The sequence below is a fragment of the Heterocephalus glaber genome, unplaced genomic scaffold (assembly GCF_053883595.1).
Source record: "Heterocephalus glaber isolate CG9 unplaced genomic scaffold, H.glaber_assembly_v1.0 deba00001504, whole genome shotgun sequence".
Lineage (NCBI taxonomy): Eukaryota > Metazoa > Chordata > Mammalia > Rodentia > Bathyergidae > Heterocephalus > Heterocephalus glaber.
The window spans coordinates 12229978-13383410 of record NW_028258324.1 but is presented as its reverse complement, the minus strand read 5'-3'; the positions used below and the strand labels follow the sequence as shown (position 1 = coordinate 13383410).

General features: G+C 37.6%; 8 protein-coding genes, 1 long non-coding RNA gene, 2 other non-coding genes and 2 pseudogenes across 59 annotated transcripts; 5 read left to right on the top strand and 8 right to left on the bottom strand.

Moving 5' to 3' along the window:
- The first annotated feature begins 140543 nt into the window (after positions 1–140543).
- On the top strand, positions 140544–148911 carry LOC110349187 (uncharacterized). Its single transcript, XR_002394994.2, has 4 exons — positions 140544–140749; positions 143811–144069; positions 147655–147737; positions 148125–148911. It is a non-coding gene; the product is annotated as an uncharacterized LOC110349187 (long non-coding RNA).
- A 13129-nt stretch (positions 148912–162040) lies between these two features.
- Il20rb (interleukin 20 receptor subunit beta) lies at positions 162041–191619 on the bottom strand. 6 transcript variants are annotated; one of them, XM_087186200.1, is made up of 8 exons: positions 191431–191619; positions 190217–190310; positions 182444–182570; positions 180234–180424; positions 175781–175905; positions 173551–173701; positions 171213–171355; positions 162041–163764 (listed from the first exon to the last, which is right to left on the bottom strand). In XM_087186200.1, the coding sequence occupies exons 2-8, from the start codon at positions 190239–190241 to the stop codon at positions 163657–163659; spliced, it is 870 nt and encodes a 289-aa protein (XP_087042326.1). In that variant the 5' UTR covers positions 190242–190310; positions 191431–191619; the 3' UTR covers positions 162041–163656. The 6 variants fall into 6 exon arrangements, 5 of the variants coding, with proteins under 5 accessions (XP_087042326.1, XP_087042328.1, XP_087042329.1 ...); XM_087186202.1 differs by lacking the exon at positions 190217–190310 and adding an exon at positions 165873–165940 and having other exon boundaries at positions 191431–191616; XM_087186203.1 differs by lacking the exon at positions 190217–190310 and adding an exon at positions 165873–165940 and having other exon boundaries at positions 162041–162544; positions 191431–191616.
- A 10487-nt stretch (positions 191620–202106) lies between these two features.
- Positions 202107–340144, bottom strand: Nck1 (NCK adaptor protein 1). Of its 16 annotated transcripts, XM_021247470.2 has the most exons (8): positions 294826–294981; positions 253818–254002; positions 238087–238219; positions 233967–234041; positions 226573–226636; positions 220356–220599; positions 207079–207791; positions 202107–204740 (listed from the first exon to the last, which is right to left on the bottom strand). In XM_021247470.2, exons 6-8 carry the CDS (start codon positions 220579–220581, stop codon positions 204546–204548), a joined length of 1134 nt encoding a protein of 377 aa, XP_021103129.1. In that variant the 5' UTR covers positions 220582–220599; positions 226573–226636; positions 233967–234041; positions 238087–238219; positions 253818–254002; positions 294826–294981; the 3' UTR covers positions 202107–204545. The 16 variants fall into 16 exon arrangements, with proteins under 16 accessions (XP_021103129.1, XP_021103055.1, XP_087042317.1 ...); XM_021247396.2 differs by lacking the exons at positions 233967–234041; positions 238087–238219 and adding an exon at positions 276933–277000 and having other exon boundaries at positions 294826–294987; XM_087186191.1 differs by lacking the exon at positions 233967–234041.
- On the bottom strand, positions 304687–340140 carry Slc35g2 (solute carrier family 35 member G2). Of its 7 annotated transcripts, XM_087186187.1 has the most exons (5): positions 340002–340108; positions 338840–339081; positions 331257–331405; positions 330403–330528; positions 304688–306651 (listed from the first exon to the last, which is right to left on the bottom strand). In XM_087186187.1, exon 5 carries the CDS (start codon positions 306631–306633, stop codon positions 305395–305397), a length of 1239 nt encoding a protein of 412 aa, XP_087042313.1. In that variant the 5' UTR covers positions 306634–306651; positions 330403–330528; positions 331257–331405; positions 338840–339081; positions 340002–340108; the 3' UTR covers positions 304688–305394. The 7 variants fall into 7 exon arrangements, with proteins under 7 accessions (XP_087042315.1, XP_087042313.1, XP_004834347.1 ...); XM_004834290.3 differs by lacking the exons at positions 330403–330528; positions 338840–339081 and adding an exon at positions 332249–332315 and having other exon boundaries at positions 304689–306651; positions 340002–340140; XM_087186185.1 differs by lacking the exon at positions 330403–330528 and having other exon boundaries at positions 304689–306651.
- Positions 340145–391119: 50975 nt separating the features above from the next.
- LOC147825248 (uncharacterized) lies at positions 391120–407587 on the bottom strand. Its single transcript, XM_087185974.1, has 3 exons — positions 407173–407587; positions 406280–407073; positions 391120–391420 (listed from the first exon to the last, which is right to left on the bottom strand). Exons 1-3 carry the CDS (start codon positions 407585–407587, stop codon positions 391385–391387), a joined length of 1245 nt encoding a protein of 414 aa, XP_087042100.1. The 3' UTR covers positions 391120–391384.
- Positions 399090–402858, bottom strand: LOC101700937 (protein ZAR1-like pseudogene; annotated as a pseudogene). Its single transcript, XR_015440759.1, has 2 exons — positions 401457–402858; positions 399090–400619 (listed from the first exon to the last, which is right to left on the bottom strand). The product of XR_015440759.1 is annotated as a protein ZAR1-like pseudogene (transcript).
- Positions 406586–784543, top strand: Stag1 (STAG1 cohesin complex component). Of its 4 annotated transcripts, XM_087186950.1 has the most exons (35): positions 406621–406758; positions 478454–478556; positions 491471–491579; positions 501266–501368; positions 534310–534474; positions 566672–566768; positions 604536–604612; positions 616795–616999; positions 625128–625279; positions 628219–628292; positions 648913–649036; positions 657229–657327; positions 657923–658002; positions 673856–673963; positions 677110–677224; positions 683571–683688; positions 697245–697348; positions 706499–706591; positions 706693–706782; positions 706936–707139; positions 708311–708381; positions 710298–710385; positions 732355–732435; positions 744695–744787; positions 748572–748746; positions 750500–750639; positions 753270–753371; positions 757072–757220; positions 757974–758102; positions 774211–774416; positions 777721–777895; positions 779273–779383; positions 779885–779999; positions 781394–781474; positions 781561–784543. In XM_087186950.1, exons 3-35 carry the CDS (start codon positions 491551–491553, stop codon positions 781582–781584), a joined length of 3777 nt encoding a protein of 1258 aa, XP_087043076.1. In that variant the 5' UTR covers positions 406621–406758; positions 478454–478556; positions 491471–491550; the 3' UTR covers positions 781585–784543. The 4 variants fall into 4 exon arrangements, with proteins under 4 accessions (XP_021102430.1, XP_087043076.1, XP_012926243.1 ...); XM_021246771.2 differs by lacking the exon at positions 478454–478556 and having other exon boundaries at positions 406586–406758; XM_013070789.3 differs by lacking the exons at positions 406621–406758; positions 478454–478556; positions 491471–491579; positions 501266–501368; positions 566672–566768 and having other exon boundaries at positions 534340–534474.
- Positions 696997–697101, top strand: LOC147825247 (U6 spliceosomal RNA). Its single transcript, XR_015441206.1, has one exon. It is a non-coding gene; the product is annotated as a U6 spliceosomal RNA (small nuclear RNA).
- Positions 722845–722951, top strand: LOC147825246 (U6 spliceosomal RNA). Its single transcript, XR_015441212.1, has one exon. It is a non-coding gene; the product is annotated as a U6 spliceosomal RNA (small nuclear RNA).
- On the bottom strand, positions 732301–881108 carry Pccb (propionyl-CoA carboxylase subunit beta). 9 transcript variants are annotated; one of them, XR_015441126.1, is made up of 19 exons: positions 880860–881095; positions 877681–877800; positions 876374–876442; positions 872738–872794; positions 870182–870295; positions 854983–855093; positions 826338–826446; positions 805900–806020; positions 801309–801390; positions 796273–796396; positions 790247–790354; positions 789791–789891; positions 789324–789422; positions 787609–787708; positions 786542–786621; positions 740991–741027; positions 736745–736855; positions 735473–735592; positions 732301–732449 (listed from the first exon to the last, which is right to left on the bottom strand). XR_015441126.1 is itself a non-coding variant. In XM_021247083.2 (18 exons), exons 1-17 carry the CDS (start codon positions 881040–881042, stop codon positions 738817–738819), a joined length of 1656 nt encoding a protein of 551 aa, XP_021102742.1. In that variant the 5' UTR covers positions 881043–881095; the 3' UTR covers positions 736633–736855; positions 738813–738816. The 9 variants fall into 9 exon arrangements, 8 of the variants coding, with proteins under 8 accessions (XP_021102742.1, XP_004834340.1, XP_004834339.1 ...); XM_021247083.2 differs by lacking the exons at positions 732301–732449; positions 735473–735592 and adding an exon at positions 738813–738857 and having other exon boundaries at positions 736633–736855; XM_004834283.4 differs by lacking the exons at positions 732301–732449; positions 735473–735592 and having other exon boundaries at positions 736633–736855.
- A 37938-nt stretch (positions 881109–919046) lies between these two features.
- Msl2 (MSL complex subunit 2) lies at positions 919047–966677 on the top strand. Of its 2 annotated transcripts, none has more exons than XM_004834278.4 (2): positions 919047–919402; positions 961435–966677. In XM_004834278.4, exons 1-2 carry the CDS (start codon positions 919261–919263, stop codon positions 963024–963026), a joined length of 1734 nt encoding a protein of 577 aa, XP_004834335.1. In that variant the 5' UTR covers positions 919047–919260; the 3' UTR covers positions 963027–966677. The 2 variants fall into 2 exon arrangements, with proteins under 2 accessions (XP_004834335.1, XP_021102374.1); XM_021246715.2 differs by lacking the exon at positions 919047–919402 and adding an exon at positions 934653–939070.
- Positions 966173–1150188, bottom strand: Ppp2r3a (protein phosphatase 2 regulatory subunit B''alpha). Of its 9 annotated transcripts, none has more exons than XM_087186179.1 (16): positions 1150002–1150174; positions 1101768–1104188; positions 1084040–1084306; positions 1083730–1083756; positions 1074631–1074734; positions 1063021–1063056; positions 1062314–1062416; positions 1034322–1034396; positions 1025750–1025836; positions 1022052–1022208; positions 1019667–1019715; positions 1018636–1018725; positions 1007127–1007302; positions 1006483–1006601; positions 1003404–1003510; positions 966173–968330 (listed from the first exon to the last, which is right to left on the bottom strand). In XM_087186179.1, exons 2-16 carry the CDS (start codon positions 1103763–1103765, stop codon positions 968204–968206), a joined length of 3522 nt encoding a protein of 1173 aa, XP_087042305.1. In that variant the 5' UTR covers positions 1103766–1104188; positions 1150002–1150174; the 3' UTR covers positions 966173–968203. The 9 variants fall into 9 exon arrangements, with proteins under 9 accessions (XP_087042305.1, XP_087042306.1, XP_021102121.1 ...); XM_087186180.1 differs by having other exon boundaries at positions 1150027–1150163; XM_087186183.1 differs by lacking the exon at positions 966173–968330 and adding an exon at positions 968346–980985.
- Positions 1007315–1018629, bottom strand: LOC101696895 (phospholipid-transporting ATPase IG pseudogene; annotated as a pseudogene). Its single transcript, XR_015440818.1, has one exon. The product of XR_015440818.1 is annotated as a phospholipid-transporting ATPase IG pseudogene (transcript).
- Positions 1150189–1153433: the final 3245 nt, after the last annotated feature.

Sequence of the window (1153433 nt, the reverse complement as noted above, 5' to 3'; positions counted from 1 at the left end):
ATCAAAAACATCAATGAGGTCACATTTCATGGAGGAGTGCTCCATCTCTGTCTCTTGAATTTTCATTCAAGCTTCAGATATCATTCTGCAAATTTTAATGCCAAATCTTTCTGAAAAGACCCAACTAAGGGAATTGCCAGATACCACTTACTATAGGTCACATCCTGATTTTGTACAAAGTTAAAACTCAGATAGACATAATAATTACAGCATTTCTGTAATGTGACCCTAGGTAAGAAGAGGGGGATGGAGGCAGGTATGAGGGACATACATCAATTTTGATGAAAATTGTTTGTTGTCTCCAGAGGTTTATCCATCCTGAGGTAAAGCACCATAGTCAGGAGGATGTGTACCTGTGTTTTCTATTACTATTACTTTTTTTTTTTGGTACCGGGGATCAAACTCAGGACCTTGAGCTTGCGCAGCAGGTGCAGGAACCACTGAGCTAAATCCCCAGCCCTGTACCTGTGTTTTCTAAAATGAGAGTACAAAGGAAAATGGGAAGAAGGAAACTAGGCTGTGAGGATGTTCCCAGGTGGATAAATATTAGGGAAAAAGACATGTGGAATCCAGGGCTCTAAACTGTCAGTGTGGCTTCAGGCCTCACAGGAAGCCTTTGGGTACCCTCAAGGGAATGCATTCACCAGTATGAAAACCACATCCTGAGGGACTTGATGTCTAAAGTACAAGAAGACATTTAAGAGGTGTGGTTGAGAACCAAGGGACAGCCTCACTCCCTCCACATGCTGACAACTCCACTGTGAAAGGTAAAGCCACCAGGAGCCACAGGCCAGAATGATACACTCTCTCCATCCATGTCATGGACCGACCAACCAGAGAGGGGGAGAGAGAGAGAGAGAGAGAGAGCTCTCTTTACTCTTTGGTATTTTAGCAAGACAAATACTGATTTTTTTTTCCCCCTCACACAGAGTCAGAATAGGAGTGCCCTTGCTTCCATCACAGTTTCTGTTGTGAGACCTGCCACATAAAAATCTAGCCAGGGAGTGTGCCTAGGTGCTTATGAAAATGCATGATGTTTTAAAAATGTTCTTCTGCGCTTTAATCCCCCTTTAAAATTAATGTTCCTAAATCCTGGGGCTGCTGCGATAGTATCTCAGCCATCTGCCCCTGCTGGTTCCTATGGCATCCTCTGATTAAACAAAGGAGCCAGCTGCAGGCAAGGCATTTTATTTCACAGGGAACCCATACATTCTCCACAGACCTCACCTAGAGATACAAACAGTTTCTCCAATGGATACATTTTTAGCTAAAGGAACAATTGTCTTCCCTCATCTCTTCTGGATTAGAGAATGGGAAAGAGACAACCAAGATTTCCAAATTCTTCAAATCTCACAATTTCATGACTTCTTCCCCAGCAGCTCCCTGCCCCTCTCAAAATAGCATTTCTATGTTTACATGATCCTCTGTCTAGTTCCATGTCATCTTCCTAATACTTTCTTTATATTCAGTGATGCACATGACCTCCCACATCTGAGTAGTGAAACAATAGCACTAAAAAATAAAATTAAATAAACAAAATTGTGTTGTAAAACTTAGGAAGTGAATACAGTAATTATTCCATGGACACATCTGATTTAACTACTTTAGCAGATTCAAGTTGAGACCTGTGGAAATCTACTTCTCCCATCCATGTGGCACAAGGAATATCAGACAAGCTTCCACTTCTAAAGTTCCAGAAGATCAGCAGTATGCTCATTACTACTCTCAGAAACCCAAATCTAAGTCTTCTGGGGGCACTTCTCCTGGGACCCATCTCCAGGCGAGATACCAGAAAGGAAACACATTCCCATTTCTGTCCCTCTTGCTTTTTTCCCAATTCAGTTCCCTTCTCTCTGACCCATTGCACTACTACTTACAGCACCATTTCTCAGTGGAAGTGGTACTGCCCCTATGGCACTGTTGACATTTTTTATGGCATTTCCCTTAAGAGATGTTATTTCAGATTCTTCAAATCTGTAGAAGAGTTGCATGAATAGGTCAATAATTACTGAGATAATCAAGAAATTTAGCATTGATACTATCATTTGCTATACAAATTATTATTAAAATGTCCCCAGTTCTACCAAGAATATTCTTTATAGATAAATTTTAGTTCTATCCAAGATTCAGTTAGAGAACATACATTGATGTTGTTCTCAGGTTTCTTCAATTTTCTTTTATCTAAAATACTTCTGGTATTTGGTAGGCAAGAGCCAAAAATAAAAGTTATCAAAATGAAAGGGATGCTCCTAACCAAAAAAAAATTGTTCCAACTCCCACATGATTATTGAATATGCCCCTAGACAGTCATATATAGGCTTGAAAGCCACCTATAATTATCTGCACCTAAAGCCTAATGCCATTTCACAGAAAACACAAAACACTTTGTGTTTTGCACACTTTAAATATTTCCAGAATTTTCTAGATCAGCAATAACATTGTAAATCAAGGAAGGATTGAAATCTATTTTGTTAGAAATTATTTCAATAATTATTCATCATTTCAAAAAAGCATGTCTCTAATGGCAATGCTGTTCATGTTCAAATCACCACACGACACCCTATATCTGTCTGTGGTCAAGGTTGTCGCATTCATTGTGCTTAAGTGAAAGCACAGAACTACATTTTTTTTTGTATTAAATTCTTTTATTGGTACATTGTAGGTATACACCACCATTACATTTCTCACTGGGAATTGTACCTTTATATAATGCATCTTGGTTCTTATTTTTTCCCCATTCCTAGCCCTCCCTTCACGCCCTCCACCCTTCCCTATTTACAAAGACTTTATTTCCATTTTTTCCATTTCTCATCATTTTTTCCTTTCCCTTCTTTCCTTTCCCCTCTGCCTCCCACTACCCCTATCCCTTTGGACCTTTTATTCCTATTTTACATTATCGATTATTCATTCTAATAATTGGTACATTTTAGGTATACAATATAATGACATTCATCATTGGAAAGTTGCACCTTTACACAGTCTCTCTTGGTTCTTGTTTTTCACCCTTGCCCAGCCCTCCCTTCAACCCCTCCAGTCCTCCCTATTTACAAAGATTTTGTTCCTATTTTTCCATTTTCTCATATTAATCCCATTCCCTTCTATCCTTTCCCCTAGCCCTCCCACTTCCTTCCCCTTTGCCCCTTTTCTTCCTATTTCACATGACCTATTATACATTTACTCCTTACTTACACTTTCAGTTTCTCACACCAGAGAAACTATTTGGTATTTACACATGTGTGTCCTATTTATTTCACTTAAGAGTATCACCTCAATGTGCATCCACTTAGCTATAAATGTCTCTAATTTCTCATTTTTGATGGCTGAGTAGTACTCCATTTTACAAAAAAAAAACCACATTGTCTTTATCCAGTCTCCAGTTGATGGGCATTTGGGCTGTTTCCAAGTTTTAGCTATTGCAAACTGTGCTGCTATGAACATGGGTGCACATATATCACTGTGGTATGATTCTTTTAATTCTTTGGGGAAGATCCCCAGCAGTGGAATAGTGGGGTCAAATGGGACTTCTAGTCCTAGTTCTTTGAGGTATCTCCATACAGATTTCCACAGTGCTTGCACCAGTCTACACTCCCACCAGCAGTGGAGCAGGGTTCCTCTTTCCCCACAGCCCCTCCAGCATTTGTTATTGGTTGATTTCATGATAGTAGCCATTCTTTCTGGAATGAAGTGGAATCTAAGCATTGTTTTCATTTGCATCTCTCGAATGACCAGTGACGTTGAACATTTTTTCATGTATTTATTTGCTATTTCTACTTCTTTGTCTGAGAAATGTCTGTTCATTTCAGATGCCCATTTTTGGATTGAGTCTTTAAATTTGGGAGGTCTGATCTTTTTAAGTTCTTTATAGATTGGAGATAGTAGACCTTTGTCTGAGGAAGAGCAGGTGAAGATTTTTTCCCACATTGTGGGTTGTCTCTTCACACTGCTGGTGGTTTCTCTTGCTGGGCAGAAGCCTTTTAATAAGAAGAGATCCCATTTGTTGATTGTTTGTGCTAGTTCACGGGCAACTGAGGTTTTGTTCATAAAATCTTTTCCTACACTGATGTCTTCAAGAGTTCTACCTAACCTCTGTTCCAATTGGTTCAGAGTTTCTATTTTAATATTTAGATCTTTAATCCATTTTGATTTTAGTTTAGTGCATGGTGAGAGATATAGGTCTAGTTTTAATCTTTGGCAAGTTGAAGCCCAATTTTTCCAGCACCATTTATTAAAGAGGCTATCTTTCCTCCAGTCAGGGTGTTTGGCTCCTTTGTCGAAGATGAGATGGCTGAGTGTCTCTGGCGTTGTTTCTGCATCTTCTAATCTGTTCCACTGGTCCTCAAGTCTGTTTCTTTGCCAGTACCATGCTGTTTTTATCACAGTAGCTTTGTAGTATAGTTGCAGGTTGGGGATTGTGATACTCCCTGCCATGCCTCGTTACCTAGAATTGCTCTTGCTATTCTGGGTCTCTTCTTGCTCCAAATGAATTTTTTGATTTCTTTCTCAAGGTCTATGAAGTATGCTACTGGGATCTCAATTGGAATTGCATTAAATCTATATCACAGTTTTGGAAGTATGGCCATTTTCACTATATTAATCCTTCCTACCCAGGAGCAGGGGATGTCTGTCCATTTTCTGATAACATCTTCAATCTCTCTTTTCAGAGTGCCATAGTTTACAGAGAAGAGGTCTTTGATTTCTTTCATTAGGATGATTCCTAGGTATTTCAGTTTTTTGGATGCTATTGTGAAAGGCATTATTTGCCCTATTTCTCTCTCAGTGAGTCTGTCATTCATGTAGAGGAAAGCTATTGATTTTTGTTTATTGACCTTGTAACCAGCTACTCGGCTGAATTTGGTTATTAAGTCTAGAAGACTTTTGGTGGAGTGCTTGGGGTTTTCTATATAGAGTATCATGTCATCTGCAAATAATGACAATTTGACTTCTTCATTTCCTATCTTTCTTCCTTTTATTTCTTTCTCTTGTCTAATTTCCGTGGCTAATGTTTCCAGAACTATATTGAAGAAGAGTGGTGATAGTGGACATCCTTGTCTTGTTCCTGATTTAAGTGTGAAGGATTTCAGTTTTTGACCATTTAGTATGATATTGGCTGTTGGTTTTTCATAGATGGCTTCTATCAGTTTGAGGTAGGGACCATCTATTCCAATTTTTTGTAGGGTTTTGATCATAAATGCATGTTGGAGTTTGTCAAATGCTTTTTCTGCATCTATGGAGATAATCATATGGTTTTTGTCCTTGGCTCTATTGATATAGTGTATTACATTAATTGATTTTCATATACTGAACCATCCCTGCATCCCTGGGATGAATCTCACTTGATCAGGGTGTATGATCTTCTTGATGATCTTCTGCATTCTGTTTGCCAGTATCTTATTAAGGATTTTTGCATCTATGTTCATTAGTGAGATTGGCCTATAGTTCTCTTTTTCAGTTGGGTCTTTCTCTGCTTTGGGGATCAAGGTGATGCTTGCTTCCAGGAATGAATTTGGGAGTATTGCTTCCCTTTCAATTTCATTGAAGAGTTTAAACAGTAGTGGCAGCAGTTCCTCTCTAAATGTCTTGTAGAATTCAGCAGTGAAGCCATCAGGGCCTGGGATTTTCTTAGTTGATAAGTTTTTAATTACATTTTCAATTTCATTGGTTGATATTGGGTTGTTCAGAATTTTTAGGTCTTCTTCATTCAACTTTGGTAATTCATATGTATCTAGGAATCTGTACATTTCTTCTGTTGTCCATCTTATTGGCGTATAGGTTCTGGAAGTAGGTATTGATGATCTTCTGGATTTCTGCTGGGTCTGTTGTAATTTCACCCTTTTCATTCCTAATTGCATGGATTTGGGCCTTTTCTTTCCTTTTTCTGACAAGCTTGACTAAAGGTTTACCAATTTTGTTGATTCTTTCAAAGAACCAACTCTTGGCTTCATTGATTTTTTTGTATCATTCTCTTAGTCTCCATTGCATTGATTTTTCCTCTGATCTTTATAATTTCTTCCCTTGTATGAGCTTTGGGGTTGTCCTGCTCTTCTTTTTCTAGAAGCTTGAGGTTCACCATCAGGTTGTTTAGTTGGACTCATTCTGTTTTCCTAATATGCATATTCACTGCTATGAATTTCCCTCTTAAGACTACTTTCATTGTGTCCCATAGATTCCGATATGTTGTATTGTCATTGTCATTTAATAGAAGGAACTGTCTGATTTCTTCTTTAATTTCCTCTGTGACCCATTGGTTATTCAGAAGTGTGTTGTTCAATTTCCACATGTTTATGAAATTTTTTGAGTTTCTTTTGCTATGGATCTCCAATTTCATCACACTATGGTCTGATAATATACAGAGGATAACTTCAATTCCTTTGCACTTACTTAAACATGTTCTATGTGTGAGTATGTGGTCTATTTTGGAGAATGACCCATGTGCAGCTGAGAAGAATGTGTATTCTGATTTTGTGAGGTGGAAGACTCTGTAAACATCTGTTAAGTTCATTTGTTCAAGAGTTGGATTGAGTTCTAGTATTTCATTACTTATTGTTAGTCTAGTTGATCTATCTATTTGTGACAGTGGGGTGTTGAGGTCCCCCACTACAATTGTATGAGTGCATATATGGCTTTTCATGTCCGTTAGTATTTTTTTATATAGTTGGGTGCACTAATGTTTGCTGCATAGATATTTATGATTGACATCTCTTCCTCTTGGATTCTTCCCTTTACAAGGATGTAGTGTCCTTCTTCATCTCTCTTAATTAGTGTTGTTTTGAAATCTACTTGATCTGCAAAGAGGATAGCTATTCTTGCTTTTTTCAGATTCCTGTCACATGCAGTATTGTTTTCCACCCTTTAACTTTCAGTCTATGAGTTTCCTTTTGAATGAAGTGTGTTTCTTGTATGCAGCATATTGTTCGATTTTGCTTCTTGACCCATTCTGCCAGTCTATTTCTTTTGATTGGTGAATTGAGACCATTAACGTTGATGGTTATAACTGAAATGTATTGACTTGTCATTGCCATGACTTTTTCTTTTTGTTGGGTTCTCCCCCTTTACATTTAATTTCTTGTCGTGCCAGATGGGTTCATTCTGCTTTGCTTCCTGGGGTTGTGATCCTCAATGTCTGTTCCTAGGATATTGTGTAAAATTCTTTGGAGTGCTGGTTTGGTATTCACAAAGTTCCTAAGGTGTTCTTTGTCATGAAAGTATCTTATTTCTCCATCCATTTTGAAAGATAGTTTTGCAGGGTACATCAATCTGGGTTGGAGGCTGTTTTCTTTTAGGGCTTGGAATATGTCACTCCAAGCTCTTCTTGCCTTGATGATTTGTGTTGAGAAGTCTGCTGTGATTCTGATGGGCTTTCCTTTGTATGTGATTTGTTTCTTTTCTCTAACTGCTTGGAGAACTTTGTTCTTCTCTTGTGTTTCTGGAATCTTAACAATTATATGCCTATGTGTAGATGTTTTTTGATCAAGGCTATTTGGGGTCCTATATGCCTCACTTATCTGTATGTCAAGCTCTTTTCCCCTGCTTGGGAAGTTTCCTGCCATTATTTCTGTGAAGAGATTTTTTATGTCATCTGCACTCTCTCCTCTTTCTTCATTGAGCCCAATCAGTCTTATGTTATTCTTTTTTGCATCATCTAGCAGCTGCTGGATTGATTTCTCATGTTCCCTTAGAATTTGCAAGCAATTTTTCTTTTCCTAGTCACTAATTGCAATCTTATCTTCTGTATCTGAAATTCTGTCCTCACATTGGCTCATTCTGCTGTGTAGACTTGGAGTTTTTCATGTCCTGGAAATCTATTTGCATCTGTTTTATGGATTCCATTTGTTTCTTATGTTGGGATTCCATCATGCTCCTCAGCTCCTCTCTAGATTTATTAATCATGTCTTGCCCTAAGGGCACAATTTCTCCTGTTATCTGAGAAATTATTTCTGATTTCATTTTTTCTAGATCCCCTTTTGTTGCCAGTTCAGTGGGTCCAGGTGGTTGAGTATCAGAGGGTTCCATCTCATTTCCCTTTGGGGTTGCTGTAGGTGATCTGGAAGTCTGGTTTTGAGACTTATTTATGTGTTTTCTCATTTCGACTCTGGCGGGGGGCTGTTAGCACCTACATGGATTACCTCCTCTGAGCTGGGTGAAGTGGGACAGGGGCCCGGAGCAGCGGTAGGGATGGTGACCCAAAAGCCCTTTCCTGTGGGCTGGGAGCAGCCGGAGGGATGGTGGCTGGGAAACCCCTTCCTCTGGACCAGGAGCAGTGGGATGGTGGCTCAGAAGCCTCTCCCTCTGGGCCGGGAGCAGCGGGACAGAAGGTGGCCCAAAAGCCCTTTCCTCTGGGCTGGGAGCAGCGGGAGGGATGGTGACCAGGAAGCCCCTTCCTCTGGACCAGGAGCAGTGGGACGGCAGCTCAGAAGCCCCTACCTCTGGGCCATGAACAGCAGGACTCAGTACCTTGGTCTGGTGGTCTGGTGTCCTCTGCGCCTTGGTAATGTGGAATCAAGTGGCTTCCTGTCTGCAGTGGGGTGATTCGGTGTCTTCCGCATGACTCAGGACCTCGGTAGGGCGTGCACAAACCTGCCTGTCTGCAGCGGGCTGATTGGGCGTGTTCCGCGGGACTGGGGACCTCGGCAGGGTGTGGGCAGACCTGCCTGTCTGCAGTGGGGTGATTCGGCATCTTCCGCGTGACTCAGGACCTCGGTAGGGCGTGCCCATTATTTTATTTTCTATATAGTATGTCCAAGCACTTAAATATTAAAATAGATGTCTTATTTTACATAGCTTTTATTTTATTTCTTTATATTCAGCTAGGGCATTATACTGACTTTTTTAAATAATATACTCATATATGGGTCAGATTTATCTACTGGCTTTTCTTTGGGATAATAAAAGGACTTTGCAAAGTACCAATTATAAAAAGGTGTTTCAACATTGTTGAAAATGTATGTTAGTCAGGGAAATGTGAACACAGCAATTAAGGAATTATCATTAATTATCTTTAGATGTAACAATTACACTGAGGTTCTGTTTTCTAAAAGATTTCTTTAAGAGATTACATCCAGAAGTATTTACAGATAAAATGCTGTGATTTGCTATGAAATCATTGGCGTGGTTAAGCAAGTCAGGAAGAGATGAAACAAGGTGCACATGTCAATAATTGTTGATGCCATATGATGGGTGTACATCAGGCTCAGTTTACTCTTCTCTCAACTGGAAGGAATTTTCGAAATTTTCTGTAATAGAAAAATTGAATTAAAGAAAAAGAGAGCCTGGTGTTTGTGATGGGGTTGAGAGCCACTGGTTTGTGGTGAATTGTATTTTCAGCTTCCTTAGGGGCTTACTCTTTTGAAGTAAAAAAAAAAAAAAAAAAAAAAAAAGTTCAAATCAAAAGCATTGGCTTTCAAGAATGTTGTCTCTGTTATGAGTCTTTAAATCTATTTAGAAACTCAGTGGCCAAAAATTGACTCTTTCCACATGCCTTTGTGTGTTCCCTTCAGTGGCGGGCAGACTGTGTGGGATGGAGGAGAAAGGTCACTTGGAGAAGGGTGGAAACAGCAGGCACAGAGGGCTTAGGAACAACATGATGGTGAAGAACAAACCCTGTTAGATATCCATTCTCCCACTCCACGGCCTCCCCACATCTAGTGACTCTCCTGTTTACTGTGGCTCCCTCCCTGGAGTGTGAAGCATTTTTACAAAATGGACAAGTCTCTGGAGGTCAGTGCCTGCCCTCCCCTCCCGTCCAGACCTTCTTGTAGTTCATCGATTTCTCTTCTCTCCTCTTGCTTCTAATTCACTTTCCCAAAGATGGACATTACTCTGGAAGAGACATTCATTTATGACCATGCCCTGGTGTCAGGCTGCACGCTGGGGAGACAGAGTACAAAACAGACAGCATTTGACCTCTGGAATGCAGGCTAGTCATGGTGGAGTGTACATGAAAGAGCAGCCCATGACCAGGACAGTGAAGCAGACACTGTCCTCTTAAGTTTCACAGGCTCTGCAGAACAGCCACTGCCTCAAGCAGCCCACTGTGGGGAAGGCAGAAAGCCTCCCCTCCTGCCTCCAGGAGCCCATGGCTGAATTCAGTTTAGCTACCCTGCACTAGGCACTGCCTTTTCTAAACTATTCTTCCCAAGACCCACCAATTTTGCTTCCTCCCCTGCTCTCATCTCAGATCTATCTCAGATTTGCTACCCTATCTGAGCATTTCCTACACCAGACAGATCAGCACTTAGAGCTGTTTCTAGCCTACTAACACAGCTGCCTTCAAGACAATTCCTGGTTCTTTTTAAGGTAACATTTAGAAAACACTTTCATTAAAACTGGGATGAGGTGGGCCCAGTTCAACTCACACAGCAAGTAGGAGGCAGAGGCTTATGAGGGCTTAGAGAAAAAGGCTCTAGGGCACTCATGGTTAGGGGCTTCTCCAGTTGTCCCCCTAAGGAGTATTTACATCTCAAAGGATCCCAAAAAGTGCTCTGGTCCCTCCAGCTCCTCTCTTCCCACCTTACCCAGGGCTTAGCACAAGTCTAGTCATCAAAAACACTTTTATCAACCTGTGCCTCCTGCCCTCCTGTTTCTCCTGTCCAGCAAAACTCAGCCCCTAAACAGTCCCACCAATGACCCAAAGCCTGCCCACACTTCCAAACCAATGTCCCCTTCCTGCTCTGCATTCCTTTGATAATTCTTCCCTTGGTTCCTTCTCCCACATAGCTCCTCCCAGAAGACAGCCTCACCTCCCTGCTGGGGAAAATGATGTCAAATCCAGCTCCCATGCCTAGGGATTCCCTCAGACAAGGAGATGCCCTTCACAGTGTGGAACTGCTCCCACAAAGCACACCCATGGCCCAGAAAGCCCAGTCACAGGCATGCCTTCCAGCCTGAGCAATAGTATACGGGCTTTATGTTGCCTGTTACGGCCTGCAGTGCCCCTAATGCTCCCTTACCTGATAAGCTCTTCCTCATCCCCACCACTCAGCTAATGTTGCCTCTGAGAGTTTTCCCTGAACAAACACCCACCAACCACCCCCATTTGGTCCACACACCTCCTCTGGCACACACATCACCAGCTCGCACATCAACCTTAACTTTTGTTTTGTGTTGGAAGCATTTCCTAGAGGACAGGGGCCAGGTCTCCTTCACCTGGACTAGGTCTGGCCCAGAACAGGCCACATGTTTGCCGACTGAGCTAAACATTGAAGGGTAGCATACTTTAAAATGTCCTGGGCTTGCTCTGGACCCTGGGGTGACATAGTCACAAGCTTCCATCAAAGCTGGGTGCTCCTGTTATGGAATTGGCATATGTGAGTGGATCCCCCTCAGCATAATCAGCTGAGCTAAGAGATTTGGGGGTATGGGTCCTCATCCACACCCTGGAGACCTTTCAAATAGCTTTGGAGTTCTTACCTCTACAAATACACACATGCGATGGGAGGTTGACGCAGGATCCCTCAGACCATGAATAAAAGAGCACTGGTGACCTATAAATTCCCTCTAATTATGTCTGAACATTGAAGTTGAGAGTGAAAGCCAAATGTTGTATTTCCCCTGCTATATATGCCTCTTGCACACCATCACACACCAAGAAGAGAGGATGAATTCTATCAAGGGCAGGGGCTTTTCTCCTTCCTCTCCAAATATTCTCAGCACTTTGCTTAGTTCCAGCTCAGAGTAGGCACTCAAAAAATAAAATGAATTTTTAAACCAAAATCATGAAAACTTATCCCTCACTGGTTTTCTTTCCTAATAGTCTGAATTTTGGGGAAATAAAATCATACATATCTTCTGATTAGAGATCAAATGAGAGACAATTCACAATTCTTCCTGCATTGATATTGTATTTTAAAATGTAGAATTAGTCAACTCCCTCATTTGGGGACCACAGGGGCTTCCTGGAATCCAACCAAGTCTGCTTCTCTCAGTGCATTCCCTGCTAGCAATGCTCTCAGGAATCAAATGTGGTTTATTTCATTTTAAGTCGCCTTTTTTTCAATTCAGGAAAATGAATGTTGGAGCCAGATAAGAAACTATAGTCTGCTTTCAAGAAGGTTACAAGAAAACTGCATCTTGCATTACTAATCCTTTATCTTCATGTTAACAAAAAGATTACTGACACATTTTTGAATGAAAGAAAATAAAATAGCAAATGCATCTTAGGAAATGTGTAACTTTCATGCAACACACAAATCAGTTGTTAAATATTTTTTAAATGAAGGAAAATGCATAATAAATTTTTCCCATGGAAGTAACAAAACCAACTTTTGAGGACAGGAAAAGAAAACTGGGAATGGGAAACTGTCTTTTCAGAGTATAGGTTGAATGAATTAAGTAATTATACCTATAACTTCTTAACAGATAATACGTTTTCTAAAAATGATCTCATTGGCCCATGGTAAATGTTGTTTTCAGAGACCAACTATGTGCATCCCTCCTGCACAGCTCCCCTGCGAAGGCCTGGGGGACTGAGCCAGCCAATAGGTGCTGCATCCCTCTCTGCATTTACCCGGGGCCTCCAGACAGACACCAAGGACAAGGGAGCAGCCAGGCACTCAGCAGTGCAGGCCAAACCCGGCTTCCCACTGCATGGGATCTGTTCAGGACCAGCATCCTTGACAGTAGGTAGGCCTGAGCTTGGTCTCCAGCATACCGCTTGCAAGCTGGGCACCTTGGGCAAGTTCCCTAACCTGTCTGTGCTTCAGTCTCCTCATTTATAAATTGGGCACGACAATATACCTACCTCATTAAATTAAACAAGTTAATATTTGTGCTTAACATAGTGCCCAGCACCCAGCAAGCACTATATAAGTATTTCACTGAATTAAATAAACTAACAAATACAGTACTGAGAAAACAAATCTACACATGATAAGAGTTCCCAATTTTGAGCAAGGAGAAGAGAAACTGAGCAGATTACAGGATGGAACTGGAACTGACTCCCCTAAAACATGTGCTACTTGGCAAAATTAGAAAATCTCTGAAGAGGTATATGGTTAATGGCTCAATGGGAGATTGAGTCTTTGCTTTTGAAATAAAGAAAGATGCTTTAATTCCACTTTAAATGTGTAAGTTTGGGGTTTTTTCAGAAATGACATGATAATAACTTGGCAATAAGAAAAAAACACTTCTATATGTCTTGTTCTAAGTGCTTTATATATCATCTCATTTGATCCTCATTACAACTTTATAAGAATATCAATATCGTCCCCATTATACAGATGAAGAAACTAGGCAGGGGAATGGGGAAAAAATAAGAACCAAGATGGATTATGTAAAGGTGCAAATTTCCAATGATGAATGTCATTATATTGTACATCTTAAATGTACCAACAAAATTAATTTTAAAAAAAGAAACTAGGACACAAAATATGTGTCTTTCCCAAAGCTGGTAAGCAAGTAAGTTGAGAAAGAATAACCTTATGCAATTATAGTATTTCATTATCAAATACTTGCATGATTATCCGTTCATTAGGTGTTCAAATGCAGGATTTAATTTTACAAATCTGAGACAAATGTTTTTACTCCTGTCTTATAGGTGAAACTCAAATATAACTATAAAATAGTTGTTAACATGTGCTTCATAAAGGTACAGCTGCTGTACAACTCACTTTTCTGTGATGCAAATTTGTACAGGAGTGGAAAACAAAGAAACAATATTTGTTTAACACAGAAGTCCCATTAGGTGCAATTTTGCCAATATTTTAATATTTTGCACCCAGTGTAGCAAGCTAAAGAAGAATCCAATATTGCACATGATGCTAGTCATACAACTTTTTCCTCCTACTTTGGTAAGACCACTGCTCCATCTCACAGGTTACACCCAGGCTTTGTTTGTCCTTGTCTCTAATTCATCAGTCTAAACACACCCTTACCCACACTTACCACTAAGCTTTTTTTTTTTTTAATTGAGATGAAGTCCAGATTTACCATAGTATTTTTCACCCATTAGGGATTTAACATGTCTTTTTTTACTCTGCCAGTATCTTTATTAGGATTGCAATTGATTTTCAGTGTCCTGATGGGAAAACTGCATAAGTTTTGAGTAATCTGTTTCTCAAAACATTTTCCCACAATCTTTTATTTTCAGTACATGATTTTGTAGAATGTGGGAGTTTTGAAGAATTTTATATTATGTCATGGCAGAACTGCCTGTATACACAAAATATTTTAATTGACTCACCATTATCTTATAAATGTACATCATATTTCAATCAAAGATAGCACTGGGTACATTTTGTGGGTAAGTTTTTACTGCTCTGAAATGGTGAACAAGCCAATGTTCTCAGACTTTTTAATTAGGACAAAATAAAATGCTGGAGAGTGATCATTTCAAATCCTTCTCCCTTGACAGACCTAACCTGGCTATGTGGGGGTCTCACTACCCATTCTCCGCAGAGGAAGGCAATGTGACCTGATTAGAGTAGGGTCCAGAACAGTCACTGAGGCACAGTCATTGTGGGTGGGGCTGCTGATCTTAAAGGCCCATACTCAGTTAACTGAGCCCTCTTCCACTTGTTGCAGAGGAATCAGAAGTCTTGGCGGGATAGAGGAGTTCAATAGTTTCCCTTGTCTCTTCCTTCTTCACGCATCAGGTGGAAGAGAAAGTTAACTCCCAGCCTGCTCAGCAGATCCAATCTTATCAATCTTTCAATACCTCTTTAATTTTACTCTTCCCTGTAGTCAACCAGACAGCAGTAAAAATTCCAGAATTTTCCTTCTTGAAGAGAAGGAAAAACCTACTTAAATCTCAAGACCATGCAACATATCTCAACTCAATCCTTTACACAAAACCCTATGCAGGTATATCCACCACTTTTGCTGTCCTGAGGAATAGGGGGGTGATTGGCAGGGCAAGATTTTGGCACACTAGTTTCCTGGTCATACTACCAACACATGCTACCGAAATCTGATCCATGACAATAAATATAAGGTTTGAATTAGGTTTATATCAGAGTGAAGTGTATGTATTATTGGTCCTCTTAGTAGGTTCCCAAAGTGCAAGATCATGTTTTTAAACTCATAGCCTCTACCACAGCTCACAGAAGCAGCAATGTTTGTTTTATTCACTACCTGTGTGAAGACTGAAGCTCTATCCAATGTGCTTTTTCATCATTGAAGAAAATCTTTAAAAAAGAAGCAACTAATCTCCATAGCAGTTCAAACAATGCTATCATCTTCATTCTTTCCTTACAGAGATATTCCCAAGGAATCCACTGGGTGTTCACCATTTGAACTTACATTCTGGAGAAAGGTTAAGAGGCCCTTTAATTCTAATTAAGTAATCAGTAAACTCCAAGTAAAAGACAAGAGTGGAAGAAAATATATTATATGTAAGGAAGACACTTAATGAAAGGAGTCCTCTAGAGAAAAACAATAATAAAACAGGTCATGGACTGTAGAAGCTGGAAGGTTCTATATAGCAAAACATCTATTTATTTCCATGCTCAGTCTCTTCCTCTGGAAAACACTTTCCCTTGCCTACATGGACCCAAGTAGCTGTCAGTCACAGCCTGATGGTAGTGAACTGTGTATGTTATGGACTGAATTGCGTCTTCATCCAATTCACATTTTGAATCCTTAACCCCAATAAGAGTATATTTGGAGATAGAGCCTATGGGGAAGCAATTAAGGTTAAATGAAGTCATAAGTGGCTCTAATCCAACAGGACTAGTGTCCTTGTAAGAAGCGGCAGAGACACTAGAGCTCTGTGAGCTTCTGCTATGCAGAAGAAAGGCCATGGGAAGATAAAGCAAGGAGGTGACCATCTGCCAGCCAACCAAAGCACACTCACCAGGAACCAACCCTGGCACCTTAATCTTGGACTGCTAGGCTCCAGAATTATGGGAAAATAGATTTCTGTTGCTTAAGTCATGAATCTGTAGCATTCTGTTATAAAAGCACAAGTGAACAAATACAGCATATAAGCCAATGATTGCAATGGGAGGATGGGGATTAAGTTTCAACACAAATTTTGGAGAGAACACAAACATTCAAACCATAGCAAAAGCATGTTTTATAAAAGGAACAAAGTAAAAAGGTAACAAATTGAATATTCATCATCAAAAAAGAAGAAATAAGGAAAATCAAAGAGTAGAAAAAACAGAAATGACAAATTTAAAATTTAATAGTAACAAATAAGAGAGGAAATTACATTGACAGCAAAAGAAATAGTAGAAATAACAATGAAATTGACCTATCTCTGGGAATATTGAGCAAGAGAAAAAAAGAGAAAGCTGTGACACTACTGCAAAGTAACAGAACCTGTAGAAGGTGGGGTCTAGCGGGAGGAAGTTAGGTCACTGGAGACAGGCAAATAGGAGATACTGAGACCCCAATCTCTTCCTCTCTCTTTTTACTTCAGAGCTACCAAGAGATGAGTAGTTTTTTCTTCCACACTCCCCACCATAATGTTCTGCTCACCACAGGCCCAAAGTGATGTAGGGAAGTGGCCAGGGAAGGAAGCTTCTGAAAGTATAAGGTAAAATAAATCTTTTGTTTTTCTCAGGCATCTTGTCAGAGTGATAGAGCTGAAAATTAAGATAAGGTGAAAATGATAAATTGCCAGAATTATCTAAAGAAGAAATAGTACTAGAACTACAATCGATAAAAATGTCAGGCCCTGACAGTTTTACAGTTCAGTTTTATCAAACCTTCATGAAGCAGAAAACCTCTGTGTTATTGAAAAGTAACAAAGAATAGAAAATGAGGAAAGGTTTTCCAATCCACTTTATGAAGTTTGTATAACCTGATACCAAAACTGATCAAAGAGAGTAGTACAAAGAAAAACTATAGATCAATTTCATTTATAAACAAAGATGAAAATACTAAATAAAATACTAGCAAAGTGAATCAAGAAAAGCATTAGAAACTGGGCACTAAGGAGTTTATTCCAATACACAAAAATATTCTAACAGTTAAAAAAACTATATCCAGTTCACAAAATAAGATATCCAAATAGCCAATAAGCACATAAAAATTGTTTATCAGAGATCAGCAAATTTAATGGAAACCAGCTGATAAATAACATTCTGGAGGGGTGGAGGGGGACAGAACAATGTTCTACCTCTAGGCTTCATTGCTATCACCCTAGCTGGACATCTTTTGGATTTCAAATCTTGATTGCTAGGTACCTGGTTTTGTTTTTTGGAATCTTAACTCCTGGTGTTTAATAATTGTCTCTCTCTACAGTCCAATATTATTTCAGAAATAATTGTGTTTCAAAAATACACAAAAACAGAAGAAAGATGGGCTTGGTATTTAGCTCAGTGGCACTGTGCCTGCCTTGCAAGCACAAGGTCATGGGTTCGATCACCAGTACCCCCCCCCAAAAAAAGAAAGAATATTTAATCACTGAACAGTAATGGTATGTTGATATTGTAGCATACAACTCTCCAGGAGTTTTTTTGGTTTTGACTTTGGTTTCTGTAGTCCTAGTGCAGCTGGCACTGCAAAATGAAACTTTAAATGTTGGATTATTTTTCTTTTAGAGAAAAGTACCTTCTCCAGATTTCCTCAGGCCTAGAGCATAAATGGCTATCCCTACCTCTCCTCAGCCTATATTGATGGACAGAATATATGGATCCCAACACAAGTGGTCAAGCCCAATTTCAATCATTTAGGCAAGAGAAGAAAAGGCCCAGGTCTAGAAAGGTATGGAACAAGACTGGAAATGTCTAATACCTCATTGTATCCCCTCCCCCATATTCCTTGCTGTAAAAGACCCAACGCATCTGTACATAGTGAGATGATGATTTGAGACAAATGGATCCCTCTATCTCCTCAGATCTAACTTTGAATAAATCCTTTTTCCTTTTTACCAAAAAAAGTGTTTAATACCATTAGTCATCAGTGAAACACAAATTTAAATTACAGAGATACCAATTGCTCCTCACCAAAAAGGCTAAAATTAAAGACTAACAATACCAAGTGTTGGTAAGGATGTGATTCAGCTGGAATTCTCAAACATTGATGATGAAAGTGAAAAATGGTAAAACTATTTTAGAAGGCTGTTCTGTAATTATTTATAAAATTAAATATCCATACTCCATTGGCCAGAATTATATCTCATATAACAGTTATAATATTAATATAATAATTATATAAAATAATTAATATCAATTGTCTAACCCACCATCTATGAGAGAATATGTTAACAGAACATATAACCACAAATGATTATTATTAGAATATACAAAGAATATATATTGCTTTGTAGGACAAATCAATAAGAAAAATATAAAAATAATCCAATAGAAATGCATGCAGTCAGACCTCCAAAGAAAGAAGACAAATGACCAATAAACATATAAGATAAATCCCAGCCTCACTATCAGGAAAGTGCAAATTAAAACACTAAACCTCACCAAATCATCAAACTGTCAATAGGGCAAGTAAGGATAAGATGTAGCTCATGCAAAAACATTTAATGCTGCCCATAACACACTTAACCTCCCTTTGTACTGCTGCCTGAGAGAGGAGAGCAGCAAAATTTTTAAATAAAAATGTTGGGTCACAGAAAATGCACTCCCTAAATAAGGTACCTTGGCATACTGAATATCTTAGGCTGAAGGAAACTCAGAAAACTGCAGATGCAGAAAAGTCTCTCTGAACTCCTTCTGCCACCTCTCTGTACAAGGCTCCTATGTGACGGGTGCTCTATTCCAGGAGGGAGGGAAGCTTATACAGAGGCTAAGAAGAATCTGAACGGGCCCTGCTCAGACCCCACCCCAAGTTATTATGCATAAATCACACCCACTTTTGTCCTATCATGTTTGTATGCTTCTGTCCACTCTTCATCAAACCTAAGCACAAAAATATGCATGTTAGGGCCGGGGATTTAGCTCAGTGGTTTCGCAGCCTGCTGCGCAAGTGCAAGGACCGGAGTTCGATCCCCAGTACCAAAAAATTTACAAAAATGCATGTTAGCCAGGAGTGATCGTGCACATCTGTAATGCAAGCACTCTGGGAGGCTGAGGCAGGAGGGTCATGAGTTCTAGTCTAGCCTGGGCAACTCAGCAATTTAGCAAGACTCTGTCTCAAAATAAAAACTATAACATGGGAACTGGAGATGTAGCGCAGTATGAAGACCTTGGGTCCAGTCCTCAGTACCACCAAAAAAAACCCCCAGCTTTTCCAACTTCTCTATCTTCATCTCTAGAGGCTCCTCCATGTCACATAAAACTTTCATTAAACACATTTGCTATGGTCTTTCTTACTACTCTTTGATTTTAATGTTGTCAGCCCTGAACCTCATTATGGATGAGGAATGATACAACTTTTTCTCCCCTATACAAGTAAACACCAAATCTGGACCCCAAAACTAAGTTTTCTCTCTGCATTCCTAATACAAATCTCCAAGAATGTGTAGGAGGTCAGCAAATAGAGGCTCCCCAGTGCCAGGCATTCCTAGAATTCTGGAAAACTGTCTTTCTCTGGAAGTGTCTCAATGAGGTCAATCAATGAGGTCTGAGCCATTTATCAACTTATCTTGTGACACTTAATGACTCCATTGGTCATTTCTGAATCAGATAGAACTAGCAGATACAATTATTTCCTGCCTTCTTCCTGCAAAGGCCCCTCTTCCTGACCTAATTCCTGTGGCATCTGACCTCAGGAAGACCCTTGTGGCACGTCCTGTGTGCTAACACAGGCAGAACGACCTATTACAGCAGAGGCTGCATTACATTGGAAAGCCAAAACACAGACAAAAATAACTTGTAAAGAAAGTAGACAGAGGAATGTAAAATCATTACACAATGTAATGTAAATGTAATAAACAATATAAAAGTAAGACGACTCTTCCACTGTCTGCTTTTCTATCATCATCTTAATGTCTATTGATAATTGAAAGTTTTCTAAATTTCCCTGAAATTTGGAGAAAAGAAATCAGAACTTCCTAGGTTTTTTATTTTTTAAGGAAGTCTAGGTAATCATGGAAATGGGAATGTTTTGCTCCAAGAAAGGATGATTTGGCATCATGTAGAATTTTTGGCCTGCCTTACATTTAGTGAGATCAGAACAAAAACATCAGGAGCCTAAATAAGATCTTGGGCTGGAAGCAGGAGAGCAGATCAATCTTGCCTGGCTGTGGAAGCAAAGGAACCTTGTGGCCTCCCCCAGCACCTTTGCTTGCAGAGCCCAGGCCCATGTGCAGTTGGTTGTGTAACTGGAAAGAAGAACGTATGGTATGAATAAAAACAATAACCCACTCTCTCAACTAAGTGTCTTGTTGGAAAATTAAAGTTTACAGGATCAGGGTCAAAACAAATTACCCATCACTCGGTGAAACAACCTCCCCGCCCCCCGCCCCGTCATTTTAGAAGTAAACAGCAACAGCAGGAAAAATACAAAATGGCTAAGTTTTGAAGGTCAAGTTGGAGAACAGAAAGAAAATGAGGTAAGGCAGCTATTGTAAGCAAGCTCATTAAGTCAATGTGCCTGTAGGAAAATATAAAAGCTGCTCGAGGATTTCCACACTATGCTCCCCCACCCCACCCCTGCTTGGAAGGCCAGGAGAGGGGGTTGAGCATCTGGAGACCTTGAACCCCAGGACAGTTTAATTACCATCTGGGCCTCAGTAATCCAGCACCTCCCCAGAAACTAGAATCAGCCCAAATGAACCACTGAGGCAGGGTTTTTCAGACCTTCTCCCTGTATCTTCCCCTAAGGAGCCTTTTTAAAGCATTTTCCCTACTTGCTCCCCCATTATATATTTAAAGCACAAATATGTTGTATATCCATTTAGGTAGTCTGTTTGTGCTTTATGTATAAAAAGAGTGAAATTTTGCCTCCCCAAAATCTATTTTCACCCTTTTGGGGATGAAATGATGCTCTGAGAAAGGATGGCTTCAGCCCACACAGCATCCTCTCCTTCATCTTGCCTCAGATAGCATGTTCTTATAAACACAATCAATAGATAAAATGGGCTGGGGATTTAGCTCAGTGACACTTCGCCTGCCTTGCAAGCACGAGGTCCTGAGTTCAATCCCCAGTACCAGAAAAATAAATAAATTATATTTTTATGAAAACAAGTAGAACTAACTAGCCAGTAGTACAGGTATTTTCCTGAGTCCTGTCCTTAATGGCACACATGTGCCTCTAGGTAGCAGAATTACAGGAGTACAGGTGAGATGCAGCCTCCATGAGCTCTAAAGGGGCTTTGTATTTGCCCCAAAATTTTCATACATACGTGTCTCTCCTCATTGTAAGGATTGCTTTCAGAATCTACAAGGAGTGATCGAAAACTATGGTGAATATTTAAGTCTTTAAAAAACTTAATACAGTAAAAGACCCATTGCCAAGAAAGATGAGATAAGTGCATTCAAAGCAAAGGGATAATATTATCAGTATTTTGAGGGGGATTAATGGGAATGGGTCTTTTACTGTAATTTTTTTTAATTTAAACATTCCCTGTAGTTCTTATGATACCTCAACTCATCAAATATTTATGATAATTTCTGTCAAATAAAAACAATACAGGGTGTCCTCATTTACCTTATTCACTAAATCTGGCACTGTGCAACTTCCAGCTCTTCCACCGAGTCAAAATAACTGCAAATTTGAATTGATTCAGTACATCAAGGCAGTGATGACAGTGCAATTAAAGACACCGACAGAAGAGAACTTCCAGAACTGCTTCAGAAAGCAGCAAGAATGATGGAAAAGGTGTGTTTTGAAGTGAGAGGGAATATTTTGAGAAGGATTAATGGCAATTTGTGTTGTATTGCAATAATTTTTCAATGCAAACATTCACCATATTTTGTGATCATATATTGTATTATACCTAGTCCTACCAGCCAAGATTTTGTCATACTTTGTGATTCACAGTACTATAGAATACAAATGTTTTATTTCCATAAATTTTTCTAAATTAAAACTATAATATAAAATTTAGTGTTTTTCAATCCATATTGCCACAAAATCCTGATACAGCATCCTAGATGTGGGAGCAAAGTGCCCACTTGAAAATCTCTTTTCTGGAAAGACAGAGTTAACAAGTTCCCGAGGCAAACATCTCATAGTTAACTTGGAAACACTTAGCTAAAATGGACTAGCCAGCCATTTGGTTCCAAAGCATCCAGTGGCTTCATTTAGCTAAATCATTTTAAATTGGCTTACATTATAACAGTAGTTATAATAATAGTTACCATCATTCCAGTTCCCTATAAAGTAACATCATCCCTGTTTTATAGAGGCGGAAATGAGGCTTGGGTGGTCATTCTTTGTCCAAACCCCCAGGAGTGAGAGTAGTGGAGTGACAATTCAGATCTAGCTCTGCCTGACCACAATGCCAACATTTTAAAACAGTGCTGTTCCTCCCTTTGTGTAAGCAAAGCTCTGATTGAAAACAGGAGTGCTAAATGTCAAGTAGAAATATTTCTGCTAAGATAGAAGCAGTGTCACTCAACTTTCTGGGCTTCTGAAAAATTTGAGCAATAGCTCCATCCTTCTAAAACCAAGCAAGTTGGAAAAGCCACTGTGAAGATTTGTTTTCAAATTTGAGACCCACTCCAAGAGGGTGTTCTTGGAGTTCAGCAGACAATGAAAAATCATCCCTAGCTCTACCCACTAACAATTGGTGCGTAGAACTCCAGCTCTCTATCAAGCTCCCAGCTCCAGCCAGCTAAAAGGGCTCTCTGCTTTGCATGCGGCTGCACAGAGCCAATTTATTTTCTCATTGGAAATGGTGATGCCGAGAGAGCAGAGCTGTGTCACACATGGGGAAGCCACCACTATAAGGAACAGAGGCTCCTTCCAGCTTGGCTTAGCTGCCATCTTTTAGGCTGCTATGATACCAATGAGAATGGTGCATACCCAATCCCTGTCTCAAATCCCTGCCTTCTCAGAGAGAATAATGGCAAGGTTCAGGGGGAGAAAGGGAGGGGAACCTCTCCCTTGAAACCTTCACTATTGGGCTCTGTAGAGATGGATTAGCATTTCAGAGATTTATTTGGTTTTTTGGGTAGAGAAGCTGACTCACAGATAGTATAACTTTGGGTGTGATAGCTTAGGGCTAAATCTGTGTCCTTAAGCAGCATCTCAAACCAGTAATTTTGAAAAGGCATAATAGAGTGCTGGGATAACCCCAGAACTCCATAAATAATAGAGTCACACCTCTCTTATCCACTAGTCAAGCATCAAACACCCCTAGCCATCCAGAGCATATGAAAACATACTACTATCTCGGCAGCCACCTCACTCCTGGAGAAATTTAAAGCCAAGTAGAGCCTAGGAGGGAAGGTTGTAGAAGGACAGCCGTGAGTGGTGGGTTTGCAGTGAGAGGAGTCTCTTCACAGGTAAGCCATGGCTCTAAAAATCAAGTGCCAATGGGCACAAAAGGATTAAATGGAAAGGAAAATGACAAGAATACATAAAACCTAAATCCTAAAGAACATACTAATAGCAGCACTTTGCGATGTGTGAGCCACAAATGCAAGTCACAATTGTAATTTTAAATTTTCTAATAGCTACACTAAAACTCAAAAGGAACCCATAACATTAATTTAATGATTTATTTTACTTAACCAATATACTCAAGATATCATGTCAATTTGTTAAAGTTATTGAGATATTTATGTCCTTTTTTAATAGTAAATCTTCAAAGTCCAACACATATTTTGCATTTACAACATAGCTCAATTCAGACTAGCCACACTTTATGTGATGTCTATGGTGGCTACTGTACCCATAGAAGATTCCATTTTAAGGAAATCACAAAGAAACATAATGTCATTTTGTCACAGCATTGCTGGGAAATAGTGGAAAACTGTAACTAGTCTAAATGCCCACCAAATGGTGAAGACATCCTTTAATTTTATTATATTAAAAATGAACTACAAGCAGCAGATTAAAATGAATAAATTGAATCTAACTTTATCACTGTAATATCACTCAAAATCATAATGCTGAATGACAAAAGAAATCTATAGAAACATACATGCACGGTACCATTGAAGTAAAGTTTTCAAAAAATAATCCCCTCCAAAAAAATGTTACTTTTTGAAACAAATATGCCATGTGGTAAAAATATATCAGACAGAAGGAATATGTACAAACTTTAGCAAGTGTTTCCTTCTAGAGGAGAAAGGAAGGAATGACAGAGGGAAAGAAAAGAGTCTTGAGAAATCCTCTAGTCCTCAACTGAATATTTATTGACTTTATGTATGTAAAAAAAAAAATCTGACAGGAATAGAAGAAAATGTTAATATTGTTATTAAATGTGTGTTAATATTGGTACAGAAATGATTGTTAAATCATTTTTAATTCTTTCCTATAAGTTTCAGGAAGAGGAAAGGGAAAGAAAAGACATGTGACACAATAAGGGGGGAAAGAGCAAGATGCAATATTCTGAGCAGACAGGATTCTGGACGTGGTCTACTGTGGGGCCCATCTGGCATCCCATAATGAGGATGCCTCGTGCCTCCTCCAAATGCAAACACTGCGGGCCCTAGGAGATGAGTAACACGTATGCACGCTCGTAACTGTGAACCCAGTGAAAAAGGAAGTATGGTCTTGTTTTCAAAAATGCTATCAAATCAAAGGAACATTTTGTTTTATTTATAAGAATCTATTTTAGAGCTCCTGGCAGATGCCTAGTGTCCAAGAGACCTTCGACCTTCCCCAGAGGCTCTGCACGACCAGAAGTAGCTAGTGGGTGAAACCGGAAGTATATTTCCTGGGGATGATGTGGGGTGAGGAGGAAGAAGCAGAAGATAGAAAACTGCACCAAAGCGGGAGCAAGGGGGGTTCCAGAAAGATGGAATCCCCCTGATTTTCTACTCCTATACCTAGATGTTCTCTCAGCTCCCTGCCTCCATCCCAGGCTCCTAGGGCAGAGAAGCTCAGCTGGTCGCAGCACCCAGAAGGAAGCTCCCCCATTGCCATCCCAAGCTCCTAGGGCAGAGAAGGTGAGCTGTGTGGGCGCCAGAAGCACCAGCCCCCATGGAAATGAGAAAACACATAAACAAGCCTCAAAAACAGAGTTCCAGATCACCTACAGCAACCCCAAAGGGAAACGAAATGGAACAATCTGATACTCAACCACCTGGACTCTCAGAACTGGCAACAAAAGAGGATCTGGGAAAAATGAAATCAGAAATAATTACTCAGATAACAGCAAAGATTTTGCTCATGGTGCAAGACATGATTAATAAATCTAGAGAGGAGACAGATAAAAAAAATAGAGGATCTGAGGAACATGATGGAATCTCAACATAGGAAACAAATGGAATCCATAAAAGATACAAACAGATTTCGAAGAGATTAAAAACTCCATTAAAAGTCTGCGCAGCAGAATGAACCAATGTGAGGGTAGAATTTCACATATAGAAGATAAGATTGCAGTTAGTGAGGAGGAAAAGAAAAATTGCTTTAAAATTGTAAGGGAACACGAGAAATCAATCCAGCAGCTGCTAGACAATGCAAAGAAGAATAACATAAGACTGAATGGAGTCAATGAAGAAAGAGGAGAGAGTGCAGGTGACAATAAAAAAAACTGTTCACAGAAGTGATGGCAGAAAATTTCCAAAGGAGGGGAAAAGAACTTGACATACGGATAAGTGAGGCATGTAGGACTCCAAATAGCCTTGATCAAAAAAAACCTACACATAGGCATATAATAGTTAGGATTCCAGAAATCCAACAGAAGAACAAAATTCTACAAGCAGTGAGAGAATAGAAACAAATCACATACAAAGGAAAGCCCATCAGAATCACAGCAGACTTCTCAATGCAAACCCTCAAGGCAAGAAGAGCTTGAACTGATGTATTTCAAGCCCTAAAGGAAAACAGCCTCCAACCCAGATTGATGTACTCTGCAAAACTATCTTTCAAAATTCATGGAGAAATAAGATACTTTCATGACAAAGAGCACCTCAGGAACTTCATGAATACCAAACCGGCACTCCAAAAAATTTTAGACAATGCCCTAGGAAAAGACAATGAGGATCACAAGCCCAGGAAACCCAGCAGAATGAATCCATTGGGCTTGACAAATTAAACGCAAAGGCGGACAATCCAACAAAAAGAGAAAGTCATGACAAGGCTTTTAAAACTTTTAACTTCGTCTCCCTAATAAGTGTAATTCAATCTTGTTATTGTACTGATTAGTATTTTTCTGATTCTAGAGTTGCACACCATTCCTTGTGCCATACTGGCTATTTATCATCTTCTTATGTCCACATTTTAATTGGGTTATGTATTAATGAGCTCTAAGAATTCTTTATATATTCTGGTCATAGGTAATATGCATTGTAAATATGGTCTGTTTAAGGAGTACTTTTCATTTTAATGATGTCATTTAAAGTTCTAAATTTTGAAGGAATCTGATTTATCAATTTTTTTCTTTTATACATCATGATTTTTGTATCCTAGGTAGTTCTTGCCTACCCTGAATTCATAAATATTTTCCCTTATAATTTCTTCTTAAAGTTTTATACTTTTAGGTTTTCTTATTTAGGTTCATAGATCCCTTCAAGTTATTTTCATGTATGGAAAAAAAGAGTTGAGGTTAATTTTTTATATACGGATTCCAGGTGTTCTAGTGCCGTTTGCTGAAAACACTGTCTCTTCCTCAGCTCTTGAATTGAGTTTATATTCTATAAAATGCTAATGTTAAATAGTCTTTCAAAACTCAGTGGGCCATATATGTGTGGTTCTATTTCTAGATTCTCTGTTTTATTCCAATGATCTATATGTCTTTCCTTACACCAACACTGCCTTGATTACTGTAGCTTTAGAAGAAGTCTTAAAATTCGGTACTAAATGTCTTCCAACACTGCTTTTGTTTTTGTTTTTAACTTTTCTAGGTCCTTTGTACTCCTACATAACTTTTAAATTTCAATATCCAATTCTTCACTTATAGCCAGTATACACAGACTTGAATTTTTATATATACCTTGTGTTTTCTAATCCTGCTAAATTCAAATACAAGTTCTAGGGGCTCCTAGAGATTTCTTAGTATTTTCTCTGTAGATGATCATTTCATCTACATATAAAGATTTTGCTTCTGCAGTGCCAATCCTGTCCTAGTTGTATCATTTTATTGCCAGACTATTTTGGTGGGGACTAGGTTTCAAAGTTTAATGGACAGATAAAGAGTAAGCATATCTGCCCTTGTTCCCCACCTTAGGGAGAAAGCATTGTATCTTCTCCATTTATATAAGGCATTCTCACTGGAGGTATGGAGTACATGTCTTTAATCTGTTGAGAAGTTTCTGTTCTACTTCTAGTCTCCTGATAGCTTTTACCATGAACAGCTGTAGAATTTAGTCCAATACTTTTTCTCCAACTAGTGACAGCATCATATGGCTTTTTCCTTTCCTCTATTAAAATGATGACTTTTAGGGGTGGATCTTCCAATGCTGAACCAACACTGCCATCCCTATAACAAAACCACTTTCTAAATCCTGCCAGATCTGACTTCCAATAGTTTGTTTTGTTAAACCAATTTCTATCTATGTTCATACTTTTTCTTCTATTTTCTTTATCCAGTTTTAGGATTAGCACAATGTTGAGTTCCTAAAATGAGGGGAGAAGTGTTCCTTCTTTTTTCTGATTTAATTGTTTGATATAATTTATCAGTTAAAATGTTTATGAGCCTGCTGTTGTCATATAGGTAGGTTTTCAAGCTAGGAATATACTTTCTTTAATAGGTGCTATTCAAATTTTATATTTCCTCCAGAGTTAGTTTCATTAATTTGTCTTCCAAGGTACTTCTTAGAAGTTGTCAAATTTATTTCAAAAAAGATTTTTGTAATATGCTTTCTATATCCTTTTAAATTCTGTAAAATCTGTGGTAATGTCTCCTAGATCTTAATATTGTAATTTAAAAAATGTATAACATATTGTGTAACAGGAAGAAAAGGTCTAAAAGAGCAGGGGAATTGGGAGGGGTAGGGGAATGGAAAAAAGGGAAAGGAAAAAATATGAGAAGAGGAAAGAAAATGGAAACAAGATCTTTGCAAATAGGGAAGGGTGGAGGGGTTGAAGGGAGGGCAAGGAAAGGGAAAAAAAAAATACGAACCAAGAGACTCATGTAATGGTACAAGATCTCAATGATGTATGTAAATGTATTTTATACCAAAAATGTACCAATAAACTTAATGGGGAAAAATAAAAAATAAAAATAAAAATAAATAAAATAAAGTTCTCTCAAAGCCAGGTCTTTAAAAAAAAAAGGATCTATTTTAAACAATTTGCACAGAACTTTGAACCTATAGAAGTTGTCAGTCCTCCGGAGCTCAGGCTCAGCAGCTCCCCTCTTGGCAGTAATCGGTAACTGACGCAGTCTGTTTGCTTTCAGCCCACAGGATCAAGCTCAAGCTCTAGGGTCACTCACACTGAGCCTCCTCCTTCACGACTTTGAACTTGGCTCCCTTACTCCTTGTCCAGTTTTCCACCCCCACACACCTCCACACCCTACACACACGCAGCCTTGACCCTTGCTTCTGCCTCCTCTCCTCCCTTCTGAGCACTTTGGACTCCCAGTCCAGCTAGGACTCTGCATTTGGTGTCCCCCACCAATCCAAAGAGTTCATTGTTCTCCTTTCAGCTCACTCATCACCGGTGCATGGAAACTCTGATGACTTGAGGTCGGGGTTCTTAGCCCTTCTCTATAATGAGATGCTCATCTGCCCCCACTTTGTGCTTGCCCCTTCCTGAGCAAACAGTTCATCAGTTCCATGGAAACAGCTTCTGATGTTAAACACTAACAGTGGGGCTTCAGCAATTACCTGTATCACACCTAAGCAACTTTTTATTACACACTCACAACAAAAAAAGGAAAAGGAAAGAAATTTTAAAAGTATATGTGGTTAGTGAGTCAGGAGCTCCCATTCCAGGCCCCAGGCCCCCAATTGGATAGATTATTTCACCGTCTCTGGTGAGTCTATTTTGTATTTTCTAGGTGTCCAAGTAGACCAGTCAGCCTCAGGTTTTCAGGGTCCTTTTCAACTTGCTTATGAATGATTATTTATAAGCTGACTTCCTCTGTTTTCTTGGGAAACTTTGCACACATAGAAGCAGTTCCATTTCCCTAAAAAAAAAAAAAAGCAACTTAAAATCATGAGACTTAGGGCCTGGGGTTAAGCTCAGTGGCACCACACCTGCCTCACAAGTGCAAGATCCTGAGTTCAATCCCCGGTACAAAAAAAAAAAAAATCATGAAACTATGAAAGCCCTTTCACCTCCAGGATATTGTGAGCATTGCAGAACAAAAGCAGAAATGCTGCAGACTGGTCTTGTTCATTAGGAAAACAAAACACAAGTGAGGCCTTACACAGGCCTTGTGCATTTTAGGTATATTGAAACAGAATTTCATCCTTCTCCTAGAAGTATTCCAGGGCCGGGCTGTGAAAGGAAAAGTCCTATCGCAGCCCTTCTGGACCTGCACCCTACAGGGCAGAAACTTCAGAAGTTATCTTTACTTATAGCTGGAGAAATACATCATCTTCAAAGAGAAAGGGTTGATTCACCCACAAATGCTTTCAGGATCTGGAGGCAAAATACAAACCTTACTTCTAAATAACTAAGTTCCTTTAAGTTCCTCTCTAAAATCTTTTACAGCAGACTCTAAATAGTGAGTGAATTTTGTTGGTTCTATAATTTTAATTCTTTGCTACCAAGTCTATAAATGAATCTGTAGCCCTCTGTCAGTGAGTTCATCCTTTCTTCTTTTTCTTTCTTGCCCTCTTCAGATCTCCCTCTTTCTTTTTTAAACCATTTTCAGTGTCCCTTGAGTAAACAGCCTCATATTTTTGTCTTTGGCTCCCTCTTGTGGTCACTTTGTTATTGTAGCTATCTCGTGGTGGAGAGTAAAGCCCCAGTAAGGAATTTAGCCATTCTCAGACTGAAAAGCAATGAAAAAATTCACTTTACTCTGTTTCTGCAGAATGCTAATAAAAAATTTATCCAACTAGTCGACTATGCTCAAGCAGTTCTTAAAACTTTAGGAGCAAAACCAAATAATAACTTTAAACTGTTGTGAAGAAAAGTATCTTTGAACAATTCCTAATCAAAACTCTTATCTAGCTACAAGTTGACTTAGAGTTCAGGATGGTGACCAAGCTATTTGCTAAGCGCTTTCATAGTAACTGATTAGCAGAGAGAATAGGAGAGAAAATTATACATATCTGTGATCCTTCTCTTTTCTGTAAGGATGTACTATACAGAAATTTGAACATAAGTATCCAAAAAAAGTTTTAAATTAGAAACTTTTTTTTAAGAAACAAACAAAAAACCCACTAATGCGACATTTTAGTCTTAGTGAAAGGCAGAGTTTAGAGGACTGGAGACTTTCAAATATTCCCAGAGATCCGTACTATGCCTGGATGTTGCTACCTGGTTCATTCATCATTCTCATCCTCATCATTGTGATGGGCATCGTCAATATTCCATTTCAATATGGCACACAAACAGGGGTAAATTATCTCAGTCACAGATTGCATTCTTTTTCACCTTTATAAACTAAAGCTTTACAAAGTTATATACTAAAAATGTAGTGGCCTGTTACATTGGCTGGTGGCAAACTCAAACACCCATGGAGACCAGGTGTGGGGTGCAAGGAAGCCACACAGGAAGGTGGACTCTGTCTACACAGGGCTGCTGCCATCCTCCTTTACCTGACTGGCCACTTTGGTTTTTTAAGGAGGAAATATTTATTTTGGTTCATGGCTTCAGTCCTTGGTCAGCTCCATTATTTTTAGGTGACCTGTGGCCACTTTGAAATACAACTCAGATGTTGCCAAACATTCTACACTTGATCTTAGCCAAAAGGCCGAGAAGCGATGTCGCCAAACATTCTGACTTTTCAAAACAAGCTGGAATTCTTGATTTTCATGTGAAATATAATCTTAATATTTGACAGTCAATTCAAACTTTTTTTTAAATGTGTGAGCTTCGCAAAAAAAATCTATGATCTTGACTCATTCCAAGGGCTGTTATTTTTTACTTTTGACTTAGACCAGAATAATAGATTGCCTTTCTATGTGTTAAGTCACAAACCATGTCATACAGAGTAATAGTAACCAATATTTATGAGTAAGATAAACACAACCATTATAACCCTAAACTCTAACCAGCCCTTACTTTGAATGTAACTTTTTTTTCTCCTACCTACCACGTGCTTTGGGTGATGACCCTGTACTGACTGGATCCTTCAGCTGATTATTTGCCTGTTGGCTCTCAACTCCATGCCCACCATCTAGGTTCTACTCTTCATCACCTGTGAACTGCAACTTCTACACTCCCATCCCACTGAATTCCCATTAGATTCAGCCAGTGAGGGGCAGTATACAGCAAGTAGTTCTCTCTCTCTCTCTCCCTCCCTTTTCCCTTTCCCCCCTCCAATGTTATCCAACGTTAGCAGCCCCCTGCTCCCATTAATGACTAATCCTAAGAGTACCTAAGTCTGGGATCCTCTCCAAAGAAGGAACCTCAGCAGTCTCCTAGTTCTGGATCACTCTGTTTCTCCTTTGTGGTCTCCTGCAGTTACAACCCTCTGGGTAACCTCACCTTTCTCTGGTTTGTTTTGCCAACTCTTCCAAGTCCTGGCATAAATTTTCTCTCTTGAAATACCTACAGGGTTTTAGTTTCATTCTGTTTTTCCTGTTTCTAACCTGGTTAGTGAAATACTCGGGTTTTCACTTACACTCAGTCATATAAATAACATTTGGTCATGAAAGTTGGTTGCTCCTGAAGCCACAAATTTATCCCTGCCATTCTCACTAAAATGCCAAGGTCCTTTTTCAAATTCAGATTAGCTGCCACGCCATCAAAAGTTTTTGTAGGGGCAGGGTATTTAGCTCAGTGGTTTCGCCGCCTGCTGCACAAGCTCAAGGACCCAAGTTCGATCACCGGTACCAAAAAAAAAAAAAGAAATTTTGGACCAGGGATTTAGCTCAGTGGTTCTGGCGCCTGCCTCCCAAGCGCAAGGACCCGAGTTCAATCCCCGGTAAAAAGTTTTTGTAAGGTAGTGTTTCCCAATTTTACCTTATGCTACAAATTTCATGGGGCATAAGTTTTCTAACCCCTTCCAGAACTTAATGAATCAAAGCTCCTGAACTATGGCTTGGAAATAAGTACTTTTTTTTTTTGGTACCGGGGATCAAACTCGGGTCTTTGTGCTTGCGCAGCAGGTGGCGAAAGCACTGAGCTAAATTCCCAGCCCTGGAAATAAGTACTTTTGAGCAACACCCTCAAGTAAGCTTGAGAAGTACAATGAGGACCACTCACTCTAACCCCAAGATGATTCCTGTGCCTATTAATAGTTGACACTCTGCCCCGAGTAGGCATCTCAGCTTAAGTGGAATCCAGCCAGTCATCTCCCTCCTGGATACACTTACAGGTAAAAAGAAAATGGTTAAGTTACAGTTAGACAGAAGTAAGAAGTTCTGGTGTTCTATTGCACAGCATGTGCCTACAAATTAAGGCAATATACTATATGTTTCAAAAAACTGGGAGAAAGATTTTTAATGTTTTCACCATAAATGTATTCACCATAATAAATGTTTGAGGAGATAGATATATTTAACCTGGCTTAAAAATCATGCAATGCATACATGCATCAAGACATCACACAGGACCCTACAAGTATGTATAATTTTTATGTTTTTATGTGTCAATTAAAAATACATTTAACTGAGAAGAGAAATTTTTTTTTGTAATATGAAATCTGTCAAACGGCATAAACAGGAATAAAATTGCCTAATAATGTTGTAACTGAGACTATGTAATTGAAAGAAAGATTTAGGAGATGGATAGGCTTGGATTAACACACTTAGTAACTGTATGACATGTGGCAAGCCGTTTGTTTAACCTCTTAACGCTTCAGTCTTCTTTAAAGTGAGAGTAATACCATCTACTTCAGAAAGCTGCTGTGAGAATTAAGTGAGAATATGTGTAAGTCACCTGACCATGGTCCTTGGCCTCAAAAATGCATCTAATAACTTTCTGTTCCTTTTCTACCTCATAAGAAGAGTTCTGGAGTCACAGTTTATTTGTATCATATTGACCTAGCTGCACTGAAACTGCAGATCCCACAGTGCTCCTCTCTGCATAATCCAAAGTTAGAATGGAACCTAAGCAACACTGTGCTGGAGATTTGGGGAGTGGAACGAAGCAGTACTATATTGCCTGTATATAATAAACAACTTCATGTAAATAAATAGGCTGTGGTGTGGAAGCACATGATCTAACAGGAAACAAAAAGGAAGAGGCTAAGATGGCCTAGAAAGTCTTCTCTGAGGGAGTAGGATGGCACTCTCATCCTGATGCCTCAAAGATAAGCTGAGAGGGAAACTAAGAGCTGGAAATAGAGCCAGGCAGGCAGGGAGAACAGCCAAAGTCAAGGCCAGGGCAGTTGGAGCTTGGTTGGCTTGAGAAGCAGAAAGGGCCCTGATGTGGCCTGGGTGCCCAAAATGAAACAGAATGGCACCAAGAGACAGTAGAAATTCGAGGAGAGAGCAGACATGGGTGGCCTTAGTAGGCCATGGAATTTTTTTATTCTGAAGTATGTATTCTAAGTAACTCTTAAGTGGGGTTGAGGGTAGGAGTGATGGAATGTGATTAAATCCTCTCTATTTGTTTAACATCTTCTAGATTGCCAAATATTTTTAAGTCAGACAATATCCAATGTTAGAAAATATTCAAGAAAAAAGCACTCATCCTGCTGGTGAAATTGTTCTGCCATTTTGGAGAGCAGCTTGCTAGTTTCAGATAAAGTTGAAAACGCATAAACAATATGAGTTACTATTTTCATTCATTCCAGGGTACTTGGTAAAGAAATTCTTGAATATTGCACAAGAAGACATGTTCAAATCTGCACATAGCAACACTGTTAGTAAAAATAAAAGATAAAGGCAGGCCAGCAGCAATGGTTTATGCCTGTAATACCAGCTACTTGGGAGGCTGAGGCAAGAGAATCACAAGTTCAATACCAGCCTGGGCAACTTAGCAAAACTTTGCCTCAAAGTAAAATTTTAAAGTACTGGTTATGTAGCTCAGTGGTAGAGAGCACTGGGTTCAGTAGCCAGTACTGGAGAAAGAGATACAGTCTTTTATGGATGAATAAGTAAAATGAGTATGTCCATCTGATGCAACTCTATTTGGTAATTAAAATTAATAAACTTGATCTCTTTAACACATAAATTCTTTAAAATATACAAAACAATTCTAGGCATACAGCAATGCTAGACATTAGATACAAACAGGAAAAATAAAAGTATAAAAACGGGGGCAGAAAGGCATACACCAAATTCATCAGAATGGTTGCATCAAGGAAAGAAAGCAAAGGAGAATGACATTCGGGAGAAGAATGTAAAAAGGAGTTTAATCTAATAATATTGTTTTAGTTCTTTAAGAAAAATAAAATCAGGGCCAGGGATTTAGCTCAGTGGTTCTGCTGCCTGACTGACAAGCGCAAGGTCCCAAGTTCGATCCCTGGTACCAAAAAAAAAAGAAAAGAAAAGAAAAGAAAATCTTAAGTAAAAAAAAAAAAAACAAATGCCTGCAATGTTAACACTTGTACATACAGGGTAGTGGGTACCAGGTTGCTGTTGGCTTACTTTTCTGTAGTTTCCGTCTTCTTCTGTGTTAAACCAAAGACTCGGTTTCACAGAGAAGCAAGAGTAGAAGTGGAGAACACAGACAAAGCTATTGACAGTGGCCCAGGAGTGGATGACAGTGCCTGAAGTTATGGTGAAAGCATTTTAGATGGACAGAAGCCAACACATTCCATATGTATTTTAGAAGATTCACTACTGTTTTTGGATGAGGATGAAGAAAAATAAAAATTGCGGTAAAGCCTAGATGTGGAGCTCATGTAGAGGAGAAGACAATATTTACAGAGATTCAGAAGGCAAACAAGAAAAGCTGTGGAAATAAGAGTGGTGAGGACGGATACCAAAACTTCAGAATATAAACCGTGCTTGATTTTATTACATCTGAGAGGACAGTTAAATATTCAAGCAGAAATGTCAAGAAGACAACTAGATATATAACCCTATGGCTCAGGGAAAAGGTCAGGGCTTAAGATATAAACTAGGAAATTATCAGTATATGAGACCATCTGAGCAATAAGACTGAATGACATCAAGAGGAGAAAACATAGTAAAGGGAAGAAGGAACTCTTAGTTATCCTAGTAGGGCTGAGGAAGCCAGTGAAGGGAAAGCAGGACAGATAGAAGTAAACCTAAATTGTCACTGAAATCAGCAGCAAAATAAATAAAATGAAGGTAAAGTTGAATTAGATTTGGCAACATGTTCACTGGTAATCTTAACAAATGCAGTATTTATACCACAGTACGAGCAAAAAAAGTGAATCAACTATTGGATTTATTTGAAATATTTTGTAACATACTTTAATTTTCATTTAATTTAGTTAATATTAGCTCTTAGATGGCAGATCAGAAAATGAAGACAGCAATAGTAGACAACTCAAGAAGTTTTGCTCAGGAAAGGAGCACATATGGGGTTGTAATTGCAGAGGGCCTTAGTATCAAGGAATGGGCGGTTCTCATTTTGCTTTGCTAAATATTTGAGATGGGAAATATTTGGAAGGGATTGAGGAATACTCCAACAGATGCATGGAGGAAAATAAGGCTAGTTGTATGAACAAAGTTATTGGGAAAGTGTGACTGTTAGTGATGACTGTCAATTTGACTGGACTAAGAAATGCCTGGAAGACTGGTAAAGCACACTTCTGCGTGTGTCTGTGGGATGTTTCCAGAGCTAATTGGCAGGTAGGTCAGCAGGCTGAGGGAGGAAGACCTGCTCAATGGCAGGTGGTACTACCCAATAGGCTTGCTGCCCAGATGGAATGAAAGAGGAAGAAGGAGGAAGACAGCCTGCATTTGAAAAGCTCCAGCCTTCTCCAACACCACTCTGACTCATACCCTAGAACACAGCGGCCAGGCTCATTTGCAATAACATCAAAAGCAATGAACTGCCCAGGGAAAAATCTGATTAAAATGTGAAAAAGCTATACACTCAAGCTAAATTTTAAGACAATCGAAGATTCCAAAATGAAAATATCAGAGATGTTAGGGCTATCTAACCAATATTTTTTCCATTTAGTTTATTGGTACATTTTATACAATACAGTTACATTTATCATTGGGATCTTGTACCTTTACATGATGTATGTTGGTTCTTATTTTTTTCCCCATTCCCTGCCCTCCCTTCACCCCCTCCACCCTTCCCTGTTTACAAAGACTTTGTTTCCATGTTTTTCCTTTTCTCATATTTTTTCTTTTCCCTTCTTTCCTTTCCCCTACCCCTCCCACTTCCCTTACACCTTTAGACATTTTCTTCCTATTTCACAATATTAATTATACATTTTCATTCTTATTTACACTTTTAGTTCTTCACAACAGAGAAGCTATTTGGTATTTACACCTGTATGTCCTATTTATTTCACTTGAGAATATAGCCTCAACGTCCATCCACTTAGCTACAAATGTCTCCAGTTTCTCATTCTTTATGGCTGAGTAGTACTGCATTTCATAAAAAAAAAAACAACCACATCTTCTTGGTGGGAGTGCAGACTGGTGCAATCACTGTGGAAATCAATATGGAGATACCTTAAACAACTAGGATTGGAAGTCCCATTTCACTCAGCTATCTAACAAAACTTTAAAACAGCTGTGACAAAAATACTTCAAAGAACAACTCCAAAAACAATTGAAGCAAGGCCAGGGATTTAGCCCAGTGGTTCCACAACCTGCCTTGCAAGCACAAGGTCCTAAGTCGAATCCCCAGTACAAAAAATAATAATAATAATAATTGTTGCACCCAGCGAGAAAGAACCAACCAGAGACCGATATTAAATCCACACAAGAGTTTATTACCAGCAGGGACCCGAGCCGAGCATTGGACTCAAGCATCAACTGGGGGGAGACAAACATATTTTATACACCTTTGAGGCCAACAATGTCTAGGCCCCCCCTATGGGATAAAACTAGTAAAGCAAGCAAAAGGTACAGAAGCAGACCTTCCTGCTGCTAGAACATTTGTAAAACAATAGTTGATTAATTGTTGTTTCTAAGAGACTCTCTAAGGGGAGGAGGTTTCTAAGCTTCCTCTTTCTGAGTTCATCTAAAGGGAAGGCAGGTGGGTCAAGCAGCAATATGGAGTCTGTCTTGCTAACTAGGGTCCTTCAATAATAATTGAAACAAATGTAAAAATAGAAATCCTTAGCAAAGAAACAAAAATTCAGGCTGGGGATTTAGCTCAGTGGTGCCACCGCCTGCCTTGCAACTGCAATTTCCCAAGTTCAATCCCTGGTACCAAAAAAAAAACAAACAAAATTTCTCAGAAAATAAATAAAAGATATAAAGCAAGTCGCACAGAACAACCCGAATCACCCTGCTGCAGACAGGCAGGTCTGTCCATGCCCTGTCTAGGTCCTGAGTCGCACAGAACACGCCGAATCAGCCCACTGCAGACAGGCAGCCACCTGATTCCACATTACAAAGATACAAAGGACACGAGACCACCAGACCAAGGTACTGAGTCCCACTGTTCCCAGCCCAAAGATAGGGGCTTCTGAGCCGTCGTCCCACTGCTCCTGGCCCAGAGGAAGGGGCTTCCAGCCCACCATCCCTCCCACCGCTCCCGGCCCAGAGGGAGGGGCTTCTGAGCCACCATCCCACTGCTCCTGGTCCAGAGGAAGGGGTTTCCTGGCCACCATCCCTCCGGCTGCTCTCAGCCCACAGGAAAGGGCTTTTGGGTCACCAGCCCTACCACTGCTCCCGGCCCATGTCCCACCTCACCCAGCTCAGAGGAGGTAATCCGTGAAGGCGCTAACAGCCCCCCAGCAAAGTAGAAATGAGAAAACATGTAAATAAGTCTCAAAACCAGACTTCCAGATCACCTACAGCAACCTCAAAGGGAAATGAGATGGAACCCTCTGATGCTCAACCACTTGGACCCACTGAACTGGCAACAAAAGGGGATCTAGAAAAACTGAAATCAGAAATAATTTCTCACATAACAGGAGAAATTGTGCCCTTAGGGCAAGACATGATTAATAAATCTAGAGAGGAGCTGAGGAACATGAGGGAATCCAAACATAAGAAACAAATGGAACCCATAAAACAGATGCAAATAGATTTCCAGGACATGAAAAACTCCACTGAAAGTCTACACAGCAGAATGAGCCAATGTGAGGACAGAATTTCAGATACAGAAGATAAGATTGCAATTAGTGACTAGGAAAAGAAAAATTGCTTCCAAATTCTAAGGGAACATGAGAAATCAATCCAGCAGCTGCTAGATGATGCAAAAAAGAATAACATAAGACTGATTGGGCTCAATGAAGAAAGAGGAGAGAGTGCAGATGACATAAAAAATCTCTTCACAGAAATAATGGCAGGAAACTTCCCAAGCAGAGGAAAAGAGCTTGACATACAGATAAGTGAGGCATATAGGACCCCAAATAGCCTTGATCAAAAAAAATCTACACATAGGCATATAATTGTTAAGATTCCAGAAACACAACAGAAGAACAAAGTTCTCCAAGCAGTCAGAGAAAAGAAACAAATCACATACAAAGGAAAGCCCATCAGAATCACAGCAGACTTCTCAACACAAACCATCAAGGCAAGAAGAGCTTGGAGTGACATATTCCAAGCCCTAAAAGAAAACAGCCTCCAACCCAGATTGATGTACCCTGCAAAACTATTTTCAAAATGGATGGAGAAATAAGATACTTTCATGACAAAGAGCACCTTAGGAACTTCATGAATACCAAACCAGCACTCCAAAGAATTTTACACAATATCCTAGGAACAGACATTGAGGATCACAACCCCAGGAAGCAAAGCAGAATGAACCCATCTGGCATGACAAGAAATTAAATGTAAAGAGGGAGAACCCAAAAAAAAGAAAAAGTCATGGCAATGACAAGTCAATACGTTTCAGTTACAGCCATCAATGTTAATGGTCTCAATTCACCAATAGAAAGAAATAGACTGGCAGAATGGGTCAAGAAGCAAAATCCAACAATATGCTGCACACAAGAAACACACTTACTTCAAAAGGAAACTCATAGACTGAAAGTTAAAAGGTGGAAAACAATACTGCATGCGACAGGAACCCGAAAAAAAGCAGGAGTAGCTATCCTCTTTGCAGATCAAGTAGATTTCAAACCAACACTGATTAAGAGAGATGAAGAAGGACACTACATCCTTGTAAAGGGAAGAATCCAAGAGGAAGAGATGACAATCATAAATATCTATGTACCAAACTCTAGTGCATCCTACTATATAAAACAAATACTAATAGACATGAAAAGTCATATATGCACTAATGCAATTGTAGTGGGGGACTTCAACACCCCACTGTCACAAATAGATAGATCAACTAGACTAACAATAAGTAATGAAATACTAGAACTCAATCCAACTCTTGAACAAATGAACTTAACAGATGTTTATAGAGTCTTCCACCCCACAAAATCAGAATACACATTCTTCTCAGATGCACATGGGTCATTCTCAAAAATAGATCACATACTCACATATAGAACATGTTTAAGTAAGTGCAAAGAAATTGAAGTTATCCTCTGTATATTATCAGACCATAGTGTGATGAAATTGGAGATCCATAGCAAAAGAAACTCAAAAAAATTCATAAACACATGCAAATTGAACAACACACTTCTGAATAACCAATGGGTCACAGAGGAAATTAAAGAAGAAATCAGACAGTTCCTTCAATTAAATTACAATGACAATACAACATCTCGGAATCTATGGGACACAATGAAAGCAGTCTTAAGAGGGAAATTCATAGCAGTGAATACGCATATTAGGAAAACAGAACAAGCCCAATTAAACAACCTGATGCTGAACCTCAAGCTTCTAGAAAAAGAAGAGCAGGACAACCCCAGAGCTCATACAAGGGAGGAAATTATAAAGATCAGAGAAGAAATCAATGCAATGGAGACTAAGAGAATGATACAAAAAATCAATGAAGCCAAGAGTTGGTTCTTCAAAAGAATCAACAAAATTGACAAAACTTTAGCCAACCTTGTCAGAAAAAGGAAAGAAAAGGCCCAAATCCATGCTATTAGGAATGAAAAGAGTGAAATTACAACAGACCCAGCAGAAATCCAGAGGATCATCAATACCTACTTCCAGAAGCTATACGCCCATAAGGTGGACAACACAGAAGAAATGGACAGATTCCTAGATACATATGAATTACCAAAGTTGAATGAAGAAGACCTAAAAATTCTGAACAACCCAATATCAACCAATGAAATTGAAAATGTAATTAAAAACTTATCACCTAAGAAAAGCCCGGGCCCTGATGGCTTCACTGCTGAATTCTACAAGACATTTAGAGAGGAACTGCTGCCACTACTGTTTAAACTCTTCAATGAAATTGAAAGGGAAGCAATACTCCCAAATTCATTCCTGGAAGCAAGCATCACCTTGATCCCCAAAGCAGAGAAAGACCCAACTGAAAAAGAGAACTATAGACCAATCTCACTAATGAACATAGATGCAAAAATCCTTAATAAGATACTGGCAAACAGAATGCAGAAGATCATCAAGAAGATCATACACCCTGATCAAGTGGGATTCATCCCAGGGATGCAGGGATGGTTCAATATACGAAAATCAATTAATGTAATACACTATATCAATAGAGCCAAGGACAAAAACCATATGATTAACTCCATAGACGCAGAAAAAGCATTTGACAAAATCCAACATGCATTTATGATAAAAGCCCTACAAAATATTGGAATGGATGGTCTCTACCTCAAACTGATAGAAGCCATCTATGAAAAACCAACAGCCAATATCATACTAAATGGTCAAAAACTGAAATCCTTCACACTCAAATCAGGAACAAGACAAGGATGTCCACTATCACCACTCTTGTTTAATATAGTTCTGGAAACATTAGCCACAGCAATTAGACAAGAGAAAGAAATAAAAGGAATAAAGATAGGTAATGAAGAAGTCAACTTGTCATTATTTGCAGATGACATGATACTCTATATAGAAGACCCCAAGAACTCCACCAAAAGTCTTCTAGACTTAATAACCAAATTCAGTCAAGTAGCTGGTTACAAGGTCAATACACAAAAATCAATAGCTTTCCTCTACACCAATGACAGACTCACTGAGAGAGAAATAGCGCAAATAATTCCTTTCACAATAGCATCCAAAAAACTGAAAGACCTAGGAATCATCCTAACAAAAGAAATCAAAGACCTCTTCTCTGAAAACTATGGCACTCTGAAAAGAGAGATTAAAGAAGATATCAGAAAATGGACAGACATCCCCTACTCCTGGGTAGGAAGGATTAATATAGTGAAAATGGCCATACTTCCAAAACTGTGATATAGGTTTAATGCAATTCCAATTGAGATCTCAGCAGCATACTTCATGGACCTTGAGAAAACAATCCAAAAATTCATTTAGAGCAAGAAGAGACCCAGAATAGCAAAAGCAATTCTAGGTAACAGAGACATGGCAGGGGGTATCACAATCCCCAACCTGCAACTATACTACAAAGCTACTGTGATAAAAACATCATGGTACTGGCAAAGAAACAGACTTGAGGACCAGTGGAACAGATGAGAAGATGCAGAAACAACTCCAGATGCACTCAGCCATCTCATCTTTGACAAAGGAGCCAAACACCCTCACTGGAGGAAAGATAGCTTCTTTAATAAATGGTGCTGGAAAAATTGGGCTTCAACTTGCCAAAGATTAAAACTAGACCTATATCTCTCGCCATGCACTAAACTAAAATCAAAATGGATTAAAGATCTAAATATTAAAATAGAAACTCTGAAGCAGTTGGAACAGAGGTTAGGAAGAACCCTTGAAGACATCAGTGTAGGAAAAGATTTTATGAATGAAACCTCAGTTGCCTGTGAACTAGCACAAACAATCAACAAATGGGATCTCTTCTTATTAAAAAGCTTCTGCACAGCAAGAGAAACCACCAGCAGTGTGAAGAGACAACCCACAATGTGGGAAAAAATCTTCACCAGCTCTTCCTCAGACAAAGGTCTACTATCTCCAATCTATAAAGAACTTAAAAAGATCAGACCTCCCAAATTTAAAGACCCAATCCAAAAATGGGCATCTGAAATGAACAGACATTTCTCAGACAAAGAAGTAGAAATAGTAAATAAATACATGAAAAAATGTTCAACATCACTGGTCATTCGAGAGATGCAAATGAAAACAATGCTGAGATTCCACCTCACTCCAGAAAGAATGGCTGCTATCATGAAATCAACCAATAACAAATGCTGGAGAGGCTGTGGGGAAAGAGGAACCCTGCTCCACTGCTGGTGGGAGTGTAGACTGGTGCAAGCACTGTGGAAATCAGTATGGAGATACCTCAAAGAACTAGGACTGGAAGTCCCATTTGGCCCCGCTATTCCACTGCTGGGGATCTTCCCCAAAGAATTAAAAGAATCATACCACAGTGATATATGTGCACCCATGTTCATAGCAGTGCAGTTTGTAATAGCTAAAACTTGGAAACAGCCCAAATGCCCATCAACTGGAGACTGGATAAAGAAAATGTGTTTTTTTTATAAAATGGAGTACTACTCAGCCATAAAAAATGAGAAATTGGAGACATTTATACCTAAGTGGATGCACATTGAGGCGATACTCTTAAGTGAAATAAATAGGACACACATGTAAATACCAAATAGTTTCTCTAGTGTGAGAAACTGAAAGTGTAAGTAAGGAGTAAATGTATAATAGGTCATGTGAAATAGGAAGAAAAGGGGCAAAGGGGAAGGAAGTGGGAGGGCTAGGGGAAAGGATAGAAGGGAATGGGATTAATATGAGAAAATGGAAAAATAGGAACAAAATCTTTGTAAATAGGGAGGACTGGAGGGGTTGAAGGGAGGGCTGGACAAGGGTGAAAAATAAGAACCAAGAGAGACTATGTAAAAGTGCAAATCTCCAATGATGAATGTCATTATATTGTATACCTAAAATGTACCAATGATTAGAATGAATAATCGATAATGTAAAATAGGAAGAAAAGGTCCAAAGGGGTAGAGGTAGTGGGAGGCACAGGGGAAAGGAAAGAAGGGAAAGGAAAAAATGATGAGAAATGGAAAAAATGGAAATAAAGTCTTTGTAAATAGGGAAAGGCGGAGGGCATGAAGGGAGGGCTAGGAATGGGGATAAAATAAGAACCAAGATGGATTATATAAAGGTACAATTCCCAATGAGAAACGTAATTGTGTTGTATACCTACAATGTACCAATAAAAGAATTTAATACCAAAAAAAAAAAATGATGTAAAGCAGGGTTGGAGGTGTAGCTCAGCAGCACAGTGCCTTCCTGGAAAGTGTGAGAGCCTGAGTTCAACTCCTGGTACAAAAAAAAAAGATGTAAAGCAAAACCAAATGGATATTTTACAACTGACAAAATACAATAACAAAATGAAAAGCTCAGAGGATGGGTGCAACAAAAGAACAGGAAGAGAGGAGAAAGAAGCTAAACTGGAAGATGGAACTGTCTTAGTCACTGTCCCATAGCTGGGACAAGATTCACCACAACTCCTATGACTTAAAGGAGAAGAGGTTTATTTTTGGCTGACAGTTTCATTCTATGGTCAGCTGGCTGCAAGGTAGAAACAGCATGATGGAAGGACCTGGCAGAGGAAAATTGCTCATATCATGGCAGTCAGAAAGAAGAGAGAGAAGGGAGGACCGAGCAAGGGTATACTCTCTCAAGTCACACTCCCAGTGACTGGTCTCTTTTGACTAGATCTCACCTCCTAAGGCACATTCAGCTCTGAACTCTTCCATGGATTAATCCACTAGTGAGTATAACACCCCAGTGATCAAATCACCTTCAGAATACATGTGCCTTTTGGGAAACATTGTAGACTGAAACCATAACAGGAACAATAGAAATTAATCTAAACAACACAAAGAAAACTAACTTTAAATAAAATAGCCTCTGGAACTAAAATAAAATATTTAATGTTGATTTCACCAAGGTCATGAAAGCAAAGGAGAAACAAGTCAAGACACTTTTGAAAAACTATTCAAAGAAACTATGGCTGAAAACTTACCAAATTTGGCAAAAGATATAAAACTACAGATTTAAGCAAGTCACCAAATTTTAAATAGAATAAATCCAAAGAAATCCATACCAAGTTACATCACAGTTAAAATTCTAAATACTAAAGAATAAAATCTTGAAAGTAGCCAGAGAAGAATGCATCTCACATACGATGAAACCATCCTAATGACAACAGATTTCTCATGAAACATTATGAAACTCAGAAGAAAATGATAAAATATTTTTCAACTGCTAAAAAACCAGAAGTCTCAACCTAGAACTATATGCTCGGCAAAAATATCTTTTAAGGATGATGATGAAATCAAGACATTCTCAGATAAAGAAAAGCTAAAATAATTTGTCATCAGCAGACCTAGCCTCATAAAATAGGTAAAAAAAAAAAAAGAGAGAGAAATTAAGTAATTAAAGAAAGAACCTTGAAACAATGAGGAAAAGTCATATGATCATTTCACCGCAGAAAAAGCATTACTCAAAAATCCAATACCCATTTGTGATTTTTTTGTTTTTGAGAAAGGGTCTCACTATGTAGTTCAGGCTGGCCTTGAACTCACTATGTATCACAGGCTGGCTTTGAACTTGCAGAAATTCTCCTGCCTCAGCCTCCACAGTGTCAGGATTATAGGAGTGTTCCACCACACCTAGCTCCCATCTATAATTTTTTAAATTCTTTAAAAATAGGAATAGAAGATAACTTCATGAAGAACATATACAAAAATACCTACAGCTAAAACATACTTAAGGGTGAGATACTAAATGTTTTTCCCTGCTGCCATACTGCTACCCTGAGTGCCAAGGAGCAGAGCCTCACCAGGGCTTAGGATGTGAGCCGTTCAAGCCACCACACCACTGCCCCCAGCGCCAAGAAGCAGGGCCCCCACAGCACCAAGGAGCTGAGCCACATGGATGCCACCAGCACACACACACACACAAGTTGAAATGAGAAGACACATAAACAAGTCTCAAAACCAGACTACCAAATCACCTAAAGCAACCCCAAGGGGAAACAAGATGGAACAATCTGGTATGCAAGCCCCTGGACTCCCTGAATTGGCAACAAAAGAGAATCTAGAAAAAAATGAAATCAGAAATAATTTCTCAGATAACAGCAGAGGTTGTGCCATAGTTCAACACATGATTAATAGAGAGGACATAGATTTAAAAAATACAGGACCTGAGGAACATGATGGAATCCCAACACAGGAAACAAATGGAACCATAAAACAGTTGCAAACAGGTTTCCAGAAGATTAAAATCTCCATTGGAAGTTTTTGGAGCAGAATGAGCCAATGTGAGGACAGAATTTCAGATATAGAAGATAAGATTGAAATTAGTGACCAGGAAAAGAAAAATTGCTTTAAAATAATAAAGGACCATGACAAATCAATCCAGAAGCTGCTAGACGATGGAAAGAAGAATAACATAAGACTGATCACAGTCAATGAAGAAATAGGAGAGAGTGCAGACGACATACAAAAAATGTTCACAGAAGTGATGGCAGAAACTTCCGAAGCAGGGAAAAAGAACTAGACATACAGAAAAAGGAGTAATATAGAATTCCAACAAGCCTGGATCAAAAAAATCTACACATAGGCATATAATTGTTCAGATTCCAGAAACCTAACAGAAGAACAAAATTCTACAAGCAGTTAGAGAATAGAAACAAATCACATACAAAGGAAAGTGCATCAGAATCACAGGAGACTTCTCAACAAAAACCCTGAAGGCAAGAAGAGCTTGGAGTGCCATATTCTAAGCCCTAAAGGAAAACAACCTTCAACCCAGACTGATGTCCCCTGCAAAACTGTCTTTCAAAATTGATGGAGAAATAAGAAATTTTCATGACAAAGAGCACCTTAGGAACTTCATGAATACCAAACTAGCACTCCAAAAAATTTTAGACAATATCCTAGGAACAGACAATGAGGATCACAACACCAGGAAGCCCAGCAGAATGAACCCATCAGGCACAACAAGAAATTAAATGCAGGGCTGGGGATTTAGCTCAGTGGTTCCGTCGCTTGCCTTGCAAGCGCAAGGACCCAAGTTTGATCCCTGGTACCAAAAAAAAGAAAGAAAGAAAGAAATTAAGTGCAAAGGGGGAGAATCGAACAAAAAGAAAAAGTCATGACAATGATAAGTCAATACATATCAGTTAAAACAATCAATGTCAATGGTCTCAACTCACCAATCAAAAGAAATAGACTGCCAGAATGGGTCAAGAAGCAAGATCCAACAATATGCTGCATATAAGAAAGACATTTAAGGGCCGGGGATTTAGCTCAGTGCTTTCACCACCTGCTGCACAAGGGCAAGGACCAGAGTTTGATCCCTGGTACAAAAAAAAAAAAAAAAGAAAAGAAAAGGAAGAAACACGTTTAATTCAAAAAGAAACTCACAGACTGAAACTTAAAGGGTGGGAAACAAAACTCCATGTGACAGGAACCTGAAAAAAAAGCAGCAGTAGTTATCCTCTTTGCAGATCAAGTGGATTTCAAACCAACACTGATTAAGAGAGACAAAGAAGGACACTAAATCCTTGTAAAGTGAACAATCCAAGAGGAAGAGATGACAATCATAAATATATATGCACCAAACACTAGTCCACACAACTATATAAAACAAATACTGCCAGACAAGAAAAATCAAATATGCAATGCTACAACAGTTCTGGGGGACCTAAATACACTTGTCACAAATAGCTAGATCAACTAGACAAAAAATAAGCAAGGAAATACTAGAACTCAATAAAAATCTTAAACAAATGAACTTAACAGATGTTTACAGAGTGTTCCACCCAAAGAAATCAGAATACACATTCTTTTCAGCTGTACATGGGTCATGCTCAAAATAGACCACATACTCGCTAATAGAACATATTTAAGTAAGTCCATAGGAATTGAAGTTATCCTGTGTATATTATCAGACAATAGTGCAATGAAATTGGAAATCAATAGCAAAAGAAACAGCAAGAATTTCATAAACTCATGGAAATTGAACAACACACTTCTGAATAACCAATGGGTCACAGCGGAAATTAAAGAAGAAATCAGACAGTTCCTACAATTCAATGACAATGACAATACAACATATCAAAATCTATGGGACACAATGAAAGCAGTCTTATGAGGGAAATTCATAGCTGTGAATACTCATATTAGGAAAACAGAGTAAGCTCAATTAAACAACCTGATGCTGAACCTCAAGCTTCTAGAAAAAGAAGAGCAGGACAACCCCAAAGCTCATACAAGGGAAGAAATTATAAAGATCACAGCAGAAATCAAAGCAATGAAGACTAAGGGAACAATACAAAAAAATCAATGAAGCCAAGAGTTGGTTCATCAAAAGAATAAACAAAATTGACAAACCCTTAGCCAACCTTATCAGAAAAAAGGAAAGAAAAGGCTCAAATCCATACAACTAGGAATGAAAAGGAAGAAATTAAAACGGACACAGCAAAAATCCAGAGAATCATCACTACCTACTTCGAGAACCTATGCACCAATAATATGGAAAACACCGAAGAAATGGACAGATACCTAGATAAGTATGAATTGCAAAGTTGAATGAAGAAGATCTAAAAAATCAAAATGACTAAATATCAATCAATGAAATTAAAAATGTAATTAAAAACTTGCCAACTAAGAAAACCCCGGGTCCTGATGGCTTCACTGTTGAATTCTACAAGACATTTAGAGAGGAACTGCTGCCACTACTGTTTAAACTCTTCAATGAAATTGAAAGGGAAGCATTACTCCTGAATTCATTCCTGGAAGCAAGCATCAACCTTGATGCCGAAAGCAGAGAAAGACCCAACTGGAAAAGAGAACTATAGGCCAATCTCATTAATGAACATAGAAGCAAAAATCCTTAATAAGATACTGGCAAATAGAATGCAGAAGATCATCAAGAAGATCATACACCCTGACCAAGTAGGATTCATCGCAGGGATGCAAGAATAGTAGAACATATGAAAATCAATCAATGTAATACACTACATCAATAGACCCAAGAACAAAAACCATATGACCATTTCTATAGATGCAGAAAAGGCATTCCACAAAATCCAACACACATTTATGATAAAAAAAAATACTAAAAATTGGAATAGATGGTCTCTACCTCAATCTGATAAAAGCCATCTATGAAAAACCAACAGCCAATATCATACTAAATAGTCAAAAACTGAAATCTTTCACACTAAAATTAGGAACAGGACAAGGATGTCCACTATCACCACTCTTGTTCAATATAGTTTTGGATACATTAACCATGGCAATTACACAAAAGAAAGAAATAAAAAGAATAAAGATAGGAAATGAAGATGTCAAATTGTAACTATTTGTAGATGACATGATACACTACGTAGAAAACCCCAAGAACTCCACCAAAAGTCTTCTAGACTTAATAACCAAATTCAGTAAAGCAGCTGGATTCAAGGTCAACAGACAAAAATCAATAGGTTCCTCTACACAAACAACAGACTTACTGAGAGAGAAATAGGGCAAACAATTCCTTTCACAATAGCATCCAAAAACCTGAAATACCTAGGAATCAACCTAACAAAAGAAATCAAAGAACTCTTCTCTGAAAACTATGGCACTCTGAAAAGAGAGATTGAAGAAGATATCAGAAAATGGAAAGATATCCATTGCTCCTGGATAGGAAGAATCAACATAGTGAGAATAGCCATACTTCCAAAACTGCTATATAGATTCATTGCAATACCAATTGAAATCCCAGCAGCATACATCACAGACCTGGAGAAAACAATCCAAATATTCATTTGAAACAAGAAGAGACCTAGAATAGCAAAAGCAATTCTAGGTAACCAAGGTATGGCAGGGAATATCACAACCCCAAACTTGAAACTATACTACAAAGCTAGTGTGATAAAAACAGCATGGTTCTGGCAAAGAAGCAGACCTGAGGACCAGTGGAACAGATTAGAAGATGCAGAAACAACTCCAGACACATTCAGCCACCTCATCTTCGACAAGGGAGCCAAATACCCTCACTGGAGGAAAGATAGCCTCTTTAATAAATGGTGCTGGAAAAATTGGGTTTCAGCTTGCCACAGATTAAAACTAGACCTATATCTCTCACCATGCACTAAGCTAAAATCAAAATAAATTAAAGATCTAAATATTACAACAGAAACACTGAGCCAGCTGGAACAGAGAGAGGTTAGGTAGAACCCTTGAAGACACTGGTGTAGGAAAAGATTTTATGCACAAAACCTCAGTTGCACATGAACTAGCACAAACAATCAACAAGTGGGATCTCTTCTTACTAAAAAGCTTCTGCACAGGAAGACAAACTACCAACAGTGTGAAGAGACAACTCACAATGTGGGAAAAAATTTTAACGTGCTCTTCCTCAGACAAAGGCCAACTATCAAGGGCTGGAGATTTAGCTCAGTGGTTCTGCTGACTGCCTTGCAAGTGTGAGGTTCTGATTTCTATCCTGTTACCAAAAAAAGAAGATCTACTATCTAGTATCTATAAAAAAGTTTTTAAAAATTACACATCGCAAATTCAAAGACCCAATCCAAAAATGGGCAACTGAAATGAACAGACATTTCTCAGACAAAAAAGCATAAATAGCAAATAAACATATGAAAAAATGTTCAACATCACTGGTCATTCAAGAGATAGATGCAAATGAAAACAGCTGAGATTCCACCTCACCCCAGAAAAAAATGGCTGCTATCATGAAATCAACCAATAACAAATGTTGGTGGGGATGTGGGGAAAGAGGAACCCTGCTCCACTGCTGGTGGGAGTGTAGACTGATGCAACCACTGTGGAAATCAGTATGGAGATACTTCAAAGAACTAAGATTGGAAGTCCCATTTGACCCAGCTATTCCTCTGCTGGTTATGTTCCCAAAAGAATTAAAAGAATCATACCCCAGTAATATATGTACACCCATGTTCATAGCAGCACAATTTGTAATAGCTAAAACTTGGAAGCAGACCAATTGCCCATCAACTGGAGACTGGATAAAGAAAATGTGTTTTTTTAATAAAAAGGAGTACTACTCAGCCATAAAAAATGAGAAATTAGAGACATTTATACCTAAAAGGATTCACATTGAGGTGATACTCTTAAGTGAAATAAGTAGGACATACATGTGTAAATACCAAATAGTTTCCCTAGTGTGAGAAACTGAAAGTGTAATTAAGGACTAAAAGTTATACTAGATAATTTAATATAGGAAGAAAAGGGGCAAGGGGAAGTGGGAGGGGTAGGGGAAAGGAAAGAAGGGAATGGAATTAATATGAGAAAATGAAAAAATGGAAACAAAATTTTTGTAAATAGGGAGGAATGGAAGGGTTGAAGGGAGGGCAAGGGAATGAGAAAACCTAAGAACCAAGAGAGATTAGGTAAAGGTGCAAATTTCCAATAGTGAATGTCATTATATTGTATACTTAAAAAGTACCAATAAAATTAATTTTAAAAAAATAAATAAATGATTTTCCCATAAAATCAGGAACACGTTCAAGAAGTCTACTCTCACCACTTCTAGGAAACATAATGCTATAACTTCTAGCCAGTGCTATAAATCAAGAAAGAAGAGTAAAATACATACAAAACAGAAAAGAGAAATAAAACTCCCCTTATTTTGAGAAGATATGATTAACTACATAGACAATCCCAAGAAACAAAAAACTCCAAAAGCAAATAAATGAGTTTTGCAAAATTGCAGAATAGAAAATAAACATTAAAATTTCAATCATATATGTATACATGGCATTTCATGATTTCTAAGTTTTTTTAATTCTTTTATTGGTACATTTTAGGTATACAATAGGCTTACATTTATCATTGGATGCTTGAACCTGTACATGATGCATCTTGGTGCTTATTTTATTCCCCATTACCTATGTGCAATTCACCCGCTCCACCTTTCCCTATTTACATAGATTTCGTTTCCATTTTTTTTCTCATAATTTTTCCTTTCCCTTCTTTCCTTTCCCCTTCCCCTCCCACCACCCCTACACCTTTGGACCTTTTCCTATTTCAACTTATCAATTATTTGTTTTAATCATTTTAATCCTTATTTACATTTTCAGTTTCTCACCCTAGAGAAACTATTTGGTATTTACACATGTGTGTCCTATTTATTTCACTTAAGAGTATGGCCTCAATATGCATCCATTTACCTATAAATGTCTCTAGTTTTTCATTCTTTATGGCTAAGTAGTACTCCATTTTATTAAATTAAAAAAAAACACATACACATCTTCTTTATCCAGTATCCAGTTGAAGGGCACTTGGGCTGTTTCCAAGCTTTAGCTATCACAAACTGTGCTGCTATAAACATGGGTGCACATATATCACTGTGGTATGATTCTTTCAATTCTTTGGGGAAGATACTGAGCAAGGGAATACCTCGGTCAAATGGGACCTCTAGCCCTACTTCTTTGAGGTGTCTGCATACTGATTTACACAATGGTTGCACCAGTCTGCGCTCCCACCAACAATAGAGGAGGGTTCCTTTCTCCCCACACCCCTGCCAGCATTTCTTATTGGTTGATTTCTTGATAGCAGCCATTCTTTCTGGGGTGAGGTGGAATCTCAAGGTTGTTTTCATCTGCATCTCTTGAATAACCAGTAATGTTGAACATTTTTTCCTATATGTATTTGCTGCTTTTACTTCTTTGTCTGAGAAATGTCTGTTCATATCAGATGCCCATTTTTGAATTGGGTCTTTGAATTGGGGGGATTTGATTTTTTTCAATTCTTTATATATTGTAGATAGTAGACTTTTGTCTGAGGTACAGCTGCTAAAAATTTCTTCCCACATTGTAAGTTATCTCTTAGCTCTGTTGGTTGTTTCTCTTGCAGTGCAGGAGATTTTTAATAAGATGAGATCCCAGTTGTTGATTCTTTGTGCTAGTTCCCGTGCTACTGAGATTTTGCTCATAAAGTCTTTTCCTATGCCAATGTCTTCAAGAGTTCTACCTAACTTATCTTCCAGCAAATGTAGTGTTTCTTTCTTAATATTTAGCTCTTTAATCCACTTCAATCTTAGTTTAGTGAATGGTGATAGGTATGAGTCTAGTTTTAATCTTTGGCAGGTTGAAATCCAGTTTTTCCAACATCATTTTTTAAAGAGGCTATCTTTCCTCCAATGAAGGTGGTTGGCTCCTTTGTCAAAGATGAGGTGGCTGAGTATGTCTGAAGTTGTTTCTGCATCTTCTAATCTATTCCACCGATCTTCGGGTCTGTTTCTTTGCCAGTTCCGTGCTGTTTTTATCACAGTAGCTTTATAGTAGAATTTCAAGTTGGGGATTGTGATACCCTCAGCCATATCTCTGTTGCCTAGAATTGCTTTTGCTAGTATAGGTCTCTTCTGGTTCCAAATGAATTTTTGGATTGTTTTCTCTAGTTCTGTGATGTATATTGTTGGAATTTCAATCAGCATTGCATTAAATCTATATAGTAGTTTTGGAAGTATGGCCATTTTCACTACATTGGTTCTTCCTACCCAGGAACAAGGGATGTCGTTCCATTTTCTTATGTCCTCCTTGATCTTCTTTTTCACAGTGCTGTAGTTTTCAGTGTAGAGGTCTTTTGCTTCCTTTGTGGGGTTAATTCCTAGGTATTTCTCCTTTTTTTTTGGATGCTATTATAAAAGGAATTGTTTCCCAAATTTCTCTCTCAGTGAGTCTGTTATTTGTGTACAAGAAGGCTATTGTCTTTTGAGTGTTGACCTTATATCCAGCTACTCTACTGAATCTGTCAATTAGGTCTAGAAGTCTTTTGGCCGAGGTATTTTGGGTCTTGTATGTAAAGTATCATATCATCGGCAAATAATGACAGTTTCACTTCTTCCTTTCCTATCTTTATTCCTTTTATTTCTTTCTCTTGTCTAATTGCTATGGCTAATACTTCCAAAACTATATTGAACAGGAGTGGTGATAGTGGGCATCCTTGTCTTGTTCCTGATTTTAGTGTGAAAGTTTTCAGTTTTTGACCATTTAGGATGATATTGGTTTTTCATAGAAAGCCTTAATCAGGTTGAGATAAAGACCTTCTATTCCAATTTTCTGTAGCATTTTTATCATGAATGGGTGTTGGATTTTGTCAAATGCCTTTTCTGCATCTATTGAGATGATCATATGGTTTATGTCCTTGACTCTGTTAATATAGTTTATTACATTTATTGATTTACAAATGTTGAATAATCCCTGCATCCCTGAGATAAAGCCGACTTGGTCAGGGTATATGATCTTCTTGAAGACCCTCTGTATTCTGTTTGCCAGTATCTTGTTGAGGATTTTTGCATCTATGTTCATTAGGGAGATTGGCCTGTTGTTCTCTTTTTGGGTTGGGTCTTTCCCTGGTTTTGGAATCAAAGTAACACTTGCTTCCAGGAATGAATTTGGAAGCCTTGCTTCCCTTTCAATTTCCTTGATGAGTTGAAAGAGTAATGGTGATAGTTCTTTAAATGTCTTGTAGAATTCAGCAGTGAAGTCATCAGGACCTGGGCTTTTCTTTGTTGGTAAATTTTTTATTAATTTTCTATTTCACTCATTGTAATTGGGGTGTTTAGAATTTCTATATCTTCTTCATTTAAATATGGCAATTCATATGTATCTAGGAATCTGTCCATTTCTTCTGTGTTTTCCATTTTATTAGAGTACAGGTTCTCAAAGTAGGTATTGATGATCCTCTGGATTTCTGCTGGTTCTGTTCTGACTTCACCTTTTTCATTCTTAATTGCATGGATTTGAGCTTTTTCTTTCCTTTTTTGATAAGGTTAGCTAAGGGTTTACTGATTTTATTTATTCTTTCGAAAAACCAACTCTTTGATTCATTCATTTTTTGTATCATTGTCTTAAGTCTCCATTGCATTGACTTCTGCTCTGATCTTTATAATTTCCTCTCTTGTATGAGTTTTGGGTTTGTTATGCTCTTCTTTTTCTAGGAGCTTGAGGTTCTGCATTAGGTTATTTATCTGAGTTCTCTCCATTTTCCTAATATGGGCATTCACTGCTATGAGTTTCCCATGTAGAATTGCTTTCATTGTGTCCCATAGATTCCTGTATGTTGTACTGGCATTGTCATTTACTTATAGAAGTTGTCTAATTTCTTCTTTAGTTTCCTCTGTGACCCATTGGTTGTTCAGGAGGGTCTTATTCAATTTCCATGTGTTTGTGGGAGTTTTGCAGCTTCTTATGTTATTGGTCTCCAATTTTATTGCACTATGGTCTGATAATATACAGGGGGTAACTTCAGTTCTTTTACATTTACTTAGACATGGCCTATGAGCTAGCATGGGGTCTATTTTGGAGAATGACCTGTGTGCATCCGAAAAGAATGTGTATTCTGATTTTCTGGGGTGAAACACTCTGTAAACATCTATTAAGTCCATTTGTTCAATAGTTTGGTTCAGTTCTAGAATTTTGTTAATTTTTTGTCTAGATGATCTATTTGTGATAGTGGGGTATTGAAGTCCCCCACATACAATTGTATTAGTGCTTATTTGATTTTTCATGTCCGTTAATATTTGTTTTGTATAGTTGGGGACACTAGTATTTGGTGCATAAATATTTAGGATTGTCATCTCTTCCTCTTAGATTGTTCCCTTCACAAGGATGTAGTGACCATCTTTGTCTGTCTTAATTAGTTTTGGTTTGAAATCCACTTTGTCTGCAAATAAGATTGCTACCCCTGCTTTTTTCCGGGTTCCTGTCTCATGGAGAACTGTTTTCGATCCTTTTACTTTCAGTCTATGAATTTCTTTTTGAGTTAGGTGTGTTTCTTGTATACAGCATATTGCTGGACTTTGCTTCTTAATCCATTCTGTCAGTCTATTTCTTTTGATTGGTGAATTGAGGCCATTAACATTGATGGTTATAATTGATAGATATTGACTCATCCTTGCCATGATGTTTTTGCTGTTGTTGGCTCTTTTATTTCTTATTTTTTCCCCCTTTCCCTTTAGTTTCTTACCTTGCCTGGTGGCTTCCCTCTGTTGGGCCTCATGGAGTTGTGATCTTCATTGTCTTTTTCTAGGATATTGCTTAGAATTGTTTGGAATGCTGGTTTGGTGTTCATGAAATTTCTCAGGTGTTCTTTGTCGTGGAAGTATCTAATTTCCCCATCGATTTTGAAAGATACTTTTGCAGGATGCAACAGTCTAGGTTGGAAGTTATTTTCTTTTAGAGCTTGAAATACTTGACTCCAGGCTCTCCTTGATTTGAGGGTTTGTTTTGAGAAGTCTGCCATGATTCTGATGGGCTTTTCTTTGTAGGTGATTTGTTTCTTTTCTCTAACTGCTTGTAGGATTTTGTTCTTCTGTTGGGTTTCTGGAATCTTAAGTATTATGTCTCTGTGTAGGTTGTTTTTGATCATGGCTAATTGAAGTTCTATATGGCTCACTTATCTGTATATCCAATTCTCCACCTCTGTCTGGGAAGTTTTCTACTATTACTTCTGTGAACAGTTTTTTTATGTCAGTTGTACTTTCTCCTGTTTTTTCGTGGACTCCTATCAGTCTTATGTTATTCTTTTTTGCATCATCTAGCAGCTGCTGGATTGATTTCTCATGATCCCTTACTATTTTTAAGAAATCTCTGTTTTCATGGTCCTTCACTGCAATCCTGTCTTCTATATCTGATATTCTATCTTCACATTCCCTTAATCTGCTCTGCAGGCTTTTTTTTTTTTTTTTTTTTTTTTGTACCAGGGATCAAACTCGAGACCTTGGGCTTACAAGGCAGGCACTGGAACCACTGAGCTAAATCCCCGGCCTGCTCTGCATGCTTTCAGTGGAGTTTTTAATCTCCTGAATATATGTTTGAATCTGTTTCATGGATTCCATTTCTTTCTTATGTTGGGTGATCATGGTTTCCATTTCTTTCTTATGCTGGGCATTTATAGCTTCCAGCATGTTTCTGAGCTCATCTATTTTTTTTATCTGTTTCTGTTCTAGAGCTTCTAATCATGTCTTTCACTCTGCTCAACATCTCTGTAGTTATCTGGGAAATTATTTCTGTCTTGAATTTTTCTAGAGCCTCATTCATCTGTTTTGTTACTTCCTGTGCTATCAGTTCAGGGTGTCCAGGTGGTTGATTATCAGACTTTTCCACCTCGTTTTCCCCAGAACTTGCCTTTTGTGGGGTGGAAGTCTGACTTTGTGCCTTACTTAAATATCTTCTCATTTTTGTTTTTGGTACTGTCCTTGGTTTAGTTCCTGGGTTGATACTTTGAAGTTGTTTATTGTAAGTATCTTTGTTGATATATTTAGAACACTTATGGAATGTTTGCTTCTCAAAGGTGTCTTCCAGATATATCTAGTCTTTAGGTTTCATGTCTCTAATGGCTCTGAGGCTGTCTCATTTTCATTATACCAGGAAGGACAACTGATTAGATCAATCACAGCACCTTAGCCCAAGTGATACAATCAGTAAGAGCATAGCATCAAGTACCTCTTAGAAAATGACAATTTGTGATAGCTATTAATCTATCACCTTTAACTGTGTGAATTAAATCAAAATTGAGGACCAACCCAACATATATTTATAATGAATAAACTCTTCAATATAGCACCTTTACCCTTCAGAATGGGGAGTTAGAAGGAGTTGGGGAGGGAGGGATAGATAGAAGGATAGGGGAAGGTTAGCAGTGAGGCCAGAGGATACAGGTGAGAGGTGGAAAAAGAGAAGAAAAGAAAAATAAAGAAGAAATATGAATTAGGGCCAGAGCAGGAACACAAAGGGAAATGAAGAACAATGTGGGGCAGCAAGGGAGTGAGGCAGACAGAAAGACAAAGAAAAGAGAAAAGAAAGAAAAAAGAGAAAAATAAAAATTTTAAAAGAGTAGCATAGAAGAAAAAAATATAAAATAAGAGCAAAAAAAATAGTGGTAATTTTGAAAATAACAAATAAAAGATAAAAATGAAGGGCCTCCTTCAGGGTATGTCTCTGCTGTCACAATAGGCAATGTGGGCAGCAGTGTTCAGTTATAAGTCATTGAGTCTCAGTAAACCAGTCACAGACTCATGAGATTCAGGCAGATTTCTGGCTGCAAGTCCCAAGTTGAGCTCCCTGATCTCCTGCAGGGTTGAACTCTGCCAGGTTCTACTGCAGGTTCCAGCTGCCTTTCCCCTGAAGATAGTCCAAGTTCCAATGGGAGGTGATGATCCCTCCAATTTACCAAGCACGGTGGTCTGGTGTGCCTTTATTGCAGTGATTCTCTTCACTTTTCCAGTGGACTTCAATTTTCAAAAGGGAGCCTGAGAGAGGCCCTGTCTCTGTTCTTCACTTCTGCAGCTCAGGACAATGGCCTTTATGCCCCCCTCTGCCTCTATAGTGTGGATCCAAGTAGCTGTACAGCCAAGAGGCCGGGGGGGGGGGCCTGTTGTTGCAGGCACCCCACGTGGCTAAGCTGGAGGCTGGTAGATGTGCCCAGGGGGTCCTCACCAGTTAGGTCTCCTGGTCGCAAGTGGACAGAGTGAGCCACACTGAGCAGGGCATACTCAGCCCACGCCTGCTCTGCCCCCACACATGGCTAAGCTTGAGGCTAGTGCTTTCTAATTTTTTCTAAGAGCAAAACCAGATGGTTGTCCTCTAGTTTTAAAAAGAAATAAGAATATATATATTTATTTATTTATTTATTTATTTATTTATTTATATACACATATATATATACACACACCCATTTGGATATCACATTTGAAAACACAATACTATTTCTAATCTCTCAAGTAAATGAGATAGGTATAAATCTAAAGGAACATGTGCATGATCTATGTACTGAAAACTACACAATGTTGAGGAAAGACTCAAAAAAAGATATAAATAAATGGGAGACATAGAGTTCATGGATTGGAAAATTCAATATGGTAAAGTTGTCAATTCTTCCAAAATTTAAATATGGATTAATGAAATTCCTACCAAAGTCTCTGCAAGAATTTATACTAAAATTTTTACAAAAGGCAAAGGAGTTAAATTAACTAAAAACATTTAGGAAAAAAAAAGAAAATGAGTGAAATTAGTCTATCCAATTTTAAAACTTATTATTCAGCTGGGTCAAACGGGACCTCTAAGCCTAGTTCTTTGAGGTATCTCCATATTGGTTTCCACAGTGGTTGCACCAGTCTGCACTCCCACCAACAATGGAGAAGGGTTCCTTTCTCCCCACACCCCCGCCGGCATTTGTTGTGTTGATTTCTTTATAACAGCCATTCTTTCTGGGGTGAGGTGGAATCTCAGTGTTGTTTTCATCTGCATCTCTTGAATAACCAGTGATGCTGAACATTTTTTCATATATTTGTTTGCTGCCTTTACCTCTTTGTCTGAGAAATGTCTGTTCATTTCAGATGCCCATTTTTGAATTGGGTCTTTGAATTTGGGAGTCTGATTTTTTTCAGTTCTTTATATATCCCTTTGTCTAAGGTACAATTGCTGAAAATTTTTTCCCACATTGTAGGTTCTCTCTTAGCTTTGTTGGTAGTTTCTCTTGCAGTGCAGAAGCTTTTTAATAAGATGAAATCCCAATTGTTGATTCTTTGTGCAAGTTCCTGTGCCACTGAGGTTTTGTTCATAAAGTCTTTTCCCATACCAATGACTTCAAGAGTTCTACCTAACTTATCTTCCAGCAAATGTAGTGTTTCTGTACTGATATTTAGATCTTTAATCTACTTCGATTTTAGTTTAGTGTATGGTGATAGGTATGGGTCTAGTTTTAATCTTTGGCAGGTTGAAATCCAGTTTTTCCAACAGCATTTGTTAAATAGGCTACCTTTCCTCCAATGAGGGTGGTTGGCTCCTTTATCAAAGATGAGGTAGCTGAGCATATCTGTAGTTGTTTCCGCATCTTCTAATCTATTCCACTGATCCTCGGGTCTGTTTCTCTGCCAGTACCATGCTGTTTTTATCACAGTAGCTTTGAGTATAGTTTCAAGTTGGGGATTGTAATACCCCCAGACATATCTCTGTTGCCTAAAATTTCTTTTACTATTCTAGGTCTCTTCTGGTTCCAAATGAATTTTTGGATTGTGTTCTCTAGTTATGTGAAATGTGTTGTTAGAATTTCAATCGGCATTGCATTAAATCAATATAATAGTTTTGGAAGTATGGCCATTTTCACTATATTGGTTCTTCCTATCCAGGAACAAGGGATGTCTTTCCATTTTCTTATATCCTGCTCAAATCTCCTTTTTCAGAGTGCTGTAGTTTTCAGTGTAGAGGTCTTTTCCTTCCTTTGTTAGATTGACTCCTAGATATTTTTTTTTTTTTTTTTGATGCTATTGTAAAAGGAATTGTTTTCCTAATCTCTCTCTCAGTGAGTCTATTATTAGTATATAAAAAGGCTATTTTTTTTGAATGTTGACCTTATATCCAGCTACTCTACTGAATCTGTCAATTAAGTCTAGAAGTCTTTTGGCAGAGTATTTTGGGTCTTCTATGTAAAGTATGATTATCATCAGCAAATAATGACAGTTTAACTTCTTCCTTTCTTATCCAGCTATCCCCCTGCTGGGTATCTTTCCAAAAAAATTAAAAGAATCATACCACAGTGATATATGTGCACCCATGTTTGTAGTGGCACAGTTTGTAATAGCTAAAGCTTAGAAACACCCCAAGTGCCCATCAACTGGAAACTGGATAAAGAAGATGTGGTTTTTTTATAAAACAGAGTACTACTCAGCCATAAGGAACCAGAAACTAGAGACATTTATAGCTAAATGGATGCATATTAAGGCTATCTTCTTAAGTGAAATAAATAGGACACACATGTGTAAATACCGAATAGTTTCTCTAGTGTGAGAAACTGGAAGTATAATTAAGTATACACACGGATGAAATTGCCTAATAACATATTTCTCGGATTGTGTTTCCATCGCGTGTCATAATGACTGTATCAAAATTTAAATTAGGGAGAAGTTTGGCTTATGTGGAGTATGCTAGCTAATTGGAGGGTTTTTTCCAGACCACTATTTGTTCAATGTTGGTTTTGAGGATCTTTCTGAAACAAATCACATCCTCTGGTGTCTTGCTGGTGCATGAGATTTTTTTTAAGTTATATGGAAAAATAAAGTGCTTTTCAGTTTTGTTTCGGTTGAGTTCTACTATATTTGAATATCATTGTGTTTTTTTCCCTTGCATTGTTCTCCTTTGAATGGTTTTAATTTCTGTATGTGTGTGTGTTTGATAATAAAGTAATGTTTTTAAAAAGAACTTATTATTATTCAGCTACACTAATCACTACTGTGTGGTATTGTACAGAAAGAACATAGTGGCATTGTCCTACATAGGGTGAATTAAAGAACAATTATCAAAGATAGCATGCAGGATATTCTGTTTGACATTGATGAACACTTTAAAATGCTGTAAATATAGACTTCCCAAAGGTGTCTCAACAGTGTAAGATGATTTTGGTTAGTCTGTGTAACGTGATAAACCTGGATAAAAATCAAAACATTGAATCTCTCATTTCTCTTTAAAACTAAAGGGCAATTACCTGGTTTTGCATTTGCTCTTAATAAAATTGGTCATTAAGTTCACTCTTAGGAAAAATTAGAAAGCATGAAGTCCCATAGAAAAGGAAAAGCTGGTTGTTCTCCAAATATCCAGATGGATTAGTGTACTAATTTAAAGAGAATAGAAAATTCAAATATGTTGTGGGGAAATCAAATTTTTTATTGTATTCACTAATTATAAATTAAACTTCTATCTCTAATATGATGACAAGCCACACAGTAAAGAAACAAAAAGAAATTATACTAGTTACATTTATAGGTTTTTCCTCTGACAATACTGACAAAGATTTGCAAATTAAGAAAATGTAGAAAAGCATTCATGTTACATTACTATAAGCCTGAAGGTGAAAAGAACACTAATAGAATGCCCACCCAAAATAGCCATTGTCTTCCTAAAAACAAGTGGGTGTTAAGTGGTGCTGGTGGGAGACAGTTCTGGCATCCCTATTCTAATGTAATAAAGACTACAGGCATTGGGAAAGCCAAGAAATGGGTCACTTACATTTGCAGATTGCTGAAGACTTGCTAAAGTAGCCTGGCTTTAGAGTAATAATAAATACTTAAGCACATTCAGGACAGTGGTCCTCAAATTTGAACATCCATCAGAAACACCTGATGGTGGGCTTGTTGAATCTCAGCTTTCTGGGCCCCACTTCCAGAGTATCTAATTCAGAGGTCTGTAATGGGGCTGAGAGTTTGCATTTTCAAGTTCTTTGCTGCTGCTGCTGCTGCTGCTGCTGCTGTTGCTGGTCCAGGCACCATACCTGGCAAATCACTGAGCTAGAATTTACATGCTTGTTTGATACTTACTTATGGAAATTATCACAAGAAACCATTTCTCTCCAGATGTGCTAGTATGCCTCCCAATGTGCCCAGATTACGAAGTCCCAAAGACCACCAGGAGGCCGTTTCCGATGTAAGCACACGAGGGTCGTTTATTCAAGCTTAAGCAGGGACTCTCAATTGTCACCGACACAGCGGATCGAGATTGAGAGCCCCGAGTTCCAAATTAGCAGGGTTTTTATTGAGATTACAGCAAGCTTCGGTCATTAGCAGCCATATGATTGGTTAACATTTAGCAAGTATGAAGTGTAGAATTTTGATTGGCTAGGCTCATTGAGGGTTGAAGGGGATTACGTATAGGTTTTTACAAGAAAAATGGGGACAAAGGTTAGTGGTCTACTGTCACGTACTGATGGTCAGCAGACATCCTGACTAATGGTCATGACCACCTTGTGTGGACAGTCAGCATGTTAACAGATTGTCCTATAGATAGTGGGCCCGGGACACTTGTTTCTAGGGCAAACAGATGGCTGAGTAATGAGCTTAGGAATCTTGAGTTACAGATCATGTCTTTTGTCCCAGATTAAGCACATTTAATCATTAATTTGAAAGAACAAAGGAGACTGCTCCATTTTGGACAAAACGGATTCATTCTGGTCTCACATTAGCAAAATGGAGTCACTTTTGGTCTCACACCTTTATCAGAAACAATGTGTTTCCTTTCTTCTAGGACACCCAGAACTATATTTTTTATAACCAATTATACACTAAAACATCAACTGAAGTTTGGGATACCTCTATATTTCTGTCCCTCTATTTTCTACTTTTGCTCAAAATGTCTCTATTTCTAAGAGGAAGACAGCATGGAAGAATATGTAAATAAATGAATGGGCATTTTGTTTTGTCTTATTTCTGATCTAGAAACATAGGACTTGGAAGCTATCAGCACTCATTAATCATAAGCCTTAACTTTGTTATTTTTATCTTCATAAAACTCCAGTTGCCAAGACTATGTCCCACATGCTTCTGCCATTCCCCTCTGGCAAGGTAGAGAAAGGGCCAGTGAAAGAATTTCCTAGTGGCCGTGTGGGCTTTAATTTGGAGCCAGTCCACCCTGCTGATCCCACATTTGGCTTGGAAGGAGGCAGGAGGTGCACTGCTGCACAGATGACTCAGTACTTAGCTTGAGAGCCAAGTTCCTATTGTCTGTCATTACACTGGCTGATATTAGTTTCTATTCAAAGACATCTTACAAATTCACCATTTAGATGTTATCTCTGGGGCTGTGCTATACTGTGATCACCCACAAGGGCAGTCTCAACTGGGACCCAGGCACCTCAGTCCTTCCCAGGTAACAGTCACAGGTTTGCTAAGGATCCTATCACCTACCAGGTGATCATCAGCCTTTGTTCCCAGATGCATGGCCCCTTTGGCAATGCCTCTGTTCCTTTCACTCACAAAAATCATGGGTGTGCACATGTGCATACACATACATGCACAGCCCACTTCCTGCAACTGCTTTCCAAACTCCTAGGTATAAGATTTTAGAATTTATAACAGGAGGATTTAACCACATGTACAAGCCAGTTTGGAAAATTAAGTTTCAAATCTATTTGGTATATTTTGTAAACAATAATTTGGATTCAGATAATTATTAACTTGCTGTCAGCTGAATTCAACCAGTAGTTTTCAAAGTGCTTGCTATCAACTGATTTCAATCAGCATTTTCCTTCCCCTAGGACAATGGTGGTGAACCTATGGCACTGTGTTATTTGTTTTTCTTTTAAGACAAAAGATGTTAATGTATGAGTTGTTTTTTTCTAAACTAAAACCTCAGTATTTAGATTTAATTGCAGTGTTGACATTTTGTGATAAATAAGTGAGGTTTTTTGGTTTTTTTGTTTTGGTTTTTTTTGGTACCGGGGATTGAACTCGGGACCTTGCACTTGTGAGGCAGGCAGCAGAACCACTGAGCTAAATCCCAGGCCCAATAAGTGAGTTTTGAGTTGCAGTCTGGGTACTTGTCTCTAAAAAGATTCATCATCACTGCCTAGGATCACTTGAGTATATACTAAGGCAGAGTATCCTGACAGGGAATCAGAAATGGTTGTGTGTGTGTTCCCTGAAATCATGAAGACCTTGGATTGCTGATCCATGTAGCCATGAAGGAGACTCCAAATAAAATAGCCACTACTGTCAGCATCTCTCATGTGTTGGACATCTTATCTTACATGTAATCCTTACCAACAGTTCCACAAGAGATCTATTCTCAATCAGGTTCTGAAGCCCAGAGGCCTTGAATGACTCATATCAATAGGTGGGTATTACAGTTTAGATCTAGAATGTCCCCCAAAAGTCTCATGTGTTTGGAATGTGGTTGAATCATTGGGATGCAATACTCATCAGTGGATTGATCCACTGATGAGTTTATGGTTGGATGTGCTTTTGGGAAGGGAGGTCTTATTGGAGGTGGATCACTGAAAGTATGACCTGGGAGAGTATATTTTTGCCCCTGCCTACTGCTCAAGCTGGCAACAAAGCACAGCATTATCCATGTAGTGCTGCTTTCTCAGGCATGAAGGCAAGAGGTATAGAATCATGGAGGCTTCCACCCAGATTTCAAAGAAAGGTCTAGGCGGCCAGGAAATTTACATTTGAGAAAGCAATACATGAAGCTATGAATGTGAAGCCAAAGGTACAGTGGACATCCTAGGAAGTTGGAGATGCCAGGAATGTGCATCATTTACTGAGAGAAGCTACAGGCAGTGAGCAGAACTACTCAGAGAGGCCCCATGGGCTGAAATCAGTAAGCCCACAAGGGATGAGGCTGCCCAAGCTCTGTGGAGTGAACATCTTGCCACGACCTGCCCAGGATGCTGAATATGGAGCTTCCAAATTTGATATTTGCCCTGATGGGTTTTGGTCCAATTCCTTTCTATCCCCCTCTTCCTCTCTTTTGGAATTGGAATATTTACCCTGTGCCATTGTATGTTAGAAATATTTAACTTTCTTTTTTATTTTTACAGGGATTCACAGCAAAAAGTTTGCCTTGAGTCTCAGAAAAGTCTCTGGACTTGGACCTTTAACAATACTAAAACTGTTAAGATTTTAGGGCCTCTTCATTTGACCCAGCTATTCCCCTGCTGGGTATCTTCCCAAAAGAATTAAAAGAATCATACCACAGCGATATATGTCCACCCATGTTTACAGCAGCAGATTGTAATAGCTAAAGCTTGGAAACAGCCCAAGTGCCCATCAACTGGAAACTGGATAAAGAAGATGTGGTTTATTTATAAAATGGAGTACTACTCAACAATAAAGAATGAGAAAGTAGAGACATTTATAGCTAAACGGATGCATATTGAGACCATACTCTTAAGTGAAATAACTAGGACACACATGTGTAAATACCAAATAGTTTCTCTAGTGTGAGAAACTGAAAGTGTAAATAAGGATTAAAATGAATAATTGATAATTTGAAATATTAAAAGGTCCAAAGGTGTAGGGGTAGTGGGAGGGGAAGGGGAAAGGAAAGAAGGGAAAGGAAAAATTATGAGAAAAGAAAAAAAATGGAAATGAAGTCTATGTAAATAGGGAAGGGTGGAGGGGGTGAAGGGCCCACAGGTAATGGGAAAAAAATAAGAACCAAGATACATCATGTACAGGTAAAAGCACCCAATGATAAATGTAAACATATTGTATACCTAAAATGTACCAATAAAAGAATTTAATGGAAAAAAAAACATTTTAGGGCCTCTTAAAGGATGAACTAAGTGCATCTTACATGAGATGGACATAAGCCTTTTTAGGATAGGGGAAGAATGCTATACTTTAGATCTATAATGTCTCTCAAAGTCTCATATGTTTGAAAAGTGACTGGATCATGGGAATCTATACTCATCAAAGGATTGATCCATTAATGGCTAGTGATGCTGTTGGATAGTGGGCCCTGGTTCAGAGAATCACTGAGTGCATTAGCTAGAATGGTGTATATTTTTTATTATTTATATTGAATATTCCAGCATTATTTACTTGATCAAAATAAAATACTCTTTCCATCACTACAAACAGCACAGCTACCATTGTTCTTTGGGTTTTTTTGGCTTTTTGTTTTGTTTTGTTTTGTTTTTTTGGTACCAGGGATAGAACACAGGTCCTTGCACTCACACAGCAGGTGGCGAAACCACTGAGCTAAATCCCTGCCCCCAGATACCATTGTTTACACATCTATTTTTATGACATGCCAACATTTTGCATCCTGTGTGAAACATTTGGTTTAAACAAATCTCAAAAATTCTCTATTTTATTTCCTATCTTCTCTCCTGTTGTCTCCCATCCTCTGAGGACATTTTTATTAATTGCTGTAAGATTTCCCAGACACCTAAACACTATGGAGGATAGCCAGCAAGAGCATGAGATTACCATGCATAGGGAATGAATGGCAAACCCAACTTTGGCTAATGTCATTGAGAACAACATAGAAGTGAGAGCAGAGATATTCCAGGAGCTGGCAATGAATCTATGTCCCCACTTATCAGAAGCAAACATGGAAGGTTACATACATAATAAACTATTGGAGGTTAAAGACATCAAACACAATCACTAATTAAAATAAACATGCATGATGAATATCACTTGGCTATGTATTGTACATGCAGCTGATGACTCAAATATCCATCTCTAGTTTCCTAATCTGTTCTTACTATAGGGGCTGTTTGCACAGCTGTCTAATGCAGATTAGTAAATACTGACATCACAAGATTGACATGCAGTTATGGGAGGAAAAGCCACAGTTGTTCTTCTACCTTCCCCAACGTTTTGAGCTGGGGTTGGATATTAAGGTAAGTTCTAAAAAGAAGTTCAAACTTAACTTGGAGACTTGTCAAGCCACATTTTCCACTCATCCACTGGCTATTCTGCTACCTTTCTGAAGAAAGAAGTGCTCCGAGGTTACCCTCAAACTAGCACCATTTTCCCAGGCTATTTTATTCCATTAAACACAGCGTTATTGGCTTAATCAAGGTGCTTCTACTTATCGGTGAGTGCTGAATCTTATCTTTCTTACTTCTAGCCAATAAGTGCCTCTTTCTCATTATTTTATGTGAGAGTTTCCAAAATTGTGTATCAGATCCAGGTCTTAGTTTATATGGGAAATGAGTTCAGCACCTTGAAAATGAGCTGGCTCTCGAAAGGCATAGATAGGAGGTAGAAGGTTTGCTTTTGTGGCTGTGGATGGTGGAGAAAGGAAAGGCAGAGATAAGGACAATGAGAGAGAAGATAAGAGTTTAAATCTGTAAGGATAGTTTAGCTCAGAGGTAAAAATAAAGCAGAATAGGGCCGAGGATTTAGCTCAGTGTTTTCGCCGCCTGCTGCGCAAGTGCAAGGACCTGAGTTCGATCCCCAGTATAAAAAAATAAATAAATAATTAAATAAAGCAGAATGATCCACTGGTGCTGCCTTTTTTCTTTATACAGATTTTTTTTTAATTACGGTTCTATATTTGCACATAGCCTGAGAAAATGGATCATAGTATAGTGTTAGGATTATGTAACCCATAGAAAAGTCCAGTAGTTTAAACTGATGAGGATGAACATTGAAAAACTCTCAACAAGTTACTCCAAAAAGATACGGAGACTATACAGACATTGACAAGTCAGAGCTTTTTTTGTCATACCCCCTCTGCTATATCACAGGGTTGAGTAGAGTTGGTGGTAGGTAATTATAACTCAAGCAACTATTGCTTTGTCTTCTATGGCTTTTGTTGAAATGTGTACACTACGATCTGATTTAGTACATACCCAGCTATATTGAGCTTTTGACTTTTGTCACACAGTAAAGAAGGCTGCACCAGACACATGCCCCTCTCACATACATTCCAAGAATGGTGTATTCTTGTCATCAGCTCCTCCGTTCCCTCTCTGCTTCCTAGCTGCCCTGAAACGAGCAACTTTACTCTATGCTGTACCTTCATAATGCCATTTCTGCCTTGGAGCCAGCAACCATACACTGAACCCACTGAAACTGTGAGCTAAAATAAGTCTCTTCTTCAAGTTTTGAGTCTCAGGTATTTTGTCTCAGTGACAGGAAAGCTAACTAACACAGTGGCATAACCAGATTCAATATTTTCAACTCTAGGACCTAACCTTCTGCTTTACTATGCTTTTGATTCATACTAAACTTCATTTTCTCATGGCCCTATGGCCCTCTTAATCATTGTATCCTACCAGCTATATGAAATTCCAAAGTTATTTTGAAAGATTAAAAAAAACAGAGCAAGTGTGTATATTGGCTTCCACACCTATTTTTGTTTAAAGGATGTAGTTATGTCCAGATGATAACTGTGTTTGTACGCTTTCTCATCACTGAGACACAATACCCAACACCCACAACTTAAAGAAGGAGAGGCTTAACTTGGTTCATGGTTTCAGGGGATTCAGTCCATGATCAGCTGATTCCAAGGCAAAAATATCATGACAAAAGGCCAAATCAGAGCAAAACTACTTAGTTCATGGTGCCCAAGAAGCAAAGCAGGGGAACACTGCCATAAAGCAAGGGGCCAGGGACCAATACATAGACCCTGAAGCTACTCTTTACACACCCAGACATACCCACAGGTGTGTTCCACCAATTCCCCAGGTAGATTGCAAAGCCAATCAAGCTGACATTCCACCTTAACCACCACAATATCCATGCATATTTTTCCTTCTGTAGATACTTTATTTCTGGTAGATGGAACTGCATTTTAAAACACACTTGTACAAATATTGATATCAGGGTGAACATCTACTAAATTTGCTTGACCAGCCTCTGCCCTCAGTCTTATCCATGATGCTGAACAAGGTTGATCCTGCCAATCCATCGGATTCTACCAGCCATGGGAATTTTTTCAGGAATGGGTTCCTAGTTCAAGTAAATTCAATCCTTATTCCTAGAATTTTTGCCAGCGTAACCAGGAAAATGATGCTATCTATTAGGTATAAATCTATAGGAAAGTGGCCTGAATGAAAACAACATTGAAAAACCAAAGCAGATACATGGGGAGAGACTCAGTTCTGATATCATTTGAGACCCTGAATCCAGGCATGCCTAAAATCAACTACCCCAGCCTTTTCAGCTATGTGAGACAATATATGGCAATTTGATCTTATGTCAAATTGAGTTGGCTTTCTGTCACTTAAAATGGAACAAGTTCTAGTGAGCATAGTGTCACATTCCTGTAATCCTAGCATTTGGGAAGCTGTGACAGGAAAAATGCCTTGATTTGAGGTCAGCCTGGACTCTATAGTGATTTCAAGGCCAGCTCAGATCACATAGCAAGACTCTGTCTCAAAAACTCAAAAAAAAAAGTGGAACAAGTTATTTGGGGGCATTTATAAACATTAAGTCTTATAAGATAGCACTCACCTACTCTGGTTCCTGCTTCCCTCTATTCTTGCTTAAGTTGGCTTCTTCAGAAGAACTCAAATATGGGGAGCAAGGGGAATATTTAAAATATAAACATGAAGTGTTGAGGAAGAGGAAAGGCTCTGAAGTCCAGGACCAGAGATTCGGGTCAAGAGAGATTCCATGTGAAAAGGAGGAACCTTAGAACTGAGCTGTTTCCACTGTGTTGCTCCATGAAAATGGAACCAAACCTAGAATAAATAGCAAAAGCAATTCTAGGCAACAGAGACACGACGGGGGTATCACAATCCCCAACTTGAAACTATACTACAAAGCCACTGTGATAAAAACAGCATGGTACTGGCAAAGAAACAGACCCAAGGATCAGTGGAATAGAATAGAAGATGCAGAAACAACTCCAGACATTCTCAGCTACCTAATCTTTGACAAATGAGCCAACCATCCCCACTGGAGGAAAGATAGCCTCTTTAATAAACAGTGTTGGAAAACCTGGCTTTCAACCTGCCAAAGATTAAAACTAGACCCCTATCTTTCACCATGCACTAAACTAAAATTGAAGTGGATTAAAAATCTAAATATTACAACAGAAACACTAAACTTCCTGGAAGACAGGTCAGGTAGAACTCTTGAAGACATTGGCATAGGAAAAGACTTTATCAACAAAACCTCAGTAGCACAGGAACTAGCACAAAGAATCAACAACTGGGATCCCATCTTATTAAAAATCTTCTGCACTGAAAGAAACCACCAACAGAGCCAAGAGACAACCTACAATGTGGGAAAAAAATTTTATCAGCTGATCCTCAAACAAAGGACTACTATCTAGAATATATAAAGAATTTAAAAAATCAGATCTCCCAAATTTAAAGACCCAATTCAAAAATGGGCATCTGAAGTGAACAGACATTTCTCAGACAAAGAAGTAAAAGCAGCAAATAAACATATGAAAAAATGTTCAATGTCACTGGTTATTCAAGAGATGCAGATGAAAACAACCCTGAGATTCCACTTCACCCCAGAAAGAATAGTTTTCTCAAGAAATCAACTAATAACAAATGCTGTGGGGTTGTGGAGAGAAAGGAATGCTTCTCCATTGTTGGTGGGAATGCAGACTGGTGCAACCACTGTGGAAATCAATATAGAGATACCTCAAAAAACTAGGATTAGAGGTCCCATTTGACCCAGCTATTCCTCTGCTGGGTATCTTCCCAAAAGAATTAAAAGAATCATACCAGTGACATATGTGCACACATGTTTATAGCAGCACAGTTTGTAATAGCTAAAACTTGGAAACAGCCCAATTGCCCATTAACTGGAGACTGGATAAAGAAGATGTGGGTTTTTTATAAAATGGAGTACTACTCAGCCATAAAAAAATGAGAAACTGGAGACATTTATGGCTAAATGGATGCACATTGAGGTTCTACTCTTAAATGAAATAAATAGGACACACGTGTAAATACTGAATAGCTTCTCTGGTGTGAGAAACTAAAAGTGTAAATAAGGATCAAAATGTATAATTGATAATGTGAAATAGGAAGAAAGGGGGCAAAGGGGGAGTGGGAGGGGTACAGGAAAGGAAAGAAAGGAAAGGAAAACATGAGAAAAGAAAAAAATGGAAACAAAGTCTGTAAATAGGGAGGGGTGGAGGGGTTAAAGGGAGGGCAGGGGAATGGGGAAAAAATAAGAACCAAGATACATCATGTAAAGGTACAAGTTCCCAATGATGATTGTAACTGTATTGCATACCTAAAATGTACCAATAAATTTAATGGAAAAAAAAGAAAACAGAACCGAGCTGCTATCAGGTACCTTCTCTTCTTATGGATTGTCTGTCACAACCATCCCATTTATTTTTTTCTTTTTTTTTTTTTTAAGAGTAGGAAATTTTATTGAGAGAGCAACAGCTCCTGAGAGAGACAGGAGGGGACCCAGAAAGTGAGGTTGCCTCCCACTTCTCATTCTTTAACCTGCCACCTCTTTGCCTGAGATCGCTGCTTCTTCTTAACCCTAAATCTCCATGACTCCCTCCAGATTCTACTCTGGTTCCTCACTGCCTTTTGGTCTTGGGATTTCCCAGTCCACATTCCCGAGATAGTCTTATTGGCCCAGATTATCTTTAGTGCAGAGCCACCTCCCAAGTTGCTGAGAAACCTACCACCTGGCTGCCTTGGGATCAGTAAGCACTTTCCATTCAATAAACTGTAAATGGGGGTGAGATCGCTTGGGGTTTTTTTAGAAGGGACTGTGAGCAAGACAAACTCTGTAACTATCTAGTCTCTCCCCAGCATGACCAATGCATGATTTTCTTTCTGCTCTCTTCTTCCCTCTCCCTTTCTCTGCTGGAAAGGTCATGCTAGAAGGTTGTCTCTTCCAGGAAGAGGTTTGTTGGGTTCCCCCTTTGCAGTGCTATCTCCACCATAGCACCAACCATCTGGTAATGTCACTGTGTAGATAGGGCCATTTTTAATATTTTAATCAATGCAATTTTCTGCAGTTTTCTCCTGATACCTCAAAGCTCTTCCCTCTTTGGGGAGCTACACTTTGAGAACATAAGAAACCCTACATGTCTTATTCTTGGCTTTTGCCTCTCTAAAATCCATTTGGAAAATATAACACTGGATTTTTAAACTTTATATAGTAGTGAGAAATAAAAGCAGCAGTCCCTGACATTTGGGAACTGGCTTGATGCTATCGACCTGGCCTTGGTTTTGCTAGATGTGGATCTGGCACTTACAAATAGGCATCCAGTTAAACATAAGTAATTTCACAGAACATCAACATCAGATAAGGCTGTTCTGAGATGATGATGGATCAAAGACAAAAACAAGGCTATTTTTCAAGCATATCTGAACACAAACATGAATATTGTCAAAGCCACAAAAATACCCATGGTCTCCTCCTCCTGGCTAAGATGAATGACTGCTGGTTCTTTACTATTTATAGCTTTAACTTCTGTAGATAAAATGTAGTAAGATACCCAATCATAGAATTATCTTACTTCCTGATAGTACCCAATTTACAGCAAAACCCCATTTCCCTAACCCATCCTAACATCTCTTAACACATGCTCACATCCCTTACATACTTTCTAACACTCTCTTACCAACAATACCCACATCCCTTGTGTTATGTGCTCTACCTCACTGCACTGAGTAATAAACCCAATTTGTTCAACTACAAATGTATTCCTGTTGGTCTTGGCTGGAGGGCATTGACATTCTGAACTCTGAAAGAGTAAAGACAGTTATGCTATGAATAAAGATTTAAAAGAATTCATGTAGTTATGCAAAGATGGCTTTATTCCTGTCTCCACCCATACTAAACTGTATAATATTCTACATATCCTATAGTCTAGGAAACTGAGGCAAAAGGAAGAAAATATCAAAAGGAAACACATTGGGTGGTATGGTACTGAAAAATAAGGCACCTTAGTTGCTAAGGAAGAAACTTGAAACTGTAGGGTCCCTGAAAGGAATACCCCTGCCATTTACTTCCCTACATCCCCCATCTCCTTCTACCCACCTACACACATACTAAGTCTTTTGGAAGCAGGACATGTGAAAGAATTCCATTATAGATTTAGGGATGAAAGTAAGAACCATCTGTGTTCAATTCCCAGGTGGTGCTCAGCACTTGGCAAAGCTCATGGAATTTCCCAAAGGCCAGCAACATGTAAGAAAAGCAAAGAAGAAAGTGGTCATGTGGGGTTCCCAGCACACAGCCCGGAAGCTGCCTCTCAGAGTCCTCAAGCTTCACAGTACACAGAACAGCCAACTGCCTGAGACAGTCAGTAATGAGGGTAGCTAAGAAAGCACCAGCCCCGAAGACACCTAGTGATTGGGATGAACAGACAGAGCCGAAATCTACATGGGTCAGCCCTTAGGAACAGATGGAAATGAAGTGTTTAGCAGATTCCTGGTGAAAAATGAGACTAGAATCTCCCTGTTCCCCAATGCTTGGCATTCTGATGCTCGCTTTTGCTACCCAGAACTCAATTACAACCGACATGGAAGGGGAGTAGACAGGAAATCTAAACTGACCAAGATCACACATATTGATTGAAATTATTCACTTCTCAATGAATAAGAGCTCAAAATAGAAATTAAGTTCTTGGGCTGGAGATTTAGCCAGTGGTTCTGCCACCTGCCTTGCAAGTGCAAGGTCCCATGTTCAATCCCCGGTACCAAAAAAAAAAAAAAAGAAATTAAGTTCTTTTCTGAACATTGACAGTTTCATTGCCCGACACCTGAGTTTATGTGATGAAATCAATGGCCTATTTCTGTTGTCACCCACCTGAATCCACTGGTATCTCTTCTGTTGACTGACAGTCATGGCCACACAGCCATGTGACTCCCTCACTATGACCTATGTTCCTGGATCTTGAGAAACTCATTTTGTTTGCACTGAACCATTGGTGCAGATTTTGTATTTGTCCTGGATTAGTTATTAACCAACAACATACAGGGGGTGACTGAAAAATATGTTAAATGTTTAAATTCTTGAAGAACTTATTACAGTAAAACAGACATTGCCAAGAATGATGGGATGAGTATGTTTAAACCAAGGGGGTGGACTATCAGTATTTTGAGAAAGATTAATGGCAATCTTTTACTGTAATAATTTTTAATATAAACATTCACTATAGTTTTATGACATCTCATTGATCAAACATTTATGCCAATTTCTGTCAAATAAAAACATTACAATATGTCTTTATTCACCTTAGACAATAGATCTAGCACCATGTGACTTCTGGCTCTTCTTGAAAGTCAAAATGATCATGAAAGGTAAATGCGTTTAATTGATTCAGGACATTGAGGAAGCCATGATTGTGCAACTAAAGATGCTCAAAAGAGGGCTTCCAGAAATGCTTCAGGCAGTGGCAAGAATGATATGATAACTGTATTTGAAGAAAGGGGCAGTATTTTGAGGGGGACTGATGACAATGTGTCTTCTACTGTAAAAGTTTTTTTAATTTAAACATTCAATATATTTTTCAACCACACCTCATATCCTTAGGCAATCTTTTTAATTGCTTTAAAATTCCATTTTCTCATGTTAAAATTAAGGACTCCTCTGGCAAACACAAAGAATTTTTTTACTAATTGTAGCAAAGACTAGTATTACCCTGATAATAAGTATGAATTGTAGAAATTTTAAGAGAAAATTTTTTATTTTATAGCTATATATTAATCAGAACTAGGTTAACTACATTCAACTACTTTAATCCAAGAGATTCAGAATAGTCCCTAAGGAAGCTAACTTAATGACTAAATAAGGCAAATTTATAATTGGTGTATCAAACACTTACATGGAATTAAGTCTTCCCAAACTGCTGGGAGGTTCTTGAAACAGTTTATCTTAAGTAGACCAAATGTCTCCAATTGTGGCTCACCATCAGAATCATATGTGGAACATTTTAACCAGAGATCCCTGGACCCACTCTGGAGATTCTGATTTCCTGGGTTCTGGTTGGCTCTGGAATCTACATGTTTAAACACCATCCTGGGAAATTCCAATGAAAAGCCAGGTATGAGACGCAATGCTTTCCAAAAAAATTAACTAAACAATAGAAGCTCCAACCCTATAGATTCAAAAATAGTTTTTCTTTTCTATGTCAGAACATGATTTTTCTTTTTAAATCAAATACAGTACTGGTAAAGGGCTATGATGTCAAGGAGTTGCTTAAAATAAGTTGGAGGGTTGAGAAATGTCTGGGGTGGAGGTGTTCTGTTAAAATGAAACAAAACTAGCCATGAATTTATAGCTATTGAACCTAAGACTGAGAATGAGCATTATTTTTTGTTTATATTATTCTATTTTTGTATATACTTAAAAGTTTCCATGACTAGTTTTTAAAAATAAAACTAGGTCATATAAATAATAACTAAATCCTCCTGTTTCTCCATCCCTACATCTCATTCTCCAGTAATAACTATGTTAGAATTTGGTTATAAATCCTTCCAGATATTTTTCTTTGTATTGCATTTAAATCTCCATTTATTTATTCCACTTAGGAGGCAATTCTATGCCAAATCCTATAATGAAATTGGTTTAGAAAATGTGAGTAGAAATTTTCATGGAGAAATCACTGCAAATGCCCCATCCACTCACATTCTTTCTCTTTCCTTCACTCCCACCCTCTCCTATTTCACTCCCACCAAAAGCAGAAGGCAGCTTAAATCCCAATCACCTACCTGGAAGCCACCTCCACATATCCTTCACAGCCCACAGTGCGATTTCTCTTCTGATCCTGCCTACTCCGGTAGTGAAAGCTTTCAAAGCAACCAGACACTGAGTTCAAATCCCTCCACTTTCTAGTCAGGTATGTCATTTAATCTCCCAGAGCTTGTTTTCACATCTGTGCCAAGAGATGCTTGAAGTAGTACCAACTCTTCAGGAAGCTGTGATGAGTGATACCCATGAAGTTTAATTTCTGCTCCAGAATCTTCTCATTAATATATGTTCTTGTCTTCTCTTGAGTTTTTGCCAGATTCGTGACTTACCCCCAACTCTAACCTTATACACACACACACACACACACACACACACACACACACACCACAAATATACTAAAGTTTTGGGGTTTTGTTGCACTAAAATAATAAGATAAACAAAAGAATCAAAATGTTCATTATTGTCCCCAGCCTCCTCCTAACACAAAGCTACCTTCCCACAGGGCTTGGGAATAGATTAGACTCTTGCTCCTATAGATTCTCATATATTTCAAGCTTTGTCTTGAAAAGCCAAAGTTCCCAGTTGATCACCTCTCAGGTCTTGATCTTGTTTTTGTTTTTGGATCTTATTCTATCCATTTATTTTCCAATTCATCCCTTTGGTATGATGATATAGCAATAGGTTTCCAAAACCATCTTAACCCATCAAAATTCTGCTTGCAACACATTTCACAAAATTTATCTGGCTTGGTATTCCTAGACGGTAGATTTCACTTTAACTAGGAATAAGTCTATACAGTATGCATACATCAAAAATTTACATATATAATATATATATATATACATAAACATATACAAAGACAGACAGACAGGAGAGAAAGAAAGAATGCTTCCAATACCTAGCTAATTACCTGAATTTCTCGTTTTTAATCCAAGTGCATTTGGCCCCAGGTCCACACAGACAGACAGAGAAACATACATACACACAAAAACACATATATAAATCTCTTCTTGACCCTATCGTGTACATAGTTTGAAAAGTTTGTTAGAAGAACCAGCCTGGTAATAATTCACTGCACCTCATGTATAATAAGCAGAAATGCACCAGCCTTTATGATGAATTGCCAGGGTAACACAGGGACATCTTGTTTGCATTTCAATGCACCAAGTGTCAGATTCTTATTTCATTACTTGCTGGCACATTAGTGGATGATTTTTAATTTCTTTCCCCTCCCCCTTTAGCAAAGCTCCATGGAGACCTCTCACTCTTGCCACTTGCATTGGGAGCAAAGTTGCATTATTTTTAAATGCTATAGTGTCTGGGTCTCACTTGAAATGTTGCTGAATTAACAAAACAAATGATAGCATATTACCAGCAGTTCTACCTGGCTTGTTCTCAAAACACAAAATTTCTCTTCCCTTTATTGAACTCACTCTACAAAAGGGAAATTATTAGATTTGTGGCATCTTCACATTTTAGATTAGAGACTATTCTGGTTTTTGTGGTTTATATTGTTTTTCTTTTACCCAGATTCATGTTATTTCTCATGCAAAACAATGTAAGAAGCTACAAGAAGATATTCTCAGAGAAAATTTGGTTCCAAATTACCAAATGGCATCTACAGAATTTTAATCCACCAGGGACTGCTGGGTGCCTAGACCTACCATGAAGTCCCCTGGCCTGGCCCAAATGGAAGAGAGCTAACTAAATGTTGGTGCCATGCAGACTGAAAGCAGATTGTTTTCCACATTTTCCAAAAATTGAAAGGGAATATTCTTTCTAATACTTTCTCATGGACACAGTCAGATACAATAGGAAATTCTTTACAGTGCTGATTCTCAAACTTTGGTAAGCATCAGAATCACTTGGAGGGCAGGCCAAAAACACAGATTGTCAGTTTCACCTCTAGAATTCCTTATTCAGTAGACCTGGAACAAAGTCTGAGAATCTGCATTTCCAACAAGATCCCAGTGATGCTGATGTGATACTGGTTGGAAAATCTGTACTAAGAACTATCCCCAGTGGATTCTAAGCCCTGCTCGGCCATTTACCTTCTAAGTTCCCTTGGGAAAGTTACTTCACCTTTCTGAGCTTTAAATTCCTCAATAAAATAAAGATAATAATAGCACACTTACCTAAGGTAATTTTGGGGGAAAATGAACCCATATATATAAAGCACAAGGCACAGTGCCAGATATATAGTGGTTATTCAACAAACATGAAAGGTCCAATAGTCCAATATTTCAAAAAGCACAGGGGTTCCTCCTCCTATCTGTCATCATCATTCAACACCTATTTGGTCACTTCCAGATATGAGGAGCTCACTACCTGAGAGAAATCAATCCCTTTGTGGTTAGCATTCATTGGTAGAAAGCTGCGCGGAGTTGGAACCTATTCTGAAACTCTGTGCTGCGGCCCTCCAGAGTCACAAAGAAGGAAACTTGCCTCTGATTTCAAAACTTTTGATTCAAGACATTCTACAGGTTTATCAACCCAGTAACTTGGCAGGGGCTGATCTTGAAATGGCTTGCTATACCTGTTGTGTTTACTAATGGCTTGGAAGAGGGCTTCATTCACTTCTTTATTCCCTTACACAGCACAGTTTGTGAGGAAAGCTCTGCTGAAGGAAAGACTGGCAAGAGGCACAGAAGATGAATTATGTTGCCTCAGGTAAGCCAGCCTAAGAGGTCTAGGATCTTTTTCTCTAGGTGGTGGGAAGGCTTTGACTAGTTTTGTGACATAGAGTGAAATGGTCAGATTTTTTTTTCAGTACCAGGGATAGAACTCAGGACCTTGTGCTTGCCAGGCAGGCACGGTGCCACTGCACTAAATCCCCAGCCCCCAGATTTATATTTTATAGAGGTCATACTTTATAAAATTTTGAATACTGGATCAATTGTGGTGAGACTGGAGCCAAGGAGACCTCTTAGCAGATTCTAAAAAAAAGAAATAAACAGAAGAGATGTCAAGGACACAGAAGGAACAAGATTTGGTCATCATCTGCATCCAAGGGATGAAGAAGAGGAAGATTTCTGGAATGATTTCCAATTTATTGAAAAAGGTAATATTTGGAGAAGACCCAGCTTTCTAGGAAAGAATGAGTCAAATGTTGGGCACCATAAGTGTGAAGTATTTCTAGAACTCTGTAGGCAACTGAATCCATAAGTCTGAATTCTCAGGAGCAAAATTTGGGCTGGAGACACAGATGTGGGTGTCAATGATTGAGGGACTGTAGTCAAACTTACAGGAATGGATAAAAGTACTCAGGCTGAGAGAAGGAAAAAGAGTAAAGGACAAAAATTTAAGGAACAGCAACATCTGAGAGACAGCAGAAACAAAAGGAATCCTCTAAGGACAGTCACAAATGGAGGAGGACACGGAAACCAAAGGAGAAAACCAACAAGAGAAGCAAGGCCACCAAGTGTCACAGAGTGAGCACTTCCAAAACGAAGCCTACCAGATGTAGTGATTCTAGAGGAGATCTTAGTGAAAAAGGGCTCTGTGGGACAATGGTGATCAAAACCAGGTGATCATACTCATGTGAGAAAAAGAGTAAGAAATAAAATGGGGATAAGAAAAGTACATTATTTTCAAAGAGCTTGGAAAGAATGGAAAGAAAGTAGATAGAATGGGTCAGAGAAAAATGAATATGATTTATTTTGAGGTGGCAACCAGCAACTATGGTCAACTCTTCTCTAAGAGAGCTCATATGCTTGTTTATAGCTGAAACTCATACTGACAGACATCAGTCACAGTAAAGTGTAGAATAATGAAGAGAAGATTTAGGGCAATGGAAGAAAGACTTGGCTTGAGGCCTAAACTTTTCTGACTGTTCATTTCAAGCTACTACCTCCAAACTCAGGCTTTCTGTACCCCCAGAGATGTAATCACGTAGTCATCAAGAACATGTAAGCCTGGGGAAGGAGGCAGGAAGATAATTTCCTCGTGTCTGCCCCATTGCTTTACTAAAAACCAGGCCATGAAGAAAAAAGCAGGGTCTGGGGAGCTGCTTCTGTCCCCAGTATTCAGCCACAAACCCCTTCACGTTTATCCCCTTAACCCATCCTCCTCACTCACTCACAGCAATCTTCTCCCTAGACCCAGTATCAGTCTCCTACCCTACTCTTTTTTTTAACCCATTCATGCTCCATTATTGTTTCACCTCCTCACCATTACTTTTGCTGTACCCTTCATTCTGAAAAACATCCTTTAGATCAGCAACCAAATTAACTCAAGATAAGGGACAGACTCCCTGGCCAGCCCCCTCCATAAAACACCCTACCATCCAGACCAGGCACAGCTCACAGGAAATCTTAAGTTTGTCTGTTACCTCGAGGGCACCCATCCTCATGTCCTCTACAGCTCAGGACAGTGCTTTGCATACAACAGGTCCTTGATAATTATTCACTGAACTGAAATGCACTTAAAGAAACCTCCTTCACTACACAGTATTTTTATCCAGTTCTTCAGACAGAAGAGAATCTGACCATCCTGGGATTCCCAGAACACCTATCTCATGAGAAAAAGTCATCAGGAGACCTCAGTGGAGCAGATTCCCCTCCTAAGAGAGTAGCAATTCCTTCCCATCACCCTTTTAAGTGCCTAAGGCCACTCAGATAGTCAATGGTAGAAAATTTGAGCCCATCCCCTTGGAGCCTTTAAGACTTACAGAGGATAAGGGGTACAAGGAATGTCCCACAAAGTCCTCTGGTTGGCAAACATTATGCCCTGTGTCTGAGCCAGCTTTTGGAACTATAGCCATCAAAAGACCCCACTGAAGGCCAGGGATTTAGCTCAGTGGTTCCAGCACCAGTCTCGCAAGTCCAAGGTCCTGAGTTTGATCCCCGGTTCCAAAAAAAAAAAAAGACCCGTCCGAATTTCTTAGGGCTGGGACTAGATGAGACAGAGGCTAACCCTGGATATGTACAACCCTGAGAATGAGTGCCTCCTTAAAGTCTGTGCCCTACGAGTCCCAGTCACCTCGCCCTAGTGTCATTCCTGGGTCATCTTAAGGATTTCCTTTGGTATCCTTAAACAAATATTATTCATGGGCCGGGGATTTAGCCCAGTGGTTTTGCCACCTGTTGCACAAGTACAAGGACCTGAGTTCGATCCCTGGTACCAAAAAAAAATACTATTCATGAATATTAAAAAATTGCCTTATTTTTACAAACTTATTTCAACCCTCTGCCCAGTACTGTGTATGTGCTTAGGGACATTCTGGAATGGTGTTTATATTGAAGATGATGATTTCTGGGTTGAGTGTTTGAGATGTATCCTAGATTAGGTTACTTGTGACAAGGGTGATGAAAAGAGTTTATAAAGAAGTTATTTATGAGACCAAGAAGAGTGAAAGAGGTAAGAAGGGAAAACCAGTATAATGATGCTACCAAAGTTAGTGTTATCACGGGCAACTGGTGGTTCACTGGGCTGGTTTCTTGAGGAAATAAATAGAAAGTCTCTGAGAATCACTCTGCTCTATGAAGGATCAATGTGGAGAGGTCTGCTGGCCTCCATCCCCACTGATTGAGGATTGCCAAGATAGTGCTTGTGTGAGTGCTTCAGAGTGACATTGAGATGGCGCACTGCCAATGGAAGGTCAAAGCCTGCATGCAAGCCATTTTCCATAGCTGAGGAAAGGGGTGAGACAAAACATGAAGTGTCCAGGATGGAGTAAATTATTTTCACTTTCTTTTGTCATATTGTTTTAATTTGTTGGAAGTTTTTATAATAAGCACATGTCACATTATAAAGAAATTATAGTCAGGATTTTATTTTAAATAGAAATCTATATGCAGTGGAAGAGTCCTTTGCCAAGCACTCACAGTTCTTGTTGAGCTATTGGCTACACTGTAACTGTAGGACCTACTATGTGGCAAACTGGAATACTCTGGTAGATGGAGAGATCTGTGGCCCTTCATGGCATACAACTTGGATTCCAGGTACCTTGTTTCTAAGTATCCTCTGACTACACACACACACACACACACACACACACACACACACACACACGGCCAATTCCCATGACTTTATTTAAATCTAAATCTGCCAACAATTCCTAAATTTGTATCTCCAACCCAGATGTCATCTTAGAGCACCAGATTCTGTACATAAAACTGTTTGCCTGACATTTTCACTTGAATATCTCAAAAGCTTCTCAAAATTAATACTGTCATTTGTTCCACTACTTTGGAAAAGATGCCCATGTTTGAATTTGTGCGGTCATGTTTGTCACTCAGTGTAGAGTTTGCAAACAAAAACAAAATTTTGCCAAATGCTTTTGTTTGCAAACCAAATTGTTCACAAACAAAAGCATTCACGAACCAAGGTACCATTGTATATTCAATACCAACCTCCTGAGTTTCTTCACAAAACTGTTTCCCTCTTGATTACCTCCATTGTTATGAGCTGATGAGCTCTCCTTAAAAATCATATGTAGGAGTCCTAACCCTCATTACCTCAAACTTTATTTGGAGATGCAATCTTTGAAGACATAATTAAATCAAAGCAAGGTCTTTAGGGTAGACCCTAACCTGATGTAATTAGAGTCCTTATAAGAAGAAGAAATTTGGACACAGAAGAAAGACAGTATGAAGACATGGGGAGACGCTAGCCATCTACAAGGCAGGGAAAGAGCATGGAATAGGTCCTTCCCTCACAGCCCTCAGAAGGAATCAATCCTGCCAACACCTTGATTTTAGTCTTCCAGTCTCCATAATCATGAGAAAATTTCTGTTGTGGTGTGACCCTCAATTGATTTCTATGGAGCTCTTTGTTACAGCAGTCCTAGCAAACCGATACACTATATAAATAATTGGTAGCACCCCATCAACACATAGCTAAAGGCCAGAAAACTGGGAGTCATTTCCCAAACATCTTCTTACTCATTTCCACATCCAACTCACAGCCAAGCAGGTGTGTTAGCCTACAATCTCACTCCCAATCTCACCGCCTCCCTCTACCACCTTTGCTACCACATGGCCCCCTCCAGTGTGGTCCCCTCTAACATAACAGGTAGGACTTGCAAGTGGAAACTCATTATTGCCTAACTGACTAAACAAGGTAGGGGTGGTTGAGTGCTGAAATGGCCAGGGTCACAACTCCTGACAGGTCCTTCCTGTGCCAGCCACTGAGTTGCCCTCTGATTTCTGATCTATTTTGCTCTATTGGGGCTTACTCTGACTCTCAACACCTGCCTCAATCTTTGAACTTGATCTTACAGTTTACATTTTGGATCCAGAGCCTTCAAAACCTGTGTACCCAGTTTGGATCATCCTTGCCTGACTGCCCACCTGGCTGTCCCTTATAGCCCTAGTCCTGCAAAGACCCTCAACACCTGTAGATGTTCAGCTCGCCTGCTGCCAACCCTTCAGTTCTACCTATACCACCAGGGATCCTGGGCCTCAGCCTCCCACATCAGCTACTCCTCCAGAACAGCTCCCCAGTCTGTCCAAGCCACATCCTTGCTTTTGGTGGTTCGCTGGCACCTACCCTGCAACATGGTAAACAACTGCTTACCTCTCTGACCTCTCCAGCATGGTCTTTCATATCCTCCTCCTCTACTGAATACTCTATCAACCTACTTATCTGCCAAATGTGCCATTCCATTTCACTCTTCCATGTTTTGTGCATGCTGTTCCCTCTGCACGAATGCATTTCCCCCACTTTTACTTCCAATTACTCCAACTTGTTCTTTTAGACTCAGATCAGAGCATCATCTCCAAAATCTTTTCCTCACTGTTGTATATCTGCCAGCCTTCCAGCTCCTGTACTGCCTTCTCTCCCTACACTTTTCCCATTTTATATGATTTGTTTATTTTGCATCTTCATCACTAAACTGTGAGTTGTTTGAGGACATGGACAACATTTTATTGACCCCTGTATCCTTACGCCTGGCATAACTGCTCGCACACAGCAGGTGTCAAATAACTGTTGAGCCAAACTGGTCTGTTTCTCGGAACCACTGCACTGAGCACTAGTCCCCAGTCCACAGCAGGGTAACATATTTCACCCTCTCCACAACAGGCCATCTGGTTGCTGCGTTTCCTGAGCTGAGTCACATGGTAGAAGCTCTACATGAGGTAGACACAGGTAGCAGAGCCTGGATGGCTTTTTAAAGTTTCTCAAGGAAAATGAAATTGTGAAATGCCCCAGTGGGGCCACAAAGCAATCTCTCCTAGTCCAGACTTGTGCCCAAAGCCAGCTGCTTGGGCTGGGAGATAACGGGGCCCCACGCTGAGCTGCCACCAGCAGACTCAGAAAAGTAACAAATTGACAACATTCAGGAAGAAGATTCCTCATTTCCAATAGTATCATCTATACCCTGTGGCATAAAGCACCTCCTGCCTTATTAACGTCTTTTACATTTTTTAGTGCTGAATCCAAGGTGAAAAGGAGGAGGGGGAGAGGGTACGTCTGTACCAGAGTCCTTTAGGAACCAGGAAAATGCTGTGGCAGAGATGAATTGTAGACCCAGAAATAGCATTTTTTGGATGAAATATATAATGTTCGGTCTTCTTCAAAAAAATGTTTAAGACAGCCCAAATGACATCATATCAGGTCAGACAGAGCAGAAAGAAAGTAAAATACTGAGCATGAAAAGAAATTAATACAGACAGGAGTTTCCTAAAATGGATTCCACACACCACACACTGAAGACCAGAAAGAAAAATCTTAATCAAAGAAGCACCTTTTGTCTCCACACTTAAATACCAGCTGGATTTATCAAGGCTTTGTTACTATTTTTGGCGCTTTAAATACTAACGTCAAAACTTGAAGGGAAATAGTACTGGGCAAGCCCAGTTAGGCTCTCTCTTGAGTACACCTGTGAAGTCGGAGAGTTCTGATCAGACTCATTAAGTCAAATGTAACTTGCCCTCATAGAGCCCCACCCAGTATGTATAAAGCTTCCTCTCGCCTAGGATCACTGGTTCCCATACTCTCCACCCCCCTGAAAACATAAACAGTCCTAGTGTCACTACTATATGTCTCTGGAATTCTAGAGATTAACATACCTATTAGTATTCTTGCAATTGCAAGAACTGACTCAATGTGGCTTAAGCAAAGAAGACGGAGGGATATAAAGTCACTATGTTTAAATCCAAGAAGAATGCAGCCTTTCTGAAAAGAAAAAAAAAAGAAAAGAAAAGAAAAAGAAAAACTACCTGGATGTGGTGGTCCACATCTATAATACCAGCATTCCACAAGACTGAGGCAGGAAGACCAAAAGTTCAAGCCTAGACTGGGCAAATTAGCAACTTAGCAAGACCCTGTCTCAAACTAAATAAGGGCTGAGGGTGTAACTCAGTGCAAAGGCCTTGGGTTCAATCCCCAGTACAACAAAAAAGAAAGAACTAGGGGCTGGGGATTTAGCTCAGTGGTTCCGCCATCTGCTGTGCAAGCTCAAGGACCCAAGTTCGATCCTCTGTACCAAAAAAAAAAAAAAAAAAGAAAGAAAGAACTAAAAGATGAAAGCAGAAAGTGATTTTTTTTTTTTTGTACCAGAGATCGAACTTAGTACCTTGTGCAGGCGGCAGAACCACTGAGCTATATCCCTGGCCCATTGAAAGTGATTATTTTGATTCTATTTTTCATTTCTCATCCCTGCATACCTGCTTCACTGTCCTGTCTCTGCCAACCAGCATTTCCTGATCTTCAGCCCTTAAGACAGGGTACACAACCTATAGTTTCAGAGGCAGCACGTAGCAGCTTACATAAAGAAACTAAATAACCGGCCTATCTTCAAGTTCAATTCCAAATTCCCAGAGGAGGGAGTCTAACCCTCCCAACCTGGGTAAGGTATCTCCTCTGTTCCAACCAGCTGTGGCTAAAGGGATACATCCTGCAGTGCATGCAGAGTTTTCTCTCAGAGAACCCAGGAGTAATTCCCAGGGTAGCTGGTGTTTGTGTGCTGTCCAAGTTCCTGAACAACACTGTAAAGTGAACCATTCTGCCTATCCTAACTCTAGCACAGTGTTGAATGCTTCCCAAACTCTCCCAGGAAATATGAACCAAGTGAGAAGGTATTGGAGAAGGAAGACAAGGAATAGAGAAGGAAAGTCAGATAACTAAGGAGATGAACAAGCACAGACATTAAGAGATTGCCGAGGAGTTGGTTGGGAGAGGAGGGGTTCTTACTTTGCCTTTGTTTAGGACTGAGTCTCACTATGTAGTCCAGGGTGGCCTTGAACTTGTGTTGCCCAGCCTGACCTCAGACTTGCAATTCTCCTGAGTTTTCCAAGTGCTAGGATTATAGGTGTGTGCCACATACCCAGGCAGAATTAGTTTTAAATAATCACTTATCAAGAAGGAAACTACAGGGCCAGGGATTTAGCTCAGTGCTTTTACCGCCTGCTCCACAAGCGCAAAGACCAGAGTTTGATCCCCAGTACAAAAAAAAAAAAGAAGGAAACTACAACTGTGATGGGAACTATAGACAGCTAAAGAAGAGAGAGGCAACACTGTCATGGAAAAACAATTAACATACTGAATGAAGTACAGAACACCAAGAGGCAGAGGTGATCTACTGACTTATGCCATTGTGATAGCCAACCCAACTCCATCTTGTGCATCAACGCCATTTTGTACCTGTCATTGAACAAAGTGCTTGTGCTTGAACAAAGCACCCAAAACCTCTACCTCCTGCTTGGCAGTAAACTTGCTGCAGCTGCAGGATGTTTTGTAGCTCACCTAGTGTGTGTGAAACTTCCTTGTGCCCCCCACTAACCTGGCATTGTTCTATTCTGTAAGATTCTGCTTGCTCTCCCCTGAGCCCTCCCCAGATGAAAGCATGATTTAAAAGGAGAAATCAAACCACTTCCCATTGCTGAGGAAACTTTCTGGGCACTAGCCCCCCTCAGCCACCAGCTATAATGAACAGTCTCGAATCTGGCACAGAGTGTGGCACATCTCTATTGTTTGAACTCACTCATCCATAACACCAGTGTGGCTATAATTTTCTTCATCTTCCTGTCTCTATCTTAATGAAAAATTCTTGATTTTTATAATTCCATGTAAGTAAACAATTCTGATAATTATAGCATTGCTCCTTTTTTTCTTTTCATTCTTTATTTTTCATTTAATTGACAAAATTATCTATTTATGGTGTGCAACATGATGTTTTGAAACATGTATACATTGTGGAATGGCTAAATTGAGCTAATTAATATATACATTACCTCATATACTTGTCATTTTTTGTTGTGATAATACTTAGAATAGAGGGTGAAGGGAGAACAGGGAATGGGGAAAAAATAAGAACCAAGATACATCATGTACAGATACAAGTACCCAATGATAAATGTAAATATATTGTATAACTAAAATGTACCAATAAAAGAATTTAAGGGAAAAAAAACACTTAGAATCTACACTTTTAGTAATCTTCAAGAATACATGATTGTGAGCCATAGTCAAAATGTTCTACAATAGATCTCTTAAACTTATTCTTCCTGACTGAAATTTTCTCTTTTTTTTTTACCATAACCCCCCCCCCACAGTATCTCCCCCCAACTGCTGGTAGCCACCCTCCTATTCTCTGTTTTTATGAGTTTAACGTTTTTAGCTTCTATATATAAGTGAGATCATATCATATTTGTGTTTCTATTCCATTATCATCAATAATTCTCTCACAAATCCATTTTTTTATTAAATTGAACCTTGTGAAATTGTAGTTTTCATAGGCTAAAACTGCCAAATGTCTGCAAATTTCAAAATAACGTTTTTCATAATAGTATGTATACATATTTAGTAGATCTATACACTTAAAATGAAAATATGAATCCTTGGGACCATCCTCTATATACCCCTGAATCACACTCCCCAGAGGCACATGTTTTTATTTTTAAAACTATTTCCTCTGATTGTTTATTTATAAATAATATTAATATATTCTTATTTCTTGAGTTTTCTGTTTTATACATCATATGCCAGTTTCCTCCTATGGAATGTCCTCTGGACATTCCTAATGTCATTGAGGGCCGGGGATTTAGCTCAGTGGTTCTGCCACCTGCCTCGCAAGCACAAGGTCCCAAGTTCAATCCCTGGTACCAAAACAAAACAAACTACCTAATGTCATCAAGGATATCACAAAATATACCACTTCCAGTTATTTTCATGAAGACTCCTCTTGGAGCCTTCTATCCTGCTCAAATCTCAGTGCTGCTCCTTACTAGACCCACCAAGTAGTTTCAGTCCTGGACCTGTTCCTCCCACCCTCCTGTGAATCCCCTTCACCTCTCTCCTGATCTGTGCCATTCTCTTTCTTGGTTGATAATCTCATTTGTTGGACATACACCCAGTAGTTTTTTAAACATCATTCAAAAGAGTTAGCTTTTTAAAGAACTCATATAATTGGAAATGTCATTCTACCTTCACATTTGACTAATAGTTTGTCAGCATGGAATTTTTGATTGAAATCATATTTTCCTAAAACTTTGAAGGTATTATCCAGGTTCCAGGGTTTCTATTGATATGGTCCATGCTATCCTGATTCCTGATAAACTGCATGTGACCTGCTTAATCCCCTTTAGGAACTTGTCAGCTTGCCTCCCTTAGTGTTCTGATGTGCTTTCTAGTAAAACCCTGTTAATTCATTGTGCTGAACCTTTAAATTTAGAAATTTCCAAATTTCTCTTGTATTATTTCTGTGATAATTTTTTCTCCTCAGTGTCCTCTCTTCAGGACTCCTGTTAGTCTAGTACTGACACCATGAACTGATTCTCTGATTTTCTTATCTTATCTTTTCTGTTTTCATCTCCTAGGTTTTCTGTTCTATTTCTTACAGATTATCTTCCACATTATCTTTCTCAATGTTATCTTCCAATTCATTTATTGAATATACTATTTTTATATTTTTAATTCCCAAGTGCACTTCTGTGTTATATTACCTGTTATCTCTCTAAAGATACTTTATATAATAGTATGCCTTATCTCTCTAAGAATATTTAATTGTAGCAGTTGAAATTTTCTCATACCCTTCTCATGTGTATTTCCTCACAGTTACAATTAATTTTTCCTATTTCCTTGCTCTAGTCACCATCTCTCCTATCAAATGGCTGATTTTTTTCAAGTGCCTGATGATCTTTGGTTTCCTATGTAAAGTGAAATCCAAAAGCTGTTTGCCTAGATAGGGCTTGTTGGCTGACAGCCTTTACAGCAAGGGATCATCTGACAACCCAGCCACTCTGTATGGGGTTTCCACATACCAGTGCCTGCAGGCCTGTTCTCCCTGGTATTTTTCATCCTTGAGGACTTACATTGTTTCATTCCTTCTGCCATTTCAGTGAAATCTGAGTAGGAAAAGGAAATAGGTATATGGACTTAATTCACCACACTGAGCTGGAAATCTTCTATTACATTTTTGATAATTTGGGTTTCTTTCTGGGAAATTAGGGTTTTGTGCATGGCCTCTTATACTGCATTTGTGCCTGCCAGTGAAGTAACCTTCAGAAGTTAAGAATGTTCCATTATCTTTTCCTTCTTTGTCTTTGTGACTTTCTTAGACAGGACCTACCTGGGGCCTCTTAGTTTCTCTGACTCCTTGCATACACAGCATAGTGGGCATCCTTGGGAGTTCATTCATCACCTTTTCCTTCCTGCTTTGCTGGAAGCAGCACAGACCTGTCTTCTAGAACTTTCCTGTTACTTCTATATTTGCTACGGCTCTCACAGCCCCTCCTAGCAAATCCAGTCTTCCAGCGATGACTGTTGCACCTCAAGACCAACCTCCTGTTCAGCTTTGGGGCTGTCATTCCTATTAGGTCCCTTCCTTGCATCTACCCAAAACATGGCACTCCCTTCTCTGGATAGTAGCCTGATTTGGTGGAGGAATGGAGGAAAGGGGGCGAGTGTCTGCTCTATAACAGTTCCCGGTTTTGCCCCAGCTTGAACACTATTTGGCCTCAACCTCTCTGAGGCTTAATTTCTTCACGTGTGAAATGGAGATAATATGAGTGTTATGGTTTAAAGCTAAGTTGGGCCAGGGATGTAGCTCAGTGGTTCTGGCTCCTGCCTTGCAAGCACAAGGTCCTGAGTTCGGTCCCCCTACCAAAAATAAATAAACAAACAAACAAACATATAAATAAATAAAGCTAAGTGCCTCCCCAAAGCCTCATCGGTAGGGCTTTTGAAAGGTGAGTGGACTGTGGGGCAGTATAGCTGGCTTGCTGTTAGGAGGCATGTTCTGGTGAGAAGAGGCAGGTCACTGGGGCCATAACCTGGTAGGGTGTAACTTCCTCCCTGGTTCCTTCCTTTGCACTGCTTCCCTCCCACCAGGACATGTACAGCTTTTCCTCCACTGAGCCTCTCTGCCATGCCACCCTTCCTTATAGCTAGCCAACTGTGGGCTGTAAGTGTAAGCCAAAATGAACCTCTCCTCCTTTAATGTGTCGGGTGCTGAATCCCAGGAATGAGGAAGGTGGCTAAGACAATGAGTATAGTGAAATAATACTTCATAGCATTAGCTGATGTGCTGCTAGGCCACCACTGTCCTTCCCAGGCTCTGAAACTAAAAGGGAAGGCATCCTCTGTTGGGGTAACAGTTACCTTTGGGGACAAAGGTGCTGCATTCTTCATATTTTAAGGTCAAAAAGTGTTAAACAAGAAACTTTGAGGTGGAGATGCCAACAGAGAAAACAGGTTTGTTCCTCTAGTCTGCAGCTAACAGAAGTTTCAAGCTAGAAAAGGAAGAAAAAGACACTATTAGAAGCCTGACTCCTGCCCCTGATCCCTGGGCCAAACCCAGGCTCCATAAGGAATATCTGAGAGTAGAGGAGACTGGTACCCTGCCCTTCCTAGAGCTCTGAGAGTCAGTCAGCAGCCTCACAGAGCTAACAGCGGGAGGTCTACCTGTAGGAACCCCATAAGTTTGTGTGAGCCTGAATGGGAGCATAAGGCCATTGAGAATGAGCCACATGAGCCAGCCTGGAGGTAACTATGGCACAAAGCAACTGGACCTGAGAGTCAAGGCTGGGGAGGACAGGCCAGCCAGATCAGAGGAAACTCTATCTCAGTGTGTCACCTGCAATGCCAGGGGAGAAGTGGGGCCACTTCAACAGAGGAAGATACTCAAGCTCCCAGAATGAGCCCCATGCCAGACTGAGATGGAAAGAGATGAAGAGGAACATCTGCAGCATACCCTGCATCACTGAGGCAGCCACCAGCCAGTTGCCCAACACCCCAAGTCATAGGTTCTGATGACTCCCTTAAACAAAATGCAGGAGTAATGAGGGAGGAAGGAATAGACCTCAAAATGGTCAAGTTTTGAACCTGATGTTCAAGAAATTTAGTATGTTGGGTTGAAGACTTTAAAATGCTATTAGATTACATTTTCTCTACCAGCAGAAATAGGTTTTGAAAAACTTTTAATTTCATTTCTTCTCACCTGAGTCTGATGGACTTTTGCACTAGGAAAGTCATGGTGACTGTATCTGCATCATATAGCACTTATTGTGACTAAATGAGGCTCTATCTACAAAGTCCCTCGGCTTGGAACATGGTAAGAACTCACAAATGTTAATGACCCCTCCACCTTTGCCTACTCAGAGTTAACACTTGGAGGCTAGAGAAAGGAAATGTGAAATCATGCAGGGAGCAGACACTCCCCGGCTGGGATAAGTACACAACTCACTGCTCACCTGTATCTCTCAGGTTGGTGAAGCCCCCAGACACTGGCACGCCCGCTCCCATGTCTCTTCTCTGCAGAGTCAGGCAGGCTGGGCTTCTCACTCTGGCCCCAGTGGATTGGTGCCTCCCTTTGCCGACCACGCCCTGAGTTCTCAATTGACCCAAAACACTACCAGTTTGGATCAATGAATCACCCTCCTCTTTCTTTAACCCATGTCAGTGTCAACTCACAGTCACTCTGCTGTAAATGCTAAATAGCGCCATTTACTCAGGCACTGCACAGTCAATTCAGCCTGCTTTAAAGAGCAATGATATGAAAAGATCCCAAAAAGGCAAACAAAGATCTTTATATCAAGCAGAGAGGGAAAAATTCAAAACTTCTGTGGCCAAAATGAGACAGTCCTGTGAAAAAGTCCCCCCACTTTCGGAGGCCCTAATTTCATACCTGTGTAATAGTCTGCTTCCCTCATTTTATAAGCCTTTACTGAGCCTGCAATTTGTTTCAATTTCTTCCTTCTAGAGAAAGATAAGCTACTAGTCAACAGAAGATGAGACTTTCGGGAAAAAGTTAAAGGAATTTTATAGCCTTCTTCTGTTGTCCATACCAGTCAATGATAGCAGAGCCTCCATAAATTCTTATTAAAATTAATATTGTTTGAATAAAAAGTGAAGAAAATATCTCTGCACATCTATGCATAATATAACTCTCCTCTGTACAGAGCCTGGGACCAGGAACATGATGACTTGTGGTGCTGTTGTGATGGAAAGAATTTTGTTCAGAGAATGAATAAACTCTGTCTAAATGGCATCTTGGAATAACTCTCCCAAGGTGGAGAGGCCTGTGTTTAGAAATCTGACTATGAATTCACTCTACCTCCATAATTTATCAGACACACACACACATAATATTACCACCTGGTATTATGACACTCATTTTAATAAAATCTCAAGTCCAACCAGGGCTGGACCCAGCCACAGCAATAGGTCTGCAGTCAGCATCTGCTGTTACACATTTATCCTGATTAAAAGTGTAGGACCTCTCTGCCAACTCTAGAATAACAAAGAATCCTTGTCAAAATTGAGTACTCTCAAGGAATGTGATCATTATGTCCTACAAACATGTACTAATAAAAAATAAAAATTGAGGAAAAAAGAATTGGATGTTGTCTATAATCGCTATTAAATGGGCCTTATGACTTAAGCCAATTTCAACAACCCATCAGAGAATCAGTATCTATAATAGTAATATATATGCATATAGTACTTTACTTACAAAGGAGTTTTTACCAACTTTACTACAAATAGTCCTCTGCTGTCAATGTGTTGCCCAGGGCTGAGTTCTCATCTGGGGTGATCCATTAGAAGAATGGGAATCATTATTCTAATTTTACAAAGGAGGAAACTGAGACTCCTAGAATACAAGTGACTTGCCCAAGATCACAAAGCAAGTAAGTGGTAGAGACTAGATCTGCATCCAGGTCTCTGATGCTGTATTCACATTCATTTCACCAAACCCCCATATATCATAGTGACACAGTGATGTTACTCCTTGATTGCTTTTGCCTGTTACCTTTCCCCACTTCTCAGCAATTAGGGTAAGCTGGACCTACTGCATTGGAAAGGAAGGGGAAAAATAAAGACCAAAAAACTGAGTTTCAAGCTTCTAAGTTTTGGATCTTCTAGCAGAGAAAATACCTTAAGGTCTCAAAATCCTAGACAGCACCCCATAAACAATAGAGTTAAGAAGATATACCTGAGGAAGAAAAATTCAATTCCCCCACCCAAGACTCCACAGGCCAGGAGAAGACAGGTTTAGAAGATTAATGTAAAAGTGGGGCCCGTACCCCTCAGGTGACCATTCTAGGTCCAGGAGCTAGACCTGCAGTGGACAAACCCTAAAGAAACCCTCTTAAGACCTCCACCTCCTGGTGTTCGTCCCCTTGCATAATCTCCTTGTCATGAATGTAGCTGGACCCTGAGACTTGCTTCCAACTAATAGAACATACCAAAGGTGACAGATGTACATGATTACATGTATGTGATTTTGCTCCATACAATTATAGTGCCCATTTGCAAGGAAAGGCACTATCTTTCTGGCTATAAAAAGCCAGTTGCCATGTTGTGAGTGGCATCTGAAGAGGATTATGTGGGGAACAACTGAGGGCAACTTCCAACTAACAACCAGAAGGAAACTGAGACCCTCAGTCTGGCAGCCTACTGAATACTGCTAACGACCATATGAACTTGGAAGTAGATCTTTCCCCAGCTGAGCCTGAGATGAGAATTCAGTCCTAACACTTTAAGTCCAGCTTTGCAAGAGACCCAGTTCAACCATGACAAGACTTCTGTCCCGCAGAAACCATGAAATAATAAAGCCTCTAAGTTTGTGTCAATACTGTCAGGCAGCAATCAAAAACTGATACAAGGGCCGGAGATTTAGCTCAGTGGCACCATACCTGCCTCGCAAGTGCAAGGTCCTGAGTTCAATCCCCGGTACCAAAAACAAAAGCAAAACAACAACAACAAAAAAGAACTGATACAAATTAGTTCAGGGGTCTGTGGAAGAGGGACTATCTGTCACTCCCAAGTAAGGCTCAGCAGGGTAAATGAGGTCCTCAATGTTTCACAGCCCTCAATATGGTCCCTATTCGGTGAAGGAAGAACAATGGTTGGAGATGTTTATACAAACAGGACCTGGCATCACTTCCTCAGTCCTGTCAAGGCTCAAGAGTGCAGCCAAGGCACTCAAGGATATGGCTGAAGGACAACAGAAAAGAGGGGTTCTGTGGGCCAAGACGAAGAAGACACAGACTGATGGCACAGACCTCTCAGCAGATGCCAGTAGGATGGATGCCACAAACCAACTAGAGGGAGAAGTTGCACATCTCATATACCAGAGTGGACTTGCTGTGACCAGAGACCAGAAGCTGGGGCATCTACAACTCCTTGGAGTTGATGCTACTTCAGGGAAAGGATGGGATCTGAGGGGAGGATACTGAAGAAACGTGTTCAGACTAGAAATGACTATAGAGGAAGACAAGTAAACAACCTGATACTATAGGCTGCTGAATGCTAGAGTAGCAGGAAATGCAGGCATCTTGGGATATGAGGAGGAGTCAGTGAAGACTTCCTGGAGGAAGTGACACTTGAATTGAGTTTAGAAGTATGAAGGGCCAAGTATGTCACTCAGCAGTAGAGCACTTGCCTAGCATATGTGAGGCCCTAGATTTGATCCCTAATAAAATAAATAAATAAATAAATAAATAAATGGTTAATTTAAATCAGATTCTATGAGTGTAAAATTCTAAACTTTCATGGTTCTGAGTTTACTTTTTAAAGTTCTAAGATCTTTATTCCTACAGTCGGAAGAAAAAGTTCCCTCACTGGCACTGTTGTCTACTGGGGTCCTACTTGGGGATGGCAAGACATGAGCTAACTGAATGATGTCTGAGTTGACCTTATATTCCTTCTAATTTCCTACATCTCTTCCTTTACAGCTTTCTTTCACATGTATAGTTTCAAGAGTAAAATCATTTTATAAGACTGGTATGTAAAACAGCAGAACTTGCTGCCCCATTTTTCACCATGCTTAGGAAACCAACTTCACCCTGTAAGAGATGTTTTAGATTTTTTTCATCCTCATCTATAAATAACATGTGTTACTGCTACTTCTTGATTTTGCAGTTGCACAATTCACTGGCTTCCCAGTATGGAAGATGGGGCTCTTTCAACACTCTCTCCACCCCCACCACACACACCTACTCCCTACTATCATTTTCCCAATAGTATTCACTCATAATGTTACTTAAATTCAATATATCTGGTGTTTATATTATTATAATTATGTAAATACTATTCACAACTTATTTATGAGTTTTAGAAACTCTGAGATGTGATTAAAAAATATGGCTAATGTTTAAAACAAATTTAAAAACTAGACCAGTGTGGTGGTGCATGCCTGTAATCCCAGCACTCAGAGGCTGAGGTACAAGGATTGCCAGGAGTTTGAGGCCTGGGCTACATAGTGAGTTCAAGGCCAGCTTGAACTACATAAGACCTTGTCTCACAAAACCAAACAACAAATTGTTTTAATTATTACAGTAAAAGATACATTGCCACTAATCTCCCCAAAGTACTCCTCCTTGCTTCAGACACACTTACTCCATATTCCTGACACTTTTTGAAGCAGTTCTGAAAGTCCTCTTTCATAAGTATCTTTTCATGGTTACATCAATGTCCTGAATCAATTCAAAACATTTACAGCAATTTGCACACATTACCGTGTGTACTCATCCACCAATTCACCAAATCTGGCACCATGTGACTTCTGGCTCTTCTCCAAAGGCAAAATGACCATTACAGGTAAATGTTTTAAAACAATTCAGGTTGTCAAGGCAGCCACAACAGCACAACTAAAGACATGAAAGAGGACTTCATAACTGCCTCGAGAAGTAGTAAGAATTATAGGATTGGTGTATTTTGAAGCAAGGAGGAGTGTTCAGGAGGAATTAATGGCAATGTGTCTTTTTTTTATTTAAACATTCACCTATGTTTTGATCGTACCTGGTGTGATTATTTTTACTTTCTAATACCTTTTCTTTTCCCTAGAGTTTATTATTAAGTTGGTGTTTCATCTGCTAAATTTTCTATATTCTTTTTAGCTCAACTGTAAACACTTCCCCCTATATGTAAATCTCCTCTCAATATATTCAAACTCATTAGGCATTTTATCATTTTTATTTTCTTAAATAATTTTCTCTTCGTTTTCTAATCTACTTCAACACTCTGAATTGCTGGCTGAATCCAGCATGATTATCATTTTGGAATTTCCTTGCCCCACCATCCTGAAGATTCCTTATTTCTCTCTGCTTTGGAAAACCAAAGAGTCTACACTGGAAGGCTGAAGAGTCTGATTGGAAACCTGAAGGAACCAGAGACAAATATCTGAAGACACAGGCAAAGACTAGAGCTCCTCTGAAGCAAAAAGAGAAGACTTCCTTCTTCTTTCCTTTTTTTTTCCATCCAGACTACAAGCCTTGTGTTTGGTGCCACCCACATCCAGGGTGAGTCCTCCCTCCTCAGTTTGTGGTCTACATGTCAATCATCCACAGACACATGCAGAGTTTTACTAAACTCTTAGGCAATTCTTACTCAAGACAACGTGACAAATAACAATCACATTGTTCTTTCTCTGTAAAGGCTTTTAAAATCTTTCCTCACCTTCAGTATTCTGAGATTTCACAGTGTATTTTATTATCAGTTGCTTTTCTCTAGTGTTTGACACTCAGTGGAACATCTCAAGTTTGATACTTGAGTTTTTAATTCTAAAAATTCTCAACTTGTTTCTTTAATGATATGTTTTCCTTTTTAGTCTCTGTTCTCTTTCTTTGATTTTAATATATGATGTTAAACCTCCTGTACTGATTCTATAACTTTTTATATTGTTTCTCTATTTTCTATCACTAGAATATTTTCTTCTACCTTTTGAGAGAATTTTATCAAATTTTTCTTCTAACTCTTGTATTGAGGTTTTTAATTTTGTCTCCTAATTTTAATATCCAATAGTTCTTTGATAGAAAATTTTTCTCTTTTCATATATGGAGTACTATATCTTCTTTTATCTGAGAATATTGATAGTTGTTTTTTCATACTCTCTCCTACTGTAGACTATTTATTCCAAAATATTTGTACCTGTTTTAATCTTTTACATATAAGATTTCCTTATAATGTGGATTCCCTAGAGTATCTAATCTTAACAGTGTAACTCTGAAAAGGTGCCTAGAAGCCCCAAGCGTGTTGTATGGCTGGAATTCAACATCTGTCCTCACAGACAAGTGAACTGTCTGGGCTGTGCATCAGGGGACCTCTGGTTTCACTGTCATTAAAAGTGTCCTTGGGCCAGGGATTTAGCTCAGTGGTTCCGCTGCCTGCCTCACAAGCACAAGGTCCCAAATTCAATCCCCAATACCAAAAAAAAAAAAAAAAAAGACTGTCCTTGTAGCCTGACCAGACTTCTCAGAAAACTTTCTTCCTATCTGCTTCCTAGACAGTGAGGTCGCTGTGGCTGAACTGAGTTACTTCTTGAATTTCCCCATTGCTAGGCTAGGGTTTAACTTTCTCAAGGTTGTTGCCACTTGCCCATCTGCTTTCCAACCTCTGACAGTTGGCTAATTTCGTTGATACCCTTCCTTTATCTTTGTTAAACTTATGAATTTCAAAAACTCCTTTTTTGTTAGTACAGGTTACAGAAAGAAGCAGGGGTAAATACATATGTTTTCATTCAATCCGCCATCTCTAACTCAGAGTCCTCCAAATCTTTTTAACCTTTTCAAACTACACAGTCTGTATCTGAGAAGCTATCTCTTCTCTTGAGACTTCAAGATCTATATGTTTCCTAAGTTACATATAACAAAGTACCAAAACTAGTTGGCTTAAAATAATAGAAATTTAGTATCTCAAATTGGAGAGACTGAAAGTCCGAAATCAACGTGTCAGCCAAGTTGCTTCCTTCTGAAAAGCTGTAAGAGAGAATCTATGTAATCCAAGCCTCTCTCTCTCTCTCTCTCTCTCTCTCTCTCTCTCTCTCTCTCTCTCTCTCTCTCTGTCTTTGTTTCTGGTGGTTTTCTGAGAATCTGGTTTATAAATATACCACCTCATTTTCTGTCTTGAACTTCAAGACATAATCCCTGTGGCATAATCCCTGTGTCTCTTTCTCTATGTTGCCATTTCTTGGTGAATCTGTTTCTATGTCCAAATTTCCCTTTTCTGAAAGGACACCAGTCATATTGGATTAAGGCCAAACTAAAGACCTTTTAATTTGGTCACCTCTATAAACACCCCATTTCCAAATAAAGTCACATTCTAAAGTACTAGGGAGCTAGCATTTTAATTTACCTTGTTTGAGCCACACAAATCAACCCATAACAAGAACCACCTTACCTTTCTTTTTCCACATTCAAGACAATACCAAGTACAGGTGAAGGGCTACCTACTTAGATGTATCTCCTCTGAAAATCTCAATCACTGAAGTAAATATTCATCCTTCTATGAAGCTGATACATCTGAAGTCTGCAGCAGTGTATGGGATAGATGCCAAAGTGTCCAAGGGAGGAACAGCCCTTAAAATCAATGCTTCATGGGTCCCCCATCTTTGAATCAGGTATGAGGATGCTGACTCTCGGAACAGGGAAGGGCTATTATTCACTAGATATTCACCAAATGGGTCAATCCATTTATAGTACTCAATTTTGGTATCAGGAACTCTGGTCTGGGGTTAGGAAACTTGATGTTCTGGGTAGCATCCTGTGTTACCTGAGGTTTCACTTTTTTATGTTTTAAATCCACTCAACTTTATATATTTTTTTTCCTTAAATTCTTTTATTGGTACATTTTAGGTATATAATATGTTTACATTTATCATTGGGTGCTTGTACCTGTACATGATGTATCTTGGTTCTTATTTTTTCCCCCATTACCTGTGTGCCCTTCACCCCCTCCACCCTTCCCTATTTACATAGACTTTGTTTCCATTTTTTTCTTTTCTCATAATTTTTTCTTTCCCTTCTTTCCTTTCCCATTCCCCTCCCACCACCCCTACCCCTTTGGACCTTTTCTTCCTATTTCAAGTTATCAATTATTTGTTTTAATCATTTTAATCCTTATTTACACTTTCAGTTCGCAACTTTATATTTTAAGTTTAAAACTCACCTAATTTTTTATTCTAATCCATAATATTTTCTTGTTTTAATCATCAAATAAAACTTCAAATAACTTACCACAGAGCATATTTAAGTTACTGGGAGAATATGTCATTCTTATATCTTGAGGTTTGTGTATTCCTGATGCACTGTTTTAAAGATACCCATTTGAGGCCAGGGATGTGGCTTAATGGTTCTGGCGCCTGCCTGGCAAGTGCAAGGTCCTGAGTTCCATCCTTAGTACTGCAAAAAAAAAAAAAAAAAAGATACCCATTTGAGGAAGTAATAACCTGAGATGCTCTCACCCTCCCATGAGTCTCTTAGAACATATTATCTAGTCAATAGCAAATCCCAAAGAGACAGTGAGACATGAAGAGTACATACCTTTGTAAAGTTACACTACATGGCAACAAAGGAAAGGTAGAGCCTTCAAGAAAGCTATGTTGAGGGATCAAGTCTGATTTTAATTCAGAGGCATCACAAAGTAGTGGTAAAAAAAAAAATGGGCTTTGGACCCATACACCTAGGATGACTCTGTCACTTCTCAGCCATATGAGCCAAGGCAGATATTAATTTTTCCCTTACAAATTTAGGTTGTGAAACAATCTCACTGTCCCTCAGGACTCTGGATTATTTCAGTCCAGATGTAATACACAGAGCAGCTATCTGAGAGCTCAAAAAATGGAATGCTGACTGGTAGATTAAGGAAGGAAACCAGGCAATAGTAACTTAGGGATGGCAGCAGCTGCAACAGGACCTGTAACCGCTCAACGGTTTTTCCAGAGCTTCTCAAATAGTCTGATCTACAAGGACCCCAGGTGGTGTTAGAGGATTTGACTAAGGCTTTGGAACAGAAACCAGATGATGCCCAGTATTATTGTCAAAGGAAGAAACCCCTCAAGGAAGGAAAAGAGAGGGGAAAGAGATGGGGAGAGGGGGAGGCTGACAGACAGACAGACACAGAGAGGCAGAGAGACAGAGAAGAGACACAGAGAAAGAAACAGAGACAGAGAAAAAACGTTTGCTAGTTTTATACTTCAGCAATATCTCTGAACCTAGATTCAAAGCCAACACAAAACCTGAGCTATATACCAGATAAGGACAGAAAAAAAACTGCAAAAGATCCATCTATTTCCAACTTTGGGCTTGAAAATGAAAACCCTACATATCAGAGAGAGTGGGAAAAGTCCCTTTGGGTCATTTGTGTGCTCTTTCCATTCTCTCTCTCTCTCTCATTTTTATTATTAGTACATGTTTATCATACATAATAAATACGTTCATCTTGGGAAGTTGGTACATGTACATATCAAATCTTAATCCCTTTTACTTCCCTTTCCCCTCCCCACCCAACCTCCTCCCTCCATCTCTAGATCCACTTCCCATTTGCAAACATCAATTTTTCCTTTCTTTCACTCACTATTGCCCAGGCACTTTCAAGACAATGCATCCGGGCAGGTGCCTAACTCCAAGGGAGGGGAGCACTTCTCTCTGACCAGAGAAACTGGGGTTGTCACAGCATGGAGTGAATCCCCAGTTGCTTTTTTTTCTTTCCTTCTATATATTCACTCACCTCATGGCTTTACATGCAGACACAATTACAGAAAGTAAAAGACAGAGCAGGGAAACTTGAGTACCACGTTTCTATCCAATGGACCAGAATTGAAAAACTTTGAGAACTAAACTGTGCAGAAAAGAAAACCCACTCCCCAGCTTTGGAGACAGATCCTGATAAGTCTAACTCTAGCCAATCCTTGTGCTCTCACTCCCCCACCAGTGATTGGTTTAGCCATGAACATGGATTGCAATTCTAGCCAGTGAGGGGAAGGTTGTTGGGGCTGGAAGCAAAAGACAGATTTTGGTAAAAGTTCCTTTGCTTTTGAAAAGAGAAAAAGACAATTCTGAAGTGATACATCATGGCTGTGGACTAGAACCATAACAGACATTCTGGGACTATAATCAGAGGTAGCAAAGGAGAAAGCTGACACTCTCAGACTGCTAGAATGGAAAAATGAAAAGAACCTGGAGCCATAGAATTGACCAGTATGGAGGTTATCCAGAGATTTCTTGTTATGAGAAATATTTTTTTCCTGGTTTCTGAGTCAATTAAAGCAGAATTATCTGGAACTTGCAGTCCAAAGTTAGCCTGAGAGTAATGCCTTTTAAGATATATACAAGGCAAAAAAAGTCGCTAGACCAGAAACACAGGGTCAGATACTCAGCAGCCCAGCCCAGTCCTGTCATCTATATTGTTTTAAGTCCCTACTCTGAACTCTGGGGTGAACCATTACTGCTTCAAGGTTCTAAGGATATATTAACTTCAGAGGAAAAGGAAAAGTATTAAAACAGAGAAGGAAGGGAAACCACAGATACTTGCTGCATCCTTAAAATGCCTTCCTGGGAAAGCAGGCTCTGTCCTTGGTGATGACTCAGCTACAAAAAGAGTGAGGTCAGCTCTCTAAAGGAAGCTAGAAATACTCTATGTACTAGAAAAGAATTTACTGCATGGATTATACTGAACAGGGAAATGATTTCTGACCAGAAGAAGGCTGTGCTGCAGCTAACTGGGTAGTAAGCAAAAGGCTCTGCCTAGCTCCAACCCCTCCCGCACCTGAAACATGTCTGAGCCTCACTCAGACTTACCCGGACATGTTATCCTCCTTTGTCCTTTGTTCTCAGTAGAGTTTCTGTGACCCCTGCTTCCTGCCACATGTAAATAAGGTGAATCCTAGTGTACCTTTCTGTCCAATTGTATAAGCTGAATGTAACTACCTCAACCAATGAACTAACGTTAAGTGTCTTGCCCCTATAGCCTCACCTCTCTTTTCCCAAATCTATATAAACCTGTTCGCCACCCAGACAGAACTGATTGCTTTGCGGAGAAGTCCCAGATCAGTCCCCTAGCAAAATAAACCTGCCTCCAGCTTCCAGGGTGTGTGCTCGATTCTTCTTGGCCTGTTATACCACTTAGAGTTACAACACTGAGTTACATTTGCTACAATAATACCAGTAATCCATTCCATCTTCATCAAATACATATTTAATAAATGTTTAAGCAAATAAAATTTATAGGGAAAATATCCCATGAATTTGAAAACCCCAGCTACATTTTCTCCCAGACTCATCAAAACACAGACACCATTTCTACAATCTAAGAGTGAATATTTTATCCTGCTTTGTTTACACTTAACATTGTGCTATATACATATTTTCATATGCAAACATTTCAATTTTAGTAGTCACAGAGAATCCTGATATACTAGGACTCACTTCATTAGGCATTTTATTTCTTATTATAATTTAGATCTAAATGTTTCCCTAAGTCTCATGTCTTGAGAGGTGGGACTTTGAGAAAGTGATTGGATCAGGTTATGACTTGTGTTTAGATGTCCCTCCACAGCCTCATGTGGTCATGGGTGGGGCTTATTCAGAGGTAGCTGAATCTAGAGTGTGAGATGCTGGAACTGATTGATGGTGCAATGCTAGGCTCAAGGGCACTAGGATTAAGGGTGTGAGTGCTGCCCACCCTAAGTAGTCTGGATAACATAGAACAGGCAGAAAGGGGAGGGGTAGGGGAAAAGAAAGAAGAGAATGGAATTAATATGAGAAAGTGGAAAAATGGAAACAAAGTCTTTGTAAATAGGGAGGAATGGAGGGGTTGAAGGGAGGGCAGGGGAAGGGTGAAAAATAAGAACCAAGAGAGATTATGTAAAGGTGCAAATTTCCAATGATGAATGTCATTATATTGTATACCTAAAATGTACCAATGATTAGAATGAATAATTGATAATGTGAAATAGGAAGAAAAGGTCCAAAGGGGTAGGGGTAGTGGGAGGGGCAGAGGAAAGGAAAGAGGGGAAAGGAAAAATGATGAGAAATGGAAAAGACGGAAACAAAGTCTTTATAAATAGGGAGGGGTGGAGAGGGTAAAGGGAGGGCAGGGAATGGGGAAAAAATAAGAACCAAGATGCACCATGTAAAGGTACTGTTGTGCCCAGATCGCGAAGTCCCCAAAGACCACCAAGGAGCCGATTCCGATGTAAACACACGAGGGTCGTTTATTCAAGCTCGAGCAGGGGCACTCAACCGTCACCGACACAGCGGATCAGGATTGAGAGCCCCGAATTTCAAATCAGCAGGGTTTTTATTGTGGCTACAGCAAGGTTTGGGGATTTTCCATTTAGCAGTTACATGATTGGTTGATATTTAGTAAGTATGGGGTGTACATGGGGGGGGGTTGAGGGGTGGCTGGCTACATGTAAATTTTATGGGAAAAAGGAACAATCAGCACATTGACAGAATGTTCTATAGATAATGGCCCCGGGAGCATCTGTTTTCTGGGCAGACAGAGGATTGAGTTAGGAGCTGTGTCTTTTTTTTATCTGTTGTCCCAGAGCAAGGACATTTTATCATTACTTTATGGGCACAAAGGAGACTAGGGGAATAGTTGACTCCAGCAAAGAGGAATTTATGTCTTATTCCAAGATGGAGTCAAATTTTAAAATGGAGTTAGTTAGGTCTCACAGTACAATTCCCAATTAGAAATGTAAATGTGTTGTATACCTAAAATGTACCAATAAAAGAATTTTTTTTGCCAATAACTAAAAATATAGGAGTTTAATAATAAATCACATTTTAACAAATACTATTGAAACATAGTTAATGAAAATTAAATAATTGGAACTTTAAGAAGTTATAGAAATAAACTTTAGGGCCAGGGATTTAGCTCAGTGGTTTCGCCACCTGCTACACAAGCGCAAAGACCTGAGTTTGATCCCCAGTACCAAAAAAAAAAAAGAAATAAGCTTTATTTTTAATTTTCAGAAGTATAAAAGTTGTAACACTTTGTATAAATTGTTAACAATTTAGTTGACACCTAGTTAATCTCACACAGCATTATTTTTTCCTTTTCTTGAAAACTTATACGTGCATCGTTTGAAAGACAGACTAACATATTAGTATTTAGTAAATTATTTGAAGAGCAAAATTCGAGAATATCCATGTTTGTCATGGTACTTGTGTTGCACCCAGTGAGAAAGAACCAACCAGAGACAGATATTAAATCCACAAAGGAGTTTATTACTGGCCGGACCCGAGCAGAGCATCAGACTTGAGCATCGACTCGGGGGAGACAAACATATTTTATACACCTTTGAGGCCAACAGTTTCTAGGTCCCCCCTATGGGGTAGAACTAGCAAAGCAAGCAAAAGGTACAGAAGCTGAACGCCCTGCTGTTAGAACATTTGTAAAACAATAGTTGATTAATTGTTGTTTCTAAGAGACTCTCTAAGGGGAGGAGGTTTCTAAGCTTCCTCCTTTTGGGTTCATCTAAAGAGCAGGCAGGTGTGTCCTTCAGCAGCAATATGGAGTCTGTCTTGCTAACTAGGGTCCTTCACTTGAAATATGTTTAAAATATTAATTTCAGTAATGTATCTCAGAAGTAACAATTATAATCATTAGTTCTCGAACCTTTAGGTCTGAATAAAACCTATCACTTTTCACAATGAGAAAGCAGAAAATAATATAATAATCAAATGGAGCTACCCTGAAATCATTTAATTCTCTCGGGCCTTTAAGAGACAGGGCCTGGTGGGATGTCATTATGGGAGCCTTCCATTTTCTGGCTTCCTATCTTGCCATGTGATCTTTCCTTCTCTTGTGCCCTCCCACCACTGTGATAACCATGCACCATGATGTGTAGCAGCAAGAGGAGGCCTCACCAGAGTCAGCACTGTGCTGTCTAGACATTCAGCCTCCAAAACCATGAGCTAAATAAACTTCTTTTCTTTATAAGTTATCCAGCCTCGGGAGGACGCCAAATCACCCCACTGCAGACAGGCAAGTCTGCCCACACCCTGCCGAGGTCCCCAGTCACCGGAACACACGCCGAATTAGCCCGCTTCAGACAAGCAGGTCTGTGCACGCCCTACCGAGGTCCTGAGTCACGAGGAAGACGCCGAATCAGCCCACTGCAGACAGGCAGCCACCTGATGCCACATTACCAACGCGCAGAGGACACCAGACCACCAGACAAAGGTACAGAGTCCCACTGTTCCCGGCCTAGAGGTAGGGGCTTCTGAGCCATCGTCCCACTGCTCCTGGTCCAGAGGAAGGGGCTTCCTGGTCACCATCCCTCCCGCTGCTCCCAGCCCAGAGGAAAGGGCTTTTGGGCCACCTTCTGTCCTGCTGCTCCTGGCCCAGAGGAAGGGGCTTCCGGGCCACCATCCTTCCCACCACTCCCGGCCCAGAGGGAGGGGCTTCTGAGACGCCATCCCACGGCTCCTGGTCCAGAGGAAGGGGTTTCCCGGCCACCATCCCTCCCGCTGCTCCCAGCCCACAGGAAAGGGCTTTTGGGTCACCATCCCTACCGCTGCTCCCGGCCCCTGTCCCAACTCACCCAGCTCAGAGGAGGTAATCTGTGCAGGCGCTAACAGCCCCCCACCCCAGTCAAAATGAGAAAACACATAAATAAGTCTCAAAACCAGACTTCCAGATCACCTACAGCAACCCCAAAGGGAAATGAGATGGAACACTCTGATACTCAACCACTTGGACCCACTGAACTGGCAACAAAAGGGGATCTGGAAAAAATGAAATCAGAAATAATTTCTCAGATAACAGGAGAAATTGTGCCCCTAGTGCAAGACATGATTAATAAATCTAGAGAGGAGCTGAGGAACATGATGGAATCCCAACATAAGAAATAAATGGAATCCATAAAACAGATGCAAATAGATTTCCAGGACATGAAAAACTCCACTGAAAGTCTACACAGCAGAATGAGCCAATGTGAGGACAGAATTTCAGATATAGAAGATAAGATTGCAATTAGTGACTAGGAAAAGAAAAATTGCTTCCAAATTCTAAGGGAACATGAGAAATCAATCCAGCAGCTGCTAGATGATGCAAAGAAGAATGACATAAGACTAATTGGGCTCAATGAAGAAAGAGGAGAGAGTGCAGATGACATAACAAATCTCTTCACAGAAATAATGGCAGAAAACTTCCCAAGCAGGGGAAAAGAGCTTGACATACAGATAAGTGAGGCATATAGGACTCCAAATAGCCTTGATCAAAAAAAATCTACACATAGGCATATAATTGTTAAGATTCCAGAAACACAAGAGAAGAACAAAGTTCTCCAGGCAGTCAGAGAAAAGAAACAAATCACATACAAAGGAAAGCCCATCAGAATCACAGCAGACTTCTCAACACAAATCATCAAGGCAAGAAGAGCTTGAAGTGACATATTCCAAGCCCTAAAAGAAAACAGCCTCTAAGCCAGATTGATGTGCCCTACAAAACTATCTTTCAAAATGGATGGAGAAATAAGATACGTTCATGACAAAGAGCACCTTAGGAACTTCATGAATACCAAACCAGCACTCCAAAGAATTTAACACAATATCCTAGGAACAGATATTGAAGATCACAACCCCAGGAAGCAAAGCAGAATGAACCCATCTGGCATGACAAGAAATTAAATGTGAAGGGGGAGAACCCAACAAAAAGAAAAAGTCATGGCAATGACAAGTCAATATGTTTCAGTTATAACCATCAATGTTAATGGTCTCAATTCACCAATCAAAACAAATAGACTGGCAGAATGGGTCAAGAAGCAAAATCCAACAATATGCTGCATACAAGAGACACACTTAATTCAAGAGGAAACTCATAGACTGAAAGTTAAAGAGTGGAAAACAATACCCCATGAGACAGGAACCAAAAAAAAAAGCAGGAATACCTATCCTCTTTGCAGATCAAGTAGATTTCAAACCAACACTAATTAAGAGAGATGAAGAAGGACACTACATCTTTGTAAAGGGAACAACACAAGAGGAAGAAATGACAATCATAAATATCTATGCACCAAACACTAGTGCACCTAACTATATAAAACAAATACTAACGGACATGAAAAATCATATATGCACTAACACAATTGCAGTGGGGGACCTCAACACCCCACTGTCACAAATAGATAGATCAACTAGACTAAAAATAAGTAATGAAATACTAGAACTCAATCGAACTCTTGAACAAATGAACTTAACAGATGTTTACAGAGTGTTCCACCCCACAAAATCAGAATACACATTCTTCTCAGCTGCACATGGGTCATTCTCAAAAATAGACCACATACTCACACATAGAACATGTTTAAGTAAGTGCAAAGGAATTCAAGTTATCCCCTGTATATTATCAGGCCATAGTGCAATGAAATTGGAGATCCATAGCAAAAGAAACTCAAAAAAATTCATAAACACATGCAAATTGAACAACACACTTCTGAATAACCAATGGGTCACAGAGGAAATTAAAGAAAAAATCAGGCAGTTCCTTCAATTAAATTACAATGACAATACAACATATCAGAATCTATGGGACACAATGAAAGTAGTCTTACAAGGGAAATTCATAGCAGCGAATACGCATATTAGGAAAACAGAACGAGCCCAATTAAACAACCTGATGCTGAACCTCAAGCTTCTAGAAAAAGAAGAGCAGGACAACCCCAAAGCTCATACAAGGGAAGAAATTATAAAGATCAGAGGAGAAATCAATGCAATGGAGACTAAGAGAATAATACAAAAAATCAATGAAGCCAAGAGTTGGTTCTTCAAAAGAATCAATGAAATTGACAAAACCTTAGGCAACCTTGTCAGAAAAAGGAAAGAAAAGGCCCAAATCCATGCAATTAGGAATGAAAAGGGTGAAATTACAACAGACCCAGCAGAAATCCAGAGGATCATCAATGCCTACTTCCAGAACCTATATGCCCATAAGATGGACAACACAGAAGAAATGGACAGATTCCTAGATACATATGAATTACCAAAGTTGAACGAAGAAGACCTAAAAATTCTGAACAACCCAATATCAACCAATGAAATTGAAAATGTAATTAAAAACTTATCAACTAAGAAAAGCCCGGGTCCTGATGGCTTCACTGCTGAATTCTACAAGACATTTAGAGAGGAACTGCTGCCACTACTGTTTAAACGCTTCAATGAAATTGAAAGGGAAGCAATACTCCCAAATTCATTCCTGGAAGCAAGCATCACCTTGATCCCCAAAGCAGAGAAAGACCCAACTGAAAAAGAGAACTATAAGCCAATCTCACTAATGAACATAGATGCAAAAATCCTTAATAAGATACTGGCAAACAGAATGCAGAAGATCATCAAGAAGATCATACACCCTGATCAAGTGGGATTCATCCCAGGGATGCAGGGATGGTTCAATATATGAAAATCAATCAATGTAATACACTATATCAATAGAGCCAAGGACAAAAACCATATGATTATCTCCATAGATGCAGAAAAAGCATTTGACAAAATCCAACATGCATTTATGATCAAAACCCTACAAAAAATTGGAATAGATGGTCTCTACCTCAAACTGATAGAAGCCATCTATGAAAAACCAACAGCCAATATCATACTAAATGGTCAAACACTGAAATCCTTCACACTCAAATCAGGAACAAGACAAGGATGTCCACTATCACCACTCTTCTTCAATATAGTTCTGGAAACATTAGCCACAGCAATTAGACAAGGGAAAGAAATAAAAGGAATAAAGATAGGAAATGAAGAAGTCAAATCGTCATTATTTGCAGATGACATGATACTCTATATAGAAGACCCCAAGAACTCCACCAAAAGTCTTCTAGACTTAATAACCAAATTCAGTCAAGTAGCTGGTTACAAGGTCAACACACAAAAATCAATAGCTTTCCTCTACACCAATGACAGACTCACTGAGAGAGAAATAGGGCAAGTAATTCCTTTCACAATAGCAGCCAAAAAAACTGAAATACCTAGGAATCATCCTAACAAAAGAAACCAAAGACCTCTTCTCCAAAAACTATGGCACTCTGAAAAGAGAGATTGAAGATGATATCAGAAAATGGACAGACATCCCCTGCTCCTGGGTAGGAAGGATTAATATAGTGAAAATGGCCATACTTCCAAAACTGCTATATAGATTTAACGCAATACCAATTGAGATCTCAGCAGCATACTTCATAGACCTCAAGAAAAAAATCCAAAAGTTCATTTGGAGCAAGAAGAGACCCAGAATAGCAAAAGCAATTCTAGGTAACAGAGACATGGCAAAGGGTATCACAATTCCCAACCTGCAACTATACTACAAAGCTACTGTGATAAAAACTGCATGGTACTGGCAAAGAAACAGACCTAAGGACCAGTGGAACAGATTAGAAGATGCAGAAACAACTCCAGACACACTCAGCCATCTCATCTTCGATAAAGGAGCCAAACACCCTCACTGGAGGAAAGATAACCTCTTTAATAAATGGTGCTGGAAAAATTGGGCTTCAACTTGCCAAAGATTAAAACTAGACCTATATCTCTCACCATGCACTAAACTAAAATCAAAATGGATTGAAGATCTAAATATTGAAATAGAAACCCTGAACCAATTGGAACAGAGGTTAGGTAGACCCCTTGAAGACATCGGTGTAGGAAAATCCATTCAGATTGAGCCAATTTTTTTTTCCCATTAAGTTTATTGATACACTTTAGGTATAAAATACAGTTACATTCATCATTGGGATCTTGTACCATTACATGAGTCTCTTGGTTCCTATTTTTTTCCCCTTACCTTCCCCTCCCTTCACCCCCTCCACCCTTCCCTATTTGCAAAAGACTTTGTTTCCATTTTTTTCCTTTTCTCATATTTCTTTCTTTTCCCTTTTGTCCTTTCCCCTACTCCTCCCACTTTCCCTGCTCCTTTAGACCTTTACTTCCTATTACACAATATCAATTATACATTTTTTAAATTACAATATCAAGATCTAGGAGACATTACCACAGATTTTACAGAATTTAAAAGGATATAGAAAGCATATTGCAAAAATCTTTTTTGAAATAAATTTGACAACTTCTAAGAAGTACCTTGGAAGACAAATTAATGAAACTAACTCTGGAGGAAATATAAAATTTGAATAGCACCTATTAAAGAAAGTATATTCCTAGCTTGAAAAACTACCTATATGACAACAGGCTCATACATATTTTAAATGATAAATTAAATGAAACAATTAAAGCAGAAAAAAGAAGGAACACTTCTCCCCTCATTTTAGGAACTCAACATTGTGCTAATCCTAAAACTGGATAAAGAAAATAGAAGAAAAAGTATGAACATAGATAGAAATTTGTTTAACAAAACAAACTATTGAAAGTCAGATCTGGCAGGATGTAGAAAGTGGTTTTGTTATAGGGATGGCAGTGTTGGTTCAGCATTGGAAGATCCACCCCCAAAAGTCATCATTTTAACAGAGGAAAGGAAGAAGCCATATGATCCTATCACTAGTTGGAGAAAAAGTATTGGACTAAATTCTACAGCTGTTCATGGTAAAAGCTATCAGGAGACTAGAAGTAGAACAGAACCTTCTCAACAGATTAAAGACATGTACTCCATACTTCCAGCGAGAATGCCTTATATGAATGGAGAAGATACAATGCTTTCTCCTTAAGGTGGGGAACAAGGGCAAATATGCTTACTCTTTATCTGTCCATTAAACTTTGAAACCTAGGCCCAACCAAAATAGTCTGGCAATAAAATGACACAATTAGGATAGGATTGGCAAGGTAGAAGCAAAATCTTTATATGTAAATGAAATGATCATCTACAGAGAAAATACTAAGAAATCTCTGGGAGCCCCTAGAACTTGTATTTGAATTTAGCAGGATTAGAAAACACAAGGTATATAAAAAAATTTCAGGTGTGTGTATACTTGCTATAAACAAAGAATTGGATATTGAAATTTAAAAGTTATGTAGGAGTACAAAGGACCTAGAAAAGTTAAAAAAAAAAAAAAAAAACAGTGTTGGAAGACATTTAGTACCTAATTTTAAAACTTCTTCTAAAGCTACAGTAATCAAGGCAGTGTTGGTGTAAGGAAACACATATAGATCATTGGAATAAAACAGAGAATCTAGAAATAGAACCACACATATATGGTCCACTGAGTTTTGAAAGATTATTTAACATTAGCATTTCATAGAATATAAGCTCAATTCAAGAGCCAAGGAAGAGATGGTGTTTTCAGCAAATGGCACTAGAACACCTGGTATCTGTATATAAAAAATTAACTTTAACCCTTTATTTCCATACATGAAAATAACTTGAAGGGATCTGTGAACCTAATTATGAAAGACTAAAACTGTAAAACTTTAAGAAGAAATTATAAGGGAAAATGTTTATGAATTCAGGGTAGGCAAGAACTACCTAGGATACAGAAAACATGATGTATAAAAGAAAAAAATTGATAAATGAGATTCCATCAAAATTTAGAACTTTAAATGACATCATTAAAATGAAAAGTAGTCCTTAAACTAACCATATTTACAATGCATATAACCTATGACCAGAAGATATAAAGAGTTCTTACAGTTCATTAATAGACAATCCAATTAAAAAGTAGACATAAGGGCCAGGGATTTAGCTCAGTGGTTTCGCCGCCTGCTGCGCAAGCACAAGGACCCGAGTTCAATCCCTGGTACCAAAAAAAAAAAACAAAAAAAAAAAGTACACATAAGAAGAAGATAAATAGCCAGTATAGCACAAGGAAAGGTGTGCAACTCTAGAATCAGAAAAATACTAATCAGTACAATAACAAGATTGAATTATGCACTCAGGGAGATGAAGTTAAAAGTTTTAAAAGCCTTGTCATGACTTTTTCTTTTTGTTGGATTCTCCCTCTTTGCGTTTAATTTGTCACACCCAGTGGATTCATTCTGCTGGGTTTCCTGGGGTTGCGACCCTCATTGTCTTTTCCTAGGGTATTGTTTAAAATGTTTTGGAGTGCTGGTTTGGTATTCATGAAGTTCCTGAGGTGCTCTTTGTCATGAAAGTATCTTATTTCTCCATCAATTTTGAAAGATAGTTTTGCAGGGTACATCAATCTGAGTTGGAGGCTGTTTTCCTTTAGGGCTTGAAATACATCACTCCAAGCTCTTCTTGCCTTAATGGTTTGTGTTGAGAAGTCTGCTGTGATTCTGATGGGCTTTCCTTTGTATGTGATTTATTTCTTTTCTCTGACTGCTTGGAGAACTTTGTTCTTCTGTTGGATTTCTGGAATCCTAACTATTATATGCCTATGTGTAGATTTTTTTTGATCAAGGCTATTTGGAGTCCTACATGCCTCACTTATCTGTATGTCAAGTTCTTTTCCCCTCCTTTGGAAGTTTTCTGCCATGACTTCTGTGAAGAGATTTGTTATGTCATCTGCACTCTCTCCTCTTTCTTCATTGACTCCAATCAGTCTTAAGTTATTCTTCTTTGCATCGTCTAGCAGCTGCTGGATTGAATTCTCATGTTCCCTTACAATTTTAAAGCAATTTTTCTTGTCCTCCTCACTAACTGCAATCTTATCTTCTATATGTGAAATTCTATCCTCACATTGGTTCATTCTGCTACACAGACTTTTGATGGAGTTTTTAATCTCTTGGAAATCTGTTTGCATCTCTTTTATGGATTCCATTTGTTTCCTATGTTGGGATTCTATCATGTTCCTCAGATCCTCTATTTTTTTATCTGTGTCCTCTCTAGATTTATTAATCATGCTTGCACCATGAGCACAATCTTTGCTGTAATCTGAGTAATTATTTCTGATTTCATTTTTCCCAGATCCTCTTTTGTTGCCAGTTCAGAGAGTCCAGGTGGTTGAGTATCAGATTGTTCCATCTCGTTTCCCTTTGGGGTTGCTGTAGGTGATCCAGAAGTCTATTTTTGAGGCTTGTTTATGTGTCTTCTCATTTCCATGGGGGGGGGGTGTGCTTCTGGTGCCCATGTGGCTCACCTTCTCTGCCCTAGGAGCATGGGATGGTGGCGGGGGAGCTTCCTTCCAGGTGCTGGGATTGGCTCACCTTCTCTCCAGACTGAGCCAATTATCACAAGCCCAAGATCCAGTACTACACACCTATGATCCAGTTACTCCAAAAAGCCCCACCTGGGAGTGCATAAGGCTTTGAGGAACATTTGAAATATTACCCATACAGCCAGCAGTGTATATGTGTTTTCTGTGGGCAAAATAATATATCTTATCTATTTTTACTAATTTAATGCTGACACTCCATAGCTGTTCAGATCTCTATTTCTTTAATTCTTATTGAGGCTGAACTTTTTTATGTTAGTTTATTATTTATAAAACACTAAAATTTATACATTTTCCTAGAGCAGGTCTATCCACTATGATGATATGTTGATGTTATAAATTGTAAAGGTGATACTAATTGTTAGGTACTTCAGAGCCCTCACAGAGCAAGCCCCCTCCTCTCCTTTTCCCGTGCCCCACCCTGGCCACAGGGAACAGGGAACTTCTGCATAACTAAGGCATGACCTCCCTTTGTTAGTGACTCTCTGTCTAGTTAAGGTCTTTTTGCCCCACCGATTTCATAGTCAGATGTTCCAGTAAGATAGGGGCTTCCCAAAAACGATTACTCCATCCCCTCAACTGAAACCTGTTGCTACATACCCCAGCCCCAATTACCTTCCCCCACCAATGGACTAGTGCTCTCCCACCTGCAAAATCCCATATAAGCCTCCAGTTCAGCCCATACTGTGGCTGATTTCCCTCCTGTGAGTCAGTCCTGGCAGGCTGCAGACTGCCGCCCCTAATAAAGGCTTGCTGCTTGAACGCCCGTGTGTGCCCCCTTCTTCGGCTACCCTTTCACTAATAAAAGATGTTACCTGCATTTCTTTATATGTAAATAATGTCTTCATATCTGATAAACTGTCAAGTAGAATTCAGATATTAACCATTAACCTGCATAATTCATCTATTTTGAGCTATAAGCCTTATTCATAATAATTAAAATAATTTTCCAATTTTTTAAATTTCATTTTTTTCTACAAAAGGTTAAAATTCTTATATTATTGATTTGATTCACCTTGTTTCTGATATCTCCTGTTAGGTATTCCAAAGCCCCCACAGAACAAGCTCCCTCCCCCTTCTCCCTGTCCTCCTCCCTAACTGAAAACAGGGACTTTCTACATAACTAAGGCTTGACCCCTCCTAGTTAATGACTTCCTGGAGCTTGTCACTCCATCCCACCAAATGTTCCCTTAAGATAGGGACCTCCTGGAGCTTGTTAATCTGTCCCACCAAATGTCTCCATAAAACAGGGACTTCCCGGAGCCTGTCACTCCATCTCACCAGATATTCCCATGAGATAGGGACTTCCTGGAGCCTGTTTCTCCATCCCTCAACCAGAATTTGTTGCTATGTGCCCTAACCGCAATTACCCACCCCCATCAAAGGACTACATGCTCTCCCACATGCAAAACCCCCATATAAACCTTCAGCTCAGTTCATGCTGTGGCTGGTCTCCATCTTGTAAGTCAGTTCCGGCAGGCTGCAGACTGCCGCCCCAATAAAGCTTGCTTGAACATATGTGTGCCCCTTCCTTTTGGTGACCTTTTCATCTCCTATCATTTTAAATATCATAAATATATTTTTCTTCCATTGTAGATATAAATATTCTATTTTATGCTCTTTGATTTTTTTTAAAGATTTGCTTTATGGGCATTTGTATGGGCAAACCCAAGATTTATTTTATTGCTGCTTGGACTTCTGAACTATATGGCTAAATTCTCTCCTTATAACATTAACTGAAAATAAGAACCTGCTGCCATTCATTTCTACATTTGAGAGGTTGGCAGAGATGAATAGCTCAGAGTTAAGGATGGTATTGTTTTCATATGTCTGCTTTCCTACTAACTAGGAAGATTAAGTAGGAAGGTATTGGGCTGGGGATTTAGCTCAGTGGTTCCAGCACCTGCCTTGTAAGCTCAAGGTCCCAAGTTCAATCCCCAGTACCACAAAAAAAAAAAAAAGAAAGTAGGAAGGTATTAATGAGCATCACGACATTAAGAAAACACAGGCATATACTCAAACATCCACAACAAATTTTGAATATATTATTATTATAAATTTTTTCTTACAAAACTGCATGTGAATCTACAATTACCTCAAAATAAAAAGTTTAATTGTGAAAAAAAATTAAATGCATGATATTGTTCCCTGTAATAGAGACTCCAAAAGTACCATAAAAAGCACCTTTCTTTTGGATGGAAAGAGCACTTTTTCTTAGAAAACTAGGAGTTAGATCCTGAGCCTCCTTATGATGAATGATTAAAACAGCATTTCATCCTTTTTTAAGCTCCTCAGTCTGCTCAGTCTCTAGCTAGGGCATGCCAGAGGAGAAACAATCGCCAGGGGCACTAGCGATGCCTGGAGTGGGTACAGTTGGGGGCCGCTCATTGGCTCCTGTGGAGCATAGTTGAAAGAGGCTCTCGGTAAAGGGCAGTGAAAAGGTAGGAGGCCCCAGAGAAGTAGCGCCTCCATCATGAAACTGTCTGTCACACGAGTGCTGTGCTTCTGCAGAGCCAGCGGGCACAGGGAAAAGAGGCTCATGCGGTGCTCTCAGGTGGTTTGGGTTAGATGAGGCAGGGCTCAACTCATCCTGTAAGTGTGATTGGTGCTGATCACCCAGATTCACACTTAGTGACAACATGTAGACGTCACACTCACCACCACAGCACATCCTGAAGCCATGACCCTACCTGAAGGGGACACTAAAAAGACAGTCCATCTACAATAAATAACAATTGCACATTATTAAAATAGGAAAGATTTTAGAAAGGCAATGAAATACTGCCACAAAATTTGAAAGATTTTTTTTTTCAACTTAAGGACTTCACTGTGCCTTTTTTTTTCTTTTGACACCACTGTGGGCATAAAAATGTGTATGTGGTATTTACACACTGGCTGTAGGTGAACTTGTGGCTGGGATACCCTACACACTGATGGCTTGGCATTTTTTAGATACTAGTGTGCATGTGTACATATGTGCGTGAGTGTGTATGTGTGTATCTGAGCTTTCTCCCAACTCAAGTGTTCCTGTCCTCCCAGAGTCTAGTCACAGCAGAATACTTTGAGTAGCTCAGGGCCTGTCAGAAGATGGCAACCATGTCCCCTCAGCAGTCCCTTGGTCCTATCTAAGCAACTGCCACATGGCAAGCCAGGGTCTTTGCACTGTCCATGTTGTCACTTGCTCCCAGTGTATTCCTAGAAGCAGTAGGGCTGGGCTTCTCATCCACCTAAAGCTTTGCCCTCAGTGCTAAGGTTGCTCCCCTCCATGTTCTGTAAGGTGCAGGAAGTGCAAGTCTAAAGGCCATGTAGCATGCCAGACTGGAGGCTGCAGTTTGTGCCAGGGACTGGCATGAGTCCGTGGAGTGGAGGACCTACTCAAAAGGTCATGATAGGGATAGAGAGGTCGACAACGCTCATCTATGTGCCTCAGGCCCAAAGTAGATTCTGACAGCACAGGATCCTCACAAGCTTCACTGTTCACATCGGAGAAGCCAACAAAGACCCCACAGCTGCTCCAGGAGGGCCCTCATGGAATACCCAAGTTGGCTGGCCTGTTGGCTCACACTTGATTCTCATGCTGTGGCAGCCATGGCCATGTAGACCTGCTCCCATCTAGGCTCCTCATATGCCACACGTTCACACATAGTTCACACATGGTTCAGAGCACATCCAGAGCCTGCTGAGTGCCTCTAGAAATCTTTGTCTCTGTGCATTTCAATGATCTCTCCACAAAAACACAGGATGCTCTCGTTTTGCGAGACAGTGACAACTTTAGTTATGTTATCATTGTTTCAGAAGACAGCAGGAAAGCCTGGGTCCCTCTTATCCAGATGTGGGTCCTCTCCACTTAGACCTCAGTTGAGCTGGACTTCAGAGCCACTGACGGTCTCAGTGAGAGGACTTGAGGTCTCAAAGTCTGCGAGTCTAGGTCTCAATCACAGGAACAAGAGTAGTTGGGGAAAGATGAACTCATCTCTTCTGTGTGGCCCAGACAACTTTGGGTCTGAAGCTAAGATGCCCACATGGCACTCACCAGGGGCCCATGTGGCCTAGTCTGAGAGAACTGGTGGGACTTGGTCTTGGTATGCACACCTCCTTGCACGGCCCAGGTTACCTGCTATGCACCACCCTCCTTGAGTACTCTTAAGAGAAAGAGCCCTTGGGCCGGGGATTTAGCTCAGTGGTTCTGCCACCTGCCTCGCAAGTGGAAGGATCCGAGTTTGATCCCCAATACAAAAAAAAAAAAAAAACTGAAAAAAGAGAAAGGGCCCTAGAGCCAGGGATTTAGCTCAGTGGTTTCACCAGCTGCCTTACAAGTGCAAGGTCCCAAGTTCAATTCCCTGGTACCAAAAAAAAGAAAAGAGAGAGGAAGGGCCCTGATCTCTGACTTTCTTTGAGAATGCATCCTTCAAAAAGTGTCAGAGTCTACAGTACATTTTTGTGTTCATTTTTAATTGCTTCATAATTAGCTTGGAAGTACTGTACCTTCACATGTTGACAGGTAAGCACTTCTTCATTTTTCATGTGTTTGTGTCAGTAGTTTTGCCCAGAAATTGTAATCAAAGTCAGAATATAGTATTGAATGAAATGTACTAATTTCTTGCTCTAAATCAATAAAAATGTTACATGGAAAAAAATTTAAATGCATGAAAATTTATTCAACTGGTTTTTTTAAATATGTAAATTTCCATGGTCACCCTCTGACTCTCAACAAAAATTTAGAAGGTTGGAGTACAGCTATTCTTTATCATAAATCCCTGATATTTTATCCCAAACTTCCCATTATTTAAGGGATCAGTCTTCAAACACTGCAATGTTAAAGCTATAGGCAGGTTTAGAAGTCCTCATTTTTAACCAAATTACCAGATATTTATTAAGGACCACAAGCAATCTTCCTTGAAAGTGAGGCACCAGCATTAAGTAAATGACTTGTAGCAGAGAAAATTAATATTTTTTAGTTGCTAACAGCTCTTTCCCATTGCTACAAGTGAAGTTTAATTTTTGAGGCTGGGAGGCTGTCATTTGGATAACCAAGCAGATTTTTGCATCCTAGGGTTGAGCTGGAATTTGTCCTTGGCCAGGGTTGCCTTTCTGCCACCAGGGCTCATCCTACTGACCTTTTCATCCATGCAGAGATAAAGCAATTTCTTCCTCCTTTTTCTGGAAACAGCCCAGACCAGTCAGCTTTTCAGATGAAGATGTTAAGTATTCTGTTCACTAATGAAAATTTGGTTTATATTTCAGCAAGATTGTGCCCTTACAAATAAATTATTTTAAAATATGAATTTAATTTGTCTAGTCACTGAAAATTATTGTTTGACTATGAAAAATATTTCATTTTTTTAATCTATCCCCATGTTTATTCCCAAAAGGTTGTCAGGCCAACCCAGACAAGTTAAAACATAAGCCCTGATTACCTCTTATAGTGCTATAGAATCAGAACCTGGGCTTGGGGCCAGGATTTAGCTCAGTGGTTCTGCCACCTGCCTCAAAAGCACAAGGTCCTGCATTCAATCCCTGGTACCGAAAAAAAAAAAAAAAAAGAACCTGGGCTGGGCTCAGCAGGTGCTCTCCAGCCTACCCAACAGGCATTTGAGGTTCTGCCCCAGATGCCTAGCTGCCTCCTTTCCAGAAGTCTCAGAACCCTGACTCAAGGCAGCCATCAAGAGAACTAGTGTGAAAGCACAGAGGAGGTGAACCTTCCAGGCCACCGGACCACTGCCCCAAGTGCAGAGGAGCAGAGCTGCCCCAGCACAGAGGAGGTGAACCTTCTGGGCCACCGTACAACCAACCCGAGTGCAGAAGAGCAGAGCTGCCGCAGGACAGAGGAGGCGAACCTTTTGAGCTACCATACCAATGCCGTAAGTCCAAAGGAGCAGAGCTACCCTCAGCACAGAGGAGGTGAACCTTCCAGGCCACCATACCACCACCCAAGCGCTGAGGAGATGAGCCGCGCAGAAGCCAGCAGCCCACATCCCCTGTCCCATTGAAATGATACGACACATAAACAAGTCTCAAAACCAGACTTTCAGATAAGCTAAAGCAACCCCAAAGGGCAAAAAGATGGAACAATCTGATACTCAACCACCTGGACTCCCTGAACTGGCAACAAAAGAGGATTTGGAAAAAATGAAATCAGAAATAATTTCTCACATAGGAGCAGAGATTGTGTCTATACTACAAGACATGATTAATAAATCTAGAGAGGACACAGATTAAAAAAAAAAAAAAATAGAGGAGCTCAGGAACATGATGGAATCCCAACATACGAAAAAAATGGAATCCATAAAACAGATGCAAACAGATATCCAGGAGATTAAATACTCCATTGAAAGTTTATGCATGAATGAGCCAATGTGAGGACAGAATTTCAGATATAGAAGATAAGATTGCAATTAGGAACCAGGAAAAGAAAAATTTCTTTAAAATAGTAAGGGACCATGAGAAATCAATCCAGCAGCTGCTGGACAAGGCAAAGAAGAATAACATAACACTGATTGGAATCAATGAAGACTCCAGAGAGAGTGTAGATTACATACAAAAACCATTCACAGAAGTGATGGCAGAAAACTTCCCAAGCAGGGAAAAGAGCTTGACATACAGATAAGTGAGGCATATAGGACTCCAAATAGCCTTGATCAAAAAAAAAAGTGTACACATAGGCATATAATTGTTAAAATTGCAGAAACCCAACAGAAGAACAAAATTCTATAAGCAGTTAGAAAAAAAACAAATCACACACAAAGGGAAGCCCATCAGAATTACAGCAGACTTCTCAACACAAACCCTCAAGGCAAGAAGAGCTGAGAGTGACTGATTTCAAGACCTAAAGGAAAACAGTCTCCAACCCAGACTGATGTACCCTGCAAATCTTTCAAAATTGATGGAGAAATAACATACTTTCATGACAAAGAGCAACTTAGGAACTTCATGAATACCAAACCAGCACTCCAATAAATTGTAGACAATATCCTAGGAAAAGACAACGAGGATCACAACCCCAGGAAGCCCAGCAGAATGAATCCATCAGGCACGACAAGAAATTAGAGCAAAGAGGGAGAATCCAACAAACAGAAAAAGTCATGACAATGATAAGTCAATACATATCAGTTATAACCATCAATGTTAATGGTCTCAATTCACCAATCAAAAGCAATAGGCTGGCAAAATAGGACAAGAAGCAAAATCCAACAATATGCAACATACAAGAAACACACTTAATTCGAAAAGAAACTCATAGACTGAAAGTTAAAGGGTGGAAAACAATATTCCATGTGACAAGAACCTGAAAAAAAGCAATAGTAGCTATCCTCTTTCAAGATCAAGTGGATTTCAAACCAATACTGATTAAGAGAGACAAAGAAGGACACTAAATCCTTGTAAAGGAAACCATCCAAGAGGAAGAGATGACAATCATAAACATATATGCACCAAACAGTTGTGCACCTAACTATATAAAACAATACTAATTGACATGAAAAATCAAATAAGTACTAATACAATAGTAGTGGGGGACCTCAATACCCCACTGTCACAAATAGATAGATCAACTAGACAAAAAATAAGCAAATACTAGAACTCAATCAAACCCTTGAACAAATGAACTTAAGAGATATTTACAGTGTTCCACCCAAAAAAATCAGAATAAACATTCTTTTCAGCTGCACAATGGTCATTCTCCAAAATAGACCACATACTCACTTGTAGAACATGTTTAAGTAAGGGCAAAGGAATTGAAGTTATCCCCTGTATATTATCAAACAATACTGCGATGAAATTGGAGATTAATAGCAAAAGGAACTGCAAGAATTTCATAAACATATGGAAATTGAACAACACACTTCTGAATAACCAATGAGTCACAGAGGAAATTAAAGAAGAAATCAGACAATCCCTTCAATTAAATGACAATGACAACACAACATGTCAGAATCTATGGGACACAATGAAAGTAGTCTTACAAGGAAAATTCATAGCAGTGAATATGCACATTAAGAAAACAGAGTGAACTCAATTAAACAACCTGATGCTGAACCTCAAGCTTCTAGAAAAAGAAGAGCAGGACAACCCCAAAGCTCATACAAGGGAGGAAATTATAAAGATGGAGGAGAAATCAATGCAATGGAGACTAAGAGAACAATACAAAAAATCAATGAAGCCAGGAGTTGATTCTTCAAAAGAATAAACAAAATTGATAATCCCTTAGCCAACCTTATCAGAAAAAAGAAAGAAAAGGCCCAAATCCATGCAATTAAGAGTGAAAAGGATGAAATTACAAGACTTAGCAGAAATCCAGAAGATCATAAATACCTACTTTGAGAACCTATATGCCAATAAGATGGAAAACACAGAAGAAATGGACAGATTCCTAGATATGTATGAATTACTAAAGTTGAAAGAAGAAGACCTAAAAATTCTAAATGACTCAATATCAATCAACAAAATTGAAAACGTAATTAAAAACTTACCAACTAAGAAAAGCCCGGGTCCTAATGGCTTCACCACTGAATTCTACAAAACATTTAGAGAACTACTAGCGCTACTGCTTAAACTCTTCAATGAAGTTGAAAGGGAAGCAATACTCCTGAATTCATTCCTGGAAGCAAGCATCACCTTGATCCCAAAAGCAGAGAAAGATCCAACTGAAAAAGAGAACTATAGGTTAATCTCACTAATGAACATAGATGCAAAAATCCTAAGTAAGATACTGGCAAATAGAATGCAGAAGATCATCAAGAAGATGACCAAATGAGATTCATCCAAGGGATGCAGGGATAGATCAACATATGCAAATCAATGAATGTAATACACTATATCAATAGAGCCAAGGACAAAAAACATATGATCATCTCAATAGATGCAGAAAAGGCATTCCAAAAAATCCAACACACATTTATGATAAAAACCCTACAAAAAATTGGAATAGATGGTCTCTACCTCAATCTGATAAAAGCCATCTATGAAAAACCAACAACCAATATCATACTAAATGGTCAAAGACTGAAATCCTTCACACTAAAATCAGGAACAAGACAAGGATGTCCACTATCACCACTCCCGTTCAATATAGTCTTAGAAACATTAGACCCAGGAATTAGACAAGAGAAAGAAATAAAAGGAATAAAGATAGGAAATGAAGAAGTCAAATTGTCATTATTTGCAGATGACATGATACTCTATATAGAAGACCCCAAGAACTCCACCAAAAGTCTTCTAGACTTAATAACTAAATTCAGTAAAGTAGCTGGATTCAAAGTCAACACACAAAAATCAATAGCTTTCCTCTACACAAACAACAGACTCACTGACAGAGAAATAAGGCAAACAATTCCTTTCACAATAGCATCCAAAACACTGAAATACTGAGGAATCAGCCTAACAAAATAAATCAAAGAACTCTTCTCTAAAAACTACAGCACTCTGAAAAGAGAGATTGAAGATGATATCAGAAAATGGAAAGACATCCCTTGCTTCTTGGTAGGAAGAATCAACATAGTGAAAATAGCCATACATCCAAAACTACTATATAGATTCAATGCAATCCCAATTGAAATTCCAGCAGCATACTTCATGGACCTTGAGAAAAAATCCAAAAATTCATTTGGAACAAGAAGAGACCCAGAATAGCAGAAGAAATTCTAGGCAACAGAGACATGGCAGGGGGTATCACAACCCCCAACTTGAAACTATGCTATAAAGCTACTGTGATAAAAACAGCATGGTACTGGCAAAGAAACAGACCTGAGGACCAGTGGAACAGTTTAGAAGATGCAGAAATAACTCCAGACACACTCAGCCACCTCATCTTTGACAAAGGAGTCAAACACCCTCACTGGAGGAAAGATAGCCTCTTTAAAAACGGTGCTGGAAAAATTGGGTTTCAACTTCTCAAAGATTAAGACCTATGTCTCTTACCATGCACCAAACTAACATCGAAATGGATGAAAGATCTAAATATTAAAATAGAAATGCTGAACTGGCTGGTACAGAGGTTAGGTAGAACTCTTGAAGACATTGGTGTAGGAAAAGATTTTATGAACAAACCTCAGTTGATCATGAACTAGTACAAATAATCAACAAATTGGATCTCTTCTTACTAAAAAGCTTCTGCACAGCAAGAGAAACTACCACAGTGTGAAGAGACAACCCACAATGTGGGAAAACATTTTCATCTGCTCTTTCTCAGACAAAGATCTACCATCTAGAATCTATAAAGAACTTTAAAAAAATCAGACCTCCCAAATTTAAAGGCCCAATCCAAAAATGGGCATCTGAAATGAACAGACATTTCTCAGACAAAGAAATAGAAATAGCAAATAAACATACAAAAAAATGTTTAACATCACTGGTCATTGGAGAGACACAAATGAAAACAACACTGAGATTCCACCTCATCCCAGAAAGAATGACTGCTATCAAGAAATCAACCAATAACAAATGCTGGTGGGGTTGTGGGGAGAAAGGAATCCTTCTCCATTGTTGGTGCAGACTGAGGCAACCACTGTGGAAATCAGTATGGAGATACCTCAAAGAACTAGGACTGGAAGCTCCATTTGACCCAGCTATTCCCCTGCTGGGTATCTTTTCCAAAGAATTAAAAGAATCATACCACAGTGATATATGTACACCCATGTTCAAAGCAGCACAATTTGTAATAGCTAAAACTTGGAAGCAGACCAATTACCCATCAACTGGAGACTGTGGGGTTTTTTATAAGAAAATGTGGGTTTTTTATAAAATGGAGTACTACTCAGCCATAAAAAATGAGAAATTAGAGACATTTATAGCTAAGTGGATGCACACTGAGGCAATACTCCTAAGTAAAATAAATAGGACACACATGTGTAAATACTGAATAGTTTCTCTAGTATGAGAAACTGAAAGAGTAAATAAGTACTAAAAGGTATAATAGATAATGTGAAATAGGAAGAAAAGGGGCAAAGGGGAAGGGGAAGTGCAAGGGGTAGGGGAAAGGAAAGAAGGGAATGGGAAAATGAGAAAATGAAAAAATGGAAACAAAGTCTTTGTAAATAAGGAGGCATGGAGGGGTTAAAGGTAGGGCAGGGGAAGGGGAAAAAATAAGAACCAAGGGAGATTATGTAAAGGTGCAAATTTCCAATGATGAATGTCATTATATTGTATACCTAAAATAAACTGATAAAATTAATTTTTTTTAAAAAAAGAGAGAGAACTCATGTGATTCTGAACCCAGTCTACCACAAAACCTCTAAACTACTTTGAGCAACTCACTTTACCTCTCATCTGTTTCCTCATCTCCAAAATAGTAGAAATATGCCTACTTGCAAATCGTTAGTTTCCTTCTCCTGCCCCTACTCTGGGTTGGATGACTTTGCCATCCTGTGCTTACAAATTGACCTCCCATCCACCAAAGGGCTGATGAGTAGTAAAGAAAAGCCCACCCACCCCTCTGATGGACACACCAGCAGAAACAGTCTCTGCAGCAGCCAGTTAGAAGCTTACAGATGTGGGGACATCAGGGACTCTGCCTTTGGTATGAGGATTGGGAGGTTGTGCCTGCAACCTCAGCTTGTCTGTCTCCCCACTCCCATATTACATGGAAGCTCTTCCTGTGATGTGTCCCTTTCTCCAGGCATTTAGAGTTAAAGTTGGCACCAAGACTGACCTTGGTTTTCCTCACATATTCACCAAGAAAGCATGAAAACACTGGATGCAGGGAGGTAGCCTCCACCCAGTGGGCCACCATCACTGAGCCATCTGTTCACACCTGTTCAAACCCCTGCTCAAACCCCTGCTCAGTCAGCCTTCTCGGGCCAAGACTAATACCTATGGGCTCTGTTAATGCCACATCCCTGAATCATCCCTCTGTTCCTTGAAAGAAATCTCTCCACACCAAAAACTCCCCACACTCCAACACACACACACACACACACACACACACACACACACACACACACACACACACACACTGTACCCTTCCCAGATCATCTTTCATAGGTCTGGGTGCCAGTTCCAATTCCTCTTCCAGAGTATGTGTTGTTTCCAGGGGGTCTCACATCATAGTCTTCCGAGGAGCACATCAGGGTTGTTGGAGCCTTTACCCAGCTACAGTGATATAGAGAAGTACCTCAGAGTCTGTGTCCCTCCTCAGAGCTTTCAAACGCCCAGGCCTAGCTGGGGCAAGTTCTGAAAGTCAGCTCCATTCCCTTGATGAGAGACAAGAGGACGGATGAGTTATACTTCTGAGTTTCCAAGAGCCAGGAAAAGCTGCTACCTCACCTTAAACCACATTCATCCTCCCCTGCCTTGTCATGCTTGCCCTACTGCCTCATGCTCCCCCGCTGGGAGCACCTCCTTCATAAATCCCTCTCCCAGCCCCTCTTCTCTTGGGACCTGTTCTGAGCAATCTGACCTAAGACACAATACTAACTTGTTACATTCTGATGAGACAGGTCACTTAACCATGTGTGTGTTCTCAGCTGAGTGTACGCACATGCACATTCACGTGGGAGGAGTATGAGAACAGGTATGGTTGGGTATAAATACATATAGTGGGTTGCTTGAGATTGAGTGTGAATGTCTAGGGGACAAGTGTGTTTGCCTGCATTATATGTGTGTCCAGATATATTTGTATTTCTGTCTGTAAATGTAGGTGTAGGTGATGGGATTGGAACTAATATGTTTGCATGGAGGAAGTGGTAGTTGTGTACACACACATGCATACACACACACACACACACACACACACACAATTTGTGTCTTGCTCCCTCCCCTACTGGGGGGTTTAGGGCAGAGATAACTTGAAGTATGTGAACATGTCCACAGCGAGCAGAGCCCATAACCTTCCCACAGTCCAACAAGAGGCTGGGTCCTGGGCCACAGTGTAATGGTATTTCACTATAAACATGGCCCCATTTCTCCATTAAGCTTACATCAGATCCACTTCCACGCAAAGTCCACTGACACATAAATGAAAGATTCGAAGAAGAAGGGAGTCCTGAGATAAATGAAACCTGGCCCAGGACTGAAGGCACCAGCTCTATTTGATGCTTCCTGAACATCCAGAACACCCCCACTCTCACCCTCAGGGATGGCCATACAGTCTTCTCAGTTTCTCCCTTCTGTGCCTCAGGTTCCTGGTCTGAAAATGGTGATAGTAATAGGATTATTCAGTAATAATAGTAAACTTATTACATCAATTTTCTAGGACTGCCATAACAATGTAACAAAATCTAAATGGTTTAAACAACAGATATTTATTGTCTGGAGGTAGAAGTCCAAGATCAAAGTATTGGCAGAGTTGGTTCCTTCAGAGAGCCATAAGGGAAGGATATGTTCCAGGCCTCTCTCCTTGGCTTGTAGACTGTGTCCTTTCACATCATCTTGCTAGATGCATATCTGTGTGTCCACGTTTTCCCTTTTTATAAGCATGCCATTCATATTGGAGTAAAGCTCATCCTAATAATCTCACTTTAACTTGATTACCTCTGTAGAGACCCTACTTCCAAATAAGGTCACATTCTGTGCTAATGGGGCTTAGGACTGGGCATATAGTTCAGTACCCATAAGGTTATTATCTGGCTTTAAATGAGTTAGTTTTTGTGAAGTGCTTAGTTCAGTACCCAGCAGATAGTAAACATTTTTCTAAGTTGATAATGATGACAATTAATTATATAAACTTCATAACTTTTGTGCCTTGTACTAATGTAAAAGTGGCTGCAAAGTAGCTGTGAGACAAACTATAAAAAGCTTTATAATATGCAAAATGTGAAGGAAAAGATAAAATTCACCAGAAGTGTTTGCTGTCTGGTTATTGTGAGACCAGTTTTCACCAGCACATGGAGTATTTGAGCCTACTTTGTGCAAAGCAAAGCTGAACATAGATAGTGAACAAAATGAACTGACACAAACAGTTCTTATAAAAAATGTTGGTCCTATCACATCTGCACGGCACACCTCCCCACAAATACAACACTGGAGCTCACAATAAACAAGTAAAACCAACCCCAGTCTGAAAATCATCAAGAAAGAGAGAATGGGGACTTGCCTCGAGGAATCTCTTTTTTTCATTAACTCATGGCTCTTAGATCATGGAACTGGAGAGACAGGAGAGGAGATCTTTGAATGCATTGTTGAATTTAAGGCTCAGGGGAGCTTCCAGGATAAATACTATAATTGTGTATATATATCGTGTGGGCCACTCAGAAAACCCTGCATTACAGCTGGCCGAAAGGAAATGGAAATGACTTCCTTAGGGACCCTTGGCAGGAATGCAGAGGCCAGGTTTTTTTTAGTTAACCTCTCAATTGTGGCACCTGGTGGGAGACTGAATCTGAATTCCAGTGTGCTTGGCCCCCAGCTCAGCTCCCATCACTGAGCAGCATTTCCGGTTTGCCCCTGCAGGCCTGGAGCAGTATATGCACCAACAGACTGTGCCAAGAGGTCACCGTGGCCTCGGCCACCAGGGTCTGATTGAATATAAATGCAGTTATCTAATGTCATATGGTTGGTAATGTAAGTAGGCTTTTGGGACTTAGATAAATATTGCCTCAGATGTATTCCACTATAAGTAAGATAAAATTTAACTAAGATTTAAAACAAATGCAAGCATTTATTATTTGATAACAGGACAGTGTGAAAATTATCTTAGAGTAGCCACAATGCTATGAAGGAACAGAGTGCTCTGTCTTTCCTGCTCCCATAGTGGGCTTGTTGGTATCTGGTCCTTGTCCCTGCAGTCTCATGTTGCAAGGTGGCTGTTCCTGGAAACACCACTTCCTCCCCTGTCTCTCCAACCTAAGAGTTCTAATTCTGGGCTGCTTCATCCACTGCCTGTATTCTTTGCACCTCTATCATCTCTATCGTCTGCTTGAACAATTCCCTGCATTAAGTTCCTTCTGTTACAATCACTGAAGTAGGTTATTTTTCTCAGTTAAAATCTGACTGGCCACATAGCTGAAGTCATACTGTTACAGCTTATGTTTAGATGTCTCCCCAAAGAGGCAACTTTGGGAAAACTTTGTGCAAGTTATAAAAGGGGAATTCTCAGGGAGGGCAGGGGGATACCCCCATGCAGGGTACAGGAAGCAGTGAGGGGGCACTGGCTGAGCTGAGCTCCCTCTTCTCCCCTTGGCCAGGTGCCCTGGTACAGAATAAGCTCACAAGGGAGCTGCCCTCTTCCACCTTCTGATTTGACAAGGACTAATCTTGCCAGAAGTCATGGCAGCCAGGAGGAAAATGAAGAGGAACACAAAGAAATAGCAACAGATCTTAAAATGAGATCAACCTAGACTCTGAAGAGCTTCTGCTGTTTGCAAGCCACCCAGCTTTTTGTATTTTGTTATAGCAGTCTGAATGGACTAAGACATCACAGCAACATCATTCTTTTCTCTATTGTTTGAGCAGGTGTCTTTGATGTCTGACAGGTTTAATAATCGCACTTACAAAAAGAAGGGCTCTAGACAGACAGACAGTACACACAGTTATGACCAAAGTCCTCAGAGGGAAGCCTACCATTTACTCATAACTGGCACATGCAGCCAAAAATCAGCTGCCACCAAACATCATCCCTCCCTTTTTGGCTACTCCACATCTCATTTGCCCAGACCTGATCCACAAAGCCACCTGCAGGAGCCTCACCTCTGCCAGTGCATCAGAGTAATGCATCTATCCATGCCACAGGCACTTTGACAGGTGCTCCCAAAGCCACCTCCTCAGATACTCCTACAGTGCTGGGGTCCCTGCAGAAATGGAGAAGTGGTCCCCTCTCAATCTGTGTCCCACCTTATCATGCAGATTCCAAGGCAGCTTTGCTTGTACCCAGAGTCTCACCAAGCAGCTCTGTCAACTCCTAGAACACCCCACTTGAACCCCTGGGCAACTTGGAGAAATGTGGGGACCAGCAGGGACCTTTGTCCCACAGATCCCCAACCCTGCCTACAGGGCCTCACACCTGCCCACTGAGCTGACCTAAGCGGTCCCTATTCAACATACATATTCCTTTCCTCTTCTTTTTTTAACCTTCACTTGCCACCAAAAAATTACCTATGCCCTTCCAGTTGCAAAGTGAACACCTCATTTACTGATATGTCTGAGAAAAACAAAGAGAACTCTTCTACAATAGCAGCTAAAAAAGACCCTCTGGTATACTTCGGAGAAAGGAGGGCAGTCTCTCCCCATAGAGGAGAGCAGTAATAAAGGGGCTAAGTAGACTTAGAAAATGTCCACAGGTGGGAACTCCTACCAGGTCTGAGAGGGGACAGCCTTTATCTGGAGGAGGGGTATATGCAAGTGGCCACCCAGCTCCCTCCCTTTTCCACACCCCTCTTTCTTCTCCACGTGTTTTTCTGTCCCCTTCTCTTCCTTTCTACTGTCACTCCTCCCACTCCTTAGCTTCCAATTCCTTGTTCTTCCTCCACTTCTCTCTTAGTTCCTCTCCCTTTCCAGCACCACTTGTGGGCAGAGCATTTCCCTATGTGCTGTTGGAAATGAAAAAAGAAATCAGAAACACTGCCCTCACTCTTACAGCAATAGTAAGATAACAAATAATGAGCCTATAAGGCAGTAGGATGGCCTTCACCCCTCTCAAATGCATCCACCTATTATGGCTTCCTTGGGGAGAGACTGTCTGAAGAGCTAACTCCATGTCACCCTTCTGGATCAATTCAGGAGGCAAAGGAAGGGTTTTAGAACCTCAGTGACACAATTAAATTTATCTAATGAAATATAAGGAAACAAAGGTGTTTCCATAAGAGATTTATCTATTTCATTTCAAAATGTTTAACCTTCTAAAATTATGCAGTGAATTAATGGACCAAAAATATTACACAGTATCTCATTAGTATGTGCAATTTTTACATTTTTATGTATCTTCCAAGATTAAATTACAAAAAATATTGTAATGGTCTGTTTAAATATGTTTTTAAGGGCCAGGGATTTAGCTCAGTGGTTCTGCCGCCTGCCTCGCAAGTGCAAGGTCCCGAGTTTGATCCCCGGTACCAAAAAATAAAAAATAAAAATAAATAAATATGTTTTTAAAAGAAAGGTCTTTTTTAAAACCTCACATGCCTTATTGTCAAAAGTTCCATCACACATAAAACCAGAAAACTGTATGGAGAACCACAACTACTTGCATTTGAAATTTAAAACTTCAACTCAACAAATGACATAAACGCTACTTTGTACTCAAAGAAGAAAGAGCTAGACAAGAGATTACTGCTTTCTAATTGGGGAAGTTCCATCTTAAGGACTTCTGGGGTCAGACATGCAGGAATAGTACCCTTTTGTGTCCAGGAAACATAAAGTCAGGTCTATGGAGTATAAAGTCATCTTCTCCTTCGTACAAAGAGGCAAGGACTTGGGCTCTCAGGGAAACTAACATGTGGGCTGACAGCATGAAATTTCCCAAGCTGTCCAAATGCCATTGAGACCGAGGTCCACCACATCCCAGAGAAGCCAAGAGAGAGCTAATGTCATCTGTTAAAATCTGCAAGTAGGAACCATGGATAGGCAAGGAGAGCATATATATATATTTTTTTAATCTTGCCCTAGACATTGCAGTCTATGTAACATATATATGCCATGTCAATAAGTTAACTGTGTCCTGTTTTAGTTTTAATAGAGCTGTAAAAGAGAAAGCTAAACTCTTTTTTCAGCTTCCTATGACCATAAGAACCCAAGCTGTGCACCCGTGGCAGGTGTCTGAACTGGGAGTACCCTCCTTAGGAGGCTGCCCAGCGTGGCCCAGCTCACCTAAGAGGTGACAGCAAATAGAACAACACCTAACTAACTGATGCATGGGGTGAGGATGAAGGAAACAATAATCTGGTAAGACCAACAGCTTAGATAAAGCAGAGGGAAATGGGTAACAGTACAATTTTCCTGTTGATATCCCATAGCTGTTGGATTAAGAATGACAGACAGAGGGCCAGGAATTCAGCTCAGTTGGTTCTGCTGCCTGCTTTGCAAGCACAAGGACCGGAGTTCGATCCCTAGTACCAAAAAAAAAAAAAAAAAAAAAAAAATGACAGACTGGGAGCTACCTTCTGCCAATTAATTCCAGACTATAATTTGTAGCCTGGGCCCATCCTGGAAGATTCTGGGCTGCTAACAAACCATGACACTGCTTTAATCTCTCCTTTGCCCCTACACTTTATTAAAACCTAGAGTGGGTTCCATCAAATATCCCTTGAAGGAAAACACAGAGAGAGGGAGAGAAATGGAGCAACATTTGTCTCAATGCAATATGAAAGATTAGAGTTTGCTGGATGAAGAGGGAGAGAGGAGGGGGCAAGAATTCTTGTGAAACACACGCACGCACAGGGACACACACACACACACACAATTTCTCTTTTGCAATGACCTCCTTATGCCCCATCCATCAGCCTGGGGTTGGCTTATTCTAACTAGCAGATTCCTTTATTCTCTATAACAGGCCCATCAGACACAATCTGCATGCCAATTACTGGCACAGACCCCTTGATACCAAAAAATGGAAATTAGCTGTCAAGAAAAGGCTTCAGCAGGCCAGGTCTCTTTCCCCGCTCTCTATTTCCAGCTCATATACACCCTCAGTCTGCTCCGTGCCTGCCTCTCGCTGGGGATTCCCCAGTGGAAAAAGTCATCTAAAAATACAAACATATTTTATTGTTATTAGTATTAGTTGCTGACTTTCTCAGTACAATGTGAAATTCACCAGTGGGCAAAAGCTGCTTAGGGCAGAAATGGGTGATAGAGGTTGATTTCTGATAATTGCCTTTCTCTGGGAGCAGATCAAGGCGTCCCATGAAAGGACATTCAAAGAAATGTGAGGATAAGGGCAAAAGAAAACAGACCAGGAATGGGATTCTGTATCCAAGACAACAATCAGAACTTTCACACTCAGGAATGGGCCTAGGCAGGGTTGAGGGGACAGAGGTGAGACAAGCTCCAGAAACAAGCCTGCCTTACCACTTTGCATCCTAATCAGCTTTCACAAAGCTGGGCTGCAGCCAACTTGCCCAACCTGGAGGGTTTCCTATGGACACAGAACTGCTGGGCTCTTCCCAACCCAACCAAAACGTGCCACCTGCAAGATTTTCTACCCTGCTTCTTCCTGACTCTCCTGAAGAGGAAATTTCTGTTCTCTCTTTTCCAAGAGTCACAGAAGAAGAGAGTTTATTTTCCACTTTCAAAGGTCTAGGTCCTGTTGAGTCTCATTTTGCAGGACAATTGAACCGTGTGGATCACTGTGACCTCACCGTGGGGCCCTGGAAGATTCCGGGCAGCCCTTTCATTCAGGGACACACACAACCCACTTCCAGTGTGGCCCTTTCCTTAAAATTTTGATTGAGGACTGCTAGGATGTAGCTCAGTGTCAGAGCAGTTGGCTGGTATGTGTGAGGGCCTGGGTTGGATATCCAGCATGTCAGAAAAGAAAATTAGCAAGGGATAACCTTGTATTTTATATTTTTAATTCCTCACAGATGAAAATTATGGTTGTATGGATTTATCCAGTAACAATTCTTTTATTTTATTTTATTTTATTTTATTTTTGAGTATTTTGAGACAGGGTCTCACTATGTAGTCCAGGCTGGCCTTGAACTCATTGTGTAGCCCAGGCTGGCTTCAAACTCACAATGATCCTCCTGCCTCAGCCTCCTCAGAGCTAGGATTACAGGCATGCAACCCCATGCCCAGCTCCAATAATGAATTTTTTTTTTTTTTTTTTTTGGTACCAGGGATCGATCTCTGGACCTTGTGCTTTCGAGGCAGGCGGCAGAACCACTGAACTAAATCCCTGGCCCACCAATAATGATTTTTATTAGGTATTTTTATGACTATTCAATTCAAAGACTTCATCAAAATCTAGATTCCCTCATGAGCAAGTAGAAAGTTTTTCTTTTAAAAAAAACTGTCTCTCCTTCCATTCTAAATCTGAAATTATCAGGCAGACAAACCTGGAATTTTTAGATACACAATTTTCAGAATAATGTATTATCTTTTTATCAATGTGCATTTTTCCACTTCTTGGGATTGAACCTAGGGCCTTCACACTGGGCTACATCCCCACCTCTTTATTTTTTATTTTGAGGCAGGAGCTCATTAAATTGCTAAATTGCCCAGGCTGGGCTCAAACTTGCAATCCTCCCCACTCAGCTTCCCAGAGTGCTAGGATTACAGGTGTGCACAACCATGCCCAGCTCCCAAACTACTCTTTGTTTTGGGTACCGGGATCGAACTCGGGTCCTTGCGCTTGCACAGCAGGTGCTGAAACCACTGAGCTAAATCCCCAGCCCTCCCAAACTACTCTTGACATCAAAACAAGAGCAACCTGGTTTAGGACCTGATGATGTTTAATGCTTCTGGCAGCTCCCTCCTTTTGTTTCAGTATAATTTTCCTCCTATTTCCTTGTTGCTTTTCATTCTCCTTGGAAGATTCTTCAGGGACTGTCCAGGGTTTTCCTCTTTCTCCCATAGTCAGGCTCCAGAACACCAGAAAAGGCCAGGGGAGTCAAAGCAGACTGCTCCCCTACCCTTGGGTTTCTGGCTTGAGCAATAGGGCAAATAAAAATCACTCTAGTTAGGCATAGAAATGAATACAAACTAGCTTAAGTAAAAGAGGTGTAGGCTCTGACTACCACCCACACACAACTCTACCAGAGCTCCGGTTCTAACCATGAATTGAAAATGTTCTTGGGCACCTACAATAGCTTCCTCAGATGGGGCGTTTGGTCCTCTACCAACTCATTTCTCTGAGCCAGGCCAGCTTCCCCGTGGACTCCCCTTAGATGAGGTGCCCAGCCTCGCACCAATCAGACATGATGAGGTGGCTTCAGGTGGGCTGCTATCTACTCAGTGTGACGCCAGCTAGAGGACAAGGGGTGAGTGAGGCAGGTGTCCCCAGATGTGCCAAACATAGAGGCACTTTGGGGCTTATTCTACAAATACTCACCATAAAATGCTAAATGCAAGGCAAGAGAAAAAGGTTGAAGCTTAAAACTCTATTAAGGGGCCAGGGATTTAGCTCAGTGGTTTCGCCGCCTGCTGTGCAAGCGCAAGGACCGGAGTTCAATCACTGGTACCAAAAAAAAAAAAAAAAAACTCTATTAAGGAGGGCCAGAGATTTAACTCAGTGGTTTCGCCACCTGCTGCACAAGCACAAGGACCCGAGTTTGATCCCCAGTACCAAAAAAAATTTAAATTTTGATTTTTAAAAACTCTATTAAGGAAAAAATGGGATAAAAAAGATCAGCAGAAATGTCTATCATTTTGCATGTGACAACCTAGGGAAAAGGAAATTTTGAAAAATACATTGTTTCCCTATTGTTGCTATAGTGAATTATCACACACTAAGTGATTTAACACAAACCAAATTTATTCTTGCTAAGTCCCACAAGTCAGAAGTCTGAAATTAGTCTTTGAAATTGTTATGGTTTATATATAGATGCCCCCTCTAAAGCATCATGTGCTCATAGGTGGGGCTTTATGGAGGTGGCTGAAGCATGGGTGTCTAATACTCACCAGTGGATTAGTCCCCTGATGCATTTATAGGTAAATGTGATGTTGGGAGGAGGTGGGTCACCGGAGGCGTGACCTGGGTGTATCTCCATTCCTCCTCCCTTAATCTCTCTCTCTGCTTCCTGTCACCATGTCATGAGCTGTTTCTCCTCTCCCATGCTGCTCTGCATTGGAGCCAACTGACTGTGGAATGAAACCTCTACAAGCTATGAGCCAAAATAAACCTCTCCTTCCTTCAGCTGTGGGTGTTGGGTATTTTGTCCCAGGAATGAGGAAAGTAACTAAAAAAGGGATTAAAGGGGACCAGGGATTTAGCTCAGTTCCACCGCCTGCCTTGCAAGCAGAAGAACCTTGCCTGCCTTGCAAGTTCAATCCCCGGTACCAATAAAAAAAGCGGGGAGGGATTACAATTAGGTATCCACAGACCAATGTCTTCTAGGGTGTCTGGGAAAAATGCATTCCTTGTCTTTCCCCTGCTTCTTGAGGCTGCCTACATGCCCTGGCCCATGGCCCCAGTCACTTCCACCTCTGCTTCCATCATCACCTCTCCCTCTCTGAGTCTGACTCTCCTGCCTCCCTCCTTCTCTTATAAGGATTTTCATGATCCATTGGGCCCATCCAGATAATCTAGGATAATCTCCTCATCTCTAAATCCTTAATTCAGTTGCATCTATGAAGTCCCTTTGCCTTATAAGGTCACATATACACAGGTTCCACAGATTAGGACATGGACATCTTTGGACAGTCATTATTCTGTCTACCCTAAAAGGGATATGATCCCTCAAACCCTACCACTGGTCTTAGGAACAGCCCCTGGGTGGGCTGAGTGGGTTAGGTTTAGGAACTATGGCCTCATCTGTATTCTACAAAAACATCATTTTCATAAAACGGAAGAAATTAAAATTAAATGTCAAGAGATTAGGAGTTTAGGGGTCACAAAGAAAAAGAGGGAGCAATGCTAACACTCTTTGGAAAATCCAGCAAAGGAAAATGAGGAACAGACAATAATGTAAGAGGTCATCAAACCAGAGAAGGGTGAGGAATAACAGGGTTTTTGAAGTATGAAAATTAGAGGTGAAGTACCCCTGAGCCATGAGTAAGTAGAAATGGATTGAATCTTGAGGTGTCCAGATTTCAAGGCACCTCTGTGGAAATTCCATGGGAGAGACATTCAACATGACTCTTCAGGTGTCTGGCTGAAGTTAGTTGTTGATTTGATTTATACAGATTTCCTGAGCAGGCCTAAAAGCCTGGAAAAGGAGAAGGGATGGAAAAGGATAGAAATGATGAGGCCGAAGGCTTGGCAAGAAGGTGTGATGGAGGCTCTGGGAAGTGAGCTACTAGAGAGGGAAACAGTACAAAGGCTGAGCTGACAGAGAAGCCAAGAAAAATGGGAAGCTGAGAGTCACAGGAGGGAGGGCAGATAACAGCCTAGATAAGGAGTTAGGTAAGGGACCTTGTCTTAGTTACTTTCCTCATTGCTGAGACAAAATAGCTCACATTCACAAATTAAAGGAAGAAGGGTTTATTTAGCTCACAGTTTGTAGAGATTTCAGCCCATAGTTGGCTGGCACCAAAGCAGCATGGCATGGCAGAGGGGCATTGCCTAGGAAAAACAGTCTATGGCAGAGTAAGCAGGAGGCAGCAAGCAGCAGCAGCAGCCTATATTCCATCTTTTCCTTTTATTCCATTCAGGCTACCAGCCTTTTGAGTGGTGCCACCCACACCCAGACTGAGGCGTCCATTTTCACCCTTAATCCAAGTTTCACACACATATGATCCAGCCACCTCTCAAAAGTGTATGAGGCTTTGGGGGGACATCTTGATACAAGCCATGACAGGCTCCATCAACATCTGTTGAACGATTGCATGCAAGGGACAATTAATAGCCAATCTACGTCCACAGTGCTGCTGGTCCTCAGGGTATGGGAGAACGGTCCAGGAATACAGAAGAGGAAGTTGTGATCAGACGGGAGGGGCGGGGACAGAGATGAATGGTGCCACATTACCAACCATGCCATGCCCCGGTGGCACACAGAGTTACACAGATGAATATTACAGACTTTCTTAGATGTTGTGTTTGCTTACCATAGCCTGGTGAGCTCCTGGGCACCAGGAAAGAATGGAGTCAAGGCCACATCATCTGCTTCCACCTAGTTTTACATCAACCCCATAGGTTTGGAGGAGAGAGGAGAAAGGGATGGTTTGATAAAAGATATCTTGAATGACTAAATTCACACAACCCTAAATACATGTCTCCACTTGCCACGCAAATATTCACCCAGCCTGGTCAAAAACCACACTTCTCCCCCAGAGAAAAGAAAGATGTCACTGAAATTATCTTGGGTTCCATAGATGACATTAGTACAGCCAGACCTCGGAGTATCTGGTGCCAATTTACATGTTAGCTTCTGTTGTACTAAATGGAAATTCTACCCTTGTTGCATCAATTATGTAGGTGAGCAATCCGCCTGCCACAGGGCCTGGTGCTGGACTGTGAGTGGGCCCAGAGGCCACTTATCTACCGGTGTAGGTGAATTCTCTGCTACTTGGCTCTAGAGGAAAATGCATCTTACATAAGGTGCTGCTCCAGAGATAAGTCTGTTGTTAATATGCCTCAGACTGCCTTTGCCATGGCTATTATCACGGATACATGCCACGTACATCTTTTTTATTGGTGTGCATTGTACTTGTGGTTAAAAAAATTTAAAAAGGAAAAGATACCACAAGATGTCGCTTGTTATTTTTTTTTTACAAAAAAAATTTCCCACAGATTCAACCTATACTACATATTATCCATAATGTATAAATCTGGAACATCAAATATGCATTAGTCAAATTTGTGGGAGTTTCATAATAGAATTCTCCATAGTTTAGTGTGATTCGGTAGTACTTTCAGGGTACCATACCTGACCTGAACAGGCTAGCTAAATACTGTCTGCTATGATTCCACCTATCGTGACTGTTCTAAAATATGTGGAGGTGTTCAAAGGGAGGAAAGAAAGAAGAAAGAAAGAAAGAAAGAAAGAAAGAAAGAAAGAAAGAAAGAAAGAAAGAAAGAAAGAAAGAAAGGAAGGAAGGAAGGAAAGAGAAAGGAAGGAAAGAACGAAGGAAGGAAGGAAAGAAAGAGAAAGAAAGAAAGAAAGAAAGGAAGGAAGGAAGGAAGGAAGGAAGGAAGGAAGGAAGGAAGGAAGGAAGGAAAGAGAAAGAAAGAAAGAAAGAAAGAAGAAAGAAAGAAAGAAAGAAAGAAAGAAAGAAAGAAAGAAAGAAAGAAAGAAAGGAAGGAAGGAAGGAAGGAAGGAAGGAAGGAAGGAAGGAAGGAAGAGGAGGAGTTGATTATAAACTCCTTTAGCTAAGAAGTGGGGCCAGACATTCACATCTTCTCTGGGCTATTTCTTCTTTAATATTCAGTGTAGGAAACAGAGCCAATTCAATTTGGTATTAGTTCCAGTAAAAGCTTCCTGTGCAGCAAGTGAGCTCTGACTACATTGTTGAGGAAATAGTTCTGTCCCACTTTTGAAGATCCCCATCTCACTGGATAGGGCACAGAGTCACAGTAAACTGCTTTGGAGGTGTTCAGGCAGTGGTGGGACAAGAGTGTTCCCCATTTTACTGGACCCAGGAAAGCAGAAACTTAAATGATGATAAACAGTGTTGAAATCACCCAGGGCAGCCGGGGCCAAGCCCAGAAGCTCAAAGGACTACAGATGCTGAGGTGAGTTGACAGCAGCTGTCTCTCTGCGCCTCCATGTTCCCACCTCTGAAGGCGGGGCGGACTGACTGATCAGAGACAACCCTCATGGACAGGTTTCATGACCACTCTGGCCTGTCCTTTCAGCACATTTCAGAGCTCCTGTCTCCAGGACTGGGAGGGAGGCTCTGAGGCACTGGCAGGAGTCCACACTCAAGCTCTGGCTGAGCCCCATTTCTGAGAAGAGCCCAGATGCCTAACCGGGGCTGCTACTGAGTAGAAGGGGCAAAGTGGTGTCAGGATGCCTGGGCAGACAAATGGAGAGTGGAGAGGCGGCCTCCAGGCAGCTTCAGCCACACCTGCTGTGTGAGAGGGTGAACACCAACAGCTCCAGCTTCACACAGCATGTGCAAGGGCTGAGAGATGATTAGCAAGGATGCACTCTCAGCACCCCACCCACATCCACTCGGCTCTCTCACCATTTCTGTGGCCCCTCTGCTGGCTTCACTAGGCTTTGCCCTAAAGGCCAGTGTGTGCTCCACTTCTGGGCTTTAAGCCCTACAGACAGAGCTCAGTTTACCAAACCTACAGGGAACTAAACACTAGGAAATAGTCTTAGTCACTTTTCAGAGTGCAATCCAAATCTCTAGGATTCTCTCAAGCCTACAACTCATGTATTCCCAGAGCTCCCCCTAATCTTGGTCACTTCTGCTGATCCCTTCTCCTACTGTCTTACCCCAATTGGTGAACCATATTTATGTTGCCTTATGTTTCTCTACATGGCATTGAGCATAAGCTGCTTTAATCAGGAGCCCCTCACCCCCCTTCCTCCTCACACACTCCAAACCCCTTCCTTATCTTGGCTGGGGTCCGTGTGTGTGTGTGTGTGTGTGTGTGTGTGTTACTGCAGATTGAACCCAAGGACTTTGCACTGAGCTACATTCCCACCCTTTTTTATATTTCATTTTGAGAAAAGGACTTGCTAAATTACCCAGGCTGCAGTTGAACTTTAGGTCCTCTTCCCCCAGCTTCCCAGAATTCTGGGGTTACCAGCTCTTGTTTGGAGGCGTAGTAATTGATGTCACACAGACAATGCCATGGTCATTGTGTTTTGCCCCCAACCCAACAGGAAGATTCCTCTACTCAACATAGTTTTTTTTTTAATTAATTTTATTAGTACACCTTTTTTTTTTTTTTTTGGTACCAGGATCAAACTTGGGATCTTGTGCTTTTGAGGCAGGCAGTGGAACCACTGAGCTAAATCCCCAGATTCAATATAGTTTTAAATGCCCCTCTCATTATAGATTATAGCAGGAAAAAAAAAAAGCTGAACAAGCAGGTCAAGGTACCCAACATCAAAACTACAGAAATAAGCCAGAAAATGAGAGGGTTAAGGCTTGTATCCAAAGTTTCTCATGCTCATAGCTGGGCTTTTTGGAGGGGGCTGAATCTAGGGTGTGTGCGTACAGATTAAGGGTTGTGATAACTAAATAAGTCCACTGATTGGTTTAGCATAGTTCTGGGTGTGAATGATGGGAAAGGCCACCTTGGATGTGAGTAGCACCAATCAATAGGTTTGTAGCCTAGATGGGATAAAAAGAAAAAGCAGTTGCAAGCACAAGGACCTGAGTTCGATCCCTGGTACCAAAAAAAAAAAATTAAATAAATAAAAAAATAAAAAAAAATAAAAAGGAAAAGCAGAAGGAAGGCTTGTTCACTGCTTACTTGCCTGCATTGCCATGAACTGTTTCTCCTTGCAATGTGCCACTCTGCCTTGGAGCCAGCCAACTATAGACTGAAACCTCTACAAACTGTGAGCCAAAATAAACCTTTCCTCTTTTCTCTTGTGGGTGTCAGGTATTGTGCCTCAGCAACAAGAAAGTAACCAAGACAGAGAGCAAGTAAGAGAGAGGAGAGTAAGCCAACCCACCAGCAGTCCACTCACCCATCCCAGCAAGCTACCAGTCACTCTACAAAGCACTAACACAAGCTAACTGCATTTCTTCATTCAAAACAGACACCAATTGCCTACTATGTGCCTGTCCACAAAAATCCATGAGTAAAAGTCAATATTTAAACATTTTACTTTGAGCATCTGCAGATATTGTAACTAGGTCCAAAGTGAAAAAGAATCATGCAATTTTTAAAAAGTGAGTTCACATTCAAACAAATGACATTGGCTGCCTCTTAGTCAATTGGGTAAGATTAGAAAGTTACCTTGGGGCCCTTGGGGGGGGATCCTTATTAGTTATGCAAATTAAGGATGGATCAATAGGTAAATCAGTCTCAGCATAGAATCCACAGGCCCCTTGGGGCTAAAAGTGCAATGCTTCACTGACACTGGTGCCCTAGAGAAGTGTGATTCGAGTCTGTGACACTCTGAAAGTGTGTCCTTGTCTAAGAACTCTGGATCATCAGAGCTCAGAAGAGAGGAAGACAGTAGGAACCTGAGCCTTGTAAAGAGTTTAAGGTCCAGACCTGAGGCTAAGAAAATTGACAGAGTGATCAGGCTAGGGGCCAGAGAAGCTTAAACTGGGTGAGGACCTAGGCTTTAACCAAAGATCTTGGGTCTGAGGGTTTGTAAGGGCAGAACCAGACCTAGCAGGGTAGTTGGCTGGGACAGGGGTTTAGCTCTGAGAGTGACAGCTGAACAGATGAGAATAAACTGAGTAAATAATTCTGATGCCAAGGTGAGAATTCACACTGAAGGGGACAATTGTTCATCCATCTAGAACCAGACTTTGGCAGGAGCCAGGACCAGACGTGTGGCAGTGACCATAGTTGGTGGTCAGAAGAGAGCCATCCATGGCTTCAGAAAAGTGTGGCAGTACCACCCACGCAGGTAAATTGACGTTCCAAAAGACAGAATTTTTTTTTTTGGTACCGGGGATCAAACTCAGGACCTTGAGCTTGTGAGGCTGGCGGCAGAACCACTGAGCTAAATCCCCAGCCCCAAAAGATGGAATTTTTATCCCAGCAGGTGCTGCAGTTCAAACATAGTAAGAGTCTTAAAACAAAACATTACAGTCTAAGAGAAGCAGGCAGTGAGGGAGGTTTGGCAGAACCTGGAAGAGAGGCAGGGTTATTTTGTTGGCAGCCCTGCCTGGGAGTCTACAGCTCCTAGGGAACCTCCTTCCAGTGGCGGGCCCCTCCCATACTGAGAGGCCAAGTGTGCAAGAGTCTCTAGGGATACCTCATTTCTGAGTGCCTCCCCTACAGCCACCTCCTATGTGGCCATGTTCCTGAAGCGCTGGCTTGAGGAGCTCCTCTCAGAGCTGACCCTGACTCGTGAAGGCTCTGGAGCTTGAGCAACAGCTGCTACCACCCCTCCAAGGCCCTCCACCCTGGCTGCCTTGCTCGGTCAGGAAGAGGCCTGATCTGTGGCTGCTGGGGACGAACTGAGGACTGGTAGGGCCCCCCCGTGGCGGTCCCCACCGCCTTGCCAGATGGCATATAGAGGGCCGGTGACAAGGGTGGTAAAAAGAATTTACTAGTAGACAGGAATATAGGAAAGGCAGGAGTTTATTTAGATCACTGGTTACCCTGGGACAGCGGGCAAGGATCCAAGATAGAAATCTCAGTCAGGGTGAGGACTGAGGTTTTTACAAGGAAATGAAGACGTGGGGAAGGGTCTGAGGTGGCAAATGTCGGTATCTTAGAAATGCATTTTCCTAGGTTTTGTTCCTTTTTTAGGAACATCTGTATTGAATTTAAGGTTGTATGTCAAATTTGCAAACTGTCAAGCCCTCAGGTTTAGAAGACATCTAAATGTTTTAACCTTTTTAGGGAAAGATAGAATATTAGCTCAGGGAGGGAAAAGGGTTTGTGTGTTACTTTTATCTTTTTAGTCCTCATTAGTGCAGTGCTTTATGACTGTCCAGCATGTGCTGGGCAGAAATGTATTGTCAAAATTTAGGCGCTGAGCATTTTAACTCCTTTGCTCACCACACCCAGCCCGTTCCTCTCCCCGCCCCTCCTCCGTGCAGGTGGCGACGTCTCGCTGAGCCGAGCTCTCACCCACGGCCTGCAGAGCGCGAGTCCCGTGCTTGGCCCGCGCTTCTCTCCATAATAATCTCATATATCAAAGCTGGAAAGACCCGGGCCTTGCCTGTGAGCCACTCCACTCCACTCCACGCTGAATATCATTATCAGAAGCCCCGAGCTCCCTCGGCTTCCTATGCAAACTTCCGAGCTCCCTGGGGCACTTCTTGAAAAAAAGTGCCCTGCAAGACTGACATTTGTTATTTTGAGGGCGCAAAAGCTCCTCCGGTACCAAACCTAATCAGCTACATCCGCGAGCTCGCCCCAACCAAGAGCGCCACTGACGCCTAGTGGCGGATCTGGAAATGACAGCGGCTCTCGCTCTCCCCGGGAAGCTAGTCCGGATCCAAGTGTTTAAAAATATCTCAAAGCAGGACGTAGGGGAAAACAAATTCTAGTCTTCGCCAGCTCTTTGGGGATAGACGAACCGGCACATCATGCTTAAATACCCTAATCTGGCAAAAAGAAGGAGAAACCGAAGGGGAAATGAAGTTAACTCCGGTCCATCTCAGGATAAACCCAGGTCATGGAGAAGAGGACATGGAGTCAGGGGTGTTAGGACCCAGCTTTCCAGCATCCCTGCCCTCGGACTCAGGAATGGGGCATATGTGTCCTCATTGCTACCATATTTGAAGTAGCAAGACAGTGGCAATATATGTAAACATATATCTATAATGTATTTTTCAAGCAATGTAACTCAGGTATCCAACTTATAATTCAACTTCTGTTACTGTTCCATAATTCAGTACTTTCATCACCTTACACTGTAGGTTTACTCTTCACTCATAGTACAAAGGGGGTGGGGGGGTGGTTAGCATTCCTCTGGGTTGGGAGGACATCACAGAGAGGATGGTCAGATGCCTCTCAGTCTCTCTCGGACATGGCTGATCTAGACAAGCGAGATGTATGGCCCAGTCCCAAGCCATCAGGGTCTTCCAGCACAGTGGACAAACTCATTTCCAAAGTGATGATATTTTTCCTCCACAATGGGAAGAAATTGTTCACAAGCAGCTTTGGCAGAAATCCCACCTTCCCGGATCTGTCCTGACTCACCATGACAGCTGCTGTGGGACAGATTGGCTCAATATCCTGAAAGCCACAGTGTCACGGCCTCTCCACGCAAGCCCTCACACAGCAACAAACCTGAGGGGGCACTCAGGACCTTCCTATAAATCTCAAAACCAACTGATGGTATCACACAGGTCAACACACACCCCCCCCACCCAGCAGGGTTGTGAACTCACATTCCTGTGTTTGAGTCCTGACTACCACTTAAATGCCAAGTTACTTTTGCTGAGCTATGGATGGGTAGAGGTTAAATGAGATAATATAGGTATCTCTGAGAAGGCTTGGGGCTCAGAGATGCTACTCATCACCTCCTGTTCTTGCCTACACCTGCATTATCTACCCAGCCTGTCTTAGTTCAGTAGCCCAAGCCTCAAAGCAGGTTAAGAAGAGAGGAAAGGCCTGGGTACTGCCTGCTGGAGTGGCAGGGAGTTTAGCCCCAGCAATGCCCTGGGAACTGCCTTGCATGGTACAGTAGCAGCCCATATAGCTGCACCCCATTGCCACACCCCACAGCCTCAGCACCCATAGATCATCCTGTGTGAAAGCTGAACCACTGGCCAATCAGCAAGTTTCAGCCAAATGGCAACACTTGAGTCCCCAGCCCCTCTATGAGTTATTTTGCATATATTACCTAATTTCACCTCTATCCATCCTGATGTGGGAGGTATTGCTATCAACTCCATCTTCCAGATGAAAAGTAAAGCTCAGAGAGGCTAAATAATGTACCCAAAGTCTGGGAGCCTGTAAGTGGTAGTCAGGACTCAAACACAGGGAGGGTCAACATACAAGTGGCACTCTTGGTCCCTCCGCCCCACTGCCTCTGGCATGTGACTCTCCAGAATGTGGGACTGGCCCATGAAACATCAGCTCCTGTGGTGAGGTGTCTGCTCTTCCGGGCCTCAGCTGGGCCACAGCCTCCCAGGGCAACAGGGAGTGGGGGCGCCTGCAGCATGAGGAGAGAGAGACCCCCATTCCCACCAAGAGTCAGCACAGAGCGCTTCTGGACATCCAGCCTGAGGTGCTCTGTTCAGTGGGGCAAGACTGAGTTTGAAAAAAGGAAGCATGAGGAGTGAGCGTCACACACCAAGGAGCAGGCTGTGCCGGGATCCAGTTGCACCTCTGAACAGCAGCAGCTGCCACTGGGTGTTTCTGAGTCCCAACCACCTTCTGCATAACCCAGAGCTTTTTCCTTTCCTTAGTCCCTATTTTCCCCTCCCAATGGCAGAGAGCAGCACCCACCCCAGGAGATCTTTCAAGAGTTCTGGAGGGAAGCACAGGCATCTGTCCTTTGTTACACTCCCCAGTGACTCTGCGTGGGCTCCAACCACCCTCGACTTTCTCTCTCTGATTCTTTCTCCAGTATTTATGTTCCAGAAGCAGCGGGCAGCCACCCTGCCACTCCTCAGCACCCCAGCCCTGCCAAGCTCCCGGCAGCACATCGTGCCCTGGCTGTCCACCTCTGACAGCCTCTCCTGCTGAGCCCTGGAGGCTTGAGGACCACACAAGGCATCAGGCCTGCCCTGGAATCCTTCTCCCCCATCAGCACATCAGCCACGAGCAGGATCACCTACATAATTTGAGGGACCCTTTGGCACTGATGTGGAAAAATGTCACAACAGGTGCCTAGAAAGCTTTTTTTCCTTTTTTCCATGGTCTCTTTTCACAAGTGTCATGTTTTTTATTTGATATCTAACAGTGTTCCAAGTGAAAAAAAAGAGGAAAAATTTTAATTATCTGTACAAATTTTACTTTTCACCTTTATATTGTACAGTGGCAGTTTTAAGTGCAAATACCAGAGCATTCAGCTTGCGTTGTAGAATCGCCAAAATTATTTCATGGCTTATTGCAAGGGGTTGCTCTGAGCTGGCCAGGAAAGGCAAAGACTGTACAAGCCAGAGTCAGGGAGTACAAAAGGAGGAAGAGATGATTCCCTCAGCACAGAGGAGCACATCCAGCCCCACCCTGTGACAGTGCACCTAAAGCCACAGGTGCCCTCCCACCAGCCAGCAGTCCAGCCACCTGCCTCACCTGGGGGTGAAGTTAAGGAAGTCAAGCCTAATGTCTCCCCTGTCCATGGCCCACAGTGCCAACCAGCACAAAGGCTCAGACACATGGTGATGTCAGCCTCAGTTGAGGTCACTACTGTGCCATGTCCCCCCACTACAAGGTGTAAGTACCCAGCCTTCCCTGGGCCCTGCAGAAGTGGAGAGCTGCAGTGATCCATGGATGGAGGACAGGGGAGGGCCAGGTGGACACATGGCCTGAACAGGGGACTAGGTGGCTGAAAACCTGTGCCAGGCAAGCAGGGAAAGGTGGAAGGAAGCACACAGGAGCTGTGGCTTTAAGACCCCAGCATAGGTCCCATTGGGAAATCACATGGATTTCACCAGAAAACACAAGGTCAAAGATAAAATTATTAAGAATTTCAGAGCAGCAACCACAGAGCATTAAACCCCACTGGGGAGGAGGAATCCTGAGTTCAGGGCTTGCGTAGCAGCACTGACCTTGACTAGGATAGTGAGGTAGGAGATGAGGGCTGGGGCAAAACCTTCAAAACAACTGGGTGGGATCTGTCAAAGCAATGAGACCCAGGGCACATGCACAGAACACAGGACCCAGGAGGACTCTGCAGCTCCTGAGCACTGTGCACAGAACCAGTTGGAGATGTGCTATTTTCAATTCTTCATTTACACCTGGTGTGAAGCCAAGCTAGTCCCTGATAGGACAGTTTAAATCTTACATCAGGCCAAGTGAGATTTTGATAGGACAATGGCCCCAGTGCCTTATTTGCATGAGGGAAAAGCCAACCCAGGAATTCTAGACACAAAAGACCCCTTTCCCTTTGCCTCTGCCATTGTCAATCTGTTCACAACCCCACTGTCATTCTGCAGTGTACTTACTTCTCTTCCACATTTGATAAATACACATCTCCACTGCCTTTTCTGTATGTTTTGTCCAATTTTTGTTCAGGACACCAAGAACCTGGAAAGAATTCGCCTGGGACCACCATCTGGTAACAGTAGGATAGAATAAATAGAGATAGGCAGAAAGGAGACAAGAAAGCCAGGCATGGTGGTGTACACCAGTAATCCCAGCACTCTAGGAGGCTGAGGCAGGAAAATCTCAAGTTGTAGCCCAGCCTGGGCAACTTAATGGTTTAGCAAGACCCTGTCTCAAAATAATAAATAAGAAATGCAAAGAATGTAGCTACAATGGTTCAATCCCCAATGCTGCGAAAAAGGAAGGAAGGATATAGGGAGGAATGGAGAAACAAGGAAAATCATAATTTCAGAAGTGTACTTTTTTCCCATAATGAATATAATCATTATGTACTACAAACATGTACTCATAAAAATTTTAAAGTGTACTTTTATTGTACTTTTAAGAAAGCTGCAACTTCAGATGCAAAATTACCCAAGATTATCCCTATCTGTACTCCATATCATTGCTCTCTAGGCCTGTTCATTCTCCTAGGTTGGTTGATTTGGTTTTTTCCTCCATATCCATCATCCCCAAACCCCTTAAAGATGCTATTAGCCTATAAATTAATCTAGTTGATAAGATAAAGGGCAGGAACGTGAAATTTAGATGAAGAAACAAATTCAACGGGTTCAAAGACTGTTCCTAAGCAAAACATCTTGGATCATCCATCCTGAAGGACATCTCCAAGACCACACATGATCCCCACGACCCACAATGCACCTCTCCCCACACTCAACTTTCTCTGAGCCTACTTCTTTTAAGTCTGCCTAAACAAATCTGTCCCTGCCTCTCACCAACATGTCCTAAAGTTGCTTAGTGGAGCTGAGAAGGTCCTGAAGCCCAGGGGTCAAGCTGGGAGAGGTCCATTAGGCTACGGCAGCTGCTGAGGAAGAGCAGAGCACCCGCCCACACGGCAGGATGAAGACCACGGAAACAAGAGGCCACAAGTCCAGAGAGAGGGACACAGCAGCTCCAGCTGTGGGAGGCAGCCCAGTGGGGCCATTCCAGGTCTTGTGAGGCCTGAAGCTTAAATTATTTAGCACCAACTTTAAGAAAAAGAAAACAAAATTAGATACAAAAGTGAATATTTAATTGGAAATCCTAAAAGTAAATGGTAATGGTACACAGTACTACTTGACTCACCTCCACCATCTGGGTTTTTCGCATCCCTGACTAGGTATTTTTTGATCACCTCTTCATGTGTGGACTTTGAGGTCACTACCTTGAGAGAAAATACAGTCTTCTTCCCATGCAGCTGATCTGAGAATGCCTTCTATTACTGAGAGTTTAGAAAATTTCCCCTCATTTTCACAAGCAGATACTGATACTGTCATGTACACTTTTAGGACTGCCGTCAAGTTTGGAAAAATCTTCAAAGTGTTTCCTTTACAAATGAACTGCAAATTTTCAGGGCATTTCCCATAGTGTGTGTGTGCACACATATGTGCATGTGTTCTGACTAGTGTTAAATTCTGAAATAGTCTTTGAAGAGATGGCAGTCATTGCTTAGGTTTTCATCTTTGTGCAGTTTACTATGAGGTTTGTGTTCATTTATTTCTTGGAAGAGAATTTCTTTTCTTATCAATGATGTGGAAATGAGACCCAGACACAAAAATTTATTCAATGGGATTTTTGCTGTGTACTTAAGATCTGTGTGCAAGAAGAAATAAAACAAATGGACCACCAGGCAGAAAGCAGGCTCCATTACACCTTAATCCCTAAGCACCAATTTTATGGGCCCTCCTAATACATGAGTCTGATCAAAGATATCCCAAATGAATTTTGATATTTCATGTACCTCTCCCCTTCCTCTCCCCCTTTTCCCTTCCTCTGCCTCTCTTCAAGTCTTAAGGATTGAACCTAGGGTTTCCTGCATTCAAATACTCAACCACTGAGCTACACCCCGCCTTTGTTTTCTGTCTCCAAGTCACAACACACAAAGTCAGTCGCTAGTTTCTGTTTTCCTCATCTATATAGTAGTTGAGTTGGTGACACCAACAAAATACTGATATAATAAACACCTTAGCAAATACGCTTTTTTTCCCAATTTCTCTTAGACTATTTGGTGTACTTTCACTATTTTGTGTAACATTTTGGACACATGACATTTCAGGTTTGCTGTGTGTCAGCTGACCTCAGCCACTGCTTTATTTTAATCCCCAGTTTAGACTGACTAATTTAAAGTTTCGGCTCAAAGTGTGGAATCTGCCATTTCTCCCAAGGTTCTTTTGTGGGAAAGAATATGAGACCAGAATGAGGAAGTCCCAATGCATTGTGGAGTGATGTGGCTCCCTGGAAACAAAAGGTATGTATTTTTAATTTACTATTTTTATTTTCTTAAAAGCATGAGTTTATCTTGAAGTTTTCCAATCAAGTTCTAACAATATAGTGTTCCTACTCAAATTTCTAATTCTACAACATTTTCTCTTATGCTAAAAATTCATATATTTACCGTCTATAAGTTCTAAAAAAACTTACAATATTATCCACTTATGTAATAAATTATCCCATTATCAATTATCAAATAAAGTTCAGTTTTTCTAATATTTATTTTTATTTTTCGACTTCATTCCACTAATGATTTGCAAAAAAATAAAAATCTCTTTGCTCCAGAATCATTCTTAGTCTCTCGCTCTTTGCTATAAGTCTTAATTATACAGATGTTTGGTCAACTGTTTTCTGTTGTTTTCAGTCTGAGGGCCCTGATGTCAGAAGAGCAGGTTGGCACAGCTCTTGCTTGGTGGAGGCTGTCAGTCGCCAGGAGAGAGCGCTTCCTCACTACTACAAGGTGGCAGAGAAAGCCACAAAAGGCTGGGGACAAAATTCTGCATCAGTTCCTCATCGACAGATAAGATCAAGATTGGCACCCATGAGTTCTGGCTGAAGGCACCAATTTTGTTCCTTGTTATTGAATTATCAAAGCTATCTTATCCATGTTACTTATTATTTTCACAGGTTCTCGGTTTCTTTCTTTTTTAAACCCTGTTCTTATCTTTCAAGCTTTTAAATTTATCTTGCTCCTCTTTTTGAGTTATAAGCTATAAACTCTCCCTCCTTTATAATATTAAACATTCGGGCCAGGGATTTAGCTCAGTGGCACCGTGCCTGCCTCGCAAGTGCAAGGTCCTGAGTTCAATCCCCAGTACCAAAAAAAGAAGAAAAAAAAATTGTGCTGCTATAATATTCAGCATTCCCTTAACTTAAGCCAGTACATCATGGTGTGTAATTTTACATCAAGATTCACAGGGAATAATCAAAATTGTTTTCCCCATTCGAGAAAACTTAAGGATTCATCAGTTTTCGATTTTCTCATGAGGAGATAAGATTCTTTATGATTAGGTGAAGAATGTATCTGTAGATGCAGTATATTAAGATCTTTGCCTGAACTGTCCTTTTGACTTATGGATCAAAATTCAGACTTTTCCTCCTGTGTATTATTATGATGCTTATTTCAATTACAGGTTTAATTTAATAACTGAATGTAGAACTCTATATTTTCAGAACTCTTTGGAAAATAAAATTTCCAATTACCTTAATTTTCTAAACAGTTCAAAGTTCCTAAAGCCAAATAAGAATATCATAAAATACAACCAGTTTAAGGTCGGTGATTTAGCTCAGTGGTTCAGGCACCTGCCTCGAAAGCACAAGGTCCTGAGTTGGATCCCCAGTACCAAAAAAAAAAAAATACAACCAGTTAAAGTTTAAATTAAAAATACATAGGGAGGGCCAGGGATTTACCTCAGTGGCCTGCCTTGAAAGCACAAGGACCTGAGTTTGATCCTTGGTATCAAAAAAATATATATATAGGGAGATATAGCAAAGTATATCACAAGGGCCAGGGATTTAGCTCAGTGGTTCTGCCGCCTGCCTCGCAAGTGCAAGGAACCAAGTTTGATCCCTGGTACCAAAAATAAAACAAAGCGAGCCCGCTGCACACAGGAAGGTCTGTGCACACCCTACCGAGGTCCTGAGTCATGCAGAAGACACCGAATCACCCCGCTGCAGACAGGCAGCCACTTGGTTCCACACTACAAAGACGCAGAGGGCACCAGACCACCAGACCAAGGTACTGAGTCCCACTGTTCCCAGCCTAGAGGTAGGGGCATCTGAGCTGTGGTCCCACTGCTCCTGGTCCAGAGGAAGGGACTTCCCGGTCACCATCCCTCCCGCTGCTCCCAGCCCACAGGAAAGGGCTTTTGGGCCACCTTCTGTCCTGCTGCTCCTGGCCCAGAGGAAGGGGCTTCCAGGCCACCATCCCTCCCACCGCTCCCAGCCCAGAGGGAGGAGCTTCTGAGCCACCATCCCACTGCTCCTGGTCCAGAGGAAGGGGTTTCCTGGCTACCATCCCTCCCGCTGCCCCCAGCCCACAGGAAAGGGCTTTTGGGTCACCATCCCTACCGCTGCTCCTGTCCCACCTCACCCAGCTCAGAGGAGGTAATCTGTGCAGGCGCTAACAGCCCCCCGCCACAGTTGAAATGAGAAAACACATAAATAAGTCTCAAAACCAGACTTCCAGATCACCTACAGCAACCCCAAAGGGAAATGAGATGGAACACTCTGATACTCAACCACTTGGACCCACTGAACTGGCAACAAAAGGGGATCTGGAAAAAATGAAATCAGAAATAATTTCTCAGATAACAGGAGAAATTGTGCCCCTAGTGCAAGACATGATTAATAAATCTAGAGAGGAGCTGAGGAACATGAGGGAATCCCAACATAAGAAACAAATGGAATCCATAAAACAGATACAAACAGATTTCCAGGACATGAAAAACTCCATTGAAAGTCTACACAGCAGAATGAGCCAATGTGAGGACAGAATTTCAGATATAGAAGATAAGATTGCAATTAGTGACTAGGAAAAGAAAAATTGCTTCCAAATTCTAAGGGAACATGAGAAATCAATCCAGCAGCTGCTAGATGATGCAAAGAAGAATGACATAAGACTGATTGGGCTCAATGAAGAAAGAGGAGAGAGTGCAGATGACATAACAAATCTCTTCACAGAAATAATGGCAGAAAACTTCCCAAGCAGGGGAAAAGAGCTTGACATACAGATAAGTGAGGCATATAGGACTCCAAATAGCCTTGATCAAAAAAAATCTACACATAGGCATATAATTGTTAAGATTCCAGAAACACAAGAGAAGAACAAAGATCTCCAAGCAGTCAGAGAAAAGAAACAAATCACATACAAAGGAAAGCCCATCAGAATCACAGCAGACTTCTCAACACAAATCATCAAGGCAAGAAGAGCTTGGAGTGACATATTCCAAGCCCTAAAAGAAAACGGCCTCCACCCCAGATTGATGTGCTCTGCAAAACTATCTTTCAAAATTGATGAAGAAATAAGATACTTTCATGACAAAGAGCACCTTAGGAACTTCATGACTACCAAACCAGCACTCCAAAGAATTTAACACAATATCCTGGGAACAGACATTGAAGATCACAACTCCAGGAAGCAAAGCAGAATGAACCCAACTGGCATGACAAGAAATTAAATTTAAAGGGGGAGAGCCCAACAAAAAGAAAAAGTAATGGCAATGACAGGTCAATATGTTTCAGTTATAACCATCAATGTTAATGGTCTCAATTCACCAATCAAAAGAAATAGACTGGCAGAATGGGTCAAGAAGCAAAATCCAACAATATGCTGCATACAAGAAACATACTTAATTCAAAAGGAAACTCATAGACTGAAAGTTAAAGAGTGGAAAACAATAGTCCATGTGACAGGAACCCAAAAAAAAGCAGGAATAGCTATCCTCTTTGCAGATCAAGTAGATTTCAAACCAACACTGATTAAGAGAGATGAAGAAGGACACTACATCCTTGTAAAGGGAACAACACAAGAGGAAGAGATGACAATCATAAATATCTATGCACCAAACACTAGTGCACCTAACTATATAAAACAAATACTAACAGACATGAAAAGTCATATATGCACTAATGCAATTGTAGCGGGAGACCTCAACACCCCACTGTCACAAATAGATAGATCAACTAGACTAAAAATAAGTAATGAAATACAAGAACTCAATCAAACTCTTGAACAAATGAACTTAACAGATGTTTACAGAGTCTTCCACCCCACAAAATCAGAATACACATTCTTCTCAGCTGCACATGGGTCATTCTCCAAAATAGGCCACATACCCACACATAGAACATGTTTAAGTGAGTGCAAAGGAATTGAAGTTATCCCCTGTATATTCTCAGACCATAGTGCAATGAAATTGGAGATCCATAGCAAAAGAAACTCAAAAAATTTCACAAACACGTGGAAATTGAACAACACACTTCTGAATAACCAATGGGTCACAGAGGAAATTAAAGAAGAAATCAGACAGTTCCTTCAATTAAATGACAATGACAATACAACATATCAGAATCTATGGGACACAATGAAACCAGTCTTATGAGGAAAATTCATAGCAGTGAATACGCATATTAGGAAAACAGAACAAGCCCAATTAAACAACCTGATGCTGGACCTCAAGCTTCTAGAAAAAGAAGAGAAGGACAACCCCAAAGCTCATACAAGGGAGGAAATTATAAAGATCAGAGGAGAAATCAATGCAATGGAGACTAAGAGAACAATACAAAAAATCAATGAAGCCAAGAGTTGGTTCTTCAAAAGAATCAATGAAATTGACAAAACCTTAGGCAACCTTGTCAGAAAAAGGAAAGAAAAGGCCCAAATCCATGCAATTAGGAATGAAAAGGGTGAAATTACAACAGACCCAGCAGAAATCCAGAAGATCATCAATACCTACTTCCAGAACCTATACGCCCATAAGATGGACAACATAGAAGAAATGGACAGATTCCTAGATACATATGAATTACCAAAGTTGAACGAAGAAGACCTAAAAATTCTGAACAACCCAATACCAACCAATGAAATTGAAAATGTAATTAAAAAGTTATCAACTAAGAAAAGCCCGGGTCCTGAAGGCTTCACTGCTGAATTCTACAAGACATTTAGAGAGGAACTGCTGCCACTACTGTTTAAACTCTTCAATGAAATTGAAAGGGAAGCAATACTCCCAAATTCATTCCTGGAAGCAAGCATCACCTGGATCCCCAAAGCAGAGAAAGACCCAACTGAAAAAGAGAGCTATAGGCCAATCTCACTAATGAACATAGATGCAAAAATCCTTGATAAGATAATGCCAAACAGAATGCAGAAGATCATCAAGAAGATCATACACCCTGATCAAGTGGGATTCATCCCAGGGATGCAGGGATGGTTCAATATGCGAAAATCAGTCAATGTAATACATTATATCAATAGAGCCAAGGACAAAAACCATATGATTATCTCCATAGAGGCAGAAAAAGCATTTGACAAAATCCAACATGCATTTACGATTAAAAAAAACCCTACAAAAAATTGGAATAGATGGTCTCTACCTCAAACTGATAGAAGCCATCTATGAAAAACCAACAGCCAATATCATACTAAATGGTCAAAAACTGAAATCCTTCACACTCAAATCAGGAACAAGACAAGGATGTCCACTATCACCACTCTTCTTCAATATAGTTCTGGAAACATTAGCCACGGCAATTAGACAAGAGAAAGAAATAGAAGGAATAAAGATAGGTAATGAAGAAGTCAAATTGTCATTCTTTGCAGATGACATGATACTCTATATAGAAGACCCCAAGAACTCCACCAAAAGTCTTCTAGACTTAATAACCAAATTCAGTCAAGTAGCTGGTTACAAGGTCAATACACAAAAATCAATAGCTTTCCTCTACACCAATGACAGACTCACTGAGAGAGAAATAGGGCAAATAATTCCTTTCACAATAACATCCAAAAAACTGAAATACCTAGGAATCATCCTAACGAAAAAAATCAAAGACCTCTTCTCTGAAAACTGTGGCACTCTGAAAAGAGAGATTGAAGATGATATCAGAAAATGGACAGACATCCCCTGCTCCTGGGTAGGAAGGATTAATATAGTGAAAATGGCCATACTTCCAAAACTGCTATATAGATTTAATGCAATTCCGATTGAGATCTCAGCAGCATAGACCGCAAGAAAACAATCCAAAAATTCATTTGGAACAAGAAGAGACCCAGAATAGCAAAAGCAATTCTAGGTAACAGAGACATGGCAGGGGGTATCACAATCCCCAACCTGCAACTATACTACAAAGCTACTGTGATAAAAACAGCATAGTACTGGCAAAGAAACAGACCTAAGGACCAGTGGAACAGATTAGAAGATGCAGAAACAACACCAGACACACTCAGCCATCTCATCTTCAACAAAGGAGCCAAACACCCTGACTGGAGGAAAGATAGCCTCTTTAATAAATAGTGCTGGAAAAATTGGGCTTCAACTTGCCAAAGAATAAAACTAGACCTATATCTCTCACCATGCACTAAACTAAAATCAAAATGGATTAAAGATCTAAATATTAAAATAGAAACTCTGAACCAATTGGAACAGAGGTTAGGTAGAACCCTTGAAGACATCCATGTAGGAAAAGATTTTATGAACAACACGTCAGTTGCCCGTGAACTAGCACAAACAATCAACAAATGGGATTTCTTCTTATTAAAAGGCTTCTGCACAGCAAGAGAAACCACCAGTAGTGTGAAGAGACAACCCACAATGTGGGAAAAAATCTTCACCTGCTCTTCTTCAGACAAAGGTCTACTATCTCGAATCTATAAAGAACTTAAAAAGATCAGACCTCTCAAATTTAAAGACCCAATCCAAAAATGGGCATCTGAAATGAACAGACATTTCTCAGACAACGAAGTAGAAATAGCAAATAAATACATGAAAAAATGTTCAACATCACTGGTCATTCGAGAGATGCAAATGAAAACAACGCTGAGATTCCACTTCACTCCAGAAAGAATGGCTGCTATCATGAAATCAACCAATAACAAATGCTGGCGGGGCTGTGGGGAAAGAGGAACCCTGCTCCACTGCTGGTGGGAGTGTAGACTGGTGCAAGCACTCTGGAAATCAGTATGGAGATACCTCAAAGAACTAGGACTGAAAGTCCCATTTGACCCCTCTATTCCACTGCTGGGGACCTTCCCCAACGAATTAAAAGGGTCATACCACAGTGATATATGTACACCCATGTTCATAGCAGCACACTTTGTAATAGCTAAAACTTGGAAACAGCCCAAATGCCCATCAACTGGAGACTGAATAGAGAAAATGTGGTTTTTTAATAAAATGGAGTACCACTCAGCCATAAAAAATGAGAAATTAGAGACATTTATAGCTAAGTGGGTGCACATTGAGGCAATACTCTTAAGTGAAATAAATAGGACACACATGAATAAATTCCGAATAGCTTCTCTGGTTTGAGAAACTGAAAGTGTAAATAAGGACTAAATGTATAATAGGTAATGTGAAACAGGAAGAAAAGGGGCAAAGGGGAAGAAAGTGGGAGGGCTAGGGGAAAGGATAGAAGGGAATGGGATTAATACGAGAAAATGGAAAAATAGGAACAAAATCTTTGTAAATAGGGAGGACTGGAGGGGTTGAAGGGAGGGCTGGGTAAGGGTGAAAAATAAGAACCAAGAGAGACTATGTAAAGGTGCAACTTTCCAATGATGAATGTCATTATATTGTATACCTAAAATGTACCAATTATTAGAATGAATAATCGATAATGTAAAATAGGAAGAAAAGGTCCAAAGGGGTAGAGGTAGTGGGAGGGGCAGGGGAAAGGAAAGAAGGGAAAGGAAAAATGATGAGAAATGGAAAAAATGGAGATAAAGTCTTTGTAAATAGGGAAGGGTGGAGGGCGTGAAGGGAGGGCTAGGAATGGGGAAAAAATAAGAACCAAGATGCATTATGTAAAGGTACAATTCCCAATGAGAAATGTAATTGTGTTGTATACCTACAATGTACCAATAAAAGAATTTAATACAAAAAAAAAACAAAGTATATCACAATTTTTCATTGACTGAAAAATGAGCCAAATTATTTTTCCTTTACATCATTCTCAGAAGGTTAAAGTGGAAACTTCTCACAGAATCCTATAATTTATATATTTTATCAATTCTGATAGAACCAGTTCATAAGAATAAAAACGTTTATGGGGTCTGGGGATTTAGCTCAGTGGCTCTGCAGCCTGCCTCACAAGCACAAAGACCCAAGTTCAATCCCCAGTACCAAAAAAAAGAATAAAAACATTTATAGTCCCATACACAAGCACACACATCACATTTAGGCTGCAACTATTTAGGGTTAGAGACAAAACCCAAGTTCTTCCCTCAAATCAATATGCCATGATGCCGGGGATTTAGCTTAGTTGTGCCGCCACCTGCCTTGCAAGTCCAAGGTCCTGAGTTCGATCCCAGGTACCAAAAAAAACAAATTATGCCATGACCCAAATTCCTGACTCAGTATTCTATAGGAGCTACATTTATGCCTTCATAGTAAACCATAACATCATCTTTAAATTTAAGGCAAATTGATATATTATCTGGCTTCAATTATCAAAATATAAGCCTTTTTTAAATCTTTAAATGGCATTTAATTAAAATATCCCAATTTTGGAGAAACATTTTAGGTGGAAAATAATTTTTTAAATGATTCATTAGCCAAAGAGTGGGCCCCACTTCCTTACACCCACCCCCGTCACCACCAAAAAAGCTCAGCTTTCCCTTTTCAGCAACATGCTTAGAACAACACCTCAGGCCAGTTCTTCTTTTTGAGGCTTTTCTTTGCCAACTCAAACTTAAACTGCATCACAGGTTAAGACTTTTAAGTAAACTATACTACAAAGCTACTGTGATAAAAACAGCATGGTACTGGCAAAGAAACAGACCTGAGGATCAGTGGAATAGATTAGAAGATGCAGAAACAACTCCAGACATACTCAGCCACCTCATCTTTGACAAAGGAGCCAACCACCATCATTGGAGGAAAGTAGCCTATTTAATAAATGGTGTTGGAAAAACTGGATTTCAACCTGCCAAAGATTAAAACTAGACCCATACCTATCACCATGCAATGAACTAAGATCAAAGTGAATTAAAGATCTAAATATTAAGACAGAAACACTAAACTTCCTGGAAGATAACTTAAGTAGAACTCTTGAAGACATTGGCATAGGAAAAGACTTTATGAACAAATCCTCGGTAGCAAGGGAGCTAGCACAAAGAATTAACAACTGGGATCTCATCATATTAAAAAGTTTCTGCACTGCAAAAGAAACCACCAACACAGCTAACAGACAACCTACAATGTGGGAAGAAATTTTTAGCAGCTGTACCTCAGACAAAGGTCTACTATGGAGAATATATAAAGAATTGAAAAAAATCAGACCCCCCAAATTCAAAGACCCAATTCAAAAATGAGCATCCGAAATGAACAGACATTTCTGAGACAAAGAAGTAAAAGCAGCAAATAAATATATGAAAAAATGCTCAATATCACTGGTCATTCGAGAAATGCAGATGAAAACAACAGTAAGATTCCACCTCACCCCAGAAAGAATGGCTGCTATCAAGAAATCAACCAATAACAAATGCTGATGGGGATATGGAGAGAAAGGAACCCTTTTCCATTGTTGGTGGGAGTGCAGACTGGTGCAACTACTGTGGAAATCAGTATGGAGATACCTCAAAGAACTAGGACTAGAGGTCCCATTTGACCCAGCTATTCCCCTCCTGGGTATCATCCCAAAAGAATTAAAAGAATCATACCACACCATGGTAAAATAAAAGAATCATATATGGGCACCCATGTTTATAGCGGCACAGTTTGTAATAGCTCAAGCTTGGAAACAGCCCAAGTGCCCATCAACTGGAAACTGGATAAAGAAGATGTGTTTTTTTAATATAAAATGGAGTACTACTCAGCCATAAAGAACGAGAAACTAGAGATATTTATAGCTAAATGGATGCATATTGAGGCCATACTCTTAAGTGAAATAAATAGGACACACGTGTAAATACAGAATAGTTTCTCTAGTGTGAGAAACTGAGAGTGTAAATAAGGACTAAAAGGATTAATAACTAATAATTGATACTTTGAGATAGGAAAAGGTCCAAAGGGGTAGGAGTGGTGGGAGGAGATGGGGAAAAGAAAGAATGGAAAGGAAAAATCATGAGAAAAGAAAAGAAAAATGGAAACAAAGTCTATGTAAATAAGGAAGGGTGGAGGGGGTGAAGGGCGCACAGGTAATGGGGAAAAAATAAGAACCAAGATATATCATGTACAGGTACAAGCACCCAATGATAAATGTAAACATACTGTATACCTAAAATGTACCAATAAAAGAATTAAAAAGAAAAAAAAAAGACTTTTAAGTAAAGAAAAAGGAGTAAAGAAGAAGGAAGTGAGGAAAGAAGACAGAGGTGGAGGAAAGGGGGACAGAGAGGAAGGAGAAAAGAATGAATTAGGAAAGAAAGGAGGAAGGAAGGGAAGAATAAAAGAAAGTAAACAGGAGGAGGGAGAAAAGCATAAAATTATTCATTTCAAAACAATGCAATTAATCTACTACTTAATTCCATCACACAGAGAGTCATCCTCTCTGGCCAAAATTCAATAAACTATATTCTCTAACAATAAACAGAAGCAAATCTAATACATTTCAGACTTTTTACCATTTATAACCTCACTGTTTGTTGAAGGGCACATTTCCAATCAGATGATACCCTGATGTCTCTGAATATTCCTCTTAATTTGATACATTTAAAATGTTTAGTTTAAACCTTCCAATTTTTCCTAAATGGAGAAAAATTCCTTTATCTGAAAGAGATCATCTCATAATTTAAAATTGAGTTGCTTAAAGTGACTTGTATTTAAATTTCAACATCTACTTACTGACACCTACCATAAATTAAAATTTTTATTTAAAATACAGTAATAAATGTCAGAGATTTAGCTCAGTGGCACCGGGTCTGCCTCTGAAGAGCAAGGTCATGACTTTGATTCCCCACTACCAAAAAAAAAAAAAAAAAAAAAAAAAAATACAGTAATAGCTGGACATGATAGTTCATGCCTATAATCCCAGCACTCCGGAGGCTGAGGCAGGAGGACCGCAGCAAGTTCAAGGCCAGCCTGGGCTACATAGTGAGTTCAAGACCAGTCTGAATTACATAGCAAAAAAACTAAAAATAACTAAATGACAGTAATTGTCTCATGCCATTGTCTCTCCATAATTAGGCTTAGTCTGAGGAGAGGGGCTTTTCTGTTTTGATCTATTTCCAATTGCAAGACTCTAAAGTTGAGTGGAGGAGTGAGTATGACTTCACCTGGGCTGTCAGTCCAGCTAACGAGTGGGAAGACACGGGAAGTCCTATTTTCTGGGGTGTAATCTCCTAAGACTAGAAACCCAACGGGTGTTTTGTGGGCTTAATCTTTTCTTGTTTTTCTTTGCTGAGCTGGGCCTCGAACCTAGGGCCTTGCACATGCTTCATCTTACACTAAGGCCATTTGGTGGAAGACAATTTGCTGGCATCTCCAGAGACTGTGGAGACGCCTAACCACTTGGTAGTTGAGTACAGGAGCAAAATGGAGGCAGAATCACAGATGTTTGCTCCATTGCTCGTTTTTCAAATGGCCAGGTTTTTTAGGTAGCTTTAAAATTTTCCCTCACTGAGGTCTAACAGTGGGACCAGGAAGAGCCCACGCCGCCGCCGCCGCCGCCGCCGCCATCATCACCACTCCCACCACCACCCCCCTCTCCACACCCCGTCTTGGGCTTTTCGCGGGCGCCTGAGGGGGCTCTGGCTCAGGTTTTCCTTCAGTCCTTGCTGGGGTTGGCAACCTCTCCCGGGCCTGCGCCCTGTGCTGAGGGAGACAAGGAAGGAAGAGCTGCACCGTCCCCCTGCGAGTCTTGTCCTCCACCTCCGGCAAGAACGGCTTTCCCAAGGTTGCTTTGTCAGGTGCTGCAGGACCTCAGCGTCCCAGGAGCCAGCAAAAGAAAACAGTTTGGGTCCACTCTGACGTTCCAGGTCCCAGCTTCACAGGCTGGTCACCCCCGTGGTTTAGCACGCGTAGGGCAGCAGAGGGGCTCCCCCTACTGAACCGCAGCCTGAGAGGAGGGGCGTCAAAATAAGGGAATAGCAACATACAGTTAGGACCTGGAGCGAGGCAGCGGCCACAACCCAGTGGACAGAGCACTGTGGGCACACAGGGAAAATAACACCTCCGCGGATACAGCAAGACACAGAGTGAGGAGATGTGGCTGCTGACGTCGAAGTCCACCAGTGACAATGGCAGCCTGTTAGAGGACAAGCCCGGGAAGTTTTCCAGCTGAGTCCTTGTTCTAGGAAACTAGCCTGAGCTTTCCATTCTCTGCAGGAAGCCAGGGAATTGCAAGCGGGAGCAGGAGGAATTTTCCAGAACTCACCACAAGGTGGCGCCAGACACCCGTGGACGTGATGAGGTGCTCCCGTCCTAGTGGGCTCAAGAAGCTGTGGATGGGAATCTAACCAATGAGAGATTCAAAGGAAACCGAGAATTCTGCACCCACAGAAAATCACCCTAGGCAAAGGATAAAATAGAGCACACAAAATATAACAAAAGATACTTTTTTTTTTTAAGAGACGGACGAGTACCACAGAGTCTATACAGATTCTGAAATCCTTCTTTATAGGAACTCAAAGGAACTTTGCCATGGAGACTCTTGGCAGGACAGACACAGGCAAAGGTGGCCACACTGGAAGTGGAGTGAATGACCGTGAGAGGCTGTTACAGGCCTCGAGGTGGCAGGGGATGTTGGCTGGGGTCAGGGGCCAGGGATTGGTGATAAAGGGGGAAATGCCTCTGTCTGATACATTGGTGCAATAAATAAATCAACAAGCCCAACACAACTGAATAGCAAGTAGAAATATTGTACATTCTATTCTATTCATTTTTGGGAATTCACTTTGTCATCTTTGGCTCTTGTCGAGTATCATTATGGGTGGATAACTTCAAATTTATTGTATCAACTGATGCCAGACAACATCCCCCTGATGCTCACATTGTCTCACTGCTGGCCAACAGGAGCCCTTTTCAGATTGGTTATGGATAATTTTGAATGAGCTATTTAAGCTTTTTGTTTTCTGATCCAACAAAGTGTAGATATTCTAGAATATCTTGTATCTTTCAGCTCAAGATAGGACTTGGAATTAGCCACGGCTCTAAGAACTTTTGGCTTCTTTAGAGAAAAAATAGTATTGGAAATGAAAATCTGGACATTAGGGTACACAGAATGGGTGGCATTTCTTCTGGGCCATTTTAGTGAGAAAAAGCCAAAATACATTTAAAGTGTATAGAGCCCTGACTTCATATTAACTCGTTTGACTCAGTTAACAGTACACAGTTCTTATTCAGACTTTGGGGTCTACAGTGAAAAGAAGGTCTATAGTGGTACTTCTTTTCACTCATCCTGGAATCTAGGTTCCTAATAAACAATTATTTGCTTTGTCTGATAACTTAGGAGACTAACTTTTTTTAAAATGTGCTATCAGTGGGCCGGGGATTTAGCTCAGTGGTTCCACCGCCTGCCTTGCAAGCACAAGGACCCGAGTTCAAGCCCCTGTAGTAAAAATAAAATAAAATAAAATGTCCTATCAATACAGACAGTACAAACACTGAGTAAAATATTTGTTCTAGACAGCATACCCCTAATTATTTGTTGTCTAATTACTGTGTTCTAGAGTCATAATCTCACATCACATGGCTAGGCAAGGACTTATCTGACAGTTTGGATGCAGATGTTTGCATTTACCTTGACTTTGAGAAGTCTGCACAATCTGCCCCTTTTCATTTCTCCATAAGGCTTATAAACTCCCAATATGCTAGATAGTTCACTTAATGATAATAATTCTTTTTATTATTATGTTATTAGTATTTTCCCCTTATCCCATTAGAACATCAGCCTCATGGAGCAGAGATTTGCTCATTGGACCCTGGTGTTTTTCCCTGAAGGCAGGATAAGAAAGCTGGACTTGGTTCTGGGGAAGCTCTGAGGTGGACAATAGCAAGGGCCACGGGGGACGTCTTCACTGAAACAGCAGAAGCCACCTAGGTCACTCCCTCCAATGCTTCTCCCAGTGTCCATGGTACACAATGACAATCTGTGAAGAGAAAGCCAGCGTTCATGCTGAACCTGCTCCTGGGCCTCATAACTGAGCACCTGGAAGGTTTAAGCTTCCAGAAGAAGGTTGAGTTCCTCTGTAGCTTATGACTAGGATGACCAGGTTCCTGGCTTACCTAGATAAGGCCCAGTTGCAGCTGTTGTCCTGTTACCACAAAATGCACTCTGTCTACTCATGAAAGTCTCCAAGCTTAGAGATAGGAGACAGGGATAATTAAGCTGGAGAGGAAGCTCCAAGAGAAAGAGTTAGCATCTGTGGAGGAAGCAGCCCCTCAATCATCAGTGCTTAATGTCTGGTGCATGGTTGGGGATATGAGAAGACAACAGAAAAATTGAGAGAAATTTCTAAGTACCTACATAGGCCAGCAAAAATGAATGGACTCTCGTCCGAGATTCCAGCAGAGGGCTTTCAGGGCTCATTTATTGGTTCTGGGCATGGGCAGGGTGACAGAGAAATACCTCCAGGGTGAAGGGGCAGAGAGGAAGAAAGTACAAAAGTGATGACCCATATAGTAGCAGTATAGTCTTTATTTTTGCAAACTGAACATATGTTTCCAGTTCAGGTGAAATTCACACACTCTTCATAAAAAAATTAACACAGAAACATACAAAATGGTACAACGGCAAGATCTTCAGCAATCTCCTAACCTGGGAGAGAGTCTTCCCTTTGTCTATCGAGACTCCACCTGGTGGAGCTAGGGTGGCTGGCCTCTGTCTCCAAGAAGGAAACGCCTAGCTGAAGCAGTTAGCTGTCTCCACCACAGGCTGGTTGAAAGAATGCAGGAAGTGGCAGTGGGGACAAACCAGTGCAGAAGCTCCTGAGCTGGGAGGGGTCGGGGCTAAAAAACAAGGTGCAGGCCTTGCTCATCAGTCTCTCATCCCTCAAGAAACTCCTCCTTCCATTCCTTCTCTGATGGTGGCTCTTCTTCAGCTGACGGGAAGAGAAATGGGCAGAGCTTCCAGAACTGGGCTTGGGATGAACAGCCTGGAAGGAGCTGAGGATCCCTGAGCGAGCTGTTTTAGGAAAAGAGGGTCCCCGTGGATTTCCTGTGGACAGAGGCCTCCAGAAAGCACCCAGGAGCACCCTGGCCAGGAGAAGCAGATAAGCAGCAAAGTTGGGGTTCTTGTGCACTGAGGCTGCCCCCCACCCCGACCCCAGGCAGCCGGTGGCTGTGGACTCCCAGGGTGTGGCTACTGCAGAGGACTCAGACTGCTCCTCCCTTGCTCCAGCTGCTACCCAGGGTCACCCCACTCTCCTTCTCAAAGGTGTCCTTTTGGTTTTTCTGGACTCAAGGCTGACAATGTAACTAAATCCCTGGGGATCACTCTTTTCCATGAACCAAAAGGATTACCTGGGGAGATCCCATTTCATTTCAACTCTGCCCTTTAGCAACTCCGCAGGACAAAGGGGCACAGCAAGGGTTGCACCTGTTGCTGATGTAATTCTGTGCTCCCATCGAGTTGTGCACATTTTACCTTCTGACCTCAGTGTGTACACACGACCCCAGCCCATGGTGTTCCACGGCTCAGTGTTTGTACACATCCTGTGTTCAGCGGGGCTGGGGTCTTCATCATGGTCACATGCTGTGGAGTTTGTTAAGTGCCACCACCTGGGCACAAGCACTGGGCTTGAAGTAGAACCAGCACTTGCTCCCATTCTCCCTTTCCTCTTCAGGGCGGGCCTTGATCACTCTCATTACACATTGCATCCTGCTCTCCAGAGGAGCTGAGTCTATGGCAGTGTCCAGGGCTCCTAGCTTCCCCTCAGCCCTGCAGGAGCCAGGTGTATGTGTAAGCACAGTCGAAGACAGAGAGCATCTGACAGGTGTGCTGTTAATCCCCATTACAGACAAGAAAATTGAGGCACAGAGGGATTAATCTCTCTCCCCAGTCACTCATCTGCAGAATGGCAGAGGTCACACCGCCTGACCCCTGGTCAGTGTTCTGCCCACCAAAGCTCTCTGCCCCAGACAGTTGCTTCTAGGCACAGACAGGCAGGTAAGCAGGTGCGCCTCAATTCTCCCATCCTTTGTCCATGAAGGAAAGAAACACAGCTCCCCTTCTTGAGTCCTGTGTCGTGAGATCAAGTTGTCAGCTCCTGACAGCCAGGCCCTTTCCCAAGGCTGCTAGATCCACGCCCGGAAGAGCTCCTCAGAAGACAGTACCTCCAGGGCACAGGCATCCACCTCTTCCCTTCTGCAGCTGATTAACTTCTGTGGTGAGTTGGTTATTTTCTGAAATTAATTTTTCACCAGCAATCATTAGATGTTACTAGCAGTAATAGCAGTGGTAGTAAAGAATATCACAAAAATCCCAACTAAGGAAAAAATCTGCAGTGTTTATGTTTATTTTTCAATTCTAGAGCAGTGCTGACCAAATGCAACACAATGGAAACTACATATATAGTTTTTTAAATCTAGTAGCCCATTTGAAAAAAATAAAGGGTTGGCCGGAGATTTAACTCAGTGGTTTCGCTGCCTGCTGCACAAGCGCAAGGACCTCAGTTCGATCCCCAGTACCACAAAAAAATAAATAAATAAAGGGCTGGGGATATAGCTCAGTACAAAAGCCATGTGTTCAATCCCCAGTACTAAAAAAAGTAAAAGGAATTAATTTTAATAAAACATTTATTTTGTTTGACATATATATCCAAAATATCACATTTACATCCAATCCAAAGAAATTACTGAAAGAGATCAAATTTTTGGTACTATCTTCAAAATCTCTTATCTTCAAAATCTGTTTATATTTACAACACATCTTGACTGGGGTAGCCACACTTCACCTCTTTAATAGCCATATATGACTAGGGGCTACCATATGGTGCAGCACAGTTCCAGAACATGAAAGATAAACAAGCAGCATCACTTCAGAAGACATACTGTTGTTGCACAGGTTAGAATTAACTTTCAAATGAAGCTCAGATGATTTTTTTAAAAATGTGAATTACTTTTCTCTTTTATTAGTAAAAATTAGTAGGTTTCATTTTGGCAATGAATTAGTTTTCAACATTCAAAAGGTGAGAGATTTCCCATAAAAATCTGGATTTCTGGGTTTATTGTTTAAAACTTGGAGATCTGGCATCAGTGGCTCACATTCCCTTTTAGTTACCAACTGCTGGAACTGGGAAGCTGCTGCCTCCTTTAGATGGAAATGTTCTCTCTGGGCACCATCACATCTCCCTGTTGAGTTGCATTCATTGTGCTGCACATTTCATTTCTTTTTTTTTTCTTTCCCAGTGCCTATCTAGCCCAGAAGCCAGAGCTCACAAACCCTACTTTCTGTGAATCCTACAAGGCCATACTTGGGATGGTCTACTGAAGAATTACTAGCCTGGGGCCACTGCTATTCTTGCTAGCTACATTAGAGTGGAATATAACAGAAGGAAGAAAAAGAATAAAGTTAGTCACAGAAAGAAAAAAAAGACCCTTTAGCACCAAAGCCCCCATCTCCATGGAGCAATTATGGATAAAAGAAGAAAAAAATATTTTTAAATAGAGATAAAATTAATATGATTTTCCTTGCATATATAGTCTTACTGCAGACTGTTACTTGGTGCTATAAACTTTAATGGAAAGAAAATCTTCATAGTATATTTCAGAGTGCAGCCATGACCGGCTATAAAATTATAGATGCAGACATGTAATGTTTCAGCCACACAGGTAAATTAAATACAAACTTGCTAAGATTTGCTGAAAAATTGTCAAGGATTTCTAATTGGTAATTTTCCATGGTCTAATTGGAAAGATGAGCAGATTTTGTAAGGATGCCTAGAAATCAGTTTTGAATCATTTGGAGGATTATGTACAAGTAATGCAATACTGGAATGCAGAGAGGCTGTGCTAGAGTCGAGGCAGAGAGGGAGATGGCAGTGGTAATTTACCACTCCTGAATATGTTTGGGATTTCATAAACACTAATGATTTATCTCTCATGTAACATTGTGGGAATATGCATAGACCAGAGAATTTGTCCACTTTAAAAATCTAGAAAACAGAATAAAAGTAAAAATCCTTATGAAAAGGAGTGCATAGGAAAAGACATCAGAATGATGTAGGAGGGATGGCAAAGGAGAACAGAGAAGCAAAACGTGGCCAAGGGTGGTGGTATCAATCAACTGGGGATAAAATTGTTCACACTGTTATAGAGTCTTCTTGTCTCTGGCCTCTTCGAAGCTTTTGATTTTCTCCAAAAACTGATTTTAGACAGTAGTTCATAATGTACTAGCATTCCTAAGAGTTCTTACCAGTTTTTACCTCCTCTTATAGACCTGAAATCCTATAAAAATTTGACCTTTTACACATATTTGTTTTTTTGTTTCCTGCCTCTACTCTGTTACTTACTAAGAAGGCTGCAGGTCTTGGGAAGTTCTTCATATTCCTGGCACTGAGAGGAAAAACTCTCCTGGGTCCTTGAATAAAGGACAAGAAGAGCGAAAGTGAGGGAGGTGTTAGGAATGTAACAGCCTATGAGTAGAAGGCTAGCATGGGCAATCTGAGTTAAGAGAGGAATCACAAAGGGTTACTAACTGGTGGAGCCTAGTTGTAGAAGGCTGACATTTTCACCACATACGGGGCAAAAAGAGCTAATGATCTGCCTCAGCCAGGAGTATTCTTCTACTGCTATAATAACTTTGGATTAGTTCAGAGATCCCTCTTTCACTGCAGGTTTCTGCTTCTACTATGGCAGAGGAGCACCAAACAGATCGACCTTCATCAAATAACAGCTTATTTATTTATTTATTTATTTATTTATTTATTTTGGTATGAGGGATCAAACTAGAGACCTTGTGCTTGTGAGGCAGGCGCTGGAACCACTAAGCTAAATCCCCAGCCCAAATAACAGCTTTTAAAACTGACCAAAATATAAACAGATTCCTTTAGTCATTAGAGGGCAAACAAAAATTGACATTAGGAAAAAGGGAATGTAACTGGGTGATTGCCCCTCTTTTTAACAGCTCCTTGCCTGGGGACAGGTCCCACTTGGTACCAAGAAGAGTGTCAGTCTTATTGTCTTGAAAAACAGAAAACAGAGATTTGTACAAACATAGAAGTTAGAAAGTTGAAAGGACAAATCCCCAAAGGGGGAGAGCCAGACTAGGAGCTACATATTTTACATACAAATTCTATCCTTCCTGAACTGTGTACAGGAAGGTGTGGGGCAAACCCCAAATAATCCAGCCAGGGCCAAACAGACCAACAGTTACCAACAGTCTTTTGCATAGGAGACCAAGGGTTGGAATTTACATTCATCCATGTGAGCTCCTTACTAAAACAGCAAACAAATAAAAACCAACAGTCTTCAGTGAAATATAATAGAATCTAAAATCTCTATAACATATTGTTCACAATATCCAGAATACAATCCAAAATCGTTAGACATTAAAAAAAAACAGGAAGGCCCAGGGATTTAGCTCAGTGGTTCCGCCACCTGCCTCTCAAGAAGAAGGACCTGAGTTCTATCCCCCGTACCAAAAACAAACAAACAAATAAAAAAAAAAACAGGAAAATGTGACTCATACCAAATAAAATGCAATAAACAGAGACCAATCTTGAGATGGCCACCTAGAAAAAGTACCAAAAATTTACCAAATTTTTAAAAAGTAGTCAAAGTATTATAATTAGAGGAAAATATTCTCATCACTAATGAGTAAATAAAAAAAAATCTGTAGAGAACATTCATTATAAAAAGAGCATAATGGAGATTCTAGAATTGAATTTAAAAATGTAAAATTTTTAAAAATACATTAGATGTGCCTAATATCAGATTAGTGACAACAACAGAGTCAATGAAGTAGATAGGTTAATAAAGTTACTCAACTGTAGAACAGAGAAAAAAGTTTCCTTTATAAAACTGAATAGAGCCTCATGAATGTGTGAACTGTTTCTAAAGGTCTAGCAATATCAAATTGGAGTCACAGTAGGAGAGAAGAGAACAGAAAAACTATCAGAAGATATATGGCTGAAAATGTCCCAAACTATGCTGAAAAATGTAAATGTATAAATTCAAGAAATTCAATAACTACAAGCAATGTAAATATAAAATAAATAATACTGAGCCATATTATAGTATAACTGATGAAAACCAATGGTAATTTGAAAGTAACAAGAGAAAAAAAACATACAGTAAGTCTCTACTTACAAACATTTGAGTTACAAATTTTCATGGATATGAACGGAACTCACATAAGGAACATTTGTAGATGCCAACAAATTGTGGAAGTAGCTCATATATCTGCCAGATATTGTCACCAGTTGTGCTGCTATGTGCTTACTGTACAATGAGATAGTGTACAGTAGTACAGAACAATCAGGGACTTACTGTACTTGTGTGTGTTTGGTTTTTATATGCTTTACATTGTATATTTGTGTCAATAAAAAAAAAAGGTGTATAAGACTCACTTTGTTGGCCTTACAAACAAATCTGATCTATGAATGTTCTCCTGGAATAGAATTTATTTGTAAGTTGGGGCCTCACTGTATTTTATAGAAGGGAACAATATGAAAAACTATAGCTATTATCAGAAATAATTAAACTGAAGATAATTAAACAACAGTTCTGAAGTATTAAGAAAAAAATTATTATCAACCAAGAATTCACTAAAAACATCCTTCAAGAATTAAGACAAAATAGCCTTTTTACATCAGAATTTGCCACCAGCGAATCTACATTAGCAAACCTGTGAAGTTTTCCAAAGTGAAGGAAGCCATACTAACTGGAAATATAGATCTCAGGAAAGAAGAAAGAATGTCAGGAATGGTAAATATATGGGTAAATGTGGATGACTATTTTAATTATCTTTTTAAAACATGAATATTTAAAAAAGTAATTGCATGCTCTTACTTTTCATGTAGAGCGATACAATTTTAATTCTAAGAAGACTGTAAAATCTCCTTAATAACATGTGTATTGTAATTCCCATAGTGATTATGAAAAAAAGTAAAGGATAACCAGAAAGTCAATAGGTGCAGAAAAATTCTAAAATTCTATATTTACTTAACCCAAAAAGAGAAAAATTAAAAAACAGAAAAAGCAGATGGAAAAAACAAAAAATGAAATTATGGACTTATATCCAACCATATCAATCATTATAGTAATGTTAATGAACTAAACATACCAATAAAAATGGCAGAGATTATCAGAATTGATTTATACCAAAAGAATTAAAAATAGAAAAGTGGACCATTTGCTATCTATAAGGACATAAGAGAGATTTAAAGTAAAAATATGTTTTAAAATGGTATACCATACAAACAGTAAACAAAAAAGGGCTATATTTATATAGCAATAAAGAATATTACCAGAGATAAAGAACATCATATTACAATGCTACAAGAGTTACTCAGGAAGACATATAAATAATAAATGCACTTAAAACAGAGCCTCAAAATACATGAAGGAAAAACTGACATAAAGGAAGAAACAGACACCTCCACACACATAGCTGAGATTTTGACATCCTTCTTGCAATAATTAGTAGAACTACTATACAAAAAATCAGGACAAAAAGTCAATGACAAACATGGATCAATGTAGAAGAAGTGATCAAAAAATGTGATTTTTAAAAATCTTATTACAGTAAAAGACACATTGCCAAGAACGATAGGATAAGTGTGTTCTAAGTGAGAAGAGGTTTTTTTTCTGGTACTGAGGATCAAACTCAGGACCTTGCACTTGCAAGGCAGGCGGAGGAACCACTGAGCTAAATCCCCAGCCCCAGGAAGAGGTATTTTGAGGGTGATTAATGGCTTTTACTATAATAATTTTTTACTATAATAATTTTTTTTTTATTTAAACTTTTACCATATATTTTGACCACCACTCAGCATGTAAATCCTTAGAGTGATCCTGGCACTTCGCTCTGTACCAGGGTCAGTTAATGTTCCAACTACCTGGAGAACTGAGGAGAAAAGAAGAGCAGGCATTAGGACAGCAGGGTGGACAGATATCCTGAGACCTGGACTGCAGGGAGAATTATTCTTCTGTGTAAAGAAAGCAGAACCACACAGGTGACACAAGAGTGACCTTCCAGTGACTGATAAGAGACTACAGGAGTGGGCAACTTCAGTTCTGGCTAAAGCTAACTGCTGGCTCCCTAAGGGTGAGAAACTCCTGGGGTGGCAGGGATGGAGGGGGTTGTTTTTGTTTCCATTTACTTTTGCTGTTGCTTTGTTTCATTGTGCTGCTCTCTGTGGTTGAGGGCAAGGGGACCATCTGAGAGGCAGCCAGATTGAAGGTGTAGAAGATGCTACAGCCCACGTTTGCTCTTCTTCTGCAACAGACTAGGCACACAAGGCCTATGCCCACCCAGATTTGTAGTCCAGTGTTCTCAGGAGAAAGATAAGAATCCTGCTGTTAACTAGGCAATGTGGTTTACGCCTGTAATCCCAGCACTTTGGAGGCTGAGACAGGATCGCTGCAAGTTCGAGGCCAGCCTAGACTACATAGTGAGTTCAAGGTGTGCCTGAACTACATAATGGGACTCTGTCTCAAAAAAACAGCAACAAAAATCCTGTGTTTAGCCAGGCATGGTGGTGCACGCTTATAATCCCGGCACCCTGGAGGCTGAAGCAGGAAGATTGCAAGTTTAAGCCCAGAGCCTGGGAAACTTAGCAAGAACCTGTCTCAAAATAAAAAATAAAAGAAGGGCTAGGGCTATAGCTCAGTATGCAGGCCTTGGGTTAAATCACCAGAACTGCAAAAACAAAACAAAGCAAAGCAAAAAAGAATCCTGGGCTTATGAGGAACTGGGAGTACAGGTGGGAACCCTCAGTCTTCAGTAGTCACTCTGAAAGTACATATTGCGGCTCCCTTACCACACCCCACCCTACCAAAGCCAAAACATAGTCCATGCTTCCCACATGCATATGCATGTTCTTTGCCATGAAAATCACGTTGTTCTTGGTATACGAATCAAATATGTGGTATCATGGGCCAGGGATTTAGCTCAGTGGTTCCTCCTCCTGCCTCGAAAGCACAAGGTCCCAACTTCGATCCCCAGTACCAAAAAAAAAAAAATGTGGTATCAGAATATGTTATTGGATATTGCTGCTGTTACACTTATGAGATGGAGCCAAGAATGCTCAGCAGAACGTTATCCATAATTCCTAATATCTTGATCATGCCAGGTCCTGGGGAAAACTACAGGTTGCCTGCTAGGAACCTCAGGGAGGTCCCCCTGCCCTGAAGAAGGGAGGTATCTCCTAACTTCTCTCATTAGAAGTGGCTTGAATGTATTTCCCTAGAAGCAGGTGTTGGAAACTGAATCACCAATGCAACTGTGTTGAGATGGGGCCTTTGAGAGGTAAATAGGCAATGAGAGCCCTGCCCTTCATTAATGGATTAATACAGAGTATAGAAGGCCTTGAGGCTGCAAGTTTGATCTCATGCTCTCTCACAAACAAGTTGCCATCTGCCATGTTATGACAGAGCAAGAAAGCCCTCACCAGGTGTGGTCCTTCAATCTCAGGCTTCCCAGCCTCTGGAACAGTAACCCAAATGAATTTCTATCATTTATGGTATTCTGTTACAGCAGCACAAATGGACTAAGACAAAAGTCCTACAAATACTCTTCTCCCATGTCTGCAAATCTCCACAAACCCACAAAAGTGTGTTCATGCCCATCTAAGGCCCCAGATATATCTGGTCAGTATTATGCTGAAAGGAAAGAGACATGGTATTACCAAGGTGTCTGGGAGGACCACCATGGGGCAACAGGAGTACTGGAGCAGCCGGCCCATCTTCCAGATGGACAGTGGCACAACCACGAGGATCAGCATGAAGCCAACAAAGGCAAACAGGGCCAGCATCAGGGGAAGAGCTTCTCCTGGAGACAAAACAGCAAGAACAGGCTTAGGAACAGCTGTGAAGGGGAAACCGCCACATTCCGGGCCTCCTCTGATTCCCTGGAGTTGGCTCTGCATGTTGGCCAAGGCAACAGATGCCAGCACCCTGGGATTTGATGTGTGCCCTGGTGACTAAAATTATCACCATTTTCTTAGGATCTAGATTAAGGCATGGTTTCTAGAAAGCCCCAGGGAAGATTAAAATCTCTTTCTTGGGAAAGGGAAGGGAGGAGCATAGTATGTGAAGGCACCAGCCTAACTTAGCATCCACCTGGCCCAGCTGCCAGAGGAAGGCAGGGACCAGGCCCCAGGCAGGATGGGGGTGAGGGTGCTGAAGCAGAACAGCTCAGAACCAGGATGGGCGGTAACTGAAAACAAAGCATTTTACAGCTTGCTGTTGGCACTGATTCATATTATGGAGGAAAATACTGAGTCCAGAAAACAGTTGCCTAACAACTATGCTAATCAATCCCCTATTCAGCCGCTAGGGCTACTGCCTCCTTCCAGCTCTGTGCTAGGGCTAGACATGAGGGACACTGTTTCCAAAACTAGTTTGAGTACCCCTGCTTTTACAGAAGAAACAGATGATGGCTGGATGATTAAACACCAAACTTGCCAAAAGAAACCTCCTGAGTGCTGTTAAGGAAGAAAGGAAAATATTTAACTTTTACTTTTTTATACTTCCATATTACTTAAATTTTTAAGCAAGTTTGGTGTGATTTTTAAAAGTAGTATGAAAAGGTGGTCAGAAAATCTGCATGGAAAATGTCATGAAAAATTTGTGAAAAACGTGAATAATGCTTATATGCTTTAGTACTACAGCACATGTCTACACATGGGCCATGACTAAAGGATTACATTCTTTTTTTTGGAGGTCAATTTGGAAACTGATCAAAATTAAATGCACAGGCCTGTGACCAAGCCACTCTACCTCCTGGAATTAATTTATCCTTCAAATATGTGTGTGTGTATATATATATATATATATATATATATATATATATATATCAGCAAAATAGTCTCTGTTCAAGGGAAATAATTACTGCATTGGCTGTAATGATAAAATATTTAGAAATAACCTAAATCCTATCAACAGGGGACTAATTACCTTGATCATAATGCATATACACAATGGAATAGTATGCAGCAAAAAGGATGAAGGAGTTTTCTTATTGATATGGAAAAATCTACAAGATACATAAAGTGAAAAACACAAGATTCAGAAAAATCCATTGGGTATGCTCCCATTTATGCTAGAAAGAAGGAAATTTATTAAATATATTATCATTTAGTTGTATATATTAAACCATTAATAACCCTTCAGAAGGATATAAAAGAAGCTTATACCCATAGGAGAGCATGTAGGAATTACATGGATGGGGAGAGGAGTAGAAAAGAAAATTTCCATGTGCACCTTATATTTTTAAACCATATAATGTACTATTAAGGCCACTAATGTACTAGTAATTAAATTTTTAAAAAACTAAAATATAACTAGTTATTTTTGAATAGTATAATCACACAGTATAGCACTTTGTTTGATTTAGTTTCTTTTCAAAACGTTTTTAGATTTTTTTTTTGCCCTGTGGTACCAGGGATTGAACCCAGGACCTTGCACTTGCCAGGCAGGCATGGCACCACTGAGCCACATCCCCAGCCCATGTAGATTTTTTTTTTTTGGTACCCGGGATTGAACTCAGGTCCTTGCGCTTGCGCAGCAGGTGGCAAAACCACTGAGCAAAATCCCCCAACCCCCCATGTAGATTTTTTAAGTATAAAAAATTCAAGGGAAAAATAATAAGCAAGAATATTCTTAGACTCTCTATAGGTCCCTTCCAGATCAAAGAAACATATCATAATGCAGCATCTCTTATAAGACCTGACTCTGAAGCCCCCCAGCTGCCTCTCCTTCAGCCCTCTCTGGACCCAGGAAGAAACATCTGACCCCAGTGGAGGAGGCTTGGGGGAACGTTTTCCAGACAGCTGCTCTGGGAACCCCACCCAGCCTCAGGGTGGACCTCTGCCTCCTGGGGGGCCAGAGTGCCCTTCACACTGTCACCACAGGAACCCATCCAGCCTGGGGGCAAATCAGGGAAATCAAAGCACCCAGCAGACACCCAACCACACACCGAGGAGTCCCTGTGCCTGGGCCAGGGGACAGGCAGGCGACCCTTACCTTGCACCTCCACACACTCTTCCTGGCTGAAGGCACTGTTCCTCCCAATGGCCTTCACCAGCGCCTGGGCCTTTACGCAGTATGGGGCCCCTGGCTCCATGGTTTCGAGGGGCACAGGAATGCCCCCCCTCCTCACCACTTTGTCATGTTCCTTCAGGAGACCAGAAAACATGGTTACTCCCTGAGGGCAGCAGGACTACAAAGGTGGATGAGGTCTGGGGAGGGACAACTACAGGTAGTTCCTTTCCCTCTCATGAATCCATTCATTCATTTACTCATTCATCTTTGTTAAGACAGCAGGCACTGTTCTAGGCACCAGGACATGCAGTGAACAAAATAGACAAAGTCCCTCTTGTGGAGCTTACATGCCACAGGAGACAAACAATACATAAATAACATACAAATACATGTGAGATGGGCTGTGAAGGACAGGGCAGAGAGGAGAGACGAGGAGGCACAGTGTTTAACAGAGAGGGCTCGCCAACAGGACATTTGGGCAGAGTCTTGCAGGTCGGAAATCTGACTGAGCCAGGGCTTGGCATGGCCAAGGCTGCTAAGGGGTCAATGCACAAGAGCAGAGGAGCCTGCAGGCCATCCCTCCTCCCTCATCCATCTGTCCACCTGTCTGTCCAACCATCTGTCCACCCTCCCACCTCCACTTATCTACCCAAGGCCTGTGCTCTGTGACTGAGCCTGCAGAGGCTTGTCTGGGCCAAGCCCAGATGACTCAGGGTGCACACTCCTCTCTCACCACCAACCCTGCCAGTTGCAAGAGTGGGGAGTGGGCTCCATCCCAAAGAATCTGAGGGAGCTACATCCTCTCTCCCACTAGGCCCTGGCCTGTCTCCCACACCACTCCATCTGCCTGGTTGGCAATGCCATGTCTTACCCGTGGGTAAATGTGGGACTCTTGTGTTATTGCCTGCCCCACCTTCCAGGGGATGCTACCCAACCTACAGCCCCTGTTAAGTGGGGGAGGGGGAGGCATGTGTACTGCCCTCAGACACTCCTATGATGAGGGATACATCCACCCTGAGAAGGATCCAATCAAGGCAGCTAGCTACATGCAACCCCTAAGGCTTAGGCTGGTAAGATGAGCATGGACAATGGATTTCTTGCCTAAGAATTTGGTCTTGTGAAACTGAATACCTCAAGCTGCAAGTGGGGATAAAGGAGAGAGGACATGGTGAGGGGCATCAGGCTGAGACACTTAGTTATAGGAATATGTAGGAAGGAGTGACAAGAGGAGAGACCCTAGGAGTAAGCTTAGGAGAGGACCCCAGGAGCAGACCCAGCAGGAGACAAGGCCTTCTGTGTAGGTGAGGCTGTGCTGCTGCCTAGCTGAGAGCCTAGCTGCTCACAGAGCCCCTTATTGCATCACACTGATTCTTGCAAGAAATCAGGGCTTTCCATGTGCTGACTGGAGTGGGCCTTGAGGCCTTGTCACCATAGCAGCTTGGACAGGGCTCCACAGGTCTGAGTGTCCCCCAGTGCGTGATCAAGCTGTACCCCTTCTCTGCTGCTTGTCTGACTAACTATTGATGAGGGCTGGCATCCCACTCACCCCAGATTATAGTCACCTTCCCACGGGGAGGGGCAGCTCCTTTCTTGGCATTTTGGATGGCCCACCTGCTTGTAACTAGATTATTCATAAGACAGCTCCTGGCTCACTGCCCCCACTTCTACACCCCGCCAAGATACACACCCACAAGAGGCTTATACCAGCCTCATGTGCTTTTGAAATCATCCGGTTGATCTGGAATGCCCTGGCCTGGTGCCCCTAGGTGGCTGAGGAGACCAGCTAATGAGGGAAGGGAAGAAATGCATTTTAAAAATGTTATGGGCCCAACTAGATTAGAGTTAGGGGCCGGGGATTTAGTTCAGTGGGTCCGGTGCCTGCCTTGAAAGCACAAGATTCCGAGTTCGATCCCCGGTACCAAAAAAAAAAAAAAAAAAAGAATAGAGTTTAGGACAAAAAGGCAGCCCCCAAACTTCAGCCTGAAATGTCCTCCAGCAAAGGCCTGAGATGAACCAAAGTAGTTCTTTGCACAAGAGCCCAGAGGATGGGTAGCATACTCTCATCTCTCCTTTCACAAACTTCACCCAAGATCTTCATCCTCAGGCCACCCAGACACTGAGCACTGCAGGACCCACCTTTCCTCACTCACACACAAAAAGCTATGCCTCCTTCCCCAGAGCCTGATTCATAGGCCAAGGTCAGAAGCCTCACCTTGGTGACCAGCTCCTTCCTCCAGTAGACCACAAGGAACTCAAACTGGGGTCCCAGGTCTTCCAGCTCAATAACCAGGTGGAAGCCGTCCTTGGAGACCTTCATCCCAGGCAGGGTAAGGATGGCTGTTGGCAAGACAAAGGGAGAATCAAAGCCAGCCCCACAGGACTGATTTCCCTGAGACATGCTGACCATGTCGTCGGTGGAAAGATGCCAGCACCTCCAGGGAAGGTAGGGCGTGAGCTGTAGCTTTTCAGAACATGATTACTCTCATACTCAGGAGGTGCTTGTAAAATATTTTTGAATGATGAATGAATGAATGAATGAATGAATGAAAAACAAATGCCAACTCCTTTTTTCAACTCTTACCTATAATAAAGTCTTTTTGTTCCTTCTCTAGGAACACATACTCAAGAAAAGGGACTAAATACTCAAATAGATATTATCTTTTTTCCTTTTTAAATTATGTGCTCCTTGCTCCTCTCCCCACCACTCTTTTCAGCAAAAATTGCTCTTTATTTACCAAACACCTGTCTGAGTTTGGGTCTATGCTGAGCACAGTTGAGCCCAGTCTTTGCCCCTCGGAATGAACATACCCAGCAGGGGCACATGCCTAACTATAGCTCACGTAGATCCATGGCACATACTGGAACCTGATGACTTTTAGATAACAGCAAATCATAAGAACAGAATGGGTTGCCCATTCTATTCATGGCACAAAGATTCCTCATCTCACATCGTGACTGAGAGGTGTTGGCAAGTCAGAAGCTTTTTATAAATTCCAACAGTTGATTCTAGAAATTACACCCTGAGCATCAACACTGTCTTTCACATTGTTAGGTCTCAAACAGAGCCCAGCAGCTCCTGTGGATAGATACATTTCCTGCCGGCTGACAAAGAACAGAAGGGCCCATGCAGGCAGCCTCTACTCCTTGGCTACTGATGGTGGGTCACCCTTGCCTTGCAGAGCCAGGCACCACAGGACCCAAAGGGCCACCCCAGTTGTTGGTCTTGATTCAGGAAGTAGTATGGGGCATGTTCTAGGCTAAATCCCCCTGCACTGGACCCAGGGGGCACTCAGAAGAAAGGCAGTTCCAGGAGGGAGCTTTGACCTTTGAGCGAGGAAAGTATTCCCCTCACCTACCTTATGAGGACCAGTGTGCACCTGGGCCCAGATAGGGCATAGGAGGACTTGAGAAATCATGCCACCTGTGCAAATATACCCAGTCCAGACACAGCACCACTACTGTGGCCTCTGAAGCACCTCCAAGATGAAAAGAGATGTTTGACTTTTCCAATTTTAAGTCATGCATGATTAAAATTGAGTCTTCTACTCTCTCTGTCTCTCTCTGTCTCTCTCTGTCTCTCTCTGTCTCTCTCTCTCTCTCTCTCTCTCTCCTTCCCTGAATACTTGTATCATTTAATACACTCAGGAAACTTAAGAAGAAGGTAAGTATTATTCCTGTTGTACTGAGAGGTTAAGGGACTTGCCCAGAGCCACACAAATAATGGCCAGAATTTAAGCCCAGGTTTTTCTGTTTCCAACCTGCCCCATGCAGGGTGTTTTATCTGCTGTTCTAGAGGATCTCAACTCTGGTCATACAGGACAATAACCTGGGGAGAATGTAAATCAGATCCTCCGGGGATGGGTCCTCGGCAAGTGGTCCTAAAGCTCCTCTATGACTCCTCCACGCAATCAAGACTAAAAATCTCTGCTCTGGATAAGGTTTAGAGCAAAAGATCCTTTCCAGGACAGCCCTCAAGCCAAGATTTTCACAGTCCTGAGGAGGAGAAGTTGGAGAGGCCTTTTTCAAATGGGAAAGGACAGACCAAATAACCTTAAGATAACACAATGCCATCCCAGCCAGGTTGCTAACTTCACTGCTTAGGGCTCACCTAGGAGTGCATCCTCTGCCTCCTGTTGGAGAGGCAGGCTCCTGCTCCTCTGCTCCTCCTGCAGCAAGGCTCTTTCCTGTTTATACTGCCTTCCTAAGCACAAGCTCTACTGCACACCTCACCCACATGGCTTTGTAGACACTCCCTTACCTCCATTTGTCCCAAGCCTTCTTCTCAACAGCAGCCACCAGACCCCAGAGATGGTCTTAGCTGCAGCCCCCAGCTCCTAGGTGCCAAAGAAAGGTGCTGCAGGGTGCTGCCTGGGCACTGTGAGCCGAGACAGAGTTGCAGTGCCATCCAGTACCCCTTAGCCTCCCCTACTGTGATCCTGCCCCTTCAACCAAATCCTCCCAGTGTCTGGGAAGGAGGCCTAGCAGAAGAATACACATTCTGCACCAAAATTCCTATTGGCATCTCATTCCAACAGTGCGAGATATATATATATATATATATATATATATATATATATATATATATATATATTTTTTTTTTTTTTGTACCGGGGATCGAACTCAGGACCGTGCGCTTGCGAGGCAGGTGCAGTGCCACTGAACTAAATCCCTGGCCCCGACAGTCCTATTCTTGCCCCAGCCCTTTCCTCTCTGCTCTCAAACCCTGGCATCCTAGGAAAATAGTAATAATACCCACCAACAGCTGAGTGCTGTGGTAGAACAGAAATGCACTGAGCTTTTACACATTTCATCTCACGTGGTCCCCGTGACTACCTAGTGAAGAAAACTGTAGCCCCTCTTAGAGATGAGGAGGCAGCAACCCACCTGTCCAGTGGCTGAGCTAGAGTATGAACCACATCCCTCTGATCTCGCTGGGCCAACTTCCCTTTCAAAGCTATCTTCATCCTCCTTAGCCTTTTCCAGCTTGAGGGAGGTACCTTCTAAACCCTCGTGATTTCCACCAATATCTTATGTTCCTCTATAACCTTGGCTTGTCTCATTACTCCAAACGCTGGCCTAAATCTTCCTCTGCCCTCTCTTGCAACAAAGGATATTCTGCCACTTTAAGCAAAGAGGGCCACCAAAAGTCTCATTCCCTGCCCTTCCCACAGCTCCAAGCTGGTAGCATTCCCTCCCACACCTGTCTCAGAGGAGGAGCTGCCTTTCTCCTTCCCACCTCTGCTGAGTCCTCCACCCTGATAACCAGACTGCCATCCCATCCATTCCATGGAATCACTTTCTCAAGAGCACACCCAGAGGCCTCCTTCAGCCTACCAGGAGCTGTTTATTTTCCTCTCCATGGCCTTCTACCTCCTCAGCCACCCAGTGCTGTCCTTCCCTCCAACTACATTTTAAACCCCACGTTTTCCCAGGACTTTGTCCTGGGGTCTGTTTGTCGCATATATCTTATATCTGGATAATCTCACCCATCCCCAAGCCTTCAACTACTAACTCTGGGTTGTGATCTGGCTTTGACCTCTCTGAATCCCAGGACCTGATTTCCTGCTGCCGATCAGATACCCATGGCATGGTATCTTGCAGGAACTTCAGTCTCAAATTGCACAAAGACAGAGGTGTCTCCCATTCTCAAGACCGGTTGCTCCTCCCTGGCCTCCCTGCTTGGATAGTGCTCTCATCAACCCCAGTCAGAAGCTGAACAACATCGCTGTCTCTGCCCACTCCATTCCTCAATGACCGATTGCCATGCACTGTCTTCTTGAACTCAGCCATGTCTCTTGAATTCATTCTGTCCTCCCCATCTCCTCCTCCACTCTTATGATTAGGACGCATCTTGGCTCAGATTGAGTGTTATAACCCTTTCCTCACTCTTCCCCTGCCCTGCAGGCTTGCTCCACTTCAGGTCACTTTGCATAGAGCAGCCAGATTGTTCTATAAGACAAAACTGGCCTAGACCTTCTCCTCTTCTGTGGCTGCCCTCTACTGATTTGACCAAGCTCCATAGCAAAGCCCTTTAACACGTGGCCTGCTGCTTCCCTTCCCTCTACCCATGCAACCTTTGCCTCTGCTGTTTCCCAAGCACACACATCCTTCTATACACTACCCATTGTTTACACTTAGCCATATCTGGCCAACTATTTGGATTCTTCTCTTCTTAATAATTTTCTAGTTACTATTGCAATAAAAAGTTATTTCCCAGTAACCATACAAAGGAGCTGTTCTGGCAGCTCTTAAATGCACAGATCTTTTTAAACAATGACGCTACTCACAGGCAGTAAATGTGGGGTAATGAGACACGAGATAGGAGGGAGCATAAGGTTTATGGAGCCATGATCAGGATAGGAAGAAGCAGTTCTGGTGCTACTTCCCCATTTCCAGAGAAACATTTCTTCCAAGTTTCAGCCCCTCTACCACCAGCAGACTCTGACAGAGATGGTCAGAAATGACTTCCAAACCAAGGGCATGAGAGAGACAGCATGTGGGAAGCCATGGGCAGTTTCTGAGATGTACCAATAAAGGTGGTTTGTGTTTACAATACTCTGGCTTTGCAAGACTTCATGCTAAAATGAGTCCCAAAAGTCTATGTGAACACAGTTCCTGAAGGGAAGGCTGAAGCAGGCAAGGGAGGAAGAAGAGAAGGGTCTTACTTGAGTTTCGATTAAAGGGCTCCTCCAGGATGCTCCAGGCTGAAGTCTGTGAGCCCAAGATGGCCCTGACACGGAGGTTGTATGGGACTGTGGCAGTGATGTCATCAGAGACATCACACTCAGGACCTTCAGTGAGTGAGCACCATTTGCTGGGGATCCAGATGTGGCTTGTGTATAAGCTCTCATACTCCCTGGCCAAGGAGAGGACACAGTGTCACTTCAGCCTCTGTGACCCAGGCTCAAAGGTGGCTGTAATTGCCTTCTGTCTCCTACTTCTTATGGATCAGCAAAATAAGCATTTGGTCCCCACCCCAGTTCCTCCACTCTTCCCTCACCAACCATCCATTTCCCTTACTCCTTTTATAACCAGCCACAGGCAGCCTAAGCATAAACCCTGATCTATCTATTCCTCTCCATGTCCATAGTCACTACCTTAACCTCCACTGCCATCATGCCTTGCCTTTTTGTAGCCACCTACCTTCCACACTTCTGTTCTCCAAGCCATCCACTCAGCAGATCATGTTTCTGTTCTTAATAGCTCCTGAAGCACTTAGAATGGAATCCAAACTCTTCCCTGTGACCTGCAAGATTCTAGCCTTCTCTCTCCCTCCTATAAAACTGAAATTCTTAAGCCAGGCATGGTGGCACATGCCTATAATTCCAGCACTGGGGAGGATGAGACAGGAAGATTGCCACAAGTTCCAGGCTGGCTGGGCTACACAGTGAGTTCAAGGTCAGTCTGAACTACATAGTGAGACATTGTCTCAAAAAACAACAAACAAAGATATTCTTTTCTTCCATTTTATCTTTCTTTTTTTTTAATTCATTAAGTTTATTGGTACACAATTATTAGAATGAATAATCGATAATGTAAAATAGGAAGAAAAGGTCCAAAGGTGTAGGGGTAGTGGGAGGCACTGGAAAGGAAAGAAGGGAAAGGAAAAAATGATGAGAAATGGAAAAAATGGAAATAAAGTCTTTGTAAATAGGGAAGGGTGGAGGGCGTGAAGGGAGGGCTAGGAATGGGGAAAAAACAAGAACCAAGATGCATTATATAAAGGTACAATTCCCAATGAGAAATGTAATTGTGTTGTATACGTACAATGTACCAATAAAAGAATTTAATACAAAAAAAAAAGTTTATTGGTACATCTTAGTTATACAATATGATGACATTCATCACTGGAAATTTGTACCTTTATATGATATATCTCGGTTCTTATTTTTTTCCCCCTTCCCCTGCCCTGTCTTCAACCCCTCCACCCCTCCCTATTTACAAAGACTGACTTCCTGGTCATTCCTCCAAAATGTCAATCTCTCTCTGCCTCAGGATCCTGACTATCTGTTCATGCTGTCTCAAATGCTCTACCCATGCTGCTCACCCAGTGGTTCCTCCTGACCTGCAGATATGGTGTAAGTATCACCTCCTCAGAGTGGCCTTTCCAGCCACCTAATGTGAAGGAGCCACAGAGTCAACTCTATCGCATCAGCCTCATGGCTGCCTCCTAGCATTGATAACTACCTGAAATTGCCTAGAACAGGGCTTCCCAGGAGCACTTTCTATGATGATGGAAATGTTCTGTGTTGGTGGTGTTCAATATGGTAGCCACTACTCATGTGTGGCTCTGGAGCACCTAAATATGACCAGTGTGACTGGAAAATAGATGTTTTCATTTCATTTCATTTCAATTTAAATAGCTACCTGTTGCTAGTGGGTACTGATTGGAGAATACAGACCTAGTATATTTACTGTCTCCTCCTCTAGATGTTAAATTCCCTATATCCAGGAACACAGCCAATCATATCCCTGAACCTAGGTAAATGTCTATGCATAGAGAGTTCAGTTTAGGGTCAAGATTTGTTTGGCTTCTAAGTGTAAGCTCATAGTCAGGAAGACTGACATCGCCTCTATACACCAAGGATCTGGGTCTCCAACCACTTATGCATCTCAAGTCAGGATCAAATTCTTGGACAGTTGATTTTGTGTTAAAAAGAAGCTGCATTACAATGTACTTATACACATTTGTGTTCCCAGAAAGTTCACTGTCACATCCACAGGATGATTTCCCTTGTTTCTTAAACTCTCCCAATGCCCACGCACTGAGGGATCATTGGAGATCATCTGTCCCTCGGCTCACAAAGCCTCCTTGAGCTGAAGAGGAAGGGCTGTGCCTGCGGGAATCAACTGCTATCTAAACACAAAAACTCACCCCTGGTACTCGACAGAATAGTACACTGTTTCTTCAGCCAGGACCACCGGGCTCCACATCAAGAGATGCTTCATGTTGGTTGAGTGTACAGAGAGGTTCTGAGGGGCAGGCAGAGCTGCTACTTCACCTGGGGTAAAGGCAGAGAGAAGCCGATGGGTGGGCTGACAGTTGAGGAATGCCATAGCTTCAAGTTAGTGGCTAGTGAAAGGCCTCACAGCTTTATGAATTGGAACAATTCTAATTTCATCATATTTGTGCTTATGCTAAATTTTTGCTATTGCTGTAGTTGTGCCTTTGTGACAAAATGATATATTAATAGTAATAATGGCTAATCTTTACCAAGTACTTACTTTATTATATTTAGGCCATGTGCTAGATTGTTACATGATTATCTCATTTAATCTCATGACCATACTGGGAGTAAGAGCAATAAGCTTGTCCATTATACAAATGAGAAAACTGAGGCATATTATTTATATATGTGTGCATTTATTTATTTATTATTATTATTATTATTTTTGGGTACTGGGGATTGATGTCTGGATCTTGCACTTGTGAGGCAGGTGGCGGCACAACTGAGCTAAATCTCCAGTCCTACATTTATTTTTAATAAACATAAACATTGCACATATTTATGGGATACCGTGTGATGTTTTAATGCATGTAGACTATGTGTAATGTTCAAATCAAGGTAAGCATACCTATCTCCTCAAACATTAATCATTTCTTTGTGTTGAAAACATTCAAAATTCTTTCTTATAGTCTTTTTGAAATATGTAGTGTATTTACATTATCTATAGTTATTCTATTCTATAGTAGAACACTACAACTTATTTCTCCTATTTTACTGTAATTTAGTAACTGTTGATCAATCTGTCCCCATTCCTGACCCTTTTTCACTCTTTCTTGCTTCTGCTAATCACTATTCTATTCTAAATATCTATGAGATCAACTTACATTCATGTATGAGTGAGATCACATAGCACTTGTGACTTATTTCACTTAACATAATAAACCAGTTCTATCCATGTCACAAATGAAAAGGATTTCATCCTTGTTATGGCTAAATAGTATTCCGTGGTGTATATGTACCACATTTTCTGTATTCACTCATCAGTAGATGGACATGTAGATGGTTTCCATTCCTTGGCTATTATGCATTGTGCTGCAATAACATACTGATTTTTTTCCTTCACTGGATCATATAACAGTTCTATTTCTAATTTTTTGAGGAAGCCTCATGCTGTTTTCCATAACAGCAGTACTAATTTAATTTCCTAACAATAGTATGTAAGTGCAAGTGTTCCCTTTTCTCCACATCACCATCTTTTCTTCTCCTTGCAGTACTGGGGATTGAACCCAGGGCCTTTGCTAGATCCCCAGACATTTTTTTCCCAAAACAAGGTCTTACTATATAGTTCAGACTGGCCTTGAACTCACTATGTAGCCTTGGCTGGCCTTGAACCTTCAATGATCCTCTTGCCTCAGCCTCCCAAGTGCTGGGATTACAGGTGTGCACCACCATGCCTAATTATTTTCCTTTTTTTTGGTACCGGAGATTGAACTCGGGTCCTTGCGCTTGCAAGGCAGGCGGCAGAACCACTGAGCTAAATCCCTGGCCCTTATTTTCCATTTTTAAAATCATATTATTTGTTCTTTTGTTTTGCTACTGAGTTGTTTGAATTTTGTATGTATTCTGCATATTAACCCTGTGGTACATTATTTATGACTCTTATGTTAGACTGACCTAGGTCCAGGCCTTGATTCAGCCATGTACTATGGCACCTTAAGAAATCTGCAAAAACCTGACCCTTCCGCCACTTCATGACAAACCCATGTAGGCTCTTTCCAGCTTCTCATGTCTCTCTCCTGCTATGGCCACCCATGGGTATCAAAGCACATCCATCCCTTCACAACCCCCAACAAGGCCAAATGGGGTATTAACTTCCAGGTGGAAAGTGCAGGGTCAGGGCTGCTGTGGAAGGAATGCAGTAAGGAGGGTTACAAAGCCAGAGACTCCACCCCAGGAAGACTGCAAATGCTTGAGCGAGACTGGGACATAAGGATCTGCTCACACAGGTGTATGCAATCTGCCCAGAATGTGCACACAGTTGATCAAAAGTTTGCACAAAATGAGATCAGTCTGTGAAGCTGAACTTGCATTCATAAGGACTTTGAGAAACTTAAAGTCCAAAGCTCAACCTCACATGCAGCCCCAGGATGAAATCTAGACCCTCCTCTTCTCCCTTTCACATACTCCTCTTGAAAAGACCCACCGCTTGCCTCCCCCACTGTTACAGTCATAGCGAGAACATCAGCACGCTGTTCGTTATCAAACAACACTCCCACATGAGAGTGGAGGGGTGGTTCTAGGGACACTCCCCATCTGGTTCCCTTGCCTCTTTTTTTTTTTGGTACCAGGGATCGAACTCAGGTCCTTGCGCTGCGAGGCAGGCGCCGGAACCACTGAGCTAAATCCCCGGCCCCCCCCCCTTTTTTTTGGTACCAGGGATCGAACTCGGGACCTTCCGCTTGTGAGACAGGTGGCGGAACCACTGAGCTAAATCCCCAGCTCCCCTTGCCTCTTTTCTAACGTAAAACCTTGGTGATGCACCTTCATCTCACTCAGCACCAGCACTGAAAGTCTGCTCTGTGAAAAAACATCTGGAGTGCCAGAAAGGAGACTTCCTGACCTCTCTCTCCATCCCTAGCTTTGAAATCACCAAAGAGATGGAAAGGAAAAGAGCCAGGGACGGTGAGAATGGTACAGAAGAGTGAGGCCTCTTTAAGAGACAAAAGAACTGGAATAATTAAAACAATTTTTGGGGTGCTGGGGATTGAACCTAGGCCCTTGTGCACACTAAGCATGTGCTCTACCACCACACTGCACTCAAAGCCCAATTAAGAACAATTTTGAAAACGAATAAAATGAAGGAATCAATCTACCCAATTCCAAGACTTACAGTAAGTCAGACTGTCTGGTACCGACAAAAGGACAGACTCATAGATTAACAGAACAGATCCCAGAAATAGATTCACACAAATATGCTCAACTGTCTTTTTGACAAAAGGTACAAAAATAATTCAATGGAAGAAAGATAGCCTTCTTAATAAATAATACTGGAACAATTGGACACTTCTCATAAAAAAAAGTGAGCCTCCACCTATGTAAAAATTAACCCAATATGGACCATAGACTTAATGTAAAAGATAAAATTCTAAAGCTTTTAGAAAAAAAAAAATTTAAAGTTAGAGTTCTTAGATTTAACAAGTAAAAATCCTAAAAGAAAAAAATGTATAATTGAATCATCAAAATTAAAAACTTTTGCTCTGTAAAAGGCCCCATTAAGAGGATAAGACAAATTACACAGTGGGAGAAAATTTTTGCAAGCTATTATCTCAAAGATATTTAGTATCTAGAAAACATGAAAAATTCTCAAAACTCAACAGCAGAAAATCAAACAATTCCATTAGGAAATGGGCCAAAGACTTGAAAAGGCATCGAACATGAAAAGGGGATATACAGATAGCAAACAAGCACATGAAAAGATATTTAACATTAGAGAAATGCAAATTAGCATCACAATGAGGTAGCACTGTACAACTATTAGAAAGACAAAAAATTTAGATTAACAAAACCAAGCACTGGTCAGGAGGGAGAGAAACTGGATCCCTCACACATTGTTGGTAAAAATGGTAACACTCATTCTGGAAAATACTTGCCAGGATTTTGTAAAACTAAACAGCAATTACTGTCAGACCTAGCAAATGCATTCTTAAGCATTTATTCTAGAGAAATGAAAAGTTTTTATCATGTAAGACCTGCATATGAATGCTCATAGTGAAACTGAAATTAGCCCACATAGCTTTCAGAGATGAGTAGTTAAACAAAGAATGGTGCGTACAAACCATGGAAGGAGGACATGAGCAAGGAACGCAGGTGGCCAGTAGAAGCTGGAAAAGCCAAAGGAAGCAGATTCTCCTCTAGAGCCTTTAGAAGAAACGCAGTTCTGCCAACTTATCCCTTCCCTCAGCCTTCTAAGTGTACATAACCATAGTATGAAAACTAATATTAATACTGATGCAACATCATTAAATAAACCTCAGCCTTTATTCAATTCTCACCAGTTTTCCCCTTAATATGTCCCCTCTCCAGGAACCAGTCCAGAATTTCCCATGTAGTTATCATATCTAGTTACAGTAATCCCTTCCTTGCTCTCAGTCTCTTTGTCTTTTATGATTTGACATTTCTGAAGAGTAAGGGTCAGCTGAGCTTGGGTTTGTTTGATGTTTTCACATGATTTGATTGAGGTTATATATTTTTGTCATGTACATGCAAGAAGTACATTATGTCACTGTGTCTTATTACTAATGATGTTAATCTTTTTTTTTTTTGGTACCAGGGATTGAACTCCAGTCCTTGCGCTTGTGCAGCAGGCGACGAAACCACTGAGCTAAATCCCAGGCCCAGTGATGTTAATCTTGATGACCTGATTAAGGGGAAGTGTCTCCACTGTAAAGGTGGTAATTTTTAGTTTGGAGTTAATAAATACCCTGAGAGAGATACTGTGAGATTATGTAAATAGTCTGTTTCTCTTCACACTCACCCATTAATTTCAACATCATATTTGTAGATATTCCCTACAACAATTATTGCTGTTACATTCTAATAGTGATTTCTTATTTAATTGAAATTCTCTTGTAAGGAAGTGCCATTTCTTCTCAATATTTATTTATTTATTTTGGTTTTTTTGAGACAGGGTCTTACTCAATAATTCAGGCTGGTCTTGGACTCACTGTGTAGCCCAGGCTGGCCTTGAATTCACAGCAATCCTCCTGCCTCAACCACCGCACCCAGCCTCACTCATTTATTTATATCTGTATGGACTCATATACATTTATTTTATTCTATGGTTAAAATCCAACACTATTGTTATTTGTTTTGTTATTCAAATTTTTCCAGCTTTGGTATTTGGAAACACTTTCAGATTAATTCCTGTGTCTAGTTGGCTTGTTCCCTCCCCTACCCTTTTCCATGTTTTTTAAACACAGAATTTTAGGGCCAGAGATTTAGCTCAGTGGTTCTGCCGCATGCCTTGCAAGTGCAAGGTCCTGAGTTTGATCCCTGGTACCAAAAAAATAAAATTAAATTAAATTAAAATAGAATTTTAAAGTTTGAATAACTTTAGATCTATAGAAAACTTGCTGTGAAAGTAAGTACACAGAGTTCCTATATACCCTTCACTCAGTTTCCCCCCAATGCAAATATGTTACCATGATACATTTATGAAAACTAAGGAACTAAGTGGATACATTACTGTAACTAAACTCCAAACTTTATTTGGATTTTGCTAATGTTTCCATTAAGGCTTTTTGTTTTGTTTTGTTTTGTCTTTTGTTCTGTTTTCTCTGCTTCAGGATCTATTGCAGGATACTATGTGGCATTTAGGCCCCCACCTTTGGGAGGGTTATGAAGAAAATTGAACCCAGGGCTTTTATATTGAGCTACATTCCAAGCCCTTTTTAAATCTTGAGACAGGATCTTGCTAAGGCTGGCCTCAAATTTGCAATCATCCTGCTTCATCCTCCCAGCATGTACCATCACTCCTGGTTAACGTCCCCCATTACTATACCACTTTTTAAAAAGCACTCCATTACTTACAAGGTGCACCTGTCTCATCTTGTATGTTTCCTGCCAGGCACTTTGTCAGGCACTTCTCTAAGGTGGCCTACCCCCGGAGTTTTGAAAAATCCCAATACCTAGGCAGCACCTTGATTAATTCAGAATCTCTGTGAAGTCTTTGGCATTTCTGTTTTCAAAAATTCCCGAGGTGATTCCGATGTTCATTCAAGGCTTGGAACCACTAGGGCGGGGAATTTAGCTCAGTGGTTTCGCCGCCTGCTGCGCAAGCACAAGGACCCGGGTTCGATCCCCGGTACCAAAAAAAGCTAAAAAATAGTTACAAATGTGAGTCGGGTGTGGTGGCACACACCTGTAAGCCTGTAAGTTTTAGGCAGAGGCAGGAGGATAGGGAGCTCAAACCCAACCTAGGAAACTTAGAAACATAGTGAGAACCTATCTTAAACTTTGAAAAAATTAAAAATTGGGCCAGGGATTTAGCTCAGTGGTGCCGCCACCTGCCTAGCAAGCGTAAGGTCCTGAGTTCAATCCCCGGGACAAAAAAAAATTAAATTAAAAATTTATAAATAAAGGGCCGGGGATTTAGCTCAGTGGTTTCACCGCCTGCTGCACAAGCGCAAGGACCCGAGTTCGATCCCCGGTACCAAACCCCCCCCCCAAAAACAAAACATTAATAAATAAAGGGCTGGGGATGTATGTAGCTCAGTGTGAACCCCTTGGGTTCAATCTTCAGTACAAAAAAGAAAGAGGAAAGAGAGGTGGGGGGAAAGGAGGAGGAGGAGGAGAAAGGGAGAAAGAGAAAATAGTATTGTTAAAAACATCTAAATCCCCAGATGCCAAATACTTTAGTGCGTTTTCCAGAGGTTTTATGTTCTCTGAAAACAAGGGGACTGTTCATCTCTATAATTGGCACAGCCCCGAACCTGACATATAAAAGTGCTCAAAAATGCTAAATGGATTAAAAATTGAACAAGTGAACGAAGACTTGGCTCTCAGGGAAATTAACCTAGGCCTGACTTCTCAATCTTTCATTCATCTTAAATTAGTCCTTTTTGCTGCTCTAAGGTTTATGCTACAAATCTGTCTTCTAAAATCTTTTTTTTTTTTTTTTGTACCGGGGATCAAACTAGGGTCCTTAGCTTGCGAGGCAGGCGGTGGAACCACTGAGCTAAATCCCCAGCCCCTGTCTTCTAAAATCTTGGGTCAGTGCAAGGGAGATATCATGAAAGCTACTTTTCTACCACAGAGCTGTTGGGCTCAGGTTTCAGGCGGAAATATTTGCCTCTCTTCCTGGCAGGGACCCCCACTGGGTAGAAAGTAAACTCTGCATGTTTGGGTCCTCCTCCGCCACCTTTTCCTCCAACAACCTTTAACGCAAATGCAAGGGAAAGGGAAGCATCATCTTTATTTCCTCTGTCCCTCCTCCCTTTTTTGGCCTGTTTTAATGTCTCAGCTTCTGCACAGAAATACAAAGGGCACAGACCCTGGAGCAGACCAAACTGGAGTCAAATCCCAAGTGTCCCACTTACTAGATGTATACATATTTGCACAAATAACTGAGCCTTTCTGTGTCTGTTTCCTAGTATGTAAAATGGAGATTAATTACATTAATGGATTGATGTAAGAAGTCAAGAGAACATTTTTGTTAACCTTAAGGACAGTGTGTACTCAGAAATAGCAATTGTGATCATCCTTGTTACTGTTATTATTACTGACAGCAAGGATCAGATTCCTAAACCACACTATTATTTGTAAGGGACAAAGCAAGACAAATTATTTCTATGAAAGAAAGCAATAAATCTACCCATCCATCTCTCTAGTTACAGATGGTAGTTCATTTAGAATTTGCAGAATTCATCGCAGGAACCCACACAGTCTAGAGAATCCATAAAGGCAATCTCAGTTAAAACAAATTATTTTTGCCAATACCAGCATATTTTCATCACCAACAGATAAAAATAATTAATATTTGGGGTAACAGACGTTAAAGTCTTCAAATGATTTTATTTGTTAAATCATCTTATCTAACACCTCACAACCTTAAGGTGGCTATTATGACCATTTCACAGATGAGAACATTGATGGTACATGATCTAGTTACTCATGTGGTAAGTGATAGAGCCAACACTCACAGAGAAATCTTTCTGACTCTGACATCCTGTGGTTTCCACCATTTTTTTTCTGTGTAAATTTGTAAGTGTCCAAAGAGCACACTCACCTCCAGGTCTGTTGAAACAGGAATTTTTAAAATAAGATTTTAAAGACTGAATTTATTGAAGTAACTGTCAGGTAAAAAAAATACTGACCTTTCTACTTTTCATTCTACTTCCCATCTTCTCCCTTTGGTTCAGTGGAGGAATGTTTCCCTGACTTTTTTTTGATCCCAACAAGAAACAACCAACTAACCTAACCAAACAAGCAACTTACTCAGCCTGTGTTAGGGGTTTAAGGACACCAGGAAAGACGCAGGCTTTTGTCTCAGACCAGTGCTGAAAAATGAAATAACCTCCGAAAGCTAAAGCACATGGGGTCAAGGGTTAAAGAAGCAAGTGAGGTCTGGGAAGGATCTATGGAAGAAAGGATCTCGAATGAAAATGGGAGTGGGTTTGGGACAGGAAAAGGAACTAGAGATGGTTCTTCTGGTGGAAAATTATAATAGAGGCAAGGAGGAGGAAGTGACAGTATAATATACTAACCCTGAAGATAGCGGGCAGCCTTCAGTGTATGTTTTCAAGGAATGGTAAGGAATAGGGTCAAATAAATACAAGGTGGGGCCTGAATGGACTGGGTCATGGGAGGGAAAAAAGAATTTGGACACTATGTACAGAGCAATTAATTAATTGAGAGTGGTGAAGGTTTAGAGGATGGGAAGGAACAAGGTACATTTGATGTTTGAGCCACTTCTAAACATTTGCAGATTGCCATTGCACAGATTTGTTGCCTATTTTAGAATAATTATACTTTTGTGAAAAGAGAGAGAGAGAAAGAGAGAAACCTGATGCTCCCACTGACACTGCAAATGACTAGAATCTTGGAGTGTTAAAATTGGGAATATTTCTTAAATGCCATTTGATATAAAGAAACATCAACATGCAATTTTGGAACAATAAATCAGGAAGTACAAATAGTTAAAAGTGGAGCAAAGTATGTAATCTAAATGGCAAAGAAAATGCCCCAAACCCAATTTATTTTTTAAATGTTACAGAGTACCTTTTCTGGAATGACCAAGAGAAAAACACAATGTTCTACACATGCATTTCAATCCCAAGTCCCAGGAAAGTATTTTTCACTTTCTTAACCTATATTCGAGGTCCAAACTATCAGATGGATTCTAATTCCTACTTACCTGTCAGCAAACATGGAATCAGGGAGTAGAAAAGCCACATGATAAGACTTGTCCAGACGCCTTTTAGAACCACTGTGAGGGTCTGTTTGACAGACTTAGTTTGACCTGGAACATTGTTTCCTTTTACAGTCCAGCCATCATGCTTCAGATCGCAGATGTTGGAGCTGAGGTCCGAGTTGCAGTTTTGTTCTGAAAAGAGGAGTCGGCCCAAATAGCACAGAAGGGCCGGGCTGTGCAGCACCCTCCTTTCCACCCAAACCCAGATATTGCAGCAAGGGAGTGGCTTAGAAGAAGGCAACTCTGGGGAGCTTGAGAATCTACCCAGGGGAAATCTCTGTAGCACAGGATCTGTTAGGTTGGAGAGGGTGTCCTTAGAGGTCAATGAGCAGGCACAAGAATCTTCCCCTCATCACATAGCTGTACTTTTCCAAGTTTCCTTCAGTGTTTATTCAGCCTGGGTACTGATTAGCTCTTTTTGCTAATCTATACCTACTTTAAAAAAAATAGAAAAGTTTTTTTTTTAATTAAGACCTATTTATTTATTTAAATTTTTTGAGACAAGATCTTGCTATATAGTCCAGGCTGGCCTTGAACTCATGGTGAGCCTCCTGCCTTAGCCTCCAGAGTGCTGGGATCACAGGGATGTCCTTCAAAACCTTTCTAAAAGGCTAAGACTACACAGTTTCATATTTACATGCATTTGCCAAAAGAAAACCTAGAAGGAGATACAAGAAACTAACCTTGATTATCTTGAGGCAGAGGGAGTGAAACTGGGAAAATGAACATGAAAAATGGGAATAAGACTTTACTGAATATCTTTTTTATACTGTTTGATTATTGAATTATGGAAATGTATTACTTAAAATAATTAAAATCCATTTTAAAAATTGGAAAGAAAACCTTATAATTGAGTTTGACCTCTTAAACTCCAGCTCTTCCCGTTTGAGTATTAGCCCTCCTGTGCTGCAGCACAGGCCCCATTAAAATAAAGTCTCTCTCTCTCTCTCTTCCTCTCTCTCCCTCCCTCTCTCCTTCTCCCCCTCTCCCTCCCTCTCCTCTCCCCCCCCCCCCACATACACACACAAACCCAAAGTGAAAGTGAGTTTTAGAGTAGAACATGTTTTGGTTCTAGCATTTGCAGTATAACCTTGGGAAAATTAGTCACATATTTATCCATTTAACAAATATTCTGAGGGCCTATTATGTGTTAGATCTTGTAGGGGAAGGGGGTTATTTTAGGCAAGGAAAGAAGAGAATAAAGATCTCATTAGGCTTTCTGGCTAATCCTGACTGGAAAGTTAAAACTTTGCTGGATGGAGCCGGGGATTTAGCTCAGTGGTTCTGCCGCCTGCTTCACAAGCTCAAGGACCTGAGTTCCATCCCCTGTACGCCCCCCCCCCAAAAAAACTTTGCTGGAGGGAGCAATTAAAAGGACAAAGATAGAAGAAAGCAGACAAAGAAAGATACCAAATGGCATTAGGACTTACATCAAAGGATCAGGAGGGCTGACACAGGGGAAGCCAAGTTCTGGAAACCAAGATAGCCACCCTCTCTACCTCAATAAGTTGGAAAGGAGACAAAAGGGGAAGGGGACTGCTAACTTAGAGGAAAACTATATAAAAATATACAGTAGTGCCTCAGTTTACGAACTGAATTTGTTTTATTATTATGGGGAAGATGGTTCTGTTTGTCTGGTTGTGTTTGTCACCCAATGCAGAGTTTGCAAATGGAGGCAAAATTCTGCCGAACACTTTTGTTTATGAACTGCATTGTGTGTAAACAGAAGTGTTTGTGAACTGAGGTATTACTGTATATATATTCCCACTCTAGGGCACTATATTGCTGCACTAGATAACGCACATTCCCTTACTAACTTTAAATTGCCATTTTATAAGACTCCTCCTAGGCAACCTATAAATCCCAGAGATAAGGCCCTGACAAGGACAAATGGGCAAGGAGAAATCAGAGCCCACCAAAGTGGGCTGGGGTTCAGTGGTTAGGGCACCTGCCTCGAAAGCACAAGGTCCCAAGTTCGATCCCTGGTACCAAAAAAAAAAAAAAAAGAACAAAGCCCACCAAAGGAATGTGCACATAAATCCTGTCACTTGTGTTAGAGTCCTATGGCCTGAAATTCATCCATGACAGTCCAGAGAGCCAATCAGGTTGTGACAAGTTCTAGGTACCAACCTGGGAGGGAAGCTCTTATCATCGATTAAACAGAAACTGGGGACAAAGGCCCACAGGAATGGATCTTTCTGGAATGCCCTTGCCGGGTCTTCAGGGCAGCTTTCAGTCTTCTGCTTTTTCCTTCTTACAAATACAGTGTCTTCCTCTTTAAAAACTCCATTCCTTTGAATCATTACCGAGATTCATTACTGAGTTTATGATACCGGTTGGCAGCTCATTTCAGTGGAGCAGTAGTGCTCACCCCCAGAAGCAACAATCCTGAGTATTGCTCCCCTCAAAAGAACTTCCTAATTATCAGAGAAGAAGCACATGGAAATAATCATGAATCAACGTAATAAATGCAGTGACAGGGCCGGGGATTTAGCTCAGTGGTGCCGCTGCCTGCCTCGAAAGCACAAGGTCCTGAGTTTGATCCCCGGTACCAAAAAAAAAAAAAAGCAACAAATAGTCACAAGAGAATACAGAAGCACTCAGAAACATCTGACTCAGCCTGTGGGATAACAGAAGGCCTCCTGGAGGAGATGTCTTTATGGCTGAGTTAAACTCTGAAAAAAAAAAAAAATCAGCCAGGCATTGTGTTTATGAAACCATAAGAAGTTTGTGGAAGGTAAGAGATGAGGATGTAAGACAGCAACAGGATTCCAAAGGGCTTTCAAGGTCTTGTGGAGAGGCTTTGAGTTTGACCTGAGAATAATGACGGTCAAAGGAAGAGTTTAAAAACTCAAATTGAAAGAAATAAATAAAATCTCAAATTGATTGTGGCATTCCCTACATTTGGGTCTTAAGAGTTTATGACTAAGGTGGAGAATAGAAAAGGGAGCCACAGTTGGCAGGGGTGGGGGAGGGATGGATGACTGTGGCAGTCATCTAGGCCACAGATATTGTTGGCCAACACTAGGTTTTCCATGACTGTGAGATGTGACCATATTTAAGATACAGGAGATAGATGTACAGCTTCTGAATACTGAGTGGATTGGGAGACGCCAGGAGAAGAGGAGCCAAACATGACTTTCAAGTTCCGGGTTTGGGTAAGTGGGTGGATGGCAGCAACTCAACTGAAATAAGAGAGGAGCAAGATGGGGTGGGGTCAGGGCAGGCAGGGTTGGGGTGGTGCAGATAAAGATTCCTTTATTCAGCTTGATACACTTGAATTTGAGATGCTCACACAGGCAAGGGAATTCTCCAGTATGTAAATAACCTTTGTCATGATGTGTGTCAGTGGCATGGTTCTGCCTCCCCTGCCTCCAGTATTTCACTGGTAGTGATAAGATCATCCAAGGAGAACATGAGAAGGACTATAAATATGCCCCTAAAGAAGACCCACATTTACAGACCAGGACAAAGGAAAGAAATAGGGAAGTAGGGGGGAGGGAAAGAAATAGGTCAGAGAAGTGGTCCTGGAAATAACAAAGAGTGAAGTGATTATCCCAGTAGAATGCAGAGGAGAGGACCAGTGAGTTGATCACTGAAAAACATCCTCTGGACTTAGCAACTGGAGTCATTTGTAAACTCAGCAAGCAGAGTTTCAGTGGAGGCCTTGGATCAAAAGCTAGATAACTGTGGATTGAGGAGGAGATGGAAAAAGTCATGCTCGTTTGCATTTTTTTTTTTTTTTGTACCAGGAATCAAACTCAGGATCTCACGCTTGCCAGGCAGGTGCTGTGCTTCTGTGCTACATCCCTGGCAAAAGTCATGCTCTTTTGATACAAAGCAGAAGAAAATAACTCTGTGAGCCTCATGATTTTTATCTATATGGTAAATACAATAATGCCTTGCATAATGTTATAGGAATTGAAGAATGCAGACAAAGCACATTAGCATAGTGGCAGACACACAGGTCTTTACAAATGGTCTGTTAACCATTTGTTATATTACTAGTAGTAACAAAAAGTTAGACTTGTTTGCTCTAAATGCCTGGCCCTTTGCTGGCTGCCTATCTTCTGGTTTGGCATCTAAAACAGCAAAGAAAGACCTCCAGTTAAAGGTATCTAGTAGAAGATAGTTAAAAGGATGAGCCAGACTGCCTAACCTCCACTTACTATTTATGTTTCTTTAAGCAAGTCATTTATTCTTTTTTTTGGTCCAGGGATTGGATTCAGGACCTTGCACTAGTGAGGCAGGCATCGGAACCACTGAGCTAAATCCCCGGCCCTAAGCAAGTCATTTAAATGGCCTGCCTTAATATCCTCATAGTTGGGGACAATTACAATACCACTGAACACAGGACTGCTGTGAGGACTGAGCGAGACAGTACACTTACAACAGTATCTGGCACAAAATAAATTTTGGCTATATTTTTCTTTTTGGGGGGTGGTGATACTGGGGATTGAATTTAGGACCTTGTGCTTGCAAGGCAAGCGGCAGAACCACTGAGCTAAATCCCCAGCCCCATTGGCTGTATTTTTCTAAACTGCACCATGGTCAAGAAACACTTGGTGCCCCAGGTATGGTGGCACATGTCTGTAGTTCCAGCATTTGGGAGGCTGAGGCAGGAGATCACTTGAGTTCGAGGCCAGCCTGGACTACATAACGAGATGTATCAACAAAACAAAACAAAACACTTGGTGCACATTCTTCTTGATCCCAGTACTGTGAGTAATGCCCACATCTGTGTTCTCTAGTTGCTTGTACAGCATCACAGGTCAGCCGGCATCTAACCCTGTTCGTCCTTGCCTTTGGGTCTGAGCACATCCCAATTTGGCAGTGCTTCATACGTGGCTTCAATATCTGTCTCCACTCTTACCTTTGTTCTCTCAGTCCTAGCTTCTTGATTTCTCTACTAAATCCACTTCTGAGCATGTCAAACACTAACAATACAAGCTAACGTGAACTAGATATCTGGCATTTGCAGGAACTGTCCTATAGGCCTGGCACACATCATACAGATTTCCTAATATTTAAATATTCATTACATTTTTTGGTAACATCATGCACCTCATACAAGACTTGCAAGGGAAGACCTGATTCTCTATCAAATTAATACACAGGGTTCAGAGAAACTGGCTCACTATAGATCACAAGCCAGTCAGAGATGAAGACAAGAAATCCAAATCGAGTTCTTTTCCCACACCTTCTCTGCCTCCAGTTAGCACCAATGGAGCGCTCAGTGTGGCTGAGAGGCACAGTGGAGTGAGTGGCCCGAGATTAGCAAAGGCTCAGAGAATAGGCAGACCTCAATGCAAGGTTCCAAAGATGTACCTCTTTAGATTTGAGAAGTGAAAATGAGTTCATTGCTTAGCATTCTGACTGTGAGAATGTCATGAGCAAAGCCCAAGGGTTGGAAAGGTTAAGGGAATACATACTGAATTAGGAGATGAAAAGGAAAAGGTAAACAGAAGAAACATAAGAATAAGAAGGGCCAGGGATTTAGCTCAGTGGCACTGTGCCTGCCCTGCAAGCACAAGGTCCTGAGTTTGATCCCTGGTACAGAAAGGAAGGAAGGAAGGAAGGAAAAGATTCATTTTTCTGTACTTGGAAACTTAAAGTCTTAAAAGAGATGGATAGCTCTACCTGGGCCAGCATCCCTACAGAGACAACCTTGAACAGCAAGCATTGCTATACTCTGACCAGGTAATCCTGTCAGTCTTTCACCAAGGAGTCTCTGTCCTAGGCTGGACATACCTAAAGGGGCACTAAAGGAAAATGTTGCCTGCCTTTTTGTGTCTCAATCTGAGTCAGGGTCTTGGCTGGCTTGGGACTTGCAATCCTCCTGCCTCAGCCTCCTGCTCTGTCATAGTTTTTTGGTGTTTTTTTGTTTTTTTTTTTGAGACAGGGTCTTGCTATGTAGTTTAGGCCGGTCTTGAATTCACTATATAGCCCAGGCTGGTCCTCAACTCATGGCAATCCTCCTGCTGCAGCCTCCCAAGTGCTTGGATTACAGGCTTGCGCCACCACACCCAGCTATCATAGCTTTTGAATGACAGTCTTTCTCAAGTCTGGGTCAGATCATCCACTTGTGCCTGGTCCATGTCACCAAGTGAGGATTTCTGGAGAGTTATGCCTCACCTGCTAGTCTCCACCCTTGCCTAGATACCCGTGAGTTTGTCCTCTCTTGTTACTTCTTTCTATGCCATCTGACCAATTGGTTGTGGCCTTTCTACGCAAATGCCAAAACCAAATTATCCTCTCCTGTTGCCTGCACTTCTCAGATTAATTTTCAGTCTTCCGTGGAGTTACAGGATCCTCCATGTCTGAGGATGACCTACTGGAAGAATGAGCCTATTTATCATAAGCAGGTATAGTCTAGAAATGGGATGTTTTATACTATTTGCCACTTAAATCTTTGATATTTAGTTATGAAAGGAAAAATAAGCAGATAAAAGGATTTTACTGGAAAGGTAAAAAGAAGCAGTAGGGAGGGAGAAGTCTGATGGCCAAAGAAGAGACACCTAAAACCTCTGTGCCCTACAGGGACTGGACTACAATGAAGAGAGGGAAGAATCTAGAGTACAGAATTGGAGTCCATCCAGTACAGTCTTTGGTGCCCAGGCCCAGACTAGATGGTCAATTACTCCGTTTCCATAACCTTTCCTCATCTTTCTTAGCATAGAATAGTTCTTTCCCTTTGCACCAAGATTCCTAAATATTTATGTTCTGTGTTTTAGCACATCTGACATTTAGTTGTAATCCAGTTTCACTTTGGAAGAGGGGGTAGTAACACAGGGAATTTCAACAGTGGAATTCCTTTTAAGACTCTTGTAATTTCACCAAGTCTGCTCCAAGTGTATTTCTACCGCACTGTCAAGCTCCAATTTTCTGAGCTCCCACCTCTCCTTTTCACCTCTTCTGAACATACTTTTGGTTTTTCAATTTCTTTCTTAATATTTATTGTCTGGTGATCAAGAATTTAACCTCTCTTGACCTCAGTTCTTTCTTTATAAGATTAGAATCCTTACTTAACACTGCCAAACTGTTATATTTTTGTAGTTATACATTTTTTCTCTCTGACATCTCTCAGCAATAGTTACTGAGATGGAGAACCAGGGTTTACTCGAACAGCCCTTTGTAGTTAAAAGTTCTATATTTAAAGGGGCTGAGGATTTAGCTCAGTGGTTCTGTCACCTGCCTTGCAAGTGCAAGGACCCGAGTTCAATCCCCGGTACCAAAAAAAAAAAAAAAAGTTCTATGTTTAAATAAAACAAATACCATTTTAATAAATTTGAAAACCAGAAACAATGATCTGTAATAATGATCTACATAATTTCCAAGTAATTTTGGTTGCTATCTTTCATTCAATCACTAGTTAGTTCTGTTAATTAGAGCACACAATGTGCTCAAAGGTCAATTTTATCCAAGATCTCCCTTGATCATGCTATATAAACACCTCCAACCTTACTCTTGAATGATGAATCCACTCTTTTCAATTCCGGGCCCCTCTCCAGTAGGCACTGCACCACTACAGCCAGTTTGATGAAATCCTTGTCCATTTTCCTTACACCTGCACCTGAATAGCCTGCACCTTAGCAATAAAATATTAAAAGTTGGTTGGATAAATACCTCCAATAGCTATTTAAACATGCAGATATACAATGACAGAACAGCTGTGTTAGTTAGCTTTCTGTTACTGGGACAAAAGTACCTACATACCTCAGAGAATCAACTTAAAAGGAGGAAAGGTTTTGGCTCACAGCTTTAGAGATTTCAGCCCAGTCACTTGGCCTTGGTATTTTGAGCCTGTGGTGGGACAGTCCACCATAGCAGGAACATACGGTGTCCAGGAAGCAGAGAGAGAGAGGACAGAGGAGGGAACCAGCTACAATAGCCGCTCCAAGGGCATGCCCCCAGTGAGTTTAACTTCCTTCTACTTCCTTCCACTTCTTAAAGGTTCCACCACACCCCAGTAGTGCTGTGGGCTGGGGACTAAGCCTTCAACACATGAGGCATTTGAAGATATTCAAGATCCAAACTACAACAGTTCAAAAAAAATTTTTTTTCATTTTGACACCAAGTAATTATCATATCCCCAGATGAAATCAGTGTCCGTTTTCTATAACATTCCTCAGGTCTATCTGTAGTCCAGAAAACATATCAAAACAAGTTTGTCTGACATGATTTGCTCTAGGGAAGTTATAGTTACTCAGGGGATGCTAACTTCCTCCCTAAGTGCTCAAAAATAGAAATTTAATAACTATTCTTGTCTTGAACATGTATTTAAATACCCATCTAACAGTCCCTTTCTGGTGTCATTTCTTCATAGTCTAAGATGTACATTATCTGAACCCAAAAGTTTACTTAAAGCAACTAAATACATTAAGTATCTTTTATATCTGCTTTGTATCTACTAATACATTTTTCCTTTCTGAAAGTCATTTATTCCATGAGGGATAAAACAAAAAAAATATTGAAAGAGGGAACTGAGTACTGTGCCTTTTATTATAATTACAAATAAAATTTGCAACATTATTCCAAAATAATGAGACCAGCCATCCATGTGCTTTAAATAATTTGAATAGAAACATTTAAAAATCAGTCGATCCTGCAGGTAACATAAATTTTTGTGCTAAGCCACTGTAGGTATCAGGCAGGCCAATTCTGAAATATTTGATATAAAGAAATTGCTCTAGACAGCAAACTATTCTTAAAGACACTTTGGTGTAAAACACATCTGTGAACATGGCTAATGATAACTGAAACTTTTCCTCTTGCTTTTTAAAACACCAACCCTAGTTTGTTCTACTCATTAGACAAGTCTTGGCATATGTGTACTTTCAAATCAAAAGAGCACCTCATAAGTAAACTAGATATACACATTTCAATTCTTGTCAGTTAATTTAGTTCATGTAACAGCAAGAAATTAGGGTGTGGAGCGTGCATATTTTGCTTGTCTGTCAAAGTTTAGAATATGGCAGTGTTGAGTCACATAAACTTGCTAAACACCAACAGAATCAGCTTATCAGGAGTGAGCCAATCCTTCCTACCTTGCAATAAACTAAACAATGCCCCCCATTAGTAGTCTGCCATTGTTTAAGTCCACAGGAAGCTGTTCAAAACACAAAAGGAGGATGTTATCTATCCTATCCTCAATGTCCCTTAGGAAAATGTGACCACAGTTGTGAATTTGAAACTGCTAAAAGTCTTATCTATGCAAGATTACAAAGGACTCCCTTACCTTCTAGCTAAGAATTGAGATGGAAAAGTTGAAACATGTTATAATGCTACATTCCCAATCTGTTGATTTGGATAATGCATCTTGTTTCTAAAGTGAGAATTTGCAGCTTCCAAGCCAAAAATCTCCATATAACAGGAAAAATGGGGAGTAACTCCATTTAGAGATATGAACTAGGGGATGCTATAAGGGTTGGGAGATAGATTGTATGATACTGTGAACTTTTGCAGCAGATACATTGGTAAAAATCGAGTATCACCTTTACTAGGTTCCATCTGATTGCTAACTTAAGGAATTCAATTTCAGTGTTGCCAGCTTCTCATTTTTAAAAGAAAACCATAATTGAATTTTATGTGAAATTCCAACTTTAAAATGTTAACTTTAAAAAAAAGGGGGTGGGGGTTAACCATGTTGCGTAGACTGGCCTGAACTTCTGGGTTCAAAGGATCCTTGTGCCTCAGCCTCTTGAGTATCTGGGACAACAGGCATTGCCACCAAACTAAGCTAAAGCACTGCGTAGGTTGAACAGTATTCTGTATAAGGCCACTGTTTGGCTGTAACCTGAACAAAACACCTGCCAAGAGGTGGGGGTACAAATTCCAGACTTCTTGGTAAGAAGATGCTAGGACTGCCAGAAGGAAAAGACGTTTTTTCCCTAATTCTCACAAAGGTATTGTAGTACACAATGACAACCTTGCTTCTTTGCTATTGCTGGATTACATGACAAAGCATAACAGCTGGAAATAATTTACATGTCATTTATCTGTAAGAATGACCTTATTCTAAAATAGGCCTTCCTATTCTAGCAATGGCAAAGGCTTTCCTATTTTGTTTAGTGACCTGTGAAAGTTTTTAGAGGTGCTAGGTGCTTGTGCTAAAGCTGTATATAGTGTGATGTGTGTTATATAAACCTGTGAATTTATGGGCCGAACCCTAAGGATTTATGGCCAAATAAGGGATATAATAGCAATTGTTTTTGTTATTAAATACATATATGTTTATGCATATGTTCTACAAAACTTCAAAGATTTTGGACATGTTATTTGTAGAAGTGGCTGGGAAGGATTACACGTGTTACGTATATTAAAATTTGGTAACTAATCACCTCATATGCAGAAATTTTCTGTGATACTGCTTTTTCCAGGACCTTCCTAGTTTAAAACTAGCACACAAAGAGCAATAATGTCATGATATACACACCAGGCTGGGAATGAAGAAACCCAGTTTCTAATACAAGTCCTGTTACTACCTAGCTATGTAGCTCTTTTATAAAGTTGTTCCAATTCTTAAGAAAACTGCTTCAAATAACATACATGCTTATAAAAATAGCCATTAGTGTAAGAAATGGTTTAACACTTAAAAAACAAACAAACCTGAAAACATGTTGAAGGACAAAGTAGTTCCTACCAAGGTTTTTATTCCACAAATGAGAAGATAATAAATATTAACACAAAAGTGTCATCTGGAACTCTACAGCTGTAAGAAATCCTTTGTTTTTGAAACAGCTCACTATATAGTTCAGGCTGGGCTTGAACTCACTATAGAGTCATGCAGCGCAGGCTGGCATTGAACTCAGTGATCTTCCTGGCTCTGCCTAAGTGCTTATAAAGTGGTTATAACCACCAAAAGTGGTTATAGGTGTGTGCCACCACACCGACTCTACAATAAATCTCATTATGGCACAGGAACATGCATTCTGCTTCCAGTGCTACTCTATTCTTAGCTACTTTCTCAAACTTCTGCTTTATTAATATCAGCTCAGCAAGGGTTTGCTATAAATAGCTCACTTCTGTGATATAAAATATTAACTGCTCCTTTTAAAATAAACATTATTTTTCATAAGGAAGACTGGGGAACCACAAAGAGAAAATAAAAAGAAACCATCATCATCATCATTAAATACGTTAAAAATAAAAAGATGCTTACCAGTCATTCTACAACCACTTTTTAACTATTTTCCTATATATTCATGTGACTTTTGCAGCAATAAGGTAAGATATATAACTTTTATATCCATGAAACTTATCTAATAATTATCTTAAACAAAGCAAAGGTAATTATCTAATAATTACCTAAATAAACAATAACACTCAGATATTGAAATATGAACTAAAAGGCTTTAAAGCAGATGCTATAAAGATGAAATTTTATACAGCAAATGTCTTATTTGCTGACCTCTGTTGTTTACTGGGAGAAGGGAGGACTGCCACCCAGTGGCAGTCTTTAAATGATTTTGATTTAAATAATAAAAATTAAAACAATGAAAAAACCTCCATAAATCACACATTAAATCTTATAATAGTCAGTAGTTCTAGTGAATTAAATCTTTTTTTTTTTTTTTTGGTACCAGGGATCGAACTTGGAACCTTGCGCTTGCGAGGGAGGCAGCAGAACCACTGAGGTAAATCCTCAGCCCTGAATTAAATGTCTTTCTAACAGCAAAGGGTAGAAATATTCACATGCTTGGGCAGCATTGGGGATATGTTTGAAAATACATGACTTTCTATTGTTTACTAAGTTATATGGTTTTAATAATTATTTAAGTAAAATATTGATGATTTCTTTGTGTAAATTTAAATTTCCAGATTAATGAAAAGTGTGACCATAAAATATAACCAGTTTTCTTCTGTGGCCTGTCGAACTAGCCTCAATTCTCTCATTTATACCCTAAAACTCCTACTTGGCAAACAAAAATATAAGATTTTTAAAATAATTCAATTTTATCCAATCATAAGCATATTTCATTTTTCCATTAGGCATATACATTAATGTTAGTGTCCCAGTCAACAAAACTCAAAACTAAAACAAGGAGAGGCTAGGAATGTAGCTGATGGCAGAGTGCTTGCTTGCCAGGGTTCAATCCCCAGCATCTTTATTAAAAAAAAAAAAAAGCTGAAAGAGGGAAATGAAAATAGGAAATACCACACTATCCCTTACAATGACTGATGTATGTTTAGGGAAGAAAAAAAATCCATATACCTCATTTTCTATTTCCCCAAAACTTGGCTATAACATTTTTCACACTGATTTAAACATAACATGTACTAATATAAGAAACTTTGGTAAAGTAACACTAGGGCATCCCTTACTGTTTTAAAAGTTCAGTGTCTCAGAAACTCTCTCAAACAACCAGATGCAAAAAAGCACCAAAGAAAATAAGAATTTAAATTTTTGTTTCAACTATAAATTAAATTGTGTAACATGTTTTCTAACTTATGTCCCACTTGTTTTGTAGTATACTGTAGACAATGAAGACATTTAAAAAAAATAATGGCATACACAACCTACTTGATTATTTACAATGGGTGGTGACAAATACAATAACCTGAAAATAATTTCTAATTTTCCATTTATTATTGCTAGTCACAGAAAAGATAACACTTTCCAAGAAATTTACTTTAGCATATGTCATTATATAGATATAATTTTATATGAAGAGAAACTATGGCAGAACTAGCAGGGGCCTTTAGAAGGAAATACAAGAAAGGCAATAAAGGAATTCTTCCACACAGACTTCTGATCTGCATTATTTGATTTTTTTTCTCAAAATACAAAACCTTAATATTAGAAGCAAAGAGAAAAACAGCAAAGAAAACTTTAAAATAAAAGACCAAGAATAAGAAATTGTTCTATGCAGATGCATTGCATATATAATATATATGTATGGGCTGAGTGATAACAAAAATACTTATGTATTATAATCAATTCTCATACAGAGTTAGAAACAGCAATTTCCAATCAAGCAGGATTGGACCAACATTTTCTCAGTCTTCAATTACATGAGGAATAAAGCTGTATTAACAGTCAATTCTGAGTTGCAGTATCATGATAAATGTTTGACAAGATATAACTTTTCTCCTTGTTCACTTGTAAAAATTGGTGCCTTTTTGTAATGTTCTACAAGTTCTTCCATGGTGCTGAATTTACGCTGCCCAATGCAGTAGAAGGTCTCTTTTAGTTGGACTTTAAAATGTTTGTTTTTCCCTTGAGCTTTTAATGATACTGAAAAATCATTTGGCTAAAAGAGAAAAAAAATGATAGTAAACATTTTGAAAACCATAAACATTTGAAAGCATTTTTATGTTAAACTGATAACTGTCAGAATCTGAGCACTAAGTACTAGGCACTATGCTAAATTATTTACAGATTATCTCCTTTGCTCCTCAAAACAAACCCTTTTTATAGATGCCAAAACTGAGGCTCAGAGAAGCTAACTGGCTCAGTATCACCCATCTAGTTAACAACAAAAGTAGGATTCAAACCCATGTATTAAAGAGTTTCTTAACACCCATAATGGCCACAGCACAACTACGGCAAATCCTTTAATATCTAAGGAACAAGAGCTATCTTCTCTCCAGGCAGACTACTGGGGAACACCTGAGAAAATACCAGACATCCACTCTACTCCCTTTCAATCTGTAGCTAAGAGTAGCTAAGTTAGAAATAACACTCTGAATTCTCAAATATAAAGGGTACACAAATAAGAATCTAAACTCTAACAGAGGGTCATAAACTCAAATACCAACAAGGTCCGAAAGAATAATGTAAATAGGTATCAAGGCAGATGGGCAGAGGGGATGACAGTATATGGCCAATCTAAAGAAACTGAACACCTCTCATTTGTGAATGCTGCCTTGCAGAAGGGATTTCATGCTGGCAGCAGTTCTTTCAATTTTAAGAGAGAAATCTGAAGTCTGGACTTGAGCCTCTTTTTATTTACTCAAAGTTTCAAACAACAAGACAGATCAGGCATGTAATAGAAAATGGAGGGCTGGGGATTTAGCTCAGTGGTTTCACTGCCTGCTGCATAAGCGCAAGGACCCAAGTTCGATTCCCCAGTAGCAAAAACAAACAAAGAAAAAGAAAATGGATCCCAATACTCTTCCCTATTACTAACCACCTGCCATTCTGAGAGGAATCCCTGAGATTCCTATCAGGAAGTTAATCTCAATCTCTCTTTCATATAATTCCTTCTGACTTTCTTTCACTCTTTTATGTAAACACATATTCATTTTTGTACAACTACATTCACACAAAGACCGTACTAATCATGACTTGCTAAGTGGGAAAGTACAATGCAGCAATACTATTTATCAAAGAAAGGCAATTTTTTTTTTTGGTACCAGGGATTGAACTCGGGACCTTGTGCTTGCAAAGCAGGCGCCGGAACCACTGAGCTAAATCCCCAGCCCAAAGAAAGGTAATTTTTAAGGAACATGAGCAGAATCAAATTTCAATATCTAGATAATACTCAAGAGACTAGCTATATTATTCTTCAATTTTCATGGTTTGAGTTTGCTTTATTAATACTGCAATGTAATTTACCTCTCATTGCAACTCCATTTCAAACAGTATTAAAACAGATTTTTGAGGTACATAATTAAAATGTAGTTTAACTTCTAAACAACCAATTTATGAAGAAGCTTGAAAATAAATTTTTTAATTTAGGGATTTCCTATAAGGACTACAGTGATTATCTTCTTATATATGGCATCCACTAACAATTTAAGAAATGTTTTCCCAATTTAATCTACTGCATTACTCTATTTTCAATAAAGAAGCCAACTTCCATTTTCTCCATTTTTCAGTTTACTGCAACAGAAAATACTTCAGGAAAGCAAAACCAAGATAATTATTGGCAAGGCCAAATATCCCAGTATGGTATCACTGCTTGTTATGGTTGTGACTTAAAATGTCCCCCAAGAGTCTCATGTGTTCAGGATTTTGAAAGGTGAGTGGCTCATGGGAACACTCTACTGATCAGTGAATTAATCCACTGATGAGTTCCTAGTTGAATGTGCTGCTAGAAGCTGGGGCCTGAACACTGGGGGCATGCCTCTTGAGAGTATATCTCTCCTCTGGTTCTTCCTCTCTCTGCTTCCTACCAGCCATGGGATGAGCAGCTTTCCTCTAACTACACCCTTCCACCATGCTGTTTCTGTCTTGGAGCCAGCCAACCATGAAGTGAACCCTCTGAAACCATGAGACAAAAAAATAAACCTCTCCTTAAGTTTTGTGTATGAGGTGTTTTATCCCAGAGTTGAGAATGTGACCAATACACTGCTACAGCTATCTATAGGCGTATCTATTATTCAAAATAGACAGACCTATAAAGAACACTGACTTTAACTTCAGAACACTTATACGTATGTTCAAGCTTACAACTTGGTTAACTTTAAGGAAGCCATTTAACCTCGCCAATCTTTTTTTTTTTTTGGGTACCAGGGATCGAATTTGGGTCCTTGCGCTTGCACAGCAGGCAGTGAAACCACTGAGCTAAATCCCCGGCCCACCTCTCCAATCTTCTTTTTAATACCCAGAACTCTGTTTCCATTTACCTTTGAAGATCAACTTACCGAAGATTCACTATCCCGGATGAGAAAATCTCCTTCATGTCCTCTTTCATTTAATGCCATTTCTGCTTGATGTCTGGTAACTTTGCCATAATACCAAGGATTTCCAGCAAACTTTCCAGTGAGTGAAGGCCTAATATAATCACACTGTGGAGGTGGCGGTTCGAAACCTGAAGTTAATGAATTATTCTGCATAATGGTAACGTAGTTTTTTGGCACCAGACCAACCATCCCATTGATCTTCCTGCATTTCCACCACTCTGGGTCATTTTCTGGCTTTTCAATAACATCCATTACATCGCCTTTCTCAAAATTAAGTTCTTCGTCATTGGATGAACTGAATGGGTAAAGAGCCTGTACCACATGCAACACTTGCCCAGTATTTAGGTTACTGACAACTGCTGCTAATTTCTCTGACAGTGAACCCACATGGTCACCCAAAGGACTGTCACCTTCTTCAGTTACATAGTTTGAAGGGAACCATCCAATTTGTCCATTGTAGCTACCCCGCCACCACCCATCACTGCATTTCTCCATGACAATCACTTTTGTTCCTTTTATCAATGATAATTCATCTTCTCTCTCGGCCATGTAGTTAAATTTCACATAGGCAGGCATGTTGAGGTCATAAAGACGTTCCCCTGGGTCAACAAAACTGTCATCAGAAGGAGTTGCAGAATCTGGAACACTAGGTTTTCTTTTCACTTTTCCAATGCCTGTTTAAGAATACAAAACAATGAGTACAAACATAAAAAAAACCTAATTTCTATTATACAAAGATCTTTCAGTCTATACAGTTTCATCCTTTAGATATAGATAACAAATTTATGTCTATAATCATCTTTTTGGAAACAGACGCAAATTCTCTTTCCATAACCAAATAAAGAATTTCAGTTATGTGAGAGTTACCTTCCATCTTTTCTCTTGCCAAAGACCTTGAAATAACTAATTACAAGTGGTCCTAAACTGATTTTCTCTTAAATGTTAATATATATTATTTCTCTCATAGCTACAATATTAAGTACACAAAGCTTCCAACAAAGCCATACCTGTCTTGGTCATAGTTTATTAACCTAGATTTTTATTAATCTATATAAAAATAAAACAATGACTTAAATTAGAAGTACATATGCAATATAAATTATAGTTACATCTGGGTAATCTTCTCATTTACCTTTTCACTTTCCAGACCCAAGAAGCTCTACTTCACCTCATATGTTTATTTTTTAAAAATTTAAAATAATTTAGTTATTTGTCTCCCTTGACGCAATTCACCTATACCCTACACAAGGGCAGAGAATTTTGTTTACTTTGTCCACAGATATAATCCCAAGGACCCTATGCAGTGCTCAGTATACAGAAAATGCTTAATATGTATTTGTTGAAAGAAATGAGTAAACTATCAAACAGTACTATCATCACAAATGTATGCTACCTCAAGTTCAGTCATGTATTTTCAAGCCTGCCAATGTCTTAGCATGTTGATTCTGTTTTGCTTTACCTGGAAAACTGAGACTTTTCCTGGTAAAACTTCTCAAATTCCTCTGTCTCAACATTTTTTCTCATTAATCTCATTCTCTTCCTTTAGTCAGCTCAGTCCTCAAACATTGATCCTTCTAGGATCTTAGTACCATCTTTCCTGACTCTTTTGGGACTCTTCACTATCCTTGTTTCTCTCCTAGTCTTATCAATGTCCAAAAACACATGTGAATCTCTTCTACTCCAAAATAAAGTGGCTTTAACTTTGCTATTCTTTTTAAAGATATATCAGTTTTTAAAAAGTTGTCTTCCCCTTTTTCTTCAATTTTTTTTACCACTCCCTCTATAATCTGATTTTCTATCTCCACCATGCTATCAAAACTACTTAATTAAAACCTATCTCATGAAAATCATGCTACCCTCTTACTGCCAAAGTAGTATGTTTCAGAGTCCTCAGCCTTCTCAATATCTTCACATGGCAATCAAGGTCACAGACCACTCCATTCTTTATTTTTTCTCCTTCTCTGACTTCTGTGTCTCCTGATTTCTATTTACATATTCCTATATGCTTATGTCTGGATTTCTCTGCACCCTTTTATTATAAAATGGCACTGCACTTGTTTGTTTTCCTTAATATGAAAGTAACTTCTTGAGGACAGACAACCAGATCTTTTCTATCTCCAGTGCTTATTTAGCATTAGTACCAAGTGCATTTGTAGTAGGAACAAAATTAGTTTCTGAATATATGTGAATGTTTTCTTAATTAAAAGTGTTTCCAAGCTGCCATACTTGGCCTTCACCTCTCTTTCAAGAAAGTCTTCTCCCCCCACCCCAGTACCAGGGATCTAATCTTTCAAGAAAATCTTAACTTTCATTTTAACCTCTATGTACAAATTTCTTGGATTTCTTTACAGCTCTAAGCTCTTTCTGGAACTCAAGCACCAGAATCCCAACTGTTACTAAATACTAATAGGTTGGTTTTATCATTAGCACCTTAGCTCCAACAATCATGTCCAAACAAAATAATGCTTCTTGTACTCATAAATCAACATTCTCTCTCCCAACTTTCTTACTTCTGGCTAACAGTATCATCATTCTGAAAAATCTCCACATCAGGAGTGACAACACCAAAAATGGCAGCATAGGGAACTCCAGGGTTCTCTCTAAAAAACAATCAATGTGCTCACAAATACTGCCAGAATCGATTACACTAGAGAAAAAAAATCATAAAAAGTAGACAAGGCTTGGTGAAGAAAAGATGCTGCTTTGCAGTGAAGAGAATGCTATAGCATGCATGCATGTATGTATTCATTCATGCATTCATTCATTTTGGTACTGGAGATCGAACTCAGGACCTTATGCTTGCAAGGCAGGCGGCAGCACCACTGAGCTAAATCCCCGGCCCTTATTTGGTTTTTTGAGACAAGATCTCATTATGTATTTCAGGCTGGCCTAGAACTCACTATATAGCCCAGGCTGGCCTTGAGCTCACAGCAATTCTCCTGCCTCAGCTTTCCCAGTGCTGAGATTACAGGCATGTACCACCATGCCCAGCACTATATCATTTTAAATTGCCAGTCTACCAACTACTATGCCCCAACTCAGTGGTGCCCCAAGCACAGAAGGCAGAAACCTGGACTCCTAATCCCTGAGGAAGCCATACAAACTTTATTCTTCAAGAATTGTAATTGTAGGCCAGGGATTTAGCCACCTAAGTGGTTTCGCCACCTGCTGTGCAAGCACAAGGACCCGAGGAGTTTGATCCCCCATACCAAAAAACCAAAAACCAAAAATCAAACCAAACCAAAACAAAACAAAAGAATTGTAATTGTAGGTTTCAACTTGTCTGTCAGTTCCCTGAGGAACTGGTGCAATGGCTTGCCTTGGGTTTACCTGGCTTGGAACATTACCAGGGCTAATGTGTCTTTGTAGGTGGCTTTTCCTAAATCATTTGATTGATACAGTGGCTTGGGGCAAAGAAAAACAATTGGGACATGAAACAGACCAAAAATTCTGAGAAGGAAGATAATGGGAAATGATGTACAGTACATGGAATAATAAGAGATTTTTTAAAGTTCCTGTGTAGGCAATGAAATCGAAGCGAGGATAAAAACCTATCAACTAAGAAAAGCCTAGGTCCTAATGGATTCACTCATAAATTCTTCAAACTTCAGAGATCTAACATCAACACTCCTCAAACTCTTTAATGAAATCGCAAGGGAAGGAGTAGGCTCAAAGTCATTCCTGGAAGCTAGCACTACATTAACTGCAAAACCAGACAAGGATCTAACCAAAAAAGAGGATTAAAGGCCAATCATTTTAATGAAACAGATGCAAAAATCTTCAACAAGATACTGGCAAACAAAATGCAATAAATCATCAAAAAGATCACATATCATGACCAAGTAAGGCTTCATACCAGGAATACAAGTATGGTTCAACATATGCACATCAATAATGTATCACATAAACATAAGCAAGGACAAAAATCACATGATCATCTCAAAAGATGCAGAAAAAGCCTTTCACAAAATCTAACATCCATTCATGATAACAACTCTGAAGACAATAAATATAAAAGGACGTTATATCAATCCGATAAAAGCCATTTATGACAAATGTACTGCCAACATCAAATTAAATGGGGGAAAACTGACAGGTTTCCCCCTAAAAGAAGGAACAAGACAAGGATGTCCACTACCACCATGCTTGTTCAACATAGTACAGTAAGTCTCCAACTTACAAACTTGTGAAGTTTCACAGTTGTGAACTTTCACAGATAGGAACAGACCCTGCATTTCAAACACTGTAGCTGTGAACAAATCACGAAGTAGCTCACATGTCTGCCAGACCTTGTCACAGTTGTGCTGCTGTATGCTTACTGTACAATGCGATAGTATATGGTAGTACAGTGCTCAATCACAGCCCAGAATGTCCAGAAGCAAAAGGAAAAGCAGTGATGATGTGGAAAGGACTGCTAGGAAGTGCAAAGCAATATACTTTGTACATTTGTGTCAAAGGTGTATAAGACTCACTTTGTTAGACTTACAAACAAATCCAACTTACGAACATTCTCCATGGTCTTCCAGAACAGAACTCATCCGTAAGTCAGGGAATTACTATAGTGGAAACATTACTCTGAGCAATCAGGCAAGAGAAAGAAATAAAAGGGATACGTACAGGAAAGGAAGAAGTCAAATTATCATTATGTGGAGATGACATGATTCTCTACATAGAAGACCCCAAAAAGTTCCATCAAAAACTCCGAGAATGCAGCAGCAATGAAGAAGGATACACAATCAGCAAACAAAAATCAATAGCATTCCTCTACACCAATGATGAACTCACTGAGAAAGAAATTAGGAAAACAATATCATTCAAAATAGCTTTAAGAAAAATTAAACACTGAGGAATTAACCTAAAAAGGAAGTGAAAGACCTCTATAATGAAAACTATTGCACTCTGAAAAAGGAGACTGAAGAAGACATTAGAAAACGGAAAGATATCCCCTGTTCCTGGTTAAACAGATGAAATATTGTCAAAATGGTCATACTTCTACAACTGATAAACAGATTTAACACAATCCTACTCAAAATACCAAGAGCAGGGCTGGAGATTTAGGTCAGTGGCACCATGCCTGCCTCACAAGTGCAAGGTCCTGAGTTCAATCCCTGGTACCTCAAAAAACAAAACAAAACAAAACCAACCAACAACATTTCTCACGGAACTAGAGAAAACAATCCTGAAATTTGTTTTTTTGTTTTTGTACCAGGGATTGAACTTGGGTCCTTGCGCTTGCGAGGCAGGCGGTGAAACCATTGAGCTAAATCCCCAGCCCAATCCTGAAATTCATATTGAACCAGAAGAGACCAAGAATAGCAAAGCAATCCTCAGCAACAAGAGTGAAGCAAGAAGCATGTTTGTGAAATCAGAATCCAGGATTTCAAGCTGTATTATAAAGCTACAGTAATAAAAACAACATGATACTGCAACAAAAAAAGACATGTGGATCAATGATCAATGGAACAGAATAGTGGATAGACAACCCCAGGCACATTTAGCTATGTGATCTTTTTTTTTTTTTTTGGTACCAGAGATCAAACTCCGGACCTTGTGCTTACAAGTCAGGTGACGGAACCACTGAGTTAAATCCCCAGCCCTAGCTATCCGATCTTTGACAAAGAGACCAAAAGTACACACTGCAGAAATGATAGCCTCTTCAATAAATGGTGCCTGGAAAACTGCCTATCTACATGTAGAAGATTGAGTCTAGATCCATATATGTCAACATGTACTAAACTAAAATAGAATGAATGTTAATGTAAACAACCTGCTAGAAGACAAAATAAGTAAAACTCTTGAAGACACAGGCACAGGCAAGGACTTTCGGAACAGAACCCCAATGGCACAAGAAATAGTACCAAAAATCAACAAATAAGATCATATCAAATTAAAAGGCTTCTGCACAGCCAAAGAAATAACAGATTGAAATGAAAACCTATAGAATGGGGAAAATATTTTGCCAGGTATTCCTTAGATAGAGGACCAATATGTAGAGTACATAAGGGACTTTAAAACATTAGACCTCCCCCCAAATAAAAGATCCAATAAAAAAAATGGGCAACTGAAATGAACAGACATTTCTCAGAAGCAGAAGTACAAATAGCCAATAAATACATGAAAAAATGTTCAACATTTCTGGCCACTACAGACATGGAAATTAAAACAACACTGAGATTCCATCTTACTCCAGAAAGAATGGCTCTCAACAAGAAATCAAATAATAATAAATGTTGGCAAGGACGTAGGGAAAAAGGAACCTTTCTACACTGTTGGAGGGAATATAAGCTAGTACAACCACTATGGAAATCATTATGGAGATTCCTCAAAACATAAAACTAGAAATTCCATTTGACCCAGCTAGTGCCCTCTTAGGTATCTTCCCCAAAACCTTAAAGGTGTCATACTACAGTGATTCAAGCATATTCATGTTTATAACAGCACAATTCATAATAGCTAAGTCTTGGAAGTAGCCTGTATGTGTATCTGCAGATGAATGGACAAAGAAAATGTGGTTTTTATACACAATGGGGTACTACTCTGCATAAAGAATAAACTTGAGTCTTTTATAGAAAAATGGATGTACTTTGAGACCATAATGTTACATGAAATAAATCAGACACAAACGCTTAAATATTCCATGGTTTCTCTTATATGATAAACCCAAAATATAAATCAAAATCAAAATAAAAAATAATAGGAAGTACTGAGATATATCTTTTTCAAACAGGGAGGGGATCAAGAGATGGAGGGAAGGAAAAAGGTTGAAAAAGAATTGAGATGTGTTATGTACATGTACCAATTCCTCACCAAGAAGTGTGATCATTATGTACTATACAAATGTACTAATAAAAATAAAAACTGGGGGGAAAAAGTCCCCTTTTTTACTAGAAGTCCACACACATGCCCAAGGCTGGACACATGCTTAGGAAAAGCTATAAAAGACTATGTCTTCACTTCTGGCTGATCTACAGGCTTTGAGAAAACAGCAGGTGAAGGCTAAGTCAGTATTATAAATGGTTTGGCTAAGTGAAAGAGTGCACCAATATAGAACAAATTTGTAAAAATGAGAATTTGTTTTGTTTTCCCTTTTTCTTTCTTTTCTTTTTTTTTGGAGGCAAGTTCTCACCATGTAGTTTAGGCTGTCCTTGAACTCACTACAATCATCCTGACTCAGCCTCCTGAGTGCTGAGTGACTGTAGGCATGTACCATCCAGCTCTGATTTTCCTCTGGCTCTAGGTGTTTAAGGAAATAATGTGAACATACTAGTGATAAGGCAAATAAAATGCTTCAGGAGCCCCATGATTATACAGACTTATAACAGTAGTTTAGAAAAGTCAAATAGTCCTTCAAAAATGAAGGAGAAATCAAGTCATTCCCAGATAAACAAGAACTGTAGAACATCATTACTAGATGACCTGTGCTGTAAGAAATGCCAAAGATAGTTCTCCAGGTAGAAATGCAAGGACAACAAACAGAAATCTGAAGTCATATGAAGAAATAAGTAGCAATGATAAAGATAGCTACACAGGTAAATATAAGTCAGAAGTATTTTATTTTTATCTTATTATTCTGGCTTTTCTCCCCTGCATGATTTAAAATATAAATGTATAAAAAAGTAATTTCCTGTCAGGCATGGTGGCGCATGCCTGTAATACCAGCACTTGGGAGGCTGAGGCAGGGAGGATCAACACATAAGTGATTAACACACCACAGCCTTGAATGCCAACCTCCTCAGGGTTACCTAAACTTTCTTCTCACAGTTCTGGAGGTCAGAAGTCCAAGCTTAAGGCACTGGCAGACTGGCCGGTTTCTCATAAATGGCACCTTGCTGAGTCCTCACGCTGTAGAAAGGGCAAACAAATCCCCTTGGGCCTCTTTTATAAGGACAATGATCCTACTTTGTTGTTGTTGGTACCAGGGATCGAACTCAGGTCCTTGCGGTGAAACCACTGAGCTAAATCCCCAACACAATGATCCTTTCATTGACGCCCTGTCTTCACAACCTAGCTATCTCCCTCAAACCCCACCTCTTAATAAATGATGATTAATTTCAACCTATAAAGGTAAGGGGGCACAGCTGGGTGCACTAGTGCACCCCTATAGTTCCTACTACTGGAGAGGCTAAGGCAGAAAGATTACTTAAGCCCAGGACTTCAAAGTGAGCCTGGGCAACACAGAAAGACCATGTTCTCTTAAAAGGTGGGGAGGGGTGGACACAAAAATTCAGATTCAAACACTTCCTGACCTCCCAGTCACTACAATCTTCCTAACATCAGTAAGTCCTTTTCATAGCAAATCTTTCTAATGAATTTCTTACTTATTTCTCTACTCTTTAGTCATAACAAGTCCAATAATGAAAATTTTCAACCAAAGAGATCTAAATTTAAACTTTACTCCTATGTGATCCTGGTCATCTTTATACTCCAATTTTAATCATCTTTAACCTCCAATTTCATTGTCTGTGAAACTGGTGTTAAGTATCTATATCATAACATTTTTGTAGAGTTTTAAGGTGTATGTAAAGTACACAGCACAAGACACTCGACATAGCAGGGACTCAAATCAATGGTAGTTAACACTTTCCTACTTCCTAATGCGTCTGGTATTTTTCTTTTGCTTTTTGCTTTTTTTGGTACTGGGAATCGAACTCGGGATCTTGTGCTTGTGAGGCAGATGGCAGAACCACTGAGCTAACTCCCTGGCCCTGATATTTAATTTTTCAAAATTACTTAAACCTTTATTGTTGAATTACATAGCTGGACCTAGCTAGGGGTGGGAAGAAAATGCTCAGATCCAAGCACGAAAGAGGTGCACAATATTAAGGCAATCATTTTTATTGGTACCTTTGCTTAAAAAACAAAAAGTGTGAGCAGAGCTTCCAATCTTTTCTTCACTACCATCTACTGATTTTATTTCTCTGTTCCTACAGCACGTTTCTTGACTGGAACAACGCATTATAAGCTCGTAAGTTTTTCAAGAACCTGGTTAAGCACTGTAAAACATCTCATCTTTATGTGATATCTATCTTTTTCATGAGGCAAATCTTAGTATCAATAACTCTTCCTTATATAATCTGCTTTTCAAATCCTTCTATACTGGATGGCAGTATTTGGGACTGTCAGTTTCTCAATACCCTGATGAAAGTACCCAAAGTGGATAACCCATCATGTTTCAATTAGCCAGCATGCATATAAAGGACTACTCCTTCACCTACATTACTACAGCAGCTCTTAGTAAATCTTTTACTCATGTAAATTGCTACCAGACTAGGTTTTTAGCACTCTTTTCAGGTTTTTGTTTTGTGTTACTGGGGATCAAACTCAGGAGTGTTCTACCACTGGGTTACATCCCTAGCCCTTTAATTTTTATTTTGAGATAGGGTCTCACTAAGTTGCCCACTCAACCTTGCGGTTCTCCTGTCTCAGCCTCCCTCAGCACTGGCATTACAGTGCTGTGGTGTGCCACTCCAACCAACTTTGTTTCTTTTATTAGGTACTGCGTCCAGCATGAGGTCTTCCTTACTTTAAGAATGTCGTTCTTGGGCCGAGATTTAGCTCAGTGATGCCTCAAGCGCAAGGTCCTGAGTTTGATCCCTGGGAAGAATGTTATTCTTTCACCTAAATCACTCAGTAAAATGTTCAACAAAAGGGATCCAAAGAAAAATTACTGCTTTTTCTAATTTCTTAGTGAACCATCATTCTGCCTTTATGTTCTTACTTCTTCAAAACTAATTTCTGATGGATTTCCCGATTTGTATGACGCACATAAGACCACTTAGTTGTTTATCAAGACTATAAGACTTTTAGAATTAGAAGGGACTTTCCAGGATCATTAGTCCTGCCTAATGATCTCACCACTCTCTTATATAAACAAACAAAAAAAAGGAATTCAGGAAAGTTTAGTTCTATATCCTAGGCCCCAAGGCTAGTAAATGGTTTATTTGGAAGCAGTATAGAACTCTAAAAACTAATTTATTATGTTCTATCTATTACAGGTTTTCATTTAAGCTTTTATATTTCCATCTGTTTGGTTCATCTAAATGAAATATATTATGTTTTATATAAAATACAATTTTGGGGGCCAGGGATTTAGCTGAGTGGTTCCGGCGCCTGCCTCACAAGTGCAAGGTCCCGAGTTGGATCCCCGGTACCAAAAAACAATTTTTGTTTGCAGGGGTATTCTGCCTACAACACAAGGAGCACATATCTTGTTTTCTCTACTTTTTAAATTCATTCTGAGAATAGGGGAATCAATAGCCTGTTCTACTCTAATAAGCTGCTTGGCAAAATAAATATATTGAGGTGATACAGGGAATAAGGGAAGGAATATCTTGGTTATAAATCTCAAATTCTGGCCCTCAGACCACACATGTATTTAAAGATTAACAGCTTCCTAAGACTCAGTAGAGAGAATAATTTTATCATTCCACTGATTAATGATATATTCTGAATCACTGAATCAATAATACCATATATTCTTTTTATATCATTTTGGGTTAATTTACAATTAATATTACTTATGACCATACCTGGATATGAAATCCACTATATTTCTAATAAATAACAACTATTATCTACTTTGGTGCCAGAATGTAAGTTTGGTCAAGAGTTAATATTACTTTTTCTATCTTAATGATTTTTTTACCTGGCTTACAGTAGGCTCTCAATAAAGTGTTGATGAATAAATTAATAAAATCTCTAAAAAAGAAACTAACCCCAAAACTGAAAATGCAGAAACTTTTGAATGTATTAACTCTCCAAAAAGTAAACCAAAGTTACCAGACATTCTGGAGAGATCACTTAGCTACCAAAACTAACTAAAGAAACAAATGAGTCTTTATATTTCAATTAGAACATTCTTTTTCAACAAAGTGCTTATTCCCCTTCTGTTCTTCCTTTTTCCCTAGAATTTCTCAACAGGTTACTTTTTTTCCTGAGGCTACTTGTGCATAAGAGACTTCTACAATAATTCTAATCAAGTTTACTATTATAGGATCATAAAAAGGACATCAGCAGACACAGATTAGGCTCTTGTAAGTATTAGTATTTTACTAGCACTTTTATTATGTTCTCCTATACTCTTTTTATAAAATCCTAGTAGGGCTGCAAATTTAGCTCAGCAGCACAGGGCCTGCCTGGGATGCATGAGGTCCTGAGTTCGATTCCTGGTACCAAAAAAAAAAAATCTAAGTAAAAAGTAGTAAAATGGTATCTTATTAACTCAAAGGTTGAAGATAAAAGAATTTGTTCACCTAATTCTTTTTCTCTAATGTTTTAAATATATATACTGATTTATAGTGTGCTAAATTGAAAGTTAATGAATCTGAATTAATTACATCAAATTCAAAAGATTAATATTCTTTCCCTATTTGTTAAACAATCACATTAAAACCGTTTTAAATGATTTTACTAAGTCAAAACAGCATCTGATATATCAGCAATCATTTAGCTTATATTACATAAACAACATAAAATATCAGCTTATAGTAAACCACCAAGTTCTCTCCACAGCTTCCCTTTAAATTCACAAACTAATTAAAAAACTACAACAAAACTATAGATTTAATAAAAAGAGTAACTTACTGAAAAAGTCTTTAAGGACATCTAACCAATCCATTTTGAATAAAATGTGTTCTCTTTCAAAGTTTGTTAACACTGCACAGGATAATTCCCAGTGAGCTTCCTGGTCTGTTCTGTAACACTGAAACTTCCCACACCCAATCCATGTGACCTGGCCCACACCCAAGCAACAGAGAAGTTTTTCTGAGGCTTTTCTCCAAAACTATTTTTTCCCTAAACTATAAAAGAACCTGTAAAATAAGTAAATCATGACACCCAAAAATGTGACCTTATCATTCACTTATTTTGGAAGAAACAAAGTATATATACTATTAATAGTTAAAAATACATTCACACATTCACCTTTTCTTTGTTTTCTTCCTTCTTAATTTCCAAATGATGTCTGGACTAACACAATCATTGCAAAACAAATCCATTAATTATATGAGCATTTAAATTACTGGGGAGGGGGTAAAGAAATTTTGAGGAAAAAGAAGGCTGACCAATGCAAAAGCTGGATTTTCGTCATTACACAGGATTACTGTAGAGCGCCCTGTAATATAGGTGGTAATAATTGTAACACTGTAACACTTATCAAGTTTCTTAAGACTGATATAGAGATAAAGTTATCTGGGCAGGTAAATGTCATGGTGATTTGATCTATTTAAATTACCTTTAGAACACTAGAAATATCTAGCTCAAAAACATTCTAATACCTTATGGAATTTTTTGAATTACATTATATTTTATGTTTTGCTGTCTTACGATGATTAAAAACATTAATCATGTGTTCTATTGCTGATAAAAAAAAAACTAGAATAACAACACTGAACAAGAAATGAAAACTAATAGAAAGCAGTAAGTCAAAATATTTCATACTATATTGTCAATCATGCTACATTGGTCTCTAACTTTCTGAGGAGAAATTTTCTTTAAGTGACAGTATGTCTGCCTGAATACCAAAATTAATTTCTGTCCCTCCCTATTCCTTCCTGTCAACTAAGGAGTGTTTAATTAAAGGGGAGGAAACAGTGTTTCCTTCCTATTAGCTTAGACAAGACCACTGTGAATGAAGTAGGTGCAACTGTCTCTGGCCCTATTGGAAGACCAGTAAAAATTAATCACAAGCAAACAAAATTTATAGTTAGAGGAACAAAGGAGGGGGCAAGAAAAGAGAAAGTAGGAAAGAAATCATGTGGATGCTAATGCACAATAATGATCCATACTTCAAGACTTGTATCAAATAGAAAAATAAAATGATGGTTTCTTTTTAAAGTGAAGTTCAAAATGTTAAGCCATTAGATATTAAAATTTAGCAAAGTACCATGTAAAATAAATTGCCTTGATGCCCAAGGAGGCAATTCTGTGTCTTAACTCACTTTTCCCTTACTAAATTAAAGAGAATTTTCTTCTAAATCTAAACTCCAATAGGCACTCATGATTCAAGGAGCTCCTGCTAGAAGGTGAGAGTTCTGCTCATTAGTACCACTTTATCTTTGAATTTGGGCCTACATGTATAACTCTTCAATATAATCTCTTGGCTTAAACACCTGCTATGAACCAAACTTACACTGCTTACCTGAAATTCCAGTTCTGGCCTTTTCAAGACAATTCTGCTTACACTGCCAGAACTAGGCTTCAGAATCCATTTAAAACAAAAAAATACAAAAGCAACTTACCTAAGGTATCCTTTAGATTTTTTACAATAGATGCTTTTCGAGCACTGTTTTTCCTTTCCACATAGTTAGAAGGCACAAAACCTGTTTTATTCATAGAATTTCTAACTCGCCACCAGGACTTAGAATCATCCAGAAGCCATAATCTCTCATTCTTCTTGATGTCCAGCTCTTGTTCTTGTTGGGCCACATAATCAAATTTGGCTACTACTACCACTTCTTCTGCCATCTTTCAATAGTTTCAGCACTGTAAACACATAGAAAATATTTTTATATAGTTGAGTGGTAGTTTACACGCTTTTCAAAAGACACATCTGGACCTGCGTTTGATCCCTGGTACTAAAAAAAAAGACATACCTAAAAATCTAAGGACACTGCAGGTCGGGGATTTAGCTCAGTGGTTCCAGTGCTTGCTGGGCAAGTGCAAGGTCCTGAGTTCGATCCCCAGTACCAAAAAAAAAAAAAAAATTCTAAGGACACTGTAAGTAAATATAGGGGGAAAATGCACCAAGAAAATACTAATTTTTAAAGATTGGTATTGCTGGGCCGGGGATTTAGCTCAGTGGTTCTGCTGCCTGCCTTGCACGCGCAAGGACCCGAGTTTGATCCCTGGCACCAAAAAAAATATTTGTATTGCTGTATTAATATTACATAAATTAACTTCAAGGCAAAAATCATCACTAGGGTTAAGTTCATTATATAAATGATAAAAAGTTCTCAATATAGTTAAGATCAGAACTTTCATATACCAAATAACAGATACTTTTCTGAGCAATGTTTATCCTTTCTACATAGTTAGAAGGCACAAAACCAAAATAAACAGATTGGTAAGAATCACAAGGATAAAGTGACAAATCCATTATGATACAAGATGATTCTTTTTTTTTTTCAGATAGGCTCTTCTTGTGTAATTCAGGCTGGCCTTAAACTGACTATGCAGCCCAGGTTGGCCTCGAACTCGCAGTAATCCTCCTGCCTCAGCCTCCTGAGTGCTGGGATTATAAGCATGCAACACCATGCCCAGTGCAGAGGATGATTTTTAATGCATTTGTCTCAATAAAAAAGTGGCAAAAATGCTAGTAAGAACTATCACTTATAAGTTTTATCTAACAGATACACAGAATATTAGGTCAAAACATAAGAATATATATGGAACATACACAAAAACTGATTAAATGCCAAGCCATAAAGTCTCAACAACTTTCATGTAACTGGTATACTATAATTATATTCTATAACAATCATAACAAAAAGATAGTTTTTATTTTGTTTTGTTTTTGGTTTTGTTTTTTTGGTACTGGGGATCGAACTTGGGCCCTTGCACTTGGCGAGGCAGGCAGCAAAACCACTGACTGAGAGCTAAATCCCTGGCCCCAAAGATAGTTTCTAAAAACGCATGTTTGCAAAATTCTAAAAATCTCATGAGTCTGAGAAGAAATACAGAATTGTGGAAATAGAAGGAAGAAATAAAAAGACTAACCTTGAAAATGCAGCAAAAGTATTATGTAGAGGCAGACTTTTAGTTTTAAATAGTTATATTAGAAAAGAAGAGCTAAAAACAAGGCTAGGGACTTAGCTGAGTGGCAGTGCACATCCTTAGTGTGTGCAAGGTCCTGGATTTTGTTTTTCGAGATAGGGTCCCCAGCATAAAAAAGAAAAGAAAGAAACAAAAGAACCCTAATTAAGTTAATGAATGAACAATTGTCATAAGCAGTTAGAAAAGCAGATGAATATAAAGAGTAAAAAAGGCAAATTACAAACAAGAGTGGAATATAATGAAACAGGAAACAAAAATATACCAGAAAAGTTCAATAAATGAAAAGGTAGTTCTCTATTAAAATTAATAAAGTTTATATAATTCTAGCAAGTTTGATCAATTAAAAAAAAAAAAAAAAAGGCAGGCACAGTGGAGAGCACCTGTAATCTCACCACTTGGAAGGCTGAGACAGGAGAATCACAATTTCAAGGCCAGCCTGAGCTACATAGGAAGTCTGAGACCAATCTGAGCAATATAGCAAGATTCTATTTCAAAAACAATAAAAACAAAACAATCCCAAAAACCCAAAAAGAAAAAAATTCATTTGAAAGCCATGAATAAAAAGTCACAAATATACTGCAAATTCAAAAGACATAGCAATATTATAAAGTTTTACTTATTTTTATTTGTTTTTTGAGACAAGGTTTCACTATGCAGTTCAAGCAGGGCCTTAAACTATGTAACCCAGGCTGGCCTTGAACTCATGGCAATCCTCAAGCTTCCCAAGTGCAGCGAATACAGGTTTGTGTCACCACACCCGGCTATATTATAATTTTATCAATAAATCTAAAACAAAATGAAATGCATACTAACAGAAAAACTATAAATAAAATGGAATCAATAATTATGAGATCTCATAAAGAAAATACCAGGACCACAAGGTTTTACAGAAAAGTTTTAGTAAATTTCAAGGAACAAAGAATTCTAATTTACATAAGCTATTTTAGAACAAAGAAAAAAATTACAAGCCAATCTCATCCCTGAACCTATATCCATCTTTGCTTTCTGGGGAGAAATTATCTTATATGAACAACTACTCATCACTTAGCATACAAATAAAATGAGCATTTTTTTTGGTACTGGGGCTCAAACTCAGGTCTTTGCACTTGTGAGGCAGGTGGCGGAACCACTGAGCTAAATCCCTGACCCAGCATTTTGTTTCTGATATTAACTAGCAAACTCTTTTATCAACAAAGAAGCATAATTTTTAAATGTCCTTAGGGAAATGCATTTTAATCCAGAATTCAACACCTATTGGCATCCAAAGGTGTAAACAAAGTAGATACATTTTGGGGGGCAGTCAGAGCCTCAAAATTTGTGACATACTGTTTATGTCTTCTGAAAGAATGACTCAAGTATGTACCACAAAATTAATACTACAAAAAAAGATGATGATGTTGTGTCCAAGAAACAATGATGAGCAGCAAAACCAGAAAAAATTATTGGTATACATGGACATTTCTGCTGGAAATTACTTCAAAATAATTTCAGCCAAGTTGAAATAATTACTGGTACATGATGTAAAAAAAAAGTTAACTTTGAGACACTAGAAAGCTAAAAGCAAATGTTTTCCAAAGATACTTGTGCACTCAGATTCCTTCCTGTGTCCCACCACCTCACAAGTGATCCATAAATTTTATGAAATTCAATTCTAGGTCTAAGTGGAGCTAACTCAGAAAATTGATAAACTGGTTTGAAAATTTATCTAGAAAAGTAAACATGTAAAACTGGCAACAAATACTTGGGAAAAAATAAGAATAGGTATACTGACACTGCAGGTTACATTCAGCCATGTTTTCTTTCAGAACAGTATCCCAACTACCCTTTCTTGGTTTTTTTTTTTTTTGGTACCAGGGATTGAACTCAGGTCCTTGCACTTGCGAGGCAGGTGGTGGAACCACTGAGCTAAATCCCTGGTCCCCAACAACACTTTCTACTAGCACCTCTCTATCATTATTTTAGCCACACAACTTAGGGAACTCACCCTGGCTTCAAGGGTAACTCTGGATTAATCTAAGCCCCACCTGCATACTGGAATTACTTACCAAACTTTTAAATGACTCTAACAGCCAGTAATAAGAACCTATATAAGCAGATACAATATTTCCCTTGTTAAATTTAATCCAATTAAGGCCAAAGGAAAGGAAAACATGATGGAGACTTCAGGGAAAAGTGGACTGGCTCTTGGGCAGGGGATAGCTCGGTGGTACTATCGCCTGCCTCGAAAGCGCAAGGTCCTGAGTTCGATCCCCAATACCAAAGGAAAAAAAAAAGTCAACTGGTTCTTATAAAGACAGCTTCAGGATTTTTGACATAGATAGAGATGAGGTAGGGAACTACTGTAGCCCTCTTATTATCAGCAGGAAGATGAAACTGACAAGCAAGGGTAAAGGGGATTGCTAGGAAATGGAACCAGAGTTGTTTAAAAAAAAAAAAAACAGCACCAAAGTCTGCCCTTCACTTTGAACCTCTACTTCCTTGGAGATGTTAAGTTTCTTTATGGTGTAAGTCAGTTTTATTTTGATTTCTGTTATTTTCTACTTAAAGTTTACACTACAGGAAAAGTTATCCCATTGGATATCAAAATGTGCTAAAAAATTCTGAAATAACTTAAAATAATATGATGGTTTGTACAAAAACAAACAGACCAAAAGAATACTGATTGAGATCCAGGAAACACCCACATAGATGTGGTTTTAGAAGTTCTTTTGTCTAATGTATAAACTATGAGCTCAAGTTTAGCCTTTTTACAAGTAGAGTACTATACTTCAAAAGGCACTGGTGACATCGATTTGAATACAAGAGACATTTTGAGGCATATCTCCCCAAATATTTTGATGTCTCACCTGGACCTAATTAAAAAATCAAGTAACTTTTTACAGTGATTTCACTGACAAGTCTTTCCAAACCACATCAATTTAATTTTCACAAAACCAACTCTTTAGCACTATTTTTGATTTTTATATTATTACATAAGTATTAACTAGAAGCAGCCCTCGGAAAAGTCTTACATCCAAAATCCTGTTAAGTAGATTCAATTTAATTGGTAGGAATGGAAAAGTGCCAAGAGTATCAAGTTATTATGCTTCATAACACAAATGGAAGGAGTCAACCAGGCAAGTCTGTTAAGTAACTTCTACTCCATATAAAAATGCAAATATATAAGAATTTCTTCTATGAGGAGTGGCATTTGAAATTACTGAAGAATAAATTATTTAATAACTGCTATTAGGACAACTCGCTATGTAATTGGGAAAAAAACAGTCCTACCTCATTCAACATGCAAAATTTAAAAAAAGAAAAATAAAAGAAACTAGACAGGACTTTCACTTCTGGGAGGACAAAATAGTGGTCCTTTCCCTATTCCTGTAATTACAACTAAAATTCCTAAATATTACATATAAAATAAAAGAAAACTCTGAAAGGTAAAGAGAAGACAGCTAGAGACCCCAGAACTCAAGGAATGATGTAGTAATAGGTCCCTAGATTTTATTTTTGCAAGACTTGAAGGTGAAGGTCAGCAAAATAGACACACAGATGGGCACAGATAAAATAAATAGCCTGTGTGCTCCATAGAATGGGCCCAAAATGAGACTGCGTGGCAAGAGAGAAATCTTTAGACAATAATTATTCTAACTCCATTCAAACACCACAGAAAAAGTTGTGCCCTCACCTACACCAGCAATGTCCAAGTGGGAAACCTAGACTTCTAACACTCCAGAGGAGACTAGAGACATTCTAATTTTTCTGGTGAGTGAAGTAAGCCCAAAGAGCCCGAGCCAGACAGAAAAGAGCTAGACAGAAAATCAGTAAAGATGTCAAAGACCTCAACAACATACTCAACAAACAGAATCTAATCAACATATATAGAACAATCTACCAAAAAAGAGCAGAATATACATGATTTCCAAGCATCCAGTGAACAAATACCAACATAAATCAGAGAACGGGCCATAAAATAAACCTCAACAAATTTAACTAAATTGAATCATACAGTGTGTCCTCCAACCACAATGGAATCAAACTAGAAATCTGTAATAGAAAGTACTATGGTCTGGATATAGTCTGTCCCTCTCAAAGGTTCATGTATTGAATACTTAGTCCCCACACAGAATGGTAGAAAGTCTTTGCCAAGTACAGAACTCAAAACACAGCACAGAAAGAACAAATAATCCAAGCCAGGAGTGGTGGTACACTCTGGTAATCCTAGCACTTGGAGGCTGAGGCAGGAGGATCGCCACAAATTAAGAGGCCAGGCTAAGCTACACTGAGTTTAAGGCCAGCCTGAACTCCACAGTGAGACTCTGTCTCAAAAAACAAAACAAAACAAAAAACCTCCAATTAATAAATAGGCAAATGAACTTAACAGACACTTCTCAAGAGAAATGCAAGTGGCCAAGTATATAAAAAAGTTTAACATCTTTAGCTATCAGGGAAATATACACCAAAATTACACTGAGATTCCATCTCACCCTAGTCAGAATGGCAATCATCAAAAATTAAAAAAAAAAATGGTGAGAATGCTGGGGGGAAGAACACTTATGCACTGTTTGTGGAATGTAAATTAGTTTGGCCACTATTAAAATCAGTATGGATGTTTGTCAAAAGATTAAAATAGAATTACCATATGATCCAGCTATACGACTCCTTGGCATATAAATGAAGAAATTAATAGCAGCATACCTGCAATCCCATGTTTATCACAGCACAGTTCATAACAGCCAAGTTATGGAATCAGTCTAGAAGCCTGTCAATGGATGAATGGATAAGAAAATGTAAATACTGTTATGTGTATAATGGAGAATTATTCAGCCACAAAGAATAAAATCACATCATTTATAGGAAAATGGATAGAATCAGAGATCATCATACCAAGCAAAATAAGCCACATTCAGAAATACAAGTATCTGAAATTTTGGAGAAAAAAAGATAAACATGAATATGAAAGGAAGACTACACAAGTCCCTGACTTAGGAATGAGTTCCATTTCAGGAGAATATTTGTAAGTCGGATCTGTTCATAAATCCGACTGAGTACTACACTTTTAACACAAATATACAGTCCAGCGGTCAGGATTTAGCTCAGTGGCACCATGCCTGCCTGGCAAGCTCAAGGTCCTGAGTTTAACTCCTGGTTAAACAAACAAATATACAGTACAATGTATATTGCTTTGTGCCTCCTACTAGCAGTCCCCTTCACGTCACCACTACCTTTCTTCTTGCTTCTGGACATCCTGGGCTCTGACTGAGCACTGTATGACTGTACACTATTGCACTATACAGCATCAGAACTGTGACAATGTCCAGCAGACACATGAGCTACTTCCTCGATTTCTTATTATCTACGAATGCTTGTAATGGGAGGTCCGTTCCTATCTGTGAAAGTTCGCAACCTGAATGTTTAAGTTGGGGATTTACTGTCCTGAATGAGAGAAAGGGAACTGGCAGAAAAAATAGGGAAAGGTAAGGGAGAATAACAAGAGGTCTGGATATCATCAAAGTTACATGAATGTATGAAAATGCCACAATAAAACCCAATATTTGGTATAATTAAAATGCACTAATAAAAACATATATTGTGAGGGGGGAAAAAAAATTAATGGAGCAACTAGTTCTTTTAAAAGATAAATAAGATTGACAAAGTTTTAGCAAGAAATAAAAAGCCAAAGTAACAAATTAAAAATGATGAAAGAATATGAGAAAAGGAAAAAATGGAAATAAAGTCTTTGTAAATAGGGAAGGGTAGAGGGGGTGAAGGGAGGGCTAGAAATGGGAAAAAAATAAGAACCAAGATACATCATGTAAAGGTACAAGATCCCAATGATGAACGTAAGTGTATTGTATACCTAAAATGTACCAATAAACTTAATGGAAAAAAAAATGATATAAGAGCTATCACTATAAACTCTAAAGGATAATAAGGAAACAACACAAACAACTCTACCAACTCACATTTGAAAATTCAGAGAAGCCTGACCAATTCTACAAAAACAGAAATTACCTTAACACATGCAGTTATGAATATTACTTGAATAACCTTCTAACTATTAATAACATTAAATTCATATTATAAAAATACCCTCCAAAAAGGTGTTCTGCCATTCCAGATACTTGTAACTGAAGAATTCTACCAAGTATTTAAAAAATTATATCAAATTCTACACAATTTCTAACAACCAGAAGTGGAGAAAAACCTTTTCCAATTAATCTTGGATGTTAGTATTAACCTAATGTCAAAATATAAAGATAGTACAAGAAAAGAAATTACTAATATCCGTTAGATATATAGACGCAAAATTTCTTTTTTTTTTTGTACCGGGGATCAAACTCGGAACCTTGCGCTTGTGAGGCAGGTGGCAGAACCACTGAGCTAAATCCCCGGTCCAGATGCAAAAATTGTTAATAAAATAGCAAATTAAATTCAGCAGTATGTAGATATTTAACACTCCATAACTAAGTGTGGATTTTTTTCAGGGATGCAAACCTAGTTCAGTATTTAAAGATTAACCTAATCCATAATATTAACAAGCTAATTTATAAAAATGAGCGCACTAACTGGTATCTGAAAAAAATTCAGCACCAATTCATGATAAAAACTCTCTGAAAAATAGGAACAAAAGGGAAATTTCTCATCTTGATCAACAGCACATACAAAAAACCTGTAACATCATATTTAATGGTGAGAGAGTATTTTTATTTTCTCCTAAAATGAGAAAGGATGTTCATTCCCACCACTCTCATTCCCACCACTATGATTAGTGCTAGAAGTTCTATTCCATTCAGTAAGAGAAGAAAAAAAAATAAGGCTGGGCATGGTGATACATGCCTATAATTCCAGTACTCTGGGAGGCTGAGGCAGGAAGATCAAGAGTCCAGACTGGGCAATTCAGTGCCATAATGAGATCTAGTCTGAAAATTTTAAAAGAAATTTTAAAGAGGCAGGGATGTAGATTAGTGCAAAAGCCTTGAGGGGAGGGTTTAATCAAAGAGGTGGGAGAGTAAAGGGTATAGACTAAAAAGGAAAAAATAAAAATCATCCTTATTTGTAGATAGTATGACTGACAACATAAAAGATTCCAAAAAATCTACCTAAACAAAAGCACAACTCTTAGTACTATTAAAATAATCATTAACCAGGAAGCCCTCAGACAGATGGCCTTAAAGCGCCAAGTACCTATGTAAGTAAAAGGAAATCTAATTCAGAATGTGTTTTGTTTGGTTGTTTTTTTTGGTTTTTTTTGTACCAGGGATTGAACTCAGGACCTTGAATTTGCAAGACAGGTGCAGTGCCACTGAGCTAAATAAATCCCTGGCCCTCTGACTCAGAATTTAAACGAAAATGAAACAAGCTCAACCAATCATAGCCAGCAAATGGGGTATTAGTTATCTGGCCTTGAGTTTCCCACTGGGATGATCCAAATTACATGTTAAAATTTCAACCAATTCTTTTTTTTTTTAAAGAGAGGGAGGGGGAGAGAAAGAGAGGGAGGGAGAAAGGGAGGGAGAGGGGAAGGGGAGGGGGAGCAGGGAGAAAGGGAGAGGGAGGGAAAGGGGGAGAGGGGAAGGGAAGGAGAGTGAGGAGGGAGGGGGGAAGGAGAGAGAGAGGGAGAGAGAAAGAAACGCCTACAAGGACCAAGCTTCAACACATGGACCTGTGGGAGACATTCAAGATCCAAATTATACGTGTACTTAACAAATAGATCCAAACTTTAAAGTTTACTCTGGGAATTTCCAATATAAACAAAAGTAGAGAATACTAGTACAATGAATCCTAACCAACTTTAACGATCAATATTACGCCTTTGTGGTTCACACATATTCCTTCAACTTCTGATGGGAGAAATGAAATCCTACTGTTTTAATTATAAAGACTGACAGACAATAGCCCTCAAAAATTATCAACAGGGGGCCACGGATTTAGCTCAGTGGTTCTGCCACCTGCCTCCCAAGCACAAGGACCTGAGTTCGATCCCTCATACCAGAAAAAAAAACAACAAAAAAACCCACACACACACAAAAATTATCAACAAATAAGGATTCTCAACCTGCTTTTTGCCATGGGCTCTTGGTTCTTTTTGGCAATCTGATGAAACCTGTAACTCCTTGTCATAGTGTTTTAAAATATATACAAACATATAAGTTTACAAATAAAATCTGTTATACTGAAATTCATTTATAGATAGATATAGACATCTTTGTGGTGCTGGGAATCAAACCCAGGGGCCTCATGTACTATTAGGTGAACACTATACAACTAAGCTACACTCCAAGTTTGTCTTCCTCTTTTTTTTTTTTGGTATCCGGGATAGAACTTGGGACCTTGCACTTGCAAGGCAGGTGGCGGAACCACTGAGCTAAATCCCCGGCCCCTCCAAGTTTGTGAAAGTATTTTTAAAAAATTTATTTCTTTATTAAAGTTAAGAACACTAGCAAAATTTCTTTCATTTCAAAAATCTTTTTTATACCTAGTATGAACAAGGTTGTTCAAACTAAGTTTGCAAATTACATTTTTTGGCTATGTTTTCAGTCTGTTCAAATCTATAACACTATTCTTTCCCCACTCTTCCATGTCATTTATTTGACACATAGTGTGTCTCACTTTATGGATTTGGCTGGTGTATATCCTCATGATAGTCCTTGATCTCCCCTTTCTCTAGTAAACTGATAATTATTTCTAGATGCTTAAATTCTCTCCCAAGTTCTTTTGTTGTTGCCTGTTAAAAGAAGACAAGTGTTGCCTGCTGTGCAAGCGCAGGGACCTGAGTTCGATCCCCAGTACCAAAAAAAAAAAAAAAGGGCTATAAAAGAAGACAAGTATTCTTGAGTACTTATTGACATATACTAGGAGACACGTTATGACTGAACCTTTTGCAGTTGAGACTAATGGAAGATTTAGTAATATTGAGCTAATCAATTATAAAATTCCCCATCAAATCTTCACTTTGAAAATAGAACAGGAGGGAAGGGAGGGGGAAAGAAAAAGGATCTAGATGCCATACACAAATAATAAATTTAAGAAAACAAGTCAAATGGGAGCACTTAAAAACAACAAACCTTCACCTAATGGTTTTATCGGCCATCAATGATCATTGTCTGAATCTATTACTGCCAAAATAATAATTTGTTAGCTCTACCTGCTTTCAGAAACTGATTTTTCTAGAAAGAACTTTGGCTAATGATTTAATTATGCTAGTATACAACTACAGAATATATGTTCCTATGTGGTTTTGACAGTTTGGCTACAGTTAGGTTTGTTTCCAGTTTGGGCATTTATAAAATGTAATTGTTTCATAATTAGGTAAAGTATTTAGATAGTTCTAAAACTATCAAACAAGGTATATTCAGAGAGTTCTGCTTCTACTGGGCATGGTGGCACATACCTGTAAACCTAGCACTCTGGAAGGCTGAGGCAAGAGGATTGCAAGTTCAAGCCCAGCCTGGGGAACTTAGGGAGACCCTGTCTCAAAAAAGAGCTGGGAGGGGCCGGGGATTTAGCTCAGTGGTTCTGGCACCTGCCTCGAAAGTACAAACAAGGTCCTGAGTTCGATCCCCCCTACCAAAAAAAAAAAGGGCTGGGGATGTAGCTCAGTGCAAAGGTCCTGAGTTCAATCCCCAGTATTGCAAATGAAACAAGAGTTTTGCTTTCCCTCCGCTCTCCAATACAATCATTTTGAATTGTATTGTTTTATATTTCTATTGTTTCTTTTTTGAATATTTAAGAAAAGTACACAAGGGCTGGGGATTTAGCTCAGTGGTTTTGCCGCCTGCTGTGTAAGTGCAAGGACCTGAGTTCAATCCCAGGTACCAAAAAAAAAAAAAGAAAAGTACACAAGAAAATACATAAATTAGAAATTCTAATTTTCATCTCCCCCACAATACATACATACATATACAGGAGCAAACTATATACATTGTCTGAACCTTCCTTCTACAGTTTAACAATTTATCTTGAAGATTATGCCACAGATTAATTTACTAATATAACTACAATTTCTAACAACTGCACCATACTTCATTATTATAGAAGTATTGGTTTCTTCAACTAGACCTTAATGAGTTGTTTCCAGTTTTCTGGCACTAAACAGTGCTGCAATTAATAGACTCATATATACACCCTTTTGTTTTTCTACTAGTGTACCTTTGGGTTAATCACAAAAAAATGCTGAGTTGAAGATTTAAGGTTTACATAATTTTATGAGAGACTGCCAAATTTCCTATTCATAGAATCTTTATTCTTTGTACTCCGAACAATGTATCAGTGATTATTTTTTCACAATCTTTTCACTCTTTTGCATTTTTGCCAACCTGATAGGTGAGAAATGGTATTTGAGTAGTTTTTATTTGTACATTCATTACAGTGAGACTAAACACAATTTCCCCTACTTAAAGGATATTTGCATTTGCCTTACTGTGTAAAACTTTTACTCATATCTTCTGCCCATTTTTCTGAAGGTTTATTTTTCAAGAGCCTATTATAGAATAAAGTATCTGCCCTTTCTCATATCTGCTGTAAAAATTTTTCCCAGTTTGCTGTTTGTCTTCAACTTATATTTTTTAGGTACAAATTTTTTGGGGGTACTGGGGATCGAACTCAGGACCTTGCGCTTGCGAGGCAGGCGCTGGAACCACTGAGCTAAATCCCCAGCCCTAGATACAAATTTTTGAAGAACAATTTGACAGTAGTTACATTAGCTTTCACTGTGACAAAAATATCTGAAATAAAACAGCTTTAATGAGGAAACATTTATTTTGGCTCATTTTCAGAGTTTTCAGTCATGGTTGGCCAGTTCCGCTGCTATGGGCCTATGGTGAGGCAGAGTATCATGGCTGAGCAGGCATAGTACAGTAGAGCTGCTCACCTCATGGAGATGGTCATGAAGCAGAGAAAGACAGCCAGAGAGCCCAAGAAGAAGAGTCCAGGGACAAGATACAGTTCTAAGAGCACACCCCCCATTACTCACTCCCTTCAACTAGGTATCCACCTCCTAAGTCTCCATTACATCCCAATGATGCTATCAAATTACAAATCCATCAATGGATTAATCCACAGATGACATGAGAGCCCTCATGATCTAATCACCTTCCAAAAGTATTACCTGTGAACACATGAGCCTTCTGAGAGAAATTTTAGATCCAAACCATAATAGCCATCAAAATCTCAAATGTGTACTTTTTTCTCTTTTTTCAAATAATGCCAGAATGGAAACATTTGTTAACAGTGTAAGGACGGGATAAATAAATTATAGCATAGATATATACAAATATTATACAGCAATTAAAATACATGAACAATACAGCTATATCCAAAAGCAGGTATAAATTTGGCATACATAGCACTGAATGAATGAAGACATAACAGGCATGGGGTAGGATTCCATTTATAAAAAATTCCAAAGTAGGTGAAACTAGTGTACTACACTTTGAATGAAGATAAGGTTATTCTTGGGGAAAGAGGAGATGATAGTGATTTGAAGAAGGTACTGACCACATGATTTTGCCATATTAGTAATGTTAAAGATGCCCAAATGATTTGTTGAGACTAATCATTCCTGAATAAAGCCCTTAGTTACCTAAGAACGAAACTGTATTTTCTTAATACAATAAAATTTATCTCAGTCAACAGTACTTCTGTGAAAGTGTTCCCAAAAGAAATTCAAAGGTTATCTGAGATTTTCTAACCAATGGAATCCAGATCAAATTCATTCTATTTTAATCTAGCACAGACTGGTTCAAATGGATGAAACCATTAGTTTTCTCTATGCAACCTCAGACTGAATTGGTCCAAATTTTATTTTCACAGAAACTGTCAATTTAACATCTGACCTTCTACGTTGAGACTATTATTTTCTTTTTACAGATAAAGAATAGCACAGATAGATAATGTGGGATTTAAAAAACAAACAAGAATAATGGCTTTGACATCAGACTGCTCAGCTCTGTCATCTACTCTGAATCTGGACACATTCTTCATCTCTTCTAAACATCTTCTCAAAAGGGATGTCTCAGTTACTTTCTCTTTGCTGAGATACTATACTCAACACCCATAACTGTAAGGAGAAAAGGTTTATTTTGGCTCACAGTTTGTAGAGGTTTGAGTCCACAGTCAGCTTGCTCCAAGGCAGAGAATAATGATAGAGGAGAATTGCTTATGACCTGGCAGCGGGAAGCAGAATGAGAGCTTAGAGAGGAGTGAGGAAGAGATGGACCCAGACCATACCCCTAGCAACCCATCTTCTCCTACCAGGCTTCGCCACCCAACATCACATTTAGCTATAAATCCATCAGTGAACTAATCTCCACCGACCAGTATCCTGCCTCCATGATCCAATCACCTCCCAAAAGCCCCACCCATGAGCACATGGGCTTTGGAAGGACAACAAGATATAAACCATAACATTCCGTCCCTGGCCCCTAAGACTCATTCACATCCCTTTTTGCAAAATGAATTTAGTCCATCACCAAGAGTTGCCCAAGTCTTAACAACTTCAGCACTGCTGAAAAGTCCAAATTCAGTTTCTGAATTTCAGTCTCTGAAATTTAAGGCAAACTCTTAGCTGCAAACCTCTGTAAAAATGAAAAGCTTAAACACTTTCAATATACAATGGCACAGGATAAACATCCCCAATACAAATGGTAGAAATAGGAGGATAGAAAGGAGTGGGACCAAATCAAGACCAAAATCCAGTAGGGCAAAAACTAAATCCCATAGTTCCACATCCAGCACCCAGGGCAACCTGTGGCAAGATGCAAACTCCCAAGTTGGGCAGCCTAACCCCTCTAGCATTGCTGGTGGCTTCTCTTGTGACAGCTTTGCACACTCCTTAAAGCTCTCCTTAGTCTTTCCATGTTCCTGGCTTTTCCAACATCCTAGAGTTTACACTGCACTGGCTTCACCCTCCCAGCTTCAAGAACTGCCTTCTCGGAGGCTGGAGATTTAGCTCAGTGGTTCCCGTGCCTGCCTCGCAAGTGCAAGCGCAAGCCCAAGGTCCTGAGTTTGATCCCCAGTACCAAAAACAAAAAACAAAACAAAAAAAACTGCCTTCTCAGGAGCACAATGCCTTCTGAAATCTGGTTGGAAGCCTCCCTGACCTTGCATTAAGGCTTGTGACTAGATGATCACACCCCAAAAAGCCTTATGCAGTCATAGGTGGGGCTTTTTCAGAGATAGCTAGATCTAGATTATGTGATGCTGGCATTAAGGGTGTGTGATTACTAAATTAGTCCACTGATTGGTCTGGCATAGTTCTCAATGTGGATAATGGGAAGGTCTACTCTGGGTGTGAGTGCTACCCGCCCTAAAAACACGTAGCCTGGATATACTATAAGGGACTATAAGGCACAGAAAGAGGGCTGCTGTGATTGCTTGCTACCTTCCTGCCTTCTGCCTGCCATAAGCTGTTTCTCCTCTGCAATGCCCCTCTGCCATGCCACCCTGCTTTGGAGGCAGCCAACTGTGAACTAAAACCCCTACTGTGAGCTACAGAAACCTTTCCTCTTTTAACTTTGGGTGATGGGTATTTTGTCTCAGCAATGAGGAAAGTAACTAAGACACCCCACAACTCTTGCATTCTGAATGCCTATGAAGTCAGTACCACGTGGATGATGCCAAGGTCTGCCAACAGTTGGAACAGTAGCTAGGCTTCCTTCTATCTTGGCTAGAGGTCAAGCACCTAGATGGCTGTGTGGTATGCACTGAATGCAGAGGAACAAATTCCCAAGGTGGCCACCATTCTGGAACATGGTGCCCTGAGGCTCTCTTCTCAAAGTAAAGACTTTCACCTTTGCAATTTTGAGCATGGAAAAGGTGGAGCCTTGCTCATCACATTCCTTCAAAACATTTTTCCTACTGTCCTGAACCTGTACCAAAGTACTTAACTTCTTTTTAATGTAAACCTTCCCAGCAAACCAAGTTCTCCTCTACTCCATCTTTGCAGGCCCTAACTTTAAACTTTTAAAATCATTCAGCTGTGCCTTTTGGTCTTGATTCTCAAAATAGAGACTGGCTAAAAGCCCCAAACAGTAGCCATACCACCATCTCAACAGCAGACTGCCTTAAAATGTCTTCCACCAGATTGATTATAGTCTACCACCCTGATCTCAGTATCCTAGTCTCAAAACAGGAGCAAAATGTAGACAAATTTTCTGCCAAACACACACAAATTTTCTCCACACACATGGCTTGGAGTCCACCAGCCAATGCAATTCTTGTTCCCAACTGAAACCTCCTGAGCCTGGTCTTTGTTGGCTGCATTTTTATCAGCATTCTGAGCTCTGACCACATCTCCCATCAAGCTCAGCTTACACTATTTTAGGGCTGCTTCTCCAACATCTTCAAACCTTCCCAAACTCCTTCCATAAGCCACTGTCAAAGGATTCTGAACCATATGGTCAGGTAGCATCACAACTATGACTCCATTTGTCTGGTATCAAATTTGTAATTATTTTCTCATCATATTTTGGCTCAAAGTCTATAGAGGTTTTAGTCCATAGCTGGTTGGCACCAACGCAAGGCAGCATGACAGATGGGCATGGCACAGAAGGCTTACTCATGGCATGGCAGTGAGGAAGTGTGTGGGGGGTGTCAAATGTGTATTTTCTTGAACCAACAATCTATATTCTACAGGAAAAAAAGTATGCAAGCACTCAAAATCCATATATAAATGTTTGCTGGAACACTGCTAGTAATTATTTAAAAATTAGAAACAAAATGTATACTAAGAGTGTCTAAATTTTAAACACTGGTTGAGGATACCTTTTCTTAAATGCTTCAAACCAGAAAAGTATCCAATTTTGGATTTTGGTGTGATAGCCAACCTGACTCCATTTGTGTAAAGTCAAGTGATTCTGGGTGGTCACCTCCCTCTTTCCCCTTTGGGAGTCCCCTCAGTTAATGCATGACAGACACAGCATCCTGCAATCGGCAACTGTATGTTATCGTTACACCTTCCCATTTGGTACAGCAATCTGCAACTATATGTTGTCTTTACAACTTTGTAAACAGGATACTCCAGCACCTGTGATACTTTGTTTCAACTAAACTGTGTGAAACTTCCCCTGATCCCCACTAATTTAACAAAGTTCTGCTCCTGTGAAACGCCACTTGAGCTCCCCCTCTCCCAGAGCCCTCACCAATTAGAAGAGCCACTTAAAAGAACCCCTGCAAGCTGCGTTTCCTCGTGGAGACCTTTCAGGTGTAAGCCACTTTTGAACACCGGCAATAAAGGACTCAAATTTGGCTCAGGATGGTGGTAATTCTCTATAATCTCTTGCTTAAAATTAAGTACAACATTGGAATATTCATATATATAAAATGAGATACCTTGGGGATGGGATCCAAACCTAAAAAATAAATTCATTTGTTTCACAGACACTATACACATAGCCCAAAGGTAATTTTATATTATATTTTTAGTGTGCCTGCATTTTGAATATAACCCATCACATGAGGTAAAGTATGGAATCTTCCATTTATAGCATCATGTCAGCACTCAAAAAGTTTCAAATTTTGGAACATTTCAGATTTGAAATTTTCAGATTAGGAATGCTCAATCTGTACTGGTATGATAAAAAAATCCTGTTTTCATATATGCATTTAAAGGACTGGAAGGATATACATCAAACTATAGACAGTGGTAGCCTTGGTAAGTGATAAATTGCTATGACTTTCACTTCCTTTTCCATAGATAATGTGTGGTTTTAATATTTCACAATAGGTACATATTACTTAATTCTTCTAAAACATTCAATTAAAAGAAAACCAACTAACTTGAAAGCTAACTAATACTCAGTAGCACCAAAAAAACAAGGTACAGGTAAGGAAACATGGAGGAGAAAGGTAAAACAAATGTGAGAGAATAAGCTGGTATGGCTACATTTACAGAAGCTACATTTACAGTAGAACCTAAATCTAGTATATAAAAAAGAAAAACTTTAATAATTTAACTTTCCCTTTAACGGTCATTTCTTCAGTAATGCACCAGGTAAAAGTGTTAATTGAGGGGTTAACTCTTTACAGCCTGCTTTGGGCATAATCAATACCATGGTCCCCTGAAATAACCTGACATCAAGTGCTGGGTTTCCCTTAGAGAATCTGAACAGCCTACTGTGATCCCTATACCTGCACTGTCATAATTACATCAGCATTGTGGACTTCAGACTTAACCCCAGTCCCAGGTTACAGTACTCACATCCTGCTCACCTTTTCTTCCTGGGCTTATTTCCTGACTTCTTTGTTTTTCAAGTGTACTTCAAATGTCATTTCAAACTGGATCTTTGCACAATTCTGACCATTTTCTTTGCCTTTCCTGATCTGGCTGCCACAAAAACAGGATCTAAGTTCAAATTAAAAAACTACATCACTTCAAGATGTCTCCAAGGACAACATGGAATTTTCTGTTCTAGAGATCTTCATAAATACATTCTCTATGAATGCGCAAGGGGCAGATTAAGTCAGAGAACACCTACTTGTTTAATTCAGAGGTCTGCATCCTCTCACAGACTGTCAAAATATATAATCCTAAACAAGGAATGTTTATTGAATGCCCATAATCTAGGTTACTGTCTTAGTATTTCCCTCACAGTAATTCTTTAAAGCACTATCCTCATTTTACAAAGTATGACTTAGAGGTTAAGAAGTTAAATGGCTTTTCAATCTTGGAAAACAACTGGTGGAAACTGGAAGTCAAATGTATGTACTTCACTTCCCCATGTACTCTGAATTACTATTTTGCCTCTAAAAAAACAGAAAAGTACATACAAATTTACTAAATTAGTGATCTCAGACATTCTGGTTTCACCCTTTAACAACACTTAGAAATTACTGAGGACCCCAGAGAGGAGGTGATTATGTAGGTTCTATCAATATTTACCATTACTCAGGAATTAAAACAGTAAACCTAAGAATATATAGGAATTAAATTACAAATATTTAATCCAATGCATTTTAATGTTTTTATGAAAATAATTATGTTTTCTAAAAGACAATGATGAGCGCAAAGAACTGAAAGCTGGAGATTAAGGCATGGCCAGACAGCTGGGCAAGTGGATGTGACTTGTCAGTCACAGAGATCCAGGAGACATGTGCCCAAGCCCTGCATCTGGAACCACTCAGAAAGTGCTATCTTTAATTCTTCTAGTAAGAACTCAAGCAGGTTTTTGATAGGTGGACCTAGACCTGACATGGGAGATACAAAAGACTGCTATTAAACTGGTAACTATTGTTACCTCTTTCAGTGGCCCACTCCACAGGACATAGCTCCTTTTCTGAGAGCGTATTTTTTTCCCTACCTTTAATACTTTTAATAAATATAAAACCTCACTACCCTTTTTTTTCTGGTACCAGGAATCAAACTCAAGACCTTGCTCTTGCCAGGCAGGCATGGGGCCACTGAGCTAAATCCCCAGCCCTCACTACCTTTTTCCCTTGTCTTGACCAATTCATTGTTCAGGAGAAAGAATCTGGAAAGCACCTCTAGGAGACTCCAGAACCACAGCCTGGTAATGAATGACATTCAATTTCTGCACATCTTTTACATGTCTGATTTAATTCAAACCAGGAAGATTCTTATACCTGTTCCTACATTTAATGTGCTGCAGTATGTTCTGGTTTAAGTATATGAAGAAAACTTGATCTTACACAGACAGGTAGTTGAAAAAAAAAAGTATTTTAAAAGTATTTTTGGATAATTATGGATTTTTTTTCCTTTTAGTTACTACACCAAAACGTTAAGTTGGGGCTTCCTGGTTCTGAGGGAGGATAGAAGAAATGGAGATAGGTAGAAAGAAGACAAGGAAAATCAGAATTTTGGAATTGTATTTTTGGGGAAACTGCAGCTTCAGGTCAAGAAAGTTACTTAAGCCTTTTTCCTTTCCAAGAACCACCCCCCCCCAAAAAAAAATCCCTAAAGATTTTAAAGACAAAATAAGCCTGTAAATTGGGCTTTTCACCTGTAAATTACATTTTTTGCCATAGACCTCTACCTCTATCCTCCTATCCTCAAGGAAGCAGCAATATAGGTGAGCAGTTTATCTCAACTTCATGTAAGTTTACATTCTGACATAGCCCAGCAGATGGGTAGCATGACAGTAAGGGTACACATCTTAGATCACCCATCTTGAAGATGTCTCCAAGCCCCATAGAGATACCCAGCTCCAAATCATAAGGCACACCTCTCTCGAGGGCCCAAACTATTTCTTTCAGTGGCTACTTTTAAAATTTGTCTATTCTCACATCCCTCACACACAAAACAGAAAAAGAAATACATAAATCTCGTATTTTCACAATTTTGATTTCTTTTTTTTTTTGGTACTGGGAATCAAACTCTTGGACCTTGAGCTTGCAAGGCAGGCAGTGGCACCTCTGAGCTAAATCCCCAGCCTGCAATTTTGATTTCTAAACATAGCTCAAAACAAACTTTCACACAATCCAAGGTAACATAAACATAGATATTTACTATGCTATTGTTTGATGTAACTGAAACTAATCTAAATATCCTTCAATTGGGGGATGAATAATAATTCTGATGCATGCAAGTTTATGGTAGACTTGATATCATTTTGAAAATGGCAGACTTGAATATGATTATGATATAATTATGTTTATAATCTTGACACATCTGTATAGCACTCATTGGTCTGAAAACAAATAGAACTTAAAGTGAGAGGAATGAAATAAGTTTTGGAATTACAGTTTTGTTTTGTTTTTTTTGGTACCAGAGATCGAACTTGGGTCCTTGCGCTTGCGCAGCAAGCAGTGAAACTTGGAGCTAAATCCCCGGCCCCTGGCATTACAGTTTTTTAATATATATATTCTTTTCCTTTTTTTGGTACCAGAGATTGAACTCGGGACCTTGCATTTGCAAGGCAGGTGGCAGAACCACTGAGCTAAATCCCCAGCCCTATATTATTTTCTTTTTTACACCAGATAGAAAATGAAAACCAAGAAATGATACTATAGTTTTCTTTCTATACACAGGTATAGTATATACATGTGTTTTAGAGGTTTAAATCCATGGACTGGAAGAATATATACCAAAGTTATGATTGTGCCTGCCTCTGTAAGTGCAAAGCTGGGCAAGAGAATACAGGCTGTAATCCTGTTATAATGTTAGCTTAAATTCTGAATTAAAAATGAAAATATTGTTTAATTCTCAAAAAAAATTAAGATTTATTATGTATACATATCCACTCCCCATGATGAATATAATCATTATACACTTCAAACATGTACAGTGCTAATAAAAATTGTAAAAAATTTGTCTAATCCCTTTGCCTCTTACTGACATGTCCCAAAAATTCTATTTCCATGATAGGAGTCCGTGAACCTGCAATTTAATTCTGAAGGTAGGGTAGGTTTAGGAACCTCCTAAAAACCTCTCCACAGTGACAGCTGTTTGATTTTGGGGATGGCATAGTTCAAACCCAAGGCCTCACATATACTAGGCACAGGTAGTTTCGTAAATATCAGTTTCCAGAGTGAAACCCAAAACTACCGATGAACCTCTTGTACTGTTTTGTTAGGACTCACTGGCAGCCGGGCATAGAGACACACACCTATAATTCCAGCACTTGGGAGACTGAAGCAGGAGGATCACCACAAGTTCAAGGCCAGCCTGGACTACATAGTGAGACCCTATATCCAAAAAAAAAAAAAAAAATCACTAACTGAAGTATTTTTATTTCCAGAGAAGATAAAAATAAATCCACTGCACTTAATTGTTTACAGTTAAAATCTCCAGAAAAAAATACGAAGAACAGCCACTGAAGATTCCGAAAAAAAAGTAAATTAACAGCAAGCAGGTTGGGGAGAGAAATCAATTTGAAAAAAGACCAATATAGCAGCAATACATTTCCTTATGATTCCCTCTACCACCACCATTACCATTACCATTACCACCATCACCACTACCACACTTTTATTTCCTGGCTTTGACCAGAAAACAGGTGGGCAGAATAGAGAACTGTATAGTAGGTCCAGTCAGAAGAAAAATAAATTTAACATGCTCCTTAAGAGGAGCATATTTGCCCAAAATATGGGGGGAAAAGGCTCTTAAAAGCCAGAGGGTACTTGTGTTAAATCCCTGGAGCTTTCCTTCCCTTTCCCTTCCCTTTCCTTTTCTTCCCTTTCCCTTCCTTTCCCCTTTTCCTTCCCCTCCCTTTCTCCTCCATTCCCCTTCCCCTTCCTTTCCTTTCCCAGCCTTGTCCCAGGAAAGGATTTACTCTGCTGTCACAATGACAGAAGATGGCACATATGTTATTAAGACCTCAAGAGAAAAACTTGTTCCTCTGGATAAATGAAGAACAAATTGAGACTGAGTGGTAGCAAAAGGAGAGGGAGATACTCTTTTTCTCTCTCTCTCCTATCACCACCTTACCTTGAAGGTAGGTTCAGCCAAGCCTTGAACTGGACAACATCGGGGAGACACAAATTCTGAGAACCTAATCTTTCTAGCCAGAGGAACCAGGAAAAGGATCAAAAGGAGCCAGCAAACACAGAAAAACCTCTCAGGCCTCAACACTAGTCTATATGATAAAAATTAAAGACTTGAGCTGGCGATTTAGCTCAGTGGTTCCAGCGCCTGCCTCGAAAGCACAAGGTCACAAGTTCGATTTCCGGTACCAAAAAAAAAAAAAAAAAATTAAAGACTTAAAAGGGCATGCCCGCACTCTGGGAGCCTAAGGGAAGAGAGGAAGATGACAAATTCAAGCCCAGCCTGTTCAGCAACTTAGTGAGACCCTGTCTTTAAATAAAAAATAAAAAAGGAGTTGGGTATGTAACTCTGTGTGAAGGCCCTGGGTTCAATCCTTAGTACTGCAAAAACAAAAACAAACAACAAAGACAGCAAAAACCGCTATTGTCTCACTTCCCCCACCTTACCCTAACCCCACAAAGAGATTTAAAGAAACACTAGCATAGTATCTAACAGTTCAAGATCAAATTTTAGGATGATGATTCTAGCCCCCTCAAAGTTCCTTGCCTGAGAAAAATCAATATTATGGTGTCACATGCCTGTAATCCCAGCACTTGGGGAGGCTGAGGCAGGAGGATTACAAATTCAAACTCACCCTGAGCATCTCAGTAATTTAGAGACCCTGTCTCAAAATAAATAAAAATTAAGAAATGAGTTGGGTATGCAGCTCAGTGCACAGGTTCTGGGTTCAAGGTACAGTCCCACAAAAATAATAGTAAGTTTGTTCCCTCCAGGTAAATGCCAATTCAAAAACTCTAGTCTGTGAATTTGTGACCTAGTCACACTGACCAACCTTCCATAATAGCATTCAATGCCTTTATCATAGCAACCATTTTTAAAAAATTGATCTTTTGTTTTGGCAAAGACAAGTTCAGTTTGCACTGAATTCTTTCAACAGTTATTAAATAAAAGTCATTTTTACCACTTTTAACTGTTTATCTTTGACAGCTTCTTATAAAGTTAAAATATACATTTATCATATGACTATATCTAATTCCTGGATATTTACCCTCGTAGGACAAATACCTATGATCACGCAAAAACCTGAACTCAAATGTTTACAGCAGCTCTACTGACCACCACAAACTGAAAACAACCCAAAAGCCCTTTAACCACTTAATAGTTTACCCTGAGTGTCATTCAGGCAGTGTGTTTATGTACTATCAGGGGTCATTTCAAACAATCCATCCTTTTTTCCTTTCTCTTTCTCTTTTCTTGTAGGCAGAGTCTTGCTCTGTAGTTCAGGGGCTGGCCTTGCACTCATTATGTAGCCCAGGCTGTCCTTGAACCCGCAGCAATTCATGTGTTTTCATTCCTCTTAAGTAAAAACTTATGAACAGAACTGTTGGTATTTAACAGTAATACAAGAAATTTCTATCTTGTTTTCCAAAATGGTTTTATCATTTTACATTCACATTAGCAGTATTAGAAAGTTCTAACTGGTTCATACCTAAGCTGACATTTGTTCATTTAAAACTTTTAACTTAATCTCCCTAATGAGTGTATAATTCGATCTTGTTATTGTACTGATTAGTATTTTTCTGATTCTAGTGTTGCACACCTTTCCTTGTGCTGTACTATCATCTTCTTGTGTCTACTTAATTGGGTTGTCTATTAATGAGCTGTAAGAGTTCTTTATATATTTTGGTCATAGGTTATATTTATTATAAATATGTTCTGGTTAAGGACTACTTGTCATTTTCTTCATGATGTCTTTTAAAGTTCTAAATTTTGATGGAATCTCATTTATCAACTGTTTTCTTTTATACATCATGTTTTTGTATCCTAGGAAATCCTTGCCTACCCTAAAACTCATGAACATTTTCCCTTATAATTTCTTCTTATAGTTTTAAGTCTTTCATATTTAGGTTCATAGATCCTTTCAAGTTATTTCTCTATATGAAAATAAAGGGTTGAGGTCCATTTTTTACATATAGATACCAATATTCTAGTACCATTTGTTGAAAAGATTGTCTTTTCCTCTGTTCTTGAGTTGAGTTTATGTTCTATAAAATGTTAATGTTAAATAATCTTTCAAAAATCAATGGACTGAGGGCCGGGGATTTAGCTCAGTGGTTTTGCCACCTGCTGCACAAGCGCAAGGACCTGAGTTCGATCCCCGGTACCAAAAAAAAAAAAAACAGTGGACCGAGTGCAAGGACCCAAGTTCGATCCCTAGTACCAAAAAAGAAAAAAAATCAGTGGACCGTATATGTGTGGTTCTATTTCCAGACTGTGTTTTACTCTGTTGATCTATATGTCTTTCCTTATGCCAACGTTGCCTTGATTACTGTAGCTTTAGAAGAAGTCTTAAAATTATGTAATAAATGTCTTCCAACACTTTTTTTCTTCTTACTTTGTACTCCTACATAACTTTTAAATTTCAATATCCAAGTCTTCATTTATAGCAAGTATATACAGACCTGAATTTTTATATATACCTTGTGTTTTCTAATCCTGCTAAATTCAAGTATAAGTTCTAGGGGCTCCTAGAGATTTCTTAGTATTTTCTCTGTAGATGATCATTTCATCTACATATAAAGATTTTGCTTCTGCCGTGCCAATCCTATCCTAGTTGTGTCATTTTATTGCCAGACTATTTTGGCGGGGACTAGGTTTCAAAGTTTAATGGACAGATAAACAAACAGTAAGCATATCTGTCCTTGTTCCCCACCTTAAGGAGAAAGCATTGTATCTTCCCCATTCATATAAGGTGTTTTTGCTGAAAGTATGGAGTACACATCTTTTATATGTTGAGAAAGTTCTGTTCTACTTCTAGTCTCCTCATAGTTTTTACTGTGAACAGCTGTAGAATTTAGTCCAATACTTTTCCTGTAACTACTGATAGGATCATATGGCTTTTTTCTTTCCTCTGTTAAAATGATGACTTTTGGGGGTGGATCTTCCAAAGCTGAACCAACACTGCCATCCCTATAACAAAACCATTTACTACATACTGCCAGATCTGACTTCTAACAGTTTTTTGTTAAACGAATTTTTATTTATGTTCATACTTTTCTCTTCTATTATCTTTATCCAGTTTTAGTATTAGCACAATGTTGATTTCCTAAAATGAGGGGAGAAGTGTTCCTTTTTTTGCTTTAAATGTTCGATATAATTTATCAGTTAAAATGTATATGAGCCTGCTGTTGTCATATAGGTAGGTTTTCAAGCTAGGAATATACTTTATTTAATAGCTGCTATTCAAATTTTGTATTTCTTCCAGACTCAGTTTCATTAATTTGTCTTCCAAGGTACTTCATAGAAGTTGTCAAATTTATTTCAAAAACGATTTTTGTAATATGCTTTCTATATCCTTTTAAATTCTGTAAAATCTGTGGTAATGTCCTCTAAATCTTGATATTATAATTTTTTAAAAATGTATGATTGATATTGTGTAATGGGAAGAAAAGGTCTAAAGGAGTAGGGGAAGTGGGAGGGGTAGGAGAAAGGAAAGAAGGGAAAAGAAAAAATATGAGAAAAGGAAAAAAATGGAAACAAAGTCTTTGTAAATAGGGAAGGGTAGAGGGGGTGAAGGGAGGGCAGGGGAATGGGGAAAAAATAAGTATCAAGATACATCGTGTAAAGGTACAAGATCCCAATGATGAATGTAACTGTATTTTATACCTAAAATGTACCAATAAACAATGAAAAAAAAATGAGTTTTGCAGATCTTCCGAATGTTAACATCTGATACAGTATTACATAAATTTCTTTCTACTTCCAGGATCTCCAGAGAGAAAAATTCAACTAATATCCTAGTATTATGAAAAAAGTTGGCTTTGTAGATCCCTAAGAGGTCCACTTCAGGAACACTTAAGAGAACTACCAATCTAAACATATGAAAAATACTAAACCAACCATCTAAAAAACATGTTTCTTCTCAAACTGCTTTACAAATTCATTAGATATAGCTAGCTGTACATTAATACACTAAATCTGTCAAATCATTTAATCTAAATATTATATATAAACTGAGGAACGGTATTGTTTGCTATATATTAAGTTAATAATAGGACCCTTTTGGCAAGACAGTTGTTATTTTCTGAGGAAAAAGGTGTCAACTAGTAGTATAAAATTTTTCTGAAGGGAAATCTGTTGTGCTACTAAAAATACAATTTTAAGAGTCTGCTGTACTTTAACACATATCTTAACAATTCCCTGTTTCTGATAAGAATCAGCTAAGTAACAATACCCAAGTGACTAAGTCCGGAAGTTTGGTGGGTTACAAAGCAATCAGTAAACAATGAAGGGAGAAAAATCCCCAAATAACTAACTCCTATATGCCAAAAGTAATGCAAAAAGAAAACAAGGCAATTTGTAAGATGATGTTTACTCTACTCAATCTTCTAAGTTCTATTATCTTGTTGAATAAGTTTTATTGATAAATACTCTTAGTAATGAAACAACCAAAGAAACAAATTCTATCACTGGGAAAACAGAAAAATCATGAGCTACTCAAAAATAAAGCCAAATTAAAATCAAGACTTTTTGTCTTTGGTTTTTTTAAGTATAGGTCAATTAAAATGCCATCTCAGGGCTAGGGATTTAGCTTAGTGGTTCCACCGCCTGCTTCGCAAGTGCAAGGTCCCAAGTTCAATCCCCAGTAACAAAAAAATAAAATAAAATAAGGATTGAAACATTTCAGACATACATTTTCAAAAAACTTAAATCCAATACTTACTCAGGAAACAAGTGAAGTAAATGCTTCAGCAAAACAAGGGAATAAAAAAAAGAAGACAAAGAATCTACGCAACAGGAGAACTAATGACAAAAATGCAAAGGAAATTTCCAGAATGCTAGCAAAAGAAAATCTAGCTCTGAATAATCTAAATTGGAGTAGGATTCCAAGAAAAACTGTGATAGAGTATCTGACAGATATGACAATGTGAAAAATTATACAAATGTGAATTTTATAAGAAAGCTATAAGTAAAAAGTATTTTTAAATAAAGACTTCATAAATTTTTTTTGTTTACTATTCTGATTATTATTTATTTTTTAATATTAAATTCTTTTATTGGTACATTGTAGGTATACAACACAATTACATTTCTCATTGGGAACTGTACCTTTACATAATGCATCTTGGTTCTTATTTTTTCCCCATTCCTAGCTCTCCCTTCACGCCTTCCACCCTCCCTATTTACAAAGACTTTATTTCCATTTTTTCCATTTCTCATCATTTTTTCCTTTCCCTTCTTTCCTTTCCCCTGCCCCTCCCACTAACCCTACCCCTTTGGACCTTTTCTTCCTATTTTACATTATCGATTATTCATTCTAATCATTGGTACATTTTAGGTATACAATATAATGACATTCATCATTGGAAAGTTGCACCTTTACATAGTCTCTCTTGGTTCTTATTTTTCACCCTTGCCCAGCCCTCCCTTCAACCCCTCCAGTCCTCCCTATTTACAAAGATTTTGTTCCTATTTTTCCATTTTCTCATATTAATCCCATTCCCTTCTATCCTTTCCCCTAGCCCTCCCACTTCCTTCCCCTTTGTCCCTTTTCTTCCTATTTCACATTACCTATTATACATTTAGTCCTTATTTACACTTTCAGTTTCTCACACCAGAGAAACTATTCGGAATTTATTCATGTGTGTCCTATTTATTTCACTTAAGAGTATCGCCTCAATGTGCATCCACTTAGCTATAAATGTCTCTAATTTCTCATTTTTTATGGCTGAGTAGTACTCCATTTTATTTTAAAAAACCACATTTTCTTTATCCAGTGTCCAGTTGATGGGCATTTGGGCTGTTTCCAAGTTTTAGCCATTACAAACTGTGCTGCTATGAACATGGGCGCACATATATCACTGTGGTATGATTCTTTTAATTCTTTGCAAAGCTACTGTGATAAAAACAGCATGGTACTGGCAAAGAAACAGACTTGAGGACCAGTGGAACAGATTAGAAGATGCAGAAACAACACCAGACACACTCAGCCATCTCATCTTCAACAAAGGAGCCAAACACCCTGACTGGAGGAAAGATAGCCTCTTTAATAAATGGTGCTGGAAAAATTGGGCTTCAACTTGCTAAAGAATAAAACTAGACCTATATCTCTCACCATGCACTAAACTAAAATCAAAATGGATTAAAGATCTAAATATTAAAATAGAAACTCTGAACCGGTTGGAACAGAGGTTAGGTAGAACCCTTGAAGACATCGGTGTAGGAAAAGATTTTATGAACAACACCTCAGTTGCCCGTGAACTAGCACAAACAATCAACAAGTAGGATCTCTTCTTATTAAAAGGCTTCTGCACAGCAAGAAAAACCACCAGTAGTGTGAAGAGACAACCCACAATGTGGGAAAAAATCTTCACCTGCTCTTCCTCAGACTAAGGTCTACTATCTCGAATCTATAAAGAACTTAAAAAGATCAGACCTCCCAAATTTAAAGACCCAATCCAAAAATGGGCATCTGAAATGAACAGACATTTCTCAGACAAAGAAGTAGAAATAGCAAATAAATACATGAAAAAATGTTCAACATCACTGGTCCTTCGAGAGATGCAAATGAAAACAACGCTGAGATTCCACTTCACTCCAGAAAGAATGGCTGCTATCATGAAATCAACCAATAACAAATGCTGGCGGGAGTGTAGACTGGTGCAACCACTGTGGAAATCAGTATGGAGATACCTCAAAGAACTAGGACTGGAAGTCCCATTTGACCCCGCTATTCCACTGCTGGGGATCTTCCCCAAAGAATTAAAAGAATTTATTTATTTATTTTTGCTTAAATTCTTTTATTGGTACATTTTAGGTATACAATACGTTTACATTTATGACTGGGTGTTTGTACCTGTACATGATGTATCTTGGTTCTTATTTTTTCCCCATTACCTGTGCACCCTTCCCTATTTACATAGACTTTGTTTCCATTTTTTTCTTTTCTCATAATTTTTCCTTTCCCTTCTTTCCTTTCCCTTCTTTCCATTCCCCTTCCCCTCCCACCTTCCCTACCCCTTTGGGCCTTTTCTTCCTATTTCAAATTATCAATGATTCATTTTAATCCTTATTTACACTTTCAGTTTCTCACACTAGAGAAACTATTCGGTATTTACACGTGTGTTCTATTTATTTCACTTAAGAATATGCCTCACGAATAACTGATAATTTGAAATTCAAAGAAAAGGCTCAAAAGGGTAGGGGTGGCAGGAGGGGAAGGGGAGAGATCAGAGTTACAGGCTGGAATCTGGAAAGAATCCATATATAGATTGCGCTTAACACTATAGGAAGAGGACTGGGGATTTAGCTCAGTGGTGCCGATGCCTGCCTCGAAAGCACAAGGTTCTGAGTTCGATGCCTGGTTCCAAAGAAAACCAAAAGTATAGGAAGAGATATAGATAGAGACTAGGATGGAGCTCATCAGTGGGTTGAGAAGAAGAGTCACTGAGATTAAAGGAGAGAAGGGTATGTTTCCAGAAGAAGCATATACAACTATGTACAGTACACAGTACTTGATAGTGTGATGAATGACTGTTACTGTTTTAGGTACTTATAACATGGTGTGCTTTTCATCCTTTAGAGCATAATCCTACTTATATAAAAGAGTTTACTGTAAAACAGTGTGCTGCTATCCCAGTGGTAGCCTCATGTATCTCATGTTTAACTGCGTATTTGGATAATATCAAGGGGCCATCACAGATGATTGACATACACCTTTTCAGTTTGCACTTAGAAGTTGGCACGCTGTGTGGTACTTTGTGATACACATGGATAAAATTGCCTAATAACATATTTCTCAGATTATATTTCCATCATGTGTCAAATGACTATATTGAAATTTAAATTTTAAAAAATTTGGCCTATGTGGAGTCTATTAGTTAATTAGAATTTTTTCTCCAGACCACTATTTGTTCAATATTAGTTTTGAAAATCTAAAACAAATCACATCTTCTGATGTCTTGTTAATGCTTGAGATGTTTTTTTAAATTATATGGAAAAATGTTTAAGTACTTTTCAGTTTTGCTTTGGTTGAGTTCTATTATATTTGAATATTATTATAGGGTTTTTTTCCCTTGCATTACTTTTCTTTGAATAATTTTAATTTTTGTATATGTGTGTTTAGTGAATGATAATAAAGTTATACATTTTAAATTTTAAAGAAAGAGTATGGCCTTAATATGTATCCATCTAGCTATAAATGTCTCTAGTTTCTTGTTTCTTATGGCTAAGTAGTACTCCATCTTATAAAAAAAACATATCTTCTTTATCCAGTTTCCAGTTGATGTGCACTTGGGCTGTGGCAGCGGGTATCACAATCCCCAACTTGAAACTATAATACAAAACTACTGTAATAAAAACAGCATGGTACTGGCAAAGAAACAGACCCAAGGATCAGTGGAATAGATGAGAAAATGCAGAAACAACTTCAGACATACTCAGCCACCTCATCTTTCTTTTGTTTTTTCTGGTACCAGGGATTGAACTCAGGTCCTTGCACTTGCGAGTCAGGCGGTGGAACCACTGAGCTAAATCCCCGGCTCTCAGCCACCTCATCTTTGACAAAGGAGCCAACCACCCTCATTGGAGGAAAGATAGCCTATTTAATAAATTGTGTTGGAAAAGCTGGATTTCAACCTGCCGAAGATTAAAACTAGACCCATATCTATCACCATGCACTAAACTAAGGTTGAAGTGGACTGAAGATCTAAATATTAAAACAGAAACACTAAACTTTCTGGAAGATAAATTAGGTAGAACTATTGAAGACATTGGCATTGGAAAGACTTTATGAAAAAAACCTCAGTTGCACAGGAACTAGCGGAAAGAATCAACAACTGGGGTCTTATCTTATTAAAAAGCTTCTGCACTGCAAGAGAATCCACCAACAGAGCTAAGAGTCAACATACAATGTGGGAAAAAAATTTTTTGCAGCTGCACCTCAGACAAAGGACTACTATCTAGAATATATAAAGAACTCAAAAAAATCAGAGCCCCCAAATTCAAAGACTGAATTCAAAAATGGGTATCTGAAATGAACAGACATTTGTCAGACAAAGAAGTAAAAGCAGCAAATAAACATATGAAAAATGTTCAAGAATTCATAAATTTTAAGAAAAATTAAGTTATACAAGATAGAAAATTTATGAGGGCTGGAGGTGTAGCTCAGTGGTAGAGCACTTGCCTAGTTAGTATACAAGGTCCTGGGTTTGATTCCTAGCACCATGGGAGAGACAGTGGCACAGACAGAGAAAGAGAGAGACAGAGAGAGAGGAAGAAAGGAAGAAACTTAAATCAAACATAAGACATGGTCAGCTGTATTATATTTAATATTTACATGGTTATAATAATGAAGACACTAAATAATTTTATCAATATGCAAGAAAAGCTAAAATTAATTTTCTCATTTATCTTAATAGAAAAATCAGTACATAATATTTAAATTTAATGAATGAAACAATAATATAGACATATTACCAAGTTACACTCAATTTTCCTTCTCACCTCATACTTAGTTTCTACCCCTGCTCTGCCAAAACTATGATGCAGGGCATATCACACCAACTTTCTTAAAACTCTTTCCTTAGCAGCAAAATAAGGGAATTGAACTATCAAAAAGTCTCTTTTTCTTAGTAGCAAAATCATAATCTAAATTTCCTCTATATTTTCTAATGTTTTGTTTTCTAAATTTCTCATTATACCAATCCTCTTTTCTTTTCTTTTTTTTTTTTTTTGGTACCGGGGATGGAACTTGGGTCCTTGCACTCGTGCAGCAGGTGGCGAAACCACTGAGCTAAATCCCCGGCCCTAACCCTCTTTTAATCTAATTGTTATCTCTTTAAATGTCATTCCAAGTTGAACATATTCCCAAACACAATTAGTAGAAGGGAAGAGAACATCATTTACCTAATGCTTTACACTATTAAGGTTTGAATTGTCCTATGTCATTAACAACCACATACTCCTAGTACACAAAATATGGTCACTTGAAATCTCATATATTTAACTTGCAATTAGCCTTTAATATTTAAGTGGTTTTCACACTAATTGCTGCACTTTATTACAATTCCCTCTCTTGTTTTCCATCTACTTGTGTAATTTTTATTCAAAAATAAGGCGAAAGATTTATACGATCTGAAGAGAAACTAGAGTATTTTTTATTCGAAAATAGTTTCAGAATTTTTCCACTCAAATCAATTAAAGTTTATTATAGGGTGGGAATGTAGCTCAGTGGTAAAGCAATGTGCTTACAATATGCAAGGCCCAAGGTTCATTCCTCACCACCACAAAACATACACAGAGAGAGTAAGAGAGAGAGAATAGATATATTTATTGTGCCTCCTTATGCTTTTGACCTACAGGTAAACATGCCTATTAGAGTTACAGGGAAAGAGTATACTATTACTCACAAATCTAGGCCATGGAAATTTAAGTTCTACAGTACTACTCCACAGGTGCTTCCATATAGTTTGCCTACACACTTTCTGCTTCTGTGTTCTATAATTCAGGAAACAGTATGACCATTAATCCAGTTTAATCAACTCTCACATCTCAAATCATGTTCTTTTTACCTTTTTCTTTGTTTGTGGTAATGGGGATTGAACCTAGGGCCTCATGCGTTCTAAGCAAGCATTTTACCATTTAAATCCTTTCTTTTATTTTTTCTGAGACAAGGTCTTGCTGCCCTGGCTCGCCTAGAATTTGCAATCCTCCCACCTTAGCCTCCCAGAGTACTAGGATTACAGATGTGTGCCATCACATTAAGGCCTTTTACTTTCTTAAAAGAACATGAATTGATGTATCTCATTCTCACTACCACTACCTCAGTAAGGAAGCTGACCAGGTGTAACCTTTTTTAAGTGGTTTTGTGATTTCCAGACTTAACTCTCTGAGAAGTATGGAATACTTGGAAGTATTTAATTGTGATACTGGGGAGAAAAATTTAAAAAGATCTGAAATACGAATTCCTCCTCAAATGCTTGCTAACTGAAACTGAATGTTAAATATGCGATTTTGTATGTATTTGATTTGAGTTACAATGAACTTACTATTCTTCAGTTCCACAAAATCAAGGGAGAAAACAATAAGAATTCTTCTAACTCTAACAAAATTTTGAAAACAAACTTAAAGAATTCTGGGAAGATATAACAAAATAGGAAGCAACCAGACTCTGTCTCCTGACCTACACAACAACTGTACTAACATAATCTGTCTGATTTAATTATTTTGGAATTCTGGAGTCTATTCCAAGGTAAGTTTCAGTAGAAGGTTTGGAAATAAACTGCTGTTAATTTCAATTTCAGCCATCAGCTGGGCAGGGACTATCCACTACCCAATACTTAGGCACCCATGCATATGCTGCACAGCTTATGGTAGCTAGAGTAGGCAACAGAGATCTTGTCCTCCAAATACTAGGGATCTGTGCTCTGATAGCTGATTTTCTTGGTTCTTACCACTGGAATACAGACAGAGGGACAGGAAGTCACTATCTCACCCCTACCTGATTGTTGTGCTACTCCCTCAGTGTTCTCTTTTTCCCTTGGAAGCCAGAGATGAAAGAACAGGAGCTTCGAAAGCAACTTCAATGCCCAGAAAAAGGTGCAGGCTCAGAAAAGACATAGGTTGCAGACACATAGGTGCAGGCCTTATGGTTATACTTCTGGTTGATTCCCAGCACAGAATCACCTATAACAATAAAAAATATTATTAAGAAAGAAAGGATAGAAGATAAGCAACCAAATAACAAAAACAATGAACTCTGAAGAGAACAAATCTGATGCTCAGTTACCACATTATTAGTTTCAAATGCCTAGTTTACAACAAGCTGGGAGGGGTGACAAATGCTTATATTCCCAGCATTCTGGGAGGCTGAGGCAGGAGTACTACAAATGTGAGTCCAGTCTGGGCTACTTGGCAACTCAGTGTGACCTTGTCTCAAAATAATTAATTAGTTAATATTTTAAAAGGACTGGGGATGTAGCAGAGTAGGAAAGTTATGGGTTCAATTCCTAGTACTGCAGTCAATCAATGTACCAGAGATAACAAGAAACAGGAAAATAGACCTATACAAAGGAAAAAAGCCAAGAAAAAGAATCAGATGATCAACCTACTTACCAAAGACTTTTAAACATTGGTCTTAAAGATGATCCAATAAGAGGAAAACATGGAGAAGGGCAAAATAAAGATTTATAAACAAAATAGGAATACTAGTGAAAAAATAAAAAAGGAAACTAAAATTCAGAAGCTGAAAATTTTAATAACTAAAGTGAAAAACTCACTAGGGAATTTAAAAGCAGATTTGAGCAGGTGGAAGGAAGAACTGTAAATGTCAGGTTAGGATAAATGTCCATATCAACACTAAAAATAAATAAAAAAAGACTGAGAAAAAGTGAACAGAGGCCAGCTTTGCTCACTCATTACAACTTTCATCAGATGATCCATGTTTCTGGCTTCTCCAACCTCCTGGGGTCTCCACTGCACCTTTGGCTTCACACTCACAGCTTCACACACTGCACTCTCAGGGGGCACACTGCTTGGCCTCTCAGAGCTTCTTCTGATACCTGGGTAGAAGCTTTCCTGATCCCATAACTCTTGTATTCTCCAGGTACCTAAAACCAGCACCACATGGATGCCAAGATCTGCCACCAGCTGCAGTAGTAGCCAGACTTCTCTCTTGGGTATAGGGGTTGAATGCCTGGATTGCTGAGCACTAAGCATCCAATCCCAAGGAACAAATTCTCCAGGCTGCTGCCATTTGGGAATATGGTGCTCTTCGACTCTCTTCTCAAAGCAAAGTCTTTCACCTTTGCAATTCAGAGGCTACAAAGAATGGAGTTCTGCTGGCTCTTGTGATGTCCTCAGGTCATCTTTTCTATTGTCCTCTTCCTGAAGCCAGGCAGTGTGCCCAGGAGGGCAGTGTGTGAAGCTGTGAGTGTGAAGGCAAAGGTACAATAGCAAGGAGTGAGCAAAGCTGGCCCAAGAGACAATCCCTGAAAGCTGCTGCTTCACTGCCTTCTGCCTGCCGTGAACTGTTTTTGTTTCTCCTCTGCGATGCCCCTCTGCCAAGTCACTCTGCTCTGTAGCCAGCCAATTATGAAATGAAACCTCTAAAACTGTGAGCTACAATATACCTTTCCTCCTTTAACTTTGGGTGCCAGACATTTTTGTCTCAGCAAAGATTTTGGTACTGAAAGTGGGGTTATTTGCTGCTGCATCTGTTGCAGCTGCTTATCTTCGGCTGCCTCCTGCTTCCTCTGCAGTGTTGCCCTGCCATGCCACCCTGCCTTGGAGCCAGTCAACTATGGACTGAAATCTTTACAAACTGTGAGCCAAAATAAACCTTTCCTCCTTTAACTTTGGGTGCCGGGGGCCGGGGATTTAGCTCAGAGGCACCACTGCCTGCCTTGCAAGCACAAGGTCCTGAATTCAATCCCCAGTACCAAAAAAAACCCTTTGGGTGTTGGTTATTTTGTCTCAGCAATGAGAAAACTAAGACACCAAGAAAACAATCCAGTTTCAAAATGGGCAAAGGCTTCAGGCCAGGCAGTGTGCAGTGCAGCCTGGTGGGCAAGACCAAGTGTTTTGAGAAGAGGTTCCACCTGATGGCCATGAAGTTCCTTCAGGCATCCAAGGACCACTAGAAGCAGCTGTATTGACCCAGAAGACCACTCTTTCTTTTCTGGGCTGGTGAAATAGTATAACTGTGGTGGCCATGGTCTGGGAGGGGCTGAATATGGTGAAGACAAGCCAAATGATGCCTGGGAAGACCAACCCTGCTGATTCTAAGCCAGGCACTATTATAAGGAACTTTTACATTCAAGCTGGCAGGAATATCATTCAAAGCCGTGACTCAGTAAAAAAGTGCTGAAAAGAGATTGGCCTGTGGTGTAAACCTGAAAAGTTGGTTGACTTCAAGTCCTATGCTGAAGACTGGATTTATGAATAGAGGTGGACAAAGCAAGGGTATTCTTCAGCATTACTTGATGAGTTCTTGGACATAGCTCTTCATTCTATTGACCTGAAAGTGCCTACTTACCAATAAAGCCTTTGGAATTGGGAGAAAATAAAAATGGGCAAAGGACTTGAGAAGACACTTCTCAAAAAGAAGACATACAAAAGGTATCATTACTAATCATTAGGGAAAATACAAATTAAAGTTACAATGAGATATCATCTCAAATCAGAATATCTTTTGTTAAAAAAGGAGATCAAAGGGCTGGGGATTTAGCTCAGTGGTTCTGATGCCTGCCTCACAAGCACAAGGTCCTGAGTTCAATCCTCAGTACCAAAAAAAAAAAAAAAAAAAAAAGAAGGAGATCAAAAATATTAGCAAGAATACAGAGAAAAGAATATTTTTGTTTATTGTCGATGGGAAGGTAAATTAGTACAGTCATGGAAAACAGTATGGATGTTTCTCAAACAAAACTAGAACTACTTCATGATCTGGCAATCTCACTTCTGGGTATTCAAAGCAACTGAAATTAGTGTAACACAGAAATATCTGCATTCCCAAGGTATTTGCAGCATTGTTCGGAGTAGCTAAGACATAGAATCAACCTAAGTGTCCATCAATGGACAATGAAGAAAATGCAGCAAATATACACAATAGAATACAGTTTGGTCATTTACAACAATGTGGATAAACCTGGAGGACATTATATTAAATAAGTAGAGAGACAAATACTACATAATCTCAAATATGTGTGGAAACTAAAAGAGGTGAACTCACAGACACAAAGAATAGAATGGCAGTAAGGGATGGGGGAGAATGAAGCAATGAGGAATTGTTGGTAAAAACATACCTAGAAAATATTATACTAATGAAAGGTTCAAGATAGCAGTAAGGAATAAATATTTGCACATCTAAATAAGACTATCACAATATATAAAATAAAAACAGAATTAAAAGGAGAAATAGTTGTACAATAATGAACAGTCAGAAGTAGGGAAATAAGAGTACTTATTATCCTAAATCAACTAGATCTAGCAGAAAACAGTTTACACAACACATTCTTAAGTGCATATGGGACATTTATTTTACTAAGCACTCAACACCATACCAATGAAACTGTTTAAATAGCTATGTGGGCATGGTGGCACAGGTGTAATCCCAGCACTCTGGAGGGTGAGGCAGGAGGACTGCAAGGAGTTCAAGGTCAGCTGGGGTTACATAGTGAGTTCCAGGCCATCCTGAACTACATAGCAAGACCCTGTATCAAAAAAACATAAATAAAAGCAAAGAGCCAGGGATTTATCTCAGTGGTTCCACCACGTGCCTCGAAAGCACACAAGGTCCTGGGTTCGATCTCCAGTACCAAAAACAAAAACAAAAAAAAGTAACATATAAAAGCTCTTAGCAAAAATTCAGACAAAGTCTCGCTTCATTTTGTATCACTGGCACCTCAACAATATATCACAAATGTGGTAATTAAGTATGACTTTTAGTTCCCTTCAAGTGGTGTTTCAATCTTCTGTGAAATATGCTTCTCCTCCCTCAGCAAGCTCCTGTAGTCATTTTTCTTGTAATGATGCCGGTAGTACTGATGACTGAACCCAGGGTCTCATGCTTTTTCAACTTATGGGTATATCAGGACATAACCCAGTGGAAGTCAATAAGCATATGTAAAAAATATATTTTCATCCTCTTTCAGAATTCACCACATAAGCAGCAGTCAGTTGCAATTAGTCTTATTTTATTAACAAGTGGGGCAACCTATCCCTGTCTGTTTTTTTCTACCTCTGGTCTACAGGTTTAGTGTGAGACTGTGACTGTTAATCATAATATGCCAAGGAACTGGTTAAGTACACTTCTTGGTGTATCCATTAGTAACTTTTCTATCGCTGGGACAAAATATGTGACACCAGAAACTTAAAGAAGAGGTTTATTTGGCTATTTCCAGTTTTTGTGGCTGGTTGTCTCCAAAGCAGAAATGGCACAGCAGTAAAGCATGATAGAGGAAAGCTGCTCATCCCACAACAGTCAGGAAGTAGAGAGTGGGAGGAACCAAGGACAAGAATACACCTTTCCATCCCCCAAAAACCAACCTCTCCAGCCAGGCCCCATCTCCTAACAGCACATGAACTACTGAATTTATCAATGAATGAATCCACTGATGAGTACAGCACACCTATGATCCAATTACCTTCCGAACACGAGACTTTTTTTTTTTTTTTTTTGGTACCGGAGATTGAACTCGGGACCTTGCGCTTCCGAGACACATGAGATTTTTGGAAGAGCATGTTTGGTTCCCACCAAAGCCCCTCTACCATGATGTTTTTGCCTTAGAGCCAAGTGAACACAATTGGCTGAAACTGTGAGCCAAATTAAACTTCTCCACTTTTAATTTGTGGGTAACGGGTCCTGTGTTCCAGCAATGGGAAAGTAACGCAGAAAATCAGTACCAGGAATGTGACTATTGCTGCAACTGTCCCAGAGCATGTGGTTTAGAATACTGGAAAGAGGCTGGATAAGAGATTAGAAAAATCTTGAGAATGCAGTAAACAGAGTCTGATGGGTGATTCTGGTTAGAGCTCAGAATACCAGAATGCCAATAAGAATGTGGATAGTAACAGCTAGGCTCAGAAAATTTCAAATGGGAAACAAGAATTTCATTAGCAACTGGACTAGAGGCCATGTGTATAATGCTCTGGGAAAAAAAAATTGTTTTGTCCAAGTCCTAACACTCTGCAGGAGACTGAGACTAAAAGTGGCAGACCAGGGCTGGGATGCAGCTCAATAGCACCACACCTGCTGGGCAAGTACAAGGTCCTGAGTTCAATTCCAGGTATCAGGAAAAAAAAAAAAGTGATAGACCAATTGATTTGGCCAAGAAAATTTAAAGACAGTCCAAAATTCAGGCTGTAAAATCAGTAATGCCAACTTGCTTTTAGCCACTTACAGTGAGAATAAAGGAGCAAAAAGCAGAGGAGAAAATTTTGAAAATTTTAAGTTTTGACCTAAAAGAAACCATATGTAAAGTTGGGGCTAGAGGAGGTAGGTTGCTAAAGAGATTACTCCCATTAAAAAGAAACCAACTACTTTTTACAGGGACAAGAAGAACGATGTTTTGTGGGCAATTCAGAAACCAGCAGGACCCCACCCACTACAGGCTGAAAGCTTCAAAAATGTTAACTTTTCATTTGAGAAGAGTCCCTGGGACCGCTTCTCAGGAAAGGCCTCCTAGAGAAATGGCTCTCCTGGATTCATACTCTACTCAGCCATCCAGGCACTTAAGAGACCACTGTTGCCACGGTCCAAAGGGACCTGGTACTGCTCCTACTGACAGCAGAGCTTGGCATCATCCACTTGGTGTTGGTTTTATCAGCATGCAAAGCTCTAGAGTTGTAGGCTCAAGAAGACTTCCAGCTAGATTTTAAAAGAAGGCCTGGAGGACTGGAGATTTAGCTCAGTGGTTCTGGTGCCGGCCTTGGAAGCACAAGGTTCCGAGTTCGATCCCCAGTACCAAAAGAAGGCCTAGAAGCCAGGCAAGAAGCTCCTAAGAGGGCAGCTTGTCAAAGTGTGGGAATGAAGCTAACAGTGCAATGGAGACCCCAGGAAATGGAAATGCTAAAAATACGGAACAGATGCATAAGAAAGTTGCAGGCTGTAAACAGCACCAGCTCAAGAGAAAAGCCATGTGGGCTACAACCATCAAGGGCACAAGGATGGGCCCACCTAAGCCCTTTAGAACTCACATTTTATCACCAGTGTATTCTGGATCCAGATATGGATTTAATGTTTCTGTCTTAATATTTAGATCTTTCATCCATTTTGTTTTGGGTTAGTACACGGTGAAAGATATAGTTCTAGTTTCAATTTTCAGCATGTGGAAAGCCAGTTTTCCCAGCACCATTTATTAAAGAGGCCATCTTTCTTCCAGTGAAGGTGTTTGGCTCCTTGTCAAAGAAAAGGTGCCTGAGTGTGTTTGGAGTTGTTCTCCATCTTCTAGTCTGTTCCACTGATCTTCAAGTCTTTTTTTTTTTTGCCTGTACCATGCTGTTTTTATTACAAAAAATGAAATACCTAGCCTTCAATCTAATGAAGTTTACACTGGAAACTATAGTACTCTGTAAGATCGAAGAGGATATCAGGAAATGAAAAGATATCTCTTGTTCTTGGTAGGAAGAAGCAATATAGTGAAAAAAAAAAAAGGCTATACTTCCAAAATTATTATGCAGATTCAATGCAATCCCATTCAAAACTTCAACAGTATCTCACAGAATTAGAAAAAACAATCCTAAAATTCATTTGGAACCAGAAAAGACCTAGAATAGCAAAGGCAATTCTAGGCAACAAAGGCAAGGCAGGGGGTATCACAATCCCTGCCCTGAAATTATACTACAAAGCTACTGTGATAAAAACAGCATGGTATTGGCAAAAGAACAGACCTGAGGATCAATGGAAAAAGATTAGAAGATGCAGAAACAACTCCAAACACACTCAGGCACCTTTTCTTTGACAAAGGAGCCTGGAAGAAAGATAGCCTCTTTAATAAATGGCACTAGAAAAACTGGCTTTCCACATGCTGGAGATTGAAACTACATCTATATCTTTCACCGTGTACTAACCTAAAATCAAAATGGATCAAAGATCTAAATATTAAAACAGAAACATTAAATCTGCTGGAAGAGAAAATAGGTAGAACACTAGGACATCAGAGTAGGCCAATACTTCATGAACAATACCCAGAGTATATGGGAAATACTACAAAGAATCAACAACTGGGACCTCATCTTATTAAAGAGCTTTCGCACAGCAAGAGGAACCACCAACAGAGTGAAGAGACAACCCACAGAGTGGGAAAAAATTTCTACCAGCTATTCAGATAAAGATCTATTATCTAGAATATCTAAAAAAACAAAAGAAATCAGACTTTCCAAATTTAAAGACCCATTGCAAAAATGGTCATCTGAGGAGCCAGGGATTTAGTTCAGTGGTTCCGCCACCTGCCTCGCAAGTGCAAGGTCCCAAGTTCGATCCACAGTACCAAAGAAAGAAAAAGGGCATCTGAAATAAAAAGATACTTCTCAGATAAGAAATTAGAAATGGCAAATAAATATATAAAAAAATGTTCAACATCACTGGTCATTTGAGAAATGCAAATTAAAATAACACAGATTCCACCTCACTCCAGAAAGAAGGGCTGCTATCGGGATATCAACTCCTTTTTTTCTTTGGTACTGGGAATTGAACTTGGGACCTTGTGCTTGCGAGGCAGGCGGCGGCACCACTGAGTTAAATCCCCGGCCTAGGATATCAACTCTTAAAAGGAAAACAATTTTGCCTCATGCTACAATATGGATGAATTTTGAAGACAGTATGCTAACTGAAACTAGTAGTCACAAAAGGACAAATGTTGTATGATTCTATGCCTCTACAGTCAAATTCATAGAGACAGAAAATAGAATGGTGGTTGCCAGGAGAAGGAGGGATTAAGTAGTGTTTACAGGCACAATTTGGGTTATCAAAAATAGAAAAGTTCTGTAAATAGATAGTGGAGATCACTGTGTAACAATGTGAATACACTTAAAAATAGTAAAATTTATGTTATGTATATTTTGCCACAAATAAACATGTATAGCATACAATTTTCATAGCATTAGTCACAACAGCTAAAAAGAAAAGTAATCCAAATGTCTACCAATTGATCATATCCACATAATGGAATATGTTAGAATGGAATATGAAACTGATAAATGGATAAGTAAAATATATCCGTAACATGAAATATTATTCAAACAATAAAAAAGAACGGAGTACTGATACATCCTACACCATGAATGAATCTTACCTCATGCTACATGAAAGAAGCCAAGCACAAAGGATCACATATTATGTAATTCCATTTACAGGAAATGTCCAAATGAGCAAAACTACAGAGACAGAAAAATTAGTGGTTGCCTACGACTGGTGGAAGTACATACAACTAACAAGTATAGGGTTTCTTTTTGGGGTGATAAAAATGTTCTAAAACTGTGGTGATGGTTGCACAACTCTATACAAGGCACTGAATAGTTGTGGTTTTTTTGAAGCAAAACATTTGCTGGCGTATTTCAGATATACATGATAATATTCATCACATGGAATTTGTACCTGCACATGATATATGTGCTTTTTTTCCCATTCCTTTCGTCGACACTTCTTCCTCTCATTTATAAAAGCTTTGCTTCCATTTTTCCCTTCTTTTTTTTTCTTGTCCTTTCTTTTTTTCCCCCCTCACTCCCTTGTTTCCCTTCTCATTTGAACATTTTCTTCCCACTTTCCAATATTTATTGTACACTTTGGTCCTTATTTCCACTTTCGGTTTCTCACACCAGAGAAACAATGCAGTAACACGTGTGTCTGATTTATTTCACTTAAGAGTATTGTCTCAAGGTACATTCATTTAGCTAGAAATGTCTCAAGCTTATCCTTATGGCAGAGTAGTACTCCACTGCAAAACAAAAAAACAAAACACTCCACATCTTCTTTATCCATTCATCAGTTGGTGGGCAGCCATTACAAATTGTTCTTCTGTAAACATGGTTGTGCATATATCATCATGGTATGATGCTTTTAACTCTTTCAGGAAGATACCAAGAAGGGGAATAGCTGGGTCAAATGGAACCTCTAGTTTTAATTTTTTGAGGAATCTCCACACTGATTTCCACAGTGGTTGCACCAGTCTACACTCCCACCAACACAGAGAAGGGTAAAGCCACTGAATTGTATACTTTAAATTGGTGCAATGTATCCTATATGAATTATATCTCAATAAAAATTTTCTTAAAGCCAACAAGACTAGTGATCAAACAGGATTTTAAAATGAAGGACAAGGATGAATAAAATACAGTATAAGAGAAGAGAAACACTACAGTTTAAATTCTTTTCTGTAACTCATTACCTGTGTAACACTGAACTTAACCTCTCTGTGCTTCTTCAGGAATACTGATAACATTCCAAGATCATCATGGGGACAGAGGACAAACAAACTCCACTTAAAAGCAGTTATTGCTTTAAGAAAAAAAAAAAAAAAGCAACTCATCGGGGTCTACAGATGCACAATAAATAACTAAAAGCAGAACAATGTTTGGCCTTCATTTTGTATGTTTTACTTATTACCTTAAAACTTTGGGTTAGAGAAACAAACAAAAATGGAATCAGATCCTTGCTCAGCTCTGAATATAGGCAGTGTTAATCATTTAGGGAGTGTGTCTAAAAATTGAGAAAACTAAGTTGATGAGCCTTACATTCATATAACTTTTCTCATCCCTCTTCAATACTGAGGAGACCAAGATAAGAGATTCATAGGAACTTTCAACTGGCCCATAAATCTTGTCACTGTCCTAATCTAGGTCACGTTAGATTCCAGCACAGCCTCCATAAAATTGGGACTGTCCCAAGCAGAAACAATCATCTCAGGGAGACTAAACTGCCCCCTCAAGCAAAAAGAACTTCCAGCACCACCATGCAAAACAGAACTAAGATAATGATCAAACAGACCCTAGCCCACCTCAGTAAATCTATACAATCTAGGCTGTTCTTTAATGAATGGACCAGTCTGATCCTCTTCACCAGACGTGTGCCCCCTTCACTCTCTCAAGATGAAGTCTGTTTTCTCTTACATTGTAACTGTGCCTAATAAATCTATGTCTCAAACTGATAGGTCCTGAAATGCTTTTCTGTGACGTAAGTCCACAAACCTACAGGGCAGAGCGGGGAGGTCTCAGTCTCCTCTTTAGGAGACATCCTCAGACCACGTCCAGTAACAATTCGTATTTACAGGGCTGCTGTGAGGACTAAACAAAGTAATATATAAAATACTTAGTGCAGAGCCTGCTACACAGTTATCCTTCTGTACCCTTTCTTCCTACCCAATATTAGCTATACCAATTGTATGGAAATATAAATTCAGTTTTATCTAGATATTATGTTAACTTACATGTGTTTCAGGCAGCAAATAACCTGAAAGTCACCAATTACATCGAACTGACAAAGCAAGTTCAACTACTAATTTACTCCATGTTGACACCTAAGGCAAAGGAAAAGATAAATCTGACAGCTCTTTCAGTAATTAGTTCTTAAGTTCTTTTTCTCTTCATTTTTAAACATTTTCTCACCTGCCTGCCTTTTTAGCCTACCCTTTATTCTCTAACATTATTAAATTTTTCTCTTTTCAACTATAATTCCTCTTTAGGTGGCTAGGAGAAAGGCAGTAATAACTTCTATTATATGTTAAGATAGAAAATGATCATATAGAGTTTAGGCACTTGGGCTGAGAGGTCCCTGGCCATCTGGAGTTCCACTCCATCCAGCTTGCAAGACAGTGAGGACTCCTTGACATGCCTGCTGGCAAGCAGCTTAGCCTCCTGGGCCCCTGCAACAACCCCGCCCCCGCCTCTGGCCTACTGGCTGTGCTGCTACAGGGGGGCATAAAGGCCATTGTCCTGAGTTGCAGAAGTGAACAACAGAGAGAGGGCCTCTCTCAGGCTCCTTGATGAAAACTGAAGCCCACTGGAAAAGTGAAGAGAATCTCTGCAATAAAGGCACACCAGACCAACATACTTGGTAAGTTGGAGGGATCATCACCTTTCATTGGAACCTGGACTATCTTCAGGGGAAGGTCAGCTGGAACCTGCAGTAGAGCCTTGAAGAGTTCAACCCTGCAGAAGAACGGGGAGCTCAACTTCGGACTTGCAGCCAGAAATCTGTCTCAATTTCAAGGGTCTGATGAGACTGGCTTGCTGAAACTCAATGACTTATATCTGCACACTGCTGCCCACGTTGTCTATTCTAACAGCAGAGACATACCCTGAAGGGGGCCCTTCACTTCTATCTTTTACTTGTTATTTTCAAAATTATTATTAGTATTTTTTTGCTTATTTTTAATTTTTATTTTTTTCTTTTTCAACTCTTTTCAAATTTTAACTTTATTCTTTTTTCTTTCTTTTCTCTTCTCTCTCTCTCTTCCTTGCTGTCCAACATTGCTCTTCATCTCCCTTTGTGTACCTGTTTTGCCCCTAATTCAGATTTCTTCATTTTTCTTTTCCCCTCTTTTTCCACCTCTTGCCTGTGTCCTCTGGCCTCACTGTTAACATTCCCCCATCCTTCTACCTATCTATCCCTCCCTCCCCAACTCCTTCTAACTCCCCATCCCAAAGGGAAAAGTTGCTATATTGAAGAGTTTATTCACTATAAATATATGTTGGGTTGGTCCTCGATTTTGATTTAATTCACACAGTTAAAGGTGACAGATTAATAACTAACACAGATTAATAACTACCACAAATTGTCATTTTCTAAGAGGTACTTGATGCTATGCTGTTGCTGATTGTATCACTTGGGCTAAGGTGTTGTGACTGATCTAATCAGTTGTCCTTCGTGCTATAATGAAAGACCCCAGAGCCATTAGACTCAAAACCTAAAGACCAGCTATACCTGGAAGACACCTCTGAGAAGCAATCATTCCATAAGGGTTCTAACTATAAGCAACAAAGATACTTGCAATAAGCAACTTCAAAGTATCAACCCAGGAACAAAATCAAGGACAGTACCAAAAACAAAAATGAGAAGACATTTAAGTAAGGCATAAACTCAGACTTTCACGCCACAAAAGGCAAGTTCTGGGGGAAACGAGGTGGGAAAGTCTGATAATCAACCACCTGGACACCCTGAACTGATAGCACAGGAAGTAACAAAACAGATGAATGAGGCTCTAGAAAAATTCAAAGCAGAAATAATTTCCCAGATAACTACAGAGATGTTGAGCAGAGTGAAAGACATGATTAGAGGCTCTAGAACAGAAACAGATAAAAAATTTGATGAGCTCAGAAACATGCTGGAAGCCATGAATGCCCAGCATAAGAAAGAAATGGAAAACATGATCGCCCAACATAAGAAAGAAATGGAATCCATGAAACAGATTCAAACAGATATCCAGGAGATTAAAAACTCCACTGAAAGCATACAGAGCAGATTAAGGGTATCTGAAGATAGAATATATGATATAGACGACAGGATTGCAGTTAAGGACCATGAAAACAGAGATCTCTTCAAAATAGTAAGGAACCACAAGAAATCAATCCAGCAGCTGCTAGATGATGCAAAGAAGAATAACATAAGACTGATAGGAGTCCACGAAAAAACAGGATTAAGTACAATTGACATAAAAAAACTGTTCACAGAAGTAATAGTAGGAAACATCCCAGACAGAGGTACAGAATTGGACGTTCAGATAAGTGAGGCATATAGAACTCCAACTAGCCACAATCAAAAAAAATCTACACCTAGACATATAATAGTCAAGATCCCAGAAACCTAACAGAAGTACAAAATACTACAAGCAGTTAGAGAAAAGAAACAAATTGCCTACAAAGGAAAGCCCATCAGAATCACAGCAGACTTCTCAACACAAATCCTCAAGTCAAGGAAAGCCTGGAGTGAGGTATTTCAAGCCATAACAGAAAATAACTTCTAACTTAGACTGCTGTATCGTGCAAAATTATCTTTCGAAATTAGATACTTCCAAGACAAAGAACACCTGAGAAATTTCATGAACACCAAACCAGCACTCCAAACGATTCTAAGAAATATCCTAGATAAAGACAATGATGGTCACAACTCCATGAGGCCCAACAGAGGGAAACCACCAGGCAAGGTAAGAAACTAAAGGGAAAGGGGGGAAAAATAAGAGATAAAAGACCCAACAACAGTAAAACATCATGACAAGGATGAGTCAATATCTATCAATTATAACCATCAATGTTAATGGCCTAAATTCACTAATCAAAAGAAATAGACACAGAAGTGAGGGGAAGTATTTTGGAAAAAAAAAAAAGAAAAGAAATAGACTGACAGAATGGATTAAGAAGCAAAATCCAACAATATGCTGTATACAAGAAACACACCTAACTCAAAAAGAAATTCATAGACTGAAAGTAAAAGGATGGAAAACAGTTCTCCATGAGACAGGAACCCGGAAAAAAGCAGGAGTAGCAATCTTATTTGCAGACAAAGTAGATTTCAAACCAAAACTAATTAAGACAGACAAAGATGGTCACTACATCCTTGTGAAGGGAACAATCTAAGAGGAAGAGATGACAATCATAAATATATATGCACCAAATATGAATGCCCCCAACTATACAAAACAATATTAATGGACATGAAAAAACCAAACAAGCACTAATACAATTGTAGTGGGGGACCTCAATACCCCACTATCACAAATAGACAGACCATCTAGACAAAAAATTAACATTGAAATTCTAGAACTGAACCAAGTTATTGAACAAATGGACTCAATAGATGTTTACAGAGTGTTCCACCCGACAAAATACACATTTTTGGCTGCACATGGGTCTTCAAAATAGACCACATGCTAGCTCATAGGACATGTCTAAATAAATGTAAAAGAACTGAAGTTACTCCCTGTATATTATCAGACCATAGTGCAATAAAATTGGAGGTCAGTAACATAAGAAACCGCAAAACCCCCACAAACACAAGGAAATTAAATAACACCTTCCTGAACAACCAATGTGTCACAGAGGAAATTAAAGAAGAAATTAGAGAGTTTCTATAAAGTAAATGATAATGCCAGTACAATATACAGGAATCTATGGGACACAATGAAAGCAGTTCTATGCGGGAAATTCATAGCAGTGAATGCCCATATTAGGGAAACAGAGAGAACTTAAATAACCTAATCCAGAACCTCAAGCTCCTAGAAAAAGAAGAGCATAACAAATCCAAAGCTCATACAAGAGAGAAAATTATAAAGATCAGAGCAGAAATCTATGCAATGGAGATTAAGAGAATGATACAAAAAAGCAATGAATCAAAGAGTTGGTTTTTCGAAAGAATAGATAAAATCAAAAAGCCTTTAGCTAACCTTATCAAAAAAAGGAAAGAAAAGGCTCAAATCCATGCCATTAAGAACAAAAAGGGTGAAGTCACAACGGACCCGGCAGAAATCCAGAGGATCATCAATATCTACTTCAAGAACCTGTACTCTAATAAAATGGAAAACACAGAAGAAATGGACAGATTCCTACATACATATGAACTGCCAAAGTTAAATGAAGAAGATATAGAAATTCTAAAATCCCCAATTACAATGAGTGAAATTGAAAATGTAATAAAAAGTTTACCAACAAAGAAAAAAGCCCAGGTCCTGATGGGTTCACTGCTGAATTCCACAAGACATTTAAAGAAGTATCGCCATTACTCTTTAAACTCATCAAGGAAATTGAAAGGGAAGCAAGGCTTCCAAGTTCTTTCCTGGAAGCAAGTGTTACTTTGATTCCAAAACCAGGGAAAGACCCACCCCAAAAAGAGAACTACAGGCCAATATCCCTAATGAACATAGATGCAAAAATCCTCAACAAGATACTGGCAAACAGAATACAGAGGGTCATCAAGAAGATCGTACACCCTGACCCAGGGATGCAAGGATGGTTCAACATTCTTAAATCAATAAATGTAATACACTGTATTAACAGAACCAAGGACAAAAACCATATGATCATCTCAATAGATGCAGAAAAAGCATTGGACAAAATCCAACACCCATTCATGATAAAAACCCAATAGAAAATTGGAATAGAAGGTCTTTATCTCAACCTGATTAAGGCTATCTATGAAAAACCAACAGCCAATATCATACTAAATGGTCAAAGACTGAAAACTTTCACACTAAAATCAGGAACAAGACAAGGATGCCCACTATCACCACTCCTGTTAAATATAGTTCTGGAAACATTAGCCGCAGCATTTAGAAAAAAGAAAGAAAGAAAAGGAATAAAGACAGGAAAGCAAGAACTGTCATTATTTGCTGACAATATGATACTTCACATAGAAGACCCAAAAAACTCCATCAAAAGACTTCTAGACTTAATTGACAGATTCAGTAGAGTAGCTGGATACAAAGGTCAACACTCAAAAAGCAATAACCTTTTTACACACAACAGACTCTAGTAAGTCTGTTAGAGAAACAATTCCTTTTACAACAGCATCCAAAAAATGAAATATCTAGGAATCAATCTAACAAAGGAACCAAAAGACCTCTACACTGAAAACTACAGCACTCTGAAAATGAGATCGAAGATGTTATTAGAAAACAGAAAGGCTGAGGATTTAGCTCAGTGGTTCTGCTGCCTGCCTCTGAAATGCAAGGACCTGAGTTCGATCCCCGGTACCTAAATAAATAAATAAATAAATAAAAAGCTTCTGCACTGCAAAAGAAACCACCAACAGAGCTAACAGACAACCTACAATGTGGGAAAAAAATTTTTAGCAGCTGTACCTCAGACAAAGGACTACTATCTAGAATATATAAAGAACTCAAAAAAAATTAGATCCCCCAAATTCAAAGACCCAATTCAAAAATGGGCATCTGAAATGAACAGACATTTCTCAGACAAAGAAGTAAAAGCAGCAAGTATACATATGAAAAAATGTTCAACATCACTAGTCATTCAAGAGATGCAGATGAAAACAACACTGAGATTCCACCTCACCCCAGAAAGAATGGCTGCTATCAAGAAATCAACCAATAACAAATGCTGGCAGGGGTGTGGGGAGAAAGGAACCCTTCTCCATTGTTGGTGGGAGCGCAGACTGGTGCAACCACTGTGGAAATCAGTATGGACTATCTCAAAGAACTAGGACTAGAGGTCCCATTTGACCCAGCTATTCCCCTGCTGGGTATCGTCCCAAAAGAATTAAAAGAATCATACCACAACTATGTACATGCACCCATGTTTACAGCGGCACAGTTTGTAATAGCGAAAGCTTGGAAACAGCCCAAGTGCCCATCAACTAGAAACTGGATAAAGAAGATGTGGGGTTTTTTATAAAAAGGAGTACTACTCAGCCATAAAGAACGAGAAACTAGAGACATTTATCGCTAAATGGATACATATTGAGGCCCTACTCTTAAGTGAAATAAACAGGACACACGTGTAAATACCGAATAGTTTCTCTAGAGTGAGAAACTGAAAGTGTAATAAGGACTAAAAGGTATAGTAGATAATGTGAAATAGGAAGAAGAAAAGGGGCAAAGGGGAAGGGGAAGTCGGAGGGGTAGGGGAAAGAAAAGAAGGGAATGGAATTAATATGAGAATGATGAAAAAATGGAAACAAAGTCTTTGTAAATAGGGAGGGATGGAGAGGTTGAAGGGAGGGCGAGGGAAGGGGGAAAAATAAGAACCAAGAGAGATTATGTTAATGTGCAAATTTCCAGCGATGAATGTTATTATATTGTATACCTAAAATGTACCAATAAAATAATATTAAAAAAAAAAAGATTAGGGCATAGCAAAGATTGGTTGGGAAGCAGGCGTGACCTGTTAATTACAAAATCATAGCACAGATGTGCAGAACAATTCCCAAAGACCTGCCTGTGGATTTCTCAGAACTGGTGCAGGCTTTTGATAGTAGGGCTTAGGCCTGACGTCAGCCTGAGGAGTATGAGATACAAAAAGGCCAGTCCACACTGAGTTTTTGGCTACTGTATTTTTTTTTTTTTTTACTATGGAGCCTATATCTCTTCCTACTTTTACCTGGCCCAAACATGCTCTGCAGAGCCTGTTTCTTTTCCTACCTTTAATAAATGTAAAACCTTATTACCATTTGCACTTGTCTTGACCAATTCTTTGCTCAGGACAGAAACAACCTAGACACCACCCATAGAAGGTGAGTCTAGCACCCCAAAACCTGGTAACATTACTATGATTTTGTACACTTGCAGATCAGAAAGTTTCCATTAAAAATTTCTAAATAAATTTAATAAATATTATCACTATGTTCTGCTTAGTTTAGTTTGTTTTGTACTGGGAATTGAACCCAGAGCTTTGCCACTGAGCTACAGTCTCAATCTTTTATTTTTCATTTTGAGACAGGGTCTCACTGAGTTGCCCAGCCTGAGAATGAACTTTTGATCCTCCTGTCTCAGCCTCCCAGAGCGCTGGGGTTACAGGCATATGCCGCCACACTCACTACCATACTCAACTGTCTATGGGAGCTTTCAAGTTAGCAATTCATACTGTAACATTATAAAACGAATACTATAGACACTCTCCCTTCAGGTCCACAGGTAATGCATTTCAAGATTCCTGAGTGCCAGAAATCATGGATACCAAACTCTATGTCTTTTCTTATACAAATACACTTGTGATAAAGTTCAATTTATAAGCTACGCACCCTAAGGGATTAGCACTCATAATAAAAAAGAACAATTATAACAATATACCATAAGAAAAGTAATCTCAAAATTGGGCTGTACTCACCCTTCTTGTGGTGTGAGATGATGTAACACCCATGATGAGATGAAATGAGGTGAATGATATGGGCATTGTGATATAGTGGTAGGCTACTACTCACCTAAGGATTTATCAGAAGTACCACTGAGCCACCACAATGCCTGTTGACCACAGGTTATTGATACTACGGAACACAAAGCAGTGGATAACAAAACAATGAATAAGAGAGGGACTACTGTATATCTCTTTTTAGAAGTTGCTACAAGCTCAAAAGCCTTTTCTTCCTCTGCAAACTCCTTGACATTGGTGCTTAACTGTATTGTCACTGTATTGCAGAAATGTTTACTGGAAAAAAAATGTTTGCTGAATAAGCATAAGTAATTTTAATACAATGTTATAATCTCCAAAGCAATTGCATGAAAGAAACACTATCATTACCATTTCAGAACCAAAGATGTCTTCAAAGTGCAAGAAACTTGCCCGAGGTCATAGCTAGAAAGCAGAACAGCCAGTTTCCTTTCATCATTTCTATTATGTAAAATCTCAAATATTCATTAAGGAGAACACCCTAAACCTATTACCCAGCTGCAATCATTAATTCATGGTCCCTTGTCCTATCTATAGTCCCATCCACTCTTGCTTCCCCACTGGATTATTTTGAAATAAAATCCTTTTTTTTTTGGTACCAGGGATCAAACTCGGGTCCTTGCACTTGCAAGGCAGATGGCGGATCCACTGAGCTAAATCCCCGGCCCAAAATAAAATCCTTTTGTCTGTAAATATTTCAGTGCATTCCTTAAAAAAATTTTCATCCATAAATAGTTCAGCATATAGCTCTCAAAAGATAAATCATACTCATTCTCATTAAGCTGTATTTCTCATAGAGAGTAGAAAGCCCAAGGTACTCTCTGACCTCAAACTAATTAATGGACGTTTTTAACATTTCAGAACCTTTACATGAATATCACAAGAGCAGTCAAGCTAAATGTCCTTCCCTGAAAGGCTTTGCAGTTCTTAATTCCATATTAAATGGGTTCTCCTCTTTCCTTTTCACCTACTTCTGGTTTCTATTTGTAGCTCTTTTTCCTCCTCTTGAGCCATCTGCTTGTTAGGCAGTTAGACAGATGCCTTGCTGCATCAGAACATCACTTATCAGTATAATACTCTTCTCAATATACACCTTCTCTTAATAGCTCATCCATTTTTTATGGCTTCATCATAAGACCTTTGGTTAGCTAACTCTCAAATCTGCAATTTCATTTGTGTTCTCTCCTCCAAGTCATAGCTCAACATTTCTACTTGAGTATCTTGCTACCACCTCAAACTCAACATGCATCAGTTCCAACTCTTTATTATCTCCAAATTCCAGTTCCATCCTCTTTACCAATCTATTCATTACAAATCACCATCTTCTTACCCACCCAGCCTCACCTTAAGTCACACATCAATTTCTGTTGGTTTTACCTTTGAAATGTCCCTCACCCATCCTTTTCTGTTTCACTGAAACTGCCATCCCTAAAATCCAGCCCTTGAGCAATTCGTGTAAATTACCACATGAGCCTTCAGTTATACTACATTCTCTCTCCACATCAGTGTGTTCTGTACAGTAGTCACTCATTCCTACAACATACATACTGAATGACTACTCTAGGCTAAGTACTGTACTAGTTGGGTGCTGCCAGGATACAACAATGAGCAAGACAGACAACTCTTTCTAGCAGAGGACACATTTAAGAAAACAATTTTTTTCAAATAATTATAGATTGTGATAAATGCCTTAACAGAAAGAAACAAAATGCAATCATAAAGGACAGAGAATAGAAATGCTACTTTAGTCAGGTATCTTAGCTAAAGATGGAATTTACGCTGACACTGGAAGGTTGAATAAGATAGTCATGTAAAAATGTGAAGTACAGTGCTCCAAGCAAAGGAAACTGCAAAGCACACTAGAAGGAAAAAGCCTCACACATTATCAAAAATGACCTAATCAAATGTAGTTGGAGAGCATTAGGGAGAAAGTGGTACAACGTTAGGATTGAGCAACAGACATAGACCGATTTTATTCTGTGAGTAATAAGAAATCACTAAAAGGTTTTAAACAAGTAAATTATAATTCAATATACACTGTGACAAAAATTGCTGGTGCTAATATCTGTGTTTTAGTCTTCATCAGAATACCCTACAGTAAATTTCCCAACCACCCCTGCAGCTAGGTTGGATCATATGACTCAGTTGTGGCCAAAAGAATGGGGTTGAAAGTGGTATGTGCCACCGCCAGCCTGGACCCTAAAATTTTCCTCCACACTGATTTTCCCTTTCAAACCAAGTTCAAAAGCCACACGCTCATTATGTCACTGACATAAGGAGAGAGAGGAGCCTGTTTCCTAAGTGACTACATGAAGCAAAGGTCCCCCCAAAACACACACTGACTGATATTTTAAAGTAATACAAACTTCCACTGTGTTCAGCCACTAACACTGAGATAGGATAAAAGAAATAAAGACTGGTAGAAAGGAGACAAGGAAAACTAATTTTAAAATTGTCCTTTTAAGAAAAACTGCAGCTTGGGCCAGGGATGTAACTCAGTGGTGCCCCGCCTGTTTGGCAAGCGCAAGGTTCCAAGTTCGATCCCAGGTACTGGAAAAAAAAAAAAGAAAAACTGGAGCTTCAGGACACTAAAGGTAAAGTTACCTTTTTCCCTTCCACAAAACTCATACCTAAATTCTTGTCTTAAAAAGAGCTTGTGCTTTTTTTCCTGTAAGAATTTTTCACCTACAAACAGACCATTCCCTTTCACCTTGTGAATAACCTTGCACCTACCCCTTTCAGGTGCAGAATGAACCTTTAACCTGTAAATAGGTCAACACCCTTCAAGCTTTCTATAGATTCACGAATTCCAGATTTCCAACCCTAAGGCCATATAAATACAGTATACTCAGCTCAAGATCATAATGAATCTCACTTTCCAAACACCCACACTGCCTTCTGAGTATGTTGGGGTTTTTTTCCTGCTAAATAAATCTTTTCTGTGCCTCCTACCGAGGCATCTTGAAAATTCTTCTTCCATAATGGGAGTCAGCTCAGTGAACTTAACTCTGTGAGTTGAGGTTCCTCATCTCCTTGTTGGGGAACTTCCTCAGAACCTGTCTGGTGATAAGATCTGTTGCTTATTAGAATTATTTGTACATCATAACTAATACAGATATCTTAAAAACATTTCTCTAGATGCTGTGTTAAAAGATAAAGGCAGAAATAAAAAGACAAGACTCAACAAAAACATAACCTGATTAAAACTTGGCAAAAAAATTCAATACATGTTTGTCTAAATGTATACAAATGACTGCCCAACTACAATCATCAACCCATGGCCACTCAGCCTATCCATATTCCCACCCATTCTTCCTCCTTCACTGGATTATTGGCCTCAATGGATTAATAGCTAACAAACATATTAAATGATGTTCATCAGAACTAATCATTAAGGATATGAAAATCAAAAGCACAAAGAAGTATCTCTTCATACCCACTTTATGGTTACTATTAAAAAACAAAAGAATATTAAGTGCTGATGAGAATATGGTAAAAATGGAACTCTTGTGAATATTAGTAACACTGAATTGTACAGTAGCTACAAAAAAACAGAAAAGTGGTTTCTTAGAAAATTAAAAATATAAGGCCGGGGATTTAGCTCAGTGGTTCCGCCGCCTGCCTTGCAAGCGCAAGGACCTGAGTTCGATCCCCGGTACCAAAAAAAAAAAAAGAAAATTAAAAATATAACTACCATATGTTCTAGCAATTCCACTTATGAGTATTTATCTACAAGTGAAATCAGAGACTTGAACAGATATTTGTACTTCCATGTCCACAGCAAAATTTTTTCATAAAAGCTGAAAGGTGGAACCACCCTAAGTGTCCAATGACTGAAGCATATATATACAATGGAATATTAAGCCTTAAAAAGGGAGGTTTTTATATAAGATACAGCCTGGATAAATATTAAGAACAGAAAGTTAAATAAAATAAGCCAGGCACAAAGACAAACACTATATGATTCCACTTATATACTTAGTGATTGCCAGGAGCTGAGAAAAAGAATAAGGAACTGCTAAGTGGGTATGGAGTTCCCATTTTGCAAGATGAAAAAGTTCTAGACACTGGTTGTCCAACATTATGAATGTACTTACTGACACATTTAAAAATGATTAAGATGGTAAATTTTGTGCTATATGTTGTTCACCATAATAAAAGAAAAAATAAGTTAAGCCATCAGTCCAAGTGAAGTGATAAAGTAGATTGGACTTGAGGGGTATGTTGTTGTAAACAAAGAGTAAAAGAATTCAAGATGCTTTTGGAGATAGAAAAGACAAGACTTGCTGATGGACTAGAAGTATGTGAGGACAAGAGTGAAAAAAAGTATGACCCTTGGCTTCTAACAACTGGGTGGATGAAAATACCACAAAATGAAATGAGACTGAGGAATGGACAATATGGGATGAGGGGAGAGAATCCAAGAACAGTTTAAGAATGAGGAAATCAAGAGTTAATTTTGACTGTCTTAAGTTCAAGACACTCATGAGATATCCAAGTGGCAATATCAAGGAAACAGCTCACCAAATATTACCACATGGAAAAAAGAAAAGCCATCTTCATTCACCTAAGCCCTAACGAAATTCCAGATCCATGAACAAAAAGACTACTGTTGTTTTAAACCCTCAGTTGGGGCTGGGATGTTGTTTCATGGTAAAGCACTTGCCAGGCAGGCAGGAGGACCTGCGTTCCATCCCCAACAATGCAAAACCTCTCAGTTATAGGGTAGTTTTTACACAGAAAAAGGTAACTGATGATCCTACCTGGAGAAAAAAAAATTGTGAATCAGCCACTTCACACTGTTTTTTAAAATCATAGGAATAGGTTCTGGGGATTTAGCTCAGTGGCACCATGCCTGCCTTGCAAGCACAAGGTCTGGAGTTCAATCCCAGGTACCAAAAAAAAAAAAAAAAAAAAAAAAAAAAATCATAGGAATAAGGCCGGGGATTTAGCTCAGTGGTGCCACCACCTGCCTCACAAGTGCAAGGTCCTGAGTTCGATCCTTAGTACCAAAAATAAATAAATAAATCATAGGAATGAACAGTATCACCTAAGGGAAAATACAAAAATGAACTTCAGAATGAAGCTCTAAAACCTGTATTTAATAACTAAGCAAATAAAATACATCACTAATTCAACTACAAATTCTGAAATTTCCTGTCAGATACTCTATTAATTTCACTGTCATGAAACTTTAGCAGAACCTTCTGATCTGCTCACATCTACACTCTCTTTGGCAATAACTTAACATTCAGGGAATTCTCTTTACTAACACAGTAGGGATTACCTTTGTCTCTCTCTGTTCTTTCATTCAAGTTTACTCCTTCCTTTTGGTAGCAATCACACAACAGCTTTCTAGAAAAGGGAATAAGAAAAATATTTGGAAACTGTCTTCATTCTAGAGTTATGTATATTTAATAGTTTGGTAAAGAATTTCAGCCTAAGAATCATTTTCATAATAAAGATTTTGAGGGCACTGTTCAAACTGTCCCCTATCTTGTAAGCATATTGAATCTCTGTAATATAACCTCCCCAGAAGTTTACATGATCCTCTTTGCCCCACATATTCCAAAATTTCAGCAATATATTTCTCTGTGTGTGCTGTCTTCAAAGCTTCTGTTCCCTCAGCTTCAAAACTACTCTTCTTTGTGATTTTCCTGGCACTGTCCAGAGCCAATCTCGTCACATCTCCTAGGACACCTTTCCTTCAGGACCAATCAGCAATTGCCCCTCAGATGTTTGAGTTTTAGCCCCTCTGGACCATTCTTCAAACTTCCAAGTTCTAAGAATAACAAACTCTTTTTTTGTGCTTTCAGCCCTAGGACTAGTAATTACTTCCTACTATTACCTGGACTTTCTCTGTGATACTTCAATGTTCCGTAATTGCCTTTTCCAGTTATCTAGTGTATTAGTTTTCCGGGCTACTCTATCATTGGAAGAAAAGAAAATTTATTTCTTAGTTCTGGAGGCCAGGCATCCAAAACTTAGGTACTTGCAAGGCCATACTTCCTCAGATGATGTTTGGGAAGGATCTGTTCCAGACTCCTTCCTAGCTTCTGGTAGAAGGAAGTCTTTTCCCTGATCTTCTGTGTTCAAATTTTCTCCTTTATTAAAAAGAATGCCAGCTAGGGGCCGGGGATTTAGCTCAGTGGTTCCTCTGCATGCCTTGCAAGCACAAGGTCCTGAGTTTGATCCCCGGTACCAAAAAAAAAAAAAAAAATTTCAAAAAGAATACCAGCTGGGCATGGCAGCATTATGACTATACTCCCAGGTGGCATATGGTTGCCTCACTCTGGGAGGCTGAAGTAAGATCACAGGTTTGAGACCAACCTGGGCAACTTAGCAAGAGTCTGTCTCAAAATTTAAAGAGCTGGGAATGTATGAGTGTGAAGGCCCCTGGTTCAATCCTCAGCACTATTAAAAAAATAACACCAGTCATACCAGATTAGGGCACGGATTACCTGTGTGAAGACTCTTATTTCCAAATAAGCTCACATTCTAAGTGCTGATGATTAGGACTTCACCATACCTTTTTAAAGGACACAATCCAAACTATAAGATCTGGCTAAATACCTCTTTGTATTAGATTGTAAGTGGTTTGATTTTCATGTCCCTGACTAGACTCTTTCTTTTCTTTTTTTTTCTCTATTTATTTATTTATTTATTTATTTATTTATTGGTACCGGGGTTCAAACTCAGGACCTTGTGCTTGCAAGGCAGGCAGCAGCATCACTGAGCTAAACCCCCTGCCCACTAGACTCTAATTTATAGTAAATACCAGAGCACTTGCATAGCATATGTCAGACCCTGGGTTTAATGTGAAGCTCTTCCCCCCTGCCCAAAATAAGTGCATATTTATTTTCATTCATTTTTCCAGAGCACTCAAGGGAGCCTTCAATCTACAATATCATGATCCTCAATTTAGGGAATTTTTCTTGAATATCGTACCAATAATTCTCTTTTCTGTTTTCTCACTAGCACTTCGTTTATTTGGAAGCTTAGACTGATAATTTATCTTTCCTCATCTATATATTTTCCATCTTATAATTTATGAAAGATCTCTATTTTAACTTTCATCCTTTCATTCAATGTTTTGCTTTTGCTCTTGTAATCTTTGAAAGGCTCTTGTTCTGATTGCTCAAAATTCTTTTTTTCTACTTGCTTTGAATTCTTAAATGAAATGCTTTCCTCGTGTCTAGTGATCCTTAACAGCCTTTTATTTAAAAGAGAGATCTAAAAGCTGTTGTGAATAACTTAGTTCTCCTTCTGAGCTAGTAAGAGAAGCATACTCTTAATTCCCATTAATTACCTGAATTCTGGGAGCCAAACAGGAGAAGTCTCAATAAGAATACCAATATTTGAGGCTGGGGATTTAGCTCAGTGGTTTCACTCCCTGCTGCACAAGCACAAGGACCCGAGTTCAATCCCCGGCACCAAAAACCAAAACAAAACAAAACAAAAAGAATACCAATATTGAGCATTATCACTTAATTCAAGTGTCTTCTGTTGGAGAGCTGGCCTTCAATTATGTCTGCTGCCCACCTTCTCTCTGACACAAACTTTATTCTTTGCAGGACACTTTCAGTTTTCTACTAAGGCATGAAAGGTAGCAGTCACAGATGGGCGTGGTGACACACACCTTTAATCTTAGCACTCTGGGAGGCTAAAACAGAGAGAATACAAATTCAACCCAGCCTGGGCAACTTAATGACTTAGCAAGACCCTATCTCAAAAAATTAAAAAAGGGCTGGAATGTAACTCAGTGCAAAGGCCCTGTATTTAATCCTCAGGACAATGACCACAACAACAAAGGAGGAGGGGGAGGTCAGAGGGGGAAGGAGAAAAGAGGCAGGGGCAAGAGGAAGAAAGCAGCAGTCAGCTACACAAACTAATAGAATGGAGTCAAGCTACTATTTTGGTTAATAGTTTATTAAAGTATAATTCACATACCATAAAACTCACCCAATTTTTAGTATATTCAGAAAGCTGTACAACCATCACAATTTTAAAACCCTACATACTCTTAAGGAGCCAAATGCCATTTCCCTTTAACCGCACCAACTCCCTGCCCTAGGTAGTTACTAATTTACTCTTTACAGATTTACATTTTCTAGACATTTCAGACAATGAGAATCATATACTATGTGATCTTTTTACATACCTATGTTTTCAAGGTTTACTCATAATATATCATATAACACTGTGGTCTTCTGTGACTGGATTCTTTCATGGCATAATATTTTCAAGGTTCAGCCAGGTTGTAATGTATATCAGTATTTCACTCTTTTTTTTGAGACAGGGTCTTACTTGAAGGGTGACCTTGAACTCACCATATAGCTCATTCTGGACTCAAATTTGTGGTTCTCCTGCCTCAGTCTCAGAAGTGCAGGGATTATGGACGAGTGCCACCATGCCCAACCTTTCACACCTTTTTTATTGAATAATATTTAACTGTGTGAATATTTATTTCATTGAGTCATTTACAAGCTGATGGATATTTGAGTTGTTTTTACAGTTTAGCTTTTGAGTTACTTTTTGCTTGTTTTTTAACAGTAAAAGCTCTTTCTATATACTTTAGGCTGGCCTTGGACTCATTATGCAGCCCTTAAACTCACAGCAACCCTCCACCTCGGCCCAAGGGCTGGAATTAGGTGTATGCCACCATGCCCAGCTATTTTTCTAATTGCAAAAGTAATTGCTTTCACAGTAAAAAGCTAAAGATGACAGGTAAAACTAACGCATCCCTTAGCCAGGGCTATAATGTAAAAATTCAGAGAATACGTTGTACAACGTATTGTGCAGTGTTTACCCAGAAACCTTTCCCAGTGAGACACTTCAACTTTTCAAGAAATCTTCCTATTTTTAGTACCATTCACTTCCTCCTTGCCCAAAATACCTGATATTACCCATTCCTGAGCCCGAGAATTCTTGTCTACCTTTGCTGGTGCCAGTTTTCAACTGAACTTTTTTTCTTTGAGACAGTTTTACCATGTTTCAGGCTGGTCTCAAACTCGCTAAGTAGCCCATTAAGGCTTTAAACTTGCCATCTTCCTGCCTCAGACTCCTTCAGGCTAGGATTACAGGCATGCATCACCATGCCCAGCCTAGGACCAAACATTTTAAAATCTACTAAATTTACCACTAGTTCACTTACTTCTCAGCTTCTAAATTTTACTGCAATTACCTCTTCCATTCTTTTTACCTATGCAATTCACATCTTTTAAAAATGTCTTGGCAGGGATGGTTAGCTCAGTGGTTTTGCCGCCTGCTGCGCAAGGGCGAGGAGCTGAGTTTGATCCCCAGTACCAAAAAAAAAATGTCTTTGGGCTGGGGATTTAGCTCAGTGGCACTGCGCCTACCTTGCAAGCACAAAGTCCTGAGTTCAATCCCATGTTCCGAAAAAAAAAAAAAAAAAAAAAAAAGAAAAAGTATCTTTTACTATCACCTTCACTGGCTATTAAACTAAGTAACAGTAAATGCATCTTTCACTCGGCTATCTTTATTCAGCAGTACTTTCAATTATTTTACATCTTTAGTCTAATACATGCATTTTAAGGCTACACACTCTAAGCAGTTTTACCGTGCCATATTTTCATCATTCAGTTCAAAATAGTTTAATTTTTCCCCTAATCCCTGAGTAACTAAGAAGTGTATTAATTTTCAAACAGCTGACAATTATCTAGATTTTTTTGTCATTGTTTATAATTGATTCTGGCTTAATTCCAGTATGTCCAGAGTACACACTTTAGAATTATTTCAACTTTTTTCTATCATCTAGTATGCATCAATTTGGGAAAGATTTCCATATACACTTGAAAACAATCTGTATTCTATAGATGCTGGGTATAATAGTCTATGCATATCAATTAGGTTCATTTGTTATATTGTTCAAATATTTCACTCCTTTTTTCTTATGGTTCTAGTTATTTAGAGGGATGCTAAAATATCGCATATCATGCTTGTGTTAATTCTATCAGTGTTTTTTCCTACTAGAATGATAGACAATACTGAGTTAATAAACATCTGTGATAAAGATATAAACTGACAAATCATATACATTTTAAACATCTTTTAATCCAGTTATTTTACATTTAGAAATTGATGGGGGGGGCAAACTCTAAATATACTTCAAACTGCTTAGCACATTCATTTATAAATTCTCATTTAAGCCTTATAATGATCCTTTGTATTATCCCCATAATAGAGATGAAAAAATAAATAAGGCTTATGTAGGCCTAAGCCCAAACAAACAGTAAGTGATGGACCATATACTGGAACCTAATTTGTCTGACTCCAGAGCCTTTAGATCTATATCTACTGGCATGGAAGGATTGATCATAAAAACAGTCAGTTAGCAAAGTGTAGTACATGATAGTTTAAAAATAACTGCAAGAGTTTCCATATTCATACCAACGAGTCTGGAATATTAAAATAGTGGCAAATAAAGATATAATCTTGAAGAAAGAAAAATAATTATACAAGAAAACTGTAGTAAGACTTCTCATGCAATTAAGACTAAATATAAGTGAGCATTCTAAAGTTAGGACTTAGAAAGTTAAACCTTTTATCTCCTATAAAAATGTACTTCCTGTTTCTCCTGCTGCAACACATGGCCCACATTAATTTTCCCTCATTTCTGACTGATATCAGAAGAAAACTTCACACATATACATATATATGTGTGCATATACTGTACAATACAACATTTGTATATAGGTACATTATTGCCTGGAACATCTTAACCAGAGCAAATTTTTGTTCCTCCAGTTATGATTTGTAAACTACAAAGAGGGCTGATGAAAATGGCTCATTTAAGCTGTGATGTGGTCCTGTTCTTTGGGACCTAAAACTGCCCTTTTCCCCATTCTTGAAAGTACATGAATTGTTGGGCTGGGGATTTAGCTCAGTGGTGCCGCAACTGCCTTGCAAGTGCAAGGTCCTGAGTTCAATTCCCAGTACAAAAAAAAAAAAAAAGTATATGAACTGTTCAGATTCTGCACTGAAAAAAAACCAAAGAACATAATATATATAGTATTGTGTTGTGATTTAATTCATCAACACTATGCTTTTTCTGCTCTTTAACATTTTGCATCAGAGTGATTTAAGCAAAATGGCTGACTAGATTGAGCTTGGGACTTTCCTCCACAAACAGAACCTAAACAAGAATAAACAACTAAGGGGCTGGGGATTTAGTTCAGTGGTGCCGTCGCCTGCCTCGCAAGCGCAAGGTCCTGCGTTTGATCCCAGGTACCAAAAAAAAATTTAAAAACACAAAAGAAGAAAAAAACAACTAAGGGCCAGGGATTTAGCTCAGTGGCACAGTGCCTGCCTTGCAAGCACGTAAGGTCCTGAGTTTGATCACTGGTGCCACAAAAAAAAGGGGAAAAAACAACCAAAATGTTTGAGGTGGAGTGTCAGAGTACAGTAGGAATGTGGCAAAGGCATTGCAAAGCATGAAAATATATGTTGGTCTTATAAAGATGGGAACTAAGCCAGGTGTGGCAATGCATGGCTGTAATCCCAGCACTCTGGAGGCTAAGGAGGATCGCAGAGTTCAAGGCCAGCCTGGGCTACATAGTGAGTTCAAACCCAGCCTGAATTACAGAGCAAGGCCCTGTCCTCAAAAACGAGAGAGAGAGAGAGAGAGAGAGAGAGAGAAACTAAGCCACAGCATCTACCCTTTCATCTCTAAAGAACAGCCCGACGCAAGAGACTTTGCTAGGTGGAGAAAGGGTAATAAGTAGGAGGCCTGAGATAGTCTCTACTCATGCCACAAACACCTGAAACATTTACTACCAGAGAACTCTGCATCCCTGGCAGGCTAGGGAGCTGCCAAGCTACCACACTGCTACATTGCCAAGAACATGACCAGGCCATGTTGAACATTCCTCCATCCATGGAACACCACTAAATGAGCAAACATTCACATTACAGTTTTTCAGAAGAGAAGGGGAAAAGCACAGAAAAGGCAAAACTGAAGGAATTCATTGCCACTAAAATGGACCTACATGAAAGGCTTAATACAGTATACTACAATGCTTCTACAGTAGAAGCAAAAAGATGAAAACTACCATGAGAAAAACACAGATGATGGGGGCCGGGGATTTAGCTCAGTGGTTTCGCCGCCTGCTGCGCAAGCACAAGGACCCGAGTTCGATCCCTGGTACCAAAAAAAAATGAAAAATAAAATAAAATAAAAACACGGATGAGTATGAAACTCAACAGTAGAGCAGACAGACAAAAGAGAAGAGAATCCAAACACTTTCAATACAGAAAACCAGCAAACCACAAAGGTTAAGAAGAAAGGAATAAAGGATATACATGTACAGGTACAAATTCCCTATGATGAATGTTATGTATATCTAAAAATGTACCAATAAATGTTTTGCTTTTAAACAAAAGGAATAAAGGATATATAAAACAACTAGGAAGGGGAAGGAGACAGTATCAGGAAATGTACCACTTATCATTAATAACTTAATAATGACCATTGTGAATGGATTCAATTCCCTAATTTAAAAGACACAGATGGAGCTAGGTGTGGTGGTACACACCTGTAATCTTAGCACACTAGGAGGCCAAGGTAGGAGGACACAAGTTCAAACCCAGGTAGGGGATTTAGTGATTCAGCAGACCTTGTCTAAAAAATAAAAACTAAACAAAGGTCTTGTGGCTTTTATGTATATGTCCCCTGAGGCCTCTTATTCTTATAGGTGGGGTTTTGGGGAGTGACTGGATCATGGGTGTATGATACTGGATAAGTCTGCTGATTGGTTTTGCATAGTTCTGAGTGTGGATGATGGGTTTACTGAAGAGGGAAGACTCAACTCTGGGTGTAGGAGGTATCAATGGATAGGCTTATAGTCTGGACAGAATAAAAAGGGAAAGGAGAAGAGTTTGCACATGCTAAAAAACTGAAATCACAGCATATATCATCTCTAACCACAAAAGAATAAAACTAGAAAAGTACAACAATAATTTCAGAAAGTATACAAATATATAAATGTCAAACAACATTCTCTTGAAAAACTGAGTTGATGGGGAAATTTAAAAATTTATTGATAAAAATGAAAATGAAGGGCAGGGGATTTAGCTCAGTGGTGCTGCGGCCTGCCTTGCAAGCATAAGGTCCTGAGTTCTATCCCTGGTACCAAAAAAAAAAAAATGTAAAAATGAAAATGAAAACACAACATACCAAATCCTATGGCAGTACTGAGAGAGAAGTTTACAGCAGTGTTTATATTTTAAAAGTTAGAATGATTTAAAATAACCTAATGATGCAACTTAAAAACAAGACCCAAACCTAAAACTAGAAGAAAAAACAAAGATCTGAGCAGAAATACAAAAAAAAAATACAGCAAGATCAATGAAATCAAGAGCAAATTTTTGAAAAGATAAAATTGATAACCTTTAGACTAACCAATAAAATACTAAAAAGATACAAGCAAATCATTAGTAAAAAATATTACAGCTGATCACAGAAATACAAAAGATCTTAAGAACTGTAACAGGGGCCGGGGATTTAGCTCAGTGGTTTTGCCGCCTGCTGCACAAGCACAAGGACCCGAGTTCAGTGCCTGGTACAAAAAAAAAAACTACTATACACTATATAAACTACTAAAGTTGAGCCATGAGGACACAGAAAAAATAAACAGATCAGTAACAAGTACTGTAATGAGGATGAATCAGTAATAAAGTCCTAACAAAGAAAAGCCCTCAGCTGGTTGCCCTCACTGCAGAATTTTACCAAACTTCTAAAGAACTAATTTAATGCAAACTTTCCAAATTCATTCTATGAGCCAACATTACCCTATGCCAAAACCAGACAAGATCACAACCAAAAAAGGTAACTAGGACCAATACCCTAGATAAATACAAACACAAAAATTCTCAACAAAATAGCAAATTCAATACAAAAGCACATCAAAAGGATGATACACTATGTTCAAGTGGGATTTATCCCAGAAATACAAGGATGGTTCAGCTTATGCAAAATGATAAACTTAATACACCACAAAAAAACAGAAGAATAAAAACCACATGATTAAGGACTAGGGGGTGTAGCTCAGTGCTCAGCAGTACCGCAGTTGCCTAGCATGCTCAAGGCCTAGATTCAAACTCTCAATAACACTGCAAGGGGAAAAACAAAAACGAAAAAACCTTATGATCCTATCAATAGACACAGGAGAAAAAAGCATTTTATAAAATTCAATATCCCTTCAAGATTTTGAAAGGAGGAAGGAAAAAGAGAAAACTAAAGAACAAAAATATACAGAAAAGTAAACAATAGCAACAAAGTTTCAGAAGCTGAAAATTAAGAGGACAACTGGCAGAACTAACTCATTTAGTCAATTTCAGAAAAAATGAAACCCTAGCCAAGAGTTGAAAACACCAATTTATACCAGAAAATCTCAAAAGATTCAGAAACTGGCACCAGATGGTGCTCAAGGAGTTAAATTTGGAAGACTAGATGAAAACAGTCTGAGAAGCAGTTAAATCCTTAAAAAATTTCTCAACTCTACCTGCTGGTTATCTATCCTATTCTCACCAGCAGCTATTGGTTTATTCTCTGAAAAGGGTTTTAGAGTCTGTGAACTAGCCAGACATAGTAGTATACACCTATAGCTCCAGGTGCTGAGGTCAGCTGGGCAACTTAGAGAGAAAATTCTAAGAGATAGGGTCTCACTATGTAGTTCAGGCTGGACCCAAACTCGCAGTGATCTTCCTGCCTCAGCCTCCTAAGTGCTAGGATTACAAGCATGCACCACCATACCTGGCTTTAAAATAAAAAATCTTGGGCCAGGGATTTAGCTAAGTGGTTCCAGCGCCTGCCTCTCAAGAGCAAGGTCCCGAGTTCGATCCCCAGTACCAAAAAAAATTAAAATAAAAAAAATAAATAAAACAAAATTTGAAAATCTCTGAACCAGATGCATTAAAGGCCTGTGTACTCTACCAAACACAGGGGGAAAATAAAAAATCTACTTCATTATAAATATTTAAACAAAAAAATAAATAAATAAATATTTAAACAAAAATAAACCACACACCTGGTAGCAAACTTAACCCCTCAAAACAAATTGAAATTTTCCCTCATAAACAGGACCCAAAAGGAAATACTTCCTTCACATCGGGGTTTTCTCCAAAACCCTTTGAACCTCCATACCATAAAGTTCAAATTCAATATATTTTCTTTAAAAGACAAGGAATTACAATTAATTTAGGCTCTTTATCCCACGGCTTATTCAAAACATAATATACCTCAGACATAAACGTTAGAGACCAAAGTAAATAAAGAAAAAACAATTTAGGAGAAACACTCTGGAAGCCCGGAGTGGTGGCCCACACCTGTAGTTCTAGCACTAGGGAGGCTGAGGCAGGATGACCACAAGTTCAAGGCTAGCCTGGGCTTATAATGAGTTCAAGGCCACCCTGAACTACACAGCAAGATCCTGTCCTCTAAAGAAAATTTCCCAGAGGGCCGGGGATTTAGCTCGGTGGTTTCGCCACCTGCTGCACAAGCGCAAGGACCTGAGTTCGATCCCCGGTACCAAAAAAAAGAAAAGAAAAGAAAATTTCCCAGAACCTCCCACCCCAAAAAAAGTCTGTAAGGAAAAAGTTTTTGTTTCTGTTTTTGTTTTCTGGTAAGTCATTTATGGCCTCCAAAGTTGGGAATTTTCCATCCATGGAAAAGTACAGAATGTTATATAAAAAGGAATTTAGAAAAAAAAAAAGACCTTGGAAATTTAAAAATTCAACAGAAAGATAAGGAAATAAAATCTTTCAAATAAAATAGAGCAAAAAGACTAGATGAAAAAATTAGTAACCTAATGGGAGAGCCAAATAAATGACAGAAGAGTTAAAAAAGAAAAAACAAAACATTGTCATAGACTGAATTGTCCTCTTTCCTTTCTCAAATTCCCAATGATACCCTAACCCATAATATGACATTTGGAGTGCTCACTTCAGCAGCACATATACTAAAATAATATGACATTTGGAGACAAGGCCTTTAAAGAGGTAACTAAGATAAAGTGAAGTCATATGGGTGAGGCTCTAAAAACAAAAATAGAGATAGATCTATCTCTCCACAGAAAAACCAGGAAAAGGCTTCAAATGAACCCTGATGGCACTTTGATTGTGGACTTCTAGACTCCAAACCTGTAAGAAAACGGATTTCTGTTGTTAATAAGCCAAGGTCTATGGTATTTTTACAACAGCCCTAACAGACTAATACAACCATCAATGAAATAAATAAGTAAAATTTCCCAGAACTAATGAACAGTAACTATTTTACAGATTAAGATACCATACACACCCAGGAAAACACATTAAAAATAGATCTATACTTGCCAGGCATAGTGGCTCACACCTGTAATCTCAGCTGCTAGACAGAGGCAGAAGGATCACAAGTACAGGCCAGCCTGGGCAATTTAGCAAGATCCTGTCTCAAAATGAAAAAGGCTAGGAACATGGCTCAGTGGTTCAATTTCCACTACTTAAACAAACAAACAAACAAACGTTTTCCAAGTGATGTCCCCATGAAATTTCAGAATACAACATACATGAAATCCCAGAAAGACAAAAAACATTTTAACAATCAGAATCAGGCTATCAGTAGGGGGTGGAGTAAAAAAAAAAAATCAGAATATGTCTTCAGAATTCTCAAATGGATGGCAAGCTAGCACAAGACAGAGCAATGCCTTCAGAATTATGAAAGAAAACTATGTCTACATAAAATTTATTACCAAATCAAATCAAGTTGGAAGACAAAAATCAAAACAAAAATGGTTTCGCTAATGTAAGACCACAACCTCTCACAGGCATCTATTGTGTGATATACTCCATCACATAGAGGGGTTAAGCCTAATAATAATAATAATAATAATGATAATAATTTTTAAAAAGAAAAATGGAGTCACTAGTTTTATGGTTTTGAAAAATTACCAGAAAACTACTACGTACCAGTTGCAATGCACTGGTTCAAGTAGGTTAAAAAACCGCTAGATGTGGACATGCACATCTCTACTTCCAGGTATAAAGACATGAACTTTCAAAGCAGCATTATTCATAATAACTAAACACTAAAATGTCTATCAGTGGTAAAAAAAAAAAATTTCTTATATTCATCCAATGGAATGCTCCCATCAAAGAAAAAGAACTACTGCTCCACGCAACATCATGGATGAACCATGGAGTAAAAATAACCACCCAGAAAAATACAGTGGTACCTCAGTTCTTTTCATGATTCTCGCTGCAAACGAAACTGATTCTGGTTGCAAAGCAAACTTATTTCCCCAATAAGGTCAACGCTGAACCTAAACAATGAATTTGATTCAGTTCTCATCCAATTCAGTTTGTGACCAGAATCATGGAAAGAATTAAATTTGTGAGTGAACCGAAGTAGTACCACTATACTGTACAATTCTATTTATATTAAGTTCAAGAAGAAGCAAAAATGACAAGATGACAGAGGTCAGGAAAAAGATTAACTTTAGGGAGAGGGCAGGGCATCTTTATTATAAGAAGGAGAGAACCTTCTCAAGCACTGGAAACATTGTATACCTTGACCTGGGTGATAAGTGAATGTCTACAAATATAAAAATTCACTGAGTTATATATTTAAAGGTATGCACTTTGCAACAAAAAAATCAGAGATACTTCTCTAAACAAGTTCTCAAGAAATTAAAATTTTCAATTGGATACAATAGAAATTTATCAAAAGGAAAAATGTTTAAAGCTTTATATAATCTTTATTTCATAATTATCTATAAATAGCAAAATGCATGCAGAAATAATATTGAAAAAATGAACACCATGCCAACCACTGATTTCTCTGGTCTGAGAAATTTACTGGCATCTTCCTGTTCCTAGTAGCCACACTTAATATTAATGGAGCCATCCTAGAGGGAGAATATGATCACAAATTCCAAGGCAAAACAGACCTGGACTGTTCAAGGCCCAAAGAAGGAGAAAATGGCAAGCGAAGCAGCTATAAGTACACAAGATCCAAATTATGGAGGACCTTATAGGCCTTTTTAAGCACATGGACAAGAAATGGAAAAAAAAATACAGAAAAACCAAATGACATCATAGGGCAGGCTGCAAGTGGAATTACTGGGATGGGGTGGAGTTATACACTAAATATTCAAAATGTTTCTTTCAAAAATTATTACTCAATAACATGTAGTTTCTATAAGTGCTCAAACATTCCCAAGGAAAAATTTCCAAAGCCCTGTTAAATCAGTAAAATTTAACTGGACATGGTGGTGCATTCCTATAGTCCCAGCACTTTGAGAGGCTGAGGTAGGAGGATCACAAGTATGGGTCCAGCCTAGGCAACTTGGCAACTTAACAAGACCTTGTCTCAAAAAAAATATTTTTTTTTTATTTTTTGGTACCGGGGATTGAACTCAGGTCCTTGCACTTGCGCAGCAGGCAGCGAAACCACTGATCTAAATCCCCGGCCCCCAAATTTTTTTTTAAATGCTGGGTATATAGCTCAGTGCCAAGGCCTTGAGTTCAATCCCCAGTAACACAAAAATCATATTACAGGTTTATATAATATGGTTGGGATACTTTTTTTTTCTTTATAGGTCTTTTTTTTGGTACCGGGGATGAAATTCGGGTCCTTGCATTTGCACAGCAGGCGGTGAAACCACTAAGCTAAATCCCCGGCCCTTGTTATTCTTGTATGTAGGTATCAAGAGTTAAATGGTGTAAGACTGTGTAGAAATGTAACAGGTAAAATCTTTGGAGGGAATGAATGTTTTTCTCTTTTGATCTGAAACAGGTTAGAAGCTGCTTTTCATTTGTTGATTTCTCGTTTTTGTTTAAATAGGTTACCAGCTATAATTGTTGAAATATGCCTTTTTCTTAAAATCATACTTAAGTATTGGTAAATTGGACATGAGTATGATATGAATGATTTCTGCTGCAATGTAAAGAATCAGCTTTTTCTTCAAAAATTGTAGCACAGCCAAGTATAGTGGCACATACTCATAATCCCAGCACATGGAAGGCTAAAGCAGGAGGATCACTGAGTTTGAGGCCCGCCTGGGCTACGTAATGAGTTCAAGGCCAGTGAGACCTTGTCTCAAACCCAAAATTTTTTTCAGCACATATGATCTTTCCCAACTCATGGTGCTGTGCAGGGCATTAAAATAATAGGTATAACAAGGAATTTGATAGGCAGCACTTTATATAAAAAGTATCCCTGGTACCAAAAAAAAAAGAATAACAAGGTCGCCTGCCTCGCAAACGCAAGGTCCAGAGTTGATACCCAGTACCTCCCCACAAAAAAAGAATAACAAGGTAATCATAGCTGCTTCTATTAACAGAAACTTTAAAGTTAGGAGGGAAGAAAATGTGAAGAATATGTAAAAGCTAACTCCCCAAAATGGAATATGATTTTTAGAATGTTTTGCTCTACACTCAGATGTACTGTTGGCTCTTGACAGATGATCAGGCAAAAAGTAGCAAAATGTGAAACTGTTGCTGTTCTAACATTCAGAAAGAGGAAAAAAAATTTTTAGATCACTATATTTACTTGAGTGATAAACCCTCTAGATTTCTTCCAAACCATTACACAGTTTTGCAACTATCTGCAAGACTCCCAAAGATTCACTCCATGAAGAAATTCTCACAGACATGCCAGGTATGGTGGTACATGCCTGTAATGAGCATGCCTGTAATGGAGAGGCTAAGGCAGGCTGGGCGGTCAACTTACCGAGACTCTTATCTAAGAAAATTTTTTAAAATGCCCAAGAATGTAGCTCAGTTCTACAAAAAAAAAAAAAAAAAAAAGGGGGGGGGGATTCACACAAACTAAATTTCAACAATAAAACTTGTAAATGATTTATTCATTGTAATGGGTCATAGGACTCTACTGAAGAGATGACAACGTATATTGTTTCTGTTAATGTTGTTAATACACGCAACAAGCATAGAAAAAGATGGTAGAGATATCTGAAAAGGTTTATAAAGACTTTGAAGCATTGTCTAAATAATTTATGCAAGTTTCCTTGCCCTCAAGAAATTTTCAGTCTTAAATACACAAAATGAAAAATAATGTGAAACAAAATACAAAGTTATACTACAAAAGATAAATAGTAGTATGGTTTCACAAAGAATACACAAAACTTGAAGAAGAAAAAGGTTTGAGTCTCAGCTGTGTCCCCCTAACAACATCTGTGAATTTTAGTTATTCTCTATGGATTTCCTTATTGATAAAACAAAAGGGTGGATTCCAATATTATAGCAATAATGTTCTATGGTACCATACTACAAGCTCACATAAACTTTAAAACCAAGAGAATGGCAAAAAAAAAAAAAAAAAAAAAGGAACAAGGATTCAAAGAAAAGCAACATTACAGGGAGAAGAAATGACATTTTGAATGTCATGTTAAAGGATCAAAAATGAAACAAAAATTTACTTTGTAATTTTTGGGGGGGTTGTGGAGGTTTTGAGATAGGGTCTATGTAGTCCAAGCTGGTCTCAAATTCAGAGTGATCCTCTTGCCTCAGCCTCCTGAGGACTGGGATCACAGGCATGCACCACCACGCCCAACTATTTTGTAATTTAGAGGGAAATTTTTGTTTTAAATACTGTAGTAGGCAGCTGCAGTGCATGGTGGCACACGTCTGTAATCCCAGCACTCTGGGAGGCTGAGGCAGAAGGATCACAAATTCAACCCCAGGCTGTGCAATTTTACAACTTGGTGAGACTCTATCTCAAAATTTAAAATAAAAAAGCCTGTGGATTTAGCTCAGTATGAAGGCCCTGGGTTCAATCTCCAGTACCACCAAAAAAAAGGCAGTCCATGCACAGACATTCAAAATTTCAACAAATATGATAAAGATAGAAAAGTACAAAGCATAAATGGTTAGGGTGACAGGTCCTGTAGAGAAATAGTGCTGGCATTAGACAAATAGGTTTTCACTAGGAGGCTATGACTGGTGAACTATGTATGCTCTGTAGATAACAGTGAGAGATGTGTTCAAAGAATTAAGATTTAGCAGCAGGGAGGATGTATTTAGTACAGAAAAGCCTGGCCAAAAAAAACCCCAGTTTAAACTAGTGAGTGGTTGAAAGATAAAAACTAAGATAAACTCATGGTGGCACATGTTTGTAATCCCAGCACTCTGGGAGGCTGAGGCAGGAGGAATACAAATTCAAGTCCGGCTTGGGCAAGTTGACAATTAAGCAAGATCCTGTTTAAAAATAAAAAATATAAAAAGGTCACTGAGGATGTTGCTCAGTGTAAAAGGCTTCATACATACTACAAACAAATAAATACATAAATAACATAAGGACACAAAAGAACATACACCTGGAAAAAAATTTTTTTAAATGGCCAAAATTTACCAGTGTTATGTGGACAAAGATGAAAACAAGGTTGGGTCTGGGTAACTGAAAGCATACTGCTCTATAACGTCACCCAAACAAAGTCAGCACGTGGACTCAGCTTTGAAGGGAAGACTATAAAATCTATAAATTCTCTCTCTGTTAAAGTGAAGATTACCCAGGACTAACTGCTGCCTTAATTTACCTTTAAATACTACATCTGGCCACCAGTTGTCTTCGTAAGACAGCATAGCAAAGTATTTAGGAAGAATATGCTAAACGACCTGCAATTTGAAGACTTATCAACTAAATCATTTAATTTTCTGGCATACATAGAGAACATTTGGCATGTTTTCCAAATTATTCAGGAGAATAAATTTATGAAGCTTTTCTGACAAAGGATTTATTTTTAATAATCATATCAGATCTACTTTGAGCTTTGGAAAATCCTCAAAAGAAAAGAAAATCACTTACTGTCTTACAAAATATTACATGCATGTTTCAATTTTTATTTACATGGACCTGAAAGCACTGGGAAAATCTAAACAGAAAGATAATACTTAGAAAAATTAGGCAAACATTTTAAAATTTAACGAGAACAACTAAGTAGACTCGCACACACTGCAAACTGTGCTTATAAAGCCAATTCCCACTGATCACAATTTTCTCAAATGAGAAAAACCACAGTGGTCATGACGAAATGAAAGTACTATTCACCAGTGTATACTTGAGTTACTATCAAGATGTGAGCGGGATGCCTATGTGAGAGTTGAACATTACTGACAACTACCAACAGTACTATACTTCTTGGGTTATTTCCCCATTTACTTTGAGATCTTCCTGAAAACTGAGGCTTTAGGAAGAATGGTTTTCAGGTGCTTAAGAAATTCTTGTGGCTGGCTTGTCATAAAACTATAAAAGTAATTAAAAAATAAGTATCTCTTTAACACTTACCCATTTTTTCTGGACACTGAACTTTTTTGCTCCGCACCCAAGATAGGCTAAGAAGGTTCTCTTAACCTCATACTTTCCTTAACTCCTAAGGCTTCTTACCTACTGTAACGGGTAGAATCCTTTTCAGATGACTTCAGTTTATCAACTCAAAATTAACTGAGCGCCTGTTATGGTTCTCAGTCCTGAAAAAAGCCCAGCTTCCCCAGCTTCTAACGGTGAATTTAGCACGTATGAAAACAAGGGTACGAAATCTATCGATACATTTTTTTTAGCCAAATATACTACAACTTGGGTCAAAAGCTCAAACCCCAGGCAACTCGCGTACAAACCTAAAGCAGATCCCCACGACGACAGTAATGCCCAGATCGCCCCACAACGAGGAAGGCGGCTGGGGTCCGAGGAAGGAGGAAGGCGCGTTCCGAATCTGTCCACAGTCCGCGGGCACGGTTCGCTCCGCCGCCCCCGGGTGGAGAAGAGGGAAAGCGCCTTATCTGCCCTACCTCTGCCCTACCTCGTCCCTACCTCCCCAGCTTCGGATTACGCCACAACTGGGAGCGGGGCTTTTTCGAGAGACACATGGAGCGGCAAAGCGCTGTACACCCGACCTCCAAGCCTCGCAGGCGCGGCGCTCCGAAGGAGGGAAAGGCCGCAGGGTCGCGCCACCCGGTGCTGAGGCCTGACGGTCGCGCGAAGCAGCAGTGCAGACGCCCAGGCTAGGCTCAATGGCCTCCCCGCCCCCTCTGGCTCCACTCGGCGCCGGCAGACGGCGCTCCCGGGGCTAACTTCGCTAAGAGGAAGCGACGCAGCGACTTAACAGGCTGTGCGGACGGATGGGTGACTAAAGTGCTGTCTCTGTCTCTGCCAACCAGCAAGGCAGTCTCACCTTCCCTATGCGAGCCCAGGCGGCTCCAGTCTACTGAGGAGGGCACCCGGACGCCGGGAGGGCCGTTACGGATCGAGGCCTGCGCTCTGCCGCCGTGTAGCTCTCGGGAGAGGGGTGGAGCGTGCGCGGCGAGAGGGCAGCCCCGCGCCGGCAGGAAACACGCTACCTGCCCAATCTGATAGGCTCAGTCTTCGACGTGACAGCTATCGGTGCCACGCCAGGATTGGGTGGACTGTCTGTCAATCAAGCACTGTGCTGGCTGTGCGGTGAGCAGAAGCTGCGAGGAAGTAAGAGAAGAGAGAGGGTGAGGAACGCTGAACCTGGTGATAGTTAATTTGGCTCCCCAGCTGCCCTGGCTGGCTGGTCACTTTGAGCCCCCCTTCTCAGCGCCATTGGAGAAGCTCCACAACAACAACAACAAAAAGGATTACCGCGTCCCTAATTGTCCTGGTTTCCTTCTGGTTTCTGCACCGCAGCAAGGTCCTCCCAACTGAAGATACTTAGGGGCGGGGAGCGACAAAGAAAAACAAAAGGACCTGGAAAAAGAGAACTGGGAGAAAAATGTAAGATGTATCCTTAATTTGATACACAACCAAAAATGCTGAGTCTGAGACCCGACAAAGTGCTCTGGTGCGTGGGCAGCTTGAACTTGGCTTCCAGCCGCCGTGTTGGTAGTTCCCACCCGAGCGTTCTGGGATCCTAGCACTCTCCGCGGCCCAGCCACCTCCAGGGGCGTCAGTGAATCTGTTCTCCCCGCGCTGGTGTTGCCCCCTTAACCTTCCTCGCTCCTTCCTAATGGTCTTTGTGGCTTAATTTAGGTGTTGCTCCTCGAGGAAACCTGCTTGGTTAGGTTCCTTTCTTAGAAGACAGGTATTTTCCTATCCGAGCTGTATCCGTACCATTAAATCAGGAACTGTGTCAATGTTCACTTTTCCCCCTTGCCTAACACATGATATATGGTCAATAATCTTGTTTAAGGCATTATTATATCTTCTTTTCCCTTTAATCCTGGCCCTTGACTTCAAAATTCACTTAAGTGCTAGTGGGTATAGGATAAGGTAAAGCGAAAATTACCTATGGCCCCTTCCTAGCCTCAAGTTAGCTGAGACAAGTGGACCATGAAAATGAGCAAGAGTAACTCTATGTCTACCTTCCATTATTAGCATCCAAAATAAATAACGCAAGTGAATTATAAATGTATTCTTTTTTATTTTTGATTTGGTTTTTTGAGACAGGATCTCCCTATGTAGTTCGGGCTGGCCTTGAACTCACTGTGTAGCCCAGGCTGGCCTCAACCTCTGCAATCCTCTTGCCTCAGCCTTTCAAGTGCTGAGATTACAGGCATGAGCCACCATTGCCTGGCTTTGAATTTATTCTAAGGGGTGAAATAACGGAATATTTTATCATGTCTACTGTGGACTGAATTGTGTCCCTGCAATATTCATATGCTGTAGCCGTAACCCCAAATATGTAGAAATAGACTGCTAAGAAATAACTGAAGTTAAATGAGGTCCTAAGTGTTAGGAACTAATCCACTGTGATTAGTTTTTTTGGGGGGGTGTACCCAGGATCGAACTTGGGACCTTGCACTTCCAAGGCAGGCGGCAGAGCTAAACCCCTGACAGTTTTTATTTTATTTATTTATTTATTTATTTTGTACCAGGGATCTAACTCAGAACCTTGCACTTTCGAGGCAAGCGTGGTGCCACTGAGCTAAATCCCTGGCAGATATTTTTATTTTTTAAGACAACAGAAAATGGTCTCTCCACCAAGAAGAGTGCCTTATGCAAACAAGCCCTTACCCCAAATCAGCTGTACAGTCACCTTGATCTTAGACTTCCCAACTTCCATAACCGTGGGAAAATAAATTTTTGTTGTTTAAGCCACCTAGTCTGGTATTTTTTATGGCAGCCCAAATAAAAAGTGGTTTTCTTATTTGTTGGTACATTTTATAAAGTATGAGTTGAGATACTATTACATTCATTTTTGAAGAAACTATTATCCAGAAGATAAAAGTAGTTCTCCCAAATCTTTACATAGCAAATGTACAAGAACCTGACTCGATTTCAATTCTAGTTACATATTTAACATGTGATGGGACAAAGAATGTAAATGTAAAAGGAAGTAAAATACAGTCCTTCCCTTCACATAGCTTATACCACTAATTAACCTAGGAAAAAAAATGTGCTGAAGTCATAAGCTTTTATTCTGTAAGAGAATCTATTTTGAAGGAACCAATAATCTGAGCAGACCTTCCACAAGATTTTAGTCCGGGTCTGTTGATTACTATATTCTACCTATTTAGCAATAAAAGAAGCAGCTGGGGGTGAGAGGTATAGCTCAGTAGTACAGTCCATGGCCAGCACACACAAAGCCCTGGGTTTGAACCCCAGCACCAAAAAAATAAAACAGTTGTGAGTGAAGTGGTATATCGGTCAGTGCTTACTAAAGAAACATGTAACACAATATACAAATATATAAGAATTTCCAAGACTGGCTTACAATGGCCGCCCAGAGTCAGATGTGGAAGAAAGGACTGTGTGCATGCTGGAGAGTTGAAGGATCCAGTCAAAGGCCTAGGGTTCTCTGTAGTCTCCTGTGTAAATCCCTATCAAGAAGCTGAAGGCTGGGGATTTAGCTCAGTGGTTTTGCTGCCTGCTGCACAAGCACAAGGACCCAAGTTCAATCCCCAGCACCAAAAAATAAAAATAAAAAAAGAGGAAGCTGAAGAGCCTTTCCTGGAGGCTGAAGTTTATACTGGAAGCCAGGAGACAATGTCCAAAGTAAAGGCAAAAACTGAAGCTCCTCTGAACAGAAGCAATCCTTCATCGTTTCCCTTTTATACCATTCTGGCGACAATCCTCCTTTCCATGGGTCTACCACACCCAGAACTATGCTGAACCAAGTTGGGCATTTCTTACTCAATTTGACACAATCAACTAACTATCATGGGGAGAATTTAAATCTAATTTTTCTAAAGAGTTTTAATTCTCTGCAAACATGTTTTTTCCTGTGTCTTCCTTAAGGTTCCTCATCATTCTTACCAAGAAGTCTTCAAACAAAGACCTTGTACCAAAAATTTATGAAAAAGAGGAGTTAGCCACTTGTAGTAGTGCATACACACTCTGGGAGGCTGAGGCAGGAGGAGTGCAGGTTTGAGTCTCACCCAGACAACTTAGTGACTTAGCCAGACCATCTCAAAATAAAAAATTTTAAAGGTTGAAGATGTAGCACAGTGTGAAGGCCCTGCCTTTAATTCCTAGTACTGGGGTGGGAGAGTAGTTGAATAAAAAGAAGGAAACAACGACAAAAGAGTGGAAGGGTAGACAAGCATGTACGAAATTGCACTTAGAAGAAAAGTCCTTGTTTTTATTGGATAGCAGTTGTCTCTAGAGTTTCATTCATTCTATCATCCCAACTTCCAAACATAAACATGCTACTGTTTTTTTCTTCCCCTCTTTTAGGGAAACTCAAGTCAAAAATCATCCTTGCTAATTAGTGCTGATTAGACAGGAACCAAGTAGAATCAGGCATCAACAAAACTTGGGTCAGAACTTAATGCTATGGAAGATGTTGGCAACTAATATCTAGAATAAAACATGCAGCTGACTCCCTTAATCCCAAAGGAGGATTTGTGAAAAGAAAGTAAAATAAGCCTCCATGTGTGAAGACTTTTTCCAAGAAACAATTAACAGCTATGGTTAGAAATGGTTAGAATGATCTAGTTTAGCATCACCGTCAGACAGGAGTATTTAGAATAAAAAATGTCCTACCTACCAATTACCAAGAAGAAACCACAATTATGAAGTAGAGAAATTATTGACCCTGGTAATAAATAATATTGTTATGCATTTATAGGAATTAATTCAACAAAAAAATTGTCATGGGTCCACTCTGTCCAGTACAATAAGTACTGGATATCTAAAGAACAATCCCCCCCCCAAAAAAATAAAAAACAATCCCTACCTTAAAGGAGCTCAAGCCAGTGTCAGAGAATGAAATTTAAACAGGTACTTACTATTAACATAGTAGATATGACAATAAACGTGTACAATAACAAGGGGAAACATTAAACCACAAGAAAAGAGCAGATGTGTGGTCAGGCATTTAGGCAAAGAGAAGGGTTTTCTAGATAATAAAAAGGCACTAAATAATAGTATATTGCTGGAGTAGATGACTAGAAATGTTATGAAGTTAAGGACCTTAGAATTTATTGTATAGGCTATGAGGAGTCTTTAAAGGTTTTCTTTCTATCTTTAAAGATGTCATTCTGGCATAGGTATATAGATCAGTGTTGGAGCACTTCCCTAGCATATGAGAAGCCCTGGATTCATCCCCAGTACTTACTATAAAAATAATAAAGATATTCTATTTTCTGGCCTCCATTATTTCTGCTGAGAAGCTAGTTGCAATTCTTACATTACTTCTTTGTCTTTTTCTCTGGCTACTTTTACGATTTTATTATATTTATCAGCAGTTAAACTGATAACAATAGTTACATTTTATGTTAGTTAATCTTGATTGTCCTCTTGACTAGGTTAAATTCCTAGAGTTGAATGGATTGTGAGGGCACAAATTTCATTAATGGGCTCACTGATGAGTTCAAAACTGAATAGGCTATTAGGATGTGGGGCTTAGCTAGAAGTAGGTCTTTTGTACTTGAACTTTGGAACTATACAGGCCATGGCCTTTTCCTCTTGGACTCCTCCCCTGCACTCTGCTTCCAAGCTGCCACAAAATGAGCAGCTCTTTCTCCCTTCCACCATATATCCACCTTGTCACCAGCTGATCATAGACTGAAACCTCTCCTCAAGCTGTAGGTATCAGGAATTTTGTCCTAGCAAGGGAAAAGTTGGCCAATACAGAAAATTGGTAGCAGGAAAGTGGGGTAATTCTTGGGACTATATGTTTCAGTGTCTTTGGAACTGGTTTGTAGGAAGAAATTGGAGAAGTTCAGCGAAGTGAGCTATAAAGGCCTAAAATATTGTAAGCAGAGTCTGATGGGCAGTTCTAGTCACAGCTCAGAAGATCACAATGCTGATGGAAATGCAGACAGTAAAGACCAAACTCTTGAGGTTTCATATGGGAATGTTAGGAATTGGACTAGAAGCCATGTATGTTACACTCTGGCAAATAATTTGTCTTCATTTTGACCATGTCCTAAAATTTTGTGTGAGGCTAATTGATCTGGTGGAAGAAATTTCAAGGCAGCCCTACATTCAGATGGTAGTTTGATACTGCTGGCTGCTTTTAGCCTGAGTTAGAACTGGGAGCAAAACAGAGCAGAAAGATTTTTTTAAACTTTCATTTTGGCCAGAAAGGAAGCACGTGTAAAACTGGGGCCAAAAGAGGTGTGGCTGCCTAAAAGATTAGTGCCATTAAAAAAAGAAACCAGGGCCCAGGATTTAGCTCAGTGGTTTCGCCACCTGCTGTGCAAGCCCAAGGACCTGAGTTCAATCCCAAGGAAGGAAGGAAAGGGAAGGGAAGGAAGGAAGGAAAGAGAGAGAGAGGGAGGGAGAGAGAAAGGAAAGAAAGAAAGAGAAAGAAAAAAGAAGGAAGGAAGGAAGGAAGAAAGAAACCAAATACTTTAAACCAGGATAAGAAGAAAGATGCCTTGAGGGCATCTCAGGAATCCTCAGGACCCCACTCATTGCAGTCTCAAGGATCCAAAAGTATAAATCTTTCATTTAAAAAGACACACACACACATGCACACACAAGCACACACACGCACACCCAGCCTCCTGCTGGTTCCCCGGGATTTATTTCACCATGATCAGCCTGCCAGGCACGTAGTGGCTACTGCAGCTGTGGCCCAACAGGGCCCAGCTACTGCTTTAACTGGTGGTAGACCCTGGCATTGTCCACATGATACTGGTGTGTAGGCATGAAGAATGCAAGTTTCGGGGTCATAGATGGTTCTACCACCCAGGTTTCAAAGGAAGGCCTAGGAAAAGGCAGCGTGTTACAGGGCTAGAGTTCCTGCTGGAAGCCCCTGAGGTTATGATACTTAAGCTGTGAGAGTGAAACTATTGCTGAATAGAGACACAAAAAAGTTGGAGATGCCAGGAACATGGAATGTGCCCAAAAAATCTGTAGGCAATGAGCAGAGTCAGCCTAAGAGAAAAGCTGCAACTGGCAAAGCTGCAATTGGCAAAGCTATAGGTCTAGGACTAAAGGACTTCCCAAGTCCTTTGAAGCTCACCATCATGTGCTCCAGACACCAGACATGGAGTTATAAGACAATCTTTGCCCTGCTGGGTATTGGTCTTGCTTTGGTCCAGCTCTTTTCTGTTCCCCTATTTTTCCCTGTTGGTGTTTTGTTTTGTTTTGTTGAGACAAGGTCATGCTATGTAGTTCAGGCTGGTCTTGAACTTGTGGCAGTCCTCCTGCCTCAGCCTCCCAAATGCTTGGATTATAGGCATTTTTTTTTTGTTTTTCTTTCCTTTTATCAAATTTGGAAAATTTGGTCAGGGATGGTGGCACACACCTATAATCTAGCACTCTGGGAGGCTAAGTCAGGAAGATTGCAAGTTTGAGCCCATCCTGGGCAACTAATCAACTTAGCAAGAACCTGTCTCAAAATAAAACCCCAAAATGCCTGGGAATATAGTTCACTGTGAAGGCTCTGAGTTCAATCTCCACCAATTTCCAAAAATATTGGAAAACTTTTGGCCAATAATTACTCAGATTTTTTTTTTTCTGTCTTCTCTCTTTCTTCTTCTTTTGGGACTGCAGTTACACTTATGCTAGACTTCTTAGTATACCTAATCAGGCACTGTTTGGTTTGAGTTTGTTTGAATTTTTCCCTTTTTCAAACCTTTTTTTTTTCTGTGCTTCAATTTGCATAATTTTTATTGAGAGCTATTGTGTAGTAATCCCTGAAAAGAAATCTAAATATTGATATTTTCCCAAAGCATAGTATGTTACTGATGGCTATGGATTCCTTTGGGGGTGATCTGGAGACATATTAGAAAAATGGAAATCACAAGGTATAACAGGGAAGATTTAGTATTGGGTGTTGATGGACTGAAAAGCAAAAAAGAAACATCAAGGTAACACAAGAGTGATTACTGTGAGGAGTGGCCACCACCCCTAGAGCTAGTGAAAAGAGATTTGTTTCAGTTACTTTCTCATTGCTCAGACACATACCTGACACCAGAATTAAATGAGGAAAGGTTTGTTATGGCTTATATGTATAGAGGTTTCAGTCCATAGTCTGCTGGCTCCAAGATAGGGTGGCCAGGTGGACAGGTATGGCAGAGGAGAACTAGCTCATAGCATGGCAGGCAAGAAGTAGAGGGATCAAATGAGAAAGAAGGATGGAGATTATATATATATATATATATATATATATATATATATATATATACACACACATATATCCCCACAGTGACCCACCTCCTCCAACCAGGCTTCATCCCTCAACATCACATTTAGCTATAAACTTATCAGTGGACTAATCCACTAATAAGTATCATTCCCTCATGATCTAGTCATCTCCCTGAAGCCCTACTTATGAGCACATGAGGCTCTGGAGGAACATGTAGATGGTAGGGAGCAGCTACCATCCCTAGAACTAGTGAAAAGGAATTCAACCTTAATTAGTTGGACTATTAGGTCTCAGACACTGAGATAAATGACCCATCTGAACTGTAGCTCAGACCTCTGAGTGGAAGCTCTCCAGCTAGTCCTGCTACTTCTTTAAGGGATATGATGAAGCTAATTGGTTGAAGGCAGAGGTGATGCCAGAAGAAGCTAATGGCTAGCCAGGCATGATGGTGCACACTGGTAATCCCACCACTCTGGGAGACTGAGGTGGGAGGATTGCAAAGTTCAAGCCCACCCTGGGAAACTTAGCAAAACCCTGTCTCAAATATTTTTCTTAAAAGGCTAAAGATGTAACTCTGTATAGGGCCTTGGTTCAACACCCAGTCCTACATTTTAAAAAATTAAACAAAACAAAACTCTTGGGCCGGGGATTTAGCTCAGTGGTTTCGCCGCCTGTTGTGCAAGTGCAAGGACCCGAGTTCAATCCCCGGTACCAAAGAAAAAAAAAAAAAGCAAAACTCTCAAGGCTAAAATGAATTACCACTCCAGGGTTAACAGTGATAGAAACTATAGACAAATAGAAAGAAGAAAGTCCGTTTTCCCCTATTCCCTTTCTTCCAGTTTCCTTCTAATGTCCTTTTATTATAGACAGCTAAGTTTGATAGAAATTAATATACAGTCAGAGAGGGACTGGGCTGTCAAGGAGGTCAGCACAGAAAAAAGAAAGCAAAATGGTGACTGGAAATGCATCTGAAGAAGGCCAGGCCTCAAGATAAAGATGCAATAGCAGGGGCTGGGGATTTAGCTCAGTGGTTCTGCTGCCTGCCCTGCAAGCACAAGGACCCAAGTTCGATACCCAGTACCAAAAACAAAAAACAAAAAAAGATGCAATACAGCCCGGGGATTTAGCTCAGTGGTTTCACCGCCTCCTGCACAAGCGCAAGGACCCAAGTTTGATCCCTGGTACCAAAAAAAAGATGCAATAGCTGTGCCTCCCTGCCTCCCTAAGGGATAAACAGAAACTTGAAATTATACTATAATTAGCACCACCTGGTCCAGTAATTCCAGCTAGGCATCATACAGGTGAGTGACAGAGGCTCTCGACCCATTCCTTCACAAAAATGCCTTTGTTCTTTCCATATACCCTTGTGACTTGACTTGTTTCCCTATTGAATCAGTATTAGCTAAGGGGCTACACTTGTAATCTTACAGGTTGGTTATAGTTTGACCCACGTTGTACCTGCTTTGTGATTTTACTATATAAATTACCCCTGGCAAAGAGCCTTGGTGGCCACCTGCTCCGGACTCCTCCTGGAAATGCAGGAGCTATTCTTATTTCCAATAAAATTCTCCTAACTTCTTCCTTTGGTTCACAACTTCATTCCTTGACATTGTGAGACTGTGAACTCAGCACATCTGACATCTAACAGGTTAGGAGTTATATTTCTTCTATATCACTTTATTGGTGGAAGTTAGAAAGACTCTACTTATTTTTTATATTATTAAGCTCTACTCCCCACCTGTACATAGGCAAATGTAGTTTGCAGGGTCTGAGCTATTGTGTCAAATAGGAAAGCTTAGAAGGGTGAATTTGGAGCACAATCACTTAACCAGTACTATATTAACATTTGTGCAGAATTAGTAAGAATTGCCCAAATGAGACTTAATGTCACCTTACATGCTTTTATAGACTTTCGGCCCCTTTTGAAAAGAACACCATGGGCTGGGGATTTAGCTCAGTGATGCCACTGCCTGCCTCATAAGCGCAGGGTCCTGAGTTCCAAAAAAGAAAAAAGAAAAGGATACCATGTCAATTTTGCACCATACTATGATTACTGCTAGTGTCTCTTTTAGAAGCAAGGAGTACCTTTGTTGCAACTACCTCATATATAGTACTTGCCACAAAATTATAAACAAGGGCACCTCTGAAAAAGACCTGCATAACTGAGGATAAGTAAACCCTGTCCCAGCATTAGGTCTCCTACCACCAGACGTGAAATGGCATAGATTATATAGGCTGGCAAGAACCCAGCTTTCCCACATTTCCTATGTGTTGCTTAATATGGCAATAGGAAGGAGAAGACCAATTTCATGTTCTAACATTAGACCATTATCACTGAAAATCCAGGTCCTTTCTTTTGTTCCTTCTTTCTTGCCTCCATTGAAGCTGCTTTTCCACCTCTATCACCTTTAGTTTTCTAGTGCAAGTAGATGGCAAAACAGAGCTCAGTGTTTAACATTTTACTCTATACTGTACTCTTCACAAATGAAGACTTTTGAATATTGAATGATTTTTCTTGAAAATTTGTAGAACATTGGCATGAACATTTATCAAATTTTGGCACTTTGGAACCACAGAAGTTCCATCTGAAAAAGGTCACTTCTTCAAATCTTTATGGATTTCCTTATAGTTGTTTGGGGGGTTTTTTTGGTCATGGTTTTGCTGTGGATGGTAATAGTTTTGTTTTTTTCAGTACTGAGGATTGAACCCAGGACCAATGAACTGAGCTACATCCCCAGCCCACCCCCTTTTTTAAATTTTGAGAGACTCTCTAAGTCACTAAGTTGCCCAAGCTAGGTTCAAACTTGTGATTGTTCTTCCTCAGCCTCCCAGAGTGCTGGGGTTACAGGTCTGCACCACTATGTCTGGTTAAGTTTTGTGCTCTTTAGTGATGGAAATTTACTACAATAACCTTTTGTTAATAAGTGTGAAGACATGGGCCGGGGATTTAGCTCAGTGGTTCCACCGCCTGCCTTGCAAGTGCAAGGTTCCAAATTCGATCCCGGTACCAAAAAAAAAAAAGTGTAAAGACACCAATTTCATGACATAGTTCATATATTTAATATTTGTATTTGAATATATTATACAAGAATAAATTTTCTGCATCTGCATAAATTAATTATATATTATATAGCACTCTGTCAATTATATAACACAAAGACATTTATGGGTAAATATTAAAATGGCAGTGTACGTATTCAATAACTGAACATTTACAAGACAATAATTACCAGGTATTCATTTAATGGGAGAGTCTAGTATTTCCTGGTAATCTTGCCTTCTTAAATTTCTGTAGTAAAGTTTATAGCCAGCAAGGACAAATACACTAATCATAATGATTACCCCTCCAAAGACATCATAGACACTAGGAAATATGTGTAATACTAGAAGCTGCAAGACCATAGCTACCACAATCTCTAGATGTTGTACTGTGCTGACCAAAGCTGGATGGAATTTGTCCAAGGCATAATAAACTCCTAAGAATGCTGCAGTAGAACAAATGCATATAGCAATGAGATAACTCCATGTTTCTCCATCTAATGGGATGATGGGTTCTTGAAGAACAAACATAGTAGATATTCCCCAGATTGTCCCAGTCCAACCAAAGGTAAACAGAGCAGTCCACATGCTAATCCTCTCCCTGATGGATCTGTACACTATCATAGAAAGAGCAGTAGTCAGTCCTGCCATCACAGTCATTGAATACCCAAAAGCTTCTTTCCAGGCATTTAACAAAGAATTGTCTTCATCAACAATGTTGGGGATCATGACAAGACAAACACCCAAGACGCTACAAACAACTGTGACCATGTCAACATAAGCCATTTTTTCATCTACAAGTAAAAATGCCAAAATGGCACTAAAAACTGTGGTTGTGGCTCTCCACATAGTGGTCCCATTGCTAGGAGGAACTATTGAAAATGATGTATAAGCACAAGTGATAGAAATGACATTGCATACACCATAAAAGAAGAGTCGTAATCTGTATCCACGGGGTCCAAAGGGAGCCTCCTGATAGTAACACACAACTAACACAGATAAGACCTGCAAGACAGAACGGATAAAAATCAGTTCTAAAGATGGAACTTTAGAACGATCAGAAACAAGCCTAGTGATAAGGGCTACACATCCATGAGCCAAAGCTGATCCAAACAGCACTATCCACATTTTTCGGGACTGAAAAATATTTTTTTCTGCAAAGCTCTGGAATTGTCCGATCTCACTGGTCATTGGGTCTTCTGCTGGTGGAGGATGAGTATCCACAGTTCCAAAGAAAGTTCTTCCTTTTCTTTTCATTTCACTCAGCAGACCTTTCTTTGGATTTTCTTCCATAAAATTCCCATAGTCTTCATTAATTTCTTCATATTCATCATCCCCAGGTTGGGGGTAATGAGAAGTATATTTTACCATCACTGTGTTGGGATGTATTTTCACTCGTTTTTTAACTGGATATTTTTTGGACGGAGAAGTATCCATTTCTTCAGATAATCAACTCTATTAAAAAAAGACAAATGTACATATTCATTCCATTGAAAAATTAATTTCTATAAAAATAATATGCACCAATTCAATGATAGGAAGTAGAGATTTGTAACAAGAATCTTGGAAAAAATGTAATAGGAAAAAATGATCTGGCGATATGTATGGAGCCTACTGGAATTGTCTACCTTTTTTTCACTCCTACCTTAAATCTCTTCCAACTTCTCATTCTACTTATTCTTTATCTTGTTCAGCTCTATTTCCTATCTTTACATGACATCCTGATATTTTTCCACCTTTGCAATCCTACCCATCTGTCTATCCAAAAAAAGAAACAATATAGAACTTAGATCAAACCTTTCCTTTTACTTGTGTCTATTTGTCAACATTATAAGTGGATAAGTCCAAAGTCTTTTGTATTATCAATTCTGCATAATATCAAAATACACATTCTGTTACAAATTATTGTTTTAAAACATTTCTCTGCTCTTCCATATATTTTCAGGTATATGAGGTATGATCAAAGTATACAGGGAATGTTTACATTTTTTAAATTTTTACATTAAAAAATGTATTGCCATTAACCCCCCTCAAAATACTCATTTTTTTAAAAAACTTATTTTTGCCAGGGATTTAGCTCAGTGGTTCTGCCGCCTGCCTCGCAAGCATAAGGATCCGAGTTTGATCCCCGGTACCAAAAAACAAAAAAAACCCTTATTTTTTCTTGCCACTTTCTGAAGCAGTTCTGGAAGCTCTTTTTTGTGAGTGGCTTTAGTTTCACTGTCATGGCTGCCTCGATGTCCTAAATCATTTCAAACATGCACCTTCAAATCACTTCAAACCATGTACCTCATGGTCATTTTGACTTTGGGAAAGACCCAGAGGTCTTGGAGGGCCAGATTTGGTGAATAAGGTGAAAGAAGACACACAGTGAATGATGTTTTTATTTGACAGAAATTGATTTAAATATTTTGAATTGATTCAGGACATTGAGGAAGCCATGAAAAGATGCTTACTAAAGATTTCTCTAAAACTGCTTTAAAAAGTGGCAAGAATGATGGGATAAACATCCTCAAAGCAAAGGGAAATATTTTGAGGGGGATTAATCGTAATGTGTCTTTTACTCTAATAAATTTTTTATTTAAACATTCACTGTAGTTTCTTATAATCTCTTATAGAAATAAAATGAAATTGGAAAATAAAATTAAAAACATACATTGTTGGTGAAAATATAAATATACATACTTTCTGATAAGCACTTGAGCAATACATATTAAGATTTTAACTAGAAATTACCCTTTATTCAGCAATATCACCTTTATTTTATCCTAAAAAATTATCATGAAATGCTTTTTACAGTTATATAAAAACAAAACGGAGAAAATAAAAATATTTATTTACATTTGCTTTTTTTTTGGTATTGGGGATTGAACTTAGGACCTTGAGCTTGCAAGGCAGGCACCGGAACCACTGAGCTAAATCCCTGGCCCTACATTTGCTTTTTTTTTTTTTTTTTTTGGTACCGGGGATCGAACTCGGGTCCTTGCGCTTGCGCAGCAGGCGGCAAAACCACTGAGCTAAATCCCCGGCCTACATTTGCTTTTATAACAAAGAAATTATGAATGGAAAGATAAAACAGAAACTAACAGGAAAAAGATGGAAAAAACCTTTTTGCAATATACTTTTTCATATTTTCATCATATTTTCATTACTGAATCATGATATTGCTTAAAAATTAAATTAAAAATGTATCTGTTGTACTCCGGAATAGGAAAATGTATGCCCAAAGGAGATCATTGTAGCTTACTAAAATTAGCCATCTTACAATGGAATAGTATGTTATGCATCAATTTAAAATGACAATGTAGATCTTTACTGAATTGGAAAGATGTGTACCACACTTTGTGGAGTGGAAAAAAATTAAGCCTTTTTTTGAGGATTAAAGAAATAATGCATGTAAAGAATTTTCCACAGTGATAGCATATAGTAAACTCTCAATAAATATTAGCAATAAATTTGGCTTCCTTTCACCTATAATTATCTTTTGACACACTGGATATCTTTTACAATGTTATTCTGCTTTTAGACCATTATTTGTTCAGTTATCTTCCCTTCCTTCCTTTCTTCTTTGAACAATTTTTTATTTCCTTCTCAATTCTCCCCTCTCCCCTAAAAGAAAAGGGAGGGGGAGAGGGAAAAGGGAGGACAGAGAAAAGAAGGGAGAGGCAGAAGAAGAGGGAGAGGGAAGGAGGGAAGGGAAAAGGGAGAGGGAGGTGAAGAGGGAGAGGGAGAGAGGAAGATGTGGGGAGAGAGAAAGAAAGTAAATAAAACTTTTTTTTTCCTCTCTGACTCCCTGGATCCTTGCCAAAACTCATCAGTTCCAGGATCTTAAACCATGGCCCAGAAATCAAATCCAATTCTGTTCTTTGACACCATCTGGATAGTCAACTGTTCAAGTCTATTTATTCCTTTCTCTTCTAAAAGGCACCCTTTTCAACTGGAAGAACCCAGGAAAAACACCACCAGTGCCTCTGAGCCCTTGGGTTTTTTACTATGCAGGCCTCCCAGCACACCCCTATCAGCTAATCTGACTAGTTTTTGAACTTCTTAGGACATTTCCACTTCCAATTATATCTTCAGCTTCAGTAACCCCAAATTTGATTTTCCAAATAGATTTTCCTTCCCTAACTTCCCCATTTATATTTGTGATAGCATCGTTTTTTTTAGTTCCACAAGGTAGAAATCAAGGAATACTCTGAATCATCCTTTCTGCCATCACACCCCCATTTGGTCATCAACCTTACTGTTTCTGTCTTTGAAAGATTTTTCAGATTTTGCCTGTCTTCTCCAATTCCATTTTACCTTTATGATTCTGTATCAAGTTATTGTGAATTCCTATCTATAATACTGCAACAGCCCCCTTGAATCACAGTCCTTTTAAAAACCATCTGTATTTTCCCACTATCATATTTATGTCTTTACAGTGCATTCAAAACAAAACAAAAACTTACCTCAGGCTTTCTCCATTGAAGAACCTAGAGTTCTCTACAGTTCTACTTTCTACCTTATCAAATTTCAACTGCCTTCCCTGAGGCTTGTTACCCTTTCTATCAATATAACATAGCTCTTATCAATACTTACTTCCTTAACACACATACTTTGATCCTGACAACCAGTTCGTATCCTCCCTGACCGCACCCCCTACATGTAATATCACTCCCCTAAGCCTTTATTCTTTTTTTTTTTTTTTGGTATCAGGAATTGAACTCAGGGCCTTGCACTTGCCAAGCAGGTGCTGTGCCACTGAGCTACATCCCTGGCTAGCCTTTATTCTTATTATCTTCCCCTCTGTTCTAACGTTTTAAACATTGCTTATCTTTTAAAGTCTAATCCATTTTTTTGAAACAGTGTCTCATTATGTAGTTCAGGCTGTTCTTGAACTCACTGTGTAGCCCAGGCTGATCTCAAACTTGTAGCAATCCTCCTGTCTCAGCCTCCCAAGTGCTAGGATTACAGGCATGCACCACCACACCTGGCCCAAATTCTGTCTTTAGAAATAAGACTTCACTAACCTCTCCAGCCACTTGTTTTTCTGTTTGTTTCTTGAGATGACATTTTGCTTTGTAGTTCAAGATGGCTTTGAATTATGTAGCCTAGGCTGGGCTTGAACTCATGGCAATACTTCTTCCCCCCCCCCCATTAACTTTATTGGTACATTTTAGGTATAAAATACAGTTACATTCATCATTGGGATCTTGTACCATTACATGAGTCTCTTGGTTCTTTTTTTTTTCCCCTTCCCTTGCCCTCCCTTCATCCCCTCCACCCTTCCCTATTTGCAAAGACCTTGTTTCCATTTTTTTCCTTTTCTCATATTTTTTCCTTTCCCTTTTTTCCCTTCCCCTACCCCTCCCAATTCCCCTGCTCTTTTAGACCTTTTCTTCCTGTTACACAATATCAGTTATACATTTTTTAAATTACAATATCAAGATCTAGGAGACATTACCACAGATTTTACAGAATTTAAAAGGATATAGAAAGCATATCTCAAAAATCTGTTTTGAAATAAACTTGACAACTTCTAAGAAGTACCTTGGAAGACAAATTAATGAAACTAACTCTGGAGGAAATATAAAATTTGAATAGCACCTATTAAAGAAAGTATATTCCTAGCTTGAAAACCTACCTATATGACAACAGCAGGCTCATAAACATTTAACTGATAAATTATATCAAACAAATCAGAAAAAAGAAGGAACACTTCTCCCCTCATTTTAGGAACTCAACATTGTGCTAATCCTAAAACTGGATAAAGATAATAGAAGAAAAAAGTATGAACATAGATAGAAATTTGTTTAACAAAACAAACTATTACAAGTCAGATCTGGTAGGATGTAGAGAGTGGTTTTGTTATAGGGATGGCAGTGTTGGTTCAGCACTGGAAGATCCACCCCCAAAAGTCATCATTTTAACAGAGGAAAGGAAAAAGCCATATGATCCTGTCACTAGTTGGAGAAAAAGTATTGGACTAAATTCTACAGCTATTCATAGTAAAAGCTATCAGAAGACTAGAGGTAGAACAGAAACATCTCAACAGATTAAAGACATGTACTCCATACTTCCAGTGAGAACGCCTTATATGAATGGAGAAGATACAATGCTTTCTCCTTAAGGTGGGGAACAAGGGCAGATATGCATACTCTTTATCTGTCCATTAAACTTTGAAACCTAGTCCCCACCAAAATAGTCTGGCAATAAAATGATACAAATAGGATAGGATTGGCACAGCAGAAGCAAAATCTTTATATGTAGATGAAATGATCATCTACAGAGAAAATACTAAGAAATCTTTAGGAGCCCCTAGAACTTGTACTTGAATTTAGCAGGATTAGAAAACACAAGGTATATATAAAAATTCAGGTCTGTGTATACTTGTTATAAATGAAGAATTGGATATTGAAATTTAAAAGTTATGTAGGCGTACAAAGGACCTAGAAAAGTTAAAAAAAAACCAAACAAACAAAAACAGTGTTGGAAGATGTTTAGTACCTAATTTTAAGACTTCTTCTAAAGCTACAGTAATCAAGGCAGTGTTGGTGTAAGGAAACACATATAGATCATTTGAATAAAACAGAGGATCTAGAAATAGAACCACACATATATGGTCCACAGAGTTTTGAAAGATTATTTAACATTAGCATTTTATAGAATATAAACTCAATTCAAGAGCTGAGGAGGAGATAGTGTTTTCAGCAAACGGCACTAGAACACCTGGTATCTGTATATAAAAAATTAACCTCAACCCTTTTTTCCATACATGAAAATAACTTGAAGGGATCTATGAACCTAAATAAGAAAGCCTAAAAGTATAAAACTTTAAGAAGAAATTATAAGGGAAAATATTTATGAATTCAGGGTAGGCAAGAACTACCTAGGATACAAAAACCATGATGTATAAAAGAAAAAAATTGAAAAATGAGATTCCATCAAAATTTAGAACTTTAAATGACATCATTAAAATGAAAAGTAGTCCTTGAACAGACCATATTTACAATGCATATAATATAACCTATGACCAGAATATATAAAGAATTCTTAGAGCTCATTAATAGAAAACTCAATTAAAATGTAGACATAAGATGATAAATAGCCAGTGTAGCACAAGGAATGGTGTGCAACTCTAGAATCAGAAAAATACTAATCAGTACAATAATAAGATTGAATTATACACTCATTAGGAAGATGAAGTTAAAAGTTTTAAAAGCCTTGTCATGACTTTTTCTTTTTGTTGGATTCTCCCCCTTTGCGTTTAATTTGTCACACCCAATGGATTCATTCTGCTGGGTTTCCTGGGGTTGTGATCCTCATTGTCTTTTCCTAGGGTATTGTCTAAAATTTTTTGGAGTGCCAGTTTGGTATTCATGAAGTTCCTGAGGTGCTCTTTGTCATGAAAATATCTTATTTCTCCATCAATTTTGAAAGATAGTTTTGCAGGGTACATCACTCTGGGTTGGAGGCTGTTTTCCTTTAGGACTTGAAATACATCACTCCAAGCTCTTCTTGCCTTGAGGGTTTGCATTGAGAAGTCTGCTGTGATTCTGATGGGCTTTCCTTTGTATGTGATTTGTTTCTTTTCTCTCACTGCTTGTAGAATTTTGTTCTTCTGTTGGATTTCTGGAATCCTAACTATTATATGCCTATGTGTAGATTTTTTTTTTATTAAGGCTAGCTGGAGTCCTATATGCCTCCCTTATCTGTATGTCAAGTTCTTTTCCCCTCCTTGGGAAGTTTTCTGCCATCACTTCTGTGAACAGTTTTTTTTATGTCATCTGCACTCTTTCCTCTTTCTTCATTGACTCCAATCAGTCTTATGTTATTCTTCTCTGCATTGTCTAGCAGCTGCTGGATTGATTTCTCGTGTTCCCTTACAATTTTAAAGCAATTTTTCTTTTCCTCCTCACTAACTGCAATCTTATCTTCTATATGTGAAATTCTATCCTCACATTGGTTCATTCTGCTGCACAGACTTTCAATGGAGTTTTTAATCTCTTGGAAATCTGTTTGTATCTGTTTTATGGATTCCATTTGTTTCCTATGTTGGGATTCCATCATGTTCCTCAGATCCTCTATTTTTTTATCTGTGTCCTCTCCAGAATTATTAATCATGTCTTACACCATGAGCAAAATCTTTTCTGTTATCAGAGTAATTATTTCTGATTTCATTTTTCCCAGATCCTCTTTTGTTGCCAGTTCAGAGAGTCCGGGTGGTTGAGTATCAGATTGTTCCATCTCGTTTCCCTTTGGGGTTGCTGTAGGTGATCTGGAAGTCTGTTTTTGAGGCTTGTTTATATGTCTTCTCATTTCCATGGGGGGGGGTGTGCTTCTGGCACCCACGTGGCTCACCTTCCCTGCCCTAGGAGCTTGGGATGGCAGCGGGGGAGCTTCCTTCCAGGTGCTGAGACTGGCTCAGCTTCTCTGCCCTAGGAGCTTGGGATGGCGGCAGGGGAAGCTTCCTTCTGGGTGCTGGGACTAGCTGAGCTTCTCTGCCCTCGGAGCCTGGGATGGAGGTGGGGAGCTTCCTTCCGGGTGCTGGGACTGGCTCAGCTTCTCTGCCTCATGGCAATACTTCTGCCTCTTGAGTGCTAGTTACCACACCCAGTTTCTAGCCAGCTGTTTAATTATTTTGTTGCCCCTCTTTGTTTAAACATCTTCAGTAGTTCTTCTAATCTAACGTTTTCATAATCTGATCATTTTGTTATTTGGTTGGGTCAACTCGGTCAAGTTTTGTCCCAAGTTACTGTACTCAAATTCACTATGTTAAGTCTTCTCTCCTTGCTCAACAATAATTATCTTAATGACATCTTTGTTAAATCCCATGATTTCCCACTTGCTGTCATTCATTAAAAATTTGCCTTATATTCATGCAAAGTTTACACCTTCCCACTGTAAGCTAGACGCATTACTCTAGGACACGAACAGAAAGAAAGGGGAAGTGGTCTCTGCTGTTTTACTACTTCTCTAATTCTATCACCTCTTTGGAAATGTAAAAAAGGGATCTGATCTTTCTGATGCTTCTGTCCCCTCTTCTAGGCTGTAGCTCCCCTATTATACCAGCATAGGGAAGGGGGAAAAGAAAAGGGACACATGTCTCATACACTGGGTGCAGTTGTGTAATGGTTTCTTGATGTATAAACTTGGCTAGGCTGAACTACAGTCTCTGGTTATTTAATCAAATACTAATCTAAGTGCTGCTGTGAAGGGATTTTACAAATCTGTTAAAAGTTCCTGGGCTGGGGATTTAGCTCAGTGGTTCCGCCACCTGCCTCAAAAGCACAAGGTCCCGAGTTCAATCCCTGGTACAAAAAAAAAAAAAAAGTTCCTAATCAGTTGACTTTAAATTAATTGAAACTGTAGGGGTGTGGGCCTGACTTAATGATGCAAACTCTTTGAAAGGGGGCTTAGGCCTTTCTTAAATTTAGACTTCAAATATTTGATTCCCTTGGAGTTCCAGCCTGCTCACAGTCTACCTTTTCTTACTGCTTGTGAACAATAAGCTTCAACCTGTGCTCAGGGGTTTCCAGCTTGCTCTTAATCTCCCTTTCTTGACTGCCTGCCTACAAGCCTCAGACTTGCTTATCCAGCTCCACAACAGCGTAGCCATTTTCTTATAATAAATCTCCTACTGGTTCTGAATTTCAGATTGAGCCCTGATTGTGATAGTTTTTGGAATTCTCTTTGTTTGTTGTCTTTGTCTCTCTATTCGACATATTCTAGGCTATTCTCTAGGCCAGTGATGGCAAACCTTTTAGAACTTTAAGTGACAACAAACAGCCCGTTGTGGAACGTGTGCCATAGGTTCACCACCACTCGTCTAGGCAGACTTCCAAATGGAGAACAAGAAGGCACATACAATTGTTGCAAGTAATGATTTGGTAATCTTTGGTCTCAGTTAGCTTTAAAGGAGGACATCTCTCCTCCCCAAAAAGGAAAAAGTACAATATTCTTCTAAAACCAAGACCATGGCTGATAATATTATCCCTGTAACAGACAGTATTTGCCCAAGAGAATCATTAATCTTGTATCTCCCATACTATACATTTAGGAGTTTTAAATGTTTGAGACTATTAGATAGAGAGGTAGGGTCTGTGTCCCTTCCCACTGAAAGTAGGCAGGTTTCTGTGACTATTTCAACTAAGAGAGCATGGCAGCAGTGACACACTACAACTTTTAAAGCTGGACACAATGGATTAAAAGTATATGTAGTTTGGTGTTTTCTTGAACAGTGGGCACAATTCAGTATGGTAACCCTAGAACCAGTATTTTTGTCCACTGCCTCAATATGAGTCCTTAGGACAATCCTCTCAGAGAACCTGAGGCACAAGGCATTTGGTAATAACTCTGGTAACTTCATCCAAAACTTAGTAACTGAATATTAGTCTGGTAGTCAACAGATTGATCCATAAAGTGGTAAAAATCCTCAGATATAAAGATTAATCAGGGTTCTGCAGAGGAACAGAATGAGAAGAGGTATCTTAAGGAACTGTCTCACATGATTATGGAAGCTAGCAAGTCCTAAATTTATATGATAGGCAGCAAGTCAGAGAGCCAAACAAAGAGCCAATGTTGCAGTTCAAGTCCGAAAGCTGACTGCGGCAATATTCCTCTACTTGCAATTCTTTGTTCTGTTCAGGTCTTCAAACAATTGGATGATGCCCTCCTACATGATACAGGGAAATCTGCTTTGCTCAAAGACCACTGATTTAAATATGTCTCACCTAAAACACCCTCACAGAAACATCCAGAATAATGTTTGATCAGCCAAGGTGACAAGTTATCCCCTATAGCGTAATCCCCTGCTTATCTTCCACATGCACAAAAGCTCTGACTATTCCAAGCTACTGGGAAGTTTTGGAATATGTCAAGCTCTTTTATATCTCTGGATTTTTACATATGGTATTCTTTCTTTATAGAATATTCTTTTCCTGTTTTTTTCATCTAGTTAATTCCTAGTCAGTCTTCACTTGATCTTAGCCAGAAGGCCGAGAAGCGATAATTCCTAGTCAGTCTTCAAGACCCACATTAAATATCACTTCAAAAAGATTGCATAACCCCATCCCCATTCCAATCTGGCAGATGCCCTGCCCAACTGCTAACATTACATCTTCAGTCATAGAATTTATCATAATGACTTACAACTGTGTTTTTGTCTTTCTGTCTATAAGGGTGTTAACTGCAGAAACCACATATTATTAATTTTTACATTTTGTAGCACATAGCACACTACTTGACATGGGATAGGTGTTCAGCAACATTTGTTGAATCAATGAATGGACCATTTAGTTCAATGGAACAAACTTAATAAGGACAAAATATAAGTAATGTAAATATATGGATTATAATGAAGAGTAACTCAAACAGGAAACCTTATTCATTAAGACACTTTAAAATTCTTAATATTTCCAGAATAAAGCTTCTGGTACTATGATTGCTGTTAGGTCTTCCAGATTTTCCTTTAAGTTCCTCAGGCATAACTGAACTATTCCTGAAGTACTCTGGACCTGTTTTCCATATTAAATCATTCTCAACCAATTATGAAGCACACTGGAGATACATGACTTGCAGCACCTGCAGGCTGAACTTCAGTTACCAGCTTCCTGCTTCTGAGTGTATACGTCAGTGTTAACACCACAACACCCACAGTGGTTCAGCATCTGGGCTCGCTCAGAACAAGCTATTATAGCCCCATCAGATTTTTAAACTTAAAAAACAGCTTTTGTTTATTCCTATTACAAAAGCAATATATCATTATTATAGAAAATTTAGCAATGTGTGCAAAGAAAATAAAAATTACTTATAATCATACACCTAGAGATCACAACTGACCGTTCTAGGAATTCTTCTTTTCACAAATGGTACAGAACATTATATGCTATTTTACAACTTTTTCATTTATAACATAAGCATTATATGCCATTTTACAACTTTCTCATTTATAACATAAGCATTTTTCCATGTCATTGAATATTCTGAAATATTCAGGAGGGGATACTCAAATCAAACCCAGGACCTGTGCACATTAAGCAAGTCCTTTACCACTGAGCTACATCTCCACCTCTATAATGTTGTTTTTAAGGCTTGATAATATGAGTCCAACAATGGGATTTGAACACAATAGGTCAATCATTAACTTCAGCCCTCTGAGAGCTGAAAGGTAGATGGGTTGGCCAACTCCACCAACCCATTATGCAGGGATAGCTCCTAACTATCATAGGAAAAGCTGCATAGGTGGAAGTGAATGGTTAACAATCTTGTAGTTCTTCCTTAGAATGTAAATGGAGACATTTTTGATGGCCAGAGGAATACTAATAAATAGAGATAATCGAGAGTATTCATGTTCTCCTCTTTGTTCTCCATTCAGATGTTATCAATGGAGAAAAATTGGCTGAAATTCAGTGAACTAAAGTGCACCTTCATTCATGTTTTGTGTATTTAAGATCAATACATTGTTTGGTTTGGGAAGGATTTGAGGCAATCATTCAATTACAGTTAAAGGAAAGGTGAGACCACAGAAAATATCAAGTATAGATGCTTTTAAGCACCTAGGACATGCTCTTCTTTTTTAAAAAAAATTTTAATTAAGGGCCGGGGATTTAGCTCATTGGTTCCTGTGCCTGCCTTGCAAGCGTAAGGTCCCCAGTTAGATCCCCGGTACCAAAAAAAATTTTTTTTAATTAGTACATGTTTCAGTGCATGATTACATTCATTGTGGGGAGTTGGTACAGGTACACAACACATCTTAATTCTTTTCACATCCTTGTCCCTTGAATATGGCTCTAGATGCTCTAATTATAATAATAACCATGTTTACATAGCATTTTCTGTATGCCAAAACATTTACTAAGAACTTTATTTTCTTATCTAGAGAGCAAAACAACTCTATGCTGTATGCTTTGTAATCCCCTCTCCCTTTTTTTCTTTTCATTCTCCTCCAGTGGTAGGGATTGAATCTTGGATCTTATGTATGGTTAGAAGAACAGTCTACTAATGAGCTACATCCCCACTCCTGTAATCCCCATTCTACAGGTGAGGAAATAGATTCTAGTAAGTTGAGTTGACTTGACAGTTAATGCATGACAAAATACTTGGTGGCAGAGCCAAGATTCACATCTACCTTACTCCGATGTCTGAGCTGTTCTTTACTATACTGAAAGTACCCATTCATAGTAGAATAGCACCCACACCCAACCATCTACAACCTAATTTCCAGAATTTGTGAATACACTGTATGACAGACCAAAGAAAATAAAGGATGTAGATGGAATTGGCTGTTAATTAGCTGACCTTAAAATAGAGAGACTATCCTGGATTATCTGGTTTGGTCCAATGGAATCACAAGGATCTATAGAAGTGGAAGCTGGAGACAGAAAAGTCAGAGCACAACAGAAGCAAGGGCAGAGTGATGCAATGTAACAATTCAACCTGCCATGGCTGGCAATGAGCATAGAAGGGAGCCAGGAAACAAGGTATGTAGGCAGCCTCTAGAAACTGGAAATGGAAAGAAGATTCTTTGATAAAGTTTCCAGAAAGGAATACATCCTGTGATAACTGTCCCAGACCCAGAAGACCTCTGACCTACAGAACCACAAGATAATAAATTTGTATTTTTTCTTAGTATGTGTTTTCAGGACATAATAATTACATTCCTTGTGGGAAGTTAGTGCATATACTTAACACAACTTAATTTTTTTCCATCCTCTTCCCCTCCACTCTCTCCATCTCTTGATTCCCTTCCCCTTTGAGTAAGATCCATTTTCCTACTTATTATCTACTATTTTTCTCTTTAATCTATATTTTGGATTTCTCGTGTAAGAGAAACCATGCAATATTTAAGCTTGAGTGTCTTATTTCATTTAACATTATAGTCTCAAGGTGTACCTATTTTCCTACAAATGACTCATTTAATACTTTATGGCATAGTAACTCCATTCTTTATAAATAACCATTTTCTTTTTAAAAAAATTTTTATTAGTACCTATTTACAGTACATAAGATTATATTCATTGTAGGGAACTGATACATATATATATAAGACATCTCAATTCATTTTTCCCCTTCCTCTCCACCTTTTTAAAATTTTTTTATTGCCAGCATCAGATTTATTTGTTTTGTGAATCTTTATCAAGTTAATTATAAACACAGATTAACTGCCAGACTAACAACAGGCCAAAAAACATATAAAACAATTATATTAAATCAAGGTACACTTTTAGATACATTGGCTGTGCTGAATTACAATAACTTTTCTTTTTTTGGTATTGTCTTTTATTTTGCCCTTTATTTATACTGAGTTTCTCATATAAGAGAAACCATGTGTCTGACTTCAGTTAACATTGTGAACTCAAGGTGAATCCATTTTCCTACAAATGACTCAAGCTTATCCCTCTTCATGGCAGAGTAGTACTCCATTGTGTATAAATGCATTTTCTTTATTCACTCATCTGTTGATGGACATATAGGCCACTTCCAAGATTTAGCTATTATGAATTGTGCTAGTATAAACATGGATATACATGTATCAATGTTAATAGGCTATCTTTAATTCTTTTGTTTTAATTCACCACATTGTGGTAATTGTATACCATCATTCTGTGAATGTCTAAAACTTAGATTTCTATTTTTACTCAGACAGAAGATCACATGCTTAGTATAGATGTAGACAAAACTGCTTGCATGTAAACCCATGATTTTCTTTAGAAAAGAATTTTTGGCCATCTTAAGTATCTAGAAAGTGTTGGATGAAACCACAAAGATGTGGGTCAAGTAACAAGGACAGATGATTTTATCCTGAAATAGAAACAATTTGCTGGCTTGCTAGGCCTGAGATCTTTTGAAATATCTAGTTTTTTGTTGTTGTTGTTTGTTTTTTGCAGCGCTGTAGACTGAAGCCAAGGCTTCATCCATGTTAGGCAAGTGCTCTACCACTGAACTACAGTGCTATCCGTGAAAGGACCACCTACCACAAGGTCTGGCAAACAGCAGATGCGCAATAAATACTATCTTGGTTCCTTTCTGTTAGTCAAATACTGAAGAGATTTTGTCACTGGCATTGAAGAAATGCTTATTTTTCTTCTCTGCTCTGCTTCTATAGCAAGAACATTTCCTACAATTTAGGAATTGCTATACTGAAGTTTTAGATTAGAAATATTTTAAAGGATATTATTTTAACGTAAATGTCAATAAATCATTAATATTTTTAAATTTCTGAAAGAGCATTCATGCATACTGCCTAATGATTCACAGAAGATAATACAAATGAAATCTAATAGCCTTAAATTGCTATTAACTGTTTTCTTAATGAGATAGTATTTAAAAACATTTTTCGGTTTTACTAATACATACTTGCAGTACTAATGATTGCATTCATTGTGGGGGGCTGGCACATAGCACATCTTAATTCTTTTTATGTTCCCTTCCTTTCTCCTCCCTTCCCCTTCCCTCCATCTCTTAGTCCCCTTCCCATTTTTAAAAGATCTTTCTCTTGTTTCTTATTGTTTTTTATTTGGCCCTTAAATTTATTTATACTTTGGATTTCTCAATAAGAAAATCATGCAATATTCAAACTTGTGTGTCTGATTTATTTCACTTAATGTTACTGTCTCAAGGTGCATCCATTTCCCTATAAATGATTCTAGTTTATTGTTTTTGGGGGGCTTTTTTGTACCAGAGTTCAAACTTGGGACCTTCCTTGCACTTGCGAGACAGGCAGTGGCGCCACTGAGCTAAATTCCCGGCAAGTTTATCTTTATGGCAGAGTAGTACTCTATTGTGCATAAATACCATATTTTCTTTATCCATTCACCTGTTGATGGACATATAGGCCACTTCCAAGATTTAGCTATTATGAATTATGTGGCTATAAACATGGGTATGCATGTGTCACTGTAATATGATGTCTTTAACTCTTTTGGGAAAAGCTAGAAAGGAAATAGCTGGGTTAAATGGAATTTCTATTTTTAGTTATTTGAGCAATCTCCATATTGATCTCCATAGTAATTGTACTAGCTTACATTCTCATCAACAATGTAAAAATGTTCCTTTTCCCCACAGACTCATCACCATTTGTTATTATTTTACTTCTTGATGATGGCCATTCTTTCTGGAGTAAGATGTAATTGCAGTGTTGTTTTATTTTGCACTTCTCTAATGTCCAGAGATGCTGAACATTTTTTCCTATATTTATTGGCCATTTGTGCTGCTGCTTCTGAGAAATGTCTATTCACTTTAATTGCCCATTTTTTAACTAGGGACCCAATTTTTCATTTTCATTTTGAGGGACCCAATTTTTTTGAACTTTTTACATATTCCTGATACTATGCCTCTGATGAAGAGGCAGCTGGCAAAACTTTTTCCCATTCTGTAGAAAAAATTGTTTCTGACAGTTGTTTCCTTTGCTGTGCAAAAAGCTTTTTAATTTGATATAATCCCATTTGTTGATTCTTGATATTATTCTTTGTGTAATTCGGGCTCTGTTCAGAAAGTTCTTGCCTATGTGTATGACTTTAAGAATTTTATCTGTTTTATCTTCCAACAGATTAAGTGTTTGTGTTTTTGTTTGTTTGCTTTCTTTTGTTTTGCTTTTTGGTACTGGGGATCAAACTCAGGACCTTGTGCTTGCAAGGCAGGCACGGTGACACTGAGCTAAATCCCTGGCCCAAGTGTTTGTGTTTTTAATGGGCATCTGAAATGAAAAGACAGTTCTCAGATGAATTAGAAACACCAAATAAATATATGAAAAAATGTTCAATATCACTGGTCATTCATGAAATGCAAATTGAGACAATGCTGAGATTCCATCTCACTTCAGAAAGAATGGCTGCTATCAAGAAATTAACAATAACAAATACTGGAGGGGCTGTGGGGAAAAATGAACCCTTCTCTACTGCTGGTGGTAGTGCAGACTGGTATAAGCACTGTGGAAATCAGTGTGGAGAGTCCTCAAAAAACTAAAACTAGGGCCAGGGATTTAGCTCGGTGGTTCTGCTTCCTGTCTCACAAGCACAAGGTCCTGAGTTCATCCCTGACTAAAACTAGAGGTTCCATTTGACCTAGCTATACCTCTTCTTGGTATCTTCCTGAAAGAATTAAAATCATACCACAGCAATATGTGCAAACCCATGTTTATAGGAGCACGGTTTGTAATAGCTAAATCTTGGAAACAACCCAAATGTCCACGAGTGGATAAAGAAGATGCAGTTTTTTTAATACAATGGAGTACTATTCTGCCATAAAGAAAGATGAACTTCAGACATTTATAGCTAAATGGATGGACCTTGAGAACATAGTCTTAAGTGAAATAAATTGGACACACATTTAAATACCTCATTGTTTCTCTGGTGTGAGAACCAAGAGTGGAAATAAGGACTGAAATGTATGGATGTTGGGAAATGGGAAGAGCGTTCAAGTGGAAAGAGGAACAAGGGAAGAGGGAGAAAGGAAGAGACAAGAAAAAAAGTAAAAATAGAAGAAAAAATGTAAACAAAGCTTATGAACATAGGGAGGGGAGGGGTCTTGAGAGGGAAATGGAATAAAATAAAATTTATTTTAAAGTGTTTCTTTTAATATTTAGATCTTTGATCCATTTTTTATTTTAGTTTAGTACATGGTGAGTCTAGCTTCAATTTTCTGCATATGCATAACCAGTTTATCCAGCACCATTTGTTAAAGAGGCTGTTTCCTCCAATATATGTTTTTGGCCCCTTTGTCAAAGATCAGATGGCTGAATCTGCCTGGAGTTGTTTCTGCATCCTCTGTTCTGTTCCATTGATCCACATATCTGTTTTTGTGCTATTACTGTGCTGTTTTTATCACAATATCTTTGGCATCTTTGTAATACATCTTGAAATCTGGGATTGTGATGTCTCCTGCTTTGTTCTTTTTTTGTTATTGTTGTTTTGTTTTGTTTTTGGGGACAGGGTCTCACTATGTAGTTCAGGCTTGTCTTGGACTCACTATGTAGTCCAGGCTGGCCTTGAACTGACACTGATTCTCCTGCCTCAGTCTTCTGAGTGCTGGGATTATAGGTGTTTGCCACCATGCCCAACTCCTCCTTTGTTCTTTTTTGCCCAGGATTATTTTTGCTATTCTGGGCCTCTTCTAGTTCCATATGAATTTTAGGATTGTTTTCTCTAGTTCTGTGAGGAATCCTGTTGGTATTTTGATTCGGATTGCATTAAATCTACACATCAGTTTTTGAAGTATGGCCACCATTTTGCCAATGTTGGTTCTGCCTATCCAGGAACATGAGATTTTTTTCCATTTTCTGAAGTCTTCTTCAATCTCCTTTTCCAATGTACTATAATATTCCTTAAAGAAGTCTTTCACTTCATTTGTTAATTCCTAAGTATCTCATTTTTCTTGAAGCTATTATAAATGGTATTGTTTTCCTAATTTCCTTCTCAATGGGTTCATTATTGATGTACAAGAACCTTTTTGATTTTTGCGTGTTGATTTTGCATCCTGCTAACTTGCTGAATTTGTTCATAAGTGGTACGAGTCTTTTGGTGGTATTGTAAAGGATCATGTTGTCTGAGAATAAGGATAGTTTCACTCCTTCCTTTCCTACACATATCCCTTTTATTTCTTTCTCTTACCTGCTTGCTCTGGCTAGAGATAGGACAGTATATAATAGTCATTTATAGTAAACAATTTGCCTACATTTTGTCCTGAAGTGATTACTGTTATAGAAAAATAGTCTACAGTTTATCAAACAAACTAGAATGGGGTAACAGCACAGGATTTCCTTAAATATGAGTGGATTTGAGTTCATACTGAAGGAATACATACCAACTGTAGTAAATAAAGATTTAGAGCCACCAATTAGTCAGTCTCAGTAATTCCTTCAAGCTATCATTTCTAAGGGACCTTTTAAGTCTTACGTAATTACTTAGATAGTTCTGTGGAAATGCAACTGTCAAGGCAATTTTGTTTTTTTATAACTCTCTTGCACATCCTGTCCACCTCCCAACCACTTCACTCAGACTTCTGATTTTTAGCACAAAGTCAAGAACTATTATAATATGACTCCACATCCTCCCACATCCATTGCAGGCAGGATTTATCAGCACATCTGGAGAATTTGGGGTTGTACATAGCCCAAGGTGGCTCCTTTAGTCTGCCATGTCAACTCCTTAGCACATCCAGGCACCACCTAAAGGTAGCAGGAGAAATCACAACCTCCTTTGTGACCTGTGAATTTCCATGAAGCCTAGAGAGTTCACATTCATCTCTGTATTCCTACCACACAGAGGATATTTAATATATGTTGATTCAACACAAATACTGTTTTTAACTGTGGTGTTCTATAGCTATCCCTTGAACTTCGTCCCATCCTGCTATCAGCTATGATAAACTCTCTATTCATTCTCCTATTTCTGTCCTGGCCTCATCTTTGAGACTGACTGCTGTCTTTGTCACTCAGCTGCATTTCTGGCTCTCACTGCTGAGGACACCAGTTCCAGATCCCTAAGGAACCACTCTCCCAGTCTGTAAAAACTGTCCATAGATTCTGTGCTGGCCCCATGCTGGCCTAGGATTGTCAGAAAGATTGGCCAGCATTCAAGAGGATCAGCACCTGTACAAAGTTTTTAGATTGAGAAAACTCTGATTTTTGAGCTATATCATTTAAGAAATTTCAGTGTAAAAACAAGGCTTTGAATCCCACTACTCATACCTCATTGGCATGTGAGACAAATCCCAAACAACCCAGCAAGAAAGGAACAAGAAAATGGCAATGAAATGGGATTGAACAAGTAGGGTAAGCAAATTCCCTGAAAGGTTGGAGGTATTTGAAATATTAAAAACAAAAAATTATTGGTTTGCACTATTTTTATTTTCAAAATGTATTGCACCTAGAATAAGATATACTCGGAATTCACTTAAGATTAACTCCAGAAAGAATGGCTGCTATGAAGAAATCAACCAATGACAAATGCTGGTGGGGTTGTGGGGAGAAAGGAACCCTTCTCCATTGTTGGTAGGAGTGCAGACTGGTGCAACCACTGTGGCGATCAATATGGAGATACCTCAAAGAACTAGGATTACAGGTCCCATTTGACCCAGCTATTCCCCTGCTGGGTATCTTCCCAAAAGAATTAAAAGAATCATACCACAGTGATATATGCACACCCATGTTTATAGCGACAGTTTGTAATAGCTAAAACTTGGAAGCAGCCCAAGTGCCTATCAACTGGAGACTGGATAAAGAAGATAAAATGGAGTACTAGTCACCCATAAAGAATGAGAAACTAGAGACATTTATAGCTAAATGGATGAACATTGAGGCCATTCACTTAAGTGAAATAAATAGCACACATAAATGTAAATACCGAACAGTTTCTCTGATGTGAGAAACTGAAAGTGTAAATAAGCATCAAAATGTATAATAAATAATGTGAAATAGAAAGAAAAGGTCTAAAGGGGAGGAGGAAGTAGGAGGAGTAGGGGAAAGGAAAAAATATGAGAAAAAGAAAAAAGTAGGTACAAAGTCTTTGTAAATAGGGAGAGGTGGAAGGGTTGAAGGGAGGGCAGGGGAATAGGGAAAAAAATACAAACCAAGATATACCATGTAAAGGTACAAATTCCCAATGATGAATGTCATCAAATTGTATACCTAAAATGTACCAATAAACTTAATGAAAAATAAATAAATGCTAACATATTAGAAGTAGCTTTATAAAATATGGAAAATGTCTTTATTTCAAAATACTTCAGTTGTCATCTGAATACTGTATTTACCAGAAATATTATGACATTTTTACATCCTGCATCCTGTATTAAAAGTAATTACATAATTACTTAGCATTTTTATTCACGTTATCCAAAAGTGATTCTTACTCTGAAAAATATAAGATGTAGAAGATAAAGTAGGTTTTTTTTGGCAGCAAAAGTGTACATTTATTTAAGGCAAAGAAGTGTTCTCAGCAAACAGAGCAGAGCAGGCTGGCCAAAAGAATCACATCAGCTCTGAGGATAAGCAAAAGTAGTCTTTCATATCCAAAATTCTCAAATTATCTCTCTCTCATGTAAATAAGGCTCTGAAACAGTGCTCCTATCAAACACTCAGCTGGTTTCACTCAATATAAACTGTCCTATCAAAACCCTTGTTTGGCTTCTTCTTACATATGATTTTTATTTTTTCAGGGCTGGAGGTGGTCAAACCCAGGGCCTCAGGCATGCACTAGAGTGCTCTACCACTGAGCTATACTCTCAGCCCAAAAAAGACACAAATGGTTTTTTTTGAACCAGGGATCGAATTCAGGACCTTTCGCTTTTGAGCCAGGGGGCAGAACCACTGAGCTAAATCCCAGGCCCCAAAAGACACAATTTTACACTGGACTTTAAACTGGGGTTTTCTCCACATAATTTGTGGACATGACTACCTAATAGTTTCTCTTAGGTAATTATGCTAAAAGTGTTGTTTGGGGGATTCTTAAGGATGAATCCTGACCTTTATATCCATATTGACTAGCAGTAAGCTGATAACTGGCTCAAAAGCTGGGCAGCATACTGAGCCAGGCATGGTACCCCGAGCTTGTAATCCTAAATATTCAGGTGGCAGAAACAGGAAGATCACCTGAGCCCAGGAGTTGGAGGCCAGCCTGAGCAATATAGTTAAGACCCTGCCTCTTTAAAAAAAAAAAAGTGGTGGTGGAGGTGTGATAGGAAGCAACAATGTGGTAGAGTGCTTACCTAACATAAAAATTTGATCCCTAGTACAAAAAAAAAGGATATAAAGTTCTTTTAAAATGAGCTTCTTGTTCTTGAGAGAAAAAATTTACGTTGAGTAAGTATGACAAGCTTGTTGCATTTTGGAATCTCGCTTTGATTCTCTCACCTTGTAGCTCAGCTTTTAGATAGGATGCCATTTTATATTGCTGAAGCAATTGCTAACTTTGTTACCATAGCCACTGAATGCACCTCCTCACTTTGCCAATCACCTTGTAAATACATCTTCTTGCATAAAAGAACTAGGAGAAGGGACAGGGATTTAGCTCAGTGGTGCCACAATTGCCTTGCAAGCGCAAGGTCCTGAGTTCAATCCCTGGTACCAGGAAAAAAAAAAAAACTGGGAGAAGAATATAGATTAATACAAATTCATCATCATCACTTTATGATGAAAGGTCATTGGCACCATCTTCTATGAAGATTACTTCTTACAGTGCTTTAACTGATGCACAACAGTGTCAGAACTGGATGACAGTTCAGGGCACACCAGGCTAAATGATAACCTCCCAGCACATTAAATAAAATCAGCTTAAACGGAGCTACCTGGGTGAAAAAGGATCCTCATGTTGGCCTGAAAAGCAGAAGGTTCCCAAGAGGGTGTGGGTCAAGGTTGCTTCAAGGGGCTGAGCTAGGTTGAAGTTGGGGATGTCATAGGCTGAGGTGGGGATGACAGCTTATTAGTTGAACTAGGAAAGGTGATAATGGATTCTAGAAGGCACCATACTGGGAATAACTAAATAGTATGTGGTCTAAGGGGCTAAGAAGAGTTGGGCAGAACTGAGCTGCGGAAGAAGGGAAGAGGCCTGAGGATTCTCCTGGGTTGGGTCAGTTGGGTTGTAGGAGAGGTTTAAAAAAAAACATAGCTAAGGACCTTGGAGCTGAGAAGTTAGGGAAGAGATCTGATGGAACTAGGTGAGAAGAGGGCGTTAGGTACCCCAAACAGAAAGGCTGTCCCAAATTCATGCTGGAGACTCAGCTGACAGCTCTAGGGCAGAAAGTTGGGCGAGGGATTTCCAGAAGCTTTCTGTCAGTGTGTGGGCACTGCGTGACATCTGCAGCAGTTAGCTCTGGAAGAGAAAAAGGCTCAGAAGAAGAAAAGAGATAACGAGCAAAAGGTATCAAAAAGGAAAGATAGGGATAGGAGCTATCAGTCTGGTTAGAACTGGGCCAAACATTTAGCTTGTTATCACCTTCAAAGCAACTGGACCTGTTAGTTGAGAAGGCTGACTCCTTGCTACTCAGTGGTGGTTAGTGACTTTTGTAGACTATAATGGACCACCCATACCAGGAAAGGAAAAGGTTAAAAAGGCCGTATGTGGCAGTTTTCAAACAAGTAGGTTGATTTGGCTTGTATCAAGGCGATGATGTTTGATTTGGAACACAGCAATTTATGTTGTGATGCTTTAAAATCCATTCTGGCACACTAATGACTGTGTTGGCTGGCAGTTAAGAACTTGCTGGAATGCAAGTCCTTCACCATTTGTAAGTTACACTTCCCTTTCCAGAAATGAGCCTTTCTAATCTCTCAAGTAGTGGATTTATCAATTTGCATAAAATATGTCACCATCAATGAACACATTTTTTATCCACCACAGACTTTCCTAGTGTCTCAAAAAATTTTTAAACAGATCAGTTTGCAGTGAATCAGCACTTCAAATTCAGCTGTGCTGGGTGAATCTGTTAAGGGAGAAGGAAAGGGCAGGAATAAAATGATCTTTTTCTATTTTCATGATTTTTTTTGATGTATCTAAATGGTTAAATTACCAACTAGGTTAGATGCTAATTAAGTGTAAAACAAATTACTAGGCTATGCCAATATGCTTGTTAAGAGTTGCACTTCTTGGTTGTTTATCCTTTAACTCTTATGAGAGAGGATCAAGGCCAGCTGAGTTCAAAGATGCCTTCCAACCTCCAGGATACACAAAAAAGAAACACCCCAGGATCAACAGTCTACTCTCAAATCCTTCAAATACTACATACACTTCAAGCCTGAAGTTCCCCAGGGGGTCAAGACTTAGGGAAATGGCAAATGAGTTAATTCAAATTTGGGGGGGGGGGGGTACCAGGGATCGAACTCAGGTCCTTGCATTTGCGCAGCAGGTGGCGAAACTTTATAAATTGCTTTTTGTTTTTTTGGTACCAGGGATCAAACTCGGGACCTTGCGCTTGTGATGCAGGCGCCGGAACCACTGAGCTAAATCCCTGGTCCTTCAAATTTTTATAAATTTAGTTTTATTTAATCATAAACGATCCTTCACCTTACAGATATCGCTTGCTAAAATTACAATTTAGTCACCTCTTCCCATATACTATTTTATCAAAACACTTAAGGCCTTTAAGAAACGATAATTAGATGCCCGCTTATTTCAGACTAAACCATAAGTCAAATTTTGAACCAGCTTGATAATACATGGTTAGTAATGTAGGATACTTAATTTCATTAAAAATCACTTTACTCCTTTAATGTCTGTAGGAGAACACACAGACACACACACACACACACACACACACACACACACACAAAATGCTACTGCAAAGTTCAAGAGAAACTTTACCAAGTTCTGTCGTTGACAAGGATATTGTATACAAAGAACAAGCATATTGTAATCCATCCCATCAAAAGTAGCATGTACCAAAATTTAAAACGTGTGAGCTCTCTGACTAGCCATTCCATTTCCAGGAATAGACCCTAAGAAGATAATCAGTAAATTACATAAAATGAACATGAGAAAATATTTTCAAACTCAGGACCTTGAGCTTGCCATTGAACTACATGGCTGCCCTTATACAATGAAAACTAGGAACTAATCTAATTGCCCATTAGTGGGGGAAGGGTCAAGTAAAAACATCCATTAATATTACAAAGACACCCAAAAGGATAATGTATGTGAATATATATAAGAAAAATTTCATGTCACATTGCTGAGGAAAAAGAAAGGTATAAAAGAATATTCATGGTGTGATTCTGTTAATATAAATAATTTGTATATATATATGCACTTGTGAATGGTAGAATTTTAATTATTCATTAATTATTATTTTCTTTTTACTTTATTTTATATAGAATTATGTATTTACTTTAAAATTTAAAACTGTGTTCAAAGTGAATCATTACTTTGTTTTTTAGTCAGCCTAGAAGAGTCCCCAGGAAGCCAACTGTACTTATATTTCCATGCCTTCTGTGGGAAGAAAACTGTGGATAAACAGACCATGTTACATAGAAACCCAGAGTAGATGGTGCTCAAACCAAAACAGAGGTGAAAGACTTCACAAACTGAGGATGCCTTTACTACAGTGTGTGAAAATTCAATATGTGCATAAATATATATACATATATATGTATATATTACTGTCTTTTCATAATTAACCAAAAATATAATGTAGATTCCAAGTGGCAGCAAAAAGTATAACATAATTACCATTGGTTTTTCTTACATAAGTTACCACTCCATAAATCTTCATGTTAATATAGAAAAATCTGACCTGAACAGATGGTTCTCGTGCTGTTCTCTTAAACACACAGATTTCTGGTCTTCTGGACCAGGAAATGAAGTCAACACTAAAACAGTAGACACCATCATCCATCTCCTAGAATTTCACTTTCAGAAGCTGGTAATAAAAGCAGTATTTCCTTCTTTAAAAATAGAGCACAAAGATGTTTTTGTCTTAAAGCAATGTCCCCTTGACAGAATAACAAAACATAGTGGGATATTTGGGGAACAGGTCAGAAGCCGTGAAGCAAGGGGGTTATGACTGGTTGGGTGGTCCCTGACCCTTACCAATTCTGGAGAATTCTCTCATTGTGGTTCCTGTAGGTAACAGCATTTGGCTCTCTCCAACTCTGATCCTCATGTTTTGTGGAAGGCATAACCCTTGGGGCTGCTGGTTAAATCTTTATCTCACTAGCCTAAGAGCCTCTTTTTCATATGCATCTTCTATCAAGTAATTAACAGCTTTGAGACTGAATTCCTGCTCTAAAACTTTCCAACTGGCTAAGGCTGTCAGGAAATTGGAGGGGCCAGCAGGGCTACATCTAAGGAGGAACTGGGCCAAGGACATGGCTTATGAGGTGAAGAGATTGGTTACATAAAGAAAGAATGAGCAGGCCAAGTGTGGTGGTGCACGCCTATAAGGTACACTTGGGAGGCTGAGGCAGGAGGATCGCCATGAGTTTGAGGCCAGCCTGAGCTACACAGTAAGTTCAAAGCCAGCCTGAACTCCATAGCGAGACCCTGTCTAAAAGAGAGAGAGAGAGAACGAATGAGAAAAGAAATATATGGAGGATAATGGGAGCCACATTCTCACCATTCGAAAAAGTTACAAGGTCATTCACTTACAGTTGGAGATCACTGATCCCGAAGAGCAATCTCTGCCAAACTCTCACTCCTCCCTGGTGACCCACGTGGAGATGCCTCTCACTTGATTCTTCCTTTGGATTCTAGAACACTTTCTTCTGGGCTCTGTTACCGTCCTTGACATGATCTTGCTATGAGTTGTGAATGGAATAGTAGCCATGATAAACTGTTACCACTCCAGGAATAGGGACTATGTCTATCTCTTAGTAATTTAATTCCAGGTCCTGGCTCAGCACAGGACTTAACAATGTGGGCAGAACAAAACCAGCCCTCTGGCTTGTATCTAGATATCTCCCCAAAGCTTCATGCACTCACAGGTAGGGCTTTTTGGAGCTGGTTAGCTCTAGGGTGTGTGATACTGGGATTAAGGGTGTGTGATAACTAAATGGGTTTAGCATAGTTCTAGGTGTGGATAATGGAAGTCCCACCTTGGGTGTGGGTGGCTTATAGCCTGAGTGGAATATAAAGGAAGAGAGAGAAGGCAGGCTTGCTGCTTGCTGCTTCCTGCCTGACTTGCCATGGAGTGTTTCTCCTTTGTGATGCTCCTCTGCCATGGTCCCCTGCATTGGAACCAGCTGACTATGGACTGAAACCTATACAAACTGTGAGCTGAAATAAACCTTTCCTCCTTTAACTTTGGATGTTAGGTTTTTTGTCTCAGCAACAAGAAAAGTAAGACAGCTGATCTGCTCTGAAGAAAGTCCCTCCCCTAAGTAGACACCTCTACTTCTGGATCTAATTAATTGTGATGCAGAGTTAAGGTGCCACAATTTTGCAACTCTAAATTATGGAAATCCAAGACAATATGAAAATTTAGCTGTTGTCCACCAGTATCAACAGCCTCATTCATCTTTGTCATCTTCACCCTGATTTAGAACAGTGACTGCCAGAGTTACACTGAAACCAGGGCTTTTTAAAAAAAGGAAAATTCAAAATAAATAAATAAATAAATAAAACAAGGAAAATTAGATCACCTAATATTTCTTTGTTCCTTTACCAAGTTCTTAAAGAGTCCAGTAAAGTCACTGACACTTTGGGGTCCTAAATTAAAATAAAGAGAGATACAAAGCAAGTGATATTACAGAGTCAAAAATTAATCAAACACACTTTAGTAAAGATGGCAGGCATGTGTATTGAGTTCATATCTAGTCATAACTAAGAAATAGTGTTAAGTGCACATGAAGTATTATATTGCATGTGTCCATTATCACATATAATTCTACTATATGTGATGAGTATAATGAACCTAGAGCCAATTTAACATATATAATGTTATATAAGTACCAAATGCTTAAATTATTCATGTATATTAACAGTTATCGTGCAAAATAAAGTTTTGGTGAAGAGAAAGAAGAAAGCTCTGTAATCTCATCCCACCTCTGACATTTCCCTACTAAGTAGAAGGTACTTTCTAGGTCCAAATCAGAAAGTAAATGGATAAAAACTGCAAAAAAGGGAGGCACTGGAGTGATTGTCATTCTCTTTCTCATATCCCAGACAACAGACAGTGGTGTTAATGTAACACTGTGGCTACTTGGAGAATCTGTTAAGAGATATACAGCAGAAAAAATTTATGTGTGGTGATGGGAAAGGAGACTTGGCCTGATTTTATAATCTATATATTCAGGAGGAATGTTAGGTAAAAAAGAAGGTAGAACAGTGGCCCCAGACATCCTGAAATGGTCATTATGTGTTTAAGAATACCACCCACAATGGAGGGGGTGAAGGGAGGGCAGGGGAACGGGGAAAAATTAAGAACTAAGATACATCATGTAAAGGTACAAGATCCCAATGATGAATGTAACTGTACTGTATACCTAAAATGTACCAATAAACTTAATGGAAAAAAAAAAAGAATACCACCCATGGCACAAGGTATTCTCAGGCAAGAAAATGAAACAAGATTCATCAATGACAACATTTTTCTTTTCTTTTGTTTTTCTGTTTTGTTTTGTTTGGCTTTTTGGTTTGGTTTGGTGGAGACAAGGTCTGGCTAAGTTGCCCAGGCTGGTCTCAAATTTGCAATTCTCCTGGCTTAGCCCCCTTAGTGCTGGGAATACAGGTGTCTGTCACCAAATCCAGCTCCAAAACTTTTTTAAAGTATTCAGGAAAAAAATAAAAGAGGACCTAGTTAGAATATGATTATTCCCATCACCTCTTCTCTAACCAACAAATTCCAGTACCAGATTGGAAAACTGTATTTCTATTCAGGTCACCAGGAATCAAAGGCTCCTCTAGAATTTAATAACTGGGGAAGTATTTCATCTTTATTGTGATAACTACAAATGATTAAATTGCTAGATATGCCAACAATTATAGAGATCAGTGAGAAGATCTAAACTGTGGATAGCAATGCTAGTCAAGATAAAAGATATTGAGGATTTCAGCCATCCATTTGAACTAAAATACTGTACTGTGAAAGTTTAACTTTATAAGCTCCAACTGAAATTATATTTGATTATTGAATATAATTACACCTACACATATTCTCATGACTTCCTCAAGTCTATTTCTTTGGAAAAACTCAGAATTATATAAAGAAATTTTTAAATTTATGATTTTTGGGCTGAGGATACAGCTCAGTGATTGAACAATTACCTAGCATGCTTGAGGTCCTCTGGATCCAGTTTCCAGAACCACAAAATAATAAAACAAACAAATAAATAATTTACAATTTGGTAATCTATTAATCTTCCTGTCTCTCCCAGGCAGTTTGTATCATTGCCCCCTCGTCAAATTCATATGTTGAAAACTAATCCCCAATGTGAGAGTATTTGGAGGTAGGCTTTTGGAAGTGATTTGGTTTTGAGGGCTGAGTCCTCACCTCTTCTGCCACATCAGGACACAGCAAAAATACCACCACCTATGAACCAGGAAAGGAGCTCACCTCATTTGTTGGCACCTTTTTGTCCCCCCAGTACTGGGGACTGAACTCTGGGCCTTATTACTAAGCTACACCTCCAGTCCATTTTTAATTTTTTATTTTGAGGATCTTAAAAAATTGCCCAGGTTGGGCACAAACTTGCGATCTTCCTGCTTCAGCCTCCTACAATGCTAGGATAACAAGCCTGTGACACCAGGCCCAGCTTTGGGGCTTTAATCTTGGACTTCTCAGCCTCTAGAAGCTGAGAAATAAATCTCTGTTTTTTATAAACCACCCATTTTGTTATAGCTGCCTGAATGAACTAAGACACTCCCAAGATATTATTTTCTCATGTGACTGAATTCATTCTCATTTCAAATAGCTAAAAAAGAAGTATCAGCTACATTAATTAGACAAAAATCAGTGTGACTGCTGGCCCCTCTTCAGCTTGGGCCCCAGGCATGATACTGTACTGCTCATTCCTGACAAGCTCATTGACAGGTTTCCCAACACAAATAGATAAAACCTATTAGATCTTGTTCAGAAACAGAATTAGTGACTAGATATAAACAATATGGTTACCATGAGTAATTCACAAAAGAAAAAATACAAGCTACCAGTAAACATCTAGAAAGAGACACAACTTCTGCAAAAGACACAGAAACAAGAATTAAAAGAAAATGAAGAAAAAAGAAAAAAAAGGAGAAAAACAAAACAAAACAAAATGAAAGCCAGATGTGGTGGTACACACAGCCTGGGCAACTTAACAATTTAGCAAGATCTTGTCCTTGTATTAAAATTTAAAAAATAAAAAGGCTGGGAATGTAGCTCAGTGTGAAGGTCCTGGGTTCAATCCCCAATATTGAGGTGGGGATGGGGGGAGAACAATGAAATATGTGTTTTGCCTCTTAAGTGAGAAAAATGAAAAAGGATGATTATCTCTACCATAAACTGCAAAGAATCTAGAACATCATGCACTACTGGTTGCAAAGCAAATTGTTACAGATTTTTTGAGGAAAGTTAACATGTACCAAAATGTAAAATGTTATTTTCCCCAAGCCATTACACAGAAATATATTAATAGAATGTTTGCAACGGCATTGTTTTTATTAACCAAAAGCTGTAAACGCTCTTACAATTGGTAACATCTTCGATTGAATGAAATATATGATTACTTATAAATCTAATTATCTAAAAGTATTTACTCCAAAATAGTATCTGTGGTGGTTACTTGAGACTAGCTTACTAGGAAACTTTTATTTTTTACTTTGGTGTTGTTTCTGTTTCTTATAATTAGCTGTATTTTTAAATACATGTTACAGAAACAAAATCATTCCCATTCAGCTATTCTAAAATGTTTTTAAACTCCAAGAAGAAAATAATATAGACCAAACAAGCATTCTTTTGTTTTGTTTTTGAGAAAGTTATTTTAATGTATAATAGGTACCAAAAAATAATGTTTAGGCTTGAGATTTTTTTTTTCTTCCTTAAGACATTTGACCCACCTTAAGTGTATACATTCTTATGGCTAGGTGGCTGGGCCATTTTCAGAATCTCACTGAGATAAATTCTCATTTTGGTTAAAGTGTGGGCTTTGCTACTTTTTCTTTGAGGAATAAAAAAAATATTCCAAAGAATAACTCTAAAAAAAAAAAAAGAAAAAGAAAAAAGGATGACATATCAACAGTTTAAAAATACTACAGGCTAGCCAAGGATTTAGCTCAGTGGTTCCGCCACCTGCCTCACTAGCGCAAGGTCCCAAGTTCAATCCCAGGTAACACACACAAAAAAGTAAATATATCAAACTGAAGGGTTCAAACTGAGAGACACGTTACTCCTTGTAGAAAATACTGTTGTGCATATAATGGTTGGAAATTAAAAATTATGCGATTTTTGTTTCGTTTTGTTTTTTGATGGTAATGGGGATTGAACCCAGCCAGTGGCACTCTACATTGAGCTACATCTTCAGACTTTTTTTTTTTTTTTTTTGAGACTTTTCTTTTTGAGAGCTGGTCTCAAACCTGCAATCTTCCTCAGCCTCAGCACCTGCCTCAGCCTCCTGAGCATTTGGGATTAAAGGTGTGTGCCATCATGCCTGGCTAAATAATTATTTCTTATGCAGCAATCTCCATTAGAATTTTGAATCTACTGATGAAGTGAATTTAACTAAAAAGTAAAATGGGAGAATAATCCTACAGACTAAAATATAATATTTTTATAAAACCATAACTATGGTTTATTATTATTATAAAGGGATGCAAGACTGATGTAAATGTCAAAAACTATAAAGGAAAAAAATGTTTTAATATATAAAATTTGAATTTTTATACACTTTAAAATACTATATACAAAGTTTAAAAAGAAAAAAAGAAAAAAATGCAAAAAATGTACAATGAGCTTTCATAAATTAAAAAATATTATAAGCACCCCAGCAAAAGATAAAGTTAGCAAGGTATAAAACAAGAAATAAATATAGCAAACAAATATATGAACAGACATTCTTTTTTGTCTGCCCAACTGGAAAATACTTTAGTAAAATCTAATTTTAAAAAGTATGGGGATACTTTAATGTTGATAGTGGTGTTTACTGGTATTTATTTCTTTACTTACTAGTGTGACACTAGGGATCAAATTCAGGGACTCTTGCATGCCAGGCAAGTGCTTTACCACTGAGCTACACAGTCCTTTTTATTCTTTTTATTTTTATTTATTTTTTTACTGTCTAAACTTGTTTTTTATTGATATAGCTGAACTTTACAACATTGTCATAAAATACTATTAGAAACAAAGCTTTTGGATAGAGAGGAAAAAACCAAATTTATATTAGCCAGGTTAAAGCATGCAAAAGAGCCAATGATGAAGACATTAAATTAATAATATAATGATCTCTAATCTACCCACTATAGCTTCTTTATATGTGGGCAAAACATTTAGTAAACATCACTTTGAAATTTGGTGAACAGACCTGATTTCTGATTTCTATCTATAATAGACCCTTTGCGTTTACACTTTAAGGGCCATGGCACAGCGTGTTTAGAGAAACTTGAAACAGGAGCGTCCTGACTCTCTCCACAATGGACTCATCTACTTGCTAAAGGGGCAGTAGTACTTGCAGAGTGATTTCACCTCCTTCCCTCAAATTCAGGGCTGATTTTCCTATAAATGGCCACTCTAGCCCTGAAGTCACTCTGAAATCTCTGGAGTAGTTCAGACCCACTCCAAACAAACAGAAAACATTAACATGAACCCCTCTCTTCTCCCCTTAATTCAAATATGAACATGTCAAAATTTGTGAATAAAGAGACAGTTTCACTCTTTTTGTCTGGGGTGTCCCTGCGCACATGGGACTCCTAATGCCACTTCAGCATCACTCCTACTTAAGTATATTTTTTAGGATTAGATTGGTTATTGACTTCTATTTAAATCTGCTTCTGTAAATTATGCTGAAAGTTTGCCTTGAGAACTTTATTTTTTTATTAGAGTTATATTTAAAGCTTTTCATGGGAAAAGTGAATGGGAGTATTAAGAAATTCTGGTACCTCAGTGATTAGTATTGTTAATTCATTAGTGAGTTTTAAGTTCACAGAGCAAACTAGGAGAACAAATTTCCCCTTACTGAATTCAGTGTGGGTAGTAAACTGATGCCAGTATTTTTAGTTTTTTGAGACAGTGTCTCACCAAATTGCCCAAGCTGGTCTTGAACTTGCAATCCTTCTGCCTCAGCTCCTGTGTAGCTGGGATTATCACGGCATACATTTTCTTTAGTATGATCTAGAAATAGTATTCCTCCAATAAATGTTTCTTGAATACCCATATATGTGGCAGTGTTGTAGATGCTGAGAATAATATAAAGTAGAAGAAAGGAAAGAAACTACTGAACAAATAAGTGAACAAATTAATGTATCAAAAATAAAATGTGTCGGGCTAGGAATTTAGCTCAGTGGTGCCACATCTGCCTCGAAAGTGCAAAGTCCCTGGTACCAAAACAAAACAAAACAGAACAACACAAAAAATAAAAAGTGTCTATCCTTTGAACCATCAATTTAAAGCCTGGATCTCAGAGCAAGACCCTGTGTCAACAGAACAAAACAAAACAACAACTTCACAAACCATATACCATCCATATATTTGAAACTGTCAGTTATTAACTAAACATTGTATTAAAATTTACATTTTGCTTAAGCTTCCTTTAGGGATCTTTTATATATATATCAATATCAGTTTTACATCTTTCTAGGGTAGGTTTGGTGGGGGGTTTTTGTTGCTATTGTTTGTTTTTGTTTTTGATGGTGCTGAGGACCAGCACAAGGCCTAACTAAGCAAGCTAAGTAGGTGCTCTACCTTTGGGGTAGAGCCCCAGCCCCTCTAGACTAGCTTTTTTCCTGGAATATAAATGTGTATACTCAGTTGCTCAGCCAAATATAAAACACTTCAATCCACAGGCTCCAGGCCTGGATTGTGAAAATTAATAGTACTACAGAATCCAGAAACATTAGAGGTGTCCAAAAAATAAAAATAGACTGCAAAAGTTTTGTAAAATGTGTGTCTATGGTGCGCGATGACTTTGAAGTGATGTGCACTGCTTATGTGCATATACACATACGTACGTGTCTCCTACATACGTATGTGAGGGTGCCTATTATGCTCAGTATATACTTTCATGTAGATAATCAAATCTGCTATGCACATGCTTTATCCGCACCTCCAAGGGGAGCCAAACTTGCCATCAATGTCATCTTCAGGAAACCAGTATCAAAACCATCTGCAATGAGTTTCAGTGTCTGGTTGGCTCCACTATGTCCACCTGCCTTGGAAATGGGCGATTTTTGGCAAAGGAGTCCAGCAGAAGGACAGGGCAGGTGGAGGTCCCGGAAGCCAGCTGAGGACGGCTAATGAGGCACTTCAGCACCACGGACACGGGCATCCCTGATCCAAGTCTTCACCCTGGAAACAGCGGCATAATCGCCCCTCCGGAGCCGCCCCGGCCCTGTACTTTGCTCGGGACACGTTGCTATCTCTGGGCCTCCCTCGTCGCTGGTCTGGAACTTTCCGTCTAGCTCCTCGTGGAGCCGGGTGAAAGCCCAGACGCAGATGGAGGTCTCCTGCCTGCCCTCCCGACCGACCTTTTTTTCTCTCTTCTTTCAAATGAGCCCAAATGCATGCCCATGGCGTAGAAGAAGTCTATATCCAGAGGACCATCAGGGGTGGAGATTCCTGCTGCCCTCTGGGGGCTGAGGAGGCAGAGCAGACTCTCCCTGAGCCTCCCCCTGCGCTCGGCCATAGCGAGGCCTTTCGGCCTCCGCCCCTCGCCCTAGCCCTCACCCTCGCCTCTCCTTAAGGAAAGAAGGTTACCTGCCGCGAAAATCTCCACCCTAACATACTGGCGTTCAAGAGTCATGGACATGCGACACGAGTAGCGGCACATAAACATTCTTGGCCATATTCCCCAAACCAAGCATTTTTTTAAAGTTATACTAGAAATGGATCCATAATGCTACAGGGACTCAGCCTGGCTGTGGGGGTGGGGGTTGGGGGTAGCCCCAGACCTTTATCCTGGAGGCTGGGGGAGGGCCCGGAAATGAGACGAGGCAGAAAATGGGGAACCAGGCTGGGGGTGATGCTGACCTTACCGACCCAGGGTTCGGGTTTTGCAGAAAAGCAGCGAAAATAACTCGGGGTTTGCAAAGGGGGCGGGACGCTTCACCCCGCAGCCCAATTCTTACCCCCAAAAGGTGGCTCTGCCTCTTAGTTGTTAAGGCTTTTTAAAAGCAAGTAGTGAGTCCGGGGTGCGCGCCCGTCCTTTCCCGGCGGGGCTGCCCGGCAGGAAGGGTACAGGTCCCAGCCGGCCGCAGGGGCTCGATTACCTGTGCGTTGCTGCGAGGAAGGCGCGCCCCGGGCTCTAGAGGGTCTGCTGCATGCGGGGCACTTAGTCCAGCCTCCTAGCCAGCTGCAGCCGCCGAGCGCTCTGCTGAGGCTGCCGGGAGCCGTAAGCAGCAAGAGGGGCGCCAGTGGCGAGGACACTGCGCCTGCGCTCTCCTCTGCCCCACCCCCACCCCCACCCCTTCCGGGCGGGGCGGGAGTCGAAGACCGCCAGAGACGTCCAGCCTTGGAGCCTGGGCTGAGGAACTTCCTCTACTCAGCATGTGGCCGAGTAGTGGAAGGCTCGGTGAACCACCTGCCCGGCTTCTTTAGCTAACGACCTTTGGAGATGGCGGGGTTTGAAGCAATCCTCTATCAACGTGGTACTCTGTAAGGGGTCAAGGAGGTAGTTCATTTCCAGCCAATCGTTTGCGTTTTGAAGTCGATTCTTGATTTTTTAAATTGTGTCCAGCATCAGCACATCATAGTCTGCAAAGGTCTTTGGACATCCCTGAGTCCGCTGGACATTTTATAAATGAAGTCTTTAAGAGAAGGATCTTGACACTGAAGAGCTAATACATTGACCCGGGTCTATATAGCCCAATATCAGACCAAATGAATATAGTCTCTTGAAAACAGATCTGGTCACCAAAGTAGTGGATTAAATGGATAAAGGGGACAGGCAGAAAGCCCATGACCCCAGGCTAGGGAAAAAAGGGCAAGATTTGTACTAGAGTGCTAGGTGAGGGAATAGTCAGGCATTTCCTGCTGGTTTTTCCTCTGTCTCTTCAGATCCTCTCTCCACCCTGTTCTGTGAATTGGGACTCATCTTTGCATCAACTGTCCTTTGACTTTCAGTTGGTTTTGCCAAGTGGGAGGCACTTGCAGGTCAGGGGTCAAGATATTAATCAGTATTTCACCTTCACTCCCAGCAGCCTACTCTTTTAGTGTCCACTCCTCAGTTCTCTGCTGCCTTAACTTTAGCTGCCCTTGCCCTTCAGGCCTGAGGCTAGTAATGGCTCCCAGAGATTTCCTTCAACACTCTCCACTCTTTAAAAAATAGTCCCTTTATTAAACTTTCCTCAATTATTCCATCTTCTCCCTACATTTCCGGTACACTAATAATAGATTTTAGTTCATTGTGGTTGGCAAGATCGTGAGGAAAAAAGATAGAAAAACATAGGACTTTTAAAAGGTGACGTGTCTCCTAGTATAACAGGAACCTAGAGGCTGAACCTGCAGATGCTCAATGAGTAGCTAAAAACAGAATAAAGCTTGGCATCTCTGCCTTCATCTTTTTTTGTTTTGTTTTTTTTTTGATACTGGGGATCGAACTGAACTTGGGACCTTGTGCTTGTGAGGTAGGCAGCGGAACCCCTGAGCTGAATCCCCGGCCCTGCCTTCATCTTTTGTCTCCTTTATTACCTTAACATTTTGAATCAAATTCCTGCTCAGCTCTATATACAAGCATTTTAATCGCTTATGGAGTATTGGTAATACTAATATAGAACTTCTAAATTATATAGGGGAAATAATTTAACTCCCAACCTGCTAGATATCAGATACGCTGAGTTCGTGGTCCCCAAAATTGAAGAATGAATTTTAAAGAAAAACAGAGATTAAGAGTAGGACATATGCTGAGTGTGGTGGTACACACCTGTAATCCTAGTACTCAGAAAGCTGAGGCAGGAGGATCATCAGGAGCTCAAGACTTGTCTGGGCTGCATAGTGAGACCCCCGTTGCAAAAAAAAAAAAAAAAAAAAGAGGAAATATTTATTGAGAGAGATATTTTTGCTCCCAAGAGACAGGAGGGGACCCAAATGGGTTGCCAGGGACCGCACTTTATAAGGGAAATTTTATAGAGTAATAACAAGGTAGGTACAATATGGGACAAAATTATGATTAACCAATACGATTTTTATAAGTATAGCTTTTGTAGGAAATTTGTACTGGATCTCAAAAGATATGGAAGAAAGCCAAGATTTTATTTGACCAGCTGGCCCAGTGGAGCTAGGTACTCTATAAAGACTTGGACCTAAAAAATAAAAATTAAAAAAAAAATAATAAAATAAATAAAAATAAAAAATATTTTAAAGCGGGGGAGTTTTATACAGTAGTTTAAGTTGAGGTGGGCTTGGGATGAGTGATAATGTAACTGTATTGAGGTTGGGGCTTTCTTTAGGAAGAGGATATTCACATAGCATAACACAACAGGACGCATGTTGTGAAGTGTTGAGGGTAATTGGATACATTTTTAAGGCTAACAGAGAGGACATAACAATACATATTGTGGGGCTGGGATTTAGCTCAGTGGTTCTGCCACTGATGCCTCGCAAGCGCAAGGTCCCAAGTTCGATCCCCAGTACCAAAAAACAAAAAAACAAAAACAATACATATTGTGACTACAAAAGCTAACAGGAGATAGATATTGTGATGGCTTACATAGTGAGTATATAAAATATCACTCATTGGGAGGGGTTGTTTCTGGGTATATAGGAATAAAATAAGGGCCTGTGAGAATTCTTAAGGCTTGAAGGCCTAAAAGTTTAAAACTTCTGCATTACAGCCACTTGGATAATATTGTTCCAGTGGGGAAGCAAATCATATAGCAAGTGTATATGGAAAGAACAATGAACTTCTTTAGAAAAGGATGGATCTAGAGGTCTCGGTCACCTACCAGGGTGACTGATGTCTATCTAGATTTTATTGAGCCAGGTATTATCACTTATCTTATCCCTTGGGGAAGTAGTAGGTGTAGGCGGATCATTTTGCCGTTATCTTTTTTTTTTTTTTGTATTAAATTCTTTTATTGGTACATTGTAGGTATACAACACAATTACATTTCTCATTGGGAATTGTACCTTTATATAATGCATCTTGGTTCTTATTTTTTCCCCATTCCTAGCCCTCCCTTCACGCCCTCTACCCTTCCCTATTTACAAAGACTTTATTTCCATTTTTTCCATTTCTCATCATTTTTTCCTTTCCCTTCTTTCCTTTCCCCTGTGCCTCCCACTACCCCTACCCCTTTGGACCTTTTATTCCTATTTTACATTATCGATTATTCATTCTAATAATTGGTACATTTTAGGTATACAATATAATGACATTCATCATTGGAAATTTGCACCTTTACATAGCCTCTCTTGGTTCTTGTTTTTCACCCTTGCCCAGCCCTCCCTTCAACCCCTCCAGCCCTCCCTATTTACAAAGAATCATACCACAGTGATATATGTGTGCCCATGTCCACAGCAGGGCAGTTTGTAATAGCTAAAACTTGGAAACAGCCCAAATGCCCATCAATTGGAGACTGGATAAAGAAAATGTGGTTTTTTTATAAAATGGAGTACTACTCAGCCATAAAAAATGAGAAATTAGAGACATTTATAGCTAAGTGGATGCACATTGAGGCAATACTCTTAAGTGAAATAAATAGGACACAGATGTGTAAATACCGAATAGTTTCTCTGGTGTGAGAAACTGAAAGTGTAAATAAGGACTAAATGTATAATAGATCATGTGAAATAGGAAGAAAAGGGGCAAAGGGGAAGGAAGTGGGAGGGCTAGGGGAAAGGATAGAAGGGAATGGGATTAATATGAGAAAATGAAAAATAGGAACAAAATTTTTGCCTTTTTTTTTTTTTTAATACACGGTCTGGCTCTGTAGTTCAGGCTGGCCTTGAACTCACTGTGTAGCCCAGCCTGGCCTTGAACTCACAGCAATCCTCCTGCCTCAGCCTCCCGAGTGCTGGGACTACAAACAGGTGCTACCACACCCAGCTATTATCTTGAGGCCTCGCCTCCAACAGATGCATCTCCAGCCACAGTTGTAATGTGTTTTCATCTTTTGTATTGACTCTCTTGAGGGACTATCCCTGTCTGCCTATAATATTTCTACCTAACTTAGCTGTTACAATAATACAGGGTTTATTAGCCCTAAATTTACCTAGGCTATCTCACCCCCACCCCCACTAAGGACATCAAGATAGTTAATTAAAGCAATTTTCAGGATTTTCAGGCTTATACAATTACTAGCTTTTGAAACATTCAGTTCCAACACCACTGGACCAATGCCTAGAAGTCTCAAGGGATATTGTCCTAAACCTGCAATCCAGGATTCAAGGAAAAGAGGAGCGTTCTGATCACCCCATGATGAAGTTACTCTTTCCAAGGAAGACCAATTATATCAAGGAAAATGAATTACCCCTCAAGCCATAAGGATTCCTCCAGAGCCAGGAAACCAGAATTGAGATAATGATCAATCAGAATCCAGGCCACCATAGCACCCCATAAAGCTAGTCCCTCTCTGTTGTTGGTGGGGTAGAATAATCCTTCTCTTCAGACCTGTACCCCCTTCAGTTCTTCTAACTGAAGCCCCTTTTCTATTTTCTCTCCCTTTCCTTTGTTAGGTGGCTGCCTTGATCTTTCTGAGAGCAGTGGCTCCCTCCCCTTTATTTTCTCTTACTTTTTAATCAAAGGCCTTTTCCTGTAGATTTATTAAAACTGATTGCTTCAGTTTTAATTTCTGTTATCACTGAAGCAAGGACCCATGCTAGCTAGCTAGCTAGCTGGCTACCTAGCTAGGCAGCCATCATGTTAGGTGATCTTTCCACTGAGCCCATAGCTCACAGATCCCCAAAACAATTTGAATAGACCTAAGAGTAGAATTTAGACCATAAATTCATAACCAATGTGTTCACAAAAGAGATGGGGATCATCCCACAATGTCCAGTATAAGAAAATTATGGATGCCTCTTGATGTGGGTGAAACCAAGAAATTGTAATGGAGCTTTAAAAATTAGGATTTTTAAAGCTAAACTGTTTGCCCAGATTCCTCATGCTGACAGCAACAACTGCCACCTCCAGCCTTGGTCCCAATGACATTTCAGAAAAAACAGATTTTCAATGTTTTTCTCAGTCCACTGGTGGGCCAAAGTCTGGCAGAATCTACAAATGAATATTTCCTGGCTTTTATGCTACCACTTCTATAAGTTCAATTGCTTCTGTATGTTTGAGGGGAATGGACTTGCTGCTCTCCCAATATAGTCTAATTATAAATAAACTAATTCTTCTACTTTCATGGGCTTTTCTCATACTCTTAATGGTGGGCAGGTAAACAAATCCAGATAGTCAGAGCCCAGATTCAGGGCTCTGGCTGGACTCCCAGTAACATGGGGCAACATCTAGATCTTTATGGGGCAAGTGCTGGTGTTTTCCTAACTGCTGGCTGCTTTTGAATGAGTCAGTATTCTTAGGACACTTAAGAGAGTCCTGGGCACAGAATCTGATAAATGTGCTTATGAAGAAGCTTCTGAGTCGTGCAATTCTCTGTTGATAGTCACCAATTGTTTCTGGAGAAAACCTAAAGAATGTTTCTCAACAGAAAAACAAAAGAGCAACAGAATGAGTAATGGTCATTAAGTTGCTTCTTGTATCAACTTGGTCTGAATCCAGGACATGACCACTTACTTCTCAGGCTTCTAAAAATAAACACACTGGTTTGACTAGATTGAGTTTTGTCACTCCAGTCAAGAAATAGAAACAAAAACAAAAAGCCACCATACAACCCAAGACAATACCTGGTAAAATTTATCCAAAGGGACCCCCAGGTATGGCTGTTTGCAAATAGAATTAATGTCCAAGCAGACACACTAGTAGCAGAGAAATGGTGTGTGACAAGTTTCAACCTGTTCTGTGCAGTCAGTCAGTTGTGAGCTACAATTGAGAGAAGGTGTGTTTTAAAGTGTGCCATAAGTCACAGGTTACAAGCAACACACTTCATTGGAGTTGCATGATCATGCACTTCAGATTCCGGCTTTTTAAGAGATGTCATCAGAGAAAATAAAACTTGGGCCTATGGTTTTGATCCTGAGATCAAGATTCAGAAAATCACTGTTTTCCTTGTGTAATCAAGAACCAATATCAAGATGATATTGACTGTGTTATTTTTACCTTTATGGAATTGTGCAAGCTGAGTTTGTAAGCAGAAAAGCTAGGGTGAACACTGAATAGTATAAGGGCTTAGAGTGTTTAAGAATCACTTTGCATAGAAAATAGCCTGAAAAATGAGGAAATGGTTTTACCCTCTATCATGACAACATTCCATGTCACACACCACTTCTAGTATGGCAATTTCTATCAAATAAAAACATTACAGTGTGTCCTTAATTTGCCTTATTCATTGAATCTGGCACCATGCAACTCCTACCTCTTCCCCAAAGTCAAAATGACCATGAAAAATAAATGTTTTGAATCACTTCTGGATATCAAGGCAGCCATGATAACACAACCAAAGACACTCAGGAAAGAGAACTTCAGAATTTCTTCAGAAAGTGGCAAAAATGATGTTTGTTTTAAATGAGGGGGAGTATTCTGAGGGGCATTAATGGCAGTGTCTTTTATTGTAATAAATAGTTTAAATTTAAACATTCACCATATTTTTGACCACACTGTGTATAGCCCAAAGAGAGTAGTTATTAATTCAGCTTCAGAAACTACAAGAAAATGTAAATCCAAAGCTGATAATTTTTTTTTCTTTTTTTTTGGTACTGGGGATCGAACTCGGGACCTTGCGCTTGTGAGGCAGACAGTGGAACCACTGAGCTAAGTCCCCAGCCTAATCTTTCATTTTTTAAAAAAATAGCAATGGGATCTATCATTATTAGAAATTTCTGATTATTAAAACTGCAGATGTAGGCTGGGGATTTAGCTCAGTGGTGCTGCCCCCTGCCTTACAAGTGCAAGGTCCTGAGTTCGATCCTGGTACCAAAAAAAAATGCAAATGCATCTGTGATTTTAAAAACACTCATCAGGGCCGAGGATTTGGCTCAGTGGTTCTACCGCCTGCCTCGCAAGCGCAAGGTCCCGAGTTCGATTCCTGGTACAAAAAAAAAAAAAAGAATAAAAACACTCATCAACTAGAACAGAAGAAAATTACCCCAAGGTGATAAAGGCTACATATGAAAAAGATTACAATAAATATCATACTGAATGATGAAACATTGAGTGCTTTTCCTCAGGAACAAGAGATGGATGGTTTCTTTTGCCATTTCTGTTCAACATGGTACTAAAGTCCTAGACAGAGTCACTAAGCAAGAAAACAATTTTTTAAATCTACCATGAAAAGATACAAGTAAAGTTGCCTCTGTTCACAGACAGCATGCTCTTATATGCATAAAACCCTAAATACCGCACGCGCGCACACACACACACACACACACACACACACTCACACTGTTAGATCTAATAAAGGAATTCAGCAAACGTGTAGAAACAAAGCCAAAAATAGAAAATCAGTTGCTTTTCTGTAGACTAACAACAAACAATCAGAAAAGGAAATGAAGGAAACAATGTTATTTACAATAAATTTTAAAAGAATAACATTTAGGCAATAAACTTAGTCAAGGAGACAAAAGCCTACAAATCGAAAACTATGAAACATTACCGAAAGAAATTAAAGATATCAGTACAACACAAAGAGATCTATAGATTTAACACAGTCTCTGAAAATTCCAGAAAGAATTTTTTTGCAGAAATAGATATATCCATTCTAAAATTCATGGAACTTTAGGCAACCCTGAATAAGAAAAACAGTTTTGTTTTGTTTTTTGCTTAAATTCTTTTATTGGTACATTTTAGGTATACAATATGTTTACATTTCTCATTGGGTGCTTGAACCTATACATGATATATCTTGGATCTTATTTTTCCCCATTCCCTGTGCTCCCTTCACCCCCTTCCCACTTCCTATTTACAAAGACTTTGTTTCTGTTTTTTCCTTTTCTCATAATCTTTCCTCTCCCCTCTTTCCCTTCCCCTTCCCCTCCCACTTCCCCTACCCTTTTGGACCTTTTCTTCCTTTTTCAAATTATCAATTATTTGTTTTAATCATTTTAATCCTTATTTACACTTTCAGTTTCTCACACCAGAGAAACTATTGGTATTTACACATTTGTGTCCTATTTATTTCACTTAAGAGTATGTCCTCAATATTCATCCATTTAGCTATAAATGTCTCTAGTTTCTCATTCTTTATGGCTGAGTAGTACTCCATTTTATAAAAAAACCCCACATCTTCTTTATCCAGTTTCCAGTTGATGGGCATTTGGTCTGTTTCCAAGGTTTAGCTATTACAAACTGTGCCTCTATAAACATGGATGCACATATATCACTATGGTATGATTCTTTTAATTCTTTTGGGAAGAGATCCAGCAGGGGAATAGCTGGGTCAAATGGGACCACTAATCCTAGTTCTTTGAAGTATCTCCATACTGAAAGGAAAAACAGTTTTAAAGACAGAGAAGAATGACTGGAGCTCTCATACTTCCTAATCTCAAAACGTATTGCAAAGTTACAGTAGTCAAAATAGTGTGGTACTGGCACAAAGACACAATGTAGACCAATGGAATAGAACAAAGAACCAGAATTAAACCCTCACATACAGGGCTACTATGATTTGGATCTGAAATGTCCCCCTAAAGCTCATGTGTTGAAGGCTTGGTCCCCAATGCAGCAATGTTCAGAGGTGGGGATTTGAAGATGTTATTGGCTCACGAAGGATCTGACCTGATCAATGGACTAATTCATCTATGGGTTTGTAATTTAATGGACTCTTGGGAGGTGGCAGAAAGCACAGGAGGTAAGACCCAGTGGGACACAAGTATGTCACTGGGGGCACGATCTGGAAGGGTATATCTTGCCTCCTTCCTTTCTTTCTCTCATTCTCTCTATCACTATCTCATATTCTCTCTCTGTCCCTCTTTATGTCTCTCCCCTTACTTTCCCTCCATCTCTGCCTCCCTCTCCTTCTCATCACTGTCTCTGATCCAGAAGCCCATCCTCACTCTGATGCAGAAGCCCACAACCAAGGGCCATCTGGAGTTGGTATATTAAATACCTCATATCCTTCATGACTTAGGATAACACTGAGAACATTCTGTAGACTAACTCCTAGAGTTCTCTTTCTCATCCTTGTCTCTTTTTCTCTTGGCTCTTGCTCTCTTTCCTCACCATGACGTGAGCAGCTTTTCTTTGCTACACCTCTTCATCATTCACCATGATGTTCTGCCTCCCCACAGACCCAGAAACAACAGCCCAAGTGACCATGAACTGAAAATTCTGAAACGATAAGCCAACAAATTATTTCTCTTCCTTTTAATGACTAAATGAAGCTGACAAGAGAAAGTATGGTTCAGGATAAGTATCACTTTTCTGACATGGGTAACTAGATAAATGGAACTCCTATTCACCAGTCACATACAAAGAAAAAGAATTTGGAGAGAAAAAAGAATTTGAAGAGAAGATGGCAAGTTCAAATTTTCCATGATTAATTTGAAGGACCTTGATAGACTGGAATAGTTACAAGGTAGCCCCTACATGTTAGTCTAGAGCCCAGGAAAGGGGAGTGGGTTAAAGATGCAGTATCAGTAATGAATAGGTGTCATCAAAGAGCTTTAAATTACCCAGAGAGAAGATGTAGAAAGAGGTAAGAAGAGTGACAAATGCAGAATCATCAGAAAAATAAAAATTTAAGCCTGAGCAAAGAACACAAACCAGCCAATGAGCTAATAGAAGAGAGATACAGGGGCCAGGGATTTAGCTCAGTGGCTCCTGCGTCTGCCTCACAAGCACAAGGTCCCAAGTTCGATCACCTGTACCAAAAAAAAAAGAGAGAGAGAGAGAGAAAGATACAAATGAAAAGAACCTGAAGAAGGAAGAGGACTTCCAGAAAGACATAAACTGTCCTAGAGCCAAATGTCTAAAAGTATTTCAGGCTTTCTCCTAGTAGATGCAAACAAACAAAATATTTGCTCAATCTGACAGTTATATTAGTGACTTCCCTGTTTCTTTCCTTCCTCTAAGTGCTAAACTTCTTGAAAGAGATGTTTTCTGTTAGACCCAGCGAGAGAAAACCAACCAGAGACCTATATTAAATCCACACAGGAGTTTATTACTGGCCGGGACCCGAGCCAAGCATCGGCGGGGAGACAAACATGTTTTATAAACCTTTGAGGCCAACAGTTTCCAGGCCCCTCTAAGGGATAGAACTAGCAAAGCAAGAGAAAGGTACAGAAGCGGAACGTCCTGTGGTAATTGTTTCTAAAGAGACTTTCTAAGGGGAAGAGGTTTTTAAGCTTCCCCCTTCTGAGTTTATTTAAAGGGCAGGCAGGTGGGTCAAGCAGCAATTTGGAGTCTGTCTTGCTAACTAGGGTCCTTCATTTTCCATTCTGTCTCCAATTCTTCATCTCAACCCTCATCCTAGAATCCAGCAGTGTGGTTTCTGCCTTTTTCATTCTACTGCTTTTGATTTCTCAAGAATCTTCAGGCTATCTCATCATTGGCTCTTTCTCAGCCCAGTCTTTTGGATATGATACAAGGAAGTACCAGTAGGAGTATAGGAGAGTAAGAAAGAAAAGAGAACTCTAGGAGTTAGTCTACAGAATGTTCTCAGTGTTATCCTAAGTGATGAAGGATATGAGGTATTTAATATACCAACGCTAAATAGCCCTTTGTTGTTGGCTTCTGTGTTAGAGTGAGGATGGGAAAGTATTAATTCCCTAGTACTTGTGGCTTAACACTGCTGAGGCAGATTAGAGCCAGCTGCCAAAGTTCCTCAGAAAGTAGGAGTCAAGAATCCTGCTTTATAACTACAAGACCTAAGAGTGTATGGGCAGGACACTAAATGCTACATTCCTTCTTCTTGGTGTCCCATACATTTTTTACTCTACTCACCACCTTTCTTGAAGTATTCTCTTTGATTCTTATCCTGGTATCTTAATCTGCTTCTCATTCCCTTCTTTGACCCCCCTATCCCCTTGAATAATTATTTTTCATCCTTATATCTCCTAACAGAAACAATGTGGAAAGTAGAACTCCAGCCCTCAGCTTTCTGTTCTTTGTTTCTGTACAAATTGACTCAGATTTTTTTATCCTCATTACCTCAAGTCTTGCTTTTATGTAGATTACTCCCAGTGTGGTGTATATAATTATGTTCAATGACTTAGCCATTGAGATTGAGATTTATTGAAGGTCTTCAGGAGAAAAATAAAAAGACTTTGGTTATCTTTTGTAGCTCAACAGACTGAAAAATCTATAAAAGTCTGCTGGGAATAATTCAGGAATTATACTTCCCGCTGACAGTGTGAGAAGCAGGCTCGGTATATGACTCAGCTTGCAATCAATGGAGCATTATGCTTCAAGGAAATAGGAAATTCTCATACCAATTTAGAATTTGTCACTAAATCTAGTCTGACTCTTTGTCCAGAAAGAGGTTCAGCTCCCTATTGGCAAGGATTGAGCTCTTGGGATTTTTGCCTATTTCTTGGGTAGGACCATAATTAACAACGTTTGCTCTCAAGAAAAGTAGCATGTTGCATGTCTTTAAATCAAGCTTGTGTGTGGGGAGAAAAAGGCAGAGAGAGAAAGAAAGACAGACAGAAAGACAGAAAGACAGAGATGATTGTAGTGGCGAATAGGGAGAAGTGGGGAGGTGGAGAACATGGGAAGACTAAGGGATGAATGTCTGAGCAGGCAGATTCTTGCTCTGGCTCCACCCATCCCACTGGCTCCTCAGTGAGTGGTGGGGAAGGGAGGAACTGTGTTCAATCTTTCAATCATTATTTTCAAATTTTCTTTAGCTCTATCTTTGGCTCATACTTAAGAATAGACCCCAAGCTGGGGATTTAGCTCAGTGGCACCAAGCCTGCCTCTCAAGCACAAGGTGCTGAGTTCAATCCCCAGTACGAAAAAAAAAAAAGGATAGAGCCCTGAAATTTTTATTGAAATCTCTGAGCACATGGGAGAAGTTTGACAAGAACCCCCCCAATTCTAATTCCTGATTTTTATGACCTTCTTTTTAATGTTTTGTCTTTATTTTCTTTCTAGAAGTTTGAAAATGTTCTATTTATCCGCAGGGTTCTAAAATTTCACTAAGATATGCCTTGTGAATACTGTGCTGGGTAAGTACTCTTTAAACACATCCAATATCCAACTCCTTTTTTTTTTTTGCACCAGAGATCGAACTTGGAACCTTGCGCTTGTGAAGCAGGCAGCGGCACCACTGAGCTAAATCCCTGGCCCCTAAACTCCTATTATTTCAAGGATTATTTCCTCCTCGTTGTTTTCTCTGTTTTGGTTTTTTTGTTGTTGTTTTTGTTTTTGGGGGGTTTTTTGGTATGGGGATAGAACTTGGGTCCTTGTGCTTGCGCAGCAGGCAGCAAAACCACTGAGCTAAATCCCTGGCTCTTGTTTTGTTTTTTGACTCTTTGTTTGGTTATTGGATTTCCTGATCAGGTCTTCTAATTTCTTTTACCTTTTCTGTCTTATATTCCATTTTAATTTCTGTTCCTTTTGTTCCATATTAAAGAAAACATTCTTTCACCCTTTTTACTGTTTGTTTTAATTTGTTACCATGTTTTGAATTCTCAGGGATCCCTTTGTGTTCCTTGAATATTCCTTTTGATGAACACAATATTTTTCTCAATGATATAATATCTACCTCTCTGAGGATTTTCATGATTTTTTAAAATATCTTTTTTTCATTTTCCTAGATAGTCTTGGTTTCCTCAAAATTCTTCATCTATTTATTTTATTTGGTGGTCTCTCTGAGGCTTTCATCAGATGCTTGATGATTTTGGTCTCTTTTTATATTTAAGGATCAGGAATAAAAAGCTAATTGGAAGTTGTGTAAGCATAGATTGGGACTTGTGAATTTCAGATTTCTCTGTACAGTGGTCTACCAGATCAGTTGGCAAATCATTGTGTTAGAAACACAATTATATACATTATACTGGGAGTTTCTCTTGGGCTTATCAATATACTCAGAGAAGAATTCTCTGACTAGCTACAGGGCTGGCTACTAGGATTCTGGGAGCCAAGAGGAAGAAGAGGACTGGTAGTTTCAACATTCAGTATTTAAACCTTCACATAGTGCTCCTGTTTTCCATGTGCATCTCCCAGTTCTCAATTGTGCTCGATGTCTCTCAGTGTGGATACTCAGATTTTTCTTCTCCAAAGAACAAATCTCTGAGAAGGAAGTCCTTCAGTCTTCTAATAGGGTGAGGGACAGGTGGTGACCTTGCTGCACATTTTGGGAAAGGCGTCTGGGAATCTGATAGTTTCTTAAAAGAACTTTTCATCCCTTTTATCTCAACTCTTTGTTAGCCCCACTTGGCCAGGTGCTTGGTGCTACCAGTTTCTGAGAGCTTTGACTTGCTGTGTAAATCATGTTGCTTCCTATCTTTTACAATCACAGAGTTAGGATTCACTTTACTAATCTGTTAAACCAGACTACTAAGCCAGTTTAGCACTTGTTCCCCCCCATTATTATTATTATTATTATTATTATTATTATTTGTACTATGGGTCGAACTCGGGATCTTGCATTTGCAAGGCAGGCGCCAGAACAACTGAGCTATATCCCCAGCCCCAGTTTAGCCTTTGTCCGGGCATTTTCTAACTTCTAAAATTTGCTTATTTCCTTTCCTTTCCTATTTGTTCTTATGAATTTATATATATATATATTTATATTATATATATATTTATATTATATATAATATATATTTTTAAAATCCCTTCTTGGACTTTTAATGAGGTTTTGAGACAGTGAAGTTAGCTTATGCTTTCTATTTGTCTCTTAATTTGGATGACCTGGGACAAAACCTTGAGTGTTTCACCCTTGTTAGGGCTCTTCTCTAGAAACAAGTGATCAGAAAGGAAGCCTGGGTCCCTGGAGAAGCATCTGAAGGGAATCCTGTGAACTTAAAATATTCAACTTTCCCGCAGTCTAAAGAGGACGAGGATCCCTGAAGTTCAGCCTATACTGCCCCTTAAGATTGTGTATCTACTATCTGAGGTTCACTGGAGGTTACAGGGGAGGGAGCAGACTGACAAAGATTCTTTGTTTGGCCAAACTTCCACCAGGTTCTTGAAGTTTTCTGAGACCCATTTGTGCCTTTGCTTGTAAAATTCAATTTTAGAATTCCCTCATATCTGATTACTCTCAATATCTGATTGGTCTTCACATTGCCTACCACCTCCGTAGTGATGTCTCATTACCCTGGCTTGTCTTCAGTAAAAATTCGATTAGATTGGCTTAGCCAGACCCATTACTCCCCTTTCTGTAATTTTTATTCCACTGACCAACGCCCTGCTTCTTAGCTATAAATTCCCACTTGTACATGCAATATTTAGAGTTGAGCCCAATCTCTCTCCACCACCTTTACACCTATCACAATAATCCTAAATAATGTATTCCTAATCATGCTTTAACAAGGATTTTTAAAGTATTTTTTATTGAAGAGAGCACACCTCAGCTATCATCCTCCAAGATCAAGACCACTCTGCAGCTTCTTACCTATATTTACATCTCTGCCTCATTGAGCCTGAATGAGTATCTCATGGCAATCTGTCTTGTGTTAGGAAGATACAAACTCTTCACTAAGAACTTGACATTCACAAACTATTAAAAATAAAATCAGTTTCTTAGAAAATCAGAATGCTGGAGGTAGAAAGAGCTTAGAGAATATCAATTTTAACTGTGCTATTCTAAAGTTGAGGAACTGGTAGTTCCAGAGGAGTTAATTGATTTGATCAAGGTCTCACAGGTGACCTAGCAGCAGAGCTAACAATAGAACTCAGTCCTTCCAGACCTAGTCAGGAATCTGTGCCCAACACCACCTGCTGTGTGGGCAGACTGCCAGTCTGCATTTCCCCATCTCCTTGAAGATAATTAAAATGGTTCATAAACTACCTTATGGCTGAAGCAGAGTTCACTCTAATTTTTATCACATTGATTATTATTATTTCATATAGTATTAAAATTCCCAGTGTGAGCGATTACATTTTGAATATTAAAATGAAAAAAGTCTTTGAGGATTAATGGAGAAGGAAGTTACTTCACATTTAGAAAATTTGGCAGCAGGCTGGTTGTTCTTTTAGAGAAGATGTTTAGAGAAGGTGCAGAGAGGGCTGGTTTGCAGCTCAGTGGAACAACACTTTACTTTGCATATGCAAGGTCCTGAGTTTGATCCCCAGCATCAGAGAGAGAGAGAGAGAGAGAGAGGGAGAGAGAGAGAGGGAGAGATGAGGGAATGGGGTTGAGAGGATGATTAAATTAAGGAGCAGAGAACAAAAATAAGAAGCTGGGGTGGGCTACCTGTGCCCTAATACTTCCATGGATTCTAGCTCTGGTGATCTTCTCATTTCAGATGCTATAGTTTGAGTCTTAAATGTCTCCCAAAAGGCCATGTGTTAAATGATTAGTACTTGGTATTGTTGGGACATGATGGAAACTTTAAGAAGTGGGCCCAATGTGAGGTCTTCCAATCACTGTGTCATGCCCTTGCAAGCTATATTGGGACCCCACCCCCTTCCTCTTCCTTTCTTTCATACCTGGTCATGAGGCAAACAAATGGTTTTACACTACCATGTGCTCCCACCATATTGTGCTGCCTCACCACAGGCCCAAAAGCAATGGGGTCAACTGACTATGCACTGAAACATCAAAAAGTGTGAGTCAAAATAAACTTTTCCTCTTTTGGGGGGGGTGCATACTCGGGATTGAACTCGGGATCTTGTGCTTGCGAGGTAGGCGCCAGAACCACTGAGCTAAACTCCCAGCCCAACTTTTCCTCTTTTTAAAATTGATAATCTTCCAGTAATAGGAACCCTCCTACTTCCCTTTTGTTTGTATTTGCACACGTATGAACAGGAGACTCCCAGGAGATAGGCAGGTCTGGGTTTATTAATTGCAACTACTAAGATATTTAAAACAAAATTTCCCAGAGCAAGGATTGGGAGTCACAAAGATCCTAATGGGGAAGTGTGGACTGTGGGGAAGAGTTGCTAAGATTAAGTTGTTTCTGTAAATATTTGTTGAGGAGCAAGTCAAATTTGGTCTGTTAGATATCAGAAGTGGTAGGTATTTGTTCTTTTTAGCCATCCAACACATATTCCTCCATTTCTTGCTAATGTTTTCCACATCTGTTCCCATGTTCCATGTGCTTTGGAGACACATAATGCTACCCCTCTTCTGACTTAGAAATGGAATATTGATATGAGATATAGTATTTCTGTTAGGCTAATAAATATTATTACAGTCACCACAGCAATAGGATCAAGAAAGAATAAGTCTGACCAAAGTAAACTCAGGACTTTGGTTCAACAATTGGGGGAGGAGAAGTGTTATTCTTTCTTCTATGTGAACAGGGAAGTATATGGTCCAGGAGTCCAGGAGTCTCTGGCTATCATCTTGGACTACAGGGAGAGAACCTGTTGAGAATGGAGCTGACAGTGGGGAAACATAATTGAGAAACCGAGAAAGTGGTCTTGATCCCATAACGTTAGCAGCTGAATAACACCCAGCTTAGAATTCTGGACTACTCAGTTATAGGAACAATTATATTCCCTTATTGCTCAAGTCCATCTATTTCACTGACTATGGAGGTCATATGCATAAAAGTGCACAAAAGAACAGCATGTTGATATAGTCTTTTAAATTAAGTGAAATAATCTGGGCATGGGGTTACATGCCTATAGTCCCAGCACTCTGGGAAGCTGAACCAGGAGGTTCCAAGTTCGATCCCTGGTACCAAAAAACAAAGAAGAAGAAGAAGAAGAAGAAGAAAGAAGAAGAAGAAGAAGAAGAAGAAGAAGAAGAAGAAGAAGAAGAAGAAGAAGAAGAAGAAGAAGAAGAAGAAGAAGAAGAAGAAGAAGAAGATGACAATGGGCAAACAGGCAGATTCTTATAGTATGACTTTAACTTTCTTTTTTTTTTTTTTTACTTTAACTTTCTAAGCTTCAAATTCCAGGGAGAAATTACTGGAAGGCTATTAAATAGACTATGAAGAAAGCTGAAAGTAGAGGGAGTTGGATTCTACTCTTTGGAAATATGGGAGGAGAAAGCCTCACAGGCCAGCTCTGCACTAACCTAGCATAAGTACAGCTAAATGAAAGAGCAGCCTGGCATAGACAAGCACAGTGAGGGCAGAGCTGACACTCCTGATCCTAGTCAGGCTTTGTATGGTATAGTAGGAATATGGACCTTACTGCATGTATTGAGGATATATGTAGAACGTAGCAGAAACTGCTAGTTTGTCTTTTCCAAGGTTTATGATGGTGCAAAAAAAGGACCTTGTAGCCAAAAGTTGCATGCAGATTACCTGGGCAGAAGTCCTCTAGGAGTACACCCAGACATTAGTGGACTCCACAGTGCTAGTGAGGACCAAGTGGTGCCACTGGTGTAGATAAGCTTCACTGCTGCATCTGCTTAGATTCCTCCTTGATGATTCCTCATGTGATTGAATTTTTTATTTTTCTCTGAAAGTACTTTCTACTGTGGATGCTTGAAAGTGTTTATGCGTTTGTATTTATAAATTGATATTTTTATTGTGGTCAAATATACACATTTATAAACTATACCACTTTAATCCTTTTCCCCGAGGACTCACACATGGTAAGCATAGAGTCTCCCACTGAGCTATATGCCGAGTTTCATTTTAACTATCTTTAAGTGGGTTGTTTTGTGGCATGAAATACATTCATATCATTATGCATTGTTGTGCTATGGGTCACAACCATTCATCTCCAGACCTTTTTTCTTCTCCAATTGAAACTGCATATCCACTAAACACTAAGTCCCCGTTCTCCACCCTTGGCCCCTGATGGCACAATTCTATTTTCCAGCTAAATGAATTTGATCACACTTAGGTATGCCATATAAACAGAATCATAGAAGAACTTTTCTTCCATGAGCGGCTTGTTCCACTTAGCATAACATCCTTGTATTTCAGCATGTCTCAAAATTTCTTCCTTTTTAAAGTTGATTAATATTTCATTCCATATATTCACATTTGTTTTTATATTCAGCCATCAATGAATACTTGATTTATTCCCACTTTTTTTTTTTTTTTTTTTTTTTTTTTGGTGCCTGGGATCAAACTCGGGACCTTGCACTTTTGAGGCAGGTGGCAGAATCACTGAGCTAAATCCCTGGCCCTATTCCCACATTTTGACCATTACAAATAATTCTGCTGTGAATATGGGTGTACAAATATCTGAGTGTCTGTCTTTAAGTATATACCCAGAGGTAGAATTTCTGGAGTATATGACAATTCTATTCTTAATGCTTTGAACACTCATCATATCATTTTCTACATTATTTGTACCATTTTACAACACCACTAGCAATGTTCAGGAGTTCCATTTCTCCATATCTTTGCCAATACTTGTTATTGTATTATATATTTTATTTACATATATTTATTATAATATAGTATATTATATATTTTTTCAGTACTAGGGGTTGAACTCAGGATCTTCACACTGAGCTACATCCCCAATACTTTTTTATTTATTTTAGGACAGAGTCTTGTTAAGTCCCTAAGTTGCCCAGGCTGGGCTTGAACTTAGGATCCTCCTGCCTCAGCCTCCCAGAGTACTGGAATTACCATCATATGCCACTATGCTTCGCTTGTTTTTTGTTTTAAATTACAACATTCCTGATAGGTATGAAGTGGTAAATCATTTTGGTTTTGATTTTCATTTCCTTAATGATTAGTGATGGTGAGTATCTTTTCATTTGTTTTTGGACACTTACGTATCTTCTTTAGAGAAATATCTACTGAAATCTTTTGCCTATTTTGAGGAGGACTTGTTTGTTTTTTTGTTGTTGGATTGTGGAAGTTCCTTACATATCTGAATATCAATCCATTATCAAACATATGATTTGCAAGTATTTTTCCTACTCTGTAGTTTGCCTTTCTACTTTGTTGGTTTTCTCTCCTGATGCATACAGACACTTAATTTTCATGAAGTCCAACTGGCCTATTTTTTCTCTAGTTGCCTGTACTCTTTGGTTTATAGGCAAGAAATCATTGTTAAATCCAATATCATGAAGCTGTCCCCATGTTTTCTACTAACAGTTTTATAGTTTTATCCCTTGCATTCAGGTCTTTGATCCACTGAGTTAATATGTATTTGTATATGGTATAAGGTCAGGGCCCAATTTCAGTTTTTTGGCATATGGAACTCTGGTTTTTTCACAATACCATTTGTTGAAAGGACTGTTCTTCCCCCCATTGAATGATCTTGGCATCCTTGTTGAAAATTTGATTAGTTAGCTTTCTCTTGCTGTGACAAAATACTTGAGAAATACAACTTAAGTTGTATAAATGCTTTCCTTGTATTTAACACCTTCCAAGTCCATCCATCCCTTCTATTCCTGCCTGAGTTCAGGCCATTATCATCTCTTTCACAGACTATAAAGGTTTCCAAAAGTGTTCACACTGCTTTTAGTTTTGAGTCTTTCAATACAGTCTTTACACTCCTGACAAATAGACTCCCTGCTGCTGAAAAATTTTTTTTTTTTTTTCTACCGGGGATCGAACTTGGGTCCTTGCACTTGCGAGGCAGGTGACAGAACCACTGAGCTAAGTTCCCAGCCCTTAAGTACATTTTTTATAATAAAATGTCTTCTATTCTTTTATTCCTATCTTCTTATTTATATGAAGATTTCTCATGGCTTACATATATGTATAAACAAACAAAAATAAATATAATTGATGCTGAGTGCTGTCTCTAGCAATAAAAATTTTTCATCTATGTATTCATGAACCAATTTTTTAAATGGCCTTCTATCTTATTAATACATTTATCTTCAGTAAATTTTACTTCTCAGTCTGTGATATATTTGTTATTTTAATCAACAATGAACATATATTATTGTCATGGTAATTTAATACAGATTTTTAAATAATGTACAGCAGTCATAGCAAATGTTAAGATTCCATTTCAATCCCCCCAATCTCCTACTCCCCTAGTGGAATTGGGGATTAAATCCAGGACCTCATGCATGCTAGGCAAGCATTCTACCACTAAACTATATCTCGAGTCATTTTTTTTTAATATTATTTTGAGACAGTGTTCAATTTGCTCATGCTGGCCTTAAACTTGCCTTAGCCTCCTGAGTAGCTGGTACTACAGGACTGAGTTGTGGTGCACAGAAGTATGAACATGTGATCAATGAAAGACTTTCAAATATAAAAAAGTTGCTGGAGAAAGTAGAATAGAAATATATGTTCAAAGATTAAGAATAATGTGAAATTTTTTGGTGAAAACAAAATTGCTCTTATTTATTTATTTATTTATTTATTTTATTTATTTATTTATTGGTACTGGGGATTGAACTCAGGATCCTGCACTTGTGAAGCAGGCAGCAGAACTACTGAGCTAAATCCCCCGCCTGTTCATGTTATTTTTAAATGGATATTGCTATGGAGAATATTGAATTGCTTTCATGTTTACATTCTATTTAATTCATTTAAAAGAGTAATATAACAGTTCATTTTAAAATATCAATATTTATAAAATGTAAGGAATCATATCCTTTACAATGATTAAACTTATGATAAAAATTTTAAATGTCAAGAGCTAGGGGTTATATAGTTTTCAAATTGTTTTAGGAACTGAGTAAAAATCCTTAAAGAATATTGAGTTTTCTCCTGACCAAACTGTTTGTTTTGTTTTCTTTTGTTTTTAAGTTAAGGAGACCCTAAAGGACCACAGTCACCAAAAAACTTCTTTTATTTTTTTGGTACCGGAGATCGAACTCGGGACCAAAAAACTTCTTAATCTGAGGATAAACTTTTTAGCATCGAACCCAGTTTATAAAGCTCTATCTACCTATTTCGAATTCCATCAGCCTAGGGCCAGGGATTTAGCTCAGTGGTTTCGCTGCCTGCTGCGTAAGCTCAAGGACCCAAGTTCGATCCCCGGTACAAAAAAACACACAAAAATAAATTCCATCAGCCTCTTATCTGGCCAGAGACCCTCCTACCCCATTTCCCACTTTGCTTTCCTCATTAACAACAATTGAAAACCAAGGTGGGACCTTATATCTCACCCACAACCCACTATAATATTTCACATCTCTGGGCCTTTGCTTGGAATGACTTTATCTCTCATCCTCAGTTTCCCTTCTCCATCCAACAGGGAATTTCTGCTAGAATTTGTCATTCATAACTGGTCCTTATTTTAGGGTAACCAATCATCACAATTTTTCCATGAATGAGGTATATCCTTGGCATGAGGGACATCCAGTGCTGAAAAAAACAAAAAAAAGAGATGACTCCCAGACCAGTGAGGATGGCTGGTCACTCTAGAATTTCACATTAAGGACTCACGGTATGGCCCAGGGAAAGTAGTTCTAGCTTTAGAATGTTAAATTCTTTTTCTTCTCCCTACTCACAAGTATATAGAAGACAATCATTCTTCTATAGTCCAAGGGCACCTTCTTAGGCTAATACATTCAAATGCTTTAAACATTTGAGTTATAGTATTTCCAAATACTGGCTCACACTTTAAATAGCAGTTATTTTGTAATCTTAAAAGAAACACTGTCTTTAATTAATTGAACTCATTATGCTTGCATATTCAATACTGCCAGTGCATGGCTTAGAGCATCACTTCAAAATAATCTGTGTATAAAGATTCAGGGCTCCTAGTCTCTTAAGAATAACTTTGAGAGAAGCATTATACATTTCCTATGAATGCACTGTATGTGTTTGGGCAAGTGAAAAACGGAAAGGTCAATTCAAATAAGCCTAAGGAGTGTTTCCAGGATTTTCTCAGGAAGAATGTGATCAGGAGCAGAGAAGCAATGGAGACATGTTGCCTGGCTGAGCCTCAATATCCAATCTGTCCAATTTAATAAAAGATAAAGGCAGGCAATATAGCAACTTGGGTAAGAGCACAAATTCTGGAGCCAGGAAGCCTGGGTTTGAATTTTGTCTCCATAGCTAACTATCTGTGTGGCCTTAGGCAAGACACTTAATTTTTCTCTCATGTAAAATTTGGATAACAATAGAAACTGTCTCCTAGGCTTATTAAGAGGTTCAAATGAATTAATTTGTGTAAAATGTTCAGTAAGGGTCTGAGAACATATTTCACATGAGTCTATGTGAAATATCTGGGGGCATGAATAGCCACCTGAGAAATGGAAACTAATTATTGTATTTGTAGGCATTCTTTCTTAGTGGAGTCTCTAAGCTTTTGGAGCATAACTGGATTCAACAGAAGTTGAATGAATTCCTGAATCATAAGAATACATTTCCTAATTCTCCTCTGAGAGAACTTTGTTCAAATTGTCTAATGCTCACTGAGAAAAGACTTTTGTGAGGTCAGATTTTAGACAGTAGAAATATTTTAAATAAACTGTTTTTGATTAGCAAAGGTGTCATCCTGGTGATTTTCCCTGCAAGGATTTGATTTCCATCATTGTTCTGCTTGGCCAGGAAGGGAGGTCAGCATATGCAGTATGGCACCACGTCCAGGTCAGCAGGCAGCCTTTCTCAGCAGGGCTCCCCAAGGTACACAGGCTTGTGAAATGAATTTTGGGTTACCATGGTAACCAAGAGAGCTTCTAGAAAATTTTCTAAGTGAAACATTTCATTCAGGACATCAGCAGGCATAGCCATGGGGTGATTGGAGAGGAGGGTCAAAAATGTACTGTCCCTGGCTCTACCAAGTTCACAGTCTGTTGGAGAGAAAGAGTGTAAAAAATCATTTGTTTCCTCAATTATGGATGCTCCATTTTTGTCTGTTTTACATTTTAAAGCATCCAAAATCAAATGCCTCAATACATGAGCCCACTTAATGTTATAGGTTCTCCTGATTCAGATATCTAGTATTAATTAGAGGATTAAAAGATGTCTTGCAATCTGTAACCTTTATGGAATTGAAGAAATCTGGTATACTAGCATGCCATGTGCTATGACAGAAGCAGGTACAAAGGCCAAAGTGAACAAGCAATGAGAGGAAAGGGAAGCAGCATGAGAGTCCCCAAACTCCCTGGGAAGCTTTTTGCAAGGATCTGTCTTAGTTCTAAATTATTTGGATACAGAAAAAGATTCAGGATTCTGCCAATGTAATGCAAATCAAATTGCCTTCTCTTTTTCTCTCTTTCAATCAAGTAACCATGCATACTAACTTCACCTTGTGACATACTAATGACAGAGACAGAGACAGGTAGAAGAGGACATGGTGGTGCCAGGCATGGGCCCATTGATGGGCCTGTGAGCACTGCCTGGTCATTCCAGCTAGACTCCCAGGCAGCAGGGGGCAGCCCTGGTTGAGGATGCTCTGTCTTGCTATTGTGAGGGGGAGAGATGCCTCCTGCTGAATTAATAAGGAACACTGTAGATGGAGCCCTGTGCATATTGTGGAGTTACAACACTCCGCCCCTCCCCTGCCCGCAGGTCTGGGGATTGAACCCAGGGCCTCATACTTGGGTACAGTCTCTCATGCTGAGAAGTAGGAAACATAAGGCAGCTTTTGAGGACTTGTGAGTAGTTTTATGTGAATGGAAACTACGGACACAAGACAAAGCTGGACAGGGAAGCAAGGCCTCATTTCAGTAGGATTTCAGTATCAAATGAAGAAAATTACTTTTTCTCCTTGATGCAGTGAGGAACCCCCTAGAGAATTTAACTTGGAGAGTAAAATTTGTGGGTTTTGTTTGCTTTTTTTGTTTGTTTGTTTGCTTTTTGAGACAGGGTCTTGCTATGTAGTTCAGGCTGGTCTCGAACTTGTGGCAATCCTTGATTTGTGTTTAGAACCATCACCTGACAACCATGAAAAGATAGTCAGCCAGTGGGATCTGTGGGCAGGCCAGGCTGCTTAAACCAAAGGAGAGGCTCCAAGGATAGAAGGCATACATCCTAGAATATTCAGTTGGTAGAAATGATGGTATTTAGTGACTGGTGAAGGAAAGGAAAGAGGAGATTCCAGAGTGGATAATGTTAGAACTGGCCCAGGAAAATGATCCAGAAAATGGTACTACTCATAATTTTTTCTTTCCTGTTCTGAATGTTTTAGGTTTTTTTTTCATATGGTGCTAGATCCCAGGGCCTCACACACACTAGGCAAGTGTTCTACCACTGGGATACACCTCCAGCTCTTGTTCAGTATCATTTTGATTGAGCTGTCTCAACATCCCATGAGCAAAATCCCATAGAACTGTTTCAAAAATTCATTCTATTCTAGTCAAGTTGCAAAGAAGATGTCTATTAGAGGAAACAGAGAATCCTTTATGAGGGCTGGATTTCACAGGAAGTTTCCAGAGACGGCGGCAGGTAAGCACATAGCCTGTGCTACTTCCATGATTCCTGATTCCCATGCTCTAGCCCCTCTCTGTTGGCAAGATGCTTTAGCTGGAGCTTCCCATCTTTAGCCCTTCAACCTCTAATTGGGTGATTCCATGGAGCCAGCCATTTGTGGATTATTTAGCCAATACTTCCAAAGCACACAATAACCTTTTTATTAATTTTTATTTTCATTAATACATTTTTGCAGTACATAATGATTGCATTTATTGTGGAGGAATTGGTGGATGTACACAACATATCTTAATTCTTTTTATGTCCACTTCCTCTTCTGCCACCTTCCTCCCTCCATTTCTTGTCCCTTTCCCATTTTCAAAAGATCTATCTCCCTGTTTCCTATTGTCTATCTTTTATTTTGCTCTTTAATTTATTTATATTTGGGTTTCTCGTGTAAGAGAAACTATGCAATAGTTAGGCTTGTGTGTCTGATTTATTTCACTTAACATTATGGTCTCAAGATGCATCTACTTTATTACAAATGACTCAAATTTACCTTTTTTGGGGGGGGTACCAGGGATCAAACTTGGGACCTTGCACTTGCGAGGCAGGTGGCGGCACTACTGAGCTAAATCCCCGGCCCTCAAATTTACCTTTTTTATAGCAGAGTAGCACTCCATTGTGTACAAATATCACATTTTCTTTATTCATTCACCTGTTGTTGGGTATATATAGACTGCTTGCATGATTTAGCTACTTTGAATTATGGGGCTATAAACATGAGTATACATTGTACTGCATGTCTTTAACTCTTGTGAGAAGATACCTAGAAGGGGAATACCTACGTCAAATGGAATTTCTATTTTTAGTTTTTTGAGGAATCCTTATAGTGATTTCAATAGTGGTTGTACTAGTTTACATTCTTACAAAAATGTAGAACAGGGCCAGGGATTTAGCTCAGTGGTTCTGGTGCCTGCCTCGCAAGTACAAGGTCCCGAGTTCGATCCCCAGTACCAAAAAAAAAAAAAGTAGAACAGTTCCTTTTTTTCCCCACAGCCTTGCTAGCATTTGCTAAAATTTGATTTCTTTGTGATAACTATTCTTTCTGGAGTAAGGTAGAATGTCAGTACTCTTAATTTGCATTTCTGTAATGGTCAGTGATATTGAACATTTTTTTCATGTATTTATTGACCATCTGTCCTTCTTCTGAAAAGTATTCATTTCAATCGCCCCTTTTTTGATTGGATCTTTTATTTGGGGGAGTCTAATTTTTTTGAGTTCTTTATATATTCTAGATATTACTCCTCCGTCTGAGGAATAGTTGGCAAAAAATTTTTTCCCGTTCTGTAGGTCATCTCTTCATTCTTCCTTGTCTTAATTGTTTATTTGTTTGCTTTTTAATTTGTTTATTTTTGATACTATTTCTTGTGCAATTGGGGCTCTGTTCAGAAAATCCTTGCCCACATCTATGACTTCAAGAGGTCTATTTTATCTATTTTATCTTCTAGCAGGTTGTTTCTCTTTCAATACTTAAATCTTTAATCCACTTTGGTCTACTACACAGTGAGAGATGTGGGTCTAGATGAAATCTTCTGCATGTGTACAGCCAGTTTTCCCACCACCATTTGCTAAAGAGGCTATCTTTCCTCTAGTGTGTATTTTCGGCTCCATTGTCAAAGATCAGATGGCTGAATGTGCCTGAGGTTGTTTCTTATCCTCTGTTCTCTTCCACGGATCCACATGTCTATTTTTGTCATTACCATGCTGTTTTGGTTTTTTTTGGTACCAGGGATTGAACTCAGGTCCTCGCACTTGCACAGCAGGCGGCGAAACCAACCATGCTGTTTTTATCATTGTAGCTTTGTAATATAACTTGAAATCTTGGATTTTGATGCCTCCTGCTTTGTTCTTTTTTTCAGGATTACTTTTGCCATTGGGAGTCTCTTCAAGTTCCATACAAATTTTAGGATTGTTTCCTATAGTTCTGTGAGGAATGATGTTGGTATTTTGATTGGTATTGCATTAAATCTACGTGTCAGTTTTCAAAGCATAACCATTTTGACACCATTTGTTCCACTTATCAAGGAACAAGAAATGTCTTTTCATTTTCTGATATCTTCTTTGATCTCCTTTTTAAGAATACTGTAGTCTCTAAAAAAAAAAAAAAGAATACTGTAGTCTTTGTGGTAGAGGCCTTTCAATTCTTTGCCTAGGTTAATTCCTAAGTATTTAATATTTCTTCATGCCATTGTTTTCCTAATGATTTCCTTGGTTGGTTCATTATTATTATTATTGTTATTATTATTATTTTGGTGCTGGGGATCGAACTTGGGACCTTGCACTTGCGAGGCAGGTGGTGGAACCACTGAACCAAATCCCCGGCCCTGATAGGTTCATTATTGATATACAAGAACACTATTGATTTTTTTTTATTTGGTTTTTTTAGACAGGGTCTCACTATGTAGTTCAAGGTGGTCTTGAACTCGCTATGTACCCCAGGCTGACCTTGAATTCCCAATGATACTCCTGCCTCAGCCTCCTGAGTGCTGGGATTACGGGTGTGAGCCACCATGCCCGGCTCACTATTGATTTTTGTGGTTTGATTTTGTATCCTTTTACCTTGATGAATTTGTTTATGAGTTAAAGTCTTTTGGTGGAATTTTGGGGGTCTTTATGTAAAGAATCATGTCACTTTGATAATTTGACTTATTCTTTTCTTCTGCATATCAATTTTATTTATTTCTTTTTTCTAATTGCTCTGGTTAATGTTTCAAGTACTATACTAAACAGGGGTGGTGACAGTGGTTATTCTTGTCTTGTTCCTAATTTTAGATGGAAAGCTTTCAGCTTTTCCTTATTTACTATTATGTGGGGAGTTAATTTGTCTTAAGTGGCTTTTTACCAGACTGAGATAAGGTCCTCGTGTGCTTATTTTCTTCAGGGCTTTTATCATAAATGGATGTCAGATTTTGTCAAAAGCTTTTCCCGCATCAGTTAAAATAATCATGTGATTTTTATTCTTGCATCTATTTATATGATGCATTGCATTTATTGATTTGCAATGTGTCAAACCATCTTGCATCTCTGGTCAAGCCTACTTGGTCATATGTATAATCATTTTGATGATTTGTTGCATTCTATTTGCTAGTATCTTGTTGAGGATTTTTGTGTCTGTGTTATTAAAGAGATTGGCCTGTAGTTTTCTTTTTTAGTTGAGTCCTTGTCTGATTTTAGAATAGGAAATGCTAGCTTCCAGGCATAAGTTTGGTAGTACTTCTTCCCTTTCAATTTCATTAAAGAGTTTGACAAGTATGGACATTATATCCTCCCTGAAGGTCTTACAGAATTCAGTGGTGAATTTATCAGGTCTTGGCTTTTCTTAGTTGGTAGGTTTTTTATTACTGCTTCAATTACATTGCCTATTATTGGATTCTTTGGAGTTTTTATGTCTTTTCTATTCAGTTTTGGTAATACATATGTGTCTAGGAATTGGTCCATTTCTTCAAGATTCTCCAATTATTTGGAGTACAATTTTTCATAGTAATCACTAATGATCCTCTGGATTTCAGTAGTGTCTGTTTTGCTTTCACATTTTTCATCTAATTGCATTGATGCAGGTCTTTTCTTTCCTTCTTTCGTTAAGTTTAGTTAAGTATTTGTCTATTTTGTTTATTCTTTCAAAGAATCAGCTCTTTCATTCATTGATTCTTTGTAGTTTTTTGGTCTCAGTTTTGTTAATTTCTGCTCTGATCCTTATGATTTCCCTCTTTAAGCTAGGTTTGGGATTGGATTGTTCTTGTTTTTCTAAAATTTGGGGGCATATCATTAGTTATTCATTTGAGTTCACTCTGTTTTTCTAGTGTGAGCATTGTAGTGGTAAACTTCCCTCTGAGGACTGCTTTCATGGGTCACATAAGTTCTGGTATGTTGTACTAACATTATCCTTTCTTGTTGTTGTTTTTTTCTTTTGGAACCAGGGATTGAACTCGGGTCCTTGTGCTTGCGAGGCAGGAGGTGGAACCACTGAGCTAAATCCCCAGCCCTAACATTATCCTTTGATGCTAGGAATTGTTTAATTTTTTCTGTGACACATTGAGTGTTCAGATGTATGTTATTTAATGTCCACATGTTTGTAAAATTTAGGAAGTTCCTTTTGCTATTGATTTCTAGTTTCAGCATGCTATCATCTGATAGTATACATAGACTGATTTTGATTCTTTTTTATTTATTTAAGCAAGCTTTATGGACTAGTATGTGGTCTATTTTGGAGAAAGTTCCGTGTGCTTCTGAGAAGAATGTGTATTCTATTGTAGTAGGATAGAACGCTCTATAGATATCTATTAAGTCCATTTGTTCAAAGGTGTGGTTCAGCTCTGATATTTCTTTGGGTTTTTAAAAAAATTTTTGTTTAATTTGATCTATTTTTGAGAGTGGGGTATTGAGGTCACCCACTATGATAACGTTGGTGTTTGTTTGATCTTTTAAGTCCAGTAGTGTTTGTTTTATGATGTTGGGTGCACTGATATTTGGTGCATATATATTGACACTTATTATCTCTTCCTATTGAATCATTCTCTTATAATATGTAGTGGCCTTTTTGCCTTGTCTAATCAGTTTTAGCTTGAAGTTTACTTTGAGAATAAAATTTCTACCCCTGGTTCCTTTCAGGGTCCTGGTGCATGGAATATTTCTATTTGTTGTTTTTAGTCTATGAATTTCTTTTTGGATAAGATGCGTCTCTCAGATGCGAGAGACCATTTTTGGTTTAGTGTTTTGATCAAGTCTGCAAAAATATCCTTTTTAATTGGGGAGTTGAGGTTATTTACATTGAGAGGTATTACTGAAAGATATTGACTTATTCCTGTCCTTGTTTTCTTCTTCTGTGTTGATTCCTTTATTTTTCCCTTTTTGTTTAACTACTCACCTTGTTTGGTATATTTATTTTACCCATCTTTTTAGCTTTATTGGCTGTGTTTTTTATGTCTAGAATATTCTGAAGTATTTTTTGGAACACTAGTTTGGTGTTTATGAATTTCTTGAAGTGTTCTTTGTCGTGGAATTTCTCATGTCAAAGGACAAATTTCTTTGTCTTTATTTCTCCATTAAGTTTGAGAGATAATTTTGTAGAATATTTTAGTCTGGGTTGGAAGTTTTCTTTTAGGGCTTGAAACAGTTTACTCCATGCTCTCCTGGCCTTTAAAGCTTGTGTTGAAAAGTCTTCTATAAATCTAATGGGTTTACCTTTATAAGTAATTTGTTGCTTTTCTCTGACAGTTTTGGTCAGCTTTTCTAATTTTTTTTCGTAACCACATTTGTCAGTTTGTGTTCTATCTTTTGGTTTATATCATCTTTGAGTTGGTTTAGTTTCTTCACTTCCTCTCTAATTATTTCTTACAGCTCAGCTGTCTGATGTTTGATTTCCTCTCCATTTGTTCCTATTGGATGTGCTCTAGGAGAATCAGGAGTTGTTGGAGCCATTTTATGCGATGTTCTGTGTGTATGTGTGTGTGTGTGTGTGTGTGTTTGTGTGCTCACGTCCACTGAGGGGGTTGAGATCAAATTGAGTGAAGAGAATTTTTTTGTTGGTATGATCTATTTAGTTAAATTCTTTTTCCTGTAATATGTTCTTGGGTTTATTTATCAAGAGGCATTATTTACCACTTTAACCTATTCAATTTAATTGAGCTTGACCTTATCACTATGTTGTAAAGAGAATTTATACTGGTTATAACAGCTTCAACAGATCTAGCCACACATCTATCATCAACATAAAATTTGTTTTGATAATTTTACCCTTTTGTCAATACTCTTTACAAACTATTAATATATGGCTATTTGTGGTTTGCCTGGGATGTGGATGGCAGGAAAAAAAAGTGGTATGTCAGTGGGAAGAGAGGGAGGTAAGAGAAATGTCAATAGGCAAAAGGTATTCAGGAGGTTGGACTCCACTGGAATTTTTAAAAATATATATACCTGAGGTAAAGGGCTAGCGTTGAAGGGGTTTGAGCGAGTATTTGTGTAGACAGGAGGAGGTATACAGATGGGTGGATGTATATTTCAAGATTGAGGGAGGCTGTGAGATTGTCAGAACCTGTTAATATAATTTTAGGAAGTTTTGTTTGTTAAGGATTTCTCTGACATGCACTGGAATGGTACTATTTAAGTTATAACACTGATTAATTCTTTCTTTCTTTTTTTTTGATACTAGGGATCAAACTCAGGACCTTGCCAGGCAGGCTCGGTGCCACTAAGCTAAATCCCCAGCCCAGCACTGATTAATGCTTATTTTCTAATGCACTTTCACAGGCCTCTGTTATATATTTGCCATTAGACGGGTAGAGAGGAGGAGGAAAAAGGCCAGGATGTGAGAAAATGAGGAAAATGGGAGAAAAAAGAATAGGGAGGAAAGAAAGTAAAAGAAAAAAAGAGAGAGAGAGAGAGAAGAAACACTGAAAGAGGGAGAATGTTAGGGAGGGTTTTTTTTTGGTTTTTTTGTGGGGGGTTTTTAGTACCGGGGAGCAAACTTGGGTCCTTGTGCTTGCGCAGCAGGCGGCGAAACCACTGCCCTAAATCCCTGGCCCAAGAGGGAGAATGTTAAAGAGAAAACTTTAAAGAATAAAATAAAGTAAAATAACAAAACAAAACCCAGAAAGAAGCAGGCACCAGAATAAAAAAATAAAAAAGAAAGAAAAATTGAAAAAAACAACCAAGATGATCCAAAGCAAACAAACATTACAAGGAAACAACTACAACAACCAAAATTTAAAAAACAGAAATAAAAATAAAAACTTCCACATAGTTGTTGGTGTATTAACCCAGAATATCCACACAGCTCCCTCTATACTAGAGTCACACTCTGTGAGCAGCCCAGCAGTTTCCCCCTGTGGACCAGTCAGTCAGTTGCCTGCCGGAAGCCATGAGGGCCACTGCTCCCTCCGATCCCATGTCCTGGTTGCAAGCTGTGTTCTGGTTGACCCACTGCAGGCCTCCATGGATCCCATTGCCTCAATCAATTTTTTTGGTGGGGAGAGGGATGTGGTGTAGTTTGCTCAACTCTTGGTTCTCCAGTTCTCTGTCAATTTTTACCAAGGACCTCATACTCTTTCGCCTCTTTCACTACCTTGCAAATATTGCAGTCGTCTTCATGTCTTTCCTCCACAGGCTTTCCTTGCTTAGTGTTTGGCCAGAAGACCTCTTGCACAAGCACTTATCTCTCTGCCTGTAGATGTTTATCTGTCTCAGCGCCATCTTCAGAACCTAGGCAGACAGGGCAGAGCACAGGGGAGTGGGCAGGACTGTTTTCAGGTTTTGCAGTGCTGGAGTCTCTTGGAGGTCGTCTCTAGGTTCTTTCTGTCCTAAGCAAAGAGTTGGTTGAGACAAGTGCAAACGGTAGCAATGTTTACATTTATTTAAGGGTCAGGAAAAGAAACATGCTTTGCAGAATGAGTTTGGGCCAAATATAAGTAAGGAAAGAAGTATACTCTACAGCATGAGAGCAGAATACTGTGAAGGAACACAGTAGCGGAGAGCTTAGTGGCAACTGTCTGTATCTCCTCAGGCTGACGTCATGTCTAGGCAGTTCTATCAAAAACTTGTTCAAGTACTCATGAGAAAAATTGAAGATATCACTCTCTGATTGGTTCCACTTCCAGGGCATTGGGAACTGTTCTGTGCATGTACAGATCACACCTACTTCCCCAGCCAGTCTGTCACATTCTAATCTCCTGCCTTAGTACTTCACACATCTCAGGCTTTCCCAGTGTTTGGGAAGACAAGAAAGCTGGCTTCCTGAATCACCCTCTGGCCTGAGTGCCTGTCTCCATCTCTCCTCTCACAGATCTCCCCATCTTCACTCTCTACTTTGCGTATTTTTCTGTTGCAGTCTCAGGTCTCCCTGTCTTCTGTAGTTCCCAGCTGGGAGGTGCTGGGGACCCCATGTAGCAGCCTGCCAGCAAGCAGCTTGTTGAATGTCCCAAGAGCATAGTACTCACATTGTATGTGGGGAGAATGAGCAACTTATTTTTTCTGTGTTGGGCAAGCCTCTCTCTTCCCATCTCTCTGCTGGCTGCTTGAAAGCCCAGTAGCACTATTGTTTTTCAGGATGCTGGTGATGGTGTTTTGTCCCACCCTGATCTCTTGGTTTGGGGTTCTCTGAATTCTTGGTTTCCATTTGTCTCACTTCCCATGCCCAGTAGATTACTAGAGTGTTTGTGAGTCTATTTCATTAGCCAGGCAGTTACTGAAGGGCCAACTCCCTCCCTTAATCTGATCCTCTCCCTAGATGGTATATATGCTGGATGGGGGGGGGGGGGTAGGGTGCTGTGACCCAGGAAGTGTGTCCCCTAACACTTCCATAAACTCTGTATTTACTTTGTTTTGTTTTGTTTTTTGGTGGTGGGGGGGGGATCGAACTCAGGACCTTGCACTTGCAAGGCAGGCACTGTGCCACTGAGCTAAATCCCTGGCTCCTAGACACTGTATTTAAATCCAGCTAAATTCTCTTTCATTTATCCTCCCATATCAGACTTTATCTTTCTCCACTGTCTCAGGGCACCTGCTTTTCTCTAAAATGATTTGGAGATACTCACCCTTCCTATCATCCCCTGGGGCATGATCTCTCCTCCAGAACAATATCTTGTCAGGAGAACTCCCTATCTCCAGATCCAAGACAATTATCAGGAGGAAGTAGGTAGATGGGTGACAAGGAAAAGTACTCACTGAATCTGTTCCTGGGGAGATGTCCCGTGGATAAATAAGTGCTCAGAGACTTTGCTCAGGCCAAGCAACAGGGAATGGTTTGGGAGGCCTGAAGCTCAGCTTCATGAAGCCTACCAGTGGATGCCATCTGGACCCTGGAGAGAGGAGATTTGGCAGGTAAAAAAAATCTTTGGCCTTCTGCTGGAATAGCAAGTCCAATTGTCTACAGGGACAAGGCAAGAGTAGAATGGACTGAGAGACTGTGTGGCACCCTGGAGCATTTGTGCCTCATCTAGAAAGAACAGCTCCCTAGTCAAGGTCTTGTAGAAACACAAAGCCAAGGAGGAAAGAGCTGCCAACTTTCTAAGAGAAGGAAAATAAATTCCAATTTTTATGACCCATTTTCTGATTTTTTGGATGTTGGCATTTAATTCAGTTTGAAATGTTGAAGAGACCAAAAAGTTTCCCTGTGGGCCAGATTTGGGTCCACTGCTATCAATTTACAACTTCTGCTCTGAAACTTAGGTATTAAGCTCTGAATTATAGCCATATAGAGCTACAGCAAGAAAAAGGGTGGTGCTACCAGGAAGCTGTAAATAGGCATTTGTTTAATTCCTAATTAATTGCATAGATGAAGAAACTGAGACTTGGAGAGAAGTGCCCAAAGGCCCCCAGTTCTAGGCTATAGGTAGTATTTGTAACAAGAACAAGTAGACTTTTTCTACTTAGAACAAGCTAGGCTTTTGGAAAGCAGTACTCACTGGATCTGACTGGTGTTTGGTCTTCTGGTTTTAGTTCCTCCACTTGTATATCTTCTGTTCATTATTTTATGGTATGACTAGAACGTGTGTCCTCTAATGAACTCTGGATTCTTTCTTTTGGATTCCTGGATTGCTGGGCCTTGAGTCTCTGCTCCAATCTCTTGCCTGAAGCTAGTTCTACTTTTGAATCTGCTAGCACCCAAGCTCCTTGTCAGGGTCTGACCCAGCCCCAGGTGGTTTTGGGGATGACACAGCCAGTAAAGGGCAAAAACAGGGCTTGTTCTCTGTTTGCTGGGTCTTTTTTCCCCCCAGTCAGACACACTTTCTCAGCATTAATATCCTCCTGCAGAAAGGAAAGGCACATTTGCATGTCATTTTGTGTGTGTGAAATCTAAAATGAATTTGAGTGCATTTCAATTTTGCTCTTTCTTGTACTTTTTTGCCAACTAATAGGGCCAATTTATTCATTCAGGCCCAACAGCAGAGCCTGGTAATTGCTAAAACAGCAGGTACAGTGTCTAGGGGCCACAATACTTTTCAGGGCTCATGTTTTACCTTTAATTTCTTTAAAAATCAGAAAAAAATGATAAAAACAAATATATAAAAATGAATGCAATGAAAATGCCATTTAACTGTATATTTTAACATAGCTTAAGTGGTAAACCTTATGTATATTTTGCCTCAATAAAAATGATCATGAATTATATTCATCTTTATATGAATGAAGCCATAAAATATAATTTTAAATATTTTTCTGTGGAAAAAGGAGCCCTCAAATTCAAAATTCCCCAGAACCCACAAAAAAATCATAATTTAGTAAATATGTGGCTAATTCATATCAATGAAAAGTTTTTGTATTTATGAACCAAATCATAGGGATTGCATTTGTCTCACTGGTTCCTAACCACGACGGTTACATATGTTGACCCAATTTCCTATCACCTGCTACCTGGTGACAGTGATGGAGATTGTTTGGTGAGATGTTGAGTATAGTACTCTGAGATACTTGTTTTGGTCTCTGCAGGGCAGGTCCTACCTTATTTAATAGTCAAGCCAGGGATTTAGCTCAGTGGTGCCGCTGCCTGCCTTGTAAGTGCAAGGTCCCAAGTTTGATCCCCAGTAACAACAACAACAACAAAAGCAGTCAAGTAAGATACTTGGAAGTTGCCAAAAACTTTTCTTACTCTTTTCTTTATTAACTGTAAGGTCAGACTGAGGCACAGTTGAGACCACCAAGGCAGTCAAAGTCTAAGCAACACGCAATGAGTTTCTTACCATCTGGGTGCAGATGGGCCAAGGGCGAGAAGGCCGATGGCACTAAGAGGAGGGTGCTCGTGGTTGATATAAGGCATTTTAAGTAGGGGAGGCCGGCACTGCTCAAGAAGGTGGAAAATTTTAGAGTCCCATGGGTGATGGGCTTGGGGCTGGCTGATAAATGGGTGTGGTGAGAGCAGCAAGGCCACTACTGGCTTCTTGTTATCTCTGTGCTCCTGGGGATGCGGGTAGCGGGTCTGTTTGGGTGGACGGGGGTCTGACTTGGGGTTCCTGTCATTTACCAATCTTTCTCTTTCTTTGTACTACTAAAACAGCCTTCTGATGGATCTCCCTGACTTGTTTTTTTTGCTTCCATCCAACCCAGAATGATCTTTTAAAACATATATCTCCCCAAAGTAAGATTATTCACTGACTTCTATAATTTTTATTATTTCAGAAAGCCTCATGGAAATACCACTTATCCTTTTGCTTTTACTCATGGCAATGCTTTATAAAGTGATTAAAATTTTCTTTAGTTTGGGCTGGAATTGTATCAGTAGACTTGGTACAATTAACAAATTTTGAGAAAAGAAATTGATTATTCTTCAGATGTAATGAGATCTTTCCCTCAGAAGATCTTGAGGGAAAGATTATGAATGAGTCCTTGACTGTAAAAAGGTGTGGGGAATCCCTGGAAGTGTCTCTGCAGAGTTTGTCTGACCATTCTAGGCAGACAATGTCTTTCCAAGCCAAAACAAATTACCAATGAGCTGAGTGTGGGAGAGGAGGTGGGGGAAGAAGAAACATCACATTAAAATTCAATGCAAAGTGAAAGCTTGTCTTGAGCAAGGGTGAATGACTCAGCAAGAAACCTGCTTTCAGGATTTTAGTTACTGCTTGTTGCATTTCTTATATTAAATAGAAAAGCAGATTCTCATTATCTACTTGAATTCCATTACTCGCCAGATGGCAAATAAACAACAAGCACATTTCCTAGAATATTTTTAAACCCTAAAGAGAAAGCACTGCTTAGGGTCACAAATGCTTAGCACATCTGGTCATTGACAGAAATCTGACATTTGGCAGAGTGAAAGAAGTTTCAGTTTTTTCTTTGTTTTTTTTTGGTACCGGGGATCGAACTTAGGTCCTTGTGCTTGTGCAGCAGGCGGTGAAACCACTGAGCTAAATCCCCGGCCCAGAAGTTTCTGTTTTAAAGTCCAATTCTGCTTGTTTGTTCATTGTAATACAGTTTATCGTTTCACATTCTTATACTCAAACCCTTTCTTCCAGGAACAGAGTAATTTTCTTGGGAAATACACACACACATACACACACACACACACACACACACACACACACACAAACACAGAGTCTATTTTTCCTTAATTTAAGATATATATATCCCACTCTGTACTTTGTTGGGGCATTGTGGCTATAGTAATGGGCAAATCAAAGCCCTTGATTTTCAGTTGTGGACACATGACCCAACTTGTCCCTAATAAAAACACTTAACCATTCATTAAATAACTGGTTCAGAAATGTGCTATGTCTTAGTTGGAGCTCCTTAAAAGCAGAGCCTAAGGAAAGGATTCAGATATAAGAAAAACAGAGAGTGCTCTTAAAAGAAACCTACCAGGGAACAAGATAGAGAAAGGGGAAGAGCCAAGAAAAGAAAAGTGTCAGTTAAAATCTAGACATGGCCTGGTTTTGTATGTAGAGGGGGGAAGCTTATCTCTGGTGCAATACAGAGTTCCAGTACAAAATTGTTTTCACCTTGAGACAAGGAAATGGCCTTTTGTAACTCCCTGTCTGTCAGTCACTAGTTCAGAGATGGAGGCCTCTGTGAGCTCCAAGGTTCTCATTAGCCAAAGGCAACTGTCGTAAGCCAAGATCACAGGTTTAAGCTGCTAGCCACAGACTCAAAATAGCTGTGAGTGGTGGGAAATATGGTAAGGAAGAAAAGGGATACTCCAGCTGTTAAACAAGATCTGAGTGTAATGCCAAAGCAGCTGCTAATATATGCATCCCAACCAGGCTAATCACAGATTCAGTCCTAGAACTTCTTTTAGAACCACTGGGGAAAATAATCTCTCATTTTTCTCATTGTTAAATTATTAGGATGTCTGTCTGCAGCTGCTTGTACCTGTGTTGGGTGGGAAGAACCAACTGAAAGGAAATAAGAATAATGTAGAGAGACAGAGTCCCAGTGATAATGTTTAAACCTCAGAATAAGCTGTATAAACAGGCAAGTGGCTTCAGCTGTTGATGATGTCTAGTTGGGCAAACCACAACATAAAAACTGATGAACTCCAAGGGCACCAAAATTTAAAATGAAAGCCAAAGAAGTATTCATGGAAAATTCTGGGAGGTCAGAGAAGTAGCAGTAAAAATTGAAGAGGTTTTATGTTGGTAATATTTTGTACAATTTTCTTTGGGAAATTTTCTTTATGGAATGTTTCTAGCTGGCACATTTTCCATTTTTCTAAATTTCTCAGGATTGTGAAATGGGCATGCTGATCTTCATTCACCTTCAAGCCAACACCCTCTTCTTCAAGATTCTGACACTTGTGTAGCTCCTGTTGCCCTTTATGTACCATATGACCCCACTTCTCATGATCACAGTTGATCAGAACCAAAAGAAACAAATGTAAAGACAACTAAATCCTCTGGATACTGGGAACTTTGGATATGTGTTACAGTTGTACAGTAAAGTGGATTAAATTATTGATATGTAGCAGTTTGTTAATAGCTTTTCATTGCTGGGACAAAATACTTGACATACATAGAAGAGGAAGGGTTTATTTCATTCAGCTCACAGGTTTCAGAAGTTTCATTCCATGTTTGGCTGTTTTAAAGAAGAAATATCATGGCAGCAGGACATGGTAGAGGATAATTTGCTATGCAGAATTATATGACTATAACTTGTTAATACATACATAGACAATTTTCAGAACATTACAGCCTAGCAATGTGATTGTACCCTGCATATTTTACTAAAACTTCACATAGGGCAACCCGTGTGGTGGGTACAGCTTTGTGAATCAGATATCATTGTGTCCCAGCTGTCAGGAGGTTGCACTGGACATATGAGCTTTGATTCTTCTTGAGGCTCACCCTAAGATCATTGTTCGAGCTCATGACTCAACCCCACCCTGCTAGTCAGCTATCTGATTTTCTATGAGGTAATCTCTTAGAAAGAGAAAGGTTTATTTTGGCTCACAAGTTTAGAGATTTTGGTCTGAGATGGGTTGACCCTGTTGCTTTTGAACATTGTTGACCATGAGAGAAGTTGCAGTGGAGTAAGGCAGAAACCAAACTAATATACTATGGGATAAGGAAAAGTGAGGAAAGGGATATGACAAGCATTTTATAGTCTTTTCAAAACTTGCTCCTAGACTGCCTTCACTGGCTGGGCTCTTTTTTTACATCATTCTACTTCTTACAAGTAAAATTAATAAGGTTGGTTTTTTTTTACAACTTACAAAGCACTTTTCAAGCAGAAAATATCATTTAATTTTCACTTCTAGAAGGTAAGAGGCAGGCATGGTTGTATTCACCATGTACCCAGGAGGCTGAGGCAGAAGGACCACAAGTTCAAGGCCAGCATGTGCCACCTAGGGAGACTCTGTCTCAAAAACTGAAAATATAAAAATAAAGTAGTTCTGGCCGGGGATTTAGCTCAGAGGTTTCGCCACCTGCTGTACAAGCGCAAGGACCCAAGTTCGATTCCCGGTACCAAAAAAAAAAATAAAGTAGTTCACTGCTCCCTAGGTTCAAACCTCAATACTGGAAAAAAATAGATAAATAATAATTGATAGGTAAGAAGACTCACCTAACACTGACCGGTAATTTATATAAATTATCACACTTATTTCACATGGTAATGAAGTATGTATTATATTTCCTCCATTTTCCATTGGAAGTTGTGTATTGCAAAATCTCCATTTTCAATTGAGATTGAGTGAGTTTGAGTTACCCAACTGATTAATGAAACCAGTTACCCCCCTGGCTAATGAAAGAACTGAACCAGGACTCAAGTCTCCTAAATCCAGTTAGTATTCTTCCTTCTCTGAATACAAATGTTTTGTCCCAGTCTGATGTGTCTAGTTCCCTTCAGCATTCACCAGCTTAACCTTGCTGGGAGAGGCCTCAGAAGTTAGAGTACAATTTCCTTACTTCAGAGGAGAGATTCAGTGATTAGGGTGGCAGAAGATCTAGGATTAGAATCTAAACCTCATGCCTCAAATTAAAGGCATATTTGAGGGCACCAGGTTGCCCTAGCTCTTGGCAGACTAAAATTCTCTTACCAAGCAAAAAGTATTTCTTTTATAAGGTCAGTAACACTGACAGAAACAGACACCGTAGAGAAATCCTGCCTGGTGACTGTCCAGGGTATCTGTATTTAAAAGCATTTTCACATCTGGAATATCCCTAGAGCGTCCCATCAGCTTTGGAGGGCAGCAAGTTCTGTGCCTTCTACCACTCCACCTCAGAATGTCAGAGTGATCATGTATTTTATTCAAAACAGAATCTGGACAGGATGAGGGACAGCTTCTGTGCTGACCTGTCAGCTCTGTCTCTGACTAGAGACTGAGAGGCCCTATCCTGAGGCTGCAGCTGCACTCTGAGAATGAAGGCTGGGCTGCCCCTGCTAATAGCCACTGTTGGCACTGTATTTCTTCCATTTCAAGGTGCCAGCAGGCTAGGGTCCAAAAGAAGATCCCATTAAGGAATATTAAACATGTCTCACTGCTCCTTTGTCACTATCAAGAGGATTGAATTAACAATCATAAATTTCTGGAAGTAGACAAGAATATTGCCAAAACCAAGAGAAACCATCAAATTTTTTTAAAATGACAAAATCTCAATTTGAAGAGTCAATGAAGTTTCAAGCTATTGGTCACCTGGTTACCTTCAAATGATGTCTCTCAGTAACCAAAAGCTTGAAAATATTTCTAGACATATTCTCCAAATATTAATGATATTTAAAAATTAATGGTATTTTTGTGGAACTAGTTAGTGATGCACTGGAAATTAGAACAAAACTTTTAAAAAATTTCAGGTTAAAATTTCCAATCACATTTTTTTTTCTTAAGTATGATGCCAAAAGCTACCTCCTTGCATCTAGACAGCTAGGTCAGCTCTATGAGTTTCTTCTCTGTGAATGATATGGACACGGTGATATACCACTCAAATCTCCTTTGATGCAGGATTATTGCCCCAGCTGCTAGCAGATACGTAGGTCTTTATAGAACTTAGCCTCTCTCAAGGTCATAGTTTCAGGGCTGGCCATATCCAGTGACTCAAGATTCAAGAAACAAAGGCCTGGCCCCTCAACTCAGGTTTGGAAAACTCTGGAAAGATCATTCATTCTCCAGAATTTCATTTGAGGGAGAAAAGGCTGCTTTTGGGCCTGTGTTACAGTTTGTTTGACTTCTCCCTCTGTCAACTGTTTCTTTTCCCCTCGTTTATCAAGAGTTGATTCCAGGCCGGGGATTTAGCTCAGCAGTTCCACCACCTACCTCGCAAGTGCAAGGTCCTGAGTTTGATCCCTGGTACCAAAAAAAAAAAAAAAGTTGATTCCAAAAGTACTTTCTAGTAAACATCCCATATACTACACCTTAACTTACAGGCTCTGATTCTTAGAGAACATATACTGAGATATAAACTATTTTCATTAAATTTTTTAAAACGACTTAAATTTTAGAGCTCTTTGAGCTTCACAGCCATATTGAGCAGAAGGTACAGAACTATCCCATATATACTCTGCCCCTACATTCCCACAGATTCCCCCACTAACACAATCCTTCACCAGAGTACTACATTTGTTTTAATTCATGAGTCTGCACTGACATGTCATTGTCACTCAAATTTCATAGTTTATATTAGGGTTTTCTTGGTGTTTCTTGTACATTCTATGGGTTTTGATAAATATGTAACATGTATCAAAAATTATGGTATTATACACAGCTTTACTGCCCTAAAAATTATCTGTGCTCTCCTTACCCCCAAACCCTGGCAATCACTAATCCTTTTAGTTTGGCCTTTTCCAGAATGTCATATGGTTGGAATCATACAAAATGCAGCCTTTTCATATTGGCTTTTTTCACTTGGTAATATGCATTTAAGATACTTTCATGTCTTTTCATGGCTTGATAGCTCATTTCTTTTTAGTGCCAATAGTATTACACTGTTGAAATATAACAGTTTATCTAACCACTTACCTACTGAAGGATATCTTTGTTGCTTCCAAGTTTTGGCAATTATGGATAAAGCTGCTATAAACATCTATGTGTACATATTTGTGTGGGTATAAGTTTTAACTTTGTTGGGTAAGTACCGAGGAGTGCAATTGTGAAATCATATGGTAAGAGTATGTTTAGTTTTAGTTTAGTTTTGTTTTGTTTTTGGTACCAGGGATCAAACTCAGGACCTTGAGCTTGCGAGGCAGGCAGTGGCACCACTGAGTTAAATCTCTAGCATGTATGGTTAGTTTTTTCAGGGGGGTGGGGGGGTGGAGTTTTTTGGGTTTTTTGGTTTTTTGAGGCAGGGTCTCCCTTTGTAGTTCAGGCTGGCCCTGAACTCACTATATAGCCCAGGCTGGCCTCGAACTCACAATGATCCACCTGCCTCAGCCTCCCGAGTGCTGGGATTATAGGCATACGCCACCACACCCAGCTATGTATGCTTAGTTTTATAAGAAACTGTATACTGTTTTCCATAATAAATAAGGATAATAAATAAGAATTTCTGAGGCCGGGGATTTAGCTCACTGACACGGCACCTGCCTTGCAAGCACAAGGTCCTGAGTTTGATCCCTGGTACCGCAAAATAAATAAACTAATTAATTAATTAATAATAAACAAATAAATAAGAATTTCTGTTTTTCTATATCCTTGCCAGAATTTTGTGGTAATAGTGCTTTGGATTTTGGCCATTCTCACAGGTGTGTGATAATATCCCCTTGTTTTAATAAGCAGTTGATACATAATGGTATATAATGTTGAACACCTTTTCATAAACTTATTTGCCACTTGTGTATTGTCTTTAGTGAGGTGTCTCTTCAGGCTTTTAGCTCATTTTCTAGATGGGTTGTTTAGTGTCTTATCGATGAGTTTTAAGAGTTCTTTGTATGTTTTGGAAAAGAGTCCTTTATTAGATATATCTTTTACAAATATTTTCTCCCAGTCTGTGGCTGAACTCACTATGTAACCCAGGCTGGTCTTGAACCCACAGTGATCCTCCTGCCTCAGACTCCTGAGTGCTGGGATTACAGGTGTGCGCCACCACATCTGGCTGTAAGTATTATTATTTTTAATTTTAAATTCCATTTGTTCATTGCTGGCAAGTAGGAAAATAATTGACTTTTATATATTAAAATATATATATTTAAATATATATTTTTTATATTTTTATATTTAAATATATATTTTTTTTATTTTTTATATTTTTATATATATATATATTTGTGTCCTGCATTCTTGCAATAGTCACTTATTAGTTCCAGGAGGTTTTTGTTTTATTTTGATGTATGTATGTATGTATGAATGTATACTGTCTTTTCTTTTGGGTTTCTCCACATAAAAACAGTCATCTAGGAAGAGTGACTTCTTCGTTCCTAATCTATACACCTTTTCTTTTTTTCATTTATTCTTTTTGTCTTATTACATTAACTAGGGCTTCCAGTACATTCTTTTTTTTTTGGTACTGGGGATCGAACTCAGGTCCTTGTGCTTGCACAGCAGGTGGTGAAACCACTGAGCTAAATCCCCGGCCCCTTCCAGTACATTCTTGAGAGGATATTCTTGCCTTGCTCCTGATCTTAGCAGGAAAGGTTTGAGTTGCTCACCGTTATGATGTTAACTGTAGGGGTTATTTTTGGTAGATATTCTTTATTAAACTAAGGAAAATATTCTTTATTCCTCATTTGCTAAGAGTTTTTGTGAAGAGTAGGTTTTGGATATTTTCAAATGCCTTTATTGCATTGATGACCCTCTACAAGTCAAGAAGAGAAGGCCCAAAAGAAACAATCTTGCCGACCCCTTTATACCATACTTCTAGCCTCCAGAACTGTGAGAAAATAAATTTGTCTTTCTTGAAGCATCAGACTGTGATGCTTTGTTATGATAGCCCTAGCAAACTAATATGTACGAGGATTAATCTTAAACTCTTTTTCAACTCATGACACTTGCTCATTAGTATGTTGTCAATGTCTTAGTTATAGTGATATGTTTTGAGTTATATGTCTTTGTTCATATCAATATCTAGCATAAAAATAACAAGAAATCTAAATACAAATATTCTAATAAATTGTAGTCATAGAAGTCTTATCAAAAAAGATTTTAAGTGTATTTAGGATTTGTAATTGGAAATATTACATTACTAAGAATTCTTAAAACATTCATGGATGAGAATAGAATTACCTACTTACAACTGTTCGTATGTAATGACTGATAAAAGATTCCACAGACAAAATTTTGTATATGTTCATTCCAATCCATCTTTCCACTATATGCATACTTCCATTGCCATGTTTGATAGATAAATTCCTATAGTGATTCTTCTTCTAACCTTATACCTTTATGTCATGACTCAAGGTGAGTTAGCATGGTGGGTGATAGGTATTTCCCTGGAAGCCATTTGTAACCCAGGACAGCAAGTGATAATTTGCTATTATTGGAACTTATTGAGGAGCACATACATATACCTCATTAAATACAAATTAAATGTGTCCCCAACTCCACTTTTCCTTAACCAGATCCCCAAAATGCCTGTGAGTACTCCAACACTACACAGTTTAAGAGGCATGACAGGAGAATTTGAAAAGGGAAAGAGACATTAGTCTTTTATTTTTTTCAAGATTTACCACAATACTTAACTATAAGAACATGATAATGGAGCTCTAGAAAAGGCTTGTGCATGTCTGGGTCTCTAAAGCTTATGTTTTCATAGTTTCACAATAAGTCAACATCTGCCACTGTGAAGGTATCATGCCTGATGCCAGCCATGAACTAACCAGATGGTCCCTTGTGTTAGTCGTCTTTCTGTCACTATAACAAAATACCTGGGGCAACTATCTTGTAAGAGAAAAGGTCTATTTTGTGTTCAGAGTTTTGGAAGCTTCCATCCATGAGTGGCCCCATACCTTTGTACCTCTCCGGAGGAGTCCATCATAGTGAGAGCAAGTTGCAGAGAACACTGCTTACCTCTTGAGCCAGGATGCAAAAGAGGGAGAGGAAGAGACCATTGTCCCACAGAACCCTTCAAAGGCATGTCCCCAGTGACCTAAGGATCTGTCCGAGACCCCACCTCCTAAAGAATCCATCACACCTCCCAAAAGCACCAACTTGGGGACCAAGCTTTCAACATATGGACCTTTGGAGGACTATTATACTCCGATCTACTTCCTCCTATTGTTTATCTCATTTGATAGCTTTTTCTTTCTTAGATCAATGGCATATTTCACCATAACAGTATATAAATCAATAGATACTTCGAGAATTTCTGCCTTTTATTCTTGGCTACAGTCTCCTTCTGATTAGGTTTATCATTTTTTTTCTCCTGAGTCTTTCTAGTTTGCATTCTGATCATCCCTTACTATTCTCACAATAGGAAGTAATACCTTTGTCCATCACCTCAGTGAATAGCACTTGAATAGTGAATAACACTTGAATATACTCTAAAAAAAGGAGAATCATGGAGGAGTCAGTCTGGATGATCAGGGGTAGGAACCATGACTAGAAACAAAATAGTCAACAGGAAGAGCTGGCTGGATTTAAAGTAAGATCTCTTTTTCATTTTTTTTTTAAACCTTTTTTTTTTGGTACCTGGGATCGAACTTGGGTCCTTGCACTTGCGCAGCAGGTGGTGAAACTACTGAGCTAAATCCCCGGCCCCTCTTTTTCATTTTTATATTAAATGTGCTACTTGTAAAAATAATTAAAGTAGTATAGACAAGATTAACATGGAAAGTAAGACTCACTCTCATTCCAAAGCCCTAATCCTTTACCCCAAAATTAATCAGTAACCATGGTTAGTGATTTCTTCTGTGTGTATATTTGAAGGATTAGTTTTAAGGGAGAGATGATCACTCTGGCTTGAGACACATTAAGTTGAGAATAATGATGATATGGCTTGGTGACAATGTTCCAAGAAACAGCTAGATACTTTAAATTGGCAGTTGGAAAAGTGAAACATAACGGGATAGACTAGACTTTTTTTCTGCATTTTTTTTTTTTTGGTACCAGGGATCGAACTCAGGACCTTGTGCTTGCGAGGCAGGCGGCGGAACCACTGAGCTAAATCCCCAGCCCTAAGAGTACAGTTCTTAACCCTAGACAACACTCACATTTAGGAGATGACCAAGGAAAATCAGGCCTTGAAGGTGGCAAAAGCAGTGGTAAAAGAAAATTAATAAATGCTTTTTTGTTTTAGTGATATGAAAATTCTTCCCTGTGAAAATATAATACACATATAGCTGGCAGTCAATACTACTGACAAGAAAATTTATGGAAAATATGCCTATATTTTGTGCTGTATATTACTGAAGAACTTTCTGCTCTTTGCCCTTGTTCACTAGTCTCTTACTGAGTGTCTATGTGCTGGACTTTGTCTCTTATTTGTCCAGACATGTGAGAACTCAATGTTCTTTCAGTTCTACTTTCCAGCCATCGTGAAAACCCCCCTCTTATTACACTGTGGTAAGCATACATCTAAGATGGGCCCATTTTCCCTAAACTCCTGATATTCAGCCTTGTGTTATGGTTTGGATCTAGATGTCCCCTCAAAGCCTCATGTGGTGATAGGCTCAATCTAGTGTGTGAAGCTGGAATTGATACATGATGCAATGCTAGGCTCAAGGGCCCTAAGATTAAGGGTGTGAGTGCTACCCATCCTAAGTAGTCTGAATAAGATAAAAAGAGCAGTTAAGTTTCTGTTAAGTTTCTCTTGTTACCTCTGCTGCTTGGTGTGCATCATGTTGTTTCTTCTTTGTGGTGCTTGTTTGCCATCCCAGCCTCAGAGCCAGCCAATTATGGACTGAAATCTCTATGAATTGTAAGCCAAATAAAAACCTTCCCCTCTAACTTTGGGTGCTGGATATTTTGTCTCAGCAATGAGAGGAAAGTAACTAACACACCTTGTATCATTACCTCCATTGAATGTGAGCTGAGCTTGGTGATTTGATTCTGTGGTATAGGTGATGGGATGCCACTTTTGTGATCAAATTAAAAATGATTATAACTTTGGTCTTCCTAGCAGACTCTATTGCCTTCTGAGCTTGAATTTTTTGATGAAAACATTCATCAAAAGGACAGCCTCATTAAGCAAGCTGAGGTCAGTTTTTAGCTAACAGTCAGCAAGGAACTGAAGCCCTCTGACTAGCAGCCTATGAGGAACTAAATGTTGCTAACAACCACTGAATGAGCTTGGAAGCTCATCCTTCCATTTGAGCCTTCAGATGAGGCTGCAGACCTTGGCTTAACCTCATGATAGCAGTCTTATGAGAAACTGTGGAGAAGAGGACTCAGATCAGCTGTGGCTAGCTTCTTAACCCCCAGAAACTACATGATGATAAATATGTACTGTTTGAAGTCACTACATTTTGAGGTAATTTGTTGTATTGCAATAGATAACTGATATGCCACAAAACTACTGGTCCTAGTTGTTTCAGAAGTGTCTCAAATCTCAACTCTTCGGAAGTGCAAAGAGGATAGTCCAGGGGAATGATGCTGAGACCTGAACCAGAACAATCCCAGAGGGAATAGAGAGTGGTGTATAGAAAGATGGACCAGCTGAACTTGCTGATGAACTGGATTGTGGATCATTAAAGTTAGGAGTTGACCTGGGCTTCCTGGTGGAGAGTGGGACTGGTCACTAGGATGTGGTACACAAGAAATAAAACAGGTTTGGAGAGATGGCTTGACATATCATAACCCTGTTATTAAGCTAGGAAAAAAAGTTCAGTTCTGATTTTCCTGATCCATTCAAAAATATATGTTAGGAAAATGTGTGTAAATGAAATGCAATCTACATATACAATTGTCTCAACATTTGTTAAGTGTTTGACATTTTTCACAGTAAGATTTTTTTAACAGAAAAAAAGTTAACAGGTAGATCATCTAAGTCTACCCAAAGCAAAAATGGAGGTAGGGAGAAGAAGGGAGAGGATGAGGAACAGAGAAAGAGAGAAGAGAGAGAAATAATGAATATTAAAGACAATAGGATTAGAATGAATAATCGATAATGTAAAATAGGAAGAAAAGTTCCAAAAGGGTAGGGGTAGTGGGAGGGGCAGGGGAAAGGAAAGAAGGGAAAGGAAAAATGATGAGAAATGGAAAAAATGGAAATAAAGTCTTAAAAAAAAAAGACAATAGGCTGAAGAAGTGAACTTGAATAAATCCATAAAAATTTAAAGTAAAGTAGAGAATGAGTAGCCTGGGAAATTCTCTGAGCTGGAGAAGGGAATAGCTAAAGATTTTAAAAGGACTCTGTGACTTTGCCACTGAAGGTCGTGGACTAAACTTGGAGCTATAAGGACAATTTCATCATCTGGTAAAATGAATAGGATATTTCATGGTAGCACTACTACCCATGGGAAGATCAGTGTGGAATGCTGTCTCCAAACTAGGCAAGAAAATGGGTCTGGTTACGGAAAAAAAAAATCCAAGTAGGTTCCAGTAAATTACTGGTGTGTGAGGCTATCCACTTGGTATCACTGGTGGGGAAAAGGGAAGTGGGAACCGAGTGGCCAAGGGTTCCAAGGAAACCTTCCAGAGAGAGGTCTGTGAGAAAGCAGCAGTCTTTCTGGATGGAAGTGAGGCGATATCATCCAATAGCAACTAAGAAGGAAGAGTAATCCATGTTGTATCTAATCTTACTGATTCCTAGAAAAAGAGTCACCCTACTGTTCTCACTTGTCAACCCTTTATAATTCCACGCAATGGGTGGACAATCTGTTGATAGTTGAGTGATTGATTTGAACATCTGGGAAAGGGCAAGGATAAGACATAGGCCAACAGTTACTATAGACTTGGACTCATGGTAGGAACTCTACCTGATCAACTTATAGAGACAACCACAGTATGACACAGAACAGATTATTTCCCTGAATACCACTTGTGGGAACCATTCCATCATGCATTCTCCTGGGAGAAGGACAGTAATTTCTCCCTTGAAAAGGTTATCAACCTTGTTAAGGTAAGTGAACATCACTTATTAAACTCAGAGATAGAGTTGCTTCTACCACAGCCCTCAACTTACTTCTTTCACATGTAAATAGCATGTGCTGCCCTGCAGCTGAGTTCTGGCCTTGGCAAAATATATTAGTAAGAGTGGGTAGCTGGAAAATACTTAACAACTAGCTCCCAAGAGAAACTGGGGAGATGTACTAATTTGTAGCATTTGCCATCATCCATGATATAATAATTCTGATTTCAGTTTGACAGTATAGAATGCAGAGTTGGGAAAGATGTGCACAGTTAGTTTTTATAAACTGGTGAGAGCCAGATCCAGCACACCAGTGTAAGGCAGTATAAAATGTCTTACTGAAACTGACCATCCCTTGGAATTTACTTCCTCTGATCCCCCATATACTACTAATGGATATAAAGGACATTTGTTGGTATTTACATAATATACCTCAACTTCTTTAAGAGAGCCTCCCTCCTTCTCCTCCCAGGGACTTCTTTCTCACCCTCTTGTTGATCTTCCTAGATGGGACTGATTATCACAGCCCCCTCCCCCATTACCATGGGGTTAGGTTCAAGACACAGGCTAAGGTGATCAGTTTCTCTGTTGGGAGTATGGTAGGAGGTTGACTTCAAATCATCAGTTAATACTAGCTCTCCAAGAGAGAATTTCTGAGACACTATCTTTTCTATAAATAAAATGTCACTGTGAAAGTAAATAAAATGGAAAGAAAATGGTTTTAAAATTCTAGCTAGCTATATCCCTTGACTTAGAGGAAGGTCAACTTAGTTAAAAAGGAAATTAGCACGTATCAACTGTAACAGCTTTCTGTCTATAATTAGTATTGCAAATGCATGCTTGTGTTTGTGCTCCTGAAATTATTCCACATTCCACATTGCAAAAACACCAGGCTAGATAATGCACATTCCCTCCAAAGGTGTTTGGACTGGAATGCCACTATTTGGCCCAGCCCCTTTCTTCTCCTGTTCTTACTGGTAAGTGAAAAGGGACAGGAGTCCTCCTGGCTGCTGGAAAAGGTGTATAATCATCTGGCTCAAATTAGCCTACTCTTATCTCTGACTGAGAACAACTTTTGGAGTTCAGGAGCAGTGTCATAGGTAATTTATTTCTTAAGGGAACAACTAAAAATTTTGATTAAAAAGTCAACATGTATTAGGATGAAGTAACATTGCAAAATTGAATTTACAATTGTTTCACTGATTATGTTGGCTGTTGGCCATTATATCCATGTCTTCTATCTGATGACAGGTCATGTGTTTCACACATCAATTTATTCCTGTTGCCTGTTAACAGTTCAGTAATAGCAAAAATTCTGTTCCCTCTGTCTTCCTTCTGCTTCTATCATTAATTGCTTATAGAAATGTGGATGGAATCTTTTTCTGGTTTCTGACTTTTATTGTGTAAACCTTGATTTGGTAACTTTTTCATTGCACATACTCAAAAGTTTAATGTAATACAATAATTACAGTATATAAAGACAGTGATGGGAAGAAAAATAGTATTGGCCGAGAATTATGACAAAATATTCCTTGTTTTTACTTCATGTTGGTTTTGGCATCTGGTTCAGCCTAGAGACCAAGTCAGTCAGTGCTGTCTCCTTTCTGATAATCCTGAAAGCCTGGACCAGGAGGCAATCATCCATTTACTTCTGAGCTGAGTATTCTTACCCTTCTGACTTTGCCATGTCATTCCCCACACTACAGTAGAGTTTCCACAACAATAAGTCCACAACTACAACTCTCTCATCTATGCAGTTTCCGTTAGGGGACAAAGCAGAGGAGCCCATCTATCCTATTCTCGTCTAAATATAAACTTTCCTGCCAGGGATTTAGTTCAGTGGTTCCACTGCCTGCCTTGAAAGCGCAAGGTCCTGAGTTTGATCCCCAGTACCAAAAGAAGAAGAAGAAGAAGAAGAAGAAGAAGAAGAAGAAGAAGAAGAAGAAGAAGAAGAAGAAGAAGAAGAAAAGTGAACTTTAAATATAGACTTTCCTGTTCTTTTAGAGATGGGATCTTGACTCCTGAGCTGCACTGCCATTGTTCATGACCATAGCTGTGTATAGTTGTGCTTGCTTGATACAAATTTAAGATTCATACAAATTGTGTTCATCACTTTCCTGTTGCTGTGACAAATACCAGACACTGGCAGATTAAAGTTTCACTGGGTTTAGTAGGTGATTGGTTGGCTCCAAAACATGGCGACATAGTGCAAGGGCATAGTGGAGGAAGGCTGCTTACCTCATGGCAGCCAGGAAGCCCAGAGAGAAGCAAATGGCTGGGAAAAAATACATACCCTTCTGTGGTGGATTAACTAATGGTCAACTTGTAACACCCAGCTGAACTGAATCAGTGTGGTCTGGATGTGGAAGATCCACCTGAGGATTGTTGTCAATAGCATAAAAACAGAACTGGAGGGGAAGATCATGGGCCGCCGATTTTCTAGAAGCTTATTGTGGTTGGTTTTCCTAATGCAAACTTGGCTGTTCTCGTAATCAGAGGAGCTTGGGGACTCGCTGTTGCTGAAAATGGCTGCTGTTCTCATCAGGGGAGCTCTGATCTTCACCGTGAGTGTCACTTCCTAGCTCCAATGCAGATCCCTCAGTCTGGTGGCACAAATCCTTCACCCCACTGGCTCAAGTTTTCTGACTCCCACCACTGGCTTTTGGGTCCTCTAGGTACAGATCCTCAATATGGCCAAGCAAAAGACATTGCTGTGGGCTCGAGGCCACTAGCTGGACTCGTGGAGGACATTGCCTTGGACTCTAGGGCTTCAGGTGGACTTGTGTGGGATGTTGGTGTGGGATCAAAGCCCTTGGCTGGATTCTTTGGATCTCTAGTGTGTGACTAATCTCTTGCACTCCTCAGCATTTGACTTTTTGGGTGATTATAAAATAATCCTATAAATTATGTGTCCTGTATTAAATCTATCCCCTTGCAAACCCTGACTACAACACTTTTCTAGGTCATGCCCTCAGTGATACACCTTCAACCAAGCTCTACCTCCTAAAAGTGCATTCAGCTACTGACCTCATCAATGGATTAATTCACTAATGAGTATAGTGCCCTGATGTTCCAATCATCTTCCATCTTCTTTGGATTGACCCAGGAGTCTCATGTCTTCTGCCAACACCCATGAGCATGGTAGGAAAATTTGTTAGTTTGCAAATGAGACAAAATCTCAGACTTTTAATAGTTCTTGACAAGTGTGTTATAATGTCTAAGAATCAACATAACTGGCTGGATGTGGTGGTCCATGCCTGTAATCCTAGTACTTTAGAGGATGAGGCAAGAGGATTTCAAGTTTGAAGCCAGCCTGGGCAACTTAGTTAGACCCTGTCTCAAAATAAAAAAATAAAAAGGGCTGGAGATGTAGCTCATTGGTAGAATGTCCCTCGGTTCAATCCCCAGTCCTGTAAGACAAAACACATAATTCTAGGTCAGAATAGTAAATGTATTCCATTATTCATTCCATGTAAATGAGAACTATTTCTGAGTAGAAGGGGACCAAACTCCTTTAATAGCAATCTCAAACCTGTGATAATGGCATTCATTCATTCATTCACTTGCCCATCATGGCCTCATTTCTCTCTTTAGGTCCCACCTCTCAATACTGTTACTTTGGGGATTAAGTTTCCAACACATACTTTTGGGGGACACATTTAAATCATAGCAGAGTGGCACTAATTTACACCATTTCCCCAACAGTACTGTTTTTCATTTTTATCTTGGCTAAGGGAGGGGTCAGTTTCAAGGACTTCCAGTTGGCCTTCCACATTTTGATAGGTGTTACTTCATAGGTCATGGATCCAATGAGGGTTTGTGCCAAAAATGACAGAGTATACACATTCTGATTATATATTTGGGGGCTGGGGGAATGTTCAACGTGTAGGTATATAGACCAGTGGATCCACTGTGACCTCAACCTCGTGTCTTAGTTCATTTGGCCTGTTATAACAAAACACCACATTAATGGGTGGCTTATGAATGATGAACAGTGATTTCTCACAGTCTGGAGGCTGCAAGGTGCAAGATCAAGGCACCCATTTGGTGTCTGGTGAAGGCCTGTTATAGACACCATCTTCTTCCTGTGTCCTTATATGGTGGAGAAGGTAAGGGCAGCTCCCTCAGGCTTCTTTTATGCAGTTACTTATTCTATTCACGAGGGCTCTGTCCTGATGACCTAATTACTTCCTGAAGGCCCCATCTCTTAATATTATCACACTGGGGATTAGGTTTAAAAATTTAAACTGGTGGGGGAGGGGAGAGAGGGCACATACAAACATTCAGCCTGTAATATCTCATGTAGGACATTTACTATCTGCTCCTCATATACACCTCCTCTAATAGAGAGGCCATGATGATTTCTTGGGTGTCTCTCAATGTCAATTCAGACTTTGTGACCAATAGTTCTTGAAATGTTTAATACACAGTTATCTAAGTAAATGGCTTTTTGTCCAAAGGTTCTAAAACAACCTTTGGGGAAGGACTGGGGAAATCAATACTATATATGTGCATTGTGGTATTGCAAGTTTTTTTTTCCTTTCTTTCTTGGAGACCCGATCTCTACTTGAATTAATGGTTTTCGGTCTAAAAACAGATTCATGTTTGGAAACTCATCAAGGAATCATTATTTTAATTGAGGCAACTGCTTTGATCTCCTGGTCACACATCCTTGAATTCATTTGATTCAAACTTAGTACCCTCATTAACTATCCATCTACTTTTTCCTTAGGGCCACCATATTATACTAATTATCCATTATTCTATGGGTTACTTTCTGCTGCTCCTCTGAACTTATAATTGTCCAACCTAACCTCTGAGAGTCAAAAACCACAGCCTGGCTTTTATCACTTTAAAGTCATTATCCCTGTTCCTCAGTATACCTTTTTATTTAATGGCCTCTTTTACCATCAGCTTTGGTTACTACTGAATTTAGTGATACTTGTGCCTCTATAACAGTGCATTTCTTTTCTTTCTTTTTTTTTTTTTGGTATTGGGGATTGAACTCAGATCCTTGCGCCTGCAAGGCAGGCAGGGGAACCACTGAGCTAAATCCCCTGCCTAACAGTGCATTTCTAAAGGGCTTGACATGTGGTGTATCCTCCTGGCCTTATGTAAATTAATCTTCTGGTGTGTTTTCTATCTTTACATAATAAATCATAACCAATTTTCTGATCCTTTAAATTTATTCTTCCATTGTCTTCCATGACAATCACGGCGTTTTTACTTCACTTAACATGGGGTATCAATTTTCTCATGCTTCTAGAAACCATTCTAGTAACAAATTCACTTTAAGGGTTCTTAACTATGATTTAAAACCTTAGTACTGGCAGAATGTTCCCAAATCTACTTCTCCCTTATCCACTCTTATTTTCCCTTCATCTTCATTGAACACTCTCAAAATTTGATCCTACATTCTCTCAGTTCATATAGGCTAGGTATTGAACATCTTTTGGGGGTGTTGTTCCATTCTTGCATTATCATATCTAGCACATTGGAACTTAATACCTGTTAAAGCCCTATGAAAAGGAGAGAACCTGAAAATAAATCTTGAGGGTAGAGGGAGAGACATTCATTATTTCGAGAGAAAGGGAACTCTGTATCGTCTCTGAGCAATGTGGGGGACCAGTTCTGGGAATGTTCTCCTCTGATGTGTGAATCCCCATTCTTTCCCAGTGAGGGCTCTGACCATGGTTTAATGTACCTGTCTTTTTTTTTTTTTACATATGTATTGCCATTTTTAGGTTTATTTCACAATATTTGATATATATAAACAGCTGGCACTGATTTTCAGCCAATCTACAATAATAATGATCAGTTAGTTTTGTTGATATCTGAATAATAGCATTGTTTCATAGCTCTGTATTTCCTAAGGAAGTATAAGGCTTCTAGCTCTTTCATTACAAATTCGCCTCATTGAATAAGTTCTTTGAATTTCTCTGGGTCCATCACATCTTTTTTTTTCTCACATCTTTGTTTTTAAGGAAAACATTCTTCAAATGCCTTTTAAAATGGTCTGCTCTACACAAATAACAGACTCACTGAGAGAGAAATTAGGGAAACAATTCCTTTTACAGTAGCATCCAAAAAAATGAAATATCTAGGAATCAATCTAACAAAGGAGGCAAAAGACCTCTACACTGAAAACTACAGCACTCTGAAAAAAGAGATAGAAGAGGATACAAGAAAATGGAAAGACATCCCTTGCTCCTGGGTAGGAAGAACCAATATAGTGAAAATGGCCATACTTCCAAAACTGCTATATAGATTCAATGCAATGCCAATTGAAATTCCAACAATATACTTCACAGAACTAGAGAAAACAATCCAAAAATTCATTTGGAACCAGAAGAGACCTAGAATAGCTAAAGCAATTCTAAGCAACAAAGACATGGCTGGGGGTATCACAATCCCCAACTTGAAACTCTACTACAAAGCTACTGTGATAAAATCAGCATGGTACTGGCAAAGGAACAGACCTGAGGATCAGTGGAACAGATTAGAAGATGCAGAAACAACTCCAGACATGCTCAGCCACCTCATCTTTGACAAAGGAGCCAACCACCATCATTGGAGGAAAGTAGCCTATTTAATAAATGGTGTTGGAAAAACTGGATTTCAACCTGCCAAAGATTAAAACTAGACCCATACCTATCACCATGCACTAAACTAAGATCAAAGTGGATTAAAGATCTAAATATTAAGACAGAAACACTAAACTTGCTGGAAGATAACTTAGGTAGAACTCTTGAAGACATTGGCATAGGGAAAGACTTCATGAACAAAACCTCAGCAGCACAGGAACTAGCAGAAAGAATCAACAACTGGGATCTCATCATATTAAAAAGCTTCTGCACTGCAAAAGAAACCACCAACAGAGCTAACAGACAACCTACAATATGGGAAAAATTTTTAGCAGCTGTACCTCAGACAAAGGACTACTATCTAGAATATATAAAGAACTAAAAAAAATCAGACCCCCCCCAAATTCAAAGACCCAATTCAAAAATGGGCATCTGAAATGAACAGACATTTCTCAGACAAAGAAGTAAAAGCAGCAAACAAATATATGAAAAAATGATCAACATCACTGGTCATTCAAGAGATGTAGATGAAAACAACACTGAGATTCTACCTCACCCCAGAAAGAATGGATGCTATCAAGAAATCAACCAATAAGAAATGCTGGCGGGGCTGTGGGGAAAGAGGAACCCTGCTCCACTGCTGGTGGGAGTGTAGACTGGTGCAACCACTGTGGAAGTCAGTATGGAGATATCTCAAAGAACTAGGACTAGGGGTCCCATTTGACCCAGCTATTCCCCTGCTGCGTATCTTCCCAAAAGAATTAAAAGAATCATACCACAGTGATATATGTGCACCCATATTTATAGCGGCACAGTTTGTAACAGCTAAAGCTTGGATGCAGCCCACGTGCCCATCAACTGGAAACTGGATAAAGAAAATGTGGTTTTTTTATAAAATGGAGTACTACTTGGCCATAAAGAACGAAAAACTAGAGTCATTTATAGCTAAATGGATGCATATCGAGGCCATACTCTTAAGTGAAATAAATAGGACACACATGTGTAAATACCGAATAGTTTCTCTGGTGTGAGAAACTGATAATGTAAACAAGGGTTAAAATGATTAAAATGAATAATTGATAATTTGAAATAGGAAAAAAGGTCCAAAGATGAAGGAGTGGAGGGAAGGGAAGGGGAAAGGAAAAGAGGGAAAGGAAAAACTATGAGAAAAGAGAAAAAAAAAGGAAATGAAATCTATGTAAATAGGGAAGGGTGGAGGGGGTGAAGGGCTCACAGGTAATGGGGAAAAAGATAAGAACCAAGATACATCATGTACAGGTACAAACACCCAATGATAAATGTAAACGAATTGTATACCTAAAATGTACCAATAAAAGAACTAAAAATAAATAAATAAATAAATAAATAAAAAAAAATAAAATAAAATAAAATAGTCTGCTCCTTTTGGATAGTCCTGTCCAAGATACAGTAGATTTTTGTAAAGGTTCAATACTTCTCCTCTTAAAGAATTGGCCATTTTCATTTAACATGGAAATTTATCCACTTTTGTAGATAACACATTTAATTTGCTCTAGCATTCCTGTTGGTCTTAGGTGCCAGTGTTTCTTCATGTGGGGAGGAGACTGAACTTTTGAAGGTTATGCAATTAGTCTGTGACCTTGGACAAATAGTTTAATGAGTTTGCCAGGCCGCAGCAGTCTTCATCTATAAGGAATGTTTTGACCAGGAATTGCTTCAAAACATTTCCAATTATTGTTGAGGGTTCACCGCCTCTAGACCCCAGGATCCGGAAAACAACACTCAAGCCCTTCCCCAAATGCTGCAGCCTGACAAGCCTCTGACCACCTCAACTTCTCCACTGGCCTAATGTACTTGTCTTAAATAGAAGTTTAGTATAGTTGGAGTTTTCCTACTTTGACTTTATTCTTCAGCTTTTTGGACTCCCACTTCAGGAGACTTTTTGGTGAGGTACTAAGAAGATCCTCTAAATCCTCAGTTTTAGCTTTCAGTTGGCTCACTCTCACTCCCAGTTTTCATTGTCTTTTTTTCAGTTCATCAGTCTGGGTAAGCTGTAGTTTGTTTTAGTCACCATGGGCTAATATAACAAAATGTTATAGACTAGTCACTAAAACAACAGAAATTTATTTTTCTCAGTTTTGAAGGGTGAAAAGTCCAAGATCAGGGTGCTAGCTGTTTTGGTTTCTGGTGAAGGTTCTTTTCCTGTCTTACAGATGATTCTCTTTTTGCTTTGTCCACACATTTGAGACAAGATAGGGCTTGTTCAGGATGGTATGGCAATAGACAGTGTGTACACACAGTCAGAGATCTCTCTTCCTCTTCCTATAAGGCTTCTAAGGCCATTGATCCTATCAAATTAACCTTATGACCTAATTTCTCTTAAAATCCCTATGTCTAAATATAATCACATTTTAGTCCATAGAACGAACCAATTCCATTGTCTTCATAGCTGGTATTTTTCCTCTATTTGTCAAATGTTTGATGCATAGTACTAGTGAATATATCCTTCTACCAGTATAACAAGCCCATTCACTACACACGAAAGTTTAACAACTGGAGTATAATCTTGTGATAGGTGTCTTCATAGTTACACAGACAGCTAAAAGCCATGTCCTCAAGCCCTGTGCTTGCTTTTTCAGAATTTACTCCTGTACCAACAGTCATAGATTGGATTCCTGGAAGGCTACAAGATATGAACAGGTAGGACATTTATTAAGAGAAGGAAGAGAGGAGAAGGAAACAGGATTAGGCAGAGAGTGTTGGTAGAGTATAGCGCAGGTCCCATAGGGAGTTCTGGAGATTAGAATTGACCACCAGTGTTGTCTCAAGTTGCATTAAGATATTCAGGCTCTTATACCTCACTTTGACCAGCAATTGTTAAGTGGGCCATCTGGGTCAGGTCCTACCTAACCTTAGGCAAGAAGATTATCTGCAGAAGTAGCAATCCTGAAATACTGAAGACTCAAGTCAACAACAGGCCCATCAGCTGGGACAACACCTCACTTTTCCACCATAAAGTATTTAAATCTCTTGCTGCTTTTGTTTTCACAGAGGAAAGAAAATTTCCCCTTCTGTGAGAACTCCTCAGTCTCTCTTCCCAGAGAAGTAGGAATAATGTCTCTGACAGATGAGATTAGAATAAGGAATCAAATTTGAAAGGCTAAGTCCTTTCTGGGCCTTTTCTGTTTCTGGCTTACTTTTTTCTGTCTTTTTCTCTTGCCTGAAGAATTTAATGAATTCTCTAATCCTCCATATCATAAGTTTATGGGACAGGCCCAAAACCTATGGGAAGCCCTTAGGTCAATGGTGGCGAACCTATGACACACATGTTATTGTGTTTTAAAACAAAAGATGCTAATGTAGAGTTGTTTTTTTCTAAACTAAAACTTCAGTATTCAGGTTTAATTGCAATGTTGGCATTGTGTGATACATAAGTGGGTTTTGGGTGGCAGTCTGACCCTCAGTCTGTAAAAGGTTCGCTATCACTGCCTTAGGTTGTCCAGTCCTTGACTGGGTGATACAAGCAGTTGTGGGTAGCAAGCTCATTTGCCAAATCAAACCTCTTTCTCTAACTTTTTCTAATGTAATTTTTATAAATGCTATTTATTATGAAAATTTCAAACATGACCAAAAGGACAGAATAAATGAATGCACATATATCCAATATACAACTAAGAATAATACAATAAATATACAAATTTCTATTCTAACCAGTATTTTTATTTTGTCCTAATTTCTAAATCTTATTTTTCATTTGTTTCCATAATTGGGAACAGAAGAAAATGGTATCATTTTAAAGACTGAAAGCAAAACAAAGGGCCAGGGATTTAGCTCAGTGGCCTGTGTCTGCCTTGCAAGCACAAGGTCCTCAGTTCAATCCCCAGTACCAAAACCAAAGCAAAACAAAAACAACTGAGGGCCGGGGATTTGGAGCAGTGGCATTGTGCCTACCTTGAAAGCATAAGGTCCTGAGTTCTATCCCCAGTACCAAAAAAACAAAACAAAAAACTGAGAAACTTCAATAAAAATCAGGATTTGTTAGAACTTCTAAGCAGGGGAAAAAAAAGAAAAAAAGAATCTGGCAACGCTCAGCTGGCTCTGAGCAGCAGCTACCTGATTTAGACTGGCTAGGAGCTCTTTGTAATTATCTCCATCCCTCCCAGGACAGATGCCAAGTGTCAGATTGCCATTCATCATTAAAGCTAAATTGCTGCTTTTATTATGTCCAGTCCCCCTTCCACTTTTGCATGTTATCTCTCTGAATCCTTTAGGGAGTTGAGCTTGTGGCCCTTGCTCTACAGACAGCCTTTTTGGTTATCTTAAGACCAAATCCAGCACTACATAATCACAGTGTCTAGGTGTGCCATATATAGTAATAATTATTCAATGCATTTCTACCTAAGTGACACTGACAGATGTGTTTTTTTTCTTCTTTATTGCCGTATTGTGGATTGAACTCAGAATCTGGCACATGAAAGGCAAATGGTGTACCATGGAGCTACATCCTAGCTCTTAAAAATTTTTTTTTTAAAAAATTTATTTCATTCTATTCATATTATACAAATGTTACACAACCTACAAACAGTACAAAAGCCTAGTCCATTATTCAATGCCAAGTCAGAGCTAAGTTGCCAAAAAGACAGTTCACAAGCCATATTGGCTTTCACATGATGTACTTAAAATTGGAAATATTGCCACAGGAGAATTTCTTGTTTTTGCAGTGACCACACAGTTCTTGTTGATGCGGTCTCCTTAGATCAGTATGTGTCTTTTCTTTTGAGGACAAGAACATTGAGACTTTGAACAGGTCTGACATTGGATTGGTTCTACTTGATAAGGGTTAAAACTCTTTTGGCATTTGCAACAGAGTTGTTTGAAATAAACTTAATTAGTTCCGGAAATGCACCACACATATCCACTTTCCCATCTGGTCTTACGATCTTTACAGTGAAAATAGCCATATTTTGGTTCCAAAAACTGGAAGTTGGGCTTTTGGACAGCCAGCTGCATCTCCTTGTACCTGGTTGCTCTTCCTTTCACTAAGACACCTGACATCTTCCCCTACCAACTCCTTAGACTGAGGCAGTTCCTCTTGCCTTTCATCTTCTGACCTTGGCATTGGTGGTGGCTGCTGGCTGGCCTCCCCAGGGCCTAAAACCACCTTCTCCATCCTTCCTTAACTGGATCAGGCTCCTATGGCCAATCACTGGCAGACTGACTCCCCAGGCTGTCATGGGTTCCCTGTGGCCAGTGTTGTCCCATGGGCAGCAGCTGTGCAGTTTGAGGACCCAGCGAGCACTGCACAGACCTGTCCACCTGCAGGCTCACCTGTACACCCACCTCCTCGGTGTTGACCTTGCACAGCTGTAGGCTCAGTTTGGGGTTCATCTGGGTGAGAATGTCTTTAAGGTGTGCCCTCCTGTAAGGGTCCATGCAGTATTCAGAGGCATTTGCTGGCACCAGCAGCCCTGGCCTGGCCAGGAAAGTGGGGGACCCATATTTTGCCTCCAATTGGCTTGATTGTGCCTTGAGAATCCAGGCTGGCCCAAGGGCAGTGTGTTTCCATAGCCTTGGTACCAGACATAAGGAACATGGACAAAGCATTCCATTTGCTTATCAGGTGCGCAGGTGCAAAATCCTCATGCAGTTTGTGCTCTTGTTTTGCGTTCCACTATCATTAGCCCCTTCTCTTTCCTGGTCTAAAAAAAATTATTTTGAGACAAGGGCTAAGTTGCCCAGGCTGGCCTCAAACTTGCAATCCTTCTGCTTCAGCCTCTCACATAGCTGGGATTACAGGTAAATACCACCAGCCTGCCTGACAAGGTATTTATATTGAATATTAATTCATTGATTTAGAAGGAAAAATCTGATATTCTGATCCTGTTGTTCACCCTTCTGCCATCTTCCAGGAAGTCCTGAGATTCTGATCCTGACAACTTGTTATTATGTTTTTATTCCAAGGAATGTTACAACACCGATTCAAGAGTAAAGCCTAAAAGTTCCTGGAAATGGATAATCGTGCTGCCTTGGGGAGAGATCTAAGATGCTAGAGGGAAAAGAGAGGCAAGTAAGTTTACCATTTTAATTTGTCCTATGTATTTACTATCCTATTAAAAAGTTCTTTTAAAAATAAATTGATTATAGAATACATTCAAAAAAGGTCATAGGAAATAATCTTAATGTTTCCATAAAACATTTTAATGTAGAGATGATTCACAGCTAATAAATTAAACATGGGTATTAAGAGTAAACATCTGGTGGTGATGAGGGAGATCAAGAAACTAGTAATTGTTAATAAATCTATGCTCCCATCCAATTTATCAGTATTGCTGAGTACTAGTATACATGAGACACTGCCTCTAGAATTTTGAGAGAAAGCAAAATTCAAACTGTTATACTGACCCAGTAGAATGAAGATATTTTTCAACATAAAAAACCTGAAATTTACCTCTTGTTCTTTTCTAAGTAGCTATTGACAACATTCTTCAACAAAACGAGAAGATAACCAAGAAAGAAAACATGAATTCTAGAAAAGAGTAGCTTTAACCTTAAAGCAGAGTAAAGGGAAGTCCTCAGTGGAACAGCAGAGCTAAAGAGCAATTAGATTAAATGGAGGCAGAAGGCCAGGAGTCCATTAAGGAAAGGTACAAGGGGGCAAAAAGGAAAATATCTTTGTAAAAGGATAGAGAAAATGGAAAAATGTGATATGATAAATTAAGGAAAATATGTACGGGGGAAAAAAGGCATTTGAAATTCCAGGAAAAAAAAGAGCCATAAAAGTTTGTGACCTAAATATGAAGCACAAGTATTTGGGCAATTGGTAATAAGAGAAGATAATCAACTTGATCCTGACGCCCTAGACATTTTCCTTTAAGTGGCTTACCAGTGGTTTTGCCTGTGGTCCTGTAGAGAAGAAACTATAATCCCAGCATATTCCTTGACCTGGAAGTTCGTTGTTAAATGTGAGTCAACCTGTAGAAAGCTTCTTGACTGTGTTTAAGGGAGCTGAATAGGATGTATGAAGAAAGATGATGTCAGTAGAGGAGAGTTATAATACTATATGTAAAGCTGAAATTTTATCTAGAGTACTACATTATATTAAAATTACAAAAAAAGAGAGCAAAAATTAATGTAACTGTTAAATATTGAACCAGTGGTATTAGCATTGTCCTTATCTTTTATAGCAGGGAGTCATTACATATCATTTAAAGTTGGTATGAGCATATTTAGAAATATTGAAATAATCTCAAAGAAAAATGTGTAGAAGAGGGTGTCATAGGGAGTGGTCCTGGGGTGGAAAGAGTTAGGATGGCAGTTCGTTGCTTTCCATTGTAAGTTCTTTTGGTTGTCTGCTTTGTTACAATTTAATATTTCCTTTAAAAAAAGACATCTATGTCATTAAGGATATCCCCAAAATGGGCCAGACCTTTTGAAATGAGTAGTAAGGTGGAAATTTCATGGACACTAAGAAACTTGGAGTAAGCAAATGTTCTACTGCTACTTTACTCTGTATTGTAAGTAATATGTAAGAACTGTTAGCTCCTACTCATTCTAGTTCTATCCCTATACTATACCCGTGAAACTTAATTTCTTCTTTCTCTGAAAATCTCTCTCTGTCTCTGTCTCTTTCTAAAGATATCTGAGTAGTTCTGGTCACGTAGTTGTTGTTGTTTTTTTGGGGGGTGGGTGGTGAATAGAATTTTGCCTGTAAGGGAGTTACTAATTTTAAAATGGAAAGTATTTTGGATTCCTTTATTGTCAATGTTGAGGCAGAATTGATTGTTCTTTTTTTTTTTTTTTTAAAGGAATTGTTTCTAGTGTTAAAAAAAATCATGACTTAATACAATCATGGCTTGGTAGGTGAAACATTAGGGCATATTACTGCCACCAATTGGCAGCACATCTTAATTGCAATAGCAGAAAAAAGAGAAACCATTTCTGGTATTTGCCATATAAGCAAGAGCAAACATCCTATAGCCATGTGAAAAAACACAAAGAAAGAATATTTTTGGGGGGAGAAAAGTGAGGCAGTGTCATGATCCCCAGAACACAGTGTTTGTGGAAGTGGAAAAGAGAAAGAGTGAGGAAGCATGATCAGAAGACAGGAGACCTCTTTGGTCTAAATAGCCAACTGGACCAGTAAAAGGGGAGTGGAAGGGAAGAATAATTAATTAAATGTTGCTTTAAATGCCTTTCTGTGGAGGGAATATCACCATGATCATCATTAAAACAAAAGTTGATTGAACATCTTTAAGCAGAACTGTAAGGTCAATGCAATAACTGAACTGTTCTGCAAGCTAAAATTATCTAGAGAGGAAAAAGATATAAGTTCAGCCAAAATTTTAAAGAAATTATGTGATATATATGGTCACAACGAGTTCATTATAAAACAAATTTTTTTCCACATTATTGGTCAATAAATTTTAATTAGGAGCTAGGGATGTAGCTCACTGGTACAGCACTTGCCTAGCCTTTCTAAGGCTCTAGTTCAATACTTAGCACTGGGAGAAAGAGTTATAGCTAATACATTGTCAGATGTATCATGACTTGGTATTTATGGAAGGAAAACATGGCAGGCAATTAAAAACTCCAGATAAAACAACACTATATAAAGTCTTTTAAAAATAAATGATAGGAACCCCCATTTAATGTCGATCTATTTCAAATACTATAGAATGTATTTTTTCTATTTATAATATTAAATATCTAATTTTGGGCTAGGTTGGCTAAGAGAGTGAAAGAAAGTTCTAATAGCATGTGTCTGAAAAGGTATATTCCTTTTGCTATTTAAATCATATCCATGACTTGAAGCTGTTAAAAAATGTGCTTGAAAATTTTTGCAAAGAGATTTGGAATCTTGATTAAGAATTTCTCAAAAGGGGCAGGAATTTAGCTCAGTGGCTCCACGCCTGCCTCACAAGTGCAAGGTCCTGAGTTTAATCCCCCATACCAAAAATAAATAAATAAAAATAAAAAAAGAATTTCACAAAAGCAGAAAGCTCTGGGAAATGTATAATTCTGCAACAAAGTCAACATGCTATGGGACCTCTTTTACTTTACTAAATGGTTAAAAGATGAATGAATCTGCCCTTTGGTTACATTTATGATTAGACCAGACCAGCTAACGGGAAGAAGTTCTGACAAAAGCAAGAAAAAGATCAAGGCACACTATGGATGTCCTTAAGTACTTTATATAATATTTTGTAAGCCATAGGAACCACAAAGGGCTTTTTGTAGGTACACAATGCTGCTTTTTTTTTTGGTACCAGGGATCCAACTCAGGTCCTTGCGCTTGGGCAGCAGGCGGTGAAACCACTGAGCTAAATCCCCAGCTCAATGCTGCATTTTTGATAAAAGGGAGGCGTGCGAAGAATCAGGACTTTTCAGAAAGCTATTAAAATTGTTTTGGTGTAAGACAGTGGGAGGAGATAGGGAGGGAAGGACTTAACTGAAGATAGTCACAACAAAAAAAAGCAACAAGGGACATGAATGTGGATATGGCTAGGCTCAAGTTTTTTTCAAAGAAGTGTCAAGTCTGGTCCTACAATTTAAAGCCTGGGGACTATGAAATTATTTATAAACACCGATTCCATTATTAAGTGTGAGTAAAAAATAAAGAAATTTTTAGATTTCTATACATTCAGAAAGTTAAATACCTATGTCCTTGGATAGTAAATAAAAAATAGACGGGCTGCGGGTGTAGCTCAGTGTTGAGTGCATGCCACTTGAGGACTTGGGGTCAGTCCCCAGCACTGGGGGCAGGAAGCTGGAGCTAAATGATTCTTAGCAAGAACAACATGATAATACAGCACATAGCACTTCTATAGTAAGTGTTAAACAGATCTATGGGATAGATACTACTGCTATTTCCATCTTACAGTTAAGAAAACTGAGACACAAGGAAGATTTGCCCAAGGTCATACGGTTTTCTAGAGCAGTCAGATTCTATAGACCAGTCTTACTATGCTGAAAGTAAAATACTAAGAAATTAGGAGACTCAAAGATGGGAAATAAATTACTTTAAATATTGAATTTTGAGCTGGAGTTTCTTAGAAATTAGCTGAACACAAGGAACCTTAGTTAAGAAAAAAAATCAGGATCAGGCAGTAATTCAGGTAAACTTTCTAGGTGAAAGTTGTAGTAGAGAAAAACAGAGCTACCAGTTTAACTAGGAGATGGAAGGAAGAGGCAGAGCTATCAGAAGACCAGTGAACTAGGTAGATGTAGATCTAGGAGACTTAAAAGGAAAAAGGGTTTCGAGAACGGGGTGGGGTTTGGTGAAATTTGTGCCTCCTTCTTTTGAGAAAGAAAGGCTGGTAGCACAGCAACTGAAAAAAAAAAATTTAAGACAATGAAACTTTTAAGACAATGCAAACAGGAAAAAGGCAGTGGTTAAGAAGATACTGAAGATGAAAGATCCTAGGAAATAGTGGCAGGAGGAGGAACTGGGAAGACATAATGTGCAATTCAAGCAAGACTGGCTTTGGTGAGAAGGGGAGACAGGTTAATTCGGTAAAAATTTTTGAGATCATGGTCAGGAGGTGGCTGTGGATATTTTAAGATAGAGAAACTGTCGACCATTTTTGGAGTCTCATAGCTTTAAGCCCAGGAAACTAGGTAAAGATTATCTATTAATATGGCTTGGGGTGGCACTTTCAGTAACACAAAAAGCTGAAAATAGGCTTTGCAGAGTAACATCGGAAGTCATCAGAGACTAGTAAAAAAAAAAAAGGAATTTATCTACAAATCTCTGTATGTATTAAGAGTCCAGTCATGAATTAATACCATTCTGCAGTTAAAAGCCACACACCTTGCAACCTTTAGGACGGAAATCAGAAACAAGGGCAACCTGCTGGAGACCAGCGCTCAAGGTTATACAGGAGTTCAGCGATTGTAAGGTAATACTAAAAAAAAAGGGGGCGGCTATAGAGATAGAGAATTGAGTCATACATGGAGATGATGACTTGGGAGAGTAAGGATTCACTTTTAGAGCAAAAAGTTGCAAACACGTGAAAGGTAGAAGCCGTGGTCAAGGAGAGGCAGATGGAGAAGCAGAGAAAGGGAGAGGTTGAACAGCTCGTGCAAGATCTGTTAGTTATTTCCTTTTCAGCAGCTAGGTTACTATTCTTAAATCCATTTCATAACCATTGAGCGTAATCTTAGGCTGTGGGAGAAATCTAACTGCAAAGTTGAGCCCGTAATTCCATCTAGCTACACTCCTTTCTCACTAACTAGCCAATGCTGCCGCCTTATGCAAACCCGGAACCACGGAGAGGATTTGCTTTACAGAGGCAGGACGATGCCAATCGGCCTGCAGCGGGCAGTGTTCCGTCTAGATCTGCGGCGCGGGAAGTCCCAGTCTCGAAACCTTTTCACCGTGGCTTGGGGAAAGCACCTCAACACTAAATCGCGAATACAACGCTAAACTCGGAGGCCTCATTAAACCTAGTGGGAGCAGGGCTATAAGCAGCTGCTCCCTCCCTCCCGTTTCCTCGGCGAGCCTCTCGGTGGGGGGCCACGGCTGCAATAGGATGGAGGGGAAACGAGAACCCCAGACCTGGGGAGGGGCCTCGGCGGAGGAACTGGGGGGCTGTTCCCTTCCCAGCTCCCCAAGCAGCTCTAAAAATGGCGGGCAGCAACTCAGCACCCCAGACGCGCAGGCGCCACTGTGGCCGTACTTCCGTCCGCCTCGGGCGGCCCACGAACCTTCTTCCATAGCGCCCTCATCCAGAGGCATCTGCCGCTCGCGATTGGCTGAGCTGGGTTGGTTCTCCGTGCGGAGGCGGAGCCGCCACGCAGCAGCCACGTTTCCCGCCCCGCTGGTGCGCACGCGCACAATCCCCTCAAGAAAGCGTTCGCGCGCGCCCCCGCCACGGCCCCCAGCTCGCGCCTCAGCTCGCGCCTCAGCTCCCTCCCTTTTCCTGGTAGGCCTGTCCCGTCAGCGAGGCAGTGAGCACCGCGGCCAGCAGAGGGCGGTCCGGACCCAAGTCTGCAGCGGCGCCATTGGCGTGTGGAAAATGCCACCAGATGGCGGGTTAGGATTGCAGCTCCGTTGAAGGCGCGGCCCCCGCTCCCGAACCCCCGGCGACCACCTCGTAAACCCCCCCCACATCGGGAATAACACACCGGAGACTTTTGGGGGGAAACTAGGTCGACGGCCGGCAGCGCCCGGATGGGCAGCTGAGGTGAGTGCGGGCGGCGGCGACGGCGGCGGGGGGCGGGAAAGGGGGAATGCGGCGGCAGCGGCGCGGGGGCTGGAAGCGGCGATCCAAGATGGAGGCCGGGCGAGACTGGAGAGCGCGAGCGGGGAGCGGGGAGCGGGGAGCGGGCGGGCCGGGCGCGGACCTCGCGCGGGGGAGGGAGGCTGCCCGGCCTGTGAGGTGCGCGGCGGTCACGGGCTTTCCGAGCTCCCGGGGAGCCGGCCGTGGGCGCGGCGGGCACCCCAGCGCCTTCGTCTCTCCCACCTCTCCCGCGGGCCCCGAAAATTGTGCCCCCGCCCGCTCAGGCTCTACGGCGACAGGCGCGGAAGCCTTTGTGGCGCGCTCGGGCCCGCCGCCAAGCCCGCCCCCCGCCCCCCCGCCTGTGCTCTCGGGACTCGCCCGCGCCCGGCAGGGTTGGGCCGAGGCGGGCTGGCGCGAATGCCTTCCACTGTCCGCCCGCCGACCTGCGTTTCTGCGGTGTTTTAGCGGCGTCGTCGTCACATGACAACGAGCTCGCTTCAGCGGAGGGGCCTGGGGGTAGCTCGGCGTGGCGGCCGGCCGAGGCCTCTTGCTCCTGGGGTGGGGCAGGGGGCTGGAGAGTGGGGCATTGAGTCCAGGCTTTCCTGCTGTCTGCCTTCCCCTCCCCAACGGGGCCCTCCTTGGGAAACAGGTATAGGCCGGAGCACTGCCCCGCTAGTTTGCCAATCCCCGGGGAGATGAGGCCAATAAAAGTTGTTTTCCCTCCTTTCTCGGGGTGGGGGCAGGGTGAAGAACTGTGAAAAGGGGAGTGCCTGGAGTTGGACCTGTGCCCCATTTAGAGAACCCGAAGTGAGTGCTGCTTGTGTGCTGTAGGGACTAAGAAATTTTCAGGTTTTAAGATTGTCACGTCACCCCTTCTGCCTACATTTGAAATGTTATCGATTCTCTTCACATATCAGGCAGTCGTGCCCCAGGCGTTTAAGTCGTGGGATGGTTTTGGAAGCTTATAAAATCAAAACAGTGCTGTTTGTGATAGCAAATTGTCTGCTGTTAAAGTTGCTGTTAAGAAGATATAGTTCTTTCTTGTGACTAGAAATGACTATTTTTTACATCTTCGCACAAAACAGTTTGGGAAAGTCTAAATTGGCATAAAGTTGTGTGATTTGTAACTTATGTGGAATTTGAATGTGAATCTCTAAATTTTTCGTGTATTTTAAGAGAATTGCAAGCTGACGACTCATTTATTATATATTGTACCATGTTCTCATATTTATAATGTATGAATTCAGACTTAAAAAATTTGTCTGAGAAAGGAAATACTGAAAGAACCGGTAATGTTATTTCTTTGGTTTTAAGTTTTGAGGCTGTGACACAAATTGTTACCTAAATAAAGTTTTAGAAAACCTACAGGTGTTTTTCTAAATTATTTTTCCACGCAAAAAAATGTACTTTCAGTAAACTAAATTTATTTAGACAAGTCTACCAGTGATAATTTTTACAAATAACTTTTGACTAGAAAATTTTATGTGTCTATTAATTTTGATATTCTGATAAAGCTAAAGGATATTTAAATAGAGGCAAAATATGGAAAATTGTTACTAGGATTTTCTCCTTTGAAGAAAGTAATACCGTTATTGATTTGAAAGGCCCTGTTCAAAGACTTAGGGGACCTGTGGTGTAGGGGAAGGGGGACTGTTGAACTGAAGTTGCTTGGAAGACCCCATAGGTTTGTTGTCTTTGGTATGGGATTTTACTCTCTAGAATCTTACTGACCTCATCTGTAAATGGGGTAATGTGGTTTGACATGGTATGTGTGAAAAAGCCTTTTTTTCTTTTATTTGGTACTGGGGCTCGAACTCGGGTCCTTGTGCTTACGAGGCAGGTGGCAGAACCACTGAGCTAAATCCCCGGCCCTGAAAAAGCCCTTTTTAACTGTTAGAACTTAAGACATACACAAACTTGTACAGTTGGAATCATTTTTCTTGTCTGTCTTCATAATCAATGCTAAATGTAATCTGGGGAAAGATACATGCTTTTCCCCTTTTCTTTGTTATTTATTTCAAGTTGTGAAAGTCAGAAGTTTGGTTATGGTATCAGCGTCTCACAGGCTGAAATCAGGGTATGAGATGTGGCTGCACTTCTTTTTTTTATGTTTTTGAAACAGAGTGTCGCTATGTAGTTCAGGCTGGCCCCAAACTCACTATGTAGCCCATGCTGGCCTCGAACTCTCTGTGATCCTCCTGCTTCAGCCTCCTGAGTGCTGGGATTACAGGCCTGCACTACCACATACAGCATGGCTGTCCTTATTTGAGGCACAGGTTCCTTTAGCTAGATCACTGCTTATTGGCAGAATTCATATTCTAATGGTGTTATGATGGAAGTTCCCAACTTCTTGGAGCTGTTGACCACAGTCTGTTCTCTGTTCCTTGCCCTAGTACAGTATAGTCCATTAGGCAGCAGTTCAGAACACAGCAGTTTGGTATTGTCCAGGCAAACAGAAACAAATCTCTGACTTCTGTGACCTCTAGATGCTTCAGTATGATGCACTTTTTGTTTATTTATTATTTTATTTTATTTTTTTGGTACGGGGGATCGAACTTGGGACCTTGCACTTTTGAGGTAGGCAGCCAAACCACTGAGCTAAATCCCAGGCCCATATGACCCACTTTTAAATAGGTAACCTGATTAGATCAGGCCCAGATAATCTTTGGCAAATGCAACTGATTAGGGATCTTAATTATATATGCAAAAATTTCTGCTGTTTAACCTGATCACAGAAAAGTTATTTCATTATATGTATAGATCTTCCCTACACTGACAGAAAGGAGGTTATACAAGTGTGTGGGTCATAGAGGGACTTAAGAATTTTGCCTGCTGTGGGGAAAGATTTATATTCACATTTGCTTCTTTAGAATCTGGTCATGCAAAAGAGTGGAGACAGCTATAGCTCCACTTGATCTTGTTTAATTTCTTTATTCATACTTATTTTTGTCTTTTCTTCACTTTATCCTTGTATTTCCTGGTACCTCAGTTTAAATACTTCTGTCTGTGAAAGGATTTTATTACATTGAGAGGAAAGTACAAAGAAAAAACTAAGAAGGAAGACAGTGGGAGAAAGATTATGTAATTCTTGCTGTTTGTTGATTCCTATTGTTTTATCCATTTTATTATTGAAATTGAATCAGAAAAGTTATGGAATTTATTATTTATTTTTTTGGTACCGGGGATCGAACTTGGGACCTTGCACTTTCGAGGCAGGCGGCGGAACCACTGAGCTAAATCCCCAGGAAGGTATGGAATTTAAATGCCTTTGGTTACACTCCTATTAAGAGACAGGTAGGCAAGGGCAAGGACCAGAGTTTGATCCCTGGTACAGAAAAAAAAAAAAAAAAAAGGGACAAGTATGTTCATAGAATCATTTATTGCATCAGTAAATGGCAGTTGCTGTGGTGTGATTGATTGATCCAGCACCTTGTGAGGAAAGAGTTCTTATGGATGGTTGGTTATTTGATAGTATCAGAGTGGTAATATTTTTGGTGGAACAAAGGAAGTAGCAGAAGTTTGGTCATGTTATGTGGTTTAACATTCCAGGAAGCAAAATATTTTCCAGAAGAAACAATTGGAATAGATTGATATTAAATAAGAATATCAAACTTTAAAGAATACGTGCAGGAGTAAAAGTTTTAGGGAGATGAGTTGTGTACTCCAGAGACCTGGATTCCATAGCACTACCACCAAAAAGTGTGTGTGTGTGTGTGTGGTTAGATAATTGCTTGATTTATTTTATTTTATTTTTTGGTACCGGGGATCGAACTTGGGTCCTTGTGCTTGCGCAGTAGGTGGCGAAACCACTGAGCTAAATCCCTGGCCCTGCTTGATTTTTAATATAGAGATGACATATTAGGGGCTTGGTAAATCTTTTTGTTGACTGAATGAAATAGAACTGTTTAGAATTCAGATGATTCTTCTGTGGTACTTTAGGGAAAAGAAGTAGGTAGCAGAGACCTTAAAAAGATGGTCTCGGGGCCAGGAATTTAGCTCAGTGGTTCTGCTGCCTGCCTTGAAAGCGCAAGGACCTGAGTTCGATCACCAGTACCAAAAAAAGAAAGAAAAAAAAAGATGGTCTCACATAATGCACAGGTTGAGATGATTCTTGAGGTAGGAATTAGGGTTGTGTCTGTAGAGAAGGGAGCGTCGGTTTTCTATCATTTTGGTAGTTCGGAGGACAGGATCCTAGCTTCCTCTTTTAGTGCTGAGGAAAACCTTCATTGAGAAATATATGATTCTTTTAAAATGAGCTTAAATATGTCATAGATCAATTGGTTTTATAGAATCCTATCTCCATATAACACCCCTTATTGCTTCCCTCAGGGTTTTCTCCTTTTGTTAATCTGTTCTTGCCAGTCAATATATGAAGGACCTCTCAGGTTCTGGCCTTTTTATAAAATAGGTTTTTTTTTTTTTTTGTGATGTAGCCTTGAGTGATGTACCAAAGAGTTACCCAAATGTTCCTGTGGAGTTTTACTATGACTACACATCCAAGCGAGATCTTTTGACTTGTTAGAAGCTAACAGTTACAAAAATTTTGCATGGTGACCCAGTGCAAACACATATAAATGAGAATAAAAATTTTATGGAATAATCTTTAACATTTATGCAGGGTACTTTGATAATTTTCTTATCTATATCATGATTCCTAACAACTTATTTGAAAAACTGTTTACTTACAGTTAGGAAAAGTGCAAAATAGAACCATAGAAGTAAGCATTTCACTTCCAACAGATAGGCATTAAAAAGTCAGTTAATGCCAGGGATTTAGCTTAGTGGTTCCGCTGCCTGCCTTGCAAGCACAAGGTCCTGAGTTTGATCCCTGGTACAAAAAAAAAAAGTCAGTTAATACCACATATTGCCAAGAATGTGGTAGGAGTGTAAATTGATAAATCATTTTGTGAAAGTTTTTTCTTATTTAGTACAGTTGAAGATACATGTACTTTAAATCTATCAGTTATTCTTGGTCTTTATATTCCTTGTTTTTTTTGGTACCCGGGATTGAACTTGAGTCCTTGTGCTTGTGATGCAGGCCAGGCGGAGGAACCACTGAGCTAAATCCCCAGCCCTGGTTCTTTATATTCCTGATGAAGGAAGCTCTTGTTTTGTATACCAGGATATGCAAACAAAATGTTCACGACAGTCTCATTTGCATAGCCAAAGTTTAGAAATAAAGTATCCTTCAGTGATGGAATGGATAAATGGTGCTTTAATTTTTAAAATTTTTATTTTTTTATTTTTTTGAGACAGGGTCTCACTTAACTAGTCTAGGCTGGTCTTGAACTCACTATGTAGCCCACACTGACTTTGAACTCATGGTGATCCTCCTCCCTCATCCTAGTGAGTGTAGGGATTATAGGGGCTATTAAAATTTTGTTTCATCTGTCAGTTTTGTGTCTGATTGTATTTTTAAAGAAATTTGATGGCATAAGTTGTTTTTCTTGTTATCTTTTTAATGTCTGTAGGATTTGTGGTGCTGTCTCTTTAATTTCTGATATTAAAATGTGCCCTTTTTATCTTCAATTTAGCTGTTCAGCTTTGTTATCTTGTCAAATCAGCATTGCTAATTTTGCCTGCTGTTTGTTTTTTTTTTCCTTAAACAGACCATATTTATAATACATATAACCTATGGCCAGAATATATTGAGAACTCTTACAGCTCATTAATAGACAAACCAATTAAAAAGTAGACACAAGAAGATGATAAATAGCCAGTACAGCACAAGGAAAGATGTGCAAACACTAGAATCAGAAAAATACTAATCAGTACAATAACAAGATCGTATTATACTAACTCATTAGGGAGATGAAGTTATAAGTTTTAAAAGAACAGATGTCAGCTTAGGTGTGAACCAGTTAGAACTTTTGAATACTGCTAATGTGAATGTAAAATGATAAAACCATTTTGGAAAACAACATAGAAATAACTTGTATTACTGTTAAGAACCAACAGTTCTGTTCTTAAGTTTTTACTTAAGAGGAATGAAAACACATGTTCACAATAGATTTGTACATACAAGTTGACTATCCCTTATCTGAAATTCTTGGGACCAGAAGTGTTTCAGATTTTGGTTTGAAATCCACTTGATCTGCAAAGATAATAGCTACTCCTGTTTTTTTCCGGGTTCCTGTCACATAGAGTATTGTTTTCCACCCTTTAACTTTCAGTCTATGACTTTCTTTTTTAAATTCATTGTGTTTCTTGTATGCAGCATATTGGTGGATCCTGCTTCTTGACCCATTCTGCCAGTCTATTTGTTTTGATTGGTGAATTGAGACCATTAACATTGATAGTTATAATTGATACATATTGATTTATCATTGTCATGACTTTTTCTTTTTGTTGGATTCTCCCCCTTTACATTTAATTTCTTGTCGTGCCTGATGGATTCATTCTGCTGTGCTTCCTGGGGCTGTGATCCTTGTTGTATTTTCCTAGGATATTGTCTAAAATTTTTTGGAGTGCTGGTTTGGTATTCATGAAGTTCCTAAGGTGCTCTTTGTCATGAAAGTATCTTATTTCTCCGTCAATTTTGAAGGATAGTTTTGCAGGGTAGGTCAATCTGGGTTGGAAGCTGTTTTCCTTTGGGGCTTGAAATATGTCACTCCAAGCTCCTCTTGCCTTGAGGGTTTGCATTCAGAAGTCTGCTGTGATTCTGATGGGCTTTCCTTTGTATATGATTTGTTTCTTTTCTTCTCTTTTCTTTTTTTTTGGTACTGGGCATCGAACTCGGGTCCTTGTGCTTGCACAGCAGGCGTCGAAACCACTGAGCTAAATCCCAGGCCCGATTTGTTTCTTTTCTCTAACTGCTTGTAGAATTTTGTTCTTCTGTTGGGTTTCTGGAATCTTAACTATTATATGCCTATGTGTAGATTTTTTTTGATCAAGGACTATTTGGAGTCCTATATGCCTCACTTATCTATGTCAAGTTCTTTTCCCCTCCTTGGGAAGTTTGCCATCACTTCTGTGAACAGTTTTTTTATGTCATCTGCACTCTCTCCTGTTTCTTTATTGACTACAGTCAGTCTTAATGTTATTCTTCTTTGCATCACCTAGCAGCTCCTGGATTGATTTCTCATGGTCCCTTACAATTTTGAAGCAATTTTTCTTTTCTTTGTCACTAATTGCAATCTTATCTTCTATATCTGAAATTCTGTCCTCACATTTGCGCGTTCTGCTGTGTAGACTTTCAATGGAGTTTTTAAATCCCCTGAGAATCTGTTTGTATCTGTTTTATGGATTTGTTTCCTATGTTGGGATTCCATGATGTTCCTCAGCTCCTCTATTTTTTTTATCTGTGTCCTCTCTAGATTTATTAATCATATCTTGTACTATGGGCACAGTCTGGCTGTTATCTGAGAAATTATTTCTGATTTCATTTTTTCCAGATCCTCTTTTGTTGCCAGTTCAGGGAGTCCAGGTAGTTGAGTATCAGATTGTCCCATCTCCTTTCCCTTTGGGGTTGCTGTAGGTGATCTGGAAGTCTGGTTTTGAGGCTTGTTTACCTCTCATTTTGACGAGGTAGGGGGTGGTGGTGCTGCTGGCCATCTGCGTGGCTCACCTCCTCTGTGCTGGGAGCAGTGCTAAAGTGGCCTGGGAGCCTCCTCCTGGGTGCTGGGATTGGCTCACCTCCTCTGTGCTGGGAGCAGTGCTATGGCGGCCCAGGAGCCTTCTCCTGGGCACTGGGAGCAGCTCACCTCCTCTGTGCTGGGAGCGGTGCTGGGTTGCTGTGTTTTCTATTTCATTGGTTTCTGCTCTTTATTAGTTTTCATTTTCTAGGCAAAACCTTAGATCATAGATTTTGGACATACCTTATTTTCTGATAAAATATTTAAATCTAGATTTTCCTTTAAGCACTGCTGCACCCCATAAGTTTTAATATTGTGCTTTTTTTTCTTGGTACCGGGGATTGAACTTGGGTCCTTGTGCTTGTGCAGCGGGTGGCGAAACCACTGAGCTGAATCCCTGGCCAAGTTTTAATATTTTAATGTAATTTTATTGTTCATTTTGAAATTGTTTCTAATTTGCTTTGTGATTTATGTGTGAGTTTCTTAAAAGTACGTTGCAGCTGGGGATGATGGCACATGGCTATACTCCCAGTGTTATGGGTAGCTTCTTCTAAAAGTGGCTTGCCAATGAAGAGTTACTGGATTTTGGGTTGCTTATATTTTCTGGATTTGGATTTGAGGTTCTTGTCTCAAAGGAATTGTTGGAAAGGAGCAAAAAGCAGTGACAAAGTTTATTTGAAAAAGTGAAAGTAAAGAGTGAGGGAGGAACTGGCTCTGTAGACTGAGCTTGGTCTGAGTAAAAGAAAAGTATACTCTAGAGGAAGCAGGGCAGACTATCATGAGGAAAGCCGCCATAACAAGTGCTTCTAGGTGGCTGTGTCCTTCTATGCTGTCCAGATCTCATGGTAACCCATGAGAACTTCTACATACAGGTCCTGAGAGGTGGTGCTGGGATCCCATGGCACAGGCTGATGTCAGGTCTAGGCCAAACCTGCTGTAGTTCTAGTGACCATATGCAGGGCTTTGGGAACTGTTCTGCATGTGTATTGTGTGATCTTTTAATTAATAGGTCAGCCTGTTTCTCCAGCCAGCTTTGTCACACGTTAATCTCCTATGTTACCAGTAATCAAGGAGGCTGAGGCAGGAAAATCACAAATTCCAGCCCAGCCTGAACAATTTAGCCACTTAGGGAGACCTTGTTTCAAAATAAAAAATTTACAAAAGAGTTGGGGATCTAGTTCAGGCCCTTGGGTTCAATTTCCAGTACCGGGGGTGGGGGGGCAGGCGGGAATACTGTACATTGTTTAATTATTTTGAATACTTTATTGTCTACATTCTAACTTGTTTCACTTTTGAGTTCAGAGAATAAACTCCATGATTTTAATATAGTCTGTCCCCTCTTTGTGATTTTAAATTTATTACCTTGTTTTATGTGCCAGCATTGTGGTCTATCTTGGCTAATGTATCTTTCAGACTTGAATGTGTATTCTGCAGTTGGATTCAGTATTTTATAAATTTATGAGTTAGATTATGGCACTTTGATAGCATTTTAAAAATCACCTGTATTTTTACTGATTCTTTTTTTGGGAGAGAAGGGTGTTGTTTTATCATTTGCTGAGAGGAATGTTATATCATCCAATTACTATGGAATTATTACTACCTTAGTTCTGTCAATTTTTGCCTTGTGTATTTTGAAGCTATTGCTAGACGCACATAATTTATGATTGTTATATAATTTTGATGAATTGACTTTTTTGTCTTTATGAAATGTCCCTCTAGCTCTGGTAATAATCTTTGCCTTGAAGTACTTATATTTAAAGTGTATGTTTTGATAGTAGTGTATGGTTGCATCATATTTTTTTAGCCCATTCTGACAATATGAAAGTGGAATACTTTTTTCAGTTATAATGGTGATTGTGTGCTAATGCTGGTCAAGAACTGTGAAATGTTTGAGATTTTATTCTGCTTGTATGCCAATAGGTTAACCTTCCATAGTTTTGTGGCTGCTGGTAGAAGCCATCAGATTCCACAATTGGACATAAAGAATAATGCAATGTAGGGCCGGGCATTTAGCTCAGTGGTTTCGCCGCCTGCTGCGCAAGTGCAAGGACCCGAGTTCGATCCCTGGTACCAAAAAAAAAAGAATAATACAATGTAGTAGTAGTAATCAGGGAGTCAGCATTTATTTGTATCAGGTCTCTGAGCCCTGTTTGCACATGACAGTGAGAAGAGGTCCAGGCGATACTGTACTTGCACAGACTATGGTTTACATTGTAAAAGAGGAATTTCAAATTTAGGAAAACTCAGATGTTTTCTGATAGGTTCTTAAGTATGTATGCCTTTTGCTCTGAGGGCGACCTCCTCTCCCTGGACTGTACACTTGGGAGCTAAGAAAGCTTGACCCTCCAGGAGAATTGATCTCCAGAATTGACAAATGAACTTCTTGAATTTATCTTATTGCTTCTTAATTTTTCCCCATTATTTTCTACATGACCCCAATTTAGCTTTCCATCTTTGCCTAGGCCTGTAGTAGTGAACCTATAGCATGTGTGCTGCAGTGGGTTGTTTGGCTTTGCCATCACTGCCCTAAGCACTTTCCTTCTTTTTTTGCATTGAGACTTTGCTAAATTACTTAGGCTGGCCTCTAATTTGAAATCCTCTCAATCCTGCCTCACTCAGCCTCCTGAGTAGGAGGGGATTATAGGCCTATGCCACCACATATTACTTCACATCATTTTTTGGGTAAGAACCCTTAAAATCTACTTTAGCAATTTTCAAGTGTACAGTACATTGTTATTAACTATAGTCACTATGTTGTACAATAGATGTCTTGACCTACCCTTTCGACTTTTTGTGTCTTTTGACCAGTGTCTCTCCAGTCTACAAACACCACCACCCAGCCTCAGGTAACCACCTACTGGAAACCATCTATTCTGCTTCCATGAGTTTAAAGTTTTAGATTCCATCAATATTTGTCTTTCTGTGCCTGGCTTATTTTACTTTACATAATGTTCTGTAGATTCATCTATGTTGTCTCAAATGACTGGCACAGATATATGTCAACACATTTTTTGGGGGACTTTTTTGGGGGGGTGTACCGGGTATCGAACTTGGGTCCTTGAGCTTTCAAGGCAGGCGGCGGAACCACTGAGCTAAATCCTGGCCCTACAAATATTTTTATGAGGGCCTGCCTCTGAGAATGTAGGGGGAAATCCAGTGTTTTAGAAATTCTTTTTTTTTTTTGGTACCAGGGATCGAACTCGGGTCCTTGTGCTTGCAAGGCAAGCGACGGAACGACTGAGCTAAATCCCCGGCCCTTAGAAATTCTTTTATCCTTCTACAATTCAATATAGATGACTTCTGTGACCTCTGGTCACCAAGAAGTGTGTATTTTTCTTTTTATTAGTATGTTTCCCTTGCATTAGGATTACCTTTATTGTGGGGAGTTGGTACATGTATGTAACACATCTTCATTCTTTTTATTTTCCCTTCCTCTGTTTTTCCCCAGTAACAACTAGTTAGTAATTTTGTAGTGGACACCAACTGGACATCCTCTGATGCATTTTTAATACTGTTTATTCAGAGAGAAGGAGTCAGATCCTTATTGTCTTCCACTTAACAGCACCAATTGCAAGCTTCAGGTTGTTTTCGCTTATATTTCTGATCATCAGCCATACACCCACACACGCGCGCGCACGTTCGTATCAGGGTTTCCACTCAGGGAAACATATTTACCATTTACTGTACCAATTACAAAGAACATAGATGAAGAGATGTATTGGGCAAAGCACATGGGAAGGAGTGTGGTTCTTCCATGCCCTCTGGATTTGCCACTCTCCAGAACCTCTACACGTTCAGCTGTGTAGAAGCTCACCCAAACTCAGTCCTTTTGGACTTTTATAGAGGCTTTATTATTTATGACTGATTAAATCATTGGCCACTGGTGATCAATTTAACCTTCAGCTCCTCTCCTTTCTTCCCAGAGGTTATGAAGTAGAGCTGAAAAATCCTAATCCTCTTATGCCTTGATTTTTCCAATAACCAGCCCCAATTCTAAAGCTGCTGAGGGGCTGGCAAGCCACCAGTCATCTCATTAATATTATAAAAAACACATCACTTTGGAGATTCCAAGGAGTTTAGGAAAGGCCAAATATATATTTCACAATATACTACATATCTGATAGTGGCTAAGTTGATAAAATATGTAGGTTCTGCTCTTTAAAAGTGTCTATTTTATTGAGAATGATTTAAGACCAAACGAAAATCACAGAGTAATAAAGCAGGATAATACATGAATGTGTGTGAAGGTAGGTAGGTGTAGAATACTTTCTAAACATCCAATACAAACTTAAGAGGAGATTCTCTTTTAAAAAAATTTTTATTTTATTGGTACATTTTAGGTATACAATATAATGGCATTCATCATTGGAGATTTGCACCTTTACATACTCTCTCGGTTCTTACTTTTTCCCCCTTCTCTTGCCCTCCCTTCAACCCCTCCATCCCTCCAGGAGAGATGCTCTTCTTTGTCAGCTCTCGGTCCATGTAACAAATAGATTATTTTTGTGTATCAGGAAGTGATAAACATGAATCAGAAGAGTTTTTCAGCACTCTGTTTTCTAATTAAGATAACGAGTATTGTATGGTTTTTTGGCTTTCTGCAAAATGCTTTTCCTAATTGTGGAATTAGCTTAAAGGTCCAGGTATAGTTTGAGACAATTCTAAGTGTTAGGCAGAAAAAAGTGTTTTATAATCAAGCATGAATACGACCTAGTCCTTCTTTAAGAAGATACCTTCCTCCTTCTGTAACCCTGAATCTTAGTTGTTTCTCACTATATTAGTTTACAGTTTTTCCCATTTCATTTAGGGCACTGAGAGATAGGCTTCCTCTTTCCTCTAGTAGATAATACAAAGTAGCAAGTATGCAGAAATTCTTACTATAGAATGCAAGATATAAAAGTTTAAAGAGTATTTTAGGCTGTGTTGTATTTTACTGTTGTAGCCTAAATTAGTGGAAGAAAATGCCTTACTCTCTCCTATGAATTGCTAGCTATAATTAAAATGCCCATATGTTCACAGATGAAGGAACTATAATCATGATGAAGACCTGATAAATGGCTGAGAAGCTCATTGTTGAAGAGAGTTCCTGGCACTGAAGTCATACTGTGTCAAATTCCAATTCTGTCCTTTTCTAGCTGTAAACTCAAGCAAATACACTAACCTTTCTAGACGTAGTTTTGTTGTCTGTGAAATGGAAATGCAATTATTTCTCTCATAGTATGTTATAGGGATTAAAAAGTTAGTGTTTAACCATCAGACTGTTTTGCATTATACATAGATCCAAAGAACATTTAATCTTAAAAGAATAAAACTATAACTTAATGAGGTTACTTTGCAGAAGGCAGAAAATTTAGCTGTGTAGAGCTCAGACTATAAAACTTAAAGAATGGTCAGAGGATGAAGTACCTGCTTAAATCAGAGATAAGGATAATAATCAGTATTTTCCGCTTATTGTTAAATGTGTTTAAAAAATTAGGATCTCTCTTTAGAAATGTAGTGCATCCTGGCAAGACAGTGCTTCTTCAATAATGAATAAATTTTGATGGCTTTATCAAGATTACTTATGAATATTAATATGAATAATATTTGCATGTATATTTCTGCAAACAATAAGAATGAATCTTTTTCAAGAGCAAAACATATTCTAAATTGCATATTTCTTACAGTAAACCTTTAGGGCTTTTAGTGATACAAACAACTTGCTATAGCATGTGTGCCATAGGTTTGCCACCACTATCTTAGAGCAAGTTCTAAAATAAAATGTGATAGATGATTGTTTTTTTCTCCCTTAAAAATGAATTACAGGGGATTTAGCTGAGTGGTTTCGCCACTTGCTGTGCAAGCCAAGGACCTGAGTTCGATCTCCGGTACCAAAAAAAAGAATTACAGAGAACAAAATTGTGGGTAACTGAGTTTCTTTTTCAGTTATGATTAGTTAAGATTTTGTTTTATAAACATAAAGGCAGCATAGAGTACAGGGCAAAACAACTGAAAACAACCCCCCCTCCCCCATGCTAGGCAAGTGCTCCATCACCGAGCTGTATCCTCAGCCTGAGATCTGAGTTTTAGTTACAGCTCAACCACTAATTAGCTGTGTGACTTTTGAGTCATTACTTCTCTGGGCCTCAGTTTTATTTATTTTTTTTTTGGTACCAGGGATTGAACTCAGGTCCTTGGCTTGAGAGGCAAGCGGCAGAACCACTGAGCTAAATCTCTAGGCCCTCAGTTTCTTTATATCTAAAATTTATGTCTTGGACTAGGTACCTGGTTTATAAGGGTCCTGTGAGTTATTTAGTCTCTCTTGAAATAATCATGAAATCAGCTCTGTAGTAGGTAATGCAGTTTTTTTATTTGAAAGTTTTTAGTTTTTAAACACTAGATACAATATTTTACCTTTACATCTCTCATTTGTTTATTAGAATAATTAATGCTTTTCCCTGGTAAGTATATAGATAAAATACAATGCTGATATTTAGAAAGCATTTATGATTTTTGGTGCTGAGTGGAGTGTGTTTTATTTACTTGATAAAAAAGAGATAAGCAGTCTTCATGTAATTTTATTCATTGTGTAATTCAGCCATTTACAGTGAAGCATACACTGTGATCATACAGATATTAAAGCAAACTTCATGAGTTCTTGAAGTAAAGAGAAGGTACACCAAGACTCAAAACTCTAAAATTCTTTCTCCTAAGTTCCTTTCCTGATAGCTTTATGGTCTCCCCTCTCCAATCCAGGGTTGGTTTCTAAGTGTTTTCTTCTTTTGTGCTTTAGTGGTACACTGTGCCAGGGTGGCCCCAAATGGTTTTGTAATTGGTGCTCTGTATAAAGGTACATGGCTGAATAGCTGATGTGGTGAATGGATGCTGAAATCCAGATTTCATTTTGTTTTGACAAACTGTCCATTTGCTTTTCTCCCATTTTTCTAATTTATTTGCCCAAAGGAGACTCCTTTTCTTAGTTTTACAAAAGAAACTGTATATGCTAGCAGGTATACCCTGTTGACTGGTATATTATTAAGAATACTCTGTAATGCTTTTTCTGTAATCAAGTTTGATAGTGGGCAATGAGTGCCTTGAGATGGTTTGTTGAAGTGAGCAAGTGCTTTCTGAAGGAGATGGAATTCTTACACAAGTTTTGAAAGAGAAATTGAGGGGCCAGGATTTAGCTCAGTGGTCCTGCCATCTGTCTTGCAAGTGCAGGGTCCCGAGTTTGATCCCCGGTACCAAAAAGAAAAAAGAAATTGAAAGGCGAGTGGAATGATGGAGATAGGATTGTTACTGAAGGTAACTATGTGGAAAGGGACAGAGCTGTGTTGTAGTGTAGTCCTGTGGTTCCCACGTGGCTCCTGTACCAGTAGTGTCAGCATTACCTGGAAACTTGTTAGATGTACAGTTTGGATCCCACCATAGGCCTACTAAGTCAGAAATTCTGGGGATGGAGTCTAGCAATCTGTGTTTTTTTTGTTTTTTGTTTTTTTGTTTTTCGTTTGGTACCGGGGATCGAACTTGCGTCCTTGCGCTTGTGCAGCAGGTGGCAAAACCACTGAGCTAAATCCCCGGCCCCAGTCTGTGTTTTAACAGGTCTTTTAGGTAATTCTGGTACAGACTGAAGCAAGAACCACTACTATAGCCCACCTAGTAGAGAATACTACTTGAGTGTGTTTGGAGCAGGAGATGCCAATGGAGGCGTGATTGAAATACAGACCTGTAAGCAGTGACCAGAGTGCCCAGTTTGTCAAACTAAAGAATTTGAACTTTGTCCTCAGGCCTGTGATTGCGCATTAGAATCATCTGAGGGAGGAAAAGGCACCAAAACACAGCAGTGAAAGTCTTCTGGAAGCTTTAAAAGTATACCAGTTTTGGGGATGCAAACTGCAACAAGACTGCAGTAGATGTTGGAGGGAGGATGGGGTGGCAGGGAGGAAACTAAATCCAAAGCCACTAGACTAGAGATAAAATAAGGACTTAAAAATTAGAACAAAATCAAGAGTTGATTTTTCCGAAGAAAACAAAATTAGCAAACCTTTAGCTAGACTAAAAAAAAGTGGAGAAGCTGCAAAAAACCAAATGCTTATGGTAGCACCATTCATGACAGCCGAAAGGTGCATCAACAGATAAACTAATAGGGCCGGAGATTTAGCTCAGTGGTTCTGGCCCCTGCCTCGAAAGCGCAAGGTCCCGAGTTCCATCCCCAGTACCAAAAAATCCCCCCCAAAACAGATAAACTAATAAACGAGGCATATGTATATAAAATGGAATATTACTTAGCCCTAGAAAGGAATGGAATACTGATAAATTTACAACTTGGATTAACCCTGAAAACATTCTAAGTAAAGGAAGCCAGACATACATTGTTTCAACTACAGAAATATGAACAAGCAAATCCATGGAGATAGATAAGATTAGTAGTTGCCAGCACACTGAGGGCTTAGTGGAAATGAGGTATGGTATGGGATGTTCTCTTGGTAATGAAAACATTTTGGAACAAAACTGTAAATTTAAAATGATCAATTGTATGTGAATTCACCTCAATAGAAGGCTAATGCTGGAAAACCAATATAAAGTATCAAACATAATATGAGATAAAGAATTGCACTACTTACTATGTGGCATTTACAATATTTTTAGGTGCTAAGTTCACCCCTCCTATCCCCCCAAAAGTAATGTGTAGTTAAAAGTCATGGAAGCTTTGAAATGTGTGGTAAAGCCTGACAATTATTTAAAGCATACACATATTTTACTGTACCTACTTTATTTCTAGCCCTAACGGAGACAAAATTATGATATAGGAAAGGTCATGGTGTTATTTACATAGATGAATTGTGGTTATTTCTATCAGTTTATATGAATTTTACCCTAATCAAGATTGGGTTTGAAACTAGACAAATATCAGAGTATATTCATGAAATTGTACAGAAATATTGTTTTGCCTATATACCCCTGGAAAATTGCTGGGTCTTTTGTTCTTTTTCCTTTCTTTCTGTTCTGTTTTTAAGACTTAAAGAAGTTTACCCGAACTCAATTGCAATGTAAACTTTTATAAAAACATTGTAATTGTGTCTTTACCCTTCATGTCTCTTGCAGTAAGACTATGATTGCAAAAGAGCACCATCAAAACCAGCCATTAACCTTCTCATTTTAGCCTGTGGCAATCATAAGTGAATAGAGAACAGGTATTATAATATCCTAATTTCATATGTGGACTTCTGCTCAAAAAAAATTAGCTTATATAGATTAGTCACAGAGTTAAAATAAAAGCTAAGGTTTACTATATAGTTATCATTGAGTTTGATGTTAGAAGCATTTTAGTACTGATAAGAAATCACTTGCACATTTCACTTTTTAAAAAATATTATTGGTACACTTTAGGTATACAATGTAATGACATTCATCATTGGAAATTTGCACCTTTACATAATACATCTTGGTTCTTATTTTTTCCCCCCTTCCCCTGCCCTACTTTCAACCCCTCCATCACTCCCTATTTATAAAGACTTTGTTTCCATTTTTTAATTTTCTCATATTAATTCCATTCCCTTCTTTCCTTTCCCCTACCCTCCCACTTCCCCTACCCCTTTGGACCTTTTCTTCCTATTTCATATTATCAGTTATTCATTTTAATCCTTATTTACAATTTCAGTTTCTCACATCAGAGAAATTATTTGGTATTTACACGTGTGTCCTATTTATTTCACTTAAGAGGATAGCGTCAATATGTATCCATTTAGCCATAAATGTCTCTAGTTTGTCATTCTTTATGGCTGAGTAGTACTCCATTTTATGAAAAAAAAGCACATTTTCTTTATCCAGTCTCCAGTTGATGGGCACTTGGGCTGTTTCCAAGCATTAGCTATTACAAATTGTGCTGTTAAGAACATGAGTACACATATATCACTGTGGTATGATTCTTTTAATTCTTTTGGGGGAAGATACCCAGCAGGGGAATAGCTGGGTCAAATGGGACTTCCAGTCCTAGTTCTTTGAGGTATCTCCATACTGATTTCCACAGTGCTTGCACCAGTCTACACTCCCACCAGCAGTGGAGCAGGGTTCCTCTTTCCCCACAGCCCCGCCAGCATTTGTTATTGGTTGATTTCATGATAGCAGCCATTCTTTCTGGAGTGAGGTGGAATCTCAGCATTGTTTTCATTTGCATCTCTCGAAGGACCAGTGATGTTGAACATTTTTTCATGTATTTATTTGCTATTTCTACTTCTTTGTCTGAGAAATGTCTGTTCATTTCAGATGCCCATTTTCGGATTGGGTCTTTAAATTTGGGAGGTCTGATTTTTTTAAGTTCTGTATAGATTCTAGATAGTAGACCTTTGTCTGAGGAAGAGCAGGTGAAGATTTTTTCCCACATTGTGGGTTGTCTCTTCACACTGCTGGTGGTTTCTCTTGCTATGCAGAAGCTTTTTAATAAGAGATCCTACTTGTTGATTGTTTGTGCTAGTTCACAGGCAACTGAGGTTTTGTTCATAAAATCTTTTCCTATACTAATGTCTTCAAGAGTTCTACCTAACTTCTGTTCCAGCCTATTCGGCATTTCTATTTTAATATTTAGATCTTTAATCCATTTCAATTTTAGTTTAGTGCATGGTGAGAGATACAGGTCTAGTTTTATTCTTTGGCAAGTTGAAGCCCAATTTTTCCAGCACCATTTATTAAAGAGGCTATCTTTCCTCCAGTCAGGGTGTTTGGCTCCTTTGTTGAAGATGAAATGGCTGAGTGTGTCTGGTGTTGTTTCTGCATCTTCTAATCTGTTCCACTGGTCCTTAGGTCTGTTTCTTTGCCAGTACTATGCTGTTTTTATCACAGTAGCTTTGTAGTATAGTTTCAAGTTGGGGATTGTGATACCCCCCTGCCATGTCTCTGTTTCCTAGAATTGCTTTTGCTATTCAGGGTCTCTTCTTGTTCCCAGTGAATTTTTGGTTTGTTTTCTCAAGGACCATGAAGTATGCTGCTGGGATTTCAATTGGGATTGCACTGAATCTATATTTATATAGCAGTTTTGGAAGTATGGCCATTTTCACTATGTTGATTCTTCTTACCTAGGAGCAGGGAATGTCTTTCCATTTTCTGATATCTTCAATCTCTTTTCAGAGTGCTATAGCTTTCAGAGAAGAGGTCTTTGATTTTTTTTTTGTTAGGTTGATTCCTAGGTATTTCAGTTTCTTGGATGCTATTGTAAAAGGAATTGTTTGCCCTATTTCTGTCTCAGTGAGTCTGTTGTTCACGTAGAGGAAAACTATTGATTTCTGTGTGTTGACCTTGTATCCAGCTACTTCACTGAATTTGGTTATTAAGTCTAGAAGACTTTTGGTGGAGTTCTTGGGGTCTTCTATATACAGTATCATGTCATCTGCAAGTAAGGACAATTTGACTTCATTTCCTATCTTTATTCCTTTTATTTCTTTCTCTTGTCTAATTTCCATGGATAATGTTTCCAAGACTATATTGAACAGGAGTGGTGATAGTCAACATCCTTGTGTTGTTCCTGATTTTAGTGTGAAGGATTTCAGTGTTTGACCATTTGGTATGATATTGGCTGTTGGTTTTTCCTAGATGGCTTTTATCAGTTTGAGGTAGAGACCATCTATTCCACTTTTTTGTAGGGTTTTTATCATAAATGCATGTTGGATTTTGTCAAATGCTCTTTCTGCGTCTGTGGAGATAATCGTATGGTTTCTGTCCCTGGCTCTATTGATATAGTGTATTACGTTGATTTGTGTATGTTGAACCATCCCTGCATCCCTGGGATGAATCCCACTTGGTCAGGGTGTGTGATCTTCTTGATGGTCTTCTGCATTCTAGTTTGCTTTTTGCATCTATGTTCATTAGTGAGATTGGCCTATAGTTCTCCTTTTTGGTTGGGTCTTTCTCTGTTTTGGGGAACAAGGTGATGCCTGCTTCCTGGAATGAATTCAGGAGTATTGCTTCCTTTTCAATTTCATTGAAGAGTTTAAACAGTTGTGCCAGTAGTTCCCCTCTGAATATCTTGTAGAATTCAGCAGTGAAGCCATTAGGACCTGGGCTCTTCTTGGTAAGTTTTTAATTATTTTTTCAATTTCATAGATTGATATTGGGTTGTTTAGAATTTTTAGATCTTCTTCGTTCAACTTTGGTAATTCATATGTATCTAGGAATCTGTCCATTTCTTCTGTGTTGTCCATCTTATTGGCGTATAGGTTCTGGAAGTAGGTATTGATGATCCTCTGGATTTCTGCTGGGTCCCTTGTAATTTCACCCTTTTCATTTCTAATTGCATGGATTTGGGCCTTTTCTTTCCTTTTTCTGATAAGGTTGGCTAAGGGTTTGTCAGTTTTGTTTATTCTTTTGAAGAACTAACTCTTGGCTTCATTAATTTTTTGTATCCTTCTCTTTATCTCCATTGAATTGTTTTCTCCTCTGATCTGCTGTTATATGAGAAATTATTTCTGCTTTCATTTTTTCCCGATCCTCTTTTGTTGCCATTTCAGGGAGTCTAGGTGGTTGAGTATCAGAGTGTTTCTTCTCATTTCCCTTTGGGGTTGCTGTAGGTGATCTGGAAGTCTGTTTTTTTTTTTTTTTTTTTTTTGTTACCAGGGATCGAACTCGGGTACTTGTGCTTGCGCAGCAGGTGGCCAAACCACTGAGCTAAATCCCTGGCCCCATGGAAGTCTGGTTTTGAGACTTGTTTATGTGTCTTCTCATTTTGACTCTGTGTGTGTGTGTGTGTGTGTGCGCGTGTGTGTGTGGGCATGTCCTCTTCGTGTCTGGGCGGCTCACCTCTTCTGTGCTGGGAGCGGTGGTTCAGTCGCCCAGAAGCCCATACCTCTGTGCTGGGAGCGGTGGTATGGCAGTCTGGAAGCCCCTTCCTCTGCTCTGGGTGTGATTGTGTGACGGCCTGGAAGCCCCTTCCTCTGCTCTGAGACCAGTGGTACCTCACTTGCACATTTCAAGGCTGGAGAAAACAAAAACTAGTATTTTCAAAATCAAAAACCAGACTATGAGTTTGGTTATCCAATGGGATTATCAGTGGGATCCATATCCTAGTCACAGGAATTGTGCATAGAAAGTAAAATTAAACTAGGTGTGGTGGTGTATACTTGTAATTCCACCACTTGGGAGGCTGTCAGCGAGGCAATAAGACCGCTGTGAGTTTGAGGCCAGCTTGCACTACATAGTGAGTTTAGGGCCAACCTCAATTACATTTGGAGACCTTGTCTCAAAAAACAAAGCAAAACAAAAAAATCAAAAAAATATTAAATTGTAAGGGAACAATAAAATGGACTCAAAAGTGACAAAACCTTCTAATCTCATGTCAAGAAGGATACTGACACTCATATAAATGGACCAAATGAAAACATGACCCATCTGCACACTCTTAAAAAAAAGGATTTTTTCTTTTCCTTCTGGAGAAAGGGAACAAAGGCATAGAACTTAAGATCCCTAAAATAGGAAACATTTACGTATCTTTTTTGGTACTGGGGATTGAACTCGGGTCCTTCCGCTTGTGAGGCAGACAGCAGAACCACTGAGCTAAATCACCGGCCCACATTTACATTTCTTAAAAAAAAAAACAAAACTAAAGTGACGTGTATTTATAATCAAAAGCCTAAGATAGATGAGTTAGTAGTGTACATTTCAACATTGCTACAAAAGTAAATCTCAAATGCTTTCATCACAAAAATGTCAAATATCTGAGATGATGGGTTATCTTTAATCATTTCATATTATATACAAATACAACATTACTTTGTACACCAACATTATCAACCATATTCTGTCAGTATCTAATTTAAAATAATTTTAAAAGCAATTCAACTGTTTAGATTGGGAACCTATTTTTTTCCCTGGTGCGTCCCCAGGCCAGGAACCTATTTCAAAATGTTTGAATTTTTAAACAGATGAATACTTAAATTTTTCTTTTGGATCTCACTCTTCAGAAGTAATAAATTCCTAATAAAGAATAATTAATAGTTTTAGATATGATGATAGTAATGTATTTCTCTTTAAGATGTCCAGAGCTTTCTTCCAAATAATATGGAGAGGGATGTGAGCATGGGTATAGATGAAACAAAAGTGGAATGACTGGAATGACTGGACTGGGGATGTAGCTAAGTGAGGGGAGTTGTTTAACATGACTAGGCCTTTTGTTCAATCCCCAGCCCTGCTACCTGACAAAGAAAACTAGAAAGACTTAATTTTGAAGCTGAGTGATGAGTATGTGAAGATTCACTAAGGTATTATGTCATCATTTGAACACTAGAAAAATTCCATAATTAAAAAAAATGTATGTGCTTATGAACTTTCTTTGGAACAATGAAACCTTTTAAGCAGTAACATCTGTTTTTAATCTAAGTTTTAAATAATGAAGCATATATTGTTGCACCTAACATAAGTGGCATTTTATTTATTTATTTATTTAGGTACCAGGGATCGAACTTGGGTCCTTGTGCTTGCAAGGCAAGTGATGGAACCACTGAGCTGAATCCCCAGCCCCATAAGTGGCATTTTAATATTTTTTCTGGGTAGAGTAATAAAATTCTATGATTCTGTGATTATTGTTCTGTTGTAGCAATCCCTGTCTTGTGATACTGAAATCAAATAAAGACATTCTAAATATTGAAATAAAAAGAGGCAAACTGAAACCCTCATTGATAGGAAAAATTTAAATGTTATAACCATTTCTTAAGTTTGTCAATTTCCTTCATTTTTACGAAATTTCTTAAATTTTATAAATTTACTATACATCCCAGAAATTCCACTCTTAGGTATAGCCTGAAGAAAAATAAAAACATGAATACACCAAGACTTGTGTACTACACAGATGTTCAGAGCAGCACTATTCACAATAGCCAAAAAGTAGAAATCCAGATATCTAGCATTTGGTGAGTGGATTCCAAAATGTAATACTCTTCACAAATAAAGAAAATATGAAACATGCTACAACAAGAATCTTCCGCAGAAACATTATATTAAGTAAAAGAAGTCCAATATAAATAAGACCATGTATTGTATGATTCCAATTCCAGAAAAGGCAAACTGTAGGGCCAAAATACAGAGTAGAAATTGACACTGACAAATAGGCACATATTTTCTTTCTTGGAGTAATGGAAATACAGTAGTCTGAAATGAAACTGGTTTGATGATTGTACAGTTTTCCAAATTAATTAAAAATCACTGAATTGTAAACTGAAAATGAGAGCTAAACTATGCCTCATTAAAAAGTGGAAGAGCAGGAAGGGGCAAGACTAAGGTGCCTCTGGGATGAGATGATAGATGGATGGATAGATGAATAAATGGATGGATGGTTGGATTTCAAAGAAATAATTTGCCCCAAAGTCTCAGCTAAAATACACAACAGAGCTGATACTGAAATCTAGGCTTAAGTGCAAAATCCATATTTTTCCTACACTCAGAAGCAAGAACGAACTAGAAAAAGTAGAAACAAAATATGTCTTTCTGTACATTGGAAGAATAAATAAAATCCATAGTGCAGCAGTGTATGGCACACAGAGAAAAGGTTCTTTTAAATTGAAGTTAACATTGAGAACAAGAAAGAATAAAACATAAAATACGTCATCTGTGGGATGAACAAAGTAATTCTGGAGGCTGAGGCAGGGAGACCACAAGTTCCAGGCCAACCTAGACTACACAGTGAGACCTTGTCTCAAAAACAAACAAACAAAATAAATACGTAAAAGTGAAATAGGGGGCATGGGAAACATCTTGTCCTTGACTCTGTGAAGCTGAAACCGAATTAATTGAAAAGTGAGGAGTGTTCAAACAAATTAAATTTGGCAGTTTGTCTCTAACACTGTCCCTGGAGAGTGTCTGACCCAGATGTGCTACAGTGCAGATAGATATCAGGCTATCAGAGCTCAATAATACTGTTAAATAAAATGATCCAACTTGTTTTGAGTTTATTTCAGGTTTACCAGTCAATCTTCAGATTTTAATCTGTGTCTGGTACAAATCTTCTAACAAAAGGAGAAAGAGGGAAATAAAAGATTTATAAACAGTACTCAAGGAGGAACCAATTTTGGTCAGCACAGGCAGTCCATTTCATCTGAGAATTAATTTTTCAATGTATATCAATTTGACAGTGTAGTTTATACCTCAGACCTGAAATCACCTGAAACCTAAATCACTCCTAGATATACATAATAAATTTAAATTCTAAGTGTATTAGTTCTGAGAATGAGAGTCTGATGCATAGTTTATCACTTCCTATTATATTTAAGAACTGACTGGCAGCCTTCCCTAGAGACTCTTCCTATTGGCATGCTTCTGTATACTTCAGCTATATTTTGTTTGTTTTACAAACTGGATAAATGTTGCTGAGAAATGTAGAAATACATAAAATGTGCCCCCGAAAGGAAAAGCACTTGTATTCATGTTTCATAGTTTACACAGCATTGTTATATTATGGGAGCCCATTTACTAACTAGCATCCTCTTGAGTTTATGAAGCATAGATACTTATTCCCTATATAAGGGAGACAGTGAGGTAAAAATTTACCAGAGGACATGCTGCTAATAAGTAGACTAATCTAGATTAAATCCAGGTCATCACTATCCAAATATGGTAGTTCCTCCTTTAGGACACATCAGTTGTCTAAAAGGTCAGTGTAATAAAACTAAGAAAGCCTAAGTTTCTGCCAGGAAAACTAATGGTTATTTTGTTCAGTCTTATGAACAATCAAAGAATGTCCTCTAGGGCCAGAGATTTAGCTCAGTGGTTTCGCCGCCTGCTGCACAAACGCAGGGACCCATGTTTGATCCTTGGTACCAAAAAAAAAAAAAAAAAAAAAAAGAATGTCCTCTAATAATAAACCATTTAGACAAGAGATCAGAACAGACCATATAAAGAGAAATGCTCACAATTTGGAGAAAGAGCAAAATAAAAGATTTATAAATAATACTCAAGGAGGTACTAAGAGAACCAAACAGTTTCATTAGAAATTAAGTAATTCTCATATATATATATATATATATATAAAAACAAAGAAGTACCTTACATTATAGTCTTATTAGAAAACCTAATGTTTTTGTTTTGTTTTTTGGTACTGGGGATCGAACTCGGCACCTTGTGCTTGCGAGGCAGGTAGTGGAACCACTGAGCTAAATCCCCGGCCCAAAAACCTAATATTTTTATATTCTCTATCAAAAACAATAAAATTGTTTATAGGTAGAGATGAAATTAATGATTAGATTCCATTATAAAGTATTACTAAGTAATACACTATGAACTGGGCATTCAGTCTTTAGTACCGTAAAAAAAATCAATGTGTGATAAAAATAAAATTAGGGAGCACTTTAATAGGTCCAGTCTGCAAGTTAATGTTAAGTTTTTCCAGTTGTACTCAACAGCTCAAGGCCAGGTATACACAAGTCAGAAAGGTAAATTATAGTTGGGTTTTGGTTGGATGCAATGAAAGACAAAAAATGGAAAACAGTGAACGTATTTCTAAGACAAATTCTAGGGTAGAAAATAAGGGCAAAAGCGAATTGATAGTTGGGACAAAAGAATAGAGAGTGTCTAACTCAGAGGTAAAACACTTGCCTTGCTGGCTGTGGTGGCAAGTGTCTATGATCCCAGCTACTCAGAAGGCTGAGCCAAAATTATGAAGTTTGAGGCCAGCTTGGTCATCTTAGCATGATCTTGTCTCAAAATAAAAATTTAAAAAAAGAGCTAGGGGCAAAGCTCTGAGCTTCCTGGGTTCAATGCTAGGGCTTGTCTGGCATTTTGGAGGCCCTGGGTTTGATCCCCTGGCAGTGTAGAAGAAAGACTATTGGATAAGTTTTAAAAGAGTCTGTCAGATGTCTGTTGAAAAAAAAATATTAAAAAGCATGACACATTCTTGCTGGCTTGAACCATTGGGCAGCATGGGATAGTCCCATCGGGTGGTACAAGCATGTACCACTGGAGGTAGAAAGCACCCATCAGCAAGACATAAAAATTATGGTCGCATTATGAACATATTAATACTATATGCAAAAATAACATGAATAAGTCTTCGATAGCAGTATCATTTATTATTATTTTAGAAAATAGAATGCTCCTGCCTGACAATTCCGATCTCCTTTTTAAAAGTAAACAGGCTCTGGGGCTGGGGATTTAGTTCAGTGGTTTTGCTACCCGCTGTGCAAGCGCAAGGACCCGAGTTCGATCCCCGGTACCAAAAAAACCCAACAGGCTCCAAATGGAAATGGTCAAACGCTCGAAGTATTATAATTGCAAATCTGGATGTTTCTATGTATATCCAATGATATTTTTCCAATATTTTGAATCAACTAAGGAAGCTTCCACATTTTTTAATGAACCTTTAGCATACTTTTTTTTTTTTTTTTTTTGAGACAGGGTCTCGTTGTGCAATTTAGGCTGGCCTTGAACTCCCTATATAGCCCAAGCTGGCCTCGAACTCCTGAGGATCCTCCTGCCTTAACCTCCTGAGTGCTGGTATTACAGATGTGTGGCACCATGCCCATCCAGCATACATCTTCTTGTAAGCAAATCAGTTACCTCACACATCAATCTGTTACCATTTAATAGGCAAGAATCAGAAAAATTATGTATTTATATTCATGTTTAAAGTTAAGTTGTAGTTGGGCATGGTGGCTCATTCCTGTAATCCAGCTCTTAGGAGGCTAAAGCAGGAGGATCACCATGAGTTCCAGCCAGATTGGTCTACATAATTTAAGGCCAGCCTGAACTACATAGTGAGACACTATCTCAAAACAGATGAGCAAATGAATGAATGAGTGAGTGAATGAATACAGTGAAGGTGTATGAAAAAAGAACTTGCATCTTTCTGAAATTTGTCTAGCTTGTCCAAGTATCAGCTGAATTATTTGCTCTGTTGATTGCATGCATGTAGAGTCTTTTAAAATAATTACAATTTAACATTCAAAAGTTACCGTATACAGAAAGATACAAATGGGATGATGGCACATGCCTATAATCCCAGCACTCAGGAGGCTGAGGCAGGAGAATCACCATGAGTTTGAGGCCTGCCTGGGGTACAGAGTGAGACTGTATCTCAAAAAAACAGTCAGTCAATCAGTCAATCAAGGAAACAAAAAACCCCAGAAAGATACAAAGATTGAGTATAAAACAAGTCAAACATTCATTATTTCTGGTAATAACTGTAATCCCAATTCCATGTTTTCTTGAAAAGCAACAATAAAGTGATGTATGGAAGAACAACAACAAGCAGTGAAGCTATATTATGTTTTGTTACTGAAACACAATATGAAAGGACATTCTGTCGTGAACTAAGCAATGCAAATGAAGGCAGAAGAGACTGCCAAATACATGAGACTAGATAAAAGATTTCAAAGCAATGAGTGGTTACTGTGAGCAATTACAGACTGCACACTGTCGTAGGATGTATGTGTGTATATATATATATATATATATATATTTTTTTTTTTTTTTTCTTACTGAACTAAAGTTCTATTAACTCAGGGTCAGTGAAGATTTTAAAAAGCAGAACCCTTCATTTCTGTCATTGCCTGAGTGTTTCCCATTTTAGGATGGTACCACTATTTACTCAGTATTAATTAGAAACCTGGAGAGCCATCCTTAACTTTTTCTTTTTCTCATTTGTCTATTTTCAAAACTCATACAGAATCAAAACACTTCACTACTACATCTATTGCAATGACGGTCTGGGGTAAAGGTATTATGTCTGTCACCAGGATTCTGTAACAATTACCTTCCCCTTTTCCATTCCACCCCCCTTGCCAATTGCAGTATTCATAACAGTTAAAGCAAGAGTTCTCAATATTGGCAATACTGACATTTTGAGCAGTTCTTTGCTATAGGGGGCTGTTCTGTGCTTTATAAAATGTTTAGCAGTATCCTAGGTCTCTAACCACTGATGTAGGTAGCACACACTGTTACCCCAAGTTGTGACAACAATATCGGCAGACATTGCCAAATGTCCTCTGGGAAGCAAAGTCTTACGTAGATGAGAACCAGTGAACTAGGAAGGATTTGGTTGGGGTTGTTTGATTGTTTGGAGGTGCTGGGGATCAAACTCACACCTAAGGCATACTAGGCAATTAGTCTTTACCTCAGCCCCCTAGAAGGATATTTTTAAAACATTCTTTTGCTTAAAACTCTCTCATAGCTTTTCATCACAATTGTAATAAGACCTATACTTCTTAAAGTCCTAACTGCCCAAAATATACTCTACATAATCCAAATTCTCATATACCAGTACAGTCTGCCTGTGTTATTTCCCCATCAGTAATGGCCTTCTCTCAGCTTCTAACATACCAGATCCTTGCTTAAGTTCTGTGTATATAAAGTCACATCCTCATGGATGCCTTTCCTGATTCTTTATCTGATACGTTTACCTTATTATTATCCATCACAATACCTTGTGTACTCATTTCATAGCACTTATCACAGTATATAGGTTTTTTATGTGATTATTACTCTTTCACATGAGGACACATTTCTTGTCTTATTTTCAGCATAAAACTTAAATGATGAAATTTGTAACTTGGAGAACCTTAATAACAGGCGAATTGGCATTGATGATAAAGTTAACACCACCCCCATGTCATTTCCCACCTGTATCAATGATCATCCTCCCCTTGAAGCAAAGGTATTGGGAGAAAAGGAAAACAGAAGCTCAACAAAACCCTAGTCAGTAAAATAGCTTTGCCATCATCATGTTTTCTGAAAGCATTGTATACAAATTAAATAACATGTAATCAATTTAAACTATTTGAAGGGCTTAATAGCCTATAATATTTAATTAAATGATGGCTCTATGTATTTAAACCACCATGTCCATTACAGATACTTGAGAAATAGTATTTCTCCTGCCTCTTTTAATCTCATTCTTCCACCATCTTGGCCTGTATATGATTACAAAAGGAACTCTGTCTAAGAGATATTTTTACCCCTTTGGGCTCCAGGTATATGTCATACTGGGTTAACACAAGTTAGTTATTCAAATATAGTTGTCTCTTTGTACTCAAGGTGGGGTCAGTTCTAGGACACATATTTACTTATAACCTAAACTTAGATACATCCTCCTACTTAGTTTAAATCAATGCTAGATTACTTAAAACACCTAATACAGTGTGAAGTTTATAGAAATTCTGTTAAACTGTATTGATTAAAAAGTAATGGCAAGAGCAAAGTACATTCGTGTTCAGTACAAAATTTTTTTCAAAGTTTTGTCCTTTTATTTGTTTCTTTTTTGTAGGAGAATCTTTTTATGACTTGTACTCTTGAGTAACATTTTGGGCATTCTTGTAAGATCATGATATAGAGTATATTAACCATTATTCTCATTATTTTGTTGTGAAATTTTGTTGTATATTCTCATAGAAGTAGATAATTCTTTTAAATATCTACTGGTATTGTATTAAAATAGAATAATAAAACCAAAAATTTTCTCCCCCCCTTCTTTCTCAGGGTCTCAGTGTGTAGCCCCCACTGGCCTCAAACTCACTATGTAGTCCAGGACAGCCTTGAACTCGCAGTGATCCCAGTGCTGGGATTACAGGTTTGCGCCACCACGCCCAGCCACATATTTTCAATTTGAAGTTGATGAGGAGGAACCAAGAATAAAGAGAGCCAACTGTATACTGATCAGGGAATGCCAAGTAGTCATTAACCAAGCCAGCTCACCATAAAATAACCACAGATTTACATTTGAGTTTGTTTCAGTAAGCAAAATAACTATATTATATTTCAATTTCCGAGCCTAACTTTAACCTTAGGAGAAAAAAATCTTAAATTATTATTTATAAAATCAGTGTTAATTATTATTTTTTTTTGTATATCCTTTTATTGTTAATTTTAGTTGTACAATATAATGACATTCATCATTGGAGATATGCACCTTTACATACTCTCTTGGTTCTTATTTTTTCCCCCTTCCCCTGCCCTCCCTTCAACCCCTCCATCCCTCCCTATTTACAAAGTCTTTGTAAATCAGTGTTAATTATTAAAAATACCTAGTACACTTAATTCGTTTACTTACATGAAATAAGACCATGATTACATGGACTACATGAGTCCATGATTAAAATCAAGTCACAAAGAATGCACTATATGTTACTGTACAGTTTTTATTTAATATTTAGAACAAAATTATTTTTCTGAAGTTCCTTCTGATGTCCCATTCCTAAAGAATTCTGTATGTCCATTTAGGGATATGAAATAAATCATAAAGGAATGTGTTATATAAAGGGGGCATAAAGAGAGCCAGATTTCCAGGATCTCAGAGCTCGATTTCTAGCTCTGGAACATCACTTCTCTGTGTCTGTTTGCTTATCTGAAAATTTGATTTAACAGTAGTATACCTCATAAAGTTATTGTAAAGATTACATGAGTGAACATGTATATGTAAAATGCTTAGTGTCTGACATCTAAGAAGTACTATTATATGTTACATTGCTATTAAGTATTATATTTGTTTCTTTGCATCATGGTGTTTAATAGCTATCATAATGGACAGCACGTATACAAAACATTTTCATCCCTGAAGAAGTTCTAAGAGAAGAACTGTTACCAGGCTGTAGTTAAGAGTGTCTGATGAGATGATGCATATTGTCCTCCCTGAATTTTTAGGAAGTGCTTAGAAGAAAGTGCTGGCGAGCCATAATATTTTTGTAACAAAGAACTTGACTTTCAGTTTTATTTAACACCCAAATGTAAAAGAGGAGAAGGCAGGTTACTTAACTATCTCTAATGTAAGGGATAGCCAAATGGATTAGTTTCCTGTCTACCCTGAATCAAGGTATCCATTAAACTCTCTCAGTGAATGGTACCATGCTTACAAGAGAAATTACATTTAAGTATAATCAGTAATATATTAAAATTGCAAACTTGTAATGGTGTAATATAATTTGCTTCTTTAAAGCAGCAATTAGATCTAGAAGTGGATCTAACACCCCCCCCCCCCCCCCCCCCCCCGCATTTTGGATACGGTCTCCTTGTATTGTATTGATAAGGCTGGTCACAAACTGCTGGCCTTAAGCAATCCTTGTGTTTCAGCTTCAAGGAGTGTACTATTGCACCCGGCTAGTTTTTAAGTACTGATTAGGAAAAAAAATTAAAAAAAAATTTTTTTGAGGCAGGGTCTCACTATATAGTTCAGGCTCATCTTGGACTGTGTAGCCCATGCTAACCTCAAACTCGCAGTGGTCTTCTTGCTTCTGCCTCCTGAGTGCTGTGGTGGTATTACAGGGTTGTACCACCACACCTAGCTAGGAAAAATTTTATTTGAAATACAACATCAGTAATATACTATGAAATATTTCTGATTTCTATTGGTGACAAAATAACAGGCATTGCTACTACAGCTGTGTCTTGCTGCCTACACTCATAAATGGAAGAAAATGCTAACTTTCAGTTAGAGGCTAAAGAAAATGAAGATGTGATTTTTTTTCTCAGCCAAGTCCACAAACTCCAGATTGGTTTTGTTTTTAAATGCTAAAGAGATTAAGATTTTAAAATCACAAAAACCTGGATTCTGATCCACCACTTCCTAGCTATACAACATTGAAAAAAAGGTACTTAACCTCTTTACCTCACTTGTGAACTGGGAATAACACGTACCTAAGATTGCTTTTGTTTAATATTATGCTACTTCACAGAATATTTGAGATATTCTCAGTAAATAATCTGTAGCCAAGTCTTTCAGTGTTACGTAGTCTGTTTTCAGTACTTTGGCTCTCATGTTACATCCCATGATATATCTTCTTCCATTCTTCCTTTTGAAGCTATTTGTGTTTGTGCCTGTAGTTAACCAGTCCTCCCTCCCTTCCCTACCAAAGCTAGTCTGCAGGGGCTGAGGATCTAACCTCCTAGTCTAACCTTTGTAGAGAATCTCTTATAAACACTATATTAGTGGATTGTTTTATAAAATGAATTCTGCTAATCAGTGTCTTTTATTTAATGAATTTAAGTCATTTACATTTAAAGTGATTACTGATGAGGAAAGACTTCTGTTATTTTGCTATTTGTATGAGGTCATTATTCTGTTATCTTTGAGATCTAGTCAGATCTTTTAATGTTTGGATCTAGTAAAGAAAGGGAGCCAGGGATTTAGCTCAGTGGTTCTGCTGCCTGCCTGGCAAGCTTGAGGACCTGAGTTCAGTCCCTGGTACCAAAAAAAAAAAAAAAAAGGGAGAAAAGGTTTGGTGTCTTACATTTTTTTTTTTTTTTTTTGGCAGATGCTGCTGGGAAGGGACTGTAGCCTAGTGGGGTTGGAACAGTGGGATCCTAAGTGATCCACCAGGCAGATCAAAACGCACAGCATAGATATTTGGACAAGGTACTTATTGCCCACATGGATTCTACTAAGCTGCATCAGGAAACCCAGTTTGTTGTTTACATGGGTGTTTGTTACATAACGGATGAGGCAGATGAGGGATGACAGCTGCTACATAAAATATACCAATTCACCAAAGTTAACTAAAGTCTTTTCTTCATCATATCCTTTTAAGAATATTGCCAATGTTTAAATATATTAATAGTCCCTACCTTATCTATGGAAGACATGTTCCAGTACCCAAAGTGAATACTTTAAACCAAGAATAGTACTGGACTCTATGTATATTTTTCCAGTTCATTCATACTTGTGATAGTTTATAAATAAGGGACAATAAGAGATTTTTGACAATAATATCAAGATAGAATAGTGGTTGTGAACCAATGGCATATGTGCCACAGTGGCCTGTTGTAACGTGAAAACTAAAAAGTTTGCCATCGTTGAGATAGAACAATAGCTTAGTGGTAGAGCACTTGCCTCACTTTCTGCGACGACCTGGGTTCTATTTTCACCACTGCAGGGCTAAAAGGCTTTCATAACAGTATAATTTATGTATTTATTTTTCTTTTTGTAATTTTTATTGTAAAATACACATAATACAATTACCATCTTAACCATTTTAAATGAACAGCTCAGTGGTATTAAGTGGAATAACAGTCAATAAAAGTTATGTGGGGCCAGGGATTTGGCTCAGTGGTTCCGCTGCCTGCCTCGAAAGCTCAGGGTCCTGAGTTCGATCCCTGGTACCCCCCCAAAAAAGTTATGTGACTGTGGTCTCTTTTACAATATTTTAGTGTGCTTTTTACCTTTTCATTTAAAGTAAGCACTGTACAGGTGGCTTCTCTTTGGCATATCTGAATTGCCATAATGACTATTCTTGCACTGTAGGACCGTATATATTAAGTAAAATAAGAATTACTTGAATACCAGTGATACAGTGCCACATAATTTAGTCTGATAATTGAGATGGCTACTGAGTGACTAATTTGCAGGTAGCATTTACAGCATGGATACACTGAACAAAGAGATAATTCACATCTTAAGTGAAATGGAGTGGGATGGCACCAGATCATCAAGCTACTCAAAATGTTTCACAGTTTAAAAAACCCATGAATTTTTAATTTTTGAAATCTTCCATTTAATGGCTATAGTTGACTCTCAGGGGGACAGAAATTGTGAACGACAAAAGCTTGGGTAAGGGGGAGGAGGCAGGTGTTGTCATTGGTACTATAATTCTTGCCAACTCAATATGTAATTGTTTCATGGAGGGACTTTTTCTTGAAGCTTTTGCCATCTTGCATGTGATATCATCTCAGCCTTTACTTTTATGTATTGATACTTTATCCAAACCTTTTCCTAGTCTAAAATCTGTGAATGAATCTGGAAATTAAAATGACTTTTAAGTTCATTTTAAGTGAATTTGTAGATTTAGTTTAATAATTTAAATAATATTGATTAACTAAGGGAAATAATTTCGGCAAGCAGTGATTTTTCATTTAAAAATATAAAGAATAAAAAAAAGAAAAATATAAAGAATAAACTTGTTTGACTCAGAAGATAAAATTTAACTCTCAAAATTTTATTATATTTTCAGTGACTATAAAGAAGGAATTTGTAAAATAATTCTGTAGTAACAGCTACTGTTTGTTTTCTTTTTTGGGGGGGGGGCGGTACCGGGGATTGAACTTGGGACCTTGCGCTTTCAAGGCAGGTAACGGAACCACTGAGCTAAATCCCCGGCCCGTAATAGCTACTTTTTATTGAGTGTTAATGTCCTAAGAGTCCTGACAGATACATTAGGTGATCTAGTTTAGTCCTCAGAGCATTCCTATAAATAAGATTGGTATTATGTTTTACCTTTTCAGTTGAGGAAATTGATTCTCTGAGAAGTTAAGTGTATTTACATGCAGAGGGTATACCAACTGTTAAGTGACAGAGAGGGAGGAAGCAAGGCTGTCTTTCTGGCTCTTTGCTTCAGTGAGATACTTTTCATTATAGGATGCAAAGACTTTTAGGAGCTATCTGAAAAAGAATAAACTCTGCTCTGGAGATACTACTTAGGATGACTGGGTACTCATGTTTCTCATTGAAGTACAGGTTCGTTCTTAAGTTTTTATATAGTACTTGTCTGTACACACATTGACATGTGAGGATAGAGTGATGGTGGTGGTATATCAGCTATAGATTAGGTTTTAATCAAGAATAAGAAAAGTTCATGAATAAAACTTGACTTTTTTTTTGGTACCGGAGATTGAACTCAGGACCTCAAGCTTGCCAGGCAGGCTCTGGGCCACTGAGCTAAATCCCAGGCAAAGCTGACTTTTGAAGAGACTTAATGTTTTTTGGATAAATTGGATATGTGAAAAATGACAATTTTTCTGAAAATATATTAACTCTAGGGATTACTATGTCTACTTAAAATATTTTTGATAGTATACTCATGTCCTTTTAAATTGTGTTGTTGGAAGAGATTTTTGAAATTATTTTGCCCTGTATGCTCATTAGAAGATAAGAAAATAGAGTTTGAAAAGTGAGGGACTTCACTTCTAGTTTAGACTGAAACGAGAAACTTGGATCCTTTTTTTCAAGTCTTTCCTTAATGATTTATTGCTTGAGATCAGAAATGGAGATAGCATGAGCATCCTGAAATCATTTTTTATAAATCCCTGCTCTAGATAAAGCTTTCTAGACAGAAAGGAAGACATAATTAAAGAGGAGTACCAAAATGATCTGGAAAGACTATCACATGATAGGTATGGAGGACATACAAGATATGATCAGTATATACAGAGAATGTTTAAATTGGAAAAATTGTTACAGTAAAAGACACATTGTGATATGCATATAGATAATGAAAAATAAAATATAACCAACGCTTATTGTGGTTAAATAGTGGCCCCTAAAAGGATATGTCTAAATCCTTATTGCTGGCTGTATGATTTTGGGTAGTCTTTGGAAATTTAATTAGGGATCTAAATATGAGATCGCCTTGTAGTAGGGTAGACTCTCAATCCAATAGCAAGTCATTTTAGAAGCCAATAGAAGACATGCAGCAAAGCAGACCATGAGAAGACACAGGAGAGATGGCGATGTGAAGTTGCAAGCAGAGATTAAGGAATGTGTGAAGCTACCAGAACCTGGAAAGGCAAGGCAAAATTCTCCTCTTGAGGTTTTGGATAGAGTAAGGTCCAAATGATAATTTTGTTTTGTACTTTTGGACCTCCGGAACTCTTGAGAGTATACATTTTTATTGTTTTAAGCCACCAGATTGTGACTTTGTTACAACAGCCCAAGACGACCAGTGCCAGCTCCTATTATTGTATTGTTTTACAACTTTTTAAACTTTTATCATGAGTCTTTTATCATCACTGAGTAGACTTTGCTCTTTGTTCTTTCATAACAGTTGCACTATATTTTTATAGAATGGATCTATTGTGCATTGCATATCCATATTATGTATGGATCAGCTTTCTGTTTCAGTGAAAAATTACCTGAGATAAACAACTTTTAAAAAGGGAAAAGTTTTATTTGGCTCATGGTTGCTTGATCTTGTTGCCTTTTGGCCTGTGGTGAGATAGAACATCATGATGGGGGGAGCCTGTGGAAGAGGAGATGCATTTCTTATGGGAGCTGAAGACGGAGGGACCAGAATCCCACTTCCTCCTTCAAGAGTATGACCCCAGTCATCTAAATTCCTCCTAGGGTTTAAGATTCCAGGGACCAAGGCTTCAACACATGAGCTTTTGGGGGACATTTAAGACCCACATCATAACAAGCATGAACATTTAGCATATTTCTAATTTTTAATGCTTCATAAAACATTTTTGCTTTTAGATCTTTTTTGCTGCAGTGTATTTCTGCCTGTTGGGTTTCTAGAATTGTTGCTAGATTCTGCCTAATTTGCTCTTTTAAAATGCTTTTAGTGTAGACTTGAGTGTTGCCAACACTGAATATTATGAATATTTAATTTCTCTTATCTCATGGTTTAGAAATAGTATACTGTATTAATGTTTTGTTTTGCTTTTCTCTAATTGGTAATAGAATTAAGTATTTTATAATGTTTGACCATTTGTAAAGCTTCCTAAAAATGAAATTCAGTAACTTTTTTTTTGTTGTTACATATTTTTGGTTTTGGCACTGGGTATTAAACTTAGGGTCTTCACATTGAGTTACAGCCCTGGCCCTTTTTAAATTTTTTTATTTTGAGACTGGGTTTTGCTAAGTTTCCTTAGACTCTCAGCTCAAACGTGTGATCTTCCTGCCTGAGTGTCCCTTACTGCTGGGAAATATAGGTGTGCACTAACACACCCAATTGAAACTTACTTCAATCAAAGTTTAGTGAACTATAAGTGTATTATTAGCAAGCAAATGTAAAAGTTCAGTACTTTGCAGTTGACAGTTATCTTTATTAGTTTAATAAAATTTAAGGATATACTTACTGGCTAGAAATTTAACTCAGTGTTAGAATGTATGCTTAGCATTCAAGAGGCCCTGGGTTCCATTTCCAGCACCAAGAGATAAACTTGATACAGTGTAAAATGTAAAACATTCAAAATGGCTTTGCTAACTTTGAGGATGAAAGTTGAACCTTGTAAGTGTATTTTGACTTGTTGAATTTAAAATATCAGGTATTCTTGCATAATATATAATTGGTTAGCTCACAGAAAGTTGATACTTTATGAGTAGGAAGGCACTTTTGTCTTAAAACTAACTCTCATTTAAAATTATGAATTCAAGATAAAACTTCTCACACAATACTTCTATGCCTATATTTCTGTTGTATTTATTTATGGTACTAAGGATTGAATTTAGGGCCTTTGCACTGAGCTACATCCCTCAGTCCTTTTTTTATTTTTTATTTGGAGACAGGTTCTTGCTAAATTGCCCAGGCTGGTCTAGAATTTTTGATCCTCCTCCCTCGTCCTCCCTGAGTGCTTGAAGTTGTGTGCTACCACACCCTGCTAACTTGTTTTTGGTTTTTGTTTGTATTGAAATCCATGAATGGTTGTGTGTGTGTGCATGTGTAAGTATACATTTAATGCTGGAAAGATACCTTTTATTTATTTATTTATGTTTTGGTACCGGGGATCGAACTCAGGTCCTTGCGCTTGTGCAGCAGGCGGCGAAACCACCAAGCTAAATCCCTGGCCCTATACCTTGTATTTTTTACTCACAAATTTAGAAAGTTGTCTTTTATATTTTTTTTCAGGAGAATTATGGCTTACTTTTCGATGAAAGTAGAAATGTAAACCATGGTTGTGAATTTTTCGTAATAAAAATTTTGTATTTTTTGAAAATAAATCATAATTATCTTAATTATTGAAATTAAAAATATTCAGGGGATCTTATTGTTTTAAATAAAGATGACTAATTTAATAAAAAAGACTTATAATACTGTTCCTTTAATTACAGAGTTAACAGAAAATAGGATTTATGAGTTGAATTGCCACTTGAATCTCATTCTCAAATTAAGTAAGGAATTAATCAAGAAAGTCTTCTATAAACTGTTCACAACACTGAGTATTTGATTCTCATTGTTTTCCTTTTAAATAATTCTTCCACTGTTATGATACACTGGTCACTGTTTCTGGATTTCATAGGTTTGTGAAAGCCCAGATTCATTATACTTTGTCTGAAGTTATTCTTATATATGGTTCATTTAATTTAGAATACTCTCTAACTTCTATGAATTTTGTTGAAGTTTTGAAAATCTTTTATATCTTTCTCTCTCTTTTAAATGGCTGGCCAGAGGAAATAGTATGAAAAATGACATTGTCAGAAAGCTAACAAAGGCAAAAAATACTTTGCAGATGGGCTATACTATGGCCAGTAAGTAGCATTTAGGAATGAAAGTGAGTGAATGAGTTAGCTTTAAAAATTACCTTGCTGGGGTTATGAAGGAGACTGAGAAACATTAAAAGTTTAAGAGCATCAGACCATTGTAGTCAAGAGATAATGAGAAAATGCAGTTGACTAATTTTCTAGATAGGAAATTTTTTTTTTGTTCGGATAGACAATCTAACCAAAGGGTAAGTATTTGAATAAAGCAGTAATTTCAGCATGTTATCTCCTTGTAAACTCAAGCAGGAAGACTTTTAAAATTATTTTTCAGAACTGGGTATTAAATCCAGGGGCTCTCTACCACAGAGCTATGTTCCCAGTCCTTTTTATTTGTTTATTTTGAGACAGGTCTCAATGAATTCCCAAGTGAGACTCAAACTTGTGATATTTCTACCTTACTTCTAATCCCAGGAAGACATTTTAAATACCAGTAAAAAAGATGGTTTGATCTAATAAGCCAACTAGTTAGCAAATCTGTAAAGACTGAAAACTATAAGCAGCAGTACACAAACACTGTTTCCCAATCAAGGTTTGTTCAGATATTTAATGAAGACAAAATAGGGAACAATTTCTTGTTTTTTTTATTGTAAAGTAAGTGTGAATGAATTGATACAGAACCTCAGCAATAAAGATTTTTACATGAATCTCCATGGGAACTGCATCTCTGCCAGCATTTGTTATTCTCAACCTTAAAAAATGATCCTGTACAAGAGAGTTCTACAATCCTTGAAGCAATGATTTTGGGTGCTTTGTATAGATGAAAATAACAAGAAAACAAGATGTGTTCTCTATAATTTCATTTATTATGTATTGTTAATGAAACAGAGTTCTAAGAAAAAATTGTGCCTTTGGAAAACAAAAATGACTTTGCAACTGTTGTTCCAGGACCCCATTAGGTCTTGAGATGGGATTTCAATCTCTAGTCTTTAGGAATCAGTCTAATAATATAACATCAGGAAACAAGAGTATTACAGGTTTTAAGTCCTAGCTTTGTCATTTGTTATTCAAATTGGTGGCAGGGCTGGGGGTGTAGCTCAGTGCTAGAGTGCTTGGATTCCATCCCTAGTACCAGAAATGAAAGTAGGTGAAGCAAATCATACAACCTTTTGAGGCACAATTTTCTTTTCTGTTAAATTGATAATGATGCCTGTTAATGGAGAATATATCTGCAAGGGATTTGTAAGCTGCCAAATGATACATAAGTAAATATTTAAAAATAAATATTTTGTTTCTAAAACATCAGGGGAAAAAGCAAAAGAAATATTTCAAAGTGGTACCTTCCAATATTAGCATGTCAAATTTTGAAATTTCAAATGAAAGACTTAAAGAATATCAGTGCCACGATGAGTTATTTATAGGAAACATTGACAACTGGCTCAACTTTCATTGCTTTTTCTTCAATAAATGTTTACAAAAAAGAAGATGAACAGGATCTGTATTATCAGTGCTAAATGTTTTGTAATTGTAGAGTTTTCTAAAATAGTTATAATGTGTATTATTTCATAAGAAAACATCAATAAAAATTGCACTGAGCATTTCTGTCTTGTGCTAAGTATCCTTAGGGTTATTTATTTAAACATTTATCTGCAGCACAATTTCCTTAAATTCTTTTATTGGTACATTTTAGGCATACAATACATTTACATTTATCATTGGGAACTTGTACCTTTACATGATGTAAAGATTGGTTCTTTTTTTTTCCCCATTTCCCTGCCCTCCCTTCACCCTGTCCACCTTTCCCTATTTACAAAGACTTTGTTTCCATTTTTTTCCTTTCCCTTGTTTCCTTTCTGCTACCCTCCCACTTCCCCTACCCCTTTCGACCTTTTCTTCCTATTTCACCTTATCAGTTACTCATTTTTTTTGGTACTGGGGTTCAACTCGGGTCCTTGCGCTTGCGAGGCAGGTGGCAGAACCATTGAGCTAAATCCCTGGCCCATCAGTTACTCATTTTAATCCTTATTTACACTTTCAGTTTCTCACACCAGAGAAACTATTCGGTCTTTATACATGTGTGTCCTATTTATTTCACTTAAGAGGATGGCCTCAATATGTATCTATTGAGTTATAAATGTCTCTAGTTTGTTATTCTTTAGGGTTGAGTAGTACTCCATTTTATAAAAAAACCCTCACATTTTCTTCATCCAGTCTCCAGTTGATGGACACTTGGGCTGTTTCCAAGCTTTAGCTATTACAAATTGTGCTGCTATGAACATAGGTGCACATATATCACTGTGGTATGATTCTTTTAATTCTTTGGGGAAGATACCCAGCAGGGGAATATGTGGGTCAAATGGGACTTCCAGTCCTAGTTCTTTGAAGTATCTCCATACTGATTTCCACAGTGGTTGCACCACTCTACATTCCCACCAGTAGTGGAGCAGGGTTCCTCTTTCCCCATAGCCCCACCAGCATTTGTTATTGGTTGATTTCATGATAGCAGCCATTCTTTCTGGGGTGAGGTGGAATCTTAGTGTTGTTTTCATTTGCATCTCTCGAATGACCAGTGATGTTGAACATTTTTTCACGTTTATTTGGTGCTTTTACTTCTTTGTCTGAGAAATGTCTGTTCATTTCAGATGCCCATTTTTGAATTGGGCCTTTAAATTTGGGGGGGGTCTGATTTTTTTCAGTTCTTTATATATTCTACATAGTAATCCTTTGTCTGAGGTACAGCTGCTAAAATTTTTTCCCCACATAATGTAGGTTGTTTGTTAGCTCTGTTGGTGGTTTCTCTTGCAGGGCAGAAGCTTTTTAATAAGATGAGATCCCAGTTGTTGATTCTTTGTGCTAGTTCCCGTGCTATTGAGGTTTTGTTCATAAAGTCTTTCCCTGTGCCAATGTGTTCAAGAGTTCTACCTGACTTATCTTCCAGCAAGTTTAGTGTTTCTGTTTTGTTTTTTTTGTTTTTTTTGGTACCGGGGATTGAACTCGGGTCCTTGCGCTTGCAAGGCAGGCGACAGAACCACTGAGCTAAATCTCTGGCCCCGAGTGTTTCTGTTTTAATAGTTATATCTTTAATCCAGTTTGATCTTAGTTTAGTGCATGGTGATAGATATGGATCTAGTTTTAATCTTTGGCAGGTTGAAATGCGGTTTTTCCAACACCATTTATTAAAGAGGCTATCTTTCCTCCAGTGAGGATGGTTGGCTCTTTTGTCAAAGATGAGGTGGCTGAATATGTCAGGATTTGTTTCTGCATCTTCTAATCTATTCCACTCATCCTGGGGTCTGTTTGTTTGCCAGTACCATGGTGTTTTTTTTTTTTTGGTACCGGGGATCGAACTCGGGTCTTTGTGTTTGTGCAGCAAGCGGTGAAACCACTGAGCTAAATTCCCAGCCCCTACCATGCTGTTTTTATCACAGTGGCTGTGTAGTGTAGTTTCAAGTTGGTGATTGTGGTACCTCCCTGCAGCATAATTTCTATAGGTGCTTCTATTAAAAGTTAGATACACTTCGAGGGAATGTAATTAGTTGCAGGAATTTAGATCTTTTAATTTTCTTTCCTTCTTATTGAACAACTTTAGATTTAAAAATGTCTGGCTTGTGTCTTAATTACAGGAAGTCTAAGTAGATGAAGTTTACCATTAAAAAAGGGCATGGTATTGTGGCAGAACGTAGGTGGTAGTATTTGTGAGAGAAAGCTTTCTTGTTTTTTAAACCAGAGATCCTTATGTTACTGACGTTAGAAAGAACTAGAGTGTTGATTAAAATCTGATGTCTGATGCCAACTCAAGACTTACTGAATCAGAATCAACCTTAGAATCATCTGGAGAATTTACAGTGTACTGATGGTTGTACCCTGCCACACAGAGAATCTGATTTAATTGGTGTAGGGTTGTGGTTCTTAAACTGTATGAAATCATCTGGAAGGTCACAAATTGAGAGTTTGTGATTCATTTGGTCAAGGATGGGGTTTAGATTTTGCATTTCTATTAAGTTGTCAGGTGGTTCAAATACTTCTGATTCAAGCTCCACATTTTGAGACCTATATTTGGCTGGGATTGGGAGCTACCTGCTTTTAATATGGAAGATCTGTACTGTTAAGTAAGGAAACTAAATTCATAAGCAACATATAAAGTATAAATTTCAATGAAAAGTATGAAAATTTTTAACTTATAAAGTGGAAGTATGTTACTATATTCACTGTTAAGTCCAAAATCAACTTTCATAGTTTATGATGAAAAATAACTTACCAACAGAATATCTTCAGATGTTAAACACAAGAGGTGTGTGTGTGTGCATATGCATGCACACATTTGCACACGTCCCATCATCAGGTTTATTAAGGTATAATTTACATACAGTAAAATTTACTTTATTTCCTCAGTCTTTTTTGGTACTTGGGATTAAACTTGGGCACTTGTGTGTGCTAAGCATGCACTTTACCACTGAACTATACCTTCAGTCTCTAGTTTCTTGAGTTGTGTATCAGTTGTGAAACCATCACCAGAATCAGATTATGGAAAGGTTTTAACAGTTCCCTCATGCTCCATATGGTCAACTTTTCTCCCAGGGCTAGGTCCTGGCAATCGTCAATCTTTTTCTTACTCTGTAGTTCTTGTTTTTCTAGAATGTTTCATGAAATTAGTATATAACTGGATTCTGGCTTCCCTACGTACGCACATTTCATTCAAGATTTGTCTTATATTGTTGTGTTTGCTAATTTCATTCTTTTTTTTTCTCTTTCTAAAGATAAATTTTAGGTTGGCAGTAAAATTGAGCAGGAAGTGCAGTTTCTGTAAGACTTCTCTCCCCACCTGCGCAGCCTCTCCAATATTCACAGAGTGGTGCATTGTTATAGTTGATGAGTGACACTTAGAGTTGATAAGTGATACTTATCACTGTCACTCAAAGTCCATAGTTTACTTTAGGATTCACTCTTGGAGGCATACATTCTATGAGTTTTAACAAATATATAGTACTGTCACCATTATAGGATCATGCACAGTAGTTTTACTTCCCTAAAAATCCTCTGATTTGCCTATTTGCATCCTTCTCATCCCCCATTAGCAATCACTGATTATTATTATTTTTTTTTTACTGCCTACAGTTTTGTGTTTTCTAGAATGTCATTTGGAATCATACATTGTCTTCTTAGTACATATGTATTTAAGGTTCCTCCATGTCTGTTATGGATTATGCTGTATTCATTTCTTTTTAGCACTGAATAAAATTCAATTTTCTGAATATATCACAGTTTATATTTTTTCACTCCCCTACTAAAGGACATCTTGATTGCTTGCAAGTTTTGACAGGTATGAGTAAAGCCGCACACATATATGTGTATAGGATTTGTGTAAACAAAATTTAGCTTATTTAGGTAAATTTTTGAGAGTTCAGCTCTCAGGTTTTACGATAAGAACACATTGAGTTTTGTAAAACTGCTATAAGCCTGGGTGTGGTGATGCACCCCTGTAATCCCAGCACTTGGATAGCTGAGGAATAAGGATGGCTGTGAGTTTGAGGCCAGCTTGGGCTATTTAGTGAGTTCAAGACCAGCCTGAATTTTGTAGTGAGATCCTGTCTCAAAAAAGAGGGCTGTTATAGTGAGACGTCTGTTCAGGTTTTTTGGCTGTTTTTTAATAGGATTGTTTGTTGCCTTGTTCTCTAGAATTCTTTTTATATTTTGAACAATAGTCCTTTATTGCAGATGTTATTTGCAAATATTTTCTCCTACTAGACTTTTTTTTTTGGTACTGGGGATCGAACTCAGGACCTTGCGCTTTTGAGGCAGGCGCGGTACTACTCAGCTAAGTCCCTGGCCTGACTAGACTGTGTTTTGACATCTCATTCTCTGGACACTTCTGCAGAGCAGAAGCTTTTAATTTAAAACCCTACTAAATATTTATCTTATAGATTGAGCCTTTGCTGTTGGATCTAAAAAATTATCTTAAAGGCACAAGGACCTGAGTTTGCTCTCCGGTACCAAAAAAAAAAAAAAAAAAATTAACTTCCAAACACAAAGTCATTCACGTATTTTTCTATATTGTCCTAGAGTATTATAATCTTTTTTCTAGTTAAAATCTGATGCCTTTTGAGTTAATTTTTGTGAAGAGTGTAAAGATTATGTCTATAGTCTTTTTTTTTTTTTTTTGTACTTGGGATTGAACCCAGGAACTTTCGCTTCTGAGGCAGACGGCGGAACCACTGAGCTAAATCCCTGGCCCTATGTCTATAGTCTTTTTGTGTGTCTGTGTGTATGTGGATCTCCAGCTTTGCCATCACTAATCTTGTTTTTGTCTTTTTTGGGTACTGGGGATCGAACTCGGGTCCTTGTGCTTGTGAGGCAGGTGGCAGAACCACTGAGCTAAACCCCTGGCCCCGCCATCACTAATCTTTGAAAAAAGGCTTTTTTCTTCATTGGATGGATAGCCTTTGCTCCTTTGTCAAATATCAGTTAACTGTGTTTGTGTGATCTATCTTTGAATTCTCAGTTCTGTTCCATTGATCTACTTTTTTGATCAATACTATACTGTTTTCAATATCATAGACCTGTATACATCTTGAAGTTAGTAGTATCAGTAAAACTTTGTTGTATTCCTTCAGTATTGTCTTTGGTCTCTCCATGTAATCCAGAATCAATTTGTTTATTGTGAGAAAATAATATGCTGGGCTTTTAATTAGGATTATGTTGAATCTATAGATCAGGTTGAGAAAAATGAGTATCTTTGATAATTCTGAGTTTTCCTACCCATGAACATGAAATATCTCTCCAGTTGTTTTGTTCTTAAAGAATTTCATAATTTTTCATCTATAAATCTTGTACATATTTTGTTAGATTCATACCTGTCGTGTCTTGGAGTTGTATTAGGGTTCTCCAGAGGAACAGAACCAGTAAAAGGATTTATTATTAGAGGGGATTATTGGACTGACTTACAGAGAGGTGAAATAGTCCCATAATTGTTGTCTACATCCTGAAGTGCTGAGAAAACCAGTAGCTGCTCAGTCCAAGGAGCTGAAATCTTCAGAACAAGAGGGACCAAATATGCAGCTTCAGTCCAAGGCTAAAGGCCTAGAACCCATTCCATGAACAGTTGCTTGTGGGACTCTATATTCAAAGGGTAAAGAATCTGGAGTCTTGATTTTTTTTTTTTTTTTTTTTTTTTTTTTGATACCGGGGATTGAACTCGGGTCCTTGTGCTTGCAAGACAGGCAGCGGAACCACTGAGCTAAATCCCCGGCCCTGGAATCTGATTTTAATAAATAAATACATAATAAAAATAAATGTTAAAAAATGTATTTTCTTAAGAAGAGGTGAGTGTATGTGACATGTGCTTCTTTCCCCTTCCAGTTTTTGTTCTGTCTTGATCTTCAGTCTACCCCATTGACCATGGCTATCTACAGTCACTGCAGATCTTTCCCACTCAGTTTACTGACTCACCTGTCCATCATCTTTGGAAACACTCTCACAGATACAACCAGGAGTGTACTTTACTGATTTTCTAGGCACTTCTCAGTTAGTCAAGTTGACAGCCAAGATTAATCATCACAGAGGTGCTAATGTAAATGATACTGAGTTTTTCATTTCAAATGCCAGTTGTTCTTTGCTGGTATATAAGAAAGTGATTGATTTTTTTCTGTATTAACTTTACTGCATCATTTTCTTAGTTCAAAGAGTTTGGTTTTGGCCAACGCTTGAATTTTCTATAGGCAATCATGTCATCTCAGAACATAGTTTGATTTCTTCCTTTCCACTCTGTATACCTTTTATTTACTTTTCTTGTCTTGAACGAACTAAGAATTCCAGGACATTGTTGAAAAGAAATTGTGAGAGGGAACATCTTTCTCTTGTTCTTGATATTTGTAAGAAACTTCTGGTTTCTCATCATTAAGTGTGTTGGCTGTAGTTTAATTTTTAAAAAATTGTTAAAAGTACATGTATATTACATAAAATTTATCATCTTGATCATGTTTAAATATACAGTCCATTAATGTTTAAGTACATTCACTTTGTTGTGCTACCTAGTGCCAGAATTCTTTAAATCTTGGCAAAACTCTACATCCATTAAACAACAATCTCCATTTCACCAGCTCCCATTGCCCTTGGCAAGTGTGTCTATGAATTTGAATTTTTCTGTCTATGAATTTGATCTAGGTGCTTCAGTGGAATCATATAGTATTTGCCTCTGTGATTGGCTTGTTTAACTTAGTAGAATGTCCTAAAGGTTCTTTCATGATGTAGCATGTGTTAGTTTCTTTTATTTTTAAGGCAGAATAATATTCCATTTTATGAATGTACCACACAGTTATTCATTCCTCCCTTAAGGGATATGTGGATTCCTTCTACCTTATGTCTGTTGTAAATAATGCTTCTATGCTGGGCACAATAGTATATGCCTGTAGTTCCAGGTATTTGAGAGCCTGAGATAGGAGGAGTGCTTGAGCCTAGGAGCTAGACGGTAGCCTAGGCAACCTAGTAAGACTATTCCAAATAGAACCAAAAACAAAAAAGCAAAAACAAGGTTATACTCTCTCTTGTGAATGTGAGAATATAGATATCTCTTGGAGAGCCTACTTTTAATTCTTGTGAATGTGTACCCTGAAGTGTAATTGCTAGATCATTGGTATCTTTAACTTCTTTCAGCCACATTCATAGTTTTCAGTAAGTGTTTTTGCTTCTCTGGGTGGATTTATTCCTAAATATTTTACTTGTTCTTAAAGTACTATAAATAGAATTTTCTTAATTTTATTTTTGAATTGTCCATGTTTAGTATTTAGAAATATAATTGCTTTTTGTGTGAAATTTTTAAATCATTGTTAATTCTAAAAGTTTTTTGTATAGCATTTTTAGTTTTCTATTTATAAGATCATGTCATTTGCAGAGAGAGGTTTTTTCTTTCCAATTTAGATGCCTTTTATATTAGTGGATTTATGTTACTATGAAATACCCGAGAAAACTAATTTATAAAGAGAAAAGTTTTGTGTGGTTCATAGCTTTGGAGATTCAAAGGCATGATGCCTAAATGACTCAGTTGGTAAGGATAGCAGATGGGGGCATATCATGGCAGGAATGTGTGTAGAAGCCAGCAATCATATCTTGAGCCAGCAGACAGAGATAGAGTTCCACAGTTCACTTTTGGAGAGTACTTCCAATGACCTACGGACCTCTCAATAAGGCTATACTTTACAAAGGTCTGTCAGCTCCCAATATCACCACTGTGTAGACCAGCCCTTTAGTTGTAGTGGGCTCTTGGTTCCATTAAATGATATCCAACTATTAAATGCTGCCCAATCCATAGTATCTTTTATTTCATTTTCCTACCTAATTGCTCTGGCTAGGATTTCAAGTATGCTGTATTGAATAGAAATAGTGAATGTAGTTATCTTTACCTTCTTCCAGATCTTAGAGGAAGAGCTTTTAGTCTTTCACTCTTTGGTATGATGTTAGCTTTCAGTTCTTTGTATATTGCCTTTATTTTGTTGAAAAAATCCTTTATATCCTAGTTTTCTGAGTATTTTTAAAAATATCATTTAATGGTATTGAATTTTGCCAAATGCTTTTTCTGCAGTGAGGTAATTATGGTTTTCTTCTTAATTCTGTAATGTGTGGTGCATTGCTTTGATTGATTTTTGTCTTGAACTATTTTTATATTCCAGGAATTAGTATTCACTTTGTCAGGGTGTTTTTTTTGGTACCTGGGATAGAACCTAGGGCCCGTACATACTAGGGAGGTGCTTCACTACTTAGTTATACCCCAGCTGTACATTATTTTATTATTATTATTTTTTTGGTACTAGGGATCGAACTCAGGACCTCGTGCTTGCGAGGCAGGCACAGTGGCACTGAGCTAAATCCCTGGCCCTGTACATGTACATTATTTTTAATACTCTGTTGAATTCAGTTTTCTGCTGTTTTGTTGAATCTTGAAACATTTGAAAAATTAAATTAGCTTTTTTTCCTTGTACTGGGGATCGAACTGAGGACCTTGCGGTTGCTGGGCAGGCGGCAGAATCACTGAGCTAAATCCGCGGCCCATAAATTAGCTTTTTAAAAAAATATAATGCCGGGCTGGGGATTTAGCTGAGTGGTTCCGGTACCTGCCTCACAAGCACAAGGTCCTGAGTTCGATCCTTGGTAAAAAACACACACACACACACACAAATATATATATATATTGCCAATCTTAGTAAATGGCTAGGGGCTGTGTTCATTTTGTAGATGGAGAGTTTATTATGTAGCCTGGTACTTTAGTCTTATTTATAACTTAATGTTTATATACTGCCTTTTTTGAATTATGCTTAACTTAAAGTATTTATATTATTCTCCTAAGGCTACAGGCAGATCTGAGATATAACTGATAGGCATAATTTTATACATGTATTTATTTACTAAGTTTTTTTAATGGTGTAATAATACTATTTTTTGGACTAGTTTTTTATTGTTATATGTAAGTGTACCTTTTTCATCTTTATCTTGGACAAAATTTATGTTAATGTCTCTGATTAAAATTAATACTGTTTTCATAATTCTACATGAAAACGTAAATGAGAATTTACCCTTCAGTGCCATTCTCTTTGACTTGTGTCTCTCCTTTCCATCCCACTGTAACAGAACTACCCTTTCCCTCCTGCCCCAGGTATGTATGAATAGTATTATCTATTACTCTATATTTTTCTTTACTCATACAATGTTTTAAACTTACTTGTATTTCTGTGTAAATATGTAATGGTTTTTTGATGATGTTAAGAAAAAGGTTGCTAAACATTTTACAGTTTACGTTTTCATGAATAATATGAAGGGAATTCTCCCATCTAAAGTATAACTGAAATTTATTCTCTGCAGGGATTTATAATAAATTCTTTATGTTGTGTTGTATAAAATTTAGCCATTTTCACAGGTATGGGAATAAACTCCCTTTCTTTTTCTCAGTCATTTTTGTATCCCTGAATATGTGTGGCTAATTCATGATGCTTTTATTTCTGTGGGATAAATTTTCAGGCGAACTACTGGGTTTAAAGGGTTTTATATTTATGTTTCAGTAAATGCTGCCAAATTGCTTTCTCCCAGAATTTTCCACGAACCTGTGAGAATTCTATCTTCTGTATCTATGACAAAAATAGGGCTAAAACTTATTTTTTCCAGTACCAGGGGTTGAACTCAGGACCTTGCGCTTGCAAGGCAGGCGTGGTGCCACTGAGCTAAATCCCCAGCCCCCTGGCTAAAACTTTTTTAAGTTTGGTGGCTCAGTAGGTATATAGCATTTTATCTCATTATTACATTTAATTTGAATTTCCACTAAATGTGGTATGTATTTAGTTTTGTTCTTTTGTGAATTGTTCTTCTATATCCTTTGTCCAAATATTATTTGAATTGTCTTTTTCAAATTGGAAAAGCTTATGTTAAAAACATTACTTCTCTATTATTTGTATTGAAAATATTTTTCTTTTACCACAGGTAGATTTTTAAACGTGAATATCTATGTAGTTTCTAAGTTTGAGTTTTTTCCAAACTCTTCCTGCAGGATTTTTATTTTTTACAATACATAATCAGGGCCGGGGATTTAGCTCAATGGTTCCGGCGCCTGCCTCGCAAGTGCAAGGTCCTGAGTTCGATCCCTGGTACCAAAAAAAACCAACACACATACAATACATAATCAATAATCTTTTTTTTTTTTTTTTTCGTACCGGGGATCGAACTCCAGTCCTTGCGCTTGTGCGGCAGGTGGCGAAACCACTGAGCTAAATCCCCGGCTCTCAATAATCTTAAAAAAAAAAAAAAAAAAAAAAAAAATCTTGAGGTTTTGTATGTTGGATAACGTTAGATCGCTCATTTTTTTTCTAGAGGATTACCGGTGCTTTAAGAAACATTATTGGGCCGGGGATTTAGCGCGGTGGTGCCGCTGCCTGCCTCGCAAGTGCAAGGTCCCAAATTCGATCCCAGGCACCCCCCCCACCCCCAAATTATTTATTGCTCCTTGACTTAACTGATCTTGTTTTACTTAAAATTTTCCTATTTATAGAGATTTTTAAATCAATTGAATACTATTTTTTATATATTCCTGCATCAATCCTATGTTTATTGTGCATGATAAACCTGTTTTTTAAAATTTTTAAAACCTATTTTCTTATTTGAAGCAGTTTCCAATTTTTTTCACCTTTGGTTATTTTGTAGCATTTATTTTCAGCTTGATTATTTCTTTATGAATTAAGAGGACAGTTGATATTTTTATGACAGTACTTTTCAAATGTTTATAATAAGAATGTATAATGACTTCACATTAGTGCCAATTTACTAAATTTTTCTAAAATCTTATAGGCATTGCTTCTATTGAGAATATTTTAATCTCATTTTTGTTTTTTAGATCTTTGTCTTAGTCTGTTTGGTCTGGTATAGCAAAATACCTTAAACTGTGTAATTTGTAAACGACAGAAATTTGAGGCTTGGAAATAATAAAATAAAGCACCAGCAGATTTGGTGTCTAGTGAGAGTTTGCTCTCTACTTCAAAGATAATGCCTCCTTGCCATGTTTTTACTTGACAGAAAGGGCCAGGCAGCTTCTTTCAATCTTTTTAAAGATAAAGATGGTAGTTTTCTTTTATGAGGGCAGAGTCCTCATGACTTAATAACTTCTCAGAAAGTTCTACCTTTTAATGCTTTCACATTGGGTATTAGATTCCAACAGATGGATTTTGGGGGAGAATGCACATTTACATCATAGTGATTATTGTTTCTCCAGTATCAAAGCTATTGTTTTTTTTTTTTTTTTAAATTCTCTTTTCTTCAACTGCCAATGATAAATAAACAAATGTAGTATTTTTAAAAAATGTTTTAAAGCAAAATCTTTATTGGTACTTTCTTTTTCCCCCCAGTACCAGGGATCAAACTCAGGACCTTGTGCTTGTGAGGCAGGCGTGGCACCACTGAGCTAAATCCCTGGCCCTGGTACATTTTAGATATACATAATGATAACATTCAAAATAGGGAATTTGTGCCTGTACAATGGTTTATCTTGAGTGGAACATTATCTAACCATGGAAAGGAATTAAGTACAGTACTGAGTCATGAATGAACCTTGAAAATGTTAAAATAAGTGAAAGAAGCCAAACAGAAAGGTTCATATATGTACCATAGGATTCCATTTATGTGAATAACCAGAACAGACAAATCAGACAGAAGGGAAGAGGGATGGGGAGGATGATGAAAATGTTCTGGAATTAGGTAGTGGTAATGGTTATATAGCCTTGTGAATATACTAAAAACAACTGAATTATATACTTTAAAGGTGAATTTTATGCTATATATATTATATCTCAGTTAAAAAGTGAGTGACTAATAGTATCAGGGTTAATTAGACAAGGACTAGACTGGCTTGTTAAGACAGGTCTTAATTTTTGGACTAGACTGGCTTGATAAGACAGGTCTTAATTTTTGTTATGTAATAAGCAGAGCTATAGTCTTGATAGTACAGTGATATCAGGATATATGTCTCTATAATCACTTCTTAGCCTTCCTTTCATGTTTGTATATAGCTATAGTAGCTCCAGAATTGGAAGAAAGGACAGGGAAGGAGCAGTGACTGTACCAAGAACCCCGAAGCAGTCATCACATCTCAATGGCTATACTCTTGTCTGGAAGTTCATTAGGGACAATATGGTGATGGGGATTGAGTTGTGGGTCAGAAGGTTCTTGGCACAATGAGCTGTTTTGTATGGATCTTTATTTTAACTAATGCTGTTTACTGCTTCACACTTTAGAAAGCCATTTCCTGTTGTTTTGATAGTCTCACTTATGCTTAAGTAGTTTTCAAAGGTTAGTAGTTTTTTATCCACCCTCTTCACCTTTGCCGGGGTTCAAAGTCAGGACCTTGCACTTGCCAGGCAGGTGCAGTGCCACTGAGCTACATCCCTGACCCTGGATTTTTGTCTTTTAAAATTCTCTGCAATCATGGATTATCTGCAGCATTTTATTTGCAGAAACAGGCAGAGGGAACCAATTGTGTAAGACTCCTTGTAGCTTTTTTGTTTTTAAACTGCATTGAGTTGAATTGATATATAACAAACTGTAGGTAAGGTGTACAGTATAATTTGTTAAGTTTTGACATAAGTATAACAATGAACATCCATCACCTAATCAAGATACACATATTTTTTTAAAATATCAGCTTTGAGGGCCGGGGATTTAGCTCAGTGACTCTGGGCTTGCTTTGCAAGCTCAAGGTCCTGAGTTTGAGCCCCAATACCAAAAAAAAAATCAGCTTTACTTAGGAGTAGTATATACACAGTGTGTTCATTTTAAGTGCACGTTTTCAGCTTTGAAAATATATAGACATGGGTACAGTCAAGATGAAAACATTTATGCAGGGTATATCTGTAACTCTGTACTTAGGAAGCTGAAGCAAGAGTATTACAAGTTTAAGGCCAGTCTGGGCTAGATAGCAACATCCTATCTCAAAAAATTAAAACAAACAAAAGACAAGCAACGGCAACCCAAAGCATCTAGCACTCCAGAAAGTTTTCTTTCCTTCTCAGTGAGTCATTCGTAAGACTCCAGTTTCAGTTGAAATAAAGTTGTGCTTCTGCCCGGGGTTTAGCTCAGTGGTTCCGCCCCTGCTTCGCCAAGCGCAAGATCCCAAGTTTGATCCCCGGTACCAAAAAACGAAATAAAGTTGTGCTTTATATCATCATAGTAGACAGAATTTTTGTATAGAATATTGTATAGATGAGACCATATACTACATTTTTGCTCTGGCTTCTTGCAGTGATCCAAATAAATGTCTTTTTAAAGAGCCATGCATATTGTTGAATGTATTAATAGGTCATTCTTTTCTTTTTAATTACTGAGTAACTTTCATCGTATTGCTATATACCCTTCTATTTATTCATTTAGTTCTTTTTGGATATTGGTTTGTAATCAGTTTTGGGTAATTTTGAATAAATCTCTTTGAATACTGGTGTACAGTTCCTTGTATGGATATAAGTTTTCATTTCTATATATACTCAGTCTACATTTCCTAAAAATGTCATTTCCCTATTTGACTGCAGTATCATGTTAACCTTTAAGAAAAACTACAATAATCACCTACTACAGTATAAAAAAATCTAAATTTGTGTTCAGATTTACCCAGTTTATTCCAAGAATCTTTTATAGTGCTTCCCCCTCCCCATTTTACTGTAGAATAACTTGTATCTTTTCCTTCTAAGATAATTGAGATGTTTAATAGACAAGGATGTTAATTTTTAAATAGCTCTGGTTCTCTGTTGTGTGTTTCCAATGAGCTGAAAATTAAGTCTAAGTACCTGAGTAATTTTTAGTTGAACATTTTTTGGCAATGGTTTGTAGGTGACGTTTTACTTTCTATTGCATCACTTGAGGGGGTATGTAATGTCAGTATTTTCCTATCATTAGTAATATTAAATTTGACCATTATCATTCACATAGTGGTATTAGAATACATTGATGATGGCTTACCTAAATCAGTTATTTCACTAGGGTTTAGGAAATACAGTAGTAGTCTTCTAGTTTTTATTTTTTATACATGCGTTCTCAGGCATTTTTCAGTTAAAGAGAACTTTTCCTCTGACACCAAGGATAAATTTTATCTTTGCCTAAAAATGGAAAAGAAATACTTAGTCCTTCTTGCTTAACTTTTTTTTTTTTTTTAGTACTGGGGATCAAACTGAACTTGGGACCGTGCACTTGCTAGGCAGGCAGTGGCACCACTGAGCTAAATCCCTGGCCCTTAACTATCATTTCTTAAAGCATAGTAAGTTAGTGCCATATACACTTTAGAAGTAACAAATTAGTTTGTTTCTATTTTTGTCTTTTTCAAGTCCCTTGTGGATTCATGGAGTTTTGTATTTTCAAGGCATCAGTTGTTGTTTTTCTTTTAGATTTCAGATTGTCTCAAATTTAGCCAGTACAATATCTTTTGTTATAAAAATACAGCAAATACAGCAAACTTGGTGACCAAGAAGCTTTGTCATCTAATGGGCAGTCTTTAAAATAAAACTTGTATTCTTCTTTTTCTATAGATATTGGTGGAGTGTTTTTTTTTTCTTCTTTCTTTTGACACAGGGTCTCCCTTTGTAGCCCAGGCTGGCCTTCAACTTGGACTGATCCTCCTGCCTCAGCCTTCCGAGTGCTGGGAGTATAGACATGCACGCTCAAACCCAGCTCCTATAGATACTGGTTATGACAACAGATTGGAATTCTGTAATTGAGTTAGTGGGATTGGATCATATACGTACAGCATATGATAGGGCTATTGGGACCAATTTGCTAGTTCCCCGAACTAAATCAGTTATTCTGATGACTAAATTAATCATTTTAGAATCCAACTCATTTTGGATCTTACTGCTACTATATTTAATTTGTTCCCCCCTTTCTCTCTAAAATAGGAAATGAAATATCTGTTTTTCCTGAGCTAAGAATACATCCAAGATCACAGGGTGAAGTGATTTTCAGGCACCTAATGATTAGTAGTAAGAATTGTCAGCAAACTCATTCAGTGTTTTGAGCTAACACTAATCATCTTTTAATTGTATAACTCGTGCTAACATACCTACTCTTGAAGTGTTCCCTCCTTTCTGACAGGCCATTTATGCAGATTGAAATAGTCTAAAATCATCATTGCTGGTTCTAGAAATTTATTTTGTGTCTTTATGGTCATTTTAATCTAATGAAGAGTGCTCTCTATCATGTATTATGATAATGATCATAGCATCAGGACATTGGGAAAGCTACTTTTACTGTAAGGGTAAAGAACATCTAGTCTTGACCGGGGATTTAGCTCAGTGGTGCCGTGCCTGCCTGGCAAGTGCAAGATCTTGAGTTTGATTCCTGGTACCCCCCCCCCCAAAAAGAACATCTAGTTTTTACTTGGGGGAGGTACGTGTTTTTAATTCTGCAATTTTCCCCACTCTCTCCCCACCTTGATTGGGTTGAGTTGGGTTAGAGTGGGGTTAAAAGTATTTGCTGAGGGCCAGGGATTTAGCTCAGTGGATTCTCCGCCTGCTGCGCATGCCCAAAGGACCTGCGTTCTATCCCCGTGTTGATTTTTACATCTTGATGATAATGCTTTGTTAATGTCTGGATATTGTGGTGCATTTTTAATGGAAATATGTGGATATTAAAGGTACAAATAGCAAGGGTAGAACACTTGCTTAGCATGCTGGAGATCCTCTCTTTTATCTCCAGCATTGCGGGGGAAGCATAAAATGGCAAAAATTTGTGATAGTCTTTTTCTCTAAATTGTGTTGTGTAAAAACTACATTTAATACACACATAGTTTTTATTTAGGGATATAATACATCTGGAAGTAGCCAAAATTGGTCACTCTGCCTCTGGTTGGGGGCTTTATTTTTTATTTTTTTGGTACCAGGGATTGAACTCAGGACCTTGCGCTTGGGAGGCAGGTGGTAGAACCACTGAGCTAAATCCCCAGCGGGGGGGCTTTAGAATTTACCCTTAGGGCTGGGGATTTAGCTCAGTGGTTCCGGCGCCTGCCTCACACGCACAAGGACCCAAGTTTGATGCCTGGTACCAAAAAAAAGAATTTACCCTTACTTTGCTTTTAGCACCTACTTCCCCAGCTTAACCAAATACAGTGATACATCAGTTGTTGAACTCAATTAGTTCCAAATTCATGTTTGAACCCCAAAAACTATGAGAACTGAACATATTTTTCCCATAAGAAATAATTGGAAGTCATATAATTGGTTCTGAGGCCCCCCAAAATTACACTTACACATTTATTTTTCCAGGACTTTAATAAATTTCATGATGATTTCTTTCTTTAACTCTGTTGTACTTCTCACATTTTTCTCTTAGCTTCATTGTTGGAATCACAGACTTGCTTTGGATACATAGTTATGATACTTCATACAAATGAAGCCAGTGGGGGGGCCAGTGATGAATGTTTTAACACACTAACGCACAAGCACTATACATATGTATGTTTTCTGGGTGAGAGCTGTGCTTAGCCTGAAGTATCACCCCTTTATGTCCTCACCGCTTGACTCTTCAAGTTAGATTTTTGGTTGAACTATGGAACAGTTGAGAACACCTAGCAGATTTTTTTTTGAACTGTTCAAGTAGTGGAAAGTTCAAGGTTGGAACCATTTGGCAACCAAGATACCACTGTACCTCTGTGCATGCATATATCCATTGAAAATGCTATTTCTTCTGGGAATGGTGGCACATGCCTGTAATCACAGCTACTTGGGAAGCTGAGGCAGGAGAATCCCTGTGGGAAGCTAGCCTGGACAGTTAAATGGAACCCTGTCTCAAAATAAGAAAAGGGTTGGAGATGTAGTTCACTGTTAGAGTGCTTGTCCTAGCATATGCTTGGTCCTGGGTTTGATCCCCAATAGGTCACAACAACAGGGAAAAAAAATGCTATTTCCATGTTAACAAATGAGTTTAGCAGTAATGACAGTTTTTGCTTTGGAGGCTTTTTGTGGGGCAGTCTGAATTCCCATGATGTTTATATTATTATTGTTAGGTACATGTTTGTGGGTTGGATTGCTAACTGTAGAGATCAAGGGAATCCTGTTTTTGGTAAACGGTTTTTTTAAAAAAGAAACTATTTCTGGATATTTATTTGAATGAAGCAGCAGAAATATGCTTTACCTCTCTTTAGGTTGAGTCAGCTCATGCCTTGTTTTCTGTCACCTCAAAAGTCACTGAAGAGGACAGTATTAGTTTATAACTTTTTTCTTTTTGGTTCCACAGTTATTGAGTGATGGTCTCTTCATTTTAGTACACTACTTACTCATTAACAGCTCTTCTCTTTTTAAAGTCTTTCCTTCACAGTTTATGTTAACATTTTTGTTAATATTATGAAAGGAATTATCTAATGACATATTGAATCCTGTGTTTCTTTCTGTGTTTGTGAAGGTAGTAGACTGAATTGAGAATCACAGGGTGAGATAGTTCCTGTCACAAGTGGAAAAGCTATGTAGAAGAAAAAAAAATGTGAGCAATAATTTATTTTTTTATAGTGCTGAGGTTCAAACCCAGGGCCTTACACATACTAGGCAAGTGGTCTATCACTGAACTAAGTCCCTAGTCCCTGTAATTGTTTTTTTAAGCAATGGGATGGGGATGCATCTCACTGTATTTGTTCCATGTGCACTAAATTAAAATAGACTTCTTTTCCTTCTATCTTTATTCTCCCCCATTCTGTTTTTTATTAGTTATACAGATTAATGGGTTTAATTTTGGCAGATTCATACATACACATAACATACTTTGATCATTTTCACCCTTTCCAATCACCTTGTCCTGTCTTCTCTCACAGTTTTATTGGGGTGTGTGTGTAAAATAAATGTTTTTAGGCGGAAAAAACTCATTAAAGTTAAGAGGTTCTTTAAACCAAATTATATATTGACAAAATGTAGCTGTACATATTTATGGTGTATAAAGTGATGATGTAACTTTCTAATACAGTGTGGAGTGACCAAATCAAACCAGCTATTTGTCATCTTATGTGAGGAGATACAGAAATCCTCAACATAGTACTAACAAATTGAATTCAGTAACACATTGATTATTCACCATGTTCATTTGGGATTATCTTTGGGATGTAAGTATGGTTAAACATTCATAAATCAATAAATGTGGCACCATAAGGTAAAATCATGTGATCATTTTCAAGATGTATTTATTTATTTATTTATTTATTTATTTATTTATTTGGTGCTGGGGAGCGAACTCAGGACCTTGTGCTTGCAAGGCAGGTGCGGTGCTGCTGAGCTAAATCCATGGCCCCTTTAAGATATATTTTAAGAACTAGAAAATCAACCTCTTTTCACTATTAAAAAACCCTTAAAAAACAGGTATAAAAGGTAAAAGCCATGTATAAAAAGAGTACAGAGGGCTGGGGATTTAGTAAAGTGGTGCCACCAGCCTGCCTTGTAAGCGCAAGGTCCTAAGTTCAATCCCCAGTACCAAAATAAAAAAGAAAAAAAGTTCAGAGAATGTTATGTTTAATTCAGAAAAATTGTAACACTTTTAAGATCCAAGCTAGACAAATATGCTCTGTTTTCACTTTTATTCAACATAGTACTGAAAATCTTTTTCAGAACAGTAAACAAGAGATTGAAATAGATGCATCCAAGTAGGAAGAGAAGTGGAACTGTCACTGTTTCTGTCAAACATGATTTTATACGCAGAAACCCTGAAGAATACACCAAAAATCCCTGAGAGCTGATAAACAAATTTAGTAGTCAGAATACAAAATCATTGTGAAAAAATCAGTCGTGTTTCTCTACAGTAGAGTGAACTTTTTGAGAATAAAGAGAACAATTCTATTTACAGTAGCTACCAAAAAAAAAGTTAACCAAGGAAATGAAAGACTTGTACATGGAAAATTTAGAATACATTAATGAAAGAAACTGAAGAAGACAAAAATAAAAGGAAAGGTATCATTTATTCATGGATTGGAAGACAGTATTGTTAAAATGTCCACATTACCCAAAGCAATCTATAGATCCCAAGCAACTCTTATCAGAATTCCAGTGTCTAGCCAGGTACAATGTTGCATACCTGTGCCCCCAGCCTCCTCAAAGCCATTTCCAGCAGTCTTTATAGAAGACAAAAGCAAGCAGAACTATTTAATACTTGGGGAATCCAGCCATTATTGAAACCCCCAGTGATATCAGTTAACATTTATCCCCAACATATTTTGGTATACATCATTGTACTTGTAAATACAAATTGATTAAAAAGAAAAACAAACAACCTTTCCAGCTCATTTTCCTTTAAAGTGATTGTACTTTTATGCTGATAAGTTAAGACACTGGAGGATGGAGTGGGTATATAATGGTAGAGCACTTACCTCACATGTAAAAGCCTTGTGATCTTCAATCACTCCCCACTTCCATATTGAACCCAGGGCCTTCTCACTGAGCTACATCCCCAGTCCTTTTTCTCTTTTGAGCCAGAGTTTTGCTGAGTGCCCAGGCTGGGGTTGAACTTGTGATCTTCTTGTCTCACCCTCTCAGTACAAAGACCAGCTCCTCAGCACCTTAAAAAAAAAAAAAAAAAAAAAGATCGTGTCAGAATGCATGATTTCTGCAGGAGACTTAACAGCTTTTTTTTTTTTTTTTTTTTTTTTGGTACCGGGGATCGAACTCTGGACCTTGCACTTGTGATGCAGGTGCCGGAACCACTGAGCTAAATCCCCGGCCTCTAACAGCTTATTTTAAAAATCACTTGGGCTGGGGATTTAGCTCAGTGGTTTTGCCACCTGCTGCGCAAGCGCAAGGACCTGAGTTCGATCCCCGGAACCAAAAAAAAAAAATCAGTTAATTATGAATCAGTGTTTTCCCCTGCCTTTGCCACCTGTTTGCTTCATGACCTTGGCCTCATACATCAAACTCCACCTTTATGAAATGTGATTACAAGAAGATTTCTTGGCTGTAGGGTTGAGAAAACCAAGAGAATTCTGTGCAGTTACATACTTTCTACCAGTTGTTACTAATACTGCTATTTGATAGCATTTATATATTGAGATCATTGAAAATTTCCTGAAAAATATGTGATAGATTTTAATTTGTGAACTGCTACTAAGTGCCATAATTTCTTTAGTTGAATGTCCTTAAGTAATAAAGATGTTATATCGAATAATTAGACACACATACTGTTCTTTAACAGGTGGAGTACTCTTTGATATGAATGTTATGAACTAATTTGTAAACAGGTTTTGCCACAAGTTAATTAGAGGCCAAATTATTTTCTATAGTAATACAGTTCTGAAGTTGTGGGAAGAATTAATTTTTTGATTCAGAACATTTCCCTCTCATTTTTAAATATAAAACTTTAAGATTACTTATTTTTAAATTATTACTAAAGTCATGTCATGTCAGTTGTAAAAAGTGTAGAAAATACAAAAGAAAAAAATATCCCATGACCCACTAGGTAACCATTGTTAACATGTTTATGTTTACTTTTCCAATTTGTGTGTATTCATGTTTGGGGATTTTTTGTTTGTTGATACAGGGTCTCCCCGTGTAGTCCAGGCTGGCCTCAAACTCCCAGCAATCCTCCTGCCTCACCCTCCCTTGTCGTAACTAGCAGGGTTATACCACACTCAGCTTGTGTTTGTTTCAGTCTCAGGCTAACATACCAGCAGGAAAGTTAAACACACTTTTTCACTTGAAAATTCTTTTTTTTTTTTTTTGGTACCAAGGATTGAACTTGGGTCCCTGAGCTTTTGAGGCAGGCAGCGGAACCACTGAGCTAAATCCCCGGCCCCACTTGAAAGTTCTTTTTGTGAAGAATACTCTTTCCAGCTTTTCAGCATTGCAACCCTTTTACAGATTTTAATGGAGAAATAAGGTAAATGAAACGAAACTGGAACTGCTCTATTTGAAGGTGGAGTGGAACTACAGAGCCACAGTGTCTTCACTCCTTAACAGTTAGAGCTTCATATAAGAAATACAAGCTGTGTGCACAGGCATATGCTTGTTATCCCAGCTACTTGGGAGACTGAGGCAGGAGGATTGTGAGTTTGAGGCCAATCTGGACAGTGTAGCAAGATTCTGTCTCAAAAAAAAAAATTTGAAAAAGCATAGTTGAATAAACTATTTGATTATTTGGTATTTGTGACAGCTTTGATCTCATGAAAAAACTTTGCCTGAGGAATGTTGCTAATTGACAGCATCTAGCTAGACAGCTTTGAGCTTTACTGCATCATTGAGCTTTGGCCATATTCTCCCTGAGCAGCTTTTCCCCTAGTAACTAAACACAGCAGGGTACTAGGGTTTGGCCATTTCCACTCTACCTAGGGCTTCTCTTTGTACATGAGCTCCTTTTGGGCTCACAGTCCAGTGCTGTGCTGGTTTTAGTCTGTTCCTACCTAAATTTTTTTTCTGCTTTCACAATTGACAGATCTGTATCACAGCCTGAAGGTTTTTTTTCTGCTTACTCTTCTTGTCCTTTCTCCCTTCATTCTCTGGTAGGCATTTTGTGATAGAATTTTTACATCTCTAACTTCGCCTTGGTTCTGCTTCCCTGGGAACCTGAGCTAACACATACCATGTTTTTGTTTTTTAATTAAAAAAAATTTTTTTTTTTGAGACAGGGTTTTGCTAACTCACCCAGGCTTGATCATTCAGACTGTTGGCAGAATTGATTTCTGGGTGGCTGTAGAACTGAGGTCCCATTTCTTTGCTGGCTGTTGGCATGGGTTAATGAGTCTTGTTCAATTCCTAGAGGTTACTTACTTCTTTAGCTTATGGTCCTCTTCATTTCAGAATTCGCAGTGAGGGGTGGAGTTTCTCTCAAGGTTTAGATGTTTCCTGCCTCTTCTGCATCTTTTTTTTTTTTTTTTTTTTTTTGGTACTGGGAATCAAACTCAGGACCTTGCGCTTGCAAGGCAGGTGGGGGAACCATTGAGCTAAATCCCTGGCCTCCTCTTCTGCATCTTTTTTTTTTTTTTAATTCTTTTGTAGATACATTTTAGGTATACAATACGTTTACATTTATCATTGGGTGCTTGTATCTGTACATGATGTATCTTGGTTCTTATTTTTTTCCCCATTGCCTGTGCGCCCTTCACCCCCTCCACCCTTCCCTATTTAAATAGCTTTCGTTTCCATTTTTTTCTTTTCTCATAATTTTTCCTTTCCCTTCTTTCCCTTCGCCTTCCCCTCCCACCACCCCTACACCTTTGGACCTTTTCCTATTTCAAATAATCAGTTATTCATTTTAATCATTTTAATCCTTATTTATACTTTCAGTTTCTCACACTAGAGAAACTATTCGGTATTTACACATGTGTGTCCTATTTATTTCACTTAAGAGTATGGCCTCAATATGCATCCCAGATCTATAAATGTCTCTAGTTTGTCATTATTTATGGCTGAGTAGTACTCCATTTTATAAAAAAAGCACATCTTCTTTATCTAGTTTCCATTTGATGGGCACTTGGGCTGTTTCCAAGCTTGAGCTATTACAAACTGTGCCGCTATAAACATGGGTGCACATATATCGCTGTGGCATGAGTCTTTTAATTCTTTGGGGAAGATATCCAGCAGGGGAGTAGCTGGGTCACATGGGACCTCTAGCCCTAGTTCCTTGAGGTCTTCTGCATCTTTTGATTCTTCTGCTTTCTTCTTTTAAGAGCTAGTGTGATTGTATCAAACCTACCCGGTTAGCCTATGATAATTTTCCTATTTTGAAGTTTATTACCCTTTTGCTGTGTAATGGAACATATACAAGAATAACAGCAGCAGGCAGAAATCACAGGGCGCCAAATACTGCCTAGCACAATCTTCCAGCTGCTGGAGATTCATATCCAACTATATAAAACAAATTTACCCTATTCTGTGTTCCCTAAAGATCTCACCCTAATGTGTTCTAAGTTTCATGTAAATTTTGTTAGCTCAGAAGTCCTAAATCACTTATCAAAATCATAAATATGGTGATGCTTTGTGAAGTTCTGAAACTAAGTGGGGTTGGGACAGTTATGCCATTCTGGTTCAAAAGGGAGAAGGTAGGATAAAGGAGTTGTAAGTTCCAAGGAATTTCAAGCCAGCTGGAGAAATTTCACTGATTTCAAAGCTTGGGAGTAATCCTTTTTGGTTTGTACCTTCACCCTTTGGGTTTGTCATCTGCCACTTCTCTGATTACTCTTGTTGATTTATTTTTTTAAGTTTTATTTTATTAATATAATTCGTTTTATTTTGTTAATGTATGTTTACGGTAGTTTACAATCATCTTGGGGAGTGATTACATGTACGCATAATACAGCTTGTTTCCTTTTTTTTTTAATTCCTTTTCCTTGCCCTCCCTCTCTCCCTTCTCCAGTTCCTCTATCTCAGTTTTCATTCTTATTGATATTATTAATCTTAGCTCATGTTATGACATAATATTTACATTCATTGAGGTTATTAGGTTCCTATATGTGGCATATTTTTATTGTTATTTTCTCTCTGCCTCCTCATCCCTCACCCTTTTTCCTTTGGTCCTATTGCAAGAGATCCATCATCCCCCTTGTCCCCTTCTATCAATCCTTTATTATACTCTGTACTTTGCCTCACTCAAATGAGGCATACCATGTGGTATTTAAGGTTGTGTGTCTGGTTTATTTTACTCAACATTATATTTTCTAGGTCCATCCATTTTCCTACAAATGTCTCAAATTTGTCATTCTTTGTAGCCAGGTAGTATTCCATTATATATAGATACTACATTTTCTTTATCCACTTGTCTGTTGATGGGCATATAGCACTGATGGCAAAACCTTTTAGAGCTTTCAGTGATACAGACAGCTCACTGTGTCACGTATGCTATAGGTTCACCAACATTGGTATGCATGTATCACTGTAGTATGATTAGTCTTAAGCCCTTTCGGGAAGATACCTAGAAGGGAGATAGCTGGATCACAAGGAATTTCTAATTTCAGTTCTCTGCGAAATCTCCGTACTGATTTCCATAATGGTTGTACTAGTTTACATTCCCACTAGCAGTGAAGGAGGGTTTCCTTTTCACCACAGCCATGCCAGTGTTTATTATTGTTTGATTTCTTAATGATTGCCATTCTTTCTAGAGTAAAATGGAATCTTAGGATTATTTTAATTTACATTTCTCTAATGGCCAGAGATGTTGGACAATTTTTTCATGTATTTGTTGACTATTTCTGTTTCTTCCTCTGTGAAGTGTCTGTTCATTTCTCTTGCCCTTTCTTGATTGGGTCTTTAATTTTAGATGATTTAATTTTTTTGAGTTCTTTATATATTCTAGATATTAGTTCTCTGTCTGAAGACTAGTTGGGAAAATTTTTTTCCCATTCTGTAGGTTGTCTCTTCACTACTGATTGATTCTTTTGCTGTACAGAAGCTTTTTAGTCTGATACAATCCATTTTGTTGATTATTGGAGGTATTTCTTTTGCAATTGGGATGGTTGGTTTGTTTTTATATCTTTGTTTTTCCTCAGGTTTTTTGATTCTTGGTTGTCCATATTTTTGAAAGAAAGATTAAACTACTCAGTTTAGTAACTGGACTGAAGTTCTCTCGCTGCAAGTTTGTTTTATCCACAGTTCTTTCCCTTGGCTCTCACTGGATAAACAGTTATTGCTCTTTTTATATTAACCACAGATATATACAACACACATAGATATATAGTATATTTTTGGTACTAAAATTTTGTGAAAGAGAGTGTTAGGAAAAAACATCTAAAAGAGCTTCTTTGGGGTTGGTAAAGGTTGAGAAATAGTGTTTTAAGGTATATGGGTGACTGTGAGGCTGGCTGGTAAGTACCCACAATTGCCAAAATAACCATGCTTCATCTTAAGGAATGAAATGCTTTAGTGTTTCTAGTGTTCTGCTTTACTTTCAGGCCTCAAGAAACCACCCTGGGAGCCTTCTGTACAGCACAGTTTATTGCTGTACAGAAGCTTTTTAGTCAAAGTCAGGTTTCTAACTTTGAAAAAATTGCACGTCATAGTATAATAAAATCCATTTTACACTGCTACTCAGTACACATATGAATTTTTAAGTATATCAGTGTGAGGAAAGTGCTGTGAAATGATACACACCTAACCTCAGTTTGTAGTTTTTATTCTATACATCCTAGGTAATAACTATTGCTAGATGTTAACATTCATTCATTCATTTTTTTCGAGACAGGGTTTCACTGTGCATGACCTTGAACTTACTATGTAGCTTAACCTCCCAAGTGTTGGGATTGCAGATATGCGCCACCATACCTGGCAAGTATTTCAAATACATACTTTCAGGAGTAGTATCTAACTTGATCTTTAGTCCAGTAACCATTGTTATCGCTTCAAGCAGGGAGAAGAGGAAAGGCCTAATTGACCAAATCATTCAGAATGCACTTTTCATTTACTGATTTATGTTGTAGATATTCTACTCCCACCTGCTACTCTCTGCATTTTAAGATTGGAGCTTTTCTTTGACTCTTTTCAGACTTAAACTAATACCTTGTCTGCAGTTTCCTTTGCTTACTTTTTCTAAATCTTATCTCACTTGTTTTAAATTTTCTAGGCATCCAAATTTTTTTTTTCTTTTTTTGCTACCAGGGATTGAACTCGGGTCCTTTTGCTCGCGCAGCAGGCGGCAAAACCACTGAGCTAAATCCCCAGCCCAGCATCCAAGTTTTTGATCTGATGATGACCACCCCATGTGTTTTTGATTTGATTTATTTTCTAAGTTTAATACAAAATAGCTTTCTGTCATTACCTGAAAACCAGAAGTAAAATAAAAGGCACAACAGGTGCCCTGTTGAATTGAAAACATGATAGTTTATCAATCTTGAATTGTTAAATTGTAGTGTTTTCCAAAAGTTTATTAAAGTTTTACGTATACCCATGATTTTTTAAAAAAGGAATAATTATAATATGGTCACCTGTATGACAAATCTACTTAACCTGTAAATATTTAATTCCCCTGTCCTTGGTGCTAATTGGTTTCATCTTTTTTTGGGGGGGTGGGGAGTACCAGGGATCGAACTCGGCTTCTTGTGCTTGTGAGGCAAGGAGCAGAACCACTGAGCTAAATCCCCAGCCCTGGTTTCATCTTGGTTAAGAGTGAAGCTGTCTCTTGTCAAGCTGTCCACAGTGTTTGAATCTCAGTTTTGTCAGTTGTTAGCTGTACACCCTTGGACAGATTACCTAATTTTTCTGTATCTTTTTTTTTTTTTGTACGAGGGATCGAACTCGGGACTTTGCGCTTTCGAGGCTGGCTGCGGAACCACTGACTAAATCCCCGGCCCTGTATCTGTCTTCTTATTCTAAAGTATGGATAGTAGCATCTACTTCTTAGGGTTTTTTTTTTTTTTTTCTTTTTTAAAATGAGAATTAAGTGCTAGGTCATATAAAGTAAGTTCTCAAGGTGTAGTGTCTGGTAAATAATCTTGAATAACTACTGTATGTCAGTGGCAGCATCATAACCATATTCATCCATGTGTATTTGTCTATTTGTTTAAAAGAGTGAAATCTCAGCTATTTTATCCTCTTGTGATGTTTTTATGTAGACTTCATGGAAAAACCAGTTGCTCTTTTTTTGAGTGTATGTTCAGTCTACTTTTATTTTTATTTTAAGTTTGTGTTTTGCTGTGTTGGAATTATTATACTGGGAACTTGGCACAGCTAAGACTGAGTCAGCCTACCTAAGTAAAGAATGGATGTAAGATAATTAGAGAAATGTTAATTTGTTAGGATGAAGGGTAGATTGCAAACCGTATTTGCTTGCTGACGTGAGCTTTGTGGATAGTAGTTAAAGATGAAGAATAGAGTCAGATTGGGTTAATAACATTGGTTTTACAATTTACTGTATGATTTTTAGTAAATTATCTAACTTTTCTGAGCCAAAGTTTCCCCATCTATAGAATGGGGATGACAGCAGTACCTGAATTAATGTGTGTAAATTGCTTGTAAGTGCTTAAAAGATAATTGTGGTTAGAGGTTTTAATAGTGGGCATTTATTTTGACCATGTTCTAAGTTTGTGTGAGAATATCAGGCATACACAATTGAAATAAAGGGATAAGATTTTGCCAGGGTATGGTGGCTTATGTCTGTAATCCCAGCTACTTGGGAGGCTGAGGCAGGAGAATGACAAGTTTGAAGCCTACCTGGGCAATTGAGAGACTCAAAATGGGTGGGGAGGGGGGGAAGAATCAGAGATGTAGCTCAGCAATAGAGCATTTGTCTAGCATGTGCGAGGTCCTGGGTTTAACCTTCAGTATCCTCCTCCCCTTTTTCCTCAGAGGAAGTTTTTATATTAAAAGGAAAATTAAAATACTTTCCACTATCTAGAGATGGAATACAATTTAGGACAGATGACTTATCTGGGAGACCAATGAATACTTTATTAATACAGTAATACTTAAATCATTGGGCCTTCTAAGGTTGTTATAAGATGTTGGGGGCTATACCTGGGCATTGATGTGGTGGATTGTTGCTAGTTTTCTTAATAGCCAAGAAAATAGTTTATTTTACTGTCCTTATTTCTTAAATTTCTGCTTACGTATTAATAGTAATCCCTAGTGTTAAATTCTCTTTATACTTTTTGAAAATTTAGAATGTATACAAAACAGACTTTTTTTTTTTTTGGTACCAGAGATAGAAATTGGGACCTTGTGCTTGGGAGGCAGGCAGTGGAACCACTGAGCTAAGTCCCCGGCCCCACACTTTTTTGTTTTTGGTCCTAGGGATAGAACTCTGGTCCTTGCGCTTGTGAGGCAGCCGGCGGAACCACTGAACTAGATCCCTGGCCCACAAAACAGACTCTTACTACATTAAAGTCTCTAGAATTTTACACAAAATATTTTTCTTTCCAGTGTTTGAGTGTTAAAGTATGATTATTAGTTATTTCAATGTTTTCTCTAATTATAGCTATTGCAATTTTTCTGATTAAAAACATTGAGTAATACAGAACTCAAAAACATTTTTGTTCATTCTGTTCACTTGAACTAGTTGATTGACTGTAGTTTTAGAAATTGGATTTTCAAGACTGCTAACCTTTACTGTTTTCTCTTATCTTTTTGAAAGTTTCTTACTGTTGCAGAACTGAACACTGCTCAGATGACTTTGCTAGTAAAGTCTGACAAGCTGTGCATAAAATAATCATTTTCTTGAAAATAGCCAAATGTTTTTGGTATATATTTTCACACCTTTTCATCTGTCTATGAAGTATACATACACACACTGTTATGCATGTTGGAAAACATTCTTGTATACCATATCAAGGCCTTTTCATTATTACGGTTATAAGACATTGTACAGTACTAGTATATTCCAGCATATGTTCATTTATTACACTATCAGTGATGGCGAACCTTTCAAAGCTTTCAGTGATACAAACAACCTGCTGTGGCACATGTGCCATAGGTTTGCCACCACTGCAGTGGTTCCTTGCCAAATGTAGTCCTATTATTCTTTTTTACTGTATCAAGTTTTGTGGATTAATAAACATGGTATGCAACTATTGTGTTATTATGGGTTTTATTTGAAATTAATAAATCACAATAGCATTTTGGGTCATGAATATCAGACACTTTTTATCAGGAAGTAGTTGCCCTGTTAAAGTAGTTGAGTTTTTCTGTTTCATTTGGGTAATGTGCTGTGTTGAGCTTTGGTTGTTAATTGATAGATGTGGCATCCTCTCTGTGAGAGCTTTTAAAATGCATAACACGTTTTTCAGAAAGCAGCTGTTGCTATGGCAACTCTCAGGTCACTTGCAGCTCAGCTTACATGATTGGCTGTTAATGGAGTCTAATATGCTTCAGAGGAGAATTGAGCAAATGAAAGACGGTTTTGAAGGAATCCTCTTAAACCTCTTGAAGTTTAACAGAATAGCACATGAAAATTTAACACTTATATTACATGATACAATTTTGCTGGTAGTAGTTTTATGAATAATGAAAGTGAGGCAGGACCAAATTTTACAAAAATAATTTTTCAGAACCTTCTTAAGAATATTGGAGTCTTATGTTATTTTCTCTCAATTTACAGTTGTTTAAAGCTTTCACAGCTATCAGTTACATTTTGTGGTGAAGTACATATGTACCTCAGAGGAGTTAATTGGATCAAGGCATGAGAAGGTTGTTAATTGTGCTGGATCAAAGGAATAGTAAAACCAGGAACAGTGTCTAAATTGACTTTAGTTACATGAATCAAATTACAGTCATCTCTCACTTGGATTCTTTAAGTAGCCCCATGAATAATTACCTCTCTTTGGGGTATCTGGATGGTGTAAAGGGAGGTAGTGTTGTGTACATTGGATTTTGAGGCTTGTAAAGTCAAGCATAATTAAGAACTGCCATTATAGGGCTGGGGATTTAGCTCAGTGGTTCTGCCGCCTGCCTCACAAGCACAAGGACCCAAGTTCTATCCCCAGTACAAAACAAACAAACAAAAAACCCTGCCATAATAAAAATCAATAGAAGTGGGCCGGGGATTTAGCTCAACGGTTCCACCGCCTGCCTCGCAAGCACAGGGACTGGAGTTCGATCCCCGGTACCAAAAAAAAAATCAGTAGAGTTATGCAAAATGGCACAGTAATATATTTTGTTTTCATCAATACTCACTACCTCTTTAAACTCTAGTGTTACAGTGAGGGCTGTTTTACTGATTTTGACAGTGAAATAACAGCAAATATAATTAAAGTATAATTATGGATTTTATAATTCAGATGAAACTAAATAAGTTAGTGATTTCAGTTTGTAAAACCAGTTTAAGCTGATTAGTTCAGCAAATAGCATTGAGATGTGTAGCTTACATAAATGTGGTTTCTGCTGTTTCTAGTTTTTCCTGTAGCTTAAAAAATTATGAAGATGGTAATGTTGAAACAGATACACTTAAGTTACAGGGTGCTGGTATGTATAATTATATTTGATGTTTTGATTTAGCTAGCAAAAATAATGAGTGATAAAAATTACCCTTATGCACTTATATAAAAAACTTACCTTTGAACCAGGTGTGCTAATTTATTTTTCTAATCTGAGCTCTAGCATGAGTGAGACAGGATTAAGAGTTCAATTTCTGATTAAAGGAACACTCAGGAATATTAAAAGCATTTCATAATAGATCTACATAGAAAGTGGGCATCCCATCACTTTTTTGAGAAATATCTCAAGAAATGTAAGCACTAAAATTTGTGTATCTAGTAAATCAATATGCTCTTTGAAGGAGGAAATACATATGTGTATGTATTTTTTGCTTTGTTTTTGTTTGCTTGTTTTTGAGGCAAGGTCTCTGTGTAGTTCAGGCTACCCTTGAACTCACTGTGTACCCCAGGCTGGCTGCAATTTTGCAATCTTCCTGCCTGAGCCTCCTAAGCTCTGGGCTTAAAGATATGTACTGCTGCCTGGGTTGAAATACATATTTTTTTCTTTTTCTTTGGTACCAGAGATCGAACTCGGGTTCTTGCGCTTGCGCAGCAGGCGGTGAAACCACTGAGTTAAATCCCCGGCCCCTGGAATATATTTTTAATCATTTTAGTTTTAAGTTATAAGTCTAGGTGACATGGTTACCACAGGTCCTAGTGACTATATGGCAGTTCTGATCGACTGTATGATGCTGATGTCTGATAAAATTATTGACAGTACTTCCTTTTTTATATTTAATACTGAGAAATACAAAGAAAAGTATAGGAAGTTAATATATAGATCCATAATCATAGAGAGCTGCTATTAACATTTAGTGCATTTCATTTTTCAATCTTTTTTTTTCGTAGACAGAGTCTCTCTATTCAGTTCAGGCTGGCCTTGAACTCACTGTGTAGCCCATGCTGGCCTTGAACTCACAGTGATCCTCCTGCCTCAGCCTCCCAGGTGCTGGGTTTCAGTCTTTCTTGTGTATATTGGTATGTAAAATGTGGAGGAAATGGGTAGAAAATGTGTAAAATGTGGAGGGTGTGGTGGTGTATGTGTGTAAATCTCACTTCCTTGGCTGGCTGATGCAGGAAGATTGCAAGTTTAAGGTTGGCCTGAGCAACTTAGTGAGACTGCTTGGAAAAATAAGAAAGGGGAGGGGACTTGCAGAAATACATAGCTCAGTGGTAGGGATCTTGCCTAGTAGGTACAAGGTGCTGGATTCAACCCCTAGAATCCCAGTAATAAGAAAAAATGTGTATTAGCTGGAAGCTCTCAATAAAAATGCCCATTGCTGACAGCACAGAAAGTGGGTGGGGGAAGCCTCAAGCACAGTCTAGCTGTCCTTCTAATGACTCTGTAACTTGTTGTCCCCTGTGTGTTCCTGTCCCCTGGAGACACTGCTCCGGCTGTGTGCACCTCCTTCTCCACTCACGCGGTGCAGGGGACGAGGGCAGCTCCTCGTCCACTCACGCTTCAGTATTTTCATGGCTATAAATGTAAAATATATAAATATATAAACCTGCGGCTTTAACAACTGTAATACAACCTTTTGAATTAGTTACATGTATAGATAATTAAATTCTTCATATAAAAGTTAAAAAAAAAAAGAAAGAATGTGTAGAAGAAGTCATCTTTTACATATTAAGTCCGTATATTAGCACTTTCTACTTATTAAAAACATTTCAGGTTTAGTTGTTCTTGAATATTCTTTTTAATGGTACATAAATGTATTTCACTGGTAATTTCTGTACAATTGTAGAGCATTAAGTTGTTGCCTTTTTTTTTTGTGCCCCCTATTATAGTTCAGAGTGGGTGAATTTTGTTTTTTTCTTTTTGGTACTGGGAATCGAACTTCTGGGGACCTTGTGCTTGCGAGGCAGGTGGCGGAACCACTGAGCTAAATCCCCAGCCCTGGGTGAATATTTTTAAGTGATGATCAGTAAATATGGTGAATGTTTAAATGTAAAGAATTGATTACAATAGCAGACACATTGCCATTAATCCTCCACATAACTCTCCCCCTTCTTTTGGGCACACGTATCCTGTCATTCCTGATATTTCTGAAGTAGTTCTGGAAGTCCTCATTCATATCTTTACAAGGCATGATCAAAAATACGGTGAAGGCTGAGAGTGGTGTTATACACCTATAATCTCAGTACTGAGGAGGCTAAGGCAGGAGGAGCTCCCAGAGTTTGAGGCCAGACCGAATTACATAGTGAGGCACTGTCTTAAAACAAAACAACACTACAGTGAAGGCTACTACCCATTGCCATTTATCAGAAAGGCAGGTTCATAAAAACATAAAGGTGTAAGTGAAATAAATCAGACACACGATTAAATACCACATTGTTTCTCTGGTGTGAGAGAGTGAAAATTTAAGGACCAAAATATATAATAGCAATTGGGAAGTGAGAAGAAAATGTTCAAATGAGAAGAGGAACAAGGGAGGGGGGGAGGAGGAAAGGGAAAGAAGGGACAAGAAAAAAAGAGAGAGTAGAAGGAAAACATGGAAACAAAGCTTTTGTAAATAAGGAGGAGAAGAGGAGTTGAAGGGGAGGGGAATGGGAAAAAAAAGAAGCAAGATATATCATGTACAGTCACAAATTCCCTGTGATGAATGTTATCATTATATATATCTAAAATGTACTGATAAATGTCTTTTCTAGAATAAACCCTAAAACATCAAGATGTGTCCTTATCCATCTTATTTGCTGGATCTGGTTCCATGCAACTTCTGCCTCTTCCCCAAAGCCAGAACAACCAGATAAGGTAAATGTTTTGAATTGATTGAGGACACTTGAGTCTGCCAAGACAGCACAACTAAAGACACTCATGAAAGGGAACTTCCAGAACTTCTGCAGAAAGTGGCAAGAATGATGGCATAAGTGTATTTGAAGGAAGGGGGAATATTTTGAGGGGGATTAATGGTGATGCATCTTTTATTATAGTAAATATATATTTTTATTACACCTTATATATTTACCTATCTATTTATTTCTAACTTATGCTTTAGGACTGATTCATAAATCAAAGACCAACAACAATTTTTTACTATCTTGAAATATTTCCTAGTAATTTTTTTTCAAAGAGTAGCTTTGCAACTGAATGCAATAGATTCTTCTCTTGATGAGTGCAAAGCCAATGAACAGCACCGGAAGATAAAAGAATGGAGAAAGATTTATTACCAGTGAGTAGAAGAGCTTTTATTTCCAAAGCAGTGTTATTTTCAAGGAAGGTCAGCATGAGGATGTACATATTTTGGTGACCAAAAGTGCTAAAACTCTTAGCACCCAAGTTTCTTTGCTGACAATGTGCTGCCCAGCATATACTGAGCAGTCATGAGCCACTGCATGAATGCTTATGAGAAACAGGAGGTAAAAATAAATGTAAGAACTGTTCTCTTCTTCTGATGGGTCAATGACCCATCTTTCCCCCAAAAGTTAAAGTAAACAGATACCCTTATTTAAGTCTGAAGAGCCTTTTGTGAGACCTAAACAAAAGCCCATGATAGTTTGCAGCTTTAGTGTACAACTTTAGATACAGTAAAGATATTCCTGAAAGATCAGCAGAAACCAGGCACCTTGGAGGAACATTTTGAGATACAAAGATCTGCTGTCCCACATGCTTTTGCTCACAGGCTACCCCTTATCAAAACCCCAATCTCTCACCCTGATTGCACAATTCCTCTCTTGGAAACTTGCTCGCTGTTCCTTTGTGATAGTGTACTCTTATCTAAATAAACTCTTGACATTTTATATTCCTTAACTGTTGGCAGATTCCTTTACTGTCATTGCCGACTCTCCAGGTGCTATCTGGCAAGTGCTATAGAAAGCTCTTTAGGATTTGGCACATTCCTGAGCATGCCCAGTTTAAGGAGCATCTTTTTCAGCATCCTAGGTTGAAGGTCATATTTTAAGAAGGAAGCATGGCACATATAGTGAACATGTCACAGACTATGTTCATGAGGTTAAGGTGGTGGACACGACCATTTTTGTGCATACTCGGTCCAGAATACTAATGATGGAAGACACAGAAATTTCTGGGCATCCCCAGCTCAATATTATAACAAGTTAAGAATACTCTGGGTGCCTAAAAGAATGAGAGAGACTTGGTGATTTTGTTGATCTTGGCTGGTTCTTCTTAAGAATTTAAAAAGTTTTAAAAAGTCTTAAAAAGTTTTAGCTTTTTACCATTTAAACATTCATGTATTTTGATCACCACTTGTACACAGGTAAAATGCTTTCACTGTTCATCAGTCTCAATTGCTTTTGTTCATACCACTTTCCTCCTCTATTCCACATTACTCTCCCCCTTCTTCCTTATTTCTAAGTCTCTTAACATTTTAAGTGTTATGTTCACTGAAGTGATTGATCATTTCTTCAAAAGTATCCTACAGTATTTACTATCTATGTTAGTCCAGCACTTATTTATAAAACTGTCTTAACCAGTATTTATACATGAACACTTGGAGCTTTTTCAGCTTCATAGGTAAGGTCAAGATATTAAAATAAACATCTTTGTATAGAAACAGCCCCGCTATGTAGAACATAGCTGAGAAATATTATCTCACACTCAAATTATCTTACTTATCCATATTTCTCCCAATTATCTCTCACTCCATATGTATATTACCCTCTAATCTTTCTCATCAGTATAATAGCTCTTGAACAACCAACCACTGCTCCTCATATTCACTGAAGATGTTTGTATCTTGGTCAGATTTCTACTGACCATGTATCCTACTATCCTGGGTAATATCCACCTTGTGCGGTCCATTCCCACTCTATCATTTTGTTTTGTTTTGTTTTTTTGAGACAGGGTCTTGCTGTGAAGTTCAGCCTGGGCTTGAACACGCTGTGTTGCCCAGGCTGGCTGAACCATGGCAATCCTCCTGTTGGGATTACAGGTGTGCACAACCGTATCTGGCTTCACACTTATCTTTAAATTATAGATTGTCAGCTGTTTGCAAGAGGAACAAGATTAGGACATGATTTCATGGTTGACTGCAACAATGCTATCTAATTAACAAGGAAGCCCTTAAGAACCAGCCTCCGCTCAACCCCAGTGCAACCCTCTCTGGGAACTAGCTTATAGTTCCCTTGCAGTGTGTATCTAATAAATATTCTCCTTATTCTAGCCTTGGTAAATACTTTTACCACCTGCATCAATGGCCCCCATTTGTCATTTCATATGAGACATTTGATCCCAAGTCTCAAGGTTCTTGGACCTTTAGAATTCAATAAAACCTACTCACACAGACTTTCAATGTTATCTACAGCCCCGCCCAAACACTTTAACCAATTTGACCCACTCATCAAACATTCATAGCTCTCTCATGCCTACATGAATTATATCTGTTCCTTGACTTTATCCATGCAACCTAGTACTTATTCCTATCATTGCATACCTACCATCCATGCAGCCTAGTACTTACTCCTACCATTGCATACCTACCTGTCCCTTCCCCAAGTCATTTCCTTAGTACACTTACACAAGTAATTACCTAAACCATTTCCTAACCAACACTTTTTATTCCTGGTCATTCTGTATGGCTTATCATATAGAAACCCAAGTTCTCCTTCTCCTTGTTCTTGTCTATTACTCCACATCAGTATTTCCTTCTCCACCGACTTTTTCCCTAAGCCTACAAACCATTCAAATGTCTCCTTCTATCACTTAAAACATAAAGACTGTAACTCCCTATCCTTACTCAGGCACCACACTCAGTTTTCTTTACTGTAAGAGCAATTTATATTAACTACTTCCACCTCCTTTCTCATTCCTTCTAGTTTAAAAAAAAAAAAATCTAGACCCAATTCTCCACTGAAACTGTTACCTGCTAAGTGAGGCAAGTACTAAACAAGTCCAAAAATGTTGAAATGCTTTATCCAGCATCAGTCTCCTGCCTTCTCTTTGAGAATTGAACCCAGGCCTTCACAATGAGCTACATCCCTAACTCTTTTTTATTTTTTAAGATGGGGTCTTGGCAGATCACTAAGTTGCATAGGCTGGGCTTGAATTTCAGATCTTCCTGCCTCAGACTCTGAATTACTGAGATTATAGGTGTGCACCACCACACCCAGCTAGTTTCCTTATTTTAAGGTCAACTAATTTAGCAGCCAGACAGCCAATTTCATCTGGAGCCCAATTCCCTTTGCTCTGTAAGGCATCGGATCCACAAGTTCTAGAAATTAGGATGCAAACATCTTAGTTGCTTGTGGGTGGTGTTCTGTCTGTTATGGATGGTCATTTTGCAGAATGGTAGGAAACAGCCCAGGCTTTGGAATCATGCAGCTCTAAATGTTGGCTCTATTATCAAAGTTCATTTTCATTTGGTGATAGGATTTATTAAGAACACATTTCTTTCACATCATGATCCAAAAGAATTTGATCTTTTACAGCTTCATCAAACTAAAGGGCTACAGTACATTTACTTCCCCTAAGAAACTCATAGTCTACTTATCACACTCTTTTTTTCCTCAGTGAATTATAAGTTCCTTAAGAGCAGTAACCATAATTTAAACATTTTTTGGATACTATCATTGTCTGTCATTATTCTACAGCTTAGTAGGTTTTAAATACTAGTGGGGATATATGAGATTGAGGCCAAGAAAGGATGACCTTGGCTTTTAATGAGTGCTGTTTTCTTTCCTTTGCCCTATGAGAGCAAGCATATAGAAAAGTATTTTAGAATGCCTCCTAGATTCATCCCTAGTCCAGAAACTGCATATGTGCATGTTGCATTGAGAGAGGCTTATTATGTTGTTCTTATTTGAAAAGAATAATAAGTATGGTATAGAATGGTTTTGCAAATTAAGTATGGTTTTGCAAATTAATATTGTACAGAGTTAATTTAAGGTGAAAGTAGTTTTATGTCGAAAGGGAGTTGATAGACTTTTGAGCTTGAGCTATAAACTAAAGAACAAAATCTAGTTAGTAATTTTTATTTATTGGAATTTAAATTTTCATCATGTGATTTTGTTAAATTTTATAATTTTTTCTTAGAGCCGTGGTAAGATGGTGGTGATTGTTTATGTTCTTTAGAAATAACTTCTATATGAAAAATCATGGGCTATACATATATATTTTGGTAAAGGTTTTTGTTTTTTAAGAATAACTTTTCTTGTAAGTTTAAATTTTTTTCAAGATCCCTTTAATGGTAGATTTTTTTTGTATTAGACAATAGACATATTTTTATGGTTCTCTTTGTACTTTCACTACACTAATTTAATGAATTTTATATTTATGATTTTTCATTTTCTTTTAGTACAAGAGACATTTTTCTTGAGACATATATATGTATGTATATTATACATACATATGTGTATGTATGTGTCTTCTACTGGGAAGAGATTGGAACTTTTCTTGGTTGAATGCTACTTCTACTTTCGTATTACAGAAAATTTTAAGTATGTAGTCATTTATGTTATAGTGAACAAGTTTTTCTTAATAACCTTAATTTGCTATCATAATTTTAATAAAAATAGTAAATGGAAGGAATGTATTGCTTCTATATAGGTAGAGTACCACTTAGGGTCTTGAAAAGCAGTTTCACAGTACAATTGTCATTATCATTGATATGCTAAGCAAATTTTGTGTACACTACCACCACTTGCCCGTGTGTATGTGTGTGTGTTTGTGTGTGCACACACACTGCTAAGTGGTTCTTTAAGACAGTTCAGGTAAGATTTTAGGAGTGGTAAAGAAGGCTTGAATTAATGACATTGTACTGTATTTGTCTTTATTACATTAATGTTTACCTGGAGAGTTATATCTTCTGACTCCTACCAAATTTCCCCCACTATCAGTACCTTTACAAAAATAATACCTTTGTTAAAATACAACTTACATTGTTGTGCCATTAACACCAAAACTCCATAGATTACATTAGGGTTCAATTTCGGTGACATATACTTTATAAGTTTTGACAAATATATATGTATCCATCATTACAGTATCATTCAGAATAGCACCATTATCCTTAAAATCCTCTGTATTCTGCCTATTAACTTCGCAAGCTCTGAGTCCCCGGCAAGCCTAGTCCTTTGTCTCCGTAGTTTTACAGAATGCCATATAAATGGAATCATAAAATGTGCATCCATTTCATACTGGCTTCTTTCATTTAGTAATGCATTTAAGGTTCTCTTTCCATGTCTTTTTATGATTGAATCTCTTATTTCTTTTTCGTGCTAAATAATTTCATTATGTGGAAATATTAAAGTTTATCCATTCACCAACTAAAGGTCATCTTGCTTGTTGAAGTTTTGACAGGAATAAAGCTACTACAAACATCTACATATATGCAGGTTTTTGTGTGGACATAAGTTTTCAACTCTTAAGCAAATACCTAGGAAAATAATCGCTGCATTATTTGGTAAAAGTATATTTATTTTGGAAGAAACTGCCAAATTGTCTACCAAAGTGGCTATATCGTTTTGCATTTTTATCAGCAATGAGTGAGAATTCCAGTTGCTCCCTATTATTTGGTGGTGTTAGTGGTGGTGGTAGTGTTTTCAATTTTGGGATTCTAATAAAGGGTATGGTAGTAATTTCTTTAGTTTACAATTTTCTAGTGACATACACTGTGGAGCATCTTTTCATATGTTTATTTGCCATCTGTATCATTGTTGAAGTATCTGTTAATGGTCTTTTGGCCATTTTAAAGTCAGATTGTGTTCTTACCCTTGAGACTTAAAAGAACTTTGTATATTTATTTTATTTTATTTTATTTTATTTTTGGTACCAGGAATTGAACTTGGGTCCTTGTGCTTGCACAGTAGGCGGTGAAACCACTGAGCTAAATCCCCAGCCCAGAACTTTGTGTATTTTAGATAACAATCCTTTATCACATATGTTGCTTGCAAATATTGTCCCTAGTCTTTTTATTCTTTTGATAGTATCTTTTAAAGGACAGAATTATTTGATTTTAATTAAGCACAGTTTATTATTTTTTATTGCTTCTGCTTTGTCTGAAAAGTCATGACCATTCCTAATACTAGAGGTCATTGAGGTTTTCTTCTGATGTTTACTCTACAGTTGTGTAATTTTACATTTTAACTTAGGTCTTTAATCCACTTTGAGTTAATTTTTGTGAAGGATGTAAGGCATATATATGTATATATATATAATTTTTTTCCCCATGTGGATGTCCAATTGCTCCAGCATCATTTGTTGAAGTCTTCCCCCCAATTCCATTATATTGACTTTGTTCCTTGGTCAAAGATCTATCAGATATGTGGATTTTCCACTCCAGGCAATCCTCTAGTTCTTTGCAAACACCAGGGACAGCTTAATTCATTTCACTACCTGAAGTTAGCACAGATCCCACAGGTTATGAACTTAGCCCAAGACTACCCCCTTCCTCAGATGTAAATTATAAGTAGTATGTCTCCAAGTTACGCCCTTTTATCTGATGTGGATATGAATTCGGGGAACTTACAAGTTCCTCTTAAGTTTTGATAATTTGCTGTAATGTCTCACAGAATTCAGAGAAGCATTGTACTGACACTGGTTTATTATAAAGGACATTATAATGGTGCTATGGTTTGTATGTTTTTGTGCATCCTCCAAGGGCTCATGTATTAGAGGCTTATTCCTGTGTTTCACTGTTGAGCTGAAACATAGTGGGAGGTTCATTAAGGTGGTGCCCACAAAAGGGGATTAGGTAGTTTTCATGGGACCCCTGTTATTCTTCTGAGAGTGAATTGTAAAAAAGAGTAAAGGCTTCTCCCCTTGTTGTGGCTTCCTGTTTCTCACCATGTGATCTTTCTTCTTCACATGTGCTCCCACTACTGTGATACCAACGCCTATGAGGGCTTTAACTAGAGCTGAACTGATGTCAGCACAATGCCCCTTAACCTCCAGAACTGGAAGGTTCTGGAATAAACCTATTTTCTTTATAAATTCCCCAGCCTCAGGTGGTTTTATTTTAGGAACACTTAATGGGAAGGGGCTAGGGATGTAGTTCAATAGTAAAGCGTGGCATGAAGGAAAAAAAAACAAGAAAAAGGATGTAATGAACATAAAGATGAGATCAAGAGGAATATAGGGAAAGATGTATAAAGATCCTGAGTGAGGAACTTCTGTCTCCATGGAGCTGTGATGTGTTACCCTGTTGCTACCCAGATTTGTTTACCAATCCAGAAACTGAATCCTACTATATAGAGTTTTTATGGAGACTTTATTTTATTTTTATTTTTGTTTTGGTACTGGGGATAGAACTCAGATCCTTCCGCTTCTGAAGCAAGTGCTGGCACCACTGAGCTAAATCCCTGGCCCTATGGAGACTTTATTAAATAGGCATTATTGATGAAGTCATTAACCATTGGTAATTAAGCTCTATATTCAGCCCTTCTCTTCCTAAATGTGGGGGTAGGGCTGTAAATTCCAACTCTATAATCAGTTGATTGATTTCTCTGACAGCTTGTCCCATCCTGAAACCAACTATGGGCATTCAGTCACTAGTCATCTCAGGAACATAAAAAAAGACACTCATCTCTCCAGAGATTTCAAGGGTCTTAAAAGTTCTTGTGTCAGGAACCTGGGATGAAGCCCTAATATGTGCAGTATTTCTTATTATGTGTCATAAGATAAATTTGTGATTTACAGTAATCAAAATGATTCTTATGTGGATTTGTTTCTGGGATTTCTATACTATTCCATTAATGTACTTGTTTATTTTGCTATATTCTCATGGTCACTGTGGGTTTTATAGTAAGTCTTAAAGTTGAGTAGCTTCAGTCCTCTGTTCAGCTCCTTCAATATTATTATGTCGGCTCTTCTCGGTCTTTTGCTCTTCTCTGTAAACTTTAGAATCATTTTGAGTTAGCCACAAAATAACCTGCTGAGAATTTGATTGGGATTGTGTTTAATCTGTACATCTAAATAGGAAGAACTTCTCACAAGGCCTTGTTTGTATCCCCTACCACAGGACGGGGGTGGGGAGAAGAAGAAAAAGGTAGAAAGCAGTGGGGATATAGCTCAGTGGTAAAGTGCTTACCTAGGATTGCGCAAGGTCCTGGGTTTGATCCCCACCACAATGAGGGGGAAAAGAAAGGAAAAAAGGGTCATAGCAAATATTCCTATCTACAAAACATGGAATAATTTTCCATTTATTTAATTCTCCTCAAATTTCTTTAATCACTTTGACTGTTTTCCTTGTAGAAATTTTGTAAATATTTTGATTTATACCCAAGTATTTTATTTTATTTTATTTTATTTTATTTTATTTTATTTTATTTTTTGGTACTGAGGATCAAACTTGGGTCCTTGTGCTTGTGAGCCAGGTGGTGGAACCACTTAGCTAAATCCCCGGCCCAGTATTTTATTCTTTTGAATGCTAATATAAATAGTATTGTTTTAAATTTCAAATTCTGTTGGTCCGTTGCTGGCATATAGGAAAGTGATTGATGTATATTAGTTGTATAGTTATCAAACTTGCTATAATCATGTATTAGATCTAGGAGTTGTTTTGATTTTTGGGTCAATTTCAGGTTTTTTGCATAGACAATCATGTCTAGAAATAGAGACACTTTTATTCTTTCCCATTTTTTGTACTTTTTACTGAATGAGTTAGGGAAATATTCTCTTTGTCTGTTTTTATTTTTAGTACTGGGGATCGAACTGGTGACCTTGCACTTTCCAGGCAGGTGGCGGAACCACTGAGCTAAATCCCCAGCCCTCTTTGTTTTTTGAAGGACTTTGAGAAGATTGATGTTAATTCTTTCTAACTTGCGTTTGGTGTAATTTATCAGTAACACCATCTGGCCCATGGCTTTTCCTTATGGGGAGATTTTTGATAACCAATTGGGAGTGTGTACTTGTAAGTCTTGTTTTCTGTATTTCTGTTCATTGTGTGCATATAAGTAATTTGTTAACATGGTTGTTAACCATATTCTCTTATTTTATTTCTGTAAATAGTAATAGTCTCATTTTTGTTGCCGATTTTAGTTATTTGCATGTTTTCTGTTTTTACTAGTCACTATTAAGATTTGTCAATTTCGTTGATCCTTTCAAAAACCAGCTTTTGGGTTTATTGATTGCATTTTAAAAGTCTCTTTTTTTGCACTCTTTCTGTTATTTCTGTTGTCTATTGGTTTAATTTTTTTTTTCATTGTTAGGTGTATAGTTAAGTCATTAATTTGAGATTTTCTTTTAAAAATATGGATATTTAAAGCTATATTTTCTATTATTATTTCTATTATTTATTTCTATTTATAAATTGTGGTGTATTTTTTGATTCATTGATATTTAAAATTGTGTTGTTTTGTTCCATATATTTGTGATTTTTCCAGTTTTTCTTCAATTTTTGACTTTTAGCATTATTTCATGACGATCAGATAAGACACCTTATGATTTCAGTCTTTTAAAGTTTGTTGATAATTTGTTTTTTGGCCTAAAACATCGCTTATCCTGAAGAATATTTCATGTGCACATGAGAAGAATGTGTATTCTGTGGTTGGGAGGTATTTATATGTCTTTTGGACTAGCTAGTTTGCATTGTTTTTCAAGTCATCTGTTCCTTTGTTGATCTTCTATGTACATGCTTTATGTTTTATTTGGAATCATGTATTAAAATTATCATTATACTATTTTATTTATGGTTTTACTTTATGTAGTTTCAGTTACTCATGGTCAACTGTGGCCTGAAAATACTGTATTAAATAGAAAATTCTGGTAATAACTGATAATTTTAAATTGCATGCCATTCTGAATAGCATGATAGAAATTTCTCACTCTCCTTCTTGGGACATGAATTGTCCCTTTGTCCCTTGTGTCTGCACTGTATGCTCTTCCTGCCTATTACTTACTTAAATGATTGTTTCCATTCTGAGATTGCTAGTCATGGTATCTCAGTGCTTATGGATAAATTGCCCTTATTTTACTTTATCATATCCGCAAAGTACAAGGGCAGTGATTTGGACCCTTTGGATATGTGAAAGAGAAGTCATAAATTGCTTCTTTTAAGTGCAACAGTAGGAGGTCTCAATAAGGAAAGAAAAATATATGCTGAGGTTGCTAAGATCTGTTGTATATTATTACGTTGGGTACTGTCTGTGTTTCAGGCATCCAGTGTCTTAGAGTATGTGCCCTGTGGATGAGGGGTGAAGTAATGTATTATTGTAGCACTGTCTAGTTCTTTCTTCAATTCAGTTTTGTTTTTAATTCTGTGACATTTCATATATTTTGGGACATTGCTGTTTAGTACATATCTTTTAATGATTCTTATGTTTTCCTAATGAATTGTTTGATACTAAGAAACCCACTCCAGCTCTCTTTACTATTTTCATAGAGTATCTTTATGCTTTTAACCTAGTAGAATCCAAAATGAGTCTCTTATGGACAGCATATAATTGAATCATGTTTTATATATATATGTATATATATATTTATTTATTGGTACATTTTAGTTATAAAATACATTTACATTTATCATTGGGTGTTTGTACCAGAACATGATGTATCTTAGTTTTTATTTTTTCTCCCGTTACCTGTGCACCCTTCACCCCCTCCACCCTTCCCTATTTACACAGAGTTTGATTCCATTTTTTTTTCTTTCTCATAATTTTTCCTTTCCATTCTTCCCTTTCCCTTTCCCCTCCCACCATCCCCTAACCCTTGGAGCTTTTCTTATTTCAAATTATCAATTATTCATTTTAATCGTTTTCATCCTTATTTACACTTTTTAGCTGGGTGTGGTGTTAATTCTAGTGCCAAGGGAGACTCAGGCAGAAGGATCCAAAGTTTGAGGCCTGCTTGGGGAACTTCGCAATTTAGAGAGGTCCTGTTTCAGAATAAAAAGGCCTCAGTGAGAAGGTCATGTGTTCCCTGGTCATCAAATTAGTGCTCCGACAGATTTCCTTAATTAAAGGGGGGGGGCTCTTGGTTCTTAGCCAAGAAATTCCTTCAGTAGCCACTTACTTAAAGCTCTACCTAAATATTTACTTTCTACTTTCATAGATTCCAGCAGTCACCTAGAGGTGTGAGCTTGTGCATCTTCCAGGTCTCTCTGAGCATTTATCCATCCCTATGCATGCAATTTGATTTCCCAGAATACATGGTAGTCCTTAAAAGCTCTAATTCCCTAACATATCTTCCTATTCATATTCTACTTACAGGGTTCTTTGATTATTTGGTGCTCATGTCATAGGCTGTCTCTTCCCCTATGCAGCTATACTATATTTAAGTTCTTTTAACAGATCCTATCTGGGAAGCTCATAAAAAAATGCACAACCACCATTTTTGAGAACAATGTTCATGTTGCCTTTTGTTGTACCAGCAAGCTACACTATGAATTTTATCTGCTGTCCCCATTGGCACTGATGAATTAGGGAATCAGGGATGGTGTGTAGGGAATCAAAATGCCATTTTGATTTCTTACCCAATTTAGTAGCTTTTTCTTTGGTAGGCACTCTTCTCTGTTGAAAGTTTTTGTTAGATTTGAAATTTTTTTATAAGTTGTTTTTTTGTCAACTTAATTACTTCGTTGGGGGAGCTGATTCTAGGAACTTCCAACTCTGTCATTTTCATGTTGTTAATCTTTCCTTCTGTTTTTCAAAGATTGTTATCACTTGTTATATAATTTAGGATTGACTTATTTTCTCTCAACGTATTTTCAAATTTTCCAACATTTAAAAGATGTCACTTTACTGTCTTCCAGCTTACATAGTTACTAACAAGATGTCTAATTCAAAAGTCTTTTGCATTATTTCTTAACACATTATTCTGCCTCATACCTTTTCTTTCTGGAATTCCAATTATATTTATACCTTTGATTTTTTAATATGGCCTATTGTGGATACTCAGTTTTGTCTTCCTTCCTTTTTTATTTTATTTTATTTATTTATTTTTGTGTACCAGGGATTGAACTCAGGACCTTGTGCTTGCAAGGCAGGTGCTGGCACCACTGAGCTAAATCCCCAGCTCTGTCTTTCTTTTTAAAAAAGCTTTATTTTTTAAAGGCAGTTTTTGTTCACAGTAAATTTGAGGAGAAAGGGCAATTTTGTTAAACTCATCATCCTTACACATGCCTAACTCTCCCCTTCCACTATCAGTATGTTGCACCAGAGTGGTATGTTTCTTACAGTTGAATCCACATTGGCTTATCATTACCATCTGAAGTCTATATAATGTTACAGTTCACTCTTGATGTTGTATATTCTATGGGTTTTGATAAACATACAATACAAATTCATTCTTACAGTATCATTTAGAATAGTTTTACTGTCCTAAAAATTCTTTGTGCTCTCCCTATTTTCCTTCCCATCCCCCAGACCCTGACAACCACTGATCCTTTTATGATCTCCATGGGTTTATCTTTTCCAGAATGTCATATAGTTGGAATGATAAAATATGTAATATTTTCAGATTAACTTTTTTCAGTTAGTAATGTGCTTTAAAAAGTTCCTCCATATCATTTCATGGCTTGATAGCTCATTTTCTTTGATCAGCTGTCTGGATATAACACGGTTTATCCATTCATTTAATGAAGGACATCTTGGTTGCTTTTAAGTTTTGGGATTTATGATTAAAATTAAGGCAAACATCCTTTTGAAGGCTTCTCTGTGGATATGTCCTCAACTTGGGTAAATATCAAGTACTGCGATCGCTGATACCTTATGTATTCTGACGTATTCATTTTATAATAATTCATTTTATAATAATTTTCTTTTTTTAATTAACAGGAACCCCTTTAAGATTGTTTCAAAAGTTTTGAGTTGTACAGAACTTCATTATTTTGCTGTATTGTGGAACAACATCAACAATGATTACTTCAGAGTTACCAGTGTTACAGTAAGTATTCACATTTTTTTAAAAAGGGACAAATGTATATATTTATCACAATGGTCTCTTTGATTTGATATCAGCTGTATTCTCTGATATTGGGATAATATATTTGAAATTGAAGTATTAGGGTTTGTAATTGTCATATCCAGCCATGGCCCTGCTATTGGAAAGTCAGTATGTTTTCTGATACTGAGCAAAGAGGTGTTAGTGTGCTAGTCAAGGTTCAGAAAATGATGGCCTAAAAGCCAAATCTGTCATGCTACCTGTTTTTGTAAATAATATGTTATTGCTTCAGAGCTATAATTGTTTTTTACATTGTGATCATAGCTTCTTTGTGCTACAAATTGTGCTAGTGATTGAGCTTGTCTAGAAAGCCTAAAATATTCAGTCTGGCTAGAAGAAAAAATTTGTTGACCTGTATTCTGTATCTCCTTGTTTTCTGCCTTGTTCCTGGTCTTTTAGCTTCTTCATTAAGATTTTTTTCCCTTGAGATTGAGATTGGTGAGCCATTCAGGTTACTAGAAGTAATTTTAGGAGACTGCCATTTGGTATTTTTGGTGGCATATCATTATATTTGTTGGATTTGTATTTAGATTTAGAAGTGGAACTTACTTTGGAATTCTCTGGAAAATGTGGTCATGGTAATAACAGATATGGTACCATTTATAGCTTTCGCCAAGATGCAAATCAGGGATCCACATACTTATAATCCTATAAGTTTAGCTGTAATGAAAGTGATCAGCTGTTTAAGCAGTTATTTATGTTGTTAGTGACCTCATTCATTTATATACTTCTTCTCTAAGACACAGGCTCTGATCTCTTGGCTTTTTTCCCTCAAATTCTAATATACAAAGCTTTCCAAATTTCTTTACCCACTTCAGAGACCACCAATATTGTCCCTTCTTCTTTCTCTCAAATATAGGAGGCAGAATTTAACTCTTTTCTACCTAATTTACTTCACTCCCCTGTACTAACTCAAATGAAATACTGAGTTTAGAGGTCTCTAAATAATAATTTCTTTCTTTTACTTTATCTTATGCACTTCTGCCTTATCCATCCAACTCACTATTTATGTCTTGAGGTATCATGGCTCTGGCAAAGCTCCTCTAAACCCTCAGAGTTGTGATAGATAGCCTTTTGTGTTCCTACATTTTGTATGTTCTTCTCTCACCTGCATAATGTTGCCCCTCAGTGGCTCTGACCCACTTCCTAGAGTATACAAGTTTGATTTATTTTCGTATGATCTATTTCTAGCATACTGATTATTAGCATTAGTGATAAAATATGAAACAGATTGGTATTCAAATTGTGTTTATTTAAAATGTTTCATTAGTACCTTGTTTGCAGTATATAAGGATTACATTCATTGTAGGGAGTTGACACATATTGGTGCATCTTAATTCTTTTTACATATGTGTATTTAGAGAATATGTATCTATAGTATTTAGTATTGTATTATGTTTTATAACTGAATTTTATGAGTACTCGATAGTGGTGATCTGGGATCTGGGTAAATGAGCTCTAGTTTATATTTGTCAGCTGGGAATGATATTCTTATTAGAACTTATATGGTTTTATGAAAGTATATGGTTTTGGGGGGAATTTTGTGGATGTTTGCATATATTACCTTTCTTAATCCATCTGTCTATTATGTCATTTGTTCCAGCATAGCTTTCCTTGACTATGACAAAACATGTGAGACAATCAACTTAAAAGGAGGACTGGTTTATTTTGGCTTAGTTTCAGAGGCCCCAGACCATTATCAGTTGGTTCTGCTGCTTTGAATCTTTGGCAAAGTAGCATATCATGGAGTGGGGATCTTTAGAACAATCTGCTCATCACATGGTATTTTTGATTCTGTATGATAATGATGGTTTGATCCTATGTGCTAACAATTAGGAAGCAAAGGGAGAGGCAAGAGGGGACTAGAGTTCCATTATCTCCTTTGAAGCTGAACCTTTAACAATTAACTTCCCTCTAGGCCCCACCTCTTAAAGGTTCTGCCACTTCTCCTTTGCTACTGGGCTGTTGACCAAGCCTGTAACACATGTTCTTTTAGGAGACATTTATCCAAACCATAGCATTCTGCTTCTGGCCCCCAAACGCTCATGTCTGTCTTATAATACAAAATGCGTTTAGTCTTTCTCCAACAGTCTTCAAATATACTGAGCATTGCTCAGTAGTCCAATCCAGAGTCTTTGAGTCTCAAGGCAGTCTCAGCTATGAACCCCTGTAAAAAACAACCAACCAAACAAACAAAGAAACACAAGTTTTCATATTTCCAAGATGCAGTAGCTCAAGATAGGTATTCCTGTTCCCAAATGCAGGAATAGGAAAAGAGTAAGGGGGGAATCGAATCAAAGCAAAACCAAACTCAGCAGGGAAAAATGAATATAACATGTTCACGTCAGGATGTAATTTGTATGTCTCGCTGCTGGGCGGCTCTGAACCACCAGTGGTACATGCATGACTGTCCCATTGAGTAGCATGGGACGGTTATGGATGAACCACTAGTTGTTCAAGCCATGAAGGGATGTGTTAAGTTCTATAGCTCTTTGTCTGAGATCCCACATATACATTGGCATGATGTAAGCTCCAAAGGGGTTTGGTTGGGTAACACTGTGTCTTATGGCCTTAGTACCTGTAACTGTCACAGCCACTCTTTCTCACTGATTCTGCTTGCTGCCTGCAGCTTTCCTAGGCAGGTATTACATGTTTCTGGTGCCTCTTATCTTCCTAGCATCTCCACTGCAGCTTCATCTTCACTCTCACAACTTCGTACATTGCCCTAGTACAACCCCACCATACACTGCATGGCTTCTCAGGCCTTCCTTTGAAATATTGGTGGAGTCTTTATCATGCCATAATGCTGTCTCTATACTTGCAAAATCAGCATAATGTGGATGACACCAATGTCTGGCATCAGTTCAAAGTGTGCCATGGTCTGCTCACCCTATGGCCACAGTGGCCTCTGAGTGCCTGGGTGAGAAAGGAATTGCACGGAAACAATCCATGGGTGGCCCTGTGTGAGCAGAATGAAAGTCTTTGAAAGTAGTTTACACATTTGGGGCTGCAGTGAGCAGATCTTGTTGGTTGAGATGCCTTCAAGGCATTTTTACTATTGTTCCAATGTAAAGCTCTTGGTTTCTTTTTAATGGCATTAGCAACTGCAACCACAACTTCCTTGGCAATGCCTTTTAGGTACTCCTTTTTTGGCCACATCCTGAAGTTTTCAAATCTTTGCCACTCTGCTTTTTTGTAACCAATTATTGCCATACATCTGACTGAAAGCAGTCAGCAGTGTTGCTGCCAGAGTGCCTGGCTACCTTGAAATTTCTCCTGCCAGTAAGTCCATTACCTTTAAGCTTAGCCTTCCATAAAGTGTCAGAGAATGGACTAAAGGAAGCCAAGTTGTTTTCCACTGTATAACAGTGATATCCTCTAGTCCAATTTCCCAATAGAATCTGCATTTTCACCTCACATTTTGTAAGCATAACTTTTCCTTTGGACATTTCTTTCAGCATTCTGTTTTTATGAATCCTTACAAGAAATGACTCTTAAGCTCCATTTACAGCACTCTAGGCTTTCTTCATCCTATTTCTTTCTTTTTTTTTTTTTTTTTGGTACCGGGGATCGAACTCGGGTTCTTGTGCTTATAGGGCAGGTGGTGGAACTTGGCCCTTCATCCTATTTCTTTAAACTTTCAAATTCCTCCTTCAGGGCCCGGGATTTAGCTCAGTGGTTTCGCCCCCTGCTGCGCAAGCTCAAGGACTGGAGTTTGATCCCTGGTACCAAAACAAACAAACAAACAAATTCCTCCTTCAATTCACTTCCAAAGGTTTCTGAATCACATTGTTAGGAATAGTTACAAGAATGAACTTACTTGATACCAATTTCCTCTGTATAGAGATTTCTGATGCTATTAAAATCATGTGAGATAAATTGGGTTTAAAAAGGAAAAGCTTGTTTTTGGCTCATAATTTTGAAAGTTTCAGTTCATGGTTGATTGGCTTTGTTCTTTTTGGGCCAGTGGTAGGACAATGTATTGTGGAGACAGTGAGTGGGGGAACAAAGCTCCTCAACTCTTGGCAACTGGGAAGCAGAGAGAAGCAGGAAGGGGCCAGGGTCCTAATGTCCCTTTCAAGAGCACTCCCCCGCAAGTTCCTCTTACTAAACTTCACCTGTTATAAGTTTTACCACCTCTAAATAACACCACAGCCTAGCTACTAGGCCTTTAACAAATGGGCCTCTGTGGGACACTTGTCCAAACCATAGTACCTGTCTTCATTGTAGAGAAAGGAAACTTCAATTTCTATTATCTGTAAAGTGAAGGTAATACATTAGAAGTTGATCTCTATGTTGCCTTAAAAACAAAAACAAAATATTATGAACGAGGTATTTTATTTTTTTATTTTATTTTATTTTATTTTATTTTATTTTTTGGTACCTGGGATCGAACTCGGGTCCTTGCGCTTGCAAGGCAGGCGACAGAACCACTGGGCTAAATCCCCGGCCCATGAACGAGGTATTTTAGAAGAACAATTCAGTTAGGAAAGGCCATAGTGATTGATCTTATTATTTTTTGGCTGATTTACTTAATTGCTGATGATTTTTTTTTTCCTTAGTGCTATTGCTATTAAGAAGTATCAAAGTGGTATCATGTACTGCATGTTCATAGTCCATTGGTGTGTTAAATTCAGGGTAGATAAAGTAGGTAGAACAGACACATTCTTTGTTGCCATTAAACTTACAAAGGTAGATGTTAGTTAAATAATCACAATTGCATAATTTTAAGTTTCCATTAATGCTATGAAGGAAAAGTTAGGCATATTGTTAGAATTTTAATGCTTTTAATCTACTTTCATAAGAATGGAGCATTTGAGTTGAGAGGCCTGAAGTGGGGGATGTGTGTGGGAAATGAAGAAGGGAGCAAGGTATTATTCCAGACGGAGGAAATGGGATGTACAAAGTCCCTGAGCTAGGAGGAAGCATATTATATTTGAAGCTCTGAAATAAAGTCTTTTTTTGCCCCAGTTCTTTTTTTTTGGAAGGGGGGATAAGGGGAGGAGAGTGACACAAGAAGGCTTTTGGATTGAGAGGAGCAGTATCGTACTGGGACTTGCTAAGTTATATTTGGAAATATGTTGTCTGTCTCCTCTGCGTTGGAAAGCAACTGTGGTTTTCAACAGGAGAGAGGAGATAAGAATATATAATGTAATGTAATATAATATAATTAAAATTATATGTAAAATTGGAAAATAACTCAGTGCAGTGTAGTGATTATGTTGGAAGGGCCAATACAAGAAAGAAGACTAAGAGGAGGTTTTTGTAGTCCATACACTGGCAATGATAAATTGAACTAAAGTGGTTTGAATAAAGATGAAGAGAAGTAAACACAATTTCTAGAGTTTTACAAAGGGAGAAAAATCATTTTTATAAGATCTGATGTGATTCATTTTGCGCGCGCGCATGTTTGTGTGTGTGTGTGTGTGTGTGTGTGTGAGAGAGAGAGAGAGAGAGAGAGGGAGAGTTTTGGTTTGTTTTTTTGAGCCAGAGTCTTGCTCTGTAATTCAGGCTGGCCTTGAATTCACTATGTAGCCTAGGATGGTTTCAAACTCACAGCAGTCCTCCTGTCTCAGCCTCTCAAGTGCTGGGATTTCAGGTGTATGGCCCCATGCTTGGCCTGATCTGATCTTACATGCTTTTAATTTATATTCAGTAGTCTTATAAAGGTAAATCTTAGCCATTAACAGGGTTGTTGAAGAACAGATTGGTCAGTTTCAACTTGTATACCATGGACCCATCATTTCCACTGTGTCTTGTCTTAGGTTTTTTTGTGATGTGTAATAAAATTTATCTACAAGGAAAGTCATCGCAGCACTTTGTAATATTGTAGAACTAGAGATATTGTAAGTAACCAACGATAGAGAAATAATTAAATGAATTCTGTACATACTATGGAATCCCATGCATTAAAATGGAAAATTTCCATTTATTTATGACATTAACAGTCAAACTGTTAATGGCATTCCACAGGTTGGGATTCAGAGAAATGCAGCTTTTCCTTGTGTTCTTATCTTTTTGTTGCTTAAAACAAAAAATATTTATTATATATTCTAATAAGTAAACAAACATATTCCAGTAGGAATATATTAGCTATTTATTGACAGTAATTCTTGCCTTTTAGGCTGGCTGCAGCTGGTAGAATTATTAAATCATAATTTGGTGGTTGTCAATAAACTATATTGCTTAAACACATTTTAGTTTTAGTCATAAGTCACTTATTATATGCTGGATCTGGCTTGCTCTTGAGGTTGCCCAGAGATTTCTATAAGTATCAAAAGCAATAGTGGATTTTGTCTACATAAGATACATAAAAGCATAACTTGAATTCTAGTATCCTGCCACGGAAATAGAAATTTACATTCACTTTGAGGTGTAACTGGACTTCCACTTACTAGATGTGTGCCTATGGACAAATTTGTTAGGTCATTTCCTCATCTGTAAAATCAGGACAATAATATATTTCTTATAAGTTTATATATGTTTGTATAAAGTGACATTGTATGTTAAACATTTATTTGGACTGCAGTGATGTGCAGAAGCAATATGATTTGCTTTTCTTCCCGAGAGACAAATAAGAGTGACTAGATCAAGGATCAAACTGCTGCCAGGGTCTCAGATGCTTGTTTTTATAAGTAATATGTTATTGAAACATAGTCACACCTATTCATTTACATATTGTATACGGTTGCATTTATGCAGTGACATAAGAGTTGAGAAGTAGTTATAAGACATTAAGACTTAAAAATCCTTTAAGAAAAAAATTACTGACCTCTGAATGTAAAATATTATTTACAATTTTAAATATCAAATTGCCTTGAAAGATTTAAAAACAAGAGAGCAGCATGGTGCAAGACTATTTCTAGCAGTAGTGTGTAGAATGGGTTGGAGAGGGGAGAAGATAGAACCAGGGAGATAAATAAAGATTGTTTTCGGGATTCATGATCTTGGAAAGAGTGACAGATTATTATACTGAAAAAGATAACTGAAGAGCACTTGTGTTAACAGAAGACATACAGGATGAGTTACACAATTCTTTGAATTTGAATAACAATAATTGTGATGATAATAAATTTATCTAATAATTTAAAATACATTGTTGAGTTAACTTTAGAAATCAGTTAATACAAAAAACAAAACAAAAGGGACAGGGATTTAGCTCAGTGGTGCCGCCACCTGCCTTGCAAGTGAAAGATCCTGAATTCAATCCCCGGTACTACAAAAAAACCCACCCCAAATCAGTTAATACTGTTTCTATAAACAGCAGAAGTAAGTCAGAATTGGACTTAATTTTATTTTTAAAATTATAATTATTCATATTGATTGTACAAATTAAAGGGAATCATAGTGATAATTTTATACATGCATACGTCATGCATTGATCATGAACTTCTACCCTTCCTCTGCCTGCAACCCTCAAAACCCCCAACCCTTTTAAACCTAATTTTAGTTGAGGTGTTTGATAAATTAGAGGTGACTCTCAAAGAAACAGGTCATACATGCAAGTTAATAATCTTGAATTAGAGATTTAAAATGCGATCAGGTCTACTGATAAAAGGTTTTGAAGTCATTTGTATAGAAGTTGGATATCACCAAGTGTAGTGGCACACACCTGTAATCCCACTTGGGAGGCTGAGACAGGATGATTGCCGAGAGTTTGAGTTTAAGAACAGGCTGAACTACATAGTAAGATCCTGTCTCAAAAAACAAAAACTGTAACAACAAAAGTTGGAATTTTAGTATAAGAAATATGCAAGGGAGAGAGACGAGCAGACACTAAAGATTGATTTTTTTTTTTTTTGGTACTGGGGATCGAATTCAGGACCTTGCGCTTTCGAGGCAGGCAACGAAACCACTGAGCTAAATCCCCAGCCCTGTTTATAGTTTTAGGTAGAGTCCTAATGGAATTGTCAGTGTATAATACAGTGTGAAATTCCTGTTTGTAGGAGCAGTCCTTTTGCATGCCACGTTGGAGCTAGTCTGTGTTGACTTGTAAAAGTCAAAAGTTTGCAGGCCAGTCAGTACAACATAGACATTATAAAAAGTTAAATTATATAAGCTTTGAATTAATGACATTAAAATAAGTCATAAGTACTTAAAATTCATTACTTTGTAGTTGATATCTATTGTCTCTATCCTCATCTCCATATCCTATCCCCTTTACTAGGGACTGAACACAGAGCCTTTGTAGTGAGCTACATCCTTAGCCCTTTTTATATTTTAAGACAAAGGTTTGATACATCTCTAAGTTGTGCAAGTTTGAACTTGAGATCTTCCTACTTCAGTCTTTCAGAGTGCTGGGATTACAGATGTATGCCACCATACCTGCCTTATATCACTTTATCTTGAGGTTGATTACACCTTTGTACATGTATGGTGAAATTGTGGTTTAATAGTATACTACTGTTTATCACTTCCCAACTCTGGGTTTTGTGGTACTACTTTGTTTGAAATTGACTGGGGTGGGAGTAAGTACACCATGAAAATCAGCAAAGGCTGCAAACCCGGACTTGATTTATTGTTTTGCTGATTGTGGATTTCTCTCTCCCTTTCTTCTTCTTCCTCTTCCTCCTCCCCCCTGTCCTCCTCTTCTTCCTTCTTCTCTTCTTCCTCCTCCTCCTCCTCCCCTCTCCTTACTCTTTCCTCCTTCCTCTCTGCTGCTTTTTGTGTGTGGTGGTTGTTTGTTTTTTTTTTTTTTGAGACTAGGTTTCTGTATGCACTCCAGCCTGACCTTGAACTTGGTAGCTCCACCTGACCTCAGCTCAAAGCAATCTTCTGCCTCATCCTCCCAAGTGGTGGGATTATAGGCATATGCTAGGTGCCTGACAATTGTCTGTGGATTTAAGAAACTGATAGTTTATAACAAAGATTAAACTTTGAAGTGTATTAGGTATATTATGAGTAGCTCAAAATTGAGGAAGTATTCTTCCAGTATTGAGAACTATTATCTGATTAAACAATGACGTTGCTCACAGCACTGGCTAACGAGTGAAGTTCTGATAGTTGTCTGTCTTTTACCTACATCTTTTCATTAAAATGAAAAACAACCATCTTTAATGTCAAAATTCCTACTTATTATCAGTTGCAACCATAGGTTACATATGGATGTAAAAGTTGTCAAGAATATCAAAATCATTCTCTGAGAATCAAGTCACTATGAAATTTACAATGAGAGTTTTATGCATTGTTTATAAATTATGTGCTGTGTATCCTTTAAATCTATAATATTTATTATAGTAATATATTTGCATGTATTTTTTTGAAGAGCCACTTACTGAACAGTTACTAAGACACCACTGACTTTAATGATTTTTTTACAAAATTTTTTCTGAGCCTTCATCTTTTTATACTAAATTAATCTTTTGGAGTTGTATTTTGCATTTACATATTGTACAGCAGCTGCCATTTCAACAGTAATTTCCTACTCTTTATTTCTTTATTTGGGGAATTCATATCACTCAGTGTTATATGATACTAGAAGGGGAAGGTAACATTTTTGATTCACTGAAGAGTTTTTCTGAAGAAATATTAACCACTTCTAGCAGTATACCAAGAGGTAAGGAAAATACTTGAACAAAACTGCATTGTGTTTATTCATTTGTTTACTAAAATAATGTGACATTTTCTAGGGATTCAACTAATGAAACTACTGCCCATTCTGATGCTGGCAGCGAACTTGAAGAAACAGAGGTCAAAGGAAAAAGAAAAAGGGGTCGTCCTGGCCGGCCTCCAGTATGTATTATACTTGTCTTCTTTGTTCCTTTAATGGTTACCATATACTTGATATAAGCTATTTTTTTAATTCTTTTTAAAAAATGTCAATGATACATTAGAAATTCTTGGAAACTTTGTAAATTGGCTTAGCAGTGATCAGAAAAAAGGAAAGTAGTATAGTGTCATTTTTTTCCTCCTTACTTGGTGATCCATGTATAGGCATAGAGGAAGTTTTGACATTAAATGAAGTCTAGTTAAGACATTCTGCTTTCCACATGTAACTGATTTCCTGTGAGTGCCTAAGTATGTATTTTGGTAGTGCTAGTTTTGAGATAGGGAACTGTCTCAGAATATATTCTGATTGATACATAAGTGAGAATTGTAGAAGAACAATAGGTAAATATATCAATTGATATCTTTACGTATTCTAAGAATCGTAGTTATTAAAATACATAAGCTTTGAGAAATAGCAATAACAGTGTGTCAAGAGATTTAGGCTTTTATTCTACACTCAATGAAGGGATTTGCTATAATGAGACATAATAGCATAACAAGTACACACACACACAAACAGACCCCACCCATCTACCTTCAACAGTTTTCAGGTATGGTCAGTGGCCAATCTTGTTTCATCTCTTCACCTCTCTTTCCCTTCTTTGTTATGTTATTATTATTATTATTTTTTTTGGTACTGGAGATCGAACTCAGGTCCTTGCGCTTGCACAGCAGGCGGCAAAACCACTGAGCTAAATCCTTGGCCCCTGTTATAAGGTCATCTTGACATTAATTCATCTCTGGCTATTTTAGTATATGTTGCTGTGTTCGAAAAAACCTTTTTCTTCTGTTGTCACACCATAACAATCAGTTCAGAAGACGTCTGTGACTTCAAAAATGGCATTTTTCTTCACCAGCAAGAAAACAATCAATTTTGTCATAGTGGAAATTAGGTGGGTGTCTTGTTGGGTTTGTTTTTTTTGTTTTTTTGGTAGCAGGCAGTGGAACCACTGAGGTAAATCCCCGGCCCTAGCTGGATGTCTTGTAATCCAGTTCAGTTTTGACAGATAGTGTTAGATGCCACAGGTTGAAGTTCCCAAGATTCTACCCCTTAGATATAAGTTGCAGTCCCCAAGTTGTTCTACCTATACTTCTGATCTATTTCCATGTGTTTATGTAATTTTTGCGGTTTCTTTTGCTGTTGATCTCCAATTTCATCACACTATGGTCTGATAATACACAAGGGATAACTTCCATTCCTTTGCACTTACTTACTCACGTTCTATGAGTATGTGGTCTATTTTGGAGAACGACCTGTGTGCAGCTGAAAAGAATGTGGATTCTGATTTTGTAGGGTGGAACAATTTGTAAACATCTGTTAAGTTCATTTGTTCAAGAGTTCGATTGAGTTCTAGTATTTCATTATTTTTTTGTCTAGTTGATCTATTCGTGACAGTGGGGTACTGAGGTCCCCCACTACTATTGTATTGGTGCATATATGACTTTTAATGTCTGTTAGTATTTGTTTTATATAGTTGGGCGCACTAGTGTTTGGTGCATGGATATTTATGATTGTCATCTCTAACTCTTGGATTATTCCCTTTACAAGATGGTAGTGTCCTTCTTTGTCTCTCTTAATCAGCGATGGTTTGAAATCCACTTGATCTGCAAAGATAATAGCTATTCCTTTTATTTTGCAGGTTCCTGTCACATGGAATATTGTTTTCTTCCCTTTAACTTTCAGTCTATGAGTTTCTTTTTGAATTAAGTGTGTTTCTTGTATGTAGCATATTGTTGGATCTTGCTTCTTGACTCATTCTGCCAGTCTATTTCTTTTGATTGGTGAATTGAGACCATTAACATTGATGGTTATAACTGATATGTATTGCCTTATCATTGTCATGACTTTTTCTTTTTGTTGGATTCTCCCCCATTACATTTAATTTCTTGTCGCACCCGATGGATTCATTCTGCTGTGCTTCCTGGGGTTGTGATCCTCATTGTCTGTTCCTAGGATATTATCTAAAATTTTGTGGAGTGCTGGTTTGGTGTTCATGAAGTTCCTAAGGTGCTGTTTGTCATGAAAGTATGTTATTTCTCCATCAATTTTGAAAGATAGTTTTTCAGGGTAGATCAATCTGGGTTTGAGGCTGTTTTCCTTTAGGGCTTGAAATATGTCACTCCAAGCTTTTCTTGGCTTAAGGGTTTGCATTGAGAAGTCTGCTGTGATTGTGATGGGCTTTCCTTTGTGATTTGTTTCTTTTGTCTAACTGCTTATAGAATTTTGTTCTTCTGTTGGGTTTCTGGAATCTTTTTTTTTAAAAATTTTTAAAATAACTTTATTATCAAACACACATATACAAAAATTAAAACCATTCAAAGAAGAACAATGCAAGGGGAAAAAAAGTACAGTAATATTCAAATACAGTAGAACTCACCCAAAACAAAACTGAAAAGCACTTCAACATTTTCCCATATAACTTAAAAAAGCATCTCAAGCACCAGCAAGATGCCAGAGGATGTGATTTGTTTGAGAAAGATCCCCCAAACCAACATTGAACAAATAGTGGTCTGGAAAAAAAATCCAGTTAGCAGACTCCACATAAGCCAAGCTTCTCCCTAATTTAAATTTCAATACAGTCATATGACACACGATGGAAACACAATCCAAGAAATATGTTATTAGGCCATTTCACCCGTCTATATCTTTAATTACACTTTCAGTTTCTCATGCTAAGAGAAACTATTCGGTATTTACACATGTGTGTCCTCTTTATTTCACCTAAGAGGATGGCCTCAATATGCATCCATTTAGCTATAAATGTCTCTAGTTTGTTATTCTTTATGGCTGAGTAGTACTCCATTTTATTAAAAAACCACATCTTTATCCAGTTTTCAGTTAATGGGCACTTGGGGTGTTTCCAAGCTTTCGCTGTTACAAACTGTGCCACTATAAACATGGGTGCACCTATATTGGTGTGGTATGATTCTTTTAATTCTTTTGGGAAGATACCTAGCAGTTGGATAGCTGGGTCGAATGGGATCTCTAAGCCTAATTCTTTGAGGTATCTCCATACTGATATCCACAGTGGTTGCACCAGTCTGCACTCCCACCAGTCTGACTCTTTACCAATGATGAAGAGTCCTTTCTCCCCAAGGGTTCCTGGAATCTTAACAATTATATGCCTAGTAGCTGCTGGATTGATTTCTCATGGTCCCTTACAATTTTGAAGCACTTTTAATTGTTTTTAAAATTTTTTTTAGTTTTTTTTTTGAAACACTTTTTCTTTTCCTGGTCACTAATTGCAATCTTATCTTCTATATCTGAAATTCAGTCCTCACATTGGCTCATTCTGCTGTGTAAGCTTTCAATGGAGTTTTTAATCTAGAAATCTGTTTGTATCTGTTTCATGGATTCGTCCTATGTTGGGATTCCATCATGTTCCTCAGCTCCTCTGTTTTTTTTAATCTGTGTCCTTTCTAGATTTATTAATCATGTCTTGCATTAAGGGCACAATCTCTGCTGTTATCTGAAAAATTATTTCTGATTTCATTTTTTCCAGATCCTCTTTTGTTGCCTGTTCAGGGAGTTCAGGTGGTTGAGTATCAGATTGTCCCATCTGCTTTCCCTTTGGGGTTGCTGTAGGTGATCTGGAAGTCTGGTTTTGAGACTTGTTTACGTGTCTTCTCATTTCGATGTGGGGGTGGTGCTGTTGGTGCCCACTTGGCTCACCTCCTCTGCGCTGGTAGCAGTGGAGTGGCGGCCCGGAAGCCCCTTCCTCTGGGCTGAGAGCAGTGGAACAGCATCCAGGAAGCCCCTTCCTCTGGGCTGGGAGCAATGGAACAGTGGCCTGAATGCCCCTTCCTCTGGGCTGGGAGTGGTGGAATGGCAGCCTGGAAGCCCCTCCCTCTGGGCTCTCAAACAGCAGTAATCTGTTTCTCTCTTGTCTTGAGCTGCAGAACTATACTTCTGATCTATTGTCTATAAATTGTTGTTCTTAGAATCTGCTCCTAAGGTGTTTGTTTGTGGTACTGGGGGTTGAAACTAGGATCTTTTCACTGAGCTGCATCTCCAGTCTTTGTAATTGAGACAGGGTCTCACTAGGTTGCCCATCAGGCTCAGGTTGAACTTGTGTTCCTGCTGTCTTAGTCCTGAAGAGTGCTGGAATTACAGGCATGTGCCACCACACCTGGCTTCCTCTCAGGTTTGGTTAATTTGTTGACTAGAACTCAGGGAACCAGTTAACCAGTTTATTGAAAGATATGAAAGAAGGGACATGGAGCCTCAGTATCCACTCAGTGGTACACTCCAGGGCCCTTTGCATGTTCAGTTATCTAGAATGTCTGAATTCTGTTGTTTAGGGGCTTTATGGAAACTTCATTGTGTATATAATGCTAATAGAGTGGATATGGAAATAATGCAAAACCTGTTTCAGTATTGTTCTTGGCCTCTTTGTGTAGCATTCTTCTCTCTAGAGCACAGAACAGGCCAATCTATAATGAAGGGAGAATATTATGACTTACTATTGGGCATTAGTAGATTAGATAATTATTTTGTGGCCAATTCCAAGAGAAGAAGGTAGGAGAAGTTGAGAGTTTCTAACACCCAAGCTGAAGAAGAAAAACTCTTACTTTTCAAGGCCTGCCTTGGGGACATAGTTATGAGTGAGGAACAAGTAAGTAAAAGTCACATAGCATATCATAATTGGTAAAACAAAAAAAAAAGGACTTTCTTTTTCTTTCTTTTTAAAGCATCATTGCAATATCAACATACCTGAAGATAATAGTATTTTATTAATGTCACCAAATAAACTTATTATTAATATTTCATAAATGTTCTGATTTTTGAAATATATTTTGGTGGTTAGAATCATCATGCAAATTCAACCTACCTGTTGAAGTTCACAGTTATATTGTTTAATCATTTATTGTGCGTGGGGGAAGAAAATTTCTTATAGTAAATTATTCAACAAGACTTTTTTTGATGTAGTTTAATCATTATTTATGTTTGTTTGCAAGAATTTTTAATTGCTTACTTTTCCAGCCAATGTGAAGAAAAAAAAGGAAGGAAAACTTTGTCTATTTGAATGTCCAGTTGCTGTTATCACCCACTTTTAAAAGAAAAAAGTTATGGGGAAAGATGGATTGTAATCACTTTTTATAATAATTCTTCATTTGTAGAGATATTTGGTGGTATAATATTCCTTACACAAACATTTTTGGGGAAAGTGAAAGAGTTCTGTACTTAAAAGCTGGAGATTATTCCTCTTTCTACTATGTGATTTTTCTGAGTCTATAGGGAAGTTATATTGCTTTGTCTGAGCATAATGGGTTATAGTCTCAAAATTGAAAATAAACTTGATTGAAGGTATGAGAATTAACTGCCCATGTGATTACTTGAATTTGTTCTCTTTCAATTAAAATTCTTCCTTTAGAAGATTCAGATTGAGTATTTGTGTCCTTAAAGAAAGCTTGTTTTTTTTTTCCCTTAAAGGGAGTTCATCACTCCTTCAGCAGGGTATTGTATTATTTCTTAGAACCTATCTTAATTTTTATGTGTGTACAGCTGAATCCCTGAAATGTGCTTTCCTTGAGATAAAGGAGTTTGTATATCCAAATGCTCAGCCCCTTTGTGGTGGGAGATATGATTTGATTTTCAGTGAAATTGCTGTTATATAATATAGTGATAGCATATATTTGGTTTTTGTGTTGTGTGTGGTAAGAAATATGATTTGGGGCCGGGGATTTAGCTCAGTGGTTCCACCGCCTGCCTTGCAAACTCAAGGTCCCAAGTTTGATCCCCTGTACCAAAAAAAAAAGATTTGAATTTTAGTAAAATTACTATTACATAATTTAGTAGGTTAATAGCACATACTTATCCTGTGTTTATAGAATTGGAAAAAATGTCAACCAGGATAGATTAATAGCATTGTACACTTGTGTTATAGTTTAGTCCATACATTCACACTCATTAGTTTATCAGGCTATCTACACTTCCACCTAATTCAGTCAAGTCTGTTTTGTGGTTGTGGACACAACACATGTTCCTGAGTTTCAGCTTGGGCTTTCCATTGGGCTGGTGATTTTTATGTTATTGAATCATGTTGATGCTATGAAGTAGCATCTTAAATGCTGCTTACAGAGTAGAAAACAAAGTTTCAAAGTGGAAATTTAGCCAGGTACTGTGGTACGTGCCACTAATCTAGCATTCTGTGAGGCTGAGGCAGGAGAATCCACCCAGCCTTGGCAACTTGGAGGATTGGTGAGACTCTTAAAATTAAAAAAAAAAAAATTTTTTTTTAAATAGGCTGGGTTGTAGCTCAATTTAGAGGCCATAGGTTCAGTCCCCAGCATAATTACACAAACAAACAAACAAATTATAATATAAAACAAAAGTGGAAATTTACCTAAGATCAAACAGGAAGTGAGAGGCAAAGCTAGGATTTGAGTTCATGTCCCAACTACCATATTCTTTCTTTTAAGAAGACTAGAATACCAAGCTGGTAATTAATATTGAGACAAGTGGTTATCATAATGATAATGTTTAAGTCACGACCCAGGTACTACTCAAAAATAATTGGACATCTTTTGTCAGTAAGCCCCAATTCCAAATTGTGATTGATGCACTTTGTTTAGATATCTTAAAACTATTCGTTATTTTTAAATTTATCACTTTTATCCTCATTTCTGTTCTTTAATTTTTTTTTTTAGCTGACATATAATTGCATATATTTTAGGGGTACAATGTGATATACCCAAACATGAATACAATGTGTAATGATCAAATTGGGGCATACCAGTTACTTTTGATTGTCAGATTGACTGGATTAAGAGACTCCTGGAGGGGATTGCATTTTAAAAGCACTAACACCACCAACTGGTCCTGTTGATATGTTCATAGATGAATGGGCATTTACGAAGTAGGGCCTCATTGGAGGAAGTGGGTCACATGAGTGTTAACTTGAGGACTGTATTTGATCCCAGGTGCTTCTTTTGCTATTTGCTTCCCATCTTCCATGAGATGAGAAGGTTTTCTCTACAATGCCTTTCTGCCATCATCGGCCTTGGAGCTAGCTGACTGTAGACTGAAAAACTCTGAAGCCATGAGCCAAAATAAACCTTTTCTCTTTAAGTGTCAGCTATTTTGTCCCATCAATGGGGAGGTGACTAACACTCAGAGTAATAGTATATCCATTCACACCGAACATTTGTCATTTTTTTCTGATGAGAACATTTAAAATTCTGTTTTCTGGCTATTACCAAATATAAAATAAAGTATTTTTAATGAGTCTTATGGTGCTATAGAACACTAAAACTTATTCTTCCTATATACTGTAACCATAATTATGTGCCTGTAAATGATTTTCTTCCGATTCTGCCCTCTACCCTTGTTTCTGGTAAGTGCTCTTTTTCTGTACTTCTATGACATCAGTATTTTTAGTTTCCACGTGTAAGTGAGAACATGTGCTATTTTTCTTTCTGTTCCTGGCTTATTTCAGTTGATATAAAATCCTCCAGGTTTGTCCATGTTGTTTCAAATGACAGGATTTCATTCTTTTTTAAAGTTGAATAATATTATGTATAAATAATTATATATTTTTTACCCATTTCTGTGTGAGTGGATGCTTAAGTTCATTCTATATTTTGGCTATTATGAGTAATTCTACTTTTTTTTTTAGAGGTAGAGTCATGTAGGTAGCCCAGGCTGGTCTTGAACTCAGGGTAATCCTCCTGGCTCAGCCTCCTGAGTGCTGGGATTACAGGCATGCACCATCACTCTGGCCAGTTTTACTTTTAAAAAGAGAGTACAGGGCTGGGGATTTAGTTCAGTGGTTCCAGCACCTGCCTCACAAGCACAGGGCCCCGAGTTTGATTCCCGGTACCAAAAAAAAAAAAAAGGGAGTACAGCTGTCTCTTCAAGATACTGATTTCCTTTTCTTTGAATATATACCCAGGAGTGGGGTTGTTGGATAAAATGGCAGTTCTATTTTTAATTTTTAAAGAAATCTTCATACTGTTTTTCATATGGCTGTATTAATTTACATTCCCAATAACAGTATGAGTTACCCTTCCTCTGTGTCCTCTCTGGTATTTTTTATATTTTTGATAATAGCCATTCTAACTGGGATGAGATGGTATCTTATTATTTGATTTGCATTTCCCTGATGATTAGTCATATTTGTTTGTTTGTTTGTTTTTTGGGACTGGGGTCAAGCTTGTGAGGCAGGTGGCAGAACCACTGAGCTAAATCCCCAGCCCGATTAGTCATGTTAAATATTTTTCATATACCTGTTGATCATTGTATATGTTCTTTTGAGAAATATTTGTTGAAATCATTTGGCCATTTAAAAATTAATTATTTTGAGTTTCTAATTGTATTCTGCATATTAATCTAGTGAATAGTTTGCAAATATTTTCTCTCATTCTGCAGGTTGTCTTGATTGTTTTCTTTGCTGTGCACCAACCAGCATTTTAGTTTGATTATAATCCCATTTGTCTGTTACTTCTATTGTTGCTTGTGCTTTTGAGCTCTTAGTCCAAAGAGTCTCTACCAGACCATTCTCCTGAAGCTTTGCTCCTGTGTTTTGTTCTAGTGTTTCCATAGTTTTTGGTCTTACATTAATTCTTTTTTTTGGGTACCGGGGATTGAACTTGGGACCTTGTGCTTGTGAGGCAGGTGATGGCACCACTGAGCTAAATCCCCGACCCACTTACATTAATTCTTTAATTCAATTTGAGTTGAATTTTGCAACTGGTAAGAAGTGAGGATCTAGTTTCATTCTTCTGCATGTGGATATCCAGTTTTGTGTCCCGTCCCCCCCCCCCCCCCCAATCCAACTCAAGACCTTGCACTTGCCAGGCAGGCGGGTACAATCCCCAGCCCTGTTGTTTTTGAGACAAGGTCTCCCTTTGTAGTTCAGACTGGCTTTGAATTCACTATGCAGTCCAGGATGGCCTTGAACTCTTGGTGATCCTCCTGGCTCAGCTTCCTGAATTCTGGATTACAGGTATGTGCCACCATGCCCAGTTACGGGTGTCCATTTTAGCCATCACTATTTATTAAAGAGGCTGTCCTTTCTCCAGTGTATATTCTATGAGTTTTTGTTGAACAATCAATTGACCTTAAAATCCTTAATCAATTTCTGGGTTCTGTTGTATTGGTCAGTATATCTATTTTTATGTTAGTACCATGATGTTTTAGTTACTATATAGCTTTATTTATAGTATATATTGTATACTTTATTCATGTATGTACTTTATATATGGATAATCTATACAGCTAAAGTATATATTGAAATAAAGTAGACTTTATACTTACACTAATGTACATACTTTATGTAAGTGTACTTTATTTATAGTATATTTTGAAGCTAGGTATTCTTATGCCTCAAACTTTATTCATTTTGTTCAGGATTGCTTTGGCTACTCAGGTTTTTTTTTCTCTTACCATACACATTTTAGGTTTAATTTTTCTATTTCTTTGAAAAAAATATCTTTGGTATTTTGATACAGTATTTGATGCTTTTGAGTCTTTGAACATGGGGCATTTTTCCACTCTTTTGTACTTTTTAGTTTCATTTCATTAGTGTTTTAGTTTTTGCTGTAGAGATCTTTTGTTTCCTGGGTTAAATTTAGTCCAAAAACTTTTTGGTAGTATTTTATATGTTACTCTCTTGATTGATTTATCAGGTACTTTGCTCTTGGTATATTGAAGTGCACTGATTTTTGCACATTAATTTTTTATCTTGCTACTTTATTGAATTTGTTAATCAGTTCTGGACAGGTCTTTTTTTTAAATGGAGTCTTTAGTTTTTTTTCTGTATATAAGATTATGTTGTATGCAAATAAGTACAAGTTGACCACCTTCTTTCTTATTTGGATGACATTTATTTCTTTCCCTTGACTAATTTTTCTTGTTAGGCTTTCTAGTATTATGCTGAATAGAACAGAAATGGTGAATTTTGGCACACTTTTCTTATTCCAGGTCTTTGAAGAAAACCTTTCAGCTTTCCTTATTCATTATGATGTTAGCTCTGGTTTTGTCATACATGGCTTTTATTGGTTAAAATACATGTTTTTGTATACCTAATACCATATTTTGAGAATTTTTATTTGAAAAAGAATGTTGAATTTTTATAGAATTCTTTGTAACTATTGAGACTATTGTGGTTTTTGTTTATGCAATATGTTAAGCTTACTGTTTTGAACTGTCCTTGGATAAATCTTGTTTGATCATAGAGAAAAATTGTTTTGATGTGCTTTGGATTTAATTTATTAGTCTGTTGAGAATTTTACATCTATGCTCATCAGTGATTTTTTAATTTTTTTATTCTTTGGAGATAGGGTTTCACTATGTAGTTCAGGCTGGCCTTGAATTTACTGTGTTGCCCAGGCTGGCCTCAATCTCATGGTGATCCTCCTACCTCACCCTCGCCAGTGCTGGGATTATAGGTATGCACCACCACACCCGCACACATCAGTGATTGGTGTATAGTTTTCTTTCTTCTTGTGTGTGTATATCTTTGCTTTTGGTAACAAAGTAATCCTGGCCTTGTAAAAATGAGTTAGGAGAGGATGCCTTCTTTTCAGCTGTTTGGAGTAGTTTGAGAATCGGTATTATTTCTTTATATGTTGATAGAATCCAGCTGTGAAGCCATCAATTCTGGGCTTTTCAGGTTTTGTTTCTGGAAAAACTTTTTATTATTGATTCATTTTCTTTACTTGGTATTGGTTTGTTCAGATGTTCTATTCTTTGTGGTTCATCCTTAGATTTTATGTGTCCAAGAAATTGTTCATTTATTACTTTTTTAAGGACTTACCTGTGTTTTTGATGCATTATTTTTTAAGGAGATTTATTGTATCTCTGGATTTATTCATTTAGTCAGATGAAACAGGTGATGTAAGGACTTCTGTTAGGAACAGTATTGTTTCTTTATTAAATTCTTAGAGGCTAGAGGCCTTCCTTGTTTTTAGGGGGGTATCTCAGTATTTTTTTTCTTTAGCATGCGGTTATTTCAGAAACTTTTGTTTCCATCAGATCACCCTAGTTTTGCAGTTATCTTACATAGTGTTTGTTGTTATTGTATCTCTTTACTTACAGATATACCTCAGAGATACTGTGGGTTTGGTTCTAGACCATTGCAATAAAGTGAATATAGCCATAGTGTGAGTTGCATAAATGTTTTGCTTTCCCAGTGTGTGTAAAAATTGTATTTTCACCAAATGTTAAGTGTGTGATATAACACTATGTCTTAAAAAATACATACTTTAGTTTTAAAATATTGGGAAAAAATGGTAACAATCACTTGCGCCTTCCATGAGTCATGATGTTTTTGTTGGTAGAGGATCTTCCTAGACCTTGATGGCTTTAGACCCAACAAGGTGATGGTTGCTGAAGGTTGGAGCAATGCCAGCAATTTCTTAAAATAAGACAACAATAAAGTTTGTTACATTGATTAGTCCTTCTTTCACAAACTATTTCTCTGTATGTGTTAGTATTTTACCCCCTTGGTCAAAACTGTAGTCAGTTGTCTCAAATCCTGCTGCTGCTTTATCAACTGAGACTAGATAATGCTCTAAATCCTTTGTTGTTGTTCATAGCATCTTCACCAGGAGTCGAATCTCTCTCTAGAAAGAACTTTCTTCTGTCACATATAAGAAGCAGCTCCCAATCCATGAAAGTTTAACCATAAGATTACAGCAATTCACTCATATTTGCAGGCTCTTCTTCTAATTCTAGTTCTCATATTATTTTGACCACATGTGCACTTAACTGTCTCCCCTGAAGTGTTCAAGCCTTCAGAGTAGACTCAACTTATTGTAAACTTTTGTTAATCTCAATATCTTGACCTTCTATTATGAATCACAAATGTTTTTATTGGCATGTAAAATGATTGTCCCTTACACTTATGGGTCCAACCTTTTGGCTTGCCTGGACTGCATTGAGTGAAGAGGAATTGTCTTAGGCTGGACATAAAATAAGTAACAAAGGTTTTAAAAAATATTTTTATTGTAACATTAAAATTAAATAACACAAGTTCAAGTTTAATAATTAAATAAGAAAACTTAAATGTGTGCTTAATAATAATAAAAGCCTCTGTCTTCAGAGGCACACATGTAGGAAGAATGAAGTACTGTTGTTAGAAATCGCTGTTTATTTGCCCACATAATGTCTTGTAAATACGCTTTTCCATTTGACTGAGTTGTATGGTAGACACAAGAGGTGGAATTAGCCCTGCAATGTGCCCTCTCCTACGCAATGTTCTGTTGTCACCTATGAAACCTGTGCTGAAGGCATTGTACATCAGATTATGAAAAATATCACTAAAAACCACGTAATAATGTTAAAACTTTGGGATCTTGTAGAGTTGCATTACTAGCTATTTGGGGCCACAGGTCGGCCATGCTTTGTTTATAGGAAAATGTAGGGTTATTAATTAGCTGAATTTCAATATTTTTGTGTCTCATGTAGTAAGGAGGCCTGAAAATAGGAAGACTTTACAGGGAAATGGTCAGTCATTGAAAGAATGGGAAAACATAGATTATTAAGTTCACCTTCTTGTGTGGATATAGTTTGTGGCATCACAAAACAATAACAGTACTAATAGCAAAAATCAATGATCACAGATTACTCTAATCAATGTAATAATAATGAAAAATATTTAAAATATTATAGTACCAAAGTATGATTCAGAGACTTGCTGTTCAGCACATGCTGTTGGAAAAATGGTGCCAGTATACATTCTCATTTTTTTTTTTGGTACCAGGGATTGAACTTGGGACCCTGCACTTGCGAGGCAGGCAGCAGAACTACTGAGCTAAATCCCCAGCCCAAAATTAACTTTTTTTTTTTTTTTTTTTTTTTTTGGTATTGGGGATTGAACTCAGGACCTTGTGTTTGCAAGGCAGGTGGCAGAACCACTGAGCCAAATCCGTGGCAGGCCAGTAAACATTCTTTGTGCATGGTTGCCACAAACCTTTGCAGAATCTATAAAATGCAATAACACAAAGTATGACTGATTTTTAAATAAATACTATATAGTGTTTATAGCCTTTTGACTGTATTGGTAAATCATCGTATCTGTTTACATACAATATTCTTTTTGTGGTGTCCAATCTCATGACTAAGTTGATGTTTCCCAGATTTGTTTCTGTGGTTTAGACTTTATCCCTGGACTGCAGACTCATATCCAGATGCCTTTTAGATATTAAATAGACAAAAGATGTTTGAAAACTAAACTCCTGCAGCCCGGCATGGTGGCGTGTGCCTGTAATCCCAGCACTTGGGAGGCCTAAGGAAGGAGGATCACTGCAAGTTGGAGGCCCACCTAGGTTACATAGTGAGTTCAAGGCCAGCCTGAATTACATAATGAGACCCTGTCTCAAAAAACCAAAAAATAAAAAAAAGTCAAACTCCTGAGCTTCCTGTCTCCTGCTCACTTCTTGTCCATAATGAGTTTTGTTCCTATAGTTGCTCAGCTCATAAACTTTGGAGTCATTCTTAATTCTTTCTCAGCCTACTTATATATTCAAGCTGTTAGCAGGTCCTCTGTAATCTATTTGAGAATTTTATCTATTTTTTTTTAAAGGTAAAGAACTATTTTAAGCCATCATCACACCCTTCTGCTCAAACCTGTCAGATTTTGTTCCTTCTCCCAGGGCCTTGCTTCAGAATTGTTAACTTATAATATGAGCCCCTCATATTAGCATAACACCTCCTTTCGTCTTAGTTCTTTTTTTTTTTTTTCCACTGAGGCCAACTCTAAAGATATTTACTGTTCTCTCCATAGGACCCACTGCCATTCAACTTAGTACAACTGTCCCTCAGTATCTGTGGGGAATGAGTCCAGCACTTGTGTATCAATCTCCTTGATGCTCAAGGCTTTTATATAAAATAGTGTAGTATTTGTATATAAACTATGTACATTTTCCAATTGACTTTAAATCATCTGTGGATTGATTCATAATACTTAGTATAGTATACATACTATGTAAGTAGTTGTTACACTGTATTGTTTAGCAATTAATGGCAAGAAGAAAGTTTGTACATGTTGAGTACATTACAGTCATTGAAAGTCTAACAAAAAGTGTATGACAGCAGCAATATATCAGTTTTGATTTATTTGGGTAAATCCACATTTAGGGAGCCCATAGATAAGGTGGGCCACCTTACACATTTTACTTATTTTTTTATTGTCTGTTTCTGCTATCTAAGATGCAAGTTGCACAAAAGCAGGCCTTTAAAAAATGTGGCTTATTTACTGCTGTTTACTACAGTTTTATTTTTTAGTAAGTGCCTAGTGTTTATTGAATAAATGAGTAACTTTAAATAATAAATTTATTGAATAAATGAATAACTTTAAATGAGAAAGTTTCCCCGTGGTTTAAAATGTATTTTTATTTTGAAATAACTTCACTTACAGAAGGATTCCAAAAATTCTACAAAGAATTCCCAGATATCCCTCGTAGATTTTCAGTTCGCATTTTACTAGTTTTTTTATATATTTTCTCACTTATGCATATACTTGCATTGTGCATGCATACTCTATTAACCTGTATACACAGACATAAATATATATTTTATATTTATATATACAACTATATAATATGCCTGTGATCATTTTTAACCGTTTCAGAGTAAGTTACAGAGATGATACCACTTCAGTCCAATATTTTAGTGCAAATTTCTTTGAAATCAAGATCATTCTTCCACATAATCACAGTATAGTTATAAAAATCAAGAAAATAATGTCGATATACTACTGACTTTGTATGTACAGCTCATTCACATTTGGGTACTTATCCTAGTAATGCCCTAAAGACAAAACATTTTTTTCTCCTCTTTTGGGATCCAATCCAGGATTTCATAAGGTTACCTGTCATGTAAATCAGCATATCTATAACAACCCATTTAAAAGTCTGTAGTCTTATAAAGGATTTGGTTCTATTTGTTTATATTCAACATTATTTTAACTTTCATACTGCATAGACTGAGTAGGAGAGGTAAATAATAGGATACTATTTGTATTTTTAAAATGATCATACATAGATGGAAACTACAAAAATGATTAACAGTGAGATAGGTTCTCAGGTGATTTCATGTATAAAAATTGGATCTTGCACATTAGTTTTATTTAGATTACTGCAGATTATATATAAATATTTTTCATTACCTTAATAGCTGGACAATTCTCTATCATAATTATTGTTGAGGAAATTGTTAAAAAATTTTTGATGTTCTAAACCATGGTGACCATAAACTATCTTGCAAATAAATTTTGCTGCAGAACCATTTTTACATTTTTTAAAACTCTAAATTACCTAAATGTGGAGTTGGTTAGTCAAAAAATATCCCTTAGCCAGGTGAAGGAGTGCATGCCTATAATCTCAGCAGTTTGGGAGGCTGAGGCAGGAGGATTGCAAGTTGAGGTCCTGCCTCAGCAGTTCAACAGTTGGTGTGTATGTTTGCCAGTTACAGAACCAAAAATTTGACCATGCCTATTTTACTTTTGCTTATAGTGACTTAAATATTTGTTAATTTTTAATGAAAATGTCAGTGATTTCTAAAATGTGTCATTTTTATTCCTTTTGTGATTCCTTGTTTATCATTTCCTATACTAGTTTTTTATTTTAAGATTTTAAAAAACAAAGATCTCTTTACAAAAAATAATTTTTATACCATCAGTCTATGTACTTTTGTGATCCCTTGTGAAATGCATTTATTGGTTGAATTTGTATCTTCTTTCTTAAACCAACTTTATTGACTTATTTTCTTAATTTTTCTGTTTGCAATTTCCTGGCTTGGTTTTAGACATACTTATTATTTTTCCTTGAGTTTTAAATTTTTTTGTTTTTTAATTAAATTTTTATATTAGTATGTTTGCACTATATATTTCATTTTGATTTTTTTCTTTTGCTTTGCCAACTGTTTTTAGTACATGTTTGTAATACGTAATGATCATAGTACTTGTGGGAAGTTGGTACATGTACATTCATCTCAAATCTTTTTTTAAAAGAAATTCCCTTCCCCTCTCCTTTCTCCCTCCTCCCTCCATTACGTGGTCCTTTTTCCATGTGCAAAACAATCTGTCTTGCTATTTTCTATTATCTATTTTTTTTTCCTCTTTATAGTTTGGGTTTTTCTTCCCAGAGAAACCATCCAATATTTAAGCTTGTGTGTCTATATCAGTGAATATTATAGTCTTAAGGTGCATCTATTTTCCTACATAAGACTCAAGTTTATCCTTTATGGCAGAGTACTATGGAGTACCTAATTTTTACTTTCATCATGGGAGTTGGTACATGTATATAGCTAACACATGTAATTCTTTTTTTTTTTTTTTTTTTTGGTACCCGGGATTGAACTTGCGTTCTTGCACTTGTGCAGCAGGCGGCAAAACCACTGAGCTAAATCCCCAGCCCACATGTAATTCTTTTTACTTTGTCTTTCCCTCTTCCTCTCTTAGTTCCCTTTCTATTTGCAAAAGATCTAGGTCCCTATTTTCTATTACCAATCTTTTGTTTTGCTTAATTTTGTTAAAGGTTAATGCAGTTCTCCTAGGAACACAGACTTAAAACTTGTGTCATTGCTCAATTTCTTGATTTCCAAGACTCTTCCTCTGAAATTCCTGACTGATGATATTTTTCTTGTAATCTCACAATTGGCTTCCATCTCTCTCCTTCATTTTACATTTCCTAAGTTCCTATATTTAGGCCTTTTTGTATTGGAGCCTGCATTATTATCTTTTACCTTTACTCTTTATGCTATTTTATTCCATCCTAATGCCTGCCAGGTTGATCTCTCTTTCAAAAAACGAGAAAACAACAACAAAACATGTTCCAAAAGCTAGCAGTGTGTTTTTATTTTTAGGTGCACTGTTTTAACCTATTACAACCAATATTTTATTGTTTGTTTTTTTGGACTGGGGATCGAACTCGGGACCTTGAGCTTGAGAGGTAGGCAGCAGAACCACTGAGCTATATCCCTGCCCAATATTTTATTGTTTTGAGATTCATAACCAAATGTATCTCCCTTGTCCTGTATATGGCTTTTGCTTTCCTACTTTTATGCTTTTGCTTATGTTTTAAAATAGGTGTTGATTCCTTTTTAAAATTTTACCAATGGTCATCTTTATGGTACAAATCTTACTAATTTTATGAATCTTATAAATCTCAACTGATTTATTTCAGTAATATTATGGTCCTAAAGTTCATTTGTTTGTGAAACTTTCCCTGATTGTCAGTTCTAGAAATAATCTTTCTCAGAAGCTCTTCTAGCACTTAACCCAAAATTCTGTGTATTTTTATATACTATTGTTTATTATGTTTTTACAACAGCTATTTAAGGTTATCTCTTTATCTTTTAATTATATGTATATGAAGATTTTACATTAAGTTATCCTAAACCCTGTAAATACTGTATGTATTATTTATACAAGGGTAGGAATTTTTTCCTTACATTCATAGGTTATGAATAAAGTCAGATAAGGCACAAATGTAAAGAGTATTTTTCTCTGTTTCCTAAAATTTCTAGGAAAATCATTCCATTTTCAGTCTGTGACTTAAGCTAATATAGGGCTTTTGGGATAGAGTAATTTTTGATAATTTTCCTGCCATTATTTAAAAGTTTATCAGAAATATAGACATACATTTAAATGAAGTAGTAAATAGTTGTAGTAAAGCAGTTATTCTCAAGATTGTTCTAAAACCTGAGGTCATATTGCATAATATTCACTAAGCTATAGTGAAGCCTATTTAGCTTTGTGACTAAGTATATGTGTTTTGAAATGTAATGAATAAAAGTAATGAAATGCATTACTTAATATGCTGTAAAAGGCTTTGTTTCAGGTATTTCAGTTTTGTTTGCCTGTAGATTGTCATTAGCAGTTTTTTCTGTCTTCTGATTTAGCTGCCGCAATGAATTCTGATTTGCATATCACTAGCCCTGTGGACCACACATATTTCATTTACTGTATTTATGAGATTTGAAGCACCTGTATTCTGTTTTTCACCACCAATTGAGAAAATTGTTTTAGGATGTTGAAAAATAAATCTTAAGTTCTTTAAGTTCTTTGCAAGCCATGTCTGGTATTAAGTGGAAAGATGAAGTTTTTCCATATGTCTCATATATGGTAATTGTATGATGAATAAATAAAGATGGGTTCAATAAGTGAGAAAATGTTTTTTAGTAACTTGTATAGATTGAATCACTTCAGTAACATTGGGGATTGGAGTAGCCATAGTAATGTTTCTAGGCACTAAATTTCTTAAAATTAGCTTTAAAAATGACAATGAAAGTGCTCTTTTTATTTTGTGGAATCGTGTTTTAAAAAAAATCCTTTCACAGAATCTTCCCTTTTTAAAATATCACCATTTGCTTTTTGTTGGAGTTCATTTGGCATTTTTGCACAAACGTACAGTATACTTTGATCCCATTGATCTCCTGTATTACCCTCCCTTGCTGTCCCATACACTCCCCTAGCCCCTTCCTCTTTTTTAGTCGTCTCCTTACAATATCATGTCATCTTTTTTTAGTTTCCACATGTTAGGGAAAACATTTGATTCTCGTCTTTCACTACCAAAACCTTTAAATGATTAAGGGTAATATTGAATACTTCAAATCTTCCCACTTTTCAGTTTTTATGTGTTTTGAGACAGTGTTTTCATTCAGAAAAGATTGTTATTTTGTTTTATCTTCCTTTCAAAACTATTAAAATTTGCTGGAAATGAGAATTAGGAAAGAACCAAACATATTTGATTCATTAAAACATTGAACCTCAAGAAACTCACTTCACTGGCAGATTACACAGACTGAAATTGAAAGGATATGCAGTATTGATTTATTAATTTTATTGGTACATTTTAGATACACAATGATTATATTGATTATAGAGAATTTGTACCTGTACATAACATATCTTGTTGTTTTCCCCCAATCCCCTCCTCTCCCTTCAACCCCTCTTCCTCTCCTTAGTTTCAAACGCATGTTTCCATGTTTTTCTCTTTTCCATTCTTTCCTTTTCCCTTCTCCCTTGTTTCCCTTTCTAGCTGACCATTTTCTTCCTATTTCCCAATATATATTATACATTTTGGTCCTCATTTACCCTTTCAGTTTCTCACACCACAGAAACAATGAGATACTTAAATTTGTGTGTCCGATTTACTTAAGAGCATGGTTGTAAGGTGCATCCATTTACCTAGAAATGTCTCAAGTTCAACCCTTTTATGGCAGAGTACTACCCCATTGTATAAAAAACCCTACATCTTTAGCCATTCATCCATTGATGGGCATTTGGACTGCTTTCAAGATTTTGCTGTTATAAATTGTGCAGTTATAAACATGAATGGGGATATATCACTTTGGTATGATGCTTTCAATTCTTTCAGGAAGATACCAAGAAGGGGAATAGCTGAGTCAAATGCAACCTGTAGTTTTACTTTTTGAGGAATCTTCACATTGATTTCCACAATGGTTGCACCAATCTACACCCCTACCAACAGTGGAGAAGGGTTCCTTTTCCCTCACAGCCCTGCCAGTATTTGTTATTGGTTGATTTCTTGATAATAGCCATTCTTTCTGGAGTGAGATGGAATCTCAGTGTTTTAATTTGCATCTCATGAATGACCGTGATGTTGAACATTTTTTCATGTATTTATTTGCCATTTCTACCTCTTCATCTCACAATAGACATGTGTCTATTTTTTTGTACTGGTGATCAAACTCGGGTCCTTGAGCTTATGCAGCAGGTGGCGAAACCACTGAGCTAAATCCCTGGCCCATGTGTCTATTTTAGATGCCCATTTTTGGATTGGGTCTTCAAATTTTGGGGGTCTCATATTTTTTAGTTCTTTATATATTCTACATATTAGTCTTTTGAGAAACAGCTGGCAAAAATATTTTCCCACATTGTGGGTTGTCTCTTTGGTCTGTTGGTGGTTTCTTTTGCTATGCAAGAGCTTTTTAATAGGATGAGATCCTAGTTGTTTATTCTTTGATTCTTGTAAATATTTCCTGTATGATTAGAGTTTTATTTATAAAGTCTTTGCCTACCCCTATATCTTCAAGAATTCTACCTATTCTATGTTCTAGCAGATTTAGTGTTTTTGTTTTAGTATTTAGATGTTTGCTCCATTTCAGTTTTAGTTTAGTGCATAGTGAGAGATACAGGTCTAGGTTTAATCTTCGGCATGTGGAAAGCCAGTTTTTCCAGCACATTTATTAAAGCGGCTATCTTTCTCCCAGTGAAGATATTTGGCCCCTTTGTCATAGAGAAGTTGGTTGAGTGTGTTTCGAGTTGTTTCTGTGTTTTCTCATCTGTTCCATTGATCTTCACGTCTGGGTTTTTTTTTGCCAGTACCATGATGTTTTTATCACAGTAGCTTTGTAGTATAATTTTAGGTCAGAGATTATACTGCCATCTTCCTTACTTTTATTCCTCAGAATTGCTTTTGCTATTTTAGGTCTCTTCTGGTTCCAAATGAATTTTAGGATTGTTTTCTTTAATTCTGTAAGGTATGTATGTTCTTGTTATTTTGATCAGAATTACATTAAATCTTTAGAACAATTTTCGAAGTATAGCCATTTTCACTATATTGGGTCTTCCTACTCAAGAACAAGGGATATCTGGGCTGGGGATTTAGCTCAGTGATGGCTGAGGCCTGCCTTGCAAGTGCTAGATTCTGAATTCGATCCCCATTACCAAAAAGAAAAAAAAGAAGAAATATCTGTCCATTTTCTGATATCCTCTTTGATCACTTTTTTAAGATTATTGTATTAAATATAATGGTCTATTTTGTAGAGCATCCTGTGTGCAGCTGAAAAGAATGTGTATTCTGATGTTGGAGTGTATACCTTCCCTTGAATCCATTCGTTCCAAGGTTTGGTTCAGTTCTATTACTTCTTTGTTGACTTTTGGTCTAGCTGATCTGTCTATTTGTGATAGTGGGGGATTGAAGTCCTCCATTACAATTGTATTAGTGATTCTGGGATTTTTGATGTCTGTTAATATTCATTTTATATACTTGGGTGTGCTGGTTTTTGATGGATATATATTTATGATTGTTAGCGATTTCTCTTGGATTGTTTCCTTAACAAGTATGTAATGACCTTTGTCTCTTCTGATCAGTCTTGGCTTGAAATCCACTTTGTTTGCAAATAGAATAGCCCTCCCTGTTTTTTTCTCCTTCATGTCTCATGGAGTTTCGTTTTCCATCCTTTAACTTTTAGTCCATGAATTTCTTTTTGCGTTAAATGTGTTTCTTGTATGCAGTATGTTATAGGCTCTAGTTTCTTGATCCAGTCTGCCAGTCTGTTTCTTTTGATTGGTGAATTGAAACCATTTGCATTGATGATTATGATGATTCTTGATGTTATGTACTGACTTATCCTTGCCTTGTTGTTTTCCTGGTTTTGGTTCCATTTCTTTCCTCTCTGTTCAATTACTTATCTTGCCTGGTAGATTCACTCTATTGGGCTTCATGGAGTTGTAGTCTTCACAATCTTGTTTCTGTAATATCCTTCAGAACATTTTGGAGTGCTAGTTTGGTAGTCATAAATTTCTTCAGGTGTTCTTTGTCATGGAAGTATCTTATTTGTGAGGTACATCAATTTGGATTGGAGATTGTTTTCTTTTAGGGCTTGAAATAATTCACTCGAAGCTCTCCTTGACTTAAGGGCTCGGGCTGAGAAGTCGGCTGTGATTCTAAGTAATTTGTTTCATTTCTCTTAATAGATTTTAATATTCTGTTCTTGAGTTGAATTGCTAGAACCTTGACTGTTATTTGCCTTGGGGTAGATTTTTGATCATTAAGAGTTCTATATATCTAACTAAAAGTTCTATATATCTTACTTATCTGTATGTCAAATTCTTTTTCCATGCTTAGGAAGTTTTCTACCGTTACTTCTGTGAACAGGTGTTTTGTTTGTTTGTTTTCACTGTCTCCTGCTTTTTCTTTGACATTGATCGATCTTACGTTATTCTTTGCATCATCAAGCAGTGCTGGGATTGATTTTTGTAGCTTCTTGCTATTTTTAAGAAATCTTTCTTTTTATGATGTTAATCTGCAAACCTGTCATCTAGATCTGATATTCTGTCCTTGTTTGATTTTGCTGCATATATTTTCCATAGAAATTTTAATTTCCTGCATATCTGTTTGAATCTGTTTCGTGGGTTCCATTTCTTTCCTATATTGGGAATTCATAGTTTTTGTCATTTTCCTAAGCGCCTCTTTTTTTAAAAAAAAAAATCTGTATGTATAGGAACCAACCCACGAGCTTGAACCTGACCAAGGGGTGATGAAAATGAAAAATAAACACAGAAACAGGTTAAAATCTGAGGAGCCAGAGGGCTCATGTCTCCCTTCAACATATAGCCCAAGTTATTGGAGTATCTTGGCTTTATTCATTCAAGACATGGGCACAAGCATTTAGAGTAACACAGGATTCATTTGTCTCCCACCCACTGTGGTGCTTCTCTGGGTAAACAACTTAACCTCAGGTGTTTTTACTTTTCCCTGCAGCATATTAGCACCCTTGCATGCCTTCTTCTCAGTGCTCACTGAGGAGGCCAATTAGGCCTCATTCTTCCCTTCTGGTCTTCCATATGTATCTACTCTAGATTCACTAACAATGTCCTTTATTATGGTCACCATCTTTTTAAATTCTGAGAATTTTTTTTTTTTTTTTGGTTCTGGGCTATCGAACTTGGGTCCTTGTGCTTGCGAGGAAGGCAGCAGAATCACTGAGCTAAATCCCTGGCCTTTTTTTTTTTTTTTTTGGAGAAATTATTTCTAATTTGAAATTTTCTAGAGCCTTATTCATCTGCCTTGTTACCTCCACTGTTAACAATTTGGAGAGATCGGGTGGATGGCTTTTGAATTGTTCCACCTCACTGCCCCCTAGGTTTGCCTTAGGTGAGTTGGAAGCCTGGAGTTGCATGTTGCCTCCATGTCTTCTCCTTTTCCTTTTTTAAAAAAATTTGGTTTAGTTTAGTTTTGTTTTGTTTCTTCATTGATGCTTGTAAATTGCTTGTGGTAGGTAGCTTATTGCTAGTATCGAGAACTCCTTAGGAAATGACTACTTTTCAGAGATTCTTTTAGGTATAGCTGGCTTTTGGATTTTGAGTCTGTTGCAAGATCTTACCTCTTCAATTTATTGATAATGAGAAGTTGCAGTCTATTTGACCTAGCCTCTGGTACTGAGAAGTTGCCATTTGACCTAGCCCCTGGTACTTTGGTACTGGCCTATAGTATTGTTTATGATCCTCAGGCCATCTCAGTCTTGGCATACAAGGAGGAACAACTGATTAGAACAACTATGTCACTTGGCTAATGTGGTTAAATCAGTAATAACAGTAGCATGAAGCACAGCCTAGAAAATGCCAAACTGTTGTAACTATTAATTGCTAACTTCAACCATATGAACAAGATTAATAGTTATGTGACTAAACTAAAACAAACCAGAAAATTGTATTCAGTTAATATCCCCTCAGTAGAGCAATTTTACCCTTAGTGGAGAAAATTTAAAAAGTGTAAGAGGAAAAAATAGAGAAATAGAAGGTGAGAAAGAGATTAGAAGCAAGACTGAAGGACAATGATTATGCAAGCTTTGGGAAACTTGTGAAGAAGGAGGTAAAGAAGGAAGAAACAGGAACAAGAACAGAACAAAACAAGCTCTAGAAACAATGTTCACTCTCATAAAAACAAGAAGAAGCAGTTCAAGTCAAAGAAAATAAAGGCAAAGAAAGGAAAGGAGAAAAAATTCTCTACTTGGGTGTATCTCTGCTTTCTCTGGTAGACAAAGAGGGCAGACAGAGCTCAGATTGGTGTTGGTTGATCTCAAGCCTGCAGTTGCCGGGGATTTAGCTCAGTGGTTTTGCCACCTGCTGCGCAAGTGCAAGGACCCAAGTTGGATCCCCAGTACAAAAAAAAAAAAGCCTGCAGTAGAATTACGGCAGTGGGGTGATGGATATTCTTAGCAACTGTGTGCTTCAACTCCACTGAAGTTTAGTCTGCTTCTGGTTTCCAGCTGTGAGGCTGGGACCCAGTTTGTTCACCACAACTCTCTAGATGACTCTTGATGGCTTGAACTCAGCTTTCTGACCTTTGGTGGCCTCCCGTGACTGCTTCTGACCCTGACACTTTTAGCTCAAAGATGGAACCAGCCCACTGCTGCTCTGAATCCTGGGTTCAGTTGGCTGTTTTCCAGAATGGCACCTGGCCAATTGCCCTGTCCTGTGGATGTTTGAATTGGAATCACTCACCAGCCACTACAGTTTCCAGAGTCCACTGCTCTGTTCCACTGGTGTGTTTCTCCACAGAGGCCTCTGGAGTTACCTGTAGTCACTGTGCTTCTGTAGGTTTCCACTGCCTCTCTTTATGCTGACAGCCAGGTTTCAGGGAGATAGTGCCATTTGCCACCTCCTTCTTCTGCATTGAGGTCCCTCTCTTCATTCTCCTTGTGGGCTCCAATTCTCACTTTGGATCTTTGCCACATCCTGGGGACTCAGTTCCCTTTTTTCTCTTCCTTGAGTTGCTGTATTTCAATGTCTGGACTCCCAAATCTTGGAGAGGCTGATTTACTGCTGTTCATCACTCTGCCATCTTTGCAGAAGTCCTACAGTATCTGATTTTAAAATATACTCCAGAGCCATAGTAATAAGAAAAGTGTGATGGTGACATATGTAGATCATTGGAATACCATGGTGGGCCTAGAAATAAATGCATACACCTATGGCCAACTGATTCTCAACAAATGCACTAAAAACACACATTGGAAGAAAGCCTTTGGATCAAATGGTGCTGGAAAAATTGATTATCCAGATGTGAAAGGTTCAGTGTGGATCAATGTCTCTTATCCAGATTAAACTCATCTCAAAAAAATGAAAGACCTAAATGTAAAGCCTCATATTTTGAGGCCACCAGAAGAGAAATCATAGGGGAAGCACTACAAGATATTGACACAGGCAGAGATTTCCTAAGTAATACTTAGGTATATCCAAAGCAAGAATTGACAAATAGAGTTCCTTCACATTAAAAAGCAAAAGAAATGGGCCAGGGATTTAGCTTAGTGGTGCTGCCGCATGCCTCGCAAGTGCGAGGTCCTGAGTTTGATCCCCAGTACCAAAAAAGAAAAGAAAAAAAAAAGAAACAACATAGCTGAAGAGACAGTCTACAGAATGGAAAAATCTTTCCCAGTCATTCATCTGGTGGAGGACTCATGTCTATAATATATAAAGCACTCAAAGAATTTATACCAAGAAAAGAATAAGTAATCCTGTCAGGCATGTAAGTGATCTGAGCAGACACTTCTCAAAAGAAGAAATGGCCAATAAATACATGAAAAAATGCTCAACATTTTTAGCTATGAGGAAATGAAAATCCAAAATGCATTTAGGATCCATCTTACCCTAGTCTGGAGGTGGTTGTTAAAACAAAGCAAAACAAATGCTGGCAAGAATCTAGGGGAAAAGGAGCCCATTTACACAATTGGTGAAAATGTACATTAGCACAGCCATTATGGAAAACAGTTTGAAGATTCCTCAGAAACATAAATATAGAACTACCATGTGATCTGGCTGTATCACTCCTAGTATGTAACCAAAGGAAATGAAGTTAGCAGACATAAGAGATAGCTGCATACTCACGTTTATTGAGGCATTTTTCACAATAGTCATACTATCCTATCAGCCCAGGTGCTGCCAACCAATGAATGGATTAAAAAATATGGTATATACACACAGTGAAGTCTTATTTAGTTATCGAGAGGAATAAAATCTTGTCATTTACTGGGAAATAGATGCTACTGAAAGTCATTGTTTTAAGCAAAATATCCCAGAGACAGGTAAGTATCTGATGTCTTCTCTCTAATATAGAATCTAGAATTCAAGAGGGAAAAAAAGACATTAGGATAGTAAAGGCCTACTTCTGAAGAATATAACAGGGATGAATGAAGTGTGGAGAAGGAGAAAGGGGAGGTTAAGAGAGGGCAGCTGGATACCACCCTGAATGTGCCCTCCACTGGATCTCATCTGATCTTGGAAGAGAGGGCAGCTGGGAGGGTGGTTATAATCAAAGCACAATATATCCATGTGTGGAAATGTCACAGTGAAATCCATTAATATGCATTAATAAACAATGTAAATGAAATGTGTACTAAGTTACTGGCCTAGTTAAGTGCACAGTGAAGAGCTGACCATTGTACTCATATACAATATGATTAATTTGTATATTTTAAGTATATAAACACAATAAAGACCTACAGATCCATATTCTCTTAATACATGTCATCACAAAGAATAAACCTGAATGCACATCTTAAGCAGAAATGCAGCATCTCTTAAATGTCTCAACTATTAATAAGTTTGTAGTTCATGTTTCATTTGTTCATTTCTTTAGCATTTATTTAGAAAGAAGCACACAGAAAATATTAACAGCATAACCTGGAATCAAAATCTCATGTTTGAATGTGACTTTACAACTTCCTAATAAGCCTGTACATACAACTCTAGTATTTTTGTTATAAACTCATCACCCATAATGAAGATTAGGATAGGCAGTTGGCCCTGTAAGGATTTGACGTTTATGAATTGAAAACATTTGTAAAAAATACATATTAAAATACAGTATATAAATTTTTTATGATGCATTTACATTATATTATTATAAGTAATCTAGAGATGATTTAAATACACAGTACACAGTATAGGAGAATGTCCATAGATTATATGCAAACACTACACCATATAAAGAACTCGTAACATTCACAGGTACTATCTCTCTGTGATACTGAAGATTGTCGATCATTTCCAGCTCTAGAAAAGCTTTCTTGTGGCCTTCCAGTCCTGCTGTTTTGACTTGTGTAAAATTAGACTTCTTGCAAATGCATTTGTAATATGTTTTGTATGATTTATTCTTATATATAGGAAGGTGTGTTATTTGCATGATCAGTCACAATAGTATGCTGCTTAATACATCATTGAATGAATATACTTCTGTTTAGTCATTTTGTTTATGCACATTGGTTTGGTTTTTGGTTATTATGCATAAAGTTACTATTAACATTCTTGTACAAGTCTTTTTTGAGGTATTAGTGTACATTTCTTTTGAGTATATATGCAGGAGTAGAATTAATGATCCATGAGAGGTATGTATATGTATCTGAATTTAGTGTGGGTACAGGTAAATATTTTCCAAAGCAAGTCCATTTGTCCATTTGTTCCACATTATACCAATGCTTGATTTTGTCAGTCATTTATTTTAGCCTTTCAGATGGGTATATGATGGTATATGATTTTTGGTTTTATTTGTATTTTTCTGATTATGATATCGAACGCCTTTTGATAGGTTTTATGGCCATTTTTAAGTTGTCAGTTAAAAATTTCTCTGAAACTTTTATATTTATATTCTCCAAATTCCAGCAGTTTCTAAAAAGATGGTAATCATTCTAAAGTGTGCACAGGAAAACAAATTCTCAAAAGAGATAAAACCAATACTGAAGAAGTAAAAAGCTGGAAGGTTTTAAATAGTTTTCAAGTCTTACTGTAAAGCTATGGTAACAAAAGCAAGTTGGTATTTACACAAAGAGATCTATGGGATAGAAGTAGAGTCCAGAGACAATTGATTTATGATAAAAGCCCCACTTTAATGAAGGATAATAAAAGATGGTGCTGGGGCACTTACTTTCATGTATTGAAAAATAAAGTTTTCTTTTACAGATTGTGCCTTTTGTGTTTTAAGAGATTTAAACTCAAGATCACTATGTATTTTCCTTATAGTTACTGCTATTAGGTGTGATTCTAGATCTAGTTTAAGTTTATTTTGTATATGGTGGGATGTAGTGTCTCATGGTTTCTGTGCTATTTGAAATAAGTTTCAGTGATCGTGACCCATTATTCCTACATATGTAAATGTATTTTTCCTAAGAAGCTTATGTAAACATTATATAATTATGAAAATCAGAAATGAATTCCAAGTTTTCCAGTTGTTTCAGTGTTTTTCCAGCCTAGTATACAGCCACACACAAACCATTGTATTTATTTGTTATGTGTTTAATTTCTATTAATTTGCAGTAGTTCCTCATTTGTTCTAATTTTTATCATCTTGACCTTTTCTTTTGGTACCAGGGATCGACCTCTGAACCTTGCGTTTGCGAGGCAGGTGCCGGAACCACTGAGCTAAATCCCTGTCCTCATCTTGACCTTTTTGAAAATTACACTAGGACATTTGTCTAATGATCCTGCATTTGTTTTCTCATGATTAGATTCCGATTGTGTGCATTTGGTAATGACATATATATAATTATCTCACTTGGTCTTTATAAAAATTTCAAAAGAGAATAAGCGAGACTATGAGAGAACACATAGAAACTAGATGTGCACACTAAATTAAGAGAAATAACTGCTTATCATTAATCAAACATTGATTTCCTAGTCAAGTAGTATATGGGGGAGATGAACTAAGCTGTTCATGTTCCACCAGGAAAACTTTGTAGGATCAGGTAACATTTAGAGTAATGTGCAGGGTCTATGCTAAAGCTATCATGTGGGTTATCTGACATGGAGTTATGGGGTTCTCATCTAATGTGGACTTAAGAATAGGGCTTAATCCTTGGGTTAACTTAACAAGAAGGCAGTGTACTCTGCCTTCAGAGAAATTGGGTTACTGACTTGTTTACTAAGGCATGGGAAATTAAGGGATGGACTCATTTCTTGAGTTGGCAAATCAGAAGCAAGTTTAAAATGGAACTTCATCAATTTCTTTCATTCAAGAGTATCATCAGATTCTTGTCCAGAATAGAATTATTGCTGCAGGTGCCAAAAAATTAAGTAAAATAAGGAACAGAACCTGAAAAATCAAAAGTCATCAAACATTTCTATATGCCTTATTGTCCTTTAAAATAACTGTCATAATGCCACCCCCTTCCTCTTCTCTCTCTTCCCTTTTTTTCCTTCATGGTGCTCATGTTCAAACTATGCCTCACACATGGCAGGCGAGTTAGCTACAATTGATCTACATGCCCAGTTCAAAAAGAATTTTAGTTTTTGTACTGAGGATCGAACTCAGGGACCTTGCACATTGTAGACAAGCACTTTGCAGCTGAGCTACATGTCCCCATCCTTATGATTCTCATTTTTTGTTTCTATATATTTAAATGTTTCTGGAAGGCATGTAAGAAATTAATGATTGTCTTTTAGGAAAGGAAGTTTCTGGCATGGAGACAAGACTGGGAAGCAAATTTCCATTGTATAAGTTGTATCACCTCTTCAGATGTAAATGTTATTATATTTCTAGTCAGTAAAGAAAAATAACATTTTTGAACATATGTTCTTCATACATATTCTACTGGGAAGATACTTATTATTCTATAAATTGTAGAGATTAAACTTGTTAGAAGGGTCCATAATTTCGAGTCCAAAGAAATAGGGCATATACGTTAAAGAATTATGTTTTCTGCCAATATTAAATGGATGAGTATGCAGAATTGCAACCTGTGAAGTTGGACCTGGTACACATGATTGAATAGTAGTATTGGTAGCCTTACTTTCTGTGCAAGGACTTTGGACAATAGCTTACTAATGAGAAACATTGAAGGTCAGATATTACTAAATAAGGGTATGATGAGATTAGTTTTGTGTTATAAGCATCACTGTGATTATAATATTAGAATAGGTTGACACTGAACAGAAACATGTCAGCCACATAAATTTAAAACTTTCTAATAAGTAACAAGAAATGAAACTAATTTTCATATTTATCAAATCAGTATTTTGATTATACAAAATACAATTTTATCAGTGTAGATTTGTTAATGAGATACATGCTATTTGAAGTTAGAGTTACTATGTTGGATGATGTTGGTAAGGGATAGGAAAATTAAGATGTAGTTGATAGAATTGTCATCAATAATTTAAACAAAGTTTAAAGAATTACTATTTGAAAGTCATTTGTCATTTAGGAATTGTAAGTTAAGACAATGAGATACTATTGTATCACTATTAGAATAGCTAAAATCCCCAAACTGAACAATAGTAATTTCCTGACAAGGATGTGAAGCACTAAGATATCTCATTCATTGTTATTGAATATAAAATAGCCACACTTTAAAGACAGTTTTGTATAAAGCTAAATGTTATCTTTTGGAATATTTTAGCAGTTGTACTATTGCATGTATACACAGCTGATTTTAAAATCATGTCACACTGAAACCTGTTTGTGAAAGTTTATAGCAGCTTTACTTACAATTGCTAAACATTACTGGTCAAGACGTCCATCATTAAGCAAATGCATAATGAAGTGTGGTACATCTATACAATAAAATGTTGTTTAGAAGTAAGAAGAAAATGTTCCACTTAGCCACTAGAAGACATAATTTTAAATGCATATTGTTCAAGTAAAAGATGCCAGTCTATAAAGGATATATATTGTGGAATTCCTTTTTCATGGATATCTATAAGAGACAAAAATATGACAACTATTTAAAAAAAATCAGCAATAGGAAGGGGAAGGGTTGTGAGTGAAACACAGGATTTTTTGAAGTAATGAAATTCTTTACCTTGATACCATAATTGTGCATATACAACACTGAATTGGTAAAACCTACAGAACTTCATAATACTAAGACCAAATTTTGTCCATTTATACTCTACTGGGTGTATTTGTCTTTGGAGCAAATCTTAGTGTTCATATGTTCATCTCTATTATCATTTTCCAATAAAAGGGGCTGAGTCTTTGTAATATTGGTTGATTGTAGGACTGGGAAAGGGATTATTCAAGGTGAGCCTTGAGTATCTTATAGTACTAGTAAGTAGCCAAGTTGTAAAATAACAAAACAGAAAACCTCTACACAATGATAGGACATACTGAACACAGGAGTCCAGTGAGAGAGCTCCCAGTAGCCAAAGCTGAAACAGTTTGAACAGCAAAATAAAATGCCATGGAATTGTAACCCAGAATGCAAAACAAATGTTGATGTGCCCATATTTAAGTTGTTGAATACATAAGTTGGACAAGAATAGAAAAATGTCCCATTTGGAAGAATTCTGATAATTTATGTAATTGTAAGTGTGGGCTATGTGTAGTGACTTTCTTCCTAAAAGTACATGTTGGAAAAGGAACTAAAAATAAATTAATAGTGGAGAAATGTAACAAGTATTACTTGAGATTTGTTAAGGTCAGCAGGAACAGTGATGTGTCGTATTAATAGTATATACCTTTATATTCTTTAGATGATAACTACTCTTTTCTTCTCCCTCAAACCTATAATTATAGTCCTATGACAAAAACAGAAAATTTGAAATGAGGGACCTTGGGAAAATACCTAATAAATGTTCCTCAGAATTGCTAAGATCATCAAAAATCAAGAGAATCTGGGAAACTGTCCCAGACAAGAGGAGCTTAGAGGGAAGACACAATGACTAAATGTAGTGTGAGATGCTGGATGGTTTCCTGGGTCTAGGAAAGGTCATCAGACAAGAAGGGAAATCTGAATCAGGTGTGGATTTTTTTTTTGATATACCAAATAAGCTAATTAGTGGATATGCTGCATAATATGTTAATAATAGGTTAACTAGGTGTGAAGTATATAGAAATTCCCTGTGCTGTCTTCATACTTTTTTTTTTTTTGGTACTGGGGATTGAAGTCAGGTCCTTGGGCTTGCGCAGCAGGCGGCAAAACCACTGAGCTAAATCCCTGGTCCTATGCTTTTTTTGGTAAATCTAAAACTGTCTTAAGAGTAGAATATTTAAAATTACAGGAATTAATTCATTACATACTAATCCACATAGAAAATTGTGGATTTTGTGCGTATTTTGTGTGATTCCCTGCTATGCTTTATAGTATTCCTTTATTGCCCTCTAATACTGCAGCAGATGCCAAAAGAGTAGTGTTTATTTTTTGTTTTGATTTTTGAGACAGGGCCTCCCTATGTAGTTCAGGCTGGCCTTGGACTCACTATGTAGCCCTGGCTAGCCTCCAACTCAAAGCAATCCTCCTACCTCAGCCTTCTGAGTGCTGGAATTACAGGCGTGCACCACTACACTTGGCAAGAGTAGTGTTTATAAGGTTCAGTTCCAGCACCACAAAGCGAGACAAGGATAGATTTGGAGACAAGGGATAATTGGTAATTGGAACAGGGAAGAGAAGATGCTTAAGACTTCAGAGTAACACTGATGGGTAGGGACTACAATAAAGCAAGGAAAAAGATACCTGAAAGGAAGGAAATTGCATGGCCTCTTTAAAGTTTTGAGAAATGTCTGGTACATTTTGCAAGTCTGATGCCATTGGTGAGTTTGGCGAAACACAGGGATTATATATGAATGAATGAAATTTACATGATTGAATATAGTGACTACAGTCAGTTTTTCATAATTACTTTTGTCCCAAAAGGTAAAACATTGGTAAGGTGGTGGCTAGGAATAACTTCAAAAACTGGGGTAGAGGATGATGTATTAATTACAGATACAAACTCTTTCGGGCAAGAATGATCATATGCTTTGTTTACTGCTATATAACCAGTATCTAGAATGGTTCCAAATATGTTCACAGTGTATTTGTTGTCTGACCAAGAAATACACGTGCCCCTTCAGTAGGGGAAAAAGTTGAATATATAGTATTTTCCAGGAATGTTTTATTGAATAAAGTTTCTGAAGAAATAGGAAAACATTGAGAAAGGTATAAAGTAGGAAATGTCAGTAGTGGGCATGGTTAAAATAGTCACCATTGATAATTTTTAGCATAATAGTCAACATTTGAGCTTTATTTTTATAGCTTTTATGTATGAACTTATGTTTGGTTGTTTAAAGTATATTTTTATCACTGAAAACAAATTGGAAATTGCCTGTTTTTGATTTGGTATTTATTTTTTATTTGTAATAGTGCTAAAATGGATCAGATATAATTTGGGATCATTTGGTATAAAGCAAAAAATAAGCTGCATTTAATATAATTTTTCTTTATCGTTTTATTCAGTCTACAAATAAGAAACCTCGAAAATCTCCAGGGGAGAAGAGCAGAATTGAAGCTGGAGTTAGAGGAACAGGACGTGGAAGAGCTAATGGGCACCCTCAGCAGAATGGTGAAGGGGAGCCTGTCACATTATTTGAGGTGGTGAAACTGGGGAAAAGTGCAATGCAGGTAAATTTTAATAATTTTTATTTTGTGTATAATACAAGGTGTTCAGTAACATGTAGGATTTGTCAGTGACTGTGTTGACACTTTGTAGAATTAAAAAATTTTTTTTGATGTTACTAGAAATTGAAACAAAGATTTTGCTCTTGCTAATAAGCATATTCCCTGTCACTAAGATACCCTCCCCCCAAACTCCTGTACTCTTTATTATTATGTAACCAAATGTGTTTATTTTTAAAGGTTTTTGTTTGGGAAAAATTTGAAGAAAGCATTTTAATAGTAAGGATATACTTTAGTGAAATTGTGCTAAGTAAGCTGACCAATATACAATAGGAGATGCCCAAGAGAATTTTTACTGCCTTGATAACAGTTTTTAGAATTTGGTTTAATATAAAAAATGTGTATTGCAAAATATTTGTCTAACAGCAAAGCAGTCTTTTATAACTTTTATCTATTGTCATTTACTCAGCAATTAACTTTTGTATGTGAATGATTTTATTTGCTTTATTGGCTTCTTAGTAATTTATTATAAGGATACTTTCTTTTAGTATTGTCATTTTTTTACTATTGTGAAGTTTATGTTTGTATCTATTCATATTTTTTCACTTTAAAATACTACGGTGCAGTTATTTGCTTATAAGGTATTTTAAAACTGAATACATAAATACCATATTTCTTTCCAAGAAATTGAACTAGATTACCTTTCACTGGCAATATGGCAGTGGTCCCATGTTTCTTTGTACCAGTGCTAACAGTTAGATATTTTATACTTATAAATCATTTGATATCATAGTTGAAAAATTATAATTCATTATGATTTTAATGTGCAATGTTGATCATCAGTGATTGGTAATGTATTAAAATATTTATTTATTTGCTCATTTTAAAATTTCATTCTAAATTTAAGTTACGTTATTTAACAAAATGACTTTTAAAACCAAGACAGTTTATCATTAGTATACGTTTTATTTTAAATCTGTGGTTTATCTTTGAAGCTTTCACAGAAAATTCAGTGTTTATTGCTTTTTGTGAAAGTTGTCTGGTTGATGTGATAAAGGGTCTTGGAATTTGTATGTTAGAATGATGTGAAGAGCCCGCTGCAGACAGGCAGGTCTGCAGACGCCCTACGGAGGTCGCGAGTCCTGTGGAACATGCCAAATTAGCCCGCTGCAGACAGGCAGTTCTGCTCACGCCTTACTGAGGTCGTGCGTCACACGGAACAGGCTGAATCAGCCCGCGCCCCGGAAAAAACTCCACTGGACCCCCCCCCCCCCCGCCCCGTACAGCCACCTGGTTCCACACTACAAAGGCGCAGAGGACACCGGACCACCAGACCATGGTACTGAGTCCCGGCACAGAGGTAGGGGCTTCTGAGACGCCATCCCACTGCTCCTGGTCCAGAGGAAGGGGTTTCCCTGCTACCATCCCTCCCGCTGCTCCCAGCCCATAGGAAAGGGCTTTTGGGCCACCATCCCTACAGCTGCTCCCTGGCCCCTGTCCCACCTCTTCCAGCTCAGAGGAGGTAATCTGTGCAGGAGCCAACAGCGCCCCCCCCCCCCCCCCCCCGCCCAGTCGAAATGAGAAAACATGTAAATAAGTCTCAAAACTAGACTTCCAGATCACCTACAGAAACCCCAAAGGGAAATGAGATGAAACACTCTGATACTTAACCACCGGGACCCACTGAACTGGCAACAAAAGGGGATCTGGAAAAAATGAAATCAGAAATAATTTCTCAGATAACAGGAGAAATTGTGCCCCTAGTGCAAGACATGATTAATAAATCTAGAGAGGAGCTGAGGAACATGATGGAATCTCAACATAGGAAACAAATGGAATCCATAAAACAGATGCAAATAGATTTCCAGGACATGAAAAACTCCATTGAAAGTCTACATAGCAGAATGAGCCAATGTGAGGACAGAATTTCAGATATAGAAGATAAGATTGCAATTAATGACCAGGAAAAGAAAAATTGCTTCAAAATTCTAAGGGCACATGAGAAATCAATCCAGCAGCTGCTACATGATGCAAAGAAGAATAACAGCATAGGACTGATTGGAGTCAATGAAGAAACAGGAGAGAGTAGAGATGACATAAAAAAACTCTTCACAGAAATAATGGCAGAAAACTTCCCAACCAGGGGAAAAGAGCTTGACATACAGATAAGTGAGGCATACAGGACTCCAAATAGCCTTGATCAAAAAAAATCTACACATAGGTATATAATTGTTAAGATTCCAGAAACTCAACGGAAGAACAAATTTCTACAAGCAGTTAAAGAAACAAATCACATACAAAGGAAAGCCCATCACAATCACAGCAGACTTCTCAACACAAACCATCAAGGCAAGAAGAGCTTGGAGTGACATATTCCAAGCCCTAAAAGAAAACAGCCTCCAACGCAGATTGATATAGCCTACAAAACTATCTTTCAAAATGGATGGAGAAATAAGATACTTTCATGACAAAGAGCACCTTAGGAACTTCATGAATACCAAACCAGCACTCCAAAGAATTTTACACAATATCCTAGGAACAGACATGGAGGATCACAACCCCAGGAAGCAAAGCAGAATGAACCCATCTGGCATGACAAGAAATTAAATGGAAAGGGGGAGAACCCAACAAAAAGAAAAAGTCATGGCAATGACAAGTCAATACGTTTCAGTTACAGCCATCAACGTTAATGGTCTCAATTCACCAATCAAAAGAAATAGACTGGCAGAATGGGTCAAAAAGCAAAATCCAACAATATGCTGCATGCAAGAAACACACTTAATTCAAAAGGAAACTCATAGACTGAAAGTTAAAAGGTGGAAAACAATACTGCATGCAACAGGAACCCGAAAAAAGCAGGAGTAGCTATCCTCTTTGCAGATCAAGTAGATTTCAAACCAGCACTAATTAAGAGAGATGAAGAAGGACACTACATCCTTGTAAAGGGAAGAATCCAAGAGGAAGAGATGACAATCAAATATCTATGCACCAAACACTAGTGCACCCAACTATATAAAACAAATACTAATGGACATGAAAAGTCATATCTGCACTAATACAATAGTAGTGGGGGACCTCAACACCCCACTGTCACAAATAGATAGATCAACTAGACTAAAAAATAATGAAATACTAGAACTCAAACTCTTGAACAAATGAACTTAACAGATATTTACAGAGTGTTCCACCCCCACAAAATCAGAATACACATTCTTCTCAGCTGCACATAGGTCATTCTCCAAAATAGACTACATACTCCCACATAGAACATGTTTAAGTGCAAAGGAATTGAAGTTATCCCCTGTATATTATCAGACCATAGTGCGATGAAATTGGAGATCAAGAGCAATACAAACCGCAAGTATTTCATAAACACGTGGAAATTGAACAACACACTTCTGAATAACCAATGGGTCACAGAGGAAATTAAAGAAGAAATCAGACAGTTCCTTCAATTAAATGACAATGACAATACAACATATCGGAATCTATGGGACACAATGAAAGAAGTCTTACGAGGGAAATTCATAGCAGTGAATATGCATATTAGAGCCCAATTAAACAACCTGATGCTGAACCTCAAGCTTCTAGGAAAAGAAGAGCAGGATAACCCCAGAGCTCATACAAGGGAGGAAATTATAAAGATCAGAGGAGAAATCAATGCAACGTACACTAAGAGAATGATACAAAAAATCAATGAAGCCAAGAGTTGGTTCTTCAAAAGAATCAACAAAATTGACAAACCCTTAGCCAACCTTATCAGAAAAAGGAAAGAAAAGGCCCAAATCCATGCAATTAGGAATGCAAAGGGTGAAATTACAACAGACCCAGCAGAAATCCAGAGGATCATCAATACCTATTTCTAGAACCTATACACCAGTAAGATGGACAACACAGAAATGGACAGATTCCTAGATACATATGAATTACCAAAGTTGAACGAAGAAGACCTAAAAATTCTGAACAACCCAATATCAACCAGTGAAATTGAAAATGTAATTAAAAACTTAACAACTAAGAAAAACCCGGGCCCTGATGGCTTCGCTGCTGAATTCTACAAGACCTTTAGAGAGGAACTGCTGCCACTACTGTTTAAACTCTTCAATGAAGTTGAAAGGGAAGTAATACTCCCAAATTCATTCCTGGAAGCAAGCATCACCTTGATCCCAAAAGCAGAGAAAGACCCAACTGAAAAGGAGAACTATAGGCCAATCTCACTAATGAACATAGATGCAAAAATCCTTAATAAGATACTGGCAAACAGAATGCAGAAGATCATCAAGAAGATCATACACCCTGATCAAGTGGGATTCATCCCAGGGATGCAGGGATGGTTCAACATATACAAACCAATCAGTGTAATACAGTATATCAATAGATCCAAAGACAAAAACCATATGATTATCTCCATAGATGGAGAAAAAGCATTTGACAAAATCCAACATGCATTTATGATAAAAACCCTACAAAAAATTGGAATAGATGGTCTCTACCTCAAACTGATAGAAGTCATCTATGAAAAACCAACAGCCAATATCATACTAAATGGGCAGAAACTGAAATCCTTCCCACTAAAATCAGGAAGAAGACAAGGATGTCCACTATCGCCACTCTTGTTCAATATAGTTCTGGAAACATAAGCCTCGGCAATTAGACAAGAGAAAGAAATAAAAGGAATAAAGATAAGAAATGAAGAAGTCATTCTTTGCAGATGACATGATACTCTATATAGAAGACCCCAAGAACTCCACCAAAAGTCTTCTAGACTTAATAACCAAATTCAGTCAAGTAGCTGGTTACAAGATCAACACACAGAAATCAATAGCTTTCCTCTACACCAATGACAGACTCACTGAGAGAGAAATAGGGCAAATAATTTCTTTCACAATAGCATCCAAAAAACTGAAATACCTAGGAATCAACCTAACAAAAGAAATCAAAGACCTCTTCTCTGAAAACTGTGGCACTCTGAAAAGCGAGATTGAAAATGATATCAGAAAATGGACAGACATCCCCTCTTCCTGGGTAGGAAGGATTAATGTAGTGAAAATGGCCATACTTCCAAAACTGCTATATAGATTTAATGCAATTCCAATTGAGATCCCAGCAGCATACTTCATGGACCTTGAGAAAGCAATCCAAAAATTCATTTGGAACAAAAGAGACCCAGAATAGCAAAAACAATTCTAGGTAACAGAGACATGGCAGTGGGCATCACAATTCCCAACCTGCAACTATACTACAAAGCTACTATGATAAAAACAGCATGGTACTTGTGAAGAGACAGACCTGAGGACCAGTGGAACAGATTAAAAGATGCAGAAACAACACCAGACACACTCAGCCATCTCATCTTCTATAAAGGAGCCAAACACCCTCACTGGAGGAAAGATAGCCTCTTTAATAAATGGTGCTGGAAACATTGGGCTTCAACTTGCCAAAGATGAAAACTAGACCTATATCTCTCACCATGCACTAAACTAAAATCAAAATGGATTAAAGATCTACATATTAGAATAGAAACTCTGAACCAGTTGGAACAGAGGTTAGGTAGAACTCTTGAAGACATTGCTGTAGGAAAAGATTTTATGAACAAAACCTCAGTTGCCCGTGAACTAGCACAATCAATCAACAAGTGGGATCTCTTCTTATTAAAAAGCTTCTGCACAGCAAGAGAACCCACCAGCAGTGTGAAGAGACAACCCACAATGTGGGAAAAAATCTTCACCTGCTCTTCCTCAGACAAAGGTCTACTATCTCCAATCTATAAAGAACTTAAAAAGATCAGACCTCTCAAATTTAAAGATCGAATCCAAAAATGGGCATCTGAAATGAGCAGACATTTCTCAGACAAAGAAGTAGAAATAGTAAATAAATACATGAAAAAATGTTCAACATCACTGGTCCTTCGAGAGATGCAAATGAATACAATGCTGAGATTCCACTTCACTCCAGAAAGAATGGCTGCTATCATGAAATCAACCAATAAGAAATGCTGGCGGGGCTGTGGAGAAAGAGGAACCCTTCTCCACTGCTGGTGGGAGTGTAGACTGGTGCTACCACTGTGGAAATCATTATGGAGAGACCTCAAAGAACTAGGACTGGAAATCCCATCTGACCCCGCTGTTCCACTGCTGGGGATCTTCCCCAAAGAATTAAAAGAATCATACCACAGTGATATATGTGAACCCATGTTCATAGCAGCACAGTTTGTGATAGCTAAAACTTGGAAACAGTCCAAATGCCCATCAACTGGAGACTGGATAAAGAAAATGTGGTTTTTTTATAAAATGGAGTCCTACTCAGCCATAAAAAATGAGAAATTAGAGACATTTATAGCTAAATGGATGCACATTGAGACGATACTCTTAAGTGCAATAAATAGGATACACATATAAATATCGAATAATTTCTCTGGTGTGAGAAACTGAAAGTGTAAATAAGGACTAAAATGTATAACAGGTAATGTGAAATAGGAAGAAAAGGGGCAAAGGGGAAGGAAGTGGGAGGGCTAGGGGAAAGGATAGAAGGGAATGGGATTAATATGAGAAAATGGAAAAATAGGAACAAAATCTTTGTAAATAGGGAGGACTGGAGGGGTTGAAGGGAGGCCTGGGCAAGGGTGAAAAATAAGAACCAAGAGAGATTATGGAAAGCTGCAAATTTCCAATGATGAATGTCATTATATTGTATACCTAAAATGTACCAATTATTAGAATGTATAATCGATAATGCAAGATAGGAAGAAAAGTTCCAAAGGGGTAGGGGTAGTGGGAGGGGCAGGGGAAAGGAAAAAAGGGAAAGTAAAAATGATGAGAAATGGAAAAAATGGAAATAAAGTCTTTGTAAATAAGGAATGGTGGAGGGGGTGAAGGGAGGGCTAGGAATGCGGAAAAAAATAAAAACCAAGATGCATTATGTAAAGGTACAAGTTCCCAATGAGAAATGTAATTGTGTTGTATACCTAAAATGTACCAATAAAAGAATTTAACAACAACAACAAAAAAGAGTGATGTGAAGTAGGATCATTATTCTAAAAGGTAAAACATATAATGAATTTCCAGTTATCCAAGCAACAAATGACAATGTTTGAATTTCTAATATAATTTTAAAACAGATTAAGTTACCTTTAGCTATTATGCTGGACAATCTATTCATTATACTTTAATAGAAAAATTGTTAATGAACAAAAATATTGATTTTTGAGGCCTACTTTACTGATTCCCAACTTGGGGTAGAAAGCCACACAAGCAGAAATGTGAGGGAAGTGACTTTATGTAAAATATTAATGGTTACTTTTCAATATTTTGGTTTTTTATTAAATATTTAAAATATTTAACATATGCTGGTATTGCAATAATTTTAATACATATTATATTAAAATTGAAAACCAGGTTTTGTATAATATGAAGATCATATAATCACCTTTATTTGAAACAAATTATCAGTCAGTATGTTTTTCTTCTTTTATTCACCATGTTTTGTTGTTCATCCAAATAATCTTCCCTAAATAAATTGTATCACACTATCATTCATTCTTATACTTAAAAGTTTTGTGTCAACAGTTTCTGAAAGATAACGATTAGTAGTTAGAACCCTGGAGCTTTCCATAAGTTGGTTTTAACCTAGTGTTTCAACTTTACTCCACTCTTTTTTCTCCCTCTTTCTTTAATTTTTGGTACTGTGGATTAAACTCAGAATCGTGCTTGCCGGGCAGGTGCTGTTATGCTGAGCTCAATTCATGGCCCTTACTCCACTCTTTTTTTGTTTGTTTGTTTTGGGTACTGGGGATTGAACTTGGGTCCTTCCGCTAGCAAGGCAGGTGGCACAACCACTGAGCTAAATCCCTGGCCCGGCTCCACTCTTTTGAAATCTGCCCCAACTCCTTTTTCTTTTTGATATTTTTTTCTGATTTATTCATATTACATTTTTTCATACTATATACATGAAAATTAACCTACATATTTTTGTAATTTTGTTTTTCACTCACCATTTATTAGAGTTATTTTTTCCTATGTATTTACATTTTGGTTTTTTATGCCTATATACTTCTAACATAGCCTGGCATTATTTATTTAACAGGAGTGTATTTGGCTTCCTTGCAGTTTCATTAAAAACAGTACTTTTTTGAATGTTTTCATTTACACATTTGAAATTAAATATGGCAATTTTTCCTAAAAAATTTCTGAGTTGTTGCCTAAGGAAAAGGAATGAATGTTTAATAAATTAACAAAGGTGTTCTATTGATGGTGGCACTGTAATTTCACTTTTCATATATCCTTACTTCCTTTATAAAATAATGATAAACTATTAAAAAGAATATATATAGACATTGGTGAGTTTTAAAGCAAGCTAAGTTTTTTTTTTTTTTTGGTTTGTATAAAAGAAAACTACAAAATGATGAACAGTATTTGGCTTAGGGTAGAGAAGCAGATACTTACAGCCAGGAATTTGGCCCTTGTCTGTTAAAAGGATTTAAAATGCTTTATAAGAAATATAGGAGTATTCTTAGGTGTATTTCATTAGCCAGTGCCTAACTTTAGTCCCTCTATTTGTAAAGAATGCTGAAGAATGCCAGTTATAACTACTGCAAAGGTTTATGTTTACAGTGATCATTTATTTCAAGTTGGCCTTGAGATACCTAGTTTATGCTTATTGCCCATGCACTTATTAATAGAGATTCTTTAAATGCTCAAAGTAGTCTTAGTTTATATATAACAATTCATATCAAAACCCCACTCACAGGAAATCAAGGGATTACTACACAGTAATCTCCAGTTAGAATAAGTAATCAGAACCAGCCCATTCAAGGTAAAAATAAACTCAATAGGGTACTAAAGAAGAACTTAGTAAGAGTTTGACTGAAATAGAATAAAATACTATTTTATGGCCATTATATTGAGTAACAAGATCTGACAATACAAAGAATAAAGAATAGAACAGAAACTAGTAGACGTACAAATCTGTGTACCTCCTTTGGAGAAAATTTTGGTAATGTCAGGTTGAATGATCTGTTTCAGTTTTCATCCATTCAGTAAATACTAAAAAGTATCTGAAATGTGGGAGCCTCTTTTCTACCTCTCTGTCTCCCTCTTTTCCTTCCTGCTCCCTACCTCCCCCATTCTTCCTCTTCCCTCTGTTCTCATTTCCCTTCCTTCCTTTCTCCTTCTTTCATTGTCTTCCTTGAAGACAGCATGGAGAGAAGCAATTTAGTTTCTAGATATAACTTGTAGAGCTTCCCCCTCCCCTTATCCTGGTTATCAATCCCTGGGCTTCGAACATGCTAAGCAAGCTCACTATCACTGAGCCACATCCCCAGGCTAATAAAGCTTTTACATGTTTATCAAAGAGTCATATATGGGAATGTTTATTGCTACTTTGCAGTAGGAAAAAAATAAAAGCATAAATGTCTACAAAGAAGACAACTGATAAATAAGCCATGTTCAAATACAGATTCTGAGCAGCAGGTAAATGTGAAGTAGAGCTCTCAGAAATCATTTTCAGAAATGGTACAAACTGAAGAATGATGCATAATGCATGGTAATACTTGTATAAATACATGCATACATTGTTTTTTTTTTTTGGTACCAGGGATCGAACTCAGGACCTTGGCTTGCAAGGCGGTGGCAGCACCACTGAGCTAAATCCCTGGTCCATGCATACATTTTTTAAATATCATGTTTTTTGATAATTAATAGCTGAAAAGATAGGAAAAAAAAATCAGACCATGAAGAAAGGAAGGAAGGATGGATCGATAGAGTTTTGCTCTAACTTAAACCAGCAAAAAGAAATATGTTGGCAAAATACTGTTCTTCATGTGGAGCTGGGTGTTTTATACCTTCCTGTCTATCTTGCTTATTTTTTGAAATAAAATAGTTATTTCTCAGATTCTTCTTTAGGAGGGGTCCAGTGTGGAGATGTATAAAATGTGAAAGCTTTGGTAAGTTTTGTATTAAAGAGCCTGGTGGCTTTAGGTTATCTACCATTCCACAGACTCTTTATTCATACAACTGCTTTTGAACCATTCTGTCTTTTAATCCTGTCTCCCAATCAGAATTGTTATAAACAGTCAGACTCACTAACTTAAATAATTTTTATGTACCTCCTATAATCAGAGGCTATGCCAGGTAGTTCCTACTTGTACAGAAGTAAAATCCTGGAACACAGTCTAATGGCACATAGATGTGACAGAGTACATTAATTAGAGAGTCAAACAGACTGAGTTGAAAACTAAAAATTCACCAGGCATTCCTAGAGGCCAGGGTTGTGGATGACTTGCCCAAAAAGGTTAGGCCAGAACTGACACCTAAAAATAGAAACAGGAAATTCAAAAATGAAATCTGTACACTAACTGTATAGGGTGTAAGATGTCCTAGTAAAATGAAAGAGACTAGATTCTGAACATTTGAGTGTTTTGACATCTTAAGAAATTAATGCTATTTTACAAAGGAAATGACTTGGTCATACGTTCATTTTAGAAGTACCTATCTAGTAGTAGTTTAGATAATTTACAAGTAGAGTGAAGGTAGAATTTAAAAAATCAATGAAAAGACTTTTTGTGGATCCAGTTGGGATGTAATAAAACTTCAGTGTTAGAATACCAGCGAGGATGTAAAGTGACATTTTATAAATATTTAGGAATGAAATAATTCTGAAAGATAAGAAAGAAAAAACAATCTAAGGGAATACCTAGTTGTTTGACCTGATGGTGTTCACTGATAAAAAATTTACAAAGCATTTACCTGACTCTAGGTGTTTGAGATTGGGTTTGAGATAATTTAGTTTTACTCAAATTGATGACATTAAATACATGTTGAAGTTTGAAACATTCAAGCTATTTAACCTAATTGGGTTTTTTTTGTCATTTTGAGCTAATAAGCATTTGAATGAGTTTCTGTAATTCATTGATATTTACATTTTTTATTCTTAATATCAGCTAAAATGTTGGATGTTAGTTCAGTCATTCAACAAGATTTAAGAGGTTATTGTTTCAGACATTGATTTAGGCACAAATGATACATTATCAATTGGTCTTGCCTGACTCTTCAAGGTTTTTCCAGTCTCTCAAAGGAAGAAATGATCCATATTAATCAAATGACCTATTAATATATGATTACAAACAGCTGATTAATGTTAAGGCAACTCTCTGGTCTTAGTGTACTAATAATATCAACTTATGTGAATAAGGAATTGTCAGCTGATGAATGAAGTCTCCCTAGTGAGTGGGAAAAAACTGATTATGTCCGCTTAAGTACAATTGTAAACAGATATATGTCTTTGAACATGTATAGTCTGTGATCAGCCAATGATTTGCTGTCCTATACAGAGGAAACTTTGTTCCAGTGTTCTAGACCTTTATAATGACTTTGATTTCTTCTGCTCCCCAGTTTATAAATGGTTTAGACGTCAAATCTCTACATAAAAATGCAGTGGAATTCTCCCTATTTCATTGGACATGGGTTTTACCCTAAGAATACATTAAGGAAAATAAAAAGTAGCTGAGGGTTTATTTAAATCTCATCCATTAAATGTTTTACATTGTAGTTAAATAGTAACTCTTAAAGTAGATGTTTGCATTTCTGAGCCTTTGTTTGAGTGGACAAAAGAATTTATAATAATTTTTAAATGTTCAGTGAAAGGCTTAAAGTTTTAAGAAATATTTACATGGCTGATGAATGTCTTCACAACTATAATTATAAGAAAAATTCTGCTGAGGCTTTAGAGGAGAGAACAAATGTACCATTGACTGAAATGAAATCTTAACAAAGATGAGTAAAAGATACTGAAAGATGGAAATATTGCAATGAAGACGAGTAAAACCTTGTAGAAATGAGCAAATATGAGTACTAGAAGTAATATATGACAGTATAATAAAAGAAATACATGACTGTTACAGTATAAAATATTAGGTACAAGATTTAAAATAATATAAAAAATATAAATATGTACATTAAATTTGGTTGAGTATAAATGTGGAAAACTGAAAATAGTTTAAACAAGGTAGGAACTTAATTTTCTTATGTAAAAGATCACAGATACGTGGTCTTTTCTATGGAGATAGGTGGAATGTTAAAGAATTGAAGTTGTTAATACTTTATAATCATTCACATACACATCGTAACTAGCAGCTACACATTTTTTGGGGAGGGGGTACCAGGGATCAAACTGGGGTCCTTGCGCTTGTGTGTGTGGGGGTGGCGGAACCACTGAGCTAAATCCCCAGCTCAGCAGCTATACATTTTGATGTCTTTTTTTTGGTACTAGGGATTGAACTCAGGACTTTGTGCTTGCCAGGCAGGTGCGGTGCCACTGAGTGAAATCCCTGGCCATGTCTAATAATGGATTTTACGTTTACAAAAGGAAGAGAAGGTATTAAGCCAACACAGTTCAAGACCACAGAATCTGGATTCTTATTGTAAGCCCTCTAAATGCAGTATCCCCCTACCCTGTCCAATTCTCATTTCCTCTGACTCTAGTGAATATAGGCTTAATGTTCTAGTAGTAGTATGGGCCAGCCGTATCACAGGTGCCACGTATCATGAATACATTAATATACTAGGGACTGTAGTGGGGTTGCGGGGAGTGCTGCTGGTTCTAGGCACTGGAATATTGAGGTGAACTGCCCCATTTTAGATCCCTTATTTTTTTGCTCTAAAGACAATGTATGCATGACCAGAGAACAGTGAGCCTAGTGAGCATACTACTGTGAATATTGATTGCATCTATTGCCCCAGCTGTGGCAGAAAAAGTATTTGAAAACCTAACAGTGCAATTAGATGTCATTACATTGGTGTGAGGACCATCCATAATTTGGAAAAGGAAGACCTATGCCTGTGACACAACCCCCCCTTTTGCAAACCATTATTATGTGAATGTTGGTGTCTTTTACTCAGACAGGGAAACTGAGAAGCCAGTGGCTCCTTTGTGATTATAACTGGCTTCATTCCAAATATACAGTAGTTGTATATTATTCATAGCCTACTATCTATATCAAACTGTAGCAGAACAGAAGAGAAGACCCTCAGTAAGATGGACATTACTAGCTGTGGCTATGTTGAGGGGAAAGCTAGCATTGAATCATTCATTCAGGCCTGTAGCTGGCTCAGTATGCAGTTGTATTAAGGCCTCCTGCTGCTGATTTCTTTGTGGATAAGAAATTCACTCCTCCCTATCCCAGATCACCGTAAAATACTTGACAGTCACCCTCAGTGTTATCATTTTGATGGTCCTAGTGCCATTGTTGTTGGTTGCTATCATCATTAGGAGGGTGTTGAGATACAGAAGGTAGAGATCAAAGATTGGGTGTGTCGAATACAGCCAGTATTTACATCTACACTAAGGAGGCTATGAAGGTAAGGTTTAGGATCTGTTTAGGGTGAAAATTGATTCTTGGCTCAAGACTTCTTCTACTGTCATCTCAGACTTCTCTTTCTCCTTGCCTCAGTAGTGTAGTTTGGACCCTCTTTTTCTACTTTAATTTGCAAACTGTTCTTGAAGAGTTGTTTCTAATTTTTAGCATGGCCACTACCACCCCTGTCCACAACAAGAAATCTGACTCTGAAATTAAAGGCAGAAATAAGAGGTCTTCACTGAATTTACATAAGTGAAATATGTATTAAGTTGACATTATATAGTCATTTCAATGACAGCTTAAATGAATTTAGGTGAAGAATAGTTTTCTTCCTTGGGTCTCAGGGAGCATCACACCATATTTTGTTTAAAGGAGCATTATGGGGAATGTATAATACCCACTTTTTTAAAAGAAGTATTTTTATTGATGAATTATTAATTTTATGAGTTTTATATTACACAGTGTATACTTAACAGGGAAATAAGACATCAGTAAAACACTAAATTTTTAATATGTAATCAATGTGTAGAATACACATCAACATTTTCAACATCAACTATTTACCTGATTACAAGATCTAAAAAATAACAGCAGAAATAAATTCTTGTGTGATCTACAATGAAAATACAAACAAAATTCTACCACAGTAATAGTCTTTGCTTCAATTATCACACCTAAGGCAGTCTTCACACATGACAACAGCATGTTCCATACACAAGTATTGCTTATACTGACAGCATGTGTGCTTAGCTTTCTTTTCTTGTTTGATAGGCCATACTTGTCACATCTTTTGTCTCTTCCTCTTTGTCAGGAGCTTCTTATTAAATTATGCAATGTGCACTTAGGAAAGTGAAATATCAATAAAATAAAATATCAGATATATAGTGTATAGAATAAACAACATTTTCTACATCAACTGTTTGCTTACTAAATCTAAAGAGTAACAACAGAAATAAATTCCTATGTGAACTACAATGAGAATACAAACAACTGTACCACAGAAATAATCTTTGCTTCAATTATCACATGCAAGGCAGTCTTTACACATAATAACATGTTCCATACACAAGTATTGTTTTTAATGATAGTGCATGTCTTTTGATTTCCTGTCTTCTTTGGTAGGATGTACTTGACATCATGCTGGTCTTCCTTTTTTCTTACAAGGTTCTTCTGATGTTTCATGTGTCTGTTCACTGGTCTGCTCCAGAATTCTTTTGCAGAGTTCTTTGGGCAGATATATATATTTTTTGTTCTTCCTCCTTTATAATTATTTTCAATTCTAGTCCCAGTTATCTAAGAAAATTTCTTCATGATATTTTGTTTTGTTATTTTCTTTGTAAACTATGAAACTATTTATGCCTGACACATTTAGGATCCAGTAAAACACAACCGTTGGCAATACTTTGTGTTTTGAGTGACATCGTAGTTACTGCATAACTTGCCAACAGTATCTACTCTGCCTTTCATTTTGTTTTGAAATGTGACTATTTCTGGGTTCATTTGTGTGAGGATTTACTGTCAATCTTTTTGTTGTTGTTGTTTGGTTTTTTTGAGACAGGGTCTCACTGCATATATCCAGGCTAGTCTTGAACTCACCGTGTAGCATCGGATGACCTTGAACTCAACAGGATCCTCCTGCCTCTGTATATGTATGTGTGAGTGAATGTGTGTGTGTCCCGTGCTGGGGTTACAGGCGTGCACCACCATGCCCAGCTTCTCTATCAATTTTATCATCATGGAGTAATATTGACAGTATCAGTATAACTCTGGTTTTCTTTGCCATAATGTAGTCCAGGCTAGCTTGCAACTCATTGTGTAGCACAGGTTGATGTTGAACTCATAGGATCCTCCTGCCTCAGCCTCCTGAGGGCTGGGATTATACCACCCATTTTATTTCCCTGTTAAGCATACGCTGTGTAATATAAAATTCATAAAATTAAAATTAATATTTCATCAAAGGAGTGTACCACCATGCTGGGCTTCACTGTCAATGTTGTCATATTTCTCTAAAACAGTAAAAACGTATGAAAGCTTCTGATTAGTGGTAGATTGAGTATTCACTACCTGTAAGTTACTTAAAAGCTAGAGTCCTGAAGAAAGTTAGGAACTCAGGTTAGGCATTTTTTCAACTTTTGTTCAATTATATCCAAAAGTACCTTTTAAAAATCAGTTTAGGGCTGGGGATTTAGCTCAGTGGTGTTGCCGCCTGCCTCGCAAATGAAAGGTCCCGAGTTTGATTCCTGGTACCAAAAAATAAAAAATAAAGTGGGTTTAACATTTAGTAAACACATCGCTGTTGTTATTTGTGTGTGTGTGTGTGTGTGTGTGTGTGTGTGTACTTGCTGATGTCAGGCTTGCGGCTTTAAATTATAGTGGGGTTTTAAATACTATCAGTTCTGAGTATTTCCCTTAAGTCCTCTTCTAAAAGCATAATCTCAGGTATATCACATTGTTAGCAGATGATTTAAGGCACATTAAGTAAATAACATTGTTTTGTTTGTGATTGATAGTTGTATATATGTGTTTAAAAGATAGTTTATGTATAAAATGGTTTATTTTATTGAGTAACATTTAGGAAATGGCCTTTATGTAAATAGTCTTACTTCATTAAGTTTTAGGAAACTTGGCCTTTATATATTTATATGCTTTTATATTATTTATGTAGTTTCATTTAAAAGAGGGGAACCTAATTTAATGTTTCTGACAAAAGTATCATGTTTATACCATTTAGATTCAGAAATCTGTTTAGATTTAGATTTAGAAAATATTACATGTATAAAGCTATATTCAAGTATAAATGAGATTTCTTCCTCTGTAAAGTTGGATTGGGTGTACTTGTATATTTTCTTACTTTGTAATCATATATAGAACAGAGTTCTTTCATGAAACAAACTCACAATTTGTTTCCAGGCTGCTAAGGCAAGTCAGATATATGCTGATATAATTTTTTACTATTTGCTAGGCTTTTGTCTAAGCCTTTGAGATACAAACATAAGGGAAATTAATTTCCTGTTGGTGAAGACCTTTGATTTAGCACAGTATCAATATGTGGTCAGTACTAGAATTCTTGGAGGACACGGACATGGATAGAGACATTGTTAAAAATTTTGGAGTTGGTTTTACACTTGATCTTAGCCAAAAGGCCGGGAAGTGATGTGGAGTTGGTTTTAAAGAGATAAGAGAGAATGCTGATCTAGGACACTTATAAGGATTGTTAATGCCATTGAAGACTAAATTTGTACTTCTAGGAGCTCACATAATTGTTTAACATACCTCCTGCTGCAGCTATGTAACACAGATTTTAGAAATATGAATTTACTGTTCAGCAAAAAGAACAAGAATGTGCATTGTGATTGATGCTAAGAACCCTTTGAAAAGTTGTAGTTGTTTGATTGTCCTGAAGTCTGCTCTGTTAGGTGTAGCCTTGACAGTATGTATAGGAATCATGATCTTTACAACATCATTGGGGTATGGTATGAATTTGTCCTAATTGGATGCAGAAAACATCCCTTGAAAAAACATAATCAAGAGAGCTAAAAGTCTTCATAATCCATATTAAAACTTAAACATGTTTCTGTGACTTGGAGAAGGTTGCCATTGGTATGTTCTTTGCCAGCTTCTCTTTGTATAGCCTGCCATCTTGTGACATTGAATTTGATTATACTTAGGTTCTTTTTCCTGTTCATTTTAAGTAGAACAGACCAGTATTAATTTACATTTTTACTAAAAGCCTGTATTTTAACCAAGTGCATTATGATTAACTGAGCTAGAAATAGCCACAGGGTTATTCTTGGTGATATGCTAGGAAATCACTCACTTGTAATATTTGAATCCTAACTTTGTATACTTGTTGACGTCAAGCTTATTAGTTTAAATTAACTCAACTACTTTAATAGATTTTATTTTAGTTTAGTTTTCTTTTGGTACCAGGGATCAAACTTGGGACCTTGCACTTGAGAGGCAGGTGGCGGCACCACTGAGCCAGCCCTTTAATAGATTTTATTAATTCTCTCTCTGATATTACTTGATTCATCTTTTATGAAATACTAGTATTTGGTAACTTAGGTATTTTGATCTCAGATGACACTTTGCGGGCAAACGTTCTCTGCTTTTAAAGAGTTGTTATCACTTTATGACACAGCTTATGCGTTAATAGCAAGGAAGGTACATTTTCACTGTAGTTAGTCTGTCATTATTTATGCTGTCATGTCTACTCACATATCTTTGATTTGTCAATTGGAATATCACTTCCTGGGTCATGTAGAGAGAGCCATTTCATCATGTTTGCCCATACTACATACACTAGGAAATTATTCTTCAGTCTGGCATGATTTCTTTTAAAAAAAGGTGTTATTTTAAAGTTACTTTAGAATTTATTTGATTTAAAAAATGTTTCTGGTATTTAGACTTAATAAATTTCCAGAAGAAAATTGATACTGATTTCCATACTAATTTTCGTAGCGGTTATACTAATTTGTATTCCCACCAGTAGTATAGAGATTCTAATAGAATCCTATTCAAGAAGTCTTTGGGTCTGTGGCTTCAGTTGTTTCTCGTATGTTTCCTTTTAGCAGTTTCAGAGTTTAAGATGTTATATTTAGGTGTTTGGTCTATTATCTTTGTTTTCTTTTCTTTTCGTATCAGGGCTCTAACTCAGGTCCTTGCACTTGCGAGGCAGGTGGCAAAACCACTGAGCTAAATCCCAGGCCCATATCTTTGTTTTCTTTTAATGAACAAAATTTTATTTTTATTTAAATAATACATGTACATGAGTTTAAGAAATGAAAGAGTATGTGATTAACAAAGCAATCGCCTGTCCTCTCTTCAGCTTCAGTCCTACTCCTCACTGATATGCTTTAATTTCTTTTAGCTTTTTATTCCCTTTGTCTTTACATCAGTACTTACTATTCTTTTGTGTTTGGGGTTTTCTGGAGATTGCGCACAAGGCCTCATGCTGCCAAACCCATGATCTATGTAGTGACGGTTTTGGACAGCATTGTGACAATTGGTTATAATGAGCAGAAACAACGTTTAATGCCTTAATAAAGCATACACAAAAGAGAGGATAGAGTTCTCCCCCTACTTCTGTGGCTCCCTCAGTAAAATAACAAGGCATTCAATATAGAATATAGCAGCAAAATTATTTGTGAAATATGAAGATAGTCAATGTATCTCTGGGCTGTTGGAGAAGACAGACCCAACTATGGTCTCTCATGAACCTCACTTTCTGGTATTCATGCTTTTGGCTTGTCCTCTTGAGTGTATTAAAGTCGGTGACTTGCTTTTATAGCAAAAATGATAGAGCAGTTCTGTGGTTATATAATATTTAAAAAAGACTCTTGACTTGCTAGCACACTTTCTTCAGGGATTCTCCTTGCTGGATTGACAAATTAACCATGTTGAAGGAGTTTATGTGAGAAGGAACTATGGTAGCTTCTTGTCATTGAGGGGGTACTTTCCAGTCATTGGACAGTAGAAGGGCACTGGTCTTAATTCTATAACTTTAGAATAATAAATTAAACCTAAGTGAGCTAAACAAATTGATTGTTCCTCCTTTGAGCATCTAAGGGAGAATATGTGGCAGAGTGAATATCTGGATTGCAGCCTTACGAGACTCTCTAAGAGAATTCAGCTCAGGTGTGCACAGATTCCTGAACCCATAGAAATTGTAAGATAATAGATATCCAAATAGAAACTATTTTATGTCACAGTGCAGGAAAGTTAACAATGCTGAAGTAACTCTGTGAAGGTATATTTTTGCCCATTCCAGGTTAAAAAAATTTTCTTTTTTCTTTGAATGGTTCTTGTTAATTGGAGAAAAAAGATATTAGCCACATCAGTAGCTGCACATCAAGTGCTGGGGTTATAACTAGAGTGAAAATCATTATCTCCTTAACTTTGTGGACTCAAAAGTCATTTTCCAAGATTCTGCTGACTTTGGGCAAGCCAGATTGGTGAATTAATTGGAAATATAATAGGCCTCACCACCCCTGCTTCTTCAGGTTCTGTGATGAAACTGCTTTTCTCCAAGGAATGTAGTATTACTTTGTTTTCTTGGTAGGGAAAGGAGGTTCCATTAACTTAGCTTAAGCTATCCTTACCACAATGCCCATTATCCCCGTGGGTCAGAAAGCTGATGTGGGGATTCTGCCAGTTGCCAAGTTGTGTCTTTTCCAATTGTACATTCTGGTACAGGAGAAATTACCACAGGAAGGGTCTGTGGATTGTTTGGACTCCCAGTTCATTGAACTTAAATGACAACACCATCTATTACCTGATCACTGAAAAGCCCCTAATTTAACTGGTGGATCCCAATGGCACTTTGAATTCCCCTGACGTCAATTAAGAGATGATGTCTACTAACACACTAATAGTCTAGGTATTTCCTTTTAACAATGCCTAGTACCTCTAATGATTATAAATCCCTTTGGGGAAGGGATTATTGGAAAATAATATACTTGCTGTAGTTGTACATGGTCCTTCTTTAATGGACCTCTTCTCTCCTTCAGTCAAAGGTAAGTCTATGAATTGAGTTAGAACTGCAAATTGTGAGAGGCTTTAAATTTCTACTGTGTCTCCTTAGATAAGGTTTCTAGTTACCAGACCTAGAATTTCTCCTGTTATATAAATAAAATTAGTACTCTAATAGGTTGCTCACCTATTTTATTTCTAGAGGCAGTGGTAATTACCTACTGCCAAAGATATTCTGATTACCAATATGTCCTTGCTGCCCTTTACAAATGATATTTCCATTTCCTATTTGATGATTAAGTGTTGCCAGTTGGGCTGTGTTACCATTGGATCTTATTTTCTGCATATCAATGCTAGGGAAAATCCAGTACCTGTTAAATCCTGCTTTCGGTGCACCAACCAGATAAACTGTTTTAAGTAGCCATTTCTACCTACATGAAGTAATACTTTAAATGTAGAATATTTATATCAATGAATTTTTCCTGATTTAATGTTATATTTTTCTTTGTTCAAATACTATATATATGTCTCTTTTGAGATATGGTCTCACTATGTAGTCCAGGATAGCTTTAAACTCATTGTGTTTCCCAGACAACCTTCTAATTGGTAACAATCCTTTCCCCGGTCTTCCAAATGCCAGGATTGTAAGTGTGCACCACCATGCATGGCATGTTCCTCAGGTATCTATTGGGAATGTAGGATACCTCTTCCTCAATTATAGTGTGTACTTGTCCCTCTGGATTGTGCTGAGATTTGACCCTACTGCTCTAATGCCAGCAGGGGATTGTTGAATCTGCCCACATAAAAATATTAGAGAAAACAATTGAAGAAGGCCACTCTTCTCAGACATTAGCAGGCAAACTACTTACCCTACTATAATTGGGAGTGTGGAAGAGTTGTTCGTATTAAGAGGAACCAGACATCTTTTTTAAGTTTCAGGATCTCATTCTTTTCTAGTCATTTCTTTTCCTAATTTTCAGATGAGAAACATGTAAAAATGAACTAAGTTGTTACTACAACTACACAGTTAAATTTTAACTTGATTTTCAGCAGTTACTAGTCCCACATCTGTAAGTAAGATTGTTCTAGGGTACTCACAGAAGTTCTCTGCTTCCCAGATTGTGATTTAAGCTGAGAATTGGTGGATTTGGCTAATGTAAGTGCTCAAATATACTTAATAGGTTTTGTCTTTCACTACTGCCCTTATAGTCATGCTTATTGCCATAATGCTCAAATATTGCAGCCACTGAAATTCCCAATTCATATACTTTAGCTGGCACATTATCACAATCAATCAGTGGTGTTAACATGGTTAGCTTTTTTTTTTTTAGTTGGTAAGATTCATTTAAAATAAATTTAATAAAATCTGAATTATGATAAGAATGACTATATAAAAATGTAAAATTAACTTTAAGGGGTATCTAAGAGTTGAAGGAAAATTTTCAAGAAAAGGCAGAGTGAGAGTTAATTGTTGTGTCAGATTTAGTAAGACACAACCAACTGATCCAGATTGTGGCTGAATGCATTTACTGAAGACAGAAGACCTACCCCTGGATGTGAGCAGTACCAACCAATAGGCTTTAGCCTGAATGGAATTAAAAGGGGAAAGAAGGAGGAAGTCTTGCTTCTCTTTCTTCAGAGGAGCTCCAGTCTTCATCTTCACCTTTGACGTGTGACTCTTAAGCTTCCAGCATGGACTCTTCTGCCTTCCAGTGCAGACCTCTCAGCCCCTGATTTGGACTCACATAGGACTCTACAGTGAACTTCAAGGCTTCTGTGTTTGGCTGGTTCCTTCGAATTTCCAGTATGCAGTCAGCTCTTTTGCATTCTTCCACACTCTGTAGGCAGCTATTGTAAGCCTACTTAATCTCTTATATTAAATCTGTTTCTTCAGTGAGCACTGACTGATACAGGCAACTTGGAAGAAGAGGTCACCTTTTCCAAGCTGTAATTCTAACCTTGGAAGAAGGGACAGACCATTGGATGGCAGAGTTTACTGGGTTGCCTTAGCCAGTACTGGTTAACAATTGATAGGCATCAGGAAACAACATTCTGAGGTGTAGTCTTTTTGAATATGGTAGACAGTTTTATAGGGTTAGATCGGATTCTGCTGTCCAGTACTCCTGAGACCTGGAACACACCAATGTCTATGTTGGGAGCCCTGTTTTTTTTTTTTTTTTGGGTACCGGCGATCGCATCCAGGACCTTGCGCTTGTGAGAAAGGCACCGGAACCACTGAGCTAAATCCCCAGCCCAGGAGCTCTGTTTTTAGAGGGTAATCAGCAGTCTCAGGCTTAGGCACAAGGTCAGCACTCTTGATGTGAAGGTTAGGCAGACCACCAATGAATTTCCTTACACTCACACTCAACAACTTAAGGAAAATGGAGCAAGGGGGGCGGTGCAGTGTATCAGAACCAGGAAGAAAAGCCCTCTTCTTCCTTTAGCGTCCTTCCAAATGCTACACATTTTAAAATTTGATGTAGTTTTTAATATAAAGGAGAAATGCCTATAAAGTCCATTACTACAGAGCGTTACTGAAGTATAAATTCAGAGCTGAAACAAAAGATTGATAATTGAGGTAGAAAATTTCCTTATATGTCTGGTGTTTCTTGGCTCTTTGCTATCTTAAGAGGTAAAGCTTTGGATCTTCTGTGTAGGGATACAATGTGTGTGTGTGTGTATATATATATATGTATAATATATATTATCTGACTTATTATTGGTCCTGATTTTTATTTTACTTTTTTCTCTATTCTTTTATAAGATTTTTACTTTTCCCTTGGAATTATGAATTTTACTTGGGTCTGCTTAGATGTGTGTCATTTTTGAATTCTGGTTACAACTAGATGATCCTTGTTAATCTTTAGATTTAAGCATTTATTGATCGGTGCATTTTCCTTTTTAAAATGATCAATTTACCTGTCTTTCTCTTGTTCTTTTTTTCTGCCTTTTAAGTAGCTGTACATGTTAGATCTTCTAGATATGTCTTCCAAGTATTTTATTCTTTTATTCATGAATTTTTTTGTACTTTTGTTTTATTTGTTGAAATTCCCCCATATACCACATTTCTAAGCCATTACATTTATTCTCCTTAATGATTATTATTTCATTTTTCCTGGGAATATCTCCCCGCCCCCATTCTTTGTATGTTTTATATTTTTTATGTTGTATGCTTTTTATTATGATACACACTTGATCTCCTTTTTTTCCTCCTTCTCAAATACTGAATCGTTTAAGGATATTATTTTGGTTTGATTCTTAAGCATCTTTTCAATTTAATTAAATGATCAGGGTCCTTTAATTGATACAAAATCATATGTAGTGAATATTGCTGTGATCTCCATTCTTGTATCACTCCAACCAACAGTTCTGTAATTGAATAGTGTTTTCCCATTCAACCTCAAGTGTGGGAAGAAATTTAATTTATCCTTTTGTCCCTTCAGTTTTTGAGGGGCCAAGAATTTACAAGAAGCTTTCGTAGGACCACATATCTCAGCTTCTATCTGAGATGCCATTTTTTTTTCTTTTTTCTTTTTCTTTTCTTTTTTTTTGGTACTGGGGATCGAACTTGGGTCCTTGCACTTGCAAGGCAGGCAGCGGAACCACTGAGCTAAATTTCTGGGCCCTTAGATGCCATTTTTTGAAGAAACAAACAAAAATTCTCATCTTTTCTCCAGATCTTTTCTACTCATCTTTTCTTGGCTGAATTTTGTGGTATTTCTCTTCTCGAGAGATCCCTGAAAACTCAGTTTTGCTTGTATCCAGCAGGATTTGCTATGTTGGTCATAGTAGTGACTTTGTTCTGATGGGAATGTTACGAGAGGTGGTTCAAGAATGCAAATTCATGCTGTCATTTTGCCAAAAAAATTTGGATGAGAGCTTCTACAGGATAAATACCATAAATATAAAGGTAGCTTACAAACTGGATAGAAATATAAAAACTTGACATTAAGAGAATCAATAAAATATCTGTGATTTTTATGTAGATAGTTACTGTACTCGGCTTATAAAATTTTGCCTTCAGTGGTTTAGTTGAAAATAATAATGCATTGACTGTATTGGTTTAGTTACAGTGTTAAGTTGAAAATACATTTCTTGATAATAGCTTGCTATTTTATTAGCAGAATGATACCAAAGAGAAAGAAAAGCAACTAGGCTTGGTAGCAAGTTAAAGTATTAAATATGTTGATCATAGGGTATAAAATGTTAGTTGAAATGATACAGGCTGTGATTTTATTCCTAAAGTGAGATGAAAATATGATTTATCATGTGAAGGACCACAGCATTTATCTAAACTTATTTTTTTTCCAAGTTTATGCAAAAATATACTTGTATAAAAGGACAATGTATACTTGTGTAAAAGGATCATATTGGTCAGAAATCACTGTTGGTTGTTCCAGAAGTACACATGAAAAGAAATAGCATTGTGTCAAAAGGATCAGTTTGTCCCCACAAATCTCTGAATAGTTACATTAAAATATATGTATAACAGTAAAACCAGATTAAAATCTAGACTTTGAAAAGCTCTGAAAATTAAGAATTTTTTAGTTTGTGCCTGAAGATAACAGCCTAGTGTCATAAAATAAGAAAAAATTTTCTATCTTACTGTGTAGTATTTGTACTAAGTACAGTCGCCTGCCCCCAAGTCTGAGTGATATAGCTAAAAGTTATGTTGGAAAATAAAATCACCTCTATATTTATTATACAGTGATTCTCAATTTGAAGGAGGGGAGGCATTTCATTTGACATTCCAGATTAAGGCCTTTTTGTTTTGTGGTTTGGTTTGTGAGTCAGGATCTCACTATGTTGCCCAGGATGTCCTGTCACTCCTCAGGTCAAGCAGTCCTCCTTCCTCGGCCTTCTAAATAGCTCAAACTATTGGAGTATGCTTTGTGCCTGGCCCTGCTTAGGGTCTTAAATATACAAACAACTGTATTATCTTTGCCATCTGCTTGTCTTACCCCAGAGCCAATGAATCTCATCTTAAGCAGCTGTATAGAATACTAATTTGCCATGCCTTTTCCTCCTTAATCAAGTTCCTATCAAATGGCCTACTGAAAATGTATATTTACCCAATAGAGTTTGAAGAATATGGTCTCGGTAGTGTACTGCATACTTACAGATTGATCTTTTTTACCATATAGGGAGCTTAGAAGCAAGATTTAAAACACATTTTTAAACTACTGAATTGACTGTATTGTTCCACGTCACTTAAATTTTCTCCTTGTAGTTTTGACTCTTCTCTCTCAGTGTTTGAAATTGTTGGAAGTTTTCCAACTTTCTTAAATTCTTTATGAAGCAGAATACTTTTATACTGTCTTCTAATACAATAAAGTGATTTTTGCTTATGTCATGATTTGTGTGGTTTTGTAATCTATGCTTCAGAATTTTTTTCTTTTTTATTATGACCTCTGAGGATCTGAGTGCTCAGAGATGTTTTTGTACTAGTCTTAGAAAAAAACTTGTGGAATGAATTGCGAGCATTCAAACACACAATGTTTGAATTTTTTGTATGTTTTCATGTGGGTGTGTTAAAATAGAATCACGCATTTCTCCTTCCACTTAATGTCATAACCTCTTTATTATTACTGCTAACATAGATTGATCACATTTGTATTAATAGTTGACATTTCATTATACTGTCTGGATATATTATAATTTAATGAAACATTATAGATTTTGCTAAATAATACTGTAATATCTATGCATGTGAGTATTTTATCTGCATGAGAGGAAGGCTGCATGTAAATGTTGGTAGCCAGAGGGGCAGATTCTGGCAGGGATATTTGGCCATCTACCAAAGAATTATTTTTCCTTTTTCATACTGGAGAAAATTTAGGAAGGCTACTGGCAGTCAGAAACTGTAATTTTGCTTGTATCTAGATGAAATACTAGCTGAAGTGATATGCACTATTTCCAAACCTGACTTATAAAACTTTCCCATGAGATGCTTTTTTGTTATTTTCTCTTCCATCAGGTGGACATTGATACTTGAAGGCCACATTTTGAGCATAGTACAGTTTCTGTCAACCTAGGTCCCAGAATAATTGTGTATCTTTACTTGAAGGGATTCAGGTGTTCTAAAGTTATGGTGTTCTCTTTGATTGTCTGGGAGCTCTGTTTTCTGAAATGTTCTTGGAATTATATTGCATAGCTTTTTCTACCACCAAATTGGAATATTTCTTAAGGCATAAGCTTAGACCATTGATTTAGATCTTTCTTTTATATCTATTTAAGGTACAAATTTATATATATATATATTATCAATAAAGGCACAGATCTTTCTTATTTAGCTGAATTCAAAAAATTTTTGATTTATTTTTCTCAGTTTGAAATATTTTCTAATTACCAAACGTTTGGGGATATTTTAGTTATATTTTTGTTATTGGCATCTAATTTAAATCTTTTATTGTCAGAGAACCTGCTTTGTGTTGTTTCAGTCCTTAAAAATTTAAGAAATTTGATTTCTGGCCTATTTTGACAAGTACTGTGTGAACTTGAATGTGTATTCTGTAATGTTGGTGTTATTTTTTTTGCATGTCAGGTCTCATTTATTAGTATTACTCAGATCTTCTGTATGTAAACTATTTATTTGGGTCTGTTTACTTCTTTCTTGCTTGCTTTCTTTCTTTCTTTTTTTTTTTTGGTACTGGGGATCGAACTTGGGACCTTGTGCTTGTGAGGCAGGCAGCAGAACCACTGAGCTAAATCCCTGGCCCGGGTCTGTTTATTTCTTTTATCAGTTACCAAGAAACATGTATTTAAAAATCTCAGCTGTGATTATGAATTTGCCAATTTCTTTTATTTGAATTTCATGTGTCTTGAGACTCATAATTTGGCAAATAAACAGCATTGTTATAGCTACCCAATGAACTTACTTTTTTATTATTATTATAAAAATCTGTTTTATAACCTTTATCTTAATTTCTGGTTTATCTAATATGATAATGCCCGTAACGGGTTTCTTATGGTCAGTGTTTATATGATATATATTTTTAATCCTTTTATTGCAATTTTTGCACTTAACATTTAAAGTGTGTTTCTTGCAAATATCATATGTTTATGTCTTTTTTATAGTAATATTCTTTATAATAGCAAGATACTAATATTAATAAATTACTTAAGTGAATATAAAAATGTTGGGCTCCAGTTGAGGGCATGGAAAAACACATAATTGAACTCATAATTCTCAGATTGTTTTAAAAGAGGAGGAGTGGTGCTGCTATAATATAGCATAAGGGAACAGAAAGTTGGGGAAAATCTTTTGTAATCTAGGTGTCTTCCAGAGAGTAAGTGACCTGGATATCTAAGGCTGATAGTGTAATTGTTCATCCTCTGTTCAGGACCCCAGTATATTGACTAGCTTCAAATATCTTAGTTCCCTGGTCAAGAAGTATGGGGGGGTGTGTTTCTAGGGAAGATAGAATGCTGGCGTATTATGGAAGTGGATCTCATAGGCTATCTGGACAGAAGTTTGTGAATCAGGAATTGCTGTACTCCTGATATTTAGACCCCTACCTTTCTCTGCTCATCTTCTTCAGTGGGTACCAATTGCTCATTGTACTTTATCTCACAGTGAATCTCAAATTCAATTAGAAATATTGAATTAAATAGCTTCATTTATTCCTAAATTTCATTTATCAGAAGAATGAATTTCTTCTTTATTCATTTGAGCTAATTTGCTGTTGATCCCAAAAGGATTACATCATTCTTAAAAATACAGCTGTGAAAAGTTTAAATGTCTTCAGTATAGTAACTCATAGCTATACGTCTTCAATATATTTTGCTTAATAATATTGTAGTAAGAATAGTCTTTCAAAAGACACCTCCACCATACACTACTCCAAACATCTCTAGAGCATTACATAAGGTAATTATTGTGTAACTCTTTGTTTTTTCAATGATATTCATCAGTCTTTGAACAGTGCTCTTGTATTGGTACAAGGGCTGATCATAAAATACTGTGTGTTTAAATTTTTAAAAATGATTAGAGTAAAAGACATATCACCATTAATTCTACTCAGAATACTTGCCCTTGCTTCTTGCTTCAAGCTCACTCATCAGTCATGCCACTTTCTAAAGTAGTTCTGTAGTTCTTTTTCATGAGGTCTGATCAAAACATTCAGTGAATGTGGTTGCTGTTTGCCATCCAAAAGAAAGGCAGGCTCTACAAACGTTACAGTGTGTCTTTATCCACTTTATTCACCAGATATGGTACTGTGTGACTTCTGGCTCTTTCCCAAAGTGAAAATGACCTTGAAAGGCTAAAGATTTTCATCAATTTAGGATATTGGAATAATCATGACAGTGCAACCAAAGACACTTGTAAAAAAACTACAACTGCTTCACAGAGTAGCAAGAATGATGGGATAAATATGGTTGAAGTGAGGAGGAATATTTTCAGGATTCATAGCAATGTTTTTTTACTGTAAAATTTTTAGAAATGTAAACATTCATTATTTTTAGATCACACATTGTATATATGTATAATTTACTCATCTGAACATGGACTAGGCAGGTGCCTTTGGAAATTCTTGTAAGTGTTCTGTAAAATTGTTTACAATATGAAAAATACAGGTAAACTTTTCTTTTTTTATTTGATTGTTATTAGAGATGGAACCTACTGCCTTCCCACTGAGGACATCCCCAGTTTTGTTTTGTTTTGTTTTGTTTAAACTTTGAGACAGGGTCTCACTAAGTACCCAGGTTGGGCTTGACCTTTCAGTCCTCCTGCTTCAACTTTCCAGTGTGCTGGCATATATAGGTCTGTCCTTCCATGCCTGGCTGATACACTGTTGTTTTAAGCCAAAGAACATATGTATAATTTATGTCCTGAAAGTCTTAAGTGGTTTTGGAAACCATATTTTTGTTTCTTTTTATTTGACTTCTTTTCTCCTTTTTCTTTATGTGAGATTGTCTTCAAATAATATAATCTTTAATAGTATTTGCTCTCCCCATCTTTTCTCATAATTACAACTATATTACTTTTTGCATGCTGGTTAGGTTTTTAAAATTCGTTCTGGACATCTCTATCTTTCAAGAACAATGTTAAAACCATTTGCTTGGTTTTATTCTTTTTGTTTGTTTTATTCTCATTTACTCTTTTTACCTTTATATTCCGAGACGCTTTTATTATGCCTTTATTTGGGAGATTTATTCTGGGTAGGAGTTGGATAAATGGTTAGGTTTGTCTTTTAGTACTTTCATTTGTTTGTTTGGTTTTGAGATAGGATCTGGCTTTGCAGCCCAGGCCAGCCTCGTATTTACAATCCTCCTGCCTCAACCTCCAGCATGCTAGGATTATAGGCATGTACCACCATACCAGGCTATATTCTTCTTTTTTTCTTTTGGTACCAGGAATTGAACTTGGGTCCTTGTGCTTGCGAGGCAGGCAGCAGAACCATTGAGCTAATCCTTGGCCCCCAGCTATATTATTTATGTGATGCATATCTGTTATTCTTTTCTCCCCTGTATATGCCATCTGGCCACTTTAAGATTTTTCTCTTTCCTAAAAGTTTACACCAATTTGATTATGGGTGCCTTATATAACTGGCTGGCTTGCTGGCTTTTTCCTCCACTCCCCACCTCTCCTCTCCCTTCCTCTTACCGCTGCCCCCCACGCCCCTTTTCAATCCTTAGCCCAGCCAAGGCCCTCTGTATTACAACAGTTTGGATACTTAGCAAGCTTCTAATATACCAGTCTGCCAATCCAAGAAAGGCTCTCTGGAATTTAGTTATTTAGGCTTCTTGTCTCTACACTTTTCTGAGAGCTTTTAAGTGCTATAATTTTATTTATGGATAAATAACCAATGCCATCAATATTTGTTAATAAACTTCCTTTCCTCCTAAAATTAAAATATCTCCATTGTTATAGCTTGAGTTTTCTATATATATTTCTAAACTTTTTTCTTTTATCTTGTCTGTTTTGTATTTAAAACCTTTGTAGCAAGTTTTAATATTTCTAATGCAAGTTCCAACATACATCTTATTCAGAATGTTTTGAGCTTTTCATATAACTGTTAGGAACATAAATTGATTCTGTAACTTTGAGAATTAAATAAAAAATTTGTTGGGCTGGGGATTTAGCTCATCTCTCAAGTGCAAAGTCAGGGTTCCATCCCTGGTACCCAAAAAAGAATTTTTTTTTTTGTCATGATGTTGAGAGTTCCTTTACAATGCTGGGCTCATTTAGAAATGGCTTCTTTGCTTTATGCCACAGTTTATTAGCTAGATAATCTTGCTTTTTGTGTTGGGCTCTGAGTTTTGAAATTCATTCTTGCCTTGCTCTCATCATCTTGAGAGAGTTCACGACATCTGCCACTTTATTTAGCAGAGTAGAAACTAAAGCAGATACTGTGTTATTCTTGTTTTTCACCCTCATTTACCACCATAATCGTTCTCTAGTTTTGTTTATTTTTAATACCAAACCTCCAAGACACTATTGTGATGACATTAGGAAGACAGTATTATATATAAAAAGTGTTCTCTCTTCACATGAAAGAAGGGAAGATGGTTCTTTCCATAAAAGGTTATGAAAGAAAAGGGGCATGACCACCCAGCTTGGGTTAAATGAAAAGAACTGAAAATACTTAGTATTAGTGAAGATGTGAAGTACCTGGACATTTAATTTTTGATTGTACATTGTTGATGAAAGTATAATTTATGATACTTATTCTGGAAAATAGTTTGATATAGTCTGCATAAGCCTTGACATGTGTATCCTTTGCAAGTCTGCTACTGGTTATATATAAAACAGAAAAGAATGTATATGTTCATCAAAAGCCATGTATAGTTATGTTCATAGCAATTTTATTTGTAGTAGCCTTAAATTGGAAATAGCGTTCATGACCTTCAACAGTAGAATTAGGAACACAGTACTTTGTGATACGTTCATACAATTAAATAGTATCCAGCAGTGCAAAAAAGGAATTACTAATATGAAAAACAATGTGGCTGATGTTATTGATATATGGCTTAAAGGAAACACAAAAGATGATACTGATTCTATGAACTTCAAAAACATGTCAGTCTCATTTATGGTAATAGAATAATAGTTATTCTTTGGGTTAGAGATGATTACCTATGAGAAAGGAGTATGAGGGAACATGTTTTAATATTGGAAATCATTTATAATTTTCTTAAGTTATGATTACACAGCTGTTCATATTTGTAAAAATTCACACATACATTATACAAGTGAAATTTATACTTTTTAAAAGTTTATTTTATTTTTATACAGTTCCTCTGACTCTTGCCTACCACTCTTACGCAAGAAAATTCCAAATAATCCTTCTACCTGAAATGCCAACTAGAATCACATTAGAAGGCTCACAAGTTGAGAGATTTAGACTGTATAGAGATAGGACTATATCTTTTTTTTCTTAAATTCAGAGCATGATACTCTTTGCAGTCATTTTTTTTTAATATGTGTAAGCTTTTGGGGGTTTTTGTTTTGTTCTTATTAAGGTCTGTACCTTTCTCTAATTTATTCTGAGGCATTTTTAGTTGTGAACAAGCTACTCATCTATTTATGTTTTATAGTTGTTACCAGAATTAAAAAATTATTTTGTACATTTATCTTTTGTCAGTGATCTTGTCAAGTTGACTCATTTAGTGTTGACTTTAGTAGAATTAGGTTACTTGTAGCAAAAGACAATTGTCTTTCCTAGTATTTTACTAATAGTTGCATTAACTAAACACTTCAAGCTTATGTTGAATGGTTAAAGGGGCATTCTTACTCCTTTGTTTAGCTGAAGTATCTTTTAAATATTCCAAAAACAAACACATGAACATATTTTAGTCTTTTTTTGATTTTGAGTAGAATCCATCTGCCCAGTTTTCCTAGAATTTTTGAAATTAGAACTAGATAGAGAATTTTATCAGATACTTTTTTGAGACCTAATAATAAACTATTTCTTTTTGTTTTACTCTATTGAAAGGTTCAATTATTTGGTTTTCCAAGTGTGAACCATCCTTATGTTTCTGAAAAAAATGCATTTTGTTACATACGGTGTGCATTCTTTTACACACTACTAATGGATTAGGTTTTCTGACACTTAGAAAGCTTCTAAGTGAAGTTGGTTTATTTTTGTGTTATTTTTTGGACTATGGTTCCCATATTATGATTTACACTTAATTATTGAACTTCATGGGATTGGTACAGTCTTGTTTGTGTTGTGTTCTATTCTCAACAAATCTTTGGGACCCAATTATTGGCCTTTTGAAAAAAAATTTTTGCTTTTATTTGGCTACAGTTAAATAGTCGCAGGTAAGTAGTTTTCTTGTTCAAATAGAACCACAGACACATAGACCTTTTAAAAATTTATTTGCAATAATATAAAATTTTTTTGAAGGTTTCATTTTTATATTTTTTTTCTACAGTCCGTGGTGGACGACTGGATTGAATCATATAAACAAGACAGGGACATCGCACTTCTGGATTTAATCAACTTTTTTATCCAGTGTTCAGGATGTCGAGGTACAGATGTTAAAATAAATGGTGTACATTGCTCCTGTCAGTCCAGCAGTGTGACTTTTACCTCATCTGCAATAGTCATATGTTTTTCTGATAAAGAAAATAATTGGTAAATTAATTTAAAGATATCCTGTTTTTGTTCTGTTTCGGTTTTGTTGCTATAAAGTAGTAGATTTCAGTGATTTTTGAGATTTTGGAAAGAAAGCTGAAATTACCTTTATGAGTTGGGAGTTTTAGATAATAAGCTTTTATCATTTTTACTCATATTATTTGTAGTATACTTTATGGTAGGAACTGTGCTAGCTGCTAGCATTTATTTCATATTTTTTGTACTTATTTCATATTTTTGAGATATTTCATATCTCATATTCAATACATATTTCATATTTTTGTACTTATAAATACTTGAAGTTTCAGTGATTAGGACATGAGTGTCAGAATTGGGACTCTTCAGCTCATCATCAGTTGGAAAACTGTAACACATTTTGTTAATATAACATTAAATCTTATGGCTTTTTTTCCCATCTTAATAGGTAACTGCTAGATATTTTTTTTCTCTAGAATAGGTGAATCCTGACAATTATATTGCACTATGTGGGGGAAATTAGTTGGTAAATCATGATTCCCAATGAGAAGAATGATCTTTTATTGAGATCGTGGATCAAATTGATTTCTTGAAGATTTCCGTATTTATGTCAAAGGTATCACTTGCTGTATTAACATGAGTTTATCAAATATTTATAGTGGATCTCTTTGTACCAGATACTGAGCCCTGGTATACAAAGTTTATCATGGCAAATGTGCCCCATGGGAAATGTTAATACTAATTTTATTTATTTATTTATTTTTGGTTTTTTTCAGACAGGGTCTTGCTGTGTAGTTCAGGCTGATCTTGAACTCACTATGTAGCCCAGGTTGGCCTTGAACTTGCAGTGATCCTCTTGCCTCAGCCTTCTGCTTGTGGGATTACAGGCATGTGCTACCATGCCTGGCTTGTGGTTGTTGTTTTTTTTTTTTTTTTTTGTACCCCGGAATCAAACTCATGACCCTGTGCTTGCGAGGCAGGCATGGTACCACTTAGCTAAATTCTTGGCCCTGTGGATTTGTTTTTTGTTTTTTGTTTTTGGTACTGTGGCTCAAACTCGGGACCTTGTACTTGCGAGGCAAGTGCTGGAACCACTGAGATAAATCCCTGGCCCTGTATGTTATTTTTCAAGGAGTCATTGTTGTAAGGAAGAAAGAGAAAAACATACAAATAGTTCAGTGAAATGCTATGATAAGAGTAGTAAGACTGGTTCCTACTTAATAGCTGCTTAATACTGCCAAGCTGTGTGCTTTTACATACATTAGCTAATTTAATCCTTTTTAAACAGTTGTATTAGGCAGTTGTGGTATTTGTTTTATAGAGCAGGAAATCAAAATTAAGATTTTAGGCAAGTATATCTGAGTTCATACAGTTAGTGCTGAAATCAAGATTTAGACTCTCATCAATAGTCTTATGTCTGTATCCACAGGACAGTATCAGAACATTGGGAAGGAACTGCTGATCCAGCCTAGGCAATGTGTGTCTGTGTCAGTGTGGGGAGAATGTAAAATAAAACAGCACCACTAAAAATTTCATCTCAGAAAGCAAACCTTAAAATGAGAAAAGGGAGGATGAGGAGAAAGGCTAAAGGTAACAGATTGTATAAGAAAGACCTTCAGGAAAGAAAGAATGGCACACTGCATGACACAGAGAGTTCTATAATGGAATCTTTGAGCAGAGAAACTGTTAGGGAGTAGCATATTAGGTTATTCAGAAATAAGTTTTTTTTACAGTGGTAAAATATGTAAGGCAAGCACTGTTGATGTACTTTACATACATTATTTCATTTGGTCAAACAGTTCTGTTAGATTGAATTTTAACTTTGAAATTGGCAGTCTTTAAAATTTTCCTTTTGAAATATATTCCCATGGCTCAAAAAAATTTTTTGTTATACACTAAAAGTCTTTAGCACTTCCGCCTTCTTATCTATCTCCATACAGGTAACATCTCTTAGCTAAATTACACAATATTGTTTGTCTTCCCATTTGTCTGTCAACATAGTCATCTCATCTATATGTAGAAACATACACTGTTTCCTATTCTATTATATAAAAGATACTGGTATATATAGAACATTCTCATTGTCTTTTAAAAAAATAATAGAATCATTACAAAGTTTTATGTGTATATATAATAGTTTATATAACTACTTTTAGATTAGCAGACTTGTATAATTTAGTCTTCCTAAATAGGTTGTTATTACAAATAATATAATGAGGATATGTGTGTTCTTCTTTATAGAAGAACGTCTATTGGTAAATGTATGTATAATTGTATTATATATTACCAAAGTACCTGCTATAGGGGTATGCTTTCTTTTATTCCCATCTGTAATGTATTAAAATGTTTCTTTTTAGCCCATTCACCAAAATAGTTATCAAATTTTTAGTCTTAATGAATGATTTTAAAATGATGTATTGATATGTTGTTATAAGTGATGTAAAATACACATAACTTGTAATGAAACATTTTAGAATGTGCAGTTAATTAGCATTTTATATATATATTTGGTACTAGGGATCAAACTCGGGACCTTGTGGTTGCGAGGCAGGCAATGGAATAGTATATTCTTAATGTGAAATTGTGTTAGTTGGGTTGCTATAATAAGTATCATCAATTCGGTAATATATAAAAAATACAAATTTAATTTTCACAGTTGTAGAGGTTGGCAGTCCAAGATCAGGATGCCAGCACGGTCTGGTTGTACTGAGGGCTTTTATCTAGAATACAGACTGCCAACTTGTTGTTGTATCCTCCCATGATGAAAAGAGGGCGAAAGAGCATTCTAGGGTACCTTTTATAAGGTCACTAATCTTCATGACCTCATTACTCCCATAGACCTCACCTTCTAATACCATTGCATTGGGCCCTAAGATATCAACATAAGAATTTTAGGAACATACATACATTTAGTTTATTGTACTACTAATAACTTCTTATCTGTTGTATCAACCTTTTAAAATCATGTCAGAATAAAACTCTCTCTTTCCATATAGTCACACCTCATTTCTTTATCCTCCATCTCTCTCCAGCCATTCATCTGCATTTTGTCCCTGTGGATTTGCCTATTTTGATCATTTTATATTTAAAAATCCATACTTCTCACAGTTTTTAAGGTTCATCCAAGTTATAGCATATATCATATTCATTCCTTTTAAAGCTGAATAAAATTTCACTGTGTGTAGATACCACAAATTTTTATCCATTCATGTGTCCATGGATATTCAAGTGGTTTCTGCATTTTTTTGCTATTGTGAATAGTACAACTATAAGAATTTACGAAAAACTCTTTCTGGTACTGAAGTTGATGATAATTGTGTTTAAACTTTCAGAAATCACCAAACTTTCCCACAATGAACCCATCATTTCATATTCCCATCAAAACTGTGTGAGGATTCTCATTTTTCCACATCCTTATAAAAATTTCATAGAGAGGGAGAGTGAGAGAGAGAGCACTGGCCAGCTAGCTATGTATTTCAGGGTAATCTTGAACTCACTGTGTAGCCCAGCAGGCTGGCCTTGAACTCATTCACTGTAATCTTCCTGCCTCAGGCCCCCATGTGCTGGTATTACAGGAGTGTGCCACCACAACCAGCATATACTTCTTATTTTATACCTTTTGGATGTTAAACATTCTAGTGGTTTGTGAACTGATATTGCATTATAATTTTAATTTGTGTTTCCTTAATCTTTTCATCTGGTGACTGTATAATTTCATCAAAGGATTGTGCATTCAAGCAAATTCTTTGCTTAATTTAAAATTAGATTATGCATGTTTTGATTGATGGTTTATAAAACTTGTAACTGATTTATCCTATTTTCTAGTTATCAGTTTCTTTCTTTTTTTTGTTCCGGGGATCAAAGTCAGGACCTTGTGCTTGGGAGGCAGGTGGCAGCACCACTGAGCTAAATCCCCAGCCCATCATCACTTTCTTAATGATGTCTTTGATGCACACAAGGTTAACATTTTATGAGATCTAACATCTATTCTTTTTCTTTTGCTCATAAATTATGCTATCAAATCTAAGGCTCCATTGCCAAATGCAAGATTATGAAGATACTCCTAGATTTTATTTCAGTGTTTTCATAGTTGTTAATCATTGGTTAATTTTGATACGTAGGATAATTGTAATTTGCATTTCTCTTATGAATGAGTTTTGAATGACATTTTAATTTCTTTTTCTATAATTTGTCTCTTCCTATCCCTTGACCATTTTCTTTTGACTGTCTTAATGGTTCCTGAAGTGGATCTTACAGCATTTTGATTAAAGAAGCATAGATGAATACTTTCTAAATATGATTATCTAGAAAGTATACTGCTTTTCACATCTGTGGAATATAACAAAAGTCAAGATACAGACCTAATTCTTATGAGATTATAGTAAGTAGATCTTAAAGAAAACATGTTTACTTTATAAGAATAGATTTTATAAATGACAACTACACTTAAAAGTTGTTTTTTTTTTAAGCTGTTAGGTAAAATTATAGCAGGAAAACCAAACATTACCACATTATTGGTTGAAATACAAATTGGTACAGGTAGCTCTTATATTGAAAGATTTGATAGTATCTCCCAAAACTATACACGAATTTATGTGTTGACCTCACCGTCCTCTTTCTGGGATTTTGCCATGAAGATAAACCTCAGTCAATAAGAAAATAAGCACACATAGTTACTCAATGCAGTATTATTTATAACTGGAAAATATTGACAACAACTTAAATGCTCATATATAGTATAGTGATTAAATAGACTATGATATAGCTACACAGCAGAGTTTTATGTCACTGAAAAAAATGAGGAACATTTCTGTTAACTTATTACATGGAGATTTCCAGGATTTAAGGATTTTGTGAAGTGCAAAAAACACCTAAAATGTTAAAAAAAAATACATACATATATATATTCATGTATCTGCTCATTTAACCAAAAAAATATAAAAATGATAAACCAAAGCATAAGATTGAAGCTGGGCATGATGGTATTGCCTATAATCCTAGCAGTGTAAGAGGCTGAGGCAGGATGATCCCAAATCTGAGCCCAGCCAGGGAAATTTAGAGACTTTGAGACCTTGTCTCAAAATTTAAAAGTAAAATTTTTGAAAAGGGGCTGGGCATGTAGCATATGAAGGCCCTGGATTCAATCCATAGAGTTGTGTATATGTATCTCCCAAAACAGAATATCCAGAGAATGAGAGTGATTACCAATGGAAAAGGTGTGTGTGAATGAGGTGGAAATTTAGAGGGGACTGAGGCGAAACAGTTATACTTAATTTTTTTTTTTTCTGTATTGGGGATCGAACTCGGGTCCTTGCACTTGCGCAGCAGGCGGTGAAACCACTGAGCTAAATCCTCAGCCAATTATACTTATTTTGAATATACTTGTCAAATAGTTTGACTTTTGGTACTAATATTTCACATACTCAACAAAAATAAAAATTCCAAATTTGGAAGTGCAAATCCTAAAATTGAGTGCAGGCATAACAAGTAAAACTGTCTATTTCTGACCATAAACAGACTTTTTAGAAAAGAGATTTTAAAGCTGGTGATGTGGTTCAATATTAGAGCTCTGTTGCTTAGTATATACTGGAAAGTGAAAATACTAACCCTCATAACTTTTAAAGTCGGTACTCAGGCTAGCAAACTCTAGTTGGAAGAGGGAGAATTTGATGACGAATGCAGTGTTCACTCTCAAAATGTCTTAAAGAGACATGAAATCCACTATTTACGGTGGGTAAAATAGACACTTTACAGTATAGAAACCTAGTAAAATATTACCTTAGCCAAATGAAGAAAGCAAACATTGAGGAATTGTGGAGCTGATTGATAGCATATGCTTTCTGAAATGTACTTAGAAGAACCCAGCATCATTTCTAAGGTATTTTTGCCAGAAATAGCCAGAATCTGTTCATGAGGAACATCAAACAAGCTGAAATTGAAACATATATTTCAAAATGACAATTTTGGGGCCGGGGATTTACCTCCAAGGTTCCGGCACCTACCTCGCAAGCATAAGGTCCCCGGTACCAAAAAAAAAAAAATTTTGTACTCAAAAAAATAAAATCAGTATCATGAAATGCTAAAAAAAAGCCTCAAAATATTTAGCTTGAGAACTTAAAGAAACATGATAACTGAATGCAGTATGTGACCTTATAATTTCTTTGACAACTAGATGTGATGGCACATGCTGATAATTCCAGCACTTGGGAGGCTGAGGCAGGAGGATTACTAGTTCAGGACAGCCAGAAATAAAAGCTATACAGTAATTTTGACACATAGGACATTACTAAGACAAAAAATGAAATCCAAATTAGTTTTGTGGACTATACCATCAGACTTTTATTGTATCAATTGTCTTTAAATTCTGATCATTATACTATGGGTGTGTAGTAGATTTTTTGTTTGCTTGAGGGAAATATACACTGAAATATTAAAGAAAAATGGATCTGATGTCTGCAGCTTACTCCATGGGAAAAGAGCATGTGCATGTGAAGAGCTGAAGGACAGAAACAGATATAAAATGTTTATATATGGAGAATTTGGGTCAGGTTAATTTTTGGGCTTTTTAACCTTTGTTTTAGTCTAAAATTATGTCAAAGTAAAAATGGTTGTGTGTGTGTCTTAGGGCTGGAAATGTAGCTCAGCGTACTTAGCATGCATAAGCCCCAGGGTTGGATCCCCCCAACATGAGGGCAGGAGAGAGCAAAAAGAATTTTAATTGCAGAGCCAGCACCTTGCTCAAGGGATACCAGTAGAGTTGTTTTCATTGTCAAGACAAGTATGCCAACCCACACAACGGTTACTTAGCATTATAATGAAGATAAAACCCAAATAAATAAATAAGATCTATTTGAAAATAACATTGAATGTTTAAGAAACTCAAAAAGATCAGCTTGTAAAACTAAGACAAGCAATAAAGTAATTAAGTGATATATTAAGGTACAGAAGTCTATATATATGAGTACAGTCAGTTAAAAGATACAGTGGAATTTCCTTTTAAAGACAAAAGCAAAAGAAGGGGATCTTTTAGATCTATTCCTCTCGGTGATAATTTGTACCAGGATGAATTTCCAGTGCATCAGAAGTTCATGTGCAAGCTGTGCATGGTGGCATGTACCTGTAATCTCAGCTATAGAGGAGACGTTTCATGAGTGAACAATGTGAGCAATCTCTCAATCATTGTCTCCAGTATCACTGTCTCTTCAGCTTGACTGTTAAAAGTTTAGTATTAGTATGGTGTTGGTTTCCTGCTTTAGCTATCTTACTTATATCAGCATCCCTACTTGCCTTCCTTACTGCCCACACATTGTAGTCTCTTCACAAAGTCTCTTCATTTGAACCATCTAGAGTAAAATCTGTTTACTCTTGGAACACCCCCCCCCCCCCAGTCAGTATAGACTAACTCAAAGGGGTATGTTGAGTATCAGTGAAGGAGAAATGGTGGCAAAGGAAGACTTGATTGAAACCCTATTGACCAGGGCTGAGTAGCTCATCGGCAGAGCACTTGCCTATTAGGTATAAGTCCTTGGGCTTGCTCTCCGATAACAGAAACAAAACAAACAAAGTATTAACCCAGTGATGTATACTGAAGCTGTTTGAAGAAGCTAGGAAGACTTAATAAAGAACTCTTGGATATATGTTCATGAAATTTTGGTGAACAAAATGAAGGCATGTTATCAATGTACTCAAAGTATTCCTGTTAAATACACCATATTGACATAGACATGCAAATATTTAAATATTAATATAACTGATATCAGAAATGTATATTGGGCTATGTATAAATAGTTTATGTTGACAGTTGTGATGTTTTTAGTTAATAAAAGATATGTGTTGGAGTTAGCTTTCTTTCTTAATTGGTCATAACAGTGTTTCTCTTTTGTACCATTTGTATCTAACAGAGGACTTCTAAATGCCTAAGGTTTTTGTTTATTGGAGTGTAGAGTTGCCAGAGAATTAACCTCACCTAGGAATAGTTAATCAAGGAATTTCCTGAATTTTGCCACTTTGTGGGCCCATTAACATCTCGGCAATTTTTTTCAAGACACCTTTAGGCAAAAAGCAATAGCTACTAGTTCCTTTCATGGAGTAGTTACATCCAAACTACAGTGGTACCTTAATTCTTTTTTTTTTTTTTTTTTTTGGTACTGGGGATCAAACTTGGGTCCTTGTGCTTGCGCAGCAGGCTGCGAAACCACTGAGCTAAATCCCCAGCCCCTAGGAATTTAATTTATTCCACAATTGTGGAAAAGATGGCCATGTTTGTGTTTGTATGGAAAAAAATGACTGTGGTCATGTTTGTCACCCAATGCAGAGTTTGCAAATGAAAACAAAATTTTGCCAAAACACTTTCATTTGTAAACCAAATTGTTCACAAACAAAAGCATTTGTGAGGTACCATTGTAGCATTTGTTTATGTCTTAACAACTTAGTAGCTTTTAAGAAAAGTACAATACATAACTGAAAGAAAATAATAATTGTATTCCACTCTTACATAACCACAATTACTTAGTAATGTACAGAGCATAGTTTGGGCAGCAAGACTTCAACTAATAACTGATTGGTAGTATATAAATAGCCTAACTGCTTTGTCCCTCTCTGGGATGATTTTTGAGTAGCCTGGCATGCTGTGACTCCTAGAGTTTTCCAAGGAGCTTAGTCTCGTTATCTACAGTAGTAATTGGTTGGCTACATAATACACTTTTTATTGTCTCCTTTTCTTTCTTTGTTTATGTCCCCACTGCATTGCCTCCTACATAAATTCCTTGTACCTGCTGTCATTGTCTCAGTATCTGCATCAGGTGCATAGAAACTAACAAGTGTTTTAGTATGGGTTTATTTCATAGTAATCAGTATCCTCTGCTGAATCTATTTTCTTACCTTCTCACGTGTGCAGAATATATAAGAAGTTCAGTATATTACAAAATAATTTTTAATTGTGACATATAGCAAACTGGAAAAATATGTATATAGAGGAAAAATATGTATGAATCCTCGTGTCTTTGACTCAGGTCAAGGAAAAGATTATTGCCAGGATTTAAGAAGAGGGGTCCCCTTCCCCCGCCTTGTGTGACCCTCTTCATTTCAACTGTCTCCATCTCCCAAAGATAAATGCTATCTTGATTTTATGATGTGTCTTTGCATTTCTTTATTGCATTATTGTCAGTGAATCTGTTCTTAAAAAATTTAGTTTTGTCTCTTTTCCTTCTCTGAGTAATTAATTGTACCTCTTTTGTTTTGCTTTGTTAAAACATTATTTTTATAGTATTTATCTGTGCTGCCTATACTATAGTTGTTTATTTTATGCATATGACCCAGACGATTCTTTGTTGTGGTGGGTTTTCCTATGCATTGTAGGACGTTTAGCAGCACTTTTGCTTTATATCAGTGTTGTAGTTACATTTCTTGTTGCTGAGACAAAATACCCAGCAACTAAAGTTAAAGGATGAAAGGTTTGTTTTAGCTCACAGTTTGTAGAGGTTTCAGTCTGGCTTGCTCCAAGGCAGGGTGGCTTGGCAGAGGGGCATCTTAGAAGAGAACAAACGTTCATGCTGTGAAAGGCAGAAGGCAAGAGGCAGCAAAAACAGCAAGCAAAGGCAGCAACCCTCTTTCTGTCCCTTCAATTAGGCTACATGCCCGTAGGGCAGGTAGCGCTCATACCCAGGGTAGGCCTGCCCATTATGCACACCGAGAACTGTGCCAAACCAATCTGTGTACTAATTTAGTGATCACATATCCTTAATTCTAGCATCATACACTCTAGATTCAGGCACCCCCAAAAAGCCCCCCACCTATGAGCGCCTGAAGCTTTGCGGGGGACATACAGATATAAGCCAAAACAGCAGGTGATGGTGAACCTTTTAGAGCTTTCAATGATAACAAACAGTTCCCTGGGAACATGTGCCATAGGTTGGCCACTACTGCTCTATACCCTTTAGTTATCAGTAGCACATTGCTCTATCTCCATCTTCAGTTATGACAGCCAGGGTTTCTGCAGAGGTTGCCAGATGTGCCTTGGGAAAAAAAAATGGCCTATATTGAAAACTACTGTAAAATATTTATTACATGAATATACCAGTTTATTCTTTCTGATTTGAAGCAAATTAGATTGTTTACAGCTTTTTGATAAAATGAACTGTGTTACTCAAGAACTCTTTTGTACATGTCAATTTGGTATCTCTGCATGAGATGTTCTAGTTTGTATAGTGAGGAATGCAATTGCTGCACTATAACAGATGCAAATTTTCTAAATGCCAGACTCTTCTGAAGTGGTTGTAATAACTTTAATGTCCCAACTAGTTCATATCACGGAATTCAGATGGTGTCATATCTTTGCTCACACATTAGAAACAGTATTAGTTGCATACAAAGGATAAACTATTTCATATAATTCAAATACTGTATATTTAATGTTTCCTTTTATCTACAGCAATGCTTTTTGTAAATAGTAATGAAGTATACTACCTTTCTTGTTTTTTCTGGCCCAACTCTCTCTACTATTGTCCTTTTGTTTTTCTTGTACACTTACCCCTTAGATGTCTCTTGTAAACAACATACAAATAGATTGTATATTTTTTATTTGGTCTGAAAGATATTTGTCTTTTAAATGTACCATTTAGTCCTTCACTTTTTCATATTATCACTGCATAAAGTTGGTTTTATAGTGAATCTCTTTATTGTCCTTCTAGCTCATTTACGTGCTTTTTTTTTTCTTTTTTAATTCTTTTATTGGTACATTTTAGATATACAACACATTTACATTTCTCATTGGGAACTTGTACCTTTACATGATGGATCTTGGTTCTTATATTTTCCCCATTCCAAGCCCTCCCTTCACCCCCTCCACCCTCCCCTATTTACAAAGACTTTGTTTCCATTTTTTTCCATTTCTCATAATTTTTCCTTTCCCTTCTTTCCTTTCCCCTGCTCCTCCCACTTCCCCTACCCCTTTGGACCTTTTCCTCCTATTTTGCATTATCACTTATTCATTCTAATCATTGGTACATATTCCTCTTCTTCTGTTTCTTTCCATTCATTTAATGCTTACCCTAGAAATTATAAAATTCATCAATCTAATTACTGCTTCCTTTACTCTTTTTTTCCCCAGAAAATACAAGAAACTAGAACACTGTAATTCCATTTACTTTCTACTTAGGTTGTAATTTAAATCTACTTAATTTCCCCATTAATCATTGTTGATTTTTTTCTGGGAAAACTAAAATTAGCATTTATTTAGCTTTACTGATGGTTATTCTTTAGTTTATTTAATTTGAGATCTAACATCTTAAGAGTGTTAAGTATATGATAAAATATTGTTAACTATTCTGAGGCAGGAGGATTGGCGTTAGTTCAAGGCCAGCCTGAACTAATAGCGAGACCCTGTCTCAAAATAACAAACAAATAAAATTCAAACCAATATTGTTAACTATTGGTGCAATGTCGTATGGTAGATCTCTATTTTTGTCTTCATATCAGATATATCTGAAATCACTTCTGCTTGAAATACAGCATTTAGAAATTCTTTTAAGATTCTGCTAGTGGACACACTCTGTAGAACATCATTTGAAAATTTGTTTTATATTTATTTCTTAAAATATTCTTTTATGGACATATACTTTTTAATTTTTTTGTACTGGGGATCGAACTCAGGACCTTGCCCTTGTGAGGCAGGCAGCGGAACCACTGAGCTAAATCCGCGGCCCTGGACATATACTTTTATATTGCCAATTAATTTCATTCCACACATTCAAGATATTCTGCTTGTTGTAGAGAATAATTGTTTCTTCAATAATTATTTTTCTCAAGTTCAAGATTTTCTCTTTCTGGTATTCTGAGTCATTGTAAGGATAGAGTGTATTTCTTTGAATTGATGTTTTTTTCACTGGTTGTAAAATTTGTCATTTATTTATTTAGAAATTACTTTCCCCTCATTTCTCTTTCCTTCAAGAACTTTATTAATAAACTGTGCACATTTCCTTTTGTGTACCTTTTCGTATTTTAAAATTTCTATACCACTTTCTAAATATTTTTTCTGTCTTGGTGTTCACTTATTCTTTTAAAATTTGTGCCCATCGCTTGAGCTTTCTTATTTTGATTGTTTATTTCCATAAGTCAAAGCTGTATTGTTCACTTCCATAAGTCAAAGCTACTTGGCAACTTTGCCAAGAAAAATAATTTTATTGAATTGTTTCTTTGGAGAAATTTAATACTCTTTAAAACTTTCCTTTTAAAATATTCTTTTACAATCCATATCTGATAATGCTAATGATTTACATCTTTGTGAGCCTATTTCTGGTGTCTCACTTTTTGCTTGGTCTTTTACGTAGTTTTTTTCTTCCTGGTATATTTCACAACTTTTTATTTCAAGATCTTTATTTTCTACAAATTTATTTGAAGTGTAAAATAAAAGTACATTTCTCTAAGATAGCATTTAGCATTTGTTCAACATGTGTCCAGCGGTGCTACTAATCTAGGACCATTTGTAACTGAATGTAGACTTTGAGGTATTGTGAATCTAAATGTATTAATTTAGAATAGAATATTTCAGAATTTGGGATTTGTAGTTGCATGTAGAGTTTGAGGTTTTGCAGATCAGAATATGTGAATTTTTAGGGTATATAATTTTAGGGAGCACCAGCTTTTTATTATTATTTCTCAGATGTTTCTCTCCTTTTGTGTAGTATCAAAAAAATTTTTTCCCTCCAGAATGTGATCTAGATTTATTGCTTGTTTAGCCTTAACCTAAGGATATAATCTTCTAAATCTGCATTCTATGAAAGAGTTGTTACTCCTTTACTTATTTAAGAACTTAAGCACTTAGTCTCAGAAGATATCATGGAGGGGGTGATTTGAACATTGCTTCTATATTTCTTCTTTAAGGATTTTTATCCTAGTAATTTATTTTTACTTATGAAGGGTTCAGATGCTATTCAGGATGTTTTTTTATATTTTCTGTAGGATTTCAGTAACAGAGTTTATATGATTAATATTTACAATAGTATTACCACAATCAGAATTTGTATATATCAGTTTAAAGTGATTTCTTCCCTTGGATGATGATAGTGTATATGAGTGTAAATAACTTTGCAACATTGATATTATTCAAAATTTAATTTGGGGGGAGATGAATAATTTTGAAACCTCTGTACTTTTGGCATCATTTGCATTGTCTTTTCCATTATAAATTAAGTTTTCATGCACTTTGATTTTTCTTGGGAATTGGTTATTGTCATTGTTTTGAAAGAACTTTCAAATGTAGAAATGTACAATTACTATTTTAAGTAAGAATATAATAAAACAAATAATTTCTGTGGCATTCTACTTTAGGAAAATCTTTTGTATAGAGAACAGAATAAAAATTATTAGTAGAGACTAGAGGAAAACATTTTGGTATAGTTCCCCCTATATTTTCTGGTGAGTTTATATATATTTATCTGTCAAGTGGATGATAATAGAAAATCTAGCATGCAGACTTCAAAACAATTCATGTAGCTGCTCACATTAACTTTGATAAAATGAAGCAAAATGCTTTCGTCCTTAACGGTGGCTATACATAACATCTTTCAAAGAGTATGGGAAGGAAAGGGGAAAGGTATAAGTGTATCATGAAGAAAACTGACAGGCATTACTTTACCTAATTGGTAATAATTTGGAATTGATAATGTTTAGTTACATTGCTAAAATGTGTCTTTGATTTTATGCGATGAAAATGACCTTTCATCCTCACCAACAATATAACAAAGTAAATCCAATCTAGCCATGAGGAAAGCATTAGACAAACCCGAATTGAAGATCATTGTATAAAATATATAACCACTGACTTCTGAAATTTTGTGCCATAAAATACAAGTAAAATTTGAAGTCAGAGACGAAAGAGGAAACATTACCATTCATGCCTCAGAAATAAAACATCTCATAAAAGACTACTATGAGCAACCATATACCAATTAATTGGACAGCCTAGAAAAAATGGGTATATTCTTAGAAACACACATATTCCCATGAGTGAGTTCTGAAGACATAGAAAATTTGGACAGATGTATAACTATTGGGGAGATTGGATTAGTCATCAAAATCCTCCCCAGAAGGAAAAGCTCAAGACCAAATGGTTTTACTTGATAAGTTCTACCAAACATTCAAAGAAAAATTAATAGCAGTTCTTCTCATTCTCACACAAAAATTGAAGAAGATGAAACACTTGTAAGTCATCTTATAAAAGCAGCATTACCTTGATCACAGAGCCAAAGACATCACAAGAAAACTGCAGACTAATATATCCCTGCTAAATATATACTGTATGTAAAAAATTTTCAAGAAAAGAGTAGCAAGGCCGGGGATTTAGCTCAGTGGTTCTGCTGCATGCCTTGCAAGGTCCTGAGTTTGATCCCCGGTACCAAAACAAAAGAAAAAAGAAAAAGAAAAGAGTAGCAAACCAAATTTAGCATTATTTAAATGGTTGTATATGAGGGTAGATGGGGTTTATCCATGGGTTTCAAGGATGGATCAACATATAAAAATCAATGTGGTATGGCATAATAACCTAATGAAGAGTAAAAATCCTATCTTCATGTCAAAAGATGCAGTCTTTGATACAGTTCACCCTTTCATATTGACTGAAACAAAACAAAACCTCTCAACAAACTAGGAATAGAGGTATACTACTTCAAAGTAATAATAGCTATATATGAAAAGACCACTGCTAACATAACTCAGCAGTGAAAAGCGAAGTTCAGGAATCAAATGTGAATACCCACTCTGACTGTTGTATTCTGTATACTCCCAGAAGTCTGTTCAGAGCATGTAGGCAAACACAGGAAATACAAGACATCTAGGTCAGAAAGGAAAAAATAAAATTGTCCCTGATTGCAAGTGGCATGTGTTTATGTATAGAAAATCTTAATGACCACAAAAATATTTCAGTGAACTATCTGAAAATGAAATTAGGAAAACTCTCATTTGTAATATTGTCAAAAACAATGAAGTCTTCAGGAATCAACTAAGTAAGTGAAAGATTTTACTGGAAACTATGAAGGATTGATAAGAAAAATTAAAACAAATGGTAAGATTATCTGATGTTCAGGGATTTGAAGACTTAATATTGTTTAAATTTCCATACTTCTCAAAATGAGCTACATGTTTGATGTAATTCTCATCTAAATTCCAAAGGCATTTTTCACAGGGAAAAAAAATCAATGGACTCACAAAGGACCAAAACAGACTTGAAAAGGAAGAGTAAATGCAGAGACATTGTTCTTCCTGATTTCAAAGTATGTTACAAGACCTGAAGGTGTACTTCCATGGTAAAGCACATGCTGTTGTGAGGCCCTGGGTTCAATCTCATCAAACCCATGCCCAAAATGTCACAAAAGCTAAAGCAATTAAGTCAGTGTAATACTGACAATAAGACAGACCTACAGACCAATATCACAGAATAGAGAGACCAAAACCATATGCATTGAACTAATCTTCATTGTGGTTGTCGTCAGGGATACACAAAGGGGAAACTAAGTTGAAAAAAAAGAAAAAAGAAATGAAAAAAATGACTCCTCCCTCAAATAAGAGACTCAATCCCAAAACAGGCAACTGCAGAATAGAACTTCAAAAGAAGTACAGGACTGGGGATGTATCTCAGTGGTGCCATGGCTGCCTGGCAAGTGCAAGGTCCTGAGTTCAATTCCCAGACCTGGGGCAGAAAAACAGAAGAAGTACAGATGGTCAATAAATACATGGAAAAATGCACATCGTCTCTAGCCATCAGAGAAATGAAAATTAAAACTACACTGTGATAACATCTTACCCGAGAAAGAATGGCTTTCATGGAAAAAAAGAACAACTAAAAAGAACAAATGCTGGCAAGAATGTGGGGAAAAAGGAATTCTACTACATTGTTGGTAGGAATGTAAACTAGATTCCTCAAAAACTAAAAGTAGAAATTCCATTTGATCGAGCTGTCCCCTTCCAAGGTATCTTCCTAAGAGTTAAAATCATATTACAGGGATATATGCATACCCATGTTTGTAGCAGGGCAATTTATAACACCTAGATCTTGGAAAGAGTGTATATGTCCATCAACAGATGAATGGATAAGGAAAATGTGGTATTTATACACAGTGGACTACTAGGCTGCCATAAAGAAAGATAAACTTGAGGTAGTTGTGGGTGAATGGATTCAACTGGAGAATGTTAAGTGAACCAAGATATACAAGCTTAAATATCATATGGTTTTCTTTATATGAAAACCCCTATAGATGCACAAATAAAGGAAAATGTAAGAGATAAATAGGAAGTAGGGAGAAGTTCAAGTACTTCCTCAAATTACATGTTCTGTTGTTTTGAAACTATTTTAATATACATATGTGCCAATTTGCTTTATACTAAACATTTTTTAGTTTATTGAAAAGCAAGGTTTTTTTATTATGTTTGTTTCTTTTTTTAAATGGGGGAAAATACTCTTTTCTACAAATGGTGTTAAAATAACTGGATATCCACATGCAAATGAGTGGGATTGGACCCTTAATTTTATTCCATACACTGAAAACAACTCAAAATAGGTTGAATACTTTCAGGTAAGACACCAAGTTGCAAAACTTCTATCAGAAAACATAGGAAGAAAGCTTCATGACATTGCTCTTGGCAGTGATGCCATAGGTATTATACCCAAAGCAAAAGTGAAAAAAATAGACAAGTGGGACTACTTCAAACTAAAAAGATATACAGCAAAGGAAGCAATCAGCAAAGTGAAATAGCGGCCCATAGGATATATGCAAATATTTGCAAACTTTGTGTCACATCATGAATTTCAAAAGTATATGAAGAACTTCTATACCTTGGCAGCAGTTAACAACCTTATTACAAAATGATGGAAGAACTTGAACAGCTATCTATGTAAAGAAGACATACAAATACCTTTCACAGAATATGAAAAGATGCTCGGTGTCACTAATCATTGAGGAAATGCAAATCAAAATCTCAGATATCCTTACATCTGTTAGGATAACTTTTATCAGTAAAACAAAAGACAACAAGTGTTGACGAAGATGTAGACATATTGGAACCCTTGTATACTGTTGATGGGAGTGGAAAGTGATACAGGAATTATGGAAAACATCAGAAACTCCTTAACAAATTAAAAATAAGACTACCATATGATTCAGCAGTCTCACTTTGGGAGGCATAGTTGAAGAAAATGAAATTACTATCTTGACACAAGATTCTGTATTCCTAGGTTCATGGAAGCATTATTCACTGTAGCCAGATTATGGAAATTAGTGTCTGTCAAAGGATGGATAATTCAAGCAATGTGCTATATACATATTGAGCATATTATTATTGAGCATTAAGACAAATCTTGCAGTGTGTGACAAATGGTAATGTGGACAAAGCTGGAGAACATTATGCTAAGTGAAATAAGCTAGTCAAAGATTCTACTTATAGGACCTATGTAACATAGAAGCAGACAGTAGAAATATGATTGTCAGGATCAGGGGAAACTAGGAACTGCTGGGGAGTTACTAATGTATTTAAAGTTTTCATAATGCAAAATGAATGAGTTCTTAAGATCTGCTATACAACATTACGCATGTAGTTAACAATATTGTACACCTAAAAATCTGTTGACTTTTAAAATACATATATTTTTAAGGCTGAGAATGTATGATATAGAAGAGCTAAATAGACATGAAAAAACCACATTCTCTGGTATTCTGGATCACAGATCCTGGTGTGTTCTAGGATCACATCCTAGAACAGAAAAATATTTGGTAATAAGAAAGGAAATCAATGAATTGATTTCTGTTATCAATAGTGTTATCAGTATTGCCACACTAATGTTAGAAAGTAGCAATAGGGTTGAGTAGGTATGTTGTGAGAACTCTGTACCATGTTTATTACTTTTTTGTTTAAAACTATGCTAAAATGGCAGTACATTTTAAAAAATAACTATGAAAATGTAGTTAAGGAAAATCCTGCCAATTAGTTTTATTCTCATCAATTATATAAACATTTGGTAAAATAGAAAATGTTATTCTGTGCAAAATCTAAGCTGACTGACTTAGCAATACATGAAAAAAATTAGGAGAGAAACGTTATAAAAGTAAACATGAGATTATTTGGGACATGGGTTAAAATAACTTTGAAGCACAGTTGAAGGAACAGTACTTGGTCATTTATCTGCAATTTGAAAAACTCCTTTAGTATCTTAATCTCAAACATGTAAATCTGAAATTATCTAATTGGAGTTACATATACAAAATTTTCTAATAAGTTACTTGACAAATGAAAATACTTGCTTTGTTATTTAAGGCTCCCACTAACATTATGGACAAATCCAAATTCCCTTGTCCTTTTTCTTCCCTACTTAGAAATGAAACATGATTCTTCCTTTATTTGAAAGAAGAGTTCAGCTATTTCTTCTCTTTATCCACCATCCTTTCTTTTTCCATATTGTGCTATGAATGAGAATAATCTTTTCAGGATTCTTCTTCATTATCACTGTTATTATTTCTCCCATCCACTCCTATTTTTTTGGTCCCACTGTTTGAGTTAGGGTCTTGCTCTGTAGTCCAGGTTGGCCTTGAACTCACAGTCTCCTGCCTCCGCCTCCTGTGTGTTGTGATTACAGGTGTGAGTCACCATCCCAAGCCTCCCTTTAGTTCTAAATGGCCAGATTCTTTGGTTAATATTTTTCTGTAATGGATAATTATTTCCCATTTGAATTATTGAATTCCTTTAAAAACCTAAGACTGTTGGTACTTTATTCACAAAAGTGCATGTGTGCAAATTATCATATAGTTTGAAAAGTTTTGTGGTACTTAAGAATCCATTTGTCACAGTATGAGAAATGCTACCTGTCATATTACTGTAATGAGTGGACCTAAAGTAACAGGCATTTTATTGATTTTATTCACATAATCATTCTGTACATGTATGCAGTATCCACTGATTACAGTGTGCTGAGTAGGTACATGTACATGACACAACTTATTTTTTTTATCATCTTACCCTCTTCTCCTTTCCCCCTCCTCCCCTTCTCCCTCCATTGCTTAATCCCCTTCACTTTGGGAAAAGATCTGTTGCCATGTTTCCTATTATTTATCTTTAATTTTGCTTGTTATTTATAATTTGGGTTCCTCATGTAAGAAAATCCATGCAAGATTTAAGGTTATGTGTTTGAATTATTTCATTTAACATTACAGTCTCAAGGTGCCATCAATTTTCGTACAAATGACTAATTTATCCTTCTTTATGACAGAGTAGTACTCTATTTTGTGTAAATGCCATGTCTTTATCCATTCATGATGGAAATACAGGCTCCTTCCAAGATGTAGCTGTTATGAGTTATGTTGCTACAAACATGAGTATACATGTATCATTATAATATGCTGTCTGTAACACTTTCAGGAAGATACTAGAAGGGAAATAATTCATTTGAATGGACTTTTATTTTTAGTGCTTTGAGGAATCTCCATACTGATTTCCATAGTGGTTGTACTAGTTTACATTGGCACCAACAGTGTAGAAGGGTTCTTTTTTACCCACAGCTTTTCCAGCAATTGTTATATTTTGATTTTTTGATAATAGCCATTCTTTCTCGAGTAAGATGGACTTTCAATGTTGTTTTAAGTTGCACTTCCCCAGTTGCCAGAGATGTTGAACATTTTTTCATGTATTTATTGGTCATTTGTACTTCTTCTGCAAAGTGTCTTCGTTCCAGTAGCCCATATTTTGATTGGGTCTTTAAATTCGGGATAATTATTTTGAGTTCTTTATATAGTTTAGATATTAGTCCTTTGAGCAGTAGCTGGCAAAAATTTTTTCCCATTCTGTAGATTGTCTCTTCATTCTGTTGGTAGTTTACTTTGCTGTTCCAATGCTTTTTAATTCAATGTGATCCCATTTTTTGATTCTTGGTATTATTTCTTCTGTAACTGGGGTTTTGTTCATCAAGTCTTTGTGTACACTTAATGTGTGTCTTCAAGAGTTTTACCTGTTTGTCTTCCAGCATAATGCTTCTGTTCTGATGTTTAGATCTTTGACCCATTTTGATATATATTTTTTTTTTTTTGGTACTGGGGATCAAACTCGGGTCTTTGCACTTGCGCAGCACGCGGTGAAACCACTGAGCTAAATCCCCAGCCTGACCCATTTTGATTTTAGTTTAGTGCCTGGTGAGAGATACGGGTCTAGTTTCAATCTGCAGTATGTGCACAGCCAGTTCTCCTAGCACCATTTGTTAAAGAGGCTGTCTTTCCTTCAGCAAAAGTATTGGCACTTTTGTCAAAGATAAGATAGCTAACTATGCCTGAAACTGTTTGTGCTACCCTATTTTGTTCCATTGATTCACAAGTCTGGTTGTCTTTTGCCAATACCATGCTGTTTTTATAACTGAAAGTTTACAGTGTAACTTGAAGTCTGAGATTGTGTGATGCCCCCTACCTTGCCCTTATTGCCCAGAATTGCTTTTGGTATTCTAGGTGTCTTTTGATTTCCTACAAATTTTAAAATTTCTTTCTCTAGTTCTGTGAGGAATGCTATTTGTATTTTAATGGGGATTGCTTAAAATTGAATAACACTTTGGGAAGTATGGCCATTTGACAATATTGGTTCTGCCTTTCCAGGAACAGGGTATCTTTCCGTTTTCTGATACCCCCTTCCATCTCCTTTTTCAGAGTACTATAGTTTTTGTAGTAGAGTTCTTTTACTTTCTTGGTTAGGTTAATTCCTGAGTGTTTACAGTGAACCCTTACAAACTCAATTCATTTGCAAGGGCTGGTTGTAACTCAAGTTGGTTGTAAGTCAAGACTTTTTCCCATAAGAAATGAAGGAAATACCCATAATGCATTCCAAACCTCCCAAAGCACTCTTAACTAAACTTTTTATAATAAAAGGGTTGTATAATGTGCATAATTTACCAGAAACACCAATAATTTTCATAGTGTACACACCAGTAAGTTATAGAATGTACCTAGTTTACCAGAAACAACAATTTCATACTGTACTCTCCATTTAAGTTGACATCTTTGGCTTGCAGGAAAGGAGGATGAAATGGAAGGTGGTTATTATTTGAAAGGAAAGTCCCCTTCCATAAGAACGTCAGGAATATGGCTCTCTAGTGTTTGTTCTCTCCTTGGGAGAATCTGTGGCCCACTAAGACCTGCTTCTAGCTCACTAGGTCTCAACCTTTTCAGAACTAAAAACTGGTCTAAGGTTGTCTGTTTCTATCTTTCCTTTAACACTGATTTGTAGTATGACATGACATCATTAAGCAAGTCAATGCAACGATTGGCTTTTTTTCTGTCTGGGTGTGTTTCTGTACAAATGTTTGTAGATCTGCCTGTTTTTTTAGGATTCCTTCATTTCAGAAGAACTTTGCTGCACTGATTATTCATAACCCCCCCTTCTCTACAGAAAGCTTCTTAGCTGCCATTCTCAGCCAGAACTTGCTGAAGCTCCTCTGTAGACAATTCCCCTGAGTGTTCCTCCACCAGTTCCTCAACATCACCACTGTCTACCTGCAAGTCTATAGACTCTGTTATAGTGATAATTTCATCAACCATAGGGTCAATTGAAGGCTCAAGTTCCCCTAAACATCCTTCAAAGTTTCTCTCCTGTATAATTTTAGGCCATACATTCTTCCAAACAGATCTCAGTGTGCTTAGAGAGACATTTGCCCAGGATCTCTGAATGAACCCCACACACGAAAGGATGTTGTCATTTTCCTTCCAAAACTCTTTAAGGGTTAAATCTGTATCTGAGACCACTTGGAAGCACTTCAGAAACAGTTCCTTGGTGTATAGCTTCTTAAATGTTGCTATATCCTGCTGATCCATAGGGTGCAGTAGAGGAGTTGTGTTAGGTGGGAGGAATTTGACTGAGAGCCATGGTAATTTTTCAGCCAATTCTTCTTCCAAATTTCATGGATGAGCCAGGAGCATTGTCCGTGAGTAGCAGAGTCTTGAGTGGTAAACCTTTGTCCTCTAGATACTTCTTAAGAGTAGAACAGAAAGTCTTCCTGATGGACTCAAGAAAAAGTTGTCTTGTTACTCAGGCTTGTACATTAGATCTCCACATGACCCCTAGCCTATTCTTTATGACTTTATGTTTTCTGAACATGGTAGGGGCCTCAAGAGTGATAAACCAAGAGAGGTTTTATCTTGAGGTCACCACTTGCATTGACACATAGCAATAATGTTAGCCTATCCTTCATAGGCTTGTGGCCTGGCATTTTCTTCTCTTCCTGAGTAATGTATATTCTTCTGGGCATTTTCTTTCAGAACAGGCCAGTTTGAAGGCACAGTCAAAAACTTGATGAGAGCAAAAGCCATTTCTCAGCCCTTTAATCAGCACTTGCTGCTTCATCATGCCTAGTTACACTATGATCCCCAGTTCTTTAAAATTGTGAGACCATCCCTTACTGGCATTAAATATTTCACCATTATCACTCATGGATGCATTATTCTTTACGAGATCTGCATTTATAGTCCTAGCTTTTTCATAAATTATAAACTCAGTCTGTAACCTGCCATCTGCCTTTTGTTTGTCCACACTAATGATAGCCTTTTGTACTTGATCTAATACTACTGATTGTGACTTACTAATTTGACTTGAACTTTTTTTTTGGTACTGGGGATCAAACTTGGGACCTTGCACTTATGAGGCAGGTGGTGGAACCACTGAGCTAAATTCCTGGCCCCTGACTTACTAATTTGAATAACATCTTTAGCAATACTGGCTTCCTTATACAAATCCTTTTTCTGTAAGTTGTTGAGATGGTACATTTCAACATTCTGTACATGTTTGTACATGTTGACTGAAATCGGTGTCAGGAACATCACTCTCATATTTCTCTCCAATTTCCTTCTCTTCAATTTTGATTGCTTTCTTTACCCTCCCCTCCCTTCCTTCCTTAGCTTCTTTTCTAGCTTTGTTGGGGCCATTTTTTGGGGGGAGTACCAGGGATTGAATTCGGGACCTTGCAATTACGAGGCAGTTGGTGGAACCACTGAGCTAAATCCCCGGCTCATTGGGGCCATTTTGATAGCAGTAATCACAGTGATTATATAAAGCACTGACCAAAATCAGGTCCACAAACATGCACATCCGGGCTCAGACTGATGCTTATATATGCTTACACCTGGTTTACTGGCATCACGAGCCTTTATTTACAACCGCACAAGCGGCCAGCATTCAGGTTGTTAACTCAAGATTTTGGACATAAGTCAAAGCTAAAATTCCAGTTGTAACACAAGTTGTTCATATGTGAGCAGCTGTAACTCGAGGGTCCACTGTATTTTTCTTGATGCTATTGTGAAAGGTATTGTTTCTCTAGTTTTTCTCTGTGAGTTTGTTATTGTTGTACAGAGACACCATTGATTTTTGTGTGTTGACTTTGTATGCTGGTGTGCTACTGAATTTATTAGTTCTAGCAGTATTTTGGTGGGTTTTTTTGTGTATATGATCATGTTATCTGCAAATAATAACTTTTTTTTCTTTTTTCCTAGCCATATCTTTTTTATTTCTTTGTCTTGTCTAACTGCTCTGGTTAATGTTTTGAGAACTATACTGAATAGAAATAGTGGTAGCAGCCATCCTCCTCTTGTTCCTGATTTTAGAAGGAAAGCTTTCAGCTTCCATTGGGGGGGGGCGGCGCTGTTTTGTCATAGATGACTTTTATTAGACTTGCCATAAAGACTTTCTATGCCTATTTTCTTTTGCGTTGCATAATGAATAGATGTTGCATTTTGTCAAATGCTTTTTCGGCACTTACTGAGACGGTCATGTGATTTTTGCTTTGCTTCTGTTTATGTGGTGTATTACATTTATGTGTTTGTGTCTGTTGAATCATCCCTGCATGTCTGGAATGAATCCTACTTGGTCACGGTACATGATCTTTTTGATGATTTGTTGCAGTTTGTCAGTATCTTATCAAGGATTTTTGCATCTATGTTTATTAAAGAGATTATCTTGTATTTGTCTTTTTTGGTTGGGTCCATTTCTGGCTTTGATACCACAGTAATACTTGTTTCCAGGAATGACTTTGCTTCCCTCTCTATGTTATTACAGAGTTTGAGGAATATCAGCAATAGATAGTCTCTAAAGTTCTTATAAAATTCATCAGTGAAAAAAAAAATTCATCAGTGAATCCAGCAGGCCCTTGGCTTTTCTTATTTGGTAGCTGTTTTCTTCAATTTCATTCACTTATGCCGGGCTATTCAGGATTATTTTTCATCTTTCTGGTTCTTTGGTCATTCTATGTATCTAGGAATTTACCCATTTTTTTCTGAATTCCATTTTATAAGAATATTACAGGTGATATTCTGTATATTAGTAGAATCCATTGTGATTTCACCCTTTTCCTTTGTAGTTGCATGGATTTGGGTCTTTTCTTTCCTTATTTTGATAACATTGGCTAAGGGTTTGTCTTTTGTTTAATCTTTCAAAGAATTAACTATTTCATTGATTCTATTATTTTGACTCAATTTCATTATAATTTCCTTTTTTGTATTAACTTTGTATGGATTGTTCTTGTTGTTTTAGAACCTTGAGGTGTATACCATTAGGTTAACATACTTGACAGCGTTCCATTTTTCTCATGTGGGATTTTTACCACTATAAAATTCCTTGTAGGACTGTTTTCATTGTGTTTCATAGGTTCTAATATTTATTGTCATTGGAATGCATGAACTGTGTAAATTCTTCTTTAATTTCATCTGTGACTCATTCATTATTTAAGAGGGTCTTATTTCCATAGTTTCTGTGATTTCTAGTTTCATTTTATAAAGATAATGATAATATGCATGTGATAATTTTGATTTTTTGCATTTACTTAGGCATGTTTTATGGGCGAGTATGTGGTCTGTTTTGGCAAAAATCAGATGTGCTGCTATGAAGAATATATTTTATAGTATACCTCTGTAGGTATCTATTAAGTTCATTTGTTTGAAGGTTTGGTTCAACTCTGATATTTCTTTGTTGATTTTTTTTTTGGCCTGGTTGTTGAGGTCCCCCTTTGCTATTGTAATGATGTTTATTTGATTCTTCATGTTCTTCAGTGTTTCTTTTATGAAGTTGAGTGTGGGTATTTGGTGAATATATTTATAATTATTAACTTCCTGCTCCCTTAACAAGTATATAGTGACTTTTTTGCCTCTTCTGATCAATTTTGAGTTGAAATCCACTGAGTTTGAAATTGGAATGGCAACTGCTGCTTTTTTCCTTGCTCTCAGTGCATGGGAAATTATTTTACCCCCTTTGATTTTTAATCTGTGAGTTTATTTTTGAATTTAATGTGTTTATTATATGCTGCACACTGTTGGGTTTTGTTTGTTGATTCATTCTGCCAGTCTGTCTTTTGATTGTGGAATTGAGACCATTCACTTTCAGAGTTCTTACTGTGAGGTATTGACTTACTCTTCTTGAATTATTTTCCTGTTGGTGATTTTTTCTTTTTTTTTTTTCCTTTTGCTTAGCTGCTAGTCTTGCCAAATATATTCATTGTTTTCTACTTATTGGTATTGTCTTTATTGTCTCTTTCTACGATATGATCGATAAGTTTTTGTAACACTGATTTGGTGGTTATGAAATTCTTGAGGTGCTCCTTGTCTTGGAAATTCCTGATTTTTCTGTCAATTTTGAAGGAAAGTTTTGCAGGATATGTAAATTGGGGTTGGAAGTTGTTATCTTTTAGGGTGTGAAACACTTTGCTTCAAGCTCTCCTGGCCTTCAAAGTGTGTAGAGAAGTCTGCTGTGATTCTGATGAGTTTACTTTATGTGATTCATTGCCTTTCTCTAACAGCTTTTAAGATTTTTGTCCCCCTTCTGGTACTTTGAGTGTAAGGTGGTAAAGAGAGGTTTTCTTTTGGTCATGACTGTTTGGTGTTCTATATATCTCACTTATCTGTACATTTATTTCTTTCCCTGTATTTTGGAAGTGTTTTGCCATTATTTTCATGCATATGTTTTTTATGCCATTTATGTTGTCTTCTGAGTTTTTCCCTATTCCAGTAATTCTTAGATTAATCTTCTTTGAGTCACATAGCACCTGTTGGATTCATTTTTCATGTTCTCTTGTTTTAAGGTGTCTTTGAGTAGTTTGTCTATGAAACCATGTTTGTTTTCTACTTTTGAAGATCTTTCTTCGTGTTGATCACTTTTGCTCTCCATACTTTCAATATGATTATTTATTCTCCTGGATTTTTTTTTTTTTTGGTGGTACTGGGGATCAAACTTTGGTGCTTGCGCTTGCGAGGCAGGCGGAACCACTGAGCTAAATCCCTGGCCCTGTAATTCTTAGTATAATGGTCACCATCATTTTGTTTAGCACATCTAGCTTTTATTTTTTTTCTTCAGTATCTTCTGAAAGCTCCTACATCGTGTTGGTTATTTTATTGTCTGTTTACTTATAATTTATTTGATTGTGCTCAGTACCTCTTTGACCTGTTTTACAACTTCCTCTGTTATCCTCCCAAGTAATTTGGGTGGGTGCCTCATGCTGTTCTGCTCCTTGGTGCCCCCTGAATTGGATTCTGGAGAGAGAGTTTGGAGTCTTGAGAGACACTTTGTTTCCTTCTCATGTGTATTTTGTTTTTGTTTCATGCTGAGTGTTGTGGGTACTTATAGTCTAAAGATTTTGTTGCTAATGTAAAGATCTCTTCAGTTGCATTTAGTGATGTACTTTGCATGTGGCTAACTATATTCCTTTGTCTTAACCCCAAGAGTTGACCCTTTTTGTTAACTTGGGAGCGGAGGATGCAATGTAGTTAATCCAAAAACTAAGTTCTGTGAGAGTGTTCTCAAGTATTGTTAATGTCACAAAGGTAATATGAGTCTTAGCTTACAGAGAAATAGCAACAATTATGTGATCCTGTTAATATCAAGCAAATCAGCTACAGTAGTATTGTTAAGACAAATTGGACAGTAACATACATAACAACCAATTGTGTATCACCCTTAATCCTAGAGAAGAAATTAACAATTAGAGAGTAAAATGTTAAGAAAATTTAGGTATTGACTTATAGTTAATATGTGGTAAATGTGAAAGCTGTATCTCTGCTAATGGTAGAAAATAATTCAAAGTAATTTTACAGAGTGAGTTTACTATCAAAGATTAACAAAGCTTTTTGCTTATACTATTAAAGATACCAACTTTGGGAATGGGAGAATGCAAGAGGAAAACTTTGAAAGTTTAAACTCTTTGATATGGGAAGGATAAGAGAGCAGTGGTATAAAAGATCTTATTGGGGAATAGAAACATGTTTATAGAATTACATAAAGGTAAGAAAAAAATGATTAGAAATAGAAGATAAATGGGCAGAAGAAAGGAAAATTATATACAGTAGGTAAATAAAATGTTGAAAAAAGGGAGAAGACAAAAAAGAGAGACATAAGAAAAAGAAATAAGAAGCAAGAAAGGACAAAGAGAAATTCTCCAAGTGCCATTATATTGGTAAGGATGAAAGGTAGAAAGGAAAGAAGAGAAAAAACAAAACAGAAAACTAAAAACAATGCACACACTTGCAAAAATCAAACAAAATAACCAAAAACAAAAACAGGCATTTTGTTGTGGTCTTGAAGGTGAAGTTTTCTCCAGATCTATAATTTTGGGGGAGTGTCTTAAGTCAAGATGTGTCCTGGCTCACCCTGGATGATGAAGAAGGCAGTTAGTCCCCCAGATCTGTGGTAGGGCAGGCACCAGCAAGCAGTAGGATAGGGCAAGGGTACCAGTTCTGCAACTTTCAAATCCAGAGCAATTCAGGCTAAGCCTGGCCTTTGGCCATGGTGCTAGGTCTGTCTCCTTTAGCTTAATCCTTCAGATGATCTCTTGCAACACTGACCATGGCTCCCTGATAAAGGCTGCCCCTTGTGGCTGTCCCTCACCCAGTCACTGTGGGAACACAACTAGTGGTAGCCCTGAATTGAAAGCTGTCCTGCACATTTATCATCCTGTCCTGCTGCTGTGTTTCTCTCTGAAGCCCTGTGGAGTCTACCACTTTCACTTTGTTCATGTAGGTTTGGTCTTCCTTTCTTGGGAGTCAAGAGTCAGGAGCTGTGAGAAAGCACAGATTGTCCCTCCCCTATTCTGTGTGGATTTTTTTCTTTTCTTCCCCTAGTTGTTATTTTCCAGTGTCTGGATTCCTCAGAGGCTGAGTTGTTGCTTACCACTCTCACTGTTTTCTCAGAAGTCTCCTTGTATGTTACTTCTTACGCAGTTGCAGTTCTGTTCAGAAAGCCTTTCCCTATGCCTGTGTATTCAACTGTTTTAACTATTTTATCTTGTAGCAAATTGTGTTTCTGTTTTTATATCTAGGCCTTTGATCCCATTTTGACTTGACTTTAGTACATGATGAGAGATAATGATCTAGGTTCACTTTATTTTTTTAGGTTTTATATATGAATAACGAGTTTAAAAGCACCATGTTTTGAGGAGGCTTTTAGTCCTGTGTTTGTTTTTAGCACCTTTGTCAAAGATCAAATGGCTAAAGTTCCATGGGGCAGTTTTTGTGTATTTATTCCATTGGTCTGCATGTCTGTTTTTGTGCCACTATTGTGCTTACTATAGTTTTGTAATTTAACTTGAAGTTTGTTACTACACTGTCTTTCTCTTTGCAACCCCCCCCCCCCGATTTTTTGGCCCTTCTGGGTCTTTTCTGGTTGTATATATACTTTAGAATTAAAAAAAACTTTTTTTGGAGAATGTTGTTATTTTGATTGTAATTGTGTTACATCTATATAGTATATTATTTTTGATAATGTACTCATTTTGACAATTCAGGAACCTGGGATATGTTTCCATTTTCTAATGTCCTTTTCAATCCCTTTCTTTAGAGTACTATGCTTTTCAGTACAGAGGTCTTTTTAAGCTCCATTCCTTTATTTATTTATCTATTCATTCATTCATTCATTCATTTATTTCCTGAGTAGAGCTACCATGAAATAGGATTGTGTTCCTGATTTTCTTCTCAGTATGTTCCTTATTGGTGCACAGGAATGCTATTGGTTTTTGTGACTTTGTTTGTATCCTGATATTTTGTTGAATTTATTAGCTCTAAGAATCATCTGGTGGAATTTTTTGGGTCTTCTGTATGAAGGATTATATCTCTAGTAAAAGATAGTTTGACTTCTTCCATTTCTATTCATTTACCTTTTATTTCTTTTCTTGATTCCTTTGGCTAAACTTTCAAGAACTGTGTTGAACAGGGAAGAAGAGAATGAACATACTTTGTTCCAGATTTTAGAGGGAATGCTTTTATTGTTCTTTCATTTAGTGTGATGTTGCCTTCGGGTTTGTCACAAATATCGTTCATCTCTTTTTTGGGGGGGGGGGCGGTACCGGGGATCAAACTTGGGTCCTTACACTTGCAGGACAGGCATCAGAACCACGGAGCTAAATCCCTGGGTCTATCGTTCATCATTTTGAGGAAAGGTCCCTCTATATCTGTTTTCATCAGCATTTTAATCATGAGTGGATTTTGTCACAGGGTTTTTCTACGTGTATTGAGATATTCAAATGATTTTTAGCCTTCCATTTATATGGAGTGTTACATTGGTTCCTTTACATATATTGTAAGGCAGACGACAGAACCACTGAGCTAAATCCCCGGCCCTCCTTTACATATATTGTAGTATGCTGTCTCCCGCTACAGTTGTACTGGTATCTGTCTGACCTTTTTGGTCTTTTGAGACAGGGTCCTGCTCAATAATTAGTCTGGCTTTGAACTTACTTTGAAGCTCAGGCTGGCCTCAAATTTACAGCAATCCTCCTGCCTCGGTCTACTGAGTGCTGGGATTACAGGTGGTATGTGCCACCATGCCCAGGTATGTGTCCTTTAATGTCAGAAAGTTTTATGTTACAAATTAGTTACCCCAACATTTGGGGCATAGTTACTTAAAATCATATCTTCTTGTTTATTTGTTCCAGGTACCAATATGTAGTGACTTTCTTTTTCTCTTCTGATCAGTTTTGGCTTCAGTACTTTTTGTGTGTGTGTGTGGAAATTAGGATAGGTATCTTTCAGGCTCCAGTTGCAGGGAATATAATTTTTCGTCATTTCACTTTCAGTCTGTGTTTCATAATAAATGAGATGTGTCTCTTTCCAAGTAACATTAGTTCAGGTTTCTTCTTTGATTATTCTACCAGATATCTATGTATTTGTGTATTTCTTTCTTATTTGATCTCTTTAAAAATTTTAACCTTTGCTTTTTGAGTTCTTTGCTTGAAATTTCTTCCCTTCTGTGTCCCTGAGATCACCTTTTATGTAGAGTTGTGAATTTGAGGCCTCTTACTCCCTTGTTTTCTCGTGATTCCTATGGTTTTGAATTTAAGTGCTGTAGGGCAATTGAGCTAGAAGCCTCTGTAACTATGGTAGAAATCCTTAGTACAGATTGCTTGGAGAAAACAACTACTGGTAATATCAGTCTTCAAAGATCTGATCATATATTGATATATAATTTAAAGGTTCTTTAGCAAGTTTTCTGTTTTAATAAGTTAGGGATACAAAACAGTAATGGTAGGAAAAGAGCTAGGAACAATATATTTAAAAACATAACTGTAAGCAGTGCCAGGACTGAGAATTAGCCCTTCTTACTTCTTTTTTTTTTTCCAGCTTTAAAGATGTTTATTACTGGTTTTACTCACATGAGAAACCCAACATATAAATAATTTAAGGAGCAAGCAAAATAAAAAATAGATGATAAGACACGGAGATGTACTAGGTGCTAGGAAGGAGGTCTGGGGATTGGGAGGAGACAGAAGAGTGGGGAGGGAAGGGAAAGGGGAAATAAAAATGATTAAGATCCATTATGATAATTTACCAATTCCCCAAGATGAATTTGATTATTATATACAGCAAACATATACTAATGAAAAGAGAAAAAGATGTTTATTATAAAATTTTTATGGTTGATGCTTTGGATTTAAATAAATCTCTTCAATAAAGGTCTCTAAACTCTCTTCATATTATCTAAATTTTTGGAAGATGTTTAACTACCAATTGCTCTAATAACTTCACAGTTGCAAACTTGACAATTAGCTAAGCTCTTTAATACACAGTGACATTTTATGATTGTTACACATTATTCTTCCTAATTTATTTTCATTCTTGGACCTTCAAACTAGCTTGGAATAAATACCAAAAATTTTAAGTGCAAAAATGAGTAATGCATAATTTTAACACTTTGGCAACAATTAAAATCAATAAATATTTTCTTTCCGCTTAAAAAAAGTAGGAATCACCAATCTTGTTTATACTTCTGGACTTCAACTTATAGCAAATATATTCTGTTAGTATAGAGAATGTATGTTTTATTCAGAAAGCATTAACACGTTCCTGCCAGCTTGAACCACCTCTGGTAATGCGTGACTGTCCTATTGGGTGGCACTGGTGGAACAGATAGATCTAATCACTTTCATTGGTCTTTCTACTAATAAAATTTTTTTTTTTGTTACTGGGGATCAAGCTCGGGTCTTTGCGCTTGCGTAGCAGGCGGGGAAACCACTGAGCTAAATCCCCAGCCCTCTACTAATAAAATTAATAAAAAGCCATCTGAGATGATAGTCATGCATGTACCAGTGGTGGTTCAAGCCCCCCAGCAGCAAGATACACGAACTACAGCCCCGTTGTGAATGTATTAAATACGTAGGATTGGACTGGGGATTTAGCTCAGTGGTTCCACCCTCTGCCTCACAAGCTCAAGGACCCTAGTTCTGTCCCTGGCACCAAAAAAACCCAAGAGAACAAAAAAACCACAAACTTAGGATTGTCCAAAATATATGGGTTGATTTTGGTTTTTGTAAACTGACAAGAATGTATCCATATTCCACTTAAAAACAAAATAATCAGATATGTGCACTAATTATTAGGCAGCAAGTTCAAAAATTTTGAATTTGTTTAAAGTGCTTGGATTTGGAAGAAAACAATCTCTAAGCCTTCTGTATCTTACAAACATAACAAGGACTCTTAAACATAGGTTTAGGGAAAAAAAACAGAGAGTCTGTGAAAGGAAGAGTAGCACACATTAGTACCAGACATTTTCCATTGAAAAAAGAATTCAGGGAAAAACAAATAGCAGCACAGTGAATTGCCTAAGGTGGTAAATGAGGTATCTTATTCTCTGCAGAGTGAATACTCCCTCTAAAATGTACTGCAGTACATAAATTCAGTTGTATAATGGTTGCCATTTGGTTCATTCCTCTACATAAAATTACATTCCTTCTAGTTCATTATTTTGAGCCAATATTCAAATTACTAAATTATATATAATGTTACATAGTTTACATTTTCAGACTGTCAGTTCAGGGTGGTATGAGTGGTATGGCCATAGACCATAGTTTACATTGTATGAAAACAGAGCTTGAAGGAATATTTATAAATCTCACCTTGACCATAAGGTGACAGATTTAATGGGGCTTCATATCTCTTAAAATATTAACTTTATGTGAATGATGTGGGAGTGTTTTAAGCATATAGATATATTTATATGCATATATATTTCAACAAGTGTAAAAAATTTTGACCAAATCACAGCATTGATAGCTGCTTTATGTACAGAGGCTTTAGGGTCAGTAAGATGCCAAACTATTACACTAACAGTCTTAAAATAACTGAAGATGGCACATCAGGAAAGTTGCTGAAACTTGCTTATTAGAAGTCTAGTTCTTTTACTCTATTACTGACGTGTTGCTAAACACCCATAATACTGTATTTCATTTGTTGGGTTTCTCCTTCTAGTTACTTACCTGTAAAGTTTTTGTTTGTGCCTCCCCCACCCCCCATGCATGTCTAAATATGTGAACTTGGTGATCTTCTGCCAGTATCTCATGAGCGCTGTTGCCTCTACCTCATTGTGATGGTTAGTCTTAAAATTCTTTTAAAATATGAATTTCTGCCAAAATTATGAATATTTCTCAAAATCTGTATTAGTTTTATGTTACTATTTAATAACACTATCCACATCGACCATTTAGTGTATCTTCTGTGGTTCAAGGATTTGAGAGCAGCTTAAACTGGGGAGATCTCACTTTTCAAATCTCTTAGAAAGTTGCAGTTAAGTTATGGGCAAGAGCTGAAGTCATCCTAAGGTTTGTCTGTGAGAGGACTGTCTTCCAAGAAGACTTATTCACATGGTATTTAGCAAAAGTCCTCAGTTCCTCACCACACAGGGCTCTGTAGGGTGCCTGAATATTCATGACATGGTTTCTCACAGTGTTTTAAAGAGAAAAACAGTGATACTATATTGACTTTATGATGTAGCTTTCAAGTCAAATATAATCATTGCCTAACTATTCTGTTAGATAAGAATCATAAAGTTCAGCCTCTTGTTAATGCAAGATTATATAAAGGCTTAAAGAGCAAGAGTTGGAAATTATTGGAATTCGTGCATATGGGATTTGAAAATCCCTTTTTTTTTTTTTTTTTGGTACCAGGGAACAAACTCGGGACCTTGTGCTTTAGAGGCAGACGGCGGAACCACTGAGCTAAATCCCCGGCCCAGTTGGAAATCATTGGGATAGAGGGCATCTTGGAGGCTGGTTATCAAAGACTTTAAAATAAGAATTATCAAAATCTTTGAAGTGGTGTGTTCGTGTGTATCTGACTTCAAGAAGTGAAAACTCTCAAGAAAATGAAATTGTTTTGTACAGATTTTTGGAATCTAAGAAAAATTAATGATTTTTTTCTAAATTCCAGTGAGAAATGAATAGAAAAAACAACAAATGTCACTTTGTATCTTTATAAAATTTAACATCTTTACACTGTACAAGCACTGGTTTAATCATTTCTAGGACTATTACAAGCCATGCACCTAAAATAAACTCAGTTATCTTATGATAACATTATGAAGACATTGTTACAAGCATATTTAGGTTAGTGTTAAAATAGTAAATTGTTTTAATACTAAGTTATAGAATTACATTTTTCCCCTTTGAAGACTTTGAAGTGACTTTTGAAAACTTCCCTATTTTGAAAAGCACTCATGGAAAGGCAGATTTTAAAGTAGTCGAAAAATAATAATATAGTGGTTCCTCGGTTCACGAACTGAATTTGTTCCACAATTTTTAAAAAGATAACCACCTTTGTGTGTACGGAGAAAGATGGTCATGGTCATGTTTGTCATCCATTGTACAGTTTGCAAACAAAAACAAAAATTTTCTACATGCTTTTGTTTGCAAAACAAATTGTTTATAAACAAAAGCGTTTTTAACCAAGGTACCACTGTAGTTGATTATTTTGCTTTTCTGTATCTTCTTACATATCTTAATTTTATATTCAAAAAACAAAGGAAAAAAAAGTATCATAATAGAAATTTATTTGAAATACTTTTGACTAGGATAGGTTTCCCTTGGTCTATAATCTGGTGTCTTAACTGTAGTTTGGGTATAGAATCCTTCATTTTGATTTCAGTGTTTTCCAGAATTGATTTTACCATTAATTGCTGAGGCTGAATCTGAGATTTTTTTTTTTGTAAGTGAATTTTGAATTTACTGATTATGCTTTAGGTATTTTTGTGTTAGTAGAATCTAACATTGTACTTGGAATATTAACGTGATTAATTTGTGCTTAATAATATAAAAACTTGAAAATATAAGGAGAGATAATTGTGATGTGGTTCCTGTCTGGTTAACTTGATAGCATCTTCATTTAAAAAATACTAATTTATTTAAAGTTATTTATTCCCTTACCTAATCTATCTAGAATCTTGCAGGGTGATATGATTCTTATTCTCAGCTGTCAGTACAGTGTAATATCCCAATTCTTTTTTGGCAGTGAGAAATTTGCTGTCAAACTTTTTAAGAATTTTCTTCCTCCCTTTTCTTCCTTTTGTTTTTATTTTTGAGATAGGGTGTTGCCAGATTCCCCTCACTGGTCTTAAACTTGTGTGATTCTCCTGCCTTAGCCTTCTGAGTAGCTGGGATAACAGATGTGGACCACAGCGTCTGCCTTCTTTATTCCCTTTTATATTTCTTCCTTCCTGTACTTGCTTTCCTTTTTATCCCTCACTTTCCCTCCTTTTCCTCACTCCCTCCAATCCATCCACTTTGACTTTAAAATTTAAGTAAAGTTGGTGGAAACTATTCTTTAGTGATTATTTCATTCAGAATATTCATTGGGACATTTTAAATGCTGTAAACTTTGTAATTATTACAGTGTGCAGCTAATGCTAAGTACTAAGTTGTAACTAAGCATAATAATAAAGCATATACTTTGTTGTAATTATTTTTAAATAATTACAGGTATAGATAGTTACAGGTATAGATTTGTCATAGTAACAATAGATTTTTTTCACAATGACTAGAGAACATTGTAAAATACTTAGGAAAAAAAAGGTAAATTTGGCCTGAGTTGGAGAATCTCTGGTTGAGTTAGTGCCAGTATTTCCATATGTAAGTTAATTTCTGTGACTGGTGGTTCAAGACAGAAAGATTGAACATAGGCCGTGTAATTATTTTATTATAGTATAGATTTACTTTAACCCCTAAATTTTAGACCAGTATTTTTCTAATCCCTTAGAATATAATATTATTATCATGAGATTAAGAATTTTTAACCTTTTGGCTGTCAACCTTTGTGTGTACACTTGAACAATCTTGTGTTTAAATCATTTAAAATTCTAGTTTTACTTCATTTGTTTCAACATTCATGAATAATTTTATCAACAGTGCTGATACTGTGGGTGATGGGATTTGGGGAGATTGGTTTTAGGATTTTGTATACGATGAACAAAGAATTGGATGTTATGTACATAGTGGTAAGGTAAAAGTAGCTAAATTTAATGAAATTAAGAGGGGAAAGTATGCGCAGAGTGAGCAAGTTCATGCCAGCAGAAAAGGAAAAATAACAGTAGTGGGGAGCAAAATGCCACAGGCTAGCAGGAGGAAAGGAACAGACATGAAATAAGTTGCATTTAAGGATTTGAAAATGTGCGCCTCACCTGGGGTACCTCCCATTGGGTCTTTCATGGCAATATGATTGACAGGGTGCTGAGTCATCTCAATTGTATCCACTATACGTGTCCTTTTTTAGAATTCACTTGGTTATAACATGCAGTCCATGTGTATGAACCTTTAACAAGTTCTGAGTGAGGAAAGGTCATCTAGGTCATGCTCATGGATCCAGAAATGCATGTACCTTGGCCTGGAAATTTAGGAATTTCCTGGGGTCTTTTTTATTTTTATGTTTGCCTCACTTAGGACAAAGGTCAGAGGGGGTTGGCTCTGGGGCTTTGCTCAGGTTCAAGTGAGTGGAAAAGGAGTGGTCCATTGCCCCCAATTGTACTGTCTGTATTAGTGCCAGAAAACAATTCCTAGAAATTATTTCTATCTATGGGAATCTATTTCAGAGTAACAAAATAATTTATGACCCAGTTATAAATTTTATTTAATTTGGGTTATGTTTGTGAATGTTTCAGAAAGTTAACTGTGATAGTAAGTGAATGGAGTTTTCCTGCTTATTTCATTTTTAAAAAATCTTTTCAAGAAAAAAATTGTAGCGTGTAAAAAAAACCTTCAGTACTGTTTTTGTCATAAGATAAAATTCAATACAAAATTTTCAGTTTTGTTTAAGAAGTTATATGTTTGGTGTTTTTTGTTTGGTTGGTTTGGTTTTGGTTTTTTGAGACAGAGTCTGTGTAGTTCAGGCTGGCCTTTAACATGTTGAACCTCCTGCCTAAGCCTCCCAGGTGCTAGGATTAGAGGGATAGTCACCAAGAAATTGCATGTTTGAGACAAAAACCCCCCCCCCCCAATCTGGAATTGAACTCAGGACCTGGTGCTTGCCAGGCAGGCAGGTACAGCTGAGCTAAATCCCCAGCCCCATATAGCAACTTTTGATGTTCAGGGGAAACAGATTTAACAAATGTTTTATTAGGTCAAGGGACATTTTGCTTAAATTTCCAGAAGAGCATTTTGATAATAAAGAATATCAGAAAGAGCCATAAGGGAGATATATACTTTATTCCTAGAGAGTTTTGTAAAAAATTTATTTATTTATTTTTGGGACTGGCGATCAAACTCAGGACCTTGTGCTTGCCAGGCAGACGGCTGCACCACTGAGCTAAATCCCTGGCCCAAGTTTTATTTGTTTTTTAAGACAGGGTCTCACTATGTAGTTCATGCTTTCCTTAAACTATGTAACCCAGGCTAGCCTTGAATTAGTGGAGATTCTCTTGCCTCAACCTCCCAAGTACTGGGATTACAGGAATCCTTGGAGATTTAAAAGACCAACTACCTACCTGTGTGGCTAGACAACCTCAGTGAATATTTAAATCAGTCTTTATAGGGCTCTCCTTATAATGTAAATTCAGTGTTTTACACTCTTTGTTCAATACTCTATACTTACCTAATTTATGGTACTTCCAGGCTTTAGAAAAGTCCAGAGAACTTTGTAGTTTCTAAATAAGAATTTCCACCAGGTATAGTGATGCATTTTTGTAATCTCAGTACTGGGGAGGCTGAGGCAAGAGGATCCCCACTAGTTCCAGGTCAGCCTGGGCTACAGGGAGTTCCAGGCTGATCTGAACTACATGGCAAGACTCTGTCTCAAGGCATCCCTACCAAAAGAATTTTCTTTAGAATAGTTGGAGGAGGAAAGTGAAACCCAAAAGGGTTTATATAACTTTTCATAAAATGGTCAGATTAAACTTAATGTTTAGCATGAGATAGATAAAGATTAACTGTAAAATCTGTTGTTTCACAGGTACTGTGAGAATAGAGATGTTTCGAAATATGCAGAATGCAGAAATCATCAGAAAAATGACTGAAGAATTTGATGAGGTATAGCATCCCAATATTTGTCAAACTGCCTATTTTAAAATGATTAATATGTTGATTTCAAGTTTTGTTTTGGTTTAGTGTTCAGTATTAGAGAAGATTATTTCTTTTTATAAAAATCTGTGCTCCTAAATCCAAACTTAATAGTCTTTGGGGATTTAAGTATATTGTGTGGAGGTAGCATTGAGTAATGATTGATGACTGATAAGGATAAAGAAAATTAATGGTATTAAGTAGAAGTTGATTGTTGGCATTCATTCTTGAAGACCCACTCAAATTCCTAAATTCATTAATGCATCTCCAACATTTATCTGTTCTGTGGAATGCTAGTCCCATTAAATACTTTGGAGAAAAAAAAGATGTGGAGGGCAAAGAAATCTAAGCAGGTTTACATAGAATACCTGCCTTTCAAAAGCACATTATCTTACTAAAGGTTCTTAGAAATCTTAATGGAGAAAAACTTGGTTAACTTTAACCCAGAATTTATCAGAATTATTTGAAATGGAACCTCCCCACTTTCAAACACCCCAGCTTCCACATCATGAAATGCAAGCTTGTCTTTGGGACATTCTACCTTCTAATTTTCATTTAGAGTACATTTTTTCTTTATTTTGTCTTCACATAATGACCTTTCCTGTACTCACTGAAATATTTTCTCAAGCACTTTTTTTTTTGGTACCGGGGATTGAACTTGGGACCTTGTGTTTTCGAGGCAGGCGGCAGAACTACTGAGCTAAATCCCAGGCCCCTTCTCAAACACTTTTATATTGATTCTAAATGCTAAAACATTTTCATAGTTTTATTTCTGTATTTTATTTATGGTAAACTGAACTCTTATCATGCATTAGGCCAATACTAATTCCAGTTTTAATATTCTGTCTTTTGATATAAGATTTCTATTTTCTGGTAGATGTTGTTTTCTCTTGACTTGGAATACTAAAATATTGCCTTTTTTCTATATTAGCTTTTGGGGGATAGACTCAGCCTTTACATTATTAAATTCAGGTGACTAAAGTAACATGTTAAAACAATGCTCACAGGTAGCACAGTGGATGTCTTTCTCATTAGGTATTTACCTTTACTCTAGCAATTCACACTAAAAATATTTTAGATGTGTTTCTTTATAGAAACATACTTCTAGTGGCTTTCAGACTGTTTTGGTTATATTCCACAGAAGAACCTTACATTGTGACCGTGCATAATATATGCCACAATTCCTTGTCTTCAATTTTGTAATCCAAAAGGCCTCTGAAATGCCATAGGATTCATTTTCTTTTTTTCAGACAGGCTCTTGCTATATAGTTCAAGCTACTTTTGAAGTCCCTGTGTATCACAGGCTGGCCTTCAATACATGGGGATCCTCCTGCCTCAGCCTCCCAAATGCTGAGATTCCAGGCACATGCCACTATGCCCAGCTCAAAAGATTTTTTCAATTTGAATATACCTGTGTTGTTTGTGAAATACTATGTTAGATTTTGATAACATTATCTGAGATGATCCATTAATAAAGACAATGTATATATTTTAGATTACAGTTTTGGATGTCCTAGTCCATTATCTTTTGGCCCCATTGAGTTTTGGGCCTGTGGAGCACCATACTAACCCCATGTTAGGGAAAGACACCCATATCCACTTTGAGGGCATACTTTCAATGATCCAAGACCTCCCATTAAGCCCACCATTTACATGTTTGAAGACCTTCCAGTAACATCACTCTGGGGAACAAGCCTTTTTCGACTTTTAGGGGAATTCTAGGTCTAAACTGTAGCCAGTGTTAATGTTCTTGATTAGAGGGGCTGCCCCGACTCTGTTGGGATTGTAAGGAATATAAGACATATGTGCTGTGTTAACTTAAAAAATTAAACATGGAGATTCTGAAATATTTCTATGGGGCTACTTTTCACTAAAAAACAAACAAAAGCATTTGTTACTCAAAGGTTTATGTATGGCCAAGTAGAAGATATAACTAGATTAAGGTGTAATAGGTAGGTTTATTCACCGGCTGCTAGATTGACTCCCCCATGCCAGGATTGTAATACAGGTGACTCAGGTCATAGATAAAAAGTAGTAAGAATTGTACTATACACTAAACATTTTATAGAGACACTATTATGATTTTAAAGGGCCGGGGATTTAGCTCAGTGGTTCCGGCCCCTGCCTTGCAACCACAAGGTCCCGAGTTTAATCCCCAGTCCCCCCCAAAAAAGTTTAAGATAGTAGCTGCCAAACTTTTCTCCACATTAGCATCCCTTGGGCATCTTTAAAAACTATTGATAGATGGCTCTTTCCCACATCCCCCAGACATCGATTAATTTATAAAGTATGTGACCTGAGTATAGGAAATTTTAAAAGTTTACTAAGTAATTCTAATGTCCACCAAATTTGGCAACAACTTGTTTAAAGGAAATAAAAAGAAGAAAGTAAGAATTAAGTTATCAAAACTGTTAACATAAGAATAGGTTAGTGGGAAAGAAAAGTATAAAGAATATTGTAAAATTATGTGATAACAAGAAATCATTACTTTTGTAGCTTCATTTTAAACAACTAGATGGTAAGAAATTCAGATAAATGAAGATATGCCTTTAAAATATTTTTGTGAATATTGTCAGATGTTATGGTATAGTGAAGGAATAGTTACCAAAAGTGAGAATGAGTTATATAACATTTGAAATTATTCAAAAGGCATTTATTTCATATTTCTAAATGTTTTTCTTCTAGTATTTGAGTTAGTGGCCTAATCAAAGAAGTCTTTGATATATGTGCACTCATGTTCATAGCAGCGCACTTTGTAATAGCTAAAACTTGGAAACAGCCCGAATACCCATCAACTGGAGACTGGATAAAGAAAATGTGATTTTTTAATAAAATGGAATACTACTCAGCCAGAAAAAATGGAAAGTTAGAGACATTTATAGCTAAATGGATGCACATTGAGGCAATACTCTTTAAGTGAAATAAATAAGACACACATGTATAAATACTGAATAGTTTCTCTAGTGTGAGAAATTGAAATAAGGACTAAAAGGTATAATAGATAATGTGAAATACGAAGAAAAGGGGCAAAGGGGAAGTGGGAGGGGTAGGGGAAAGGAAAGAAGGGAACCGAATTAATATGAGAAAATGAAAAAATGGAAACAAAGTCTTTGTAAATAGAGATGGGGGTGGTGAAGGTAGGGCAGGGGAATGGAGAAGAAATAAGAACCAGGAGAGATTATGTAAAGGTGCAGATTTCCAATGATGAATGTCATTATATTGTATACCTAAAATGTACCAGTAAAATAAAATTAAAAAAAAAAGAAGTCTTTTATAAATCACCATTCTAATTATTTTCGTTTTCATAATACAAGTGACACAGTTTATCATAATGATTTGTTGAAAATAGAATTATTAGATGATTAAGATGCATTTTATCTTTAATCACTTGAACAATATGTGTTTTGCTATTTTGTATACACACAAAATTGGATTTAAATGCTTGTATATTGCTAAATATACTATATTGTATTTTTTCCCCTCAAAATATATTTCATTCAGTTGCCAAGATGGGAGAGGTTACTTTTCATATATTGTATTTTCTAGTAATATTTTTAAAAATTCGATGATAAGAACCTTTAGATTCCTCAAGAGCCTAGAAAAAACGTTCAGTTCTCTGTAATGATTCAAATTTTGTTGGTATAAATACATTGTATCAAAGTATGGTCAAAAAACAAAACAAAACAAAAAACCCAGAAATAAAGTATGGGAAAGGAATTAGAACAAATACGTTTGTATTCTGAAGATGATGGGATGAAAGTATGATTTTGCCTGAAAAGTATACTAGTTCCTATTTTTGTAACATACAAATTATGTTTGTTAATAAACTGTTTAAACCTCTGCAAACCTGCCCTAGCCAAGAGTGCAGTGTAATTATAAATATCAATTTAATTTAGTAATAAATTAATTCACAGCAGTCTGTAGCTTTTTACTCTGTGTGTATGTATTTCTTATTGAAATCAGCCATTAGGAGCTAAGGCAAAGTATAATGTTTCTTCCCCAGATTGTGAAAGTTACATTTCCATTTATAAACTTTTATATTTATTTCCTTAACATCAGGTGGCACAATTTTCATGTAATCCATGTCAGTAAATTTTTTATAACAGCATATTCAGTGGATTAAGTCCTTTAATTCTAAATTGTGAGATTTTTGTGTTACTTTTCTACAGTGATTACAACTTGCCCTGCAGCTTTTCTAATTTCTACGTATGTGGTTTTCAGAATTTATTTATTGAAAAATGTAGAACTTTTCACCTGTTCATCCATTTGACCCTTTAATAAAGATTTAAAACTTTTAGTGAGAATGAAAGTGATTAAATAATATAAAAACGCAGAAAATGTAAAAGAAATACTAATGAGGAAAGATCAAATAATTTCCATTCCCAAATTAAATTCTCTAAATTTTTTCATTTGTATATATCCCTTACTGCAAACATTTTTTCAGAGTTAGGTATGGTAGTGCATACTTGTAAGCACAGCACTCTGGGAAGCTGAAGTAACAGGATAGAAAGTTTCAAACCAGCCTGGGTAATTTAGTTACTAGTAATATATTGTCTCATAATAAAAAAGGTAATTGGAATGTAGCTCAGTGCAAAGATCCAGAGGTTAATCCTCAGTATCACTTTTTTAAGCATGAAAGAAAAGACAACATTTTGAAGCCTAAAGTTTTGATAATAGAAACTTATGATAAGGCTAATTTGACATATAATGTTATTCTGTTCTCTTCTCCCTCTTCCCCATGCTTTTTCTTATGCTTTTTCTATAGTTCTTATGAGCAGTATCCTTATGAGAAGTAAGTTACGAACTAAGCCTTCTTTTAAAATATCTGATACATACATATAAATAAACAAAAGTTTTTGTTTTTTGTTTTACCTCTCACCCTTGGTAATCAGAAGACTGAGTATACAGTCCAATTTGTTGTATTAAAGTGTAGTTTGCAAAGTATATATTTGAAGTGTGATGAAAAACTATGATAAATGTTTAATTTTGAAAATTGCTTATAGAAAAAGACATATTGCCATTAACAGCCCTCATAATACTTCCCTTTACTTCAAACACATGGCTCCATTGTTCTTACCACTTTGAGTTTTTCATTTTTTGGAGGGTTTTTGTTTTGTTTGTTGTTTGTTTGTTTTATGGTACTGGAGATTGAGCCCAGCACCTTTACACTGAGTTACATTTCCAACTATTTATTTTTTTCCTTTTGAGACAGGGTCTTGTTACCAAGATTCCCTGGGCTGGGCTAGAATTTAGGATTTTCCTGCTGGAGTGCTGAGATTAGAGGGGTATATGATCTTATCGTTGGGGTACTCCACCACTGTTGGTGTTCTTGCCGTTTTTCAGAAGCAGTTCTGAAAATCTTTTCATGTGTGTCTTTAATTGTGTTGTTGTGGCCAGCTATATGTTGTGAATCGGTTAAAATCATTTGCCTTTCATGGTCATTTAGACTTTGGGGAAGAGCCAAATGTTGCATGATATCAGATCCACTGAATAAGGTTGATGAGGACACACAGTTACACTTTCATGAACCTGGGTTTTCTGTTAGATGGCACTAGCAGTTGCATTCACAGTATTTTTGATTATACCTTATAAAGACACAAAAGAGTACTTACCAGATCTGCTTGAGAAAGTGGTAAGACCAATGAATAAGTATATTGGAAGTGGGAGAGGGTTGTTTGGGGGGTAATTAATAATAATTTGTCTTTTACTGTAGTAAATTTTTTGTATAAACAAACTGTATTCTTTTGTGCAGCCCTTACATATATTTATGGTATTAAATGTTCGTATTATAGTAATAGATAATTCACAACAAAGTAATCTTTGAAGGAATGATGAAGAGGAGAAACAGGGTATTTGAAAATAGCTCGCTTTAGAGACCATGATTCCATTAAGGTTTCAATATAATACAAGCCAGTATCTCAAGATTCAATATACATTTAGACACGCTCTAATACTGGCAGTAGGTCTATACATTGGTCTGAATGATTTGACCTTTCCAAGATCAATTTCTTAATCAGATTTTATTAGGTAATTATGGCTTTAACTTCTATGATGATCTAAGTAGAACTTGTGTAAGTTGTATGAGTGCTACCACATTTCTAGTTTTTCACTTATGGTTACACATTTAAGGTTTTTTTCCCCTGTGCTTGGTACCTTTCCATTTTAAAGATAGAATATAAATTATAAACTCTTTGAGTTGATCATAGAACATTTACAATAAGTGAACAAAACAGTGGGCATGCCATATCTACTGTCAACTACCTTGGGTTTTAAATGCAATGCTCACTCTTCTCCTTGGGATACCTCAGATGTTATTTGTGGGTATTAAATGATCTAAAGTATAGATCCAGTGAAGAAATACCCAGCTTATCCTATATATCAGTCATAATTAATTTTTTAATTTTAGATAACCATAAATAGAAATTCTAATATTTTCTTGAAATATACTATTCCATTTGTGTTACATATTTCACTTTGGAGACTTCAAGACAAAGAAGTAAACAGAATTTCTTTTAAGAAAGGAAGTAAAGTTGAAATGAGAAGTACCAAAAGATAAAATTAATCAAAATAATTTGGAATGAGTCAGGAAGTTGTAATCTCTTTAGAATGTGAAAAGTTGTAACAAAAGAAATATGATTATGAACCCTGCAGTGCAAAATTGGGAGGAGAAAAACATGCTAAATAATAATAAAAGAAAATATATACTATGTGGCAGGCTCTTTTGTAGGCATTTTACATATATTTAATTCACATTTTTATGATGATATTGTTACACCAATATTACATGTGAGAAAATTGAAGTACACAGAGGTAACGTAACTTGTCTGTGTTTGCAGAACTAGAAAAAAGGCAGGCATTGTGAAGCATACCTGTAATCCCAGCACTAGGAGGCTGAGGCAGGAGGATTGCTGTGAGTTGGAGGATGGCCTGGGCTACATAGGGAAGTTCAAGGCCAGTCTGAACTACCCATTGAGACCCTGTTTCAAAACAAACAAACAATCAAGTAGAAAATGGCAAAGCAGTACCTGAACCCAAATTGTCTAGCTCACGTGTCCATACTCTTAGCCACTCTCTTATTCTGAATATTAATTAACTGCAAATTTATAATTCTAAAATGACTCAGAAGATGGTAGTCAAGAACAATTGTATACTCTTTCAATATGGACACTTTTGGTCATGCAATAAATTACTTGTTGTTATCATTGACTTATTACTGATCAAATGAGTTATGGAATTATACGAATTTTTTTTTAAAGAGCTGTCTATGCACTCTTGAATTCAATGCTTTTGGATTGAAAAAAACATTGCTATTATATTTTCTGAGATATCCGCTTTTATTTTTTATTGATGTAATTTTTTTGGTACCGGGGATTGAACTCAGGACCTTTCGCTTTCGAAGCAGGGGGCAGATTTAGCCACTGAGCTAAATCCCCCAGCCCTCCACTTTTGTTAAAAGAGTTGCTTGAAATCCTGGGACTTGGGAGGCAGAGGTAGGAGGATCACAATTTTGAGGCAGTTTAGCAAGACTATCTCAAAATTTAAGAAAAAATGTTTTTAAAAAGAGCCAGGGATATATAGGTAAAGACTTTATGAACAAAACCTCAGTGGCACAGGAACTTGCACAAAGAATCAACAACTGGGATCTTATCTTATTAAAAAGCTTCTGCACTGCAAGAGAAACCACCAACAGAGCTAACAGAGCTAACCCACAATGTGGGAAAAAAATTTCAGCAACTGTACCTTAGACAAAGGACTACTATCTAGGATATATAAAGAACTGAAAAAAATCAGACACCCCAAATACAGAGACCCAATTCAAAAATGGGCATCTGAAATGAACAGACATTTTTCAGACAATTAAAAGCAGCAAATAAATATATGACAAAATGTTCAACATCACTGGTCATTCGAGAGATGCGGATGAAAACAACACTGAGATTCCACCTCACCCCAGAAAGAATGGCTGCTATTAAGAAACCATCCAATAACAAATGCTGGCAGGGTGTGGGGAGAAGGGAATCCTTCTCCATTGTTGGTGGGAGTGCAGACTGGTGCAACCACTGTGGAAATCAGTATGGAGATACCTCAAAGAACTAGGCTTAGAGGTCCCATTTGACCCAGCTATTCCCCTGCTGGGTATCTTCCCAAAAGAATTAAAAGAATCATACCACAGCAATGTATGTGCACCCATGTTCATAGCGGCACAGTTCGTAATAGTGAAAGCTTGGAAACAGCCCAAGTTCCCATTAACTGGAAACTGGATAAAGAAGATGTGGTTTTTTAATAAAACGGAGTACTACTCAGCCATAAAGAATGACATACTAGAGTCATTTATAACTAAATGGATGCATATCGAGGCCATCCTCTGAAGTGAAATAGGACACATAGGTGTAAATACGGAATAGTTTCTGTAGTGTGAGAAACTGAAAGTGTTAATTAAGGATACACACGGATGAAATGGCCTGATATATTTATCGGATTGTGTTTCCATCGTGTGTCATATGTCTGTATCGAAATTTAAATTAGGGAGAAGCTTGGCTTATGTGGAGTCTGCTAACTAACTGGAGTTTTTTTCCAGACCACAATTTGTTCAGTGTTGGTTTTGGGGATCATTCTGAAACAAATCACATCCTCTGGTGTCTTGTTGGTGCTTGAGATGCTTTCTTAAGTTATATGGAAAAATGTTGAAGTGCTTTTCAGTTTTGTTTTGGGTGAGTTCTACTGTATTTGAATATTATTGTACTTTTTTTCCCCTTGTATTGTTCTTCTTTGAATGGTTTTAATTTTTGTATGTGTGTGTCTTTGATAATAAAGTTATTTTAAAAATAAGAAAAAATACAGGACCTGAGGAGCATGATGAAATCCCAATACAGGTAACAAATGGAATCCATAAAGCAGATGAAAACAGATTTCCAGGACATTAAAAACTCCATTGAAAGTTTATGCAGCAGAATGAGCTAATGTGAGGACAGAATTTCAGATACAGAAGATTGCAGTTCATGACCAGGAAAAGAAAAATTGCTTTAAAATTGTAAGGGACCATGAGAAATCAATCCAGCAGCTGCTAGACGATGCAAAGAAGAATAACATAAGACTGATCAGAGTCAGTGAAGAAATAGGAGAGAGTGCAGATGACATAAAAAATCTGTTCACAGAAGTGATGGCAGAAAACTTCCCAAGCAGGGGAAAAGAATTTGACATACAGATAAGTAAGGCATATGGGACTCGAACTAGCCTTGATCAAAAAATACTATACATAGGCATATAACAGTTACGATTCTAGAAACCCAACTGCTATGGGATTGGTAGCAAATGCAGTCTGAACTACATAGCGAGACCCAGTCTCAAAAATCACAAAACTTTTTCCTTTTGATAGTAATATTTGCTCATAGTACAAAATGGTATATATTTCCTGTCTAGTCAGGAATTGGTCTAGGCTCATGTTTTGTTGCTATCTTTACCTTTAATGTACCCTATGTTTCAGATTTTCATTATGTGGACTTCTTTTGCCTTGTCCTTAGGATTTCAGAGGGTTTTTCTTTTCTTTTTTTGGTACTGGAGATTGAACTCAGGACCTTGTGCTTGCGAGGCAGACGCGTTGCCACTGAGCTAAATCCCCGGCCCCTAGAGGGTTTTTCTTAATGTTCATGCTCTCACCTCTATTTTCCCTGAAGAACCATGCCATAGAGGAAATCTCCTGCCACACGTTTTTCTTTCTCAGTGGTATATTGGTGTTGAGGGCATCTCTTGTCCTTGCCCTACCTGTCTTAACCATGCTTGTGTTCCTGGAGCCACCAAGGGACCTTTTCAACTTTTTTATTCGTTCTTCTGACTTATTTATGTGTTTGGCCTCGAGTGAGAATTTCCTGCTTCTTTCTTAAGGCTAACAGAACAATGTTTAATAGTAGTGTGGGATTCAGAGCTGTGGACAATATTTGGTTTCCCCCCCAAGTAGAGAATTTCTTTTTCTCCCAACTTTCAGGTCTTTGCTTGTGCCTTGAGGTAACTGAGCTTTCCGCCCCTCCCCTCACCGGATTAAAGCTTCTAATTTGTGGGAAGAAAATATGTGGAGAAGGTAGCTAGGATCCTTGCCATTTTTCTTTCAGTAGTTGAAGATTACCCCTTGTTGGGCTACCTCACTGAGAGATTTCTATTTTCCTGCTCAATCCTCAGGCTTTGTTGTGCCTAGAGGTTGTGGAAAGTAGTTTTGAGTGCAGACTTTCCTTGTTAGTCCACACTGACAAGCTAGCACAGACTTGGTGTTTTGACAGTTGGTTAAAATTTTAGTTGATTTTTTTTATTACTAATTTTAGTATTGGCCATTTCTCTGCCTTATGAATTTCCATTTCTGTACCTAAATGTTTTAGGATAGAGAGGAAAATATTGTTACCAGTCATTTATGTTCAAATGCTTAGGTGCATTTACTAGTCACTGACCAAATCAAAGGAGGCTATATATTTATTTATACACACACACACACACACACACACACACACACACACACACATATTTTTGATACCAGGGATCGAACTCAGGTCCTTGTGCTTGCGCAGCAGTCATATATTTTGGTAAAAAGAAACAAAGGATTTATTCCAAGCTAAGTGAAGAGATGTAGGGACCCTTTTGCTTCAGATCACCAACTCACTTTGTTGTTTAAAGGGTCTTTTATAGTACGGGAAAAAAGGGGAGGAGGAGCACAGAGAGATATTGCAGATCTCCACACTTGATTTATCACTTTTAGCCATCTTAGTTCATCCTTCTCTTTCTAGTAGAAAGGAAACCAGGCTTGTCTTTTGAGGTATGCATCTGCATATTCTGTACTTCTTTTGGGCCAAGGAGAGGAGAGGGTGTTGGTTACATGCTGAACAGGAGAAAGTTTGGAGAAATTGCTTATCTCTTTTTTTAAAAAAATGTAACTTTTGAAGTTCCATTTTGCAGTGCCTGTTATAATTTGAGTTAGGTTCAACTGCCTTTGAAACAAGGTGACAAAATCTAATGATAATCAAGAGCCCATACTGTATTTATTTTTTTCTTTGAAAAATTAAGTTCACTCTATAAAACAGAATTAAGCTCAAGTTTATAGAAAAACTGAAGAAATAAAATTGGCATCAAGATGTGAAAGGCTAGTTTTAGATTTTCCAATAAAATGCTTCATACTTTTGAAAATCTCAGTTCTTAAAAATTCTATTTAAGGCTGGGCATAGTAACACATGCCTATAATTCTAGCACTCAGGAGGCTGAGACAAAGGATCTCAAGGTTGAGTCCAGCCTGAACTACATACAGACACTATAAAACTATGAAAGATGTTTTGTGGCACAAGTGTCATGAATACCTTGCCTCTATCATTGATCTCTTTTGTTGTCTAAACTATTTTTTAAATTTTTTGCTTTAAAGTATCTTAATAAAGGTCCACATTTAGTTGTTTTTTTTTCTGGAACAAGGGATTGAACTCAGGACCTTGCGCTTGCCAGGCAGGTGGTGGAACCACTGAGCTAAATCCCTGGCCCTGTAGAACTTATTTTGAATGAAAGGCTTAGAACAGTCAAATAAATAATGATTCTAAAATAGTAATTTAAAGTACTTCAATTTTTTTTTTTTCTCGTGAAAGAATCTTGCTATGTAGTTCGGGCTGGCCTTGAACTCTGTAAGTAGCCCAGGCTGGTCTGAAACTCCACAGTAATCCTGCCTCAGCCTTCCAGTGCTGATGTTATAGGTGTGCATCATCACTCCTTTCGAATTACTGTGTAGTTGCAGTTTAAAATGAAAACCGATAAAACAGTGTATCTATAAAAGTCATGTTTCTGTTTTCATTCCACCCCCTCCCCTACCCCCCGTGCTGAGGAATGAACTGAGGGCCTTGCACATGCTTGGGAAGTGCTCTGCCACTGAGTTACATCCCCAGCTCTATTTTTTTTTTTATTGACAGAGTTTTGTTAAGTTGCCTGGGATGACCTCAAATTTATAATCATGCTATCTCAGCCTCCTGAATAGCTTGGAATGCAGGGATGTGCTATTGTGCCTGGCTTGCCTTCTATATTTGTCTAGGTGAACTTTGAAAAAAGAAAAGATTGCTATGTGGAAAGTGAAAAAAAAAAGCCTTTGGTCAATTTGCTATCATGTCATACTTAATATGTTTTTTAATACCTTTTAGGACAGTGGTGATTATCCCCTTACCATGCCTGGACCCCAGTGGAAAAAATTTCGTTCAAACTTTTGTGAATTTATTGGAGTCCTGATTCGACAGTGTCAATATAGCATAATTTATGATGAGTATATGATGGACACAGTAATCTCCCTTTTGACTGGTTTGTCAGACTCCCAGGTCAGAGCTTTTAGACATACAAGTACCCTTGCTGGTAAGTAAGCAACATTTTCTTTCCTTTTCATCTAATTCTTCTTCTAATTAAAACTTTCTTTAGATCAAATGTTAATTTCAACTGTGTTCCTGACAACATGTTCTTCCAAGTTTATCTAAATGGTTTGCCTATGAATAAAAATTGAAAGTATCTCACCAATGTCAATAAATGTCTATCTAAAACAATGTCAATAAATGTCTATTTAAATGTTTAATATCTTCTTTCCTTATTTTATAACCACAGAAATTTTAAGAGACCATTATACCATACTTTTTGATAAACCCATTATAGTAGTTTTTAAAATAGTAGCTTAAATTCGAGGTTTACATTTTTTTCCTCTACTTAATTGCTTTGCTTTATTGCTTATCATTATTGTAGGTAAGTGTATAAATATTTGTGTATATTTTGGAAATAATTCTGCTTAGTAAGAACATTCTTTCAGCTACTGCTGTATAACTTAGATATGTCTAGGTAACATCTCTAACGTCAGTTCATTCGGATGTGCTATAGATAATCTGAAGGATTGACAGATTGTAGTTTTCTCTTTTGCTTTATTCTCTTCAGAATTATCTTGATAACTTGTCAGCCAAGTATATTCCTTTTTTCCTTGCTTCTTTCACAAGATACTTTTGTTAATTTAGCAATTCTGTTTTCCTTCTATGACTTTAATTGTGCTTACCTAAAATGACATTTTTCATTCATTTTATGGAGTGTGCATGTCTGTGCACATATGTGAACATAAGCATATTTAAGTACTCGTAATATTTTTATTAGCCATAACTTTGTCTTTGTTCATCTTTATTATTGCCATGGGCTCATTAGCTGCATTTTATCTTACATTCAATATCTTGTTTACCTAATTTATTTAAAGCATTGTTTCTTACACTTTAGCACACATCAGAATCTACTTCAAGGCTTGTTGAGACAGATTACTTTGCCTCCCAGAATTTAGCAGTGATATTGATCTGACCGTAGTGGCATATGCCTCTGATTTCAGCACTTAAGGATGCCGAGGCAGGAAAATCATAAGTTCAGGTCCTACCTGAGCAACATAGCATGACTCTGTCTCAAAATTTTAAAAATGTAAAGGGTTGTGATATAGCTAATTGATGGAGTCCACCTTGATTCAATCTCTAGCGTAGGCAAAAACCAAAAACAACAAAAAAGAAGTAATAATTGGTCTTGGTGCTTTGGGGACCACACGTTACAAACACCTGTTATAAAATTTGTCATTTTCTGGCTTAACCTATTGCACAAAGCCAAATTTGATATTACCTGGAGTCATCCTTTTTTTTCCCTATTTTATTTTTTTCTTATTCCATATAGTTAAATGCATGTTAGTGTCTTATTCTCTTACAGTTCTGTACCGTATACAAAATGTTTTTCATAGTGTCCATTTTCTCATTATTAGGAAGAGAGCAAGATGTTTACCCAGTTTTATCTTTTTTTAAAGGTAAAATAAAAATATTGTTGAAACGGTTTCTTTACAGAAGATACAACAAAAACAGTTTGTTCTGTGCTTTGAGAATGGTCTCTTATTGTTAGGAAAAGAAAGAGATCTTATGCCTAATTGTATATTTTAAAGGGTACTGCAAAAATTTTGTTGATTACCTAAAAATTGTCTAGTGTTACAAATTCTTTTCTAATTCCATCATCTTCAGTATCTTATATATTTGATCTTTGCTTTTTTCTTTTAATATTTTGTTTCTTTTTCATTTTACTTTCCTCTCCATGTACAGTAATGCCCATTTACGTGGTTGTCAGATGCATTGACAGTACAGTGAGTTGAAATAAATAAAACTTTAACATAAGTTAGAAATTTCTTCTGAATTGCCAAAGTTTCCATCATAAAAATTGATTATGCCTTCACAATGACATTATTATATGGTTTACGAAGCCCAAGAGAGAGAGAAGCAACAAAATTAATAGAGTACTGTTAGATACTATCCTGCTGATAGTATTTTGAAATGACAATTCACAACAGAAAAGAAGATAGAAAACTTAATTTATACATCTCAAGCTAAAGAGCAACAGATGCTTCTGTGTATGAGTGATACCTACTTTTAATTCAAAACCCTGTGTGAATTCTGCATATAAAATTAAAGATATACCACATACTCTATAAGAGACACATTATTGTATTATAGAAATATGCAGAATATTTTGACTCTTAAAAACATTGTCTTTATATCAGGGGTATTGTACAGTGGTAGAGTGCATACTTAGCATACATAAGTCCTGATTCAGTCCCAGGATCAAGAAAAAGTAAAAAATCATTGTCATAATATTTGACACTAATTCATTTCCATTTATCCTCCAGTGCCATGTAAATGATGTATTTCTGTATTTGAGCTGCCTGTATTATGATGTTCCATTTTAGTTCTCATTTCCATTGGCTCATTTTCAGTACTTTTATTTTCTCTGTTTATCCCATTTGTTCTCTATGTCAGCTGATTTTGCATATGCTTAAATATTTTCATTATAGCTTTTCTTATACTCTTTTTGAGTTGAGTAGCTCCTCCTTCCCCATAGTTCTTCATTTACCTGTGTTCATGGTAGCTTTTAAAACTGCTTGATGAATGCCATTTTGTTTTCACCTAACCTGTTTTATATCATCATATAGAGTATTTGCATTTGAAGTTACTCTGAAAGATCAGATATCAAAAAAGAGAAAGTGATAAACATGGTTATACTGATTTTTTTAAAAGATAGAACCTGTATTCATTTTCTAAATTTACTTCAAAATATTACTGTAATTCCCAAATATCTACACTAATGATCATATCTTCCAAAGCTCAGCTGTATAAAATGTGCATCAAAGTACAGAGGACTGCTGTGAACTTAATATTAGGCTGGACAATAATTATCCATCTATTCAAGGATTTTTTTATTTTCATCTTTGCCCTCTTTTTTATGGTATGTTTGTGAGGATAGATTAAAAGATAATCATTTTTATTCACTTTGCAGGACAAGTCTTGGGGACTAGATAAAATGGGCAGGAACATTTAATCCTCTGCTTCAAAGACTATGTGCATGGACAGTTACAAGGCAGTTATGGCCAGATATGATTAATCGGCTTTGGAATAAAATGCTCCTTGACATTCCTTATATCTTAGCTGAGAAGAGAGACAATCAGGTTAGTTATTTTGTAGGGTACAGATAATGAGTTCCATAGCTTTATAAGTCACCAAAGTGATCCTATCAGTAGTACTTTTAATCTGTTTTCAAATATCCCCATTTTCTTGTTGTGAATTAACTGTGTCCCTTTTGTCAGTGTTTATGCATTGCATTTAATTGTATATTTTTACTACATTTTTATCAAAAGTTTCCAGCATTCTGTAGTTCTCCCGGTCTACTTATTCCACAGTTGCAAAAATAAGAATTCTCATTTTTCCATTGGAGGTAAACGCTTTAGAATACTTTTTATCATTAAATTGAAATACATTGTTAGCAGTTTTATTTTATATTAGATCTTTTAATATTTCTCTTAATTGGAATTTTAAAACATACCGTCCTATTCATTTGAACCACTCTAATAAAGAAGCTTCATATTACAGTACAGTTTTTGTTAACACTTATTTTTCAGAATTAAGTGACTTTATTTTTGTTCTAAGTACCTATCTCAATTGGACATATTAGAACATAGTTTGTGGCTTTGACTTATATAAGAAAAACATTGTCATAATCATTCTCATGGAATTACAGTCTGATAGTGGGAACACTTTCTCCCAAACTTGGTAAAAATTTAATGTTACCAGAAAATACTCTGGTTTTCTCAAATTCAAAAATATAATGTATAGGGCTCTCTTTGTTTTACCACTTTGCTGTTTGGTATTATGATGATAATAGTATTCTCCACAAATTTTTTCAGAATTACAGTTATTTTTACACATTTGGTTTTAAATGTATGCTAGTACTTTATAAGTTGTTTATTTTGAATTTTTGTTAGCATGAATAATTTTGGTTTAACTTTGTTAGCTTTTGTTATTTTCTCACCTACATAATTTTCTATGATGTTACAAATAGATTAATACTGGCTCTCTAACTTCTAAGGTGAAAGTGTTCGTTTAAACAAAAGACAATTAACTCAAAATTTTTATTGATAATGAATTAGTGATTCTGTTCTAATGTTTTCTAAAATGAATTTGGGAAAAATTAGAACATATGGTCAAGATAATCATGTGGGTAGTCTTGAAGAGTGGTTAAAACAGTAAGTCATTCTCAGATCCCCAAAGGACTAAACATTTCCTTATACTTTATTCAAGACTGTATTATGACATATGGTTGATTTATTTACATATGTTCCATTATTAACATTTCTTAAAAAGATAGCATCTTTGGACCTTTTCTTTGAGTAAAGACATGGCATATGAAATTAATTTGTTTATTAATCATAGGGTGAAAATAATTTTGCCTGAGAAAATTGACGTCTTTTTGCTTTGGCTTTCAATTCATGAAACTGTGATAGTGATTGATACAATGAGTTCTGGAGCTAGACTTTGTAGATTCACATTTCTCTCTGTCTTTTAACTAGTTGGATAACCTTATGCTAGTCTTAAACTTTATTTTGTCTCACTTCTAATACTATGTGCAAAAGATAGTAATAAGATATCTTTCACTAAAAGAGGAGACCTTAGAAGAGTGCCTGAGATTTAATAGACATTATCCTATAATGACAAGAAGAGCTAAGAGTGTTTGCCAATATTTATGCCTTTACCAATAATGTATTAAGTACTTTTTGTGTTATAGTTATAATATACATGGCAAATGGGGAATCAGAAATTAGCAAGTAAGTTAACTTTTAAATGGCTAACATCGTGCATCTTTGTCTTTTGACACTCAGAATCATACTCTATTCATTAAATTCAGTATAAGTCTTAACCAGACAGGTTATTTATGGTTAGGACTTTAAAATATTTGGAAAATTTGTATATTAAAAGGATGGATCACAGAGGTATAAATAATCTTTATCTCTGTATTTCATTTTTCTTAAATTTATTTTTTACGTTTTTCTACAAGTTTTGCCTTTTTATTGGTTTGTACTTTCACCCTTTGTGCTATTTTACCTTGCCATCTTTGTCTTTCTTCTCCATGCTCTGAGTATACAATCTTTTCTTCAGTTTTTTTTAGTATCTTTATTTTTATTTTTATTATTATTTTTTTTGGTACCGGGGATCAAACTTGGGTCCTTCCACCTACTAGGCAGGCGACGGAACCACTGAGGTAAATCCCCAGCCCTTTTTAGTATCTTTAAATAATAAACTTCTAATATTCTTGGGAGATTCATGCGTAATGATTGGCCGTATATCACCATATCATATCCATAAAATCAAGTGTAACCTTAAAATTGGTTTTTTGAGTCTGTAGTATGGGCTAAAGTAATTTTTCAATTTTTCTAACTAAAGAGGTGCATTTTCTTCAGTTTCAATTACTTTCTATTATCAGTTCTGAAAATTAGATTTCTTTTCATGGCCAATTTTTGAAACAAAGAAACATGATTTTTAAAATGCCATTGTAAGCATTTAACTATCTTATATTTGTTAAATTAGTAATTTTGGAGAAATTACTTCTTTTCCTACTTTTTTCATCTGTGTAATATTGGTAATAATAATCCCATTCCCATTTTGGTGCTATTGTGAAATTCAGATGAACTGATTTATATTAAATCTGTTTAACATTACTTTTTCTGTTCTTTTAATTTTTTTAAGTCCTACTTCATTTACTAAAATTTGTCCTTCAATTTATTTGACTTCCCTGCTGTTGTTTAGATCCTTTATCTCTTTTTAAATGCTCCATTCTTTCATTTTCTTTTTCTTAATTTATTCTGTCTTTTTGATGTAGGATATTATCCAGTAGCTTCTAGGGGAATAAAAGGATATTGTGGAAGTGTATATTTGAGACTTTCCATGTCTAATAAGTAGATTGTATCATTTTGTCTAATAGTTTGTCCCAATATAGATTTAACAGATATAAAATACTGTCAGATTGCTATAAAAATTTCTGAGCATTTCAGCTTTGTAGTTACAATGATCTTTCGATAAAACTTTTGTAGTCAGCTACTACTTGCAGACTATATTCTTGAGGAACAATCAAAAACATGTTCATCATTGTGTTTATATCCAGCAGTTAAAATGTAAAAGCTAAATGAAGTATTCTTGGTAGACCCAAATAAACCACTTTCAAAGCCAGTGTCAATATGATGATGGAATTCCACTAGGCTTATTAATTTATAAAATACTCATTAGTAATACTAAAACATTTTAATGAGTACTGTATGAAAGTAACAATATTTTTCAGTTGACTCAATAAAATAGTAATTCCCATGTTGTGTCTGTCAGATGAAATTAGAAGTCTGTCCTCAATGACTGCTTATGTATGGAGTGAAACTTATAGTGGTCTTAATTTTATACATTTAGAAATATTTTACTTCAGAATTAAAACTGTTATATCTGATATTTTCATGAAAATACATTTATCATCTTGCTTTTTTGGTTTTTTGTTTTCTTGTTTGTTTTGTTTTGGTTCTAGTAAGTCAATTTTTTGTTTAGGATGGGAGGAGGGGGGGTTCATTAGGAGATAACATACCTCAAAAGCAAAAGTCACTAAGCTCAAGAGAATTTGTGCCTCATCTTCCACTGGTGAATTCCAGTCAGAATTGATGTGAATTTTAATGCTCTTCAACTCCTGGATCTTCAAGTCAGTTTTGTTTAGAGATGTAGAAGTTTAGATGTTAACCCTGCATGCTCACAACAAGCTTTGATAAATTAATACTGTCCTCACTTGTACAGTTTGAATACCTCAGATCCCTTTTGTCTTTAACCTATTCTCCTTATATAGATTAATTTAAAATACTTTTTAACCTTCATAATATAAATAAATATTCTACTGCTGAAAATGCATGAAACTGCAGAATCACTACCTTTTATTTTGAAATATAAGAATTTTTCTCAGTGTACTGTTTGAGATATTGTATCATAGGAAAGGAAACATTTATTAAATGTATTTCTAAATTGCCACTAACTTAAATACATTTGTTTTCAGGATTTTTGTGTTATACTTTAGTTTAAGGGTAGTAGCCCTTAAACATGAAGTTGGCCAAAATATAGTTTTAAGAATAACAGATTGGTTGTTCATATATAAATAGATCCTTAGATTGATAGATATATGAAGCATTATATATATGTTTACATATGTAATTACAGTGAAATTGTAAAAGAAATATGTGCTCATTTTTAGTTATATATGTTTGCAGATAAATGGATCAGTTCTAAAGCACTGAAAAGATCTTTTTTTATGATTGAACATTCATATCTGGAGATAAACTACAAAGAACAAAAGGAAAAATTATATATTAGCACAATCCCTCTTATTCTTTTACTAGTATTTTTCACATTCTGTCTTAATAACTTTCACAAATATGAATCGACAGATTAATATTTTAGGTTGTATCATTCCTGTTGATCAGATGATGTAAAGCAGAAGTTTGAAAATACTTAATATTTAATAGGGTTTACGAATAAAAATGAACATTTAAAAGTGCATTAACACTAGCTAGGTAGGTAGAATAGGTCAGTTGGAAAGTTATATAAATGAACATAATTTATAGGATAAGCATGTTTTTCATGTTTTGGAAGTTGTACAGCTTGCTGAGCTGAGAAACAAGGTAGAAGACAAACTTGGGAGTAAAGAATGTGAACTGGTTATAAATATTTAAGGGACCTTTTGATACATCTGATTAAAGGTATTAAGGAATTGTATACATAGATCTGTTAGTCAGAAGAGAGGTCTGAACTTGATTAGTGTATTGGCCCTAAAGTGTTTGTACTTGGGAGTGTCGGGAAAAGCACTGTTGATGCTGCTACTTAAATATTTTTGGCTGGTGATAGGATGAGGCTATTTTAATTGGACAGTGTTAAAAAGCCAAATTATTCTCTATTGGGGTAGTGAAATTGTTTTGCAGACGTCTAAGAAAATACGTTTATTTCTATAAATTAAGTATTTTTAAAAATTTAAATTATCCATGGATTATGAAACAAATTGTTTTTTCCCCTTTATTTGTTTTGTAATTTGTAATCTTATGGAAGGTTTGTTTTATAGGTCATTATTATAATATGCCTTTATTTCATAGCCATGAAGCTCATGACTGCTTTGGTGAATGTTGCCTTAAACCTCAGTATTCATCAGGACAATACACAGAGACAGTATGAAGCTGAGAGAAATAAAATGATTGGGAAGAGAGCCAATGAAAGATTGGAGTTACTACTTCAAAAACGGAAAGAGGTAATTTAAATTTCATGGTAACTGTTGAAATTAGTTCTGTACATGTAATAAATAGTAGGGTTTTTTGTTGTTCTCTGTAAAAAAGTTTGTAGTTTTAAAGCCCATTTTTAACCAAGTTATTTGACATCAGCATTTTCAAACAAAGCCAGAATGTTTACCAGTGATTGGCTATGTGCTGGTCGCAAAAGTAAATAGTAGCCCGATCATTTTTTTTTTAAACAAAGTAGTCTAATAGGCTATTCAGAAATGTTCATCCGGCTACATTCTCAGAAAGGAGAGTAAATACTAAAGTTACAACCGAAGGCCTGTCGAGATGCATTCCAAAGCCTGCATATTAGCTGATGTTTAAAGCATTTCTGTGACTTAATTGCTCTGTTCCCACCCCTGCCTTTTAAAATATGATGGAATCAAACCCAGGGACTGACAGAAAGTTAAGCAAAAGCTCTACCACTGAACTATACCCCTAGCCTTTGGTCCCAGTTTTACAATTACATTTTCATATGTTCAAATGATTTTTTGTATAATTTTATACTGGATATTTCAGTAAGAAAACTTTTCATCTCACTGGATATAAGATTTTAGATTTTTAATATTAGCCTATCACATTTCTGCAAATGGAATTGCATATGTATATGGACAGTGTCTTTTAACAGGTGTCAAAACCCAACAAATAGTTACTACCCATACTGTACAAGTTTAATAATGCTCCTGTAACAAAATCAGTTCTTCAAAGACATTTATTGTCTCACGGTTTTAGAGGCTAGCAGTATGAAATCAAAATGTTCGCCGGGCCATGCTCCCACTAAAGTCTCTAGGGTTCTAGGATTTTCTCCTTGCTTCTGGTTCCTTGGTTGTACCAGCATAAATGCAGACTTGATAGGATGTTCTTTCTATGTGGTATGAAGAAGATAGATTCCATCACTCCTTTTTTTGTTTGTGATACATTATAGTTATATTTATCTTGCACAACTGGTACATATTGCATCTTAATCATTTTTGCTTCTCCTTCTTAGGAGTAGCTGGCAAAATTTTGTAGGCTGTTTCCTTTGCTGTGCAGCTTTTAAATTTGATACAGTGGTATTGGTTGATTCTTAATGTTACTTCTTGTGCAGTTGGGGCTCTTTTCAGAGAGTCTTTGCAAGTGCCTATGTCTTCAAGAGTTTTATCTATGGGCTGGGGATTTAGCTCAGTGGTTTCGCCGCCTGCTGCCCAAGTGCAAGGACCCGAGTTCAGTCCCCCCAAAAAAGGAGTTTTATCTATTCAGATTTGTTCTTTATAGGCCACAAGTTATATTGAATTAGGGCTACACCCATGGCTTCACCTTGAAGGGTGATATCTGCCACTACCCTGTTTCCCACGGAAGTCACATTTTGAGGTCTTGGCACTTAGGACTTGAACATACAAAGTTTTGAAAAACATGTTTGAACTCTATGTTATATACCATACTGTGGTGTTTATTAAGTATATTAAGCTTATCTTAGTCTTTATCAAGTTCTGTTGACTGAAATATATGCCTCTTATGAATTAGTTTTTATATAATACACAAAAAGTAATTTTTTAAGCTATCAGTAAGCTGCAACAATTTGAATGATTTACTGTAAAAGTACATAAGGTCCCTGATATGATACGATTTGACTGAAAAATCTTCAGATTTGCAGTGGTACAAAAACATTACACATTTAGTACAAATAGTATTTTGGTATTTAAAATTTGATCTTTTCCCAGGCTAGCAAATTTGTGGTACCATGCTCACACGCTCTTGATGCTTGATTCTTGGCAGCAGTAGTTTACGGTCATCCACATGATCATGATACTCTTTATAGTATATTTTGTTGCCAGCATTTTTTCCATATTTTGTTTTCTGTTTTGCATCATCACATCATGTCTAGGATACAGTTTTTTCATACGGAGTTCAGTATTGTTAGGCTTTTTGTTTGATGATTGTCCAATTTTAATAATTAATAATTAATATAATAATTTAATTAATAGATGATTGTCCTGAGTATAATTTAAGGTAGGGTAGGCTAAAGGATGATGTTTGGTAGGTTAGGTATATATTAAATGCAGTATTTTCAACTTAAAATGTTTTATGAGGATGTAATCATATCATAAGTTGAAGAATATTCCAATTTTCAAATTAAGTAAAATGCGAAATAGCACACTGCAAAAGAATGTCGAAAGGATTTTCTAAACAACTTCTTTCCATACAAGTTTCTTGGGTTAGTCTTATCTTTCTTGGTTGAGATATCATTCCTGATTGACCTGTCATTATATCAAATTTCCTACTCCATCTAAAATATCCATATACTACTACGAATCTCGGTAGGCTGTAACTGAAAGTAGGCCAGATTCCCCAAATCAGAAGGCCTGACAAAAAAATGAAAAGGATCCTAGCCACTAATGGTGGAATGCAGGAAGAAAGTAAAATATTTCAGCAAATATATAAATTTCAGGCAACTTTACCAATCAGAGTTAAACGTTTGAATTTATTTACTACTCAAAAGCAGTAAAAGGTACTGGTACAAAATGATACTCAATGTGGTAGTTATTCTAGTTTGGCCTGGAATTTTCTGTAGTAATATTCAGTGCCATATTTAGTTTTACTATATATACATATTCAGCAATAAAATTCCTTCTTTTCCCAAAAGAAAATGGTGGCGATAGGACTGTGGCCACATTTATACCACTCTACGTTGTTAGTCATTGTATGGTGTGTCCCTAGAGAGAGACAGAATGAGAGGTTCCAAGACCATTGAGTTAAAGCTGAGGAAATAATGGAAGTATTTTGGTAATTTCAAACATCTGTTGCAAAGTGAGAAGGATTGATAACTACTTAAAATGTGAATAACCAGGAGCTAAAAACAACTGAAACTGTTCATTCATCCCAAATAAAATAACTAGTATTTCAATTTATGTTTGTTTTTTTTTTTTAATTTCAGCTACAAGAAAATCAGGATGAAATTGAAAATATGATGAATTCTATTTTTAAGGGTATATTTGTTCATAGATACCGGTGAGTAATTTTCTTTTAATCATTTAGAATTTTTTTTTTAATCTTAAGTGATTATTCTTGGTGGTCAGGATAATTATAAAGCTATAAATCTCTACTAATTATTATTTTTGTTGTTCTGTTTTCTGGAAAACAACTTTTGATATATATGCTAAATAAATGCTGTATGGAGTATATCATACAGCCTCTACTGCTGCCACACTCTTCCAAATTTAAAATATATACTGTTGGAGGCAACCTATGTATTTGGAGTTGTACTACTGAAATATTAATGTGATTTTTAAATTAATATGTCATTAATAGATGTTGCTTATTTTCACATTTTAAAAAAATTAAATACTCTACTTCTAGCCCTATAATACTGTCTTACTAAAGATAAGTGGAAAGACGGCAAAAAAAAGCATCCCTGCAGATAATGAAAGACTGTATCTTTAGTGAAACCATCAACTATATACATATTAACAGCTAGAGGCTGCTAGCAGTTTCCTGTGTGTGTATGTCTGTGTCATACTCCATTGCAAATGAGTTTAGTTTGTTTTTCTGTGGAATATGAAACTTTTTAAAAATAATTTTTTGAGACAGGGTCTTACTATTACTTCAGGCCGGCTTTGAACTCACTATATAGTGCAGGCTCGCCTTGAACTCACAGCAGTCTTCCTGCCTCAGCCTCCCAAGTGCTGGGATTACGGGCATATCTTATAAAATACTAACTACATTATAAAAGCATATTTCACAAAGTACTGAATCATAAACATACAAAGTACTGAATCATAAGCATACACTTCTGTTAATTAGATATACAGATAAGGAGGTATACAGTGGATGCACTGTTGTTATACACACTTGTTACTGTAGTTGGTGAATTAATATTAAAGAGATAGTTTAAACAGGGAAATCATTTGTGTGTGTATGTGTTTAAAACATTGATATTTTAGCAGACTTAAAAATATTAACTCAAAGTATAAAAAGATTTTTTGAAATACAGCCAAGCCTATTACTTTAATTATGGATTGTGTGAATGGAGTTATACATACGCTTCCTTGCATCAACTAAACATGTAACCCACTATTGATGTATTTATTTCAGAAAAGGAAAGAACTACATATATTTTGCATGTAGTCTTTTTTTCTTTTTACTACAACTTCATGAACATATAATTGATACAAAACTACACAGATAAGTACATAAATTGATGAGTTTGAAATATATATCTATAAAAGCACAAGAAAGATAATGATTAAATCTATCATCCTTACAAGGTTTTCCATGGTACTCTGTAATTTATTTCTACTTATCTTCCTGTCACTCTCCTATCCCAGCATCCTCAAGCAATCATTGATCAACTATATGAATTGTGTGCATTTTCTAAAGTGTTAACAAAAATAGAATTATACAATATCTACTCGGGGTTTTTTTTGTATTAAATTCTTTTATTGGTACATTGTAGGTATACAACACAATTACATTTCTCATTGGGAATTGTACCTTTATATAATGCATCTTGGTTCTTATTTTTTCCCCGTTCCTAGCCCTCCACGCCCTCCACCCTTCCCTATTTACAAGACTTTATTTCCATTTTTTCCATTTCTCATCATTTTTTCCTTTCCCTTCTTTCCTTTCCCCTGCGCCTCCCACTACCCCTACCCCTTTGGACCTTTTATTCCTATTTTACATTATCGATTATTCATTCTAATCATTGGTACATTTTAGGTATACAATATAATGACATTCATCATTGGAAAGTTGCACCTTTACATAGTCTCTCTTGGTTCTTATTTTTCACCCTTGCCCAGCCCTCCCTTCAACCCCTCCAGCCCTCCCTAATTACAAAAATTTTGTTCCTATTTTTCCATTTTCTCATATTAATCCCATTCCCTTCTATCCTTTCCCTTAGCCCTCCCACTTCCTTCCCCTTTGCTCCTTTTCTTCCTCGTTTTGTTGTTGTTTTGGTCTGGCTTAGTAAGCAAAATTGGTGTCTTTCAGCATTAAGTTTGTGGTTAGCTGTAAGGTTTTTGTAGATGTCATTTGTTTGGATTGAGGAAGTTTTCTATTTATGTGACAGTATATTTGCAATGTATGTTGGATTTTTATATGTAACTTCTGCATCTATTGATCATTTTTTAATTTTCTAACACTGAATGTGGTAAAATAAGTTGTTGAGTTTTAAATGTTAATATGAATTTATGAATTCCTACAGTCATGATATATTTTAAAATATATATTATTGGATGTGACTTGTTAAAAGTTTTCCTCTAAATTTTTGCATCTGTCTTCAAGACAGATAAATATCTCTTAATTTCATGGTAATGAATTGGTGATCACTTAGGTATCTGGATTATGCTGGCCTTGTATATTTAGTTGCACTGTATTCTCCCTTTAATTTTCTGGAACAGTTTATTTTTAATTGGGTGTTATTTCTTTACATGTAAATTCTACCATTGGAGCTTAGAGTTTTCTTTGTAGGAATGTTTTGTAACTGCTAATTAAATTTCTCAGGTAGGTACAGGACTGTTCTTATGTTTTTAAAAAATAACCTTTGATCTGCTGCCTGCCTCACAAGCCCAAGGACCCGAGTTCCATCCCTGGTACCAAAAACAAAAACAAAAACAAAAAAACCTTTAATAGTTATGTCTTAGAAGAAATTGGTACAGTCATTTAACTCACTGAATTATATTCAACTGTCAGCATACAGTTGTTCATAATATTAGTTCTCTTCTATCTCGTTCTCATCCTCTACCTTGCCTTCCTAACTTTTCTCTCCACTCTTTACCCCCTGTCTGTCTGGTCTGTCTGGCGCTAATAAATTTTATTAACTTTTTTTCTTAAGAAATGACATTTTGATTATGTTGTTTTCCTATTATTTTTCTAGTTCACTGATTTCTGCAGTTTTATTCTTTCTTCTACTTTATTTTCTCAAGATGAAGCTGAGGTACTGAGGTCATTGATTTGAAGTCTTTCTCATTTACTTTATAGTAATTTGCTGCTATAAATGTCTCTCTAAGCACTGCTTTAGTATGGCCCCTAAATTTGGATGTATTGTGTCTTCATTTTCATTCAAAATACATTCTAATATCACTTTTAATTTTTCTTTGAACCATAGGTTTTTAAGTAGTATTCAGTTTGTAGATATTTGATGGATTTCTAATTGGGTGTTCTGGTATTGATTTCTAATTTGTAAAAATAACTATTCAGAAAACATACTTTGTGTGATTTGAATGCTGTTTATTTACATATGTGTTTATGGTACTGGGATTCAACCTAGAGCTTGTCACTGAGCCTCCCTAGCCCCACCTTTTTATTTTTTATGTTAAGGCAGAGTCTCACTAAATTGCCCAAGCTGGGCTTGAAGTTGTGATTCTCCTGCTTCTGCCTGCTGGAGTGCAGGGATTGCAGGTGTGCACCAGCGTGCTCAGCTTGCTTTTAAATGACTTATTAGTTTTATGTCCCATAATACATTCTATCTTGAAGAATATTCTGTTTGCTCTGCTTTTGTTGACTATTCTTTTGTTTGTTTGTTTTGGTACAAGGGATTGAACTCCCGACCTTGCACTTGTGAGGCAGGCTGGGGAACTACTGAGCTAAATTCCCGGCCCAACAAATTGAAATACACATTACGATAGACCTAGTGGCTTAATACAATGCAAACTTTTTTTTTTTTCCTGTGGTGCCAGGCATCAAACTCAGGACCTTGTGCTTGCAAGACAGATGTGGTGCCACTGAGCTAAGTCCCAGGCCCCTTTTATTGACTATTCTATGTCAGTTTGATGAAATTTCTTGATACTGTTGTATAAGTCTTTTCATCCCTTACTGATTTGCATCAATTTATTCCAACAATTTGGTTTTATAGGAGTACTTTTGTATTCTTGATTCAAAACCATATTCAGATATATGATATGGAAATATTTTTCCCAGTCTGTCTGTCTTGTCTGCCTGTCTTTCTTTCGATCAATACTAGGGATTGAATCCAGGGACTTCACCCTGAGCTAACATCCCCAGCTCTTTCTAAACTTTTAGACAAGGTCTCACTAAATCATAAGTTGCTTTTGTTATCACGGCAATGGCGTTTTCATAGAGTGAGTTTGAAAGGGTTTCCTCCCTTTCAGCTCTTTGGAGTAGTTTGAGGAGAATTGACATTATGTCTTCCTGAAATGTTTCCTCAAATACAAGTATGAAGCCATCTGGTCCTGGGCTTTTCTTTGTTGGTAGTTTTTTTTTTATTACTAATACTGTGTATTTCTTGGTTTTGGTCTGTTTAGGATTTCTTTGTCCTCATCGTTAAATTTCTATAGGTCATACAGGATACTCTTAAGTGAAATAAATAGGACACATACATGTAAATACCTAATAGTTTCTCTAGTGTGAGAACCTGAAAGTGCACATAAGGACTAAAAGGTATAGTAGACAATGTGAGATAGGTAGAAAAGGTCCACAGGGGAAGGGGAAGTGGAAGGGGTAGGGGTAAAGAAAGAAGGGAATGGAATTAATGTTAGAAAAAGAAAAACTAGAAACAAAGTCTTTGTAGATAGGGAGGGGTAGAGGGGTTGAAGGGAGGGTAGGGGAATAGGGAAAAAATAAGAACCAAGATGGATTATGTAAAGATGTGAATTTCCAGTAATGAATGTCATTATATTGCATACCTTAAATGTACCAATAAAATTAATTTAAAAATTTCTATAGGTCATTTCTGTCTAGCAATTTATTCGTTTTGGTTTTCTGAGTTGTTGATGTGTAATTGTTGATTATAATACCTAATGATGCTTTGTGTTTCTGTCACATCAGTTGTGATGTCTTCTATTTAATCTCTGATTTTATTTAGTTAGCTCTGGCTCTTTCTCTCTGCCTCCTTCCCTCCCTTCCTCCCTCTTTTTCCCCTCCCACCCTTCCTCCCTTCCTCCCTCTCTCTCCTGGTTTCTTGTTTTTTCAATTTCTCTTATATATAAGCGACTAATTAATTTTGTACTTTGCATATTTTCATGATAGTTATGTTCTTTTGTTTCTTGTCTAGAACTTTTATATATTTCTTTTAGAGCTGTGTGATATATGAAGTCTGTTTTTTTTTTTTGGTCTTGAGAAGAATTTATTTTTTCATCATACCTGAATGTAGCTTTCCTGGGTCTCTTATTCTTGGTTGGCAGTATTTTTTCTTTCAGGACTTTGAATATATCACTGCATTCTTTCCTTGCCTCTAATATTTATGCTGAGAAATCTATTGTTAATTTTTTCAGGATTTCCTTATATGTGACCTGATGATTTTCTTTTGCTGCTTTTAAAATTCTTTCTAGGCTTCTATTTTTGACCATTTGTGCATGTTAGAACTTTTTTGGTCATATATCTTGAAGGAGTTCTGTGAACTTCTTGGATTACAGATATCTGGATCTTTCCCAAGAGTTGAAGTTTTCAGCACTTATTTCATTACATAGATTTTCTGTTACTTTTTTTTCTTTTATGTTTCTGGAATATCCATAATGGAGATATTTGTTTATCCAGTAGTGTACTACAAGTCTTATAGGTTTTATTATTATTTTTTATTATACTATTTTATGTATTAAGATTCAGTGTGCTATTTCCATACATGCATGTAGCGTGCACTCACTAGATCCAGCCTCCCTTTAACTACTTTCCCTCTGACACACATACCAACACACTGTACCAGCCTATATTATTATTCTATATTCAGGTCAATTTTTAAAATTTATCTTTTTTTTTTACATGTCTTGTGTCTGATTTCTTTCACTGAACGTAATATCCTCTAGTTCCTTCTGTTTTGATGCAAATGTCAGGATTTTATTCTTTATGGGTAAGTAATGTATATATACTATATTTTTTTAATATCCACTCATCTTTGATGGGCACCTGGACTGATTCCGTATCTTAGCTCTTTGAATAGAGCCACAAAATAAGGTATGATGGAAAAATACGGTGAATTATTTTCCATGTTATTACAGTAAAGGCATATTGCAATTAACATGGTCCCATCAAGTGGCTTAAATCACTGGTGGTACCTGCCCGAGTTTCCCATCAGGCAACTTTTACCACCGTTGGTACAAATGGTACATACATATAGTCCTGCATATGATAGTCAGGCATATACCAGTGATGGTTTAAGCCGCCTGACAGTGAGATATGAATTACAACCCCATTGTGAAAACATTAATCCCCATCAATATACTCCTTATTTTGAACACACCTGTCCATGACTCTTGCCACTTTCTTTTTTTTTTGGTACCGGGAATTGAACTCACGACCTTGTGCTTGCGAGGCAGGCGCTGGAACCACTGAGCTAAATCCCTGGCCCGCTCTTGCCAATTTTTGAAGCAGCTTTGGAAGTTCCTTTTCATGACCTTCTTTAGTTGCACTGTCATGGCTGCCTCCATGTCCTGGATCGATTGCAGACATGCATTTTTCATGGTCATTTTATCTTTAGGGAAGTACGAGAAGTTGCTTGGTGCTACAACCCTTAAGTAAGTTGGATGAGAATCTACCATGTTTTCATGACCCTGACTTCTGAAGTGCAGATCTCTTAGGCAGTTTGTGTTTCCCTGCAACTATTTGCACAGTGCACCCTGTGTCAGTTTTTGGAGCCACCTGTCAGTGTCCTCAGGTCTCATGAGCATGAGACTACTCTTACGGTCTCATGGAGGTGTCTGACACTTTCTTGGGGACTCACTGGGTTGGGTTTTGCACCAGTTTCCCAGGTGGTATAATAGGGAACAGGCCACACCAGAGTCCCTATCAATATTTGAGCATTACACCTGCAACTTCATGAGATTTCCTGGGGCTAACCTGCTCAAGGAGAGCTATCTCCCTGCTTCCTAGGGCTGTGTATAAGTTAGGTAGGCTGCCTGGCTGCTTTTCTGGTCATCAATAGGCCATGCTTCTGAGAATGGGTCATTTGACAGCTTCTTGTGGTCTTATGAGGATTGGAAGGGCATCCTGTTTGTTTCATATGGGGCCTCAGCAGGACCAGTTACTCAAGGTGGGCTGTCTTAAGTGTTTCCCAGGTCCATGGGAGTGTGGGTGAGGTCACCTGACTAGTTTACAGAGCAGAGTTGCCCAAGCTGCTGGGGGCAGCTGTCCAGATGCTACATGTGACCCTGGGTTGGCAGAGTCTCTTACAGTACTGTGCAGCAGAAGCCTGGCAGAGAAGGCAGAATGTGGGTAGATCTCTTTTATCTAGTGCAGTGTAGTGGTGTGCTATCCTGGCACCTCCCCATTCAGGGCCTAGGACCTTTGAAGGCTGTAGATTTCTCTACCAGCATATACTTCAGGTGTCTGTGAATGAGGACTGCTACATACTTCTTGGTTACAGTTTCCAAGCCAGGAGAAATCCTTCAGTATGTCAGACAACTACACTACCATATTTATTGCAGCACTGTTGCCAGTACCCAAAGTATAGAATCAAACTACCTTTATCCATTACAGATTAATGGTAAAGAAAATTTGGTGTATATATACACATAATGGAATACCACTTAGTCATTAAAAAGAATGAAACCCTGTCATTTGTGAAAGTATGATGTGCCCTAGAAATTCTGTTATGTGAAATAAGCTAGGCATAGAAAGACAAATACTGCATTTCACTCATAGGTGACAACTAAAAAGGTTAATGTCACACCACCAGGCAATTTTGTGTATGCCTATAATCCCAGCTCCTCAGGAGGCTGAGGCAGGAAGAATACAAGTTTGAGGCCTGGGAAATTTAAGAAGACCCGGTTTCAAGATTTTTTTTAAAAAAGTGCTAGGGATATAGCTCAGCACTCCCTAGGTTCAGTCCCCAGTACTGAAAAAAGAACAAAGTTAATTTCACAGAAGTGCAGAGAATACTGGTTATTACTACTACAGGCTGGGTTTTGTAGGAGGGAGGCCAGGATGGAGAGATACTGATCATTGGATACCATATTACAAATACGTAGGAGGAATAAGTTTTGTGATGCTGTGGCACAGTAGCATGACTGTAGTGATACTGCAAAAAAAACTAAAATAAATGATTTTGAATGTTCTCAGCACAAAGAAATGAAACAATGTTAAGATGATGGTATCATTTACACTGCTCTGATCATTACAGAGCATATACATGTATTGAAACATTACATTGAACACCATATATATGTACAATTGTAATGTACCAAATAAAAATAAAACAAATCACACAAAAGATTAAGCATTTGGTAGTACTTAGCATTTATGTGTAGATTACCTTTAGTAAAATGAGAACTTTTTCTTATAGCCTAATCTGTTCAGTGCTTTTTGGCATGATTGATTTTGTTCTTTTCTGTTTTAATTGAGATGATCATGCAGTCTTTTCTTGATTCTCTTAACAAGGTGCATTTCCTCAGTTGATTTTCATGTATTACATTAATATTCCATTCTGTGAAAAATTACACATGGTTTTCTTATAGCATTAGCTTTTTATGTAGTAGTATATTGGATTTACTAATATTTTGAGAATTTTGCATATATTTTGATGAAGAGTATATATTAGTTAGCTTCCCATAACTGTTAAAAGAATTCCTGAGATAATAAACTTAAAAAGAAGAAAGGCTCTAGAAGTAGTGGAACACTCTTATAATCTCAGCATTCAGGAGGCTGAGCAGGAGAAATGGCCCAAGTTTGAGGCCAGCCTGGGCTATATAGTGAGTTCAAGGCTAACCTGTACTACAAAGCAAGACTCTCTCCAAAAACAAAAAGAAAAGACAGAGAAGAAGAAAGATTTATTTTGACTTACAATTTTAGACATTTTGGTCCAGAGTTGATTGTTGTCTCCAATCATTGAATTTAGGCATGTGGAGACAGCTAACCATGGTTGGAAGTCTGCAGTGCAGCCACACCACCTCATGACCAGAATATTAAAAAGAAAAGACAACACAAAAGAAAAAACCTAAAACTCCAACGTGAAGAGACTAGGGTCCACAATTCCTTTTAAAATTTTTAGTTTATATTTTTGTACTGGGGATCAAACTCAGGATCTTGCCCTTGTGAGGCAGATGCAGTGGCGCTGAGCTAAATCCCTGGCCCCCTTTTTAAAATTTTTAATTTTTATTAGTACGTGTTTGCAGTACATAATGATTACACTCATCATGGGGAGGTAGTACACATACATAACACATCTTAATTCTTTTGACATTCCCTTCCTTTCCCCAAAGACCCTTATGAAGGCAAGCGTCCACTGACCTAAAACCTCCCACTAGGCACCACCTCTAAATGGTTTCTACCTTCTAATAGCGCCAGGATCGATCCTTTAACACATAGACCTTTTAGGGATATTCCAGAACAAAACTGTGCTAGATGGTATTTGGAATACGAGACTCTCAGAATACACTGAGATGTTTTTCCTCCTGATCTGATTTCTGAATGAGTTCATAAAAGATTAATATTATTATTTATATTTTTAGTAAAATTTACTAGGCAAGCCTTTTGATCCCATGCTTTGTTTTGTGTGATGAGTTTTATTTAATAATTGTCTTAGATCTATCCCGAATTGGTGTTTCTTATTTAATCAGATTTGGCAATTCATGTTTTTTACCTAATGTGTCAATTTCATGAAAATGGTAATTCTTTGTCAGGCCTGGTGTTACATGCCTATAATCCCAGCACATGGGAGGCTGAGGTAGGGGGATTGCTGCAAGTTTGAGATCTGCCTGGGTTACATAGTGAGTTCAAAGTTAGCAAGACCCTGTCTCAAATGTCCAAAAAAGAAGGAAAGAGAAAATGATTTTGTGTTCTAGTCTAGCCAAAGGCTTTGTTCAACTTTTCAAAGAATATACTTTTATTTTCATTGACTTTTTTCTATTTTTTATTTCATTGCTTTCTGCTTCAGTGTTTATTATTTCTGTCTCCTTGTTGTGGTTTTAATCCCTCTCCCTCCCTCTCTCCCTCTCCCCCCTGTCTCTCCCCCCCCCCAACTCGGGACCTTGCACTCACGAGGCAGGCTGTGGAATCATTGAGCTAAATCCCCACCCCAATACTTTCTTAATGTATAAGCAGTAAATTATTGATTTTACATCCTCCTTTTCTTATCTCTCATTTTAAGCTGTAAATTTTTCTCCAAACACTACTTTCCTGACATTCTTTGAACAAAGTCTTCTTCATTTCCAAATGTTTGGAAGTTTTTCAAATTTCTGCCATTAATTTCTACTTTAGCTCTGTTGTTATTAGTAAACCTAGTTTGAGAACTTTCCTTTTACGACAATGTGATATTTTTGTCCAACATGTAGATTTTTGAAAGACAATTCTGCATACATGTATAAAGAATATATTCTGCTGTTCTCTCTTCTTGATTTAGTAATTCATTTATCATGAAATGTGTCTCTTTAATCCTTTTTGTCTGATACTTTTTGTCTTATAAAGACTTTTTAACAAATGATCATATTCCCCAGCTTATGATTACTCTTTTCTTTTATGATCCTTTCATTTTTAACTTATGTCTTTCAATATGAAGTATATCTCTTTTAAATAACATTTAGAACATTTAGATCTTGTGTTTTCATCCTATCTAAAAATATTTTCATCATGGATGTGCTTGTGATTACAGTATGAATCATAAGTTACCAGAAACTGCATTCCATAAACATGGCATAAATTTTTCAAAGGTATAGAATTTTTTTTCCAACATAACTGTTGTTTTGTTTTTCCTTTTTGTTACTATCATATATATTTTATTCATATTTGTTCCTTGCCCCATAATACAGTGTTATCACTATCAGTGTATGCTATCTTAATGTCTTTAAATAAAATTGAGAAGAAAAATATTTATGCCATCCTTTATATTTATCCTCTTATTAATATTTCTTACATTCTTTATATGTGTTTTCTGTTGGGCTTGAATTTACACCCCTTCTACTTTAGCTTCCCAGAGTGTTGGGATTACAAGCATATGCCTCCACACGCAGCCTCAGTAAATTGCCCAGGCAGAAGTAGTAGTAGCTATCCTTCTGTTTCAGCCTCCCAAGTGCTGGGATTATAGGCATTTGCCACCTTGCCCAGCTTATCATTTGTAATCTGGAAAATCATTAAATCATTTCAACTTTACTTAATTTTTAAAGATACTTTTGCTCCATATAGAATTCTTGGTGCACAGTTTTATTTTTGCTTACACCACTTTCATTGTCATGCTATATAATGAACTTTTTCGTTTCAGATTTAAAATTTAGTTATTAATCATTTTTATTGTATGGGGCATGTTACTTTGCAGCTGTCACAATTTTCAGGTGGCATGAGTTTCAACAGTTTGCCTATTAACCCTTTATTTCCATATATAAAACTGACTTGAAAGGATCTATGAACCTAAATATGAAAGACTAAAATTATAAAACTTTAAGAAGAAATTATAATGGAAAATGTTGATGAATTTTGGGTATGAAAGAATTTCCTAGGATACAAAAAACATGATGTATAAAAGAAAAAATTGATAAATGGGATTTCATCAAAATTTAGAACTTTAAAAGACATCGTTAAAAAAATGAAAAGTAGTCTTTAACCAGAATGTATTTATAATACATATAACCTGTGGGCAGAATATATAAAGATCTCTTACAGCTCATTAATAGACAACCCAATTAAAAAGTAGACACAGGGGGCTGGGGATTTAGCTTAGTGGTGCTGCCGCCTGCCTGGCAAACAGAAGGTACTGAGTTCGATCCCTGGTACCAAAAAAAAAAAGTAGACACAAGAAGATGATAGCCAGTACAGCATAAAGAAAGGTGTGCAACACTAGAATCAGAAAAATACTAATCAATACAATAACAAGATCGTAATACTCATTAAGGAGATTAAGTTAAAAGTTTTAAAAGAACAGATGTCAGCTTTAGATGTGAACCAGTTAAAACTTTATAATACTGCTAATGTGAATGTAAAATGATAAAACCATTTTGGAAAACAATATAGAAATTTCTTGTATTACTGTTAAGTACCAACAGTTCTGTTCTTAAGTTTTTAATTAAGAGCAATGAAAACACATGTTCACAATAGATTTGTACATACAGGTTGACTGTCCCTTATCTGAAATTCTTGGACCAGAAGTGTTTCAGATTTTGGTTTGAAATCCACTTGATCTCCTAAGAGGATAGCTATTCCTGCTTTTTTTCAGGTTCCTGTCACATGGAGTATTGTTTTCTACGGTTTCACTTTCAGTCCATGAGATTCTTTTTAAATTAAGAGTTTCTTATATGCACCATATTGTTGGATCTTGCTTCTTGACCCATTCTGCCAGTTTATTTCTCTTGATTGTTGAATTGAGACCATTAACATTGATGGTTATAACTCAAACATACTGACTTATCATTCTCATGACTTTTTCTTTTTGTTGGATTCTCCCCCTTTGCGTTTAATTTCTTGTCGGGCCCAATGAATTCATTCTGCTGGGCTTCCTGGGGTTGTGATCCTAGTTCTTTTCCTAGGATATTGTCTAAAATCTTTTGGAGTGCTGGTTTGGTATTCATGAAGTTCCTAAGGTGCCCTTTGTCATTAAATTATCTTATTTCTCCATCAGTTTTGAAAGGTAGGGGTACATCAATCTGGGTTGGAGGCTGTTTTCCTTTACGGCTTGAAATACGCCACTCCAAGCTCTTCTTGCCTTGAGGGTTTGTGTTGAGAAGTCTGCTGTAATTCTAATGGGCTTTCCTTTGTATGTGATTTATTTCTTTTGTCTAGCTGCTTGTAGAACTTTGCTCTTCTGTTGGGTTTCTGGAATGTTAACTATTATATGCCTATGTGTAGATTTTTTTTTATCAACTTCGAGTCCTATATGCCTTGCTTATCCTTATCTGTATGTCAAATTCTTTTCCCCTGCTTGGGAAGTTTATGGCCATCACTTCTGTGAAGAGTTTTTTTATGTCATCTGCACTCTCTCCTGTTTCTTCATTGACTCCAATCAGCCTTATGTTATTCTTCTTTGCATCATCGAGCAACTGCTGGATTGATTTCTCATGGTCCCTTACAATTTTAAAGCCATTTTTCTTTTCCTAGTCATGAATTGCAATCTTCTATATCTGAAATTCTGTCCTCACATTGGCCCATTCTGCTGCGTAAACTTTTAATGAAGTTTTTAATCTCCTGGAAATTTGTTTTCATCTGCTTTATGGATTCCATTTGTTAGCTATATTGGGATTTCATCATGTTCCTCAGGTCCTGTATTTTTTCTTATTTTTAAAATAACTTTATTATCACACACACACACACACAAATTTAATCCATTCAAAGAACAATGCAAGGGGAAAAAAAGTACAATAATATTCAAATACAGTAGAACTCACCCAAAACAAAACTGAAAAGCACTTCAACATTTTTCCATATAACTTAAAAGAGCATCTCAAGCACCAACAATACACCAGAGGATGTGATTTGTATCAGAAAGATCCCCGAAACCAACATGGAACAAATTGTGGTCTGGAAAAAAACTCCAGTTAGTTAGCAGACTCCACATAAGCCAAGTTTCTCCCTAATTTAAGTTTCGATACAGTCATAGGACGTGATGGAAACACAATCCGATAAATATGTTATTAGGCCATTAAACCCATGTGTATCCTTAATTACACTTTCAGCTTCTCACACTAGAGAAACTATTCAGTATTTACACATGTGTCCTATTTATTTCACTTAATAATGCATCATTTAGCTATAAATATCTCTAGTTTGTCATTCTTTATGGCTGAGTAGTACTCCATGTTATTAAAAAAACACATATTTATCCAGTTTCCAGTTAATGGGCACTTGGGCTGTTTCCAAGATTTCACTATTACAAACTGTGCCGCTATAAACTTGGGTGGACATATAGTGCTGTGGTAAGATTCTTTTAATTCTTTTGGGAAGAATCCCAGCAGGGGGATAGCTCGGTTGAATGGGACCTCTAGTCCTAGTTCTTTGAGGTACCTCCATACTGATTTCCACAGTGGTTGCACCAGTCTGCACTCCCACCAACAATGGAGAAGGGTTCCTTTCTCCCAACACCACCACCAGCATTTGTTACTGGATGATTTCTTTTTTTTTTTTAATTAAATTCTTTTATTGGTATACAACATAATTACATTTCTCATTGGGAATTGTACCTTTACAAAATGCATCTTGGTTCTTATTTTTTCCCCATTCCTAGCCCTCCCTTCACCCCCTCCACCATTCCCTATTTACAAAGCCTTTATTTCCATTTTTTCCATTTCTCATCATTTTTCCTTTCCCTTCTTTCCTTTCCCTTGCCCCTCCCAGTACCGCTACCCCTTCGGACCTTTTCTTCCTATTTTACATTATCGATTATTCATTCTAATCATTGGTACATTTTAGGTATACAATATAATGACATTCATCATTGGAAATTTGCACCTTTACATAGTCTCTCTTGGTTCTTATTTTTCACCCTTGCCCAGCCCTCCCTTCAACCCCTCCATTCTTCCCTATTTACAAAGATTTTGTTCCTATTTTTTCATTTTCTCATATTAATCCCATTCCCTTCTATCCTTTCCCCTAGCCCTCCCACTTCCTTCCCCTTTGCCCCCTTTCTTCCTATTTCACATGACCTATTATACATTTAGTCCTTATTTACACTTTCAGTTTCTCACACCAGAGAAACTATTCGGTATTTACACATGTGTGTCCTATTTATTTCACTTAAGAGTATTGCCTCAATGTGCATCCACTTAGCTATAAATGTCTCTAATTTCTCATTTTTTATGGCTGAGTAGTACTCCATTTTATAAAAAACCACATTTTCTTTATCCAGTCTCCAGCTGATGGGCATTTGGGCTGTTTCCAAGTTTTTAGCTATTACAAACTGTGCTGCTATGAACATGGGTGCACATATATCACTGTGGTATGTTTCTTTTAATTCTTTGGGGAAGATCCCCAGCAGTAGAATAGTGGGGTCAAATGGGACTTCCAGTCCTAGCTCTTTGAGGTATCTCCATACTGATTTCCACAGTGGTTGCACCAGTCTACACTCCCACCAGCAGTGGAGCAGGGTTCCTCTTTCCCCACAGCCCCGCCAGCATTTCTTATTGGTTGATTTCATGATAGCAGCCATTCTTTCTGGAGTGAAGTGGAATCTCAGTGTTGTTTTCATTTGCATCTCTCGAATGACCAGTGGTGTTGCACATTTTTTCATGTATTTATTTGCTATTTCTACTTCTTTGTCTGAGAAATGTCTGTTCATTTCAGATGCCCATTTTTGGATTGGGTCTTTAAATTTGGGAGGTCTGATCTTTTTAAGTTCTTTATAAATTCGAGATAGTAGACCTTTGTCTGAGGAAGAGCAGGTGAAGATTTTTTCCCACATTGTGGGATGTCTCTTCACACTGCTGGTGGTTTCTCTTGCTGTGCAGAAGCCTTTGAATAAGAAGAGATCCCACTTGTTGATTGTTTGTGCTAGTTCATGGGCAACTGAGGTTTTGTTCATAAAATCTTTTCCTACACTGATGTCTTCAAGCGTTCTACCTAACCTCTGTTCCAACTGGTTCAGAGTTTCTATTTAAATATTTAGATCTTTAATCCATTTTGATTTTAGTTTAATGCATGGTGAAAGATATAGGTCTAGTTTTAATCTTTGGCAAGTTGAAGCCCAATTTTTCCAGCACTATTTATTAAAGAGGCTATCTTTCCTCCAGTCAGGGTGTTTGGCTCCTTTATAGAAGATGAGATGGCTGAGTGTGTCTGGCGTTGTTTCTGCATCTTCCAATCTGTTCCACTGGTCCTCAGGTTTCTTTGCCAGTACCATGCTGTTTTTATCACAGTAGCTTTGTAGTAGAGTTGCAGGTTGGGGATTGTGATACCCACTGCCATGTCTCTGTTACCTAGAATTGCTTTTGCTATTCTGGGTCTCTTCTTGCTCCAAATGAATTTTTAGATTGTTTTCTCGAGGTCTATGAAGTATGGCTGCTGGGATCTCAATTGGAATTGCATTAAATCTATATAGCAGTTTTGGAAGTATGGCCATTTTCACTATATTAATCCTTCCTACCCAGGAGCAGGGGCTGTCTGTCCATTTTCTGATATCATCTTCAATCTCTCTTTTCAGAGTGCCATAGTTTTCAGAGAAGAGGTCTTTGATTTCTTTTGTTAGGTTGATTCCTAGGTATTTCAGTTTTTTGGATGCTATTGTGAAAGGAATTACTTGCCTTATTTCTCTCTCAGTGAGTCTGTCATTGGTGTAGAGGAAAGCTATTGATTTTTGTGTGTTGACCTTGTATCCAGCTACTTGACTGAATTTGGTTATTAAATCTAGAAGACTTTTGGTGGAGTTCTTGGGGTCTTCTATATAGAGTATCATGTCATCTGCAAAGAATGACAATTTGATGTCTTCATTACCTATCTTTATTCCTTTTATTTCTTTCTCTTGTCTCATTGCCATGGCTAATATTTCCAGAACTATATTGAACAATAGTGGCGATAGTAGACATCCTTGTCTTGTTCCTGATTTGAGTGTGAAGGATTTCAGTTTTTGACCATTTAGTATGATATTGGCTGTTGGTTTTTCATAGATGGCTTCTATCAGTTTGAGGTAGAGACCATCTATTCCAATTTTTTGTAGGGTTTTTATCATAAATGTATGTTGGAGTTTGTCAAATGCTTTTTCTGCATCTATGGAGATAATCATGTGGTTTTTGTCCTTGGCTCTATTGATAGTGTATTACATTAATTGATTTTCGTATATTAAACCATCCCTGCATCCCTGGGATGAATCCCACTTGATCAGGGTGTATGATCTTCTTGATGATCTTCTGCATTCTGTTTGCCAGTATCTTCTTAAGGATTTTTGCATCTATGTTCATTAGTGAGATTGGCCTACAGTTCTCTTTTTCAGTTGGTTCTTTCTCTGCTTTGGGGATCAAGGTGATGCTTGCTTCCAGGAATGAAATCAGGAGTATAGCTTCCCTTTCAGTTTCATTGAAGAGTTTAAACAGTAGTGGCAGCAGTTCCTCTCTAAATGTCTTGTAGAATTCAGCAGTGAAGCTATCAGGGCCTGGGATTTTCTTAGTTGATAAGTTTTTAATTACATTTTCAATTTCATTGGTTGATATTGGGTTCAGAATTTTTAGGTCTTCTTCGTTCAACTTTGGTAATTCATATGTATCTAGGAATCTGTCCATTTCTTCTGTGTTGTCCATCTTATTGACGTATAGGTTCTGGAAATAAATGAATTTGTAGGCATACTTTAAAACTACCAATAAAGAATTTTAATTTTACTCTCTGGTTTGTGATTACATAATATGGTCATATATAAAAAATGATTAATCTATAAAAGGCCCTTTTGTTTTAGTTAATGTAAAAAGGATCAAACTGGCATCTGATATGACTAGAACTGAGATTCTCAGAAAATATTTTCTATCAAAATATTGCCAGTGCATACAGGGAAACTGTGCTCTAAGGATATAAGCTGTTTAGGAGTCTTAATAGGTAAGACAAAAATGTTATTAGAGGATAGGGATATACTGTAGCATGGTTCAATCCACAGAGCTGCTGAAGGGTGTGATGCGTAGAAATTAGGTGTAGAGGTAGAGGTAGCTGTAAAAAAATGTTTTAAGAAAGATTTCCCCACTGAAATGAATCTAAACCTTTATATTCTCTGACCTATGGAAATAGCCAACCACAATCTTAATATCATTGGTAATTTTACAAATTAACCTAAATGTGATAGAATACTAAGTACATTGTAGTGCTCATTATAGTTGTAATCATTATATTGTACTTTCCAATTTTTACCTCACACTACTACCATGAAGTTGTGCAATAAAAAACTTAGCCTGATTTATTTGTACTGTTTTGTATTATTTTGTTTTGCAGTACTCAGGTTTGAATCCAGGACCTTTTAAATGCTAGACAGATGCTGCACTGAGCTACATCCACATTTCTTTTTATTTTATTTTGAGACAGAGACAGGGTCTCAGTAGTGGCCCAGGCTGGCCTCCAACTTGTAATCCTTCTGACCATGACTCCTGAGTACCTGGAATCGCCAGTCTGCCTGGGCTTGACTTTGACAAGGATAGTACAGCAAAATAGTCTAATGGATTACTGATGGGGACATTACTACTTGGTAGTACTGACAGAGCTAAAATGAATAATTTTGGTATTTGATGAGTGAGATTTTTTTCTTTACCATTTGTTTTTATTTATATAGTCACAATACAATAAAGTATATAAGCCTGCAGCATTTAGAGATGGAAATGTATATCAAATAGGATAAAACCAAGTGTCTAACAAGGATGTGAAGTACTGATTTAAGAAATTTTTAAGTGTATGATAAAGTTGAAGATACAGATTTCTTCTCATCCAATAATTTCACTTCTGGGTATGAGAAAACATTGACAGATATGTTGACTATATCTTACAGTGAGTACACAGTAGTCTCAAGGGAGATTACTAACCATATTATGTTAATCAAATTTCCATCACAACTTTTAGGACAAATAGCTTAAAGTCAGTAAAGACTTATTTTGGATCATGGTTTCAAAGTTTTCCTTCCCTCTTCACTTGGCCTTGTTGCCTTTGACAAATGGTGAGGCAGTACATCATGATGGGAAGTATACAGAAAAGAGACTGTTTACTTCATGACAGTTGGGAAGGGAAAAAGAGGAAAAGACTTGGATCCTCCACAGACATGCCCCAGTGACTTAAGTTCCTTCCAGTAGCCTTTACCTCCTAAAGGTACTGCCACAGGCTGTCGACCATGCCTCTAGCATATGGCCCTTTGGGGCAAACCTTAAGATCTTTACCATAACAAAGAAGTAGAGTGCTTTCATATTTTTTTATCCTGTGTACTTGTATCGTATGTACTTTAATGTATTTGTTCCTACTCACTGTTTCGTATTGTGCTACTGGGTAGTAATACATTGCTTGAAAAACACTGCTGTAGATAAACTCATGCATATGCATATCCAGAGTTGTTAAAGACATCATTGTTTTTTTTGTTACTGGGGATCGAACTCCAGTCCTTGTGCTTGCGCAGCAGGCAGCGAAACCACTGAGCTAAATCCCTGGCCAAGACATCATTGTTAATAAAACCCCTAAATGTTCTACAGTGAGATGATGTATAAATAATTTGTAATGTATTCATAGACATGAACAATGAATATGAGTTTAAGATAGTATAGTAAAACTATCAATATATATATAAATTGCAAAATGGTTTGTGAAAAAAGTAAATTGGAGAATTATACCTACAGAATATTTATGTGAACTTTTTAATTGTATAAAGCAATACATATGAAGTTAAAACTGCTAAATTTACTCTTAGGGACTGAGATGAATTGGCAAGAAGTGTATAAGAAGTCTTCTCCATTGTATTTTACTTTTTAACTGAGCAGTGGACACACAGTTATTCATTCTATTGTTTCTATACTTTTATGTCTAAAAACTTGCATATTAAGAAAAAAATATCCCAGACCCCTTCATATTTTGTATTAAAAAGGTCTAGGAACATCATCTCATAGTTATAGTAAATCTACTTTATATACTATATTGTCTGTCTATGTTTAGATTGATAAAACTCAGAGAGTGTAAGAGCTAACATGTATGGTAAGCTTAGTAAGTACCAGTTGCAATTCTAAGTATTTTACTTGTATTAAGTAACTTTATTCCCACAGTATGTCTGTAAGCTAGGTCCTGTAATTTTCACTATTTTATAGCTAAGGAAACCTAAGAAAGAATAAAGTCATGTCTAGTAAATAGCAGGACCAAGATTTGAATTCATGATGACTTTCTGTGGATCCTGTACTGTTAAGCCTATACTGTAGGACCTTTCTATGAGAAATAAATATAATCAGAAAGTAGAAAAACTAAATATTGTAGTCGGTAGTATGACTTTTATGTTATAGGAGAATAGAAGAAATTGATTTACAAGAGCAGAGAATGAAATATTTGAATTCCAACACTCTTTTTGTCACCAAAGAGATACAAAGTGCCTTAATAATAAAATTCCAACTAAACTTGACAGATTATTGCCATGTATTATTGCCTTGTATAAGTTGGAGAGTTAAAAATTAAATTATGTTAACTTATGTTTTTTTAAATTTAGGGATAATAACCTTGTAAAAAATGAGTTAAAAGTATCAGCATTGGGCCATGGATTTAGCTCAGTGGTACCTCCGCCTGCCTCGCAAGCGCAAGATCCTGAGTTCAATCCCTGGTACCAAAAAAAAAAAAAAAGTATCAGCATTTTATTTGCTCATGATTCAGAGATCTTAAATATAGGATTGCATCAGATGCTTATAGCAAGCTGAAGAGCTGTCTGGGCAGGGAGCCAAAATCCTAACATTTGGGGTTGTTCTGCTACCACTTCACAGAACAGTCAACAAGATTGTTCCCATTTTAGCAAAAGTACATTATTTTTCCCCATTCTTCGGCCTAAAAAAATAAAGATAAAAGACTCATGCCTGTAATGAAGTACTTAGTGGGGTAAGGCAGGAGGATTGTGAGTTCATGGCCAGCCTGGACTACACAGTGGACTCTATCTTAAAATGAAACAGATAGGGCCAGTGATTTGGCTCAGGGGTGCTACTGCCTGCCTTGCAAGCGCAAGGTCCTGAGTTTGATCCCTGGTACCAAAAAAAAAAAAAAGAAACAAATATTTATCCTTGCTGTTTGCAAATACCTTAAAACTTTGGATATTAATCAGAGGTTTCTTTTCTCCCTATCACCCAACAAGTGATGCTATTGCTGAGATTAGAGCCATTTGTATTGAAGAGATTGGAGTATGGATGAAAATGTATAGTGATGCCTTCCTAAATGACAGTTACCTAAAATATGTTGGCTGGACTCTTCATGACAGGGTAAGTTATTGTCTTTTAAACTTTGAAGGAAGGTATACTTGTCTTAATACCAGTATGCTAGGAATCAAAATTATAATAGGTGAATTTTTAAGAGTTGTGATAATGTGAAATTTGAGATGATGAAACAATAATTGTAAAGCTCTCATAAAGCTTAATTGTTTATTTAATGGTCATGATGAAACTGACACTTTGATCCATGTGTCCCTCTGTTACTTAGGTGTAGTGCTGTCTTAACTCAAGATTGATATATCTGAACTCATAAAACATTACATATAAGTATCCCGAGAAATTATAATTTTAGTCACTTTCTAATTTGGAATAAAAGAAGATTTGTTTCTCATAATATAATAAAAATAAATAAACTTTCTTGTTTAGATTTTTCTAGGGTCATATCAGTTTTATTAATTGAATAGATTTATTGAAGTCTAGAATATTTGATCTAAAAATCTGTTTCTTTTTTTTTTTTGGTATTGGGGATTGAACTTGAGAGCTTGTGCTTGCAAGGCAGGCAGCGGACCAACTGAGCTAAATCCCCGGCTAAAAATCTGTTTCTACCTCTAGCATTATAGACAAGGATCTGACTTTAAAAGGAATCTCAGATCATTAACTCCTGAATAATTAACATTCAAAATAACCAAGGATAAGAATGATAAATTACTAGAGTTGTTATAAAGAAAAGACCTGACATTGTATAAATGGAACTGCCAGATATTTAAAAATATAGAAACTGTATAACAATTTTAATTTGTTACATTCACTTTGAATTGTTTAAAGTGTCATAGATATCAGAAGCTACTTTATTTTCTAAAATGCAGTTCTATTCTTAGACTTTTAAAGATAGAGTTGATAATGATGTAAAGCTTATTTTCTCTGTCTTATCAGCATGTAAAGCATTTACCTTTTTTTCTTTTCCCTTGTGGTACTGAGGATTGAACCCAAGGGCTTCATACTGAGCTACATTCCCAGCCCCTTTTTTTACATTTTATTTTGAGACAAGGTCTCTGTAAGTCTCAGTTCCCCAGGCTGGGCTCAATCCACTTGTTGCATCCACTCAGAATGCTGGAATTACACAGTGCCATGCATGGTATACTTTTAAAACATGATTACACTAAGTATTCTCAAAAATATTTTGAGGGTGCGCCACTTGCTCGCAAGTGCAAGGACCCGAGTTTGATCCCCGGTACAAAAAATATACATATATTTTGAGGGTGAGAAGAGAAGATGCAAAAAGATTTAAGATGTGTCATGTACACATATCAAATACGATGAATCCTGTAAACACTATACAGTATGCTATAAACATGAACTAAAAATAATGATGATAATAAAAACAGGGAAAGAATGTAGAGTTGGGGAGGGGAAGGGGAATAAAAAAGAATGAAGATGTGTTATGTACATATACTGCCTATTTCATGTACTGCATATGTGCACTAATAAAACTTATTTTTAAACTACAATTTTTAATGTACAATAAAATAAAATAAAATATGGATAGTCTTCTAGTGTTCTACTTCTGCAAGCTCATTTGCTTTAATATGCAAACCTTACTATACTTTATATCTTTAAACAAATAACTGTTAAATGTGTTCCTAATTATATTAAAACAAAAACTAGCCGAGGATTTAACTCAGTGGTTCCGCTGCCTGCCTTGAAAGCACAAGGTCCCACATTCGATCCTTGGTACCAAAAAAAAATATTAGTATCCAATTACAGAATGAAGAAAAATACCAAAACTCTGAGTATAAAATTATGGTAATCCTACATGGTAAAATGTTATGTAAGCATAATATATGAGTATAAATATTTTACATGGAAATAAAGGTCTATAGAAATATATCTGATATTTTGTTATGTAATAAAGTTTAAAAATTTGTTTTCGAAAAGACCACATAATTACATAAAGTATAATTAAAGACTGCATAGGAATTTTATAGGCTACTTTTGCTATGAGTTCATAGTATAGAAAAATCACAAGTTGGTAACTTAAGTTTAATGTTTTTAATTTGTGATTTTAAAAAGATTCTTTTCTTTCCCCAACACTTCATCTAATTTAAAATCTGATTTTTTTCCTGAATCTGAATCTTCCCTAACAATTTATATCCTTTCCTTTTCAGTAATAAAGATAAAGCTATAGTCCATGTTTCTGTTATTAAATCCCACATGATCTGGACCTTTACACTTAAACCTATCTCAGGTTGATTTAATTAGATTCAATGTGAGAAAATATGGAATTATACAATGTACCCTCAAGCATGTATATACCCTCCAAAATTCAACAAGAAAGTTCTTATTAGGAATTGCTTTAAAGTATCATGCTTCTTTATTCCCTACTAGTTGTTGTTCACCCACCTTGTATTAATCTGAATTCATATAGCAGTCACCAGTTTTAACAAAACCTCATATGCAGATCAAATTTTGGGGAAAAAACACTGATTTGAGGTGGCTTACCAAAAAGTAGCCATCAGTTTTTTAAAAGTCACTAAATTGTTTTGCAGAAATCCAGTCTTTAGATAAAGGATGAAATAGATTGCCCTTGTACTATATTCATTGAAATAGTTTCTTAAACCTTTCCTATCATCTCCAGTTACTTTGTTTAGGAAAAAGACATAAGTATTAAATAATCTCTTCTAAACTTTTGTCATTCTCACTGTATTCCACCCCCCTTTATTTTCTTTCTCTTGTTTTAGTTATCTGATTGAAATCACACTCTATCACACTCTCTCTAGGCTATGGCTTCTATCTCTGGATTCATCCTGTGCCTCTTTCAAATAAGCTGATAAAACTTTTATCCTGATGTAGAATGTTAAGGGTTATAACCTTGTCTATCCTCCTAAATAAGACAAAAGTTTTACATATGATTTTTAGTCTTTAACAGCTCATTTTGGTTCTCCCCAGAAGGATGATATAGAACATGCCTAATTAAAATTTAGCAGTAGTAGTTTCTAGGTGTTTAGCTAAATATCTTAATCTTTTTGGATTTACACTGGTGACCCTGATTGCCTTTCTCTGTGCATTGCATTTCATTTGTACTTCTTGGTACTGTTTTTGCTTTTACCTTGATTCTTAATCTGTTTTCTGTTGCTATATGAAATACCTGAGAACGAGTAATTTATAATGAAAGAGGTTATTTTGGCTCACAGTTGCCTCAACATCTACTTATCTTATGGAAGTATGTACGTGCAGGAGGGGAAAAGGGAACCAAGCTTCCACAATGGCTAACCCATTCCTGGAAGAAAAACATTCATCCATTCATAGGGGCAGAACTGCTTTGGCTCAAACACCCCTTAAAAGCCTGCAACTTCTCAACAACATCCCACTGGAGACCAACCCTCAGCTTAAGTTTTTATCAGGGACAAGCTACTTCCGAACTATACTTCCTTGTGTGGACAGTTCTATTTATGTTTTCTAATATGTGCTTAATTCCTCATATCAAAATCATTGTGTTATTTAGACAGGATCTTAGAACTCTTTTTTTCTCCTCTTTTTATTGACTCATCCTGTATCCTATTTCTCTTAAGCTAACCAAAAAGCTTTTTTAGCTTTACCGCTCCCATCCCTCATCAAGATGACTATTACTCTCTGCTCCCTTTACCCCTGCTGCATACTAACCCATCCATTCCTTGACAGCCCACCTGAATTTGGTTCACTTTAACTCTTTCACAGTGTTGCCATTTAAAATTCTCCTAGCAGCCTAAATTATTGTCCTAACTTATTGTTATTAAAGATACACCTCAATATGAAATCATACTTACCATTGTGTTATGTAATACTTTCTGTAGCACCTAGTGTTTTTTGCAATGTAATTTTGCACAAATGTGAATAAAGAATCTGACAGTATACACAATGCTCTCCCCACCCCAAGAAATCAGTATATTTGTTTCTTTTCCCTGTTTTATTATATTTATATATTACTTGTTCACAAATATTCATTGAACAGCTAATATGGATTAGATGCTATGTTGAAAAGCATTCAAATTTGGATAAGATTTTTTTGTATTTAGGAGTTATGTAGTATTTAGGGTACTATAATAGCTTTAGAGAGTTGTAAATCCCCAAAGTCTAGCAATTGCCAAGCAGATATTTGAGTTTTTCATAGTTATTGTAAGGTTTTTTTGTAGTTTTAAAAAAATATTTTCATGGATGCCACCTTATTTAATTGTTTAGAAGTAGCAATAATGTGGGCCAGATACATTTACAGGGTGAATAACCAAGACTTGGGAGGAAAGATGCTTAATTGGGACTTATCACTGGACAATGTGAAAATAAAACACAGTTTGTTTCCTTGTTCTGTCTATATTTTGGAGGTTGTTGTTGTTGCTGTTTTACTTTGTTTTTTGAGACAGAGTCTCTCAATGTATGTAGTTCAAGCTGTCCTTGAGTTCAGAACATGTATGTAGTCCATGCTGGCCATGAACTTGAGGTGATCATCTTGCCTCAGCCTCCCAAGTGCTGAGATTACAGTTGTGTACCACCATATGCAGATCTGTCTGTGGTCTTTACTCTGTGAACTTAATGGAATGATTTCATTTCTTGGGCCATAGTTTCCAGGCTGTATTTGGAGTAAAGCCAGTCAAGCTATCCTAGATCAGGCATTATAGCTTTATAGTGAGATGAATGTTCTCAGCCTTTTGTTTATCCATTGTTGATTTCTATTCATTATTTATGTTACATCATACTTGTATTAGTTTTCTACCTGTCTTGCTTCTTGTAATACCATGTCCTGTGAGACAGTTCATAACACTCCATTGGCTGGCTCTCAAGCCTTGATACTTTCTCTTTATCTCAGTCCATTTTGTGTTGCTGTAATAATACCTGAAGTTTACTTAGCTTACATTTTAGAGGCCGAAAGTCCAAGATCAGGAGCCCTATCTAATAACCCTGGTGAGGACCTTCTGGCTATGTCACAATATGGCAAATGGCGTTACAAGAATGGGAGAGTAGGCCGGGGATTTAGCTCAGTGGTTCCACCACCTGCCTCACAAGCACAAGTACCCGAGTTCAATCCCCGGTACCAAAAAAAAAAAAAGAATGGGAGAGTATGAGAGCTTACCTGATGAGAGAAGATGCAAGACAACAAGGAGAGCCCCCCTCCCCCGAACTCTTTTATAACAACCCACTCAGGAACTAATTTATTCTTTCTAGGACAGCCATGGCCAAGCCACTTCCCTATCTGCTCCACCTTTTTAAAATCCCACTGCCTTTTAATATATACTGTTATATCAGGGACTAAACTTCTACCACATGAAGCTGTGGGATAAAAATGATGTACAAACCATAGGATGCCTCCGTTGCATCTGATGGTTAGGTGATGCTACCTTATCGCTAGTATTCTAGCATTTTTATATCCATCTTTACTGGGGGCCAAATTTGGTCTGTTGCTGAGGTTTGACCTTAGTCTAGTGGAAGATCTGTATGGATAGTGCTGAAGACTGCTGGCATTGTCCTTAAGATAACTGCCTCAGCTGAGACCTCCACATAATCTTTCAGCTAAAGGCAGGTTGGGAAAGAAACAGGCATTACACGATCCATTTTTTTCAAGCCCACAAATTGAGAAAACTAAGAGTTCAAGGTTCTCATTTGTATATAACCAGATTTCCTTTATATCTCACTTCTTTTCTATCATAGCCCTAAATATACCATAGAAGAGTTGCTTTGATTGAAGAATCTTTTAAATTCTACCATTTGTACAGTTGAGTATTAGGCCTGGTTTTCAGTGTATTCAGTTTTCTATCTCTAACAAGGCTCTTTAAATTTTGCCAGAAAAGAAATGCTTGCTTTGAGCTAGCAATCAGATGACCTGAGCCTATCATTTTCCTTTGAGATCTCAGTGACACTTAGCAGAAACCACTCAATTCTGGTCTTTGTAGTTATTATTCACTCTGTTTCTCAGATGTCTGAAGGTTGTACAAACTAGTGTACCTCCCTCATCACCCATAGGTGAAAATCCTAGCCAATAACACTGCTATCCTATGTAAAGAATTGGAAGGCTGGGGAATTTAGCTCAGTGGTTCTAGCGCCTGCCTCGCAAGTGCAAGATCCCGAGTTCGATCCCCGGTACAAAAAAAAAAAAAAGAATTGGCAGTACGTCACCTATCCCTTTGCATTTCTCTCATTAATCCAACCTCAATATCTCATTGTAGAAGTCTACTTGGCACCAACTGTCTTAGGTGTCATATTCCCTAGAAGCCAAACTTGAGTCAGAGATTTTTGTGCTAGCAGTATATATTTGTGCATTATTTAACAACAGGGATACATTCTGAGAAATGCATCATTAGACCATCTGATCTTGATGTTATAAGCTGGTCACTGGACGTAGCCTCTTGATGTAAAGTTGAAACAAGGTAAACACAAGATATATGAGGCTGCTGCCAATTTAACATAGCATTGTTTAATACTACACTTTTTTCTTTGTAAGTAGGTGTGTATTCTGAAATAATGCTTTAGAAGTAGAGTAGAAACAAGCTAGTAACATAGTTATTATCAAATATTACATAGTCTGTATAACTATGTACACAGTTTGTTTATACCAGCATCAACACAAACACATGAGCAATACACTGAACCGTGACTTAGAGTGGGTGCAGTGTCCCTACACAATAGGAATATTTTCAACTTCATTATTATCTTATAGGGCCATTGTATTAAGCAGTTCCCAGATGACCAAAACATTTTGCAGTAGTATGACTCTAGGAGGTATGCACTCAGGCCTGTAAGAAAGTGAGGAAAGTATGATATAGCAAGAAACACTAACAAAAGGGTGATTTCATGAGAAGTCTAGTCTCTGCCTAGTTTCACATGGAGCTTTAGAGAGTAAATTCCATCTCAGATGTTTTGTGCCCAAAGACATGAAGATTGGGTTGTTTTAAATTTCTACACTGGTAATGGACATCAGCTTGATGGAGAAGAGAGTATTGTAGCATGGATAGGAGAAAACAGGTGGAACATATCACTTAGGAATCTTAGTATACAGAGGTACTTGTCAATCATGGTAAGTTCTCCAGAGAACTGTGGAAATATTAATCATTAGCTGGCAATGCAGGCTGAGGCTGAGGCTGAAGCATAGTGGAGTAAAGGACTTTGGGGTTGGGCATCAACAGCATCTGTCACAGATACTTTAGATTCCCCCTGTGTGCTAGAGATTTATTCAGTAAAATGCTAGAAGTGACTTGAATCAGCTTTCAAGGGAGTGATTATATAAATCTTTTCACAAATCAGCTTAATATTTCATTGGCAGCTCAGTACTGGCCATGGAAGAAATCTGTAAATGTAGCAAATTGTTGCCCAGAATCAGTTATTAAAACTTGTAACATGGGCCCGGGATTTAGCTCAGTGGTTTCGCTGCCTGCTGCGCAAGTGCAAGGCCCCAAGTTCGATCCCCGGTACCAAAAAAAAAAAAAAAACCAAAAAACTTGTAACAGCATACCCATGCATTTTATCCCTACAAAAACTTTATAATTTTGAGTCTTATTATTAGTGATTAATATACTTGCCATCTCACATGCATTTAATAGACTATAAAATTGGAAATAAAATCTAGTGTTTTCTGATTCTAGAACTTGAATTCCTACTATATCGCACATTACTTTTGGAGCATAGAAATTTCAATCTCCCTTGGTTTTTTTGAGACCAGTGTTTAGATATCTAGATGATCCTAAATGTACTTTGATTACATCATCCTTTACTTCAGGTTAATGACTTCATTAACGACATTCTGCTAGTAAATAGCACCTCATTACACTGTATCATTTTATGTGTATTTTAAATATTTCATTATGTTTTTATAACTGCTCTCTTTGAAATATAAAAGGTGTCCAGTAAATGTTTATTGAATTAATGAATGATGATTCTTTAATATAAAATGAAGTTTTTCACTAGATTATTCCACAGTTATAGACAGAATAAATGAGCATAACCTTTTCTCACAAGATAATGTTGATGTTACTCTGTGGTCACAGTTGATACCAAAGTTTGAAAAGGGTTTAGCCTACTCTCAAAAATGAAGAGATTTTCAGTGTATTTTCAATTAAATTTAAGTCCACCACAGATAATTGCTCAGTCTTTTCCTATATTGAGTTACAGTATGAAATAAGATAAATGATTAAGCTGAAATTTATATTACTCAGAGACTTCAATTTTTTTTTAATGTGGCATGGAATTAACTATTTTCTTTGTTTTTATTTGTATTTCTAAAGCAAGGGGAAGTCAGGCTAAAGTGTTTGAAAGCCCTACAGAGCCTATATACCAATAGAGAATTATTCCCCAAATTGGAGCTGTTCACTAACCGATTCAAGGTAAGCATCAAAAATGGTGAGCTTATTTTATTTTTCATTTCATAAATGGTAGATACAGTTGGTTTAACAAATCATATTACATAACAAATATTTGGGCTGGGGATTTAGCTCAGTGGTTCCGCTGCTTGCCTTGCAAGCACAAGGACCTGAGTTCAATCCCCAGTAACAAAAATAAATGAATAAACAAGTATTTGCTTTCTATTCCTTACTACATACTCTTAAATAAACTCATATTACCTGGATGAATTAATCTCTGCTTTACAACATATATACCCAACATGAGTCCTTATTTCTTGGCTGTAGAAGGCTTTCTTGTGTAAAATAGATTATTTTTATATAGGTTTTTTATAAAAGTATTACTTTTTTAACTAAAGGTTTTCTTATTGTTTAAGGAATGTCAGTTGATGAGAAAGATTTTACATTACAAACATTAATAATACCCTTTTTATATAAGTACAACTGTGATAACACAGTTTCAAGAAGAAATCTTTCCATTTAACCTGTCGTTATTGGTACATGTGTGCCTGAGAATATATTGCCGTAACTCTCTCATGGCTTAGTTGTGGTCATGGTTTGTTGCATAATTTTTTTTCAGGATCGCATTGTATCAATGACACTTGATAAAGAATATGATGTTGCTGTAGAAGCTATTCGACTGGTTACTCTGATACTTCAGTAAGTATAATGTCTATTAATATTTTTATTTAATCTTTTGATATTTTAATGACTCTTGGGCATTATCAGTATACTTCATATGTATATATAATGTTAGGTATATTTAGAAATTTTTTTTGGTAGCCCCTTTTAGCTGTTTTTTTGTTTTGTTTTTTCTAATCGTGAGTAGGAACAGATGTGGAATTATCATATTGCTTTTGTCCAACACACAATTCATAGCAAAATTTATAAAACAAAAGTTTAATTACATATAAATAAGTTGAATTAGATTACTTATTGACATTAAACATTTTGTAAACCTAAAGTACTTTTTCCTTAGATTATCTAAGAACAATCAGACATTTGTCTGATGTTCATACTTTACTGCATATTTAAAATATAGTAATGAGCTGATACTGGAATTTCAGGTACTAAATTTAGCTTTGTGTCTGAGGGAAAATTGGTTTTATGAAAATCTAAAACTATTCTAGCTCCTTTTATGGTCAAAAAATTATTTTTCCTTTTCATTTTCTGTCTTTTGCTACAACTACCACTAATTTTATGTTTAAAAGAATTCGTGAGGAATGTATTTTTCAACCATGAATGAGGATGAAAATAAAGATTTTGAATTGTGTAAATATCCAACTAATTCCATTTTAGAATATTTTTGTGCTATTTTGTTTTATATACATATTGCTTATGTGTATACTTTATAAATAGCAAAGTATACATAAATGTAAAATGGTTTGTAATTATTTTAACTTTGCATCCTGAGTCTGAATTTCATCTGGATATCATACCAATTCAGTCAGTAGTTATCACAAATATTAAGCAATTTTGAAATTTGCCACTTGTTTCTTAGTGACCTCTCTTTAGTTTTCCGCATTTAGAAAGAAAACATAACTGTATAAACCTAACACCAATATTCTAGTCTCCATGCTCCAAGTATATATTTAGTGGTATTAGGATAGAAATGATATCATTTTATATATTGCGTACATTTACCTTTTATTTGAACTGCAGTGAAACTGACATTTTAACTGAAATTGAATGAATTCTGACCAATTACTGACCAAATCCTGTCTAAAAGATGTTTTTTATGTTCCAGTCTAGGAAATCTTTTAAATTGGGGGTTAATTTTTCATATGCTGTTTCCATTTGTTTTCTTACTGTGTCTATTACATTGTTCTTGTCACATCTCAGCTTTATCATGTCTGAGTTTTTCTAACATTGAATCTGTGATGTAAAAAAATGTATGATGTGCTACAAATTTCATGCATAATAAACTTAAGTTATAGCCTATGTAAAAAAAATACACTATCACTTCAGGTTCTACTTTACATTTTAAGGTTCTGTGTAAAACAAAGTATTTGGTTTCTTTCTTTTTGTTTTTCATCTTGACTATTGTTTCTTTCCTCCATGTAAAAGATCTTTTAAATGGTATAGGGAAAATATCATTGAAGTGACAAACCTTATTTTAGATAAAAACAAAGAAAAGATTCAAAAGGTGGAACTGTCATAGGTTTCTGAAGTAGCCTTTTTCATTGTATAAAAGTGACACAAAGGAAATCAGTCAGATAATTGTTTTATTAACACAAAAGTTTAAACAGATTTTTTGGGGGGGAGTACCGGGGATGGAACTTGGGTCCTTGAGCTTTCGCAGCAGGTGGCAAATCTACTGAGCTAAATCTTCGGCCCTAAAAATAGATTTTAAAATAATGTTACAGCTTTATCTTTGTAAATTTGACTAAAACCAAGAAAAATTTACATGAGGAAATGTGACTTAGAATGAAATTGTTATGAATTCTCCTTTTTCTACTTTTTTATGATGCCGCTTCTATTATGAACTAAACATCCATAACAGGGGACTACTGTTGTTTGAGCTCCTTTCACCTTTGTGCCCTAATACCATGATTTTTATCGTTGTGGCTTTATAATATATATGATATAAATTTGACTTACTCCTGCTTTAGGGATAGTCTATTTTTTAAAGATCTGCTTAGCTTTTATCTGTTGTAAAAATTTTCTAAACTTTTCGAGTAACTGAAAAATTTGCTTTAGATTTGGAACAGTAAAACTGCATTGAATTTTATGGTGACTTTAGGATGGAATAGATTTTTTTTAATGATATATCATTTTTGTATGACAGTGATAGACATCTTTATTCAAATATATTAGATCTGTTATATATAAGAGTTATATTTTTACAGAGATCGTATACATTATTTAATTCTTACACATTGTATGGTTTTATTGTTACAGAATTACTACTTAGTATTTTCCACTTGGTTATTGCTGAAAAGTAAGAACTTAATTTTTGTCAATCTTATATGTGTACCCTATTAGAACTCATGAATTTTTTTTTTTTTTTTTTTTTTTTTTTTTTTGTGCTGGGGATCTAATTCAGGACCTTGCACTTGCAAGGCAGGTGGTGGAACCACTGAGCTAAATTCCCGGCTAGAACTCATGAATTTTGATGTTTTCTTGATTCTGTTGTTGTCACTATGTATATTATTACATCATTTGCAACAATTTCGTTTTTGTCCTCCCTTTCCTAACCTTACAAGTTTTGTTTTTTTCTCTTATCTAAATGCATAGGCAGGGTATTTAACACTATTAACAGTAATACTGATAGATATTTTTGTTCTGTTCCTATGATTTTTGTGGTTTCTGTTGGTATATAATTAAAAAGGTTTTTGGGGATGAGAATTTAGCTCAGTACCGCCGCCTGCCTCACACGCGCAAGGTCCTGAGTTCGATCCCTGATACCAAAAAAAAGTTCTTTTTTTATTGTGAGTTTTTGGGGAGATTTTCCTTTTATCCATTCATGATCCTGAATTAAATTGATAGACTTGTCTGATAAACCACCTTTACGTTCTAGAATAAATCCTATTTCAACAAGACATTTTATTTTGTTTTGTTTAAATACAATGTTATATTTAAATCAGGCTTTTCATGTGTGTTCTTTTTTGTTCCACTGTTTTTATTAAATTGTATAGTGACTATTTTCTTGGATTCTGTTTGCAGTACATAGTGATTATATTGCTCAAGGGAGCTGCTACATGCACCTCACACGTCTTAATTCTTTTCATTTCCTGCTCCACTCCATCTCCCTCTCTGCTCCACCTCCATCTCTTGATCCCCTTCCCATTTTCAAAAGATTTGTCACATTTATATTATCCTTTATTTTGCTCTTTATTTATATTTCAGGTTTCTCATATAAAAGAAATCACGCAATATTTAAGGTTATATCATATGTATTTCACTTAATATTACGGTCCCAAAGAATATCCATTTCCTCACAAATGGCTCATTTATCCTTCTTTATGGCAAACTAGAACTCCATCGTGTATAAATACCACATTTTCTTTATACATTCATTATTGATAAATATATAGGTCACTTGTAAGATTTAGCTATTATGAACTGTTATGTGATCTCTTAGTAATAACCATTCTTTGTGGAATAAGGTAAAATCACAGTGGTGTTTTAATTTGCATTTCACTAATGGCCAGAGATGTTGAAAATTCTTTTATGTATTGATTTTTACTTCCTGTTCTTAGAAAGATCTGTTAATTTCACTTGCCCTTTTTTGATTGGATCTTTCATTTTAGGGGGGATCTGAGTTTTTTAATTTCTTTAAACTAGATACTAATTCAGTGTTTGAGGTGTAACTGACAAACATTTTTTTCATCTCTTCACTGTATTAGTTATTTCCTTCGTTGTACAGAAGCTTTTTAATGTGATATGGTCCTTTTTGTTTATTCTTGGTGTTATTTCTCATGCAGCTGAGGTTTTGTTCAGAAAGTCTTTGCCTATGTCTTCCTATTTTTTTTCTTCCAGTAAATGTTTCTGTTTTAACATTTGAATTGTTGATCCATTTTGATTTTAGTTTAGTACATGGTGAGTGATACCGGTCAAGATTCAATCTTCTACATGTGTACAGCTTTTGCTTTTCTGGGTCTCTTCTGGTTTCATATGAATGTTAGGATTGCTTTCACTAGTTTTGTGAGTAAGGTTGGTATTTTGATTGGGATTACATTAAATTAGTTTTGGAAGTATGACCATTTTAACAGTATTGGTTCTACCTATTTAGGAACAGAATATCTTTACATTTTTCTGATATTCTTTTTTAATTTCCTTTTTCAGTATGGTATAATTTTTATTGCAGAGGTCTTTGACTTCCTTGGTTAGGTTAATTTCTAAGTATTTAATTTTGTTTGATGCTATTGTGAATAGCATTGTTTCTGAAATTTATTTTTCAAAGAGTTCATCATTGGTATAGTGGAGCGGTATTGATTTTTTTTCTTTTTTTTTTTTGTACTGAGAATCGAACTCAGGGCCGCACATTTGCTAGGTAGGTGCTGCACTGCTGAGCTACATTCCCAGCCAAGCACTATTTATTTTTGTGTTTTGATTTTGTATCCTGCTACATTACAAACCTTGGTTATTAATTCTAGGGGCCTCTTTTTGGGATTTTTTTTTCTGCTCTGTAGAGGATTGTGCCATCTGCAAATAATGATAATTTGACTTCTTCCTTTCCTAAATATCCCTCTTCTTATCTGATTGGACTGGCTAATGTTTCAAATCCTGTATTCAATAAGTGTGTTAATAGTGATATCCCTGTCTTGTTCTTGATTTTAGAGGGAAAGCACTCAGCTTTTCCCCATTTAATATGTTGTTGGCCACTGGTTTGTCATAAATGGCTTTTATCAGAATGAGAAAAGGTCTTTCTATACCTATTTTCTTAAGGGTTTTTATCATGAGCAGTTGTTGGATTTTGTCAGAGGCCTTTTTGCATCTGTTGAGATGATCATATGATTTTTGTCCTTGGTTCTGTTCATACGGTACGTTAAATTTATAGATTTGCATATGTTGAACCATCCTTTCATTCCGGGTTTAAAGCATACTTGGTCATGATGTATGACCTTTTTGATGATTTGTTGCATTCCCTTTGGCAGTATCTTGTTAAGGATTTTTGTGTCTGTGTTCATTAAAGAGGTTGGCTTTAGTTTTAATTTTTAGTTGAATCTTTGTCTGCTTTGGAATCAGTGATGCTAGCTTCCAGGAATTACTTTGGCAGTATTCTTTCCCTTCCAATTTTATTAAAGAATTTGAGGAATACTGGCATTAGATCATTTCTGAAGTTCTTGTAGAATTCAGCAGTGAAACTATTGGGACCTGGGCATTTCTCAGTTGATAGGTTTTTTTATTATTGCTTCAATTTCATTTCCTGTCATTGAATTATTCATGATTTTTATATCATGTTTCAGTTTTAGTAATTCATAAGTTCCTAGGTATTTAGCCATTTCTTCTGGATTCTTCCTTTTATTAGTGTACCGGTTTTCAAAGTAATTATAATAATCTGGACTTTGGCAGTGTCCATTGTGTCTTCACCTTTTCATTTCTCATTGTATTGATTTGGGTCTTTTTTTGGTAAGATTGTCTAAGAGTTTGTCTATTTTATTCATTCAAAAACCTAGCTCTTTATTCATTGATTCTGATTTACTGAATTTTTTGTTTTTAGTCTCAATTTCATTAATTTCTGCTATAATCTTTATAATTTTCTTATACTAGCTGTGAATTTGGATTGTTCTTTTTCTAGGATCTTGGGGTGCATCATTCTGTAATTAATTGGGTTCATTCTGTTTTACTTATGTGGGTGTTCATAGCTGTAAACTTTTCTCTTAGGACTGCTTTCCTTGTGTCCCATAAGTTTTGGTATGTTATCCTGACATTATAGTTTGATTCTGGGAAGTAATTTCTTCTTGAATTTTTCTTAAGTATTCCAGAGTATATTGTTTAATATTGTTTAATTTCCATGTGTTTGCATAATTTTTGTGGGGTTTTTTTTTTTTTGGTACCAGGGATCAAACGTTTTGTGGTTTTTTTTCCCTACCATTCAGTTATATTTTCATTGTGCTGTGGTCTGATAATGTGCATCATATAAGTTTCATTATTTGGGGCTGGGGATTTAGCTCAGTGGTGCTGCATGTCCCTTGCCAGTGCAAGGTCCTGAGTTTGATCCCTGGTACCGGAAAATAAAGTTTCATTCTTTTATATTTTCTTAAGCATGCTTTCTGGACTAGCATGTGGTCTATTTTGGAAAAAGTTCCATATGCTGCTGAGAAGAATGTATATTCTGTTGTTATTGGGCAGAGTATTCTTTTAAATACATTTATTGAAGGTTTTGAATTAAATTTATTTTGTGTACATGCTTGCGTGAGTGTGTGTGGGTGTGTGTGTAGTTCATCTGTTTATGTGCCAGTGGTGTACTGAGGTCCCCCATAATTCTGTTGACATTAATCTTTTACATCAAGTAGTGCTTGTTTTATGAAGTTGGGTGCACTGTATTTGGTGTATATATAACTTATCTCTTGGTGAACTATTGTCTTAACCAATATGTAGTGACCTTCTTTCCCTTTCTGATGAGTTTTGGTTTAAATTTGACTTTATATGAAAATAGGACCACTATTTCTGCTTGTTTTCAGTCTCCTGTTGTATAAGATTTTGTTTTCTGTCCTTTGATTTTTAAGTCTGTGAAATTCTTTTTATTAAATGTGTTTGTTGTGTACAGCATACCATTAGGTTTTGGATTTTTGATCCATCTAGCAGTCTTTGTCTCTCAATCCAGGCATTTGGACCATTTACATTGAGTTAGTATTGAAAAGTATTGACTTTTTCCTGGTATTACATTATTTTCTTGTTGTTGATTTCCTTTTTTTCCCTTCTCCTTAACTGTTCACCCTGACTGGTGTACTCATTCCATTAAACTTTTTGGCATAGTTGCAGGCAGTGGAACCACTAAGCTAAATCCCCAGCCTAAGAGTACTTTTGGAGTCCTTCTTTCCTGGTCATGAATTTCTTAAGGTCCTCCTTATCATGGAAATACTTCCTTTCTCCATCAGTTTTGAAAGAGTTTTGGAAGATGCAGCATTCTGAATTGGAAGTTGTTTTATTTTAGGGGTCAAATCACTTCACTTCTAGTTGGTCTGGCTTTTAAGGTTTGTGTTTAGAAGTCTGCTGTTATTCTAATGGGTTTACCTTTATAAGTGATTCATTGCTTTTCTCAACAGCTTTTAATTTTTTGTCCTTATGTTGCAGTTCTGAGATTTTTACTATGATACATTGTGGAGTTGTTTTCTGATTGTGGCTGTTTAGGGTACTGTATGGCTCACCTTTCTTACATTTTAAATTAACTCCTCATATTTGAGGAGTTTTCTGCTATTGCTCCTGTAAACACTTTTTTTATGCTGTGTGCTGTCTTCTGATTTTTCTCACAAATTTCAATTAATGTTAGTCATCTTTGCATTGTTTTGATGTATCCATTTTTTTCATGTTCTGTTTTCCAAGCACCTCTGAGTGATTGGTCACTGACCTCACCCTTATCTTCTAATTCTGACATTCTGTTCTCACGTTGAACACTTCTTGCTGCCCTTTCAATAGAGTCTTTAATTTTCATGGACTCAAATTCTTTACTAAAGTAATCAGTCATATTTTGTATCATTTTGTTTAGCTCAGTTAGCTTTTTATTAGTGTCTTCTATAAATTGTAGTAATTATTTTATTAGTTATCTGTTTGGATATCTCTTCTCTGAACTTGCTGAGCACCTTATTGATCTTTTTAAATATCCTATCATTTTGATAATTCAACCATTGCTTTTAATTTCCTTGCCTTGGATTCCTCAAGGATCAGCTCCAGGTAGTTGGCAGTTTTTGGAGGCACTTTCTTGCCTTGTCTTCTCCCATTTCTATTGTCTTTTTTTTTAATCCTGAAATTTGTGGCTGCTTATAATGGAAAGAGTTTGTTGCTGGTAAGGAGATCTTCAGTTTGTGTCTGTTGTTCAGTGAGGCACTGTAAGCATGGCTAACTATAGGCCTTTGCCTCTTTCCCTATATCTAGCCATCTCTATTAATTTGAGAGGGGAGAATGCGCTGCAGTTGGCCCAGGATCCTGTTCTCCTGGAATGGATTGCAGTATTGTTAATGACACAAAGGCAATTCAAATATTGACATAAGAGAAAACCAATTAATAGCAACAGCTATGCCATCCTGGCAGTCACAACTAAATCAGCAGATATGTAAGTGTCAAAGACAAAGTGGATATTAACATACCATGAAAATCAATTATGTACCACTCTTAACCATAGAAACGAGATCCATATAGTATAAACACTAAAACCAACCAAATACTGAGATTCAGTAAATATCTACTAAATCCAACAACTATACATCTACCAAGAAGAGAATTCATCAGTAATAGCATAAAGTTAACTATTTAAAGATTAATAACTCCTAATGGTTATACTGGTAAAGATAGAGGAAATGGGGAATGGAAGACTGAAAGTAGAAAAATTTGAAAAATTAAGCAATGGAAGATGAGAGAAAAATGATATAAAGGATCCTATTATGAAGTAAAATGAAATTAATGGAATTAGATAAAGTAATAGAAAAGAATAAACAAGAAAATGAAGATTTATTAAAATGTAACATGAAAGAAAAAGAAAAAAGGAAAAAGTCCCCGAACTCCAAAAATCCACTGGAGGAGAAAAAAGAAATGTGTCCAAATAAAAAATAAAATGCCTGGCTTTTTAAATGAGTGGTTTTTTTCCAGGATCTGCACTTTTGTAATTTAGCAAGTCACATTTTTTTTTTCTGCCTAGCTTTACACCTGTGGGTTTGTGAGGTTCCCCTTCATCCTGAGCCCTATCTATCTGTACACCTCAGACTGTGGCAACCATCCAAGCTAAGACATGTTCTTGCTCACATTGGTAGATGGGGCAAGAAATTAGACCTGTGGCAGGGATGGTTTAAGCAGTATTTAATGCCAGTACTTTCCAACCCACATTCCTCTGAAAGTAATCCACGCCAGACCTGGCTTGTCACCATGGAGGGTGGGAGGCCCCATGTCCTTCTCAGCCTGAATTTAAATTTCTCAGGGTATCTGTGTCTAGCCCGCTCCAGCTTTACAGCTGTCTCCCATGGCTATCTCTCATCCAGGCACAGTGGGAGGGTAACACTGGAAAACCTTTGGTGAAGTTGTGTAGTAGTTGTTCAGTGGCTCAGTATTAAACACTGAACCTCTTCCTAAATGGCACCTGATTAAACACTGGCAATATGGTGGGTACTGTACTAGTTTCTTCAGCTCTAGCCTGCAGTGCAGACAGAGTCACTTTGGAGTAAAACCCCATGCTGTTATTACAGTTTACAATAGCTGTGGGCTTTTCTTTGGTCTAGAGTTGCTGGCCTGGTCCATTCATTATTTTTCCTGGGAGCTGCTGCCACTGGGTTTACCTTGTATCTGCAGAGACAGATCCCACTCCCTGGAAATCAGGGTGAGCTTTCCAGACTGCCTCGTCCTTTTCTCCCATGTTGTGTTCCATTTTGCCATCCTTTCAGTAGTTCCTGATTGTCCTTTCAGCTTCCTCCCAGTTCCCAGAGATCTACCTCTTTTTTCTCTTCAACAAGTTACTTTCTATATGTCTGGATCCCTGGTCCCAGAGATGCTGTATTTTACTGCTGATATTCTGCCATTTTTCTTTCTCTTTCCATATGTGTTCATGAAAAAATGTGATTTTGTTTGTTTTGAGACAGAGTCTCACTGTATAATTCAGGCTTTGAACTCACTATGTAGCCAAGGCTGGCATTAAACTCACTGCATTCTGAGTGCAGAGAGTACAGACATGTGTCACCCTACCTGGCATAACTTAAATTATTTTAATGGATACTTAATAGCATTAAATTATAGGGGGTGAGGATTTAAATCATTGATAGGATACTTGCCTAGTATGGCAAAGGCCCTGAGTTTGTTCCTCATTACTTCCAAAAGAAAAAAGGAAGGATATTAATTAGGAAAGATGTGATGTTTCATCTTGCAGTAAAACCTTATGCTGTTATTACAGCACTGCAGATGTATACGTACATGGTATAATGTTTAAATCTGTTTAAATGTAACAGTCTCCTCAAATATTAATTATTTCCTTATGGTAAACTTTTGACTATCTTTTCGTCTAGCTTTTTGAGATGTACGGTGCATTATCTATAGTCACCATTCTGCCCCGACAGCACACTAGGACTTCTTGATCCTATCTAACAGCACATTACCCATTGATCACCCTCTCTCTAGCCCTCCATCTCCCCTACTCTCCTCAGGCTCTCATAACCACATTTCTACTCTCAACTTCTTTACATTTCACATATTAATGTGAAGTCACATGGTAGTTATCTTTCTGTGCCTGGCTTATTTCACTTAAGGTAAAGATCTCCAGCTCTATTTATGTTGCCACAAGTGACAGAATTTCTTTTTTTTGTTTGTGGCTGAATAGTATACCATTTTGTAAATGCATTATATTTTCTTTATCTTTTCATCAGTTGGTGGACAAATGAGTCATTTCCATTTCTTGACTGTTGTGACTATTACTGCTATTAACCTGATTGTGCACATGTTTTTTCATCATTTCTATTTCATTTCCTTCAGATATATACCCAATAGTAGATATTTTGGTATTCAGGATATTTTAGGATTGGTTTGGTTGGAGGGCTGAGGATTTAGCTCAGCGGCACAGTGCCTGCCTGGCAAGCATAAGGCCCTGAGTTTGATCCCTGGTACCAAAAAAAAAGAAGAGTACAAGATTGGTTTGGTTGGTATTTTGATAGCAGTTACATTGCATCTGTAGATTGCTGTGAGTAGTATGAACCCTTTAACAATATTGACCCTTGGTATCTATGAACAGGTATGTCTTTCCGTTTATATGTGCCTTCAGTTTCTTTCATTAGTTTTATAGTTTTCATTAGTGACATCATTCATCACTGGGTAGATTTATTCCTGGGTATTGCATTGGTTTTGTAGCTTTTATAAATGGGATTGCAGTTCTGGTTTCTGTTTCAGATAATTTGCTGTTGGCATATAACAGTGCTACTGATTTTCATTTGATTTTGTATTCTGCAACTTCATTGAGTTCATTTATTTGTTGTAATGGTTGTCTGACAGTGTCTTGCCTCTCTGTATATTGTCTGTATATAAGATCACAGTTTGGTGACTTCTTTTCCAATTTGGATGCCTTGTAATTTTTTCTGTATTTACTGTTTAGTGTTTTATCATGAAAAACTATTGCATTTTATCAAATGATTTTTCTACATCTATTGAGATGAACATATGGGTTTTGTCCTTTCTGCTGATATGTTGTATGATATTTATTAATTTACCTATATTGAAGCACTCCTACTTCATCATCATGAACAATCTGTTAAATGTGCTATTGGATTTGGTTTGTTAATTTGATTTGGGAATTTTTGTATGTATATTTGTCAAGGTTATTGCCCTGTATTTTTCTTTTTTTTGTTGTCTCTATCTGGTTTGGGTGTTGGATCAGTGTTGTCCTTGTAGAATGTGTTGGGAAGAATTTATTCCTTTTCTTGTTTTTGGAATAACTTAAGAATTATTAATTATTCTTTAAATATCTGGTACAGCCTGGTGCAGTGGTACGTGCCTATATTCCAGAACTGAGGAAGGCTGAGTAGGATTGCAAGTTTGAGTCCCACCTGGGCAACTTAGTGAGTCCCTGTCTCAAAATAAAAATTAAATAAAATTTTAAAAGGTGGGATGTAGCTCAGTGATAGAGTGCCTCTGGGTTCAGTCCCCGAAACTGAAATGAATGAATTCTACCTAAATGGTAGAATTTAGCAGTGAAGCCATCTGGTGCTGGGCTTTTCCTTGATGGAAAACTTTTTCATTACTGATTTAGCATTGTTATTTGCTGCTGGTCTATTCAGTTTTTGTTTCTTCATGATTGAACTCTGGTAACTGTGTGACATATCTTTTTAGTCCTGATCTAACTGAATAATCAAGGTTATATTCTCTTTGTAAAATACCTGCAATAGTTTCCTGCCCCTTTGCTGCTTAAAAACAGTCTCCCACGGATATTAATCCTTCTTAGAAACATTGAGAGAATTCTCTTGTTAAACCCACATCATTATTCAGTGTCCTTTGTAGGAAAGGTCATTTTATAATTTTAGTGTCTTCCATAAATATCTGTGTAAATTGAGTTTTATTTCTTCTCAGGCTAATTTGGGGGTTTGTAAACCTTTTCCAATATTTCAACTTTATCATGATTATCATTTATTTTATAATACATGATATTTTTATTACTTTCTATTTATTACTTTTATTTATGGTTTTGCTAATTAATTTTCTTCATTCTCTATTTGTATCATCTTTTTCTTCATATGTCATTATCACAGGTTTGTCGTGTGATTTACAAGGAAACAGCTTCTTATGGCTCGCTTTATTTTCTAATTGTATTTAATGTAATAAATTTACTTTTGCATACTACTTTGCCTACTTTTTAACTTTATTTTTAGTATTGTATATTTGCAGTACATAATTAGAATGATCATGGAGAACTGCACTTGTACATGATACATCTTAATTCTTTTTACTTCACCTTCCTCTCCCCTCTATCTCTTGGTCCTCTTCCTATTTGCAAAAGATCTATCTCCGTTTCCTGTTATCTGTTTTGTGTTTTGCTCTTTAAATTATTTATACTTTAGATTTCTCATGTAAGCGAAACCATGTGGTATTTAACCTTGTGTCTGATCTGTTTCACTTAACATTATGATCTCAAAGTGCATCTATTTTCCTACAAAAAACCCTCAAATTTATCCTTTTATGGCAGAGTAGTACTCTATTGTATATACATTTCCTTTATTCTGATGGTTATATAAGCCACTTGCAAGATTTATCTGTCATGAACTGTGCTGCCATAAACATGGATATGCTTGTATCACTGTAACATGATGTCTTTAACTCTTCTGGGAACATACCTAGAAGAGGAGTAGCTGTGTTGAGAAGAATTTCTAGTTTTTAGTTTTTTGAAGAATCTCCATACTGATTTCCATAGTAGTTTACTAGTTTATAGTCCCACCAACAATGTAGAAGAGTTCCTTTTACCCTCCAGCCTCAGCAGCGTTTGTTATTAATAGATTTCCTGGTGATACTGAACCCATCTTTTTAGATTAAAATGGAATCTGTTGTTGTTTGAATTTGCATTTATCTAATGACCAGAGATGTTGAACATATTTTCATGTATTTATTGACCATTTGTATTTCTTCTGAGAAATGTCTGTCCATTTCAGTTGCCCATTTTTTTAAATTGAGTTTTGTATTTTGGGTGGTATAATTTTCTTTCTCTTTTTTTGGTACTGGGAATCAAACTCAGGGCCTCGCGCTTGCCAGGCAGACACTGTGCTTCTGAACTATATCCCCAGCCCTTCATTTCTTTATATATTAAGTATTAGTCATCTGTCCAAGAAAAAGCTTGCCTACTACTATTTATTTTGAATGTCTTTCTTGTTGTTAGTTTTAGTATTTGGTCATTTATGCAACTCATCGGTTTTTACTTTGATACTTCTTGTTTCTTCTTCCCTTATGCCCAGAAAGCATAATTACCTCGTACCTTCCTCCAAAATTGCCTAATCTGGATTACTTCCTTTTAGAATATTTTCAAAACTTCTGAAACCTTGTTTGAAAATTTTTCTTTGATTGTTATTTTAGAAGATAATTTATCTGGTTTTAAAAGTCTATATTTAAGGTTCTTATTTGCATTTTCATTAGCGGAGATAAGAGTAAAAAAAGGTCTTCAGAGATAAAATTGTAGCCTTCTAGTTGTGTCAGATATAATATCTGACTCCTTATGATCTTACTCTAGGAATTGGTAATCTGCAGAATGGACAGTGCCTCCTTTGGTAATTTACTTTGACCCAGCTCCTGGCTTTCATACTTTCTGTATTGGAATTGCGTTCCATAGGTGGTCCTATTGAGCAGTGTTGTTTGTTTTGTTGTTTTGTTTTATTGAGGGTGTCTTGTTAAATTCCCCAGACTGGCCTCAAACTTGTGAACCTCCTACCTCAGCCTTCCAAATTACAGATGTGCACCATCATGCCCACCTTGGGCAAAGTCTTTTTAAAACTATTCATGCAGGCTTGTTTTCAATATTCCATATACGACCTTCAGGAAATCGAGATCATTTATGGATGGGGGACATAGCCCTCACTTCCTTGTACCCCTCCATTTTTATTCTGCTACTATAGACTGTTCCTTTGGAACTTTTTAAGCCCTGCACTAGGTTCTGGTTCCTAAATTTCCCTGGCATTGTAAGGGATACATATAAAGTTATCATAGAAGTTCTCTGAAACTTGGTGTTATAGGTTGGCTTGTGGAGGACTCGGTACCTCAACATTTTGGCATCTTTCCCTTTAAAGAAATCTTCTCTACAGATTATTGCTCATTCTAATTTCTAGTTATTTATTATTTTATTAGGCCATGAGCTAAGGATAACAACCAAGCTTTCCGGCCTTATATAGTATATGCATGAAATAGTCTGGCTTTATTTTTCTCGGCTTGTGCAATTTCTAACAAAACTCCCAGAAGGAAAAGTAAAGTCACATTTACATTCTATAATAATCTCCTTTAAATTTTTCTTTTACCCAACTGTTCTACTTTCAGTAGATTATTTTCCCTTTGTTTAAGAGCATGGAGTCCTAAAATGTCATTAAATTATTCTGTTCTGTTATTTTGTTTCTCCTCAGATCATTATACATTCGGGTTAATGATACATAAATTGGTTTAGGGGCCCCCTCCTTGAAATTTAGGGAGTATTAGTTGGGCTTGAATAAAAATACCTGTGTGCCAGAGCAAAGAGTCTGTGATTATAATCTGTCACTCTTCGTTGGCAAACTTAGAGCCTGTTTCCCTCAATTTTAAGTTTATAACCCTGAGGATATGGAAAGGACAGATAGGGAAAGTTAGTTCACAGGCTGCCTATACTGTTAATTTCCCAATACCTATCAATAGTCCTGTTGTTATAGTAATAGTCCTGCTTGCACTACAGTTTTTCTGCCTCACAGTGCCAATACAGGTTTTTGTTTTTTGGTACTGGGGATCAAACTCAGGTCCTTGCACTTGCGAGGCAGGCCGCGGAACCACTGAGCTAAAGTTTTTGGTTTTTTTAGAAACAAGTATTATTGACCGCAAAGGAATGCACTTTTAAAATGCTTCTAGCCTATTTCTCATTCTAGACATCCAACTATTTTTCAGTCAGTCCGTACTACAGTTTCTTTCTTACATTGTGATGCAGTTACCTTCTTTTGCTGAGAAGATCATTCTAATTTTATTTGTTTGATAGATTCTTCAACTTCCTAGCTTGGCATCTCCATGTGTCAATGTGGGGAATGAAGTTGCTCCCCTACCAGTGCAGCCTAAGAATTCTGTGTCCCATCTAGTTGTTGTAATTATTGCAGGTGTTTTTAAACATACTAATAGTCAGGAAATGAGTTCTTGAAGAAGAAAAAAACTGAATTGTAACCAATTAAGAAATGACACAGTTAAAAAAAAAAAAAAAGAAATGACAGTTAAAAAATACAAGAACAGAAAGGAAAATTGTATTAGTAAAGGAATGGTTATGACTACAGAATTCATTTATTTAGTACAAAGACTAGTGTTATAAATATGATGATGAAATATAATTTCAATGATAAAATTCCTGGAAAGAAAAGTTACATAACAATTTAACTCTGTGAAACAATGACAGCTACATTTTCAGAACGTATCAATGAAAATGTTATGCACAGAAAGCTTGAGCTAATTTAGATTAATACATATCCATCGGTATTAATAGTTGTGGGTAAAATTTTTTATTTTATCTGTATTTTCTAAATTTCATATGACTATTTTATAAAGAAAAATATTAGTTTTAAAGTAAGATAAAAACAAAACTAAGATCAGTGTACCTCCAGCTATGTTGCACTTTGAAAAACTTAAAGGTAGAATTAAAAATCAACATTTGTTTTGGTTCAGATGTACTTTCTGAATTTTTCAGTGGAAGTGAAGAAGCCCTTTCTAATGAAGACTGTGAAAATGTTTACCATTTGGTATACTCAGCACATCGTCCTGTTGCTGTGGCAGCTGGAGAGTTCCTTCACAAAAAGTGAGTTATCTTTGAAAACAAGTTCTACTTTTGTGTTTTATTTTATTGTTTAGAGTTACTAGAAAATAGTAAGTCTGAATGAACACAGTGCTGAAAGTGTCCATTTCACACTACCTTGGGGGTAATAAATCCTCATAGCATGCATACACATCATGAATCACGTCCCTGAGAATGATATGCTTTGTTACATATTCCTTTTCCCTAAAGTCTGAGAGAATAGGATGGTTCTCAGCTGGGGATGTGAGTACAGATTTGGGAAGTACATGGTGTTTATAAAAACTTTTTCATTAGTTTTTTTCTCCGTTTCAAAATACTTAGTTCTGATCTCATTTTTTCAGGATTTGTAATCTAAATGTGAAGCAGTGTCACCTTCAAAGTGTCAACGTAACACTTCATAGTTTTTTCCCATACTCTTCATTGGCATAAGGATTATTTTAGTCAGTAATCGATACTAATTCTGAAACTTACATATACAGTTAGAGTTTAAATTTTTTTACATTTCATCTGTTTTTTGGCAAAACATAGAACTGAATTTATGAGCATAAAAGCTCTTATGAAATACATTTTTATTGTGGTTTACTGTATATGTAATTTAGTGGAGTTATTCTCACAATATAAACATATTCTTGGTTGTGTATTGTTTGCTTTGTTTTCTTGTTGGTAATTTTGCTTGTGGGTTTAATGGCTTTGATTATTGACAGGTGAATCCAAAAGTCTATTACATATCCTAGCTTGTGATTATGCTAAACAGTAGATGTAAATTGTGCTCTGGGCAACTGTTATACATGGATAATTAACTTTGATAATGAGGTGGGCTGTAGCTCCATCCACTATCTGGATGTTGGTAATGCAATAATAAATTGTTCAGTATTTAGTTGTACTACCTAAAGTGGGCAAAGATGTTTCTATGTGAGAAGTCTTTCTTAAATGCAAACAGGCTACTAGTGTATGCCGGCAGTGAAAGTAAAGAGGAAGAAAATTAAGATTTTAAGGCATGACTTTTAAAATAATATATTGGACTTAACACCATGACATCTGTAGTCATGAAATTTTCGTATTTATTTTGGGGTGTTCTCTCAACAAATATCAAGGATGTGTTATAGTGTTAATTTCCCTTTCACTGTATTTTCTAGTTAGTCTCTATTCTTTATTAAACTTTTCAGTTAGTTTGTTTTTAGAAAGAATTTATTGCTTCTGTGCCTTCAAAAAGAAAATAAAGAGGTTGGTTCTGTGTAGAGCAGAGATCATCACAACATAGCACGCAAATTAGAAAAAGACCTTGGGTAGTTTTATTTGTATGCATAAGTTTGAAATATTTGCTAAATGTATAAGTAGAAATATTTTACATTAAAAATTTAGGAGGGTAGCCCTTCATTATTTCTATATGAAAATGAAGCCAACTCCTTTGCAAATACGAAAGTTTTCTCTACATGCCGATTTTAGGCCCTTACTCTAGAGACATGCATATTTTAATAACTTTTGATTTTTAATGACTACTTCTTGGAGCATTCTTCTATATTCTGATATAGTAGTCTGTTAAAAGTCCTAACAAGTAAGATAAAGAGTAACCCCAAGTGTCCATATATGTGTATGTATGCTTGTGTATACATAGTGACTTGTGTTTATACATTATGGGCAGTCTTAACCAATTATTAAAAAATAGTGAAACATACCTGAAATAAATATTTTAATGTCACCCAAATGTCCACATTATAACATTTAAAATTTCAGCTAATTGCAGTACCTTATATTTATAAGTAAGTGCAATTATCTAAATTGGTATATTTTAATTACCAAGGGCCCTCATGTTTTCTATTTACTATCCAAAGGACAAAACCTCTCTAAAGTGTGTGTGTGTGGTACTGCGGGTTGAACCCAGGACCTTATGGATCCTAGGCAAGCATTCTACGCAATCTATATTTCCTATCCCTTTTAAGACAAGGTCTTGGCAGGTTGCCAAGGCTGGCCTCAAACTTGTTATTCCCCTGCCTTAGCGTACCATATAGTTGCAATTACAGACATGCACCATCACACCTAGCAAAACCTTCTCTTAAACTATTATGATAGCAAGATATTAACTCAAAATCAGTCATGCTTCCACCAACCAAGGAGATTAAACTTTTCTGTTGTTATAATCTACTTGAAATTAGTTTGTTTTTACATTACATGAAATCATTCTTGTTTTATTCAGTTAATGTTTTATTTCAGACCCTATCATGATTCACATAAACTCATACAAGCTATTTGCCTATTCCTATTATTTTTCTTTATGAGTCTTGAGATAAGTGTGTACTTAGTTTATTGCCATCCACAGAGTGAGAGTTCTGTGAGAATAGGGACTTTTGTCTTTGTTCACTGCTATTTGCCTGTATCCCTATTCCGTAGTGCAGTACCTGGAAATAGAGACATTTAGCAGTCTTTAAGTTGTTTTTTGGCTTACTTGCTTGTTTGGTTTTTGAGATAGGGTCTTGTAGTTCTGGCTGACCTTGAACTCAGTATGTAGCCCAGGCTGGTCTTGAACTGGCAGCAATCCTCCCTCACCCTCCTGAGTTCTGGGATTACAGGCATGTGCCACCATGGCTGGTAGCTGTCCTTAAATTTTATTAGAATAAATTTAAAAATTTATATCATTTCTCAGCCATATTTTAGAAGTTTGTTACAAAATAGTATTTTCTAAAATGTATTAATGTCAGTTTTACTGGAAGCAGTGCAGTTTCTAAGTAATGGGCTGTAAGGGTAAAGTGAGGTAATGAAGATTAAAAGAAATTTTATAATTATTGCTGGACGATTTGGTTTAATGTTATAATTAGAATACTGTAAAATCAATACTTAAGAAAATAGAGTTCAGTTTAAAATTTATATTCTAGTATCAATTATACAGGATAATAGCAGTGCTTGTATTTTTCATAAATAAATGAGTATTATTTATCAGTAAAAAACTTTCTTCGTACATTTTATATATAGTTGATCTGCTTGAAATTTTAAAAATCTAACCATTTTTATCTATAAAGATATCATGGATACATTTTTGTTGAACTAGATTTGTAATCTGATCGCAGACATTTTGTTACACTGAAGTAATTTATATTGAGGGGAGACTGAAATTCATGTATATATGAGTTTGTAATGCTGTTTTCTCTCCTCAGGTTGTTTAGCAGACATGACCCACAAGCAGAAGAAGCATTAGCAAAGAGGAGAGGAAGGAACAGTCCTAATGGGAACCTCATTAGGATGCTTGTTCTTTTTTTTCTTGAAAGTGAGGTAAAAAAAAAAAAGTATATATATATATGTAGCAGTACATATTAAATAAAGTCATCTTTTCATTTAGTGTAATTGATTTTTTTCAGTCAAATGAAAACAGTCCTGTCTCTTGTACAGTTCCTCAACTACTTGATTATAGAATCAGTATTCTACCTTTTGTAGGAAGAAATTTTAAATATATTTGTAGGTATGTAGCAATCCTGAACATAGACTAGTAAATTTGTTAAAACTTTTATGCTTTTCCAGTATTGCATACTTTTATTTTTTTCTTGAATTTGTATCTAGATTTTAAATTGTTAAGTTTTTTGTGAAAGTTGTCAAGCTGTTAAAACCATTAATTCTGTCTTGTTTAAAAATCCTGTTATTGGGACAAAAATGTATTCAGTTGTTTTACTTGACAGTGTACAAGTCCGTTGGCAATATGTCCATGTGCTATAGTCAGTTATCATTTAGATGATTTAAATGAGGCAGGAGGATAGCTACAAGGTCTCAAGGCCAGCCTGGGCTACATAGTAAGTTCAAGGACAGCCTGAACTACATAATGAGACCTTGTCTCAAACACACACGCACAAATAAGTGATTTTATAATTAACACTCATGTATTGGGGTCTGTTTTCTCAGATAAACTTTTGTTTGCATACTAAAATACTGTTTTGGCATTTTTATTACTAGCATGACATTGGAGAACTGGTAAATTTAACCTAAAGAGCCCCTGAATGAATAAACTACTTAGTTTAGAAATGAATGAGAATAGTTACAAAAGAACTAAAGAAAGTCTAGAAATTTCAGACTCAATTTTATTTGGGAAAAGGTGTTTTTCACTTGTGTTGAAATGTCAGGGAAAAAGAGAAATTTAAAAGTTTCCATGAATGTTCAAGTCCGAGAGTGCTAGAGAAAATAGGAATTACAAAGAGACAAACAGGCAATGTATATGAAAAATAAAATCAGAGAAGTATGTACTGAATTCATTCAGTGACATTGGTTAGGGTATAGTAGGGTAGAATGCAGAGGAGTTACCCTGATATTTTGAGTTGGGACTGAATAGAGAAAAAATAAACTTAGAAACAAAACCAACTGGAGAGTTGACATTTGTGTAAAGAATGTATTTAAGAATAATGTTTTGATGTGCTTATAAATCACCTTGGTATCTTGTTAAAATGCCATTTCTGATACAGTAGCTCTGGAGAGGGGCCTGAGATTCTGCTTTTCTGACAGGCACTTAGGTGATGCTTATGATCTTGATCCACAGACCATACCTTGCATAGTAAGGATGTAAAATATTATTTTATTAACAAAGCAAGTTTGGGTAAATTATAGAATGAAGTTCAAAATATCAATTTTTAGGTTAAAATACTAAATGCCCAGTAAATAGTACACTTATAATAAATAAATAGCCCATTTGAATTTATACTCCTAACTTCCTTAGGTTTTAGAGCAATGGATAAGAAGTATAACTCAACTGTCAAATCCTATGTAAAATGATGACTGTACCAACAATAGTTTCAAAAATTGATAGGAATGAGATATGAAAATATTATTAAATTGATAAAAAGTTTAGGGAATGTCATGGTCTTGGCTAATTGACTTAAATTATTAAAAGAAAATGTTTCTGGTTTCTGAAAGCTCTAGGACTTTTTGATTTGTTAAAAGCTTTGAGTATTAGTTTCAAGTAATTTCATCAAGCACTAACTTACAGAGTTTATTACTGCTGTATTTTCAGGCAGTAGTACTGTATTTACTGTTGTTACCCATAGTGTTACAACAGTACTAACTTACATTTCCCAGTTCTTCTATATGGCATTTTTGTCAGCTGCAAACCATATTCAGTGGTTTCTAATTGAGTCATGGTCAGTATATTGGCTTTTTGGTCTCCTGTTTTACAAGAAACATTATTTATGAAAAGTCTTTCTTAACCTGTTGTACTAGTATACACTCAAACCTGAATGCTTATTGAAGTCATATTCATATAGTGTGATGGGATTCTGATGGCACCCTACTCTAAATTTCCCTGTTATACTGTAACACACCTTGATTATTAAAATTTTACTAATAGATTCACAAAATGCTGAATTAGCAGAGACTTTAGAAATATAAAGTAGAATGAGTATTATAGATGAGTTGCAGATCACTTACCTGGGATTAACTGAACTGATGTTCATTCTTTTGTTTTACAATTGTGTGAAATAGTAATATTTTAATAGGAGTATAAAGTGTTGAAAAAGTTTTACAGTGCAGGTTAAATTATACAGGTCAAGGAACCTGCTTAAACTAGTTGTTTTCTTTTGCTACCAAAAAGTGACATTTTTAAGTTACCACAATCTTTATAGCAGTCATTAATTTCAGATGACAAAATACTTCATATTTTAGATGCATGCCAGTCAGAAGGATTATTGATATTTGAATGCATTTAGTCTAGATTTCCCTATAGCTATTGTAAACCATAGAGTTTGTTTTAGAGACTCAGATCTTTTCATTGGGACAAGGAAGCTATTAGTAATTATTTCAGAAAGTTATGCAAGCCTGAAATACAGTCTTTCTTTTTGTAAGCTTATTGAATGAGGGTAATTGTGACAGTCAGATGGCAAATTGACAGGCATATTGTTGATACATCTAAGAATTGTCCCCAGAATGTTCATCCCTGGGGCACAAATGATATATTGAGGGGTTTTTTTTCCTGTCTGTTTGGCTCAGTTTTGTTTGTTTTTGTTCTTTGTCCTTTAAGATTCACTTGTGAGTGGCTCTATTTTAGCAAACGTAAGTTGTTTAGAAATTCTAGGCTTAATAACTTGGGGTGATTATTTGAATATTAAATGATTTGTCATATAAAGGATTACTGTAAGTTTCTACCAGAAAGTGAAATCCTTCATTGTATTTAACTAGCCAACAGAAAGATTAGGAGACAGAAAGAAATTTAGATAAATATTGGAATTAACTCTGAACCTAATTAAGGATGGGTCCGAATATACCTTGAAAATTGTAGTTACCAGAAATGAGATTAATTTGTCCACATGTAAACTTAGAGGAAAACTGTAAATTGAAATATACTTTTATTTAGCAAGGCAAAACCTATATAGATACAAATAACTTTATATACTATATAATAAATCTGTATAATAAATGCACTTTGATACAACTTGAATTGTCCATGTTGTCATACAGTGATTTTTTTTAATCCATTGAAGAGTTAAAATTTTTGTTCATCTAGTTTTTGAAGAGTACAAAGAATGCTCATTAGCTACCTGATTTTCACACTTTTTAAAAAAAGGATGACAAAAACAAAATTTTGTACTTTAATGGTTCCCATTTTTTTTTAATCTCTGTGTTTTGTTTATTGTCTCTTTTTGTCCTTGTTTTTTTTTTTTTTTTTGGTACTGGGGATCAAACTCGGGACCTTGCACTTGTGAGGCAGGTAGTGGAACCACTGAGCTAAATACCTGGCCCTTGTTTATTGTTTTTAATGGCCATTAAACATGGCTTACTGTCTTCCTTCTTATCTTTCACTTGGGTATAAAATGTCTGAAAAATAATTATGACCTTTTACCCTTACTGGGCTATGTTAGAACTTTTTTCTTTCTTCCCCAAACATAGATTTACCTGATATTCTAACAGAAAGTTGAAACTTCCAAGTTATGTGGCTATCACAGGTGCTCATAGATAGAAGGACTTTCCTACATTCAGTATTATGTCAAAGTAATCTCTGAGTGATCATGCTATTCTGAAAAAGCTTGACTTTTTCTCAAAATAAAATGAAAGAGGCCTGGAATGTAGCTTAGTGCTCCTTGGTTTCAATCTTCAATACAAAAGACCTCCCAAAATTTCTGATAGGAATATTACAACATACCAGAGCTAAATTTTAATTTGCCCCAGTTCACAATCAAAGAGGTTGAATTGTGTAATGAATTTCTCCACTAAAAACCTCAGGCTTCAATTAGTTAAATGGAAGAGGTGCTGGCCATGGTGACACACACCTATAATCCCAGCACTGGGGAGGTAGAGGCAGGAGGATTGCTGAGAGTTCCAGGTCAGCCTGGGCTACATATTGAGCTCAAGACCAGCCTGAACTACATAGCGAGGCCTTGTCTCAAAAAAAAGAAGAAGAAGTATTACCAATTCACCAAAACAGTGAGTAATTTATAGAAGCTACATAGTAAGTGAGGAAAGGCTGCAAATTCCAGTAGTATTGGGCTGGGGATTTAGCTCAGTGGTTCTGCCGCCTGCCTCACAAGTGCAAGGTCCTGAGTTCGATCCCTGGTACCAAAAAGAAAAAAAACAAATTCTAGTACTGTTAAGTAACCTCTAGCCCATGAGGCAAAAATAGAAAATTCCATTTTTAACAGATTTTCTGGAAGAACTCTGAAATATACTAAGAATTAGAGCCACAGAAGAGGGTAACATAAATAGTAAATAAGAGGCTGTCCTTTAGCAGAGCTCATTTGTCACTTTAGAACTGCTGGTACAGTAGGTCTGAGAAGCAAAGTAGTAAAATGTTTAGATAATTTGTGGTCACCAATAGGGACAAGAAATTTTTACATTGAAAAGACAAGTTAGATACCTATACAGTAGAAGGAAAACCTGCCAGATTATAGATCTCCTCTTTTTCCTCCTCAGTCAAGGAGACCAGGACTTTGCAATCAGACTCAAAAAAAAAAAAAAGGGATGCTGATCGGGGTATGATGGTGCACACGTATAATTCCAGCACTTAGAAGGCTGAAGCAGGGAGATTGCCTGGAATTCAAGGCCAGCCTGAAGTACATAGCAAGACCCTATCTCCTGGGGGAAAGAAGAAGAAGAAAAGAAAGAGGATTATGGCTACTACCATTGTTGAATTTAGACCATTAACATATATGAACTGCCACAAAGAGTGTCTAAAACATGAAAAATAAGACTGAAACTATTGATAAAAATATTTAATTCTGGGGCTGGGGATTTAGCTCAGTGGTTCTGCTGCCTGCCTCATAAGCGAAAGGTCCCAGGTTTGATCCCCAGTACCAAAAAATATATATATATTTAATTCCTTCTCCAGACAAGATTTTGCCATCAGACGAAAGACCCATGCCATTTGAGAAGAGACTATTTTGAAAGACAAAGATAATCCACAGAAATTAAAATCTTGATTTCAGAATTTAAGAAGGATAGTCAATAAATATTAAGTCCAAATAGACAAATCTAAAGATTGACTGTAGATTAAAGAATTTTTCTAGAAAACAGTGCAAAAGAAGAAAAGCCTAAGAGAGAAAAAAAGAAATGGTATAGATTAAAAGTTGCATTGATCTAGTAGGAGTTCCTGTTTTTGCCCTTTCTGTGTGCTGTGCACTGGTCTTTACTCAGGGCTAGGGGAGGGGACTGTTTGAGACGGAGTCTTGCAGTGTACAGTAGTATTCCAACCTGGTCTGGAGCTCACAGAGATCCTCCTGCCTTGACCTCCTAAATGCTGGGATTACATGCGTGGACCACCACACCCAGCTCATTTCTTTTATTTTTTTCATGAAACTTTGATCTCAATGTGTTAAATTAGTTTTAACAACTCAAGAATGAATTGTAATTCATAGTTAATTTGCTCTGATCTCAAGGGTGATTTAGCTATAGCTTGTAAGCCTGAAGAGAAGATCTTCTATGCAAATGAGCGGAAAAGACTTATGAGTAGCAGAAACTAAAATGATATCAACACTTATACTTACCTTCCCTGAAAAGTTTCTTTGGAATAACACCATATTCTCCAAGATTTTAATGACCAACAAGTAGTACAGAGATTGTATTAAGTGTTTGATGAGGAATTTAAGTGAGTTTGTTTGCTTTGGAAACATACGTTCCAGTGAAAATTGTAAAGAAATCAATGACCAACAGAAAATGAGGATGAGGTAAGGGATGTATTGAGTGAAGTAAAAAAGAGGAGAGAGGCAATAATTAACATTTTTTGCCTTTACCAAATAAAGATGTAAAGTAAGCAAGGCTAGCACCAAGGTCTCAAATAGGATTATAGAAGAAATTGGTCATTTTTTCTTTAAATACAAAACCAAAAAAAAAATGGTTAAAAAGTGACAAGCAGGTGTAGTAAAAAGTGACCTAGATTTGGCTTTATAATTTTGGGAATTCTATTACTAGCTCTCTCAATTTCCTCACTGGATTAGGATATCCTTAATCTTATTACTATAAATGTTAAAAAGTTAACTGATTCTACATACTATGTCCTGAATTATATATATACATTATTCTTTAAATGCTTCTTGGAATCATTGAGTCCAAAACATTTTAACTATGATGAAAATGGTTTACTAACTCAAAATAGTATTAGTAGTTTTTTTTTTCCTAAAATGTTTTTTAGTCACACTGAGTTTGTTAATTTTAGTTACACGAACATGCAGCCTACTTGGTGGACAGTTTGTGGGAGAGCTCTCAAGAACTGTTGAAAGACTGGGAATGTATGACAGAGTTGCTATTAGAAGAACCTGTTCAAGGAGAGGAAGGTATAGTATTTTGACAAGTTGATTTATATATTATTATGTTTCCATTGATAATCATACTATATAGATACTATATAGATCACTTCTTAAAAATAAATATATGCCAAGTATGCATTGTTTTTGTCAAGAGAACCATTTGTTTCCTACAAGAAGTAAGCATGCCTCAACAGTTTACAACTTGTTTTCATGTTAACTCTGCTAGGATGCTGCACAAGTGTTTTAAAAATCTGTGTAACTGCTGTGTAATATTCAAAAAAGTGATTTTTGATGATGGTTTGAGACCCCCTCCCCCAAAAATACTCATTGTAAAAAAAAAAAGTATATCCTGAATCTTTTTGCTATATTAACATGTAAACTTGGAAAACTTTGACACACATGATTTTCCTCTCCAACTTCTCCCCCTTTCTTCCTCTCCCTCTCTCCATTCTTCCCTCTGTGTGTGTGTGTGGTTTTGAACCCAAGGCCTTGCACATACTAAACACATACTGTATCATAAAGATATATCCCAGCCCTAATGCTTAGAATTTAGTTATAATACAACCATCTCCTTCTTTGTTATAATTTTTGAAATCAGAAATAAGATGATGATGCTGCCTGCCTCACAAGCACAAGGTCCTGAGTTCGATCCCTGGTACTAAAACAAAGAAAGAGGGAGAGGGAGAATAAGATAATTTACCTTGCTGTTCAAGAAATGGGGGGAATAATAGTTACAAGATAATTTCTGAAGTAAGGTTTTTACATTTTACATACATGCACTGCATAATAGATTTATTTACTTCATAAAGTGGTTGTATTCTAAAATATTTTATGAACCTGAGTTTGATTTCTGGTACCGAAAAAAAAAAAAGAATATTAGCTCCTTAGTACTAGAAATACTTTTTCCCATACACCATATTTCTTGCTTCTTAAAGAAGCACATAATGAAACTTTTAAAAATGAACTACTAATTCATTTAATTTACGCATCAATCCTAAAAGGTAGGCAGTATATTCACGTACCCAGGCTCATAGTGGATTGAACATGAACTTCACAATCAAAAGGACTATAAATTCAGATTTTTAACTCTCGCTTCTGATTCAAAGTCTTTAATTTTTCTGATCCTTTTCTTCTTCTCTGTAACTTAAAGATTGCTTTTCTTATATAACTTTAGGAGTTGTTGTATTAAGCAAGGTAGTATACTATTGATTCTTTATTCTAATTTCCCCACCCTCCTATGTGATTCAAACCTTTAAAATAATAACAGCAGAACAAGCCATCCCCTAAACTTGACTACCTGAACAGGTTATCAATAGTGTGCATGATCCCCACTCTGGTGTTTGTTTTTTGTTTTTTGTTTTTGGAGACAGGATCTCACCATGTAGTATGAGCTGTCCTTGAACTCACTATGTAACCTTGCCTGTTTATGAACACACAGAAGTCAGCCTGCTCAGCCTCCCAAATGCTGAGATTAAAGGCATGTACCATCACGCCCAGCCCCACTGTCCTTTCTAAGTAGGGATGCATATATCTATTTTGGATTTGACAAAATTTAATGAGAAAAATAGCAAGCACATATTTACTATAACCTGGCTCAATATGCCTTTTGAAAACTTAACTCATAACTTAATAGTTGTCCTGCCAAATTTTTCCCAGCCCATCTTTCAAATGGAGCTTATTATTCTGTATTTGGCTCCACCTTAATTATTATCGACTCTATTTGCATGTGTTTCTTTCCTCTATTATATTCTTAGTAAGCGAATGATCCTATTACTAAGTTAACAGGGCCCTCTGCTCAGTAGTTCAAACCCTTAGCTATACTCTGGGCTCCTTGTGATCACAGGAATATCAACTTATGTTCTTTTTCTCCTTATTTTACTTACACATTTTCCTAAGTTTACTGACTTCATACATTCTATTTCTAACTCACTGTAATATTTTTACTGTTAAAATTACTACTGCCCCTCGGAAAGCTGAAGCAGGAGGATCCCCACAAGTTTGAGGCCAGCCTGGCTACATAGTAGCCAGCCTGGAGTATCTGGTGAGACCCTGTCTAAAAAAAAGTCACTACTGCCCAATTAGCACTTGAAAAAGAGGCCTTTGCATAATACTGAGTGTGGTATGTTCCATCCATTTTCTTTGCCTTTTTCTCAGCCTTAAAATTAGCGAATTACCAGAACAGATTAGAGCTTCTTGTTTCTGATTCCATGCCTTTTATCTCTACCACCTCCAGTTTAATAGCATTGTATCTTAGAAGAAAGGCAAGGCATATATTATGAGAAGAGGCACCAAGATTATATACCTTGGTATTGTTCACTTTTTAAGATAACTTATATATGATATGTAAATCAGTGAATGGAAATTACCAAGTCTTTCATCAAAATGATCTTGATGAATTTACTATATTAAAATAACTGTGCATTATTAGCTGTTTCATTGTAGTTTAAATTTTGTTGACATTCTTTGGCTTCAACTCAAGACATTGTTTTGCTTTGGCTTGGGTTTCATTGATCTGTTTTTAGCAATAGAAGAGTGACTTATAACATGGGAACATTTTTTTAAAAAGCCAGTTACAGTTTTAGGATATGATTCAGTCTGAGTAGGGAAAGTTTTGGAAATTAGACATAACAAATAAAAAATGGTATCTACATAATAACTCAATTTTATTCTTAAATTTTTCATTGAGTGCTGTGCAACATAAAACTCTGGCATGGAATGGCATCCAAATCAGTTTACGGTGCTGATTTTATAACAAAACACTACTAATAACTTATTTTTGAAAGTATTTAGAAATTAAATTTTAGATGAATGAAATGTAGAATTTCAACAGATGAAAGTTTAGTTAAAAGTTGAAGGGCTAGGGATTTAGCTCAGTGATGCTGCCACTTCCCTTGCAAGGGCAAGGTCCTGAGTTTGATCCCTGGTACCAAAAAAACCAGTAAAAGAATTTAAAAAAAAAATTGAAGATGTAGGACTAAAATTTGGTGAGACTTTGTGAAATACTACAGCACCAGCTTAAATCACAGTAGCCTCAAGGCTATCTTACAATATTTTTAAGGGGCGGTTGTTTGTATTTGTTTATGTGACTGTGTTTACAAACAAATGCAAATTGGATGAAATTTTAGTACAGTGTGAGATGAGTCGTTTTTCCTAACAGCTCAGCTACCAGCTAATCAGAACAACTTATTTAGGTTCTGTGTTTCAGCTTCTTCAACTATAATATGAAGACCTTTGACTAGATAATGTTTTTTGGTCAGTTCTGTGATCCACTTAATAAACGAAAGAAATGTGAATAAAGTAATAGAATTCTTCAAACCAGGAATCATTAACTGATTTATAATTTTAAAAATATTTATTTAGAGTATTTTATGTATACCAAATATTATGCTAAATGGTAAGAATACAATATTAAACTAGCCTAATCATTACCTCTATGGAGCTTACATTCTCATGTAGAAGTCAAAAGCAGATAAATAGAGTAATTTCAAGAGTTAAAAAGTGTCTATAATAAATAATAGTAAAGAGGAGTCCATCTTTCAGAGTGAATCTTGATGGAAAACCTTTCTGAAAAGTCCATATACAAGCCAATAAATTAAAAGATAATGGACTAGCCATGAGAATTTTCAAGAGAACTACCTGGATAGTGTAAATAGCACTGAGTGTCAGAAACATGAATGATACTATGTTCTGGGAGTTAAAATAGCTAGAGCATAATGAGGCAGTGCTACAAGATGAGATAGAGGCACGCCCTACCGAGGTCGCAAGTCTCCCTGAACCCGCCAAATCAGCTGGCTGCAGACAGGCAGGTCTGCGCACACCCTACTGAGGTTGGGAGTCATGCGGAACATGCTGAATCAGCCAGCTGCAGACAGGCAAGTCTGCGCACGCCCTATGGAGGTCTCAAGTCCCAAGGAACACGCCGAATCAGCCCGCCAGCAACAATCCACTGGAACCACCCCCCCCCAACCCGCCCCTCTATACACCCACCTGGTTCCACACTACAAAGACACAGAGGACACTGGACTACCAGATCACTGTACTGAGTCACGGCGCTCCCAGCCCAGAGGTAGGGGCTTCTGAACCGCCCTCCCACTGCTCCTGGTCCAGAGGAAGGGGCTTCCCGGCCACCATCGCTACCACTGCTCCCGGCCCTTGTCCCACCTCTCCCAGCTCAGAGGAGGTAATCCATGCAGGTGCCAACAGCCCCCCTCTCCAGTTGAAATGAGAAAACATGTAAATAAGTCTCAAAACCAGACTTCCAGATCACCTACACAAACCACAAAGGGAAATGAGACTGGAACACTCTGATACACAACCACCTGGACCCACTGAACTGGCAACAAAAGGGGATCTGGAAAAAATGAAATCAGAAATAATTTCTCAGATAACAGGAGAAATTGTGCTCCTAGTGCAAGACATGATTAATAAATCTAGAGAGGAGCTGAGGAACATGATGGAATCCCAACATAGGAAACAAATGGAATCCATAAAACAGAAGCAAACAGATTTCCAGGAGATGAAAAATTCCATTGAAAGTCTACACAGCAGAATGAGCCAATGTGAGGACAGAATTTCAGATATAGAAGATAAGATTGCAATTAGTGAGCAGGAAAAGAAAAACTGCTTCAAAATTATAAGGGAACATGAGAAATCAATCCAGCAGCTGCTAGATGATCCAAAGAAGAATAACATAAGACTGATTGGAGTCAGTGAAGAAACAGGAGAGAGTGCAGATGACATGAAAATATCTCTTCACAGAAATAATGGCAGAAAACTTCCCAAGGAGGGGAAAAGAGCTTGACAAACAGATAAGTGAGGCATATAGGACTCCAGAGAGACTTGATCAAAAAAAATCTACACATAGGCATATAATTGTTAAGATTCCAGAAACACAACAGAAGAACAAAGTTCTACAAGCAATCAGAGAAAAGAAACAAATCACATACAAAGGAAAGCCCATCAGAATCACAGCAGACTTCTCAACACAAACCATCAAGGCAAGAAGAGCTTGGAGTGACATATTCCAAGCCCTAAAAGAAAACAGCCTCCAACCCAGATTGATGTGCCCTACAAAACTATCTTTCAAAATGGATGGAGAAATAAGATACTTTCATGACAAAGAGCACCTTAGGAACTTCATGAATACCAAACCAGCACTCCAAAGAATTTTACACAATATCCTAGGAACAGATATGGAGGATCACAACCCCAGGAAGCAAAGCAGAATGAACCCATCTGGCATGACAAGAAATTAAATGGAAAGGGGGAGAACCCAAAAAAAGGAAAAGTCATGGCAATGACAAGTCAGTATGTTTCAGTTATAACCATCAACGTTAATGGTCTCAATTCACCAATCAAAAGAAATAGACTGGCAGAATGGGTCAAGAAGCAAAATCCAACAATATGCTGCATACAAGAAACACAATTCAAAAGGAAAGTCATAGACTGAAAGTTAAAGGGTGGAAAACAATACTGCATGCAACAGGAACCCGAAAAAAAGCAGGAGTAGCTATCCACTTGGCAGATCAAGTAGATTTCAAGCCAACACTGATTAAGACAGACGAAGAAAGACACTACATCCTTGTAAAGGGAACAATCCAAGAGGAAGAGATGACAATCATAAATATCTATGCACCAAACACAAGTGCACCCAACTATATAAAACAAATACTAATGGACATGAAAAGTCATATATGCACTAATACAATTGTAGTGGGGGACCTCAACACCCCACTGTCACAAATAGATCAACTAGACAAAAAAATAATGAAATACTAGAACTCAATCCAACTCTTGAACAAATGAACTTAACAGATGTTTACAGAGTCTTCCACCCCACAAAATCAGAATACACATTCTTCTCAGCTGCACATAGGTCATTTTCCAAAATAGACCACATACTCACACATAGAACATGTTTAAGTCCAAAGGAAGTGAAGTTATCCCCTATATATTATCAGACCATAGTGTGATGAAATTGGAGAGCCATAGCAAAAGAAACTCAATAAATTTCATAAACACGTGGAAATTGAACAACACACTTCTGAATAACCAGTGGGTCACAGAGGAAATTAAAGAAGAAATCAGACAGTTCCTTCAATTAAATGACAGTGCAACATATTGGAATCTATGGGACACAATGAAAGCAGTCTTACGAGGGAAATTTCATAGCACTGAATACGCATATTAGGAAAACAGAACGAGGCCAATTAACCTGATACGGAACCTCAAGCTTCTAGAAAAAGAAGAACAGGACAACCCCAAAGCTCATACAAGGGAGGAAAGTATAAAGATCAGAGGAGAAATCAATGCAGTGGAGACTTTAAGAGAATGATGCAAAAAATCAATGAAGTCAAGAGTTGGTTCTTCTAAAGAATCAACAAAATTGACAAACCCTTAGCCAACCTTGTCAGAAAAAGGAAAGAAAAGGCCCACATCCATGCAATTAGGAATGAAAAGGGTGAAATCACGACAGACTCAGCAGAAATCCAGAGGATCATCAACACCTACTTCCAGAACCTATACACCAGTAAGATGGACAACACAGAAGAAATGGACAGAACTAAGAAAAGCCTGGGCCCTGATGGTTTCACTGCTGAATTCTACAAGACATTTAGAGAGGAACTGCTGCCACTACTGTTTAAACTCTTCAATGAAATTGAAAGGGAAGCAATACTCCCAAATTCATTCCTGGAAGCAAGCATCACCTGGATCCCCAAAGCAGAGAAAGACCCAACTGAAAAAGAGAACTATGGGCCAATCTCACTAATGAACATAGATGCAAAAATCCTTAAGAAGATACTGGCAAACAGAATGCAGAAGATCATCAAGAAGATCATACACCCTGATCAAGTGGGATTCATCCCAGGGATTCAGGGATGGTTCAACATACACAGATCAGTCAATGTAATACACTATATCAGTAGAGCCAAGGACAAAAACCATATGATTATCTCCATAGACGCAGAAAAAGCATTTGACAAAATCCAACATGCATTTATGATAAAAACCCTACAAAAAATTGGAATAGATGGTCTCTACCTCAAACTGATAGAAGCCATCTATGAAAAACCAACAGCCAATATCATACTAAATGGTCAAACACTGAAATCCTTCCCACTCAAATCAGGAACAAGACAAGGATGTCTACTATCGTCACTATTGTTCGATATAGTTCTGGAAACATTAGCCACGGCAATTAGACAAGAGAAAGAAACAAAAGGAATAAAGATAGGTAATGAAGACATCAAATTGTCATTCTTTGCAGATGACATGATACTCTATATAGAAGACCCCAAGAACTCCACCAAAAGTCTTCTAGACTTAATAACCAAGTTCAGTCAAGTAGCTGGTTACAAGGTCAACACACAAAAATCAATAGCTTTCCTCTACACCAATGACAGACTCACTGAGAGAGAAATAGGGCAAAGAATTCCTTTCACAATAGCATCCAAAAAACTGAAATACCTAGGAATCAACCTAATGAAAGACATCAAAGACCACTTCTCTGAAAACTATGGCACTCTGAAAAGGGAGATTGAAGATGGTATCAGAAATTGGACAGACATCCCCTCTTCCTGGGTAGGAAGAATTAATATAGTGAAAATGGCCATACTTCCAAAACTGCTATATAGATTTAATGCAATTCCAATTGAGATCCCAGCAGCATACTTCATGGACCTTGAGAAAACAATCCAAAAATTCATTTGGAGCAAGAAGAGACCCAGAATAGCAAAAGCAATTCTAGGTAACAGAGACATGGCAGTGGGTATCACAGTCCCCAACCTGCAACTCTACTACAAAGCTACTGTTATAAAAACAGCATGGCACTGGCAAAGAAACCTGAGGACCAGTGGAACAGATTAGAAGATGCAGAAACAACTCCAGACACACTCAGCCATCTCATCTTCTATAAAGGAGCCAAACGCCCTGACTGGAGGAAAGATAGCCTCTTTAATAAATGGTGCTGGAAAAATTGGGCTTCAACTTGCCAAAGGTTTAAACTAGACCTATATCTCTCACCATGCACTAAACTAAAATCAAAATGGATTAAAGATCTAAATATTAAAATAGAAACTCTGAACCAGTTGGAACAGAGGTTAGGTAGAACCCTTGAAGACATCAGTGTAGGAAAAGATTTTATGAACAAAACCTCAGTTGCCCATGAACTAGCACAAACAATCAACAAGTGGGATCTCTTCTTATTAAAAGGCTTCTGCACAGCTAGAAAAACCACCAGCAGTGTGAAGAGACGACCCACAATGTGGGAATAAATCTTCACCTGCTCTTCCTCAGACAAAGGTCTACTATCTCGAATCTATAAAGAACTTAAAAAGATCAGACCTCCCAAATTTAAAGACCCAATCCAAAAATGGACATCTGAAAAAACAGACATTTCTCAGAAAAAGAAGTAGAAATAGCAAATAAATACATGAAAAAATGTTCAACATCACTGGTCATTCGAGAGATAGAAATGAAAGCAACGCTGAGATTCCACTTCACTCCAGAAAGAATGGCGCTATCATGAAATCAACCAATAAGAAATGCTGGCGGGGCTGTGGGGAAAGAGGAACCCTGCTCCACTGCTGGTGGGAGTGTAGACTGGTGCAACCACTGTGGAAATCAGTATGGAGATACCTCAAAGAGCTAGGACTGGAAGTCCCATTTGACCCCACTATTCCACTGCTGGGGATCTTCCCCAAAGAATTAAAAGAATCATACCACAGTGATATATGTGCGCCCATGTTCATAGCAGCGGTTTGTAATAGCTAAAACTTGGAAACAGTCCATATGCCCATCAACTGGAAACTGGATAAAGAAAATGTGGTTTTTTTATAAAATGGAGTACTACTCAGCCATAAAGAATGAGAAATTAGAGACATTTGTAGCTAAGTGGATGCACATTGAAGCCATACTCTTAAGTGAAATAAATAGGACACACATGTGTAAATACTGAATAGTTTCTCTGGTGTGAGAAACTGAAAGTGTAAATAAGGACTAAATGTATAATAGGTAATGTGAAATAGGAAGAAAAGGGGCAAAGGGGAAGGAAGTGGGAGGGCTAGGGGAAAGGATAGAGGGAAAGGGATTAATATGAGAAAATGAAAAAATAGGAACAAATTCTTTGTAAATAGGGAGGACTGGGCAAGGGTGAAAAATAAGAACCAAGAGAGACTATGTAAAGGTGCAAATTTCCAATGATAAATGTCATTATATTGTATACCTAAATTGCACCAATTATTAGAATGAATAATCGATAATGTAAAATAGGAAGAAAAGGTCCAAAGGGGTAGGGGTAGTGGGAGGGGCAGCGGAAAGGAAAGAAGTGAAAGGAAAAATGCTGAGAAATGGAAAAAATGGAAACAAAGTCTTTGTAAATAGGGAAGGGTGGAGGGCGTAAAGGGAGGGCTAGGAATGGGGAAAAAATAAGAACCAAGATGCATTATGTAAAGGTACAATTCCCAATGAGAAATGGAATTGTGTTGTGTACCTAAGAATGTACCAATAAAATAATTTAATTAAAAAAAAAGATGAGATAGAGGCAGAGGTCAGATAATATTGAGCATTTTAGTTTATAAGTGAATTTATTTAGTGCATTGTAAGTGTAATTGGAATGCTATGGAAGGATTTTACAGAAGGAAGTAATGTCCAATTCATACTTTAAGAAAGATGCCTTCATATAAATAATTTGAAACACACAAAAAGCTAAATATGATAGTTGAATTTGTCTCATTGGGAAACAATAATAAAAATGAAAAGAGGAAGATAGCATAAAGTGCCCATGGCTGAATTAAAGATTGTGGATACCTAACAAAAGCAGAAAGAGCAAAAAAGAACAAGAGCCTTAACTATCAGTACAAGGGATAAGAAATAATTACACCTTTTTACAAGTACCGAAAAGAGTGTATTCAAGAGGACTATGATTAATAAGATATATCATAGAATTGTGGTTAATGATGTCATATATTGCTTTCAGGATCACACAAACATGATTTAATGATGACTTTTGTCACTGGTGGCTTTAAAACATTTATTTGCAGGGGTAATGAAGACAGAAGCCAGAGTCTAGAAGAGTAGACTAAAATCAGTAACTGTGAAAATGGAGATGATATGTGAAGAGGGATTCCAAGAACTAGAATGTTATATAATCTGAATAATTCATAGTGTGGGCAGCTACCTGTTTGTTTTAATCATTGTTGGCTTTGTCTGTGCAGTAAGGATTCTTCGTTCTCATTATCATGTAGCTTTGGTGTCATCTCCCAAAAGGAATTTGAATTAAATTTCCACTTTTTGATTTACTCTTATCTCCTCATTCAAGAAACATTTCTAAATAGATGATTTAAATGATAAAATTAAATTAACAAATTATAGTATTGGTCGCTGTATAAAGTTGAGTCATACAGAAACACTAGTGTGGGTGTAAAATATAGAAAATTTCTTTGTTTTGTTTTGTTTTTTGTTAAGCTTTTTGAGACAGGGTCTCACTGTGTAGTTAAGCTGACTGTTATGTAGTCCAGACTGGCCTTGAACACATGGCACTTTACCTCTTGAGAGCTGGATTATAGTTCTGTGCCACCATGCTTGGCAGTATAAGAATATTTCTCTTCTTGAGTTACATTCTCTTTTCTCCTTACAAAGGACCATATTTTCTTCCTACGTAAAGCAAAATACATTTAGCCCATGGACAGTTTTCTAATTACTTTATTCCAAGCCAAATAAGAGAATAAAATTCTAAAATTGGAACAACAGAGTTAATGAATTGAAAGCTTTTTTTGTATTACTAGACATTTTTTGTATTAGTAGACTTTGTCATTGTTAGCTTCCTTGTCTCTTTTAGGTTATCTTTGAGAATTTTTTTTTTTGGTACTGGGGATCGAACTCGGGTCCTTGTGCTTGTGCAGCAGGCAGCGAAACCACTGAGCTAAATCCCCTCCGGAAGTACATAATTTATGTGAAGAATGTTTTGTTAAGTGATATAACAAAGCTATCAAAATAAAAACTATATGATGTTCTTAGATGGAAAGATAAAAAAAGGTCAGTTCTCTCCAATGTAATATATAATTATTTTTACAATACCAGTGGATTTGAGAGTTCTGGCAAGAAAGGTTAGAGGAGATACTGTGCAAAAAGGTATTAAAGTTTATATAGAATTTTAAGTATAACTTGAAAGTATTACACAATGTTTAAGAGGACTGAGTATAGTTAGTTTACTTAGGTTCATATATTGGCTCTACTATTACCTGAAAATTATCCTGAAAATTTTTTCAATCTCTCCATGGCTCCTTTTCCCCATCTGTAACAGAAGGATATTAGTTCCTATGTCTTGGGGTGTTTTTGGATAGAACAAATCAATAATAACTAAACTACTTTGCATTCTACAAATTACAAAAAAAAAATTTTTAAAGACTAGATATGGGAAATATTTTTACTCAAGCTAATCAAATTATATAGTTTTATTTTAACTAATTATGTAATCTGTAATCAAAACGGTAAGGCACTGTCATAACAAAATTAAAGACTCTGCTTAGAATAAAGATCTAAACGTATAAGCCTAAAATGTGTTTTTAAATTGATGTTTAAATTTAACATGGAAATATGTTTATTTAATAGTGGTAGAGAAATAACTTTATTTGGTGAGAATAAACAGGCCCATCCTGTTGCCAGTATAAATAAATGCAAATGAGTTAAAGATGTAAAAGTAGGCAAAAGAAACAGAATGAAAGGAGTAAAGACGAGTGCAAGCTACAGCAGGAGATAAGAGGGAGATAGAAAATGAAGACTGTCTCTAAAATTTTTAGAAGAGAGAGATCTTTGAAACCAATATAAGAAACTAAGCAGCCATAAAACAAAAGGAAACAGACATGATTTTGTAGTTTCTGACAGAAGACATGATGGAAATTCAGACAACAAAGGTCAAACAGGGAGAACATACTTGTGTCATTCAAAAGACAAAGGTTTCATGCTTGATGTGGGAGCCCACATCTGTAATCCCAACGCTCAAACTGAAGCAAGAAGATCCCAAATTCTTGACCAGGCCAGGCTACACAGTATGACTCTATAAAAAAAAAAAAAAAGACAAAGATTACTACCCTAACATGAAAACATGAAAGAGTTCTTATACATTGGTAAGAAAAGTAGCAAAATAGACAAAGAATAAACAGAAAAATGTTAGAAGGCATGCATGCACCTGTAGTCTTTCCCTGCTACTCAGGAGGTTAAAGTGGGATAATCAGTTGAGTCCATGATTTTGAGACAATCCTGGGGAAGATAAAGAGATACCATCTCAAAGAAAAGAAAGTTTTTAGAAAAAAGAGAAGTATACATCACTGGTTAGTAGACAGGATGGAGGAAAATAACAGTGAAGTACCATTTTACAGCCATAGGCTGACAAACATTTAGTGAGGTGTATAGCATCCAGTGCTGACAGAAATACAAAGAACCAAACATTTGCATCATTGCAGTTAAGAGTATAAATTGCAATAAATAGTTGGATGTGGTGGTGAACATCTGTAATCCCTGCACTTTGCAGGATCACCATCAGTTTGAGGTCAGCTTGGGCTACATAGTAAGTTCTAGGACAGCCTCAACTACATAGTTGAGACCCTGTCTCAAAAAAAATCAAAGGAAAAGAATTGCGACAATCTTACGGTTTCTTATTATTGGGATTTTGCCTTTGGAAATGTATTCTACAGAAATAAATTTTATCAGTTGTATAAAAATACATTAATGATGCTTATTGCAGAGTTTTTGGTACATTGCAAATCTCTAAATAATTTGACTACATTGGAGAAGATTGACCAAATTGTAGTATATAAATTATTTAGGACATTCATATGTGTGTATTGACTTGAAAGGTATTAAAATATACTGTTAATTTTTTAAAATAAATTTTATTTTATCCTATTCCCCCCCTCTCTTCACACCCTCCCTGTTGTTTTAAATGCATAGCATGAAGCTTTGTTAATTAAAAAAGCAAAAATTCTATTGTGTGAGCTTTTATTTTGTGGGGGCAGGTACCGGAGATCGAACTCGGAACCTTACACTTGAAAGGCAGCTGGCAGAATCACTGAGCTAAATCCCCAGCCCAAGTGCTTTTCTTTTTTTGGTACTCAGTATCGAACTCGGGTCCTTGTGCTTACAAGGCAGGCAGCAGAACCACTGAGCTAAATCCCCGGCCCTGTGTGAGCTTTTAAATGATGTACAGTAAAATTTTAGTATCACCTAACTCAAAAGTATGACTTTAGAAGACCACATATTGAGAAATATCAGAGATTTTACTTTATCTTTCTTATTGGCATAAGAGAGCAAGCACCTAATACTTATTTAAAAAGAACTGCATGCCTCAACAACACAAATACTAAAATTTGAGCAGTTCAGAGAAAATTAGCATGGCACCTCTGCAAGGATGATATGCACATTTGTGTATCATATTTTTTTTAAATGAAAAATAGCAAAATATAGGGCTTAACTTTAGTCTTCATAATAATTAGCAGTAAAATACATCTGCAGTTTTTATGTTTTTGTTTTAGTATATAGTTATTATAACATAATCCTACTTATACTCATATTTTGTTTCGCTTTAGCTATGTCTGACCGTCAAGAGAGTGCACTAATAGAGCTAATGGTTTGTACAATACGTCAAGCTGCTGAAGCACATCCTCCAGTGGGAAGAGGTACCGGCAAGAGAGTAAGTTACATTAGTGAGAGATGACAACAAAGATTTTTAATGTAATTAACTATGTTAAGTATTTGAAAATTTTACTGATATTTGTAACCCCAAAAATATGGTATTTTTGTGAATTATACATGCTACGATGCTTCATCTTTGAATCCTGTCTACTAAACTTGGTTTTGTATTTATCTTTTAAAAGGGCATAAGGGCTCGGAGGCTCACTGCTTAAGCCTCTCTTTAGCTGTTATGAAATCTTTAGTTAAATGAACATTTGTGCTTGTGTGCTTAGCTTTCTGATAATACAGTACTAATAATAAAGGTATTTAGAAGAGATACCGATGGAAAAACTATTTCTCCTCTTGGTATAAAGAGGTAGACAAGTCCTTTCGGCAAAAATAACAAGTGTAAAAATGGAAAATTTTGTCAGATATATCCAGAACTTACCAACGAAAAGAAAGCAAATTCCAGAAGTACTTTTCTTTACTGATAAAGTTTCAGATAAAAGCAGCAGAAGTCTGTGGTCTTCTTTTTCCAGGTTTAGAACATATGTGTACTCCCCACAACTTGATTGGTAAAATTTATAGTTTTACCAGAGTTGCACTTTCTTTCTAGAAACATAGTTTCTAAACATAGGCTTTATTAACTGCTGCTCAGTCTCCCAGTGAAGATCTTTCTTTACAAAACAGTTTCCACACAACTGCAAGTTAAGAGATTGGAATGGTATTCTGATTAGAAAAGATATGAGAAATACCTGACCAGTACAAACATACAGACCTCTGTGGAGTCAACTTGCCAGTGCTCTATGGAGAAAGCCTACTGCGTTTCCTTTAAATAAAGCCAAGCAGTGACAACGAGCACTGTGCAACACCATGCGTGCAATTTGAAGCCTCCTTCCCAGGGTGAAGGTTGGGGAGGGCTGTACCAAGGACTGGAAAGGCCCTGCCTGCAGCCTCTGGGGGGAGAGGAATGGATGAGGGGCAGTGGTGTCTGCCTGCACTGCTTCACTAATCTGTGTTCGCCTTGGGGCACTGTTGGTGGAGGGGTGTTGGTGAGGAACACTCTCTTTAGTTTCTCAGATTTCAAATTTTATGCTTTAAAAGTCTGGAGATTGAGTGTTTTTCACACATTCAGAATACAGTAATACCTTCTAATGAGGCGGGTTTAGGGCAGGAATCCCACTGTAATATTTCTGGGATAGACGAAGAGAACAGAATTGCACTTTCTGCAAATCCCAGCAGTTTTTTTTGTCCAGGAGAATGGATTGAATATGAGTAACTGATAAAAACCCCTTTCATTAACTGAAAGTATCAAACTTGGCAGAAACAAACAGGGAAAACCCACAATTTTGATAATCCGAGGGTGTGATTCATTTTATAAGTATGGTGGGTTAGCCAAACATGTAACTGAAAAATCATGGAGATTAGAAAGCCATAAAAAGATTTGATACCCTCTCTACACATCTTTAGCCAACTGGACAACTTTAAAGAACCCAACAGAAAATAAGTCAAGCCAAACATAAAAACTGGCTTAATTTTGAATATATTCTCTAATCTATTACAGATCATTTCTCAGAGGGGTCAAATTTTATTAACTTGAGGTATCTGAATACAATCTCAAGCCACATCACTAAAAGACCACTGATCTCTTCAAATATAGCAGAGGTGCCTAGGAAGATGAACTCAGAAATAAAATAAAAATTTTGAAAAAAGATAGAATCCACACACCATAGAAGTAAACAGTTTAAAGATGTTCTGGAAAACATTCAACTTGGTTGGGCTTGGGTGCCACATACCTGTAATCTCAGCACTCTGAGAGTCTGAGGCGGGAGGAATGCAAGATCATGCCCACCCTGGACAGTTTACTGATTTAACAAGACACTGTCTCAAAATTGATTTTTTGTTTGTTTGTTTTTTAAGGGAGGGTCTTGCTATGTAGTTTAGGCTGGTCTTGAACTCACTATATAAACCAGGCGCCAGCCATCAAATTCTGTTATCTTCCTGCCTCAGTCTTCCGGTGGACTACAGGCATGCAGTACCGTGCCTGGTTCTAAATTTTTTTTTTTTTTGGTACTGGGGATTGAACTCGGGTCCTTGCGCTTGTGCAGCAGGTGGCGAAACCACTGAGCTAAATCCCCAGCCCAGTTCTAAATTTTTTAAAGGGATGGGTTTGTGACTCAGTGTAAAGACCTTGGGTTCAGTCCCCCATACTGTAAATAAGAATAAATGGGGATGTAGCTCAGTCCAAACACCTTAGGTTCAATCCCCAGTACAGAATACCCCCATGAAGTCTTGGTTCAGAGTTCTCGGCTTCAGTCCTCGGCAGATTTTTCTTTAGGACTTAACATAATTGTTCGTGGTAACCCCTGCAATTTCATGGAAACCCCAAATACCTTCTGCAGTCGGTTTTTTGGTGGGAGGTTTGCAAGTAGCCAGTCTGAGAGCATTATTCAGTTCTCCTTGCTGCTGATTGGCTACTGCCCTGTAAGCCATCTCCTTCAGATGCACCAGCATTCCTGCATCATAACAAGTTGTTGTACTATGTAGCTCTCTGAAGTGTTCTCAGTTTTGTTCTTATTAAAGCCCTAAAATCCCTAAGATGCCTTCAAAATGCCCTTTACTTTCTAAGGCTTTATTAGATTAAATTACCTAACGATGGGAGACATAGCATAGAGTTTAAAAAATATAAAAATAGGCATTTTTCTTTCTTTCTTTTTTTTTGGGGGGGTTACCAGGAATTGAACTTGGGACCTTGCGCTTGCAAGGCAGGCAGCAGAACCACTGAGCTAAATTCCCAGCCCAGCATTTTTCTGACCAATAAAAATTAAGAGAAAAAAATACATATATACACACCCTTTTATATCTGCCCATAGATTATAGTTACTTTTGGGTGCAATCCCTCATGACTTGAGATACTTATTTTAGTATATTTTGCAAGGCAGATCTGCTCTCAGGTCTTTGTTTATTCTTTATGGGGAAATGATTTTATTACACCATCACTTATGAAAGATAAAGTACTGGGTTTAAAATTCTTGATTGGGGCCGGGGATTTAGCTCAGTGGTTCCGCAGCCTGTCTTACAAGCACAAGGACCCAAGTTCGATCCCTCGTACCCAAAAAAAAAAAAAAAAAGAAAAGAAAATTCTTGATTGGCAATTTTGTTCAGGCCCCTGGCGTCTACTCTTTGTTGTAAGAAACCAGCTGTTAATCTTGCTGTAGTTGTTCTCTACCTGAATAGTTTTCTGTTACTCTCAACAAAGTGATATGCTGTGTTTAAATATAGGCACAATTCTAGACACAAATTGTATTTTGGTTTTGTCAATCTTTTCTCTGGATCTGGTTTATCTTTCCAGTGTTTTGTTTTGCATGTACATATAAATGCTTGTAGTCACATAGATACATGTATTCTTGTTCCCTATTCTTCCTGGCAATTTTTTACAAAAAATTGCATATGTTATGTACTGTTCTGTACATTTCTTTTTGTATTTAACTGTATATCTTGGATATAACTCTATAACTTTATTTGGACATCTTTTTTAAAAAATTTTTGTTTAATTTTTCATGAACATACTTTTATTAAGGAATTACAACTAATAGAGTCTTCAATATTTCAGTATCATTCCACAATGTAAAATATTTACCACATGTATTTTTTTTCCCATTGAGTTTATTGATACATTTTAGGCATAAAATACAGTTACATTCATCATTGGGATCTTGTACCATTACATGAGTATCTTGGTTCTTATTATTTTCCCCTTCCCCTGCCCTCCCTTCCCTATTTCAAAGACTGTTTCCATGGTTTTTCTTTTCTCATATTTTTTCTTTTCCCTTCTTTCCTTTCCCCTACCCCTCCCACTTCCCCTGCTCCTTTAGACCTTTTCTTCCTATTACACAATATCAATTATACATTTTAAAAATTACAATATCAAGATCTAGGAGACATTACCACAGATTTTATAGAATTTAAAAGAATACAGAAAGCATATTACGAAAATCCTTTCTGAAATAAATTTGACAACTTCTAAGAAGTACCTTGGAAGACAAATTCATGAAACAACTCTGGATTAAATATAAAATTTGAATAGCACCTATTAAAGAAAGTATATTCCTAGCTTGAAAACCTACCTATATGACAACAACAGGCTCATATACATTTTAACTGATAAATTATATCAAACATTTAAAGCAGAAAAAAGAAGGAATACTTCTCCCCTCATTTTAGGAAATCAACATTGTGCTAATCCTAAAACTGGATAAAGATAATAGAAGAAAAAAGTATGAACATAGATAGAAATTTGTTTAACAAAACAAACAAGTCAGATCTGGCAGTATGTAGAAAGTGGTTTTATTATAGGGATGGCAGTGTTGGTTCAGCATTGGAAGATCCATCCCCATAAGTCATCATTTCAATAGAGGAAAGGAAAAAGCCATATGATCCTGTCACTAGTTGGAGAAAAGGTATCGGACTAAATTCTACAGCTGTTCATGGTAAAAGCTATCAGGAGACTACAAGTAGAACAGAACCTTCTCAACAGATCCAAGACATGTGCAACATACTTCCAGCAAAAATGCCTTATATGAATGGAGAAGACACAATGCTTTCTCCCTAAGGTGGGGAACAAGGGCATATATGCCTACTCTTCATCTGTCCATTAAACTTTGAAACATAGGCCTAAACCAAAATAGTCTGGCAATAAAATGACACAGGATAGGATTGGCAAGGTAGAAGCAAAATCTTTATATGTAGATGAAATGATTATCTACAGAGAAAATACTAAGAAATCTCTAGGAGACCCTAGAACTTGTATTTGAATTTAGCAGGATTAGAAAACACAATGTATATATAATAATTTAGGTGTATGTATACTGGCTATAAATGAAGAATTGGATATTGAAATTTAAAAGTTATGTAGGAGAACAAAGGACCTAGAAAAGTAAAAAGAAAAAGAAAAAAAAAACAGTGTTGGAAGACATTTAGTACCTAATTTTAAGACTTCTAAAGCTACAGTAATAATCAAGGCAGTGTTGGTGTAAGGAAAGACATAGATCATTGGAATAAAACAGAGAATCTAGAAATAGAACCACTCATACATGGTCCACTGAGTTTTGAAAGATTATTTAACATTAACATTTTATAGAATATAAACTCAATTCAAGAGCCGAGGAAAAGATAGTGTTTTCAGCAAATGGCACTAGAACACCTGGTATCCATATATAAAAAATTGCCCTCAACCCTTTATTTCCATATATAAAAATAACTTGAAGGGATCTATGAACCTAAATATGAAAGACTGAAACCATAAAACTTCAAGAAGAAATTATAAGGGAAAATGTTTATGAATTTAGGGTAGGCAAGAACTACCTAGGATACAAAAGACATGATATATAAAAGAAAAACATTCATAAATGAGATTCCATCAAAATTGAGAACTTTAAATGACATTGTTAAAATGAAAAATAGTCCTTAAACAGACCATATTTACAATGCATATAACCTATGACCAGAATATATAAAGAACTCTTACAGCTCAATAATAGACAACCCAATTAAAAAGTAGACATAAGAAGATGGTAAAGAGCCAGTACAGCACAAGGAAAGGTGTGCAACTCTAGAATCAGAAAAATACTAATCAGTACAATAACAAGATTGAATTATACACTCATTAGGGAGATGAAGTTAAAAGTTTTAAAAGCCTTGTCATGACTGTCTTTTTGTTGGGTTCTCCCCCTTTGCGTTTAATTTGTCATGCCCAGTGGATTCATTCTGCTGGGCTTCCTGGGGTTGTGATCCTCATTGTCTTTTCCTAGGATATTGTCTAAAATTTTTTGGAGTGCCGGTTTGGTATTCATGAAGTTCCTGAGGTGCTCTTTATCACGAAAGTATCTTATTTCTCCATCAATTGTGAAAGATAGTTTTGCAGGGTACATCAATCTGGGTTGGAGGCTGTTTTCTTTTAGGACTTGAAATATGTGGCTCCAAGCTCTTCTTGCCTTGAGGGTTTGCATTCAGAAGTCTGCTGTGATTCTGATGGGCTTTCCTTTATATGTGATTTGTTTCTTTTCTCTTACTGCTTGTAGAGTTTTGTTCTTCTGTTAGGTTTCTGGAATTCTAACAGTTATATGCCTATGTGTAGACTTTTTTTGATCAAGGTGGTTGGAGTCCTGTATCCTTCACTTATCTGTATGTCAAGTTCTTTTCCTCTGCTTGGGAAGTTTTCTGCCATCACTTCTGTGAAGAGTTTTTTTATGTCATCTGCACTCTCTCCTGTTTCTTCATTGACTCCAATCAGTCTTATGTTATTCTTCTTTGCATCGTCTAGCAGCTGCTGGATTGATTTCTCATGGTCCCTTGCAATTTGAAAGCAATTTTTCTTTTCCTGGTCACTAATTGCAATCTTATCTTCTATATGTGAAATTCTATCCTCACATTGGTTCATTCTGCTGCATATACTTTCAATGGAGTTTTTAATCTGGAAATCTGTTTGTATCTGTTTTATGATTCCATTTGTTTCCTATGTTGGGATTCCATGATGTCCCTCAGCTCCTCTATTTTTTTATCTGGGTCCTCTCTAGATTTATTAATCACGTCTTGCACTATGGGCACAATCTCTGCTGTTACCTGAGAAGTTATTTCTGATTTCATTTTTTCCAGATCCTCTTTTGTTGCCAGTTCAGGGAGTCCAGGTGGTTGAGTATCAGAGTTTTCCATCTTGTTTCCCTTTGGGGTCGCTGTAGGTGATATGGAAGTCTGTTTTTGAGGCTTGTTTTCATGTCTTGTCATTTCCTCAGGGTGGGAGTGGGGTGCTACTGTTGCCCACGCAGCTCACCTCCTCTGCCCCAGGATTGGTGGAATGGCAGCCAGGGAGCTTCTTCCTGGGCGCTGGGATTGGCTCACCTCCTTTGCCTTGGGAGTGGTGGAATGGCGGCTGGTGAGCGTCCTCCTGGGCGCTGGGATTGGCTCACCTCCTCTGCCCTGGGACCGGTGGAATGGTGGCTGGCCGACATCTTTATTTTTTTATGGCTGTACAGTATCCATTATATGGATGCACTATTGGAAGTTGCCTATTGGCAACATTTTAGGTTATTGCTAGTTTTTTACTACTAGAAATAATATGTGTATGTCATTTGATACTTGTACAAGTTGTATTTATAGGATAGATTGCTGGAAATGGGATTTCTAGATCATAGAAAATATATGCGTATACTTTTGTTAGATATTGTCAAATTTCTCTTTCAGTGGTGACATGCCATTTTTGCTATTTCATTAGTGGTGTTAGGAGGAGTAGATGAGTTCATGTATGCAAAGTGCCTGATATAATGAAAAAATAATGGAAATATATCCTCAGACTTCTTATACATTGTCACATGAATTTTATGATTTCTCAATATCCTGAATCCATTCGTAAACATATATTCCACTCTATGTGTAGTTCCCTTAGTTACTTTGTGCAGAACTAGACAAAGGAATTGGTACATCATTCCAAAGTGATTGTTCAACCTCTTAATTATATAAAATAATGAGAAGGCAGCTTCTTTCTCATTTGGGGGTTTACATTTATAAAGTGGCATTTTATGTTGGAATATTTCTGTTTATGAAACCATTCAACATTATGATGGTAAATCCCTTCAGGAAAATAACAAAATGCAGAATACTTTGGGGAAATTATCTTAGACTGAGCTTATAGTTTAATATTTTTGAACCCATCTGTGATTTAACAAACTAAAGTGATGCACATTATCAGCTTAAATTTGTTCTGTGACCACACGCTATGCCTTTCTCTTGACTGCTGCCTAACAGATCTATGAATTTAGTTATAAGGAGACTCAAATATAAATGAATCCAGAAGTATTGTTCATCTGTGCTTTGAAAGCACATGATAATTTGCTTCTGGTGACATCAAACATTATGCTTTAAAAAATGTCTGTGTATTTAACATAGGGAAGATCAGTGTAAACACATTTAGATTAAAACTCTAGACAAAAACTTTTGTTTCAGCATTGTTAAATTTGTTTTATAGAAATGTTTGTTTTTTAAGTTAAGCAAGTAACAATTTACCTAAAGTTTAGCTATTTAATAAAACAATGGGGTATGTTAAATTTGCATAAAACTGGATGTATTTATTTTATTAATTTAAGTTCCTCTTAAAACTTCGTGGTTGTATTATCTGCTAATACTTCATCCTTTGTTACATTTTAGATTCACAAATTAGCACATGACACACTTTTTTTCTTTCCTTAAATTCTTTTATTGGTACATTTTAGGTATACAATACATTTACATCTATCACTGGATACTTGTACCTGTACATGATGTATCTTGGTTCTTATTTTTTCCCCTTTCTCTTTCTTCCCTTCACCCCCTCCCGTCTTCCCTATTTACAAAGACTTTGTTTCCATTTTTTTCCTTTTCTCATAATTTTTCCTTTCCCTTCTTCCCTTTCCGCTTCCCCTCCCACTTCCCCTACCCCTTTGGACCTTTTCTTCCTATTTCAAATTATCAAGTATTGGTTTTAATCATTTTAATCCTTATTTACACTTTCAGTTTCTCACACCAGAGAAACTATTTGGTATTTACACATGTGTGTCCTATTTATTTCACTTAAGAGTATGTACTCAATATGTGTCCATTTAGTTATAAATGTCTCTAGTTTGTTGTTCTTTTTAGCTGAGTAGTACTCCACTTTATAGAAAAATCACATCTTCTTTATCCAGTTTCCAGTTGATGGGCACTTGGGCTATATCCAAGCTTTAGCTATTACAAACTGTTCCACTATAAACATGGGTGTACATATATTGCTGTGGTATGATTCTTTTAATTCTTTTGGGAAGATACCCAGCAGGGGAATAGCTGGATCAAATGGGACCACTAGTCCTAGTTCTTTGAAGAATCTCCATACTGATTTCCACAGTGGTTGCACCAGTCTGCACTCCCACCAACAATGGAGAAGGGTTCCTTTCTCAGCATAACCCCTCCCACATTTGTTATTGGTTGATTTCTTGATAGCAGCCACTCTTTCTGGGGTGAGGTGGAATCTCAGTGTTGTTTTCATCTGCATCTCTCAAATGATCAGTGATGTTGAGCACTTTTTCATATGTTTATTTGCTGCTTTTACTTCTGTGTAGCACATGACACTCTTAACTTTTATACCATTTTAATTTATTTCTAGGTCCTAACTGCCAAAGAAAGAAAAACTCAAATTGATGATAGAAACAAATTGACTGAGCATTTTATTATAACACTTCCTATGTTGTTATCAAAGGTATAGTCTGATTTACAGTTTTGTGATAATATACCACTGAGTTTACTTTTAATATACTATTAAAATAGTTACTGTTTTTTCTTTACTGCTTCTCGTTTTAGTATTCTGCAGATGCGGAAAAGGTAGCAAACTTGCTACAAATTCCACAGTATTTTGATCTAGAAATCTACAGCACAGGTAGAATGGAAAAGGTAAAATTCTGAAATTGAAATTCTACTACCAAAGTAGTTTTATTAGCTGCATTATTTTATTTTCATGTTGTCATATGCCTGTACTTTTTTACTGGGTAGGTCCTGATTTTTGTCATTGTTAAGTATCACAGTTTTTGTTTTCTTTTCCCCCAGCATCTGGATGCTTTGTTAAAACAGATTAAATTTGTTGTGGAGAAACATGTAGAATCAGATGTTCTAGAAGCCTGCAGTAAAACCTATAGCATCTTATGCAGTGAAGAATATACCATCCAGAACAGAGTTGACATAGCTCGGAGCCAGCTGATTGATGAGTTTGTAGACCGGTTCAATCATTCTGTGGAAGACCTGTTGCAAGAGGTCTGTTGTAAAATTAATGTGTTCATATAATAGTTTGGGCTAATAATTACTCAGGATGGCTGAGTGTATAAATGATTTCTGTTTCAAAATAAAACCCAGTAGAACTCTTTAGTCCTTTCAGAAGTTAGAAGCATTATTGCAGCAGTGTATCTTACAAAGATCAATCGTAATAGGTTATTTTTATGCTAAAATTGTTTTCCCCTCTTTCAAGGAAAGTCTAAGGTCTGGTTTTTCTTAACCCTTTTCATGTTCTATTCTGGGACCTACTTTGCATTTTAATGTCACTGAAATATGATGTGCTGATGAATAGAACATACAAATTAAATGTACTATAAGGGATGGATACTCACCTTGAAAGTAGCAAGCTGTACCATTTATTTTTTAAATTATTTCTGGGATAGCTACTTTTTGCTCTCTTCCCAATATATATGGCAATCTGGAATTCTGTAGTTCTCTGTGCACTGACAACTAGGCTGTTTCCTTTCAATTCATGTAACTGATTTTTAAAGGACTTCTTCCTATTATTTGAACATTTCATATTTTTCGAACATTATGGTTTTTCATTATGGAAAATTTCAAATTTTCCAATTACAGATAAAAATGACAATCAGTAAAATCCACCCCTATGGCCCTACTGTACTGGGACTCAAACCCAGGGCCTTCAACATCCCCAGCCCTTTATTTTTTATTTTGAGACAAGGTCTCAATAGGTTGCCCAGGCTAAGTTCAAACTTGACTTCTTCCTGCCTCAGCCTCCCAGAGAACCAGTATTACAAGTGAGTATCACCATGCCCACCTCAGTAAAATCTTGGAAATAATGATTAAAATTTTTCAAGGCAGGAGTATAACACAGTGCTAACGTGTTTACCTAGCATACAAGAAGACCTAGGCTCAAATATCAACTCCACCAATAAAAAAAAAAACAAAGAATTTTAAAATACCTTATCACTCAACAATTTCAAAGAATGTATTCATAGTATTAATTAGAAAAGTGAGCAGTTATGTTTAACACATTTAAATGTATAAATTGTCTATTTCTCGACATTGGGATTATGGTATTTTCTTGTTTATCTACAGTGAATGTGTACTACTTACATAAAGAATTTTTCAGTTAAGTATTAATAGACTTGAATTTAAGCTATGTTAATGAGATGATCTTTATCGTTCACAGGGTGAAGAAGCTGATGATGATGATATTTACAATGTTCTATCCACCTTAAAGCGATTAACTTCTTTCCATAAGTATGTCATTTTACTTAAAAGTAGATCTAGTGAATAGCATATACTAACCAAGATGTACAAAGTGATTGTAATCCTTAATATTCATATAACAGTGGGTAATTTTAGAGAAATATTTAAATATTGTTTTTTTTTCTTTACTGTTCAACGTTTTTTCAGCTGCATTGTTTTATTAAAGTAGAAGATTTATTAATCTAATAATTTAATGTACTATATAACAGATTAGATGAACTTAATTTTTAATTGATGGCTTTAGAAATCTTGACAAATATTGGTGGGGATTTCAAGATGGTCAAGGGATATGAAATTTCAGATAGACAGGAGGAATAAATTCAAGACATCTACAGCTTGATGAGTATAGTTAACACTGTATTACGTTCTTGAAAATTACCGAGAGTAGAAAATAAAGATGATAGAAGGAAAAAGTGAGAAAGGTTTTGTAAGTAAGGAGAGAAGAAAAATCAAGATATCATGCATAGGTATAAATTCCCTATGATGAATGTTTTTATTATATATATGTAAAATGTACCAATAAAATTAATTTTAAAAAAGAAAATTACTGAGAGTAAATTTTAAGTGTTCTTACCACAGGAAACAAATTAGCTCTATTGAGGCATTCTACCACATACATGTATTTCAGAACAGTGATGGATTTGTTTAAAATGTATTACAAAGAAAGATTAATTATGTATAGAATATGAGCTTAAGTTGACCATGTGATAGATGATTTTTTTGTTGTTGATTTTTTAATCCTAATATTCTATATATATGATAAATTGTATATAATATAATTGTATTGGCGAAAGTAAGTAAATGAAAATGTAGAGGGAAAGCCATAAAACTCAATCCTTTGGGCTTTTATCTTGAGTTGTTCTTACTTGGTTATTGTCACTGTTCTTAATATGTACACAGCACATTTGGATTGAATAAGAAAAATGTGTTTTCTGGGGCTGGGGATTTAGCTCAGTGGTTCCACCGCCTGCCTCAAAAGCACAAGGACCCGAGTTTGATCCCCTGGTACCATAAAAAAAAAAAATGTGTTTTCAAATTGTAATTTGCATATAAGAAAACAGAACTTTGTTATAAAAAGAAAGTTTGATTATTATACTTAGTTAATACTTTACATTTTAAAAGTAGTTTCAGAAATTCAAAGCTTTTAGCCTGTCTTGTAGCACATTCCTCTAATCTCAGCTACTCTGGAGTCTGATGCAGGAGGATCACTTGAGTGCAGGGGTTCACGATTGCCTAGGCACCTGTATGAATGAATGTATCAGTCTAACCATTTTCTTTATACACAAGTAAATCTTTGAAATTCCATGGACAAACTCCTTAAAAAATATTTTCTCATGTGAAGATAAAAGTTGGTAGTTAGTATCAAAAGGAGCATTTTCAGTAGAGTTCATGAGAATTTAAAATCTCATTGAGAAGTCTTCAGCCCATATAAACAGCTATACCACAGTTTTTTTTTAGCATTTCCCTTTTTTTGGAGACATGATGTCAGCTATGTAGTGAGGCTGGCTTCAAACCTACAGTCTTTCTGCCTCACCTTCCTAGTGTCTTTCCTGTATTTCCTTTCCTTTAGTTTTGTCTTCATTTTCTTCATAAACACAAATCTCTTTCTCAAGAAATACATGTGGTCATATGTTTTTAAATCATGAATGGATTTGTTTAAAAAAAGATTTCTCATGTAAAGAATATGAGCTTAAGTTGACCATGTGATACATATTTTATTGTTCTTTTAAAGAATGCCTAATATCAGCTTTTTTATTATTTTTTGTCTCTTCCCCCCACTTGAATATTTTCTTTATTAATCTTTTTCAGTTCTGCAAGGAAACAGTTATTTTGATGTCCTTAATAAAACTGAACTTAAGTTTTCTTCCATTATAGAATATGGTTAATGCATCTTTTATTTATTTTAGTGCTCATGATCTCACAAAATGGGATCTGTTTGGTAATTGCTACAGATTATTGAAGACTGGAATTGAACATGGAGCTATGCCAGAACAGGTAGGGATTTAATGATATTCTTTCTGTGTTATTATAAAAAGATTCCCTGAAATCAGATTATTATCAAAAGCCTTTTATAGTAAGTTGTTGATAATTCTTTAATGCAGCTACCTCCTCTTAGAATTATTTCCATAGAATACCTCTGATAGATACATTCAGGTGTGTTAGAGCAAAAAAAATTAACACATGTTAATTGTACAGATTAATGAGATTCATTGTGATACTTCCATACATACATACATAGAGCGTTTATCATGTCTATCCACTCTTCTTCCACCCTGTCCCCCAGGTAAGTCCCCTTCCTAATCCTTGGTGATCCTACTTTCAGATAGTGCTTTTTTTGTTTGTTTAATTTCTGCATATGGGAAAACACACAATACTGGTCTGTTTCTGGTTTAAGTACTAGTTCTGTGTGTTTTGCTGTAGATGACAGGATTTCATTGTTCTTTATAGCTGAATGATACACCATTGTATATAGACCATATTTTCTTTATCCATTCATCTGTTGGCAAGTACTAGATTGATTTCATATCTTGGCTAATGTGAACAGTGACACAATAAACATGGAAAGGCAGACATCTCTTTTTGAGTGCTGACTTCATTTCTTTCAGATATTTAACCAGGAGTAGATCATATACAAATCTATCTTTAGTTTTTTGAGAAATCTGCATACTGTTTTCCATTGTAGCTGTACTGTTTATTTCTGGGTTCTTTATTTTGTTCCATCGGTCTGTGTGTCCGCTTTTATGCTTTGCTGGTTTTTCGTTTTTGGTTTTGGTTTTTTTTACTGTGGGTCCATAGGATGTCTTGAAATCAGATTCTGTGATGCTGCTAGCTTTGGTCTTTCTGTTCAAGATTGCTTTAGCTATTCAGAATGTTTTATGCTTTCATAGGAATTTTAGGGTTCTGTAAAGATGTCCTTGGTATTTTGGTAGAGAGTGCATTGAATCTGTAGATTGCTTGGATAATATATGGTCATTTTAACAGTATTAGTTTTTGGCAATCAGTCAACATGAGCACTCTTTTAATGTCTTCAGTTTCGTCTATGTTTTATACTTTCCATTGTAGAGGTCTTTCATATCTTTAGGTTTACTCCTAGTATTTTTGCTCCACCCCCTCCCCATGTTATGAACAGGATTGCTTTTCTGATTTCATTCTCAGCAAATTCATTATTGTTGCATAGAAAAGCTACTGGTTGTTGTCTTTTGGTTTTCTATGCTTCTACTTTCTTGACTTCTTTTGTCTATTCTAATCGTCTTTTGGTGGAATTCTTAGGTTTTCATGTGTATAGAATCATATCATCTGCAAACAAGGATAATTTGACCTCCTCTTTTTCTATTTTTATGCTTTGTATTTTTTTCATTTGCCTAATTGGTCTGGCTAAAACCTCTAGTACCATTTTGAGTAAGAGTGGGGACAGCAAGCACCTTTAACTTGTTCTTGATCTTCAAGGAAGTGCTTCCAGTTTTTCCACATTCAGTGTCTTGGCTATGGGTTTGTTATATAAAGCCTTCTTTGCCTTGAGAGGATCATCTTGTTCAGTGCATGTCCATTTTCACTATATTAATCCTTCCTACCCAGGAAGAGGGGCTGTCTGTCCATTTTCTGATATCATCTTCAATCTCTCTTTTCAGAGTGCCATAGTTTTCAGAGAAGAGGTCCTTGATTTCTTTTGTTAGGTTGATTCCTAGGTATTTCAGTTTTTTGGATGCTATTGTGAAAGGAATTCTTTGCCCTATTTCTCTCTCAGTGAGTCTGTCATTGGTGTAGAGGAAAGCTATTGATTTTTGTGTGTTGACCTTGTAACCAGCTACTTGACTGAATTTGGTTATTAAGTCTAGAAGACTTTTGGTGGAGTTCTTGGGGTCTTCTATATAGAGTATCATGTCATCTGCAAAGAATGACAATTTGATGTCTTCATTACCTATCTTTATTCCTTTTATTTCTTTCTCTTGTCTAATTGCCGTGGCTAATGTTTCCAGAACTATATTGAACAATAGTGACGATAGTAGACATCCTTGTCTTGTTCCTGATTTGAGTGTGAAGGATTTCAGTTTTTGACCATTTAGTATGATATTGGCTGTTGGTTTTTCATAGATGGCTTCTATCAGTTTGAGGTAGAGACCATCTATTCCAATTTTTTGTAGGGTTTTTATCATAAATGCATGTTGGATTTTGTCAAATGCTTTTTCTGCGTCTATGGAGATAATCATATGCTTTTTGTCCTTGGCTCTATTGATATAGTGTATTACATTACTTGATTTTCGTATATTGAACCATCCCTGCATCCCTGGGATGAATCCCACTTGATCAGGGTGTATGATCTTCTTGATGATCTTCTGCATTCTGTTTGCCAGTATCTTCTTAAGGATTTTTGCATCTATGTTCATTAGTGAGATTGGCCCATAGTTCTCTTTTTCAGTTGGGTCTTTCTCTGCTTTGGGGATCAAGGTGATGCTTGCTTCCAGGAATGAATTTGGGAATATTGCTTCCCTTTCAGTTTCGTTGAAGAGTTTAAACAGTAGTGGCAGCAGTTCCTCTCTAAATGTCTTGTAGAATTCAGCAGTGAAACCATCAGGGCCCAGGCTTTTCTCAGTTGATAAGTTTTTAATTATGTTTTCAATTTCATTGGTTGATATTGGGTTGTTCAGAATTTTTAGGTCTTCTTCATTCAACTTTGATAATTCATATGTATCTAGGAATCTGTCCGTTTCTTCTGTGTTGTCCATCTTATTGGCGTATAGGTTCTGGAAGTAGGTATTGATGATCTTCTGGATTTCTGCTGGGTCTGTTGTAATTTCATCCTTTTCATTCCTAATTGCATGGATTTGGGCCTTTTCTTTCCTTTTTCTGACAAGGTTGGCTAAAGGTTTGTCAATTTTGTTGATTGTTTAGAAGAACTAACTCTTGGCTTCATTCATTTTTTTGTATCATTCTCCGTCTCCATTGCATTGATTTCTCCTCTGATCTTTATAATTTCCTCCCTTGTATGAGCTTTGGGGTTGTCCTGCTCTTCTTTTTCTAGAAGCTTGAGGTTCAGCATCAGGTTGTTTAATTGGGCTCATTCTGTTTTCCTAATATGCATATTCACTACTATGAATTTCCCTCATAAGACTGCTTTCATTGTGTCCCATAGATTCTGATGTTGTATTGTCATTGTCATTTAATTGAAAGAACTGTCTGATTTCTTCTTTAATTTCCTCTGTGACCCATTGGTTAATCAGAAGTGTGTTGTTCACTTTCCACATGTTTATGAAATTTTTTGAGTTTCTTTTACTATGGATCTCCAATTTCATCGCACTATGGTCTGTTAAATATACAGGGGATAACTTCAGTTCCTTTGCACTTACTTAAACATGTTCTATGTGTGGGTATGTGGTCTATTTTTGCAAATGACCCATGTGCAGCTGAGAAGAATGTGTATTCTGATTTTGTGGGGTGGAAGACTCTAAACATCTGTTAAGTTCATTTGTTCAAGAGTTTGATTGAGTTCTAGTATTTCATTACTTATTTTTAGTCTAGTTGATCTATCTATTTGTGACAGTGGGGTGTTGAGTTCCCCCACTACACTTGTATTAGTGCATATATGACTTTTCATGTCCGTTAGTGTTTGTTTTATATAGTTGGGTGCACTAGTGTTTGGTGCATAGATATTTATGATTGTCATCTCTTCCTCTTGGATTCTTCCCTTTACAAGGCTGTAGTGTCCTTCTTCATCTCTCTTAATCAGTGTTGGTTTGAAATCTACTTGATCTGCCAAGAGGATAGCTACTCCTGCTTTTTTTCAGGTTCCTGTCGCATGCAGTATTGTTTTCTACCCTTTAACTTTCAGTCTATGAGTTTCCTTTTGAATTAAGTGTGTTTCTTGCATGCAGCATATTGTTGGATTTTGCTTCTTGACCCATTCTGCCAGTCTATTTCTTTTGATTGGTGAATTGAGACCATTAAGATTGATGGTTATAACTGAAACATACTGACTTGTCATTGCCATGACTTTTTCCTTTTGTTGGGTTCTCCCCCTTTCCATTTAATTTCTTGTCATGCCAGATGGGTTCATTCTGCTTTGCTTCCTGGGGTTGTGATCCTCCATATCTGTTCCTAGGATATTGTGTAAAATTCTTTGGAGTGCTGGTTTGGTATTCATGAAGTTCCTAAGGTGCTCTTTGTCATGAAAGTATCTTATTTCTCCATCCATTTTGAAAGATAGTTTTGCAGAGTACATCAATCTGGGTTGGAGGCTGTTTTCTTTTAGGGCTTGGAATATGTCACTCCAAGTTCTTCTTGCCTTGATGGTTTGTGTTGAGAAGTCTGCTGTGATTCTGATGGGCTTTCCTTTGTGTGTGATTTGTTTCTTTTCTCTGATTGCTTGTAGAACTTTGTTCTTCTGTTGTGTTTCTGGAATCTTAACAATTCTATGCCTATGTGTAGATTTTTTTTGATCAAGGCTATTTGGAGTCCTATATGCCTCACTTATCTGTATGTCAAGCTCTTTTCCCCTCCTTGGGAAGTTTTCTGCCATTATTTCTGTGAAGAGATTTTTTTTTATGTCATCTGCACTCTCTCCTCTTTCTTCACTGACTCCAATCAGTCTTATGTTATTCTTCTTTGGATCATCTAGCAGCTGCTGGATTGATTTCTCATGTTCCTTTATAATTTTGTAGCAATTTTTCTTTTCCTACTCACTAATTGCAATCTTATCTTCTATATCTGAAATTCTGTCCTCACATTGGCTCATTCTGCTGTGTAGACTTTCAATGGAGTTTTTCATGTCCTGGAAATCTATTTGCATCTGTTTTATGGATTCCATTTGTTTCTTATGTTGGGATTCCCTCATGTTCCTCAGCTCCTCTCTAGATTTATTAATCATGTCTTGCACTAGGGGCACAATTTCTCCTGTTATCTGAGAAGTTATTTCTGATTTCCTTTTTTCCAGATCCCCTTTTGTTGCCAGTTCAGTGGGTCCAGGTGGTTGAGTATCAGAGGGTTCCATCTCATTTCCCTTTGGGGTTGCTGTAGGTGATCTGGAAGTCTGGTTTTGAGACTTATTTATGTGTTTTCTCATTTCGACTGGGGCAGGGGGCTGTTCGCGCCTGCACGGATTACCTCCTCTGAGCTGGGTGAGGTGGGACGGACCGGGAGCAGCAGTAGGAATGGTGACCCAAAAGCCCTTTCCTGTGGGCTGGGAGCAGCTGGAGGGATGGTGGCTGGGAAACCCCTTCCTCTGGACCAGGAGCAGTGGGATGGTGGCTCAGAAGTCCCTCCCTCTGGGCCGGGAGCGGTTGGAGGGATGGTGGGCCGGAAGCCCCTTCCTCTGGGCCAGGAGCAGCGGGACAGAAGGTGGCCCAAAAGCCCCTTCCTCTGGACCAAGAGCAGTGGGACGACGGCTCAGAAGGCCCTACCTCCGGGCCAGGAACAGTGGGACTCAGTACCTTGGTCTGGTGGTCTGCTGTCCTCTGTGTCTTTGTAGTGTGGAATCAGGTGGCTACCTGTCTGCAGCGGGATGATTCCGTGTCTTCCGCACGTCTCAGGACCTCGGTAGGGCGTGCACAGACCAGCCTGTCTGCAGTGGGCTGATTCGGCGTGTTTTGTGGGACTCAGGACCTGGGTAGGGCATGGGCAGACCTGCCTGTCTGCAGCGGGGTGATTCGGCGTCTTCCAAGGGACTCAGGACCTCAGTAGGGCATGCACAGGCCTTCCTGTCTGCGGTGGGCTGATTGGGCATGTTCTGTGGGACTCAGGACCTAGATAGGGCATGGGTGGACCTGCCTGTCTGCAGGGGGGTGATTTGGAGTCTTCCGCGGGACTCAGGACCTCGTTAGGGCGTGCACAGACCTACCTGTTTGCAGCAGGCTGATTCGGCGTGTTTTGTGGGACCTAGGACCACGGTAGGGCATGGGCAGACCTGCCTGTCTGCAGTGGGGTGATTCGGCGTCTTCTGTGGGACTCAGGACCTCGGTAGGGCATGTACAGACCTGCCTGTCTGCAGTGGGCTGATTGGCCGTGTTCTGTGCCACTCAGGACCTCGGTAGGGCATGGGCAGACCTGCCTCTCTGCTTCAGTTCTTACGAACTGTTTGACAACTATTTGCTTTTTTAATTTTTTACAGGTGTGTTTCTTTTTTAAAATAAATTTTATTTTATTTTTATCCTATTCTCCCCCTCAAGCTCCCTCCCCTTCCTGTGTACAAAAGGTTTGTTTCCATTTTTTCTTTCTATTTTCACTTTTTTTCTTGACCATTTCTTCCTTCCTTTGTTCCTCCCTCCTCCCTTGTTCCCTTTCCCATTTGAATACTTTCTTCCCATTTCCCAATATCTACTATACATTTCAGTCCTTATTTCCACTTTCAGTTTCTCACACCAGAGAAACAGTGCAGTGTTTCAACGTGTGTGTCTGATTTATTTCACTGAGGAGTATGGTCTCAAGGTCCATCCATTTAGGTATAAATGTCTGAAGCCCAGCCGTCTTTATGGCAGAGTAGTACTCCATTGTATAAAAAAACCTACATCTTCTTTATCCACTCATCAGTTGATAGGCATTTGGGCTGTTTCCAAGATTCAGCTATGTGCTGCTACTGTGCTGCTATAAACATGGGTGTACATATATCACTGTGGTATGATGCTTTTAATTCTTTCAGAAAGATACCAAAAATAATAAAATGGAAAAAATGCATAAAATAGAACTTCTAGTTTCAGTTTTTTGAGAAATCACCATACTAATTTCCACAGTAGTTGGACCAGTCTACACTCCCACCAACAGTGGAGAAGGGTTATTTTTCCCATGGCCCCTTTAGCATTTGCTATTGGTTGATTTCTTTCTAGCAACCATTCTTTCTGAAAAGAGATAGAATCTTGTTGTTTTAATTTGCATTTCATGAATGACCAGTGATGTTGAACATTTTTTCATATATTTTTTTGCTGTTTCTATTTCTTTATCTGATTAGTGTCTTTTCATTTTAGATGCCCATTTTTGGATTGGGTTTTTTAATTTGGAGGGGTCTGATTTTTTTGAGTTCTTTATATATTCTAGATAATAGTCCTCTATCTGATGAATAGCTGGTAAAATTTTTTTCCCACACTGCGGGTTGTCACTTCCCTCTGGTTGTGGTTTCTTTTGCTGTGCAAAAGCTTTTTAATAAGGTGAGGTCAAAGTTGTTGATTATTTGTAGTGTTTCCCATGCAGCTTGGGTTTTGTTCCTGAAGTCTTTGGCTACTCCTATGTCCTCAAGTGTTCTACCTATTCTCTCTTCCAGCAGACTTAGTGTTCCAGTTTTAATATTTAGATCTTTGTTCCATTTCGATTGTACTTTAGTGCATGGTGAAAGATATGGGTCTAATTTTAATCTTCAGCATGTAGAAAGCCAGTTTTCCAGCACCATTTATTAAGAGGCTATCCTTCTTCCAGTGAAGTTTTTGGGTCCTTTGTCAAAGATAAGGTGATGGAGTGTGTCTGAAGTTCTTTCTGCATCTTCTCATCTGTTTCACTCATCTTCAGTTCTGTATTTATTTATTTATTTATTTCCAGTACCATTCTGTTTTTATCACACTAACTTTGTAGTATAATTTCAAATCATGGATTGTGATGCCACCTGCCTTGCCTTTGTTGCACAGGATTGCCTTTGTTATTCTAGGTCTCTTCTGGTTCCAAATGAATTTTAGGATTATTTTCTCTAATTCTGTGAGATACGCTGTTGGGATTTTGATTGGAAAGGCACTGAATCTGTATAACAATTTTAGAAGTATGGCCATTTTCACTATATTGGTTCTTTCTATCCAAGAACAAGGAATATTTTCCTGTTTTCTGATATCCTCTTCAATCTCCTTTTTCAGAGTACTGCAGTTTTCAATGTAGAGGTCTTTTACTTCATTAGACTGATTCCTAGGTATTTCATTTTTTTTTGGATGCTATTGTCAGAGGGATTATTTCTCTAATTTCTATCTCCATGAGTCTGTTTTTCATATACAGGAACACTTTTGATTTTTGAGTGTTGACTTTATATCCAACTATGCCATTGAATTTGGTTATCAAATCTAAAAGTTTTGGTGGAGTTCTGGGGTCTTCTATGTAGAGCATCATGTCATCCACAAATAATGATAGTTTAACTTCTTCCTTTTCCTATCCTGATTCCTTTTATTTCTTTCTCTTGTCTAATTGCTATATTAAACAGAACTATATTAAACAGAGTGGTGACAGTGAACATCCTTGTCATGTTCCCAATTTTAGTGTGAAGGATTTCAGTTTTTGACCATTTAGTATGATATTGGCTGTTGGTTTTTCATAGATGGCTTTTATCAGGTCGAGGTAGAGACCATTCATTCCAATTTTTTGCAGGTTTTTTTTTTATCACAAATGGGTGTTGGATTTTGTCAAAGAAAAAGAGATGCTTTTTCTACATGTATTGAGATGATCATATAGTTTTTGTCATTGGCTCTTTTAGTATAGTGTGTTACATTTATTGATTTGCATATGTTGAACTATTCCTACATCCCTGGGATTAATCCAATTTGGTCATGGTGTATAACCTTCTTGATGATTTGCTGCATTCTGTTTGCCAGTGTCTTACTGAGGATTTTTGCATCTGAATTCATGAAGGATATTGGCTTGTAATTCTCTTTTTTGATTGCATCCTTCTCTGGTTTTGGAATCAGGGTAATGCTTACTTCCAGGAATGAATTTAATATGTGAGTGTTGCTTCCCTTTTAATTTCATTAAAAAGTTTGAGGAGTAGCGGCATCAAGTCTTCTCAAAATATCTTATACAATTCAGCAGTGAATCCATTAGGGCCAGGGCTTTTCTTTGTTTTAATTTAATTTGTTTTAATTACGTATTCAATTTCATTGACTGATATTGGTTTATTTAGAATTTCTGTATCATCTTGATTCCATTTTGGTAATTCATATATATCTAGGAATCTGTCCATTTCTTATGTTTTTTCCATGTTATTAGAATACAGGTTCTTGAAATAGGTATTGATAATCTTCTGGATTTCTGCAGGATCTTTTGTGATTTCACCTTTTTCATTCCTAATTGCATGGTTTTCGGTCTTTTTTTTTGTTTATAAGATTGGCTAAGGGTTTGTCAATTTTACTTAATCTTTCAATGAACCAACTCTTCAATTCATTGGCTGTTTTTATTGTTTTCTTAGTCTGTATTGCATTAATTTCTGCTGATTTTTATAATTTCCTCCCTCATACAAGCTTTGGGCTTGACTTGCTCTTCTTTTTCTAGGAGCTTGAGGTTCAACATTAGGTTGTTTATTTTGTCCCACTCTGTTTTCCTGATATGGGAATTCACTGCTGTAAATTTCCCTCCTAGGACTGCTTTCATTGCATCCCATAAGTTTCAGTGTGTTGCATTGTCATTATAGTTTAATTGTAAAAATTATCTGATTTCTTCTTTAATCTGTGACGCATTCAGGAGGGTGTTTTGGGGGGGGGTTGTACCAGGGATTGAACTCGGGTCTTTGCGCTTGCGCAGCAGGTGACGAAACCACTGAGCTAAATCCCTGGCCCAGGAGAGTGTTTCTTAATTTCCGTGTGACAAGTATTTTCTTTTAGGACTTGAAATGCACTATCCTGTGTCCTCCTGACCCTTTAGGGTTTGTGCTGAGAAATCTGCTGGTAATCTAATGGGTTTGCTTTTAAATGTGAATTGACATTCCTCTCTTGTATCTTTTAATGTTTTTTGTCCTGTACTTTTTTTTCTTTTTGGTTCGAGGGATTGAATTCTGGACCTTGCGCTTGTGAGGCACTGAGCTAAATCCCTGGCCCCTGTCCTGTACTTTTGACAGTTTACTATGTCATGGAGAGATTCTTCTCTAGTCATGACTATTTGAGGTTATAAAGTTCTCTTTTACCTGCATACTCATGTATTTCCCAAGAATTTGGGAAGTTTTCTGTTATTTCATTGAATAGGTTTTCTATGCCCTTAACCTTTATTTCTTCTCCTTTAGGTATACTGATTATGTTGACATTTGATCCTTTAATGATGTTCCAGAAAGCTTGAATGTTCTCTCTTTCCTTATTTCTGTCTGATTGTAATATTTCAGAAGACCTGTCTTCAAGCTCCAATATTATTTTATATCCTGCCTTGTCTTCCTCATTTTACCGTTTGTCTGTATTCTTTTGAATTTTACCAAGCTTTTAAAAGTCATTTGTTTATCAGGCATTTCATCTACTTTGCAGTCTTTGGAAACGGAAAGTTTCAACCCTTTTTTTTCATACTTCATGTGTTTTGTATTTTGATTTTGTTTATTTTAGTACTGAGGATTGGCCATCTCTTCTTTTTTTTTTTTTTTTTTTATACTGGGGATCGAACTCGGGACCTTGCACTTGCCAGGCAGGTGTGGTGCCACTGAGCTAAATGCCCAGCCCTCTTCTGCTTTTATGGATGGCCTTCTTAGTGCATGCCTTTTGTCTGATGACATGTCTTGGGGTATCAGTTTCTTTTGCAATGTTAAGTTTATTTCCAGCTGGACACTATAGTGTAATCACCCTGTAGTACCTTCAGCTGTGATTAACAGATTTGAGAATGGGCCATACTACATCAGAGTTAGAGATACCCACTGGCTTTGCAGTTCTTACAAGAGTGGGGACACGCTGGTATTTCAGGCTGGTGTGGTATAGACAGCAGAGTATGTGAATGTGGGGTGTACCCTCTGGTTTCTCCTACAATGGGCATGGTAGCCCCTATCGGCTGATGGTTTCCACACACACTACTGATATTGGTTGTTACTTGAAAGCAATTGTGCCAAGCATTATGGTGCATGTTTGTAATCCCAGCACTCAGGAGGCCGAGGCAGGAAGAGCTCCACAAGTTTAAGGCCAGCCTGGACAGTCAAAAGAAAAAAGCAAAATCGTCTGTCAAAAGAAAACAAAATGATGATATTTGTTGCACTTGTTCTGAACAACCTGAAGCTCTTGTCCTCTGATTAGACACTGGTCCAGATCTAGGTGCTTTATGGGGAAAGATGAGGGCACAGTGGTGACTTCCCCCGCATTGTGATACTTAACATCCAATCTTATCAGCAATACATGATCTGACAAAGTGCAGGTAGAGGACCCATGTATGTGTGGTGTCAGAAGTTGTGTTATTCCTCTCTACTGCTACTTGGGAGTGTCTACCCAGAAGGAGGACATCAGACACCACACCCTAGGTATATCTGCCATGGGTCAGGTTGATGGCCGGGAGCTTTTGCCTCTCCTGTTCTTTAAGCAGAAGTGTCCACGAGGGTTGGAGCAGGACTGAGTTGTTATTACAGGTGGAAAATTCCTCTCAGCTGGGCTAGGACTATACCTCAGTCACAGAGCTATCCACCCAATATGGGCAGTGTCCTAGGCTTGATCCCCAGCACCACAAAAATAATAATTAAAAAGAAGAAAGCATTCCTCACAACCAAATTGCTTGGAGGTGCAGGCAAGGATTGATGATTTTCTCCTGTGCCAAGCAAAGCTGCTCTTCATGTCTTCTTAAATTATGCTCCCTAGGGGCAGGACATTGGCTAGGGATGTTTGTTCTCCCCTGCCCCAGTTCTTTCAGTTGTACCAACCAGGTATTGAGCAGGAGTGAGTTCCAGCTGAAATAGGTTGAAATCCTCTCAGCTGAGTTTCTCACCTAAAAGCACAGAATTTGGGCAGTGCCAGGTATACTTTCTCGCCAGAGCTTTTAAGGCTGCACACCCTGGGGATGGGGGAAAAGCTGGAGCCACAATGGAACAATAGAGGATTTGTCCCACAGAGAGGTACAACTCAAAAATTAGGGACCTTATAAAGAAGGCTCCCAGCTACATTATCCTGGGATGTGCTGTGAACTCCTTCTCTGAAGCCAGCCCACTGTACAGATCTAGGTGCACATCTGAGTCTCTTACCTGTTAAGGCTATGCCTGCCAGGGTGCCAGCTTCACAGATAAAATTTATTAGGATTCTTTCACTTTTACCCCTACAGAGGGAAAGCTCCTAGGAGATAGGTGCTGGGGTGTTTTGTTTGTCTAGCTATGCTAGATTTTACCAGATTTCCATCTTCTGCCATTGAGTTCCAGTGTTCTCCCACAGCCACTCACCTCCACATGCTACTGCACACCTGTTGCTTCTGATTTTGTCCTGGGAAGGAGCAGGCAAGTGCTGGGTGCCTCGTTTCTACCACCTTGTACCCTCCAGAGTAATTAACTTCAGCTATACTTTACCTTAAAATTTTAATGGTTAGGTAAACATTAATTTTTTAGGAAAAATGCTGGTAATTTGTCAGAGCAAGTCCAAAATTTTTTATTATTATGTAATGAAAAGTTTTAATTATAACTGTTTCAGGTACTGTTCTAAGTATTGATAATATCAGCACTTGCCGTGGCTTAGTTTTTGTAGTGGAACCATAGTTAAATAAATTTGAGAACGTTTAATAAGTTTTAGAGCTTCTGTATTCACATACAATTTGGAGTGCAAGCGGCAGGAATTCAACAAACTTGGCCTAGTGCTTGCTTCAGCAGCACATATACTAAAATTGGAATGATACAGAGAAGATTAGCATGGCCCCTGCGAAAGGATGACACACAAATTCATGAAGCATTCCGTATTTTTTTAGGTTCTCTAGTGTGAGAAACTGAAAGTGTAAATAAGGATTAAAATGATTAAAATGAATAATTGATAATTTGAAATATTAAAAGGTCCAAAGGTATAGGGGTGGTGGGAGGGGAAGGGGAAAGGAAAGAAGGGAAAGGAAAAATTATGAGAAAAGAAAAAAAAGGAAACAAAATCTGTGTAAATAGGGAAGGGTGGAGGGGTTGAAGGGCGCATAGGTAATGGGGAAAAAATAAGAACCAAGATACATCATGTACAGATACAAGTACCCGATGATAAATGTAAACGTATTGTATACCTAAAATGTACCAATAAAAGAATTAAAAAAAAAAACTTGGCCTAGTCTTGAGTAGAATAATTATCTTAATTCTATATGAGAATGGAAAGAATTGTTTTGTTGTATACTATTGACACTGAGGAAGACCAAAATACGTATTTCACAGTTAGGTGTAGGTAATTTTTAGGAATTATTCATTCTCTTTTGATAATGTGGAATGCTTAGATGATACTTTATTACTCTAAAGCAATAAGAATCTCAATAGATAATTTCATATTAAAATTTAACCAAAAAAGCCAGATTCAGTGACTCCTATGGACCCACTAACCCAGATAGGAGTGTCTTGGAGTCCAGCCTGAGCAACATAGTGAGACCTTCATCTCAAAAAAAACATTTTTTAAAAAGCTAGTAACAGAAACAGTGTTTTATTATTGCTGTGATCCTTTTAAATTGCCTGGCATGATTCTGTAGTTGTTGCTTGTTTCATATGTTACTGTCATAGTCACAAAATGGTATCTACAATGACTTGTGTCATTTATATTCATTGATTTGTATTTATTCACTACTATATGAATAAACTTTCTTTAATGTACTTTTATCTTTTTTTTTTTTGTACTGGGGATCGAACTTGGGTCCTTGCGCTTGCGCAGCAGGCGGCAAAACCACCGAGCTAAATCCCCAACCCTCATTAATGTATTTATTAATTTATTTATTTTAAAACATTTTGTTTCTTTGAGATAGGATCTCACCATGTAGTCCATGCAGGCCTTTAATTTGCTGTGTAGTCCAGGCTAGCCTCGAACTCTCAGTTCTGCCTCAGCCCCCTGCATGCTGGGATTGTAAGTGTGCACCACTAAATCTGACTGCTTCATTATCAGTATAAACTCATCTTTGGACCTTTTTTCCTATTTCAAATTATCAATTATTTTAATCATTTTAACCCTTGTTTACACTATCAGTTTTTCACACTAGAGAAACTATTCGGTATTTACACATGTGTGTCCTATTTATTTCACTTAAGAGTATGGCCTCGATATGCATCCATTTAACTATAAATGACTAGTTTTTCATTCTTTATGGCTGAGTAGTACTCCATTTTATAAAAAAACCACATTTTCTTTATCCAGTTTCCGGTTGATGGGCACTTGGGCTGCTTCCAAGCTTTAGCTATTACAAACTGTGCCGCTATGAACATGGGTGCACATATATCACTGTGGTATGATTCTTTTAATTCTTTTGGGAAGGTAGCCAGCAGGGGAATAGCTGGGTCAAATGGGACCTCTAGTCCTAGTTCTATAAGGTATCTCCATACTGACTTCCACAGTGGTTGCACTAGTCTGCACTCCCACCAATAATGGAGAAGGGTTCCTTTCTCCCCACAACCCTGGCAGCATTTGTTGTTTGTTGATTTCTTGATAGCAGCCATTCTTTCTGGGGTGAGGTGGAATCTCAGTGTTATTTTCATCTGCATCTCGATGAGTGATGTTGAAGGAGTGAAGGGAGAGGAAGGGGAAAGGAAAAGAGGAAAAGGAAAAACTGAGAAAAGAAAAAACATGGAAATGAATTCTATGTAAATAGGGAAGGCTGGATGGGGTGAAGGGCGCACAGGTAATGGGGAAAAAATAAGAACCAAAGATAGATCATGTACAAGTACAAACACCCAATGATAAATGTAAATGAATTGTATACCAAAAATGTACCAATAAAAGAACTAAAAAAAAAATAAACTCATCCTATTTTATTCAGCTTGGTAAAATTTAATATTAATCGTATTTATTTTGATGATCCTATTGTTGTAGCTTTGGACATTGGGACTCCTTTCAAACCAGCTCTTGTGTGCTTTTCTTATTTTTTTGAGTACTTCCCGTAAGAATATGTTACAGAGTCTACTTAAACTCTCCCCTGAATTTTTTTTTTTTTTTTTTTTTTTTGGTACTTAGGATCAAACTCGGGACCTTGCACTTGTAAGACAGGTGGTGGAACCACTGAGCTAAATACCCAGTCCAATTTTAATATACTTTTGGGTTTTTGTTTTTGTTTTTGTTTTTTGGTACTGGGGATCGAACTTGGGACCTTGTGCTTGCGAGGCAGGTGGCAGAACCACTGAGCTAACCCCAGCCCATACTTTTGATACATATAATGACCATATTCATCGTAGGAAATTTATACTGTACATAATATTCTTGATTCTTTTTTCCCATTCCCCTCACCCCTCTTTCAATCCTTTTCTTTCCCATTTACAAAAGCTTTGTTTTCATTTATTTTTGTTTTGTTTTCCCTTCCTTCCTTTCCCTTTCCCCCCTCCCTGTTCTTCCCATATGAACATTTTCTTCCTACTTCCCAATATCTATCATCCATTTTGGTCCTTTTTTACCATTTGGGTTTCTTACACAAGAAAAATGATGTGATATTTAAACATGTGGATCCGATTTATTTCACTTAAAATTATGTCCTCAAGGTATATCCATTTACCTAAAAGTTAAGTTCTAAATAACATAATAATCATTTTCTTATGAAGAACCCATATTTCTGAATTTGTGGTAGTATCTCTTCATACAATTTTTTTGTAAAATAAAAGCAAGAGATATTTAAATTATCCCTATTCTGTTTTATGGCTTTCTGCCTGTTTACTGTTGGTATAATTTTGTTTAAGTGTCATTTTAGTCTTCTCGTATATTCATTTCTTTAAGCCTAGGCTACTTTCATTTTATTGATAAAACTGAAGCAAAAGGTATAAAAAGTATAACTAAGATCACAAAGCTGTGGTACACCCTCTCAAACCAGGCTTTTGAAAAAATTTTTATTACTGCATGCTTGCAGTACATAGTTATGTTCATGGAGAGTTGGTACATGTACATAATCTTAATTCTTTTTAATTCAAACTAAGCTTTTAAATTCTTTATCTGTATTTTCTGCTACTGATATGTTACTGCCATTTATGGCAGCTGAGGTTATACTTCTGCTCTTTACCATGCCTTCTTTTCCCTACTCCGTACCTTTTGATGTTTACTACATGTCAGATTCTTTTTTTTTTTTTTAACCTTTTTTCTCCAAATGTCTTTTGTGCCATTTCACTGTGAACTGTGGAGAGATTAAATGTGTAATACCTAATTTATCATTATGAACTGGAAATCACATTATTCAAACTGAACATAATATAGGGTATAACTAAGGCCAGATTATTTTGAGGGGCCAGTTAAGTTTATTGCATATAGTAATAGAATCATGCTTTTCTAGAAAACTACACACTTATTTCCCTGACTGGCATTAGAAATTATTTCATTTATTTGTCATTGGTCTTTGTGTATACTGTATCAGACATTTTACCATTCCTCTATCCACCATGTATACAAGGCTCCTAGTTTAAAAAAAAGAAAACAGGAATCAGAATGCCTTCCTTTTCTTTTTTCCCACACACATACAAAAACACATCCAACTTACTCTGAACCTACCCGTTTAAAAAAAAAAGTTGAGTCCCAGGTCCTGAAGGTATAATGGAGCATAGTATTAGAAACAATCTTTAATCCCAAGAGTCTTTTGATCTACCTCCTGAATATATTTTCTTGTCATACTCTTAGTCTTTAGTTTAATCCCTCATATATTCTCTTGTAGATCACAACAGAAACTTATTTGTCTTAGTAACCTCAGTTTTATCACCAATCCAGGCTCTATTCTAGTAATTCTTTTTTTTTTTTTTTTTTTGGTGCCGGGGATTGAACTCAGGTCTTTGCGCTTGCGCAGCAGGCAGTAAAACCACTGAGCTAAATCCCCGGCCCCTTTATTCTAGTAATTCTAAACCATGTGTGTACTTTAGAAACCTTTATGAAATCCCCCCTTTTAACTAAATGAATAATCTTAAATATTGTGAGTATAGACTGCAATAACCTCCTTTATAAGGTTATTTGCATAATACTATCAAAATTGAATGTGGGAATATCTTTCATTTGAACCTTTGTATTTCTAGTAATTTAGACTAAGGATATATGCTTAAATGTCTGTACAAAAGTTTGGCTACAATATGTTCGCTGTAGCATTTATAAAAATGGAAATACTCATTAGTAGAGAACTAATTAATTACAGTAGTATATTTTTGATTCTCTGCAATTCTATACAACTATGAATAAAATGAGTTTGATGTTACTTATGCTACCACATTCTATGTGAGAAGACATTTAATGATATATTAGCTATAAATGGCAAGAAAGATCAGTATAATTTCACTTTTTTCAGTATAATTTTAAGAAGTGAGAAGAGGATCTGTTTATACACACATCTACTTGACAGATTTATTTCTGGGATGATATATAGTAACCTGTTAGCAATGCCTTACTTTGTGGAAAACTAGGGATCTGTAGTGATCAGGAATCTTAATTTGAATTGTGCACCATTTGTTCTGTTAGATATTTTGCCAGGTACATCTAAATGCTAATACTTTCTAAATTTAAAATTGAGAAGCAGGATGTAGTGGCACACACCTATAATCTCACCACTCAGGCGGCTGAGGCAGGAGAATTGCCACAAGTTCAAAGCTAGCTGAGGCTACATAAGGAGTTCAAGGCCAGCCTGAACTACATGGTGAGGCCCTGTTTCCAAAAAACAAAATTAGTGAGTTATTTTGCAATGAACAATTAGAAATTGAAATTTTATAAAATATATCATTTACAATAGCTTCAAAAACATGAAATATTTAATTATAACAAAATATGTATAAGATCTATATGCTGAAAGCTACCACTCATTAATAAAAGAATGAAAATTATTACATTCCTGTATTGGAAGACTCAGTATTGTTAATATATGTTGGTTCTCCACAGACTGATCTATAGATTTAACATAGTTGCATTTAAAGTTTTAGCAGAATTTTATGCAGGAACTAACAACCTTATTATAAAATTTATATGGAAAGGCAAAGGAATTTAAAAACTTAACTTTGAAAAAGGAGAACAGTGTTACAAGACTTACAATACCTGATTCCAGTACTGTACAGTAATCAAGACAGTATACTGTTGAAGAAAGGATAAACGTATAGATCAGAAGGACCTGATGACACACGGCTATAATCCTGACATGCTGGGATGCTGAAGCAGGAGGCTCACAAATTATTTTCAATTCCCAAATAAGCATATTGGAGATATCTTTTGCTTAAATAATCTGAAACTTGGTGATTTTAAAGAAAAGCAAGTCTCAACTAGTTTCTGCAACATTTCATTTATTAATACCACCACCACCACAACCTGCAGAGTTTTGTACTGGAGGCTGAACAAGGGCCTTTGCATCTCCAGCCCTTTTTTTCTTTTTCTTCTTTTTTTTTTTTTTTCATTTTAAAAAAGTCTATTGGTACATTTTAGATATATATAAATAATGATAACATTCATCACAGGGAATTTGTACCTGTACGTGATATACCTTGCTACTGCTTTTTTTTCCCTTCAACCCCTCTTCCCCTCCTTATTTACAAAAGCTTTGTTTCCATTTTTTCCTTCATTCTTTTTTTCTTCTGCCGTCTTTCTTTTCCACCTTCCTTTGTTCCCCTTCTCATTTGAACATTTTCTTTCCATTTCCCAGTATCTTTTACACATTTTGGTCCATATTTCCACTTTTGGTTTCTCACACCAGAGAAACAATGAGATATTTAAACTGTGTCCAATTTGACCACAGTTAATAGTGTGGTCTGAAGGTACATCCATTTAGCCAGAAGTGTCTCAAGCTTATCCTTCTTTATGACAGAGTAGTGCTCCGTTATATTAACAAACCACATCTTCTTTATCCATTCATTGGTTGATGGACATATGGGCTGTTTTCAAGATTTGGCTATTACAAATTGTGCTGCTGTAAACATGGGGTGTGCATATATTGCTGTGGTTAGGATTCTTTGAGTTCTTTCAAGAAGATATCAAGAGGGGAATAGCTGGGTCAAATGGAACCTGTAGTTTTAAGTTTTTTGAGGCATCTCCAAACTGATTTCTACAGTGATTGTACCAGTCTACATTCCCACCAGCATTGAAGAAGTGTTCTTTTTTCTCCACAGCCCTGCCAGCATTTGTTATTGGTTGATTTCTTAATAGCAGCCATTCTTTCTGGAGTGAGATGGAATCTCAGAGCTGTTTTAATTTTCATCTCTTGAATGACCAGTGATGTTGAATATTTTTTCATATATTTATTTGACATTTCTACTTTTTTTTTTTCCATTTCTACTTCTTCATCTGAGAACTTTTTTCTTTTTTGAGATAGGATCTTGCTTTAACTTGCAATTCTCCTGCCTTACCCTCCCACAGTGTTGGGATTACATGCATGTGCCACTACATCCAGCCATGTTCATTTTTATGGGTTTTTAAATTTTCATGTGAGAATGATAATAGGAACACTAAATAAATTTAGCAGATAAAATAAGGGAATACTATATTGTTACGTAAACTGTCGCAATAAAAGTATACTGTATATTCAAATAAAAGTTGCATAAAAGTGTTAACATAATTGCCTTTTATGGTTGGTTGGTTCATTCATTCATTTGTTGTGATAAAGTCTCCCTAAGTAGTACAGGCTGACCTCGAACTCTGTGTTCCCTAGGTTGGCCCTGAATTGGCAGTCTTCCTGCCACAGGCTCTCAAGTGCTGTGTTTCCAAGCTCCCGCCACTATATCTGGTCTTACATTTTCTTTCTTTTTTTCTTTATTTGTTTGTTGGTTGGTTTGTTTTTTGAGACAGGGTCTTGCTTTATAGTTCATGCTGGACCTGAACTCATTATGTAGCCAAGGCTAGCCTCGAACTCCAACAATCCTCCTGCCTCTGCCTCCTGACTGCTGAGATTACAGGCGTGTACCACCATGCCTGGCTATATTATGTTTTTTAATCAGTTTATTTTCTTGAATTCTGTTATGTATTTCCCTGGAAAATAGGAACCAAAGACTTGACCCACACATTTCACAAAATCCAAAATAAGACAAACTGAAATGCCTATAAAACAGAAAAGATGTCCATCCCCACTATAATTAGGGTGGTGTAATTTAAAACCTCATCAAACCTTAGCTAGTGTCGAAGATATGCCTCTTATCCTAGCACTTGGAAGACTGAGGCAGGATTTTGAGTTCAAGGCCACCCTGGATTACAGAGCAAGACCTGTATCCAGAAAGCCCTTAAAAAAAAAAAAAAACACTGCGGCTGGGGATTTAGCTCGGTGGTTTCGCTGCCTGCTGCGCAAGCGCAAGGACCCGAGTTTGATCCCTGGTACCAAAAAAAAAACCACTGCTCATACAGAATTGAATCACCAAATGTAAGACATCTTAGGATATCAAGTGTTCATGAAAACATGTTGCGACAATAACTGTCTCTGACTTTGGATACACTTTGGTAATATCTAATAATCCTGTTAATGTTGAGCTATCCTAGATCTAAAGCAGTGGTTCTCAAAATGTAGTCAGGGAGGGCCAGGAATTTAGCTCAGTGGTTCCGGTGCCTGCCTCACAAGCGCAAGGTCCTGAATTCGATCCCTGGTACCAAAAAAAAGAAAAGAAAAAGATGTATCAGGGAACCTGTGGGGTAGATCAATATAGTCAAAATTATTTTCATGTTACTTTCTTTTTTCCATTCTTGTTCTCTCCCAACTGTATAGTGGAACATGTCTCATAATGGAGAACATATTCACATTAGTCTACAAAAGCTATTAAAATGTACTTTCAGGGGCCGGGGATTTAGCTCAGTGGTTCCACCATCTGCCTCACAAGCAGAAGGACCAGAGTTCGATCCCCGGTACCAAAAAAAAAAAAAAATGTACTTTCAACTAGTCTGCATGAGAATAGATTTTCTTCATACACTTCAAAACAATGTAACAGAATGCAGAAATAGGAAAAGCCACTTTTTTTCTATTAAGGCAGACTAAAGAAATGGGGCGCAGTGGCACATACCTCTAATCCCTGCACTTTGGGAGACTGAGGCAAGAAGATCACAAGTTCAAGCCCAGCCTGAGCAACTTAATGAGACCCTGTCTCAAAGTATAAAAAGTCAAAACGAGCTGGGGATGTAGCTCATTGGTAAGAGCATCCCTGGGTTTAATCCCTGGTAACTAACACACACTCAGTAAATTTTATTTAGTTTTAGAAAAATTAGTTCATTTTTCAGAAAAAACTGTTAAAGTATGATCAATTTAATTTTTATATTTGAGTGAACAGAAAAATATTTAATAAGCATTTGTTTTCTGCTATATTACTGTGTTTACACAGGGGTCACCCACATAAACAAATTCTTAGCATTATGACAAGGTGCTGAGAACCAAAGCTCCACAGACCTTATGGTCTAGATAAATATATGTACAATGTACCAGGAGATATACATAAGAATGCTTGTGGTAGTTACCCAAAATGACCTAAAATTCAGAGCAATGTAATAATTTTTTGACAATATATTGAATATGAAACTATTCTAAATATTTTACAGAACTGAAATTTAATAAACTATAGGTACTTTCAACATGTATAAATTTTAAACATGAAGGTTAAATGAAAGAGGTCAGACTCAAAGTAATATATAGTGCATGATTTCATTTACGTAATGTTTACAGCTATGTAAGCTTTAGGGATGGAGACTTAAGTGGTTAAAATATACTGATCACTGTATAAGTCAAAATAACTGTTACCCTTGAGATGAGAAACTGACAGTGTTCTGTTTCTTGACCTAGGTGGTAGTTATACAGGTAATTTTGTTTTATATGAACTTATTAATCTTTATATTTGTTTTATGTGGTTTTGGATATGTGTATTATATTTCACATTTAAAATACATTCAAATAAGTAGAATATTTCAGTTTTAAAATTTGGATAAAAATAATTTCATCATTTAAAAAAAATCTTAAGTAAGCAAAATATTCATGACACTACATTTTTGTTTAAAGCATGGTGTTATTTGGGTCCATACTGTCAAGATATGTTCTGTCTTTATTCTCTTGACTGATTTGTTGGTTTATCTTTTTTTTTTTAACCAAGTACTTTAGCCATTCTCAGTAATTCTAGAAAAGTTTGGACTTGAAACTATTATAAAATAAAACAATTACAAGTATTCTCCTAATACCGTGAAAACACAATTTTCTCATTTGTTTGAACTTTTATTAAAAAAATGTTTTTTTCATTTGATACAGATAGTCGTACAGGCACTGCAATGTTCCCATTACTCGATTCTTTGGCAGTTGGTGAAAATTACTGATGGTTCTCCTTCCAAAGTAAGTAAGAGTTTCTGTAAGCAGAAGAGTTATTGTTAAAATAATGACCTTGCTTAACTCATTTAATAATTTATTATCAGTTATATAAATTATAAAGTTTAATAAAATATATGATAATTAATTGTTACCAATTCTTGCTTTATCTCATATGTTTACCTCTTTTGGATGATACCCAGAGTCTTCAAGCAGTAGACACACCAATATAAATATAAATATAAATTAAAATACTTCTAAGAAATAACTGTAGTATACACAAGCACTCTGATAGGTGTCATGCTATGAGAAAGACAGTAACAGTGAAAGATAATAGTATTTAACTTTTGATTCTGGCATTATGGCATCTGTAGGCCCAAGGTGAACAACTCATCTGTAAATAAATACAACTTAAGAGTGTTAAGTAAATTTTTAATCTGTCCACAGTTAGGCAAAACTAAAATGAAAATATAAGCCAGAGGTGAAATGAAAATAGGATCCAAGAAAGTCAGAAAGAAAACTCAAGCTTTTTCATTGGTGATCTTTTCTATTTTTTGTTTTGTTTTGTTTTGGTACCGGGGATCGAACTCGGGCCTTTGTGGTTGCGCAGCAGACGGTGAAACCACTGAGCTAAATCCCTGGCCCTTGTGATCTTTTCTAATGTAGAAAAAGTCAACAGCCCTTTCAAATAGGAGGTCATCACATCTCCCTGATTAAATTGTAATTAAATATTGATTCATGCCTAGCACAAGAGTAAATAGAAATGAATGCACACCAGCTCCATGGAATGAGGGTTAAAGAAAACTCTTAAAATGTATCATTGATTAAAGGTGGGAAAATAAACCTCCTATGCAAGTTTATAAACATGAGCTAGTTTTCACTTAGATTTCCACCCAGAATTCTAATTATTTCAGAACCAAAAAGAAACTGATTCAGATTTTTATTGAAAAGTCTGTACTAGTGAAACATCTAAGCACCTAAGAGATTCAAATTTAAATCTCTTCTGAAAGAACATACCTCAAAGAATTATCGACAGACGAAATTTGAGGAAAACTGAGCTCCTTTTTTAAAAAACTCAGAAGAAAACAAGAAACCAAGAATAGAACCATAAAGACAATTAAGACAAAAAAATTTACGTATTACAGTTATTTGACACAATTATAAAATGAATGTTTCCAGAATATTTCATGAAATGACAGAGGCATATGTCTGTAACCATAGCTCTTAGGAGCCCAAGGCAGGAGGATTGTCAGTTTGAGCCCACCCTGGATTATATAGCAAATCCTGTCTTTGAGGTGACCGAGAGCTTGAACATAGAAGTTTAAAAAAACAGCATATATTTGCTAAAGAACCAGATAAAGCAGCTGGGTATGGTGACACATGTTTATTAACCCAGCACTCAGAGTGCAGTGGCAAAAGGATTGGGAGTTTGAGGCCAGCCTGGGCTACGTAGTGAAACCCTGTCTCCAAAAAAATAAAGATAATGTGTTTGCATATAAAACCAACAGTAAGGGCCAGTGATTTAGCTCAGTGGTTCCACCACCTGCCTCACAAGCATAAGGACCTGAGTTCAATTTCAGGTGTACCAAGTAAATAAATAAACAAACCCAACAATCTGGAGCATTCTTTTCTGAGAAAATTTTTTTCTTCCTCATTAAAAATTTTAGTATTTCTCTGCATTTGAAAAATTGTTTGTCTACGGCCATACCACCCTGAACATGCCCGATCTCGTCTAAAAAATAGTTTATTTTTAACTAGAAGGATGGTAATATTTTAGCTAGCCTCCTAGTTTTTCTATTTTATTGACAGTTTCAGTACTGAAGCAAAATTAAAAAGTAACCTTATTAGTAATAAAAGCCATTTTAAAACATTTTCATATCTTTTGAAATGTTCTTTAAATGGTAAAATTAGAGATTGAATATATATGTTAAAATTTGATATCAGAAGTTTATATATTAGTAGGTGTTTTTATTCTGATTTTTTTTCATCTGGTTAAATTTTTATTGTTTTTATTGCAGCCCTGGGGATCAAACCCAAGGCCTCTCACGTGCTAGGCTAGTCCTTTTACCACTGGACTATATCCCTAGCCCCCATTTTGTTGTTTTTATCTCTTTCAGCGAAGTTTATTTTGATTCTCTGAGTTATTTCTATTTTGCCTAAATATTAATAATTTCATTTAATAAAATTTAATTAAATTCTTTTCTAAAACCTTAGTATAATTATCAAATCTTTCTTTAAACCTACTTTAAATCTTCTCCTTTTACTATATTTCATATTTAGAGTGAGATTTCCTGTTCTTGAATATATTTCTTTTCTATTTTATAGTCCTGTCAGAGCAGAATTATCTTGAGATTCTTTTCCTTTTTGTTTAAATTTTGTGTCACAATCTTATAATAGAAGATAGCTTCATTTTTGTATAGGTCAGGGTACATATTTCATGACTGTCATTGTCTCAGTGGCAGTGTAGCTTTTTGACCAGCACTTTTCTTTATGCCAAAAAGAACACTGCAGCATCTTTTAGGTGATATCCATTTGTAGTTTTGTGAGCATTTATATTCCTGGGTTTGTTTTTTTTTTTGTTTTGTTTTGTTTTGGTACTGAGGATCGAACTCAGGTCCTTGCGCTTGCGAGGCAGGCGGCAGAACCACTGAGCTAAATCCCTAGCCCGAGCATTTATATTCTACATAACATTCTTTACTTAGGTTATTTCTCCTCCCTTTGAACTTGGTGGTCATTTTTTAAAATAAAAAGCATATTGAGTAATTATTGTGTATTGGTTGTCTGTAATATAAAGGTTATTCTACAAGTGATGAATTCAAGAATTGAAAAGCCTGAATTCTCTCAAGACACATATAAACATTAAAAATAAACCTTTCATTGCCAGGATTCCTCCATGTAAAACAGTGACCTAAATAGTAATTACTAGATCAGGAATTGCCAAACTTTTGAAAAAGTTAAAAGCCACGTATGTAAGCTTCATACACATATTATCTGTTATTAGGATCTCACATGATAAATACTGACTTTTGACTGTAGTTCTAGCCATATCATTAGTTTGTATTACCTTGAGGCAAGTCACTTAAATAATTTTACAACATGGTGGGTGTAGTGGCTCATGCCTATAATTCCAGCATTCAGGAGGCTGAGGCAAGAGGACTCGAACCAACTTCATGGCCAGCTTGAACTACATATAGCAAAACAAAACAAAAATCAGTTCACAGTTGCACCACGTAGTTTAAGTTTCATTGATCATTCTGTATGACTAAGAGTGTTTAGATGAGAAGTTACTATGATTTTAAATAATTTGGTTGTAATACCAGTTAAAATGTATGGAGGATTTTTATAGTGATGTGCCTAAAATTCTCCATTTTAACCCTTTTAACTTTTTAAAAATTCAAAAGTTATATAACAGATACTGGAATATTTATAAATGTTAAGTGTACTTAATAGTTTTAAGGTTGGTCATTTGGAAACAATCTGAAAAGTATTACATGAAGCGATTTTATTTTGTTGAAAAATGTTACAAAAGAATGGGTCATTTAGCTGACAAGGGAGCAGACGAGGTGGCCACCATCTGTTTTTCCTCTAGTCATTAGTATATTTACATAAATTCATTTAAAGTTTTGAAGGGAGTAAAGCATGGTGGTACATACCAGTAATTTCCACACTCTGAGCAGCTATGAGAATAATGAGTTCATTCCTAGGTTGCACAATTTAACAAGACCCTGTCTAAAAATAAAAATAAAAAAGCTGGAGATGTTGCTCATTGCAAAGACCTGAGTTCATTCTCCAGTATCTGGGAAAAAAATTTTGAAAGAAATGCTTATAGAAAATATTTTTAATGTTTATTTAAGTAGTCCATCATGTAGCTACGTCATAATTTATTTTAGCACTCTCCTCTCTTGAATACTTAATTTTAAACATTTTTGTTAATAAAATTAATGATGTGTTGGACATTGGGTTCAAAAATTTGTTCTGTTTTCCACTGTTTCATCTTGTATCCTATTCTTAGAAATGGAATTGCTGGATCAAAAATTGTATATACATCCTATCAAGTTAAATTTTAGAGAGTACTCTGTAAAATTTATTTTTCTTCTCTACTGTCATGAACTCTGTCATTTGGGTGATTATGAATGGTAGTTATATTTTAAATTTAAATTTAAGTTATAATTTAACTTAATAAACATTATTTTATACTGTGAAATGAGGTATTTGAGAAGACTATAAGAAGAAAAGGCTTAGATCTTTATTTGAAATAATAGTGCTCTGGGTTTCACCAATGGGTATTTCCTCTGTTCCCCTAATTTCCAGAGTTGAAGCTCTTGGGCAGTCTCACAGGTCACGCTCAGTACACTTTGCTCCGGTGCCCCCTAGTGCTGGTCCTGTAGAAGCAGCCTTCAGTTTCTCTTCTCTGTAGCAGAAAACATCCTTCTTCCTTCAGCTCCTTCTGGACATACACAAAGACATTTAAAGAGCCAGGTAAATAAGAGCTAGGACTAAAATAATGCCCCTACTTGCCTTCTTTGGCTTGGAGATCTAGGCTTTATGCTCATTTTTTTTTTCCCCTCCTGAGAAGAACCAGTCCAGTGGTCTTACATTTGTGCTACTCTGCCTTACTTTGATGTTTTTGTTCTAGACTGAATAGGAAAGGCTAGGGGCAAGCACCCTAGTTTTCTAGACTCTAGCCCTGTGACTGACAGAGAAAATCAGCATTCCCCAGGTAGTTACATGTCAAATTATTATTGAAGTATTTAGCTACAATATTTGTTCCTCCATCACCCTCTTGGTTATGGATTTTCCTCTGCAAATTCCAACTTGACCTCCTAACTGGAGAAGGAAAAAGTAAGAGTGAAAGTAGGACTGATAGTGGCCAAGTTCCCTTAACCTTGCTGTTCTTTTCACAATCATACATTCCTTTATATAGGCTTAAATATGTAAAAACCTGTATACTGCTTTCTATATATCTTTCTATTGTTCTCCTCTTTCAGAGTGATAGGAAAAAGGATCTTTGCCTAGAATTCTTATAACAGAATTTAGATATCACTTATCCATGTGTAGAATTAACTGCTTTGAAGAGAACAAACTAGGACTAAGGGTGAGAAATAACTATCCCTATTGGAATAAATTTTTACTAGTTAATCATTTTATTTCACTTCTTCTAGAATACAATATTTACCTTCCGTTTTCATTTCTTGAGAATTATATCCCCATTAACTATCCAGTTAGTTTTAAAACTTTGCTTTTCTTCGTTCCATGACTCCAAAGTCATGCTTTAATAGGTCTTGTTAATAGTATCCCCCAATCATAAGTGCCTGTTGGCTGCCCTAGAAAGGTTCGGGAGGAAAGGTCCACCTTTTATTTAATAGTCCATTTCTTGTTCAAGTCTCAGAATGTCATTTTTTTTTTTTTTTTTTTGGTACCAGGGATTGAACTTGGGTCCTTGCACTTGCATAGCAAGTGGTGAAACCACTGAGCTAAATCCCCGGCCCTCAGAATGTCCTTTTTAAAAATCCTATACAGAAGAAGGTTGACTGTACATAAGTTCTGAATTGCAAATTTTTTTCAGCCCCAGCATTTAAAAATCTTCTGGAAACTAGAAGTAAAAATATTCAGTTTAGAAAAATAAAAACTTACAAGTCATGGTTTCAACATTTCATTAAAAGTGTCACAGTTGTGTTTGCAAGTGCTAGACTTCCTAGTTTAGAACTTTGCTTTCTGGTAGGGAAAATCCTTCTTGCAGGATAGCATAAAGCTTCCTCAGGTTTAGTAGCCTATCTACCTGAATGTTGTTTTTATCTACAAAGGGGCAGTAGCCTTTTGACACCTAAAGATCTATCTGTTCTAAATAACAGTTACTACAATGTAAGAATGTGTTTTAACTGAGCTAATCAGATGGCTATGGCAGTATTAAGAATATTTAGACAAAACAGAGTGCTTCCCACTTTCTAGTACAGAGATTGGCGATTTTTTTCCCCCAGTACCAGGGATCAAACTCAGGACTTTCCACTTTTGAGGCAGGCGCAGTGCCACTGAGCTAAATCCCCAGCCCCTATTGGAGATTTTTCTCCATCAAAATTAATGTTAAGTTTACTTTCCTGTCAGACCATTGATTTGAGCAAGACAGTAGATATGTTAACTAATATTCTCTGAGTGACAATAAGACATTTTCCTTCTTACAGTAGCTTTGTTGTTTTGAGAAGGGAAACTAGTAATTAACAATTTCTAGATGTTTGTAAATTGAGTTCAAATTTTGGATGTACTTCTTACCGCCTGTGGCAAGACAAGTATGTTACTTCACCTTGAGCTTCAGTTTCCTAATATATAAAATGAGGATGATATTTACTCCTGGCTAGGTTTGCTGAAAAGATTAAATTGAGGAAAATGTTTCAGTCAAAGTAACTTACTTTGTTACCATTGAACCTCAGCCCTAGTTTTTTCATATTTTCTCCCTGCCAGAACAAAGAATTGATAGTAAATGATCTTTTATCTGAGGCTATGAGAGTAAATAAACATGCTTAGTGGCTAGTGTAGGTTTGGGATACAGCATTGTAGATTTTGTCCTCCATCTGAATTTTGGGATAATTTGGGAATTCAAGTCTCTCACTTTGGTCCTAACAGTCAGTACTTTTCCCCTGTCCCTCTGACTCCTTTAGCTTCCTTCATGTAAGTACACTACAGGAAAGAGAAACCAGAAGATGTTTTGGAACTACAATAGGCAACTTAAGGGTTCCTGGATCATAAATGGATTAGCCTTTGAGGCAATGGCAGGAGTCAGCAGGTGGGGATTCAGATTGCCAAGAACAGCAACAACACTGAAAACTAGGTATTAAATTTGGGGTTTAAATATCCAATAGTTTTACTGCATATTCACAAAAGTTTCTGTCCCTCTTTAATGAATTCTCTAACTCCATCAGCCATACATTGGCCTTTATTTCTTAGTTTAAAACTTAGCACCGTCTCGCACATGCTAGGCACACATTCTACCATTTAGCTACATTTTATTTTATTTTATTTTACTTTTATGACAAGGTCTCACTAAGTTGCCCAGGCTTAGCTTGAACTTGTGATCCTGCGTCCAGCCTATCAAGTACCAGGGATTACAGATATGGCTGATCACCTTAGTTTGACTCTCTCCTTTGATTATTTTTTTAATTAGCCTGTATATTTTTTAATAGCATCTATAAGACACATATAGGGAAGCTAAAACACCAAAGCTGATCAGGCTCCTGAACTATATTTACAGTTTTGCAGCAATACGGATATATGAAAGATTCCACAATAAAAGGGTGCCAGTAAACACAGTATTTGCCATGACCTGAGTTATGGGCATGTTCAGCTAGTGAATATCCAAGTCACCTTAAAGCCAGTCTATGGCCTGCATCTGAAGGCCATATATTGGCTGCTTCATCTGAAGTGTTCTCTTTGACATTTTACTGGTGGAGTTGAGCAGGCCCTCTTCTCAGAATAAACAGACCTTACAATGGCTTTTATCTAGTTCAACAGGCCAGCTGTTCCCTTGGGAAATAACATCTTGTGTGTCTGGATCAGATGTAGTCATCTGTGATTATTGCTTAGCGCTGGGTCTTGCATCAACCCAGACATCAACCCAGATACGGTCTCCCACTCTGTAGCATTTAAATCCAGATCTACCGCTTCTAAATTAGTTATTCTCAAAATCTGTTTGGGAAGCTAAAGATACTAATCTACAAACTGAAACATTTTCTTCACACTCTACCCTTTGGTCTCAGTAATTTCTTGGTTTTGCCCTGCCCTAACAGTAACTATTTTCTTGGCACCCAAAAGGTCCTACAGGTACTTTCCCTTGTTCTTGAATAATCTTACCCTTTATGGGTGGGTGGCTTTGAGGCTAGTGGCCTGAGCTCAGGTAATGTGACGTCTGAGATTAGTCTAGCCTCAAGTCCTGGATCAGTACTCTCTTTTACTTCCATTTTGGCTATTATAGATAATAACCAAGGGATTTGTGTTTAGTGTGCTTCTTACTATTTTGCATCTCCTGTATATCTAACATCTCTACCATATTTCTAAATTCCACTAGTAACTTTTACATTTAGTATCTGAATGCTGCAAAGCTGCAGTTTCCTATGAGTGACTAGGTAGTCATTCAGTGATCATAGTTTCTTTATCTTCCACCCTTTCATATTTTCTCTTAACAAATCATATGTATCCATATCCAGAGCTGTTCTAGCAAATCCCATCATTGCCATCAAAGGTAGGAATAGTAATGAAAACCCCAAAGTTAGTTTATTCTGTATTCTTTCTTACCAGACAGGGTCCAAGGAATTACCTCTAAAAAGGAGATGGGGACCTCACCTTAGCCCAAACAGATTCTTCACATTTATCACAGAAAATATTTTCAGGACACATCAGTGAGAGGCAAAGACTGATTTATTGGGCAGGGTTAGGGCAGTACACACACAAAGGATGGGGGAGAGGGGGAGGCAGGCAGGCAGACCAGCACATAGAGAAAGCTAGATAGGTGGTGGCCAGGCAGGTAGCTAGCTTAAGATGGGTGATCTAAGATGTTTTGCCTAAAGACATTTTTTAAATCATTTATCAGTTACCTGACATGTCTGTTTCTTTGAAGGTCAGGTTGTTGCCCTATAATGGATTAAAACAAAAATTAACTTTATCAGCTATGTTAAAATATAAACTATATGTATTTGAAGTTTAGGGATGTACCAAATTGAATAGTTTGGTTTATATACTGTTTCTTTTTTAAATAAATATGTGTGTGCACACACGTATATGACTGGGGATAGAGCCCAGGGCCTAGAATATGATAGGTAAGCACTCTACCACGGCGCTGCAGCCCCCAGCCTTCACAACAGAAGTCTTTGATGTAACTTTTGGGATTTATGGACTTTCTTTTTTTTTGGTACCAGGGATCTAACTCGGGACCTTGCACTTGCAAGGCAGGCGACAGAACCACTGAGCTAAATCCCCAGTCCTGGACTTTCTTTAAGATTCTTAGAAACTGGGGAGTGATGGGCCTGGAAGAAAGAACAAACAGGCCTTGGGAATAGATGAATGGGTAACTTTGGATAGCTCTGATCACGTCTTAAAGCTACAGTTTCTTTGTCTCCTTTCTGCCTATCTTTATTTCCTCTCTCCTACTTCACAAAAATACTTATATAACCTCAGAAGTGTGAGTAGTTCTCCCCATCTGGAAATCAGTCAGTTCTGCATTGGACACCAGCAGAGTGTCCTGTAATTCAGTTCTGATATCATTGACCTGGAGATAATGTTGACTCTCATAGATTGAGGGCACAGTCCCACAATACTGCCTCCCACTTCCAACCATTCACAAGTCCGACATTGTTTTACTTATGCTTCTAAGTGACCTACTAACAAATTGGGATTCCCACAACATCCTCCTTGGTTTCAATTAATTTGCTAATGTGGCTCATAGAATTTAGAGAAGCACTTTATTTAAATTTATTAATTAATTATACAGGATATGACATACCAAATGAAGAGATGGATGGGTGAAGGCATAAAGGAAGAGATTCGGAGCTTCCCTGCCCTCTTCAGGTGCATCACCTGCCCCTGGAAGCTCCCTGAAACTAATCCTTTTGGGCTTTTATGGAGCCTTCATTATTTAAGTGTGCTAGACTGCATCACTGTCCATTCATGACCAACTCAATCCCCAGCCCCACTCCCTGGAAGTTGAGGAGTGGTGCTGAAAGGCTTATCCCCTCTAATCAAGCTGTGGTCTTTCCAGTTACCAGACCACATCCTGAAGCTATATTGGGGATACCAATGATCAATCAACTCATTAAAATACAGAAAGACACTCAACACTTTGGAAAGTCCCAAGAGTTTAGGGGTTGTATGCCAGCAAATGGACAGAGGTCAAATATATATTTCATAGTAGGACACAGCCTTCTATTTAGATCCTTACTCTAAGAATTTATGGGTACTTTTCTTGTCTGTTAAATGGGAATATTACCATTTGTTTCACAGAGATTATGAGATTTATATTTATGAACATGGAACATAGTACTTGGTATATACACAGTAAACTCTCAACAAAAGATTGTGTCTACCCTTAACTGGCTGTTCTACATTCTCCATTTTGTGTAGAATATGATTTTTGTTTTGTTTTTTATGTTTTAAGACAAGATCTCACTATGTACTTTAGGCTTGCCTTGAGTTCACTATGTAGCCCAGGCTGACTTCAAACTTACAGTATTATCCAGCCTCAGCCTGAGTGCTGGGATTACAGGCATGTACCACCACACTCGTCTCTAGAATATGAGTCCTGTACGCAAAATTTTGTAACTCATGATAAAAGTCTTTCCTCAGCAGTTCCTTACTATCATCAGTAACCCAAATGATTGAATATGGCATTTTAAGTGGCTTTCCATCTAATTGGAAATTGATCCTGTTTTTTTTAGCTTTTTTTCTTGCCACTCTCTTTCCTCTTTATGCACCAAATACACTTAACACTAATTTCCCCAAGTGTTTGAACACTGTGTCCTATCTGGAATCCTTTCTCAATAGTTAGGTTATATTTGTCTTTCTAGGCCGAGCTTCAGGACATGTTATCTCCTTTAGGAACTCTTTTATAACTACTTTTGACTCAGTTGGGTTTTCCAGCATAAGCCCCATGCAGCCTCCTAACAAAGCACTTTACACTCTATCTGTTGTATTTTCCTGGTACTTACCTGTTTTCCCTAATGTATTGTGAACGTTTGAAATTAAAGACACTCAAGGAATATTGAGGTTTAATTACTGAATATTCATCTGTAGGAATATTAAAGAGCCTCAAAACACTATTTTTCTTACAAAATGCAATTGTACTCTTACGAGTGTACTCTGCACAAAATGAGCTCATTTTTTCTTCCAAATATTTGCACTCGTGTTAGCAAAAGGAAATGTGTACAATTTTTGAAGTACCATTATTTGGGTTGTAAAGATCCCAAAACGGTAAGTGCTGTCATCTCTACAAAACAGAATAGCTTAAAGAATTTTAGTTTAATAGAATACTTTTTTAAAGTGAATTCTAGACCAGGTGTGGTGGAACACACATCTAATCCTAGCATTTTGGGAGCCTGACATAGGAGGATCACAAGTTTGAGCCCAGCAAGGGCAACTGAATGACGTGGTGAGACTTTGTCTCAAAATAAAATAAAAAATGAAGATCTGGGGATGTAGCTCAGTGAGAAGGCCCTGGATTCAATCCCTAGTATCACAAAATAAATAAAATGAATTCTACATGTGCTTTTGCTCAAGTAGTTACTCTTTGCTACTGTTGTAAATATCAGTATAGTATTGGATTATCTGCATGTGTGTTGCTCGTTTGTTAGGAGAAGATGAGCTATGATACCAGTAGTCCTGGTTTCAAACCCTTGCTATTAATGACTACTTTTTAGAATCTGGATATTCTTTTTGTTCGTTTGAAGAGGTTTTTTTGTCTGTATCTGTTTGAGGCAGGGTCTCTAGGTTGCCAGCTGGTCTCAAACGCCTAGGCTCCAGTGATCCTCCAGCCTCAGCTTCCCAAGTGCTGGAACTGCACATGCAGGCACATGCCACCAGCCTGGTGATAGAATCTATATAAATATCAAATTATATAACAGTAAACGCTCAAATCCGTGCCCGACACATTGTAGTTGCTTGATGAATTTAACTTTCCTTTCAGTGGCAGTATTGTAGTTCGGTGGTGGATTATGTGCTTAGCATACTAAGGCCATGGGCTCAATGCCAGCACCAAAGAAAAAAAGGAAGGAAAAGGAGATTTTCCTTTATATTTTTCAAATGCTGTTGCCTATGGAATATTATTTGGCCATCTAATTTAATTCTGTTCACCTACCCAATCTTAAAATATATCCCAGACTGCAAGGAAGATTTATCTTTCTTCCCCCAGCCTTGTGCAGTGTGTTGAGATTACAATATTCAGTACACATTCCTTACATGATTTTATTCACTGTGCCATTGTGCTTGGTTATCTTACCTCTACTTAGTGATATAGAACTGACTAACAATTTTAATATTGGCCTAAGTAAACCACATTTATAAAGAAAAATCTCTTGGGAGCAATTACACTGACCATTCCATTACTAAATAGAACTGAATGTTTGTTATTGTCAGTTTTGCTATTTCCATTAGACCAGATACTAAAAAATAACTATACTGTTTGATTCCCAATGATAAATTTAGCTTTACAAATTTTGTTCACAATAAACCAATTTAGCTATTTTTTTTATTTTGGGGCCAGTTTGCTAGGATACTGTAATTCATGCTTGCATCTTTGAATATGTTACAGGAGGATTTGTTGGTATTGCGGAAAACAGTGAAATCCTTTTTGGCTGTTTGCCAACAGTGCCTATCTAATGTTAATACTCCAGTGAAAGAACAGGTAAGAAATTATCAGATAAGAGCTTTCAATGAAAACAACCCAAATGTATTGCTGAACATAAAGAAGATAAAAACTTTTATGGCAATTATTAGCATACATATCTATCCCTAATACTTACGGGACCTAACACAGTACATATAGATGTATAAATGTTTTAAATTATAATGCTAACAATCTTGTTATATAAGTATATTCTATTTTTGTACTTTGACAAGTATACTATCATCACCTAGAAGACCAAGTTCAAATTTAGAATTCTTGACTCTTTAAGAATTCTGTGCCACAACATTGAGTCTAGAGAGCTAGCTAATCTATGACCTCATCTCACCTTTGGCTCCTTACAGCAGTAAGAACTTCTCATATGTATATATGAACAGTTCTGTCCATCTGTCCAAACTCTACACCACCTGTCTTACTTTTCTCATCACTGAGACAAAATACCTGACAGCCAGAGTTAAAGGGGGAAAAGTTTATTTAGCTCACAGATTATAGAAGTTTCAGTCCATAATCGGCTGGATCCAAGGCAGGGTGGCACATGGCAGAGGAGCAAGAGTTTATGGCGGTGGAAGACAACAAAAGCAAGCAAGTGAATTTAAGAGCATCTTTTTTGCCTCTTTTATTTTTTTTTTATTTTTATTTTCTAGTACTGGGGACCAAACTCAGGACCTTGCCCTTGCAGGCAGGCATAGCCACTCAGCTAAATCCTCGGCCCCTGCCTCTTTTATCTTATCCAGATTACTGGGATTAGGGCAGTACCAAACCAGTGTACTGGTATAGCACACCCTTAATCCCAGCATCATACACTCTAGATCCAGCCACCTCTGAAAAAGCATGAGGCTTTGGAGGGACGTCTAGACCCAGATGTAACAACACCCTTCCAAATAGCTGCACTCTGACACTGGAGGTGCAGTATGTCAGGAAAGAGCCCTTTGCAGGCTTTAATAATATGATTGGGTCTGGTAGGGCAAGGAATTCCTGAGTCTGTACTTGGACACTGGTATAGAAACCAGGGTGCACATAAGGAGTTTTCTGTTCTTGAATAGATTTCTTCATCCTTTGGCAAGGGGCATAGTCCAAAAATAGAGTGAGGCTCAGGAAAGTATTGTTTCTATGAAGTGATTTTTGTAAGCTATTTCTTTAATTATACTTTTCTTTTTTTTTTTTTGGTACCGGGGATCGAACTCGGGTCCTTGCGCTTGCACAGCAGGCGGCGAAACCACTGAGCTAAATCCTCGGTCCATACTTTTCTCTTAGCGTGTTTATATGAAACAAAATGTTCCTTTTCTATACTGTTTCTTATTTTTACATTGGTCTAGAAAAAGAGTCTAGTTGGTCAAGTTCAAGGCTACATTATTCACCCTTTGCTATGTCTTCCTGCAAATAGATTGTCACAAGCTTTCTTTTATCAGCATTGAACTTCAAAGAGAAACAGAGATGATATTCCCTAAATCTTATTCTCTAAATCTTCAGAACCCCACCACTAACTACTGTCTCTAGAACTACCCAGCTCTGTCCATTTAAACCAAAAATCCAGTGTTTTTGCATCACACCTGCTTGGTCATGTCCAAAATGGCCTGAATAAAAAATATTCCCCTCAGGGGCCGGGGATTTAGCTCAGTGGTTTTGCCACCTGCTGCGCAAGTGCAAGGACTCGAGTTTGTTCCCCGGTACCAAAAAAAAAATATTCCCCCCAGGCTGGGTATAGTGGCACATGCCTGTAATCCCAGCACACAGGAGGACTGCTGTGAGGCTGTGAGTTGAGGCCACCTTGGGCTACACAGTGAGTTCAAGGCCAGCCTGGACTACATAGACTCCATCTATTTTTTATATATTTTTATATATATATATGTATGTATTACATACATACATACATATATGAATAAGAAAGCACCCCCCCCAAATATATACATACTTCATCAATTTGCTATACTAATAAATGCCTGGAAGCTAATGGCCATCACTGTGAGCACCTTTTGAAATTGTAGGGACCAAAGGTAACTTGTATTAATCTCATGATGTCTCAATAAATTATTAAAATATTTATATAAGATTTTCTTTTCTTCATGTGTACATTTTTTTGGTGGACTCTGTATATTCATCTACATCAGTGATAGCTAACCTTCTAGAGACAAATGTCCAAACTCCAACCCAAAAAACACTTATCACAAAGTGCCAACACTGCAATTAAACCTGAATACTGAGGTTTTAGTTTAGAAAAAACAACTCATACATTAACATCTTTTGTCCTAAAGGAAAAACAAATAACACTCATGCTATAAGTTCACCACCACTGATCTTCACTAATGAATATACATACATAATTGATAGATTTCCCTCCCATTTAGGGTGGCCTGCTGTATATAATAGCTACCTTCTTTCCAACATGCCCCTACTCCCACCAAAATAGTAATCTAATACATGCTCTCCTCCTAGCAATTAGTGACATCACAGGCTCCTCCAGTCCCTAGCCACTGCCTCGCTCAACCCCACCTCAGCTCCTACAAGTTCCACCCCTGCTCCTATAAAAGGCACTTCCTGTCCTGGCCATATTGCTTTTGTCTCTCCTTAGTTCAGAGACAGCCTGGCAGATTGTCCCTACAATAAAGGCTTGTTGTGGCCTGGTCTGGTCTTGGTTTTCGGCCTTTTACCTGACAATAATATATTTCCTCTTTTCAAATGGCTCTTCTTAAATATCTTAAATATTTTGATGGTTGTCCAGTGAGGGCAACCTCATGATTCTTCCTGGAGTTGGGTGACCAGATACATAACATACTCAAATAAATGCCAGAGTTGTGGTTTTTTTCTTAGAAATAAACTTTTAGAGGATTAGTTTTAATGGATTGTTATGAAGTTCTCAATAATAGCACAACAAAATCTTTCAATTATCATAAATGGGATGACAGATACTTATTTCACACCATGTATTTAAATAGGAAAAATTTGGCAACATATCTGTAATAGTTAAGCTTTGTTGAAATGTGTTGTCAGTTACCTTATAATTAAATTTCTTGGGAGGCTTTTAGATACTGTTTTTTTATTAATGGTCTTGAATTCAGTTTTAGGCCTATTGTTGGATAATTTTAACGTTCGCTATTTTAAAAGACAACTGTGATTAGCTTACCGGTTTTTGAGTATAACATGTTTTGAGTTACAGAGTTTAATCTGAAAACTTAAAATGATTTCTAACATATGTCATAATGTGTTATATCAATTTTGTGTTTCCAGGGTTGAATTTAACTCATTTTTTTAAAAGTTCAAATCAAAATGTCTTGGTTGACAGATAAGGGAAAACTAATGAAATTTATGACCACCAAACCAACATTGCAGAAAATACAAAGGAAATATAGACAAGCTGTGGAGAATTAGGAAAGACTCAAACATTAGAAAAACAACAAAATGACAAGAATTAGTACATACCTTTTTATACTAACTGTGAATGTAAATGGTCTTAATTCTCCAATTAAAAGACACAAGCTAGCAGATTAGATTTGAAAACAAGACTCCAGTAAAAATTTCTTGATTGACTGCTTTTGAGTCAGTAGAGCCACGGAAAAGAAATAGATTATATTTGGGGGGGAGGATCTGAAATGTGATCAGTGTTCAGTGAGAAAAAGCATTTTATCAGGTTGGGAAATCAAAGAGTTGGAATTAAATACTTATATTGTGGTATTGCTGTTGAAGTATGTTAAATTTTTGACATGATTTCACTCATGCTTTTTAACATGTTTGTAGTTGTATTTTTATTCATAAACTATTTTGCTGATGGATTTCCTTTACATTCTAGGCTTTCATGTTACTCTGTGATCTATTGATGATTTTTAGCCACCAGTTAATGACAGGTGGCAGAGAGGGCCTTCAGCCTTTGGTGTTTAATCCAGATACAGGACTTCAGTCTGAACTGCTGAGTTTCGTGATGGATCATGTTTTCATTGACCAGGATGAGGAGAATCAGAGCATGGGTATTTATTGCTACTGTCTTGTCAGTATTAATCTTGTTTTACCAAATCTAAAAGATAAGAGAGGGAAAAAGTTAAATTCAGTCCTAAAAATTACTGAGATTTCTCTCATTGAAGTTAATATTCATCTAACAGCTACATAATATTTCTCGGTGTAGGTAAAGTATAACTTATACAATACAGCTCACATTCACAGATACATTGGTAGTTTTCAGTCTTCACCTGGATAATTGTGTACATTTGTCATTTCTTACTTGTATAAATGTATATGTCAGCTTGATGTTTTTTAATTGGCTGCATCCAGAGTCACTTTTTCTGAACAAAAGCATCAAGGTTCTTTTCTATTCCTGAGTAGTTGTTATATATTACTTAAATAAAATACAATTTTAAGATACTAAGTGCTGAAAGATTATTAAGCCTAAAATTATTAGTCAAATTTGTTGAGTCTGAGAAACAGTAATTTAGCAAAATCAGACTGAATGCTTAATGATTAGCTATGAACTAGTTAGGTTATTTGGAAATAGATGACCTAAGCTCTCAAAATAATGTAAGGCATATCTGATCCACACATCTATTTAATACTATTAAAAAACTTTTTAATTGGGCTGGGGTTATGGCTCAGTGGTATAGAGTGATTGCCTAGCATCTGCAGAGCCCTGAGTTTAATCCCCACAAATACTTTTTAAAAATCTAAATAGTATTTTAGAAAATACTGGACAGTGGAACAGAGTATGTTTATTAAACTCAGAAGACAAAATTCACCTGATTCTTAAGCACAGAGATTTCCAACTTCTCAAACCACAGATGCTTTACAATAGGACTAATTAATAAAAGGGAAGGAAAGGGCCAGGGATTTAGCTCAGTGGTTCCAGCATCTGCCTCACAAGCTCAAGGTCGCGAGTTCGATCCCCAGTACCCAAAAAAAAGGAAAAATATCGAGAGTATAAATTCTTGTGTGAATATATACATCTGAAGAAGAGACGAAAGAACCCTAAAACTAAATAAGGGTAGGTTAGGACATGAGGAAGTCATACAGAACCAGAAACTCATGTTACATCTGGAGCCTATAGGGAACATTTTCTGTGATTAGATAATCCAGTGAAGTCTTAAGTGCTTAGTATAGTTTGCAAAATACATTTATTTCTCATGTAATAATGTGACATGTTTGGGATAAGCACTGAAAGTGAACTGTTCCATGTATTTCCATTACTTCCCATTTTCCTAGAAGAAAACAGCTTGTATCTCAAAAATTTCAGAAGTTTCTTCTATACAGGAATATATAAGATCTAGAAATTAGAAGAGCATTTTAAAGATAAACAGAGAAGTTGAAAGTGTTACTATTGACAAACATTTTGGGAAAACAATCTCTTTATATATAATTTGCTGATCTTTACCCTTTGCTGTAATACTCTCATAGAAGGGAATCTTAGCGCCTATTAAGTATCAGTAAATGGGTAGCAAAATAGCACTCTAAAGTTATTAGCCTATAAAGCCAACTGACAAAGATGTATCGTATCACATGTCTTAGGCTGGTGCCCCACTACCCAATTCGTTTATGTGCAATTTGAGCCATTTAAAGACCAATACACTTTTTTTAAAAAAATAAAATTATTAGTGAAACAGTTTTTATCTCATCTAAAACTTAATTGTACCTGTTTGTTAATTTATAAGGTTAGCTAGTTTTCCATTATGCAGTCTGCATTGTTTTACTTTGATAAAGAACCAAAATTCAAACTGATTTATTTTCTATTGTTAGAGGGTGATGAAGAAGATGAAGCTAATAAAATCGAGGCCTTACATAAAAGAAGGAATCTACTTGCTGCCTTCAGCAAACTTATCATTTATGATATTGTTGACATGCATGCAGCTGCAGACATCTTTAAACACTACATGAAGGTATAATTTCATAATTTTTTGTTTTCCCTTCTAAGTGGCAAAGAAATGTACAATTAAAATGAATGGATGATAACAAGCTAAAATTGACAGCTTTGACCTATGTATTGTGGTAATTTTCTGATAAAGTTTCTCTCTTTTATGTTAAGTATAAACTCTTTATCAGTGTGTGCCATTCCATCTATTCCATCTGTTCCAGGATTTCTTAGAGCTTATATGAAAAACATATTCACTTCATGGTTGCTTTCTTTTCCATAAGCTCCATTTTGTCCCCAGCCCTCTAGAGGAACAGAACACTTCATGGTGTAGATAGGACAGAACAGTGCTCAGTTTTCATGTATCTACCTTATTCTCATATCAGAGAGATGTGTTCTGTTTTGCCCGTGTTCAGAATAGAGTGTATTAGTCTATGTACTTGCATATCTTCATGCATGTTTGTTATGATTCATTTCCAATTATGATATACAAATCGAACATCTCTAATCCTAATCCAAAATCTAAAAGTATTTGAGCACTCAGACATTCAAAAAGATTCAACTTTGGGGGGCATTGCAGATTTTGGATCTTTGATTTGAGGGATGCTCTACCAGTGAAGTCTGTGCAGATAATTCAAAATCCAAAAACTCTTAAATCTGAATGAAGTATTTCTGGTCCCAAACATTTCAGATAAGGGATACTGAACTGTAGTAGCTAATTCATCATATTTTGCTAAACAACTGCAATATGATGAGCACTGTACTGGTAGCCAGAGGTTTATATATGACATAATTTCTGTACTCTAGAGCTCACAGATTAATAGAAGACCTGAAATATAAATATAAACAAATTTGTAGCATGTTATTGAATATCTGCAACTCATTCTGTGCCATTTATATTTGAGACAGTCTTACAAGGCTTTCATACTGTCTTTGATTATTACAGTAACCCTTTGAGGTAAGAAATCGTATCTTCACTTACTAATAGGGAAGCTAAGACTCAGAGAGGTTAACTTTCCCAAAGTTATACAACAATTAAAGTATCAAAAGCTGTGGAGAAAAAAAATGAAAAAACACAAGAAAAGCTGGGAATTGATGTTACTATCTAGCTTCAAAGCATGGCTCTTTCTACTGGACCACAAAGCCTCAGCATGATTCTTGTGGTTGTGCATGTACAAATTGCAAAGCTAACACCAAATACAGTATAGAAAGAGAGTTATAAGAGGAACCAGAGAAGTCTTCCTAAGGCCAGTGTCTACACAGGGTTTACATAGATGAATAGGGGCTTACTATGTAAGCTAAGTAATCGCAAGCACTACTTTAATAGTCTTGCTTAGGTTTAACTTTAGGCTCACTGATGTAATATTCAGAGTAGTTACTCCTTATTTTGATTATACACCAGTCATCTGGAGCATTATTCCAAATTACATATTCTTGTATTCCTCTCATCCTGGATGAAATTGTCTAAAGTGGAGCCCCAGTATTTATAAGGAAGGAGTTTTATAATTTCCCATATGGTTTTATTTTCTGTGGAGAATCAGGGCTATATTATCTTCCTCTGTCCTTTAACATTTTTCTTTTGAACCATTCCCTAAAAGAGTACAATGTTTCCATAATCACTGCAGATGTCTTAAGATATGATTTGTCTGGCCTAGGAAAACTGTTTGGAATGACTTGATGTTTTCATTAGCTCTTCATGAAACCTGGACCTCAGTTACATTTAACTAGTGTTTATTTTACCGTTTTTATTATAGTTTTTGTTCCTTCTCAGGAAGCATGAAATTTGTTGAATCCTTGTTTCTCCTAGTCATCTCTTTTTTTGTTTTGTTTTGTTTTTGTTACTGGGGATCAACTCAGGACCTTGCACTTGTGAGGCGGGCATGGTGCCACTGAGCTAAATCCCTGGCCCAGTCTCCTAGTCATCTCTTAACAATATTCCATTAGTTCAAAGAAACAAACTTCATTCAAAACTTTTATCCTTAGCATTTTCACACCTGTGTTCATCATAAGCTCTAACTGTTTTTGTAAGCTAATAGCTATGACACTCTAGTAGATGGCTTCATGGCTTTTCCCCAACTTCTGAACATGATCAATTCAGATCTAATCTTATAAAAGATCTGTGTACTCAGCTAAGTTAGTGTCCTAAAATAGTAAATGAAAGGTTAAATCTGTTAACCTAATCTGCCCTCCACTTCATCTCAGTTTAGGCTCAGTCTACAGAAGTAAGAAATTTTAACTGTTTTGGTTTCAGTTTTCCAGGCAGTTTCTAATAAAGTTAAGTTTGTTATTTTGTCACATCTTAGATGGTATCTGTTCTGTCTTGTTAGAATGAAGGATTTTTCTCATATCACCTTCACTCCTCCTGCAATTTCCAACATTTTTTTACTTTTTTATGTTGTTTTATACATATTTACAGTACATAATGATTAATCATTGTGGGGAGTTGGTATGTGTTCCCAGCTTTTATTTTTAGTACTAGTCTCTTCATAATCTTAAATTTTATCAAATATGTATCTTTTAAATTTAGACAAAGTCATTTCATTCTTACTAGATTTAAGATAAAGAAAGTAAACACTTATAGCCTTCTTTCTTTTAGCATTCGTTCTTTATCTCATGAAATTTCAGTAATTTTAAAGCTACGCTTTCTTTTTCTCACAGTATTACAATGACTACGGTGATATTATTAAGGAAACACTAAGTAAAACCCGGCAGATTGATAAAATTCAGTGTGCCAAGACTCTCATTCTCAGTTTGCAGCAGGTAAGAAATTGGGAAGGAAGAGAGACTGAAAGAATAATGTTTGGGGATTAAAAAAAAATAGTGTTTGAGATTCAAAGAATAGAATTCTGGTGCTTAGTATGTGTTAGGTATCTTACTTAAACTAGCACATTTTATCAGCATGATACTGTGGGTACTCTGATACAAAGACAGGTTATGTACCCTTTCTTTTGGAAGGTAATTCTCTGGTTCACATTTCAAATAGACAAATCCTATTTTGTCAAACTGAGAATATAAAGAATTTTTAAAAATTGTAAGCTACATATAAAAGGTATTTAATGAGACAAGAACACTAGTAATATCCAACTTTAAAAATATGTTGCAAATACAGTATTCTGTAATTGAGATTCCAAGTTTGTGCGTGTGTAATAAATTGAAATAAAGATGTCAAGGAGCCTACAACAATGAACATGTCTATATACCATACATAGACAAGACAACGCATTTCTCTTTTTTTTTTGGTACTGGGGATTGAACTCGGGACCTTGCACTTGCAAGGCAGGTACCAGAACCACTGAGCTAAATCCCTGGCCCCTGCATTTCATTTTTGATAATGGTCTCATATTGGTGGAGGAAGGAGAAGGATTATTCATTAAGTGGTGATGGTCAGCTGACTCTGTACTTGGAAAATTAGCTGTCTTAAAACTCTGAGCTACATTGTAAGTTCTAGAAAACCCTGTCTCAACAAAAAAAAAGAAAGGAATATTTGTAAAACCTTTTTTTCTAAAAAACCTGCAAAGCAAAAACTGATGCTCTATGTAAACTTAAATAGTTTTGTACACCAGTCAGCAATTTGAACAAAGTTTGAAAAACAAAACCAAGTGTAATTGGCACATGCTCATAATCCTACCGCTCTGGGAGGCTGAGGGAAATGAATCACAAATTGGAGCCATGACTGGGCAACTTAGTGACTAGTGAGATGTTGTCTCAAAAATGAAAAACACCTGGGGATGTAGTTCTGTGTAAAAGGCTCCAATTCAGTGCCCTGTACTGGGGCAAAAAACAAGATCAGCTGAGAAATATTTTCATATGTAATAAAGCCTACATATCACTAAGAAAAAGTGAGCAAAGGCTATGAAAAAGGCATTTTTTCAGAGAAAGAACTTAATACACATGGAGAGGCATAGCTTTATTAATAATTAAATACATATTAAAACAGGACATATTTATCATTGTTGAGCAGATTCCATGAATTGAAATGACTGGTAAGAATATAGAGAAGAGTCCTTTTTAAATGATACCACTCTTCTCTTCATAGAAAACAGTTTTGCAGTATATTTCAAATTTTAAGATACTACTTCTGAACTAGCAATTTTGCTTCTGCATTTCTACATATGTACATACAGGTGTGCACACAACATTTTCATAAAAGATGTTTCATTCCAACAATCTCTGTAATAGTAAAAAAAATCTAGAAATAGTCTAAATGTTCTTGTGTAGAGGAATAGTGAAAGTAAACTGGTACTCTGAAGTAGGTTTTTTCATCTTGCTTGGTTGCCCACCCTGGCTTCCAGCTGCTAGGCTTCAACAGTCCTGCCTCAGCCTCCCAGGTATCTTAAGTAATTGGAACTATGGGCACACATCACGGCACTTGGATATTAAACATTTCCAGGACAAGATATTAAGTGGAAAATAGCAAGTTTCAGAACAAAACAACTACCATCATACCTTGATACCCAGCTGTTTTGAAACTCATCAGATTTGGTACTGAATGCATTTTTATGTGAAAAGTTTGTCTTGGTACTCAGTATTCAAAGTTAGTTTGGTTCTCGATGCACAACCTAGAACTTGTCACTGTCATTTGCCTCCTGACTCACTACCCTTACCAGCCAGAATACTTTGATAACTCATCATTTTGGGTACACAAGGTACCTCTGGGAACCAGCTACTGATTACCCAAGGTATCAATGCAATATGGTACTTCAATTTTAAAAATAAAAATGCCAGGTAGGGCCAAGGATTTAGCTCAGTGGTTCTGGCACCTGCCTTGCAAGCACAAGGTCCTGAGTTCGATCCCCAGTACCAAAAACAAAATTGCCAGGTATAGTGTTTCACACCTGTAATTCCAGTACTCAGGAATCTGAGTCAGGAGGATCATTGGGTATTTGAGGCCAATCTGGACTGCTTGGAGAAACCTTGTTTCAAAAAACGAATGAATGAATGAATGAATGAATGAATGAATGAGAAACAAAGATGTATGTGTATATCTGTCTGAATTGATGTAGGAAATGTTCAGATTTTTGACATTGGTTACCTTTGTTGAGAATGGTATTTGGTAGTGGAGAGAAAGAATTTACACTTTTAGATTCCTTGAATTTTTATTTACAGTGAAGTGTTCTCACTTTCCAATGAAATGAATGTACTTTATAAATTCTAAAGGTTTTGTTTGTTTTATTTTTGTGGTTTTATGGGGTACCGGGGATCGAACTCGGGACCTTGCGCTTGCATAGCAGGCAGTGAAACCACTGAGCTAAATCCCCGGCCCATAAATTTTAAAGTTTAATGCTATTATATATTAACTATAAAAACTTTTCAAAGCTTAAAAATTTATAAACAGTTATATCTGCATAAATCTGAAAAAATCTCTGTTCATTATGGTGCTGAAATTAGTTCAAGCCAATGCATTGCTGAAGAACACTAAAAAGGTGGACAAAATAGTAGAATACAGGAGCTATTTCAGTGAGTGATGTAATAAGAGTGGATTGAGGGAATGAAAAAAGAAGAGAATGATAGTTACCAAGGGCTGGGAGTAGGGAAAACAAAGTAAAAAAAAAATGTAAACAAAATAAGAAGCAATAAATAAAGCAGATGTAAACAATATTTCAGGATCTGTGCCATGAAAGGAATCAGAGAAATTGATTCTTAGCTGGCAGATAAAATGGGATCAGGAAATTAGGGATATTTTTAAGATGCATGCATCTAGTAAAAAAGGAATTGTTAAAAGGAGAAAACAATTAGAACAGGAGCAAAAACTCTTGAGTAGGTGAAGCCACATGATTTTCTTTCTTACCCAATACATAAGGAGGGACTGGCTTTAGATGAAAGTATGTCCATACTTCATTCCACATAGTAGGGAAGGTACATTTATACAGAAACATTTAAGTTTCTAATTTTAGTACTCTGGGGTTTTGTTTTTGTTACCTTGACAGAAAGTTCATACCATATATATAATTTATATAACTACCCAGCATAAGAATGTTTGAACAAATAAAATATGATTTTGTTATTGGGTGAGAAAAATCACAGCTCTGTATACCCAAATATATGTGGATTTTTTATATAATGTTCCCATCTACAATGTGGTCAGAGAAAATGTAACAAAGTTCTGAACCCTATATTTCATATATTGGCATATATATAAAAATAAAAAGAATATATGAATATTTTAAATGAATAGTACATGTCTGTAAATATATTTCCTTTTCCCTTCTCAAAATGTATTCTTTTTAAAATTATTAAAAAGAAACAAATTCTTTTCTTTATTTAATCATACCACTAGTATAAAATGAACTCAAATTAGTAATAGTAAATGACTGAACAGTTTCTACAGTTTAACATAAGAGAAACATTTACATCATTTTATAACTTTCACATATTTTTAAAATTATATTACCTATTTTAAAAGTAAAATTTAAAATTTCATGACTATAGGTTCTTGCCTTTCTTTTTTTCTTTCTACCAGTTGTTTAATGAACTTGTTCAAGAGCAAGGTCCCAACCTCGACAGGACATCTGCCCATGTCAGTGGCATTAAAGAATTGGCTCGGCGCTTTGCTCTTACATTTGGACTGGACCAAATCAAGACACGAGAAGCAGTCGCCACCCTTCACAAGTGAGTGAAATAAGTGAAAACTTTTTGTTACAAGGAATCTAGTTCAGTGAAAGTTAATTGAAATAACTGTTGTTCAACCCATTTTTAAAATAACATGATAAAAAAAATAACATGATAAAATTTTCAAGTTGTAAGAACTTCAGTCATTAATTTCATTTAGAGTCTAAACTAGTATGGCAGTTTTAAAAAAATTACTGTGTTGGGGTGTAGCTTAATGGTAGAGTACTTGCCTAGCATATGCCAGACCATGGGTTATAGCACCACCAAAAAGAAGAAGAAAAAACTTAAGCTACGCCTTTTTTTCTCATTTTCTAAACTATACAAAGGAAAGTTTAATAACATTCTTGTCTGATCTATCAGTAAGAAAATGCTGGGAGAAACATAGGTTTAAAAAGATCATGCACTACTGTGAAAAGTGAGTAACAGAAAATCTTTAGGAACTTCAGTTACTTGGTATCTTGACTACCTCAAGAAGTGAATTTTTGGAAAATCCTGTTATCTTGCCAGCATATTGTATTACCACCAAGAAATACATATAGACATGTAGCTTTGTTGCTATATAGCTATTTTTATTTTTCTCAGCTTAAGATTTGTACTATAAATAATTAAATATGTAAAAATTCATTATAAAAATTCAATTATTTTTTAACTTATCAAATTTTAATTCCTTCAATGATGATTGCACTACCTTCCCAAATGTTTTTGTAAAACTGGTTTTCTGGAAAAATGAAGTTCTGTTTTGTTTTACTCCAGGGATGGCATAGAGTTTGCCTTTAAATACCAGAATCAGAAAGGACAAGAATATCCACCTCCTAACCTGGCTTTTCTTGAAGTACTAAGTGAATTTTCTTCTAAACTTCTCCGACAGGACAAAAAGACTGTGTAAGTTGCAAATTCTAATAGAAGTGGTTTTTATAATGATACCATTGAAACTTAAGTGCTTATTTTTTGAAAAAATTTTATTCATCTAGATATAATTATGGCTAATTTAGCCTTTGATAGTTTAAGGAACTAGTTTTCTTTCCAGCTTTTATATAGTTATTCTTTTAACTGCTCACTTTCAGAATCCTAGCATCTACAAAATGAAATTAATCAAGTAGAAATGATTCTCATTATATAATTCAAAGATGCATGAACACTGGCTGAGCCATTGTGTGACCTTTTCTATACTTCTACATTAATTTCATTTTAGTTTTATTTTCTGTTTTATGTTACTTATTTCAAGAAGATGCTGAGCATGATGGTACATGCCTGTAATCACAGCACCCTGGGAGGCTCAGACAGGAGGATAGCCAGTAGGAGTCCTGAGCAACATGGCAAATTGGAGAGATTGTCTCTCAAAATAGTAATTGGCCCAGGGATGTAGCTTATTGCAGAGGCCTGAATTCAGTCCCCAGTACCCCCACACACACAGTGTTCATTAAGCTTATAATATGGTCCAGTAGTGTTCTAAAGCTAATGTTCTACTATAGGAAAACATAACGTAAACATGCACACAAACAAGATTATTTCAGCCACTAAGATGAGATAATATGATAATGTGAGATTTTAAGTATGGATGAGAATAGAGTGGTTTGAAAAGGTTTTTTTAATAAATTTAAATTTATTTTAACTATTACATAAAAACATAAAAATTTATGGGGTATATCATAGTTACTTTTCTCTTGTTGCCAAGACAAAATGCCCCACACCCAAAGTTAAAGAGAGGAAAGATTTACTTAGCTCACAGTTTGTAGAGGTTTCAGTCCATAATCTGGCTCCAAGGCAGATTGGCATGGCAGATAGGCAGAAGAGACTAAAGCAACAAGGGACCTTAGCAGTGTCTTTCTGCCTTTTTATCCAAACTATTTGGGGCAGGTAGCACACCCTTAGTCCTAGTGCCCTTGAGCCTAGCAATGAACCATGAATCAATTCCAGTGTCACACACTCTAGATCCAGCCACCTCTGAAAAATCCCCACCTATGACTGCATGAGGTTTTGAAGGGACATCTATACACAAGCCATAACAGAAAATGTGTGATATTTTGGTATGTTATATATTGTGTAATGTTTTTTTTTCCATTAAGTTTATTGGTACATTTTAGGTATAAAATACAGTTACATTCATCATTGGGATCTTGTACCTTTACATGATGTATCTTGGTTCTTATTTTTTTCCCATTCCCCTGCCCTCCCTTCACCCCCTCTACCCTTCCCTATTTGCAAAGACTTTGTTTCCATTTTTTTTCTTTTCTTATATTTTTTCTTTTCCCTTCTTTCCTTTCCCCTACCCCTCCCACTTCCCCTACTCCTTTAGACCTTTTCTTCTTATTACACAATATCAATTATACATTTTTAAAATTACAATATCAAAATTTAGAGACTATTAACACAGATTTTACAGAATTTAAAAGGATGTAGAAAGCATATTACAAAAATCTTTATTGAAATAAATTTGACAACTTCTGAGAAGTACCTTGGAAGACAAATTAATGAAACTGACTCCGGAAGAAATATAAAATTTGAATACCACCCATTAAAGTATATTCCTAGCTTGAAAACCTACCTGTATGACAACAGGCTCATATACATTTTAACTTATAAATTGTATCAAATATTGTGTAACATTTAAACTAAGTTCAATATATTTGTCTACTCATTTATCATGTCTTTCAATGAAGACATTCAAACTCCTTTTGTCTAGTTTTTTGATATATACAATACATTGTCATCTGTAATCTTCATACTGTGCAATAGCATGATAGGACTTAATTAACTATCATCAAAATATAACTTAGGGGTTTTTTTTAATCAATCTTTGCTCATACTTATCTCCCCCTACTGTCCAAGCCTCTAGTAACCACCATTCTACTATCAACTTCTATGAGATCAACTTTTTTTAGATTCCACATATAAGTGAAATTGTACAGTACTTGTATTTCTGTGCCTGGCTTTTTTCACCTAATATAATGATCTCCACTTCTATCCATGTTATCCCAAATGACAGTATTTCATACTTTTTGTGATTGAATAGTATTCCATCTTGATTAAATACCACATTTTCTTCAATCATTATCAGTCAGTGGATGGACACTTAGGTTGTTTCAAGTTCTTAGTTGTTGTAGATAGTGCAGTAACAAACATGGAAGTACAAATGTCTCTTCAGCATATTGATTTCATTACCTTTGGATGGATATAAACCCAGCAGCTTGATTGCTAGATCACATGGTAGTTCTGTTTTTAATTTCTTAGGGAACCTCCATACTGCTTTCCATAATGGCTCTACTAATTTATATTCCCACTAACAGTATACAAGGGTTCTCTTTTCTCCACATTCTCACCCGTGCTTGTTATCTTTAGTCTTTTTCATAGTAGCCATTCTTTCTAGGGTGAAGCATTACCTTGTGACTTTGATTTGCTTTTCATTGATGGTTAGTGATGTTAGGCATGTTTTCATAAACCTGTTTGCCATTTTTATGTCTTCTTTTAGAAATGTCTATTTTTTTAGAAATGGCTTGTTTTTGTTTGTTTTGTGACAGGGTCTTGCAAAGTTGCCTAATCTGGGTGTGATCCTCCTATCTCAGACTCTTAGAGTGCTAGTATTACAGGCCTGAGCCTCAGTGCCCAGGTTAGATTCCAACTTTTTAAATCAGGTGGGGGTTTTTTATTTGTTTGTTTTGAGGGATTTTGTTTGCTAATGACTTTGGAGTTCTTTATATATTAAGAGTTCCTTATGTATTCTGGATATTTACCTGCTTTCAGGTGGATAGTTTACAAATATTTTGTCCCATTCTCTTCACTCTGTTGATTCTTTTTCCTCTTTGGTGAAATCTTGTCTCTTTTTCATTTATTGTGCTTTTTGGGTCTTATTCACAGGACCCTTGCCCATTCCAACATCCAGAATGATAGCCTCTAGTAGTTTCAGAATTTTGGATCTTAAATCTAATCCATTTAGAGTTGATTTTTGTAACTAGTGAGATGTGAGAGTTGTTTCATTCTTCTGCATATAGATATCCAATGTTCCTGGTGCTATTTATTGAAAAGACCATCCTTTCTCCAACGTGTGTTCTTTGCACCTTTGTCAAAAATGAATTGACAGATGAATTGTAGATGCTTGTGTTTACTTCCAGGCTTTCTATTCTGGATCATTAGTCTAGGTGTCTGTTTTTATGGCAGTACTGTGCTGTTTTGATTGCTACGGTTTTTTAGTACATTTTGAAGCCAGGTAGTATAGTGCCTCCTGCTTTATTATTTTTTCCCAAGATCCTTTGGCTACTTGTGGTATCTTATCATTCCCTGTAAATTTTAGAATTGTTTTTTCTAGTTCGGACAAGAACATCATTGATATGTTAGTAAGGATTACATTTAGTCTGTGTATTTCTTTGGTTAATATGGGCAGTTTAATAGGAATTCTTACAATCGATGAACAAGGTGTGTCTTTCCATTTATTTATGTTCTCTCTTCCATTTCTTTCATCAGTGTTTTGTAGTTTTGATCATAGAGATATTTCACATCTTTGATTAAATTTATTCCTTAGGTATTTTATTGTTTTTGTAGCTATTATAAATGGTTTTGTTGCCTTTGTTTCTATTTCAGATGACTTGCTCTTGGCTTACAGTGGTGCTACTGATTTTCATGTGTCGATTTTATATCCAGCTGAGTTTTTTAATTATAATAGTGTTTGGACAGTCTTTAATGTTTATAAAAAATGTCTTCTGCAAACAGTGACAGTTACATGACTTCTTTGCCAATAGGATGCTCTATATCTCCTCTTGTCTTGATTGGTCAGGCTAGGACTTCCAGTACTATGTTGAATAAAAGTAGTCATCCTTGTCTTGTTCCAGATCTAAGAGAGAAAATAAGTGTGATGATGTAGCTCAATGGTAGAGTACTTGCTAGCATGCATAAGGCCCTATATTTGATCTCCAGCCCCACAAAATACAGGAGGAGGAGCTTTCAACTTTTCCACATTCAGTATGATGTTAGCTGTGGTTTATCCCATACAGCTTTTATTATGCCGAGGTATATTCCTTCTATATGTTATTTATTCAGTTTTTATCGGGAAAAGATGTTGAATTTTCTCATGTGTTTTCTATATCTTTTGAGAGAATCATATGCTCTTTATTCTTCAGTATGTTGATATATTTTATAACATTAATGTTCATATATTGAACCATCTTTGCATCCCTGGGATGAATCTTACTTGACTGTGGTGAATATACCTTTTCTTTTGTTTTATTTTTTGAGACAGAGTCTCAACTATGTTGTCCAGGTTGCCCCTGAACTTTCCATGTAGCCCAGGCTGGCCTTGAACTCAACAATCCTCTGCATCATTCTCCAGAATACTGGGAGTACAGGCATGTACCACCATGCCCACCAACTTTTTCCTTTTCTCTTTTGTGTGCAATGTTGAATAAAAGTGGTCATCCTTGTCTTGTTCCAGATCTCAGAGAGAAGGGGAGAGGAATGGAGGGGGAGGAGGAGTGGAAAATTGAACCCAAGACCTCACACATGCTAGGTAGTAGCTGTACAGCTGAAGTGTATTTCCTGCCTCTGGGGATTTGTGTATTTGTGTTAATCAAGCATGTTGACCTTTAGTTTTCTTTGTTGTGTCCTTTTCAGGCTTTGGTATTAAGGTAATGGTGACCATGTAGAATATGTTTGAAAGAATTCTCTCCTCCTCAATACTTTGGAATAATTTAAGCAGAATTGGTTCTTTCAGTGTTTAGTACTACTCATCCATGAAGCCATTTGGTGCTGGGCATTTTTTTTCAGGACACTTTTCATTACCAGTCATCTTATTACTCATCCCTGGTCTGTTCAAGATTTTTATTTCTTTATGAGTCAATCTTGATAAGCTGTATGTATATGTCCAGGAATTTGTCAATGTCTTCTAGGATATCAAATTAATTTCTTGGCATATAGATATTGGTAATAATTTGTAATGATGCTTTGTATTTGTTTTATCAGCTGTAATGATAACAGATTTTCATCTCTGATTACATATTTAACTCTTCTCTATCTTTGCCAGTTTTATCTATTTTGTTTTGTTTATCTTTTCTGTTGGGGTTTTTTTTTTTGCTCATTACATTTATTTCTGCTCTGATTCTTGGTCTAATTTTAGGTTTCATTTGTTCTTGTTTTTCTCACTTCCTGAGATAACAGTAATAGATTGTTTATTTAAGATCTTTATGCTTTAATTAGGTAGGCACTGATTGATGTAAATTTCCCTTTTAGTACTGTTTTCCCTTATTTCATAGTTCTGGGTATGTTGTATTTATACATTCATTTCAAAATTTTTTGGGCCGGGGATTTAGCTCAGTGGTTCCGGTGCCTGCCATGCAAGTGCAAGGCCTTGAGTTCGATCCCCGGTACCAAAAATAAATAAATAAATAAATAATTGTTTAATTTCCTTGCAGTTGCATTGCTTCCTAAGTTTTCCTTATTGATTCCTAATGTTACTATATTATGGCTAGAAAAAGCACCCAGTGTGATCTCAGTGTTTATTAAATTTGTTGAGTCTTGTTTTGTAGCTTTTCCTATGATTTATCCTGGAGAATGTTCCATGTGCTATTAAGAAAAATATGGGTTTTGCAGTTGCTGGATGAAATGTTCTGTAGATGTCTGTTAGGTCCATTTGGTCCAGGGTACAATTTTGAGGAGTTGATTTTTTGAGACAGGGTTTCACTGTGTAGCCCAGGCTAGCCTCAAAGCAATCCTTCCTCCTGCCTCAGCCTACCACGTGCTGGAATTACAGAGGTGCGCCACCACACCCAGCATAGGGTACAGTTTAACTCTGTTGTTTCTTTTTTGATCTGTCTGTTGCATAGTAGAGGTATGAAATTTCCCTAGTATTACTATATTGGAGTACAGCTGTCTATCCCTTTAGATCTATTAGTACTTAATATATTTGGGTGCACAAATACTGGTTGTATATATATTTAGAATTATTTTTTCCTCTTACTGAATAGACTTCTCTATCATTATATAATAACTTTGTCTCTTTGAACTACTTTTGATTTAAAGACTTTTATCTGATATAATTATGGCTAATTCTGCCTTATTTGGGGTTCCATTGCATGAAATATCTTATTTTATCCTTTGACTTTCAGTCTGTACATGTGCTTAACAGTGAAGTGAATTTCTTGTAAGCAACATGTGTGGTCAAAAATATGGTAAATTTTTAAATTTTTAAAAATTTATTGCAGCAAAAGACATTGTTATTAATTCCCCTGAAAATATTTCCACTACCTTTGAACACACTCGTCATATCCTTCTTGACACTTTCTGAAGCAATTCTGGAAGTCCTTTTTTGTGAATGTCATTAGTTGCACTGTTATAGCTGTCTTAATGCTTGAGGCAACTCAAAGTGTTTACCTTTCATGGTCATTTGACTTTGGGGAAGAGCCAGGTCATACAGTGCCTGATTCAGTTAATAAGGTAGATGAGAACACACATCATATTTTTGACAGAAATTGCTGTAAATATTTCAGATTATCATAAAATATGGTGTTTAAAGATTATAGTAAGACACATTTCCATTAATCCTCAGAATACTCAAAATATTCCCCCTTGTTCCAAACACACTTATCCCCATCATTCTTGACGATGAATCTTTCACTGTTTTTTTTTTTTGTTAATTTAACCATTCACCATGTCTTTCGATCACCCTTTATACAAAGGGTATAGTTGTCTCTTCCCCACCCTTTTGGGTACTAGAGGTTGGTCCTAGGACCTCACTCATGCTAGACAAGGACTGTACTACTGAGCTACATCCCCAGTCACCCCCTAACCTTTTATTTTGAGATAGAGTATCTCTGAATTGCCCAGGTTAGGCTCAAATTTTATTTTTTTATTTATTTTTTGGTACCAGGGATCAAACTTGGGTCCTTGCGCTTTCGAGGCAGGCAGCTGAACCACTGAGCTAAATCCCCAGCCCTAGGCACAAATTTTTGATCCTCTCATTCCAGCCTCCCAGCTAACTAGGATTACAAGGTGTGTGTGTCTTGTTTTTATCCATTCACTCTGTATCTGTTAACTGGGGGACAGTCTTACTACAGCCATCTTATAACTTTTTTTTTTAATTGTATTATAGTTTTTCTTCCCCTGTTACAGTCTTCATAGTTAACACTAGTAGTGTGTTTTGATCTCTTACAATGTTGGTTGCTCTAATCTAGGTTTTTTGCTTTGTGATTCCCATAAAACTTAGCAAAAAGCAGCTTTTGATTATAGCAAGCTATTATGGTAGCAACATAACTTGATCATAAAGATAAAAAGAAACAAGGCTGGGGATGCTGTTCAGTGGTAAAGCACTTGTGAGCATGCATGAGGTCCTGGGTTTAATCTCCAGCATCACTGAATATAATAGAGAAAACATATATGCTTTAAAAAAAAAACAAAACATTTCATTCCATTCATCCCATATTTTGAATGTTTGATGTCCCATTTTACATCTTCCTATATTGCCTGTCAGTTAACATAATGCAGTGTTTATTTTTGTTTTATTTTGTTTTGTTTTAATTTGCCCAGGCTGGGCTCAAACTTGTGATCCTCCTACCTCAGCCTCCCAGAATGCTGGCTGGGATTACAGGTGTGTGCCATAATGCCCAGCTTAATTATTTTTTAGTCTTCATCCTAAAGAGATGAATGGTTTACATACTGTGTTTATAATATTTTCTTAACTGTAAGTTTTACACCTTCTAGTGTTTCCTTCTTAATCACTAATATCTCTTATTTTTGGGTTAGAAAAATTCCCATTAGCATTTTTGGAAGGACTATATCTGGTAGAGATATAATCTCAGCTTTTTGTCTGAGTATGTCATCTCTCCTTCACTTTTTTTTTTGGTATTGGGGATCAAACTTGGGACCTCGTGCTTGTGAGGCAGGCACCTGAACCACTGAGCTAAATCTCCAGCCCTCTCCATCACGTATAAAGAATAACTTTGCTGAGTACAGTGTTTTCTGTGGGCAGGTTTATTTTTCCCCTTTAGTACTTTGAAAATTTTATGCTTTTCTTCCCTGGTCTGCAAAGTAAGTTTTCTACTTTGCTGTATTTTCATTTCCTTCATCTAACCCTAGTATCCTACATGCTTGTTCTTTTGATACAGTCCCCAGATTTCTGTAAGGTCTTCTCAGTCCTCTTCATTCTTTTTTGTCTTCCAAGTGTGTATTTTCCAAAAGCATGTCCTTAAACTAATTCTTCTGTTTATTCTGTACTGTGTATGATGGCTTCTATTGGCTTTTTGTTTTCATAGTGTATTTTTCAGCTCAAGGAGTTTTTTAAATGCTTGTGTCTCTGTTTCTTTATGGTCTCAAAGTTCATTGAATTTCTTTTAAAAAGAATTCTTCCGAGAGCATACCATACTGATTACATCTGGTCAGTTTTAGTGCCTAATTTTGACCATTAGGAGAGGCCATGGTTCCCTTGAAGTTCTTGTTAATGAGATGTCATCTACATTATAAAAGAGTAGGTATGTGTTCCAGTCTTCATAATCTGGCCTTTTGTCTGTCCATCCAGAAGTTGTAAGCAGGCTGTTTATTCTCTCTTAGCCTGTACCCACTTCTGTTATTTTAGCAGTAAATCTAGTTACCCTATCTCCAGGTTTGCTGAAAGTCCACTGTTGGTATGTTATATCATTTCAGCATTACAGAGCAATCCAAGTCCAGATTTGGCCCAAATCCAATATGAACCAGGGGAGTAGCTAAAAAGGGTGGGCTTGGACACCCTTTTTGCCTGGGACATGGGGAGGCCCAGAGTCCTCAACTATTATCACCAGTCTGTGGTCACATACTGCAGGATTCTGCATGTTCTGGGCAGATTTACCATGGAGGAACTAGCCCCAGGCCTTTATGCCATACACTTGACCACCAACAGAATGGTGAGCCCACAGTCCACCAAGGCTGATGCTAAGCTGGATTTCACCTGAGTTTCACAGCCACACGTGAACTTCACAGTCTAGGGGAGGGGAAGTATGCCCCTGGCCCACCCTATGGTTGGCAGTGATGCAAGCCAAAACTTGAGACTGTCTCACCAGCATGCAGATTTCCACCTGGCACCAGGGCAAGTCTAGAGGCTCCATCTACCAGCTCTGTCCTGCATATAGTGGACTTACTTTTCTACCTGGATCCAGGGCTCACCTTCATGAGTCCACCACTAATCTCTAAGGCTCCTGTATTAGCTTTTCTGTCCCTCTCCCCACTCTGCTTCCTGGGGTTGAGAGGACAGTGATGATGACAGTCTTATTAGCCACGGGGCTTAAGAAGCTCCAGGGGCTCAGTCAGTGGGGCATGGCCTGAGGACAGCTTTTCTGGGGTTCTGTCTAGCACTTGGTTTCACCATGGCAGGTGAAACTCATACTTTCATAACTAAGGCATGGACTTCTTTCTCCCTCCCCTAAGCTACAGGCATCTGTCCTGATGATAGGAGGAGGAAGGATAAGGGATGATGTGTGGTTATCTCATATTCTGTGTGTGTAGTCTCTCATGTCTGTCTCCCTCTTTCCCTCTCTCTGTTTTTTGGGGTGTTTTGTTTTTTGTTTGTTTTTAATACTGAGGATTGAATCCAAGGAACACTGAGCTACTTTTTATTTTGAGATAGGGTCTAAGTTACCCAGCCTGGGCTTGAACTTGTGATCCTCCTGCCTCAGCCTCCCTAGTAGCTGGGATTATAGGAAATGAGCTGCCACAACTGACTTTGATGCATCTTTTATTTATACTAAACCAGGCACTATGACCTCTCACCTGACTTTCTTAGCTCTCGTGAAGGCACTTGGATGTGTAAATAGCTGTTCAGATTAGTGTGTCTCTGGTGATTCTGAAAGATCTTAGCCACCTTGCTCCCTTGTCTATGAATCTGAAAACTTCAGTATTGACATTTTGAAGCTAAACATTTTCCTCTAAAGATGACTTTGGCTGCATCCTGTAACTGAGTTATATTGCATTTCTGTTTTTATACATCTCTAAGTTTCTTCTCATTTCACTTGTTATTTCTTCTTTAACCAATTGGTTTTTAGGAGTATTTCACTTAATTTTCATATAAGGTCCCCAACTTACAAATAAGTTCTGTTCCAGGAGAACATTCGTAAGTTGGATTCACTTGTAAGTCCAGCAGAGTCTTATACACCTTTGACGCAGTTAGACAATGTAAAGAATAAAAAAACCAAATGCAAGGTCCGTTCATATCTGTGAAAGTTGTGGACTTACTGTTTTTGTAATTTCATTGTGTTGTGGTATTGTATTGTTGACTTGAATCCTTTTAAATTTATCAAGGCTTGTTTTATGGATCAACATATGGTCTATCCTAGGGATACAGAATGTTTCATTTATATTGGAGAAGAACATATATATAGTGCAATGGAAAAATATAGTGAATGTTTAAATTTTTTTACTGTATTATATAGTAAAAGACACATTGCCATGAATCCCCCTCAACATACTCCCCCTTGATTTAAAAACACGCCATCATTCTTGCCACTTTTTGAAGCAGTTCTAGAAGTCCTCTTTCCTGAGTCTTTAGTTGTATGGTTATGACTGTCTTCATGTCCTGAATCAGTTCAAACATTTACTTTGCCATGGACATTTTGACTTTGGGAAGAGCCAGAAGTTGCATGGTGCTAGATCCAGTGAATAAGGTAGGTGAGGACAAATGTTTTTACAAGCCTGCCTTTCCATTGGATGGCACTCAGCAACAGCATTCACTAGATTTTTTTTATCTTATCTTGTAAAGACTCACAAAAGAGAACTTCTAGAACTGCTTCAGAAAGTGGCAAGAATAGTGGGGTAAGTGAAATAAAAGGGAGGGAGACTTAAGGGGATTAATGACAGTATGTCTTTTACTGCAATGTTTTCAGTTTAAACATTCACCATATATTTACCCCTTGTATTCTGTTGCTGGATGGAGTTTTATTCTATGGTTTCTTCAGTTTATAGTTTTGTTTGTACTGTTTTTGTTTGTTTGGGGGTTTTTTGTTCTGTTTTTTTTGTTGTTGTTGTTGTTCTGTTTTTTGAGACAGGGTCTCGCTATGTAGTTCAGGCTGGCCTTGAACTCAACATGTACCCCAACCTTGCCTCGAACTCATGACAGTTCTCCTGCCTCAGCTTCTTGAGTGCTGGAATTACAGGCATACACCACCATGGTTGGCTGTTTGTAGTTTTTTGTTTTGTTTTCTGTTGTTTTATGTGGTTTTTCTGAGACAGGGTCTCACTATGTAATTTAGGTCAGCCTTGAACTCACTCTGTAGTCCAGGCCAGCCTTGAAACTCACAGCTGTCCTCCTGCCTCAGCCTCCTGAGTGCTGAGATTATGGGCATGTGCCACCACACCCAGCTTTGTACTGTTTTACGTCTATTTCCTTGTTAATCTTTTATTTAGTTGTATTATCCATTTTTTTCCTTTTTGAGGGGTGTGTTTGTGTTTGTGTTTTGTTTTGTGGTGCTGAAACTCAATCCCAAAACCTCACAAATGCTACGCACATTCTCTGCCACCAAACTTTTTCCCCATCCCTCTATCCGTTATTGAAAAATGAAGTGAAGTCATCAACCGTTTTTACTGAGTTGCTTATTTGACCCTTCGATTTTGCACTTTTTTAGTTTCCTGTAATTTGGGGCTCTGTTATTAGACATTTTAAATTGTTGTGTCTTCCTGATAGAAGGACTCATGTCATAAAAGATCATATTCTGTCTCCAGTAAATTTTGTCTATTTTTGTCTGATACTAGTGTAACTCCTTTAGCTCTGTTTCGGTTATTGTATGTATAATAATGTCTTATTTTCCTATCCTTTCCTTTTCTGCCTTTGTGCCCTTGAATCTGAAGTGTGTTTCATGTAGACAGCGTATAGTTGGGTCATGTTTGTTCTTGCTGCTGTTAATTCAGGTAACAATTTCTGCTGTTATACTTTTTGTTTTCTATACTTCTTTTGCATTTTTATTGTGGTTTTTTGTTCTTTATTACTGCGTCCTTTCATACTGAGTGGATTTTTTTTCTAATATAATATTTTAATTACTTTAATGATCCTTAATTGTACTGTTTTCTTAGACCTTACAATATACATCTTATCATAATTTACTTCGGATTTATTCTAACTTAACTCTAAGAAGTGTAGAAACTTTACTTCAATATAACTCCATTTTCTTCCTTCCTTTTTTGTGAAATTATTGTTATACATAGTTCATCTATTTATGTTATAAGCCCAATGATATAAGTATTACTTGATACAGTCTTTAGAAGCTGAGAAAATAAAGGAAAGTACATATATGTTTATGGACTTTGTTATATTAACTTTCCGCTATACCATTTCTGGTTCTCTTCATTTCTTCCTGTGAATTTGGATAATCATTTGGTTACTGTAATATAGCTTTTGTCCCACTTACCTCTTTTTGCTTATTATGAGATATGTTATTGGCCCAATAATATACTGTGCTATTGGCCCAATAATACAGTAATACAGTTGCTTTATAAATTAAGAAAATAAAAGGTAAGTAAGCATGCACTTATGTGGTCTTTTATAACTTTCTACATAATTATCTTTACAGGCATTCTTTCTTTTTTCATATACATCCAGATTACCTTCCAGTTTCATATTCTTTCAGCTTAAAGAGCTTCCTTTAATAGTTCTTCTAGGGCAAGTTTGCTAGCAACATATTGCTCAGCTTTTGTATATTTGAGAATGTCTTTATTTTCTGTATAGTTTTGAAATACAGTCATCTTCAGTATACAGTCATTAAGGGATAACAATGCAGCTCAGAGGTAGAGCCCTTCCTTACCTGGTATGCACAAGAACCTAGGTTCTATCCCCTGACAGTAAATAAAATTCCTTGCTTTTACTTTTAGCACTTCCACTGCCTTCTAGCCTCTGTGAAGCTTTCTGACAGCTAATGTGAAGTCAGTCTTAATTTTATTGGGTTTCTTTTGTATATAATTTCAAATTTTTCTCTGTTTGGCTCTCATTGTTTTTCTTGTGATGAATCTGTGGATATCTTTGCATTTGTGTGGAGTTTATTGACCTTGTGGATTTGTAAATTAATGGTTTTTTCTCAAATTTAGGATGTTTTAGTCATTTTCTTTTCTTTTTCTTTTAAATTCCTTTCTCTTCTTTCTTGGTATTCCTACTGTAAATGTCAGGGCAGTTACTGGTGTCTCACATTTCTCTCAGGCTTTGTTCATTTTTCTTCATTCTTTTTTCTGTTTTCAGATTGCATAATCCCTTGATAACATCATCAGCCTTGCTGATTTTTTTTCTAGCTCAGACCTACTGTTGAGCCCCTGTAGTATATTTTTAATTTCTATTATTGTACTTTTCAACTGCAAGATTTCTATTTGACACCTGTGGGTGTAGCTTAGTAGTAGAGCTTAGTATGCACAAATCTCTGAGTTCAGTCCCCAGCACCAAAAATAACACTTACATTTAGTGCTTTTATTTTACTTATATTCTCTATTTGAAAAGCTAGTGTCATCACAATTTCTTCAGTTCTTTAGATATGGCTTTTGTAGATGTTTAGATATAGTAATCACTTTGAAATTTTTGTAGGCCAATTTCCTATTCCTTGATTTTTTTTTTCTTATGTATACATCACATTTCTGTTTGCTAGCATATCATACATTTTTCTTGGTCCAGGGATTTAGCTCAGTGGTTCTGCTGCCTGCCCCGCAAGCGCAAGGACCTGAGTTCGATCTCCCGTACCAAAAAAAAAAAAAAAAAAAAAGTCCCCATACATTTTTCTTGATAACTCGACATTTTAGATAATGTAATATGTATTGTGAAATAATTATTTACCCAGTTTTGATATTAATCCCTTGCCCTTCAAAAGGCTTATTGTTGTTTGCTTGGTCATTTGTTTAGTTACTTGGATGAACAGACTCAGTAAAATATTCTATCATGTGCATCTCTGATAATTGCTGCTCATACCAGTTTCACCTTACTTTTAACATTTGGCTTGACTACCTCAAAATTACCCCTTGACCAGCATAAACCACTTACTGATCAAAGGTTATGTTTAAGCTCCCTTAGATAGATTTAGTATCCATATGGTTGGGTATATGTGTAGCATGAGACCTGCTATCCTAACTTAAGGTATTTATATTTTTGCCCCATATTTTAAGCTAAGGACTAACATTTTTGAGGATCCCCGTCTGGTTATTTCTGAGTGGGCCAGCATTTGGAGCCTATAGACAGGTTTCTTACTTTAAGCATAGCAGTTACTTAAGCAGAGCAATAATAATAAAATGTACCCTTCCATACAAGAATAAATGGAAAATGCCAGGATATCCCAGGAGCCTATTAATCAACATGAAGGACTGTTAATGAACCATTCTTCTAGAGCTGAGATGAAAACAGCATGCCAGAGAACAGTATAAGCACAAGGAAGATGTGGTAGCCTGTACTCAAATGAAACATTTAGAGCTCTTGAAATGAAAGATAATTTGGTATTTGGGAGGTTTTTGTTCCTTTTTCAAAAAATAATAATCTTACATATTTAAGCTAAATAACATGATGTTTTGATATATATTGTAAAACAACATATATCAAAATGATTACTATAGTTAAGCTGATTAACAAATCCAAGAAATGACCAGTCCTGAGAGGGCAGAGTCTTGCAAAGTTGCACAGGGCTAGACTCAAACTTATAATACTCTTGCCTCAATCTCCCTCATTTTCCATGTAGCTAGGATTACAGTCATGTGCCACCACATCCTGCTCACCAGAAAGGATCTGTTTTTGCCTAGTTCTGATAAACTTATGGATTCTTACCTCTGTCATTTTGTTGCTGCTAATATCAGTGAACTTACAAGTACCCTCTTATTTGCCCTCCATTAAGATCCCTGCTGTTTTTAACAAGGCCTTTAGGAAAGAAATTTTCTAGACTCCATTCCAAATTGTCAGTCCTCACAAAACACAGCTACAAGCTTCTTTATAATTTGCTGTTTATGCCACTGAAGAAGAGAAGACAGGGATGGGATGAGATGGGATGGGATGGGATCGGATGGGACGGGACAGGATCCTTCTCCCAGAATAACACCCCTCCTCTTAGAGCAGGAAAAGGCTGGGTAACCTCTTGTTTTCAGCCTCTCCTTACCTCTGGAGCTAAAATTCAAGCATTCAGAGCCCCAGTATTCTCATCTTGATATGCATAGAATGGAGCTCCTACCCTGTGGATTCGGGCTGGATGGGCCTTGTTTTTTGTTTGTTTATTTGTTTTGTTTTGTTTTGTTTTTGAGCTGTTGCTCAAAATAGAGCTTCTGCACCACAGGGCTAATGAGTGATAAGAAAAGTAAATGATGTGCTCTTTCTTTCGAGGTAGCCCTAGACTGAGGGCTGGGGAGGAGAGCCATCTTCCTGGAGCAGAATTTCTAGAGCACAGAGCTACAGTGAGAGGGAACAAGGCAAGAGAACAAGTTGTAGTTTAAATGTGTTGTAACTCTTGTTCTTACCAAGATTTAGTAGATTTTCTTGAATAAATTTTTCTCCATTTAATATATGCCTTTATGACAATTTACAAAGACTTTACATACTGTCTTTTATGATTTTTACCAATAAGATACTTTGCTGTGGAGATGATATGCCATCTTCCTCACTGCACCATTTCAGTTCCTACCCTGATCTGAACACTTTAAAAGAAAACTCAATAATTTTTTTGAGCCAAACTTGATGTTTTTTTCCCATTGGTAGGTACAAAGCAAAGGAAGAAATGTAGGAAAGCACATGCACGCACACACACACTCCATACACACACTTCTGTGGTTTAAAAGTATTCCAGGAATATAGGAAGCAAAACCATAAGTTCTCAATTTTTTTCTTTTTTGGGTACCGAGGATCGAACTTAGGACCTTGCACTTGTGAGGCAGGCACGGTGCCACTGAGCTAAATCCCCAGCCCTCAATCTTGAAGGTAGCCACAGTTACCGTCTTCCTTGAGAGTTCTTCAGAATCTGCAGAAAGACTCAGATTAAGAAAAAATAATTAAGTGATACATGAACTACTTACATGAAACTCACTGCTGTTTCTATTATGTTTCTAGTCATTCATACCTAGAGAAATTCCTTACTGAGCAGATGATGGAAAGGAGGGAAGATGTGTGGCTTCCACTCATCTCCTACAGAAATTCATTAGTCACTGGGGGTGAAGATGATAGAATGTCTGTGAACAGTGGAAGCAGCAGCAGCAAAACTTCCTCAGTAAGAAATAAGAAAGGACGACCTCCACTTCACAAAAAAAGAGTAGAAGGTAAGTCTGCTTTGTCTGCCTTTATATTAAGATAAATAGTTTGCCTGGGATAAGTAAAGTGGCAAATAACCTGTTGAAGCAAGATAGTATTAGGCACATGATTTCCTTGTACATTTGATACACACTGAGATATCCAAGTACAAAGATTAAAATAGACAAAATGAAGAGCCGAGAAAAAAGAATTTGAAGAAGCATTGAGAATAGAGGAAGATAGCACAGAGAAAAAGAGGAAGCAGTTATGAAAGGCCAGAGTTGATCCCCATACCATATGCCTCTGCTACTCTGAAATTTAAAATATATTAAAATTCATCTTAATATATGGCTATTGCTAATTTGAAGGGAACAAATTGAGTACGCCAGAATACCTTTCTAGTTCTATCATTTAGTTGGGTAATTTATTTTTATACCATAAGACGTGATGGTCAAATCTGGTTTAATAACCCTCCTGGGACTGTAAGAAACAGGAAGTTGAACTGTTATGAAAATCTGGTCAATGATAAAAATTGCTGTTAAAACACAGCATTTCTCTTTGACTTACTGAAAGATGCCTCAAAGTAAACATGCTTATTTTCCCAGATAATCTTCTCTTTCTCCATGTTTCTATTAAAACCAAACCAAGAAGCCAGCAGAGACCTGAGTACTGTTCTCCTGATCTTTTTTATAATTTATTCAGATTTCAGCACTGTATCTACTGCCAAAAAAACTAATTTATCAAAGGTTTTCTAAAATACGTGGCAAAATTAATTAGAATTTAAATCTAATGTGTCTTTCATTATTGGGAAGTAAATATTGACTACAAACTCTAAAATCAGAGTTTCAGAAATCAAAGCTGGCTTTCTAATTTATCAGGTATGTGACCTTTAAGCATGTTACTTAACCTAAGCTTCAATGGTTAATCAAATGAAAGAATACCTAGCCTATCAGTATGAATGTTAAATGAGATGGTCCAAATAAAACACATAGTACTTGCTTAGTACTGAGCACGATGTTTAGCACAAAGGTAGCATTCAATAAATGTTAGCTGCTATTATCAGAATGCCATGATCATAGAGTAATGCCTCTTATCTAGTATCAGTCAGATTAGGCAGCATCTGTATTTTAAAGAGAATAAAAGAGTTAACTCTTAATATAAAGTTTAACAATCTTAATAAAAGTTTAAGATTTCAGGTTTAAGACTTAAGTCTTCTTAGTCCAGGGAATGAAAACATAAAATCTTATCTTTGTTGCAGAAGATCCTAGACTTTTCTATAAAGAATTACTCCATTTCTCTTTGAAAATAGTTTCTACAGTATCCTCTATCAGGATGCCCCATGTCTACATGTATTTTTTTTTCTATATGTATTTTTTAAACTTAAAGCTTAGATGGGATATTCATATTGGCCAACATCACTAGATATTTACTATGTGTTTTATTATTATATTACTTAATACTAATACAATTGTATTATGTAATACTTTATAGATGTCATATAAATCGACTTTGTCATATAAATCTCATCCAAATTTTACATAGAAAAAACTAAGGCTTAGAGAATTTAAATAACTGTATATTAAAAATAAATAACCATATATCACTCACTAATGGATGTCAGTATTATCTTTAAGACTACAGACACATTTATAGACCAGAAAACCTAATTTGATAATTGGTAAATTATAGAGAACTTTCTCTGTATGAATTTTAAATTTACAAAATGACTGAAATAGGTTCCTTACGTAGAGCCCTTAGGCAGCAGAGTTTCATCTGTTTGGGATGAAGATGAAGAGTACATTACCAAAAACATTTTCACTGAGGAACTTTAGGCAGTTAGATGGATCCATTTAAGAGGAGTGAGCTTTTCCTGAAGTTACACATTTAAGTCTCTACCAAGCATCTTTCTAAGAACTAGGTTAAGTGCCACAGATTAGGAATTAATAAAAGAGCTCTTAGTGTAGATGGGGAGACAGAGAAGAAAAATGCAATTGGAGTTCAGCATGATAGGCCAGACACAGGAGCCTTTGGGAACATACATGGGGTAACCAAAATTTTAATGAATCAGAAAAGATTTTCTAGACAAGAGGACCTGAAGTAAAGACCTGACAAATGGTTTTAGGTAAGAATCTAAGTGATAGTCTTTTGAGCACAAAATTTAAGTGTAGAAAAGAATAAAAGTTTTGAATTAAATGTCAAATTAAAAGTAATATGAATAGTTGATGATTAAACACATTGTAAGAGATCTAGTAGTAAGTTTCAGATCATTAGAATGGCTTTAACCAGACAATGGGTGGGTATTTTTAGGGACAGAAAAGCCAATCCAGGAGTTACACATGGGTCTGGCAAAACATCAAGAAACAGATGCAGTTCTTGGTGGCATACAAGGAACCTAACATATGTTCATGTCTGAGCTTAATCAGGAGAAAAAAATAATGGGATTCATACTATACTTTGTGATTTAAATTGAGGAAATTGTAAAACTCAACATTATAGTAACTTAGAATTTTTATATGCAGAAATTTGGATGCATTATTTTATCAGGATGTGTTAGATGTGCAAATGATGCCTTAATCTTTATAAATCATCTTTAGGAGGAAGGGGGGGTCCCTGGCCCCTTGAAGGAATTTACATGTGATTACAGTACAGAGATAACATATACATAAGACAAATTACCTGCTATGGTAAGATAGTGTATAATTCCTTAGTAAGCAGAAATTATTTCATTTCCTTTAAAAGTTAGATGAGAATGGTAAGTGGGGGCTGAGTGGGGTGATCAGAGGAGATTTATCTGAAAGACTTAAGGGCGTGAAAGCAATCAAACTCTTATCTACACATGGATAAACTGGCAAAGAGAGTTATTTCTCTGCAGTGTCCAATTCTATGAGGGTTTTTGCTGGTTCCTCTATAAATGCCAACAAGTCTTTTAAGTGTTGCTGCCTGCCTTATGAGGCCTAACAAATAGGACCTTTATTGCTTGAACAAAGGGAAGTTGGAGAGGTCTGTGGCTGACTCCACTCTTTCCTTTCTAAGGTGAATGAATCCTGAGATGGACTTAAGAGACATAATGTTGTGGTGATAGCCAACATTTGATTGTTATATACATTGCCTCACTTAATCTTACAACTCTGTGAGGGCTGGGTATTCATATCTCTTTTATATGTGGGAAAACTGATCTTTGGAAGTTTAATAATGTCATACAAAGAAATGATATCACTAGGATTCAAAGTAGGCAGTATATTTGCAAAGTCATGCTCTTTAAGTCAGTGTTGTAACTACCACCAGAGTTCACTCCATGTGTAGCATTGAGAGACTATAACTGAAATTTTACAGATGAAAGTCTGGATAACACATGGCTAAACAGAACAGACACCATGATTCAGACTCCTGGCCCCCTGCCAGCCCCACAGCTTACTTCCACTGTGCTGCGAGACAATAGCCGGCCCTTGGGAGAACAGATTCAAGAACCTGAGTCTGAACATGGTTCTGAACCAGACTTTTTACACAAGTAAGTACTAAAAGTTCATTTTCTTGGCATAAAACCTGCAATTGTCAAAGAAAGTAAAATTACCCAAGAAAAACTGCGGCTAGGCATGGTGTACGTGCCTGTAATCCCAGCACATGGGAGGCTGGGGCAGGAGGATCATGAGAAAAAAAACAACTTTGTTCATCGCAGCATACTGACAGTGAGATCTTAAAAATGAAGCCACAGGGTAGTTTATATGAAAAGATATATTAAAAGTCCACAAAGTGTTGTGGATATCAAATCCTCAAAGTTCAGGGACTTTTATTGACCTGGTAAAGTGATGGGAGAACCTTTTAGAGACCGGCTGCCCAAACTACAACCCAAAATCCACTTATTTATCACGAAGTGCCAACACTTCAATTAAACTTGAATACTGAAGTTTTAGTTTAGAAAGAACAACTCATACATAACATCTTTTGTCTTAAATGAAAAACACAACATGCATGCTATGAGTTCACCACCACTGATCCAGCGAAACAAGCTTTATCTTTTTAGCCTTGATTTTTTTATCATTCAAGATAGAATGGTAACTTCCTAGGACTTTTGCCTTATGTCCAACATCTTGCATAACATGGGTGGTCTCACCAGTACAGTACAGTACAGAGTGGGTTCTCCTTAATTGAGCAGCCTACCTTCCCTTCACTTCACATTTTTTAGTCCTTTTGGCCACAGTGTCTTCTTTTTCCTGGGTTTATAGCCGTAGCCCTTTTAGCCCAAGCATTATAGGGTCTAATCAAAGTAGTAGCCCCACAGGATATAAAGATGGCTAGAGAGAATTTTATGTGACCAATTTTTATCTGCTAAAAATCACTAAGGTTTACATCCTATAAAATTCCCAAGAGGCATATTTATGCAAGTTCCCATTGTTGGTAAGTATAGAGTACAGGTGAAGATTTGACTCTCTCAGAACTCAGAAACTTATAAGGACTTGTAAGCCTTTCTAAGTATAGTACTGATAAAAGATACGCTATATCCTTTCTTGTTCAACTCTATAGGGCTTTCAGCTGCCAGGCCAATATCATTTCTGTTACTTAGAGATTTATTTTCTAAGATAGGTATATATACCTGTGACTGGTACAACAGCCTAAAACAAGCTAAAGTGCCCTTGTTGGGTAGAGATTTGGGAGTTACCGCTGACAGCTTGGGCATTAACAGCTATCTCTAGCCTGCTTAACGATTTAGGGATCTTTTTGGGTAGCTTACTGCCTTTTTTGCAGAGGTACTGGAATAAATTCAGCTAATATCACCCTTACACAAGGATTAAAGTCAACCAGCCATAATTTTCCTAGCATGGGGCTGATAAGCTAATACATCATCTGCTGCCACAAAATGACTAATACACCACCCTACCCCCCTTAGTCCACAGATGCAGATCTCTTGGTTAGGCCAGCCGAAGTTAGAAGACCTGAATCGGAAGGACAGAACAGGAATGAACTACATGAAAGTGAGAACTGGAGTAAGGCATGCTGTGTAAGTGTTAAATTGAGTATTAGAAGAACATAACTGTATAGATATTTCTGATGTTTAGTCAAGTTAAAATTACAACTCTTGATACGCTATGCAGCACAGAAATAGGGGGCATGAACTTTCAAGGTGTTCAACATTTAAAGCCTAGAGCTTACCATTTGCCAGTTATGTGGCCTACAGCAAGCTCTAAAACACCTGTCTCATGTTGCTCAATTTGTAAAATTAAGATTATAGTTTGAAGCAGAATTTTGGGGGAATTGTCACATAGCTAATTTTTATTTATATATAAATGTTCTGTCATTGCATTTAAGTTATACTACACTTCTGATGAAATCTTCAGTAAGCCAAAGGAATAATCCTTAATTGTAGTTCAGTATCATAATTTGTGTAGTCTATAAATCATAATTATGTTGGTTAGAAGAACTTAATTATGAAAGAGCCAGGACTCCAAGACTCTAAATTAGATGAGTAAATGCCTTTCTGACTATACCTTTCCCTTATCAGTCGGGGTCTAATGGAAGAAGATGCTGAGCCCATCTTTGAAGATGTGATGATGTCATCCCGAAGCCAATTAGAAGATATGAATGAAGAATTTGAAGACACCATGGTTATTGATCTGGTAAGGAAATTCACTATAGTTTTTCTTCTCTTAAAATATGTGAGGGTATTGGGCTCAGATGATGCTCTTGTTCTCAGAAAACTGGGAAGGGAAGGTGAGGTGAGGAATGGTAACATTGATCAGTGGTGGGCATTTGGATGAGCTTGTGTGTTTTTTAAGCCTGCTTTCAAAGCATCATATTTGATACCTTCTTTTCATAGTATTTGGTTCCTTCTTGTAAAAGAGTTAACATCAGATCTTTCAGCATAGTGTGGTGTATCAGGTATCTTGTACTTTACTAAATTGTATTCTTTAACAATATAGTCTGGGACTGGGGATTTAGCTCAGTGGCACTGCGCCTGCCTCGCAAGCGCAAGGTCCTGAGTTTGATCCCCGGTACCAAAAAATAGTCTATATTCCAACATAACAATCAGATGCAGATCCTAGAATGTGTTCATTATAAAAAGACATGCTTGAGATAAGGAAACCTGAGTATCACATATGTGATACTAAATTATTTTTTCAGAATGCGTGGTGGTATGGTTTTTTAGAAGTTTTCATTAGCTATAGATTACATGTTGAAATAGTTATGATTATAGGTGAAATGACATGGGAAAGAAAATATAGTGGGAAAATTCAGTGAAACAAGATCAATCAAATATTGGAGCAAGGTGACTGATATATGGACATTCATCAGACTGTTTCCCAGGATATCAGTTAGCTAGGACTGCCATAACATAGACTGGGTGACTTAAACAGCTAGAAATCCAAGAGGAATTGTTAGCCGTCAGTTTCACTTTGAGTCTCTCTCCTTGGCTTGTAGATAGCTGCCTTTTTCCTTTGTCTTCATATGGACTTTGTCTTTATCTGTGTCTTATGAGAACACCAGTCATGTGATTAGGGCCCATCCATATGACCTCATTTTACCTTAATTACCTCATTTAAAGGCCCTATCTTCAAATATAGTCACATTCTCAGGTTCTAGAAGGAGTTAGGACTTCAACATAAAATGAGGCGGGGCAGTCACGATTCAGCCCAAGTTTAGAATGACATGATCTCCTATTTCTTATAATCTATAACCTTCCTATCCCAGCCCTCTAAAAGCTTTTCATCCACCTCCTTTGGAGATTTCACTGAGGTTTACCATCTAGTATTTGGTCATTTTTATAATTATTTCATGACTTGAAAGATGTTTTTGGGCCCAAACTTACATGGATTTACATGTTCAGTTTATTCATTTTCATTTGAAAGCCCCTTTTTGTCTTTTGATAATTAAAATAAAAAAATAGTTACTTTTTAAAAAACCGACTCTTGATGTTTCTGTATACTGTCAGAAATATTAGCTGTTTATCACAATTTATTATCTTAAAATTATTTTCCCCCACCTAAGACCATTAAGTCATTTCTTTTTGCAGCCTCCATCAAGAAATCGGCGAGAGAGAGCTGAACTGAGGCCAGACTTCTTTGACTCTGCAGCTATCATAGAAGATGATTCAGTAAATATTAAATTATTACTGCTTTTTACTTATGGCTTCTGGGTCTTGTATATTCATGAAATTAATCATGTCTCTTATTTTTCTAGGGATTTGGAATGCCTATGTTCTGAAATCTAAAGAAAATTTACAAATCTGGAACTCTATTATTTAGAGCTAGAGGCCTATATACTGTGATAGCTTCTATGGGGAAAAAACACTTTTGATGTGATCTGATTTGTTTTTTAATCAAATGATTAAGGTCAATCCCTTTTTGCAGTGTGACAGAGAAGAGGAGCATGTAAATTACCCAAGGAAGTGTTGGTGAATGTCACCTCATAAAGACTGATCCAAAAAATCATTTGTGTCCTAATATTGGACTTATCTCAGTACAGATGTGTGTTTTTCTGGAGGGAGGAAGAAATTTTAAATTTTTAAAACAACTGTCAAGATAAAAACACTGTTATACACCTGTTTTATGAAAACTCAACATTGAGTAAAAAAAATATTTTTAACTTTATTTTCCTGTTGTACAATTTAAAAACCGTTTTAACATTTTGCCTTTTTATGTTTTAAAAGCTAACCATTTTTATTAAACCTATGAGTAAGCAGCTTATCCTAATTGCCGAAGAGTGTTTTTGGAGCTCACTGGATTTGGTTGACCTTGTGAACACAGAAACATGAAAGAACAGAACACTGACAAGCTAAGATGAAATTTTGACATCGTGCATCTCTGCCAAAAACCACACACCCTCTGTGAATATGGATATGAATTCCCAGATTTTATATACTCTTGAATAAAAAGGTTTATTTTTATTTATAAGTGGGCATAAAATAAGAAATGTCCATGCAGCCATTTTTCCAACAGATGCTGTACACCATTCATTTTATATAGAATAGGGAGATTCAAATACAGTGCATTTTCTATTGGTATTTGTTCTGTGCATTTTTAGCAACTTCTACCAGCAAATAAAGTATTCTCAGTAAAATAAAACTGGTTCTCAAGTTATCAGTTCGCTGTTTTTACCACTTATATTTCATGCCCTGCCAAATTCAGGCTACACAGATTTCCATTTTCTTACAAAGATAATCATGAGGAAATCCTCTAACATTCAAAAGTAATTTAAGTGTAACATAACTGTGTCTACTTCCCATGCACTTAATGCCCTTATTCGCTAATTTTGTGAATTAAGTTTGCCAATTATAGAAGTATGTGCCGCATATAAGTCTGTGCTTTAGAGGATGAAGTTCCTAAGCTTACCTTGAAATACAGCTTACATTTCAGTGTTAAATGTGCATAGAAGAATAATTCTTTGGGGGTAAGAAATTATGAATCTTCAGGAACAGTCTTCAATGGTTTAGAGATACAGTCTGCTTAGGTTTTTTTTTTTTTTTTTAAGACTTGCTGCTATTGTTATAAAAGCCCATATAGTTTCTTCCTAATTTTTAATGTTAAGTCTCAGAATTTCCAAACCAATCCATGCACAGCTGTTTCTGAGCTGGTGTTTTAAGTAGCTGCAAGAAAATCATGAGCTTTCCCTTTTTACCAAAAAAATGAAAGACATTTTTAAAAAATTCTGTGCACCCCATAATTCTGTGTGGGAAAGCAAAATGGGTTTTATTCTTCCTTTTAGTAAACAGACACAAAACAGATTTTTCTCACAATTTGTACAGTTTGGAAAAAAATCTTGGTCACCAAAAATGTTTTAACTGCTAATTCAGCAATTCTTGGGCTCTAAGGAGGGGTGGGCTTTGCTGGAAGTAAAGAGGCAGGAATGACTGGACAGTCCACCCCAGCCCTGCCTGCAGTTCTGGCCGGGGAGCAAGCCTTGGAGGGGCCTGGCACATGCCTGGTTCTTTGTTTGACAGTCTCTTGTGGAAAACAGATGCTGACTTAGAATTACAGACTACTAAGCAGTCTACTCCAATGGGTTTCCAGTTCAGTTTGAAGTCAATCAAATTTTTGTATTTTCAGTGTCTCCTTGATTGGTTTTGCTAGTAATTCTGTAAATTGTACATTTGCAATATGAGGTTTTTTTTCCTTTTGTACAATTTGAAACTGATGCTTCACTTTTCCTTTAATAAACTATTCAAAATCAGGCCTGTGGTAGTCATCCTATTGTTCCTACTAAGTAAAGTTTTAAGTATACTATTTGCTGTCCTGCTGGCTCTTCAGAGAGTTTACTGTTTTAATTTGTTAAATGATGGTAAGTTTACCATAATAGGTGTTTTTGTTTTAAGAAAAAATTTAGGATTATCTCATAAAATTTTCTTTCATTCCTTGGATTTCCTTAGAGCAAAACAGTAGGCCAAGTTGGGTTTTTTTTGTACCAGGGATCGAACTTGGGTCCTTGCACTTGCGAGGCAGGTGGCAGAACCACGGAGCTAAATCCCCTGGCCCTAGGCCAAGTTGTTTGTCGTTTACGAGGGAGTCTCCTACAGGGAAAGTTTTAAAAAGTAGCATTCAGGAACATCCACTGCCCGTTTGGCTACCTAAGCTCATGCAGCTGTGTTGAGCAGTGGCCCTGTGAAGACTGCCCAGATTGTATATAATCTCAGTGCTGCAGAATTCTGCACCAATGATTTACCGCTGGTGTCAAACCTTTACACACTTTATGGCCTGATTCTGGTCTTTTGGGCTGAGCTCATTAAACAGCATAAAATCCATATGCAGTAAAGACAGGAATATAAGAAATAAAATCAGCAGGTGAGCCCAAAGAGAGATGCTGATAAGGACAGATCTATGGCAGCTCAACTTGAAGGCTACAAGCTTGAGAGTAAACAGGGCTTTACCTATGTATGACTTTGCTTTGGGATAGACAGGCTTCTAGATCTCTAAAACTGTCTACTCATTGGCCCTGCTCACAGGTAAAAGAGTCCATCAACCAGGGAAAACCAGGAATGATGTCTTTAGCAAAATATATTTGGTGTCTGCTGAGACTTTTCCTGCCTGATCATGCTCAGTGTTCTGTCCCTGCTCTGAAAGTGCCTTGTTTTGGGAGGACCTTTATCAGGTACCACCTGGTGGGGGAGGGCAGTACATGCTGAGCTAAATATGTAACCTTTTTTTTTTTTTTTTTTTTTTTTTTTAAATAAGATACCATCTTCCTAAGTTACTTAGGCTGTTCTTAAACTTGTGATACACCTGCCCCAGCCTCCTCAATATTGGGATTAATATTTCAAAATAAAATTTTTAAAAAGGGTTAGTGGTATAGCTTAGGCATTCCTGGGTTCAGTCCCCAGTTCCACAATAATACTCCCCCATCCCTTTTGAGACAGGGTCTTGCTATGTCAATAAATTGCTCAGGCTAGGCTCAAAATTGCAATCCTTCTGTCTCAGCCTCCCAGAGTGCTGGGATTACAGGCATGTGCTACTATGCCCACCCTAAGAATAACACATTTTAAAGAATCCATGGCTCTAAACTGATGCAAAGGAAAAAGAGTTCATTGCTTAAACTTCTGATAAATGTTGATATAAGATTAGAAACAACATTTTACAATCACAATGATTGAGGCAAGAAGAATAAACTACTGAGTGAAAGTTTGTTGACAAATAACTAAAGGATGCTCCACAAATTAGTTATTAGTTACAAAGTTAAAATGGCAAGCTTAGTAGAAAATCTTTTGCACCCACACAATCAACATTAACTATTAATGAAACTGCTTTTTTATTTTTTACTTTATTTTATTTTTTTGGTACCAGGGATTGAACTGGGGTCCTCGCACTTGTGCAGCAGGCAGCGAAACCACTGAGCTAAGTCCCCAGCACTGAAACTGCTTTTTGATGTGACCCTGATGGGCCACATTTATGGTTTACTTTTATCTAAATATACAGAAGCAAATCATGAAAACCCAAATTGAGGTACTTCTACAAAATGGCAAGAAAGCATCTCTCAAAAATGCCAATATCATAAAAAATAAACTTATAGAGGACAATAGACTTTGTTCTTAAAAAACTAAAGTACAGTATTATGCAAGTTTTTCTCATCAGTTTTTATATATACATATATATTTAATATATTTATGAAAAGAAGCAAATACAAAAATGTTAACTGAAGAATATAGGTAAATGCTATTAATATAACTTGCAACATTTCTATAGGCTTGAAATTTTCACAAAGTTTTAAAATGTGAGTATATTTCTGGAAATAAGTCGATATGGCAAACTACACACCTTCACATCTGCTCTGCTAAACAAGCACAATCACAAATACCTCATTAACCTTCAGTGATTCACATGGGAATTAAGAGGATATGTTACTGCTATCTTCACAGTAAGACAGCTGAAGCCTAAGAAATAAACTGCCTTAAAAATACATCTCACTTAGGTATAAAAAATTATTCTTAAAGGAAAACAATATACCAAAGCATTGTATAGTTCTCTTTTGGTGGCGGGGCCTGGCACATGCTAAACAAGTGATCCACCACTGAGCCTAATTTTCATTACTATAACAAAATACCTATGGCAAACTTAACTTCAAAAAGAAAAGAGGCTTATTTAGCTCACAGTTCCAGAGACTGAAGGACGTGGTGATAACATCAGCTTGGTTCTGATGAGGATCCCTCTGGCTGCATCACATGGCAGAAGCACATTTGTGAGGAGAGATCACATTGCCAGAGGAAGTGAGAGAGCACGGTCTCCCAACTGACCTGAAGAGTTCCACTATATCCCACCTTATGTAGGTCCCACATCCCACTTCACACCAAGCTCCCAACACATGCACCTTTAGAGGATACAAACCACATCCGAATCACAGGTGCCAAAAAATGGTCAGCCCTGGGTGATGATATATTGTTTCCTTTCTAATGTTCTTGGTTTGTCACATTTCCACCATAAAAAATGAAAATTTATACTCAATACCAATTAAGATTTTTAATAAAGCAAATAATTTTATAAGGCACAAAAGAGATTCTCCTAGAATTGAATAAACTTTTAGCTATTCCAAGCTATTACTGGTATTTAGATTCCCAGATTGTCATGATTGCAAAGGCAGGGATGGGCTCTTGGTTCAGCTCTTGTTTTGTTTTGTTTTCCCCCCTTTGGTTTGTTTACAACGGAATATTCGCATGTTTCCTCCAAGGACGCTGTACCTTCTTGCTGGCCAAGACATCCAAGTCACAGCAGATTCGGGCACGTGTAGAAGAAGGCTGTATGATGTCATCCACAAACCCTGGTGAAGCACAGAAGAGGAGATGACCACATGCCCAGACAGTGCCCCTAAGCCCACCTGTGTTTATACCAACCACCATCCCTGGGCCCCAGTGCCCAGTGATACAGAGGCACCTGGCGCTGCTAACTCCCTTGTCCCAGGAGTCTGCCAGTTCCCCTGGCAGGCCCACAAACTTCTGCCTAGGGAGCACTTGGCAAGAAAAGGAAAATGTCATCCTCTTCCCTACCCAGCTTGCTCCAGGGCCTCCACCCTGCCAAGATAAATTCAACCAAAAATAAAATTTAAAAAATACATCTAGTTTCAGGCTGGGGATGTAGCTCAGTGGTGCAGCACTTTCCTGGTAAGAGTGAGGCCCTGAGTTTGATTCCCAGTACCAAAAAAAAATTAATTTTTTTAAGATGACTCCAACAGTTTTCCCATCCCTGTACACAAGTCGTGTAATGTGTCTGCCACTTTTCTCTCGTGTAGAGAGATTCTATTCTCTCTGGTCTTGTGAGTTGCTTTGGTCAATAAAGTGGCAAATATGACACTGCAACTTCTAAACCTAGGCTTCAAGGGATCCCGCAGGTTCCATTCACCCTTTTTGCTGCCCTAGATGAGACATAAACAAGCCTCGACTGGCATTCTAAAATTGGGAGACCTTTAGGTGAAAGCCTGCCAAGCTAAGCCCAACCAAATTGCTAACCCTCAGAACCACAAGCAGAAATTGGTTATTTTAAGCCACTAAGTTTGGGATGGAGAGCATTGTGTAAAAATATTGCTACATAAAAGGAACACCCCTAGCGATGTAATCCCTTCAGCAGTACTGTTTTGATCCTGGTTACCAAACCTGCCTGGGCAGCTCTGCTGTTCATAAATAATCATGGCCAGGGAACAGCCCTAACCTTGCCCAGTCTACAGAGTGGACAACAAAGGTAAAAGGCAATTATGTGAAATATTTTGGAAAGAATGAGCCCAAATAAAACCACCCTCCCCACCAGGTCCCACCTCTCACTGCTGCAGGAAAAGGGTTGGCGAACTTCTCAACATACTCTGCCTGGGCAGCGTCCACATCCTCATGCCCTTTGAAGATGATCTCCACAGCACCCTGTTACAAGGACATAACAAGCTTCACTGGAGTCCTAACCAGGACAGACCTATCAACTCCTTATCACTGTGTGTGGTTGTGAACTTCTTGGCAAGCCAAAGAGTGCAGGAAGGAAGTGACAGCTCCAAAAGGAAAAACAGAGGGACAGGTACCACCTGGGAGCAGCCATCATGACTCCAGGGTCTGCAAGATGGGATGCCTGCCAGTAGCCCCAATTCCATCCCACTGTGATAGTTAATTGATTGTGTCAACTTGAGTAAAAAACACCCAACTAAATAGTTCTGTGTGTGGCTACAGGGATTTACTGAAGACAGAGGACCCACCCTGGGTGTGAGTGACAGCAACTAATAGGCTTGCTGCCTGAATGGAATAAAAGAGAAAGGAAGGAAGGCTCGCTTCTGTTTCTTTGAAGGAACTCCAGTCTTAACCTTCACTTTGGATGTCATCTCCTGGCTTCCTGTGCAGAGTCCCGACTCTTCAGCCCCCAGCACAGACCGTTCAGCCTCATGATACAAACTCACACAGGACAGTACAGTGAGCTCCAGGCCTTCGACTGGATCCTTTGCATCTCTAGCACATGGACAGCCCTTTTGCACTTTTCCATACCTGACTCTCAGGCAGCCACTGTAAGCCAATCTTGTAAATTCTCATATACAGTGGTATCTCAGTTCACAAACTTAATTCAATTTACAGTTCTGAAAAGATGGCCATGTTCGTGTTCATGTGGGAAAGATGGCCACAGTCATGTTCATCATCTGATACAGAGTTTGCAAACAAAAACAAAATTTTGCCAAACACTACTGTTTACAAACCACACTGTTTGCAAACAAAAATGTTAATGAACTGAGGTACCACTTTATTCATGTATCTTGCATTAAATCTGTTTCTCTAGTAAGCACTGACTGATACACTCACCTTCTCCATCTGCACTCCTTGTCCTTTGAGGCAAAGATGTTTGGCCGATTATCTGCTATTAATTCTTATCATCCCCTCCATCAAAAGGAATTAACAATATGGTTTTCCCTTTTTATTATCCTGAGCTCTGAATATACAATTAGGTGGCCAGAGGAGCACAGATTTAACTACAAGGATTGACCTTCAAGTCAAAACACCTGTAAATCAGTTCTAGGGACCCTAGGAGTTACCTGGTTCAACCTCAATAGCTCTTTTGAACCAGAGAAGGAGAGGAGAATAGGTCAAAAACCAGGAAGTACCTTGCCTATAGTCAGAATTCAGTTTCTTATGGGCTCCAGGGCCTTCAATGGAGCTGAGGTAGGACTGGGGAGAATGTTCAATCTCTCCTGGGTTTTAGTCCAGCTGATTCAACCCTCTCCCCTTGCTACTTACAATCTCAAAACCCACTCTGGGGCCCTCGCCATTCTATTCCTTCCACCTGATTCCCCTGCCATGAAGACCCCAGTACATGCCTGCAGTAAGAGGATGACAAGAGGCAATGCTGGATTTGGGCCCCCACAGGGAAGACATGCCAAGATCTAGGCCCCACTTCCCACCCTTGGCCCTCACTTCTTACCAATATTTACCAGCTATGCTTTGAACTCGCACTGGGAAAAGAAAGTCCCTGAATTGAGGAAAGAGGAAAGCTAGAGATCCTCACCTTTGCTCCCATGACTGCAATTTCTGCTGTGGGCCAGGCATAGTTGGTGTCACCAAGAAGGTGCTTAGAGCTCATGACATCATAGGCACCTCCATAGGCCTAGAACAGATCCAAAAGCTGGATGTCAGAGCCTGAGACAACCAGATCATAGCCCTGAAAAGCCCCACAAAGCTGATGAAACAGAGGCAAAGAACAACAGTCCCCTCCTGGGCTCCTAAAGGCTGAGATTTATAAGGCCATTCACATTTGATGTTCCATGTCCTTCTTGGCATTTCCTCTCTGCTCTTTCAGCTCTCTGAAAATCCACAGATATCTCTCCAGGGCTGGAAATGCTGGCCTCTACAGGGATGTGCAAGGAGTACTCCTCCTTGAGCCCTGGTGACACTCAGCCACGCCTCCACTACGGCCATGCTTCTTGGGGGGTAGGGTGGGGTTTGAGGTCACAGCCTCCAACATAAGGGCCTCACCTTCCTGGTGATGATTGTGACTTTGGGCACAGTTGCCTCGGCAAATGCATAGAGAAGCTTGGCGCCATGCCGGATGATGCCCCCATATTCCTGTGCTGTGCCTGGGTCATGAGGAAGAATTAGTAAATACTCACAAACATCCTCCTAAGTTTGCCTGCCACTCACAGCTTTGAAGTCTTCTTGCACCTCCAAAGAGGGTGAATTCTAGGGCCAGGGATTTAGCTCAGTGCTTCCGCTGCCTGCCTCGGAAGCGCAAGATCCCGAGTTCGATCCCCAGTACCAAAAAAACAAAAACAAAAAAACAGCAAAGAGGGCAAATCCTCACACAGCTCTGTCTTCTGGACACCCAGAATATAGAGAAGTCACAAATCCTTATGGAATTGTGCAAGAAAATCTCCAAATAAACTTGGTGCCTTACTGGGCAAAAAGAATGGTCCCATCTCTGCTATGACTTACCAGGCAGAAAGCCAGGGACATCAACAAAAGTGATGAGTGGAATATTGAATGCATCACAGAATCTGACAAATCGAGCCCCCTTCACAGATGAATTAATATCCAAGCATCCTGGAAAGAGAGATTGTCCATGCTAAGCATCTGGGTAATTCCCAGTTCTACTCACAATGAGAATATATTGTCATCAACCATTCAGAACTAGTTCTATTAAGGCCCCACAATCTCCTCAAATGGTAAATGAGAAACTCTCATGCTCCAATAAAACAAGGAAGATGGAGAACAAACCTGGCACTGGCCAAAGAGAGCCCAGTGGTAGCTTTAACCCCCAACACCCTTGCTGGGAACATAGCCCCGTAGAGAAAGCCAGGCTCTACCCCACAGACTAAAGCGTGGCCACCAGCTGAGACATAGCCTGGCTTGTTCCAAGGGATCATCAGTGGGAACTATGGTTCAGGAGCTGGTCCTTGAGAGTCCTCAGAGCTTAGAATCAGACTCTGACTCTACCCTTTTGTTATGGCTTGTATCTAGATGTCCCCCTAAAGCCTCATGCAGTCATAGGTGGGAAGTTTTGAAGGTGGCTGAATTAGGATGTGTGAATGTGGATTAAGAGAGTGATAGTGGAATTAAGGGTGTGGATAATAGAAGCTCCACTCTGGGTATGGGTGGCACCAATCAATAGGTTTATAGTCTGGATGGAAAAGGGACAGAATGGAAACAGGCTTGCTGTTGCTGCTTGCTGCTGCTGCTACTTGCTGCTTAACTGCCTGCTCCATACTTTGTCATGGACTATTTCTCCTCTATGATGCCCCTCTGCCATGCCATCCTGCCTTGGAGCTAGCTGACTATAGAATGAAACCTCTACAAACAACGAAGTAAAATAAACCTTTCCTCCTTTAACTTTGGGTGTTGGGTATTTTGTCTCAGCAACAAAAAAAAGTAACAAAGATACCTTTATAGCTTAGGAAGTGAGGTTTCTGGCCTGAGGTTCTTTGCTTGAAAAGTAGGGACATTATTAGCTGCTAGCATAGTTGTAAGTGTTAAAAGACCTGGGCTCTGCAAAGTGGCACAGAGTAAGAGTTCAATTACTAGTACTCTCTGGCCAGGCCAGGGGAGTTTCCAACTTACTCTCTGAGGCCAGCATGACCCTAATGGCGAAGCAGTATAAGAATGCTCTAAGAGAGTGACACAGACCAAACTCTCTCAAGAGCGTAGATGTAAAAATCCTTACTTTTTAAGTAAAGCATATTATCAAACCAAAACTAGCAATATATGAACACAGTAATACATCATAACCAACTAGGGGTTACTGAAAGAGTTTAAGGTGTATTCTAACATATGACAGCCAATAAAATTATTTGATAAAGGAGAAAAGCCTCTCCATGATCATTTCAATAGATGTAGAGGAAAAACCCTGACAATACCCACTAATGGTTAAAAATGAGCAGTGAATGAGGATTAGGATTAGGATTGAACTCTTGTAATCTGCTAGGAGAATATTAAAAAAAAAGAAAGAAAGAAAGAAAGAAAAAGAACCCCCCCCCCAAAAAATCTTCTATACTCACGGGCCAAAAGAACAAATATTATACCCATTCTCTACCAACAACCTACACTAGTGCTACTGAAAAGCCCTTTCTGTGATGGTGAATGTTCTCTGATTGTGACCATTGGTCACTGGTCACAGCTGCTGAGCACTTTCAATATGGCTATTGCTAAGGAAATAAATTTTTAATTGTATTCTATTTGAATTATTTATAATATTTTACTTATTTTGGATTCATTTTGTTTTGTTTGCAGTAGTGGAGCCTGAACCCAGGGCCTTTGTCAACTCTTTTGGATTTAAAGTATAAATCTAAACTAGCATACCGGGCAACACTTATGCATAGATCTATCTTTCAAACAATTCCTAGCAAAATAATAGATTCTTTTGTAGAAACTGATGACCGGATTCCATAAGGTAATACAAAGGAGATGGAATGACCAAACTAGTATTTGGAAAAAAAGAAAAAGCACAAAAAATTGATAACTTAAACTGACTTCAAGACTTATAAAGCACGTTTCCCAACCTTGGCACTACTGGGATTTGGGGCTGAGTAACTCTTTATTGTTGGGGTTTGTCCTATACATACAAAATGTTTAGCAATCTCTGTCACCCACTCACTGAAGACCAGCAGCATGCCTCCCACCCCATCTGTGACAACCAAAAATATTTCCAACATAGTCAAACATCTCCAAGATACCAAAATCACCCCAGACTGAGAACCACAAAGCTAGAATAATCAGGACAAGATGGTATAGGTATAAAAGCAGACAAGAGAAACAATGAAATAGAACAAACTGAAGAAACAGATCCACACAAAAGATTTTGACCAAGCACCAAAACAATTCAATTTGGAAAAGAAGTCTCTAACAATTGGTAGGGGACAACTAAATTTCTTATATAGAAAAAAAAAATGAAAGCCAGCTCCTATCTCACTTTAAAACACAAAAATTAATTCAAAACCAATCACAGACCTAATCATAAAACCCAGACCTACAGTACAAAGCTCCTAGAAGAAAACATAAGACTAACCTTACAAACTTAGAGTGAGCAAAGATTTCTTGGACAGGACACAAAAAGCTCTAATCATAAATGAAAACACTGATAAATGGGATTTTATTGTATTTTTAAACATGTGCAAAAAACATCATACTGTAGGCAAGTCACAGACCATGAAAAATATCCAGTACATATATCTACAGAGCATTCATATCCATAATATGTAGCAAACCCTAGAAATCAACAATAAAAGACAAATAAACACAGAACTCCTTCCAAATGTACTTGGGAAGGGGGTTGCTTTGTTGTGTATTGAACCCAAAGCTTTTGCACAAAGCTATGTCCCCAGCCCCTTTTTATTTTGAGACAGGGTCTCACTAAGTCACTAGGTTGCCCAGGCTGGGCTTGAACTGGCAATCTTCCTGCCTGAGTCTCTTGAGTGCTAGGAATAAAGGCAAATGCCACCACTCCCAGCAGCTGAGAATGTACTCTAGAATAAAAATGTCTATAGCTGGTTTTAGATGGTAGCTGCAAAGGTGTAACACAACTGTCAAATGTCAAAACCTATCAAAACGAACCTTAAGAGCTGTGCATTTTACGGTGTTTATAACAAAATGCATTTTTAATGTTCTAAATCCCTCACTTTAGATGCTTTTTCTAAACAATAAAATGTAAGAATAGGAAGATTAAAGTTCCCACCCCACAATAGAAATGTGGGAAAACTGTAAGAACAATCTTTGACAGAGGCCTGGAAAATAAGCAATGGTTTACAATAATCAAGTCAATGCTGGATAAAGAAAAAGGCAATTTTAAATATGTGGGGGAAATTTTTGGTGGGTTTTTTAATTAACTTACTACTCTCACTCCTTCTGAAGTATCCAGAGCAAAACATATTCACAAATTACTATGTAGGTCTGCTCTAGCCTGTGAGGACTGACATGAGGTACTTGTTTTGTCAAATTTGGAACTCAGGCTGGAAAAGTAGTGAGCACTGCTCAAAAACACCGTCAGGCAGAGAATGACCTGAAGATGTTTGGGGCAAGGATTGTGGTTGAGACCACCTAAAGCCTGGGAGAAAAAGCCAAGAAGAAAGTTTCTTTAGGAACTTAGTACTTGCAAAGGATCTGTGTGTACAGGGGAATTTAGACAGCCATATGCCTAGGCTCAGATACACAACCAGAAAAGATCTGAGGAGGGGGAAATAGAAAATACCTTGAGATGGAAGTAAATAAAAATATAATATTACAAAACAAATGACAAAAGAAGACCTTAAGCCTTAACCTAAGGCTGATCCCAAAGCTCAGTTCAAGTCTGGCTAAGAATTAAAGGAGCACTCCAACACAAAGCCAATTTTTAAGACAAGATCTGTTTTTTTTGTTTTTGTTTTTGTTTTATTTCTTTATTCCAGCTCCTAGTGTTCAAGGAAGCTTCTGTTAAAACACCGAGTTAATACAAACTAAGACATACAGACTTCAATCACACATGATAAAGAAGACAGTCTCTGGGGAAAAAGTTGTGAAATGATGCTAAACAAATGGACCACTATAACATTCAACAATTTGATAAACAAACAACTCTGGGAAAGGGGAAAATCTGATTGCCAGACTTAGCCCAGTATAGCAAGTCAACAACAACAAAGCTGGGACAGGGATTTGGTTCAGTGGTTCCGCCACCACAAGCGCAAGGTCCCAAGTTCAATCCCTGGTACCAAAAAAAAAAACAACAACAAAGCTGGGCTAACGATTTAGCTCAGTGGTTCCTCCACCTACCTCACAAACACAAGGTCCTGAATTCGACCCCTGGTAACCAAAACAACAACAACAACAACAACAACAACAACAAAAAAGCCACAAAGCGTAAATGAAATAGGAAAGTATGGCTATTCAAATGAACAAAATAAATAAATAAAAATTGTTCTTGAAGAAGCAAAGATATTGACTGTACTAGACAAAGACTTTAAAACAGTCCTAAATATTTTCAAATAAGTAAAGTATGTACAACTGAAGGAAGTTATGAAAATAATGTACGAACAAAATGAGAATACCAATGAAGAGACAGAAAATATAAAATTAATTATAAAAAGAATCTAACAGCCAGGGATTTAGCTCAGTGGTGTCGCCACCTGCCTTGCAAGTGCAAGGTCCCAAGTTCGATCCCCGTTATCAAAAAAAAAAAAGAATCTAACAAATTTTGAAATGAAAAATTCATTACACGGGTTCAACAAGAGATGTGAGCAAGCAGAAGAGAGGTCAAGGGGCAGGAAGATAAAACAAGTGAAATTAGGAGCAGCAAGAAATTAAGTGAACAGAGTCTAAAGGACTTACAATCACCATCAAGTGAACAAACTTACACAGAATGGGAAGACAAGTGGGGAGAAGAAGGGAAGAATGAGGCAAAGAATAATTTGAAAAAATAATGTCTGAAAACATCCCAAATTTGATGCAAGACAAGAAATTCTAGGGCTGAGGATTTAGCTCAGTGGCACTGCACCTACCTTGCAAACGCAATGTCCTGAGTTCAACCCCCCACCAAAAGAAATTCTACCAACTTCAAGAAGAATAAATTCAGAGACTCATACTGAGATGCATTATAATCAAACTGTCAAAAGACAAAGAGAATCCTAAAACAGCAAGAGAAAAGTGACTCATCATTTACAAAGGATCCTCACTAAAATTAGCAACTGGTAACCACAGAAACCCTGGAGGCCAAAGATAGAGGATGATTTTTTTTTTTTTTTTTTTTTTTCCGGTACCGGGGATCAAACTCAGGTCTTTGAGCTTGGGCAGCAGGCAGTGAAACTACTGAGCTAAATCCCCGGCCCAAGGATGATATATTTTAAATCCTAAAAGAATAAAACAATCAACCATAAAGTCTGTATCTAGCAAACTGTCCTTCAAAAATGAAGAAACAATTAAAATTAAGACATTCCCAGATACACAAAAGCAAAGGAGTTCATTACCAGTTGTGCTCTGCAACAAATGCCCTACCCGTGCTCTTGAAGAAGGGCATTCAGGTTGACAGGAAAGGCCACTAATCAGTATCACAAAGTTGTATGGAAAAATAAAAAGAGCTCCAGTACCGGTACAGTATTTTGTGTACTAACCATGCACCCACGGGGCACTGCTAAAGGCCCTAGAGAGACAGCTGTGAGGGGAGCATTAACATCTGCCTTCCTGGAGCTCACCAGTGGGTGGGTGGGTGAGCCATACATTCAGCCAGGGGCGCAGAAAACTGGCCTCTCAGAAAGTGAACACCTTGTACACTAAGGAGGAACATTATCTACAGACCTTTAAGGGGAGGAAAGGGGTGGATGAAAGGTGCATCTTGAGCTGTTTAATATTAAAAGAGAAAGTCACTTTTACAACATATATTTATTTCCTCTGGTCATAGAAGGCCATGTCTGCGGGAAGGGTGAAGGCAGACAGTCACATGGGTCCAGGCAGCCCCAATGTCCAACCCCCGCCCAAGGTTTAGGGAACTTTCTCCATCCTACCTGAGGCCACCTTGGGTTGGTTACCAACAATTCCAACAGTCCTCCCATTCATTCTTGCAAAACCAACAACGATATTCTTGGCATAATTGGGCATGATCTCAAAAAATTCTCGCTCATCAACAACCTGTAGGAATAAATTTATTCCTGAGCTCAAATTGATAAATACAAATACAAGACAGAAGTTCAATACAAAAGGACAGAGCTGGGCAGCTTGCAACATGGCTTCTCCAGGGCAGGTGGCAGCTCCTCCCTGCTGCGGGGGCGGGGGGGGGGGGACACGACACGCTTGCGTACAATGCACTATGCTTTTTGTTTTTTGGTAGTCGATAATATTTTTCTTGGTTTTTTTTTTTGGTACTGGGGATCGAACTCAGGTCCTGGCGCTTGCGAGGCAGGCGGCAGAACCATTGAGCTAAATCCCTGACTGGGTAGTCCATAATATTTTTAATTGAGAGACTACTACTTCTACAAGTGCCAAGTGTGTAGTAGTGCAGCTTGAATTAAAGGTTTTTAAATTTAAATTTGGAATGATTTACGGCTATTTGTTTTACCTTTTATTTTGAAATCATTTCCAGTTTTTATGAAAGTTTCAAGACCAATACAAAAACTATTCATGTATGCTTCACTCAGATGCCTCATTTATGAACATTTTACTGTTATTCTCCCTCCATACTCACTTCTGACTTTCTCATATATATACACACCCATGCACATATTTTTTTCCTGATCTATTTAAGAGTAAGTTACATATGGAGATACCTCAAAGAACTAGGACTGGAAGTCCCATTTGACCCAGCTATTCCCCTGCTGGGTATCTTCCCAAAAGAATTAAAAGAATCATACCTCAGCGATATATGTGCACCCATGTTCATAGCAGCACAGTTTGTAAAAGTTAAAACTTGGAAACAGCCCAAGTGCCCATCAATTGGAAACTGGATAAAGAAGATGTGTTTTTTTAATATAAAATGGAGTACTACTCAGCCATAAAGAATGAGAAACTAGAGACATTTATAGCTAAATGGATGCACATTGAGGCCATACTCTTAAGTGAAATAAATAGGACACACATGTGTAAATACCTAATAGTTTCTCTAGTGTGAGAAACTGAAAGTGTAAATAAGAATGAAAATGAATAATTGATAATGTAAAATAGGAAGAAAATGTCCAAAGGGGCAGGGGAAGTGGGAGGGGTAGGGGAAAGGAAAAACTCTCAGAAAAGGAAAAAATGGAAACAAAGTCTTTGAAAATAGGGAAGGGTGGAGGAGTCGAAGGGAGGGCAGGGGAATGGGGAAAAACTAAGAACCAAGATACATCATGTAAAGGTACAAGTTGCCAATGATAAATGTAAATGTACTGTATACCTAAAATGTACCAATAAAAGAATTTAAGGAAAGAAAAAAAAAAGAGTAAGTTATAGCTATGATTGCCTCTTCATCCCTCAGGCCCTCACTGCCAATCTCCTAACAAGAACATTCTCTTATGTAACTGGAGTGATATCAAAATCAGGCACTTTAACACGGTACTATTTTCTGTTATACAACCTTACTTAATTTTTGCCAGTTGTTCCAATAATATCCTTGATAGTAACAGAAGCAACAAAAGTCCTGTCCAGAATCTGACCTGGGACCACCTGGTGCTGTTAGTGGTCATGTCTCTCTGGGCTCCTTGAATGTTTTCTCTTTCAGGCTTTGTGTTTCATATCGTCATGACATCTTCAAAGACAAAAGTTACTTTATAGAATCTGTAGACTGTGTAGAATGTGCCTCCTATCTGGCTTTGTCTGTTGTTTATTCATGTGTAATCTCAGATTAAGTGCTTGCTGGCTGGAACGTCACAGAAGCGACATTCTCAGTGAATCTCATCAAGTGGTAAATGTCAATTTGTCTACTAATGGTGGTCATATCTGCTAGGATTCTCCTCTGTAAAGTTACTATTTTTCCAATGTAATTAAAAGTAATTTGCAGGGCCGGGGATTTAGCTCAGTGGTTCCAGCGCCTGCCTCACAGGTGCAAGGATCCGAGTTCGATCCCCAGTACCAAAAAAAAAAAATAAGTAATTTGTGGGGAAAGACAGACTATGTAAAAATCCTGTTCTTTATCAAACTTCCATCAAAAACCCCGTCCTAGGGCCTGGATTTAGTTCAGTGGCACCGCAACTGCCTCATAAGCACAAGGTCCTGAGTTTGATTCCTGGTACAGCAAAAAAAAAAAAAGAAAGAAACAAATCCTGTCCTAGCTGGCCATGGTAGTGTATACCTATAATCCCAGCACTCTGGGAGGCTGATATAGGAGAATCATAAATTGGAACCCAGTCTGAATAATTTTAAAAGATCCTATTTCAAAATAAATAAAAAATAAAAAGGGCTAGAAATGTAGTTCAGTGAGAAGGCTCTAGGTTCAATCCCCGGTACCACCAAAAGACAAAAAAAAAAAAAAAAACCCTAGTCCACTGCTGATTCTTATCTGACTCAATTATTGCCATGATTGCTGCCAAACAGGGATTTTTCTAATTCCAATCTTCTTCCCAGTGATGTTTTGTTTTTGTTTTTGTTTTTGTTACCGTGATCAAACTGGGGTCCTTGCGCTTGCACAGCAGGAGGCAAAACCACTGAGCTAAATCCCGGGCCCTCCCAGTGATGTTTTAAATTACTATTTAGGAAGGTCTGTATTTTGATCTAGTGGTTACTTTATAATTATGCCTTTAGTCTGTTTCCTTATTTTAATCTTTCTTAACTGATTTGTCTCTTTTTAAGGATATTTGTTGATTGACAACAATCAATGAGCTGATTCTCTTATGCTCTTTCCTCCCTCCACTTCTGAGTTGCATTTGTTTCTTTTTATTCTTGGTACCAGGGATCGAACTTGGGACCTTGCGCTAGCGAGGCAGGTGGCAGAACCACCGAGCTAAATCCCCGGCCCTGCATTTGTTTAACTAAACATTTATACATTGCTTGCCACTCTTATCCTCAAAGTAAACTAGAAAGTGGGCATTGCTACATGTCAGTCACAAAGTGCTTCCTGAGAACCTGATGCCATGCCAGGGCCCATACACCTCAGCTCAGTTGACTCAAAACAATCCAACAGGAGTCCAGGTAAGGAAGCCTCCTATGCTCCCTGCATGAACCAATTACTGCCTGCTAGAGGCAGAATGTGGACCCAGGACAGCCAGATTTTGAAAGCCACTGTTTCGATTAAGATCTTAAGTGTCCCTCGAAGGTGCACATGCTAAAGGCTTGATCTCCAGTCTGTGGCATTATAGGGAGGTGGCAGAACCTTTAGGTGGTAGGGCCTAGTGAAGGAAGTTAGGTGCCCTGGAGTGGGATACAGGGACCTCAACTCCTTTCTGATCCATGAGATGAGGATGCCATGAGGCAAGCAGCTCTGTTCTACCACATGATACACACACACCGTGAAGCTCTGCCTTGTCAGAAGCCTAAAGCAAACGGCCATGGGACCATGGACTGAAACCTCTGAAATTGTGAGCCATAATTTTTCTTCCTCATAGATTATCTCAGGTACTTTGTCACAGCAACAGAAAACAGACTAACACACCCACTCTATCCTTATCCTCTACACATCTAAGCTCTGGAGACAAAGAGGAAAACTGACCTGGGTCATAAAGTCTTCACAGCTCTACAGATGCCCAATGCCATGGAATGTAACAGTGGGAAGGGGCAGAATCTGAGAACCAAAAACTAATACCCACAAGCTCCCCAAAGTAGGGAAGAGAAAGAAGAAGTCACAAAGAGAGCCAGGTTCAGGGACAGAGACACAGACCTATTAAGCAGGTCCCATAGAACAAAAATTGCCGAGGGCAATGTGCATGTAAGGAAGACATTAGGCACCTACAGAGGCCTCTATTTGCCCAGCACCACCCCCTTAAGAATCCAAGAATGAGCTACACCAAGGTACATGTGGCTCCTGTTCAACACACACTCCCACATGTGTCCTGACCTTATCACAGGACATGCTGTGTACTCTCATTATCCTAGAAAGAAAAAGTACCCAAATCAGGAGTCCCCCAACAAAGGTATCTGTCTTGGTTACTTCCTCACTGCTGAGCCAAAATACCCAACACCCAAAATTAAAGGATGAAGGGTTTATTTTAGCTCACAGTTTTTTGTGGTTTCAGTCCATAGTCGGCTGGCTCCAAGGCAGGGTGGCATAGCAGAGGGGCCCAATAGAGAAGAAACAGTCCATGGAATGCAGGCAGGAGGCAGCAAGCAGTGAGCCTTCTGAACTTTTATCCCATCCAGGCTAGAAGTCTATGGTTGGTGCCACCCACATTCAGGGTGGGCCTTCCTATCATCCACACCTGGAACTATGGTAAACCAGTCATTGGACTAATTCAGGTTTCAAGTAACTTTTTTTTTTTTTGTACCAGGGATCGAGCTCAGGATCTTGCACTTGTGAGGCAGGCAGCGGAATCACTGAGCTAAATCCCCAGCCCATCATTGGACTAATTCAGTTGTCACACACCTGTAATCCATATTCATATACCCTAGACTCAGCCACCTCCAAAAAGCCCCATCTATGAGCACCTGAGGCTGGGGGCTACATCTAGATGCACAGATAACAGCACCTAACAGGGACTGTCCCCACTTCACTCCAGATTCAGGACATGGTCCTTAATCTGTGTCCCAGAGAGCATTCTAAAGACCCCTAGAGCAAGGAGTGGTGGCACATGCCTATAATCCCAACACTCGGGAGGCTGAGGCAGGAGGATCGCCAAGCATTCAAAGCCAGCCTGGGATATATAGCGAGTTCAGGGCCAGCCTGAACTACAAAGGGAAACCCTGCCTCAAAAATCCAAAAAAAGCCCTAGGATCTGCTAGCCCAACAGCCCACCTGCCTCTCTGGGCCATCAGGACATCCTTAGCTACTAGCTCTTCCCAGTATATGCTATCCAGGGGCCCCTAGTCCCACGCCCACTCCGTGCCCACATGTGCTGACACTCAGGCCAGGGCCAACACTTCCTCACTAGGCCAAAACACATGTCGATGCAGCTGAGCAAGGACAGGCAAGCACAGTTCTTACCGAGTGTATGATATCCAGCATGTTGTAGGCTTTGGTAGATTCCAGAGGGACAATTGTGTCAAGCTCAGGAACCAGACGGTCACTAGAAAAAAAGCAGGCATCATTAACATAGGAAAAGCCTGTCATCTTCAGTGGAAGTGGGAAAGTAAAGAAAGAGACATAACTTGGGGACTGGGCTGGACTGGCAAAGATGTACATTAAAAGGAACTGAGTCTAATGCCAACCCAGAATATCATCTGGTTTTTGAGGGGTTTCTTGGTGGTAGCAGTGGTTACTGTTGAGATTCTGGGGATCCAACCAAAGGGTACCTTACCACTGAGCTACTCCACAGCCCTTTTTATTTTTCATTCTGAGACAGATTCTCACTAAAATACCCAGGCTGGGCTTGAACTTCTTTTTTTTTTTTTTTTGGTACTGAGGATCAAACTCGGGTCCTTGTGCTTGTGAGGCAGGCGCCAGAACCACTGAGCTAAATCCCCAGCCCTGGTCTTGAACTTCTAATCCTCCTGCCTCAGCCTCTCAAAGTGCTAAGATTACACATGTGCACTATGCCCAGCCCAGTTTTTTTTTAGTTAAAAAAAAGGAGCTTATTCCCTTAAATGTGCTTTTCATCTACCCTCTGAATATGTCCTATATCCTGGACACTGCACGAGGCACTGAAGGGCTTACAGTGAACAAGACACCCTGGAAGATCCCAGTCTGACTTCCTGTAACATTGAAAACAAAAGAGCAAAGACTTAAAAGCAGAGTTTTGCAGAAACCACTGTGGGTCCAAGTCCCCTGTTGGAAGGGTAATCTGGTAAAGCTCCTTTAAAAAGCAAAACAGCAGATCTGAGCATGGTGGCATATGCTATAATTCCAGCTACTCAGAATGATGGCAAGATTGAGGTCAGCTTGGGCAACTCAGTGAAATCCTGTCTCAAAATAAAATACAATAGGCTAGGAATATATATAGCTCAGTGGTGTACAGGAGGTGTTGTAGTCAGGGTTTGCAAGGGGACAGATTTAATACGGGATGCCTAAGTTATAGAATTATTTTATAATATTCACCCCAAAAATCAAATGCAGAGGAGTGCAAGAGATCTGTCCATGCGCTAGAGACCTGAAGAATCCAGACAAGGGCCTGGATCCGAACGCAATGTCCCACACAAATCCAGCCCGAAGGCCTAAAGCCCATGGCAGTGTTCCCCATGAGTCCAGCCAGAGCCCACGGCAATGTCCCTGCAAGTCCATATCAAGGATCTGCACCAGGAAGGCCCAAAGGCCAGTGGTGAAAGCTAGAAAGTCTGCCACAGCAGGGTGAAAGTCCGTGCCACCAGGCTGAGGGATCTGCACTGGAGCCATGAAGTAATGCTCAAAACAAAGACCAGAGCTCCACTGAAGAGAACAGCAGCCATTCCCAGCAATGATGAGAACAGCTGAGTTTGTATCAGGAAAACCAGCTTCAGGGAGCTTCTCTAGGAAAATCAACAGCATACAATCTTCCTTTTCAGTTCTTTTATGCCACTGGCAACAATTCTCAGTTGAGTCTTCCATGCCCAGTACCATGCTAAGTTCAGCTGGGTGTTCCAAGGTGACCACTAGTTAATCCACCACAGCAAGGGTGTAGGGGGCTGCAGGGTACAGGACCTCTGGGCAGAATCATTTTGGGCTAAACTGTCAAACACACCCTTGTGACTCTACTTCTGATATAGAAGACAGAGCGTAGCAAATCTGGCTGGAAAATGAGTGGGACCTGTCAATTACAAGATATCAGGCCAATCCAGGACCCCTTATGTAGAACTTCTTGCAAGCTCCCATGAGATGTGAACAGCATAAAACTGGACACCAAGGGACACTCGCTACCATGACTTCCCACGATAGCCCATGCTGCATTTCTCAGATGCAGTGTGTACTTTTATTTTTGCTTTTACCTTCTTTTTCTCTTGTTCTGCCCAAGTTTGCTCTGTAGAACTGGTTTCTCCCATTCCCATTCACCCTGCACTTTTCAGATAAACTTTTGGCACTGTTTTTGGCTTATCTTGTCCAATTCTTTGTTCAAGGCAAGAAGGACCTGGAATACTTTTGATTGGTGAGCCATCTGTAAAGGAATTACCTGACAACACTTCCTCCTGCATCTAGGTGCTTGGCAGAGAGCTAAGCCAGAATCCACTGCACCCCGCAGAATAACTCAGCAGTTGACATCCACTCAGCCTCCTCTCTCCAACAGGCTCTCAGCCCTGTTGACCCATGTGAGCAGCCAGCAGCTCCACTGGGTTCAGGGTTCAGAGTTCAGGGTTCAGGTCTGCCTTTGATCAGGCCACAGCCCCATCTAGCCAAACATCCCAGAGAGCTCTACTCCATACTAGCATGGTCCCAACTGATCATGAGGTTCTCTGTTACTCTTCCCGTATCATTTATACAAACAGTCTCCCCCGGCCAGGCAGGCTACTTGGACACTTCTGGGACCCTGGGCTATGACATCTTTGGATGATGCCCTAACCCTTCAAGTGCTACAAACAATATGCCTATTGTTCCTGGGCCACTGGTTCGTTCCCCATGGAGTGAGCCCTGAGAATGACTTCAGAGATGCTCTGGCCCAGTAGGTGCTCTGCTCCCCATAGGTGAGCTCAGGTCCAACCCATGAGGCAGTGTCTGAAAATGGCCTCTTCCCAAGGGGTGTAATTCCAAATCCTCTCTGCACAAGGCAGTCCAGGCCCAATATAGTAGTTCTCATTCAGAGAAGCAGAAGGGACCAGACAGGTATGGGGCAGCGGTTCCCCAGCTGGACCTCCGCCTTACTCTATGGGACCCACTGCACACATCCAGCAGTGGCCCCCAAAGCAAGAGGGAGAGCAGGTCCTCACTAGGAAGCCAACAGCAGCACAACCTTCACAGGCTGGTCCAGCCTTGGCTGAGAGCAGCATGCAAAGTACATACTGTCTACATTCACTCACATGTATTTAATTCACTTCAAGACAAAACAAAAACTAAAACCTTCCACTTTAAAAAACAGCAAATAAATATGTGAAAAATGCTCAACATCACTGGTCATTCGAGAAATACAAATTAAAACAACACTGAGATTCCTTCTCCTTCCAGAAAGAATGGCTATCATCAAGAAATCAACCAATAACCAATGATAGCGAGACTGTGGTGAAAAAAGAGCTCTTCATTGCTGGTGGGAGTGTAAACTGGTACAACCACTACAGAAATCAGTAGGGAGATTCCTCAAAAAACTAAAACTAGAGGTTCCACTTGACCCAGGTGTTCCTTTCCTATGTATCTTCCCAAAAGAGTTAAAAGCATCATTCCACAGTGATACATGCACACCCATGTTTATAGCAGCACAATTTATAATAGCTAAAGACTGGAAACAGCCCATATGCCCATCAACAGATGAATGGATAAAGAAAATGTGGTATTTATATAAAATGAAGTACTACTTTGCCATGAAGAAGGATAAACGAGTCATTTGTAGGAAAATGGATACACCTCAACACCATAATTTTAAGTGAAATAAGTAGGATACACGAGTTTAAATATTGCAGTGTTTCTCTTGTGTGAGAAACTCAAAGGGTAAACAAAGAGCACAATGGAGGATAGATATTGGGAAGTAGGAAGAGCATGTTCAAATGGGAAGATGTCTTATTTTTTTCTTATAGCTGAGACAAAATATCCAACACCCAAAGTTAGAGGAGGAAAGATTTATTAGTTCACAGTCCATAATCGGCTGGCTCCAAGGCAGGGTGGCATGGCAGAGGGGCATCGCAGAGGAGAAACAGTTCATGGCAAAGCAGGCAGAGGCAGCCAGCACTGAAGTAGCAAGCAGCAAGCAACAGGCAACAAGTAACAGCAACAGCCCTCTTTCTGTCCCTTATAGTCTATCCAGGTTACCATCCCTAGGGCAGGCAGCACTCATACCCAGGGTAGGCCTTCCCATTATCCACACCCAGAACTAAGCCCAACCAATCAGTGGACTAATTTAGTAATCACACACCCTTGATCCCAGCATCATATACTGTAGATTCAACCACCTCTGCAAAGACCCACCTATGAGTGCATGAGGCTTTGAGGGGACATCTAGACACAAGTGATAACAAAAGGGGATCAAGGGGGGCAGGAGAAGGAAGGGAAACAATAGAAAGAAGGGAAAAGGGGAAAAAAAAAATAGAAGGAAAAAAATGGAAACAAAGCTCTTGTAATGGGGAGGGAAAGAAAAGCTGAAGGGAGGGGAGGGGAATGGAGAAAAAAACGAAGACTCAAGATATATTATTACATGTACAAATTTCCTATGATGAATGTGATCAATATGTATGAAAAACATGTACTAATAAAGAACACAAAGTTTAAAAAAAAACCTTCCACTCCAAGTTTGGGAAACTCCAGCGTGCCTCTTAGAAAGCAGATTTTGGGTTCCCTACCACCTGCACCAAAGCTACCCTCAGATGTAGCCACATCACGCCTGTACCAGGGAGTCACGCTCCCGCACCCCACAGCATGCCCCACCGTCCCCCCCAGGGCAGGTCCCCAAGTTGTGTTAGGGCAGAGGGGCCAGGCAAGGACGAGTCACCCTGTCACATGGGGAAAAGGGCACTGCCCTGCAGCCCACCTGGGATCATGGCACTCGCGGACAGGAGCCAGGTCCTGACAGCTGAGGGGTAGGTAGTTGAAGAACTCCCGGAGGTTACACAGGGCATCCACATCATTCTCAAAAGCCCTGTGGGCCACACCTGCGAAGAAGGGAGGACACGATGGACCAGGGTGCTGGCCAGCCAGAAGACGCTGCTCCATACCCTGCTTCACCCTTCGGTCAGGCACATCTGCAGCAGACAGCTCTGTCCTCACATCCACCAGGGAGGACACAGCTATCCTGTGCTTTCCAGGAGACTGAGTTTCCCTCACGCAGCCCCTTCCCTCTGCAGGATTGAGCCTTTCTTTATTCAGGTCTTTATGCCAATGTTACCTCCACACCTACCTGTGTCCCTCACTTCCATCCCTACACCTGGGGGGCCCAGACCTCTGGACACACTTTTCTCTACTGACTGCAGGGGCAGAGGCCTCCCTGGAGTACAGGCTCCAACAGCATCTGTTCACCGCAGCGCCCCCTCGAGGACAGTGCCTGGAATGCAGTAGATGCTTAGCACTGTTGGAAGGAAAGGCAAGGAACTATGTGGCCCTCATGAGGGTCCAAGCCATTGCTCCTGTAGAGTTCTGAAATAAAGACCAGCCACACAAGGCTGGTCACAGACAGGATGCTGAAACTGGAGCCAAGAACTCTCAGGTTTGCCTCACAGACTTCCTGCCTCCAACACTGCCCCTAGTCTCTTATCCACGCAGGTGCCAGAGGGAGCTTAAATCAAGTCGCTACTCCCATTCCCCTGCTGCTCACCCAAGTACACCAGTCACTCTCCTGCTCCAGGGCCTTTGCACAAGCTAGTCTCGCCCTGCCGTCTCCTCCCCAGCCACCCACACAGTGAATTCCTTCAAATCTGTTCAGCTGTTACCCTGGCAGTGAGGCCACCCTTACCACCCTGTGTGAAATGTCCTAATGCCAACTCCCTTTACCCTCTGTTCTAATTCTTCCTCAACACATATTTTCCAACACACTATATAATGTACTGATTTACAATGTTTTCTATTTTCTGTTTCTTCTACTAGAATATAAGGCCCACACTGGCAGAGTTTTGTGCCACAGTCGTTCTGTCCACAGATGTAACTTCACGCATAGACTCTCAATGAATATTTGTTGAATGAATACAAAGCATTTTCAATGTGACCATTCTTTCATTTATGAAGTATTTATAAATTAGTATAACAGCTTTGAAAGATAGCCTGGCAGTGCCTGACAGTTTAAACACAGTTCAATCCCTAGTACTGTCAAAGATCAAACAAACCTAAACATAGTTGTTTCACCTAGAAAAATCCACTTCAAAGTTCATACCAAAGAGAAATTTAAAAATACCCACACAAAAAACATGCACACAAATGTTTACAGTAGCATATTAATGAGAACCAAAAGTAGAAACAACCCAAATGTCTACTAACTAGTCAATGGGTAAACAAAATGTGGTGAGGCTGGGGGTATGGCTCAGTGGTAGAGCACTTATCTAACAAGCCAGAGGCCCTGGGTTGACCCAACACAGCAGAAAGAAAAAGGAAAGGATAAAAGACAGATATGATTGTGCACACCTATAATGTTAGCACTCTAGGAGGCTAAGCCTGGAAGACAGAAAGTTCCAGCCCAGCCTGAGCAGCTTAGCAACTTAGCAAGAGCTTCTCTCAAAATTTACAAATGGAAGCCAGGTATAGTGGCTCAGACCTATAATCCCAGCACTTGGGAGGCTGAGGCAAGGGGATCATCACAAGTCTGAGGCCAGCCTGGGCTACAAAGTGTTCAAGACCAGTGAATATACAGCAAGACTGTCTCAAAAAACCAGAAATAATGAATAAAAAATAAATGATTGATTTTTTTTAACAGAGCTGGGGGGACATAGCTCAGTGCAAAAGTCACAGGTTCAATCCCTAATATTGTAAAAGCAAGTGGTATACCATTATGCATTACAATATCATGCACCCATAAAAAGGAATTAAGTACTGATTCATGATACAACGTGGTAAACCTTTAAAAACTGTGCAAAGTAAAAGAAACTAGCCACAAAAAAATACATGTTGTAATGATTCTGTTTATATGAAATGTCCAAAAGTGGTAAATCCATAAAAATAAAGTTGTGTCGTTTAGAGCTAGAGCCCTTAGGGTGCAATGGGGTGTAACTGCTAATAAATACAGGGTTCCTTTTTTAGGGTACTGAAAATGTTCCAAAATTGATTATGAGAATTGTTACACAACTCTGACTATATTAAAAACCACTGAACACTAAATAGGTAAAATATACGATGTATTATCAAGAAAAGGAAGAAAGAAGCAAAATGGCACAATGAAAGGCAGATGTGAAGAGCATCTTTTGGGCCTTTCTTCAGGCCCACAAAGGATACTCCATATTGTCCTTCAAAAACAAGAGCCATTCATGGTGGCACACATCTGTAATTCCAGTTACTAAGAAGGCTGAGGCAAGGAAGATCTTAAGTTTGAAGACAAACAGGGCAGCTTAGCAAGAACCTGTCTCCAAATAAAATAAAAAACAAAGAGGCTGGAGGTGTACAGCTCAGTGGGAGAGCACTGGCCTAGCATGTGGAAGGCCCTGTGTTCAATCCTCAGTACAGCAAAAAAACAATAACACTCCAAAAATCATGCTACAAAAGAAAATGTAGTGTCACAGGTGACATTCATCACTTAAAGCTGTTAAGTGAAAGAAATGGTACAGAAAAACATGTACACATATGACTGTGTATATGTACGCGTACTCTGTTGTCTCTGGAAAATGCTATGGGGTATAACCAAAGCTCAGTGGGGACTATCTGTAGTGATACAATTTCTAGTAACAATGAGTTTTACTTCTGTATTTTCAATGATAAACATTAATGCTTTTGAAATAAAGAATTGCACATTTAGTCAAATCACAGATAGCATCAAGACTCAACACAGAGCCCAGCAAGAATGATGACTGTCCACTGCACCTGAGACCAGAGTGTGACGTAAGACTATATGGTGGAGGAAGAATGAGAAGTGTCCAATTCTAGACCTGTGGGCTGAATGGAGCTGGTGGGTGAGGGAAAGAATTGAGTCATGGCTGATGGCAACCTGAGACAAGGGAAGGACAATTTTTGTGGGTAGAGCATCAAGAACTCTGACTTTTTTAAACAACATATTTCAAACAGGGTTGGTGGCACACGCCTGTAATCCCTACACTCTGGAGGCTGAGGCAGCAGGATCACCCTGAATTCAAGACATGCCTGGGCTATACAATGAGTTCAAATCTGGCCTGGACTACAGGGTAAGACTCTGTCTTAAAAAGCAAAAACAAATAAAAAGCATATTTCATCAATATAAAACTTCTCTAATAAAAACATCTCTACTGTATAGACACTAAGAAAGAAATGCTTTAAACCACAGTACTGTGTGGTGTGAGAATCACTCACAACAGGCTCCTACTGATTTGAAATCTTGCAAGGAAATAATTTCCCCTGTCCTCAGTTATACTGCTTGCTCTGTGGTAGGCAATCATTTCACAGCTTGACGCTTTTTTCCCGAGAAAATATGGAATTGCAATCATTACTCCAACAGCAAACTTGTCTTCATTAATGTGAGAATCATTCCCAGCTCTCAATTCTATACCTTTCGGTACAAACAAGAACTTGTTTCAATGCCAAATCAATGAAACTCATGTATTTTAAACTCAGCTTGTTTACTGTGTATAGAGGTTAACAACGATGACTGGGCCACAGGCAGAACAGTGGTAGGGTGCCTGCCTAGCATGTGTGAATCCTTGGGTTAGATCCGAAGTGCTATGCATACACACACAGACAAAAGACCAAAGCCATGAACACATAGGGCAAGTCAATCACATTAAGACTATACCTAGCCAGGCCGGGGATTTAGCTCAGTGGTTTCGCCGCCTGCTGCGCAAGCACAAGGGCCTGAGTTCAATCCCCAGTACCACAAAAAAAAAAAAAAAAAAAAAAAAAAACAGAAAAGGTACAAGTTTCCAGTGATGAATGTAACTGTATTGTATACCTAAAATGTACCAATAAAAGAATTTAAGAATAAAAAAAAAATGACAAAAGGAAAAATTGGAAACAAAGTCTTTGTAAATAGGGAGGGGTACAGGGGTTGAAGGGAGGGCCAGGGAATGGGGAAAAACTAAGAACCAAGATATATCATGTAAAGGTATAAATTCCCAATAATGAATGTCATCATACTGTATACCTAAAATGTACCAACAATGAATAAAAAAAAAAAGAGTAAAATACAAGCAGAGTTTTGGGACTGAAAGAGTGCAGGGGAATGGGGTGGGGGGAGTAGGAGGAGAAAGGGGATCAAAAATGATAGATGTGATGTATATACATATATAATACACCAATTCTAAAAACACTGTTAACAGCATGTATTGTATACATATACCAATAAAAAAGGAATTGTTTCAAAAACAATTTGGTTTGTCTGTGTGTCTATATTATTACAATTATGGATCTCAACTTTTGTTCTTATAGTATGCCAATATTCAATAAGTCTTTGACTAAACTGTTGCTTATTTTGTTGCTACTTCAAAGTAGCATAGTTGTTGCTATTAACTGGTTTTCTCTGTGTGCCAATATCTGGATGGTCTTTGTGTCATCAACACTACTATGGCTCATTTCTAGAGAACTAGGTGCTGGGCCAATTATACTGCTCTCTTTCCTCCCAAATTAACAAAGGTGATTGGATCCTGGGACAGAGACAAAGGATTATAGTTAGCTATGCCCAGCTTATGTCACTAAAAAATACACACTAACTAAAGAGATCGCCATACTAGAAACAAAGTCTTTTTACTATACTCAACCCACAAACCTCAGCACACACAATAAAATGTTTAATATTTCAATTTTTAAAAATGCCTTAGAGTAAATGCTACATTGCCATTATTCCCCTATTAATATTCTCCATTTTGAACACATCATTCTTGCCACTTTGTTTTTTTCATTCAGAGTTGTATGATTTCTAAGACTTTCTTTTTTTAATAGAATTGTTTTTGGGCCGGGGATTTAGCTCAGTGGTTCTGCTGCCTGCCTCGCAAGTGCAAGGACTTGAGTTCGATCCCCAGTACCAAAAAATAAAATAAAATAAAAAAATAAAAAAATTGTTTTTATTAGTACATGTTTACAGCACATAATGAGTTTCATCAGATTTTAATTTATTTTTCATTCCTTTCCCCTCCCCTTCTTTGCTCCATTTCTGGTTCCCTTTCCATTTGGGAAAGATCTATTTGTTTCCAATTATCTTTTACTTTGCTCTTTATTTATACTTTAGAATTCTCATGTAAGAGAAATCCTATCATATTTAAGCTGTCTCATTTATTTCATTTAATATTAAGATCCTAAAATCACATCCATTTGCCTACAATTTTCTCAAATTATCTTTCTTTATGGAAGAGTATACTCCATTGTGTATTTCTTTATTTCATCTGTTGATGGACATATAGACTGCTTTCAATATGTAGCTATTATACGTTGTGCTGCTACAAACATGGCTATGTAGGAGTCTTTTACCTTTTTTCTTTTTGTACCAGGAATTAAACTCAGGGACTCAAGCTTGCCAGGCAGATGCTGTGTCGCTGAGCTACATTCCCAGCCCAAGAGTCTTTTAACTGTTGTGGAAAAATATGTAGAAGGAGAATAGCTGTGTTGAGTGGAATTTCAAGTTTTAATTTCTAGGAATCTTCATACTGATTTCCATAGTGGTCATACTAGTTTACATGTGCAACAATGAAGAAGGATTCCTTTTACCCAGCAGCTCTGCCAGCATTTGTTAGTCTTTCAGTTCTTCACAATAACCAGTCTTTCTGAAGTAAGATGGATTCTCAGTGTTGTTTTAACTTGCATTTCTCTAATGGCTAGATATTTTGGACATTTTTTTTCATGGATTTATTGGCCATTTCTACTTCTTCCTCTGAGAACTATCCATTTCAGTTGCCCATTTTTTGACTGAGCATTTTATTTGGGGGGATCTAATTGTTTTGAGTTCTTTATGTAGTCTAGATATTGTCTCTACGGTATAGCTGGCAAAAAAATTTTTTTTTCCATTCTGTAAGTTGTCTCTTCACTCTGATAGCTTTTAAGCAAAACATTTATTAGTACATTTTAGATACACATAATGATAACATTCATCTTAGGGAATTTGTACCTGCACATGACACATCCTGTTTCTTCCTTTTTCCCACTCCCCCCACTCCCTTCCACTCCCCATATACAAAACCCTTGTTTCCATTTTATTCTTCCATTTTCTTTATTCTCATCCCTCCCCTCCTTTCCCCATCCTGTTTTCCCCTTCTCATTTGAACATTTTCTTCCCATTTCCCAATGTCTAGTGTACATTTTAGTCCTTATTGCCACTTCTGGTTTCTCACACCAGAGAAACAATGTGGTACTTAAACATGTGTGTCTGAATTATCTCACTTAATAGTATGGTCTCAAGGTGCATTCATTTAGCTAGAAATATCTCAAGCTTATCCTTGTTTATGCCAGAGTAGTACTCCATTGTATAAAAAACAACCCACATCTTTTTCCATTCGTTGGTTGATGGGCATTTGGGCAGTTTCCAAGATTACAATTAAAAACAAGATTACTATTACAAAAAAAAAAGATTACTATTACAAACTGTGCCGCTATAAACATGGATGTGCATATATCGCTGTGGTAGGATGTTTTTAATTCTTTTGGGAAGATAACAAGAAGGGGAATAGCTGGGTCAAATGGAACCTCCAGTTTTAGTTCTATGAGGAATCTCCACACTGATTTCCACAGTGGTTGCCCCAGTCTACATGCCCATCAACAGTGGAGAAGCACCCAACCCCCACAGCACCTCCAGCATTTGTTACTAGTTTTTTCTTTCTTTTTTTTTTTTTGGTACTGGGGATCAAATTTGGGACCTTGCACTTGTGAGACAGGCAGCAGCACCACTGAGCTAAATCCCCGCCCCCTGGTAGATTTCTTGACAACAGCCATTCTTTCTGGAGTGAGATGGAATCCAGCATTGTTTTAATTTGCATCTCTCAAATGCTCAGAGATGTTGAACATTTTTTCACATATTTATTTGCTGTTTCTACTTCATCTGAAGTATCTATTCATTTCAGATGCCCATTTTCAGACCTGGTCTATAAAGTTTGAGGATCTGATTTTTTTTTAGTTCTTTATATATTCTAAGTAATAGTCCTTTGAGGAAGAGCTGGCAAAAACTTTTCCCACATTGTGGGTTGTTTCTTCATTCTGTTGGTGACTTCTCTTGTTGTGCAAAAACTTTTTAATAAGATGAGATCCTAGTTGCTGATTCTTTGTGGTAATTCCTGTGCAACTGAGGTTTGTTCATAAAGTCACTGCCTACAGCAATATCTTCAAGAATTCTACATATTCACCGGGGATTTAGCTCAGTGGTTTTGCCGCCTGCTGCACAAGCGCAAGGACCCGAGTTCAATTTCCAGTACCAAAAAACCCCAAACAAACCAGAAACACTAAATCTCCTGGAAGATAGAATATGTAGAACTCTTTTGTCTTTTTTTTTTTTTTTGGTACTAGGGATTGAAATGTAGTTTTCAACATAGAAGTCTTTTACTTCCTCATTAGATTGATCCCTAGGTATTTCATTTTTTTAGATGCTCCTCTGAAAGGTGTTGCTTCCCTATTTTCTCTCTCAGTTTTGAGTTTGTTATTCACGTGCAGGAAGGCTACTGATTCGATTGTTGACTTTGTATCCAGCTACACTACTAAATTTGGTTATGAAATTTAGAAGTCTTTTGGTGGAGTTTTTGGATCTTCTATGTAGAGTATCATGTCATCCACAAGTAATGATAATTTAATGTTTTCCTTTTCTATCCTTTTATCTTTCTCTTGTCTAATTGCTCTGGCTGTTTCCAGAACTATACTGAACAGGAGTGGTGACAGTGGACATCCTTGTCTTGTTCCTAATTTTAGAGTGAAAGCTTTCAGATTTTGTCCATTTAGTATGATGTTGGCTGTTGGTTTCTCACAGATGGCTTTTATCAGATCAAGGTAAAGACCATCTATTCCAATTTTCTGCAGGGTGTTTATCATGAATGGGTGTTGCACCTTGTAAACACTTTTTCTGCATCTATTAAGATGATATTATGGTTTTTGTCCTTGGCTCTGATAATATAGTATATACATTTATTGATTTTCTGTATGTTGAACCATCCTTGCATCCCTGGGATGAACCCAACTTGGTCATGGTGCATAACCTTCTTAATGATTTGCTGCATTCTGTTTGCCAGTATCTTATTGAGGATTTTTACACCTATGTTCATTAGGGAGACTGGCTTGTAGCACTCTTTTTGGATCCTTCTCGGGTTTTGGAATCTGGGTAATGCTTGCTTCCAAGAATGAATCTGGGAGTATTGCTTCCCTTTCAATTTCATTACAGAGTTTAAGAAGTAGCAGCATTAGGTCTTTTGTAAATTTCTCATAGAACTCAGCAATGAATCCATCAGGACCAGGCTTTTTTTGTTGGTTGTTGGTAGATTTTTAATTACATATTCAATTTCATTGGCTGATATTGGTATATTTAGAATAAATATCTTTTTTATATCCTCTTGATTCAGTTTTGGTAATTCATATGTATCTAGGAATCTGTCCGTTTCTTTTGTATTTTCCATCTTATTAGTATACAGGTTCTCAAAGTAGGTATTGATGATCTGGATTTCTGCAGAATCTGTTGTGATTTCACCCTTTTCATTCTTAACTGCATGGATTTGAGTCTTTCCTTTTTTTGTGATAAGTTTGGCTAAGGGTTTGTCAGTTTTATTTAATCTTTCAAAGAACCAACTCTTCAATTCATTGATTCTTTGTATTGTTTTCTTACTCTCCATTGCATTAATTTCTGTTCTAATCTTTGTAATTTCCTTCCTCATACAAGCTTTGGGCTTGACTTGCTCTTTTTCTAGAAGCTTGAGGTTCAACATTAGGTTGTTTGAGCCTGCTGTGGATTCCTGATATGGAAATTCACTGCTGTAAATTTTCCTCTTAGGACTGCTTAATTGTGTCCCATAAGTTCCAGTATGTTCTACTGGCATTATCATTTAATTGTATAAACTGTCGAATTTCTTTAATTTCATTGTGACCCATTGGTTGTTCAGGAGGGTGAAAATTTCCACGTGTTTATAAAGTTCTTCTGGTTTTTTTTTTTGTTTTGTTTTTCTGGTACCGGGGATCAAACTTGGGTCCTTGCACTTGCACAGCAGGCAGCAAAACTGAGCTAAATCCCCGGCCCTCTTGTGGTTTCTCTTGCCACTGATTTCCAATTTCATTGCATTATGACCTGACAATATGCATGGGATAATTGCAATCCTTTTACATTTACTTAACCATGTTCTATGAGCTAGAATGTGATCTGTTTTGGAGAAAGTCCCACGTGCTACTGAGAAGAATGTGTATTCTGATGTTGTTGGGTGAAACACTCAGTAGATATCTATTTAAAGTCCACTTGTTTAGGGCCGGGGATTTAGCTCAGTTGTTCTGCCGCTTGCCTCGCAAGCGCAAGGACCCGAGTTCAATTCCTGGTACCAAAATAATAATAATAAAGTCCATTTGCTCAAAGTTATTGTTCAGTTCTGATATTTCTTTGATTTTTGCCTAGTTATCTATTTGTGACAGTGGGATATTAAGGTCCTCCATATAACTGCATTAGTTCTTATGTGGTTTTTCATATCCATTAGTGTCTGTTTTATATAGTTAGGTGTGTTGATATTTGGTGCATTTACATTTGTGATTGTTATCTCTTCCTCTTGGATTGTTCCTTTAATAAGTATGTAGTGACCTTGTCTCTTCTGATCAGTCTTGGCTTGAAATCCACTCTGTCTACAAATAGAATAGCCACGTCTGCTTTTTTTCCAGGTTCCTATTGGACGGAGTATTGTTTTCCATCCTTTGACTTTGTCTATGAATTTCTTCATTAAATGTGTTTCTTGTATGTACTGTTGGATCTTGCTTCTTGATCCATTCTGCCCATCTGTTTCTTTTGATTGGTGAACTGAGACCATCAACATTGATGATTATAACTGATATATACTGACTTATTCCTGTCATGTTATTTTCCTGCTGTTGACTTCCTTTTCTCCTTTTAATTTCTTGCCTTGCCTAGTAGTTTCATTCTGTTTGGGTTCATGGAGTTGTAATCCTTCTTATCTCTTTCTAGAATATCCTTCAGAGCACTCCGGAGTAGAGGTTGGTGCTCATTAATTTCCTCAGGTGTTCTTTGTCATGGAAGTATCTTATTTCTCCATCAATTTTAAAAGATAATTTTGCAGGGTACATCAATGATAGAGACCACCCTGAGTGAGCTACAAACTCATAAATTGACTTTTCATATTAAAAGTCTGAGTCTGCCTATTGGCCCACAGTGGCTTTCCTGAAGAGCCAGCAGTTGATGTGTGGGAAAGGAACAACTCCCCACACCACTGGTTACAGAGGTCTCAATGATCCGTGACACTGTGACATCTTGGATGGCAAGACAACAGAGCAGCTACAGAAAACTCCTACAAAGCCAAAAATTAATCCATGGGAAGAAACAAATTTCCCACTAATCTATGAGCTGTTCTTGCAAGAATGTTTCATTTCCTTGTTGTGAAGACCCTCAAGTCAGTGCTCTCCACAGCACTGTTCCCTGCACCATCCCCTTCAAGAAGCTGTATGTTCAATAAATAGTGGCAAGCTCCAGGAGACAGTGTCTTAGCCTGATAAGAATTTTAACCATCCTGGACCTCTCCCCACTGCCCATTTATCCATTAAGATCTTGTCTTTTATTATTCTGCTGCCATACCTTTGGTCAGGTGATTGGAGGTCTCATCAGCCTCCAATTATCACTCTGGGTTGGAAGTTGTTTTCCTCTAGAGCTTGAAATACTTCACTCCAATATCTCCCTGACTTGAGGGTTTGTATTGAGAAGTCATTCTGATGGGCTTTCCTTTATAGGTGATTTGTTTCTTTTCTTAAACAGCTTTTAATATGCTATTCTTCTGCTGAATTTCTGGAATCTTGACTATTATATGCCTTGGGCAAGATTTTTTTATCATGGCTAATTGGAGTCCTATATGCCTCACTTATCTGTATGTCAAATTCTTTTTCCCAGTTTGAGAACTTTTCTGCCATTACTTCTGTGAACATGTTTTTTATGTCATTTGTGTTATCTCCTGCTTTTTCATTGACTCCAATCCTTATTCTTTGGATCATTTAGCAGATGCTGGATTTACTGCTCATGGTCCCTTGCTATTTCTAAGAAATCTTTCTTTTCATGATCACTAACCAGAATCCGGACTTCTATATCTGATATTCCATCCTCACATTGGCTCATTCTGCTGCATATACTTTCAATGGAATTTTTAAACTCCTGGATGTTTGAATCTGTTTCATGGATTCCATTTCTTTCCTATGCTGGATATTCATGGTTTCCATCATTTTCCTGAGCTCCTCTATTTTTTTTTTTTTTAATCTGTATCTGCTCTAGGGTCACTAAACATGTCTTTCATTCTGGTCACCATCTCTATAGTTATCTGAGAAATTATTTCTGCTTTGAATTTTTCTGGAGCCTCATTCATCACTTTGTTACTTCCACTGTTACCACTTCAGAGAGTCCAGGTGGATGGCCTTCAGATTGTTCCACTTCATTCCCCCTTAGGTTTGCCTTTGGTGAGCTAAAAGTCTGGGAGATTGCATCTTGTTTAAGTGTCTTCTCATTTTATTTCTTTTTGTTGTTGTTGTTAGTTTAATTCCTGGATTGATGTTTGTAGACTGCTTATGATGAGTAGCTTTATCACCAGAATTCAGAACACTTAGGAAATGACTACTTCTCAGAAGTGTCTTCCAGAGGTAGCTGGTTTTTGGGTTTTGAATCTGTTGCAAGATCCTACTTCTTCAATTTACTCGGGATGAGAAGTTTCTGCCTACTTGGACCAGCCCTCAGTTCTCTGGCACTGGCCTATAGTATTTTTTAAGATCCTTAGGCAATCTCAGTCTTGGTATACCATGCAGAACAACTGATTAGCACAATTATGTCACTTTGGCTAAAGTAGTACAATCAGCAATAATAATAGCCTAGAAAAATGACAAACTGTGGTAACTATTAATTTGCCACCTTAAACCATATGAATTAGATTTGTAGTTATAGAACAAGATCTAGAATGAACCAGAAAATTGTATGCAATAAATAAGCCCTGAATATGGTGATTTTACCCTAAGGGGAGAAGATTTTTAAAAGACTGGGAGGAAAACATAGAGAAATAGAAGAAGAGATTAGAAGCAAAGCTAAAGGACAAAGAAAGATCAAACAAACTTTAAGAAACTGTTGAAGACAGGAGGGAAAGAGAAGAAATAAAAAACAAGAATAGAACAGAACAAACACAACAAAAAAACTAGAAACTGTGTTCACACTTGTGTAAAAGCAAGATCAATCAATCAAGAAAAAAACAAAACAGAACAAAATAAAAACTGGAAAAAATAAAAAATAAAAAGGGAAAAAAAGAAGAAAATAAGGAAAAATTAAAAAGGAAAAAAGGTCCAATTCAAGATGTGTCTCTGCTGTCACTGGTAGACAGCATGGGCAGACAGAGTCTAGATGTGATTTGTTTAATCCCAGCAAGACAGCTGTAGGTTTATGGTGGGGTAGTAGATAACCCTAGCAAGCGTTAACCTTTAGTTCCACCTGAAGTTCAGGCTGGTTTCTGGCTATTAGGCTGGATTTGGATTTGAGTCTGCATCAGTCCATGTGCGTCCTGGCAGCTTGAACTTCACTCCCTGACCTGCCAACTTGAACTCAGCACGCTCACCACAACACAGGAAGCCAATCACTAGATGGAGCTGGCCCATAGCTGTTCTGAGTTCCAAGCTCAGTTGGCTCCTCTCTTAAGATGGCTACAGGCCAATCACCCTCTCCTGCGTGATGTCTGAACCACCAGCCACTGCAGTCCACCGTGTCCACTGTTCTGTTCCACTGGTGTGTTTCTCTGTGGAGGCCTCTGGGGTTGCCAGTAGTCACCACGCATCTGCAGGTTCAACCTACCCTTCCCATGCCATGGATCCAGACTCTGGGATAAAGTGGCACCTGCCACCTCCATCTTTTTTGTTGAAGTCTCTCTCTTGCCTCTCCCCATGGACTTCAATTTTTGCTTTAGATCCTTCCTAGGTCCCAGGGACCCACTTCCCCCCTCCTCATGCTGCATATTCCAATGTCAGGACAGCAAATCTCAGAGAGGCTCTTTCTCTGCTGCTCACCACTCTGACATTTTCTGATAGTTGTTTCTTTTGTTGTGCAGAAATTTTTAATTTGATACAATTCCATTTTTTGATTCCTGATGCTATTTCTTGCACAACTGGGATTCTGTTCAGAAGTCTTGGCCTAATATCTATGTCTGCAAGAGTTTTACCTATTTTCTATTCTAGTACATTAAGTATTTTTGTTTTATTAGATTTTGATCCATTTTGATTTTAAATTAGTACATGGTAACAGATATGAGTCTAGAATCAATCTACTGCATGTATTTTTCAAATCACTTGCTAAAGAGTTTTCCAAATCACTTGCTAAAGAGACTATATTTCCTCCAATGTATACTGGCCTCTTTGTTAAAGCACATAGCTGAATGTGCCTGGAGTTTTCCCTGCATCTTCTATTCTGTTCCTTTTATTCACGTGTCTATTTTTGTGCTGATATCTTGAAGTTGTTTTTGTTGTTTTTAAATCACTGTAGCTTTCTACTATAACTTGAAATCTGGCATTGTGACTCCTCCTCCTTTGCTCTTGTCGCCCAGGATCCTTTTGCTATTCTGGGTCTCTTCTAGTTCCGTATGAATTTTAGGATTGTTTTCTCTAGTTCTGTGAGGAATGCTATTGGTATTCTGATTGGGATTGTATTAAGTCTGTATATCAATTTGGAAGTATGGTCATTTTGACAATATTGGTTCTGGCTATCTAGAGACAGAGAATCTCTCTCAATTTTCTAGTACTCTTTGATCTCCTTTTTTCAGAGTACTGTAGTTTTCACTGCAGAGGTCTTTCATTTCCTTTGTTATTTCCTATTTAATTTTTCTTGTTGCAACTGAGAATGGTACCACTTTCCTAACTTTTCAGTGAGTTCATCAGTGGTATATAGGAATACTATTGATTTTTGTGTGTTGCATTCGTCTTACTGCATTGCTGAATTTGGTTATTAATGGTTATGAATTATTAATGGTTATGAATGGTGGAACTTTTGGGGTCCTCTATGTAAAGGATCATCTGCAAATGATAATTTGACTTTTTCTTTTCCTATACACAGCCCTTTTCTTTCTTTTGCTTGATTGCTCTGGTTAACGTTTCAAGAACTATATTAAATAAAAGTGCTGATAGTGGACATCTTTGTCTTATTCCTGATTTTAGAGCTAAAGTTTTCAGCTTTTCCCCATTAATGTGATGTTGGCAGTAGGTTCATCATACAAGGCTTTTATCAGACTGAGATAAGTTCCTACTATACCTAATTTCTTCATTCTTCAGAAATGGATGTTGAATTTTATCAAAGGTTTTTTTCTAAATCTATTGAGATGATCATATGATTTTTGTCCTTCCGTTTATATAGTATATTATTTAGTGATTTCCATGTGTTCAATCATCCTTGCATAACCTGGGATGAACCCTACTTGGTCAGGATATATTATCTTTTTGATAATTTGTTGCATTCTGTTTGCCAATATCTTATTGAAGATTTTTGCAACTATGTTCTTTAAAGAGCTTGGCCTGCAATTTTCTGTTTTACTTGGATTCCTGACTAGTTTTGGAATCAGAGTAATGCTATCTCCCAGGAATCCCTTTGGGAGTACTCCTCCTTCAATTTAATTAAAGAGTTTGAGGAGTATAGTCATTAGATCTTCCCTGGAGTTCCTGCAGAATTTAGCAGTGAATCCACTGGGTCCAGGGTTTTTCTTAGTTGGTAGGGTTTTTTTTTAATATACTACCTCAATTTCATTGCCCACTGTTAAGATTATTTAGGGTTTTCAAATCATCTTGGTGTGGCTGTGACAATTCACATGTATCTAGGACTCTATCCATTTCATCTGGATTCCCCAATTTATGGGAAGACAGCTTCTTGAAGTAATTATTATAACTACTGGATTTCATCACTATCTGTTGTGCTTTCACCTTTTTTTAAATTTCTAATTGCACTGACTTGGGTCTTTCCTTTTTCTGGTAAGACTGGCCAAGGGTTTGCCTACACTTATTCTTTCAAAGAACCAGCTCTTTGATACATTGATTCTTTGTATTGTTTTCTTAGTTTCCATTCCATTAATTTCTGCTCTGATCTTTACAATTTCCTTCATTGCACTAGCTTTGGACTTGGATTGTTCCTGTTTGTCTAAGTCAGCGATGGTGAACCTTTTAGAGACTGAGTGCCCAAACTGCAACCCCAAAACCCAATTATTTATTACAAGTGCCAACACTGCAATTACACCTGAATATCCAATGCTTAGCAGCTGGGGTGATGCTGGGGCAACCTGGCTCATGTGCTGACAGAGTGCTCTGCATGCCCACTGCAGCACATGTGCTACAGCTTCATCACCACTGTTTTAGGACCTTAAGCTGCATCATTAGGTTATTAGGTTATCTGTGCTCACTCTTTTCTGATGTGAGCATTCATAAGCTATAAACTTTCCTCTTGGGACTGTATTCATTGTGTCCTGTAAGTTCTGGTATGTTGTACTGGTATCTGATTTTAGGAACTGATTTTTTTCTTGATTTCTTCTGTGATCCACTGATTATTAAGTATTGATTTAAACTTTATGTGTTTCCATAATTTCTGTGGTTTTTTTTGCCATTGATTCTAGTTTCATTGCACTACAGTATGGTAATGTGCATAGGATAATTTCAATTCTTTTGCATTTACTTAGGCATGTTTTATGAGTTAGCATATGGTTCATTATGGAGAAAGCTCCATGTGCTGCTGAGAAGAATGTGTATTCTGTTGTTGGATGTAGCACTATGTAGATATCTATTAATTCCATTTGTTCAAAGATGCGGATCAACTCTGATTTTTTTTTTTTTTTGTCTAGTTCATCTGTTTGTGATGGTGGGTATGGAGGTTCTCCACTTTAATTGTGTTGACATTTATCTGCTTTTTTATGTCCAGGGTTTTTTGTTTTTTTTAAAGTTAGGTGCACCAGTGTTTGGTGTGTATATATATTTACTATTCTTATCTCTTCCTATTGAACTGTTTCCTTAACCAATATGCAGGGACCTTCTTTCCCCCATTCTGATCAGTTTTGGCTTGAATTCTACTTTGTCTGAAAATAGGACAGCTACTGCTGCTTGTTTTCAGTCTCCTGTTGGATGAAATATTGTTTCCATTCTTTAATTTTTAGTCTAGAAATTTCTTTTTTGATTAAATGTGTTTCTTCTATATAGCATTCCATTGGGTTTTGGGTTTTGGTTCAATTTGGCAGTCTGTCTTTTGATTGGGGAATTGAGACCATTCACATTGAGAGTTATTACTAAAAAATACTGACTTATTCCTATCATTGCATTATTTCCCTGTGGCTGATTTCCATTTTTTTCTTTCTGTTCACCTGCTCGAACTGCCTGGTATATTCATTACATTAAACTTTTTTGGCATTGTTGGATCTATTCTTTCTTTCTAGGATATCCTTGAGAATTTTTTGGAGCACTGGTTTGGTGACCATGAATTTCTTAAGATGCTCTTTGTTATGCAAAAACTTATATCTCCACCAATTTTAAAAGAGAATTTTGCAGGATATGTAAGTCTAGGTTGGAAGTTGTTTGTTTTCAGGGCTTGAGGCACTTCTCTCTAAGCTCCTCTGGCCTTACGGGTTTGTGTTGAGAAGTGTGCTGTAATTCTAATTGGGTACCTGTTATGGATTGTATCTGGATGTCCCCCCGAAAGCCTCATGCGGTCATAGGTGGGGCTTTTCAGACATGGCTGATCTAGGGTGTACAATGCTGGGATTAAGAATGTGATGCAGAGAAAAAAAAGAAAAAAGAATGTGATGCATGTATTAAGAGTGCAATGCTGGAATTAAGGGTGCCCCACACTGGGTATGAGTGCTACCCACCAAAGGGTGGGTACCTTGGAGAGTATTCTCCTTTTTTTTTCTTTTCGGTACCAGCGATTGAACTTGGGTCCTTGCGCTTGCGCAGCAGGCGGTGAAACCATTGAGCTAAATCCCCGGCTCCCAGTACCCTGGATAGAATGTAAAGGACAGAAAGAAGGTTTGCTGCTGCTTTGCTACTTCGCTGCTGGCTGCCTTCTGCCTGCCCTACTTTGCCATGGGCTGTTTCTCCTCTGTGATGCCTCTCTGCCATGCCGCCTTGCCTTGGAGGCAATTGACTATGGACTGAAACCTCTACAAACTGAGCTGAAATAAACCTTTTCTCCTTAAACTAGTGGGTATTCAGCATTTTGTCTCAGCAACAAGAAAAGTAATTAAGATAGTACCTTTAAAGGCAATTTGTTGCTTTTCTCCAACAGCTTTTGAAACTCTGTGTATTAGAGTTCTGGGATTTTTTTTAGGGGGGGTACCAAACTAGTGTCATTGTGGTTGCAGGGCAGGCGGTGGAACTACTGAGCTAAATCCCCGGCCCAGTTCTGGGATTTTGATTATGATGTGTTAAGAAGTTGTTTTCTTTTTTTTTCTTTTTGGTACCAGGGATTGAACTCGGGTCCTTGTGCTTGTGCAGCAGGTGGCAAAACCACTGAGCAAAATCCCCAGCCCAAGAAGTTGTTTTCTAATCATGCCTATTTGGCACTCTATATGCCTCAATTATCTATATGTTGACTTCTTTCCCTACCTTTGAAAAGTTTTCTATTATTTCTATAAACAGGTTATGCCGTTTATGCTGTCCTCTAATTTTGCACTAATTACAATTAATTTTAGTCTTCTTTGTGTCATCTACCAGCTATGAATCCATTTTCCATGTTCACTTTAAGGTATCTCTGAGTATATGGTTACTTGCATCAGCCCTATCTTCTATTTCTGACACTGTCACTTCTGCTGCCCATATTTTCAACAGAATTTTTTATCTCCTAGATTTCCCTTTGGTACTCAATCGTGGATTTTAATTCTTTACCAAGTTGTCATTCATCTTTGGTACTGTTTTATCTGTTAGCTTTTTATTAGTGTCTTCTATAAGCTCACTGGACTTTTCTTATTATTAAGTCCATTATTTGTTTAGATAGATCTTGTCTGAGTTTACTGGGCACCTTAGTTATCTGTTTTTGTTTCGTCTTTATCATTTCATATAATTGACCTGTTTGGTGTTTGATTTCCTCTCTATCAATGCCCCATGGATCAGCCTTGGGGTATTTGGGAGTTTTTGGAGGCATGTTGTTGCCTTGTCTTCTAATGCTTCTATTGCTTTTGGGTTTTGCTGCTGTTGTTGTTATATGCTCAGGGTGCAGGTTGATTTTAGTAGAAAGACTTCTGCTGGTAGTACAGCAATCTTTTTAGTGTCTGCTTTTCAGTGATACATGATGGGTGTGGCTAACTATAGGCCTCTGCATCTGTCCTAAGATCTAACCACCTCCATTAATTTGGGAGAAGAGAGCGGTATAATTGGCCAAGCCAATTCTTAAGAACCTCCAGAAATGAAACATAGTATTGATGACACAAAGACAATCCAGGTATTGGCACACAGAGAAAACCAATTAATAGCAACAACTATGCCACCCTGACATTAGCTATAAAATCATCAACAGTAATAGAGTCAAAGACATAGTGAATATTGGCATACCATAAGAACCAATAAAAGCTACCACTATACCAACTTTAACCACAGAAAAGAGATCTATAATTATAATATAGACATGATGACAAGCCAAATATTAACATACAGCAAATATCTACTAAATGCAACAGCTATTGCCACCCTTAACAATAGGAAAGAATTCAAGAGCGATACCATAGTTAACTATCTAAAGATTAATAATTTTAATAGTAATACTAGTAAAGTCAGAGGGGTAGAAATGGGCAAATGAAAGAAAATTTGAAAGATAAAGAAAAAGAAAGACAAGAAGACAAGAAGAGGTGTGAAAAGTGAAATAAAGGATTCTATTCAGGAGTAAAACTTAACAGAATTTGACCAAAGTAACAGAAAAGAACAAACAAGAAAAAAGAACAAAGGAAAGAAGAGAAAGGGAAAAGAAAGAAACCTAATCCCCCAATAAAGAAAAAAATAAATAAAAATATCTGTGTTTTTGAGTGAGTGGTTTCTTCCCAGGGTCTGCAGCATTGGCATCCATCCACCAGATATGGGAGTGAGACAATGAGTCACTGCTAAGACCTATTTTGTTTCCACACTCATATTTTTGTCTATGATGCTGTATCCTGCCCCGATTTCCCATTGGGCATGGTCGGTCAAATGATGTCTGCCCTAGGGCTGTACACACACTGGCAATTCCCACCTTCTGTATCCCTGTGCACACTCTAAGTCATGGTTTTCCCTGCCTAGCTTTAAGAGCTGTGTGTTTGTGAGGTGTACCCTTACTTTAGAGGTTACTTTGTCTATACACTTGAAGCTGAAGCAATCCAAGCCAGGGGGTATCTCTCATGTCACTAGAAACAGGTCTCCTTCTCCAGGAACTGAGGTCAGCTTTCCAGGCTGCTTTGTTCTTTTCTCTGCATTGTGCTGTTTTTCCAGTCTCACTGTGGTTTCTACTTTTGTTAGTGGTAGTGGTTTGTCAGCTTCTCCCAGTTCCAGGAGATCTACTTCTTTTTTCTCTTCACCAAGCTGTTGTCTTCCAGGTATCTCAATTCTAGATGTCAGAGAGGCTATATCATTTGCCGCTTTCGCAAGTAAATCTGGAAGTCCTCTTTCATGAATGTCTTTATGCTTTCCTGGCTCCCTCCATGTCTTGAATCAATTCAAAACATTTACCTTTCATGGTCATTTTAATTTTGGGAGAAGTCACACAGTGCCAGATCCAGTGAATAAGGTGCATAAGGACACACCCACTTTACTGTTTTTATGAGCCTGCCTTTCTGTTGCATGATATTCAGCAGCAATCTTCATTATATTTTTGATAACTCCTTGTAAAGACATTCATAAAAGACTTCCAGAACTGCTTCAGAAAGTGGCAAGAACAATGGATGGGAAAAATATGCTTGAAGTTAGAGGGAGTATTTTGAGGGGAGTTAATGGCAATTTGTCTTTTATTGTAACAAATTTTTAAAATTTAAACCTTTACCATCTATTTTGATTATCCCTTGTATCAATAGCCTATTATTTAAGAAATTTAAGATACTAAATTTACCTTTATCAATCTATTTGTAAACAATAAACTGTACCACAGTCTTCCCAAATAAGTTCTGCCAATTAAGTAGTACTTTAAGAAAAAAAAAAAAAACTGTCACCATTTTCTTTAGTGATGCCCTCTTCTCACTGTGTGAGAACAGTGACCCTCAGGCCTCTCACCTGACATGGTGGTGTGGGTCTTGGCACCACCAAGCTCCTCCTGGGTGACATCCTCATTGGTAACAGACTTCACCACATCAGGGCCCGTGATAAACAAGTAGGAGGTGTCCTGAAATCAGATATCCAGAACAGTCAATCTCAGATCACCAGAGCTGCCCAGGCTTAGAGTTTGCTCAGCCAAGAAGAGAAATGCACAAAAGGATAATACATAGTAGGGATCAAATACACGTGCCCAGACTAAAGACTCAAGTTTTCCAGGCCTCGCTATCTACTTAAAAATAAAATCTTTGTTGCATTGCTCTATCTCAATAAGTTAACATGCGGTGCCATTAGCATCTCAGGGTCAATCATCTGTCAAACACTGTAACATGGGGCCCTGACAACTTGCTGTGCACCAAATGCTTCTCTAAGCACTTCACAGAATTGTGTCATTAAAAGCTAGATTCTCTTATCAACCCCCTCTACATATAGGGAAACTGAGGCACCAAGATGGTATCCACCACTGTAAGTGAAGCCACTTTAAAGATACTGATATCGGGCCGGGGATTTAGCCCAGTGGTTCCATCGCCTGCCTCGCAAGGACAAGGACCCGAGTTCGATCCCCGGCACAAAAAAAAAAAAAAGATACTGATATCAATGCTTTGGTGTTATGAGACAGGGTCACAGGCTTCTTATTTTTAGTTTCTAATTCATAGATAATAAGGTATATAATAAAAAAATTTTATACAGAAGAGTAGGGGACATTGTGGAAAGTAAGTTTATAGTCCAGCCCTTATTTCCAAGCTTCCATCCCTGCTCCTCTATGAAACAAACACTGTCAGTTTCTTACCTATTTTTATAAGACACCCACGCATACATGAGCACGTTTTTTCTCATTCTCTAATAAAAATAGTTCCTTTTTAACCCAAACACTTTCTCTGTAATACAATCACTTTCCTTATACATATCTACCATTAAATTCACTTCTTTTAAAACATACTACAGCTTACAAATCATTTCATGTCAGTGTAATGGGACTATGCACCAAAACTGAACACCATCTAGGGATGGTCACTTAGATTGTTTCCAGTATTTCACTAATATGCAACTCTGCAATAAATAACTTACTATAATCACCTCTGTAGACTCTGTTCATATTTTCTGCTCATTTTTCTAAAGGATAGTTGGCATTTTATACTAAGGAAATTAGACCATGGTCTATCAATCTTTTCTCTTATGGTTCCTTGTTTGAGATCTTGCTAGAAAGATCTAGCTAGAAAGGTCTTCCCTATTCCATAAAAACATTTCTAAACTAATGTTCATAGCAGCATTATTTATAAAAATTAAAAAACTTGAAACAGCTAGTCTAGCATGTAAGAAGCTGAACTAACAAGATTTTACTCTTAAGTAAAAAGCTAAACAAACTGAAAAAAATCAATAGCTCCTAGATCCAGAGTGTTGGAGTCACTCCAAAATTGGGAACCTGACAGGCAAATGCAGAGAATTCATACTTGCCAGAGGAGAAACTCATGAGTTCAAACACCCACGGGAGCCAGGGCTGAGGTAAGGAAAGCTGAGCCGTGTCTGGCAAGTTACTACAGGTTCAATTTGGACAATCTGAGAGATAAAAACACAAGAGCCTTATCACTGGGAACCTCACACTTTTTCGAGTTTTACCTCAAGGAACTTGACCATAGTCAGTGACTACTGGAGAAAAATCTTATTGTGGTTCTGATCTAGAATGTCCCCCAAAAATCTCATGTGCTTAGAGATGGGGCTGTTGGAAGGTTCTTGGATTGTGAGGGCACTATTAATCCACTGATTATTCCATTGCTAAATATCCTGTTAGGAGTCAGGGCTTGGTAGGAGGTAGGTCATTGGGGGCATGACTTGGAAGTGTATATCTCCTTCCCAGGCTCCTCTCTTCTCTGCTTCCTGGCTGCCATGACATGAGCAGCTTTCCTCTGCCATGCCCCTCTGTCGTGCTGTTTCTACCTTGGAGCCAGGTGACCATGGACTGAAACTGTGAGCCAAAATAATCCACTCCTCCTTTAAGTTGGGGGTGTTAGGTATTGTGTCCTGCGACAGGAAAGTGACTAAGATAAACTCTCTCTTGCTTCTGGCATGGAGATGAAAAAAGGGACCATTTCAAAGAGCACCAGAGCACTCTGTTCTTATCAACACTATATTTAACTATTTAAAACCTAACTTGCTAGAGTTTCACTGGAGATTGACCTCAGGAAAGAAAAATACCCAACTCCTTGCATGTGGGAGAAGGGATATATTCAATTCCAGCCCACTCTACCCATCTTGTTCCACCAAGTGGAACCAAGAGGGGAGGGGACTGGGAGGCACAGGTGAGACCTCAAACCAGAAGTACAAATTCACTACAAGACTGAGATCTACTCATAGGACTAAAATACACTTAACACCTGCCCACCACATTCCTAAAGGATGACAATTTCTGCCACTCAGTTTATCATACCAGCTATCGAGAAAAAAATGTGATATATGTGAACACAAAAAACACAAGTTAACTAAACATAACAACCATCTTAAGTAGACTCAGATATGATCAGAAATTTAAAACAATTCTGACTAAGATACTAAGAGTTCTCTCCCACTACTCAGAAGGCTGAGGCAGGAGGATTTCTGTGATTTTGAGGCCAGCCAGAGCTATACAGTGAGTTCAAGGCCACCCTGGACTACACAGAAAAATCCTGTCTCAAAAAAAAGATAGATACATAGATAGACAGGCACAAGTATACAGTATAAGCAGAGAAATGAGAATTCTAAGAATAAACCAAAAAGAAGCACTACCAGAGTCAATATATTACAACAGAAACAAATGCCTCTGATATGATTTTAACACACTGAGCATGGTCAGCAGAATACCCAAGAACTATGCAAAAAAAAAAAAATTAAAAAAATAAGGTAACACACACAAAATGGGAATTTCAGAAGGAAAAGAAAGAACAGAACAGAATATTATAAACAATAGTAACTAAAAATCTCCCCAAACTATCAAGCATCAAATCACAGATCCAATAAGCTTAAAAAGCATGGAGCAAGATAAATGTCAAGGAAACTACAAAAGAAACATCATACCTGAACTACATTAAAGTCAAAAATAAAAAGAAAACTCTAAAAAAAAAGCCAGAGGGAAAAAACACTTTGCCTATAGAAGACCTAAAATAAGAATTCCATCCAATGTCTCTTCAGAAACCAAGTAAACAAGAAGAGAGTAAAGTGAAATATTTAGTGTTGAACAACAACAACAAAAAAAACTCAATTATAATTCTGCACTATGTAAAAAGGTGAAAGATATTTTCTCAGCCAAGCAAAAATTGAGGAAATCTGTTCCCAGCAGATCCACCTTGCAAGAAATATTAAAAGAAATCCTTTAGAGAGAAGGTAATGATAAATGTAAGATATCTGGATCTACATAAAGAAAGGAACAGCACAAGAAAAGGAATAAGTAAAGGCAAAATAGAATTGTTTTTCTTGTTCTTGACTGATCTAAAATAAGTTTGTTTAAAATAATAGCAACAAGGGCCGGGGATTTAGCTCAGTGGTTCCGCCGCCTGCCTCACATGCGCAAGGACCCAAGTTTGATCCCCAGTACCAAAAACAAAAAAACAAAAAAGTAGCAACAACACACCCCCTAATATATGCATATTTACACATATATGCTTATATATAAGCAAAATGAATGACTGCAATGATAGAAGAGACAAAAGGGAGGAATTAGAAATTTTTCTATTTTGTTATCTTAAGGCATTCCCACTACCTAGGAAGCAGCATGTTATTTGAAACTGGTCTTGGATTAGTTATAAACTCTAAGGCAACCACCAAAATAAGACAAATATAACTACTGTGCTAAGGAGAGAAAATGGAATTACACAAAATGTTCAGTTGGAAACCACAAAAGGCAAAACAGTGAAAGACATAGGGCTGGGAATGTGGCTTAGTGCTGCTGAGCCTGACTAGCAAGTGTAAGGTCCTGAGTTCGATCCCCGGTACCAAAAAAAAAAAAAAAAAAGAACAAAGACAACAAATAGAAAACAGTACAGATATGGTAGTATTAACCTAATGATATAACCTAATGATATCAATAATCACTCTCAAGGTCAGTGTCTAACTGCATCAATTAAGAGACAGATATATCAGAACAGAATACAAAACAAGACCCAAGTGCATGTGTTGGCTACCAAAAACAGACTTCAAATATAAAGACACACAGGGCCAGGGATTTAGCTCAGTGGTTTTGTCACTTGCTGTGCAAGCACAAGGACCTAAGTTTGATCCCTGGTACCAAAATATATATATAAAAAGACACACAGAAATTTAAAATAAACATATGGATAAAGAGAAACCAAGCTGATGATAATGAAAAAGTAAAACACAAATAGCTATAATTTCAGACAGAGCAAACTTCAGAACAAAGGAAATTATCAGGGATAAAGAAGAACATAATGATAAAAGAATGGATTCCCCAATAAGATATAACAATCCTTAATTTGTATGCGCTTCAGAGCATCAAAATAATGTCAGGCAAACAAAGAACTTCAAAAAGAAATGGATGACTCCACTACTATAGTTGGAGACCTCAACATTCCTTGTCAAAAATGGGCAGATCTAGCAGGCAGAAAAATCACAAAAGATGTAGGGAACTCACCAACACTGTTAATCAAAAGATATGATGAATATCTATTTACCCATTCACCAGTGGCAGCAGAATACAAACTGTTTTCAACTTCCCACAGAACATTCACCAAGATCGACACATCTTTGAGTTAGAGATACAGCTCAGTAGTAGAACTCCTGCCAGCATACATAAGCCCCTGGGCTTGATCCCTAACATGGCACAGACACAGAAACACACACACACACACACACACAGACACACACACAGACACACACACACACTCTCTCTTAATTTAAAGGAACAGAAATCATACACTATTATCTCTCAGACCACAATAGAATTAAACAAGAAATCAAAAACAGCCAGAAAAATCCCCAAATACTGAAAATTGAACAACATACTTCTACACGAATCAAAGAAATCCCTAGAGAAATTAAAAAGTTCTTCGAATTAAATAAAAATGAAAGTATAATTTATCATATTATAAAATACACAGAAATCAGTTGTTAGAAGGAAAATTTCAGCACTGAATGCACATATTAAAAAAGAGGAGAGACCCAAAAATCAATCACCTAAAAATCCACCTGAGGAAACAGAAAACGAAACACAAATTAAGTCCAAAATAATGAGACAAAATTTAAAAAATTAGGGCAGAGAGAAATGGAAAAAATGGAAATAAAGTCTTTGTAACTAGGGAAGGGTAGAGGGCGTGAAGGGAGGGCTAGGAATGGGGAAAAAATAAGAACCAAGATGCATTATGTAAAGGGGCAATTCCCAATGAGAAATGTAATTGTGTTGTATACCTGCAATGTACCAATAAAAAAATTTAATAAAAAAAAAATTAGAGCAGAAACCAATGGAATTAAAAAGAAATCAATAGAGAACAACTCATAAAACCAAAACCTGGTATTACGAAAAGATAAATGAAAATAAATAAGACTCCAGCCAGGATAAATAACAACAACAAATAAAAAGGAAACAAATTACTAATAAAAGGGACAAGCGCTCCCACCGCCATCCCAGGATCCTAGGGCAGTGAAGCTCAGCTGGTCCCAGCACTCGGAAGGAAGCTCCCTGCCTCCATCCCAGGCTCCTAGGGCAGAGAGGGTGAGCTGGTCCCAGCACCCGGAAGGAAGCTCCCCCACCACCATCCCAGGCTCCTAGGGCAGTGAAGCTCAGCCGGTCCCAGCACCCGGAAGGAAGCTCCCCCGCTGCCATCCCAAGCTCCTAGGGCAGAGAAGGTGACCCGCATGCGCTCCAGAAGGAACCCCCCTCCCCCCATGGAAATGAGAAGACACATAAACAAGCCTCAAAAACAGACTTCTGGATCACCTACAGCAACCCCAAAGGGAAACAAGATGGAACAATCTGATACTCAACCACCTGGACTCTCTGAACTGGCAACAAAAGAGGATCTGGGAAAAATGAAATCAGAAATAATTACTCAGATAACAGCAAAGATTTTGCTCATGGTGCAAGACATGATTAATAAATCTAGAGAAGACACAGATCAAAAAATAGAGGATCTGAGGAATATGATGGAATCCCAAAATAGAAAACAAGTAGAATCCATAAAACAGATACAAACAGATTTCCAAGAGATTAAAAACTCCATCAAAAGTCTACACAGCAGAATGAACCAACGTGAGGATAGAATTTCACATACAGAAGATAAGATTGCAATTAATGACCAGGAAAAGAAAAATTGCTTCAAAATTATAAGGGAACACAAGAAATCAATCCAGCAGCTGCTAGACGATGCAAAGAAGAGTAACAGAAGACTGACTGGAGTCAATGAAGAAAGAGGAGAGAGTGCAGATGACATAAAAAAACTCTTCACAGAAGTGATGGCAGAAAACTTCCTAAGGAGGGGAAAAGAACTTGACATACAGATAAGTGAGGCACACAGGACTCCAGCTAGCCTTGATCAAAAAAAATCTACACATAGGCATATAATAGTTAGGATTCCAGAAATCCAACAGAAGAACAAAATTCTACAAGCAGTGAGAGAAAAGAAACAAATCACATACAAAGGAAAGCCCATCAGAATCACAGCAGACTTCTCAATGCAAACCCTCAAGGCAAGAAGAGCTTGGAGTGATGTATTTCAAGCCCTAAAGGAAAACAGCCTCCAACCCAGATTGATGTACCCTGCAAAACTATCTTTCACAATTGATGGAGAAATAAGATACTTTCATGATAAAGAGCACCTCAGGAACTTCATGAATACCAAACCGGCACTCCAAAAAATTTTAGACAATACCCTAGGAAAAGACAATGAGGATCACAACCCCAGGAAACCCAGCAGAATGAATCCATTGGGTGTGACAAATTAAACGCAAAGGGGGAGAATCCAACAAAAAGAAAAAGTCATGACAAGGCTTTTAAAACTTTTGACTTCATCTCCCTAATGAGTGTATAATTCAATCTTATTACTGTACTGATTAGTATTTTTCTGATTCTAGAGTTGCACACCATTCCTTGTGCTATACTGGCTATTTATCATCTTCTTATGTCTTTTTAATTGGGTTGTCTATTAATGAGCTCTAAGAATTCTTTATATATTCTGCTCATAGGTTATATGCATTGCAAATATGGTCTGTTTAAGGACTACTTTTCATTTTAATGATGTCATTTAAAGTTCTAAATTTTGATGGAATCTCATTTATCAATTATTTTCTTTTATACATCATGTTTTTTGTATCCTAGGTAGTTCTTGCCTACCCTGAATTCATAAATATTTTCCCTTATAATTTCTTCTTAAAGTTTTATACTTTTAGGCTTTCTTATTTAGGTTCACAGATCCCTTGAACTTATTTTCAGGTATAGAAAAAAAGGGTTGAGGTTAACTTTTTATGTACGGATACCAGGTGTTCCAGTGCCATTTGCTGAAGACACTGTCTCTTCCTCGGCTCTTGAATCAAGTTTATATTCTATAAAATGCTAATGTTAAACAATCTTTCAAAACTCAGTGGACCATATATGTGTGGTTCTATTTCTAGATTCTCTGTTTTATTCCAATGATCTATACATCTTTTCTTACACCAACACTGCCTTGATTACTGTAGCTTTAGAAGAAGTCTTAAAATTGGGTGCTAAATGTCTTCCAACACTGTTTTTGTTTTTGTTTTTGGCTTTTCTGGGTTTTTTGTACTCTTACATAACTTTTAAATTTCAATATCCAGTTCTTCATTTACAGCAAGTATACAGAGACCTGAATTTTTATATATACCTTGTGTTTTCTAATCCTGCTAAATTCAAGTACAAGTACTAGGGGCTCCTAGAGATTTCTTAGTATTTTCTCTGTAGATAATCATTTCATCTACATATAAAGATTTTGCTTCTGCTGTGCCAATCCTATCCTAGTTGTGTCATTTTATTGCCAGACTATGTGGGTGGGGACTAGGTTTCAAAGTTTAATGGACAGATAAAGAGTAAGTCACTGGAAGTATGGTGTACATGTCTTTAATCTGTTGAGAAGGTTCTGTTCTACTTCTAGTCTCCTGATAACTTTTACCATGAACAGCTATAGAATTTGGTCCAATACTTTTTCTCCAACTAGTGACAGGATCATATGGCTTTTTCCTTTCCTCTCTTTAAATGATGACTTTTGGGGGTGGAGCTTCCAATGCTGAACCAACACTGCCATCCCTATAAGAAAACCACTTTCTACATCCTGCCAGATCTGACTTGTAATAGTTTGTTTTGTTAAACAAATTTCTATCTATGTTCATACTTTTTTCTTCTATTATCTTTATCCAGTTTTAGGATTAGGACAATGTTGAGTTCCTAAAATGAGGGGAGAAGTGTTCCTTCTTTTTTCTGCTTTGTTTGATATAATTTATCAGTTAAAATGTTTATGAGCCTGCTGTTGTCATATAGGTAGGTTTTCAAGCTAGGAATATACTTTAATAGGTGCTATTCAAATTTTATATTTCCTCCAGAGTTAGTTTCATTAATTTGTCTTCTAAGCTACTTCTTAGAAGTTGTCAAATTTATTTCAAAAACGATTTTTGTAATATGCTTTTTATATCCTTTTAAATTCTGTAAAATCTGTGATAATGTCTCCTAGATCTTAATATTGTATTTTTAAAAATGTATAACTGATATTGGGTAACAGGAAGAAAAGGTCTAAAAGAGCAGGGGAATTGGGAGGGGTAGGGGAAGGGAAAAAAGGGAAAGGAAAAAATATGAGAAGAGGAAAAAAATGGAAACAAGGCCTTTGCAAATAGGGAAGGGTGGAGAGGGTGAAGGGAGGGCAAGGGAAGGGGAAAAAAAATAAGAACCAAGAGACTCATGTAATGGTACAAGATCCCAATGATGAATGTAACTGTATTGTATACCTAAAATGTACCAATAAAGTTAATGGGGGGGGGGGGGAGAAGGGACAGCACCACAGATTCCATGAACATTAATAAAGGGCTGAGGGTCGGGGATTTGGCTCAGTGGTTCCGCCGCCTGCCTCACAACCACAAGGTCCCAGTTCGATTCCCAATACCAAAAAAAATGAAAATAAAAAAATAAAAATAAATAAAGGGGGGCCAGGGATTTAGCTCAGTGGTTTTGCCACTTGCTGCGCAAGTGGAAGGACCCAAGTTTGATTCCTGGTACCAAAAAAATAAAAAAAATTAAAATAAAGGGCTGAACACAGTGCCATATGCATGTAATTCCAACTACTCAGAAAGAAAATTGCTACTGTAGTTTAAGCCCAACCTGGATAACTCAGAGAAACCCTGTCTCAAAGTAAATGGAAAGGGCTGGGCTGTAGTTCGGCAAGTGGGAAACTGTTTATCATGCACAATGCCATAGATTTGAATTCTTGCACTGGAAGGAAAAAAACTAATAAAAGAATACTATGAACAACTCTATGTCTGAAAACTTTATAATCACGGAAGCAATGGATCAATTCCCTAAAAATGGATTAATTCCCTGAAAGGAAATCTGTCAAAATCCACACATGGAAAGGAAAAAAAATCTGAATAGACTATATCTATTTAAGAAATAGAATAACTAATAGCCTTCCAACACAGAAAGCATCAGTTATCACAGATGAGCTAACTGGTGTATCCTGTCAAGCATTTAAGGAAGAAATTATAATTCTTCCTTTTTTGAGTGAAGAGGAATTGTCTTGGACCACATATAAAATACATACTTAATAGTTAATATATAAGTAACAAAATATCCTTTTAAAAATACTTTTATTGTAATGTTTAAAAAGGGAGGCAAAATAAGGTGGGCCACAGGTCAGACATGTCTGCCTACAACCTTTCAGAAGACAGAGGAAATACCTCCTAACTCATTCTATGAGGCCAGCCTTAACCAAATACCAAAACTAGACAAGGACATTGCCAAGAAAACTCTCTTGAATACAGATGCAAAAATCCCCAACAAAAAGTTATCAAATCAAGAATTATAAGGTGAGCATGATGATGCATGCCTATAATCCCAGCATTCTGGGAGGCTGAGACAGGAGGATCACAAGTTTGAGCCCAGCTTGGGCAATTTAGTGAGATCCTGTCTCAAAAGAAAGAAAAAAAAAGGGTGGGGATATAACAGTGTAAAGGCCCTGGATTCAATCCCCAGTACTACACACACACAAAAAAATTACATATATATGGTGTATATATATATACATACATACAGTGTTTGGTGTATAGTGTGTGTGTGTGTGTGTGTGTGTGTGTGTATGGCATATATATATAATATATATCATAACAAAGTGGGACTTACTGGTATGCAAAGTTAACAGTCATAAGCAATGAATGAAATTTATCACATCAACAGCCTAAAAAAGAAATAAAAATCATGGTCATAAGAATAAATGCAGGAAAAACACCTAACAAGGGTCAGGGATGTAGCTCAATGGTGCCATACCTACATGGCAAGTACAAGGTCCTGAGTTCAATTCCCGGTACCAAAAAACTAAAAAAATCCAATACTTATTTACAATTAAAAACTCTCAGCAGATTTAGAAAAGGGAACTTTCTACCTTGGTAAAAAAAAAAAAAAAAATCTACCAAAAAACTTACAGTTAATATCTTTTTTTTTTTTGGTACCAGGGATCGAACTTGGGACCTTGCGCTTGTGAAGCAGGCAGCGGAACCACTGAGCTAAATCCCTAGCCCCAGTTAATATCATATTTAATGATGAGAAACTAGAAACTTTGATGCTGAAATCAGCACAAAGGCAAGAATGTCCCCTCACTACTACTTTCAACATGATATTTTAGAAGTACCAAAAACAAACAAACAAACAAACATTTTAGAAGTTCTAACTCAAATAATAAGACAGGGTATAAAAGGTATAGAGATTGAGAAGGAAGAAATCAAACTGTCTTTGTTCTCATATAACATAACTGTGTTAATCAGATTTTTGTTGCTAAAATACCTGACATACACAACTTCAGGAGGAAAAGTTTATTTTAGCTCACAGTTTCAGAGGTTTCAGTCCATGGTCAATTGGCTCCAAGGAAGAACATCATGCTAAAAGGGCATGGGGCAGGCCAGGGATTTAGCTCAGTGGTTCTGCCGCCTGCCTCGTATGCACAAGGGTCCTGAGTTCGATCCTGGTGCCAAAAATAAAATAAAATAAAGGGGCATGGTGGAGGAAAGCTGCTTAGTTCCTGGCAGCTGAGAAACAGAGCACAAGGAAGACCCAGAGAGAAGATAAAACCTTCAAAGGCCCAACCCAAGTAACCTACTATAACTAAGCCCCATGTCTAATAGTCCACTTGGGTATGAACTCATTAATAAATTAATCCAGTGATCAGGTTAGCACCCCCCAAATCCAATCATCTTCAGAATTCCTAACTCTGAACACATGAGACTTCTGGGGAACATTTTTTATCCCAAATATAACAATCATCAACGCAAAAAATCTGAAAAAACTGACAAAAAAAATTTTGAAACTAGTGATAATAGTAGCATTGCAAGATACAAAAGTCAACTGCTTTCCTATATAACCAGAAATGAATAAGTGGAATTTAAAATTAAAAAGCATGTGCTATTTACATTAGCACTCCAAAACTGAGATACTCGGGTATAAATCTAACAAAATACATACAGGATCTAACAAAATATGTACACAAAAACTGTAAAACTTTGATGAGAGAAATAAAAGAACCAAATAAATGGAGATATTCCATGTAGGAATGCTAAAAAGTGTCAAGATTTAATTTCTTCCAAACTTCATTATAGATTCAACACAATCCTAATCAAAATACCAAAATTTTGTGTATACCAAGAAAATGATTCATTGTTCAATCCTTTGTCCATTTTTGATCTTTTTCTTTGATTTTTAGTTGTAATATTTAAAACTATAGATTCCAGATATCAAACTCTTACATATGATTTGCAGCAATTTTTTCTCTTACTCTTGGTAGCCTTTTCTTTCTGTTCAGTCACTTTCATGCAAAAAATATTTTATACAGTGAACCTTGTCTTTTGTATTAATTACACATTTGGTAACATATCAAATAAACTCCAACTCCAGGGTCATGAAATTGTCCCCAACATTTTTTCTTAACTGAAAATTTTAGACTCTCAATTATACACTTATATCAGAACATGAGATTATTTAGAAATTAATATCCAATTTAAATTTCAATACTCATGGTTCTAATAAAGTTACTGTCTTTTATCTCTAGTGACTATCAGTACTCTGAACAGGCCAAGCTTTGTTAGCTGAGCAGTCTATTAGGGCCAGAACACAATGGTTGTCATGGGTTCTGTCATACTCCTGCCTCTGAGGTAGAAACTAAAGTTCAAACTTATGAAAACTTTTAATATACCATAGATGTCACTGATACATTTTGTTCAACAGTTAAAAAAATATTCTAAGTTTATATGTTGAGGCAAAAGATCCAGAAAGCCATCATCATACTGAACAAACAAAACTGTAGGAATGATACTACCTAACTTCAAGATGTACTATAAATCTACAGTAATCATGACAATGTGGTATTGGCTAATACGTCAACAGAACTGAGTCCGGAAATACGCACATTCAATTGATCTTTGAAAAAGGAGCAAAGGCAGTACAATGGAGAAAAGAAGGACTTCAAATCATGGTGCTGGAACAACTGGACATCCAAATGAAAAAGTCTACAAAAGATTTAACATCCTTCATAAAAATTAACTCAACATGGATCACAGATCTAAAAGGGAAAAATGAGTACACAACTCCTAGTATATAACAGGAAAAAAACTAGATGATCTTGGTTTTGGCAATAATTTTTTAGAAGCAGCACCAAAGGCATAATCATGAAAAAAAGTAACTGATAAGCTGCATTTCACTAAAATTAAAAATTTCAACAGAGAAAGACACTATCAAGAAAATGAAAAAAAAAAAAGCCATAGCCTGGGAGAAAGTAATTTGCAAAAAAGCACATTAGATGAAGGACTATTATCCAAAACACACAAAGAACTCGTAAAACTCAACAATAAGAACACAAACAATCCATTAACGCATTCCCACTGGCTTGAACCACATAGGCATGACTGTCCTATTGGGCAGCTTGTACCACTGGATGGGACAGTCCCATGTCGACTGATGGGACAGTCATGCATATACCTCTGGTGGTTCAGAACCACCCAGCAGCAAGCTATGGGAATTACGCCCCCATCACGAACGTGTTAAAAAAATAAAACATGCCAGAGACTTAAACAGATACTTCACCAAAGAAAATACACAGATGGCAAATGAGCATATGAGAGATGTTACACATTATATCTCATCAGAGAATTGTAAATTAAAATCAGATACCACTATACACCCACTAAATGGCCAAAATCCAGAACACTGACATTGCCAAATGCTGGCCAGGATGTGGAACAACAGAAGCTCTCATTCATTGCTGGTAGGAATGTGAAATATTACAGCAACTTTGTAAGACTATTTGACAGTACTTTAAAAAACTGAACATACTTTTAACATATGATTCCACAACTGCACTCCTTGGTATTTACTCAAACAAACTGAAAACTTGTGCCCATTAAGAAAACCTACACCTCCATGCTTATAGCAGCTTTATTGGTAATGCCAAAACTTGAGAGAATCCAAGATGTCCTTTGGTAGTTGAATAAATAAAGCCCGAAACAGCAACATAATGAAATACCATTTGGTTCTAGAATGAAATTAGAAAGAAATGGGCTATTAAACTATGAAAAGTCATAAAGGAATCTCATATTTCTACATTTTTTTGGACAGGTCTTGCTATATATAGCACAGGCTAGCCTCAAACTCACTATATAGCCCAGGCCAGCCTCAAACTCATGACCTTTCTCCTGCCTCAGTGTGCCAACTGCTGAAATTACAGGTATGTGTACACTCAGCAAATATGTATTACCGTGTTAGTTATTTTTCTCTCATTGCTGAGACAAAATACTCAACACCAAAGTTAGAAGAGAAGGGGTTTATTTGGCTTACAGTTTGTTTAAGTTCCAGTCCATAATCAGATGGCTCCAAGACAGGGATGGCAAACAGGCATTGCAGAGGAGAAACAACATGGCGAGCACAGGCTGCAAAGGCAACAAGAGGTATTACCAGCATCCTTCTGCCCCTTTTATCTTATTCAGGTTAGTGCCCTTGAGCCTAGCATTGCACCATAAATCAATTCCAGCTTCGCACTCTAGATCAAGCCTATGACCACATGAGGCTTTGAGGGGACATCTAGACCCAAAACATAACAATTACCAAGTGAAAGACGCCAACCTGAAAAGCCTACAACACAGGGTGATTGCAACTACCTGACATTTTGGAACAAGTAACAGGTATAGAGGTAGTAAAAAGATCAGTGGTTCACCACCTGCCTTGCAAGCAAAAGGTCCCAAATTTGATCCCTAACACAAAAAAGAAAAAAAAAAAATCAGTGGTTGTCAGAGGTTAGGGGAAGGGATAGAAACAGGCAGAGCACAGAGGATTTTTGGGGTAAATTATACTGTATAATAAAGGTCATGATAAATTTGTCTAAACCCACAAAATGAACATCAAATGCAAACCATAATGTAAACTATGGACTTTGGGTAACAGTGCGTAAGTGCAGGTTCATCAGCTGTAACAAATGTACCACTCTGACAGGGAGTGTTGATAAGGGGAGAGTCTACAAATAAATGTAAGAGTATAGAGGAAATCTCTGTACCTTTTGCTCAAATTTGCTGTGAATGTCAAATCTCTCTTATTTGGGCCGGGCATTTAGCTCAGTGGCACCACGCCTGCCTCGTAAGTGCAAGGTCCTGAGTTCAATCCCCAGTACCAAAAAAAATAAAATAAAGCCTATCAAAAAAAAGGAACTTAAACATCCATCAGCAAGTAAATCTCAAAATAATTATCCTAAATGAAAGCCAGGACTGACCTACGAAAGAGTACATACTTTTCATATGACTTTGTACAAATATTTTGGAAGATTTTATTAATAAATTTATATTTTCTGGAATTTTCTATTTTTATTGATAAAAGATCAATGGTTACCAATGATAGGGTTGGGGAAAAAGGTAAGGATGTAATATAAAACTCCAGGAGAAACTTTTAGGAGTGAAGAATGTTTATTACTTCAACCAAGTGGTAACCTTTTTATGGTTGTATACAGTTGTCAAACTGTTTTCTTTTTTACAGTTTGAAACTGTACAAGTAGGTACAATTTAAATTGTACAATTTATCATACATTAAGTACATCCCATCCCAATACAGTTATTTAAAAAAGGTGTAGAGATGGATGTGTCTGCATATAGTTCCACCAGTCAAAGAATTATTCTCTTGGACGTATTGAAGATAACCATGGCCAAAGTCCTATCTGCTCGCTTCTAACTCTGCAATCTTGCTGATCTTTTGTTGTGAAGTACAGCCCCTCGATATACAACCAACAAAGCAGAGCACACTGGAGTGGCCGGAGAGCAGGCCAAGAGACACACTACATAAATTGGCTTTTCACAATTCTTAAATTATTTTGTCACGGAAGAGAGCCATTAATGACTTTTAAGGGTAGGGGAGAGTAGGAGTTGTTGAAGAGTAGGTATTTCTACAACAGATATTATTCAAACTTATTTCCTAGGATTTTATTGTTAAGGAATCTTGCTACAGTATACAAAATTGGTAACAGCAACTTTTAAAACTGTCATTAGTGGGCTGGAGATTTAGCTCAGTGGTTTCGCCGCCTGCTGTGCAAGCGCAAGGACCCAAGCTCAATCCCCGGTACCAAAGAAAAAAAAAAAAAAATGTATGTTGGAAAAAGCCTCTTTGATAAATGGTGCAGAAAAAGCTGGTCATTCATATACAGAAGATTGAAACTGGATTCCTGTCTTAAAATCTGTCTTAGTTTTCTTGTTGCTGAGACAAAATACCTGACACCCAAAAGTAAAGCAGGAAAGGCTTATTGTAGCTCACAGTTTGCAGAGATTTCAGTTCATAATTAGCTGGCTCCAAGGAAGGGTGGCATAGCAGAGGGGCACAGCAGAGAAACAGTTCACGGCAGGCAGAAGGCAGCAAAGCAGTAAGTAGCAAAGCAGCAGCAAGCAAGCAGCAAGCAATGGCAGCAGTAGCAGGCCTGTCTTCTTTCTGTCCCTTTATATCCATTCAGGCTACCCACCCTTTGGGTGGTGCCACCCATACTCAGGGTAGGCCTTCCCATTATCCATACCCAGAACTATGCCAAATCAATCAGTGAACTAATTTAGTAATCATACACCTTTGATCCCAGCATCACACACTAGATCCAGCCACCTTAGAAAAGCCCTACCTATGACCACATGAGGCTTTAGAGGGACATCTAGACACAAGCCATAAAAAATTCTTATCTGTCACAATGTACAAAAATAAACTCAAAATGAATCAAAGACCTAAATATAAGACCTGAAACTTTTGAAAGTGCTAGTAGAAAACATAAGAGAAACACTTCAAAAAAAATTAAATTAAATTAAATTTAAAAAAACACTTCAAGACATAGGTATAGGCAAAGACTTCCTGAATAGGACTCCAATAGTTCCAGAAATAGCAAAAATTGACAAAAGATACTGCATCAAGTTAAAAAGCTTCTGCACAGCAAAAGAAATAATAGGAAAAAAAAGAAATAACGAAAAAAGAGAGGCTACAAAATGGGAGAAAAGCTTTACCAGCTATACTTCTGATGGTTATAAAAAACAAGTCCAAAATAACAAATATTCCAACCAAAAAATAGGCAAATGAACTGAACAGACAATTCTCAAATAAGAAATAGAAATGGGCAATATTTTTTTTATGTATGTGGTACCAGACACTGAACGCAGAGCTTCTACTCTGAGCTATACACCCAACCCTTTTTTCATTTTTTAAATTTTGAGACAGGTTCTCACTAAGTCACTAGGCTGACTAGGCTGGACTCAAACTTGTGATCCTCTTGCCTGAGTCTCCAAGACTGCTGTGATTCCAGGTGTATGTCACCATGCACAGCTCAAATGGCCAAAACTTATATTAAAAATGTTCAGCATCTTTAGCCATTAGGGAAATGCAAACAGAAACAACAATGAGATTCTATCTCATCCAAGTCAGAATGGCTATGCGGAATACCAAAAAGAAATGCTGGCAAGGATACAGGAAAAAAGCAACTCTTCTACCCTGTGGGTGGGAATATAAATTAGTACAGCCACTATGAAAATCAGTAGAAGGTTCCTCAAAAAACTAAAAATGGAAATACTGTATAATCCAGCTATACCACTCCTTGGCATATATTCAAAGTCAGCACACTATAGAGATACCTGCATACCCACGTTTATTGAGGCATAATTTATAATAGCTAAGATTGGAATCAGTTTAAGTGCCCACTGATGGTTGAATGGATAAAGAACATGTGGTATAAGAGTATTATTCAGCTGTAAAGAACAAAATAATGTCATTTCCAGGAAAATGGGTGCAACTAGACCTCATCATATTAAGTGAAACAAGCCAGACTCAGAAAGACAAATATCGTTTTTTTCCCCTAATATGTGGGATCTAGGAAGAAAAAAAAAAAGAATAAGAAAGGAGGAGGAGAACTATTAGAAAAGAGGAAGGCAATGGGGAGGTGTGAGGGAATCATAATAGGGGAGATGGATATGATCAAAATATGTCATGTGCATGTATGAAAACACCACAATGAGGTACAATATTTTTAAAAGTTAAAATGCACTAATAAAATGTATATGGGGGAGACTGAAATCAATCACAATGGAATAAAAGTAAAAATAAACAGAGGTAAAAGAAATTCACAATAGGGCTGGGGATTTAGCTCAGTGGTTTCGCTGCCTGCTGCGCCAGCGCAAGGACCTGAGTTCGATCCCCAGTACCAAAAAAAAAAAAAAAAAGAAATACGAAAAGGTACTCAATCTTGATTATGCAAATTAAGACTACAGTGAGACTATAGGACAGGCCTCAAAGTGGCATAATTAAGACATGTTAAGGTAAGTACTGACAAGGATGTGGAACAAGTGAAATTCTCACACTGCTGATAGAACTGCAAACTGCTGCAACCTCGTCAGTCAGGAATTACACCAAAAAGCTGAAGATATGTATATCCTATGACCCAAGATTTTCCCTAAGAACTGAAACATGGGTATACCAAGATACATGATTTTTTTTTTTTTTTGACTGTTCAGCAAGGGAGTAGCATGACCTAGCAAGCATCTGCAGTGGGGTGAAGTGAATCATGTTGTACCCTGATTCTTCTGCGACCCTAAGTCTACTTTTCCATTCATAAAAAGGTCCTAAACACTTAGCTGAAAATGTCTAGAGAGTAACACAGTCCAAGAGTAACATGTGATTATCAGCTCCAACTTGTAAAACAGGATCCACGACTATGTAATCTCCACCACTCTTCTCATTTCCTTGAAGGAAGTAATACTGAAATGATCCAGACTGTTGCAGATTAAGTTTACAGTATTTATCAGAATCATCTTCTCTTTCCATTGGGTTTTCCCAATCCAGGGAACAGAATTTTTCTCGATTAAATATTTCTCCAGGAAATGGGTAATTTGTATACACAGTAACTGCTTTTCCTTGTAAAGTTGGGCCTAATCAGAACTGTAGTTCAAACCCTTGTTTAAGTATGAAAAGGGTCTTTTCCAGCTTTTCCATTTTGTTCAGTAGTAAAATTCGACTCTGTTTACTGTGTTCCATTTTGGGTTCTGGAGGATTTGAAATCTCAGCATTAAATGAATGCCAAGGTCGAATGCATTACCCGGCGATTGGGTTCTACATGCAGCGTCAGAGACACTGCGGTGCAGCTGCAGCACTTGAGCGAGGCCAGGATGGTGCAGGCCAGCACCAAGGAAAGCCACCGAGGTCGAAGCCATCTGAGGGCAGGGCGCCATGAAGGACCAAGATACATGATTTAAAATATTTATAACACCATCATTTGGAATGAAAAAAATTTTGAAACAAACCAAATGTCCAACAACAGAATAGATGTATATAATGAGACATACCAAATACACAACTATTAAATTGAATGAGCCACATTCACAAAGAACATAGATAAATCTTAAAAACCATGAGCCAAAGCCATACACAAAAGAATGAATTTTGATCTTCAAAACTGACAGAACTAATTCATATTATTTAGTAAGGCATACTTAATTTTTTTTTTTTTTTTTTTTTTTGGTACCAGGGATCAAACTCAGGTCCTTGTGCTTGCATAACAGGCAATGAAACCACTGAGCTAAATCCCCATAACTATCAAACAAAGTAAAATTTTTTAATTACCATAAAAGTTGAAAAAAATAAGTAATTTTATGAAGGATGGAGGCAGAAATGATCAAGAAAGAGATTATAGGGGCCACGGATTTAGCTCAGTGGTTCCGGCACCTGCCGAGCAAGCGCAAGGTCCCAAGTTCAATCCCCAGTACCAAAAAAAAAAAAAAAGAGAGATTGTAAGTGTAACTTAATGGTAGAATGAGTGCTTAGCACATATGGGGCTCTGGGTTCAAAACCCAGCATCAAAAAGAAAGAAACAAAAAGATAAGGGACATGAGCCATAGGCTCTTGGAAAGCTATTTCGTTACACTTCTAGCCTCTTTTATTTTGAGACAGGCTCTTGGTAATTCACTTAGGCCAGTCTCAAACTTGGCAATCCTCCTTCCTTCCTCAACCTCCCACAATGTTGAAATTACAGGCATGACCTACCAAATGTGGCTCACAGGTGCCTTTAATACAAAAAACAAATACTATCAGTGACTGTGAATAGAACAAAATTTTATACATTATAAACTTGTATATCAGTCGCCCGGAACACGCCAAATCAGCCCGCTGCAGACGGGCAGGTCTGTGCACACCCTACCAAGGTCGCGAGCCCCACAGAACACAGCGGATCGGGGCAACAATCCGCTGGACCCCCACAACCCCACTTAACTGTACAGCCACCTGGTTCCACACTACAAAGATGCAGAGGACACCAGACCACCAGACCATGGTACTGAGTCCCGCCACTCCTGGCCCAGAGGTAGGGGCTTCTGAGCTGCCATCCCACTGCTCCGGGTCCAGAAGAAGGGGCTTCCCAGCCACCATCCCTCCCCCTGCTCCCAGCCCAGCGGAAAGTGCTTTTGAGCCACCTTCTATCCCGCCCCTCCTGGCTCAGAGGAAGGGGCTTCCGGGGCACCATCCCTCCCACCACTCCTGGCCCAGAGATAGGGGCTTCTGGACGCCATCCCACTGCTCCTGGACCAGAGGAAGGGGCTTCCCAGCCACCATCCCTCCCGCTGCTCCCAGCCCACAGGAAAGGGCTTTTGGGCCACCAGCCCTACCGCTGCTCCTGGCCCCGTCCCACCTCTCCCAGCTCAGAGGAGGTAATCTATGCAGGTGCCAACAGCACCCCGCCCCCAGTCGAAATGAGAAAACACATAAATAAGTCTCAAAACCAGACTTCCAGATCACCTACAGCAACCCCAAAGGGAAATGAGATGGAACACTCATACTCAACCACCTGGACCCACTGAACTGGCAACAAAAGGGGATCTGGAAAAAATGAAATCAGAAATAATTTCTCAGATAACAGGAGAAATTGTGCCCCTAGAGCAAGACATGATTAATACATCTAGAGAGGAGCTGAGGAACATGATGGAATACCAACATAGGAAACAAATGGAATCCATAAAACAGATGCAAATAGATTTCCAGGAGATGAAAACCTCCATCAAAAGTCTACACAGCAGAATGAGCCAATGTGAGGACAGAATTTCAGATATAGAAGATAAGATTGCAATTAGTGACCAGGAAAAGAAAAACTGCTTCAAAATTATAAGGGAACATGAGAAATCAATCCAGCAGCTGCTAGATGATGCAAAAAAGAATAACATAAGACTGACTGGAGTCAATGAAGAAACAGGAGAGAGTGCACATGACATAAAAAAAAAATCTCTTCACAGAAATAATGGCAGAAAACTTCCCAACCAGGGGAAAAGAGCTTGACATACAGATAAGTGAGGCATATAGGACTCCAAATAGCCTTGATCAAAAAAAATCTACACATAGGCATAGAATTGTTAAGATTCCAGAAACACAACAGAAGAACAAAGTCCTCCAGTCAGAGAAAAGAAACAAATCACATACAAAGGAAAGCCCATCAATCACAGCAGACTTCTCAACACAAACCATCAAGGCAAGAAGAGCTTGGAGTGACATATTCCAAGCCCTAAAAGAAAACAGCCTCCAACCCAGATCGATGTACCCTGCAAAACTATCTTTCAAAATGGATGGAGAAATAAGATACTTTCATGACAAAGAGCACCTTAGGAACTTCATGAATACCAAACCAGCACTCCAAAGAATTTTACACAATATCCTAGGAACGGACATTGAGGATCACAACCCCAGGAAGCAAAGCGGAATGAACCCATCTGGCATGACAAGAAATTAAATGGAAAGGGGGAGAACCCAACAAACAAGAAAAAGTCATGGCAATGACAAGTCAATGTGTTTCAGTTATAACCATCAACGTTAAGGGTCTCAATTCACCAATCAAAAGAAATAGACTGGCAGAATGGGTCAAGAAGGAAAATCCAACAATATGCTGCATACAAGAAACACACTTAATTCAAAAGGAAATTCATACACTGAAAGGTAAAGGGTGGGAAACAATACTCCATGTGACAGGAACCTGAAAAAGGGCAGGAGTAGCTATCCTTTTGCAGATCAAGTAGAATTCAAACCAACACTGATTAAGAGAGATGAAGAAGGACACTACATCCTTGTAAAGGGAAGAATCCAAGAGGAAGAGATGACAATCATAAATATCTATGCACAAAACACTAGTGCACCCAACTATATAAAACAAATACTAACGGACATGAAAAGCCATATATGCACTAATGCAATTGTAGTGGGGGACCTCAACACCCCACTGTCACAAATAGATAGATCAACTAGACTAAAAATAAGTAATGAAATACTAGAACTCAATCCAACTCTTGAACAAATGAACTTAACAGATGTTTACAGAGTCTTCCACCCCACAAAATCAGAATACACATTCTTCTCAGCTGCACATGGGTCATTCTCAAAAATAGACCACATACTCACACACAGAACATGTTTAAGTAAGTGCAAAGGAACTGAAGTTATCCCCTGTATATTATTAGACCATAGTGCAATGAAATTGGAGATCCATAGCAAAAGAAACAAAAAATTTCATAAACATGTGGAAATTGAACAACACACTTCTGAATAACCAATGGGTCACAGAGGAAATTAAAGAAGAAATCAGACAGTTCCTTCAATTAAATGACAATGACAATACAACATATCGGAATCTACAGGACACAATGAAAGCAGTCTTAAGAGGGAAATTCATAGGAGTGAATACGCATATTAGGAAAACAGAAAGAGCCCAATTAAACAACCTGATGCTGGACCTCAAGCTTCTAGAAAATGAAGGATAAACCCAGAGCTCATATAAGGGAGGAAATTTAAAAGATCAGAGGAGAAATCAATACAATGGAGACTAAGAGAACGATATAAAAAAATCAATGAAGCCAAGAGTTGGTTCTTCGAAAGAATCAACAAAATTGATAAACCTTTAGCCAACCTTGTCAGAAAAAGGAAGGAAAAGGCCCAAATCCATGCAATTAGGAATGAAAAGGGTGAAACTACAACAGACCCAGCAGAAATCCAGAGGATCATCAATACCTAGTCCCAGAACCTATACGCCAATAAGAAGAACAACACAGAAGAAATGGACAGATTCCTAGATACATATGAATTACCAAAGTTGAACAAAGAAGACCTAAAAATTCTGAACAACCCAATATGAACCAATGAAATTGAAAATGTAATTAAAAACTTATCAACTAAGAAAAGCCCAGGCCCTGATGGCTTCACTGCTGAATTCTACAAGACATTCAGAGAGGTACTGCTGCCACTACTTTTTAAACTCTTCAATGAAATTGAAAGGGAAGCAATACTCCCAAATTCATTCCTGGAAGCAAGCATCACCTTGATCCCCAAAGCAGAGAAAGACCCAACCGAAAAAGGAGAACTATAGGCCAATCTCACTAATGAACATAGATGCAAAAATCCTTAATAAGATACTGGCAAACAGAATGCAGAAGATCATCAAGAAGATCATACACCCTGATCAAGCGGGATTCATCCCAGGGATGCAGGGATGGTTCAATATATGAAAATCAATCAATGTAATACACTATATCAATAGAGCCAAGGACAAAAAACATATGATTATCTCCATAGAGGCAGAAAAAGCATTTGACAAAATCCAACATGCATTTATGACAAAAACCCTACAAAAAATTGCAATAGATGGTCTCTACCTCAAACTGATAGAAGCCATCTAGGAAAAACCAACAGCCAATATCATACTAAATGGTCAAAAACTGAAATCCTTCACACTAAAATCAGGAACAAGACAAGGATGTCACCACTCTTGATCAATATAGTTCTGGAAACATTAGCCACGGCAATTAGACAAGAGAAAGAAATAAAAGGAATAAAGATAGGAAATGAAGAAGTCAAATTGTCATTATTTGCAGATGCCATGATACTCTATATAGAAGACCCCAAGAACTCCACCAGAAGTCTTCTAGACTTAATAACCAAATTCAGTCAAGTAGCTGGTTACAAGGTCAACACAAAAAAATCCATAGCTTTCCTCTACACAAATGACAGACTCACTGAGAGAGAAATAGGGCAAATAATTCCTTTCACAACAGCATCCAAAAAACTGAAATACCTAGGAATCAACCTAATGAAAGAAATCAAAGACCTCTTCTCTGAAAACTATGGCACTCTGAAAAGAGAGATTGAAGATGATATCAGAAAATGGACAGACATCCCCTCTTCCTGGGTAGGAAGGATTAATATAGTGAAAATGGACATACTTCCAAAACTGCTATATAGATTTAATGCAATTCCAATTGAGATCCCAGCAGCATACTTCATGGACCTTGAGAAAACAATCCAAAAATGCATTTGGAACAAGAAGAGACCCAGAATAGCAAAAGCAATTCTAGGTAACAGAGACATGGCAGGGGGGATCACAATCCCCAACCTGCAACTCTACTACAAAGCTACTATGATAAAAACAGCATGGTACTGGCAAAGAAGCAGACCTGAGGACCAGTGGAACAGATTAGAAGACGCAGAAACAACGCCAGACACTCAGCCATCTCATCTTTGATTAAGGAGCCAAACACCCTGACTGGAGGAAAGATAGCCTCTTTAATAAATGGTGGTGGAAAAATTGGGCTTCAACTTGCCAAAGATTTAAACTAGACCTATCTCTCTCACCATGCACTAAACTAAAATCAAAATGGATTAAAGATCTAAATATTCAAATAGAAACTCTGAACCAGTTGGAACAGAGCTTAGGTAGAACCCTTGAAGACATCAGTGTAGGAAAAGATTTTATGAACAAAACTTCAGTTGCCCGTGAACTAGCACAAACAATCAACAAATGGGATCTCTTCTTATTAAAAGGCTTCTGCACAGCAAGAGAAACCACCAGCAGTGTAAAGAGACAACCCACAATGTGGGAAAAAATCTTCACCTGCTCTTCCTCAGACAAAGGTCTACTATCTTGAATCTATAAAGAACTTAAAAAGATCAGACCTCCCAAATTTAAAGACCCAATCCGAAAATGGGCATCTGAAAAAACAGACATTTCTCAGACAAAGAAGTAGAAATAGCAAATAAATACATGAAAAAATGTTCAACGTCACTGGTCATTCGAGAGATGCAAATGAAAACAACGCTGAGATTCCACTTCACTCCAGAAAGAATGGCTGCTGTCATGAAATCAACCAATAACAAATGCTGGCAGGGCTGTGGGGAAAGAGGAACCCTGCTCCACTGCTGGTGGGAGTGTAGGCTGGTGCAAGCACTGTGGAAATCAGTATGGAGATACCTCAGAGAACTAGGACTGGAAGTCCCATTTGACCTCGCTATTCCACTGCTGGGGATCTTCCCCAAAGAATTAAAAGAATCATACCACAGTGATATATGTGCACCCATGTTCATAGCAGCACAGTTTGTAATAGCTAAAACTTGGAAACAGCCCAAATGCCCATCAATTGGAGACTGGATAAAGACAATGTGGTTTTTTATAAAATGGAGTACTACTCAGCCATAAAAAATGAGAAATTAGAGACATTTATAGCTAAGTGGATGCACACTGAGGCAATACTATTAAGTGAAATAAACAGGACACACATGTATAAATACCAAATAGTTTCTCTGGTGTGAGAAACTGAAAGTGTAAATAAGGACTAAATGTATAGTAGGTAATGTGAAATAGGAAGAAAAGGGGCAAAGGGGAAGGAAGTGGGAGGGCTAGGGGAAAGGATAGAAGGGAATGGGATTAATATGAGAAAATGGAAAAATAGGAACAAAATCTTTGTAAATAGAGAGGAATGGAGGGGTTGAAGGGAGGGCTGGGCAAGGGTGAAAAATAAGAACCAAGAGAGACTATGTAAAGGTGCAAATTTCCAATGATGAATGTCATTATATTGTATACCTAAAATGTACCAATGATTAGAATGAATAATTGATAATGCAAAATAGGAAGAAAAGGTCCAAAGGGGTAGGGGTAGTGGGAGGGCAGGGGATAGGAAAGAAGGGAAAGGAAAAATGATGAGAAATGGAAAAAATGGAAACAAAGTCTTTGTAAATAGGGAAAGGTGGAGGGCGTGAAGGGAGCACTAGGAATGGGGAAAAAATAAGAACCAAGATGCATTATGTAAAGGTACAATTCCCAATGAGAAATGTAATTGTGTTGTATACCTACAATGTACCAATAAAAGAATAAAATTTAAAAAAAAACTTGTATATGTCCAATACATTTAGATCTATTTCCATTTCTCAATTCTGTTCTTTCCTATGGGCTTTCTGCACACTTATTTACAAAATTAAAGTTTCAGCTGTGTGTTGTGGCACACCCCTGTAACCCCAGGACTTGGGAGTCTGAAGCAGGAGGATCGCAGTGAGGTTGAGGCCTGCCTGAACTACATAGTGAGACCGTGTCTCAAAAAAAAAAGTTAGGGCTGGGGATTTAGCCCAGTGGTTCCACCACCTGCCTTACAAGCACAAGGATCTGAGTTCGAACCCTGGTACCAAAAAAAAATAGTTAAATAATTTTAGTTATTATAGATTTATATTTTGGCACCTGATAGGATAGTCCCTCATTACACGTTTTTCATGGAATGTTTATTCTTACATGTTTCTTCCCCCATATGAACTTTATAATTACCTTGCATAGACCTTTTAAAAAGATGCTGCTGGTATTTTCATTGCACTTTCATTAAAAGAATATTTAACATGTGAAATAGTTAAGCCTTAACAATTAGTTGCAGAGGTCAAAAATATAGGTTTTGGGGAGAAGAAAGTCTCACTGTGTTGCCCTGGCTAGCTTCAAACTCATGATCCTCCTGCCTCAGCCTCCTCTGTAGCTAGGATAGTACACATGTGCCACCACACCTGGCCAGAAACATAGTCTCTTAGTTACTTCTCTCTTGTTGTTAAGACAAAATACCCAACACCTACAAGTTAAGGAAGGAAAGGTTTATTTAGCTCACAGTTTATAGAAGTTTCAGTCCATAATCAGCTGGCTCCAAGGCAAGGTGGCACAGCAGATAAGGCATTGCAGAGAAGAAACAGTTCATGGCAGGCAGAAGGTAGCAAAGCAACAAGACAAGCCTCTTTCTGCCCCTTGTATTGTATACAGGCTACCAGGATTAGGATGATGTCAAACCAATCATTCAGTATTCACCCACCCTTAATCCCAGCACCCTTAATCCTAGCATCACACCGTGAATCAATCACACACTCTAGATTCAGCCACCTCTGAAAAAGCCCCACCTATGATGGCATGAGGCTTTGGGGGGACATCTAGACACAAGCCATAACAGTTAGTAACTAAAGTTTCGTGAATTAAAGGATAGGATTTCTTAAGATTAAAAATAATAATAATAATAAAATTTTTTAAAACCCAGAATGACAAGGCATAGCTGTTTGGAGCGAACTCCAGCATCTAGAATCTGAGTGGGATAGTGTAAACTGTCAATGGAAACCAAGAAGGTATGGCCAGAGATGTGACAGAAAACGCCGGGTGCCAGAGAGACATCACAGAAGCCATGGGAAAAGAATCCTGTGAAAAGAGTAAGGAAGATGGGCACTAAGCAGCATTTACAGTGACACAGAAGTCACTGATGATATTAGAAGAACAGGTTTAGGGGACTGGGGGACAGCACTAAACTAGAATGTTAAAGAAAGGATGAGGGCCGGGGATTTACCTCAGTGGTTCATCCACCTGCCCCACAAGCCCAAGGACCCGAGTTCAATCCCTGGTACCAAAAAAAAAAAGAAAGGATGAGAAGAGAGAATTAGTGCAAGAGCTAAAAGAGTTTGCAAACTTTGTCCATGAAGATACGAAAGACCTGAACAAAATTAAGTTCTGATGGGAGGATCCAGTACCAAAGGAGAAACAGATTAGTAAATAACAGAGAAAAGGGACAGCACAGGGCTGGTGAGGAGGTGAGGAGAGCTGCGTTCAGCGACACGCATGTATGTAGGGAAAGAGCAAAGGATAGCCTCAGCCAGAGAAATTGGTCTCACACCTCTTTTCATAACACCAGGAAAGAAGAGAAAACTATGGCACTACCTAGATATAGACAGACAGATTTAACAGGCAAAGTTCAGGGAATTTTGCCTTATCCAGGAGGTAAGCGATTTGGTCATCTTAATTTCTGAAAACCACCTCTGTGGTTGAACACTTACATTACTTTCAGTCTGTCACTAGGAACAAAACAGTTGGGTCAAAAATATAAGCACTTTTGAAATTTCTGAACGGCTACGGCCCAAGTGCCTTGAGGAGAAAGTGTTTCCCAACTAGTTGTTCTTCAATTGTTCTCACACACTGAATGACTATCATTACTTTTTCCCCCAACCTTTCTGTCTTGGTATTTATTGCTCATTTTTGTTACTATTTTAAGAGGAAAAAGGTGATTTTTAAAAAAAATATCAGAGTATAGGTAATTACCCATATGTAAATTCAAGAAGGCTTCTTTTAAAAATCATTTAAAGTATCATTCCATTAAAGTCTTGCATATCCCAAATGAAGTTAGAGGACAAATTTATCCATTACCATTATAAAAAATAAGTAATAAAATGGCAAATAGATGAAGAAACAAACATGTGACATCAGAAACAACTTCACAGATTATAGAAAAACTCCCATGAGAAACCTTTTGAATAGGAGTCAATAATAGTCATCTGTATGAGCAAAGGACAGGATCTTCTGAGCACTTGAAAACCATTTGCAATTCAGATCAACAAGTAAAATCACCCACCAATGAAGCGCATAAGCACCTTCTGCCCCTGAACCCCACAAACTATAAATTTTGTGCCAAAACCTTCTCTGTACTAAGAACAGTGGATGATGATACCATCACTCCACTGAACACCAATCAGAATGCAGACAGCAACCTAGATCTAGGTCAGGAATTATTTTTGTTGCAGATAAGGAGCTTTAGTACTCTCAAAGGACACCAATAACAGGCCCTTCTTTCTTACCTTCACCATGAACGTGAAGTCTGTTAGGGCTGGAGAGTAGACGGCCCCACCAGCACACGGGCCCATGATCAGAGAGATCTGAGGGATGACTCCGGATGCTGTGACATTTCTCTGCAGAGACAGAAAAGCAGAAGCATCTGGTTACAGACCTGCTCAAGGCATTATCTACCAGAAGATAAAGGCAACATAACACTTGGCTTTCCTTCCATAGAAACTCCATCTAGGAGGCAAGAGACCCACTCAGTAAAGTCCTTCTGGAATTACGCACGCGAAGTTTCCCCCTAACTGTTGGGATGGTGAGTATATTGCTTTCTGGGGCAAAGAACTCTTCTCTCTCCTTGGCAGGAGTTCCCCTAAAACTCTACCAGAATATGAGCTACAGAGTCCCACCACCCCTGCCCGGCTGTAAAGACACCTCAGGCCCGGCACTCTTGTCTGTACAAAGTCACCTAGAAGGAGAATGAAAACCTCAGTGTACAGAGCAACACTGATCCTGGAGCCCTAACCACTATTTTGAGCTCCTTCACACCCTCCACAGAAGACACCCACAGTCACAAGGCTGCAAGACAGGTGTTATTCTACACTTAGTCTTCAAAGTCAATATATTCCTAGGAAATCAAGGAGAGTAAGGTAGGAGGAGCCCAAAAAGCCCTGTAAGGACAAGGGTGCTATTACAAGACAAGCCTCAGGCTACCTCCTGGGAAAGACAGAACTTGGGGACTTGAATACCTAGGCAAGGTCACAGGATCCAATCATACAAGGAAAAGTAGGTCCACTTTTCAGGCTCCCTTGGTTCTGAGCCCCAATCTCTATAAACTGTGAAAGACAGTGAAAAAAAGGCATCTATATTCTCTGCAACATATCAAAGGGAAAGGGGACTTCCAGCTACAGCAGAGTGAAGAGTTTGTAATCTTCTCTTCAAAAAACGATAAAACTGAACAAACTTGTCAAAAACAAGTATCCAGGGCTCTGGAAATGGTTCAAATGTGAACACATTTGTGTTTATTCATTAAAAAAACAAAAACAAAACTGTAGCTGGGTGTGGTAGCACACACCTGTAATCCCAATGCTTGGGAGGCCAAGGCAGGAGAAGTGCCACAAGTTCTAGGCCAGGCTGGGTTATACAGTGAGTTCAAAGACAGCCTGAAATACACAGGGAGACTCTGTCTCAAAAAAAAAAAAAGTGCTAAACCAGATAAGAACAGTGACGGTCTGTGGCATTCTTCAGGAAGGCTGCTGCTACCAGCATGCACGCCAGGTCTGGACATCCATTCAGGTAAAAGGAAATGGCACCAGACAGGAATTCAAATCCACAATAAGCAATTAAGAGCAATGGAAATAGTAAATTTTTTGGTTAAATATAAAATATTAGCTGGGGATTTAGCTCAGTGGCACCACGCCTGCCTCGCAAGCACGAGGTGCTGAGTTCAATCCCCAGTACCAATAAATAAATAAATAAAAATAAAATATTACATACATTTCTCTTAATACATTAAAAGACAAAAATATATAAAACAGTTATATCACTGTATTTTGGGATTTAATAACAATAAGAACACAAGTGAAGGGAGATAAAATATAGGTATATTAGAGCAAAGTTCCTGTCTTTTACCAGAATTATGTCAGTATTAATCTGAAGTAGATTATAAATAAGATACACATTGAAACCTTTAGAGCAATCACCAAAAAAACTCAAAAAATATAATCTAAAAAAATTAAAGCAGTGTATTAAAAATATTCATTTAACATAAGAGTTGTGGGTTTTGTTTTTGAGACTATTGGAATTATTTGTCAAAGCTGTTATAGCAACTGCCTTAAATATGTTCAACAAGCTAAAGGAAAATATGGAAAAAGCACCCAAGGAAATCAAGATAACAATGTTTGGACAAAACGAAGGCACAATGAAAAGAAACCAGGCAGAAATTCTGGAATATAACTAAAACAAAAACTTCACTAGAAGGATTCAATAGTAGATTTGAGTAGGCAGAAAAAAGGATCAAGAAACTTGAATATGAAACTACTGACATTATCTAGTCTGGGGAACAGAAGAAAGAAGAAAAATGAACAAAGGCTGAGGATCTGTGGAAAAACATCAAACATACCAACATACAAATTATAAGAATACTAGAAGACAGAAAGAAATGCTCAGATAAAATATTTGAAGAAATAATAGCCAAAATCTGATGAAAGCCATGAGTATATACATCCAAGAAGTTCAATGAAATTCCAAGTGAGATGCAAACTCACATCCATAGTGAGACACACAGTCAAACTGTCAAAACTCAAATACAAGAAGAAACTTTGAAAGCAGAAAGACAAAAGCAACTTGCCATGTACTAGGATCTCAATAAGACTAATGAAGAAGGCCAGAAGGCAGCTGGATGTATTCAAAGTATTAAAAGAAAAAACTGTCAAAGAATTCTAAATCCGATCCAGGCATTGTGGCACATGTCTTGGGAAGCTGAGGCAGAATTGCCACACGTTAGAGGCCACCCTGAGCTACACAGTGAGTTCAAAACCAGCCTGAACTCCATAGCAAGACCCTCTGTCTCACAAAGCACACCCCGCAAAAGAATTCTATATCCAGCAAAGCAAACCTTTAAAAATAAAGAAAAAAAGAAAGACATTTCTAGATAAATAAAAGCCAAGGAAGTTCATTTGCAAAATACCAATAGCATTTCTCACAGAACTAGAGAAAACAGTACTAAAATTCTTATGGAACCAGAGACTCAGAATAGCAAAGGCAATCCTGAGCAACAAAAGCAAAGTAGAAGGCATCACAATCTCAGACTTCCAAGTTGTATTACAAAGGTACAGTGATACAAGCAGCATGGTATTGGCAAAACAAAACAAAACAAAAAAAACCCCGACTTGTGGGTCAATGGAACAGAAGAGAGAATGCAGAAAAAACTCAGGACACACTCAGCTACCTGATCTTTAACAAAAAGACCAACAACATACACCGGAAGAAAGATAGCCTGTTTAACAAACAGCACTGGAAAACTGGCTATCCACAAGCAGACTAAATCTAGACTCGTATCTCTCACTATGAACAAAACTAAAATAAAAAGACCAAAGATCTAAATGTTAAAACAGAAACAATCTACTAGAGGATAAAATAGGTAAAACTCTTGAAGACAGAGGTATAGACAAAGACTTTCTAAACAGAACCTCAATTGCACAAGAAATAGTATCAAGAATCAACAAATGGGATTTAATCAAATGAAAAAGTTTCGGCACAGCAAAGAAAACAACTGAAAGAGTGAAGGGACAACCCACAGAATGAGAAAAAAAATTTTTTGTGAGCTACTCCTCGGATAGATGCCCACTATATAGAATATATAAAGAACTCAAAAATATCAGACCACCCGAAATAAAAGATCCAATTAAAAAAATGGGCAACTGAAATGAATAGGCACTACTTAGAAGTACAAATAGTCCTCCTGTTCAATATAGCTCTGGAAACATTAGCCACAGCAATTAGAAAAGAGAAAGAAATACAAGGAATAAAGATAGGAAAGGAAGAAGTGAAACTGTCATTATTTGCTGATGATATGATACTTTACATAGAAGACCCAAAAAACTACCAAAAGATTTCTAGACTTAATTGACAGATTCAGTAGAGTAGCTAGATACAAGGTCAACACTTGAAAAATAATAGCCTTCTTATACACAAATAGCAGACTCACTGAGAGAGAAATTAGAGAAACAATTCCTTTTACAATAGCATCCAAAAAAATGAAATGTCTAGGAATCAATATAACAAAGGAGGCAAAAGACCTCTACACTGAAAACTACACCACCCTGAAAAAGGAGATCAAGGAGGATATAAGAAAATGGAAAGACATCCCTTGTTCCTGGGTAGGAAGAATCAATATAGTGAAAATGGCCATACTTCCAAAATTGCTATATAGATTTAATGCAATGCCAACTGAAATTCCAACAATATACTTCACAGAACTAGAGAAAACAATCCAAAAATTCATTTGGAACCAGAAGAGATCTAGAATAGCAAAAGCAAATCTGGGCAACAGAGACATGGCTGGGGGTATCACAATACCCAACTTGAAGCTATACTACAAAGCTACTGTGATAAAATCAGCATGGTACTGGCAAAGAAACAGACCCCAGGATCAGTGGAATAGATTAGAAGATGCAGAAACAACTTCAGACATACTCAGCCACCTCATCTTTGACAAAGGAGCCAACCACCCTCATTGGAGGAAAGATAGCCCATTTAATAAATGGTCTTGGAAAAACTGGATTTCAACCTGTGAAAGATTAAAAAACTAGAGCCATAGCTATCATCATGCACTAAACTAATATTAAAGTGGATTAAAGATCTAAATTTTAAGACAGAAACACTAAACTTGCTGGAAGATAAGTTAGGTAGAACTCTTCAAGACACCGGCATAGGAAAAGACTTTATGAATAAAACCTCAATAGCAAGGGAACTAGCACAAAGAATCAACAACTGGGATTTCATCTTATTAAAAAGCTTCTGCACTGCAAGAGAAACCACCAACAGAGCTAACAGACAACCTACAATGTGGGAAAAAACTTTTAGCAGCTGTAACTCAGACAAAGGGCTACTATCTCAAATCTATAAAGAACCGAAAAAAATCAGAACCCCCAAATTCAAAGACCCAATTCAAAAATGGGCATCTGAAATGAACAGACATTTCTCAGACAAAGAAGTAAAAGCAGCAAATAAACATATGAAAGAATGTTCAACATCACTGGTCATTTGAGATATGTAGATGAAAACAACACTGAGATTCCACCTCACCCCAGAAAGAGTGGCCACTATCAAGAAATGAATCAATTAACTAATGCTGGCAGGGGTGTCCTTCTCCATTGCTGGTAGGAGTGCAGACTGGTGCAACCACTATGGAAATCAGTATGGAGATACTGCAAGGAACTAGGGCTAGAGGACCCATTTGACCCAGCTATTCCCCTGCTGGATATCTTCCCAAAAGAAAAGAATCATACCACAACGATATATGTGCACCCATGTTTATACCGGCACAGTATGTAATAGCTAAAGCTTGGAAACAACCCAAGTGCCCATCAACTGGAAAGTGGATAAAGAAGATGTGGGTTTTTTATAAAATGGAGTACTACTCAGCCATAAAGAATGAGAAACTAGAGTCATTTATAGCTAAATGGATGCATACTGAGGCCATACTCTTAAGTGAAATAAGACACACATGTATAAATACCGAATAGTTTCTCTAGTGTGAGAAACTGAAAGTGTAAATAAGGATTAAAAGGATTAATAACTAACAATTGATACTTTGAAATAGGAAAAGGTCCAAAGGGATAGGGGTGGCAGGAGGAGAGGGAAAGGGAAGAATGGAAAGGAAACATTATGAGAAAAGAAAAAAAAAATGGAAATGAAGTCTATGTAAATAGGGAAGGGTGGAGTGGTGAAGGGCACACAGGGAATGGGGAAAAAATAAGAACCAAGATACATCATGTACAGGCACAAGCACCCAATGATAAATGTAAATGTATTGTACACCTAAAACGTACCAATAAAAGAATTTAAGCAAAAAAAAAAAGAAGTACAAATGGTCAAAAAATGTCCAACATCTCTGGCCATTAGAGAAATGCAAAGTAAAACAACACTGAGATTCCACTTTACTCCAGAAAAAATGGCTATCAACAAGAAATCTAATAATAACAAAGGCTGGTGAGGCTGCATGGAAAAAGGAACCCTTCTACATTGTTGGTGGGAATGTATGCTAGTACAACCTTTATGGTAATAAATATGGAGATTCCTCAAAAAACTAAAACTAGAAATTGCATTTGACCGAGTATTCTTTTAGGTATCTTCCTGAAAGAGTTAAAGACATCATACTATAGTGATACATGCATACTCATGTTTATAGAAGCACAGCTCATTACAGCTAGATCTTGGAAGCAGCCCATATGTCCAACAACAGATGAATGGATAAAGAAAATGTGGCATTTATATACAATGCAGCACTACTCTGCCATAAAAAAGAATATACCTGAGTCATTCATAGAAAAATGGATGTACCTTGAGAGCATAATGTTAACTGAAATAAATCAGATACTCAAGCCTAAATATTGCATGGCTTCCCTTATATGAGAAACCCAAAATATAAAAAAATAAAAATAAAAAATAAAAAGCAAAATAAAAGATAATGGAAAAAAGAGGACTAAGTCTTTTGAAAAAAGGAACAGAACCAAAAGATTGAGAAGAGGCAGGGGAAGGGGATGAAGAGTTAAAATGTGTGTTACATACATGTACCAACTCCTTACAAGGAATAAATTCATTATATACTGCAAACATGTACCAATAAAATAAATAAATAGATGAATAAATAAAAACTTTATATTCAGGAAAGCTAACCTTTAAAAATGAGGGAAAAATAAGACATTTCCAGATAAATAAAAGCTGAGGAAGTTCATTTGTAGTTGACATGTCCTACAAGAAACACTACGGGAAGCATTTTCTAGTCTGAAATAAAAGACAACTAAACAGTAATATGAAGCCATGAGAAAAAAATAAAGAACATTAGTAAATATAACTTCCTGAATTAAAAAATAATAGCACAGGGCTGGGGATTTAGCTCAGTGGTTCCGGCGCCTGCCTCAAAAGCACAAGGTCTCAAGTTTGATCCCCGGTACCAAAAAAAAAATAATAGCACCATACTTCAGTTTGTAACATCTCTACTGTTCCTATATGGTATGAAAGACAAATGCATGAGACAATTATAAATCTGTTAATGAGTCTAGCATGTATAAAGAGGTAATCTAGGACAACAGCAACATAAGGGAGGAAAGATGCAGATGTATAGAAGCAGTATGTTTGCATACTACTGAGGCTGACCTGGTTTTGCTTCAATTAGTTTGAGGTATTAATTTTGATTGCCAAGTAATCACTAAGCAAAACAAATGCAGGGCCGGGGATTTAGCTCAGTGGTTCCCGCTTCGCAAGGGCGGGGACCCAAGTTCAATCCCCGGTACCAAAAAAAAGAAAAGAAAAGAAAAACAAATGCAATGAAAATGAAACAAGGTGAATTAAAATGGCACAAGTCAATAGAAAAGCTCATGATGGAAGGTATAAGCCACTAAAAACTCTTAACACACAAAGAAAACAAGCAGCTAAAGAGCAGAAGTAAAGAATTCTTTATCAATGATCACATTCAATGTAAATGAAGTAAGGGCTGATGGTGAAGCTTATTGATGGGTCGCTTGCCCAGCATGTGCCAGGCACTGGGTTCAATTCCGAGTACCAAGAAAAGAAAGTAAATGAATTAAATTTTCCTACTAAAAGATAAGAGATCAGCAGAATGGATTTTTAAAAACAAACTATCCATTGTTTATAAGAGCTTCACTTCAGATAAAAGGACACAAAAAAGGTTAAAGGGGTCTGAGATTTAGCTCAGTGGTTCCTGAGCCTGCCTCGAACGCACAAGGTCCCAAGTTTGATCCCCAGTACCAAAAAAACCAAAAACAAAAACAAAAAAAGGTTAAAGTAAACAGTGGAAAAAATATATTCTATGCAAAGGATAACCAAAAATAGTCATGGAAGATGTGTTATTATCAGGCAAAGCAGACTGCAAGCCAAAAAATGTTACAGACGACAAAGATATTACATAATGATAAAGGTTCTATTCACCTAAAAAATAAGTTATAAAAATATATGCATCTAACAGAGCCCTCAAATTCTTTTTTCCCAAATTCTTGAAGCAACCAGAGCCCCAAAATATATGAAGAAAAGTGGACAGAATTGACAGACAAAAATAGATGTCCAGTTACAGCTGGAGATCTAACATTGAATAATGGACAGAACAACCAGACAAAAGAATAATATGAAAACAGTGCACATAAACAACACTATGAGCTAATATATGTGACAAGCTTTAGAGATTACACCACTCAACTCTCCATCAACACAAGACATATCCTTCTCAAGCACAGGGGTACATTCTTCAGGAAAGACCATAAATTAGCCACAAGTCTTAAAATTATTAGAGTCAAAGTATCCTTTCCAATCACAAGAGAATCAAACTATCATTCAGTAATAAAAGGAAAACTAGAAAATTCACAAATATGTAGAAATTAAAACATTTCTAAATAGCCAATAGGTAAAACACGAAGTTACAAGTTCAAAAATACTTCATAGTAAATAAAAATAAAAATACAATATACCAAAGCTTATAGGATGCAGAGAAAGCCCTGGTAAGAGGGTAATTTATAGCTCTAAGTGCATATATTAAGGAAACTCAAATCAATAACCTAATCTAACCTTAAGAAAATAGAAAAAGTCGAACTAAACTCCAAGCAAGCAAGAAGGAAGTAAAAATCAGAACAGAAATAAAATAAAGAACACAGAGAAAAATAAATTGGCTCTTGAAAAGATTAAAATTAGTAAACCTTTAAATAGAGTTTTAAAAAATAAAGAGCTGGCAGAAAGAATAAATTTTACTAAATACTAAAGGAAGAATTAAGAGCTACGGGCCAGGGATTTAGCTCAGTGGTGCCTCGGCCTGCCTCACAAGCACAAGGTCCAGAATTCAATCTCCAGTACCAAAAAAAAAAAAAGAATCAAGAGCTAGGAGGGTCAGGGACTTAACCCAGTGGTGCTGTGCCTGCCTTGCAAGCACAAGGTCCTGAGTTACATCCCTGGTACTGCAAAAAAGAGCTAGGAATATAGCTCAGTGGTAGAGCACATGCTTAGCATGCATAAGTCCCTGGGTTCAACCCCTAGCACACACAGAAAAAAAAAAAATTTGTAAGCCCTTCCAAACAGCAGAAGAGGCAGCAGGACAGTTCTCTGTATAGTCTCGCACTAACCCAGTTCTCCCCTCTCTCTCGCATAGTGTTCTTAAGAACGTACCGTGTGCAGCAACCTGAGTTGAAAAGGTACTGCCTAGAATGCCAAGGCTCTGTTCTAGTTCCCTTTAGAAACAGAGTGTCCTTCACCACGTTAGCCCAGCACACAATGTGGGCCCAGGGCATAAAGCCTAGCATGGTCCACTTTGAAGAGTTCCTCAGCTGTGGTTCATAGTCAAGTCTCCATCCAACCCAAGCAGCTTTCATGTGTCTTAGGGGACTGGTTCTCAGTTAATCCTAGGCTTCTGTTGTGCCTTGTCTTAAGTCTGCTTTATAAACTTGTGTGTGTGTTTTGTCTCAACAAACTGGGAACCAGTAGACAATGAACTTACCTCAGGGTCAATGTTTTTAACTCATTCAATGAAGTGAAAATTAGTCTAATACCAAAAAACAAAAGATAACATCACAAGATAAGCAGAGACTAATACTTCCCATAAATATAGACCAAGAATACTCATTAAAGGGCCAGGGATTTAGCTCAGTGGTGCTGCCACCTGCCTCAAAAGTGCAAGGTCCTGAGTTTGATCCCTGGTACCAAAAAATAAAAAAAGAATACTCATTAAAATACAGTACTAGCAAATGGAACCCACACCTTGTAAATCGACAATACACTATGATCAAATGGGAATTACCACAAGAAAAGGTTTTAACATTCAAAAATCAATTAATATAAGGCTATAGCATATCACTGTACCCACGTGATTGCATCACACATAAAGAAAAATCATTACTGTACAGTAAGTCCCCAACTTACGAACATGGTTCCACTCTGGGAGAACCTTCATAAGTCAGATTTGTTCCTAAGTCCAACAAAGTGAGTCTTATACACATTTGACACAAATATACAATGCATGTTGCTTTGTGCTTCCTAGCAGTCTCCTCCACATCACCACAGCTTTTCCTTTTGTGTCCAGACATCCTGGGCTCTGTCTGAGCACTGTACAGTACTACTGTGTACTATCACACTGTACAGTAAGCACACAGCAGCACAACTGTGACAATGTCCGGCAGACATGTAAGCTACTTCCACAATTTGTTCACATCTACAAGTAACACGAGGTCCATTGGTATCTGTGAAAGCTTGCAGCTCAAATCTTCGTAAGTTGAGGACTTACTGTACTCTGATTATGTAACAGAATGTCCTTGTCCTTCAGTAATACCCAGTGATGGACCCCATGGTGAAGAAGGCATAATATCTCTGACATACTCTTGATGTTTTAGAAATACATAATATGCAAATATATTGCATGAAAAGAAAATGATACAGCCAATGGGGAAAATATAAACAATTGGTACATCTGGGTAAAAGACAAGAGTTCTTAAACTACTATGGCAACTTTTCAATAATGTTAGAAATGGTATCAAAATAAAGTTACCAAAAAAGAACAAAACAGGCAGAAGTGGAGGAATCAATATGATAAGCAACAGAAGCAGCTGTAGCAAGCAATGCAGATCTTAAAGCCATTAAACCCTATCCCTCGGAAAAAAAAAAAAAAAAACCCAAATCCCCTATCCAGTACTCATCAAGATGTGTCAGACTAGATAATGGTCTAAAACCCAGTCAAGCTCTAAAATGTGGTGGTTTATTGCCACTTCTCGTGGGGCCATTCTTTCTTTCGTTTCTAATACAAAATGATTTCCAGGCTGGGAGCCAAAGTAGACCTTCCAGGCCTGAACTGTTCAGACCAAGCCCCCCATGGAACTAATGCTCCCTGGGGGTTATCCTAGGAGCTCAAATACAAAGATTAAAAAGTAGGTTGAGAACCTATAAAAACTGACTTCTCAACAAATATAAGTAATCCTACAACTAGAGTATTTTATAATATTCTGGTCAGGTTGGGTGGCACATGCTTGTAATACCAGCTACCAGGAAGACTGAGAAAGAAGTGCAAGTTCCCCCCAACCCCAACAACTTGGCAACTTATGGAAACTGAGTCAAAAAAATTATTTAAGAAGGGATAAGGATGTAGCTCCATGCAAAGGTCTTGGTTCAATCTCCAGTATTGAAAAGAAAAGAGGAAAGAACAAAGGAAAGGAAGGAAAGAAGAAGGAAATAAATGGAAGAAAGAAAGAAGCCAGCCAGGGCAAAATACATGTACTGCTGTGCAACCACAAGGACCCGAGTTTGATCCCTGGTACCAAAAAAAAACACCAAAAAACAAAATACATGTACTGTATTTCTGATGCATCACAAAGGGCAGGGACTGAGGAAGATGAGAATGCTTACAAGTCTGCATGCTAGGAGGTGACAACAGCAACAGCCTGATGAGAAACAATGTCTGTACCCTCCCTCTGTAGCCCTCTAGCTCCCTGGAAATACTGCCAGGCTCTTTCTGGCCATCTCTCCCTCCCTCATCCCAGCCTCCCTACTCACTCTCTCACAGTATACTTCATATCTTAAATAACATTCTGTTTCTCTTCATTTATTTCATAATTGCAGTCCATAAATAAGCAGAGAGATAAATGAAATGATGTTCACTAAATGTTTCCAAATAGTGGGACTAGGAGTGATTTTTTTTCTTCTTTGTCCTGTTTGAACTTTTTTTTTCCCATTAAGTTTATTGGGGTACATTTTAGGTATAAAATACAGTTACATTCATCATTGGGATCTTGTACCTTTACATGAGTATCTTGGTTCTTATTTTTTTTCCACTTCCCTTGCCCTTCCTTCACCTCCTCCACCCTTCTCTATTTGCAAAGACCTTATTTCCATTTTTTTTCCTCTTTTCATATTTCTTCCTTTCCCTGTTTTCCCTTCCCCTACCCCTCCCAATTCCCCTGGTCTTTTAGACCTTTTCTTCCCGTTACAAAATATCAGTTATACATTTTTTTAAATTACAATTTTTTTTTATTTTATTTTTTTGGCACCAGGGATCGAACTTGGGACCTTGTGCTTGGGAGGCAGGCGCTGGAACCACTGAGCTAAATTCCCGGTCCTTAAATTACAATATTAAGATCTAGGAGACATTACCACAGATTTTACAGAATTACAAAGGATATAGAAAGCATATTATAAAAATCTTTTTGGAAATAAATTTGACAACTTCTAAGAAGTACCTTAGAAGACAAATTAATGAAACTAACTCTGGAAGAAATATAAAATTTGAATAGCACCTATTAAAGAAAGTATATTCCTAGCTTGAAAACCTACCTATATGACAACAGCAGACTCATAAACATTTTAACTGATAAATTATATCAAACAATTAAAGCAGAAAAAAGAGGGAACACTTCTCCCCTCATTTTAGGAACTCAACATTGTCCTAATCCTAAAACTGGATAAAGATAATAGAAGAAAAAAGTATGAACATAGAAATTTGTTTAACAAAACAAACTATTACAAGTCAGATCTGGCAGGATGTAGAAAGTGGTTTTCTTATAGGGATGGCAGTGTTGGTTCAGCACTGGAAGATCCACCCCCAAAAGTCATCATTTAAAGAGAGGAAAGGAAAAAGCCATATGATCCTGTCACTAGTTGGAGAAAAAGTATTGGACCAAATTCTACAGCTGTTCATGGTAAAAGCTATCAGGAGACTAGAAGTAGAACAGAACCTTCTCAGCAGATCAAAGACATGTACTCCATACTTCCAACAAAAACTCCTTCTATGAATGGAGACGATACAGTGTTTTCTCGTTAAGGTGGGGAATAAGGGCAGATATGTTTACTCTTTATCTGTCCATTAAACTTTGAAACCTAGTCCCCACCAAAATAGCATGGCAATAAAATGACACAGCTAGGATAGGATTGGCACGGCAGAAGCAAAATCTTTATATGTACATGAAATGATCATCTACAGAGAAAATACTAAGAAATCTCTAGGAGCCCCTAGTACTTGTACTTGAATTTAGCAGGATTAGAAAACACAAGCTATATATAAAAATTCAGGTCTGTGTATACTTGCTATAAATGAAGAATTGGATATTGAACTTTAAAAGTTATGTAGAGTACAAAGGGCCTAGAAAAGTTAAAAACAAAAACAAAAACAGTGTTGTAAGATGTTTAGTACCTAATTTTAAGACTTCTTCTAAAGCTACAGTAATCAAGGCAGTGTTGGTGTAAGGAAAGACATATAGATCATTTGAATAAAACAGAGAATCTAGAAATAGAACCACACATTAGCATTTTATAGAATATAAACTCAATTCAAGAGCTGAGGGAGAGATAGTGTTTGCAGCAAATGGCACTAGAACACCTGGTATCCATATATAAAAAATTAACTTCAACCCTTTTTTTCCATACATGAAAATAACTTGAAGGGATCTATGAACCTAAATAAGAAAGCCTAAAAGTATAAAACTTTAAGAAGAAATTATAAGGGAAAATATTTATGAATTCAGGGTAGGCAAGAACTACCTAGGATACAAAAAACATGATGTATAAAAGAAAATAATTGATAAATGAGATTCCATCAAAATTTAGAACTTTAAATGACATCATTAAAATGAAAAGTAGTCCTTAAACAGACCATATTTACAATACATATAACCTATGAGCAGAATATATAAAGAATTCTTAGGGCTCATCAGTAGACAACCCAATTAAAATGTAGACATAAGAAGATGATAAATAGCCAGTATAGCACAAGGAATGGTGTGCAACTCTAGAATCAGAAAAATACTAATCAGTACAATAATAACACTGAATTATACACTCATTAGGGAGATGAAGTCAAAAGTTTTAAAGCCTTGTCATGACTTTTTCTTTTTGTTGGATTCTCCCCCTTTGCGTTTAATTTGTCACACCCAATGGATTCATTCTGCTGGGTTTCCTGGGGTTGTGATCCTCATTGTCTTTTCCTAGGGTATTGTCTAAAATTTTTTGGAGTGCCGGTTTGGTATTCATGAAGTTCCTGAGGTGCTCTTTATCATGAAAGTATCTTATTTCTCCATCAATTTTGAAAGATAGTTTTGCAGGGTACATCAATCTGGGTTGGAGGCTGTTTTCCTTTAGGGCTTGAAATATATCACTCCAAGCTCTTCTTGCCTTGAGGGTTTGCATTGAGAAGTCTGCTGTGATTCTGATGGGCTTTCCTTTGTATGTGATTTGTTTCTTTTCTCTCACTGCTTGTAGAATTTTGTTCTTCTGTTGGATTTCTGGAATCCTATTATATGCCTATGTGTAGATTTTTTTTCATTAAGGCTAGCTGGAGTCCTATGTGCCTCACTTATCTGTATGTCAAGTTCTTTTCCACTCCTTAGGAAGTTTTCTGCCATCACTTCTGTGAAGAGTTTTTTTATGTCATCTGCACTCTCTCCTCTTTCTTCATTGACTCCAGTCAGTCTTCTGTTACTCTTCTTTGCATCGTCTAGCAGCTGCTGGATTGATTTCTCATGTTCTCTTACAATTTTAAAGCAACTTTCCTTTTCCTCCTCACTAATTGCAATCTTATTTTCTATATGTGAAATTCTATCCTCACATTGGTTCATTCTGCTGCGCAGACTTTCAATGGAGTTTTTAATCTCTTGGAAATCTGTTTGTATCTGTTTTATGGATTCCATTTGTTTCCTATGTTGGGATTCCATCATGTTCTTCAGATCCTCTTTTTATCTGTGTCCTCTCTAGATTTATTAATCATGTCTTGCACCATGAGCAAAATCTTTGTTGTTATCTGAGTAATTATTTCTGATTTCATTTTTCCCAGATCCTCTTTTGTTGCCAGTCCAGAGAGTCCAGGTGGTTGAGTATCAGATTGTTCCATCTCATTTCCCTTTGGGGTTGCTGTAGGTGATCCAGAAGTGTGTTTTTGAGACTTGTTTACGCATCTTCTCATTTCCACGGGGCAGGGCGGGGGAGTGCTTCTGGCACCCATGCGGCTCAGCTTCTCTGCCCTAGGAGCTTGGGATGGTGGTGGGGGAGCTTCCTTCTGGGTGCTGGGACAGGCTGAGCTTCTCTGCCCTAGGAGCCTGGGATGGAGGCGGGGAGCCTGTTTGAACTTTTTATAATGATCTTGTAAATATTTTAACTAAAAACAATTTTTTTAAATTGCACTTCTAAAAAATCCTATGCTAACAAATCCATTCATTTTAACCTTCCTTATTCCCTCCTATTAACAAAAAAAAAAAAAAAAAGGAAAAATAGTTCAAGTGCTTTCCCCTTATGAACAACCTGTTTTCCCCTGTGAGTGACCATCTATCAGAAAGAAAGAAAATCTTCTCCACTCCCTCTTACTGTCTACCTAGTCTTCATCTCATCCTCGTGACACAGGAAGAAGCCACAGAAGAGACACAATGGGACAGAAGACAGTGAAGAGATCATGAAGCCAGGGGACCAGGATACAGCCTAGAGAACTAGGATCTGTACTTCTTACTCTTTATTCATGTTTCTCACCAGGAAGATGTCAGCATAGCCAGCCAAGGACTCCACTCCCTCTTGGATCCGGGCTCCCCCAGAGTCATTCAGCCCAATCACTGGAGCACCCACAGTTATGGCCTGGTCCATGATCTGAGACAGCAGAGAAATCTATTATGAGACATCTGCTCTAGTTATCAAAAACAGCACTGACAAAGCATAGTTTCTGGAAAATGTTCTGAGTGCAGCTGGGTGCATGCCTGTAATCTCAGCACTTGGGAGCTTGGGGCAGAATGATGATGAGTTCAAGGCCAGCCTGAAATACATAGCAAGACTATCTTAGCAAAACAACGTTCTGAGTGTACTTTTCCACACAGGAGGTAGGAACAATGGTTTTTTTCCTCATGACAATTGGATACCGTCATGGAAGATAAAAGACTAGATATATAGACATAGACACAGACACACACACATATATATAATTTTTATTTTGTTTTGTTTGGTACTGGAGATCAAACTCAGGACCTTGTGCTTGCAAGGCAGGCATGGTGCCACTGAGCTAAATTCCCAGCCCTATTTTATTTTGTGAGACAGGGTCTCCCTATATAGTTCAGGCCACGTAGCCTAGGCTGGCCTCAAACTCAGAGATCCTCCTGCCTCAGCCTTGGAGTGTGGAGATCACAGGCATGTACCACCATGCCTGTCAAGGGCCAGATACTTAAAAGGCTGAATAAAGCCCCCAACATCCACTTCTCATTAGCAAGGAATAACACTGCTCATGACAGCCACTTCTGGAACCACAGGCTCAGGCTGTAATATCTTCAACAGGCAGATTTGCTCACTATTGTTCTTTTCTTCTTTTCTTTTTAATGGGGAGGGGAAAAGAAGGGGAAGGAGAAAGTGGAGAAGAGTAGGAAGCAGAGGAAGAAGAGGACAGAGAAGAAAAGGAGAAAAGAAGAAGAATGGGAAGAAAAATGGGAAAAGGAGAAAAGAAGAAGAATGGGAAGAAAAAGAATAGGAAAAGGAGAAAAGAAGAAGAATGGGAAGAAGATGAAAAGGGAGAGGAATGAAAGGGGAGGAAGGACAGGGAGGAGAAGAATGGGCAGGAAGAGGAGGGAGAGGAAGAAGAAGAGGAAGGAGATGGAGGAAAGGGGGAAGAGTGAGAAGAGAGGACGGGGAGAAAGGCTGTTCATAGTTGTTCTTAAGGAAAAACCGATTTTAGACAATGGCAAAGTAGTATTTTCATGGAAGCAAATGTTAACCCAGGCCTTCTTCTACTTCTAATGTGACAGATTGTCTTCATGGGTCAGTACCTCTGATAGCACAATGAACTACTTCCTACAGCCCTGGAAAGTTTACAATGCATGTTCACGTCCATTGTCTCATTTAATCATTACAACAGAGGCGGTAAAAAGAGGGAACTCAGAAAGATTTAAAAGTTCGAGAGTGAACTGGGCACAGTGACCCACATCTATGATCCCAGTACTCTGGGAGGCTGAGGCAGGAGGACTGCAAGTTCAAGCCCAGCCTGGGCAACTTAAGAACTTAGTGAGACCCTGTTTCAAAATAAAAATAAAAAGGGCTGGACATGTAGATCAGTGCAAAAACCATGCACGGATTCAGTCCCCAGTAGTATTGCCAAAAAAAGTTACATGAGTGACCCACATAGCAGGACTTCATCTAGAAACCAGGTGTTCTGCTATAGAGGAAAGTCCTGACCATCACTAACAGTGTAAGTTTTAACTCCAAAAATCACCAAATGTGAGCTAGACTTTTATTTTTCCTCAAAACATCTAAATCTCCCAGGGCTTTGTGCATGCTAGGCAAGGATTCTATCACTGAGCTACTCCCCCAGTCCTCTGTCAGTGCTTTTAAAATACCATCATATAATCTTTACACTGTTCTTTACCTTATAGCACCTGGACTCTTCTCCTAATCCTGGGATTCTTTATCTAGGGTCCTCAGAACTGCTGGCATGGGGTGGGATTTGTGAACAAATTTCAGTAGTTCATGAATCTTAATGGGAAAGACTTTACATTTTTACTAACTTTACCTCATCTTTAGCATTTCCTTCAAATACGAATATAGTCAATAAAGCACAATAATTTTAGAAATACCTGTGAGTTTGTCATTAATAGAAGCCAGATGTTTTTGGTTACATTAAAGTTGTTGCAGGTAACTTTAAATATTATTTTTATTCATGCAAACTTGGAAATTATACCAACTTATATAATTATACCAAATTACATAATTGGTATAAAATTATACCAATTACTAGATCTACTGCTAATCTTGTTAATGCATTAGTAAGGAAGCACATATATTACAAATATGTTTTTAAACAGTTTTAGTCCTTTATCATTTTACATATTTCTATTTTAAGCATGTAAAAATATGAGGGTCCAGGCTTTGTTACCTTGTCAAAGAGATCCAAGGCACAAAAAATACTAAGAATCCCTTCAGGTCAATACCACATCTTACACAACTCTGCCCCACCCCAAATACCCAGCCCAGGGACTTACACCCCCAAAATACCCAATATGCACTATATAACTGATGAAAGTATTTGACTTATTTTTAATATTAAACACTTACTTTGCAGATCTTCTGAGCATGTGCTCCTGACAGACTGCCCCCAAAAACCGTGAAATCCTAAAAGGGAAATAAATCAACAAGTAAAGTATGACTGACTAGAGATAAAGATCCAGTAAGAAGATCCAGTAAGGCATGACCCATGCCTGTAATACCAGCACTTGAGAGGCTGAGGCAAGAAGATCACCATGAGTTGGAGGCCAGCTTGAACTATACAGCAAGAACCTGTCTCAAATTTTCTTCCAAAAGGAGGAGGAAGAGGAGGAGGAAGAGAAGGAGGAAGAAGAGGAGGGAGAAGAGAAAGAAGAATAGGAGAAGAGGAAGAAGAAAACTCATAGATAAGTGTTTTTATAGGAGTTTCACAAGTTACAAAAACAGGGAAAATCTGATTTTAGATTACTCCATAAAATAGTGAATAAAAATATCTTAAAGGGAGTTCATGTATTGTCAAGAGCAAAAGACTTAAGTCTTCACTCTATAAAAACAATTTGTAGCTGAGGAAACAACTTATGCAGGATTAACCCTAATATCAGATTCCATGGATATCATCTAGGCATTTCTATTTCTAGGAAACATGTGCTGTTTTGACAAGAGACAGCTGTTGTCTCTACTTATGGACTTTCATTACTTTTACATATAAAGGGCTTCTTGTGGGTGTGGCCTCCCTTCTAAAACCTTACCAAAAAGGCAGTGGGGCTGAGCACAGTGGCACAAGCCTGTAATCCCAGCTATTCAGGAGGCTAAGGCAGGTGCATCACAAGTTTGAAGCTAGCCTGGGCAATTTAGCAAGAAGACCCTGTCTCAAAATTAAAAAATGAAAAAAGAAGCCAAACATGGTGGCCCACACCTATAATTCCAGCACTGTTGGGAGGCTGAGGTAGAAGGACTGCAAATTTAAGGCCAGCTTGAGCAACTTAAGAGGGTGAATGGGGAGTCAGAGCGGGAAGCGGAGGAAGACAATGACAACAGTAGGGAATAAAAAACAGAACTAACCCACAAGGAAGAGCAGACAACAGCAGAGAAAGTCTGAATAAACTTGAAGCAAACTGAAATCACAAGAACACCTCCTTTGGAGGAAATGGAAGCCTCCACACCTGCACACGAGGTGACCAAAGCAGGGACAACCCAGAAACCCAGGAAAGTGAGAGGTGAGGAGTGGGCTGGAAACAAGTTAATAGAAAGTCTGTGTTAGAAGCAGACTTCAGAAGGCCTCCCCATCTTGAGAGGAGAAAGAAAGCTTATTTTTTCTCTAAAGCAATTTAACTACTCTGCCATAAAGAAGGATGAGTTTCAAATATCTTTAGCTAAATGGATGGACCTTGAGACCATACTCTTAAGTGAAATAAATTGGATGCACATGTTTAAATACCTCATTGTTTCTCTGTTGTGTGAAGATGAAAGTGGAAATAAGAACTGAAATGTATAATGGATGTTGGGAAATGGGAAGAAAGTGTTCAAATAGAAAGAGGAACAAGGGAGGAGGGAGGGAGAAAGGAAGGAAGGGACAAGAAAAAAGTGAAAATAGAAGGAAAAGGGCCAGGGATTTAGCTCAGTGGTTCCGGGGGTTCCGGCGCCTGCCTCGAAAGCACAAGGTCGTGAGTTCAATCCCTGGTACCAAAAAGAAAAGAAAAGAAAATAGAAGGAAAAATAGAAGCAAAGCTTTTGTACATAGGGGAAGGAGCTAGAGGGAGAATGGGATAAAATAAAATAAAATTTATTTTGAAATTTAAAAAAAGAAATTTAACCAGAGGTATCGGGTTAAATTTGCAATTAGTCTCCCCTCAACGCCCAACACACCAACAGCCAATTATCATACAAGGGACTGAAGACTTTTCTCTGGAAAAGTGAAAATGTCCCAGAAAAAATACCCATTGATACAAACATCTTAGAGATCACATCAAAAAGGCCGGGTTATCACTCCCTCATTCAGTATCCTTCGGTGACTACTTCCATTTTCCCTAAAGCTCTCTTCAACCCAGGATATGAGCATTCCTTGTCCTGAGTCCACAGCACTTGTCTGGGCTCTGTACAGTGACCCTTCCTGTTCTGCCCTGTGCAACCTACAGGGCGACTGGCCTCAAGGCAACAAACCTTTCTCAGGAATCTCCACCCTCTCCTCCTTTCCACTTACCTCAGAAGCACAGGAAGCTCAAAAGCATCAATCTGATAATTTTTTTGTCTGCTTAAGTAGCTAGGTGAACACTGCGTCCAGAAAACACAGTAACTTTTTTTGTTCTATCTTTTCAGTGCTTCCATGTGAATTTTTGCTCATTCTTATAAGTTGGGGGTAAAAAGTAATTCTTTCTAATTCAGCATTCGGTAGACCCACTTATAACACACAGTCTTAACATTTCAAAGGTAGGTTAATGAGTAAATAAGTACTGTCTCAATGCAATAAATTTATAATTAACCAAACGTAATTATTTCAGTATCACTTTAAGTTCCTTAACTTTAGGCTGGTGAAAGAAACTAAGCATTTATAAGTATATACACATTTCCACCTGCGGAGGGGGGAAAAATCCAAAATAGCATACAATCTATTCTTTGTCAGATTTTATTGCTGGTATAACAAATTAACACAACTTCAATAGCTCAGAAGAACATGTTTATTACCTTCCGGTTCCCTAGTCTAGAAGTCCTACACAGGCCTTACTGGGTTGAAATCAAGATTGGTGGATTGTGTTCCTCTCTGGAGGATTCAGGAGGCCATCTGTTTTCTTACCTTTTCTAGCTTCCAGAGATTGTTCCTATTCCTTTACTCATGGACTCCTTCTCTTCCATCTTCAAAGCCAGCTACAGCAAGTCCTTTTCACACTGTATCACTCTGACTTCTTCAGCCTCCCTCTCCCATTGCATCACTCTACCACTGAGCTACACCAACAACCTTTTTGATATTTTATTTTGAGACAGGCTCTTGCTAAATCACTCAGGCTGGCCTCGAACTTGCAATGCTCCTGCCTTGGCTCTCATGGAGCTGGATCCACAGGAATGCACCACTGTGCCTGGCCCTCTTTCACATTTAAGGAGGCTTGTGATTATACTGAGTCCACCTGGATGACACAGGCAGGCCTCTCAACTGAGGTCAGCTGATTAACAACCTTAATTCCTCTTTGCTGGGTAAGGAAAACACACTCAAAGGTGCTGGAGATCAGGACTTGAACATCTCTGGAGAGTCATGATTCTGCCTAAGATATTCTCCTACAGTTTCAGTGTGAACAAACTCTGTCGGGATGCAGCCTAACACCACTTTGAACACTTACATCAATGCCCAAAATTCAGGAGCCTGTGGTTCTGACAGTCAAATCCCCTTCACCCATGATGCATCTGCTGTATTCCTGGATACAAACACATAGCCAGAGACAAGGATGCCCTCCAGGCACACACCTAACACTGCCAAAAGGAATCTCACTCGTAGGAAAAGCTCTTAGCTCCTGGTCGTACATAACTACATCCCTGTGATCCTTTCCTTAGTCCTCCCTAAGGACTCTTCCTTCCTAAGAAAATAACTGTAATACTCCAGACATAGGAAATGAAAACAAGAAAGCAGATCCTTCATCTTTCCCAAACCGTAAGATTTCATTCCTCAATATTTTCTTCCTGTCTCTCAGGAAAGCTCAGCCCATTGGAGTTGTGAAATACCTGACTGAAGACATAAACCAATCTTCCATTGATCCGGCCCCTTCCAGTGACCACGCTGTCTCCAGGAAACTAACATAGAAATAGAAAGATAAAGGTTAAAAAAATCCAAACACTTCTTTCTTTTAATGAATTTAGCAACTATACCTCATGGAAAGACAAAACACTAAATGCCTTAAAACTCAATCTGAACCCAAAGGAGTCCTACCCCCCTTCCCTGAACCTCCAACAGCAAGCAATGGACTCCACTAATGGGAGTGAAGAGCACTGTACTCTGAAACTTCATCTTCCTTCCTAAAAACAAAATAATCAGGCTGGGGTGACAGCTCAGTGGTAGAGCACTTGCCTACCATCCAAAAGACTCTGGGTTCAATACCCAGCACTAAAAAAAGAAGAAAAGAGGGCCGGGGATTTAGTTCAGTGGCGGTACACCTGCCCTGCAAGCGCACAGTCCTGCGTTCCATCCCCGGTTCTGTAAAAAAAAAAAAAAAAAGAAAGAAAAAGAATCAAGAGACTGCTTAGGCCACCATCAGGTGCTCATGGGAAAGAAAAAAAAAACATATAAAAAAGCATGGCAATTTCCCTAAAGCCATATACCCTTATCTCAAACATTAAAAAGGCAAACCCAGCCAGGTGTGGAGGCACATGCATGTAATTCTAGCACTTGGGAGACTGAAGCAGGAGGATAACTGCAAGTTTGAGGCCAGCTTGGGCTACATAGTGAGACTCTATCTAAAAAAATTTTTTTCTAAATACCAATTTTCATGGAAACCCAGCAATCAGTGTAGTCCATCTGGCTCAAATGGAACAAGCTGGTTTGGTGCCACTTTACATATCTTTGGTCGCAGAAATCATATATATTTTAAAAATGGATCAAGAGTAAGTGAATTCCAGTGAATTCCACGTACCCATGAAAGGCACTAATTTTTGCTGATCTCAAGAACTCAGAGGTATAAACTTAAACCATGACAAAAAGGCACTGGCCAGCATTTAGGAGTACCTGGTTCTCAGAACACAACCAAAAGACATTCTCATGTCTTTAGAAAGACCCTCTTTCCAAATCTGTCATTCTGTACTAGCCAGAACTGAACCCACAACCAGAGCTCTGGGATCTAGAACCAAGTTACACTGCACAGAGTATGAATAGCCCACCCACATTCCACCTGCAGACAAAGGGGAGGGAGAGGGGAGAATCTGAGGCCTCAGCAGTACTTCTCAAGAAGACTCTGAGGAAAAACTCTACAGACTCATTACTCTGTGGCCAGCACAGCCACAGCTAGAAGTGTCCACACCACCGCTTGAGCAGATACCTTATTCTTATCAGCAGCCATTCCGAAATCTGCACATGTGTGTTCCACAAACATGTCACTCTCAACAAAGCTGCCAGGGTCCAGCAAGAGACTGATCCGCTCCCTGGCAGTCAGTTTTCCCTAAAACATAACAAAGATCACTCAGTAGTGTTATCAAAGTTAGTAACCAAAGGAGTGTTCATAAGAAAGTCAGGAGGACAGGTTTTGCCCCTTCACCCTGATGTGAAACCCTTCTTTCTCTCTGACCTGCCCAGGGCAAACAAATGTTATCAACAGACTTCATTTTAGATAGTGAGGAAATCAAGGTAGACAGGTGCTCCAGGAGCCACCTGATTGTGAAAGGTAAATAAGGGAGGAAGGCGGGGCATGGTGTCATACTCTGTAATCTCAGCACTCAGGGGCTGAAGCAGAACTGCTGTGAGTTCAAGGCCAGCCCAGGATACCTAGTAAATTCAAGGCCAGTCTGGACTACACAGTGAGACCCTAATTCAAAAAAAGGAGGGCAAGGTGGAGAGAGGTAGGAATAAGGAGAACCTAAACCTGAAACAAGCTAACTATTCCAGAAACACTTATGAGGGACCTAAGGAGTCTTAAAAAAAAATGGTGAAGCAGGTGGAAATCTAATGCAGGCTTAGTGAAGGGCCTTGAGACTTTACCCCGATTTCCAGGCTTCTTCTAGGGAAGCCTAAGAAACACACCTCACCAGGCCCAACCCCTCCTTCACACTCTGAGCTCCCATGGGGCTCCCCTTCCTCCTACTACCTCACACTGCCCCCACCCCCCGCTTAGAGACCACACACCTGACAGAGAGCCCACAGCAAGTAACTGCTGAGTAAAAAGGAATGGGACAGAGTGCTAAGAAGCTTGCCTGAAAAGAGTTCAAAAAATAAAAACAAGGCCGGGGATTTAGTTCAGTAGTTCTACCCCGTGCCTCACAAGCACAAGGTCCAGAGTTCGATCCCCTGTACAAAAAAAACAAAAAAACCCCCAAAAAATAGCACTCAGGAGGATCTCAAGTTCAAGACCAGCCTGACTTACATATAAGATCCTGTCTCAATACTCCCGAAAAAATTCTTCTTAAAGATAAGATTGGAGGTCCCAGTCTATCAAGAGCCTCCACTATGCCACAGCTGTAATCCCAGCACTCAAGGGGCTGAGGCAGGACAGCAAATATGAGGCCAACCTGCGCAATGGCTCAGCACTCCTCGGGTTTAATCCCCAGCAGAGCAAACAAATAGTAAAATAAAATAAAACCCTCCACTGCTTGGGTTCCCAAAACCTCAGCCCCAGCCAAATACTCTAGAACACTGTACTTCACCCTAGGAAAGCAACCAAATCTGTAGGAATGTGTTAAACACTAAGCAATCCTATATATTGTTATATGAAGCTGAATAAGTTCCAAGAAGAGAAATTTGGCAGTATTTTTTAAATTTTTTAAAATATTTATACCCTTTGATCTACTAATTCCACTTCGAGGAAATCTATCCTATGGAAATACTCCAAAAACTGTTTAAAAGAGGGTGGAAGTCTGCCTCCCAAACAAACCAGCTTTGGTAAAAGAAAAGCTTCTGGGGCTGGGGATTTAGCTCAATGGTTCTGGCGCCTGCAGCGCAAGCATAAGGTCCTGAGTTCAATCCCCCATACCAAAAAAAAAAGAAAAGAAAAGCTTCTGCAGGCTGCATCTAAACCTAACACACTTACTATGGATTACAACCTCTACGAACTTTAAGCCAAATAAACCCCTTCCCCTCAAAAAAACAAACAAATAAATAAAATAAACATAAAATAATCTGCCTGGGAAGGGGTGGAGTGATGTTCCAGGAAGGAATTGAGCAACTGGCTCCCACTCAAAGAGTACAGGGAGCACTAATCGGCCTCTCCAGAGGATGGTCTAACGTTCTCTCATCCCACAGAGGGAGGGAACCCCACACACCACAAACCATCAGCCACATTTACAGTTCACTCCCAGCTGTAAAAAAAGAACTGTCACCTTCAGGCCTTTGTCAAATTGAAATCGATGACATGTTAATCAACACTTGATTTAGACTCTCACATCTTCTCTGACTCCAGCCTTCTCAATCACCTCCCCCAAGCTGGTGAGTAGGGCCTGAGTGCCCTTCACCTGCTAAAAGTTCACTTCTACGCTTTCTTCTTGATAACTTGTGCAGCACTTTGGGATAGACTCAAGGACGACTCAGGGACATACTGAGCAACCCTGGTTCCAACCTGAGGTTACCTCTCCTAGTTTCTTCCGCTGCTAAACTGCCCACCACCCAGTTTATCTTCGAAGGCCAAATGTGATCCTCAACTCAAAATCCAAGCAGTCACGAAACCCATTAGTCTGTATAACCTAGAGGCACTAGAAAAAAAAAAGTGAAATTAAAAAAAAGACAAAATCGCCTGATGCTGAAGCATGGAAATATGTATCCAAAGTATTTATTGCATTTTACTGGCTGGCTCTTGAGTATCTGTAGTCATGTGATGCTTTCCTTTTCATAAATTAATCTGAAAAACACAATCCAGGCAGTGCTGGGCACTCAGTTGCTCTCTCCAGCCAGGCAGCAGAGTAACCTGCACACTCCCAGAGAACCACCTTCTGCCTGCCCAGCCAAAGGATGAGCGCTGAGACCTCAGGAGGTTGCCCGTCTCTGACAGCACAACCCATCCCAGGTTAATGCGATTCTGCCAAAATCACTTCCCCTACCACATACCTCGATTTTTCTGTACTCATTATGGGAAAAAAAACAACTTGCCCATCACTCTTTCTTGGAGCAGAAAACTAAGCAGATTTTTTTTTTAAGTGAGTGTCCATCCTTGCTTTGCTGTCTATTCTAATAAGATCGTGAGGAAAGAATGATGATCATCTTCTGTATAACATAAATTGACTCCTGGATATTAAGTTGCACAAAAGTTTACAGCTGTTAATTGGAGAGCTGAGTGGAACCCAGATAGGTCCGTCTAAAATTCAAGGGTACACCAGCGGGGGACAGAGCACAGGGACGCCCATCCCGATTTCACCAGCTTCGCGACAGAGACCACTGATCCTCCAGGCTAGCGCCCTCGCCGCGCCCCGCCCTGCACGGCGCCGATTGGCTGAGCGGCGTCTCGGGCGCCGCGAGGCAGGCACACAGTGATAGGGCGCAAGCGAAAGGGCGGGTTCGCTCGACCCTCGGACTCACTCGCTTATGCTGAGCTTCAATGCGGCGCTGGCCTCCTCCCAGCAGCGCGGCGCTTCGCTTATTCTCGATACGTTCGTTAACGGAGGCGCCTTGGGTGCAAAGGCTGCGGACCGCGGCGCGGAGACCACTAGATAGAATGCTGAGCCTAGCTCCAGCCGCCGCCACTCGCATTGCTGCAGCCATTGTTGCTCTACCGGCGCGCCTCAGACTAGCGCACCTGAGTACGCATGTGCGTAAAACTGGGACGCAGCTGGGCCTGCGTCTGCGCAACGTCAGCGGGACGTAGGGATCTGGGGGCTGGGTTACTGAGCGATATTGGGAGTGAAGAGTGTGCTTTAGAGGCCTTAGGCGGTGTTCAGAGTTAGGCAGAGAAAAAAGCAAAGGCCTGGCCTTCGGCGCTTTTGTCTGCCTTGCTGCACAGAAGAGGGAGTATATTTGTGCTTTCTTTTTCTTTTTTTATTAAGTTCACTGGTACATATTAGGTATATAATATGATAATATTCATCATTGGGGATTTGTACCTTTACATGATATATCTTGGTTATTTTTTCCACATAGCCCTGCCCTCCCTTCAACCCTTCCATCCTTTTCTATTCATGCTTTCTTTAGCAACCTAGAACCTCAGCTTTATCATCTCTTTTCCTCCAGAAAATGAACAGATAGTAAGCATTAATCTACGTTAACTGAACACTGCCACATGCTGCTTTTCGCACTTATCATTAGGTAGTCCATATTCTGATTTCACAAGTGAGGCAAATGAAACAGTGATTTGTTCTAGAGCCAAGACTGAAAATGTGGTAGATCCAGGATTCAAACTCAAGAGACTCATTATATTGAGTATGCTAGGTACTGAGCACAGGAACTTTAACTTGTGCCGAGGCAGTCTTTTTTTTTTTTTTTTTTTTGGTACCAGGGATTGAATTCGGGACCTTGCGCTTGTGAGACAGGTGGTGGAACCACTGAGCTAAATCCCTGGCCCCCGAGTAGGTCTCTTAAGAGACACTGTTTAAAAAAAAAAAAAAAAAAAAATCCATGACCTTTGTTAAAGAATAATAAAGCAATCTTTGTTCTGAACTCTGTTAGACTAAGGACCACTGCAATGAGAGAGACTAACTCCCAATACAAAGAAAAGAGGGTTTATAGCCAAGAAGCAGGGAAGAAGGTTAAGAGTAATCTTCAAGGGAAATTGAGACTCTGGCTAAACCTATCAAGGATCTTGCTGAAGGCAGGCCAGGGTACTCAGGCATCACCTGCGGGATGGTGGAAGATTCGAAACCTGATCAGATACAAAGAGTGATCAGGTACCGAGAGCGAAGGATTCCAGTGGAACTAACTTAGCAAGATTCTTGCTAAAACTAGACTACAAGCAAAGACCTTGAAAGCCCAAGGTCAGGCCTAGTCAAGAGAGAACTCATTAGAACCTGACCAAAGTTTGATCCATGGAGAGAATTTGTTAGTACAGCAATTTCAGGGATCAGGTTGAAAATGCAAATTCTAAACTCCTCAGACTTCACCCCAGACCTATTACTGGGTTCTGGGGACTCCTTGTAGAGTTTCCTTCTATGTTTTTCTTATCCTGAACAAAGAATCGGGCAAAACAAGCAGAAGAGGTTGCAAGATTTTACATTAAAGGTAGGAAAAGAAGCATGCTCTGCAATGTAACTGGGCCAATTAAAAGGAAAAGAAGTACGCTCTGCAAGGTGAGAGCTGACCACTGTGAAAGAGTACAGGAGCCAAGAGCTTAATGGCAACCAGATACACAGGAAAGCTAAAGGTCCAAGACCTGAAGTCTCCTGTGCAGACAAGGCCCACTTCCATCTGTCTGACTTAACAGGTGCTACTAGACCTACACTTGAATCTCTGCTTTAAGGAACCAACCTAGAAAACAGAGAAAAGGCCGGTCTTGGGAGAAAATGTGAATTTTGTATTGTCCATTCCTCGTGCTGAGGTCAGATCTAAGATGTCCTATCAAAAACTTGCTTCAGTTCTGGCAAGAATTGAAAATGGTATTTTCTGATTGTTCCCAGGTGCAGGGCTTTGGGAACTGTTCTATGTATGGGTCCCGGAACTCCATTATTCACAGGTCATGCCCCCTTGCCCAGACAGTTTGCCACGCCCTTTAATTAAAGTTATCTGCTAAAACAGATCACTGGCCATGTTCCATCTCTTACAGAATCAGAAATGGAACATGGCCAGTGATCTCTTTTAGCAGATAACTTTAATAATTATGATTAATGAAATTTAAGAATCACTGCTTGAGAGTTTTGAAACTTGAGGTGTTAAGAGCTTGTCCATCTGTTTCCCTAGCTAATAGGCAAGTGTTCAAGCCAAAGTACAAGGTGCACAGTTCTCATTCTTAACCACAGAAAACTGCTAAAGTTGATCATTAACCCTTCCAAGACCCAGCTCACAGCCAGAACCTTCAGAATCTATGATGTTGAACTCAGCTAACAAGGCAATTTCATGTAGGTCTAGAGATTTTCACCTATTCCTATACATGCTTTCAGCCTCTGCTTGGATATTATCTCCTCCAAGCAGTTTATCTTGATCCACCCTCTGCTAGGGCTAGGATAAGCATTGGTCCCTCAAGGAAGCAAGGAAATTTTTATATGTAAGTAATTGGTGCTTAGCAAAAAGTCTGAAACACTGAACCTTACTGCTCTTTCCAGCTCTCCCTTCCCATCTTCTTTCTCCTTCTAGCAGCCTTTTTCATTACTATAGTGAACTACCTGGAGCAGGTACTTTATAAACAAAAGAAATTTATTTTAGCTCACAGTTTGGAAAGTTGGAAATCCAAAAAGTATGAAGCAGTTTCTCACAGTGTGAGAACATGATGGAAGTGTGTGATCTCTGTCTGTGTAGTTTCTCCCTCTCCTCAGAAAGCCACCAGTATTCAATCATGGGGCCTCACCCTAATGATTTAATCTAATCACTTCTCAAAGATGTGACCTCAGATTAAGTTTCTAGTGTCTGAATACTATTATCATATGACTTTGGGAATTAAATTCCTGTCCAGGAAGGACAAATCATATTCAAACCACAGCACCCCTCTTCTTTCTCATCCTCCTCTCTGTCCTAGGGGCTTACCCATGGACATTCCATACATAGTTCTATAGATCTGTAATACTACTCCTCTTACCTCAAATGTAAGTCCCAATCTGGGGTAGGTAGGGAAGGAGGAGAGTTGAGCTGTCCAGGAATTGACCTTTTGAATACCAGCATGCTCTGGTCTGCTTTCCTGTCATTAGTCCAACTTGAAGATTTCTATTTTTGAGTCATTTCTCTATTGTGAGAAAGGAATTACCTTTATCTGTCTTTGATTTTCTTGGTTTTTGAGACAGTACAGATGAAAAATCTGGAGTCAGGATACCAGCCTACAGCCTGAGTGCCATGGTGCTTGCCTATAATCCTAGCACTCAGGAGGATGACACAGGAGGATCATACATTTGAGGCCAGTCTGGGCTGCATAACAAGTTCAGGACTACATAGAAAGACCTGTCTCAACAGCAACAACAATAACAAAAAAATCTAGCTGCAAATCTTGCTTCTGCCTTGACTTCTTGAGTAACACAAGATATTTCATACTAGGGCCTCAGTCCCCTCTGTAACCACATAAAGGGGGTGATCTGTGAAAGCCCTGAGTTCTCACTTCTCTCCCATAGCATAAAACATAACAAGTAAAGACCCCAGTCACTGGTATCAGACCAGCTGCATTAAATCCCAAATCTTCCAGTTACCACTGTGTGATCTTGGACAATTTAGCCTCGGTTTCCTCTTCTTTAAATGGTTTCCTTCTTCTTTAAACTCCTCATGGAGTTGTAAGGTTTAAACGTGAGAATGTACATAAAATACCCAACATAATGCCTGGTAAACATGAAGTGTTCGTTAAAAGTTACTTAATAGATAGATGCTAGTAGTTTCCTGAGGTAGTCTTAGCCACTGAAATTCTCATGAATACTCTTCAGAGCACAATTCATGCTATTTATCTACTTTCTACACAAGCAGGGAGGGTGGGCAGGAGACAGTGAGATAGCCACATTTTCTGGTCATTCCAGCAGGATTATTGACTACCCAGCCAGGATGAGTGTGACTCAATGAAGGAAGAAGAGAAAAAGGTCACATATGTTTAGCCTAGATCTTCAGAAAAGCAGCTGCCAAGAAGGGAATCAGGACACAAAATATCAATGAGGGAACCACCTGTGTGGCGGCAGGGGGGGGGGGGGCTAGGGCAGTGGTGGTAAACCTATGGCATACATACTGCAGCAGGCACACAAGCCAAGTGTACAAGCCATTTTTTTTCTATGCTAAAACCTCAGTATTCAACTTTAATTACAATGTTGGCACTTTGTGATAAATAAGTGGGTTTCTGGTTACAGTTTGAGCACTTGGTCCCTAAAATGTTTGCCATCATTGGGCTAGGGAATTGTGGGAGAGTCATCACATCAAAGTGCAAATCTGACCTCCAGTCAGAGAAAGGGAAGAAGGGGAGGTGGGTGGGAGATTCTTAGACTCCTGTACAATTTATTTGTTTGATTGGTTGGTTGGTTGTTTTTTTGAGCAAAGTATTGCTATGTAACTAAGCTGGCCTTGAACTCATTATGTAGCCCAGGCTAGCCTTAAACTTGAGATCCTTCTCCCGCAAGCTCTCAAGTACTAGGATTATAGACACACACCACCATACCTAGCTCCTGTGCAGTTTAATTCTTGGGGTGGGGGGGAGTTGAGGGTACTGAGGATTAAACCCAGGGCCTTGGCACTGAGCTACATTCCCAGCCCTTTATTAAAACCTTTATTTTTAATTAGTACATGTTTGCAGTACATAATGATTACATTCATTGTGGGGAGTTGGTACACACGTACAGAACACATCTTCATCACGTGCGGGTTTTTGGGTTTTTTTTTTTTTTTTTTTTTGGTACCGGGGGTTGAATTTAGGACCTTGCGCTTGCAAGGCAGGCACCGCAACCACTGAGCTAAATCCCCAGCCCATCACATCCGTTTTTTAAAAATTTCCCAGGCAGGGCTGGGGATTTAGCTCAGTGGTTTCGCCGCCTGCTGCTCAAGTGCAAGTACCGGAATTCGATCCCCAGTAGCCGCCGCCCCCCGCCAAAAAAAGAAGCAGCAGCAATTGGGCAGCCTCTTTCATCAGAAATTTCCCAGGCTGGGCCGGGATTTAGCTCAGTGGTTCTGCCGCCTGCCTCAAAAGCGCAAAGTCCTGAGTTCGGTCTCCGGTACCAAAAAAAAAAATTCCCAGGCTGAGCTTGAATTTATAATTCTCCTGTCTCAGCCTTCCAGAGTGTTGACATTATGCACATGGACCACCATGCCCAGCTTCTTGTGCAATTTTAAGGAAAGTCCAGAAAGGCCACGGAGAAGTCTTGGAGATCAAGCATTCCCACCCTCATTTGGCTAGAAGCTGAGTGAGGAAGGTTTGGTCTCAGTGCCAGTTCACAGTGAATTCCACAGCAAGAGCGGAGCCTCAGTCACTGCAGCCCAGATACCTTCTCACCGAGAGTTTTGGGTGCTTAAGAATAAAAGGTGTGAGAGGACATTTTGAAGAACATCTGTCATCCATGTAAACAAAGGGAATTTTAAAGATTTTAATTGTGCATTAATAATGTGCTTGTGTCCTTGATGTTGTTTAGCTTTATTAACTGAAGAGAAAAATGAAGTACTTTAAATTCATATTTTTCTTGATGGTTGAGATTTGGCCACTGGAGCTCTGGCTTAAATTACAGTCAAAATCATTACTAAGTCCTGGAACCTGACTTTCCCCAGACCACACTGGTTTTTGAAGCCATAATGAGAAATCCTCATCTTTTCTAACTCCTTGGGCTCGCTGTGGGAGATGAACAGAGCTGGTTCCTTTTTCCAGAGCCACTTCTGTACCATTCTTCCAGTCTTGCGGAGCTGCTATTCCTTTGAAGTTTTTGTCCTGTGTTGGTACCACTCTTTCAAAGGTTTTCCTCTGACCACCACAACATGCCCTACTCCTGTGAGTTCCACGTCAGCTCACTTTTCCCCTTCTGTGCTTTCCACCGTCATTCTCAGAGACTCCATCAGCCTTCATGCTGGTATCCTTTGACTTTTCTGTTGAGAATTCCCCAGCCTCCTAAAAATGAAGAGGCCTCAACTCTGCTCCACTTTAGCTGCCCACATGCTGGGCCTTGTAATCACTAAGGATTGCTCCACTTGCAGGAGCTGAAACCTGACAGTACTCTCTGCTCCCACCTTTGCTACTACATTTCCACACCCTTCAAACTGAATCTGATCCATCATCTCAATATAATATTTTAATTTCCTCAGTATAAGTAAACTCTTCCTTATCTGGGACCCTGTCTTCCCTCAACACTCTTTTTTTTTTTTTTGGTATGGGAGATCGAACTCAGGTCCTTGTGAGGCAAGTGGCTGAACCACTGAGCCAAATCCCCAGCCCAAAATGGAACTGTTTTTTTTTTTTGGTACCAGAGATCGAACTCGGGTCCTTCCGCTTGCGAGGCAGGTGGCGGAACCGCTAAGCTAAATCCCCAGCCCCCAGGCCTAACTCTGGATTACCCCTTTTTTTTGGATCACTCTGATTCTGCTCACCATTGCCCACAATTGCTGGCAGAAATTTAAAGAATCATAGTAAGGTTGTTTTTTTTTAATTTCCTAGAGCTACCACAACAAATTACTACCAAATTGGTGGTAAAACAACAAAAATTCATTATTTCACAGTTCTAAGAACTGGAGTCTGAAATCAAGATGTCTGCAGGGCCACACTCTTTCTCAAAGGCACTAGAGAATCCTTTCTTGCCTCTTTCAACTCCTGGTAACACAGTGTTCCTTGTTTGTGGCAACGTAACACGAGGCTTGATCTCCATTTTCACATGGCCTGCTTCCTTCTCTCAGTGTCTGTGATTTCTCTCCCCTTTTCTGTACTCACACATCGCTCATTGAAAATAAGGTTCATTCAAAATCCAGGATGACCTCCCTTAGAGATCTTTAACTTAATTACATTTGCAAAGACCCTATTTACAAGTAAGGTCACATTCACAAGTTCCAGGATTTAAGACTTGGATATATTCAACTCACTACAGCAGGTCACTACACATTCTTGCTATTCCTTGCTGTTCTCCTTAACCTCCTCTCTTTGTGTCCAAATTCCATGCATCAAGCTCCAAAAGCATTCCACAAAATGTTTTCATAATTTCCCAGATATGAACATCTCTTTTCTTCTTTCTTGCTTTTTTTAAGTACATGTTTGCAATACATAATGTTTACATTCCTTGTGTGGAGTTGGAACATGTACATAATACATCATAATTCCTTTTTTAATCCCATTTTCCTTCCCTCCCTCACCGTTCCCTCCACCTCTTAATCCCCCTCCCATTTGGGAAAGATCTATCTCCCTGCTTCCTATTATCTAACTTTTATTTTACTCTTTATTTATAAATTAGGTTTCTCATATAAGAGAAGTCATGAGATATTTAAACTTGTGTCTCTGATTTATTTCACTTAACATTATGGTTTCAAGGTGCATCCATTTTCCTACAGATGACTCAAGTGTATCCTTCCTTATAGCATAGTAGTACTCCATTATGTGTGCATACCGCATTTTCTTTATCCATTCATCTGTTGATGGACATACTGTATAGGCTGCTTTGAAGATTTAGATGTTATGAACTCTGCTGCTATAAACAAGGATATACACGTATCATTGTAATATGATGTCTTTAACTCTTTGAGGAAGATGCCTAGAAGAGGAATAGCTGGTTCAAATGGAATTTCTAGTTTTGTTTTTGTTTCATTTTGTTTTTGAGACAGGGCCTTACTATGTAGCCCAAGCTAGCCTCAAACTCACAGTGATCCTTCTGCCTTAGGCTTCCAAGTGCTGGGATTACAGACATGTGCCACCATCCCTGGCTAGTTTTAGTTTTTTGAGGAATCTCCATACTGATTTCTGTAAAGGTTGTGCTAGTTTTATATTTCCGTCAATAATAGAGAAGTGTTCCTTTTTCCCTGCAGCCTCACAAACATTTGTTATTATTTAATTTCTTGATGATGACCAATGAAAATGGGGTAAAATGGGGTAAAATGAAATCTCGGCGTTGTTTCTCTTTCTTTCTTTTTTTTTGGTACCGGGGATCAAACCCGGGACTTTGCACTTGTGAGGCAAGCGGCAGAACCACTGAGCTAAATCCCAGGCCCTCTCAGTGTTGTTTTAATTTGCATTTCTCTAATGGCTAGAGATGTTGAACATTTTTTCATGTATTTATTGGCCGTTTGTACTTCTTCTGTAAATTATCTATTCATTTCAGTTGCCCATTTTTTTAATTGGGTCTTGTATTTGAGGGAGCCTAATTTTTTGGGGTTCTTTGTATATTCTATGTATTAGTGTTGTCTGAGAAATAGCTGTCAAAAAAGTTTTCCCATTTTATAGCATATCTCTTCACTCTGTTGGTTGCTTCTTTTGCTATTCAGAAGGTTTTTAATTTGATCTGATCCCATTTGTTGATTCTTGGTACTATTTCCTGTGCAACTGGGTTTCTGTTCAGAAAGTCCTTGCCTATGCCTGTAACTTCAAAAGTTTTACCTATTTTATCTTCCAGCACATTAAGTGTCTCTGTTTTAACATTTAGTTCTTTAACCCATTTTGATTTTAGTTTAGTACATTGTGGGAGATATGAGTATAGATTTAATCTTCTGCATGTGGATAGCCAGTTTTCCAAATGTAATTTATTAAAGAGACACTTTTTTCTCCAGTGAATGTTTATGGCCCCTTTCTCAAAGATTAAATAGTTGAATGTGCTATCATTGTAGCTTTATAATATAATTTCTTTTTTTAACTTTAAAAAATTTTATGGGCACATGCTTGCATTATGCATAGTTAACAATCATCTTGGGGTGTGGATACATGTACATAGTGCAGCTTATTATTTTTAATTCCCTTCTCCTTGCCTCCCCCCTCCCTCCTTCTTTCTGTAATTTCACTATCCCAATTTTCATTCTTGTTGATATTATTAATCTTGGCTCATGTTATGGTATATAATGTTTCCATTCATTGAGGTTATTAGGTTCCTATACATCGCACATCTGTTTTGTTTTGTTTTGTTTTTTGATACCGGGGATTGAACTCAGGACCTTATGCTTGCAAGCCAGGCAGTGAAACCACTGAGCTAAATCCCGGCCTGGCATATCTTTATTCTGCTTATTTGCTCTTCCCCTCATCCTTACCCCTCACCTTTATATAATTTCAAGTTCAGAATTGTGATGTCTCCTACTTTGCTTTTGTTCTCCTGGACTGCTTTTTCTCTTCTGAGTCTCTTTTGGTTCCATATGAATTTTAGGATTGTTTTCTCCAGTTCTGTGAAGAATGATGTTGGAATTTTGATTGGAATTATGTTAAATCTCTATATCAATTTCAGAAGTATGGCCATTTTGACTATACTGATTCTGCTTATCCAGGAACAGGGGATAGTTTTCCATTTTCTGATGACCTCTTCAATCTCCCTTTTCAGAGTACTGTATTTTTCATTGTAGAGATCCTTCACTACCTTAGTTAGGTTAATTCCTAAGTATGTAATTTTTCTCAGTGCTACTGTGACTGGTATTGTTTTTCTAATTTATATCTCAATGGATTCATTGTTAGTATACAAAAACACTATTGATTTTCCATCCTGTTACATTACTGAATTTGGTTATTAATTCTAAGTGTCTTTTGGTAGACTTGATTGGATCTTCTATGTAGAGGATCACATATATCCCTTTTCTTTCTTTTTTTTGGTACCAGGGATCAAACTCAGGACCTTGTGCTTGAAAGGCAGGCACAGCACCACTGAGCTAAATCCCTGGCCCTGATTTCTTTTTCTTCTCTAATTGCTTTTGCTAATGTTTTGAGCACTATGCTGAACAGGAATGGTGATAGTGGCCATCCTTGTCTCCTTCATGATTTTGGAGGGAAAGTTTCATTTTTTTTCCCCTATTTATTACGATGTTGACAGTAGGTTTGTTATAAATTGCTTTTATCAGATTGAGATAAGGTTCTCATTTACCTATTTTCTTCAGTATTTGTATCATTAAAGGATGTTGGATTTTGTCAAAGGCTTTTTCTGTGTCTATTGAGAAGATCATTTGATTATTTTTTTTTGGTACTGGGGATTGAACTTGGCACCTTGTGCTTGCGTGGCAGGCACCAGAACCACAATCATTTGATTTTTTTGTGCTTTCGTCTGTTTTTGTGATGAATTACATTTATTGATGTGAGTATGTTGAACCATCCTTGCATCCTTAGAATGAAGCCTACTTGATCATCATGTATGATCTTTTTGATGATTAATTGCATTCTGTTGGCCAGTATCTTGTTGACAATTTTTGTATCTATAGTCATTAAAGAAATGGGTCTATAGGGGCCAGGGATTTAGCTTGAGGAGTATTAGGGTTAGAACTTCTCTGAAGTTTTTGAAGAATTTAGCAGCAACCTGTTTGGACCTGAGCTTCTCTTAGTTGGTAGGTTATTTATTACTGCTTCAATTTCATTGCCTCTTATTGGATTATTCAAGGTTTTTTAATATTCTTGGCTCACTTTTGGTAATTCATATGTATCTAGGGATCTATCTGTTACTTCTAAATTTTCCAATTTATTAGTGTACAGGTTTGTGAAGTAGTTGTTAATAATCTTTTTATTCTAGCACTGTCTGTTGTGAATTTACTTTTTTCATTTCTAATTGCATTGATTGGGGCCTTTTGTCTCCTTATTTGAGTTAGATTGATTAAGAGTTTATCTATTTTGTTCCTTCTTTCTTTCGAGACAGGGTTATGTAGTTGAGGCTGGCCTTGAACTCACTATGCAGCCTGGTTGGCCTTGAACTCACAGTAATCCTCCTGCCTCAGGCTCCTGACTGTTGGAATTACAGGTGAGTGCCATCATGCCCAGCTTTGTTTATTCTTTGAGAGAACCAACACTTTAATTCATTAATTCTTCGTATACTTGTTTGTGTGGGGGAGGGGATCTCAATTTCATTGATTTCTGCTCTGATCTTTTAAATTTCCTTCCTTGTACTAGTTTTGGGTTTGGATTGTACTTGTTTTTGTAGGAAATTAAGGTGTATCATTAGCTTATTTGGGCTCACTGTTTTTGTGGTGTGAGAATTCACAGGTACTTTAACTGGTAACTGATAACAGTCCTGTCTTCTAGTTCTGACACTCTGTCCTTACATCGGTAACTTCTGCTGCCCATACTGTTGTAGAATTTTTAATATCCTGAATTTCTACTTAGAGCATTTTTATGGACTCTAATTCTTTTCTAAGCTGGTCATGAATGTTTTTGCATCATTTTGTTTAGCTCTTCTAGTTTTGTATTAGTGTCTTCTTTAGACTTGCTGATCATTTTTCTTATTTGACTTAATATTTCTTTACTTGTATCTTCTTTGAGCTTGCCAAATGAATTATTGATCTGTTTTATTATCTCCTATGATATCATTTCAAATAATGTAGTTGTGTGGCTTTTGGTCTTCTCCCGTTTGATGCCCTCATGGATTAGCTTTGGAGGAGTTGGGAGTTTTTGGAGGCATTTTGTTGGTTTGTCTTTTTTGTTGTTGTTGTTAATGAATTTTATTGATACATTTTAGTTGTACAATATAATGACATTCATTATTGGTGGTTTGTGTTCTCATATTTCTATTTTTTGTTTGTTTTTGTGTTAAGGGTTGTGGGTTGATTATAGCGGAAAGCATTATTTCTGTTATAGAGATCTCTTTTGTTAATGTCTAATTTCAGAGGTGTCTCCTGGAAGTGACTACCTGTTAGCCTTTGCCTCCATTCCAGGATCCAATGAAATAGGTCTATAGGGGCCAGGGATTTAGCTCAGTGGTTTCGCTGCCTGCTGCACAAGCGCAAGGACCCGAGTTTGATCAGTTTATTTGTTGTGATGGGAAGTTGCAGCATATTTGGCCCCAGTCTCCAGGAATGGGTCACAGTTTTTTTTTGTTTGTTTGTTTGTTTGGGTACCGGGGATTGAACTCAGGTCCTTCCACTTGCGCAGCAGGCGGCGAAACCACTGAGCTAAATCCCCGGCCCTGGGTCATAGTATTTTTAATGACTCTAAGGTAAACCAGATATTGGCATCCCAAGAAAACCAATTAATAGCAATATCTATGCCACCTTGGCTATATTAATACAATCATCATCAATTATAGATTCAAGTATAAACTGAGTGTTGAGAAATCATAAGGACCAATAATGTACCACCCTTAACCACAGAAAAGAGATCTATAATTATAGTATGGGGCCAGGGATTTAGCTCAGTGGCACCATGCCTGCCTCAAAAGTGCAAGGTCCTGAGTTTGATCCCGGGTGCCAAAAAAAAAGTCCACACAATATAATTATAGTATGAACACTAAGGCAAACCAGATATTGACCTACTATTGACTTACAGTAAATATCTATTAAATGGATTGATTTTGCTTCTACTAACAATAGAATAGTATGCAACACAATAGGATAAAGTTAACAAGATATATAGAGAGCTATAGAGCTTAATAGTTATATTAGTTTAAGTAGACTGGGTGGGAAACTGGAGAATGAAAAAAGCAAAATTTGAGAAATTAATCAGTGGGATATGAGAAGGAAAAGAGAAAGCAAGGTAGGGGTTTTATCAGGAGTAAAAAGAAATTAATAGTGTTAGAGAACAGTCACAGGAAAAATGAATAAGAAAAAAAGATAAACAGAGGGCAAAATACAGGACATAAAAATGATAAGAAGGACAAAAAAATTAAAAAGGGAAAAGAGAAAATAAACTAAAAGAAAAAAAGAGGAGAATACCTCCTCAAGGCTCCAAAAAAATCTGATGAAGGAAAGAGAATAATAATAAAAAATAGAAAAATCAAGAAAAGATAGAGTCAAAGAAGAATTTCCATGTTTTTGTATAAGAGGTTTTTTTCCCCCAAGATCTGCAGTCCTGTGATGTAGCCAATAATGATTTTCTTCACCTAGCTTTAGCCCCTATGGGTTTTTGAGGTACTTTCCCTTTACCAGAGGCCACTCTGTCAATTTACAGGCTGTGGTTACTGTCCAAGCCAAGACATGGAGGTAGGAAACACAAACAGCCCTCTGAGCTCTGCTGGATGTTGGCCACAGGGTGGGGGTGCAAAGTCGACTGTTGGACTAATGTCTACAGTCACGGGGTCTAGTTGCTCTCTTTACTCCCAGGTATTGTCTTTTCTTTTTTCTTTTTTTTTTTTTTTGGTACCAGGGATCGAACTCGAGTTCTCGTGCTTGTGCAGCAGGTAGTGAAACCACTGAGCTAAATCCCCACCCAACACCCAGGTATTGTCCTTTCATCCCTACTTATACTTCTCAGTTTCCAAGCTTGGTCAGCCCTGTAAAGCAAGAGGGGCCTTGTGGACAGGAGCCCTTCTGGTGATTGTCTCGTTCTCTTCTCCACTATGTTCAGTCCTTTGCTTGAGGCTTTCTCCTGTCTTCCTTCCAGGCCTACTAGATATTCCTAACTTTGTTCAACAAAGCTTCCTTCACCTCCTTGTAACACCCAACATACCTTTCATCCCACGAAATTTTGCATTCTTCTTTTGTATTCCCATAGTTCATCCCTGCCTCTATGACACTACCTATTCAACCTGTTACCTTAAAATTACTTCTTCAGGTTTTGCTGATGCCATCATTCTTCCTACCCACAGTACACTCCAGTTCTACATGGATTTATACCTGGTAATGAGGTTGGGATGTATGGCTTTAGAACTGTTACATATTAGGTACACTTAGTGAAATGGTAGAAGATATAGAAAAGAAAGGAAAAGAAAAAATATGAGAAAAAGAAAAAATGGAAACAAAGCCTTTGTAAACAGGGAAGGGAGGATGGGGTGAAGGGAGGGCAGGGGAATGCAGAAAAAATAAGACCAAGATACATCACGTAAAGGCACAAGATCCCAATGAGGAATGTAGCTGTATTGTATACCTAAAATGTACCAATAAATTAATGAAAAAAAAAGAAAAGGATGTGGCTGTATATTAGTTATTCTGTTGCTGGATCACAATACCCAACACCCACAACTCAAAGGAAGACAGATTTAATTTGGCTCACATTTTAAGAATATTCAGTCCATGGACAGCTAGTTCCAATAGAGAAACATGGTGGAAAGACATGGTGGAGCAAAACTGCCTAGTTCATGGGGGCTGGGAAGCAGAGCAGGAGGACAGTGCCAGAGTTAAAGGGGTGAAGGGCCAGATATAAATCCCAAGGTCATGTTCCATGACCCACCCAGACACACTCAGAAATGTGCTCTACCGAACCCCTAGGCAGATCGGAAAGCCAATTAAGTTGATATTCTACCCTAACCACCATACTTGCCTTTTGAGTATACTGATTCTACCACCCTTGAGGATGACCTTTCCCATTTCAGCTAAAACAGCTTTAGTGATTCTTTTAATTTCTAGATGCTGATACTATGTTGGATTTAAGCTGAAATGCAGCCATGATACAAGAAATATTCTTTCATTTTCCCTTCTTCCTATTATTCCTTTTCCAGATACTTAGAAAATTCTAAGGTAGGAGTCATGATAGTAGCTTAAGAAATGTTTCTTTTAATCAGAGGCTTTCTTCTTTTTCTTTTGTGATGTTCACTGCATTTCTAAAAGGTTACATTAATTATGCTAATTTCACAATCATTTCTACTATAATGAGTGATTTTGAGATTTTGGTGTGAATTATGCTATTCTAAAGGAATTAAAGTCAATATCTAGAAACTGGAAAAAATCTATTTGTAGATGACTCATCAATTGATTATAAGGTTATTTAGGGTAAGGATTCTGTCATTTTTATTTGTGTTTTCAGTACCCAGTGGTTCCTGACACATGGAGGGTATTCACTCACCAAATGGACTCTCCCTGTCACTATTCCAGTTTCTCTGGAAATTATCTGACTTTCAGCTCTATCACTAGAAACAGCTTTTTTCCCATGGAGCATAGGAAACCTATCTAGTTTCCCAAGGTGGTGTTGACATTTGAGATGTGTTCACTGGGGAACATCAGTAATAAAGATAATTACTTTTCAGTAGGGTATGGTTTGTCCCACCCAACTCCTTCAAAATTTCAACTTTATGATTGATGCAAATGTGACCCTGAGAGACTGAGCAACAAAAGGAAAGTTGGGAAGAAGCATCTTAGTCTGTGGTACAGCTCAAGGCAAGTCAGCAGGAGACCCACATGGAGTGATGCCATCACTATCCCTTCTACTGTCACATTTGGTTTGATATTTTAGGAAGAAAAAGAGTGAATGAAGGGAAGGGGAGAAAAAGGGAAAAAAAACTCATTGTGTTTGATGGTTTAGAAAACAGCCACAACAACCTATTATATATAGAAAAGGATTAAGTAAATATTGGTGCTTTCCTCACTTCTAGAGTCAAATAGTCATAGTTTGAAGGGCCCTGGTAAAGCAACACTATGATAACTATGAGTTAGTGAAGGCTTTCTGGTACAATAAGAAACATGTTTTGATGCCATAAAAACAGAATTCCAAATGATACTCACAAGCCATGTGACTGGGCAAATCAGATAATTTCTGAGCTGCAGTTTTCCCATTTGTGAATTGGAAGTAATAATACTGACCCTATAGAATAGTTGGAAGGAATAAGTGAAGTGAGATAACAGATATGAAGTACTGGTTATGCACCAGATTCTTGATAAATGATAGTTCCATTGACTCTAGCTTTGGAGGAGTGTGCAGTGTAGATGGGAAGGATAGTGAGGATGGGAATTGATTTTGGATACTTCATGTAAAAAATTAATTATTGGAAAAAAGGAATTGTCAAAAAGACTAGAAAAAAGTGAAAAAGCAAGATAATCTAGAAGTAGGAAAATACAACTAAGATAATGCCACAAGAACACTATGGTTAGGACACCGACCTGCTGTTGCTACCCCTGGATTCTCAAGGCCATACCAGCACTGTGAAAGAGTGTTTTTTTCCTGGTAGTAGAGACTGAACCCAAGGCTTCACACATGCTAAAGAAGCACTCTGCCACTCAGCTATACCCCTCCAGCCCTGTCTTATTATTTTTTAAAATTTTGAGACAGGGTCTTGCTAAGTTGTCCAGGCTGGTCTCAAACTTCTGATCTACCTGCCTCAGCCTCCTGAGTAGCTAGGATTACATGCATGTGCTACTATACCTGGTTTGTGAAAGGTTTTGTTTTGTCATGTTTCTTTGCCTCACTTATCCATCATAGCCTTGAGTAGGAACATCAGATTGCCAGAGGCTAAGTAATATGTACACACTCTTGCATGAGAAGGATCTAGCCCCTTTGGCATTAAGAGCCCCATAAATGAGAGACTCTGTAAATAGAAGAGAGTTCAAATGGACAGTAGCCAAGAAAAGGACAAATGACTTCTGTATAATTTATAATAGTGTAAATAACCATAACAAACCCAAGTTTCAGGTATCTAACATAACAGAAATTTATTGTTCATTCAAATAACATTCTAGCATAGGTGTTTTTCCACAGGATGGGCAACTTTCCTTCATGTGCTAATTCAAGAATACTGGCTTCTTTCATCTTGTGGTCCCACCATCCATAGTGTCCTCTGTATTCAACTGGAGAATGGGGAAGGAGACAAATGGAAGAGATGTCCTGCTTATTAAAGACTCCAGCTCTACCTAACTAGCCAGCTACTTTGCAATAGCATCTCTATTGAAACAGGAGATCACAAACTTTTGGTTGACAGCTATCTACGGTGCACCCTGTCTTGGGCTAATGTATATGACAAAATGTATGGGATATGGGGCAGGGTACAGAGGAGTAAATGACCCTGAGGTAAAGAAGACACATTTTGAGTGGTGCCCTTGAGGGTTGGGAAAGTAGAGTATACTAGGAAGTTTCTTTCCTACAGTGTGTGGACTGATCTTCTTCTACATATAGGGCACTGCATGATGTGTAGAAGTTTGGCAAGAGTAATATAGCGATCAGCATGTCCAGGAGACATTAAAACTAACTAGGATACTTGTATATAGAAAAAGAAACTTTTCTTCTAGGTAGATCTGGGAAGTATCAAGTGAGTGGTGGCAGACATTCTGTAAGAGTTCAAAACAGGAAATTATCAATGACAGGTTGGGGCTCATGGCAAGTGTTTAGTCCAAGACAGGCAGGAATCTGATGCATAGACAGGATTAAATGTGGAAGAAATTTCTTACAGAAATGCCGTTAGAAAAATGGGTAAGCAATCGGGGAGGCTTGGAAAAACTTGAGACTATGAATGTAAAGTAAGCCTGATCCACAGTGAAGGAGTGATGAAAGGGTGGGAGAGAGGGAAGAATGGAAGCATCTTAGACTGCAGAACAGACTAAGGAAAATTGAGTATGACCACCAGGGAGTTCTTCAGCAGTCACTCATCAAATATACCCTCTTCTAGGAGTGGACTTGCTTCCATTTCTCAGCCACACTCAGTCATTGGCTGGGATAGCCTTCTAGAAACATGGCCTTAGAGTGAATCCAGTCATGGATTTCAGAGGGCGGAAGCGGGGGCCTTTGATCAGTTACACTCCTTGCACCTGGGCATCTGAAATTGTGTGCATGCTTACAGCCACCAGAGTTCACATTTTGCATTGCACAGATCTCTTTCCACAAGTTAGGTAGGAAGCAGTTCCTCCATGGTTTCTGTGGGCCTTTCTTCCTGAGGCGTAACTCAGAAGAAGGAGGTTAATGGAAGAAACTATAGCCTCTGTCACTGCAGTTGATCTCAGAGTATATATCCTCTCCTTTCTTTACTATCCATTCTCAAATCCCTACACTCACCTCTTTAACTTGGCAAAGATCTTGGGGACTTAACTGGTGATGAGACCCAAACTTTCGTTCTGGAAGGATCTGAACTAGAAGGGTTACCATACCTTTCTCAGGCCAGAGTTACTTCATATGTCCATTCCCATTACAACGGAGCAAGACATTATCAAGAGGAACCTAAGTGGATCACCTGGCTTCCACATGTATTCCTCCTTGTCTCTATTATGTAGAAGCAGCCTTTCTGCTGATCAGGATTAATGACCTTTGCCAGGATGATGATTCTGGCTTTTGCCTGGTGGTCCCTGGGCAAAAGGAGCTGCCTAACAGCAGCTGTGGTTTGTAGTTCAATGACAGCCTTGTTGTGTCCTCTGGAAAGAATGTGTTCTCTGTAAGGATCGGGACCTCCAACCCTGTAGAGTCAAGAGTTATGGGGAGAAGAGCAAAATCCCACAGTGGGACATTGGGTGTGACAGTGGGGCAACTCCTGCTTCTGTCCTTTGCTTCTCAGGCCTATACTTCCCATTGAGCACACACCACCATACAGAGGTCTCTGATTTAATACTTACACTGTGCTTTAGGGATGCACCCCATCTATTCACAGTGCTGCCTCTATACTGTTACTTCAGTACCATTGGAAGTCTATTCCAGACCTGCCTTGGCTGAACATTCTAATGTTTCTGGAGCTCTGATACTCTAACAATTAGGTCTTCAGTCTGACACTCAGCTGTGTATTTCTTTCCTCTGCCAAAGATAAAAGTCTCTTTGTAAGCTACTCCCAAAGGCCCTATGGCTTTCTCACTTAACCAAAACATATTCGATAATGACCTTCAGTCTCCCATTAGCTCACTGCAGAACATTAATACAACTTAGTAGTAACCACCCAACTTTTCTATTTTTTAGAAATTATCCCTCCTTTTTTCAAATACATCATCACATTTGCCATACCATTCCTTTCCACTGAGGTGCTTTCTCAGGTCAACACTGAGGTCTTTGCAGTTGAGCTACCACTTTCTGCTAGGGTCTATTTATGCCACACCTACTAACCAGGATGGCATTCTTTTTGCCTTCTGGGCAGTGGAGGAGCCAGTACAAATTCCCATCTCACCACCTTTTTCTCTTAGGTTGCTCCTAGTACCACCTGTGTTAATCTGGGACCCTGAGAAGTGAATGGAAGACAGGATTAATGTGCAAGAAATTTATTAGAGAAAATCCTTGTGAGGTAAAATAGAAAGGCAAGTGGGGGAGGTTGAAAAAGCCATCAAACTACAGTACAATCCTGACCCATAGTGAAGGAAAGAAGATTGGACCCACTGCAGTTCTAAGTAAAGTTTGAGAGGGCCATTTGTAATTTCTCAAGCCAAAGTCACCTGTCAGAGCAATCTGACATCTCCCAGGAATGGATGCTTTAATAACTCTGCCATATTCAGTCATTAGCAGGGAGCAGCCTATGTGATGCCAGATCTTGGTATAATGAATTTCAGATGGCAGTAGCTGGGTCCCTCAGTCAGTAATGATCTCTGCAACCAGCGATCTGAGAGGTACATTCTCATGGCCTCAACAGCAGCAAGGAGGAGGTGTGAAAGAAGTGAAATAGGAACAGGACCTGGAAAATCGGTCAGATTTAATTAAGTGGGGATTGGCAGAAAATATATCCAATGATAGTATGTAGGCAGAGTGCAATATGTGTTCTAAATAAAATAAAGGGTACTTTATTGAAGGTCACCTTATCTAAAAGGTGCATTTTAGAGGTATCATGGGGAAAAATGTTGTAAAAGTACATAAAGATTGAGTTGTTGGAGACTTAAATGCCAGGATTAAAATTTAGAATCTGTCTTGTAAGGCAATGGGAAACCATGGACACATTAAATCTATATTTTACCTCTCAGTAACATTGAATACTATTGATCACACTTTTGTTTTTTAAATTCTCTTGGCTTCTTTGTCACACAACACAACTAGTTTTTCTACTGTATGTCTGGCTACTTATTCTTACTTATCATCACAACTGTTCTTTCTTTTGCATTTAAAAAAATATTTTGAGATGGGGTTCTCACTATGTTGCCCAGGTTGGCTTCCAACTCCTTGGCTCAAAAGATCCTCCTGCCTCATCCTCCAAAGTAGCTAGGGGTATGAGCATGAGCCGTTCCACCAGGCCATTCTCAGTCTTTGTAGGGTTCCTCATTACTTGAAAATAGGTGTCTTACTCAGGGGAGAATATAAACAGAAAAGAACAGAAGTCTAAGAATAGGATGAATAAATGAATGGCTCCACCCAGCAAATATTTTATGATTATGTCACTGTTAAGCCCAAATATTTTATTAACTTCTCAATGTTCATATGACAAAATAAAAATCTCCCCATCTACACTGTACTGGCGATTGAACCCAGGGCCTTCACGCTAAGCTACATCCCCAGCCCTTTTTAAATTTTTTAAATTTTGAGACTGGTCTGGCTAATTTGCTAAATTACACAGGCTGGGATCAAACTTTCAATCCTCCTGCCTTAGCCTCCCATTGTGCTGGGATTACAGGCACGTGCCTCCATACTGGAACAAGGAAGTAAAAATTTCCTAAAATGGCTTACAAGACCCTGCATGGTCTAGACCCTGCCTATCTCTATAACTCATCTAGTATTATCCCCCTAAACTCTCTGATCCATCCATATTGGCCTTCTCTCTTCTGTCAACTCCTCAAATGCACCATATTCTCTTCTGTGGGGTCTTACTGTTTATGACATGGAGGGTTCATCTTTCAGTAGGAATGTCTATTCATCATAAATGTGTACTCATCCTTCATATCTCAGATTGACACTTCCTCAAAGAATCCTGCACTTATTTAACTAAATCAAATCCTGTTATCTGTCTCCTAGTGTCACACTCCTTTTACTTACAGCATTTATCAAAGTTGTAATTTTATATTTAGCTATGTGAATATTTGATTGTTAACCTTGTAAATCTCTTCAATTAGACTGTAAAATACACTTACTAGCAGTCAGGAAAGTGACTAAAACATATCAGAGTGTTTGAAATAATGAGTGCATAAATGAATGGACAGTTGTTTTTGTGCAGAGGAAGGTGGTGATGTGAGAAATGAGTCTTAGCTTACAGTAATTTAGCTTGTACCCTAAAATACCTTCTTTTTTTTTTGGTACCAGGGATTGAACTCGGGTCCTTGCGCTTGTGAGGCAGGCAACGGAACCACTGGGCTAAATCCCCGGCCCTAAAATACCTTCTTTACTTCAAACTTATTGTAGACTTCATGGAACCCAAAAGAAAAAGATTACATGTAACATCTCGTCAGCACCATCTCCAAGTGGACTGAGGCCTTTGGTTTCATTTTTCTACTTTCTGACATTCATCCAAGATTTTCAGGGCATGACTCTGAGGATATTCAGAAACCGACGTGTACATCTGAAGGTGGGAGAGTTGTATCTCACTCAGAGCATGTTGCAGACAATTCCTAGAAGTGGCACAGGACAACAGGTGTTGGCACTGCCCTGATTGGATGTGTCTGGGGCACATGACATTGTAGCAGTGTTTTTAAATTTTCCTAACCAGACACTTTTTTAAATTAACAAACTGAAATACAAAAAAAGATAAGGTGATACAGAAAATGAAGAGCTTCTATTTTTATACGGATTCTGGGGGTTTTTTTGGGGGGGGGTTGTTTTGTTTTGTTTTTTTGTCTGTGTGAGTGATCTGTGGAAATACACTAAATACTAAATGAACCGGGGATTTAGCTCAGTGGCTCCACCGCCTGCCTCACAAGTGCAAGGTCCCAAGTTCGATCCCCGGTACCGTTAAAAAAAAAGGAAACACACTAAATGAGAAATTAAAAAAACAAAAACAAAATGTATAGTAGACTTCTAAACCAGATCTCCTAATATAAGTCTCCCATACCTACAATTCATCTTATCCAGTATTAATAAGTCTACTATAAGTTTGAAGTAAAGAAGGTACTTTAGGGTACAAGCAAAGTTGCTGAATAAAAGAGCCCTAAACACAGTGATCTAAATAAAATAGAAGTGTACTTCCTCTTATGGATGTTTTCAAAGTTTAACTGCAACAATATTCACTGTAGTGTTTTGTTGTTGTTGTTGTTTGTTTGTTTGTACCAGGGATGGAACTCAGGACCTTGTGCTTGCCAAGCAGGCATGGTGTAGTGTTTTTATTTAAGCATTTTTGTTTTGTTTTGTACCAGGGATTGAACTCAGTAGTGATGTAGTGTTTTAAAATAATAACTTCAATCTCCAACACGGGTAGGATAATTAAATAGATTTTAGTATTGCTATTCAATGAAGTAATATCAGCTGTTAAAAAGTCATTTTGTAGAAGAGTAGCTCTCAAACTTCTGTGTACATCAAGATTACTCAGAGAGCTTTTAAAACACAACTTGCTGGGCTCACTCCCAGAGTTTTGATTTGGGAAGGAGGTCTGGGACAGTGTCCAAGAATTTGCATTTTCAGGTTCCTAGGTGATGCTGAAACCATCAGGGACCACAATATGAGAAACAATGTTGTAGGTGAAAAATTTAATGACATAGGAAAATCTTACAACATGAGTTAAAAGATAAAATGAGTTCCCAAACAAAATTATGCTCATGATGTAGTTTTGGCAGAAAATATATATCTATTTGTATACACATAAATAGAAGTCTATAAAAACCTCAGATAGTAAACAGATGGATTTACGGGTGGCCTTTTTGTTTGTGTTTTAAGTTATTTACGATGAGCATTTGTAATAAAGTGGTTTTGTTGATCTTTTTGAGAAAAAGAATTGATAGACATTGCAAGGGAACACTCAAAGGGTAATCCCAAGGTTACAAGCTTGAGGGAAAGGGAAACTAGAATAGGGAAGGGTAAAGTGAGAAGTTGGAAAAAAAAAATGTCAGATGTTGGGGAAATGATGATGATTTTGATTTTGAGTATAAATTTTAAGAGGCCGAGGGACATCCAGCTGAAGATGGAACAAAGAATCTAGAGATGCAAATTTAAAACTCAGAAGAGGACCGGGGATTTAGCTCAGTGGTTCCACAGCCTGCTTCAAAAGTGCAAGGTCCAGAGTTGGATCCCTGGTACCAAAACAAAAAACAAAACAAAACAAAAAACTCAGAAGAGATGTTAAGAGATCTTGATATGATGATTTTTCAAAAAGAAAGGATAGCTGGTGGTGGTATACACCTGTAATCCTAGGACTCTGGGAGGGTGTTGCAGGAGTATCACAAGTTCAAGCTCTCCCTGGGCAATTTAGCAACTTAGCAAGAACCTGTCTCATAATTAAAAAAAATAAAAAGTCTGGGGATGTAGTTTGAAGGGCCTGCATTCATCCCCCAGTAATTGGGAAAAGAAAGAGGGATGGATCATTTAAATCACTACAGTATAGTGGCTGGAGTGAAAATATGAAATAAGATGGATTAAAGACTGTGACCTGAATTAATACAACCACTCATTCACTCATTCAAAAATAAATAAATTCCAATAAATAAATAAATAAACAAATAAACTGCTGGGCGTGGTGGCACATATTTGTAATCCCAGCACTCTGGGAAGCTGAGGCAGGAAGAGTACAACATCATGTCCAACCGGGATTACTTGAGACTGTTGCCAAAAAAAAAAAAGGTGGAGGATATAGCCCACTGCAAAGTCCCTGGCTTCAGTCCTCAGTACCACATCACTTCTCAGCCTTTTGGCTAAGCTCAAGTGTAATCTTCAGTACCACAATCAGTCAATCAATCAACAAATACATCAGGCCCTCAAAAAAATTAGTTTAACAAGTGAGGCAAGAATGTCAATAGCTGATTTCAACTTAAGGATGTGTGTGTGTGTGTGTGTGTGTGTGTGTGTGTGTGTGTGTCCTCTTCCAGATGGACATGACAATGTGACTAAGTTATAGCCAAAGAAGTTTAAGAGTATAGTATTATATGTGCAGCTACTTAAACCTGGAGGCTACTTAGAAGGTGTGACTCAGCTGGGAGGTGGGCATCTTTCTTATCTTTTTTCCTCCTCATTACCTGAAATGCTCAGGTTCAGAAGCCATCTTGGACTATGTTAGATAACCTTGAGGGTAGAAGGTATGTATTTGAATGGTGGAGAATGAAGACACGCCTAGCTCCCTGGTGACTGTGGGACTGCCACACCAATGTACATCTGCCCAGGAAATAAGATAGGGACACAAAAGTTCAATTTAGAGCTTGGAATGGTGGCACATGCTTATAATTTCAGTCCTCTGGAGGCTGAAGCAGAAGGTTGGCAAATTTGAGCCTGCCTGGCCAACTGAGCTACTTAATGAGGCCTTGTCTCAAAATTTAAAAATGGGGCCCGGGGATTTAGCTCAGTTGGGCTGCCTCACAAGTGCAAGGTCCCGAGTTCAATCCTCAGTACCACACACACACAAAAAAAATCAAAATTTAAAAATGGGCTGAGGATTGTAGCTCAGTTTGAAGATCCTGGGTTCAGTCCTCACGACCACACTAGAGGGGTGGGGGGTTGGTTTCAAGTTAATATAGCACTGTTGAAAGTAGAGATTAGACAATGAAAAGCCAAATATTATAGGATCTCTGTCTTTTAAGGGGTGTGGTTTTGTCTTATAGCCTATAATTAACAAATACTTATCTCTCAGTTTTAGGAGTTGAAAAGTCCAAGGTCAAGGCACCAGCAGATTCAGTGTCTGGTGAGAACTTGTTCCTGATGTACAGTGCTATGTTACTGGACATGGTGAAAGGGGCAGACAAGTTTTCATGTTTTTTTTTTAATTTTTAATTTTATTTTTTGGTAATTCTTTTATTGCTACATTTTAGGTATACAATACATTTACATTTATCATTGGGTGCTTGTACCTGTACAAGATGTATCTTGGTTCTTATTTTTTTCCCCATTACCTGTTTCATGGGTATTTTTTGTAGAAAAGTTCTTGCTATGTAGTTCAGCCTGGCCTTGAATTCATTATGTAGTCCAGGCTGGTCTCAACTTGAAGCAATACTCCTACCTCAGCCTCTCAAGTGCTGGGATTACTGGAGCATGCCACCATGCCAGCTTCCTGTGGGCTTCTTTTGTATTGTAAGGGGACTAGGCCAGGTAAAATGGCATGTTATCCCAGCTACTCAGGAGACTGAGGCAGAAGGATCACTAGTGACCAGGAGTTTGAACAATACAGTGAGACCTAGTCTCAAAGAAATAAAAAATCTAGAAAGAAAAGAACACTAATCCCATTAGTAAGAGTTCTGTCCTGATGATCTAATTCTCACCTAAAAGCCCCACTTCTTAATTCTATCACTTTGGGCATTAAATTTCAACAGATGAATTTGGAGGGATGCAAATGTTCAGACTATAGCACTTGTATTTCTTTTTATATGATTTTCTATACATGTCCTTTCCACATTTTTCTTCTATTACATTTGTGTTTTAAAAGTTAATTTATAAAAGATAAAAAGAAATTAGCTACCTAGAGTGATACTGGCAACATGCATCTTAAAGGTCCATGGTATTTGTCCTGGATGATACTTTAAATAAGAAAATTACAATTTTTGTTCATAAAAGTAAACAGTCAAAAATCTTTGAAGAAGTTATAATGTTTTGGCAGTTTCTTCAGGGGAGAGAATAAAACATCAATAATTTTAAAAAATTGATTTATAAGGACCCTTTGTATATCAATTACATAATGGCTTTGTTATATAGAACTCAGACTTATTTTTCCTAGTCCAGTTTAATTTTATTGTTGGTTGAATGATTGGTTGTGGTACGGGGAATTGAACCAAGGCCTTCCCCTGAGCTATATCTTGGTTATTATCTTGTTGCTAGGACAAATACCTGGCATCCACAAGTCAAAGGAAGACAGGTATATTTTAGCTCAGTTTGTAGAGGTTTCATTTTAATGTACAATTTGTAGGGATTTTAGTCCATAGCTGGCTCCAAGGCAGGACAACATGGCACGGGGGTCATGGCAGAGGAGAAACATGGCAAGGCAGGCAGGAAGCAGCAAGCAGCAAGCCTTCCTTTCCCTTTTTAATCCATTCAGGGTACAAGCCTATTGGTCAGTAATAGGCCTTTCCATCATCCACTTCCAGAGGCATGCTAAATCAATCAGTGGACTAATCTAGTTATTGTAACCTTAATCCAATATCACACACCCATGATCCAGCCAACTTCCAGAAGCCCCACCTATGAGTCTATAAAGATTTGGAGGACATCTAGATATAAGCCATAATAGCTATATCCCCAGTCCTTTTTTTTTTTTTTTTTAATTTATTAGATTTTGAGACAGAGTCTGAGTAAGTTGCCTAAGTTGTCCAGGCTGGGCTTGTATTGAGATACTCCTGCCTCAGCCTCTCACAGTAGTAGCATTATAGTCATGTGCCACCATGCCTGGCTCTTAGTTCAGTTTTAAAAACTTTGTTTACAAAATGTTCATTCAATTTGCCAGAATTTCCTCCTTTTAGAGTTTATTCTAAACAAATAATATATATATAATCTTACCTTTAAGGATTATCATTAAAGAGAGATTTATAATAGACAAAGTCCTATATTATTTAATGAATTGTTTAATGAAATGTTCAATGAAAGACTGATATATCCATAGTAATTAAAATGATACTGAAAATATTTAATGATATTAAAACTTATTAACCAAAGGCACAAATATCCTAGGATCCAATTTATAAACACCAAAACAACAGTTTTAGCTAGACACAATGAAAAAAGATTATTTACACAATAGAGATTAATCCTGAGTACTGGAAATAGAATGGTCTTTTTTTTTCTTTTTTCTTATAAACATATTTGAACAAAAAAGTTTAAAATCAGTATCGCTTATATTCATACAGCTATAATGTTGTTAAGTTTGGCAGGTGTGCTTCAGTAGTTGAGGATTAGACTGGATGGTTTTACCTTTATCTGGAGCCTTACAAACTTCTGCCTCATTTGATAACCATTTATCAACCATTAAAATGGTTAACCATTTTGTGCCTGGGTTTCCTCATGAGAATAATATACCTACTTTAACTCAGAGGGAGGTTGATTAAATCAAGTGTTTATAATGCACTGAAACTAGAGAGAAAATGGCACTAACAATATATTTAATTGTAATGCGACTATTATTAGACTTTATATAAATACAATGGAAACATTAAACTGAATGCCTCTTAAAAGAAATTTTTTTACTTAACTAAACAAAACTAACTAAACTTAACTATTTTTTACTTAACTAAAGAAAACAAAGAAGAAATAGAAGAAAAGATTTGTCTACCAAAATAGACTACAAGGTGTGTTAGTTACTTTTCTCATTGTTGAGACAAAATACCCAACACCCAAAGTTAAAAGGGGAAAGGTTTATTTAGCTCAGTTTGTAGAGGCTTTAGTCCATAATCAGCTGGCTTCAAGCTAGGGTGGCACATGGCAGAGGGAGAACAGTTTATGGCAGACTGAAGGTAGCAAAGCAACAAGGGCCCTTAACAATATCTTTCTGCCCCTTTTATCTTATCCAGCCTACTAGCATTAGGGTGGTGCCAAACCAATCAGTGGACTGATTTAGTAATCACATACTCTTTTTTTTTTGGTCCCGGGGATAAATTACACACTCTTAATCCCAGCATCTTACACTCTACATTCAACCGCCCCTGAAAAAGCCACCTATGGCCACATGAGACTTTGGGGGGACATCTAGACACAAACCATAACACAAGGGAATATTTAGTAAATTATTCAACAAACATTTACTAATTGTCTACTATGTGACAGGCTGGGCCTAAGAGGGTAGGGAGTATAATACAGTCCTTAACTTCATGTCCTTTATTCTGGAGGATGACCCATGTCAATTCTCAGACAAAATCAGAGGCCACTGTCTCTAGAATCTAGAGACAAAATGCTAGTAGAGGCAAAGTACCTCTACTAAGACAGTGAAGGATAATCGTTTGACCTCAAAGATCAGCTGAGCCAGGTACAGGTGCTAAGCCCCATCACAGAGGATAGTTTCAAGCGTAACCTAGACAGGTTTTACATAACCTAGAGTGAAATTAGGGGACAACTGTTTGGGAATACGCTATTCTTTTTTTTTTTTTTGGAATACCCTATTCTTGATGGGTTCCCCTGGTAGCTATGAAGGAATTTCCTTTAATACAGTAAAATGCTATAGAGGTTAGAAAAGGAAAAAGATTCCCACTCACTTGTAGAAAAATGGTTAAAAGGTGGCAAAATTACTAAAATCTCCACTTACAAAGCAGGAAATACTCCTCTGTTAAACTTCCCTTGTTACAGAGTATTCCAAGGGGTCTATGATTACTATCCCCTTGAGCTTACTGTGGTTTTGCAAAATACACTTTCAGTACAGTAGGAGGACAGAGATTCTGATTGCAAGAGATTAAGAAATGAATAAATATCATACGGTTTCTCTTATATAAGAAACCCAAAATATAAATGAAAGGCAAAATAAAAGATAATAGGAAGTAAGGAGATCTTTTTCAAATGTGAAGGGGCTCAAGAGATGGGGGAAGGGAGGAAGGAAAGAGAATGAAGAAAAGGAATTGAAAGAATAAAATGGAAAGAGAGTTTTTGCAGATGGGAAGGGGACCAGGAGATGGAGGGAGCAGGGAGAAATGAGAGGGGTAGGGGATGAAAAAAGAATTAAGAGGAGTAATGCACATGTACCACCTTCCCATGAAAAATGTAATCAGTATGTACTGCAATATGTACTAATAAAAAAAGAAATGGATAAACAAAATAAGTTTGACAGATTAAAGGAAGAGAGTGAGAGATATGAACTGAAAGATGGGTTTGGAGCATATGGTGAAGCTGGGCAGAACCAGGGGCAATGATAGCAAGGAGAGGCAGCGGGGTGAAGAGGATGGGAAACCCATGGAGCAAATTTCTGGAGGAAGCCAGAGATGGAAGGGAAAGATGAGAAGATGGGGAGTTATGGAATAGTTTGATATAGTGAAGAAGGAGATCTTGATTTTCTCCCTAAGGTAGCAGTAAGGTCCTCTACTAACAATTGGAAGGTAAGCCAGGCTAGGTGATTCATGCCTGTAATCCCAGTACACTGGAAGGCAGAGGCAGGAGGATCACAAGTCTGAGCCCAGCCTGAGCAATTTGACAACTTAGTCAGACTCTGTCTCAAAATTAACAAAAACAAAAACAAGGAGTGAAGATGTATAGCTCAGTGTTAAGGCCCTGGGTTTAATCCTCAGAAATAAATGAATGAGGGCCGGGAATTTAGCTCAGTGGTTTCGCCGCCTGCTGCGCAAGCGCAAGGACCTGAGTTCGATCCCCAGTACCAAAAAAAAAAAAAAAAAAAAAAAAATAAATGAATGAATGGAAGGAAACATGAGATGAAGGTTTGAAGATACGGGGATATGAAAAAGTGCTGGGACAGCCCCAGAACACAATTAGGAAAGAAGTATGACCTTCCAACAAGACTTCAATAGTCAAAGCCACCACCATTTCTAAGCCTAATTGTGTGCTAGATATGATGCTAAATACCTTACATTACCTTAGTCACATTAACTTTTTAGTTTGCTGCCTACCTCTCTGCTCCTTCTGTGTCTTTTTTGTGGGATCCTTTCCCCCGGCTCTCTTGTTTATGTAGTGGTGGTCCTCAGAGTTTCAGTCTCAGCCTTCGTCTCTACTTACCCACTCTGGGTAATCTTTCTCCCTACCATGGTTCCTATAGCCATCTGCACAATGCTAGTTATATCAGCTCCTTCTCCCCTGACCCCAGGGAACCAGACCCACTTATCTCACTGTCTACTGGACATTTCATCTGGAGGTCTCCTATCCACTTCCAACTGTACATATCCAAAGCCCACATTCATCATTTCCCTCTAAACTTATTCTTCTGGCTAATTTCCAAGTTTCTGCAAATATATTTAATAGCATTAAAAATAGAGATTCTGGAACCAGATTGCCTGGATTCAATTCTCACCTCACACTAGCTTTGTGACCTTGAACAGATTATTAAATTTTTGTGCCTCAGTTTCTTCATATGTGAAATGGGGATGATAATATTTACCTGGCAGGGTTGTCGAGCAGATTAAATAAGTCAATATATCAGTGCCTGGCACATGGTAAGGTTATTGAAATGTTTATTATTATTAGTGCTAGAATTAGAGAATGTGGATATCATCTTTGTATCTCATTCTCACATTCCACTATTAACTAAATCTTAGTACTCAGTCTCCTTAATATCTCACACTCTTTACTGCCACCATCTTATTTTCATGCTCAAGATTAAGGGGTAGGAAAGTTTTTCTGTAAAGGGCCAGAGAGTTAATATTTTAGGTTTTGCTAGTCACAATTACTCAAACCAGAAACTCTCACAATTCATAAATGACTCAGAGCTATGTTCCAGTAAAACTTTATGTACACTGAAATTTGAATTTGATATAACTTTTATGTGTCATGAAATATTTTTATTTTAATTTTTACAATGCTAAAGATTTATTACTTTTAAAATCTTTCAAGGCTGGAGGTTTGGCTCAGTGATGGAGTACTTGTCCAGGATGTGGGAAGCCCTGGGTTTGATCTCCAATGCCACTTACAAGCAAACAAACAAAAAACCCCACTATTTAAAAATACAACAAACAAAACAAAAACAAAAAACACAAAAAACATCCTTATCACATACAAAGATAGGCAGGGTGCCAGGCCTTTGGATTGTAATTTGCAATCCCTGAGCAAAATCATTTTTGGATGAAATAGTACAGTAGCTTCCTAATTGACCTCTCAGCTTCTAGTCTCCTCTCTTCCTACAATCTATTTTCTGTGATGCACCATTACCCTCAAGATAACCTTCATAATGTTGATAAGGTTCTTGGTAACCTGATCCCTGCGTATTACTCTAATCTCATTTCTCATCATTTTCCCCCTTGTATTATACATACCTTAGCCCTATTTAACTACATGATGAAATTTCCCAAATATGTAAGCATCTTCCTCTGGGGGTTTCTATATATTCTAGTTTCTGCCTAGAGATTCTTCCTGCTCTTCCTCCGTTTCTCCTATCCATCTATCTAGTAATATTTATATATCACTTCCTCATTTCCCTGAGCCTCCACAGCTGTAGGTGTCTCTTCTGTTTTAACAGCACCATACTGAAGTACTTGTTCTATTGCATTGCTACTGTGTTTGTTTCTGTCTTAACTGGTAGACTGGAACTCTTAGAGACTGTTATTTTCACCTGTGTATATCCATAGTGCTTCTGGTAAAAACACATTTGATGAACATATGACTCTTCAAGGAGAGTACTATTGAACCCATTTTACAGATGAGGAAACTAAGACTCAGTGAGCTTGACTATTCTTTCTTTAAGTCTACACAGTATCAGAGTTCAGATTTGCTCATGTTTATTTCACTGCCTCATGTCACTTCCCAAAGTTTAGGAGTAACAAAGGCAGTTTGACTCACAAAATCTAGATCAGTCAACTTCAGATTAGAAATATTCATTCTTAGCCTAGTCTGTGTTAGAGTTGCAAAGACTACTTTTAAACCTTTATGGTTCAGGAGTATGTATTTAGATATTTTTAGGGATCTTATTTTATCCAAGAGATGTACCCTAAAAATCTTTACTACAATACACCTTTTTATGTCTCTAATTAGCTCCCTCTCTCATTTCACATAGCAGCAGTTCTAAATTTGCATCTCTCACCTGATGGACTCTTTGGTGAAATGGTAAACAGTTATTTTGGCCTGAAGTTGGGTTGGGGATTTAGCTCAGTGGTTCCATCACCTGCCTCGAAAGCAGAAGGTCCTGAGTTTGATCCCCTGTACCAAAAAAAAATTTTTTTTTGCCCTGAAGCTACTTTAGTCCTACCTGCTTGACCAGAGGACAGTCTCAGTCACGTAGTGCTGAGCCCCGGTAAGTTTGTTACTGACCATAAGGCTATGCAGCCCTCAGGTTTTATGACTGGCCATGCCGGACAGGCCATGTGCAACAGGTGGGAGCTGTAAAGAAATATACATTGTCCTAAGATAGGGATTCTTCATTAATGGAAAAATAGACATCCCCAGGGGGAAATTGGCTGTGTTCCAAAAATTCAATTTTAAATTGACTGTTTGGAATACAGAACACATTTTCCTTTAGAAACAATGCTATGAATAATTGCAGTTATTTTCCTGGGAAAGTCCACATAAACTAGTTTAAGCCATAACAAATATCTGTTAAGACATTTTAGATTTGCATGGAGAAGATCCCCAAGTCTGTACAGATCTGAATTAAAAATAAGCTGTGTACATAGGTGCCACCCCAACTAGACTGTGAACACGTTGAGGGCTGGAAATGTTGAATTATCCATTTTTGTATTCTGAATGCCAGGCATATAACTGGCAATAAATGTTGGTTGCATAAATGAATGGACAAATTTAATGGGCATTTAATAGTGTTGAAAATATCTTAGGGAATGAAAATAGTATCATTCAGTGGGTATCTTAATGTATGTGGCACTGTACAAGATGGATAGCCACTAAAGCAAGGTACTTTGTTAAGCTAGAATTAGGGATAAGGACTCTAAAAGTCGTTTTAATGTTTGAGGTGTAAAATAAATGAGTGCCAGAATTGCTAAATGTTTTGGTTGAAAGAAATAGATGTATTGATACGAAACATGATACAGGAAAAATATCAAGAGGAATTAATATAATGGTTCTTGGACTGGGGATTTAGCTCAGTGGTTCTGGGCCCTGCCTTGCAAGTGCAAGGTCTGAGTTCGATCCCCAGTACCAGGAAAAAAAAAAAAGGTTCTTGAGGGCTTTAAGATTAAGGAGGGGGAGGGGTATGACCCCAGCTGAAAAAGTAGAAGATGGAGGAGAAAGTTTGGTGGGTCAAAGAGGAATGATCAGGAAAGAAAGAATAGATCCAGATCAGATTTTAATTTAACTTCATCTGTTTTACTGTTCCCTATAATTCTGGCCATTGTCTGAAGATTTTTGTTGTTGTCGTTTGTGAGATAGGGTCTCGCTTTTGTAGTGCAGGCTGTCCTAAAACTCACTGTGTAGCCCAGGCTGGCCCTGAGCTCGCAGCAATCCTCCTGCCTCTGCCTCCGGCATACTGGGATCATAGGCATGCGTAACCATGCTTGGCTTGTCTGAAGATTTTTTTTGAGAGGGAGTACCGGGGGTTGAACTCAGGACCTTGCATTTTTGAGGCAAATAGCGACACCTCTGAGCTAAATCCCCGGCCTGGTCTGAAGAATTTTTTAAAGTTTAGTTTAAGCTGTTATTACTTTCTCAAGACTTAGTTTCATTAGATTGATTGCTTTCCACAGTGGTGGTAGATTAAGGATTTGTCAAAATTTGGAACCAGCTGTGGTGACATATGCCAAGAATTCCAGCTACTCAGGAGGCTGAGACAGGAGGATCCTGGGCAATTTAACAAGACTGTTTCAAAACAGGTAAGAGGTATGAATGTAGCACAGTGGCAGAAGGCTTACTCCTCAGTAATGAAAAAAAATGTTTTTTGGTTGGGATGGGTGTAATGGGGTGGAGATACTAGGTAGTGAGAAGGGAGTTTGGGAAGGAGAGAAAGCATCACCTCTAGACAGTTTTTTGTTGCAGAAAAAAAAAAAGGAAGGAGAAGGAGAAAGAAAAAGGGCAAACAACTATTTCATAATTTTGTGAAGGGCCTAATCCCTTAGAGAGTCCCTAAGGACTCTCTAAGGCCCAGCCTGGCCTTTGCTCTTTGAAAGCATTCTGCATTTACTTCATGGACCCTGGCATGCCAGTGTTCAATCAATAAATACTTGTTGATTGATATTGTGAGTGTTACAAATCAATCCACACTTTGGGTTTTATTAAGGACTTTAAAATTCACATTAATCAAACTGAAGCAAGAACTGTCTTTAAAATTGCAAGACATCTTATGCCTCTAAAAAAAAAAAAAACCAAACATTTGTCCATGTCTATTATGTAGTGTGCACTGCTCTGCTGCCTTTGCTGACATCATATTTCTAGTAAGCATTATTTTAGCAGTTGCTAAATACCATGATATGTCAGGCTGTAAGCTAAGCAATGAGAATAAAAGGCAGTATGGGGCTGGGGATTTAGCTCAGTGGTTCTGTCGCCTGCCTTGCAAGCACAAGGTCCAGAGTTCAATCCCGGGTACCAAAAAAAAGGCAATGTGAATAAAAGTGAGGAAACTCTAACTTTCTAACAGTTTTAAATAAGAAGAGACAGGCCTAATCCAGCAACTGTAGTTTAATCTGGGAAGTATAACAAAAGAGGTAAGCATCTGACAATCTTGGAGAACAGAACAGGAAAGCTTTACTAGAATGTGTATGCAGACAAAAAAAATATTTTCTGTAACCTCACTGTCCAGAAAAATATTAATATTGTTGTTTATATCTTTACAGACATAGCTATTCAGATGCATAGCTATTCAGATTTCAAAATGTTTTCATGTTAAGATTTTTAAAAAGTAAGGTATTATGAACATCTTTCCATCTCAATAAATATACTTTACAACCTTTTTACAGCTATATAATAGTCCACTATGTAGATGTACTATAAGGTAGGTTGTTTTCAAGTTGGAAATTAAGGTTGGTTCTGTTTTCTAAAATACAAACAATTAGGACATGTAAACGACTACAGGGATAATGATTATTTTTTCCTGCCATGCTGGGGATTGAATGCAGGGTCTCACACTAAGCTACATTCCCTGCCCTTTTTATTTTGTGATAATAGTTCACTTAGTTGCCCAGGATGGGCTCAAACTTGTGTTCCTCTTGCCACAGCCTCCTGAAGTAGTTGAGATCATACGTGTATACCACATTACCCAGTTAGAGTGGCAATTTTTTGTTTTTTTGAGATAGGGTCTATGTGGCACAGGCTGGCCTCTAACACATGAGCCTCCTGCCTCAGTCTTCCAAGATCTGAATTATAGGAGTGCACAAATGTTAGTTATTTGAGATGAAAATGTACCTGAGTGCTGAGAGGAGGCTAGAAGATGTGAAGATAATGTAACATGGTATCTTGTATGGGATTATGGAACAGGAAGAGGACATTAAGGAAAAAAATGAATTAAGCATGGACTTTAATGTATTATGATTCATTAATTTTTAAAAATATACAAAGAAATTGGATTATGTAAGAATGGTCTTCACTAAGTCTGTAAATTTCACTGTTCCAAAATAAAAAGTTCATTAAAATATTTAATTTTTTTATTAGTACATGTATTCAGTACATGATTACATTCATCATGGGAAGTTGGTACATGTATATAACATCTTTTTATTTTTGGTACTGGGAATGTAACTTGGGTCCTTGTGCTTTCCAGGCAAGTGGTGGAACCACTGAACTAAATCCCCAGCTGTTTGGGGTGGTTTTGACCTCAGTATGTAACCCCAGCTGGGCTCCAACTCACTGCCACCCTCCTGCTTCAGCCTTCTGAGTGCTGGGATTACAGGTGTGTATCACCACATCCGGCTCTCTAACACTTTTATTTCCAGAAAAGAATTAAACAAAATATGATAAAATGATTTTAAGTTGATAATTTAAGAGATTTTATGTATTTCTCCTAAATACTTGGTCCAATCACTTTATTTTCTATAAACAATTCACTTGTTTTCTTTTTAGGCAAGGCTCAAGCAAGCCAATAATTATTACAAGAAAGGATACTTGATTCTTTGCCTTTTAGTACCATAATCTTTTACCAGTCACAACCAATTTCGAGGCTAAACAAGAACGGGTTTAACTCTCACGTAAATGAACCATCATTAGAATTAATCTTGATTTAGAATGTGTACATCTCAAGAGATTTTAAAAAATCCAGTTATGAGAAAATCAGCAGGCTAATGCCCTGCAAGTAATCACTTATGTGGAGTGACTGCTAATTTGTATTGCCTGGATGGAAAACAGTGCTGATTATTTTACCCTCCATGTTGCTCCTCTGGGGGAGAGCAACCCGTAGTATTTTGTGGGAGAAGAGTTTAGTCTGGAATAAAAATAGAACTATACAGTTATATTTGAAGATGAGCTTAAGAAAGATCTTTTATCCCCTCCCCCCAAAGAGGCAGATGGAGTTAAAAAAAAAAAAGTTAATTTTAGAATACTTGTCGTTTTCCAAATACAAGACTACCAAAACCATTTTCCACATTCTGGCTTGCAGCTGCTATACAAAGTTAGTATTTCTTATTGCTTAATACTTAGGTGCTGATTAATATTCCAGGCCTTGTGAAAAAACAAAAAAACCTGTCTTCAAATGGTTAACACTGGGCCGGGGATGTGTAGCTCAGTGGCCCAGGGCCTGCCTGGCAAGAGCAAGGCCCTGCGTCTGATTCCTGGTACCAAAAAAGAAAATAAAGGAAAAAAAAAAAAATCAAAAGATTTCTTAAAAAAAAGGTAATACACATTACCTATCAGAGGTTGTATAGGATTTCCTAGATAGCTTAACTGTTCATTTTCCCTTTGCGAAGCCCATCTACCATGTGCAAATAATTATGAAGAGCCTCGGTGTGTCCAGACAAGAAACGGTTCCTATGGGTATTTCTATTTGTGCTAAGAGGAAAAAAAGGTGTTTTTTTGTATTTTGAGAGAAGACTCATCTGTTTAGGCTTTTTATTTATGGCCTTGTGTCCTTTGCTCTGTAATAAAGCAAAAGCTTCTTTTAACAAACACCCAACACTTGACGAATCTGATTTCATTCTCGTTCACCGAATGGCTAGAAGCTCAAAAAGGACCTGTTTGTAAAACCCAGCTGTTCTTTTAACGATACGTGGCGATCCTGGTGGGCGACCCAGGCCAGTTGAGTCCGACGGACGCCAAGACTCGAGGCTCTCACCAGCAGGGAAACGGCACCCGGGGCCAGCGCCCCAGAGACCTCGGACGCCAGCGACCACCGGGAACGCAGCCCGCGCGCCACGTTGACACCGTGTGCCCGCCGCGAGCAGCCCAGGCCGCGCCCGGTCGGTGGTCGCTCGCGCCGCCCCGAGAAAGGCCGCGGGGGCGGGGCTTGGGGGCGCAAAAGGCTGTTTCCTCACGCCGAGGCCAGCGGGATGGCGAGGGCCGTGTGGGGGCCAGCGCAGAATGCCACATGGCGCGACCCTACCAGACGTCAGCAGTACCGGGCACCGAAGCAGTATAACGTGGGAAGCCTACAACCCACGCAGAGGAGGGATGTGTCAGCTAACGAGTATTTCACCACAGCCCTCACGCCTAGGAGAGGGAATTTGAGAGCACATGGGGGAGGGGCGGAGACAGCTGGCGGCTAAAAGAGAGCATGCTCCGTTTTGAGAGTCGTAAGTGGGAAACTAGGCATGCGCAGTGAGCCTAGGTTGGGCTAGCAGCAGGGAGGGGCTGGTGTGAACCGGCTAATGTGTTTATCCGGTTTTCTGGGTGGGCGGTCAAAGCGCACGCGTAAGGGCGAAAGGCGGGGTATTCGGGTGGGGGTTGCGCATGCGCCTACGGAGCCGGTCGTTCGGGAGGGCGTGTGTGGGGGGGCTCGCTAAACCGAGGAAAAGGGAAGCGAAGGGAAAAGGAAGCGCGGGGGAGGGGGTGAGAGCATGCTCTGCGCATGCGTGCGAGCGCTAGCGACGACGGCGGCGGGGGAGTCTCGGGGATGACAGTGGCTTTGCCCGTTGGGGTAACGGTCGTCGTCCCCGGCCAGGCCTGAGGCGCCGCACGGCCCGCGGGATCCATTACAGCCGCAGCAGCCCGGGCCCTACCGAACTAGAGTGGCGCGTGGAGTCAGGGTGAAGGCGGCAAGGCGCGGGGGAGGGGCCTGCAGCGGGGCCTTGCCGTGTACGCTGGGCGGTGGCGGCGGCGGGGCCTGGCGCCGTGAGCGTCCGCCTCTGCCGCGGCCGGCCGGGCGAGCGCTGCGGAAGGCGGCGGCCGGCGTGCTTGGCGGAGGAGTCGTCTGTGTGTGCAGCGCCGACAAGATGGCCGGGCAGTGAGGGGGCGGCGCTTGCGCTGGTGACCCCGGAGTGTGCGACTGAGGAGCGAGGGGCGCCGCCGCGGCCCGCCGGGCCTGCTTCCCGCCCCCTCCCGCCGGCGGCAGCCCGCGCACTTCCTCCCCGGCCCTCCCTCCCCTCGGGCGGGGGCCTCCTGCCCGCCTCGCCTCTCCGGGGAGCAGCGGCTGCAGCCGCGGGGCAAAAAGCCAGGGTGCCGTCTGAGCCCCGCGTCGGATATGGCGAAAGCGGCGGCGGCGTCCGCCTGGTGCAGCTGTAACCTCGAGAGCCGCCGCCGCGGCTTCCTGCACTAGATCCGGGAAGTCGACGCCCGTGCCTCTGTTCTTGCTGTCGCTGCTGCCTCCGCGCCGGGCCCTGCGATGGAGTAAGGGGTCGCACAGCCCGGGAGAAGATCCGCGCCCGCCAGCTCGACCTAAGGAGGCGCCTCGGTGGCGCGAGATGCAGCTCGGACGAGGGCCGCGCGCCGCGCCGCGGGGCTAGATCGAGCGCCGCCCGCACGGACTCGAACGCTGGTGTCGCTCGCTTGCTCGGTTTCTGGGTCTGGAATTCTCAGGGACGGAGGAGGGGCGCCACGGCCCCATGTGTGGGAGGATTGCTTTAGCTCCACAAACTTGCACGGATTTTGATTACTTCTTTGGCCAATGGTTGTGCTCTGAGATCCTCCGAATTGTTGCAAATTCGCCATTGTTCCCTGGCTGCTTACAAAGTTGGATCCGGATTTTCTTTTCAACCAGGAGCCATTGGTGTCGAAGTGTCTGCAATGAACCCGGTGAATGCTACTGCTCTTTACATTTCCGCGAGCCGCCTAGTGCTCAACTACGACCCCGGAGACCCCAAGGCGTTTACAGAGATTAACAGGCTCTTGCCTTACTTCCGACAGTCCCTCTCGTGCTGTGTTTGCGGTGAGAAGCTTTTTAAAATTCCCTGAAAAGTGCTTTTTTTTTTTTTTTTTTTTTTTTTAAAGCTTTCTAGGCAGTGGTATCGTGAAAGGGTTTCATGGCGTCGTAGCTTATATTCAGTGTTTGTTGTTTATGCAGCAGTATAATCATTAGTTTTGAAAAGTCGCCGAGGGCTTTTTGCCCGGCGTTTCAGACAGGCAGTGAACCTTTTCAGACCGCTTTGTATGGAAGCTTTAACATCCAAAACAGTTTAATTCACCTCGGTTAATCGCGTGGTTTAAACGGAGTTAAGATACGCAGGCACAATTTTTCCCTGTTTAAGCCTTTGCTGTGGGGACCGGTTGAATTCGTACGGTGGTTTAAAACATGGTTAAGACCTGGACATGTGGCGTGTTTGCATTTTCCTTCACTGGTGTTACGTGGGAGTGGTGGTATATAGTCTGATGCATCCACAGCCAGACACCTTGGCAAGAAACTTTTCTTCCTGGTTTCTTCACCGAATTCTTTGAGGGTTAGCTGTAAGCCCTTGGACACTAATAGTAATTTCTTTTTTAGGTGGTGGGAATTTTTATTTATTTTGTAGTTTTAATAAGCTGTGGCCTGCTAGAGGATTATTTTAGATATTTTGTTAAAAAAATTCTTGAGTAGCACACTTAAACTATTTTTAAGAGATCTAGACATATGCTAAATTTTTTAATTGAAATGTTTCAAAAAGCACGATTGGTGTTAACTAGGCATGTATGATAATTACTATGGTTTTCAACAAATTTAGAATGAAATGTAAGACAAAGGAATGGGTCATAGAGCACTAATACATACCTTTGTTTTTGTCGTTGTTTTTTGAGACAGGGGTCTCACTTTGTAGTTCAGGCTGGCCCTGAACTTACGATGTAGCCCAGGCTGGCCTCGAACTCGAGGATCCTCCTGCCCCTGCCTCCTGAGTCCTGGGATCATAGGCTTACGCCACCATGCCCGGCTCTCATCATTTAATGTTCTCGTTTTACCCCAAATTTTGAGGTTTTGTTGCTCCACCCGTTTTGTTAGCTTGAGAAATTTAAGTGCTTTCAGGCTTTCACAGATAAAGAAATAGTGATTTTGCAATAGTAGTGAGTGAAAGCAGAAATTTTATTTGAGGTTGATCCTGGATTCTTTATACTCTGAGGCAAGATGCTGAAGAGGTGTAGAAGAGGTGCAGATTGTGTACTTAATCTCATAAACATTTAAGTAATTGAATGAGTTACTGATTAAGTGCTGTATGACTGACTAGTAACACAATTAATACCTTTACAGTGAAACGGTCACCCAGGGCAAATCAGTTAACTGCCCTGGGCTAGATTCAAGTAGGGAAGTGTAGTATGGAGAATTTTGTTTGTTTGTTTTTGTGGTACCTGGGATTGAACTCAGGATCTTGTGCTTGCGAGGCAGGCACCGGAACCACTGAGCTAAATCCCTGGCTGAGAATTTGTTGTGATTCGTGGTAACTCTCATTCTGCTCTCACTTTTTTCTATTTCCTATTTTCTTTCCTTTTTTTTCTGAAATGTTGGGGATCAGACCCAGGACTTCTCATGCTAGCCAAGTGCTCAGTCCCCCTCCTCTCACTCTTATAGAGTATTTATTTCTTTTTCCTTTTTTGTGGTACTTGGGATCGAACCGAGAGCCTTTGAGTTGAACTAAGTCCCCAGCCCCCTGCTTTTTAGTTTCTAATTTGAGACATGGTCTAGCTAAGTTGCCCAGGCTGGGCTTGAACTTGTGATTTTCCTGCCTCATCCTCTCAGGGCTGGGATTACACAGTCCACTTGTTGGAATGCTTTTGTTTTTGTAACACCCGCACAGCTTTTGGTGATTTGAGGACCTAGTGTTGGGAGGTGCCCTAACTTCCTTCTCCACAGAGCTTTTTTTTGGAGAGTGGGTAACTGCTACTGTGGTGAAGTAGGGGGAAGAGGGCCTAGGGTAGCCCACTCTCTGCTGAAGCAGCTATACTGAGTGATAGCATTATCGGATATCACTTGCAGATTTTGTAGGTCCCCTCTTTGATAGGTGGGTGGGATTTAGTTTTGTAAGAGGAAATGGTAGTTTTGAATGGTTTGTGTAGGGATTTTAAATTGTTGTCAGTAGCTTCAGGATAGTGGTGGTTTAATTGAAAACATTTTTCCAAAGTTTAACTTGGACTTCAAAAAATGACTTTTAATGTAAAAGCTATATTAAGTTGGGCATGGTGGCACATGCCTGTAATCCCAGCACTTGGGAGGCTGAGGCAGGAGGATCACAGTGAGCTCAAGGCAGGCCTGGATTACATAGTGAATTCAAGGCCAGTCTGAACTCTACATAATGAGACCAAAAAACCAAAAACAAAAAAAACAGAAAAAAACACCCGAAAACATTGTATTGAAGCCCTACTGTGGTCTTTTAGAAAAACCCAGTCTTTGCAACACAAGGGGGATTTTTCTGACAGTGGAATGTTGTAATTCATTCTTGCTCAAGCCTCCCTCCCTCATCATCCTGTGGAAAAGATTTGTGGGTTGTACTTCCCTGTAATTGAGTAGCTGGCATGAAATTGCAGTAATGATGTAGGTTCAGGGTTTTCCTCCCAAGTCTATCAAGAGAGAGAAAAAGCATTTATTTGCTTTCAGCTCCAGCGTTTAATTATCTTTGTACCAGGTACTGTCCTAGACTTTTTTTCTTAGTTCAAAACCATAAACTCATTTATATTATTATTATTATTTTTGGTACTGGGGATTGAACACGGGATATTGCACATTCGAGGCAGACAGAACCACTGAGCTAAATCCCTGGCCCTCATTTATATTATTGCACATGTGTGCAATCTTAAGAAAGTAATAAATATGCAAAAATAGTTTAATTCTATTTTGGTGCTGTAAATAGGGAGTTTTATTTTAACAGAGCTTGAAATTTGACTCAAGCCTTGAACTCACTATGTAGCACAGGCTAGCCTCAAACTTGCAGTGATCCTCCTCCCTCAGCCTCCCAAGTGCTGGGATTACAGGCATGTACCACTATGCCTGGCATAATTTTTCTGCTTCAGCCAATTAGATATTTTTTGCCTTTTCAAACATGCTTTTTTGTCTGCTTTCTCTTTTCCTTACTTTGTTTCTTGGAGTTATCTTTGCCTAAAATACACTCCTTTTCTCCAGAGGTTCAACTTGACTTCCTTGCTCACTCCAGCAAAAAGTTCTTTGTTCTCTGAACCTCTTTAATCCTGTGTTCTAGCCATAAGATACTTGTAATAAATGCAGTTTTTGCATTTGTCTGTGTCTTCTGGTATATAATAAAGTTTTTAGAGAAAATACTTTATAGAGTACATTTTTGTGCTTCTCTTTCTTTACCCTCTGTCCAGTCAATTAACATGTAGGTTTTAATGAGGGACTCAGAGAAAGAAAATGAGAGATCAGGGAAGGTAAAAGCCTTGCACATTTAGCAGGTACAAGGCTTCGCATTTACCGTGTAGTAGGCAAGTTGCTTTAACTTTTTGCCTGTTTTTTTTTTTTTTTTAAATCTGCTGTAAGTTTGTTTATCAAATTTGTGTTGAATATAGGCTTATTTTTAAGTGTCTTTAAAAAACTTCAAATCCACAAGAAGAAAGCTATGAACTGAGTGACTGTCATATGTGCCAAGTGTTTAATATTCTGCCTTTGCATAGTAGAGAAAGGTGGTGAGGGAAAGAGACTACTGTTAGGTCAGTTTTTGTCAAGCCGTGATTATTCACTGGAATGACAGGTTCTGTTATCATTGTTATTTGAAATGTTAGTGATTATCACTGTTATTTCAATTGCTTTGTATATTTAAACCTTTTAAAGCTTTTAGTGAATGAAATAGCCATGCTCCAGAGAATTACTGTTCTTTCTAGGGCACAGAAACACTGACCAGAACAACTGTGGGTACTGTTCTTGAGTGTCAATTTCTTGCTGTTACAAATACTGAATTTGTTATATCAGGAAGTAGAATTTCTCTTTTGATGGCCTGACAAATGATAAATTACATCCTAGAGATTTTAGGTTTGTTTTAAACTTCTAAGACTTCAAATGATAAAAGTTTGACTGGTCATGTCAAATCCTGTTAGAGCTGGAAACTACTGTTGGAGATACTCAGTCCAAAAATTACAGTCCTTTTTCCCTTCAGGCATATGAATATGTTCCAGGTGTTTTAGTTAGAGTCTAGAAACAAATTGATTTTGTCTGTGGATGTGCTGAATAATAGTTGTGGACACTTCAGATGTCTAATTCCTCATTTATGAAATAGGAAGGGGCTGGAGATGGTTTCCTTCTGACATAGGATGAAGACAAAGGTGACCAGCTTTTGTTTTGCAAGTTAAGGATTTAAATACAAAGCCTATCATCTTTTCTTATTACTGCTACTTTTATTTTTTTCATTAAGTTTATTGGTACATTTTAGGTATACAATACAGTTACATTCGTCGTTGACTGCTACTTTTAAATTCCACTGAAAGGTGGTTCCCTGAGGATGGGAGCCTTGTTTGATTAAAGTTCAACATCATATAGTAAGTACTGTCTGTGTCTGTGTCTGGCTCAACAAGTGTTTGTTGAATGGATGAGTACTTGTACCATTGAAAAGAGAACTTTTCAGTGTCAAAGCAGTAAGGATATGCAAGAATAAAGAGTATCATTTAAAATTAGATTTAGTTCTGTGAAAGACTACTTTCATTATTTGTATTTTTTTCATGTTGCCACTTTGTAAAAACAATTGTGGACACACATTGAATTTAATAGAAGAGCCACACAAGGCTAACTCTCTGTGTCTCCCTCTATTTCTCTTTCTCTCTCTCACTCTTTCTCTCTCTCTTTTTTTTTTTTGGTACCAGAGATTGAATTTGGGACCTTGTGCTTGCGAGGCAGGCGCCAGAACCACTGAGCTAAATCCCCGGCCCCTTAATCTCTCTCTTTTGAGATAGGGTCTTGCTATGTAATTTATTTTATTATCTATTTATTTATTTTGGTACCGGAGATAGAACTCTGGACTTCGTGCTTGCAAGGCAGGCAGTGGAACCACTTGAGCTCACTGTATAGCCAAGGCTGGCCTTGAATTTGTGCCAGTCTGCCTCAGCCTCCTGCTGCCTGCTGGGATTACAGGTGTGTGCTACCACACTCAGCCCACAAGGATCTCTTTTAGTTCTAGAATTCTGATTCTCTTTTAGCAGAAGTAACTTTGCTTTGTGCCTGAGCAAGCAGTAATTTATAAATAGCAAGAATCTTCTGATATGTAATTTGAATATATAACTTTGTGTGGTTTAAACTGTTATTTCTTCTACTTTTTGCTTTTCCTTCTTTCCATCTATCTATTTATGTATTTATCTATCTGGTAGTACTAAGGGTTGAACCCAGGGCATTTGCACTCAGCTACATCCACAGCCCTTTTTTTATTTGGATACAGAGTCTTGCTAAATTACTAACTTGTCCAGTTTGGCTTTGAATTTGGGATCCTCCTGCCTCAGCTTCACAAAGTGCTGGGATTACAGACATGTGCACCATGCCTGACTTTTTAAAAATTTTGAGATAGAGTTTTGTTAAGTTTTCCAGGCTGATCTCAGACTTGTGATCGATCCTCTTTTCTTAGCTTCTAGGTACCTGGGATGACAGGTGAGCTCTATATTAGGCTTGTGTTTCTAGATGGAAGCCAAATTTAAGGCTATTTGAATAATTGTGCATTTGTTATATTGTTTTATATTTATGCTTTTCAGACACATAAATTTATTTGATACTTAAATTTTAATTTTCTTATGCTACTATCATTAAAAATTTTGTGGTAAGCATGTAACACAAAGTTTACCACTTTAAGTGTACAGTTCAGTGTGTTAACTATATATTCATATTATTGCAGATCACAGTATTTTCATCTTGTAGATCTGAAACTCTGTACCCATTAACAACATCTCTCCATTTCCCTCTGTGCCCAGCCTCTGGAATTACCTTTCTCCTGTTTCTATAAATTTGACTATTCTAGGTACTTCATATAAACAGAATCATATAGTATTTGTCTTTTGGTGACTGACTTCACTTAACTTAATGTTCTCAGAATTGATCTATGTCATACTATGCGACAGGATTTCCTTCCTTTTTAAGATTTAATAATCTTTTTTTGTTTTTTGGTACTGGGGATTGAACTTGGGACCTTGCGCTTTCGAGGCAGGAGGCAGAATCACTGAGCTAAATCCATGGCCTGCTAAAGGTTTAAATAATCTTATATATACCATTTTTTTTGTTTATCCTTTCATTCATTGATGGACATTTGAGTTGCTTCTACCTCTTGGGTTTTTTTTTTTTTCCTTTGGTACCAGGGATCAAACTGGGGACCTGGCACTTTCAAGGCAGGCAGCAGAACCACTGAGCTAAATCCCCAACGTTTGACTATTTTGAACGGTGCTGTGACTATGGGTACACAAATATCTCTGAGACCTTGCTTTCAGTCCTTTTGTATATACAGTAGTTTCCCTTTATTTGCAGTTTTGCTTTTCATAATTTCAGTTACCTGTGGTCTACTGTCTGAAAATATCAAATGGAAAATTCCAGAAGTATATGATTCAAAATTCCATGTCATTCTGATCTCTGTGCTGTCTCTTTCCACCCTTGGTGTGAATTGCCTTTTTTGTTTAGTGTATCTACTCTGTATATACTACCCACAATTGGTAGCCTTCTTTGTTATCACATCTACTGTCCCAAGATACCTGGTGTCACAGTGCTTGTGTTTGGATCACTCGTATTTAATAATGCTCAGAGTACAAGAAGAGTAATGCTGCCAGTTCAAATAATCCAAAGAGTAAAGGTAAGTGTGACCTTTAAGTGAAAAGGTGCCAGTTCTTAATAAGGAAAAAAGATTGTATGCTGTGGCGTTTTAAAATTTTTATTTATTTTTTTGTGCTGAGGATTAAACCTAGAGCCTTGTGTGTGCCAGCCAAGCATGCTTTTCTACCACTGAGTCACACTGATACCCCCTATAAGAAAGTTTTTTATTTTTTAAAACTTTTTTTATTTTTTTGGTACTGGAGATTGAACTCGGGTCCTTCCGCTTGCGAGGCAGGTGGTGGAACCACTGAGCTAAATCCCCTGCCCAAGAAAGTATTTTTAGAGAGACTGCATTCACATAATTTTTATTACAGTATATTATAATTGTTTTATTTTATTGGTTTTTTTGTTAATCTTTTACTGCATTTATAAATTTTGTCATTGAAGTGTATGTGTAGGAAAAAACATGGGGTTCAATATACTTTATGGTTCCAGGTATCTGCTGGGGATCTTGGAATGTATTTCCTGAGGGTGTTACTATATACCCCAGAAGTGGATTTACTGGATCTTGTGAGACCTTTGTTTTTAACTTTTTTTTTTGGTACCGGGGATCGAACTCAGGACCTTGCGCTTGCGAGGCAGGCGGCAGAACCACTGAGCTAAATCCCTGGCCCTGTTTTTAACTTTTTGAGAATCCTTCATACATCTTTTTCCATGATCATTGCACCATTTTACAATTTCCCCAATAGTGTACATGGGTTCCATTTTTTTCTATACTCTGAACTTTATTTTTTTTCTCTTGAGACAGAATTTTGCTGTGTATCCAGGTTGGCCTTGAATTGGCTGTGTAGACCAAGCTTGCCTGGAACTTATCATCCTCTTCCCTCAGCCTTCTGAATGCTGGGCCATATTTTCCCTCCCTTCCCTCTTCCCTTCCTCCTCCTCTGCCCTTCCCCCTTTCTCCCTCTTTTCCCCCCATTCCTACCCACCACCTTTATTCTTTCCCTTTCACTTTGCTCTTTTTCCGTTCTGGGGATTAAACCCAGGGTCTTTGCACTGAGCTATGTCCCTAACCCTTTTTTTTTAAATTTTGAGATAGTCTTACCAAGTCATTAAGTTGCTTGGGTTTGGATTTAAAATCCTGTCTCAGCCTTCCGGAGTGCTGGTATTACAGGCATGTGCCACCACTCTGGGCCGTTATTGATTGATTGATTGATTGGTACCAGGGATCGAACTTGGGTCCTTGCGCTTTCGAGGCAGGCAGCGGAACCACTGAGATAAATCCCTGGCCCTGGGCCTTTATTTTTATTCTGAGACAGGGTCTTAACTAAATTGCCCAACCTTAAACCTGCAGCCCCTCTTGCCTCAGATTTTATAGTCTTGTGCCACCACCATGCCTGACAGAATTAACATCTGTGCATGTGTAACAATTTCAGAAATTTTTTGAATAGCTCTTTGGCTTAAAGCAGAGGTTGGTTTACTAGCTTTTTTCTTGAGACTTAAGTTCACCTGTTGTTTCTCATCTGAGGAAAAAAAAAATGAGAAAAGAATTTTTTTAAGTGTTACTGGGGATTGAACCCGAGGAGCACTGAGCTACATCCCCACCCCTTTTAATTTTGCAGTAGGGTCTTGCTAAGTTGCCCACACTGGCCTCAAACTCATGATCCTCCTACCTCAGCCTCCTGAGAGTTTCGGTGCCATAGCTCCTCATTTGAGAAGAATTTAGGGAACATTTTATTTTGTACATTAGTAAGGAAGAGCAGTGTTTAATAATTTCCTTGACAGATAAACTTATTTGAGATACATGTAACTGGTTTATTTTCCTAAGAAAACCCTCCTTTTTATAGTTTTCCTTTTTTAGTATTTTAAAAGTTCTAAAACAATTTATTCCTACTTAGGTATATTTATCCATGCTGAAATTGCCTTTGGGAAAGGATATTTTAAATGTATGATTCTGGGTGCTGATGGGAAGACAAAAGAGGTTTTGATCCACAGTCCTTTGTCATGACATAAACACCTGAGAAGTTAATAATAATTCTGGTTTGAGTAATGGTAAGGTTTAAGTAATGGTTTGAGGCAGGCAGTATGGTATTATAGAATTACACAGGAACATTTGATTCAGTCTGGTGAGATGGTAGGAATTACAGGGCTTGGGCCAAGAGGAGTAGTATAGATAGTGGATATTTTCAATGAGATTTAAGGGAGGAGAATAGATGGTTTCTTTCGAGTTTAGACTTTTTTTTGAGACAGGGTCTCCCTAGGTAGCTCAGGTTGGCCTTGAACTTGTGGTGATCCTCCTACCTCAGCCTCCCAGGTGCTGGGATTACAGGTGTGTGCCACCATGTTGGCTTCTTTGGGGAGCAGAAAATAAAGTTTATCTGGAATAAATACTCCTTATAGGAGAGACCTTACCCTGTAATAGTTACTTAGGGGCCTTTTATGTGGCAAGCCTTGATGCTAGGCTAAGAAATTTGACATTCACCCTGTAGACTTTTTGTTTTTAATGAAGTGTGCTCTGTAGGTTACCTGAATCTAAATTACCATTAAAATTCACATTCTGGATAATCAGACTGATCGAATTGTGGGCAAGGGCCCTGTAATCTGCATTTTAACCATCTTGATGGAGAGTCAGGTTTACAGATAACTGTTTCTCATTTGAGAAAAAATATTTAAGTAGGAGACTGATACTATTGAAATTTTATTTTAGAAAAGATTAATTTGGCAGTCAAATATGGCGTAGAGTAGGGAGAAACCCACTTAGGAGAGGGTAACAGATGGATCTACATCAGAGACCTGAAGAGAATGGTGAAAGTGGAAAGAACAGAAACAGTATAAGATAATGTGAAGGGACAATTTCATCATTATATCAGTGATGGCCAGCCTTTTATAGCTTTCAGTAATACAGCCCGCTTTGCTAATACAGTGCTTTGCTACCACTGATGTATATGTTTATCATGTTTTGGTTTTTTGGTACCAGGGATCGAACTTGGGTCCTTCCGCTTGCGAGGCAGGTGGCGGAACCACTGAGCTAAATCCCCGGCCCCTGTTCATCATGTTTTAATTCTTTATTCTGTGCTGTGTTACACTTTGTTATGGTTGGACTTACCTCCCTTTGATTAAATAAATTAAATATTTCCTACTCAAATTTAAACATACCTAGCACAGTGCTTTCACATAGCATATACTTGATAAGAATGTGCTAGCTTGTGTTGAAGAACTGAAAAACCTGATGGTTTACTACATATGCATGGGAAAAATTGAAGGTGAAAAGGTAACTCAGATATACCAAAAGTGAAGTAAGGGAAGGTACTTATTTTGAGGTAACATGAAGAGTCTAGATTAAGTGGGTTTAACACGTTTATGATGGGGCCACAATTCATGGCTTGCTGCTGGGGCAGCTCCTACTTGAATTCTATTCTGTGATGTTAAATAACTAACCATCAGTGGTGGTTCAAGCTGCCAGGTGGGACAGTCATGCACGTACCACCAGTGGTTCATTATTACATTAAAATAATGTAAAGTGGACCTGGGGATTTAGCTCAGTAGTTCCAGTGCCTGCCTTGCAAGTGCAAGGTCTTGAGTTCAATCTCTGGTACCAAAAATAAACAAACAAACAAATAATAATGTAAGGACAGGGCTGGGGATTTGGCTCAGTGGCACTGTGCCTGCCTCACAAATGGAAGTTCCTGAGTTTGATCCCTGGTACTGCAAAAAATAAAAAAAAATAAGGACAGCCCAATTAAAATACCTTTCAGAGTTCCTGTGTGGTGGTGGTGGTGGTGGTGGTGGTGTGTGTGTCTAATTCCACCTATTCTGGAAGCGGAGGCTGAAGCCGGAGAATTGCTTATACACAGGAGTTTGCGGCCAGTTTGGGCCATAAAATGAGGTTGTATCTCTTAAAAACCCTTCAGGGACTTTAGTAATGTTATTGAAGCTTGAGAGAAGCGAGGTGCTTGGGAGAGATTGCTTTTTTGTTGTTTTTTTTTGTTTTTGGTACTGGAGATCAAACTCAGGACCTTGTGCTTTCAAGACAGGCAGTGGAACCACTGAGCTAAATCCCCAGCCCTTGTTTTATTTTTTGAGACAGGGTCTCACTATGTAGTTCAGATTGCCCTGGAACTCACTATGTAGCCCAGCCTGGTCTTGAACTCACAGCGATCCTCCTGCCTCAGCCTCCTGAGTGCTGGGATTACAGACGTGTGCCACCATGCCTGGCTTCAGAGATTGCGTTTAAGATATAAATTGGAGTAGATGAAATGTGGGCTTGTGGGGAAAGAGTAGAAAGATGGGATAATGTTGAATGATTTTATGGTTGCCTCAGGCTTGAAGTTATGTTCTACCCCCCAACCCTTTTAAACTCTGTTTTGAGACAGGGTCTTGCTAAGTCCCTGAAGTGCCCAGGCTGACCTCGAATTTTGATCCTCCTGCTTCTGCCTTCCAGAGTGCTGGGATTACAGGTGTGTGCCACCAGCCTGGTTTAGACTATTTTTCATGGAGGGAATTCTTTGGGAACAATTTACAAAGCCTGTGATAAAGTTTGTCTTTCAACGGTCTTTCCCTATGATGAGTATTATTATATGTATCTAAAATGTACCAATAAGTGTTTTACCATAAGAAAAAATAAAAATAAAAAATTAAAAAAACCCCAGTTTTTATGTATTTCTGAAAAGATAAATAACACTCAGTTCCCTGTTCTGACAGCAACCTAGTTTCAGTTTTCTCTAAAAGTGTCAATTTTTGTTTTTATTTTCATGGTGGGTTAGATATGGCCAGATGAGATTATCTGTTTTGGTGACTTGGACAAATTATTATTTTCTCCTTTTTCTATTTTTTGGTAAGATGAAGTTGTTGGGTTGGAATAGAAATTTAGTTCAGGTGCTCTGAGGTGTGTGCCTGTACTCTTAAATACTTGAGAGTCTGAGGCTAAGGGATCACAAGAACCCTGGAGTTCAGGCCAGCCAGGGCAACATAGCATGACCTTGTCTCTTAAATAAAACCCCCAAACCCATGTACTTGTTTGTGAATTTGTATTTTTTTTTTTTAAGCTTGGTCAAAGATTATTGAATTGAAGGTCAGTGTTTTTTTTGGGGGGGGCGCTGGTCCTGGTGATCAAACTCAGGATCTTCTTGTTGCTTGCAAGGCAGGTATTGGCACCACTGAGCTAAATCACATAAAAATCCAGATTTTAGATGCCCTCTAGAAAATTGTCAGGTCTTGCAAAAATGGGTTGACATTCTCTCGTGGTATAGCATTATTGGCTGGAGTTGAAAGAATTTTTTTCCTTTTATGGATAGGGTATGTCTTCTCAATTTGCCCATAATAACACCCAGCCTTTAACACTTCTTTCCTTTACCAGCTTGTCCCTGTAACTATTTGGGTTTGTAATCCTGAGGAATGGAGGATTTACAAAGACTTTTTTACTCTGGACACTATTTAGAACTATAGAATTCGAATTCTGAGAACCTGAATTATTTTGTAAAGCCTTGTTACCTGGATAAGAATCAAGATTTCTGGCTGGGGATGTAGCTCAGTGGCACCGTGCCTGCCTGACAAGTGCAAGATCCTGAGTTTGATCCCCAGTACCAAAAAAAAAAAAATTGCTGTGTCAGACAATAGTTGTTCACAATGTTTCTGGTCAGTTAAAAAAAGTTGGTTATTTGTTATTCAGATCCTCTATGTCTTTACTTGCTTTATTTTAGTTTTATCAGTTAATGAGGGATACTAAGATCTGTAAGTATGGGTTTCTGAGTTTCTGGGGTTTTGTCAGTTTTTGCCTCATGTTTTGATGCTCTTATTAGGTGTGTTTTTAAAATTTTTTGAACCTATGAAATAGTATAGTTAACAGTAACTTACTGTTAATGTTTTTGTCTACTAATTCTATCATCTTTCTTATTTCTGGGTTTGCTCTTGTTTTTTTGCTTATCATTGGTTATAATCTGCAATTTTTTTTGCTGAGAGAGACTGTCATTATGTAGTTTGGGGTGGCCTTGAACTCACCACGTAGCCCAGGCTGGCTTTGAACTCATGCTGGTCTCTAACCTCAGCCTCCCATGAGCTGGGATCATAGGTGTGCACCACCATGCCCGGCTGTTTTCTTGCTTCTTTTCATGTTGGGTTAATTTTGATTGGATGCCAAATATTTTGCCTTGTAAAATTTTACTCTGTTGTTAATATATTTTTGTATTATAAATATTCTTGAACTTTTTTAGAGGGTTTAGATTGTTACTTGGAGACTGATCCTTTGAGACTTGTTTTTAAACGTATTAATCAGGACCAAAGCAGCCTTTAAGTCAGTGGGGTAATTTTTTGATGCTTTGCGAATCAGAGTTTCTTACTGTGAATGATGGGAACGGGAATTGTTCTGCTGCCTCTTGAGTTACAGGGATTGTTCCCTCTAATCCTTTCTTGGGGTTCCTAGTGGTTCTATCATATGCATATACTAATCAAAATCAGCTGAAGACTGTGAAGGGGAGGCCCTTAGGCAGATCTTGACCTCTTTTCCCTGTTTAGCTCTCAATCTCTGATACTATCCCTGGTGAAATGTAACTGCCTGGATTCATAGCTCTGTCTTTTATACTCAAGGAGACTCCCAGGCTTTGACCTTGTTCTCTTCCTCTGTTCTTTGGCCTGAAACTATCATCAGTAAGCTGGGACCATTATAGGGCTTACCTCATTTGTTCCCCCTCTCAGGAATCATTGTCCTGTGCTACTTAAAGTGCTCATTATTTAAAATCATTGTTCTGTTCAGTTTTTGTTTTTTGGTTTGGTACCAGGGATCGAACTCCGGCCCTTGCGCTTGTGAGGCAGGTGGCGGAACCACTGAGCTAAATCCCCGCCCCTCTGTTCAGTTTTTGTCAAGAGAGTGAAACTGATAATTCCATTTTGTCTGGAAGCACAATAAGATCACACATTGTACCTATGCTGTTTCAAACAGAGGCACTAACCATATGTGATTTAAATTTTATTACATTAAAACTAAACCTTTATTTACTTTTGTTTTTTGTACAAAAATTTTTAGGGTCTCACTACGTAGTTCAGGCTGCCCTTGAACTCACCATGTAGCTTAGGCTGCCCTCAAAATTGCAACGATCCTCCTGCCTTGATCTCCTGATGGCTGGGATCACAGGCATGTGCCACCAGGCCTGGCCTAAAACTACAAATTTTTTTACAAGGTCTTTTATTTTAATTTTTTTATTGGTACATTTTAGATATACAGTGATAACATTCATCATAGAGAATTTGTACCTGTACATGATATATCTTGCTGCTGCTTTTTTTCCCCATTCCCCTCCCATCTCTGACTCTTCCCTTTTTTTTGTGGTGTCCTTCCTCGTCTCTCTTAATCAGTGTTGGTTTGAAATCTACTTGATCTGCAAAGAGGATAGCTACTCCTGCCCTTTTTCAGGTTCCTGTCACATGGAGTATTGTTTTCCACCCTTTAACTTTCAGTCTGAGTTTCCTTTTGAATTAAGTGTGTTTCTTGTGTGCAGCATATTGTTGGATTTTGCTTCTTGACCCATTCTGCCAGTCTGTTTCTTTTGATTGGTGAATTGAGACCATTAACATTGATGGTTATAACTGAAACGTATTGACTTGTCATTGCCGTGACTTTTTCTTTTTGTTGGGTTCTCCCCGTTTACATTTAATTTCTTGTCATGCCAGATGGGTTCATTCTGCTTTGCTTCCTGGGTTGTGATCCTCCATCTCTGTTCCTAGGATATTGTGTAAAATTCTTTGGAGTGCTGGTTTGGTATTCATGAAGTTCCTAAGGTGCTCTTTGTCATGAAAGTATCTTATTTCTCCATCCATTTTGAAAGATAGTTTTGCAGGGTACATTGATCTGGGTTGGAGGCTGTTTTCTTTTAGGGCTTGGACTATGTCACTCCAAGCTCTTCTTGCCTTGATGGTTTGTGTTGAGAAATCTGCTGTGATTCTGATGGGCTTTCCTTTGTATGTGATTTGTTTCTTTTCTCTGACTTCTTGTAGAACTTTGTTCTTCTGTTGAGTTTCTGGAATCTGAACAGTTATATGCCTATGTAGATTTTTTTTTTGATCAAGGCTATTTGGAGTCCTATATGCCTCATTTTATCTGTATGTCAAGCTCTTTTCCCCTGCTTGGGAAGTTTTCTGCCATTATTTCTGTGAAGCGATTTTTTTTTATGTCATGTGCACTCTCTCCTGTTTCTTCATTGACTCCAGTCAGTCTTGTGTTATTCTTTTTGGTATCATCTAGCAGCTGCTGGATTGATTTCTCATGTTCCCTTATAATTTTGAAGCAGTTTTTCTTTTCCTGGTCACTAATTGCAATCTTATCTTCTATATCTGAAATTCTGTCCTCACATTGGCTCATTCTGCTGTGTAGACTTTTGATGGAGGTTTTCATCTCCTGGAAATCTATTTGCATCTGTTTTATGGATTCCATTTGTTTCTTATGTTGAGATTCCATCATGTTCCTCAGCTCCTCTCTAGATGTATTAATCATGTCTTGCTCTAGGGGCACAATTTCTCCTGTTATCTGAGAAATTATTTCTGATTTCATTTTTTCCAGATCCCCTTTTGTTGCCAGTTCAGTGGGTCCAGGTGGTTGAGTATGAGTGTTCCATCTCATTTCCCTTTGGGGTTGCTGTAGGTGATCTGGAAGTCTGGTTTTGAGACTTATTTACGTGTTTTCTCATTTTGACTGGGCGGGGGGGATGCTGTTGGCACCTGCACAGATTACCTCCTCTGAGCTGGGAGAGGTGGGACAGGGGCCAGGAGCAGCGGTAGGGCTGGTGGCCCAAAAGCCCTTTCCTGTGGTCTGGGAGCAGCGGGAGGGATGGTGGCCAGAAAGCCTCTTCCTCTGGACCAGAAGCAGTGGCACGGTGGCTCAGAAGCCCCTACCTCTGGGCCGGGAGCAGTGGGAGGGATGGTGGCCTGGAAGCCCCTTTCTCTGGGCCCGGAGTGGCAGGACAGAAGGTGACCCAAAAGCCCTTTCCTCTGGGCTGGGAGCAGGGGGAGGGATGGTGGCCTGGAAGCCCCTTCCTCTGGGCCAGGAGCAGTGGGATGGTGGCTCAGAAGCCCCTACCTCTGGCCCGGGAGTGGCGGGACTCAGTACCATGGTCTGGTGGTCCAGTGTCCTCTGCGTCTTTGTAGTGTGGAACCAGGTTGCTGCCTGTCTGCAGCGGGCTGATTCAGCGTGTTCCATGCACCTCCTTCCCATTCTTATTTACAAAACCTTTGTTTCAGTTTTTTTTCTTCTTGTCTCTTCCTTCCTTGTTCCCCTTCTCATTTGAACATTTTCCTCCCATTTCTCAATACCTGTTGTACATTTTGGGTCCTTATTTACACTTTTGATTTCTCACACCAGAGAAATAATGTGGTAATTAAAACGTGTGTCCGATTTATCTGACTTGAGTATGGTCTCAGGTGTATCCATTTATCTAGAAACGTCTCAAGCTTACCCTTGTTTATGCCAGAGTTTTTAGTACTCCATTTTATTAAAAAACCACATCTTCTTTATCCATTCATAGTTTGATGGACATTTGGGCTGTTTCCAAGATTTAGCTGTTATGAACTTTGCCGCTATAAACATGGGTGTGCATATATTGCTGTGGTAGGATGCTTTTAATTTTTTTGGGAAGGTACCAAGAAGGGGAATGGCTGGGTCAAATGGAACCTCTAGTTTTAGGGTTTTTTTTTGTTGTTTTTTGTGGCACTGGGGATTGAACTTGGGACCTTGCACTTGTGAGGCAGGCTAGTTACAGTTTTTTGAGGAATCTCTACACTGACTTCCACAGTGCTTACACCAGTCTGCACTCCCACCAATAGTAGAGAAAGGTTCCTTTTTCCCCACATTCCCTCCAGCATTTGTTATTGGTTGATTTCTTGTTAGCAGCCATTCTTTCGGGGTGAGGTGGAATCTCAGCATTGTTTTAATTTGCACCTCTCGAATGACCAGTGATGTTGAACATTTTTTCATGTATTTATTTGCCATTTCTACTTCTTCTAAGAAGTGTCTATTCATTTCAGATGCCCATTTTTGGATTGGGTCTTTAAATTTGGGGCATCTGATTTTTTTGTGTTCTTTATATATTCTAGATATTAGTCCTTTGAGGAATAGCTGGCAAAAAATTTTCCCCACTCTATGGGTTGTCTCTTTATTCTGTTGGTGGTTTCTTTTGCTGTGCAAAAGCTTTTTAATAAAATGAGATCCCAGTGGTTGATTCTTTGTGCTCTTTCCTGTGTAATTGGGGTTTTGTTCATAAGGTCTTTTCCTACACCAGTATCTTCGAGAGTTCTACCTATTCTATCTTCCAGCAGATTTAGTATTTCAGTTTTAATATTTAGATCTTTGTTCCATTTTGACTTCCGTTTAATGCATAGTGATGAAAGATATGGGTCTAGTTTTAATCTTAAGCATGTGGAAAGCCAGTTTTTCCAGCACCATTTTGTAAAGAGGCTATCTTTCAGCCTTCTTATACACAAATAGCAGACTCACTGAAAGAGAAATTAGGGAAACAATTCCTTTTACAATAGCATCCAAAAAGATGAAATGTCTGTCTAACAAAGGAGGCAAAAGACCTCTACACTGAAAACTACACCACCCTGAAAAAGGAGATCGAGGAGGATATAAGAAAATGGAAAGACATCCCTTGTTCCTGGGTAGGAAGAATCAATACAGTGAAAATGGCCATACTTCCCAAACTGCTATATAGATTTAATGCAATGCCGATTGAAATTCCAACAGTATACTTCACAGAACTAGAGAAAACAATCCAAAAATTCATTTGGAACCAGAAGAGATCTACAATAGCAGAAGCAAATCTGGGCAACAGAGACATGGCTGGGGGTATCACGATACCCAACTTGAAGCTATACTACAAAGCTACTGTGATAAAAACAACATGGTACTGGCAAAGAAACAGACCCCAGGATCAGTGGAATAGATTAGAAGATGCAAAAATAACTTCAGACATACTCAGCCACCTCATCTTCGACAAAGGAGCCAACCACCCTCATTGGAGGAAAGATAGTCTATTTAATAAATGGTGTTAGAAAAACTGGATTTCAACCTGTCAGAGATTAAAACTAGACCCATATCTATCACCATGCACTAAACTAAGATCGAAGTGGATTAAAGATCTAAACATTAAGACAGAAGCAATAAATTTGCTGGGAGGTAAGTTAGGTAGAACTCTTGAAGATATTGGCATAGGAAAAGACTTTATGAACAAAACCTCAATAGCATGGGAACTATCACAAAGAATCCACAACTGGGATTTCATCTTATTAAGCTTCTGCACTGCAAGAGAAACCACCAACAGAGCTAACCGACAACCTAGATTGTGAGAAAAGATATTTAGCAGCTGTAACTCAGACAAAGGACTACTATCTTGAATCTATAAAGAACTGAAAAAAATCAGACCCCCCAAATTCAAAGACCCAATTCAAAAATGGGCATCTGAAATGAACAGACATTTCTCAGACAAAAAAGTAAAAACAGCAAATAAACATATGCAAAAATGTTCAACATCACTGGTCATTTGAGAGATGTAGATGAAAACAACACTGAGATTCCACCTCACCTCGGAAAGAGTGGCCGCTATCAAGAAATGAATCAATTAACAAATGCTGGCAGGGGTGTGGAGAGAAAGGAACCCTTCTCCATTGTTGGTAGGAGTGCAGACTGGTGCAACCAGTATGGAGATCAGTGTGGAGATACCTCACAGAACTAGGGCTAGAGGTCCCATTTGACCCAGCTATCCCCCTGCTGGTTATTTTCCCAAAAGAATTAAAAGAATCATACCACAGAGATATATGTCTACCCATGTTTATAGTGGCACAGTTTTTAATAGCTAAAGCTTGGAAACAGCCCAAGTGCCCATCAACTGGAAACTGGATAAAGAAGATGTGGTGTTTTTATAAAATGGAGTACTACTCAACCATAAAGAACGAGAAACTAGAGTCATTTATAGCTAAATGGATGCATATTGAGGCCATACTCTTAAGTGAAATAAATAAGACACACATGTATAAATACCTCATAGTTTCTCTAGTGTGAGAAACTGAGAGTATAAATAAGGATTAAAAGGATTAATAACTAACAGTTAATACTTTCAAATAGGAAAAGGTCCAAAGGGACAGGGGTGGCGGGAGGAGATGGGGAAAAGGAAGAATGGCAAGGAAAAATTATGAGAAAAGAAAAAAAGAAAAGGAAATGAAGTCTTATATAATTAGGGAAGGGTGGAGGGGTGAAGGGCACACAGGGAATTGGGAAAAAGTAACCAAGATACATCATGTACAGGTACAAGCATCCAATGATAAATGTAAAAACGTATTGTATACCTAAAATGTACCAATAAAAGAATTTAAGAAAAAAAAGGCTATCTTTCTTCCAGTGAAGGTGTTTGTTTGGCTCCTTTGTCAAAGGTAAGGTGGCTGAGTGTTCTCCATCTTCTAGTCTTTTCCATTGATCTTCAGGTCTTTTTTTTTTTTTTGTCCTGTACCGTGCTGTTTTTATTAGAAAAAATGAAATACACAGGCATCAGTCTAATGAAGTTTACACTGAAAACTACAGTACTCTGAAAAAAAGATCGAAGAGGATATCAGAAAATGGAAAGATAGCTGTTGTTCTTGGGTAGGAAGAAACAATATAGTGAAAATGGCCATAATTAAAATGGCCATAATTCCAAAATTGTTGTACAGATTTAATGCAGTCCTGATCAAAATTCCAATAGCATCTCTCTCTCTCTTTTTTTTTTTTTTGGTACCAGGGATTGAACTCAGGACCTTGCACTTGCGAGGCAGGCACAGTCCCACTGAGCTAAGTCCCTGGCCCTCCAATAGCATATCTCAAAGAATTAGAGAAAACAATCCTAAAATTCATTTGGAACCAGAAAAGACCTAGAACAACGAAAGCAATTCCGGTCAACAAAGGTAAGGCAGGAGGCATCACAATCCCTAACTTCAAATTATACTACAAAGCTACTGTGATAAAACTAAAATTTTAGAGCCAGGTTTTCAGTTACATTTTAGGTACATTTCTAATGCTCAGTAACAAGTGGGCATTGGCTACCTTACTGGGTATGGCAGATACAGAACATTTTTATCATTGCATAAAGTTCTACTAGACAGTGCTGTAACAATTAAATAATTGGTTTTTTTTTTTTCTTTTGGAACAGTGTCTTGATAAGTTGCCCAGGCAGGGGTTAAACTTGTGTCCCTCCTGCTTTAACCTCCTAGAGTGGTGGCATCTCAGGCATGCACCACCGTGTCCAGCTTTATATTTTCATTTTAAATTTTTAAAGTTTTGATTTTAAGATATTGAGCATTTGGGAGAGTGCATAATGGGGATTGAGGTCAGAGATTTTGCATTGAACCACATCCCTAGGACTTTACTGTTTTGAGACTGGGTCTAAATTGCTGTGACTGTGCTCCAAAATTGTGATCCTTCTGCTTCAGCCTTCTAGTGCAGGGATTACAGGAATGCACCACCATGCCCTACTTGGGCAGTGTTTTAAAACATTTTGATGGAATTGTGAAGATTATTGGAGCTCAGCATGTAACAGTTTTGCCAGCTTGGTGAATTGGGCAGAAGAAGGTATTTTACATTGTTTCTGTACTAACAGATTGCTGTAATTAAAAAAAAAAATAATAAAACCAAGCAAGATGAAGTAATTTATTTTTCTTTCCCTTAAAATGAGATGTCAGGGGCCGGGGGTTAAGCTCAATGGTTTTGCCGCCTGCTGTGCAAGCGCAAGGACCCAAGTTTGATCCCCGGTACCAAAAAAAAAAAAGAGAGATGTCAGTATATGAAATTTGAAGCCATTGTCAAATGAGCATTGGGGATATTTATTTATTTATTTTTCTTTTCCCCTCATTAAGTTTATTGGTACATTTTAGGTATAAAATACAGTTACGTCATTGGGATCTTGTACCATTCATTACATGAGTATCTTGGTTCTTATTTTTTTCCCCTTCCCCTGCCCACCCTTCACCCCCTCCACCCTTCCCTATTTGCAAAGACTTTGTTTCCATTTTTTTCCATTTCTCATATTTTTCCTTTTCCCTTCTTGCCTTTCCCCTACCCCTCCCACTTCCCCTGCTTCTTTAGACCTTTACTTCCTATTACACAATATCAATTATACATTTTCAAAATTATAATATCAAGATCTAGGAGACATTACCACAGATTTTACAGAATTTAAAAGGATATGGAAAGTATATTACATAAATCTGTTTTGAAATAAATTTGACAACTTCTAAGAAGTACCTTGGAAGGCAAATTAATGAAACTAACTCTGGAGGAAATACAAAATTTGAATAGCACCTATTAAAGAAAGTGTATATTCCTAGCTTGAAAACCTATCTATATAAAAACAATAGGCTCATATACATTTTAACTGATAAATTATATCAAACATTTAAAGCAGAAAAAAGGAACACTTCTCCCCTCATTTTAGGAACTCAACATTGTGCTAATCCTAAAACTGGATAAAGATAATGGAAGAAAAAAGTATGAACATAGAAATTTGTTTAACAAAACAAACTATTAGAAGTCAGATCTGGCAGTATGTAGAAAGTGGTTTTATTATAGGGATGGCAGTGTTCAGCATTGGAAGATCCACCCCCAAAAGTCATATCATTTTAACAGAGGAAAGGAAAAAGCCATATGATCCTGTCACTAGTTGGAGAAAAGGTATGGGACTAAATTCTACAGCTGTTCATGGTCAAAGCTATCAGAAGCCTAGAAGTAGAACAGAACCTTCTCAACAGATTAAAGACATGTACTCCATACTTCTAGTGAGAATGCCTTATATGGATAGAGAAGACACAATGCTTTCTCCCTAAGGTGGGGAACAAGGACAGATATGCTTACTCTTTATCTGTCCATTAAACTTTGAAACCTAGGCCCCACCCAAATAGTCTGGCAATAAAACAACACAATTAGGATAGGATTGGCAAGGTAGAAAAAAAAAATCTTTATATGTAGATGAGATGATCATCTGCAGAGAAGATGCTAAGAAATCTCTAGGAGCCTCTAGAACTTGTATTTGAATTTAGCAGCATTAGAGAACACAAGGTGTATATATATAAAAATTCAGGTCTATGTATACTTGCTGTAAATGAAGAGTTGGATGTTGAAATTTAAAAGTTATATAGAAGTACAGAGGACCTAGAAGAGTAAAAAGAAAAAAAACCCCAGTGTTGGAAGACATTTAGTATCTAATTTTAAGACTTCTTCTAAAGCTACAGTAATCAAGGCAGTGTTGGTGTAAGGAAAGACATATAGATCATGGGAATAAAACAGAATCTAGAAATAGAACCACACATATATGGTCCACTGAGTTTTGAAAGATTATTTAACATTAACATTTTATAGAATATAAACTGAATTCAAGAGCCAAGGAAAAGAAAGTGTTTTCAGCAAATGGCACTAGAACACCTGGTATCTGTATATAAAAAATTAGCCTCAACCCTTTATTTCCATACATAAAAGTAATTTGAAAGGATCTATGAACCTAAATATGAAAGTCTAAAACTATAAAACTTTAAGAAGAAATTATAAGGGAAAATGTTTATGAATTCAGGGTAGGCAAGAACTTCCTAGGATATAAAAATCATGATGTATAAAAGAAAACAATTGATAAATGAGATTCCATCAAAATTTAGAACTTTAAATGACATCATTAAAATGAAAAGTAGTCCTTAAACAGACCATGTTTACAATGGATATAACCTATGACCAGAATATATAAAGAACTCTTACAGCTCATTAATAGACCACCTGATTAAAAAGTAGACACAAGATGATAAATAGCCAGTACTGCACAAGGAAAGGTCTGCAACACTGGAATCAGAAAAATACTACTCAGTACAGTAACAAGATTGAATTATACACTCATTAGGGAAATGAAGTTAAAAGTTTTAAAAGCCTTGTCATGACCTTTTCTTTTTGTTGGATTGTCCCCCTTTGCGTTTAAATTGTCACACCCAATGGATTCATTCTGCTGGGCTTCCTGGGTTGTGATCCTCATTGTCTTTTCTTAGGATATTGTCTAAAAGTTTTTGGAGTGTTGGTTTGGTATTCATGAAGTTCCTGAGGTGCTCTTTATCATGAAAGTATCTTATTTCTCCATCAATTTTGGAAGATAGTTTTGCAGGGTACATCAGTCTGGATTGGAAGCTATGTGCCTTTAGGGCTTGAAATACATCACTCCAAGCTCTTCTTGCCTTGAGGGTTTGCATTGAGAATTCTGCTGTTATTCTGATGGGCTTTCCTTTGTGTGTGATTTGTTTCTTTTCTCTCACTGCTTGTGGAACTTTGTTTTTCTGTTGAGTTTCTGGAATCCTAACTATTGTATGCCTATGTGTATTTTTTTTTTAATCAAGGCTAGTTGGAGTCCTATATGCCTCACTTACCTGTATGTCAAGTTCTTTTCCCTTGCTTGGGAAGTTTTCTGCCATCACTTCTGTGAACAGTTTTTTTATGTCATCTGCACATTCTCCTGTTTCTTCATTGACTCCAGTCCGTCTTATGTTATTCTTTGCATAGTCTAGCAGCTGCTGGATTGCTTTCTCATGGTCCCTTACAATTTTAAAGCAATTTTTCTTTCCTGGTCACTAATTGCAATCTTACCTTTTATATCTGAAATTCTGTCCTCACATTGGTTCATTCTGCTGCATAGACTTTCAGTGGAGTTTGTAATCTCCTGGCAATCTGTTTGCATCTGTTTTATGGATTCCATTTGTTTCCTATGTTGGGATTCAGTCATGTTCCTCGGATCCTCTATTTTTTTATCTGTGTCCTCTCTAGATTTATTAATCATGTCTTGCACTGTGGACACAATCTTTGCTGTTATCTGAGAAATTATTTCTGATTTCATTTTTTCCAGATCCTCTTTTGTTGCCATTTCAGGGAGTCCATGTGGCTGAGTATCAGATTGTTCCATCTCGTTTCCCTTTGGGGTTGCTGTAGGTGATCTGGAAGTCTGTTTTTGAGGCTTGTTTGTGTGTCTTCTGATTTCCATGGGGAGGGGGGCTGGGGTTCTGCTGCCACCTGCGCTGCTTACCTCCTCTGCCCTAGGAGCGATGGAATGGCGGCGGGGAGCTTCCTCCTGGGCGCTGGGATTGGCTCACCTCCTCTTGCATTGAGGTTATTTAAATAGGGGTCCTAAATTAGTAGTGGTGTCAGTGAATTCAGCTGAAACCTAATTGATGTGTAGATCTTTTTTTTTTTGGTACTGGGGATTGAACTTGGGTCCTTGTGCTTGCATAGCAGGTGGCAAAACCACTGAGCTAAATCCCCGGCCCCTTTTAAAAAAATTTTATTGGTACATTTTAGGTATGCAATATAATGACATTCATCATTGGAAATTTGCACCTTTTCATAATCTCTCCTGGTTCTTATTTATGTGTAGATCTTTTAATTGTTTAGTGATATATTTTGTTAACTTTTAGTTATGCTGTTTATTTCATATCCAGTCAGTGGACCATTGGTTAGAAACAAAAGGCAGTAAGAAATTTATGTTGATATTGAAATATTAGATAATGAGGAGCATAAAAATGTAAAATTCTAAATATTTGGCTCATGATGTTTATTACCTCTCTGTAAGTTAATTGCAGGCACCAGAACCATGCAGCTAAATCCCTGGCCCTGTGTTTGTTAGTTTGAACTCACATCTTGTATCTCAGAAAGCTGTTGGTAATATTTTAAAACCCATCTAAAAAACAAAATGTAGTGCTACCCATATGTCCTTTTTTAGATCATAAAGACTGTGTATAATTGCAGTATGTTATTTGGAGTTTGCAGATAACAATCTGAAGCTACCTTTAGTTTACCACTTGGTAAAAAATACAAAAATGGCTAACAATTTTTTTCAGCAAAATAAAATAATAATATAGGTCAGATTTTTGTCATGTTTGTCTCTACATAATATATTTTAGCTTTTTTATTTTATTTTATTTTTGCCTGGGGTGGTACTGAACTTTGAATTCTCTTGCCTAAGCCTCCTGAGTGCACTCCCCTGCCTGGCTGTTAGTCTTTTTTTTTTTTTTGGTACTGGGGTTTGAACTTGGGACCTTGTGCTTGTGAGGCATGCAGCAGAACCACTGAGCTAAATCCCTGGCCTTGCCTGTTAGTCATTGTGATGCTTAAAATTTTCTGGCTTGGCTAGGGGAGCTGTGTGCTGATCTGTCCCTGCCCTGGGTACTGGGAATTGTACACAGGGTCTTTGCACTAAGTTATACTCCCAGCCTGTTTTATTTATTTTTAAATTTTAAGACATGGTCTCATTAAGTTGCCCAGATTGGGTTGAACTTGTGATCCTCTTGCTTAGCTTTCCAGAGTGCTGGGACTATAGGCATGTACTACTGAGCCTGGCTTGATCCTGTTTTTACGATTCGTGAGTTAAAAACAGATTGTCGTTGGCTGGCCTCAAATTCACCATCCTACTTCCTCAGCATCTCCAGTGCTGGGCTTACAGGTGTGTGCCACCAAATCTGGTTTAGGGAAGTGTTAAAAAATACACCCTCCTGACTACTGTACCATAAAGAAAGATGAGTTTCAGACATTTATAGCTACATGGATGGACCTTGAGACCATACTCTTAAGTGAAATAAATTGGACACACATGTTTCAATACTGCATTGTTTCTCTGGTGTGAGAAACCAAGAGTGGAAATAAGGACTGAAATGTATAATGGATGTTGAGAAATGGGAAGAAAGTGTTCAGATGGGAAGGGAAACGAGGAGGGAGGGAGAATGGAAGGAAGGGACAAGAAAAAAAGTGAAAATAGAAAAAAATGGAGACAAAGCTTTTGTACATATGGAGGGGAGGGAGCTTGGGGGGAAAGGGATAAAATAAAATTTATTTATTAAAAAATACATAACTCCTGGGCAGCATCCCCAGATAAGTCAGATGTGGAATAAGCTGCCTTGGTGATGAATGATAGTAGTGCTGGAATATTCCTTGTTGTGATATTGGTAGGTGCACTTAATAAAAAGTGTTTCAGTAAATTTAAGGAGTTTTTATGGATGGCTCTATTGTTCAGTTTTAAAGAGCTAATGTACTTTTGGATGACTTTCCAAGAAGTTACTAAAGGAAATCTGTGGTTCCTTGGAATACCATTTTGGGAAATTTGGTTCTATATTTAGATTGATTTGTTGATTGATCAGTTATAAATCAATATAATTGTGCTTAATTGGTCAGCCTGTATTATTGATTATGGACAACTGTCATTGCTTTGGTAAAATGGAAATAGTGGAATATTACAAAAGTGCTTTGTAACCACAAACAATTTGTGAAAGTCTTCCCTAGTTATTAAGATAAATGATGTCTGGCATTCTATTTTGATTCTTACTAGAATATGAAATGAGGCATGACCTAAGTTTATGAATGTTGTGGGCCTGAGTAGTTAAACATCATCCATTTAATAATCTGTGGTGGGTGTTTGGTTTTCTAATAATGATAATTGACTGGTGAAACTTGCCTTATACTGTATAAATTGATTTATTACCCCAGTTACCAGAATGTATTTTGTCCTACTTGTAGGTTAATCAAAGAAATACAAAGGTAAAGAAACTGAGATTTAACATTCAGATGTTCAGGGAACAGTTTGGCTTAAGTAACATTTCTACTTTTAAAATTGCAGTGTTTAAATGTTCTTTTTCTTCACCCTAAATCCCTTATAAAATTGGCATATATGTTTAGCTATAACCGGTCTCTCAATGTAGTAATACCTAGTTATTTAAAGTGATACAATTTTTTTTTTTTTTTGGTACCGGGGATTGAACTTGGGTCCTTGTGCTTGCGAGGCAGGCAGCGGATAAAGTGATATAATTTTAAATAATTACTTGGTCAGATGATCAAAACACTCCATTATATCATGAGTTTTAGTGACTAATGCATATCTGTCGTATTATTTTACTTGTTTTAAAGTTCATATTTCCCTGGCATACTGCAGTTATTTATGTGTTTTTTTTTAAATGTATTTATTTGGTAGTGCTAGGCTAGGGATTGAACCTAGGACCTCACTGAGCAAGTGCTGTATCACTCAGGTACATCCCTAGCACTTGTTTATTTTTTGAAACAGGGTCTCCCTTTGTAATCCAGGTTGGCCTTGGATTTGGAAATCCCCGTGTTTTAGCCTTCTGAGTGCTGGGATTACAGGCATGTGCCACCACACCCAGCTTGTGGCAGTTTAAATAGTTCATGTCTAGATTGTAGGTGATTAAAGATATTTAAGGGGCTAATACTGTTCTGGGCATAGCTCCTTGAATATTTGAGTAGAGAACTAATACCCCTAAGTCTTAAAACTCTTAGTTTATTTGAGCTTGCTGATTTTTGGAGGGATATACACTTGGTATATAGTTTAGTACTGGCTGTAAGTTTAAAGGAACAGATTTCAAGTGCTGTTTAATCAGAAATTTAAAAACAGGCCTGGTGTAAGAAGCACTACCAAGAAGAGTAAATGGTATCTTAAGAGACTTCTTTGGACTCATATTAATTTTTCCTTAATCTAGGTTTATTCTATTTTTTTCCCTTTTATCTCTTTTTTTCCCCACGTCCCCTCCCCTCAAGCCTATTTATTCTTCATAGTGAAACCATAGTCATAAATTTTGCCTAATGAAAGCTTTCTAAGAGCTTTGGATTTTAACATATGCCTCTAAAAAGTACATCACACTCAAGTTTTGCTAGAATGAAAGTAATCTTTTTAAACAAAACAGATTTAATTGTGTAAGAACAGTTAATTTGTGCACATTTGCAAGTGATACATGTGATCTTTTTATGGTATAGTCATTTTTGCTTTTAGCTAAACCCAGAGATTACTTCTTTCTATATAATGTATCAAGAAGATATCCCAGTACTTATTGTTTGTAAATATATTCTACAATCTTTATTTGGGATATAATTTTGGTATGGAAAATCAGAGATGTGAAAAAGGTTGGAAAATTCTTTCTTAAATGATAGAGTGTCAGGCTCCCAGTGGTTATTTACATAAATGATGTATTTCCATAAATGGAGAAAGGACAAGTGGAGATAGCCGAAATACCTAACTTCATTTGAAAAAGGTGGAGAATGGGTTGGATTATGGAAAGGTTATTGTTAAGACCCTGTCTCAGACTTGATATCATTGGCAGAAGTGTATATTTCTACTTTTAATACATACTTTCATCCGGTGTGGTAGAGCATGCCTATAATCCCAGCACTGGGCATGGGGGTTTGAGGCAGGAGGATCACAGTGAGTTTGAGGCCAGCCAGGGCTACATAGTAAGTTCAAGGCCAGCCTGAACTATATAATGAGACCCTGACCCTCCCCTCAAATGCATACTTGCATATGGCTTTCATATGAAATCTAAATCTAGGTTGAATGGATTATGACTCAGATTCAGTACACTGTAGTTATTCTCACACGAGAAGAGCAATAGGGAGGGTGTAATCAGGGTATAGTTGGATTTATCAGCATCAATTTACTGCCCTCCTAGAACATTTTATAAATGAATCAATTTTATATATGAATACTTTAATGTTTTCTGAAATGTATCATTCATGGAAACTAGCTCAGTGTTATGAGTTTAGTATGTAGCTATATAATTACATGTGAATATGTAACATATACACATATATACAGTCTATAGTTAAGAATTCTGGCATCATACATTCTTGGACTATTACTGTAGGCTGAGCTGTGTTATTTATTGGGCTCTTTTATGAGAGAGGATAGCTATAAGGCATATATCAGTGGTCGCAAACCTGTGGCATCTGGGCTGCAGTGGGCTGTTTGTATCACTGAAAGCTCTGAAAGGTTCGCCATTACTGGGATTTGGTTTTTTTTTTGGAACTTTTAAGATTAACTGGACCCAAGTTCGATACCAGGTACCAAAAAAAAAAAAAAAAAAAATTTGAGGCCAGTATATAAAGAATCTTATGTAGAACCCTTGCAGCTCCAGTCCCTGCAGTGAGGATTTCCTGACCCTCACAAACCTGTACTTAAGAATCCACCCTCCCTTTCCTTTCACTCTCCCTGCCCTACTCACTGTTGTGATTACCTCTTCCTGTTTCTTCTTTCTCAAAAAGCTTTATATTTTGTGGTTAATTATTGATTCTGTCTATGGCTCACTTTCATTAATCAGTCATTCCTTTTTTGATATGTCAAAAAGCTAAAATTGCCTCAGCAGATGCTGTAGATTTAACAGAATTAGGGATGATATTGGATAAATAAAAAGAATATGAGGCTGGGAATCTAGTAGACCTAGCTCCTAGTTCTTATTTCTAGCATCTAATCCCTGAAGATACTTCTTGGTTAAAATGAGGCCACAGAGCAAGTGATTTCCAAAACCATGTCCCAAATCTAATGTTTTATGATTGATTCATCATGTATGTATTAGGTGTCAGGTTATGTGCCAAAATGGTTTTAAAAATACAGAGATAAAGAAATTTTTGACTTTGAGTGAGTTAGTGAGCAGTGAATGGCCATATATAATGTGATAGCTATTATAATTAGAGAATGTGTAAAGTGCTTTTTGAACAAACTGAGGGGAATTAAGGAAGGCTTGTTTTGGAGGTCATACTTGAGTCTATTCTTTAAAAATATTTTATTAGTATGTTTGCAGTACATAATGATTACAGTTTATCATGGGGGAATTTGTACATGTAGGTAACACATTTTAATTTTTTCATCCCCTTCCCCTCCAGCCCTTCCCTGCTCCCTCCAGCTCTTGTTTCCCTTTCCTTTTACAAAAGCTCTCTTTCCATTTTTTCCTTCAATTCTCTGTATCATCCCTTTTCCTGTCACTCTCTTCCTCCTCTCTCCATCTGTTGTTCCTTTTCCCATTTGTAAAAGACCTCCCTACTTCCTATTATCTAAATTTTTTCTTTTCTTTTTTTGATACCAGTAATCAAGCTTGGGTCCTTGTGCTTGCGCAGCAGGCGGCGAGACCACTGAGCTAAATCCCTGGCCCTATTTAAATTTTTTGAGTTGACTCTTGAATAAGTAGTTTTCATTCAAGGAAGGAAAAAGACATTCTAGGAAGACCAAATCACAGAGGAATAAGTAAGCTTTGCCTGTTTTGTAATGGTCAATGGTGGGTAAGAATAGAATATGGAAGTTAAAAAAAAAAAAGCTTAGTAATTTGAGATTTGAGAGTATATGGGAGTAAAGCTGGACTCTGGAAGGTCTTATACATCATTCCAAAGAGTTTGTATTTTTTTTTTTTTTTGGTACCGGAGATCGAACTCAGGACCTTGAGCTTGCGAGGCAGGTGGCAGCACCACTGAGCTAAATCCCTGGCCCCCCCACACCTGAAATCTTAGTACTCTGGGAGGCTGAGGTAGGAGTATCGCTCAGCCCAGCCTTGGTGACTTAGCAGGTTCCTGCCTCCAGAAAAAAAATGTGTATAGAGCACTTTTAAATTTTGGATGGTACCATATACGTATCTCATACAGAGAAAAGAAAAGGTTAGTGATTCCAGTAAGATTCTGTGCAACACTTGTGTCTGTGCCTATGTGTATCAAATTTTGAGAGGAGCCTATGATCTAGTAAAGATTATTCAGAAATACTCGATCAAGAGGGACACTTTTTAGAGAAGCATGGGAAATACTGAAACTAAGGCAGGGATAGGGAAGGGTGGGTAGAGAGGATGGAGGAGACAATACGGTTAGGAAGGAAAGAACATTTCAAGGAAGAATGATCATCCAGAAATGCCCATTTAATTTGGGACTAGCAATTTTTTTCTTTCAGAAGACTGATTATGAGGAGAAAGTTGAGCATATCAATAACTGGTTGCTGGTACAGAAAAGTTGAAGGTAGGAGAGAAAGTATGAATAAAATTACTTGGATAATTAGAGAAGGGAAAATGGGAGCCTAGAACATTAGAGGGATAGGATAGGAGGCTTTATCAACAGGAGGAAAGAAGAAATGAAGGGGCGATTGATTTTGTTTGTGCTTGTGATGGGGTTATGGAGAGGGAGAATATATAAATATGTGAAGGTGCTTGGAAATATGAAAACATGAAAAAATTGAGTTGTAGTGGAAATATCCAAGCTTTTATTAGACTTTGTTATAGAAAATTTCATCACAAAATAATACAACTCATACACTTAATACCTCAGTAATTTAAAATATTCATATAAGGGCCGGGGATTTAGCTCAGTGGTTTCACCACCTGCCTTGTAAGCACAAAGTCCCAAGTTCGATCCCTGGTACCAAAAAAATTCAAATGTAAGACATTCAGTACATCCTTTATAAATCTAGCCATAAAGTCTTAGAATCATCAAATTCTAGTGCTGTAAAAATACCTAGATAGGTGGTCATCATATAGTTTTAAGAAATGGAGAGCCAGGGCCGGGGATTTAGCTCAGTGGTTCCACTGCCTGCCCCACAAGCGCAAGGACCAGAGTTCAATCCCCGGTACCAAAAAAAAAAAAAAAAAGAAAAAAGAAGTGGAGAGCCAGAACACTTAAAGGCACACCATTATTTAATGTCACTAAAAAATTATTGGGTTTTGATAGTTAAAAATTATTGTGTGGATACCATGATGTCAGCCCAAATCTCTGTTTTAAGACTGAAGGACTTCATTTTTCTTTTTTTAAAACTATTGGGGATGCTGCTGAGGCAATCAGACTTCACTGGGGATTGAGCTTGGCTGTAGAGAGCCACCTCACTCAAAGCCGCTCCTTCCTGTGAGAGTAGTCTGCTTTCAAAGACTAGTTCATTAAAGACCTGGCTCCCTGGACACAATGTAGGACAATCCTAAAGAGTAGTTCCAGCTTCAGAGCACCTGTGGGTCAGATGAGGCCTTTGTCACAAGTATACCTAGCCTAACTTGTTTGTTCTTTGCATCTTCCTTATATAAGTGATAATCCTGAGAGCAGCCCCCTTACAAACTCTCAATGCATTAACGTATGGCCCAAGATTTTGAATTTCCAGTAACCCAGCTTCTAACACTACCTTTAAAATTCCTTTTGATTTGTAACAACAATTTGCTAAACTTTTAAAGGATATGATGTGTGCCCATTTTTCATGATTATAAGAAATATCTGGGTAAATGTTGAGGGATATAATCATGTAATGTAATAGAAGAATGACTAATTTGGGTAGTGCCAGACATATAAAACAATCATCATTAGAACATTTTTGAGGATGAAACAAAGATCTTAACATATAATTTGCTCCCTTCATTATTGTTAGTGTTCTGCTGCCTTATTTTTTATTACTTTATAAAGAGCTCTTCCTGTCCTCCCTCACCCTCACTGCATTTGAGATCAGGCACACATCCTTTTGTTTAGCTTTTCTTAATTTGGGATATTTTAAAATATGAACAAGGTTGTTGTCTTTTGTTCATACTATAGAAAGTTGAAAGATACTGAAACAGATATGGTTAGATCGAGTCTTTATTTAAAAAAAACCTTGCCCTTATGCTATAGGAAAAGTTTGTCTGACAGAATGTCAGACTGTGTTCCTGGACACTATTTGAAAATTTTCTGTCTTCAGCATTTGAGAGTGCCTTTCCATAATTTAATGTGCCACTTGTTATTATCTAGTCAAATGTTTTGTCATGTCTGAAATCCAACAGCATCACAGCAGTGTGATTTGTCTGGCAGCAGTTTTTGTGGTTAACTAAAGCTTGTGTTTCTTTTTTTCTCCTGCTGTGTTTTTTTAAATATTTCTGTCTGTAGGTATACCTAAGATGGTTAATAAAGTTATCTGCTGTTTAGAAAGGAATGGTGAATGAAAAGGAGGAGTTACCTAATTAGGAAATTGGCTTTAAATCAGTAATGTAAATGAATCTAGAAAAATTCCTATTTCTATTTTTCGAGTATTTGAAGGTCACTATTTTAGTGCCTTTTTCATAAATTTATTTACTTGAGGGGCTGGAGATATAGCTGAGTGGTGGAGTACTTTTCTAGCATTGATAAGGCCCTATGTTGAGTCTCTAGCACTGCCAAAAATTAAAAAAAATTTAGCAATAATTAAAACCATGAATATTCTATTTTGCATAATGTTTTTGACATTTTTAGTTTAGACCTATGTGTTTCTCTGATAGCTGTTTGTTTTTTGAGAGAGGGTCTCACTATGTAGTCCAGGCTGGCTTTGAACTCATTCTGTAATACAGAATGGGCTGTAACTTGGAATCTGTCTGGCTTTAGCCTCTTGATTGCCAGAATTTAATGGTTGTGCGCTACCATACCTATCTCTAGTAGCTCTTTCTTTTCTGATTATTTTTGGTATGGGTCCATTTGTTGGCAGGCAATTTCAGGGAGTGATGAAAAGCATATTTTATTGAGTTATGTGGAAATGCATTTTTTTTTTTTTTTTTTTTGAGATGGGGAGTTGCTAAATTGTCTAGGCTGGGCTCCAATTTGCAATCCTTCTGCCTTATTATCCCAGAATGCTGGAATAACAGGGGTATGCCAACATGCTCAGTTTAGAAAATGTATTTTTTATGATATCTCTTCTGTTTAATGTTGCTTTTATCAGCAAAAGCAAAAAACTGCTTCATTTTTTTTTTTGTAGGATGCTATAGTTTTATAGCTTTTGTATTCTGCACTGCTTTAATATTCCCCCCATTATTATTTTGGTGAAACAAAAATTGATGTTTTTTCTGTCCAAATATTTTCCCATCTAAGTGTTAGAAGATCCGTCTTGTGGATTTTTGGTTATTTAAAATTCTCATCTCCAAGATTGCTTCTTGAACAAATGGTAGGATGGTTTTAATTATTACCATCCCCTACCTTTGTACATGTCTTGCTTTCATTTATTTTGTTGTTGTTAATGACTCTAGGGATTCATTCTAGCTTGAGCTACCTCTCCTATCTTTCTTACATTTTATTTTTGAGACAGTTTTACTAATTGCCCAGACTGGCCTCAAATTTGTAATCCTCCCATCTTATTCTCTTGGGTAGCTGGGATCACAGCCATGCACCACCACCTGTGACACATTTTGCTTTCTGATAGTGGCATTTCAGTTTGTTCTTCATATGAGTCTTTGTTAATTTTCACTGCTCCTTACATGTCATTTTATCCACAAATAAAATTTAAAGTTACTTCCATTATTTGAGGTTATTAGGCAGTATTTGCTCTGTTAGAATGGCCAAGCAGAGGCATTCTGGAGAAGGGATGGTGGGTGGTTAAGATTCTGAGAAAAGGGCTGGGGATTTAGCTCAGTGGTTCCACTACCTGCCTCTCAAGCACAAGGACCTGAGTTCGATCCCTGGTACCAAAAAAAAAGAAATTCTGAGAAATACTCTTTTTTTTTTTCCATTGTGGTTCAGGCTGGCCACAAACTCGTGATGATCCTCCTGCCTCAGCCTCCCAGTTCTGAGATTACAGGTGTGTGCCACCATGCCCAGTTTTATCTTTTCTTTTTTGGTTATGATGTGCTTTTTTTTGGTACTGGGGCATTGAACTCAGGACCTTGCGCTTGCGAGGCAGGTGGCGGAACCACTGAGCTAAATCCCCGGCCCTATGATGTGCTTTTATCAAGGCCAAAATTAAGCCATTGAGATACTTTAATTCTTTGTCAGTTTTTTTCTACGGAACAGTCAAACCACTTTTTCTTTTTTAAAACTGAAATTCTTTTTGTGATTTCTACATGAGCTTTAATATGAGGCTTTGATTCATCTTTAGTTTTATTGTTCCTAATTTGTCCATGTTATATTTTAACCTATTTAGTCTTTAACAAATTTTGCTAAACATTTTAGCCATTGTCAGTTTTATTGTTTTATTGTACCCTTCTACACTAACACCCCCCCCCCCCCCCATAATCTGGTCAAAATATTCGTGGGATTAAGTGTCCCACTGTTAGGGAATCAAAAAATCATGTGCTTCAAAAGTAATTAAGACAGAGCCTGGGATTTAGCTTAGTGGTGCTGGCGCCTACCTCGCCAGCACAAGGTCCCAAGTTTGATCCCTGGTACCAAAAAAAATAAAAGTAATTAAGACATAACTTGCTTGGTAATATGTATGATAACATAAAATTTATAGTATGATAACCTTTTCAAATGGTATTTTTGAATGAATTACCAGTTCCTTTGTTCAAAATTGAAATCAGTGATATAGTTAGAAGTGTCATCCTAATGCCGAGGATTGTACGTTTCTTATATATAGACATAGGAAAGCTTATTTGAGGCCTAGTTACATTTTTATTTTGATGCTTTTTTTTTTCAAAAAAATGTATATTTTCATGCTGGCTGGCAGTGATTCTTATCGAGGATGAATGCTAGACAGTCCACATACTAGCTTTGGTATATATATATATATATTTTTTTTTTTGGGTATCGGGGATCGAACTCAGGTCCTTGGACTTGCGAGGCAGTTGACGGAACCACTGAGCTAAATCCCTGGCCCTAGCTTTGGTATATTTTGTAGTAAAGCAGCAAAGCGTGGTGGTATACCTCTGTTATTGCTGTTACTACAGAAGCTGAAGTAGGAAGTATATAGGTTTGAGGTCAGGCTGGACAATTTTAGTGAGATTCTGTCACATATAAAACTAAAGGGCTGGGGATGTGTAAGATATGATTGGGCCGGGGATTTAGCCCAGTGGTTCCATATGATTGAAAAATATAGTATGTTTAAATAAAAAAAATTATACAGTAAAAGACACATTACCATTAATCTTCCTCCGAATAATCACTCTAGCTACAAACACTTAATCCCATTGTTTTTGCCACTCTCTGAAGCAGTTCTGGGAATCCTCTTTCATGAATGTCTTTAGTTGCACTGTTGTGGCTGCCTGTATGTTCTGAATAGAGTCAAAACGTTTATCTTTGAAGTTTATTTTGATGTTGGAGAAGAGTCAAAAGTCACACAATGACAGATTGAGTAAAGTGGATGAGATACACTGGAATGTTTATATGAGCCTGTCTTTCCATTGGAAAACACCAGGCAGTCCATTGTATTTTATCACAATTTGTAAAGAAATTTATGTACGATTACTTCTAGAACTGCTTTAGAAAGTGGCAAGAACAGGGCCAGGGATTTAGCTCAGTGGTTCTACCGCCTGCCTCGTAAGCACAAGGTCCCGAGTTCAGTCCCCTGTACCAAAAAAAGAAAGAAACGAAAAGATAGAAAGTGGCAAGAACAACCGGTTGAGTGTGTTGTAAGTAAGGGGAGAGTATTTTGAGGTAGATTAGTGGAAATATGTCTTGCACTGTAATAAATTAAAAAATCAACATTCACTGTACTTTTTAATTATGCCTCGTAAAATTTTAAAAGGGCTGCAGATGTGTGGTATTTCAGTGGTAGAGGCCCTTAACGTATACAGGGCTCTGGGTTCAATCTCTAGCACTGCAAAGAGAAAAGGTCTTTTTTAGGATCAGTTTCACTCATTTGTTTTAATGGGATACATATGTATTCTTTTAAGTTAGGCTACTTGTCTTAGTAAAGGAAGATAACTTATGTGAAATATTGTAGATTGACTCAGTTAATACAGTGAGAATTTTTTTAATATAAACTAAATTTAAAAATCTAAAAGTATGTATTTTGAGAAAGTCTCTTTTTGAAACTGTATGAAACGTGACAAAAGCTAAAATAAACCTTCAAATACCAGTTTTTGTAGTAGTCTTATCAGAGAGATATTTCCCCTTGACTCAGATTGTCAATTTGTTTTCGTTCTTTTCTTTTCTTTTTTTTTTTTTTTGGTACTGGGGATCGAACTCGGGTCCTTGCACTTGCGCAGCAGGCGGCAAAACCACTGAGCTAAATCCCCGGCCATTTGTTTTATTTTCTAGAATAAAATGCACTTTTACAAATTTAAAAATGCTTGTTTATTTACTTAGTTTCCATACTAGGGGTTGAACCCAGGGCTTTCACATTGAGGTATGTCTTCAACCCTTTTTAAAGTTTTTATTTTGAGACAAAGTCTTGTTGCTCAGGCTGGGCTTGAATTTGGCCATCTTGCTTCAGCCTCCCAGAGTGCTGAGATTACAAGAATATACCACCATGCCTGGCTGGTTTTGCTTTTTAAAGATTTCCTTTGAAAGGTTTAGTTATAGTTGGATGTGGTAGCTGAGGCAGGACCATGGTAAGTTCACATGCAGCCTGGGAGGTTTAGCCCCTTAAGGGGGAGGCCCTGTCTCAAAAAAAAAAAAAAAAAAAAAGCTGGGGATGTAGCTCAGTGCAAATGCCGTGGGTTCAACCTCCAGTTCTGTCCCCCTCCACTGAGTTATATAATAATGTAAAATATTTACATGATATGAAAGCTAAATCTGTGAAAACAGTAAACTCAGAGTAGTCTATTCTTGTTCCATTCATTTTACTTTAGTCTTTCTCTTCCAATAGGTAAGCACTTTTTTTTTTACCTTAAGGTTTTTATCTTTTATTACACATACAGAATCATGTGCTGTATAACAATAGTTAGATCAGTGATAGATCTCATATACAATGGTAGTCCCATAAGATTATAATGGAGCTGAAAAATTACTTGTGTGTTTGCTGGTGTAAGCAGATTTACTATGCTGTCAGTCATAAAACAACATATGTATGCAGTTATGTACAGTATAGAGCTTGGCATGGTGGTACATGCCCATGATCCCAGCATTTGGGAGGCTGAGGCAGGTGGATCTTGAATTTCAGGTGTAATGATATGGGTAAGGATGTTTTGGGAGTAGATTGGGATTGATAATCTCACTGTGCATAGGTCATGTTATCAACAGACGATAGCTGCCTGTGACAGTATGGAGAGATGGGGCCAGGGAATAGGTAGAAGATTAGCTCTGGGAGTGGGGCAGGAAGTAAGGCACACCAATGAACAGATACATGGCTAGCTTTGGAGAAGATCTCCAGTTCTTCTGAGGGCAAAGGAAGCAGTGAAAGGATTTGAGGGGGTTGTGATGTGTAGAGCTGAAGGTAATCAGCAATGAAGAACTCTTTGACCTCTTTCTGAGACGGGAAGTGAGATTGTCCATTAAAAAAGAGTGGAGATTTACAAAGAAAGGATCAGCTTTAAAATGGCATTGGAGCTGCTTTTGTTTACCCTGAAACACCTAATTAGCCAAATATAAAAAGGGCCAAAGAATTCAAAGAAACACTGGGAATGGTACCTATTGTTCCATAATATTGAATAAGGGCTAAAATCTTTCACGTAAGGCTTAAACATTTTCCTGCAAAAGACATTTTATCCATTTAGTTATGCTTACTTACTAATTAGTTCACCACATATTTATGAAACATAGAATACTCTATTAGTGAGAATTCTCTAGGGAAACACAACCTATAGGCTATAGTGGCATGTGTGCCATAGATTCACCACCACTGGACTGTATATATCATCTGTGTTAGTGCAAATACACTCTGTACAGTGAAAAAATTAATCTTAGAACATTTATCAGAATGTGTTCTGTCTTTAAGGGGTGTATTATTTTATATACATTTAAGATATTCTCTGCCTGCATCCTTAGATGAAGTCAAGGGTTCTTTGTAGGGAATCCTTGCATTGACATTGGGCAGAAAGTTGGATTCCATAACTATTGGTACACCTCAAGTTTTGTATTTCCAAATTTTAGTGTCATGCAACCATCACCACAGTCAGATTTTAGAACATTTTCCTCATCCCAAAAGTTCCATTGTACACATTTTCAATTAATTCCTGCTCCCACTAATAGCCCTAAGTAATCACTGTTTCTGTTGTTCTGTCATATTTGGACATTTTGTATAAATGAGATCACTTGTGTCTGGCTTCTTTGACTTGCAAGTATTTGAAGTGCATCTATGTTGTGGTGTATACTGTTTGTTATAATTGCTGGACAGTATTCCATTGTATGAATATTTTTTGTTTACCCATCTACACCTTTAATGGACTTTGGGATTGTGTCTAGTTTTTTGCTTTTGTGAACAATGCTGCTGATGTACATTTATAGACATTTCTGTGTATGGGCCTAAATTTTTATATCTCTAGGAATAGAATTGCTGGGTTGAATGGTAAATTTATATTTAACTTTGTAAAGAGTAACCAATCTGCTTTCCAATGTGATTGTACCATTTTACATTTTACCAGTGATATACAAGTGTTCAAGTTCTCCACATTTTTGCCAACTCTTGGTATTGCCATTTGGAATTAGCCATTCTATAGGTGTGTAGCATATTTTCATGTGCTTAGAAGCCATTCATATGTTTTCTTTGGTGAAATATTCAGATTGCTTATCTGCTTTTTAGATTGGATTGTCTTGTTGATTTGTAGTAAAGTTTTTCTTTTAAATGTTATCTGTATATTTATTAAATGACCATGTGATATAAAGAATAGCAACAATGCTTATTACTTTTTTTTTTTTTTTGGTGGTACTCAAGATTGAACTCAGGACCTGTAGCTTGCAAGGCAGGCATGGCACCAGTGAGCTAAATCCCCAGCCCTGCTTATTACTACTCTTTTTCCGTATTATTTATTATTGCATATTGGGTATATAAATTACTGGGTTTCATTTTGGCAGATTTGTACACCCATGTAATATTTTTTATTCTCTCATCACTTTCCCTTTTCCACCGTTTCTCCTAGGTTTGCTTTTTTTTTTTTTTTTACAGAGTTTCAATGTTTTTAATGTATTTTGATCATATTCATCTCCCCTTTTTTGTTAGTATCATGGTTATAGCCCTTTATCAGGTATGTGGTTTATAAATACGTTTTCCCAGTCTATCACTTCCTTCCTCCCTTCTCCCCTTTTCTCCCTCCCCCCTCTCCCTTTCTTCTGAATACAGAAGTTTATTGAGCAGAAATTTAGAAGTATACACTCAAAGAAATAGAGTGCTGGCCCGAGAGAGAGAGAGAGAGAGAGAGAGAGGTGCCTATTTTCATTTTCTTTATAGCGACTTTAAGTGCTGGTTTTTAATTTTGAGGAAATTCTTTTGTGGATTGTGGATTTGGTGTTACATCTAAGAACACTTTGCCGAGTCTGAAGCCATGAAGATTTTCAAGTTTTACTTCTGACATTTACTCTTGTGATCATAATTTTGAGTTAATTTTTTTTTTAGTTAATTTTTGTATATGTTGTAAGGGTCTGAATTTTTGAAAAACACATTTAAAAAGCACTTGGATATCAAATTATTTCACATAATGTAACTCTCCTTTACCCAATAAATTCCCTGGGCACCCTTATCTCTCAATCAGTTAACCATAAATGTGGGAATTTCTTTCTGGACTCTCAGTTCTGTCCTTTTCTTTTGTATGCCTATACTTTTGTAGTTACTACACTATCTTGATTAATGTGACTTTATTTAAAAATTTTTCACCTGTATTTTCCAAAATTGGTGACCTAGATCCTGTGTGAGTCCATGTGAATTATAGAATCAATCTGTCAGTAGTCTTAAAAAAAAAAGCCACCTGGGCCGGGGATTTAGCTCAGTGGTTCTGTCACCTGCCTCGCAAGCTCAAGGACCCAAGTTCGATCCCCAGTACCAAAAAAAAAAAAAGCTACCTGGATCTCACTGATTTTACAGATTTGACTTGGGAAAAATGCCATCGTGATAATACTGAATCTTCCAATCCAGAAACATGAAATGTGTCTCTTAAGATTTTCTTTAGTTTCTTTCAGCAGTGTTTAGTGGTTGTGAATATAGAAATCTTGTATTCTGGATGTTTCTGTGTTTAAAATACATTCTTGATGCTATAATGAATAAAATTGTTTTTTAAAAGTTAATTTCTGAGTGTGGATTGCTAGTATATAGAAATCCAAAATGCAATTAACATAATTATTAAATTTGTACTGTGACTGTGGTAAACTTGTTTATTGGTTCCAATAGTTTTTTTTTTTTTTTTGGTGGAACTGGGGATCAAACTCAGGACCTTGCACTTGCCAGGCAGGTGTGGCGCCACCAAGCTAAATCCCAGGCCCTGGTTCTGATAGTTTTTATGTGTATGTTTTTTTTTTTTTTGTTTTATTTTTTTGAGACGGGATCTCCCAGTTTAAGCTGGTCCTGAACTTAATATGTAGCCCAGGCTGGCCTTGAACTCCTGACAATCCTGCCTCAGCCTCCTGAGTACTGGGATTACAGGTGTATGCCACCATGCCTGGCTCTATGCGTGAATTTCTTGAAATTTTTTTATGTATAGGATTTATAATCTGTTACTAACAAAGTTTTGTATTTTCCTTTTCAATCTAAATGCCTTGAATGCTTTGTTGAACCTTAACCGCAGTAGCCAGTATCTCTAAGGATTGCTTTGGGTTAACTATGAGCCATTTGTCTGAATTGGGAATTAAGGAATAGTTGTTTCTTTGGGCAGTTAGTGTAGAAATGGGGATTAGGTCTAGTTGCTTTCCTTTTACTAGCTTTTGTAGGTCATTTGTAGTTTGGGAGTTGTCTCAAGTTGAGTGGACAGAACTCACTTTTATACTATATTGCCACACTTAGTATACTTGTGGTTTATGACACTGATCATTTTAAATTGTCATAAGAATTGAAGTCCAAAATTATGTTGTTTTCCTTTCCTATTAATTCTTTCTCCATTTTGTGTTTTGCGTTTTTGTAGATTTTGAGTTGACTAGTACTTTTTTCCTTTTCATAATTTTTAAACCATTGTAACATTTTGATTTTTAAAAAATTTAAAATTAGCTATATATAATAAAAACTGGTTGAAATTGTGTGTTTTCTGATATGAAGATGGCTTCCTACTGATTAATGCCCTCAACTATATTTTATGAGGGTAAAAATCAAAATTTTTTTGCTCATATCTTTACCCCAGTGTCCAGCATAAAATAATCAGATAGTTTTATTTGATATGTTGTAGGATTACAGTGTTGAAGTAGATTGAGGTCCCAAGGGTTTTAAGTTTAGTTGATGCTTTTGGTGCAATAATTGATCCTCACTTCTAACTTTATAGGCTTTTTGGGGGGTGTCACTGGGTGATTGAACCTAGGGCCTTTGCACTAAGCTATATTCCTAGCCCCTTCCTTTTTTTTTTTTTTTTGATTTGGAGATAAGGTCTTGCTAAGTTGCCCAAGCTGGGCTTGAACTTGTGATCCTCCTGCCTCAGCCTCCCAAAGTATTAGAGATTATAGGCATGTGCCACCATGCTTGGCTAACTTTAATAGCCTTTGGAGAGAATGGTATGACAAGGTGGGCTAGAACATACAGTTTGGAGGAAAGATACAGAATCAAGGAAGATTCTGATTTGAGATAAAGCATATTTGAGGAATATGGTGTGGAAATGAAGTGTAAATTGTTAGTACTTTTTCATTTCTTGTAAAATTGTTGTCTCATGAATTTAACCCATTTCAGTTTTGATAGATTAATGTCATCTTACTTAACTCCTGCATATGAACTCTAAATTTATTTTACTAAAATCTTTGCTTTCCTCCTTCTTCCCTTTAGGTCATTTGCTGCAAGATCCAATTGCACCCACCAACTCCACCTGCCAACATTATGTCTGCAAAACTTGTAAAGGCAAGAAAATGATGATGAAACCTTCATGTAGCTGGTGCAAAGACTATGAGCAGTTTGAGGAAAACAAGCAGTTAAGCATTCTAGTGAATTGCTACAAAAAGCTATGTGAATATATAACACAGACTACACTTGCACGGGATATTATAGAAGCAGTTGACTGTTCTTCAGATATTTTGGCTTTGCTTAATGATGGATCATTGTTTTGTGAGGAGACAGAAAAACCCTCAGATTCATCCTTTACTTTGTGTTTGACACATTCCCCTTTACCTTCAACCTCCGAACCCACAACTGATCCTCAAGCTAGTTTATCTCCAATGTCTGAAAGCACCCTAAGCATTGCTATTGGCAGTTCTGTTATCAATGGTTTGCCTACTTATAATGGGCTTTCAATAGATAGATTTGGTATAAATATTCCTTCACCTGAACATTCAAATACGATTGATGTATGTAATACTGTTGACATAAAAACTGAGGATCTATCTGATAGCCTGCCACCTGTCTGTGACACAGTAGCCACTGATTTATGCTCCACGGGCATTGATATCTGCAGTTTCAGTGAAGATATAAAACCTGGTGACTCTTTGTTACTGAGTGTTGAGGAAGTACTCCGCAGCTTAGAAACTGTTTCAAATACAGAAGTTTGTTGTCCTAATTTGCAGCCGAACTTGGAAGCCACTGTATCCAATGGGCCTTTTTTGCAGCTTTCTTCCCAGTCTCTTAGCCATAATGTCTTTATGTCCACCAGTCCTGCACTTCATGGGTTATCATGTACAGCAGCAACTCCGAAAGCAGCAAAATTGAATAGAAAACGGTCCAGATCAGAAAGCGACAGTGAGAAAGTTCAGCCACTTCCAATTTCTACCATTATCCGAGGCCCAACATTAGGGGCATCTGCTCCTGTGACAGTGAAACGGGAAAGCAAAATTTCTCTTCAACCTATAGCAACTGTTCCCAATGGAGGCACAACACCCAAAATCAGCAAAACCGTACTTTTGTCTACTAAAAGCATGAAAAAGACTCATGAACATGGATCCAAGAAATCTCACTCTAAAACCAAGCCAGGTATTCTAAAAAAAGACAAAGCAGTAAAGGAAAAGATTCCTAGTCATCATTTTATGCCAGGAAGTCCTACCAAGACTGTGTACAAAAAGCCCCAGGAAAAGAAAGGGTGTAAATGTGGGCGTGCTACTCAAAATCCAAGTGTTCTTACATGCCGTGGCCAACGCTGCCCTTGCTACTCTAACCGCAAAGCCTGCTTAGATTGTATATGTCGTGGCTGCCAAAACTCCTATATGGCCAATGGGGAGAAGAAGCTGGAGGCATTTGCCGTGCCGGAAAAGGCCTTGGAGCAGACCAGGCTCACTTTGGGCATTAATGTGACTAGCATTGCTGTGCGTAATGCTAGTACCAGCACCAGTGTAATTAATGTCACAGGGTCCCCAGTAACGACGTTTTTAGCTGCCAGTACTCATGATGATAAAAGTTTGGATGAAGCTATAGACATGAGATTCGACTGTTAAATCAGTGGGTCTTTAAGCCTACCTCTGGTAGGGAAATAGCTAGTTTTACGGCAGCTATGGTTCTGTTGGTTTAACTTGCCGGAGCTCCTGCATATAGATCACTTGTATCAAGTGTTTTCATTGCTAAGTTATATGTGTTAGTGTCGGGGAAATAGTTTGCAGATAATGGAGGAGTAACCCTACAACTGTATGTCCTTAGTTCTTACAGAACCTCATAGTTTGAGAACAAATGCTGATGCAACTGATTTATACAAAATGAACTTTGGCAAGGAAAATAAAACATTAACCTCATTATTTATGGTCATGCTTTGTGCATAATCAAAGTTTATGATTAAATGTAAGGAAATGGTATCTAGTCAGTCCATAAAGATTGTGCTATTTTTTTTGTGGAAGAGTACCCATTAGTTTATTCAGGAGATTCAGTTTTGCCTTTAGATGCAACATTGACATTCTCTTGAAAAGCTGGTGTGCCCATCTCATCCTTTGTGCTGACATAGTACCATTTCTGATCATGAAAATTGGCTACTGGTGTATGTAGCAGTTCTTAAATCAGCAGTATTATGAAAGAAAATTTGCCCCTCATTAGAATGTTTAAGAAATCTGCCCTTTAAAAAACAAGCTGAAATTCTGTCAGACTGCAAAGTTTAGTTGTCTGTGCAACAAAACTCTTTGAGTTGAGACCCCTTTTTAAGTCTGACACATTTCTGGGAAAAAATTCTAAATCCTTCCTTCACTTTGAACAATGTTCTAATTTGATAAATGAACAGTTTTAATCTGGCAGAAACTGAATTTAGATTAGTATGTGACACAGTTTTTAAAATTAGATTTTATTTAGAAATTGGATTTAAAATAATTTCAGAATAATGCCCCGCAACTTATCCAGATTTATGCATATTTATTGTCTTTGGCCTTTGATTTTGGTTTCCTCTGTTTATTTGCCACGTACTTTATTTTGAATATGCTCCTAGTTTTTTAGGGTGCTATTCATTATGAAGAGTTCTTTATTGAGGCCTAATAAAAATGCCTTTTATGAAGCTTGTGCATTTAGGTGGGTTTGAAGTTAGGGGGATTTTCTTTAGAATGCTCTTTTGCATGTAAAGCACAAACTGTTTCAGTTTCAATGTACTTCTTCCCTTTAGTTTTTATGGGGAAGACAAACATTCTGTTCAAGGGAAATCTAGTCAGTTGCTTGAAAGAACACAGCCCAAGTAAAACAAGGACTGACTAGGTGTAAAGAAATAAACTTATGATTTAAAAGAATTTGCGGCTTTGACAGTGCTTAAAGAAAAATACTGCTGGGAAAGTTCCAATTTCTACTACGTTCACCATCTCTAGTGAGATCTGATGTATTGAAGAAATGTTTTGATTTGGCACACAGCATGTTCAATGATGGTTACTCACTTAGTACAAGACACGGAGAAGAAACTTTTGGACACAGAGCAGATGACACCTCCTGTTTTGTAGTGTACCCTGGTGTCATTTTCTGTGAATGTGGTCAGGTAGAGTTGTTTTTGTTGTTGTTGTTGGGCCTTTTTTTTTTTTTTTTTTTTTTTGGTCTCTTTTGGTGGGGTGGGGGTGGGCTAAAGCCATAGGAAGAAAAATGTGATGTATGTGTCCAGTATGTACTATTTTGTTTTTGTTTTGCAAGAAGAGTTGAACTATTTTTGATAATAAGAGTAAATGGTGGAAAATGCTTCTTAGTTGTCTTGTCTTTATTTGCTTTCCAAGTTATGGAATTTTATTTAATTCCTTTAGTGTTAGCAGTGTCTTATAAACATGTATTTACCTAAAACTTGTAACAGTTGTGTTGAACCCAGATGCCCTGCTATATAAACTTGTAAATCTGTTTTCATTATTCACTAATGATTACTGCAAAGATGAGTAGAAATGAGATTGTACACATGGATGATTACGATATATTTTGCAAATCTCCCAAACTTTCCTAATATGATCTTAAAATTCATGGAATACTTTATTGCTTCCCAAGTTTGATAATCTTGGTTTTGTGTTTTTTGATGCATGGGAGGTTGGCAATATAGACAAAGTGAAAATCATTATTAGTATGTGAGGACCTTGATTGTTATGTAATATTGCCAATGATGAATTCAGGTTGTTTTTAGCACAAATTTCTCTTTTTTATGCTGGTATTCTCACTGCCACATTTTTGAAAACCTGTATTACACCTTAAAATCTATCAATAAATGATAGTTTTCTAATTCTATGTTGTAGAATACTGAGGAGTTTGGGATAGCATGCTTTGAATGGTCTGTATTGATTTGGGGAAAAGTAATTTCAGTGCCTTTGTTTGTATGTATGTATGTATTTATTTTAAACACCATGAATTATTTAGGAATGCTGACTTAGGGAATTACTGAAGTAACTAGATTTACTTCATCGGTATATGAAACTGCTGAAACAAGAACACCATTTAATATCAACATCTTCAGTGTCTTGACTGTTACTAATATAAACAATCAAGTCATCTTTTCCTTTAGGTTATAGTTTCAGTGCTGACAATTATCTTTTTTGTTAGCCTCATGGAGTATACATTTAAGAGTGCTTTTTTATTTCATTGTGTTGTTTTCTTGAAACAATTCCATGGCAATCTTGTTGACAAGTTTTATAACAGACAAATAAAATTTTTTCCTGTATCATAGATAGCACATTACATAATTTAGGAAATACTAAGTTCATAGTCTGTTGTCTGGATCTAATACTTTGGTAATTTATACTTTTGCTCCTTAAAAAAACCCTAAATCTTATCAACCCAATTAACATGCAAAGATAACATTCTTTTAAAATGAAACATAGGTAAGGTCAGTGTCCACTTTGGTCCCTGTGAGCCCCTCACCAACCCTTGTCCTCCTCCCTGTCATAGAGTTTCCAGGGATTCAAAAAGTTACTTTCTTTGAAACTCAAGTTTCTTCACTGTTATTCCTTCAGATATGTGGTGTGATTGTCTTAGTGAACGTGATTCATATTTGACAACTTCTGTTTAGTTACTTAAAAAAGGAAAATGAAGTTTTAAGTCATGTAGCCTTTCCCACTCAAACAGATAACATTTCCAGAAGCTGAGCAATGACTTACTTGTTGACCCTTAAAAGTTCTATGTAAACAATGTCAACAATACACAGTGACAGGTAAGATTCAGGGCAAATACAGAGTTTTATTAGTTCATTTACCTTCGCAATCTGTGAGACTCGTTTTTCATTGAATAACATTAAGATCATGATAACTCTTATCCTTTATCAAGGAATCTGGGATGTTACATTAATTTGAAATTTCCAGTTTGGCAGTAACTCTTATATTTAGCATTATTGAGCATTATCTTATCAAAAAGTCAAACATACTATCCTAGTTCCTCATAATTCACATTCCTTGTATTCAGCTCTAAGAAAAAAGAACAGTAAACCACATGCTTACATTTGTTAAAAATAAGATAATTTGGGTAGCCTAAAATAGCCAAATGGGATGGTATTGATAGCTTCATTTTTATAATTTTAAAGCCACATACCAATCAAAGTCAAAGAGGACCTTGTTAAAGAAAAAACAAGGAAAAGCCAAATAGTAATAAAAATACATTGTAAAACCATTTTATTTTTACTCTGGTGAGCCTCAGAAAATTATGGATAATAAAACTTTTAAACTATATCAGGTTTCTTAAAGTGTAACCATTTGTATTTTTATCTGAAAAGTTTTAAAGTTACTTTCCCTGGTAAAGGCCCAATGGGATTGGTGCTAAATTTCATGTATCATATAAATTTATAAGTGTGCTTAATCATGAAGGTACAGTAACAGGAATCTGGCAGGATGGCTGGGATTGCTAGCTCTTTTGTATATTTCCTTAATTCTTTTCACTTTTTGCCTACTATTGACCAGTATTTGGTTATTTAGGTGCTGGCCTATACACCAGCAAGGGAACCAAGGTGGAGTGGAAAGTGAAGCTATTCTGACACTTTCAAGACTTGTCAATTAACAAAGAAACCTAGGGGAAAAGTTGATGACTCTGATACACACTAGAAAATTGCTTTGAGGGGTTTCTTTTACTTGTATCAGAAATGTCCATCCTTTTTAGTAGTTTCTCTCACCTCTACTCCACCCCCCACAGTGCACACTGGACTCTTGAAAGAATTCTGAAATGAACATATATAGTGCTGTAGTAAGTAACAGCTTTTATGGGTGCCATCACGATTTTTTTCCATTTCTCTGACAAACATTGAGGTGGATGAAATATCTGCAGTAATAGTTTTTGAATATGAAGTAAGGAATAATGTTTAGATTGATAATGAAGAAAAGACTGTAGGAAGATTTTTTTCTTAATAGTATATTACTATTTTTATGTCATTAGGCCTTCTATAAAGATAGGGAGTCATAATTTGGAGAGTATTAAATGATTCATTAGTTTTCTATGAGTGTTAGATAAGACTTTTTTCAAGTATGAGTCAAATTTCTGTACTTGTCTTCATTTAAGAAGTTTTTCTTGTGAGTTTATGTAAGATCCACAGTAAGAATAGGGAAGTTGCTAGAGCTTGTCAGTGAAATTGGAAGGCCCAGTGGTTATAATACCTGAGGTTGTAAAGTGACTAGCAGTTTGGCAGGTCATTGTGAAGTTATATTAAACCAGGTTAAGTTCAAGATCTTTGAACTCCAGTACACATAATTAAAGAAAGTCTCTGAGATGTTTTGGCAGTGCTTTTAATACTAGGGATAAGTCAATTCTGGTGGCCTTGACTATATTTTCAAGTTCCAGAATTTTCTGACTCAAGTTTTCTGCAAGTGAACGTTTCTTCCAGGCTCCATAGGAGCCCCGAGGACCTCAGGGATGCTGGCCAGCACTGAGGCAACTTCTGCTTCTGTGCAGAGGATGAACTGCTTGGCATTGTCCCCAAGGGATCCTTGGTACATTCAGGGGCCTTGAGTGCTGACGTGCAGACTTCTGTAAAGTACATTGTTATAGACACTTTGAAGGAAAAGGTCTGCAAAAATTTGAGGCAAACTGAAGTCTCCCAAGTTGAGTGTTCATCCAGACCCACTGCTTAAAAACATTTAAAAGTTCCTATCGCAGATACACACTTGGAGAAATCAAAGCCTTTAAAAAGCAGTATGCAAACTAGAGCATCTCTTCACAAGAAAAAATATTTAAAATACATGTCTTCCTTTCGTGTTGACCTTGGCAGCTACTCTTCATCCACTGACTGAAGCTTTCCACATTGTTCGGAAAGGCTTGAAGTTACTGCTTTATTGCCTTTGTTTCCAAATTCAGAGGGAGAAGCAGGTTCGTCTGTCTCATAATCTTCAAAGGAGCTGAAAGGAAACAAGAGTAAGTGATTTTTAAAAGTTTGAACATTTGAGTAGAAGTCAGTATGGCAAACCAGAAACAAGAGTAGCCTGTGAAAGCCTTAGTTGCTTGAATGGCAACTATTAAACAATTGAGCTAACACTTTAGACCAGAAAACATTTTCCCTGTTCCTTAAAGCTCAAGTTCATGTTAGCATTTGTTGAAAATAAACTATTGAGCCTTTCATAGGGGCCTTAGTGGCAGAGAGCATTGTGGATGGTGTTAGGTTAAGGAGCATTAATGAGTTTTACTTGAATGTTTTCATTGATGTGATTTTCCATGCAGAGTGGGGAACTTTCTCAGCTCTCAAAATGCTGTATAGCTTTCCTCCCTGGCTTTCAATAAGCACATTTAGATGTGCAAGTGTTTATGGAGAGCAAACTAAAGCCAGTTCATGGGTTTCCCTTCATTCTTTGCAGAACTCCACAACATATCTAGATGTTCATTCTGGGAAGAATTCCCTCTGTTCACTCCTGTAGAGGTTACTGATAGCCCTGAACTCTGTATGTCTTACAGGCTACACTTGAATATGCTTTAGACAGATGAAAAAATACTTGATCTCTTTTGAATGATGGCTACCTAATGGAATGGATTTTTTCACCCCCTAATGGTACAAGGAATTGAACCCAGGGCCATTACATTGACCCACATCCCCAGCAATGCCCACTCTGTCGCTTTTCTGAAACAGTGCTATATTGTCCAGGCTGGGCCTGAGTTTATGATCCTCTGCCCAGCTTTCCAGAGCAGTAGGATTATCGCCATCCACATGCTACCAATGCATGGCTTGAGCTGATAAAATATTTTGAGGCTGTATCTGAGCCCAGAAAAAATACACAGTCATTTACTAAAGCATTATAGTTAATTTGTTATCACCCTTTGCAGAGACCTTCCACAATAGTTGAGCAGAAATTTCTAGACATATAATCTCTTAAAACTAACAAGGCCAACTAGTGGGAGAGAAAATATGCTGAAGAGGGTAACCCAGTCGGAGTTACCTGTTCACATTTCTAGATAGGGTCTCACGTAGTTCAGGCTGGCCTACTCTGGCCTCAAACTCGTGGTCTTCTGTCTCAGCCTTCTGGGTGCTAGGATTACAGGTGTGCATTAACATGCCTGGTTTAAACTTTTTTTCTTTTTGGCAATACTAGGGATCAAGCTCAGGGCCTTGCATACACTAGGCAAAAGCTCTTACTACTGAGCTAGACCTGGCTCCCTCTTTTTTTTAGACTATGTTGCCCATGTTGGTTTTCAATTTCTGGGCTGAAGTGATCCTCCTGCCTCAGCCTCCTCTATAGCTAGCACTACAGGCTTGCACTGCACCCAGGTCTTTTTTTTTTTTTTTTTTTTTGGTACTAGGGTTTGAACTCAGGACCTTGTGCTTTCAAGGCAGGCAGCTGCACTACTGAGCTAAATTCCCGGCCCTGTACCCAGTTCTTAAAACATTTCTGAGAAGATCAGACCTTTAAAAAAGCCTACCTGATGTTTGGAAAATTGTGCCTTAAGAATACCAGTTTATATTATAAAAAATTATTTACAACTTGGTCATTTTGCAAAAATATTCCATTCCATTTGTAGTTTGTTGCCATACCTTCCCCAATCTCAAGAGGCCTCAAAGGAGATGGATAAAGAGGCAGCAGGAAGGTAACTCAGAATAAGGCTGCAAATGGCAGCGTCTTCATTTTGGGAAACAATATTCACAAATGTTAACAATCCGTTCAGACCCTGAGATTCCTTATTTACTGTCAGAATGGGAGACATCACCCATTATATGGTCTGACTTTGTTTGCAAGTACTTTAGTGCAGGTCTAAAGAGTTAAGTCTAAAATGAGATTCATTCAGTAAATATTTGAATGCCTGTTGCTAAGCATGAGCTAGATGTTAGCAATACAAATGGTGAAGAAGAATGAAGCAGCCCTTCCTCAAACCACTTGTAGACTAATGGGGGCCACCTGGAATAGTGGTTAAGTGCGTAAGCTTTGGAATCAGACTGTGAAGTCCGGTTCCAATCTGGATTGATCACTTAATGTGATTTTAGGCATGTTTCTTCACCCCACTACATCAATTTCTTCAATTAATGAGTTCCTGCCCTTCAGAGTGAGGTGCAGATACGACCTTACCACAAACTTGGCATATATTAACTACTCTTTTCATGGGGGATAAGTAGTGGGGCTTACAGGAGCATGATGGTGACACCTAACACTATTTTGGGGGCAGGATTACAATTTTGTGCTTGTGAATTTAAAGGAGTCCAGTAACCATCCTTTTTTCAGTGCCCTTGAGACTCTTCTCTTCAGTGGTTTCTCAACTGGGGGTGATCTTGTCCCTAGGAGGTATTTGGCAATGTCTGGTGACATATTTGACTGATATAACTGGAGGGTCCTACTGGCATTTAGTAGGTACAGTCCAGGGGTGTTGCTGAGCAACTTACAAAGAAGTATCCAGCCTGAAACATAATTGCCATTGAGCAGTGTGAGCCAGGTTATGAACTATGGTCTTGTCATTTTGTACTTCCCTGCCAATCTATAGTCTTTCCCAAGCTTTACCTTCCATTTGCTGTTCTGTGGCTTCTAAACTTGTAATCGTATCTTTCTAAACTTGATACATGGACCCCTCATATATCCAGCTTTCTACTAGGTGTTCTTCACTGATGGCAGCATGTATTAACATGAACTCACCTTTCACACTGTCTTGGTTCTCCCTATTTCAGTCAAAAGCACCATCATCTACACCTCAAAGGTAGAAACCCTGTTATCCCAAATTATTCTCCTTCTCCTCTTCCCTCCCCCAGCCCTTCAAATTTAGCTGATCTCATATCCACACAGACACAGCTCTGCTTCTTCCTCCTTACTACTGCCACTTAGTTTGGGCACCATACTTTTTTGCTTGGATTACTACAGTAGTTTCTAACAACTACTCTTCTTGCCTTTACTCTTGCCACATACCCTCTGCTATTGCCATACTAGGCTGTTTATCATGACAGAATGGGTTATAGTCTTGGGATTTAATGCTACTGTGTTTTTCAATGGCTTGTTACTCTTCCTTCTGGGTAACTCATGTTCATCTTTTTGTTTGTTTTTTTTAGTACTGGGGATCGAACTCGGGTCCTTGCGCTTGCGAGGCAGGCAGTGGAACCACTGAGTTAAATCCCCAGCCCCATGTTCATCTTTTTATCTGAGATATCACTTTAAAAATATTTCCTGATGGGCCAGGGATTTAGCTCAGTGGTTCCGCTGCCTGCCTCACCAAGCGCAAAGTCCTGAATTTGATCCTCAGTACCAAAAAAATTTTTTTCCTGATTTCTTGCTTCTCAGTTACCCTCTTTTATTTAAATGTCTGTAATGGTTTCCTTATTTCTCTACTGTTAAACCTCCACTAATCTAGCAGAATAACTTTGAAAAACTGTGAGATTATATGACTTTCTTGCTTTAGCAGCCTTCTCAAGCTCTGTATGATCTCTTCCCCTGCTAATTTTTCCAACCATATTTCCCTCTATTAAATACTCTGGATATAAGAGCTTTAAATTTTTTTTCCCAGGATGCTGTTTATTTGCTTTAGAACGAGTGCACATATTTCTTGTTTCCTTTAGGACATTTTTGTTCTTTGATATTTGCATCACTTTTCAACCTTTTAAGTCTTACCATATCCTTATGGAATTCTTCCCTCTGCACTCTTGAGTTGTAGCTTCCCCCCTTTATTAATTATATAATTATGAAGGAGCCAATAAATGTCTTTTCCCAATGGACTGTAAAGTGTCCATTTTGTAACTCACTAATTTCCTTGGGTTAGAGTAACTCACACATGTCCTAACACTCTAGTGAAACAAGCTGTTGGGGAAAAGCAGAGTCCAGTAAAATGGAGAAGGTGCAGAACTCATCTTTAAGTGAACTCATCTTGAAGTCACTTGAGTCAGATCTGCAAGAGTCTTAATCATCCTGTCTCCAGAAACTCTGGAGAACATGAAGTATGTTATCTGACTCCTATGTGACCACTTCTGAGTTTGGGTATAGGTCACTGCGATACTTCAGGGTTCAAATGAAGACTTTTTATGAAGTGTTCTCTGTTTAACCATTTTTGAATAAGCAGAAGGGTCAAGATTAAGGCAGAATTACAGGGTTCACAGTCTACTAGAAATCATGGATAGCAAACTAAAACAAGTTTCATTCCTTAACACAGTTATTATAAGCATGAAGGGAAGTAGTGGGTCGTGTGATTCTGTCAGCAATATAATTGTACCTGGAAACCTGCTTCCCTAAGTAAGCAAATGAGCAATTTCTGGCAAAAGTATTAAAGGTGATTCTGCAGGTTTCCTGAAATGGAAATAGTAACTAGAATGAGCAATGACTGGCACATATGTGGTGTGATGAAGGACTGTATACAGTTTCAGGTGCTGTCTGGGAGTTTGGTTGGATTCCAATTTCTGGGTCTCTCACTTTTTACAGAGACAAAGGGATAAATATTTGATTCAGGGCTTGTCTTGGGAAAGGTAAGACATGGTGGCTACATGCTCAGAATAAAATGTTAAATGGCTCTTTAATTTGTAGTTTTAAAATTTTTATAATACCTCAGAAATAGAAGTGTGTGAATTTTACTTTCATATATTTAAAGACATATTCTGGCCATTTACATAAAATGAATTAAATGAAATCTTCTAGAATTTGCACATTTGGTTCACTGAATTTCCTTATCCCATCCAGTGTCTAGAATATCTTTTGTTCCAACTCTAAGTTTCTTAATATATTCCACCCTCACTTTCCTGCCTCAGAAAGTTGACTTCACTTTGAAAAAAAATTTATTTTCTGAGATGGGTCTTGCTATCTAGGCCAGGCTGGCCTCAAACTCACAATCCTCCTGCCTCAGCCTCCTTGAGTGCTGAGGTTATTGGTGTGGGACACCATGCCCTTTTGCACTTCACTTTTGATGGCTAAGGATCTCCTGAAGCTTCCCAGGGTTACAAATGATCAGCTGATATTATTGGTGATGTAGATAGCATAAAATGTTGGGCTAAATATATCCTAATTTTGAACTTGAAGGAGAGACAGAGTTTCCTAAATTTTTTTATTACCTGAGCCGGATGTGGTAGTGCATGCCTATAATCCCAGGACTTGGGAGGCTGAGACAGGTGGATCGCTGCGAGTTCGAGGCCAGCCTGGCCTACATAGTTCAGGGGCAGCCTGAACTACCAAGTGAGACCCTGTCTCAAAAGCCTCACCCCCACAATTTTTTATATTGCCAAGCGCTAAGCCTGGCACAGAATAGGTACCAGTAATCTTTTGAAATATAATTGGGCTGATTTGAGTCTGGAAGAAAAGAAAGCTTATCATCAGCTTCAAGTCCATATAAAGGCTCTATTTTGAGCACTGTATATTAATGACTCAATATTCTTTAAGATTATTACTCAGCTTTGGAATAGTTCTGTCTTCTCTCTCCCTATACTTCAGTACACAAACATTAAACCCCCATGTCTCTGTTCCTCTGCTGAATTCTCCTACCTCACGGATGGTAGTCAGGGCTTTGGACTACTGTTTATTCCTTAGAAGACTGCTTGGGTGGGTTTCTAGCTAGCCAACTTTGTCTATAGTACCTTATTTTCCAGTGCTGATGAAAATGTAATCTTTTTTTTTTTTTTTGTACCGGGGATTGAACTTGGGACCTTGCGCTTGCAAGGCAGGTGGCGGCACCACTGAACTAAATCCCTGGCTGAAAATGTAATCTTACAGCGAGTAATTTGTGTAAGTTTATATTTAGAATAAAGGAAAAAGCTGCCATTAAAACAGTTCTTACAAACTAAATGTCAAAAAATAGGGAAATTGATGTTACTACTTGAGAGAACATGCTAAAGCATTAAAACTCATATTTTTGAACACACTAGTAACATTAAGTGTCAAAAACAAACATAACAAGGCATGAATGGTTCTGTCTGCATTACTGAACTAAGGGTGATTTTTAATCTTTCCATTTTCTGTTTTTGTTTTAGCAAGCTTAAGTTTTTCTACTAATCATAGATTCCCAAAAAAAGAAAATTGTGTTTAATCTGGGTTACTCAAATGTGAAACTGTTAGTGAAATACCAGAATAAGTCTCAACTAAAGATCTGAAGGGATCAATAATTAGTCAAATTGCCAGAAAAGTTTAATATAAAATCTCAACTAAAAATCTGAAGCCATTAAGTACTGTCAGAAAAGCTTGTTTCTAATTTTTTTTTTTTTTGGCACCGGGGATCGAACTCAGGATCTTGTGCTTTCGAGGCAGGCAGTGGAACCACTGAGCTAAATCTCCAGCCCAGCTTGTTTCTAATTATTGCTGGTCTGTTTGAGACAGTAACATGGAAGACCCTTTGGCATGCTTTTATTAATTTCATGGAGTTTTTAACCTTATTTTAGAAACTACAGTATAAGCATGTTAATTATAAATAATGGTATCATCAATTATTACCTTTGTATATACGACATATTAGTTGAATGGGTTTAAGAAACTGGTAGCCTTTGTTTTTTTTTTTTTGGTACCAGGATCAAACTCGGGACCTTGCGCTTTCCTGGCGGGCAAACTCAGTGGAACCACTGAGTTAATCCCCGGCAGCTTTGTCTTTTGGGCTTTCCCTATGGCCATTCATTCCTTAGGTTGAATTGATACAAATGCTATTATCTGCTGTGATCACTCTGAGTTGGATGTGCTAATTCAGTGTTTGCAGCCTTGCACCTATGGAGTCCCTTGCTCCTCCTGTACCTCACTGAGATCTGACATCATTTTTAGGTTATTTATTGAAGGCACCACACAAGTACCAGCTTTTAATCAGGAGGTACAGGAAGCACAAAGGCTACCTGAGATTGTGGCTAGACAGGTAAAGCAGATGGTGAATTTTAAGTTTGACTTTGGAAGGCTACATCATCTGGGCTTCTGCAGGTATCTTTGTAGCAGGGGTGGCTGCTGGAGTATTGCTGTTTTCTGTGCCGGTCTGTAAACACTGAAGACCTCCTACTCCCTAATAATCTGCCAGGTGATGGGATTACAAGACTAAGAAAAAGTTCTTTGCCCCTGAGAAGCCCATGACCTAGTACAATAAACAGCTCCATTTAAGGGAGGCACTTAATATGCTAGCTACCATTGGACACATTTTATACATCATCTCTAATTCTCAGTAAAATTCCTGCTGGTCACACAACAAATATTTACATGTATGGACTATGTGCCATGTATGGTGCCCTGGGAATAAAGGTAACAAGACAGGTGTGGAATGCTATTATGGCTGGTTAAACTATTTTGGACAGGTTAAGTAATTGTGGTGAAGATCACAGAAGTGGTAATAAAAAGCAGCCATTGGCTAGGGATTTAGCTCAACTGCACCACACCTGCCTGGCAAGCACAGGGTCTTGAGTTTGATCTCCGGTACAAAAAAAAAAAAAAAAAGAAAAAGAAATGACTTGTCTAAAGTTACTTAACATTACCCACCATGACTGGATATAAACCACCACATAAAACAAGAGTAAACAAACTTTTGGGTTGGGGATTTAGCTCAGTGGTTCCACTGCCTGCCTCACAAGTGCAAGGTCCAGTTTGATCCTAGGTACCAAAAAAAAAAAGCAGCCATTGTTTATTCATTAAAACATATGCCAAAGGGCTTAATATTATGTACATTCTTATTAAATCCTTAAAACAGCTTTGTGTGACAGGTGGTACTGCCCTCAACCATGGGTACCGGGGCTTGAACTCAGGGCCTCTACACTAAGCTACACCCCTAACCCCCACCCCCTTTAAAACATTCTAAATTTTGAGACAGGCTCTCACTAAACCTCTTCAGTTTTCGCAGGCTAGGCTCAAACTTGTGATCCTCCTGCCTCTGTCTTACTGAGTTCTGGGATTACAGGTGAGGTGTTATCTTCACTGTATAGGGGATTCTGACGTTCAGAGGCCTGAGATGACATAGTTTCTAAGTGGCAGAGCAAGGATGTGAATTTAGGTTTGCCTAAAACCAAATTTCATGCTGTTACCCACGATGTTATATAATCCATCTCTTCTTACATAGGGAGTAGCTGTGTGCCAGGTGTCTTACATATATTATCCCAGATCCTCACACCATCTTGGAAGGTAGTTGCTGCTGCTATCTTCTGAAACTGAGCCTCAGGAGTCAGGTAACTGCCCAGCTGGTGAATAGACCAGATCTGTCTGCCTCCTAAGACTGTTCTTTTTATAGTGCCAATATTCTTTCTCCTTTTCCAATATTTGAGTCTGGAAATTTTCTATTTGCCATTTATACTCACCTTGACTTAAGTGTAATACCCTCATGAGATGAAGCCCTAGGTGGTGTGGCCTTGGGCTGTGGGGCCTAGCCTTGCTTTGTAACCATTCAGCTGTATGCCTGTAAATGGGCCTTTCCTTCCCTTATTGATATTCTAGTACTTGTTCCCCAGGCTGTGCCTGCTGCAAGTCTCTCTCTCTCCCTCTTGAGACCTCACCCACAAGTGTTCTATACAGGCCTTATCTCCCACCACATGAAAACAGGGGTGTCCAGCAAGAGCGTCTCATATACACTGGTCGAATTTCACTCCAGCTGGTCTCTGCGTCCTCTCTAATGACCTTTCACCTGTACTTCTATCTGTACCCCTTGCCTCTATGCACCTTTCTATGCACACTCACATCCTCTTATAGAGCTATTTCAATTAGAAAAATTTTTTTTGCTTGAACCATTCATTGTTATCTGTCATTAAATTCTCTTGTTTTTATTCAAACATATTTCTATAAGTGTTTAGACCTACTATCCATTTTCTCCTTCTTTTGAAGCAGGTCACAAGGTAATATGAATAAATATGATTTTTGTAAAACAGATTATTTGTATATAAGTAGCACTTTCCAAAGTGATAAATCAGGCTGTCTCTGGGTGGTGGACTTGTTTTTAGACAGGGTCTCACTATATAGTTCAGGCTGGCCTTGAACTTGCAGTGATCCTCCTGCCTCAGTCTCCCAAGTGCTGGGATTACAGGTGGTGTGGGTAGTAGATTTTAGGTGAAGACTTTTATATTCTAACTGTTCTACAGGGAATGTTTATCACCTATGTAAACAGATGAAGGAGGAAAAAAAAGCTTTTCCTGTTTTTTAAAGTGATATACATTCATTATATGAATCTTATAAGTTATAGAACAGTATAAAAACCCCAAATTACTTGGAACCTTACTGCCCAGAGTTAGTCACTGTTAATGTTTTGGGATATCATCTTTTAGTTTGTGTGCATACATACACATTTTTTTGTGTGCCACTGGGAACTGAATCCATGCTCTGCAAGGACTGATTCTGAGCTACATCTCTAGCCCCTTTTTCATTTTGACAAAGGATCTTGAGAAGTTGCCCAGGCTGGCTTCAAACGTGTAGTCCTCCTGAGTATCTGGGATCATAGGCATGTACCATGGTGCCTGGCCACACACACACACTTTCCAATACTGAGACTGTCACGTTTTGTAGTCCTATTTCTATAAAATTAAAACTTTTCAAGCAGAACATTTAAATGGCTGTACAGTGTTGTGACACACAGATACCATGACTTCTTTAATGATTCCATTATTAAAACATTTGTGCTGCTCCACAATTTTTATTTTAGAATTACCAGTGGTCAATGCCTATTAAATGAACAGAACAATCCTACATAAATTTCCGATTATTTGTGATAGATATCTATAATTAGGGAGTCAAAGGGTATAAATTCAGGTGGTTCCTACATACTGTCAAATTAATTTCCAGGGACACTGGCCCAATATGTTTCTACGAGCAAATGTCCGAAAGTGCTTGTCTTCCTGCCAAGTGACCATAGTGTGCGGTGTTTCTGAGGTGTGACCCCTTTATGAGACATGGGTATGTATTTTTAATTGCATCTGTCTTTCCCCCTGGGGCAGGGATCCTGGGTTCATCACATCCAATAATGCTCAGTATGTAATAGGAATGCAAACAGTTGCTGAATGATCTTTTAAAAAATCATCTTTTTAAAAATTGCTGCCAAATTAAAAAAAAATTTTTGGCTCTTGCTTTAAAATTTTTTTCAGTTGTTTAGTGCATCTTAATGAACATTTGCAATTGTGCGACTGTCACCACTTTTAGAATGCTGTTGTCTCCCTGTCTACCCCTCTTCTTTCTTGTACTGTTTGAATGCAGGCTCTATTCTCACTCCTGAACTCGGATCTGCTTACTGGTGCTATAAATTTGCTTTATCTAGGAATTTCATATATATGGAATCATTTAATATGAAGTCTTCATTATTTGGCTTTCACAAGGAAATGATGTTTCTGAGAGATTCATTCATGTTGCAACTATTAGTAGTTAATTCCTTTTATTTCTGAGGTATAACTGATACACATCAAACTGTTAACTGAATGTATATAAGTTTTTCTTTGTTTTGTGTGTTTGAGACAGAGTCTCACTATGTAGTTCAAACTAGCCTTGAACTATGTAGCCTAGGCTGGCCTTAAACTTGTGGCAATCCTCCAGCCTCAGCCTCCCAAGTGTTGGGATTACAGGTGTGTGCCACCATGTCCACCTAATGTGTTAAGTTTTAACCCTTGTGTACATCTGTGAAGTTATCATTATGATCAAGAAAATGAAAATACCTTCTCCTCTACCACAGTTTAATGTCATTTGTGATCATTATTCTCCTTCCCAGGCAACCACTGATATGTACTGTCACTATAGATTAGTATGCACTTTTTTAGAATTTTATATAAATGGAATTATACACTACATATTTTTTCCTGGTCTAGCTTCTTTCATTCAGTTTATCCCAGTTCAATCCATATTGTGTTTATCAACAGTTCATTATTTTATTGCTGAAGAGAATTCCACTGTCTGGACATGTGCTGTTTTATCAGATTCCCAGTTTGATGGACATATGTATTATTCTAGTTTGAGACTACTAAGAATAATGCTGCAATGAACATTCCTGTAAAAGTGGGAAGTGCTTTTCATGGGAGATTTCTAGGATAGAATTACTGATTCAAATGGTAACTAGACATTTAGCTTCTTAAGAAACTGCCCAACATTTAAGAGGTTGTATAATTTTACAACCCCATCAGCCTGGTGCATAAAGGTTCCAGTTTCTCTACATCACTGCTGACTAGTGATTTCAGTTGTTCTGGTGGCTGTGTAATATATATCACTGTGCTTTTAATGTGTATTATCCTAATGCCTAGTGATAGAGTATCTTATATGCCTATTTGCTATTTGTACCTCTTATGTAGCATTTAGTCATATCACCTATTTAAAATTGGGTTATTAGTCTTTATTATTGAGTTGCAAGAGTTCTTTATATATTCTGGATTATGAATCTTTTATCAAAATGTTTTAGAAATCTTTTCTCTCAATCTTTTCATTTTCTTAAAAGTGTCTTGAAGAGCAATAGTTTTTAACTTTGAAGGAAGTCCAATTTGTCATTTTTTATTGTTTTTGCCAGAAGGCTCATGAAGATTTTTCCTACATCATATTCTAGATGTTTTTTACCTTCAGTTCTTACAGTTGGGTCTGTAATTTTGAGTTTACATTAATATCCATTAATTCCATTTATTTCAGGATCATTTTTGGTGATACTGGGGATTGAACTCTGGACTTTGCACTTGCCAGACAGGTGCGGCTCCACTGAGCTACATCCCTGGCCATCAGGGTCAGGATCATTTTTTTTTTTTTTTGGTACTGGGGATTGAACTTGGGTCCTTGCGCTTGCACAGCAGGCGGTGAAACCATTGAGCTAAATCCCTGGCCCCCTCAGGATCATTTCTGAAGACACTATCCTTTTTCCTTTGGTTGAAAATTAGTTCTTCATATATATGATTATATATGATTTTGGAGTATTTCTTTTTTATGTGTGTATATTTACCATGCTAACATGTCTTGATTATTGTTTGCTTTATAGTAAGTGTTGTTTTTTTGTGATCCCGGGTTGGAATCAAACCCAGGGCTGTGCATGTGCTACGTAATAAGCCCCATCTCCAGCCCAATATAGTAAATTTTGAAATTAAGAAGCCTCAGTCCTTCAACTTTGTTCTTTTAAAAATGTTTTTTGGCTATTCTATGTGCTTTTCATTTCTGTATAAATTTTAGGATCAGCTTATTAATTTATCCAACAAAAGACTGGTGGGATTCTGATTAGGGATTTGGGGAGAACCGAGTCCATGACTCATCATGGTTTCACTTTTTATAACACAAGACAAATTCAGAATGGCAAATTTACACAAAATAGCACGCATTTAACAACATTCTGTTTTTATAAGGCAAAATAATCCAAGTATTATAGTGATGTACATCATCTTCAAAGTGCCCTAGATCGAAAGGAATAAGGATCTTTAACAAATAATAGTAGTTGTCTAGACATTGGAAATACTATATTAAACAACACAGAGAATCACTGGTCTTATTGACTTCATATTTAAGTAAATGAAACAGTAAGTAAACACATTTATGGTAATTTAAGATAATGATTTTGATGGAAATAGAGAAATAGCGATTAGGGTGAAGGTTAGGTATACCAACTGGGTACTCATGGGAACTATGGCAAATGTGCTTCCCTCCTACTTCCATTAGAGACCATACATGTGGCTTGTTCTCACTTGCTCACAGTTGCTAGTCACAAATGTTCTCACAATAGCTGTTGACACTGGAAGGAAAAGAAGTATTCTATTACCTCTCATACCCACAGGACCTCCTTTTCAGATTGTTTAAATATATTGTATATAATTCTATAAAGCCAGAGCATCTTCCCTCCCTCAAATGGCTGGAATTAAACATCGTATATGTCCTAAGTCCCTGATTTTTACTGCAGCTTCTGTGTAGTACCTATGTGAATAGTGTGCCATTGTGGCAATTACACAGTGAGGATACAAGTTTTTTAAGCTATCTGTAGCTCTAGTCTCATCCCTGTTATTCTCAATATGCCTGCTTCCTGAAATGCCATCCCATTCATTCATCCTGTCCCTCCAAAACTATTCTACTGGGACTCTGGAACTCTTCTATAAAACCAGAAATTCCTACAATCCTACTAGCTTCCTCAAACACTCCTTTAACTAAACAAATGGATGACAGCTTTCTCAAGTAGAGGGTCTTTATTCTTAATATGATAAAAAATATTAATAGCCAATAATATTTATTGTGTACTTTGATGTACAAGTACTATAATACTGTACAGCAGTTTATTTCATGAAGTCATCTAAACACTACAACAATCTCATGAGTTAGGTAAAATTTTTTTGAATTAGGTAATTTTGTTCACATCTTTTTGTTTGTTTGGTACCGGGCATTGTTCGCATCTTATAGAAGTGAAACTGAGACAGTGACATTAAGTAAATTTCTTAAGGACACAGAGAGATGAAGCCAGCAATGGAATCTAGGCAATATTCTCATCTTAGGTAACACATAGATTATGCTATGTGGGGCTGGAGTTCTCTACTGCTGTGCTCTACAAAAGTACTTCCAGTATCTTAAAAAACCAACCTCTGTACTAGCTGTGGTACTGCATGCCTGTAATCTCAGCACTCAGGAGGCTGATGCAGGAGGATCACTGTGAGTCTGAGGCTAGCCTGGGCTACACAGTGAGTTCAAGGACAATTAAAGATATTGATACCTCAGAATATTCCTCTCCTCCTCTGTTCTTGCTGTTAGCTCAGGAAAATAAATGTTTTCTACATAGACAGTGTGTACATCATTATGTTTTAATAGTTTTTTGGTTTTTTTTTTTGGTACTGGGGATCAACCTTGCGCTGGCGAGGCAGGCGCTGGAACCACTGAGCTAAATCCCCGGTCCTTAATGGTTCTTTTGACTAAAGGACTTTCTCATAGCATCTCTAACCAATCCTTTATAATTTATCACTGAAAAATTTCATTTCCAAAATCACAATATTCTGCTCTCTTATGAGAATTCCCATTTATCTGCTCAAGTCCCTACTCCAACTGTTCTTCAATCACTTAAAACATTCAGCACCATTAAACTCATTTTTTTTTTTTTTTAACCTCTTCATTTTCTTCTAAAACATTATGCTTTTGACTGATACTATAATCTTCCATTTTAATCATTGTTACTATTACACTAACATCCTTTTTCAATTTGTTCTTTCAAAGCCTCCAACTAGAATCCAATAATCCATGTGTCCTGTTTCTGTGCACAGTCAACTGACATTTTAGCAATAATGAGCATTCTGTTTATTTAAGGTCATCTTTAATTTCTCTCAGCACTATTTTGAAGCTCTCAGTTGTAGGTATGATAGTCCTTTTACTATATTCCTCAGTATTCTTCTTGATGTGATTCCTGAATATAATTATTTCACTTCAGTTTCATTATTCGACTATTCATTCCTAGGATATGGAAATACTAATTTCTATATACTGAGCGTGTATTCTGAGACTATGCTAACTCAATAGTTCTGACATCTTTCATGTAATTCCTTGTATTGTTTCTATACAGGTCATATCATCTATACATAAGGCAGTTTTACTTCTTCCTTTCCAACTGGATTTTTTCCCCCAGTACTGGGGACTGAATATAGGGCCTTCCACCTGCCAGGCAAACACTCTACCACTGAGGTATGTCCCCAACTCTTTTTTTTTTTTGGTACTGGGGATCGACCCAACTCTTTTCAATAATTTTATTTTGAGGGCTGGGGATTTAGCTCAGTGGTGCCACTGCCTGCCTTGCAAGCCCAAGGTTCTGAGTTCAATTCCCGGTAAAAAATTTTATTTTGAGACAAGGTCCCAGTGAGTGCCCAGGCTGGCCTTCAACCTTATCTCAGCCTGAGTAACTGGGATTACAGGTGTACACCACCATGCCTGGCTCAGATTGTCTTTTTCTTGTCTTACTGCACTTGATAAGACCTTCAATTATAATGCTGATTAGAAATAGAGGTACAGAAACATCTTTGCCTGGTCCCTGATCTTAGAGAGAAGGCATTCAGTTTTTCAGCATGAATATGTTAACTGGAGGTACCCTCTATCAGACTGAAGACAATTGCTTCTATCCTTACTTGGGTGAGAATTATTGTGAATGGATATTGGATTTTGTTAATGATCATACTTTTTTTTTTTTTTTTTTTGGATTTTTGAGTCAGTGTCTCACTATGTAGTTCAGGCTAGCTTGAACTTACTATTTAGCCCAGGCTGGCCTTGAACTCATGGTGATCCTCCTGCCTTAGCCTCCTGAGTGTTGGGATTACAGGCGTCCACCACTACACCCAGCCTAATCATACTTTTTGATTGTTTATTTGACTAATATGTGGCATTACATTAACTGGTTTCAGATCTTTAGCCAGCCTTCCACTCCTGGGATAAATCTGACTTAGTCATAGTGTATAGTCTTTTTATATGTTGATGAGCTTGATGTGCTAATATTTTTCAGGCAGTTTGTACTGATGCTTATGAGCAATATTGTGGGAAACCTGGCCTAGGAGTGACTGGTTAAACTGCGAGGCAAAAATACATAGGCTCTGCGAAGAGTTAATGGTTAAACTGGGGGCAAAAGCAGGCAGACTCTGTGAGAAGTGAATGGTTAAACAAGTTTAGACTTTTAGGCATGTTGTGTCTGGCTGCAGTCCTTCCTCTTCCTCAAGTAAACTGCCTAGCCTGGAGACAGCTTCTTGGTCAAACTGCTTTTTTTCTCTCTTATACTGATATTCTAAATAAAAGCCTGAGAGTTTGAAGCTTTGGTGCTACTTCTGGGAGTGTCCCTAACTCTGGCTGCTCTCAGTTGAAATTGCCACTCTGGGCTCTTGATGACTGAACCAAGTCTCATCTTCAAGTAATCATTCATTCTCTATGCTGCCAGGGTTGCACAATGCAACACGATACTAGTTTGTAGTTTTCATTTCTTGGGATGTCTGCCTTTCTTTGGTATCAGGGTAATATTGGCTCTATAAATGAGTACAGAAGTAGTCCCTTTATTATTTTTTGAAAGTATTTGTAAAAGATTGGTACTATTTTCCCCCCTTAAATATACAGAATTCACCAGTAAAGTCATCTAGTCCTGGACTTTTCTTGTGGGGAAGACTTTTAATAACTAATTTAGAATCTTTACTTGACATAGGTCCACTCTGATTTTCCATTTCATCTTGAGTCAGTTTTGGTAATTTGAATTTTTCTAGGATTCTGTCCCATTTCATCTTAGGTGTGAAATGTAATGAAGTAATGCTTTCCATAATACTTCCTTATAATTCTTTAAACTTCTGCAGTGTCTATTGTGATGCCGCTTCCCATCTTTTGACTTTTATTTTCTCTCTCTCCAGATATGGTTGAAGATTTTTCTCTTTCTTTTTTAATCTTTCCAAAGAACTAACTTTTGGTTTCTTTTATTCTTTCACATAGTTTTCTATTTTATCAATTTCTACTGTAATTTATTATTTCCTTCTTACTTATTTGGGTCTTATTTACTCTTCTTTTTCTAGCTTAAGGTAGAAGCTTAGTTATTGATGTTAAGACCTTTTAAATCTGTAAATATCCCTTTAAGAACTGCTTTTAGCCAAGTGTGGCAGCGCATGCCTGTAATCCCAGCACTCAGGAGGCTGAGGCAGGAGGATCACTTCAAGTTTGAGGTCAGGCTGGACCACCTAGTGAGTTCAAGGCCAGCCAGAATTACACAGCAAGACCCTGTCTCAAAAAAATCAAAACAAACAGAAAGAAAGGAAGAAAGAAAAGAGCTGCTTTTTACTGTATCTCATATATTTTCATGTTCTTTTATTTTCATTAATTTCAAGATAATTTTTAATTTCTCTGTGGGTTTTTGTGTGTGGGGTTAAGACAGAGTCTCACTGTATAGTCCAGGCTGGCCTTGAACTCACTATGCAGCATAGTCTAGCCATCCTCCTGCTTTAGCCTCTCAAGTGGTGGGATTACATAGGTATGCACCACCATGCCTGGCTTTCCTGTGGTTTTTAATTTGACCCATGAGTCTTGAGGGTCTGTTAATTACCAAATACTTTGGGATTCCCAGATTTCTGTTATTGATTTCTACTTTAATTGCATTTTGGTCAGACAACATGTTTTATATTACTGCAATATGTTGAATTTATCTGTCTTGTTTTACTGGCTTAACATATGGTCTGCTCTAGAGAAGTAACATGTGAACTTGTAAAAAGTAAATATTTTTATGGTTTTTGTGAAGTGTTCTCTGGCATTAAATAAAATACACTGTGTTGTTCAAGTCTTCTGTATCCTATCTATAGTTGTTCTATCAACTACTAAATGAAGAATGTTGAAATGTCCAACTGTAACCTTAGATTTTTAAAATTTCTTTCAGAAATATTTTGTGGTTCTATATTTAAAACTGTCAGATATGGCTACTGCATTTTCATGTTTGTGAAATAGTAATTTTCATGTTTGTTTCATGGGTGAAATTTCTGTCTGTTGGTTGTTTTAGAATTGGGGATGGTGGTGCAGGCCTGTAATCCTAGCCCCCTCCCAAAAACAAATTCAAAAAGGGAATTGGGCAATGTTTATCTTTTTATTGTTGAATTTGAAGAATCCTATTTATAAACAAATAATACTGGTCATATCATGCAACCCAGTTTGTGATACAGAATTTGCCATTTAAAAAATGTATTCAAATACATTAATTTCCTTATAAATCTCTCCCATTATTTCTCTGCTTCTAAAGTCTGTTTACTACCATTCACACACTAGTTTAATACTCACTGTTTTTTAATCACCATGTAAAAGTAACATTTCACTGACTAGTATTTTCCTGATACATTTAAGATGTCATATTTATCATACAGAATTGCCGAAATACTTTAAATCATCTCTAGATTGCTTATAATACAAAATAAATGCTATATCAATACTTTAGGGAATGACAACAAAAAATCTATACATGTTCAGTATACATTTTTCTCCAAATTTTTATACATGATTAGTTGAATCCACAGATGCAGAACCCATGGATACAGGTCACTAACTTGCTATGCCTAAATTTTTTTTGTCATGAATGCTACACTGGGTTTAATACTATGGATTTACCATGTTCTCTGTCCATATCTTTGCTCCTTTTCCAAATTTGCTGCTATTTTTGTGTCTTTATTGTTGTATGTGGATTTTAGAATCAGCTTATCAAGTTCTACAGTGCATTTGGGGGGATTATATTAAACTAATTTTAACATGGCAACAAGTCTTTATATGCTTTAGTCAAATTTTACAGCTTTCTTCATATATATTTTTTCAAGTCACTTTCTTTCTTGCTACTGTGAAAAGGATTTTTTCGCTCTAACACTTTTAACTGGTTAAGATGGAATTAATATCCTTTATTAAGGAGGTAGTAGTCATAGTTTGCTTAGTTTTTTTTTTTTTAAATAAAGGAAAAAATTTATTTGGTGGTGGAGGAATGAGAGAAGAGAGAGATACATGGCAGATAGCTACTCCGGACAAGTAGGGAGTACCCAAAAGGGAAATACTCTAGTCTGCTTAATTTTAAGAGTAAGTTTTTCATGGAGGGGTTGAAGGGAGGGCTAGGCAAGGGTGAAAAATAAGAACCAAGAGAGACTATGTAAAGGTGCAAAGGAAAGAAGGGAAAGGAAAAATGATGAGAAATGGAAAAAATGGAAACAAAGTCTTTGTAAATAGGGAAGGGTGGAGGGGGTGAAGGGAGGGCTAGGAAAGGGGAAAAAATAAGAACCAAGATGCATTATGTAAAGGTACAATTCCCAATGAGAAATGTAATTATGTTGTATACCTACAAAAATGTACCAATAAAATAATTTAATAAAGTGCCAAAAAAAAAGAATAAGTTTTTCAAGCTGGGCCCAGGAGTATGTACAGGTGATCCCAGCTACTTGGGAGGCTAAGGCAGGAGGATCATTTGAACTTAGGAGTTCAAGACCAACTAGAGCAATAGGGTGAGACCTTGATTTGAAAGTTTTTCATTTTATTTTTATTCTTCTAGTAACTGACCTTAAAAATTTTAAGACAGCCACTGTTAGGGAAATATAAATTTATTAGTCTCTATAGTCTCTATTTCATAAAGAACCACAGCATACTGCTCCAATCCTTTTCTCTCTCATATGTTAACAGTATCTGTATTCAATACTTTTCTTGTCCTAAAAATAAATTTTACTACTTTCATTGCTCCCAATTGCTTCTGTTTTGTACTGGCTATTGAATCCAAGGCCTTGCACACATTAAGCATGCACTCTACTACTGAGCTACACTCCTAGCCCCCGACTGTTCTGGTATACCACTGTTTCCTCTAGGATCTATTTACCCTCTTTGCTTAGTTTTTATTTATTTTAAAAATCATTGTTTTTTTTTCAGTCAGAGTCTTGCCATACAGTTCAAGCTATGTAGTTCAGGCTGGCCTTGAACTCACTATGTAACCCAGGCTGGCTTCAAACTTGCAGTGATCCTCCTACCTCACCCTTCCTTGAGTTAGGATTATAGGCATGTGCTGCCCTGTCGGCTATTTACGTTCTTGATGAAGAATACCATCTAATATTTCTTTCAGATATGGTCTGTGGGAGGTAAATGAACTTTCTGCCTATCTGAAACTCCAAAAATGTCTTTATTTGGCCTTCACATTTCAGTAGGTGGAGAATTCTAAGTTCAAAGTTATTCTCTCTGCAATACTTAAATATTTCATTCCTTTCTGTTGATTATCTATTTTTGTTCTGGTAGGTTTTCAGTTCTGTGTTTTCTGTGTTCTGCATTTTCACTCTAAATACTGGGATCAATAAATTATAGCCTCTGGGTCAAAATTGTCTTGTCACTTGTTTTGGTACAACCTATGTTCTAAGAATACTTTCTTCTTTTTAAATTTGAAAAAAAAGGCCAGGTGTAGTGGTGCAGGCCTGTAATCCTAGCACTCAGGAGGGAAGCTGAGCCATGGGGACTGCTGTGAGTTCAAGGGCAGCCTGGGCTACACAGTGAGACCCTGTCCCAACCCCCCACCCCCAAATCAAACCAAAATCCCATGACAAAAAACATTTGAAAAAATATCAAAAGAATATTTTGTCTGCCACCTGCCTCACAAGCACAAGGTCCCGAGTTTGATCCTCTGTCCAAAAAAAAAAAAAAGAATATTCTGTGATGTGAAAAATGGTATGAAATTAGCATCTCAATATCGTGAGTATATTTAATTGCACTGTCACAGCTACCTTGATTTCCTGAATAGATTCAAAACATTTACCTTTCATGACCGTTTTGACTTTGGAGATAAGCCAGAAGTCACACAGCACCAGATCTGGTGAATAAGGGGATTGAGGACAAACTGTAATTTATCTGTGTGTGTGTGTGTGTGTGTATGTATGTATGTATGTATGTATGTATGTATTTATTTTTGGTACCGGGAATTGAACATAGGACCTTGCGCTTGCGAGGCAGGCAGTGGAACCACTGAGCTAAATCCCCAGCCCACACTGTAATGTTTTTATGAGCAGCAGCATTCACTGTAGTTTTGATCACATCCTGGAAAGACACAAAAGAGGGTGTCTAGAAGTGCTTTAGAAAAGTGGAACAATGGAATAAGTGTGTTTGAAGAGAGGGGTAATATTTTGAGGAAAATTAATGACAGTGTGCCACACACATAATTTTTGATCAGCCCTTATATTTATAACCTGGTTAAGAAATTGCTCATTCCTGACCCTGTTTATCTGTTATGGCTTGTGTCTAGATGTCCCCCGAAGTCTCATGTGGTTATAAGTGGGGTTTTCAGAGGTAGCTGGATCTAGAGTGTGTGATGCTGGGATTAAGTGTGTGATACTGGGATCAAGGGTGCGTGATAACTAAATTAGTCCACTGATTGGTTAGGTATAGATGAGGGAGTGGATAATGAGAAAGCCCACCCTGAGTGAGTGCTCTAAGGGTGGGTAGTCTAGATAAAATATAAGGGACAGAGAGTTGCTGTGGTTGCTTGCTGCTTGCTACTTCACTGCTTTGCTGCCTTCCTGCTTTCTGCCCACTATGGACTATCGGTCCTCTGCAATGCCCCTCTTTCATGCCACCCCCTGCCTTGGAGCCAGCCAACTATGAACTAAAACCTCTACAAACTGAGCTAGAGTAAACCTTTCCTCCTTTATACCTTTGGGTGTCAGGTATTTTGTCTTAGCAATGAGCAAAGTAACAAAGACAAAATTTTTCAACTTGCTTATACAACTTAAAATCTAGGAATTATTTGGCCGTTATTTCTAAAAGGATTTATCTCTATTTTAAAAAATTCAGCTGTGTCCATGCTGTTCAGCCCAATGACCATATTTTTATGTTTAATTTAAAAAAATAATATACCAATATATTATATATATTCTTTTATGTGTATAGAAATCTTTTTTTTTTTTTTGCTTAAATTCTTTTATTGGTACATTTTAGTTATACAATACGTTTACATTTATCATTGGGTGCTTGTACCTGTACATGATGTATCTTGGTTCTTATTTTTTCCCCATTTCCTGTGCTACCCTTCCCTATTTACAAAGACTTTGTTTCCATTTTTTCCTTTTCTTATAATTTTTCTTTTCCCTTCTTTTCTTTCCCCTTTCCCTCCCACTTCCCCTACCCCTTTGGACCTTTTCTTCCTATTTCAAATTATCAATTATTCATTTTAATCATTTTAATCCTTATGTACACTTTCAGTTTCTCACACTAGAGAAACTATTCGGTATTTACACATATGTGTCCTATTTATTTCACTTAAGAGTATGGCCTCAATATGCATCCATTTAGCTATAAATGTCTTTAGTTTCTCGTTCTTTAAGCAGATGAAAACAACACTGAGATTCCACTTCACCACCAAAAGAATGGCTGCTATCAAGAAATCAACCAATAACAAATGCTGGCGGGGGTGTGGGGAGAAAGGAACACTGCTCCATTGTTGGTGGGGGTGCAGGCTGGTGCAACCACTGTGGAAATCACTATGGAAATACCTCAAAGAACTAGGGCTAGAGGTCCCATTTGACCCACCTATTCCCCTGCTGGGTATCTTTCCAAAAGAATTAAAAGAATCATACCATAGTGATATATGTGCACCCATGTTTATAGCGGCACAGTTTGTAATAGCTAAAGCTTGGAAACAGCCCAAGTGCCCATCAAATGGAAACTGGATAAAGAAAATGTGGTTTTTAAAATTATGTTTAATTTTTAATACACTACCTGAATACTGTGATAGTTACTCTTATCGCTTTGAAAACAATAAATACAGTTATGTTGTTCTTGTTCTGGTGTCTTGTTCTGATTGCTGTGTTGTCTTCCAAGGGTGAAAGTTCTTGCATATATTACTATTATTATTATTTTTCACAAGGTCTTGCTATGTAGTTCAGGCTATCCTTAAACTCACTATATAGCGCAGGCTGGCCTCAAATTTGAAGCAATACTCTTGCCTTAGCCTTCCAAGTGCTGGGATTATAGGTGTGTGCCACCATGTCCAGCCTATTGAGTATTTTACTGGTATTTTTTAACTGTGTTGTATTTGTCTACTTTTCTGTGTAGATAAGAAGAGATGGCTACCTCTGTTTGCACTGGTTGCACAAGAAGGAACAAGCAAGGCTGCTGGTGTTTCCAATGAGACAGGGGCAGGGAGGGCTGGTCTGGTCTGTGCTGTGCTTCTAGGGTGTGGATCTTTTGGTGACTGGGCTTTTGCTGTGCCAGGGTCCTGCACTCATTCCTTCTGCTTTTTCCTCAGGAGTAGAGTGGTATATATAGGGTTGACCTACCTGGATGCTGCGCCATTGGGTCTCCTTATTCTAGGTTTCAGTCAAATTCAAGTATGGATTACTAAGGGATGTTCCCATTACCTGTAACAATTATCTTTTGCATCCTATTACAAAGAATGCAAGCTGCTGGCTCCTTGACTCTGACCCTGTCTCCTTTCCCTCTTTTAGTGGTCCACTGAAGTTTCTCTTCTTCCTTTAAGTAGTGCTCTGCATTTTGTATTTTCATATGGTGTGAGAGACTGGAAACGATAGCACTGTTCACTCTACCTCCTTGAAAAGAAAAGCTTATCTATATTACTTTTTTTTTAAGAGGTTTTGTTTGGTGTCTAATATGTATTTTATAAATGGTGTATGACATAAACCACAAAGGTATTTTTATCTATTTTCAGGTCATAGTTTAACATGTTTGCAAATAACAATTCTCGATTTCCCATTTTTTTCTTCAAAAATCTGGTATCAGGCCAGCTTTTTAAAGGAATCTTAATTCATTTAATATTCAACTATTTATTTTGGTTGTCTCTTGGTTATATGATTATGTCGCTTTTAAAGAGCTCAAGGGTGTTGTATTACCTCCAATTCTTAAATGTTTGAAAATACCCATTTGTTTTTATACATGAATATTATCTTGGGTTACTATAAAATTCTTGGGTTAGAATTTCTTTCTATGGGAGCTATGCTCCCCAACGTGCAAGAGCAGATCTGGAGCAACAATGCCCCGCAAGTGAGAGAAGAGACCTGAAATGGAGGAGCAACACCCTGCCCCCAGGGGAGCACAGCATGGGGAAGCAGAGGCTGAGACTAACCAATGGACCCTATCCTGGATGAAGACAACACCCTGGGAGGGAAGGGAGCAACCAGAGCCCATGAGTGTTAACATTAAGTCCAGCAGCCTACCTGAACCCCTGCCTTGCAACCTACATCCAGCAGAGAGCCTAGGACTGACTGGGTTCCCTATCTACCAACAGAAGCAAGGACAAACCTGGGCTTAAATAATAACCACAGTATGGGGGAACAAACAGAGGGGCTTCTAGGGAAAGGAAGGCATCTCAAAGACCCACAGGCCCTAAAGCTAGGTATAGAAAATTGAGTCTGGCTGGATCCCAAGACTGAAGATTATAGAAACCACTCATTCAAATAAACAGTGGAATTTTTTCTTTGACTCAGTTGTTTTGATTTTCTTGTTTTGTATTATTTTTATTATTACTTCATTGGGTTTTTTCAGGTTTAGGGTTTTTCTCCCACTTTATTTTTTCTCTTCTTTTAGTTTCATTTTTTTCCCTTTTCAATTGTTTTACTCTTTCTTGTTTTTGCTATTTATCTTTTTTCTTGTTAGTTCTTTCCAGTGACTGTTCTCTATCACTATTAATTTCCTTTTACTCAATTGACCCCCCATCTTTTTTAAAAAATTAAATTCTTTTATTGGTACATTGCAGGTATACAACACAATTACGTTTCTCACTGGGAATTGTACCTTTACATAATGCATCTTGGTTCTTATTTTTTTCCCCATTCCTAGCCCTCCCTTCACGCCCTCCACCCTTCCCTATTTACAAAGACTTTATTTCCATTTTTTCCATTTCTCATCATTTTTCCTTTCCCTTCTTTCCTATCCCCTGCCCTCCCACTACCCCTACCCCATTGGACCTTTTCTTCCTATTTTACATTATCGATTATTCATTCTAATCATTGGTACATTTTAGGTATACAATATAATGACATTCATCATTGGAAATTTGCACCTTTACATAGTCTCTCTTGGTTCTTATTTTTCACCCTTGCCCAGCCCTCCCTTCAACCCCTCCAGTCCTCCCTATTTACAAAGATTTTGTTCCTATTTTTCCATTTTCTCATATTAATCCCATTCCCTTCTATCCTTTCCCCTAGCCCTCCCACTTCCTTCCCCTTTGCCCCTTTTCTTCCTATTTCACATTACCTATTATACATTTAGTCCTTATTTACACTTCCACTTTCTCACACCACAGAAACTATTCGGTATTTATTCATGTGTGTCCTATTTATTTCACTTAAGAGTATTGCCTCAATGTGCATCCACTTAGCTATAAATGTCTCTAATTTCTCATTTTTTATGGCTGAGTGGTACTCCATTTTATAAAAAAACCACATTTTCTTTATCCAGTCTCCAGTTGATGGGCATTTGGGCTGTTTCCAAGTTTTAGCTATTACAAACTGTGCTGCTATGAACATGGGCGCACATATTATCACTGTGGTATGATTCTTTTAATTCTTTGGGGAAGATCCCCAGCCGTGGAATATTGACCCCCCCATCTTAATCTCCTCTTCTCATAGTCCATCCATTAACTTTTTAATTTTTCATTTTTTCATTCTCTATTTCCCCACCCCCTCCATCTTTACTAGTATAGCTATTTAACTTTATAAATTTCTAGATGAATATTAACTTTACACTAATGCTGCTGAATACCATGCCATTGTTAGTAGAGGTAAAGTTGTTCCATTTAGTTGTTTAATATATGTAGTCTTAGTGTTCATACTATAATTATAGATCTCTTTTCTGTGGACAAGGGTGGTACTTTATTGGTCTTTAGGGTTTGTCAATATTCAGTTTGTATTTAATGTTATAACTGATGCTGATTTTATTACTACAGTCAAGGTGTCACAGCTGTTGCCATTAATTAGTTTTCTTGAGATAACAATATCTAGATTGCCTAGGGGTCATTAACAATACTGTGGCCCATTCTGGGAGAATTGGTTATCAGGCCAAACCTGCTGCAACCTCCCCTCTAAAGTAAATGGAAAACAAAAATAAATAAAGTAAATGGAGGTGGCTGGATTCTGGGACAGAAGCAAAGGCCAATCATTAGCCATGCACGAGAAAACCACTGAAAAGTAGACATAACTAAAGAGGGCTCCATACTAGAAACAAAACTTTCCACTATAATAAACCTACAAGCCTTAACACAAAACAAACAGAGCTGGGGATTTAGCTCCATGGTTCCAACTGCCTGCCTCACAAGCGCAAGGTCCTGAGTTTGATCCCCATACCACCGCCCCCCCCCCCCCAAACCAAAAAACAAGAATAGAAACATGAAGCCAGGCATGGTGGACATGTTTTTAATCCTAGCACTCAGGAGGCTAAGGGAAGATGACTGCTGCAAGTTCGAGGCCAGCCTGGGCTACATAATGAGTTGAAAGCCAGCCTGAACTACACAGCAAGACCCTGTCTCAAAAAACCCAACCACTCAATGGACCCACCAACCAGCAAACAAACAAAAAACCAAAAAAGAAACATGAGAAGGTAGGCCAACAAAATGGCTCTAAAAACTGCCAATTCCCCCAAAGATGATCCACTGGACATTGGAGGGGACAAAACCAAAGCCTCACACCTGAATTACCTGAAATAGTGTAAGGGAAGATAACAGAACAATTCAATAGGCAACTGGCAAATTACAGAAGAAATAAGTAACAAGATATTGGGTCAATTTAACAAAATCACTAAGTGAGTTTAAAAACACTAATAAAAAGCTAGTAGAGCTAAACAAAAGAATGTAAAACATGCATGACCAGCACTGAAAAGGATTAGAGTCCATAAAAGGGCTCCAAATAGAAATTAAGGAGATTAAAAATTCTGTTTAATGTATGGGGAACAGAAGTGACCAGTGTGAGAACAAAGTCTCAGAACTAGAAGACAGGGTTGTTGTCAGTGACCAATTAATGAGAAACACCTTAAAAACAACAAAAGAACATGAAAACTGGATACAACAGCTCCTAGATGATAGAAGACTAATCTAAGATTATTTAGAATTAGTGAAAAAAATAGGAGACAGCATAGATGACATAAAAACCTAGTTTACTATAATAATAGCTGAAAACTTAGCTATGTGTGGTAGTGTGCACTTGTAATCCCAACACTCAGGAGGCTGAGCAGGAGGATCACTGTGAGTTCCAGACCAGCCTGGGCTATATTCAAGGCCAGCTTGAACTACATAGTGAGACTGTGTCTCCAAAACCAACTGACCAACCAACCAGCCAACCAACAAACCAACCAACCGACCAACCAACCAACAAAAAAAACCCTGAAAACTTTCCAACTAAGGTGAAAGAATGTAACATATGGAAAAATGAGGTATACAGAACCCCAAATAACCATGATCAGAAAAGACACATCATAGTCAAAATACTGAAAGTCCAATACAAGAACAGAATCTTAAAAGCAGTTAGAGAAAAGCAACAAATCATTTTTAAAGGAAAACCCATTAGAATTGCAGCAGATTTCTCAACCCAAACCTTAAAGACCAGGAGTGCTTGGAGTGAAATGTTTCAAGCCCTAAAAGAAAATAATTTCCATCTCAGGCTGACATATCCTGTAAAACTATGTTTGAAAATTTACAGAGAAATAAGATACTTTCATGATAAAGAGCACCTAAAGAAATTCATGACCATTACAAAAAAATTCTCAAAGGGCCAGAGATGCTCAGTGGTTTTGCCGCCTGCCTCGCAAGTGCAAGGTCCTGAGTTCGATCTTTGGTACCAAAAAGAAAAAAAAAATTCTCAAAGATAACCTAAAAGAGACAAGGAAGCTAACAATGACAAAAAGTTTAATAGAGTGAATGTACCAGGTAGAAAAGAAAGACAGAGAATCAATACAAGGAAACAAGACAATATCAGTAATAACTTTGTGTGAATGGTCTCAATCCCCCAGTTAAAAGACACAGGCTGGCAGAATGGATCAAGAAACAAAATCCAACAGTATGCTGTGAAAACAACACTTTTACCCCCAAAACAAACTCACAGACTAAACATCAAAGTACGGAAAGCAAAGTTCTATGAAATAGCAACCTGAATATAGCAGTTATCTTATATTCAGACAAAGCGGACTTCAAGCCAGAACTGATCAAAAGAGGCAAAGAAGGTCACTAAACAATCCAACAGGAAGAGGTAACCATTATTAACACATATGCACCAAACAGTGGTGCACCCAACTTCATAAAACAAGTTCTACTGGACATAAAAATCAAATAGACAATTATAGTGGGGGATCTTAATACCCCACTATCACAGAGACAAAGCAACCAGACGAAAAATCAACAGAGATATCAGAGTTGAACAAAACCTTTGAACAAATGGTTTTAATAGATATCTACAGTGCTCTACCCAACAACAGAATACACATTCTTTTCTACAGCACATGGAACTTTCTCCAAAATGACCACATACTAGCCAGTGAATCACCCTTAAGTAAATGTAAAAGAACTGAAATTATATCATGTATATTATCAGACCATAGCACAATGAGGTTAGAAACTGACAACAAACCAGAACCCAGAAATTATGCAGTGGGTTGTTTGCACAGCAACTAAGCAATGGGTTACAGAAGAAATCAAGGAAGAAATAAGAGTTTCTAAAATGAAATGATGTCAGTACAATAAGCCAGAACTTATGGGACACAATGAAAACAGTCTTAAGAGAGTAGTTTATAGCTGTGAATGCCCACTTCCCACAAAAAAAGAGCAAGCCCAAATAAATAAACTAATGATGCAAGGTCCTAGAAAAACAAGAACAATCCAAACCCAAAGCTAGTACAAGGAAGGGAATTATAAAGATTGGACCAGAAATCAAGGAAATTGAGACCAAAAAGAATTACAAAGAATTAATGAATCTAAGAGTTGGTTCTTTGAAAGAATAAACAAAACAGACAAACTCTTAGCCAATACAACAACCAAAAAAAAAAAAAGAGAGAGAAGAGACTCAAATCAATGTAAATAGAAAAAAAAGGTGAAATCACAATTACCAAAATAAAAAACACATTACCAAAATGAAAAACATTATTAACAATTACTTCATAAACCTGTATGCCAACACACTGGAGCATTCAGAAGAAATGGACAGATTCCTAGATACATATGAATTACCAAAAATGAGCCAAAAATATTAAAAAATCCTGAATAACCCAATAACAGTCAATGAAATTGAAGCAGTAATAAATAACCTACCAACTAAGAAAGCCCATGTCCAGATCGGTTCACTGCTGAATTTTACAAAAACTTAAGAGAAATCCTAACACCAATTCTCCTCAAGCTTTTTAATGAAATTGAGAGTACTCCCAAAGTCATTCCAGGGAGTTACCATTACCCTGATTTCTGCCACGGGCCCGGGCTGAGCCGGAAGATGGGCCTTCGTCTCCTCCCTGCTCCCTTTCTCTTCCATAGATTAGATACACAATCTGTTTGACTCATACTGTAGACCCTGGATGGCACAGCCTCAGAAGAGTTACACTGTGTATCCTTCCCTGTTCCCTTCCCGCGCATGCCCCATCACGAAACAATCATGCTACCTTCCGCCTAGGCCACGAAGCACTATTTGCCCCGCCTTCTCTTCCTGTTTGCCTTCCACTATATGGTGTTCCAGGTGGCCATTAGCTCCCCACAATCTATGGTTCCATCATATGGTCCCACAAGCATGGTTCCCAAACTTCAAGAATAATCTTGGTCTCTTCGTCATCTTTTCATCTCCGACTGCTCTCCCCGGCTTCGTAGGGGCAAGGATCCAACCAAAAAAAGAATTATAGACAAATCTCTTTAATGAAAATAGATGCAAAAATCTTCAACAAGATACTGGCAAACAGAATGTAATGAATTATCAAAAAGATCATACATCATAACCAAACAGATTTCATTCCAAGGATACAAGGATGGTTCAACATATGCAAATCAATAAATGTAATACATCGCATAAATAGAAACAAGGACAAAAATTACATTATCATCTCAATAGACACAGAAAAATGATAAAGACACTGAAGAAAAGGACTTTATTTCAATCTAATAAAAGCCATTTATGACAAAACCTACTCCCAACATCATATTAAATGGGGAAAAATCGACACATTTCCCTCTAAAATCAGGAACAATATAAGGATGTCTTCTATCACTACTCCTATTTAATACAGTATATACCTGAAACATTACCAAGAGCAATTAGGCAAGAAAGTCAAATAAAAGGGATATGACAGGAAAGGAAAAAGTCATCATATTTCCAGATGACATGAGTCTCTACATAGAAGATCTCAACCAACCCACTTAAAAACTCTTAGAATAACCAAATTCAGTAATGTAGCAGTATGTAAAATCAACACACAAAAATCAATAGCATTCCTGTACACTAATAATGAACTCACTGAGAAAGAAATTAGGGAAAAAATACCATTCACAATAGCTCTAAGAAAAATTAAATACTTAGGAATTAATCTAACTAAGGAAGTAAAAGACCTCTACAAAAGAAACTATAGTACTCTGAAAAAGGAAATTGAAAAGGACATCAGACAACAGAAAGCTATCCCCTATTCTTTGATAAGCAGAAGGAATATAGTTAAAATGGCCATACTTTCAAATTTAGATACAGATTTAACACAATCCCAATCAAAATTCCAATACATTCTTCACCGAACTGGAGAAAGCAATCCTAAAATACATATGGAACCAGAAAAGACCCAGAATAACAAAAGCAATCTTGGGTATAAAAGAGCAAGCAGGAGGCATCACAATCCCACACTTGAAGTTATATTAAAGCTACTGTGATAAATACAGCATGGTACTGGCACAAAGATAGTCAAGAGGATGAATCAAGGAATAGAATCAAGGATGAGGAAACAACCCTAAGTACACTGAACTATTTAATCTTTGACAGAACAGCCAAAAACACACAGTGGAGGAAAGATAGTCTCTTTAATAAATGGTGTTGGGAAAACTAGCCATCCACATGCAGAGGGATGAATCTAGGCCTGTATTTCTCACCATGTACTAAATTAAAATCAAAATTGATAAAAAAGATGTATGTTAAACCAGAAACAATCTGCTGGAAGACAAGATAGGTAAAACTCTTGAAGTCATAGGTGTAGTCAAGGCAAGGATTTTCGGAAGAGAACCCAGTTGCACAGGAAATAGTACCAAGAATCAACAAATAGGATCATATCAAACTAAAAAGCTTTTCCTCAGCAAAAGAAACAACGGACAGGAAACAACAATGTACAAAATGTGCAAAAAATTTTTTTTGCTAGTAATTCCTCAGACAGAGGACTTATATCTAGAATATATAAAAAACTCAGAAATATTAGGGCCCCTCAAAATAAAAGACCCAATCAAAAGATGCAAGTGGGGCCGGGGATTTAGCTCAGTGGTTCCGGCGCCTGCCTTGCAAGTGCAAGGTCCCAAGTTTGATCCCCAGTACAGAAAAACAACAAAAAAAGGGGAAGTGAAATGAACAGACATTTCACACAGGAAGTACAAATGGCCAATAAATACATGAAGAAATGCTCAACACTGCTGGCCATTAGAGAAATGCAAATTAAAACAACACTGAGATCCCATCTTACCCCACAAAGAATGGCTATCATCAAGAAATCAAATAATAACAAATGGTGGAGAGGCTGTGGGAAAAAGGAACCCACCTACATTGTTGGTGGGAATGTAAACTAGTACAACCACTGTGGAAATCAGTATGGAGAATCCTCAAAAAAAACTAAAACCAGAAATTCCATTTGACCCAGTTATTCTTCTTCCAGGTATCTTCTAAAAGAGTTAAAAGACATCATATTTTAGAGATATATGTATATCCATGTTTATAGCAGCACAATTCATAATAGCTACATCTTGGATGCAGCCCATATATCCATCAACAGATGAATGGATAAAGAAAATGTGGTGTTTACATAAGATGGAGTATTACTCTGCCATAAAGGATAGACTTGAATCATTTGTAGGAAAATGGATGAACCTTGAGACCATAATGTTAAGTGAAATAAATCAGACACACAAGCTTAAATATTACATTGTTTCTTTTATATGGAAACCCAGAGCAAAAATAGCAAAATGAAACATAGATATAGGAAGTAGGGAACAATAGGAAGTATTGTTCTCAGCAGGGAAGAGAATCAAGGGATGGAAGGAGGGAAGGGGTAAGGGATGAAAAAAAGGAATTGAGATGTGTTAAATACATGTACCAACTGCACACAAGGAATGTAAACATCATGTACTGTACAGCAGGCAGCGAAACCACTGAGCTAAATCCCCGGCAACATCATATACTGTAAACATACCCCCCCCCCAAAAAAAAACCAAAACAGGGATCAAGGGTTGGGGCAATGGGGAGGGGAAAATGGAAAGAGGATGAAAAAAAGGAATTAACATGTGTTATATACATGTACCAACTTTCCAGAAGGAATGTAAACATGCACTACACACGTGCCATACTAATAAAATAAAATAATAAAAAAATTAAAAAAGAATTTCTTTGAGAAAATTGTAATCATTATTTCATGGTCTTTCAGTATTTAATTTTATATAGAGGTATCTGAGGCAAGGCTGATTTATTTTTCTGTCTTGTGACTTAGTTTTTAAAAACTGGGACACAGGGCCAGGGATTTAGCTCAGTGGTTCCGCCGCCTGTTTCGAAAGTACAAGGTCCCGAGTTCAAACCCCGGTACCAAAAAAACCCAAAAAAACCAATAAACAAAAAAATATAAAAACTGGGACATAATAAAATCAAAATAAACCTTTATTCACCTTTGAATTCCAGGAAATGCACAATACATACCTGGGGTCAATTATTATCAGTATTTTCTGGATATATGTGACTTCTAACCTTTGATATTTAGGTCTTCTTTTATTTCAAAAGAAGCTTTTCTACTATCTTTGAGTATAATATCTATATCTCTATATATTCCATTTGCTCAATGACTAACACATACACGTTAGATCTCTTATATTTTCCTCACATATACTAATTTTGTCTACTTCTTTTTCTCTGATTATATTATACTTGATCTCTTTTCTTCCCTTTTTACTTCCTTCAATCGGTCTGGCCATCTGTTTGTCCCCTCCCTTTGCCATTTTAAGACAGTTTCACTATCTAGTTCAGGATGGCCTCAGTCTCTCCACACTGCCCATAACCTCAAGCTCATGATCCTCCTCTTGAATGCTGGGATAACAGGCATGTTCCACCACAACCGGCTTTTAGTTGATGTTTCAAAGCCATTTTCTTTGCCCCTATTTTTTTGGGAGGGTGAATGGAAGAAATATGCATCTAAAATGATTTAAATATTAAAATGATTTTAATACTTTCATGACCTCTCTCTCTCTCTCTCTACAAACACACACACACATACACACACACAAACAAAAATTCTTTTGCAATACTGGGAATCAAATGCAGAGGTGCTCTACCACTGAGCTATATCCCATCCCTTTTTAAAATTTTATTATGAGATAGGGTCTTACTGAGTTGCCCAGGGTAGGCTTGAACTTGAAATCTTCCTGTTTCAGGTTCCCAGGTAGCTCTGTAGTAGTTTTATTCTTTCAACTGATACTTGGATTCTCTCCAATTTTTTGCTATTATAAATGTCTATACATGTTCTGGCAATGTTTTATAAAATTAATAAACTAACTTTCAAAAAGTCTTTCATGTCTTAACAAAAAATCTTAAATCATGCTATGAATCCACTTTCCTGTCTTCTCTTGTGATAAGGTCACACTTAAGATATTTAATACCTGATGAATGATTTAAGGGTTTTTATAAAGATGAAACTCCAGTTTTGTGGCTAAATTAAGTTACTCTTCAGATTACAAAAAGTGCTAGTATAGTGTCCTCAAAAAGGCATTGAAGCTAGGCATGGTGGCCCACACCTGTGATTCTAAGTACTTGGGAGGCTGAGGAAGGAGGAGCTCCTGAGTTTGGGGCCAGCCTAGGGTACAAGGTGAGTTCAAAGGCAGCCTAGAATAAATAGTAAGACCCTATCTCAAAAAAAAAAAATTCAGACGTGTACAATCTTTGTGCAAGACTACTGCACATTACCCATTAGGCTTGATATCTTCTATTTATCCCTCTAGATCTACTCTTCCCCTTTTTGTCCTGTGCCCTTGGGAGATGATCTGAATGGATACATCAGGGGTTTTCCTTGATTTCTAGTTTCTGGATGGAGGCCAACAGGAGCCATCAGATGGCTACTAAAAGATATGAAGAGAATGAAGTGTGGCATTTTCACTAGCAACTCCCTCGGGTGGGTTGCTCCAGATTAGCAAAATTACATTGTCAGTGAACATCACAGGTTCTACCAGGTACCCCTTTCTACACAGCTACTGTCTTTGGGTTCTGCTGATGGTTTCATCTTCTTGTCCTACTAGGCCTAGGCATGGAAATAACACCCCACTGTTGTTGTTTTGGGTGTCTGTGTCATTGTTTTTTTTTGGAACTGGGGATCGAACTTGGGTCCTTGCGCTTGCGCAGCAGGCGGCGAAACCACTGAGCTAAATCCCCGGCCCTGTGTCATTGTTTTGTTTCTCTGAAACTTTCTTCAAGTCTTTGCAAACTCTTTATAGATACCTAGTTTGAGGTTGCTTACCTGTTTGCTACAGTTCCAGGGATTTGTCCTACATATGTATATAATGACATGTATACAGGATGATTTGTTGTAACAGTATAATTTCTAATATATATGAAATGTTGGAAATATAATGTCAACAGGGGGCTGTAAAATAACAGTATGACTATATAGTAGAATATTACACAGCTATAAAAAATGAATCATTAGATACATCTATGGGATAATCGCAAGTATATTATTAAGCAGAAAAAGCAAGGTACCAAACGATGAAATACTGTGTGCTCCATTTGAGTGAAAAAAAATAAATGTATATGCATTTGCATACACAGAGAGAGGGAGTCTTTGGAAAGGCACACAAGAAAATAATATAGGCTGCTCCTGGGGAAAACTAAGTAGTAGTACACTTTCTATTATTTACTCTTTTATTTTTCTGGGTTACATCAATGTATTACATCCATGGTACAGGGTTAACTGAGAATCTTAGAGAAACAAGGACTAAGGAAGAATTAGTGGAATCACTAAAGGAATCACTAGAAAATGATGGAAAAAGCCAGCAAATATTAAAACTGCAGAAAAGTGCCAACTAGTGAAATTCTTGCATATTTTAATTTCTTAACATGATCTGTTTATGGAGTTTTTTCCTACTAGTATAAATTACACAGTTACTTCTTATTCAGGATTGCATACACAAAACCTTACATGATAAAAATTTATTTTAAACATGATCACTTTATTACTGAGAGGTGCTTCAGTTCCTTCATCTAGAGGGTTTACTGATATCACTAAAGTAGCAGTATGACTGCCCCTGATTTTGGTTTCCATAAAGACGTGACTTATTAAAGAAAATGGGACATGAGAAGACTGTCAGGAAATCTGTGAAGAAGGTGGGAGAAAACCGCTAGAAACACTCATTTAATGAACAGTTAAATCAGTCATTTTTATGCTATTCAAAAGTGGAAAACATAGAAAGGCATTTTTTTAAAGCTGGTTTTCATACTCCTGACATGGGCACACCTGTTAAAAAGTTCTACAAGACATAGGACATTCACTCACCCTTCCTGGAGCTGTGCTTGGGCAGATTCCTCTGCAACAAGAGTCTCGTACTCCTCCGAAGCAAACCTGTCCCAGTCTGAAGGCTCAGGCCCATCGTTCTCAACATCCTGATTAGAAAGAGGAAAGCCACAGGAAACAAATCAGCAAAGACAAAAAACTGGAGTAGGTCATCACAAACATACATTCCTGATAAAACCTACTGAAAAGTGTTTCAACATATTAAAAGAGCTGCTAAGGTACACTCCTATGGGTGACTTCCTACAGTTCATATAAGCTTAAAAGTGTTTTGTAGCTAGATTTTTTTGTATGTCCGGAGTCTTTTTTTTGTATTGGGGATCAAATCCCGAGGTTCTTTACCAATGAGCTATAGTCCTAGCCCCCTTTTTAATTTTTATTTTTAAATTGTGAGACAAGGGCTTGCTAAGTTGTCCAGGCCAGACTTCAACTTGTGATCCTCCTGCCTCAGCTTCCTAAAATGCTGGGATTGTGCACCACTGCACTTGGCTTTATGTCTAGAGGGTTTTTTTTTTCTTTTGGACCTGAGGATTCAATTTATTTATGGTCTTCTCACTGAGCTACATCACCAGCTCCCTTTTAAATTCCGGGAAAGGGTCTCACTAACTTGCTGAATTGCCTTGTTTGTCTTGAATTTGTAATCTTCCTCCTAGACAGCTGGGATTATGGGTGTGCACCACCATGCCCAGCCTATATCTAGATTCTTTAGCCTTGTAACCAGAGACTATCCCAGTTCCTTCTCCCCAGCACTTTGTAAAGCCTCTATCTGGAGTGACTGTGGTCTGTAAATGCCCACTCAAAATGTCCCATCTTTTTCTCTAGCAAATTTGAACCTTTTCTTTAAAAGCCACCTCAGATACCATATCACCTGTCATATCTTCCTGGAAACAGCCTTTTTCTCCTCAAATCACTTCTTTCTCTCCTCAAATCACTTCTTTCTCTCTATATGCTTTGGTTGTTACCTTTAGCTCTTCTGTCTTTGTCATTTCCATATACTCAGTATCTCTTCAACATAGTGCTGAGAATTTATTGAGCACTTTCTGACTAATAAATATTTTTTGCATATCTGAGCAAATATAGATAATTGCTACCTCATATAAAGTAAAAGTTAAAACAAAATATAACACAAAAATATCCCCGGTACCAAAATAAATAAATAAATAAATGAAGGGTATAAAGGCTATATATTTCATTCCTTTCAACATATGGGCAGTGTCTTGGATTAAATGTTCTAGGCAAAATGTCTTTCCAAGTTGAGAATGAGTAAGTATTCCCCTAGGGCTTAGGACCAGTTATGCCTAGAAGAACAGAAGTACCAAATCATTGGCCACACAATGGTTTCTTACTATATTTAATCAATTTTAAGACCCTCTCCACCTCCCCTTTAAATATGCCTGAAATTGCCATGTATTTCAGACTTACAATTGGCAGGGATGCATATCTATCTATCCATCTTTTTTTTTTTGGACCGGGGATCAAACTCAGGACCTAGCTCTTGAGGCAGGAGCCAGCACCACTGAGCTAAATCCCTGGCCCTTCTATCTTCTTTTTGGCTTTAGAGATATATAAAATAATGGAGCTTGTTGCATTCAAGGAAATTTAGGTGGGTGCATGCCTGTAATCCCAGCACTCAGGAGGCTGAGGAAGGAAGATCATTATGAGTTTGAGAGCAGTCTGGGCTACATATTTAGTTCAAGGCCAGTCTGAACTACATGGAGAAACTATATAAAAAAATCAAAAATTTTTTCAATGAAATATAATGTTGACTTTAGCTGGCAATAAGGCACCTTGAAATTCTCTGAGGTCAGCTGCAGAGCACTTGTTCTTACGAAGTTATCTTCATATTCTTACTGTTATTTAGGTCAAACTATGATGCAACACATGGAGGAAAAAGACAAAACTGCAAAAGCTTCTTGAAGTTGTACTGTCACTCAAGCAAAACAGTTCTATCCTAACAACATAATTTTTACTTTTTAAACAAGAATGGAAGGAGCAAGCAGAAATACTGTTTTTGGTTTGGACATGGATTAAAAAAAATTTTTTTTCCTCGGTACCACAGATTAAACTCAAGACCTTGCACTTATAGGCAGGTGTGGTGCCGCTGTGCTACATCTCTGGCCCCATTTTTAAAAAATTTTTTTGGTACCAGGGATCAAACTTGGGACCTTCTGCTTGCAAAGCAGGCAGCAGAACCACTGAGCTAAATCCCCGGCCCATCCAGCCCCATTTTTGTTTTTTTGAGACAAGGTCTTTCTATGTAATTCAGGCTGGCCTTGAACTCATGGTGATCCTTCTGCCTCAGCCTCCAGTGCACCACCATACACAGCTGGACATGGATTATATTTCCAGGGTTTACTGAGGGTCAACAGGTATTTTTTGCATGGGGAAGGGCACTTATCTCTATTCAGAAGTAGAACAATATGTAAAACCAAGACCCCTGCATGGCAATCATTAACTTCTGAAAAAGTGTTCTATTACCGAAGGTCTCTATCACAAAAGAGCTTTTGGTTTTTATTACAGAAAGCTATTTACTACAGAATCCTGAAAATGCATGGTACAATTGAGTCAAGACCAATATGGTTTCTAATACAGATGTGCCTACTGATATATTTTTAAAAAGATAAATTTTTGAGATGATGTATAGCACAGGTTGGCCTTAAACTCATGGGATCCTCCTGCCTCAGCCTCCCAAGTGCTGGGGATAACAGGTGTGGGCCACCACGCATAGTGAAAGACAAACTTTTTGAAATCAGTTTCTGATGTGTATGTAAGGACACAGTCTACATAGTTCACTCAACACAAAGTTCTCAGGATTATACAGATTATTTGAAGATTAGCTGTGGGGACAGACAAGCTCTCAATCTGTTACTCGCATTTCATTCATAGTCTGTTGGTCTCTTTCTCTCTGAATCAAACCTAGGGCTTTCCTACTTTATCCTCTTTTCAGTATGTGATGAAGTATTTTAAATGTTATCTCTTTACATACCAAGATTCCCAGAGAGCATTTTAATATGTGTCACCCAGCCCAATGTTACAGTTCTTAAAGTTAAACTTATTCTGGTACCTTCTGGACTGCAAAGGGATCTCTCTGTTCATGGTCCAAGTATTTTTCCAGATTAAAGAAAGTGTCATAGAAGATGTGAGCCATTCGGCACCTCTTCAGATCTCGTAGAGTTATTTTGCCTATATAAAAATAAATACACCTGATAAATTTTATTTAGAGCTGTTTTGGCAAGAGAAAAATACTTTCACTGGTGTCTAAAAATACATGAGTATCTTTATTAATAAGGGACCCACAGTAAAAATCAAGATAAAATTCACATAATATAAAATTCACCATTTCAAGCTACAATTCAGTGGTTTTTTAGTATGCTTGTTGATGTCATACAAACATTACTATGATCTAATTCCAAACATTATTACCCCCAAAGGAAGCTCTATATCCACCAACCAGTTCACCCCACCTCCCCTCAACAGCTCCTGGCACTCAGTAATCTGTTTTCTGTCTCTAAGGAAAAACCCAGTTCCTTCAACAGTAGATTTTCCACCACTGCTGGTTTTAAACCAATAGTAGAGAAGAAACACTTCTGTACTTGGAAAGCCAATAAGGAAAACTCCAGAAATTAAATAATACTGGGCAATCTAGGATTATGTGCCCTACTCTATTTCAAAGGTGAAAACTGCAAATTGCTGTTCACTTGTTCTCACCATCACAGGCTGGCTTCACCAGGTCAAGCATCTGGCAAAGCAGATCATGAAACGGCAAGGGCTCAATGCCCATGGCTTCCATCCGTTCACATTGCTCCTCATAGAAGTATTCCAGCTCATACATGGAGAGCACTCCATCTCCATCCACATCCATGCAGCGGAACCAGTACTCAATGCTAGAAGATAAGGGTGCTGGTAAAGATCCTTTATTCATCCAGATCTGTCACTGCCCATTTTTCTTTTAAAATTAATTTACATATATGTATACTTTGGGCTTAGACACAGTTTCACTCTTCTTCCTTTATTTTCCCATCCTAGAACCAACCACTTTCAACATCTGATTATTCTGCTTTTTCTCTAAATATTTTCAGGTAACACCCCTTATTTATTCTTTTTTTTTTAATTTCTAAGAACTCTGTACTGATTTCACCCTATGAAAGAATAGGTTTTAAGTCTTTTACTATTCCATCCACTTTATGGATGCTCTTCCCATCTTAATACAAACTGCTCAATGTTTAAATTTTATGACTTTACATTTTTTCTTTTAACTCTTCTTTGCTTAGTTTTTCATATACCTCTTGTACTCACTATTAATTCAACCACCAAATATCTGCAGTTGGTTAAGTCCACACAGTTCCATCAGGTATTCTAGTGACTGCATTTTCCTGATGAACTCCTCCTTGGTTTCCTCTGACCTGCTCTACTATGATCTGCTCAGGCTCTGTATGTCTGGTAAACAATTCCATCCTAGGGATCCCTTTCATCTTTCTCCTATTTCTTGTAAATCACATTTTCCATATTCTTTGTTGATGTGGCATACTCTACACATTCTGCTTCCTGAAAAGGGGAGCGTGGTGGGTAAATTTTTTGATCTGGGTTTTTTGACACAGGGTCTCATTATGTTGCTTAGCTGGCTCAAGTGATCTTCCTGCCCCAGCCTCCCAAAAGCTGAGACTATAGGTGTGTGATGCTGTACTTGGTTCGGGTCCTGGATACTTAAAAGTGCCTGAAAGGTGGGTGGTGCTTTTCCTTCATATATTTAAAGGCACTGAAACACAGTCTTCCTTTCTTCTATTATAGTTTTGATTTTGCAGAGTTCTTTTATTGGTTCCCTGAATGTTTCTTTTATTAAAAAACACCTTTCTGTTCATGTTCTATGCATGTAGTTTCCTGTTAGGGCTCAGAGGTAATTAACAGCATGTTTATTGTTGCTAAAGTTTTCTCTGAAAATCTGTTCCATCTTAGTTATCTTTGTTGCCCCCGCCCCCTTTTGATCTTTTTTCTATATGAGGCTCTACTCAGGTATTTAGTGAGCCTTTGTTCTCTGCTAATATTTAAGAGTTGGTACTAAAAAAGCTGCTTTGAAGTTTTGATCATGAGTTTGGTGACTTTGGGATTTATTGTGAAATGACCTAGCTGGGTTCCTTCCTTGGGAATGACTCAATGTCAAACTTTCAGGTCTTCATTCTTGAGCTAGTTGGATTTCTCTTTTATCTTTTTATAGTCCTTGCTGAGAGGTTCAGGACAGAGCAGGATTCTGTAACTTCAGTGAGGAATGAAGACTAGACATCTCAGCATTTCATATGTACTAATCTAACCTATTTTTAACATGGCATCTGTTATGGTTTGAGTGTGTTGTCCATGTCCCTGACTCCCACCAAGTTTTATGTGTTAAAGGCATGGTCCCCAATGTGGTGATGTTAAGAGGTAAGGCTTAGTGGGAGGTTGCTATGTCACTGGGGGCTCTGTTCTCAGAAAGAATAAGGTATTTCTCATGGGAATTTGGTTGTTACAGAACAACCCTCCCTGCCTGCTCTGTCTTTGTGTCTAACCATGTTGTTGCTCCCCACCCCCCTCTTGCAGTACTGGGGATTGGACCTAGGGCCTTCGCACTGAGCTACATCGCCAGTTTGTTTTTTATTTTAGACAGGGTCTTGTGAAGTCACTAAATTTCTCAGGCTGGACTCAAAATTGTGATCTTCCTGTCACAACTTCCTTGAGTCCTGGTGTTTGGCAGATCTTCTCATTTGGAATGGGAGCCTACTGCTGTGATCCATTTATCATGAGGTCTTCACCAGAGGTGAGCTACAGTAGCATCATGCCTTCAACCTCCAAAACTGTGAGCTAAATTAACCTCTTTTCTTTATAAATTTCCCACCCTCAAGTTTAGATTCAACATACAAGGGATTGCTATAGTATCCACATCTTCAGCTATACCAGTGCTCCCCAGTCTAGAGGCACTCTACTCTGTACTCTCCAGGGAATAAAGCACCACTTTTACGTCAGGGAGAGGACATGATCTGGAGATCAATTGTTTCTTCAAACAAAATTTCTATAAACTCTTTTTTTTGGCACTATCTTTACCCTTTCCCCATTTCTAAGGTTCATGAGGTTCCCCAAGTCCTGAATGTTTAGAGGTTTTGTTGAGTATATCTGGTTACTTGTGATTTTTCTGTCTGGCTGGCTTAGAATTCAGGCGTTCTGCTAAATTTATCTGCTTTCCAGGTTCCAAACCTTATCTCTTCACCTACTTCACTACTATGGGTTTATTCTATAGTAACAATTTTACTGGCATTTTAGTGGGGTTTCAAAGGAAGAAAAGTACTATGTATGGTTAAATTGTTATCTTCACTCGGAAATATAATCACTCCTTTTTATAGCTACTCTGTCATTATAGTACTGTTAGAGCATCATCTATAGTTATATAATCAACCACAGAATATGAAACCAAGAGTACTAACTGGTAACAGGGAATACTTTTTTTTTTTTTTAAAAAGTCACTATTTCATGGTACAGTGCAGTTCAAGAGAAGGATCAAGGATATCCTTGGCTCATTTCACATTTGTAGGTCTAAAACCATATTTAGAACCATAAAAGGTCTGAAACCATAGTAAGAACTAGCATACATTTTATAGTTTTGAAAAATCTTTTTGGGGAAAGAAGAGAACTAAATCATATGACTGTTAATTGTCTGCAAGTAAGTCACACTAAGATCTTTGTGTACTTTTTCTGAGAAAGATAAATTTTACATTATTATAACTTATAACATGTAATAACTGGAAAAATTCCTTTGAGGAATATGTTGTATACACTGTACCAAGTTGATGTTTAGGGTTATCATTAAAGAACAGAAACAACATTTATTGGATTTAATCAATATGAGGTAATAGTTGGGTCACAGTGAGTTCCAGTCATATTATATCTATTCCCAGAGTTATAAAAGGGGCAGAATGGGGCTGGGGATTTAGCTCAGTGGTTCTGCCACCTGCCTCGTAAGCGCAAGGTCCCGAGTTCGATCCCTGGTACTGGAAAAAAAGGTGGGGGCGGCAGAATGTTGCCTCATTTTGAAACAAGTCCTGACTATGTGAAAAAATTTGAAAAGACAGATCTTATAAGCTGATTAAATAAATGTGTTAGTATCTAGTGAGTCTCCTGGCATCTTCAAATTCCTTAACAAAACCAAAAGAAACAAAGCAAATCTTGATTTTGCAAGGACCTAACAGAACTGAAGTGTAAGGCAACTCATTTTAGTAAGAAATAGAAACTGAAGTACTTTAGCTACTTGTATTTTCAATTAAGAATGAAGATAAGCAAGTCTATCAATAAGTCAAACTAAAGCATACACTTCAGTTCTTCGAATAGCCCATAAGGGAGAAAGAAAGTTAGAATTCAAAGAGACAGACACACTGCCCTAATGTTTGCCAAAGGCACATGATAACAGCCTTTAAATATATGAAGAATGTGGTAGATGAATCACATACAATTTTGTGAGACTGAGAGAACATAAAGATCAGTGTATAAAAGAGAGGTGTTTCTAGGTGTAGATCTAGGAAAATGAAACAGGCTCCTTCAGTGGGTAGCTACTAGTCCCTGACAATTTAGAAGCATGGGCTGTTTGGAGAATTAAACACCTGTAGGACATATTTAGATGTATTTTTTGGGGGGTGGTTTGAGATAGGGTTTTGGTATTTAGGCTGGGCTTAAAATCACTATGTATCCCAGGCAGGCCTTGAACTCATGGTGATCCTCCTGCCTCAGCCTCCTCAAAGCTGGGATTACAAGTGTGCACCACTACACCTGGATGGAATTTTCTTATTGTATGTGATGGATACTCTCTAAAGTTTCTTCCAATGCAAGTTTTCTGTTTTTTTCCTTGGCAAAGATAACTTATCTTCTCAGAGTCTAAAAGTAGTGAGTATTCAGTAGAGGAAAATTAGAAAACAGTGTATGGTAGAAGGAATGATTATCCAGAGAGAATCAATGTTTAATTTTTGCTGTATTTATCATCAATTTTCAAAGGATAGTTTTATCAGTGGTAAATTGTATTTGTACAATTGTAGACACAAACAAGATTACCTCTTCCTCTTGTCCTTGGGCTAGATAAAATTAAATTGTGGACCAGTGATGTCTTTTTAGTATTTCAATTGGCATTTACTGTGAACCCTAGACATAAGAGAGTGATGATAAGTTTTTGTAGTTGTTTCTTCATGCTGTTTAAGCTGTAAGCACTGTCAATATGCTTGCAGGACAATAACATAGGCAGTTCAAGATTCAGATTGCTGGCACTTCTTGCATTCTTTAATACTATCAGGAGAATTTCAGGGAAAAGCCTAATAAATATTAGAAGAATTATGGCCAATCATGTGGATATAGAAGACAGCATCTGAGCAAATATGAAATACATTCTCTGTTGTTTAAGAAAAGGCCAAATAATTCCTTCCCAGAAGAATGAGAAAAACATATACAAGGCTTAGAACCCCAAATCACAAAGTGATTTATCCATGTCCAGAACTGAGTATCCAAGGTGGGCTTCAGAGTTACAGTGAATACTAAGACCATGAAAACAATGGTTCCGAAAGTCAAGTTTCCCTATGGAAACTTTCCATTTTCTTCTAGAGATGCAGTCTGAAAAAGAAAATAAGTCTCAAAGAAGAACACTGTCCCTTCAAAGGCAGACAGAAATGTCCAATATAAGAAGGGGCCCAACTGTAGCATGGCATTGCCAGAAATTTTCATATACAATCGAGGGTCTGAGGTCAGTGTGTCAATGTGAATGTGGTATTCCAGTAGACTGTAGGCCAAGATGGGCAGGGATATGAAGCAGATATTATACATTGTAAGATAAGCAGCATCATACAGTGACTGTTGTGAGAATCCAAAGAACTGATACAAAAACTGTGGCAAAATGAAACAAAGGTTTTTATAGAAGAAATACTGTACAAGATGTGCTATTCTCACATAGTATAGATGTCCATGAGCCAACAGTAGTTTCTTTAAATGTTTAAACTTTGGAACAGAATAATCATTATTTCTGGCCGCTTGGTGACCTTCTTTGCCTTTAATACCTATTCCCACATGGGATTCCAAGATCATACTAACATCATTGGCACCATCACCTATCGACATCACCTGCCTTTTAAATTCTTCACCATTCTGACAATCTGGGCTTTCTGTAGTGGTGCCATCTGACAGCAGAGCACTGCGGTACATTTCATACAGATCTGTAGGAAAATGTTTTTGTAATTGTTTGAACTGGAGTCTTCACTAGAATTTAGTATGAGTGACAGTGTAGAAACATCAATGATTAATCCATATTCCCAATGTTCTGTCCATGCTTTTTTAAGGCTTCTAGCACTTTTAGGAAATTCATGAAGCAACTTCTTAACGATATTCTATCAACAATTCATGTAATCGATCTTCTTTCCATTCAATCTTCCTTTCTTTCTTCAGTAGTTTTTGTGGTGAGTTCCAAGAGTTCAGTGCTGGTTTGGAAAAGGCAGAAGGCATAGCAAGTAGATTTTACTGTCTTCATCTTGTCCCCAGTAAGCACCCAGACTTTTAGGCTGGCTGTATGCAGAGCTTCAGTGGTCTCTGCAGCTTGATCTTGTAGCTTGTCTTCCACTGCAGTGGCTCCAATTAAATTCATGTTGGTCTCAATATCATCATTTTTTCCATTTTTTCTTCTCTGTCTTGTAAGGCCGTTTTTGCCTCTATGAGCTGTCTGTTAATTCTTTCATAATCATCTGGAACAATTTCTTTGAAGGCTACACACAATGTCTGATACCCATCCATTGCATTACGTTCCACACATGGGCCTTTGTTAACTTAATTTCATGGTTTTGTACCCTGGGAAAAAATGCTGAATCTGCTCCTTTACAAAAGAGAAGTATGTCTCCTTGAGTCTTCACAATTACACTAATTTGTCGGCAAACAGCATCAAAGTTTAAAGTGTGAAGAAGTTCGTACTCTTCAACTTCTTTTCTTTGGTCCTCTACTCTCATAAGTCCATTCTGATTTCCTAAAAATGTGAACCCATACTTCTTTGCTCCTTTTACCAAAGCTATTTCATGTGGTGAGAAGGAGACATAGGTTAGTTCAGCTGACTCTGTAGCTCCATCAACAGCATCATTTGTTTTATTTTCCACAGTATGACATAAACACAAGACACGCAGAAAGAGCTCCTCTCGATTCTTATCTGCTTTGTCAAAATATGTTAAAGGTCCATCGGTCTGTGATAATCCATCAACTTCCTGAGTTTCACCTTTATATTTGTGCCCATCTATGCAGTATTCAATGAATTCCATACTATTTTCAGTGAGTGTTCCAGTCTTATCTGTAAATACATAATCCACCTGTCCAAGTTCTTAATTAAGGTCTAATGTATTAACCAAGGCACCTTCATTAAGTTCTTCATCATAAAAGTCCTTATCCCAAGAGATGAAGAAGGAGCCTAAGAATTTTTGCATTTCCACTGTGAAATACATGGAGACAGGAATGACAAAGTTGAATAGAACCATAAATGATAGGAAGTCGGTGAACATTTTCAAAACCTTCAAAGTCTCCCATTCTTTCTGGGTCTTTTGGTTATACCAAGGTTCGTCATTGTGTGGAGTACTCTGCCAAATATACTTTAGAGTAGTGCATACTGCTGCTTTGGTCAGTAAGATAAATAAAATATACAATCAAGAAGGCATTAATGGATTTTTCGACAGCAGAATGTTTCTGAGATTTTCCTTGGTAGTTCAAAGCCATTTTTGTTTCCATCCCAGTGTAAACAGCAACTCCATATATCTTCTTGGTATTTTTTAGCATAGTTCCTTTCAGCAAGAGATTTTCAGGTCCCAGAGACCTGGCAACAGCTTCAAGACTATTACTATAGATATTGATTTGCCCAACAAACTTGTAGAGGTCAGGTTGAGGCTGTTCACATTCAATTGCAGCTTGGAGCCTATCAATGGATTCAGCTGTACAGAGTGCAATAGTGTCCCGCACTGCATAATGTGTCTTGCAATTGGATTCTCCATCTAGACTGTCTGTAGTGACATAACAGGTTCCATCAGTGGTGCAGGATGATAGAAGAATAAGATCACAGGGAAAGGTTTCATCTGCCTGTACTTCTACTACATCACCAACCTTGATTTTTTCACTTTCTTTTCTCACTCGTTTTGCATTTTCAATAATGTAAACAGTGCTCTTGTTGACTTCATTGTCAGGTCTGTGTCTCAGCCAATCTTCATACCCCTGTTTACTGGCTGTAACAGTCATAACAAAGAAAAGTGGAAGTCCACTAGTAACTGGGCTAGCTGGTGTGTCTACTGTGACCTGTACAATGAAAATGATGAGAAAATAAAAATTTGCAATTCTTCTAAACTGTTCAAATAAATTCTTTGGGAGGAAATTCCAAAGTGTATACTTAGATGAGACTATTCTGTTATCACAAAATCTCTATGCAATATAAGTTTCTGTTTCTGAAATTGGATGATTGCCAACAAACACTGTGCATGTACCAACTCGCTTCTCCTCTCCAGCACAAAAGCGATTCAAGCTCCAGCGGAACATCGCATTGAAGGCTGCCTGCCATGGAGCAGGGCTCTGCTGGGCTGTCCGGGAAGGCACTGTCCACAAAACACATTCCACTTTCTCAGTAAGGCTGTAAAGTCAGGCTTTGTGTTGCTGCTAGTGATATCTTTTTTTAATCCTTGATGTACACTTCTATAGGCTATTCAAGAAGACAGGTATAGGAAACTCCATTATTGCTTAGGGAGTAACTAAATGGCTATTCTTTTGTATATTAAGTATACAACTTTTAGCAATACTACCTTCTACGCACTGGCTTGCCCTCTGGCATAACAGAGGTGAATGAAATAATTGCTGGAGATGACACTTAGACCAAGAAATAGGATGTGGCAGAAAGGAGAACAGAAATAATAAGGTTTGCTAAGAGTCTGTCCACAAAAAACAACCTACCCCAAAACAATTTCTGTATCTATTCCTGCTGGGTAGGATCAGGCACAGGGAAGACAAGATCTTAACTGTATACAGTATTTTACATAGCACCTATCACAATTTAGTGAGTATATTTTTTCATGAAACTCCTTTTTTCAAATGTCTTTCATAAGCCAGAAACTTGATTTCTGTAAAGTGCTGCCTATTAAATTTTCTTAAATATAAGTTTTATTTGGTATTTCTTGAAATGATTGGAAGAACAAAATGAAATCATCTGGGCTGCAATATTTCTTTTTCAGAAGGGTTTAAATTATGAATTTAATTTTTTTAGTTGATATAAGAATGGAAATAATATGAGAAAATGGAAAAATAGGAACAAAGTCTTTGTAAATAGGGAGGAATGGAGGGGTTGAAGGGAGGGCTGGGCAAGGGTGAAAAATAAGAACCAAGAGAGATTATGTAAAGGTGCAAATTTCCAATGATGAATGTCATTATATTGTATACCTAAAATGTACCAATGATTAGAATGAATAATCAATAATGCAAAATAGGAAGAAAAGGTCCAAAGAGGTAGGGGTAAGGGTAGGGGCAGGGGAGAGGAAAGAAGGGAAAGGAAAAATGATGAGAAATTGAAAAAATGGAAATAAAGTCTTTGTAAATAGAGAAGAGTGGAGGGCATGAAGGGAGGGCCAGGAATGGGGAAAAAATAAGAACCAAGATGCCTCATATAAAGGTACAAGTTCCCAATGAGAAATGTAATTGTGTTGTATACCTAAAATGTACCAATAAAAGAATTTAAGAAAAAAAAAAAAGAATATTCAGGCTATTTCTTCTTGGGCAAGTTTTATTGTGATTCTTAGAGGAAACTGTTCTATTTCAGTTAAGACAACATATTTATGTGTGTGTGTGTGTGTGTGTGTGTGTGTGTGTATGTATGTTATCTATATTATTCTTTTATTATCTTTTGAGTATCTAATTCCCATGAATAATCTTTTTTGATTTCTTGGATTATTTAGAGGTATGTGTTTTATTAGTTTCCAAGTATGTGGAGATTTGCCAATTACTTTTCTCTTACTGATTTCTATATTAATTCCATTTTGATCAGAGAACATACTTTTCATTATTTCAATTTTTTGTTTTTTAAAACAACTCTTTTGAAATATATTTCACATATGATTCTTCCATTTAAAACATACAATGTTTTTGAGCATACTCACATAACTGTGTAACTGTCACTACAGTTAATTTCATCATCTCCAAAAAATGCTTCATTAGCACTCATTTCTCATTGCTCCATGGGACCCACATGGACTACTCTACTTTCTGTAAATCTGCCTATTTTGGACAATACATATATAGTCATGCATTGCTTAACAAGGGCCCATTCTGGAAAATGTGTTACTAGGCAATTTCACTGTTGTGTGAACATCGTAGTATATACTTAAACTAAGAAGGTTATCATGTCACTAGGTAACATAATCTTATGGGGCCACTGTCATGTACATGGCCTGTTGGTGACTGAAATGTCCTTATGGAGCACATAATTATAAATGAACTCATTAAATATGTGATGCTTCTATTTGGCATCTTTTCTTTCACATAATGTTTTCCACATTCAATAATGTTGCTAGGTTTGGTGAAAATGCCTATAATTCCAGCCACTTGGGAGGCTAATGCAGGAGGATCACAATTTTGAGCTGAGCCTGGGCAACTTAGCAAGATTACGTCAAAAATAAAATTTAAAAAAGATCTGGATGGCCAGCGATTTAGCTCAGTGGTTCTGCCACCTGCCTCACAAGTGCAAGGTCCTGAGTTAGATTCCCAGTACCAAAAAAAAAAAAAGATCTGGGGATGTAGTTCAATGACAGAGTGCTTGTCTCGTGTGCCCTGGGTTCAATTCTCAGTGATACCAAGAAAAAAAAATCTATCCCCTTTAACCTATCAATTCCTCTTTTCTGGAAATTTATTCTGTAGAAAAAATAGTGGATGTTCCAACTATTCAATTAGATATTGAATATTAGAGGATATTTAGGAGAACATTCTGTGAAAATTTTAGTGTATGTTAATTAAGATTTAATACGAGCTGGGGGCAGTGATGCATGCCTGTAATCCCAGCTATTCAGAAGGCTGAGGTTGGACAATGGCAAGTTTGTGGCCAGCAGTGCAAATTAGTGAGAGTTTGTCTCAAAAACGGAAAGGGGCTGGGATGTAGCTTAGTGGTACAATGGCTCTGAGCACAATTGCTAGTACTGCCCCTCCCTCAAAACAGGTGTTTTTGTTTTTTAACTTCTCTGGGTGTTAGAATTACTAGTACTAAAATTATTTTCTTCTCATCCATATTTTCTTTTTAAAATTAATTTTATTGGTACATTTTAGGTATACAATACAATGATATTCATCATTGGAAATTTGCACCTTTATATAATTTCTCATTTCTTATTTTTTCCCCATTCCCCTGCTCATCCATATTTTCTAAATTAACTACAATGGATAATAAATTACTACTTTGAAATGGAAAAGTCACTTAAAAATGTAACAAGCTGCTCTAAGAAATCATAGCTATTTTTCTTTCTTCCCCAATGATTTATAAACAATAATCCAACATTTAGATGACTTTTTGCAACATTTAGATAACAATATGGAACCAGCTGAATCAGTTACACTTGCCAGCAGCCTCAGGGACTGCATGCCCTGCCTTCCTTTGGTACCCATCATAAACTCTATATACAGAACTTTGTGTTATACAAGCCAGGGATAAAAAGATGTAAAAGACTTAGAGATTTGGCTTAAATAAGAGACAGAATAGTTGAGAGAAACAGACATGTAAATTCACAACTAAAAACCAAGGTATGTTTGAAAGTGCTGAAGAAAGGGACAGATGATTTCAATTAGGAGAATAAAGACATGATTTTGATCACTAGTCACACACAATTTACTTTTTTCTCCTTCTCCAATATACTACTGAACCATTAAGATCATAAAAGAACTGAAATGCACTGTATCTATTTCCATATTCTAAATAAATGTTTATTAATCCCACTTTTCCTTCAGGCCAGCTTACGTGCCACTTCACCTGGGTTTCTGTGGGGAAGAGCACTTCTCCTGATATGCCATGACTGGATTCCATGCCCATTTCCTTTCTTACACTGACAGCTAGCTTTAAGAAGGCAGAAACTATACTTAGGTCTAACCTATCCTAGTATCCCTCCACTGAACTGGTTTTACTAGGTATGTATCATGTCAGGTGTTTAACATCTTGACAAAGAAAATGTACAAGTCCTACCTGGTGGGGTTCCTTTTGTCTTCCTCAGAGATCAAAAACCAAACAAAATCTGCATAGCTCATTCTTCCCTCTTTCTGCACAGTTTTTCCTCTGAAGAAAATACATGGTTATAATATTTCCTAAGCAATTAACAAAGTAACATTGGGTTTTAGAAATGTAGTTTAAAAATCAGAATGCAGGATTATCTCATAAAGCACAACCCTTCTGGACCTATCTTATTTTTAAAGGCCTACAGAGTAAAATGAGAAAATGTGTAAATATGGAGAAAAGAAATCTGCAAATGAATGAGATCAAACATTGTTTCCTGTATTTATATGTAAAATACTCATATTAAAGAATTACTGTCTTGTATCAACCATAATTGTACATTTTGTAAGGTATCATTTGACCCAGTAGCAATGCCAAATTATGCGGAAAGCCTTGCTAAAATGGAAGTGTTATGGAATCACTTATACAGTGATATCTCGGTTGGCAAATTCAATTTGTTCCAAATTTGTTTGACCACCAAAAAGTTCAATAACTACACATATTTTTCCCATAATGGAAAATCAAATAACTGGTTCTGAGGGCCAATAATTGCACATATAAATTAGTTTTTCCAGGACTTTATAACAAATTTTGCAATGATTTCTTTAACTCTATTGTGGTTCTCACAGTTTTCCTCTTAGCTTACTGTTAGTATCATTTTCTTTGGAGCCATGGTTATGATATTTTACACAAAGTGCCAAAAACCACACAGTGACAAATGTTTAAATGCACTAATGTAAGGACTATATGTTGTTTAGGTGAGAGCAGCACTTAGACTGTTACCATTTGCATCTGTTGCGAGATGCTATGCGTGAATCACTTTCGGCTGTACAGGTTTTTTCAAGTTGGGTTTTTGGTTTGAATATGGACCAAAGTTACAAACATCGAGCAGATTTTTTTCAAACTTTTCTGTTTGAGTGGTGCAAAGTTCAAGTTTGGAGATGTTCAACAACCTACGTATCACTGTAGTTCATTTTTAAACCAGGTTTTAAACTTTTTCTTACCTTGTTACTGCCCCAGAGAATATTCTTTCAATTATTCTATTTGATGAAGCTAAATGCAAATAAGAAATTACAAAACTAGTTACAAACATTCCTTACTATTTCTGGCAGATTTACTTTCATTTGCTACAAGCTAAACCATAACAATCTTCTTTGATAAAAATGAGTGGGTCTTAATTATATAGTATTTATACTTTTTAGAAGATTAAAGTAGCTTCCTATCAATTAGTAATTTGGGGGGAGGGTACTGGAGATCAAATTCAGGACCTTCTGCTTGGAAGGCAGGAGGCGGCACCACTCAGCTAAATCCCCAGCCCTCAATTAATAATTTTAAAAAAGAACAAGCAAATGAATGCGCTCCTATTTTTGTACTTAAACAGTTGAGCTCTAAGTTTATTTTGAAGATCCTGATAAGACAAAAAATGTATATACTTTGTACTGATCTTATTACTCAGTAAGACAAGACAAATTTTCCTGTAAAACAAAACAAATTTTATCCTAATATTAAATTCAAGGGGGAACTGACTGTGCAGCTCTTAAAACAATGTAAAATAAAACAAAATAAAAAAGAATACTTTCAAGCAGTTTTAGAAAAGATACCAAAACATACCATAAACTTACTTTTCCTTATTCTCGTTTTATGACTCCAGAATATAACATAAAATTTTTAGAAATTCATCAGTAAATTTTATTTACAGAGACAATTACATCTTAAGACATTATGTTTCTTTTTTATAAATCCTACAGAACATGTCACAGTGTACCTCAGTGTGGATTCAAAATAGCCAAAGGCATTAGTTAAAAAAAAGAGAGATGCCTACAGATAAAAGATCTGTTCTTCAAAAAGTACCCCAGGCAATGGCATGCACATTACAATTTCCTATGGAGTTAGCAGCTGTCAGCATCTAATTCTTCTACATGGAGTTATACACAATCAACAGAAAGGATAATCAGTTTGGCTGAAGAAAATTAGGAATATGTGTGTCAGGAAAGCCATTCATACATACATTCATTACATAAAGATCTTCCATACTTTTTTGGGTACGGGTTTATGGGGTTAATTTTGTACTGCCCAGAAAAAAAGAGGGCTTGATATAGGAAAGGCAAGAATATTTAATCACAAACCTAACATCTTTTTAAAAAAGGCTTTTTAAAGCTTTGGAAGCTTTTAGCCTCTTAAAACTGAAGATCATGTTATTACATTTTGTGTCATTAAGCACAGTTTAGTGAGTGAATAATTATATAGAGTTTAGTAACCTTTTTATTTATGCAAGCCTGGACATCTGCTTCTCTGGACTTCATCCTTTAACACGGGTCTAGTAAGCGGGCTATGTGAGTATATACAATGTTTGGGGACTTGGAGACTGGCTCATGCACAAATGATCTGTTCATGGGCAGTGGGAAGGTACATAACTAATAAGGCTGATCTGATATTCTGACGAATATATACATCTTTATGCTATTCTGGTGATGAGAAGGTTATGAATATTTGAAAGGAGGCAACAGTACTAATGTATTTATCAAATAAGTACATACGAATATTTCTCCTTAGTGTCTGTGTGGCACTTGTGAATTTGAGAGAACTGTTTCTTAAATATGCAAAGCTCTAAGAAACCTGACATCATATACAAGGAGCCTTTTAAGACATGTATTAGTCACAGGTACACAAAGTAACAGAAACAAAATTCCTTGTATTCATTTAAGATTTGTAGTTTCAAAGATAAAGTCTAATTTAATGCTGAGAAGTGATTTAAGGATAGAACAGGAACAATCTTATGGCAGTAGAATGAATCAATGTATCGTGGTGCTTGGTTAAGAATATTAAATCAGTTCACAATAAGTTCTATCTTTACTATAGGCAAAAGTGAAGCAAAAAGCATAATACCATGTGATATGTAAATTTTTGTTTTCTTAGAAAAGAAAGCATATGAAATTCATCTCTAGAGAAAAGATCTTTTTGGAATTAAATTTAAAAAGTAAGTATTTATGAGTCCTTCAAAATAAACCTTGGCAAAACAGACATTTTAACCCATGGCTTTTTATGAAAATACTGTTAAATGAGAAAGTCTATAAAAGGTGCATATTTTCACTCATATAGATTTACACAGGTGCACATCTTATTCATCACCATAAAAATCACTACAAAGACTTGCTGCTTTCTCAAAACTAATACTGTGATTGCTTACCTACCTCCAAATCCCTTCTACATCTGGCCTCTAAATAAATTAATCAAATTATGTTTGCTAATTCCCACTTAAAAATTCTTGGCTTTGTAGTAAGATATGATTAGATATATAACTTAAGAAACGAGAATTTTTCATAATGAGTGGAGATAATTTATGTCATTCTTTAAAATGTTTAAGTCTTAGCATCTATAGAATCACTCACCCTGGTCATTGTATCGAGAGAGATCTGCTTGGCTGATGTACAGGTCATGATCACTATCTAGTTCCCAGAATTTACAATAAATAACATAAAAATGTTCATAGGAGAAGTAATCTGTGATTTGATTTATATCTTCTTCTTCTTCCAAAAGGGCTAGAGTCTGAAATAGTATGAACAGAGGAATTAATTAATTTTAAAATTATGAACAACCAGCAACTAGCTTTGGCTACTGTAGAGTCTAGCAAATTTTTGTTTTAAACTGAATTTAAAATGTTGTTATTCGTATATAACCACCTACTATCTTTAACTGATTCATCTAAAGCTTTTTTTTTTTTTTTTTTTTTTTTTGGTGAGGCAATAGGCAGAACAGAAAACAGGGAAAGGACTTCAACTTGAAGAAGGACTTGTGGGGACTTCAGCTCTGATGAAGAGGATGAGACTGGTCCCTTAGTGTTGTAGAGGACATAAGAGCAGAGAAAGGGTAGCATGGGGAAGACCCTCACCAAGAGGGCTGCAGCTGTCAGAAGTCCCTACTAGCAAGCATACAACAATTAAATGACAGGCTCAATTACATGGCCATAAACTAATCTTGCTCTTAACTTTTCAGTTAGGTGAGCAATATTAAGACTGGGCATCCACATATAATGGTTAAGTTTTGTAATGAAATCAAGTTTATCATAAGGATTATCTATAAGGGTGCCTGGGGTAAAAGGCCTGGTGGGTGGCACTGAAGGGCCCTGAACTGAGTAAACGAAGTCTCCCCTCACTTACCATGCATTTCTAGGGAAAATACCAGAACCAATGGTTTTGAACCCACAACCCTACAGTCAATCAAATTATCATATAAATGGGTAAATGAAGGCATTTTTAGAAATGAACAATTCAGAGAGCAATATAAAAGAAATTTTAAGAAAACTTAGGAAACAGAAAGAAATGAGATGGCAGAAATAAGGTAAGATATATCAATAATAACAATAAAGATAAATGAGCTAAATTTCCTTACTAAAAGATTTTGGATTAAGTATAAATCAAGGCCCCAGGCTGGGCATGGTGGCACATGCCGGTAATCCCAGCACTTGAGAGGTTGAGGCAGGAGGATCATTGTGAGTTTGAGGCCAGCCTGGGCTACATAGTGAGTGAAAGGCCAGCCTGAACTGCATAGCGAGATCCTGTCTCAAAAAACCAAAACAAACAAACAAAAAAACCCCCAAAAGCCAAGGCCCTAAAACAGATGTAGGTATGTGCTGTCTATAAGAGATATGCCTAAAATAAAAAGGGTAATAAAAAGGTAGGCAAATATATACTAGTGAAATGTTAACAAGAAGGAAAACATGTATCATTATGAACAGAAAATAAAGGATTTCCAGATGAAAAGATAAAAGACAAAGAGGAGTATTTTGTAATGTAAGTATATTACTCTAATTAAAAAACTTAAAAAAAAATGGAGACATTGGGGAAACAAAGTTTGCTGGCAAATTGAAAATAGTATAAATTATTAATTATGATAAGTCTGCTTACTGGAAGATTATGCTGTGAGTGAAAATTATAGTTCACATACACACAAAGGAAAACCATGATGTAAACCATGATGCAGTAATTTCAAAATATAGGATACACAATTAAATACACCAAGAACTACGTAGAATTCTAAAACTCATATATGCATATGAAAGAGCTTAGACTAGAACAATAAATAAAAAAATGACACCTGTACTATTAGGGTAATAAAATACAGCTTTTCTTCTAAAATACCATTTAATGTATATAACACAGAATACCTTTAATAAAATGTATCTTTAGAAGAAAGGAACCATCATTTTCACCCACTGTCATAAAATGAACAAGAGAGAGAATTTATAGTGTTGGTGAGCATGTAGGTAAAGTATGAACTAGGCAGGATCTATCTAACTAAAACTGCACTTATCATTTGGTCCAGGATATTTCCTCCAGTGTTCTATTTTATTATTTTTTTCCCAGTGGTCTATTTTAAAGAAGTCTTATGCATGTACATATACGAGGAAGGTATAAAGACATTCACTATGACTGTAATAGAAAAAAATCTGAAAATGACCTGAATATCAATAGAGGAATATGTAATTACAGTAAGTCATGTAATCATTTATACAGGAGTTAGAAAAATGAAATAGATTTATGTGAATGGGAATGAAAAGAACCCAACACAATGTTAAGTGAAAAAACCAAATTAACAAAATAGTAAGTATGAGCCCATGTATTAAAAAAATACCTTCAAAATGTCAGCCTCACAACAAACTATATATTACACGTATGCATTTATCAGGGAATAAATCTACAGCTAATATTGGTTCCCTCTGCAAAAGGGAGTAAAATAGTAGGGTGAAGAGATAAACAGCAAGTCCTGCTTATTTATTACCTTACATACATCACCTTATTTGAATGTTTTATGAGTATTTGTTCATGCACTAAGAGAAATACTAAGGAGAGGGGCAGGGAAGAAAAGGGAAAGAGAAAATAAATCATTCTCTCCAAAGAGAACATTAGAGAACTACCTTGAGTTCAGCTACTTTCTTGGTATATGCTCTTATATAAGTCATTCAATTAGAGCCTAAAATTTTATCATCAGTAAAAACAAACCAATTACAATAATGAATCAAAAACTACAAATGAAAATGTGCTTCAGGAATGTGAGAGATTATTATCATTATTGAGCTGTTATGGAATTACTGCCATCTTAACCCAGCCCATAATACCTACTGAGAGCCTAGGCAGGCATCAGGTGTTCAATAAATATCAATAATGACTGTGGTGATGACTGTTCATTTTAGAATAACAAAATGTTTGTATCTCCACCATGGACTGCTAATTTTGCCAAATCTTCATTACCTTGCCTGTCTCCAATGAAGATAGGAAAAAATAAAGAGTAATAAGGTTGTTTTATTAGCCTAAGCTTCATTTAGTAAGATTCATTTAAAATAAAACATTTCTTTTCCTTTCAAGTATGAGTAATTCCACTTCTGGCTTACAGATGCTTAAACAATCAGACATGAAGATTACCTTGGTGAAAAGCTCCCACTAGTGGTCAGTACTTTCTCTGTATTCTTTTTTTTTTTTTTTCTCTGTATTCTTTCTTAAAAGAAATTTTTAGTACTCTTCTCTAGCAGTAGCTGGATAGAGTCATTGATGAGAGGAAAACCCATATTCTTCCATTTATTTTGTAAGGCCATTCCCAACCTGGTCTCAGCCCAACCTTTTGACCTATTTCTGGTCACTCTTTTAGGGCTTTTGGCTACTTAATACCATTTGGCAGTTCTTCAGCATGAGACTTTCATGCTTCTGGCTGTTGCTTATGCTGCTTCTTCTATCTGGAATCCTCTTTCTATTAGTTTTTTAAAAAGTCTTGGTAAACTCCTCATATCCTCCAAAGTCAAGTTTATGCCTTCTTTTGAGGATTCCTCTGCAGCTTTTATACATGTATGCAGAATTCATCAAGTCTGGTGTGGCTGTCAGTTCATTTCCCTCTTTTGTTCACAGTGTATGCCCTCAGGCAGAGATTCCCTGTTATCCCTCCCTCTCCAGCCAGTATCTGGGGTCTCATTAGGGGTATTTGATACGCGCATAATGACAAAGTAGTGACAATGCTTTGCATAGGGTAAGCACTCAAATATTTGATAAGTGAAGTGAAAGACTTTAAATTGCTTTTTATATCTTTATATGAGGCATACTTGCAAAAAGTTGCTTTTTCTTATCTCTGTTGAAGTAATTTTTCCACTCCAAGATCTGTTGACTGTGTAGAATATTCTCTGAATAACCTAGTTTCAAAAAGAAAACAAAACCAAATAAAAACTTTAATGATCTCTATTACTTTATCAAAGGTCACCTTATAAATATATTTGGAACCAACAGTTTTGACTTTTTAATGTCAAATGTAGTACGTGAAATACTAAAAAATATTTTAAACTTGCATTTTTATATTATGAATCTACTACTGTACTTTTGAGAAAGAAAAAAAAATCTCTACTTTCAAGTCTTCATTTCTCAGTTGCTTATACAATATTTCTTGCTTCCTTCTCACTTATACAGTGATGCTTGATTCAAGTAGTCTTTATTGGGCTGGATGTTTTGGGAGGGCAAATAAGGGGAGAAACATCTGCTGAGTTGGCTTAGTGACTGATCAGTCAGAAGGGTGGCTATCATGGTTCAAGAAGGCATTATTCTGGTTATTAAAGCTTTATTCATTGTAGTTTTGAAGACTTTTGGTTTTCCAGACTGTATGGAAGCTCATATTCATTTGAGGTAATTTATACTCTCACCTTTATTTGGGCATGAACATCTCTGTCATTGGCTAGTGTTTGTTTTTTTTTTGAAGCAAAATATTTATTAGTAAATTTTAGATATACATAATGATAACATTCATCATAGGGAATTTGTACCTGTACATGATATATCTTCTTTTTTTTCCCCATTCCCCTCCCCTCTCTTTGGCCCCGCCTCATTTATAAAAGCTTTGTTTCCATTTTTCCTTCTATTCTTTTTTCTCGTCCCTTTTTTCCTTTCCTCCTCCTCCCTCCCTTGTTCCCCTTAGCATCTGAAAATTTTCTTCCCATTTCCCAATATCTATTGTACATTTTGGTTCTTATTTCCACTTTCAGTTTCTCACACCAGAGAAATAATGTGGTATTTAAACATATGTGTCCGAATTATCTCATTTAAGGGTATGGTCTCAAGGTGCATCCATTTAGCCATAAATGTCTGAAACTTATCCTTGTTTATGCCAGAGTAGTACTCCACTGGATAAAGTAAACCTCTACATCTTCTTTATCCATTGATTGGTTGATGTGCATTTGGTGTGTTTCCAAGATTTAGCCATTACAAACTGTGCCACTATAAACATGGGTGTGTGTATATTGCTGTGGTATGATGGTTTTAATTCTTTCGGGAAGATACCAAGAAGGGAAATAGCTGGGTCAAATGGAACTTCTAGTTTTAGTTTTTTGAGGGATCTTCACAATGATTTCCACAGTGGTTGCACCAGTCTATACTCCCACCAACAGTGGAGAAGGGTTCCTTCTCTCCCCCCGAACCCAGCATTTGTTATTGGTTAATTTCTTAATAGCTAGTCTTCCTGAGTGAGATGGAATCTCAGTGTTGTTTTAATTTGCATCTCTCGAATGACCAGTGATGCTGAATATTTTTTCATATATTTACTTGCCATTTCTACTTCTTCATTTGAGAAGTGTCTATTCATTTCAGATGCCCATTTTTGGACTGGGTCTTTAAATTTGCGGGATCTGATTTTTTTGAGTTCTTTATATATTCTAGATAGTAGTTCTATGTCTGAGGTGGCTAGTGTTTTAATGAATTTAGCAGAAGTGAAACTCTGGAAAAGACCAGAGAGAATATGGAAAGGAGACAGGAAACATGTGTCTAGATTGGGGATGTGTGTGCTGCAGTGCAGGGGAGAACTGGATGAGGACAGAGGGTGTAATCCTGGAGGTAGGAACTCATAACGCATTCTTAACAATTTTACCTGTGGTTATTCCTACCCACTTATTTCTTCCTCCAACAGGAAATAGTAGTGACAAGTACAATTTAAATAGATTTTTTTTGGCACCGGAGATCGAGCTCGGGACCTTGTGCTTGCGAGGCAGGTGGTGGAACCACTGAGCTAAATCCCTGGGCCCTTAAATAGAATTTTTGGTACTCTGGTTTTTATTTTGATAGACTTATAATATAGAAATCTTGGTGATTTTATTTTGGAAGAGGTCAGAATCTTTTCAACCTGTCTTGATGCAAGAAGAACAAAGAAGCGAAGACATCTGTACATCTTTCCAAAAAAATAGGTCTTAATGAGGGACTAAACCACTACTCTGCTTCTGGATTCTTCAGCAAATAAGTAATTCTCAAGGAAACAGAGGGAAGCTATCAGCAGGATGCAGGTCCAATTTCTGTTGCCCAGCATTCACCACCACATGCTTGGTGTCTGTGCTAACTCCTGACCTTTCAGAATGGAGCTCAAATACCCCAATTCAGAGGAAGCCTCAAAACAGAAAGAACTCTGTCTTCTGTGCTCCCACTGCCTCTGAGCATCCCTCAGGCATCCCCATGCTTATGTTATGTTTGAAACCCTGGAGTACCTGATTGTGATCAACTCCAAACTCTAGAGACCTGGTCTTTTATTTTCCCCCAGTACTGGGGATTGAACCCAGTGCCTTTGCACTAAGCTACATTCTCAGTCCTTTATTTTGAGACAGGTCTTGCTAAATTGCTAAATTGCCTAGGTTGGTCTGGAATATGGGATCCTCTTGCCTTAGTCTTGTACAGTGCTGGGACTAGATGCATACAACACTATGCCTGGCCAATAGTTGTCTTTCTTGACTTGCTTCAGTCATTGTCTAATCTGATACTTTGCATATAATCAGGCCAATAATGGCTTGATAAAATAAGACGGTTTGGTCCATACCTGGCACAAAAACAAAAACAAACAAACAAAACAGAAGGTTTGGACACTATGTAACAAAGACTTTGTGTTATCTTTGTGATAGAAAAATATGGATAGGTTTCATAGCTGAACAACTCTATTCAGAGTTTTGAATAGCAGATGGATATCAACTCTGAGAGAGGCCTGTAATATTTCATATAAATTGGTATTTGTCTATGATTTACAGATAAAGGGCATATAAAATGTATAAAAACATAAAATGGGGAAGGGTAATTATATTAAAAATGACTGTGAAAGATACTTCTAATGTAGCAATGTTTAATCCCGAGGAAAAAAAATAAGAGTGGAATGCAGATGTGATCATGTAGAAGCAGCTGACTTGTCCTGTTTGGGACCAGTGGATAATTAGAACCATGGAATGGAAGTGCCCTTATACTCAAATGCTTTGATATAAGGAAGCCTACAAGGCACTGGATTTGTATGAAGTCATGAGTTTACTTTTCACAAGTACTGAGGCAGAAGTTGACAGGATTCTTGCATCAGGTGGAAGCCAGGACTAGCTGGTGCCTAATATCTCTACTGGCCTTACCCACTCAGACTCTAAGGTTTCTGTGGCCAGAGAATGTGTCTTACTCAACACAGTATTCTCAGCAATGGCTTGGGAGTTCATATAAAAGAGGAAGATTTTTAGCACAGAAATTGTATACATAAAGAATCTCATTTATTATAATTTCATGCCCCCTCAAGTTAGTCAATTTCAATATACATACCAAACTTTGTCCTTTTTCTTGATTTTGAATATAAATTTAACTTACTCTGCTTCCTAAGTTTTATATTTATATATTTATGTTATTTGTAGAAATACTGTTTTACACTTAAAATTATAAACCTTTAACCTGTATTCATTTTTGCTTATTTTACTATTCTCCTGTTTTTGTTCTGACAGAACTTTAAACATTTGTGAGCAGTTAGGTGTTGCTTATTTTTAGCCTCTGCTAAACTATTTACTTAATACTATAAAATGATGTATCTATATTCCATTTTCCCATAGCCTACATCTCCTTATTCAGTGGCTCCATCAGCATATTTTCTGGTTTCCATATTACTGATTCAGCATTTTAGATTTTTTAGGTAGGGATACCATCTAGTGGTAAAAGCATGTAGCTGCTGGTTCAGTTATTTTTTTCTAATTTAGTCTTACCATTTTTAGGCAAATAAAAATCACAATTTTTAAAATACAAGAAAACCTTAAATAATAATCAGGATAATTATTTACTACCAGTGAGAGGAATAAAACATAGTCTTTCACTAACGGATTGCTAGTTGACTTGACAGAAGTCACTTTTCTTTCTTCTACACATTCATTCACCTGGAAACCTCTAATTCACAAATACTGACAGCCAGGAATGGAAGTATTCAGTGGCTCTGTCATATAGTTTTTTCCCCCCTCCAGTACCGGGGATCAAATTCAGGACCTTGTGCTTGTGAGGCAGGCGTGGTGCCACTGAGCTAATTCCCTGGCCCTCTGTCATATAGTTCTTTTTTTTGGTACCGGGGATCGAACTCGGGTCCTTGTGCAAGGCAGGTGGTGGAACCACTGAGCTAAATCCCTGGCCCCTGTCATATAGTTTTTGAAATGAAAAATTCAGGCTCAGAAGTCCTCACTGTAGATGACCTGAGTGCAGATGAACACACTCAAATGCTAGAAGCCTCACTCTTCCACTTGGCAAGCAGTGGTAACTAGATTACTAACTCATTCTTTGGTTAATATGGCTCTCAAAAGTACTTCTTTGTGGTCTTCTGTGGAATATGGAAAACTAAAAATGTGTCTAATAAAGGTGATATCTTTCTCTGCTAAGAGGAAAACATTTCAAGGAAAAAGTTAATAATTAAGCTTTTAGGGATGAGCAGTCTCTACCAAATGGGTTTATCATCTTAGAAAATATGAGTATAGAACCTTGTGATCCCCAACAATTAAAATCCTAGCGATTCACTCTAAAATGATTAAAGCCAATCAACATATTGAATACATCATCTGAATAAGCCACAAAAATCTTTACTTCTAGCACTAGTGCCAGAAAGAAATTTTAAACCTCACTGCTTATTTTAAAAACTTACATCTTTCCCCTTAAAAGTTGGCATATAAGAATTTGGACAAGCAAAGCACATTGGTATTTTTCTGCTATTTCATTTTCATTATCAAGAGGCTTATTCTGATTTGTTAACTCTTTCCAAAAATAAAGGAGAAGAATATGGACTTTTGATACAATCTATTATTTAGGTCATGCTCTGTCTTTCCAGTCTAAAAACAACTGATAAAATATTACTCACACAAAAAGTCTTTTCCTGTAGCACAGGTTGTTTTTTGTTTTTACAGTACTGGGGATTAAATCCATGCTAGGCAAGTGCTCTATCACTGAGCCATATCCCCAGTCTTGTTAATTTTTATTGTGAGACAAGGTCTCACTAAGTTGCCTAAGCTAACCTTTAACTTGTGAGCCTCCTGCCTCTGCTTTCTAAGTTGCTAGGATTACAGGCATGAACCACCACCTGTGACTTATGGCACAGGTTTTCAACCATAATTAGAAAATAAAAGTTGTCCAACTTTTCCTCATCATGTATGTACCACATATTTGAGTCATACTTCATGTTAGTGGTTTCTTCTAACTTTAAAGTAACTGAAGTATTCCTGTATGCAAATGTAATACACATTAAGTATCCTTTATTCAAGATGTAATACCAGAAATGTTTCAGATTTTAGACTGCTTTAGATTTTGGAACATCTCTATAGACTTTACTGGATGAGTATCCTTAATATGAAATGCTCCAAAATCTGAAACTTTTTTAGTGTTGATGTTTTGGATTTTGTAATATTTTGGATTTCACATTTTTGGATTAGGGAATGTTCAAGCCACTGAGATTATATAACATTCAATTAGAGATCATATGAAAGAATGATTTTGCTTTTCTGAGATATTTGTCATTAATTCTAAGTTTCTTAGAATAGTATGATCTTATCTGTTTTCCCACAAACAGGGTAGAAAATGATGTTTTAGTTTGGTTAATTTTATGCCTAATTACAAAATTAGTTAACTTCATACTGAAGGGCCTTATTTTGCATTTCTTCTAGAAAAACTCATTGTACTCTAAAATAATGCAAAATTTCAATGAGTTCATGACATTATTTGATCAAGTTTCATAAAAGAAAAGACACTGGGGAGAACAGATAACTAGTTTAATAAAATTCTATTTCCAAATATTCATTGTTCTATTTTATTTGGACTTTTCTTTTTTGGGTATTAATATGAGACTCTCATAACATCAGTTATTCACTTAGTACATACAGATTCATATTCTATATTCCCATTTGACTCTTATTTACTATTTGTTATGATGTTGTTTTGAGTTGCTATATTATTTCATCTCAAGCATTTTATAGTTTAATTACGACTTCTGAGAAATGAATTTATTTCTGTGAAATAGGGATAAAGCAGCATAATAGTAACAAAGTGTAAATTTAACAAATGTAAATAATAATATGCAAATTCCATAAAAACACTGACAACAGAGATAATTATATTCTGTTAATTCAACAGTATGTTTTTTTATTTTGTTCAGTGATTAACATGACAAAATTCTTTTAAAAATGTGAATTATAGGTGAAAAAATAGTTTCATGGTTTTTCACTTTAAAATCATAAGATTTCCAGGAGCCAGGGATTTAGCTCAGTGGTTCCGCTGCCTGCCTCGCAAGTGCAAGGTCTTGAGTTTGATCCCCGGTACAAAAAAAAAAAAATCATAAGACTTCCTGAGGACCACCTGCTAGGTTACCAGAGACCATTGTGGGCCTAAAATACCAAACTAGAAAGAACAGAGAAAGAAAATTCATCTGTTTTACTTTTCTGTTCATTAACATTTTGTTTGGTACCCAGGATTGAACTCGGCATTAACATTTTTTAAAAGAATGAATTCCAATAAAAAGTTCTTCCTTAAGGGAGCATTTTCTTAAGTGATATAAGGTTGCTGGACTTTATTATTTCTAAAATCTTTCCCAACTTTGAAGATTCTAAATTATGCTGCTAAGCTGCCCTGAGTTTACAGAACAGCTTGTAACCAGACCTAATAATTCTCTTTGAGATTGCAGCAGAGCTAATGTGGAATCCTTTAGCAAGAATAATTTCATTTATTCACTCAATAAATATTTAATGTGTATATCTAAAATGTACCAATAAATGTTTTGCTTCAAAAAAAAATAATGTATGTCTATTATATGTCAGGCACTATTCCAGTACTGGGGATAGAACAGTGAAAAATACAGACAAAGTCATTGCTCTCATGGACTTTAACATAGAGAAGGAGATGGAGAATAAATATTTAAATATTTGATAAGAATAAAGAGGAAATATAAAGCAGGACAAAGGGAACTGAGAGTGTGGGGAAGGGAGGAGAGAAAGAGGAGGGGTCAAGAAGACAGAATGATCAAGCAATATCTGAGAAAGTTCCTGGATGAAGGGACAGATCATCAGCTTTGGGGAAATCTGTAGAAGAGGAAGAGAAGGAACAAAACACCTGAGGTAGACATGGGTTTGGTCTTAGGAACATGGAGGAATGGGAAGGAAGTAGAAGGCATATCTGAAAGCAGGACTGTGAAGGTGTGGGGTGGATAGATCATAGTCTTGGCAAGGACTATGGCTTCTATTCTGCCTGAGATAGGAAACCACAGAGGGGTTTGAGTGGAAGACGACATGACCTGACTTACATTTTTTTTTTTTTTTTTTTTTGGTAATGGGGATCGAACTTGGGACCTTGTGCTAGAGAAGCAGGCGCCGGAACCACTGAGCTAAATCCCTGGCCCTGACTTACATTTTTGAAAGACAACTTTGTTTGCTTTGGCCAGTGACTGTAGACTATAAGGCAATGAGGTTGGAATCAGAAAGACCTCAGAAATTTGAAGTAATACAAATAAGAAATGAGCACGATCGGGCCAGGGTGATTGCAGTAGAGGTAATTTAGTATAGTGTTATGATTAATGATGACAGTGACACCTTCTCACTCATACAAAATCCTACAAAGTTTTATAATGATGAAAGGGAGCCAACAGAAAAGCAAAGAATGAAGTTTCCATAGAAGAATAAAAAAACAGTAGTATTTTTGTAACATTGTAGAGCTGCACCCTCTGAATGGCAAGGTGCTTCCTAGGGCTTGTGTTTGTAATACTCCTGAAGATAATCTGGGAGGGAGGGCAGAGAATGCATGCAATGGCTGTCATGGGCCCTACAGGCCTCATGGTTATGCCCTGCCTGTGATGGAGCCAACGACTGTGCCTGAGACACAAAGCAAGGGATTGTGGTTATTCTAGACTCATACATGACTTGTTTTCTGTTTACACACAAACTATCTCTCATTATTCTAGCTTGAACTTTGAGATGCTACAGACACATCTTTTTCTGGGACAAACTGTTAAAAATTATTTTCAGTATTATTTGAAAATGTTAAAGATCAACTGGATATCAATTTCCATAACAGAATAAAAGTATACTTCTTAAGTCCAGAGAGAATGAGTAAGTATATTACTTTAATTTTATTTAAGCGAGAGATCTCTTTGAGGCACCAGACACATATAAGAAGAGAAATGGATATGAATAAAGAAATAATTAATTCAATTTTATCCCTTCTTCTACATTATAGCCTGAGTAAACATTAGCATAAAGATCAGGCTATGGATGTAGCTCTGTTCTAAAGCACTTGCCTACCGTGCATGAGGCCTTGGGCTTGATCACTGGTACCAACATATACACACATAAAAGATGAAAAGGTGCATTACAGTCATACTAAGACAAATAGGACTCAGCTTACTGTGGTGATGTAGCGGGAGTGGAATTCGGGAGCATCTTTCAGGAAAGTAAGGCCAGGGTGTGTATCCACCACATCCTGAAAAAGATAAAAACCAAAACAAAATTAAAAGCACACAAAAAAACCCTATGGAATTTTTTGTTTCTGTATAGTAAGTTTCCAGATAAGTAAACCTGCTAATAAAATTGAATAATGTGCTTAAAATTTAATAATTTAAGCTCAAACTTTATTACAAGCATACTTATTTGATTTTCTGTATACACAGTATACTTAAATGTAATTTAAATTTTAATTTATCTATAGTTGGTGATTTGTTGTGCTTGCTTGGGCAGCACATATATAGTTGGTGACTTGTGAATGAAATAGAGTTATGTACTATACTGTAATTCTATTTTGTTGTTGTTGTTTTTTGGTACTGAGGATCGAACTCAGGACCTTGTACTTGTGAGGCAGGCACGGTGCCACTGAGCTAAGTCCCCAGCCCATGTTGTTATTATTACTATTTTTTTATGTTGTTATTATTTTTTGAGACAGGATCTTGCTATTTGTTCAGGCCAGCCTCAAACTCATGGTTATCCTCCTGCTTTAGCCTCCCGAGAGCTGAGATTACAGGCGTGCACCACCATGCCCGGCTCCATACTGTGATTTTAACACATCAAGTCATGTCACGGAATTTATCCCACAGATCTTGATAGGGGTTGCTAAGTAATATTTACACAAAAAGAACGATATGCCTAATCCAATGGAAATGACTGTAGAGGCAAGAGAAATTTTTTGAGAAAAAAGCCATTCAGCCAAGTAGTTTGAAATCTGTCTTTGTGAAGATGTGTGAGGCAGCTATCAGTTTTTATAATAATAATTGTGGACAAATCTGTTTTCAATTTAATGTTTTATTTTAAAGCCTACTATCTTGTTCTCATTGAAGATTATTAGAATTGAAACCTTTAAATACTATTATTTTCTAATTAGAATTTTAAAGCACTTTGAGCCTAGAGAATCTATTAGAGATAATTACTGTTAATTTAATAATTGGAGGCAACTCCTATGCAAACATACATAAATCTATTAATTTGCTAGTCATCAATGGACAGACATCAGTTATGTCTTTGTTTCTTCAGAGCAGTTAGCTATGCATGCCTACCAACATAGTCTGAAAACCAGTGGACCTTATCATATCTTTGATCTTTTAAAATTTGGAAATAATTTTAGACTTACAGATGACTTATAAAATATACTACAAAGAAAATTTCTTATGACCTTTTCCCGTCATCCTGTAATAACAATGATCAAAACTAGGGAATGAATGTTGATACAATACTAAACTACAGACCTTACTCAAATCTCACCATTTTTCCCCTTTCTGTTCTAGGATCATACTCTGTATTTTTATGTCTCACTGTTCTCTGCTAATTGTTGATAGTTCCTTTCCTTGTCTTTCATGATCTTAATGCTTTTAATGAGTTCTGTTCAGTTATTCTGCAGAATGTCTCCCAATTTGGTTTTGTCTGAAGTTCTGCATAATGAAGGTGTACATTACTATTTCTAGCATGAATAGCACAGAAGTGAGAAATGTGTTCTCTTCAGTGCCAGACTGTCTCATATCTGATGTTAACCTTGACTGCACCTGGTTCAAGTGGTGTTTGTTGCATTCTGTACCATAAAGTTAAAATTTTCCTTTGATAACTGGTAAAAAAATCGTAAGGGAGATACTTTGAGACTATGCCAATAACCTCTTTTTCCTTGAACTTATGCCCCTTGATGGTAGTATTCATTGGTGGATCCTGCCTGCAATATTTATGTTGTAGTACCTAATGGTGACTTTGCATTTCTCTCATTCATACTTTCTACATTTAGTAACTGGAATTCTACAAGAGGAGATATCCCTTGTCTCCCATATATTTATTTGTTCACTTTCTGTCAGTACAGGCTTATGGGTATTTTATTCTATGGATTGCAATTCTATACGATCATTTATTTTTGCGGCTTAAATTGATCTAGCTTTGGCTATCAAGAGTTCTTTCAGACGCCCTACCGAGGTCCTGAGTCACGAGGAAGATGCCGAATCACCCCACTGCAGACAGGCAGGTCTGCCCACACCCTACCGAAGTCCCCAGTCCCGCGGAAGACGCCGAATCAGCCCGCTGCAGACAGGCAGGTCTGTGCACGCCCTACCGAGGTCCTGAGTCACGCGGAAGACAGTGAATCACTCCACTGCAGACAGGCAGCCACCTGATTCCACATTACCAAGGCGCAGAGGACACCAGACCACCAGACCAAGGTACTGAGTCCCACTGTTCCCGGCCCAGAGGTAGGGGCTTCTGAGCCATCATCCCACTGCTCCTGGTCCAGAGGAAGGGGCTTCCTGGTCACCATCCCTCCCGCTGCTCCCAGCCCAGAAGAAAGGGCTTTTCGGCCACCTTCTGTTCCGCTGCTCCTGGCCCAGAGGAAGGGGCTTCCGGGCCACCATCCCTCCCACCGCTCCCGGCCCAGAGGGAGGGGCTTCTGAGCCACCATCCCACTGCTCCTGGTCCAGAGGAAGGGGTTTCCCGGCCACCATCCCTCCAGCTGCTCCCAGCCCACAGGAAAGGGCTTTTGGGTCACCATCCCTACCGCTGCTCCCGGCCCCTGTCCCACCTCACCCAGCTCAGAGGAGGTAATCCGTGCAGGCACTAACAGCCCCCCGCCCCAGTTGAAATGAGAAAACAAATAAATAAGTCTCAAAACCAGACTTCCAGATCACCTACAGCAACCACAAAGGGAAATGAGATGGAACACTCTGATACTCAACCATCTGGACCCACTGAACTGGCAACAAAAGGGGATCTGGAAAAAATGAAATCAGAAATAATTTCTGAGATAACAGGAGAAATTGTGCCCCTAGTGCAAGACATGATTAATAAATCTAGAGAGGAGCTGAGGAACATGATGGAATCCCAACATAAGAAACAAATGGAATCCATAAAACAGATGCAAATAGATTTCCAGGACATGAAAAACTCCATTGAAAGTCTACACAGCAGAATGAGCCAGTGTGAGGACAGAATTTTAGATATAGAAGATAAGATTGCAATTAGTAACCAGGAAAAGAAAAATTGCTTCAAAATTATAAGGGAACATGAGAAATCAATCCAGCAGCTGCTAGATGATGCATAAAAGAATAACATAAGACTGATTGGGCTCAATGAAGAAACAGGAGAGAGTGGCGATGACATAAAAAATCTCTTCACAGAAATAATGGCAGAAAACTTCCCAAGCAGGGGAAAAGAGCTTGACATACAGATAAGTGAGGCATATAGGACTCCAAATAGCCTTGATCAAAAAAAATCTACACATAGGCATAGAATTGTTAAGATTCCAGAAACACAACAGAAGAACAAAGTCCTCCAGTCAGAGAAAAGAAACAAATCACATACAAAGGAAAGCCCATCAATCACAGCAGACTTCTCAACACAAACCATCAAGGCAAGAAGAGCTTGAAGTGACATATTCCAAGCCCTAAAAGAAAACAGCCTCCAACCCAGATTGATGTACCCTGCAAAACTATCTTTCAAAATGGATGGAGAAATAAGATACTTTCATGACAAAGAACACCTTAGGAACTTCGTGAATACCAAACCGGCACTCCAAAGAATTTTACACAATAGCCTAGGAACAGACATTGAGGATCACAACCCCAGAAAGTAAAGCAGAATGAACCCATCTGGCATGACAAGAAATTAAATGTAAGTGGGGAGAACCCAACAACAAGAAAAAGTCATGGCAATGACAAGTCAATACGTTTCAGTTATAACCATCAAAGTTAATGGTCTCAATTCACCAATCAAAAGAAATAGACTGGCAGAATGGGTCAAGAAGCAAAATCCAACAATATGCTGCATACAAGAAACACACTTCATTCAAAAGGAAACTCATAGACTGAAAGTTAAAAGGTGGAAAACAATACTGCATGCGACAGGAACCCGAAAAAAGCAGGAGTAGCTATCCTCTTGGCAGATCAAGTAGATTTCAAACCAACACTAATTAAGAGAGATGAAGAAGGACACTACATCCTTGTAAAGGGAAGAATCCAAGAGGAAGAGATGACAATCATAAATATCTATGCACCAAACACTAGTGCACCCAACTATATAAAACAAATACTAATGGACATGAAAAGCCATATATGCACTAATACAATTGTAGTGGGGGACCTCAACACCCCACTGTCACAAATAGATAGATCAACTAGACTAAAAATAAGTACTGAAATACTAGAATTCAATCGAACTCTTGAACAAATGAACTTAACAGATGTTTACAGAGTCTTCCACCCCACAAAATCAGAATACACATTCTTCTCAGCTGCACATGGGTCATTCTCAAAAATAGACCACATACTCACACACAGAACATGTTTAAGTAAGTGCAAAGGAACTGAAGTTATCCCCTGTATATTATCAGACCATAGTGCAATGAAATTGGAGATCCATAGCAAAAGAAACTCAAAAAATTTCATAAACTCGTGGAAATTGAACAACACACTTCTGAATAACCAATGGGTCACAGAGGAAATTAAAGAAGAAATCAGACAGTTCCTTCAATTAAATGACAATGACAATACAACATATCAGAATCTATGGGACACAATGAAGGCAGTCTTATGAGGGAAATTCATAGCAGTGAATATGCATATTAGGAAAACAGAACGAGCCCAATTAAACAACCTGATGCTGAACCTCAAGCTTCTAGAAAAAGAAGAGCAGGACAACCCCAAAGCTCATACAAGGGAGGAAATTATAAAGCTCAGAGGAGAAATCAATGCAATGGAGACTAAGAGAACAATACAAAAAATCAATGAAGCCAAGAGTTGGTTCTTTGAAAGAATCAACAAAATTGATAAACCTTTAGTCAGCCTTGTCAGAAAAAGGAAAGAAAAGGCCCAAATCCATGCAATTAGGAATGAAAAGGGTGAAACTACAATAGACCCAGCAGAAATCCAGATGATCATCAATACCTACTTCCAGAACCTATATGCTAATAAGATGGACAACACAGAAGAAATGGACAGATTCCTAGATACATATGAATTACCAAAGTTGAATGAAGAAGACCTAAAAATTCTGAACAACCCAATATCAACCAATGAACTTGAAAATGTCATTAAAAACTTATTACCTAAGAAAAGCCCAGGCCCTGATGGCTTCACTGCTGAATTCTACAAGACATGTAGAGAGGAACTGCTGCCACTACTGCTTAAACTCTTCAATGAAATTGAAAGGGAAGCAATACTCCCAAATTCATTCCTGGAAGCAAGTATCACCTTGATCCCCAAAGCAGAGAAAGACCCAACTGAAAAAGAGAACTATAGGCCAATCTCACTAATGAACATAGATGCAAAAATCCTTAATAAGATACTGGCAAACAGAATGCAGAAGATCATCAAGAAGATCATACACCTTAATCAAGTGGGATTCATCCCAGGGATGCAGGGATGGTTCAATATACGAAAATCAAGTAATGTAATACACTATATCAATAGAGCCAAGGACAAAAACCATATGCTTAACCCCATAGATGCAGAAAAAGCATCTGACAAAATCCAACATGCATTTATGATAAAAAACCCTACAAAAAATTGGAATAGATGGTCTCTACCTCAAACTGATAGAAGCCATCTATGAAAAACGAACAGCCAATATCATACTAAATGGTCAAAAACTGAAATCCTTCCCACTAAAATCAGGAACAAGACAAGGATGTCCACTATCACCACTCTTGTTCAATATAGTTCTGGAAACATTAGCCACGGCAATTAGACAAGAGAAAGAAATAAAAGGAATAAAGATAGGAAATGAAGAAGTCAAATTGTCATTCTTTGCAGATGACATGATACTCTATATAGAAGGCCCCAAGAACTCCACCAAAAGTCTTCTAGACTTAATAACCAAATTCAGTCAAGTAGCTGGTTACAAGGTCAACACACAAAAATCAATAGCTTTCCTCTACACCAATGACAGACTCACTGAGAGAGAAATAGGGCAAATAATTCCTTTCACAATAGCATCCAAAAAACTGAAATACCTAGGAATCATCCTAACGAAAGCAATCAAAGACCTCTTCTCTGAAAACTATGGCACTCTGAAAAGAGAGATTGAAGATGATATCAGAAAATGGACAGACATCCCCTGCTCCTGGGTAGGAAGGATTAATATAGTGAAAATGGCCATACTTCCAAAACTGCTATATAGATTTAATGCAATTCCAATTGAGATCCCAGCAGCATACTTCATAGACCTTGAGAAAGAAATCCAAAAATTCATTTGGAACAAGAAGAGACCCAGAATAGCAAAAGCAATTCTAGGTAACAGAGACATGGCAGGGGGTATCACAATCCCCAATCTGCAACTATACTACAAAGCTACTGTGATAAAAACAGCATGGTACTGGCAAAGAAACAGGCTTGAGGACCAGTGGAACAGATTAGAAGATGCAGAAACAACGTCAGACACACTCAGCCATCTCATCTTCGATAAAGGAGCCAAACACCCTCACTGGAGGAAAAATAGCCTCTTTAATAAATGGTGCTGGAAAAATTGGGCTTCAACTTGCTAAAGATTCAAACTAGACCTGTATCTCTCACCATGCACTAAACTAAAATCAAAATGGATTAAAGATCTAAATATTAAAATAGAAACTCTGAACCAGTTGGAACAGAGGTTAGGTAGAACCCTTGAAGACATTGGTGTAGGAAAAGATTTTATGAACAAAACCTCAGTTGCCTGTGAACTAGCACAAACAATCAACAAATGGGATTTCTTCTTATTAAAAAGCTTCTGCACAGCAAGAGAAACCACCAGCAGTGTGAAGAGACAACCCACAATGTGGGAAAAAATCTTCACCTGCTCTTCCTCAGACAAAGGTCTACTATCTCGAATCTATAAAGAACTTAAAAAGATCAGACCTCCCAAATTTAAAGACCCAATCCAAAAATGGGCATCTGAAATGAACAGACATTTCTCAGACAAAGAAGTAGAAATAAATACATGAAAAAATGTTCAACATCACTGGTCATTCGAGAGATGCAAATGAAAACAACACTGAGATTCCACTTCACTCCAGAAAGAATGGCTGCTATCATGAAATCAACCAATAACAAATGCTGACAGGGCTGTGGGGAAAGAGGAACCCTGCTCCACTGCTGGTAGGAGTGTAGACTGGTGCAAGCACTGTGGAAATCAGTATGGAGATACCTCAAAGAACTAGGACTGGAAATCCCATTTGACCCCGCTATTCCACTGCTGGGGATCTTCCCCAAAGAATTAAAAGAATCATACCACAGTGATATATGTGCACCCATGTTCATAGCAGCACAGTTTGTAATAGCTAAAACTTGGAAACAGCCCAAATGCCCATCAACTGGAGACTGGATAAAGAAAATGTGGTTTTTTAATAAAATGGAGTACTACTCAGCCATAAAAAATGAGAAATTAGAGACATTTATAGCTAAGTGGATGCACATTGAGGCGATATTCTTAAGTGAAATAAATAGGACACACATGTGTAAATACCGAATAGTTTCTGTGGTGTGAGAAACTGAAAGTGTAAATAAGGACTAAATGTATAATAGGTCATGTGAAATAGGAAGAAAAGGGGCAAAGGGGAAGGAAGTGGGAGGGCTAGGGGAAAGGATAGAAGGGAATGGGATTAATATGAGAAAATGGAAAAATAGGAACAAAATTTTTGTAAATAGGGAGGGCTGGAGGTGTTGAAGGGAGGGCTGTGCAAGGGTGAAAAATAAGAACCAAGAGAGACTATGTAAAGGTGCAACTTTCCAATGATGAATGTCATTATACTGTATACCTAAAATGTACCAATGATTAGAATGAATAATAGATAATGTAAAATAGGAATAAAAAGTCCAGAGGGGTAGGGGTGGTGGGAGGCACAGGGGAAAGGAAAGAAGGGAAAGGAAAAAATGATGAGAAATGGAAAAAATGGAAATAAAGTCTTTGTAAATAGGGAAGGGTGGAGCGGGTGAAGGGAGGGCTAGGAATGGGGAAAAAATAAGAACCAAGATGCATTATGTAAAGGTACAATTCCCAATGAGAAATGTAATTGTGTTGTATACCTACAATGTACCAATAAAAGAATACAAAAAAAAAAAAAAAGAGTTCTTTCAGATTGGCTCCGGTGTCTGCTTCACATGTCTTGTCCTTTTATGGCCCATCCATATTTTCTGGTATCACAAGATGGTCTAGGCCCATGATGGCGAACCTTTTAAAGGTTTCAGTGATAGAAATAGCCCACTGTGGCATGTTTGCCATAGGTTCACTACCACTGGTCTAGGCTTCTCTTATACTTTCCTTTCCCTCGGCCTGTTATCAACTTTTTCTCCAAGACTCTGGAGTCATTTTAGTACAGAACAGTATCTAAATCTAGGTGCTATGTATGCTCATTATGACTTGGGTATCATTGTTCTTAGGCCCTCTTAACAGGTAGAAATATGTATGTATGCTAATCCATGCATGTACATGCCTATATTTCTTTATCTGCCTACATATATTAAAAACCATGTCATATAGATAACTGATTCCAATCCAACACTAAAAGGTTCATTCTAACCTTTATTTGCTTTGAAACTTTTTTTTTAAAGTGAGAAATCTGGCTTCCATTATCTATAATGTATTCACTTATTTTGTTTAAACTGACTATAATAGAATTACTAACATCAAGAAATTTACTAACTAGAATACAGTACAGTGGTACCTCGCTTCACAAACTTAATTCTTTGACTGTGGTTGCAGAATTTGTTCCACTATATTTGTGTATTTTGTCTTTAGGCCAATAGTATCTAGTTAAATACAATACTGTTTTCCAAAGGTACTTAGCTTAGTTCTTTCCTTTTCTTCCACCATTCTCTTCAATGTGGTTATGTTAATTTATAATACAGTTCATTTGTTGCTGTTTATATTGGGTTTCATTGCTCAAGTTCTGGTTGATATTAAAACATTCTTGGAATGACATTATATGAAACACAAATATGGCTCTAGGAGTCAAAGCTAATGTAGAGCTGGCATCTTAACAATATCATGTCTTCACATCCTTATATAAGATATATAAATCTTTAATTTTTCTCAGCAGTATTTTGCAATTTTCAGTGTACATGGCTTATACATTTTTTTCTTAGAGTCATCTTGAAGTATTATATATTTTAGAATATAATGACACTATTTTCTAAATTTAAATTTCTAAATACTTGTTGCTAGCACACAGACAATTAATTTTTGTATATTGGTCACAAACCTTAAACTCTGCAAACTCACTTATTAAATACAACTTTAGGAGTATCCTACCAAAGCTGATTTTTTTTTGTTCAATTCCATATATTTCCTGATTTTCCTGTTGATTTCTTCTATGACCCATGGATTGCTCATAAGAGTTAGTTACCAAATATTTGGGAAATTTTCATAGATTTGTTATGATTTCTAAGTTAATTATACTAGAGAAAATACCTTAGATGATTAGAGAAAATACCTTATATGATGTGAAGTTTTAAAATTTATTTTATTTTTTAATTTTTATTTTTTTGTGGTATTGAAGATTGAACTTATGGGCTTTGTACTGAGTTACATTCCCAGCCCAGTTTTTATTTTTGTTGCCCAGGCTGGCCTAGAACTTGTGATCCTATCTCAGCCTCTCCAGTAGCTGGGATTACCAGTGATGTAGTGCTATACCCAGCAAGTTTTTTGTTTTTTGTTTTTTTGGTACTGGGGATCAAACTTGGGACCTTGTGCTTGCGAAGCAGGCGGCGGCACCACTGAGCTAAATCCCTGGTGTCAACAAGTGTTTTTAAATTTATTGAGATTTGTTTCATGGTTCAGAATATGGTCTATTTTGGTAAATACTCTGTACATGGAAGTGGGAAGGATATTCTGCTAATGTTGAGTCAAGAGCAATACAAATGGCAATTAGGTCAGGTTGGGAAGTTAAAGTGTTCCATGTATTCACTAATTTTCTTTCTATTTGTTCTATTCATTATTGAGAATGTGTATAGATATCTACAATTGTGGATTTATCCTTGCAGTTCTATTATAATAAATATCCTAATATTGAACCAATCTTGGCTTCCTAAAATAGACTGCAGTATGTCATGGTATTTTTTGTTTGGTAATAGCTTACTTATTACTTTTCATCATTAATCATGAAATTGTATTCTTCTGCAGATTTGTTTTTGTACTGTCTTTACCTGCTTTATATACCAGTGTTATGCTTGCTTTGTAAAAGGAGCTTTTGGATTTTCCTTCCTTTTCAATACTCTGGAATAATCCATAGACTATCAAGCCTATCTGGCTTTTAAGGTTTGGTAGAATTCCTATGTGAAACTACTTGGACCTATGAGATAGTTTTGTGAGATAGTTTCCTAATTAAATATTTCTTTCACTTTTTTCTCCTAGTAGAGGGATTGTACCCAGGGCCTTTGCACTATCCTACATCCCAAGTTCTTTATAAAATTTTTTATTTTGAGACAGGGACTCACTAAACTGCTAAGTTACCCAGGCTGGATTTGAATTTTCCATCCTCCATCCTCAGCCTCCCAGAGTTCTGCGATTAAAGGCATGTGCCACCATACCTAGCTTATTTCTACTTCAATACAAATTAGTCTGCTGAGTTTTCTAAATCAAATGGGTTCAATTTGGGTCATATACATTTTCTTAGAAGACTGTTCATTTCATCTAGGTTTTCAAGTTTATTTTCATAAGGTTTGATAGTCTTTTATGAGTTTAAAATTTTCTCTTGATTCAATGGTATTTATAATTTCTTATTTTGTATATTTGTACTTTCTCCTTTACTTCTCTTCCCCCTGGATCCTGTACAGTAGTGTGACACCACACACAGTTTTTCTTTTAACTAGCATATGTTAGTAATAGAGAATGGTTCATTTTGGTAACCTGGTATATGCATTTAACACAACTTGCTTGGACTCCTGGGAAGATGGCAGAGTGGTAATCAGCAACAAAGATTTGGAATCCAGACATTGGAAGATATCAAGTTGGGAAGAAAAGGAGGGAGGTTGATCCTTGGGGCCTAGGAAGAATCTGAAGGAAAAACTGGAGCCCACAGGGAAAATGAAGAGACAGACCTCAATCCAGAAAAAGGAAGGGACAATCAGTACTTTCTCCCTGGCTCCTGGATGTGGTGTGAAAAAGGTAGATCAAATCCATAGAGACAAAGAAAGCGGATGACTCGAGAGACTTACAGAGAGAAACACACATGTAGAATGGAGCAGTGGATGCTGTGCGTTAAAACAGTGAGTGGATGACTCCAGTGTAAGTGGCTGTAATGTTCCCTGGAGACAAGTGCTTGTTCGGATGCCATTTTAGAGAGGGGCTAACTGAACCCAGGATTTGGAGTAGCCATGGGTTAGCTTCATCTTAGGGCTCCCAGTGTTGAAATACACAGTGACTGGGTGAGGGACAACTGTAGGAGATGTCTAGGGTCAAGGAGCTATGGTCAGACTGGCAAGACACCTAGAGCGTTGTAGTCTGAAAAACTCAGGCCACAACCCCACAACCAGAGGCCAGGATCTGCCTGAACTCCTGTGGCGTTGAAAGCACCAGAACTGGTACTCTGCCTTAATCTTACTACAGGGTTGCTGGGATTATTCAGCAAGGATCTAGGCTCTGACTGGCCCCTTAGTCTACCAGTGACAGCTAAGTCACACCCTGAAATGGACACTACCACAAAACTATAGGCCCCAGAAGATAACCATAGGTTTGAAATTGCCACAGAGAAATTTCTTTGTTTTTTTTCATCACTTGTGGGTTTTTGTTGTTGTTGTTGTTCATTTGGGGTTTTTTTGTTTGTTTCTTTTTGTGTTTTCATAAGTGTGAACACTGATTTTAGACTTTTGTTCTTGCTTTTGTTTCTTCCTTCTTTCTTTCCCTCCTATCTTCACCAGTTTAATATGGCTTGGATAATGTTTCTTTGTCCTTCAGCCTTGCTTCTAATCTCTTTCTCTTCTTTTATTTCTCTATTTTTCCCTCTTATCCCTTTTAAATTTTCTCCCCTTAGGGTAAAATTGCTCTACTGAATAAATATTGACTATATATAATTTTCTGATTTGTCTTAGGTTTTGTCATACAACTATAAATCTGAACCTATGGTTAAAGACAACAAATTGATAGTTACCACAGTTTGTCATTTTCTAGCCTGTGCTTGATGCTATTACTAATTTTACTACTTTAACCAAGGTGACACAGCTGTTGGATCAATTGTTCCTCCTTGTATGCCAATACCTAGATTGTGTGGGGTCATAAACAATACTACAGTCCCGTACCAAATAAATGGGTGCTAGGCTAAACAGGTAGAAACTTCTCATCCATAATAAATTGAAGATCATGGGACAGACTCAAAAGGCAGAAGCCAGCTACTCCTGGGAGACATCTCTGAAAAGTAGTGATTTCCTATAGTGGTCTCAATACTAGTAATAAAGGTACTTACCATAAATAATTTATAAGCCTCAATGCAGAAAGCAAATAAACACAAACAAAGAAAATGAGAACACATGGAAGCAAGATACAACCCATAACTCCCAACTCACCTAAAACAGATCCAGGGGGAACTGAGGTGAAAGAAATAAAAAGCCACCTAGCTGAATTTTATGAAATGGCAGCAGTGGAAGTAACAAAACAGATCAATAAGTCTCAACACAAACAATACACAGATAACTAAAGAGATGATGACCATAATGAAGGAAATGACTAGTGAATCTAGAAGAGATACAGATAAAAAAAATAGAGGAGCTTAGGAAAGACATGGAAACCATGACTGCCCAACATAGAAAAGAAATGGATTCCATAAAACAGACTCAAATACAAATTTATGAGATTAAAAATTCTATTGAAAGTATGCACAGCAGAGTCAACCAATGTGAAGACAGACTATCAGGTCTAGAAGACAGGGTTGTGGTTGGTGATCATCAAATGAAAGATCTCTTAACTACCACTTACCAGACCAGTTCAATTATTTAAATATAGGATAACCAAAAATTGGCTATTTTTCATTAATTTTAATAAGATAATATAACAGTAAATACAAAAGCAACAATTTTATAAAATTTATTCAATACAAGAATCTACTGGTTGAAATGACACCTGCCCAAGCCATGCCCAGGATAGTCAGTACATAAAAAAATGCACTGACCAGATGACACTCAGGGTAACTGTTAAGTGGTTTAAAATAGGAAAGGACAAAGAAAAATCAAACCACCAGCTGCTAGACAATGCAAAGAAGATTAATATAAGATTAAATGGAATCAATGAAGAATCAGAAGATAGCACAAAAGGCATACAAAACCTGTCCACAGAAGTAATAGCAGAAAACTTTCCAAGCATGGAAAAAGAATCTGATGTATAGATAAATAAGGCATATAGAACTCCACATAGTCATGATCAGAAAAAACTACACCAAGGCATATAATAGTCAAATCCAGAAATTCAACACAAGAACTGAATACTAAAATCTGTTAAAAGGGGCTGGGGATTTAGCTCAATGGTTCCGGCACCTGCTTCACAAGCACAAGGTCCCGAGAGAAGATGAGTTGGTCCCAGCACCTGGAAGGAAGCTCCCCTGCTCCCATCCCACACTCCTAGGGCAGAGAAGGTGAGCCGGCCCCAGCACCGGGAAGGAAGCTCCTCCACCACCATCCCACACTCCTAGGGCAGAGAAGGTGAGCTGCATGGGCACCAGAAGCACCCCCCCACCCCGTGGAAATGAAAAAGACACATAAACAAGCCTCAAAAACAGACTTCCTGATCACCTACAGCAACCCCAAAGGGAAACGAGATGGAACAATCTGATACTCAACCACTTGGATTCTCTGAACTGGCAACAAAAGAGGATCTGGGAAAAATGAAATCAGAAATAATTACACAGATTACAGCAAAGATTGTGCTCATGGTGCAAAACATGATTAATAAATCTAGAGAGGACACAGATAAAAAAATAGAGGATCTGAGGAACATGATGGAATCCCAACATAGGAAACAAATGGAATCCATAAAACAGATGCAAACAGATTTCCAGGAGATTAAAAACTCCATCAAAAGTCTGTGCAGCAGAATGAACCAATGTGAGGACAGAATTTCACATATAGAAGATAAGATTGCAATTAGTGACCAGGAAAAGAAAAATTGCTTTAAAATTGTAAGGGAACATGAGAAATCAATCCAGCAGCTGCTAGACGATGCAAAGAAGAATAACATAAGACTGATTGGAGTCAATGAAGAAAGAGGAGAGAGTGCAGGTGACATAAAAAAACTTTTCACAGAAGTGATGGCAGAAAACTTCCCAAGGAGGGGAAAAGAACTTGACATACAGATAAGTGAGGCACATAGGACTCCAGCTAGCCTTGATCAAAAAAAATCTACACATAGGCATATAATAGTTAGGATTCCAGAAATCCAACAGAAGAACAAAATTCTACAAGCAGTGAGAGAAAAGAAACAAATCACATACAAAGGAAAGCCCATCAGAATCACAGCAGACTTCTCAATGCAAACCCTCAAGGCAAGAAGAGCTTGAACTGATGTATTTCAAGCCCTAAAGGAAAACAGCCTCCAACCCAGATTGATGTACCCTGCAAAACTATCTTTCAAAATTGATGGAGAAATAAGATACTTTCATGACAAAGAGCACCTCAGGAACTTCATGAATACCAAACTGGCACTCCAAAAAATTTTAGACAATGCCCTAGAAAAAGACGATGAGGATCACAAGCCCAGGAAACCCAGCAGAATGAATCCACTGGGCTTGACAAATTAAACGCAAAGGCGGACAATCCAACAAAAAGAGAAAGTCATGACAAGGCTTTTAAAACTTTTAACTTCATCTCCCTAATGAGTGTATAATTCAATCTTGTTACTGTACTGAGTAGTATTTTTCAGATTCTAGAGTTGCACACCATTCCTTGTGTTATACTGGCTATTTATCATCTTCTTATGTCTACTTTTTAATTGGGTTGTATATTAATGAGCTGTAAGAGTTCTTTATATATTCTGGTCATAGGTTATATGCATTGTAAATATGGTCTGTTTAAGGACTACTTTTCATTTTAACGATGTCATTTAAAGTTCTAAATTTTGATGGAACCTCATTTATCAATTATTTTCTTTTATACATCATGTTTTTTGTATCCTAGGTAGTTCTTGCCTACCCTAAATTCATAAACATTTTCCCTTATAATTTCTTCTTAAAGTTTTATACTTTTAGGCTTTCATATTTAGGTTCAAAGATACCTTCAAGTTATTTTTATGTATGGAAATAAAGGGTTGAGGGCAATATTTTATATATGGATACCAGGTGTTCTAGTGCCGTTTGCTGAAAACACTATCTCTTCCTTGGCTCTTGAATTGAGTTTATAGTCTATAAAATGCTAATGTTAAATAATCTTTCAAAACTCAGTGGACCATATATGTGTGGTTCTATTTCTAGATTCTCTGTTTTATTCAAATGATCTATATGTTTTTCCTTACACCAACACTGCCTTGATTACTGTAGCTGTAGAAGACGTCTAGGTACTAAACGTCTTTCAAGAGTTTTTTGTCTTTTTTTTTTTCAACTTTTCTAGGTCCTTTGTATTCCTACATAACCTTTAAATTTCAATATCCAATTCTTCATTTATAGCAAGTATACACAGACCTGAATTTTTATATATACCTTGTGTTTTCTAATCCTGCCAAATTCAAATACAAGTTCTCAGGGATCCTAGAGATTTCTTAGTATTTTCTCTGTAGATGATCATTTCATCTACATATAAAGATTTTGGTTCTAACTTGCCAATCCTATCCTAATTGTGTCATTTTATTGCCAGACTGTTTGGGTGGGGCCTAGGTTTCAAAGTTTAATGGACAGATAAAGAGTAAGCATATCTGTCCTTGTACTCCACCTTAGGGAGAACCCATTGTATCTTCTCTATTCATATAAGGCGTTCTCACTGGAAGTATGGAGTACATGTCTTTAATCTGTTGAGAAGGTTCTGTTCTACTTCTAGTCTCCTGATAGCTTTGACCATGAACAGCTGTAGAATTTAGTCCCAATACTTTTTCTCCAACTAGTGACAGGATCATTGGCTTTTTCCTTTCCTCTGTTAAAATGATGACTTTTGGGGGTAGATCTTCCAATGCTGAACCAACATTGCCATCCCTATAACAAAACCACTTTGTACATACTGCCAGATCTGACTTCTAATAGTTTGTTTTGTCAAACAAATTTCTATCTATGTTCATACTTTTTTCTTCTATTATCTTTATCCAGTTTTAGGATTAGCACAATGTTGAGTTCCTAAAATGAGGGGAGAAGTGTTCCTTTTTTCTGCTTTAAATGTTTGATATAATTTATCAGTTAAAATGTTTATGAGCCTGCTGTTGTCATATAGGCAGGTTTTCAAGCTAGGAATATATTTTCTTTAATAGGTGCTATTCGAATTTTATATTTCCTCCAGAGTTAGTTTCATTAATTTGTCTTCCAAGGTACTTCTTAGAAGTTGTCAAATTTATTTCAAAAAAGATTTTTGTAATATGCTTTCTGTATCCTTTTAAATTCTGTAAAATCTGTGGTAATGTCTCCTAGATCTTGATATTGTAATTTAAAAATGTATAATTGATATTGTGTAATAGGAAGAAAGGTCTAAAGGAGCAGGGGAAGTGGGAGGAGTAGGGAAAAGGAAAGAAGGGAAAAGGAAAAATATGAGAAAAGGAAAAAAATGGAAGCAAAGTCTTTGCAAATAGGGAAGGGTGGAGGAGTTGAAGGAAGGGCAGGAGAATGGGGAAAAAAATAAGAACCAAGATATTCATGTAATGGTACAAGATACCAATGATGAATGTAACTGTATTTTATACCTAAAATGAACCAGTAAACTTAATGGGAAAAAAATAAAAGCTGTTAAAGAAACAAATCACCTATAAAGGAAAACTCATCAAAACCACAGCAGACTTCTCAATTCAAACTGTGGAATCAAGGAGAGATTGAAGTATTTCAAAGAAGAAAACAACCGCCAACCCAGATTGATGTACCCTGCAAAACTATCTTTCAAACTTGGTGGAAAAATAAGATCTTTCCATGATAAAGAACGTCTGAAGAAATTCATGACCACCAATCCAGCACTACAGAAAGTTCTGAAGAGGGCCAGGGATTTAGCTCAGTGGTGGTGCTGACTGCCTTGCAAGCACAAGGTCCTAAATTCAATCCCTGGTGCCAAAAAAAAGAAAAAGTTCTTAAGGATACTCTAGAAAGAGACAAGGAAGACAACAACTCAACGAATCTCAATAGAATGAGTCCACCAGGCAAGGCAAGCAATTAAACAGGAGAAAGAACAGGAACTAACGGGAAAATAATATGACAAGGACAAGTCAATACATATAAGTTATAACCATCAATGTAAATGGTTTCAATTCACTAATCAAAAGAAAGAGATTAGCAGAATGGATCAAGAAACAAGTTCCAACAACATGCCACATTTAAGAAACATTTAACTCAAAAGGAAATTCATAGACTGAAAGTCAAAGGATGGAAAACAATACTCCATGTGATAGGAACCCAGAAAAAAGCAGAGGTAGCTATTCTATTTGCAGACAAAGTAGATTTCAAGCCAAGGCTGACCAGAAGAGATGAAGAAGGTCATTACATGCCTGTTAAGGGAACAATCCACAAAAAAGAGATAAAGGCCATAAGTATGTATATACCAGCATACTCAACTATATAAAATAAACACTAATGGACACGAAAAATCAGATAAGCACTAATACAATTATGTAATGGGGGACCTCAACATCCCACTGACACAAACAGATCAACTAGATAAAAAAACCAAAGGAACATCAGAGCTGAACCAAACCTTTGAACAAATGGACTTAATAGATAATAGATACAGTTCTCCACCCAACAACAGAATACACATTCTTCTCAGCAGAACATGAAACTTTCTTCAAAACAGAACACATACTAGCTCACAGAACATGCTTAAATGTAAAAAACCTGAAATTATCTCATGCATATTATCAGATCACAGAGCAATGAAACTGAAATCAGTCGCAAAAAATCAACAAAACTACATGAACTATGGAGATTAAATAACACCCTCCTGAACAACCAATGAGTCACAGATGAAATTAAAGAAGAAATTAGACAGTTTCTACAATTAAATAGTAATTCCATAAAAACATACTGGAACTTCTGAAACACAATGAAATTTTACAGCGGTGAATTCCCACGAGAAAAATACAGTGAGCTCAAATAAATAACCTAATGTCGAAGCTCAAGCTTCTAGAAAAAGAAGAGCAAGTTAAACCTAAAATACATATAGGGAAGAAAATTATAAAGATCAGAGTGGCAGTTAATGCAACTGAGACCAAGAAAACGGTACAAAGAATCAATGAACTGAAGAGTTGGTTCTTTGAAAGATTTAATAAAATGGACAAGCTCTTAGCCAACCTTATGAAAAAAAAAGGAAAGGTAAAACCCAAAGCCATGCAATTAGGAATGAAAAGGGAGAAATCACAATGGACCCTGCAGAAATCCAGATCATCAATACTTACTTTGAGAACCGGTACTCTAATAAGATGAAAAACTCAGAAGAAATGGGACAGATTTCTAGATACATATAAATTACCAAAATTGAATCAAGAAGATATAAAAATTCTAAATAACTCTATATCAGTCAATGAAATTGAAGAAGCAATACAAAAACTACTGACAAAAGCCTAGGTCCTGTCAGATTCACTGCTGAATTCTACAAGAAATTTAGAGAAGTTCCAATGCCACTACTCTTCAAACTCTTTAATGAAATTAAAAGGGAAGCAATACTCCCAAACTCATTCCTGGAAACAAGCATTACCTTGATACTAAAATCAGAGAAGGATCCAACCAACAAAGAGAACTACAGGCCAATCTCTTTAAGGAACATAGATGAAAAATTTCTCAATATGATACTGGCAAATGGAATGCAGCAAATCATCAAGAGGATTATACACCATGACCAAGTAGGATTCATCACAGGGATGCAGGGAAGGTCCAACACACTAAAATCAATAAATGTAATAAACCATATTATTAGAACCAAGGACAAAAACTATACAATCATTTCAATAGATGCAGAAAAAGCATTTGACAAAGTCCAAGATACATTTATGATAAAAACCCTATAGATAATTGGAATAGAAGATCTTTACCCCAATCTGATAAAAGCCATCCATGACAAACTAATATCCAACATCATACTAAATGCTCAAAAACTGAACTTTCATTCTAAAATCAGGAACAATATAAGGATGTCCACTATCACCACTCCTATTCAATATAGCTTTGGAAACATTACCTAGACCAATTAGAGAAGAGAAAGAAATAAAAGGAATATGGATAGGAAAGGAAGAAGTTAAATTATCATTATTTGTTGGTGACATAATTCTCTACATAGAAGGCCCCAGAAACTCCACCAAAAGACTCCTAGAATTAATAAACTAATTTGGCAGCATAGCAGGATAGAAATTCAACACTCAAAAATCAATAGCATTCCTATACATCAATAACAAACTCAATGAGAAAGAAATTAAGGAAACAATACCTTTTACAATCGTATGAAATATAAAATACTTAGGAATCAATCTAACAAAGGAGGTGAAAAGACCTAGACATTGAAAAAATACAGTACCCTGAAAAAGGAGATTGAAGAGGATATCAGAAAATAGAAAGATAGACCCTGTTCTTGTATAGGCAGAATCAATATAGTGAAAATGGCCATACTTCTAAAACTCTTACACAGTTTTAATGAAATTCCAATCAAAATACCAGTAGCATACCTCACAGAACTAGAGGAAAAAGTCCTGAAATTCATATGGAACCAGAAGAGACCTAGCATAGCAAAAGCAGTTCTGGGGAACAAGGGCAAGGCAGGTGGCATTGAAATCCTGGATTTGAAGTTACACTACAAAGCTACCATGATAAACAAACAAACAAACAAAAACCAGCATGTTGTACTGGCAAAAAAACATATCTGAGAATCAATTGAACAAAACAGAAGATGCAGAAACAACTCCAACCACACTCAGCCACCTTATCTTTCACAAAGTGGCAAAGACCTTCACTGGAAGAAAGATACCCTCTTTAATAAATGGTGCTGGGAAAACTGGCTTTCCATATGCCAAAAATTAAATCTAGACCTATATCTCACCATGCACTAAACTAAAATCAAAATGGATCACAGATGTAAATATTAAAACAGAAACATTAGCCTGCCTCCCAAGCACAAGGTCCTGAGTTTGATCCCCAGTACAAAAACAAAACAAAACAAAAAAACCAGAAACATTAAAATCTGCTGGAAGATAGAATAGGTAAAACTCTGGAAGACACAGGTGTAGGCAAAAGGTTTATGAACCAAACCTGGAGGGCACAGGAAATATTACATAGAATCAACAACTTGGAGCTCATCAAATTAAAAAGCTTTCATACAACAAAACAAAGTACTAACAGAGTGAAGAGAAAACCCACAGCACAAGAAAAAAATTTTACCAGTTACTCCTCAGACAAAGGACTAACATCTAGAATATATAAAGAACTAAAACAAACAAACAAACAAAAAAATCAGGTCTCCCAAATTTAAACACCCAATTCAGAAATGGGCATCTGAAATGAATAGACATTTCTCAGATGAAACAAACAGCAAATAAATGTATGAAAAAATGCTCAACATTACTGGTCATTCAAGAAATGCAAATTAAAACAACACTGAGATTCCATCTCACTCCAGAAAGAATGAGTATCATAAAAAAAATCGACTAATAAATGCTGCTGAGGCTGCACAGATAGAGACACTTCTCCACTGCTGGTGGGAGTGTAAACTAGTACAACCACTATGGAAATCAGTATGGATTCCTCAAAAAGCTAAAACTAGAGGTTCCATTTTACCCAGATGTTCCCTTCCTATATACCTTCCTGAAAGAGTTTAAAGCATCATAACAGTAATATATGCATACCCATGTTTATAGCGGAACAATTTATAATAGCTAAATCTTGTAAACAGCTTATATGCCCCCATCAACAGATGAACAGATAAAGAAAATGTGGCATTTATATATAATGGAGTATTACTTTGCCATAAATAAGAATAAACTTGATTCTTATTTAGGTAAATGGATGCACCTCTTGACCATAATCTTAAGTGAAATAAACTGGACATACAAGTTTAAATATCGCAGTGTTTCTCTTGCACAGTAAAACCAAAGGTTAAACAGAGACCATAACAGAAGATAGATAATGGGAAGTAGGGAGAACACATTCAAGTGGGAAAGGAAACAAAGGAGGAAAGAGGGGGAAGGGAAGGAAGAGAAAAGAAAAACCTTTTTCTTTTCCAAAGCTGCTTAGCTATTGTAAATTTTGATTTTATACATATGAAGGTATGTGGTTATTCATATTTAAGGGCCAGGGATTTAGCTCAGTGGTTCTGGCACCTGCCTCGCAAGCGCAAGGTCCCGAGTTTGATCCCCAGTACCAAAAATACCCCCAAAAAACAAAACAAAAAAATCCAAAACAAAACAAAAAAACCCCCCATATTTAAGAAGGACTAGGTAGCTGATAAAATCTTCCTCTGATGAAATGTGAGTACATCCATTTTCAAAAAGTGTTTTTCTTAGGGCCAGGGATTTAGCTTAGTGGCACTGGCACCTGCCTCGAAAGTGCAAGGTTGTGAGTTTGATCCCTGGTACCAAAAACAAAAACAAAAATGGTGTCCTTCTTGAGTATAGAGTTGGTGGCTAGGAGTTCTTTGCATTTAGGTTGGGTGTGCTGACTGGCAGGCATTATTTTACAGTAAACCAGTAGGCTTCTCCTTGGTTCCCCAACTACCAGAATAAAAAGAAATAAGGAGAGCTTTAATCTACAGTTGGAACATTAGAAATTTTAACATGCCTTTAAAAAAAAATACTTGTGAGTAAATGGTAGGATGCACTTTACATTTGATTTGGAAACCAGTAAAGGAACCAACTAGTCAGTTGTTTTGTTTAACAACCTTCAGTGAATCCCCATTTCCAATATTTCTCATCAGAGCTGCCAACCCTGACTTTACAAGCTACTTGGGGACTCTGATAAGCAGACAGCTCATTTTTCTACTGTAGCTCCTACTCAGCCTCACATTCTGGACTGTGGTTTCCTTAGCCTGCTTCTGGTCCTGTTTCATCAAGAAATACAGAGTCCGCCAAAAAAAAAAATGTATATATCAGGTGAAGAAAAACTTGTATAAATATTTTAGTACTAAATTTACTGACATATCATGAGATCAGTACAAGTTCCTTTTGGTCTCCACAATTACAAGAGGTGCTCAAATTATTGGCCATTAAATTCCAGACATTTATTAGTATGGCAAACTGATGAAGGTGTGTATACGTTTTTTTGCTGGACTCTGTATATTGCAACCTCTTGCATAGTGGCTTTTTAAAATCATTATTCTCTATCATTCCACTTACTTTCCTAAGTTTGTTTTTAATTTATATATTTTAACTCTGGAGGGGTTTGAGGAAAATGGGAGGAGACTGTGTTTATTCATTTTGTTATTTTATCAGATATGACTTCACAAATCCAATTCTTCTATAAAAATAAACTCCTTAGATATAAGGAAAGTATAAATACAATATCTATTAACTAATTTTTTACTTATTTTTAATAAATTTTTATTTTAATTAACTCATTATTATAGTTTTGTTGTTGCTTGTCATTCTTTTAGTACAGACTTAATTTATGTTCCTGTCAAAGCTTTTATGAATGCTCTGATAGAACTGAGAATTGCCATCAGTTAGTGTAGCATCCCTACAGGAAAAAAAATTCACCATATGAACCTTTCATGAAGGGACTACATACAGAGTTGTAGGCAAAGTTAGGGATCAAACAAGAGAATGATGAGACATCCAAAACTAGCAACAAGAGGATACCTAGGACCAAAGGAACAAGGGCAGGATCAGAGTTGTAGGAGTCCATAGGAACGTGAACCACAAATAAGGGGCTGAAAGATACAGTTACTGTGCTGAAGCAGGCAATGGGAAAGAAATGCCAATTTCTTTCTCTTCTGCCATCCCATCTGCTGGCAGTATTTCTCCAACCCAATCATACCCAACTAAGGTTAGTCAGAAAGATAGCTGAAGACAGGTATAATGGAGAAAGCCTGGTAATTCCAGCAGTCTAGGAGGCTGTGGCAGGAGGATCACAAGTTCAATCCCATCTTGGGCAACTTAATGATTTACAGAGGCCTATTCTCAAAATTAAAAAAAAAGGGGGAGGCCTGGGGCTGGAGATCAATAAAAACGCCTTGAATTCAATATCCAGTAACACATACAGAAAGAAAGCAAGTCAACCAACCAGCCATCCAAAAGATGGAAAATGGCAATAAAACTTAATGCTTTATTAACAACATAGTTCAAATATTGAATATTTGAGATTTCATAAAACATAAATAGATATATATAATGCTGGATATTATTACATATAATGATGCTGATTAAAAATACCCATTAAGAGTCCTCATTCTCCGATCCCTGGTACCAGAAAAAAAAAAGAGTGCTCATTCTCAGTATATTTTGAGGGGAACAAAACCTTGCTGGGAGTGGTAGTGTATGCCTGTAATCCCTGCACTTAGGAGGCTCAGATAGGAGGACTGTCAAAAGTTCAAGGTCATCCTGGGCTACATAGTGAGGTCAAAGCCAGCCTGAACTACAATCAAAGTCATCATGTAAATTAAGATAAGTTCAAAGGGTGTAAAATAAAACCAGAACCAAACTTTGTCTTTTAAACATGAACAACTGTTACTGTAAGTAAAAATCTGTTATGTGCTCTAGGAAATCAGGCTGTGGTTACCCTGGGAAGCAGTGACTAGTGTGGAGCCCAAGGCGCTCCGTGGATGTTAATGATGTTGCTTTTTGATTTATGTGCTAGTTACACAGGTGCCCACACTGTGAACATCCACTGAGTGCTGGACCTGTGATTTTGATGTTTTGTGTAAGTACGTTTCAATAAAAACAATACATTTTATTTTATTTTTTATTTTATTTATTTTTTGCTAGTCATCAAAATCATTTTTTAATCATTAATTAAGTTTATTGGTACAATTTAGATATACATAAAGATCACTATCATCATATGGAATTTGTACCTGTACATGAAATATCTTCTTATTTTTTTCCCATTTCCCTCCCTTCCCCTTACCCCTCTTTTCCTTCTTATTTCAGCTTTGTTTCCACTTTATCTTTCTTTTTTTCCCCTTTCCCTTCCTTACTTTCCCTCTCCCCCTTCCTTTGTGCCCCTTTCCATTTTAACATTTTCTTCCTATTTCACAACATCTGTTATACATTTTGGTCCTCGTTTACTCTTTCAGTTTCTTACACCAGAGAAACAATGTAGTATTTACACACTTGTGTAATCTGTAGTACATTTATTTCACTTATGAGTATGGTCTCTAGGTGCATCCATTGAGCTCTAAATGTCTCAAGATTATCCTATAGGACTGGGTAATACTCCATTGTTTAAAAAAAACACACATCTTCTTTATCCATTCATCAGTTGATGGGCATTTGAGTTGTTTCCAAGATTTAGCTATTACAAACTGTGGTGCTATGAACATGGGTGAGCATATATCACTGTGGTATAATGGTTTTAATTCTTTTAGGAAGATACCAAGAAGGAGGATAGCTGGGTCAAATGGAACCTCTAAATCTACTTTTTTGGGGAATTTCCACACTGATTTCTACAGTGGCTGCACCAGTCTACACTCCCACTGACAGTGGAGAAGGGTTCCTTTTTCTCCACAGCCCCACCAGCATTTGTTACTGGTTGACTTCTTTTTTTCCCCCATTAAGTTTATTGGTACATTTTAGGTATGAAATACAGTTACATTCATCATTGGGATCTTGTACATTTATATGATGCATCTTGGTTCTTATTTTTTTCCCTTTCCCCTGCCCTCCCTTCATCCCCTCCACCCTTCCTTATTTGCAAAGACTTTGTTTCCATTTTTTTCCTTTTCTCATATTTTTTCTTTTCCCTTCGTTCCTTTCCCCTACCCCTCCCACTTCCCCTACTCCTTTAGACCTTGTCTTCCGAGACAATATCAATTATACATTTTTAAAATTATAATATCAAGATCTAGAAGACATTGCCACAGATTTTACAGAATTTAAAATGATACAGAAAGCATATTACAAAAATCTTTTTGAAATAAATTTGACAACTTCTAAGAAGTACCTTGGAAGACAAATTAATGAAACTAACTCTGGAGGAAATACAAAATTTAAATAGCACCTATTAAAGAAAGTATATTCCTAGCTTGAAAACCTACCTATATGACAACAGGCTCATATACATTTTAACTGATAAATTATACCAAACATTTAAAGCAGAAAAAAGAAGGAACACTTCTCCCCTCATTATAGGAACTCAACATTGTGCTAATCCTAAAACTGGATAAAGATAATAAAAGAAAAAGTATGAACACAGATAGAAATTTATTTAACAAAACAAACTATTAGAAGTCAGATCTGGCAGTATGTAGAAAGTGGTTTTATTATAGGGATGGCAGTGAAAAACAATACATTTTAAAAAGGCAGCTATCATAAATACAACTTTAAAAATCCGAACTGTATCAGTGAATTTTTTTGCCCTTCTATAGGCTACCTAACAGCCAGCAAGGATTTACAGGGATGCCTAAAGCAATGATGTGCACTCAACGAAAATGAAAGGCACATCTTGGCTTCAGAGAATTTGTGATCTGCTTAGGAAAATGAAATATTTAGACAGGACATGAAGAATATTAACAAGCACTATCTCAGGCCATGAAGAATGTACAGCAGCCGGGGATTTAGCTCAGTGGTTTCGCCGCCTGCTGTGCAAGCGCAAGGACCCGAGTTCGATCCCTGGTACCAAAAGAGAAAAGAAAAGAAAAGAAAAATTAGGGGCCGGGGATTTAGCTCAGTGGTTCCACCACCTGCCTCGCAAGCGGAAGGACCCGAGTTCGATCCCTGGTACCAAAAAAAAAAAAAGAATGTACAGCAAACACATCCAATACTAACAGATAATTTTCTCATGGGAAGGCCTAGATAGTACTCTTCTAGAAATCTGACCTCTAGCTCTGTGTAGCTTAACTGATGTATATTAGAGATATAAGGTTTTTACAAAACCTCTGAAACTCCAAAAGTAGAATCCATTTTCAAAAGGAAATAAAAACTAAAATAAAAGTAAAATAAAAGGGATAAAATTCTTCTGTTCTAGAGAGCCACATTTAAACCCACAACACACAGTACCACAAAAGCCACACAAGGAGGTTTCTAAGCCACTTCTCTTTTCTGCCCCAAATTAGTAAGCAGGAAGTCTGCACCTACTGGGAAGGGAAGTAGATAATACAGGGAGGGGTTCAGGTCAGAGATGAAAACATAAAGATACATGACAGGAGGACTTCAGTAGATTGGAAGATGTCTCTCTGTTAGAAAAAAAGAAAGACAAATCTGTGGTGATAAGAGCAAAGGGACTCTACTGCTAGGCAACAGCTCCAAGGAAGCAGCTGAAACCTCAAGAAAAAATAGCTATGTGGTGCAATAGGAAGATGGGCCCTGGATGTCTTATCAAAGATTTTGGAGCCTGATGTACGGCACAGAAGCAGCAAAGAACTCTAGATCTTAAGAGATCTTTTGGCTACTAATGTCTTGATATCACGCAAAACTTCAGAACTATGACATGGCTCCAGGCTCAGGGAACCTGAGGGAGGTTAAAAATTCCCTCTGCCTTGGTGTATGAGGGCTAAAGTCAGAAATTCAAGTAAGTACCAGAAAATCAAAAAACATACACTTCTTATACACAGTATCTGAGACTTATTCTAGTCTGAGATTATCCTTTCTACATGTACAATAATACAGTATATGAATTCATAGTAGTTTAAATTTTCATAAATAGAAAAGGAAAAATGAGAAATATATTGTTGTTTCATTCATTTGGTTCCATCAGTGAAGTGCTTCATATACATGAGTTTTATAGATGATTATATATAGTCTATGCTAATAATATAAATTACTGATCTTGGCAGAAGTCTGACAGACTTATTAGACCAAGAACTACTGCCCTTATCCTAAATTAGTTTCAAAATTTTCAAATTGAGTGCTTTTACAGGCTTTGTGGTTTCTTCTTTTTTCCTCTTAAGTAGTTTTTTTCCTCTCTCCTGGGTACCTTTATAGTTTGGTAGCACCTGTCTTTGTAGCTCTCACTGCAGTTGTTTTCTCTTTTTTCTTCCTATTCTAATTTTCTGTTTCAAATAAATATTGGGTTAAAAAATTAAAAAACCAAGCATTTTTTTTTTGCAGTCCCAGGAATCGAACTCAGGACCTTGTGCTTGTGAGGCAGGCAGCAATGCCACTGAGTTAAATCTCCAGCCAAAAACCAAGCATTTTAGAAATAGGGTTAAATCAAGAGTCAAGATGCACTGAATGAAGATCTCAGGACTAATGCCTGGGGTTCTGGTTACTCCATAGTCTTTATTTGCTTTCTATAAGGTTTTAGTTATATATGATATGAACATTTCCCAGTTTATCTTCTTGAATTCTGAAGTTTCAGAAGGTGCTTCAGGGCCTGCTGTGGGTGGGCAGAGGGAGGCTGAAAGCCCCTGTCCTTTGTTTCATGGAAGGAGCCCTATTTTCTATATTTATTTGTTTTTTTGTTTTTTGGTACTAGGGATCGAACTCAGGACCTTGAGCTTGTTGGGTAGGTGTGGTGCCACTGAGCTAAATCCCCGGCCCTGTTTTCTATATTTTATACTATGATTTCTGGTTTAGATTTTAACAAAATAATTTTACTGCTAAAATATGTATAAAAACTATTCTTTCAGAAATCTGACCTTTAGATCTATATAGCTGAATTGATGTACATTAGAGCTGTACATTTTTTAAAAATCTCTGAAACTCCAAAAGTAGAACCCATTTTCAAAAGGAAATGAAAACTACCTGAAGTAAAGGGACAAAATCTTCTTGTTCTAGAGAGCTGCAGCCAGGTTTTGCCAGAAGATAGATGAACTTAGAGGCATCATCATGATGGTTATTCAGCAACCTACAAAACAAACAGTTGCTTAGGAAGATCTGCTACTGGGAACAAACAAGAACTATAACATTGATAACTGTTAAACTGCAGTCTGATCTGAAGACCACTTAGATAAAGAATCAAGTGCTATCTTTTATTTTTTTTTGCAGTGCTGGGAATCGACTCCAGCGTCTTAAGAATGCTAAGCAAGCCTCTACCACTAAGCTGCTCCCAGACCAAATGCTTTATTTTTAATGTCCTCTGTGCTTTTGATTTTATCACAAGGATATTTTTAATAAAAGCTCAATAAATGGTATATTATTCTTATAAAATGCTTCTGAGGCTGAGATCACAGTCAACTGAACTAATGCAAGTAAAATACATATTATTAAAATATACTTGGAGAGAATGTCCATTTGGTTGACAAGCGACATGTGGAGTCAGAACTCCAGAGTTAGGCACTAGCTAGAAGGAACACTTCAGATGGATCATAATGCACCAAATAAGACATAAAATTCTATTTGTCCAGGTTGACAAATATTCAGGGCCAATGTGATGGGAGCTTTTGAAATCAGACTTATAATAACATGCCTAAAAATTGAGTTTAGTCTTCTAAGAGTCCAGAATTCCTTACCTCAAATTATTTGACAGATGTTTCCACTTGGGGACTCTGAAAGCAAAATTAAAATTTTGAAAATCAAAACTGAAATTTTCCTCTCAGAGTCAGTCATTTTTTTGGACATCTATTTTTATAAGAATGGTGGTACCATTCTTAGTTATCTGTGCTTGAAACCTTGAAATTATATAAAATTTTATTTTTCTGTCTTATCCAAGCAGTCTCTAAATTTTCTTGTTTTCCTTCATTAATCATTTATTGAATGCTGTGTATCAGGTATTATGTCTGGTCTTGGGGATGCTTGACACAAAGAAAATAAGACATAGTTTTATGCTGTATAAGGATTTTACAGTCCAGTTATCAATAAAGTTATACTACTATTGAACAGTCATAATAGAAGTAATAACCACAGGGTAGTCATGGAGGGACACAGGAGGCCTGCGAGATTTCCTGGAAAGTGAGGTAAGAAAGAAGGGTGGTGGGGTTAAAGAGAGAAGTCTGGTGTGCCATGCGTGGAACATATGGGCAATAAGATATATGGAAGTGGTCAGAGAAGGGGACATGTGCAGGTAGGATCAAATCCTTGAGGCCTCTTTTAGGTCAGGTCAGGAGCCTTGAACTTTAACGTAGTCTACAGAAAGACTTTTAATTTTCACAGTGACATGATCAGATATGTTTTTTAGAAATATCAAGCAAGAAACAATGAGAGCTTCAGCATGGATATTAGCAGTGGGAAGTAGAAAGGGGGTACAAGTGAAAGGACATGGTAGTTGGTAGGGCTGAGGGATGAGAAGGAAGAATCCATGACAATCCCCAAGTTTCTAGCTGGGACCATTAGATACTTGGAATAAAGGATGAGAGTACTAGAGTCCTGAGGAATTTTTCCTTACAATGTTTTAGACAGCTGTTTCTTTCTTTTTATTTTCCAATGTATTACCAAGTTCAAGGCCTGATAAATTCATATTGAGACTGCTAGAAGGTTAGAGAGTCCCTAAAGGGTTCTGTGTTCACCCAATCTTGTATTAGAGACAATTCACAATTGTAAAACAATCTTCAATATATAATTCTCTTACTCAAAAATGTTCAGTAGTTCTCTACCACTTCTATGTATAAGCCTACAATGATGGACTGGACCTTAAAAGTCCCCCCAAAGCCTATAGGTTGAAGGCTTGGACTCTGGTGCAGCAAAGTTCAAAGGTGGGGCCTTTGGGAGGTGACTGGATCATGAGGGCTCTGACACCATGAGATTAACCCATTTATGGACTAATAGCTTAACAGGTTTTGGTGAAAGGGATCTGCTATTAAAGTGAGCTCTTTCTCTATTCTTGGCCTCCATAAGTTGAGCAGCTTTGCTCTACCACATGTTCCTCTCCATGATATTCTGCCTCAGCACAAGCTCAGAAAGTGATGAGGGCCAAGTAACCATGGACCGAAACTTCTGAAACTGTAAGCCAAAAATGCCAAAATAAATCTTTCCTCCACCTTGGTATTCTGTCACAATGATACAAAGCTAATACACCTACGGGGGGCATTTAAGGCCTTCGTAATTAGACTGGAGCCTGCCTATCCATCTATCTCACTACTTTGCTAAATGAACCTCTACCCCAGGCAGCTGGCCTGACTTATATACAGTTTTGCCTCTGTATCATTTTCATGCCGTTCTAATCCCCTATAAAACCCTCCTCCAACTTTGTTGTTTTAATGCTGTTTAAGAATAACCCACCTCTTTCAAAAAGTTTTCCTTGACAACTGAATTCCTCACTGATCTTTGTATAATTTATACATATCATATATGCTATTTTGCTTTCTCTTATCTCTTTGGCACCTAAAGGGCAAAGTTACAGCTTTTTTTATTCATTGCACACAGTATGTGACTTACACATAGAAGTCTCTCAAAACATGTTAGTGATATAACAGATGTATATTTAACTTCATTTGTGATTAGAGCTACAGTAGGTCTTTTATACTTATTTTCCTTATAATTCTTCAATATTCAAGTGCCCTGAAGTTAAATAAACACACATTTCAGGAAAAGATTAGTGTGGCAGATGCTAATGAAAATTACCTCTTAAGTTTAGAAAGTGGATGGGATGACAACACAAAGGTAGTGAGGTCTTTGAAATGGAGCACTTTTACCAAAAGAAAAGAAAAGAAAAGAATAGCACTGCTGAATAAACACTGGAGCAATATGACAGATAACAGATACTCTAAAAGGGCAAAGGCAAATCAGGGATGTGAATTACAATTTTCTGTCAATGCTACTGGCTGATCAACTCTATATGGCAGGTAAAAAAAGATAATAAAAGTTATAAAAGCTGAAGAATAAAGGTAAGCATAGCTATTCTACACTGATAATCTACAATAATCATAACACTTTTGAGGCAAAATAGTATTTTTTTAATGGATAAATGATGCACCGATATGAAAATATGAAAGTAGAGCATAGTAGAGCTGGAGCAATATTATTGACTCTATTGGAGAAGAGTTTTACCCAAAAGCTGGTACTCTAAAAATTAAGTAAAAAAGCTATGGAACTATTGGAACTATGGAGCTATTTTTAGGGGAAAGACATGTCAAAGTATATATATGAAACAGGCAGTAGCACAGGGAAAGCAAAGGAACAAAAGGAGGGGAGAAGACCTTTAAGGTGTTCATTCTAAAATCACTGGGATGGACACACTAAAGCTTCCAACCCATGAGCACTCTGACATGAAGGAAATTATATCCCTGTACTATATCTTAGTTTTTCAGATTACATAGAGCTTGTTATAGAATCATATCAATGTACATATGTCTATACCCAAATGTTTTAATTTGGTATCATTACTTGCCAGTTATTTTTCTGTACTTAAAATTTTTATATACTATACTTGGACTTAGGTTGCTTTATGCAAAGGTTGAAATTTTAAAAAATAATTAAAAAACTAAGCACATATTTTCCTAGGTCAGTATGGTGATTCAAGTTACCATACTTAGTTTTCCCAAACAGCCATACTTGGGAATACACTGGCTTTTAAAAGGCACTTTAAGAGTTCAAGGATGAGTTCCCACTGGAGGGCATCCAAGCCATTTTAGTATCTGACCATAATGCTTTAATACAGACACACACACATATTTTTTTAATGCAAGAAATGATAAGGACACTTGTTCATACTATATAATTTTGTAAGCAATTTTCTGCAGCTACCTCAAATGAAGACTGTGTTTCATGTTTTTTCCCCTTTTGATTTTTGCAGAAGTTGCTTTTTCCTAGAGATAAAGTGATTCATTTCAATAAAGGAACACAACTGTTGTGGTGGCTCCCACTGCCATGTTGTTCTATCTGCCAACATAAATGGCCACTCTATCTCTGTGACATATGGTTTTAACCAAAACACTGGCTGTGATTACCCTTATTATTAAGCAGTTAATTGCAGGTAAATCAAGTTGGACACCAATTTTCCTTCATTATCATTAGTCTCAGGTCCACAGTGTCTTAAAATATTCAAAATAGAATATAAGTGGTTATATTTTTTGTCTCTAGCTCTAATATTCCATATGATAGACTATTTCCTTTTTTTGCATTTCCCACTTTGTTCACAAATTTTTCTTAAACAGTCATTTCTCACTTTCTGCTGTTTTCCTAGATTGTTAGTTGTTGCCAACAATGCTGAACTCAATGACTGAAGATCTCTCTGACCAAAGCTTGGTCATATCCCCATTCTTTTTACTCCTGGTTTACACTCCTCCACAGAGGGCTTTTCAGAGCCTGGGGCCTACCAGGGCAAAAGAAGAGAACTGAATGTAAGTTAAAACACCTATAAATTTTAAATTCCTAAATTCTACTACTGATATATGCTGATTAAAAAAAATTATACCACCCAGTTGAAATCCTGGTCTTGCTGGTGGAGAAAGGAGAGAGAGTCAAAGCTGATTTCCCAGTACTCTGGCCCTAAGCTCTATTCTCCCACCCCTCAGGTTTTAGGGTGCCAGAAACACCAATTTAAAAATACCCTGGAGGCAAATGACAGTTTCTCTCATATTTTACTTCTGTGCATTAGTGCTTTTTGCTATTTCTAGCCTCCAAGGAATACTCTTAACTTTTATGACTTACTAGCCATACATTTTTAGGAAGATATATTTTATCACACTTTTTTCTATTTGCTATAGAAGAGGTGGAACAGTGACTACAGAACTGCTAGTGACTATAGAACTTTGAAGTGTTACCCAGATGGTGTATGAGTGAGGGTTCTTTTAGGGCCCAGTTATGCTTTGCTATTGGGATAACTCAGAATTGTTCTATGAACAAAATGGGTAAAATACATCAGGACAACATGAGGCATTTGTAACTTTTGACTTGGGTGTAGTTCTTTTAAAAAAGCCCATTAACTGGTAGTCTTTAAAATTTTTATTAGTACAGGTTTGCAGTACATGATGATTATATTAATTGTGGAGAGTTGGTACATGTACCTATTATGGCTTGAATCTAGATGTTCCCCCAAAGCCTTATGTGGTCATAGGTGGAGCTTTTGGGGGGTTGTTGGTTCTAGAGTGTGTAATGCTAGGTTCAAGGATATGATGCTGAGATTGATTCATGGTATGATCCTAGGATTAAGGGTGTGAGTGCTCCCCACACTTAGGGATAGTATATAAGGGACAGCTTGCTTCTATCACTTACTGCTTGTTATTCTGCTGCTTGCTGCCCTCCTGCCTTCTGCCTGCCATGAACTGTTTCTTCTCTGTGATGCCCCTTTGCCATGCCACCCTGCCTTGGAGCCAGTCAACTATGAACTGAAAATTCTACAAGCTGTGAGCTACAATAAACTTTCCTCTTTTAACTTTGGGTGTCGGTATTTTGTCTCAGCAATGAGAAAATATAACTAAGACAGTACTTTACACATCTTCTTTTTACATCCCCTTTTGCTCCCCTCCCTCCACCTCTTGGTCCTCTTCCCATTTGCAAAAGATCTATCTCCCTGTTTCCTATTATCTATCTTTTATTTTGGTCTTTATTTATACTTTGGGTTTCTCATACAAGAGAAACTACATAACATTTAAGCTTGTGTGTCTCATTTATTTCACCCAATATTATGGTCTCCAGTTGCATCCATTTTCCTACAAAGGACTAAAATTTATCCTTCTTTATAACAGAGTACATGATTGTACATAAAAACCAATTTTCTTTATCCATTCATCTGTAATTCCAAGATTAAGCTATTATGAATTGTGCTATAATATACATGGGTATGCATATATCACTGTAACATGATGTCTTTAATTATTTTGGGGAGATACCTAGAGAGATAATAGTTGGGTCAAATAGAATTTCTATTTTTAGTTTCTTGGAGAATCTCCATGATTTCCATAATGGTTGTATTAGTTTACATTCCCACTAACAATGTATAAGGGCTCCCCCACTCCACCTCACCTTGTCAGCATTTATTTGATTTCTTGATGAAAGCTATTCTTTCTGAAGATGGAATCCCAGTGTTGTTTTAATTTGCATTTTTCTAATGGCCAGTGATGCTGAACATTTCATGTATTTATTGGCCATTTGTACTGCTTCTTCCGAAGTGTCTATTAATTCAGTTGTTTATTCTTTGATTGGGTCTTTTATTTGGGAAAGTTCTCACTTTTTTTGAGTTCTTTATATACTCTAGATACTAGTCCTCTGTCCAAGGTGTAGCAAGCAGAAAATTTTTCCCATTCTGTAGGTTTTCTCTTTGCTCTGTTGGTTGTTTCCTCTGCTGGGCAGAAGCTTTTAAATTTTATATGATCCCATTTGTTGATTCTTGATGTTATTTCTTGTTCAACTGGGGTTCTCTTCTGAAAGTCCTTGCCTATGGCCATGACTTCAAGTATTTTACCTATTTTTGTCTTCCAGCAGGTTAAGTGTTTTTTGATATCTAGATCTTTGATCATCTTGATTTTAGTTTAGTATATGGTGAGATATATGGGTCTAGACTCAATCTTCTGCATGTGGATAGCCAATTTTCCCAGCACCATTTGCTAAAGAGGCTATATTTTCTCCAGCATATGCTTTTAGCCTTTCTGCCAAAGATCAGAAGGTTGAATGTTATCTTGGGTTGTTTATGCCTTCTTTATTCTATTCCATTTATCCACATGTCTATTTCTGTGCAGGTACCTTTTTTTTTTTTAAAATCACTGAGGCTTTGTAATGTAACTTCACATCTAGGATTCTGATGCCTCCTGTTTTCCTCTTGTTGCCCAGGATTGCTTTTGCTATTCTGGGTGTCTCCTGGTTCCATATGAATTTTAGGATTGTTTTCTCTAGTTTTGTGAGGAATGATGTTGGTTTTTTTTTTTTTTTTTGGTACCGGGGATCAAACTCAAGACCTTGCGCTTACAAGGCAGGTGGCAGCGATGTTGGTATTTTCACTGGGATTGCACTGTCTATCAGCTTTAGAAGAATAGCCATTTTGACAATATTCCTTCTGCTTATCCAAGAACAGATGTTTTTTCCATTTTTCTTTTTTTTCCCCCAGTACTGGGGATTGAACTCAGGACTTTGTGTTTGCAAGGCAATCGTGGCGCCACTGAGCTAAATCCCCAGCCCTTCATTTTCTGATATCCTCTTTGATCTTCTTTTTCAGAATAGCGTAGTTTATATTATAGAAGTCTTTCATTCTTTGGTTAGGATAATTCCTAAGTATTTTTCTTTCTTTGTTTTTTTTTTTCTGGTACCGGGGATCAAACTTGGGTCCTTGTGCTTGTGGGGCAGGTGGAAGAACCACTGAGCTAAATCCCTGGCCCACCTAAGTATTTGTCTTGATGCTATTGTTTTCCTAATTTCTTTCATGGTGGGTTCATTATTGGTGTACAGCAATGCTACCAATTTTTTGTGTAATTTTGTATCCTGCTACACTGCTCAATTTGGTTAGTCTAGGAGTCTTTTGGTGGAATTTTTTAGGTTTTCTATGTAAAGGATCATGTCATATGCAAATTATGGTAATGTGACTTCTTTCTTTCCTATAAGTATCCTTTTTATTTCTTTATCTTGCCTGATTGCCCTGGGTAATGGTTCAAGTATTATATTAAACAGGATTTTCTTGTTTCTGATTTTACAGAAGCTCTCAGCTTATCCCCATTTAATATGACTTGGCAGTAGGATTGTCTTAAGTGGGTTTTATCAGGTTGAAATAAGGTCCTTCTCTACCTATTTTCTTCAGTGTTTTTAATCACAAATAGATGCTGGATTTTGTCAAAGGCTTTTTTTTGCATCTATTGAGATGACCATGTGAGTTGTCCCTGCTTCTGTTTAATGTGGTGCATTACATTTATTAATTTATATATGTTGAACCATCCTTGCATCCTTTAGATGAAGCCTACTTGGTCATGATGTATGTTTTTTTGATGATTTACTGTATTGTATGCTAGTATTTTGTTGAGGATTTTTTATATCTATGTTCATTAAAGAGATTTGGCCTATCCATTTTTTTTCAGTTGGGTCCTTATCTGGTTTTGGAATCAAGGTAATGCAAGCTTTCAGGAATCAGTTTGGAAATCTTCCTTCCCTTTCAATTTCATCAAAGAGTTTGTGGAATATTGGTCTTATTTATACCTTGTCTGAAACTTTTGGAATTCAGTGTTTTTTTTCCTCTCTCTCTTTTTTTTTTGAGACAAGGTTTTGCTATGTAGCCCAGGCCGGCCTTGAAGTTGCAGTGATCCTCCTGCCTCAGCCTCTTGAGTGCTGGAATTTTATAGGGATGTATCACCATCCCCTGCTTAATGTACTCAATAGAATTCTTTATCTCTATGATTTCTGTTTGGCACCTTTTCTTGAAGTTTAGTTCTTTGGTAAATGTGTCATTCATGTTTTGAACAGTTTTGGTCAGCTCTTCTAATTTTTATGTTTCTTCCATAACTACAGTGGTCAGCTTGCTTGTTAGTTCTACTATTGTTGGGCTGTATCTTTTTTGAGCTGAGTTTCTTTGATTGCTCTTTAATAATTTTATGCAGCTCAGCCCCATGGTGTTTGATTTCTCTTCCACTGGAGCTCCTTGGATCTGCTTTGGGAAGAGTTGTGAGTCTTGGGAGGCATTTTGTTGCCTTGATTTTTTTAGCTGAGGGCTCAGGTCAAATAGAGTGAAGAGAGTTTGTTGATGATATGAAGATCTCTTTAATTAGGGTCTGTTTCCCAGTGATGTGTTCTTATCTTTACTGTCAAGAGGTATTATTTACCACTTCAGCCTATTCAATTTAATTGGGCTGGACCTCATCACTGTGTTATAAGGAGAGAATTTCTACTGGTTATAACAGTGTCAGTAGATCCAGGCACACATCAATCATCAACATTAAAACTTGTTTTGATAATTTCACCCTTTTATTAATATCCTTTACACTGTATTATAGTGCTTATTGTGGTTTGTCTTGGATATGGGTGGGGGGAGAAAACAGGAAGGGGAAAATTGAGGGGCTGTATCAGTGGGAAAAGACAGAAGTAAGAGAAATGTCCACAGGTGAAAAATAGAAGGTTGGACTCTGTTGGAATTATTACTTTTTTTGTTTTGGTACTGGGGATCAAACTTGGGACCTTGAGCTTGCAAGGCAGTGTTGGAATTATTTTCATAGTTGTGGTAAAGGGTAGCTGAGGGGAGTTTGACAAAGTATTTGTGTAGGAGGGAGAAGGTATGCAGATAGGTGGAAGTGTATTTTGAGGGAGGCTGTAAGACTGTCAGAACCTGTTAATCTATTTGTAGTTTTGTTTGGATCCTCTAACCTCAATTTTGTTAAGGATTACCCTGACATGCCCTTGAATGGTACTGTTAAAGTTGCAGCACTGATTAATTCTTATTTTCTAATGCCACTTTAGGCCCGTTTTATATATACAGAGTCTGCCAAAAAATGTATTCATCAAGAAAAGAAAAACTTGTATAAATATTTTAATACTAAATTTGAGACATCATGAGATTAATACAAGTTACCTTTGGCCTCTACAATTACAAGAGGTGCTCAAAGCATTGGTCATTAGCTTCCAGACATTTATTAATACAGTGAACTGCTGAAGTGTGTATATATTTTTTGGTGGTCTCTCCCACCCCCATATACATGCCATTAGATAGGTGGGGAAGAGAAAGAAGGCAGGGAGGTGAGAAAATGAGAAAGAAAAGAGGAAAAAGAATAGGGAGAAAAGAAAGTAAAAAAAAAAAAATAGAAGACTAAAAGAGGGAGCAGATCAAAGGAGAAAAACCTTAAAGAATAAAGTAACAATAATATTAACAAAGCTGCAAAAAACCAGAAGAAAAAAATGATAACAAATCAAAACAACAAAAAAAGATACTATAACCCAGGTCAAACAAACAAGCAAGGAAACAATAACATCAATTAACAAACCAAAAAAACCAAAACAAACTGTCATACAGTTGTTACAGCATTAATCCAGACTGTCCGTGTCCACACAGTTCCCTCTACACAGAAGTCACACTCTGTGTGCAGCCAAGCAGTTTCCCACTGTGGACCAACCAGGCAACTGCCTGTCCAAAGCAGTCAGGGCTGTTGTTCCCTCTGGACCAGTGTCCTGGTTGCAAGCTGTGCTCTGGGTATGGAGGAAGCAAATGTGGTATAGGTTGCTCTACTCCCAGTTCTCAGGTTTTCTCTCAGCTTCTACCAGAGAATTCTCACATTCTTTTGCTTCTTTCACTGCCTGGCGAATATGGTAATCTCTGTGTCCTCTCTCCATAGGCTTTCTCCTCCCCAGCCTTTCCTTGCCTAGTATGTGGCCAGAAGACCTCAGGCATTGTTCTCCATCTTTCTGTCCACAGTCCTGTGTCTCAGACCTGCCCACAAAACCTAGGGCTGCCCCTAGACTTGGCAGAGGGCCCCCTTTGCCAGCATGGGGTGGGGTCAGGATCTCAAATTGTCTTAGGCCCTTCCAGTGTTTGGGGTAGTGTAAGGAGAGTACCCACTCTATTCTGGCTCTTATGAATTGCCTTTTGACTTGAGTACCAGTGTCTGTCTTTCCTTTCACAGATCTCCTATACTACACTCACTACTCCACGTACTTGTTCCAGTTCCAGGTCTCCCTGTAGTCCCCATCTAGGAGGTCCCTCTGAGTCCATGGAAGAACCTTCCAGCAACTGAGAGTAGTATGCTGAATGTTCCACAAGCACAGCACTCCCACTGTACGAGGGGAGAACCAGTAACTTGTTTTTTCCTGTTGGGCAAGCCTCTCTCCCCATAGTCTTGGCACTAGCAGGTCCTCTAGCACTATTGTCTTCAGGACACATTTTGTCTTGCCCCGTTCTGCTTTCAGCTTCTTTGAATCCCCAGCTTGCATGTATCTCACTCACCATGCCTAGTAGGGAGATTAGAGTGATTGTGAGCCTATTCCATTAGCTAGGTCATCACTGAAGGGCTAGCTCCCTCCCTCAATTGGATCTCCCAAGGTGGTATGTATGCCAGGTCTGGGGTTGGGGGTGTGGTACCACGATCCAGGTGTGGTTTGGTTTCCTCTCCCACATTCCCTAAGCAGTGGATTTTGGTCCAGTTGGAGTCTCTTTTCATTTATCCTCCTTTATCAGACCTCATCTTTCACTCCCACCTCAGGGTACCTGATTTTCTCCAGTGCTAATTTGGAGATATTCACCCTTGTTGTTCCCTCTAGATGGCCATCTTTTCTCCTGTGCTAAGTTATATATATATAGCCTGATTGTTTTAGTTCTAATATAATGAAGAACTTGCTGAATTACACTAGATGCTAGATTTTTAAAACCAAGAATGCATTTACTAATCACCTATTACGTTTCTCAAACATTATGCAATGAAGGGCCTTTAGGTGGTATGAAGAAATTATATGGAATCTGTTAAGTTGAATTCTACTAATATTATACATTGATTTTAAATAATAATGATAAATGAAAAGTATTTCCAAATAGTTTACTAGGAAAAAGGGTATGTATCCCAGAAAATGTGAGAAGAACATGCAGAAAGAGGAGTCAGGAGTTAGTTAAAAGACGAAAAGGGGACAAACTTTGATATTCTCATAAAATGTATAAATATATTAAGAAATAACGCCTGGGCTGGGGATTTAGCTCAGTGGTGCCGCTGCTTGCCTCAAAAGTGCAAGGTCCTGAGTTTGATCCCTAGTACCCCACCCCCAAAAGGAAATAACACTTAAAGAAAGAAGGGAGTAAATTGGGTTTGCATTCAGGAAAATTTATTACAGCTAATATTTAAGAATATCTTGATAAACATACTAGACCTTTGTTCCTTAACTGGAGTTCTCAAAAATAATGATTAAAATCTATTAGAATTAAGCTATTTTAACAAATTAACTAGATATAATTCTAAGATGGATTTTATGAAAATAAAATTATATTTTTCATGTTTACTTTTATGTCACTGCTACCAGACTCAAATCCAGAGTTTCCAATTTAACTACTGAAGCTAAGAAATTATCAAATAGCTATTAGGTATTTCTGCAGCTCTATTTTACTGTTTAAAGACATGTAAGATAAAGGCTTATGGCAAAGAACTTTTGTGTGGGTAAAAATGCCTGTGAATCACTGAATTTTCCTTATTGAAAAGAGGATAAAAGGCAAATGAATAAAATAAGTGACCTTAATAAGGCATGTCATGACGACCACACAATTTTTTCCCCAGCTCCACAATGACTGCTCACATACTTACCTCCTCCACACAGTAGTGAATGATTGTGCTGACACAAATCCTGTCTTCTCACCCCCTGCAGCCCTAAACATGGGGGCTTTCCAATAGAGAGGACAGCCACAGATCTGCAAATAAAAAATAAAACAGTGGGCCAAGAGACAATGAAGACATGACACAGCCAAAGAAAAGGTCTTTGTGGCTTTTACCCTTCTTGCCACAGTGGACAGAAGAGTCCTTGGGGGAATACAACTGGGGTTGGGGCAAATACATGTAGGGTAGATTGAAGGGAGGAGGACTGACAGATGGGAAGTAAGAGGTTTACACACATATTTTGTGAAGAAAATGGAAAACCATTTAGCTTTTCCCCATGTTCATTTATAGTGATACTCTCAGATCTGATAGTAAAGAAAGCAGTCTCCCTTTCTGCTACTCTTACATTGTATATTTTCTACCTTCTAGGAAAAAAAAGAAATGATTGAGTATAATAGTTGTATATGCCCTTCATTCCTTGAGCAGAAAAATACAGTCATCTTTATTATTGAGCCATATGGTATTAAAATACTACTACCTATTCTCTTCCTCTCTTTTGTCTAGTATAAAATCCTAGGTTCAAGGACCAGAAAACCCTAGTCTATTCAAGACAACAGCTAGCAAATCTATTATATGGTTATGATTCAAGTAAGTGATGAAAGTAAAATAAAAATGCTATCATTTATGTATTAAAAGTCTTTCATTTATATATTAGAAGGTACCACAAGTAACTACATATTATAAAAGCCTTAGTAAAAACTGGGAATATAAAAAAAGTTTAAATACCCTAAAAGGTATTGACGTTTTTCTCTCCTTAATAAAAGAATCTTCTTTTCAATGCTGTCTTACTCTTGTAAGAAAGGGTTCTTACTAAATTTACCTGAGGGAAAACTATTTCCTATAATTAATAATATTTAACTAGCCTGTCCGTGTGTCCCCCGCCTGCCTCCCGCACTGGGACGGCGGGATGTGCTTGTTCGAGATGCCCTGGAGAGGCTCGCGGCGTCGACCGTGTCAGGACTGACAGCGTGCACGCGCACACACGAGCACACGCACGAGTCCGAGTCGCCATGTCCATGCGTCGCCCAGAGGCCCCGCCCTTCCAGAGCTGTCTCCCAAAGTGACCAACGTGACCGGAAGCATCCGTCTTTCTCCCTGTGTTCTGGTTTTCTCACACCAAATACTCACAGGATACCAGACAGCCCAGCTAAGAAGACCTCGAGCCTACTGCCTGAGTACAAGAACCTCGTTACCACCGTCAGCTGCTCACTGCCAAAGCTGGAGCGCAGGCCTGGTCCAGCTGAACTGAGAACATAGACTGTTAAGCAGAGTTCCTACTTTGGCTATAGTTATTAAGAAGCTTTAGTTCGCCGCCTGCTTTGCAAGCGCAAGGACCCGAGTTCGATCCCCGGTACCAAAAAAAAAAAAAAAAAAAAAAAAAAAGCTTTAGGCACCAAAGACCAAAATATGAATATGAGCCATACTTTATGAATTAGAAGTTAATGTCTCTCTTTTACAGAGGATATGATTTCATGCATGCATTCATTCATTCATTCAGCACACATTTGGGTGGGTGTGTTGGTCCTACTGCAGCTAACAGGAATAGAGTAGCAGGGAGGAGGAAGAGAATGCATCTGCTAGCAGAGGGATGTTTATCTGTGTAACATACATGACATACAATTTGTAATACAGCTATAACATATGCCATAATCGATTATACGTACATATTTTGGCATTTGAGAGAAAGGTGACAATTTTAAACTACACTTGGGAGATGAATGACCCTTCCGGGGATGGGCTAACCTGAGGCTCTCCTTACTTCCTGCTCTAGATCATGCTATTTTTCATACCTAGCAAATGTCCAGCAGTGAAAATGTTTGACAAGTGAGAGTCACCAATGGCAGAAAACTGCCTTCCAGCAGCACACTTTTTAAGAATTGCATTACTTTTCTCAATGAGGAAACAACCAGGTCTGTGTGTGCTACAGGAAATCCCCTCTCGTGGTGCTGGTGGTGGCGGTGGCAGCAGTGGCCCCACTGCATTCCACACGATCCGATCCCCTTAGTCTACAGCGTCTACAGCGGTTCCCCACCATTCGCCCCTAGCAAAACCTTGCCGGCCACTCCCAAGAGGAAACAAGCACCTCTTGAAATACAGATGCAAACTCAGAAGACACAAAGGATGGAGGTCCACATTGCTACATTATCTGGAAAACAAGGTCATTTTGATAAAAGAATTTACCCTTTGACTTCAAGAGATTTTAGTGGATACTGTAAAACTGTGAAAAAAATCCAAGTAGTGTATGAATAAGAAGAAACATGAAGTTATTAAGCACATGGTTTGTCCCACAGTTCAATTAGTGATAGCATTATTAGTCCCATTAAGATAATCTGGTTTCCAAGTAAAAAAGAACTCATATTTCACTTGTAAATCTAAGGACTTGGGTGTAATTTACATTTAATAAATCTCAAAAAATTAAAAAAAATATTTAACTATTAGAAGAGAATTAGTCTCCAAATCTTCCTAATTTTTTACATACACATAAAATATGTTCCAAAATCTAGAACTCTTTAAAGAGTCACATCTAGGCTCTGTTGAATCATCGTCCTTCTACAGAAGATTCTCCTTTGGAGGTGGACTAGATGTGTATCCACCTTAGGTTTAGGTGAACTGCTCCTGCAATGAAGTCTCAGTGCACAGAGGATCCCAGAGGAGCCTGAAGACTCTCTCATCTGACTTAAATTATCCCAAGAGACTGCTCAAGGCTGCTGTTGGTTCATGCCAAAGATGAAGATATGGAAAGAAAATGCAAGTCATGGGACATAAGGAAAGGGCAGAAAAAAGAGGCTGCTGCCACAAAGGCCAAGAAAGCATGTTCTGTCAGCAGAGGAAAATTTAAGATTTCTTAAGTCCAGAGGTTGAATATTTCCACTGAGATCAAGAATGAGGGAAAGGTATTGCTTAGCAACCACCTGATTTTGTTTATTGTATAAATTATAATCACCAAAGTACAAAGCTCACAATTCATATACTTTGGGTGTGTGTAAAATTCAGCTTCCTTAATCCCAGTCCCTCCTTTCACGTGGAATAGGTTGTCAAGGAAATGCTCTTAGCTGCAGTGATCGGCTATTTCAACTTCTGGAAAAGCTAAAACAGTAGTCTACACTGTGGAGGTGGGGGAACCCAAACAGTACAGGGAAGGACTAGAACTGGCTTATCAAAGGGCCTGAAACTTCCACCAGTAGAACTGCTTATGAATTCTTTAGAACTGGAAGGGATTAGAAGTCTTCTACCTTGACATTGGGAAAAAGTCACCAGCCTCAGATGAAACACTCCCAGAGTCTGTCTGCTTAGCACATACTGTGGGGCAATTTCCCTATTAAACAATTTTCAGCCTCTTGTGTATGAACTTATTATGGACTAAAGGCAAAACCCTAAGATGTAAGATACATAAGGAAAATATTTTGAACAGACTGGAAAATGTCAGCCTTTTCTTATACTGAGGTACCCTGAGTACCCAAGTGTTAGGCAGCTTAAGGATAGGAGGCCCTTGGAGAAAATGCCAACAGGGGAAAACGGAAAAGGTGGGCAAGGGCTGAGGACATTAAACTTTGACTATTTAAAAAAATGTATGGCTGGCCTGTATCTATGTAAAATCAAAGAATTAAGACAAGGGGAGCCAGGAGATCAAAGAGAACCTAAAAAGGAAATGATAATAATCTGAAGGCAACAAAATAGAACTTTTATTAACAAAAGGTGAGAACAAACCAGTGTGAAGTCTTTTTTTTTTAAACAAAGGAAGAAAATGGAGAATATATAGGGAGATACAGAAAATGAATTTGGGAAACAGTTTTGGAGGAGGCAAAAGTCAGCATATGGTAAATGAAGTCACTTGAGCCAACGAAATTTTGACTAAAACCTGTAATTTGATCAGAGGGTAGCCCAGCAACATCAGGAACGGGAGAGCAAGGTTTTCAGCTGATACACACAGGAGATAATTACCCAATATTTGTAATGTTTTTTCACCATTTTAGAATGTCTTGTGCCCATTATTTCATTTAGTCCTCACAAAATCCCCATGCAGAAGAGGGAAGGTATTTTTATTCTATTTTGCAGAGGAAGAAGTTCAAGTATAGAGAGGCTGTCTTACAGGTGCTACATTAGCCAGAAGAGAGGTGATAAAGGGCTTTACATGGTTCAGAACCGAGCTTTATTCTTTCTCTTCAACTTTCTGTTAGAGGATAAAACTTTATGATGAATCTTCTTGCCCAGTGTCTGACAAATGCTTTTTTGTTACTTAGATCCTGTTTCTACACTATTTTCATCCTTCTTAGGTTCATTCTCCATTTGTTTTTTTCTCCATTAAGTACAAACTACACACTAAGAACTGAACCAGACATGGGCATTAAAGCTTTCCAAGGCTGTCTGAGGTTTAAGATGAATGGGATAAACTGTACTGACAGATACAGATTTCATAAACACAGTTGGCTCTGCACTTAAAAAAGAGCCCAGTGTTTATGGCTATACTTACATGCCACTAAGAGTACATTGCAAACTCAAGCTGGCCTTCCAAAGAGCTTTATAAACTATAAGAATCCATAAACACATTCATTTATTGCTCTGATGGTTTCATTCCCTGACCTTTAAAGGGTGCCTCTCTTCTGCCTTTCCTAAGTCAACGTGTTGTAAGAATATGGGCAATATGTGCTGTAGGCAGTGGTCACTGTTTCCTGGCCAAAGAAACCCATTCATAGTATAAAGAATGACTGAAAATAAGGGTGACAGAATTTACAGGCCCCCAAGCCAGACCCTTGCCCAAGCAGACCCACTACCCACATCCACAGGAGCACAGAGATAACAAGAACCAGCAGCCGCCCTGCCCTGCTATTCTCACAAGTGCCGTTTATCAGCTAGCCCCAGGGCATCACCCATGGGACTCTAAAATTTTCCACCCTCTTGAGTAATGCCCCTCTCCCCTACCTAAAATACCTTATATCAACCACGAGCACCCTCCTCTCAGTGCCAATGGCCTTCTCGCCCTTGGCCCATCTGCACCCAGATTGCAATAAACTCATTGCATGTTGCTCAGACTTTGCCTCCCTCAGTGGTCTCAATCATGTCTGGGTCTGACCTTACAACAATGAGTGGTAAGAGCCTGTTATAACCAAATAAAAGCTGGATTAAATAAAAATTGGCTAATGGGAAGACATGATTGAATCAATTTTAAATAATTTTAAGAATAAAGAAGCAAAATATAAAATGAGCTGGTTCAGTAATCAAAAATAAAACACAAACTGACATACTCATGTTAAGTTTTGAGGTCATCATTTACTTTTATTTTTTGGTACGGATATTGAACTCAGGACCTTGTGCTTGCGAGGCAGGAAGCAGCACCACTGAGCTAAATCTCTGGCCCTACTTCTACTACTTCCTCATTTTTATATGCAAAGTTAGTTTTAATTTTTTAAAGGTATGAGCAGTTTACCTTGCTACCTACCTGACAATTAAGGACTAAAAGTACAGAACACCAAAGCTTGGCTCCCATGAATAAAATTTAGGGCTATAATCAAGTACAATTTAGATAAATTAATCAGTCATATATATGTAAAATGGCTACCGGTGCTACATGATTAATAGGTATTAAACAGTGAAGTGTTATGTAAATGACTACTACTTGGCTAAACAAAATAAGTTTTCTTTTTTTTAAATTTTATTGGTATATTTTTGATATACAATATAATGACATTCATCACTGGAAATTTGCACCTTTACATAATCTCTCTTGGTTCTGATATTTTCTCCCTTCCCCTGCCCTCCCTTCAATCACTCCATCCCTCCCTATTTACAAAGACTTTGTTTCCATTTTTTCTTTTTCTCATATTAATTCCATTCCCTTCTTTCCTTTTCCCTACCCTTCCCACTTGCCCTTCCCCTTTGCCCCTTTTCTTCCTATTTCACATTATCTATTATACCTTTTAGTCCTTATTTACACTTTCAGTTTCTCACACTAGAGAAACTATTCGGTATTTACACGTGTGGCCTATTTATTTCACTTAAGAGTATCGCCTCAATGTGTATCCATTTAATAGTTTTCTATTTCAAAAACTTTTTATGTTGTCAACTTCAACCTACATATAACTTGGCAAAGTCCTTCTGACTTCTCACCATTCACAGAGCCCCCCTCCCTGCTTTGACTAGGTGCTTTCCTACACACTTCCTTGACTACCCTGGAGTTGAGGCTTTCTGCTTTCCTCTCACTGAATCTATGGAGTAATAGTGAGCCAGTGACCCATGAAGCACAGCAGGGCTATTACACTGGGGTAGGGGGTAGGGTGGGGAATCAGGAAGATGCGGAGGCATAGGGAGAAAGGGGTCCTCATAAGGGGAGTATTTGGAGAGAAGAGGGTTAACCCAGCAGACCTCTATTCAAGAAGGGTAGGTTGCAGGACTGTAACAGTGAGGCACTAATCACATGGATGGGCTCTCCAGACACAGTGGCCCCCAGCTTCACACAGGGGAACTACTACACCTTAATCTGGGCAATTTCTCATTTCCTACCTGAAGCATTTCATGACACCTCCTGACTTTTTCACACAAACTGTTCCCATGCTAGAAATCTCTCATTTGGGATTATGCAGTTAACATGTTATAAAAGAAAAAATTTGAGATGTCCTAAATTTAATTACAAAGGGGAGGTGAAAAAGAGAGTTCTGTTTACAAATAAAATTTCCCAACTGTAGCTCCAACTAATCCAGAAGCAACAATTACTTTTCCTCTCATTCCAAAGCTTGCACTGCTTCCTGTTATCCTGTCCCTCTTATCTACAGCAATGTAGGTAACAGTGCTTTCTTTCTTCAAAGTATATAAGAAATGTTTTTACCTCTGGTCTGGCGGACATTTTCCAACTGATACATAGCCCACATGCTAGTAGTTGCTCAAACTGGTCCCAGGACCTGGTCTTTTTTTTTCCCCCTTGGCTAGCATCTGTAAAAATAAACCTTTTTATTTTAGAGATCTTCTCATTTCATGAGTTTTAACCCTTTACCTCCAAATGTAGATTTCATTCATTCTTGCTAAATTTTAAATTCTGGATTTATATCCATAGCTTCAGCCCATTCAGCACAATTACTGTATTGGTTCTGTCATCTAATATAATAGCCACCTCAAAGAACTGGGTAAGAAAATGCTGAATGCTTGTAGTTTGATGACTAATGGTTAGAAGTTAGCTAATGTCAGTATATGTTCAGAGAGCTAAACATACACAGAAGTAGCATCACGCCAAAACTTAGAGGATTTGTCTCCTAATATGAACTAGTTCTATGACTTCAGGTAAATACTTGTGGAAATAAGTTTTCTTCATAAGTAAAACAGAATGGCAATAGGTAAGTTCTTGTTCCTAGAATGAAAGTTTGTTTTTTATTAGAAACATCTAGGGATCAACAAGCAAGTTTTAAGATGGGAAAGGTAAACAAAGAAAATACTCCTTTCCAGTTCCTTTAAAAACACACTAGTTAAAAAACATCCAACAGTACCACAAATGCTCTGTGAGGTCAGAGTTAGGGGAGAGAGCAGGGTGTTGTAACAGCAGAATGGCTGCACCATTTTGTTTTACACCACCTTATTCAAGATTAGCTGCACTTTGCAAGACTGCTCCTTGAACAGTTATTCTGTTTTAGCCTCTGCCCAGTATTGTAACTTCTGAAGAAAAACCCTTCTTAAATGGCTGAGATACTAGTTATTAGTCAACTATTCCAGGAAAAAAGGAGTCAAAGAGGGGAAAAAAACTGGTCCCCAGACCTCTTAATCAGAAATATTCTTTAGTTTTTCAGAACCACCTGATGGTTTTCAAATACCAAGTATGGGCCAAAGACTTAGTAATTCTGTTCTCTAAGAGAAGGATAATTTTAATTTTCAGGAAAATAATGTATTTATCCAAAGGATTACGGGGACTGGCCCAGGAGACAAAGGTCATTTGTAATTACAAGAATATTCTGATTAAAGAGAAAAAAAATTCCCTGAATGATAAAAGACTGTTATAGGTGCAACTCAACACAGCCTTCTTGTCCATTTTCCCACTACCCTCTTACCCTCATCAAAAAAGCCCTTTATGTCTTTGAGTTCTCCAAGGTAAGAATTTTGAGGATTGCAGTCTCCTTATCTTCTCAGAACCAGCCCTTGAATAAAACTGATTTCCTTCTCACCAACTCTTATTTCCTGAGTATTGGCTTTTGAGCAGTAAGCAAAACAGACTTGGGTTTAGTATCAGCATGACTGGAATGTAGGGACTTCTCCAAAAAGACAGGGTAGATGATAGGTCTTTACTGTGGATGTTGTAGAGGTTGATAGGAGTGGAAACTCATCTTGGAAGGGAGAGCTGGGAGAGTACAAATGCAGAGGTATGCCTGTGTGGGCAAGGAGGTCAGGCTCATTCAGGAAAAACTTTCAGGCAGGTATGGAAAGGATCTCTGATACTGGAATGCCAAAAAGAGAAGTTTTGGTTTTAGCCTGAAAAACAGTAAATTTCAAACTTTTAATGTTACTCCTGAAAGCAGGAGAAATCTTCCAAATGTGCAGACTTGGGCACTACTGCTTTATCTCTTATCTGCCTCCATGTGGCCTTTTATCTACTAAATTCTTCTGAAGCACAACTTGGAACCACTGCTAAATTCTCAGGTATGATATGATTTTACAAACAAACAAACAAAAAAGTACTGCTAGCTTGGGTGAGAATCCCTGAATACTGCTGAGCTGAGGAATGGCATGATCAACTATAACCTGATAGTTATGTTCAGTATTAGTTGTTCTGGGAGGAGGATGGAAGTATAGAATCCAGTTATAGTAGTCTTGACAGTAGGACACTAAAATCTTATATCAGAGGCAGCTGCATATATGCTAAATTGCCAAAGACTTGCTTCCTACTGTCACATCTATTTATTTCTGGGTAAAACGACAATGCTGAGATGGCCCAACAATTCCTTGTCTGGCTTCAGGGCAGAATAACAATCAATGAATCAGAACAAAAGAGACTCCTATTCATTATAAGGAAACAGTTTTTAATAAACAAAGCTATATATTGTAGAACAGACTTACCAGGAATGGAAAATGAGCTTCTAGTCCCTGAAAGCATTCAAGAAAGGAATGTATTTATGAGACAGTGATGTCTTAGAAGAGATTCCTATATTAAATAGGAGGTTGGACTAGAATACCAGTAAAATTTGTATTCAAACTTAAGATTCTATGAAGAGTGATTATAGCTAGAGGTGTATCAGGATCAAATGACTTTTTTCAACATGGGAAAAAGTTCTATGCATACTTAAAAGTAAAGTAAGAGGCAGGGAAGAGGGGGATAATGGGACTGCTAGAGAAATAGGGATTATTAATCAGTTAGTAGTTAAGTTACCTTTGCGATCTTCCCTATTTCACAAATGTTTGCTTTCTGATCTTCAATATCCATAAAAGCAGTTTCAATTTTGCTTAGAGTCTGTTCATGGTTACCGCAAGTATCTGGGAGTCCTTCAGGAAAGTAGAACCGTGGAATGTTTATGGATAATGGTGGATTCACAACATTATTCACAGCAGGAATAGGAGAATGAGGTTGGGGACTACTTGAAAAGGTGGCTGGAGATGGAAGTGGTATTTCAGGTTTCTTTTCTGGTTTATTTTGAATCTGGAAGAAAAATGTGATTATAAGACACAAAAATTCTAAACAGTATATATTTCTTGAGCATCCTCACCAGTAATAGGAAGTCATGTATAAATACAAGAAACCACAACTTCAGACAGTAGAAATCAAGGGCTAACTTTACTACAGGTCAGTAAGCATGTTTCTAGGGAATGCTTTCATATTAAATAAATCAATATATTAATTATTTGTCACTACTCGAGTTTACATAGATTTTAGAAATCTTGCAATATATTTTCCCTTTAATCACTTGGCAGACATTTCAAAATAACCAAAGAACAAGGTCAGTTGAGGTCAGTGGGTGTCTCGAGGTATATGGCTTAGTCTCTTGGAACTGGATTAGTAAATTCCTTTTGAAGAATGTTCTTGCCTTTCTGTGAATTTCTGCTTCTCCTTCAAATGGCAGAAACAAGTTCTTTTTAAATATATAGATATAAAATTTGGGGCAGGGAGCTCTTTTTATTTTCTTCTCTAGCTGAACTTTGTCCAGGTGGAATAATTAGCAGCTTCAGAGAAAATCTTTGTTATGAAAACTAAAGCATTTTTAGTTCTGGCTAATTTACTTAACACTAGAAGCATGCCACTTTTCCCCAGGTACACATTTATTTCCTTTTCTGATATACTTTAAGAGGCAAGGACTGTATCTATTAATTTTATCACAACCAAACTCCCTTTATAGTTAATTAGCTCATTTATAGGTTATAACTTTTCCTTTTTTCAAAAGATATTTGAGTGATGTATCATAAAGAAATATTAGAAAGGACAGTCAAAGGCGGGTGGGAAGGTGATGGGAGATTGCATTACTCATGATTAAGGAAAAAAGGGAAAGGAGGTGTACTACCATTCAGGTAGAAGCTTATTTTTTACCAGTGAGGACTAAATTAAGTTCTGAGATCCCTAACAGAAAAAGTAAAGATCCATGAAAATTTTCAGGCTTCTAATTTCTATGTTATATACCAAGGCTCATGAGCATAGCACTGTGTCAATGCTACATAAACTATGAAAGATAGAAATGGCTTATTTTAAATTCACTATGAACACAAAGTATTATGCAGATGTTTTTCTTCCTTAAATTACTTTAAACATATACTTAAAGTCTGAACAATGATCCCATATAAAACCATAGCCAAAAAAGAAACAGCACAGAGGGAAGGAAATGATACCAGTGAAACACAAAAAACTTAACAGGCAACAATGATGGCTTATTAGTCTGTGACCTTAAGAAAGTTACTTAATCTTTTAAAATTTCAGTAATAATCTCAATTCCTTGGAAGACTGTTGTGAGGATTTAAGGAAATTATAGAATATAATGTAGGTAAAAGGCTCTCAACAGTGGTGGGCACAGATCTGTCCTCAGGAAACAAAATGAGTGACGAAGTCAAAGGGTAGTGGATTCTCAAAAGGTTAAATTATATATAACATGGGACTATCCTTCAGATTCAGTAACCATTTCCATTTGTAAAGCAATTTAAAATTTCACACCACTTTTAAGAAATTGACAGTCTATTCTAAGTAAACATTTATTTCTGCTTTAAAGATAATTCCAAAAGTATTATTACATAGTTCCATGAGTCAGTTAACAGTACAAAGTATTCTTGAAATTTTAATAAGACATAGATCTTTCTTCAGAGGCTTTACCTGGGTCAGTTACATTACTGTCATTTCCTTTTCATTATTTAATGCAGAAAGGGGTTTGTGAGAATACAAGTTTACAATCATCAAGATTCTTTGTTTCCCCAAAATGTTTTCCATGGTATGCTATCAGGGCAGTTATGGATAATTTCAGGGCAATTATGGCCACAGAATTAGGACTGCTGCCAGTGGGGACACACACTCACTAGTGGGAAAGGTTGAGAGTAAGACTTTCAATGTTAACTCTATGCTTTTGCTTTGACAGAAGTAAATGACTTTCAGAACAAAGGCTAAATGACATTCATAACAAAGGCTATCTGTCAAAGCTTTTATCTGAATGGGAAAACATTTCATTATACACTATCTGCTTTTCTTTGTATACTTCTCAACATACAGCAACTCACTGATAGGAAAATATTAATTCACTGGTTAATTCTATTTATAATAAGATGGTGGTGATATTTAAAAGAAAAATAATATAAAACGAATCCATTTATTTTGAACTTTGGGGTATATCAATTTATTTTCCACTGAGTTCAATAAGAGACATATAATTTGAACCTTAAAGTAGTATAATAAACTGATCCTTTATAAACATTATAGAATAAAACCTAGTAATATAAATTTTTACAGATTCACTGGCAAGTATAACACCTGCTCATTTTGAGTAAAGCTGTTTCAGTCCAAGATGGGAGTAGCATTAAAAAAGAATAAGCTGGGTAAAGTACCTTAGTTAAATAAATAAATACATAAGAAGAGGGAGAGAGAAAGAGAAAAGAATTTCACGTGGTTCACCCAAATAATCTGAAATTCTTTTGGGTCAGAATAACTATGAAACTCTGGTTTCTTGCTGGAATTTGGATGTTCAGCATTTGTATAGCCTTTGGTTTATATTACACTCAATATTATGCAACTTGTGAGGTGAGAAACTGGTCCTAAGGTTGTAACCAAGAAAGTAGACTCTGCAAAGTAGTCATCCCAGGTAGAAATCATTAAATCTCAATTTGCTGAGGGAAGACATTTTTTCACAATTTAGTAGAAACTGCCATCCTTCATTGTGTGTATTACACATACACAACTGTCTACATATAAAAACATGGCCTTTAAAAATATTACCAGGATCAATATATTTTTTTAAACAAACATTCCATAGATACAAATATGTTAATAACAGGCTAATGATTCAAAGTGCAAATAAGGCTTTTAAGACAGAAATTCTAATTTCTCAAAAATTCTAGTATTTTTCTGGCTTACTTATAAAATATTTGTTGGGTTGCATTTATTTTCTCTCAAACTGTATTCCCTCTGTACAAGAGAAAAAAAATGTGAGTACTGTACTCCAGGTCCAGGAGGTCTATTTTTAAAGCTGTTGGAATCCCTCTACAAATAGCTTTCTGCAAATAGCTGAACAGAGAACACAGATTAACTCCTTGATCTTATATCAAAATACAAGTGAGCTATAAAATTATTTGTGTTAGTTTTAGTTCACTGTGTGGTTTTATTAGTAATGGAATATTTTAAACAAACACCCAAGTTTCAAACCTGTGTTTGCTGAAATGACTTCAACCGCTTCTTAAACCGTGACGGGAGAACAAAATCACAGCCCCTTGCCAGGAAAGCTAACTCTCCCCTTAAATCCGGGTCCCTTCGTAAAGATGTTTCCTTGATCATCATCTTTGAAAAGTGACCATTTACTTCACAACTGTCCAGCACACTTCTGAAGATAGTCAGATTTAATAAGTTGTCAATCTTGTCAGGCAGAAAGGTATTTTTCTTATCTTCCAAAGAAATTAAATTCAAGCATTGTGCTCTCCCAGCCTCCAGGGACCACAATCCATGCTTGTCCTGACATGTAGCTGGTTCCCAAATACAGCCTGTGGCTCCCAATGCCTGCTCATAATTTTCAAATTAGAAAGACAGCCTGCAAAGGGCCTGCTGCTCTTTGTAGGTAGCTTTATGTCAAACTGACCTGAACATGTTGAGAATACAGAGCCTTCTGGGAAAGGAAGCACCCCCTACTCCAAGTACCAAAGTTAGAAACATTACAGCTGGACCTAAAAATAGCAACGTCTCAGATAAAGCTAACTTATTAAACTCAAAGTATATGAGGTATCAGTAAAGCCACATAAAGCAGTTTCTCCTCAAACTAGGAAAAAAAAAAATAGAATGTTTTCAATTTTCACTACTTAATATTTTCTGAAAAAAAGAACAGACTGAACTTCAAATTTGAAACTATTAAGAATTTTTTTTCTTATTTGAAGGGAACCCTCTAGACTGCTCTAGTGCAAACATGGAGAAAAACAAAAACTTTCAACCTCAAATGGTAATTTAGAAAAACGTGTTGGTCTCAGATTTCAAAATCTTTTTTTTAAAGCAGAAGGCAAGCTTAGTTAAACATACTTTCTTTTGAAGTTATTATAGATGTATTTTGAAAATTTATTGACAAGTGCTCAAGAAAGTGGAACAACTGAATAACGCAGACAAGTTTTAGATATGGCAGATCATCTTTACACCCTTATTTTAGCTAAATTTTACTCAAACAATGATGTCATGGTACATCCTGAATTTATGAAACTTACCTTGAGGAACTTTAAATAAATCATCTCAGATTTAGAAAACATTACATCATTTTATCATATATTAAATACTGGCCTCATCTTGTTATTTACAATAAGCATTTATGTTTAATATTTAGATTTCAGTATTTATTTTTAGTCTCATCATCCAGTATTTATAGTTCTAGATTGTGAAATAAACGTCATTTTAAAAACAACAAAAAAAGTTTGCAATCTTCTTTTATTGTCTCATTTAGTTGGTATTAAATTCTTTAGTTTTCTGACTGGGTGTGGTGGTACATGCCTGTAATTCCAGCACTCAGGAAGCTAAGGCAGGAGGATTACCATGAATTTGAGGCCAGCCTAGGCTACATAGTGAGTTCAAGGCCAGTCTGGAATACATAGCAAGACACTGTTTCATTAAAAAAAAACTTTAGTTTTCCATAACTTAAGTCAGGTTTTTTCCCACTGATTTTGAGATATTCTAACAATTCTACAATCTGTACACTGGGCTTATATGTCTATACTTGTGGTTTAAAGAAAATTTTTTTAAGCTGTGGGACTTCAGCTCATATTAAACCATACCTGAAAGCTTTCACTGGGTACTAAGGTTAAAAAAAGATTACAGCTGAAAACCACTGGTTTTATGCTTTATTTTGAGCTCCTCCTATTTCTCCACTCTTCTCTCTCTCTGGGCTTACATGGTAACATTTATTTATTTATTTATTTATTTATTTATTTATTTTTTGGTACCAGGGATTGAACTCAGGACCTTGCACTTTCGAAGCAGGCACAGTACCACTGAGCTAAATCCCCGGCCCCTACATGGTAACTTTTTAAGCTAGGTAGCTTTCTCATATTTTTTCCTTACATTCCTGCCTAGAATACTTTCCCTTTCCTCATTACTTATCTCTAAATTAAAACAAAAAAGTTTGTTACAAACGCAACTCAGTCTTTAGACTTATGATTTCATGCTTATTCAATTCAACCATATTTCCCCTTCTTTCCATCACCAACCTATAGCTTCAGAGGGATGAATTTTCATTCCTTCCCTGAAAATGCTCCCTTTCCTCAAATTATACACAATCTAATCAGTCTTCAAAATCCAACTCAAATTTTATCTATTTAAGTTCCTTACTATAATCATTAACTCTGTATATACAATGCTTAATGAAAGACTATACAATATCCTTAAATAGCCTCCACTTTATTTACTCTCTGGATTAGTCAATTTCTTGTAAAAAACAGAGCAACCAATGCCTACAACACACTGATGCATGCTAGTGGTTTACTTTGTTATGCTGTCATGTTTTCTAATTTCAGTAACTAAACTGCATACTTACTAAGAGTCAGTTGTGTCTGTCCCCAGTTGGCTTGTGCTGGTTGAACTTTCCCATAACAATAATTCAATCACATATTATATAATGAAATATGAGTGTTGAAAAAAAGTTGTTTATAAAATTTTAAAAAAACAACCAAAGTTTTACAAAGAGTAAACAACTAGAATATTTTTGCTATAAAATTAGGTATAGGTAGAAAAGAAGAGAAAAATCATTAAAATCTAGAAGGTATCTACATTTAAACTGCTTCTCTGATTTCAATCCCCCCTAAAGAAATGAAAACTAGAAATCAGTCAACAAACATATTGCAGGTATGATTTATTAAAGAAAGATATCACAGAACTTATGAAATTTATTTTCAAAGAAAAGGCTTTGGCCCTGTATCAAAAGACATCTGAGGAAGTAGGAAGAAAATGTTCAAATGGGAAGGGGGGAGGGAAGAAGGAGAAGAAAAGGGAAAAGGAAAAAAAAATAGGAAAAAATGGAAACAAAGCTTTTGTAAATAAGGAGAGGAAGGTTTGAAGGGAGGGGAAGGGAGGGGAATGGGAAAAAAAAGAGAAATCAAGATATATTATGTACAGGTATAAATTCCCTATGAGGAATGTGAACATTATGTATATCAAAAGTAAGTCAATAAGATTAAATTTAAAAAAAATGAAATAAAAACAACAAAAAGACATCTGAATAAATTAACACTTTGAATTAACATGTTTAAGACATACATTTAAAAAATACATACTTTATGATTTCCTACAGATCATCAGACTCAATCATGTTCACGTAAAGAAGCTTCTATTTGTATTATTTTATAATCTAATAATTATTTCCCAATAGTGTCTAAACCCTTGAGGCAAGTTCAATTTTATAATCATTCACTCATTTAAATATTTTTATGATCACTCATTATGTGCCAGACACTTTGCTGGGTATGATGATAGAGAGATGATAAGGAAGTGGTGTCCTTTTCCTCATTGCACCTCCTAGAATAATGCTGATTTGGAACAAAGGACAAGAAATTCTTGTTATTCCATTTACTTCCTATAACTCTGAAATTTCAAAATCAGAACAGTGGTTAAAAGTCACAACAGTGATTAATAGTTCCTCAAAGGAAAAAGTCTGCTCGGTTATTTCACTCTTTTTTTGTTTTGTTTTGTTTTTTGGTACTGGGGACCGAACTTGGGAGCTTGCACTTGTGAGGCAGGTGGCAGAACCACTGAGCTAAGTCCCCGGCCCAGTTGTTTCATTCTTAAGAAATCATTTCTCTATGTCAGTGGCGCTGAACCTATAGAACACGTGTCATAGTGGAATGTTTGTATCATTGAAAGCTCTAAAAGGTTCACCATCACTGGGTTTTTTCATTGAGTCTTTTGATTAAATAAGATCTAAAAGTTTTGATTTATTAAACTCTTTTCCAATAAATTCAGAAGGGAGAAGACCAGGACCTCTTAAAGGCTTAGAAAAGAAATAGTCTGTGTTAATAAAATTACTGACAGAGGAGGACTAGCATAAAATTAGTTTATTTGCTTTTTACTTGCTTATTTGTGTTTTTTATGGAAGTATACCTGCTTGGTTCTAGAAAGGGATAGATGACAACTGGAATATAGCACCTAAGAACATGGTTTTTAAAGTGAACTCCTTTTTAATGGACAAAGATCAAATAAATACTAGGGAATTTCATCATAAATAAAAATGTGTTCTGTGATCGCTCTACTTTTCTATCTGCTTTGATCACAAGGGGCTAGGAGCTATAAGGGAGAAGCTGTTTCTGGGTGAGAGTTCTCAGCTGGTGGGACTATCCAGAACAAGGAAGACTAGAGAACTATAAACACATAATTTATAAAGTCAGTTTAAGAACATGGGAAATCAAGAGCAATGGGCAGTTAAAAGAGAAAGAGTCAATTTTGAGGTCTTTCCAGTGTTCTTCTGGAATAAACTATGAGATCTTTTCTCTTTCCCTCTGCAGCATATATTGAGTCTATTCCAAAAAGACAGCTGGCCATCAGTAGGTGTTTTTTGTACAGCAACATGCATATTTTCTTGGTCTGCAGATCATTCATGAACATACCCTATCTGAAGATATGGGTAGTCCTATCTGGACCATGTACTCAATCCAGATATCTAGTACAACTGTAAGAGAGTTTGACTAGAGTATGCAAGAGACTGCTGCTCTCTGTTGTAGGTATGCCTGGGATTTAGCAGTTGTTACCTTAAGATCCAGATGCCTAGACTGGGATTCCTTTCCATGCTTGCTCTGAAGAGGATATAGGGAATAGTAAATTCCTGAGTATGGACTTTATAGGTTCCCTAGTAGAGTTGTATGGAAGAGAAATTGGCCTCTTTTCACCTTAAAAATGAATAATTTCTTTTAGGATACCCTTTATTATCTCAAGCAAGAAAAGATCCTCCCTTACCACATCATAACAAGACTTAGAGAACTGAGGAAAAGTTTAGAACAAGGCTGTATCTCAAGGTAAGTGAGAGTGGGAAGGAAAAGGAGAATAAAATTCTGTGCGAGACCCAGCACATTCCCTTTTTATAGAATTCATTCTTTGAAGCTTAGTTTGAAACTCAGGAAAGATTTTTTAGAACTTTCCAAATCCTCTTCTAATTATTTGACTTTCCCTTTTTGAATATGAAGACAATGTTGAGATACAATATTTAATTCTCCCTTTCAGGAAAGAATCAGTTATATGGAACATTTTAGGAAAAAGTGGAGCCAGGTGCAATGGCACACACCTGTAAACCCAGCTCTCTAGAAGGCTGAGGCAGAAGAATCAAAAACTTGAGCACAGCTTGGCAACTTAGTGAGACCCTAGTATCAAAATAAAAAGAAAATAAAAAGGGCTGGAGATGTAGCTCAGTACTATGGTCCTAGGTTCAAACCCCAGTCTCATACACACACACACAAGGAATGCAGGTCAGTGGTAGTGCCCCTAGGTTCAATATCTTAGGACTGGAACAAAGTGGAGAGGTTGATTATGCAGAAGAGAGAGAATCACTTTGAACGTTTGAAGAAGTAAATCACTTATTTTTTATTTTTTGGTACCGGGGATCAAATGTGGGTCCTTGCACTTGTGCAGCAGGAGGCGAAAACACTGAGCTAAATCCCTGGCCCACTAATCACTTATTTTGATTTGTGCATGCAATATGTCATGCCAAAATAAGTCTATCCTTTTATTCTATATACTAACACAGAAAGTTGTTCACCAGTCTCAGTTGAAAGTGCTGAAGGTGGTTATGGAGAATAAGATGATAGGAACAATTAAAGACTAAGTTAGGAAGGCCTTTGGGATAATCCGGGCAACAAAACTGCAAAAATCTGAGTGATGGAAACACACTAAAAAGCAAGGCTGGGAAAAATCAGCTCAGCCATGAGACTTGTGTTGAGGTGAATATCAGAAGTAGGCCCAGAAAGACAGCACTCACTCTGAAGTGACACCAAACAATGTCCTCAGAAGGTGCTACAGGACAAAAAGGTTACATATGAAAGAGGAGGTTGTGGTATACTAGAAAAGTACTTCTAATTTACAAAAGGAAGCTGGTTGTTTTCAGAAAAAATACTAAGTCAAAAGCCTTTATCAGTTCACACAAAAATCTACACATGAATGTTCACTGCCACATTATTCATAATAGCTAAAAAGTAGAAATAACCCAAATGTCCATGTAATAATGGTAAACAAAATGAAAGGATGAACAAAATGTGGAACCCCAAATAATGGAATATTATTTAGCCACAAAAAGGAACAAAGTACTACATGCTACAAAATGGTAAACTTCAAAAACATCCTAAGTGAAATAAGTCAGTCACAGATGTATGATTCCATTCATATGAAATGAATGTCCAGAATGGGCAAATCCATAGAAACTGGAAGTACATTACAGCTACAAGGGACAGGGGTGGGTTGGGGTGGGGACTGACTGCTAATGAATATGGATTTTTTTTGGTAATGAAAATGTTCTAGAATTAGTGCTGATGGTTGTACAACTTTATGAAATATATGAAAAACTATGTAATTTAAAAGGATGAATTTTATATAGTAAGTGAATTACAGTATATCTCAATTAAAAAGGCCTTCTCATCTTACGGTTCTAACCTGGTAAGTAGTTAAAAAGGGTGGAATCATATACTTTATTTAAAATATCACTATAAATAGGCTTTATGAGGAAACTGATTATAAGTTAATTAGCCAATTACTCTTAATTCTAAAATTCAATATCCCTGTCCTTTATGCGCTAACTTGGTGTTTTTCATTGGTTAAATAATAACGCTATTTTACTCATATAATAAAATGCTGAGGTGTGCAAAGGAGGATGGATAGGTGGTTATCTATGGTTTCTCTGCTGCCTATCCTCTAGCTTTATGTTGTAGCAAAATAGGAAGGCCTATGTGTTACCAAGAATACCTAATAAACATTTTTGTGCTACTGCTACTTCAATTCCTTCCACATGACAGGAACATACTGCATGACTAATAACAGAAAAAGTACCCAAATCTAGTATTTTTACTTTCAGTTTTTCAAACACTTGGAGTATAGGTAATTCTAGGATACAGTAGTGTAGGAAGAGAATGAAGAGCCTAAAATTTCTAGGTGTAATAACTTTTAGATCCCCAGAATTTCCAGTTTCTGGAGTTCACCATCTTATTAATCTGTTTTTCTTCATCCCTTAAGGAATTACTTCAGTTAAAAATTGCTTAAGAGTACAATTCATTTCTGGTCTATAAATATGTTAAACAGCTAAAGTTAGAAGGTATGAGGGGTTTCCATTTTACTGACATGTAAAATGAATATACGGGGAGGGAGACAGAAAGGGGAATAAAGAGGAGAGGAAAGAAGGAGAAGAGAGAGCGAGAGAGAGAGAGAGAGGATTTCTCCAGAATTTTGGGTACAACTTGAATTCATACATATCAAAATTGAAGGCTAGAATGGAGAGCGAAGGATATCCTGGTGATAATGAGTATCATATTATAAATATAACAGCTGATGGAGCTATGTCTCTTAGATGCCACAATGCTTTTTAGGGTAAACACCTAAACTGTGATCTCCAAAAGTATATTATGAGAGGGGATGACAGAACCACCCCTCTGACATAGTCTAGATTAGCTACCATTTGCTGGTAATCTCAGGGGAAATGGCAGGACTCTCAAAGATCTGTATCTTACTCTTTGTTCCTATGAAATAGAGAGACAGCAAGGTACAGTATGATATAGTTAAGCTCATGAAGTGGTCACTGGTAATTCTATCCATTTCTGAAGATGGTCATGTTAGGAAAAGCCTACATTTAGGGGCTCAAGTCTGGATATAATAGTGGAATCTCTTTGGGTATCTTAGAAAAATTACTTTTATTTTTTCTTTGTACAAAAAGATGATGTTGGTTGTCATGAAAAATTTAAATACTACAGAAATATAACATACAAAGAAAAGGTCCCTATAAAAGTGACGACGATTACTAGCAAATATCTACTGAGCACCCACTAAGTGCCTGCCACTAGTTTAGGTTTTGGAATGGAGTAATGAACTAAACATAAATATGTAAACTATAAATGATTGTTACCATATTACTCAAATAGATGAATTCTGTTTGGCAATATTAAAATTATTAAATCTTAAAATTATTAAAGCCATTTAAAAATCTTAATATTTTAACTTATACTTTTTACTAATCTAGGCATATTTTCCCTTCAGTTGAAAGGTTTACACTACACTTAAATATTATAGTTTTTTTAAAAAAGCAGTCTTTCTCTTTATTTACTTTAATTTTTCCTCCTTCACTGAAGAATCTTCCCACCACCTTCCAGTCTTTCAACTATAAAAATGGAATTAAAAAAAAAATTTAATTTAAACTTTTTTGGTTTTTCAGACAGGGTCTTACTATGTAGCTCAGGCTGGCCTCAAACTTGCAACGATCCTCCTGGCTCAGAGTGCTGGGATTATAGGCATGTCTGGCAAAATGGAATTTCTAAATCTTTGTTTTTACTAAAATTAAGTAAAAATAACTATTTTAGGGCCAGGGATTTAGCTCAGTGGTTCTGCCTCCTGCCTTGCAAGCAGAAGGAACAGAGTTTGATCCCTGTGTACCAAAAGAAAAAAGAAAAAGAAACCCTCACTGCTGAAAAATAACTAATTTTGAAGAGATATTCAGATTTATTATTTTAACCATTAACATGTTATTGCCTCATGAGGCTAAAAACAGTCCAAAAATAATTATAATACCATCAGCTGGTTTTAATAAAACAGAATTAAGGTATCATTATCTGAATTATCAAATCAGTAGTTTCTTATTATTTTAATATTCCATTATCCTCCATGTGAAAATATGTCCTCAGTAATTCATTTATCTGATTATGAAACTCTTTGGGATCTCAGCCATATCACTCATTTGCTTCTTTATAAGCTGTTCTCTTAATTCTTATTTAACTTTCTTGCTGGGCCATCTGTGTACTTTATTCCAGAACCTACAGAGTTGTTGCCTGTCACATGGAGGCTTCGTGAAAAAAGTACACTGTATTCTGAAGATACATTAGCCAATGATAGAGAACAACACAGTGAGAAAGTCTTCATGCATAGGGAGGAAAGAAGAAAAGAATATTTAGGACAGAAGATTTAAAAAAAGCTGTCTTAGGTGGAAAATCAGAGACAAATTGTGACTAAGGAGGAGAGAGGAGATAAGCTATAGTCAGAATCATTCATGAAGAATTTACTGTACTCTGGGCCTATTTATTTTTTAAAAAATGATCCTCTTGCTGCAGCCTCCAGAGTTGCTGAGACTGTATGTGCATATATAACTGCACTCGGCTTTATTTTTATATCTATTGGTACACTGAATATCACAAACCACTGATAGTTTTTGCTACTGATATTTAATAATGTTTCTAAGATTTCCTATGCATTTAACAAAATAGGACACTAAACCTTATCAATAGTTGGCTTTGCTGGTCTACCATGAAATACTATCTAAACCAGGAGTCAGCAAACTTTCCATAAGTGGCCAGACAGTAAATATTTTAGGCTTTGGGGTCTCTATTGTAACTACTTTACTTTGCAGGAAGAGCACAAAACCACCACAGATCGTATGTTAATAAGTAGGTGTGCTGTGGTACTGTCACCAGCAGGCTAGACTTGGCCCCAGACTGCCCTGATCTAGACCAATCCTCTATCAATTTCTCAGTATCTTTCTAGTACTTTCTACTTGGCTCCTTCTTACAAAAGAGTTTTGAATTTCATTAATATCTGGATAACAAACACTGCTCACTCTTGAGAAATGTTTTTGAAATTTGTATTGAAATATCAATGTCATTAACACTGTCAAATCAATCTTTTTTTTCCAAGCAATGTCAGTGAAAGTACTGACCATATGCTACATTAATCAAAATGTTTTGAATAACTGTTCAAAAACTTCCGACTGTTCAAAAAGAAGAAGCACTTAATTTAAAATTTAATCTTTAATGCTTTTGCATAAACATAAGCCTATGTTCTGACCTTTCTTAAGGCAAACTCTTTGCCTTAAATGGTAGAATATTTAGAAATTTGCACAAAATACAAAAAAAATTAAAGCACTGTTTTGGACAGTTAAAATAGAAAGTTGTATGACTCTGTATGTGTATAGATTTTTATACACATATGTATATACAGGCTGACTTGATCTAGACTAGTAAATCCACCCTGCAAGTTAACTCCCTGTTGAAATGGTTGCCTTAAGGTGTTTGCTTAGTGGTGCACATAGTGTGGTTAATCATTAGCTACATTGTTTCCCAATGAGTAGAGCAATGGGAAGCACACTCTGGCCTACCAGCCTTTGAAAGCATGTGCCTGACCTGTGTGTGTGCAGAGATGATGTGGATGTGAGCAAGCATGAAAGACAAAGCTGCTACTCTCATGAATGCTACTGTAGGGTTTTTTTTCTTCTGTCAAACTGCTACTTCTATTATGGAAGACAAAAGCATTTCCATTTCAACAGTTTGTCAGGTTTATTAATGTTGGTCAAAAACTGATATGTTATAAAAAATGAAAAAAATCTATTAATTTTGAGGCAAAATTATAAAAGTAAATGTGTAGGTAACCTATTTATATACTGCTATATAAAGTATTTTTTGAAGAGAGATATGCAAAGAAATTATTACCTACATGAGATGTATATTTACAGAATTTTTTCATCCTGGCTACTGAGAATATTAAAAAGTGGATATATTTAACCATAACATACTGTGATTCATCAAGTAGCACAAAGTTTCATTTCATGGAATTTATCTGTTGACGTTAATTTAAACTATCACTTGTTTTATCATGTGGGAACATAGGTTATATAAACAAAATATAGGATTTTGAACTAACGTTGATTCAAGTTGTGTTGTCTTACCATACTGTCTTTTTTTTTTTTGGTACCGGGGACTGAACTCAGGACCTTGCACTTGCCAGGCAGGTGGCGGAACCACTGAGCTAAATCCCCCAGCACCCCCATACTGACTTTTCTAAGTGCTGCCAATTAAAATGGGAAGCATTAATCTGTTTTGAAATGTTTGCCAAAACTTTGGTAGTATCTTTAATAAAGATATTTGTCTCTAGCATCCAAGAAAATAAAAAAAATTTTAATCTTTAACCTACCTCTCCTATTTTATTTCCTATTACTCTCTGTTCATTTCCTCTGTATAAGGATAAAATCACGAAAAACAACACTGTATAAAAACTTGTAGCGGCAGAAAAATACCAATTTCAGAATAGTAGTTATATGTGCAAAAAGAAGAAAATACTAGGGATTTTAACTATATCTGAGATGACTTTCAAAAACTATGAATATGATAATGAAAACACTAAAGCAAAGATCTAAAATATGGCAAGATACTAAACTTTAACAAAGCTATGTGGTAGGTGATAAGAGTACTTTTTATATCATTCATACTTTTTGTCTTTAACAGGGTTGATGAACTATAGTATATGGGCCAAATCTGGCCCACTGCCTGTTTTACACACCATTTTGTACCCATTCCCACCCTGCCCACCGCTGAGGATTAAACTTAGGGGTGCTCTGTAACTTAGCTATACCCTAAGCCCTTTTTACTTTAAAAACTTTGAGACAGATCTTGCTAAGTTGCCCAGGATGGTCTTGAACTTGCCATCCTCTTGTCTTTAGCCTCCAGAGTATATGGGATTATAGTTGTGTGCCACCACATCCCACTTTAAGTTTTGTTTTTTTTTAAAGAGAAAGTTTGCCACGGGACATTGATTTTGTGACACATAAAAGCCTAAAATATTTACTGTCTCGCCTTTCACAGAGAAAGTTTACCAACTCCTGACTTAAAACATTTCATGAGAAGAAAAAATTAAAAGAAAAAGTGGAGGCAACTAAATCAAAGAATGGTTTGTCTTCTTGTATTAAGTATCAACATGAATATGACATCTTACTTCTTTAGTTTTTCATTAATAATTTTTCAACTTTTATCAATCAGAAATCTCAAAATTTTATTTTATGATATTAAAATTTATTTATAAGAAGTATGGGAAACAGTATTTTAATCAGATTGTTATTTCATTCCATACTTGTAAAAAATACTGGGAAGCTCATTTAGAGCCCAGTATGGCATTATTAGCAGCTATACTTCGGGACCTCACTGTGGGCCTGTCAGGGCTTCTGAGATGAGAGGTATCAGCAGGAATCTGTATCATTTTTTTCCATAGCAGACAACTAAGGAAGAGGGTTGAAAAAAGCAAAATAAAACAAAAACCAAAATGCTGTATTACAGTAAGTGTTTCTGGCTATATTGGTTTTGAGATGTGGTATAGGTCATCAGAGAAGGTCATAGTTTTCTTTTAATAGACTGTTGTGCTATGGAGAAAACAGTGAGTTAATACATCTAAATGCTAAATGCTTAGCGTGCTTTAGCTCACAATAACTGGTAGCTCTTAAGATATTACCATTGCTATATAGATTTTTGTTTTCTTTATAAAATTTTAAGCACACCAGTATTTTGTGACTATGAAAGGATTTTTTTATTTTTAAAATTAATTCCCAGTTTCTCTTCCAGTGACAACCCAAGTAAAGATATTAACATCTGTGAATCAACACAAGTCTTACATGAAGAGATTTTACAGAAATGTTCAGTGAACATCTGAAGATATTTAAACTCAAATCATTTTATAACCTTAAAAGATCCATTGTTTTAAACTTTAATGTCACTAAAAACTAAAAATGTACACAGAATAGCAGCCACAAAATATATACCGGATAAAACTATTCATCTTATAGCCCACTTTCTTTCCCCTGCTCAAATGAAATTTTTAATAAGACTAAAATAGTATATCACTTGATTTTTTTTTTTTTTTTTTTTTGTACCAGGGCTTGAACTTGTGTCCTTGTGCTTGCACAGCAGGCAGCGAAACCACTGAGCTAAATTCCCTGGCCCCTTATCACTTGATTTTTAACATGACCACATAAATGTTACTCATAATATCCTATTTAAAAAATATTACATAACATTTAAGAATATACAAAAAAGGTATAATCAACATGACAAAATACCGATCGTTCTAGAACCCAGATTATGAAAGAGAACACTATTTCTAATACTGAGTCCCCCTCCCACACCCTTCACCAGGGTTAACCATTGTTCTAAACACTGTATTTGTTGCATCCACATATTTCTTCATACTTTTGTACAAATTTACTTATCTTAAAAATTCATATCATTATTTTATAACTTGTTTTTGTCTGTGAATTCATACAAAATGACACATGTGAACATTCATGTGATAGAGATCATGTTTACCAAACAGTAGTCCAAATGCCTCTGTATGCTTCCCAGATTTTAAGACGGGAGCATTGGACTATGAGAAGTTAATTGTGTCATGTTTGGGACAAGGTGGTTAAAAGCATCATCCCTTCTCCTTCATCAATGAACTGATAAAGCTACATATTCCAGATGGGTCAATGAGGCAACAGTAAGAACATGGAGCTTCCATCAGCCTGGGTCCTTGAATAAAATGGCAAAGAGTCCCTCGATAACTCATAACTTGTGAAAAGAGCAAGGGATAATCTTGTGTTAAGACATACATATTCAGATGGGCAGATAACTGCTTTCCTGCAAGTATTCAGAAGCAATGCTACTACTAGGTGGTACACTAGGTGGATACAATCAAGCCTTTTGAAAATACTTTTAGGATTCTAGAATGATATTTATTCTCACTCGCATGGAGAAGCCTATTTCATATGCTCTAGTTATTACCTTTTTTGAAAACCTATCGCATTAACAATACTTCCAAATACATGTTCACATACTGTTTTTCTGGAATGTTTTGTCTCCCCAACAGAATTTTAAGCTCTTTAAGAACCATGTCCTTGTTAAATGTGGTGGACCATTCCTGTAATCCCAGCTAGGTGGGAGGCTGAGGAAGGAAGATCATAAGTTAAAGACCAGTCTGGGCAACTTAATGAGACCCTACCTCAAAATAAAAAATAAAAAGGGCTGGGGACATAGCTCAGCGCTAGAGTACCTCCCTAGCATGTGCAAGGCCCTTGGTTTAGTCCTCAGTACTGAAAAAAAATCATGTCCTCTCTTCTCTTGTATTTTATTCTTTACCTTATAGAAGTCTACACAGGCATGCTATAAGGACTGGATCCTTGGTTGACTGGGAAGGATGAGGACTAATATTAAATGCCTGTTTTATGTAAGCACTGTACTTCAGTAGTTGTGCTTTACATACACTATATAGAGCCTTACTATTTCCACTATACAGGTGAGGATATTAAGGCTAGAAAGATGTGAAGAGGGCAGTCTGTTTGACTCTTAAACCCTTTACTTTTTACTAAGTGAGATCATTCCTAGTGTAGAACATTAAATAGGTAACAAAAATAGATTTTGTTTATACATTTTGCAAACATTAAAACATTTCTTTAGAGAGCTCAGCACTCAAGATTACTGGGTCTTACCTTGATCACTTCTGGAGTCTGCTGAATCAAAACCATTGAAGTAGTGTCTTTGGGTTTATCACCAACAGGACCCTTACAGACTGATAAATTGGCCTTAGAGGAAGTTGTCAAGGTTTCCTGGAGAATTTGCATCATTTCTTTTTCCTGAGATAGGCTACCTCTGCCTGATTTGCAGTCAACTAGTTCTTGAGCAAAATCTTCAATACTTTCCAGAATTCGCAGCAAGAGGGCTCGATCCTCTTCCTCTATTTTGTGTCCATTGGTTTCAATAATTCTTGATAGACAAGAAGGTGAGACTTTTTCCACAGGTGAAGAGACTTTAGATTTAGGTTCAGTGTCTACAGGGAGCTGACTAGTCAAATGACCGTGACTATTTAGAGAACTGGAGTTTTTACCCTTGCCAAGTGGCTCTCTTAGAGAGGTCTCCATCTTCTGTGAAAATGATTCCAAATCCATTAACAATTTATCTATCTCTTTCTGACTGTTGGAGTTAATAAAGTTTCCCTGGTCTCCTGTTTCCACTTTAGGAACTTTTGATTTAGGGTCTTCTTCAGCTGGATGAAAAATTGGTTTCTCAAATATCTTACCAATTTCATTTTGTATTGTGGCACAAGAATTTTTAAGATGAGTACCATGGTCTGAAAATTCTGCACTATGTTCATTTACTTTTAACAACTTGTGACTGGGTCCATTCTCTGTCTTTTCTCCTTTATTTAATAATGCCTTCTTTCCATCTGACTCTTCTTCAATATAAAGAGTTTCCATTAAGTCTCCAGAAGAAACATTCTCCACAGGGTTCATGGTTAATGATGGTGACTGAAGCTGGGCAGCTTTTAAAGTTCTGAGATCATTTACTCCCAAGCTATATAAGGAATTTGTAGAGTTGTTTGGAATGGTTTTTACAATGTCCATTTTCCTAGAATTATGCTTGTCATCTTGCAATTCAATAGTTTGAAATTGCCCAGAGTTAGGGGCTGAGAGCTGGACAACATCTTCATATTTAGGGGGCTGTTCAGTGCCATATATTGGTGAGAAGGGAGTTAACTGTAAACTAGGCATATTACTGACTAGTTCTGTTAAATCTATGGACTCATTATTTTCAGATTGCATGAATTCAAATGGTAACTTTTTCAGGTAGGATGCTAACCTGGTCATTACATTCATATAGACAGTTTCAGAACTAGGAATAGTATCATTACCACTTTCTTCGCTGATGGTACCTCCTGACTTTTTCTTTATGCATTGTTTTATGATGTCTGTGCATTTTTTCAAATCCTCAGAGCATTTCAGTAAGATGTCTAAACACATTTTTATGTCTGTGGCAGAAGAAAAATTATTTATTTTATGTCTTTGCAAAATCTGAGTAACCAGGTCTTCTTCAGAGAAGTTTTGAAGAAGCATTGAAGTTAAGTTTGTCTCAAGTGAGTTTCTATGGGACAAAGATTTTTCCTCAACCGAAGAACTCCGGAGTAAACCAAAGGATGGAGAGGTCTCATCATTGTTATAATGGCCACAGAGCAAGTCAAAGTCAATTGACCGTCTATTAAATGAGTCAGACTTAACTTTCCTTCCCTTTTTGTAAGCCACATGGTTAGAGTTTTTTAGTTTTTCAAAGGAAAATTCCTTTATTTTTCCACTGGCAAAATTGATTGCTTCTCCTGCAATGTCCTTTAAGTTACAGCTATTCTGAAATGTAGAAGTTCTCTTGACTCTAGGTATGCCTGTAAGGACCTGATGGGGATAGTCACCTTCAGCTGAGGAAAGCCCATTTTCATGGGGTAGAAACACAGAATTCAGATCTGCATCTTTGAACTGAGGCACAGGGATGTGCAAGAGGTCTGCACAAACACTATGATGTACCACAATGCAGTCAACTCCATGTGTGAAAGTGTGGCAGGTTCCAGTGCAATAATGTATAGCTTGCTCAAAACGTCGATCTATTACCACACTGCTGTAGTGGTTCACAGTACTAACTACAAGTCGGTAAGTTGCTGCCATAATATCAAATCCACTGTGGTGGGACTTGGAACTTTCTAGATCTTGCTTCAAGAAAAGTCACCTAAATGACACTTAGCTGAAAATATATTTAATGACAGTAATCTGTGGGTACAGATATAATGACTTCCCACAATGGGAAACCATTTAAATTTGAGGTCTGACTATCAGTATACAGTAGCTGCTGCACATGTGTGCTTGTATTAACAAGTCTAATAATTTAATAATTGTTGTTTAGTTTTACCTAGTAATTTGATACTACTGGGTTATTTTTATAAAGACTATCCTTTTAGTTCTTCAATGGTTCTACAATGCAGAAATTTGTCATAAATTTACTGTCATAAATCTCAGTTGGTAGTATAGATGTATTGTGATAAGTGAGTCCTCCAAAGGTTTAAATGATCCATTTTTCTGTGAACGACAAACCTATAACAAAAGAAAAAAATAATTTAAAGGAAATACCATTTAATATAAGAAGCTTTCTTTCTTCTTTGTATCCTATATGCAGTTAATCACTAAACCCTATTCCTTACTCACTGATACTTAACACAGGCCTGTGTTTTGTTAGTCTATACTCCTTACTACCTAGGAGTAGTATTACTTCAACTCTGCCTTGTTGCATCTGCATTCCAGATGAAATTTCTTATCCCACTCTCCTTGCCCCCTTATATGACTCTAACAAATTTAGATTTAGACAGCTTTCTCATCCCTCATAGCTCAAGAATTAACAGTCTGATTCATTTTCAAGCCCTACAACATCTGTTCCCATCCACTTATATCTGAATTTTCTATTAACAACACAGATCTTTTTTTTCTGTTACCAATGTTTGCATCCATCAATCTAGCATTCTCAAAGACTAACACATTGCCTGTTCATGGTACTGAAACTTTCTCTACACATGGAAATTATTCTCACAACATCTTTTCTTTTCCTATTTAGAGAAAAACTGTGTTACTGTTCTTGATCATATCCTCCCGAGTCCGTCTCATACAGATGTCTCTTCATTAAGTAAATATAATTTAATTAATCATTGTCTTACTGTAAAAAAGCTTTTAAAACATATAGTTGCTTTCCAAAAAGTTTATATCAATGTACATATTCAATCAACAATTTTTTGTTTCCTAGTATTGGCAATCAAACCCATGAGTGTGCTACCCCCTAAGCTACACTCCCAGTCCTCTTTATTTTTAATTTTGAGACACAGTCTCACTAAGTTGTCCATGCTGGACTTGAACTTGCAGTTTTCCTGTCTCAGCCTCCCAAGCAGCTGGGAGTTACAAGGGATGCATGACCACACTTAGCTTCAATAAACAAATATGGGGTTCCTCCTATGTACCAGATATTAAGTGCTAAGGATACAGCAGTGAATAAAGTCTTTGTCCTTATGGAGCTGACAGTATAGTTGTAAAAAAAATAACAACATGTAAGTAAACATCTAACTTATCAGATGGTTATATGTTATGAAGTAAAATGGGGCAGACAGGGTTTAGAAAGGATGAAAAGGTGTTTTTTATAAAGGGAAGTCAGGGAAGACGTACTGACAGTCAGGGAAGACACTGAGCAGACATCTGAAAGAAGAGACAGAGCATGCCAAGGAGCTGTCTATTATAAAGGAAGTCATCTTAGGCAGAGTAATCATAAATGCAAGGGCCTTGTTGTGGGAACATGCTTGATTTACTAGAAGAATGACCAACAGGCTATAAAGCGAATGGAGCAGAGAAAGCAAGGAGGAGAACATGGCAGATAAGGAGAGAAAGTAAAGGTGGGCGGCTACATCATGCAGGGTCTAAACATTACAGTGAAATTGGCTTTAACTCTCAGTAAGTTGGGGAACAACTGATAGCAGTTGAACAGAGGAGTGACATTATCAGCTTGACATTTTATTTTTTAATAGTATATCCTTTTATTGGTACATTTTAGGTATACAATATAATGACATTCATCACTGGAGATAAGCACCTTTACATAATCTCTTGACTGTTATTTTCCCCCTTCCCCTGCCCTCCCTTCAACTACTCCATCCCTCTCTATTAATAAAGACTTTGTTTCCTTTTTTCATTTTCTCATATTAATTCCATTCCCTTCTTTCCTTACCCCTACCCCTCCCACTTCCCCTTCCCCTTTGCCCCTTTTCTTTCTATTTCACATTATCTATTATACCTTTTAGTCCTCATTTACACTTTCAGTTTCTCACACTGGAGAAACTATTTGGTATTTATACATGTGTGTACTATTTATTTCACTTAAGAGTATCGCCTCAATGTGCATCCATTTAACTGTGTCTCTAATTTCTCATTTTTTATGGCTGAGTAGTACTCCATTTTATAAAAAACCCCTACATTTTCTTTATCCAGTCTCCAGTTGATGGGCAGTTGGACTGTTTCCAAGTTTTAGCTATTACAAACTGTGCTGCTATGAACATGGGTGAACATATATCACTGTGGTATGATTTTTAATTCTTTAGGGAAGATACCCAGCAGGGGAATAGCTGGGTCAAATGGGACTTCCAGTCCTAGTTCTTTGAGGTATCTTCATACTGATTTCCACAGTGGTTGCACCAGTCTACACTCCCACCAGCAGTGGAGCAGGGTTCCTCTTTCCCCACAGCCCTACCAGCATTTATTATTGGTTGATTTCCTGATAGCAGCCATTCTTTCTGGGGTGAGGTGGAATCTCAGCATTGTTTTCATTTGCATCTCTCGAATGACCAGTGACGTTGAACATTTTTTCATATGTTTATTTGCCATGTCTACTTCTTTGTGTGAGAAATGTCTATTCATTTCAGATGCCCATTTTTGGATTGGGTCTTTAAGTTTGGGAGGTCTAATTTTTTTAAGTTCTCTACAGATTCGAGGTAGTAGATCTTTGTCTGAGGGACCGCTGGTGAAAATTTATTCCCACGTTGTGGGTTGTCTCTTCACACGGCTGGTGGTTTCTCTTGCTGTGCTGACAGCTTGACATTTTAAATTGATGAATTTTGGCCATTATGGTCAAAGATGTAGAGAAGCAAGATAAAGATGCAGGACAACAACTTCTGAAAAAATGGTGGAGTGGTAAGCAACAACTCAGCCTCTCCAAGATTTAGAACCCAGACACTGGAAAATAACAACTCAGGGAAGAAAAAAAGAGGGAGGTGGATCCCTGGGACTCAGGAAGTATCTGAGGGGAAAACTGGAGCCCACACAGGAATTAAAAAGACAAAATACAACACAGAAAAAGGAAGGGGCAAGCAATTCATGCTTTCTTCCTGGCTCCTGGCTTGTGGCTCTCAAGAAATGAAGATAGAATGTACAGAGACACAATGAAAGTAGGGGACTCCAGATGGCTTCAGGGAGAAACACAGCAGTGGAACAGACTAGTGGATGCTGTCTGCCACAACTGCCAGTTAGTGATTCTAGTCCAAGCACCTGCCATATCCCCTGGAGAGAGTAGTCAGACACCATTCTAGGGAGAGGTTTAACTGAATCCAGGACTCAGAGCACCTGTAGGATGGGCTCATTTCAGGCCTCCAAGTGGTAGACTTACAGAATGACTGGCTCAGGGACTGTCACACGAGACAGCCATGATCAGAGTATTACAGTACATACCCAGAGAACGTGGTTGCTGGGCTAACTACACTGCATCCTTCCCTGCCAAATTAACAAAGGTGGTCAGATCTTGGGTCTGTGGCAAAGAATTATAGTTAGCCACACTCAAAGTACATCACTGAAAAGCAACTAAAGTGTTCTCTACACTAGCAACGAAGTCTTTAAATTATAAGCCTCCACAAACCTCAATGCAAAACAAAACAAACAAAAACAACAGAAACATGAGACAAGACAACAAAATGTCTCCCAAAACTCCCAACTCCTCTGAAGCCAATCCAGGGGGCACCAAGGGTTAGAATAACAGAAGCCATACACCTGCATTAGTTGAGAGGATAGCAGAAGCAGTTAGAAAACAGCTCAAAGAGGTACTCAGAGGGATTAGAGAAGATATAACTAAACAGAAAATGGAAGTAATAACCAAAAAGATGCAGAAGCTTTCAGAAGACACAAATAAAAAGATGAGCTAAACCAAACAATACAAAACATGAATGACCAGTTTATCAAAGAATTAGAGTACATGAAAAGGTTTCAATCAGAAATTCAGGAGATTTAAATCATTGAAATTATGGGTAACAGAAGTGACCAATGTGAGGACAGAATTTCAGTACTATAAGACAATAATGCCTTCAAAGACCTATTACTTAAAGACACCTTAAAAAGAAAAAGAGCACATGAAAAATGGATCCAACAACTGCTAGATGATGCAAAGATGAACCTAAAAAAAATCTGAATAAGTGAAAAATCAGAACACAACACAAATGGCATAAAAAGACCTGTTGACAGAAATAATGGCAGAAAACGTCCCAAATACAGGAAAAGAAATAAACCTACAGATAAGTGAGGCATACTATACACCAAATAGCCATGACCATACCACACTATACTCAAAGTACCAGAAGTCCATCACAGGGACAAAAATCTTAAAAGCTGTTAATAACAGCAACAAATCTCATATAAGGGTTAACTCACCTGAGTTCAATCCCTGGTACCAAAAAAAAAAAATTACAGCAAATTTCTCTAAATAAACCTTAAAGGGCAGGATGATTTGGAGTGAAGTGTTTCAAAGCCCTAAAAGATAACAACTTCCAACTCTGACTTAATATTTCCTGTAAAACTTTCCTGTAAAATTGACAGAGAAATAAGATATTTCCATGACAAGGAGAACCTGAAGAAATTCATGACCACCAAACCAGCATTACAAAAAATTCTCAAAGATATCTTACAGACAACAAAGCCAACAATGCCACTAAATAAAAAAGAAGGAATACACTTGGTGATATGAATAGCCAAGTGTAAGAAAAAAAATAAAACGGCAATAGGAAAATAATACAATTAAAGAAATAAGTCAATAACTTTCACTAATAATTCTTACTGTCAATGGTTTCAATTCCCCAAACAAAAGATAAAGATTGGCAGAATGGATCAAGAAACAAAACCCAACAATATTAACTATATGAGACATGTTTAATTCAAAAAGAAACTCACAGTTTAAAAATCAAAGGATGGAAAACAATATTCCACCACAGCAACCTGGAAAAAAACAGGAGTTGCTATCCTAGTTTCAGACAAAGTGTATTTCAAGCCAAAACTGACCAGAAGAGACAAGGTCATTACCTATTAGTTAAGGGAACACGTTAACAGGAAAAGTTAACAATTATAAACGTATATGCACCAAATACTGGTTCACTCAGCTTCATAAAACTGATGAATAGACATGAAAAATTAGGGGCCAGGGATGGTAGCTCAGTGGCACTGCACCTGCTTCACAAGTGCAAGGTCCTGAATTTGATCCCTGGACCAGAAAAAAAGAAAAAGAAAAATTAGATAAACACTAATATCATTGTAATGGAGGACCTCAATACCCCATTGTCACAAATGGACAGATGAACTACACAAAAAATCAACAACAAAAAACCAGAGTTGAACCAAACTTTCAAACAAATGGACTTCATAGATACCTACAGACTGTTTTATTCAACAACACAATACACAGTCTTCTCAGCAGCATATAGGACTTTCTCCAAAATAGATCACATACTAGGCCATAAAGCATGCTTATGTAAATGCAAAAGAACAGAAATTATCCCATGTGTATTATAGTATAATGAAACTGGAAATCAATGGGAAAGACACTACAGAAACTATGAAAACAAATGGAAATTAATAATACCTTCCTGAATAATCAATTCATCATAGATAAAATTAAAGAAGAAATTAGTCTACAATGAAACAAATGCCATTATGTCATAATAGAACCTATTATGGGACACAATCAAAGTAGTCCTAAAGAGGGAAATTTATAGTGGTGAATTCCCACATCAGAAAAACAAAGCAAGTTCAAATAAATAACCTAATGATGTACACCTCAAGGTTCTAAAACAACAACAATCTAAACCCAAAGCTAGTACAAAGAAGGAAATTATAAAGATCAGAGCAAAAATTAATGAAACTGAGACCCCCCAAAATACAGATATTCCTTGTTTAATGACTATTTGGACTTAGAACTGACACATGCTGTTTGTTCAGATTTATGATCTGCTGCCTGGACTTACAACCTGTCCCTTACAACCCGTTTTTTTTTTTTTTTTTTTGTATCGCTCTCTACACCTTGTTGATAAGAGCCTTGATGTCTTTTTTTGTACAGTTAGCCTTGTTTATCCAGTTCAGTAATTTCTGTTGATTGTACTATACAGCACTGTAGTTTTATGCTCTGTTATACATTACAGATTACAGTGCTGCATGTAAGTTTATGCAAATAATGAAATGAAAAGGGAAGTAGTATTCCCAAAATCATTCCTGGAAACAAGCATTATCTTGATACCAAAATCAGAAAAGGACCCAACAAAAACAGGCCAATCTATTTAATGAACATAGATGCAAAAATTCTCAATAGATACTGGTAAACAATGCAGCAAATCATCAAAAAGATCATACACCATGACCAAGTAAGATTCATTCCAGGGATGCAGGGATGGTTCAACATATATGAAATGTAATATACCGGATTAACAGAACCAAGGACAAAAATCACATGATCATCTCAACAGAGGCACAAAACCTAACATTCTTTCATGATAAAAATCCTGAAGAAAATAGGCATAGAAAGTCTGTATCTCAATCTGATAAAAGCCACCTATGACAAACAAACCACTAACATCATACTAAATGGAGAGAAGCTGAAAACTTTCCCTTTAAAATTAGGAGCAAGAGGGTTGGGGATTTAGCTCAGTGGCACTGCACTTGCCTCGCAAGCGCAAGATTCTGAGTTTGATCCCCAGGACCAAAAAAAAAAGGAACAAGACAAGAATATCTGCTATCATCACTCCTGTTCAATACAGTATTCAAAACATTAGCCAGAGCAATTAGGTAAGAGAAATAAAAGGGATATGGATAGGAAAGGAAGAAGTTAAATTATCATTATCAGCAGATGATAGGATCCTCTATATAGAAGAACCCAAAAACTCCACCAAAAGACTCTTAGAATAACTAAATTTAGTAGTGTAGCAGGATACTAAGTCAACACTCAAAAATCAATATGATTCCTGTACACCAATAACAAATTCACTGAGAGAGAAATTAAGGAACTAACACCTTTCATAATCGCATCAAAAAATATGAAATACTTTGGAATTAACTATCCAAGGATATGACAGAGCTCTACAATGAAAATTACAGTACTACAAAAGTGGAGATTATAGAGAATATCAGAAAATGGAAAGATATTCCCTGTTCCTGGAAGGGCAGAACAAATACAGTCAAAATGACCATACTTCCAAAACCTGTTATGCAGATTTAATGCAATTCCAATAAAAAAACCAATAGCATTCCTTACAGAACTAGAAAAACAACCTTAAAATTTATGTACAACCAGAAGAGACCTAGAATAGCAAAAGAAATTGTGGGCAACAAGGACAGGCAGGGGCATCACAATCCTGGACTTCAAGTTATACTACAAAGCTACAGTGATAAAAAGAGCATGGTACTGGCAAAACCAAACCAAACCACTTGTGAATCAATGGAACAGAATAGAAGATGCAGGAACTCCAGGCACACTCAGTTATGTTATCTTTGACAAAAGGGTCAAATTCTTTTGCTGGAGGAATGTGCGTTTTTAACAAATGGTGCTGGGAAAACTGGCTATCCACATGCAGAAAATTCAACCTAGACCCATATCTCTCAATACGCACTAAACTAAAATAAAAGTGGATCAAAGATCTAAACATTAGATCATGAACATTCTACTGGAAGACAAAATAGGTAAAACACTTTAAGACACAAGCATGAGCAAAGACTTTCTGAAGAGAACCCCAGTTGTACAAAAAATAACACCAAGAATCAACAAATAGAATCACATTAAATTAAAAAGCTTCTGCAAAGCAAAGGAAACCTCCAACAGACTAAAGAGACAAAGTATAGCATGGGAAAAATTTTTTCAGCTACTCCTCAAGGAGCTAATATCTAGGACATATAAAGAATACATAAAAAAAAAAATTAGGCCCCTCCAAATTTAAAGACCCAATCAGAAAATGGGCATCTGAAATGAATAGATATTTCCCAGATAAAGGAGTACAAAGTGGTCAATAAATACATGAAAAAATGTTCAACATTTGAGAAATGCAAATTAAAACAGCATTGAGATTCCATCTCACTCCAGAAAGAATGGCTATCACCAAGAAATCAACCAATAACAAATGTAGGGGAAGCTGCATGGAGAAAGGAACCCTTCCTCATTGTTGGTGGAACATAAACTGGTAAAATCACTATGGAAATTAGTATGGAGATTCCTCAAAAAAACTAAAACTAGAAATTCCATTTGACCTAGCTACTTCTTTTCTAGGTATCTTTCCCAAAGGGTTAAAGACATCATACCACAGTGATGTTTTTCAGATAAGATTAACATTCATATCAATGGACTTTGAGTAAAACACACTGACCTCCGTGATGTGGGGCAGGTTGGCCTCATCTGATCAACTGAAGGCCTTAACAGAACAAAGACACCTCCCCAGAGCAAGAAGGAATTCTGCAGGTGGGCTACTTTTGGAATCAGCCACTACACTTCCTTGAATCTTCTGCCTACTGGCCTACTCTGCTAATTTTGAATTTGAACCTCCATAAATGAATGAATGAATGAATTACATGGAATCATACAGTATGTAATCTTTTGAGACTGGCTTCTCTCACTTAAAATTTCACATTATCATATCATCCTTTTTATTATTAAGTTATCTTATGGTTACAGCATTGTTTACCCATTCATTCACTAAAATATGTTATTTCCGGTTTTTATAAGCTGCTGTGAATTATAGTGCACAGGTTTTGCGTGAGTACAGTTTTCATTTTTCTAGAGTATCTAACTATAGGTGTGCCGGGTTGTATGCTAAGTACATCTTTAGAAGAAACTACCAATCTGTTTACCAGAGTGGCTATACCATTTTATATACCCACTAGCAATGTATGAGGGACTTGCTTGACTCCACATTCTCTTAAGTATTTGGTATTGTCAATATTTTCTAGTTTAGCCACTGAAAAATGTATGTATCTTGTTATTTCATTGTAGCTTAACTTACATGTCCTTAATGGCTAATGACTTTGAACATCTTTTCATGTGCTTACTGACAAGCCCCATAACTTCTTGAAGAAATGCCTGCTTAAAGTTTTACTCATTTTAATTAATTTTAATTAAAATAATCATATGAAGTTAGTGGTTAACATATTAGAGTAGTTCTAAATAATAGAAAAACAACTTTCAGAATTTCTTTAAAAACAAATACAAAAAAGGATGCGGTTAAAAAGAAAGGTTTTAAAAATGAAATGTAGCTAATTACGAATTATCTTACTGAAGAAAAGATGAATGGAAAACTTGAACTAATTACAAATTTATATCCTTCAGTTTATGTTTTGAAAGGACACAAACAGCAGAAAGTCAAACCCCAAGGGGTAGCCCCAACAATCAATGAAAAAATCTACAATTTAAAATGATTGGAGCTTCAAAACATGCTTCCCCAAATTATTATTTCTCTGGTACTTGGTTCCGACTTGTAGGTGTCAAGCTCTTTTTATTTTAGAATATAATTCAATTGATGTTGAGATAAGATTCTAGACATAGAATCTAATCTTAGTTATTTTTCTTGTTGCTGAGTGAAAATAGCCAACACCCACAAGTAAAGGAGGAAATGTTTAGTTCAACTCACAGTTTGTAAGGGTTTGAGTTCACTGTTAGCTGGCTCCAAGGCAGGGAGGCACTGCAGATGAGCATCCCAGAGGAGAAATAGTACATAGCAAGTAGGCAGGAGACAGCAAAGTAGCAAGAAGCAGCATCAAGCTTGCCTTCTTTCTGCTCTTTAATATTCCATACAGGCTGTAAGCCTATTGGTTGGTGCCACCCACACCCAGGATAGGGCTTCCAGTATCACACCCTTAATCCACATTCATGTACCCTAATCCAACTACCTTTGAAGCTCCCCACCTATGACCACATGAGGCTTGGGGTGCAGGACTTCTATACACAAGCCATAACATAATCCAAGAATTTGCAATAGGAAATACAACCAAACTCAGAACCAAGACACTAATGTGTATATAAATGAAAACCAGGCTATATGGGTTTGAATCCCAACCCTGCCACTTAAAAGGCCAATCTAGCCTCCATAAATATGCCAAATTTATACTCTACTTGTAATATCAGTTGCAGTGTATCATGTTCTCCTGGAGTAATTCCACTCTTCACATTTTTGCTAATTTGACAGATTAAAAAATGAAAGCACATTGTCTTGATTTACAGTTCTTGATTATTGTTCAGCCTGAACATATTTCATTTGCTTACTAGACATTTTGTCTCTTCTTATGTTCTTTTTTGTTTTTGTTTTGGTACTGGGGATCGAACTCAGGACCTTGTGCTTGTGAGGCAGGCGGGGTGCCACTCAGCTAAATCTGGGGCCCTGTTCCTTATTTATTTTGAGAGGGAACATAAAACTGAACAGTCCAAAAAGGCTTCCTTTTAATTTTACTATTATTTTGGCAGTACTGGGGATTGAATCCTAGGCCTTCGCACTAAATATACCCCAGCCCACCCACCTGCTCATCCTCCCTCCCTCCTTCTCTTCATTTATTATTTTGCGTTTTTTTTTTTTTTTTTTTGGTACCGGAGATTGAACTTGGGACCTTGTGCTTGCGAGGCAGGCACCAGAACCACTGAGCTAAATCCCTGGCCCTCTTCATTTATTGAGACAGGGTCTTGCTATGTTGACCAGGTGGGACTTGAACTTGAGATCCTTCTGTCTCACCCTTCCAAGTGCTGGGTTACGGGTGTATGTCACTGTGCACAGCTAGGCTGGCTTCCTAAAATAAAAGGATGTGCTATATGTATATAGTTTTAAAGGGTCAATAAGGGACAGACAGAGAACAATACTCTAGGCAGAGGAAAACATATGTGAGGATTCAGAGGCAAAACATAGCAAGCACAGTGAATCCAGAAGTACAGGCAGTTCCAGCTGGTTTCACGGGGCAGGGGATGGGGTGTGTGTGTGTGTGTTTTAGTCCAGCTGATATCTAGAGGCAACAAGAGAGGAAACCAGAGACCAGCAGGACTATGACACAGGGGGCCTTGTATGCTAAACTAGTGATAGTGAGCTTTATTCTGAAAGCTATGGGAAAAACAAAGATTTAGGCTGGAGAGTAACAGTATTTATGGTTTAGAAAAAGCCTCCTAGCAGCTGAGTGGAAGAATAAAACAGGGACCAAAATGGAGGCATGGATATCAATCAAGAGGCTACAGTAATAATCCAGGCAAGAAGTGGTGAGTATCTAAACCCAGTAGGTGGCAGTAGTAACAAAGAGGAGGGTTCACTCCTCATAATTTGAAAAAAAAAAAAAAAAAAAAAGGTGATAAAGATAAAAAAAAATACCTCTTCTAACTTTAAGCTAAATGTAAACACAAGAAAACTTTAAAGTGGAAAGAAGAAAATCCTAAAAATTTCACAAAAGGCAGTAATTTGAAAGCAAAAATTGGTTATAAAAAGAAAGCATCAGTCTTCAAATAATTATATGAACAATGAGAAAGTTCTTGTTGTGAGAATCACATTAATTATTAAGCCACTGTATTTTTCAATTCTAAAATTTTTTGGGACATTTTAATATGATTGAAATCTTATATACATCTTATATTTGATAGCATGTTAAAATCCCTATTGGCCAGGCAGAACTATGATGTTTGTTACTGTCTAGCAAGAGCAAAAATAAATCATAAAAACATGCAGAATGATTTTGGGGAAAAAAAAAATCTCAAAAAATACAGCAGAGCACTCTTCAGAGAAATGCTTTGTCAGCAAACATTGATAATGGCGAAGAGGATATTGTGGGAAAAAAAATACAAACATAGTTCTAAGTTGAAAAGTGATTTTAAAGAGTCAGAATCTAAATGGTGAAATTCCAGAAATAGCTAAACCAATTATTTCTCATATATTTATGTGTGCACACAGTGATGTATAATTAAGAATACCTGTTGGTTGAAGTCTTAAAAAGCTCTTATAATAAGTTCTAAATTATAAACATTATGTCATGATTTAATAGATTTTTTTCCCCTAGTGGCAAATAAAATGAGTGTTCTACAACCTTAGATAGAAATATTGTATTATAAAAAGTTTCAGTCTAGATATCTGTTATGTTCTGCTTTCAATTCCTGATACAGTAGATTTCTTGGGAAATTATAATTATTCTAAATATTTTAATTTATTTCACCTTAGGTCTTGTTGCATGTGGCCTGCCTAACCACCCAGGCCTTTAGTCTTACCTGAAATTGTTTTCCCAATTTCTAGTGATGTGGTTCACATGCATCTTTAGAACTTAATCAAAAGCATTTAGGAGCACTTACTATTTTCACTTTAAGTAGATTATAATTACTCTAAAAAGTACTCTCCAATAACTCTGGGAAAGTCCTTCATACAAACTGCTATATGGTAACTGCTAATAAAGTGGATCTTTGTAAAATAAACATACAGAAGTAGTGGATAAGAAAAATTAGGAGAAAGAGGAACTAGGTTTTGAAAGAGGACAGTCTTCCTAGTTAAGGAAGGGATTAAACTGGGCTTTTAAGCAACAAAATATAAAAAGGTCTTCTATGTTTGTGAATTATAAGGACTTTGGTATTGCTGAAACTGAAAATGTACAGTATGGGTTTTACAGTTCTAAGGTTTCCTCCAAATAAAAATAAACAGAAATACAAAATCTATCATCAAAAACCTTAGAGACACCTGAAACCCCAAATCAGTATAAATGAAGGCAGAAAACATAAGGGGGAATGGTAAATGGCTTGCAGAGTAGGATACTGCTGGCAAATAAAATGATTCATCCTGCACAACCTCAAGAGGCTGAGGTCTGGCCAGAAAATGGGGTTAGGGTAAAGGACTGAACATTGGGAAACTGCTTAGACTTTCCTACATCCAATTTACAAACTCAGAAAATCATTACTCTTTCACTCAGCTGAAGACCATGGAATTTTGCTGGGCAAAAAATTGAACCAAAAAAGCACCAACACCAGGGGGATTAGACACAAAGCCATGTAAAGGAGTGAAAACAAAGGCAAATTGAGTAAATGCCTACATACTAAATTGAGCCTACTATCCTGCTTTTGCCTGACCAGAAAACAGGCTTATTATCTCCAACTACTAGCTCCCAGTGTGGATTAAAGAATCCTTTTCTGGAAAAACAGAAATCTCATCAAACTACATTAACAGGCCTTAAGTGAAGCCTATTAATTGACAAATTAAGGCCACAAAGACAGCTTCTTCTGTTTTTTAGAGCTTCATTTTTATTTTAAATAAATTTTACTGTGTGTAATTTATATACAAAAAAGTACATATTAAATATACCATGCAATGAGATTTGTCAAAAACCATGTAACCACTGCCCTAAAAAGAACATTTCTATCATCTTATAATATCCCTATACCCTTTCTCAATCAATTCCCCCATCTACAATTTTTGACAAGCACTTTGACAAGTGTATAATAATATGCTTTTCTGTCTGGCTTGTCTCACTTGGCACAATGGTTGTGAGAGTCATTCGTGTTACCACATCTCTGTTGTAAATTCCTTTTTGACTCCTGATTATTCACCAACTGGTGGACAGCTGAGTTGTTTCGAGTTTGGGCTTATTATGAATTAAAGCTGTTATAAACTCAAGTAAAAGTCTTTTTGTGGATCCGTGTTAATTTCTTTTCGGCAATTAGCAGTGGAATTACTGTTTAATAGTGTATGTTTATAAGATCTTTCAAACTTTTTAAGTGGTTCTGCCATTTTATACTTTCATCGGTAACACGTGAGAGCTCTAGTGGTTCCAGGTCCTTTAGAATACTTGTCAGTTTCTTTAATTTTAGCCATCTTTGTGAGTGTGAAGTATCTCATTGTGACTTTAATTTGCATATCCCTGATGGTTAACAATGTTGATCATTTTTTCCTATGCTTATTAGAAACTCATATGTACCTTCTTTGGTGAAATATCTATATACAAACTTTGAAGTTGTCTTTTATTACTGAATTGTAAGAGTTCTGTTAAATACTTTAGATATAGATACTATCTCTTGGTTTGTGGCTTCTCTTTGCATTTTGTTATGTGGTGATTTAAGAGCAGAAGTAGTCAGCTGGGCCTGATAGCATATGCTTGTAATTCCGGCACTCTGGAGGCCGAGGCAGGAGGATTGTAAATTCTAGTCCAGCCTGGGTAGTGAGACCCTGTCTCATAATAAAAATAAATAAAAATGGGCTAGGGTACAGATCAGTGTGAATGCCATACCAAAAAAAATTTTTTTTGAAAGACAGAATCTCACCATGTTGCCCAGGCTGGTCTTAAACTCCTGGGCTCAAAGTGATCTTCCTACCTCAGTCTCCCTAGTACCTGAGACCATTAGACCTGTGTCACCATGAAGAGTAGGAAGTCCTAATTCTACTAATTTTTATCAATCCAATCAATTTTTCATAGTTATAAACTTAATATCATAGAATCTTTGGCCATCCCACAAAGATTTTTCTCTTAAGCCTTTTTCTGGTAGTTTTATAGTTTTCAGCTTTTATGTTTAGTCAACAATCTATTTTGAATTCATTTTTCTGTATGCTTTAAGATTGAATTTTAAGATCATCCAGCAGTGCTTCAAAAGACTATTTATTCTGGGGTTAGGTGTGTAGCTCAGTGATGCAGATGCCTAGAATACTGAAGGCCTTGAGTTTAATATCCAGAACCAAGAACAACAACAACAACAACAACAACAACAAAGACTATTCTGTTCCCATGGAATTCTGTGAGACCCTTTTTTTATAAAGGCTCTAATAAAAAGGTTTTATTCTGGATTTCTATTTTTGTTTATATACATATCAATACCATTCTATCTTAATTATTATTGCTTTATAGTAAGTCTTAAAATAGCAATGTATATTCCCTAATTTTTCCCCAGAATTGTTCTAACTCTTCTAGGTCCTTTGCATTTCTATGAAAATGCTGCAATTTTCACAATGCCAGCAGGGATTCTGATTGGAATTTCACTGAATCTAAAACCCCATTCAGTGACAATGGTGACCTTTAACAATATTAAGTCTCTGGCCCACAAGCATGGTATATATCTCTCAATTTATGTAGATGCTCTTTAATTTTTCAGCAAATTTACAGAACTTTCATCAAGTTTCCTGCCAAACATATGATTTTAACTGTATATCCTTTTATTGGTACGTTTTACGTATACAATATAATGACATTCATCATTGGAAATTTGCACCTTTACATACTCTCTTGGTTCTTATATTTCCCCCCTTCCCCTGCCCTCCCTTCAACCCCTCCATCCCTATTTACAAAGACTTTGTTTCCTTTTTTTCATTTTCTCTTATTAATTCCATTCCCTTATTTCCTTTCCCCTGCCCCTCCCACTTCCCCTTCCCCTTTGCCCCTTTTCGTCCTATTTCACATTATCTATTATACCTTTTAGTCCTCATTTACACTTTGTTTCTCACACTGGAGAAACTATTTGGTATTTACACATGTGTGGCCTATTTATTTCACTTAAGAGTATTGCCTCGATGTGCATCCATTTAGCTATAAATGTCTCTAATTTCTCATTTTTTATGGCTGAGTAGCACTCCATTTCATTAAAAAAACACATTTTCGTTATCCAGTCTGCAGTTGATGGGCATTTGGGCTGCTTCCAAGTTTTAGCTATTACAAACCGTGTTGCTATGAACATGAGTGCACATATATCACTGTGGTATGATTCTTTCAATTTTGGGAGAGAAGATACCCAGCAGGGGAATAGCTGGGTTAAATGGGACTACCAGTCCTAGTTCTTTGAGGTTTCTCCATACTGATTTCCACAGTGGTTGCACCAGTCTACACTCCCACCAGCAGTGGAGCAGTATTCCTTTTTCCCCACAGCCCTGCCAGCATTTGTTATTGGTTGATTTCTTGATAGCAGCCATTTTTTCTGGGGTGAGGTTGAATCTCAGCATTGTTTTCATTTGCATCTCACCAAGGACCAGTGATGGTAAACATTTTTTCTTATTTTCTCTGCCATTTCTACTTCTTTGTGGGAGAAATGTCCTGTTCATTTCAGATGCCCATTTCTGAATTGAGTCTTTAAATTTGGGAGGTCTGATTTTTTAAGGTTCTTTATATATAGATTCTAGATAGTAGACCTTTGTCTGAGGGACAGCGGGTGAAAATTTTTTCCCACACTGTGGGTTGTCTCTTCACACTGCTGGTAGTTTCTTTTGCTATGCAGAAGCTTTTTAGTAAGAAGAGAGCCCACTTGTTGATTTGATAGTTCATGGGCAACTGAGGTTTTGTTCATAAAATCTTTTCTTACACCAATGTCTTCAAGAGTTCTACCTAACCTCTGTTCCAGCTGGTTCAGAGTTTCTGTTTTAATACTTAGATCTTTAATCCATCTTGATTTTACTTTAGTGCATGGTGAGAGATATAGGCCTAGTTTTAGTCTTTGTCAAGTTGAAACCCAATTTTTCCAGCACCATTTATTAAAAAGGCTATCCTTCCTCCAGTGAGGGTGTTTGGCTTCTTTGTCCAAGATTAGGTGGCTGAGTGTGTCTGGAGTTGTTTCTGCATCTTCTAATCTGTTCCACTGGTCCTCAGGTCTGTTTCTTTTCCAGTACCATGCTGTTTTTTTGTCACAGTAGCTTTGCAGTATAATTTCAAGTTGGAGGTTGTAATACCCCCTTGCCATGTCTGTTACCTAGAATTGCTTTCGCTATTCTGGGTCTCTTCTTGTTCCAAGTGAATTTTTGGATTGTTTTCTCAAGGTCCATGAAGTATGCTGCTGGGATTTCAATTGGGATTGCATTAAATCTATATAGCAGTTTTGGAAGTATGGCCATTTTCACTATGTTAATCCTTCCTACCAAGGAGCAGGGGATGTCTGTCCATTTTCTGATATCATCTTCAATCTTTCTGTTCAAAGTGCTATAGTCTTCAGAGAAGAGGTCTCTGATTTCTTTTGTTAGGCTGAATCCTAGGTATTTCAGTTTTTTGGATGCTATTGTGAAAGGAATTGTTTGCCCTATTTCTCTCTCAGTGACTGTTGTTCGTGTAGAGGAAAGATACTGATTTTTGTGTGTTGACCTTGTATCCAGCTACCTTACCAAATTTGGTTATTAAGTCTAGAAGACTTTTGGTGGAGTTCTTGGGGTCTTCTATATAGAGTATCATGTCATCTGCAAATAATGACAATTTGACTTCTTCATTTCCTATCTTTATTCCTTTTATATCTTTCTCTTGTCTAATTGCAATGGCTAACGTTTCCAAGAATATAGTGAACAAGAGTGGTGATAGTGGACATCCTTGTCTTGTTCCTGATTTTAGTGTGAAGGATTTCAGTGTTTGACCATTTAGTATGATACTGGTTTTTCACAGAAGGCTTTTATCAGTTTGAGGTAGAGACCATCTATTCCAATTTTTTGTAGGGTTTTTATCCTAAATGCATGTTGGATTTTGTCAAATGCTTTTTCTGCGTCTATGGAGATAAGCATATGGTTTTTGTCCTTGATTCTATTGATATAGTATATTACATTGATTTATTTGTGTATGTTGAACCATCCCTGCATTCCTGGGATGAATCCCAGTTGGTCAGGGTGTATGATCTTCCTGATGATCTTTTGGATTCTATTTGCTAGTATCTTATTAAGGATTTTTGCATCTATGTTCATTAGTGAGATTGGCCTATACTTCTCCTTTTCGGTTGGGTCTTTCTCTGCTTTGGGGGTCAAGGTGATGCTTGCTTCCAGGAATGAATTTGGGAGTTTTGCTTCCCTTTCAATTTCATTGAAGAGTTTAAACAATAGTGGCAGTAGTTCCTCTCTAAATGTCTTGTAGAATTCAACAGTGAAGCCATCAGGACCCGGGCTTTTCTTAGTTGGTAAGTTTTTAATTATGTTTTCAATTTCATTGGTTGATATTGAGTTGTTCAGAATTTTTAGGTCTTCTTCGTTCAACTTTGGTAATTCATATGTATCTAGGAATCTGTCCATTTCTTCTGTGTTGTCCATCTTATTGGCGTAGAGGTTCTGGAAGTAGGTATTGATGATCCTCTGGATTTCTGCTGGTTCTGTTATAATTTCATCCTTTTCATTCCTAATTGCATGGATTTGGGCCTTTTCTAATAAGGTTGGCTAAGGATCTGTCAATTTTGTTGATTCTTTCGAAGAACCAGCTCTTGGCTTCATTGATTTTTTGTATCATTTTCTTAGTCTCCATTGCATTGATTTCTCCTCTGATCTTTATAATTTCCTCCCTTGTATAAGCTGTGGGTTTGTCCTGCTCTTCTAGAAGCTTGAGGTTTCGGCATTAGGTTAATTGGGCTTGCTCTGTTTTCCTAATATGAGTATTCACTGCTATGAATTTCCCTCATAAGAATGCTCTGTGTCCTATACATTCTGATATATTGTACTGTCATTTAATTGAAGGAACTGTCTGATTTCTTCAATTTCCTCTGTGACCCATTGCTTATTCAGAAGTGTGTTCAATTTCCATGTTTTTATGAAATTTTTGTGGTTTCTTTTGCTATTGATCTCCAATTTCATCACACTATGGTCTGATAACATATAGGGGATAACTTCAATTCCTTTGCACTTATCTAAATATGTTCTATGAGCGAGTATGTGGTCTATTTTGGGGAACGACTGGTGTGCAGCTGAAAAGAATGTGTATTCTGATTTTGTGGGGTGGAACACTCTGTAAACATCTGTTAAGTTCATTTGTTCAAGAGTTTGATGGAGTTCTAGTATTTTGTTGCTTTTTTGTCTAGTTGATCTATTTGTGACAATGGGGTATTGAGATCCCCCACTACTATTAGTGCTTATACGATTTTTCACATCGATTAGTATTTGTTTTATATAGTTGGGCACACTAGTGTTTGATGGATAGATATTTATGATTGTCATCTCTTCGTCTTGGATTGTTCCCTTTACAAGGATGTAGTGTCTTTCTTTGTCTCTCTTAATCAGTGTGGCTTTGAAATCCACTTGGTCTGCAAAGAGAATAGCTACTCCTGCTTTTTTGCAGGTTCCTGCCACATGGAGTTTTGTTTTCCACCCTTTCACTTTCAGTCTATGAGTTTCTTTTTGAATTAAGTGTGTTTCTTGTATGCAGCATATTGTCAGATCTTGCTTCTTGACCCATTCTGCCAGTCTATTTCTTTTGACTGGTGAGTTGAGAACATAAACATTGATGGTTATATCTGATATGTATTGAGTTATCATTGTCATTGCTTCTTCTTTTTGTTGCATTCATCCCCTTTGCTTTTAATTTCTTGTCGTGCCGGTGGATTCATTCTACTGGGCTTCCTGGGGTTGTGATCCTCGTTGTCTTTTCCTAGGATTTTGTCTAAAATTTTTTGGAGTGCTGGTTTGATATTCATGAAGTTTCCAAGGTGCTGTCATGAAAGTACCTTATTTCTCCATCAATTTTGAAAGATAGTTTTGCAGGGTACATCAATCTGAGTTGGAGGATGTTTTCCTTTAGGGCTTGAAATACATCACTCCAACCTCTTCTTGCCTTGAGGGTTTGCATTGAGAAGTCTGCTGTGATTCTGATGGGCTTTCTTTGTATGTGATTTGTTTCTTTTCTCTCACTGCTTGTAGAACTTTGTTCTTCTGTTGGGTTTCTGGAATCTTTAACAATTATATGCCTATGTGTACATTTTTTTTTGATCAAGGCTAGTTGGAGTCCTATATGCCTCACTTATCTGTATGTCAAATTCTTTTTCCCTGCTTGGGAAGTTTTCTGTCATCACTTCTCTGAACAGGTTTTCTATGTCATCTGCACTCTCTCCTGTTTCTTCATTACTCTGATCAGTCTTATGTTATTCTTCTTTGCATCGTCTAGCAGCTGCTGGAGTGGTTTCTCATGGTCCCTTACATTTTTAAAGAAATTTTTCTTTTTCCTGGTCACTACTTGCAATCTTGTCTTCTCTATCTGAAATTCTGTCCTCACATTGGCTCATTCTGCTGCATAGACTTTCAATGGAGATTTTAATGTCCTGGAAATCTGTTTGTATCTGTTTTATGGATTCCATCATGTTCCTCAGGTCTTCTATCTTTTTATCTGTGTCCTCTCCAGATTCATTAATCATGTCTTGCACTATGGGTACAATCTCTGCTGTTATTTGAGAAATTATTTCTGATTTCATTTTTTCCAGATCCTCTTTTGTTGCTAGTTCAGGGAGTCCAGGTGGCTGAGTATCAGATTGTTTTATTTTGTTTCCCTTTGGGGTTGCATTATGTGATCTGGAAGTCTGGTTCTGAGGCTTGTTTAGGTGTTTTCTCATTTTGATGGGGATGGGGGGATTGGTGGGTTCTGTTGGCACCTGTGCGGCTCACCTCCTCTATGCTGGGAGCAGTGTAGGTTGGCCTGGAAGCCTCCTACTCTGCCCTGGGAGCTGTGGCATGTTGACCCGGAAGCCTCCTCTGTCCTGTGAGATATAGCACGCCTACCCAGAAGCCTCCTCTGCCCTGGGAGCTGTGGCACATTGACCCGGAAGCCTCCTCTGTGCTGGGAGCTGTGGCACATTGACCTGAAGGGTCCTCTGCGCTGGGAGCTGTGGCCTGTTGACCCAGCAGCCTCCTTTGTGCTAGGAGCTGTGGCATGCCTACCCGGAAGCCTCTTCTGTGCTGGGAGGTGTCCATATCATGTTTTTTGATGCTAATTCAAATAGTACTATTAACTTCATCTTCCATAGTGTTTTGCTGGCAGATAGAAACAGTTAGTTGAACTTTTCACTTGTTACCTTGCTAAATTTATTTATTTTATTTTGTTTTTGGTAGATTCCCTCAGATTTTATACACAGACAATCATGTTGTCTGAGAACAGACAAAGCTTTATTTTTTCCTTTTCTATCTTACTGCCTTGCTACCTTTCTTGGTACTGGGCATGGAACTCAGGTCCTTGCTCTTGCTAGGCAGGCGGCGGAACCACTGAGCTAAATCCCTGGCCCTTGCCTTGCTACCTTATTGGTTACAATTTCTAGAACCATATTGAATAAAGAAGTGAGTTCAGAAATTCTTGTCTTGTAGCTGATCTTACAGAAAAAAATATTTAGTTTTTCACCATTAAATATGATCATAGCCACAGGTTTTTTTGTATATGCCCATCATCAGGTTAAGAAAATTCTATTTCTAGTTTGTTGGGGGTTTTATAAAATCTCATATGTGTATTTAATTTTGTCAAATATTTTTTCTGGAGCCACCAAGATAATGTAATTTTTAGCCATTATTGGTTAATATGGTGAAATAGTGATGAGAGTTGAAATTCATAATTATTTAAAATTCATGAATGAAGGGGCCGGGGATTTATCTCAGTGGTTCCACTGCCTGCCTTGCAGGTGCAAGGTCCTGAGTTTGATCCCTGGTACCAAAAAAAAAAAAAAAAAAAATTAATGAATGAATTTTCAGTAAGTATGTATTTAGAAATATGGAGATAAATAACAAATAGCAAGGAAAAAGTTTTCATTATGTAGTTGTTTCAAAGGAGCTGGCCTATTTGGGAGTGAAAACTTAAAAAAAACTTTTTGAAATTCATATCTAAATATGTAAATATTAAAATAATATTTGTAACAAATTTTAGAAATTAATAAATAGTGCTAGGGAGATAAAGCCGGAACCTGATTATCTGTATAAGGCTATAGGGAAAATGAATTCAGCTTCAGAAATGGCTCGTTATACTGAGACATTCAGAAAACACTTCTCATGCAGTTGGATATATTTGGTAGCAAAGAGACAGGAGTTAAAGATAAAGATTTAAGAGTAAGCATCAAATAAACATTTTAAAAACCAAAAGAATGGATGAGACTGAGCATGCATAGTGTGAGAAAAACTGTGAGGAAGGTAGTACATATGAAACAAGGAAAAATATATAAGGAGGGAGGCAGAGAATGAATTTTCAAAGGACAGCAGGTGGAGAACCAGACAAATATATCACAGAATTCAAGAGAGTGTTTCATTTTCCCAACATGCTGAATTTTAAAAATTTTATGTACTAACAAACATTAGAGCTTTAGTTTGCTTTTATGAGTGTTTTTCTCCTAATTTTTTTGGATTCCTCTGATTTAATGTGTCAGGTATGTATATTTTTCAAATTTTAAATAAGCATGTCTTAATTTTAAAATAAAAATTACTTAAATTCTTAGCAAAAGAAAAAAAATACAGTACAGAAACAGAAATGAAAAATCAGAGGATTAATCAAACTTAGATAACATCCCTCTGTAGTGACATTTGTCCTGTTTTATGGCTACCCAATCTTTATTGAACACACTTTTTCCTAATTTCATGGAAAAATTTGGGGAATTAAAATCTTAAGCAACATAAATATAAGGATGGAAAACAGAGAAAGGTGTTACACATACTTTTATGTTGAATTTATCTGTTCCATTTCAGGAAACATCTGGAGCTGAGAGTAGGAGGTAAAGAAATTCAATTGTTTTTCAGCTGGTGAAAGGGTTCAAGAAAAAATGAACATAAATTATAGATACAAGAAATAATTAGTCGAGTATCTACCTCACTTAGATGGGTCATATGAAGGCAAAGAATGGAAGAAACTGTTGAAAAGTATCTTAAAAACTTTTTATTTAACAGAGTACAGAAGGTATAATGATCCAGAAGTAATGACTCACTTAAAAATAATAAAACTATTGCTTTGCCTGGAAAACACAGGCCATCTTTGGTAGATGACTCAGTATGGAAACTGCTTCCAAGAGAACTGTTCAGAGAAATACAAAACAGGTACCACAGAACTACTTGAGGGATTAACAAAAAAGGAGATATAGAATATTTTATTTGTGTCCATCTAAAAATAGTCAAGGGCTGGGGATGTAGCTCAGTGGTACAGCACTTCCCTAGCATGGATATGCCCCTGAGTTTGAGTCCCAGCACAGCAAAAAGAGAAAAAAGAAAAGTTGGGGAAATAAATTAACAAGGGAAGATTTTACGATGCTAAAAGAAATTGTATATCTAAGTATGAAATAATAATTAATGCTTTGGATTTATGGATAATATCTCAGTGAAACTAAGAGAAAGGTAAAAATATTTCACTAGGAATTAGAAAGTGCTTAAAAACTTTCATTCTCATTTTTGTGGAGAAATAGGAAGTATGACAGAGAAAAGCACCAGGTGGACAAGACGAAGTTCCTGGTCTAGCTTCTGCACTGACCAATTTGGTAACTTGGTTAAGTCACTTTCTCATCGAGATTTCTCATTTTCTTCTGGAAAAACACATGAAAGGAGGCTCTGGAGTCTAGAGAACAGGAGAAAAGCAAAACTTGTTTTTTCTTGGTTTAAATTAGGAAAAGGCTATATTTTTCCAGAGAACAATTTTGTATTATTTGATATGGGAAGTGTAATAAACTGGCTATTAATTTTTAGTGCTTGTGATTTGCAAAAGTATTTATTTTCCTAAGAACTGTAGCTCCAAAAAGAAAATTTGGGGTTAAACTTTTTTTTTTTTTTTTTGGTACCGGGGATCAAACTCGGGTCCTTGGACTTGCGGGGCAGGCAGCGGAACCACTGAGCTAAATCTCCAGCCATGGGGTTAAACTTTTGCCATTTTGTAATTTAAAAAAAAGTCTCAGGCTAGGGGTATAGCTCAGCCATAGAGTAGCTGCCTAGCATATGTGAGGCCCTGGGTTCAATCCCCAGCAAGAAAAAAAAAAATCTCCATTATATATTCCAAAACAGCAATAATAGTTGTTTCTGCTCAGTCATATTTTAAATTATTTTAATTCATATATTCTCCTTTTCTAAGTATTTTTTTATTTTGAAGATCATATAAAAATCAGACAGCATTCTACACACATAAAAAACATTTGGACAGTTTAGAAAAACATACATACTTTAAACACAGTTTAATAAACATTTGAGTGCTACTACAGATGAGAGTCCCTTCAGGATGGAAAGCTACAAATTCTGTGGTTTTGTCTCAAGCCACTCAGAATATGAGAAGAAAGGGAGGATAGCTAACCTTTACCATCCCTGACAGAGGAACTGCCACGCTCAGTCCTGGAGTATAGTAGTAGTAGTTGGCCAAAGGAAGGAAGGGGAAACAGAGGTGAACAAAGCAGAAGGTGGCATGCAATGTGTGGGAGCTACCAGGAATTTGCTATTATTCAAGCCTCAAGGTGGCTTCCAGCAGCCAAAGTTAAAAGCTTGGGGCAGAGGCAAGATAGTATTAGCCCTAGTGAGAGGTTTCAAGGCAAGGAGGAACAAGGTCAGATTTATTCTGTAGGTATATTACTTTGTGTAGTACTGCTTTGGGACAGAATTAGGGGAGACAGAACTAAGGAATCCAGGCAGAGGCTTCTGGAGATTTCAGAAAGGAATCAGTGAAGTTGTGAATGGAAGTAGCTCAGGGCTTAAGTAACTAAACCTATGATCACAAAACTATGAGCAAGATCTGAATATAAACCCTTATCTTTAAGTCTTTGCCTTTCTACATCTCTATGCAATCACAAATTCTGGTGAAAGTTGAATGCAGATCTTAAATTTATTTTTACTAAGTAAATTATGGATTTAAAAATTCTTTACCATTAATTTATATTAAGTCTTAAAAATATTCAGGGCATTATAAAAAAGTAAGGCTTTTTCTGTCATATATGGGTTTATGGGATAAAAGAAGTAAGACAAAAAAGGTCAGTTCATTCAACAGATACTTACTGAGCCCTGTGGGGCTCTGATGGAGATCACATTCTAGTGACAGCTCCTTTTAGAACATAATTTTTACATTTTCCTTTTCCTTCCTGACAAGTTCATTTTGGTACAAGTGAGAAGAGAGTATTCAGAGCCAAGTGGGCAATTCTAAAATAAAATAAACAGAAGCATGAGGTCAGGGAAAATGTGCTTGAATGGGATGATAAGAGAATTTCCAGAGAATGGTATGGCTAGCAGTAAGTTGAGGAGGAGCCTGGACTGCCTTTAGTGTGGTCTGAATATGACAAACCAAAGTCTCTGCTGTTTGTTTTAACAACATTTTATAAAAGTAATGACTGTAGAAATAAGGCACAATGGAAGAGAGAAGGGGGGAGAAGAGATCACACCAAGAGATAGCATCAATGAGAACATTTTTGTAAATATTCTTTTTGTTTTTAAATATGCATATACACATAAACACATACAGATTTTTGTGTATATTTATAGATAACAAAAGTGAGATTAAATTGTAGTTTATTACCTGTTTTCCTCCCTTCCATGAAAATAAAAATCTATCATATAGCTTATGAGTTATATATACATTATATTGATAAACTGTACTAAACTTATTTATTCAATTTGCTACTAAAGTACACTAAATTGAGTAAGATGTAGAAAGAAAGCAAGCACCAAACAAATGATAAAACTAACTTCAGCTGAGGCAGCATTTTGAATACTGTATTCTGAAAGTGGAAAGCGGTAAGAGCTCATGAGATTTTAGTGCTCCAGACATACATAGCTGAATAATGTCTGAATCTGGAATTCTTTGTAGTTGAAGAATTTCCAAAAGGGAAACAAAGAAAGATTGCTACCCAACACACACTAAAAATGAAGTAATTTCAAATCTTCACATCTGCAGAACAGATAGAATGTCAGAGAATGAATTCAGACAGTGGGCGAACTGCCAGGGAAAAACCAAGTACTGTTGTAATAATCATCCATAACCACAGCTTTCCAAGGCACAGCTCCCCAGGGATCCCCAAATAGTGCAATAAAAAGGGTTTCTCATAAGTTACTAGGTAGCTGTTAAGTCCAGCTATCTTTTTTGAGCCACCACTTCCTCTTGATTTGGGCAGATTCTGTGGGTTACAAACTGTGTTTATCAGAGTTCTTATGGAAGCTGCTAATACTAGATACTTTCCACTGCAACCAGGAAAAACCCCGCTTTTATCTGTTTAGACATTGAATCTTCAAAAAAGCTTTTACTTGAAATAATAGTTCCTCAGTTAAAAAATGTTCTTTAATTCATAGTGTTAAAAAAATAACATTTAGGACTGGGGATTTAGCTCAGTGGTTCCAGTGCCTGCCTCGCAAGCTCAAGGTCCCAAGTTCGATCCCCAGTACCAAAAAAACCCAAAAAACAAAAAAAAACACCATTTACCCTTCAGCTTATTTGTTAATCACAAATGGAAAGTGTAAATTTATAATGGAAGGCTGTGAAATTCACCACAGTAACATATTAGTCAAACTTAGCACCAAAGTATGACAATCAGGTAGTATGTATCTCTTCACATGGTGCAGCATGAATACTGCAGTGTTATATACAGTTTTCTTGCCAAAATCATTTAACCTTAATCAGTCTTTTACATATAATGTCCAATAAACAGGAAATACCAGATACAGAGAAATAATACCACAGGAAGCAGAGAAATTAAAAATATAGATCATTCTTCAGGACAACTGGCCTGGTTTTTTCAATAAATCTAACAGTATAGTGAAAAACTTTGTGTGGTTAAGTGGGGAGGAAGTGGAAAAACAGCAAATATAAAGGCTCTGGGATGGGACTATGTTTTGAATGTTTTAGCCAGAGTGAGAAAATCAATGTGCTAAAACTGTATATAGCTCTTATTCAAGCTATATGGCCACTGAGAAGTCTGGAGCATAGAAATGACATGATTTGACTCATTTTTTAACATGAACATTCTGGCTATTATGATGGGAACAAACTACAGGGAACGAGAATAGAAAAGGGTGACCAGAAAGGGAGCTATTAGAACAATCCAGGCAAAAGATGATGGTAGCTTAGAGAAGGTGGTAGTAGGGAGAGGGTGAGAGAAGTCGTTAGATTCTGGATATATTTTCTAAGTACAAACAAGGGCACAGATGTATAAGTTTTATAGAAAAGAGAGAGGGTAAAGAATAACTCTAAGGTTTAAAAAATGCATTTTTTTTTGGTACCAAGGATTGAACTCGGGACCTTGCACTTTTGAGGCAGGTGGTGGCACCACTGAGCTAAATCCCCAGCCCCAAATATGCATTGTTTTATTTTACCTGACTGACTAGAAGATGAGAACTGACATTAACTGAGAAGGGAAGGGTACAGAAAGAATAGATGTGTTGGTGGGAGAGTGGTAGAGGCAAGTAAGATCAGTTCTGCTTTGGACACATTTGGGATGTCTATTAAATATTCAGGTAAAGGTACTGAAAAGGCTGTTAAGAGAACTGAGCCTGGAGTTTGGGGGGGGGGGGGCTCTGGGCTATAAATTTGGGAAATCATATTTAAATCATTAACTAGATCAGAACATTTTTTCTCAGAAGATTTCCTCAATTTCCTTTATTTTCTTAATTTAAACTAAACTTAACTCTTCTCTGAGGATGCTTTTCCTGTAGCCCCTTTAGTTAAAGACTCTTTTTCATATCTATACTCTTCAAACATGATGCCTGGCAAGTGCCTGATTCCTCATTGCTACTTCTAGGATATTTTCCCTTTGTCCTCTCCAAAAATTCAATGCCACATATCACCAAACTTTTGAGTCACATTATCACCAGACACTACCATCTACTACCTTTCCTACTGCAGTCCTTTATGGCTCTCCAAGGTCACCCGTTTCATTCCCTGATAATTTTAGCTTCTGGCTGTCACTCCAACACTATTTCTGTCATAATCTTATTGATTTCAACATCCAAACAAATAACCCATCTGATATCCTGGCCTGTTAATTTCTTGACCCTTTTTTCCATAACAATATATGATCTTGTTCTCTCCTCTATCTCAGCCACTTTCATCCATGGTAACACCTTTAAGCCTTTAGTTGGACCATCTAAAGGTAGTTTAATACCCACACATCTGGAGGAGCATTATTTGTAAAAAAAAAAAATTACTGATAAGTTCTTAGCTAGGCAATCCCTATAAAGGCCTCCATTGGCAAAATGGAGGGAAAGTAATACATCAGGCCTAAGCCTACCCTCTGCAACCATCAATAGATAACAAAGAGCAAAATGAGAACTAGACATGCTTTCTTTTTGCAGCCTCTTATCTTGGACCAGGATTTAGGGAAAAGTGTGTGTGTATGTGTGTAGGGTTAGATTATGTTGACCTTTCTTTTATATGGCTCTGAAAGGGAAGATTAATATTATTACAGCATCATTTTTAAAGTGCAGTTACATACTGCTTTAAAATCAGGGATACACTGAGAAATGCATCATTATGAGACTTTGATGCTGCCTAAACATCACTGAGCCTACTCACATAAACCTAGACAGTAGAGCTTAGTATATATCTAGACTGTATGGTACAGCCTACTGCTCCTAGACTACAAACCTATGCAGCAAGTATAATGGTAAATATTAGTGTATATGAACACAGAAAAGATACAATAAACATAAGGTATAAGACTTTTTTTTTTTAAGACAGAGTATGTAGTTTAGGCTGATCTTGAACTTACTATGTAGCCCAGGCTGGCCTTGAACTTGTGGCAATCCTCCTGCCTCAGCCTCCCAAGTGCTGGGATTACACGCATGTGCCACCATACCTGGTTTATAAGAGATTTTTAAAAAGAGCACATGTGTATAGGGGATTTACCATGAATGCAGCTTGCTGGACTGGAAGCTGCTCTGGGAGAGTCAGTGAGTGAGTGTAAGTGACTGTGAAGCCTATGGTATCACTGTATATGACTGAAGACTTAACACCACACTTACGCTACTCTATAAAATTACTTTTCTCCAATAAATTAATCTTAGTTTACTGAAACTATTTTTACTTTATAAGCTTAGAATATTTTAAACTTTTTGACTCTTGCTATAACACAGCTAAAACACACTGTATAGCTATACAAAAATATTTTTCTTTATATCCTTGCTCTATAAGCTGTTTTCCACTTTAAATTTTTTTTTAATGTTTTTACTTTAAAAAATTTTGTTGTTGTTGTTAAAAACCAATACACAAACACATTAGCCCAGGCCTACATAGGGTCTGGATCCTCAATATCTCCCACCTCTACACCTTGACCTCGCCATCAGTTGTGTGTATAGAGGCAACAGGAACTTTTCAGCTCCATTACAATCTTTTTGGATCACCACTGTATTTGCAGTCTGTTGTTGACCAAAATATCATTATGTGGTATGACTGTGCCTCCATATGCAAGATTATGCTGAATGTTTAAAAGCATCATCTAATTAAATTCTTATGCCAACATTGAAGTAAGTGTTATCTCTATTTCACAAATGAGGAAAGTGAGGCTGAGAAAAGTTAAACTTGCCTGCATTACTCAAAGTATAAGGAACTGTGACTTGAGCATAATCTTCTTTTAACATCAAAGCCCTTTTGTCAATATTATGGCTGAAGGAGATAGTACCCATAGTCAGTACCTAGGTCCCTCCCACAATCCCAGGTTTTTTAGCTTCTAGAGAAGAAATTTCCTCAAAATTTCATGAAGACAGAAAGGAAGGAGGTAAAGGAAAGCTACAGAACACTAAAAATTGTAGTAACTCAGAAAGAACAAAAATGTGTTTTTCTAAACCTCAGATTCGTTTTTCAGAAAACTTGAAAACTTAATAAATTTATTAGACACTGATAAAACTGTGACATAAAATAGCTATAAAAACAGAATCATTAACACATAAAGTAAATGGAGTAAAATTTAGAGTTAGACTCTTAAAAACCAATGAATAATTTTAAATGCTACTTATCTGAACATCAGATTATAACTATATTATCAAACTTTGCAAGTACAATTAAGACAATGAGCTTCTTCAACAATAAAACTGACTGGGACATGATTAAAAGCATATTCACAAATGGCATTATATCCAGAAATAGAATTATATATAAAACTTGCCATAAGGCCAAACATAAAGCTTAATTTAGAAAAACAAAAAACAAGTGACCTGTGAGATTAAATCGATAGGAGGGAGACAGAAAAATGTTGAAGGCCCTAAATGTGGAAGAATACAAATATAAGGGCAAGAAAAAACAATTTAAAGAAACTTAACGGAAAAGGATAACATGATAGTCAGTGCAGAGAAAACAAATACAAAAATAAAGATTCAGTATAAAGAGTCACTGAACAGAAACAACTTAGAAATAACCCCCATTTGTTCACAAAGTATTTATTAAGCATTTATAACACTGCTACAGTTTCTCAGCAAGGGGATGATGGGATCCAGGTGGCAGTATGATGGGTCATGGAAGCAGAAGCAGATGAGTCAGAAAACCACTACAATTTATTTATTTTCCTATCCCTAACATGAAACTAAGTATGCAGCATAGAACAGAAATTATCTTCATAATGTACGAACTGTCAGATCCTCAAGTGGGACAGAGGAAGGGGGGCAAAAGTCCAATGGAAATATATCAAGGTAAGAAGGAAATGCAGATTTCTTTGAGCTGATATGATCCTTACAGCTTAGTCCCTGTCCTGGATACAGCTTTGGTATCCTATTTCTTCATCTCACTGATGACCCTTATTCAACCAACTTGGAAAATATCTTTGATGTGTTCTTACCATAGATGAGATTATTAATTTTTGCTCTGAGCTTGCCTACTGGAAGAACATGTAAAATAACCATCTGCCTATAAGACAAACAATTTCAGGCAAAAAAAGTTGTCTTCTGGGCTCAAGAATAGTACCACACTTTCAGCAGGAAAATTTTCATGCACTATTTTGATAGGTTTGTATATATGTCTATGGGGTGGAGTTGGGGAAGATGATCCTGAGATTAGATGGGAAAACAGAACCAAGAGCAAGATTCAATTTCAAAATCCAAATGGGAGACATAGAGAGTGGTCTAAACCAAAAGGCAGAAGAGGTATGGAGGTTGAGCACACAGTCCAGAATTTTGATAGCATGAGGGTTGAGTATAAACAGAGCGCCAACTAATGCCTCATGTACTCAGGTGGGGCTTTAGGGTGTGCGATATTGGATCAGTTACTGTTTGGTTTAGCATAATTCTGGGCATGGTTAATGAATTTACTGAAATGGGACCCACCCTGGGTGTGGGTGGCACTAAGCAATAGGCTTGTAGCCTGGATGGAATATAATAGGAAAGAAGAAGAAAGTTGGGCTGCCTCCTGGCTACCCTGCCATGGACTTTCTCCTCTGCCATGCCATCCCGCTTTGGAACAAGCTGACTACAGACTGAAATCTCTATAAACTGTGAGCTAAAATAAACCTTTCCTGATTTCACTTGTGAGTGCTGGGTATTTTGTCCCAGCAATGAGAAAGCAACTAATATGGTTTCCTAATACTAAAAATGAAGGAAGAATGGATTACAAGAGGTAACTAGCAGTCTCTGCTATGTAACGCAAAAGACCAAAAAAGCAACACAAATGATCAAAAACTTTCTAAGACATATTCAACTAGTGTCCTAATACACAGTAAGGTGACTATAGTTATTGCTAATACACTGTATATTTCAACATAGCAGGAGAGCCTTTTTGAACGTTCTCACCACAAAGAAATGATAAATGTTGGGGGTGACGAATTTGTTAATTACTCAAATTTGATCAATACGCATTTTAAACATGTATCAAAATATGTACCCCATAAATATGTACAATTACTATATGCTAATAAAAAATGTAAAAGCAGAATGAAAATTAAAACAAGAAAGAAAGGAAGGAAGGCAAGAGACAACAGAAGAGAAGGTGGACATGATCAAGGCACAAGATATGTATACATGGAAATGTCACAATGAAATCCATTAATTTGTATAACATGTTAATGATTATAATAATAAAAAATTAAGACAAGGAGATACTGCACCATTTGGTATGGTGGAGAGTTTTAAGAGGCAAAAAATTGCAAATTGATGAGGGTATGAGGGCTTTTTAACCTTATGTTAAATTTTTTACAAAAAGAATGTATTCTATATTACTAGTGTAATTAAAAAGAAAAGCATTTATTAAAATCCACAAACAGACATTATGTTCAATTATGATACATATTATACATTTTTTATTAGTGTAGACACCTTTAGGACCAATTGAGTAGTACCTATTAAAATTTTGGTAATGTGATTATATGACTCAGAAATTCTCTTTCAGAATCTATGCAGTATAAACATCCACACATTTGCAAAAATATAAGGATGTTTACAGCTATAGTGTGTAATACAGGGGAAAAAATAGAAAACCATAATTAGGGAATTAGGTCCATTTTATTTTCTTCATAGCGCTATTAACATTATCTGAATTTATGTGCTTGGCTGTCAACTAGGAAATTAGCTCATGGAGGGAAAGAGCAGAAGTGAAGAGAGTTTATTTATATAATAGTTGTTTGGTTAAAATTCAAAAGAAATAATGCATTGTCTTTTGAAATAACCACCTGAAACAGACACTATTCTAGTCTTCAATAGCACAAACCCCCCAGAAGGCTCACAGGTGGGTCTGAGAACCATTCACCTAGATGAAGCCTCTGAACTTGCTATTTGGAGAGGCTATCACTTGATATGGTTTGTTTACCTTTTTCTTCAGGGGTCTAGAATATTTCACAGTAGAATCAACACACACTCTTCATTATAGGGGATCCTCACCTGCCTTTAATGCTTGGATCCCCATCTTCTAGCACTAAGTAGACCTGTACTCATGAAGGACAGCCCATCATGGGTAAGGGGTCTCAATTAGGTCTGCAGAAGAACACCAAGCTAAGAGAAGACAAAAATGCTAACACTTCAGCCACCTTGCTTGAGGAAGGACTTGGTAGTAGGAACACTATCTTCATTAGTACTTAACAGCAATATTCTGGGGCTCAACCTCCAGGAATATAAAACAGGGAATATGCCTGTGATCCACAAAACAGAAGGAGTATGGTTTCTAAGGTATTAATGACATTCACAACTACCAATCTCAGATTTTAATTCCTGATCCCACAGACAAGAAGTTTTCAAACTTCTTTTTTAACTGGAGGGACTCTGTTCGAGTACAAGCATAAAGATAAATAAACAAAGGGAGGCCAGGGATTTAGCTCAGCGGTTCATCCACCTGCCTTGCAAGTGCAAGGTCCTGAATCCTGGTACAATAAATAAATAAATAAATAAATAAATAAATAAATAAATAAATAAATAAAAAAAATAAACAAAGGGAAGAGGAATAGCTTCAGATACTGTGTCTTGGGGAGCGCAGTGGGAGGAATATTCAGGAATAATCTTTCCCAAAGTACTGGGAAAAAGAATTTAAAGGCGAAGGTAGATAGGGAGCTCTGGGGAAAAAGGTACAGTCTGACTGGGACAAAGCAAGCATAGGGTAGAGTAGTAGGTGATAAGCTCAGAAACAAAGGGGTGGGCACAGAGGTTAGATTACTATTTATAGGGGCTTGTATGCAGGGTGAAGCCTCTGAGTGGAGAGCTTATTTTTAACAGGGTTCCACTAGCTGATGTGTAGAGTAGGTTGTAGGAAAGGTAGTACAGAGGAGGAAAAAGAGGTTATTACAGTAATCCAGGGGAGATACAATGGTGGTTTAGACAAAGTAGAAGCAGCAGAGATAGTGAGACTGACCCACTCTAGATACATTTTGAAGGAATCCTAACAGGATTTGCTGATAGACTTAGTATAGGACAAAAGAGAAAATACATCCATTTAGTTATAAATGACTCTAGTTTTTCGTTCTTTACAGCTTAGTACTCCATTTTATAAAAAAACCCACATCTTCTTTATCTAGTTTCCAATTGATGGGCACTTGGGCTGCTTCCAAGCTTTAGCTATTACAAACTGTGCTGCTATAAATATGGGTGCACATATATCGCTGTGGTATGATTCTTTTAATTCTTTGGGAAAGATACCCAGAAGGGGAATAGCTGGGTCAAATGGGACCTCTAGCCCTAGTTCTTTGAGGTATCTCCATACTGATTTCCACAGTGGTCACACCAGTCTACACTCCCATCAGCAATGGAGAAGGGTTCCTTTCTCTCCACACCCCCAGCAGTATTTGTTATTGATTTCTTGACAGAAGTCATTCTGGGGTGAGGTGGAATCTCAGTGTTGTTTTCATCTGCATCTCCTGAATGACCAGTGATGTTGAACATTTTTTCATATATTTGTTTGCTGCTTTTATTTCTTTGGGAAATGTCTGTTCATTTCAGATGCCCATTTTTGAATGGGGTCTTTGAATTTGGGGGGTCTGATTTTTTTCAATTCTTTGTATATTCTAGATAGTAGTCCTTTGTCTGATGTACAGCTGCTAAAATTTTTTTCCCACATTGTAGGTTGTCTCTTAGCTGTTAGTGGTTTCTCTTTCAGTGCAGAAGCTTTTTAATAAGATGAGATCCCAGTTGTTGATTCTTTCTGCTAGTTCCCGTGCTGCTGAGGTTTTGTTCATGAAGTCTTTTCCTATGCCAATGTCTTCCAGAGCTCAACCTAACTTATCTTCCAGCAAGTTTAGTGTTTCTGTTTTAATATTCAGATCTTTAATCCATTTCGATCTTAGTTTAGTGCATGGTGATAGGTATGGGTCTAGTTTTAATCTCTGCCAGGTTGAAATCCAGTTTTTCCAACACCATTTTTTCCAACAGCCTATTTAGGCTGTCTTTCCTCCAATGATGGAGGTTGGCACCTTTGTCAAAGATGAGGTGGCTGAGTATGTCTGGAGTTGTTTCTGTATCTTCTAATCTATTCCACTGATCCCCAGGTCTGTTCTTTTGCCAGTTACATGCTGTTTTTTATCACAGTAGCTTTGTAGTATAGTTTCAAGTTGTGGACAGTGATAGCCCCAGCCATGTCTCTGTTGCTTAGAATTGCTTTTGCTATTCTAGGTCTCTTCTGGTTCCAAATGAAGTTTTGGATTGTTTTCTCTAGTTCTGTGAAGTATATTGTTGGAATTTCAATTGGCATTGCATTGAATCTATATAGCAGTTTTGGAAGTATGGCCATTTTCATTATATTGGTTTTTCCTACCCAGGAACAAGGGATATCTTTCCATTTTCTTATATCCTCCTCAATCTTCTTTTTCAGAGTGCTGTAGTTTTCAGTGTAGAGGTCTTTTGCTTCCTTTGTTAGATTGATTCCTAGATATTTCATTTTTTGGGATGCTATTGTAAAAAGAATTGTTTCCCTAATTTCTCTTTCAGTGAGTTTGTTATTTGTGTCCAAAAAGGCAATTGTTTTTTGAGTGTTGACCTTGTATCCAGCTATTCTACTGAATCTGTCAATGAAGTCTAGAAGTCTTTTGGCGGAGTTTTTTGGGTTTTCTATGTAAAGTATCACATTGTCAGCAAATAATGACAGTTTAACTTCTTCCTTCCCTATCTTTATTCCTTTCTTTCTCTTTTCTAATTGCTGTGGCTAATGTTTCCAGAACTATATTGAACAGGAGTGGTAACAGTGGGCATCCTTGTCTTGTTCCTGATTTTAACATGAAAGTTTTCAGTTTTTGACCATTTAGTATGATGTTAGCTGTTGGTTTTTAATAGATAGCCTTAATCAGGTTGAGGTAGAGACCTTCTATTCCAATTTTCTGTATGGTTTTTATCATGAATGGGTGTTGGATTTTGTCAAATGCCTTTTCTGCATCTACTGAGATGATCATATGGTTTTTGTCCTTGGCTCTGTTTATACAGTGTATTACATTTATTGATTTACAAATGTTGAACCAACCTTGCATCCCTGGGATAAATCCAACTTGGTCAGGGTGTATGATCTTCTTGATGATCCTCTGTATTGTTTGCCAGTATCTTGTTGAGGATTTTTTCATCTATGTTCATTAGGGAGACTGGTCTGTAGTTCTCTTTTTGGGTTGTGTCCTTCCCTTGTTTTGGAATCAAAGTAACACTTGCTTCCAGGAATGAATTTGGAAGCCTTGCTTCCCTTTCAATTTCCTTGATGAGTTCAAAGAATAATGGTGATAATTCTTCTTTAAATGTCTTGAGGAATTCAGCAGGGAACCCATCAGGATCTGGGCTATCCTTTGTTGGTAAATTTTTATTACATTTTCAATTTCACTCATTGAAATTGGGGTATTTTGAATTTCTATAACTTCTTTTAACTTTGGCAATTTCATATGTATCTTGGAATCTGTCCATTTTTTTCTGTGTTTTCCATTTTATTAGCATACAGGTTCTCGAAGTAGGTATTGATGATCCTCTGGATTTCTGCTGGGTCTGTTGTGACTTCACCTTTTTCATTCTTAATTGCATGTATTTGTGCTTTTCTTTCCTCTTTTTGATAAGATTGGCTAAAGGTTTATCGATTTTATTTATTCTTTCAAAAAACCAACTCTTTGTGATTCATTAATTTTTTTGTATTGTTCTCTTAGTCTCCATTGCATTGATTTCTGCTCTGATCTTTATAATTTCCTCTCTTGTATGAGCTTTGGATTTGTTACACTGTTCTTTTTCTAGCAGCTTAAGGTTCTGCATTAGGTTATTTATCTGAGTTTTCTCTGTTTTCCTTATATGGGTGTTCACTGCTATGAATTTCCCATGTAGAACTGCTTTCATTGTGTCCCATAGATTCCTGTATGTTGCAGTGGCATTTTCATTTATTTGTAGAAATTGTTTAATTTCTTCTGTGACCCATTGGTTGTTCAAGAGGGTGTTATTCAGTTTCCATGTGTTTGTGGGGGTTTTGCTGTTTCTTATGTTATTGATCTCCAATTTTATTGCATTATGGTCTGATAAAATACAGGGGGTAACTTCAATTCTTTTACATTTACTAAGACATGACCTATGTGCTAGCATGTGGTCCATTCTGGAGAATGACGCGTGTGCAGCCGAAAATAATGTGTATTCCAATTTTGTGGGGTGGAACACTCTGTAAACATCTATTAAGTCCATTTGTTCAATAGCTTGGTTCAGTTCTAGAATTTCCTTGCTAACTTTTTGTCTAGATGATCTATCTATTTGTGACAGTGGGGTATTGAGGTCCCCCACTACAATTGTGTTAGTGTTTATTTGGTTTTTCATGTGTATTAATATTTATTTTGTATAGCTGGTGGCATTAATATTTGGCACATATATATTTAGGATTGTCATCTCTTCCTCTTGTATTGTTCCCTTCACAAGGATGTAATGACCATCTTTGTCTCTCTTAATTAGTTTTGGTCTGAAATCTACTTTGTCTGCAAATAAGATTGCTACCCCTGCTTTTTTCTGCGTTCCTGTGGCATGGAGAACTGTTTTCCATCCTTTTAGTTTCAGTCTATGAGTTTCTTTTTGAGTTAGGTGTGTTTCTTGTATACAGTATATTGTTGGATTTTGCTTCTTAATCCAAAAAATGGAGGTTTGACATTATGTTGTTCAGCACTCCAACCTTTAGTGGTCAAGAAGATGATGGGGAACTAGCAAAAAGACTGAGAAAAAAACTTCAATAGGTTAAATAAAATCCAGAGGATGCAGCAGTGCTCTGGAGGTCAAGAGGAGGAAGTATTGCAAACAGAGGAATAGTCAACAATGTAAGATGCTGCCTAAGGGTCAAACAATTGGAAGACTGGGAACTGATTCACTAGAGTTAGCAATATGAAGGCCAGTGATGTAAAGAGTGCTTCAGTGGGGAAAAAGGTTTGATTAGCATGGAATCAGGTGTAATTAGTGTGTAAAGAAACTAGGCATAGTGAGTTAGATAAGAGAAGAAAAGATTTAGAGAGGAAATGAAGGACTAAAAGATACAGTGCTTGGAATACAAGAGTCTAAACTTTTATCTTAAAGCATGCTATCTCCAGTATGTAATGCTATGCTTCACACATACTGATAACTCAATAAATATTTGTTCATTGACTGAAGTCACTAACCTTGAATTAGGAAGCAGTTTTCTGTAAGTTTAAAAGGTGTTAGAGTAAAATGTGAGGATTCTTTGTTCAGGAAGGAGAGACTGTTCTTTCCTTTTCTGTTATGCTCCAAAACTCTTTAGAACCATTACGTAACTAAAGTAAACATTCCTAAATTTCAGAGAAGCATCAATAGAGTTTGACAAATGTAAGATCTACAAGAATATACTTTGAATTCTAGATAGGTAGAATCTCTCCAACCACCTCTTTCATCTGGGATCCTTGTTCAATCTTAAAAATTCACATACAAAAGAATAGTTAGACCCTACCTCAAAAAAATTTAAAATGGTTTGAAGAGTTTTTTCAAATGGGATGGGGATCAAGAGATTGAAGAAGGGAAAAAGCAGGGGAGGAGAAGGGGATGAGAAAAGAATTAAGATGTGTTATCTACATGTACCAATTCCCTACAAAGGATGCAATCATTGTGTAATGCAAACATAATAATAAGAAATAAAAACTGTGAAAAAATAAAAGTGACAGTTAAGTTTGATTGTGTTGACCTAATTGGCTTGGGAACCACTAAGAGGACTGGTGAAGCACACTTCTGAGTATGTCTGTGTGGGTCAGGAAGGCATGACCTTTGGTACTCTTATTCAGTCCCTCTCCCCTTCTTCTCTGGGACTGTTCCTCTGCTCTGCTTCCTGGCCACCATGAACTACATATGACTGCTCTGCCATATTTCTGCCTTGGAGCCAGCCAACCATGGACTGAATCCCCTGAAAGTGTGAGTGAAATTAAACCTCTTCTCCTTTAAATTGTGGCTGTTAGGTATTGTGTTTCAGCAACGGGAAAGCTGACTAATACAATGGGCAATGGACTGAAATAGAAATTTCTCCAAACCCAAATGGCTTACAAACAAATGACAAGATGCTCAACATCATTAAGTTATCAGGGAACTACAAATCAAAACCACAATGAAATGTTATTCCATACTCATTAGGATGTGCTTGCTTTGGCAGCACATATACATACCCACTAAGATCTATGGCTATGACCAAAAAGCCAGAAAATAAGGAGTTAGTGAGGATGAGGAGAAACTAGAATTCTCAAATACTGCTGGTAGAAATGTAAAATGGTGCAGCTGCTATGGAAAAACTGTTTGGTGGTTCCTCAAAAACTTAAACACAGAGTTACCATTATGAGACAGCAGTTCCACTCCTATGTTTATACACAAATTAACTGAAAACAAATATTGAAGCAAAAACTTGTAAACAAATACTCTTAGCAAAAAGGTGCATATAACTCAAATGTCCATCTACTGATGAATAAACACAATGTGGCACTTATCCATACAGTGAAATATTATTCAAAGAAAGGAATGAAGTACTGATACGTGCAACAAAATTAATGCACCTAAGTAAACATTATGCTGAATGAAAGAAGCCAGAGACAAAAAAGGTTATATATGATTGTTTACATGAAATGTTTAGCAAAGGCAATTCCACAGAGATAGAAAGAAAACTGGTGGTTGCCAGAGGATAGGGGAATAAAGGGTGACTGTGTAATTGGTATAGGGTTTTCTTTTAGGGGTGATAAAAATGTGCTAAGATTAGATAGTGGTGATGACTGTACAACACTGAATATACTGAAAGTCACTGGTTAAAATGGTTAATTTCATCTGAACTAAAAAATGAGAAAAAGAAAAAAATGTCACATGCCTCACACTTTACAAACCTAGGTCTTGAATCCAAGAACTTATTCCAAACCCTCTGCTTGGTCATTCTGTCTTCACAAACCAAAGGATCTGTGAACCACATTGGCAATGGACTTTTCTCTTTATCCACCACTATTCAGACACAGTATCTAACCACAGTATTTATGATAGAATTTCCACTGCTGTCTAAGCACATACAAGTTTCTAAACAAATTTTTTTTCTTATAATGGACTGCATCTTGGACTACAAACCATCTTGGTGCAAGGTCTGCTATTCATGTCACAAAGTCATCTTTTATATATAAGTTAACCAGCATCCACCTAACTGATAAACCAATGACAGCTATGAGCACTAGTCCCTCACAAGATACTCTGGTTTGCAAAAAAGTTTAGTAATAGGGTTTATGTTTTCAACAAACATCATTCTCCATTAATAATCTTTGGAACTTTAACTCTTTTTTTAGTTCTTCTGGTAGACTACAACTCTTAGAAACATGAAACAAAACTGACCTTTAAAGCCTCTTCTGTAAGATTGCCAATGAGGCAGCAGTGGCTTAGAGACTGACTGATTATGGCCATTTCTATGATAACCTATTCTAGATAGTCACTCTTTGAGTCTTTATGGTAACAAAATTTATGCAAACCTTTTAGGAACCAAAGTCTGTTCAATGCTATCTTCTCTTTGAGCTCAATGAGGGTATACACCTTCAATTTATGTCCATACCCTTCAGTCATCATCAATGATAAAGATTTCAAAGTATGAGAAATTTTGCATGCACGCAACTAGAAAAATAAAACTGTAATATCAAGTTAATTGGAAGAAACATGGCTGCAAAAACTCTCCTGGGAATCCAACAGTTAGATACACATTTCCTAATACAGCCAAGTACTCCATTTCAACATGCCAACAATCTGGTCTTTGTTCATCAGTTCAATGGGAGGATGTCAGGGTGACTGAAGCCCAGAACACTGCTGACCTTTTGGAGCTCTATGGTTCTGCAGATAACTAAGAGATTTAGAAGCTAATCACTAATATCAGCTTTTTAGAAGTCTCAAGGGTCCTGGCAAAATATTTCCTCAGTAAAAAGCAAAAAAAATTCTAAAACAAATATAAGCAAGACCCCTCTAATATGTGGTAAAGGGGTAATCAGGGACAACTGAGCTACTTCTTTGAAAAGACAGAAGTGTTCGTGTAACCAACAGAGTGAGCATTTACCATACAGACATATAAGACACAAATCTCTCCCTTACCACTCTACCTTTTAGGACAAACTTCCCCAAAAAACTTTTGAACTGGGCTAGTAGGACATAGCTCCATGGCAGAGTACTTGTCTAGCAATGTGGGGAGCCCCATGTTAAATCCCCAGCACCAGAAAAAGGGAAAGAAAGATTTTTTTCAAACATTCACCATTCCCAATTTCTTATACACAAGAAATGGGATGAGTAAAGAATTAAGAATCTCATGCTCACTGTTTTATGTTTTTTTTTTTTTTTTTTTTTTTTTTTTTGGTTTTTTGAGGCAGGGTCTCCCTTTGTAGTTCAGGGTGGCCCTGAACTCACTATGTAGCCCAGGCTGGCCTTGAACTCTCGGTGATCCTCCTGCCTCAGCCTCCCGAGTGCTGGGATTACAGGCATGTGCCACCATGGCCTGCATCACGCTCACTTTAATCTGGTTTCTACCTCTTCCAATCTAGAATGGTTCCTACTGAGATTGAAGATCACATTTTGCTAAATTCAACAGATTATTTTTGGTCCATGTCTTTACATGATGACTCTTCTTTTCGAAACAAACTTTTTCCCTTGTTTATGACATACCTTAAATTAGAATTAGATTTCCTTCAAGTACCTCATCCCCTTCCTGGGCTACCTTCCTCTAACAAACTAGGCCCAACTGCTCTTTTCTTGTTAATTTTCGTCAGTAGTTCTTCATCCCATTGCTCAGCAGAATCACCTGAGGAGTGCTTAAAAATCCAGGACTACAATTCAAGCCAAGTAAATAGAAATTTTCTTAGATGGACTCCAGCATTAGCACTTTTCAATTATCCAGTGATTCCAATGTGCACAACCAAAATCACTGTTCTATACTCTCCCTTGAGACTATACACTCAAAAGCCTATGCAATCAATGAAGTAAATGAGCAAAACAGGCCTGGCATACATTTTAGGGAGTGGCAGGCTCTGTGAAGATTTAAAGAACAGCTACATGAGGATCAGTTGTGACTTAGCTTTTATCATTGCTGCCATTTGGAAAGCCAGCATAGTCATTCCATATGCTTTCTTTTTTACAGAGGAGCCCCAAATCGATTTTCATGGGAAATCTTTAGATTTTAAAATATTGGCAAGTAATTAAACAACAAAACAATCACATGTGAAAAATAAAAACCATCTGTGAGCCAGGTTCTGTGGTTGGCAACCTCTGTCCTTGGTAATTTCACCCATACCCTTCGATTTAACCTAAAATTTGTGGTTCCAGTTCTGCCCTTTACAACACCTGTACTTGAAAAAATCTCAGCATTCCAGTGTGAACTGTGATTTAAATCTACCTTAAAACTGTCTTACAGGGTTCTCTATTTCAGGTAACAATTCTACCATTCACATAGAGTAATCTAGAACTTTGGGATTCATCCTATGAACTTGTTTCTCCCCTTTAGTCCTTATATGACATCAACCACCAAATCCTATCAATTATGTCTCATAAATATACCATATTTCCTAGGAAAAAGTCCTAGCCAGAAAAGAAGCTCTAGCTTGATTTTTCAGGATGTTTATAATATAAGCCCTACTCACAAAACAAGATCCAGTTAAGATCATCAACCAGATGGATGCATTTTAGTATATTCACTGGCCCACAGGAGAGATGTATTGAATTATAAAAGTAATATTAATATACAATTAAATAATATTGAAATTAATTCTTAAAGTAAAACGATAATATGAATTATAATTAAGTATTTGTAAATACCCAACCAGGCACCTTTGGATGAGATGTAAATGCCTATATAAACAGGCAAATTCCAGACTTATTGCCAAATGATCAACTGGAATACCAATGCAACTCACAAGTAATATGTGCACTTGATAACAAATGGATGTGGTTGTGTCTAACACGAATCTTCATAATTCAATACGTCCTGTGTTGTAACTATGAACTACGAGTAGGCTACACGGACAAGAAGTAATCACTTAAGGAGAGCTCTACTGCTGGTGAGTTTGGAGCCAATGGTTCTATAGGAAATGGGTGTCGAGGGAAATGCAGTCCAGAATTTCAGGTTTGGAGAGCTATGACAATGTTCTAGAAGAAGACATGACTGTATCTGAATAAATTTAGATTTTGGTACATGAATATAGACTTTTGTGCACGAACAAATGAATGTGATTATTGTACATTAATAAATGTAAATTGTTATACATGAAAAAATAAGACATTCCCTGAAAATAAGCCCTATTGTGTCTTTTAGAGTAAGAATTAACATAAGACCCAGTCTTACTTTCAGGGAAATACAGCATCTGGTGTATACATGTATGTCTTTCTAGCTATACTGCTACCACTGTAGTCCCAGTATCATCTTTTTTCTCCTAGCTACCAACAGTAACCTTAATTAGGGTCAGTTGTCTCCCACATTCAGTCTTGTTTCCCTCTAAAGTTTAGAATCATTTTCTAAACCATTGTCTCCTACATGATCAGAATCTTAAAACATAAGTTTTTGCAAATACAAACATTATATAAAAATATACATGTATACAAATATGTATATATATGTATTTGACCCAACAGTCCCACTTCTAGCAATTTATCCTGCAAATATATTCATATACATGTGAAATGGCATATCCATAATACTGTTTATAATAAATTGGAAATAATCTAAATGTCCATTACTAGGGGAGTGGTTAAATAATCTGTGATATATCCATACAGTGAAATACTAGTCATTTTAGAACAATAAGGAAAGTATTAAAATGGAAAGAGTCCCAAGACATTAAGAGAACTATACAGTCTGCAATCACTTGTGTAAACAGGAACAAAGAACAGTGAACCCTTGACTTATGAACTCGATCAGTTCCCGAGGACTGAAACTAGGTTAAATCTGGGAATACAGTAGTAAAAGTAACTGATGTGATGTCTGTGCTTCTGCACCCTATAGCCTAAAGGGGGTGACAGATGTGTACATACATGATTATAATTATGTTAAATTCTAGAAAGAAAGGCACAGGTTGCTTTGAGTACATAAAACAAGGAATCTGATCTATTTGGAAACTATGGATAGTGTCCTTGGGGAAGTGACTTTAGGTAGATTCTAAAGGATAAAAAGGAGGCTTACTACATGAAGCTTAGGGAGACAGTATTCCAGACAAAAGGAACAGGTGTGAAGGCCCTTAAGAAAAAGGGAACAGCCTTTTCTGGGAACCCAGAAGCCACTATGGCTGTAGCAAGGAGTGTGATGGGGTCAGGATGATGCAAAATGAAGCTGGTAAAGTAGGCAGAGGCTATCCACTGTCAATCATTCTCAGTGCAGCCTGCTCATCAGAATCACTGGAGATTTAACCTAGCATCCAGCTGGCAAAGTAAGACTTCAGAGGTTTGTTAAGTGACTGCTCTTGCCCTCAAGTTTAGTATAGAAGAAATCAACACATAAGCAAATGAGGACAATACAATGTTACTGTTAAGAGAGAGGTTTGGAATGATGATTATCAACTGAGGATGAATCTGTTCCTCTCTCAGGACATTTGAAAATGTCTGGAGGCATTTTCAGACGGTCACAACTACATAAAGTACTACTAGTATCGAGTAAGTAGCTAGGGGTCAGGAATGCAGCTAAACATCCTATACTGCACAAACAGCCTTCCACAATAAAGAATGTCAATAGTACCATGGGTGAGAAACTTTAATTTAGAGAATGGTAATATTCAAAAGGTGGTTAATTCTACTCCCATAACTTGTGGGTTCTTGTTGTTTTTCGTTTGGGGGGTGGTGGTGAAGATGTCAAGAAAAGGCTGAGGAAATAAAGTTTCAGCTGCACATTGACAGATGGCAGGGCCCAGATTAGTAAGGACTATGTCAGAAACAGTGAGGAGTCTAGTTAAAAGTGTAAAAGCAATGCTAAGGTTTGAATAGGAACCCCCTTCAAGTACTTGATACTCCAAAATTACCCATCTCCTTTATTCCTTTCTTGCTCAAACAAAACAGCTACTCTCTCAAAACAGCTGGTTTCAGCTACACGTCAAGGTCGAATTAATTGACAAAGATAATGTCAGATAGCCCCTTCACTTGCCAGAAAGTTAAGCTTCATTGTAAAACATTCGAACATTCATGACAGCAAATAAGTCGTTAACTCCTTAATATTTAGGTTGATAGTGGATAAAGCTGGGGGGTTTTTTGTTGTTTTTTTAACTCAATAGCCAGAATGGGCCTGGAAAAGACTTCTCCAAAGCTTTTCATTTAAAAAAAAAAAGTTTTGTTTTTCTGTCCTCGATTTCTGAACTCCCTGATTATATAAAAGATCCACTTTTTTTTTTTGTTTTGCACAAGTATCTGGTGGTATAAATTCTTCTGGCTGAAACAGGACACCCATTTGGATTCAGTAACTGTGAATAAATTGTATAAATTAGGTTTCATCTATAGTTTTTAAAAGGCTTTCAGTATTAGTCATGAAGGCTACTGAAAGAAATTGAGTTACTTTTTAATGGTATCACTAAGAAAAAAGCCCAGTGTTTTAATACAACACAAGCTCACTGCCTGCTGAGCTGGGCGCCCATGTTCTGACCTAGTATGGCAATTCTTAACGTTTGGCGCTGGGTGCTCTATTTACAAGAAACTGAGGCCTGACACTAAGGAAGAACAAAGAAAAATGCCTGGCACCAAAGGTGCGGGGGATGTTTTGTACATAAGTGAAGATTTGAGGAGGAACACTTCCTCAGATTTTGAAAGGCAATATAAATTACTTTTCTGTTTACATGTTAAAAATTTATTTCGTGTTTTCAGACCATTTCCTAATAAGAAAATACCTTATAATTCACAAACAGCAATCTGTCTCCCCCTATATTTACTGATCATTAAGCGGGATAAAACTTCCTCGGGCTTTACCAGGATGAGAGGAATGGAAATAATGTGAGCACAGCAGAGTTCAGAAGCAACATCAACTCCAGGCACGGCCAGCTGGTTTCCATCGAGAGTTCCCAGGAGAACGTCCCTCCGAGCTGCGGCCGGGCTGGCGCTGCAGCGAGACCCCAGCCCCGGGCGCTGGAGCGCAGGCAGAGGCGTAGTCAGCCCGGCCTCCATTACCTTTGTCTCAGGTACCCCGCTCCCAGCAACTCTGGGCTCCCGCCCGCAGCCCCCAGCTGGTGACACATCCTTCTTTGGCCAACTCGGGCCAAGGTTGGGCAGGGGGCGGGGAAGGAAAAAGAGCCTCATCGCCTACAGACGTGACTCTCAGTTCTTCCAGGACGTTGGTATTTGCTTCTCTGCCAAGCTTTCTGGTTCACAAGTTCCCGAGGACTATGTGGGGAAACAAGCCCGGGCGCCCGGCCTCCTCCTCGTCCTCCGCGGACGCTCGGGGCAGGCATTTTCCAGGCTCTCGGGCCCAAGACCCAGGAGGCAAGCAGAGGCGGCCGCTCCCCCCCCCGACTCCCCGCTCCCCCAGCCCGGCCAGCTCCGGGGCCCCTCCAGCTACGCCGGTCCCCGCCCCCGGCCCGCCCCGCCCCGGCCTCTGCGCACCGCCCCCCCCTCCCGCCTCACCACCCCCTCAGGCCGGGGCAAGGGCGCTCGGAGCTGCAGGCCGCGCGGTGGGCATTCCCGCGCCTACCTCAGTAACCGTGGCTTCTCCTCACCTAGCAGGCCACACACACCACCAAGATTCCCCGCGGCGCGAAGTCCGGGTTGCGAACGCCCCGCGTGAGGAGCGGAGGTCCGAGCGCGCCCCGCCTGCCGCCTTCTCGACCCCACCCTCCGCGAAGGGCTGTGCGCCCCGTCCCGGCCTCGAGCAAGGCCCCGCCCCTCCCGCCGCTCCGCCCCTCCCGCCGGCCTCGTCTGGAAGGGGTCCGCCAGGGGTGCAGCGAGAGCCGCGCCGGGTCGCAGCCCTTGTGCTCTCCCCTAGTGCGGGCCGCAGGCAAGCAATACCTAAAGGTTCCTGCTGTTTGGAGGAGAGTTACTGTTAGTGTTCTAGTGCTTGGTTGTTTGACCCTTTTCGGAGGCCACATAGCCCCATTGAAGGCAGGCCTCGCCCTGACGGGACACTCTGGATCCAACCGCTGTGGCCGCACCTGCACCAACCACACTGTGTACAGCCCAAGAAGCTGCATGCATTTTGAAAGAAGAGATTTAAAAAATACTCATCGTTAAATAATACCCCAATACAGAAAGGTATGTAAAACTAATGCCCAGCTTACTGAATTATTCTCTCACGCACCCTTATAACCACTCCCCAAATTTCACACCAAGTAAAATTGGCCTAAAACAAAATCTTACCAATGGACAGGAGAATGCAGCCACAGAGAGCTTCCCAAAATTGCCGTCTTAGTAACTTTCTCACAAAGTCAAAGCCCACCTGCCCACAATCATGCCCTCTCCAATAATATATTTGTAAAATGGAAATCTCCCCGGATTTAGTAATTCCCAATACAATGTGTTTTTGTGAAATTTTTAACTAAAAAGATAAATCAATAAATATGTAAGCATACAAATAAGTTAATCAGGAGATTGAATAGCAGGAGTAAGGTGCACCTAGGGTTAAGGGATGGCAGGTACATGAACACTTAAAAGTACCCAAGGACTAGGTGGGCTCTGAGGACATGTGGTGTGATCAAAAAATACACTGAATGTTAAATTTTTAAAAACTTTATTACAGTAAAACTCACATTGCCATTACCTCCCTCAAAATACTCCCCCTTGCTTTAAACACACCGATCCTATTGCTCTTGCTACTTTCTGAAGTAGTTCTGGAAGTCCTCTTTCATGAGCATGTGTGCTGTTATGGCTGCCTCAGTGTCCTGAATGGATTCAAAATGTTTAACTTCCATGGTCATTTGACTTTGAGGAAGAGCTAGAAGTCACATAGTGCTAGGTCTGGTGAATAGGGGATGAGGACACACTGTAATGTTTTTACATGTCTTTCTGCTTTTCTGTTGGATGGCACTCAGCAGCAGCATTCACCATATATTTTTTATCACACCTAAGAAAAAATAATCATGAAAGAGGACTTTCAGAACTGCTTAAGAAAGTGGCAAGAAGGATGGTATAAGTTTTTCTGAAGTGAGAGTATTTTTTGGTTTGTTTTATTTTTTTGAGACAGGGTCCCACTATCTAGTTCAGGCTGGACTACATGAACTCACTATGTAGCACAGGCTGGCTGAACTCGCAGAGATCCTGCTGCCTCAGCCTCCTGAGTGCTGGGATTACAAGTGTGGACCATCATGCTTCTCAACTCTGTTATGCTCACACTATTTCAATTCCTCCCACTCTGGTAAAGCCTAAAGCAATGTGAGGGTATTTTGAGGGAAGTTAGGCAATGTGTCTTTTACTATAATAAATTGAAAAAATTTAAATATGCACCATAGATAAAATTCTTGAAAACAAAGGCATAAGTGAGGCCTTTATGAATAGAACTCCAACAGCACAAGAAATAATACAAAGGATCAACAAATGGGATCTTATTAAATTAAAAAGCTTCTACACAGAAAAAGAAATAACCAAGAGTGAAGAGACAACCAGTAGAATGGGAAAATTTTTTCCCAGTTATTCCTTGGACAAAGAACTAACCTCTGGAATATATAAAGAACTAAAAAAAAATTACCTTCCCCAAATAAAAAGACCCAATCAAAAATTGGGCAACTGAAATGAATAGACATTTCTCAGAAAAAATACAAATGGCCAATGAATACATGAAAAAATGTTCAAAATCGCTGGCCGTTGGAGAAATGCAAATTAAAACAACATTAAATTATCATCTTACTCCAGAAAGAAAGGCTATTATCAAGAAATCAAAAATGACAAATGCTGATTAGGATGTGAGGAAAAAGGAACTCCTTTATATTGCTGGTGGGAATGCAAGCTAGTACAACCACTACAGAAATCAGCGTGGCAATTCCTCAAAAATCTAAAAACATAGAAATTCCATTTGACCCAGTTATTCGCCTTCTAGGTATCTTCCTGAAAGAGTTAAAGTCAACATATTACAGTGATACATACATACCTATGTTATAGCAACACAATTTATAATAGCTAAATCTTGGAAATGGCCTACATGCCTATGAACAGATGAATGGATAAAGGAAATCTGTTTTGGTACTGGGGATGGAACTTAGGACCTTGTGTTTGCGAGGCAAGCATGGTGCCACTGAGCTAAATTCCCGGCCCCAGGAAATCTGGTTTTTATACAGAATGAAGTACTACTCTACCATAAAGATAAACTTGAGGCATTCGTAGATAAATGGATGCAATTTGAAACCATAATATTGACTGAGAATAAGTCAGACATGCAAGCTTAAATATTGCATGGTTTCTCTTACACGATAAACTCAATTTATATATGGGGGGAGAGGGAGAGAGAGAGAAGTGCATTGTGAAAGATAGGTAAATAAGAAATAGAGAGATCTTTTTAAATGGATGGAGAAACAAGAGATGGAGGGAAGGGGGAGGGAGAAGAGGGAAAGGGGATGGAAAAAAAGAATTAAGGGGGAAAAATTATGAAAATAGAGCTTTTGAGTGGAAAGGGCACCAAGAATTGGAAGACGCAGGGAAGGAGAAGAAGGTTAGGGGATGACAAAAAAAAGAGAGGAAAAAAAGAATTAAGATGTATTATGTACATGTACCAACTCCCTATGATAATTGCCATCGTTATATATCGCAAACATGTACAAATAAAAAAACACAGTTGGTTAAGGAGAAAAGAGTTCACCATATATTTCAATCACACCTTGTAGGTTCCCAGCTTCTGTGCTGTCCTTCTGTCTCTGCTTCTAGCACCAGGCACACCCCAGGTACCATATTTGTATACATACATATACATACATGTGTATATGTGGTGCCAGGAAAGAAAACTATATAAAATTGCCTCAAACAGGCTTTACTCTCTGAACAATTTCAGCCAAATTCAGTCCTTCCAATAGCTAAAATGATGGGGTCTGTGAGATGCCTTGGAAAGAAAGAAACTGTTGTATTTCAATTTACACTATTTTTCCATTCTAAAAGCCCTTTCATGTACATGTGACATCTTATTTGAGACTGAGAGCAATCCTAT

Coding starts and splice junctions, on each gene's coding strand:
- Nck1 (XM_087186196.1), bottom strand. CDS start 220,581: ATGGCAGAAGAAGTGGTAGTAGTAGCCAAATTTGATTATGTGGCCCAA. Junction 207,792..220,355: donor AAATCTAAAGGATACCTTAG/GTAAGTTGCTTT, acceptor ATTCTTAAACAG/GCATTGGAAAAGTGAAAAGA. Junction 204,741..207,078: donor TCCGGGATAGTGAATCTTCG/GTAAGTTGATCT, acceptor TTTCTCTTTTAG/CCAAATGATTTTTCAGTATC.
- Il20rb (XM_013077220.3), bottom strand. CDS start 191,470: ATGTGGCTTTTCTACTCCCTGATTCCATGTTTGCTGACAG. Junction 175,906..180,233: donor GCCCTTTAATCGAAACTCAA/GTAAGACCCTTC, acceptor TCTTGCCAACAG/CCATCCTTACCCTGCCTGGG. Junction 173,702..175,780: donor GGAAGGAGCTGGTCACCAAG/GTGAGGCTTCTG, acceptor GGTCTCCTGAAG/GAACATGACAAAGTGGTGAG.
- LOC147825248 (XM_087185974.1), bottom strand. CDS start 407,587: ATGGGGCACAGGTCCAACTCCAGGCACTCCCCTTTTCACAGTTCTTCA. Junction 407,074..407,172: donor CCCAACCCTGCCGGGCGCGG/GCGAGTCCCGAG, acceptor GTAGAGCCTGAG/CGGGCGGGGGCACAATTTTC. Junction 391,421..406,279: donor TGAGGGCGCTATGGAAGAAG/GTTCGTGGGCCG, acceptor TTTGTCTTACAG/GACTGGGGATTGAACCGAGG.
- Pccb (XM_021246959.2), bottom strand. CDS start 881,042: ATGGCTGCAGCAATGCGAGTGGCGGCGGCTGGAGCTAGGCTCAGCATT. Junction 870,296..872,737: donor ATGCTCAGAAGATCTGCAAA/GTAAGTGTTTAA, acceptor CTGCTGTCTCAG/ATCATGGACCAGGCCATAAC. Junction 801,391..805,899: donor CGCGAGTGCCATGATCCCAG/GTGGGCTGCAGG, acceptor CTTTTTTTCTAG/TGACCGTCTGGTTCCTGAGC.
- Msl2 (XM_004834278.4), top strand. CDS start 919,261: ATGAACCCGGTGAATGCTACTGCTCTTTACATTTCCGCGAGCCGCCTA. Junction 919,403..961,434: donor CCTCTCGTGCTGTGTTTGCG/GTGAGAAGCTTT, acceptor TCTTCCCTTTAG/GTCATTTGCTGCAAGATCCA.
- Slc35g2 (XM_004834290.3), bottom strand. CDS start 306,633: ATGGATACTTCTCCGTCCAAAAAATATCCAGTTAAAAAACGAGTGAAA.
- Stag1 (XM_021246771.2), top strand. CDS start 491,551: ATGATTACTTCAGAGTTACCAGTGTTACA. Junction 706,783..706,935: donor GCACAGGTAGAATGGAAAAG/GTAAAATTCTGA, acceptor CTTTTCCCCCAG/CATCTGGATGCTTTGTTAAA. Junction 774,417..777,720: donor TCACAAAAAAAGAGTAGAAG/GTAAGTCTGCTT, acceptor GAAATTTTACAG/ATGAAAGTCTGGATAACACA.
- Ppp2r3a (XM_087186179.1), bottom strand. CDS start 1,103,765: ATGGCAGCAACTTACCGACTTGTAGTTAGTACTGTGAACCACTACAGC. Junction 1,025,837..1,034,321: donor ACTCCCGCTACATCACCACA/GTAAGCTGAGTC, acceptor TTTTGAAACTAG/GTTATTCAGAGAATATTCTA. Junction 1,007,303..1,018,635: donor GACAAAAGGAACCCCACCAG/GTAGGACTTGTA, acceptor CTTATCTTCTAG/CATTGAGTACTGGTTCCGCT.